Here is a 1,069,812-nt window from a genome sequence, read left to right as displayed (position 1 = left end):
TCAGAACTGGCTCGCTCACTGTACCTAATCATTGATCAGCCATAATGTTTGCATACTTGACACCAAGCTCCAGAACCACACTCTATTCTGAGCACTGTCATGAGAAGAGATTACCAGATGGACCAAGGAAAGGTTTCAAGCATGGGCTCAAAGCCTCCTTGAGGAAATACAATATCCCCACCAGGCAAAGGAACCTATACATATTTCAAACAAAAAAATGATGCATGCAGGATATCGCTTCTTTGTATCAAGGACTCCTGCGGCAGAAAGTTGTTGGGGAATGTTATGTTTGAATGGCGAAGCAGACTCATTGGCTGGTTTCCTAATTCTGCTTCTATCTCTTGTGGCCTGTAATGGTCTCTTCTGGGAGCCAGCATGGGCCTGATGGGAAGAGTAGTCTCTGTGTTGTAGTTACGAAGCAAGAAAGGAAAACCTTTGGGGAGACTTTCAAAAAAGCAGGGAGGAAATTTGAGCACAGGGGAACCTGACACAGGGAATTTCAGCCAGCACAATTATCAGGCAAAAGAACTTTGTCAGATGAATTGGTAGCAGGCATTGAGAGTGGGCGTGGTGAGGTCTTAGGAAGGAATAAGCGAGAAGAACATTTCTGAAACTAACTGAAGGCCTAGAGACCTACTGCAGCTTAGAAAAAAAATGAATACATTTCTGTGATTGCGATATAAACTGAAATATTTGAGTAATTTATTATTTGTGGAAGGTAGGTTAATGAAGGTTTCAGTAAGCAGGGTCCAAAGTTGTACAGAACCTGCGTACTGTCGAATTCACTTTGATTCCCGCTACTGTATGTAAGATTGTACCCCGTGATCCTCCAGGTGCTCCAGTTTCCTCCTACTGTCCAAAGGTGTACCGGTTGGTAGGTTAATCGGTCATTGTAAATTGTCCTGTGATTAGAGTAGGGTTAAATTGGGGGTTCCTGGGCAGTGCGCTCAAAGGGCCAGGAGGGCCTATTTCATGCTGTATCTCAATAAATAAATGAATAAATATGGGGCTCTGGAATCAGAATTGGGTTTGTTATCACCGACATAGGTCATGAAATTTGTTGTTTTGTGGCTGCAGTGCAGTCCACACATAAAAATTGCTGGAAATAACCAAAGGAATCTATAACAATATAAATAGATAGTGCAAAAAGAGAGCAACCTGGTGGGGTAGTGTTCATGGTCTGTTCAGAAATCTGACGGTAGAGAGGAAGAATCTGTTCCTAAGATGTTGAATGTGCATCTTTAGGCTCCTGTACCTCCTCCCTGTTGGTAGTAATGAGAAGAGGGCAAGAACTGGATGGTGAGGGTCCTTTATGATGGATGCCACCCTCTCGAGGAACTCGCTTTTAGATAGATAGACATACTTTATTGATCCCGAGGGAAATTGGGTTTCGTTACAGTTGCACCAACCAAGAACAGAGTACAAACATAGCAATACAAAACAACGAACAATCAAATAGTAATATGTAAACCATGCCAGACAGAAATAAGTCCAGGACCAGCTCATTGGCCCAGGGTGTCTGACCCCCCAAGGGAGGAGCTGCAAAGTTTGATGGCCACAGGCAGGAATGATTTCCCATGATGCTCAGTGCTGCATCTCGATGGAACGAGTCTCTGGCTGAATGTACTCCTGTGCCCAACGGTGTAAATGATGTTACACACCAACGTCGGGTTGGCAGAGGGAGGGATGTGCACAACAACCACGATGAAGATGTTCTCGATGGTGGGGAGCCTAGTGGCTGACTTTGCAGCCCTCTGCAGCTTTTTATAGTCCTGTGTACTGGGGCTTCTTTGCCAGACAGGGAACGCTTTGGTACCAGGCAGAGCTGAAGGTTTCAGTTCCGGAGCGATGAAGAGAAGCTGTAGAACTGTAGTCTCATTCCATTGCAATGTTCAGTAAGCTGTTGAAGGACGTAGGAAGAGCCTTGCAATTGATAGAACACGTCATCAGGACAAGGAAGCCGGCCAATTAAAAGCAAATAAAACAAAGCATTCAGTGCTGCTTTAAAATAGTTTCTTAAATTGGTTAGGCTGTAATTACATAGAGGCGCTGATCTGCAGTATGATTGTTTCTAAACTGAGGGCAGCTTCTTCACAGAAACTTCGACCTAATGATTACAGTGACTTAGTAAACATTGTGTTGTTATCTCCACAACTGCAAACAGTCATCTTCATGTCAGATAGTTCTTACCTCATTATGTATATTCCAATTGTGTTTTTATATGGATTATCAAGTGTCTGATTTTTTAACTTGGGTCTATGATTTTCTTACTGTAGTTCTTTGAAGTAAAATCAACAATCTGAGAATTCAAAGTAATTTCTGAATTTTAGCTAACAAAGATATTGTGTGGACACTATGAATACAGATATTCTTGATGCCATAGCAATAGAAAATCACCAGGTTTCAGTCAAAGTGAAATCAGCTCTTATCTAATCACCCTATAGAAATTAGATAGGTGGGAAGTTCAAAAAAATCCATAAACTGCCTCTACCAACAGGCTATGCTTTTAATTTGATTTCCTAAGCAAAACGGCATGTCATCTTCTGAAAATGGTGAGGCATTTGAAAATTGCAGCTCAAGTTCAGAATCGATTTCTACTTGAACCAAAGATTTGCCCAGTTGAGTGTCTTTCCTTGCAGGTGTGAAGCAATATTAGAGGCAGATGATGGTCAAAGGGGCAAGGCTTTTCCTATTTTGTACTTTTGCTAAAGAATTTTAATAAAAGGTTAGTATTAAGATTTAACTTGATTTGTCACATGTACAGTGAAATGCGCCATGTGCGTCACATCAAATCAGTGAAGAGTGTACCCGCAGGTGTCACCAAAACAGGATGCTGATAACTCACTAACCCCAGACCGTAAATCTTCGGAATGTGGAGGAAACCAGAGCACCCGAAAGAAGAAGCCGGAGCACCCGGAGGAAATCCACGTGGTCGCGTGAAGTACGTACCAACTCCTTCCAGGCAGCCGTGGGAGTTGAACCCCGATCTGTGATCACTGCACTCAAACAAGTAGGGGACCGTGCACAATTCTGATTTGATGGAGACAGACGTGAGAGTACGGAGGAACATCTGGAAAACTTCTGAAATGCCCGCTTGGCTGCCGCTGCTACTGTGTGGTAACTAGAATCTCCGGAGCAGAAGGCCCCGAAATCCTCGGCTTTGCGTGTTTCAGTGGCCGGGGAGAGGTCGATGGCGCTCAGGAGGCTGTATCGGAGAGGCTGGTCAGAGGCTCGAAGTTTTTGGACGGATGGACTCAGTGTCGGCTGTGGTCAGCTGCTTCCAAGGCATCAGCAAGTTCACTGTACCTGGAGGTTTATGACAGGGAGTTTCTCCCTTTTGCCGCCGCTATCGGGGACTCGGGAGTCGATCGACTCGGGGACTTTGAGACTTTTTACCATGCCCATAGTTTGATCTTCATCAAATTATGGTATTGCTTTGCACTGCTGTAACTATATGTTATAATTATGTGGTCCTGTCAGTGTTAGTCTTTGGTTTGTCCTGTTTTCTGTGATATCACTCCAGAGAAACATTGTATCATTTCTTAATGCATGCATGCATTTCTAAATGGCAATAAAAGAGGACTGGGTGTTCTCATAATCTAATCTAATCTAATCTAACAGAATGAGAGACGACCAGAACTCCTCCAGGCTGAGCAAGAGAAATCAACACAGCCTCGTCCCAGGCTTCCTCCCTACCCCATCTATAGGACACTCTCCAATCTATCTCAGTCTCAGGTCTGTCCACTACCATTCGCAGACTTCTTGTGCTCAACCAGACCTCTTACTATGACCAACTGGCAAGTTACAGCTGCCTAGTATTTAAGGTTGCGCAGTCGATGCCAAGCAGCTAAAAACCTTCTAAGCACTCACCCCCCCCCCCCAACTATTCCAATTACTTTTAAAATTATTCACTTGTACAGGATCTGGAAGCATCACTGGCAAGGCCAGAGTTTAGGTTCCCTTCTGGAAAGCGTTACTTTATGCTATCTTCGAAGTTTCTTCCCTCGCCCCCCCCTCCCACCGATTAATCTGATCAACCATTTTAGTTTCCCTTCACCACATCCCCCCACCCCCATCTATTACTGATGTCACTGCACTGTACTGTTAACACAGCATAGCAAGATCCTAATACATATAGATGGGAAATAAAGTTGATCCTTAATCCAACAGCTACACCCAAACTGCCTTTGTGAAGGTCCCGGCAGCTGTTCTTGTGGTGCGGGTACTCCCAGCAAAGCTAACAGACAGGCAGTTCCAGGAGCTAGCCCCTGTACTGGTGAAGGAAACACACATATTTCCATGTGAGGACGGAATGTGACATGAGAGAAACATATAGTTCCCATGCACCAGTTGCTCTTATCCATCTTGCGGGTAGAGTCACTGCTTTGGGATGTGCTGGTGGTGCCAGTCTGAATAAGTGCAGGGCATTTAATGATGATGTGCACTGTGGCTATCTCTATCTGTACTTCATACACCACTTTAAACATGCAATGGAGGCTGTGAGCATTTAGGATGGCAGATGGGGTCTCAACCCAATGAGACCTCTAGAAGTGGATGGAGTTTCAATTGGATAGAAACAGTTTAAAACCGGAATTGAACAGCAAAGGTAGAAACACTTACTGGTGGACTAAACTGGGTTCAACAGGATAATAAGATAATTAATTTCCCCTTCTCGTTTACAGTGGTCAATAAAACAGTAAGGCAGTGAGCAATAGAATCTAATTGCTGTTACAGGAGCAGAAGCCAGTTTCAAGTAATGATTTCCCAATTCAATGTCAGGAGAGACATTGAGTTCATATTCATAACCCAGAAAGGCAGTTCTACTATTGCAAAACTGTAGCTTGTGTAGGAGCCAATGAATCTATTTTCTGTCTGGCTGTATTTTGTGTTGCGCATTTATTACGGGTAATTTGTCATGTGGGTTTTTGGGCGCGGTAGAAGCAAATGGGTATGGTCAGATTTTCACCTTGACTATAGTGCCATTAGTTTTTACTTAGAGAGAGACTTAGTAGGGGACATGGATATCTTTGTATTGACCGCTATATCACTAATTTGGTTATATTAACTTTGCTTATTTCACTCGCTACGCTGATTTTGTTAGTTTTTTTGTCACTATATAAGATAGTTTGTCTTTGCTGGTTTCAAAATAAAGGAGCTAACATACTTTTTTGACTTGAAACTTAGTTATTTGGAAGTGTGTCATGCAGTGACGAATCGCTCACTCAGTCTCTCAGCAGATCTGGTTTGTTTCTTAAGTAACCTCTACAGCTTGTGATTCCTGAACATCAAATTGTGTGGTAAATTTTGCCACAGGGGAGTTATTCCTGCACACGTTAACCCCAAATCAATAGTTAAAGTAGATGATCTGGTCATTTGATGCCGAGGATTGAGGCCTGGGGTGGGGGGAGGGCCATTGGCCGGAGTCCCAAGTCTACAAATCTCTGCAAGTCTGCTGGGATAGTTGAAGGGCCGATGTAAAGTCTGAAGCCGAGGCTGGAGAACAAAGTAAATGGACTGTCTTGGGATTAGAGGACTATGTTAATGTGCATGGATGGGAGGAAGGAAAGGGGCTTACTTTGCAGATGTAGCTTTGTTACTTGTGTATTTAATACTTCAGTAAAATTTGAGTAACCTTGTGTGTGCGTGTACATGTATACATAGTTTGATTAAGCATTCTTGTTCATTTAAATAATTCATTACAGTTACATGTATAAATATGTGAATTACATACGTCGTCATGCTACCATGTGATACATGCACACTTCGCTTAAAGTAAAACACGAAATTAGACTCACATTTTGGACTCTCGTGTCTTCCTTTGAGTTAGTTTAATGTTTTGAAGTTTGTGTTGTTCTGCCGGGCACTGTAGGCCTGCTACGTTGCAGCCGGAGTGCGCAGCGACACTTGTGCGCTGCTCCCCAGCGCACACTCTGGTGGGTTGAGTTGTTAACACAAACGGCCCATTTCCATGCACACGTGACAACTAAACTTGAATCTTGCATTTTCCCAGAGTGTTTGTGGGAGCTTTCTCTGTACAGTCTAGGTGCTGCAATTCATACACTATAATAGTGATTGAAAGGATAATGTCTAGTGGCAGACCTTTCCCAGCACTCCAGTAGGAAGCGAGCTGTAGCTGCCTCGCGTTTGCACTCTGAGCAAGATCTGATTACTGTCCAATTGTTCAGCTGTACAAAAAGCAATAAAGGCAACAATGCTTACTACTTGGAAAAACTATTCAATGTTTGTACAACTTTGGACTATCCCAAAAGTGCCAATGAACAACACCATTCATTGTAAAGGAAGGTCGTCACTCACCCACGGACATCTTTTTTTGGCTCAGCATCCTCCATTTCCTTTGCAAATGTGAAAAGATTGACTTCTTTGTATGGTTTTTGTACAAAGTGTCGCTGTGGTTTGCCCGAGCAACCGAATTATAATTAACACTTCAGCCTCCAAGCCACATTAACAAATATTTCTTGCCGACTCTCTGCTCTCTTCATCTCAAGCGTCCGCACTTGCAGCAGTATGGTTCCGTGCATGGTGATTGTTTTACCATTCCCCACCCTAGTACCAGAGGGAGCAAGAAGTCCACAGTTTCTGACATTCCCTTTCTGTTCCTGACATTCCCTTTGTCTTTCTGGCTGGAAAGTATACACCCAAACATCGAATGGAGTCAACGATCAAGAACTGCAATATCAGCATGGTTTCCCATTCTGGACACTCTGGGCCCTGAGGTCAATTACACTCTAACCCTGGCTAATGCAGATGAAGGCAGAACCTGCAGTTATTCTGGATTAGCCATTCCAAAGGTATAATTCTTGCACTTTAACCCTGATCATCAGCTTCCCATGCATCGAAGTTTATTAACACTGCCCTGGATATGGAATTCCAGCAGTGAAGCAATGCTTGCTGCAGACTTCAAAGCAAAATGCTCTCAAAGATCTAGTGATCTGTGTGGTGAGAATTTCCCGCTGTCAGCCTCCAAACTTCAAAGTTCAAAGTAAATTTATCATCAAAGTACAAATATGTCACCATATACAACCCCGAGATTAATTTTCCTGCCGCCATTCACAGCAGAACAATTGTAAAACTTTGCACAAAGACTGACAAACAACCAATGTTCAAAAGAAGACAAATTGTGCAAATAAATAAATAATTAGACAGACAGATCAATAACTAGTTACATAATAAATAGACCGACGATTAGATAGATAAATAAATAAATCAGGCTGAGAACATGAGTTGTAGAGTCCTTGAAACTAAGTCTATTAGTTATGGATTCAGTTCAGTGTTGAGGAGAGTACAGTTGTCCACGGTGGTTCAGGAGTCTGATGGTTAAATGGTGCTTCTTTTAGAGTTAGAGGTTATTAAGTTATAATATCATCCTATAATCTCAATTATACCTCATGAAATGAAAGGTAACATTTTAAAGAATTTAAAAAATAAAGCATTGAGGGTATAATTTGTCAATACCTGAAATTTTTGTCAATTTTACAGATTTATATGGATAAAGGAGCTGAAGTCCCCTTCCTCCATTTCTCTTCATCCCATTTCCAAAATAGAACAACTGATAGCAATTACTGCATTTTCACATTCACCGTCACGTAAACATAATCCAGAAGGTGCAGTCAGTTTTTTTTTTCATTTTAACTATGAACACTGGTGCAACCAAAATTCTCCATCCAAAACTAGACCAATAAAAATCAACAATTACAGATCACTTGTACTGTACTGCCATTTGTAGTTAGACAAAGATATCCAGCTCCTTGAAATAATTTATGTTTAATGATCTAATTACAAATTATAATGATATGCATAAGGTATGTTTATCCCAGCTTATTGCAAAGAAGGTACAAGAATGGTATGTGTGGTGTGAGAGGGGAGGGGCGGAAGAGACAGAGAGACAGACATATATATGGGGAGAGGGTTCAGGTTCCGATCCCTTATCTTACATGACTTGTTCCATCTGACACTTTTCCACTAATGCAATATTTTGGCTGGGTATAGTAGATAAGATGGAATTGGTAAGCCTGTCAAAAGTTTTAGGATTTGGAAGTTGCTGCTCTCAAAAGCATTCCATAAAACAATAAGTGATTTGGTGATTTATGTACGTAACAGTTACTCACAATGCTACAGAGCCCAACAGTCACTATTTAAAATGCAACTTTTAAATGATTAGAAATACCATATCCACTCGGGTAATGATTTCAGCTGCAAGTATGTTCCAGGCTTGCCAGAATTAAGAGTTAACATTACATAAACTGAGGGTTGGGCATTTCATCTGTGATATGTTTCAGGAACCGGGTATTTTCTTTCAGCTTGGATGAGAATTTAAATTATTTATGGATATGATGTATTCAATTAGAATAAAATCAGAAAATGCTGGAAATGTTCAGCAAATCAGGGCACATCTGTGAGAGGAGAAAGAGGGTTAACATTTCAGGCTGAAATGTTAATTCTGATTCTCTTCCCATTGATGCAGTCTGATCTGTTGAGAATTTCCAACAGTTTCTGTTTTAATTTTAGATTTCCAGATTTGTTTACGATCAGTTAGAGGTTCAGTGATTTACTTACAAATATTTTTAATAACCACTTAATGTGAAGAAAATGCAGCTGACATTATTATTTTCACTTGCAATGGCTGTAAGATATCATTGCAAAATTACCAGGCCCTGCACAATGGAGAGGAAAAAAAACAATGCAAGTTCATTTTCTGATGTTCAGGATTTCTCAGCTATGTACAGATATTGCTCAGAATATCCTGCTCACTGTACAAGTGGTTGTCAGTCAAGTTGCTGACTCAGCTTTTTGCCAGAATACAGATCAATCAAATGATATATTCTAAAAACAAGTTATACTACTGGATGTTAGAAAGTTAATCCTAACTAGTTAAGGATATTCACCAACCCTGCCTTTCTGAAAACTCCTGATTAATATCTCAATGCTGGTGGGAAAACAAAATCAACAAAACACTTACTGAAAAGAAACTGGCTTTGTTAACCTGCTGACAAATTAATTATGTGTTGGAATAGAAAAATTAGTGGTTTTCTCTATTCCCATAAAAGTGTAGAGTGAGTTGATAAATAGCCACAATACAGCTGCCATGTCAAATATGATCTCCTTTTAAACAAGAGTATTAATTAAAGCTAGGTTACAAGGTTATCTTTTGGCTGATTAATACAAATTGAGCTGCTTAAAGGTTCGGCAGTCAGAAATGTAAATGGTATGAATATTTAAACAGGTGCTGGCTGATAGCAGAACATAAATGACGTTTCCAAGATAATTTAGAGAGGTCACAGGTCCTTTACCCTTCTGGCTGTTGTGATATGATTGCTGAGCCCATCAAAGTCAAAAAATATTTCACTTTCTAGCAGGTGATTCATATTGTACTGTTTTACCAAACTGCACCAGTTCGGCAGGCACAGACCACGTTGTTGCTGAGAGTCCATTTAAACCTCTATTGTCAAAATGGCTCTTCATCTGCTCTTTAATAATAATCTAAAAAGAATGACTCATACTTCCATTAAACCTTAGAGGAAAAAATAATTCAGAGATTACCCTTCCCCTTCTACTTTCATTGTGAAGCTGCAAATCAAGAAACAAATCAATTTGCGTGTTGTTGGTAGTTGTATTTACTATTTCATTTCACTTGTCTAAAATTGAATCTCTCACATGTAGTAGTAAACTGCTGCACTCTGGGCAGGAGATCACAAACAACTCTACTTTGCACTGATGTTCTTTATCTTGTTATTTCATGTTCTCATTATTTATTGCTGTTTATTTATATTTGCATTTGCACAGTTTGTTGTCTTCTGCACTCTGGTTGATCTTTTATTGATCCTGTTACAGTTACTATTCTATAGATTTGCTGAGTATGCCCAGAGGAAAATGAATCTCAGGGTTGTATGTGGTGACATGAACAGGTATGTACTCTGTTAATAAAATTCGCTTTGAACTTTCAAGCTCAACTCACGTCTTCTAGGCAAATTGAACAGTGCTACTTTCAAAATGGTTTTTATACTAAGTTTCTCAACATAATTAATATCCCCTTCAAAATGAAGCAAAATGGATTTCATTCTGTATATTTTACAAGTAGTAAAAGGCAGAAAGAATAAAATGCTTTGAATCCTTTGTTATAAGGATGAACAACCCAATGTGAAATCGAGCAATTCGTCAGGGAATAACCATCAGACAGGTACAGTATAAAGAAATGTTCACATGCACACAATATGCAAGTTCTAGAAGCACCAGGAGGGCAGCGGTGTTAGTTTTGGTGTCACAGCCTTCTGGAGGACCAGTGATTATCCTAACCTAATCTTCATTCCTCCAGTTCCATCCACTTATCTCAGAGGCCACCACCGATAAAGAAGACAGTCCAAAATTTGCTCCTTGATACAGACTGTTGGCCAAAATACCAGCAATGAAGCTCAAAGATCAAATCTGGTTAGCACTCCTTCTGGCCTCCGACACGAGCTGTCCAGTGCACTTTGTGACTTGAACACAAGCACAGCCAAGATATATCTGTGCCAGGTGCACCGAGTTGCAGCTCCTCAGAGACCGTGTTAGGGATCTGCAGCTGCAGCTTGATGACCTAGTGCTTATCAGGGAAAGTGAAGAGGTGATAGACAGGAGCTACAGGGAGGTAGTCATCCCTAGGCTACAGGAGTCAGAACACTGGGTCACTGTCAAGAGAGGGAAGGGAAATGCCCGGATAGTGGAGAGCACCCCTGTGGCTGTACCCCTCAGCAACAAATATCTTGTTCTGGATGCTGTTGAGGGGGATGACCTGAAGGGGGACGCCCACGGTGACCGGGTCTCTGGCACTGAGCCTGGCGCTGTTGTGCAGGAGAGAAGGAGGGTGAAGAGAAATGTGGTAGTCGTGGGGGATTCCATAGTCAAGGGAACAGACAGGAGATTCTGTGAGCCTGACAGAGATACCCGCATGGTGTGTTGCCTCCCAGGTGCCAGGGTACGGGATGTCTTGGATCGGGTCCTGAATATTCTAAAGGGGGAGGGTGAGCAGCCAGTTGTCTTGGTACATGTTGGTAGCAATGACATAGATAGGACAAAGGAGGCGGTCCTGAAGAGAGATTTCCAGGAGTTAGGAAGGAAGCTGACAAGCAGGACCTCCAGGGTAGTAATCTCGGGATTGCTACCTGTGCCACGTGCTAGCGAGGGCAAGAGTAGTCGGATCAGGCAGATGAATGCCTGGCTGAGAGACTGGTGTAGGGGGCAGGGCTTCAGATTCTTGGATAATTGGGATCTCTTCTGGGGGAAGTATGACCTGTTCAAAAAGGACAGGTTACACCTGAACCCGAAGGGGACCAATATCCTGGCGGAAAAGTTTAATAGAGCTGTTAGGGAAGGTTTAAACTAATTTGGCAGGGAGATGGGAACCGGAATGATAGAGCGGAGGAAGGGGAAAACAGAAATAAATCTAAGATAGTGAGCAGTAAAGATGTCAGGAAAGACAGGCAGGTGATGGGGCAAATGTGTAGCCATTGGGATGAGTTGCAGTGCAATAAAGTTGCAGTGAAATCAAAGCAAAAAGTATCAAATACTGGTCTTAAGGTGCCGTACTTAAATGCATGCAGCATAAGAAATAAGGTGGATGATTTTGTTGTACAGCTACAGATTGGCAGATATGATATTGTGGCCATCACTGAGACCTAGCTAAAGGACGCATGTCTCTGGGAGCTGAACGTCCAAGGATACACGGTGTATCGGAAGGATAGGAAGGTAGGCAGAGGGGGAGGCGTGGCTTTATTGGTAGGAAATGATATTAAATCATTAGAAAGAGGTGATATAGGATCGGAAGGTGCAGAATCTTTATGGGTTGAGCTAAGGAATAGCAGGGGTAAAAGGACACTGTTGGCAGTTATTTATAGGCCTCCAAACAGCTGCAGGGATGTGGACTACAAATTACAACTGGAAATAGAAAAGACTTGTCAGGAGGGCAGTGTTATGATAATTGTGGGGGATTTTAACATGCGAGTAGATTGGAAAAATCAGGTCGGCACTGGATCTCAAGAGAGAGAGTTTGTAGAATGTCTGCGAGATGGCTTTTTAGAACAGCTTGTTGTTGAGCCCACTAGGGGATCAGCTGTTCTGGATTGGGTATTGTGTAATGAACCTGAGGTGATTGGAGAGATTGAGGTGAAGGAACCCTTAGGAGGCAGTGATCATAACATGATTAAGTTCACTGTGAAATTAGAAAAAGAGAAGCCAAAATCTGATGTGTTGGTGTTTCAGTGGAGTAAAGGAAACTACAGTGGCATGAGAGAGGAACTGGCCAAAATTGACTGGAAAGAGACACTGGCGGGAAAGACGGCAGAGCAGCAGTGGCTGGAGTTTATGCGAGAAATGAGGAATGTGTAAGACAGGTATATTCCAAAAAAGAAGAAATTTTCGAGTGGAAAAAGGATGCAACCGTGGTTGACAAAAGAAGTCAAAGCCAAAGTTAAAGCTAAGGAGAGGGCATACAAGGAAGCAAAAATTAGTGGGAAGACAGAGGATTGGGAAGTCTTTAAAACCTTACAAAAGGAAACCAAGGAGGTCATTAAGAGAGAAAAGATTAACTATGAAAGGAAACTAGCGAATAATATCAAAGAGAATACTAAAAGCTTTTTCAAGTATATAAAGAGCAAAAGACAGGTGAGAGTAGATATAGGACCGATAGAAAATGATGCTGGAGAAATTGTAATGGGAGATGAGGAGATGGCAGAGGAACTGAACAAGTATTTTGCATCAGTCTTCACTGAGGAAGACAGCAGGATACTGGACACTCAAGGGTGGCAGGGAAGAGAAGTGTGTGCAGTCACAATTATGACAGAGAAAGTACTCAGGAAGCTGAATAGGCTAAAGGTCGATAAATCTCCTGGACCAGATGGAATGCACCCTCGTGTTCTGAAGGAAGTAGCTGTGGAGATTGTGGAGGCATTAGCGATGATCTTTCAAAAGTCGATAGATTCTGGCATGGTTCCGGAAGACTGGAAGATTGCAAATGTCACTCAGCTATTTAAGAAGGGGGCAAGGAAGCAAAAAGGAAATTATAGACCTGTTAGCTTGACGTCGGTGGTTGGGAAGTTGTTGGAGTCGATTGTCAAGGATGAGGTTACAGAGTACCTGGAGGCATATGACAAGATAGGCAGAACTCAGCATGGATTCCTCAAAGGAAAATCCTGCCTGACAAACCTATTACAATTTTTTGAGGAAATTACCAGTAGGCTAGACAAGGGAGATGCAGTGGATGTTGTATATTTGGATTTTCAGAAGGCCTTTGACAAGGTACCACACATGAGGCTGCTTAACAAGATAAGAGCCCATGGAATTACAGGAAAGTTACATACGTGGATAGAGCGTTGGCTGATTGGCAGGAAACAGAGAGTGGGAATAAAGGGATCCTATTCTGGTTGGCTGCCGGTTACCAGTGGTGTTCCACAGGGGTCCGTGTTGGGGCCGCTTCTTTTTACATTGTACATCAACGATTTGGATTATGGAATAGATGGCTTTGTGGCTAAGTTTGCTGACGATACGAAGATAGGTGGAGGGGCCGGTAGTGCTGAGGAAACGGAGAGTCTGCAGAGAGACTTGGATAGATTGGAAGAATGGGCAGAGAAGTGGCAAATGAAGTACAATGTTGGAAAGTGTATGGTTATGCACTTTGGCAGAAAAAATAAACGGGCAGACTATTATTTAAATGGGGAAAGAATTCAAAGTTCTGAGATGCAACAGGACTTGGGAGTCCTCGTACAGGATACCCTTAAAGTTAACCTCCAGGTTGAGTCGGTAGTGAAGAAGGCGAATGCAATGTTGGCATTCATTTCTAGAGGAATAGAGTATAGGAGCAGGGATGTGATGTTGAGGCTCTATAAGGCGCTGATGAGACCTCACTTGGAGTACTGTGGGCAGTTTTGGTCTCCTTATTTAAGAAAGGATGTGCTGACGTTGGCGAGGGTACAGAGAAAATTCACTAGAATGATTCCGGGAATGAGAGGGTTAACATATGAGGAACGTTTGTCCGCTCTTGGACTGTATTCCTTGGAGTTTAGAAGAATGAGGGGAGACCTCATAGAAACATTTCGAATGTTAAAAGGCATGGACAGAGTGGATGTGGCAAAGTTGTTTCCCATGATGGGGGAGTCTAGTACGAGAGGGCATGACTTCAGGATTGAAGGGCGCCCTTTCAGAACAGAAATGCGAACAAATTTTTTTAGTCAGAGGGTGGTGAATCTATGGAATTTGTTGCCACGGGCAGCAGTGCAGGCCAGGTGATTGGGTGTATTTAAGGCAGAGATTGATAGGTATCTGAGTAGCCAGGGCATCAAAGGTTATGGTGAGAAGGCGGGGCAGTGGGATTAAATAGGAGAAAATGGATCAGCTCATGATAAAATGGCGGAGCAGACTCGATGGGCCGAATGGCCTACTTCTGCTCCTTTGTCTTATGGTCTTATGGTCTTATACCCACAAGTTGGTTTTATAAAAATAAGACAAGCACACAGCTTAAAGTACAGTAGCTGTTTCTTATTACCTGAATTTGCCAAAACTTGTATTCTAGGGTTAGTGGGCAACAAAATTACACTATATGGACTCATTTTTCTCTAATGATACAAACCTACAGCTCATATTCATGTTTTAAGAATGAACCACTGAACTAATAACATAAATCTGAGCATTATAAGTCTCAGTTTAAAAAATGAAAAGCCATTTTAGTCATGGATTAGTTTGGCAATAGTCCTCTCCTTCCCTTTCATTATTTCCCATAAATCAGTACAAATGAAAACATTGCCCTCTATTTCCCAACAGGATATTTTCTTGTAGCAAATTAGAAAATTAAACAGACTTTTGATTAACAAGCATTAACTACATACTTAAGAACAGTTCTACAGCAATCAGAAACAGAAATTATATTCTTTTAAAATGTTGTGTTAAAAATGGCACAGCATGTTGTAAGTAGGCATGGGGATAGCAGCCCTATCCTGTAAAAACTCAGAGCTACAGAAATCCAACATAATTGCCAAAGACCCCATCCCTGGGTAAGGAAGGATCTATCAGCGGGCTATGCTCCACTAGGGGTGATTGGCTGAGGAACTTATGCAAGCAGGTAGACAATCTCTGAAGACTATTGATAATGGCTTGGGTCACGCGTCTTTGTAAGACACTGCCTAGAAGGCGGCAATGGCAAACCACTTCTGCAGGAAAAATTGCTGAGAACAATAATGTTCACCATGATCGTCTACATCATAAGACACTGCACATAATAATAATGGGCTTATGAAGATGATGTTGCAAATAAATCATGCTACACATCTGTACAGCTCTTCAAACCAGCTTTAAAAAAACCCTAGCAAATCTTTTAAAATGCCTTTGCCGTAACAGGACCAAATTGTAGGATGTGTCTTCTACAGTTAATGCTGGTGTTTTAATCACACCAGTTTCAAACAACTGATAGAAACAAAGAAACATAGAAAACCTACAGCATAAGCTCCATGTACTTATCCAGGAGTCTCTTAAAAGACCCTATCCTATCTGCCTCCACCACCTTCACCAGCAGCCCATTTCACGAGCTCACCACTCTCTGAGTAAAACATTTACCCCAGACATCTCCTCTGTGCCTACTTCCAAGCACCTTAAAACTGTGCCCTCTCCTGTTAGCCATTTCAGCCCTGGGAAAAAGCCTCTGACTATCCACATGATCAATGCCTCTCATCATTTTATATACCTGTATCAGGTCACCTCTCATCGTCCGTCGCTCCAAGGAGAAAAGGCCAAGTTCACTCAACCTGTTTTCATAAGGCATGCTCCCCAACCTAGACGACGTCCTTGTAAATCTCCTCTGCACCCTTTCTATACTTTCCATATCCTTCCTGCAGTGAGGTGACCAGAACTGAGCACAGTACTTCAAGTGGGGTCTGACCAGGGTCCTATACAGCTCTAACATTACCTCTTAGCTCTTGAACTCAATCCCACGGTTGATGAAGGCCAATGCACTGTATGCTTGCTTAACCACAGAGTCAATCTACGCAGCAGCTTTGAGTGTCCTATGGACTCGGACCCCAAGATCCCTCTGATTCTCCACACTGCCAAGAGTCTTGCCATTGTATTTGACCCACCAAACTGAACCACCTCACACTTATCTGGGTTGAACTCCATCTGCCACTTCTCAGTCCAGTTTTGCATCCTATCGATGTCCCACTGTAACCTCTGACAGCCCTCCACACTATCCACAACACCCCCAACCTTTGTGTCATCAGCAAATTTACTAACCCATCATTCCACTTCCTCATCCAGATCATTTATAAAAATCACTAAGAGAAGGGGTCCCAAAACAGATCCCTGAGGCATACCACTGGTCACCAACTTCCATGAAGAATATGACCTGTCTACAATCGCTCTTTGCCTTCTGTGGGCAAGCCATTTCTGGATCCACAAAGCAAGGTCTCCTTGGATCCCATGCTTTCTCAATAACCCTGGCATGGGTTACCTTATCAAATGCCTTTCTGAAATCTATATACACTACACCTACTGCTCTACCTTCATCAATGTGTTCAGTCACATCCTCAAAAAATTCAATCAAGCTCGTAAGGCACGACCTGCCTTTGGCAAGGCCATGCTGATTATTCCTAATCATATTATACCTCTCCAAATGTTCATAAATCCTGCCTCTCAGGATCTGCTCCATCAACTTACCAACCCCTGAAGTAAGACTCACTGGTCTATATTTCCTGGGCTATCTCTACTCCCTTTCTTGAATAAGGGAACAACATCTGCAATCCTCCAGTCCTTCGGAACCTCTCCCGTCCCCATTGATAATGCAAAGATCATCGCCAGAGGCTCAGCAATCTCCTTCCTCACCTCCCACAGTAGCCTGGGGTACATCTCATCTGGTCCTGGTGCCTTATCCAACTTGATGCTTTCCAAAAACTGCAGCACATCCTCTTTCTTAACATCTATATACTCAACCTTTTCAGTCTGCTGTAAGTCATCCCTACAATCGCCAAGGTCCTTTTCCGCAGTGAATACTGAAGCAAAGTATTCAATAAGTACCTCTGCTATCTCCTCCAGTTCCATACACACTTTTCCACTGTCACACTTGATTGGTCCTATTCTCTCACGTCTTATCCTCTTGTTCTTCACATACTTGTAGAACGCCTTGGTGTTTTCCTTAATCCTGCTCACCAAGGCCTTCCTCCTGGCCTCTTCTGGCCTTCCTAATTTCATTCTTAAACTCCTTCCTGTTAGCCTTACAATTTTCTGGATATCTATCATTACCTAGTTTTTCGAACCTTTTGTAAGCTTTTCTTTTCTTCTTTTATGTACCTCAAGGAGATCTGTGATTTTTTTTGTGAGAATGATGTAATGGTCTTTTGGAGGTCACCTGATGTAGTTTTCCCGCCGATGTGAGGTCACGTGGGGACATGTTCACCACGGGTATATAAGGGAAGACCTCAGATGACGCAGTTAGGTTTTTAGTTTTAGTTTTCCAGCTAGAACGTTAATGTATCTCCATTTCTGTTGCGTATTTGTTTTTATGACGCAGTTTCATTTTTAAAACGGAGTGTTACGTTCTGTTGCAAGGTATAATAGTGCTGGATTGGCAATTTTTGCTATATGTGTTGATGGACCTTTTTCCAGCAGTACTGGAGAGTGAAGACTTTATCGAAGTACAGGACCCGAAGCATTAAGAGAAGTTGGTATCGTTCGGCAGTTTTACAAAGGATCGACCTTATAGAGTCTTCGTTGAAGGAGTAGCGACCTGCATTAAAGATAACTCTTGCCAAAAGAGCAAGGTAGTTCATGCAAGGTGCTCTCTAGAATTTAAGGTCAGCTGTTTTAAACTGCTTATTTCCTGCATCATGAATCCTTTGGTCAGAACCAGCAGGAAAGTTGTGTCTATGAAGAAATCCTTCTCCAGAGAAGTCTCTCCCAATTGAATGTATAAATCTGTTGGACTTTCAAATTTACCATTTTAAGAACTGTACCTGACTTTACCGCTTTAAGAACTGTTTTCACATTTATCACTTTAAGAATCAGTACCGAGTGACGATTTGTTGAATGGCTGCATAGCGGTTAACTTCCGGTTAAGGTTTTTCGTTTGTGTTTTATTGTTTATCCGTGTTTAATAAATGTTTGGTTCTTTTTATGTAACCTGTCTCGATTGACAGTCATTGTTGTCGGTTACATAACACTTCTTGAGTACATTTTCAACAGCCTTTGTATACCATGGTTCCTGTACCCTACCATCTTTTCCCTGTCTCATTGTAACATAGCTATGCAGAACGCCACACAAATATCCCCTGAACATTTGCCACATTTCTGCCGTACACTTCCTTGAGTACATCTGTACCCAATTTATGCTTCCAGGTTCCTGCCTGATAGCTTCATATTTCCCCTTACTCCAATTAAATACTTTTCTAACTTGTCTGTTGCTATCCCTCTCCAATGCGATGGTAAAGGAGAAAGAATTGTGATCACCATCTCCAAAATGCTCTCCCACTGAGAGACCTGACACCTGACCAGGTTCATTTCCCAATACCAGATCAAACTTGATATTAATCTTGATTCTGATTCGGATAATGTGTGTGAATAGTTTCTTTTTGTTGATAACTTATCATTATTCCAGGAAAAGTCACAATGCAGTTAACAGCCAAAACATCACAGCAGTACTGAAAATTTTACATGTTATGAAATACTGATGATTTTGCAAAGAAGAGACCTTTGTACATTTCAAATGCCCATGACTTCAGCAATCTTAGAATCCAATTAAAATACTTCATTTTATTGGAACATTAATTGAATTGGCACTTCACCTTTCAATAACATACTGGTCCCTAACTGAAGTAACCTCTCTGTTCTGCACAATTTTTTACTTGGCCTTTGTTTGACTCTTACTGGGTGGAATTTCTGGGAAGTCAGCTGTTTTTTAATACCTGTCAGGTGACCACCTCTTATGCTCCAGCTTCAGCAATAACTGTTGATGGTTTGCTTGGTTTCGGAGCCCAGAGCCAAGTGACAAAGTCCCTGGTGTCCAACAACTTTATCAGTTACTTTGGAATTGCTTCATGGCATCACTATTGAAGAACTTAGTACAGCTACAACATGTGCATCTACTAACAGTGACCAAAATAGCTGATGTATTTCCAAGCCACAATAAAACAGCATAAGTTCAAGCTAGTAAGTAAGTGTCCCGTCATATCAGTCATTGAGGGAATGTATCATTAATGTGTTTTTGAGCCATCAGTCAGTCATCAGTCAGAGGGTGCCGTCCCGAATCCGGGGTTGGCAGCCATGCACCTCCATCTTCTTCCATCTTGCAACAGCACTGAGTACAGCCTCTCCTTCAGTTTGTTCTCGCCGTCCGCCTTGGCACCGCCTGTGGCCGCCCATGCCGAACTCGAGCCCGAGGCCGTGTCGGCCTCCAGCCGCGGCCGCTTCTTCGAGCTCAGCCCTTCCTTAGGAGGAGGCCTTGGGCAGGTCCAGGCACACGGTGCAGTGCCGAAGTTCATCATATCTCTTCTAACTAAGTGCATAGCATATGCGGTGAGGCTTTAATCTCTTCCACGGAAGACGGCCGTTGGCTCACAAGGAGCTCATCCGCCCTTTGTCAGGTCTTGTTTTTTCAGTCCTGCTGGGTGTCCTCACACCCTCCTCACCAGACTAAGTCCGGTGGGGGAGCCGGCCCAAGTCGCCGACCACTCGACCACGGCCCCCAGCAGAGCGCTGGGCGCCCGGCCCCTGCCGAATCTCTCCGAGCGTCCACCGCCCGACTGAAAACCATGGTCGAGCAGCCAGCGACCAAACTGGAATATATTGGTTTTGAGCTGTACTTACCCACAAATAACCAGTGTGGATCCTCCCAAATCCACCCTCCCTATATTTTGTTCTTTTCAGCCCAAGTCCAAACGGGGACAAGAACTGAATTCCAGAGAAGAAAATGGACATCTATGTCAATATCAAGGCATTATTTGACAGGATTAAAATTTAACCCACTGAGGCAATGGGTGAAAATTCTCCTGAGGTTGGTCATCCCCGGTACAAACAAACGGTTTTGCTTTGTGCTTAGACAAATCTGAGTCTCAGGAAATTGTTGTAAAAGTATTTCATTCAGGCCCCCTGCTTCAGCTTCCCCAGAAGCTTCAATATATAGATCTGCTTTAGTATAAGTTTAAAACTTGTCTCAACCATAACCAGTCCATAACAACTCCAACACAAACAGTTATACAGGTTGAGCACCCCTTAACCAAAATTCCAGAATCCGAAAACCACCAAAAACCAAACTTTTCTGAGCGCCACAAATGAAAAATTCCACCAGGTGGTGGGAAGGTACCCAGGCAATGTGGAGGTCCCTATTCACCTCAGACAATCCAAAGTCCAAAACACTTCTGGCCCAAGCATTTCAGATAAGGGATGCTCAAACTGTAACACTTTTTATAACCTATACAATTCAAACTCACTACAGTATCTCCAGTATGGGTGAGCTATGTTGAGGCAGATCGATAACACTGAAGAGTATCTTTATTGTGAAAGGACGATGGAGATATATTTCTGCTGCTGTGTTAATTAAAACAAATTCAGTTAGTATTCAGACTGTCTGAGTAACGTGTATGTCTCAGAATTAGATTTTGGTGAGACAGTAAGAGTTAACAATTTAAAACTAGTAGTACTTGAATAAAAAATTATGGTACCAGACAAATGTAAGGCAGCTAATGATACACATTGAAGGGTTAAATCAAAGTTGTCTCTCTGGCCATGGAAGCAGTGTGTCATTGTGGTGTCTGCCTGAAGACTTCAGGTGGCAGTCATTGGGTCACACTCCATTCTAAAGCCCCTGCAGTGTCCTTGATCTAATCAAACTGCTTTACGTGACAATACTATGGTGACACACTGTCCAATCCCCAGGGCATCTCTGTGGCTGCAAGAGAAGAAACTTTGGCCAGACTCAGCCAGCTGGAGCCTCACTCCGTCAGTTGGATATGAGACACAGTAACAGGAGTACAGACACAGGAGGCAGCACCTGCAACACTGCACAGGAGTGCATGCATCTTCTCACGGGGTCACTCGCACCATCTTAGAGGAAGGCTGGCAACATTACTTCCGCTTTTAATGGAGGTAAGTAAATATAATTATTATTGCAGGGAATGCAATTTTTGCACAGTTGTCTTTAGGTGCTACAATTGTTGAGAAAAGGTGCACATATTCATAAAGAGCTGGTGGATTCCAACGACTTAAAACGTCTTTCATACTCATATTGACCCAAACCCAACACATGTAGTCAGGTCTCATCAAGCTCAGTTTGGGGACTCTTGCGATGATCGGTGAAGTACTGTGATGATCTTCCCTTCATTAAGTAATAGGACAGGGGTATATTCATTGATGGCCATTCCTCTACCCATGGTGAAGGTCCTAATTTCCTCTCTAAACCTCCTGGATTTTCTCTAACTCTTTGCAAATTTCAAGTTTGTTTAAAGTTATTGATCATATTTCCAGGGACATTTTCAAAAAGGCAGCATCCTTCATTGAGGACCCCCATCACCTAGGGCATGCTTCTCATTGCTGCCATCAGGAAGGAGGTACAGAAGCCTGAAGAGACACACTCTATGATTCAGGAATAGCTTCTTCCCCTCAGTCAGCTGTTTACTGAATTATTGAACCCATGAACACCATCTCATTACTTTTTTCTTATTTTTATTTTTGTCCTACTTGTTTATATACAGTATATTTTGTAAAATTATATATATATAATTTTTTTAGAAGTCTGTCCCGAGCCTTGTGGCCTATCAGGCCGATGCTTATGCCAGTTTCTGTGGTGTGAAGCCACTGTAAGTACAAGACTCCCTCCCGGATAGGACGCCAGTCTATCACGAGGTTAACCCTCAGCTGGGTGGACTGGAGCAGTGTGTGGTTAACTGCCTTGCTCAAAAACACAACACGCTGCCTTGGCCGAGACTCGAACCCACGACCTTCAGATCATGAGCCCAACGCCCTAACCACTTGGCCACGCGCCACATATATTTTTTCATACATATACACACACGCAGACACATATATTCTTACTGTAATTCACACTTTTTTTTCTATTATTATGTATTGCATTGTACTTCCAATCTGCGCCTTGTAAGGCATGAAAATGCCCTACGCAGGCCTCTCATGGTCTGAGTCGACGTTCCCTCCCTCCCCTCCCGCTACGGCAAAGACAACAAATGCCAACGATGTTAAACCTGATTTATCATAGCCATACAAAGCAGGCCATTAGGCCCATCTTATTCCTGCTGACCATCCAAGCAACCATTTAGACTTATGCCACTTTACTCTCCCCACATTTCCATCACCTCTCCCCTAGATTTCACCACTCACCTACACACCAGCATAACTTTAATATTCAACTAGCCTACTAATCTACACCCCTTTTGGGTGTGAACATCGAGCATAGAACACTACAGCACAGTGCAGGCACTTCAATATTGTGAAGGCCTAATAATCTACTCTAAGATCAATCTAACCCTTCCCTCCTACACAGCCTTTTACTTTCCTATCTAAATGTTTCTTAAATGCCCCTAATGTTTCTGCCTCTACCACCCTGACAGGGCATTTCATAGAACATACAGCAGTACCGCACAGGACAGGCCCTCCAGCCCACAATGTTGTGCCGATCCAATTAAACTAGTAACCACATGGCCAACTAAATTAATCTCTTCTGCTTACACAATGTCCATATCTTTTCATTTTCCTCACATTCAAATGCCTACCTAAATGTTTCTTAAAAATCCTTAATGTATCTGTCTCTATTATCATCTGTCAAAGTATTCCAGGCACTCACCTCTATCTGTGTAAAAAAACTTGCCTCTCACACCTCCTTTGAAACTACCCCCCACTAAACTTAAATTCATGTCCTCCGCTATTACACATTTCAGCTCTGGGAAAAAGATACCGTCTGTCTACTCTATCTACGTCTCTCGTCATCTTATAAACCTCTATCAGATCTCCCATCAGCCTCTGCCACTCCAGACAGAGCAACCCAATTTTGTCTAAGCACCACCCGACGTGAGGATTGAACCTGGTTTTTTGGAGTTGTGAGGCAGAAGCTTTACCACCGCACCACTGCTACCTACGTGGTTCAGCGTCCAACTCCAACAAAACCATGGAACACCTTTCGATGTTTTACTGCACGGCAGACAATGCACACATACAACACATACATTTGACTTAACAGTTTCAGAATCAGATTCCTTATCACATTAAAAAAATTACTATAAGTTACAATAAGAAATACATAATCCTCATAGAGAGATCAGAAGTGGAGAGAGTGAGCAATTTTAAGGTCCAGGGTGACATGATCTCTGAGGGTCTAATTTGGTTCTGACATATCGATGCAGCTATAAAGAAGGCAAGACAGTGGCTATATTTCATTCAGAATTTGAGGAGATTTGGTTTGTCACCTAAAACATTCAAACTTCTGTAGATGTACCGTGGAGGGCATTCTGATCAGCTGCATCACTGCACAGGGTCGAAAGAAGCTACAGAAAATTAAAATTAGCTCCTTCTTGGGTACTAACCTCCGTAGTATCCAAGACATCTTCAAGGAAACAGAGCCTTAGGAAGGCAGCGTCCATCATTAAGGACCCTGATCACCTAGGACATGCCCCCTTCTCATTGTTACCGTCAGAATGGAAGTACAGAAGCCTGAAGGCACACACTCAGCGATTCAGGAACAGCTTCTTCCCCTCTGCTGTCAGATCCAAAATGAACATTGAACCCACGAACACCTCCTACTTTTTTTAATATATGTTTTTTTACAATATTTTTAATTTAACTATTTAATACACATATGTACTACTGTAATTGATTTATTTTTTAAAATTCTCTATATTATTATGTATTGCATTGTACTACTGCCACTAAGTTAACAAACTTCACAATATATGCCGGTGATAATCAACCTGATTCTGATGCTGAAATAAGTATTGCAAAAATAGAGCAAAACAGTGAGGTAATATTCATGGGCCATTCAGATGTCTATTGCTGGATAGGAAGAAGCAGTTCCTAATACCTTGAGTGTGCTGCTTCAAGATCCTTCATCTCCCCGCTGATTGCAGTGATGAAAGGAGGGCCTGCCCTAGATGGTGAGATTTCTCAGGGATGGACGCTGCCCTTCTGAGACATCACCTTATGAATCTATTTCCACAAACACAAGAGATTCTGCAGATGCTGGAAATTAAAGTAGCACACACAAAGTGCTGGAAGAACTCAGCATGTCAGGCAGGATCTATGAAAGGGGAGAAGAGTTGATGTTTTGGGCCAAGATTCTTTATCAGGACTCACAAACACAACCATCACTAAAACATGCATATTTCTATGAGTAATGGGAAAGTATAATGAAGCCACACAATTAGCAAGTAATGATTATCTCAAAGAGAAAGCTCAACCATCTCTCCATGGTGATCCATTATACTGGCAAATCCTATATTATCATTTAAGTTGGGGTCACCATTGATTAGAAATACACTGAACTAAACCAGCTACCTAAAATGCTAGGGTCATCAAGTGAAAAAAGGGCTCTGAAATTCTCTTTTATTTCTGCAGGACTACACAAGAAAATATTTAATATGAAACCATAAAGTGCTAGGAATTTGACATTTGACAAGGTACCCCATGCAAGGCTTATTGAGAAAGTAAAGAGGCATGGGATCCAAGGGGACATTGCTTTGTGGATCCAGAACTGGCTTGCCCACAGAAGGCAAAGAGTGGTTGTAGATGGGTCATATTCTGCATGGAGGTCGGTGACCAGTAGTGTGCCTCAGGGATCTGTTCTGGGATCCCTTCTCTTCGTGATTTTTATAAATGACTTGGATGAGGAAGTGGAGGGATGGGTTAGTAAATTTGCTGATGACACAAAGGTTGGGGGCGTTGTAGATACTGTGGAGGGCTGTCAGAGGTTACAGCGGGATATTGATAGGATGCAAAACTGGGCTGAGAAGTGGCAGATGGACTTCAACCCAGATTAAGTGTGAAATGGTTCATTTTGAATTGAATTTGAATTGAATGATCATTATTGTCATTTTACATAGGTACAATGAAACTCTGTTTGGCTTCCTCTCAGGCAATTAAATAAAGCGGTAGATAAAAACAAGACAGTAATAGAAAAACAGTATTAAATAGCTAAATTGCAGCAGCACCAGAATATCACAGTAATGCACGAAGTGCCATTAGTGCAAGTATTTGAGTCCTTGTGTGTGCATGTGTGTGCTCACAGTTTCAGTCATTGTTCTGTGGGAGTGGTGTGATGGAGGCCACAGCTCTGGGACAGAAGTTGTTCCTCAGTCTATTTGTTCTGGCTTTTAGTGTCCTGAACCTTTTGCTGGATGGCAGTGGGTCAAACAGGGAGTGACCGGGGGTGTGTGGTATCTCTGGTTATGCTGATTGCTTTCCTCCTGAGTCTTCTGGAATAGGTGGTGTCCAGTCCTGGGATCTCCATCCTGACAATTCGCTGGTAGGTCAAATATGATGGCAGAATATAGTATTAATGGTAAGACTCTTGGCAGTGTGGAGGATCAGAAGGATCTTGGGGTCTGAGTCCATAGGACACTCAAAAGCTGCTGCACAGGTTGACTCTGTGGTTAAGACAGCATACGATGCATTGACCTTCATCAACCGTGGGATTGAGTTTAAGAGCCGAGAGGTAATCTTGCAGCTATATAGGACCTTGGTCACACCCCACTTGGAGTACTGTGCTCAGTTCTGGTCACTTCACTACAGGAAGGATGTGGAGACCATAGAAAGGGTGCAGAGGAGATTTACAAGGATGTTGCCTGGATAGGGAAGCATGTCTTATGAGAATAGGTGGAGTGAACCTGGCCTTTTGTCCTTGGAGCAATGGAGGATGAGAGGTGACCTGATAGAGGTATATAAGATGATGAGAGGCATTAATCATGTGGATAGGCAGAGGCTGGAATGGCTGGCATGACAGGGCACAGTTTTAAGGTGCTTGGAAGTAGGTACAGAGGAGACGTCAGTGGTAAGTTTTTTTACGCAGAGAGTAGTGAGTGCGTGGAATGGGCTGCCGGCAACGGTGGTGGAGGTGGATACAACAGGGTCTTTTAAGAGACTCCTGGACAAGAACATGGAGCTCAGAAAAATAGAGGGTTATGGGTAATCCTGGGTAATTTCTAAGGTCAGGACATGTTTGGCACAGCTTTGTGGGCCAAAGGGCCTGTATCGTGCTGTAGGTTTTCTATGTTTTTATATTTCTAAATGCTCAGCAGGTCAGGCAGCATCTGTGGCCAAATGGATATTAAAGGAAAGTGTGCTCTAAGTTGCAGAGAAGGTGATGGAGTGGTGAGACCAGAGGCCATAATTGTGACAGGGTGGAAGCCAAGAGAGACTGAATGCCATCAATGGAGCTGCATGAGAGGGGGCAGAAGCTCATTAATTCAAAAGGCTCACCCAGAACAAAGGAATCCACCTCACAACCACCAGTTATCAGTATGCATTCAAGCATACAGAGTCCATTTTGTCCTTAATGCGGTGGCAGCAACTCATCATCATTAGGAAGCATTGTTAAATCACCTTAAGTGTTCAGAAGATCAATGACAACAGATGAGTGTGAATATTATCATTTTCAAGCTCTCCTTGAAGTCACAGCATCCCCTCACACTCAGTTCCCTGAGCTTCACAGTAACAAAATTATAGATCTTCCTAATGCACAGTCTTGTGCTTCCACCTTCACCAAGAGAACTGTAGTCCTTTAAGGTACTAAATCATCTCCAACTTCAAAGGCCGATTGCTAATGGGCACCCCACATTCCATGAATTAAAAATCATTCTCACTGCGGAGCTTTAACTACTAAAAGCAGCAATATACAAAATTAATATCTCAACTGTAGTTCGAGGGAAGTATGGAATAATTAACCAAATGTACTGAATTTTAATAAAGTTTTAAGAATTACTTTTTTAAAAATAGATTTTGGAATTAAGTTTTTGAAACACTAGCCTTAAAAACCTTGCAATCCTCAAACTTAGTTTGTGACTGATGTATGGATTTGGATGCAAAAGAGAAAATTGGCTAGAAGCATATCTATTTTTGCTATTTGCTATATGATAAAGTGTATCTGGCCTCCACCCCTCTCAAACAGAAAATCCATGGACCGGATTTATGAAAATTCATGGGATGTACAGGAACACTGGTTTCAATGGAATGTAAGGGAGGCGAAGGATTCAACTCAATTTCATCAATTTCTTAAGTAGGTTACAGTTAAATAATGACAAATGTTGCTTCATTTATCAATTACGTTCAGCTATTATTGTCAGTTAGAAGACTATGAACTTGGCCAAACAATTTCAGTGTGACTCCTGTACAAAGCCTCTGCGATCAGGGAACCCCCACTACCCAGGCCATGCTCTCTTCTTGCTGCTGCCATCAGGAAGAAGGTACACGGCCCTCAAGACTCACATCACCAACTTCAGGAACAGTTACTACTTGTTCAACCATCAGGCTCTGAACCAAAAGGGGTAACTTCAGTCAAATTCACTTGTCCTATCACTGAACTGTTCCCACAACCAATGGACTCACTGTCAAGGACTCTTCATCTCCTGTTCTCGATATTTATTGCTTATTATTATTCCTCTTTTCGTATTGGCACCATTTGTTGTCTTCTGCAATCTGGTTGAATGCCCTAGTTGGGACATCTTTCATTGTCTCAGTTATGGTTATTATTTTATAGATTTTTTGAGTATGCCCAGAAGAAAATGAATCTGAGGGTTGTAGATGGTGACACATATGTACTTTGAACTCTAGAAGCACTGGGTTCAATTCTCTATCATCACCTTGGCTGGATGTGGATGGCAGATCATGCCAACTATCAGTGGACTCAAGATGTCCTGTGAGGTGTAGCAATGAATGAACAATGATTAGACAGCAGACAGTACCATCCCAATGTTTGCCCTGGAACACTCTGAAAGACTTTGGCAGCCTCATCTCATGCCAAAGGATGTCAGTTTAACACCTGATTAAATTTCTGTATTTGTTAGAGATATTTAAAGCTTAAATTAACATCAATTAACACATATTCAAACATGAACAAATATTTTGCTATTTTAATGCTTCCTATTAAGGCAAGTTCAAATAACCTATTTCACTTCAGGATTCCTTGTTTTTTACATGGGATCTCAGTGGTGCATACTCTGAATGATGCAGTACTGTACCAAGTTCCACTCTTGGACTCTATGGGTATCAGAATCTGTCACTCAGGAAGCCTTGGACTCGCAGGTCTGCTTAAGTGCGGCACTTGCCAGCTTTGAAACAAGTTTCAGACCTATTTTTGTAGTTAACATGTCAAACTGGGATATTTTATTGAAACAAATAGCATTCTTTCCTGAGCAACACATACAAAGTGCTGGAGGAACTCAGCAGGCCAGGCAGCATGTATGGAATTGAATAAACAGTTAATCCTTCAGGTCGACACTCGTCATCAAGTTTACTCATTTCCATAGCTGCTGCCTGACCTGCTGAGTTCTTCCAGCATTTTGTGTGTGTGTTGTTCTGGATTTCCAGCATCTGCAGAATTTCTTGTGTTTCTCCTTTCCTGACATCTCCTCTTGAACAGATCAAGAGTCCCCCTGGTCTTCAACTGACAGAATCAGAATCAGGATCAGATTTAATATCACCGGCACGTGTTGTGAAATTTCTTAACTTTAGAGCAGCAGTACAATTAAAATACACGATAAATTAATAGAGAGAACAAAAACTGAGTTACATTTAAATATATATATGTCTGTTAGATAGTTGTAAAGTAAGTAGTGCTAATTAAGAGAAATAAAAAAAACTAGTGGGGTAGTGTTCATGGATTCAATGTCCATTTAGAAATCGAATGGCAGAGGGAAAGAAGCTCTTCGTCATTTGCTGAGTGTGTGCCTTCAGGCTTCTGATCCTCCTTCCTGACGGTAACAGTGTGACGAGGGCATGTCCTGGGTGGTGGGGATCCTTAACGACAGACGCCGCCTTCCGAAGGCACTGCTCCTTGAAGATGTCAACCTACATTCTCCACATTCAGTGTATTATCTTTCACTAATTACACCACCTTCTATGATATTCTATCCATCAGATATAGTGCCTATAAAAAGTATTCACCCCCCCGCCAGCTTGGAAGTTTTCACGTTTTATTGTTTTACAACATTGAATCACAGTGGATTTAATTTGGCTTTTTTGACACTGATCAACAGAAAAAGACTCATCCATGTCAAAGTGAAAACAGACCTCTACAAAGTGATCTAAACTAATTACAAATATAAAACACAAAATAATTAATTGCATAAGTATTCACCACCTTTAATATGATACACCAGACCATCATTGGTGCAGCCAATTGGTTTTAGAAGCCATATAAATAATTAAATGGAGATCTGTTTTTGGAGACCTGTGTGCAGTCAAGGTGTTTCAATTGAATACACCTGTATCTGGAAGGTCCAACTGCTGATGAGTCAGTATCCTGGGGGAAACTACACCATGAAGACAAAAGAACAGTCCAATCAACTCCACGTAAAGGTTATTGAAAAGTACAAGTCAGGAGATGGATACAAGAAAAACATAGAAACATAGAAAAGCTACAGCGCAATACAGGCCCTTCGGCCCACAATGCTGTGCCGGACATGTACTTACTTTAGAAATTGCCTAGGGTTACCCATAGCCCTCTATTTTTCTAAGCTCCACGTACCTATCCGGGAGTCTCTTAAAAGACCCTATTGTATCCAGCTCTACCACCATCACCATCAGCCCATTCCACGCACTTACCACTCTCTGCATAAAAACCCTACCCCTAACGTGTAGAAAAAAACTCACATGAAACCTCGACTAAAGCTTGCTAGGAGGTATGTGGGTGAGTCTGAAGTCAGCAGGAAGGAGGTTCTATGGTCTGACGAAACCAAAATTGAGGTTTTTGGCCATCCGACTAAATATTATATTTGGTGTAAGCCTCATGCTGCACATCACCAAAAACACCCCATTCCTACTGTGAAGCATGGTGGTGGCTCCATCGTGCTGTGGGATGCTTTGCTGCAGTCCTGGAAGGCTTGTGAAGATAGAAGGTAAAATGAATGCAGCAAAATACGGGAAATCCTGGAGGAAAACCCAACGCAGTCTGCAAGAGAACTGCAACTTGGGAGAAGATTTGTTTTCCAGCAAGACAATGACCCCAAGCATAAAGCCAAAGTTACACAGGAACGGCTTAAAATCAACAAAGTTAATGTCCTGGAGTGGACAAGTCAGGGCCCACACCTCAATCCAATTGAGAATTTGTGGTTGGACTTGAAAAGGGCTGTTAACTCAAGACCCCCATGCAATCTGACAGATCTTGAGCAGTTTTGTAAAGAAGAACGGGGAAAATATTGCAGTGCCAAATGTGCAAATCTGATAGAGACCTATCCATACAGACTCAAGGTTGTAATATCTATCAAAGGTGCATCCACTAAATACTGACGTGAAGGAGGTGAACTCTTATGCAATCATTTTAAGTTTTATATTTGTAATTAATTTAGATCACTTTGTAGAGATCTTTTTTCACCTTGACATGAAAGATCTTTTTCTGTTGATCAGTGTCAAAAAAGCCAAATTAAATTCAATGTTGTAAAACAATAAAACATGAAATCTTCTGGGGGGGAGTGGGGGTTGAACACTTTTAATGGGCACCGTACATCTTCCCTTCCCCTTTTAGAATTGCAAAGGGACTATTCCTGTCGTGTAAATTAATAACTTTCTATTATCTGACACTTTAATTCTCTACCCTACTCCATTGTCTTTTCTGCGATGTCCTGATCTGTTATAACAAGGCACACATAAGCTTAAAGAACAGTTCCTCATCTCTACTTGAGAACATTGAAATCTTATAGAACTGATGTCAATTTTACCACATTAGGTAACTCAGTTTTTCTTTTTTTAAAATCAGTATCAGATTTATTATCTCTGATATGCCATGAAATTTATTTTTTGCAGCAGCAGTACATTGTGATAAATTAAAAATTACTATAAGTTACAGTAAGAAACAGAAAAAAGTAAATAAGTACTGTGAAAACAGAGCAGATAGTGCAGTAGTGTTCATGGGTTCATTGGCTATTCAGAAACCTGATGGCGGAAGAGAAAAAAGCTGTTTCTAAAACATCACGTTTGTGTCTTCAGGCTCCTGTATCTTCTCCCTAATGAGAAGGAGTCATGGTATGGTCCTTAATGATTGATGCTGCCTTCTTGAGGCATTGCTAATTGAAGATTTCTCGATGGTGGAGAGGCAACTGCCCAGGATGGAGCCGGCAGAGTTTGCAACACTCTGCAACTCTTCAGATCCTGTGCAGTAGCCCCTCCATATCAGAGAGTGATGCAACCAGTTAGAATGCTCTTCATGACATCTGTGGAAATTTGCAAGAGTTATTGGTGTTGTTGTTGGCTCAGTTCTCCTTTCTCTATTAACACAACTTGATCTACTGGGCATTTCCTGCAGCTTTGCAGTGTTTATATTGCTTTGTCTATATTCTCTGTCTCTAACTATTAAATTGTCAACTGGGTGACTTCATCCACAGCTCAACTCCACAGCAAACCTGGTCTCACCATATCAAAGATGTTCCATTTCTCCTATCCCTCTCTTCTCTGCAACTTAAAATGATCTTGTTTTCTCTCGTTATCGTTCTGACAAAAAGCTGTTTGTTTTCCCTATATGCTGCCTAACCTGCAAATGTTTTCAGATTTTCCTGTTTTTTTTTAACTTCCTGGCAGCCCTATATCGTTATCAACAACAGACAAATATATAAATTGTTCGCGCAAATTGAATTAGAAGTAAACCTGAAACTTTAAAATATCTATAAACATCTTACTTTATGCATTGGACATTCAGCACCAGACCAAAGCTGGGAAATAGTGGGCAGTTTGTTTTTAACCATAAGTTAAAACCTTTGTGAGTTTTGTATTTATTCAGAAATCCTCAAAGTTATTGCACTTAATCTCAGGTTTAATATGAGATTATTGACAATTCCCAGGCCAACAGCACTTACATAATATATCATTGCATGAACAGGATTTGAAAAGTTCGTGCTACAGTGTGAGGTCGGTTTAATCGAACAATCACTTTTATGTGCATAGTAACTATACTGGTATGAGTGCATTTAGGATTAAATAGCTTTGGACTCCCGGTATTTGGATGTAGGAGATGGAGAGCATCAAGTGAACAAGAAAAACATTAACGTTTATATTATTCTGTTACTGACCGAACATTTACATGAAAGGTTCTTCTGTCTGCAGCCACAAGGATTTCAGTTAATGATTTCTGCCGAAGCACCACTCAGTTAAGGCCCTATGGTAATCCTTTGAACTCAGATTCAGCAGGTTATGAGTTTCAGTCCCAGAGATCCGAGTCTACAGACCACAACAATATAGTGTAGGAGCTGCAACAGCAGCATCTGTATGAGTTATTAACTCGAGACTCCACCGGTTTGCTCAGGTGAAAGGACCCACAGCACTATGCAGTTTAGAACTGAGGAGTTTAATTATCTCTCAACCAACAACCAATAAAAAATGATTATTTGATTTGCCATCATTTGAACCGTGCTGTGGAAATTCTTACTGTACTTCAGCAATACAATCATAACTCACTTCAGAAATATTTAATCGACTGCAAAACATTTTGGGATATCCCAAGGTGGTGAAACTCTTTCAATAAAAGCACGTATTTCTTTTGATTTCATCTGGGAGTGATTATCTCAAACATCAAATGGTATTTGAGCGAACAAGATCTCAAGGAGCTGGAATAAAACTGAAGTCAATGAGTACTGAATGGTTAACTCCCCGGGCAGGAATCAAATCTTGCACAAAAGGAAGATAACCGTGGTTACTGGAAGTCGATTCTGCCAGTCCATGACACATGTCAGTGAAATTAAACCTGACTTTGATTCCGATTCTGAAGAACATTGCTGTTGGAGCTCATCAGACCACTGATCAAGATCCAAGTGTGTTCAGCACCTTCCTTCAATTACAAGGTCAGAAGGAGGCATCTTCACTCCACAATATCCCTTTCCATTGACAGATCCTTTGAAAATAATCCATGCCTGCATGCAGTGAGACAAACACAATGTTTGGGGATCGATTGTCTGATTGCAATTGCAAAGGGCCTCAGTGATACATCATCTAGAGTATCTTGCATGGTTTTCAGCTCATTAGTTTAAAAAAAATGTGCTTGGTACAGAAGGAATGCAATAAAAACTGGTTCCAGGGATGGTGCAAGGACCCTGACGATGGGGCAATTTTATCTTCTGGATCAGGAGTTCACAACCTTGTTGATGCCGTGGACCCCTCCCATTAACCAAGGGGCCTGTGGCCCCCGGGTTAGGAGCCCCTGTTCTAGATAGTTAATAAGGGATACTTGTTCACCACACACTACAGAAACAGAACTAACGTGGTCTACCAAAAAGGAGAGACTGAGGACTGGGGCAGTATTCTATGGAGTTTCGAAGAATGAATGCAGTGGGCATGAGGAGGATTTGAGCATTTTAAGGAAGGGGCCACCAAAGGACTATTAGGAACGGGCAGTATAAGCTGTGAGCGGTGGGTTAGAGATACGTCTCTACCAAAGTAAGTCGCTCCTTCCCTCCGCTGGCCTTCAGGTCACCCTTGGGCTTAGCCCCTGATCAGGGTCACGTGAAGCCATGGGAGTAGATGGTGTGGGCACGTGGCCAAGTGGTTAAGGCATTCGACTAGCGATCTGAAGGTCGTGAGTTCGAGCCCCAGCCAAGGCAGCGTGTTGTGTCTTTGAGCAAGGCACTTAATCACACAGTGCTCTGCGACGACACTGGTGCCAAGCTGTATGGGTCCTAATGCCCTTCCCTTGGACAACATCGGTGGCATGGAGAGGGGAGACTTGCAGCATGGGCAACTGCTGGTCTTCCATACAACCTTGCCCAGGCCTGCGCCCTGGAGAGTGAAGACTTTCCAGGCGCAAATCCATGGTCTCACAAGATGGTGGATGGTTGCATGAGCAGCTGGTGCATCATACAAGTCCTGGTTATGCAACCACTGACAGCCGGCAGGCAATCTCTGAAGAGTATTGATAATGGCTGGGGTCACCCATTTTGTAAAGACACTGCCCAGAAGAAGGCAATAGCAAACCAGTTCAGTAGGAAAATTTGCCAAGAACAATCATGGTCATGAAACCATGATTGCCCACGTCATTCGGCACAGCACATAATGATGATGAGCAGATACTTGGGTTTGCTGGGGACTCACTCATCATGCAAGTTAATAAAAATAAACAAAATAAATCTCAAACAGTACTGTGGTAAAGGTACAAATTTATATTTAGAGAGTTTTGGATTGAATCAGAGGTGTTAAAGGTGTTCAGCACCACTACATCTAATCAGTATCCAACGGCAGCTGCTGAGAGACTACCCATATATCACTGGAAGAGAAAGAAATGTAGCTTGTCTAAAATTAGCTGAAATTTACTTGTGAAATAGCACATTAAATGAACAATCAGCTATTAGTGTGTGAGCAAACATCCAGTAACTTGTGATCTGGAAGACATATGCAATAGATTACGGACTGTCACCAAGCGCTGGAGGATGTCACTTCACGTTTGGAACTTATAGTCAATCACCCTAAATGCAGCAACAAACTGCTACATTTGTACTTTATTTATAAACTGAACTCTGCGCAGAAAGCAAGCACTTCTATTGCCTGGCACAAGGACCCTGACAATGGGGTGTACTTCATCTTCTAGATGGTTATCGAGGGATAAACCACAGAAAATCAAACTTGTTCGCCATGCACAGCAGAAAGAGAACAGCTTTGGTGTCTAAACACAGCAATAATCAGAACAATAAGCTGTAGGGTAACTTCCTCATGTTCATGTGTCATATTCCGCAAGCAGTAAACAATTCTTAGAGCTACTTAATTTTGAATGCTTAATGCTTTGAATATTCCAATACATCAGACAAAAAGCTCCTTCAGTGCTTTAACTGTTCAAACCGATGGTTAAGGAAGTTGATTGTTGGTCCCATCATTTATCTGTGGAATTTGGTAGCACAGGCGACTGTGGAGGCCAAGTCATTGGGTGTTTTTAGACCATAAGACCATGAGATGTAGGAGCAGAATTAGGCCATTTGGCCCATCGAGTCTGCTCCGTCATTTTATCATGCCTGATCCAATTTTCCTCTCAGACCCAATCTCCTGCCTTCTCCCCATATCCCCTCATGCCCTGACCAATCAAGAATCCATCAACCTCTGCCTTAAAAAACACATAAAGACTTGCTCTCCACAGCTGCCTCTGGCAAAGAATTCTACAGATTCACCACTCTCCAGTTAAAGAAATTCCTCCTCATTTCCATTCTAAAAGGATGCCTTTCTACTCTGAGAATGTATCATCTTGTCTTAGACTCTCCCATCATAGGAAACATCTTCTCCACATCCACTCTATCAAGGCCTATCACCTTTGACAAAATGCTGGTGGACCGCAGCAGGCCAGGCAGCATCTATAGGAAGAAGTACAGTCGACGTTTCGGTCCTGACAAAGGGTCTCGGCCCGAAACGTCGACCGTACTTCTTCCTATAGATGCTGCCTGGCCTGCTGCGTTCCACCAGCATTTTGTGTGTGTTGCTTGAATTTCCAGCATCTGCAGATTTTCTCGTGTTTGCACTATCACCTTTCAATGGGCTTTAATGAGATCACCCCTCATTCTTCTGAATGCTAGTGAATATAGGCCCAGAGCTAACAGACCCTTTTTATATAACAAGCCATTCGATCTTGGAATTATTTTCGTGAACCTCCTTTGAACCATCTCCAGTTTCAGTACATCCCTTCTAGGATAAGGGGCCCAAAACAACTCACAATATTCCAAGTGAGGTCTCACCAGGGCTTTATAAAGTCTCGACATTACATCCTTGCTTTTATGTTCTAGTTCTCTTGAAATGAATGCTAACATTGCATTTGTCTTCCTCATCACAGACTCAACCTGCAAATTAACCTTTAGGGAATCCTGCACAAAGACTTCCAAGTCCCTTTGGGCCTCAGTTTTTTTGCATTTTCTCTCCATTTAGAAAACAGTCAACCCTTTCATTTTTTCTACCAAAAAGTCTGACCAATATCAGGGTACTTGGAGGCACATGATAAAATAGGCTGTAGTCAGCATGGTTACCTCAAGGGAAATTCTTGCCTGACATAACTGTTGGCATTCTTTGAAGAAATAACAAGTAGGATAGACAAGGAAAATCAGTTGATGCTGGGCACTTGGATTTTCAGAAGGCCTTTGACAAGGTGTACTCCTGACGCTGTATTCCATCTGCCATTTCTTTGCCCGTTCTCCTAATCTGTCTAAGTCCTTCTGCAGCCTCTCTACTTTCTCGAAACTAACTTCCCATCCACCTATCTTCATATCATCTGTAAACTTTGCACGAAAGCTATCAATTCCATCATCCAAACAGACCCCTGTGGAACACCACTAGTCACCGCACCAACCGGAAAAGTCACCCTATATTCCCATTCTTTGCCTCCTGCCAATCAGCCACTGCATTATCCTTGCTAGAATCTTTCCTGTAATACTATGGGCTCATAGATTGTTAAGCAGTCTCTTTGTCTTTGTCTAAGGTCTCACCAACATCTTCCTCCACAACCTCTCCACTAACTGTTCTGTCACTCTGGTTCCCATCCCCTTGCAACTCCAGTTTAAACCCCACCGTGCAGCATTTACAAACCTTCTCGCTAGGATATTATTACCCCTCCAGTTCAGGTGCAAACTGTCCCTTCTGTACAGGTCCCACATTCCCTGGAAGGCAGCACAATGATCCAAAAATCTTATGCCCTCTCTCCTACACCAACTCCTTAGCCATGTATTAAGCTGTATAATCTTCCTAGCTCTGGTCTCACTAGCATGTGGCATGGATAACAATCCTGAGATCACAACCCGAGAGGTACTGCCCTTTAACTTAGCATCTAACTCCCTGAACACTCTGTGCCAGAACTTTGTCACTCGTCCTACTCATGTCATTGGTCCCTACATGGACCATGACTTCTGGCTGTTCACCCTCCCACTTAAGAATGCTGAGGACATGATTCGCGATATCCCAGACCCTGGCACCCAAGAGGCAACCGACTATTTGGGAATCTCGTTCTCACCCAAAAAACCTCCTGTCCGTTCCCCTGACTAATGAATCCTCTATCATCACAGTGTGCTTCTTCTCCCCCCTTCCCTTCTGAGTCACAGAGACAGACTCAATACCAGAGATGCAACCACTGTGACTTTTGTCTGTTAGGTCATTCCCCTGCAACCCCCCCCACCCCCCCCCGACAGTATCCAAAGTGGTATACCTGTTGTTGAGGGGGGAATGGCCACAGGGGTACTCTCCACTGCCTCCTTAACCCCGTTTCCTGTCTGACTGTCACCACATTTCCTGTGTCCTGCACCTTGGGTATAACTACCTCTCTATATGTCCGATCTATCATCCCTTCAGCCTCCTGAATGCTTAGTCCAGGATTCAAGGTCCTTGGCAAATTGGATCCATGAGTTCATCCAGTTCCAGCTCCAAATCTTAAATGTGGATTTTTGGAAGCTGCAGCTAGATGCACTTCTTGCAGTTGTAGTGGTCAGGGACACTGGAGATCTCCCTGCCTTCCCACGTCCCGCAAGAGGAGCATTCCACTGTCTTGCCTGGTACCTCTACTGTCTTAGCTGAGCAGAGATAAAGAAGGGAAGGAAAACAAACTAGAGCTTTGCTTTTGCTTTCCCTGACTGCAGCCTCTCCTTGCCTTGAAGAGCTAAAGTCTCAAGATCACCACTCTGAAAAGGTAGAGGTTGGTGAATTCTCGGTCAGTCAGGGCATGAAGGAATACGAGGAGAAGGCAGGAGATTGGGGCTGAGAGGGAGACGGGTCAGCCATGAAGAAATGTGCAGCAGACCCGATGGGATAAATCGTCTAATTCTGCTCCTATATTGTATAAACATAGACGTCTCATTATCAAGCTGCACCTACTAAAAAGGTCAGCACCAATCTGAAAATTGTGAACTAAATTGGGAAAAGTGTGAAGTGATTCACTTTGGATAGTCAAACTTGAAGGCAAAATTCAAAGTTAATCAAAAACTAAAAAAGGTGAAGGGTTGCAGATGGAAGAATTTGATTCGAGAGAACCGTGGACCAGGAGGTCCTCACCCTTCCTTCTTCTTCCATTCCACACTCTCCCTCTTTTCTCTTTTTTCTACCTGCCTGTCATCGCCACCTGATGCCCCTCCTCCTTCCCTTTCTCCCATGGTCCGCTCTGCTCTCCTATCAGATTCTTTCTTCTTCAACCCTTACCTTTTGCACCAATCACCTCCCAGCTTCTGACCTTATTCCCCCCTCTTCTCCACCCACTTGGCTTCACCTATCACCTACCAGCTTGTACTCCTTCCTCTCCCCCCACCTTCTTATTCTGGCTCCTTCCCCTTTCCTTTCCAGACCTGATTCAGGGTCTTGGCCCAAAACACCGACTGTTTATTCATTTCCGTAGATCAGAACCAGAATTAATATCATTGGCATATGTCGTGAAACTTGATAACTTTGCAGCAGCAGTACAATGAAATGCGTGATAAATATAGAAAAATCTGAGTTACAGTGTGTGTATATATATATATACTGTAATTCAGTTTTCTGTCCTGAGAGATATATATACCTTAAATAGTTAAATTAAAATAAATGGGACATAAATAGAAATAAAGAAATAGTGAGGTAGTGTTCATGGGTTCAATGTTCATTTAGAAATCGGATGGCAGAGGGAAGAAGCTGTTCTGAATCATTGAATGTGTACCTTCAGGCTTCTGTACCTCCTTCCCAACAGTAACAATGAGAATTGAATTAAATTGAATGATCTTTATTGTCATTATACATAGGTACAATGAAACTCTGTTTGGCTTCCTCTCAGGCAATTAAATAAAGCGGTAGATAAAAACAAGACAGTAATAGAAAAACAGTATTAAATAGATAAGTAGCAGAAAATAAGTAGCAGCAGCACCAGAATATCACAGTAATGCACAAAGTGCTGTTAGTGAAAGTATTTGAGTCTTTGTGTGTGCTCACAGTTTCAGCCATTGTTCTGTGGGAGTAGTGTGATGGAGGCCACAGCTCTGGGATAGAAGCTGTTCCTCAGTCTATTTGTTCTGGCTTTTAGTGTCCTGAACCTTTTGCTGGACGGCAGCGGGTCATAGAAACATAGAAAATAGGTGCAGGAGTAGGCCATTCGGCCCTTCGAGCCTGCACCGCCATTTATTATGATCATGGCTGATCATCCAACTCAGAACCCTGCACCAGCCTTCCCTCCATACCCCCTGATCCCCATAGCCACAAGGGCCATATCTAACTCCCTCTTAAGTATAGCCAATGAACTAGCCTCAACTGTTTCCTGTGGCAGAGAATTCCACAGATTCACCACTTTCTGTGTGAAGAAGTTTTTCCTAATCTCGGTCCTAAAAGGCTTCCCCTCTATCCTCAAACTGTGACCCCTCGTTCTGGACTTCCCCAACATCGGGAACAATCTTCCTGCATCTAGCCTGTCCAATCCCTTTAGGATTTTATACGTTTCAATCAGATCCCCCCTCAATCTTCTAAATTCCAACGAGTACAAGCCCAGTTCATCCAGTCTTTCTTCATATGAAAGTCCTGCCATCCCAGGAATCAATCTGGTGAACCTTCTTTGTACTCCCTCTATGGCAAGGATGTCTTTCCTCAGATTAGGGGACCAAAACTGCACACAATACTCCAGGTGCGGTCTCACCAAGGCCTTGTACAACTGCAGTAGTACCTCCCTGCTCCTGTACTCGAATCCTCTCGCTATAAATGCCAGCATACCATTCGCCTTTTTCACCGCCTGCTGTACCTGCATGCCCACTTTCAATGACTGGTGTATAATGACACCCAGGTCTCGTTGCACCTCCCCTTTTCCTATATCGGCCACCATTCAGATAATAATCTGTTTTCCTATTTTTGCCACCAAAGTGGATAACTTCACATTTATCCACATTAAATTGCATCTGCCATGGATTTGCCCACTCACCCAACCAATTCAAGTCACCCTGCATCCTCTTAGCATCCTCCTCACAGCTAGCACTGCCGCCCAGCTTCGTGTCATCCGCAAACTTGGAGATGCTGCATTTAATTCCCTCATCCAAGTCATTAATATATATTGTAAACAACTGGGGTCCCAGCACTGAGCCTTGCGGTACCCCACTAGTCACCGCCTGCCATTCTGAAAAGGTCCCGTTTATTCCCACTCTTTGCTTCCTGTCTGCTAACCAATTCTCCATGCACATCAATACCTTACCCCCAATACCGTGTGCTTTAAGTTTGCACACTAATCTCCTGCGTGGGACCTTGTCAAAAGCCTTTTGAAAATCCAAATATACCACATCCACTGGTTCTCCCTTATCCACTCTACTAGTTACATACTCAAAAAATTCTATGAGATTTGTCAGACATGATTTTCCTTTCACAAATCCATGCTGACTTTGTCCGATGATTTCACCGCTTTCCAAATGTGCTGTTATCACATCTTTGATAACTGACTCCAGCAGTTTCCCCACCACCGACGTTAGGCTAACCGGTCTATAATTCCCCGGTTTCTCTCTCCCTCCTTTTTTAAAAAGTGGGGTTACATTAGCCACCCTCCAATCCTCAGGAACTAGTCCAGAATCTAACGAGTTTTGAAAAATTATCACTAATGCATCCAGTATTTCTTGGGCTACTTCCTTAAGCACTCTGGGATGCAGACCATCTGGCCCTGGGGATTTATCTGCCTTTAATCCCTTCAATTTACCCAACACCACTTCCCTACTAACATGTATTTCGCTCAGTTCCTCCATCTCACTGGACCCTCTGTCCCCTACTATTTCTGGAAGATTATTTATGTCCTCCTTAGTGAAGACAGAACCAAAGTAGTTATTCAATTGGTCTGCCATGTCCTTGCTCCCCATAATCAATTCACACAGGGAGTGGCCAGGATATGTGGTGTCTCTGCTTATGCTGATTGTTTTCCTCCTGAGTCTGCTGGAATAGATGGTGTCCAGTCCTGGGAGCTCCATCCTGACAATTCGCTGGGCCGCCTTCACCATGCGATGCAAGTCTTGTTGCTCAGCGGCTGTGCAGCTGGCACACCGCACTGTGGCGCTGTTGGTCAGGATGGTTTCAATTGTGCTTCTGTAGAAGTTAAGCAACAGCTTCTGTGGGAGTTTGACCTGTTTCAGCTTTCTGAGGAAGAAGAGTCTTTCTTGTGCCTTTTTTACAAGCAGCGAGGTGTTGGTGGTCCAGGTCAGCTGTTTTGACAACATAACTCCAAGGAACTTTAGGTTTTCCACACTTTCCACTACCTCTCCATGTGTATGGAGGGGAGTGTGTACTCTGTCCTTTGACCTCCTGGAGTCAATGATCATCTCTTTTGTTTTAGAAGTGTTAAGGACCAGGTCGTTGTCCTTACACCACTCCGACAGATATCTACCTCAAGCCTGTCGGCTGTTTCATCCTCGTCCGAGATCAGGCCAACCACTGTGGTATCGTCCGCAAATTTAATTATGGAGTTAGAGGTGTAGATGGGGGTGCAGTCATGTGTAAAGAGTATGCAGAGCATAGCCCTGCGGGGTGCCTATTTTTAAGATGAGGGTGTTGGAGGTGTGCTTACCAATTCTGACTTGCTGCGGTCGGTCTGTGAGAAAGTCCATGACCATGAGCACAGGGAGGAACCAAGGCCAAGAGTGTTCAGTTTGCTGACCAGCAAGAAGTCAGCATGTCCTGGATGACAGGGGTCCTCAATCATTGACGCCACCTTTCTGAGGCACTGTTCACTGAGAAAGTCTTGGATACTACAAAGGCTAGTACCCATGATGGAGCTGACTAATTTTACAACTCTCTGAAGCTTCTTTCGATCCTGTGCAGTGGCCCCCCCCATACCAGAAGGGGATACAACCAGTCAGAATGCTCTTCATGGTACATCTGTAGAAGTTTGAGTGTTGTAGGTGACAAACCAAATCTCCTCAAAATCCGAATGAAACATAGCAACTGTCTTGCCTTCCTTATAGCTGCATCGATATGTTAGGACCAGGTTAGATCCTCAGAAGTATTGACACCCACGAACATGAAATTGTTCACTCTCTTCACTTCTGATCCCTCTATGAGGATTGGTTCCTGTTCCCTTGTCTTACCATTCCTGAAGTCCACAATCAGCTCTTTGGTCTTACCGACGTTGAGTCCAAGGTTAATGCTGTGACACCACTCAACTAGCTGGGTATATCTCACTTCTGTATTCCTTCTCATCGCCATCTGAGATTCTGCCAACAATGGTTGTATCATCAGCAAATTTATAGACAGCATTTGAGCTATGCCTAGCCACACAGTCATGGGTGTAGAGAGAGTAGAACAGTGGGCAAAGCACACACTCCTGATGTGCACCAGTGCTGATTGTCAACAAGCAGGAGATTACCAATCCACACAGATTATGGTCTTCTGGTTAGGGAGTCAAGGATCCAGTTGCACAGGGAGGTACTTAGGCCCAGGTACTGTAGCTTTCTGATTAGGTCTGTAGGAATGATGGTGTTAAATACTGAGTCAATGAAGAGCATCCTGACAGAGGCATTTGTATTGCCCAGGTGATCCACGGTCATGTGGAGAACCGTTGAGGATGAGTCTGCCACCGACTTACTGTGGCAATAGGTAATTAGCAGTGGGACCAGGTCCTTGCTGAGGCAAGAGTTGATAGCTGTTAAAGCAGTTCACACTGGACTTTTTGGGCACTTTTTGTTGCCCCTTTTGAAGCAAGTGGGAACTTCTGACCGTAACAGTGAGAGTTTGAAAACCTCTTTGGTGCTTCCTGACCTGCTGAGTTCCTCCAGCATTTTGTATGTGACACAAAGTTAACAGAAGGATTCTTATCAGTGTGGAAGTACAGAGTAATCTTGGGGGTTCATGTCCATAGATCCTTCAAAGTTGCAGTGCTAGCTGATAGGGTAGTGAAGAGGAATATGCTGTGTTGGTCTTCATTAGTCAGGGGATTAAGTTGAAGGTCCACAAGGTAATATTGCAGATCTACAAAACCCTAGTTAAACGACACTTGGAATATTGTGCTCAGTTCTGGTTGCCTTATTATAGGAAGAATGTGGAGGATTTAGAAAGGGTGCAGAAGAGATTTACCAGGATACTGCCTGGATTAGAGAGCATAGAACATAGAACATAGAATAGTACAGCACAGTACAGGCCCTTCGTCCCACATTGTTGTGCCAACCCTCAAACCCTGACTCCCATATAACCCCCCACCTTAAATTCCTCCATATACCTGTCTAGTAGTCTCTTAAACTTCACTAGTGTATCTGCCTCCACCACTGACTCAGGCAGTGCATTCCACGCACCAACCACTCTGAGTAAAAAACCTTCCTCTAATATCCCCCTTGAACTTCCCACCCCTTACCTAAAAGCCATGTCCCCTTGTATTGAGCAGTGGTGCCCTGGGGAGGAGGCACTAGCTATCCACTCCATTTATTCCTCTTAATATCTTGTATACCTCTATTATGTCCCCTCTCATCCTCCTTCTCTCCAAAGAGTAAAGCCCTAGCTCCCTTAATCTCTGATCATAATCCATACTCTCTAAACCAGGCAGCATCCTGGTAAATCTCTTCTGTACCCGTTCCAATGCTTCCACATCCTTCCTATAGTGAGGTGACCAGAACTGGACACAGTACTCCAAGTGTGGCCTAACCCAGAGTTTTATAGAGCTGCATCATTACCTCGCGACTCTTAAACTCTATCCCTCGAGTTATGAAAGTTAACACCCCATAAGCTTTCTTAACTACCCTATCTACCTGCGAGGCAACTTTCAGTAATCTGTGGACATGTACCCCCAGATCCCTCTGCTCCTCCACACTACCAAGTATCCTGCCATTTACTTTGTACTCTGCCTTGGAGTTTGGCCTTCCAAAGTGTACCACCTCACACTTCTCCGGTTTGAACTCCATCTGCCACCTCTCAACCCACTTCTGCATCCTATCAATATCTCTCTGCAATCTTCGACAATCCTCTACACTATCCACAACACCACCAACCTTTGTGTCGTCTGCAAACTTGCCAACCCACCCTTCTACCCCGACATCCAGGTCGTTAATAAAAATCATGAAAAGTAGAGGTTCCAGAACCGATCCTTGTGGGACATCACTAGTCACAACCCTCCAATCCGAATGTACTCCCTCCACCACGACCCTCTGCCTACTGCAGGCAAGCCAATTCTGAATCCACCTGGCCAAACTTCCCTGGATCCCCTGGATCCCATGCCTTCTGACGTTCTGAATAAGCCTACCGTGTGGAACCTTGTCAAATGGCTTACTAGAATCCATATAGATCACATCCACTGCACTACCCTCATCTATGTGCCTGGTCACGTCCTCAAAGAACTCTATCAGGCTTGTTAGACATGATCTGCCCTTCACAAAGCCATGCTGACTGTCGCTGATCAGACCATGATTCAGCATGTCTTATGAGGATAGGGTGAACAAGTTAGGGTTTTTCTCTATAGAATGGAGGAGAATGAGAGGAGACTTGATTGAAGTGTATAAGATGAAAAGAGGCATAGATCGAGTGGATAGCCAGAGACTTTCTCCCAGCCCAGAAATGGCTAATATAAGGGGGCATAATTTTAAGATGATTGTAGAAAGTTTTGGGGGAGATGTCAGAGGTTTTTTTTTTACATAGAGAGTGGTGGGTGCGTGGAATGCGCTGCCAGGAATGGTGGCGGAGGCAGATACAGTCGGGACATTTAAGAGAATGTTAGATAGGAATGGGTGATAGAAGTATGGAGGGATGTGTGTGTGAGGGAAGGGTTAAATTGATCTTGGAGTAGGTAAGGTGCTGGCTGAAGGGCCTGTACTGTGCTGCACAGTTCTCTGTTCTATGTTCTTAAAGGGTGAGAAAAAAATTAACTCATACTGTACTTGTCAGGATACTCTGTTCCAGGAAGTCTGGGCCAATCTCTCCCCATCTAAAATATTTACTGGCATTCACTGTGGATTATTCATGAAAAATTACAAAAACTTGGAAGATCACCAATGCACATCAGTAGTTTGCCTGCCTTCATTTGAGAACCAGCAAGAATAAATTGTCAGGTAGGCAAAAAGAGCAGCAGGACAACTTTGCTATTGTAGCATTTAATTGGGATAGTTTCAGCTCCATATACTTTGTTAGTAATTGAGTGGATGGTGGGAAAAAAAACAAGTTTAGGTTCTCAGGATGATTCAGAAAAGAGGAGTGGAAAAGGCTTCTAATATCATAACAATGGCAAAGTACCATACTTCCAACTTGGCAAAACCATTTATTTACTCAAATCAATAACAATACATGTATTACTGTAAAATATTAAAGCAGGGAGAAAGTTTAACAGCCGCAGAACTTGCTGCATAAATTATTTAGGAAGTGGTAAAAAAAAAATTGGTTATTAAAATTACTTGCAGGGTTCAAAGCTACTTCCTCTACTTTGGTTAGCTGCACTCAAGGGCCTGCAGGCTATGCGCTCAACAATGAACAAAGAGTTAGAAAAATGAGGAGTTAATAAACCCAACCACTTGCATTTTAATTCCCTCTGTTCCTTTCCTATTGGCCAAAGACCAGATATGACTGGTTGTTCGTTAACAGTTGTGGGCATGCTATGTTGGTGCCAGAAGCATGTTGACACTTGCAGGCTGCCCCTAGCACATCCTTAGATATGTTGGTCATTGTGGCATTTCACTGAATGCTTCAATGCACATGTTACAAAGAAAGCTAATCCTTAAATGTTAACCATTCTGTTACAAGGATTGCGGGAAGACTAGATGTAAGATGATTAACTTTTCCAGCTTTTATTGGCTTTAATGACAAGCATACGGTGGCCAAAAAACACAAGCAGTCAGAGGAGGCAAGTGACAGGCAACTAGAAGGTAAGGAGGTGTTCTGCAAAGCAATTATCCAATCTAAATTTACTTATTTATTTAGTTTAGAGATATAACGTGGAATAGGCCTTATCTGGCTCTCCAAGCCAAGCAGCACAGCAACCCCTGACAACCCCGATTTTACTCTAACCCAATCGGGGGACAACTTACGATGACTGATTAATCTACCCAGTACGTCTTTGGACTGTGGGAGGAAAGTGGAGCACCCAAGGAAAAACCAACGCACTCCACGGGGAGAACGTAAAAACTTGTTGTAGAGGAAGCTGGGAATGAAGTCTGAACTCCGATGCCCTGAGCTGTAATGAGCATCACGAGCACTGAACTGGAAGTAGTTCGAGCAATCTGGTCTTGGGCTGGAGGGTCTGCTTAGATTCCTGGCTGGTGGGAAGGGAAGAGCAGATTTTGCATCCCCTGTGACTGCATGAACAAGTGATATTGGGAAGGGAGGGGTTGGTGAGGACAGAAGAGAAAATCTATGTTTATTACACACAGTAGCAACTTTATTCAGTCCAGGAGGTACCTAATAAAGTAAACACTGAGTGTAGCGTGTTGGTAGTCTTCTGCCGCTGTAGCCCATCCATTTCAGGGTTCGATGTGGTGTGCATTCAGCAATGCGTTCCTGCTGGCCATTTTCCTCTGAGCTCTCTCATTAACAAGGCATTTTCGCCCACAGAACTGCCGCTCACTGGATGTTTTTTTTTATTGCTCCTTGCACCATTCTCTGTAAACTCCAAGGAATATTGTGCATGAAAATCCCAGGAGATTAGCAGTTTCTGAGGTACTCAAATCACCCTGTCTGGCACCAACAATCATTCCATGGTCAGAGTCACTTGGATCACATTTCTTTCCCATTCTGATGTTTGGTCTGAACAACAACTGAATCTCTTGACCAAGTCTGCATGCTGTTATTTGATTGGCTGATTAAATAAATGTACTAACGAGGTGTGCAGTTGTACATACTAATGTGGCCACTGAGTGTATACTGCAACTGGTTTCTCCTCTTCTCACAGAATTACTTTGCCCAACCAATTTCACCCTCTCCACCCTCTCTTTTCCCATTCCCTATTCTGCCTCTCCTTTTACCTGTACTCTTCACCTGCCTATTTACATTCCTCTTTTGCCCTCCTTCCCTTCCTCCCATAGTCCACACTACTCACCTATCAGATTCCTTTTTCTTCAGCCCTTTACCTTTTCCACCTATCGCTTCACAGCTTCTCACTTTGCTCCCCCTCCCCACCCACTTACCTTCCCCCTCACCTGGCTTCACCTATCATATTCTAGCTTTCAACCCCCATCTTCTCTTTCTGTCTTCTCCCCCCTTCCTTCCTAGTCCTGATGAAGGGTCTCTCCCCGAAATGTCAGTTTTTATTCCTCCCTGTGGAAGCTGCTTGACCTGCTGAGTCCCTGCAGCGTTTTGTGTGCGTTACTCAGTAAATGCAATACCTGCCCTTTTTACCACTTCCCTTCCCACGGTCCAGACAACCAAAATGGCCTCCCAGATGAAGCAGTGAGCGCACTTGCACTTCTTCCAGGTTAGTATATTTCACTCAGTGCTCACGGGGTTTCTACTCTACATTAAAGAAGATAAATGTACATTGTGTGAGCTCTCTGCAGAACACACCTGCCCACCCCACTCCCACTTTGACACCTCTTACTTTGGACTCCAACCCTTCACCAACAATGCCCAATGCTAGCTTAAGGAAGAACACCACACCATCCATGCTGAAATCCTCAGGGCAATATTGAACCCGACAATTTCAAATAATTTGTCGTTCCCATTTGCCTGAATTGAGAAGTAGAGACATTTACTCGCAACATAAACTTTGTTTCACTTTCTCCACAGATGCAACCTGACTTCCTGAATATTTACAGCAATTTCAAAATTTCCAGCAGCTACAGACAACCCTGGAGTTACAGAGGGATTGCCTTCCTAGAAAACTGATCCATTTGATGATTTTCTGCAATGTGAACCTCCCTTTTCCCATTGAATGCCATGTTATAAGCTGAGATGCATTTCTACAAAATGGTTTTCTCTCAGATTAAGCTATTTTAGCAGGTTTGACTAAGTGACAAACTATTCAACAGCTGAGGCTAATTCTGAGTTTGGGAAAGGACAAGGCTCACCACAAAGGAACAGCAATTTGTGTCAACTTTTTAATCTTTTATTTGCTCACTACCGTGAAGCAACAAGATTTGGAGATAACATCACCATACATTCTGGTTCAGCATTCACAATGAAATTCCTCCATTACTACATCCTCTCCAGTTCAAAGACGTGTGAACAGGTGTGTCAGAGTGCAGCGCTGTTGTGCTCTTCTAAACAAGAGGCATTTTTCTCTGACATAGAAGAAGCGTGGATAAAGAAATGTTTTTGGACGTAGGAATGTCAGGGAAAGGGAAGGGATTCAAGGGTTCATGGGATAAATGCAATAGAGGATGAGTTTGGGGGTAATATGTTAAAGTGCTAAGATGTTGAAAATGGAGTAAAGGTCAAGGGATCACTCTAAAGAGTTGGCCATGGCTGCTAGGTCTCCCCTAGAGCAAAACCTCAGACAAAGTATCTTGCAGATTAAGAGCAGAACAGGACTGCTCTGAGACACCTGTTCATTTATCTTCAAAATGCAGATGAGAGGGCTTCTCTCAATCAACAGCACATCCACATCTTATTGCCCCACGGTAATGAGTGACTAAAAATAAAATCAACAAAATCTGTGTTTTTTTTCTCCCCCACATTTTATTTGAAATGTTCGGATCGGCAAAAGCATCTCCTCCACAATCTCCATCAGCACAGGAGCACCGCAGGGATGAGTGCTTAGCCCCCTGCTCCACCTGCTTTACACCTGTGTCTGTGTGCCTCAGTACAGCTCCAAACCAATATATACAAGTTTGCTGACGACACCACTGTTGTGGGCTGAATCAAAGGGGGTGATGAATCAGTATACAGGAGGGAGATTGAAAACTTAGCTGAGTGGTGTAATAACAACAAACTCTCACCCAATGTCAACAAGACCAAGGAACTGATTGTAGACTTCAGGGGAGGGAAACCAAAGGTCCGTGAGCCAGTAATCATCAGAGGACCAGAGGTGGAGAGGGTCAGTAACTTTAAATTCCTGACTGTCACTATCTCAGAGGACTTGTCCTGGACCCATCATATAAATATTATTGCGAAGAAAGCACGACAGTGCCTCTGCTTCCTCAGGGGTCTGGGGAAGTTCAGCATGTCATTGAAAACCTTGTCTATAGATGTGTAGTGGAAAGGGTGCTGACTGGCTGCATTATGGCCTAGTACAGGAACACCAATGCCTTTGAGCAAAAACCCCTATGAAAGGTAATTGATTCAGCCCTGTACATCACGGGTAAAACCTTCCCTACCGTTGAGTACATCTAAGTTAAACATTGCCGTAGGAAAGCAGCATCCATCATCAAAGATCCTCACCACCCAGGCCATGCTCTTTTCTCGCTGCTGCCATCAGGTAGAAGGTACAGGAGCCTCAGGACTCGCACCACCAGGTGCAAGAACAGTTACTACCCCTCAACCATCAGGCCCTTGAAGAAAAGAGGGTGACTACACTCATTTAAGAACTTTGTTATATTGTTATTTCATGCTCATTATTTATTGCTATTTATTTATTTCCGTACTTGCATAGTCTGTTGTCCATTGATTCTGTTTGCAGTTACTGTTCTAGAGCTTTGCTAAGCATGCCTGCAGGAAAAAGAATCTCGGGGTTGTATGTGGTGGCATGTATGTACTCTGATAATAAATTTTTACACCACTACTATTTACTTTACCCCTTGTAAACTGACAGGGGCAAATTTTATTCTGCATCTCAAATTCTTTGTTGACCTGTAAGTTCTCTAAGAGCCAGTTTCCATTCCCTGAGTGGCAGTAATGTACGGACCTACATCTTTACATTTCAACATTTCTCTTCATCTCCCTCCGCTCCCACCTCCTCCAGACAGATTGGCCACATTAACATGCATTACCATTTGTATCACTTGCGTTCTCTTGGTTTCCAGTCTATGCAGGAAATATATCTTTTTCTGCCTTCAATGCTTCTTAGCTTTTCCAGTTTTGATGAAAGGTCACTGACTGAATACATTAACAATTATTCTACAAGATATGCCTGACCAGCTACTTCTCCAGTACCAGGGGTGATTGATAAGTTCGTGGGCCAAGGTAAAAGGAGATGAGTTATTAACTTCAAGCTGTCTGCATTTTCATTCAAAGAGTTAAACTGAACATGCATGTAACGAGAGCTAACCAATTTCCCTCGGGATCAATAAAGTATGACTATGACTATGACTGTATAACTCATCTCCTTCCACCTAAAGTCACAAACTTATCAATCACCCCTGCTGTGGACCACCTGGAGGTCCAAGACGCTCTCGTTACATGCACGTGCAGTTCAGCTCTTTGAGTGAAAATGCAGAAAGTTTAGGTTAATAGCTCATCTCCTTCTACCTTAGGCCACAAACTTATCAATCACCCTGCTGTGGACCACTTCTGGAGGTTCAAGACACCGACTTCTACAAAGAAGGGATCCGTATGCTCCAAGACCGCTGGACTAAGTGTGTAAATGTAGGAAAAATAAATGTGCTAGGTTTCCTAAAATTGACTCCTTGTACCTTAGGCCACAAACTTATCAATCACCCCACATATTTTCTTTATTTATTTCAGTTCCAGCATCTCTTTTTTTTGGCTTTTCATTCCCAATGCTGAACACTGATCAACACCTCTTACATAGAACACAGGACCTTATAGCACAGTACAGGCCTTTCAGCTCCCCATGTTTTCCTGAACTTTTAACCTACTGCAGAGGGAGGGAACGTCGACTCAGACCATGCGAGGACTGCGTTGGGCATTTTCATGCCTTACAAGCGCAGATTGGAAGTCTGTGTGGGGCGCCACTCCTCGCACAGACATTAGAGCAATGTGTGATTAAGTGCCTTGCTCAAGGACACAAACACGCTGCCACAGCTGAGGCTAGAACCAGCGACCTTGAAATCACTAGACGAACGCCTTAACCACTTGGTGTGCCAACACCTACTGCAAGATCAATCTAACCTTTCCCTCCTACATAGCCCTCCATTTTCCTATCGTCCACGTGCATTTTTAAGAGATTCCTAAATGTCCCTGATGTATTTGCTTCTACTACCACCCCTGGCAAGGCACTCCACACATTCACCACTCTCTGTGTAAAGAACAAACCTCTGACATCCTCCATATACTTTCCTCTGATCACATTCAAATTATGCTCCTTGGTATTAGCCATTTCAGCCCTAGGTAACAGTCTATGGCTATCCACTTGATCTATGCCTTCAAGGGATTCTAGCTAGGCAGTCTCAAATCTGGAACAGCAGATGTTCAACACATGTTTAATGACGAATTGTTCACCAAAATATCAAAATGCAATGTCAAAGATATCAAAAATTACATGTCTTTCCACTGATCAACAAGTCCCAAAACCTGGACGTCCCTCTGCAACTTGATCAACTTCCTCACCAGGAGATCATACTCAATGCGGATCAGAAATAACATCTCCTTCTCACTGACAATCAACACTGGTGGACCTTAAGGATGCGTACTTGCCCACTGTTCAACTCTCTCTACACCTATGGTTGTGTGGCTAGGCACAGCTCAAACGGCAACTAAAAACTTGCTGATGACACAACTATTGTGGGCAGAGCTTCAGGTGGTGACAAGGAGTGAGGTGGATCAGCTGGTTAAGTGGTGCTGCAACAACAACCTTGCACTCAACATCATGAAGACCAAGGAATTGAATGTGGACTTCAGGAGGTAGATGTTGACAGAACACCCACCAGTCTTTATCAACGGATCAGCAGTAGAAAGGGTGAGAAGTTTCAAGTTCCTGGGTGTCAACACCTCTGAAAATCTTTCCTGGGCCCAACATATTGATGTAATTACAAAATTCAAAGGAAATTTATCATCAAAGTACACGTATGTGACCATATACAATCCTGAGATTCATTTTCATGCAGGCATGCTCAATAAGTCGATAATGGAATCAATGAGAGAAGGCACAGCACTGGATATATTTCATTAGGAATTTGAGGAGATTCGGTATGTCACCAAAGACTCTCGCAAATTTCTACAGGTGCACTGTGGACAGCATTCTAACTGGTTTCACCACCGTCTGGTATGGAGGGACCACTGCACAGGATTGGAAAAAAAAACAGCCAGCCAGCTACATTATGAGCACCAGCCTCCCCAGCATCCAGGACACCTTCAAAATATGAGGCCTTAAAACGTGGCATCCGTCATTGAGGACCCCCATCACGCAGGACATGCCCTCTTCTCATTGCTACCATTAAGGAGGAGATACAGGACACACATTCAACACTTCAGGAACAGTCTCTTCCTCTCCGCCATCAGATATCCAACTGAACAATGAACCCATGTGCACAACCTCACTTTTTATTTATTTTTATTTTGCTCTGTATTTGCACTACTTAATTTAATTTTTATTTGTATTTCTTGTTGTAATTTACTTTTTAATGATTCTATATACCATTGTATTGCTCATGCAAAATAATAGATTTCATGACATATGCCACTGATATTAAACTCGATTCCGATACATGTCAACCTACGTAGTTACATTTCAAAACAATCCAATCAGTACATTTCACAGGATGGGTAAATACTTTCAGTGGCCATTTTATTAGGTACACCTATACACCTGGTAGTTAATGAAATTATCTAATCAGCCAATCATGTGGAGCAACTCAATGCAAAAAAAGAACATGTGGTCATAGGCAAGAGGTTCTGTTGTTATTCAGACCAAACATCAGAATGGAGAAGAAATGTGATCTAAGTGATTTTGACCGTGGAATGATTGTTGGTGCCAGACAGGGTGGTTTGAGTATCTCGGAAACTGCTGATTTCCTGGGATTTTCACACACAACAGTCTCTAGAGTTTACAGAGGATGGTGTGAGAAACAAAAAAACATCCAGTGGTGCCAATTCTGTGGGCAAAAACACTCTGTTGACGAGGGAGCTCAGAGCAGAATGGCCAGATTGGTTCAAACTGACAGGAAGGAGACAGTAACTCAAATAACCATATGTTACAGTAGTGATGTGCAGAAGAGCATCTCTGAATGCACAATACGTCGACCCTTGAAGTGGATGGGCCACAGCAGCGGAAGACCATGTACCTAATAAAGTAGAAACTGTGTGTACATTGTACAGTGCTTTGAAAAAGTATTCAGCCCCAACCTTTTGTTCACATAAATGAGCATTACAAATTAACTGAGAATTTTTATTCACAGTAGAGCCCTACCCCCCAAAAAAAACAGGGGAAACTGTAAAGCATGAAAAAATAGAAGTTCATACACTGAAATGAAAGCAGTTCAAAAGGATTCATCCCCCTTTGCTCAGTACTTGGTTGAACCAGCCAGTAGTGTTTTTGGATAAGTCTCTATCAGCTTTGCACAATGTGATGGAGTTAGACTTCCTCATTGCAAAATGGTTCAGGCTGTGCCAGGTTAGTTGGGGAGCAATGGTGGACAGCAACCTTGAGATTGTGACAGAGATGCTCGATTGGGTTAAGTTTAGGACTCTGTGTTATTCAAGGACATCAATTTTCTTCCTTAGAAGACACTTGAAGCAGTGTGCTTTGGGTCATTGTCCTGCTGAAAGACAAACTTGCTCATTTCTGTGGAGGCCAAGTCATTGAGGCAGAGGTTGGTAGGTTTATTATTAGTCAGTGCATGATGGGATACGGGGAGAAGGCAGGATAGTGGGGCTCAGAGGGAATTGGATCAGCCATGATGAAATAGCAGAGCAGACTCGATGGGCCCAATGGCCTACTTCTGCTCCTATATCTTATGGTGTTATTTCACTTCAGGTTTTGAAAATTTAGTTTTTCATGCTTTATAATTTTCCTTTTAAAAAAGGAACAAGTCATTCCCAATTAAAGTTCTCAGTTAAACTGATCAAAATCCCTGGTTGCAATACTCATTTATGTGAACAAAGGGTTGAGTGCTGAATATTTCTTCAGGGCACTGTATGTTATGATCTTGTGTCTTCTTTTCACAGAAAAAAGTATGTAAAAACTAGTTTATAAATAATCACTTATCATGAAGCGGGGGTTTGCATGTCAGTTCTCCTGAGTTGAATTGAATAGATTCTGTTTGTCCCAACTCCTGAATCAGCACTCTCCAATCAGTGGAAATGACAGTAATTACAAGGAGCAGTAATTACAAGACACTGATCAGACTGTCCAGAAAACTGAGCATGAACACAAAGGGGCAGTTCTTTTGCACTCAACAAGATCTTCAAACTCAAGGTTTGCACTTAGTGCATCAGCAAGCTTAGATCTTCTAATTAATTCCTGTTCACCAAGCTGATTTTAAAAACACTGGATCATTCTGAATTCAACTAAAGAGCTGCCCTCTTAAACATAAATAGATTTTATATCGTCATGACAGTAGAAACTAAATAATGGAATGAAAGAGGAATATTGCATTCAAATCTTTGTAATTCCTGTTATAACTATTTGGAATCCCTCCCCTTCTCCCAACCTTGTTTCACTGACTGATGATGCACAATGAGCTTCTGGAACTAAGACTACATCTCGTTCTTCTGGAAACACTGAGAAAACAATGAATAGTTCTGTTGTCAAAGAATACAGCAGAAAGGATGGGCACAGTTCTTTCAGAAGCAGGAGAAATTATCATACTCACAAACCCTACAACTCAGGCTGAAAACGCCCAGTTTATTGTAGGTCATAAAGCTACAAAGGAAGAATAATTCAAACGAGACTGTGGTTGCATTGCACAACTTTCAGCAGTAAATTAACCAAATTAGGTTTTGGCACAGCACATGATTTGTAACAATTTTAAGTTCTTTTCTGAGTGTCATAGAACACTACAACACAGAAACAGACCCTTCAGCCCATCAAGTTCATGCTGAATTATTATTCTGCCTTGGCCCATCAACTTGTACCCAGACCATAGTGCCCCATATCTCTCTCATCCATGTACCCATCCAAATTTCTCTAAAATGCTGAAATCAAACCCATATTCACCAATTCCACAGGCAGCTCATTCCACACTATCACCACCCTCTGAGTGAAGAAGTTCCCCGCTCATATTCCCTTTAGAAAACATAGAAAACAGGTGCAGGAGTAGGCCATTCGGCCCTTCGAGCCTGCACCGCCTTTCAGTATGATCATGGCTGATCATCCAACTCAGAACCCTGTACCTGCCTTCTCTCCAAACCCCCGATCCCTTTGTATGGCCACAAGAGCCATATCTAACTCCCTCTTAAATATAACAATGAACTAGCCTCAACTGTTTCCTGTGGCAGAGAATTCCACAGATTCACCACTCTCTGTGTGAAGAAGTTTTTCTTCATCTCGGTCATAAAAGTCTTCCCCTTTATCCTTAAACTGTGACCTCTCGTTCTGGACTTCCCCAACATCGGGAACAATCTTCCTGCATCTAGCCTGTCCAATCCCTTTAGAATTTTATATGCTTCAATAAGATCCCCCCTCAATCTTCTAAATTCCAGCGAGTATAAGCCTAATCGATCCAGTCTTTCATCATATTAAAGTCCTGCCATCCCAGAAGTCAATCTGGTGAACCTTCTTTATACTCCCTCTATGCCAAGAATGAAAACATTAAACATTTCACTTTTCACTCTTAACCCACGACCTCAACCTTTGTGGAAAAAGACTGCTTGCATTAACTATATATATATATATATATATATATAAACGGTTCGGAATAAAGTCAGAACCTTTTCATCCTTTCCCCATAACTCAGGTCTTTTGCCCCGAAATTCCTTAACACAACTCAGGAAGGCAAGGGTACTGTATGATTCAAAATTGTCTCGGTGAAAGAAATTATGTGCACATTTCTGGCCAGCTTGTTGCCCATTATATAATAAAACTAATTAATTTTTGGTAGGATCTTTATTTGTCCAGCAACTAATTTCTTGTATAAAACTCCCTCAGAAGATACCAACAATAATGCACCAGGCCTATAAGTTGGCTGTTTCTATTTACTCAAGTATCATTAGTAATTTTCCCCTTGAAATTGTAGTACTTATGGACAAACATTTTAGATTATCTGTCCTAATTGAGATGTGTGACAGCATTAAGGGGGCCTTCCCCTCAGGCAACGATCCCTCGTTTGGTAGACAGATGGAAGACCATGATTACCCGTGTCATATGACCCAGCACATACTGAAAATGATGAAGATGACTTCCTGGAATCTCTGGCATAGCCCCACGGTGTCTGGATTGCTTGACCCTAGAGATCAGTATCACACCCATTCTCAACATCCTAGCAACAAGGATCATTCCAGCCTGCTGTCACTTATCTCTGTCATATATTCCTGCTGCATTAGAGAACTTTTACCTCAGCTCCAAGCATATTTCAGGTTGATGACATTCCTTCAGGAAGGTCGTTAGTGAGAAATATTGATACCGCTTCTTTCTCCACGGATGCTGCTTGACCCAGCATTTTGTTTTCAGATTGAATTTCCAGCATCAGTGTTTACTTTTAACTGAGGAGTAAGAAAAGCTTTTTATATTTGCTTTTTTTTTGTAGGAAAAGATAGCCCTGATAAGAAGGGTCTCTTCTCCAGTTACCCCTTCCTTATCCAGGTTGCCCTACCTGGAGTAATAATCCACAGATGCACACCTCTGTCATTGGTTTAAGAGTCATTAAATCATAAAACACAGCACGGAGATATGTTCTTTGGCCCATCTAGTCCATGCAGCCCCTCTCGTCTTCTGCCTAGTTCTGTTCACCTTCACCTGGACCATAGCTCTTCACCCTGCTCTCACCCATGTACCTATCTAAACTTCTCTGAAATGTTACAATTGAACTTGCATCCACGTACCTTTGCACTGTACTGCTGCTGCACAACAACAAATTTCATTTCAGCTGTCGATCCCAGGGGATCATGGGTTTGCGCCTCTGGCGGACTGCATCCTCTCCAGGGCGCAAGCCTGGGCGGGAAGGTTTGAAGAACCGGGTGTTGCCTATGCACTGGGATCCCCCTCTCCATGTCACTGATGTAGTCCAAGGGAAGGGCAAGCATCGATACAGCTTGGCACCAGTGTCATTGCAGAGGTTGCCAGGGTGAAGCTGTAAACAACATCAAACTGCCTCAGGCTCCGGATTTCTTCCTCAGGGTTTACTCCTGAAGCCTTTCCCATGGTTGGGTATGGCTGCAAGGCAGCGGAGGTTTAAACTCAGAGTTTTCTTTCTCCTAGGCGGTCCAAGGCTGATGAGCCCCACTTGCCTGAACTCCACATTAAGACAGTGATAATAAACCTGCTTCTGATATTAATTAAATATGACTCAATCAGGGATGCTTCTATTCCTGAGAAGGTAGTACTTTCACTTTGGGTTCAGTTTCAACTATTGAGTCATACTGCATAGAATTTATACCCTTTCCTGATTAAATCACAATATCAAGCTTTCTACCCGTACTTATAGCATGACCTTGTTTTGAACTGATGAAAAGGACCCTTTTTGATAAGGTTTAATGATAACTAATGTGCTATTACTTGGTACCAGCAAGCATTTAAACAGTTATTTTAAATCTTCATTAAATGCTGTTACTTCAAGATGCTACAAATGTGAATAGCAATTAAATCCTATGCAAATATAATAATCTATGCAAGCTTACAAGTTGAGAAAGAGAATATATGTTACACTTTCAGAAATCTGTCACATTTATAACAGGCCAAAAATGGAGAAGGATGTTGAAAGATAGTATCGAAGCTCTTTCTTGTTGGTTTGTGCGATTTGTTTTTTTTGTGCACGTGTGGGGGAGGTTGTTGATGTTCTTGTTGCCAGTTATGTGATTAGTATTTTAGTGCAGGGGATTGATGTTTTTCTTTAAATTGGGTCCTTGTTTTTCTTTGTTTCGTGACTGCCCGTGGGGAAGATGAATCTCAGGGCTGTATACTGCACACATACTTTGATAACTAATAAATGTACTTTGAATCCTTTGAAAGAAGAACCTGGCTATGTAAAACTGCTTGCCATCATTCTTTATGATCTTGTAATACTTATTATAATGTTACACTATAAATTCAAAAGCATGCTGCATGCAATACCGAAATAAAGAGCTTTTTTTGTTCCTTATACAGTAACTATTTCCAGAATGTTCTTTGTAGTCAGCTTTGTAGATGCGTCAAGAAAGCAGCATCCATTATTAGGGGCCATCACTATCCAGGACATGCCCTCTTCTCATTGCTACCATCAGAGAAGGTACGTGAGGCTGAAGACAGACAGACAGACAGACACAGACACAGACACACACACACACTTTAGGAATAGCTTCTTCCTCTCTGCCATCTGAAGAATCCATGATCCATAAACACTACCTTACTTTTTGCTCTCATTTTTTACTACTTAATTTTAAAGTATTCTGATTACAACCAGAGTAATTTTTTTAATGCTACCACAAAACAACAAATTTCACAACCTACAGTACTGAGCAAAAGTCCTAAGCACATATATTATAGCTAAGGTACCTAAGACTTTTACACGGTATTGCAGAATTTTATGTATTGTGTTGTATTGCTGCAAAAAAAAACTTCACGACATATGTGAGTGACGATAAGCCTGATTTTGATACGGGTCTCTATTGTGGACTGAGAGTGGGAAGGGGGCAGGGAGAGGGGTATCATGGTTGGGAAAAGGGGAAGGAAGAGGGCAGAGAGAGGGGGGGGGGAGAATGGGAAGCACCAGAGAGACATTCTGTAATGACCAACAAACCAATTGTTTGGAATCAGATGCCCTTGCCTGGTGTCTCAGGGCTGGGTGTGTCTGTACCCATGCCACTCCCTCACCCCAGCACTCCTTCTCTGCCACATGTTCCACCCACCCCACACCCACGGTGCTCCACCCTCACCATTCCCAACATGTTCTGCTCCTGCCAGATTTACAAACTCGGTCTTCTTTCCATGTTGACAAATACAGTACCGTACAAACGTCTTAGGCACTCTAGTGTATACATGTGCCTAAGACTTTTGCAGAGTGCTGTATGCCTGTAATAATAAAACTGATTCTGAATTCCTTCACAGCTTCTTCCTTCATAAAGAAGTATGCTATGTTCTAGCAAATTGCAGTTTATAAAATGTGCCATAAGATACCAGACCAATTAAAATATTACTGGATTGTTGTCCTTATTTTAGATAATCTCATTATCAATTTCACTGTTTTTTTTAACAGTAACATGAACAATACAGATGAATTGGTAGAGGACAGGGAAGCCGCAAGTTCCTTTAAATTCAATTCAATTCAAAAAACTTTACTGTCATTCTAACCGCACATCAGCTCTGCAGGGCAGAATGAGACAGCGTTTCCCAGGAGCAGTGCAATCATAACATAACAAACGCAACACTAAATAATAAACATAACAATAAATAATAAAACACAACAGCCACATGTCAGTTAAAATCAAGTTATAAGTGTCCAAAGCAGAGTCAGGTAGAGCAGCTATTTAGCAGTCCGATTGCCTGTGGGAGGAATCTATTTAGTAGCCTTGTGGTTTTAGTTTTGATGCTCCTGTAACGTTTGCTTGATGGCAGAAGAACAAACAGTTCATGGAGAGGGTGTGAGGGGTCTTTAATGATGTACTGTGTCTTCTGGAGGCATCGACTCTGAAAGAGGTCTTGGACAGAAAGTAGGGAGACCCCAATAACCTTCTCTGCTCCCCTAACCACCCCCTGCAAGGCTTTTTTGTCGACAGCACTGCAGCTGGAGTACCAGGTTGTGATGCAAAAGGTCAGCACACTCTCAACCACGCCTAGGACTAAATACTGTGATGGGGCAGAAAATCATAAACACCAGATGCTCGAAATCCAAAGCAACTCACAGAGAATGCCGGAGGAACTCAGCAAATCAGGCAGCATTGATGGAAATGAATAAACAGTCGACGTTTCGGGCTGAGACCCTTCATTGGGACTGGGAAGGAAGGGGGAAGATGGCTAGCTGTAAGGTGATAGGCGAAGCCAAGTGGGTGGGAAAGGTCAAGGACCAGAGAAGAAGGAATCTAATTGGAAATGAGAGCGGACCAAAGGAGAAAGGGAAGGAGGTGGGGACCCAGGGGGAGGGGATAGGCAGGTGAGAAAAGGTAGGAGGCCTGAGCGGGGAATAGAGGGTGTAGGGGTGGGGGTGGGGTGGAATTTGGATTGTTTGCAGCCTACTGTGAAGCTATATGGGCGAATATCATCTGTGTTCTCAAGAACACAGACCATATAACTTCAAGGAAACTAAAGGAAAATAATGCAAATACTGGACATCTCAAGCATCTCGGAAGACTGATGGAGGTAGAAACAAAGCTAACATTTTAGGTCACTGACTTTTCATCTGAACTGGTGGAAGCAGATCAGAAGGAATGCATGCATTCTTAGAGCCAAGGGATGGAGGGACAAAAGGGAAGATCAGTGACACAGTAGAAAGTGGGAAACTAAAAATGAGTGCTTGCTCAGGGTAACTGTGGATGGCAACAGAACAAACAAAGAAACAAAAGAAGGATCAAGAGAATGTTAAATAGGACTACCATAGTTATTATCAAGAGCTATTGTCTCAAAGTAAATAGGATCTGTAATTCTCATCTGAAATTGTTGAACTCAAATGCCAGGGTGAAAAGGTTGTTATTGTTGATGTAAAGAAAAGCAGGCTTGTATGGAATTGATCTAACATTACATTTAAAAACTATTATTTTTACTGTAATGGTACAAGAAATTTTGGCTTTAGAAAGGAAGGTAATGAAAGAGGAGGAACATTTCTTTAAATCTTCCACTGAGCTTCAATAGGAGCGCAATGATAAATGGGGTGAATTTGAGGTGGGGACCGAAAGTGACATGTCCGTTATACTTGCAGAATAACAGAAATGATTCATACAATGGTCAACTAATGGGTGTGCTTCCCCTCCTGAAGAGGCCATCTTAATCTGAGCAGCCAATAAAAAGAGTAAGTTGCAAAAAACAAATTGCTTTTTCTCCTGGAAGGTAAGTCTGGGGCCTGGGAAAGTGAGACAATCAGAGGTAAAGGGCAGGTGTTACACCTCCAAAGTTTGAAAAGTTGGTGTGGAGTAAGAAGGATGGACAAGGACTTCAGCAGCTGAAATAATTCCTTTGGGAATGCCGAAGGGGGAGGCAGTGGGCAACACAGGTTCACTCTATGGACACTAAAAAATGTTGGAGGTCATGAAGTGGAAGGAGAGTTTAGTGATTTTGGGATGGAGGACAAAAGACAAGGCTGGAAGGCAGGAATAAAAATGAACACAGTGTAATTGTCACAACAAATGAGATGGAGAAGGTAGAACGGTGAAGCAGAGTGTGGTGGAAGGGGAGAGGAGAAATCAAAACAGCCATAGGCATTGTTGGAATTATAGAGCCATTCGAATCAAACAATTAATGAATCAGACAGCCTGGGAAAAAGGCCATTTTGCCCAACTCAACCACATTGACTGGAGGGCACCTTACTGCATTAATCTCATTTCCCATTGCCTTGTCTGCTAACCAATTCATGTGCTCATCCAGTTGCTTCTTAAATGCTGTCTGCAACCCAGCTTCAGCCTCTTGCTCAGAAAGTGCTTTCCCGATGCTCACCATTCTCTGGATGAATAAGGTCTCTCTCATATCTTCCTTTAATCAATCCCTACCTTATGCCAAACCTAAGTTCTCTAGTTTAATGTATCTCATATATAGGGAAATATTTCCTGCAGGGCATCGCATCTATACTCCTCATTAATTTCATCTCTCTCTCAATCATGTCACTTCATAACTTCCTTCACTTCAGGTTGAACAGACCTGGCTTTTCCATTCTCTCCTCATAACCGAACTGCCACATCCTCAGCAACATCCTGGTGAATCTTCACAACAACTTCTCCAGCACAACTATCACAACTTTCCTAGAGTGCCATCAACAGAATTGTGCAGTGAAGTCTGGCAAAGGCTTGCTGGAGTGGTGTCAGGAAAGCAAGGGAAGAACCGAAGATAGATCCTGTGAAGGTGTGCAGAGATGCAAAAGGTCTGAATCAGAATCAGGCAACACACATCAAAGTTGCTGGTGAACGCAGCAGGCCAGGCAGCATCTCTAGGAAGAGGTACAGTCGACGTTTCAGGCCGAGACCCTTCGTCAGGACTAACTGAAGGAAGAGTTAGTAAGAGATTTGAAAGTGGGAGGGGGAGGGGGAGATCCAAAATGATAGGAGAAGACAGGAGGGGGAGGGATGGAGCCAAGAGCTGGACAGGTGATTGGCAAATGGGATATGAGAGGATCATGGGACAGGAGGCCCAGGGAGAAGGAAAAGGGGGAGGGGGGGGAAAACCCAGAGGATGGGCAAGGTGTATAGTCAGAGGGACAGAGGGAGAAAAAGGAGAGAGAGAAAGAATGTGTGTATATAAATAAATGATGGGGTACGAGGGGGAGGTGGGGCATTAGCGGAAGTTAGAGAAGTCAATGTTCATGCCATCAGGTTGTGTGTTGCTTGAATTTCCAGCATCTGCAGAATTCCTCGTGTTTGCGTTTTAGAATCATAATCAGAATCAGGTTTATTATCACCGGTCTGTGTTGTGAAATTTGTTAACTTAGCAGCAGCAGTTCAATGCAATACATAATCTAGAAGAAAATAAATAAATGAATAACAGTAAGTATATACAGTATACCATATACAGTATGTATACTGAACAGATTGAAAAATCGTTCAGAAACAGAAATAATATATATTAAAAATAAGTGAGGTAGTGTTCACTGGTTCAATGGCCATTTAGGAATCGGATAGCAGAGGGGAAGAAGTTGTTCCTGAATCACTGACTGTGTGCCTTCAGGCTTCTGTATCTCCTTCCTGATGGTAACAGTGAGAAAAGGGCATGCCCTGGGTGATGGGGGTGGGGGGGTCCTTAATGATGGACATCACCTTAATGGTGAACAACAAAGAAGAAGACAACAGGAAAGATTAAACAAGTGATTAAAACAGAAAATATTTGAAATTCAGAAGGACAGAGAATATCTTGAGACAGGAAATTATTAATGTTATCTTTCAACAGAACGTGGCAAAACTAGGATGTCTTAAATTGTAGCAAAGGGGAAGAATTGAAAGTACAAAGAGAACATTTACTTGGGTTAGAAATCAAAGTGGCTGAGTGGAGCTCAGAGATTATTTATATGGAGTTAAGGACCATCTCTTGAAAGTTTCCCTCAAAATACTATACTGCCTTGTCCTTGAAGAAAGGCAGAATTCCCCAGTTACTGAAGGTCAAAATCCTGGAACTGAACAACTATGCATTAGCAAAAGAAGATCAATTTTGTTCAGTTCTTTCCACAAATTCTGTTTCCTTCCACCAACTCCATCCCTCTCACTGAATCTGATGCACAACCAGGTAGGATGTAAGTGTGCACTTATTTGACTTGGTTGCGTTCATGCCCAAGTTTACAACAATTAAGTGAGGCTATTTTCACCATCATGATACCAGCCCTGCGTCAGCTTAACTTCCATTGAACTTCTGAGCCAGAACTTAAATATTTCTAAAGATTACAATTTCAATAATATCATAATGAGTGTGCCACTTTCCTTTAACTTGAACTAAACATTTCTGTTTATAGAACAGTACAGGCCCTTCAGCCCATGATATTGAGCTGATTTTTTAAACCTACTCCATGATCAATCTAACCCTCCCTCCCAATGAATGATGGACTTGTATTCCTGAATCCCTCTGTTCTACAGCCCTCCTCAGTGCCCTTCCATTCGCTGTGTAAGACCTACCCTGGTTGGTCCTACTGAAGTGCAACACCTCACACTTGTCCTCAGCATTAATTTTTACTTCACAACACTCCTCTGTATCACCATGTGAATCTTACTGTATGAAGCACAGTGTGCAGGTATGCAGGAAATCTTTGTAAGTATCCATGCTACATATAAAGCGGACATTTTTAATGACGGGTTACCTACATGTAAAAAGAACAAATAAAGGCAAGTAATAAATGCTGGCTCTGACAGAAATTTACACAACTGTGTCAAATAGTCATAGTCATACTTTATTGATCCCAGGGGAAATTCATCTGATTATGCCAAAAATACTTTCTATACTTTCTATACTATCACAAACCCTCTGTTTCTCCTCTTCTTTCCTTCCTTACTCTCTGAATTTAAAAAAAGGCTTTCCCAAATGGGACAAAAAGTCAGTGATGTGAAACATCAGCCATTTCTCTTCCCACAATTGCTGCCTAATCAACCAATTATTTCCATTTTATTTCAGAATGTTCAGCATCTGGGGTAATTTTATTTCATGTCCATAAAAAAAGAACAAAGAACCTCCAATCTAGTGGCATTAAAGACTAGAATTAATGATACGGAAGTCTATTTCTAAATGTTAATGTATCACAGGAATTATTAGCTTCCCCCTCCTCTTCCATCTTGTCTGAATTGCTCAAGGTACCATATAAAGTCCTGCAAAATGGAAATCCCAGTTCTAATCTGAGATGATGACAAGTAATTTTGGATACCATGTGCTGTGCAGACTATCAGCAATAAATCAAATCAAGTCAAGTCAAGTCACTTTTTATTGTCATTTCAACCACAACTGCTGGTACAGTACACAGTAAAAACGAGACGACGTTTTTCAGCTCCAGCTCTCCTCAAAATCAGTGCAGTTCTTCACAGGCTACTAAAGAAATGCTCCTGGAATATTAACATTGTCCTTGTTCTTCTGACTCTAACATGATAAATGACAAAGAGACAGGTATGCAATTCACAAGTCTTTTTATATTGAAAGCCAGTAATAAAAAAAAAATCAGCATTAGGAGCCTAGTTCATTTTCTGCAGCATTAGTAGCCTGTCTCCCACTGGCTCCAGTTCAATCACTCTAAACTGGGCAGACAGACTTTCATGACACAATGACATAAAGCAGACTGAGAAAAAAACCCCGTGCTCCACAATTCCACTCCCTGACACACAGAGCACAATGTCCTTTTTAGATATTAGACGGTCAACCCTAATACGCAGAGAACGCAACAACAGTCAGACTCTAGCCATTAATACCGCAGTCTTTTTCTCAGAAGCGTTTGAGGAAGAGAATTTTAGTATACCACACAATCAATAGGAGTGACTCAGAAGGCTAAAACTGCAGCTATAAAGAGCTCAGCGCCATAGAATCTGTCACTGCAACACAGTTTGTCAAATTGACAGCAAGATCATTACAGAGAATTCTTGTTTCATCCTAAAATATTAAGGAGGAAAAATGATAATATTATATATTTATCCTGTCCATGAGCTAGGCCAGAAAAATCAGAACATCTGCAGAACCAATCAAATAGACAGCGCCTGATGCCTGGGAAATAAACATAATGGCAGCCCGTCATATTTTTTAAAAAGCAAATTAATTTTACACACAAAAAAATGAAAACCAATTTTATTAAAATGAATTATACAATCAGGGTATGTTCATTATATGAATGTCCTGAATGAATATTTTTTATTATGCATTGCACCGTAATGGTGCTGCAAAACACTGTATGTCAGGGATATTAAACCTGATTCACTTGGGCAACATTTAACATTGTTGAAACATTATTAAAAATATGAAGAAAACATTTACACAGAGCTGCCTCAGTGTTGATTTTCTCTTGACGTGCTTCAATCTCTTTTTTATTCTTTCTGAATCTTTTCATGTCTACCTTGAGAAAAACTAGAATATAAACCCAAGCTGCCATTTCATCAAGTCAGAAATCCTTGAGTTAAATGCAAGTTGTTCTTTTCCCTCTCCTAGAAGATAAAATGAGGGATTAAATCACCATTTCTGTCAAAACAACTCATGCTGTCAGCAGTGTTCAGTCATATGCATGAATATTACAAGCTACAGGTTTTTAAGAACCCAGAAGGGCCTAAAGTTGTCTAGAAATGCTCATTATTCAGCATGTAAAATTTAGCTGTCTTGTTTTATTTAAATGAAGCAAACTCTCCAGGGCATGCAAAATACCTATTATTTTGTCAGATTATATACTTTTTGTTTATGTTTAAGTAATGACTGTCTCATTGCATTGATTCAAACACAGGCTGGAAGCATTGTGCTGTGATTGCATACACAAGTAGACAACATGATTGAGTATTAGAATAATGATTTATAATGAAAATCAAGTTTCTTGGTGAAGTCTGGAAGTTCAGGTTAACAAAAGTAACGTGGTGGGGGTTGGGTGGTGTCAAAAACATTTGAGTTTTAGCTTGTTTAAATTAAAAGTTGCATGCCTTTGAGCAGAAATTCCTACGGAAGCTAGTGGATTCAGCCCAGCACGTCACGGGTAAAACCCCCACAACCATTGAGCACATCTACATGAAATGCTGCCAGAGAAAAGCAGCATCCATCATCAAAGATCCTCACCACTTAGGTCATTCTCTTTTCTCCCTACTGCCTTCAGGTGGAAGATACAGGAGCCTCAGGACTTGCAACATCAGGTTCAAGAACAGTTACTACTCCTCAACCATCAGGCTCTTGAACAAAAGGGGATAAGTATGCTCATTCTACTTCTGGTGTTCCTGCAACTGATTGTCTCATTTTCAGGATTCTTTATCATGTAATTTCATACTCGTTATTTAATGCTATTTATTTATATCTACATTTGCATAGTTTGCTGTCAATTGATTTTGTTTACAAGACCTGTTCTAGAGATTTGCTAAGTACGCCCACAGAAAAAGAATCTCAGGGTTGTATGTGGTGACACGTATGTACTCTGATAATAAATTTTACTTTGAACTTTGAACATTTCAGATATATATATATATATACACATACACACACACCTACAGCCTTTTGTGTGTGTTGCTTTACATTTCCAGAATCTGTAGACTTTCTCATGTTTGCAAATTTCATGATATATGTGAGTGATGATAAACCTGGTTCTGATATGGGTCTCCATTGTGGATTGAGAGTGGGAAGGGGCAGGGAGAGGGGAATTAAGGTTGGGAATAGGATGCTGGAGATCTATGGAAAAGAGTAAACAGTTGATGTTTTGGGCCGAGACCCTTCTTAAGTACTGGAAAAGGAAAGGGAAAAGTCAAAGTAAGATGGTGGGGAGAGGGGAGGAAGAATTACAAGGCAGTAGATGATAGGTGAAATTGGGAGGGGGTGAAGTAAAGAGCTGGGAAGTTGATTGGTGAAAGAGATAAAGGGTTGGAGAAGGAGAAATCTGATAGGAGAGGATAGAAGATCATAGAAGAAAGGGAATGAGGTGGTGAGAGAGAGGTGATAGGCAGGTAATGGGACAAGGTAAGAGGGGGAACAGGAATGGGGAATGGTGGGCAGTTACCCAAAGTTCAAGAAATCAATGTTCATGCCATCAGGTTGGAGGTTATCCAGATGGAGTATAGGGTGTTGCTCCTCCAACCTGAGTGTGGCCTCACCGTGGCAGTAGAGAAGGCTATGGACTGACTTGTTGGAATGGGAAGTAGAACTGAAATGGGTGGCCACCAGGAGATCTTGCTTTTTCTGGTGGGTGAAGAATAGGTGCTCAGCGATGCAGTCTTCCAGTCTATGTCAGGTCTCACTGGTATACAGGAGGCCACATGGGGAGCACCGGACACAGTAGGTGACCCCAACAGACTTCCAGGTGTTGCCTCACCTGGAAGGACTGTTTGGGGCCCTGAATGATAGTGAGGGAGGAGGTGTGGCACTTGTTCCATTCGCAAAAATGTGCCAGGAGGGAGATCAGTGGGGAGGGACAAATGGAAATGGGAGTCATGTAGGGAGCAAAAAGTGGGGGTGGGGGGGCGGGGGAGGAAAGGATGTGCTTGGTAGTGGGATCCCAGTAGAGGTGATGGAAGTTATGGAGAATTATGTCTGGACATGGAGGTTAGTTGGGTGGTAGGTGAAGACAAGAGGAACCCTATCCCTGGTGTGGTGGCAGGAGGATGGGGTGAGGGCAAATGTACACAAAATGGAAGAGATGCAGGTGAGGGCATCAGCTGTCTCCAGAGATAGAGACGGAGAGTTCTAGAAAGGAGAGAGAGGTGTTGGAAATGGAGCAAGTAAATTTGAGGTCAGGGTGGAAGTTGGCAGCAAAGATAATGAAGTTGACGAATTCAGCATGGATGCAGGAAGCAGCACCAATGCAGTTTGTCAATGCAGCGCAGGAAAAGTAGGGAAGCGATACCGGTATAGGCTTAGCTGGGACTTATGTGAGTGCCCATGGCTACACCTTTGGTTTGAGAGACATTCTGTATTGATCAATAAACCAATCGTTTGGAATCAAATGACCTTGCCTGGTGTCTCAGGTTTGGGTATGTCTGCACCCATACGGCCCCTTACCCCTGGCTCTCCCACTCTGCCACCTGTCCCACATCCCACCCACAGTGCTCCACCCTCACTATCCCAAACATTTTTTGCTCCCGTCAGATTTACAAACTCACACTCCACTCCACATTGACAAATACAATACTGTGTAAAAGTCATATTATACCTAAGACTTTTACACCAGTACTTTTCATAATATATTTTATGTATTGCACTGTACTGCTACCACAAAACAACAAATTTCATGACAAAAATCAGTGATAATAAATCTGATTCTGATTATACATTATTAAATCATCGGATATAAAGCTGTCTGTACAGCAATAAAATAAAAGAATTTCCAGCATCTGCAGATTTCCTCGTGTTTGCGAGCAAACATTGTAATCTCTTTTTGACTTTCAAAACCTGTTTGGAGCAGAATGAATTACATTAGTGAACGATTGTTTTAGAAGTAACAGAACAATTAGTTAATTCATTTAGATAGACAACACAAGCTATTGAGATTACTGGTCAGATAAATTCTGTGCAAAACCATCCAGCTCCATACAGAAATTATGAATGTGGCCATGTCTATACTAACCTAAAATTTGAGTGGAATTTAGCAGAAATATAATTATTTAACTCCTGCTCTCTTCCTAAGATTCAGTATGTTATACCCTGAGATAATTTCCACTTCTGCCCCTCTTCTAAATCCCCAGTAGTTATCAATTACTCTTTCACATCGTCTTGCTTCTAGTGGTCTCCAACATGAGTACATTTACATGGAGCGCTGCCACAAGAAAGCAGTATCCATCATCAGACATCCCCACTAGCCAGACCATGCCCTCTTCTCGCTACTACGCAGGAAGTACAGAAGCCGTAGGTCCCACACTATCAGGTTCAGGAACAGTTACTACCCTCCAATCATCAGGCAGGCACTTGAACCAGCGTTGATTCAGTGATGTCATTCACCACTACTCTGAACTGATTCCACGACCTACAACTCAATGGTCTCAATACAGGTTGACTACTCATCCGAAATCCGAATTTTTTTTTTTAGTGCTGACATGGCATCACAAATGGAAAATTCCATAAGGTGTTGGGAAAGGTCCTCAGGTGAAACACAGGTCTCTGCACACCACAGAGAGTTCTGAGAACTGACCTCACATATGAAATGAATTAAAGTTAATAAAAAATAGAAAAACACAGCATAAAGTGAAAAATGAAGATCTCAACCATGTATCATCAGCATTGGCGTGAACATATGCCGCTTAACGGTATGCTGATCATGAAACAAACTGAAAACTGAAGGTAATTGTGAATATTCAGCAGGCTGGTTGCAGAAATTTAAGAAATGGCGCAGCATTAAATTTTGAAAGCATCTGCTGATTAGGAAAATCTAGCACCAGAACAAGTCTATGATGCTGATGGTTTTTATACCTTATATAATGGTTGATACCTTATATAAGCGTTGCTGATAAAAATCTAACACCAGGATAAGTCTACAATGCTGATTGCTTGTATACTTTACATAAAGCCTAACAAAATACAAATAGAGTGTACTGTAAGCCTTTTAATCAACACGGCATCATAGGTGGAGACTGAAAGCCTGCTCTTGTTTGTTTTTGTTCAACAGCTAATTCAGGTATTCTCTCAATTCTGCCGTGACACTTTCGTAATGCTGCACACATTACATTTTCATTATACAGTATAATAATTTTTACTGTTAAGTGCATACGTGGGATGAATAAGTGTAAGCAAAGACTGCCTACTGGCACATAAGTACGGAGTCAGAAATGAAGGTGACCAAGCTATAGAATCATATATTCCAAGATCCCAAAAGATTCAAAATCCAAAATATTTCCAGGCCCCAATCATTTCGGATAAGGGGTACTCAACCTGTGTTACTTTTACCTGCACAGTTTGTCTTCTTTCATAAATGCAGAAGACATTTACGAAAGAAGTATCTTCAGTCAGCCTTTATGTTTAAGTTTTCTCATAAAATTATATTGTATTACTTTTTTGCTGCAAATGCCTGCAAGAAAATGAATCTCAGGTAATATAAGGTAACATATATACATAACTTAGTTAATAAATCTACTTTAAACTTTGCTCAGTAAGTGCCCTGCCTAATGAAAGCAGGGCTGCTCCTTAATGAGTTGTGCTGGAGACTGCTAATAGGTCCAACATGTTAAGTAGCTTTTAAATGTTTTTTTTATCATTAAAGTAGAACTTTTCACGACTGTCTGTAAGGAGTTTGTACATTTTCCCTCGTGCTGCACTGTCTTCCTATGGATGCTCCGCTTTCCTCTCACATTTCAATACGTATAAGTTAGTAAGTTGTGGACATGCTCTGTTAGCAACTCTTGCAGGACGTCCCCAGCACATCCTCGTACTCTGTTGGCCGTTGACGCAAACTACGCATTTCACTGTATGCTTTAATGTAAGGTGACATATGAAAGTAATCTTAATATTTATAAATCAAAGTTATTGAAGCTTCATGGACCTCCATGTGATATTGCCCCAGATGGGGTCACAGATTCCAAGTCGGGATCTTGGAACAATATGGCTGGGATTCATCCGCTGAGCCACAAGTCACCAGTCAAGACATGATACGCTTTGTTAAAGCTAACAGAACCGTGGTGGTGGATGTAACAATCCAATATGAAGGCAACGGCCAGTCGAAGCTGCTGGACTTGTATAGATACACAAGCAGACTCTTAAGAAGTACCTCTTCTGTTCAAGCCAACAGCTGGAACAACCCATACAAAAAAGGTAGACAGTGTACAATATCTGTCACCAATGGAGAAAAAAAATATAAAGGTATGGATCTGCTAGTTGGACGAAGATAATTTTAAAAAATCTACCCCACTCCCCTCCCCTGCAACTCCTGGCCCTCAAGAGTACAAACCAATAGCAGACAGCCAGAAAAGTGTGCAGCCCAGCACGAAACTATAATCTGGAATAGATCTGCTCTGTTTGAAGATGGTGATAGATTGGAGAGAATGACTTGACGAGCTTGAGGTTGTAATAATATAGGCCATTCCTGGTTTAAGAATATGCCCCCATGACATTATTACATTCTGAACTCTGACACACGCATTTGTTCCCATGAGCAGCAGAGTTTTCACTTTCCAATTTTAGTAATTGTTCTTTCTTAACAGTCCTATATGTTTTTGATGCCATTTATTACAATATTCAGACTTACAAATCATCTTATTTGTGAAAACAGAACCCACTTGTTGCCTGGGGTTAGCCTGCATGGCACAAATGAGGAAAATAGGGAACTATGTCGGGGTATAACTATATTTGCACAATGAGGACATGTCTTTCTTTAAGTGTACGGGGTCTTTCTTTTGTTACATTTAAAATGGCGATTTTTGTTATGTTAATCTGTGGAATGCGGCTTTGTTGTGTTTTAACGCTGCAGAGAGTTTGCGCTAGCAGTTTATTGTGGTTTAGAGGGTGATAAGAGGGTGCTATTAGCCAATGGGTGGTTATGTATCGTTTTGTTTTCGGATGCCATGCTGTATGATATGACTGTGGACTGAGTTTTGGCGGGGAGTCGGGAGGAGAGACGAGGAGGACGGCGGACGTGCGGAGAGGCTCCGGTCGATCACTTCGGGTGGTCCCGAGCCGTGGGTCGACGGAATTCGGGTGGTCGTCTGACGTCGAACTTGAGCTCCAACGGTAGCGCGCGAAGAACTTGGACTTTGAATAAGTGTTGGCGCCTTTTTTTTTCATTACTTTCCTCTCTGTATCACATGTATATTAATGCCCTAGAATTAGTAATATCTATAAAGTGTATGTGTTAAAATTTACTGGGTGTGCTGGCTGATGATTGATGTTTGTGATTGATTCGGGCGACGATTGACCCTGAGGGGACTGCTGAAGCAGGTGCTGGGCGGGATTTCCCCTAGACATACACGAGCCAAAATAACGGAACGTTACAAGTGGGGGCTCGTCCGGGATTTGGATTTTTTTTCGGGAAAGTTGTACTTGTGGTTGCGGTAAGTGGTGTGAAGATGGAGCGAGATAAGATTGTAAGTTGGTGTGAAATGGAGGAGGTACCGGTGAATCATGCGTGTGTGGTAAGCGGGGTCGATTATCGCATTCCGGCAGAGGTACTGGTGCGAGGGTTGAGTTTGATTAAAGGTATCGGGCAGGTAGAACTTGTAGCTAGAAGGGGTGGGAAAGAACTGGAGGCTTGCTGGATGTTGGTGCGGGCGAGTGCCGACGTCATGGCTTTAGAATTACCAGCGACAGTCCATGTCCAGGGGGAGGCGGGGCCGTGGGGTCTCCATACCCTCCCCGAGGACGCAAGTGAGGAGGTGCCGGAGGAGCTAGTTGAGGCCCCCGGCCGGGTGCCCGTAGCAAGAGGTAGAGGTGCGGAGTGGGAAGGTTTGGCCAGGCCTCGCCCCCATGGGCTTGAGGAGACTGCCGAGTTAACGGCTGCCATTATCTCCCTGGCGAGAAGGGTTGAGGTGCACCGCCCGAAGCTGAGAATTTTCTCGGGAGCCAAGCCCACCCCGGAAGGGGAGGATGACTATGAGACCTGGGTTGAAGATACATCCCAATTGTTAGAGGTGTGGCCAGTTTCGGATGAGGAAAAGAGACAGCGATTGGTGGAAAGCTTAAGGGGCGGGGCAGCCCGGGTGGTCCGCGATCTGAGAGCGGCACGCCCCTTGGCTTCCCTATCGGAGTGTTTAGACGCTTTGGAGGAAGTGTTTGGACTGTCAGGGGATCCCTGGCGGCATTTAGCAGAGTTTCAACGGATGGGGCAGAGAAGAGGGGAAAAGCTCTCCGACTATGCTTTCAGGCTGGAAGGAAAGCTTACGGGGTTGCTGCGACGAGGTATAGTGAGGGAGGACGATGTGGCGGAGTTAAGGATGAGCCAGATATGTAGCGGTTCCCGGGAGGATGACAGGGTGGCTTGGAGTGTACGGCAGTCATTTAAGCAGAGCTCCCCTCCATCATTCGGACGGCTGATCCGAGAGGTACGGGCCGAGGAGTGTGCTTTGGGCCGACCAGGGGGCTCGGACCCTCAGGGACGGTCTTCAGCGGTTCAGGAGGTGGTAGCCGGGATGAGACCAGAGAAATCCAAGGGGTCCTCGGGGGCCCGTATCGGGAGGAGAGAGGCGGCGAGTAGTGGGTGCTATAACTGTGGGAGAGAGGGGCATTTCCGCCGGGAATGTGAGTGGCCGGGGGCGTGCTACCACTGTGGGGAAGCTGGCCACTTACGGAAGGATTGTGAGAGACGAAATGCGCCGAGGGGGGAGGGCCCCCAGGCCACCAAGAAGGGAGAGGTGTCGGGAAACTTAAGAGAGGCTCAGTGAGGGAACGGACTGGAGTCTCGGGAGGAACACGTTCCCAGAAAACCCCTATGGAACCCCGGAACAAACAAGCCCAAATTCCTGATGGGCTGGTGGGACCCCGTTCCAGCGTGTCCCTACGGATAGAGGGGATCTTTGCGAAAGCCATCCTTGACACCGGGTCGCAGGTTACCTTACTGTACCGGTCGTTCTACAACCAATATCTGAAGCATTTGGCAGTAACTCCGTTTAACGCATTGGAGATTTGGGGCATAAGTGATGGTGATTACCCGTACGATGGATACTTGTCAGTGAGAGTGGAATTTTCAGAGGGAGATGTGGGAGTATCGGAAGCCTTTGAGACGCTGGTGTTGGTTTGTCCGGATCCGGTGGAGACCGGTGGTGCTGCCCTGTTGGTGGGGACTAACTCCCCTCTGGTGCGACGGCTCTTGGGAGCCTGTAAGAAGAAGGGGGGGGAGAACTTTTTGGAGACCCTCTCGGTACACCCCGTGTTCCGAGGAGTGTACGAAGGAGTGAGTGACCCCCAGGGGCTGGACCCGGAGTGCAAACGAGGGACGGTGTGGTGCACTCAGGCGAGGCCTAAGGTGATACAGCCAGGGGAGGCGGCATTAGTGATGGGAACCCCCAGATTCCCCGGATTGCCGCCGGGAGAGGCCCTGCTAGTAGACGCCCCCGACGACCTGGAAAGGGAGTTCTGGTTCCCGGCTGGGGCGCTGGTGAGACCTGAATTGCAGAGGCCCTCAGCTGTACAGGCACGGCGGATGGGGGTGATGATACGGAACATAACGGAGAGGGAGATCACCTTTAAGCGCGGGATGCCCCTCGCGCACTTGTTCCCGGTGACGGTGATGTCCAGCGCCCCTGTGAAGCCCACTGGAAGAGAACTATTGGGAGACGGGGGGCGGCTGACCGAGGAGGCCTTTAATTTTGAAAACTCCCCTGTACCGCCGGCGTATAAGAGCAGGCTGGTGGAGAAGATGCTGAAGTTAGGGGATGTCTTTTCTCAGGGCGAGTTTGATGTAGGGTTTTCCAAGAGCACTCGGCACACCATTCGGGTAACAAATGACACCCCGTTTAGGGAGAGGTCGCGGCGGTTGGCCCCAGCAGATGTGGAGGATGTGCGGCAGCACTTGCGGCAGTTGAAAGATGCCGGGATTATTGCGGAGGCCCGAAGCCCATATGCGTCCCCCATAGTGGTGGCAAGGAAGAAAAATGGGAAGGTACGCATGTGCGTGGACTATAGGACCCTGAACCGCCGCACTGTTCCCGACCAATATACGGTCCCGAGGGTGGAAGATGCATTGGCCTGTCTAAGTGGTGCACAGTGGTTCAGTGTATTGGATTTGCGGAGTGGGTATTACCAGATTCCGATGAGCGAGACTGATAAGGAGAAGACAGCCTTTATCTGTCCCCTGGGGTTTTTCCAGTTCGAACGAATGCCCCAAGGTATCTCGGGGGCCCCAGCCACCTTTCAGCGGCTCATGGAGCGGACAGTGGGGGACATGAACCTGCTGGAGGTATTGGTGTACCTGGACGACCTGATAGTGTTCGGATCTACGTTGGAGGAACATGAGGAGCGGCTGCTGAAGGTGCTGAGTCGGCTGAAAGAGGAAGGGTTAAAACTTTCCCTGGATAAATGCCAGTTCTGTAAGACGTCAGTCAGTTATGTTGGGCACATAATCTCGCGAAATGGAGTGGCCACCGATCCGGATAAGATAGCCGCAGTCACCACCTGGCCGAGACCTCAGAAGGTGAGCGCCTTACGCTCGTTTTTGGGGTTTTGCGGATATTACCGGCGATTCGTGAAAGGATATGCGAAAATGAGTCATCCATTGAACCAGCTGTTGTGTGGCTATCCACCTATGGGGGAGAGGAGGAGGAAGGGAGACCGAGGGTCGGAGGTAGGAGGATACTTGAACCCGGGGGAGCCTTTTGGAGTGAGGTGGGATGCTCAATGTGAGGAGGCGTTCCAATCTCTAAAAAGGGCGCTGACACAGGCCCCAGTGTTGGCTTTTGCTGATCCCCGGAAGCCGTATGTTCTACACACTGATGCCAGTCACGAGGGTCTTGGGGCTGTTCTGTACCAGGAACAGGGAAACGGATTGAGGCCAGTGGCGTTTGTCAGTCGGAGCTTGTCGCCATCTGAGAGAAACTATCCCACTCACAAGCTGGAGTTCTTGGCATTGAAATGGGCGGTGGTAGACAAGTTGAGTGACTACCTATACGGGGCCCAGTTTGAAGTGAGAACTGATAACAACCCCCTCACTTATATCCTGACTTCGGCGAAGCTGGACGCTACTGGGCACCGGTGGGTAGCAGCCTTGTCTGCCTATGAGTTCAGCCTGAAGTACCGCCCGGGGAGTCGGAACATCGATGCAGATGCCCTGTCTAGTCGGGCGCACGACGAGTCGGGCACGGCCGAGGAGTGGAAGAGTGTCCCTGCCCAGGGAGTAAAGGCCATGTGTCAAGTTGGGAGCGACGGGGAAGTAGGAGCACAGATGGGAACGGATCGGGCAGTAGATCAACTGGGGGCTGACGGTGATGCGCTGCCCACTGGTTACTGTAATGTGACTGCTCTGAGGAACCGGCAGCTGCCGGAGTTGAGTCACCAGGAAGTACAGGCGGCTCAGCGTGATGACCCAAGCCTTGGCACTATCTGGTACGCGGTTAGCCAGGGTGATATGGGGCAGGTGGAGAAGGCGAAACATGCCTCCGTTCCTCTACTACTGAAGGAGTGGCCCCGGTTGAAGCTGAAGAACCACGTCCTGTACCGAGTCACTTCGCCTCCGGACCACCCCCGGCGCTGGCAGCTGGTCATGCCCGAGAAGTATCGAAAGGCTGTGCTTCAGGCTCTACATGATGATTCCGGGCACTTAGGGGTAGAGAAGACCTATGGATTAGTCAAGGACCGGTTTTACTGGCCCCGGATGAGGGGGGAGGTGGAAGAATACTGTAAGACCTGTAGCCGTTGCGTCAGGAGGAAGACCTTGCCTGCGCAGGCGGCTCCGTTATCCCACTTGCAGAGTGCAGGACCCATGGACCTGGTGTGTATGGATTTCCTGTCTATTGAGCCGGACACCAGCAATACCGCGAATGTTTTGGTCCTCACGGATCACTACACTAGATATGCGCAGGCTTTTCCTACTAAGGATCAGAAAGCGACTACAGTGGCGAAGGTGTTATGGGAGAAGTACTTTGTTCATTATGGCCTTCCCCGGCGGATCCACAGTGATCAGGGACGGGACTTCGAGAGCAGGCTTATCCATGAATTGCTGGATATGCTTGGGGTTGAAAAGTCCAGAACCACCCCCTATCACCCTCAGGGTGATCCTCAGCCCGAGAGGTTTAACCGGACCCTGCTGGACATGCTCGGCACCTTGGAGATTGGACGGAAGAGTAAGTGGAGTCAGCACATCGCCCATTTGGTTCATTGTTACAATTGTACTCGCAATGATGCTACGGGGTACTCGCCCTACTATCTGATGTTCGGACGGGAAGCGAGGTTGCCCATTGATCTGTGTTTTGGGACTGAAGCGGGGGAAATACCTTCGAAGCCATGTCTGAAGTACGTGTCCGATATGAGGAGAGAGTTGAAAAGGGCGTACGAGTTGGCTGAGGCGGCAGCCACCAAGCAGAACCAGCGGAATAAAAGGAGGTATGATCAGAAGGTAAAGTTCGTCCAGCTATTGCCGGGAGACCGAGTCCTCATCCGGAATTTAGGACTACAGGGTAAGCACAAGTTGGCGGACCGTTGGGCAGCCACCCCATATGTGGTGGAGAGTCAGATGCCGAATCTCCCGGTTTACCGGGTGAGACCTGAGGGCGGGCAGGGGCCTGTCAAGGTACTCCATCGGAACCACCTGTTGCCTCTGGGTCGAGAGGTGAAGATGGACCTGGAGTCCGAATGGGAGTTTACTCCTAGTACGAGGACTCTGCGAGGGCGCGGGGCGCGGGAAGAGGCCGCTGCGAAGAAAACGGGGCCGGTCCCCACCTCGAGAAGGGATACGTCATCGGAAGATGATGATTCGGACGTGTGGTACCTGCTTCCGTTCGCTGATTCCCCGGTGCCAGGAGAAGAGACTCTTGGCCCTTCCATCACTGAGTCAGGGGGACCGAGGGAGGGTGTTGCAGAGCCGCCTGTATTACAGCCGGCATTGGGGGAGGAGAGGGTGGAGGCAGAACCCGAGCCAGAGGGCTCACCGGGGCAGAGGGATCCCGGTGAAGGGGAAGGTCCGACAGATCGGCTCGAGGGGTCACCTGGGGTGTCTGAACAGGGAGAGTCCACAGAGGAAGTCCTGAGGCCTCAGAGGAGTAGGCATCCCCCGGAAAGACTCACTTATATAGCGCCGGGAGAGCAGGGTGTAATCTCTACTGCCCTGCAAAGTTATGTCACTGCTTTATGCACCTGGGTTGGGTTTTGTGTTTTACAAGGAGTACTAGTGAATTCTGTTAACGTCATGAGGGCATGACTTTTTTTTAGGTGGGGGGAGAGTGTACGGGGTCTTTCTTTTGTTACATTTAAAATGGCGATTTTTGTTATGTTAATCTGTGGAATGCGGCTTTGTTGTGTTTTAACGCTGCAGAGAGTTTGCGCTAGCAGTTTATTGTGGTTTAGAGGGTGATAAGAGGGTGCTATTAGCCAATGGGTGGTTATGTATCGTTTTGTTTTCGGATGCCATGCCGTATGATATGACTGTGGACTGAGTTTTGGCGGGGAGTCGGGAGGAGAGACGAGGAGGACGGCGGACGTGCGGAGAGGCTCCGGTCGATCACTTCGGGTGGTCCCGAGCCGTGGGTCGACGGAATTCGGGTGGTCGTCTGACGTCGAACTTGAGCTCCAACGGTAGCGCGCGAAGAACTTGGACTTTGAATAAGTGTTGGCGCCTTTTTTTTTCATTACTTTCCTCTCTGTATCACATGTATATTAATGCCCTAGAATTAGTAATATCTATAAAGTGTATGTGTTAAAATTTACTGGGTGTGCTGGCTGATGATTGATGTTTGTGATTGATTCGGGCGACGATTGACCCTGAGGGGACTGCTGAAGCAGGTGCTGGGCGGGATTTCCCCTAGACATACACGAGCCAAAATAACGGAACGTTACATAAGGAAAGCTGCTTCAGCACTGCGATCTAACCTAAGTTATGACAGGCTCACTCTTAGTATATTTGTCCTTCCCTTCCCAACAACTTCTTTCCTCTTCAGCCTCAACAGAATGGTGCAGATATTGGCCCTTTCATCTTAAAGTGCCAGAATGCTCATATGTCAGATATTGTCAGGCACGTTAACAGTTGGTGGTCTACTATGCTTCTGTAAGACATGACCTTACAACTTCAGGACTTCAATGTGAAGTCTGTGTAATTGAATCTGCTTTTCTGAATCAGGTTTATTACCATTGACACATGTCATAAAATGTGTTATTTTGCGGCAACAGTACACAAGACACAAAAATTACAATAAGTTACACATGTAAATAAAGTATACAAAAGACATCACGAGTATCTTCATGATATTTAAAAAAAATCATTAGCAAATGCAATAGACAGAAAGATCACTTATTGATCATTTTGAACATAGCCTGTTGAATTGCACCAAATTATAGTGATTTATCACTAATTTTATCATACTCTATTCAAAATTCAACTTCTTAAAAAAGGATTCCCGATAAGGTGGAGAGGTGAAAAGGAGAGTAGCATTGGGAGCTCAGCTTTAAAATCTAAACATATTTTTCAATAAAATGCATTATGTTTTAATCCTCTCATGAGACAGATAATAGATATTAAAGCATTCATTGTTGTACAATTTAACATCACTGCATTCAAGGATAACCAGAAACTGAAAACCATTATGATAAAAATAATGAAACGTCTAGCAAGCTGCTCAATGAGGTAGTCTGCACTCTTGCTGAATCTCAAGAAAAATGACGGCACTTCACCAACTAACCAAGACGTTATTCTTTAGATTATTTCCAGCTTTGAAACAGTCTACTATGTTCTAAAGAAAAGAATTTAAGTGATTCAATAGTTAAGATCAAATCATAACAGCAGAAACAAAAGCTAAGCTGTGCTGCCCACTGATATAAAACAACCCCCATGCTACAATACCAGAAATGTCACTTTTCAGTAATATTTTCAGATGAGGGAGTGTCTCCTTTCCCAGGTAGATACAGAAGATTGAATAAGACTATTTGGGAGAACTCTGCTGATCTTCTGCAGTGACCTGGCTAAAATTTACTCCTCAACAAATGAGATGAAAGCCAATTTATCTGACCATTATCTCACTGCCAGGTGGAGTGGAGGTGACCATTATCTCATTGCTGGGTGGAGTGGAGGTGACCATCATCTCATTGCCGGGTGGAGTGGAGGTGACCATCATCTCCTTGCCGGGTGGAGTGGAGGTGTCCATTATCTGATTGCCAGGTGGAGTGGAGGTGACCATTATCTCATTGCTGGGTGGAGTAGAGGTGACCATTATCTCACTGCCGGGTGGAGTGGAGGTGACCATTATCTCACTGCCGGGTGGAGTGGAGGTGACCATCATCTCATTGCTGGGTGGAGTGGAGGTGACCATTATCTGATTGCTGGCTGGAGTGGAAGTGACCATTATCTGATTGCTGGCTGGAGTGGAGGTGACCATTATCTGATTGCTGGCTGGAGTGGAGGTGACCATTATCTCACTGCCGGGTGGAATGGAGTTGACCATTATCTCACTGCCGGGTGGAGTGGAGGTGACCATTATCTCACTGCCGGGTGGAATGGAGGTGACCATTATCTGATTGCTGGCTGGAGTGGAGGTGACCATTATCTCATTGCTGGCTGGAGTGGAGGTGACCATTATCTGATTGCTGGCTGGAGGGGAGGTGACCATTATCTCACTGCCGGGTGGAATGGAGGTGACCATTATCTCACTGCCGGGTGGAATGGAGTTGACCATTATCTCACTGCCGGGTGGAGTGGAGGTGACCATTATCTCACTGCCGGGTGGAATGGAGGTGACCATTATCTCACTGCCGGGTGGAGTGGAGGTGACCATTATCTCACTGCCGGGTGGAGTGGAGGTGACCATTATCTCACTGCCGGGTGGAGTGGAGGTGACCATTATCTCATTGCTGGCTGGAGTGGAGGTGACCATTATCTCACTGCTGGGTGGAGGGGAGATGACCATTATCTGATTGCTGGCTGGAGTGGAGGTGACCATTATCTGATTGCTGGCTGGAGTGGAGGTGACCATTATCTGATTGCTGGCTGGAGTGGAGGTGACCATTATCTCACTGCCGGCTGGAGTGGAGGTGACCATTATCTCACTGCCGGGTGGAATGGAGGTGACCATTATCTCACTGCTGGGTGGAGTGGAGGTGACCATTATCTCACTGCCGGGTGGAATGGAGGTGACCATTATCTGATTGCTGGCTGGAGTGGAGGTGACCATTATCTCACTGCCGGGTGTAGTGGAGGTGACCATTATCTCACTGCCGGGTGGAGTGGAGGTGACCATTATCTCACTGCCGGGTGGAATGGAGGTGACCATTATCTCACTGCCGGGTGGAGTGGAGGTGACCATTATCTCACTGCCGGGTGGAGTGGAGGTGACCATTATCTCACTGCCGGGTGGAGTGGAGGTGACCATTATCTCACTGCCGGGTGGAGTGGAGGTGACCATTATCTCATTGCTGGCTGGAGTGGAGGTGACCATTATCTCATTGCTGGCTGGAGTGGAGGTGACCATTATCTCACTGCTGGGTGGAGGGGAGATGACCATTATCTGATTGCTGGCTGGAGTGGAGGTGACCATTATCTGATTGCTGGCTGGAGTGGAGGTGACCATTATCTCACTGCCGGGTGGAATGGAGTTGACCATTATCTCACTGCCGGGTGGAATGGAGGTGACCATTATCTCACTGCTGGGTGGAGTGGAGGTGACCATTATCTCACTGCCGGGTGGAATGGAGGTGACCATTATCTCACTGCCGGGTGGAGTGGAGGTGACCATTATCTCACTGCCGGGTGGAGTGGAGGTGACCATTATCTCATTGCTGGGTGGAGTGGAGGTGACCATTATCTCACTGCCGGGTGGAGTGGAGGTGACCATTATCTCACTGCCGGGTGGAGTGGAGGTGACCATTATCTCACTGCCGGGTGGAGTGGAGGTGACCATTATCTCATTGCTGGCTGGAGTGGAGGTGACCATTATCTCACTGCCGGGTGGAGTGGAGGTGACCATTATCTCACTGCCGGGTGGAATGGAGGTGACCATTATCTCACTGCCGGGTGGAGTGGAGGTGACCATTATCTCACTGCCGGGTGGAGTGGAGGTGACCATTATCTCATTGCTGGCTGGAGTGGAGGTGACCATTATCTCACTGCTGGGTGGAGTGGAGGTGACCATTATCTCACTGCCGGGTGGAGTGGAGGTGACCATTATCTCACTGCCGGGTGGAGTGGAGGTGACCATTATCTCACTGCCGGGTTGAGTGGAGGTGACTATTATCTCACTGCCGGGTGGAGTGGAGGTGACCATTATCTCACTGCCGGGTGGAATGGAGGTGACCATTATCTGATTGCTGGCTGGAGTGGAGGTGACCATTATCTCACTGCCGGGTGGAGTGGAGGTGACCATTATCTCACTGCCGGGTGGAGTGGAGGTGACCATTATCTCACTGCCGGGTGGAGTGGAGGTGACCATTATCTGATTGCTGGCTGGAGTGGAGGTGACCATTATCTCACTGCCGGGTGGAATGGAGTTGACCATTATCTCACTGCCGGGTGGAGTGGAGGTGACCATTATCTCACTGCCGGGTGGAATGGAGGTGACCATTATCTGATTGCTGGCTGGAGTGGAGGTGACCATTATCTCATTGCTGGCTGGAGTGGAGGTGACCATTATCTGATTGCTGGCTGGAGGGGAGGTGACCATTATCTCACTGCCGGGTGGAATGGAGGTGACCATTATCTCACTGCCGGGTGGAATGGAGTTGACCATTATCTCACTGCCGGGTGGAGTGGAGGTGACCATTATCTCACTGCCGGGTGGAATGGAGGTGACCATTATCTCACTGCCGGGTGGAGTGGAGGTCACCATTATCTCACTGCCGGGTGGAGTGGAGGTGACCATTATCTCACTGCCGGGTGGAGTGGAGGTGACCATTATCTCATTGCTGGCTGGAGTGGAGGTGACCATTATCTCACTGCTGGGTGGAGGGGAGATGACCATTATCTGATTGCTGGCTGGAGTGGAGGTGACCATTATCTGATTGCTGGCTGGAGTGGAGGTGACCATTATCTGATTGCTGGCTGGAGTGGAGGTGACCATTATCTCACTGCCGGGTGGAGTGGAGGTGACCATTATCTCACTGCCGGGTGGAATGGAGGTGACCATTATCTCACTGCTGGGTGGAGTGGAGGTGACCATTATCTCACTGCCGGGTGGAATGGAGGTGACCATTATCTGATTGCTGGCTGGAGTGGAGGTGACCATTATCTCACTGCCGGGTGTAGTGGAGGTGACCATTATCTCACTGCCGGGTGGAGTGGAGGTGACCATTATCTCACTGCCGGGTGGAATGGAGGTGACCATTATCTCACTGCCGGGTGGAGTGGAGGTGACCATTATCTCACTGCCGGGTGGAGTGGAGGTGACCATTATCTCACTGCCGGGTGGAGTGGAGGTGACCATTATCTCACTGCCGGGTGGAGTGGAGGTGACCATTATCTCATTGCTGGCTGGAGTGGAGGTGACCATTATCTCATTGCTGGCTGGAGTGGAGGTGACCATTATCTCACTGCTGGGTGGAGGGGAGATGACCATTATCTGATTGCTGGCTGGAGTGGAGGTGACCATTATCTGATTGCTGGCTGGAGTGGAGGTGACCATTATCTCACTGCCGGGTGGAATGGAGTTGACCATTATCTCACTGCCGGGTGGAATGGAGGTGACCATTATCTCACTGCTGGGTGGAGTGGAGGTGACCATTATCTCACTGCCGGGTGGAATGGAGGTGACCATTATCTGATTGCCGGGTGGAGTGGAGGTGACCATTATCTCACTGCCGGGTGGAGTGGAGGTGACCATTATCTCACTGCCGGGTGGAGTGGAGGTGACCATTATCTCATTGCTGGCTGGAGTGGAGGTGACCATTATCTCACTGCCGGGTGGAGTGGAGGTGACCATTATCTCACTGCCGGGTGGAGTGGAGGTGACCATTATCTCACTGCCGGGTGGAGTGGAGGTGACCATTATCTCATTGCTGGCTGGAGTGGAGGTGACCATTATCTCACTGCCGGGTGGAGTGGAGGTGACCATTATCTCACTGCCGGGTGGAATGGAGGTGACCATTATCTCACTGCCGGGTGGAGTGGAGGTGACCATTATCTCACTGCCGGGTGGAGTGGAGGTGACCATTATCTCATTGCTGGCTGGAGTGGAGGTGACCATTATCTCACTGCTGGGTGGAGTGGAGGTGACCATTATCTCACTGCCGGGTGGAGTGGAGGTGACCATTATCTCACTGCCGGGTGGAGTGGAGGTGACCATTATCTCACTGCCGGGTGGAATGGAGGTGACCATTATCTCACTGCCGGGTGGAATGGAGGTGACCATTATCTCATTGCTGGCTGGAGTGGAGGTGACCATTATCTCACTGCCGGGTGGAGTGGAGGTGACCATTATCTCATTGCTGGCTGGAGTGGAGGTGACCATTATCTCACTGCCGGGTGGAGTGGAGGTGACCATTATCTCACTGCCGGGTGGAGTGGAGGTGACCATTATCTCATTGCTGGCTGGAGTGGAGGTGACCATTATCTCACTGCCGGGTGGAATGGAGGTGACCATTATCTCACTGCCGGGTGGAATGGAGTTGACCATTATCTCACTGCCGGGTGGAGTGGAGGTGACCATTATCTCACTGCCGGGTGGAGTGGAGGTGACCATTATCTCACTGCCGGGTGGAGTGGAGGTGACCATTATCTCACTGCCGGGTGGAGTGGAGGTGACCATTATCTCACTGCCGGGTGGAATGGAGGTGACCATTATCTCACTGCCGGGTGGAGTGGAGGTGACCATTATCTCACTGCCGGGTGGAATGGAGGTGACCATTATCTCACTGCCGGGTGGAGTGGAGGTGACCATTATCTCACTGCCGGGTGGAGTGGAGGTGACCATTATCTCACTGCCGGGTGGAGTGGAGGTGACCATTATCTCACTGCCGGGTGGAATGGAGGTGACCATTATCTCATTGCTGGCTGGAGTGGAGGTGACCATTATCTCACTGCCGGGTGGAGTGGAGGTGACCATTATCTCACTGCCGGGTGGAGTGGAGGTGACCATTATCTCACTGCCGGGTGGAGTGGAGGTGACCATTATCTCACTGCCGGCTGGAGTGGAGGTGACCATTATCTCACTGCCGGGTGGAGTGGAGGTGACCATTATCTCACTGCCGGGTGGAGTGGAGGTGACCATTATCTCACTGCCGGGTGGAGTGGAGGTGACCATTATCTCATTGCTGGCTGGAGTGGAGGTGACCATTATCTCATTGCTGGCTGGAGTGGAGGTGACCATTATCTCACTGCCGGGTGGAGTGGAGGTGACCATTATCTCACTGCCGGGTGGAATGGAGGTGGGCTTGATGAGCACAAAGCAGCTGCTGTAGAATTACAATGCTGGTTGAAAACACTTCACTGGCTGTAGATCACCATGATGGTTGTGAAAAGCATCACAGAAATGCATGCTAATGTTTCAACAGAAATCATGGGGAGCACAACACACTGAAGTCAGGACTGAAGCTCTAAGGTAAACAAGATCATTGAAGGTATTGAACCAAAATAGCAAGAGTATACCCTGCAAGAAATAAACTTAACAACAGAATTACGTCTACTTGAAGACAAGTTCCTGGAATTTCTCCAAAGCTTCTTTTTATTTTTACAAACACAACATGGTAACAGGAACTTCTAGCCCAATGAGTCCACACCACTCTATTACACCCATGTGACCAATTAAGCAACCAACATGCATGTCATTGTTATGTGGGAGGAAACTGATGCATATTCGGAAACTGAATGTACAAACTCCTTTTGGACAGCAGTAGAACAGAACCCGGGTCACTGTAATAGCGTTACACTAACTGTGATGTTACTGTTCTGTGCTTCTTCTGCCCTGCCATTCTAACTTCTAAAGGAGAGTGGCAGAAAATTTGTATCTTCCTACACCTTGATATATCTGCCCCTCCATCAACCTCCATGCACTCCCGAGTTTGCAAGCTGGACATAGGGCTAAAAAATAGCAAAAAACAATGCTCAAAGTGCTGAAAGTGTAATTTAGACCCATATACTGTACCTATCACCCACAGCACTTCCACCCAGAGTTAAAATTGAGGCTGAGGGCCGTCTAATGCAAAGCCATCCATTTATCAATAGGGGTTCAAGTGCAGGACTTGGGGCCCAGAAAGGTTCAGGTGTTTCAGTTAATCTGCTGGTGAAGGGAACAGATTTCACAATTTCCATTTTGCATCACCTCATCATTTTAATAGACTTAGTCGTCATTGTTGTAGTAAGGACCATCACCCCTACTGGGGCATAGGCTGCCAGCAGCAGCTTGCCAGAGTCCTCTGTCCTGGGCCATTCTTTCAAGTTGTCCCCAGGTGGAGCCCATCCTCAAAAATCCTTCCTTTCCCTGGGATAAGGTCTTTGGAGCTTCTGCAAGTGTTTCCATGAGCCCTGGGCTTTTACAGATTGGGGTTTACTAGCCCTTTGGCTAAGCTTCCTCCAGGCTTGGGACTGTCCATGGCGGAAATCTAACGGAGTTGGACTGAAGCCCAATCTTCTCAAGTCAGTCTGAAAGTGATTCACGCATTCTTGAAGCAAGGACACAATGTTTCAGAGTTTAGGTACCCTCCAGCCTCTGAGGAACAGGACAGTGCTTTTAATTAGATAGCCCCCCTCCCCCCCACCAACCAACCACTCCTCCCCCACCTCTACTTGATCTATTCCTTCTGCTCGACTTAGTTCTCTGTTTAGTGACCAGAGAAATCAAGTTTCCATCACATTTATATTAGGTTCAGCCAGTTACTCCATGCCTTGTTCTCACTGCAACCATCGGGAAGGAGGGACTTGGATTCCAATTTAGCATCCAAGTTGATTTCGAAAGCTTTCGATTGCCCTTGATATGATGACCATGAGCTACCAGCTTGGACCACTTGAATTTTAGAAGATATTCCCACGGGTGCTGTTGAGCCAACAGTTCTTGATTTAGAGCTAATGACAGTGAAGTCATTGTGAGTCAGAGTGGCAATGTAATTTACAGAGGGAACCCTTCAGTGTTGCTGGTGGTCTAGCTTCTCTTCTTGATAGCAGAGACTCTGAGATAGGGAGATATTGTCAACAGCCCAGGGGAATAAAAACATTTGTAAGCACTAGAGATTCTGCAGATGCTGGAGATCCAGAGTAACACACACAAAATGCTGGAGGAACTCTGGAAGAAATGCTGGAAGAAGTAAATATTTTAGGCTGGTGGATCAGGTGCCTGTCAAATGGCTTGACGGTATTGTGCATCTTGAGTCTGTAGAAGTTGCACTCACACAGGCAAGATTCAGATTTCGAGATTGTGAAAAGTATTCCACCACACACCTGAAATAGGCATTGCAGACAGTAAAAAGGATTTCAGGTATCGGGGGGCTAGTCACGCACCACAAGTAACCAGCCTCTGGCACCTTATTCATGTGGCTCGTCGGTCAACTTCTGGCCAATTCTGATCCCTGTGTTATTCTTGGCAATGGCATTGGGTGTCATGGCTAGGTGGTTAGACACTTATAGTGTGAATGCCACTTGTTACTTACTAGCCCTAACTGAATGTATCGATGCCTTACTGCGTTTAGGCTTCATACAGAGGTCCACTTCAACAGATGCCTATAAACAGTATTCACCCTCCTTGGAAGTTTTCATGTTTTATTGTTTTACAACATTAAATCACAGTGGATTTAATTTGGTTTTTTTGACACTGATCAACAGAAAGGTCTCTTTCGTGTCAAAGTGAAAACAAATTTCTACAAATTGGTCTAAGGTTATTACAATTATTAAGCACAAAATAATTGATTGTATAACTACTCACACTCTTCAAGTCAGTATTTAGTAGATGCACCTTTGGCAGCAATTACAGCCTTGAGCCTGTGAGGATAGGTCTCTATCAGCTTTGCACATCTGGACACTGCTATTTTTCCCTATGTTTTTTGTACAAAACTGCTCAAGCTCTGTCAGATTGCATGAGGATCATGAGTGACCAACTCTTTTCAAATCCAGCCACAAATTCTCAATTGGATTGAGGACTGGACTCTAACATAGCCACTCCAGGACATTAACTTTGTTGTTTTTAAACCATTCATGTGTAGCTTTGGCTTTATGCTTGAGGTCATTATCTTGCTGGAAAACAAACCTCCTCCCAAGTTGTAGTTCTCTTGCACACTGCATCAGGTTTTCCTCCAGCAGTTCCCGGAAATTTTGCTGCATTCATTTTATCCTCTACCTTCACAAGCTTTACAGGGAATGTTGCAGCGAAGCATCCCCAGAGCATGATGCAGTCACCACCCTGCTCCATGGTAGGGATGGTGTGTTTCTGATGATGTGCAGTATTTGGCTTATGCCAAACTGCCTTTAATTTAACTGTACTCCAAAGGATATTTGGTGACTTGGAAATTTTCTTGTATCCATCTCTCGACTTGTGCTTTTCAATAACCTTTTTGTGAAGTTGCTTGGAGTGTTCTTTTGTCTTCATGGTGTAGTTTTTGCTAGAATACTAACTCATCAACAGGTGGACCTTCCAGATACAGGTGTATTTTTACTACAATCAATTGAAGCACCATGACTCCAAAATCAGATCTCTATTTAACTAATTATGTGACTTCTAATACCAATTGGCTGCACCAGTGATGATTTGGTGTGTCATACTAAAGGGAGTGAATTCTTATGCAATCAATTATTTTGTGTTTTATATTTGTAATTAATTTAGATTACTTTGTAGAGGTCTGTTTTCACTTTGACACAAAAGAGACTTTTTCTGTTGATCAATGTCAAAGAAAAGGCCAAATTAAATCCATCGTGAGTCAATGTTGTAAAACAACAAAAGATGAGAACTTCTAAGGAGGAGGAATACTTTTTATAGGCACTGTAAGTTAGACAGCAATTATAAAGATTAGATTTATTTGTCACATGTACATCAAAACTTATAGTAAACATATGTCTAGGATGTGTCTTTACATCAACGACCAGCACAGTCCAAATATGTGCTTGGGGGCAGCCTGCAAGTACAACCGTGCTTATGGCAACAACATAGCAGCTCCATAACTTACTTACCCAAACTTGTACGTCTTTAGAATATGGGAGGAAACCAGAGCACCTGGAGGAAACCTATGCAGCTGCCAGAAGACTATACAAGCTCCTTACAGACAGCAGTGGGAACTGAACCCGATCTTGCAGCTGGTACTGTAAAGTGTTATGCTATCTGGGCTTAAAATTCATGGAAGAATTGTGAACGGTACTCAACGTCCCCACTTCTGACCTCATGGTCATTAGTGATGAGGATCTGGCTATTGCAGTGATACCAGGTATGTTCAATTCCATTTTGCAACACTGTAGAGTTGCAACATGAAGGGTCCCCACTGTTCATGGGACTTCATTTTCATAATGAGTGCAGCGATCACTCTTACCAATGCGTAGATTCATCGCTCATAGAAAGACTAGTGATGACAAGGTGAAGTTTGCAGATGATACGAAGACTGGTGGTATTGTGGATAATACAATACTGGCAAATAATACAAGTGGAATATACAGTAGATCAGCTGCAGATACGGGCAGATGGAATTTAACCCGGCCAACTATGAAGTGTTGCACTTTGGTAGGTCAAATGTAAAGAGACAATACATTGTTAAGGGCAAAACCCTTAACAGTGTTAAGGAGCAGAGGAATCTTGAAGTCCAAGTTCATAGCTCCCTAAAGATGGCAAACAGATTGGTAGAGTGGTTAAGAAGACATATGGCATGCTTGCCTTTAATATTCAAGAAATTGAGTTCAAAAGACAGGAAGTTATGTAGAACCTTTATAAAACTCTAGACTGGCTGCATCTGGAACATTACATACAGTGTTGGTCACCCCATTATAGGAAGGATGTGTCGAGGTTTTGGAGATGGTACAGAAGTTTACCAGGATGGTGTCTGGATTAGAGGGCATATGCTATGACGGTAGGATGGACAAACATGGGTTGTTTTCTCTGGAGCAGCAGAGGCTGGCAGGAGATCTGATAGAAGTGTGTATGATTATGAGAGGCATCAATAAAGTCAACAGACAGCATCTTTTTCCCCACAGTTGAAATGTCTTATACCAGATGGCATATCACTTAAGGTGAGAGGAATGACATTTAAAGCAGATGAGAGATGCAAGTTGTTTTTTATTATTTTTACACAGATAAAATTGGGTCCTTTTCAGAGATGTTTATATAGGTATATGAATGTGAGGGTAGTGGAAAGTTGCGGACATTGTGTAGGCAGATGAGATTGGTTTAGTTGGCCATTTGTTTACTAATTTTAATCAGTCAGCACAACTTTATAGTCCGAAGGACCTGTTCCTGTGCTGTACTGTTCTATGTTCTAAATCCTATCCCTGACATTAGTTTGCTCACGACCTGCCACAGAGCCATTCAGGCAGCTATATCCTCCAACCAAAAGGGAATCTACCAAGCCATTCTTCACCATGCACAACTTTTCCAACGATTCATAGGACAGCCAGGTTTGTGTGGAGGATTTAGGATTTGCAACTTTTGTTTTTGACTGGGTTACTTCAACAAGCAGCAATCTCTTGAGGTGGATCATTGTGAAAGATTACAATTCTAAGCTTCACATTCTATGCTTTAGGTAAAACATTATTGTAGACAGAAGGGACTGCAGATACGGTAATCCAGAGCAGATACCAGCAACATCAGTGGAGGCAATGGATTGGTTGATGATTGAATTGAGATCCTGCATTAGGACTACCAAAGATGATTGTATTTCCTCTAAATGGTTTTTATATAAAATGACTTGGTTTAAAATGAGTAGATTACTGTTATTACTAGAATGTTGAAAATGATTTTTTAAACTTAAAATAGATTTGTACTTTAGGTCACTTTAAAACATTATATCAACTCACTTTTCTGTTTTACCAATGCCCAGATGAGTGGTGTAATCCCATTTACATGATGGTAATGAGTATTTCTTGCACAGTATCAATTTCACCAAGCAGAAGGAATCATTCACAGGATGGTTTCCAGTTTAAACAGGCATTGTACAGAGGCCTCTTCAATTGATGTAACTTAAAGCTCAACAGCATTTTTTATCTGGGCTTAAAATTCATGATCTGTTTGAGAGACTAGCACTCTGCACTAGTAAATGAAAGGCAGACAGAGCCTCTGACAAGCACTTTAGTTTATATATGTTTACATTCAAAAATTAATTTATGCAAATATTTTATAGTGACAAATTAATCACATTAGGTAATGTCATCCAAAATACTAATTAGAAAAAGTCCAAATATTATACACAATATCAGCAAATGAAAACAGAAGTAGCAAAAAAAAGGTAAATGAGAACGGCAACCAGGTTTTTATATTCAATTTATATTAAGAATATGACATCTCCTGGTCAAAGAAGACATGGCATCTCTACCAATATTCATCTGTGTGAAATTCTGAAGAGCAACAATCTCCTTTTGAAAAATTTACATTTCTAAACACAATACATTAATGTCACAGGGCAGAGTTTGCTGTATGTTTATTTAAAAGGAATTGACAGCTCTTAATTAACACAAAGCCAAGTCAGATCATTTCAATTTCTACCATCTCATTAGAATTAGGTTGGTGCTGAACACGGATGGACAATGAGGGACCCTATTGTCCCAGTTTTCAATCAGTGTGACAGTTGTGAGAAGACAACTTGTAACGCAGTAGGGATACGCTGTGAAATTCACTAATGCACCGAGCTGTGAACCCTCAGCCTTTTCAGTTTCATTTGGGTGGGGTGGGGGCAGGGAGAACCGAGCCATTTGGCTCCAAGAAAATTAATGCATTTGGCAATAGGGCAGGAGAGTTCAAGATTCAAATTTACTTATTATGTGTACATCAAAACATACAGTGAAATGTGTCATTTGCATAAACAACCAACACACTGGGGGTGTGCAGGGGCAGCCCGCAAGTGTTACCACACATTCATTGTTACATTTTGTAACTCCAAAACATGAAACTAATTGGAAGAAAAACAAGAGAGTCCAGAATCAGAGCCTAACTTTGTCTTACTTTAAGTGAGGTGTGTGAGTAATGACATGATGCTGTGATGACATATGTCATTCACGTACTTTTACATACAACTGGCAATGCATTATGTAAACAAAGAAAGCTTTATCAAGCAATATATTTACAATATTACTCAAATATTAATGAAATATTAAATGCACCACACATTCAGTCACAGCCCGTGAAAAAAATTTACCCGTTTGCACTTTTCCCACCACCTTCTCGACTCTCAATAGCTTTATGATTTTCTGTGAGAGTGAAGGCTTTCTGAAGGTGCAAGGCATGGAGGTATGTCTGGGAATTCTGGCTTTAGGTAATGATGAAAAATAGGCAAAAGGAAACCAGCTGGGTCATGCCTTCTCCTCATTGCTATCATCGGGCAGGAGGTAGTGGTAATGGTGCATGCAATACTTAAATAGAGTTTTATCATTCCTTTTATAGTAGCTATTTCCAGAATGTTCTTTGCAGTTAGCTTTGTAGATGCCTCAAGAAGACAGCACCCATCATTAAGGACCCTCATCAACTAGGACATGCCCTCTTCTCATTGCTACCATCAAGGAAGAAGTACAGGAGCCTGAAGACACACATTCAGTAACAAGTTCTTCCTGTCTACCTTCTGAATAGTCCATGAGCCCATGAACACTACTTCAATATTTTGTTCTCTTTGGCACTATTGTTTCATATTTTTCACTGTAACTTATAGTACCTTTTTAATGATTGCAATGTACCACTGCTGCAAATCAACAAATTTCAGGACATTTGTCAGGGCTAATAAACCTGATTTGGAGTCTGAACTCCCTGGCCAAATCAAAAGGAAGTAAGCAAGTCATGAGACTGCTGAAAGGATTGTTGATGTGCAGACATCTAATGAGATGTAAGAGTGCCCGCGGGATTAGACATAAATATAAAATCTTTTAATCTCAAATTAATGTTACTCAGCTGTACCTGCAGCACAGTGGCTGGCTAAAATAAAATTTCGGGATCCACAGAGACACTCTGTGGCCAAAATCTACAGCTGCAGGCAGATTATACCAACTTTTCAATATCCCTATAAGCCAGTGGGAATCTGGTAATTTTCCTCAATTATCGTAATTGAAACAGTGGGAAGAGAAGTCAGCGAGGGGCTGCAGCAAATAGGGTTGGATTGATCATTTTACTGGGTTTGGATTGCATTCTCATACTCCTATTTATACAGCACTTCTCATACAAACAACGCAGTTCAAGTGCTTACTGTGGCATAACGTGCCAACATGAAAATAAAACACAAAGAAAAATTGTTAACAGCAAGGTTAAATAAACAGGTTTTGCGTTAGCATTTGAAAGTATCAACCGAGTCTGCATCTCTTATAGTTTTAGGTATAGAGCTTAGGAGTGTGGTTCAAAAAACCTGACCTTCCAATTACCTTTTGAGAGAGATTGTTTAAATTTAAGAGATGGACAGAATGAGGCCTGAGCAAAATTATAAAACAAAAGTGATTCTGAGCCAACTGGAGGGAGGCAGCTCCCACTGCATCTTCCCTCTTTCTAGTCATCTTGACACAGCTTCCTATGGCCACCACAAGGCAGGTGGTGTGAGCCGCAAGCTCAGTCCACTGCTGTTCACTCTGCTGACCCACGACTGTGCAGCAGTACACAGCTTGAATACACCATCAAGTTCGCTGATGACACCACCGTGGTGGGTCTCATCTGCAAGAACAATGAGTCAGCATAGAGAGAGAGGAGGTGCAGCGGCTTAATGGACTGGTGCAGAGCCAACAACCTATCTCTGAATGTGAACAAAACAAAAGAGATGGTTGTTGACTACAGGAGAGCATGAAGCGACCACTCTCTGCTGAACGTCGACGGCTCCTCTGTAGAGATCGTTAACAGCACCAAATTTCTTGGTGTTAATCTCACCTGGTCCCTCAACATGAGCTCCATAGCCAAGAAAGCCCAGCAGCGTCTCTACTTTCTGCAAAGGCTGAGAAAAGTCCATCTCCCAGCCCCCATCCTCACCACATTCTACAGAGGTTGTATTGAGAGCATCCTGAGCAGCTGCATCACTGCCTGGTTCGGGAATTGCACCATCTCGGATCGCAAGACCCTGCAGCAGATAGTGAAGTCAGCTGAGAAGATCATCGAGGTCTCTCTTCCCGCCGTTAGACATTTACACCACACGCTGCATCCGTAAAGCTAACAGCATTGTGAAGGACCCCACACGCCCCTCATACAAACTCTTCTCCCTCCTGTTATCTGGCAAAAGGTACCAAAGCATTCAGGCTCTCACGACCAGACTGTGCAACAGTTTCTTCCCCCAAGCCATCAGACTCCTCAATACTCAGAGTCTAGTCTGACACCAACCTACACACACACACACACACACACACTCACCTGAACACCACTCCACTCCCTTTGCAATCTTTGCTCATTTCTTTCTCAATTCCAGCTAAAACATTGTTTACATTGTTTACATTTACAGCATTTATTATTATATTGTAAAGTGTCCTTTACTGTGCCTATTGTCCTGTTTATTAATTATTGTACTGTCTTGCACTGTTTTGTGCATTTTACGTAGTCCCGTGTAGATCTGAAGTCTAATGTAGCCTTGTGTTGTTTCAGGTAGTCTAGTGTAGTTTTGTGTTGTTTCATGTAGCACCATGGTCCTGGAGGAATGTTGTTTCGTTTTTACTGTGTACTGTACCAGCAGTTATGGTTGAAATGACAATAAAAGCGACTTGACTTGTGTTGACTTCCTTCTCTTTTGTAAACCACACAAAACTCCAGCATCTACGGTGGGGGGAATGAATAGTCAACGTTTCAGGCCAAGACGCTTCCTCAGGACTGGTGTCGACTGAAGCACTGATTGTTCATTCTCCTCTGCAGATACTGCCTGACCTGGGGAGCACGCCAGCAATTTTTGTGCGTTACTCAAGATTTTGCAGCGTCTGCAGAATCTTGCGCCCTCATCTGTACACGGCTATTGCAGAGCCCAACAAGGCCTTAATTGTGCCTTTTCTTGTCATCTTCACTGATTACCTCAGTATTTTCTTTATTTATTGAGATACAGTGCAGAATAGGCCCTTCTGGATCTTCGACCCACACTGCCCAGCAATCCCCCGATTTAACCCTAGCCTAATCATGGGACAGTTTGCAATAACCAATTAACCAACCAGCCAGTACATCTTTGGACTGTGGAAGGAAACCGACAGGGTCAAGTGGAGGACGGACTAGCTCCTTACAGGCAGCAACAGGAATTGAACCTAGGTCACTGGTACTGTCAGCATTGTGCTAACCACTACGGTACCGTGCGGCCCCAACATGGCACCTTCGCACTGGAAGGCATGGAACTTCACAGTATAAGTGGCCAGCAGAATTTGAATTGGAGACATATTAGAAGAGGTGAATGAAAGTTAACAAATTAGCTTTATTTATCACATGTAACCAAAATATACAGTGATATGCAGCATTTGCTTCAAAAACCCTCGAGGGGAGGGGAAAGCCTGCAAGTGTTGCCATGCTTCCAGTGTCAACATAGTATACCCACAACTTACTAATCCTAACCCGTACAGCTTTGGAATGTGGGAGGAAACCCACACAGTCATGGGGAGAACGTACAAACTTTCTCACAGTGAGGGGAATTGAACCCTGGTCTTGCAGCTGGTAGCATAGAGCAAGGCGCTATCTGCTACACTCCCATGCTGTGCTTTGAATAAGCAAGGAACTCCTCAGAAAAAAGTGGCAAGCTGAATTTAAACCAGAGCTTCACTTGCGAGCATAGTAGCATAAGCCAACAAAAGCCTGCCTGAACCAGTAAGTTTTCAAGAGCTCAACAAAGTGATGAAGTTTTAAGGGAAAACATCCAGAGCTCAGAACTGTGATTGCTGAAGGGAAGATTACAAACGTTGGAACAAGGGCTTGAATTGGAGAGATGCAGACATGAGAACATAAGAAACAGGAGCAGGAGTAGGCCATCAACCCTGCTCCACCGTTCAATAAGAACATGGCTGATCTGGCCATGGACTCATCTCCACCTACCTGCCTTTTCCCCACAACCCTTAATTCCCCTACTATGCAAAAATCTATCCAACCCTGTCTTAAATATATTTACTGAGGTAGCCTCCATGAGGGTTGGAGGCCGTCAGTATTTACTGATCTTTAAGAATGGTTACTGTGGTAAACCATGTATATATGTTGTAACTCGGTTACCTGTCTGGACACACCCCTCTGCTGACTGCCCCTGTGGCTCCTCCCACAGAATCCTGTATAAAAGTGTTCGCCTTGCCCCTCCCCCTCAGTCCGGGGGCAGACACTCACTGTGGAGGTCGTATTGTACAGTGAATAAAAGCCTTTCAGTATTTTACCAAACCTCAGTCTTTTGGAGTAATTGAAGGTGCTTCAGTTACCAGATCCATAAAGTGCCAAAGCAGCTTCACAGTGTTGGTGCTCACTTCTACATAGATCATATTGGAGGCACACATTTAACACCATGCAATCACAGTAGACATAAATATTGAACTGCTATTGCTTAAACTTATGGGAGAATTCTACACGTTTAGCAACCACATCCCTCCCATATATCAGTTTCCCTTGTAGCAGCTGTCACTATGCAATATGAAAATAGCTATTATAGCACCTTGTATCACACAGCAAGCACTGTAGCTTAGTGCTGACATCAGGAAGTTCTTACCGAAGTCTTACAAAACACTTTTTAAATGGACTTTGAAACAATGTTGCAACCAACTCAGCAATTTGAATGTGAGCAGCAAGATGGCACGATTATCTGGGTAGAAGACTTGATGAAAAGCTGCAACCGATGTAATGATGACCGAAGCAAAACTTCCTTTACTCCCTTATAACCAGTATTTTTATTACTTCATTTAAGTTTAAGTTGAAAGTTCAAAGCACATAAATTATACAACCCTGAAATTTGTCTGCTTGCAGACAGCCACAAGACAAGAAACCTGAAAGAACCCATTAAAAAAAAGACCAACAAACATCCAATGTGCAGAGAGGGGGAAAAAAAAAGCACAAATCGCACAAACAACAAAAGCAAGCAACAGCATTCAGAACGCAAGTGAGTCCATAGACACAGAGCCTGGAGCAGTCAGAGCAGGCCCACAGCCTCAGCATCAGTTCATCACACAGCAGAGTAAAACATTGCAGAGCTCACAGACATGAAGCCCGGAGCATAAAAAAATTATTTATTTAATGTACTGTGGATTATGCAGCTTTGTCAACCTTGGCCAATAAACCATGGCTTCAGGTTTCACTTCAAGCCACGAGCATATCATCCAGACTGGTCCTGTAGTGAGGGATTGCTGCACTGTCACAGATGCCAGGTTTTGAATAAACATTAAACCCAAGTCCATACTGGGCACCTTGTAAGACGTGATCTTTTTTCCACAACACTCAAATGAGTAGAGAAGTACCCTCAGCGACTTGACTAATAATTTCCCCTCAATCAACATCACTTAAGTTCAAATTCAAGTTTAATGTCATTCAACTGTACACTTGTACAAAGTTAAATGAAAGAACATTCCCCTATGACCAAGGTGAAAAGCACAGATCATATATCACAAACAGCACATAAAATAGCATAACACAATCATATTAACAGATTTTAAAAAATTACGTTGATGTACAAGTTGACATAAAGTGCATACACAGCATCTGGTGTTAACTATACAGTGTCTATAAAGAGTATTAAACCCTCCCCCCCCCCCGGAAGTTTTCACGTTTTATTGTTTTACAACATTGAATCACAGCCGATTTAATTTGGCTTGTTTGACATGGATCAACAGAAAGAGACTCTTTTGCGTCAAAGTGAAAACAAATCTCTACAAACTGATCTAAATTAATTACAAATATAAAACACAAAATAATTAATTGCATAAATATTCACCCCCTTCAAATCAGAATTTAGTCATTGCACCTTTGGTAGCAATTATCCCCTTGAATCTGTGTGGATAGGCTTTGCACATCTGGACACTGCAATTTTCCCCCATTCTTCTTTACAAAACTGCTCAAGCTCTGTCAAATTGCATGGGGATCATAAGTGAACAACCCTTTTCAAGTCCAGCCACAAATTCTCAATTGGATTGAGGTCTGGACTCTGACATGGCTACTTCAGAACATTAACGTTGCTGTGTTTAAGCCATTCATGTATAGCTTTGGCTTTATGCTTGAGGTCATTGTCTTGCTGGAAAACCAACCTCCTCCCCTCTTGCAGACTGCATCAGGTTTTCTTCCAGGAGTTCCTGGAAATTTTGCTGCATTCATTTTACCCTCTATTTTCACATGCTCTCCAGGGCCTGCTGCAGTGGAGCATCCCCAGAGCATAAGAACATAAGAAATAAGAGCAGGAGTAGGCCATCTGGCCCATCGAGCGTGCCCCGCCATTCAATAAGATCATGGCTGATCTGTCCGTAAACTCAGCTCCATCTACCTGCCTCTTCTCCATAACCCTTAATTCCCTTACTATGTAAAAACCCATCTAACTGTTTCTTAAATATATTTAGTGAAGAAGCCTCAACTGCTTCTCTGGGCAGAGAATTCCACAGATTCACCACTCTCTGGGAAAAAACAGTTTCTCCTCATCTCCGTCCTAAATCTTCTCCCCTGAATCTTGAGGCAATGTCCCCTAGTTCTAGTCTCACCTACCAATAGAAACAACTTTCCTACTTCCATATTATCTATCCCCTTCAAAATTTTGTATGTTTCTATAAGATCCCCTCTCATTCTCCTGAACTCCAGAGAGCATAGTCCCAGACGACTCAATCTCGCCTCATAGTTTAACCCCTTCATTCCTGGAATCAACCTGGTGAACCTCCTCTGCACTGCCTCCAAAGCCAGTATATCCTCCCTCAAGCATGGAGACCAGAACTGCACACAGTACTCCAGGTGCGGTCTCACCAGTACCCTGTACAGTTGCAGCATGACCTCCCTGCTCTTGAATTCAATCCCTCTAGCAATGAAGGCCAACATTCCATTTGCCTTCTTAATAACCTGTTGTACCTGCAAGCCAACTTCACACCATGCTTTATAGCTGGGATGGTGTAATTTCGATGATTTGTGGAGTTCAGCTTACACCAAACATTGCTTTTAACCTGATGGCAAAAAGGCTCAATTTTGGTTTCATCAGACCATAGAAGCTTCATCCTGCTGACTTCAGAGTCTCCCACATGCCTTCTTGCAAACTTACCAAAGATACCATGTGACTTTTTTCCAACAGTGGTTTTCTCTTTGTCCCCCTCCCATAAAGCTGTGACTGGTGAAGCAACTGGGCAACAGTTGTTGTATGTGCAGTCTCTCCTGTCTCAGTCACTGAAGCTTGTAACTCCTCCAGCATTGTCATAGTTTTCTTGGTGGTCTCCCTCACTCGTCCCCTTCTTGCACAGTCACTTAGTTTTTGAGGATGTCCTGCTCTAGGCAGATTTACAGTTGTGCTATGTTCTTTCCACTTCTTGATGACTGACTTAACTGTACTCCAAGTGGATTAGGAAATTCTCTTGTACCCATCTCTTGACTTGTGCTTTTCAGTAACCTTTTGCAGAGTTGCTTGGTGTGTTCTTTTGTCTTCATAGTGTAGTTTTTGCCAGGATACTGACTCACCAGCAGTTGGACCTTCCAGAGACAGGAGCTATCAATAAAACAGCTTAATTGCACACAGGTCTCCAAAAACAGATCTCCATTTCACTAATTATGTGACTTCTAAAACCAATTGGCTGCACCAGTAATTATAAGGTCTGTCATATAAAAGGAGGGGGGAGGGAAATATTTATGCAATCATTTTTGTGTTTTGTATTTGTAATTAATTTAGATTATTTTGTAGAAATCTGTTTTCACTTTGGTACGAATGGCCTTTTTCTGTTGATCAGTGCCAAATTAAATCCACTGTGAACCAATGTTGTAAAACAATAAAACATGAAAACTTCTAAATGGGGTGAATACTTTTTATAGGCATTGTACAAAAGTATAATGCTATTGGCGCTGTAAGAAATAACATGTACTGGATGGTAGTGGGGTGTTCAATAACCTCACAGCCTTTAAAAATGATCTCATAGCCAACCAAGGAGCTTGTTATATGTGCTATTTGGCTGAAATTGGTAAAATGTAGACTATATTTTAAAACAATTTAAAGGGCGAGAAATGATCTTGACAATAAGATTTTGATGCGGATGCTATTTATTTGAGGGGCACAAGCAGCATAGCAATAAGCTTAACATGATTACAGAGCCAGTTGTAAGATCAGGGTTCAATCCCCATTGCTCCCTGAGAGGAGTTTGTACGTTCTCCCTGAGAGAGTGGGGATTTCCTCCGGGTACTCCGGTTTCCTCCCACAGTCCAAAGATGTACAGAGAGTGCTAATGAGTTGTGGGCCTACTATGTTGGCACCGGAAGTACATAACACTTGCAGGCTGCCCAGCACAATCATTGATGATTTGATCATTTCTAGAGGAAGGTGCAGGACATGTGTATTCCAAAAGTGAGGAAATACTCAAATAGCAAAATAGTACAACCATGGCTGGCAAAGAAAGTCAGAGCTAACGTAAAAGCAAAAGAAAGGGCATACAACAAAGCAAAAATTAGTGGGAAGATAGAGGATTGGGAAGATTTTAAAAACCTACGGAGACCAACAAAAAAAATCATTAGAAGGGAAGAGATGAAATATGAAAGCAAGCTAGCAAATAACATCAAAGTGGACAGAAAAAGTTTTTTCAAGTATATTAAAAATAAAAGAGAAATGAGAGTGGACTTAGGACCGCTAGAAAATGAGGCAGGAGAAATAATAACATGGGACAAGGAGATAGCTGATGAACTAAATGAGCATTTTGCATCAGTCTTCACTGTGAAAGACACTAGCAGTATGCCTGATGTTGTAGTGTGTGAAGGAAGAGAAGTGGGTGCAGTTACTATTACAAGAGAGAAGGTGCTCAAAAAGCTAAAAGATCTAAAGGTACATAAGTCACCTGGACCAGATGAACTTCACCCTAGGGTTCTGAAAGAGGTAACAATAGAGATTGTGGTGGCATTAGCAATGATCTTTCAAAAATCATTGGACTCTGGCACGGTGCCAGAGGACTGGAAAATTGCAAATGTTACTCCACTCTTCAAGAAAGGAGGAAGGCAACAGAAAGGAAATTATAGACCAGTTAACCTGACCTCAGTGGTTGGGAAGATGTTAGAGTCAATTGTTAAGGATGAGGTGATGGAATACTTGGTGACACAGGACAAGATAGGACAAAGTCAGCATGGTTTCCTTCAAGGAAAATCCCTGCCTGACGAACCTGTTGGAATTCTTTGAGGCGATTATAAGTAGGATAGATAAAGGGGATGCAGTGGATGTTGTATATTTGGACTTCCAGAAGGCTTTTGACAAGGTGCCATACATGAGGCTGCTTACCAAATTAAGAGCCCATGGTATTACAGGAAAGTTACTAACATGGTTAGAGCATTGGCTGTTTGGTAGGAGGTAGCAAGTGGGAATAAAAGGATCCTTTTCTGGTTGGTTAACAGTGACTAATGGTGCTCCGCAGGGGTTGGTGTTGGGACCACTTCTTATGCTGTCTATAAATGATTTAGATGATGGAATAGATGGCTTTGTTACCGAGTTTGCAGATGATATGAAGATTGGTGTAGGGGCAGGTAGTGTTGAGGAAACAACAAGGATGCAGAAGGACTTAAACAGATTAGGAGAATGGACAAGAAAGTGGCAAATGAAATACAATGTTGGAAAATGCATGGTCATGCACTTTGGTAGTAGGAATAAATGTGCAGACTATTTTCTAAACAGGGAGAAAATCCAAAAATCTGAGATGCAGAGGGACTTGGGAGTCCTTATGCAGATACCCTAAAGGTTAACTTGCAGGTTGAATCAGTCGTGAGAAGGACAAATGCCATGTTAGCATTCATTTCAGGAGGTCTAGAATACAAGAGCAAGGATGTGATGCTGAGGCTTTATAAGGTATTGGCGAGCCTTCACCTTGAGTATTGTGAACAGTTTTGGGCCCCTCATCTTAGAAAAGATGTGCTGGCATTGAAGAGGGTCCAGAGGAGGTTCACAAGGATGATTCCAGAAATGAAAGGGTTATCATATGAGGAACGTTTGATGGCTCTGGGTCTGTACTCGCTGGAATTGAGAAGGATGAGAGGGGAATCTCATTGAAAGTTTTGAATGTTGAAAGGCCTAGATAAAGTAGATGTGGAAAGGATGTTTTTCATGGTGGGAGAGTCTAGGACAAGAGGGCACAGCCTCAGGATAGAGGGGCACCCTTTCAAAACAAAGATGTGGAGAAATTTCTTACACCAAAGGGTGGTGAATTTGTGGAATTTGTTGCCACATGCAGCTGTGGAGGCCAGATCGTTGAGTGTATTTAAGGCAGAGATTGATACGTTCTTGATTGGAAATGGCATTGATGGTTATGGGAACAAGGCTGGGAACTGCAGTTGAGGAGGAGAAAAGGATCAACCATGATTGAATGTCAGAACAGACTCGATGGGCCAAATGGCCCAATTCTGCTCCTATGTCTTATGGTCTGACACAACTGACGCATGTAAATATGATAAATAATGCTAGTATTTATCTTTATTTAAATAAAAGTTCTTTCCATTTTGAGTATATTCACTCTGAGTTCCTGGTTTGAAATTTTATTTCGTAATTTGGTCAGTTCTATTCTTCCAGATGCATATTTTTAATAGGTTATGGTCTGATCCACTTTGTGACCCCCAGTTACAAATTCTGCCTTGCACATAGTTTGCATTTCATGCAATTGTTCTTCCTTGCTTAGCATGCAATATTGATTATCTATTCCCCAGAAGTTTTCTTTGCCTTAGCTGGAAATTAGAAAGAAGATCATGATGAATAAACAGACCAGGTTCTTCACCATAGGGAAGAAGATTATTTTCCATGAAACGTGAACTAAAAACCTAACATGGCAAAAAAAAAATCACCATCCTTCACCACTAACAGTATGCATCTCAAATTCCCTCTGCTGAACCCAAGCGACATGTTTAGCACGGGAACATCAAGTTGAGCACAGCTATATGAAATTATATGTGAAACATTTAATTTCACATTCCTGACAATCAACAAATCGGCAAAAAGAGAAATATATCCAAGTAATAAAACTAAGTATTTCACCACGATTCACTCATTGAAATTCACCATTCAGTGCATGGATCAATGTCTTTCCAGAGCAATGAAACTAAACATCCTACCCAGCATGCACTTTGAAGGTCATTTTCTATTTTAAAAGAAAATGGACTGCACAATGCTCTAAATTGCTTTTAATAAATAACTTACAAAAATATACAGAGCTCATTATTCTTTTTCCAAAGCAAATTGTATCAATGCTGCAAAAACTCATTTGAAAATGAACACTTGAGAAATCAGGCTTTTATCCTTCATAGCCACATAAAATACTGAACGTTAAATTGGTAAATTAAATCTCCCTTAAAATACCATTTATGTGCTAGATTCTTCAATTTAGCAATTAATCCACAAGCAGAGGCAGAGTTATGAAATCACTTACTGCAACTCAGTTCATTTAATAATCAGATTTTTTTCTCTTCAGTTCAAAGCAGTCTTTTTAAAACTATTGAGCGAAATTGTTTAACAATAATTATTGATGGAAGCATGGGACATTGTAACTCTAGAATTAGAATGTAACCTTCGAATATCCCAGCTTGGTCACAAGAAAATCTATATGAATCATTCCATTGCAATGGCAGGTGATGCAGTACGTGGACTTTTATCTATTCCCTTCCTGCCATCCAGACATCTAAACCAGTTCTTCCAACTGAAGCATCAATTCACCCACACTTGTTCCAATCTGGTGCACTCCAGCCAGTGCACACTATGTGGTCCCCCCTTAATATAGGAACGAAAATCACACTGGGTGGTTGCTTTGTCGAGCTCCTACATGCAGCCTACAGGATAACTCAGAGCTTCCTAATGCCTGTCCATTCAGTTCCACTGCAGTCCTGACCTAACTGTCGGTGGCCTCTTGTTTTGGTCCAATGAGCCCCTAGAAAAGCTTGGGGAACAACACCTCATCTTCCAACTGGGCCCAGCCCCCCAGGCTTCCAACTAGAAGCAGCCTTTCAGATTTCAAATTCTACAACTTCAGGCAACCTGCTTTCTGCTTGTTTCAGAATTGGTCAATTCTGCCGCAGGTCATCCTTCTAAAAACTGGCTCAGCCCTTCTTTCTCCATTGGCACAGCCTGACTTGCTGGACATTTCCTGGGGCTCAGCATTTTCTGTGTTTGCTTTCTAAATGCCTCATTTCATAGCTTTCATAGTCTTTCTTTCCCTCTGATTGCCTTCATCAAACTACCCCTTATCCCAGCCTCACCGTTTCAGAGCGATAAACACGAGAGATTCTTGAGCAACACACACAAAGTTCTGAAAAGGCTCAGCAGGTCAAGCAGCGCTGATGGAGAGGAATAAACAGTTGACAATTCGGGCTGAGACCCTTCATCAGACTGGAAAGAAGCCAGAATAAGAAGGTGTCTCGAAAGAAAGGAGTACAAGCTGGCAAGTGACAGTTGAGGGGGAAGGTTGTACTCATTTTTCCTTACCTTCTCTGTGTCTTACAACTAAATTTGCATTATCTTTTCCTCAGTTCTGACAAAGGGACTTCAGCCTGAAATGTTAACTCTACCTCTTTTTCCACAGATGCTGCCTTATCTACTGCGTGTTTCCAAAATTTTATATTCCCATTCTGCAGTAAAAATTAAAACCACAACACTCAGTTAACCACAGTGAAATTCAGCATTACACTGGCTTTGGGTAACATGCTGAGACTGAACATAACCAGCAAGCTATTTCCAATTCTGTTTAGTTCAATGAGAGCCTGAATGAGAATCAGATTTAATATAACCGGCATTGTCGTGAAATTTTTTTTAACCTGACAGCAGCAGTATGATGAAATACATGATAAATAAATATGGAGGAAAAAACTATTACATTAAGTATATACATGTCTAGTAAATAATTAGGTAAAAATAAGTAATGCAAAACAACAGAAATAAAAAAGAGCTGGAGTAGGTTGACAAATGTCAAGACTAAGGCATCTTCAGGCAACGTCTGTGTCAGGGACTGTCTCAAAGTGCGTTAGACACTAACTTGAAAGGAAGGTATGACGATGATCAGTCTAGTCAGGGGTTCCCAACCTGGCATCCAGGTTAATGGTATTGGCCCATGGCATAAAGAAGGTTGGGATAGAGCTTGAAAGATGGGTTGTAAATTCTGTAATTCTTCAATATGGACACAAATAGAAATCAGAAACAAAAACTTAAAATACTCAGCAGATCTGGCAGCAGATGACAGGAAGAGTTAATCTTTAAGGGCATCGATTATTCTATTGAAACATGAAACATTTATTCCCTCCTCTCAGATACCAACTGGCATTGACATAGTAACTGTCATAGTATTCACAGTATTTTCTGGTGTATGGGGTGTCAGGGAGGGGTAGCACCTCTGGTGGGGGAACATGTTGCGTCCTTTTCAGGGCGGTTAGTCCACCTTTGGTCCCCACCTGGCACTCAGCTCTCACCTGTGGCTCCCCGTAGCTGTTTGCATGCGACAGCGGCCACACCCCGGGCAACGGCTTCGACAAGCCGGCTAAACCAGGTGAGGGTAGCCGACGGGTCTCAAACCCTCGGTGAGATAGAGAGTTGTCTATCCCAGCATGTGAAGACAGACTCCGGCGGATTGAGTGGACGAGACCAATGGAAGGTCCAACGGTCAAGAAGGCGGTCTCTGCAAGCGTTGTGGAACATGTAGAGCAGGACAAGACACAGAAGACGTCCTGGTCATCCACTGCTCCTAGTCCCATCTCCAGCCATCTAGACTCTGTCTTGCCACTGGACCCAGATGGGAATTGGGAAGAGAGAGTGAGGCTGACGCTGCGCAACTCTCCCTCACTTAAATCCAAATCACGCGCTAGTCTCGACACCATCATTATGGTGTCGAGGTCCTCATCGACGTCAACGATGGACGAACAACAACAACTTTTTCTGTCCTTAATGTAAATTAGAGATCTACTTTGGCCATTACAGGATATTGACAGATGTGAAAAGGTATTCTGTTCAACATTTACAAAACCAATACTAGATTCACATGCCGCAACATTCATTTGGTTCTCAAAAGGATTCCCGAAAACTTGCTACCATTACTCTGGCCAAAATTCATGGCAGGTGTTGATTACTCTTAAAAATAATCATTGATGATATTCCAAACTTTAAAGAGAAAAATTAGCTTTATTTGTCGCATGTACATCGAAACATTGAAGCATACAGTGAAATGTGTTGTTTGCGGTGGTGATCACAGTCCGAGGATGTGCTGGGTAGCCTGCCCTTCTGGTCCCAATGTCACATGCTCCCAACTCACTAACCCTAAACGTATGTCTTTGAACTGTGGGAGAAAACCGCAGCACCCGGAGGTAACCCACACGGTCACAGGGAGTATGTGCAAACTCCTTACAGACAGGAGTGAGGATTGAATCCCAGTTGTTGTGAAGTGTTGCATGAACTGCTGCAGTGTCATACCACCTTTTGCTATTTTTATATTTGTCTTTCCTGCAATTTTAATTGAATATCTAAATGTATATACTCCTATTATCCTCCTTATCATCCTCCACCTTTCATTTCATTACTGCTTAGTAATGAAATGAATTTTGTACGTCCAAAATCGCTCATCTCTGCTCTCAGATGTTTAATATTACTGATCTCTTCCCTGGCTCTAATCTGCAAAGCCCTCCAGTACTTGAATGATTCCTCTAGCATTTCAACAAAATCATCAGGTCTGATACCTGACCATAACTAGATTGTTGTTGGTTTATCAGTTAAGTAAGTAAACTGCTGTTGGCTAATTTGGGCTAAACTCAGACAAACAAAACTATTTCAATGGGGAAGGAATGGGGGGGGGAGATTGTTCCCTTTGTGTGTTATCCAAAATATTACATCACATGCACAATTTGATATTTACTAGGCATGGTAAAAATTGTGACCTTTAAAGGAATGAACAAACTCAGATCAATACTGTGCAGCTCACAGATCTCATTAGAAAAGTAGCACTTAACCATGGAATAGTGGTGTGCTGCCAAGTTACAGATGGGGAGTCTGTTCTCTGAACCCAATTACAATATAAAAGTTGCTTGTCTCCTATGTGACTTATTAATGGAATGCACTTTCAAGGTACATTATGTCCATTATCTGGGGCAGATAAAATACAGAAAAAAGGCATTGATTTTCTGCAAACATAATAAAATCTAACAATTGAAGTCTTCCATTTAACAGGGCTCTGTGGTGATATGACGTGCCAGAACATGATTGGAGAGAGTCCTGAACACGCACAGAAATGTCAGAATAATCTGGAACATGGCTTGGTAAAAATATGGTTTGGTCTTGTTGCTATAAATAAAAACTCTAAGTCATCCAGAATATGATTCTTTATTGTTAACCCACGGTATGTATAAATATAAGAACACAACATGGTTCTGAAGTGGTTCTGGAAGACAACATGGTGTCAGAAGTCAGTCTGGAAGAATAATATGTTCGCTAACATGGGAGAAGCAAAGATAATCGAAGAAAAAAAAGAGTTCGAACTGTCTTGATGTTTGCTAACAGTTTTAAAAATGGAAGGTTTGCAACCTCCACCAACTCTTCAGCTGACTGGGAACATAGCTGAGAACTGAAGAAAATTCAAGAAGCGTTTTGAAATATATTTATTGGCGATCGGAGCTGATAGAAAACCGGAAAAAACGAAAACTGTGCTTCTATTCCACGGAATGGGTGATGACGCAATTGAGGTATATAATCATTTTATTTTTGAAAATGGAGATAATTTAAAATTGGAATCGATAATGGACAATTTTGAAGCATTTTGCATACCGAGGCATAATTTGAAGTATGAAAGGCACGGATTTTTTACATGTCTGCAGAAAGTTGATGAAACAATTGATCAATGTTATGAAGTTGAGTCACCGGAGTAAAACATGCGAGTTTGCAAAACTGACAGACTCTCATTAAAGAGAGAATTGTTTGTGGCATTCTGGATAATGGTCTGAGAGAAAAACTGTTAAGAGCAGGGGTCTCCAACTTTTTTTGCACCGCGGACCAGTTTAATATTGACAATATTCTTGCAGATCGGCCGACGCGGGGTGGGGGGGTGAAGGTCTTCAAGTAGGGTTGCCAACTTTCTCACTCCCAAATAAGGGACAAAAGTAGCAGTCAAATACGGGACACTTGTGTTTACCCCAAGAAAGACTACCATGACCATGAAGCCTTGCATGGGCACCTGTGTGTGCATACATGACGTACGCAAGTGTGTACATGCTGATTTTTTTTTTCTACAAATCGGTTTTGGCTTAATCTTCCCGATTCTGATACACTGTACATACATTATTACTACTTTATATAGGCTGTGTATTTATCATATAATTCCTGCTTTTACTATATATTAGTGTTATTTTAGGTTTTACGTGTTATTTGGTATAATTTGGTAGGTTTTTTTTGGGTCTGGGAACGCTCAAAAATTTTCCCCATATAAATTAATGGAAATTGTTTCTTCACTTTATGCTATTTCAGCATGAACGGTTTCATAGGAACGCTCTACCTTAGCAGGGGAAATATGGGACAGTTGGCAACCCCATGTTCAAGTTCAACAGTGCGTGACAGGGAATGAGGAAAGGTGCAACTGACTCATATCGTTTCATATCGCCAAATCATATCATTTCCTTGTGGCCTGGTGGTTGGGGACCGCTGGTTAAGAGAACAAGATTTAGACTAGGAAAAAGCTTTGATGCTTTGCAAAGTTTTGGAAACAGTGACGTCACAGGCTAAAGAACTTCTCACTGAGAGTTGCCGCATAGACACTGTGGAAAAGTACGAACATATTAGAAATAATAATAAAACAAAACCGACAGAGAGCAAGACATCATCTGAGAGATAAAAGCTATATGATCGCTGTGGGCGGCAGCACCAGCTTAAACATAGGGTCCAATGTACGGGAAAATGTGCAATGACTGCAGTAAGAGTAATCATTTTTCACGCTGTTGCAGAAGTAGAAAGAAAATAAAACAAGTAAATGCAGTGTTTGAAAATAAACTTGAGGAGTTTTATATAGATGTGCTTTGTGAAAACAAACAAAGTATGAATGACTGGACTATTCCATTGTAAGTGAATCAGAACAATATTCTGTTTAAACTTGATACTGGAGCAGAAGTAAATGTTCTTGCAGAATCTGAGTTTAATGCATTAAAGCCAAGACCAAAGTTACATAAGACAAAATACAAAAGTGACTGGGTATTCAGGTGCAGACTTTCCAGTTAAAGGAACATGTGTGGCTAAAGTATCACACAAAAATATTGTGCACACACTTTCATTAGTGGTGGTGCCAAAGAATGTACAGTCAATACTGGGTTTATCTGCCTGTGAGAAACTGAATTTGGTGAAACGAGTTTTAGTCCTGGACAGTGATACAGAGTCAGAATACAGTGACAGAATGGAATGAGTAGAAGCCAAAAAGAAAGCTCCCAGACCCATCCCTTTGTTTCCAGCATCTGACAAAGCATTGCCACCAAAACCAGGAGTTGCAATTTTGCCCTCTGGAAGTAATGCACATGCATCAATGGGCCATGCATTCCATCACAATCTCACCTCTGCAGGAGGACAAAGGCCAAACTTGCTGGTACAGTATAATACTGATTTGAAGCCAAAGAGTGACAAGAATCAGGATCCAATTGAGGAAGTGAAAGCACAAGTGAAGGAATTGAGAGCTTTTATTGAAATGATGAAGTCTCAGCATAAAAAAAGAGATTACACAGTTAATGAATGAATTAGATGAAGAAAAAGAAGGTTCCTATTTCATTACAAATGGAAGTGGAAGGAATTAAGAAAGCTACAGCACTTGAAGAAGTACAACCCAGATCATACATGGTCCAAACAGAAGAAGGAGCAGTGTTAAGAAGAAATCGCAAAGACCTCAAGAAAGAGCCAACTTCAGAGTTTCAGTTAACTGATGCAGACCAGATAAACATGGAAATAACAACGAAACGCAAGAACTGTATGAACCACTTAGAAGGTCTCCTCGTGTTCATAAACCCCCAGCGAGACTGATAGAGACATGTTAAATTATGCATTTGCTTTGGTCAATGTTGCTAATTGTTTTTCTTTTTAAGGAAGGGAAGATGCGGTGATATGATGTGTCAGAACGTGATTGGAGAGAGTTTTGAGCATGCACAGAAATGTTAGAATGATCTGGAACATGGCTTGGTAAAAATGTGGTTTGGTTTTGTTGCTGTAAATAAAAGTTCTAAGTCTTCCAGAACATGATTCTTTATTGCTAACCCACGGTACATATAAATATAAGAACACAACAGGCTTGAAAACTGTGTTGCTGTTTGGACATGTTTCCACCCAAGTACACCCTGAAAGAGAATGAGGTACAACAGGTCTGAGTTATAAATTTTGGGGGTAGATTCTCAAAGTTTGTATATGTTAGCATTTACTACCTTGAGGTTCATTTTCTTGCAGACATTTGCAGGGAAAGGAAAATACAAGAGAGAGAGGAAAGAGAGGATTTTACTGGGGCTTTGGAAAAATCTTTAGCCACAATGGAGATTCCAGAGGAATCAGAATAACCAATGTTGTTTCTCTATTTAAGAGACAAATGAGAAAATTATAGAGCAGTGAGCCTTATTTCAGTAGTAGGGAAGCTATTAGAAAAGATCTTTAGGGATAGGATCTTCTTCACTGGGAAAACAGGCCTATTAGAGATGGTCAGCATTGCTTACTGCAGTGGGTGGTCATGCCTTGTAAACTTAACTGAATTCTTTTTGTTTGAGAAAGTGACAAAGAGGATTGATGAGGGTAGGGCAGTGGATGGACTTGACTAAAGGTTTTTGACTGGGTTCCTCATCACATGCTAATCCAGAAGTATGAGACACATGGGATCCAGGGAGACATGCTAGTCTGGTTTCAAAATTTACTTGGAATGTGGAAGACAGAGGGTGGTGGCAGAGGGGTGTTATTCTAACTGGAGTTTGGCATTTCACAAAAATCAGTACTGGGACTTCTGTTTGTTGCAATATTTGTATGACAATGTAGGTGGGCTGATTTTTATGTTTACAGGGGGCACAAAAATGGTGGAGTTTTGGACAGTGAGGAAGGTTATCATTTGGAAACATGGATAGACAAATGGCAGAGAGAGTGTAGTCTGGAGAAATGAGGGGTGTTCCACTTTGGGACGTCAAATGTAAGAAGGATAGTAGTGCCCATAGGAGCATTGATGTACGGTGCGCTCTTGGGGTTGAAGCCCATAACTCCCCAAAAATGGCATTATTGGATGAGTATGGCTTATTGATCTTCATTGTCTAGATGTTGAGCAAAAGATTTGGGAATTCATATCGGACCTGCATGACAATATGTTTAGGTTACATTTGGAGAATTGTTTGCAGTTCTGGTCACTACATTACAGGAAGGGTGGGAAAGCTTTGGAGGGGATGCAGAAGATGTTGCCTGGATTAGGCATAAGGCGAGTTTGGACAAACTTTGATTGTTTTCTCTGGTCAGCACAGTCATTGTTGGCCAAACGGGTTGTTCCTGGGTCGTACTGTTCTATGCTCTGTGTTCTATACCACACTCTAAGGATATAAGCTGCAAAAAGCAGAACTTCCTGATGGCCAGCATTTTAATTCCTATCCCTATTCCAGTTCTGATGGTCCTGTCAATCCATGGCCTCCTCTTCTGCTACAGAGGCCACTCTCTGGGTGGAGGAGCAACCCCTCATATACCATCTAACATAATGGCATGAACATCAATATCCCCTTCTGGCAATTTCTTTTTCTTTTCTCCTCCCCCTTCTCTCTTCTTCTATTCCCTACTCTGGCCTCTTACCTCTTCTCCTCACCTGCCAATCACCTCCCCCTGGCGTCCCTCCTTCATCCCTTTCTCCCATAGTCCACTCTCCTCTCCTATCAGATTCCTTCTTCTCCAGCCTTTTACCATTTCAACCCACCTGTCTTCACCTATCACCTTCTAGCTTATCCTCCTTCCCCTCCCCCCCCACCTTCCCATTCCGGCACCTTCCCCCTTCCTTTCCAATCCTGATGAAGGATTCGGCCTGAAACATCAACTGTTAATTCATTTTCATGGATGATGCCTAACCTGTTGAGTTCCTCCAGCATTTTGTGCGTGTGTTGCAAGTGAGTACTCACTGTGTACATATCTGCATAGAAAATATAAAAGCCAGATTGAGACAATAATAAGCTGAGGAGTTTTTTTCCCTCCAGCCCTGCCGAAGGCTTTCAGCCTGAAATGTCGACTGTACTCTTTCTCTGGATGCTGCCTGGCCTGCTGAGTTCCTCCAGCATTTTGTGTGTGTTGCTCAGATTTCCAGCATCTGCAGATTTTCTTTTGTTTGTGAAGACAACAACATGCAGTAACCCAAGGTATTTTAATTGATTAATTAACACCGATACAATTTTTTCTTTGTAAATTAAACTAAAAATTGTGTAGCGTGGTGGTGCCCATGGTCGATTGGGGTCTGGTCTCTCCCCTCAGTGCTGCCCTCCAATGTTCGATCTGTGGAACAACAGGCTGATTTGCCGGGAATTGTACCACCAATTTGTGGGACATGTCACTCAGGGTCTTGGGCTATATATGTACGATCTTTTTTGTGTAGCTATGTTTTTTTTTGCTTGTTATTTTTGGAGGTGCTGTGTATATTTTGCATCTTGGCCTCAAAGGAATGCTGTTTCATTCGGCTGTTTCCATGTATGGTTGAATGATAATTAAACTTGATTTGTTTTGATTAAAGATACGCACTCACAAATGTTAAATATAATTGACAAAATTAGAAAGGCTGTTGACCTTTTGTCTTTCTATGTCATTGCACTTCAGTAAAAACAGATACTCAGAGAAAGATTAACACCTTTTCAAAGCTAAAAGCAGGAAAAAATGGAGAACGGATTGGTTTAGTTGGATTTATAAAAAGAGTGAACAGCCTGTCAAAGATGAACTTTAAAGGCAAGGTGGGAAATAAAAGATCTCAATGAAGACAGATATAGTAGCATCAATAAAATGATGAACTAATTTCCGACGACAAAAGAAAAAAGGACCAAATTTAAATCGAAGGAAAACTGTAATGGCCCAATTCAATCCATGTCAAGTGAATAATGGCATATAAGAGTCCACCATTTCAAATGGGCACACAGCAATTGATTTATTTGATAAATGTTCTGAGTAAGATTTATTTTCTATCGAAGACTGATATTCTTTAAAACTTTTGCCTTCAGATATGTCACAATTTCACATAGACATTTTTACAGCCAAATGAAAATTCCAGATTAAACCATGGTGAGGAAGATTGCAGGGTAATTCAATGAAACTGCATTAGAATCCACAGAATGGTTGCAATGGTAGAAAATTAACACATTTTAAAAATCTTTGAAGTACGCAAAATTATTTTTCAAGTGCAGGGAGGGAGTCAAGAATAATCAATAATCCTATCTTCTGGTGGGAAAAAATGAAATTCTCAAAAATGTGTTACATAGAAACATAGAAAATAGGTGCAGGAGTAGGCCATTCGGCCCTTCGAGCCTGCACCGCCATTTATTATGATCATGGCTGATCATCCAACTCAGAACCCCGCCCCAGCCTTCCCTCCATACCCCCTGACCCCCGTAGCCACAAGGGCCATATCTAACTCCCTCTTAAATATAGCCAATGAACTGGCCTCAACTGTTTCCTGTGGCAGAGAATTCCACAGATTCACCACTCTCTGTGTGAAGATGTTTTTCCTAATCTCGGTCCTAAAAGGCTTCCCCTCTATCCTCAAACTGTGGCCCCTCGTTCTGGACTTCCCCAACATCGGGAACAATCTTCCTGCATCTAGCCTGTCCAATCCCTTTAGGATCTTATACGTTTCAATCAGATCCCCCCTCAATCTTCTAAATTCCAATGAGTACAAGCCCAGTTCATCCAGTCTTTCTTCATATGAAAGTCCTGCCATCCCAGGAATCAATCTGGTGAACCTTCTTTGTACTCCCTCTATGGCAAGGATGTCTTTCCTCAGATTAGGGGACCAAAACTGCACACAATAATTGGCAAAACACATTTAAAGATCTGCCGTGGCATCCAGAACATAGATCATTCAGTGATATCTCTTAGCAACATTCAGAATAAATCTAAGTACAGTTATCAGTATCTGTACTGTTAGTTTAGGAATTGTTATCTCTGTAAAAAGGATACTTAAACCCAGTATTTTCTCATGACCCAGAAATTAACCTCCACCACTTATGGAAAGGGAACGTGATGAGGATGGGAGGAGGGGGTTGGAATTAGAGGCACTTGGCCTTGGTTAAGAGGCTTCTGCTGACAAATGCACTATTGCCTCAACAGTTAAATGAACAATAAAACTGCAGCAATAAAAAAGATTCTGCTGACATTCAACATGATATATTACTCTAACCCATGAACGGGTGGGGCTGTTGGGTTTAAATAGAACTTTTACCTCAAAACACTGGGTCCATTCAACATTCTGCCAATACAAAGTTACAGCACAGATCAAAAGTTCCAGCTGGCACATCGAATGCCACTGCAATTGGTTTATGTGTTTTTCCTATTTACTACACAGTGTTGGAATGCGTGGTGACAGGCTGCCCCCAGCACATCTTTGGGTTGTATTGGTTGTGAAGGCAAACGGTGCATTTCACTGTATGTTTTATGTACATAGATACTTCATTGATCACAAAGGAAATTACAGTCTCACAGTAGCATTACAAGTTCACAAACAAATATACAAATATTAGAAGAGAAGTAAGAAAGAAAAAAAATAAGTTACCTCAAACAGTCTACAGGAGGGGGTCATCACTTCCCCGAGTGTAGGTTGACTCATTATAGAGCCTAATGGCCGAGGGTAAGAATGACCTCATATAGCGCCCTTTGGAGCAGCGCAGTTGTCTTAGTCTATTACTGAAAGTGTCCCTTTGTTCAACCAAGGTGGCATGCAGAGGGTGAGAAACATTGCCCAGAATTGCCAGGAATTTCCACAGGGTCCTTTGTTCTGCTACAGCCTCCAGGGCGTTCGGTTTGACTCCTATAACAGAGCCAACCTTTCTAATCAGTTTACTGTTGGCATCATCCATGTTGATGCCATTGCCCTAGCACACCACCACATAGAAGATGGTACTGGTGACAACAGGCTGGTAGAACATGTGAAGGAGAGGCCTGCATACTCGAAAGGACCGCAGTCTCCTCAGGAAGTAGAGGTGTCTTTGGCCCTTCTTGTATATGGCCTCTGTGTTGGTGTTCAACTCAAGTCTGTCACTCAGGTGCACCCCTAGGTACGTGTAGGTCCTCACCACATCCATGTCCTCACCATTAATAACAACAGAGAGTTGTGCAGGCTTAGTCTTCCTGAAGTCCATCACCATCTCCTTTGTTTTACTGATGTTGAGCTGCAGATGATTCAGCTTGCACCATTTGACAAAGTCCTCCACCAGGGCCCTGTATTCATCCTCCCATCCTCTCCTTATAAACCCACCTATTGCTGAGTTTCAGAGAATTTCTGCAGATGGCATGATTCAGTGTTGTACCTAAAGTCCAAGGTATACAGGGTAAACAGGAAGGGAGCCAATACAGTCCCCTGTGGGGCCCCAATGCTGCTTTTAGCCATGTCTGACACACATCTCTGAAGCCACACAAACTGTGGTTTGCCAGTCAGGTAGTCCGTTATCCAGGATACAATGGAAGTGACAGCCTGCATTGAATGGAGCTTCTCCCCCAGCAATGAGGGCTGTATGGTATTGAAGGCACTGGAGAAATCAAAAAACAAGATCCTCACAGTGCTGCCTTGCTTATCCAAATGGGAGTTGGCTCTAATCAGCAAGTAGATGACAGCATCGTCGATTCCCACGTGCTCCTGGTAGGCAAACTACTAAGGGCTGATCTCACCAGGGGTCAGAGGTGAGCCAGGACCAGCCTCTCTAGGGTCTTCATGATGTGTAAGGTCAGGGCCTAAGTTAATGAATCTGAATCATAATCTGAAGCTATGTTACACAAAATACATGGAGGATCTCTTCTGTGTAACAGTACACTTGTCTATCAGCATTAAGATGACAAAGCTCTACATAGCTCAGATTTGTGACTTTCAATAGCAAGCTTCAAACAGTTGCAAAAACTAAGTGCAAGGAATAGTGTACAGCAAACATCAATTCCTCAATTACGCACTGCAAGCTAATCCCACTGTACATTCATAAAATAGCATTCTTCAGGAATTCATGGAGGTTTTTTTTAAAACAGCTGTGGTAATAGGCAATGGATGTGATGATGCTTTTTCACCTTAAGCTCCTGTGATGAGAACTGCATTGTTGAGGACACCTCCATTCCACTGGCTGCAATGATCCAAGATAATTCTGCAAGATTCTCACTAACCTCTAGGAGATCACACAAATTTGATGTGTTTTTTATTTGATGAGGCAACCAAGGAAATTGATGAAGGCGCGGCAGTAGAAATTGTCCTTGTGGATTTTAGTACGGCATTTGGCAGGGCCTCCCATCCCATAATCGGGTGGTGGAAAAGGGTAAGGGACATGAGGAGCAAGGCAGATTGGGTAATTGAATCCACAATTGGCTTGGTAGTAGGAGGCAGAAGACAGTAATTGAAAGACGTTGTTCTGACTGGAAGTCTGTGACTCGTGGTGCAGCACAAGGACCTTTGCAGTTCTGTGACAAGTATTATAGTTGGGATCTGAATATAACAGCTATGATGGGTGAATTTGTGAATGAAATGAAAATTCATGGTGTTGTGGACTGGGAGGAAGGTTGCCCACTGATACAGCAGGACAGAGAAACACGAAAGGCTGCAGGAGTAACTAACAATCTGCTGGAGGAACTCAGCAGGTTGAGCAGCATCTGTGGGGATGGGGGTGGCAATGGAAATGTTGACATTTTGAGTCAACGCCCTGCATCAGGACTGAGCGGAAAGAGGGAATGTAGCCAGTATTAAGAGGATAAGGCGGGGAATGACGCAGGGCAAACAAGTGATTGGTGGACTAAGGAGTGAGTATTCAAAGTTCAAAGTAAATTTATCATCAATGTATGCATATGTTACCATATACTACACTGAGATTTGTTTTCTTGCACACATTTACAGGACATTAAAGAAATACAATAGAAGTTATAGAAGTCTACAAATAACGACAACTGACAAACAACCAATACGCAAGAGAAGAGAATTTGTGCAAATAATAAATAAGTAAATAAGTAATACTGAGTTGTAGAGTCTATGAAAGGGAATCTACAGGTTGTATACGGAGTCAGTTCAACGTTGAGCTGAGTGAACTTATCCGCATCAGTTCAGCGTCCCGATGGTTGTAGGGTAATAAGTGTTCCTAAACCTTTCGTTGTGGGACCTAAGCTCTTGAACTCACTGCCCAGTGGTAGTAGTGAGCATGGCCGGGATGACAGAAGTCCTTGATGATGGAAGTTGCTTTCCTGTGGCAGTGCTCCTTGTAAATGAGCTCAACAGTGAAGAGGGCTTCGCTTGTGTTGGACCAGGCTATATCTATCACTCTTTGCAGACTTTTCCATTCTTGGGCATTGGTATTTGCATACCAGGTTGTGATGCAAATAGTCAGGATACTTTCCCCTGTGCACCTATAGAAGCATTCCAAAGTTTTAGATGACTGCTGAATCTAGGCAAGCTTCTAAGGAAGTAGAGGCACTGTTGTGCCTTCTTTGTGATAGCACGATGGTGGGCAGATGGGAGAGGGTTGATTAGGAGGCAGTGACAGGTGAGTGACAGGCAGAAGTGGACAAAAAAAAAAAGAAAAACAAAATGAAAGGTGAAGACTTTAGTTAGGGGGAGAGATTGGATAGTCTGCCCTTGGCTGGAGAGAAGGAAACTGAGAGATGACCTGATCAAAATATATAAAGACAATGAAAGTCGTAGATGAACAGATAATCAAAATCTTTTCCAGTAATAGGAACATCAAAAACAAAAGAGCCTCGTTGTAAGATGAGAGGCAAGACATTTAATAGGGGATATTTTTTTTAAATACGGGGAGTTGTTGTTATTGAGAACACACTGCCAGAAGTGGTGTGGAATCCCCTACAATGTTTACATTTATGAGTGATTTAGAATGACACTTAAACAAGGCAGTAAAGGTATAGAACTAATGCGAGCAAATGGAATTAATGTAAAGGGACAAAAAGGTCAGTATGGATGGGCTGAAAGGACTCTTTCTCTGCTTGACTTTATGGCTTAAGGACTCAAGCCATCTTGGACAAAGTAACCATATAACATATAACCATATAACAATTACAGCACGGAAACAGGCCATCTTGGCCCTTCTAGTCCGTGCCGAACTCTTACTCTCATCTAGTCCCACCAACCTACACTCAGCCCATAACCCTCCATTCCTTTCCTGTCCGTATATCTATCCAATATAACTTTAAACGACAACATCGAACCTGCCTCAACCACTTCAGCTGGAAGCTCATTCCACACAGCTACCACTCTCTGAGTAAAGAAGTTCCCCCTCATGTTACCCCTAAACTTTTGCTGTTTAACTCTCAACTCATGTCCTCTTGTTTGAATCTCCCCCACTCTCAATGGAAAAAGCCTATCCACGTCAACTCTATCTATCCCCCTCATAATTTTAAATACCTCTATCAAGTCCCCCCTCAACCTTCTACGCTCCAAAGAATAAAGATCCAACTTGTTCAACCTTTCTCTGTAACTTAGGAGATGAAACCCAGGCAACATTCTGGTAAATATCCTCTGTACTCTCTCAATTTTGTTGACATCTTTTCTATAATTCGGTGACCAGAACTGTACACAATACTCCAAATTTGGCCTTACAAATGCCTTGTACAATTTCAACATTACATCCCAACTCCTATACTCAATGCTCTGATTTATAAAGGCCAGCATACCAAAAGCTTTCTTCACCACCCTATCCACATGAGATTCCACCTTCAGGGAACTAAGCACCATTATTCCTAGATCCCCCTGTTCTACTGCATTCTGCAATGCCCTAATATTTACCGTGTATGTCCTATTTTGATTAGTCCTACCAAAATGTAGCACCTCACATTTTTCAGCATTAAACTCCATCTGCCATCTTTCAGCCCACTCTTCTAACTGGCCTAAATCTCTCTGCAAGCTTTGAAAACCTACTTCATTATCCACAACTCCATCTATCTTAGTATCGTCTGCATACTTACTAATCCAATTTACCACCCCATCATCCAGATCATTAATGTATATGACAAATAACATTGTTCCCAGTACAGATCCCTGAGGCACACCACTAGTCACCGGCCTCCAACCTGACAAACAGTTATCCACCACCATCTGGTGTCTCCCATCCAGCAACTGCTGAATCCATTTTACTACTTCAATATTAATACCTAACGATTGAACCTTCCTAACTAACCTTCCATGTGGAACCTTGTTAAAGGCCTTACTGAAGTCCATATAGACAACATCCACCACTTTACCCTCGTCAACTTTCCTAGTAACCTCATCAAAAAATTCAATAAGGTTTGTCAAACATGACCTTCCACACACAAATCCATGTTGACTGTTCCTAATCAGACCCTGTCTATCCAGATAATTATATATGCCTTCTCTAAGAATACTTTCCATCAATTTACCCACCACTGACGTCAAACTCACAGGCTGATAATTGCTAGGCTTACTCTTAGAACCCTTTTTAAACAATGGAACAACATGAGCAATACGCCAATCCTCTGGCACCATCCCTGTTTCTAATGACATTCGAAATATTTCTGTCAGAGCCCCTGCTATTTGCACACTAACTTCCCTCAAGGTCCTAGGGAATATCCTGTCCAGACTCGGAGACTTATCCACTTTTATATTCCTTAAAAGCACCAGTACTTCCTCTTCTTTAATCATACTTTCCATAACTGCCCTTCTTGTTTCCCTTACCTTACATCAATATCCTTCTCCTTTGTGAATATGGAAGAAAACAAATTGTTCAAAATCTCCCCCATCTCTTTTGGCTCCGCACATAGCTATCCACTTTGATTCTCTAAGGGACCAATTTTATCCCTCACTATCCTTTTGCTATTAATATAACTGTAGAAACCCTTGGGATTTATTTTCACCTTACTTGCCAAATCAGCCTCATATCTTCTTTTAGCTTTTCTAATTTCTTTCTTCAGATTAGTGTGCAAACTTAAAGCACACGGTATTGGGGGTAAGGTATTGATGTGGATAGAGAATTGGTTGGCAGACAGGAAGCAAAGAGTGGGAATAAACGGGACCTTTTCAGAATGGCAGGCAGTGACTAGTGGGGTACCGCAAGGCTCAGTGCTGGGACCCAGGTTGTTTACAATATATATTAATGACTTAGATGAGGGAATTAAATGCAGCATCTCCAAGTTTGCGGATGACACGAAGCTGGGTGGCAGTGTTAGCTGTGAGGAGGATGCTAAGAGGATGCAGGGTGACTTGAATAGGTTAGGTGAGCGGGCAAATTCATGGCTGATGCAGCTTAATGTGGATAAGTGTGAGGTTATCCACTTTGGTGGCAAAAACAGGAGAACAGATTATTATTTGAATGTTGGCCGATTAGGAAAAGGGAAGGTGTAACGAGACCTGGGTGTCATTATACACCAGTCATTGAAAGTGGGCATGCAGGTACAGCAGGCGGTGAAAAAGGCGAATGGTATGCTGGCATTTATAGCAAGAGAGATTTGAGTACAGGAGCAGGGAGGTACTACTGCAGTTGTACAAGGCCTTGGTGAGACCACACCTAGAGTATTGTGTGCAGTTTTGGTCCCCTAATCTGAGGAAAGACATCCTTGCCATAGAGGGAGTACAAAGAAGGTTCACCAGATTGATTCCTGGGATGGCAGGACTTTCATATGATGAAAGACTGGATCGAACTAGGCTTATATTCGTTGGAATTTAGAAGATTGAGGGGGGATCTTATTGAAATGTATAAAATCCTAAAGGGATTGGACAGGCTAGATGCAGGAAGATTGTTCCCGATGTTGGGGAAGTCCAGAACGAGGCGTCACAGTTTGAGGATAAAGGGGAAGCCTTTTAGGACTGAGATTAGGAAAAACTTCTTCACACAGAGAGTGGTGAATCTGTGGAATTCTCTGCCACAGGAAACAATTGAGGCCAGTTCATTGGCGATATTTAGCAGGGAGTTAGATATGGCCCTTGTGGCTAAAGGGATCAGGGGGTATGGAGGGAAGGCTGGTACAGGGTTCTGAGTTGGATGATCAGCCACGATCATACTGAATGGCGGTGCAGGCTCGAAGGGCTGAATGGCCTACTCCTGCACCTATTTTCTATGTTTCTATGTTTCTGAGATTCTTTTTACATTCTTTATATTCCTCGAGTACCTCATTTACTCCAAGCTGCCTGTATTTATTGTCGATCCCTCTCTTTTTCTGAACCAAGCTTCCAATATCCCTTGAAAACCATGACTCTCTCAAATTTTTAACCTTTCCTTTCAACCTAACAGGAACATAAAGATTCTGTACCCTCAAAATTCTACCTTTAAATGACCTCCATTTCTCTATTACATCCTTCCCATAAAACAAATTGTCCCAATCCACTCCTTCTAAATCCTTTCACATCTCCTCAAAGTTAGCCTTTCTCCAATCAAAAATCTCAACCCTGGGTCCAGTCCTATCCTTCTCCATAATTATATTGAAACTAATGGCATTGTGATCACTAGACCTGAAGTGCTCTCCAACACAAACCTCCGTCACCTGATCTATCTCATTCCCTAACAGGAGATCTAACACTGCCCCTTCCCTAGTTGGTACCTCTATGTATTGCTACAAAAAAACTATCTTGCACACATTTTACAAACTCCAAGGTACTGAAGGCTCCAAGACACAATAGAAAAACTGAGAAGTGGAATCTAGCCAGCAAATGCATTTGGAGAGAACACAAGAGCAGTCAGTGCAAGCAATTGATTTCACACTGGTGTAGCAGACATTAATTTGATATGTATGATGTACTTGGTAGGTGGAATTTTCATTTTGTGTTCAACCGTGATATCAGCTTCGTGGTCCAATGGAATGAATTCTGATGACCACGGATATAGAAGTGTTAAAAAAAACTACGTTTCTGAATGCTATTCCTGTGATCTAATGTACAACCAGTTATTTAATTGTAACACTTACTTGAAAATAAGAAAGCTTGTGATCACTGGAGATTGTGTAGTCTTTGATCTTTGGATAACGTACTGAGAAGTCATCTGCAATAGTGTCTTCAAGAAAAGATGCAAAATAGTAACAGGGCATTGAAACCAAGTAACACTAGAAGGAGGGAGGAGAAGATGGCGGTGCGACGCAGTGTGCGTGGCCGTTCCGAATGATATTGATTATGTGTTAACTAGGGGGCCATGCACAATCCTGATTTGATGGAGGCAGCCGTGAGAAGCATGGAGGAACACCTGGAGTAACTTCTGAAATGCCTGCTTCGCTGCCACTGCTACTGCGCGATCGAGAATCTCCGGAGACGAAGGCCCCAAATCCTCGGCTTTGCCTATTGCCTGTTGCTGGGGCCAGGGTCGAAGCGTTCGGCAGAGATGGTGCTCGGTGCTCAGTGTTGGAGAGCTGGTTGGAGGCTCGGAGTTTTCGGACGGACTCGGAATCTGACTGTGGTTGGATGCTTCCAGTATGTTGCATCGGCAAGTTGGCGGCATTGGAGGTTTACCGTCTCTGTGAGATGATAGGACTTTCGAGAGACTTTGAGATTTTTACCGTGCCATGGTCTGTTCTTATCAAATTACGGTATTGTTTTGCACTGTTGTAACTATATGTTATAATTATGTGGTTTTTGTTAGTTTTTAAGTCGGTTTGTCATGTGTTTCCGTGATATCATTCTGGAAAAACATTGTATCATTCCTTAATGCATGCATTATTAAATGACAATAAAAGGAGACTGTGCGTCCTCATAATCTAATCTAATCTAATAATCTAATCTAAACTATCATGGGAAAAGAATAATGAGAAGAACAGGGTGAGACAATGGATGTGCAGTTAGATTGAATTTGTAAACCAGAGGCTTGACTGAATTTTTTTTAAATGTACATACACTCAGTGGCCACTTTACTGCTTGTAAAAGCAAATACTCTTAACCAGTAGCAACTCAATGAATAAAAGTACTTTGATAATAAATGTACTTCGAATATCTGAAAAGCATGCAGACATGGTCAATTGATACAGTCCTGACGAAGGGTCTCAGCCTGAAACGTCGACTGTACCTCTTCCTAGAGATGCTGCCTGGCCTGCTGCGTTCACCAGCAACTTTGATGTGTGTTGCTTGAATTTCCAGCATCTGCAGAATTCCTGTTGTTTGAATTGATACAGTTGTTGTTCAGACCAATCATCAGAATGGGGAAGAAATGTGATCCAAGTGACTTGGACCATGGAATGATGCCAGACAGGGTGGTTTGAGTAGCTCACAAACTGCTGACCTCCTGGGAGTTTCATGCACAACAGTCTCTAGAGTTTACCATGGATAGTGTGAAAAGCAAAAAATAAATGCAGTGAGTGGCTGTTCTGTGGGCAAAAAAGCCTTGTTAATGAGAGAGGACAGAGGAGAATGACACAAAGACAACAGTAACTCAGATGACCACATGTTCTAACAGGGTGTGCAGAAAAGCATCTGAATGCACAACACATCGAACCCTGAAGTGGACGGGTTACAACACAGAAGACCACGCCATATTCCAAGGTGTACATAATAAAGTGGCCACTGACTACCCACAGAAGGTCTTTATTCTCGGTGAAAGACAGCAGATTAAACCAAAGCAGAAGGAACTCTAATCAAGATCAAACACACGTGCACTCCAGAAACACCTGAACAGTTGGACTGGCCATTCCATCTTCCGGTAAGATGGTCTCAGTGGCCTTTCCGGGTCCAAAACATGGTGCAAATGTGTGTCTTAAATGCTTTTCTTATCATTGCAAGACCTTGTTGGAAATTGGCAAGTCTTGTTCATTGGTGAGACCAACGGTGAGGAAGCTGCATGGCCTTTGTATTGAGCAGACCACACCAGTGACTGTAAATTTGCAGGCACTCCTCTGATTAAAAAGCTCCATACTATTGAGCAGTTAATATTAAGTTATAAAAAGCATACTATCTTTCCTGGTAAAATTGTTGCTGCAGAAATTGAAAGTCAGCATCATCGTAGAACAGCAGCGTATAGACTTTCTTTTGATTCCAGTTGTGTTTTCTTGTTTTAATAAAGTGTATGTGTTACAGTAACTATGTTTCTCTTGTGAATGGCGCTTATGTAATGCTATATGCCTGTGATGTTGCTACAATTACTTTTTTTCAAAAAACATACATGTCCTTGTGCATATGATAATAAACTTGATCTTGACTTTGTATATATTAGGATGGCATCACTGGAGTGTGCCAATCGACTTGAATTACAGTCCCAAATATAACCGCAGGAATTAGTAAATGTCAACTTAACGTCCTGAACACTAGGATTTCAAATTCATATTATTGCTTCAAGGTTATGTATGCATTATGATCAGAGATTGAGGGAGCTAGGGCTTTACTCTCTGGAGAGAAGGAGGATGAGAGGAGACATGATAGAGGTGTACAAGATAATAAGAGGAATAGATAGAGTGGATAGCCAGCGCCTCTTCCCCAGGGCACCACTGCTCAATACAAGAGGACACGGCTTTAAGGTAAGGGGTGGGAAGTTCAAGGGGGATATTAGAGGAAGGTTTTTTACTCAGAGAGCGGTTGGCGCGTGGAATGCACTGCCTGAGTCAGTGGTGGAGGCAGGTACACTAGTGAGATTTAAGAGACTACTAGACAGGTATATGGAGGAATTTAAGGTGGGGGTGGGGTTATATGGGAGGCAGGGTTTAAGGGTCAGCACAACATTGTGGGCTGAAGGGCCTGTACTGTGCTGTACTGTTCTACGTTCTATGTTAAGGAATCATGATGAATTTCCCATTGGTAAGCACAGTTTAAACTAGTTAGCATGTGGTTCATTTGCTAATCTCAGACTATTAATCATATTTAGCCATATATTAGCTAACATCAAGACTGGCTAGGTTCAAGACTTGATACAGTGGATATAAAATGGTGCAAATTTCGATAAGTAGCCCTACTCGAGAAATGTCCCAAAAGCCATGCTGTTGGTTAGAATTTTAGTGACCATATCCTACATTGTCATGGTATGAACAAATTTAAAAGTGCATTTTACCAAGATCGCACTTATTGTACTCAAATTCAAAAAATGACCTTTCAACATTTAGATTATAGCTGTAAAATAGCTTATAAACTGATAACATTGCTATGTACAAAAAGAACTCCAATATGCACGCTATAAATATGATTATCCTTCATTTACAATCCCACTTTCAGAATTACATCAGATTTGAAAAACAATGTTTCTGCAATGTTTCTCATTAATAAAACAAGTAAGCTATGAAATAATGAGTGAGTGAGATGCAGTGAAATGTCCCAATGAGTCTGGCACAACATGCTAGACTCAGATTAGTAACTCCTTCTTTCTCAGCTAATATTTAAATTCCAATTGAACTGGACAGATGAGGAGTTAGCAGAGATAAGATTAACTCATAAAAATGCTGGTGGAACTCAGAAGGTCAGGCAGCATCTATGGAAAGGAATGAAGAATTATACTATCACAGATGGTAAGAGTCCTTATACCTTCCGTGATAAAGTAGCCAGTGAGCTAAATCGCATGGAGCATGAAGGAATTCTTTCCAAGGTTGAGCGGAGCCCATGGGCAATGCCAGTAGTCCCAGTATCCTCAAAGGATAGGTCTGTCAGGATTGTGGTCATTTTAAGGTTACCATCAACATCCGCAGCGGTGTGAAGCAGGGCTGTGTGCTTGCCCCCACCCCTGTTCGGCATCTTCTTCGCAGCCATGCTGAAGCACGCCTTTGGAACTTCAACTGATGGCGTCTACCTCCACACCAGATCCGACGGGAGGCTGTTCAGTCTGTCCCGGCTGAGGGCAAAAACCAAGGTTCGTGAAGTACTCATCAGGGATATGTTGTTTGCAGACGATGCGGCACTGGCAACACACTCTGAAGAGCAACTGCAACGCCTCATGGACAGCTTCTCAAGAGCCTGCCAGGACTTCAGCTTGACCATCAGCCTGAAGAAGACCAACGTGTTGGGCCAAGGCATTGAGCACCCCCCTGCCATTACCATCAACAACTACGAGCTGGAGGTAGTTCACGAGTTTACATACCTGGTCTCCACCATCACGGACAGCCTCTCCCTAGACCCCGAGATCAACAGAAGGATCGGACGAGCAGCCTCAACATTCGCCAGGCTGACAAAGAGAGTCTGGGAGAACAGAAAGCTGACGACGCACACCAAAGTTGCAGTCTACAGGGCCTGCATCCTCAGCACACTGATTTACGGCAGTGAGACCTGGAGCCTCTACTCCAGACAAGAGTGGCGTCTCAACACCTTCCACATTCGCAGTCTGAGGCGCATCCTGGACATCAAGTGGGTTGACCGAGTCACTAACAATGAGGTCCTGGCCCACGCCCAGATACCCAGCCTCTTCACTCTGCTCCAACAACGCCGCCTCCGCTGGCTGGGCCACGTACACCGCATGTCAGATGGGAGGATCCTGAAAGACCTACTGTACAGGGAACGGGCCTCCGGCAAGAGAGCACAAGGGCGGCCCCATCTTTGTTTCAAAGTTGTCTGCAAGAGAGACATGAAGTCACTGAACATGAACATCGAGAGGTGGGAGGACGTTGCAAGAGATCGCTCTCGCTGGAGGCTGGAACTAAACAGAGGTCTAAAAAGAGGAGAAGAGAAGCTGAGGCTTGCTGCTGAAGAAAAGCGCACTTGTCGGAAAAACAGCACCAAGACAACACTGGAGGACAGCGCCTTCAAGTGCAGTCACTGCAGCCGAGACTGTCACTCCCGTGTGGGACTCTACAGCCACAACAGACGCTGCTTTACCAACACAGACTGAAGCAAGACTTTCCAGGCGCAGATCCATGGTCTCACGAGAGTAACGGATGCCACATAACCATCAACCCAGGACTGAAAGCAGATCAATACCCTCTGCCCAGAATAGAGGATACCTTTGCAAACCTTCCCAGAGGGAAACACTTCAGCAAAGTGAACTTAGCTGAGACCTATCCACAGATGGAGATGGAAGAAAAGTTCAAAGTGTTTTTCATCATAAAAATTCACTAAGGACTTTAACGCTATAATAGGCTTATTTTCAGAGTAGCATCAGCACCTGCACTCTGGCAGAAAGCTAGGACCAGGAGCTGAGAGGCTGTCAGGCACTCAACGTTACCTGGATAACATCATTTGTTACCGCAAGACCATACGACATAGGAACAGAATTAGGCCACTTGGCCCACCAAGTCTGCTCTGCCATTTCATCACGACTGATCTAATTTTCCACTCAGGCCCAATGTTTTGCCTTCCCCATGTATCCCTTCATGCCCTGGCCAATCAAGAAGCTATCAAACTCGTCCTTAAATATATATAAAGACTTGGCCTCCATAGCTGCCTGAGGCAAAGAATTCCACTGATTCACCACTCTCTGGCTAAAGAAATTCCTCTGCATCTCCATTCTAAAAGGACACCCCTGTATTTTAAGGCTATGTCCTCTTGTATTAGACTTTCCCACTACAGGAAACATCCTCTCCACATCCACTCTATCAAAGCCTTTCACCATTCGTTATTGACCTTTTCAATTCAGTCACCTCTCATTCTTCTGAATTCTAGTGAATACAGTCCCATAGCTATCAAATGCTCTTCGTATGAGAAGCCGTTCAATCGTGGACTCATTTTTGTGAACCTCCTTTGCACCTTCTCCAGATACAGCACATCCTTTCTAATATAAGGGGTTCAAACTGCTCACAATACTCACCAGTGCTTTATAAAGCCTCAACATTACATCCCAGCTCTTATATTCTCTCTGTCTTGAAATGAATCCTAACACACATTTGGCTTCTTCACCACAGACTCAACCTGCAAATTAAGCTTTGGGGAATCCTGCACAAGGACTCCCAAGTCCCTTTCACCTCAGTTTTTTGTATGTTCTCTCCATTTAGAAAGTAGTCATTTCTTCTACCACAGTACATGACTATACACTTCCCAACACTGTGTTACATACCTCAAGGCGATCTTGTGACCGTCTTGTGAGAATGATGTAATGGTCTTTTGGAGGTCACCTGATGTAATTTTCCTGCCGATGTGAGGTCACGTGATGACATGTTCACCACGGGTATAAAAGGGAAGACCTCTGGTGACACAGTTAGCTTTCCAGTTAGAATGTTCATCAGTGTCTCCGTTCCGTTGCGTATTTGTTTTATGACGTAGTTTCATTTTTAAAACGGAGTGTTACGTTCTATTGTAAGGTACAATAGTGCTGGACTGGCAATTTCTGCCAGATTTGTTGATGTACCTTTTCAGTAGTATTGGAGAGTGAAGACTTTATCGAAGTACGGGACCTGAAGGATTAAGAGAAGTTGGTATCGTTTGGCAGTTTAACAAAGGAGCGACCTTATTGAGTCTTCGTTGAAGAAGTAGCGACCTGCATCGATGATAACTCTTGCCAAAAGCGATGGTAGTTCATGCAGGATTTGCTCTCTAGAAATTAAGGTCAGTTGTTTTAAGCTGTTTATTTCCTTCCTCGTGAATCCTTTGGACAGAACCAGCAGGGAAGTTGCATCTATGAAGAAATCCTTCTGCATTTTAAGAACTGTATTTGACTTTACCACTTTAAGAACCGTTTTCAAATTTATCGCTTTAAGAACCAGTACTGAGTGATGATTTGTTGAACGGCCGCATAGCGGTTAACTTCCGGTTAAGGCTTTCGTTTGTTTTTATTGTTTATCCGTGTTTAATAAATGTTTTGTTGTTTTTATATAACCTGACTCGATTGATAGTCATTGTTGTCGGTTACGTAACAACTGTATTCCACCTGCCACTTCTTTGCCCATTATCCTGATCTGTATGTCCTTCCGTAGCCTCTCTACTTCCTCAAAACTATTTTCCCCTCCACCTATCTTCATATTGTTTGCAAACTTTGCAACAAAGCCATCAATTTCAACATCCAGATCACTGGCCATGTAGCGTAAAAAGAATCAGTCCCAACTTAGACCCCTGCTAGTCACTAGCAGCCAACCAGTAAAGGCTCCCTTTATTCCCATTTTTTTGCATCCTGCCAGTCAGTCATTGCCTTACCCATGCTAGAGTCTTTCCTGTAATACCATGGGCTTGTAGCACCTTGTCAAAGGCCTTCTGAAAATCCAACTACACAACATCAACAGATTCTCCTTTGTCTATCTTGCTTGTTATTTCTTCAAAGGATTTCAACAGATTTGTCAGACAAGATTTTCCCTTGAGGGAACCATGCTGACTACGGCTATTTTATCACGTGTCTCCAAGTACCTCGAAACCACACCCTTAACAATCGACTCCAACATCTTCCTAACCACTGAAGTCAGACTAAATGGTCTATAATTTCCTTTCTTCTGCCTCTCTCCCTTCTTGAAGAGTGGAGTGACATTTGCAATTTTCCAATCTCCCGGAACCATTCCAGAATCTAGTGATTCTTGAAAGATATTACTAATGTCTCCATGAGTTCTTCAGCCACCTCTTTCAGAACCCTGGGGGGTACACCATCTGGTCCAGGTGACTTATCTACCTTCAGATCTTTCAGTTTCCCAAGAACCTTCTCTGCAGTTATGGTAACTTCAACACTTCATGACCCCTGACACCTGGAATTTTCACCATGCTACTAGTGTCTTCCACAATGAAGTCTGATGCAAAATACTTATTCAGTTCATCCGCCATTTTGTTGTCCCCCATTGCTACCTCTCCAGCATCATTTTCCAGCAGTCTGATATCCATTTTTGCCTCTCTTTTACACTTTATGTGTCTGAAGAAACTTTTGGTATCCTCCTTAATATTATTGGCTGGCTTACTTTGATATTCTACCTTTATCTTCTTTTTAACTTTTTGTTGCCTTCTGTTGGTTTTTAAAAGCTTCCCAGTCCCCTACCTTCCCACTAATTTTTGTTCTATTATATGCCCTCTCTTAGCTTTTATGTTGGCTTTGACTTTTCTTAGCCATGGTTGTGTCATCTTCCCTTTAGAATACTTCTTCCTCTTTCGGATGCATGCATCCTGAACCTTCCAAATTGCTTCCAGAAATTTCAACCATTGCTGCTCTGCTGTCATCCCTGCCAGTGTTCTTTTCCAATCAATTCTGGCCAACTCCTCCCTCATGCCTCTGTAATTCCCTTTGATTCACTATAATACTGATACATCTGACTTTAGCTTCTCCTTCTCAAATTTCAGGGTGAATTTTACCATATTATGATCACTTCCCCTAATGGTTCTTTTACCTTAAGCTCTCTCATCAATTCCAGCTCCTTGCACAACACCCAGTCCTAAATAGCTAACCCTCTGGTGGGCTCAACCAAGAGCTGCTCTGAAAAGCCATCTCATAGGCATTCTAGAAATTCCCCCTCTTGGAATCTTGCACCAAAATGATTTTACCCTATCTACCTGTATCTACCTCCCACTGTAATTTGTTACCACAGCCTTACTACTGTTTGGAGGTCTGTATACAACTCCCCTCAGGATCTTTTTTACCATCGCAGTGTCTTAATAAGAATCTTCCAATCCTATGTCACCTCTTTCGAAGGACTTGATTTCAATTTTTACCAACAGAACCATTCCACCCCCTCTGCCTACGTGCCTGTTCTTTCAATACAATGTGCATCCTTGGACATTAAGTTCCCAGCTATAATATTCTTTCAGCCATGATTCAGTGATGCCAACAACATCATATATGCCAATCTGTAACTGTGCTCCAAGTTCATTTACCTTATGCTGTGCGCATTCAAATATAACACCTTCAACCCTGTATTCAGTCTTTTTGATCTTGTTCACTTTTTACATTGCAACTCATCCTGTTGACTGCAATTTTGTTCGATCAACACTCCCTCCTCACTACACATTGCCTCTGTTTGTAAACCGGCAACCAAATCTTCAGCACTATCACTATGGTTCCCTTCCCCATGTCAAAGTAGCTTAAATCCTCCCAAACAACTCTGGCCAACCTACTTGCAAGGATATTGGACCCCCTTGGGCTCAGTTGTAACCCATCCATTTTGTACAGGTGGTATCTTCCCCAGAAGAGATCCCAATGATCCATAAATCTGAACCCCTGCGCCCTGCACCAGTTCCTCAGCCACACATTCATCTGCCAAATCATCCTGCTCTCACCCTCACTGCCATGTGGTACAGGCAGCAATCCAATGATTACTTCCCCGGAGGTGTGTCTCTGTCACGCCCACAGAACCTGATCTCTGCTCCTCTGACTATGAATCTCCTAATAACACTGCAGTCCTCTTCACCTCTCTGTTCTTCTGAGCCACAACACAAGACTCATTGCCAAGGATGACAAGAAACATCTCCAGAATCTCAAGACAGTGTTAAAAGGATTAGAAGATTATGGGCTCAGAGCACAATGCAACAAGTGTGATTTCCTTAAACCAAGTATCACTTATGGTGGTCACATCATTGACACACAAGCTTTACACAAGTGTGCTGCGAAAATTCAAACAATGGTGGAAGCTCCAAAGCCAAAGGACGTGTCACAGTGGCGGTCCTTTGGATTTGTCAATTACTATAACAAGTTGCTGGCAAACCTGACTACAGCGCTCCACCACTCGAACTCATTACTACGAGGGGTGATTGATAAGTTCGTGGCCTAAGGTGGAAGGAGTCAATTTTAGAAAACCTAGCACATTTATTTTTCAACATAGTCCCCTCCTACATTTACACACTTAGTCCAGCGGTCGTGGAGCATACGGATCCCTTCTTTGTAGAAGTCGGCATCTTGGACCTCCAGAAAGTGGTCCATAGCACGGGTGATTGATAAGTTCGTGGCCTAAGGTAGAAGGAGATGAATTATACAGCTCTCGTTACGTGCAAATGCAGTTCAACTCTTTGAGTGATTATGCAGAAAGTTTGAAGTTAATAACCCATCTCCTTCTACCTTAGGCTATGAACTTATCAATCACCCCTGCTGTGGACCACTTCTGGAGGTCCAAGATGCCGACTTCTCAAAGAAGGGACCCGTATGCTCCACGACCACTGGACTAAGTGTGTAAATGTAGGAGGGGGCTGTGTTGAAAAATAAATGTGCTATGTGTTCAAAAACTGACTCCTTCTACCTTAGGCCACAAACTTATCAATCACCCTTCATATAGGTCAGGAAGAAATAGCAAAGGACAAAGCAGTATGAGTGGCTTTCATTATAATATTGTGAGAGCACAGTCACTGTATCAAGTGTTTTTTTGTGTATGGTCAAAAATGATTTATGAATACCTGTAAAAAAAAAGGAACTCATTTGTTACCTGAAGACAGTCAGTAAGTAAAACATCACCACAGCACAAGTAGTTAAGACAGCAACATTTAATCTCAAGAATCAAGCTCTCTGAACCTGAACTGGAACAATCCCAAAGCCTAATGAAGGACCAGCATTCCAAATTCCAGTCATAAAATGGACAAGTTGGTCAATCAGCAGCAATACCCTTAAGTAGCAGAAATTGGCTTCCAACAGCAATGAATTACATGACACTTCCTTAAGAAGTAAATTATGTTCCAAAGCTATAAATCAGATCATTTTTGAACCATGTTAATCTGAAAATATATTGCTTCAGCTCTTTTCCCAGTAGATCATTGGAGTACTTCAAATCACAGCTTTTAACTACCAACTGGTATACAGCAAGTAACAAGAGATATACTGTAGAGAACAGCATAATTCATTGTAACACGTGATTGCCGTCTCCCTAATTCCAACTGGAGTGTTTGCCAGATACCAAACTCAATGAAATAAGAGGTTGAAGGATGTCAGTGAAAGCAGCACTTAATTTCTCCCACAAACCCCCAAATGGCATGTGCCAAACTCTGTTACATTCATACCTGGTCAGTAAGTAACACTTTCCTGAAGCCGTTATCCTTGATTTCCACACCAACCCTGTTGAAGGACGTGCACCTGCAGTACACCTGAAAGAACTGGACAGGCCAGGCCTGATGCAACAGGCACCATCAGATGGATTATCGAACAAGGTACAGATCCGGACGACGAGTATATAATACGAATTACATACTCGCATCCACTTTATTACGTACCTCCTGTACCTAACAAAGTGACCACAGAGTGAGTGCTCATGTTTTCTGCTACTGTAGCCCATCCATTTCAAGATTTGATTGGTTGTGCATTCAGAGGTGCTGTTCTGCACACCGCCGTTGTAACGCTTGGTTATTTGAGTTACTGTAGCCTTGAACCAGTCTGGCCATTCCCCTCTGACCTCTCTCATTAACAAGGCATTCTTGCCTACATAATTGCCGCTCACTGCATTTTGTTTGTTTCACACACCATTCTCTGTAAAAGCTATTGTGCTTGAAAATCCCAGCAGTTCATTAGTTTATCAGGTCCTGTCTAGCACCAACAATCACCCCGCAGTCAAAGTCGCTTAGATCATACTTCTTCCCCATTCTGATGTTTGGTCTGAACAACAACTGAACCTCTTGACCATGTCCGCAAGCTCTTATGCAATGAGTTACTGCCACGTGATTGGCTGATTACATATTTGCATTAATGGGGTTCACCTAATAAAGTGGCCACCGAGTACATTTCCTTTTGACAGACAGATTCTCCATGGCAAAGAGATCTCTTGCAGATTAATATTTGCTCAGACAAAGGAGGTGAAACTGAGCTTTGGAGAGGCACAAATCTGTCAGCATTGTGTCAGCCATTCACTAGGCACTTGTCTAATCCTAACTCCATGTGAAGTCAGCCAAAGCAAATAAAAAATGCAATTTACCTTTTAGCTGATGTGGTTAGGTATTCAACAAAAATACAAATTTACTTCTAGTAGAAGGTTATAAATTTCTTAAAGAGCTTTGAGTGTTTGTTAACTGGGGGGTAGGAACCAAACTGAAGAGACGGAGGAAGGAGTGGCTGGCTCACAAATAGAGAAAGCTTGCAGGCAGTGTGAGAGGGAGGATAGGCAGGTGATAGAGAAGGGATGCGCTCAGACTGATGGCTTGAGATGTGTCTATTTTAATTCAAGGAGTATCATTAACAAAGCTGATGAGCTTACAGTGCGGATCAGTACTTGGAGCTATGATGTTACGGCCATTAGAGACTTGGATGGCTCAGGGGCAGAAATGGTTACTTTGAGTGTCAGGCTTTAGATGTTTCAGAAAGGACAGGGCAGGAGGGAAAAGAGGTGGGGGCGTGGCACTGCTGATCAGAGATAGTGTCACAGCTGCAGAAAAGGAGGAAGTCATGGAGGGGTTGTCTATGGAGTCTCTGTGGGTGGAAGTTAGAAACAGGAAGGGGTCAATAACTCTACTGGGTGTTTTTTATAGATCACCCAATAGTAACAGGGACATCGAGGAGCAGGTAGGGAGACAGATTCAGGAAAGGTGCAATAACAACAGGGTTGTCGTATTTGGAGAGATTTTAATTTCCCCAATATTGACTAGCATCTCCCTAGAGCAGGGGGTTTAGACAGGGTGGAGTTTGTTAGTTGCGTTCAGGAAGGTTTCCTGATACAATATATAGATAAGCTTATAAGAGGAGAGATTGAACTTGATCTGGTATTGGGAAATGAACCTGGTCAGGTGTCCCAGCGGGAGAGCATTTTGGAGATGGTGATCACGATTCTAATTCCTTTACCATAGCATTGGAGGGGAATAGGAACAGATAAGTTAGGAAAGCGTTTAATTGGAGTAAGGGGAAATATGAGGCTATCAGGCAGGAACTTGGAAGCATAAATTGGAAGCAGATGTTCTCAGGGAAATGTACGGAAGAAACATGGTAAATGTTCAGCAGATATTTGTGTGGCATTCTGCATAGGTACATTGCAATGAGACGGAAAGGATGGTAGGGTGCAGGAACCAGGATGTACAAAGGCTGTTGAAATTCTAGTCAAGAAGCTTACGAGAGGTTCAAAAAACTAAGTAATGATAGAGATCTAGAAAATTATAAAGCTAGCAGGAAGGAGCTTAGAATTAGGAGAGCCAGAAGGGACCATGAGAAGGCCTTGGTGAGCAAGATTAAGGAAAGCACCAAGGCATTCTACAAGTATGTGAAGAGCAAGAGGATCAGAGGTGGTAGAATAGGACCAATCAAGTGTGTCTGGAACCGGAGGAGGTAGCAGCGGTACTTAATGAATACTTTGCTTCAGTATTCACTATGGAAAAGGATCTTGGCGATTGTAGGGGTGACTTACAGCGGACTAAAAAGTTTAAGCATGTAGACATTAAGAAAGAGGATGTGCTGGAGCTTTTGGAAAGCATCAAGTTGGATAAGTCACCGGGACCAAACAAGATATACCCCAGGCTACTGTGGGAGGCCAGGGAGGAGATTGCTGAGTCCTTGGCAATGATCTTTGCATCTTCAATGAGGACGGGAGAGGTTCCGGAGGATTGGAGGGTTGCAGATGTTGTTCCCTTATTCGAGAAAGGGAGTAGAGATAGCCCATGAAATTATAGACCAGTAAGTCTTACTTGAGTGGTGGGTAAGTTGATGGAGAAGATCCTGAGAGGGAGGATTTATGAACATTTGGAGAGATATAATATGATTAGGAATAGTCAGCATGGCTCTGTCAAGGGCAGGGCCTTACGAGCCTGATTGAATTTTTTGAGGATGTCACTAAACACATTGATGAAGGTATAGCAGTAGATGTAGTGTATATGGATTTCAGTAAGGCATTTGATAAGGTACCCCATGCAAGGCTAATTGAGAAAGTAAGGAGGCATGGGATCCAAGGGGACATTGCTTTGTGGATCCAGAATTGGCTTGCCCACAGAAGGCCAAGAGTGGTTGTAGACGGGTCATTTTCTGTATGGAGGTCGATCACCAGTGGTGTGCCTCAGGGATCTGTTCTAGGACCTCTTCTCTTCATGATTTTTATAAATGACCTGAATGAGGAAGTGGAGGGATAGGTTAGTAAATTTGTTAATGACACAAAGGTTGGGGGTGTTGTGGATAGTGTGGAGGGCTGTTAGAGGTTACAGCGGCACATCGATAGGATGCAAAACTGGGCTGAGAAGTGGCAGATGGAGTTCAACCCACGTAAGTGTGATGTGGTTCATTTTGGTAGGTCAAATATGAAGGCAGAATATAGTATTAATGGTAAGACTCTTGGCAGTGTGGAAGATCAGAGGGATCTTGGGGTCCGAGTCCATAGGACACTCAAAGCTGCTATGCAGGTTGACTCTGTGGTTAAGAAGGCATATGGTGTATCAACCTTCATCAACCGTGGGATTGAGTTCAAGAGCTGAGAGGTAATGTTGCAGCTATATAGGACCCTGGTCATACCTCACTTGGAGTACTGTGTTCAATTATGGTCACCTCCCTACAGGAAGGATGTGGAAACTATAGAAAGGGTGCAGAGGAGATTTGCAAGGATGTTGCCTGGATTGGGGGGCATGCCTTATGAAAACAGGTTGAGTGAACTTGGCCTTTTCTCCTTGGATTGATGGAGAATGAGAAGTGACCTGATCGAGGAGAATAAGATGATGAGAGGCATTAATCATGTGGATAGTCAGAGGCTTTTCCCAGGGCTGAAATGGCTAACATGAGAGGACACAGTTTTAAAGTGCTTAGAAGTAGGTACAGAGGAGATCTCAGACAAGTTTTTTTTTTAAAACGCAGAGAGTGGTGAGTGCGTGGAACGGGCTAGCAACGATGGTGGTGGAGGCAGATATGATAGGGTCTTTCAAGAAACTCTTAGATAGGTACATAGAGGCCTATGGGTAACCCTAGATAATTTCTAAGGTAAATACATGTTCGGCACAGCATTGTGGGCCAAAGGGCCTGTATTGTGTTGCAGGTTTTCTATGTTTGTATGTTTCTAGTGGAATCTCTAGTGGAAAAGTATAGCTAAGCTTTAACTCGACGGATTAATGGGAGCTTCAACAGTTGCACATCACTTCTAATAGCAGTGCAATGTAAATGTGCTATATATAGTAACCCTGTAATCTACTGCTAATGATTCCTCATAATATTGCAGTAATTACATCATAAAAATGAGGTTAATACCTACTTGTGAATACCATAGTAGATGACACTGAGAGGTCTGAAGTCAAGAGAGAAAATGCTGGATATTTACTGCATCCCAGGGAGGACAGGATGATTTTTGGGTGTCTACCCTTCACCTGAATATCAGTACAAACCTTTTCTTACTTCTGATCTCATTTTAATTTTTTTTTAATTTCCCTGCATCAGCTTTATTAAAAAGTTTCAATTAAGCAGTTTTCTAGTCCTGAGCCTATGAACTCCCACCTGTAAATAATACCTGCACTAATTGTCTTCCCCCTTCTTTTGCACTCCATACTGTGCCCCCACACTCCCCTATCCCCCATCCCCACCAGCTTTGCTAAATTGTTTCCTTATCATCTAGATTACAGTTCTGAAGGACAATTGGCACCTAAAATAGCATTAGCTGTATTTTCTCCCTCCTCTTCATAGACATTAACTGGACTGTTCTTTATTTCTGGAGAGCACTGCTTATTTCTGGAGCGTGCGGAATTTTTTTCTGATAGCCCTCACTTGCAAGCAAGGGGGAGAAAAGTAAATTATTATCTTAATTCAGCCAATGCTTTGATTTGGACTATTAAAGGGATGATTGTTGATTGCTTTATTTTAACATTGGCCTGGAAATATGAATGACGAGGAGCACAAGGGACCCCTTTAAGTGAAAAGATAACACTGCAAGAGACAGCACTTTAATAACTTATGAGCTCATTAGCAGTCAGAGTTATTGGTATATAACTGGCTGGCAGATGTGGTGTTTCTAAATAGAACAGCTACATTTAGACCATTCCGGATGGTAGCAAATTGGGACATTCACACATCCCAAACTAACTGAATAACATATGTCAGTGCCCTTCTTTAGGAGTAGGGCAGATTCACCAACCTATAGATTTCAATTAGGATTGTAGAATAGATATATTAACTAAAGGAAGGCAAATTCTTTCAGTTTAGTTTAATATTGATTTGTAACTATTCTAGATGTCCTTAGGTACATTTTTAGAGTTATAAATAAGGTCATCTTTTTAAATAATTTACTTTCATTTGGAAAAGACAAATCACATTTGTCCCTATTAAAGTTGTAGGCATTGGACTGTTGTTGCTAAGGCAGACCTCAAATTTTGCATAAGTACTAAGAAAATTCAGCACCTTCCGAAAGAGTTGGAAGAACAATCTGTCAGTTTGACCCATTGATAAGGCCAATGAGAGAACCCAGTCTCACCGAGATTCTTTAGCAGTATTCTGCGAGATCAGTGCAGGATCTGAATTTTGGCATTTAAATCTTTGGCATATAAGAGAAGAAGTTCCTTTAAATCACTTTGTTTTAATTTAATGGTTTTATTGCTTGTGTGCTTTTACAATGAACATTTAAAATTTCTAAAACTTAAAAACATAAAACTTGCTAAAAACAAATGGCAAAGCTTCATCCCAAGATATGGTGCGGGGAAGGGTTGTGGGTGGAAAAGGGGAAAAAGAAAGAAAGGTCACCTTCTCTTTACCCCCAGAAACAAATAATTCTTTTGCGATTGTTTGATGTTTGATAGGATCTTGCATTAAAACAACAGGCCAAATCTTGCTGGGAGACGTTGGCAATTCTGTGGTAAACTACTGGTATCCACCCACATAACAGCAGGAAAATTTGGGATTTCAGCCCATGCCTCTCCATAGTCCTGAAATTGGTGGTGTATTCCAGATCCTCGTCTACCAAAGTGTTCCATTAGTGGTGTGATATCTGTGAGCCAAATCATTTTAATGGAGGCTTCATAGCTATATGAAAGAATGTCAAGAACATTATAAATTGACTTTTTTTCCTGTCCCAATCTGTTTAATTCAAGGAATAACTAATTTAAAAGTTGTTTTCTTTCCTATGTATAATTTAATAATTTAAGTAGTTTATTTCACTTCTTGAATACTTCTGAATTTCAGAGAATATTGGAAAATATAACAACTTTGACATGACAAGATATGGGTATGGCATTTGATTTTTTAAAAATACTTACTTTAAGTCTGCTTCCAGAAAGCATGGCCTAAATTTTTTCCTGGACTTCTCTCAGTTTCCTATCGAGTTATGAAAGGAGGTAAGAATTAGCACATGTATGAAACAGAAATGGAGGGCCACATGGGAAGGAAGGGTTGGATTGACCTTGGAATATGTTAAAGGGTCAGCACAACATTGTGGGCTGAAGGGCCTGTACTGTTCTGTATTCTATATCAGAACACCTATAGAAATTCTCAGTCCACCTTTGTGACATCAGGGCAAACCAATTACAAGGAAACAGCTAAGCCTGGAGGTGGGACTACAATTATTGGGATTCAGGACACTTTTCAGTTTCATTGTCTCCTACACCATCCAAATTCCTCGCTTAGACTTGATTTCAGCATCTGAATATCTATGACATAATGCTCATAATAAATTGTTCTTTGATGTCTCAATTATTGGACAAACTGAATTACGACATTTTACTGGAACACCAGTTTATGTAAATTTACCTCGTTAAATTATTAATGAATACATCTTCTTTAGAAGGCTGATGGCACTTGGAACTAAAAAAAATTAAATCCATTTTATTCCAATTTGATGCACGGTTTTCACATAACCTTAAGGTTAATGCAAGAATTGATTCATAGGAAATGAACATGATTCACTTAATTTTAGGGTTTTATTCATAAAGACATTTGAAGCCTGGAAAATATTGAGTGGCACAACAATATACTGGCAAAACAAGTTAAAATATTTCACATAATCACCTGTTTTAATAATGGATTTTTGGGTTAAGATGGTGCCTGCATACAACTGCGTATATTCAGTCGATATATTTCACTTCTTTTACGTCTTTTACATTTGTTTTTCATCTTGGATGTGGTTCTGGAACTGCTGGAGTCTGTGATTTGCCGTTTGGAGATTGTTTGGGTGCTTCAGCGCTCTGCAGTCTACAAGAGGATTCCAGGCGGAAGCCCCAGCATGTGTGAACCCCATGGCGGGCAGGTTGTGGGCCAGGGCGTGAGCCAATGTTTGACTCCATTTTGCCGATTAAAGATCCCGTTGTGTGCCAATTAAAGTGACAGGGGTGATTGAAGCAACAAGGCGAGTGTGGAGGGCAAGTGCTGGCTGCCTGGTTTTTGATCACTGAGGGTTGCTCTGCTATGCCATCGGAGATGGGAGAGCCTGCCGCTGCGCCCGGAGAATGTTGCTCAGGTTTTCTGCGTTTTAGATGTGGATTTGGACTGTAGACTTTATCGGTCTATATTTTTTTGATTCTCTGTTTTTCGCCCGATATATTTCATTTTTTTGTGTAGTGGGGAGGGAAGGTTTGGGTGTCAATGTGGTTCTGCTTTGTTTGTTTTTTAAATGTGGAGGGGGATTTGAGGGTTGACGTGCCTGTTCTGATTTTGCTTGCTTTTTTGTGCAGGGAGGGGAGATTTGGGGGGGGGGGGGGCGGGGATTGATAACTGTGTTGTCTTTCTTTTCTTTCTTGATTTCATGGCTACCCGGAGAGGAAGATTTTCAAAGCTGTATACTTTGATAATAAATGAACCTTTGAATTTAACTTCAGCGGAGGGATTAGCACCATTATCACACAACTTTCAAAAATGCCTAACGAGCTACACCTCCAACCACACTTCAGAAAATCAGACACATGACTACGGCTCCTTCTTCCCTGCTATAAACAGAGAAAATGTCGTCTAAAGATAGGCTTCTACAGTTTCTTTGAGCGGTAGACTGGTCCACACTCAAAGACTCAGCAGCCAACCTAGATGCGTATGTCATGGATATTATCAGCAAGAGGTCAATCCGGGTATTCCTAAACCCTTCCATGGATGAACCAGGAGATCCACTCCCTACTGAAGTCCAAGACTCTGGCATTCGAATTGGGTAACCCTGACCTATACAAGAAGGGCAGTGTGGTAGCATAGTGGTTAGCACAATGCTTTTCGGTACCAGGGATCCGTGTTCAATTCTCGCTGTTGTCTGGAAGGAGACTGCACGTTCTCCCTGTGACTGCGTGGATTTCCTCCAGATGCTCGGGTTCCCTCTATTACATGCCCACAGTTTGATCACGGGACAGTGGGATGATGAAATGGTCTTGTGAATGAGGTGATGTTATGTCACGTAATGGCATGGTATTTAAACAAAAACCGGCAGTGATTGGCGAAACTGTGACGCAGTTTTAATTTCTATTTTAAGGTGCAAACACGTTGTTGCCGGCAGTTTCGCCAATCGCTGCCAGTTTTTGTTTGTTGCACCTTTGTTTTAGCTTTATAGTCTAGTTTTGGAGAGTGAAGACCTTATCAATGTACGGGAACCCAAAGGATTGGGTAAAGTTAACGACGTTCGGTGTTTTGGAAGTGATCGACTGTTTGGAATCGGAACCGACCAGGAATTTGTGGCACACATGTTCTAGTTAAACCCCTGCAAGGTCAGGATGGTTTGTGTAGTGTCCACCCTCCAGCAAAAAGGTCAGTTACTTTATGACTTTATATTCGGCGTGACTCCTTCGGACAAGGCATTGCTCGACTGTGATCAGCAGATTGGTCATTTTCTTCGGAGGAATTGTTGCTGCAATAAAGTCTCTCCTTAAAGACTGTGAAAATCACTTGGACTTTTCAACTTACTACTTTAAGACTGTGGTTGAACAAGAACTCGTTAAGAACTATTTCTAAGTTCAACTGTTTGTTCGAGATAGCCGCATAATGGTTAATTTCCAGTTTATTAGTTAGTTAGTTAGCCATACTTTATTGATCCTGGGGGAAATTGGTTTTCGTTACAGTTGCACCATAAATAATAAATAGTAATAGAACCATAAATAGTTAAATAGTAATATGTAAATTATGCCAGTAAATTATGAAATAAGTCCAGGACCAGCCTATTGGCTCAGGGTGTCTGACCCTCCAAGGGAGGAGTTGTAAAGTTTGATGGCCACAGGCAGGAATGACTTCCTATGACGCTCAGTGCTGCATCTCGGTGGAATGAGTCTCTGGCTGAATGTACTCCTGTGCCCACCCAGTACATTATGTAGTGGATGGGAGGCATTGACCAAGATGGCATGCAACTTAGACAGCATCCTCTTTTCAGACACCACCGTGAGAGAGTCCAGTTCCATCCCCACAACATCACTGGCCTTACGGATGAGTTTGTTGATTCTGTTGGTGTCTGCTACCCTCAGCCTGCTGCCCCAGCACACAACAGCAAACATGGTAGCACTGGCCACCACAGACTCGTAGAACATCCTCAGCATCGTCCGGCAGATGTTAAAGGACCTCAGTCTCCTCAGGAAATAGAGACGGCTCTGACCCTTCTTGTAGACAGCCTCAGTGTTCTTTGACCAGTCTAGTTTATTGTCAATTCGTATCCCCAGGTATTTGTAATCCTCCACCATGTCCACACTGACCCCCTGGATGGAAACAGGGGTCACCGGTACCTCAGCTCTCCTCAGGTCTACCACCAGCTCCTTAGTCTTTTTCACATTAAGCTGCAGATAATTCTGCTCACACCATGTGACAAAGTAATTCCACTCACACCATTTGACAAAGTCTAGTTTGTTTACTTTTCTATATTTTTGAGTAGACGTTAATAAATATTGTTGTTTGTTTATAAAACCTGACTCAATTTTACATTTAAAAGTTGCTGGTGAACGCAGCAGGCCAGGCAGCGTCTCTAGGAAGAGGTACAGTTGACGTTTCGGGCCGAGACTCTTCGTCAAGACTAATTGAAAGAAGAGCTAGTAAGAGATTTGAAAGTGGGAGGGGGAGGGGGAGATCTGAAATGATAGGAGAAGACAGGAGGGGGAGGGATGGAGCCAAGAGCTGGATAGTTGATTGGCAAAAGGGATATGAGAGGGTCATGGAACAGGAGGCCAAGGGAGAAAGAAAAGGGGGAGGGGCAGAAAAACAAGAGAATGGGCAAGGGGTATAGTGAGGGGGACAGAGTGAGAAAAAGGAGAGAACGAAAAAGAATGTGTGTATACAAATAAATAACAGATGGGGTTTGAAGGGGAGGTGGGGCATTAGTGGAAGTTTGAGAAATCAATGTTCATGCCATCAGGTTGGAGGCTACCCAGACGGAATATAAGATGTTGTTCCTCTAACCTGAGTGTGGCTTCATCTTTACAGTAGAGGAGGCCGTGGATAGACATATCAGAATGGGAATGGGACATGGATCCCACCATTAAGCACATCTTTCCCTCCCCTCCCCCCGCTTTCCGAAGGGATCTCTCCCTACACGACTCCCTTGTCCATTTGTCTCCCCCATCCCTTCCCACTGATCTCCCTCCTGGCACTTATCCTTGTAAGCGGAACAAATGCTACATATGCCCTTACACTTCCTCCCTCACCATCAATCAGGGCCCCAGACAGTCCTTCCAGGATGAGACGACACTCCACCTGTGAGTCGGCTGGGATGATATACTGCGTCCAGTGCTCCTGATGTAGCCTTCTATATATTGGCGAGACCCGACGCAGACTGGGAGATCATTTCGCTGAACACCTATGCTCTGTCCGCCAGAGAAAGCTGGATCTCTCGGTGGCCACACATTTTAATTCCACGTCCCATTCCCATTCTGATATGTCTATCCAGGGCCTCCTCTACTGTAAAGATGAAGCCACACTCAGGTTGGAGGAACAACACCTTATATTCCGGCTGGGTGGCCTCCAACCTGATGGCATGAACATCGACTTCTCTAACTTCCGCTAAGGCCCCACCTCCCCCTCGTACCCCATCTGTTATTTATTTATGTACACACATTCTTTTTCTCTCTCTCCTTTTTCTCCCTGTGTCCCTCTCACTATACTCCTTGCCCATCCTCTGGGCTTCACCCCTCCCCCTTTTCTTTCTCCCTGGGCCTCCTGTCCCATGATCCTCTCATATCCTCTTTGCCAATCACCTGTCCAGTTCTTGGCTCCATCCCTCCCCCTCCTGTCTTCTCCTATCATTTCGGATCTCCCCCTCCCCCTCTCAAATCTCTTACTAGCTCTTCTTTCAGTTAGGCCTGACGAAGGGCCTCGGCCCGAAACGTCGACTGTACCTCTTCCTATAGATGCTGCCTGGCCTGCTGTGTTCACAAGCAACTTTTATGTGTGTTGCTTGAAATTCCAGCATCTGCAGATTTCCCCGTGTTTCAATTTTACATTCATTGCTGCTGATTCATAACACCTCCCACAGTCCCACGAAGTACTGGTTAGTAGATTAATTAGTCATTGTAAAGTGTCCTGTAATTTGGCTCAGGTTAAATCAGGGGTTGCTAGGTAGCACGGCTCGAAGAGCCGGAAGGGCCTATTCTGTACTGTATCTCAATAAATCAATTAATAAATAAATAAATTTGAGATATGACTTTCCTAAAGCTGTCAGGGAATCCAAGAGACAATACCAATGCAAACGTAAATCCCAGACCAGCTGTCATTTGTGGCAGGACTTACATGCTATAACGAGCTACAAAACAATGTTGTCAACCATGCAACCCTTCCTGATAAGCTTAACACATTCTACTTGCATTTTAAATAGAGGAACATCTGGAAAAATTTTTGAAACGCTCGTTTGCTGCTGTCATTACTGCGCGGTTGGGAATCTTTCGGAGGGAAGGCCTCAAAATCCCCAGCTTTGCCTGCTGTTGGTGACCGAGATGGAGGTCGAATCGTTCGGATAGAGATAGCGTTCAGTACTCGGTGTCGGAGAGCTGATCAGAGCTCGAAGTTTTCGGATGACTCAGAGTTGGACCGTGGTCGGGTACGGCAGGGAGAGTTTTTCTTCCTTCTCCCGTCTGCGTGAGATGTGGGACAATTGAGAGACCTTGAATTTTTACTGTGCTCATGGACTTCTTCATCAAGTTATAGTATTGTTGCACTGTTGTAACTATATGTTATAATTATGTGGTTTTGTTAGTTTTTTTTCCCAGTCTTGGTCTGTCCTGTGTTTTGTGATATCACACCGGAGGAAATATTGTATCATTTTTTAATGCATGCATTACTAAATGACAATAAAAGAGGACTGCGTGTCTTCATAATCTAATAAATAAGGCAAGGCACCCTAATGACGACCACCCAGTGATTCTGACATTCACCATCATAAAGTCCTTCGAAAGGCTAGTCATGGCACACGTCAACTCCAGCCTCCCAGACAACCTCGACCCAGTGCAGTTTGCCTACTGTCAAAACAAATCTATGGCAGACACCATTTCCCTGCCCTCACACTTACCCCTGGAGCATCTGGATGATAAAGACACCGAGGCAAGACTATCGTTTATTGCCTCCAGTCCCACCTTCAATCTACAATTCCAAACAAACTTATCTCCAAACTCGTAGATCTGGGACGCAACACCTCATTTTGCAACTGGATCCTTAACTTGATGACTAACAGACGGCAATCAGTAAGGATAGGCAGCAACGTGTCCACCAGGATTACCTTCAATAGGGCTGTCCTCAGCCCCTACTTTATTCCCTTCAAACTCACAGCTGTATGGGCCGATTCTGCCTCAAACTTCATTTACGCTGGGCCAAATAACGACGAGTCAGTGTACAGGAAGCAGACAGCGGGCCGAGTGATATGTTGTCATGACAACAACCTTTCCCTCTATGTCAGCAGCGCAATAGAGCTGGCCTTTGATGTAAACAGGAATGAATTCACCAACCCCCTTCAGAGAGGGGAAGAGGTGGTGCACATGCTTCTGTTTACATCAATGGTGCTGAGGTCAAGAGGCTTGAGATCTTCAGGTTCCTTGGAGTGAACATCAGCAATACCCTGTCCTGCTCCAACCACGTAAAAGCTGTGACCTTGAAAGTGCATCAGTGCATCTACATCCTCAGGAGGCAAGAGAAATGTAATATTTCTCCTTTAACCCTCACGATGGAGGAGGAGAAGATGGTGGCGCGACGGCATCGCGTGTGGCCATTTCGGTGGTGACGTCTGTTATCTATCAAGTAGGGGACCGTGCACAATCCTGATTTGATGGAGACAGACGTGAGAGTACGGAGGAATATCTGGAAAACTTCTGAAATGCCCACTTCGCTGCCGCTGCTACTGTATAGTAACCAGAATCTCCGGAGCAGAAGGCCCCAAAATCCTTGGCTTTGTGTGTTTAGGCGGCCGGGGCGAGGTCGAAGGCGCTCGGGAGACTGTATCGGAGAGGCTGGTCGGAAGCTCGAAGTTTTCGGACGGATGGACTCAGTGTCAGCTGTGGTTGGCTGCTTCCAAGGCATCAGCAAGTTGACAGTGCCTGGAGGTTTATGGCAGGGAGTTTCTCCCTTTTGCCGCCTGCTATCGGGGACTTGGGAGTCGATCAACACGGGGACTTTTGAGATTTTATTTACTGTGCCCATGGTTTGTTCTTCATCAAATTATGGTATTGCTTTGCACTGCTGTAACTATATGTTATAATTATGTGGTTCTGTTAGTGTTAGTCTTTGGTTTGTCCTGTTTTCTGTGATATCACTCCGGAGAAACATTGTATAATTTCTTAATGCATGTATGCATTTCTAAATGACAATAAAAGAGGACTGAGTATTCTCATAATCTAAAAAAAATTTATATTGATGAACAAGAGAAAGCCTCCTATCCAGATACAGTCCGGCTTGATATGGAAGTGCTCTGCCCGACACCCCAAGAAACTGCCCAGAGTCATAGACACAGTTCAGCACATCACAGAAACCAGCCCTCCCCTCCATGGTCTCTGCCTACACTCCTTGCTGGCTCAGTAAAGTAGGCAGCATAATCAAAGATCCCACACACTCCATATATTATTACTTTTGTCCTCTCCGATCCTGATGCTTTGCTGCTACTTGTGCGTGGGAGGTCTTTGGGGTTCTACGTTTTTCTGTCATTCATTCTTTGGGGTTTTTCTTCTGTTTTGTGAATGTCCGCGAAGGGTAAGAATTTCAGGTTGCTTACTGTATACATTTTCTGATATTGGATGAAATTACTGAACCATCGGGCAGAAAATAAAAGAGGCTGAAAGCATGTATCACCAGGATCAAGGACATTCTTTGATGCTGTTAAGACTATTGAACAGTCCCTCAGTGTAAAAAGATTCCCTCTTAACCTCATAATCTACCTCATTTGGCCTTGTAGCTTATTGTCTGTAACAGTAACACTGTGTATTCTGTTATTGTTTTTCCTTTGTACTTCCTCTAACAGTATGTGATGAAATGAGTTCCTCTCCGTGCTTTGTGTTGCATTGGGTGGCAACATTGCCGTCTCTTTAGCATTTTTGTCTTGTTTTTTTACGAGGCTGATTTGCTAGCTCAACCCAGCACGGATGGAAAGCATGCAAGGAGCTGGCCAAATCTGAACCTGGGACCACTTGCTTCGAAGTCTGGTGCGGATGCCACTACAACACCAGGTGGCTAAAGGTGAGAGTAAACTCAGAGAAATTTATTCAGTCATACAGTTCAATCCCTTCTCCATCTCTCTGACAAATCTCCATCTCGAATTGTGTAAAGGTAGGAATGAAAACAAAAACACAAAAATAAAACTCATGAGAATACTTCTAAAACCTTGGGAAATTTGTGTAGAGACATTAAAATTTTAGAATTGAATGCATCACCTCTTCTTAAAATAATTTATCTTTAATAAGAACACCCAATTTCATAATTTCAAGTGTTAACTCTGTTAATAATAAACTTGCAAGTGCAAAATGAACTCATGTATCCATAATCACTGACAAAAAGTACAAGACATTCTCTACAGTTCACATATAGTACTTACATAAACTTAAAAATTAACAAATTTAATCTTTATGGACAAAATATTGAACACTGCCGAAGACTTTATAATTAAGTCTATATTCAATTAGTTTTGTAATGCATTTATTCCTTGCAAAAGAATCTCAACTTGACAAGTTTTGAATATTGTTTACATCATTCTCGCAAGTTACAATAAAATTGTGAAAACACATAATTACTTTGTTTCAAATTTTAGAATTTTGCATATCTTTCTTCTGGCATTCATAAAATTAATGGATATTTTATCACAATTTCACAAAGCACTTTATTCTGTTGGATGATCGAGGAAAGCCAAAGACACTTCACACTCTTTATACGTTACCTTTGATGACCTCAGGACATCCCAAACTACCTTATAGACAATTTAATTGCTTTTTTAAAGAAAAAAATGTTGTAACCATTGTAACGGAGAAATAAAGCAGGTGATTATTACACAATAATGTGATAAAAATCAGATCTATTTGTACGATGTTGACATAAGTGAGAAATACTAAACGCATTAGCACACCCAAAAACATCTGAAGCACTTCCAGGGAATTTCTACGCCCATTATAGAGTGCGGACTGTGGGTGGGATGAGACCACCCAGTTGACAGCAACTCTGACAATATAGTAACATCCCAGTATTGCATTGGGATGAAAGCCAAGAATTTGTTCAGAATCAGAATTAGATTTATTATCACCGGCATATGACGTGAAATATGTTAACTTAGCAGCAACAGTTCAATGCAATACATAATATAGCAAAGTAATAATAATAAATGAAATAAGTAAATCAATTACAGTATATGTATACTGAATAGATTTTAAAAAGTGCCAAAAATAGAAATACTTTAAATATATTTTAAAAAAGTGAGGTAGTATCCAAGGGTTCAATGTCCATTTCGGAATCGGATGGCAGAAGGCAAGAAGCTGTTCCTGAATCGCTGAGTGTGTGCATCCTACCTGATGGTAACGGAAAGAAAAGGGCACGCCCTGGGTGCTGGAGGTCCTTAATAATGGAGGCTGCCTTTCTGAGACACCGCTCCCTAAAGTTGTCCTGGGTATTTTGTAGGCTAGTGCCCAAGATGGAGCTGACTAGATTTACAACCTTCTGTAGCTTCTTTCGGTCCTGTGCAGTAACCACCCCCCCACCCCCATACCAGACAGTGGCACAGCCTGTCAGTTTTGAACTCAGCATTCTACCCGAGTTGTGAGGGCCATCAACAAAGACACAACAAACTCTGACCTCAGCACTTCAAACCACTTCACTTTGCGTTGGAGAGTCCAGAATTAAAATCAGATTTATTATCACTGTCTTATATGGCACGACATTTTGTTGTTTGCAGCAGTACAAAGTTACTACAAATTACCAGATAAATAAATAGAGAAAATAAAGGAGTAATAAGTTGATGTTCATGGACTATTCAGAAATGAGTTGATGGAAAGAAAATAAGTTGTACCTGAATCACTGAGTATGGGTCTTCAGGATCTTGTACCTTCTTCCTGACAGAAGTATCAGAACAGAAAGCTAACACAACTGCATAATTCATTTCAAACCATTCCTTTAACTCTCTACCTCCTGTGCCTTCAGCTGTCTGGGAATCACCTCTGCAATTCCCATGCTGGTTCTCGACTATTTTTCTTCAAAACTCTTAAGTTTCTCTTGAAACCTACCACCAAATGTTGGGTGATTCCTCCTGATTTCTCCATATCTCAGCATCCATTTTTGAATTTTGAAGAGACTGAGAATAATGCTCTCATTAAAAGATACTTAACATATCAGTCAGTAGTTAGCAATGCACTTTAAGTACTGATTCAGAAATTTATAGAAGCTAATGCACAAACTTAATTTGTTTTATTTATATAATTTATTCCTGCATTACCAAGGTCATTGAATTCAGCCCGGTTAGAGTGTGGTGGTTATAAAATGCAAAAGAAGCCTAAATTTTGCATTCATGTTGTTCCTAGCACAATTCCTTTGATACTGGCTCAACTTGATCAAAGCATGGCGGACTTTCACAATGCAAATTGCAATCAACACCATTTTAGCTGCTGCTACTTTAAAAAATGCAGTGTCCCACCCACAAACCTTATCATGCCTACAGTAATTTAATCACTTAAGTCATTTATAAGTCTTCAAGGCAATTCCAAAAAAAAATCGAGACCTATCACCTGCTAGCTTGTCATTGAGTCGCAGAATCATCGAGAAGTACGGCACAGAAACAGACCCTTCAGCCTACCTAGTCCGTACCACCTGTCTACTCCCATCAACCTGCATCTGGACCATAGCCCTGCATTACTCAACTATCCATGTACCTTTCCAAACTTCTCTTAAATGTTGAAATTGAGCTTGCATGTACCACGTGTGCTGGCAGATCATTCCACACTCTCAAGACCCTCTGAGTGAAGAAGTTTCCCCTCATGTTCCTCTTAAACTTCACACCTTTCACCCTCAACCCATGACCTCTGGTTAAAGTCCTACCCAACCTCACTGGAAAAAGCTTGCTTGCATTTACCCTATCTGTGCCCCTCATAGTTTTGTATACGTCTATCAAATCTCCTCTCAATCTTCTATGCTCTAAGAAATGAAGTCCTAATCTATTCAATCTATCCGGACTACTCAGGTCATCCATACTTATCAACATCCTTGTAAATTTTCTCTATACTCCTTCAACTTTGTTTATATCTTCCTATAGGTACGGAACCAAAACTGCATACAATACTCCAAATTAGGCCTCACCAGCATCTTATACAACTTCAACATAACATCCCATCTCCTTTACTCAATACATTCATTAATGAAGGCCAATAGGGTTATTTATAACCCTATCTTTATGATACCACTTTCAATGAATTATTGACCTGTTGTCTGAGATCCCTTTGTTCTATCACACACCTCAGTGCCCTACTGTTCCCTGCGTAAGACCTACCCTGGTTGGTCCTACTGACGTACAAAATCTCACATTTGTCTGTATTAAATTCCATCTGCCATTTCTTGGCCCATTTTCTCAACTGATGCAGATCCTTCTGCAAGCCATGATAGCCTTCCTCACTGTCCCACTACTCCCCCAGTTTTGGTGTCATCCATAAATTTGCTGATCCAGTTAATCACATTATCATCTAGATCATTGATATAGATGACAAACAACAAAGGACCCAGCACTGATTCCTGCAACATACCACTTGTCACAGACCTCCAGACAGAGATGCAACCCTCTACTACCACTCTGTGGCTTCTCTTCTAAAGTCTAATCCAATTTACTACCTCATCCTGAATGCTGAGTGATTGAACCTTCTTGACCAGCCTCCCATGCGGGACCTTGTCAAATGCCTTATTAAAGCCCATATAGACAACATCCACTGCCTTGCCTTCATCGACTTTCCTGGTAACTTCCTCGAAAAACTCTATAAGAATGGTTGGACATGACCTACCACACACAAAGCCATGTATCCTTAATCAGTCCATGTCTATCCAAATACTTTTCTGTCCGATCCCTTTGAATACCTTTCAATAACTTTCCCACAATTGGTGTCAGAATCACTGGCCTATAATCACCTGGTTTCTGTTTAGGGCTTTCTTTTAAACAGCGGAACAACATTGGCTATCCTTCAATCCTCCGGTACCTCTCCTTTCACTAAGGATGATTTAAACATCTCTGCTAGAGCCCCGGGAATTTCTGCATGCCTCCCTTGTCCTCCTTCCCCTCCCCCCACCTTCTTGTTCTGGCATCTTCCCCGTAGTAAATCTAGTCAGCTCCATCTTGGGTACCAGCCTACAAAGTACCCAGGACATCTCCAGGGAGTGGTGACTCAGCAGATGTCCATTATTGAGGACCTCCAGCACGCAGGGCATGCCTTTTTCTCACTGTTACCATTAGGAAGGAGGTACAGAAGCCTGAAGGCACACACTCAGCAATTCAGAAACAGTTTCTTCCCCTCTGCCATCCGATTCCTAAATGGACATTGAACTCTTGGACACTACCTCACTTTTTTAATATACAGTATTTCTGCTTTTTTGCATGTTTTTAATCTATTCAACATAGGTATACAGTAATTGATTTATTTATTATTATTTCATTCTTTTTCTATATTATATATTGCATTGAATTGCTGTTGCTAAATTTACAAATTTCACGTCACATGCCGGTGATAATAAACCTGATTCTGATTCTTTTCAGTTCTGATGAAAAGTCTCGGCCCAAAATGTCAACTGTTGATGTGTTTCCACAGATGCTGCCTGACCTGTTAAGTTCCTCCAGCATCTTTTGTGGGTGTGTTGCTCTGGATTTCCCGAATTTGCAGATTCTCTTATGTTTTAAAAAAACTTCAGTTTCCTAGAAAAAAAATTCCTGCGTCCTAATTAGTAAGCAGACTTGTAATCCTTTGTAGTTATCTTAAACATACACAAAATGCTGAAGGAACTCAGCAGGCCAGGCAGCATCTATGGAAAAAAAGAACAGTCAACGTTTTGGGCACTGTACTCTTTCCATAGAAGCTGCCTGGCCTGTTGAGTTCTGCCAGCATTTTATGTGTGTTGCTCAGAGTTCCAGCATCTGCTGATTTGTTCTTGTTGGTTATTTTAAAATTGCGTTATGCATATCAAGTGAATTTGTTGTGACTTAAGATATCTGTTATTTTAAACAAAACATTCTTAATTACTCAAGAGGGATTTTGACAATGTGTAATTATGTCAAAGGAATACTTTTAAAAGGCACTAACTTTAGAGGAAAAAGAATTAATTATTTTGAAGTCACGGAATATCTTCTTACACAGAGGTTAAGTAAGGAGTAACACATATCTAAAGTAAAAGAGAAAAAAATGATAAAAGACAGATAAATTTTACAAGCTTAGTAACACTGATAAAATCTTACAAGGATTATTTTGTTGATAATAAAAGCTATTATTGACAGACATACTCAGGGAACTAACACTTCAACAGTGAGACAAGTTTAACCTATGACCTTGTAACTTGAGAAAGAGAAGAACAAAACTTCATACACCACAGTTACAAAGCTAAAGAAAGACCAACGGGATAACACTGCAGTAAGCACTTGAGCTGAGTTATCTCAACAAGTCAGATTGTAATTTCAGAACACTAGTGTTGAAAATGTCAACCAAAGCTATGAAGGAGAATTAACTTCACAAATATTGATTACTACAGCTGAAAATAAGTTTACTTTATGAAAATCTCATTTAAAGTAAGTGCACTGTACGTACACAACAGGAATTCTGCAGATGCTGGAAATTCAAGCAACACACATCAAAGTTGCTGGTGAACACAGCAGGCCAGGCAGCATCTCTAGGAAGAGGTACAGTCGACGTTTCAGGCCGAGACCCTTCGTCAGGACTAACTGAAGGAAGAGCTAGTAAGAGATTTGAAAGTGGGAGGGGGAGGGGGAGATACAAAATGATAGGAGAAGATAGGAGGGGGAGGGATGGAGCCAAGAGCTGGACAGGTAATTGGCAAAGGGGATATGAGAGGATCATGGGACAGGAGGCCCAGGGAGAAAGAAAAGAGGGGGGGGGACCCAGAGGATGGGCAAGGGGTATAGTCAGAGGGACAGAGGGAGAAAAAGGAGAGAGAGAGAAAGAATGTGTGTATATAAATAAATAACAGATGGGGTACGAGGGGGAGGTGGGGCATTAGCGGAAGTTAGAGAAGTCAATGTTCATGCCATCAGGTTGGAGGCTACCCAGACGGAATATAAGGTGTTGTTCCTCCAGCTTGAGTGTGGCGTCATCTTTACAGCAGAGGAGGCCATGGACAGACATGTCAGATTGGGAATGGGATGTGGAATTAAAATGTGTGGCCACTGGGAGATCTGCTTTCTCTGGCAGACAGAGCGTTCAGCAAAGCGGTCTCCCAGACTGCGTCGGGTCTCACCAATATATAGAAGGTCACATCGGGAGCACCGGATGCAGTATATCACCCCAGCTGACTCACAGGTGAAATGTCGCCTCACCTGGAAGGACTGTCTGGGGCCCTGAATGGTGGTAAGGGAGGGAGATGTCTTCCTTTTTTAAAGAAAGGGGCTTCCCTTCCTCCACTATCAACTCTGCTCTCAAACACATCTTCCCCATTTCACGCACATCTGCTCTCACTCCATCCTCCCGCCACCCCACTAGGAATAGGGTTCCCCTGGTCCTCACCTACCACCCCACCAGCCTCCGGGTCCAACATATTATTCTCCGTAACTTCTGCCACCTCCAACGGGATCCCACCACTAAGCACATCTTTTCCTCTCCCCCCCTCTGCTTTCTGCAGGGATCGCTCCCTATGCGACTCCCTTGTCCATTCGTCCCCCCCATCCCTCCCCACTGATCTCCCTCCTGGCACTTATCCTTGTAAGTGGAACAAGTGCTACACATGCCCTTACACTTCCTCCCTTACCACCATTCAGGGCCCCAGACAGTCCTTCCAGGTGAGGCGACACTTCACCTCTGAGTCGGCTGGGGTGATATACTGCGTCCGGTGCTCCCGATGTGGCCTTCTATATACTGGCGAGACCTGACGCAGACTGGGAGTCCACTTTGCTGAACACCTACGCTCTGTCCGCCAGAGAAAGCAGGATCTCCCAGTGGCCACACATTTTAATTCCACATCCCATTCCCATTCTGACATGTCTATCCACGGCCTCCTCTACTGTAAAGGTGAAGCCATACTCAGGTTGGAGGAACAACACCTTATATTCCGTCTGGGTAGCCTCCAACCTGATGGCATGAACACTGACTTCTCAAACTTCCGCTAATGCCCCGCCTCCCCCTCGTACCCCATCCATTATTTATTTATATACACACACACATTCGTTCTCTCTCTCTCCTTTTTCTCCCTCTGTCCCTCTGACTATACCCCTTGCCCATCCTCTGGGTTCCCCCCTCCCCCTTTTCCTTCTTCCTGGACCTCCTGTCCCATGATCCTCTCATATCCCTTTTGCCAATCACCTGTCCAGCTCTTGGCTCCATCCCTCCCCCTCCTGTCTTCTCCTATCATTTTGGATCTCCCCCTCCCCCTCCCACTTTCAAATCTCTTGCTAGCTCTTCTTTCAGTTAGTCCTGATGAAGGGTCTCGGCCCGAAACGTCGACTGCACCTCTTCCTAGAGATACTGCCTGGCCTGCTGTGTTCACCAGCAACTTTGATGTGTGTTGCACTGTACGTACAATTGTATGAGGCAACACAGATACCGTGATTATAATAAGTTTGAATAAGTATGTATTTCTGAATAATGGAACAATCACTGCACCTCATTAGCTGTTTCCACTTTTTCTGTTGTGGAGGAAAGGGACAAAAATTAAAACGTTCCCAACACTGAATTTGTCTGCTGTGTGAATCAATGGTAAATGAAAGGGAAATACTGAGAAATAGTTCTTGTGTTCATCTTAGCTGAGAGAGGTAAACTCTGTGGCAAGGATTGTCTGGGATGTCACTCCTGTATTTGTCAGCCCACTGCTAAACTGTATCAAAAACAGCTTATTTGTGAGAGTTTGTGCTTATGTTTTGTACATCCTTAATCTGCACCAGAACTCATGCATAATCAGTTCAACAATGTACATTAATCACTGAATATTATCTCATCACACCACATCTGCCTAGTCCCAACATAGGAGCACAGGGCATAGAAGCAGAATTAGGTCATTCGGCCCATTATCTCTGCTCCTCCATTCCGTCGGTGCTGATTTATTACCCCTCCAACCCCATTCTCCTGCCTTACCCTCCAAATATCTGGACCTGCCTCTTGGTTTTTTTTTGCACTACCTCACTTTCCATTTTTCTATTTTCTACTGGATTTACAGTATAATTTAAATTTTTCATATTTACTAATTTTTACTATTTTTAATATTTTTAATATTTAATATTTGTAATCCAGGGAGTGGGAAGCGCAGAATCAAATATCACTGTGATGATTGTACGTTCTAGTAACAATTGTTTGGTGACAATAAAGTATGAAGTATTCTTCCTGTATCCTTTGACATACCTATTAATCAATAATCTATCAATCTCCACTTTAAGTATACCCAATGATTTGGCCTTCACAGCTGCCTGTGACAATGAATTCCACAGATTCACCACCCTCTGGCTAAAGAAATTCCTCCTCATCTCTGTTCTAAGTGAATGACCTTCTATTCTGAGGTTGTGCTCTCCAATGCTAGACTCCCCCATTATAGGAAACATTCTCTGCACGTCCAAGTATGGATCTTTATTTATATTCTAGACTATGACAGAAAACCTCACATCCAGTTGAGAGGGTAAAGACAACTGGTTCTATGTAGAAAAAACTGTGCCATATAAACTGATTAAGATTACCCAAAAATATTATCATAAAAGAGATTTTTTTCCTCCACACTGCAGCAGTGAATGGTAATCCAATATGATAGTTTGTCCTTTCAGAAGAACCAAAAGAAAGCGTATGAAACATCAATTGTTCCTCTGTTCAACCATCCTCCCTAACTTGCTGAGTGTTTAAATTATTTCTCTCTTTCATTTCACAGAGCTGCTGGGCATGAGAGATTTCCGTGAATTGACACTTCAAATCAATCGATATCAGAAAAAGGAAAACCACAACAATGAACTCCTCACCACTCCACCATAACTGCCTGGGTTCAGTGATGAATACAGATGCCTCACCTCTGAATCCAATCTCCTGTTCACTCTTACTTGGCAAAGCAGTTGGGCATTCAGAGGCAATGAACCCATTAAGAAAGCCACACCTATCCATATTGCTATTGGCTAATGAAGAAAAGGAGTGGAGCATAATAATAACCTTTCTTTTGACAGATCAGCCTTCATAAACTAGAGAAGATAAAAAAACAGTACATGCACATAACAAAGTCCAATGTGTGCAACGAAAGATTAGTATTGCTCACAAACATATATTTGCAGTGTTCGCAAAACTTTAGAAAACAGTAATCATATTACTCATCAGTCCAGTCAGCTGGCATATCCTATATCTGAGTCAAAGCCGCAACTTACCGCTGACGCACATGCCTCTAGTGTCCTACCCAGATTTATACCAAGTCAGTGATTTTACTCAAAAACAAATGTGATTTGTTAATTTACTGCTGATTGAAGTCCTTGGTACAAGGTATGGAAGTGGACTTACTGGTGACTATTTGTAACAAGATCATTAGCATGTTATTTAGCATTTGGAATCATTACAGCCAAGTTCAATCCAGTCCAGGCCTAATATTTGCATGTTTAATATTATCACTGGTTAAATCATTCTCCTCCTTCCTCACCCCCATTCAGGACCCCACACAGCCCTTCTAGGTGAGGCAACACCACACCTGCAAATCTGTTGGGGTCATCTATTGTATCTCGTGCTCCCGATGCTCCCTTCCCTACGTTGGTGAGACCCCATGTAAATTGGGGACTGCTTTGTTCAGCCATCCACCTAAAGCAGAATTTTCCAATGGCCAGCCATTTAAATTCCTATCTCCATTCCCATTCCAAGATGTCGGTCTGTGGCCTCCTCTTCCACCGCAATGAGGTCATAGTCGTGGTGGAGGAGCAACACCTCATATTCCATCTAGGTAGCCTCCAAACTAACGACATGAACATCCATTTCTTCTTCTGGTTAATTTTTCCCCTCCCCTTCCATCTTTTTCTATTCACCACTCTGACCTCTTTCCTCTTCCCTTCACCCACCTAACATCTCTACCTGATGCCCTTCCTTCTTCCCTTTCTCCCATGGTCCACTCTCCTCTCCTCTATCAGATTCCTTCTCCAGCCCTTTACCTTTCCCACCCACCTGACTTCACTGAGCTACTTTCTAGCTAGTCCTCCTTCCCCTCCCCCCCCCCTTTTTTACTCTGGCGTCTTCCCCTTTCCTTTCCAGTCCTAAAGAAGGGTCTCGTCCTGAAATATTGACTGTTCATCCCTTCCCATAGATGCTGCCTGAGCTGCTGAGTTCCTCCAGCATTTCGTGTGTGTTGCTTTGGATTCCAGCATCTGCAGTATCTCCTGTGTTACTGGTTGAACCATGTGCTCTGATCCCTTCCAAGGTACAAGTAACAATCAACAATGAATTAAGGACAGATTAGAACTGGAACTTCCTTGATTTGCATGGTTTGTTACCACACCAACCAGTAAACTGAGTCAAAGAAACACAGAAAACTTTTTTTAAAAAATTCATATCAAGTAAAGCATTTCAAATTTATCCAATGCTCTACCAAACGTTGAATGGAACTCCCTAAAAGTTAATGGATACCTTAATTCATACCAATAATGTTGCCAAGCACACTACTGTAAACAAAATAGTGGAATTCTTTATAAACTAGTTACAGATTTGACCAAGCCCTCTTAAGATAAATATTCAAAATTAAAATCACCACCTACAGTTACAGCAAGCGGACTGGTTGTTAAGATCCGAGGGTCAAGCAAGGTCATTAGAAAATTATGATAAGAGACAAAGGAGCTTCTGCATTCTCTACCCATTGGATGAGTCTCCACTGTGGCACAAGTACAAGAACTTATGGAATCCACATATCCATTTTAAACATCGTATGCTTTCATCCCATCAATTATTTATTCCTCTAAATATATACATATGCTAAGTATGCAATGTTCCATTCCTTGATGTCATAGTATATATCAGATAGATATTAAAAGGAATATGAAATCCTGCAATTGACAACACTCTTGCAAAACAGAATTTGATAGGCTTTAAAGAGCAGGTTAGGTAAAGTGTAAAATTAAATGGAATACCTGCACGAATCTCCCTTCCTGTTGTTTATCCCTGTTTAGTGAATTGTTATTGTGCTACAGTTGTGCTGTCCTTACTGCAGGCCTAATACTCAAGTCCAATAAACATATTTTAATATAGATGTACAGACAATGTACAGTCACTTCTAGATGGCTTGTAAAACCATATTAATATTTGAACTTGAGTTGATGCAAAGACACACAGTAATCTGTGTAGTTTTCCTGTTCTTCTGTTGTAAGGCACTCTAAGCATGGTCAATGATAGCAAGCAAACAATAGGACAAAGTTATTGTTCAAACTCATTATATAAAGAATTAACACGTAAAATTTTAGGCCCACTGTGATCTTTCGATAGATAATAACTCATTTATTTTGTGGAATATATATTTTGAATGAACGCAATTTGTTTCAGTGAATGCCTTTGCCATCATTTTTCAAAACAGCAAGCAAAATGTTAAAAATATTTCAAACTAGTTGTGAAATGCAATAAGCTATACCTGTTAAAAGTGCATAACATCCAATAATACTTGTAAAATGAACCTCATCCTTGAAGTTTACAAATTCACAATACAGTTTTCTTATCTGTATAATGCAACTGACAATATCACAAATAACTAATTACTCACAGTGTCGAACCACGTTCCAGTCCAGAAAAGATGTTACATCACATTATGGACGGTCGCATGTCAGGATTGTTATATGCAAAACAAAACAGCAGTGAGAACAAAATAACAGCAGAGGCTAAGAAAATGTTTATCTTATCATATGTCTGGGATACTGTAGAGGTTAGTGCCATTAAAATGGGGATTTATGTTAAAATATATACACCTTTTGAGCTTATCTTAGAAAGGATGTGCTGACATTGGAGAGGGTTCAAAGGAGGTTCACGAAAATTATTCTGGGATTGAAAGGCTTATTGGAAGGAGCATTTGGGTCAGTACTCACTGGAAATCGATAGAATGAGGAGGGATTTCATTGAAACCTATCGAATGTTGAATGCCTCATTACAGTGGATGTGGAGAGGATCTTTCCTCTGGTAGGTAGGGGAGTCTGACCAGAGGACACAGCCTCAGAATAGAGAGATGTCCATTTAGATGGGAGATGAGGAGCAATTTCTTTAGCCAGAGGGTGGTGAATCTGTGGAATTTATTGCCACAAGCAACTGTGGAGGCCAAGTCATTGAGTAAGGCAGGGGTTGATAGATTCTTGATTATTCAGGGCACAAAGGGATACTGGGAAAGGCAGGTGACTGGGACTGAGAGGGAAATAGATTAGCCATGATGAAATGGCAGAGCAGACTCGATGGGCCAAATGGCCTATTTTTGTTCCTATATCATTGCCAATAATATAAATGTGCTTTCCTTGATAAAATTTAAGAAAAATAATGAGTTTATAACACTACAGCACAGAAAACAGGCCATTCGGCCCTTCTAGTCTGTGCCAAAACTTATGACTAAATGGCTCAAGAAATTATAAACTCTGTTCAATTTAAAATAATATTGCTACCTTTTGGTTAAGTAGATTGAAGGTTAGTTGAAGTTTTGCTGCAAGGCCAAATAACCAGTTTATTCTTAATATAGTTGCTAATCAATCAAACTGAATTGAAATAAATTGGTTTAACTTTATTTGCCATATTCAGCTTATACAAACTTAAGTACATGGCTTTCGAAATATTAATCAAAGCAGAGTTGATACCATAAACATACCTAAAGTCTTATCATTCAGTGATAGCCATGTTTATTTGAAACCGGTTATAAATTAATACAACTTAATCGGTAGTGTTCGATCACCAAACTAGAAGATAATCATATTAAAGTAGATCAGCTGATGACCGGCATTTTTTTCACCGCCTACTCTGTCAAATCAACGCAATGGCTTAGTTATAGAAAAGGATTCATATAGAGTAGTAATATATACTAACTGCATTTTTAAATTTCTCCTTATTACGGTGTAAAATCAGCATGTTCAATTAAATCTCATCTAACCTTACGTCAGGTTTAAAACTAAGCCGTTTAGAAAATCAATCACGTCTCCACCAACACATAAGCTTTTCGTACACGCACATAGTTAAGAGCGCATACACAACCGTGAAAATATGCAATCAGAGGCTAGAATATCGACACATTTAATTTAGCCATTATATATCTCTCTATTGGATTTGCTCAGATCATATATGCAATTGCAGCGTTTGGAATTATTTTACAAGTACTCGGAGACTTTTGCTGCTTGCATGATTTAAATACGTGACAATTTGTTTCTATTCTTTTGCCGGGATATCTGAGAGAGCAGAGACATTTATGAATCCCATGCCTTCAGCACTTAATATTCATTTGGCAAATTACCTTCAGTGATATTAAGCCTCGGGTTGGGTAATTTGTAATAAGTTCCATATCTGCAGTAATCTGATCACGCACACTGTACACGGTCAAAAAAAAAACATTCTGTCCCCGAACGGAATTTGAAAAGCGAAACAAAGCTCAATTTAACCTTCACAGATCAAAACTCCTTACCTTTCCCCCTTTAAGGAGCACTTTAGAAGTCCCCAAACAGTTAAAATAGAAAAAGACTCAAACGATGCATAACAAGCTTATCCGTGTTTTTTTAAACAACACTATTTTTGAAATACTGAATTAAACATTTAAATAGCATACATCCACTTGCAAAACATCGCAACTCCAAATCCACTTTCTATTTGCGCTGAACCCTAACTGCCCAAGAGGTTTCCAGTTCAACGAATCGGAAAAGCAGACGCATCCTGCACACCGCCCAGCAGGGCTGTATACACCAATCCCATTGGTCAATCACCTTCCCTAATCACCTGGTACATACAGCAAGCGGAATCCTGATCCCGATTCATGGACCCGGGATCTGTCAATAATAAACTGACAGGTACGTGTCAACCTCCTCCACCTGGAACTGTTGTCAAACGGGATAGGTTTTTATTAGTAAACTCTTTTTTTATCCGAAAGTGCCAGTTAAAAAGCATCAAAGTCCAAAATAATGACTGGTTAATTATGAGGGAAAAAGTTTCAATGGGATTCAAAGATGGTGAACCAAAAATACACTCAACAGAAGTCATTCTGAATATTGTTAAGCAACACACATCAAAGTTGCTGGTGAAGACTTAAGGATTGTTGCCGGTCCATGACTTAAGGATTGAAGGGCGCCCATTCAGAACAGAAATGCGAAGAAATTTTTTTAGTCAGAGGGTGGTGAATCTATGGAATTTGTTGCCATGGGCAGCAGTGGAGGCCAAGTCATTGGGTGTATTTAAGGCAGAGATTGATAGGTATCTGAGTAGCCAGGGCATCAAAGGTTATGGTGAGAAGGCAGGGCAGTGGGACTAAATGGGAGAATGGATCAGCTCATGATAAAATGGTGGAGCAGACTCGATGGGCCAAATGGCCGACTTCTGCTCCTTTGTCTTATGGTCTTATGGTGAATGCAGCAGGCCAGGCAGCATCTCTAGGAAGAGGTACAGTCGACGTTTCGGGCGGAGACCTTAAGTCAGGAGTAATGGTAGCTTAACGCCTTTTTCAGCTATGACAAAGCCACTTGCAAAGGTTGGGAAGACGAGGTTGGGAATAGAGAAGAAAATCCTCGATCTGAATCTGGAAATAACTGCAGCCCACAGCATTTTGCTACGCATTAACAAACTCAGATGGCCTTTCACACTGCTGAGAAATATTCTTCTCTTTTAGACCGTTTTTTTTTGAGTCCAGAGTAACAGCCATTCAGTGTAGATCGGGATGGTTATCAAGTGGCTCAGATACCTATCCACTGGCTGGGGCACTCGTGAGCTGATCGGACAGACTTCACACTAAAAAAACAAATGTAATCCATGATGAAGATGATGTATTCAGCAGTGACCGAGAAGTGCCAGGCCTCACTTCTTTCAAAGCTGTCCTCAACCCGCTGGACTGCCAGGCATCAGTATTTGCTGTTATGTGAGAACTGTACCAAATTGGGGATCTGGGACCTCTATTAAACTTGCAGTGTCTCCAACTAATCAGGCTGCAGGCTCATAAAGAGGCTAACATGAATGTATATTATATCTATTGCAAAATATTCAACAAGAGAGATGAAAATTGTTTCTTATCCCCTTTAATCCAATAAATTGAAAAATCATCAACAGCAACCTAATCTGAACCAATAAGATTTATATTAACAATTCGAATGTGGAAAGGCATGGACAAGGTTGATATGGCAAAATTGTTTCCCATGGTGGGGGAGTCTAGTACAAGAGGGCATGACTTAAGGATTGAAGGGCACCCATTTGGAACAGAGATGCAAAGAAATTTTTTTAGCCAGAGGGTGGTGAATCTATGGAATTTGTTGCCACAGGCGGCAGTGGAGGCCAAGTCATTGGGTGTATTTAAGGTGGAGATTGATAGGTATCTGAGTAGCCAGGGCATCAAAGGTTATGGTGAGAAGGCGGGGGAGCGGGACTAAATGGGAGAATGGATCAGCTCATGATAAAATGGCAGAGCAGACTCGATGGGCCGAATGGCCGACTTGCCCACTTCTGCTCCTTTGTCTTATGGTCTTACATTAGAATAGATGAACCCTCACGTTTCCTGATGTATTTTGCCTCCAACAACTGTAAACTCTCCCTCTTCATATATTTGAACACCAAGTCCTTTTGCAAATTGCACTTGAACAAAACTTTGGAGAAGCAGGCTGATCCAGAAAGCAATTTTCTGATGACCAAACTTAATGTGTGTGGATGGACGCTGAGATTTGCTGTTGGCTGAACTGTTGCTCCCACCAGAAAATCAGCGCCACATATTAACTCATCACAGAGATGTCTGAAGATTGGAAGATAGGAGTCGTTTCATTTGTAATATAAAGGCACTAAAGTAATTTTGAAGGGTAACCTCTGATGGAAGAAGTATATCACAGTTGTAAACTTGAATCTAACAAGGTCCCACAAATAGCAATGTGAAATGACTAAGAGATAATAGATGAAAATGTACGCAGGGAACCAGCAGGTAATTGTAAGGCATGAGTCAGCTTGTCCCAGCTTCGCTATGACAAAGCCGCGAATGAGCTGGAGGCCACCCTCCAGAATATCAGGTACCTGCTCCACGACTAGGCTGTGCATGCCTGAAGGACAAATGTCTTGAGCTAAAGATCCATATACACTGTACATTGGGCCTCTTAGTTTTATGCCGTGAATGGGGTCCAAATGAAAAAAAAGTATGCAAAGTTCAATGGCTTGGAATTTTACCCCATTACTTTATCCAAGAACCTAAAATTACATAGAAGTGCTGGAAATTAACTTTTCTGTGTTTTCAGAATCAGTTTTATATTATTTAAGTTTATGACTTTACGTGTCACAGACTTACACAAGGTGACATGGCAGTGTAGCCGTTAGTGTAGAGCTGTACAGTGCCAGAGCACCAGGCTCAATTCCTGCCACTGTCTGCGCGGAGTTTATATGTTCTCCGCGTGACCACGTGGGTTTGTCCCGACTGCTTCGGTTTCCTTCCACATTCCAAAGATCTACGGGCTAGGGTTAGTCAATTGTGGGGATGCCATGTGGGGTGCCAGCAGCATGGCCAGACTTGTGGGCTGCCCCCAGCAAATTCTTGGACTGTGTTGGTTGTTGACGCAAACACCACATTTCACTGTATGTTTCAATGTTTCAATATGCATGTGACAACTAATCTTTGATCATTAGCAGCGTGTAAAAACTGTTCAGATTTGATTGGGACACTCTGAGCTTGGAGCATCAGCACCTACCACCAAATGCCCACAGGTCCATGTTGCCCTACAGGGTGCCCTTAACAATCAGGCCACCAGGACAATTGGACCTATGGGGCTGCAAAAAGTGTGGAGGTGACAATGGGAGCATTAGGCTACACCAAACATCTTCCAGTCCATTGGGTGATAATCCACCTGAGAGAACAGACAAAACATACATTTAAGATTTGTTGCACTGCACAACTACCTACTTTTCTCAAGGCATCAATGGAGCAATGTGTTGGTAGCTGCTCTACTTTCTGTATACACATGACTGTGTGGATAGGCATAGCTTAAATACCATCTACAAATTTGCTGATGATACAACCATTGTTGGTAGAATCTCAGGTGGTGACGAGAGGGCATACAGGAGTGAGATATGCCAACTAGTGGAGTGGTGCCACAGCAACAACCTGGCACTCAACGTCAGTAAGATGAAAGAGCTGATTGTGGACTTCAGGAAGGGTAAGACGAAGGAGCACATACCAATCCTCATAGAGGGATCAGAACTGGAAAGAGTGAGCAGCTTCAAGTTCCTCAGTGTCAAGATCTTTGAGGATCTGACCCGGTCCCAGCATATTGATGTAGTTATAAAGAAAGCAAGACAGCGGCTGTACCTTATTCAGAGTTTGAAGAGATTTGGCATGTCAACAAATACACTCAAAAACTTCTATAGTTGTACCGTGGACAGCATTCTGACAGACTGCATCACTGTCTGGTATGGAGCGGCTACTGCACAGGACCAAAAGAAGCTGCAGAAGGTTGTAAATCTAGTCAGCTCCATCTTGGGTACTAGCCTACAAAGTACCCAGCACACCTTTAGGGAGCGGTGTCTCAGAAAGGCAGCGTCCATTACGATGTCCAGAACCCAGGGCATGCCCTTTTCTCACTGTTACCATCAGGTAGGAGATACAGAAGCCTGAAGGCACACACTCAGTGATTCAGGAACAGCTTCTTCCCCTTTGCCATCCAATTCCTAAATGGACATTGAACATTTTATAATATACAGTATTTCTGTTTTTGCATATTTTTAAAAATCTATTCAATATACATAATCGATTTACTTCTTTATTTATTGTTTTATTTTATTTATTATTATTGTTACTTTTTTTTCTCTCTCTCTCTCTGCTAGATTATTTATTGCATTGAACTGCTGCTGCTAAGTTAACAAATTTCTCGTCACATGCTGGTGATAATACACCTGATTCTGATTCTGATAATGCCATTTCTACTGAGTAGATGTTTGGGTAATTCTTGTGTCAGTCAAAATTCCAAAAACCCCACTGCTGTAAGAGACCAAGATTAATGTTATGTTCATATGTTGTATATTGATCATCCTCCATTCAATATAATTGTTTGGCAATATTACCTTGGTTTCATTGGGGAGAAGCCACCATAGAATCTATGGTCTTGGAAGACTTGACAATTTTCACTTCATTTTGTGTAAGGAAATGTTTCACATGAATTAAAATGTGAAAACTAATTAATGTTAGGAACAGGGCTTTTCAAAATGCAGACTCTGGCTTTATTAGATCAGAATTATTATTAGAACAGTGAAGAAATGATTTTTGCTTTCGATTTAACCATTCAAAATATCCATCTGTTTTCTAGTTCAGCCAGAATAGAAACTCAACTGTATTGGCTTATAGTTTTCAATAGTAAACATAACTACAATATTTATGAAAGCATATTAGTTTTTGATTTAGAATATGTATTTTGAGAAGTTCTAATATACAGTGTATGTATCTTGCATGAACAGCTGTAAAATCTCTAAGAAATGTTTAAACAATAACATTTGCCAAAAGACACATCTTGACACACCTCATCAGATGTGGTAACATGAAAAAGGCATCTCGTAGATGGTGAGAATCTTTAATAATGGAAGCTGTCTTTGTGAGATAAAGATGTCCTCAACGGCTAGGATGGTTGTGCCTGTGATGGAGCTGGTTGAGCCTTCAAGCTTCTGCAGTTAATGTTCCAGTTGAATTCTAAAACTTAACAGTTGGTCTTTAACACCTCCATGTTAGGTGCTATCACAAGTCTTCACTCAACTTGAAGTTTTCCTGTCTACCTTCTCTGGTGCTTGATGCAAGAATTTAGTGTAGGAAGCATAAAGAGCTCCATTGATAGAATACTATCTTAAATGGAGAAATGTCCCCCAAAATGTAATCCATCTCTTCATCTGCAGGAATATGTCTCAAAATTCTCTTTTTCCATTTCTTTTCCCTCTACCAAACTCTCGCAATTTAACCCATTCACCTCCTGTTACCCATTCTTTTAATGATGCTGTGTTTCTAACAGCAGTGATCAGAGTATAAGGTTATCAATTGGTGAAAAGTTATTGTTGAACCCAAAAATGGTCACCTATTTGATAGCCCCTTTATTGTGGATAGTGCCATCTAGATACTTGAAACAAGAACTGACTCAAAGCTTTTTTGACCTCTTCAGTAAAGGACTAAGTTGATAAGCCTTCCATCAGCAACAGATATATAGATATAGAGTACTACAGCACGGAAACAGGCCCTTTGGCCTATTTAGTCAATTCTGAGCTGTTATCCTGCCTAATGCTATTGATCCGAACTTGCACTATTTCCCTCCCAATCCCTCCCAACCATATCCTGATCTAGACTTGTCTTAAATGTTGCAGTTGGACCTGCATGCACCATGTCCCCAGGCAACTCATAATTTTATATACCTTTATTAAATCCTTCTCATTCTCCTATGCTCGAGGGAATAAGGTCATAACCTATTCAACCTTTCTCTGTAACCTAGGTCCTCAATTCCCAGTAACATCCCTGTAAATTTTCTCTTTCAATCTTATTGTCAACTTCTCTTTCGGCAGATGACACAGCAGCCCACAATACTCCGAAATTGACCTTACCAATGCCTTATACAACTCCTGTACTCAGTACTTTGATTTACGAAGGCCAATATGCCAAATGCTTTCTTTATGACTCTATCTACCTGTGATGTCATGTTCAAAGAATTATGGATCTGTATTCCTAGATCCAGATTTGTTCTACCACACTCTTCAGTGCCCTACTGATCACTGTGTAAGTTCTACTCCAGTTTGTCCTCCCAAAGTGCAACACTTCACACTTGTCTGCATTAAATTCCATCTGCCATTTTTCAGCTCAAGTATTTTCCATCTGAACCAGATCCTACTGTAAATTTTGCTAGCCTTCCTTTCTGTCCACTACACCTGCAATCTTGCTCAATTTGCACATTCAAAGCACAGGAAACAGCATATGAAACAGACACACTCTTGCATTTCACTGATATCAGAGATGGATGTGAAATGGATTAAATGGATGTGATACATTTTGCTGTTTACAAGCCAGTTTTTTTGTTGAAAAGTCCATGCCTCTAATACAGCTTTCTGCATCTAATAAATAATTTCACCAGGAATGGTTAACATCATGAAATAATAGAAAACCCTACCACTGTCAAGCAAGGAGAAAGACAATATGTTCACTGCTGCGAAGTTCAAAGGTGAAAGTAAATTTATTATCAAAGTACATATATGTCACCATACACAACCCTGAGATGCATTCTCTTATGGGCATACTCAATAAATACATAATATATATAAGGCATCCATTAGTCTTGTGAGACCATGGATCTGTGCCTGGAAAGTCTTCACTCTCCAAGGCGCAGGCCTGGGCAAGGTTGTATGGAAGACTGGCAATTGTACAAGGGAAGGGCAAGGGCCAATACAGCTTGGCACCAGTGTCGTTGCAGAGCAATGTGTGGTTACGTGCCTTTCAAAGACACAACACGCTGTCTTAGCTGGGGCTCGAACTCGTGACCTTCAGGTCGCTAGTCGAATGCCTTAACCACTTGGCCACGTGCCCACACTAATAGAATAATAGACAACATAGAATAATGAAGGACTGCAACAACTTGGGCGTTCATCCAGTGTGGGTAAGAAAACAAACTCTGCAAATACAAACAGAAAGAAATAATTATAATAAACAAATAAGCAATAAATATCTAGAACAAAAAAGTGAGTCGATAGGTTGTGAGAACATTTCAATGATGGGACAAGTGAAGTTGAATGAAGTTACCCCCATTGGTTCTAGAGCCTGGGAGTTGAGGGGTAATAACAGTTCCTGTGCCTTGTGGTATGAGTCCTGTACCTCCTTCCTGATGGCAGCAGTGAGAAGAGAGCATGACCAGGATGGTGGGGGTCCTGACAGTGGACACTGCTTTCCTGCAACAACGTTTCATGTAGATGTGTTCAATGGTGAAGAGGCTTTACCCATGATGGAATGGGCATGAAGATATGATTTCTGCAGCTGATTTCCTTCTAATGACTGTGGCATATTTACTTTATATCTTAATTTCAAAAGAAAGTTTAGAAAATTAGGCAAGATGTTAGTGGTGTTGGAAAGCTGAAATGTTCCCCAAAATCATCCTTCCAAGAAGACAAATTGAGACTGCTGTAATGAGAACAGAATCACCAGAGAGAGACTGAAGCTAGTGGATACAGAAGTGTTTTATTCAATAAAATGAGACACTGTTGGAGGAAGATGCCCAATATTACATGACATTTTATATGCTAAAGATCAGTGGCAACAGTAGGACGGTTCTATAGTTACAATGTATCTACAATGCTTCCTTTGAATTACATATAATTCTTACACATCCCCTTCTTCGCACTCACACTCCAGACAACTGAAATGAATGTTAATCAGCATTGTCTGGTTTTCAATCAACTGCTGTCCACAGGAAACTATTGTTCAGGACTGCATTTTAAATTTAATCTACAATCCATGTTCATATCTGAAGAATGGCTGCTGTTGAACAAAGTGTTTGTTATATACCCCAACTCCAGGATATGCATTAACAGAGACCATAACAGAGTCACCAAATTATAGCTTTGTTTACCTTGCATTTGGAATATGTTCTTTGTCAATAGGACCCTGCTGATACAACAAGATATTCTGTATGATTCTAATCATCTGTTGTCTCACTGCACAAAGATTTTTGAAGTAGGGTATATCTGCAAAGCCTCAAATCTGTAGGTAGGTAACAGGAAAGATGTAAACAAGGTTGAAAGAGTACAAAGGAAATTTACAAGGATGTTGTCAGGTCTGGAGGTCCTGAGTTATAAGGAAAGATTGAATAGGTTAGGACTGTATTAGTTAGAACGTAGAAAATTGAGAGGAGATTTGCTAGTGGTGTACAGAATTATGAGGGATATAGATAGAGTAAGTGCAAGCAGGCATTTTCCAGTGAGGTCGGGTGCAACCACAACCAGAGGTCATGGGTTAAGGGTGAAAGGCGATAAGTTTAAGTGGAACATGAGGGGAAACCTCTTTATTCAGAGGGTCATAAGAGTTGCCCACACAAGTGGTGCATGCAATCTTTATTTCAATGTTTAGGAGAAATTTGGATAGGTGCATGGATATGGAGGGCGATGGTCCCTGTGCAGGTCGATGGGGGTAGGCAGTTTAAATGCTTTTAGTATGGACTAGATGGGCTAAAGGGCCTGTTTCCATGCTGTACTTCTCTATGACTCTACAACTCTATCTGGTAAATTTAAGAAACATTCATAGCGAATGCATGCAAAACCAGTGGTACTCAGGAGTCTTTCACAAAATTGTTTAACTGCTGACTTTAGTTTGTGTAATCACTTTTAAGTACCATTTCATTTTCAGAACATTTTAGAGGTTACATTTCTGTTATTTTATGGGACATTATCCTCTGATACTCTAGAAATATTGGTTCTGGTGTAAAGGAGTATGAAAAATAATTGTAGAGTTAGAATGATAAGGGATTCCTCTGAAAGGAATCCCTTATCCCTAAAAGGATGTATACTCTGTGGCCACTTTATTAGACACTTCCTGTATCTAATAAAGTGGCCACTGAGTGTATTTTTAAGTGGATATCTGCTGCTGTGGCCCATCCACTTCAAGGTTCAACATGTGTGTTCAGAGATGCTGTTCTGCACACCACATTGTAATGGATGGTTATTTCAGTTACTGTCACATTCCTGCCAGCTTGAACCAGTCTGGCCATTCTCCTCTGACCTCTCTCATTAACAAGGCTTTTTTGCCCACAGAACTGCCACTCACTGGATTTTTTGTGGGTTTTTTTTTTGCACCATTCTTTGCAAACTTATGAGACTTCTATGCGTGAAAATCCCAGGAGATCAGCTGATTCTGAGCTTCTCATCCCACCCCATCTGGCACCAATAATCATTCTACAAAGTCATTTCAATCACGTTTCTTCCCCCTTCCGAATAACAACTGAACCTCTTGACCACAACTGCGTGCTTTTATACAGTTGCTGCCACGTGATTGGCTGATTAGGTATTTGCATTAATGAGCAAACATACAGTTGTGCCTAATAAAGTGGCCACTAGGTGTACATTGACTTCCTTTGTGCAAGGGTCTGGTACCAATGTCTAAATTGAGACGTTTTCTAAAGTGGCGAGATGCGTTTAGACAGAATGATAGAGGAACGGGAACCAGTGCAAGGTAACTACAGAGGGGAAAACAGGGACAGAAATGACAAAAAAAAACAACAGAATGCAAAAAGAGCAAGCAGAAAATAAAGTGTTAGAGGTAAACAGCATGTGAAATTAACTACATTTTTAAAAAGACAAACTTATTCCTCAGTGGCTACTTTAGTAGGTACACTAGTGCACCTGCTCATTTGAGCATCTCAGGAACTATTAATCTCCTGGGATTTTCATGTACACCAGTCTCTTGTACTCAAGTACCCTGAAATGTCATCTTTAATAATGGATTTCAACATCTTCCCAACCACTGAAGTCAGGCTAATTGTCCTGTAATTTCCTTTCTTTTGATTCCCTCCCTTCTTAAACAGTAGAGTGATATTTGCAATTTTCCAGTCCTCCAGAAGCATTCCAGAATCTGTGATTCCTGAAAGGTCACTACTAATGCCTCCACAATCTCTTCGGCTACCTATTTCCAAACCTTGGTGCGTAGTCCATCTGACCCAGGTGACTTATCTACCTCCAGACCTTTCAGCTTCCCTGGCACCTTCTCCTTGGTAATAGCAACTAAACTCACTTCTGTCCCATGACAGTCACAAATTTTTGGGATACTGCCAGTGGCTTCCACTGTGAAGACTGATGCAAAATACTTAATAAGTTCATCCGCCGTTTCCTTGTACTCTATTACTACCTCTCCAGTGTCATTTTCCAGTGAACCAACTTTTGGTATCCTCTTTTATATTATTGGCTAGCTTACCTTCATATTTACTTTTTCTCACCTTATGGCTTATTTAGTTCCTTTCTGATGGTTTTTAAAAGCTTCCCAATCTACTAACTTTCCACTATTTTTTGCTCTATTATACCCAGACCCCGCTTAACGCTCCCCTGCATAGCAATAATTTGTTACAACGTGGTTATTCAATTTGTTATTGAAAAATTTTTTAATGACAAAAATTCATTCGAAACAACATTTAAAACCTGTCAAGAGCGGCTGCCATTATAGTAAACATTCAATCAGCCAATGAGAGTGCTTTACACATGCTCTGAGCCTCTCACAAAGAAGCCGAAGCTTGAGGAGAACTCGTAGCCTGGCCCCTCCTTGAGGTGTAACCACCACCCGCTTCCCTCCGCTGCTGCTCCACTGATGTACAGGCTAGGCCTATTTGCATATTTGTTAGTCCACCAAAAGTCATCCAGGTGCAGCTGCACTTCCTTAATATGGTCTCTACGGAGCTGAAACTCAGTACACCTGGTGCAAATGTAGTTATCACGGTAGGAAGAGAAGATGGCGGTGCGCCGTGCGTGTGCAGCTCTCCGGTGAAAATGATATCGTATCCGTTAAATAGGGGCCATGGACAATTCTGATTTGATGGAGAATGGACGTGAAAGCACAGAGGAACACCTGGAGAAATTTCTGAAATGCCCGTCCGCTGCTGTCGTTACTGCACGGTCGGGAATCTTTCAGAGGGTAGGCCACAAAATCCCCGCCTTTGCCTGCTTTTGGTGACCAAGAAGGAGGTCGAATCCTTCGGACAGAGATGGCGCTCAGTACTCGGTGTCGGAGAGCTGATCAGAGCTCGAAGTTTTCAGATGACTCAGAGTTGGATTGTGGTCGGGCATGGCAGGGAGAGATTTTCTTCCTTCTCCCGTCTGCGTGAGATGCGGGACATTTGAGAGACTTTGAACTTTACTGTTCTCATGGATTTCTTCATCAAGTTATGGTATTGTTGTACTGTGGTAACTATATGTTATAATTATGTGGTTTTGTCAGCTTTTTCAGTCTTGGTCTGTCTTGTGTTTTGTGATATCACACCGGAGGAAATAATGTATCATTTCTTAATGCATGCATTACTAAATGACAATAAAAGAGGACTACGTGTCTTCATAATCATAATCATAATCATATCAGGGAGAATGGAGGTCTCCTAAAGTTCCCACATCTCACACAAAGAACATACCACTAACTCTGGACTCATTCTCACTGCACCAGTGATGTACTAATAGACAAAGAAAGAGAAAAAAAGATACTAGAAACTTATTAGAACCTCTACCTGTCCTTGCTGAAGCTATTGAGCCAAAGCCTGACCTCTCTAACACTGGCCCACTCCAACAATGGCTACTCCCACAGTGGGAACTCTGCCTTCACCTCGCTTCTTTATGAGCTCAAATAAAGCTCACTCCCACTGAGACTTGTCCTTTCCAAATGGTTCCTACCCTACAGCGATGCCAATCATTCAAGGAATGACTCACTCCAGTCTCTCACTTGTTATTTAAAGAAGGGCAGGAAAGTGGCTTTGGGGAATATTGGATGAACCATACTCCTACTGAATGGTGGAGCAGACAGAAGGGCTATTCTTTTTCCTGTTCCTCATGGTCTTTACACTCAGATATATTTCCATTCAACTATTTATTCATCTCATCCAAGTATTTTCTCTGTGGAACAATATATTTCTTTTTACTTTCAAATTATACATTAACATGTCCAAAATGTTTTCCCTAATTCTCTCATAAATCAGACAGATATTTTATAGAAACAAGTATGTTATCTTGGTATGGCAAATCGTATAACTTTGGCCCCCTATTAGAAACAGAACATTTTTAAAATTGATTTGGATTAGACCCAATCAAGATACAGCAATTATACATTTTGCGTAACTGTGTCAGCTAATGGCCACAACTTCTCTGACCATCTCTCCAAAGCAAAGTTGCCGGTGCCCCTTCTTTCCAAACGATTCACCCAAAACTATTATAGTATTTCACTGGCCTTAACTGTTGAGACAACCAGTATTGTTCTGCTCTAATTCTCCATCGCTGTCTGTGGATAACAGCTGGTAGCAACCAGCTGCCATGTTTCCATCATCATAACAACAACTGCACAGCTCAGAAAACACATTGATGGATCCTACAGTTGTAGGGTGCAAGTGCAAGCTTTATCTTTTTGCAGTAAGCAAGTACTGTATTTGCTATGTGCAATTTTAGTGTCTACATTTAATTATTTAAATCTCTTTTGTAGGGAGCAGATGGCTTATGGAATCTCAATGACTGATGCATTCAGTCTCATTACTTGAGGTCAGAGCTTCATGGCCTCCATAAGAGTGTCATCTCTCGAACATTACCAATTAGTGGTAGCCTTCTTCACAGTAAGAATTCCCTGGTTAGCAATGAACTTTCACTGGATTTGATGTTTTTGAAAGGGTCATTCAGCTTCCACAGATGTAGCAGGCTTTTCTAACTGAGTCCCATGGGCAAGGATATTACCAACCAGTGATTTAAATTGACATCGGGCAATGTATCACAGGCCTCTTGCATTACTAAAGCTGACGTCATCCTTTCAGAACTTGGTAGTTGTATAAATTGTGGTAGCACCTTTCCTGCTGGGAATACATGTTTCAGGAAATGGTAGAGGTCTGACTACTTCCATGATATTAAGTAGATCATTGATCTGAACAGAGGAAAGCCACTTTCATGATGGTTCAGTGGGGACTTGCTCTGCAGGTTCTCTTCACTGAATTGATAAGCCATATTCATCACTCTGTGCGTCAGTTTATTTTGACTCAATTACATCACTGCATATCCAAACATTGTTCAAAAAGACTCAGTACAAATGGAATTCAAATGGATGCTATCCAACACAATGGCTTGAACTTACACATAGGAAAGGTTCATTAGTGTATTAACAGGCTGGAATAAAATGTATTACATTTTGTTCTTGACAACTGTCACTCAATAAATTTGAAAAGATTGTCTTATGGTTAATGATCATTTTGAGAAGATGAGATCATCCCCAGGCTGCTTGAATTATTGACTGACAGTGAATTAACGCCAGCAATACTCACTCAGGGCCACTTTATTGGGTACACCTGTACGCCTGCTCGTTCATGCAGGTATCTAAACAGCCAATAATGCAGCAGCACCTCAATGCATAAAGAGCATGCAGATGTGGTCAAGAGGTTCAGTTGTTGTTCAGACCAAACATCAGAATGGGGAAGAAATTTGATCTAAGTGATTTTGACTGTGGAATGTTTGTTGGTGCCGGACAGGGTGGTTTGAATATCTCAGAAACTGATCTCCTGGGATTTTCATGCACAACCGTCTCTAGAGTTTACCGAGAATGGTGCAAAAACCAAAAGGCGTCCAGTGAGCAGAAGTTGTGTGGGTGAAAACACCTTGCTAATGAGAGAGGTCAAAGGAGAATAGCTGGACTGGTTCACAGGGAGGTGACGGTAACTCAAATAAACACACGTTACACCAGTGGTGTGCAGAAGAGTGTCTCAGAATGCACAACATGTGGAACCTTGAAGTGCACTAGATCACTCCAGATTCCGCTCTGTACCTGATAAAGTGGCCAATGTTAATGATAACATAAACTGAGACCAGCCAGTGCTCCCATATTTTTAAAATGTTTGAGCTTTATTGACATTTAGTGTCCATACCTAGCCGTCTTTGAGAGGGTGATAGCGAGTTGTCTCCTTGAACTGCTGCATTCTGGTCCCGCAGTGGTAGTAGGGACGGTGTTCTAGAATTTAGCTTCAGCGACAATGATGGGGCATAAGACCCTGAAGGTCATGGGAGTGTCTGAATTCACTGCCAGTGTCTGGTCAATTTAAGTCCTTTTCTGTTTAAGTGTAGCAATTTCGATATAACTGAAACAACAGGAATTCTGCAGATGCTGGAAATTCAAGCAACACGCATCAAAGTTGCTGGTGAACGCAGCAGGCCAGGCAGCGTCTTTAGGAAGAGGTACAGTTGACGTTTCAGGCCAAGACCCTTCGTCAGGACTAACTGAAGGAAGAGCTAGTAAGAGATTTGAAAGTGGGAGGGGGAGGGGGAGATCCAAAATGATAGGAGAAGACAGGAGGGGGAGGGATGGAGCCAAGAGCTGGACAGGTGATTGGCAAAAGGGATATGAGAGGATCATGGGACAGGAGGCCCAGGGAGAAGGAAAAGGGAGAGGGGAGGAAAACCCAGAGGATGGGCAAGGGGTATAGTCAGAGGGACAGAGGGAGAAAAAGGAGAGTGAGAGAAAGAATGTGTGTATATAAATAAATAACGGATGGGGTACGAGGGGGAGGTGGGACATTAGTGGAAGTTAGAGAAGTCGATGTTCATGCCATCAGGTTGGAGGCTACCACTTACCAACTCTTCCTTCAGTTAGTCCTGACGAAGGGTCTCGGCCTGAAACGTCGACTGTACCTCTTCCTAGAGATGCTGCCTGACCTGCTGCGTTTACCAGCATCTTTGATGTGTGTTGCTCGATATAACTGAATTGCTTTCTCGGCCATTACAGAAGGCACTTAAGAATCAAACACATGGTATGAGTCTGGAACCGCATGCAGGCCAGAATGGATAAAGATGGCACATTTCTTCCCAGAAAGATGGATTTTTACAACAATCTGCTGCTGTTGACGGTCATCCTTACCAATGACTATTCAATGGATTTGTTCCTCAATCTTCAATTCAAAATCCTCAGCTGCTATGGTGGGATTTTACCTCGGGTGTCTGGGTTACTAGTCTGATAATTTACTTGCTGTGTCACCAATGTACATTTAATGACTAGATAGCCTGAAAGGACTGATGTTGTTTCTGAATTATGAAGCAAGTTTACAACCAAATTGGAATCTTTCAGTGGGGCTGCTGCTATTTATTATCATTTAGAATTTATAACTCACTTTGTAAAATGAAGTTTGAGCTAAGTAAAAATAGATAATCCTAGAACATAACATGCTATGTAGCACCCATGGTGAGAGAAAATGTTTCCATTGAGTGTTTCCAGCATCTTTTGCTTTCATTCCAGGTTTCAAGCACCCCTGAGGATTTTGTTCTCATGTCAAGTGAAGAAAACTGACTTTGTGACTTATCATTGTAATGTAAATGGTCAAATTAATTGAGGAACTTACTGGAAAGAAAATTACAGCTGTATTAACGTTGAGATTGTCAACTCACAGTTTACTGTTTGATGTATCTTTGGACACCGGGAAACATATAACCAGACGCAGGATTCCAGAGGCGGCCCATCCGAGATATTCTGGGCCTTCACGTGCTGGGCTTGTGTGGTTTTCTATGAGACGGTCCACTGAAATCCGTAATTTGTCATGAACCTCAACAGTTAATACACGAACCTCACTATAAAAAAGGTGAATAAGGTTTACCCAAGTTTTTTAAATTACATCTTCATAGCTGGATACTAGTACCCTAACAGTAGATCATATCGAAAAAAAACAACCCATGCCACCCTGTTGAATTATAAACAAATTTCTCTGAGGTCAGCAATGAGTACACTTCAGGCTCTGTTAACAGAAAAAAAAGCTGAACCATGGTCTAATATTGTTTGTTTAGGCCTTGTGACGAGAATACACATAGATGTTAGCTGTCCTGTGAGATCAGCAGTTGGTCTGCCACCTGTCCTCAGGGGAAGGAGAGATAAGGAACAATGAAGCAGCATCTGGAGATGTGTAATGAAGGGACGGGAGAGAGAGCTGTCTGGAGCGGCTCCCCCTTTGAACCCTGAACTGTTTGAAGTGATGGACAGGCGATACCCCAGCAGGGGGATAAAAAGGGACAGGTTCGCTAAGACACACACACGACACTCAAGGTAACGAGACCCTGGAAGTGGTGCGCCTCTCACGAGTCGGTGGGAAGTACCGGATCTTAAACGCACAGAAAGGTACGATCAGCGGGAACCTGGTGTGTGTCCACCCTCGCTTGGGTGCCGGGTTCACTGCAGAGGATCGACCGCATCTGGAGGAGGGGTCACAGTCAGTGACCTCAGGTGACATCACAAAGGACTCGCCCGAAAGCTGCTTGTGAGCAATATCGCCGGTCTGTGAGTGGAAGCCGTTTCTGAATGATCAGTCGTTCTCGTTCTCTCTCTCTCCTTCCCCCACGTTGTCCATCGCCATGGCAACGATTACTGCGAACTGAACTAAATTGTACTAAACTTTGTGTCACTTTGAAATTGGTCATTTACCCCTAGACAACGATAGAGCTTGATTGATGCTGTTATCTTAATTCTGTGTACATGTGTGTTTATCATTGCTGAACTGTTGCATTTATTATCCTTTCGATTACTGTTTTGCTTGTTTCTTTAATAAAACTTTCTTAGTTCTAGTAATCCGGACTCCATTTCTGCTGGCTTGGCAACCCAGTTACGGGGTACGTAACAGCCTGCACAGGACAATAATTTTATGTCATGAAATAATATCTTCAAACTTCTTCAAAACTGGAAATTGGTGGCAAGCACATAAGTAATCTTGTAAGTAGTCTGTGGTGGCTAGTGCTATCATTTTTGCTGTTGTGTGCTGGGGCAGCAGGCTGAGGGTAGCAGACACAAACAGAATCAATAAACTCATCTGTAAGGCCGGTGACGTGGGGATGGAGCTGGACTCTCTGACGGTGGTGTCTGAAAAGAGGATGCTGTCTAAATTGCATACCATCTTGGACAATGTCTCCCATCCACTAATGTACTGACTGGGCACAGGAGTACATTCAACCAGAGACTCATTCCTCCGAGATGCAACACTGAGCGTCACAGGAAGTCATTCCTGCCTGTGGCCATCAAACTTCACAACTCCTCCCTTGGAGGGTCAGACACCCTGAGCCAATAGGCTGGTCCTGGACTTATTTCCTGGCGTAATTTACATATTACTATTTAACTATTTATGGTTTTATTACTATTTATTATTTATGGTGCAACTGTAATGAAAACCAATTTCCCCCAGGATTAATAAAGTATGACTATGACTATCTTGGATGAGTTGTTGGGATTGGTTTACAAGTATTTTTAACTGTTATGTATTGCGGAATATTCTCATTCTTTGCAATATATTGATATCTAAAATAAAGATGAATTGAAATTGATCTAATCAATGAATCCATTGCATCTTTCAGTTTTGCCTCCCACCATGCTGGTACATCAAATCCACTACCAAACAACTTAGGTAATTCTGCACACTTGGGACTTTGCTGGTGCTGGACTTCGGAGGTTGTTGGATATTATTCACCAATTCCCTAACACACTTTTAATCCTACTGAAATGATTTGGCTGTTTATTCCCTTCCTTAGGTACCTTCTGATCTGCCGAGTATTTCTAGCACCTGCAGAATCTCGTGTTTACAATTTTAATTAGTTTTTTTTGTGTTGTCATAAAGGATAATAGTAAATTTTCCACAGAACTCAGGGAAGCACAGGAACCCAGCGAGTCCTGAGGCATTGTGATATTCCAATAGAATCTTGGTGGAGAGATGGCAAATGGTGAAGCTTGGGTGGCAGAGAGGGGCATTGGTCTCGGGGTGAGTTGACCTAGTGAATGCTTCTGTGAGTGCAAGGACCTAGTCAATCTAAGGGAGCATGGGGACCTGGCAAATCTCAGGGGAGTACTGGGGCCCAATGGAGTCTAGCATAGTGCAGAAGCTCTTCGGTCTTGGGGGAGTGCGTGAAACACTAGCTGGTAATGTTAAACTATGGCAATTTCCAAATAGTTGAATAACTGATTTTTACATATTTCCACCCAGCCAACACACTTTTCGTCCTTCTTCTCTCCGGGAGAAGGCTCGGGAGCTTGAAGACTCATACAGCCAGATTTGGGAACAGCTTCTTTCCAACTGTGATAAGACTGCTGAACGGATCCTGACCTGGATCTGAGCCGTACCCTCCAAATATCCAGACCTGCTTATCGTTTTTTTTGCACTACCTTATTTTCCATTTTTCTATTTTCTATTTATGATTTATAATTTAAATTTTTAATATTTACTCATTTTTAATATTTTTAATATTTACTCATTTTTAATATTTAGTATTTGTACTCCAGGGAGCGGGAAGCGCAGAATCAAATATCGCTGTGATGTTTGTACATTCTAGTATCAATTGTTTGGCGACAATAAAGTATAAAGTATATTTGCGTGAAGCATAAGTTAAATGGCTCTTATTCAAGTAAGTTGAAATTGTCCTCAGATAAATTTTGTCCATGAAATATCAGCTTACTTGGTAGGCAGTGTAAAGGCATTGTCTGCAATCTCTCAAAACATGCAGTGTATTTGTAATTAAAAGTTTTTTTTGCAGAACTTTTATTTCTCAGTTGTTTTATATATTTCCGTATGGATATGGGTATCATTATCATCATTATGGCCCTGTCTGCCCTGTCAAAACACAGGCACTAAATTAAATTCATTACTTTTTCACAGCACAGAAAGTTAAAAAATTACCATTTTCTTGTCTCCGTGCGACTGGGTTTGTGATTTATGCTAGGAAGTCATGGATGCAACAGTGCAAGAAATAAGGTTCAGTGAAGGATCAAAGGTGTCTCCTCACCTTCAAGGTAGAAACTGGAAAAATATGGATTTGGGGGAATCCGGAAGAAATCAGTTTGAAAGAGTTAAGAATCAAAACTGTTTTTTTAAAAATACCTTCCGAGGATCAACTGTTTTTGTTCATTGAAATTAATTGGTGGCAAGGAGATGACGCCTGAGGTACACAAGTATATTACTGTTTATATTTAGTAAGAAGGTTAGGGCCAGTAGATGAGATGGAATTGCCTGTACTGTTAACTCATCACTCACCAATGTAATTAAACATACTAACGAGCATATAAATTCCCTTTCAGTTTCCCAGTAAATACTTGCTCAGAATTCAGCTATCTTTTTTAATTTAGTTAAGGATAATGCAAATTCCGGGTTTTATTTAGCTTCGTGTATTTTTAATGCCCAAAATTAACCCATTATATCATCCCTGAGCCTGTGTTCAGTCAAATTTCAGTTTCTTATATAAAGCATAATTCCTCCTCATCATCTGGTTTCTTTTGCTTTAATGAAAATAGTCCTGTTTTGCTTCTTCAAGCATGACAACAGGAGCCAGCAGTGGAGTTGAAATTCGGTCAATTGAGGAAACCACAATTATCAAAATAGGTTTATAAACCCTGTTATGTACACGCAACCCCAGGGAAAGTACCAGTTACATTCACGGAATACTGTAAAAGTATCAGCAGCAATAGAATACACCCGGAGTCTGTTTTTGATGTTAAATCCACTATCTTTATTAGTAACTACTAAATATAGTAACTTAACCAGGTAATCAAAAGTTAGCAGTGTTATACATATATAGGTGTATAGATAAAGTTCCCAAACTTATTCAAGCTCAGGTGGCAAGAGTTACAGTCTTACGATGGTATGTAAGAAAGTTCAGTTCAATCCTCAGGTTAATTAATGTGAGATATTTGCAATCCAAAGGCGAATGTTGTGAGAAGGCAATTACGTCGATATTCCATAGATTCCACGACAGCAATACAAAATAACAATAGCAGTAGGTTTTATCTCCGAAGTTGTTCCACTTCACACATTAAGTATCACTGACAGTGATCTTCAATGAGTATCCTTTCAACACAAGTGGTACCACACCCAAATTCAGCTACGGGACATCCCAAGGCGGTGGCCACACGATACCCAAACCGAATCCACCTATGGATTATCACCAGCACTAGTTTATCACAAAGGGGACCCTCTTCCAGGGAAAACTACCACCCAGGAAAGGGTAGACACACCGGTAGATTCCACATAGTTACCCCAACCACACGTGATAGCCACTTATCCTGTTCCATGATATACGAAATAACTCCAACAGTGATTTGCCACAGGGGTGCCTTCTTCAGTGAACTACCACACCCAGACAAAGGGTAAATAACACGTGGTATTCACAAAGGTACTCCCCTCATCAGAGAACCCACTCCTGTGGATTAACTATGTGACAATCACACTTCTGTATTTGAATAGAACCAAACTCACCCTTACGGGCTACTTGGAGGGAGTCCAAACAGTGATCTCTTTATCACTAGGTTTCTTCTGTTTCAGACCTTTATCTCCCCTCCTCTTTCTCTGCAAACTTCCTCTAGTTGCGGCCCTTGTGAGAGTCAATTATCAATACTCTGAATCAATCTCAACTCACCCCTTTTGGGCTACTGAAAGTTTAAACCAGCGACCCCACTCACTGGTGTCCTTCATTGATTGAAACCATCTTGACTCTGAGCACGTGTCTCTCTATGTGTGTCTGTGAGAGGATCATCTGACCTTGCTTATTCAAAACAAACTGCGAGAAACCATAAACATTCATTGTCCATCAAACAACTCCACCTCTCTCACCATAGTAACAAAGCAATTCTGTAGTCAGTAGAAATCCAACAGTGTCCAAAAGTTAGTCTCATTCTCTCAGCGTTTTAAAGTGACAGTCCACAGAAAAAGTGAACGCTAGGGGTATGTAACAGCCCAATAAACGCTAATTGGAAGAATGTGAAAGGAGCTATTGCAAGGAAATAATACATTTTAAGCAAAAAATAGGCCTATTGGAAAATTTGAAATGAATGGTCTTGTTTTCTGTGAAGTCATTAACTAGCTAATTGCATACTAGAAGAGGAATTCAGCTGTGAAAAGTTAGCAGAAGAGACACATTTTCACAGAGGGAAAAAGTGCTGGATGAACCTAAAACCAAGATTAATCTGGGAAAAATATCATGAATAAGACAGAGGACTGTAATGTCTTCTGAGGATTTGATGTTAAGAGATTTTCTATCTTATTATCTTCTTGGTACCAACTGATCAAAATAACTGGATTAAGTAGTCATGATATCAAAACTGCATTTCACAGACGCTTTGCCCATTATTGGAAAATTGGGTATGTCACCCAGTAATTTCAGCTACTAGAATCGTGTCACAAAAAACTGTGGGTCAATTGTTTAAGAAAAATAACCAGATGACTTGAGTCACAAAAATAGATTGAGGTGCTTTTATTTACCTCAAAACAAGACAAAAACTGGAAAAAAAAACTCTCTACCCACCTCATCATCATCACCACCACCACCATCACCATCACCATCACCACCACCACCACCACCACCATCATCATCATCATCATCATCATCATCATCATCATCATCATCATCACCCCCCCCCCCCCCCCCCCCCCCCCCCCCAAAGGCTTGGTAACCTGAGGTTTATAACTGCTAAGCCCCTCCCCCTAGACCAACCAAAAGCTAATTAACTCAATTTTCCAATTAAAGGTGGTATCCTCCACCATCAGCACACCTGTGCAGGTTGCTGCTGCCTCTCTATGAGACAGCTCCATGCAGCAGCTCTGGTTCAGACCCAGTCACTGTTACTGCTGGGGATGAGTGTTTTACCGAGTGTGCCATGTGCTGTCCGTAGTCAGTGATGGGCCTTCGTCACAAATAGTAAAATATAATTCCAAATCCAGAGCAAAGATATACTTAAGGATGTGATTTGTGTGTCTGATCTGTAATCCCAAAGCTTTTGAGTGTAGTAGAATGTTACTTATTTATTGAGATATATCATGGAATAGGCTTTTTGACCTGTGCTGCCCTGCAACCTCTGATTTAACGCTAGCCTAATAATGGGACAATTTTACACGACCAATTAACCAATTAACATCTTTGGGTTGTGGGAGGAAACCAGAGCACCTGAAGGAAACCCTCACATCCATGGGGAAGACATACACTCCTTTCAGATGATGTCTGAATTAAACTCCAAACTGTAATGCCCCGAGCTTTCACAGCATCACACTAACTGCTACACTACCATTGCCCTCATATTTTATATAAAACTTGCTGAATTAATGCTTGCAAGCCAAAAAACATCACTCAAAAATGTGACAATTAAGTGGAAGAAATCCAAAGGATTAAGTAAATTTCCTACATTCACCCGTTCTTGAAGTTTTTAAGTCCACTTTATGCAAGTCCTTTTTTTCATCTATATTGTTTTCAGCAAGCTCAACTCTTAAACTCAGAGAGTGGTATTTACTCAGAGAGTGGTAGCTGTGTGGAACGAGCTTCCAGCAGAAGTGGTTGAGGCGGGTTCGATGTTGTCATTTAAAGTTAAATTGGATAGGTATGTGGACAGGAAAGGAATGGAGGGTTATGGGCTGAGTGCAGGTCAGTGGGAGTAGGTGAGAGTAAGAGTTCGGCACGGACTAGAAGGGCCGAGATGGCCTGTTTCCGTGCTGTAATTGTTGAATGGTTATATGGTTAAACAACATATTTATGCCCTCAAAAGGGTGCACAGATTGCTAAAACGAAGTGCTGTGCAAATCCCCAGTCTACATCAGTTAAATAACTATTTCAAGTCAGCTTTTTAACAATGTAGTTTGGAGACCAAATTAATCACTAACCAGTCTACCGTTTAACTTGTGGATTGACTTTATTTGTGTCTGTATTTACAACCTACATGTTAAAATAAAGCTTTTGTTTACCTTTTTTTAACCCCAGAACTTTGGTAAATAAATTTTAATAAATTCTCGTGGAATTTTGAACACTAAACATCCTATGTATCTTTGCAAGTGATCAGGTGATTTATAACCTTCTTTCCTGATCTCGTTTTGATGTAGACATTGACAGCACTATAAGTTCACAGATGACACAGACTAATTTAAATTCTTTGGGGAAATAGACTCATTCGTATATGGCAGATGTCATGGAATCCGGATATGAAGTGTAGTGCTTCTGAGACAATGAAACCCTAGACATGTGTCTACAATGTTAAAAGCTACAGAGTAGTATTACAGCTTGGAAGTCATTACTGATGTGAATCAATATATATCTGCAGGTAGTGTTGTGTATTCAATATTTCAGTAATATTTGAATAATAATGTAATGTAAATATATTGTTTGATCAAGCATTCTTGTTCATTCAGATAATTCATTATGAGTTATATGTAAAAATACATGAATTGCTTACGTCATGACCCATCTTAGGTGCGTGCCTCACTTGAAGTAAAACTTAATGTGCACGAGTTATCTCCCAGCTCCTTTGTTTTTCTTTCAATTAGTTTTTATGCTTTGGAGTTATAAAACATAGCAGTAATGAAGAAGAGCCGAAATATATGCCATCAGGTTGGAGGCTACCCAGACGGAATATAAGGTGTTGTTCCTCCAACTTGAGTGTGGCTTCATCTTTACAGTAGAGGAGGCCGTGGAACATCGACTTCTCTAACTTCTGCTAATGCCCCACCTCCCCCCTCCTGTGTGTATAATTTATTTTTATACACACATTCTTTCGCTCACTCTCCTTTTTCTCTCTCTGGCCCTCTGAATATACCCCTTGCCCATCCTCTGAGTCCCCCCCCTTCTTTCTCCCCAGACCTCCTGTCCCATGATCCTCTCATATTCCTTTTGCCAATCACCTGTCCAGCTCTTGGCTCCATACCTCCCCCTCCTGTCTTCTCCTATCATTTTGGATCTCCCCCTCCCCCTCCCACTTTCAAATCTCTTACTAACTCTTCCTTCAGTTAGTCCTGACGAAGGGTTTCGGGCTGAAACGTTGACTGTACCTCTTCCTAGAGATGCTGCCTGGCCTGCTGCGTTCACCAGCAACTTTGATGTGTGTTGCAGTAATGAAGAGAAAGTTTAAAACAAACCTGAGATAACAACCTGCCTGCTGAAGTGCAGCGAGATGTTTGATTTAAAAAACAGTGCAGCATATGCTCTTTAGAAAAAGAGACAGACACAGTTGAGTTAAAAAAAGACAAGAAACGGAATAATTCACAGGTTTATAAACAGTGAGTACCCTTGGTGATAATCAGAAAAACAAAGAAATGGCTGGCTACATCAGAAAGATTGATGTGTTTGATTACACAAAGGGTAACTGGATATTGTTTATGGAGTGAACTGAGCAGTATCATAAAGCAAGTGAAAAGCTGATGAGAAGCGAGAATGAATCTAGCTGAGTGTATTGGATTTAAAGGAGAATAGTTTGCTTTGGAGTTTAATTGCTCCAATCAAACCTGCTGAAATGAGCTTTGCTGATATCATGAATGTAAGCAGGGACATTTAGAACTGAAACCATTGTTGACTCCAGAATGCTTTAGGTTTCACAAGCGGAAACAAAAAGAAAGGGAGTCCATTTCAGCATACGTGGCTGAATTGAAGAAGTTGTCTGAGTTTGTCAGTTCGGTAATGGGCTGAATGATGCACTGAGAGACAATTTAGTTTGTGGAATCTTACAAGAATTGACATTAGGAAGGAAACAGTGATGAGTAGACTGATGGGACTGAAGGCTAACAAATTCCCAGGTCCAGATGGTCTGCATCCTAGGGTACTAAAGGAGGTGGCTCTGGAAATTGCGGATGCATTGGTGATAGTATTCCAATGTTCCTTAAATCCACCTCCTTTAGTTCCTGAGGATTGGCGAATGGCTAATGTTATCCCACTTTTTAAGAAAGGAGGGAGGGAGAAAACAGAGAACTATCGCCCTGTTAGCCTAACATCAGTAGTGGGGAAGATGCTAGAGTCCATTACTAAAGATGAAATAGCGGCATATCTTGATAGCAGTGATAGGATTGGGCCGAGCCAGCATGGATTTACCAAGGGCAAATCATGCTTGACTAATCTATTGGAGTTTTTCGAGGATGTAATCAGGAAGATAGACGCGGGAGATCCAGTGGATGTGGTGTACCTTGACTTTCAGAAAGCATTCGATAAGGTACCACATAGGAGATTGGTGGGTAAAATCAGAGCTCATGGCTTTGGGGGGAGGATATTGACATGGATAGAAAACTGGTTGGCAGGTAGAAAGTAAAGGGTAGCAGTGAATGGGTGTTTCTCGAAATGGCAGGTGGTGACTAGTGGGGTGCCACAGGGCTCGGTATTGGGACCACAGCTGTTTACGATTTACGTCAATGATTTAGAGGAAGGCATTGTGAATAACATCAGCAAGTTTGCTGATGATACTAAGCTGGGTGGCAGTGTGACATGTGATGAGGATGTTAGGAGAATTCAAGGTGACTTGGATAGGCTGGGTGAGTGGGCAGAAACTTGGCAGATGGCGTTTAATGTGAATAAGTGTGAGGTTATTCACTTTGGGAGCAAGAACAGGAAGGCAGATTATTATCTGAATGGTGTGGAGTTAGGTAAGGGAGAAATACAAAGAGATCTAGGAGTACTTGTTCATCTGTCTCTGAAGGTGAATGAGCAAATGCAGCAGGCAGTGAAGAAGGCTAATAGAATGTTGGCCTTTATTACAAAGGGAATTGAGTACAAGAGCAAGGAAATCCTTTTGCATTTGTGCAGGGCCCTGGTGAGACCACACCTAGAGTATTGTGTGCAGTTTTAGTATCCAAGGTTAAGGAAGGACATCCTGGCTGTGGAGGAGGTGCAGCGTAGGTTCACTAGGTTAATTCCTGGGATGTCCGGACTGCCTTACGCAGAGAGGTTAGAGAGACTGGGCTTGTACATGCTAGAATTAAGGAGATTAAGGGGGGATCTGACTGAGACATATAAGATTATTAAGGGATTGGGGGATTGGACAAGATAGAGGCAGGAAGTATGTTTCAGATGCTGGGAGAGTCCAGTACTAGAGGGCATGGTTTAAGAATAAGGGGTAGGTCATTTATGACAGAGTTGAGGAGGAACTTCTTCTCCCAGAGAGTTGTGGAGGTGTGGAACGCGCTGCCTCAGAAGGCAGTGGAGGCCAATTCTCTGGATGCTTTCAAGAAGGAGCTAGATAGGTATGTTATGGATAGGGGAATCAAGGGTTGTGGGGACAAGGCAGCAACCGGGTATTGATAGTAGATGATCAGCCATGATCTCAGAATGGCAGTGCAGGCTCCAAGGGCCGAATGGTCTACTTCTGCACCTATTGTCTATTGTCTATTGTCTAAGAAAGGATTCAAAACTGGCTCCTAACTGAAGCATAACTTATATTTCAAAGAACAATTGAAATAACTATCAATGGAAACAGCAGACAGAAACGCAATTGAGTTGCAGTCAGGAATGAAAGTGAGCGTAAACAGAATTGCAACGTCTAAACGGAAAACTGCCTGACCAAACAAATTGTGTTATCATTGTGCCAGGAACTCACGTACACCAGACCAATGCAGATTTGAAGCTGAAACTTGCTCCCTTGTTTTCCTTTCAATTAGCTGTTTTCATGTTTTGGAGTTACAAGACATAACAGGTAGTGCAAAGACAAATGTGGTTTTAGGATGTACGAAAGCAGCATCAACTTTTTTACTCCCCCAAAATCAATATCACTGACTTTGCAGTGCCCTGATTTGTGTGACTATGTTATCTATTAATAGTTCTTGCCTGAATACACTAGTCCCCTAAATATTAAATTTGATCACCTTCTCAGGGGATAGCTTCAATGGTACATTTAATATCAGAGAAATGTACACATCCTGAAATTCGTTTTTTCACAAACATCCATGAAAACTGAGGAGTGCCCCAAAGAGTAAATGACAGTTAAATGTTAGAACCCCAAAGCCCTGCCCACGCACAAGCAGCAGCAAAGGCAATGATACCCCACTCCCCCACAAGCAAAAAAAGCATCAGCACCCTCCACCGAGCACTCAAGCATGCAGCAAAGCACCAATAAAGACACAGACTTGCAGTACCCCAAAGACTACTCGTTCACCCAGTATTCGACATACCACAGGCTCTCTCACTCCCTAATAAGGGAAAAAGAGGTGTCCCTGTTTCACAGTGAAAGGGGAAACATAACAAACAACTTGCTAATTTATGATGTTAAAGGTCTGCTGTGTCGCTTTTTCTGAGCTCTGCATCCAGTCAGTCGGCCCCAGGGCTCAGGTCTCTGGACACACAACCCACGGCAGCTAACCCGCTGCCCCCGATATACCGTGTTCTCCTACAACGCCTCAGTCAGGGGCACCAGCCTTGAATCAGCCCACCTCCAGAGCCACGAAAATCCGGCACCCTGAAGGCACACTGGTCTTCCAGGCTGCATCCTTGGGATATCAAAAAAGCAGCCAGTCATGAGGCCTTGACAGCAGGTCCTATTCCCACAAAGAACCGAAGTCAGTGTGTAACTCCAGGTCGGGGTCTTCAAAAGAACCTTGAAAAGGAAAAAAAAAGACATCAAAGATAGAAATAGAGGTGTTTCCAATGATGAAAGCAAAGGAGTCACCATTTAGCACCATCTTGACTTTGCTCTGCCCTTTGAGATATGCCTTATTTCTGTTATCTCCATTACACTAGAGAGCCTAGATGAGTCATTAGGTCAATGAGTCCTACAAAACTGAAGCAGGCCATTCTGCCCACCATCTCCATGCTGTCCATCAATACCCATTTTCAGCACTTGGATCACAGGCTCTATGCTCGGTGCTTCAATTGTTCTTCTAGATAATTCTTCAATGTTGTCAGAGTCTCCTTTCATCACTCCTCAGACAGTGTTTCAGATTCTAACTATTTTTAGGATAGGCAAAAAACTCTACCACAGATTCCCTGAAAAACCTTCATCCCTTGCCTTAAACCTGTGGCATCTAATTTCAGGTAACTCTGCCATGGGGAAAAGATTTCCTTATCTAAGCATCTCATAGGCTCATAGTCAGACTACCCCCTCAGCCTCCTCAACTCCAAGAAAAACAAACCTAGCTTATGCAATCTCTCCTCAGAACTGAAATGATCCATACCAGGCAACATCCTGGTGAAACTCTTCTGCATTCTCTCCATCACAACGCCATGCTTCCTTCAGTGTGCAACCAGAACTGCATACTGTCTCCAATTGTGGCCTAATTAAGCTGTACTCGCTTGCTAACTCCTGCTGTTCTATGCCAGCTATTGAAAGCAGGAATGCCTGTGCCACATTTAGGAATCCTTCACCACCTTATCTACCCATGCTGCAATTGACGGGGGTCCTCGCATTTGTACACCAAGGCCCCTCATTCTCTCCAGGGGCCTACCATTCATTGATTTCTCAGTCCTGCACAATGCATCACCTCATACCGCTCAGGATTAAATCCTGTGATTGCTGTTCTCGTCTACTTAACTGATCAATATCATTCTATAACCTGACACCACCGATTTTTATGTCATTGGAAAACATACTAAACATTCTGCGTAAAGTCACATTCAAATTGTTAAGCTATACAACACACTATAAAGGTCCCAGTACTGATTCCTGTGGTACACCATGAACTTCCAATCCTCTACTATCACTCTGCTTCCTGTAAGCTTGCCACTTTTGGAACAAGATAGTCAACTTGCCCTCGAATTCATAGCTTTATCCTTTGAATCAGTTTCCAATGTAGGGTTTTTGAAATGTTCATGTGTGCTATATTAACCGCATTGCCTTCATCAATAGACATTGTTACATCTTCAAAAACTTCCATCAAATTGCCCTTTTGGTCCTTTATAAATTGGCTCTGTTCTTTCCCTGGTTGCCCTTTTTCCCTTCTTTGGGATTTTCCTTCATTTTGTCCACCAGTAATACTTCACACACTTTCTATACTACTGTCAAGCCTCCTGTTTTCAGTTCTCCACACCTGCCTTCTGTTTCTCTTTTTTTGCTATCCAATTCTTGATATAAAACCATAAGACATTGGAACAGAATTAGGCTATTCAGCCCATCAAGTCTGCTCCGCCATTGCATCATGGCTGATTTATGATCAACCCCATTCTTCTGTTTTTTCCCTGTTAACTTTGACACATTTACCGAACAAGAACCTGTTAACCTCTTCTTTAAATATACCCAATAACGATTTCTACAGCCATCTGTGGCAATGAATTCCACAGATTCACCAAGTTCTGGCTAAAGAAATTCCTCTTCATCTAAAGGGTCATCTTTCTACTCTGAGACGGTGCCCTCTGGTCCTAGATTTCTCCACTTTAGGAGATACCCTCTCCTCATCCACTCTGTCTAGGCCTTTCAATATTTAATAGGTTTCAATGAGATCCCCTCTCACTCTCCCAAACTTCAGCGAGTACAGGCGAAGAGCCATCAAATGATCTTCACGTGTTAACCCCTTCATTCCCGGGAACATTCCAAAGGGCCTTCCCTGGACCCTCACCGATGCCAAAATCTTTTGGCGTCAAGGAGCCTTGGACCTTGCACCCTTGCAGTCAGAATTCTGGAAATCTTCGGCAAGCCAAGAAAACTGCAGAAGCTGGAGGCAGAAGCAAGAACAGAAATTCTGCAAGAATTCAGCCAGCCAAACAGCATCTGTGGAAATCTATGTTTTGGGGTAGCAACCCTTTCAGCATTTGGTTGATTTGAAATTTTGTTGCAATGTCGTCGATGAAATTCATCCAACATTTCTGTTTGCTGCTGGTAAGTTGTTCCTCTCTCCACCATGAAACTATGTCTTCCTCTCTCTTCTACGTTCCTTTCTTCTTCCTCTGTTGTTTTCCTGTCACTGATTCTCTCTCCTCATTCCAACTCTCCTCAAGTACTGAAGGAATATTTAAAGGTTCAAAGTTTCAAAAAACCTCATTGTCATTCTAACCGTACATCAGCTCTGCAGGGCAGAATGAGACAGCGTTTCCCAGGAGCAGTGCAATCATAACATAACAAACGCAACACTAAATAATAAACATAACAATAAATAGTAAAACACAACAGCCACATGTCAGTTAAAATCAAGTTATGAGTGTCCAGTGCAAGTTAAAAGTGTCGAAAGAAGAGTCAGGTAGAGCAGCTATTTAGCAGTCTGACTGCCTGTGGGAGGAAGCTGTTTAGTAGCCTTGTGGTTTTAGTTTTGATGCTCCTGTAACGTTTGCCTGATGGCAGAAGAACAAACAGTTCATGGAGAGCGTGTGAGGGGTCTTTAATGATGTACCGTGTCTTCTGGAGGCATCGGCTCTGAAAGAGGTCTTGGACAGAAGGTAGGGAGACCCCAATAACCTTCTCTGCTCCCCTAACCACCCTCTGCAGGGCTTTTTTGTCGACAGCACTGCAGCTGGAGTACCAGGTTGTGATGCAAAAGGTCAGCACACTCTCAACCACGCCTCTGTAGAATGTAGTTAAGATGTTAGTGGGGAGTGATGCTTGTTTAAGCTTCCTCAGAAAGTGCAATATCTTCAATGAGTGAAGGTTAGCAGTTCAGGATAGATCTTCACCACTATTTAAACTACTCTCCTTGTTTTCTTTTACATTTATTTCTAATAACACAGAAGTGCTATATACTTCTGTCTCCTTTTATCTTTCTCTTTTCCACTCTTTGGCTCTTTCATCGCATTGCTTCCCTGTTACCCAATCACCATTCATTTTTACAGTCTGGAGTACCTTATTCTTACCAACCAAAGCTTAATTCCAACCCTCCCTACTATCCTACTCCCATCCTGAGTTTGAATCCCTCTTGTTCAGCATACAACTTTCCTCCATGCTTTCTTTTGGCATTCTCTAGTAAATCTATTGAGGTACTTCACTATCTCCTTAATGTTGTCTGCCAGTGATATTTATTGTCGCTTTTTGCTCTGCTAATTGTATCAGATCAATCTATTCCATCCTATTCTCACTGACCTTCTTGTTGAGGACTAGCTTTGAGAATCTCTTCCCTGTCACATTTGTTTTTCTGCTAATGCTGATCAACTGGGTCAGGGATCAGTAATTTTTGCTTGTCCTTCTGACTGTTAATTCTGAAGAAACAATACTTCCTTTGATTTATTCTGGATGTGTACAACAGGAGTATGGTTTAATGGAACCTTTCCTCGTGAATGAGTCCCATCACTGCAGCTAATGAATCCGGTTACACCATTCATCATCAGCTCTCCCCATGCTTTGTGATGATGAAACAGTGCTTGAAAAGTTATAGGTGACTTTACTGAAAACAGAATGGACAGCTTAGTATATTGCAATTAACATAGCATGCCTTAGCGTGTTTTTATTATTCTTTAGATGCCATGTATAACAGGCATTTGTCATTTAATTTGATATTAGTTCCTTCTCTTATATCTCCAGCATTTCTCGTCCTTTTCAGGGTTTTGATTTTTCCATTCCATCTACTTCTTCTTCACTCCCCAGAAATCCCTCTTCTTCTTCTTTTTCCCATTACTTCAATAGAGTTTAGGGTGGCATTGAAGGTCCTCCATCTCTATCGGCACTCAAGGCTTCCTTCATCGTGTCAATAGCTTCCTCTCAGTTTACTGTCAGGTGGAGACTCAGGAATATTGTCGCTTTCAGATGCAGAAGGGTTCTTCATTGCTGTTTCCGTAACAGTTTTGCTTGACTAGCTAGGGATGTCGGACCTGAGCTGAACCCCCACCGAACCTGGAGGAATGGTGGACCACTCTTAGCCTGGCCTCTACCCTTTGATCCCTTTGGCATGGGTCTGACCCTATCAAGAGTCAAAGCATTAAGCCCTGACTCCAACCAGCATAGCTCTCTGGGTCATTGAGGCATGTAAGCCTCCAAACTATAACAGGATTGTGGTCCTTTTGGAGGTGCAAGTCCCTCTACTCCATCATTAAGTTTTCATTGGAAGAGCTTCCCTGCTCTCCTACAGAGTCATTCTTTTTGTGCTCACAATGTGGTCTTCCCTACAAGGCCTGAGATCATATCAAAGCGGCAGGAACTGGGTCCGAAAGCAACAAACGACCAACTGTTAGCCATTTAAGCTCCAAGCTAGAGTACGAAGGTCAGGGTGTTGGGGCCGGAGGCAAGGGAAGGGATGGTGCTCAGCTCACTGTTCACGAGGTTTACTCATCTCTGCGCTGAACTGACGCTGTGGCCTGCAAATAACGGGCTCCTGGATTGACTGTAACTGGCTTCGTGGCTGTGGAATCACTTTTGTGAAGTTCAGTTTTAACTTTTATTGTTTGCATGATTATTTTTTTTCTGCAAATTGGGTGTTTGCCAGTCTTTTTTTAATGGGTTTCTTAGCTTTGTGGCGGTCTATAAGGAGACAAATCTCAAGATTGTATATAGTATACATACTTCGATAATAAATCAGACATCCCACCTCTCCCGGAAGTTGCAGGAGTCTCCCGCATATTGATAGTGACTCCTTGATGCCCGCAAATTATATACAATTTTTTTGAGAGCAAGTGAGAGAGAGCGAGCGAGAGTGCGCGAGAGAGAGCGAGAGAGAGTGCGAGAGAGCGAGGGAGAAAGAGAGAGAGAGAGAGAGAGAGAGCGAGCGCGCGCCATGGCAGTGTTTCAAAAAAAGAATATATAAAATGTACGTCACCCCAGACTACACTAAAGTGTACCCCTGCCTAATAGGGGTCAAAATAATGACAGTGTTGCTCGCTGCACTGTTTGTAACAGTGATTTTTCTATTGCCCATGTTGGGTTAAGGCTGTAAAAGACATGTTGAGGTGAATTTAACAGGTGTCATTCGTTCATTAGCATAGCTAATGTTATTTAAACTAGCTGGTTAGCTGCTAAGGAGCTACTTTATTGCAAACATCCCACCTCTCCCGGAAGTCTCCCGCAAATTGTTGGTGCTACCTCCCTGAAATGAGTTTTTGCAGGATGGGATGTCTGATAAATGTACCTTGAACTTTGAAATGTCACTTTTAAAGTACTTGGTACATTGATAACTTTGGGCACCCCATTTTTATAAACTTCTCCTCTGTTCTCTCCACTTTACTTCCTATCTGTAACACACTTGGCTTCTCACCAGCCCAGTCCCTGACCCACTGTTGCTGTCTGCCCTGCTCAGCATTTCCAACATTATTTTTGTTTCGGACTGTCTTCCCGCAACTGCAGTTTCTTGCTCCTATTAAAGACCAAAGACCATAAAACTTAGGAACAAAATTAGGGTATTAGGCACACTGGGTCTGCTCTGCCATTCTATCATGGCTGATTTATTATCCCTTTCAACCCCATCCTTCCGCCATTTCCCCATAACCTTTGACATCCTGACAAATCAAGAACCTATCAGCTTCTGCTTTCTCCCTCAGTCCCTCTCATTATACCCCTTGCTCATCCTCTGGGTTTCCCCCCCTCCCCCTTTTCCTTCTCCCTGGGCCTCCTGTCCCATGATCCTCTCATATCCCTTTTGCCAATCACCTGTCCAGCTCTTGGCTCCAACTCCCCCCCTCCTGTCTTCTCCTATCATTTCGGATCTCCCCCTCCCCCTCGCACTTTCAAATCTCTTACTAACTCTTCTTTCAGTTAGTCCTGACGAAGGGTCTCGGCCTGAAACGTCGACTGTACCTCTTCCTAGAGATGCTGCCTAGCCTGCTGCGTTCACCAGCAACTTTAATGTGTGTAGCTTCTGCTTTAGTGACTTGGCCTCCATAGCCATCTGTGGCAATGAGTTCTACAGATTCACTACCCTCTGGCTGAAGAAATTCCTCTGTTCTAAGTGGATGTCCTTCTGTTCAGAGTCTCTGCACTCTGGACCTAGACATCCCAGCTATAGGAAACATCCTCACCAAATCCACTCTATCTAGGCTTTTCAATATTCAGTAGGTTTCAATGAGATCTCTCATTCTTCTAAACTCCATCAAGTACAGGGTCAGAGCCATAAAGGGAACTTGATGACGGCGAGGACAATATGAGTGAGGTTGATGCTCTGGAGCATGTTGATATTAAGGGAGAGGAGGTGTTGGAGTTATTAAAATACATTAGGACGGATAAGTCCCCGGAGCCTGACGGAATATTCCCCAGGCTGCTCCATGAGGCAAGGGAAGAGATTGCTGAGCCTCTGCCTAGGATCTTTATGTCCTCGTTGTCCACGGGAATGGTACCAGAGGATTGGAGGGAGGCGAATGTTGTCCCCTTGTTCAAAAAAGGTAGTAGGGATAGTCCGGGTAATTATAGACCAGTGAGCCTTATGTCTGTGGTGGGAAAGCTGTTGGAAAAAATTCTTACGAGATAGAATCTATGGGCATTTAGAGAATCATGGTCCGATCAGGAACAGTCAGCATGGCTTTGTGAAGGGCAGATCATGTCTAACAAGCCTGATAGAGTTCTTTGAAGAGGTGACCAGGCATATAGATGAAGGTAGTGCAGTGGATGTGATCTATATGGATTTTAGTAAGGCATTTGACAAGGTTCTACATGGTAGGATTATTCAGAAAGTCAGAAGGTATGGGAGCCAGGGAGGTTTGGCCAGGTGGATTCAGAATTGGCTTGCCTGCAGAAGGCAGAGGGTCTTGGTGGAGGGAATACATTCAGGTTGGAGGGTTGTGACGAGTGGTGTCCCACAAGGATCTGTTCTGGGACCTCTACTTTTTGTGATTTTTATTAACGACCTGGATGTGGGAGTAGAAGAGCGGGTTGGCAAGTTTGCAGATGACACAAAGGTTGGTGGTGTTGTAGATAGTGTAGAGGATAGTTGAAGATTGCAGAGAGACATTGATAGGATGCAGAAGTGGGCTGAGAAGTGGCAGATGGAGTTCAACCCGGAAAAGTGTGAGGTGGTACACTTTGGAAGGACAAACTCCAAGGCAGAGTACAAAGTAAATGGCAGGATACTTGGTAGTGTAGAGGAGCAGGGGGATCTGGGGGTACATGTCCACAGATCCTTGAAAGTTGTCTCACAGGTGGATAGGGTAGTTAAGAAGGCTTATGGGGTGTTAGCTTTCATAAGTTGAGGGATAGAGTTTAAGAATTGTGAGGTAATGATGCAGCCCTATAAAACTCTGGTTAGGCCACAATTGGAGTACTGTGTCCGGTTCTGGTCGCCTCACTATAGGAAGGATGTGGAAGCATTGGAAAGGGTACAGAGGAGATTTACCAGGATGCTGCCTGGTTTAGAGAGTATGCATTATGATCAGAAATTAAGGGAGCTAGGGCTTTACTCTTTGGAGAGAAGGAGGATGAGAGGAGTCATGATAGAGGTATACAAGATATTAAGAGGAATAGATAGAGTGGATAGCCAGTGCCTATTCCCCAGGGCACCACTGCTCAATACAAGAGGGCATGGCTTTAAAGTAAGGGGTGGGAAGTTCAAGGGGGATATTAGAAGAAGGTTTTTTACTCAGAGAGTGGTTGGGGTGTGGAATACATTGCCTGAGTCAGTGGTGGAGGCAGATACACTGGTGAAATTTAAGAGACTGCTAAACAGGTATCTGGAGAAATTTAAGGTGGGGGGGGGTTATATGGGAGGCAGGGTTTGAGGGTCGGCACAACATTGTGGGCCAAAGGGCCTGTACTGTGCTGTGCTATTCTATCAGATCATATGTTAACCCTTTCATTCCTGGCATTGTTCTCATGAACCTCCTCTGGACGCTCTCCAATGCCAGCACTCCCCTTCTGAGATAAGTGGCCAAAAACTGCTCATAATCCTCCAAGTGGGGTCTGACCAATGGCTTGTAAAAACTCGGCATTACATCCTTGCTTTTATAATTTAGCACTCTCGAAACGAATGCTAACATTGCATTTGCCTTCCTTGCCACTGACTCAACCTAAAGCGAGTAGTTCCGGAGGATTAAACAGAAGAGATTCTACAGAGACTAGAAATCCAGAGCAACAAGTATAGAATGCTAGAGGAACTCAGTAAGTTCGGCAGTATCTGTGGGGAGGGAATAAATAGTTGGTGTTTCAGTCCGAGATCCTGATGAAAGACTTTCCATAGATGCTGCTTGATTTGCTGGGTTCCTCCAGTATTTCGTGCATGTTGCTCTCAGTTCCTTAGGATTGGTACTCCAGGTGTGGTACTGTCACCTAGGGAATAAAACAGTAAACTCTAGGAGTGCAGAGAGGGAATAACGTTCCACGATACTAGCTTCTTCTCCAATGCATCGAAACTTCGTGGAAAAACTAGTACACGTGTCTCAAAAAATATGTCAAGACATTTCACATTACATGCAATAACACACACAAAATGCTGGAAGAACTCAGCAGGTCAGGCAGCATCTATGGAAATGGATAAACATTCGATGTTTCAGGCTGAGACCCTTCATCAGGACTCAAAAAGGAAGGGGGAAGAAGTTAGAATGAGAAGATGGGGGGAAAGGAAGAAGTACAAGCTAGAAGGTGAAAGGTGAAGCCAGGTGAATGGGGGGGGGGGCGAGAATGAAGTAAGAAGCTAGGAGGTGATAAGTGGAAAAGGTAAAGGGCTGGAGAAGCAGAAATCCGGAGAGGAGAGGAGAGTGGACCATGGGAGAAAGGGAAGGAGGAAACACACCAGAGGGAAATGATAGGCAGATGAGGAAAAGAGAAGAGTTAAGGGAGGCAAAGAGTGGGGAACTGAAGAGAAAGGAAGGAGGAGGGGTTGACATTACTGGAAGGTGGAGAAATTGATGTTCATGCCATCAGTTTAGAAACTACCCAAACAGAATATGAGGTGTTGCCCCTCCAATCTGAGAGTGACTTCCTCATTGCAGAAGAGAAGGCCATGGACTGACATGTCGGAATGGGAATGGGGATTGGAATTAAAATTTTTGGCTACTGGGAAATCCTGCTTGTTGCGGATGGAGTGAAAGTGCTCAAAGAAAGCTGTCCCTCAATCTACTTTGGGTCTCACCAATGTTAAGGAGGCCGCATCAGGAGCACTGGATACAGTAGACAACCCCACGTGAAGCATTGCTTCAGCTAGAAGGACTGCTTGGAGCCCTGAAAAGGAGGTGAAGGAGGAGATAAGTAGGCAGGATTCGCACTTCGTCTGCTTGCAGGGATGTGCCATGGGCGAGATTAGTGGGGAGGGATGAATCAACAAGGGAATCGTGGAGGAAGCAATCCCTGTGGAAAGTGGAGAGTGGGCAGGGAGGTAAAGATGTGATTGGTGGTAGGGTCTCATTGAAGATGGCAGAAGTTGCAGACAATGATAGGCTGGATGCAGAGGCTCATGGGGTGTCAGGAAAGGACAGGAGGAACTCTATCCCTGTTAAGGGAGCAGGAAGATGGGGTGAGCGTGGATATCCGGGAAATGGAGGAGATGCAGATGAGGACAGCATCAGTGGTGGAGGAAGGGAAACACCATTCTTTAAAGAAGGAGAAGATCTCTGATGTCCTGGAATGGAAAGCTATGTCCTGGGAACAGATGTGGCAGAGATGAAGGAAATGAGAAAAGGGAATAGTATTTTTACAGGAGACAGGGTGGAAAGAGGTATATTCAAGATTGCTGTGGGAGTGGGTAGGGTTATAAAAGATACTGGTTGACAGTTTGTCTCCTGAGATGGAGATGGAAAGATCTACAAGGTGAAGTGAGGTGTCAGAAATGGGCCAAGTGAACTTAAGAGCAGGGTGGAAGTTGGAGGAAAAGTTGATGAAATTGCTAAGGTCAGCATGGGTGTATGAAGCAGCTTGTGATGCAATGCAGTTGTCATTATACCACAGAAAGCGTTGGGAGCATTACCAGGGAAGGCCTGGAACATGGACTGCTTCACTTAGCCACTGAAGAGGCAGCCACAGTTGAGGCCCAAGCAGGCACCCAAGGCCGCACCTTGAGTTTGGAGAAAGTGGGAGCAGCTGAAAGAGAAATTGTTGAGCCACAGACCAGTTCCGTCAGACGGAGGAGGGTGGTGGTGAAGAGGAACTGGCCGGATTCCCGGTATTTGGATTTTTGAAGAAGCCCCACGAACCTCCACATTCAGCACATCATTCTCTGGAACTTCTGCCATCTTCAGTGGGACCTGATCACCCCATTCTCGGCTTTCCGCAGGGATAGGTTCCTCCCTGATTCCGTAGCAGTTAGCGCAACATTATTATATCAGATTCCGGAGTGGCAGAGACTGAAGAGAGATCTGATAGAAGTTTATTAGATTATGAAAGGCGTAGACAGAGTAGACAGACAGCGTCTTTTTCCCAGGGTTGAAATGTCTGATACCACAGGACTTGCATTTAAGGTGACTGGGGGTTAAGTTCAAAGGAAAAGTGTGGGACGCAGAGTGACGGGTACCTGGAATGCTCTGCCTGGGAAGGTGGTGGAAGCAGATGTGACAGGGGTGTTCAAGAGGCTCTTGGACAGGTACATGAATGTGCAGGGAAGGGAAGGATATGGATGTTATGAAGGCAGAAGAGTGATTTGATTGGGCATTGGGCATTTGAATTTAACTTGTTCAGCACAGTGGGCTGAAAGGCCGATCCCTACGTTGTACTGTTCTATGTTCTATTAGTTACAGTATGTTAAGTTCAATTCAGAATTTGTCTAGAATTTCCATCAGGTTCCATCATCTCTTAAAAACTATCCACCAATGCAGTTCACCTGGAATTGGACAAACCAGTGTGAAATCACAAATTCTGTTCTATTAATTGCTCAACATTCAAAGCGAATTTGTGTCAGAAACTGGCTGTGCTTATGAAACTGCGAAAGTCCTGATCAAATTACTCACCTTCGCAGGTTTTTGCTAACTGCAGCTCTTTGTGAACATCTGAGGAAGCTCTAAACGTTTTTTTAAAAAAGAGCTTCTGAATGCAACTCAAAAATAACTAGAAAACAGACTTGTACAGCAATAGAAATTGTTTATAGCTGATACAACTACCGGAAATAAATTTCAGTTGATCGAAACTGGGTAATTTAAAAGTCTGAGACACTAAGCAACAACATATTTTATAGCTGGACTACTTATTAATTGTCTTATTGCTGCATAGATTTGGCATATCAGCAAACATTTTGACAAATCTCTATAAGATGCACTGTTGAGAGTACCCTCACCGGTTATGTTGCGGGATGTTGTGGAAATACCAGTGCCCAGGAATGGAAAAGGCTACAAAATGTGGTGGGTACAGCCCAGTCCGTCACAGGCAAAGCCCTCCCCAACTTTGATTACATGTAGTGCTGCCACAAGAAAGCAGCATTCATCATCAAAGACCCCCACCTTCCACGCTATGCCTTCCTCTCACTACTACTATTGGGCAGGAGGTACAGGAGCCTTAGGTCCCACACCACCAGGTTCAGGAAAATTTATTACCCTACCAGCATCGGGCATGGATAACTTAACTCACCACTACTCTGAACTGATTCTACGACCTACGGATTGGCTTTCAATGACTTTGTTCTCATGTTCTCGGTATTGCTTTTATTTGCAGTTTGTCTTTTCTTGCACGTTGGTTATTTGCCAGTCTTTGTCTACTTATTTATAGTTTTCATAATGTTCTATTGTATTTCTCTCTTCCTGTAAATGCTCAGAAGAAAGTGAATCTTAAGGTTGCATATGGTAACATATATGGACTTTGATAAGAAATATACTTTGAATTTCAAACTTAAAATTGTATCAGGTGAAAATTTAAATAGGATTTTTAAAACTCAGTTTTTCAGAATTAAACTCTAACAAGATACCCATTGGTTTATGATAAAAAGTGCAAACCAAAAGTGTAGGTCTTTGGCTAAAAGAACTGAAAAGAGAGCAGTTTGGCCACAATTTACCTTGGATTGTTCAAAGTTCAAAAGTTCAAAGTAAATTTATTATCAAACTACGTATATATCACTGTATACAATCCTAAGATTCATTTTCTTGCAGGCATTCACAGTAGAATGAAGAAATACAGCAGAATAAGTATATCTAATAGTTTTGTGAGATGCCCATAGAACATTGCCATTTAATGTACCCAACTGTAGACATTCCACCACATTGCAATCTTGCATGTTTGGTAAGATGAATATGTCAAGCATTTTCTGTTTCTGCTACTGACATTAGAATATCCAGCAATGGGTATTGAACCCAGGTCGCCTGTACTGTAAAGCGTTGTGCTAACCACTACGCTACCGTGCTGCTCCAGCACAACCGAGAAAGACCGAGAAATTCTTAGAAGACAGCAGTGCCGGAAGCAGCTTTTGTTTGAGGACAGCTAAGCAAAGGTGTGTAAAATGACCTTGATTATCCATATTTAACACAAATAGATGAGCCTGCTGCCCTATCCACTGGTAACATTTTATATATTTTGCTCTTTCAGACCTTCCACTTCTGTTGTTCGTACTTCACTAATATGTACCATTTAATCTCGCATAACGGGAAAGTGAAAATTGCCAAATTGAAACTACAACAATCAAATGGTTAAAATAGGCTAAGTTAGATCCTTATAGCAGAATGACTTTATGTTTCACAAGGCTTTTGTAAACAAGGGTGAATCAAAATAATTTGAGACATATGCAGCCTTTTTTCCTTGAAAACGTGGAAACACCGGAAAACAATGAAGCTGCATCTTGAGTGATGATACACAAGTAACTGCTGAGAAGATAGAACTCCTTTGAAATCAATGGTCATGAATTTAAGTTGAGCATCTGAGGAAATAGGCTTTCAGTGCCACATCAAATTAGAGGTTGCCATGCTACATTAGGTTGGCCGGGGCAAAGTCTAATTAAATGCTCACTTAGCTATCGAGCTGTGCCATCGTAAAGGCATTTGCTGAGAAATTTAAAGAGATTTCATTCACTAAACCGCTGGCATCTACAAATGATCACAAGATTGTGAGTAAGATGAACAGACAGCTGTAGAAAAAACAGTTGGAGGAAAGCATGGAGCTGGTTTTGCACTCTAATTTAGGCGCTGTTGCTTTTAAAACTCTCACATCCCTAAAGGGCCTTTCTTCACATCATAAGATAATGTGAGCATCACTTCTGTTCTCCTGAACATTGTGTTTCAATCACTCTGCTTTTAATGGCTCCTCTTTTAGCAGTTGAAATTGCTAGTCCTCGAATACCCCTCCAGGCAATTCACAATTCCATCCTCTTAAAATAGGACACAACAGTACAAGTACAGATCCTTTGACCCACTATATCGGTAGAGATCAAAACCAAATTAATCTAAATTTCTTTTGATGCCTCTCCTTCCATTTCCTGTATAATCACGTGTCTATCTACAAATGTTTGCAGAAGGTTCTTAAACGTCATTATTGTATCTGCTTCCAGCACGATCCCTAGCAGTCCACTCCAACACCTAGCACTCTCCATGTAGAAATAAAACTTGCCCTGCATTCCTCCTTTGGATTTTCCTTCTCTCACTCTAAAAGCATGTTCTCTAGAAAGTGGCATTTCTTGCTTGGGTCAAAGATTCTGTCTAGCTTAACTATGTTTCTCATTATCTTATGAAGGTTTAAGGGCCTCAAGGCTCACACCACCAGTTTGAAGATCAGTTACTACCCCTCAACCATCAGATTCTTGAACAAGGGATTAACTCCACTCACCTATTGAGATGTTCCAACAACAATTATCTCACTTTAAGGACTCTTTATTCTGTTATTTCATGCTTTCGTTATTTATATTTGCATTTGCACAGTTTGTACCACCATAAGACCAAAAGATATAGGAGCAGAATTAGGCCATTTGGCCCATCGAGTCTGCTCCACCATCTCATCATGGCTGATCTAATTTTCCTTCAGCACCAGTCCCCTGCCTTCTCCCCATATCTCTTCATGCCTGACCAGTCAAGAATCTATCAACCTCACCCTTAAATAAAGCTCTACTTCCATCTTTAATATCTGTATTTTTCCCGTTCAGGGTTCTTTTGAAGACCCTGACCTGGAGTTACATGCTGACTTTGGTTCTTTGCGGGAATGAGACCTACCCTCGGGATTTTACGACTGGCTGTTATTTGACATGCCAAGGGCACAGCCTAAGAGCTCAGCTAGCCTTCGGAGGGCCGAATTCTCATAGCTCTGGAGATGGGCGGATTGAAGGTCAATGTCCCGTCAGGAGATTGGTATGTCATGGGAATCGGAAGATCTATTGCTGTGTGCCCAGAGACCTGAGATCTTTGGGCACACAGCTCAGAAAAAGCGAAGCAATGGACTTTTAACATCGTAAACCAGCAAGATATTTGTTATGTCTCCCTTCTCGCTGTGAAACAGAGACACTTCTTTCTCCATTATTAGGGAGACAGAGGGTGTCGAATACCGGGTGAACGAGTAGTCTTTGGGGTACTGCAAGTCTGTGTCTTTGCTGTTGCTTTGCTGCACGCCTGAGCGCTGATGCTTTTTTTTGCCGGTGGGGGGTGGGGGGATCATTGCTTGCTGCTGCTTACGTGCGGGAGGGAGGAGAGCTGGGGGGGACTTTGGGGTTCTAACATTTAACTGTCATTCATTCTTTGGGGGCACTCCTCTGTTTTCGTGGATGGTTGTGAAGGAAAAGCATTTCAGGATGTATATTGTATACATTTCTCTGACAGAGCCTCCAGATTCAGGGGAGTAGATTAAGAATGGAGAAGAGGAGGAACTGCTTTTCCCAGATGGTGGTGAATCTGTGGAATTCTCTACCCAATGAAGCAGTGGAGGCTACCTCAGTAACTATATTTAAGACAAGGTTGGATAGATTTTTGCATAGTTGGGGAATTAAGGTTTATGGGGAAAAGGAGCTTAGGAGGGATGATGCACCTAACGGCAACTCCTTTGTTTGCATCTTCGGAAACAGCTCTACTTCACCTTTAATATCTCTGTTTTTCCCTTTCAGGGTTCTTTTGAAGACCCTGACCTTAAGTTACACGCTGACTTCAATTCTTTGCGGGAATGGAATCCACTCTCGGGGTTTCACGACTGGCCGTTATTCGATATGCCAAAGATGCGGCTGAAAAGAATAGCTCATCTTTGGAGATCCAGGAGCTCGTGGCTCTGGAGGCAGGTGGACCGAGGGTCAGTGTCCCAACAGGAAATCAGTGTGTCGTGGGAGACGGAATATCTCTGGCTGTGTGCCCAGAGACCTGAGACCTTTGGGCACAGAGCTCAGAAAAAGCGACGCAATGGACTTTTAACATCATAAACCAGCGAGTTGATTGTTATGTCTCCCTTCTCGCTGTGAAAGGGAGACACCCCTTTCTCCCTTATTAGGGACAGAGAGAAAGAGAGCCTGTGGTATGTCGAATACAGGGTGAACGAGTAGTCTTTGGGGTACTGCAAGTCTGTGTCTTTGCTGTTGCTTTGCTGCACGCCTGAGTGCTCAGTGATGGGTGCCGATGCTTTTTTTTTGCTAGTGGGGGAGGGGGGAATCATTGCTTTGCCACTGTTCACGCGTGGGAGGGGGGAGCTGGAGGGGGCTGTGGGGTTCTAACATTTACCTGTCATTCATTCTTTGGGGGGACTCCTCTGTTTTCGTGGATGGTTGCTAAGAAAAAGCATTTCAGGATGTATATTGTATACATTACTCTGACATCAAATGTACCTTTGAAACCTTTGAAGGCAGGTAGGTGGAAAACAGTCCATGGCCAGATCAGCCGTGATCTTTTTGAAGGGCAGAGCACACTCGACGGGCCGGATGGCCTACTCCTGCTCCTATTTCTTATGTTTTCAGGTTCTTAAGGCTTGGCCTCCATAGCTGCCTGTGGCAAAGAATTCCACAGATTCACCACTCTCTGGCTAAAGAAATTCCTCCTCATCTCCGTTCTAAAAGGATACCTCTCTATTATGAGGCTGTGCTCTCTGGTCTTAGTCTCTCTCACTATAGGAAACATCTTCTCCACATCTATCAAAGCCTTTCACCATTTGATAGGTTTCAAAGAAATCACCCCTCATTCTTCTGAATTCCAGCAAATATAGTCCTAGAGCCACCAAACTCTCTTCATCCTGACAAGACACTCAATCCTGGAATCATTTTTGTGAACCTCCTTTGAGCCCTCTCCAATTTCAGCATATTCTTTCTAAGATAGGGGGCCCAAAACTGCTCACAATTTGTTGTTTTCTATGCTCTACTTGATCTTTCATTGATCCTGTTCATAGTTACTATTCTATGATTTGCTGAGTATGCCCACAGAAAAAGAATCTCAGGGCTGTATGTGGTGACATACATGTACTCTGATATAAAGTTTTCTTTGAATTTTTGAACTTTTGTCGGGATTCCTCTTAGCCCCCCCCCCCACTCCAGAAAAAAACAATTCAAATTTGTCCAACCTCTCCATATAGTTCATATTAAACCAGGGGATCCCAATTCGGGTCCATGGACCCCTCAGTTAATGGTCGGGGTCCATGGCATAAAGTAGGTTGGGAACTTCTGTATCAAACAGAAGATATGAAAGCACATACCACCAGGCTCAAGGACAGCTAACCCACTGCTTTTAGACAATCAAATAACATGGACTCTTCACATCACAATCTATCTCGTTATGCTTTTTCACACAGTTGGCTTATTCAGGAAGTCAGAAGGCATGGGATCCAGGAATGTTTGGTCAGGTGGATTCAGAATTGGCTTGCCTGCAGAAGGCAGAGGGTGGTGGCGGAGGGAGTACATTTGGATTGGAGGGTTGTGACTAGTGGTGTCCCACAAGGATCGGTTCTGGGACCTCTACTTTTCGTGATTTTTGTTAACAACCTGGATGTGGGGGTAGAAGGGTGGCAAGTTTGCAGACGGCACAAAGGTTGGTGGTGTTGTAGATAGTGTAGAGGATTGTCGAAGATTGCAGAGAGACATTGATAGGATGTAGAAGTGGGCTGAGAAGTGGCAGATGGAGTTCAACCCGGAGAATTGTGAGGTGGTACACTTTGGAAGGCCAAACTCCAAGGCAGAGTACAAAGTAAATGGCAGGATACTTGGTAGTGTGGAGGAGCAGAGGGATCTAGGGGTACATGTCCACAGATCCCTGAAAGTTGCCTCACAGGTGGATAGGGTAGTTAAGAAAGCTTATGGGGTGTTAGCTTTCATAAGTCGAGGGATAGAGTTTAAGAGTCGCGAGGTAATCTATAAAACTCTGGTTAGGCCACACTTGGAGTACTGTGTCCAGTTCTGGTCACCTCACTATAGGAAGGATGTGGAAGTATTGGAAAGGGTACAGAAGAGATTTACCAGGATGCTGCCTGGTTTAGAGAAGTATGCATTATGATCAGAGATTAAGGGAGCTAGGGCTTTACAATAGACAATAGGTGCAGGAGTAGACCATTCAGCCCTTTGAGCCAGCACCACTATTCACTGTGATCATGGCTGATCATCCCTAATCAGTACCCTTTTCCTGCCTTCTCCCCATATCCCTTCACTCTGCTATCTTTAAGAGCTCTATCTAACTCTTTCTTGAAAGAATCCAGAGAATTGGCCTCTACTGCCTTCTGAGGCAGAGCATTCCACAGAACCACAACCCTCTGTGTGAAAAAGAAAGTCAGAAAGCATTGGATCCAGGGATGTTTGGCCAGGTGGATTCAGAATTGGCTTGCCTGCAGAAGGCAGTGGGTCGTGGTGGAGGGAGTACATTTGGATTGGAGGGTTGTGACTAGTGGTGTCCCACAAGGATCGGTTCTGGGACCTCTACTTTTCGTGATTTTACTCCTTGGAGAGAAGGAGGATGAGAGGAGACATGACCGAGGTATACAAGATATTAAGAGGAATAGATAGAGTGGATAGCCAGCATCTCTTCCCCAGGGCACCACTAGTCAATACAAGAGGACATGGCTTTAAGGTAAGGGGTGGGAATTTCAAGGGGGATATTAGAGGAAGGTTTTTTACTCAGAGAGTGGTTGGTGCATGGAATGCACTGCCTGAGTCAGTGGTGAAGGCAGATACACTAGTGAAATTTAAGAAACAACTAGACAGGTATATGGAGGAATTTAAGGTGAGAGGGTTATATGGGAGGTAGGGTTTGAGGGTCGGCACAACATTGTGGGCCAAAGGGCCTGTACTGTGCTGTACTGTTCTATGTTCTATTTTATTGTTTACAAACATTACATTGATATTGTTTTACCTCAGTACACTGTGTAATGAATTGATCTGTACAAACAGCAAGTCTTTCACGATATCTGGGCCTAAGTGACAATGGTAAACGGATTCCAATTTTCTCCAATTCGGGCAGCATCTTGGTAAACCACCCCTGACACCCTTTCCAAACCCACCGCATCCTTCCTGTAATGGGGCGACCAGAAATGTAGAACGGAAGCCCAAACGGAGTTCCATACAGCTGCAAAGGTACGGCATTAAGATCCAGCTCTTTGACTGAGATTTGCTGATGCGTACTTAAATAACTGGGTCAAAGGTTTGTGTGAGACTGACTCTGTGAAATGCTTTTAAAACGCACAATAATAAACAATGCAGATTTTGTTTGCATACAATAACCGTATCTGCGCCTTCAAACACACAGCTCGTCTTCTTTGCTAATCAAACCTTCGCTATGGAAAATACGATTTCTGCATTTCAGCAAAATTGGGAAATCAGAGTATGCATTTTTCCCAGATGACGATAGTTAAAGAACTCTTAAAAAACATACTCGCGATAAAATAAACCAAAAAAGAAACGCTTAAACTCTCGAAGCATCAATATGCAAACAAGCAAGATTAGCCTAATTTTGAAGTGGTGTGCGGAATGTAGCTCGGTGGAAACTGCCTCTACCGGAGATAATTGCCAAGAGGACTCACTGCAGTTCGGATCCCATTCAAAAGCAGATGCCGTCTACGAGGAGGCGCGGTTTTGGATTGGTCACGAATGATACTCAGTGTGGAAGGCCCAGGGGATGGTTGTCCCACCTGCTCTGTGCTGATCGGTCACCGGGGAAGTGCGCTCTCTCGTGGGATTTATGTTATGAGTTTTGTTGACGAAGTCATTGTTTTACTATAAGAGTTGGGGGCTAATCATCTTAGCGACAGTGACTGTCATTTAGTTATTCTCTTTTTTACCTCCACCTTTTCTTCCTTCTGTCCATCCACTTGTTCTTTTTACTTTTCTCCTTCCTCTGACCCCCTTACCCCATCAATAATTCTTTTTCAGCGAGTTATTCCTTTTAAAAAAATGGACTCTGTGAACAGCAGTACCTCTGGTGAGACAGTCTTTTTTATACTTCAATAAAAAGTGTGCATTAACTTTTTTTTTCCCCTGAGAAATATCATCATGATATAGCTTCCTGATATTATCAGAATAAATAATATCTTTATTTATCAAGCAGTAAAACTTTTGTCTGTTTAATGAAAAGAGACTGGACTTTTGAAATCTTTCCAGAGTTTTGGCCTCTTGCCCTTTTTGTCAAATTAACTGCCCCTTTTACTTTCCAGAATCTGGATTTAGTTTCCAGACAGCACCAGTCCAATGCATTATTTATATATATTTCAGACAATGTTTCATTCAAATTTAACACTGGGTTCACTTCAGTGCCATATTAATCCTAAGTATTTTAAATAGGAACTTTGACCATGCATTTTACTTGTGTTTTATGTTGTAAAATATTCTAACACTAACCTGAATATGTAAACTGCACCTGATTTTAAAGTTGTTTGCAAAGGGAATTGTGATATTTGGATGTAGGAATTTATTTGGATGTTGCTAATGAATATATATAGATAATAGTAAATCAATATATAGAAAGAGATGTGCTTGTACAGTGTTTAGTATTAATATAGACTAACTCTTACTGGTGAGTTGGATGTTCCTTTAGATGAATTTTCGGTAGGATCAATGAAAAGAAATACTACTTGGAGAAACGTGATCTAGCCTTTCGTATGAGATAAAGAATAGTTTATTGTTAAAATATTTCAGGTGCTTAATACATGTAACTGAAGCAAATTGTGTAGTGAAGCAAAGGACATCAGGTCAATGCTCCCATTTGCAATCTTTCATGCATTTTGTGCAGTTTGGAAAAGAAGTATTTATCAGCTGTGTCAAAAATCATTTTTTGCTCTTTAAAAGTTGTTGCATTTGTAAACGGACATCCCAAAGAGAAAGAAGTATTCCAAAGGAAAGTTGGCACAATCATGGCTAATCAGGGAAGTCAAAGCCAACATAAAAGCTAAAGAAAGGACAACATTGAGTGGGAAGTTAGGGAACTGGGAAGCTTTTAAAAAGCAACAGGGCAATTGAAGAAGTCATTAAGAAGGTAAGGATGGAATACAAAAGTAAGCTAGCCAATAATATGAAAGAGGATACCAAAATTTTCCTTAGAAATGTTGTATCATTTCTGAATGCATGTATGCATTTCTAAATGACAATAAAAGAGGACTGAGTGTTCTCATAATCTTTTTATATAAAAAAAATGCCAAAGTGAGACAAGAGTGGATTTCAGACCACTGGAAAATGATGCTGAAGAGGCAGTAAAGGGAGGCAAGGAAATGGCACACAAATTGAATAGGTTCTTTGCTGTGGAAGATGTGGTGGAAGTTCCAGGTGTCAGGGGGCATAAAGTTGCCATTATTAGAGAGAAGGTTCTAGGGTAACTGAAGTCAGAAGATGGATAAGTCATCTGGACCTGATGATGTACACCCCAGGGTTTTGAAGGAGGTGGCTGAAGAGATTATGGAGGGGTTAGTAATGCCCCTTAAAGAATCACTAGATTTTGGAATGGTTCTGACAGACTGGAAAATTGCAAATGTTACACTATTCTTCAAGAAGGAAGACAGGCAGAAGAAAGAAAATTATAGACCAATTAGTCTGTCGTCAGTAGTTGGGAAGATGTTGGAGTTGATTATTAAGAATGTGGTTTTGGGGTACTTGGTGGCACATGATGAAATGGATTGTAGTCTGCATGGTTTCTTCAAGGGAAATTCTGTTGGAATTCTTTGAAGAAACAACAAGCAAGATAGAAAAAGGAGAATCTGTTAATGTTGTATACTTGGAATTTCAGAAGGCCTTTGACAAGGTGCTATTTGAGGCTACTTAACAAGCTATGAGCCCATGATATTATAGGAAAGAACTAGCATGGATAAGGCAGTAGTTGATTAGCTGGAGGCAAAAGGTGGGAATAAAGGGAACCTTTTCTGGTTGGCTGCTCGAGACTAGTGGTGTTCCACAGGGGGTCTGTGTTGAGACTAATTCTTTTTGCATTGTCTGTCAATGATTTGGATGATTGAATTAATGACTGTTGCAAAGTTAGCAGATGATATAAAGATTGGTGGAGGGACAGAGTTTTGAGGAAGAGAGGCTACAGAAGGACATAGATTAGGAGAATGGGCAAAGAAATGGCAAATGGAATACAGTGTTGGGAAGTGTGTAGTCATGCACCTCGGTAGAAGAAATGAACGGGTAGCCTATTTTCTAAATGGAGAGGAAAATAGAAAAAACTGAGCTGCAAAGGGAGTTGGGAATCCTTGTGCAGGATTCAGTAAATGTTAATTTGCATGTTGAGGAAAGCAAATGCAACGTTTCAAGAGGACTAGAATATACAAGGATGTAAGGTTGAGACTTTATCAAGCACTGTTGAGGCCTCGCTTGGAGTATTGTGATTAGATTTGGGTGCCTCATCTTAAAAGGGATGTGCTGAAACTGGAGAGGGTTGAAAGGAGGTTCATGAAAATGATTCCAGGATTAAATGGCTTGTCATATGAAGAGTGTTTAATGGCTCTGGGCCTATATTCATGACAATTCAGAAGAATAAGGCATTTGATAAGGTTCCCCATGCGAGGCTCATTCAGAAAGTAATGAGACATGGAAACCAAGAACTTGATTTGTGGTTCCAGAACTGCCTAGCTCACAGAAGGCAAAGGGTGGCTGTGGATGTTTCGTATTCTGCATGGAAGACAGTGACCAGTGGTGTTCAGCAGGCTTCTGTTCTGAGACCCCTCCTCTTTGTGATTTTTATAAATTACCTGAATGAGGAAGTAGAAGGGTGGGTTAGTAGGTTTGTTGGTGATACAAAAGTTGGAGGTGTTGTGGATAGTCTGGAGAGTTATCAGAGGTTACAGTGAGACATCGATAAGATGTAGAACTAGGCTGAAAAGTGGCGGATGGAGTTCAACCCAGGTGTGTGTGTGTGTGTGCGCCCCCCTCCCCCCCCCAAGCCTGGTGGGGGAGCTGGTTTAGTCGCCGACCACCCGACCATGCGACAGGTAGTACTGGGTTACATGGTACCAGTAGCACTCAGACGAGTGACCTGACAACCTAGTAAGTGTGAAGGTAGTTAATTTTGGTAGATCAAATTTGAAGACAGAATATAATATTAATGGTAAGACTCTTGGCAGTGTGGAGGATCAGCGAGATCATGGGGCCTATGTCTGTGGGACACTCAAAGCTGCTGTGCAGGTTGACAGTGTTGTTAAGAAGGTGTATAGTGTGTTGACCTTCATTAACTGTGGGTTTGAGTTCATGAGCCGTGAGGTAATGTTACGGCTATATAAGACCTTAGTTGGACCCTACTTGGAGTACTGTGTTCAGTTCTGGTTGCCTCATTACAGGAAGGATGTGGATGCTATAGAGAGAGTGCAGAGGAGATTTACGGGAATGTTGTCTGGATTGGAGGGCGTACCTTATGAGAATAGGTTGAGTGAACTTGGCCTTTTCTCCTTAGAGTGACAGAGGATCAGAGATGATTGATAAAGGTGTATAAGATGATGAGAGGCATCGATTGTGTGGATAGCCAAAGGCTTTTTTCCCAGAGCTGAAATGGCTAACATGAGAGGGCATAGTTTCAAGGCGCTTGGAAGTAGGTACAGGGGGGATGGCAGAGTTAAGTTTTTCATACAGAGAGTGGTGGGTGCATGGAATGCACTGCCAGCGAAGGTGGTGGAAGCAGATACAATAGGGTCTTTTAAAAGACTCTTAGATAGGTACATGGAGCTTAGAAAAATAGTGCTATGCGGTAGGGAAATTCTAGGCAGCTTCAAGAGTAGGTAACATGGTCAGCACAACATTGTGGGCCGAAGGGCCTGTAACGTGCTGTAGATTGTCTATGTTTCTAATGAGGGGCTGACCTCATTGAAACCTATCGAATGGCGAAAGGCCTTGATAGAGTGGATGTGTAAAGGATATTTCTTATGGTGGGAGTGTTTAAGACCAGCAGGCACAGCCTCAGAATAGAGGGGTATCCTTTTAAAATGGAGATGAGGGATTTCTTTAGCCAGAGAGTGGTGAATCTGTGGACGACTTATGTAGCTGTAGCGGCACAGGTTGATAGGTTTTTGATTGGTCGGGGCATAAAGGGATATGGGGAGAAGGCAAGAGATTGCGGCTGAGTGGAAAATTGGATCAGACATGTTAAAATGGCAGAGCTGACTCGATGGGTCAAACGGCCTAATTCTGCTCCTATATTTTATGGGCTTACCCTGCTGGGCATCTTTCAGTAGCCTGCTCTATGAGTGGGCTAATCTGCCAGTATTATTAAGCTGATTCTGCATTGAAAATGCCCAACATTTAGGACTTAGAATAGAGTTGTAGAACACTATAGTGGAGAAACAGGCCCTTTAGGCAATCTAGTCTATACTGAACTATCAATCTGCCTAGTCCCATTGACCTACAGCCAGACCATAGACCACCGTCCATGTACCTATTTAAATTTCTCTTCAATGTTGCAATCAAACTCGCATCCACTGCTTGCACGGGCAGCTCATTCCACGCTCTGTCCACCTTCTCAAGAAGTTTCCCTCTTGTTCCCCTTAAACATTTCGCCTTTTACCCTTAACCCATGACCTTTAGATTTAGTATCACGCAACATCAATTGCAAAAGCCAGCTTGCATTTACTCTGTCTATATACCTCATAATTTGTATACCTCTGTCGGATTTCCCCTCATTCTCCGATGCTGTATGGAATCAAGTCCTAACATGTTCATCCTTTCCCTATGTCCTGGCAAGATCCTTCCAAATTTTCCCTGCACTCTTTCAGATCTTATTAGACCATAAGACCGTAAGATATCTTTCCTGTAGGTAGGTGACCAAAACTGCACACAGTTCTTCAAATGAGGCCTCCCCAATGTCTTGTATAATTTCAAGATAACATCCCATCTCCTTTACTCAATACACTGATTTATGAAGGCTAAAGTGGCAAAAACTTTCTTTAACCCCTACCTGCCTGTGATTCCACTTTCAAGGAATGATGGATCTGTATTTGCAGATCCCTCTGTTCTACCACTCTCCTCAGTGCTCTGTTTCTCACCATGTAAGTTCTACCCTGGTTTGTCCTCCCAAAGTGTAACACTTCTGCATTTAATTTCATACATGGGTAAACACGATAATGCGCCATACGGTTTTGGAATCCTTTCCTTTGGTGCAGGGGCAGAAAGTATCCTCTGACAGAAAGGTACCAATTTATGCTACACAGTGTAAAGCATTGATTATTTAGTATTGTAGTGCTCTGTTCAATTTATGCAATTTATATTTTCACAGACCCCTATTTCTTGATGTTCATTATATCTATGTGGTTTATCTCTTAAAATGTTAAGTTTGGTTGACTCTTCAAAATGTCACTGCTAGTGTGAATATGGGGATTGAGCGTGGGCAATAGTGGTGAGGGAATAAAAGGCAAATTTAGATTTGAAAAGGACGACCTGTCTAAAATGCAACCTGCCATGGTTTCAGAAGCTCTAAATTGTGGTTTCAGAAGCTCTAAATTGTTTGTAAGGTATTCTATGTTGCAAGAGAATATAAATTTTGACAGGTTCAAGTGTTAAGCACATCAATTCAGAATCAGGTTTAATATCAGCGGCACATGTCGTAAATTTGTTTGCAGCAGCAGAACAATGCAATACATGATAAATACAGAAAAAACTGAATTACGGTAATTATATGTATATTAAATTGTTAAAATAGAAACTTAAAAAAAATAACGAGATAGTGTTCGTGGGTTCAATGTCCATTTGGAAATCATTCAGCAGAGAGAAGATGTTCCTGAATCGCTGAGTGTGTGCCTTCAGGCTTTTGTACCTCCTTCCTGACAGTAACAATGAGAAGAGGCTTTTCCTGCGTGATGGGCGTCCTTAATAAGGGGTGCTGTCTTTCTGAGTCACCACTCATGGATGATGTCTTGGATACCATGGAGGCTAGTATCCAAGATGGAGCTGACTAATTTTACAACTATCAGCAACTAAATTTGATCCTGTGTAGTAGCAGCCCCCTCCTCCCTCCCCACCCCCCCATACCAGACAGTGCTGTAGCCAGTCACAATGCTCTCCACAGTACTTCTCTTGAGTGTTTTAGGTGACAAACCAAATCTCCTGAAACTCTAAAGAAATATGGCTGCTGTCTTGCCTCCTTTATAGCTGCATCAAAATGCTGCGATCAGGTTAGGTCCTCAGATATATTGACAGCTAGGAACATGAAATTGCTCACTCTCTCCACTTCTGATCCCTCTGAGGATTATATTCTGAGAAGTTGTTACAGTTATATGAGAGAGAGTGCTGGGATGTGACAGGCTTTAGGGGAATGGAGATAGTAATGTTACAGCCTGGGAGGTGACTCACTGAAGATGCGCCATAATGTAAAGTTTAGGACCAAACAATGTTCCTCTTTAGAATTTGAAAGACATGCAAACTGACGAGCATGTTGTGTAAGGGATTGTAATTTAAAATATGGGCCAGTTTGAAAGTTATAGGTACTTGAAGTTGGGTGGTAAAAGTGAAAGGAACTAGCTGGGTAAGTACCGTACTTTCAGAATTGTGATACTTCTGAATGAAAGGTTTGGATTTAATGTTTTGTAGTTCGAATACACTTAGCTTCAGGAGGGAGATAGCGGGTGGAAGAATAATCATGGTTTTTTTTCCACATTCTGAGTCACCTTGCTCTGTTCTGTAATGTCTTCATCCATGGCTTCCTGAATATTACAAGTGCAACTAGGAGACTAGAAGTCTGCCGTGAAGTGGTGTAATCTGTGAAATATGATCTCCCTTTTGCCTGTCTAGTCAGGATGTAAATATTTAAATCTACATGTTCATAGCACTATGGGCATTTAATAATTCATTTTAGTTTCATTGTGTGAGTTTGCATTTGGTAATTTAACTGCTGACTGAAGATGGAGTTCAGTTGCTCACATTCTTATTCCATGTACAAGTAATTTAATTTCAAATTGAGACACTGTAACATACACCACAACTTTTGCATGAGGTTCTATATTAAAACAGTGAGATTAAATATTGTTATGATTTACTGTACGTCTGTCATATAAGTGGGGTGAAGCAAGAACCTAGGTTAGCAAAGTTCTCTCCAACCACAACAACATCAAATTGTAAACATGAGGAACTCTGCAGATGCTGGAAATTCAAGTAACACACATCAAAGTTGCTGGTGAACGCAGCAGGCCAGGCAGCATCTCTAGGAAGAGGTACAGTTGACGTATCGGGCACACTCAGGTTGGAGGAACAACACCTTATATTCCGTCTGGGTAGCCTCCAACCTGATGGCATGAACATTGACTTCTCTAACTTCCGCTAATGCCCCACCTCCCCCTCGTACCCCATCTGTTACTTATTTATATACACACATTCTTTCTCTCACTCTCCTTTTTCTCCCTTGGTCCCTCTGACTATACCCCTTGCCCATCCTCTGGGTTTTTTTTTCCCCCCCTCCCCCTTTTCCTTCTCCCTGGGCCTCCTGTCCCATGATCCTCTCATATCCCTTTTGCCAATCACCTGTCCAGCTCTTGGCTCCATCCCTCCCCCTCCTCCTATCATTGTGGATCTCCCCCTCCCCCTCCCACTTTCAAATCTCTTGCTAACTCTTTTTTCAGTTAGTCCTGATGAAGGGTCTCGGCCCGAAACATCGACTGTACCTCTTCCTAGAGATGCTGCCTGGCCTGCTGCGTTCACCAGCAACTTTGATGTGTGTAACATCAAATCATGATGTATTGGAATAAGTGTTCAATTTCTTCTTGGTGGAATGTCAGCAGCTTCAGATATTGCTCATTCCATTTGCAAGGATCTATTTGCAATTACTTGGACCATAAAATGTAGTAGTAGAATTAGGCCTTTCAACCCATAAGGTCTTTTCCATCATGGCTGATTTATTAAGCCCCTCAGCCCCATTCTCCTGCCTTCTCCCCAGAACCTTTAATGCCCTTATTAGTCAAGAACCTTTAAAACAGCCAAACACTTGGCCTCCACAGTTGTCTGTGGCAATGAATTTCACAGATTTACCACCCACTGGCTGCAGAAATTCTTCCTCATCTCTGTTCTAAAGGGATGTCCTTTGGTTCTGAGACTGTGCCTCTGGTCCTACACTCTGCCACTATAGGAAACATCTTCCCCCACATCCACTGTCTAGACCTATGAATGTTCAATAGGTTTCAATGAGATCCTCCCCCCTTCTAAATTCCAGCAAACACAGGACCAGAGCCATCAAAGGCTCCTCGTATTGTTAATTCTTTCATTCCTCGTTAACCTCATCTGGACCCTCTCCAATGCCAGCACATCCTTTTATAAGGGGCTGAAAGTGGCTCTCAGTATTTCAAGTGCTGTGTGACATGTGCCTTATTAAGCCATGCTTGAATAACTTCATGTTTGAATCCACTGAAATAGGAAGCTGCAGTTGGCAGCAACATTCTATGCGGATTTCTACTTAAACCTATTTTGTTTCCTGTTCCAGAGGAAGTTTGCCCTCAGACTTTGGAGGAGCTTGCAGAACTTCCATTTTTTGAGACTGATATTAAAGAACTGATTGCAGGTGAGATTTCGTACCTCCGTCGAAATGTCTGATTCAGCTTAAACAAAAATAGTATTTCTTTTCGAGTGGTAATGTTTAGGAATTTGTCATTTGTGATGTGAAGACTTTAATTATGGATGTTATTGCCCTTTTAGTTAATATTTTGTGTCATGAAGCAAAGAAAGAAATGGGCAGAAAGTTGAGGGTGAACTATAATGCTATACCCTTGTCACAGCGCCTTGATAAACCAGTGAGTTGTTTTACTTGTCTATTTGGAGAGTTAGTCAATCTACTGCTAAAATTCTGGCTTTTATTCAGTAGCCTACTGACAAATCTGAGAAAGGTAAATTGTGAAGAAGTATTTCATCCTAAGGGTATTTTTCATCATGTTGTGTGTCACTGTCAAAATGCAGTGTGGTAGGATGTGACAAAATGAAGTAATTCAGAGCTGGGTATTTGTGATGGCCAATAGAATAGGGTTTTGTGCTGCAAATGTCTATAATCCTGGCCCATCATTCTTCATTCCTCTCATTCCTCCATCACAGTCTAACTGTTCTGGCTCAACAAGGAATATAAAAGGTTGTCACATTAACCTTGCTGAAACAAAATAAAGGGGCAAAGCTATATTGTAGGGCTATGTGCATGCTCAAAGCAAAATGTATATAAGTTTGACAGTTCTAAGTGATCAGTATCAGATCAAATCCACACTCTGCAGTCTTCTTGTATCTATTGTTTAATCTGAGGAACTGAGCAACCAACAGATGGTGGGAACTTCATGGGCCTCTTTGTAGATTCGGAGTTCCATGCTTGACTTCAAAAGACCAGAGGCTTGAGTGTTTGATTTTGATCGCAGCGGCGTTGAGTGGATAAAGTTTCAGAGCCTCTTTCTGTACTCCCTGCTGTTTCTACCAAAGCCATTAATTCCACATGGCATCCAGAAACATGTGAAACAGGGTGAAGGCTATGGACACGGTTGACATCTCAACTTGTTGTATGCTGTAGAACAGCGGTTCCCTACCACCAGGCCACAAAGCATGTGCTACCAGGCAGCGAGGAAACGGTATGAGTCAGCTGCACCTTTCCTCATTCCCTGTCACGCACTGTTGAACTTGAACATAGGGTTGCCAACTGTCCCGTGTTTGCCGGGACATCCCGCATATTGGGCTAAATTGGTTTGTCCCATACCGGACTGCCCTTGCCCCGTATTTTCCCCGCTAAGGTAGAGCGTTGCCCCCGCTAAGGTAGAGCGTTTCTATGAAACCTTTCATGCCGAAATAGCGTAAAGTGAAGAAGCAATTACCATTAATTTACATGGGAAAAATTTTTGAGCGTTCCCAGACCCAAAAAAAACCTACCAAATCATACCAAATAACACATAAAACCGAAAAAAAAATAACACTAACATATGGTAAAAGCAGGAATGATATGATAAATACACAGCCTATATAAAGTAGAAATATTGCATGCACAGTATAGTCGGGAAGATGAAGGCAAAACCGATTTGTGGGGGGGAAAAATCGGCATGTACACGCATGCGCACGTCACACATGCGCACACAGGTGCCCGCGCAAGGCTTCATGGTCATGGTAGTCTTTCCTGGAGTAAGTGTCCTGGGATTTGACTGCTACTTTTGTCCCTTATTTGGGAGTGAGAAAGTTGGCAACCCTAACTGTAAAAGACATGTTGAGGTGAGTTTAACCCTACCTGAACTCTTTTTCTCCCCCCCCCCCCCCCCACACCCCACCGTCGGCCAGTCCGCAAGAATATTGTCAATATTAAACCGGTCCGTGGTGCAAAAAAGGTTGGGGACCCCTGCTGTAAAAGTTTCAATTCCAAGGAAGCAATAACACCTTAGTCTAATGACAGGACTGACCTAGGTGAATTCTGGCACTCGCTTCACACGGTAGATTAATCCACTCGGCCGATATACTATCCAGCATTTAGTAAAGTGGAATGTTCACCAGTGCTATCCAGCAAAGCACAGTTGGAAGGTTGCTTCTAAGCATAGTTAGATGATGAGGTCTATGGCTCATGACCTCATTGTAGCTTTAGGTATTAAAATAAAAATGAATGTGAATTCTATTGACCAGAAGAATCAGGGGCAGAATTGGGCCATTTGGTCCATTGAGTCTCCTCCGCCACTTCATAGCTGATCCGTTTCCCTCTAGTCCCAATCCCCTGCCTCCTCCCTTTAACCCGACATGCCCTGACTAATCAAGAACCCATCAGCATCTGCCTTAAATATATTGAACGACTTGGCTTCTACAGCCACCTGTGGCAATGAATTCCACAGATTCACCACCCTCTGGCTAAAGAAAGTCCCTCTTATTTCCGTTCAAAATAGATGACTCTATTTCAAGGCTGTGTCCTCTGGTCTTAGACTCCCCCATCATAGGATCCATCCTCTCCTCATCCTCGCTATCAAGGCCTTCCAACATTCAACAGGTTTTAATGAGATCCTCCCTCATTCTTCTGAATTCCAGTGAGTATAGGCCGAGAACCATTAAACATTTCTCATATGACAACCCTGGAATCATCTTCATGAATCCCTGAAACCTCTTCAACGTCAGCACATCCTTTTTCAGATAAGGAGCCCAAAACTACTCTAAGTACCCAGAGTGAGGCCTCACCAGTGCCTTATGAGCCTCAAAATTACATCCCTGCTTTTATATTGCTGAAGTTCATGTTACTGTTCTTATAAGGTAATGTGGCTTTTATAAAATTCAGGAGAAAAAAAAGTCTTTGGGAATGCAATAGTTCCAGAAGGCACCATCCCAAAACTGTTATCTTCAACTGCTTAATTAATCTTTCCTGCATTTGAAAGCCAGAAGAGATTCAACTGACATTTACAATGTTCATCCACTCATTTAGTAATTCCTCAGGTAGTGAAGCAGTGCTTGTGTGAAGCAAGATCCTGATTGTGTTCAGGCTTGACCGATAGTATCTTAAGTGCCTGTTAGTGGTTGTCCTTGAGTAGGATCGTAATTGCTTTCTAAATATTACTGTTTAATCTTGGATTGCACTATTGTCCAGAAACACAACTTCAATAGCCTGAAGTGCCATGGTTACTGTAGATGTTCACAGCCTGAGTTTGTGCTTTCAAGTGATTCAGCTTCTGCTTCCCAGAATCTCCATCAGAAGATGTATTTTAATTAATTACTCTCTAATTCACTTCGGAGGTATGTTTGATCATGAGGCCATGATTGATCTATATTGACCAAAATGCTACCCAGCTATGTAAGACCGTAGGAGTCTGTTAAAGCAACTTCCTGAAAATAAAAAAAAAGACAGTACATTAAATAAGATGCAGTTATTTTCTTTCACAAACAAGATTAACTCGAGGATGCAATTTATGTAATCTGTTTTCTTCAGTCTGATTGTGGAATTTGACTATTTCAAATTGCTGATAATCTTTCCATCAAAGCAACCATGTTATCCTTTTTCACAGAAGGGGTTTAGTTGGATTGGGATGCACGGCTATGAGGCAGAAACTGAACACAGACGGAACATAGAGTGGTTTGTGTTGATCAATTATCATGGACATAATTCCTTGGTTATCAAAGGAAGGGTTCAGAATAAATCTTGGAAACAGGCAACAGTAGAGGCAGGGCCTGATTAGCAAAGTGAGTTGTGTGCAGAATCAAAGTAGGAGCTATTGGTGTGGAAACTGAAGTTACAGAGTTTATAAACTAAGATTATTAGATAACAAAAGCTGCAGCAGTGCTTGGGTTGTTTAGTTTATTGTGGTGTGGTATTTACTGACTTCCTATAGTAAATTTGATAGTTTTTAATGTTATGTAAAAATGGTACAATTAATAGTGTTACTTGGTTTCAGTAAACTTACGAAGAGTTCTGAGTTGTGATGCTCAATCTCAATTGGTTACTCCATCCAGAAAGGTCCGGAGAAGAATACGGATAACAAGTCGTGGCTATCCCTCAAGGTCCAGGATGGTGGTCTTTGTTCTGTTGATCTACTTATGGGCTGTCAATTGGCTTATGAGTCCAATCTTGGCTTTGAAAGTTCTTCCGCATTCAGGACAGGTAGTTCCAGATGGCAGATCGGGCTTTGGTTGGTGCTGCCTCTCTTTCCATTTTTTTCTTTTTTTCCTACTAATTCTGCACATCTGTTAGCTTTGAAAGTTGCTGTTCCTTCTCGGATGATGGCTTGCCAGAGTTTCCTGTCCTTGGCATTTGGTTTCCCAATTGTTGATGTCGATGTTACATTTCTCCATGTTGGCTTTTAAGATGTCTTTGAATCTCTTCTGTTGTCCGCCTCTTTTACGTTTGCCTTCTTTAATCTGGGAGTAGAAGATTTGTTTCGGCAGACATTCGTCTTTCATCCGAACAGCATGACAACAAGTATCAGGCAGGACAACCCATGCAAACCAGTACAAAGGGGACAAGTTGCACTTGAATCTGAAGGGAGCCAATGTTCTTTCAGGCAGATTTACTAGAGTTGTTGGGAGTGATTTGAACTAATATGGCAGGGGGGATGGGAAACAATTTCCCCCGGGATCAATAAAGTATGACTATGACTATATCACTATGAAGGAGCTGAGGATGAGCTAGCAGATTCACAAGTAGATGATGAGTGTAACATAAATGTAAGGAAGAAAAAGCCAGTGATTGGGTACAAATGCAGACAGAGCAAAGAGTTAAATTGTAGCACAGGGGCAAAATTCAAAAGGGTGAAGAATGCGGGACTGTACTTAAATGCGCGTAGCATTCAGAATGATGCGGACGAACTCGTGGCGCAATTACAGGTTGGTTGGTATGACATTGTGGGCATCCTTGAGTCATGGTTGAAAGAAGGTTATAGTTGGGAGCTTAACATCAAAGGATATACCTTGTATCGAAAGAACAGCCAGGAAGGCATATGCAGTAGTATATCTCTGTTGGTGAGAGACTGAATTATCTTCAGAAAGAGGTGACATAGGGTCAGAGAATGTTGAATCTTTGTGGGCAGAGTTGAGAAATTGCAAGGGGAAGAAAATCATTATGGAAATCCAAGTAGTAGCCAAGATGTGACATTGAGATTGCAAAGGGAGCTGGAAAAGTCATGTAATACGGGTAATGTCACAATTGTAATGGAGGACTTCAATGTGCAAGAGGATTGGGAAAATCAGGCTGGTGTTGGATCACAGGAGAGGGAACTTGTTGAATGTCTTTAAGATGGCTTTTTAGAGCAGCTTGTGCTTGAACCTACTTGGGGAAAGGCTATCTTAGATTGGGTGTTATGTAATAACCCAGATTTTATTAGAGAGTTTAATGTAAAGGAACTCTCTGGAGGCAGTGATCTTAATCTAATCGAATTCCTACTGCAATTTGAGAGGGAGAAGTGTAAGTCACATGTATCAGTATTACAATGGAATAAAGGGAATTACAGGGGCATGAGAGAGGAGCTTTCCCAGATAGATTGGAGAAGGACACTGGTGGGGATGACAGCAGAGCAGAGATGGCTAAAGTTTCTGAGAATTGTTCACGCAGCATAGGATAGATATGTCCTTCAGAGGAAGAAGTTCTCAAAAGGCAGGGGTAGGCAACTTGCAAAGGAAGTTAAGGACGTATAAAAGCCAAGGAAAGGACATATGAAGTAGCAAAAGTGAGTGGGAAGTAGGATGATTGGGAAGCTTTTAAAACCCAACAAAAGGCAATTGAAAAAGCTATAAGAAGGAAGAAGATGAAATATGAAGGAAGACTAGCTAATATCTTGCAAACCCTTCAGTAGTTGCATAGACACCTGAAGAGCAGCCTATCTGTTGGATGGAAGTGACTGATAGAGGCAGATGCCAAGCTTTTAAGCTCACCAGTGGGAGGTGGTGCTTTAGCACTGCTGGCCCACCACCTCGAAGGAGTCTTGATCATAAGTGGGCCGAAACTCCTGAAGACGGGTGGCAGATCAACTGATGATCCCACTGGTGATAGCACAGGACAGTAAACATCTTAGTCCAAGTGTATTTTTAACTCCAAAGCAGGATACCAAAAGTTTTTTTTTCAGTTTATATAAAGAGTAAAAGGGGGGTGGGGGTGAGAGTTGATATGGTGCTGGTGAGGTGCGACAAAGAAATGGCAGGTGAACTTATTTTCTACTGTGCTCAGCTCTGGTCACCTCACTACAGGAAGGATGTGGAAACCACAGAAAGGGTGCAAGGGAGGTTTACAAGAATGTTTCCTGGATTGGGGAGCAGGCCTTATGAAAATAGATTGAGTGAACTCTGCCTTTTCTCCTTGGAGTGATGGAGGATGAGAGGTGACCTGATAGAGGTGTACAAGATAATGAGGCATTGATCGTGTGGATAGTCAGACGCTTTTTCCCAAGGCTGAAATGGCTAGCATGAGAGGGCTTGGAAGGTGCTTGGAAGTAGGTACAGAGGAGATGTGAGTGGTACATTTTTTTTTTTTTTAATACACAGAGTGGTGAGTGCGTGGAATGGGCTGCCGGCAACGGTGGGGAAGGCGGAAACGATAGGGTCTTTTAAGGGACTCCTGGATAGGTACATGGAGCTTAGAAAAATAGAGTGCTTTGGTTAACCCTAGGTAATTTCTAAAGTAAGGACATGTTTGGCACAGCTTTGTGGGCCGAAGGGCCTGTACTGTGCTGTCGGCTATGTTCCCCCAAGCTGTGTGTGTGCGTGCGCGCACACATTTTTCGACCAGCGCACAAAGGAAATTAATGTGTGCACAAAAGGTTAGTTACCTAAAATAATGTAGTAATTAATAATTATACTTATTGAAAATAATCTTTTAGCTAAATGTTTCTGTTAACTAGTTAGTCAGTATTTCAAATACCACAATGCATGTCACTAATTTACGTCACCTCACCTTTCCTGTTCCAGTTTGTACAGCTGCATCACGGTGGCAGCCATTTTTGGCGGACAGTGTTCATATTGTAAAGTTTACAAAGATCTGTTTCAAATCCTGTAGATAGCTTAGAATTAAATCCAAACTGATTTCAAACTTTGCTCAAATGGTGGCATTTGTACTTCAAAATGAACAGTTTTGTGACCTTGCACAGTTGATGGACATCGGGGGAACCTTTCTTGCATCTAGTGCGGACTGTGAGCGAGGTTTTAGCCTAATGAATCAACTCAAAAACAAGCTGAGAAACCGCTTAGGTGAATGTCGTTTGGATAAGTTAATGAGAATCAAAAGCTATCAATTGGATGGAAGTTCTATTAGTCTAGATAGAGTTCACAAAGAATGGGTAAATGCCAAAGACAGGAGAGAGAAAAAATAACTGAGTGACTTAAATATATAATTTTGTTGTTATTCCGTGCAGGTTTATGTCAAATATTTTGTAAACCTAGAAAAAATTCTGTGATGCTCCTCTTGCAGGATGTGGAAAGTCAGGGAGACCGCTGGTGTCCCTGACAACGACACCTGCAAGAGGTGCATCCAGCTGCAGCTCCTAACAAACCACGTTAGGGAACTGGAGCAGGAGCTGGATGACCTCCGGATCATTCGGGAGAATGAGGAACTTATAGATTGTAGCTTCAGGGAGGTAGTTACGCCAAAGGAGCGGCACACGGGTAATTGGGTTACGGTCAGGTGAGGGAAGGGGAAAGGGCAGGCAGAGCAGGGTTCCCCTGTGGCCATTCCCCTCAACAACAAGTATACCGATTTGGATACTGTTAGGGGGATGTCTTACCTGGGACAAGCTGTAGCAGCCAGATTCTGGTACTGAGTCTGGTTCTGCAGTGCAGAAGGGAGGGTGGAAGAAGAGGAGAGCGGTGGTGATAGGGGAATCGATAGTTAGAGTTACAGACAGGATGTTCTGTGGTCGTGACAGAGACTCCTGGATGGTTTGTTGCCTCCCGGGTGCCAGGGTCAGGGATGTCTCTGATCGTGTGCACAGCATTCTGAAATGGGAGGGTGATCAGCCAGGTGTCGTGGTACACGTCGGTACCAATGATGTAGGAAGAGAGTGAGTATAGAGAGCTTGGTAGGAAGTTAAAAAGCAGGACCTCGAGGGTGGTAATCTCAGGATTGCTACTTGTTGCACGTGCCAGTGAGGGTAAGAATAGGATGCTCTGGCAGATGAACACGTGGCTGAGGAACTGGTTTAGGGGGCAAGGTTTCAGATTTCAGGATCATTGGGACCTCTTCTGGGGCAGGTGGGACCTGTACAAGAGAAACAATAGGTGCAGGAGAAGGCCATTCGGCCCTTCGAGCCAGCACCGCCATTCACTCTGATCATGGCTGATCATCCACAATCAGTATCCAGTTCCTGCCCTATCCCCATTACCTTTGATTCCGCTATCTTTAAGAGCTCTATCCATCTCTTTCTTGAAAGCATCCAGAGACTTGGCCTCCACAGCCTTCTGGGGCAGAGCATTCCATATATCCACCACTCTCTGACTGAAAAAGTTTTTCCTCAACTCCGTTCTAAATGGCCTACCCCTTATTCTTAAACTGTGGCCTCTGGTTCTGGACTCGCCCATCAGCGGGAACATGCTTCCTGCCTCCAGCGTGTCCAATCCCTTAATAATCTTATATGTTTCAATAAGATCCCCTCTCAGCCTTCTAAACTCCAGAGTATACAAGCCCAGTTGCTCCAATCTTTCGACATATGACAGTCCCACCATCCTGGAAATTAACCTTGTGAATCTACGCTGCACTCCCTCAATAGCAAGAATGTCCTTCCTCAAATTTGGAGACCAAAACTGCACACAGTACTCCAGATGTGGTATCACCAGGGTCCTGTACAGCTGCAGAAGGAGCTCTTTGCTCTTGTACTCACTTCCCCTTGTTATGAAGGCCAGCATGCCATTAGCTTTCTCCACAGCCTGCTGTACTTGCATGCTTGCTTTCAGTGACTGATGTACAAGAACACCTAGATCTCGTTGTACTTCCCCTTTTCCTAACTTGACTCCATTTAGATAATAATCTGCCTTCCTTTTCTTACCACCAAAGTGGATAACCTCACATTTATCCACATTAAACTGCATCTGCCCACTCACCCAGCCTGTCCAAGTCACCCTGCATTCTCATAACATCCTCCTCTCATTTCACACTGCCACCCAGCTTTGTGTCATTGGCAAATTTGCTAATGTTACTTTTAATTCCCTCATCTAAATTATTAATATATATTGTAAACAGCTGCGGTCCCAGCACTGAACCCTGAGGTACCCCACTGGTCATCGCCTGCCATTCCGAAAGGGACCCATTAATCACAACTCTTTGTTTTCTGTTAGCCAGCCAATTTTCAATCCATGTCAGTACTCTGCCCCCAATACCATGTGCCCTAATTTTGCCCACTAATCTCCTATGTGGGACTTTATCAAAGGTTTTCTTAAAGTCCAGGTACACTGCATCCACTGGCTTTCCCTTGTCCATTTTCATAGTTACATCCTCAAAAAATTCCAGAAGATTAGTCAAGCACGATTTCCCCTTCGTAAATCCATGCTGGCTCGGACCGATCCTGTTACTGCTATCCAGATGTGTTGTAATTTCATCTTTTATAATTGACTCCAGCATCTTTCCCACCACTGACGTCAGGCTAACCGGTCTATAATTCCCTGTTTTCTCTCTTTCTCCCTTCTTGAAGAGAAGGACAACATTAGCCACCCTCCAATCCACAGGAACTGATCCTGAATCTATAGAACATTGGAAAATGATTACCAATGCGTCCACGATTTCTGAAGCCACCTCCTTAAGTACCCTGGGATGCAGACCATCAGGTCCCGGGGACTTATCAGCCTTCAGACCCATCAGTCTATCCAACACCATTTCCTGCCTAATATAAATTTCCTTCAGTTCATCCATTACCCTAGGTCCTTTGGCCACTATTATATCTGGGAGATTGTTTGTGTCTTCCCTAGTGAAGACAGATCCAAAGTACCTGTTCAACTCGTCTCCCATTTCCTTGTTCCCCATAATAAATTCACCCCCTTCTGTCTTCAAGGGCCCAATTTTGGTCTTAACTATTTTTTTCCTTTTCACATACCTAAAGAAGCTTTTACTATCCTCCTTTATATTCTTGGCTGGTTTACCTTCGTACGTCATTTTTTCCACCGCGTATTGCCTTTTTAGTTACCTTCAATTGCTCTTTAAAAGTTTCCCAGTCCTCTGGTTTCCCACTTGTCTTTGCTATGTTATACTTCTTCTCCTTTACTTTTATACTGTCCATTACTTTCCTTGTCAGCCACGGCCTCCCCTTACTCCCCTTAGGATCTTTCTTCCTCTTTGGAATGAACTGATCCTGCACCTTCCACATTATTCCCAGAAACACTTGCCATTGCTGTTCCACTGTCATCCCTGCTAGGGTATTGTTCCATTGAACTTTGGCCAGCTCCTCCCTCATAGCACCATAGTTCCCTTTGTTCAACTGTAATACCGACACTTCCGAGTTTCCCTTCTCCTTCTCAAATTGTAGATTAAAACTTATCATATTATGGTCACTACCTCCTAATGGCTCCTTTACCTCGAGGTCCCTGGTCAAGTCTGGTTCATTGTATAACACTAAATCTAGAATTGCGTTCTCTCTGGTAGGCTCCAGTACAAGCTGTTCTAAGAAACCATCTCGGAGGGACTCCACAAACTCCCTTTCTTGGAGTCCAGCACCAACCTGATTCCTCCAGTCTACCTGCATGTTGAAGTCCCCCATAACAACTGTAGCATTACCTTTGCGACATGCTAATTTTAACTCTCGATTCAACTTACACCCTACATCCAGACTACAGTTTGGGGGCCTGTAGATAACTCCCATTAGGGTCTTTCTACCCTTAGAATTTCTCAGTTCTATCCATACTGACTCTACGTCTCCTGATTCTATGTCCCCCCTCGCAAGGGACTGAATATCATTCCTCACCAACAGAACCACCCCACCCCCTCTGCCCATCAGTCTGTCCTTTCGATAGGACGTGTACCCTTGAATATTCATTTCCCAGGCCCTGTCCACTTGAAGCCATGTCTCTGTTATTCCCACAACATCATACTTACCAATTTCCAACTGTGCCTCAAGCCCATCCACTTTATTTCTTATACTCCGTGCATTCATATACAATACTTTTAATTCATTACTCCCCTCACCTCCCATATCAATTCCTATTTCACTTGGCCATACTGTACGATCCCTTCTTGAGCTTTCTGCTCTGTTGATTCTGCTGTCTTTCTTAACTTTTCTTATTCTCACTTTCCCTTTATATTTCCAGTTCGTCCCCTCCCCTCCCCCCTCCCACTACTTAGTTTAAACACACTCGTGTTGCAGAGACAAACCTGCCTGCCAGAATGCTGGTGCCCCGCTTTTGTACAATTCATCCTTACCCCGAAACATACCCCAGTGGTCCAAGAATGTAAATCCTTGCTTCCTGCACCAATTCCTCAGCCACACATTCAGATCCATTATCTCCCTGTTCTTGCCCACTCCAGCACAAGGAACTGGAAGCAAACCGGAGATAACCACCCTGGAAGTCCTGCTTTTCAGCCTTCTTCCGAGTTCTCTGAAGTCACGCTGTAGAATGTCTTTCCTCTTCTTCCCCACGTCATTTGTACCGACATGCACCACCACTTCCGGATGTTCACCTTCACTCTTTGAGGATTCTCTGCAATTGGTCCGTGACATCCTGGATCCCGGCACCAGGGAGGTAACACACCATCCTTAATGCTTGCCTGTTGCACCCGAACTACAAGGGGACCAATATCCTTGCAGGGAGGTTTGTTAGTGCTATTTGGGAGGGTTTAAACTGGATTTGCAGGGTGGTGGGAACCAGAGTGCCAGAGCAGATAGTGGAGCAGGGGTGAAAATACATGATGTTAAAAGTTCATGCAAAGTCACAAATAGAAGAATTGTGTGTGGTGATAATAATCTTCTGAGTTGTCTATTTCAATGCAAGGAGTATTGTGGGGAAGGCTGACAAGCTGAGGGCATGGATTGACATATGGAATTACGACAATATAGCCATTAGTGAAACCTGGCTGCAGGTGGGGCAGGACTGGCAGCTGAATGTTCCAGGGTTCCGATGTTTCAGATGTGATAGAGGCAGAGGAATGAAGGGTGGAGAGGTGGCATTGCTAGTCAGGGAAAATGTTACAGCAGTGCTCAGGCAGGACAGATTAGAGAGCTTGTCTACCAAGGCCATATAGGTGGAGCTGAGAAACAGGAAAGGTATAACCACATTAATGGGTTGTATTATAGACCACCCAGTAGTCAGCAAGAATTGGAGGAGCAAACCTGCAGAGAGATAGGAGACAACTACAGGAAACATAAAGTTGTGATAGTAGAGGATTTTAATTTTCCACATATTGATTTGGAATCCCATACTGTTAAAGGTCTAGATGGGTTAGAGTTTGCAACACACACACACACACACACACACACACACACACACACACACACACACACACACCTTTCGTCCTGAAGGGTCTCGGCCCAAAACGTCGACTGTACCTCTTCCTATAGATGCTGCCTGGCCTGCTGCGTTCACCAGCATTTTTTGTGTGTGTTGCTTGAATTTCCAGCATCTGCAGATTTCCTCGTGTTAGAGTTTGTAAAATGTGTTCAGGAAAGTTTTCTAAATCAATATATAGAGGTACCAACTAGAGAGGATGCAATATTAGATCTCCTATTAGGAAACGAGTTAGGACAGGTGACGGAAGTGTGTGTAGGGGAACACTTTGGTCCCAGTGATCATAACACCATTAGTTTCAACTTGATCATGGATAAAGATAGATCTGGTCCTCGGGTTGAGGTTCTAAACTGGAAAAAGGCCAAATTTGAAGAAATGAGAGAGGATCTAAAAAGCGTGGATTGGGACAGGTTGTTCTCTGGCAAGGATGTGATTGGTAAGTGGGAGGCCTTCAAAGGAGAAATTTTGAGAGTGCACAGCTTGTATGTTCCTGTCAGGATTAAAGGCAAAGTGAATAAGAATAAGGAACCTTGGTTCTCAAGGGATATTGCAACTCTGATAAAGAAGAGAGAGATGTATGACATGTATAGGAAACGGAGCAAATAAGGTGCTTGAGTATAAAAAGTGCAAAAAAAACTTAAGAAAGAAATCAGGAGGACTAAAAGAAGACATGAGGTTGCTTTGGCAGTCAAGGTGAGAGATAATCCAAAGAGCTTCCACAGATATATTAAGAGCAAAAGGATAGTGAGGGATAAAATTGGTCCCCTTGAAGATCAGAGTGGTCGGCTATGTATGGAACCAAAAGAAATGGGGGAGATCTTAAATGTTTTTTTTGCACCTGTATTTACTAAGTAAATTGGCATGGAGTCAATGGAAATAAAGCAAACAAGTAGTGAGGTCATGGAACCTATACAGATTGAGGAGGAGGAGGTGCTTGCTATCTTGAGGCAAATCAGAGTAAATAGATCCCCAGGACCTGACAGGGTATTCCCTTGGACCTTGAAGGAGACTAGTGTTGAAATTGCGGGGGCCCTGGCAGATATATTTAAAATGTCGGTATCTACGGGTGAGGTGCCGGAGGATTGGAGGCTAGCTCATGTTGTTCCGTTATTTTAAAAAAGGTTCTGAAAGTAATTCAGGAAATTATAGGCTGGTAGGTTTGACATCGGTAGTAGGTAAATTATTGGAAGGAGTACTAAGAGATAGTATCTACAAGTATTTGGATAGACAGAGACTTATTGTGGAGAGTCAACATGGCTTTGTGTGTGGTTGGTCATATTTAACAGATCTATTAGAGTTTTTTGAGGAGGTTACCAGGAAAGTGGATGAAGGGAAGGCGGTCAATGTTGTCTACATGGACTTCAGTAAGGCCTTTGACAAGATCCCGCATGGGAGGTTAGTTAGGAAGATTTAGTTGCTAGGTATACATGGAGAGGTAGTAAATTGGATTAGACATTGGCTCAATGGAAGAAGCCAGAGAGTGGTAGTAGAGAATTGCTTCTCAGAGTGGAGGCCTGTGACTAGTGGTGTGCCACAGGGATCAGTGCTGGGTCCAGTGTTATTTGTCATCTATATCAATGATCTGGATGATGATGTGGTAAATTGGATCAGCAAATTTGCTGATGATAAAAAGATTGGAGGTGTAGTGGACAGTGAGGAAGGTTTTCAAAGCTTGCAGAGGGATTTGGACCAGCTGGAAAAATGGGCTGAAAAATGGCAGATGGAGTTTAATACAGACAAGTGTGAGGTATTGCACTTTGGAAGGACAAACCAAGGTAGAACATGGTAGGTAAATGGTAGGGCACTGAGGAGTGCAGTAGAACAGAGGGATATGTGAATACAGATACAAAATTCCCTGAATGTGGCGTCACAGGTAGATAGGCTCGTAAAGAGAGCTTTTGGTACATTGGCCTTTTTAAATCAAAGTATTGAGTATAAGAGTTGGAATGTTATGGTGAGGTTGTATAAGGCATTGGTGAAGCCGAATCTGGAGTATTGTGTTCAGTTTTGGTCACCAAATTTCAGGAAGGATATTAATAAGGTTGAATGAGTGCAGAGAAGGTTTATGAGGATGTTGCTGGGACTTGAGAAACTGAGTTACAGAGAAAGGTTGAATAGGTTAGGACTTTATTCCCTGGAGTGTAGAAGAATGATGGGAGGTTTGATAGAGGTATATTAAATTATGATGGGTATAGATAGAGTGAATGCAAGCAGGCTTTTTCCACTGAGGCTAGGGGAGGGAAAAAAAACCAGAGGACATGGGTTAAGGGTGAAGGGGGAAAAGTTTAAAGGGAACATTAGGGAGGGCTTCTTCACACAGAGTGTGGTGGGAGTGTGGAATGAGCTGTCAGATGAAGTGGTAAATGTGGGCTCACTTTTAACATTTAAGTAAAAACTTGGACAGGTACATGGATGAGAGGTGTATGGAGGGATGTGGTCCAGGGGCGGGTCAGTGGGACTAGGCAGAAAAATGGTTCGGCACAGCCAAGAAGGGCCAAAAGGCCTGTTTCTGTGCTGTAATGCTCTATGGTTCTATAAACTGTGCCATGTGTGCATTCACTGCGCACATACTTTTGTCACAAGGAAAAAAATTTGCACAACCTAAGATGTTTGCGTGCACACTGTACTAAAAATTAAAGGGAACATTGGCTGTAGGGTTTCTATTTTTCTAGTTTTGGGCCCCATACCTCAATGGATGTGTTGTCATTGGAGAGAGTCCAGAGGAGGTTCATGGGGATGATTCTGGGAATGAAGTGGTTAACATATGAGGAGCGTTTGGCAGCTTTGGGCCTGTACTCACTGGAATTTAGAAGAATGCAGGAGCTCTGCCTCAGACTGCGGTGGAGGTCAAGTCTGTGCATATATTTAAGGCAGAAGTTGATTGTTTCCTGATCAGTCAGGGCATCAAAGGATATGGCGAGAAGGCAGGTGTATGGGGCTGAGTGGGTTTCAGGATAAGTCGTGATGGAATGGTGGAGCAGACTCAATGGGCTGAATGGCCTAATTCTGCTCCTCAGTCTTGTGATCTTGTGCTTTAGAAGGGTATAGATGCAGCAACTTGTAGAAAGTAGAATATTGCCCAAGGAAATGTATTATGTCTGATCAAAAGGGAAATAGTAAAATAAATGTTATTGGTAAGGCAGAGTTTGCAAAAATGTTAACTGACTCTTGGAAAACTTTTAATTTGGAAAGAAGAATAACATGATTTCAAATTTTAAAAAAAATACAATCATCCCAACTTGCGGCATCAGTTTGTTTTGATTATTGCTCTGACTTTTTGGTGCAATATTTTAAGCATGCTAAAATGACTGTTTTATGCTGTCATTGAGATTGCCTGCTTTTCTGAAATGTCCCTCATCTCGATACTGTCTCACCTCTGCTGAAATCCTCATCCTTTCCTGTACTTTTCCTAACCTCTTGTCTATTTTCTACCTTTTGTAAAATTGAGCACACTCACATCTGTATCATGTTTATTTGGACTGAATCCCATTCACTCATCCCTCCTGTGCTTGCTGGCATATCCAGACAAATTACTTGGCCATGCTAGTTTTAAAATTGTCATTCTTTTCCCTGAAACCTTAAATGGATTTGTTCTTCTGTCTCTGACATTTCCATCACTCCATTACTGTAACCTCTTGCACATTTTAATTACTTCAACTATAGGCTGTGCTCTTAGCTGCCTAGGGCTTAATGTCCAGAATTCCCTTTTTGATGCTCCTTTTAATAATCTTTGTTCCTCAGGACTGTCTACCAGGTTTTAAGGAAAATCTTTTCAGTTAGTTTAATATGTTTTGCTTTGTCATTTTTTTCTTATTTCTTTTAATGTAATTTGGGATTATTATTACTCGCTTAAGGCTATAAATATTAGTTGTTGTCAGTTCAGTGGAAATGCATTGTACCTAAATGGATTAATGAGATTTAATTTGTAATTGTTTGTGGAGCTTCACTGCTAGACAATGGTCATGTCTGTGTAGAGTCTGAGATCCTTCCGTATGATTAAGCAAAAACACGTGGAGTTTTGAAAGCCTTCCCAAAGTAGAAATCAAAACAAAATTTAAGATTGTTTTATGAATGTCAGCTGTTTTCTTTTTCTACTCTAATAAAATTTGAAGAAGAATGCCTTCAGGAAAAAGAATAAAGGGAAGTAGTATTGTGGTTCAGTGACATTGTTGAGATAATTTTGTTTCAAAGTATATTTATGATCTAAGTATGTATACAACCTTGAGATCCGTCTTCCTGCAGGCAGCCTCAAAACAAAGAAATGCCATTTTAAGAAATGAGATTTATAAGGATGTTGCCTGGATTGGAGAGCATACCTTATGAGAATAGGTTGAGTGAACTTGGCCTTTTCTCCTTGGAGCGACGGAGGATGAGCGGTGACCTGATAGAGGTGTATAAGATGATGAGAGGCATTGATCGTGTGGAGAGCCAGAAGCTTCTTCCCAGGGCTGAAATGGCTAACATGAGGGGGCATAGTTTTAAGGTGCTTGGAAACAGGTACAAGGGACAGATCAGAAACAAGTTTTTCTCACAGAGCGCTGGGCGCGTAGATTGCTCTGCCAGCGAAGCTGGTAAAGACAGATACAATAGGATCTTTTAAGAGTAGGTTGCATGGTTAGCATGGCATTGTGGACCGAAGGGCCTGTAATGTGCTGTAGATTTCTATGTTCTATGATTGCAATTTAAATAAAATCCCCATACAACAAGACCATCAAGTGCGTGGGGAAGAAAGGAACAAATCACACAAACAACGAGAAGGCGAACAAATAACACAAAACATCAAACAGCAGAATCCCCAAAAGTGAGTCCGTAGCCACGAGCTGCTGAGGCAAGTGGAGCCATTTCAGGAGATGGCCACAGCTATCGAGTCAGTCCGTTTGGTACTGTGTCAATGGCTGCAGGCCGTAGCTGTAGATCCAGTTCCATGGTGAAGCATAGCGAAGCGCGTTAGCACTGAGGATATTAAATATCAAACCGCAGCCAAATGAGAGTCCACATTCATGAGCTGCTGAGCTGAGTGAACCGTGCAGTGTGGGACCCGTGACTCCGGCACCTTCTGATGGTAGCAATGAGAGGAAGACTGGTCAAACACGGGCAGATGGCGCTAAGCAGCCATTCATTGTTTGCTCTCATCCTCGTCAATTTTAATCTTGCCGGACGCCTCATTCGGTGGGCAATAATAGAGCTGACCACAAGTTTGTGTTCCACTGTTTAGAATTGGCGCAATGCCCCTGGGGACATCCGTAGTTGAACTACACACCAAATCCCCCAGGAGGTCACAGAAGCGCAGATCATTCAGTGGGTTCAAAACTAAAGGGAAATTACAGATTTCAGTCAATCGCAGTTCAGAAGTATTTCTAGAAGAAGGAGAGTATCCAGTAGTTTTGTAAGCTGTCTGCAAGATGTCGCCAATGGTCACTGGTGCTGCCTTGCTGGAATTAAGTTACTGTTGCATTTTTGACATTGACAATTGGACAGTACTTTTATTTCCTTCTCGTTTAGTTGCCATGTTCGTCTTTTGGTAGTTGGTCATAATAAGCATCAGGCTGATGTTGGAAACTAGTCTTGCTGCTGATAATTCAAGGCCTGAAGTTGTGAGATATCAGTCATGATGGAATATTGAACACTACACCACAGTCCAGGTCTGTGACGTGCTAACCCTTGAACCTTACTCCAACATCAATCTAGCTCTTCCCCCTCATCTAGCACTCAATTTTCGTCCATGTGCCTAATCACGAGTCTCCTAAATGTCCCTGATGTATCTGCCTCTACCACTACCCTTGGCAGCATGTTCCACACAACTACCACTCTTCGTGTTTTTTTTAAAAAAAATAGAACAACATACTTCTGACATCCACCCTATATTTTCCTCCAATCAACTTAAGATTATACTCTCTTCATATCCTTGAATCTGGAGAGAATTTTTCTGGATTATTTTTCATGTAGATAATCCACTGGCTTTTGGTATTGCAGCATACTTTTGTTCCTTAAGTGGGATTAAATTGGAATAATTTGTTTGATTATTTTACTTTAACTCTTCAATTACAATCTAGAAATCTTGGAAATTTGATCTTTTCAGTGCAGAAAACTAAGCAAATAAAATTTTCAATGCCATTCTCTCTTTAGTTCACACCCAAGAGAACGAGCAGAGTAGTCACGAGACGCAGCATCCCGAGCGGAAAAGAAAGCGGACCCAGAAAATGGGAGGGAAAAGCCTTCCAGCGGGGGAAAGAAGAAAAAAGCCACCGAATTATTTTGTATCGATACCTGTGACAAATCCAAAGGTACAAGTATGTACTGGAAATTTGCAGGTGTGGCTAAACTGTGGAGTTTGGAATTTGCTCAGTTCAGTGCTTGTTGCTTAGATGACAGATTACTTTTGCAGCAATCAGCAGCAAATTTAGAACTGCTTTGCGGTTTTCTGAATGGCCTTGATTATCTTTTGGGTGGTACATTAAATTCGTTACTTTCTGTGGACGCTATCTTTTCAGGGTTGTTCATTAACTGGCTGTGCAAGTCTACTGGTGCGCTCGGCTGAATGCTCTGTCCCTCTGCTTCTCTTTATTATATGCAATATATTTGAGATGGGGGAACTCCACAGTAAGGGAATAATACTGCTATCATTAATATCCTACTGCACCTTCACTGCCACATGAACATGTTGGCAATTAATATCCAGAGGCCGTAGTTCTTATCAGGACAGGAGCACATCTCCTGTGCAATCACTAGCGTTCCCCCAAATATGATTGCTTCTCATGTAAAAGAAATGAGAAATGCTGCTCCCCTATGCTCAGTGGGCTATCCATCGAATGCAGAGTTGGGCAGGCAAAATTCTCTTGTGAAGGAAAATCAAAATCTGTTTTTAAATTGAGCTTTTTAGATATACATTTTTTTTTTTGAGAATAATAGTCATGGAGTTAGAGCATTAAAAACAAGCCCCACAGCCCATTCTGTCCATGATGACTTTCTGAGTTAGTCCAGTTTGCCTACCTTTGGTCCAGACATCTAAAGATCACAGACCCCTTACTTAATGGTATTAGTCTATGGCACAAAAAGGGTTGGGTGCCCCTTTACTAAACATTTCCTATCCTTGAACCATTCCAAATATCTTTTGAACAATCTAATCATAGCTCATTCCATACACCCACCACCATCTGTATGGAAAAACTTATCTCTTGAGTTCCCTTAGATCTTCTCCTCTCAGCTTAAACCTATGCCCTCTGCTTTTTAAACTCCTCTACTCCATGAAAAAGACTGGCCATCCATCTCACCTAGGCTCCTCATAAACTTCTATGAGGCCACTCCCCAGCCTCCTCTCCAGGGAAAAGTATTTTTCTTGTGACTCAAACCCTCTTGTTCCAGCCACGTTTTTGTGAATATTTCCTGCACACTCTCCAGCTTAATCATATCCTTTCTGTAACATGGCTTGCAGAACTATACACAATATTCTAGGTGTGATTTTGCCAGAGTCCCACACAACAACAATGTGCCTTCCAGATTCTTGTACTCTGTCCTAGCCAACGAAGTCAAGTACACCACCTGCTGCCTTCATTTTGTCTCCCCGTGTTTCCACTTTTGAGTAATTATGTACAAGGTCCTAAGGGCCTCTGTTCTATAATTCTTGCTAGATTTCTGCCCTTCACTCTGCAGGTCCTGCCATGGTTTAACTTTGCAAAGTGCATTACTTTGCACCAGCCTGAATTAAATTTCATCTACCATTCTTCTTCCGCTTTCCGAGGTGATCAAGGTCCTGTTGTAATGTTGATCACCCCTTCAGGCCTGCCTACCTTGGGGGACCTTGCTTATGCCTTCCTAAAGTTCAGGTAGACAATGTCTGCTGCTCTGCTTTTATCAATCAAAGCAACAAGGGAGGCATGTAGAGAGATTCAGAATGTAGTGTTGAAGGAGCATTAGCCCTTAAGTTTGTCTAACAGGTTTGAGACTCTTGTTCCCTGTGTGAATGAAAGTTGCAACAATAGCAAGGATGAGTAACCCAACCATAGCATCATGATTCAGGCTGAGGGATGAGAAGTGTAATTGGAGATGGCTCTCTGTTGAAAAGATCAAGAATCTAGATGTCTGTCCTGTCTGATTGGTGCTCAGATTTGGGACATCTCGTCTGACCTGCAGAGGAATTTGGGGCGGGAGGAGGAAACTTCAGTCGTCATGGTGCACATGGGTGTCAATGATACAGGTAGAACGAGAAAAATGGTTGTGCCAAGGGAATATGAGAATTGGGATGAAATTATAAAAAGTCAGAAGTGGGGATGGTGGTTAGAGCTGGGAGATGAATTTTCAATGATGTGTATCCTATTGAAAAGGCAGGCAAGTGGGCAGGGTGGCCTTTTTGGTAAAACATGTAATTAAATTTATAGCAAGAAATAATATAGGATTAGAAGATGAAGAATTTTTGTGGGTATAGCTGAGGAATGATAAAGTTTAAAAGACCCTGATGGGAGTTGTGTATAGGCCTCCAAATAGTGGTCAGGATTTGAGATACCAAATACTAAGAAATAGAAAAATAATGTTGGAAAAGTAATGTTACAGTGTTCATGAGGAACCTCTATATGCAGGTAGAATATGGGAAATCAGATTAATAGTGGACTTTAAAGGAGAGTAAAGTTGTGCAATGTCTACAAGGTGGCTTTTTACAGCAATTTGTGGGAGAGCCCTATTGGGAGCAGGTAATAAAGTAGATTTGATAAGGGAATGTAAGGAGGAAGTGACTGTAATGTGACAGAATTCATACCGCAGTTTGAGAGGGAGAAACTGAAATCAGATGTAATGTTATTACAATTGAAGAGAGGTAACTGCAGATTCATAAGGGAAGAACTGAAGAGTTGATTGGGTGGAGATCCCAGCAGAGAAGACAGTGGAACAGAAATGGCAGGAGTTACTGGGAGTAATTGGGAGTAATTTGGGGGATGCAGCAGAATTTCAACCTCTGGAAGAAAAAGTGTACTTGGAGGAGATTGAGGGAACAATGACTGACAAAAGGAGTCAGGGACAGCATAAAAGTAAAGAGGAAGGCAGGCATTATGGTATAGATTAGATTATGAGGGCACTCAGTCCTCATTTATTGTCATTTAGAAATGCATGCATTAAAAATGATACAATGTTCCTCCTGAAAGATATCACAGAAACACAGGACAAACTAAGAGGGTTAGTGGAAAACAAGAGGATTGTGAAACCTTTAAAAACTAACAGAGAACAACTAAAAAGGAATGGGGTGAAGTGGAGGAGAAGATGAAATGAGGGCCAATGAGCCAATAATGCAAAAGATTGTTCAAGTTCTTTTATCTCAGTAACAGTAAAAGAGGCAAGAGCAGACTTGGTGTTGCTGGAAATGAGGCTGGAGTAGTAGGGAAGGGGAACGAAATGGGCAGGGGAATTGGATAGGTACGTTATGTTTTCCGAGTGGAAAACATCAGTAACATGCCAGAAATTCTCAAAGATATTGGGGAAGGGCCAGAAGGACTACACCCCAGAGTCTGAAAGACGTAGCTGAAGAGATTGTATAGTAGTGATCCTTAAAGAATCACTGGAGCCAGGCAGGATCCCAGAGGATTCAAGTCACAAATGTAACACATTTTTTTAAGAGAAGTCGGCAAAAGGGGAAATAGTAGGCAAGTTAGCTTGACCTCTGGTTGACATGATTTTAGACTCCGTTCTTCAAAATGAAATTTGAGTACTTAAGAGCACTTGATAAAATAGGGCAAAGTTAGAACAGTTTCTATTAAGGGGAGATCTTTCTGACATATCTATTAGGATACTCTTGAGGCATCTGTTAGTCTTGCGAGACCATGGATCTGCACCTGGAAAGTCTTCACTCTCCAGGGTGCAGGCCTGGGCAAGGTTGTATGGAAGACCAGCAGTTGCCCATGCTGCAAGTCTCCCCTCTCCACGACACCAATGTTGTCCAAGGGAAGGGCATTAGGACCAGTGTCGTCGCAGAGCAATGTGTGATTAAGTGTCTTGCTCAAGGACACAACACGTTGCCTCGGCTGGGGCTCGAACTCATGACCTTCAGGTCGCTAGTCCAATGCCTTAGCCACTTGGCCATGTGCCCACATTTTTGAGGAGGAAACAAATAAAATACCAAGATGGGTGGCGGGACAGGTAGTTTTGTGGGCGTAGGAATTCTGCAGAAGGACTTGGACAGGTTTAGAGAGTGAGCAAAGAAGTGGCAGGTGAAATTCAGCACAGGCAAGTGTGAGGTTCGGAAGAATAAAGGTGAGGGCTGTTTTCTGAATGGGGAGAATTCAAAAATCAGAGCTGCAATGGCATTTGGGAGTCTACAGAATCCTACTTCAGAATTTTGTTCAGATTAGCTTACTGGTTAAGTAGGTAGAAGGAAGGTAAATGCAATGTTAGCATCAAGTTCAAGAAGACTAGAATATAAAAGAAGGATGTACCACTGAGGCTCTATAAAGGGCTGGTCAGACTGCGTTTGAAATATTGTCAGCAATTTTGGGCCCACCTCAGGAAAGAAGTGCTTGCTCTTAAGAGGGCAATGATTCTGGGAATGAAAGGTTCAACATAGGAGTCTTTGTCTCTGGCCCTGTACTGGATGGAGTTTTGATGAGGGGGTTATCTTATTGAAAGCTATGGATTCTGAAGGGCCTGGGTAAAGTGAGCATCGAGAGTATGTTTTCATTAGTAGGAAAACCGGGGAACTGGGAGCACAGCCTCAGGATAAAAGGATATCCCTTAAAAACTAAGATGAGGCATTCCTTTAGCCTGTGTGTGGAGACGAAGTCATTGGGTTTATTTAAGACAGAGATTAAAAGGTTATTGGTGGGAGGGGAGGTGTTAAGATTAATGGGAAGAAGGCAGGAGAATGGGGTTGAGAAAATGATCTAGCATGATTGCATGGTGGAGTAGACTTGATGGCCTAACCTATGACCCAATTCTTGCAGTCACCCATTCAAAAAAAAATCTTCAGTTCCTGAGGCATAATTTTCCAAGCTCAAAGCCAGGATGACTATCCATAATCAGTCCTTGATTTTCCAAATGCAGATAGATCCTGGCTCCAGTAACTTCTCCACCAGTCCGTAGTCTTTCCATCTTCCTTTCCAGTCCTGAAGAAGGGTCTTGACCCAAAATGTCGACTGTCTATTCATTTCCTTGGATGCGGCCTGACCTGCTGAGGTCCACCAGCATTTTGTGTATGTTTTAGTCCCCTAACGTCTCTTTGCACCACTTCTTACATAATGGCATGGCATTAGCCACCTTCCAGTTCCTCACGACTTTGTCCATGGCTAAACAGGATGTAAAAAAAGTCTTTGCCAGGGTCACACCAGTTTCTTCCACCGATTCCCATGATATCCTAGTTTAATTAATACTTGGCATGACTGCAATCTGCTTTTCATTGTTCCAAGAATACGTGTGGGGAGAATGGGGTGGAGCAACTCTTTCCCAGATATGCAAATATTTGACCAGGTTCTATCATGTCCCTGTTGAGGCAGTCAGCACAAAGCCTCAGACATGGGCTTGTAGCAAACAGGAATGTTACGGGGTGGTACTGAAGATTGGAAAGAAATGCTCAGCTTGTAAACAATAATGACTAATACTTTGGCAGAAAATGCAATTAACTGAGCAACCTGTAGTCTGATTGACTGAAGTGATACTGTTGTTACTCATTAAATATCCCCTGGCTTCCATGAAATGTGATTCATCTTAAACTTGTGCTCCTTCAATAAGATAAGGAGTAAAGATAATGTCATCAATTCACCTGTAATGTTTTAGATGCTAAAATCAAAATGCTTAAAAAGGTGTTTGCATCATGTGGGCAAAAGATAATGGCTTCATGCTATGATCTGTTGTTGCTTTGCGCTGCTGATACAACTTAATCACAGTTTTGATGCTTTATTAACAACCAAGTATATATTTGTAACTACTCTGTAATGATCAACTATTCCTACCGCAGATAGAGGAACATGATTGTGCTGAACAGTTAAACAATCATGGTGATTTTAAAGTAATTCTTTCTATGTGATTTGTTTATGTTTGTAGCATCCTTCCATCTACGGCATACCCCCATCATCTCAGCTGATGAATCCATTGCCATTCCATTCGGGTCATTGTGATCGTGGACTGGATTATAGCAATTAACATTAGTGCTTTTTGAAGTACAGTTAATATATGAAATGGAGGGTAATGTTGAAAAACTATTCTGCTTGAATTCAACCTCTGGTTTCTGCCTTCACCACAACATAGATATTTGTTGTGCATGGGTGATACCTTATGGAGCAGATGTATAATAATTGATAATCTTCATCCATTTTTAAAAAAGAGCAGAATTGGGCCTTTCACCACTATTTGATCGTGGCTATTTAATATCCCTCTCAACCCCATTCTTCTGACTTCTCCCCACAACCTTTGGTGCCCTACTCAGGCTCTAACAAGAGCCTATTAACCTCTGCTTTAAATATACTGAATGGCTTGGCCTCCACTGCCATCTGTGGCAATGAACTCCACAGATTTACCACCCACTGGCTAAAGAAATTCCTCTTCATCTCTGTTCTAAAGGGATATCCTTCTATTCTGAGGCTGTGCCCTCTGGTCCTAGACTTCCCCACTATAAGAAACATCCTCTCCATGTCCATGTTAACTAGGCCTTTCAATATTTGGTCTGTTTCAGTGAGATCCCCCCCATTCATTCTTTGAAACTCCAGTGAGTACAGGCCCAGAGGCATCAAATGCGTCTCATACATTAACCTTTTCATTCCCAGGATCATAATCATAAACCACCTCTGGATTCTTTCCAGTGCCAACATATTCTTTTTCTGTAGAATTTTTCTGTAGTCCTCCTTTGTCCCCTTCAAAACAAAAAACATTCTCCAGATCCTGACTCACTTCTCTCTGGCAAATGTCTGAAGCTGAGCTGACCTATTTGCATCTTGGCATTCTTCTGACCTCCACTTCATTAAAAGTACACAAGTTGCCTTGGGTATTTTAGCATCTCGCTCTCTTCAGCATGTTTGTATCGGCATTCAATTATTCTAATGTTGTTCTGGATGGCTTCCCACCCTAGAAAAACTTGAGCTCATTTTAAAACAAACTTGCCTTTAACAGATCTCACATTCTCCATTTGTTGACCTAAATTGGCTGTTTCTGGCAATTCCTTGATTTTTTTTCGTTCTCCATCCTTGGTTTCCCTTGTCTTTGTAGCCGCTTTCAGTTCTAGAACCCACCATTTCTGCCTCTGTTCATCCCTGACTTTAATTATCCTACCTTCTCTTGACTAGGCCCTAATCTTGAAGATTGCCTTCCTAATTTCTCCTATTCTTTGCCTCTCGTTAAACACGTTATATGTTCTTGAGTCAAGTTTATTTTCAAATGCTCAAGTGCAAGGAACAACTAACTTGCAGCAACATCGCAGGCATATTGCATCATACAAGTAGCATTTGCAAGGAAAATAAATTATACACTTTTTAAAAGAGAGTACAATATTTAAAAAGTGATACAAGAGGTCCTAGTGTTGCTAAACTGTTGTGATTAGGGCTGTGCCGGCTGGTTCAGGAACTGAGTGGTTGAAGGAAAGTAGCTATCCTTGAACCAGGTGGTATGGGATTGTTGGCCTCTGTATCTCTGACCGCTGGTACTTGCAAGAAGATGGCATTACCAGGATGGTGGGATCTTTGATAGATCTTGCTGCCTTGGGGCAGCACCTTCTGTAGATACTTACAGTTGTGAGGAGGGATGTGCCTATCATGTAGTGGGCAGAATTCAGCTGCGAAGAGTACCAACAGACTTCACTCCATCAAAAATGTAGCAGAGACTACAGCCAATGAACTTCTGTGAAAAGTTGGTTTGTGCAGAAAATGGTATATTTAAAGGGCAGAAGAAGCACGCTGAAGCAACATGCATAAAACGCTGGAGGAGCTCAGCAGGCCATGGAAATGGACGGTCAACGTTTCAGGCCGTTACCCTTCTTCGGGACTGGAAAGGAAGGGTGAAAGTGCCAGAATAAAAAAAGTGGGGGTAGGGGAAAAATGATAGCTCGAAGGTGAAGCCAGGCAGGAGGGAAAGTTGAAGGGCTGGAGAGGAAGGAATCTGATAGTAGACCATAGGAGAAGGGGAAGGAGGAGAGGAAACAGGGGGAGGTGAAAAGAGGCAAGAGCCCAGAATGGGGAACTGAAGGGGGGGGGGTATTTTTTTTTAACCAGTAGGAGAAATCAGGTTGGAGGGTACCCAGACAGACTATAAGATATTGCTCCTCTGCCTTGAGTGCAGCCTCATTGTGGCACAAGAGAAGGCCACGGGTTAACAAGTTGGAATGGGAATCGGAATTAAAATTTTTGGCCACTGGGAAGTTCAAATATTTTTTGGATGGAACGGAGATGCCCGACAAAGCAGTCCCCTGATCTACGATGTCCCCCCAACTGCGGGAGCACCGGCCGCAATAGGTGACCCCAACAGATTTGCAGGTAAAATGTTGCCTCGCCCGGAAGGACTGCTTGGGGCCCTGGATGGAAGTGGGGGAGGAGGTGAACGGGCAGGTGTAGAACTCTGCCTGCTTGCAGGGGTAAGTGTTGGGAGGGAGATTAGTGGGGAGGGATGAATGGACAAGCGAATCAGAGGGAAGCATCCCTGCAGAGAGTGGGTGAGGGGAGGAGGTGGTAGTGGGTGGAGGTAAAGATGTGTTTTGTGGTGGGATCCCTTTGGATCTAGTGAAGGTTGAGGGTTATAGGGTGACAGGTAAAGACAAGAGGAAGCTAAACAATTTCTCCAATAAAATTCAAACAGCAGAAGAAAGTTGAAGGTTAATTATGTCTCCATAATCTATCATGAGTACTTGAAGCTCATGCTCGAATGAGCTTCATGTCTGATTGTCAGAGTACCCAGTCATCTCCACCCTGGTTATGGTGTTGTTACCATATGCAGTCCTGTTGTTATGTTCCTTAAAATGTTTAAGTATGTTGGAGCTATTGTGGAAATGTGAGAGATTAAAACAATTCTTCCTAGCTGCTGCTTTGCATCCACTTAATATATTCAAATTGTATGTGTACTGAAAAGATTAAAATTTCTAACACTTGATATTTCTGCACCCACATGGAAATGCCATAATAATAAGTGGGGGGCGGAGGTGCTGGGGGTTGTTAGCTTGGCTTCCATCTAGTGTCGAAGTGACAGGAAAATAATCATCAGTTGAGTTTGTAAGTTGTTTTGTCAAGTTCTCTGAGGAAAAGATGATTTGGAACAAACTTTCTTTATCATCCCATGAGCTTAAAAGATATTGGACCACCCCTAGCCTATTTCTTGTGTTTTATTTAGCAAGTGCTTGGCCAGTATAGATAGAACCAAGGACACTCAAATCTTTGCGCAGGTTGACAGTGTTGTTAAGAAGGCGTATAGTGTGATGGCCTTCATCAACCGTGGGATTGAGTTCAAGAGCCGTGAGCTAATCTTACAGCTATATAAGACCTTCGTCAGGCCCCTCATGGACTACAGTGTTCAGTTCTGGTCACGTCATCACAGGAAGGATGTGGATACTATAAAGAGGGTGCAGAGGAGCTTTAAAAGGATGTTGCCTTGTGTGTATAGGTTGAGTGAACTTAGCCTTTTCTCCTTGGAGCGACGGAGGATAAGAGGTAACCTGATAGAGGTGTAAAAGATGATGAGAGGTATTGATCGTGTGGATAACCAGAGGGTTGAAATGGCTAACACGAGGGGGCATAGTTTTAAGGTGCTTGGATGTCAGGGTAAGTTTTTCTCACAGTGGTGGGTGCGTGGAATGCACTGCCTGTGACAGTGGTAGAGGTGGATACGATGGGGTCTTTTAAGAGACTATCAGATAGGTACACGGAGCTTAGAAAAGTAGAAGGCTATGTGGTAAGGTAATTCTAGGCAGCTTCTAGAGGAGATTACATGGTTGGCACACCAATGTGGGCCAAAGGGCCTATAATGTGCTGTAGATGTCTATGCTCTATTCAGAGGTATAGCACGGTAACAAGTCTGTTTGCTCCTGCACCCATGTGACCAATTACCTACCAATCCATATGCCTTTGGAAGGTGCGAGGAAACCCACACGGTTATGGGGAGAGTGCACAAACTCTTCATAGACAGCGATGGGAATTGAACCTAGGTCACTGTGCTGTAATAGCATTATGCTACAAATTTAGTTTGACGGAGTGGCCTGAAGTTTTACTCTAATGTTTGTGTGTGTATGTTGGTGAGAGATTTAAATTTTGAATTAAATATTTTAATTTTTTTCCCCTCTGCAGATTTTGGACAAAATTGAAGATGTTCAGCAGCTAGTGTTGACCAAGGAACCCAAGTTGCTTCCTGCTATGGTTCCTGTTGGACGGATGCACATGACTCTCATTGTGGCTCATTTACATACACCAGCTGAAGTCGAGAGGCAAGTGGAACGAATTGATTCCCTGGAGTTCCGGCTCACACATTATCTCCCTTCTGTTTTCTTTTGCTTTCCGTGCTCATCCTATTGCTAACTCGTGTCAGGAAATGTTTGGATATTTACAATCATTGTATTACGGTGGATTCTGGTTAATTGGGGCACTGGTTAATTGGGACAAATCTTTAAAGGACAAAGCTTGTGGGCAAAATGGCTGCAGTTCCCTTTGTTTGGGACACCGTGCTGCTTAATTGGGACGGGAGACTGTTGCCAGACTGCTTCTCGCTACAGCGTCGGTTTCCTGCACTTGTGTGGCCATTAGGCACAACATCGTGCTTCAAGTGAACAGTTTTAAGCAGCAACAGTTAAATATGTTTGTGTTTGAAAAGCAGCAATTTTTGTTTACGTCACTGATAGCTGGTGAGAAATGAGCAATAAGACTGTATTGCTCACTGCTGCAGTTTCAAGCATTCAGGTTCGGAGATGCTAGGAACAGCCAAGAGTGAAAATGAAACTCTTTCACTACAAGTTAGAAACCACAAAGAATTTGAAGGTATCGAAAATCATCTTTAATATTACAATGAATATTAAGTCTTGGAGGAAGCAATCATCGACAGCATTGTATGAAGGCAGTCCATTATCTGTCCTCGGTGTCTGCGCTAATTTTGTTCATTTACAGTCATTTATGTGCAAATGATATTGCATTGACTTTATTACTTGCATCCTTCAGATATGTGAGGAGTAAAAATCTTTGTGTCTCTGTCTGACTATGTGCAATGTATAATTTGTAGTGATTTGTAATAAATAGTATTTACAGTAAGATATAAAACAGAACAATATAGCTTAGAAATACAATTGTGTCAGCGTGTGTTCATCAGTCTGATGGCCTAGTGGAAGAAGCTGTCCCGGAGCCTGTTGGTCCTGGCTTAAATGCTGAGGTACTGTTTCCTGGATGGGAGCAGCTGGAACAGTTTGTGGTTGGGGTGACTCGGGTCCCCAGTGATCCTTCGGGCCCTATTTACACACCGGTCTTTGTAAATGTCCTGAATAGTGGGAAGTTCACATCTACAGATGCACTGGGCTGTCCGCACCACTCTCTGCATCACTCTCTGCAGAGTCCTGCAATTGAGGGAAGTACAGTTCCCATACCAGGCAGTGATGCAGCCAGTCAGGATGCTCTCAATTGTGCCCCTGTAGAAACTCCTTAGGATTTGGGGAATGCCAAACTTCTTCAACTATCTGAGGCGAAGAGGCACTTTTGTGTTTTTTTTCACCTCACATGTACAGACCATGTGAGATCCTTGGTGATGTCTATGCCAAGAAACTTAAAGCACTGTTCACCCTCTCAACCCCAGATCCATTGTTGTCAATAGGGGTTAGCCTGTCTCCGTCTCTCCTGTAGTCCACAACCAGCTCCTTTGTTTTTGAGACATTAAGGCAGAGGTTGTTTTCTTGACACCACTGTGTCAGAGTGATGACTTCTCTGTAGGCTGCCTCGTTATTATTTGAGATAAGGCCAATCAATGAGGTATCATCTGCAAATTTAATTAGCAGATTGGAGCTGCAGGTGGTGACACAGTCGTGAGTGTACAGAGAGTAAAGCCCTGGGGGCTGCAGTGTTGAGGGTCAGAGGTGAGGGAGCCCACTCATACCACTTGCTAGTGAATTGACAGGAAGTCCAGGATCCAGCTGCACAAGGCAGGGTGAAGGCCGAGGTCTCTGAGATTCTTGTCAAGCCTGGAAGGAATTATGGTGCTGAATGCTGAACTGTAGTTCAGGAACAGCATTATCACATTACCGTCCCTCCTCTCTAAGGTGTATAAGGACGGTGTGAAGAGCTGTGGCTATTGCATCATCTGTTGATCGGTTGTGTCGGTAGGTGAATTGTAGGGGTCCAGTGTGGGTGGTAGCAAGCTGCAGATGTAGTCCTTGACCAGCGTCTCAAAGCATTTACTTATTATTGAGGTGAGTGCAACAGGACGCCTGTCGTTCAGACAAGTTATGTTGGTCTTTTTATGTACAGGGACAATGATGGATGTTTTGAAGCAAGAGAGCAATCCGGTCCCGCAGCTTTGCAACTGTTCACTTGTTGGAAAGTGCGTACTTCACCCTCAGGGATGACCAAGGTGCTGGTCACATCGGTGGCTCTCCTCGGGCTCAGTGTTGGCGACATCAAACCAAGCATGTAAATAAAAAAAAAAACAAACAAACAAACAAACAAAAAAAGATTTAGTTCATCTGGGAGAGAGGCAGCGATGTTGGCAGCACTACTCAGTTTGTCTTTTTTTTTAATATCTTTTAACTATTTCCATGAAACTATTGCTAATTGGGAGGTTGTGGAAGATGTTGAAGATTTAGACCAAAGGCTCTACCCACCAGGGTGGAAAATGGCTAAAGGAGTGCAAGACATTCTTCTTGGTGCTTGTGAAAAGGTTGACCTCTTACTTAATGGAGAACCACTGTATCAACACATCCATCCAGAAAGGTGACATCCCGGGTTTTTCTGGATGCCTTGAACACACATCAATAATCAGCCAATTGATCCATGAGTCCAGGCAGAAGAAAGATGACCTAACAGTCATCTGGTTAGACCTAGCCAACTCCTACAGGTTAATTCCACACATCCTCATCCAGATTGACCTGGATCACTACCATATCCCGCCAGTAACGTGAGACGTGATGACCAGCTAACTAAGAGAATTCAAGCTACGCTTCACTTCAGCCCACTTTACAACCAGGTGCAAGACCTCCAAAAGGGATTCCAATCTGCTGTACCATGTTGCTTGTCATGGGTATGAACCTCCTCATATCAGACCCAGTGTTGGAGTCCGGCATTTGACAACCTACAATACGGGCTTCACAGATGACATCACAGTAACCACTGTAACCCATGCCCAAGTAAGATGGGTATTGGAAACCTTGGACGATGAAGATCCTCGCCCAGGTAGCATAAAGCCAGGAAATCCAGATGCATGGTGATCAAAAAGGGCATGGTTACTAGCAAGTTCAGTCTTGAAATACAGGGAGAAGTCATTCCATCTATAGAGGACAACCCAGTAAAGTGTCTTGGAAAGTGGTTTAATGCAGACATGATAGACAGCACCAGCATCGCTGACACTGTAAAGCAGACTGAAGATGATCGGCAAAATGGGACTTCCTGGTAAATTTAAGACATGGCTGTACCAGCTTGGTCATCTACCAAGGCTGCTCTGGCTTTTCAGGAAGGAAAAGGAACCGAGAGGAAAGTCAACAAGTACATGTGGAGATAGCTGGGGATCCCCACAAGTTTTTCTTCAGACGGGCTCTACGTAAGATCAGCCCAGCTACAGCTCCTGTTGTCATCAGTAATGGAGGAGTTCAAGATGGCAAAGTGTAGAGTTGTGCTAACACTGACTCCAAGCAGGAGTCACAAGATCAGGATGAAAGTGGGCCGCCAACTCCGCCATAGACCAAGCAGTGAGCCCCCTGTGATTGAGAGACATCATCGGCAACCCAGGCCAGGGACGGTTCTGCACACTCCCAGTGATTGGGGAGTGCAAGTGTAAGGGATGGGCATGACACGTCCAGGCAGAGGTATGGACCGCAAGGCTGAAAGGTGGGTATCGAAGGCAGTGGAGTTGGGGCTCACAGGGCACCTGGATGAAATAGATCTTCCCAAGCGCAAGATCACTTTGGAGACAAGATCCTGCTGTCCCTTGCTGATGCACAGGAGCGGGAGAGGTGTAAAGAGAGACCAGCTGGCAGAGAGGTAAACGGGGCAGTCATTTTCATCGATGAGAGGGCCACGCCAGTCATATCAAAGAGGCCTAAATCCAATCTGCTGCAAACTGCCAAGCCATGGGAGATGAGGGTCGATGTGGAGAGGAAGCTGCAGTTTCCGGAGGTGGTGTAAGCCACATTTCAATCAGATATCGTACTGTGATCCACCGAAGACAAGAAAATCATTCTGGTGGAGCTCATGGTACCACAGGAGGAAGGATGCGAGGAGGCCCTGAAGTACCGGTCCTTGATCCAGGAGCACAGGGAGAATAGATGACAGACGTGGCTATTCCCTCTGGAGATTGGCTGTACAGGGTTCCCGACAAGGTTGGCATGGAGGTTGCTGTCTGCGCCAGGACTTGATGAAAAGAGCAAGGACCAAGCAGCTCGCAGGAGGGGGGAGGAAGCAGGAAGAGCCTCTTGCTGGATATGGAGCAGGAGAGAGGAGTTGAACTGGCAGTCAGGAGCAGATGGAGAGTGACCTGGCCAGAACACACTCTGTCTCTGTGTGTCTCTCCCCACAATCCTCTTCTGTTAGTTCCTGATTTTTGAAGAGGTCTGCTTGTTGGGAAGGTTCATTATTTAACTGACAAATAATTACTCTGCTTTGTGACCGTGAAGATGCTCAATAAACCACTGCAATTCTCAGATGAATGTGGAGGAGGCTGATATCAAAGCAGGGTGCAGTGGATCAGGCAGCATCTGTGTAAAGTGAAACAGAGTTAACATTGAATTCCAAACTTTGGCCTGAGCTGTCACAGTCACTGCTGTGGTGCCCCATGGTATTTGTCTTACAGCTGCACAAGAAAGGAGTGAGATTCCATCATGGGGGAGTGTGAGGGTACAAAGGAGGACACACTTCTGGTGTGATGCTGGAAGAGAGCAGATGTGTTTTATGGTGGTGAAATTAAAAATGATCCATTAAATGTAATGCGGGGAAAATGATGGAGTGAGCACCAACTACAGGAATTGGAACAGATATGGCATAGGATCCTGTCAACTATGGAGATGTTTTGCTCATGTGAGGTAATATAGAGATTTTGTCCATCATCCTGGTGGTGGTGTACATTCTGAGGTGCTTGTTCTTAATAAAGACAAACTTGGCATGGGTTATGTGCAAACACTTTATTACCAAACAGCTGCTCAACCCTGTGCAGGCACAACCAGGTCACCATCGTAGCTTCCAGTTCCAGGTGAACCCCTCACATTGCCCACTTGGAAGTGAAGTTTTTTATTATGCCCACATAATAATACATCTACCGCGTTGAGAGAAAAACAAATACCATACTATGTCCTCATAAACCTGCAAGTAACAATCCTTTCCAAAGATATCTGCATTCCATAGCCAGCCTACCTTTTATTATTTTTCAGTTGTTCATTTCATCCTCAATTGTAATGAGTAACCACAGCCCCTTAAACACTCAGCAACTTTCAATCAGTCTCCAAAGTTGTTTAACAATCCTTCTTGGTCTATTTCCACAGGTATATTGCTTGCATTTGCTGTGTTAATATTTGTCTTTCTGAGAACTTCTATCAACATTTTTTTTATATTTGCTGGCACCTTTGGTGTACTGACAGTTGATGCGTTTAAAACTATGGGTTGGAGCTTGTGGTCATAGATTCACATGGCTGCTTGTTAGAGGTGTGTCTGTCTCTGTCTGGTTCTGGTTGGAATGTGGAGCTACTTCCTCTTGCACAAATCCTTGCACGGACCACGTGCCAGAATTGTGATCTCAGGTTTGCAATCATCCATGATGTGTCCTCTTCTCATTGTAACCATCAAGGAGGAGGTACAGAATCAAACGGTTCAGGAATAGCTTCCCACCCCCACTCCCCATCTCCACTGGATTTCTGAATGGTCAATGAACGCATGAACACTACCTCAGTATTTTATTTCCTCCACTTTTGCACTAATTGAATTGAATTTTCCTTTTTAATATATTATAATTTATAGTTTAATTATAATAGATTGCAGTGTACTGCTACCACAAAACAACAAACTTAATGACGTATGCCAGTGACATATGCTGAAATCAGTGCAAGAGGTTGCTTTGGTGACGTAATGTGAGGTTTACAGCAGGGTGAAGTTAGTACGTAATGTCATTCTTTGATGTAGTGTGTGAGGTTTAAGAAGAACAACAGTGTTTTCAGCTCTTTTTAGTGGGCTGCAGTCAGCACAGAGCCCATAAAAGGAAAGCTGTAAGTGGTCAGGCTTTGGCCAAGCACATGGAGGCTCGGTCAGTACATTAGGATTTTTGTTTTTGTTAGTATATAGTTAGTGTGCTGAGAATTGGTCTGGAGGTGATGGTATGTTCTTCATGTGAGATGTTGGAACTCTGTGAGACCTCCAGTCTCCCTGATAACTTCATCTGTATAGAGTGCATTGAGCTGCAGCTCCTTAGGGACTGTGTTGAGAATTGGGAGCTGCTCCTCAATGATTTTTGGATCATATGGGAGAATGAGGAGATGATTGATAGGAGCTACAGGAAGGTAGTCACCCTAAGTTGCAGGAGGTAGGTACCTGGGTGACTGTCAGGAAAGGGGATAAGGTAACCAGTACAGAGTTACCCCTATGCTCATTCTCCTCAATAAGTACACTGCTTTGGGACTGTTGGAGGGGACAACCGACCAGGGGAAGCTGGTGACCAGGTCTCTGGCACTGAGGCTGGCTCTGTGGCTGAGAAGTGAAGGAGGGAGACGAGGAGTACAGCAGTGATGGGGGTTCAGTAATTAGAGGAGCAGAAGACAGATTCTGTGGACGTGAAAGAGACACCAGAATGGTATGTTGCCTCCCAGCTGTCAGGGTCAGTGCTGTCTCAGATCAGGGCCATGGCATTCTAAAGTGGAGGTGTGAACAGCTGGAAGTCTTGGTGCATGTTGGTACAAATGACATGGGTAAGAAGAGGGAGGATATCCCAGAGAGAGAATATAGGGAGCTGGACAAAATTGAAAGGCAGAACTTCCAGGGTCATTATCTCTGGATTGCTGTCCGTGCCACAGGCCAGTGGGGGTAGGATGATCTGGCAGATAAATGTGTGGCTGCCGAATTGGAGCAGGTGGCAGTGACTCAGATTTCTAGAACATTAGGTTCTCTTCTGAGCAAGGTATGACTTGTACAAGAAGTTGCATCTGAGCGCAAGGGGGACCAATAACCTTGGCAGGTTTGCTGGAGCTGTTGGAGAGGGTTTAAGTTAACTTGGCAGGGAGATGGGAACTGGGGTGGTAGGGCTGTGGACGTGGCAGTTGCTATACAGCTAGATGCACTGTGCAGTGAGATTGTGAGGAAGGACGGGCAGATGATAGGGCAAAATTGCAGGCAGTGGGACAAGTTGCAGTGTAACAGTGGGGTAAAATTGAAAAGGGTGATGAATATAGGACTGGGATATTATATTTGAATGCAAGCAGTAAACGAAACAAGGTAGATTATCTTGTAGCACAGTAAGAGATTGGCAGGTATGGTATTGTGGGTGTTTGAGTTGTAGCTGAAAAAAAGATTGTAGTTGGGAGCTTAACATCCAAGGATGCACACTGTATTGAAAGAACAGGCAGTAGGCAGAGGGGTTGAGGTGGTTCTGTTGGTACAATTGAAATCAAACCCATAGAAAGAGGTGACATAGGATTGGAAGATGTAGAATCCCTGTGGGTTGAGTTAAGACACTGCGAGGGTAAAAACTCCCTGATGAGAGATGTATTCAGACCTCTAAACAGTAGCCAGGATATGGGTTACAAATTACAATGGGGGATAAAGGCATGTCAAAAGGGCAATATTACGATAGTCATAGGGGATTTCAAAATCCAGGTAGTTTGGGTTAATCGGGTTGGTGCTGAATCCCAAGAGAGAATTTGTAGAACGCCTCTGAGCTGGCTTTTTAGAGCAGGTTATGATTGAGTCCATTAGGGGGATGACAATTCTGGATTGGGTGTTCTGTAATGAACCAGATTTGATTAGGGAGCTTGGGGTAAAGGACCCTTGGAGGCAGTGATAATATGATAGAATTCACCCTGCAGTTTGAGAGGGGGGCAAATAAAGTCAGATGCATCGGTATTACAGTGGAGGAAAGAGGAACTACAGGGGCATGAGAAAGGGGCTGGCCAAAGGTAATTGGAAGGGGATGATGGCAGATCAGCAACGGCTGGTGTATCTGGGAGAAATTTGGAAGGCACAGGATTGATACATCCCAAAGATGAAGTATTCTAAAAGAATGATGAGGCAACATTGGCTGACCATGGAAGTCAAAGAGATGGCACATAATATAGCAAAAATTAGTGGGAAGTTAGCAGATTATGCAGCTTTTAAAAAGCACCAGAAGGCAACTAAAATACCATGGAGAGAAAAGATGAAATATGAAGGTAAGCTCACCAACAAAAGAGGATACAATTTTTTTTTAAAGATATATGAAGTGTAAAAGGCACATGAGAGCGGATATTGGACTGCTGAAAAATGACACTGGACTTCTTTCAGTTAGTTCTGATGAAGGGTCTCGGCTCAAAACGTCGACTGTACCTCTTCCTAAAGATGCTGCATGGCCTGCTGCGTTCACCAGCAACTTTGATGTGTGTTGCCAGAGATTTAGTAATGGGAGAGAAAGAAATAGTGGGCAAATTTACTAGGTATATTACATTGGTGTTCACTGTGGCAGATACCAGCAGTATGGTGGAAGTTCCAGAGTGTCAGAAGGCAGAAGTGAGTGAAGTTGCTATTACTAAGGAAAGGGTGCTTGAGAAGCTGAAAGGTCTGAAGGTGGGTAGGTCACTTGGGCCAGATGGACTACAACCCAGGGTTCTGAAAGATAGCTGAAGAGATTGTGGGGCCATTAGCAGTGATCTTTCGAGAATCACTAGATTATGGAATGGTTCTGGAGGTGTAGAAAATTGAAAATGTCACTCCACTCTTTAACAAGGGAAAATAAAGGAAACTATAGGCCAGTTAGCCTGACTTCAGTGGTTGAGAAGATATTGGAGTCCATTATTAAGAATGAGATTTCAGGGTATTTGGAGGCCCATGATAAACCAGGCCAAAGTCAGCATGGTTTCCCTGAGGGAAAATCTTGCCTGACAAATCTGTTGGAATTCTGTGAGGAATTAGCAGACAGGATAGACAAAGGAGAGTCAGTGGATTTTTTTTTTCATATTCAGGAAGTCTTTGACAAGGTGCTCAGGAGGCTGCTTAGCAAGATAAGAGCCCATGATATTACATGAAGCATACACATATGGGTAGAAGATTGGCTGACAGGCAGGAGGCAAGGAGTGGGAATAAAGGGGCCCCTTTTCTGATTGGCTACTGGTGAGTAGTAGAGTGTCACAAGGGTCACTGTTGACTTGTGTAATTTGTGTTACCATTCCTTTTCATGTTACATGTCAATGATTTGGATGAAGGAATTGTTGACTTTTTGCTTAAGCTTGCAGATGTTACAAAGATCAGTGGAGGGGCAGGTAGTGTTGAGGAAGCAGGTTGTTTGTAGGACTCAGACTGAGGGAATGTACAAAGTGCAGATGGAATATAATGCAGGGAAATGCATAGTCATGCACTTTGATAGAGGAAATAAAGATGTGGACTAATTTTTTTTTTAATGGGGAGAAAGTTCAAAAATCAGACCTGCAAAGGGACCTGGGAGTCCTGCTGGATTCCCTAAGTTAGCTTGTAGTTTGAGTTAGTGGTAAAGAAAGTAAATGTAATGTTAGCATTTATTTTGAGAGGACTAGAATATAAAAGCAAGGATGTGATGCTGAGGCTTTATAAGCCATTGGTTGGACTGCACTTGAGATATCGTGAGCAGTTTTGGACCGCTTATCTAAGAAAAGATGTTCTGGCATTGGAGACGGTCCAGAGGAGATTTGCATGAATAATAGCTGCAATGATTAACATAGGAGTATTTGGCTCTGGTCCTGTATTCACTGGAGTTTACAAGAAAGGGGTTTTAATGAGATCCCCCCCCCCTCCCCATTGAATATTGAAATGTTTAGATAGCAATAATGTGGGGAGGATATTGCCTCTTGAGGGAGAACCTAGAACCAGAGGGCTCAGCCTTAGAATTGTGGGCTATCCATTTAGAACAGAGATGAGGAAAAATTGCTTTAGCCAAAGGGTGGTGAATCTGTGGAATTTATTACCACAGTCAGCAGGGCATGGCAAATGACTGGGTATGTTGAAGGTGGTGGTTGATAGGGTCTTGATTCATCAGGGTATTCATGAGTAATTGGGGGAGTTTTAAAAAAAAAACTGCAGTTGCTGGATGTCTGGAAAGAAATTTTTTTTTCCAGGAAGTCTTTGGCTTATCAGGTACCTGTGGAAAGAAACGGCTATTATTCTGATTTCACCACCCTTGTCTGATATTGAGGGTTCAGTCTGAATGATAGCTGTTTCCCTATCCACAGATTCTGCTTGATATGTCAAGTTTCCTGCAATTTGATTTGTTTTAATCTCCAGGTAATGTTTGTAGAATGGGACGAGAGTGCGTTTTAATTAAAATTTTAAGATGTTATTTCATGTTCGGGTAGATCATTGAGAACAGTATTTTCTGTAAATAGTGGAAAGTGATTAGTTATATAGAACACATCAATGAGGAATACAATGTTTCTGCTTCATGAGTTGGCCATGCCAGAGCGTCCAAGGATCTGGTTTTAGTAGATCTGATCTCCTTTGATCAGACCTGATTTGACATTTCCAGGTCATCATCAATAGGCTGTTAAAACTTGCAGTTCCACTGGACAACCCAACAAAGATTTTGCTTCCTGAATACTTTTGGGTGTATCTTATGAACTTTAGGCTGCTGATTATGAAACTTCCCTATCACATGCCATTTAAAAAAAATGCCTATGTTCATTAGTTCAATTCATAATTCAAGTCAATGAAAGCGTTGCCAATTATGTCGGCTGAAAAGTTTTCTATCTTCTCCAGTCATCCTTGGGCAGGGCAGGTTTTAGAAAGGCCATAAATTTCTCTGAAGGATTTTGATATTTGAACAGATGTTTCCCCAGAATAATTGATGCCAAAATTAAGGAAGGCATTTTTGTTGGTCCACAAATCAAACAGGTCATCAATGACAGGCAATTCAAAGAACTTCTAATGGGACTGGAGAAAAATGCGTGGAAGGCATTCGAGGATGTTGTTGAAAATTTTCTTGGCACCTACAGAGCACCAAACTTCATGCAGCTGGTTTGACAACATGCTTCAAGCCTACAAAACCATAAAGTGCAACATGTCACTAAAGATTTATTTGCTGCATTCCCATTTAGACTACCTCCCTGCAAATTTTGGCACTGTCTGTGACGATAATGGTGAAAGGTTTCACCAGGACATTACAGACATGGAGAAATGGAATCAGGAAACTGCAATCCATCAGTGCTGGCTGATTATTGTTGGCACTTAAGCAAGAAGTCTCAGACATGGTACAAATGAAAATCATCAACAAAACACTTTTAGCTGAGTTGAACTATTGCAAAGTGTCAGCATCATTATGCAATTAAACACATATTCAATATAAGTTAATTTCTTGTTTCTACAAGTTCCTACATGATACAAACAGTCTGAAATTATATTTCTGTTCATCTTCAAGTGCTCTATCATAAACAAAAAAATTGAGGAAACAACACTTTCAAAAAAAAAATTGTCCAGTGTTATTAGTAAGTATGTTTGACAATAGCAAAGTACTATATTTGCAAATGAAACTAATTATTATTCTAATGTTTCTCAATTCCCAGAGCTGTGTCAGCATTACAGCAGTGCAAAAACAAAGTGGATGCCATTCTAAAAGGAAAACATCTATCTCTTCTATTCCAAGGAATAGGGCAATTCAACGATCAAATTCTGTTTGCAAAATTGTCAGACAAGATGAACAATGAGGTAGTATCTACATTAAGAGCCATAGCAGGTGAGAAAATTTACCGAGTAATCTAATTTATGATTTTAAAGATTGTTTAACTGCATTACCCGAAAAGATGAGTTTACAAACTTAAGTGCTGGGCATTTCTTTAACCATGTTAAAAATATGGATAAGCAACCTAATAGATGTTCAGCTTGTTCACCCAGAATTAGTTTTTGCAAATTACTGAAAAGGTTGCTTACATTCTGTCTCTTTGATTTTCATTAGAAAAATTAATTGGATAATACATCTTCTAATTACTTAGCTGTAATTGATTCAACAATAGCAAAGAACGATTTAGATTTTTACTGCTAGAAGCTGTAAACAGCTAATGCAATTTTAATTGTAGGAAAAGGTGCAGTGTGATCTAGATCAGAATACCAAATGGCCACTTAGTGGGAGTGCTTTCTCTCCAGGGCATTGGAGTGATCCTCACATAACCTTGGCTAATGCTGGCAACATCTGAAGGACTGCTTTACTGTCGCTTAGATAAGAAGATAAACGAGGTGTGGATTCAAAGTCTTAGGTAGTAACTGCTTTGCAGGCGTTCCAATCCAGAGTAAATCTCTTCCTCACAACTACTGCCCCTCTCCCCAACCCCCAAAGAAGCAATACAATATCAGATTATTTGGTCTAAATCATACCTGACTGTACGATCTTGTTAGAGGTGACAATAAGCTGGTAGGGTGAAGTGGTGTACCGGGAAGAAAATGGCTAAATACCATGCATTGTAGATCAGCAAAGTTATTACAGCTGTGCTGATAGAAATTTAAATCACTTTCTTGTATTGTGAATTACTGCTGCATTGCCTCCATTTTAACTATGCTTAACGGAGTGAATCACTTAATATCCTGTGATTAAGGGCCATCTTTATTTTCTCCCTCTTTCTTCATTTGTCATCGACTTGCACGTGTGGCCAGAACCAAAAGAATGCCTTTGCCTTTCCTCGGCCATTTCGTGTAGATTTTGAAATGCTTGCTAAAGTTTATCGAACATTCACGTTCCTTCTTCCCCGGTACCCACCCACCATCGTCAAATGGTGTGAGTTAATTGCTTGCTTCGCGAGAGAAGCTATGTAAACTCCAGTTTTACATTTGGTCAATTTCTTTTTTTCCCAATTGCCCCTTACTGGCTGATTCACAAGGATCACCTCCCTTCTGGTGGTTCCCTGTGAACTAAGAGGCGTGAGGAGTGGTAGACTTTGAGTCTAAGTATATTACAATATTGAATGTTCTCTGGGCATAGAGTACTTGTCTTTTCACATTACCCCATCTCTCTGGCTACTCTTCAGCCTTCGTCCCCCTACTATCCTGACGTTTGCATTTGGAGGCTGATTCTAACTTGTTTTTTGAACAGAGTACAGCCCAGGAACAAGCCTCTTGCTCTACAATGTTGTGCCAATCCAACTATAGAGCAAATTAAAAACACCCAAACACTATCCCCTCCGATCTATACCAGGTCTCTATCCCTTCGTCTTTGCATCCATGTGCCAATCCAAATGGCTATTAAATTCCTTTAATGTATGTGCATCTACCACCATACCAGGCGGTGCATTCCAGACATCTATACCGGGGGGGGGGGGGGGGAGAATTTCTCCTCACATCCCCCTTGAACTTACCCCCTCTCACCTTCAGTGCATGCCCTCTGGTATTAGACATTTCAACCCTGGGTGAGAGAGATGCTCCCTGACTACTCTGCCTTTCATAATCTTACAAACTTCTATCAGAACCTCCCTCAGCCTCTGCTGCTCCAGAGAAAGCAACCCACGTTTATCCAGCCTCTCCTGATAGCACATGCTCTCTAAACCAGGCAGCATCCTGGTGAACCTCTTCTGCACCCTCTTCAAAGCCTCAGCATCCTTCCTATATCAACAAGTTGTATAACAGATATCGAACTTGGCTCTTTTTTTGATCTGCAGTGTTCACTGAATTAGTTGGTAAGGTTACAAAAAATAGTGAAGAAAATGAATGACTTTGTATTGAATGCATATGGCATTCAAAACAACAGATAAACAGAGCGTAAACACAAAGGAATGTGATAATCGTTACTGAGACCGTGGTGCATGCTTTAGATTGGGTTCTGAATGAAGCAGATGTGATGTTTAGGAAGGGTAAAAATAAAGGAATAACTGGGTTAAATCATGATGGTATTTGCACAATAGGGCAGGATTACCTAAATTCAGGAAACAAAGATGTAGAAGTGATTTGTGTGAAGATGAGATGTAGTGAAGACAAGCTTGTGGGCATGGTGTCGAGGCACAAAAACCTAACCGCATGGAATGGCTATGTTTGAAGCAAGAAATAATGGATGTTCCTCAAAGGTAATATGATAATCATGCAGGATTTTAATACATAAATAAACTGAGCGGGAAAACAAATGTGTAAAGAAAGTCTAGATAAATCTGCTGTATTTTGGGTGTAATTCCAGCATATTCTGGAGCCAACCACAGTTTAGGTCCCATGCAATGAGATGGGATTAATTACTGACCTCATTAGGAAGGCTTCCTTAGACAGCAATGATCATTTCAATTCTATACTCAGTTTGAAGGAGAGAAGAATGGGTCAAAATCCAGTATTTTAAATTTAAATAAATGCAACTGTGATGGCCTTAAAATCAAATGTAGTGAAATAAATTGTCAAACTTATTACGGCACTCATCTGATAAAATGCATTGGAACTCATTTAAGGCTCTTTCTCCCCACCAACCAAGAAAACACAAAATAGGTGCATTCCAATTAGAAAAGAAAATTGCAAGGGGAGGATCTACCATCTGTGGTTGAATAATATACAGTATCAAACATAGTTTAGAGGATGAATGTACTATAGAACCAGCAATAAATGACTCAGATTAATAAGAAAAGAAAAAAATTGGGTTCGTGATAAACTCAGCAATGTGGAAATGGTACTGTTGAAGCTATTATAGCTTTAATAAAAACCTAACTTAAGAAAGTGAATCTTGGTGGAGTAAGGAAAATCAAGGAAAAGAAATGAAAATCTTCGCCACAGAAGATGTGAGTGATATCCCAGAAATAGCTGTAACTTGGAACTGGAGGAAGAGGGAGCAGAACCTGCTAAATTACAATTATTGGGGCTGTGGTACTGAGTAAACAAGAGGACATGAGTTGAGAGTTAAAGGGCAAAAGTTTAGGGGTAACATGAGGGGTAACTTCTTTACTCAGAGTAGTGGCTGTGTGGAACGAGCTTCCAGCAGAAGTGGTTGGGGCAGGTTCGATGTTGTCGTTTAAAGTTAAATTGGACAGATATATGGACAGGAAGGGAATGGAAGGTTATGGACCGAGTGCAGATCGGTGGGACTAGGTGAGAGTAGGAGTTGGGCACAGACTAGAAGGGCCTGTTTCTGTGCTGTAATTGTTACATGGTTATAAATTGATGGAACTGCGAACTGAATCTAAGTCCTGGGGTCTTCAAAGAGTTGCTAATGAGATTGTTGATACATGGGTTTCAATTTTCTGATATTTGCTAGATTCCCAGAAGACGCTGTACAAATAAACAAAAAAAAAAGTTCTTACTCTATATAAGACAAAACCTGAAACTACATGTCAGTTACCTGAACCTCTGTCATAGGAAAGCCATTTAGGGGCTATTCTCAAGTTGCCAAAGCAGGGCACTTGAAGAGCACGGAGCACTGGTTCCCGCTGCTGCCTGTAACGATTTTGTATGTTCTCCCAATGACACTGGGTTTCTTTCTGGTGCTCCGGTTTCTTCCCACAGTCTGAAGACGTACCGGTTGGTAAGCTAATTGCTCATTGTAAATTGTCCCATGATTAGGCTAGCATTAGATTGGGGCTTTTCTGGGTGGTGTGTCTCAAAGAGCTGGAAGAGCCTACTCCATACTTAATCTCAATAAATAGCTAGGGCAGTCATGCAAAGTTAAGATGGTTGTGTTTGATGCATTTGTTGGAGCTCATAATGAAGTAGATCGTGCTGTGGATACAGAGAAACCTGTGGGTGTACTATACTTTGATATGATGTCTTAAATGCCTTCAGTAAATCAAAGTTTATGGTGGAAAATCAAAGCTCTGGGTGTAGGAAGCGATGCATTAGTGTGGATTGGAGTTTGACTTGCTGACAGGAAGCAGACAAAGATAAATGACCTTTTTTCATCTTGGCAAGATGTACTGAGTGTTGTGCCAAAGGGATCAGTGCTGGGGCTGCAGTGGTATATAACTTATGTAAATGACTTGGCTAGAGGCACCAAAGATTTGGCTGATTAACTTTGACAACACAAACTAGGAAAGCTAGTACTCTAGAAGGTCAGTCACTCAGTATATTTAAGGTTGTGTTTTGGATATTCAGGAAATTGCGGGACATGGGGTTAGGGCAAAAGAAGTGGCCCTGAGGTAGAAGATCATCTACTATTGAGGTGGGATTAATGGAGAGCACGAAGTGAGAAGGTACTTGATCATGGATGTAGAGATGAGGTTTCTGGTTATAGGAGCATCTAGAACTGGTGGTGGTTGGGGGACAGTTGGGGTTAGGTGTCCCAGGGAGCAGGTCCTCTGTTCACAAGTAGGAGCCAATCTGAGTTGTGAATCTTCAAGCTTTCTTCCTCAAAGCACAGTGTAGGCATGATGGCTAGCAATCATTGTTATGTTATTACAGCACCAATAGCCCGGGTTCATTTCCAACACCGTCTAGGAGGAGCTTGTGTATTTCCTTTATGACTGTGTGTGTTTTTATTTCTCCAGATGCTCCAATTTCCTCCCACGTATGGGGTAGGGTTACTTGTGGGCATGTTGTTTTGGGTCTGAAGCATGGTGACACTTGCAGGCTGGCCCAGCACATGAGACTGTGTTGGTCATTGACGCAAACAATGTGTTTTGTTTGTGTTTCAATATACATGTGACAAATAAAGTTAATCTAATCTTTAAAGCAAATCTTGTCTTTGATCTTTGAATATCTTTAAAACAGAGATGGATGGATTCTTGTTAAGTCATGAGGTGAAAGGTTTCTGTGGGTACACAGGACAGCGGAATTAGAATTAAATTAAGGCGAGTCACAATCTTATTAAATAGTGAAACTGGTGTTGGTAGGTCATTTCCCCTAGTCCCAATTCAAGCATTTGTCACTAAATTTATTTTTTAATGTTGAAATTATAGAAGTAATTCTGAAGTGCTTTCCTCTTCACCATGAAATTCACATTTTTTAGAACTGTTCTTTTTTGTTTTTGTAGGACTCTACACGAGGATTAATACCACTAGATATAGGAGTAGGATTAGGCCATTTGGCCCATCAAGTCTGCTCCACCATTTCATCATGGATGATCCAATTTTCCTCACAGCCCCATTCTCCTGCCTTCTCCCTGTATACCTCCATGCCCTGACCAATCAAGAATCTATCAACCTTTACCTTAAATATACTTAAAGTTTTGGCTTCCACAGCTGCCTGTGGCAAAGAATTCCTTGGATTCACCACTCTCTGGCTAAAGAAATTCTTCCTCATCTCCATTCTAAAAGGATGTTCCCTTAATCTGAGGATGTGTCCTCTGGTCTTGGACTCTCCCACCATAGAAAACATACTCTCCACATCCACTCTAAAGGCTATTCACTGTTCAACACACAACATGCTGGAGGAACTCAGGAGGCCAGGCAGCATCTATGGAAAAGAGTAAACAGTTGACATTTCAGGCCAAGGTCCACCATCAGGACTGGAGAAAAAAAAGATGAGTAGTCAAAGTATGAAGGTGGGGGAGGGGAGAAAGAAATAGAAGGTGATAGGTGAAACTGGGAGGGGGGAGCAATGTAGTTAAGAGCTGGGAAATTGATTGGTAAAAAAGATAAAGGCCTGAAGAAGGGGAATCTGATAGTAGAGGACAGAAAGCCATGGAAGAAAGGGAAGGGGGAGGAGTACCAGAGGGAGGTGGTGGGCAGGTAAGGAGATAATGTGAGAAGGAGAACTGGGGAATGGATAAATGGATCTTTTTTCCATCTTGGCAAGGTGTATGGAGTGTTGTACCAAAGGAATCAGTGCCAGGACCACAGTGTTCTAGTCCTCTTGAAATGAATGCTAAAATTGCATTTGTCTTCCTCACTACAGACTCAACATGCAAATTAACCTTTCAGAAATCCTGCACAAGGATCACCCAAGTCCCTTTGCATCTTAGTTTGTTGTATTTTCTCTCCATTTAGAAAATAATCAACCCTCTCATTTCTTCTATCAAAGTGCATGAGCACACACTTCCCAACACTATATTCCATTTGTCATTTCGTTGCCCATTCTCCCAATCTGTCTATATCCTTCTGTAGCCTCTCTACTTCCTCAAAACTATCTGTTCCTCCACTAATTTTCATATCATCTGCAAACTTTGTGATAAAGTCATCAATTCCATCATTCAAATCATTGACATATAACATAAAAAGAATCTGTCTCAACACAGACCCTTGTGGAACACCTCTAGTCTCGAGCAGCCAACCAGAAAAGGCTCTCTTTATTCCCACTCTTCGCCTCCAGATAATCAGCTACTGCCTTATCCATGCTAGAATATTTCCTGTAATACCGTAGACTTGTAACTTGTCAAAGGCCTTCTGAAAATCCAAGTGCACAACATCAACTGATTTTTCCTTTGTCTATCCTGCTTATTGTTTCTTCAAAGAATTCCAACAGATTTTTCAGGCAAGATTTTCCCTTGAGGAAACCATGCTGACTATGACCTATTTTGTCATGTGCCTCCAAGTACCCTGAGACCTCATCCTTAATAATCGACTCCAACATCATCTGGTCCCCCATTGCTACCTCTCCAGCATCATTTTCCAGCAGTCTAATGTATACTCGCACCTCTATTTTACACTTTATGTATCTGAATAAACTTTTGGTTTCCTCTGTAATATTATTGGCTAGCTTACTTTTGTATTTCATTTTTACTTTAATGACTTTTAGTTGCCATCTGTATTTAAAAACTTCCCAATCCTTTAACTCCCCACTAATTGTTGCTCTATTATATGCCCTTTCTTTGGCTTTTATGTTGGCTTTGACTTGTTAGCCACGGCTGTGTCATCTTCCTTAAAAATACTACTTCCTCTTTTGGATGTATATATCTTGTACCTTCCGAATTGCTTCCGGAAATTCAACCCAATGCTGCTCTGCCATTACCCCTGCCGGTGTTTTTTTTTTTCCCCAGTCAATTCTGGCTAACTCCTCTCTCGTGCCTGTAATATGGACACATCTGACTTTACCTTCTACTTCTCAGATTTTCGGGTGAATTCTGTCATGTTATGCTCACTTATCCCAAGGGTTCTTTTACCTTAAGCTCTCTAATAAAATCTGGTCCATTGTACAACACCCAATCTACAATAGCTGATCCCCTGGTGGGCTCCTCCATGAGCCGCTCTAAAAAGCCATCTCATTGGCATTCTAGAAATTTTCCTTCCTGGAATCCAGCATAAACCTGGTTTATTTTTTTTTCCAATCTACCTGCATACTGAAGTCCCCCATGACTATTGTAACATTGCCCCTTTTGGCATGCCTTTTCTGTCTCCTGGTGTAATTTGCAGACCATTTCCTTGCCATTGTTTGGGAGTCCAAACTCCCACCAGATTCTTTTTACCCTTGCAGTTCCTTAGCCGAATCCACAATGATTAAACACCTTCCAACCCTATATTACCTCTTTCAAATGATTTGATTTCATTTTTTTTATCAAAAGAGCAATGCAGCCCTACTCCCTGTCTATCCTTTTGATACAATGCTTATGCTTGGACTTTAAGCTCCCAGCTATAATTCTCCTTCATCATTCAGTGATACCCACACATCATACCTGCCAATCTACAACCGTGCTGCAATTTCATCTACTTTATTCTGTATACAACACGACACCTTCAGTTCTGCATTTGCCCTTTTAGATTTTGTCCATCTGTTACTTCGCAACTCATCCTGTTTACAGCAATTTTGCCCTATCAACAGCCTCTCCTCACTATGCAGTGCCTCTGTTTGTAAACCAGCTGCCTCATCTTCAGCACTGTCATCCACTTGTCCTACGATACTTCTTGCGTTGAAATATATGCAGCTCAGGACACTTGTCGCATCATGCTCAACCTTTTGATTCCAAAGACCATATCTGCCTCCACAACCTCTCCACTGACTGTTCTGGCACTCTGGTTCCCATCCCCCTGCAACTCTAGTTTAAAATCCACCACAGAGCATTAACAAACCTTCCCACTAGGAAATTGGTTCTGTTCCAGTTCAGGTGCAAACCACTAACTGTACATGTACGTGTCCATGTTCCCATGTTACTACGCCTTCCCTCCTACACCAGCTCCTTAGCCACGTATTAAACTGTATACTCTTCCTAGTTCTGGCCTCACTAGCACATGGTACAGCTAGCAATCCTGAGATCACAACCCTGGAGGTCCTGCCCTTTAACTTAGCACCTAACTCACTGAGCTCACTATGCAGAACCTCGTCACTCATTCTAGCCATGTCATTGGTACCTACGTGGACCATGACTTCTGGTTGTTCACCCTCCCACTTAAGAACACAGAGGACTTGATTTGAGATATCCTGGTACCTGGGAGGCCATGCACTACGAGTCCTCTTGTTCATTTTTTTTATTTTACCAATGTCATTTATCCCTAATATTATCCAAATAAGTGTACCTTTTTATGCCTGGTAGATTCTTCAATTTGTAAAATTGTATGCATACTGATCCAGACGTGTATCATTTTTGCATAATTGATTACTTTTTAACCTTGATACCATACATTATATTTTTAATCATCTTTGTAACATTCTAGCAATTTATTCCTACTTCCTTTAGTGCCTTGGTAGACCACCTTTCCTGAATCCCATCACCAAAATCTTCCCTCCCCATGCTAGTTATAGTGTCAGTTGCATTTTGAAGGTCAGTTAGATGGACATCCTTGATCAGGAATAGGTCTGTAAATTGGATTTCTTGTACAATAAAAGCCAAGGGTGAATGTCATAGTAAGTTCCTCACGATCAAGAATAACCTCTTGGATGTTTGGTGAGTCTTTAGTGGGAACCATTAGCTACTGCACAAAGGGGCAAGAACTACTTAATGGGATGAGTGGGTGGTTGCCACGCTGTGTGCATTCAATACATGACCTCAAGGTTCTTGGTACCACCCTGAAATGCTTTTGGAGGAGATGTCTTTCTTTCCAGCACACCCACATCTTCTCTTTTGATAAAATGGTGAAAGAATAGACCGGCCTCTGCAATGGTCTGTAGTTGAACTTTATTCAGCATTAAACCTTCAGTTCAACGGGCGGCTCTAGCTGGGTGCAGCTGTCTCTAAACGGATTGCCCATCCAACTCTGCCAATCACCTTTCTGACAAGTAAAACACCATGCTCTCTCTGCTTGTTGACAGAATCAGTTGAAGAACTATTTCGAGAATTGGGTGTGAATATTGAAGACAGCAAAGCATTCAAGCCTCATGCAACTTTTCTGAAGCTCTCCAAAGCTCCTATCCTTCGTCGCAAGGTAATGGTTCTAAGTGTTAACTGCTGTGTAATTTTGTGGTGTAATAGACTGTTTCCTATATCACCTTCAATATGGTCATCTTTCTGTTGCAATTAAATACTATTGGCCACTGTGTGTGTATTGGCTGGTGTAAATAAACCAAATATTTAAAGGAAGGCTAAGATTCATGGCTTGGTCTGAATATGGAATCATTCGTTGCTTTGAGTTAATCTGCATTGTAGTAGTGTGATCACTCAAGTCAAGTAAGACGTTCTCCTAAATTGGTTGTCTATTGCTGGGTCCTCGGATGGCTGTACAGGCTGATCCGGGATCCACATGTTCTGGTGCCATGTGGGCATGGGTAAGTGGTGGTTGTGGTCAGTGTTTGGGACTTTTGCTTGTTCAATTTCAACTTTCACAGCTGTTGCTTGTTCTCTGCAGCACAGGGGAGGTCACTCTCGTGTAGTGCAGCTCCCTCTTGAAAAGATTGCCTCCAGGCGTATCAACTGAATGCTCCAAGAGGACCACAACTTTGTCTTAGGGTTTGGAGGCTTGCGTGCCTCTATGACCCAGAGAGCTATGTTGAGGAGAGTCAGGACCTTGTACCTTGGCTGTTGGTGGGGTCACCAATGCCAAACAGGTTAAAGGCTGGAGACCAGAATAAGAATGGCCCACTGGTTCTCCAAGTTCAGGGTTTCAGCTCAGGGCTAACAACCCTAACTAGTCAAAAAAAAAATGTTGTGGATGCAGCAATCAAAAATCTTTTATCTTCGTGTGATGGTATGGACAGACAGAGATGGAGGACCTTCATTGCTGTCTTAAACACCAGCTGCATAATGGGCAGTAAGTATCTATTGAGTGAAGTGTCTTCCTAGATCTTAAATGGAATATTGAATTTCTTCAGGTGATTTTGATATCTTTGAACTGTTTCCTTTGCCCACGAGGGGCTTGCTAACCTACCTTCAGCTGAGAGTAAAGATCTGTTTGAGGAGACGTGAGTTAGGCATCCGAATTACATGACCTATCCCTCAGAGTTGCTGTTGCTTTATCATGGTAGAAATGCTGTTCATGTTGGCATCCTCCAGTATGCTGGTGTTAGTATGTCCGTCCTTCAGTCAGTGGGTGCCGTCCCGAATTCGGGATTGGTGACTAAGCACCTCCATCTTGCATACAGCCTCTCCTCCAGTTTGTTCTTGCTGGCCACCTTGGCACCGCCTGCCACCGCCACCCGCCAAACACGAGCCCGAGGCCCTGTTGGCCTCCAGCCGCAGCCGCTTCTTCAAGCTTGGCCCTTCCTTAGGCGGAGGCCTTGGGCAGGTCCAGGCACACGGTTCAGCACCCAAGTTCATCATGTCTCCTCTAACTAGGTGCATAGCATACGATTCGTAGATACGTGGTGAGGCTGTAATCTCTTCCACAAAAGATGGCCATTGGCTCACAAAGAGCTCATCCGCCCTTTGTCAGGTCTTGTTTTTTTTTAGTCCTGCTGAGCGTCCTCCCACCCTCCTGACCAGACTAAGTCCGGTGGGGGAGCCGGCCCAAGTTGCCGACCATGGCCCCCTGCCGAGCGCCGGGCAGCTGCCCCCCGCCGAATCTCTCCGAGTGTCCGGCGCTGGACCGAAAACCATGGTTGAGCGGCCGGCGACCAAACTGGAAGTTTTCCTTCTGATCAATTCAGTTTTCTCTGCTTTGTGGTTGGAGCTTGCTTTCCATCTACCTCACTCACTCAATTTCATTATATGCAGTGTCTTCTCTGAAGATGGGCCAGGTCTGTTTCCCATGGGTGAGCTGCACTTCGAAAATTCAAACCTTGTTTCGAAAGCTGTTGTGAGTATAGATGGCTTGCTGTTAGCTACACGATCAGGGCCATTGTCCCGAGCTGTGCAATGTCTCCATATTAAACATTTAAACCGCAAGGAGGTACAAGCCTACATTTGAAACACTTCATGTGAAGTAGTTTTGAATGCTTTTGAAAAATGTGAAAAGTTTACAGCTCACTTCTTAATATTTTGCTGCCTTTTAAAGAGTTAAACTACCATTTTCTGGAAAATTTATAAATCACATTGTGGTTTCAGTATTGGCCTTTTCTAAATACACAGACCCACACATTTCTTTGTTATTTTGTGTTAGTAACTGGCAAGCTTAGCACAGAATACCTCTTTCTACAGCTGATGTAAAATCAATCGAGTTATCTGGAGTATTGGGTGAGATTCTCTAATTCATAATAACTTTATTTGAATGCCTCTGTAGGACTGTTGAGTTCCGAAGAATTTTTCTTTTCTTTTTCTCCTCCACACTCCTCCACCCTTTGTTTTCTAAATTCTTGCTTTTCCTTAGAGAATGTATGATCATTGCTGGATCAGTAGAGGAAGTTGCCTGATATTAGGGATTAGGATGCAGTACTTCACACTTTGTTGAGGAGACAAGATCGATGGATTGGATGGTCTTTGTCACTCTGACTCTTATGTTGGTATGTAACTAATTTATTCTCATCTGTTTGCAAGAGGAAAAATTTTGAAAACTCCTCTTGTTCTTCGTTCAATTTAAATTTGGTCAACATAGTCAGTAAAAGTGTGTGCCTTTTATTTTAGGTTATCATCATCATCATCATCATTATGTGCCATGTCTTATGATGGTGAAAGTGGTCTTTCCATTGCCATGATTGTTTTTGACACACCTCCTTCAGAACTGATTTGCCATTGCTGCCTTCTGGGCAGTGCCTTTACAAGACAGGTGACCCCAGCCATTATCAGTACTCTCCAAAGATTGTCTGCCCAGCGTCGGTGGTCGCATAACCAGCACTTATGATGTACACCAGCTGCTCAAACCATAGAACCATAGAAACTACAGCACAGAAACAGGCCCTTTGGCCCTTCTTGGCTGTGCTGAACCATTTTCTTCCTAGTCCCACTGACCTACACACGGACCATATCCCTCCATACACCTCCCATCCATGTATCTGTCCAATTTATTCTTAAATGTTAAAAAAGAACCGCATTTACCACCTCGTCTGGCGGCTCATTCCATACTCCCACCACTCTCTGTGTGAAGAAGCCCCCCCTAATGTTCCCTTTAAATTTTTCCCCCCTCACCCTTAACCCATGTCCTCTGGTTTTTTTTCTCCCCTTGCCTCAGTGGAAAAAGCCTGCTTGCATTCACTCTATGTATACCCATCATAATTTTATATACCTCTATCAAATCTCCCCTCATTCTTCTACGCTCCAGGGAATAAAGTCCTAACCTATTCAACCTTTCTCTGTAACTGAGTTTCTCAAGTCCCGGCAACATCCTTGTAAACCTTCTCTGCACTCTTTCAACCTTATTTATATCCTTCCTGTAATTTGGTGACCAAAACTGAACACAATACTCCAGATTCGGCCTCACCAATGCCTTATACAACCTCATCATAACATTCCAGCTCTTATACTCAATACTTTGATTAATAAAGGCCAATGTACCAAAAGCTCTCTTTACGACCCTATCTACCTGTGACGACGCTTTTAGGGAATTTTGTATCTGTATTCCCAGATCCCTCTGTTCCACTGCACTCCTCAGTGCCTTACCATTAACCCTGTATGTTCTACATTGGTTTGTCCTTCCAACGTGCAATACCTCACACTTGTCAGTATTAAACTCCATCTGCCATTTTTCAGCCCATTTTTCCAGCTGGTCCAAGTCCCTCTGCAGGCTCTGAAAACCTTCCTCACTGTCTACTACACCTCCAATCTTTGTATCATCAGCAAACTTGCTGATCCAATTTACCACATTATCATCCAGATCATTGATATAGATGACAAATAACAATGGACCCAGCACTGATCCCTGTGGCACACCACTAGTCACAGGCCTCCACTCAGAGAAGCAATTCGCTACCACCACTCTCTGGCTTCTTCAATCGAGCCAATGTCTAATCCAATTTACCACCTCTCCATGTATACCTAGCGACTGAATTTTCCTAACTAACCTCCCATGTGGGACCTTGTCAAAGGCCTTACTGAAGTCCATGTAGACAATATCCACTGCCTTCCCTTCATCCACTTTCCTGGTAACTTCCTCGAAAAACTCCAACAGATTGGTCAAACATGACCTACCACGCACAAAGCCATGTTGACTCTCCCTAATAAGCCCCTGTCTATCCAAATGCTTGTAGATTCTGTCTCTTAGTACTCCCTCCAATAACTTACCTACTACTGACGTTAAACTCACCGGCCTATAATTTCCCGGATTACTTTTCGATCCTTTTTTAAACAACGGAACAATATGAGCCACTCTCCAATCCTCTGGCACTTCACCTGTAGACAGCGACATTTTAAATATTTCTGCCAGGGCCCCCGCAATTTCAACACTAGTCTCCTTCAAGGTCCAAGGGAACACCCTGTCAGGTCCCGGGGATTTATCCACTTTAATTTTCCTCAAGACAGCAAGCACCTCCTCCTTTTCAATCTGTACAGTTGCCATGGTCTCACTACTTGATTCCCTCAATTCCATAGATTTCATGCCAGCTTCCTTAGTAAATACAGACGCAAAAAACCTATTTAAGATCTCCCCCATTTCCTTTGGTTCAGCACAAAGCCGACCACTCTGATCTTCAAGAGGACCAATTTGAACCATCTGCTCTCATGGCTTCAAGTGACCCTGATTTGGGGGAGGGGGGGTGGGAAGAGGCTAACCACATGCTACACCTTGCCCATTGGTGACCTGTCGGCTTGCAGAGAGAAAATACGCCTGGCACCTCCTTTGGTAGAAATGTACCTCCACCCTGCCATTCACTTAATTTGGGTACACAACCTTGTATCTTTACATTGGCATCATTTATTGTCTAGTGTGCTAAGCATTCAATATTGTGTTTTCCCTGAGGCACTCTTAGGTAGTACAACTTATTCCTGTATTGAGTATGTGGTTGAAGCTAATTTTCAAACTAAAGCATTGCACATCTTGCATTATAGATGAGAAATCTGGTTTGATAACAGAAATTTTCAAAATGAAGTGAAAATATATAGGTCTTGATGAAGGGTCTGGGCCCAAGACGTTGACTGTTAATTTACTTCCATGGATGCTGCCTGACCTGCTGAGTTCCTTCAGCATTTTGTGTGTGTTGCTCTGGTTTTCCAGTATCCGCAGAATCTCTTGTGTTCAGAACATATCCTGTTCTGATAAATGTTTCTCAGGCAAGGCATTTTATTGAAGAATAGCTATTCGCTGAGTGTTGCAGTAGTGTCAAGCTTGTGAGGCAACATCAAACATGAGAGTCCTGGAGAAGGGCCTCAGCTCAAAATGTTGACTGTTTACTCCTTTCTATGGATGCTGCCTGACCCGCTGAGTTCCTCCAGCCTTCTGTGTGTGTGTGTGTGTGTGTGTTGACAGATAACCTTGATATCAGGTTAACATAGGACCTTAACAAAGGAAACCTTAATAGCATGTTTCTGATTATAACATCTTTCACCTCAGCTCAGACTTCAGAGGAAAAACCTGTTAAATTTTCCAATTATTCTATACCATTAATTGTCTGTTTAAAGTCTGGAAGCTACCTGATTGGATTCCCTGCTTGCCTCAGTGAGTAATTCAGTTAAATTGTGTGCATCCAGCAAATCAGTCTTCACCATGAGAACATTATTCCGGACATTTTTTGTTAGAAAATTGCACAGCAATCTCGGAGTTGTGCAGCATGACAACAGATCCATTAGCTGACCGACTGTGCACCCATTTCAATTAGTCCAGAGTCTCTCACTTCCCATGAAATCCTCCAGGTTCCAGCACTCAACTACATGTTGGAGTCACATAGAGGTCAACTAACATTGATCTTTTTGCTGTTACTGAAACTAGCTCAGTTAGGATGGGCCATGAACGTACGATGGAAAAATCAAAAATGTTACCAAAGCCAACTTCTAGATTGGCGGAGTTGTTGTGCTTCGAAGGCTTCATAGCTAGCTTCGCTATTCAAAAGGTTCATGACTAATCTTTTGTGTTAGAGCCTTGTTCTACTTCAAATCCTTTGATTACCTTAAATCTGTTGATCACTGCCTTGTATGTACCCATGATGAGTTTTCACAACCTCTGGGGAAGTGTTCAAGCTACATAGACACCTCTGAAATGAAGTGTGGCTGTGGGATGTGTCTGGAACTCAACTGATGGACTGGATTATTGTTTTATGCAGTTTTTTTAACTTCTCCGGACTGATACTTTATTTATTTGGTAAGTGTTTTGCTGACAGGCAATGCAAAATCCTTTATTGTATTATGACAAATCTTGGAATCTTTCTCTGGAAAATATGAACTACATGCACAACATGAATTTTAAGACAGGGGATTCTGCAGATGCTGGAAATCCAGAGAAATGCTCACAGATTACTGGAGGAACTTGGGTAAGGCAGCATCTATGGAAATGAATACACAGTTGACATTTTGGGCCCAGATCCTTTGTCAGGACTGGGAAGGAAGGGGGGAAAATGCCAAAATAAGGAGGTAGGGGAGGGGAAGGAGGGGTGCTCAGTGTCTCAGAGAGCTATCAGCAGCGTTGTACAAAAATGCCACTTTGTACTGCATAAAAGTTCCACTTTTAACTATGGCCTTATGGTTCAGCTTTGAAGCTGCTTGTGAGTGCTCTTTCTCCTGGAATGAGTAGAATCTGAACTCCTTAACAGGATAGACATATGGGCAATGATTGCCAGCACACAGCTTTATCCAAAAGTGGTGCAAATCCACATGCTATTATTGTGTTTCTAGACCACAGCTTCAGGGTTTGCCTTTTGACTGCAGGGTGCCATCACCTTTAAGGCTGCGAAGAATGGAATTCCCCAGTATTCCTAGCAGCCACCTCCCAGGAAGTCTCAATCCTGAAAGTCTCAACGACCTACACTGGATCCTTTTGTTCCACAGTTCACTGCCTCCCAGTGCATAATGTAAAAATCTCAAGTAGTGGGTTGCTCATTATTTTCCTCATTATGCTGAATGTCATGGACTGAGTTTGTGGCTCATCCTATCTTAAACATCTGTGGGTTGAAGTATGTTTCTGGGCTTCCAAAGCCTGTCTGCACACCAGAGATTGCTAACTTTCTTTGGAGCTACAAAGTTAATAATTTGCTAAATGCGGTGGAGTGAGTAAGCATTAAGTCACTTTTCGCCTCCTCTCTGCAGAACTCAATGCCTGCTTGTTCTAACATCAGAAAAACATCTCTGCACCTTTTCCATGTGAAGTGAATGACTGTGACCATGAAACCAGTTGCTGTTTCCTTTCCTGTCAAAATGGTGCAACCGTACCCAAGTCCTTTCTGTATTTGCACTTCTCATTTCCATCTCTCATTATGTTATGGACTAATACCGCCTACCTTGCTTTAATTTCATGTATATCTGCACCATTTGATTTTAAAGGACAGCTGCCTTTGCTTTGATCTCTTCCCTGTCTCATTCCTTCACCACCTTCCCCCTCATAAGTACCCAACACAAGGACAGGTAATGATTATTAATTTGGTCAGTCACCGCAGAAAACGGTCACACTTTCATCCATTCTCCATGGTAACAATGTTGAATTGATTCTGAGTTTAGCATCCCTGTGCAGGGGAAGGGTAATCCGCAGCGTGGATTTGCTTAAACTATCTGAAATGTCTTTATTCTTGGTTATTAGCACATCAGAGAGCAGCTGGAGGCATGCAGTTCGTCACTTTTATAACCGAAGACCCAGGAAGTGGAGGAAATAAATATGTCAAGGAGAGAAATATACTGTAATATACTTGAATGGAGAATTATACACTGCCACATTGTGGTGGGGAGATAGGCATGCTGTCATGATTTTTCATACACTAAGATCTCTACAGAGTCAGATAATTCGCTGCTTCACAATATATCATGTTTGTGCTGCTGTTTGCTGACAGGACCTGGTGCTAGGTACCATGCATGGTGACACTTTGCAACATTGCAGACTAAATTATGTGAAGTATACCTACATATGTGGTATAATAATCTGATTTTTGATACAAATCTCATTCACTTCATGTTTGAAATTCTATGATTTGCAGCTGTGGTTTAGCAGGAAAATAGACGCAGGTAAAAATGCAAAGCTGGAGAAGGAACGATTAGCTGAAGTGGCCGTGCACTTGATCGACGATAAGGACCTGCAAGGGCATGAACAGCTGGAAAAATGGCTGCCAGAGTTGGCACAAATAAGAGAAACACTATAATTTTGGACTGGACTGAGAGAAGACTAGGTTTATGGGATAGCAGTAAAATAGAGGTGAATTCATGATTGATTTTAAAATTTTTGAGGTAGTGGTTAGTGTGATGCTATTGTAGCTCGGGGCATCCTAGGGTTCGGAGTTCAATTCCAGCACCATATGTCAGGAGTCTGTACGTCCTCCCTGTGGAATGCATGGGTTTTCCCAGGTGCTCCAGTTTCCCCCCACAGTCCAAAGATGTACTGGATAGGTTAACTGGTCATCGTAAGTTGTCCCATCATTATACTATACTTCATAAGGAGTTTGAAGAGATTTGGTATGTCAACAAATACACTCAAAATCTTCTATAGACCTACCGTGGAGAGCATTCTGACAGTCTGCATCACTGTTTGGTATGGAGGGGCCACTGCACAGGACTGAAACAAGCTGCACAGGGTTGTAAATTTAGTCAGCTGCATCTTGGGCACTAGCCTACTAAGTACCCAGGACATCTTCAAGGAGCAGTGTCTCAGAAAGGTAGTGTCTATTATTAAGGACCTCCAGCACCCAGGGCATGCCCTTTTCTCACTGTTACCATCAGATAGGAGGTACAGAAGCCTGAAGGTGCATACTCAATGATTCAGGAACAGCTTCTTCCCCTCTGCCATCTGATTCCTAAATGGACATTGAACCTGTGAACACTACCTCACTTTTTTAACATATATTTGTTTTAGCACTATTTTTAATCTATTCAATATATGCATACTGTAATTGATTTACCTTATTATTTTATTTTTATCTTCTTCCTCTAGATTGTGTATTGCATTGAACTGCTGCTGCTAAGTTAACAAATTTCATGACACATACCGGTGATAATAAATCTGATTCTGATTAGGTTGATCTCTTACTAGCTCTTCTTTCAGTTAGTCCTGACGAAGGGTCTCAGCACGAAACGTCGACTGTACCTCTTCCTATAGATGCTACCTGGCCTGCTGCGTTCACCAGCAACTTTTATGTGTGTTGCTTGAAATTCCAGCATCTGCAGATTTCCTTGTGGTTAGGTTGGGGGTAATCGGGTTTGTCGGGGTTTCTGGGGCATTGTGACGTGAAAGGCTGGGAGGGCCTACAATGCACTGTGTCGCCAAATAAATGAAGTATAACTTTAACTTTACAGCATTATTGGTACAAGGGTGTTCGAGAAAATGTAGGGATAATGGGTGAGCCAAGATGACATGGAATAGATGGGTGTTTTGCACAAGACAGAAGTAGTCTACCATAATATTAGAATGCTCAAATTTTCTTAGGTTACACTCAGAAAATTGAAGACTCAGAAAGCTCTTGATTCCTATTTGTACTTGCAACAGTTATTTATAAAAATTCATCTAATGACCTACAGTTTGTCTTTTTGCCCCTCCACGTATAAATTAGATTCCGAGGGAAATGCATCAGGATTTTTGGAGTAAATCGAGAGGGGTGAAAATCAACAGTCATTGTGATGGAGAGGGTGGTCTTATGGAATTGGTGTTCTTGTGGGTCAAATAAGACACCAAGACTGCAAAGCCTAAAACGGTGCCTAGGCACTAATTTGCAGAAGTAAGAAATCCCTGCAATTAGGAGGGGTGGAGAGAAAAGAAAAAACACTGGGTTTTGGTCTTTTGAGTGACGAATAAAATTGTAGGCACTCCAGAGCTTTTAAATCCTTGTAATTCAGCAACCAAAACTACATACAATACTCCAAATCTGGCATAACCAAAGATTTGTATAGCTGAAACATGACTTGCCAACTTTTATTCTTAATAAAGGTAAACATCCCATATGTAAACTCTAAAGTTACTTAAAATTGTCATAGATGTGTACATCTTGGAAACAGATCCTCCATCCTGTCTTGTTCATGCTGACTGATGCATATTTATATAATCCATTATCCTGTATTTGGCCCATATCTTTCTTTCTTTTCAATCCATGTACCTGTCCAAATGTTTTTTTTCAAAGCCGTGATTGTGCCTGTCACTACCACCATCTCTGGCAACTTATTTCATATACTTGCCATCTTCTGTGTGGGGCTGGGGGGAAGTGCTTGTGTTCGGATGTACTTTAAATATTTTCCCTCTCACTTTAAACTTACTGTAGATCTCTAGTTTTAGACAGCCTTACCCTTGGGGAAAAGATTAATCATCTCCCTTCACTGATCCCTGCAGTACATGACAGGGCGCAGGCTTCCAGTTGGTAAAACAACAACTACCACTACCCTCTGCCTTCTATCATCATCAAGGCAATTTTCAAAGTTCATGGTAAATTTATTATCAAAGTTATCGAAGTATTATACAGCTCAGAGATTAATTATCTTGAGGATACTCTATAAATCAACAATCAAGTCAAGTTACTTTTTATTGCCATTTTGACCATAACTGCTGGTACAGTACACAGTAAAACCAAGACAACATTTTTCAGGACCATGGTGCTACATGAAACAATACAAAAACTACACTGAACTATATAAAACAACACAAAAACTACACTAGACTACAGACCTACCCAGGCCTGCATAAAGTGCACAAAACAGTGCAGGCATTACAATGAATAATAAACAAGACAATAGGCACAGTAGAGGGCAGTAGGTTGGTGTCAGTCCAGGCTCTGGGTACTGGGGAGTCTGATGACTTGGGGGAAGAAACTGTTGCACAGTCTGGTCGTGAGAGCCAGAATACTTCAGTGCCTTTTACCAGATGGCAGGAGGGAGAAGAGTTTGTATGAGGGGTGTGTGGGGTCGTTCATAATGCTGTTTGCTTTACGGATGCAGCATGTGGTGTAATTGTCTGTAACGGCGGGAAGAGAGACCCTGATAATCTTCTCAGCTGACCTCACTATCTGCTGCAGGGTCTTGCGATCCAAGATGGTGCAATTTCCGTGTCCTCCTGAAGTCAACAACCATCTCTATTGTTTTGTTTACATTTAGAGACCGGTTGTTGGCTCTACACCAGTCTGTTAGCTGCTGCACCTCCTCTCTGTATGCTGACTCATCGTTCTTGCTGATGAGACCCACCACGGTCGAGTCATTGGCAAACTTGATGATGTGGTTCGAGCTGTGTGTTGCAGCACAGTTGTGGGTCAGCAGAGTGAACAGCAGTGGACTGAGCGCACAGCCCTGGGGGGCCCCCGTGCTCTGTGTGATGGTGTTGGAGATGCTGCTTCCAATCCGTGCTGACTGAGGTCTCCCAGTCAGGAAGTCTAGGATCCAGTTGCAGAGGGAGGTGTTCAGGCCCAGTAGGCTCAGCTTTCCAATCAGTTTCTGAGGAATGATTGTGTTGAATGCTGAACTGAAGTCTATGAACAGTCGAACGTACATGTCTTTTTTGTCCTGGTGGGTTGGGGCCAAAATAGTAACCGTAACAGAATCAGTTCAAGATTGCAGCAAGTTGGGCATTCAACTGTTGTGCAAAAGACAAACAATGCAAGTACAAAAATAAATAATAATAAAAATAAATAAGCCATATATAATCAGAACATGAGATGAACAGTCCTTGAAAGTGAGTCCAAAGGTTCTGGGAACATTTCAATGATGGGGCAAGTGAAAGTGAGTGAACTTATTCCTTTCCAAGAGCAAGATGGTTGAGGGGTAATAACTGTTCTTGAGTCTGGGTGGTGTGAGCCCTGAGGCTCCTGTACCACCTTAATGGCAGCAGCAAGAAGAAAGCATGTCTTGGCGGTGAGGGTCCTTGATGATGGATGCTGCTTTCCTGCAATATCGCTCTGTGTAGATGTGTTCAATGGTGGGGAGGGCTTCACCTGTGATGGAGTGGACCATATCCTCTGCTTTGGTCAAGGACATTGGTGTTTCCGTACCAGGCTATGAGGCAGCCAGTCAATATACTCTCCACACACATTATAGAAGTTTGCAAGGATTTGGCATGTCATCTAAAACCTTGACAGACCCTAAAGGAAGTAGGGGCATTGTTGTCCTTTCTTAATTATTGCACTTGTGGGCTGGGTCCAGGTCAGGTACTCTGGAAATAATAACACCGGGGAACTTAAAGATGCTGACTCTCTGTGCCTCAGATCCTCTGAGGAGGCCTGGTTCATGGACATCTGGTGTCCTTCTCCTGAAGTCAATAATCGATTCCTTGGTCTTGCTCACATTGAGTTTTTTTTTGTTATGAACTGCACAACCAGATTTTGAATCTCCCTCCTATATGCTGATTCATCACCACCTTTGATTCAGTCAATGATGGTGGCATTATCATCAAACTTAAATATGCCATTGGAGCTGTGCTTAGCTAGAGTCATAGTATAAAACAGCAGAGCAGGGGCTAAGCACACAGCCTTGTGGTGTACCTGTGCTGATGGAGATAGAGGAGGAGATGTTGCCAATACAAACTGGTTGGGGTCTGCAACTCAGGAAATTGAGGATCCAGTTGCACATAGAGGTACTGAGGCCAAGGTCTTGAAGCTTATTGATTTGTTTTAAGTGGATGATGGTATGAATGTCGAGCTGTAGTTGATGGTCAGTTTTGGATAGTTTACCAAAATATCTTGCATCAAGTAATAAAACAAAGTGAATGTTGCCTTATGATTACTTAAACAAATTACCTGTGAGAAAATTGAATGGAAGGCTTTTTGTCTGTAAGACAACATTTCCAGGTTCTATCAAAGGAAAGCATCCATTGTGTATGTTTTCCTAAACTCAGATTGTTGTTCAAAATGGGAGATACAGCATCTGATTGCTTAATTTTCAGATTAAGCTCTATACATTTTGAGCCTGGAATTGCCACTTGGGTGAGGTTTTTATCCAGCATTTAAAATAATACTTTGGAAAGTGTCCATGACTGAGTGCTGAAGGGAAAACTAAAAACTTAATGAGGTTAATGTTTGATAAATGCAGCAATGGTTGAGCAGAACTAAAGCTGATGAATTGATCAAAGGTCTAAAAATCAATGAGGGTTGACCGGTATTCAAGAAGTAATGTATTCTATCAATGTAATTAAATTTGTTTATCTAAAAAAAAATAATTTAATGCCTGATGTACTAAATTGCACTGATGGCTATAGTCCTGCTGGCTACTTGCAATGTGTGCTTCAACAAGCCTAGAATTCCATGCCTACTTACTGCAGTATTGGAATACAAATGTGCCAGGTCAGATGCAAGTATGTATGACCTCTCATTCTGTGCTGGAATTGCCAGAGAGTCCAGGATCCATCGGGTACGGAAACGAGGTGTTGGGTTCACTTCATATCTGGCATTTTGGCTTTCGCTGTAGCTGGTTCCACTCTTGCAGCCCTAGTCATTTGAAAGGGGCTGGTGACCTTCACTTAAAAAGATGAATTAAGGGAAGCGATGTTAATTTGTGTTATTTCATTACTTTGCATCAGTGAAAATTAAGTGAATTTAAATTTTGGTTATTAATTTTAATACCTTGGATTAGTCATTGGCATAAATATAGAAAGAAGCTCTTCCTTCCAGAGTCAACGCTGACCATAAATAATCCATGTTTATTCTCCTCAAGTTCCCATCAACTCTGTCCAAGCGGCACGATGGACAATTGACCTATGACCTGCTCATCTTTACGTGTGGGAGAAAGCCAGAGCAACTGGGGAAGCAAGTGATCTGTAAGAGAATGTGCAGACTCTGCAAAGGCAGTAGCAGAGGGTCAGGAGTGGACCTCAATCACTAGAGCTGTGATCTAGCAGCTCTGGTCTGCTGCTGAATGTGAATAGAAGCTCTCAGTGCCGAGATAAAGTGAAATTCTCCATCCACAGGGTGCTGAATCTTCAGATTTAGAGGGCTATAGCCCACTTGCTGGCACATCTAATTCATCTCCAAGATCAGTGAAAGATAATCGGCTTTTCTTTTTCTCTTTTAATTAAAAAAAAAAGCAGCTAAACTACAATTCTAATTGGTGTGCAGGGTGCACCCCAGCCCCTGCAGTGATCACTGCATTCCCCCTTTCCAGTATCACTGACTCCCTGACACATCCTCAGAAGGGCAGGCAGTCAGCTGAAGTGGAACACAATGTCCAACCACCTGGACGTGTGAATGCCTTGCCAGGACTAAAGACGGACAGATAAGGACCAACAAGCTTCTCCCATCCTTGTCCCTTATTACCTCTGTAGCAGGTGACAGTCGATCCAGAGTATGAGTCTGAAGATGGTCAAAAAAACACGTCAGGAAGCTAGTCATATCCCTGTTAACCTTCATTTTTTAAAAATTGATCAACCATAGAAAGCATCTTCTGCAGATGATTCATGGTTGGGTGTGGCATCTGCCCAATCAGAGAAAACAGGAAACCGCAGTGTGTTGTAGACATAGCTAAGCACATTACCAGCCTCCACTACATAGACTCTAACCTATACTTCTCATTGCATTGGTAAAGCGGCCAAGACACTAAGATTTTCAGTGTACCTTGATACCTCTGACAGTAATAATCCAATTTAATGTTAGCAGTTTCTTCAACTACTTGGGCTACAACCTGTCAAATTCTGACACATCCAGGTCACTCAACTGGCAGGAGGCCTGGGTGTCTGTGAACCAGGTTACAGAACCCACTGACTGAAACCTCTGTGTAACGCTCCTTCCTCCAAAATTCAACGCATGTTCAAAGTCTATTTATTATCAATGTACGTAGGCCGGCTGGTAGCGCAATGGACTCCGGAGCGAAGCCTGCCAAGTTCAAATCCAAGTCGGGTCACCCCACCCCTGAGCATGCTTTCCATCCGTGCTGGGTTGAACATCGAGCTAGCCACTCAGCCTCATTTTTAAAAAAAAAAAAAGGGGGTCGAGTCAGGAAGGTTCATATCATGACCCGGTTAATCCGAAAGGAGACCAATCCTGACACCATGTGTCAGACAAGAATGGATGACTGGTGCGATACGCAAAAAAAAAATCAATGTATGTATCTGTTACCCAGAGATTCATTTTCTGGCAGGGATTTTATATATTGGTGTGGATCTAGAACCACAACAGGATTCAGGAATGACTGCAGAACACAAGTAGAGTAGAGTGCAATCTGGCCCAATGTTGAATTATTGGCATTTCTGTCTTGATAAGAAACTGTACTAAAATGATGCAGTCAGGCTCAAACTTGTTGCATTGTTTTCTTTTGAAGGGTTTGCGAAAAATCTGCCCAGAGCTCTACAGGGAATATGAAAATACTGTCTTTGGCACAGAAGTGTTTACACGTATTGACCTCTGCTCAATGCACAAGAAAAATCAGCCGTCTGGTTATTATCACTGTGAGACCTCGATAAGAGTAGGTGGGTATAGTGATCATATATCATTGACCAAATGAAAGTTGCAAGCTTAAGTGTTCAAAAGAAAAATAGCACTTGTTTATAACACAATCCCCCCCCCCACCCACTCAGCCTCCTCCTCACTTGGTTTCACTTATCACTTGCCAGCTTGTACTTTCTTCCCCCCCCCCACCACCATCCCCAAATACCCCCACCTTCTTATTCTGGCTTCTTCCTTCCTTCCTATTCCCAATGAAGGGTCTGGCCTGAAGCATTTTTCTCCTCAATAGATGCTGCCTGACCTACTGGATTCCTCCAGCATTTTGTGTGTTGCTCTGTGGATTTCAGTGTTTATTAACAAGTGAATAAATTCATCAGTGACATTTAGAGGCATTAGTATCTGTTAAGCATTTGTGCATTTATCAGGAAGTTCCTTTTTACCCAGTTCAATACACTGGGTAACAACTGGTTTGTGTTAACTAGCTGTCTTAGAAATGACAGCATGTACGTGGAGGGTACTGTGCAAAGTTCTTGATAGCAGGACATCAATTAGAAAACAAGTGTACTGTATGAATAATACAGTAAAGTGCTACAGATGCTGAAAATCTGAAATCAAAATAAGCAATGCTGGAAATGCATAATGGCTGTAAGAAGAGAACATTGTTAATACTTTGGGTCGGTGGGCTTTCCTCAAAATGGGAAAATGGGAGAAAACTGATGTTACCAGGTTCAGAGAAAAGGGAGGGGTGGAGAGAATAAAGGGAATGATAAGGTGGAGACCCAAAGGATCTAGGGTGAAAGCTGTTGTTGTCTAATGGAGAAAGAAGTGAATGAAGGCAGAAATGAGGAAATGTTCAGTCAGTGTTGTAACAGTTATGTGGGATACAAATGTTGCTTGAAATGATGCAGAGATTTTTTTTAAAGATCAGTTTTATTTGTCATGTGAAATGTGTCGTTTACATCAAATCAAATCGGTGAGGATTCTGCTGGGGGCAGCCGCGCTTCTGGTGCTAACCTAGCCCACAACTTACTAATCCTAAGTGTACGTCTTTGGGGGGGATACTGGAGTACCCAGAGGAAACCCACCTGGTCACAGGAGAGCATTCAAATCCTTGTGGATAATGACAGGAATTAATCCTGATTGGTAATCGCTGGTATGTAATTTGATTGTGCAAACCACTGCCCTACCATACCATCCATGCCTGAAATATTCAGCAGGCCAGGCAGCTGCATCCATAGCTTGATAATGGATTGGGGTGGTAACTGACCTTACAATATCAAGCAAGAGAAAATCTGAAGACGCTGGAAATCGAAGTAAGACACACAAACTACTGGAGGAGCTCAGCAGGTCAGGCAGCATCTATGGAAAAGAGTAAACAGTCAACATTTCAGACTGAGACCCTTCATCAGTGCAAAACATCAACTGTTTACTCTCTTCCATAGATGCTGCCTGGCCTGCTGAGTTCCTCCCACAGTTTGTGTGTATTACTGAGCTTCCAATTGTAGTTAAATCCCTGAATTTTTTTTTAAATGACTGTACTGGGGCTGGTGTAGGCTAAGAAAAACCTTATAACCTATTGACTTGTAATTGGTAGAATTGACAGGTGGATTCAACATGGTGACTGATATGGGTTTGGTGTTCCTGCCCTGATAGTTGCCCATTAAAGCATGAAGAATCTAGAAAAAGAACCGAGGTTTAAGGTAAAGCAAGCCACGATCGCCATTTGGCTTAAGAAGTTGACAACCACAAATGCGAACCATCAAGACTAACATCACCTTGAACCATATGTTAGAGTTGCATATCTTGTTTAAATAACTGCATTTTGATACTTGCTATCATTGTCACCTCCCTCGAAGACAAATTATTCTGCTGCTCTCTCTGGGTGATATATCAGAAAGAAACAAAATCATATTCAGTATTGAACTGATAGAGTGAACAGCTAGGGTAAGGTTACTAATATTATAGTGTCATTATTATAGTGGCATAGGGAGTGATGAGAGTATGGAAAATATAAGTACAATGAGGGCAGGCAGATAAAATAATGGTACACCTTGATTTTTAAAATCTAGTGCAGCAATGATTACAAATGACCAAGAAGTTTTACCACTTGAGATTAAACTGAATAGTGGAACTCATCTAGCTCAAATCAATTAAACAACTGAATGTAGAAATGCAATGTGATAGTCTAACATATTAATTTTTAGACTATCAACTCTGAAAATTGACCTACAGCTGCAAAGCTGAATGTGGAAACTTTAGTGCTGGGGATGGAATAACTTAAATCTAACCAATACAAAGTAATGCCAGAAGTGCTATCAGACTTAAACGTTAAACTGTTTTGTAATTATGTCAATAATAGTTAACTGCTTGAAGGAGCAGAGAGATCTTGTAACATTTATGTGTGAATTTTCTGCTGTAAAGGCACAAGGTTTCATGGAGCCGCAACAACACAGTTAAATGATAATGTAAATTACACAGAACAGGGAATCTCCACTTTCTGCCTACAGATGGCAGAAAGAGAAAAGGATTTTGCTTGTAATAATTGAGCTGAATACTGTATGTTCAGACTATGGGCTACAGCTCCAAACTGCTGTGTGTAGGGATCTGCAGAGTGTTGTCCATGTGAAATGCTGAGTTAACTCATTACTCTGTGGAAGACATGGACTGCCATAATTCTGAGACAGAAAACCTAACGAAAGAAAATATTGTAAAACTTGAGTGATCCTTGCAAACGAGTGTTTTCATCCTTCAAATGCCTTTCATCAGCTCACCCTTCACACTCATAAATGTCTTGGAGAATAAAAATTTAGAGGCTTAATTTCAAACCTGTCCATTGCAGAGAACTCATTGTTTCTTTTTGGAGATTGAAATCAAATCATACAGGTTCCTCTGTTTCTATCTCTATCTGGTATCAAAAAGAAATGCTGCTGATTTCACATGTATTTTACATATTTAAGGCTTTCAAGTATACAGCTCCTGTGTCTTGAGGCTTGGCTCTGTTGCCTATATTTAGGGACAGCATGGCAATGTAGTCATTAGCATACTGTGACTGCAGCACCAGCAAACCAGATCCGTCTGTAAGAAGCCGGTATCTTCTCCCTGTCACCGCGTAGATTTCCTCAGGTTGCTGTGGTTTCCTTCCACATTCCAAAGATGTACTGTTTAGGATTAGTAAGTTTTGGGCATGCCATGTTGGCACCAGAAGCATGGCATTACTTGCTGGATGCCCCCAGCACATCCTGGCACTGTGGCCAATGACACAAATAACACATGTCACTATATGTTTCAATGCACGTGTGACAAATAAAACTAATCTACTATTTAAATGCGGTGTCACCTGAAGGTGAAACAAGAAGACTCATTATATTATGATTTTAAATTGACATGACATTTGTCGTCTTATTTGTTCTGCCCAATATTGTTCATATATTGGCTAAATATTTAACTATGATCAGTAAAAATACATAAGGTATAATCAGTGCTGTATGACAATAAACCATTGGGGATGGAGTAGGGGGTGATGGTGGTAAGATCATGCTGTAAACAGATTGGGAGCAAAATCGATAATGTGTATGTGATTCAGATACCTCGGGTAACATCAACAGTTTTATTTAAGTTAAGCAAACAATATGTAAGGTTGAAAGATTCTAATATGGCAAAAGGTAAAACAAAAATTGTACTTGAACTCCCAAGTTGCAGTCTGTTCATGGGCTTTTACTCTTTCTTCAACAGGACTGAATAGCACACCACATCCCTCCAACGTCCTTGTAGAGAGCTCTGATGTTGCTAATACACTTGAGCTTCCTCCAGAAAAGTTAGCAAAACAGGTGCAATTGGAAAAGCCCATTAAATCAGAAGACTTTAAGGGGGAAGACATGGTTTGTAGATTCCATCTAACTCAACTATCTGCTAGAGAGCCTCCAAATCAGGATGGAAGTACCCAAAGTCCTTTGAGAAGTTTATCCACTTGTGATGCCTTCACACAAGTGGATCACTCATTCAATGGGATTCCGCAAGTACAAAAAGAGGGATTTGACAAAATACATGATGATTTAGTGGATATAAGAACAACTATCCAGTCTAGTCTAGAATGTACTCAAGCTGGAATGCAAAATGGTCTGGATCGTCTGCAGTCTGCTGTTCAGAAAGAAGCTGGGAAAAGTTCTGCCTATTCTGGTTTGCCTGCAATAGAAACTGAAATGAGAGAGCTGAAATGCATTGTTCAGTCTGAGATAAAATGGTTTGGGAGGTCTATCAAGTCGAGCTTTGATATTCTGAATAGTAATATTGCTGCACTGAATCAGAATATTGTTGAACTGGGCAATGTGCTAACTCTGATTCATGCTTGTAACCCTTCTGGTGCAATGTCTCAAGATGTCTGAATATTGTACAGAACACAGGGTCTCTGTCATGTTAGCATAATTACTGTTATTGGGAATATCTCAAAGGCAGAGTCTCGGTACCATTCAGACAAATCGCTGATAAGAAATTGCGCACCCAAGATTCAACTTCATTGCCTGAAAATCTCCTACAGTGCCTAGAGAAAGAAGACGTGAGAAGTAATTATAGATAATATATTTTACAAATAGAATTGATTTTTCTCCTCAATAAATTGAAAATGGATTACTGTGATTTAGAGAAATCAATTCGTAGGAATAGAACTTTATCTAATTAGCATTGAAAAATCACTAGGACATTGTGCAGGAATCAACTTGCACACAGCGGATAATAGAAGCAAAAATGAAATGAATATTTGGTTGAGAACTAAGTAACAGTTGATTGGGACATGAGATGGAATTCCTAAGGGTCCCTTATTTCAAAGCTTCCAAGTACTTTTTTTTAAATCTACATGATGGGAGGGAGTGGGTCAATCATCTCAAAATAAAAGGGACCACTGTCTCTGCTGAACTACCTCCAGATGGTTCAGGCAAAAATAAAAAGGCTGATTTCATGCACTTAAGTTTCAGAAGGATGACTGGAATCTATAGTCGTATGACTCGGAGATTAAAGTGCTACCATCAGTTCAAACCAGATACACAATGTATGTCTTGCAATGATTACTATTTGATTACTATTTGATTAAACTTGGTTTAGAACATAGTGCACATTTGGAACGTGGGCAATACTAGAGGTACTCAACAGGTCTTTCAGCATTTGGAGAGAGAAAATATATTTCTGATCAATGAATATCAAAAGGTTTTTCTTCACTTGTTAATCATTTTTTTTTAAATGGACATTTGGATGATTTCTGTGCCAGATTGGGTATTGCACAAATTATTTTCTTTCTGAAACATATACAATATTGACTTAACTATGTTGAATGGAATCTATGATATTAAAGAGAATAAAGTTAATAGAAAATAACTGTTTTCCTTGTATCCTAAAACTTATTACATAAGTGGTGTAATGTAATGTAACACAGGTTTGGTAGTGCCAGACTGGACTTCAGCAACATATTCAATACTCTGAAACAAGATGTTATTAAACCCATAGTTTTCTGTGAACTTCAGATTAACATTTTGTATAGCTTCCCAGAAATAGATTACATGTGTATTGTGGCCTCTAGAATCAAGGGGAAAACATGATTTCTGGAACAGTAGAACCATGCATTAGGATTAATCAATTACATTTTCTTGGATTTCAAGCTTTCACAGCAGCTATCGGCATAATTAATTGAGTTCACGCAGGTACCAAATGGATAAAAACGCTGGTTGTATTACTACTAATCGGTTCTTAAAAGTATTGATTTAGTTGTTAAATTTTATTTGAGTGAAAATCAGGTAAAGGATCATATTGACATTAAAAAAAAAATAAGCTTGTAACCTTTGCAATAAAGTCCTTCCAAATCTGTTGTTTTGAAAAAGCAGTTAAGCAGAAAATCTTCTTTACTATACTTTATACTTCAGTGTTGCCAAACAATTGATACTAGAACATACAAACACCACAGCGATATTTGATTCTGTGCTTCCCGCTCCCTGGATTACAAATATTAAATATTAAAAATAGTAAAAATTAGTAAATATTAAAAATATAAATTATAAATCATAAATAGAAAATAGTAAAATGGGAAGTAAGGTAGTGCAAAAAAACAGAGAGGCAGGTCCGGATATTTGGGAGTATAGCCCAGATCCAGGTCAGGATCCGTTCAGCAGTCTTATCACAATTGGAAAGAAGCTGTTCCCAAATCTGGCCGTACGAGTCTTCAAGCTCCTGAGCCTTCTCCTGAGGGAAGAGGGATGAAAAGTGTGTTGGCTGGGTGGGTCGTGTCCTTGATTATCCTGGCAGCACTGCTCCGACAGCGTGCGGTGTAAAGTGAGTCCAAGGACGGAAGATTGGTTTGTGTGATGTGCTGCGCCGTGCTCACGATCTTATGCAGCTTCTTCCGGTCTTGAACAGGACAACTTCCATACCAGAAATCATTCTGAAAGCGTTGAAATATTTTTCTGCCAATGGATTGCAAATTGAAAATAGTATAATGAGCATTTAAATAGGTTCTTTCCACAATGAAGATTTACTTAACATAAACTAATCCGTAGGGCCACAAGTGTGCTTGTTTCAAAAAAACTGTCAAAGATGGCAAATATATAAACTCTATAGCTCAGTGCATCAATAATTTAGTTGAAGATTTTGCAGCAAAAGTACAAAATAATTCATAAGAGGAATAATTCATTCTACAATTTCATCTTTATCACTAATGCTTAATGTACATTTTAGCAGCTCATTGTTTCATCTGACACTATTATCTGGGGAGCAATTGATCAATCAAGGTGTTTCAGTAATTTTTAGCTCAACTGGGTGATACTATAGGAGGCAGATTTGTTATAGCGGAAGTGTGGCGGGCGAGCTGGGGTCAGGGCTGGCCCCTTGGTGCTGTTCTTCAGTGTTAGCTCATTGGCAGATTGCATGGCTACACTAGCATCTGATGGTCGGACTGCTGCAGACTTGTTCTTGCTGATAATATCTATGTACCATCAACCTACAGGACGTGACACTCAAGAACATAAGCTATGTTATTTTTTTGTGTGACTATCATTACTGCTGTCTTGTTCGCTATATGTGGCTTGTGCACTCCAGTGTACTGGAGGTACATGGTTTCATTTGGCTGTATTCATGGGTATTCATCTATGGTTGAATGATAATTAAACTGAAATAGTTAATAAAAAACTCTTTAACAAATTGAAGTTTAGTATTTGAAATTGATTTAATTCTAGTCTATCTGATATTTGTAACAAAACAATGCTGTAATCCAGATTTTCTTTAAAAATCCAACATGATGTGTGATGTAAGGAAGATTTTTGTCACTTGTTATTTGCAGAAATGGCATTCAATTGTTTATTTAGAGATACAGTGTGGAACAGGCCCTTCTGATTCAACAGGCCGCACCACCCAGCAACCCACCTATTTAATCCTAGCCTAATCACAGGACCATTTACAATGACCAATTAACCTACCAACCAGTACGTCTTTAGATTGTGGGAGGGAACCCACGTGTTCGTGGGGAGGATGGATAAACTCCTTACAGTATGGCACCGGCTTTGAACTCTAAACTCCGATCTCCGTCCTGAGCTGTAACAGCATGGCACTGACTGTCGGGCTACCGTGGCACCTCTGAAATTATTCTGTGGGAATGGTTGGGTGGGATATGTTGATTCTGTCCTTCAAGAGAGAAAAGGCTCTATTGTATAATTTTCTAGGTTACCTCAGTGTAAAGTGGAATAAGCATAGATTAGAGACATTACTAAAGCAACTCTGAGATAATGGAATTTTAAAAATTCTTAGGGATGGCTTGAAGGCTTGGGTAAATCCTGACAAGTGCACACACACAAGAAATAGAAGTGCAGATGCAATAGAATATCTGAGATGAATTGCTGCAGATCAAAAGTGCCTCCATGTAATGGAATATATTACCAAAGTTGTTGCTTATTTCATGGTTTCATAAAAATACAAGACCAATCTGATGATAGAGGTAATATGTTACTGTAAACTGCTTTGCAAAGTAGATTTGTTTCTGCACAACAGTGTATAATTTTGAATAATGGTGTTTTATTGTAGGCTAATATCAGCCAGGATCAAACCCATAAGTGAATGTAAATCAGAGGTCCCCAACTTTTTTTTCGGCCATGCATCAATATCATTAACGAAGGCATCTGTGAACCCCAGTTTGGGAACCCTGATGTAAGTAATCGGACAAATTTTTTCCAGAATTAATTGTTGGGCCAGTGATAGCTTTTTTTTCTTGAACAAATCAAAAACATTGAATGCTGGGAGCACTCAGTAGGCCAGGCAGCACCTATAGAAAGAGAAACAGACTGTCAGAAATCAATATAAAATGTAAATTGATGCAATCTGATCTGCTTAACATTTCCAGAAATTTCTACTTTAGCACGTGTAAAGCATAGATACAAGGCCTTCTGAAGAATTTGCCCATGTCAACCAAGGTGGCTTACTGAAATTCATCACATTTACCTGTATGTGGCCAATATCCTTCTGAACCTTTCCTATTGTTTAAACATTGTAATTATATCCACCTCTACTACTTCACCTAACAGACCCTCCTCCCTCTGTATGGAAAAATGTGTCCCTCAGGACCATTTCAAATCTTTCCATTTGAGTTTCATGTGCTTGTTTGATTTTACTGTCCACTGGAATGAACGTCAGAGTTAGTGAGAAACACTAAATATACATCCTCTGGTTTTAGTCTCCCATAACTCTGGGTGGTGGGAAGAGACTCTATGCATTCATCTTATCTATGACCTCCACGATTTTTATAAGGTCACACCACCAGCCTCATTTGCTTCAGTGAAAACTATCCCAGCCTATCCAACCTCACCTTGTAAATCAAGTTCTCCAGTCCCAGCGACATCCTTGCAAATCTTTACGGTGCCCCCTTTCACTTTTGGTAGTGAGACTGGATCCCAGAACTGGCTAATGTGGAAAGCAAAATCTCAAGTATCTTTGTTGGTTGAAATGTTTATAAATTTAGCTGGGGCATTTATTTGTTGTTTGGGATTATTTAAGAGTTGTGGATAGCAGGCACTAATACAACTAAAAACTAGTCTTCATTGTGTTTTTTTTTAAAAAATCTGTTTAAATGTGAATTACAAGCAGTTTTGAAATGAAATAACTTAGTAGTGACTGCTGTTTGTTCAGAGCACAGGCTACTGGCCCACATCAGGAGATCACTCAATGATATGGTTTTGCAAATGACGTGACCATGAGATGTTCCTGTATGCATTAGACAACTACGTCAATGAGGGAGTGTTAATTGGCCTGCTTCGGGTAGCTTCAGCTAGATTATTTTGCACCATTGCAACTGAAATCAAGGAAGCTTCCAGACCAGCTTTGTCATTTAGCACATCAAACACAATCATAAGCATATTTGTACACTATCAATAATTAGGATATTTATGTAACGTACCCATGGAGTTAGCCCTCACAACACTAATTTTGGGCACCTAGGTTCAGAAGCATTTAGGCCATTGTGTGTATTACTTTGTCACAGAAAAAGTGTCTTGTAAGTTACTGTATACTCACATGGTGAAAATATTATTCAATGGAGCCATTTATCACTCAAAACTATTTAAGTAAATAATGTCACTGAGGTTATTGAAAGCATATTGAATCACTTGCCATTATCTTTATTTTTAAGAGTATAAATAAGAACTTGACGTACTTTGAGTTCAGAGAGATTCTGCTAAATAGGTTCTTGAAGAGACTGCCTGCCAGATTACACTTTGTATTTATCATCTTCAGTTTCCAGCGACTTGGTCACAGTCACAACATTGATAATATGCTAACATCACTGAATTGTAAGAATTTCAAAATGTGCTAAATTTGACAGTAAACCCTACAATTTCTAAGGTGGGGGGAATTTTGTGATCATCTCTTTACCTTAATTTTTAGGTTCATTTCAATAATTGTTTTAAACATTTGTTTTCAGAGTTTTGATTAAAATAGGATGTCGGAATATGAAACGCATGTATATAATTTGTCCAGTCAGGGTCAGAGGTACGATTATAATAGACTATTCATTATCTTCTATATAGATAAAGGCTTCCATCTACTTTGAATATCTAACCTTTGATATTTACCTAATGGAATGAATTGGAGTATGCACAGGAATCTGAATCAGAATCAGGTTCATAATCACCAGCATGTGTCGTGAAATTTTGTTAACTTAGCAGCAGCAGTTCGATGCAATACATAATATAGAAAAAATAAATAAGTAAATCAATTACAGTGGGTGTGTGTATATGTATATATGTGTGTGTGTGTGTGTGTGTGTGTGTGTATATGTATATATATATATATATATATATATATATAATGTGTATGTATATTGACTATTAAAAATAGTGCAAAACTGTTTTTTATATGTTTTTTAAAAGTAAGGTAGTGTTCATGGATTCAATGTCCATTTAGGAACCATATGGCAGAGAGGGGAAGAAGCTGTTCCTGAGTTGCTGGGTGTGTGCCTTCAGGCTTCTGTACCTCCTTCCTGATGGTAACAATGAGAAGAGGGCATGCCCTGGCTGATGCGGGTCCTGAATAATGGACATAGCCTTTCTGAGGCACTGCTCCTGGAAGATATCTTGGGTACTATGGAGGCTAATACCCAAGATGGAATTGACTAATTTTATCACTTTCTATAGCTTCTTTCGGTCTTGTGCTGTAGCGCAGCCTGCCCCCCCCCCCCCCCCACACCAGACAGTGATGCAGCTTGACAGAATGCTCGCCACAGTTAATCTATAGAAGTTTGAGTGTTTTGGTGTTTTTCAAACTCCTAATGAAATATAGTCACTATCTTGCCTTCTTTATAGCTGCATCAATATGTTGGGATCAGATTGGATTCTCAGAGATCTTGACACCCAGGAACTTGAAATTGCTCACTCTCTCCACTTCTGATCCCTGTATGAAGATTGGTTCATGATCCCTCCTCTTACCCTTTCTGAAGTCCACAACCAGCTCTTTTGTCTTACTGACATTGAGTGCCAGGTTGTTGCTGTGACACCACTCAACTAGCTGGTATATCTCACTCCTGTATGCTTGCTCACTTCCATCTGAGATTCTATGAACAATGGTTGTATCATCAGCAAATTTATAAATGTATTTGAGCAATACCTAGCCACACTGTCATGGGTATATAGAGAGAGCAGAGCAGTGGGATAAGCACACACCCTGAGGTGTGACAGTGTTGATCATCAGTGAGGAGGAGATATCATCACCAATCCAGACACAGTGTAGTCTTCCGGTTAGGAAAGGATTCAATTGCAGAGAGAGGTACAGAGTCCCAGGTTCTATGACTTATTGATCAGGATCATTGGAATGATGGTATTAAGTGCTGAACTGTAGTCAATGAACAGCATCCTGACATAGGTGTTTGTGTTATCCAGGTGATTGAAGGCCATGTGAAGAGCAATTGAGATTACGTCTGTCGTTGACCTATTGCGGCAATAGGCAAATTGCAGTGGGTCCAGGTCCTTGCTGAGGCAAGAGTTCATTCTAGTCAAGACTAACCTCTCAAAGCATTTCATCACCATAGATGTGAGTGCTACTAAGCGATAGTCATTAAGGCAGATCACACTACTCTTAAGCACTGGTATAATTGTTGCCTTTTTGAAGCAGGTGGGAACTTCTGACCATAGCAGTAGGAAGTTGAAAATGTCCTTGAATACTCCCATCAATTGGTTGGCACAAGTTTTCAGAGCCTTACAATGTATTCCATCGAGGCCTGCTGCCTTCGAGGGTCCATCCTCCTTAGAGACAGCCTAACATCGGCCTCCAAGACAGAGATCACAGGGCTACTGGGTTTTGCAGGGATCGCCACAGCTGTGGTTATACTCTCTCTTTCAAAGTGGTCATAGAAGACATAGAGCTCATCTGGTAATGAAGCATTGCTGCCATTCATGCTGTTGGGTTTTACTCTGTAGGAAGTAATGTTTTGCAAACCCTGCCAGAATTGTTGTGCATCCGATGTCACCTCCAACCTCACTTGGAATTGTCTCTTTGCCCATGAAATAGCCTTCTACAAGTCGTACCTGTTTTTTCTGTGTGTACCTGGGCCTCCAGACAAATGCCACAGATTTAGCCATCACCAGACACCGTACCTCCAGTTCATCCGTGGCTTTTGGCTTGGTAAGTTGCTGTGGTGTGCACACTCGAGAGTTGCCCTTAAATACGAATAATATCTTACAGGATCAGAGCAAAAAGAGGCCATTTGGCTTGATGACTTTGTATTAGTTTTGTGTCAAAGCAGTCCAAGTCCCACTCTCCAGTTCATGATAAAATATTTATTTTTGTACTTTCTGAATGTTACTATTGATTATCTGATTATGCATCTCAGATCTTAAATATTTTCTGGTTATTTTAAAAATAACGTGACACTTTTCTTTGTGTCAATCATCCTCATTTTCTGTCCCCATTCTCTTTGCAATGTGAATTTATATTGGCTTAAATGCTGGTCCCATTGCAAGGCACTGAATTGAAAATATTGCAAAATCTCTTTAATGCCAATCATTGAGGCTACAGTTATAGTTTTTCCATGTTCATACTGGTTCCTGTTGCTGCCTTGAACAGGTTTTACAAAACAAGCTCTGAATTTCATTCCCAGTGCGCATGTGTTGGTGTAAGCAATGTTAATGTTCCGAATTACTTGGTCCAAAAAACATTTTAAAACAAAACTTGTATAATGATAAGGTTACAAATACTTGCCCATAGTTCACATTGCTGTGCTCGCGTTTAATAAGGATTCAGAAAAATTCAATAAACCCATGGCTTTGAATGCTAAAAAGTACCACGGTAGATTTTTCCCTGCTACCAGCAACCAGATTGAATTAAATTAATTACATTCTTTTGAACAACTGATTTATTGGTGTTAGAGATGCAGAGCATATGTAATAAAAACAATAACATGCATGAACATGTTATGGGGTTAAGACTATTAAACCTTACAAATTATGTGAGAAAATATTAAATTAGTATACACTGTTCTGAAGAGAAAGCAGAAGAAATCACTTGTAATGATGGCTGATTTTTTAAAATAGTCAGTAAGCTTTGAAATTGTTTTTGTATGTGAACTCTGAGTGATGCTCCAATAACACTGACCAAATAAACTGCGTGTACTGATTTGGTTGAGACCAAATAAGAATTTTACAGATGATATAGATATTTCATTGTTTTACTTTGCAAGAAAAGTGCACACATTTGGAGTTTTTGCTTCTTAGAGTGCCAGTGCTTGGCAGTTCTTCTCAGAGTTCTATTTCAGATCTGTTAATTATTATGTAATTATCTTATGAAAGGAAATGATGTAATATTGCTTTTATGTTTTATGCATTTGATCTTCAAGGAAACCAAAACTGAGCTGCATTATAACGTGTAAAGGAAATATGAACTGCTTTTCATTCTGGTTAACCCTGAATTGGCTGCTGGACATACTTCAGACCAGAATGGAGGAGGAAGATAGTTTAATTATCCCAAGAGAATACTCATTTTGGAGCAGACTATTGGATTAACGGAATCTATGTCATTCAAAATATTTGATGCTGCTTCAACCCTTACCCCTGGGCAGAGTTTTCCATGCACCTAACTTGGAAACTGGGTTGAAAATATGTTGGATGCATAATGAGTTATTTTCTATAATAGGCTTTCCCTGTGTCATTTGAAACCCACAGAGGTTTGTTTATGATAGCACTGCAAGTGGGTAGTGGAGAAACAAACAGATACAATCCACCTTCATCTTCTGTTTCGTCCATGGTCTATCCTCTCCTATTAGCTTCCTCCTTCTCTAGCCCTTTATCTCTTCCACCAATCAGTCTCTGAGCTCCTTACCTCACCCCACCCCTCCCCCTCTTCTAGCTGCATCTATACCCTGGTACTTCTTCCTCCCCTCCCCTCCCCCCTCCTCATCCTGACTTCTTCCCCCTTCCTTTCTGGTCCCGAAGAAGGGTCTCAGCCTGAAACGTCGACTGTTTATTCCCATCCACAGCTGCAGCCTAACCTGCTGAGCGAGCTCCTCCAGCCCAGTGTGTGTATTGCTCTAGATTTCCAGCGTCTGCAGCATCTCGTGTGTCTACAAACACTATATTCATCTAGTAACATTTTCTTCAATTACCTTGCTTACCTGATTTTGTTTATTTACTGTTTCAATGTTGCAGTATGATTTGATGACTTGATCACTTTTCGTGTTACCAGCAGAGCTGATGCCTCAAACTCCAGTTCTGATCAAAGGGTTTAATCGTGATCAAAGTTACGGTCTGGCAGCCTGTTTATATTCTTCCCATGGCCACAACTTGCAGTGCCTATAAAAAGCAATCACCCCGCCCCCCCCCCCCCGGAAGTTTTCATATTTTATTGTTTTACACCATTGAATCACAATGGATTTAATTTGGCTTTTTTGACACGGATCACCAGGGAAAGACTCCTTCATGTCAAAATGAAAACAGGTCTCTACAAAGTCATCTAGATTTACAAATATGAAACAAAATAATTGATTGAATAAGTGTTCACACCCCATTTAATATGACACACCAAATCATCACTGGTGCAGCGAACTGGTTTTAGAAGTCACATAATTAATTAAATGGAGATCTGTTTTTGGAGACCTCTGTGTAGTCAAGGTGTTTCAATTGATTGTAGTAACAAGACACCTGTACTGGAAGGTCCAACTGCTGGTGAGTCAGTATCCTGGCAAAAACTACAATACGAAGACAAAAGAACACACCAAGCTGCTCTGCAAAAAGGTTTGTGAAAAGCACAAGGCAGGAGATGGATACAAGAAAATTTCCAAGTCACTTACTATCCCTTGGACTACAGTTAAGTCAATCATCAAGATATGGAAAGAATATAGCACAACTGTAAGTCTGCCTAGAGCAGGCTATCCTCAAAAACTGAGTGACCATCTAAGAAGGGGATTAGTAAGGGAGGCCTTCAAGAGACCTATGACAATGCTGGAGGAGTTACAAGCTTCAGTGACTGAGACTGCGCATACAACAACTGTGCCTGGTGCTTCACAAGTTGCAGAGTGGGAGAGTGGCAAAGAGAAAGCCACTGTTGGAAGAAAAAAAACTCATGAAATCTTGGCTAGAGTTTGCCAGAAGGCATGTGGGAGACTCTGAAGTCAGTTGGAAGAAGAGTATATCGTCTGATGAAACCAAATTTGAGCTTTTTGGCCATCAGACTAAAAACTATGTTTTGCTTGAGCTATGTTTGGCACATCATCAAAAACACACTATCCCTCCTGTGAAGCATGTGGTGGCTGCATCATGCTGTGGGGATGCTTCGCTGCAGCAGGCCTTGGAAGGCTTGTGAAGGTAGGGGGTAAAATGAATGCAGCAAAATACGGGGAAATCCTGGAAGAAAACCAGCTGCAGTTTGCAAGAGAACTGCGACTTGGAAGAAGATTTGTTTTCCAGCAAGACCATGACCCCAAGCACAAAGCAAAACTACAGAAGAAAGGCTTGAAAACAACAAAGTTAATGGCCTGGAGTGGCCAAGTCGGAGTTCAGACCTCAATCCAACTGAGTATTTGTGGCTAGAGTTGAAAAGGACTGTTTACTCTTGATCCGCATACAATTTGATAGAGCTTGAGCAATTTTGTAAAGCAGAATGGGGAAAAATTGCAGTGTCCCAATGTGCAAAGCTGATAGAGACCTATCCACACAGACTCAAGCCTGTAATTGCTGCCAAAGATGCACCTACTAAATACTGATATGAAGGGGGTAAATACTTATGTAATCAATTATTTTGTTTTATATTTGTGATTAGCTGGCTGGTGGTGTGGCAGCAGTGCCGGACTTCGGAGCAAAGGCTCCCGAGTTTGGATCCATATAACCATATAACGATTACAGCACAGAAACAGGCCATCTCGGCCCTTCTAGTCCATGCCGAACTCTTACTCTCCCCTAGTCCCACCGACCTGCACTCAGCCCATAACCCTCCATTCCTTTCCTGTCCATATATCTATCCAATTTAACTTTAAACGGCAACATCGGACCTGCTTCAACCACTTCTGCTGGAAGCTCGTTCCACACAGCTACCACTCTCTGAGTAAAGAAGTTCCCCCTCATGTTACCCCTAAACTTTTGCCCTTTAACTCTCAACTCACGTCCTCTTGTTTGAATCTTCCCCACTCTCAATGGAAAAAGTCTAACCACGTCAACCCTATCAATCCCCCTCATAATTTTAAACACCTCTATCAAGTCCCCCCTCAACCTTCTACACTCCAAAGAATAAAGACCCAACTTGTTCAACCTTTCTCTGTAACTTAGGAGATGAAACCCAGGTAACATTCTAGTAAATCTTCTCTGTACTCTCTCTATTTTGTTGACATCTTTCCTATAATTTGGTGACCAGAACTGTACACAATACTCCAAATTTGGCCTTACCAATGCCTTATACAATTTCAACATTACATCCCAACTCCTATACTCAATGCTCTGATTAATAAAGGCCAGCACATCAAAAGCTTTCTTCACCACCCTATCCACATGAGATTCCACCTTCAGGGAACTATGCACCATTATTCCAAGATCCCCCTGTTCTACAGCATTCTGCAATGCCCTACCATTTACCAAGTATGTCCTATTTTGATTAGTCCTACCAAAATGTAGCACCTCACATTTTTCTGCATTAAACTCCATCTGCCATCTTTCAGCCCACTCTTCTAACTGGCCTAAATCTCTCTGCAAGCTTTGAAAACCTACTTCATTATCCACAACTCCATCTATCTTAGTATCGTCTGCATACTTACTAATCCAATTTACCACCCCATCATCCAGATCATTAATATATATGACAAACAACATTGGACCCAGTTCAGATCCCTGAGGCACACCACTACACACCGTCCTCCAATCTGACAACAGTTATCCACCACTACTCTCTGGCATCTCCTATCCAGCCACTGCTTAATCCATTTTAGTACTTCAATATTAAGACCTAACGATTGAACCTTCCTAACTAACCTTCCATGTGGAACCTTGTCAAAGGCCTTACTGAAGTCCATATAGACAACATCCACCGCTTTACCTTCGTCAACTTTCTTAGTAACCTCATCAAAAAATTCAATAAGGTTTGTCAAACATGACCTTCCACGCACAAATCCATGTTGACTGTTCCTAATCAGACCCTGTCTATCCAGATAATTATATATGCCATCTCTAAGAATACTTTCCATCAATTTACCCACCACTGACGTCAAACTTACAGGCTGATAATTGCTAGGTTTATTCTTAGAACCTTTTTTAAACAATGGAACAACATGAGCAATACACCAATCCTCCGGCACCATCTCCATTTCTAATGACATTTGAAATACTTCTGTCAGAGCCCCTGCTATTTCCACACTAACTTCCCTCAAGGTCCTAGAGAATATCTTGTCCGGACCCGGAGACTTATCCACTTTTATATTCCTTAAAAGCGCCAGTACTTCCTCGTCTTTAATCGTCATACTTTCCATAACAACCCTTCTTGTTTCCTTTACTTTACACAATTCAATATCCTTCTCCTTAGTGAATACCGAAGAAAAGAAATTGTTCAAAATCTCTCCCATCTCTTTTGGCTCCGCACATAGCCATCCACTCTGATGCTCTAAGGGACCAATTTTGTCCCTCACTATCCTTTTGCTATTAACATAACTGTAGAAACCCTTTGGATTTATTTTCACCTTAGTTGCCAAAGCAGCCTCGTATCTTCTTTTAGCTTTTCTAATTTCTTTCTTAAGATTCTTTTTACATTCTTTATATTCCTCGAGCACCTCATTAACTCCAAGCTGCCTATATTTATTGAAGATCCCTCTCTTTTTCCGAACCCTTGAAAACCATGGCTCTCTCAAACTTTTAACCTTCCCTTTCAACCTAACAGGAACATAAAGATCCTGTACCCTCAAAATTTCACCTTTAAATGACCTCCATTTCTCTATTACATCCTTCCCATAAAACAAATTGTCCCAATCCACTCCTTCTAAATCCTTTCGCATCTCCTCAAAGTTAGCCTTTCTCCCATAAAAAATCTCAACCCTAGGTCCAGTCCTATCCTTCTCCATAATTATATTGAAACTAATGGTATTGTGATCACTGGACCCGAAGTGCTCCCCAACACATACCTCCGTCACCTGCCCTATTTCATTCCCTAACAGGAGATCCAACACTGCCCCTTCTCTAGTTGGTACCTCTATGTATTGCTGCAAAGAACTATCTTGCACACATTTGACAAACTCCAAACCAACCAGCCATTTTACAGAATGGGCTTCCCAGTCTATGTGTGGAAAATTAAAATCTCCCACAATCACAACCTTGTGCTTACTACAAATATCTGCTATCTCCTTACAAATTTGCTCCTCCAGTTCTCAGTCCCCATTAGGTGGTCTATAATACACCCCTGTAAGCATCACAACACCTTTCCCATTCCTCAATTCCACCCAAATAGTTTCCCTAGACAAATTCACTAATCTATCCTGCCAGAGCACCGCCGTAATATTTTCTCTGACAAGCAATGCAACACCTCCCCCTCTTGCCCCTCCTATTCTATCACACCTGAAGCAATGAAATCCAGGAATATTTAGTTGCCAATCACACCCCTCCTGCAACCACATTTCACTAATAGCTACAACATCATATTTCCAGGTACCAATCCCTGCTCTAAGCTCATCCACCTTTCTTACAATGCTCCTAGCATTAAAATAGATGCATTTAAGAAACTCTCCACCTCCTACTCCCTGTTTATCCTTAATGGAGCAAACAACTTTGTTATCTTTTTCTTCCTTGTCCCCTACATCTTTGGTCTGAGTGCTCCTGATCTCAGTCCCCGCCTATCCTCCCTCACACACTGTCTACTAGCTTTCTCTATTTGTGAACTAACCTCCTCTCTCCTAGTCTCTTTAATTTGATTCCCACCCCTCAACCATTCTCGTTTAAAGTCACCTCAGTAGCCCTCGCAAATCTCCCTGCCAGGATATTGGTCCCCCTTGGATTCGAGTGTAACCCGTCCTTTTTGTACAGGTCACGCCTGTGCCAAAAGAGGTCCCAATGATCCAAAAACTTGAATCCCTGCCCCCTGCTCCAATCCCTCAGCCATGCATTTATCCTCCACCTCATTGCATTCCTACTCTCACTGTTGTGTGGCACAGGCAGTAATCCCGAGATTACTACTTTTGCGGTCCTTTTTCTCAACTCCCTTCCTAACTCCCTATATTCTTCTTTCAGGACCTCTCTCCTGTTCCTACCTATGTCATTGGTACCTATATGTACCACGACCTCTGGCTCCTCTCCCTCTCACTTCAGGATCTCTTGGACACGATCAGAAACATCCCGGACCCTGGCACCAGGGAGACAAACTACCATCCGGGTCTCCAGACTGCATCCACAGAATCGCCTGTCTGACCCCCTAACTATCGAGTCCCCTATTACTACTGCCCTCCTCTTCCTTTCCCTACCCTTCTGAGCTACAGGGCCGGACTCTGTGCTGGAGGCACGGCCACTGTTGCTTCCCCCAGGTAAGCTATCGCCCCCAACAGTACTCAAACAGGAGTACCTATTGTCAAGGGGTACAGCCACTGGGGTACTCTCTATTACCTGACTCTTCCAATTCCCCCTCCTAACCGTGACCCACTCGTCTGCCTCTCGTGGCCCCGGTGTGACCACCTGCCTGTAACTCCTCTCTATCAACTCCTCACTCTCCCTGACTAGACGAAGTCATCGAGCTGAAGCTCCAGTTCCCTAACGCCGTCTCTTAGGAGCTGCATCTCGGCGCACTTGGCGCAGATGTGGACGTCCAGGAGGCTTGGACACTCCAGGACCTCCCACATCCGGCACCGAGAACAACAAGCTGCCCTCACACTCATACTTCCCCTCTCCTCAAATAACAGGAAAAAATGAATACCAAACCTTCTTCGCCTCGCCCATTTCCGCCTAAGCCCGTTGAGCCAAAGCCCTTAAGCCTTCATTCTGCTCCCGGCTCACTCCGCAGACCGCAAATGACGCTGCCCGCTATATAAGGCTCTGTTCCGTTTAAATCTTCCGCGCTTCACTGCCTGACATCACACGCCTGCGCAGTCCTGCCTCTCTGAACGCCGATGGGGAAAAAAAATGAAAACTTCAAAATGGCTTCCTCCGCACTCCCGCTCCGATTCTTAGACTTCCTTCTCTGAATTAAACCCAAATCAAGATTTCTGTCCTTTTAAATCTTCTGTGCTTCACTCCTCGACGACACACGCCTGTGCAGTCCCGCCTCTCTGAACGCCGATGGAAAAAAAAACCCGAAAAATTCAAAATGGCTTCCTCCGCACTCCTGCTCCGATTCTCAGACTCCCTTCTCCGAATAGTCTTGCACCCTTGCACGCTTTCCATCTGTGCTGGGTTGAGTGTCAAGCTAGCAACTCGGCCTCGTAAAAATAAGAAAGCCTGCTAAAACAACGCCGTCACGACGGTGTCCCGATGACTCCACTCGGAGTTAAGGGCTTTCTTCTTCTCCTTCTTCTTCTACTATATTTGTAATTAAATTAGATCACTTTGTAGAGATCTGTTTTCTCTTTGACATGAAAAGGTGTTTTATTGTTTATCAGTGTCAAAAAAGCCAAATTAATTCCACTGTGATTAAATGCTGTAAAACAATAAAACATGAAAACTTCAATAGGGTGGGAGGTGAATACTTTATAAGAAAATTAGCACTGTACTCCAATTTCCTCCCACATCCCAAAAATGTACTATGATTAATTCACACAAAATGCTGGTGGAACGCAGCAGGCCAGGCAGCATCTATAGGAAGAGTTACAGTCGACGTTTTGGGCCAAGACCCTTCGTCAGGACAGACAAGGGTCTTGGCCCGTAATGTCAACTGTACCTCTTCCTATAGATGCTGCCTGGCCTGCTGCGTTCCACCAGCATTTCGTGTGTGTGTGTGTTGCTTGAATTTCCAGCATCTGCAGATTTCCTCGTGTGTGACGATGATTAATTGGTTACTTGGGCTCTTTAATTTGCTTGTAGTGCACCAATAAGTGGTAGAATCCCATTGGGATGGTGGTGAGGAGAAGAAAATTGATTGAAAACATACAATGCAGTACAGGCCCCTTCAGCCATGACACTGTAACAATTATTTAACCTACTCCAAGATCAATCTGATTGTTATGTCCCACATAGCCCTCCATTTATCTTCCATCCATGTGTCTATCTAAGAATTTATTAAATGTCCATGACTTATCTGCTTCTACCACGACACCTTGCAGTGTTTTCCATGCACCTAACATTCAGCGTGTAAAACTTCACTTCTGACATCCCTCCCATCCCGTACTTTCTTCCAAATGCCTTAAAAAAATTATACCCCATCATATCAGCCATTTATACCATAGGGAAAAGTCTCTGCCTGTCCCCCACTTGATCGATGTTCTAATCATCTTGTACATCTCTGTCAAATCACCTCGCATCCTTCTTTGCTCCAAAGAGAAAACTCTAGTTCACCCAAACTGTCCTCATTAGCCACGCTCTCCATTCCAAGCAGGATCTTGGTAAATCACCTCTGCACCCGCTCTGAGGCTTACACGTCCTTCTTATAATGAGAAAATAAATGAACATAATGCTCCAAATATTATCTAACCAGAGATTTATAAAACTCCAACATTTCCAGGGTAAGATTAGGGTAGGATTGGCATCACTAATTGTAAAGTTAAGGAAACTTGAATGTGCTTCAGTGTGTAACATTCCTGACTGTCACAATTGATAATCAAAGCATATTTGTACCTGGCTGGGATCTGGCATTTTGAAAAGTGGGATCTTACAAGAGTAGCAACATTAGATCATATTACATTAGAAATTTAAGCAAATTTGGTAGGGGAATGGGAAATGGAGTGATGGGGCTGAGAATGGGGCAGTTGGTATGTAAGTAAATGCAATGTGTAGTCAGAATATGAGGAAGGACAGGCAGATATGAGAGGACACAATTGCAGTTAGTGTGATGAGTTGCAGCATAACATGGCAAAATTGAAAAGGGTGGTGAATATAGGACTGAAGGTGTGTTATTTCAATGTATATAATATACAGAATTAGATGATCTTGTAGCACAGTTAGAGATTGGCAGGTATGACTTTGTGGGCATCACTGAGTCGCATCTGAAATAAAATTATAGTTGGGGACTCAACAATCAAGGATACACATTGTGTTAAAAAAGGACGGGCAGGCAGGCAAGCAAGTAGAGAGGGTGGTGTGGCTCTGTTGGTAAAAAAAAAATGAAATCAAATCCACAGAGGTGACAAAGGATTGGAAGATGTAGAATCATGGGTAGGGTTAAGGAACTGCAAGTGTGAAAAGACACTGATGAGTTATATATAGGCCTTTGAATAGTAATCAGGATGTGAGGTACAAATTACAATGGGAGATAGAAAAGGCATGTAAGGCATGTATGTATGATATTCACAGAGGATTTCATATGCAGGTAGATTAGGAAAATTAGGTTTTTGCTGGATGCCAAGAAAGGAATTTGCAGAATTCCTGTGAGATGGCTTTTTGGAGCAGCTTGTGGTTCAACCCACTAGGGGAAAGATAATTTTGGATTGGGTGTTGTGTAATGAACCAGATTTGATTGAGGAGCTTAAGATATAGGAACCCTTAGGAGAGAGTGATCGTAATATGACAGAATTTATCCTACAATTTGAAAGGGAGAAGTATTATCAGATGTATTAGTATTAGTGAAATATAGGAAGTTGGAAGCATGAGAGAGGATATGGCCAAAGTTGATTGGAAGGGGACGTTAGCGGGCATGACAACATGACAATATCTGGAGTTTCTGGGGGCAATTTGGGAGGCACAGGATAGCTACATCCCAAAGAAGTAGTAGGTTTCTAAAGAGTGGAGGAAGGAACTGTGACTAACAAAGGAAATCAAATATAGCATAAAATCAAAGGGGGCATATAAAGTAACAAAAAAAGTAGTGGGGAAGATAGAGGGTTAGGAAGCTTTTGAAAAACCAACAGAAGGCAACTAAAAAGCAATGAAAGAAAAGATGAAATATGAAGATAAGCTAGCCAATATGATAAGAGGATATGAAGTTTTTTGAGATATATAAAGTATAAAACGCAGACAAGAGTGGATATTGGACCACTGGAAAATGATGCCAGAGAGGTGGTAATAGAGGTCAAAGCAATGGCAGATGAACTTAGCAAGTATCTTGCATGTCTTCACCGTGGAAGACACCAACAGTATACCAGAAATTTGAATCTCAGGGGGTAGAAGTTTCAAATGACAAAAAAGGAAAAGGGCCCGAAGCAAAAGTTTGGGCACCCTGTATGGTCAGTACTTAGTAACACCCTTTTTGGCAAGTATCACAGCTTGTAAATGCTTTCTGTAGCCAGCTAAGAGTCTTTCAATTCTTGTTTGGGGGATTTTCACCCATTCTTCCTTGCAAAAGGCTTCTAGTTCTGTGAGATTCTTGGGCTGTCTTGGACGCACTGCTCTTTTGAGGTCTATCCAAAGATTTTCGATGATACTTAGGTCGGGGGACTGTGAGAGCCATGGCAAAACCTTCAGCCTGCGCCTCTTGAGGTAGTCCATTGTGGACCTTGAGTTGTGTTTAGGATTAATATCCTGTTGTAGAAGCCATCCTCTTCTCATCTTCAACTTTTTTACAGACGGTGGGATGTTTGCTTCCAGAATTTGCTGGTATTTAATTTAATTCATTCTTCCTTCTACCAGCGAAATGTTCCCCATTCCACTGTCTGCAACACAAGCCCAAAGCATGATTGATCCACCCCTGTGCTTAACAGTTGGAGAGGTGTTCTTTTCATGAAATTCGGCACCCTTTTTTCTCCAAACATACCTTTGCTCATTGCGGCCAAAATGTTCTATTTTAATTTCATCAGTCCACAGGACTTGTTTCCAAAATGCATCAGGCTTGTTTAGATGTTCCTTTGCACACTTCTGACGCTGAATTTTGTGGTGAGGTCGCAGGAAAGGTTTTCTTCTGATGACTCTTCCATGAAGGTCATATTTGTGCAGGTGTCACTGCACAGTAGAACAGTGCACCACCACTCCAGAGTCTGCTAAATCTTCCTGAAGGTCTTTTGCAGTCAAAAGGGGGTTTTGATTTGCCTTTCTAGCAATCCTATGAGCAGTTCTCTTGGAAAGTTTACTTGGTCTTCCAGACCTCAACTTGTCCTCCACTGTTCCTGTTAACTGTCATTTCTTAATTACATTATGAACTGAGGAAACAGCTACCTGAAAACACTTTGCTATCTTCTTATAGCCTTCTCCTGCTTTATTTTATTTATCATTTATCATTATCATTTATTTTAATTTTCAGAGTGCTAGGCAGCTGCTTAGAGGAACCCATGGCCACTGATTGTTGGAACAAGGTTTGAGGAGTCAGGGTATTTATAAAGCTTTGAAATTTGCATCACCTGGCCTTTCCTAACGATGATTGTGAACAAGCCATAGCCCTAACAAGCTATTGGTAAAAGTTATCTGAGTGCTCAAATCTCTTGGGGTGCCCAAACTTTTGCATGGTGCTCCTTTCTTTTTTTCCACTCTAAAATTGTACAAAACAAAAATAATACACTAATCTTGCTTAAAATGTTGAAAAGAATGTTTCATCTTTAACTTTATGACTTTTGGAGATCAGTTCATTTTCTACTCACTTAACTATTCACAGTAACAGAAATTTTGACCGGGGTGCCCAAAGTATTGCCTGCCACTGTATGTGGGAAAAAAAGTAAAGTTGAAGTTTTGGTTGAAACCCTTTGACAGGACTGGAGAAAAAAAGCTGAGGAGTAGATTTAAAAGGTGGGGGAAGGGGTGAGAGAAACACCAGGTAGGTGAAACTTGGGGGGGGGGGGAACTGAAGTAAAGAGCTGGGAAGTTAATTGGTAAAAGAGACAAAGGGGGGAAGAGCAGCAGAGGAAGGCAATGGGTGGGCAAGGAGATAAGTTGAGAGAGGGAAAAGGATATGGGGAATAGTGAAAGGGGGTGGAGGACATTAACAGAGGTTTGGGAATCAATGTTCATGCTATCAGGTTGGAGGCTACCCAAACAGAATAAAAGGTTTTGTTCCTCCAACCCAAGTGTGGCCTCATCACGACAGAGGAGCAGGCCATGGATGGACATATCGGAATGCGAGTGGTAAGTGGAATTAAATTAACTGACTGATCGGAGGCAAAGAGCGGGAATAAGGGGGGCCAATTCTAGTTGCTTCTGGTGACAAGTGCTGTTCTACAAGGGTTGGTGCTGGGACTGCTTCTTTTCACTTTATATGTTAATGATTTGGATGATGGAATTGATGACTTTGTGGCCAAGTTTGTGAATGATACAAAGACAGGTGGAGGACCAGGTAGTGTTGAGGAAACAGGTAGGTTACAGAAGGACCTAGCTGGATTAGGAGAATGGGCAAAGGGATGGCAGATGGAATATACTGCAGGAAAGCGTGTGGTAATGCACTTTGATAGAAGGAATAAGGGAGTAGACTATTTTTTTAAATGGGGAGAAAACTCAGAAATCAAAGGTGCCAGAGGACTTGGGAGCCATCGTGTAGGATTCCCTAAAGATTAACTTGCACTTTGAGTCGATAGTGAGGAAAGTAAATGTAATGTCAGCATTCATTTCAAGAGGACTAGAATATAAAATACCTAGACTAGAATATCAATTTTTCTGGCAGCCCAATCAATTCAGGAGTGAGAGATGAGGCAACTTACAGGTCTGGGAGTGAGATTTAAATAAGGAGTATTGACAGGCTTTTATGGTTTTTCAGTGGCCCAATGAAAGAGTGACTCATTAGTAAGGGCAAAATGAATTGAATTGACTTTATTTCTTATATCCTTCACATACGTGAGGAGTAAAAATCTTTATGTTACGTCTCCATCTAAATGTGCCATGTGCAATCATAGTAACTTATAATAAACAGAACAGTAAATGTAATATAGAGTACACTCAAATCAGCGTGAGTTCATCTGTCTGATGGCCTGGTGGAAGAAGCGTCCCGGAGCCTGTGGGTTCTGGCTTTTATGCTGCGGTAGCGCTTCGCGGATGGTAGCAGCTGAAGTAGATTGTGGTTGGGGTGACTTGGGTCCCCAATGATCCTACGGGCCCTTTTTACACACCTGTCCTTGTACACCCTATCCTCGTTATATGCGTCTTCAGAAAACAGGGATTCACAGTTATGCGAGGAACCTATCTCTACCAACTTCTCGTTATATGCGTCCAAAACTCACAGTTATGCGAGGAGCACTGTTTTCCCACCAATACAAGTCACGTGCGCACATCTCACAGTCTCACTCCCGCCAGTCTCGCATTGGTTTTGGCAACATATGGATGTGTGATCTTGCGCTCTTAAACTTTTGTGTTTTTACCTACGGTGCAGTGACTTTGTGCTTGAAATATTTAACTATGCCTCCTTAGCGTCCAATGTCAAGTCCTGGGCCATTAGCCAAGCGGCAGAGAACCGCTTTAACACTTGGAAAACAAGTTGGGAATTATAAACAGGGTGGCGTCAGGTGAAGGTAACACAGCTCTGGGCCACTACCTTGTGCAGTTGCGGGTTATGATAGCTGAGTTAGGCATCACACCAAAGCAGGTGCTTAATGCAGATGGGACCGGGCTTTTTTGGAAGCGTATGCCGAAACGCACTTACATAAGTAAGGATGAAAAAAACTGTATCAGGTTTCAAGGCAGCAAAGGATAGATGACTATTCAATAGATTACCATTCAATAAACCCCTGTGCTCTTAAGGGTTTGAGTAAGAATATGCTTCCTGTCCACTGGGCAGCTAACAAGAAAGCATGGGTCACAGGTCAAATCTTTGAAGATTGGTTTGCTAATCATTTTGCTGTTGAGGCTGAACACTACTGCGGGGAACAGAATCTTGCCTTTAAAGTTCTTTTGTTGCTTGACAATGCGCCAGCCCATCCTAAACATTTGGACAGCATTCATCCTGACATAACAGTGCGTTTCCTGCCGCCTAACACAACATCGCTGATTCAACCTCTCGACCAAGGTGTGATATCCACATTCAAGGCGTATTTTTTTATGGCGAACTGTCTCTCAGATGCCGCAAGCAACAGAGGATTCTGAAAATCCCGGGAGTTTACCAACGGAGAGGGAATGGAGGAAGTCCTTTAACGTCGGACATGCCATCAACAACATTGATGAATCCTGGAAAGAGGTCAGGTCTTCCACTCTGAAGCAACTGGCAGAATTTTTTAAGGCTGCGGAACACTTGGCACAAATGGCGATGGACATGGACCCAAGTTTAGAACGGAGTCAGCATTTCAGTCGTTCCCTGCAGTCAAGCCTTCTTCCCTACAAGCAAATTTATGCTGAAAAACAAAATGCTGCCAAGCAAACAACCCTCACCACTTTCTTCAAACCGGTGTAATCTCCTGCTGCTGGCCGTTCTGTGAGTCTTCCTTCACCCCTTGCTGTCCTTGATGATCCTGATGACACAGAACCATCCACCTCATCCATGTAAAGCTGCCCGACACCACAACAACCACTCATCTCCCGGAGCGAACACACCTGCCACTGTTGGTGAGTACTGTACACCCTAGGATGTTAACTTTCTGTGATTTATTACATTGAATATTACCTTAAATTGATGAAATATAATATGAATGTTGCCTTGTGGTACTGCTTTTGTGTTGTATTGGTATGAAAATGTGAATAAATTGCAGATAAAACATATTTAGGAAGCCCTCAAGAACGCATCCCTATTTTCTCTATTTGAATAATTATTCACATTATGCGTTTTCATATTATGTATCAACTTCGAGGAACGTATCCCTTGCATATAATGAGGATAGAGTGTAAATGTCCTGAAGCATGAGAAGTTCACAACTACAGATGCGCTGGGCTGCCTGCACCACTCTCTGTAGTGTCCTGTGGTTAAGGGAGGTACAGTTCTCATACCAGGCAGTGATGCAGCCAGTCAGGATGCTCTCAATTGTGCACCTGTAGAAAGTTCTTAGGATCTGAGGGCCCATACCAAACTTCCTCAACCGTCTGAGGTGAAAGAGGTGCTGTTGTGCCTTTTTCACCACACAGCTGGTGTGTACAAACCACGTGAGGACCTCTATGATGATGTGAATGCCGAGGAACTTGAAGCTGTTTACCCTCTCAACCCTGAGATCCATTGATGTCAATAGGGGTTAGCCTGTCTCCATTCCTCCTGTAATCCACAACCAGCTCCTTTGTTTCTGCGACATTGAGGGAGAGGTTGTTTTCTTGACACCACTATGTCAGAGAGATGACTTCTTCCCTGTAGGTCACCTCATTATTGTTTGCGATAAGGCCAATCAATGTAGTGTCATCGGGAAATTTAATTAGCAGATTGGAGCTGTGCATGGCAATACAGTCAGGAGTATACAGGGAGTAAAGGGGGGGACTCAGTACAACGGCCCTGTGGGGCTCCTGTATTGAGAGTCAGAGGGTCGGAGGTGAAAGAGCCCACTCTTACAACCTGCTGGCGATCTGACAGGAAATCCAGGATCCAGCTGCATAAGCCAGGGTCAAGGCCGAGTTCTCTGAGCTTCTTGCCGAGCCTGAACAGAACTGTGGTGTTGAATGCCGAACTGTAGTCCAAGAACAGCATTCTCACATAAACATCCTTCTTCTCCAGACGTGTAAGGACAGTATGTAGAGCAGTGGCTATTGCGTATCTGTTGATCGGTTGTGTCAGTAGGCGAATTGTAGGGTGTCCAGTTTGGGTGGTAGCAAACTGCAGATATAATCCTCGACCAGCCCTCAAAGCATTTGCTTATTATTGAGGTGAGTGTGACAGGATGCCAGTCGTTCAGGCATGTTACCTTGGTCTTTTTTGCTACAGGGACAATGGTGGATAATTTGAAGCAGGAGAGCACTCTATACTGGGAGAAGGAGAGATTAAAAATATCAGTAAACACAACTGCCAGTTGTGCTGTGCACATCCTGAGTACTCGCCCTGGGATGCCATACAGTCCTGCAGCCTTGTGACTGTCCACTTGTTAGAAACTCGTAGGGACCGGGTCAGGTGGGTGAGCATCTGTGGGACAGTGACCACCACTCCCTGGCCTTTAACATTATCATGGAAAAGGATAGAATCAGAGAGGACAGGAAAATTTTTAATTGGGAAGGGCAAATTATGAGGCTAAAAGTCTAGAACTTGCAGGTGTGAATTGGGATGATGTTTTTGCAGGGAAATGTACTATGGACATGTGGTCAATGTTTAGGGATCTCTTACAGGATGTTAGGGATAAATTTGTCCCGGTGAGGAAGATACAGAATGGTAGGGTGAAGGAACCATGGGTGACTAGTGAGGTGGAAAACCTGGTCCGGTGGAAGAATGCAGCATACATGAGGTTTAGGAAGCAAGGATCAGATGGGTCTATTGAGAAATATAGGGTAGCAAGAAAGGAGCTTAAGAAGGGGCTGAGGAGAGCAAGAAGGGGGCATGAGAAGGCCTTGGCGAGTAGGATAAAGGAAAACCCCAAGGCATTCTTCAATTATGTGAAGAACAAAATGATGACAGGAGTGAAAGAAGGACTAATTAGAGCAAAGGTGGGAAGATGTGCCTGGAGGCTGTGGAAGTGAGCGAGGTCCACAGTGAATACTTCTTTTCGGTATTCACCAATGAGAGAGAACTTGATGAAGGTGATGACAATATGAGAGAGGTTGATATTCTGGAGCATGTTGATATTAAGGGAGAGGAGGTGTTGGAGTTGTTAAAATACATTAGGATGGATAAGTCCCCGGGGCCTGACAGAATATTCCCCAGGCTGCTCCATGAGGCGAGGGAAGAGATTGCTGAGCTTCTGGCTAGGATCTTTATGTCCTCGTTGTCCACAGGAATGGTACCAGAGGATTGGAGGGAGGCGAATGTTGTTCCCTTGTTCAAAAAAGGTAGTAGGGATAGTCCAGGTAATTATAGACTAGTGTGCCTTATGTCTGTGGTGGGAAAGCTGTTGGAAAAGATTGTTAGAGATAGGATCTATGGGCATTTATAGAATCATGGTCTGATCAGGAACAGTCAGCATGGCTTTGTGAAGGGCAGATTGTGTCTAACAAGCCTGATAAAGTTTTTTGAGGAGATGACCAGGCATATAGATGAGGGTAGTGCAGTGGATGTGATCTACATGGATTTTAGTAAGGCATTTGACAAGATTCCACACAGCAGGCTTATCAAGTCAGAAGGCATGGGATCCAGGGAAGTTTGGCCAGGTGGATTCAGAATTGGCTCACCTGCAGAAGGCAGAGGGTCGTGGTGGAGGGAATACATTCGGATTGGAGGGTTGTGACTAGTGGTATCCCACAAGGATCGGTTCTGGGACCTCTGCGTTTCGTGATTTTTATTAACGACCTGGATGTGGGGGTAGAAGGGTGGGTTGGCAAATTTGCAGATGACACAAAGGTTGGTGGTGTTGTGGATAGTGTAGAGGATTGTCGAAGATTGCAGAGAGACATTGATAAGATGCAGAAGTGGGCTGAGAAGTGGCAGATGGAGTTCAACCCGGAGAAGTGTGAGGTGGTACACTTTGGAAGGGCAAACTCCAAGGCAGAGTACAAAGTAAATGGCAGGATACTTGGTAGTGTGGAGGAGCAGAGGGATCTGGGGGTACATGTCCACACACCCCTGAAAGTTGCCTCACAGGTAGATAGGGTAGTTAAGAAAGCTTATGGGGTGTTAACTTTCATAAGTCAAGGAATAGAGTTTGAGTCACGGGGTAATGATGCAGCTCTATAAAACTCTGGTTAGGCCACACTTGGAGTATTGTGTCCAGTTCCGGTCGCCTCACTATAGGAAGGATGTGGAAGCATTGGAAAGGGTACAGAGGAGATTTACTAGGATTCTGCCTGGTTTAGTGAGTATGCATTATGATCAGAGATTAAGGGAGCTAGGGCTTTACTCTTTGGAGAGAAGGAGGATGAGAGGAGACATGACAGAGGTGTACAGTACAAGATATTAAGAGGAATAGATAGAGTGGACAGCTGGCACCTCTTCCCCAGGGCACCACTGCTCAGTACAAGAGGACATGGCTTTAAGGTGAGGGGTGGGAAGTTCAAGGGGGATATTAGAGGAAAGTTTTTTTACTCAGAGAGTGGTTGGTGTGTGGAATGCACTGCCTGAGTCACTGGTGGAGGCAGATACACTAGTGAAGTTTAAGAGACTGCTAGACAGGTATATGGAGGAATTTAAGGTGGGGGGTTATATGGGAGGTAGGGTTTAAGGGTCGGCACAACATTGTGGGCCAAAGGGCCTGTACTGTGCTGTACTATTCTATGTTCTAAAAGCAGAGTGGCCACTGTGTGAGTGCACCAGACTTAGAGTGGGGAGGCTTTGGCTCTCAGACTTCGGCAAGAACAGGATTGGGTGAGGCAAGTATCTTCTTCATTCAACATCTATTAGTATATAGTTAGAGCAGTGAGAATGGCAGCAGGGGCTCTTTCATGTGGGAAACTGAGGAGGTGATAGAAGGAGGTACAAGGAGGTAGTCACCCATAAGTTGCGCGAGGCAGGAAACTGCACTGGCTGCCATTGCCTTTCTCTCTCAGCAGTCACAGGGAGTGCCCACGTGGCTGTTCCCTTCAATAATTGTACCACGTTGCATACTGTGGGGAGATGACCTACCAGAGGGAAGTCATAGTGATTGGGTTTCTGGCACTGAGTCTGAGGTTGTGACTGAGAATAGAAGGGGGAAGAAGAGTACAATAGTGACAAAGGGATTTCATTGTTAGAGGAATAGAGTCTGCTTAGCAGGTTAAGTGCCCGTAGTATTACGAGAAAGATACTAGCATGAATAAAGAATTCACTGATTGGCAGGAGGCAAAGAGTAGGAATAAAGTGATCCTTTTCTGATTGGCTGCCAGTGACTAGCAGTGTTCCACAGTGGTTGGTATTGAGACCACTTTTTTAAAAAACTTTCTATGTCAATGATTTAGATGACAGAATTGATGGCTTTATGGCCAAGTTTGTGGCTGAAATGAAGATGGGTGGAGGGGAAGGTAGGTTACAGAAGGAATAAGACAGATTAGTAGAATGGGCAAAGAAGTGGCAGATAAAATACATCAGAGTGGTAGAAGAAATATTAACAAAGTTTTCTAAATGGGGAGAAAATTCAAAAATCCGAGGTGCAAAGGAACTTAGGAGTCCTCATGCAGGTTAACTTGCAAATTGGATTGGTGGTGAGGAAGGCAAATACAATGTTAGCATTCATTTTGAGAGGACTAGAATATAAAAACAGGGATGTCATGCTGAGGCTTTATGAGGCATGGGTGAGGCCTCACTTGTAGTATTATGAGTAGCTTTGGTCCCCTCATCTAAGAAAGTATGTGCTGACATTGGAGAGGGTTTAAAAGGAGGTTCACGAAAATGATTCTAGGAATGAAATGCTTGTCGTATGAGGAATTTAGAAGAATGAGGGGGATCTCATTGAAACCTATCAAATATTGAAAGGCCTAGATAAAGTGATATGGGAGGGTGTTTCCCATAGTGGGTGAATCTAGGACCAGAGGGCAAAGCCTCAGAATAGAGGGATGTCCATTTAGAACAGAAAAGAGGAGTAATTTCTTTAGCCACAAGGTGATGAATCTGTGGAATTCATTGCCACAGGCAGCCGTGGAGGCCAAGGTGTATTTAAGGGGGAGGTTGATAGATTCTTGATTATTCAGAGCATGAAAGATTACCTGAAGGCAGGAGAATGGGTTTGAGCCCTGATCAAATAAGACCATAAGATACAGAGCAAAATTAGACCATTTGGCCCATCGAGTCTGCTCTACCATTTCATCATGGCTGATCCATTTTCCTCTCGGCCCCAGTCTCCAACATCTCCCCGTATCCCTTCACGTCCTGACTGATCAAGAGTCTATCAACCTCTACCTTAAATATAGAAACAAAGAAAACCTACAGCACAATACAGGCCCTTCAGACGACAAAGCTGTGCTGAACATGTACTTACTGTAGAAATTACCGAGGGTTACCCATAGCCCTCTATTTTTCTAAGCTTCATGTACCTATCCAGGAGTCCCTTAAAAGACCCTATTGTTTCTGCCTCCACCACTGCTGCCTGCAGCCCATCCCATGCACTCACTACTCTCTGCGTAAAAATAACTATACCCAGTAACTTGGTCTCCACAGCCCCCTGTGGCAACGAACTCCACAAGTTCTCCACTTTCTGGCTAAAAAAATTCCTTCTCATCTTCATTCTAAATAGATGTCCCTCTATTCTGAGACTGTGTCCTCTAGTCTTCGACTCCATCACCATAGGAAACATCCTCCCTAAATATACAGTTAAGGCCTTTCGACATTTGATAGATTTCAATGATATCCCCCCTCATTCTTCTGAATTCCAGTGAGTACAGGCCCAGGGCCATCAAACGCTGCTCATCTGACAAGCCTTTCAATCCCAGAATTTTTCTCGTGAACCTCCTTTGATCCCTCTTCAATGTAAGTACGCATTCAAATTTAACACGAGCGTTCATCACTCTTTTTGATTTTCTCCCTCTTTTACTTTTCAGGTCATCCCATTCACTGCAATTTTGCTCTATCATCAGCCCACTGCTTCTGTTTGTCAGCCAACTGGTTCCCATCATCTTGCCAAATTAGTTTAAACCCTCCCCCGGAATAATTACAATGATACAGAAATCTGAACCCCACACCAGTTCCTTAGCCACTTATTCACCTGCTAAATCATCCTATTCTTACTTTTACAGGCGCACGACACAGGCAGCAATCCAGAGATTACTACCCTGGAGATCCTGCTTTTCAGCTTTCCACCTAATTCCCTATATTCTCTCTTCAGGACCTCTTCACCTATATCATTCCTGCCAAGATGTAGCATTTATAGATCTGGGCCTGTATTCAAGGGAGTTTAGAAGAATGAGGGGTGATTTCATTGAAACCTATCAAATACTGAAAGGAGTAGATGGTGTATTTGGAGGGGATATTTCCTGTAGTGGGGGAATCTAGGACTAAGGGCAGACCCTCAGAGTAGAGGAACATCCCTTTAGAATAGTGATAATGAATTTCTTTAGCCAGGTAGTGCTGAATCTATGGAATTCATTATGACAGACAGCTTTGCAGGCCAAGTCATTGAGTATATTTAAAGCAAAGGGCATCAAATGTTAGGGGAGAAGGCAGGAGAATGAAGTTGAGAAGGATTATAAATCAGTCATTATGGAATGGCAGAGCAGATCTGATGGACCAAATTGCCTAATTCTATTCCTATGTCTTATGGTCTCCTTAGACGCAATGAAGATTACCTAGAAACACCAGTAAACATCAGTACAAACAGAAGAACACACACTGGAATGCAAGTGGTGGGGGAAGGTGAGAAATATATACTGGAGAGCAGATAAATGATGCTGGAATTAAGCAAGATGAGACGTTGCTGGAGGAACAGTGGGCTAGGCTTCTGTGGAGGGAAATAAGCAGTCAACAGTTCAGGTTGGTAACTTTCATCCGACTGAAAAATACAAGAGATGGGAGAGGGATGAGACATTAGCTGGCAAGCAATAAGTAGATCCACATGAGAAGAGGTGGATCCACATTGGCAGTAAAATTGAGGAGAAAAAGGCAGAGGTAGGGATGGAGGGTTGCAAATTGTGGAAGAAAGGGAAGTGATGAGAGGAACCAAAGGGAGAGATAGAGGGTAGATCTGATAGGAGGGGTAAAAAACAGATCACAGGGAGTTATGTGTGAAAAGATTTGGCTAGATTAGGACAAATACAATTGTTTGTATTTGACTTTAGTATTGGCAGTGGGGGAGGTAGAGGACAGACAGGATGTTGTGGGAATGTGATGGGGAATCAAGATGGCTAGCAACCAGAAGATCCAAATATCCACTGAACAGACTAAACTGTGCTTCTGTCTCATGGATGTAAAGGAGGCCACATCCGGAACACAGAAAGGCGAGCTGGGAGGATGTACACACAAATTTTTCTCCCTTCTGAAAGTGCTGCATCGGTCCCTGAGCAGACCTGGCAAAAGGAAATTTAGGAAAGTGCCCAAGGAAAGAAGGGATATGTGGTGACGGGTGAATGAGCTAGGATCCTTGTGGAAAGCAGAAAGGGTATGAAGGGGAAGATGTGACTGGTGGTGGGATAACACTGTAGCTGGCAGAAACATCAAAGAATAATGCACTGGATGCAGAGGATGGTGGGGTGAAAGTCAAGGACCAAGGAAACTTTATTCCTGTTCTGTCTGTGGGGAGGCAGGATGAGAACAGAAGTGTGGGAAACGAAGAGGATATGGGCGAGGGCTCCATCAATCACATTGAGGAGAGGAGGAAGCCTCGTTTCTTGAAACAATGAGGACACCTTTGATGTTCTTAATCCCAAGAACAGACATGGCATTAGCATAAACTGAGAGAAAGGGCTGTCATCTTTACAGTTGGGGAGGAAAAGGAAAAGACATAAGAGAAACTGGAACAGTTAAGAAAAAAGAAATGAATGTAAATTGTGACAATTATTTAAACATCTGATAGAAAAAAATCTGAAATATAGTTCCTTCAAATGGAAGTTTATAATCTACCTCTTTAAGAATTACATCGACAGTACATACATTCTGTTCAATTTGCTTTGATTATGCACAATGTGCCACATCGCAAGTAGTCTCCAAAAACAACTGCAGTGAGTAGAGATTAGGGTAATTGAAAGTGCTAATCTCTACTCACCATAATCTCTATCCTAGAGCAAGTTTTAAAAAAAACACATTATGGGAATCATATATAGGCCTCCAAGAAGTGGCGTTCAGATTGCAAAGGAAGCTGGGAAGGACATGCAGTAAGGGTAATGTTACAATTGTAATGGGGAAATTAAATATGCAAGGGGTTTGGCAAAATCAGGCAAGAGAGAATTTGTTGAATGCCTACGAGATGACTTTTTAGGGCAGTTTGTGCTTGTGCCTATTCAGGGAAAGGCTGTCTTAGTTTGGGCGTTGTGCAATAACCCAGAACTTATTAGGGAGCTTAACGTAAAGGAACCTTTAGGAGACCGTGAACATGATTGAATTCATACTGCAGTTTGAGAGGGAGAAGCACAAGTCACATATATCAGTATCACAATGGAATAAAGGGAATTACAGAGGTATGAGAGAGGAGCTTGCCAGGTGGATTGGAGGGGGATACTGGTTGGGAAGAACAGAAGTGGCTGAAGTTTCTAGGAATAGTTCACAATGTGCAGGATAGGTATGTCCCCCAGAAGAAGTTGTTCTCAAATGGCAGGGCTAGGCAACAGTGGCTGACAAAGGAAGTTAAAGACTGCATAAAAGCCAAGGAAAGGGCATATAATGTAGCAAAAGTGAGTGGGAGTTGGATGATTGGGAAGTTCTTAAAATCCAAGAAAAGTCAACTAAAAAACTGTAAGAAGGGAAAAGATGAAATACAAGGGCAAACAAGCCAATAATATAAAACAGGATGCTAAAAGTTTTTTTCAGTTATATAAAGAATAAAAGGGAGGTGAGAATTGATACTGGACCACTGGAAAATTATATTGGTGAGGTAGTAATGGGGGGGGGGAGGGGAGCAAATAAATGACAAATGAAAAGTACTTTGCTTTAGTCTTTACTATGGAAGACACTAGCAGTATGACAGAGGTCAGTGCGTGTCCAGGAGCAGGAGTGAGTGCCATTGCTATTACAAAGGAAAAAGTGCCTGGCAAACTGAAAAGTCTTACAGTGGATAAGTCATCTGGACCAGATGGACTACATCCCAGAAAACTGAAGAGATAACAGATGCATTAGTCATGAGCTTTCAAGAATCACTTGATTCTAGCATCGTCCTGGGGGGGGCTGGAAAATTGCAAATGTCACTCCACTCCTTAAGAAGGGAGAAGAGCAGAAGAAAGTAAATTATAGGACACTTAGCCTAACCTCAAATGGTTAGGAAAGTGTTGGAGTCCATTATCAAGGACTAGGTTTCAAGGTACTTGGAAACTAATGATAAAATAAGTCAAAGTCAGCATAATTTCTGTAAAGGGAAATCTTACATGACAAATATGTTGGGAATACTTTGAAGAAGTAGCAAACAAAATGGACAAAGGCTATGCAGTGGATGGCATTTAGATAGATTTTCAGACGGCATTTGATAAGATGCCTCGCACGAGGCTGCTTAACAAGCTAAAGTACTTTGGTGTTTGAGGAAAGACACTGGCATGGATAGAGGAATGGCTGACAGGCAGAAGGCAGCGAGTGGGAATAAAGGGGGCCTTTTCTGGTTGGCTGCCAGTGACTAGTGATGTTCCCCAGGGATCAGTATTAGGACCACTACTTTTCACATTGTCAATGATTTAGATAGTGTAATTGATGGCTTTGTGGCAAAGTTTGAAGATGATATGAAGACATATGGTGAGGTAGGTAGTGCTGAGAAAGCAATGCGATTGCAGCAGAACTTAGACAAATTGGAATACTGGGCAAAAGTACAGATAGAGTGTTGAGAAATGTATGATAATGCATTGTGGTAAAAGGAACAATTGTGCAGACTATTATCTAAATGGGGAGAAAATTCAAATATCAGAGGTGCAAAGGGACTTAGGAACCCTCATGCAAGACTCCCAGAAAGTTGAATCTGTGGTTAAGAAGGCAAATGCAATGTTGGCATTTATTTCAAGCGAAATAGAATATAAACACAAGGAGATAATGCTGAAGATTTACAAGACACTAGTCAAACTGCACTTGGAGTATTGTCCAGTTATCTCAGAAAGGATGTATTGTCATTGGAGAGAAGAGTCCAGAGGAGGTTCATGAGAATGATTGTGGGAATGAAGGAGCATCTGGCAGCTTTGGGCCTGTACACACTGGAATTTAGAAGAATGTGTGGGGATCTCATTGAAATGTACCAACTGTTGAAAGGGCTAGATAAGGTGATTGTGGAGAGGATGTTTCCTCTGGTAAGGGGTATCCAGAACTAGAGGGCAGTCTCAAAACTGAGGGGCAGCCTTTTAGAACAGAAAGTAGGAGGAACTTAGCCAAAGAATGGTGAATTTGTGGAATGCTCTGCCACAGACTGTGATGGAGGCCAAGTCTGTGGGTATACGTAAAATGGAAGTTGATAGATTCCTGATTGCTCAGGGCATCAAGGGATATGGCAAGAGAGCAGGTGTATAGGGTTGAATGGGATCTGGAATCTACCATTATGAAATGGCACAGTGGATTCAATGGGCTGAATGGCCTAATTCTGCTCCTATGTCCTATGGTTTAAAGATTTTTTTTCCAGAAGATAAATGAAGTGGAAACTTTGAAAATAAAAGTTTCATACAATTTCTCTTTCACAACATTCTCATATCTTGATGGTCTTCTATTCCGAACCAGGTTTAGCGTTTTGAGTATCGAAATAGTTGTTTTTATTCTCCTCTCCTGTGGCCTGGTACAAGACTTGCCAAATTTTGAACATGAAATTCTGCAAAGGTTGAAAATCAGAGCAATACACTCAAAATGCTGCAAGAACATTTTGGGCTGAGGTAGAACATAGAACATAGAAATCTACAGCACATTACAGGCCCTTCGGCCCACAATGTTGTGGCAATCATGTAACCTACTCTAGAAATTGCCTAGAATTTCCCTAGCGCATAGCCCTCTCTTTTTCTAAGTTCCATGTACCTATCTAAGAGGCTCTGAAAAGACCCTATTGTATCTGCTTCCGGCAGTGCATTCCACACCCCCACCACTCTGTGTGGAAAAACTTACCCCTGACATCCCCTTGGAACCTACTACCAAGCACCTTAAAATTATGCCCCCTTGTGGCAGCCATTTCAGCCCGGGGAAAAAGCCTCTGACTATCCACACGATCAATGCCTCTCATCATCTTATACACCTCTATTAGGTCACCTCTCATCCTCCGTCATTCCAAGGAGAAAAGACCAAGTTCACTCAACCTATTCTCACAATTTACGCTCTCCAATCCAGGCAACGTCCTTGTAAATATCCTCTGCATTCTCTCTATAGTATCCACATCCTTCCTTTAGTGAGGTGATCAAAACTGAACACAGTACTCCAAATAGAGTCTGACCAAGGTCTTGTATAGCTGTAACTTTACCTCATGGCTCTTGAACTCAATCCCACAGTTGATGAATGCCAAAACACCATATGCCGCCTTAATAACACTGTCAAAATAAAAAAAAATGAAGATGCCTTATCAAGATCTGATGAAGGGTCTCATCCCAAAACGTTGACTGTATAGATGCTGCTTGACCTGCTGAGTTCCTCCAGTACTTTGTCTGTTGCTCATAACATTAAATGTTAAGAATCCATCTGTAGTAGAATCTGATTCTTTGCAAGTCTTCTGGCTAATATTCTGTAAGGGTAGGGATTAATGTTGCTGAAAATGTTTAGTTTTACTTAACCAATTAATTGAAATGAAAATGGCTTTTTCATAGAAAACCTGAGCTAATAGTAGATAATGGCAGTGTGAACATCGAAAGAACTTAAACAGCTCTACAAACTGATCCCTGATATTTTTCTTTCAAAGGGTTACTTTTGTCTCCTGTTCTCTCTGTTGAGAAATTCTGATTGTGGCATAAATCATGGATGTATTGGAGCATAAAAAATGGAGAAGTTAAACTGCAGGTGCTGGAACATCAAAATGAAATGTTGGAACAACTCAGTCAGTCGAGTGGTATCTGTGGAAGCCAAAATAATTTCAGGATAAAGACACTCCATTATACATCAAAGCCTTTGAAATCTAGTTTAAAATAGCAATGGCACAAGTAAGGGCATCTTGTGTACTATCAAATACAAAAAAAAACTTAACCTTAGCTGCTCTTTAGATTTTGAGAAAAGATTCAGATAAGAAAGGTCTTAAACCTGTAGAAAATAGAAAAATAGTACGCTGTAAATTAGGTGTACACTAATCCAAAGCTAGATTTATCATTTTGCTTCCAGTGTTGATTCTTTCCATCCAATGAAATGGCCTTGTATGCCACTCTGGAGCCTTCTTGAGCTCTAGCCTTTGTACAAAATTTCAGCAAAAGTTATTGCAGATGAGTAAAAACAGATTCATAACAGACTTGCAGAGTACACCAAAGGATCCTTCAGTCTCCCACATCCACCTGACCTATTTTGTCCATCTACAGTAACTGTATTTTTCTGCATCTTTAATGCTTTGCCTATTTCAGGTTTTGTCCAAGTGTCTCTTAAATGTAGTGACTGGTATCTGATTCAATCATCTCCTCTGACTGCAAGCTCAAGATCTCAAAACAGCAAACCTTTCACCTTAGACTCCTTCCTCTCCCTTTAAACTTCTAGCCTCATTTTTTGATTCCCATTATCAAGAGGGTAAAAAAAAAAAGATTCTGATTATCTACTCTCTCTCTGCCTCACATTATATATCACTATCAGGCCACCCCTCAGTTTCCTTTGCTCCAGAGAAAACAAACCCAGCCTATGTAATTTCCCCTCTTAACTAAAGTTCTCCAGTCCTGGCATCATTGAGGTTTTATTTATTTAGTAGTACAGCACTGAGTGGGCCCTTTGAGGTGCACCACCCTAACAATCCCGACAACCCCAATTTAACTCTAGCCTGATCATGGGACCAATTAACCTACCTGAGTAAGTCTTTGGACTTTGGGGAGAAAACCTGAGCACCTGTGGAAAACCAGAGCACAGGCGACACTGGAAGTGAACTCTGAACTCTGATGCTCCAAGCTGTAATAGTGTCGTGCTACCCTGGCACCCTAATTCTCTGTCCCCAACCCAGTGCGATTATATCTTTCAGTATGCAGCCAGAACAGCACACTGTATTCCACTTGCAGCCAAACCAGTATTTCGAACTGCTATATTGTAACTTCCCTGCTCTCTTATATTCTATGCCAGCTAATTAACGGAGATGTGCCAATGCCAAGGTCTATCTTATCCAATCTCTCTAACTAAAAGTCTTCTAATCTCGGAAACATAAAAGGCAATCAGAAAAATTCTACTTGACCTTTCTTAAATATGATTTATCAATGAAGTTAAACGACAAACACAACCATGAGTAAATAACCACTTCATGCCATGTCTGAAAAAAAAAGTTACAGTGTGCCCAATTCACCATGAGCACTGGTGGTATATTCCAAGACAGTAACCTCTGGCAAAAATAGCTTTAGGCATCTAATGACTAATTCCTAGCAAATTTTGTATGCAAGTCTGCTTGCTATTTATATCAATAGCAAAGTTGATGTGAAATAGGTTGTCTGCTTAATGCTTACTGGAGACTTCAATTTCCCCAATTACATGTATGGATAATGACTGGCTTCTCAAGAACAAGTTTAATTTTGTGTTACATTTCCTAACAATAATTGCAAAATCCAATAATTATTTTACATCCATTTCACCAATTTTAATAACTAATCAGTGAAACACATAAAACCCAATTCCGCTAATGTAACGGATAAAATAGATCTGCCTTGGGTTACTGATTTCAATTGCATTACACAATCTCTCTCTACTGGGTAGCAATCTTAACTGTATAAATTGCAATTTATCAATGCTTATTGGCAAAAATTGCCTAATTAATTATATCCTCTAAATTACTGATAATAAAACATTCCAGAATAAAACCCAGAGGAATGAAAATTGTTACTCATCATTATTCAATTTGTACCAATGGCCAGCCCAATCAAGGATCACCAGTAACAATGGCAAGTTTAAACACACCTATAAAAACAATGGATGCCCTCGATTCTTTGGCAGATGCAGGGCAAGATAGAGCCTCTAGACTGATGTCTCCACCCTCAGAATATGACTTACTTCTATATTCTCATGAACTTTGACCATGTGGTAGAATTTTGCATGAGTGATAAATTATTTGCTTCAATATGCATGCACGACAAACTGCATACAAATGTATCATGTGCACGTAAGTATTGACAATTTAACTCTGCAGTCTTCCACTGACCTGAAGTAGTCCTCGAAGCCCAAATTTAAAAATTCAGACCAAATATATCTATTTTTTTGTCAGAAGTATTCAGCAATTTTTTTTAGAAACACTTTCTCTCAAGACATCTGTTATTTTTAAGTGACAATTACAGTATATTAAAGCATCATTCCTTTAAAAAGCTCTATATGGTTTCTCAATAAATGAGTTACCTTCCAAATTCTGTTTTGTATTTTTGTGTATAATATTTTATAATACTTTCCCTGCAGGCAAAGCTTACCTTACTTTTCTGTATCCTAAAGCTTGCTGTTTCGCTTTGTACTTTCAGGAGAGCATGTGCAATAATACAATATACAACAGACCAGCAACCCCATATTCAATTGAAAACAGATAATGCCTCTTGAAACAGCCAATGATTAATCTTCTGTATGGGAGGATGCAAATGATAAAAGATCATTCTAAGAACCAAATGACAGGTTATAGATTTAGGAAAGTTAGAACAAGGCCTTGTACAGATTTCAGGTTAACATAAATAATAACTATTTGATTAAACCTCTTAATTACTACAAAAGAAATTGGTTCTCAGATGCAACTTAAATGACACACTGAAGAATTTTCAATACAATATTTATGTAGTTTAGTGCATTATGTGCTTGTACAAGGAATCTTTGTATTTCCTTCAATTTATCAATGGATTCAGTACAAGTTAATCTGCTTATACTGATAGTTCAAAACTGTAAACACATAATCCTAGAATGACAACATTTTCAATGTTGATAAACTGTTTACAAATAACTAATTGTAGTAAAACCTCCTATGAAGCATTTAACTGAGATGAACAATTGTCAGCTAATGGCTGAAGTATTTACAATTGGAAGCAACTAAAGAAACTGGATGGGTTAGCTCCAGGACAAATAACTATGAGTCTTTGGAACGACTGACATTCAGTAATCAGTAACTATAGGTAAGTGATATTCTTTGCTACCAGTCTCATTGTATTTTCTATAGCTGATCCAACTATCTATTAATATGTTATTACTAAATATTATCAAATTCATCATTGTTTATTCTTAGGGTACAATGTGAACCAGAAATCATTAATAATTTTTCTTTCTTGGTGTACTGTCTTTCAACACATTGCTGAGGTTTGTCCGCACTTGGTTCATCACCTGCTTTTATGTTTTCTTCAGTGATGTCTTTATTAGAGTTCTCTGTACAGTCATTAGACTGGTTTATGGCTTCTGGTAGCAAGTGAGCGGACTCAAAGGAACCACTGTCACCCAAAATTGTGTATCCCTTATCATTGGCACAATCTGTATCTGAGCAGTTTGGATCTATTCCTTCACTCAGCGTTGTGGAAGTAGAAGGATGTTCATCAAGGTTCTGAAGTTTAGGGTGCGTTGGCAAACTATGGAGGGAAAGGTTGGATCCTGATTCTCCCTGGAAAGGAGCTGGAGAAACCTGGCTCACTTCAGAAGAGGAATTTGGAGAGCTTTTGTTGGATGTGAATTGGTTATGATTTAACCATGAGGTATTTGAAGTCTCTGTGTCCTGGGTATTATCTTCCACGTGATCACTGCTTGTGGTTACAGCTGCTGAAATGCATTTAGTAGTACCAATCTGATCAGAGGAAACATTCTCTAATTGTTGTTGAGTTTCATCACTTTTTGCTGAAGGTTGTGTTTTGTTCCCAACTTTTCCAAACCTTGTACTGCCCTCCTCTAGAACACAGTTATTGAGTTTGATGACAGGCAGAGTGAATGCATTTATAGAAGAAGGAACAATTGACCTAGTGCCACACATCTTGGGCATTTGTGTCTGATCATTCATCTTCATTCTGTCTCTGCAAATACTGTACACAGTATCTGATAATGTCTTTCTGTCTTTGGAAATTTGTTGCTGTAAATTTGTTCCAGAATCACAGAACTTTTTAACAGCACTTTCTTTTGGATCCAAAGGCTTTACAGTATTGCCAATGGGATTCTGCCAGCTACTTTTGGCTAACGTTGCTGCACAAAAAGAATCAGGAGATTTCAGATTATCCATGCTTTTGGACTGCACATAGTTGACAAAACCATTAAATGGTCCAGAATCCTTTGTTCTCAAATTGTGTGCATCTATTACTGTAGAATAGATGTCTCTTAAATTAATTACCTTAGTTTTCTTGTCTCTGTTTTCATGAAGAACTGCATTGGCACAGATAAATAAAAATATACCAATTCCCATGATGAGGGGTCCTAAAACCTTCAGCTTTTCAGAATGCAAGTAGCTTGCTAAAAATTTAGAGATAACCTCAATTGTTGTTGTCTCCAATGCTGTATTATTAGTGGTATTGTAAGACTGGACTGCAACAGTCTCAAAAATGTCATTGTCCTTAGGCCAATAGCCCATCATTGCCATTGCAATTCCTACCAACAGAACCAGGACTCCAAATGCAGCGATTAATCCCGAAATGGAAAACAGCTTTAATTTGCCTTTGACCACCACAACGTCATTTTTGCATTTCTTTTTCACCTTCTTTTTCCGTTTATTAATATGATTACGGGATCGAGAAGAATCTTGTCTCCTGGCTGAGATTCGAAGAAGCCCTCCTGTTGCTATCATGATAAATCCACTTAACAGCTATATCTGCAGTAAATAAACACAAAAAATACAATTTAAGGAAATAAGAACTGACATGTTTATTAAAAAAAAGAGATGAAACTTAACTCACAGTTGGTGATCTTCAACAATCTTGAGCAATAAAAACAAGTTTTAGGAACTGATAGTGACTGAAACACATTATTTGGTCAATCTATGCAATATCTTAGGGGTGTCTGAGCAGACCAGCAGACTTTGGAGAGGTTTCTAAAGGAATAGAAAAAAATCAATTTAATTTCCATTTGAAAAGCACTGATATCTTGCAATGATTTTTTTAAAAAAGGGACAAGAGCTCTTGATCACTAATCCAGCAGAATCATAGTGTGCCAGATTTTATTGTGCAAACCTACCAGCATCAAACATCCAGATGGCAGTAAGTCCTGGACTTGCATATGTGCTAGCCAACAATAAAGCCTAGGACTTACTGATATGTCAGCCCATGGCATTCACTGGACTCTCCCTGGGAAATTGCTCTTTGAAAGGTGTAGGATCTGATGCCACTGCTTTCAATGTGGATTTTAAGGCAAAAATATCAGGAGGCAATGGTAGAATTGAATTGAATTGATTTTATTTCTTGTACCTTTCACATACATGAGTAAAACTCTTTACGTTAGATCTCCATCTAAGTGTGCAATCATTGTAATTTATAATAAATAGAACATTCGGTGTAATATACAGTGCACTCAAATCAGTGTGAGTTCATCAGTCTGATGGCCTATTGGTCCTGGCTTTTATGCTGTGGTACCGCTTCCTGGATGGTAACAGCTGGAATAGATTGTGGTTGGGGTGTCGAGTCCCCAATGATCCTATGTGCCCTTTTTACACACCTGTCCTTGTAAATGTTCTGAATCATGGGAAGTTCACAACTACAGCTGGGCTGTCCACACCACTCTCTGCGGAGTCCTGCGGTTAAGGGAGGTACAGTTCCCATACCAGGCAGTGATGCAGCCAGTCAGGATACTCTCAATTGTGCCCCTGTAGAAAGTTCTTAGGATTCGGGGGCCCATACTAAACTTCCTCAACTGTCTGACGTGAAAGAGGTGCTGTTGTGCCTTTTTCACCACACAGCTGGTTTGTACAGGCCACGTGAGGTCCTTGGTGACGTGGATGCCGAGGAACTTGAAGCGTTTACCCTCTCAACCCCAGATCCATTGATATCAATAGGGGTTAGTCCATCTACATTCCTCCTGTAATCCACAACCAGCCCGTTTGTTTTTGCGACACTGAGGGAGTGGTTGTTTTCTTGACACCACTGTGTCAGAGAGATGACTTCTTCCCTGTAGGCCACCCTGTTATTGTTTCAGATAAGGCCAATCAATGTGGTATTGTCGGCAAATTTAATTCGCAGATTGGAGCTCCGGGTGGCAATACAGTCATGAGTATACAGGGAGTGAAGGAGGGGACTCAGTACACAGCCCTGAGGGGTTCCTGTATTGACAGCCAGAGGGGTGGAGGTGAGGGAGCCCACTCTTACAATCTGCTAGCGATCTGACAGGAAGTCCAGGATCCAGCTGCAAAGGGCAGGGTCAAGGCCGAGGTCTCTGAGCTTCTTGTCGAGCCTGGTTAGGTCTATTGAAATAAGTTATGGCAACGAAAGAGACATCTTAGTTATGTGCTTGGTGCTGTTTTAGTTATCCATTTCTACTTTTTCCAAAATAGAAAGTATAAATCAAAGGAACTTAAAAGTTGGTGGCAAGGACAATAATGAAATCCTTGTACCAAATGCGTAAGGGAACACATAGCAACTGACAGCATAATAAATAACTGCAACTGTTTCAAAAGCAAGTTTATTGTCCCAATGTCCCAGAAAGGACAGACTAGGATAATGCAACATAGGAAATAGTTAAACATATATATAAACTGTCTATCTAACTGTGATCACAATTCTATCTCCTTTACCATAGCATTGGAGAGAGATAGGAACAGACAAGTTAGGAGAGCGTTTAACTGGAGTAAAGGAAAATATGAGGCTATCAGACAAGAACTTGGAAGCATAAATTGGGAACATATGTTCTCAGGGAAATATATGGAAGAAATGTGGCAAATGTTCAGGGGATATTTGCATGGAGTTCTGCATAGGTACATTCCAATGAGACAAAGAAAGGATGCTAGGGTACAGGACCGTGGTGTACAAAGGCTGCTGTAAATCTAGTCAAGAAGAAAAGAAGAGCTTACAAAAGGTTCAAAAAACTAGGTAATGATAGATATCTAGAAGGTTATAAGGCTAACAGGAAGGAACTTAAGAAAGAAATTAGGAGAGCCAGAAGGGGCCATGAGAAGGCCTTGGTGAGCACGATTAAAGAAAATCCCAAGGCCTTCTACAAGTATGTGAAGAGCAAGAGGATAAGATGTGAGAGAATAGGACCAATCAGTGGAAAATCAGTGACAGTGGAACAGTGTGTATGGAACCGGAGGAGATAGTAGAGGTACTTAATGAGTATGTTGCTTCAGTATTCGCTACGGAAAAGGATCTTGACAATTGCAGGGATGACTGAAAAGCTTGAGCATGTAGATATTAAGAAAGAGGATGTGCTGGAGCTTTTTGAAAGCATCAAGTTGGATAAGTCACCGGGACTGGACGAGCTGTATCCCAGCCTACTGTGGGGGGCGACGGAGATTGCTGAGATTCTGGCAATGATCCTTGCATCATCAATCTGGATGGGAGAGGTTCTGGAGGATTGGAGGGTTGCGGATGTTGTTCCATTATTCAAGAAAGGGAGTAGAGATAACCCAGGAAATTATAGACCAGTGAGTCTTACCCCAGTGATTGGTAAGTTGATGGAGAAGATCCTGAGAGGCAGGATTTATGAACATTTGGAGAGGCATAATATGATTAGGAATAGTCAGCATGGCTTTGTCAAAGGCAGGTCGTGCCTACAAGCCTGATTGGGGATGTGACTAAACACATTGATGAAGGTAGAGCAGCAGATGTAGTGTATATGGGTTTCAGCAAGGCATTTGATAAGGTACCCCGTGCAAGGCTTATTGAGAAAGTAAGGAGGCATGGGATCCAAGGGGACATTGCTTTGTGGATCCAGAACAGGCTTGCCCACAGAAGGCAAAGAGTGGTTGTGGATGGGTCATATTCTGCATGGAGATTGGTCACCAGTGGCGTGCCTCAGGGATCTGTTCTGGGACCCCCACTCTTCATCATTTTTATAAATGACCTGGATGAGGAATTGGAGGGATGGGTTAGTAAATTTGCTGATGACACAAAGATTGGAGGTGTTTTGGATAGTGTGGAGGGCTGTCAGAGGTTACAACAGGACATTGATAGGATACAAAACTGGGCTGAGAAGTGGCAGATGGAGTTTAACCCAGATAAATGTAAAGTTGTTCATTTTGGTAGGTCAAATGTGATGACAGAATATAGTATTAATGGTAAGACTCTTGGCAGTGTGGAGGATCAGAGGGATCTTGGGGTCTGAATCTATAGGACACTCAAAGCTGCTGCACAGGTCAACTCTGTGGTTAAGAAAGCGTATGATGCATTGGCCTTCATCAATCGTGGGATTGAGTTTAGGAGCCGAGAGGTAATGTTGCAGCTATATAGGGCCATGGTCAGACCCCACCTGGAGTACTGTGCTCAGTTCTGGTTGCCTCACTACAGGAAGGATGTGGAAACCATAGAAAGAGTGCAAAGATTTACAAGGATGTTGTCTGGATTGGGGAACATGCCTTATCAGAATAGGTTGAGTGAACTCGGCCCTTTCTCCTTGGAGCAACGGCGGATGAGAGGTGACCTGATAGAGGTGTAGGATGATGAGAGTCATTGATCGTGTGGATAGTCAGAGGCTTTTTCCTAGGGCTGAAATGGCTAACATGAGAGGGCACAGTTTTAAGGTGCTTGGAAGTAGGTACAGAGGAGATGTCAGGGGTAAGTTTTTTTAAAAAAATGCAGAGTGTGGTGAGTGTGTGGAATGGGCTGCCAGCAAAGGTGGTGGAGGCGCATATGATAGGGCTTTTAAGAGACTCCTGGACAGGTACATGGAGCTCAGAAAAATAGAGAACTATTGGTAACCCTAAGTAATTTCTAAGGTAAGGACATGTTGGCACAGCTTTGTGGGCTGAAGGGCCTGTATCGTGCTGTTGGTGCAGAAAATAAAAACCACATCATGCCTAAAAAAAGAGTAAAAGAATAAAATAACCCATTAAAAAAAGTGTCGAACACTCAGTGTGCAATGAAAAAAAAATCCAAACAGTAACTGCAAGAAACAGCGTTTCTGAACTGAAGTCTGCAAGGAGAGTCCCATAGTTCAGTACGGAGCCGGGTAAATGTCATGGAGCAGTGATATGAACCAGCCTGTACCTTACCTCGGGTCCTGATACCTTGATGTTTACAATCTGGCCTAGCGCTTAAATCTCTGCCTGAACAACAAGTTCTGCTGCTTGGATATGCCGGACTTCACTGCCTTGATTTGGCGTGTAAATCTCCCATCTGAACACTATATTCAGTCGCGTCAATATGCTCTGGGGCCAGGCCCCGCGGCTTCAATTCAGCCCATACGCAACCTTCCATGCTCTTACACGCTCTCAGCAATGGGCCCACCGCCTTGCCTCAGTTCTGCCACATCCAACTGCCTCGAAGTCCAAAGGGAAATTACAGACTGTTACTTGCAATGATCCTTTGCCAGAAGTTGCTGAGGTTCACCAGTGCCATCTTAACTGAAACTTAGTGCTATTCCAAATTATTCATAATAAATAGTTAGTGAAATTCTGCTTACTATCTAGTGTATTAAATTACCGAACATATTAAAATACTTTTCACTCCAGTTGTGCAATAAAGATCTATTCCTTATTCCAAACATATACATTAAGTGCAATACAGATGTAATTAGTATCTATAAACTTTTAGAGTTAGACAAAAAGAAAATATTCAAACCTTTAAAACATATTCACATACAAAAAGGTACACCTTTTTGTTAGATTAGATTAGGAGGACACACAGTATTCTTTTATTGTCATTTAGTAATGCATGCATTAAGAAATGATACAATGTTCCTCCAGTGTGATATCACAGAAACACAAGCTAGACCAAGACTGAAAAACTGACAAAAACCACATAATCATAACATATAGTTACAACAGTGCAAGCAATACCGTAATTTGATAGAAGAACAGACCATGGGCACGGTAAAAAAAAGTCTCAAAGTCTCTCGAAAGTCCCAACAATTCACGCAGATGGTAGAAGGAAGAAAACTCTCCCTGCCATGAGCTTCCAGCGGTGCAAACTTGCCGATGCAGCATCTTGGAAGCACCCGACCACAGTCCAACTCTCAGTCTGTCTGAAAACTTCGAGCCTCCGACCAGCCCTCCGACACAGAGCACCATCTCTGCCGAGCACTTCGACCCCAGCCCCGGCTGCCAGCAACAGGCAAAACCGAGGATTTGGAGCCTTCCCTTCGGAGTTTCTTGATCGCACAGTAGCAGCGGCAGAGAACCAGGCATTTCAGAAGTTTCTCCAGATGTTCCTCCCTGCTTCTCACATCCGTCTCCATCAAATTAGGATTGTGCACGGCCCTTATCTAACAAATACGATATCATTTCACCGGAGAGGCCGTGCGCGCTGTGTCGCGCCACCATCTGTTCCATTTTATGTACCATCTTTTGCATTGTCGTCTATGTAGTATTTCTGAACATTGTCTAATCAAAAGTCAGTCTCTTTGATTTGTCTAACTTTTATTTTTATTGTTTTACTAACTTATCTCCAGGTAGTTGTGAAGCTACCTGGACTATACCTCTTCCCACCCTGTTACTTGTAAAAATGCCATTCCCTTCTCTCAGTTTCTTTGTCTCCACCATATCTTTTCAATCCAGAACAAGAGAGATGTCCTCCTCCTTCTTCAAAGAAAGGGGCTTCCTTTCCTCCACCATCAACGTTGCCCTCAACCACATCTCTTCCATTTTGTGCACGTTTGCCCTCACCCCATCCTCCCGCCACCCCACCAGAGATAGGGTTCCTCTTGTACTCACCTACCACCCTACCAGCTTCCATGTCCAGCACATAGTTCTCTGTAACTTCGCCATCTCCAATGGGATCCCACCATCAAACACATCTTTCTCTCCCCCACACTTTCTGCTTTCCACAGGGATCGGTCCCTACATGACTCCCTTGTCCATTCGCCCCTCCCCACTGATCTCCTTCCTGGCACTTATCGTTACAAACAGAACAAGTGCTACACCTGCCCCTACACCTCTTCCCTCACTCCCATTCAGGGCCAGAAACAGTCCTTCCAGGTGAGGCAACACTTCACCTGCAAGTCTGTTGGGATCATCCACTGCATCTGATGCTCCTGGTGTGGCCTCCTGTATATCAGTGAGACCTGCTGTAGATTGAGAGACTGCTTCACCAAGCACCTACGCTCTGACTGCCAGAAAAGACGGGATCTCCCAAAGGCCACCCATTTTAATAACACTTTCCATTCCAACATGTCAGTTCATGGCCTCCTCTACTGTTGCGATGGGGCCACACTCAGATTGGAGAAGCAACACCTTATATTCCATCTGGGTAGCCTCTAACCCGATGGCATGAACATTAAGTTTTTGAAATTCCGGTAATGCGCCCCCCGCCCCCACCAACTTCACCATCCTCCATTCCTTTTTCCCTCTCTCACCTTAGCTACTTAACCTGCCCATCACCTCCCTCTGGTGCTCCTCTCCCTTTACTTTCTTCCATGGCCTTCTGCCCTCTCCTATCAAACTCCCCCTTCTCCAGCCCTTTATCTCTTTCACCAACTGACTTCACAGCTCTTTACTTTGCCCTCCCCACTCCCCCTCCAGGTTTCACCTATCACCTTGTGTTTCTTTCTCTTCTCCCCCCCCCCACCTTCAAACTCTGACTCCTCATCTTTTTTCTCCAGTCCTGATGAAGGGTCTTGGCTCGAAACATCGACTACACTCTTTTCCAGTAGATGCTACCAGGCCTGCTGAATTCCTCCAGCATTCTGTGTGTGTTGTTGTGAACTATTTTGCATAATTAGCATCAGCTGAGGCACTAAAATCTAATATATTGATTGTTGGTGAAATAAATTGCTAATTTGCCTGATTGTTATGAAAATTGGTGTGAGGAAACTATGGATCTCTGTTGGAAGGACCTAGGTCAAATTTGACTGGCAGGGCCTGCCTATTGCAAAGTTGAATACATCTCTATACATCCCTCTCTGAGGTTCTCTCTTAAATTTGGTAGGTGAGCTGCAGGGTATCAAAGAAACTTTCCAGTGTAGTTTGTATAAATAAAATTTCAAGAACTGGAGTATTTACACACTCTTTCAAAATGAAACTTGGTACATTACCAGTATTAATGGGATACAGTAAGTCTACTCTTCTCATTTTGAGATACTAGTACTTCCTTAACATCAGAGATAGGATAACTTAAACTAATCAATCAGATTTCAATTGTATCTCGTCATGAGCTTTATTTGAAATGACAAACCAAATGATCTCCCTGAAAGTGACAATCCTAGCAGACAGGATGGTGAGGAAGGCATACACTGCTTGCCTTCATTGGTAAGGGCACTGCATATAAAATATTGGGAAGTCATGATGGAGCTGTAATAAATTTTGGCTAAGCCTTCAAGTTCTGGTTGCTGTATTACTAGAAGGACATGGCATCTTTGGAAAGAGTGAACAAGAGGTTCACCATCTTGCCTGGATTAGAGAATATGAGTTCTAAATCAAGAAGATTATCTTGGATTATTTTCTCTGCAGTGTTGGAGGCTGAGAGGGGACCTGATAAGATCAATAACTTTATTACAGGTATAGATAAGATAGAATTGTTAAATACTAGAAGTTTGGCTGACTAGCAGGAGGCAAAGAGTGGGAATAAAGGGGCCTTTTCTGGTTGGTCCCCAGTGACTAATGTTGTTCTGCAGAGGTCGGTATTGAGGCCACTTATTTTCATGTTCTTTGTATATCAATGATTTGGATGATGGAATTGAAGGACTTATGGCCAGGTTTGTGTACGATACAAAGATAGGTTGAGCGCCACTTGGTGTTGAGGAAGCAGGAAGTCTGCAGAAGGAATTAGACAAATTGGGAGAATGAGCAAATAAGTAGCAGATGGAATACAGTGGCAGGAAGTGTATGGTCATGCACTTTGGTAGAAGGAATAAAAGCACAGACTATTTTCTAAACGAGAGAAATCCAGAAATCGGAGGTGCAAAGAGACTTGAGAGTCCTTGTGCAGGATTCCCTAAAGGTTAAGGAAGGCAAATGTAATGTCAGCACTTATTTTGAGAGGACGAAAATATAAAAGCAATGATGTAATGTTGAGGCATTGGTCAGACTGCACTTGCAGCACTGTGAACAGTTTTCAAGCAAAATTCAAAGCACATTCATTCTCAGAGTATGTATACAGTACACAACCTTGAGATTCATTTCCAAACAAACAGCCATGAGACAAGGAAACCCAAAGGAACCCATTTAAAAAAAAGACCGTCAAACACTTAACGTGCAGAGAAAAGAGAGTCCATCCTCAGACCCTTAGTCCAGCGCAGAGCGTCGAGTTGAACCAGCCCGTCTCTCACCTCGGACCCCGGCACCCTGACCTTTTCACTCTGGCCCAGCGCCCAAGTCGTTTTCCAAGCATCATATTCAGTCACTTCTATACAATCTGGGGCCTGGACTGCACCACCTTGACTTCGCCTACACCTGATCTTTCCAATTTGGCCCAGTGCTTAAATTATTTGAAACTTGGGTCTTCCTTGCGCCTGGCAACGGGCATGCTGCCTTGCCTCAGTTCTGCCACATCGAATTGCCAAAGGAAAGTTACAGGCTATTGTTTGCAATGATCATTTCCCAGAGAAAGAATGATTAACAAAGTATTTAGTTGTTTTCCTTGTTTCATTGGCCACTAGCCAGAAGTTGCTGAGATTCACCAGCACCATCTTATACTGGATAAAACAGTTTTGAGTCCCTTATCTAAAAAAGGAGACACTGGCACTGGAGAGCGTCCAGGGGAGGCTCACAAGAATAATACCAGGAAAGAAAGGATTAACATATGCGGAGCCTTTAATGGCTCTGGGCCTGTACTCGCTGGAGTTTAGAAAATAAGCGAGGATCTCATTGAATCCTACTGAATACTGAAAAGCCTGTAGGATGTTTTCTATAATGGGGGAGTCTAGGAGCAGAGAGCACAGCCTCAGTCTAGAAGGACATCCCTTTAGCACAGAGATGAGGAGGAACTTCTTTAGCCAGAAGGTGGTGAGTCTGTGGAATTCATTGCCAGTAATGGCTGTGGAGGCCAGGTCATTAGGTATACTTACGAGGATGTGGAGAGGTTCTTGATTAGTAAACATGTCAAAGGTTTTAGGGGTGAGGGGAAGAATGGGTTTGGAGGAATGGTGGAGGAGACTTGATGGGCCAGATGACCGATTTCTGCTGCTGTCTTTTATAGCATAGATTTAAGGTGAGAGGGGGAAAAGTTTAAAGATTTGCAAGGCTTTTACATAGACAGTAATAGATTCTTGGAACGTATTGCCATAGCGGTTTGGAGGAGTGGGGTTGTGATGGTGGAAGTAATGTTTAAGAAGCAGTTAGATATGTACATATGCAGGAAAAGGAGGGATATATATCATGTGCAGGCAGATGGAATTAGTTTAATTTTACATCATGGTCAGCACAGACATTGTGGGCAGAAGGGCTTGTTCCTGTGCTGTTCTCCTTCCATTTAAAAAAAAACAAAGCACATACTGAAGACCATTAAATGGAAAATAATCTTATTTCATAAAGTACAATTAAAAAATGTGACAAGTGACAACTTAAATGAACATTCAGAAATATTACACGTTTCAGTTATATTTTGGATTTATTTAAAAAGCTTTGTTTAAATGTATTCCCTCGTTATTACAGAAATTTTAGAATTAAAAATTAATGACCAATAATTTAGTGTTTTTGGAGATGTAATTTGCATATTATATGACAAGTACAATTTCCCTCCTACCTTCTAATCCCAATCCCAGTCCAATTTAGGTTAACACTATCACTCCTCTTGGTCAACCTCTATAATGTTCATATGAGTCGTTCCCATGGAAACTCTTCATCTCATAAAAGCTATGCATTCTATTGGCTTTGTCCCGTAATCTCTCTGAGAGTATGAAACAAAAAAAAGTGTTGGGAAAAGTTTATCCAAATATTACCACAATATACCCATACCCAGTGTCAAATGTCTAGGCTAATGTTCAGCAGGGAAGGGGATCTGCCAGCCTCATCTTCTTCAAAGTCATGTGAATCAGTGATAACATCCTCAGAGGACCCAGGAACTGACAATATGCTTTGATGCCACATCCACTGTTAAATCAGAATTACTAATTCAGAGAGGAATTTAAATAAAATGATGTATGGGAGCTATCCTAGTCAGCATTACGATGTGCATATTGAGCTAAATGTGCACAAGACTGGATACTTAAGATTCAATAAAGATAAAATGTAACAATTAAAGGATGATCCAGTTTTTAAAAAGATAATTAAGAAAAAACTATGATACGTTAATTACTGTTTTAAAAAAACATAATTGAAATTTAAAGATTACAAAATGTGGTTCTCAAAGTAGCTACCTGAAATTCAAAACATCACCCTCCACTCAGACTTTTCTTCAATATATCTTAAGCACTGGCAGGCTTTGTGTTGAATTACTGAAATATTTCTGTAAATTAAAGAATGTGTACCCCAAGGCCTACAGAAACAATGCCTAGGTCCGCAGTCTTCTTCCAGCTTGTTTTTCTTAAACAGCTGTTTGGGTTCCTCTTACAGTCTCAAATTTATATTCCCACTTGCCTCAGTGAAATCTCTTGGAAATTTGCAGTTCATCTTTGTCGTCCTCCACTTGTTCTGACTCCTCCAGTCTGCTTGCTACTGCAGAGGTGTTACTTCCTCATTCAATTTTGTCCCCGAGGCCCTGGCTAACAGGGACAAACCACCTTCCTGTGTCCAAATTATTTTTGTCAAAAATAAGCTACTGGAGACTCAAATTATTAAAATCACAAATACAGCAACAGAAAAAAAAAATCATTACCTAGTTCACATGGATTCTTCCAGCTGTAATGCACTACAAAAATAATTAAGTTAGTGATTTGTCAAATATAACTATTCAATTTTTAAACCATCAACATATTTAATCTCTAGAATTGTTTCTTTTTTTTTACCCTTTTCTTTAGTTATTACTATTTCTGTGGCTATTCTGCTGGAGCTGTTATTGCTGTTATTCTGCATTTCCTCTCTCTAATCTCATTAACCCCTCTGATATATTTATGATAGCTATGGATATTTTGTTTTTCTCTAGCTTAATGATCCAAAATCTCTATAGGTTCCTTGTTCTTTACTTGACAAGATTAAAATTATTGATTTTACCAACAGTATTTCCACAGAAACGAGCTACTTTGTAGGGAACTGATTTCACTTAAAATTACATACAACTGATGACATACTGTACCACGTTATTAGATTTCATTTTCAAAGAACACTTACAGTGGAGTAGTCTCCACTGATTAATTTGGCACCACTAGATAACTGATAACTGCATTCTAAGTAAACCATCAATGCTAGGTGCATGACACAAGTTTACAATTAACAATTTACAATTCAGAATTCATTTTGGAAATCTCCTCAACAAGAATGAAAACCACAATTCATTACCAAAAGATTATTTTTTTTTGACTTGAGGCTTAAACATTCTGAAGTCAGTTTTATGTGACTGATGAGAAACACAGCATACATAAAGAAAGTTAAACAAGGCAAACAACTGCCCATTATAGGGTGGGCACCATGATTATTACAGCAAAATTTAATTTGAAAGATGAAGGTAGCAGGTTAAAGTGAGATTAGGAAAAGGGCAGAAAACTTATAAGAAGTTAGCCCTGCCAAAACAATGCTGGGAAAACTAGAGCATACAAAAGGTTGAAACTCAGAGATGGAAGTCAGCAATTTTTTATGATGCAGTAGTGCAAAATTTTCATGTGCCTTGGTATCTCACCACGAGGGAACACATTCTGCATAAAACAAATCTTAAATTAAAAGTTCATTTCATGGCTGCATTTATTTCTTTGCATCCCATGTGTAAATTTACTCCATAGATTATTGAATTCCTATTTTATGCCTACGATTTTACTAACTGATTCACTGCATCCAAGAAAATGTGCAACTTTTCCCCATTTGAACAGTCTTTCCAATATATACATCTTTAAATTAAAAGAATTATAGTAAGCATATTATGCTATATTTTTCCAGAAGAAAAAACTCTTGATCTTTTAAATCAGTATACAGTATAATTAAAAAATATACCTTCACTTAATAATTAACAATCAGAAGAAATGGTCAATACAATTAAAGCAATAAGCAGAAACAGTTTGAAAAACAATTTACTGAACAGCTTAAAATAAATGCAGTTATCTACACTAATGTATATTAAAAAGTGACCATATGCATTTTCCATCCAACACCAGGAAGTGTCAAAACAAACTGCACAATTCAAGTAACTATAGCATATTATATAGAACATAAACACTTACAACCAAAATGTGATATTCCATATATACCAAGTATCTACCATTCTCTAAAGACACAAAGCAATGCTGATGGAAACCAAGAGACATCAGTGCTAAAGTGTGGGTAACAAAGTGGGACATTGGAGGCAAGTTAGAGATTGTAGGCATAAACGTGGCCCTTGAGTATCAACCTGAAAGAGAAGATGAAGTAATATACAACCTGAAAGAGAAGATGAAGCTTAATGGTATATCGTACATATTTTCAAAGTTCAAAGTAAAGTTATCAAAGTACATATATGTCACAGTATACAACAATGAGGTTCTTTTTTGTGGTCATACTCAATAAAAGTAGAATAATAACCATCATAGGATCAATGAAAGACCGCACCAAACTAGGTGTTCAACTGTTGTGCAAATAGAAAAAGAAATAATAATAATAAATAAGTAATAAATAACATGAATGAAGAGTACTTGAAAGTGAGTCCATAGGTTGCGGGAACATTTCAGTGATGGGGAAAGTGAAGTTTGAGTGGTAGTAACTGTTCCTGAACCTGGTGGTGTGAGGCCTGTGGCTTCTGTACATTCTTCCTAATGGCAGCAGTGAGAAAATAGCATAACCTGGTTGGTGGGAGTCGCTGATGATGGATGCTGCTTTCCTGCAATAACACTCCGTGTAGGTGAGCTCAACGGTGGGGAGGCGGCAACATCCACTACCTTTTGTATGAATTTCCATTCAAGGGCAATGGGGTTTTCATACCACCAAGCTTTAATACAGCCAGTCAATATAGTTTCCACCACACATCTTCACAAGTTTGTTAAAGTATTAGATTCAGCATGATGTCTTCGCAAAGTCCTAAGGAAGTAGAGGTACTGCAGTGCTTTCTTTGTAATTGCACTTACACGCTGGGTCCAGGACAGATCCTCTGGAATGATAACACAGAGGAATTTACAATGCTGATCCTCATCACCTCTGATCCTCTGATGAGAACTGGTTCATGGGCCTCTGTTTTTCTCCTTCTGAAATTAATAACCAGCTCCCTGGTCTTGTTAACATTACTTGTTATTCTTGCGGCACCACTCAGCCAGTATTTTCAATTTCCCTCCTTTCTGCTGATTTGCCACCACCTTTGATTCAGCCAATGACAGTGATGTTACCAGCAAACTTGAAAATGGCGTTAGAGCTGTGCTAAGCTACACAGTCATAAGTATAAAGCGAGTAGAGCAGAGGGCTAAGCACACAGCCTTATGGTGCACCTGTGCTGATGGAGATTGTGGAGGAGATGTTGTTAATTAGAACTGACTGGGGTCTACCAGTGAGGAAATCGAGGATCCAATTGCACAAAGAGATATTGAGGCTAAGATCTTGAAGCTTATTGATTAGTCAAAAGCGTCTGACGGCATTGAATGCTAAGCTTTAGTTGATAGAGAGTGCCCTGTTGTATGCATCATTGCTGTCCAGATGTTCCAGAGTTGAGTGAAGAGCCATTGAGGTGGCATCTGCTGTGGACCTGTGGCATCCGTAGGCAAATTGGAGTGGATCCAAGTTGTTTCTCAGGCAGGAGTTGATACGTTTTATCACCAACCTCTCAAAAAACTTCATCACTGTGGATGTACTGTAAGTGCTACTTGAGGATAGCAAACTTTGAATAGCAATCGACAGAAACTGACTGTGTAAAGGCAGAGATACACATTGCTGGTGACTAGTCGGTGGTTATCAACTTCAAAGGTTCATTTTAATGTAGAAGTATTTATGTATAACACAACTTTGATACTAGTTTACTCCAGATAGCTATTAAATACAGAAAGACAATGGGTGTTGATGAAAGACATTAACTTCACTTCCCAACTCCCCCCAACATGAAAAAGAAACAAAACTCACAGACCCCAAAATACCCCCCACCTGCAGCAAAAAACAGCCACAAAATCAATAATCTTCTAGACATAACAATCCCTGACCCATGTCACTCACAGAAAAAAATGGCAACAGTAGGACCAAACCCCCAACACCCCCCACAAAAAATTAACAGATCACCCATGTGCCAATCAACCACGGGAAAGAAAACACCAAAAATCTTAAAGAAACCAATATAAAGTACAGTTCTATAATCATATACATCTCAAAATATGAGAATGTCTTTTCACCGTATATGAGGAAAGCAGCTGAATGAACTCAGTCCTTCTGTAAAGAGTGACCGCCTACTTGGGTCCTTACGCCGATCAGGGTCCACCCGGGGCCAAACGCACCAATCTAGCTGCTGACCATCTCGCACACAGCCATCGCTGACACCCTTCACATTCACCCTACTTGGGTCCTAACGCTGATCAGGGTCCACCCGGCACCAAACGCACCGATCCAGCTACTGACCATCTCGCACATAGCCATCACCGACACCCTTCGCATTCACTTGGGTCACTGACACCCTTCGCATTCACCCTATTTGGGTCCTAATGCTGATCAGAGCCGAGCGCTGCCCACCCAGGGCCAAACGCACTGATCCAGCTGCTGACCATCTCGCACATAGCCATCGCCGACACCCTTCGCATCCACCTCAATGCTTCAGCCTTCCTTGCCGCTTAAAGATTGAAGCTTAAACAACCCCGTGCCTTATTTCTGGTCTTTCCCAAAAGTCAACATGTGTTCCTGGACCTTTTCCTGCCCCATCTCTGATCTCCACAAGACAGCTCTCTGGACACAGCACAGCACTAGATTCTTCTATTGGTTCTTCAGGAGGACTCACACCACTTTCCCTCCCCCCCCACTTTACATCAACAGCACAGCAGTGGAAACTGCGAACAGTTTCAAAATCCTGGGAGTGCACATCACACACAACCTCTCATAGTCCCAGAACACATCCTACACAGTCAAGAAAGTTCACCAGTACCTCTACTATCTGAGGAGGCTGAAAAGAGATTGATTTTGCACATCCACACTCACGTCATTCTACAGATGCACCATCGAGAGCATCCTGATAAGCCGCATCATTGCTTTGTACAAAAACTACACTTCAGTGGACTTGAATGCTCTACAATGGGTAGTCAAAATTGCCCAGTGCATCACCAGCACCAGCCTTCCCACCATCAAGGGCATATATACAGAGAGGTGCCAGAAAAGGCCCAGTAACATCATAAAAGATCCCACCCATTCTGCTCATGGACTGTTTGTCCACTCCCATCAGGGATGAGCTACATAACATCCACAGCAGGACTATCAGACTCAAAAACAGTTACTTTCCCCAAGCAGCAAAGCTTATCAATACCTCAACCCACTAACACCACCACTACTTTACTATTTCTCGTCAGTAGGCTTCTGTACAAGCTAGTCTCACTTTATGGACACAATGCATATAAACTATCTTACGTATTTATATTTATTGTGTTTTTATTATTATTGTGTTCTTTATCTTGAGTTCAGATCCGGAATAACCATTATTTTGTTCTCCTTGTGTACTGGAAATTACATTAAACAACCTTGTATCTTGAAAGTGTGTAGAGATTGATGACAAAGCAATAGGGCACAACACTGACAGAGGCAACAAGCCTTCATAAGCACTAATCAACTGGTGAATGTGTTGAATTCCATTATCAATTTTTCTTAATCATATTCAAGATGCCTAGAAAAATAAAAAAAAATTATCCTTGTTTTGGACCAGAATTAAAGCTGCATGGGAACTGCTGAAATGCTGACAAAGCTGGGCCTTAAAAAGCAGCAAACTTGAATCATTATAAACAATGAAAGTTTGACAGATTCTCAGGATTGTATGTTTTTACCGGCAGCAGATAAACAGTGTTCAGCAGTTAGCCAGTGTTGAAGCTTAAATGATAGATGGCCTAATAATCCTCCTTCTCACATACAATCCCCATCCTATGGTCTGAAATGATTCATAACGTGTAAATATAGCTAGCAAGCATTTCTTATTTTTTCATTAGAACTGCAACTTATTAATTATGGTAGAAGAGTAAAATAATGAGGAGGAAGAAGATGCTTAAATTTTAAATCTATAACCATGCGAAATTTCTTTCTCTGCATGTAATTTTGTTATCCAGATGAGATCTACTTTGTGAAAACTGCAGCCTATCTTGTGGTGCAGGGGTCTACAATTGCATGCATAATTGCAAAGCTACATGCATCAACCTTTAATTGTCCAAAAGTTGTGTGCTCCTTCCATTCCTTACAAAACAGCTGCATTCGAAGAACAAAGTCATCTCTTTTTCCAACTGAGTATTGATTTATAAAACAGTGACCAGGAAACCACAAGTTGTTTTAAGTATCTCCAACTATAGGCTAGCCTAAAGTTAATGGCCATGGTCACCATAACAGCTATTGGCAATGCAATGCTCTTCCTTCTGTGATCTTACAGTTCTGGATGCAGGTGCCATAAGTGGACATTCTTTCTGAAGTTCAGCACTTTCCTGTGCCAGGGTTCAAGTAGGCAATTTCTCCCCGAACTCTCTGGAAGGCATGGTTTCCTCTTCCCACTGTTCTTGAAGCTTAGTTATCTTTGTAAAATTTTATCAAATTTGGAATAAATGGATTGAATTCATAACTCCAAAGCCAGCAGACTTTAGATGACTCCCCTAATGGTTTATAATGCTTTTCTCATCAACATAGTAATAGTGTTAACGTAAGCACCCTTGATTCCAATGTTTACTGTTCTTTTTTGGAAAACGGGGAATTAACACAAGTAAAGGAAAAGATTTTGTAAAGGAAAAAACAATGATAAAATGAAGTAAATAAGTACATAGGGATTGGAGAAGTATGTTGGTGGGTAGGAGCAAACATGAACGAGTTAAGATATAAGCATCTACGATGGAAGTTACATGGGGCTACATACAATATTTTGGGCCAGAAAGAAATGGACCAGAAGAGATACATGGAAATTATTATTCAACCACTGTTATTAGTATTTTTTTTAAACAACTATCATTTCTTAGTCTAATAGAATGGAAAAACAACTGTACATAATTATCTATTTAAGCCCCTAATTACTTTTTATATCACCTCAATGTGTACTTGCGAATGTATAAATAATTATAGATTTATACATATATAAAAAATGGAAAAGGTTATACATGTTAAAAGAAGTCTGTATAATACTTGCAAATATCTTATCCAAATAAAAATAAAATAAAAAAAAAGAAAATGGAAAAAAAGCTTCGTTATCTTTGCATGTCCTCTACTCATCTGCCTGGTTTGGCTGTATCCCTATTGCTACTATTGCTCCTATGTGGCAATATCTGGTATTCTGAAGCCTTCTAGCCAGAATCTTGTTTCTTAGGCCATGAAGCACCCTCAAGATCCAAGTCGATATTAAGAACTAGAAATCACCCAATCATCATACCATCAGCCAGTAGAAGTCAAGGGCAACTGCCGTGTAAGTGGCTGAGAATCAACTAATAACACAGGTGGAAGTATGGTGGGATGGTAGGGAGTAATGTGGAAACCAAACAATCCCAAACTCATATTAAGGGAAGGTGATAGTTGGAATGTTGCCTTCTAAATTGACTCTATTGGTGAAAGTTGCCATTGGATTGTCTCATGAAATGCATCTGGTAGGCAAAAGCAGTGCACATGCTAACATGTTTACCAAAACAACCTCCAGTAAGACTGAACTATAAACACGTGAATGTGCACATTGAATGAACGTCCACAACAAATTTGTCATCTACAATGCATAAAATACAAGGATCCAAGATTTTCAGTACCTATTGAAATATATAAAATTCACGACATAATGTCAAATGAACAGAAAAATTTTCTGAATTAATTATAGTTTCATGATGCAAGAATGAAAATTTCCTTGTATATTATGATTGTATAAGACATTTTTGTTTTCATTGTTCCTTTCAAACCACTGAGTTATATTGTAGCAAGTAGGTACAAGCATTTTAAAGCTTTAACAGTTTAAGAATAAGAGGTAGACAATTTAGAATGGAGTTGAGGAAAAACTTTTTCACACAGAGGGTTGTAGTTCTGTGGAATGCTCTGCCTCAGAAGGCAGTGGAGGCCAATTCTCTGGATTCTTTCAAAAAAGAGTTAGATAGAGCTCTTAAAGATAGCAGAGTGAAGGGATATGGGGAGAAGGCAGGAAAAGGGTACTGATTGTGGATGATCAGCCATGATCACAGTGAGTGGTGGTGCTGGCTCGAAGGACTGAATGGCCTACTCCTACACCTATTGTCTAACATCCTATGCCACTCAATGGTGGGATGTAGTCTTGTGTCCTTCATTACATATGTGCCTATAGAGGAAGAGGTTTTGGTTCCAAATCTTGCTGATTTTTTTTTGGTGTGCACACTAAAATTTATCATGATGGTGTACAATCTGGCACCTCCATTAAGCTTCAAACACCAAATATGGTCTTTTATTAGCTCTGTCATGACTATCTCTCATTAGGAGTTTTACAACTGGTATGTCACCCAAGACTAACAAATTTATGCAGATGTACCGTGGAGAGCCTTCTGACTAGCTGCATCACCGTCTGGTATGGAGGCAATAATGTATAAGATCAAGGCTTCTGAGGGTTGTAGACCCAGCCAATTCTATTATGAGCACAAGTCTCCCCACCATCAAGGTCATCTTCCAAAGGTGGCATTCATTATTAAGGACTTTCACCATCTGGGACATGCCCCCTTTTCATTATGATCATCAGCGAGATGGTAAGGAGCCTGAAGACCCATACTCAATGTTATAGGAACATCTTTCTCCCATGTGCCACTGATTTCTGAACACTACCTCGCGAGTCCTCTTTCTGAACTATTTATGTATGTTTATTGTAACTTATAGCAATTTGTTATGCCTGAAATGCACTGCACCCAAAAACAACAAATTTTACAACTTACGTCAATGACAATAAACCAGTTTCTGACTTTTAGGCAGTCCCTATGGGATTTAGTAAACCTCCATTCCTGGGAAGAGGGTGCTTGAGGAAGCAGACAGAGTTTTGTTATTTGGCAGGTAAATATGTTTTCCATCCTTTTGTTGCCTTGTGAATGAAATGAAATGGCATGCATCAAGGCCAAAGTTTCAGCTAAGTTCTTCAAAGTGCACCATTCAGTGGTCTCCCTCTCCCTCTCCCTCTCATCCATGGAGATTCCCATCCAAGGATGCCTTGGGTATGTGGTAAGAGAGAAGGAGAAACTAAAGGGAGGAGAGGCATAGAGATCAAAGGGGGCTGCACAGCAATCCTAAGAGTAGCTTCACTATATCTTATTATCTCCCTCCAAACAGGTTCTGTATCGTATTGGACTTCCTGAACTTAGAAGATCCATCTGTTGTGCTAGACCTATCATTTGTTAACAGAGCCGTTAAAATATTGCAGTTAAATATTTGCCATTTATTAAAGATTCTGCTTTATTACATTGAATAGTATGAACACAATTCATTAATGATTCAGTGGATCAATTCAGGACCTTACATATCATTCAGATTATGCCTGTTCTGTACAGTATGCTCTTTCAAAATTGATCTAGTTATAGATTTAAGAACAAACCTTCTTGTACAAGTAATATCAAAAAGATAGCATACAAAATAGCATGAAGTGTAACATTGTCAATGAGCACAAGAGCAAGAGCTACTAAGCAGAGAAATCAATAAAAGTGTATGTGCCACACATAAAGTACAAACCCCATTTCCAGAAAAGTTGGGATATTTTCCAAAATGCAATAAAAACAAAAATCTGTGATATGTTAATTCATGTGAACCTTTATTTAACTGACAAAAGTACAAAGAAAAGATTTTCAATAGTTTTACTGACCAACTTAATTGTATTTTGTAAACATACACAAATTTAGAATTTGATGGCTGCAACACACTCAACAAAAGTTGGGACAGAGGCATGTTTACCATTGTGTTACATCACCTTTCCTTTTAATAACACTTTTTAATTGTTTTTGAACTGAGGATACTAATTGTAGTAGATTTGCAATTGGAAATGTTGTCCATTCTTGCTTGATATAAGACTTCAGCTGATCAACAGTCCGTGGTCTCCATTGTCTGATCCTCCTCTTCATGATGCGCCATACATTTTCAATAGGAGATGGATCTGGACTGGCAGCAGGCCAGTCAAGCACACGTACTCTGTGTCTACAAAGCCACGCTGTCGTAGCCCGTGCAGAATGTGGTCTGGCATTGTCCTGCTGAAATAAGCATGGATGTCCCAGGAACAGATGTCGCCTTGATAGCAACATATGTCTCTCTAAAATCCTAATATACACCTCAGAGCCAATGGTACCTTCATATACATGCAACTCACCCATGCTGTGGGCACTGATGCACCCCCATACCATCACAGATGCTGGCTTTTGCACCTTTCGTTGATAACAATCTGGATGCGTTTTCATCTTTGGCACAGAGAACTCGACGCCAGTTTTTTTCCAAAAACTAGCTGAAATGTGGACTCATCTGACCACAGCACACGGTTCCACAGTCTTTCAGTCCACCTGAGATGAGCTCGGGCCCAGAGAACTCGCCGGTGTTTCTGCATAGATTTGATGTATGGCTTCCTCCTTGTGTAATACAGTTTCAAGTTGCATTTCTGGATGCAGCGACGGACTGTGTTGAGTGACAATGGTTTTCCGAAGTACTCCCAAGCCCAGGTGGCTATAATTGTCACAGTAGCATGACGGTTTCTTAGGCAGTGCCACCTGAGGGCTCGAAGATCACACGCATTCAACAGTGGTTTCCGACCTTGCCCTTTACGCACTGAGATGTCTCTGAATTCTCTGAATCTTTTCACAATATTATGTACTGTAGATGTTGAAAGACCTAAATTCTCTGCAATCTTGCGTTGAGAAATGTTCCTGTTGAACTGACTAACAATTCTCTCGCGAATTTTGGCACAAAGGGGTGAGCCACGACCCATCCTTGCTTGCAAAGACTGAGCCTTTGATGGACGCTACTTTTATACCCAGTCATGATACCTCACCTGCTACCAATTAGCCTGCTTAATGTGGAGTCTTCCAAACCGGTGGTACTTGAATATTCTGTGCACTTTTCAATCTTATTTTAACTCTGTCCCAACTATTGTTGAGTGTGTTGCAGCCATCAAATTCTAAATTTGTGTATATTTACAAAATACAATTAAGTTGGTCAGTAAAACTATTGAAAATCTTTTCTTTGTACTTTTGTCAGTTAAATAAAGGTTCACATGAATCAACATATCACAGATTTTTGTTTTTATTGCATTTTGGAAAATATCCCAACTTTTCTGGAAATGGGGTTTGTAGTTGTTACCTTAGTGTGATGTGAAGTCCTGATTTCAACAAAATTCTGTCCTTAGGATTGTCTTGTAGCATAGTTTTTGGAATTGTTAAGTTTCAATATTGATAAAAGTTAGAAACAAATTAACAAAGGAAAATTGAAACTTTTCAAACTAAGGTGCAAACTACATGAACTTGCTATTTAGGGAATCACTACAATCATGTTGTTTACAATATATATTAATGACTTACACGAGGGAATTAAATGCAGCATCTCCAAGTTTGCGGATGACACAAAGCTGGGCGGCAGTGTTAGCTGTGAGGAGGATGCTAAGAGGATGCAGGGTGACTTGGATAGGTTAGGTGAGTGGGCAAATTCATGTCAGATGCAATTTAATGTGGATAAATGTGAGGTTATCCACTTTGGCAGCAAGAACAGGAAAACAGATTATTATCTGAATGGTGGCCAATTAGGAAAAGGGGAGGTGCAACGAGACCTGGGTGTCATTGTACACCAGTCATTGAAAGTGGGCATGCAGGTACAGCAGGCGGTGAAAAAGGCGAATGGTATGCTAGCATTCATAGCAAGAGGATTCGAGTACAGGAGCAGGGAGGTTCTACTGCAGTCGTACAAGGCCTTGGTATGGCCACACCTGGAGTATCGTGTGCAGTTTTGGTCCCCTAATCTGAGGAAAGACATTCTTGCCATAGAGGGAGTACAAAGAAGGTTCACCAGATTGATTCCTGGGATGGCAGGACTTTCATATGATGCAAGACTGGATCGACTAGGCTTGTACTCTGGAATTTAGAAGATTGAGGGGGGATCTTATTGAAACGTATAAAATTCTAAAGGGATTGGACAAGCTAGATGCAGGAAGATTGTTCCCGATGTTGGGGAAGTCCAGAACGAGGGGTCACAGTTTAAGGATAAAGGGGAAGCCTTTTAGGACCAAGATGAGGAAAAACTTCTTCACACAGAGAGTGGTGAATCTGTGAAATTCTCTGCCACAGGAAACAGTTGAGGTCAGTTCATTGGCGATATTTAAGAGGGAGTTAGATATGGCCCTTGTGGCTAAAGGGATCGGGGGTATGGAGAGAAGGCAGGTACAGGGTTCTGAGTTGGATGATCAGCCATCATCATACTGAATGGCGGTGCAGGCTCGAAGGGCCAAATGGCCTACTCCTGCACCTGTTTTCTATGTTTCTATGCACTGACATCCATTACTTGATTTTGGAAAGTATATTTGTGGTCCACAGCAAAACAAACAGCATTTGTCTAGTGCTTTTAACCTACTAAATCATCACAAGAATGTTAGCAAACAGCATCTGACACCAAACTACATGAGATGAAATAGGAACTAGATTAGAGCACTTAATCCCATGAGCCATTACATGAGATCATGGGTTATGTATGATCCAATGCTAGATGGCTGCCTTAGCCTGAGTTAGCTAATGTGTCTCAACGTTTTAAATTAAAAGCTTATCTGGCATCAGTTGCCAAATGTAAAGAGAGTTCCAAACGTCTACCCCCTTGGCATTTTAAAATTTCTGCTAACTTCCCTCTTTTCGTGTCTAGATATAGTCTCCTCAATGGGCAAAAGCAGTTTCTTCATCTCTCTTTTTCAGGTTGCCAATCTCTCACAAGTTTTGATTAAATAATTCTCAGTCTTCTGAATTCAAAGGAGCACAACCCCAGTTAATGAAGCCCCTTCTTGAAATTTAAACTTTGGATTTGAGGCTTTAACATGAAAGGATTTGAGCAGATTTGTAGCTGCAGATTTATAATTAACATTTTGATATTTTTTTAAACAATTAAAGAGCAATTCCAAAAAATCCCATTGATAGCAAAATAATTTGTGTCTGCACTTTCAGATACCATTTACACATAATTCTGTTATTAGCATTGTTAATAATCTGCTATTGTTACAACAAAAATACAATACATTAGAGAACCAGAAATGATAGTGCATAGGAGAGATCAGGAATGGCACAGATACATTTTCCTATCTTCTCATTTGCGTTATTTTCTTTTTATAGATAGCTCTTGAACTGTTATATATGAGCCTGATTTTAATGTCAGAATTAAGAAAATCCACATGATGTGAATTGAGATTGTGAAATTATAAACAAAATGTCAAATATATGTAATTCATTTGAAAGCCACAAGTTTTATTTGAAATGCATTCTCACAAAATACAGTATCTTACAAACATCCTGAAATCTCCATTGTGTTTAAAAACACAAAAAAAAAATCAGTACAGTATCTCATTTTTGACTAATCAGAAGCATTTGACACTTAAAATTAGTGGAACAAATCTAATGATCTCCGTTCAATTCTCAACACAAAGGGGGCCGTATGTTTACATCCTTCGCAAAGTGATCTACAACATGACAATATGCCCTGGATAAAATAGCTGAGAACATCCTTTTTCAGAGAAAAAGAAGGCAATAACCAGTTTCTGCTCACATCCTGCAGCATTGGTTAAAACTCCACTGCAAAGTGACGTCTGTGTCTCTCAAGATTAAAATTGGAATCTAGGTGGACTCTTCTCTTTCTCCCAACATGGAATTCAAAAAAAAATTATCTAATGTTATCATTTCCTTAGAAGGAAAAAAAACTCTTAAAAATAAGTTTCATGGAAGAATAAAACATAAACTGCTTCTTTCTTCATAGATACTGCTTGACCTATAGAGTATTTCTAACATCAACTTTTAATTCACATATTCTACATTTAGATTACTTTTTCTTTGTCAAGAAAAATGTCTTCACTCTTCTTTTATGAAAACAACAAAAACTTTTAACTCTATCATAAATCATTGACTATACTACATTTTAATGCAAATTGTAGAATCTCCCAATGGGACTAGTCTACTGTGTTAATTACTACTCAATAAATTATAAAAAAATGTAAATTAGTACATTAGTATAAAAAAGACTGAAAAACAAAACTAAACAACTATGGATTCACCCTTCTCTAATTATTTTTAAATATATATGCAAACTATTTTGTTAGTGTTATTAGCAAAGTAAGATTTTAGTCATGAAAATGCCACATCTCACAGTATAACAGACTCAAAATAATAGTGCATATCTGACTTATGAAAATGTAGTTGACAGATATGCAAAATGCAACATACCTCATCTAAGTCATACAAATGTATTGTTGAAGTAATTATTAAAACTATATAAACAATTTTCTCCCTAAATTATTTGAAGATAATTTAAGTTACAAATTACCTATTCCAGAGATAATTTGAAATAATTACAAAAAATTGCAAAGTACTATTTGATTGCCTATGTATGTAGCTTAACACAATCTTAAAATAGATGTATACATTCACATTTTTAGAATGCTTTGTTAAAAGTTTGCTTTCATTGTTTATATAGTTTTAATTATTACATCAGTTAAAAATGTAAAGGCTTGCTCTCTGTAGACTGGAACCAGTGTTTGATTTATGACTGAAACAGAGCAGTTGAAAAAATCTTTTCAGATGGTATGAAAACAAGGCTTAAATACTTAACTTAGCATTTAAGGAAAATGGAAGTTTCATGTTTGCTTTTATCGTTATTTCTAAATTTGTTTTAATGAAGAGGATAATTAACATTTATGTAAACTATATTTAAAAGGAGAATTAGCTGTTATGTTAATATTTGCAAAAGATGATGGGAGCACAGATGTAATCAAAAATGGGTAAACAAAAGACACTTGCAAGAAATGCATTGATTTTTTTCTATTAAGTATTATAACTTTAAATGTTTCCCTTGTTTTTCATGCTCCCAAGCATCAGCAATTATATCAAATCAAAACGCTAGTTCAAAAGATATTTATTTTATTAAAAACTGAATTAGGTAACCAGATGTTCTCAATACGAGGGACAAGTAGTAATAGTTCTTCACCTACCTTTCTGTATATCTACCTTAGAAGCTGTCCATATGTACACAGCCAGCAAAATGGAAATTAGTTGAGGATTTTTTTTATCCCTTAAAGAAAGTTATGAAGTCAAGATGGATGGTGGAATTTGATAGTAATCACCATCATGATCTGTAAGGATCAATATTTGTTTCTAACTAAATTGAAGTGACATTTTCCCCCTCGTATTTGAATATCAATTTATGCATTTTTAGGTAGGGACAGCTACCAATTATAGTTAGATATGGTATACAATGCACAGTGTGGATAACTGTGAGAACAAGAACACTACAGATAGAAAAATAACGTTCTTTTATTAGCAATATTTGAACTGCATTGAGAATAATATTTTGTCATTAACGTTACAGCTTATGGTTTTGTTAATGAAATAATTTATTGGCCCAAGTTATTTGAATATAAAAATATACACCTTAAATTGAAATAATCCGTTTGTGTTTTAAACTTTCTTTTACACAATGCTGTGATGCTAGACGAATTGTTTTAGACCACTGATATAAAAATTGTTATGATACATGAACAATTTGTTTCTGATTAGTTTAATAGCAAGGAGCTGTCTTATTTACGCAAGGTCAACGCAACTTAGATGTTTTTCTATAACATTATCTAAGGGGCAATGATAACTTTTGGTATTTATTTTCTACAAATTACTTATCAGGGTTGTGGATGTAGATTTTATGCATGTTTATATCTTTTATATTTAAAGTCTTTTTATAGTTGAAAGGCATCACTGGAGACATCAGCCCTTAATGTGTTGTTTAACTTGTTTGTCTTTCATTTAAAAGCGCATGGACACAGAAACAACTTTAAAAGGGTGGATTTTTACAATCAAATTACTGCGTATTACTGCAGTAAGTAATTTCTGAAGATGAAAGACTTGAAGTTACTCACTTCATAGTGAAGTATTCCGGAGTGGCGATGAACACTAAGAAGCCCAATTTCAATTATCACTTTTAACGTCAAAGCGAATTGTCCACCGGTTGCCTCCCCAGTAACGATAATACTACATTAAGATCCAGAGAATAAATGATTTGAATAAGGGGAAATAAAGCATCATCATTACCCAAGGTTGCTGCCGACAAAGTGGCTCTTCAAAATGGAGGGCGCAGCAAGCTGGCCTTTGCTCGGGGGTCTCCGGGCTCCGGTTTCCGGGGAGCCCCGTTAGGGGAGCACGCTGCCGCATGCGCTCCCTCCGCCGGCTTTGGCCAAACCCAGCCACCCGCTACGACTCAGGCGAGGCTCGGACCAGACCAACCACCTCCACATCGTGCTGCGGTCGAAAGACGGGTCAATGATAGCATCCGAGCATGTTTTATGTAACTCGTTTGTTATCCCGACCGAAGCGCCGAATGAAGCCCGGTGTTTATCCTCGACAGGAGGGCCGCCCGGCAGCGACTGCCCAGACTCCGCCGTTGCTAGGAGACGGAGTAGGCTCCCTCCGAGCCGCTGCAGGATGGCAGCATTGCCTGAAACTCTCCCCTCCGACAGCGAGTTCCACCCGCCCCCCGACGTTCGGGTTTATCTGTCCCCACCGCCGGTCTCGTATTTTATCTTTTACAATGGGTGCATATGCTACACACCATATAAAAACGACGAGTTATAACAGTTGTAGGAAAAAGGTCCCATCGTTTTGCGGTAATTTTAAGAAGAAAACATAAACACCTGAGTTTGGTACATATCACCACGCTGTCACCCAGCGTTTTAAACTCTCAAATAACAAATTACTTTGGCGTAATTACATTTTTTTCTTGGTAAAAAGGGAGAAAACTTGTTAAGAATCTCCATGCCTACCTAATCCACTTTGTCATCAAAATATAACCACGTTTAGACTAATATCTATTTTTGTAATATGTCACATACTCACCCTTGGATTTTATGAAGACCAACTCCGTGGATAGCTGTTACCACGAGATTTGTATTTGATTCTTCGCCATGCTGGATACGGGAATGTGCTCAGCTCATAACCTTTTTACTGCGTTTAAAAAACACTCATTCAGAAAAGTATAAGACATCCGAATGCATTAAATTATTTTCCAATCTGTTTATTCCATTGATGACATCGGCAATTTTAAAACTTTTTTCTCTTTAACCATTATATAGGGTTCCCAGCGGAATCGTCTATTTATCCAAGTCGTGCTGTCAAATCATTGAGTCATCTTCATAATGTGTTCAAGTGTCTTTGTGTATATAAACTGAATAACAAGGTCATTTAGGAACTAAGCTTTGAAGCATCTTTTAATATATGAAAGAGTTTATTAGTGTTTTATTGTTTTGCTCTAATATTTGAAAAATACCAGTATTTATTTTGTTATTGCCAATCTATTTATTTGTTTATTTGTTTGTTGAGATACAGTATGGAATAAGCCCTTCAAGCCTCGCCGCGCAGCAACCCCCACCCCATTTAACCCTAACCTAATAACAAGACAATTTACAACGATTAATTAACCGACCAATTGTCATGTCTTTGGACTGTAGGAGGAAATCGGAGCATCAAGAGGGACCCCCAACCACAGGTAGTCATGGGGAGAACATACAAACTTATTGTTAGTGGCAAGAATTTTTGCATTTATTTTGTATACAAAACTTATTTCAGAATGTACTTCAAAAAGCTCGTCAATAACATGCAGTGGGGAGAAAATGTGGTTTTGGTTAGTCATCTTGATCACAACAACTGAAAGCACACTATTGAAGAAATGTGACACAGGTTTTTCAAGGAAAATATTGCAAGCTTTGTCATATCTGTATTTGAGTTGCAGCTGACATTGACAGAACCATATTTTGTACATCCTTTGTTGTCCTTACAAAGTAATGCTGGGATTTATTTTCTTTTGAATAGCTGACTTCAGTCGATGGTCTACAATGGTGAAATGTTGAAATTTCAGTATTGAGGTCAGAATAATTCATTACAACAGGCCATGAAAACGGAGCAGGTAATCCTTGTATGGTCTTTTATTAGAGATTGTGATTGATATCTCACCTGATAGTGTCAACTGTCTACAGTGTACATTCTGCATTGACAAACCTCTGAGCCAAGACTAATACATGGTTGTGAAGTTTAGTGAAAAAGAAGAAATCATCAGTAGATATGCTGTAAATTCATGACAGCAAACTTCTTGCCTTAATTTGTCTCTAATTCTTCAGAAATCCAGTTTTTTTGTTTATTCAGTTTTCAGATTATGGGCATCACTGACTGGCCAGCTTTGTTGTCTATTATCAATCCCCTGGAGAAGGTTTTGATGAACTACTTTCTTGAGTTCTTTAATCCTTTTGGAGTTCTTAAGTCCTATCTTGTAGGAGTTGCTAATCGGGGAATCTAGCATCTAGGCATGCTGCACACTACAGCAAACGATGTTGTTGGTCAAAAATAGAGCATACCGCTTTGTCCCGAATAGAGCTAAGCATCTTGGTGTCAGTACACTGTATTTCATCTGCCACTTCTTTGTCCATTCCCCCAATCTGTCTAAGTCCTTCTGTAGACACCCTGCTTTCTTAACACTACCTGCCCCTTCACCTATCTTTGTATTGGCTGCAAACTTGGTCACAAAACCATCAATTTCTTCATCAAGTTCATTGACATATAATATGCAAAGAAGCTGTACCAACACAGAGCCCTGTGGCACATCACTAGTCATTAGCAGCCAACCAGAAAAGGTCCCCCTTGTTTCCACTCTTTGCCTCTTGCTGGTCAGCCAGTCTTCTATCCATGCTCGTACCTTTGTTATATCATAGGCTCTTATTATCTTGTAAAGTAGCCTTATGTGCAGCACTTATCAAAGGCCTTCTGAAAATCCAAGTGCACAACATCAACTGATTCTCCTTTGTCTATCCTGCTTATTAGTTCCTCAAAGAATTCCAACAGATTTGTCAGGCAATATTTCCCATTTAGAAAACTATGCTGACCTCAGCCTATTTTATCATGTGCCTCCAAGTAATCCAAAACCTCATCCTTAATAATGGGCTGCAACATCTTTCCAACCATTGAAGTCAGGCTAATAGGTCCACAATTTCCTTTCTCCTTCCTCCCTCCCTTCTTAAAGAGTGGAATGCCATTTGTAATTTTCCAGTCCTCAGGAACTATTTCAGAATCAAGTGATTCTTCAAAGATCATTACTAACGCCTACACAATCGCTTCAGCTACTTCTTTCAGAAACCTGTAGTCCATCTGGTCCAGGTGATTTATCTACCTTCAGACCTTTCTGCATCTTTTCCTTAGTAATAGCAACGACATTCACTTCTGTGCCCTGCACTCTTGCATTTCTGGCATTCTGCTAACATCTTCCAAGGTGAAGACTGATGCAAAATACTTATTCAGTTTGTTCGCCATTTATTTGAACCTATTACTACCTGTCCAGTGCCATTTCCCAGCAGATCCACTCTCATCTCTTTTTTACTCTTTATTTATCTGAAAAAACTTTTTGTATCGTTTTTTATATTATTGGCTATCTTACCATCAGCCCTCCGATGAAAAATGATATCGTATCTGTTAAATAGGGACTGTGGACAATTCTGATTTGATGGAAAAGGGACGTGAAAGCACAGAGGAACATCTGGAAAAATTTCTGAAACACTCGTTCGCTGCTGTCATTACTGCGTGGTCGGGAATCTTTCGGAGGGAAGGCCTCAAAATCCCCGGCTTTGCCTGCTGTTGGCGACCGAGAAGGAGGTCGAATCGTTCAGATAGAGATGGCGCTCAGTACTCGGTGTCGGAGAGCTGATCAGAGCTCGAAGTTTTCAGATGACTCAGAGTCGGACCGTGGTCGGGTATGACAGGGAGAGTTTTTCTTCCTTCTCTCCGTTTGCGTGAGATGTGGGACATTTGAGAGACTTTGAACTTTTACTGTGCTCATGGACTTCTTCATCAAGTTATGGTATTGTCACACTGTTGCAACTATATGTTATAATTATGTGGTTTTATTAGTTTTTTTTCAGTCTTGGTCTGTCCTGTGTTTTGTGATATCACACCGGAGGAAATACTGTATCATTTCTTAATGCATGCATCACTAAATGACAATAAAAGAGGACTGCATGTCTTCATAATCTAATCTAATCTAATCTCTTCTCATTATGGCATTTTACGTTGCCTTCTGTTGGTTTTTAAAAGTTTCCCAATCCCCTACCTTCCCACTATTTTTTGCTATATTATATGCCCTCTCTTTAGCTTTTATGCTGCTTTAACTTCCCTTGTCAGCCACAGTTGCCTCATCCTCCCATTAGAATACTACTTCATCTTTGATATTTTTCTTTCCATTTGCCTTCCAAATATCCCCTTACCATTTGCTGACATCCCTGCTAGTGTCCCTTCTAGTCAACTTTGGCCAGCTCCTCTCTCAGGCCTCTGTAATTCCCTTTACTCCTTACACTTACTGTAATTCAGTTTTTTTCTCTATCACTATGTATTGCATTGTACTGCTGCCACAAAGACAACACATTTCATGAGGTATATCAATGATATTAAACCTGATTCTGGTTCTGATTCTGACATCCCTGATTCTGACATTCTGTACCTGTGAGTCAATGGACCATCTGGGTGTCTCTTTTACATCCACAGAATCTGTTTTCTACTCCTCAAGTTATGGAATTCCCTAGCACTACAGCACTGCTCTTCTCCCTCCTTCCCTTCTGAGCCACAGAGTCAAACTCGGTGCCAGAGACCCGGTCACTGCAGCTTCCCCCTGTAGGTTGTCCACCCCAGCCACAGCGGTATTCTGCATTGGCTGCCTTCCTTTTCCCTCTACTAACACTTACCCAGTTACCTGTCTTCTACAACTTAGGGGTGATTACCTCCCTGTATCGCCTATCTATCACCTCCTCATTTTCCCATTTGAACCAGAAATCATCGAGGTGCGTCTCCATTTCCTTAACATGGTCCCTCCGCAGCTTGATGCACTTCATGCAGATGTAGGTATCAGTGGTCTCCCAGAGTATCTGCATGTCACACAAAGAGCATACCACTACCTTCTGACCCATTCTCTGTGCACTGACTGTGTACTAACATTAGTTAGAATCTCCACCTGTGCTTGTCTGAGCCTTTTCAGCCTTGAGCCAAAGCCAGACAGCCAGGCCACTCTAGTGCTGCCCCACTCACACAGGGGCAACTCTGCTTACACTTCCTTTCCTCTTATGGCCCTGTGCTGGCAGCAGCCTGTGGAAAAAGAATCAAAAGCACTGGGAATTTTTTTTAAACCTTGCACTGCAACACCAACGAATGACCTTCTACATTGGTTGCAGCCTGCCAAAAAAGAGCTGAAAAGCACTGGATCTCATTCTAAACTTCGCACTGCATCACCAACAACTGACTTCTGGCGCTGAATGCAACCTGTCGATTCAACACATGTTGCAGTGAAGTATATATCTGCTGTTTCTAATGGTTCACATTACCTCTGAATGCTCCTTTAAGCCTACTAGATTTGTTTTCTTGGTCTGTGTTATATAACTTAAAGGTGTCCTCAATATGAAACAGCACAGCCTCCATAAGGACAGTGCAGTGGTCATTAATACTGTTGCTGTCACTGATAAATATTGTAGGTTTGCTCACTACATGTTACAGACCCAGTATGATAATTATGTCCCTCAGGTCTTGGCCAGCCTGGTCAGCAGCATTACTTCTAAGCTACCTTTGGTGTAACACATCAAAATCTTCAACCCAGAATCTATGCCCTTGCTCCTTTCAGACATTTTACTAGCTGAAGGAAGATAATAGGTGGTAATCAGGAGCTGGAACACTGGATCAAGTTGGTGCTGATGTCATGAGACATCTTGGGGCCTGGCACCAACGTGGTGAAGTCACTGCAGCCAATACTGTGAGTACGACAGGATTAGTAGTCTTTGAGATGGTCTCCCAATTAGATACCAATCCCAAATATTCATGAAGAGGACTGGGTGAGGTTAATTTTGCTGGCTGACTTTACGATTCTAATTCAGTGCCCAGGTTGATGTTGGCATAAAGGAGACTGCAGATGCTGGAACTCTCATGCAAAACACACAAAATGCTATAGAAAACCAATAGGTAGGCATAGTCCATGGAAGGAAATGAAAAGTTGGCATTTCAGGCTGAGACCTTTATTAGGACGGGAAAGAAAGAGGGTAGAAGCCAGAAGAAAAAAGTGGGGGGAGGGGTTGGATGATAGGTGAATCCAGGTTGGAGGGAGAAGGTAGATAGTTGGTGAGGGGTAGGGGAGATGGGAATGATGTGAGAAACTGGGAGGCGATAGGTGAAGGTAGAATCTGATCGGAGTGGACAGTAGACCATGGAAGAAAGGGGAGGAGTGGAGGGGAAGGTGTGGGTGATGAGCAGGTTAAGAGGAAGAGGAGAAGAAAGAGAAGGGATAAAGGGGCAAGATCAATATGGAAAACAAATTGGGAGGGAGTAACAGAGGGAAGTGTCATACCGGAAATTAAAGAAACTGAGAAATTAGTGAACCTGGAATGGTATTAGTGGATTGTGCTATTTTCTCTTTTAATGAAGTGATTTGGGCCATTTCAGAAGGCTGTAATTTATTTTGCTGGCCCCTTCAGCCACAAAAAGCAGCTTTCTTTCTCTGTGGAGAATCAATGAACCAGATGTTCATTATAAACAAATGTCAAGCAGTTTTGTAAACACCCAGACTAGTTTGTTTTAAATTCCAGATTATTGGCTGACTTAAAATTCCACAACTGCCATACTGGAAATTTTAGTTCAGATTTGTGATTATTTTCTACTAATTTACCCACATTGGATAGGATAGATGAGGAAAATGAACTAAAGAAATTTACCCTTGTCACAATTACATACACCGTGTGGCCCCTCAAGCTGCTGCAGTATTCAACAAGGTCATAGCTAATCCATTTGCCTGCCTTTCCCACCATTATCCTAATCCTTTGATTCATTTAATATCTAGAAGCCTATCAATCTCTGTTTTGAACAGAATCATTGATTGAGCCATCCTGAGAGGAAAATTCCATAGATTCACCACTCTTTGGGTGAAGAAAGGAATACTCAATTCAGCTTTAAATGGCTTATCCCTTTTTTTTTGAGACTATCAACCCCGTTTTTGACTCTTCAACCAGTCTATTTGTTTCAATCAGGTCAATTCTCATTCTAATTTCTAGAAACGAGGGCCCTTTCCTTCCCAAATGACATGCATGCCTTTGTAAAAGCAGTTTGGTGAATATTCACTCTACTCCCTTGATAGCAAGTTTATCCTTCTTTTAGGTAAGTTGATCAAAACTGTGTGCAATACTTAAGGTGTGCTCTAACCAAGACACAATGTAATTATGGTGAAAAATCTTTATTGCTGTACTCAAAAATCATAAGGCATTAAGTAATAATCATTGGTCTTCCAAACTGCCTGCTGTATCTGCATATTAGCTTTTAGTGGCTTTATACAATGACACTTGGATTCCTTTTAATGTGACCTCTCAGTATTTAAAAATGTTAATCATTTCTGATTCAATCTAAGTGGATAACTTAATGTTTTGAAACATTGTTGAGTTTGACTAGTTATTGTCCAGCTACTTAGCTAGTCTATATTACTATAGAAGCCTCTTTGCATCTCATTCTGTGTTTATATCGTCAAGGTAGGTCGGCTGAGTATCTCAAATGCAGAGGTGTATGCCTCATGATCAACTCCTTGTGGTGCACTAATATGTCGGCTGATACATTGCTCACCAGACTGGAATACCTTGCAATTAAATGCCAGCCTTTTTACCTGCCGCAGGAGATTTCAGCCATCATTTTGATAGTGGTGTACGTTCCACCTTAGGCTAATGTCAAACAAGCTCTAGGCTTAGCTGAGCAATGTAATCAACAGGCATGAAATAGCACATCCTGATATCGCCCATCATTTTGGAGGATTTTAACCAGGTCAGCTTGATTAAAATCTGTAAATAATTATTATCAACAAATCATCTGTAGTACCAGAGGAAGTAACACAGTGTTACACCAAGTTCAAGAGTGCTTACTGTGCTATCGCACACCCACACTTTAGTAATACTGATCACCTGGCTGTACTTCTACTCCCTCAGTATAGGCAGAGACTGAAGACTGCAGCACCAGTAGTTAGGACCAAGAAGGTATGGAACAGGGAGGCACAAGAGTGCTTACAGGACTGCTTTGAGTTGGTGCACTGTACTAGGTTCAGGGAGTCATCTTTGAAGCAGGATGAGTATGCCACAGCTGTCACCAACTTCATGAAAACCTGTGTGGACGAGCGTGTGCCTATGAAAACTTACTGTGCATTCCCAAACCAAAAGCTGTGGATGAAGCAGGAAGTTTGTAGTCTGCTAAGGGCTAGATCTATGGCATTTAAGCCTTCTGATCCAGATCTATGTAAGACAACCAGGTATGACTTGCGGAGTGCTATTTCAAGAGCCAAGGAACAATTCCAGGAGAGGTTGGAGGCAACATTGAATGTACGTCAACTCTGTCAGGGTTTGCAGGCCATTACTTCCTACAAAGCAAGACCCAACATCATGGATGGCAGTGAAGCTTCACTACCAGATAAACTCAATGCCTTTTATGCTCGCTGTGAAAGGAAGAATAAAACCACAGCTATGACGATCCATGCAGTATTTGATGACCCTGTGATCTCTGTCTTGGCAGCTGAAATCTATAAGACCATAAGACTTAGGAGCAAAATTAGGCCATTCATCCCATCAAGACTACTTCACCATTTCATCATGGCTGATCCTGGATCCTATTCAACCCCATACACTTGCCCTCTCAACATATCTCTTGATGCGTCGACCAATCAGGAATCTATCAACTTCCGCTTTAAATATACCCATGGACTTGGTCTCCACTGCAGTGTGTGACAGTGCATTCCACAGATTCACCCCTGGATCTGGGGTTGAGAGGGTAAACAGCTTCAAGTTCCTCGGCATCCACATCTCCAAGGACCTCATGTGGCCTGTACAGACCGGCTGTGTGGTGGAAAAAGGCACAACAGCGTCTCTTTCACCTCAGACTGTTGAGGAAATTTGGTATGGGCCCCCAGATCCTAAGAACTTTCTACAGGGGCACAATTGAGAGCACTGACTAGCTGCATCAATGTCTGGTATGTGAAGCACCTTCAATAACTCCAAAAGACTGAAATTGGGTAAAATACTGAAAGGCTTTTATTCACTGTACAATACGACGTCCATGCTGAATGTCTGCCCCCAGACTGAGGGGGAGGGGCAAGGCAGAATCACCTTTATTTGGGAATCTGTGGGAGGAGCCACAGGGGCAGTCAGCAGAGGGGCATGTCCAGACAGTTAACCCAGTTACAACATATATATGGTTTACCACAGTATGGGAACTGTACCTCCGTTAATCACAGGACTCTGCAGAGAGTGGTGCGGACAGCCCAGCGCATCTGTAGTTGTGAACTTCCCATGATTCAGGACATTTACAAGGACAGGGGTGTAAAAAGGGCCTGTAGGATCATTAGGGACCCAAGTCATCCCAACCACAATCTATTCCAGCTGCTACCATCCAGGAAGCAGTACCGCAGCAAAAAAGGCAGGACCAAAGGCTCTGGGACAGCTTCTTCCAGCAGGCCATCAGACTGATGAACTCACACTGACTTGAGTGTACTCTATATTACATTGACTGTTCTATTTATTATAAAGTATTATAAATTACTATGATTGCACATTGCACATTTAGATAGAGATGTAACATAAAGATTTTTACTCCTCGTGTGTGAAGAATGTAAGAAATAAAGTCAATTCAATTCAATTCTTTGGCTAAAAAAATTCCTCATCACTTCTGTTCTAAATAGTTTCCCCTCAATTTTGACGCTGTGCCCTCTAGTTCTGGATACCCCCACCAGAAGGAACATCCTCTTCACATCCAACTTATTTAATCCTTTCAACATTCGGTAGGTTTCAATGAGATTCCCACATATTCTTGGCAAAGCTGCCAAACGCTCCTCATATGTTAACCTCTTCATTCCTGGAATCATCCCGTGAACCTCCTCTGGACTCTCTCCAATGACAATACATTCTTTCTGAGATAAGGGACCCAAAACTGTGGCGAATACTCCAAGCATAACCTGACTAGTGGCTTATAAAGCTTCAGCACTATCTCCTTGTTTTTATATTCTATTCTCCTTGAAATAAATGGCAACATAGTATTTGCCTTCTTCACCTGTAAATTAACCTCGCAAACAGGAGGAAATCTGCAGATGCTGGAAATTCAAGCAACACACATCAAAGTTGCTGGTGAACGCAGCAGGCCAGGCGGCATCTCTAGGAAGAGGTACAGTTGACGTTTCGGGCCGAGACCCTGACGAATTACCTTTGCGTCTCTGATGTTTGAATTTTCTTCCCACTTAGATAATAGTCTGCACTATTGTTCCTTTTACCACAATGCATTATCATACATTTTCCAACACTGTATTCCATCTGCCACTTTTTTGCCCATTCTTCCAATTTGTCGAAGTCCTGCTGCAATTGCATTGCTTCCTCAGCACCACCTACCCCTCCACCTATCTTTGTATCATCCGCAAACTTCGCCACAAAGCCATCAGTTCCACTATCTAAATCATTGACAATGTGAAAAGCAGCGGTCCCTGTACTGACCCCCTGTGGAACACCACTGGCAACCAACCAGAAAAGGCCCCCTTTATTCCCACTCGCTGTCTCCTGCCTGTCAGCTATTCCTTTATCCATGCCAGTATATTTTCTGTAACACCAATGGATTTTATCTTGTTAAGCAGCCTCATGTGAGGCACTTTTGTTAAATGCCTTCAGAAAATCCAAGTATACGTCAGGCTGTCTTTTCAAGAGGGTGAATCCTTGCAAGGCGACAGAATCCAATGGAGTACCTGGTAATTCTCTGAAAACCTGTGCCAACCAACTGGCAGGGGTATTCAAATATATTTTCAATCTTTCACTGCTACAGTTAGAAATTCCTACCTGCTTCAAAAGTGCCCAAGAAGAGCAGTGTGACCTGCCTCCGTGAGTATAGTGCAGTAGCACTCACATCTATGGTGATGAAATGCTTTGAGAGGTTGGTCATGGCTAGAGTCAAGACCTGTCTCGGGAAGGATGTGGACCCACTGCAATTTGCCTATCCCCACAATAGGTCTACAGCAGATGCGACCGCAGAGGCTCACCAAGCAGCCTTGTTTCACCTGGACAATGCAAATACCTGTGTCAGGATGCTGTTTATTGACCATAGCTCAGCATTTAACACCATCATTCCTACAGTCCTAATTGAAAAGCTACAGAACCTAGGCCTCTGTACCTCCCTCTGCAACTGGATCCTCGACCTCCTAACCAGAAGACCACAACCTGTGCGGATTGGAAATGACATCTGCATCCTGCTGACAATCAGCACTGGCGCACCATGTGGATGTGTGCTTAGCCCACTGCTCTATTCTCTCTACACCCATGACTGTGTGACTAGTGTAACATACCCCATGACAGGAATAAAGAATCAGCAGAGATTTGGAGTCCAGTATTGCTATAAACTAATAATATTTATTAATAACTATGCAATACAGTAAACTAAGTGAAGATAAATCAAACAGGTTAGCAGGAATTACATATGTAAGTACCGTTTGTAAGTAAATCAGTAAGTGTGGAAAAATATGTATGAAAAACCAAGCTTCTTTAAGCCTAGGGGTAAAAAGATACAGTCTTAAGATGTTGAGTAAAGTTCAGTTCAGTTCGTGGAATTTAGTTGAATAGTGATGGAGAGAGAGAGAGAGAGAGAGAGAGAGAGTTGAGTCTTCAGGTGAGCTGTTGCCATCGATCTTCTCATCGTGTTCCGAAATCCTTCACAAGTCACCGACTGTGACTTTAACCAGGGGGACTGGTTTTCCTGTGGTGGAGCTATCACCCCGGCAAGGGTGGGCACGTAGACAACTCCCCACCAGTCAACCCCTTCTCCTTCACTGGTAGAGCAATTGGATCAATCCGCCTGATTGATCCTCCAAAACCCACTTTCTCTGCGGGCACAACGATGCTCATTCAGTGTCCCAATCATGTGTCTGAGGTCTGTATCATCTGACCTCCTATTTATCTCACCATGCTGAGCATCACCTGTCATTCAAAAAGTCCCTCCTTCCTTTGTCTGTAAAGAAATGCAAGCAGGCAACAAGTCCTTGAAAGTAACATCAATAATGTGCTGTCGGTCACCATAGCAACCTTCGAGCTGCTCAGTTTTATCTCCAAAGTAAAACTCCAAAGTTACTTCCCGTGACAGTCCAACCGTCAATCTTCGTCTCTCTCTCTTTTCAAAACAAACCATCGATGATAAATAGCTCTCTCTCTGTCTCTCTTCAAACAGTTAATAGGGGCACTCCTGGATCCCCTCACACCAGTCATAGCTCAAATGCCAATCTGTAAGTTTGCTGATGATACAATCAGAGTTTCAGATGGTGTCTAAAAGGGCATACAGGAGTGAGATACATCAGTTCCTTGAGTGCTGTCACAGCAACAACCTTGCACTCAGTGTCAGCAAGACCAAAGAGCTGATTGTGGACTTCAGGAAGGGTAAGGTGAGGAAACACAAACAAATCATCACAAAGGAATCAGAAGTGGAGAGAGTGAACAATTTTGAGACTAGAACTAGGGAACATTGCCTCAAGATTCAGGGGAGAAGATTTAGGATGGAGATGAGGAGAAACAGTTTTTCCCAGAGAGTGGTGAATCTGTGAAATTCTTTGCCCAGAGAAGCAGTTGAGGCTTCTTCATTAAATATATTTAAGATACAGTTAGATGGATTTTTACATAGTAAGGAAATTAAGGGTTATGAGGAAAAGGCAGGTAGATGGAGCTGAGTTTACGGACAGATCAGCCATGATCTTATTGAATGATGGGGCAGGTTCGATGGGCCGGATGGCCTACTCCTGCTCCTATTTCCTATGTTCTTATGCTCACATTCCTGGATGTCAATATCTCTGAGGACCTAACCTGGATGCAACATATTGTGCAGCTATGAAGAAGGCAAGAAGGTGGCTATATTTCAGTGGGACCTTGAGATTTGGTGTGTCAACTAAGACACTCAAAAATGTCTACAAATGTACCATGGAGAACTTTCTGACTGGCTGCATCACCGAATGGTATTGTGCCGGGGGGAGGGGAGCAATGCAGAAGGCTACTGCATAATATCAAAATAAGTTGCAGAAACTTGTAAAATTAGTCCGCTCCACCATGGGTACTAGCCTCCATAGTAATCAAAACATCTTCAAGGAGTGAAGACAGCATCCGTCTTTAGGGATCCCCACCATCAAGGACGTGTTCTCGTCATGTTGTTACCATCGGGGGGGAGATACAGAAGCCTGAAGTCACACACTCAGTGAATGAGGAACAGCTTCTTTCCCTCCGCCATCCAATTTCTAAATGGACATTGAACCCATGAACACTACCTCACCACTTATTTATTTCTGGTTTTTTGCACTATTTTTTAGCTTAACAATAGACATATATATACTTATTGTAATTCAGTTTTTATTCTCTGTATGTAGGGTTGGATTTTTTGTCATCAGTAAAGTTGGAAATATTACACTTGGTCCCTTCATTCAGACCAGCAGTAGGACATTTTAGGAATGTTCGATGAATGGCCATCCCTACAAATGAACAAGCTTCCATAACATTAAATTCAGAACTAGTTTCCTCTCCTTTTCAACCTTTAATGATTATTCCTTCTAAGACTCTGCCTTGCTTCTGTATCATCTATGTCCATCTCCTGAGTCAACACAGATGCACAAAAATCCATTTAAAATCTCCCCCATCTTTTTCAGCTCCACGCATAGATTACCACACTGTTCACCCAGGGGACCAATTTTGTCCCTTGCAATCCTTTAGCTCTTAATATATCTGTAGAAGCTCTTAGGATTCTCCTTACCTTGCCAGCTAGATTTCCTTCTTCAGTGTTCTCTTGCTTTTCTTATACTACTCAAGTACTTCATTTGTTCCTACCTGCTATGCACCTCTTTTTCTTAACCAGGGGTTCAATGTCACTTGAAGATCAAGGTTTTCTGAACCTGTTATCCATGCCTTTTATTTTGACAGGAACATCCAAACACTGTACTCTCAAAATTTCACTTTTGAAGGCCTCCTGCTTACCAGGTGCTCCTTTGCAGGAAGCAAACTATCCGAACCCACACTTGCCCAGAACCGTGGGCAGACATGTGGTAGCGCGTTTGGAACTACCTGCTTGGGGCGGACCTTTCGGGGACAGTCTGACGTCACGACGCCCTGCAGGTCGTAGGGGCCCACGGGAGAGGAGTTTTAAGCACACGATTTTGAATCAGTAAAGGCATTCTGAGTTCAGCTCTCTCTGCCTCCATGTGTTTTTTTGGTAGCATGTTTGCGCATGACTATATTGGTGACCCCAACGTTCCAGACGGCATCTGGAGCCGGAGACTCAGCGACCAGCCATGGGTTCGAGCAACTCGCACAGCGTGGTCTCTCTGAAGCTCCCGACTTTCTGGGCCACTCAGCCCCACATTTGGTTCGAGCAGGCTGAGGCCCAGTTCAATATCAGAGACATTACAGCCAACGCCATGCAGCACGCTCGACCAGGAGATGGCAGGCTGGATCATTGACTTCCTACGCCAGCCACCAACGGAGGACAGGTACACTAAGCTTAAGGTGCTCCTGATCCGTACCTTCGGACTCTCCCGCCGCGAACAGGCTGCGTGGTTCCTACACATGGACGGCTTGGGCGACCGCACGCCATCCAAGCTCATGAATGATATGCGGCGCTCATGGACGGCCATAAGCCGTGCCTTTTATTTGAACAGTTGTTCCTCGAGCAAATGCCAGAGGACATTCGCCTCCTCCTCGCAAGTGAGGATTTCAGTGACCCACACAGGATCGCAGCTAAAGCAGACGTCCTTTGGCAGAGCAAGCAACGTGGAGCAGCCTCCATTGGCCTAGCCACGATCATGCGCCCCAAAGCCCAGGCCCTACAACCAAAGCTGTCGAGACCCACGGGGGAAAAAGACGAAAGTTTGGAACAATGGTGTTTCTATCACCAAAGATGGGGTTCAGGCGCGCGCCGCTGCCGTCCACCATGTGCTTTTCCGGGAAATGCCGGGGCCAGCCGTCGCTAATGGCTACGACAGCTGACCACCGAGACAGCCTCCTGTAACTCTGGGACCGACACTCTGGGCGGTGCTTCCTGGTAGACACCGGGGCCGAAGTCAGCATACTCCCCCCCTTCGAACATGGACACTCGTAACACGGTCCCAGGCCCCAAACTCACCGCTGCAAATGGCACCAGTATTGAGGCATACGACCCGCGAACTATCTCACTGCATTTCGGGTCCAGCCGTTTCACTTGGACTTTCACGTTGGCAGTGGTGTCACAGCCACTACTAGGGGCAGAGTTCCTACGAGCCAACTGCCTCCTGGTCGACCTAAAAGGCCTGTGTTTGGTCCCTGCCGAGACATTCCAGACTTTCCAGCTCAGAGAAGCCAAGCTACACCACGGTATTATGTACGGGAAAGTTATCGGCATGGTTAGAACATTGGCTGATTGGTAGAAGGCAGTGAGTGTGATTTCTTGGCTGCCAGTGAACAGTGTTCTGCAGGAGTCGGTGTTGGGATCGCTTCTTTTTGTGTTGTATATCAATGATTTAGATGGAATAGAAGGCTTTGTAGCCAAGTTTGCAGATGATATGAAGATCAGTGGAGTGCCAGGTGGTGTTGAGGATACAAGAAGGCTGCAGAAGGACTTAGACAAATGAGGAAAATAGGCAAGAAAGTGGCAAATGAAATACAATGTTGGAAAATGCATGGTCATGCACTTTGGTAGTAGAATGCACTTTCTCTCGCTCGCACGCTCTCGCTTGCTTTCTCTCTCGCACTTTCTCTCGCTCACTTGCTCTCAAAAAATTGATTTCCGTGATATTGTATATAATTTGCGGGCATCAGGGAGCCACTATTCATATGCGGGAGACTCCCAGAACTTCCGGGAGAGGTAGGATGTCTGCCTTAAGTATTGTGAATAATTTTGGGGTCCTTGCTTAACAAAAGATTTGGTGGCATTGAAGAGGGTTCAGAGGAGGTTCACAAGGATGATTCTGGAAATGAGAGTGTTACCATATGAGGAACGTTTGATGGCTCTGGGCCTGTACTCATTGCGCTGGAATTTAGAAGGATGAAGGGGAACTCAGTGAAACCTTTTGAATATTGAAAGGTCTAGACAGAGTAAATGTGGAAAGGATGTTTCCCATGGTGGGGGAGTCTAGGACAAGAGGGCACAGCCTCAGGATAGAGGGGTGTCCATTTAATACATAGATTTGCAGGTATTTGTTTAGCCAGAGGGTGGTGAATTTGTGGAATTTGTTACCACAGGCAGCTGTGGAGGCCAGGTCATTGGGTGTATTTAAGGCAGAGCTCGATAGGTTCTTGATTGGACACGGCATCAAAGGCTATGGGGAGAAGACTGGGGAGTGGGGCTGAGAAGGGGAGAAAAGGATATGCCATGATTGAATGATGGAGCAGACTTGATGGGCCAAGTGGCCTAATTCTGCTCCTTTGTTTATGGTCTTATGGAAATGAGTATACAGTCAATGTTTTGAGCTGATACACTTCTTCAGGAATGGAAAGTAAGGGTGAAAATGCCAGAACAAAATAGTGGAAGGAGGGGAAGGGGGACTAGATGAAGGTTTTAAGTAGAGATTGGAGGGTGGGAAAGGTGGCTGGAGAAGAAGGAATCTAACAGGAAAAGAGAGTAGACCATGGGAGAAAGGGAAAGAGGAAGGGCAGTGGGGGAGGTGATAGGCAGGTGAGGAGAAGAGGTAAGAGGCCAGAGTGCTGAATGGAAGAAGAGGGGAGGGGGAGGGGAAAATTACCAGAAGGAGAAATCAGTGTTCATGCAATCAGGTTAGAGCAGAGGTCCCTAACAATTTTTATGCCATGGACCCTTACCATTTAGTGAGGGTCTGTGGACCCCAGGTTGGGAACCCCTGACTACCTAGGTTGAATACGAGGTCTCACCAATGTAGAGGATGTCACATCAGGAGCAATGGATACAATGGATGATCCAACAGATTTACGGGTGAAATATTGCCTCACCTGGAAGGACTGTTTTGGGCCTTGAACGGGGGCAAGAGAGGAGGTGAATAGGCAATTTTCTGTCGCTTGCAAGGATGTGTGCCAGGAGGGAGGTTAGTGGGGAGGAATGAATGGACAAAGGAAATGTGGAGGGAGCAATCTCAGCAGGAAGTGGAGAGTGTGTGTGTGGGGGGGGGAGGGGAAAATATGTTTGGTACAAGGAACCTGTTGAAGATGGCAGAAGTTGGATGTGAAACATCATAGACCATTGTATCTGCTGCTCCCGATGCTGTCTCCTCTACCTTGGTGAGACCTGACGTAATGTGGCGGAATGCTTTGTCGAGCACCTCCACTCCATCTGCCAAAAGCGGAATTTCCCGGAGGCCAACCATTATAATTCTCATCCCCATTCCTATTCCGACACATCAGTCCGTGGCATCCTGTTTTGCCACTCTCAGGGTGGAGCAGCAATACCTCATATTTTGTCTAGGTAGCCTCCAACCTGGTGGCATGAACATCAATTTCAACTTCAGGTGATCTTTTCCTCCTGCCCCTTCCCTCTTCTGGTCACCACTCTGGTCTCAGCTCTTCTCCTCACCTGCCTATTACCTTCCCCTGCTGTTCCTGCTTCTTCCCTTTCTCCTATGGTCCACTCTCCTCTCCTATCAAATTCCCTCTTCTCCAGCCTTTCCCACCCACCTGACTTCACTTATCACCTTCTAACTTTGCCTCCCTACTTTTTTCTTTATTCGGGCATCTTCCCCCTAACTTTCTAGTCCTGATGAAGGGTCTCAGCCCAAAACATCTACTATTTACTCACTTCCATGGATGCTGCCTGACCTTCTGAGTTCCTCCAGCATTTGCTCTGGATTTCCACAATCTGGAGAACCTCTTGTGTTTGCAAGACATTCTTAGATTGGACTTCCATCCTGCCTCAAGGGAAATAAACAATTCTTTAAGTACATGACATGAAGAACTTATGGTGGGTGGAAAGAGCACAAAGGGTCTGTCAAATAACTTATAACTACATTGTGTGGATTCTTCAGCGCTATCCAGCTCATTCATGCTTGCCTCTCAGGGGTATAACTTAGGGAGTTGTATTGATGACTGTGAGGCAATCAGTGGCTTCTGAAAGGTGCAAATTAAAAAAAGCTCCACTTCAGCTGAGTACTTGATGAATGATGGTAACCTATATATATATAGGTTATATAAAAATAAAAAGGCTACTCGAATAAACCAACACCGCTGTTAGAGATGAAGAACGGGGAGTTAATCCTGTAAGATGTGCCTTCTGTTCCAATTGAATAATAATGTTCAAAGCCGAAGAATATGTTTGATCCTTTATTAATCAGCTAGCAAAACAAACAATCTTGAAGCAATAAAACTAATGAAACTAAAACTAGCGATATAACAAAATAAACAGTCTTAATGTATTAAATGTACATAAGCTTTCAATGTAAGTAAAAACAATTAAATTATTTTTGGCAAAGTTAAGCATAATTAAGTGAAATTAAATGGTCAACCAAAATATATCATACCCAGCTGTTCCTACCTCTAACTAACTCTAACCAAACTAAAGGCAAAGTGTGAATACAAAACCCCTCCCTTAAAAATACCCAATGACTTGGCCTCCATACCACCTGTGGCAATGAATTCCACAGATTCACCACCTCCTGACTAAAGAAATTCCTCCTTATCCCATTCTAAAAGGACTCCCCTCTATTCTGAGGCTGTCCCCTCTGGTCTTAGACCTCCCCACCATAGGAAACATCCTCTCCACGTCCACTCTATCAAGGCCTTTCAGCATATGATAGGTTTCAGTGAGGTCACACCATCAGACAATAGGACCAGCATCCTGAGGTGTTGACTGCAGGCCATCTGAATATAATAAATGGGTTCTATTTTTGCAGATGTCATTAGGTCAATTTAATCCACATCAGAGAATATATAAAAAATAAGTCATTGTATGGTAACCAATACTCTATATTATTGTAATGAATGGCACCAAAGTGCTGAAGACTGTTAAGAAAGAACAATTATTAAAAGTTGAGTGAGAAGGGAGATTATTCTGTTGTTTGTAGAAACAAAAGTCTGTTTGACTTTGAATTTAATAATATTTTTGGAGCTTGTTCTTATGTGTCAGGTTGTACTCCAGGGGTAGCCAGTACTGATCCTAACAAAATTTGATCCCCCATCATGATGGTTGGAAAATTTAAACTGATGCAATTAGTTTGGAAAAATGTGTCAGTACCATGAATCATGAAACTTTAGAAAGAGCAAAAAAATACAACTGGCCTTGAATAAAAATAATTTGGCATCCTTGTTATCACCAATTTATTGACTCTTAACTGTCTTAATTCAAGATCAATTAGCCATTGTTAAGAATAGCCACGTCTCTTGCAGGAATAACTATACAAAGGATAGACATGAGATTGGGTACAAAAAGGTGACTTGAGCTTTAGTAATATTCATTGTTATCAGAGTGCCCGAACTGCATCCACTTTTTGTATGATTTTGTTTTGTCTCTGTAGAATCTCAGAAGCAACAGCATCTAATGGCATTTTCCACTGGTATCTCTTGAAATTGCTCTATCTGTGAAAATTCATGGCCAAGTTCTTAAAAAAAAGATTCAAAACTGTGAAGGTGGACACATCATGTATTGTTTCACCAAGATTACAGTGTGTATTAGATGACAGGTTAGAACTAATACATCATGAAATGGAGTCTATAGAATCCCAGTAAGTTTAATCTTAACAGTACTTTATTTTTTAATGCAAGCTTACTTTTGAATTATCACAGTTAAAAAATGCAATTGGAGGTAAAATACAGCATGCCAGAATAAAAGATTATTTTTAAACATTCCCTGCACAAGTTAGTTTTTTTTATAACCATTTTTAACATGTAAATAACAGACACTATCAAACAAATATAGCAAGCTTGATGAACTGAGGTGTTTTGGATTTAGTAAGAGAATGAATGAAATTTTATGGCTTTGTTCACTGAGAGGGAAATTCATTAATAATGACAATGTTACACAGTCACATATGGGGTATATGGGGTGTCAGGGAGGGGTAGCACCTCTGGTGGGGGAACATGTCGCGTCCTTTTCAGGGCGGTTAGTCCACCTTTGGTCCCCACCTGGCACTCAGCTCTCACCTGTGGCTCCCCGTAGCTGTTTGCAGCAACAGCGGCCACACCCCGGGCAACAGCTTCGACAAGCCAGCTAAACCAGGTGAGGGTAGCCGACGGGTCTCAAACCCTTGGTGAGATAGGGGGTTGTCTATCCCAGTATGTGAAGACAGACTCCGGCGGATTGAGCGGATGAGACCAATGGAAGGTCCAACGGTCAAGAAGGCGGTCTCTGCAAGTGTCGTGGAACGTGTAGAGCAGGACAAGACACAGAAGACGTCCTGGTCATCCATTGCGCCTAGTCCCATCTCCAGCCGTCTAGACTCTGTCTTGCCACTGGACCCAGATGGGAATTGGGAAGAGAGAGTGAGGCTGACGCTGCGCAATTCTCCCTCATTTAAATCCAAATGACGCGCTAGTCTCGACACCATCATTATGGTGTCGAGGTCCTCATCGACGTCAACGATGGACAAACAACAACACGGTCACAGTATAAAAAGCATTCGTGCTATTTTTCCACCTCCTTTGAACAGTTGAAGCCACCAAGGTTTTGTTCTATTGAAGCCTCCAATGTCAGGACCAATACAAAGGGCATTATATAGTCGCTGGTGATGTTGCCATATAAGAATTCTTAGGCTGTCACATCAGTGACCCTAAATCATATAAATATTATAAAAGGCGTGCTCTGTCACCGTAAAAAAAACTACGTACATGTAAATTTCAGAAATAACCAGAATTTTGTTAATTTATCTAATGTTTCAGCCAAATCTTTTTAAAATATATTTATACCCTTATTTCCTGATATTTCTAAAAGGTCAGAATTCTTTCAAATTGCCCTGATTTGTATAGATTGTTTCTTTAGTTACCAACTTGCACATGAAATGACAAGGCACAAATTGTCAGACAAATTTGAGATTTAGATAATGCCAAGACAGAGAAACTAACTTACAAAACTCTTTAACTCAAGAGTTACAAAACTCTTGCAGAACTACATCCATTTTAAATTTGGTTTTAAAAATAAACAGAAAAGTAGGTTTACCACAAAAATAGATGTAACTGTTAAAACTGGTCTATTTTTTAAATTCCATATGCTGTAGTTTGAAAAAGTATAAAATCAAATATAGCCATTAAGTTTATTCTTGTACACATTTGGATAATTTGAACAAACACAATAATCATGTGGAATGTGTTCTACATCATAAACTATACAGAAAAGAAAAATTGAGTCTGGTTAAAGGAAAAATAGTATAGCACTGCTTCTTGGTGTCGAACACATTCACCTCCCCATCCACTGTACCTCCCAAGTGACAAGAGACTTTAATATACATCATATTGTATTCTGACTCTGTAATTTCAAAAAAATTATTCCATCCTGACAAGATATTTTGTGGATTATAATCAACCATTTGATTTGAGAATGAACATGCCCTACCCATTATAGATATTGTATATATTACTTTTGAAAAAATATCTCAAAGATAAGGGATAGTATTTTGGAATGATTAAATGCTCTGGAAATATAAATAAGGAACACATCACTACATTAAAACATAATATACAAAACAGTACTGCTCCACAAATTGAGAATACAAATCATAATACAACCACAATGTAAAAGCAGGCAACACCTCAATGCAGTTGTATTTCATTACTTCAAAACACAAATATTCTTCTAAAGAAACACTAATTTATTACTGAGCTCAAGGCCTATTAAGAGCACATTACTGATAATAACAATGCACTTTGTCCCTTCAGGAGTACATTTTCAATACCATAGAAATGCCTCAAGAATATGTTCTGAAAATTGAAAACAAAAAGGATCTGCAATATACAGTATTAGAAAACAGGAAAGTTTCATAATTCATGTACTGTACTCAGTTGGAGTTTTGGCACTATTGGTTTCCCTATTGAATTGCAAGTAATGGGAAGATACAAACTATAACCTTTATTAATGATAATTATCAAACAAACAGCACAATACATGATTAAAGGAAACTAGTGCATGAATTATTCTGTCAGGCCAGGTGGACAAAATCGCATACTGATGTATTTTGGCTTATATTGTACCGTAATTCATTTGCATTCTTGATGTGCAAATTATGTATGTATGGTAGAGAGTGGCCTAGTTTGTTTTGCAGCAATAAATATGGAATGGATACAAGAACTTTGCTAGCATTACTGCCTCCAGTTCCTTTTGTTGGAGTATCAAGATTGGAGTGAATAGACAGGCTGGCATCACATGGGCTACCATCGGTAGGGAGGACCTTTTGCTATATTGTTGTTCAGTTGAAACAGTCAAATAAGTTAAAGGTTGGAGTAGTAAATGACTAGCTACATTTGCAAGATATTTCACTATCTACACGGCATAAGACAGTTAAAAGATATGTTTGCAAATATGACTGATGTGAAATTTTTGTTTATTTCAATGTGATTAATTGTGCTCTAGTTTGTAATCATCTCTTGCTGTACTCCAAGTCCAGGGTAACCCTGTTAAAGTGCATGTATCATGTTGTATTTAAAACATGTCATCTCACAGGCAGTAATATACTTTTGCTTTTTATGTTGTAAAATTATGATTTGCTCTCAAAAACATGGAAAATGTTTTACATGTCCACCATATACATACAACTTCCAATTGGATCATCTCCCATTAATGCACAATTTATTGACTTCATCTTAATTTCTGAACAAGTATTTATAAGTAACATTTCTTTAATTCAGCAATAACTCATAATATCTTTGTGTACCCTGTTACTCTTGCTGATAAAATGATCTACAGTTTTATGTGCCTTCATAACTAGAGATTAATTATCATAAAAGATACCATTATTCAGCAACTGTCCTTTGAAATCCTCAATATCTATTCCAAGTCATCTTCCGAATTCTTAAACATTAAAATGGAATTGTAAATCTTCAGGGCTGGGCCTAATTTGATGCTCATGATCTTAATTATATCCATCTGTGTCAGCAACAGGAATGCTTCTCCATCAATCTGCTGTAAAACAGAACAAAATTTGTTGGTAAAGCAACATTTAATTCACCAGCTCCAAATAGGTGGAACTTTATTATCAACTTTGATCATCTCATTGCCCCAATACATACACTGTGATCAAAGTTGAGGACTAGTATTCAAAAAGTTTGTTTTCTTTAGGTGGAAGTTACAATGGACAGTAGACTACAATGTGCTACTGAAGGTGGCAGAAAACTACTGCCCACTTCCAGAATTTTTGGGAACAAATCTGAATATGGTCATCAGCCTCAGGAATATTGACAAAGTCAGGGTACCAGTAAAAGCATCTAAGCCACAATCTTGAAACTTAATTGAGTTATGCCATTAGCATTACATGCAGCAACTTGTTGGTTCTAATAAGTAGGACAGATTTTGTAGATCGCAGTAATATATGTAACTTCTGTCTCAATGAAATATACAGCTGCAGTGCAAAACTTTTTCACTACTGTTTTTAAATATCCAAGATCTGGAAAGACAAGAAATCGTACAACTTCATCAGCAAGGGATGGTTTAAGGAGCGAATGTTGATTGAAAATTGAATGTGTAAAAGCCGAGACCACTGAGCAAATGTTACCTTGACTCCTTTCTTAGCTAACGAAGACAAAGAATGGATTGTGTGGAGTCGCACACCTAAGAGCAGGATTTAGCATTCTGTTGAATATACCACCTGAATAAGACCATAAGACACAGGAGCAGAATTAGGCCATTTGGCCCATTCAGTCTGCACCACCACTCAATCATGTCATATCCTTTTTTCTCCCCCTCCTTAGCCCCACTCCCCTGCCTTCTCTCCATAAGCTTTGATACCATGGCCAATCAAGATCCTATCAATCTCTGCATTAAATGCACCCAACTGTCTGGCCTCCATAGCTGTCTGTGGTAATAATTCCACAAATTCACCACCCTCTACCTAAAGAATTTTCTCCGCATCTCTGTTTTAAATGGACACTCGACACTCCTCTAACCTGAGGCTGTGCCCTCTTGTCCTAGACTCCCCCACAATGGGAAATATCCTTTCCACATCTACTCTGTCTAGACCTTTCAACATTCAAAAGGTTTCAATGAGTTCCCCTTCATCCTTCTAAATTCCAGCGCAACGAGTACTGGCCCAGAGCCATCAAAAATTCCTCATATGATAACCCTTTCACTCCCAGAATCATCCTGTGAACCTTCTCTGGACCCTTTCCAACGCCAGTACATCTGTTCTTAGATAAGGAGCTCAAAACTGTTCACAATACTCATGGTGGGGCCTCACTGGTGCCTTTTTAAGCCTCAGCATCACATCCCTGCTCTTATAATCTAGACCTCTTGAAATGAATGCCTTCATCACCGATTCAACCTGCGAGTTAACCTTTAGGATGTTCTGTATAAGGAATCCCAAGTCCCTTTGCATCTCAGATTTTTGGATTTTCTCCCTATTTATAAAATAGTCTGCACATTTATTTCTTCTACCAAAATGTATAACCATGCATTTTCCACTTCATTTGCCACTTTCTTGCCCATTCTCCTAATATGCATAAGTCCTTTTGCAGTCTTCTTGTATCCTCAACACGACTTGGCTCCACCACCAATCTTCGTATCATCTGCAAACTTGGCTACAAAGTCATCTATTCCATCATCTAAGTCATTGGTATACAGCATAAAAAGAAGTGGTCTCAACACCAACCCCTGCGGAATACCACTAGTCACTGGCAGCCAAGCAGAAAAGGATCCTTTTATTCCCACTTGTTGCTTCCTATCAATGAGTCAATGCTCTAAACATGCTAGTAACTTTCCTGTAATATCATGGGCTCTTAAATTCCTAAACAACAGAGACTACAATGGGATGAGGAGGATTCGGCGAATGTAGACTGGGAACAGGCTATATGGTGGGATGGTTGAGGAACAGTGGAAGACTTTCAAAGAGATTTTTCACAGTACTCAACAAATGTATATTCTAGTTAAAAGTAAGAATAGTAAGGGTGGGGATAGCCAGCCTTGGATAACTAAGGAAATAAAAGAAGTCAACAAACTAAAAATTGGTGCATACAAAGTCACCAAGAGTAGTGGGAAACTGGAAGATTGGGAAAACTTTAAAAATCAACAAAGATTCACTAAGCGAACAATAAAGAAAGGGAAGGTAGACTATGAAAATAAACTGGCACAAAATATAAAAATGGATAGAAAAAATTTTCATCATTATATAAAGCTGAAAAGGGCGGCTAAAGTGATCGTAGGTCCCTTGGAGGACGAGAAGGGGGAATTGATATAGGGTAATGAGGAAATGGTTCTGAAGGATTATTTTGTATTAGCCTTCATGGTGGAGGACATGTCTAACATGCCAACGAGAGATGTTATGGATGCAATGGGAGGTGATGACCTCAATACAATAGCTATCACTAAAGAGGTAGTGCTGAGAAAACTTGTGGGTCTGTAGATAGATAAGCCCCCTGGTCCTGATGGAATGCATCCCAGGGTACTGAAAGAAATGGCAGAAGTTATAGTAGAGGCTTTGGTGATAATTTACGAAAATTCTCTGGACTCTGGGCAGCTCCCAGTGGATTAGAAGACGGCAAATGCCACACCACTGTTCAAAAAAAAGATGTAGGCAGAAGGCAGGTAACTATAGGCCAATTAGTTTAACATCTGTATTTGGGAAAATGCTTGAAACCATCATTAAAGAAGAAATAGCGAGGCATCTGGAAAGAAATGGATGCATCAGGCAGATGCAGCATGGATTCAGCAAAGGTAGGTCCCGTTTGACAAACTTACTGGAATTCTTTGAGGATGTAATGAGTGCAGTGCATAGAGGGGAACAGATGGACATTATTTACTTGGATTTCCAGAAGGCGTTCGATAAGGTGCCACATAACCCTTATCCATAAGATAAGGATGCATAGAGTTGAGGGTGACATATGAGCATGGACAGAGGGTTGGTTAACTAATAGAAAGCAGTCAGCTGGGATACACGGATGTTACTCTGGTTGGCAACCAGTGGTGAGCGGTGTGCCGCAGGGGTCGGTGCTGGGCCTGCAACTGTTCACGATATACATTAACGATCTGGAAGAGGGGACCGAGTGTAATGTATCTAAGTTTGCTGATGATGCTAAATTAGGTGGAAAAACAAACTGTGCAGAAGATAGAGAGAATCTGCAGAGAGATATAGACAGTTAAGTAAGTGGGCAAGGGTCTGGCAGATGGAGTACAATGTTGGTAAATGCCAGGTCATCCACTTTGGAAGGAAAAATGAAGGAGCAGGTTATTACTTAAATGATAGAAAATTGCAGCATGCTGCTGTGCAGAGGGACTTAGGTGTGCTTGTACATAAATCACAGAAGGTTGGTTTGCATGTGCAGCAGGCTATCAAGAAGGCAAATGGAATGCTGGCCTTCATTGCTAGAGGGATTGAATTTAAGAGCAGGGAGGTTATGCTGCAACTATACAGGGTACAGGTGAGGCCGCACCTGGAGTACTGCATGCAGTTCTGGTCTCCTTACTTGAGGAAGGATATACTGGCTTTGGAGATGGTGCAGAGGAGGTTCACCAGGTTAAACCCAGATATGAGAGGGTTAGATTATGAGAACAGATTAAGACGCCTGGGACTGTACTCGCTGGAATTCAGAAGGATGAGAGGAGATCTTATAGAAACATATAAAATTATGAAAGGGATAGATAAGACAGAGGCAGGAAAGTTGTTTCCACTGGTAGGTGAGACTAGAACTAGTGGACATATTCTCACGACTTGGGGGAGTAGAATTTGGACAGAGATGAGGAACGGCTTTTCCCAGAGAGTGGTGAATCTGTGGAATTCTCTGCCCAATGAAGCAGTGGAGTCTACCTCAGTAAGTATACTTAAGACAATGTTGGATAGACTTTTGCACAGTAGGGGAATTAAGGGTTATGGGGAAAAGGCAGGCAGGTGGAGATGAGTCCATGGCCAGATCAGCCATGATGTTATTGAATGGCGGAGCAGGCTCAATGGGCCAGATGGCCGACTCCTGCTCCTATTTCTTATGTTCTATATTCTGAGCAGCTTGCCAAAGGCCTTCTGAAAATCCAAATATAAGACCATAAGATATAGGAGCAAAAGTAGACCATTCAGCCCATCAAGTTTGCTCTGCCATTCAATCATGGGCTGATCCAATTCTTCCAGTCATCCCCACTCCCCTGCCTTCTCACCATACCCTTTGATGCCCTGGCTAATCAAGAACCTATCCATCTCTGCCTTAAATACACCCAATAACTTGGCTTCCACAGCCGCTCGTGGCAGCAAATTCCACAGATTTACCATTCTCTGACTAAAGTAATTTCTCTGCATCTCAGTTCTAAATGGATGTCCTTCAATCCTGAAGTTGTGCCCTCTTGTCCTAGAATCTCCTACCTTGGGAAATAACTTTGCCATGTCTAATCTGTTGAGGCCTTTTAAAATTCAGAATGTTTCTTTTAGATCCCCCCTCATTCTCCTGAACTCCAGGGAATACAGTCCAAGAGCTGCCAGACATTCCTCATACAGAAACCCTTTCATTCCTGGAATCATTCTTGTGAATCTTCTCTGAACTCTCTCCAATGTCAGTATATTCTTTCTAAAATAAGGAGCCCAAAACTACACACAATTCACTGCAACATCCACTGCATTCCCTTTATCTATCCTACTTGTAACCTCCTCAAAGAATTCCAACAGGTTCGTCAGGCAAGATTTTTCCTTAAGGAAATCATGCTGACTTTGTCCTATCTTGTCCTGTGTCTCAAGTACTCCAGAACTTTATCCTTAACAATTGACTCCAGGGCTGGCTGGTGGCACGACATTGGCGCTGGACCCGGGAGCGGAGGTTCCCGGGTTTGAAACTAGTCTGGTCCGCTCCCCAGTACGCTTTCCATCCGTGCCGGGTTGAGTGTCGAGATTGCAACTCGACCTTGTAAAATAAAGGGAAAATACTGTGAAAATGTCTGTTTGAGGAGTTGCGCGCCACACAGTCACTCTCTCTCTCTCGCTCCGCGCCTTGTAAAAGCCATGAAAAAGACATCATCACGGATGCACGCACGGACACGCAGATGCACATGCACAGACAGGCACGCACACACGTGCAAAAAAAAAAATTGACTCCAACATCTTCCCACACACTGTCAGGCTAACTAGTCTATAATGTCCTTTCTGTTGCCTTCCTCCTTTCTTAAAGAGTGGAATTTTCCAATTTGTAATTTTCCAGTCCTCTGGAAACATGCCAGATTCCAATGATTCTTGAAAGATCATTACTAATGCCTCCACAATCTCTACCACTACCTCTTTCAGAACCTTAGGGTGCATTTCATCTGGTCTGGGTGAATTATGTACCTCTAGGTCTTTCACCTTTTTGAGCACCTCCTCCCTTGTAATAGTAATTGCACTCACTTCTCTTCCCTCACACCCTTCAACATCTGGCACACTGCTAGTGTCTTCCACAGTGAAGACTGATGCAATGTACTCATTTAGTTCCTCTGCCGTCTCCTTGTCCCCCATTATTATTTCTCAGGCCTTATTTTTCTACTGTTCCTATATCCACTCTCATCTCTCTTTTATTTTTTTATGTACTTGAGAAAGCTTTTCCTATCTGCCTTGACACTGTTTGCTAGCTTGATTTCATATTTCATCTTTTCCCTCCTAATGATTCTTTTAGTTGCTTTCTGTAGGTTTTTAAAAGCTTCCCAATCCTCTATCTTCCTGCGAATTTTTGCTTTGTTGTATGCCCTCTCTTTTGCTTTTACATTAGTTTTGGCTTCCCTTGTCAGCCACAGATGTACTATTTTGCCATATGAGGAATACATCTATTCTGCACCTTCTGTTTGGAGGCCTGTATATAACTGCCATCAGTGTCTTTTTACCCTTGCAGTTTCTAAACTCAACCCACAAGGATTCTTCTGATCTTATGCCACATCTTTTTAATGATCTGATGCCATTCTTTACCAGCAGAGCCATGCCACCTTCTCTGCCTATCTTCCTAACCCTCCAATACAATGTATAACCTTGGACATTCAGCTCCCAACTACAACCATCCTTCAGCCACAATTCAGAGATGGCCACAGCATCATACCCAGCAATTTGTAAAAGTGCAAAAAGATCATCCATCTTATTTCTTATACTCTGTGCACTGAGATATAACACTTTTGAGTCCTGAATTTGCTACCCTATCTGATTCTGCATCCCTAATGCACCGATACTCACCCTGCTGGCTGCAATTTTGTCCTATCATATAACCATATAAGCATGTAACAATTACAGCACGGAAACAGGCCATCTTGGCCCTTCTAGTCCGTGCCGAACTCTTACTCTCACCTAGTCCCACCGACCTGCACTCACCCCATAACCCTCCATTCCTTTCCAGTCCATGTAGCTGTCCAGTTTAACTTTAAATGACAACATCAAACCTGCCTCAACCAATTCTGCTGGAAGCTCGTTCCACACAGCTACCGCTCTCTGAGTAAAGAAGTTCCCCCTCATGTTACCCCTAAACTTTTGCCCTTTAACTCTCAACTCATGTCCTCTTGTTTGAATCTCTCCCACTCTCAATGGAAAAAGCCTATCCACGTTAACTCTATCTATCCCTCTCATAATCTTAAATACCTCTATCAAGTCCCCCCTCAACCTTCTACGTTCCAAAGAATAAAGACCCAACTTGTTCAACCTTTCTCTGTAACTTAGGTGATGAAACCCAGGTAACATTCTAGTAAACCTTCTCTGTACGCTCTCTATTTTGTTGACATCTTTCCTATAATTTGGTGACCAAAACTGTACACAATATTCCAAATTTGGCCTCACCAATGCCTTGTACAATTTCAACATTACATCCCAACTCCTATACTCAATGCTCTGATTTATAAAGGCCAGCATACCAAAAGCTTTCTTCACCACCCTATCCACATGAGATCCCACCTTCAGGGAACTATGCAGCATTATTCCTAGATCCCTCTGTTCTACTGCATTCTTCAATGCCCTAACATTTACCAAGTATGTCCTATTTTCATTAGTCCTACCAAAGTGTAGCACCTCACATTTATCAGCGTTAAACTGCAGCTGCCATCTTTCAGCCCACTCTTCTAACTGGCCTAAATCTCCCTGCAAGCTCTGAAAACCTACTTCATCATCCACAACTCCACCTCTCTTAGTATCATCTGCATACTTACTTATCCAATTTACCAGCCAATGATCCAGATCATTAATGTATATGACAAATAACATTGGACCCAGTACAGAGCCCTGAGGCACACCACTAGTCACTGGCCTCCAATCTGACAAACAGTTTTCTACCACCACTCTCTGGCGTCTCCCATCCAGCCACTGCTGAATCCATTTTACTACTTCAATATTAATACCTAACGATTGAACCTTCCTAACCAACCTTCCGTGTGGGACCTTGTCAAAGGCCTTACTAAAGTCCATATAGACAACATCCACCACTTTACCCTCGTCAACATTCCGAGAAACCTCTTCAAAAAATTTGATAAGATTTGTCAAACATGACCTTCCACGCACAAATCCATGTTGACTGTTCCTAATCAGACCCTGTCTATCCAGATAATTATATATACCATCTCTAAGAATACTTTCCATCAATTTACCCACCACTGACGTCAAACTCACAGGCCGATAATTGCTAGGTTTATTCTTAGAACCCTTTTTAAATAATGGAACAACATGAGCAATACGTCAATCCTCCGGCACCATCCCCGTTTCTAATGACATTTGAAATATTTCTGTCAGAGCCCCTGCTATTTCCACACTAACTTCCCTCAATGTCCTAGGGAATATCCTGTCAGGACCTGGAGACTTATCCACTTTTATATCCCTTAAAAGCTCCAGTACTACTACTTCTTTAATCATAATAGTTTCCATAACCTCCCTACCCGTTTCCCTTATCTTACACAGTTCAGTATCCTTCTCCTTAGTGAATACCGAAGAAAAGAAATTGTTAAGAATCTCCCCCATCTCTTTTGGCTCCACACATAGCTGTTCACTCTGATTCTCTAAGGGACCAATTTTATCCCTCACCATCCTTTTGCTATTTATATAATGGTAGAAACTCTTGGGATTTATTTTCACCTTACTTGCCAAAGCAACCTAATATCTTCTTTTAGCTTTTCTAATTTCTTTCTTAAGATTCTTTTTACGTTCTTTATATTCCTTGAGCACCTCATTTACTCCATGCTGTCTATATTTATTGTAGATCTCTCTTTTTTTTCGAACCAAGTTTCCAACATCCCTTGAAAACCATGGCTCTCTCAAAATTTAACCTTTCATCTGCCTGTCCTTCCTGACAGTCTGACTGCACACTATCTTTGCTTTTAACTTTTATCATCAAAGTACATATATGTCACCAAATACAACTAAATTAAAATTAGTCATGTGAGGCCACTAAGTGGAAACTCCAGAAAAGCCTCTACTGAATATCTTTGGTATTTCCTCAATAAATATATCACATCCAAAATTTTACTATTGACTGATTTAACTGCAGTATCAGCATTGACCCCTGCTCACTTTTTGAAGACAGTCAGAAGATATTCAATAAAAATCTTGCTCTTGTCCCCCACTTCCATAAACAACAACTTTTCGATCCCCAAAAGAGCCATATGAGCAGAAATAGGCCACTCAACCCATCGAGTCTGCTCTACCATGGTTGATTTACCATCACTCTCAACTCCATTCTCCTAACCTCTCCCTGTAACATTTGACGCCATTACTAATCAAGAACCTATTAACCTTTGCTTTAAATATACCCTCTCAAACTGCAGGGTGAATTCTATCATTCATTGCTTCCTAAGGGTTCCTTTACCTTAAGCTCACTTCTCAAATCTGGCTCACACAAAATCCAGCCCAGAATTGCCTTTTCCCTTATAAGCTGTTCTGAAAGGCCACCTCGTAGGCATTCTACAAATTCTGTCTGTTCGCATCCAATACAAACTGGATTTCTCTAATCTACTGCATATTGAAATTCCCCTGTGACTATCGCCCATTGTAATTTGTACCCCACATCCTGACTGCTGCTTGGAGCTCTGTATTTATACTCCCATCAGCATCTTTTGACCTTTGTAGTTTCTTAACTACCCACAAAGATCTTACGTCTCCGGATCCTATGTCACCTCATTCTAAGGATTTGATTTCATTACTGTATTTACCAACAGAGCCATCCCACCCCTCTGCCTATCTGCCTGTTCTTTCGATACAACGTGCATCCTTGGATACAGCCAACCCTTTCCATAATTATTCTGTCGTCCTCTTGCTCTTTATGGAATTATAAAACTTCCTTTGGCTTTCTCTGATTTTACATTACTCATAGCTTTGTCTTTTTTCATAACAATGCTAATTAAATTATAATCATAACTACAGAGCTTTGCTCTGATTTAGAACTTGAAGCTATATCCACATTTGTCAGGCTTGTTATGTACTGGTTAATAAAGTTCTCTTAAATTTTGTGCATTTCCACTTCTTACATTGATTAGACCCCAGCTAATATTAAGCAGCTACTTAACATATTCTTCTCCACCATTCATATTTTCTTGTCTATGTCACAGGCGGGAAAAATCAGTCATGTGTCAGACTTTTATTATAATTTTCCTGCCAGCCGTGGCATATTTTTCTGAGCGTATTCTAATGGGAACAAATTTCAGAAGTACTTGTAATTAAATCAATCATTTACACAGTACAAAAGGAATTTAATTATCTTTTTTATCCTTTAAGTTTATTGTTTGGTAATTAACCTGAACATTAAAATTATTCTTAATTGGGACTTCTGTTGACAGCAACGCAAATATTAATGAACAGACTCAATTGTTTGAACAGCATTAAAGTCAAATATATAATTCAGGAAAATATTAATTACACACAATGCATATTTTATATGTGCACAAGGAATAGAAAAACATACAAAAGTCATGAAAATGCATTGTTGCAATGTTTATATTAATGAATTTTAAATAGTAATTAAATAGGACATAATCTCCCCCTTCTATTGTTCATCAATCTTCCCTGTACATCTTATATATGCTTAAATTGCAATTATTTTTGTGTACAATTTTATGGTAATTAATGGGGGATAATTTGCCACTGAAGCTGTAATAAATGACAAATAATCACATATGTTCATTTCTAGCAGGACCGAACCAAGGAATAAGGATCTTTATTCAGCTTTATGCCACAGCTTGCTGACCTGAGGGCTTACTGCAATATCTTCATGAATGACACTGGTTGTCTCAGTAAAGGGACTGATCCTGGGACATTACAGCTCCGTTAATGGCTGCTTAACTTCCTGCAGTGATTTTTTAATGTCACCGTACCACATTGTGTAAAGTAGGTGCAGTGACACTCATTATGAATGGATTATAATCTGTTAACTGAAAAATGATTTTATATTCCCTGTCAGGGAAAACACCTTAAATGCTTCCCCAGTAACTACATGGAATAATGTTCCTCAACGTCCTTTAGCCAAGAGGTTCCCAACTTGGGCTCTGCAGACCCCTTGGTTAACGGTAGGAGTCCATGGCATAAAAAAAAAGTTGGGAATACTTGCTCACTAGCTATTTTGGCTGTCTGAACTAGTGTAAGGTTCAGAGAGAAAAAAAGCTCTAAATTGAGGATTTCTGGAAATACTATCTTTGGCATTTGGAAGAGATAATTCTGTCTGCCAAATGATCAATCTGTTGCCACATCTAAGCTCACAAAATAAATCTATCCTGCAGAAAATCTTTTACTGTCTACAAATTTGTATGAATAATGTGCTCATAAATAAATTAGGTTCTGTGATTCTGAATTGTACTCGGGATTCATACATTCTCATGTTACTTCCACACGTTCGTTTTACTTCTGCTGTCTCTGGTCTCACTGATTATAATTGTTGTATTTCCACAAATACTTACGTAAACTTAAAAAATGATGCACTGTGAATTATTCAAACATAATTACGACACTGAACATTGCCACTGCCTAAAAGATTTTGGATTCAGAAATTCCATCATGGAGATCCATGTCCCAGTCAAAAAAGGTAGGAGGTTTTCCTTTTCTTATTCAGTGAGATAAGTAACTGATAAGCAACTGGAATTCATTTTGCAGGTACCCTAGTTTCTGACAGAATTTTCTAATACAACGGATTCCAGTTAATCGGGCCATCGGTTAATTGGGGCAGCCACTTACTTGGGACAACTCTTAAAAGAACAAAAACTAATTGAGGAAATAGCAAGAACCCCTTCATTTATATGGGACACTGTGCTGCTTAATTGGGACAGGAACTGTTGCCGAACAGTTTCTAATTAGTATCAGTCTTGTGCACTAGTGTGGCCGTTAGACACTACACCGTGCTTAGAGCAGTTTTTAAATAGCTTCACACATCAAAGTTGCTGGTGAACGCAGCAGGCCAGGCAGCATCTGTAGGAAGAGGTGCAGTCGACGTTTCAGGCTGAGACCCTTCGTCAGGACTAACTGAAGGAAGAGTGAGTAAGGGATCCCTCACCCTTCCTTCAGTTAGTCCTGACGAAGGGTCTCGGCCTGAAACGTCGACTGCACCTCTTCCTACAGATGCTGCCTGGCCTGCTGCGTTCACCAGCAACTTTGATGTGTGTTGCTTGAATTTCCAGCATCTGCAGAATTCCTGTTGTTTGCGTTTAAATAGCTTCACTTGGTTGTGTTTGTGTTCAAAAAGTAGTGATCTTTGTTACTGATGGTTGGTGAGTTGCAAGCAGTAAGACAGTCGTGGTTTCAAACATTCAGGCTTCAAGATGCCAGAAATGGCTGGGAATGAAAATGAAACAATTTTGTTACTTCAACAAGTTAGGGACTATGAAGGATTTGAATGTACCGACAATCATCTTGAATGTTATAATGAAAAGGGAGATTTGGAGGATGCAATCTTCGAAAGCATGATATGAAGGCAGTCCATTATCTGCACCAGGTGTCTGCACTGATTTTGTTCATTTACAGTTGATCGAAAGAACATGGCAGCACAAACTGAGTGAATTTCTTTGTGGATAACTAGTGGGAATTAATACACAGTTTTATAATAATGTAGTAGTTTTGATAGTATTCTTAATTGTTCAGTATTTCAATTAAATACATAACTTGTTATTCAGTTTGTCGTTTATACAGTATACCTTTTTAACAATTTCCAAGAAACTTCAGCTAATTGGAGCAGCCGCTTAATTAGGCCAAAATGTACTGGTCCTAATGTATTCCAATCAACCAGAGTCTGCTGTATTCATTTGTAGTGATCAATGTATTTACCATATAGAAAGAGGTAGAAAGATTACCTTTACATGCATCAGGTAATATGTATCAGATAATAAAACAAAATAAATACATCAACTTAAGTTGATAATAAATTGCCAAGTTCCAGAAGTAGTTCCCAGGTTCTTAATATTAAAATAATTTGTTCAGAAATTAGAACGTATGCCTGAAATAAAGGTGCAAATTGAAAATTCCAGGTACATTTACAATTAAAATACACAGTCATTTGTGTCTCTGTTGAAAGTAATACATTTGAAATGAAAATCAAATTAGCAGGCAAAAGCCTGGCTTGTATCACAGTAGCCATGCCAGCTCAATACTATGACAGTCAGCCAATAAGGCGGCAGAAACTGGGGGTTTCATTTTTTTTTTTTACCTCTTCTTTAAAGATTTTTGCTTGTAGTTCACAACCAGGGAGAGTCTGCACAAAGTCTGCAACCTGAATATAAAACACAAAAGGAATATTTATTTCAAAATATGAAACAAGATTGGTTGTATTGTCTCTGGACATCTATGATTTCCACGATGTTTTGTTGTTGACGAAGTATTTCCGAAATGTTTGTCGGCTTTGAAGGATGTGTAGGAGTGGATATGTGTACAGCTCGGATCTACCAGAAGCAATGGATGGTAACCATCTCACTTGTTTACAGTTGCTGGTTGAGAAATGATCACTGAATAGAAATGGTGATTAAAGCATTCCTCTTCACTGTAATTAGCGGAGTTCCACAGGGATCTGTGCTGGAACTTCTGCTGTTTGTGATGTATAGATATATGACCTGGATGAAAATGTGGATGGGTGGTTAGTAAGTTTATGGATGATACCAAGACTGGTGGAGTTGTGAGTAGTGTAGAAAGACTGACAAAGAATACTGTGCAATATAGATCAGTTGCAGATATGGGCAGAGAAGTGGCAGATGGAGTTTATCCCAAATAAATGTGAGGTCTTGTAGGGCAAATGCAAAGAATAGTACAAGACCTTTTACAGTGTTGCTGAGTAGAGAGGTCTTGGGGTCCAAGTTCATAGCTCCATGAATGCGGCTACACAGGTCGAGAATATGGTTAAGAAGGCTTATGGAATGCTTGCTTGTACTAGTTAGGCATTGAGTTCAAAAGTCAAGAGGTTATGTTTCAATTTTATAAAACTCTAGTTAGGCTGCACCTGGAGTATTGCATACAGTTCTAGTCACCCCGCTATGGGAAGGACGTTGAGGCTTTGGAGAGGGTGCTGAAGGGGTTTACCAGGGTGCTGCCTGGTATTAAGGGCATGTAGTATCATGAGAGGCTGGACAAACTTTGGATGTTTTCCTTGGAACAGCGGAGGCTGAGGGGGAGATCTGATACAGGCGTATAAGATTTTATGAGAGGCATAGCTGGAGTAGACAGGTAGTATCTTTTTCCCAGGTTAGAAAGGTCTTCTGCTTCAGCAGGCATATTAATGATACTGATATATAATATTGAAAAAGTCAGACCCCTGAAATTTAGAGTTTAAAGGCCTCATGATAGTTGATTTTAGAGAATATGGAATCCTGCAGTTACCATCCCAGAAAAGCATCTTGCTCGCATTAGGCTCCACCTTTTCTGATAAGACAGAGCAGTGTGTTAGCAGTCATGCAAAATGTATTTCAGTGATGTGCATATCACGGATGGATCGCAAGTTATGGGGACCCAAGGCTAATAAAATATGCAGATGAGATAAACCTGCAATTATTACGCTGGGATTCTGATTGGTAGAGATCACAGGTGGTGGATGAAGGGAATTCGTTTAATTAAGAGCGAGACTAGAAATGGTTTGTGAAATAAGATGTTGTCTAATGCATTCGTTGCCATTGACCACTCAATGAACTCCTTCCTACAGGATAAAAATGATTAATGGAGAAATGATACTTCTGTTTCTGAGGGTTGATGTACATAACTGATGACAACGAATGGAAATGAATTGAAGATGACCTACTGTTGCAACGCAGGAAGCACAAACCACATGTTGCTCAGACTGAAATTAAATAGAAGGGCATCCCCTAGAGACTTTTGTATAATGATATTCTGACTTTTACTCAAGATATGTTGAGAGACAACACAGAATAAATTCATTTTAAAGACATCAGATTATTATTTTTTGCTGAGAATATAGATTTATTATGCTTTTTGTCTTTGTGGTGTGAGTACAAATTTACAATGTAAGCACAATATAGCGCAGGGGTTCCCTAACTTTTTTATGCCGTGGACCAATGCCATTAAGTGTGTCATCCATCGTCGACGTCGATGAGGACCTTGACACCATTATGATGGTGTCGAGACTAGCGCGTGATTTGGATTTAAGTGAGGGAGAGTTGCGTAGCGTCAGCCTCACACCCTCTTCCCAATTCCCATCTGGATCCAGTGGCAAGACAGAGTCGAGATGGCTGGAGATGGGACTAGGTGCAGTGGATGACCAGGATGTCTTCTGTGTCTTGTCCTGCTCCACACGTTCCACGACGCTTGCAGAGACCACCTTCTTGACCGTTGCCATTAAATAAGGGATCTGTGGACCCCAGGTTGGGAACCCCTGCTATAGTGAAATAAAACTGACTAGGAAGGCGTCAAAACTTAGTGGGATAGAAAACAGGCCCTTCCATCCAGCTCATCCAAGTTGCCGACCTGAGTTAGTCCCAGTTGTCTGCATTTGCCCCGTTGTCCCCGCTAACCTTTTCTGAGCAGCGTCTGGAAGTTAGCAGCCAAGAAACTTGTATAAATATTTTTCACTAGCTTGACTGACCAAACTGTCTGTCAAGTGGGCAAACTGTAGAAGTTGTTAGAGTTCAGGAACTGTTGTACTTAACAGTTGGACCAATGTGGATAGTTATAGTCATAGTCATACTTTATTGATCCCGAGGGAAACTGATTTTCATTACAGTTGCCCCAACCAAGAATAGAGTGTAAATATAGCAATATAAAACCATAAATAATTAAATAGTAATATGTAAATTATGCCAGGAAATAAGTCCAGGACCAGCCTATTGGCTCAGGGTGTCTGACCCTCCAAGGGAGGAGTTGTAAAGTTTGATGGCCATAGGCAGGAATGACTTCCTATGATGCTCTGTGCTGCATCTCGGTGGAATGAGTCTCTGGCTGAATGTACTCCTGTGCCCACCCAGTACATTACGTAGTGGATGGGAGACATTGTCCAAGATGGCATGCAACTTGGACAGCATCCTCTTTTCAGACACCACCGTGAGAGAGTCCAGTTCCATCCCCACAACATCACTGGCCTTAAGAATAAGTTTGTTGATTCTGCTGGTGTTTGCTACCCTCAGCCTGCTGCCCCAGCACACAACAGCAAACATGATAGCACTGGCCACCACAGACTCGTAGAACATCTTCAGTATCGTCCATACAGTATATATAGATTAGATTGATCATTTGTACTGGTGACTGGTGTGTGTGGGGGATGGTGAAAGAATGGGAGTATAGATGATCAGTCTTTTCTTAGGGAACGAGAATCTAAAATTAGAGGGCATAGATATAAGGTGAAAGTGGAAATATTTAAAGGTAATCTGAGGGGCAACTTTTTCCACGTAGGAGGGGATGAATATGTGAAATGAGCTGTTTACCGTGAGTACAATTACAAATTTAGAAGACATTTGGATAGATAGCTGGATAGGAAAGGGCTAGAGGGAATACAGGACCAAATGCAGGCAATTGGGACTAATTCAGATAGACAACTTGGATGAGTTGGGTTGAAGGGCCTATTTCTATTTAATTCTGTGCCACAATCAAGAGAAAGATGGAAGCACAGGGATGGTCCTCTACAGGTGGCACAGTTGCTTGGGATGATTTGCTGAAGGTCATTGATACACATGGCAATAATCAACCAATACTTCTCCCAGGTCATCCCCTCAGCCTCCAACATTCCAGAGGGGAAAATACAAGTCTTTCCAATTGCCCCTTGCTCCTACTCTCTAACCCAGACAATATCCTGGTGACTCTTTTGAACCCGCTCTAAAACCTTCATGTCTTTCCTGTAACGCAGTATCTGAACTCCACATGTACTCCAAAGATGAATTAACCAGAGCAACTTCCTGACCTTTTTATTCAATGCCCTGATCAAAAAGGTAAGTCATCTTCTTTACCACCCTGAGGCCAGTTGCACGGAACATCAAATTCTCCAATCACACAAGTCTAGTTAGATACCGCTCCTCAGTCTCTCCGATCACACAAGTCTAATTATATACCTCACCTCAGTCTCTCCCATGTGTCAAAGTATCATAGATGCATACAGCACGGACAAAGACCTTTCAGCCACCATCTGCACTGTCTTTAAGCATATAGTTACATTAATCCTATACTAATATTAGTTTATTCTTCCCACATTCCCATTTATAGCCACCAGATTCTACTCCTGGTCTACACACTAGGGACAATTTGCAGTGACCAATGAACCTTTCATTGAATCTTTGGCGTATAGGAGGAAACTGGAGAATTCAGAGACACACCACTTTAACATGTGGTCAGGCCATGAAATCTAGAAAGGGAAAAGAAGGGTCTCAGCCCAAATATCAACTGTTTATTCCCTCCATAGATACCGCCCGACTTGCTGAGTTCCCCTAGCATTTTCTGAATTGTGTGTTGCACGTGTAAGTTATAGTTCACTCAAAAGACATTCATTTCCTATCTGTCCTTACCCCTTCACCTCCTCAAGTATCCAATATGATGCCACCCAGTCTGATGGCAGAGTTGGACTGTCAAAGTTGCACTTGGACCAGTATCTGGCACTGCCCATTTGGACTTTAGTATGTTAAGATCATCACCCTTGAGTAAGTCAGGTTGTAGTGAGGATCTGAGCAGCCTGCTGCAAAGGACTGAGAGTGTATGGTAGAGTAAATCCCTGCAGCTTACATTGGGCACAGCAGAAACTGTTCACTTCCCTGGTCTTTCACTGGATTGCCTTAAACTTATTAGACTACACCATTTCCCTGCAAATATTGATCACCAGGAGGCAGCTCATCTTTTCAACTGTTTGTAGATAGATGGGAAGACATGAACTTGTGGGACCAGTAGGGAATTAATAATAGGTAGTTGACTGGTTTTGGTTCAATACTTTGTTTCAACTGCATTGGGAAGTGAAACGCTGTGATTAGTTTTGACGTCAGCCGAAGGCAGTAATTTGAAAGGCTGGCTCAACATCTTGACAAATGCAGGAGATGAGACAAAGTCGTCCTCCATGCTTGACAGTGGTTTGAAAGTAAGAGCAAATATGTGAGCCACAACCCTTCCCATGGTGGCTGAAGATCCTCCTGCCAGTTGGTGGATGGAACAGACTCCATTTCCTGACCTCTGGTGGGTCTCAGCCTGGGCTCATTGATACCTCAGCCAGAAGCTGGTTTTACCACTCAGAGAGCTTATGAGTTAAATTATTTTCTATTTGCTTACAGGGCAGGGGGCTTGGTGGTGGAGAGCTTCTTTTTTGAACCACTTTTAAGTATTTCTGATCAAAGTACAGTGCAATGGCCAGAAGGTAAGGAGTTCACCATGTAGTCATGATGAGAAAAACAATGGAGGAATTTTTTTTCTTATTCATTATAAGCCTGTTTAATATGAAGAAATTTAGTATGATGAAGTCGATGTCTATCAATCTAAACTCCAAACAGTGCCTACTTCTTAAGTGTTAATGGAGTTGTCTCCTCCCATCCCACCACACTCCTGACATGCCTGTAGAAGATGGAAAAGCTTTTCGGGAGTCTTCTGAAAAGTCTCTGGCTCCAAACATCCAGGATCTGGCCTGCTTTTTGAGCCACAGTGTGAGCAATTGTACAAGCAATGTCAACCATGCACAGTCCCTTGACATAATTGTCATTGCCAGTACTATAACTCAGATTATCAATATTATAGCTGCAATTTACGATACTAATGTGGTCTGACAATGTTTGTTGAAAAATTGTCAGCTTCACATTAATGAAATTGACATTCGCACCTTCAACTAAATTGCCATCAATCAATGATATCAACAAAGCAATTCTATCAATGTCAAAACGTCAACTCAGTGTCAGAATTCTGTTCACTTGCTAATGTGATATATTTCAGAAAACAAACATAATAACACCATCAATAAACAAGTCCACGTTTAACCCTTAATTCACGCATTTCACTCATCGTGTAACATGAAGTTATTTTGAATAATGAGGTTTCAAAGTGATGTTACTGATTACCGAATGGAGCTGTGTGGGAGATATAACCATTCACATTCCATGTCAGAGGTTCCCATCCTTTTTAATGCCATGGACCCCTACCATTAACCGAGGGGTCCATGGACTTCAGGTTGGAAACCCCTGTTCTATGTTGTACTGCCTCAGATTATCCTGTGAATAAATTCTGTTAATAAATGGTGTTTAGTTGAAAGGATTGCCACCTTCCTTGCATTATAACAAATAAACAGCATGTGGCTATAACTTGGAAACCAGCTGTGCTTTCAAGACTTACAGTATTTCTTTTGGATAATACTCCATGTTCTCATTACAATCTGTTTTAATTTCACCTTGCTATTCTCATTGAGTGGATGGAAGAATAAATTGCAGAATAATACTGAGTGTCTTGAAATTTACTGGACTTAACTGTCACCAGGTCATACATTCTTGGGCAAGGGTTCCCAACCTGGGGTTCAGGGACTCCTTGGTTAATGGTAGAGGTCTATGGCATATAAAAAGGGTTGGAACACCTGCTCTAGGGCAATAAATTATTTTAAAATGATTTTATGTAAGAGTAAGTTCAGCTTAGATCAAATGTTAACAAAGAGGAAAAAACAGTTGCTTACACTACTAGAGTCTTTTGAAATCTGCAGTAAAATTCCAAAAATCTGGTGTCACTGGATCTCTGGTGGCGGTGGCTGTACATTTTATGGACTAGTAGATTCTACTTCTGTTGATACCCCAAAAACAATTTTGAATTTGCTTTTTTTTATTGTGGGCCAAAGTGCCTACAATGTGCTATGTTCTATATGTTATAATTGACATTGTAGTATTTCTGGAGAATCAGTGAGTTTAGTATTGGTATTGGCTTATCATTGTTATCATGACACTGAGATACAGTGAAAAGCTTTTGTTTTGCATGTCATTCAAACAGCTCATGCCATACTCAATTACACCAAGGTAGGAAGGGAAAACGGAATGCAAGATATTTTGTTGCATTTACAGAGAGAAGTGCAGAGCAGGTAGACAAATACAGTGCAAGGGCCAGGAAGGGATAGATTGGGACATCAAGAGTCTGATAATGGATCGATAGAAGCTGTCCTTGAATTGGTGGTACAGGCTCTCAAGCTTCTGTCCCTTCTGCCCAACAGGAAAGGGGAGAAGTGGCAATGACCAGGATAGCAGAGAACCCGATAGCTAGAATATTGTCTAGACACACAATCTTTGTTTGTTCAGTGTTTTGGGTGTCTTCATACTATAGCAATGAGTCGCTTTGGCTGAATTCTGGTATTTATAATAGTGGGGACCTCAGGAAGATGCTGAGAACAACCAGCTACTAGGTTTATTCAGCTGAAGATGGTTTTGGGTACTTCAGCCTTTGTTTTGTGATTCGAATGCTGGGCTCCATTATCACTATAGATGAGATTGTTCTTCAAAGTTTCTTTGAGCTCTCCACACCCCTACTTCCTCCTGTCTACTGGTTATTTTTCAACCTCCACATACCATTGGAAGTAGTAGGACAAGACAGCTTCGAGGTTGTTAGCTTGTTGTAGGATTGCAGTGTTTCAGGTATATTTGGTTGGTTTCAGATACCGTACTGGACCTCCTCTTCCACATTTCTCATTGAACCAGAGCTGGCTCTCCAGCTCGATGGTAATGGCAGTGTGAGGGACTGTATAGATCAGGCCAAAAGATTACAAATTGGGGAAGTATGGTTCTGTGGATCATCTTTCCTCAAAATACCTAATTTTGAGCTGCTACGTTTGTTCTGTATCCATGTCGTTCAGCGATTCATCGCAAATATGCACTGGCCACTTTTCGCAGCACTGTTATAGAAAAATGCATCCACAACAGTTAAATTGGCAAGAAGGACACCAGTGGATATATGCCTCATGTTGTTCCATCTGCCACAGATCTCTGGCAACTCTTCTTCAGAACTCACAGTTTGCTGCCACTGAGTAATTTGCTGGGCCATTTCACAGGACAGTTAAAAGTCAATCACATTGCTGTTGTGCTGCTGTGACACCTACAGTGCTGTTGGGTCAGCAGTTCAAGCAATTAGATCCACTATGGAGCAATATTATACTTCAACATCCAAATGGCTAATTCCAGTGGATTGATTCCCTTCCTAAAGAACACTGGTGAATTAGACATTTTTCACAGCGGCCTGGTAATTTCATGACAACAATTATGGATACTCGCAGTTCTTTTAATTTGAATTTTAATTCTTTTGATAGCATGGTGGCTTCCAAACTCATATATCTACAACAATAGTCAAGGCCTCTGCTAATTAAATCAGCAATTTAATTGTAATGTTTCCATTCTGTCTTCATTTTCAAACGTTTTGAGCTGAGATATATTTCTAAAAGTTTCTGGAAGGATTTTTCACATTAAGGAGTTTGAAAGGTTTTGAGGCTCCTGCTGTGAATTCTGAGTTTCTTTTGTTTACTGCTCCATGCTGTCACTGTGTGCCAGACACAATATGTACCACCCCTGACATCAGACCCATAGCGATGATCCCCTGCACTTAATTGCATGTTAATGACAATGTACAGAGTTACATGCACAACTCTGAACTCCTTACTGTTGTCAATCACTCATTATATGTATATGTAAATTCAGCTAAGTGGGACAGTGGGTTTTTCAGTCAGAATCGGTTGTAAGTTGCACATTTGCTGCCCTTGTCCTCCAGGCAGAAAAAAAGAAGACATCTCTTTCTGAAGTATGGAAGTTTGGTCCAAAAGTGAACTTAATTCATGGAACACTTGTAAGGCTGCCTATAGAATCATACAGCCTAGATACAGGCCTATCAGCCAAAATCATCCATGCTACACAAGCCATCCCCATCGCCTGCATTTGGTCTGCATCTTTGGAATTCTCTTCTTCCAAGGGTGGGGGAATAAATTGGACATTCATTCAGTGATTCCTCTTGTTTCACGTGGATCTCAAGACACATATTTCCATATAAAAATGTTGGAAGACAACATACATAAGGTTTATTAAACGTTTCCAAGCCTCCCATTCATCTGTTTGTCCTATTATGTAAAGATGGATCAAAGCTTCATTTTTCCTTTGTTCAGTGCCTTCTACTTTTACCACCAAGAAAAATATCCAAGGATTCCTTTACTCTTCATCATCATCATCATCATTATGTGCTGTGAAATATGACATGGGCGATCATGGGTTTCCACCAGTCTTTAATCTGAGAAGTTCTAATAAGATCTTCAAAAACTTTTGCGTGACCATCCCTTGATGTAACGCATAAATGTCTTGCACTGTTGACCAAGACTTTTTCTTCCATCACTTTTTCCTGTCACTGCAAGATGTTCGGGCTTCTCTTTCCTCAGTACATGTCCCACAGATTCCAGCCGCTGTTTCCTGATCGATGGCGCAATTAGGAAAAGGTAAGCTGGAAGGCAGCTGAATAGAAGATATTTTAAAAATTATTTTTTTTAATATCATAATAGTAAAGGAATGATGCCTCTTATTTGTTCTTTACTAGTATGATAAGAAAAAAGGACTTCTATTCAACTGCCTTTCAGCCAGCTTTTTCTGAGTGAGTCATTTTTCTTCTATTTAGCCTCACATTGATCCTTTCCCCATACACTTTACCAAAACGGTTTCTGCAAATTCAGGCAATAGAAAACAAAAATATTTTTATCCTGAATATTTTCAATTCATCAAGACATGGAGAGAGCACTTCCCTGTCCTCTCCTTCACCTTTCCCCATCCCTTTACCCTCTCTCACCTTATCTCTTTACCTGCCCATTGTCTCCCTCTGCTGCTCCTCCCCCTTTTTCTTTCTTCCATGGCCTTCTGTTCTCTCCTGTTGGACTCCCCCTTCTACATCCCTGTATCTCTTTCGCCAATCAACTTCCCAACTCCTTACTTCACCTCTCCCCCTCCCGGTTTCACCTATCACCTTGTGTTTCTCTCTCCCCTCCCCCACATTTTAAATTTACTCATCGTTTTTTTTCTCCGGTCCTGCTGAAGGGTCTCAGCCCGAAACGTCAACTGTACTCTTTTCCATAGATGCTGCCTGGCCTGCTGAGTTCCTCCAGCATTTTGTGTGTGTTGCTTGGATTTCCAGAATCTGCAGATCTTCTCTTGTTTGCAAATTTTCTTATGCTTTCCACTCTGAGTATCACTGGCTTGTCATTCCATTCCTGTTGAACTAGGTAGATCTCTGGTTCTCAGGATTCAGGCTCTTAATGACGTGTTAAAATCCTTCCCAAATTTTCTTGTAATTATAGCAAAGACTAGATTCTGGAAATCCAATGCAAAAAAAGCAAATTTGGAGCTAACACACTAAGCCCTAGTGGAACTCAGTGGGTCAGGCAGCACCTAAGGAGGAGAGAGGACAAGACGGTGTTTTGTTGGCTGTCCATTTCCCCACTGTATGTGCTCTGACCCATTGTGTTCCACCAGCACTTTGTGTGCTGCTCTCCCTTCCAGTATCTGCAGTCTTTTTTGTCTCCAAATGCTGGAAATACTCAGCAGGTCAAGCAGCATCAGTGGGGAGAGAAACGGCTGATTCCAGCAAAATCTCACTTTTCCAGTGCCAACGAAGGATCTTGTTTTCTAGACTCTTGGGTATCCACTCATCTTCCCATCGTTTGCATAATATCTGGTGGCAGTGCCATAGCCTGCGTCTACGTCCCTGCAATTCTTTCCTTTTCATATTGTATCCTGAGAACTGATCTCTTTGGCCAATACTTTCCTAATCTCTCTCCATTGGCTTGGTTGTTGTAGTGAAGGGCTTGGCTTCATCATACTGTGTTGAAAGCATTGCACATATCACTTGGCTGAAGTACCCAGAAGGAGGAATATAGTGAATGTTGTTGAAGTTAGCTGTAAATTTGGGATGCCACTGTGGCGTAGTGGTTAGCACGACGGTATTTCAGCTCGGAGCCTCGGAGATCAGAGTTTAATCCTGCCGTCCTTTGTAAGGAGTTTCTACATCCTCACATGGAATGCGTGGGTTTCCTCCCACAGTCCAAAGATGTACCGGTTAGTCGGTTAATTGGTCATTATAAACTGTCCCACGATTAGGCTAGGGTTAAATGGGAATTGCTGGTGGCGAGGCTTGAAGGGACGATTTCTAAATGAATAACTGAATTTAAACAAGAGGCAGAGATATAAACACAATAGTGCCATTTCTCTGGATTGCACAGTCTCATGCATTGTGGTGCTACACTGGGAACACATGAAATTTCCTTCCTAAAATAGATCATTAGAAGATAGGGAAAAGTTAATAAGACTCATTTGCTTCCTTGAATGCACAACGTCTGACACAGAGTTACGAAGAAATTGAAATATGAAATCATAATATTCTGCACAGCCAGGATGTACTGTATTGGTTTTATTCTGTGTCACTGCCTCTTTCATCTAACATAGCACACATGAAACACTGCAGGAACTCAGCAAGTCAGGCTGCATCTATAGCGAGGAATAAAGAGCTGATGTTTCAGTCCAAGATCATTCACCCCTTTAGTCAATTCTATTTATACTGTATATGCCTTTGTTAGTCTTTTGTTTCAGAATCAGAATCTGGTTTAATATCACTGGCATATGTTGTAGAACTTGTTGTTTTGTGGCAGTGGTACATTGCAATACATAATAATAAAAATGATAAATGACAATAAATAAATAAACAAACAAACAAACAAATGAATTAAATTAAATAAGCAATGCAAAATGAGATGTCAAAAACACTAAGGTGATGTTCAAGTGTTCATGGGTTCATTGTCCATTCAGAAATCTGACTGTGGAGAGGAAAAGCTGTTCCTGAAATGTTGAGGGTGTGTGTCTTCAGGCTCCTGTACCTCCTCCTTGATGGCAGCAATGAGAAGAGGACACGTCCTGTATGATAGGGGTCCTCAGTGATGGATGCTGCCTTTTTGAGATATCACCTTTTGAAGGTGTCCTGGATGCAGGGGAGTCTAGTGCTCATGATGGAGCTGGCTGAGTTTACTGATCCCGTGCAGTGGCTATTCCATACTAGATAGTGATGCAATCAGTTAGAATGCTCTTTACGGTACACCTATAGAAATTAGTAAGAGTCTTTGCTGACAGACCAAGTCTCCTCAAACTCCTAATGGAATATAGCTGCTGCACTGCCTTTTGTGTTACGGCATTAATATGTTTGGCCTAGGAAAGATCTTCAGAGATGTTGACACCCAGAAACTTGAAACAGCTCACCCTTTCCACTTCTAATCCCCTGATAAAGACTGGTGTATGTTCCCTTGACTCCCCCTTCTTAAAGTCCACAATCAATTCCTTGATGCTGAGTGCGCGGTTGTTGCTGTGACGCAGCTCAATCAGCTGATCCTCCTCACTCCTGTACACCTCCTTGTCACCATCAGAAATTCGACCAACGATAGTTTTGTCATCGGCAAATTTATAGATGGTGTTTGAGCTGTGCCTTGCCACACAACTGTAGGTATAGAGAGTAGAGCAGTGGGTGAAGCATGCATCCTTGAGGTGCGTCAGTGTTGACTGTCAGCAAGGAGGAGATGTTACTTTCGATCTGCACTACTGTGGTCTCCTGGCGAGGAAGTCAAGGATCCAGTTGCAGAGGGAGGTACGGAGATCCAGGTTTTGGAACTTGTTCATTAGAACTGCGGGTATGATTGTCTTGGACGCTGCGTTGTAATCAATAAACAGCAGCTTGATGTAGATATTACTATTGTCCAGCTGATCCAGGGTCAAGTGGAGAGCCAGTGAGATTGAATCTGCTGTAGGCCTGTTGTGGTGATAGGCAAATTGCAGTGGGTCCGGATCCCTGATAAGGCAGATGCTGAGTTTATCCATGACCACCCTCTCAGAGCATTTCATTACAGTAGATGTGAGTGCCACTGTGTGCGATAGTTGTTGAAACTGCTCACCCTAATCCAATTTTAAAAGTTGACATAGCAGTGAAATCCCTCACATCTGATCCAATGAAATAGATATTTAATTGATATTGTTGGTCCAGAACATGAATGTGGAAGATACTGGGAGTTAACTGTCAGCACATTATTAAATGAGATTTACTTTCCCATTTATGTTCTTGTTTCTATTATGGCGAAGGTAGTCTATAATTGATGATCATGTAATTTTAGAATCTGGCATGGAGGATTATAATGTCATTATTATTTCAAAGTTCATTTATTATCAAAGTATGTATACTGTATATAACCTTAAGATGTGTCTCCTTACAGGCAGCCACAAAACTAAAGAAACACAATATTTTTCATGTAATTATTTATCAGTGGGCACGTGGCCAAGTGGTTAAGGCATTGGACTAGTGACCTGAAGGTCGTGAGTTCGAGCCCCAGCTGAGGGAACGTGTTGTGTCCTTGAGCAAGGCACTTAATCACACATTGCTCTGCGACGACACTGGTGCCAAGCTGTATGGGTCCTAATGCCCTTCCCTTGGACAACATTGGTGTCGTGGAGAGGGGAGACTTGCAGCATGGGCAACTGCTGGTCATCCATACAACCTTGCCCAGGCCTGCACCCTGGAGAGTGAAGACTTAGTCTCGCAAGACTAATCGATGCCTTTACTTTACTTTAGTTACTTATCAGTTAATCCTAGTATAACTCAGCATTCACTCATGGCCAATATTTCAAGTGTGAAATATGATTATCCATCCTAGTTTCTTGCCCCTCTATAATGATGTCAGTTCATTTGAATTTGTCCTTGGTCTGGATTAAAATATCTTAATGACAGATGCCTACTGAGTTTGAGGCCAGGATTAGCACCTGAATCCTAAGGATGATGTACTGAAAGCAGCAAAGGGTTTCACTTTTTTATTGGGATCAGGAGAAAATCTTTGATCAGTAGTGTTAAGTCAGAGAATACTTTGGCCAAGATATAACCTGCATCCTACATAAGATATCTGTAAATTTATGTACAGGTTACTGGCAACCAAAACCTGGTTTTAGTATAAGTTCTGATGAATGTTGCGGCCCAAAATTCCCCACCCTCTCATAGATGATGACTTGCTGATTTCCTCTAGCATCTTGTGTGTGTTATGCTCGATTTCTAACATCTGCAGTGCCTCTTGTGTTCTTCCTTCATATGACATCAGTCAATGAACAAAGTGCAGTATATTAGGATATGTCATGCACTATGGAATACTTTTGAGGCTCATAAAACTTTTTATGAAATGGCAGACAGGTGCATACAGGTCAGCAATTTTACTTGTTCCGAATGTGCATAATTTTATGTTATCGTCCTTTATAAGCCATATTTTTACCAGTGTTGTACCTCATCGATAGTCCACTTGGACACCTTGCTGGCTTGAAAGTTCAGCACGCTGGGCAGTAGTTTGCAGTGCTGCTCCCAGCAAAGGGGGAGATCACGAACAGGGTGAGCGGAAATGGTTGACATGAAAACAGACTGGTGGAGAGCTTGCTGCATAGTGTCAAAGGAAAGATCTGGAAAAGAAAGGGAAAAAGAAATTACTAATTTTAGAAGAAACATTTATTTTAAACTTTGACTTCTCTAACTTCTGTTAATTTCCAACCTCTCCTTTGTACCCCATCCGTTATTTATTATTATTATTATTTTTTTCTCTCTCTCCTTTTTCTTCCTCTGTCCCTCTCACTATACTCTTCGCCCATCCTCTGGGCTTCCCCTCTCCCCCTTTCTTTCTCCCTAGGCCTCCTGTCCCATGATCCTCTCGTATCCCTTTTGCCAATCACCTGTCCAGCTCTTGGCTCCATCCCTCCCCCTCCTGTCTTCTCCTATCATTTTGGATCTCCCCTCCCCCTCCCACCTTCAAATCTCTTACTCACTCTTCCTTCAGTGAGTCCTGATGAAGGGTCTCGGCCTGAAACGTCGACTGTACCTCTTCCTAGAGATGCTGCCTGGCCTGCTGCGTTAACCAGAAATTTTTATGTGTTTTGTTTGAAATTCTAGCATCTGCAGATTTCCTCGTGTTTGTGATTTTAAACTTTGATTCCCTATATATGAGGAGTGATTGATAAGTTTGTGGCCTAAGGTACAAGGAGTCAATTTTAGAAAACCTAGCACATTTATTTTTCCTACATTTACACACTTAGTCCAGCGGTCATGGAGCATACGGATCCCTTCTTTGTAGAAGTCAGTGTCTTGGACCTCCAGAAGTGGTTCACAGCAGGGGTGATTGATAAGTTTGTGGCTTGAAATAGATGAGGAGAAACATCAAACTTTCTGCATTTTCACTCAAAGAGTTGAACTGCACGTGCATGTAACGAGAGCTGTACAACTCATCTCCTTCTACCTTAGGCCACAAACTTATCAATCACCCCTGCTGTGGGCCACCTGGAGGTCCAAGACACACTCGTTACATGCACGTGCAGTTCAACTCTTTAAGTGATAATGCAGAAAGTTTGAAGTTAATAACTCATCTCCTGCTACCCGAGGCGACGAACTTATCAATCACCCCTGCCGTGGACCAGTTCTACAAAGAAAGGATCCGTATGCTCCACGACCGCTGGACTAAGTGTGTACATGTAGGAGGGGACTATGTTGAAAAATAAATGTGCCAGGTTTTCTAAAATTGACTCCTTCTACCTTAGGCCACAAACTTATCAATCACTCCTTGTGTAATTAAATAAGGAATAGGAGCAGGAATAGGTCATCTGGCCCGTCAGGCCTGCTCTGCCATTTATGTCAGAAGCATGGTGATATTTGCAGGCCATCAAACTCAATCCTCACTTATTTGATTTGAGGAAAACGATGCAATTCGCTGCATGTTTTGATGTGCATATGACAAATAAAGCTAATCTTGATCTTCTTTAATCACTAAGATTATGGTTGGACTCCCTGCCTTTACCCATAGCCCTTAATTCCCCTGCTATGTAAAAATCTATCTAACTGTGCCCTGAATACATTTAATGAGGTAGCCTCTCTACTGGTCCCCTGAGCAGAGAATTTCACAGATTCACCACTCACTATGCAATATTTATCATTTTAATGGCATTATCAAAAGGAAAAGTTTTGCACCAAACTCATTTATACTTTCAAGTCAGATGTCAGCTGCGTAATCATTAAAAATTTGTTGAGAATTATTATCAAAGATGTTTCCAATAATTATTTAAAATTAAAATAAATTGAGAATGGGTCATTTGATTAACTGCACCTTATTAACTGCTGTGCGGCTAACTGTGACAGGTAGATAGGTCTCTCTGTGTTCGTGAGGTGTCCCTCTCTTTCAATGTTGGAGGATGCTTTCGTGGTTCTGCATTTATGGATTGGACTATTGCGTTTATGAACTGTGGACTTGCTCATACTTATGGTTTTTATATTCTGTGTTCTTAGCCTGTTCCTTTTCCATTTTGTTGTGCAAGGGAAGGGGTTTTTGGGGTCGATGTTCTGGTTGCATTCTGTTATGTTTTTCTATGTGGGGGAGGGGTTGTTTGGGGGTCAATGTTCTTGTGTTTTGTGTGGGGGGAGGAGGATTTGGGGGTTGATGATCAGATTGCTGTTTTTTGTGTGGGGGTGGATTTGATTTTTCTCTCTGAACAACTTTCATGTTCTTTCTTTGTTTGGTGGCTATCTGGAGAAGATGAACCTCAGAGTTGTATATGGATATATACTTTGATAATCAATGAACCTTTGAAGTGCCTGATAGGAAAGAGAACATTGGTTTCTTAATTATTAGACAGAACTAGCAAGTCAAGCTGTTTGCAAGTTCTAACCTCTCCCATCTATGGCAAAGAATTATACTTATAAATCCATTGTTACTTAGGTAACTTGAATGTTCTATTTACTATTAACAGAATCAAAACAGAGCATGAACAATAATGTTTCACCAGCTAAGCGGAACAAGAACTTGATGTTACTAAATTCAAAACTGCTCATTTGTTTAGTAAAGCAGATTTTTTTGAAAATAATTAACCATGTTTCAGGGCAACACATACAAAATACAGGAGGAACTCAGTAGGTCAGGCAGCGTCTATGGAAAGGAATAAACAGCTGATGTTTCGGAATAAGAGCCTTCATCAGGACCATATTTCAGGTTTTCCTGGTTTATTCCAAGTCCAGAATTTAAACATAAATTCTTCAAACAAAGCCAGAAGAGACAGCAGATACCAGAATCTGGAAACAACCAATCTTCTGGAGGATGTATAATGTTGAAAGTCTATGATTTAATGAGATATTTGGACAGTGGGGACTGAAGGATATGGGAAGTGAGATGAAAGACCAGAAAGGTCCAAAGAATCTAATTATCTTTTTCTCATCCTAGTGGAAGAATAATGTATTTCAGGTTAACCCTGTTGCTGTTGTTCCTTTCTCTGCTTTGTGGTGCATCGGGCGGCAATCTTGCCGTTTTTTTTTAGCATTTGCCTGTTTTTTATGCAGCTGAGTTGCCAGCACAATGCTCTACCCAGCATGGAAGGAGCCTGCCGGATTCGAACCCGGGACCACTCGCCTCGAAGGCGGGTGCAGGTGCCACTACAACACCGGATGGTCTTCAGTTTAACCTTCCTCTCGTTTTATTCATTTCAGATTGACTGAATAGTTTGCATTTAGACGAAGAATTCTTTCCAAAGAGAATTAGTTTTTATTTAAAAATGGATTTGAAAATATAACACAGTGAAAAATGACTGTAAAGCAAATATTAATGTGCCAAGGTAAGCACAGCAAACAATTGACAAAAATATATTCTAGCCATATACTTTAAATTATGCAATTATTAAACCACCAATCTCAACACAAGGACAATTGACAACACCGCTGTTCTTGGTAAAATCTCAGATGATGAAGTGGAGGCATATGGTAGTGTGACAGGCTGGTTGAGTAATATTTCAACAACGTGCAACTCAATGTCAACAAGATCAAGAAACTGACTGTGTAATTTAGGAAACGGAAGTCAGGAGAAAACAACACCAGTCCTCATTGAGAGGTCAATGGTAGAAAGGATGAGTAACTTTAATGATCTGGGTATCAACACCCTAGATCTGTCCTGAGCAACGACAAAGAAGGAATGCCAGTGGCTCTACTTCACTCAGAATTTGAGGAGATTTGATGTGTCACCTGAAATCCTTGCAAATTTCTATAGGTGTGTGGCGGAGATCATTCTGACTGGTTGCATCACAGCCTGGCGCAGAGGCTCCACAGTACAAGATTGGAAAAAGCTGCAGAGGGTTCTAAACTCAGCCAGCTCCAACGTGAGAACCAGCCTCCCCACCATCGAAGACACTCTCAGGAGGAGGGGCCTCAAGAAGGTGGCATTCATCATTACGGATCTTCACCATCTGGGGTCATGCTCTGCTCTCGTTACTACCATTGAGGAGAAGGTAAAGGAGTCTGAAGACCTTTACCCAATGGTTCAGAAACAGCTTCTTCCCCTCCTTTATCAGGTTACTGAATGGTCCGTGAACCCAGGGATACTACCATTTAATTTGTTTTTACTTAATTTGTAATTTATAATAACTATATGTCTATGTACTACACTACCGTTGCACCATAACAATTTAACATCATATAAGATGGTGATAATAACCCTGATTCTGATTCTGGAATGTAGTTATCGTTTAATGTGTATGCCCAGTTGCCTTTGGAGAATAATCTCTGTCATATGTCTATAGAAAGTTGCCTTTGGAAAGATGACAATGCATCTTACATTCAATGAGGTCAGTATATACTGTCAATAAGTTGCTGATGGTTAATAGGGAGATGAAAGTAGCTCTATGCACCTTGTGCTCTTGTGTTCACAACTATAGATTTACATTTAATCTCTAATTTGAAAATGTTGTGGTGCTAGATGATTGATAGATAGCTACTGTAGAACTAATATACAAAGTTCACATAAATCATAATGTCCATAAAGAACTTAGATACTTAAAATCAATCAACTATTATTCTTATATCTTATAAATACATTTTATAGCCTAATTTTTTGATTTAGTCAGAGTTAAATATTTATTATATAATAGTTGTCACTGTGAAATTAAGCTTATATTAACAACCCAAAGGCAGATATTTGTGATTTTGTTAACATTGACATACTGAGAAACAATCTGCATTTGTTACATCCAGCACTCAAGGTAAACAAGAGACAATTTCCATTAATCATTATCCTTAATATTCTCAAGAGCCAATCACAATAAATAATAGGGATCATTACACCACTGATTCCAGGAAGCTGATTATGAACAAACTTGGTTCCAAATCATAATGCCTTGCTAAGAAACATATTTTTACAATTGACTGATTGCAATCTACACAGATTGTTTCCTGTGCCAAGTATTATGTAAAAAAATCATCACTAAAGTTGCAAATTATGTGGCCATGAAATATCAACACAACTGCTCATTTTCAAAGTTTTCTAAATCCTTATTAATTTTTGTAAACTCTGCACAGTTCCATTATAAGAGATCTTCAATTTTGCACGTAATCTGAACTGATCATTTGTTCCACACATAATATACAATATAGAGAAAGGAACCACAGAATATTAGACTGTAAATTGGAAGTAAAAGGTTCAAATTCTGATAAATTCATAAGGGCTTTATTTTGTTTCACAATAATCTGCCTTCATGGGATCATATATACAACAGTGCTAATTCTATTTTAATTGTACTAATTTCTGTCAGAAGGATTTTGTACATAGTTCCAGATGTGAATACATTATTGTTAATTGAAAACTACCTATTACAATTTTACAGAATTGACTTTAATCATTTATAAAGGGCCCTTGTTCAAAAAATATTTTTGTATCTTTGAATGGAACACATACTGTACTTGATAAATCAACCATGAGTCCATATACCTAATGTGCCTGCTGGGATTACATACTATAAAAAAATTGGAATACATACTGCTTATGATTTTCCAGTCATTAATTTTAATAAAATGACTCCCATCATGAAAATCCTACTGGATCAATGGTGCCTCTGGCTTGTTTCCAATCCAATCCAATGAACTCTGATCACAAGCCAGACTCAGCCGCAAGCCGGCAGCTGGTTCCCAGCAGTCTTTTTACTGCCACCTCTTCCATTTTACATGTGGTGGAAAGGGCAAGGCAGTTGGGACGTAATTTTGGCTATTCAACATCCACCCGCCCCAACCGCTGAATGCTCTCTCTCCAGAATGATGGCAGTTCTTGTGAACGCAAAAATCAATAATCACATAAAGTCTTAAGGGCTGAGTCTTGTCAGATACTATTACATTGTACGTTCTATTACTGGCAGAATCATTATCTTTAAACTTCACCGGTACTATAGTGATGAAACTAGCAAAATGTATGAGGATACAAATAGCTTAGAAATAGTAAGTGGTATAGCAGTTATTACTCAAACATACTTCAGCTTGTCTGCATGGACTAGCTATTTGCTGGCTGCAGTCATACATCATAGTTAATGGTTGTAATTACCCTCTGTACAATGCCACCTTGGTCTGAAATCCAGACATATAGTCAAGCTAATTATGAACTTTCTTTGACAATTTCACTTCCGTGTAAGAATCAGTCATTATTCTGTTATTCTTGATTCTAGATTTATGACAGTTCCAGGCTGCTCTGATCTTGTAGAGCCACCCATTAGGGATAACAGAGCTTGCAATAATAGTTCAGTAGTTGAACTTTGACCCATTCAAGAAGAGGATAAAAAGCAGAGGACAAGAGAACAAATGAGTGAGAAATCTCAGACGGTGAACCAGGAGAAGCAATTTGTACAATTATTGAATAAAATAGATTATATCATTGTAGTAGTAGAGTAAGAAGTGTGTGACTCGAGTCGAGTACGATGTTCTCCTTATGGGTTTTGTTTTGGTGGTTCCTCAGGTCACTGTAAAGGCTGATCTGGGATACACATATCCAGGATATTTGGGAGTATGGTTTGAATGACAATTCAACTTGATCTGATTTGATTTTCCTTAATGGAGAATGCCTGTGTGTGATTTTGTTTAACATGGAGCTGATAGCACCACAAGATGACTGGGGATCACAAGATCACTGTTGTAGCCTTGCTCTGCCTACCCTGCTGTTGTGTTTTCTGCCAGCTCCACTGTTGAGGTCTTGGTTGGATCGCTCTTTGTCTGGAAAACTTCCCCTTGACCTTTGACCTTACCACCATGCTCGATCCTACTGGGGGCTAACTGGCAGATGGCTAAAGTCCAGACTGCATCAATCTTGGGATCTCAGAAACTCATGAGCCTCTACACCATGACAGGGTGATGATCCCCGGAAAAGTAGAGCCAGTTAGAATCAGGTTTAAATCTTTGGCATATGTCATGAAATCTGTTGTTTTGTGGCAGCAGTACATTGCAATACATAATTTTAAAAAATATAAATTACAGTAAGAAATAATGCATATAAAATTAAATTGCATAAGTAGTGCAAAAAGAGAGCAAGAAATAGTGAGGTGGTGTTCATGGGCTCATTATCCATTCAGAAATCTGATGACAGAGGGGAAGAAGCTGTTCCTGAAATGCTGAGTGTGTGTCTTCAGGCTCCTGTACCTCCACCCTGATGCAACACACATCAAAGTTGCTGGTGAACGCAGCAGGCCAGGCAGCATCTCTAGGAAGAGGTGCAGTTGACGTCTCAGGCCGAGACCCTTCGTCAGGACTAACTGAAGGAAGAGTGAGTAAGGGGTATGAAAGTTGGAGGGGGAGGGGGAGATCCAAAATGATAGGAGAAGACAGGAGGGGGAGGGATGGAGCCAAGAGCTGGACAGGTGATAGGCAAAAGGGGATACGAGAGGATCATGGGACAGGAGGTCCGGGAAGAAAGACGGGGGGGGGGGGGGGGACCCAGAGGATGGGCAAGGGGTATATTCAGAGGGACAGAGGGAGAAAAAGGAGAGTGAGAGAAAGAATGTGTGCATAAAAATAAGTAACAGATGGGTACGAGGGGGAGGTGGGGCCTAGAGGAAGTTAGAGAAGTCGATGTTCATGCCATCAGGTTGGAGGCTACCCAGACGGAATATAAGGTGTTGTTCCTCCAACCTGAGTGTGGCTTCATCTTTACAGTAGAGGAGGCTGTGGATAGACATGTCAGAATGGGAATGGGATGTGGAATTAAAATGTGTGGCCACTGGGAGATCCTGCTTTCTCTGGCGGACAGAGCGTAGATGTTCAGCAAAGCGGTCTCCCAGTCTGCGTCGGGTCTCGCCAATATATAAAAGGCCACATCGGGAGCACCGGACGCAGTATATCACCCCAGTCGACTCACAGGTGAAGTGTTGCCTCACCTGGAAGGACTGTTTGGGGCCCTGAATGGTGGTAAGGGAGGAAGTGTAAGGGCATGTGTAGCACTTGTTCCGCTTACACGGATAAGTGCCAGGAGGGAGATCAGTGGGGAGGGATGGGGGGGACGAACGGACAAGGGAGTTGTGTAGGGAGCGATCCCTGCGGAATGCAGAGAGAGGGGAGGAGGGAAAGATGTGCTTAATGGTGGGATCCAATTGGAGGTGGCGGAAGTTACGGAGAATAATATGTTGGACCCGGAGGCTGGTGGGGTGGTAGGTGAGGACCAGGGCAAACCTATTCCTAGTGGGGTGGCGGGAGGATGGAGTGAGAGCAGATGTACGTGAAATGGGGGAGATGCGTTTAAGAGCAGAGTTGATAGTGGAGGAAGGGAAGCCCCTTTCTTTAAAAAAAGAAGACATCTCCCTCGTCCTAGAATGAAAAGCCTCATCCTGAGAGCAGATGCGGCGGAGACGGAGGAATTGCGAGAAGGGGATGGCGTTTTTGCAAGAGACAGGGTGAGAAGAGGAATAGTCCAGATAGCTGTGAGAGTCAGTAGGCTTATAGTAGACATCAGTGGATAAGCTGTCTCCAGAGACAGAGACAGAAAGATCTAGATCCTCCTTGATGGTAGCAATGAGAAGAGGACATGTCCTGGGTGGTGGGGGTCCTTAATAATCACCTTTTTTGAGATGTGGCTCTTTGAATGTACCCTGGATGCTGGGGAGGCCAGTCCCCATGATCAAGCTGGCTGAGGTTACAGCTTCCTGCAGCTTTTTCTGATCCTGAGCAGTCATCCTCCATACCAGATGGCGATGCGACCAGTTAGAATGCGGGTCTTTGGTGAGATACCAAGTCTCCTCAAACTCCTCATGAAACACAGCCACTGTCGTACTTTCTTTGTAACTGCATCAATATGTTGGACCCAGGATAAACTTTCAGAGGTGTTGACACCCAGGATGTTGAAGCTGCTCACCTTTTCCACTCCTGACCCCTCAATAAGGACTGGTGTGAGTTTTCTTGACTTTCTCTTTCTGAGGTCCACGATCAATTCTTTGGTCTTACTGACACTGAGTGCAAGGTTGTTGTTGTGACTCCACTCAACCAGCTGCTATATCTCACATTTATCACTCTCATTTCGGCTAGTGGTTTAATCTAAGGGATGATAGCCCCCGGCCCAGCTAAACTTAAGAAATCTCATTTGGGTCGACGCTGCGCGATGTGTCCCCTGTTACAAATCAGTACCACGAAATAACACACAGTACACAATATGCAATTAAACGATTGAGCTTTATGATTCTTATTGTGACTATCTGGTTAGTAAAGAAACAAAAAAAGGGCCCATTCTCATCAAACAGTCTAATGTGCAAACGTTGGAGCTCACTGATAAGGCCATTCGTCCACCACCGACCTCTTCCGATCGTCGCTGACCTTTGGACGCTTGCTCCAAGTCCACTCCATCTGGCAGTCTGCCAATTCTCTCCGTTCATGTCTTCTCTCATTTCTCCCCAGCAAAAGACCGCAAATTCCCTGCTCCCAGACACTCAAGAAAGAACAACATCTCGCTCATTGGCTAACATGTCCCGTTATCTCTAGTCATAACCCAAACATTGCTGCTACAGAGAAACCATTACCTTAGCAGAGAGGCCATTACATTAGCCTTAGCAGTGAAACATTTACAGAGAGGCCATTACATTAGCAGTGAAACCTTGTTCAGGCAGGAGTTGATTCTGGCCATTCATCACAGTAGATATGAATGCCTCTGGGTGATAGTCATTGAGCCAGCTCATCCTGCTCCTCTTGGGCATTGGTATGACTGTAAAGCAGCTGGGAACCTCCGACTGCAGCAGTAAAAGATTGAAGATGTCCTTGAACACTCCCGCCGGTTGCTTGACACTGGTTTTCTGTACCCTACTAGGTACACCGACAGGGCCTGATGCCTTGCAAGGGTTCACTCTCTTGAAAGATGTTCTGATGTTGGCCGCCAGGACAGAGATGACAGGGTCAGCAGATGCTGCAGGGATTTGCACTGGTGTAGTTTTATTCTCCCTTTCAAGGCATGCATAAAAGGCATTGAGCTCGTCAGGGAGTGAAGCCATTTATGATGTTGGGTTTTGTCTTATAGGAGATGGTAACATAGGAACATAGAAAACCTACAGCACAATACAGGCCCATCGGCCCACAATGCTGTGCTGAACATGTCCTTACCTTAGAAATTACCTAGGGTTACCAATAGCCCTCTATTTTTCTGAGCTCCAGCAGTCTCTTAAAAGCCCCTATCATATCAGCCTCCACCACTGTCGCCAGCAGCCCATTCCATGAACTCACCACTCTTTGCATAAAAACTTAACCCTGACATCTCCTCTGTATCTACTTCCAAGCATCTTAAACTGTGCCCTCTCATGCTAGCCATTTCAGACCTGGGAAAAGCCTCTGACTATCCATGCTTCTCATCATCTTATACACCTCTAACAGGTCACCTCCTATCATCCATCACTCCAAGGAGGAAAATAGTCCAAGTTTGCTCAACCTATTCTCATAACGCAGGCTCCCCAATCCAGGCAAAATCCTTGTAAATCTCCTCTGCACCCTCTACATGTGGATGGTTTCCACATCCTTCCTATAGTGAAGTGACCAGAACTGAGCACAGTGGGGTCTGACCAGGGTCCTATATAGCTGCAACATTACCTCTTGGCTCCTAAACTCAGTCCCACGATCGATGAAGGCCAATGCACCGTATGCTTTCTTAACCACGGAGTCAATTTGCGCAGCAGCTTTGAGTGTCCTATGGACTTGGACAACAGCTCACCCTGCCACAGTTCACATGCATCCAATTCTGTTTCTAATTTCAAATGCAATTGTCTTTTCGCTCTTAAGGTAGCTTTCCGTAGGTTGTACCTTGTCTTCTTGCATAGTTCTGGATCACCGGTTTTGAATGCCATAGATCTAGCCCTTAGAAGACTATGAATCTCCTGGTTCATCCATGGATTTTGGTTTGGGTAAGTCCATAGTGTTCTCGAAGGCACACACTCATCTGCATAGGTCTTGATAAAGTTGGTGACAACTGTAGCGTATTCATTATATAATTGTATGAGCTCTCCCATGCACATTCGTCAATCAGATATTCCATCTATGTATACTGGTCACTTGCTAACTATTGCCAATCAGTGAAATGTTGCCATCTAGAAAATCAGAAACCTCACAAAAACTGACAGATCCCAAAGAGGCTGAGAACTAAATAAAAGTTCCAATTGAGTGCCTAAAACTTGTGAAAACTACTCTGTAACTTAAATTATGCTCATTTGTAATGTTCCTTCACACAAACTGAATAAAGCATAACAACAGGAAACCTACAAAAATGGAAGATACATGAGGGTGCTGAATTTCTGGGAGTTCAAAAAACATATTCTTGAAATATTTGGAATATACTGTAAGCAATAAATTTGATGTAATGGCTCCTTTAAAATATTTTCTTTTTATATTTAGCAATTTTTTTGGCAAAAATAAACTTTAATCACAATAAAATTTATTGAGGCAGATTAGGGTGGATAAACCCCAGGGCCTGACAAGCTGTCCCCTTGTATCTTGTGGGAAGCTCACGCAGAAATTGCAGAAGCCCGAGCAAATGCATTTTAAACGCTCTTAGCTATGTGTAAGGTCCTGAGGGACTGGAGGATAGTTAATGTTGTCCTGTTGTTTGAGAAAAGATCTCTGAACAGGCTAGGAAGTTATAGGCTGGTGAACCCGACATCACTGGTGGATAAGTTATTGGAAAGTATTGTAAGGGACTGGATATATGAGTATTTGGATAGCCAGGGACCAATTATGGATAGTCACCAAGGCTTTGTGTGATGTCTAACCAAATTTATAGAGTATTTTGAGAAGGTTGGTTAGTCCTAATCTGGAGAATTGTATGCAGATCTGGTCACCTTAACACAAGAACGATGTCACCTAAGACTTAAAGAGAACAGGGAAAATTTACCAGGATGTTGCCAAGACTTGAGGACCTGAGTTATAGAGAAATACTAAATAGGTTAGGAGTTTATTCTCTGAAGCACAGGAGAATGAAGGGAGATTTGATAGACGTGAGGGTACAGATAGGGTAAATAGGGTAAAAGCAGGCTTTTTCCACTGAGGTTAGGTGATATGACGACTAGAGGTCATGTGCTCCAGTTTGCCTACCAGCCCCAACTAGGAGTTGAGGGTGCCAACGTCTACCTGCTGAACCGTGTCTATGCCCACCTGGACAAGCCAGCGAGCACTGTGAGGGTCATGTTTTTTGACTTCTCCAGTGCGTTCAACACCATCCGCCCTGCTCTGTTGGGGGAAAAGCTGACAGCGATGCAGGTGGATGCTTCCCTGGTATCATGGATTCTTGACTACCTGACTGACAGACCACAGTACGTGTGCTTGCAACACTGTGTGTCCGACAGAGTGATCAGCAGCACTGGGGCTCCACAGGGGACTGTCTTGTCTCCCTTTCTCTTCACCATTTACACCTCGGACTTCAACTACTGCACAGAGTCTTGACATCTTCAGAAGTTTTCGGATGACTCTGCCATAGTTGGATGCATCAGCAAGGGAGATGAGGCTGAGTACAGGGCTATGGTAGGAAACTTTGTCACATGGTGTGAGCAGAATTATCCGCAGCTTAATGTGAAAAAGACTAAGGAGCTGGTGGTAGACCTGAGGAGAGCTAAGGTACCGGTGACCCCTGTTTTCATCCAGAGGGTCAGTGTGGACATGGTGGAGGATTACAAATACCTGGGGATACAAATTGACAATAAACTGGACTGGTCTAAGAAGACTGAGGCTGTCTACAAGAAGGGTCAGAGCCATCTCTATTTCCTGAGGAGACTGAGGTCCTTTAACATCTGCCGGACGATGCTGATAATGTTCTACGAGTCTGTGGTGGCCAGTGCGATCATGTTTGCTGTTGTGTACTGGGGCAGCAGGCTGAGGGTAGCAGACACCAACAGAATCAACAAACTCATTCATAAGGCCAGTGATGTTGTGGGGATGGAACTGGACTCTCTGACGGTGGTGTCTGAAAAGAGGATGCTGTCCAAGTTGCATGCCATCTTGGACAATGTCTCCCATCCACTACATAATGTACTGGGTGGGCACAGGAGTACATTCAGCCAGAGACTCATTCCACCGAGATGTAGCACAGAGCGTCATAGGAAGTCATTCCTGCCTGTGGCCATCAAACTTTACAACTCCTCCCTTGGAGGGTCAGACACCCTGAGCCAATAGGGTGGTCCTGGTCTTATTTCCTGGCATAATTTACATATTACTATTTAACTATTTATGGTTTTATTACTATTTATTATTTATGGTGCAACTGTAATGAAAACCAATTTCCCCCGGGATCAATAAAGTATGACTATGACTATGACTATGTGTTAAGGGTGAAAGGGGAAGTGTTTAAGGTATGCATGAGGGGTAACTTTCACTCAGAGGACAGTGAGAGTGGTGGACATGGGTTTGATTTTGCCACAAGAGAAATTTGGATAAGGACATGGATGGGAGTGGTATGGTCCAGGTGCAAATTAATGAGGCCAGTCAGAAAAAATAGTTTGACAGAGATTAGACAGACTTAAGGGCCTGTTTCAGTGCTGTAGTTCTCTGTGACTATAAGAGAAACAGTGCAAAATCTTTTACATATTTACATTCAGCTTTATACTGATTGTACTGTTATTTGGTCAATTCAATCAGACATTTAAATTATAAAGCAAATTAAATGTCATTTTAATTAAAGACCTGCACTTGCTTTGAAGATACTTCAGAAACACACTTTTACTCTGCAGGCTGTCTGTACAGCTCCTGACTAGTGTTTCACAAAAAGGCTTGGCCAGGAAGTATGTGGAAGGATTGGTGGTTAAGACGTTCAACTGCACTGAATTCAGTGGCAGATGTCGGGGCAATTGTACGTTGCCTAATTTGCATGAGGATAATTAGTACTTGCAACTCGAGCAGCTGCTAGGTCTGCCCTGCTCAAAAGCTGAAGCTCTGGCAAACTGCTCAGGTGACTATCTGTAGGTTAGCTCTGCTAATTTCTGCTGCGGAATATTTTTAAAATGAAGCCACAAAAAAAAGGTAGATTTTTTTTCCCCTGGGCAGTAATCTAGCAAGGTTGACAATTAAAGAGTACATCTGATTTTAATTTTATTCATTTCTATTTAATGAAATCAGGTACATTCTATTCTGGATTGGTTGTGGCTTTATCAGAGTACTGTCATGGCTGTGAAACAAAACCTAGTCCGAGATTATTACAGGATGATTAAAAAAAAGAGAATTGTGTAAGATTAGATTGTCATAGAACAATACAGCATAGCTGCCAGCGCATTGGCCCAATGAACGCATGTCAATCACAGTGCCCATTCAGCTGATCCCAATTTCCTATGTTTGGCCCATATCTAAGTCCCACCCCTCCATATACCTATCCAAGAGCTTCTTAACTGAAACTATTATATCTGACTCAACTACTTTCCCTGGCAGTTCATTCCATATATTCACTACTCTGCCCCTCTGGTCCCTTCTAAATCTTTCCCCCCTTACCCCGTGGTTTTGGTTTCTCATCCAATTTATCAATTTATAACATTAAATATTTCTATAAGACTGCCCTTTCTTCTACATTCCGAGAAATAAATACCCGGCCTGGCCAACCTTTCCCTGTAACTCAGACCTCTAATCTGAGCAACATCCTCGTAAGTCTTTCCTGCACTCTTCCCAGTTTAACCTCATCCTTCCGGCAGCAGGGTAACCAGAACTGGACTCCAAGCACAGCCTCACCTGCGACTCCTACAACTGCAACATAATGTCCCAACTCCTACATGTCCTGACTGGTGAAGACCAGTGTGTTGAAAGTCTTTTTCACTACCCTGTCTACATGGAATGCCACTTTCAGCAAACTATCCACTTGAATTCTTACACTCTGTTCCATTACACCCCCTAGAGACCTATCATACCTACTGTAAGACCTACCCTGGTCAGATTTTCCAAAATGCATCACCTCACACTTATTTGTATTGAAGTTCATTTGTCATTCCTCTGCTCACTTCCCTAACTGATCAATAAACCTCTTGTAATCTACGAAAATCTTCTTCACAAACAACAGTTCCTCATTTTGTATCATCTGCAAACTTACTGATCAAGCCTTGTGCATTCAAATCCAAATTATTTATACAAATAACAAGGGTCCCAACACTAATCCTTGTGGCACACCATTTGTCACTGGCTTCCATTCCAAGAACAACCTTCAATCACCACCGTCTATTTCCTACCGCCAAGCCAATTATTTGGAACACTGTACAATCATAATATATCTATCAGTGCCATACATGAAATCCTGCCAAATATAAAGATTCAAAGTTCATTTTACTTTCAAAGTATTTATGTAGAATACAACTCTGATATTTGCCTTCTCCAGATAGCCATGAAATAGAGAAAAATCATGGAATTTGTTGAAAGAAATCAAATAACCCTCCTGCGCAAGAAAAGAAAAAAAGAAACTAAACTCGCAAACCCCAACCCCCCCCACCCCCTCTCTCACAACCAACAGATCACCCATATGGAAAATGGCAGTTGAAACATCAAAAACCCCAAAGGCCTAACCCTCTCCCTCACAAAAAACAGCAACAATAATAACAGAGAAAAATAATCACTTCAAATTCTATCTTTAATTTTATGTTCCCCCCCCCACCCACCAGGATTATTAAACAAAGGACTATGTTATTCAAATGTACAGAGATTTCCTCCTCCTGTATTGCAACACATTGGGATAGATTATTACTTTGTGTGATAGTAACGGGGCTGTGGCCTGGTGGCCTGTTTACATCACCCTTGATTTTTACTTCTCTGGAAGTCAATCAGCCATTCTACACAATTGTACAAGGTCATTGCAATGTGCCTTGCTTTCCAAATTGACGTGGGTTTGGGTAATGTGGGAAGTTAAATTGATAAAAAACACAAATGTAAACCTAATCAGTTAGAATCCATCTATTTATGGCTTTGATAGAGGCGTAATGACTATCTGCACAGGGATGATGGGTTAGTCATTACTTAACTATGCCTGCATTTTTACAAGAAAACCTACTACGAAATGAAGGCAAGCCCACTACTATTCGCATGTCTGTATGCCAGAGGTATTTCCTCTGCAGAATACATCTAAACCTCACATTCTTGCAACTCCAGAAGTTCTCTCTATCATCACAGACCTCCCTTGGAGATCACCAACAAACCTCTATAATCATCTCCTCCCATTGAAGCCTGGACTCACTTTCAATCTCCACTGTTTCCACTCCTCCTGCCCACAATCACCCAGCCCTTCCAACTACACTGCATCCACCACTTCCCCAATCTCTACCCCTTGTCAACAAGTTATTTTTCCTGCTTTTGAGTTTTCGTTTTGGTGAATTCCCTGTGTCTATTGATAAGGTTGACATCTCATGGGGAATTTGAATAGTAACCATAAATCTGAAATCTGTTCCAAAACATAAACCCAGTATGGATCCGGGCCAGCTGCTTCCTGGAAATCTGACAGTGTAGCTCCTGCTAATGGATTCCTAGGAATTCTATGTTGACTGCGAAACCAACCTAAATCCAACCCACCACACACAAATTGCTGGAGGAACTCATTACGTCAGGCAGCATCTACGGAAAGGAATGAAAAGTTGTTGTTTCAATCTGAGACTCTTCATCAGGACTGGAAAGGAAGGAGGAAGAATCGAGAATAGGATATAATCTGATAGGGGAGGAGAGTTGAAGGAGCAGGGGCACCACAGGGAGACGACAGGCAGGTGAGGAGAAGAGGTGAGGGGGGAACTAGAATAGGGAATGGAAGAAGAGAGGAGGAGGAGGGGTGTGTGTTATTTTGTGTGCATAATAAAGAACTTCAGTTCCCAGTGGGAAATGCGAGGAGTTCACCTGGAATTGGAAACTTTAATGGTGATCTGGCCTTGTGTGCCCGGTGCTAAGCAGCAGTTCAGTAATAACATGTTCTAACGTAAAGTCACGTCAAGTTTGTCTTTATTAAGGACAACCATAACATGGTGCCAGAAGTCAGTGTGAGTTCCAAACATGAAGAGTAAATGAATACCGTGCACCATTACAAAATGAGCACGAAAGGTGCTAGCACAAGTCATAATGGAGAGAAACTGGCCAACAAGGTCAGAGGGCACATTGTTCCTGAAGTTCAACAATCACAGGATTCACCAAGAGAAATTTGGGAGAAAGGCCGAGAGTTCCCGTCATGGATAAGCTAAGTCCTCCAGTACCCATGCAGCTTACCGACAATCTAACTGATAACTGGAAACGCTTCGAACAGTGATTCAATATATATTTAGCTGCTAGCAGAGAGGAAGGAACTGATGAAAAATTAAAAGCATCTATTTTTCTGTTATGCAATTGGCGAAGATGCTTGAGACATCTATACCAGTTTTCAAATTGATGAGACAGCTTTTACATTGGACACTGATGACAAAATTTGAGGAGTATTTTGTCTCAAGTAAAAACATCACATTTGAGAGATATAAGTCTTTTTCTTGTATCCAAAAACAAGGTATTAGCTTCGACCAATACTTATTTGAGCTGCACACACCGATTAAGTCCTGTGAATTTGGAGATTTGAGAAACTCACTAGCTAGAGACAGAATAGTTTGCAGAATTCCAGATAATGGACTGAGAGAAAGACTGCCATGTGAAAAAGATCTGACGCTGGAAAATGCTGTGAACATGTGCAGGGCAGCAGAGTCCACACGAACACAAACTAAGAAGGAGCTGCACAGGGCAGACACAACAGTGCACGCTGTGAAAACAAGAGTAGCAGTACACAAGGCATTTCCCAAAGTATCAACAAAGCAAAGAGGAAGGCTCAAACAGCAAATGTCAGGATCAGAATCAGGTTTATTATCACCAGCGTGCGTCATGAAATTTGTTAACGTACCAGTAGCACTAAAATGAAATACATAATATAGAGGAAGAAACAAATAAGTAAACCAATTACAGTATATGTATATTGGAGATTAAAAATCATACAAAAAACAGAAATAATATATATTTAAAAAGTGAGGTAGTGTTCACAGGTTCAATGTCCATTTAGGAATCGAAGGGCAGAGGGGAAGAAGCTGTTCCAGAATCGCTGAGTGTGTGCCTTCAGACTTCTGTACCTCCTACCTGATGGTAACAGTGAGAAAAGGACCTGCCCTGGGTGCTGGAGGTCCTTAATAATGGATGTTGCCTTTCTGAGATACCGCTCCCTGAAGGTGTCCTGGGTACTTTGTAGGCTATGACCCTCTGCAGCTTCTTTTGGTCCTTTAGTAGCCCCTCCTCCCATACCAGACCGTGATGTAGCCTGTCAGAATGCTCTCCACAGTACATCTGTAGAAGTTTTTGAGTGTTTTTATTGACATGCCAAATCTCTTCAAACTCCCAATGAAGCTGCCTGCTTTATAGCTGCATCGATAAATTGACACCCAGGAACTTGAAGCTGTTCACTCTCCCCATTTCTGATCCCTCTATGAGAATTGGTATGTGTTTCTTTGCCTTACCCTTCCTGAAGTCCACAATTATCTCTTTCATCTGACTGACGTTGAGTGAAAGGTTGTTGCTGCAACATCATTCCACTAGTTGGTATATCTCGCCCCAGTACGCCCTCTCGTCTCCATCTTAGATTCTATCAACAATGGTTGTACCATCAGCAAATTTATCGATGGTATTTGAGCTATGCCTAGCCACACAGTCATGGGTATATAGAGAGAGAGCAGTGGGCAAAGCACACACCCCTGATGTGCACCAGTGTTGATTGTCAGCGAGGAGGAGATGTTATCACCAATCCGCACAGACTGTGGTCTTTTGGTTAGGAAGCTGAGAATCCAATTGCAGAGGGAGATACAGAGGCCCAGGTTTTGTAACTTATCAATCAGGATTGTGGTAATGATGGTGTTAAATGCTGAACTATAGGCAATGAACAGCATCCTGACATAGGTGTTTGTATTGTCTAGGTGGTCTGAAGGCTGATTTATACTTCTAGTAGCCTACGCTGTTATGAGCATTTATACTTGTGCATTGGTGTATCTGCGTCGTTCTGCAATTCACTGCCAAAACGCCAGTTGGCGGTGGGGTTTCTATGCCACTGTGTTGAGTTTTTTTGTGTTGAAACTCAACACAAAGAAACTCAAACTTCAAACAATGGCGACCGAGACTGAAGGATGGTGAATTTTCTGTGCTTGTCCGGCCACTGAGAGACGTGGATGAGCAAATGCATTTCAAATATTTTCAGATGTCAGCAGGTAGATTTGACAATTTGGTTCATCGTCTCCAACCATTTATTTCGCATCGGTGTACGCAGAGTATACTCAAAGACTGGCAATCACCATTCGAGTTTTAGCTTCAGGTGGAAGTCAACAGGCTGTAGCAGCTAGCTACAAACTGGAGTCAAGCACAGGGTCTTCCATAATTTTGGAAGTCTGTAAGGCTTTATGGAAAGCATTGCAGCCAGAGTTCCTTCCCTGCCCTTCAGTCACCCAATGGGAAGCTATTGCAGCGTAGGAGGAGATGCGATGCTACCAAGCGGACCAATCACAGTTGTTGTGGTCTGCATCGCAGCGACGTGTAGTTACATTTTTGGGGAGGTGCGCATCAGGCTACGGTGGAGGGTACGTGGCTACGCCATACCTACAGCGTAGATTTGACGCAGAAGTATAAATTGGCCTTAAGGCTGTGTGAAGAGCCATTGAGATTGCGTCTGCCGTTGACCTATTGTGGTGATAGGCAAATTGCAGTGGGTCCAGGTCCTCGCTGAGACAAGAGTTCAGAATAGTCATGACCAACCACTCAAAACATTTCACCGCTGTAGATGTGAGTGCTACTGGGTGACAGTCATTAAGGCAGCTCACATTACACTGGTATAATTGGTGCCTTTTTGAAGCAATTGGGAACTTGCACCCGTAGCAGTGAGAGGTTGAAAATGTCCTTGAATACTCCCGCCAGTTCGTTGGCACAAGTTTTCTGCACCTTATCAGGTACTCCGTCAGTGCCTTCTGCCTTGTGAGGGTTCGTTCACTCTTTGGATGTGTCCTGTTTATGGAAATTCCTGCAATAATTGTGGGAAGAAGAATCATTTTGCCAAATGCTGCAAAGTTGGGCTACCAAGAGAATGCTGCACACGGAAATGGAGGAAGTTTTTGTGGATTCTCAACAGACTGCTGGTGCTGGTAAAACAGAATGGGCCATTTGAGTAATTGTGAATAAGACATTGACACTGGAGTCCAGGTGAATTTGTTATCCATGGATGATTACAAAATTCTCACAGTAAAGAGAAATATTTATCCAGTGAAATTAAAAGTGATAGGCTACACTGGAGAGAATATTCCCCAGTAAAAGGGGCAGCACTTAAAGTCACAGCTGCTGATTGCAAAAAAGAGTGTAGAGCCAATAAGTTTGTCATTGAGCCTACTAGGAGATCAACAATACTAGATTAGGTGTTATATAATGAACCAGAGGCGATTACAGAGCTTGGAGTAAAGGAACTCTTAGGAGAGTGATCACAATATGATTGGGTTCAACTTGAAATTTGGCTACCGTATGGAATTCTGTCCAAACTAGAAGTCTACCATAAAACCATCTATATTATCTTTGAGGGCACGCCTGGTGTTGAGACCATGATGGATGATATCATTGTCTGAAGTCCACCAAAGAGGAACATGATACACGACTGAGAAAAGTGCTTGATGTGACACAGAATGTCAATTTGAAATTAAATAAAGAGAAATGTGAGTTTGGTGTTAAGACACTTATCATCATAGACGATGACATATCTGAAGAGGGAGGGAAGCCTGACTCAAGAAAGACATCAGCCATTGAAAACATGGCGTACACAACTCCGAAATTCTTCTTCTCCAGAAAGTCACGAAACCAAGAAAGAAAAGAATGGCAGCACGAACACCAACCCCCAAAGCAGTAAAGAGAACTACTTACACCACACCCTAACCACACAGGTCGTATTTCAAAGTTGGAGTCGATTCATTTGATTGCAATGGGAAGAGTCGTATTGTTTTAACAGACTACTTTTCCAATTACCCACTGCCATCAACATCCACCAAAGCAGTCTTCACTTTCCTGAAAGCTATGGATTCCATGTGAAGTGGTATCAGACAATGGTCCACAATTTTTGAGCTGTGAATTTGAGTCAGTGGATGGAATAAGAATGGAAATGGGAAGTGGAATAGAAATGGGTGGCCACCAAGAGATCCTGCTTCTTCTGGTGGACGGAGCGTAGGCGCTCAGCGAAGCAGCCTCCCAATCTAAGTTCTCCATAACTTCCGCCTTCTCCAAAAGAATCCCACCACCAAGCACATATATCCCTTCCCCACACTTTCTACTTTCCGCAGGGATCATTCCCTACGTGACTCTCTTGTCCATTCATCCCTCCCCATTGATCTCCCTCCTGGTATATTCTTGCAAGCAGAATGAGTGTCCTGACGAAGGGTTCTGGCCCGAAACGGCGACTCATCGTTTCCACGGATGCTGCCTGACCTGCTGAGTTCCTCCAGCGTGTTGTGAGTGTTGAGAATGAGTGCCATACCTACGCCTACACCTCCTTCCTCACAACCATTCAGAACCCCAAACAGACCTTCCAAATGAGACGACACTTCACCTGTGAGTCTGCCGGGGTCATCGACTTTATCTGGTGCTTCTGGTGTGACCACCAATTTTAATTCCACTTCCCATTCCCATTCTGAATAGTGCCACGATGAGGCCACACTCACTTTGAGGAGCAACACTTTATATTCTGTCTGAGTAGCTTCCAACCTGATGGCATGAACATCGGTTTCTCAAACTTCTGGTAATTGACCCCTTCCTTTTACCATTTCCATTCCCGTTTCCCTCTCTCACCTTATCTCCTTACCTGCCCATCACCTCCCTCTGGTGCTCCTCCCCCTTCCCTTTCTTCCATGGTTTTCTACGGTCTCCTATCAGTTTCCTCTTTCTCCAGCCCTTTATTTCTTCCATGTATCAACTTCCCAGCTCTTTACTTCACTCCTCCCCCTCTCCTGGTTTCAGCTGTCATCTTCTACCTTATACTTCTTCCTCCTCCCACCCCCACCATCTTGCTCTAACTTCTCATCTTTTTTTTCCAAGTCCTGTTGAAGGGTCTTGGCCCGAAACATCAATTCTTTACACTTTTCCGTAGATACTGCCTGACCTACTGAGTTCCTCCAGCATTTTGTGTGTGTTACACTGGATTTCCAGCATCTGCAGAATCTCTGGTGTTCTAAATCCAATCTGCTTCTCTTAGTTTGGGGTTGGGGATGGGTAAGGCCAACGAGTTGAGGGGAGAGGAGATCATTCACTATTTAATACCAGGTATTAACACAGTTCTCATTACCAAATGAGAGCTATGGAGAGAGAAAATCTCAGCAATACACGTACTGTTGCATCAGGCGAACAGGGACAAAGACCCCATCAAAATTCTCATTGATGACATCCGCCATGTGCAAACCCTTCAGTTTACGATCTTTCATAAAGTGAATTTTGTGTCATTTACTTTACCCTGATGTCCTTGTCACTGTTTAGGCAAGGTAACACCTGTCCTGGTTCCTTAAGGTTGCTGAAGCCTAGGGTGGTAATGGGGATGAGCTCCCACTACCTACTAAATGCTCCTAGTGGCATGTGTCTCAAATTGCTTCTGACAACCAAGTCCAGCTCCTGGCCTTCACATGTGGCTTGGCTTCTAAGCCTGGTGAAAATGTTTCTACTGGCAGGTGAAAGGGCAAAGGCATGTTACCAATGCCTTAAGACCTGTCGCTTTGGGCAGATGGGGCTCATCTGCCATGGCTGGCAGCTCACCCAGAAGAAGGAAAACTCTAACCTCAAGCCTCCACTGCCTTCTGGCTATACCCACTCATGGGTCGGCTTCAGGAGTAAACCCTGAGTTGGACTCCCCGGGGCAGTCCTACATTAAGTTCAATGCTGACTTGCAATTTTGGTGATGCGGCTGCTGCCGAACTGTCTTCTACATGGACAAGAGCTTGCTTGGCATATCGTACTGCCCAGGCTTGCGTATCATATAGAGATCCGTGACGCGACATCCACGGTTGACACTGACCACTGGAGGGCCTCAAAAACACCTGTCACTGTGCCTCACGGCCTCTACGTAAGTTCCTCAATAAAGAATTGTAACCCATTTCAGATTTAGGTTCTATTCATCCTCCTTAGACACTAAAATGTTCACTTTGCTCCTCCTGCCAAAATACATTTATTACAATGGACTAGAGAACGTGAGCCTCTCAGCTTGTGGCATTAAAATGAATTGTTTGCGAAACCAGTTCATTAAGGGTGCACTTAATGTCCAAACTGCATTGTTAATGGTGCAATGTCAGAAAGATTCAAACAATACACCCCATGCTCTTTCCACCTGCATGATTGATTGCATTCAAGAATTTCAGGAACTTCTTTAAAGGTGTGAGGCAGAACTGCGGTCTGCACAGAAGGCACATCCAGTCATTCTCTGTTGACTTTGATCAGGTCACTGGATCATGTTCAAGGTTCCTGAGAACGTGCTGTTCTCATGTTGAAGACTCAATGCGGAGATAAAAGTACAGAAAGCTAATGGCTCATAAATTTTAACTAATGGAGTCCTATTGAACTGACACCCTAAAATAACAATAGCAAATTGTACAAAAATCTTCACTCAGCCACTATATTTCATGATGCAGATCAAAAACTCATTATTTTACATGTTTCTGGAACATTTTAATCATTTCACAGACAAAGAATGAATGAGACTATTGAGTCACACACTGTCAGTATCCCTGCTAAAAATACTTTTATCACTGCAAAGCTCTTAGAATCCTTAATCATCACTGAGGTTCCTTCCAAAGATCACAATTAAATTTTTCAAATGTCCTTTACTATCATTGTTATTAAAAATCATTTTAAATCATGCTTTACAAAAAAATCTCTGTTAAGTCAAGTGATGCACTGTTTTAATGTACATGTGATAAATATATCTGAATCTGATCCAAACAGATTTTTTAATGTGACAAAATCCTGATAAAAGGTTTCATTAAGACCACGCGCGAGCCCAGAGCACATTGGAAGTAGTCGCACAGATTGACAGGATGGTAAAGGAGATCATCAATTGTTCATTATTACTTTATACTTTATTGTTACCAAACAACTGGTACTAGAACGTACAATCATCACAACGATATTTGATTCTGCGCTTCACACTCCCTGGATTACAAATATTAAATACTAAAAATAGTTAAAATGAGTAAATATTAAAAATTTAAATTATAAATCAAAAATAGAAAACAGAAAAATGGGAAGTAAGGTAGTGCAAAAAAACTGAGAGGCAGGTCCAGATATTTGGAGGGTACGGTCCAGATCCAGGTCAGGATCGGTTCAGCAGTCTTATCACAGTTGGAAAGAAGCTGTTCTCGTATGAGTCTTCAAGCTCCTGAAGCTTCTCCCGAAGGGAAGAGTGACAAAAAGTCTGTTGGCTGGGTGGGTCGTGTCCTTGATTATCCTGGCAGCACTGCTCTGACAGTGTGCGGTGTAAAGTGAGGCCAAGGACGGAAGATTGGTTTGTGTGATGTGCTGCACTGTGTTCACGATCTTCTGCAGCTTCTTTCGGTCTTGGACAGGACAACTTCCAAACCAGGTTGTGATGCACCCTGGAAGAATGCTTTCTACGGTGCATCTATAAAAATTAGTGAGAGTTTTAGGGGACAGGCCAAATTTCTTTAGTTTTCTTAGGAAGTAAAGGTGCTGGTGGGCCTTCTTGGCAGTGAACTGTGCTTGGCTGGGTCAAGTCAGGCCATTTGTGATATTGACCCCGAGGCATTTAAAGCTTTTGACCTGTTCCACTTGCGCACCACCGATGTAAATTGGGTCGTGCGGTCCGCTAATCCTTCTGAAGTCAACAACCAATTCCTTCATCTTGCTGACATTGAGGGATAGGTTATTGTCTTCACACCATGGCACTAGGTTCTTAATTTCCTCTCTGTACTCAAACTCAACATTACCCGAGATACGGCCTACAATTGTTGTGGCATCAGCAAACTTATATATTGAGAACATATCGTCTGCCTCTCTCCATGATCAGTGTTCATGAAAGAGTAGCATCAAATACAATGACAATTCAGTGCTGTTTGGTGATACATACAGAATGCTGTTACATGGCTTAGGCACTTAAGGCAGTGAAAATTCAAATTCGGTGAAGAAATTGGATCGTGCACTGCTGAATTTAATTAGTACTTCACAATTCAAAACTAATTTCACCTGATGAAATGCAAAATCATATCTTGGGAAATATTTCTAATTGAAGCACAAATGGAGGTGGCATTACAGGTTGAGATTATAGAAATATAGAAATATAGAAAATAGGTGCAGGAGTAGGCTATTCGGCCCTTCAAGCCTGCACCGCCATTCAGTATGATCATGGCTGATCATCCAACAATTCAAAGTACATTTATTACCAAAGTATGCATTCAGTATACAACCCTGAGATTTTTCATCCCACAGACAGCTACGAAACCAAGGAGACAGCAAAAAATGAGTGAAAGACACAGAATACACCAAACCCTAAAGTCATTGAGAGAGCCCGGGGATATTCAGTTCAGTTCAATCATGTGCTGTGTTGTTCGTTATCTGCAGGCTGCCCTGATCAAAATCCCACAAAATAGCAACAAAATAGGAATGATCAGACCCCAAAACACATCATAACAATGAACTACAGAGTCCAAACTAGAAACCGCGTCGTTAAACCTTGCCCAAGACCCAGGATTCTGGCACCATCCTCTGACAGCATTGAGGGAGAGAGAGAGAGTGCATTTGATCACAGGGACCTTTCTCCGGGAACAGCAAATGAGAGACTGGTAAGTGGTGCTGAACACCCTCTTGCCTTCCGCTCTTGCCTTGATGATTTCAATCTTCCTTGATGCTTTAATTGGCAAGATCGGCAAGAAGTTGAGTCGATCATGAGCTGGTGCCACACCTCCAGGCTTCTTGACCTCAAGGCCGTATGCTTTGCTTGAAACCTCGCCAATCACTCTTGTAATCATCAAATCAGCACGAAAAGGGTGGTAGCATCCTTTAGTCTCTCAAGACCATGGATCTGGGCCTGGAAAGTCTTGCTTCAGTCTGTGTTGGTAGAGCAGCATATGTTGTGGCTGTAGAGTCCCACACGGGAGTGATAGTCTCAGCTGCAGTGACTGCACTTGAAGGCGCTGTCCTCCTGTGTTGTCTTGGTGCTGTTTTTTCGGTGAGTGTGCTTTTCTTTAGCAGCAAGCCTCAGCTTCTCTTCTCCTCTTTTTAGACCTCTGCGTAGTTCCAGCCTCCAGCAAGAGCGATCTCTTGCAACGTCCTCCCACCTCTCGACATTCATGTTCAGTGAGTTCATGTGTCTCGTGCAGACATCTTTGAAACAAAGATGGGGCCGCCCTTGTGCTCTCTTGCCGGAGGCCACTTCCCTGTACAGCAGGTCTTTCGGGATCCTCCCATCTGACATGCGGTGTACATGGCCCAGCCAGCGGAGACGGCGTTGTTGGAGCAGGGTGAAGAGGCTGGGTATCTGGGCGCGGGCCAGGACCTCATTGTTGGTGACTCGGTCAGTCCACGTGATGTCCAGGATGCGTCTCAGGCGGTGAAGTTGAGATGCCGCTCTTGTCTGGAGTAGAAGCTCCAGGTCTCGCTGCCGTAAATCAGTGTGCTGAGGACGCAGGCCCTGTAGACTGCAACTTTGGTGTGCATCGTCAGCTTTCTGTTCTCCCAGACTCTCTGTCAGCCTGGCGAATGTTGAGGCTGCTCGTCCGATCCGTCTGTTGATCTCGGAGTCTAGGGAGAGGCTGTCCGTGATGGTGGAGCAAAGGTATGTAAACTCGTGAACTACCTCCAGCTCGTAGTTGTTGATGGTAATGGCAGGGGGGTGCTCAACGCCTTGGCCCAACACGTTGATCTTCTTCAGGCTGATGGTCAAGCTGAGGTCCTGGCAGGCTCTTGAGAAGCTGTCCATGAGGTGTTGCAGTTGCTCTTCAGAGTGTGTTGCCAGTGCTGCGTCATCTGCAAACAACACGTCCCTGATGAGTACCTCACGAACCTTGGTTTTCGCCCTCAGCCGGGACAGACTGAACAGCCTCCCGTCGGATCTGGTGTGGAGGTAGACACCATCAGTTGATGTTCCAAAGGCGTGCTTCAGCATGACTGCGAAGAAGATGCCAAACGGGGTGGGGGCAAGCACACAGCCCTGCTTCACACCGCTGCGGATGTTGAAGGCCAAAACAGGAGTTGAATCACATTTACCATAGAACCATAGAAACTACAGCACAGAAACAGGCCTTTTGGCCCTTCTTGGCTGTGCCAAACCATTTTCTGCCTAGTCCCACTGACCTGCACACGGACCATATCCCTCCATACACCTCCCATCCATGTATCTGTCCAATTTATTCTTAAATGTTAAAAAAGAACCCGCATTTACCACCTCGTCTGGCAGCTCATTCCATACTCCCACCACTCTCTGTGTGAAGAAGCCCCCTCTAATGTTCCCTTTAAACTTTTCCCGCCTCACCCTTAACCCATGTCCTTTGGTTTTTTTCTCCCCTTGCTTCAGTGGAAAAAGCCTGCTTGCATTCACTCTATCTATACCCATCATAATTTTATATACCTCTATCAAATCTCCCCTCATTCTCCTATGCTCCAGGGAATAAAGTCCTAACCTATTCAACCTTTCTCTGTAACTGAGTTTCTCAAGTCCCGGCAACATCCTTGTAAACCTTCTCTGCACTCTTTCAACCTTATTTATATCCTTCCTGTAATTTGGTGACCAAAACTGAACACAATACTCCAGATTCGGCCTCACCAATGCCTTATACAACCTCATCTGTTCCACTGCACTCCTCAGTGCCTTACCATTAACCCTGTATGTTCTACCTTGGTTTGTCCTTCCAACGTGCAATACCTCATACTTGTCAGTATTAAACTCCATCTGCCATTTTTCAGCCCATTTTTCCAGCTGGTCCAAGTCCCTCTGCAGGCTCTGAAAACCTTCCTCACTGTCTACTACACCTCCAATCTTTGTATCATCAGCAAACTTGCTGATCCAATTTACCACATTATCATCCAGATCGTTGATATAGATGACAAATAACAATGGACCCAGCACTGATCCCTGTGGCACACCACTAGTCACAGGCCTCCACTCGGAGAAGCAATTCTCTACCACCACTCTCTAGCTTCCTCCATCGAGCCAATGTCTAATCCAATTTACCACCTCTCCATGTATACTTAGCGACTGAATTTTCCTAACTAACCTCCCATGCGGGACCTTGTCAAAGGCCTTACTGAAGTCCATGTAGACAATATCCACTGCCTTCCCTTCATCCACTTTCCTGGTAACCTCCTCGAAAAACTCCAACAGATTGGTCAAACATGACCTACCACACACAAAGCCATGTTGACTCTCCCTAATAAGCCCCTGTCTATCCAAATGCTTGTAGATTCTGTCTCTTAGTACTCCCTCCAATAACTTACCTACTACTGACGTTAAACTCACCGGCCTATAATTTCCTGGATTACTTTTCGATCCTTTTTTAAACAACGGAACAACATGAGCCACTCTCCAATCCTCCGGCACTTCACCCATAGACAGCGACATTTTAAATATTTCTGCCAGGGCCCCCGCAATTTCAACACTAGTCTCCTTCAAGGTCCGAGGGAACACTCTGTCAGGTCCCGGGGATTTATCCACTTTAATTTTCCTCAAGACAGCAAGCACCTCCTCCTTTTCAATCTGTACAGTTTCCATGGTCTCACTACTTGATTCCCTCAATTCCATAGATTTCATGCCAGCTTCCTTAGTAAATACAGACGCAAAAAACCTATTTAAGATCTCCCCCATTTCCTTTGGTTCTGCACAAAGCCGACCACTCTGATCTTCAAGAGGACCAATTTTATCCCTTACAATCCTTTTGCTCTTAATATACTTGTAAAAGCTCCTTGGATTATCCTTCACTTTGACTGCCAAGGCAACCTCATGTCTTCTTTTTGCCCTCCTGATTTCTTTCTTAAGTATTTCCTTGCACTTCTTATACTCCTCAAGCACCTGATTTTCCCCCTGTTTCATATACATTTCATACAACTCCCTCTTCTTCTTTATCAGAGTTGCAATATCCCTTGAGAACCAAGGTTCCTTATTCCTATTCAATTTGCCTTTAATCCTGACAGGAACATACAAACTCTGCACTCTCAAAATTTCCCCTTTGAAGGCTTCCCACCTACCGATCACATCTTTGCCAGAGAACAACCTGTCCCAATCCACGCTTTTTAGATCCTTTCTCATTTCTTCAAATTTGGCCTTCTTCCAGTTCAGAACCTCAACCCTAGGACCAGATCTATCCTTGTCCATGATCAAGTTGAAACTAATGGTGTTATGATCACTGGAACCAAAGTGCTCCCCTACACAGACTTCTGTCACTTGCCCTAATTCATTTCCTAACAGGAGATCCAAAATTGCATCCAATATTTGAAAGAGAAAGAAGATGCAAAAGAAGTGAAAGAAGATGTTTCGTGAACGGTTTGAAGGATGTCGCCCTTGATCGCGTTGTTCATCTGTGCCATCTTCTGATTCAATCCCATTTTCACATTTGTGTTGAGATTCTCCCAGCATTTGACGTGCAGCTAATGATGTCAAATATTTTGCAACATCAAACCCTCGTGATGCAAATCGTGGCCGACAGGTTCAGAAAACAAACGTCATTGAATAACCACATAAGTTAGGCAATGCCACATGCTAGCTTCTTCATTTTAACACCTCTGGAAGGTTCTCTACATATAACACAGAACTATATAACACAGGGCCATGCCCTTCAACCCATACTGGCTGACCATAACACGAATCTAGACTAATCCCATTTCTCTGCACAAGGTTTGTATCATTCTATTCCCTACAACACAAACTATTATTTACAAACTATTTCTCAGTATTGACTAAACAGGTAATAGCACAATAACAGTACTGGCAGCTTTTAATTATGAATCAGCGAGTGAAGTATATCAAACAGATTACAAATTATACATTTTACTGGTTGATTTACACCATTCAAACATCAGTTTACTGTAAAAAGGCATCATGGTTTATATTTTGATTCAGTCCTGATGAAGGATTTTGGCCCGAAATGTCAACTGTTTACTCTTTTCCACAGATGCTGCCTAGCCTGCCGAGTTCCTCCAGCATTTTGTGTGTGTTGCAACACATTGCACTGTATGTTTTGATGTACATGTGACAAATAAAGTTTACTTCTCTCTTTTTTTAATCTTTCTCCCCCAGATTTTCCTGAATTGTGGATTGTGTCTCACTACAGTGTAAAGAACAACACTGTGAGTCTCTCCATGTCAGGAAAGATGTAGGTGGTTGCAGATCCACCTACAGTCCCTCGCTCACTCCGTCTTGCCGTAACCTCACTCCTTGCATTCATCTAAGCTGATGCGTCATCAACATTTAATTTCTAAATATTTTCTCACTTCTTCATTCACCCACCTTTTATTTCCACTTGGTCTCAAACAATGAGGCATCAGCCTCACCAAATGTGTTGCATTCAAAAGTTGAACAGATCATCGAAAGACTGTCCAAGGTCTGTTCCATCCCTGCTGCAATAGAACACGAGGGGGAAAGGACCGGATATGCAGTTACTGCAGTTAAAACCATCAGAGTACGAGGCCACGGAGAAAAGCAGGGCTCGTGTGCATCAAAGGCCATGCAGACAAGTGGTATATCTGTGTCGAATGCTATTGGAGCAGGACAGGTCAGGGTTCTTCATCATACGCACAACAGGAATCCGAAGAGGTGACATGCTCTGTGGGTACATTATCACAAGAAGCACATCAAACATGCATGGGTGTACTTTAATAAACTATAATTTTGGTTATTGCCTAATCACATGGCTTGGGAAAAGTTCTGCTTTGATAATGTTGCTTTACTGAGGCTTTGGAGCATTCACTGTGGCTAATTTTGAGCTACAAATCAGTGAAGATTTCTTATTAAGAACTCCTACATTAAGGAATAGCAGAGCAGACTCGATGGGCCTATAGTCTTATATTTAAACTTCATCAGGATCAAAAAACTGATCGCCAATCTGCTTTCTAACCAACAGTATAGTTCAAATATATCTTCAGAATATTATTAGAAATATATGCCCTTGCCAGTTTCATTCAGTAAGTGAAAGTATCTTATTGGACTACAGCAAATATTTTAAATGAAGCAAGATATTAACATATGGAGTATAACTTCCCACCCCACCCCCAAATATTCTGTGAAACACTCAATTAGTGAATGCTTAGTGCTGTGTGAATGTGAAGTGAGAAAGACCTACCCGCACAACTGCTATAGGCCAATACAGCACACAAACAGGCCTGTTGGTCCAGAATGTTGTGCCGAACCAGATAAATTACAAATCAAATGGCCAACTAAACTGATTCACTTTGCCTACACAATGTCTATATCCTTCCATTTTCCTCACATTCATGCGTCTCTCCAAACATCTCTTAGGAGTCTAGTGTATCTGCCTCTACCACTAGGCCAGGCAGTGCATTCCAGTTACCGCCCCCCCCCCCCCCACTCTCTGTGTGAAGAACCTGCTTTTGACATCTCCTTTCACCATATGCACTTCGAATTGTTGTATTAACTTATTTATGGCAATATTTTGTTTTATATGCTGTGTGGGTGCACCGTGGACCGGAGGAACTTCGTTTCATTTGGCTGTATACATGTACAGACAGATGACAATAAACTTGAACTTGTTCCCAACAATGAGGGAAAAATAACTCTTTAAGTTGATTACATACCAAGATATTACAATGCCCCTACAATTAAACAAAAAACACTCTTAGCCTGGTGGATCATTCCAGGCAACATTCAAACTGTAGATGTTACATCCCTTTGCCAGATCTACTGGAGTTCCTCCTCTATGCATCATGAAAATTACCCCCACTTTTACTTAGAAACTAATTTCTTTGGTAAACCACAATTTGTTCAGCAGTCAGATTAAGATTTCTCATGGTTTCTTTTTATTATTTAGCAGCCTAAGCTGAAGATATGTTTTTTTCTGCTGGTACAATGAAAACCAAGAAGCCAGTTTTTAATCTTTTCCCCTGATTAATGTAACATGAGCACGCTCACATATAACCTCAAAACTCTAAGGACAGCAAGGTGTTCTCATTAGTTTTTTTTTACTTTAATTTTAATCTGCATTCTCTATCATAAAATCTGACCCTATAATCAGACGTACAGATAGAAAATTATGATCAAAAGGCACAGCAGTAAGATGAACCCAGTTTCTATTAACAGCTATATTCAAATTATGCGCATCAGAGGTGGCTGATCTGTAGATGAGGAAGGTGGTGTTGTAACAAGCAAAACTAAATTAATCAGAAAATATTTACAATCTGATCATTACATCAGTGCAACTGTAATATGGTGGCAACATGCTGGTTGGTGAAGTGAACAGGGCTTGACAATAGACCCCAGAGGGGAAGAATATGTCAGTACTAATATTGTACAGCTCTTAGGCACAACATTTGCTAAAAGATTTCTTATCTCTATGTAAGAGGCAGACTGATGCGAGGAGCTGTCAACATAGTATGTATCAACTAAAGCACTGCAATAACACCAAGACAATGTAATAACTACAGCAGTCAAATACTGGACCATGCAACCCCTTGAGAACAATATCAAATATTTTTCGCTTCTGAACTTATGATATTCCTCTTCAATTATGTGTGCAGCTTTGGAGGCAAGAATTTTTGTTTTTCGTTACTCCGAAAATCTAAGAGACTAATTTATGGTTTCATAAGATGTGAATTGATGGCATATGCAAGTTACCAACCAACTGCCGTGGGCGATTTTAATGTAACAAGAACAAGCAATCTTATAAGCACAAAAAACTGAGGTTTCCCAAAAAAATGAAAACTTTAAATCCTAGTGTGACTGAAATAGTATTAGATCATGGAGCTGTGAACCAGGAAAAGTAAATACATTTCAAATTAAATGGTCAGAGAGAATGATGGCTCACTTCAAGTTTTGAACGGATTTTTTTTTTACACAGCAATTGCAATGCTGGATTTTTAGCTATAATTAAGATAGCGACTACAATTTATAAAACCACCATTAATAAAAAAAAACGATGCTTGAAGGTGCTTCAGAGAAGAATAATCAGAAAGAAAAACAGATAGCAATTGAAGAAGGTAGTGATCCTAACCAAAACATTGTTATAAAGAAGAAGCCGGCTATTAAGGATTATCTTAAAGGAGGTGGAACCAGGTAGTTGGAGGGAATTGAGCAGTTAATTGCGAAACACAATAGGGTGAAGGGAACTCTTTAATATTCTGTATGTAAAGGAGCTCTGGGGAGTGTGTGTGGAAGAAACTTACCGATGGAGAGCAGTAAATCAAGTTACCCAAGTGGCACACCATGGTTGGCAGTAACTTTGGTATAGGCAGGGGTGAGGGGGTGTTGGTGACAGGAATATATGAGATGTGACAGAAATCAAATGAGGGGATAACATTCCATTTCCTCTACAAAAGCCCTATATGGAACCATAAATATTTCATCCACTGGGTCAGAGGTCTCCGAGAAGATGACATTTGTCCATATGCTGGTTGCTAAATTGTAAGGTTTCAGAATTACTTTTGATACAATTAATGACAAATTACAGAATATACTGCATACCAAGTGGAAGTATGCAAACTTAGATTTTTTCCCTTTAATAAAACAGTCTGAATATTTCTAATTTCATTAGTACGAGTTATAGTGACAAAATGGATTAGTCTCTTAAAATGGATGGACTGCACCTAACTATTTTCCAGTCAAGAATTTTGTTGTTTAGATCTATCATTAAATCTTTCACACTTAAGGTTGAGTGGGAGTGAAACATACATATGGAAATTGTGAACTGCTCTTCAAATGATCCCATGTAGAGAACAAAAAAGGGGGTGATCATTTTGTGAGGCGTGAAATGAAAGGCCTTCCAGCAGTCTGCAGGGTATAGCAGAGCAGATATGTTGTAGTCAAATCACAGAGCAATGTGAGTAGAAGGGGATTTAACTTCCCCAATTGTAACTGAGATTGTGGTAGCATGGAAGGCTATTGCAGAAAGGAATTTTCCAAGTGTGCGTAGCAGATATTTTTGAACCAGTACATAGATAATCTGGCAAGAGAAGTTCAAAGTGCAATGTAAATTTATTATCGAAGTACCTATATGTCACCAAATATTAATCTGAGATTCATTTTCATGCAGGCATTCAGAGTAGAACAAAGAGATACAATATAAATAATGAAAAACTGCACACAAAGACTGACAAACCACCAATATGCAAAAGACAAACTGTGCAAATACAAAATAATAATAATAATAATGATAATGACAATAATAAATAATACTGAGAACATGAGTTTAGAATCCTTGAAAGTAAGCCCATAGGTTGTTGAATCTGTTCAAAGTTGAGGTGAATGAAGTTATCAACGCTGGTTCTGGAGCCTGATGGTTGAAGGGTAATAACTTTGCCTGAACCTAGTGGTGTGGAACCTAAAGCTCCTGTACTTCCTTCCAGATGGCAGCAGCGAGAAGAGAGCATGACCTAGATGGTGGAGGTTCTTGAAGGACCAGTACTGGAAATATAGCCATGGTTGAAGGTAGTGACCATAACCCTGTAAATTTCAAGGTAGTTATAGAAAAGAGTAAGGGTAGTCTGGAAGTTAAATTTGGGAATCGGAAAAAGGCCCATTTCAATGCCATAAGGCAAAACATGGCATAAACTGACTGGGCACAGTTACCTGCAGCTAGATCTACATCACACAAGTGGGAGTCATTCATAAGTTCAATAACTTGCAAGTTCCTTTCAAAGCAAAAGGTAAGGATAACAATTCTGTGGAATCCATGTTATCAAGATATATTGAGGACTGGATAAAAAATGGAAGCACATCCCAGTTATGGAAAACCAGAAACACAGGAGGCCTTTATCTCCTGAAGAATATAAAGTGGAGGATGCATACTTGCAAAGGAAATTAGGAGAGCAAAGGTGAGGGGGGGGGGGGAAGAACTCAAAGTATCACTGGCAGACATGATCAAGGAAAATCCCAAAGCATTTTACAAGGATATTAAGGGAAAGAGCATAACCAGGGAAATCATAATGCCAGTGAGGAACCAAGTTAGGACAATGGGCTGAACATGTGTGACTTGTTGGCAAGGTTAGCATAGCTGCTGGTTAGTCAGCTGTAATTTCAACTGTGTTGCCTTTGAAAAGGCAGTCTCAATGCTGAAAAGTAAGCCGAATGAATCAGCATGCAACACAAAGAAGCATGGAAGAGTACAGCACTAATCTTTTATTGAACTTTCCACAAAGCTTTCATGTTCTTCAGCCTGGGATTGGTGAACAAAACTACTGACAATCCTGTGGAACTAAGTATAATGCTGAGCCTAATGTTTGATGTATCAGCTTCCTTGATGCACAAGCAGAAGTTGCACAATGCATGTATAAAACAGCTTCTAGAATATTATGGCAACTTAGTTATCTTCAACAGCATCACTGGTTTAACACAGGCACTTGGTGGAAACAACCATTTTTCTCCCTCCCTCTCCCTCTCCCTCTCTCAGGCTGATGTCAACTGTGATCTAACCAGTGCCACCATGCCAATGCATGTCCGACTGCTCACCCTGATTACTGCTGCCCATGTCAAAAGGTTCCGCCTGAAGCTGGGCTTCTTCTTGCAAGTTCAACGGTAATCTCCTCCAGTGAAAGCCAGCAGCCTTTCAGCAGACGTGCTGGAGCCATAAGAAAGTAATTCATAGAAACATGGAGACAGGCAAAGATGTCTTGTAGGCAGACACTAAAACAACACACAAGGATGATGAGGTTCATTTTGATTGACAAATATGTTCGAATATTTATAGTTTTGCTGATGTTGTGCCAACCTTTTTAACCCTACTCAGAGATTAATCGAGTGCTGTGGTTCTCAAACATTTTTTGGGTTAATGCTCTGTAGGCTCCTAGACCATATCCCCAGTGCCCCCAACTATAAAGAACTATGATTTATGCTCCACAGTAAAAGAGAATGTAGGCCTTCATTAGTCTCATGAGACCATGGATTTGCACCTTGGAAGGTTTCCAGGGCGCAGGCCTGTGCAAGGTTGTCTGGAAGACCGGCAGTTCCCCATGATGCAAGTCTCCCCTCTCCACACCACCAATGTTGTCCAAGGGAAGGGCATTAGGACCCATACAGCTTGGCACCGGTGTTGTCACAGAGCAATGTGTGGTTAAGTGCCTTGCTCAAAAGAGAATAGGAACTACAATTTCAAAGCAGTGACAAATAATTGCAAAAATTATTCAAATTTATTTAAGGCTACAAATAAAGTTACTTTGACATGAGGAAATCTGCAGATGCTGGAAATTCAAGCAACACATACAAAAAATGCTGGTGAATGCAGCAGGCCAGACAGTATCTACAGGAAAAGGTACAGTCGACGTTTCGGGCTGAGACCCTTCATCAGGACTAACTGAAAGAAGGGATAGTAAGAGATTTGAAAGTGGGAGGGGGAGGGGGAGATCCAAAATGATAGGAGAAGACAGGAGGGGAGTGGTGGATCTAAGAGCTGGAAAGTAGATTGGCAAAAGGGATACCAGACTGGAGAAGGGAGAGGATCATAGGACGGGAAGCCTGGGGCAAGAGAGAAGAGGGGAGGGGAGCCCGGAGGGTGGAGAGCAGGCAAGGAGTTATAGTGACAGGGGCAGAGGGAGAAAAAAGAGAGAGAGAGAAAAAAGGGGGGAAAAATAAAAAATATATTAAATAAATCAATAAGGGATGTGGTGTGAAGGGGAGGAGGGGCATTAATGGGAGTTAGAGAAGTCAATATTCATGCCATCAGGTTGGAGGCTACCCAAACGGAATATAAGGTGCTGTTCCTCCAACCTGAGTGTGGCTTCATCTTGACAGTAGAGGAGGCCGTGGATAGACATATCAGAATGGGAATGGGACATGGAATTAAAATGAGCGGCCACTGGGAGATCTTGCTTTCTCAGGTGGTCAGAGTGTAGGTGTTCAGCGAAATGGTCTCCCAGTCTGTGTCGGGTCTCGCCAATATATAGAAGGCCACATCGGGAGCACCGGACGCAGTATATCACCCCAGCCAACTCACAGGTGAAGTGTCACCTCACCAGGAAGGACTGTCTGGGGCCCTGAATGATGGTGAGGGAGGAAGTGTAAGGGCATGTGTAGCACTTCTTCTGCTTACAAGGATAAGTGCCGTAGGGAGAACGGTGGGAAGAGTTGGGGGGACAAATGGACAAGGGAGTCGTGTAGGGAGCGATCCCCATGGAAAGCAGTAAGGGGGGGGAGGGAAAGATGTGCTTGGTGGTGGGATCCTGTTGGAGGTGGAGGAATTTATGGAGAATTATATGCTGGACCCAGAGGCTGGTGGGGTGGTAGGTAAGGACAAGGGGAACCCTATTCCTAGTGGGGTTGCGGGAGGATGGGGTGAAAGCAGATGTGCATGAAATGGGAGAGATGCGTTTGAGAGCAGAGTTGATGGTGGAGGAAGGGAAGCCCCTTTCTTTAAAAAAGGAGGACATCTCCTTCGTCCTGGAATGAAAAGCCTCATCCTGAGAGCAGATGCGGCGGAGTCGGAGGAATTGCGAGAAGGGGAAGGCATTTTTGCAAGAGACAGAGTGGGAAGAGGAATAGTCCAGGTAGCTGTGAGAGTCCATAGGCTTATAGTAGACATCAGTAGATAAGCTGTCTCCAGAGACAGAGACAGAAAGATCAAGAAAGGGGAGGGAGGTGTCGGAAATGGACCAGGTAAACTTGAGGGCAGGGTGAAAGTTGGAGGCAAAGTTAATGAAGTCAACGAGCTCAGCATGCGTGCAGGAAGCAGTGCCAATGCAGTCGTCGATGTAGCGAAGGAAAAGAGGGGGACAGATACCAGTATAGGCTTGCAACATGGATTGTTCCACAAAGCCAATGAAAAGGCAGGCATAGCTGGGACCCATATGGGTGCCCATGGCTACACCTGTAGTTTGGAGGAAACGGAAGGAGCCAAAGGAGAAATTGTTAAGAGTAAGGACTAATTCTGCTAGACAGTGGTGGTAGAGGGGAACTGGTTAGGTCTGGAATCCAAAAAGAAGTGGAGAGCTTTGAGACCTTCCTGGTGGGGGATGGAGGTATATAGGGACTGAACATTCATGGTGAAAATAAAGCGCTGGGGGCCAGGGAACTTAAAATCATTGAAAAGATTCAGAGCGTGAGAAGTGTCACGAACATAGGTGGGAAGGGTTGAACAAAGGGGGATAAAACAGTGTCGAGGTATGCAGAAATGAGTTCAGTGGGGCAGGAGCAAGCTGAGACAATGGGTCTACCTGGGCAGGTAGGTTTGCGGATCTTGGGTAGGAAGCAGAAACGGGAAGTGCTTCTTTATTTACTTCTTTAAAATTTAAAATTATAAAATTATAAAATTACTTCTTTATTTGTTGTTGTTGTTCCTTTTTGTGCCTGGTGGTGCATTGGATGCCTTTTTTTCCCATTTCCTCAGCATTTGTCTGTTTTTTTTAATGAGCTGAGTTGCTAGCTTGACGCTCAACCCAGCACAGATGGAAAGTATGCAAGGGGCCAGCAGGATTTGAACCCAGGACCATTCACCTTGAAGTCTGTTGCTGACGGCATTACACCATGGGCGGGCTTATGCAACTGCACTGAAACCATGCTCCACTAAATATTATTTTGGAAAGGCAATAAAGAACATTTTGACATTTTTCCCCATAGTGCAGGATAATATTCTGAGATTTCTTTCTGCAACCAAAAGTCTTGATATGATTCCTTGAACTTCGGCTTCAACTCAGTCAGTTTGTAGTGACATCAGTTCTTCTGCCATCCTTCCTGCTAATTCTTCATTACAAGTGTTCAAGACTGTATTTATTACGCAATCTGGAATTCTGACTGAGAGAAGATCCTGAAATCTCTCTGACATGTCCTTATGCAGTTCACTCAGGAGACCATAGTATAATTGAAGATCATCAGGTTGATTATCTTTCTTCCTCTTCCAACTCAGAGAGGCTCAGTAATTGGAAAAGATCATAACAGACAGTGGTGCACTTCAATAGGATTAACTTGGACAGAATGTGGAGACAGCTGATTCGACTTTGATAAGATTCACACCATTTCCTTGGAATTGAAGACTGATTTCATTAAACTTTGTGAATATTTCTGACAAATAAGCAATGTCATGCCTAATATTCTTGAGTTGATTACTGAATTAGTCCTCAAAGAATTTTATCACAGTTTCAAAAAGCGCATAAAAGCTTCTCAGGCAGTTTCCTTTTCAGAGCCAACTGACCTCTGTGTGGAACAGCAAGCTTTCAAACTGTTCATCATTCTCAATACTAAGCTCTGGAAATAATTGATAATTGAGAGCCTGGGACTTGATTTTATTTACTGCTATGATAACAGTATTTAATGATTTGTACAGCTGATCACTTAGGCTCTTTGTGACAAGGTGCAGGCTGTGAATTAAATAGTCAACGGTACAGCTTTTATCAAGAAAGTAATAACCCCATTGTGACATCCTGCCACTAATGGTGCCCCCATATGTTGTACAAACAAGAATGTTGGTGAGCAGAATGTTCCTTCTCTGAAAAATTGCTCAACAACCGGAAATATTGACTCCCTCTTCGTATCTTTTTCTCGTCCCCTTGCAAATAACAACTCTTGAATCATGTTTTCAACTTTTATGAAGCAAACATAACCAAGAAGCAAAGATTCATTGGACTTTGAACCTTGTGAACTATTCTGCTAAATGCTGCAGGTCTTCTTTAGGAGGCATGACAATGTATCGTACAATAGCATTGCATTTCCTATTTGCATATATATAATAAGGCATCCGTTAATCTTGCGAGACCATGGATCTGTGCCTGGAAAGTCTTCACTCTCCAGGGCGCAGGCCTGGGCAAGGTTGTATGGAAGACCAGCAGTTGCCCATGCTGCAAGTCTCCCCTCTCCATGACACCAATGTTGTCCAAGGGAAGGGCATTAGGACCCATATAGCTTGGCACCAGTGTCGTCACAGAGCAATGTGTGATTAAGTGCCTTGCTCAAGGACACAACATGTTCCCTCGGCTGGGGCTTGAACTCACGACCTTCGGATCGCTAGTCCAAAACCTTAACACTTGGCCACATGCTCACACATACTGTCCACATATTCTGATTGTCTGGTGGAGTCAGGAGTGTAACAAGCTGATAGCCCTTGTCTGCTGGGGCTGGGTGCTTTGGGGTTCTTCCATTTAACTGTCATTTATTCTCTGGAGCACTCTTCCGTTTTTGTGGATGTTTGCGAAGAAAAAGATGTTCAGGATGTGTATTGTATACATTTCTCTGACATTAAATGTACCTATTGAACCTACCTATTGAAAATATGTTTCCAGATACAGGCAGAAACATTGCAACTACAATAATATCAAGACCAAATTGGATTATTCCATTGATGAAGAACATGGAATATTACAGCACAGTACAGGCCTTTTACCCCATGATGTTATGCTGACCTTTTAATCTACTCTAAAGATAAATCTAATCCTTCCCTCCTACATAACCCTCCATTTTTCTATCATCTATGTGCCAAGAAATCCAGTAGGAACATATCACCTAAACCTAGCAATATAAAATGCAAAGGATTCAAAGTACATTTATTATCAAAGGGTGTATAAATCATACAGCCCTGAGATTCATCTCCTTACAGGCAGCCACAAGGCAAGAAACTTAAAAACAGACTAACACCCAATGTGTAGAGAAAGAAGAAAAAAAAACGAATCACACAAACAATAAAAGCGAGCAACAGCATTCCAATCTCTGCTGCCTCAGAAGGCAGTGGAAGCCAATTCTCTGGATGCTTTCAAGGAGGAGCTAGATAGGTATCTTATGGATAGGGGACAAGGCAGGAACGGGGTATTGATAGTAGAAGATCAGCCATGATCTCAGGATGGCGGTGCAGGCTCGAAGGGCCGAATGGTCTACTTCTGCACCTATTGTCTATTGTCTATTGTCAAACTAAATTGAGCCTCTACTCCGGTGATGAATATCTGTTATCTGTCAAGTAGAGGATCGTGCACAATCCTGATTAGATGGAGACAGACGTGAGAGCACAGTGGAACATCTGGAAAACTTCTGAAATGACTGCTTTGCTACCACTGTTACTGTGTGGTAACCGGAATCTCTGGAGCTGAAGGCCTCGAAATCCTCGGCTTTGCATGTTTCAGCGGCCGGGGAGAGGTCGAAGGCGCTTGGCAGAGGATGGCGCTCGGGAGGCTGTATCGGAGAGGCTGCTTGGAAGCTCGGAGTCTTTGGATGGATGGACTCAGGGTCGGCTACTCCCAAGGTATCGGCAAGTTGACGGTGCCTGGAGGTTTATGGCAGGGAGTTTCTCCCTTTTGCCACCTGCTATCTGGAGTCGATCGACTCGGGACTTTGAGAACTTTTTTTTTACTGTGCCTATGGACTGTTCTTCATCAAATTATGGTATTGCTTTGCACTGCTGTAACTATATGGTATAATTATGTGGTTTTGTCAGTGTTAGTCTTTGGTCGGTCTTGTTTTCTGTGATATCACTCTGGACAAACATTGTATCATATCTTAATGCATGTATGCATTTCTAAATGACAATAAAAGAGGACTGAGTGTTCTCATAATCTAATCTAATCTAGTCCCAACTCCTGGAGTAGACAGAGCAGGCCCATAGCCTTGGTCTATATTGTGGGGCAAATCATCGTGAAGCTTGCAGAGGCAAACATGTGGCAGCTGGAGCAATCTCACAGCCTCAGAGCCGAGGAAAGCGAAGTAAAATGTTGTGGAGCAAAACTGGCTCGACCCTCGTCTCCTGTTGCCAAAACCCTGCCTTTTCAGTCCATCCTTGCAACCTATATTTGTTCATTAATCACAATACTGTAAGGTGATTTGAAATGCTTCAAAATAATTATTGTATTGGAAATATTAAAACCTTCCAAGTTGAGCAGATTTAATTAATCTAAGTAGTGGAATAGATCAAAGAATTCCAAATATATTATTTGACACTGATTTATACATTTAAAAAAAATCACACTTGCCACCACTGGGTTTCTGCCAATTATAAGTATTTCTGATTCTGCAGATTAAGCTTCTTTACCATTAAAAAATACTTACTAGGAAAATAATAAGAGTAAGGCAATGCTTAGTTTTGGTGATAAACTCAATTTCAGAAGTATTAGTAAAAGATTACCATTCTTAATTATGCTAATACAGAAACAATTGATTTATCATTTGAGAAACCAATCCAATTTTAAGAGCAATTTGTATTTGGTATAAAAATCATGCCTTAAGTAAATATTTTACACCCTGTCTGTGTTTGTAAGCTCTTCAGTGCCCGTGCTCCTTTTAAAGACGTGACGCAAGTGTTGGTAATTAACCTATGGGCAAAATTCTAGGTGCACTCTTTTCCCTGGTAGGAACTTCACACCACTGAATGCACATAAATAAGTCCATTTAACATCAAAGGGAACAACCATCCTCTCACAGGAAAATGTTACATAACAATACTTTTCATTATAACCCATCCGAATTATATGAAAGCAAAGCAGAGAAATGAATCCCACATTTTTACAGGAGAGTTTGAAGTGGCAGAGATAGCCTGTGGCAAGACACATTGAATGTTGTGCTTCTTCTGATTTCTGTAACGTCTATATCCACTCAATCAGCATACATCTGGTGAGGGCAAACTCATGAATTCCAAATATTCTGTGAAAATACTTGCCTGAAATGTGCAGGAGGCATCAATATTAGTTTCTGCTATTGAATCTACTCTGACCTTTTGGGGCAGAGGGGATGGCAATAATTAAATCAGGGCACAATATATGCTCACGCTGCACATGGTGTGATGCAATTCCACCTGGAGAATGGGAGTGCTGAATTGCTAGAAATCATAGAAACACAGAAATCTACAGCACAGTACAGGCCTTTTGGTCCACAATGTAAATGCTTAGAATTTCCTTACCACATTACCCCCTCTATTCTTCCAACCTCCATGTACCTATCTGAGAGTCCCTTAAAACACCCTGTTGTATCCACCTCTACCACCGCCTCTGGCAGTGCATTCCATGCACTCACCATTCCCCGTGTGAAAAACTTAGCTCTGACAACCCTTTGTACCTACGTCTAAGCACCCCCTCGTGCTAGTCATTTCAGCCCTGGGAAAAGGCCTCCGGCTATCCACACTATCAATGCCTCTCATCATCTTATATATCTCGATCACGTCATCTCTCATCCTCCGCCACTCCAAGGAGAAAAGGCCAAGTTCACTCAACCTATTCGCATAAGGCAGACTCTGCAATCCAAGCAACATCCTTGTAAACCTCCTCTGAACTCTCTCTATAGCACCCCCATCCTTCCTGTAGTGAGGTGACCAGAACTGAACACAGTACTCCAAGTGGGGTCTAACTAAGGTCTTATATAGCTAGGAACTTAACAGTTTTATTCCTGTACAGCTGCTATTTGCCTTTTTTAATTGGGTATTAACTTTGTATTTCATTCCCTTTCCAAGTATGAAAAGGTAGAGGCTTGTAGAGTGTTTTCACAGTTTTGGCACTTTAAATTAGTTCTCTGAAAGCAATTAAAATGATGAAGAGCCAATATAAAACTTCAAAAAAATAACATAAATACATTTAAACTTCAGCAACGATAAAAATGAAAACATTTAGTTAAATGAAACCTGAAAATAGTCATCAAACAAATGGATTTGAAGCATTCGCAAATCACTACATGGCCCAAATTATTGTTGGATGTGCCTTCCCATCATTAAATACTGCATGTTATGATAGAGAATAATGCAAGAGACTCCAGAGGGACTCTCCATCATGGGCGTTGTGTTTAGCAACTTTCCACAGCATCATGGCTACCTTCGAGAGATGGACTTTCAAGAAGGTAGTACCCATTGCTCAGGACCCTCACCATCTAGGACAAGCACTCTCCTCCTTACTAACAATGGGAAGGAGATACAAGAGCCTAAAGACCCTACTTTAGGGTTTAGGAACAACTTCTTCCCCTCTGCCATCAGATTTCCGAAAGGTCCACAAAACTAAGAACCCTATCTCATTATTCTAAACCCAATAATACCACTGCATTATTCTTTTTGCACCATTGCCATAATTGTCATGAACCATTCAGCTATTGGTGTTTTTAGTTTGCATGTGCACCACAGAGTCATACAGCAGGGAAACAGCCACTTTGGCCCAATGCACCTATACTAACTGTGCTGTCCAGCAAGTTAGTTCCATCTACCCATGCTTGACTCATAACTCTCTAAACTCTCCTATCCATGTACTGACCTAGATGGCTTTTAAAAGTTGCCAATATGCCTGCCTCAACCATTAATTCTAGCAGCTTATTTCAAATAAGCACCACCCTTTGTGTGAAGAAGATATCCCTGATGACTCTTTTAAATCACTCAGTTATCTTCTGCTTATGGTGTCTTGTTTTTAGCACTGCCTCCCTGACCAAAAAGACCACGTGCTTTCACCCTGTCTATGTCTCTCATTATCTTATATACATCTATCGGTCTCCTATATACATCTCGATCTCCTATGCTCCAGGGAATAAAGTTGTAGTTGATGCAACCTCTCCTTGTAACTTAGGCCCCCAAATCCAGACAGTGTCATGGTAAATCTTTTCTGCACCCCTTCTAGTTTAATAACATCTTTCCTGTAACAGGGCAACCAAAAGTGTACAAAATACACCAACTGTGGCCTCACCAGCCTCTTCAATAACTGCAACAAAACTTTCCAACTTCTGTACTCAGTACCATGAATTATGGAGACCAGCAATACCAGATGCCTTCTTCATCTCTCTATCTGTGGCCTGTTTTCAGTGAACTACAAACTTGTACTCCTCAGACCCTCTATTCCATAACATTTCCCATGTCCTACCCTATTTTGAGCTCCCAAATTACAATATCTCACATCTTCAATGTTGTATAAGTATCTTCCTCCATTAACCTTCAGGTAGTAAGTTCACGATTTCATCTTCAGGATGAAGAACTTCATCCTCAAACACCCTCTAAGTCTCCTTCCCTTAAACATGCTCCTGCCATCATTGTTTTGAACACCCATTCATGAGGAATACAAACCCAGTCGCATAACTGAAACATTCCATTCCAGGCAACATCCTGGTGAATCTCCTCCATAGCTTCCCAATCTCTCATGTTTTTCCCATAGTGTGGTGATCAGAATCCAAATGCAGTAGATCGATTCTTTGGATAAAGGGGTTGTCCTGTCATGAGAGATTAAGACTACTTGAATTTTACAAGCACTAGTGATCTCTAATCTTGTGAGTGTGCTTGAGAGGGAAAATTGCTGGAAGTTAATTCTAGCTATGGAAGTTGTCACCTCATGGGAGGATGAGGAAGCATCTTCATGTCCACATCACAAATTGCATTCCCATCATTTAACACCATATCTTTTGTACTTTCATTACCAAACATTTATACAAACTATAATAAACTGGACCACCACACTGATCCTCGCTGCAATTTGCCTATCACAATAGGTCCACAGTAGATGTGATCTCACCTGCCCTCCACTCAGCCTTGGACTGTTTGGACAACAGGAATACCTACATCAGGCTGCTGTTTATTGATTGCAGCTCAGTGTTCAACACCCTCAGTACGAATCAACAAGCTTCAGAACCTGGGCCTCTGTACCTCCGTCTGCAACTTGATCCTTGACTTCCTCATCTAGAGACCACAGTCATTATAGATTGGAAATAACATCTCCTCCTGCTGACAATCAACATCGGTGCACCTCGATGATGCATGCTTGACTCTCTCCACACCCTAGACTGAGTGGCTAGGTGTAACTCAAACTTCATCTATAAATCTGCCAAAGACACAATGATTCTTGGTAGAATTTCAGATGGTGACAAGGAGGCACGCAGGAGTGAGACAGATCAGCTGGTTGAGTGGTATCACAACAACCTTGTTCTCAGTGTCAATAAGACTAAGGAGTTGACTGTAGACCAGGAAGGCAAAGTCGAGGGATCAGAGGTAGAAAGCATGAGCAGTTTCAAGTTCCTGGCTGTCAACATCTCTGAAAATCTATCCTGGGCCCAACATATTGATACAATTACAAAGAAGGCACAACAGCCACTATATCTTATTAGGAGTTTGAGGTGATTTGCTGTATCACCAAAGGTTCTAGCAAATTTCTACAGGTGTACCATGGAGCGCTATTCTTTTTAATGGAATCTGCCTTTGGACCTTTAATGTGCAAATGACACCAGCATCAGTCTCATTGCACACACTGCCCTGCATCTGGAAAGCAAAAGGTAAAAATGCTCGTAAGTACGTAGTGGCTTCCAGTTTTCAAAACTATTCCTTATAAAGGTGAGAGCCAAAGTTTGGATTCACTGTTCAGCATAGCAGTGGCTTTGTGTCATAGTTTGCTTAGCTGATTTGCCAGGGTCTATGATGAAGGCTCATACATCTGGCTCTCACACTTCAGAGACTCTGGACTCTATGGTGATCACATAGTGTAGTGGCTATTCTAACAAACCAATGCTGCTAATGGTGACCACCACAGATTGTTATCCTTGGGCAATGTGCCCTTCAATTACTCCAGTAAAAATGTTCCAAAAGTCTAAGAACTATATTTGATCTTTAATTAGCAACTGTAAAACACACAATCTTGAAGCAACAGAACTTTAAGCATAATTAAGCAAAACTAAGTGATCAACAAAAGATATGATGTCCGTAGGTCTCCAGCTCCAAACTGCCCAGAACAAAGCATGAATACGTAACTTATTCCCTTCACTTTTACCACGCCCCCCACTCACATGACTAGTTACCATAATATACACAATAAATGTCCAAAACAGAATACAGTGCATATAGAAAACAGATGCCTGGCTCCTACACATTGCATGGAACCGCAGTGTAATGTAGCTGAGAGAGTTGCAGACTTAAAGCCTCAGCAATCAGTAGGGTAAAGAATTGTACCCCTGCTGGTCAGGAATCTGACCTGTGGACCATGCGCAACTGTGCTGGTCTAGTTTGTGTATGCCTGTTGTTGCTGTCACTGCCCTAAAGTAACTGAGGTGGACTGCGTTCCGAAAGCAGTGTACACACTGGACAGTTGAGAACAGCAATTCATTAGGTTACCGATTAGTAAGGATGTTCAAAGGTTATGGGGAGAAGCCAGAAGAATAGGATTGTGAGAGAATCAGCCATGATTGAATGATGATAGAGTAGACTTGATGGGCCAAATGGCCTAATTCTGCACTGTGTGTTGTGGTCTTATGTTCTACCAGGCAACTGGCAATGCCATGTTAGTTATCATACAAGGGCTCAGTGGGACTTACTAGCACATGGAACCATTGAACAACAAGTGATCTCTTATCTGGCTGTCTGTGTTATTTTGGGCCTGAGCTAATGGCAGACAACGTAGATTGTCTCGGGGGCCTCGGCCCCACTGTACACTATACCAAAAAAATTCTGTGTTGGTTGGACTGTAGGTGAGTAAAAATATCCATTTCCAGAATGTAAACTTTCTGTATTGTCTATTTTTCAGGAGCTAGCAGGTAAATGTTATTTAATTAGAGCAATATGAACACAGTAATTGGATTCATTCCAACACTACAATGCCTTTGTTGTCAAAAACTTTTGGCATCACACATTAGTCTAGTGAAAATCGGTTTATTCAATCCGTACCTATAAGTACAAAAAAAGAGAGTAAGAAATCATAACAAATGTATTTGGGCAAGTGATCAGATTTGGAGTCACTACAAATGTTTAGACTGCTGCCTTTGTACCAGATTCTGTAACTGCATTCGTATAATTTCTTTTAATAAGCTTTGACGATATTAATATAATTCTATTTGTGTTTAATGTCTTTCTTTTTGAACAAGGCAGTTTACACTTCTCAGAAGCACCAATATGCTAATATAATTTGTAACGTACTGCCAAAACTCTACCCAACATTTTATTTAACTCTGAGCAGAACTTGTTGACGATAGCAGCATGCTATCTGTGTTTGCTACAGACTTACAGGCAACTGGTTCTTAAGGTTGTCATAATGGGGGGGGGGGGCCGGGGGAGGGAAGTTGAGGAGTTAATGCAGGTAAACTCACCCTAAGTATTAAATTAATACCAATGACACTAGTCTCAAATACCCGTTGACAACCAGGTCCACTCCAAGCCTTTATATGTGGCTTAATTACTAAGCCTGGTGGAACAGTTTCTACTGACAGGAGAAGGGGCAAAGGGGGGAGGGGCTACTGGCGTATTAAAACCCAGTTGCTTTGGGCAGACGGGGCTCCTCCACCGTGGTTGGCAGCTCATGTAGAAGCAAAACTCTGATCTCAAACCTCCACTGCCTTGCAGCTATACCCATTCTTGGGGAAGACTGCGGAAGTATCCCTTGAGGGAAAATCCGGAGCTGGAGCTGGAGTCCCTAACGTAGTCCTGTGGTGAGTTAAATGCTGACTGGCAACTCCTGCAATACCACAGGTACCAACTGTATCAGTCTCCGCTGTTCCTAATGAATTCATAAGGTGCGTGGAGAGGGGGAACCCGCTGCATGAGCAACAGTTGGCTCTCCATATTGTGTGTACTGACTTGTGTATTGACTTCGACACAAACTGCTAGGACACAACATCCTGACCAATGGAGGGCTTTAAATAGCTCAACAATAAACTTGCAGACACCTATGAACTTGAAGTTTCTGGATCCACTGATGAGATTTGCAAAAGGAAACCATCTCTATTTTAAGCAGTGTCTCTCTCTATGAAGACAATATGATGCAATATCGTCTTGTTTATGGGCCAGAACAAGCTGCGTCATTGATACAGCTGAAAGAACCTTCAACATCCAACTAAGCCATGTTTGCAGGCTTTACCAACTATTAGGGGATTCTTGAAACATTCAGAAATGGTTAAAAATCAATGCATCAATTAAACATTAAAATAATTGAAGATTGGTAAAATTAAAACTATTAAAACTAATACTTAACTGAGCTCAACTGTTTGCAAAATCACAAATTAATCAAAATTTACCTATTTTCTCACAATGACTCCTTTCCATTGAATTCATCACTGCATAGGTCCTGCACATCTTTCAGAGAATCACAACATATTTATCTCCCTTTGCTTGACTCCAAGTAGAGTCCAGTACTAAAGTGAAGTCAGCAAGTTCAGGACTTGAACATTCATGCAGGAGTTCTGAACCTCCTGCCATTATGGAAGTATGCAGTGCAATGCAGGCAGTTCAGCAAGGACCGATCCCCATGTACTACTCAATTTTTTCTAAGGATTTCCACAAGGTGGGCAATAGTGTTTCTGCTGAAGCTGGTGTAAAGACATAAAAAGACTGAATCAGAACACAGTGCTACCAGCATGCCTTCTGCCACACTTTTTTCTGACTCCCAGAATAAGACCAGCACTGTTTTTATTCAAGGGTTGCATCACAAGAGTCCTGGATATTGAACCAGAATCAGACTTATTACCACTGACTTATATGATGTAGATTGCTTCCCTTAAACCTGACAGATTTGATTAAGAAGCCAAAGATCTGGAATAGTCATAGTCATAGTCATTGTCATAGTCATACTTTATTGATCCCGGGGGAAATTTGTTTTCATTACAGTTGCACCATAAATAATTAAATTGTTATAAAACCATAAATAATTAAATAGTAATATGTAAATTATGCCAGGAAATAAGTCCAGGACCAGCCTATTGGCTCAGGGTGCCTGATCCTCCAAGGGAGGAGTTGTAAAGTTTGATGGCCACAGGCAGGAATGACTTCCTATGATGCTCTGTGTTGCATCTCGGTGGAATGAGTCTCTCCTGTGCCCAACCAGTACATTATGTAGTGGATGGGAGACATTGTCCAAGATGGCATGCAACTTGGACAGCATCCTCCTTTCGGACACCACTGTCAGAGAGTCCAGTTCCATCCCCACAACATCACTGGCCTTACGAATGAGTTTGCTGATTCTGTTGGTGCCTGCTACCCTCAGCCTGCTGCCCCAGCACACAACAGCAAACACGATCACACTGGCCACCACAGACTTGTAGAACATCCTCAGCATCGTCCGACAGACGTTAAGGGACCTCAGTCTCCACAGGAAATAGAGATGGCTCTGACCCTTCTTGTAGACAGCCTCAGTGTTCTTTGACCAGTCCAGTTTATTGTCAATTCGTATCCCCAGGTACTTGTAATCCTCCACCATGTCCACACTGACCCCCTGGATGGAAACAGGGTCACTGGTACCTTAGCTCTCCTCAGGTCTACCACCAGCTCCTTAGTCTTTTTCACATTAAGCTGCAGATAATTCTGCTCACACCATGTGACAAAGTTTCCTACCATAGCCCTGTACTCAGCCTCATCTCCCTTGCTGATGCATCCAACTATGGCAGAGTCATCTGAAAACTTCTGAAGATGAGAAGACTCTGTGCAGTAGTTGAAGTCCGAGGTGTAAATGGTGAAGAGAAAGGGAGTCAAGACAGTGTATGAAATCAAATAGTTACAGATCGACTGAGAGAAAGGAAACAGGCTAAAGCAGGGCAGTGCATGGAAGGGCTGGTGAAGGAGAATTCCATCAGGAATTATAGTTTGGTAAAGCGCAAGATTGAAGAGATCGAAAAATACTTTGTGGGATCTGGAGCAGCCCTTAGGAGACTGCTTTTCTGGATATGTTCTCATGTAGTCTGCCAAAATTGGTGAGGGTCTCTTAGGATGACAAACACACTGCTTATATTTCAACTCAATTGAGGGCAACTAAAAGGGCTTTACATGTCTCTTGAAATCAAGGTTTTATAAATATCAAAGTACATCATCAAGTTGGAAGGCAGACACAGTCGTAATTTTATGTCTCCACGTGCCGCATTCTTGTTTGAATAAACATGGTTCCATGATATTTTTTCTTTAAATAAGGTTGGATCTCTTCAATTACTCCATTTGAATCCTAGACTACACCTAGACAGAAACAGTCCAAGCTGACCTGATCTTCTGGCTAATCCCATCCATCCGCAGCTGGACTACATCCCTCCATATTCTTCTCTTCCAAACTTCTCCTAAATGTTCCATTTGAAACCGCATCTACCACTTCCATTGGCAGCTCGGTCCACGCTTGTATCACCCTCCGAGTGAAGGTTCCTCTCAGACTAGACTGATCCTTTTGTGAAATGCTAATGTCAAGATATAGTATAAAGCTCAAGGTTACTGCAAATGAAAGTCACTTTGTGATACCATGCAGTGAGCAAGGTATTAGCTATGCATATGATACATTGGTTTCTTAAAAATATTTTCCGAAGTTTAAAGTTCAAAGTACATTTATTATCAAAGTGTGTATACAGAATACAACCCTGAGATTTGTCCTCCTGCAGGCAGCCACAAAACCAAAAAACACCATGGAACCTGATCCTGGAAAAAAATCATCAAACACCCACTGTACAAAAAGAAGGACAAATTCCACAAACAGTGAAAAGTGAGTGAACAATACATAGAATATTAAACATCAAACCAGAAGTCCAGGAGTATTTAGTTTAGTTCAGATCAGTTCAAATGTTTAGTAATGGTTAATAGCTCTGTTAATTACATTTGCAGTTGATCACTTCTAATATCAATGTACAATCATCTAAATTCTAAATCGTAAGGCATATATGCTAATTGATAAAGATGCATGCTTATTTTATTTTGACAGGTCTGTGTCCCACTTCTAGGAAGGTAAAACATAGTAATTATTAAATATGATTAAGAACCAAGCAAGTCAGGTACTTGAGGCAACATGGCGATTATTACCATAGCAACAGCAGTCCAAGCTGTAGGATCCATTCAGCATACTGAAGCTCTACGTGTGGTGGCAGAGATGTATGTATAATTACTTCTTTAATTTGAACTTTGTAATGAGAGATCATTATGTTGATATTATTAGATCATATCATGGAGAACTAATCAGCTCTCCTTTCTCCGTCTTTCAACAGAATCATTGAAACAAAAACAAATCTTTGCACGTACATGATGCCCCAGGCATCGATTTTTGAATGGTTAATTCTGTAACACATTTTATCTAAATATTCTGTGCTAATTTAAAGCTCTGTACAAAACTTCAACTAAATATTCCTTGCAAATTTTGCCACATCTGGTAATAGCTTTATATTTAAAATCTTGAGGGATTGCAAAAATCGCAAATAGTTGATTTGGTAAGTTATCACAGCAAAGAATTGGAATGTCATACACTTTAAACCAATGGTCCAAACTTTAGCCATCAAAAAGGCAGCTTAAAACCTGGGTATAAAACAGCTATAATTTGATGCAAATATCAAATCTGGAGCAGATATACTTTAATCGGATGTGAATGCTCACTGCTGAAGAGATTTGATAAATTATCAGTCACATGCCAGGTAATCCCACAAGAAGCAGTCCAGAATCCACAAGAACCACCGTGTTTCATCACAGCACTATACTGCACACTGTGAAAATGCATCTTCAAAGAGATTCATATCAACCAAATAATTTTAACCATTTTCATTAAAGCAAGAACAGGCCATATACTGTACGGTATATCTGTCGTAGTTTCTTCCAAATAACAGGCATGTGTGTACTTACAATTTCAGTTGAATAGAAACCATAATTAAGATAACTATTCAATCTGGAAATACTGCTCATCTTGCATCACTGAAATCTCAAAGAGTTGCTAGGTTATGTGAATTTTATTGAAAATAGGTGGCATCTACTGAGAAATTATCAGTGATATGCAGCAAATTTATATCCTTGCAACTACGCAACTATTTATACCATGAAATAACTATTTGTTATCAAAACAACCTGGGCTAGGAATTATCAAGTGCATATAGAGACACTTTAAAGACTGATGCTGTGCAAAGACCCCCAGCAGTGATATTGCATTGTACAAAGTACATCTCCCATGCATCCCTCCTGCAAACTTCCAAGATATAGATGTTGATCAAAATGGCCTTTCAAATGGAATCCCACACATAGACCTTTTGTCTAATATTGTCTATTAGATCTATATTCTTTGCAAATTTGAAGAATGAATATTGACCACATTGAAACATACGAGCTCCTAAGGGACATGTCAGTATAGATTTGAAGATGTTTCTACGAATGGGAAAAGCTCAAATCATTAAACTCAGTCTTCCTGTCTCCTTAACAGGGATGTGATTCTTCTTGTTCTCACCTACCACCCCATGAGCCTCTGCATACAACACATCATTCTCTGCAGCTTCCGCAATCTACCACCGAACACATCTTTACCCTCCCCGCCCACTCTCCACTTTCTGCAGGGATTGCTCACTCCGTGATTCCACTGTCCAGTCACCTCCCTAATCTCCCTCCTGGCACTTATCCCTGCAAGCAACAGAGATTTTACACCTGCTCATTCACCTCCTCCCTCACCTCCATTCAGGGCCCCAAACAGTCCTCCCAGGTGAGGGAACAGCATCTACGAATTTGTTTGGGCTGTCTATTGTATCCAGTGCAATCTCTACATTGGTGAGACCCAACATGAATCGGGGGACAACTTTGTCAAGCACTCCACTCCATCCACCAAAAACGGAATTTCCTGGTGGCCAACCTATTCCTATTAATTCCTTATTCCTGTTCTGTCATGTTAGTCCATGGCCTTCTCTTCTGCCATGATGAGGCCACTCTCAGAGTGGAGGAGTAACACTCCATATTCCATCTAGGAGCCTCCAAACTGATGGCTTGAACATCCACTTCTCCTTTTGCTAATCTTTTTTTCTTCTCTCCTCTCCCTTCCCTTTTTGGCCTCTTACCTCTTCTGCACATTCTTCCTATCACCTCCCCATGATGTCCCTCCTTTTTCCCTTTCGCCCATGGTCCACTCTCCCCTCCTATCAGATTCCTTCTTCTCCAGCCCTTTCCTACCCGGCTGGCTTCACCTAGCTTGTCCTCCTACCCTTCCCCCACATTTTTATTCTGCCACTTTCTCTCTTCCTTTCCAATCCTGACTGAAAGGTCTCAGCCAGAAAACGTCAACTGTTTATTTATTTTCATGGATGCTGCCTGAACTGTTGAGTTCCTCCAGAATTTTGTGTGTATTTTTAAAATGATTACGAGGTTTTCACTTAAAACTGAGGTCCTAAAATGACAGGATCTTCCTGTTGTAGAGGATGGAGAACCTCAGAAATTCTATACCAAATGGAGAGTTGTGGAGACAAGGTCATTGGGGTATTTAAAAAGGAAGTCAATATAATTTTCAGGGGATCAGGAAATCGGCACAGAAAGGGAGATGAAGGCTGGGCAGATCGGTGGTGATAATTCTGAATGACAGCATCGGCTTGTGGGGCAGAGTGGTTTACCCCTACTTCTTTCTTTTATTGTGTCCAACAACTTCTGCCGTCGTGCAACAGATGTGGGAAATGAATTGGAAGGTGGCCCGAGTAAAATCAGCATCTCAATAAATAATGTTAAAGTTGGTCTCAACCCCCTGTATCCTGTACCTAACTGATAAGCAACAGCTTCCATGTAAGTGGTCATTTGGTGCATGGGAGAAATGGAACAAAAATAGGAAGAACCCTATTACTTCACATAATTACTAATCACGACAAGCAATAGAAATTTACAGTGCTTTTAAAAAAATATTCAGCCCCCACAACTATCTTCACATTTTATTGTCTCTTGTCTGGAATGGAGGGTTATGGGCTGAGTGCAGGTCGGTGGGACTAGGTGAGAGTAAGAATTTGGCACGGACTAGAAGGGCCGAGATATCCTGTTTCCGTGCTGTGATTGTTATATGGTTATATGTTATATTATATTTTCTAAATTTAAAACACAGTATACTGAAGTAGGATTTTTTGAGTTAATCTACAAAGCACAGGGTATCATGTCAAATCAACAGAAAAATTCCAGACACTGTCAACAATTTACTAAAAATTAAACACCAAAATTGTGAAACTGCAGAAGTATTCATCTCCTTTGTCATTACTATGCTAATTTGCCTCAGGTGCAATACCATATGTTAGTTTACCAACTCACCCAATTTGATGATGGTCTTAGCGTCTGTTGATGTAGAAAATTAGAGGATCACCTTAATAAATCCCCTCTCTCTCCATAAAATCTGACAGTATTTAGATTTTCAACAGAGCAAACCAAAATGAAGACAAAAGAGCATTCAAGGCAAGTCAGGTAAATGATAATAGAGAAGCACAAATTTGGGGGAGGGTAGAAGACCATCTCAAGGCACTGAACATACTTTGGAGCTCAGTGCAGTCCATCGTGAAAAAGAGGAAAAAGTATGAAACTAAAGGCACACTGCCTGGGTCAGGCCGCCCCTCTAAGTTGAGTGCCAGAGAAGAATGGCACTTGTAAGAGAGGCTGCTGTGGTGCCCAAAAGTCACTCTGAGTGAGCTGCTGAAATCAGTGGCTGCAACTGGAGAAGAATTTTATGGCTTCACAAACTCTAAGGCCTTGCACAAAAAGGGTATGTAAGGAAGAGTGGCAAACAAGAAGCCCCTGGCTAAAAAACAACATATCCTTGCCTGTAAAAATTTTGCAAAATGTTACTTAGATGATCAGACATCCCACCCTGCAAAAACTCATTTCAGGGAGGTAGCACCATCAATTTGTGGGAGAGTCCTGGAACTTCCGGGAGAGGTGGGATGTCTGCAATAGAGTAGCTCCTTAGCAGCTAGCCAGCTAGTTTAAGTAATGTTAACTATGCTAATGAACGAATGACACCTGTTAAACTCACCTCAACGTGTCTTTTACAGTCTTAATCCACCATGGGCAACAGAAAAGTCACTGTTGCAAACAGTGCAGTGAGCAACACTGTCATTATTTTTGACCCATATTAGGCAGGGTACACTTTAGTGTAGTCTGGGGTGACGTACGTTTTATATTTTCTTTTTTTTGGAACACTCTACCATGGTGCGCGCTCACTCTCTCTCTCTCTCTCGTGGTCGCTCTCACACTCGCTCTCGCTCTCTCACGCGCTCTCTCGTGCTCGCTCTCTCTCTCTCACGCTTTCATGGTCTCTCTTGCGCTCGCTCTCTCTCTCTCGCTCTTGTGGTCTCTCTTGCGCTCGCTCGCTCGTTCGCAAAAAAATTGATTCCCGGGACATTGTATATAATTTGCGGGCATCAGGGAGCCACTATTAATATGCGGGAGACTCCCGGAACTTCCGGGAGAGGTGGGATGTCTGGATGATACCCTAAAGATATGGAAGAAGGTCTTGGGTCAGATGAGACTAAAGTGGATTTTTTTTGTGGTATGTGAAGCATAAATCTAAAACTGAGCATCAGCCAGGTAACACCATTCCTACTGTAAAGTATGGTGGAGGTAGCATCATGCTATGGGGATACTTTACAGTAGCAGTGACTGGAAATCTGGTCAGGATTGATGGGAAGATGAATGCTGTTAAATACAAAGGTCCTGGTCTCTGCCAGAAAGCTTAAACTGGGGAGGAAGTTTGTCTTTCAGCAGGACAATGACCAAAGCACACTGCCAGAGCAACCATAAAGTGGCTTCAAAGGAAGAAATCTGATGTCCTTTAGTGGTCCAGTCAGAGGTCTGACCTTATCCCAATCAAATATCTCTGGCAAGACCTCAAGATTGCTGTCCACCTCCACTCCTGAACTAACCTGGCACAGCTTGAACAATTTTGCAAGGAGAAAAGGGCAAACCTTGCTCCATCACATTGTGCAAAGCTAATAGACACTTATCCAAAAAGACTACTGGCTGTAATTGTTGCAAGAGGTTGTTCAACTAAGTACTGAGCGAAGGGGCATGAATACTTTTAAACTGCTGCTCTTTAGTTTTCGAATTTTTAGTTTTTCATGCTTTACAATTTCCACTGTGAAAAAAGGAGCATGTGATTCCCAAATTTAAAAATTCTGTTAAGTTGATCAAAATCTCTGGTTGTAATACTCATTTATGTGAAGAAAGGGTTGGGGGCTGAAAAGTTTTACAAGGCACTGTAGCTTAAATTCCTCCAAGAGGACCACAAGCTTGTCATGGTTTGGAGGCTTGTATGCCTCAATGACCTGGAGAGCTATGTTGGCTGGAGTAAGGGTTTTATGCTTTGGCTCCTGGTACAGTCACCCATGCCAAACAGGTCAAAGGGTAGAAGCCGGGCTAAGAATGGTCCAGGTTTGGGGTTTCAGCTCAGGATTAACAATGCTGACTGGTCAAACAAAGTTTTATGGAAACAGCAATGAAGAATCCTTCTACATCTGAGTGTAACGGTATGGACAGACGAAGATGAGGACCTTCATTGCTGCCCTAAACGCCAGTGGTGTAACAGGCAGTTAGTAAGCAAGTGGTTAAAATTATATCTTGAGGCACTTACAAAAGTTTGTTGTATGCGATTAGGTATATTGGCCTAACAGAATGTTACAATAACAATTGTTCAGCTAGAAATCTATACCACCCGAATACTTTATGCAGCACAATGGAGATAAATGCTGTGAAACAAATCAAAGTAACCTGATACAGGAATAAAATGGAAAGAGAAGCTCTCAAATCTGAGCTTTAGAAATTATCTATATTTAAATCAGGATGATATACAGAAAATTTTGCACGATAAATGTTGACAAAGTACGTGTCCAAATTGCTTTTCCATAATAGATTCAGCAGCTGCAGTGAGTTGAATCAAGTATTTGATCATGAGACAGAGGAATAGGAGCAGAATAATGCCACTTGGCCCATCGAGAATGTAAAATGATTGAAAGGGTGATGATGGAGTTTTATTTCAAAATTACTGCTCTGTCACCCAAATGTATAATTAAACGTGAAGAATGATTTATGGACCACAGTAACAAATGTTGCTGGAGGAATTCAGAGTTGAGAAGCATCTGTGTAGGACAGGGGTTCCCAACCTGGGATCCACGGACCCCTCAATTAATGGTAGGGGTCCATGGCATAAAAAAGGTTAGGAACCCCTGGTGGCGGGAAAGAGACTGTTGACATTTTGGGTTAAAATTCTGCTTCATAAGACACTGACAATTCCTTTCCCCACAGATACTGTTTGAGGCGGTGAATTCCTCCAGCAGATTGTTTGCTGCTCCTGACTCCAGCATCCGCAGTCCCTTGTGTCTCAACAAACAACTGCAATGACGTGATGCCTTTAGTGCAGCATAACATCCCAAGGCCTTTCACAGAGACATTATCGCACCAAAACAAAGTCACATAAGGAGCTATTAGGGCAGATTCCGGAGGTAATTCACAACTTTGGAATCAAAATCAAACATGCTCGCGAAGTCAGAAATGGAGGGAAAGAAAGGTCAGAGATATAAAAATGACTGTAAGACTGAAAAGGGGCTACAAAGACAGGCTAAGTGTAGGCAAACTAATTAGAGAGCTACTTAGGTAAAGGTCCCAATTATTATGCTTCACACTGACTTTTTCCAGTGGTTTATTCCTCCAGTGCTACTAAGATTTTCAATTCTAATTCTTTTCTTCACACACATCTTCATGGCTCATTAGGTTGATCGGATACCTGCTAGAAGTTTAATTTTAGTACCCCCCGACCAGTAACATTAAAGCAAAGAGTAATCAGTGTACTGTGAGGATTCTATGGGCACATGCAAATGCCTGAAAATAGTAGTTACTTAATATGCTTTAATGATATTGCTTTGGGCATGGATGTTAACCTGTTTAAGATAAACAAAAATGGCTCGGTGTTTATTGGTTAATAATTCCAAATTGGAAGTTTACATTGTTGTCTGTGATAAGCACTTCTCCCAGGGGTATGAAACACTTATATGGAATATTAGTCAACTAATTCCCTAGAGTATATGGAGGCAATTCAAAGGAGCTCCAATGTGCTCTTTAGATAAATGGTGGTAATTTACTGGCAATGCAATTATCAGTTTAATACAAACACATAAAATGTAATTAGAGTTTAAAAAGGACATGAGAGTGTACAAGCAGCTGCAGGTTTAATTTCACTGATAGCGAATGACATGCAACCTTTCTATTACAAAGGAACACTTTGTAGATTAACACACTCAAATAAAGTTGATTTTTTTTGTAACTGTCCAAAAGTGTCCATACTAACACAGGTATGGCATGGATACAGGAAAAATTATCCTGTTTAACCCACGCTGCATGCCGAATGCAGACTCAAAAAAACACCCCATGAATAATTATCAGATACACAAATGGCGAAAGTTTGAGCAATGATTTTTTGAAAAAGAAATTAATAGGTAGTAGTTCAAAGCTTAGATGGAACAAAATAATAAGCAAAATAGCATAGGCGTCAGTGCTGGGACTGCAAACATTCCCAATGGATTGGAAAGTTCAATGTAAGCTGAATAAATCTGTAGCTGAAATTTAATGACGTGATAGAACCGGACAAGAAATTTGAGGTGAGAGCAATAGATGATTAAGCTTAATAGAAACAATTGTTCCTTTAAGAAAACATAAGCAAAAAGCAAGCTCTATTTAAATATAGCAAAGAAGCTCAAAGTGAAACTGAAAGAGATCAAGACTAAGATGGCACTACCTTGCAATCAGCTATTTTTATACCCACAGATAAAGAAAATTTCATTCAACTTTGTAGACAAGAGTCAACCAATGAGATAGCTCCTATTCATATAATGCAGCATCAAGAGAAGCTTCCAGAACTTCCCAGAATTATACCAATAAGACAACTAGGGGATATACTGAAGAACTGCATATACATACTGTGACCACTAGGAAGCATACTATGTAGTTACTTGTATACAACTAATTATATAAAATACAAGAAACAATTCATTGTTAAGATGCAAAGAAAATAAAAATTAAACTGTTGGACCCAACATGGTAATCAATCAAGGAAATGACTTAGGGGTGGGGCAAAGAGAGAATTCATATGATGTCTAGAGAACGTATCTGCAAGAAGATAGACCCTTTAGATTCAATGACACCAATTCAATTCTCAACTCTCTGATGGTCCGGTTCAGTATGTAGGGTCCAACAGCATAGAACAATTTTATACAACTTCAACCTGTGTAGCATTGTGTTTGACCTCTCCACATGTGCCTTGAGAACTCTACATGCATTGGGCACAGATGCTTGAAATACTGGAACAAAAATTCAACATTAGGAAGACAAATTTTTGAATTAATTTTGTGGAACGTGACATCGTAATTTAAAGTTCAAAGTACATTCATTATCAAAGTGTGTATACATTATACAACCTTGAGATTCGTCACCTGTCAGACAGCCACGAAACAAAGAAACCCAAAAAGAACCCATATAAAAAAGGAACACTGTCATAAACACCCAATGTATAGAGAAGGAGAAAATAAAATCATGCATTTCTTGCCTTGGCCCCTGACAACCTGGCCTTTTCAAGCTGCCCTGGCACCTAAATTGACGTCCAAATATCAGGTTCAATTACCTTGATACACTTTGCGGCCTGGACCCCACTACCTCATTTTGGCTGTACCTGACCTCTCCAATTCGCACATGCTTAAATCGATCAAACCTTGGGTCTTCCTCGTTCTGGGTGATGGGCCTGCCGCCTGTCCTTGCCTCGGATCCACCACATAGAATCACCTCCGCGTCCAAAGGGAAGTTACAGACCGTTACTTGTCATGATTGTTTACCGTTAAAAGTGTGATTAACAAAGTTGCTTTCCTTGTTTCGTTAGTCACCAGCCAGAAGTTGCTGAGGTTCACCACTGCCGTCTTAAACTTTGTCCTTGACAAGGTGATGGTGAACTGCTGCAGGATATCCCAGGGTGCTATTAGGTAATGAGTTCCAAAACTCTGAGCCAGCAACAATGAAAGAATGGTGATATTTTTCCAAGCCAAAGCGGTGTGTAACCTGGTGGGAAACCCACACGTGATGAGGCACCCGGGTACTGGCTACCCTCATTTTTTTGGAATTGGGAGGTGATTTAAGTGAGTAACTGCAGGATGTTCTGTAGATTAATGTATCATTAATGCAGATGGTGTAACAGGGTTGGCAGGGAGGGGGTGTCAGTCAGTAGATGAGTTACATGCCACAGCATACCCAGCTTGGAACTTGTTCTTGTAGCCACATTATTTATGGCTGCTCCAGGCATGTTTCTGGGAGTGCCAAAGGTTATCAGGGAAAGGAGGCTACACTCTCCCTTGAGGACCACTGACCTCAGTTCTGGAATCTAACTCTTTGGCTGATGCTTCAGCCAAAGCTGTGATGAGGTCTGGAGCTCAGTGGCACTGAAGAAATCAAAATGAGACATCTATGAAGATGCTATTGGAGATTATGTGTTGCTCAGCAGAATGTTCTGCCACCTTGCTGATGATTGGCTGATTTGCAATAAGTATCTGGATGGGACTTTTCCTGCCTTTCACTGACAGGACATCTTTAAGAAAATTGCTGTGTAGCTGCTAATATTGGAAATGAACTGTAACAGTGTGGCTTGAGATGAAGATGGTTCGGGAGAACAAGTGATCAAAGTACTATGGTTGGAATGCTGTCTCGTCCCATAGTATTTGCTGTATCCAATGTTCACTATTTTTCAATATTTATGTGGAGTGAATTGAAATAGTCGAGAATTGTCTTTCATGATGGAGATTTCAACAGGAAGCCATGATGGAACAGACATTTGGAACTTCAATAATTGCAAACACTAACTTTCGCATGAAGGAGCTTGCTATTACTAGGGATTTCCTAAAGGAGAAGATACAGGGACTTGAATGTCCATACAACTGAACTCAAAAACACTTTCTTCCCCACTGCTTTCAGACTTCTGAACCAATCACCCACTTTCCATGGTGACGTCACATTCTCAAGCTCTTAACCCTTAATCCTACCTCTTCCACTGTTGGCTGTATAGCATTTCTTCGAGCACGCATGAGTTTGAATCATAAACACAAAATACTCTGCAGATGCTAGGGTCAAAGCAACACTCACAACGCGCTGGAGGAACGCAGCAGGTCGGGCAGCATCCGTGGAAACGATCAGTCAACGTTTCGGTCCTGATGAAGGGTTCCGGCCCGAAACGTTGACTGATTGTTTCCACGGATGCTGCCTGACCTGCTGAGGTCCTCCAGCGTGTTGTGAGTGTTGAGTTTGAATCATGATACCTTGCACCATTCTGTTGTTTTGTACTCATCAATGAGGCAAACAGAGATGAGGAGGAATTTCTCATTCTCATCCAGAGCATAATAAATCTGTGGAATTCATTGCCATGGATAGTTGTGGAGGCTAAGTCATTGGGTATATTTAATGCAGAGTCTGATAGGTTCTTGATTAGTAAGGGTGTCAAAACTTATGGGGAGAAGGTAGGAGAATGAGGTTGAGAGGAATAACAAATCAGCCATGATAAAACAACGGAGCAGAGTCAATGGGCCAAATGGCCTAATTCTGTCACTATGTCTTATGATCATTGCTATATTTATTATTGTCACAAATACTGTTTAGTCTATGAACTTCTGAACGTGGAAATTCATTGCAACCTGGCATATATGACGGTAAACTAATCTTCATCTGAATCTACTGGCAGTTTAAATGTCTGATTCAATTGGTGAGATGTGGCAGGGCTGCAGAGCTTTGGAATGATCTGCTGGCTTTGCAATTAAGAAGCTCTGTCTATTGCCTGCTGGTTTCCCTGATTAGCACACTTGTAGTTCTTTCTTGTAGCTTTACCAGCTTGGGATCTCGTTATTAGATACACCCGCTGCTGCTCATGGCATGCTCTTCCGCTCCGCTCACTGAAACAGTTTGATCCCCTGCCTTGATTTTAATGACCAGATATGGATGGCAGATTTTCTTTTGCCGGATATAGAAGAATCAGTGGGGATTTTGCAACAATCTGGTTTTGCTACAAACATTTTTATTCCCTATCATTAATCAAAATATACTCCAGGGCTTTTAAGGTGGAGTTTGATGTCATTTCACTGGATTGTTAGATCAGGATTAATGGTCTAACAAATGAAGGGTGCCATTTCCACATCTCCACCCAATGGAATTTCCAGCTCAACGTGATCAAACACTGCAGAGCAAGGCCGAATTCTTCACCTCCAATTGCATTTTATTAAATGCAATTCAGGGTTGTGATGGAGTTTTACAGTGCCCAAGTCAGGGTACACAATGCTTTTTCCAGACATTTCTGATCTGCAAGGAAGACTTCCAGTCATTGGAATGAGTGTGGACAAAAAAAACCCACAAAGCTAATTAAGAGTTTGAGGGGCTTTAAGCAGGAAAACTGAAGAAGTTGAAATATAGAGTAGACTGCAAAAGGATGGGAATATAAATTGTGATCAGCACATTTTTCCCATATATAAAACTAGTGTAAGATTTCCAAAATTCAGTGGTATGTTAAACACAAGAGACTCTGCAAATGCTGGAAATCCAGAGCAACACACACAAAAATGCTGGAGGACCCTTCTTCATTGGATCCAGCTTTATACATTGAGGCTGCGAAGCTAAGCGCAGCCCCAACGCCATACTTACGAGGGGTGATTGATAAGTTCGTGGCCTAAGGTAGAAGGAGTCAATTTTAGAAAACCTACCACATTATTTTTCAAAACGCAACATAGTCCCCTCCTACATTTACACACTTAGTCCAGCGGTTGTGGAGCATACGGATCCCTTCTTTGTAGAAGTCGGCGTCTTGGACCTCCAGAAAGTGGCCCACAGCAAGGGTGATTGATAAGTTTGTGGCCTGGGGTAGAAGGCGATAAACTATTAACTTCAAACTTTCTGCATAATCACTCAAAGAGTTGAACTGCACGTGCATGTAATGAGAGCTGTGTAACTCATCTCCTTCTACCGTGGGCCACAAATTTATCAATCACCCCTGCTGTGGACCACTTCCTGGAGGTCCAAGACGCCGACTTCTACAAAGAAGGGATCTGTATGCTCCACGATCGCTGGACTAAGTGTGTAAATGTAGGAGGGGACTATGTTGAAAAATAAATGTGCTAGGTTTTCTAAAATTGACTCCTTCTACCTTAGGCCACAAACTTACCAATCACCCCTCTTAAATTTGGTGATGACACCACTATTGTTGGCTGAATCGAAGGTCGTGCTGAATCAGCAGACAGAACGGAGAATTACAACCTGGTTGAGTGGTACCACAACAACAACCTCTCACTCAATGTCAGCAAGACCAAGGAGCTGAATATTGACTTCAGGAGGAGGAAACCAGGTGTCCATGAGCCAGTCCTCATTGGGGGATTTGTGGTGGAGAGGTTCAGCAACTTCAAATCGTGCCATAATGGTTAGCACAACGCTTTGCAGTACTAGCAAACCGGGTTCAATTCCCACCGCTGTCTGTAAGGAGTTTGTACGTTCTCCCCATGACTGCAGGGTTTCCTTTACCTGCTCAATTTCCTCCCACAGTCCAATGGCTACCGGCTGGGAGGTTAGCTGGTCACTGTAACTTGTCCTGTGGTTAGGCTAGGGTTATATGGGGGTTGTTGGGTGGTGTGGCTTAAAGAGCCAGCAAGGCCTAATCTGTGCCGTTATCTCAATAAATAAATAAAAAATCAAAAAATTCCTTGGGATTATAATTTCTGAGAATCTGTTCTGGGCCCAGCATTTAAGTGCAATTATGAAGAAAGCACAGCAGTGCCTCTACTTCCTTAAAAGTTTGCAAAGATTTGACATGGCATCTGAAACTTTGACATAGATGTGTGGTAGAGTGTGTACTGACTGGCTGCATCACGGTCTGGTATGGAAACACCAATGGCCTTAAACAGAAAATCCTACGAAAGTAATGGATACAGATCAGTCCATCACGGGCAAAGCCCCTCCCACCACTGAGCACATCCACATGGAGCACTGTTGCAGGAAAGCAGAATCCATCATCAAAAACCCCCATCACCCAGGCCATGCTCAGAAGGTACAGGGGCCTTGGGGCTCGCACCACCAGGTTCAGGAACAATTGTTACCCCTCAGCTATCAGGCTCTTGAACCAGAGAGGATAGTTTCACTCAACCTCACTTACCCCATCACTGAAGTTCCCACAACCTATGGACTCGATTTCAAGCACTCTTCATCTCATGCTCATGATATTTATTGTGTATTTATTATTACTATTATTTTCAGTTTTCAGTGGCGACGACACCGGTGCCAAGCTGTATGGGTCCTAATGCCCTTCCCTTCGACAACATTGGTGTCGTGGAGAGGGGAGACTTGCAGCATGGGCAACTGCCGGTCTTCCATACAACCTTGCCCAGGCCTGCGCCCTGGAGAGTGCAGACATTAGTGCAAGACTAATGGATGCCTTTTTTAGTTGTATTTGCAGTTTGTTTTTTTTTCCCCACGTTGGTTGTTTATCCACACCTATTGGGTGTGCTTTCATTTTATTTTATTATGCTTCTTGGATTTACTGAGTAAAGAACAAATCTCAGGGTTGTACATGGTGACACACATGTACTTTGATAATAAATTTTAACACCACGCAGCTTGCCAGTGGAAGAGGAGAAAGCCATTTCCTGTTCTGAACTTGTCAGGCATGTCTGTGCTGGAAACAGTGGGATATGCCTGTCCTGGGGCCTGGAATTTCATTTATTAATTCTTTTTTTGCATAATAATTGTTTATGAGGTATAAATAGCAACTTGTATATTCATATCAGCTCAAAGTAGCTTCAAGGTACAACATTAGATAGTTTAAAATCACCCAAACCAGTTTACAATCCAACACACAGTTCAATCACAAGAGGGTGCCACAGCAGCGGTTAGTGCAGTGCTATTACAGTTTGGAGCATCGGGGTTCAATTCCAGTGTCCTCTGTAAGGAGTTCGTGGAATGCATGCCCCATGATTAGACTAGGGTTATAAGACCATAAGACCACAAGACATAGGAGCAGAATTAGGCCATTCAGCCCATTGAGTCTGTTCAGCCATTCCATCATGGCTGATCCCGGACCACATTCAACCCCATACACCTGCCCTCTCCTTTAATGCCTTCACAATCAGGTGTTTAAGACGTTGGTGAGGCCTAATTTGGAGTGTTGTGTGCAGTTCTGATCACCTACCTACAGGAAAGATGTGAATAAGGTTGAACAAGTACAGAGAAAATTGACTAGGATGTTGCTGGGACTGGAGGACCTGAGTTATAAGGAAATATTGAGTAGATTAGGACTGTATTCCTTGGAACACAGAAGATTGAGGGGAGATTTGATAAAGGTATACAGAAATATGAGGGGTATAGATAGGTTAAATGCAAGCTTTTTCCAGAGGTTGGGTGAGACTGCAACCAGAGGTCATGGGTTAAGAGTGAAAGGTGAAAAGTTTGAGGGGAACATGAGGGGAAACTTCTTCACTCAGAGGGTCGTGAGAGTGTGGAACAAGTTGCCCGCGCAAGTGGTGCATGCAGGCTCCATTTCAAGGTTTAAAAGAAGTTTGGATAGGTACATGGATGGTAGGGGTATGGAGGGATATGTTCCTGGTCCAGGTGAATGGGAGTAGGCAGTTTAAATGGTTCAGCATGGATTAGATGGGCAAAGGGCCAATTTCTGTGCTGTACTTTTCTATGACTCTATAAATCTCATATGGATGTATGTATATGAAAGTAGGTACAGGACCAATAGAAAATGATGCTGGAGAAATTGTAATGGGAGATAAGGAGATGGCGGAGGAACTGAATGAGTATTTTGCATCAGTCTTCACTGAGGAAGACATCAGTAGTATACCGGACACTCAAGGGTGTCAGGGAAGAGAAGTGTGCGCAGTCACAATTACGACAGAGGAAGTACTCAGGAAGCTGAATAGTCTAAGGGTAGATAAATCTCCCAGACCAGATGGAATGCACCTTCGTGTTCTGAAGGAAGTAGCTGTGGAGATTGAGGAGGCATTAGCAATGATCTTTCAAAAGTCGATAGATTCTGGCATGGTTCCAGAGGACTGGAAGATTGCAAATGTCACTCAGCTATTTAAGAAGGGGGCAAGGAAGCAAAAGGAAATTATAGACCTGTTAGCTTGACGTCGGTGGTTGGGAAGCTGTTGGAGTCAATTGTCAAGGATGAGGTTACAGAGTACCTGGAGGCATATGACAAGATAGGCGGAACTTAGCATGGTTTGACCGCTCTTGGACTGTACTCTTTGGAGTTTCGAAATGTTTCTATGAGGTCCCCCCTCATTCTTCTAAACTCCAAGAGCAGTTAAACGTTCTTCAAATGTTAACCCTCTCATTCCCAGAATCATTCTAGTGAATCTTCTCTGAACCCTCTCCAACATCAGCACATCCTTTCTTAAATAAGGAGCCCAAAACTGCCCACAGTACTCCAAGTGAGGTCTTAGCATTTGAAATGTTTCTATGAGGTCCCCCCTCATTCTTCTAATGCTGAAAGGCATGGACAGAGTGAATGTGGCAAAGTTGTTTCCCATGATGGGGGAGTCTAGTACGAGACGGCATGACTTAAGGATTGAAGGGCGCCCATTCAGAACAGAGATGCAAAGAAATTTTTTTTAGCCATTGGGTGGTGAATCTATGGAATTTGTTGCCACGGGTGGCAGTGGAGGCCAAGTCATTGGGTGTATTTAAGGCAGAGATTGATGGGTATCTGAGTAGCCAGGGCATCAAAGGTTATGGAGAGAAGGCGGGGGAGTGGGACTAAATGGGAGAATGGCAGAGCAGACTCAATGGGCCGAATGGCCAACTTCTGCTCCTTTGTCATATGGTCTTAAAACTAAATTTTACCAATATTGCTTAAGAGGCTCCTCACCACAGGGAAGACAGTACTTTCATCTCCTCTATCTATCATGGATGTTTTCCCTTTCAGCGATTGATTCAGCTACGTTAGCCAGACACTTCAAAAATACTGACCTTGGAGTCAATTGCCTAACAGTCAGGGTAGATGGTCTGAAGGAGGAATAATATACAAAATGGGGGTGGACACACACAGATTAGCAACACAACCTAAAAGCACGATGTTTTGGATGAGTCTCGGGTATTGTCAGTTGGACTTTCAGAAAAAAAGGGCTACACAAATGTCTGATTAGGACAGTTATGGTTCTCATCATGGTGCAGGATTTTTTTTTTTACTTTTTAAATTTTCAACAATTCCTTTTCTGGTGAATTACAGCTTTAACCCCGCATCTAAGCAATGTAGATCCACAAGGTTTATTACCTTTGAGTAGACTGTGTAGGTCCATATCATCTGCATTCTCTTTGATTTTCAAATATTTTGCTGGTCGAGTTAGCCTATCAAACAAAAGAGAAAAACTCAGTCGTTTCTCCTTTGCAGTACTAACTGATTGCATTTGTGAGAGAGAAACAGCGGTTTAAAAAGGGTTTCAGGTTCCTCTGTAGTACTGAATAACTTAGTCTGTCATAAGAAAAACAGATTAACATTTCAGGTTTTGAAGCTTATCTAATTAAGGTTTTCTCTCCATATTTTAGATTTTTGATGTTACAAATAACATTTCATTAAATCCGAGAAGGTTAATGTAACTTGAAAACCAGAAAATGTCAGATGCTGTAAGTCGGCAGTAAAAACAGAAAACATGGCAAATATTCTGGTAGCGTCTATAGAGAGAGAATCACCATTTCAGTTTGAGTCAAATGAAAGCCTGTCTATCTGAAATCTTAATTTTATTTTTCTCGCTGAGCTACTGCAAGGTTACTAGAAGGCTTGAGTCAATTATTCACTGTCATAAAGGAATCTGATGAGTCATGTCCTCTGGACAGTATTTCCTGCATCAGAAAGGTAACAACAGGGCAATAATAATTAAAAAAAAGAACTTAAATGACTGGAAAAAAACAGAGCAGTGCTTCTAAAATGTCAGCCTTACTTTGTTCTTTGTTTTCCATGTTGTCTTGGACAGAAAAATGATGATCCAAAAGTTGAAAGTACTCTTATTATCGAAGTATGTATACATTATACAACCTTGAGATTTGTCTCCTTACAAGGCAGCCACAAAACAAAGAACCCATTTAAAAAACAGAAGACTGTCAAACACCCAATGTGCAGAGCGGAAAAAAAGCATCATGTCCATAAAAAAAACCCCATAAAAATAAAGAAGACAGTCGAACACCCAGTGTGCAGAGAAAAAGAACGCACCATGCAAACAATAACCGTAAGCGAATAGCGTTCTGAACTGAAGTCTGCAAAGAGAGTTCCATAGTTCAGCACACAGCTGAGTGGTGGGGCAGCAATCTGAACCAGCCCGTCCTTTGCCTCAGGTCCTGACACCCTGACCTTTTCAATCTGGCCCGGTGCCTAAAATGACATCCAAACATCAGCTTTCCTCGCGCCTTTACTCCTCCTTTATTAGAACTTTGAAGACCATGAGAGCTACGGGTCCAAACAAAACTTTTGGACTACAGAGCAGTTGTCCTTCCTACATTACCATATAGAGCTGAATCATGGGCACCTGACAGCTCTGGAACAGTAACAGCCTGTGAAAGATTGAGGATCAGCTGGAAGGCAGACATGTGAGCATCAGCATACTGGAGGAGGCCAACACATACAGTATCTCCACCATGATAAAGCAACACCAACTCCAATGGATAGGTCATACTAATTCAGATGCTTACATCAGAAAAGAAACAACAGGCAATAATAATTTTAAAAAAAGAACTTAAATGATTGGGAAACAGAGCAGTGCTTCTAAACTGTCAACATTACTTTGTTCAAGCAACACACATCAAAGTTGCTGGTGAACGCAGCAGGTCAGGCAGCATCTCCAGGAAGAAGCACAGTCGACGTTTCAGGCCGAGACCCTTCGTTTTCCAGCATCTGCAGAATTCCTCGTGTTAACATTACTTTGTTCTTTGTTTTCCACATTGTCTTGGATAGAAAAATGATGATCCTAAAGTTCCAAGTACATTTATTATTCAGATCCTTTACAGTTCAGCACTCAACAGCATAATTCCCTCCAGGCTTGACAAGAAGATCAGAGACCTCGGCCTTCACCCTAGACTTCCTGGCAGATTACCGGCAGGTGGTAAGAGTGGGCTCCCTCAACCATTTGCTCAATACATCAGACAAAATGAAGATATCAGGGGAATTACTATTAAAGGGACAGAACATAAATTGGCCTGTTATGCAGATGACATTTTGATCTACATAGGGCAACCAACGTACTCTTTACCTAAATTGATGCCACCTTTGAACAATATGGTCAATTATCAGGATACAGGATCAACATAGATAAAACCCAATTACTTTCATATAACTATAGCCCGCCAAGAGAAATTGAAAGTAGATATCCCTGGGCATGGCAAACAGAGTCTTTCAAATATTTGGGCGTTATTATGCCAAAAGATTTGGCAAAATTATCAGAATGCAATTATCTGCCTACATATGAAAAAATTAAGGAAGATATAACAAGATGGAACCTAATTCCTTTTTTTTCAGTCTCAGTTCAAGGATTAAATCTATTAAAATGAATATACTGCCCAGACTATTATATCTCTTTCAGACCCTACCAATAGAAATTAATCAAAATCAATTCAATGAATGGAACAAAATGTTATTAAGATATATATGGCAAGGTAAAAGGCCTAGAGTTCATCTCAAAACTTTGCAGTTAGCCAAGGAAAACAGGGGATGGGGCCTACCTTCTCTTAGAGATTATTATTTTGCAGCACAGTTGAGAGCTGTGATATGTTGGTGCAACTCATCATGTGACACTTAATGGAAAAACATTGAGGAGGGGATACTTCCCATTACCATACAAGCAATTTTGGCTGTTAACAACCTACATAGGTACATAAATACTATTGATAACCCATGGGTGAAATGGACTCTTAAAATATGGAAAGCTATTATAAAAGAATATAAACTTGAAGGAGATATTGCAATTCTTAAATGGTGTGCATATGACTCGGATTTTACGCCGAATAAACTGGATACTAGACTTAAGGCCTGGATAGCTGAAGGAATAACAGTTCTTTGCAATATAATGAAAGAAGGAACACTGTGCAGTTTTGAAATGCTTAAACAGAAACACTTATTAGAAAAACAAGACTTTTGTCGGTATTTACAGATGCGACAGTATGTTAATAGGATGGTTAAAAATGTAACCAAGGCAAGTACATGTTTAATAGAGCTATTTAGAAAAGCATATAATTCAGATAACGGTAGTAGAATTATTTCAAGTGTGTATAAGGGTTTGTCAAATCTTAAAACACATTTGACTTCATACATTTAAACAAAATGGGGGAAGGAAGGAGGGATAATTATATCTGAGGAAGAATAGACAATAATATGGAGGTATCATTGGAAGTGTACCAGTTCACAGAAATGCAGGGAGCTTGGGTAGAAAAACTTGATAAGACATTTTATTACACCCTCTCAGAAATCCCATTATGATAGTAACCTCCCTGTTTGCTGGAGAAATTGTGGAAATCAAAATGCAAACCATTATCATATTTTCTGGGAATGCCCTGTTATCAAAGACTATTGGAGTGGGATACACAATGCCCTACAAGACATCTTTAAATGTGAAATACCCTTAGAAAGACCATATATTTTGGGTATATACTGCTGGTGGCTGGTAAAAAGTCTCTTACCAGGAAATAGTTATCACAGGAGAGCACAACTTTAAATGCATGGATGGAAATTACAATGGACATTTACAAAATAGAGAAGATAACAGCATCTGTTAATCATAAGTTGGAACAATTTGATTCATACTGGGAAAATGGTTTAACTACATAACACCTCACAGGCCTGATTTTATTCTCACAAATCAATATGTCCCTACTTGTACATAGTTTTCTCCTTTTGCTTGTTCTTTCTTTCCTCTCATTTCTGTAAGTGTATACCTCAGATAAATATTATGTGGAGATTTGTGGCATATATGACTATATGATATATATGTACAATATCTGAACTGTATGATAGAAAAATGCGTGAGGTCAGCAGTCAAGCAAGACTTCCACATCAGCCACAGCAGACGACGAACCTCAACCTTCGACGTCGAGGCAGGCAGAGATAGAAGAAGATGACCTGCCTGCCCTAATGGAAACAGAAGATGATGAGATGACACCACAGTGTCCCACCACTCCAAACCCTGGGCCGTGGATACCAATTCTCAGAGAATGCAGCGGTAGCCGGGACGCACACAGCACATCTTTAAGAAAACAACCGAAATAACCAAGCTAATTAATTAGGTGCCGCCCGGCACGTAAATGTCGGCCCAGATCAGAGGTGATTGCTGATTACGTCGCCTCTGATCTGGGCCGACAACGACGTGCCGGGCAGCACCTAAATAATTAGCATGTTTATTTCGGCTTTTTTCTTAAAGATGTGCTGTGTGCTTCCTGGCTACCGCTGTACCCCTGCATGCTTCGCGGATTGGTATCGGTTTGCTGCCCGGAGGATGGGGGCCATTGCACCACCCAAAGTCCGACGACTCAGCCTAACACACCATCATCAGTGTGCTCGGCGCTGTCCCGATTCCTGTAAGTGATACTACACTCTACATACATTATTTCTACATAATACAGGCTGTGCAGTTTTATGTTATTTGGTATGATTTGGCAGCTTCATGGCTTAAAAGTTACTGAAAGAATGTTTTTGCCAACAGCGCGTGAGATTTTCGCTACGGAGAACAGCGCGACAATGATTGTAGAAAAGTATTTCTACTTTATATAGGCTGTGTATTTATCATATCATTTCTGCTTTTACTATATGTTACTGTTATTTTAGGTTTTATGTGTTATTTGGCATGATTTTGTAGGTTATTTTTGGGTCTGCGAACGCTCACAAAACTTTCCCATATAAATAAATGGTAATTGCTTCTTCGCTTTACGACATTTCGGCTTATGAACCGTTTCATAGGAACGCTCTACCTTTGGATGGTGGGGAAACCTGTATATGGACGAATAAAAAACCTCGAATAAATAAAGCTCACCTTCAAAAAACCAAACAGAATGGAGGCTTTGCCTTACCCAACTTTAGGTTATATTATTGGGCAGGTAATATATGAAATATTACATTTTGGATATATTACATTAACCATGAGAATTGCCCTATATGGGTTTCTTTGGAAGTCAACTCTGTTATGAAATTTTCCATTATTTCTTTACTTGGATCCTCGCTTCCTTTTTCTTTAAATAAACTAACTGATAATGTGGTGGTCAAACATACTTTGAGGATTTGGTTACAGTTTAGAAAACATTTTGGTTTATTGAGATTCTCCTTCCCGAATCCCATCTTTTCTAATTGTTTTTTCAAACCATCTTTAATTGACTTATCTTTTAAAGAATGGGATAGATTGAGTATTAAACGATTTCAGGATTTGTTTGATGGAGGAAATCTCTCTTCTTTTGTGCAACTTTCAACAAAATTTAACCTTTCCAATACCCACTTTTTTCGATACTTACAGATTAGAGACTTTTTAAGATCTCAATTACATACATTTCCTACAAGTCCAGATAAGAATATAATAGATACAATTTTTAATCTGAAACCCTTTGACAATGGTTCAATATCTTACATTTACGGTCTGCTGCTGGGACTGAAAAAGCCCTCTTTAGATAAAATTAAAGGAGACTGGGAAAAAGATTTACAGATTTTCATATCTGAAGAGAGCTGGAAGATTATTTTAAAATTGATGAATTCTTCATCATTATGTGCTCGTCATTTTTTATTACAATTCAAAGTGGTACATAGAGTTCATATGTCTAAAGACAAGCTCTCTCGTTTCTACGCAAATATTTCCCCTTACTGTGATAGAGGTACTAATGGAGTGGCCACGTTAATTCATATGTTTTGGACATGTCCGAGCCTTGAAAAATTTTGGAAAGATGTATTTCAAACTTTTTCTGTACTTTTCAATGTTAGCTTTAAGCCCAATCCCTTGACTGCCATGTTTGGTGTTGTTGAGGATAGTGCTCCAAAACTGATGCAGATGTCTATAAAGATCAAACTTGGGCAGGGGCCTAAGCCTTCCTTACCCACTTTTAGATACTTGCTGCACAAAGAAAGAATCCTAGTGATTTTCTAAACACTGCTTTCCCTTTCACATGCTCTATTTGGAATGCAAATTACTGTCAAGCATTCTGAGCCTGCACAGTAGAAGTGTGCTTATTCCAGAACTACAGCATTACCATACAGAAGAATGCCTCTTGGTTCCGAGGGAAGCAATTGCAATGATTTTGGTTAGTCACGTCTGCTGACATTTGTAGGGACAAAGGAAGGGACATGTTTTGGTCGCTGGGAGGGATACCCTCTCATTCCTAGATATCTTAGAGCTTGCATTGCTAGAACAGGGAAACGAGTACGGATTTACCTAAGGTCACCACCCGTAGTTTCAGAAAATGATATTTACCCCTTTTGAAATAGATAGTTGTTAACTATATTGGATAGACAGTACTGGAAGTTCACCCCCATTACATTGACACTGTTTATTTCTTTGTCTGTACCTACATTACTCTGTGGAATTGTGAGGTAAAACAGATTAATGAAGGGTAATCTTAGAAGTCGCAACATATCCTATCGTCAAATAAAAGGATTAGCAGTCCAGTTTTGCTTTAGAGCCACCCTTTCCCTTATACTCTGAACTTACTGCTTTCCTCCAGTAATCTTTCTAACCTCACCCATTGCTTGCTTTCAACTCAAATGCTAAGCACGGTACCAAGTTGGTCATTTTCTCACAAGAACTGCAATAGTTGATGGCTGTGACGGTAATGATAAAAAAGGGAAAAGAATCCTGAACAGAAGGAGAAGGTTCTGAGAGTGATAGAGAGAAACAAAAAAGGTGCAACATAAATAGGGATGTTTTGAAATTTGTCAGCAAGTCAAATAATTTGGAATTAGAATCTTGGTGGAATTTAACATTTAAATAACAAATTATTTTTGCAATTTATAATGGAAAGGAACTGAAAAAAAAGTAATGCAATAAATAAGCAAGTTTTAAAGAAAAATTTAGTTAATTTAATTCTGGTTACACTACAATAGCTTTGAAATTACTACCTGAATATGTTTTAGGGTATGCAAAGCAGTAAGATCTATTTGTACCTTTATGACTTTGGAGGCTTCCATCTTTGGACTAATTTGATGGCTGGATGACTAATTTCTCAATTTCACACACAGCCAATGACAAAAGAAAACATTAAGACAGCAAATATGATGCAAATTACAAGCAGAAGGTGATTCTGCACCTCAAATGCATTGACCAGGAACTTAACTGGACAAGCCTCATAAATACTACAGCAACAACAGCAGCTGAGAGGCTAAATATTCTACAGCGTGTGATTTGCCTCAGGATTCTCCAAGTCCTTCCCACTACCCACAAGGTACAAGTCAGTACTTTAATGGACAAACAAGAGAAAACCTGCAGATGCTGGAAACCTGAGCAATACACACAAAATGCTGGAGGAACTCGGCAGGCCAGGCAGCATCTATGGGAAAGAGTACATTTGACGTTTCAGGCCGAAGCCCTTCAGCAGGACTGGAGAAAAAAAGCTGAGGAGTAGATTTGAAAGGTGGTGGGGTGAGAGAAACACCAGGTGATAGGTGAAACCTGGAGGGGGAGGGATGAAATAAAGAGTTGGGAAGTGGATTGGTGAAAGGGACAGAAGACCATGGAAGAAAGAAAAAGGGGGGGGGGGGAAAGGAGCACCAGAGGGAGGCAATTGGCGAGGGCAAGGTGAGAGAGGGAAAAGGGGATGGGAAATGGTGAATGGGGGGTGGGGGTGGGAAGCATTACTGGAAGTTTGAGAAATCAATGTTCATACCAACAGATTGGAGGCTACCCAAACGGAATGTAAGGCGTTGTTCCTCCAACCTGAGTGTGGCCTCATCACGACAGTGGAGGAGGCCAGGATGGACTTATTGGAATGGGAATGGGAAGTGGAATCAAAATGGGTGGCCACTGGGAGATCCCGCTTGATCTGGCAGACAGAGCATAGATGCTTGGCAAAGTGGTCTCCCAACTTACATCAGGTTTCACCGATGCACAGGAGGCTACACCGGGAGCACCCAATCTGCAGTTTGTGATTTTGGGGTGAATGTGCAGCGGGGCTCAGCAGGGTGTGAGTGGTGATTTGTGCGTGGTCAAGCAGGAGCAGAGAAAATGGTTGACGTGTCACAACTGCCTCCCACCCCAGCAAACAGGCCAAGTTACTTTGCTGTCTGATTTGTATCATCCAGCATAGTTTCCCATCCATTTAATTCAAGGTTCCAATTAAATCGCATAGTTACTTGTGTTTTACTGTGTCCCCTATGAAATCTGGCATGGGCTCCTGGAGGGCCATACATCCCAAGTTGAGAACCACTGCTGTAGAGTCCGTCATTTGCAAGATGCTTTGCAGCAACTCTACAATACTTCCACACCTGTGATTTCTGGCAGTGATGCACTATTTTATCAAATTGAGGTTCTGTTGCCAAATTCAAATCAATTCTGGCTGACGCTCAGGGCCACTTGCATGAAAATGTAGCTTAATCAGATATTCATATTCTAGTCACTTTTTGAAGGCACTAATACCAGAACTTATTAACAATCTAGTTCTGCTAGATCGAAATAAGCCAACAAGATTCCTTTAATTAAAATACATGGAAATATAATTTGTGATTTTACACTTGCTTAAAGTAGCTTTTAGATTTCATTAGTGCAGGAGACATATCTATAACTGCTTGGATTTACATCAGAACAACGTCTCTTCATTGTGCTTAAACTTCTTACAAATGGAAGTAAACACATTTTCTTACAACAATATGCATTTCCCACCACTGCCACCACTACTTAGCCTTTACTCAGCTTTGATTTTTCATTGCTTGACCCTCTGTACATGGAAAGACACAAGTTTCCAAATGAAGTGAATGAAACTTAGAGAATGTGTGTTTGCTTGATATACACCCAGTAGCCACTTGGCCACTGAGTGTACGTTCATAGCCTGCTGCTGCTGTAGCCCATCCACTTCAAGGTTCGACACGTTGTATGTTCAGCAGTGCTGTAACACGTGGTTATTTGAGTTACTGTAGCCCTCCTATCTACTCTAACCAGTCTGGCCACTCTCCTCTGACCTTTCTCATTAACAGGCGATTTTGCACACACAGCTGCCACTCATTGGATGTTTTTTTAAATTTTTCGTCCATTCTCTGTAAACTCTGTAAACCATTGTATGTGACAATCCCAGGAGATCAGCAGTTTCTGAGATGTTCAAACCACCCTATATGGCATCAACAATCAGTCCATGTTCAAGGTCACTTAGATCACATTTCTTCCCCATTCTGAAGTCTGGTCTGAACAACAACTGAATCTCCGGACCATGTCTATATGTTTTTATGCGTTGAGTTGCTGCCACATAATTTTCTGATTAGAAATTTGCATTAATGAGCAGGTGTACCCAATAAAGTTGCCACTGTGTGTATAGAACATTACTCATCTCTTTCTCCTTGTCACCTACACTTGCCAAAGACGTGTTATTATCAATTACAGGTTAAATCTTGTGAATGCAGTTTAAAACCAGTTTGACAGGAGAAGTCAAGACAGGAATGCGCAGGGTTGCTATTGAAGTCAACAAACTATAAATCAAATGTTTGACCCCAGCAGGGCATGAGTAAACAGGGCACAGCAAAAGGAGAGGGTAGCACTATCATCCAAATGATCTATAAATTTGCTGACAATACAACTATTGTTGGTAGAATGTCAGGTGGTGACGAGTGGGTGTACAGGAGTGAGATATGCCAGCTTGTGGAGTGGTGCTGCAGCAACAACCTGGTATTCAACGTCAAGACGAAAGAGCTGATTGTGGACTTCCGGAAGTGTAAGATGAAGGAACACATACAAATCCTCATAGAGGGATCAGAAGTGGAGAGAGTGAGCAGTTTCAAGTTCCTGGGTGTCAAGATCTCTGAGGATCTAACCTGGTCCCAGCATTATCGATGCAGTTATAAAGAAGGCAAGACAGCGGCTATACTTCATTAGGAGTTTGAAGAGATTTGGTATGTCAACATATACACTCAAGAACTTCTATAGTTGTACCATGGAGAGCATTCTGACAGGCTGCATCACTGTCTGCTATGGAGGGGCCACTGCACAGGACCGAAAGAAGCTGCTGAGGTTTGTAAATTTAGTCAGCTCCATCTAAGGTACCAGCCTACAAATTACCCAGGACATCTTCAAGCAGCAGTATCTCAGAAAGGCAGCGTCCATTATTAAGGAACTCTAGCACCCGGGGCATGCCCTTTTCTCATTGTTACCATCAGGTAGGAGGTATAGAAGCCTGGAGGTACAGAAGACTGAAGGCACACACTCAGTGATTCAGGAACAGCTTCTCCTCTGTAATCCGATTCTTAAATGGCCATAGACCCCTTGGACACTACCTCTCTTTTTATCTTTATTTTTTTTATATAGTATTTCTGTTATTGCATGATTTGTAATCTATTCAATATATGTATACTGTATAAAGTATACTGAATAAAATTTATTTATTTATCATTATTATTATTTTATTTACAAGGGCTGATTGTGGATTACATGAGGAATGGAGACAGGCTCACCCCTATTGACATCAATGGATCTCAGGGTTGAGAGGGTAAACAGCTTCAAGTTCCTCGGCATCCACATCACCAAGTACCTCACATGGTCTGTACACATCAGCAGCGTGGTGAAAAAGGCACAATAGCACCTCTTTCACCTCAGACGGTTGAGGAAGTTTGATATGGTCCATCAAGTCCTAAGAACTTTCTACAGGGGCACAATTGAGAGTATCCTGACTGGCTGCATCACTGCCTGGTATGGGAACTGTACCTCCTTTATTCGCAGGACTCTGCAGAGAGTGGTGCGGACAGCCCAGCACATCTGTAGTTGTGAACTTCCCATGATTCAGGACATTTACAAGGACAGGTGTGTAAAAGGGCCTGAAGGATCATTGGGGACCCAAACCATCCCAACCACAATCTATTCCAGCTGCTACCATCCGGGAAGCAGTACTGCAGCATAAAAGCCAGGAGCAATAGGCTCCGGGACAGTTTTTTCCGCCAGGTCAACAGACTGATGAACTCACGCTGATTTGAGTGTACTCTGTATTAAACTGACCGTTCTACTTATTATAAATTACTATGATTGCACATTGCACATTTAGATGGAGATGTAACGTAAAGATTTTTATTCCTCATGTATGTGAAGGATGTACGAAATAAAGTCAATTCAATTCAATAATTATTGCTTTTTTTTTGTAGTTTCACAGTTTGTTGTCTTCCGCATTCTGGTTGAACGCCCAAGCTGGGCGGCTTTTCACTGATCCTGTTATGCTTATTATTCTATAGATTTGTTGAGTTTACCCACAAGAAAATGAATCTCAGTGTTTGTATATGGTGACATACATGTACTTTGATAATAAATTTACTTTGAACATTTTATCTTTGGATAAAGGTAGCTAACATACATTGAACTTTATTTTGAATAACATAGAATAATGACAGCCAGTTAATATCTGGCATATTAACAATGAGGTAACATCTTAACACGATGGGCTAAGAATCAATAGCAATTTTGTTTTAGAATTCATAAGAATAATGTTTTGCATGTTGGGTCAATTCTGTAGCAATGCGTCAGCAGCTTACTGTCAGGTTAAGACCTGCACGGCTTGCTAACTGCCAAAGGAGAGTGTAACCTTGTGTTCTGGTAATGATGCTTGCATTATCCGAACCTGCTTGTAGATTATATTTATTGCTCAACTGCATGCATACCAGAACGTGCTGGTCTTTTTCAGCAACTACAGCCTTATGTGCAGTCTTGGTACTTCACAAAGATATATATTAAATAAGGAATAAGAAATGAGGTTCCCATTTGAAAGCTAGTTTCAATGAAGAAATTACTCTGGTCAAAGAAGGTAAGACCTCGGAGCAGAATTGAGCCATTTAGCCCATCCAGTCTGCTCTGCCATTCTATCACAGCTTATTTATTACCTCTTTCAACCCCATTCTTGACTTCTCCCCATAACGTAATAAGTCCTGATTAGTCAAGAAACTATCAGCCTCCATCTTCAATATGCCCAATGGCTTGCCCTACACAGCTGCCTGTGGCATTGAATTCCACAGATTCACCACTGTCTAGCTAAAGAAATTCCTCCTCTTCTCTGTTTTAAATGGATGTTACTCCATTCCGAGGCTGTGCCCTCTGGCCCTAGACTCCCTCACTACAGCAAACATCTTTTCCACATCCACTCTATCATAAGACCATAAGATATAGGAGCAGAAGTAGGCCATTCGGTCCATCCAGTCCGCTCCGCCGTTCAATCATGGGCTGATCCAATTCCTCAAGTCATCCCCATTCCCCTGCTTTCACCCCATTCACTTTGATGCTCTGGCTAATCAAGAACCTATCTATTTCTGCATGAAATACGCCCAATGACTTGGCCTCCACAGCCGCCTGTTGCAACAAATTCCACAGATTTACCACCCTCTGACTAAAGTAATTTCTCTGCATCTCAGTTCTAAAAGGACGTCCTTCAATCCTGAAGTTGTGTCCTCTTATCCTAGAATCCCCTACCATGGGAAATAACTTTGCCATATCTAATCTGTTCAGGCCTTTTAACATTCGGAATGTTTCTATGAGATCCCCTCTCATTCTCCTGAACTCCAGGGAATACAGCCCAAGAGCTGCCAGACGTTCCTCATACGGTAACCCCCTCATTCCTGGAATAATTCTTGTGGTCTTCCCTGAACCCTCTCCAATGTCAGTATATCCTTTCTAAAATAAGCTCAAAACCGCAGACAATACTCCAAGTGTGGTCTCACTAGTGCCTTATAGAACCTCAACATAGGCCTTTCAATAATCAATAGATTTCGTTGAGATTCCCCCCTCATTCTTCTAAGCTCCAGTGAGTACTGGCCCAAACACTCAAACACTCCTATGTTAACCCTTTCATTCCTGGGATCATTCGTGAGAATTTCCTCTGGACCCTCTCCCATGCCAGCACATCTTTTCTAAGATAAGGGGCCCAAACTTGTTCATGTATTCTGTGGTCTGATCAACATCTTATAAAGCCTCAGCATGACATCTTTGCTAGTCCTCTCGAAATTAACGCTAACACTGCATTTGCCTTCGTTACCACCGACTCAACCTGCCAGTTAACCTTTAGGGAATCCTGCACAAGGACTCCCAAGTCTCTTTGCACCTCTGATTTTTGAATTTTCTCCCCATTTAGAAAGTAGTCCACATTTTTATTCCTTCTGTCAAAGTGTATGACCATGCACATCCCCACATTATATTCCATCTGCTACCTCTTTGCCCATCCTCCCAATCCATCTACGTTCTTCAGCAGACACATTGCTGCCTCAACGCTACCTGCCCTTCTACCTTTGTACCATCTGCTATCTTAGCCACAGGCGCAAAATAATTATTAAATCAATCTACCATTTCTTTGTTCTCCATTACTACCTCTCTAGTATCATTTTCCAGTGGTCTGATATCCACTCTTGCCTTTCTTTTACACTTTGTATACCTGAAAAACTTTTTGTATCCTCTTTTATATTACTGGCTAGCTTACCTTCATATTTCATCCTTTCTCTCTTTATGACTTTCCTCCTTCTCCTATCAGATTTATTCTTCTCCAGCTCTTCGTTCTTCCAACACACCTGAATTTACCTTCCAGCTACCCTCCTTCCCTTCGCTCTTTTTATTCTGTCCTGAAGAACGGTCTCAGCCAAAACATCAACTGTTTATTCACTTCTATAGATGCTGCCTGACCTGCTGAGTTCCTCCAGCATTTTGTGTGTGTTGTTCTGGTTTTTTAATTGTCTGCTGGTTTTTAAAAGCTTCCGAATCCTCTACTTTCTTACTAATTTTTGCACTATTATGGCTTTTACAGTTTGTAAAACCCTTTCTGTAAAACCCTTTGGCTTTTACAGAAGAATAAAGTCCAGTCAACTAAACTGATATCGTGAACATAAGAATTAGGAGCAGGAGTCGGCCATCTGGCCTGTCGAGCCTGCTCCGCCATTCAATAAGATCATGGCTGATCTGGCCAAGGACTCATCTTCACCTACCTGCCTTTTCCCCATAACCCTTAATTCCCCTACTGTGCAAAAATCTATCCAACCTTGTCTTAAATATATATACCAAGGTAGCCTCCACTGCTTCATTGGGCAGAGAATTGCACACTCACCACTCTTTGGGAAAAGCAGTTTCTTGTCACGTCCGTCCTAAATTTACTCCCCCAGGTCTAGAGGCTATGTTCCCTACTTCTAGTCTCACCTACCAGTGGAAACAACTTTCCTGCCTCTGTCTTATCTATCCCTTTCATAATTTTATATGTTTCTAAAAGATCTCCTCTCATCCTTCTGAATTCAAGTGAGTACAGTCCCAGAGGACTCAATTTCTCCTCATAGTCTAACCCCCTCATCTCTGGAATCAACCTGGTGACCTCCTCTGCACTGCCTCCAAAGCCAGTATGAACCACGACACTATTTAAAATAAATGATCTTGTCACATTAAATTATAAGACAAGACCATAAGACCATAAGACAAAGGAGCAGAAGTCCGCCATTCGGCCCATCGAGTCTGCTCCGCCATTTTATCATGAGTTGATCCATTCTCCCATTTATTCCCACTCCCCCGCCTTCTCACCATAACCTTTGATGCACTGGCTACTCAGATACCTATCAATCTCTGCCTTAAGTACACCCAATGACTTGGCCTCCACTGCTGCCCGTGGCAACAAATTCCATAGATTCACCACCCTCTGACTAAAAAAATTTCTTCGCATTTCTATTCTGAATGGGCGCCCTTCAATCCCTAAGTCATGCCCTCTTGTACTAGACTCCCCCATCATGGGAAACAACTTTGCCACATCCACTCTGTCCATGCCTTTCAATATTCGAAATGTTTCAATGAGGTCTCCCCTCATTCTTCTAAACTCCAAGGAATACAGTCCAAGAGCGGACAAACGTTCTTCATACGTTAACCCTCTCATTCCTGGAATCATTCTAGTGGATCTTCTCCATACCCTCTCCAACATCAGCACATCCTTTCTTAAATAAGGAGACCAAAACTGCACACAGTACTCCAAGTAAGGTCTCACCAGCGCCTTATAGAGCCTCAACATCACATCCCTGCTCCTATACTCTATTCCTCTAGGAATGAATGCCAACATTGCATTCGTCTTCTTCACCACTGACTCAACCTGGAGGTTAACCTTAAGGGTATCCTGTACGAGGACTCCCAAGTCCCGTTACATCTCAGAACTTTGAATTCTCTCCCCATTTGAATAATAGTCTGCCCGTTTATTTCTTCTGCCAAAGTGCATAACCATACACTTACCAACATTGTATTTCATTTGCCACTTCTTTGCCCATTCTTCCAATCTATCCAAGTCTCTCTGCAGACTCTCCGTTTCCTCAGCACTATCGGCCCCTCCACTGCTCTTCGTATCGTCAGCAAACTTAGCCACAAAGCCAGTAAGCCAAATTCCATAATCTAAATCGTTGATGTACAATGTAAAAAGAAGCGGCGCCAACACGGACCCCCGTGGAACACCGCTGGTAACCGGCAGCCAACCAGAATAGGATCCCTTTATTCCCACTCTCTGTTTCCTGCCAATCAGCCAACACCCTATCCACGTATGTAACTTTCTCGTAATTCCATGGGCTCTTACCTTGTTAAGTAGCCTCATGTGTGGCACCTTGTCAAAGGCCTTCTGAAACTCCAAATATACAACATCCACTGCATCTCCCTTGTCTAGCCTACTGGTAATTTCCTCAAAAAATTGTAATAGGTTTGTCAGGCAGGATTTTCCTTTAAGGAATCCATGCTGAGTTCTGCCTATCTTGTCATATGCCTCCAGGTACTCTGTAACCTCATCCTTGACAATCGACTCCAACAGCTTCCCAACCACCGACGTCAAGCTACAGGTCTATAATTTCCTTTTTGCTTCCTTGCCCCCTTCTTAAATAGCGGAGTGACATTTGCAATCTTCCAGTCCTTCGGAACCATGCCAGAATCTATCGACTTTTGAAAGATCGTCGCTAATGCCTCTGCAATCTCCACAGCTACTTCCTTCAGAACACAAGGGTGCATTCCATCTGGTCCGGGAGATTTATCTACCTTTAGACTATTCAGCTTCCTGAGTACTTTCTCTGTCGTAATTGTGACTGCGCACACTTCTCTTCCCTGCCACCCTTGAGTGTCCAGTATACTGCTGATGTTTTCCTCTGTGAAGACTGATGCAAAATACTCATTCAGTTCCTCCGCCATCTCCTTATCTCCCATTACAATTTCTCCAGCATCAGTTTCTATCGGTCCTACACCTACTCTCACCTGTCTTTTACTCTTTATATACTTGAAAAAGCTTTTAGTATCCTCTTTGATATTATTTGCTAGCTTCCTTTCATAGTTAATCTTTTCCCTCTTAATGACCTTCTTAGTTTCCTTTTAACACACATAAAAGTTGCTAGTCCTGACGAAGGGTCTCGGCCTGAGATGTCGACTGCACCTCTTCCTAGAGACGCTGCCTGGCCTGCTGCGTTCACCAGCAACTTTTATGTGTGTTGCTTGAATTTCCAGCATCTGCAGAATTCCTGTTGTTTTAGTTTCCTTTTGTAAGCTTTTAAAAACTTCCTAATCCTCTGTCTCCCCACTAATTTTTGCTTTCTTGTATGCCCTCTCCTTTGCTTTAACTTTGGCTTTGACTTCTCTTGTCAACCATGGTTGCATCCTTTTTCCATTCGAAAATGTCTTCTTTTTTGGAATATACCTGTCTTGCACCTTTCTCACTTCTCGCGTAAACTCCAGCCACTGCTGCTCTGCCGTCTTTCCCGCCAGTGTCCCTTTCCAGTCAACTTTGGCCAGTTTCTCCCTCATGCCACTGTAATTTCCTTTACTCCACTGAAATACCGACACATCAGATTTCGGCTTCTCTTTTTCAAATTTCACAGTGAACTCAATCATGTTATGATCACTGCCTCCTAAGGGTTCCTTCACCTCAATCTCTCTAATCACCTCCGGTTCATTACACAATACCCATTCCAGTACAGCTGATCCGCTAGTGGGCTCAACAACAAGCTATTCCAAAAAGCCATCTCGCAGACATTCTACAGATTTTCTCTCTTGAGATCCAGTGCCGACCTGCTTTTCCCAATCCACTCGCATGTTAAAATCCCCCACAATTATCATAACACTGCCCTTCCGACAAGCCTTTTCTATTTCCTGTTGTAATTTTTAATCCACATCACTGCAGCTGTTTGGAGGCCTGTATATAACTGCCAACAGGGTCCTTTTACCCCTGCGATTTCTTAGCTCAACCCATAAAGATTCTGCACCTTCCGATCCTATATCACCTCTTTCTAATGATTTAATATCATTTCTTACCAATAAAGCCACACCTCCCCCTCTGCCTACCTTCCTATCCTTCCGATACACCGTGTATCCTTGGACGTTCAGCTCCCAGAGGCATGCATCCTTTAGCCACATCTCATTATAATTCATTATAACTGAATTGAATTGAATTGACTTTATTTCTTACATCCTTCACATACATGAGGAGTAAAAATCTTTATGTTATGTCTCCATCTAAATGTGCAACATGCAATTATAGTAACTTATAATAAATAGACCAGTCAATGTAACATAGAATACGCTCAGATCAGTGTGAGTTAATCAGTCTGACGGCCGGTGGAACAAGCTGTCCTGGGGCCTGTTGGTCCTGGCTTTTATGCTGCAGTACTGTTCCCAGATGGTAGCAGCTGGAACAGTTTGTGGTTGGGCTGACTCAGGGCCCCAATGATTCTTCGGGCCCTTTTTACGCACCTGTCTTGGTAAATGTCCTGAATCATGGGAAGTTCACAACTACAGATGCGCTGGACTGTCCACACCACTCTCTGCAGAGTCCTGCGATGAAGGGAGGTACAGTTCCCATACCAGGCAGTGATGCAGCCAGTCAGGATGCTCTCAATTGTGCCCCTGCAGCAAGTCCTTACGATATGGGGACTCGTGCCGAACTTCTTCAACCACTGAAGGTGGAAGAGGCTCTGTTGTGCTTTTTCCCACCACACAGCCGGTACGCACAGACCACGGTGATGTGGATGCCGAGGAACTGAAAGCTGTTCACCCTCTCAACATCAGATCCATTGATGTCAATAGGGGTTAGCTTCTATCGGTTATTGATGTCAAAAGATGTGTAAAGATGGTGTGTAGAGCTGTGGCTACTGCGTTGTCTGTCGATCGGATGTGTCAGTAGGCAAATTGCAGGGGTCCAGTGTGGGTGGTAGCATGCTGCAGATGTAGTCCTTGGCCAACCTCTCAAAGCATTTGCTTATTATTGAGGTGAGTGCGACAGGATGCCAGTCATTTAGACATGTTACCTTGGTCTTTTTAGGTACATAAGAACATAAGAATAGAAGCAGGATAGGCATCCGCCCATCAAGCCTGCCCCGCCATTCAACAAGATCATGGCTGATCTGTCTGTAAACTCAGCTCCATTTACCTACCTTTTCCCCATAACCCCTAATTCCCTCACTATGTAAAAATCTATCTAACTGTATCTTAAATATATTTAGTGAAGAAGCCTCAACTGCTTCCCTGGGCAGAGAATTCCACAGAGTCACCACTCTCTGGGAAAAACAGTTTTTCCTCATCGCCATCCTAAATCTTCTCCCCTGAATCTTGAGGCAATGTCCCCTAGTTCTAGTCTCACCTACCAATGGAAACAACTTCCTTATTTCTACCTTATCTATCCCTTTCAAAATTTTGTATGTTTCTATAAGATCCCCTCTCATTCTTCTAAATTCCTGAGAGTATAGTCCCAGGCGTCTCAATCTTGTCTCATAAGTTAACCCCTTCATCCCTGGAATCAACTTGGTGAACCTCCTCTGCACTGCCTCCAAAGCCAGTATATCCTCCCTCACGCCTGGAGACCAGAACTGCACACAGTACTCCAGGTGCAGTCTCACCAGTACCCTGTATAGTTGCAGCAAGACCTCCCTGCTCTTGAATTCAATCCCTCTAGCAATGAAGGCCAACATTCCGTTTGCCTTCTTAATAACCTGTTGTACCTGCAAGCCAACTTTTTGCCATTCATGCACAAGCACTCCCAAGTCCCTCTGCACAACAGCATGCTGCAATCTTTCACCATTTAAATAATAATCTGCTCTTCTATTATTCCTTCCAACTCTCTGCCTTCTATTGGTTAACTAATTCACTGTCCATGCCAATACACTTCCTCTGACTCCATGCATCTGTATCTTATTTATAAGTCTCTTGTGCGGCACCTTATCGAACGCCTCCTGAAAATCCAAGTATACGACATCCACCTGTTCCCCTCTATCCACTGCACTCATTATGTCCTCAAAGAATTCCAGTAAGTTTGTCAAGCAGAACCTGTCCTTTCTGAATCCATTCTGCATCTGTCTAATGGAACCTCTCCTTTCTAAATGTTTCGCTATTTCTTCCTTAGTGACAGTTTCAAGCATTTTCCTGACTACAGATGTTAAGCTAACTGGCCTATAGTTGCCCATACTTTGCCTACATCCTTTTTTTGAAAAGTGACGTGACATTTGCTGTCTTCCAATCTGCCAGGACCTGCCCAGAGTCTAGAGAATTTTGGTAAATGATTACCAACGCCTCTAGTATAACACCTACCCATTCCCTCAGCACCCTGGGATGCATCCCATCAGGACCAGGGGACTTATTTACCTTCAGGCCCTCTAGTTTGCTCATCACTACCTCTTTAGTGACAGTGATTTTATCGAGGTCCTCACCTCCCATTTCGTCCATAACATCATTCCTTGGCGTATTAGACATGTCCTCCATTGTGAAGACCAACACAAAATAGTTGTTCAATGCCTCAGCCATTTCCTTATCACCCAATATCAATTTCTCCTTATCATCTTCCAAGGGACCTACACTGATTTTAGCCACCCTCTTCCGCTTTATACAGTGTATTTATAAAAACTTTTGCTGTTTTTATATTTTGTGCTAATTTACTTTCATACTCTATCTTCCCTTTCCTTATTTCTTGTTTAGTTGTTCTTTGTTGCTTTTTAAAGTTTTCCCAATCCTCCAGTCTCCCACTACTCTTTGCAACTTTGTACATGAGTTTTTAATTTGATACTATCTTTTACTTCCTTAGTTATCCAAGACTAAATAGGTAAGATGAATGCTGAAGGAAAATGATTTGGAATGAAAATAAATGCTGCAAAGACGAAGATGATGGTAGTATCACAGAAGAAAGAAGTCCCCAAAATCAGTATCAAAATCCATGGCGTAGGCATAGAGCATGTCAAGAAGTTTGTGTACTTGGGACAGAGGATGGGAAATGTGATACAGAAATTAGACGAAGAATTGAAATTGCAAGATCAACGTTCTGGAGCCTGAGTGACGTGCTGTGTGGCAAGAGGTTGGGTTTTGGGCTGCGTTGTAGAATTTGGAAATGCTACGTCTGGAGCAGTCTGCTGTATAGAGTCGAATCGTGGACCTTATGCAAGGAAGTGCAACGACGACTGGAGGCATTTGAGATGTGGTGTTTAAGGAGAATGCAGAAAATTAGATGGGTGATGAAGGTCAGTAATATGGAAGTGTTGAAGAGAGTGAGGAGAGAAAAGGAGTTGCTGAAGAATCTGCAGAAAAGGAAGCTGGAACATGCCGGACACTTGTTAAGAGGTGGTGGACTGCAGAAATAGTTATTGGAAGGGATGATAGAAGGAAAGAGGGAAAGAGGAAGGCAGCGAACCACTTGGTACGATAATGTGAGGCAATGGACCGGGTTGAGTTATACCGAGGCCAGAAAAAGAGCGCAAGATCGAAGAAGATGGAGGTGCATAGCCGCCAACCCTGGATTCGGGACGGCACCCACTGACTGACTGACTGACTATCCAAAGCTGGCTCTCCCCACACTTACTGTCCTTTCTTTTGACAGGAATATACTTTTGTTGAGCACTGTGAAAAATCTTTTTGAAAGCATTCCACTGTTCCTCAACTGTCCTACCAAATAGCCTGTGCTCCCAATCCACATTAGCCAACTCCTCCTTCATCCCGTTGTAGTCTCCCTTGCTCAAGCATAATACACTATTTTTAGATTTAACTATTTCATCCTCCATCTGTATGCGAAATTCAGTCACGCTATGATCACTCTTTCCAAGAGAATCCCTGACTACAAGATCGTTAATCTTACCTGTCTCATTGCACAGGACTAGATCTAAGATACTATTTTCCCTTGTAGGCTCACTAACATGCTGCACAAGAAAGCCATCATGGATGCATTCTATGAAGTTCTCCTCAAGACTTCCTTGACCAACCTGATTCACCCAATCTATGTGGAAGTTAAAATCCCCCATGACAACTGCCATTCCATTCTTACAAGCCTCAGTTATTTCTTGGTTAATCACCTCTGCCACTGCAATATTTTTATTAGGTGGCCTAGAGACAACTTCCACCAGTGATTTTTTTCCCTTTACTATTTTTAATCTCTACCCAGATGGACTCAACATTCTGCTCCGTAGATCTTATATCGTCTCTCACAGTCACCCTGATCTCATCCTTAATTAAGAGTGCCACCCCATCTCCTCTGCCTACCTTTCCGTATTACCTGATACCCCTGGATATTTAAGTCCCAGCCATCTCCACCTTGCAACCAGGTTTCTGTAATGGCCACTAAATAATATGTCTTGGTACTGATCTGTGTCACAAGTTCACTAACCTTGTTTCTAATACTATGGGCATTTAGATAAAGTGCCCTTACACTCATTGTCCTTTAGAATCTAGTGACCCATTGAGATTTTTGTTTTTTACTTTTATACACTCTACTCTTACTTTTTTCTTCACTAACTCTAGCTTTGGTCTCTGCATCATGTCCCTCTTCTTTTCTATGTGGGTTCCCATCCCCCTGCCATATTAGGCACAGGAACAATGGTGGATGTTTTGAAGCCGGAGGGCCCTCTGCACTGGGAGACGGAGAGATTAAATACGTCTGTAAACACAACTTCCAGTTGTGCCATGCACTCTCTGAGTACCCGCCCCGGGATGCCATCTGGCCCTGCAGCCTTGTGATCGTCCACTCGTTGGAGGCACCTGCGTACTTCAGACTCAAAGATGACCAAGGTGCAGGTTGCTTTGGCAGCCCTTCTCAGGGTCTCAGTGTTGGCGGCATTGAACCGAGCGTAAAAGAAGATTTAGCTCACCTGGAAGAGAGGCAGTGATGTTGGAAACTCCACTGCGTTTAGCTTTGAAGTCTGCGATGGTGTGCAGACCTTGCCATAAGCTGTGTGTGCTGTTGGTGGAGAGTTGTGTCTGGATCTTGTCCCTGTATTGTCGTTTCACAGCCTTGATGACTTTGCGTAGATCGTAGCTGCATTTCTTGAGCTCCTCTTGGTTACCAGCAGCAAAAGCTCAATCTCGCGCAGTAAATGCAGCACGCACAGAACTGTTCATTGAAGGTTTCTGGTTTGGATTGACCCTGACTGATTTTTGGGAGACAACGTTCTCAATGCACTTCCGGATGCAGCTCGTGACCCCTTCTGTGAACTCGGAAACATCCTCATCATGAAAGACATTCCAGCTGACGTCATCAAAGCAGTCCTGTAGAATGGAGACCGATTGGTTGGACCAACAGTGGACGGTTTTACTATTGCCACCTCTTGTTCTGCCTGTACACGGGCAGAAGAAAGATGGAGGAATGATCCGACATCCCAAATAGCCAACAGAGAAGCACTTTGTAGGCGTCGCAGAAGAGAGAGTAGCAGTGGTCGAGTATCCTATCTCCCCCTGTGCTCACCTGGATGTGTTGACAGAACTTTGGAGAGATTTTAGACAGCAATGCTCTTATTATAGTCTCCAGCAACGATGGACTGAAAACTGCTGATAATTTGACGGGAACATCTTTTAAGAGAACACTTAGACCAGTGAAAATAGGCCACAAACGTTCATGTGACTGATGCTAATTAGAAACTATTCGGGAACAGTCCCCTGTCCCAATTAAACAGCATAGTGTGTCAAATAAACATAGGGAATCCTGGCCATTTCCTCCATTAGTATTTTTATTCTTTAAGAGTTGACCCAAATAAGCAGCTGCTCCTATTAACCAATAGCCCAATTAACTGGAATCCACTGTATATAAAATAGAACTGGATAATGCAGCCATCAATGGAAGAGAAAAGCTAAAATGCATTTTTCAAAATAAACCTATAAAAGGTAAAGATTAGCTGCTCTAAATTTTTACAAAAGCGTATTTCTGTAGTAAGTGTGGAGTGATGAAGTGTATAGGATGGAAGCAGCTCCTATATTTTTGTGGAGATTAAACCAACAAGGAATTATCATTTCTACACAAATATGACATGCTCTCCTATATTAGAAACAGAAGTGACTTTGGTTTACAGAGATATTTCCTGAGATTCAATGTAAATTAATTCAGAAAGATATTTTATTTCCCATATGAGCTTGGGTCATTCATCAATATGTCTTCTTGACATTTATCAGGTAGTTCCACATGTTCTAAACACCCTTAATTATACAAACGTTTGTAAGTGGAATTAGACTGTATAACATTGTGATTTTCATTCTTTTAAACTTCTGATTATTTTAAAGTTGCTGGAAAAACAAGCTAATAAATATGCCAGAACACACACAAAATACTGGAGGAACTCAGCAGTACAGGCAGCACCTATGGAGAGAAATAAAGAGCTGACATTTTGGGATGAGACCCTTTGTCAGGAGAAAAATAAGAGTTGGGACACATTGGGACCAGTCCACTTTGGCCCACTTATGCGACTGCCCCAATTAGCTCTAGTCTCATGGAAGCAACTAAAATGGCAGAGAAAAGACAAACTACCATTTAACTGAGTAACAAATTTTACATTTAAATAAAATACAGAATGAATTAGAACACTATCAATACTACTACAGTATTATAAAACTGTGTATTAATTCAATGTACGCTGCCACGTTCTTTTGATTGAATGTAAGTTCAATTGACTTGATATACAGAAACATAGAAATCCACAGCACATTATAGGCCCTTTGGCCCACAATGTTGTGCTGACCATGTAGTCTACTCTAGAAGCTGCCAAGAATTTCCCTACCACATAACCCTCTATTTTTCTAAACCATGTACCGAAGAATCTCTTAAAAGACCCCATTGTATCCACCTCTACCACCCTCGCCAGCAGTGCATTCCATGCACCCACCAATCTCTGTGTGAAACACTCACTTCTGACATCCCCCCTGTACCTACCTCCAAGCACCTTAAAACCATGACCCTCATGTTAGCCATTTCAGCCCTGGGAAAAAGCCTCTGTCTATCTACATGATGAATGCCTCTCATTATCTTATGCACCTCTATCAGATCACCTCTCATCCTCTGTCACTCCAAGGAGGAGAGGCCGAGTTCACTCAACCTATTCTCATGAGGCATGCTCTCCAATCCACGTAACATTCTTTTAAATCTCCTCTGGGCTCTATAGTGTCCATATCCTTCCTGTAATTAGGCGACCAGAACTGAACGCAGTGCTCCAAGTGGGGTCTAACTAAGGTCTTATATAGCTGTAACATTACCTCACGGCTCTTGAACTCAGTCCCACGGTTGATGAAGGCCAGCACACCATATGCCTTCTTAACAACACCGTCAACCTGCGTAGCAGCTTTGAGTGTCCTATGGACATGGACCCCAAGATCTTGCTGATCCTCCACACTGCCAAGAGTCTTACCAGTAATATTATACTCTGTCTTCAAATTTGACCTACCAAAATGAACCACTTCACACTTATCTGGGTTGAACTCCATTTGCCACTTCTCAGCCCGTTCTGCATCCTATCATGTCCTGCTGTAACCTCTGACAACCCTACAGACTATCCGCAACATTCCCAACTTTTGTGTTATCAGCAAACTTACTAGCCCACTCTTCTACTTCCTCATCCAGGTCACAAAGAGGAGGGGTCGCAGAACAGATCCCTGTGGAAACACCACTGGTCACAATCCTCCATTCAGAATACGAACCATCTACAACCACCTGGTGATGGCCTGGTGGAAGAAGATATCCAGGAGCCTGTTGGTCCTGGCTTTAATGCGACGGTACCATTTCCCAGATGGTAGCAGCTGGAACAGTTTGTGGTTGGGGTGACTCAGGTCCCCAATGAAACTGTGAAAGTCTTGAAGAGTGGGAAGTTCACATCCACAGATGTGCTGGGCTGTCTGCACCACTCTCTGCAGAGTCCTGAGATTGAATACAGTTCCCATACCAGGCAGTGATACAGCCAGTCAGGATGCTCCCAATTGTGCCCCTGTGGAAAGTTCTTACGATTTGGGTTCTCATGCCAAACTTCTTCAACTGTCTGAGGTGAAAGAGGCGCTGTTGTGCTTTTTTCACCACACAGCTGGTATGTACAGACCAAGTGAAATCCTCGGTGATGTGTTTCCCGAGGAACTTAAAGCCTGTTCACCCTCTCAGCCTCAGATCCACTGATATCAATAGGGGTGAGCGTGTTTCCGTTTCTCCTGTAGTCCACAACCAGCTCCTTTGTTTTTGTGACATCGAGGAAGAGGTTGTTTTCTTGACACCACTGTCTCAGGGTGATGACTTCTCTGTAGGCTGCCTCATTATCATTTGAGAAAAGGCCAATCAATGTAGTATCATCAGCAAATTTAATTAGCAGATTGGAGCTGTGGGTGGTGACACAGTTGTGGGTATACAGAGAGTAAAGGAGGGGGCTTAGGACACAGCCCTGGGGGGCTCCTGTGTTGTAAATGAACAAAATCAGTGCAGATAGTGGACTGCCTTCATAAGACAGTGGACTGCCTTCATACAATGCTAACGATGATTGCATGCTCCAAATATTCATTTTATTCTAACATTCATCTGATTATTGATACCCTCAGATTCTTCATAGTTCCTAACTTGTGCGGCAGTGAAATAGTTTACTTTTCTCTCACAGCTGTTCTGGGCATCTCCAGACCGGAATGCTTGAAACCACAGTGAGCAAAATAGTTCTGAATTGTCTTAACGCTTAGTTCTCACCAACTATCAGTGACAAAAATCTCAGCTTTTTGAACACAGACACACGCAACTGACGCTATTTAAAAGCTGTTCACTCTCAGCATGGTGTGGTCTCTAATGGCCACAAAGGTGCATGCATCTGACACTAGTTCAAACCTGTTGGGCAACAATCTCCTGCCCCAATTAGGTGGTATAGTTTCCCAAGTAACCCAATGGAATCCCGGCTATTTTCTTAATTAGTTTTTGTTCTTTTAAGAGCTGTCTCAAATAAGCGGCAGTCCTGATTAACCGGTGGCCCAATTAACTGGAATTCACTGTATTCCAAATTGCAGCATGAGTCTTGCCTATGACCCCACATCCCATTAGCAAACTAAAAATATATTTCAGAAACCATGTATGGATGTCCTCATCCGTATCAAAGGTTAATCCATACAGGGATACAGTACTGTGAAGCCTAATTGTTCTCAATAATGCTCTTTGAAATATTCAGTAATATTTTCTTGAGTTTAACTTAGTTTGGAAAGACTGCTGGTTTCCAGATTAACTCGTCCATTACTAAATGACAATAAAAGAGGTCAAGCAACACACATCAAAGTTGCTGGTGAACGCAGCAGGCCAGGCAGCATCTCTCGGAAGAGGTGCAGTCGACGTTTCAGGCCGAGACCCTTCATCAGGACTAACTGAAAGAAGAGTGAGTAAGGGATTTGAAAGTGGGAGGGGGAGGGGGAGATCCAAAATGACAGGAGAAGACAGGAGGGGGAGGGATGGAGCCAAGAGCTGGACAGGTGATTGGCAAAAGGGATACGAGAGGATCATGGGACAGGAGGTCCGGGAAGAAAGACAAGGGCGGGGGGGGGGGCACCCAGAGGATGGGCAAGGGGTATATTCAGAGGGACAGAGGGAGAAAAAGGAGACTGAGAGAAAGAATGTGTGCATAAAAATAAATAACAGATGGGGTACGAGGGGGAGGTGGGGCATTAGCGGAAGTTAGAGAAGTCAATGTTCATGTCATCAAGTTGGAGGCTACCCAGACGGAATATGTGTTGTTCCTCCAACCTGAGTGTGGCTTCATCTCTACAGTAGAGGAGGCCGTGGATAGACATGTCAGAATGGGAATGGGACGTGGAATTAAAATGTGTGGCCACTGGGAGATCCTGCTTTCTCTGGCGGACAGAGCGTAGGTGTTCAGCAAAGCGGTCTCCCAGTCTGCGTCGGGTCTCACCAATATATAAAAGGCCACATCGGGAGCACCGGACACAGTATATCACCCCAGCCGACTCACAGGTGAAGTGTCGCCTCACCTGGAAGGACTGTTTGGGGCCCTGAATGGTGGTAAGGGAGGAAGTGTAAGGGCATGTGTAGCACTTGTTTCGCTTACACGGATAAGTGCCAGGAGGGAGATCAGTGGGGAGGGATGGGGGGGACGAATGGACAAGGGAGTCGCGTAGGGAGCGAAATCTGCGGAAAGCAGAGAGAGCGGGGAGGGAAAGATGTGCTTAGTGGAGGGATCCCATTGGAGGTGGCAGAAGTTACAGAGAATAATATGTTGGACCCGGAGGCTGGTGGGGTGGTAGGTGAGGACCAGGGGAACCCTATTCCTAGTGGGGTGGCGGGAGGATGGAGTGAGAGCAGATGTACGTGAAATGGGGGAGATGTGTTTAAGAGCAGAGTTGATAGTGGAGGAAGGGAAGCCCCCTTCTTTAAAAAAGGACATCTCCCTCGTCCTAGAATGAAAAGCCTCATCCTGAGAGCAGATGTGGAGGAGACGGAGGAATTGCAAGAAGGGGATGGCGTTTTTGCAAGAGACAGGGTGAGAAGAGGAATAGTCCAGATAGCTGTAAGAGTCAGTAGGCTTATAGTAGACATCAGTAGATAAGCTGTCTCCAGAGATAGAGACAGAAAGATCTAGAAAGGGGAGGGAGGTGTCGGAAATGGACCAGGTAAACTTGAGGGCAGGGTGAAAGTTGGAGGCAAAGTTAATAAAATCAACAAGCTCAGCATGCGTGCAGGAAGCAGCGCCAATGCGGTCGTCGATGTAGTGAAGGAAAAGTGGGGGACAGATACCAGAATAGGCACGGAGCATAGATTGTTCCACAAAGCCAACAAAAAGGCAGGCATAGCTAGGACCCATACGGGTGCCCATAGCTACACCTTTAGTTTGGAGGAAGTGGGAGGAGCCAAAGGAGAAATTATTAAGAGTAAGGACTAATTCCGCTAGACAGAGCAGAGTGGTGGTAGAGGGGAATTGATTAGGTCTGGAATCCAAAAAGAAGCGTAGAGCCTTGAGACCTTCCTGATGGGGGATGGAAGTATATAGGGACTGGACATCCATGGTGAAAATAAAGTGGTGGGGGCCAGGGAACTTAAAATCGAAAAGATTAAGAGCGTGAGAAGTGTCACGAACATAGGTAGGAAGGGATTGAACAAGGGGGGATAAAACCGTGTCGAGGTATGCAGAAACGAGTTCGGTGGGGCAGGAGCAAGCTGAGACAATGGGTCGGCCAGGACAGGCAGGTTTGTGGATCTTGGGTAGGAGGTAGAAACGGGAAGTGCGGGGTGTGGGAACTATAAGGTTGGTAGCAGTGGATGGGAGATCCCCTGAGCGGATAAAGTCGGTGATGGTGTGGGAGACAATGGCCTGGTGCTCCTTAGTGGGGTCACGATCGAGTGGTAAATAAGAGGAGGTATCCGCGAGTTGTCGCTGTGCCTCGGCAAGGTAGAGGTCAGTACGCCAGACTGCAACAGCATCCCCCTTATCGGCGCAGGGGACTGCGTGTCCTCATAATCTAATCTAAAATCCTCTCTCATTCACCAATACGTTTTCTTGTCATCAGGTCACACACCTTGAACTTTCTGTCAATAAAACCTTGTTTCTTATTAAACAGCTAGTATGCTTTATTACCTGTTTTGCTGTTTGGTCCTTTTGCGTTGAATGAATGATAATACTGATTTATTGTCAGCGGGCCCCTCATCATCCTGTGGCTCTATTTTGACCTTGAGCTGGTTTTGTTCAGCTAGAGGGCAACCTGAGAGTCGGTGGTGTGCCGTGTATTTTCCAGTTATGTGACCAGACCCATTACAACCGGGAGTAGGACATTTTCTGTAACATGAAACAAGAAAGATTCAACAAGCTTTTCAACAACATCTTTGTAATAACAAGCTCTTTATACACCGATTTCAACCATTTGACTGACTGCATCTGTAACAGGAAAGTGAGGATTTATTTCATTGGAGAATGGAAATCTTTGTATTTCAAGTCTGGTGCCAACATTGGACATTTATATAGGCTCCAAAGACATCCCCATTCTCAATGATGGTTCAAGCCTGCACAGAAGTGCTAAATGCAAGTTGTTTGAAAATCATCTTTAATTCTAAGGACCTTAGGCACATACGCAGTGCCTGTAAAAAGTACTCACCCCCCTAGGAAGTTTTTACATTTTATTGTTTTACAACATTGAAACACAGTGGATTTCATTTGAAACAAGAGAAAATCTGCAGATGCTGGAAATCCAAGCAACACACACAAAATGCTGGAGGAACTCAACAGACCAGGCAGCATCTATGGAAAACAGTACAGTTGGTAATTCAGGTCGAGACCCTTTGGCAGGACTGGAGGGAAGTGCTGAGGAGTAGATGTAAAAGGTGGGGGAGGGGAGAGAAAACACAAGGTGATAGGTGAAACCTGAAGGGGGAGGGATGAAGTAAAGTGCTGGGAAGTTGATTGGTGAAAGAGATACTGGGCTGGAGAAGGGGGAATCTGATAGGAGAGGACAGAAGGCCAAGGGAGAAAGGAAAGGCGGGGGGAGGAGCACCAGAGGGATGGGCAAGGGGATAAGGTGAGAGAGGGAAAATGGGATGGGGAATGGTGAAAGGGGGTGGGGGGTGCATTACCAGAAGTTTGAGAATCGATGTTAATGCCATCAGGTTGGAGGGTACCCAGATGGAATTCGAGGTGTCATTTATTAATTTGGATTTTTTGACACTGATCAACAGAAACGACTCTTTTGTGTCCAAATGAAAACAATTTTCTACAAATTGGTCTACATTTATTACAATTATTAAACACAAAATAACTGATTGCATAATTACTCACCCCCTTCAAGTCAGTATTTAGTAGATACACCTTTGGCAGCAATTACAGCATTGAGTCTGTGTGGATAGGTCTCTGTCAGCTTTGTACATCTGGACAGTGCAATTTTTTTCCACCCTTCTTTACAAAACTGCTCAAACTCTGTCAGATTGCATGAGGATTGTAGTGAACAACACGTTTCAAGTCCAGTCACAAATTTTCAATTGGATTCAGGTCTGGACTCTGACTTGGCCATTCCAGGACATTAGCTTTGTTGTTTTTAAGCCACTCCTGTGTAGCTTCAGCTTTATGCTTGGGATCACTGTCTTGCTGGAAGACAAATCTTCCAAGATGTAGTTCTCTTGCAGACTGCATCAGGCTTTCCTTCAGGATTTCCCTGCACTTTGCTGCATTCATTTTACCCTCTACCTTCACAAGCCTTCCAGAGCCTGCTGCAGTGCAGCATCCCCACAGCATGATGCAGACACCACCATGCTTCATGGTAGGGATGGTGTGTTTTTGATGACGTGAAGTGTTTGGCTTATATCAAACATAGCATTTGATCTGATGGCCAAAAAGCTCAATTTTGGTTTCATCAGACCCCAAGAACTTTCTTCCAGATTACTTCAGAGTCTCCCACGTCTTCTGGCAAATTCCAGTAGAGATTTCATGTGACTTTTTTTTCAACAGTGGCTTTCTCTTTGCCACTCTCCCATAAAGCTGCAACTGGTAAAGCACCGGGGCAACAGTTGTTGTATATGCAGTCACTCCCATCTCAGCCAGTGAAGCTTGTAACTCCTCCTGAGTTGTCATAGGTCTCTCGGTGGCCTCCCTCACTAGTCCCCTTCTTGCACAGTCACTCAGTTTTTGAGGACGGCCTGCTCTAGGCAGATTTAGAGCGCATTTCCATTTCTTGATGATTGACTTAACTGTACTCCAAGGGATATTCAGTTTCTTGGAAATTTTTTGTATCCATCTTCTGGCTTGTGCTTTACAATAACCTTTTTGCGGAGTTGCTTGGAGAGTTCTTTTGTCTCCATTGTGTAGTTTTTGCCAGGATACTGACTCACCAGCACTTTTAATGGCAGTTGGCAGTCCAACTTAAAGGTGCATTACTGCCACCAACTGAGAGTTGGAAAATAAAACCCCTACTAGTTCTTTATCAAATGAAAACTAAATTAGCCCAAAAAACCCTATAAATTGTAAAGAAAGGCAATATTGTGAAATAAATTAGTCACTTCCATAACTTAGTAAAGCTTTTAAAAGAAAACTACCCACCCCCAAAGATAGTAGTGCAGCCTATATTTGCTCTTTCAAACATATACTTCACATTGTAAAAGAGTGTGTTCAACTGTTTCACCTTGATGACAAAACCTAACACCCCAGAGTGACAGTTTCCGACAAGATATAAGGAATAATTAAGCATATGCCTAATTCTGAGTCGAGTCAATATAATTCCTTCCCCTCATTTTACCCCTTTCTCCCAAAAATCTAACAGTTTTATGTATTCTGTAAAGGTGTCACCTCTTATGCCAATTAACCCACAAGTCTTGCCATAATCCCTGAGTTCTTAGCCCCACCAACTGCTTAGCTTCTGATTTGCGAAGTGCAAGGTCTATGTCCACAGTTGAACTTTTAACAGCTAATATTGTCCAAACAATCAACACGCTCATTCCCTTCAACACCTTAATATGGAGGGACCCACAAGAAGCAGATGTGTAAACCAATAGTTTGAATATAAAGTTTGAAGAGTTTCTAGCAGTAAATCTGACCCAATCAGTTAGACCTTCCAGATACAGGTGTATTTTTACTACCATCAATTGAAACACCTTGACTGCCCGCCGGTGATCTCCATTCTAAAATCAATTGGCTGCACCAGTGATGATTTGGTGTGTTATATTAAAGGGGGTGAATTCTTATGCAATCAATTATTTTGTGTTTTATATTTGTAATTAATTAGATCATTTTGCCAAGATCTGTTTTCACTTTGACACGGAGGAGTATTTTTCTGTTGATCCGTGTCAAAAAGCCAAATTAAATCCACTGTGATTCAATGTTGTAAAACAATAAAACATAAAAACTTCCAAGGGGGTGTATACTTTTCATAAGCACTGTATATAGACGTCTGTAAAATTACAATGGTACTGTGCAAAAGTCTTCGGCACATATATATATATGTCTAGAAGGCCTAAGACTTTTGCACAGTGGCTCTAGTAATTTTATGTAGTGCACTGCACTACTGCCACACAAAAAAAAAATTCATGACATACGTGAGTGATGATAAACCTGATTCTGATATGGGTCTCTTTTGTGGACTGAGTATTGGAAGGGGGCAGGGAGAGGGGAATCATGGTTGGAAAAAAGGAGGAGGGGAAGGGAGGAGGGAGGCACCAGAGAGATATTCTCTAATGATCAATAAGCCAACTCTTTGGAATTAATGACCTTGCCTGGTATCTCAGGGCTGGGTGAGTCTGTACTCGTACCATCCCCACCCCAACACGCCTTCTCTGCCACCTGTCCCACACCCCCCTGCAGCAGTTCACCCTCCCCATTCCCAACATCCTTTGCTCCTGCCAGATTTACAAGCTCACTCTCCGCTCCACGTTGACAAAGTGATGAACTGTTCAGATATCTGATGGCTGAGGGGAAGAAACTCTTCCTAAGTTTGTTTGGAAACAGAGTAAAGGCTGTTTGAGGTCCCTGGCTGGTGGGAATCGAAGAGATGACAAAAAGAGTGCTATATCACCCACAGTTGCAATGGAAAGCACTTTAAGATGGTGGCTGATGGGAATGGAAGAGTGCACCAGGGAGTTGCAAAGGAAATAGTCCTTATGAAATGCTGAAAGGAGAGGAGAAAATGTCTGGTGTTTATTTTCACTCAGATGCTGTGGAAACACCCTGAGTGCTCAGCAGGAGAGTTACCAGCTGTAGATGACTTGGTCTTTGCTCTGTTTAGGTATCAATGGCTTGTGTTTAGATCTAAAAGTGTTTAGATCCGGTTCAAAGCAGACTGTGGTTCTTCAGACAATAACGCAATCCAAGCCCAAAAGCCACAACAACTGGATAACATTCTGCTTTGGCAGGCAAGTACCAAGAAACTTCCTACCACTGAAGATTCATACAATCTCCGACAAAACTACCTGTTCTTTACATGTGATGAATACAATGTAGCCAATGGAACGAGTCACAGAGCACAGAAAATTACATTAAAATATAATAACTGAAACAGTTTTACCTTGCGTCATTAACACTTCCCTCTGGCTTCCCACTTGAACCATTACTATCAAGACGTTTAGTTCTTGGAACAAAAGGAATGGGAACAAGAGTCATCTGTTTCTCTCCTCCTAATCTGTCGTGAATTATTGACTCCTTCTTCATGTTGAGCTCTGAATAGGGGCATCCAAAGGCACTAAATTCACAAAAGAATGGACAATACCGCGTTACGTATTATTTAACTTTCACAGGAGCGCAAATTATTCATCATCCGTTTCTCTGAAAAACTAAGTTCAATTCCCACATGAACAGATCAATTACAAAATCCAAGGTGTGAAAAATAACTTGCTATTTAAGAACAAAATCACCTGAAGGTGATCTGAAAAGAGATCAGTTGAAGGTAATTACGCTACGATGCTATGAATGCCAATTTAAAGAATGAGCAAATCTGGAGTCAGAAAGCTGGTCATAGGGACAAAAGAAGAAAGCTTCTTTTATTAAAAGGACATTAGGAAGGAAGATTTCTTTTTTGATATATTACCGATAAGAGCTTTTAGTTCCAGAATCTACATCTGTTGGTTGCAGCAGTGTGATGTGAGCTCATGCTTAAATCATTAATCCGAGTCCATGGAGTATTAGCCTCACCAATTAACAACCACGCGATGGTCCCCGAGGTCTTCCGAAGGTTGTTAATAAACTTGATCGCTTCACATGATACGGTCTTACAATATCTGTCTTTTTAAACACAGGCAACACTTTTTAACTTGTTTAACGCCTGGGGGCAGCACGGTACCGAAGCGGTTAGCACAACACTTTACCGTACCAGCGATCGGGGTTCAATTCCCGCTGCTGCCTGTAAGGAGTTTGTACGTTCTCCCCGTGATCCCGCGGGTTTCCTCCAGGTGCTCCGGTTTCCTGTCAGCTGGGCATTGTAAATTGTCCCTTGATTAAGCTAAGATTAAATTGGAGGATTGCTGGGCGGTGAGGCTCGAAGGACTGGAAGGGACTACTCTGCACTGTATGTTAATAAATAAATAGCAACATCATTTCTGATCAGTTCCTTGAATAAAGAAGACAGGTGAAAACTTTCCAAATGAATTTCAGAATATGGTGCCGTAACAGACACCTTTTGATGGTCGTGCAGTAATATTACCAAATTAGCAACCCAGAGGTGTGGATGAACAATACAGGGTGGACAGTTTAACTACAATTCCACCCACTTATAGTTAATAACCTTTTATTTTAGAAAGGAAAACGTCTTTGTAATGATGACCATGAACCTACTGGATGGTCATAAAATTTCATGAATTTCATTAATATCCTCTTGACTTTTTGAGGACGACCAGGTATAAGCATGGGACATTGACCTTGTCAATGCTGCTTGGATTCCAAAAAAAAAAGGTATGAAAAGAAGCATTGATGAATTGGTGGGAATTTTACAAGTGGCCAAAGTCAAAGGAACTAAATATTGAAATGTGGAGAAGTTGTGCAGCCGGGACAGAATACAAAGAGAGACAAATACACTTACAAACTATAGAAAGGAAATTAGACATGAGGATGATTCTATTTTAGATTCAAGCCTAAGAATGTAAAGGGTCTGAACACAGTAAAATATAAAACTAGGTACCCTATTCTGCATCAACATCAGCATCAGATTCCAGCACAACAAGGTCACTCCAGCTCCAGCCAGTCTCGCAAAGTCATCCATGCATACACTTGTGGACCGGTGGCGGATCTATTCCATAAACTATGCAAATCAGCAGCCAAGGTTTCAAACCCTCCACCCCCATATTCACCACTTGACCGAGCAGTCAGTTAGCTGGCTCTAATGCGATCCTGAAGGACTTGGCTATTAAAACTGGGTCTGCAGCAAGTAGAACTCCATCATGGATGTCCCAAGTCTGGCTGCCAAAGGAGGAGGGTTGGGCATGGGGTTAACGACCACATTGTGTAAAAACCCAGCACTACAGAAATGCTAACAGATGCTCCAAAGACCACATCCCTGGGAGAGGAAGGTTTTTCAACAGGCTACACCTTGAAACACTGAAAGACAGGCCCAGGACAAAGGAGTCTGGCAAGCTTCTTTCGGTGGGCGATGCCCCAGTAGGGGTGGTGGGCTTAAGAAGCAGCAGCAACAGGGAGTGAGTGAAGATTAAATCTACTTTCTCTCATCCTCATCAATCTGCCTGCTGCAGGTGCACATTCCCAAGACAGTGCAGCCAGCAGTAACCGTAACAAAATCCTTGAGAAAATCAATACCTGCCTTAAACTGAGGAAACTATCATAGCGTCTGTGGCACAACTATCTTGTGAACGGATTTTGGCAACTCAACACAGAATATTCAAGAGGCATTGTCGTCCATCATAATAAACAAACTGTATTCTACTATCATATGCAATCTCATGGACCAGAATATCTCAATTTGACCTTCACTGAGAGTCCTTGGTATAGAATGATTTTTTAAATTCCATGAGCAAGTTATTTTCATGGCCTATTGGATTCTGAAGGAAGGACCTGATAAAATCAGCTTAAGACTCATACTGTAACTCACCAAGAATAATTTTATTAATGACATACCATTGCCTTTATGGGTCTACACATATCTCAGTATTCCCTTGTTAGAAAGTATTTTTAGATCACATCATACATAAAACAGTTGCTATGCCTTTTGGACAGCTTTACATTTGATGAAGATGGTAAAAATGCAACAACCAAACAGAAAAATGAATATTTTTTGCAGGTCTCTAGCTGTGCTGGTGACCTTTCTATTGCAATAAATACGAGAGGTGTTGCAATTCCTGTTAAGCTGGCAGAACAAAAAAAAGCATAAGATAGTCCTAACTAGTTTTCCTATCGGCAGTATTACTTCTAATTTAAAACTCCAGATTTAACAACTTTACACATAACATAACAGTCAAGAACTTCTTTTTTACGAGAAACTTCACTTCAATGTTCAGCTGTGTATTTTTTCCCTACAAAGTAACATTTACTGCTTGCCAAGTAATAAATGATCTTGCACAGGTTACAGAAACAGGCTAAAAGATTATCTGAGATCCAAAGACAATCGAATTAATTTGAAATCTGTAAATTTAAGGGATAGCTGTCGAATTAACCCTGCTGTTCACCTGTGACCAACATGAATAAGATCAATGCCTTTCAGTTGCTTGTACTGAGGGATTATATTGTAGAGATAGGCTTTGAGGTTTACCCCAATGAATATCACCATGATGAAAACATGATTTGTCCTTCACTTTGTAATAAAGAATGAATGAATGGTATCATTCCAAGGAGATAATCGGCAACTAGCTGCAACAGCTCACTGCAGGCTGAAAGATGAACAAATGCCATGGACTGCTTTTTTTTTACTGAACAGAAACCATAGCAACAGTTGCACAGAAGTTGAAGCTTTTCACTTCAGAGATAAAATACCATCTGAAACGTGTTGCATTTAAACCTACTTTAGCTTGCAGAGTTAACAGCCTAGAATCATTCAAATCTTTTGGGATTTAATCCAATAACCATTACTAAATTTATACAGACCTATATAAATAAGATATCCAAAGGTATTTCATAAGAATAATAAGAACTCAATGTTAAGAATAAAATGCCAGGTGCAGGAGTAAGATGGTGACTTAAAAGTTGAATAGCTCAAATTGACGTGTGTTTCTGGGAAAACTTCAATTGCGGAAAATTCCATGTCACTTCATGGAGAAATGTGGCAAGTCATTGACATACTTTGTTTGTGCTCCTACAGTGCAAATAGAATCTGATTTTAAATGTTGTGGGTCGCTGTATTTCTCTCCCAGGTGTTAAGAAACTTGCCAAAGTTAGGGGCTGGGAGGTTGCTTGCTGGCTGTTCCATTGCTTCTCGCAAGTCAGGTAGGACAAGAAGCAGAAAGGAAGTTCTCCCAGGGAAGCTGAGATCTATCCTTCTTCAACTGCAAGTCTCTGACAGCCCAGTACCTGACTCTGCCTTCACCTATTTGCATTACTTGTGTTCAATTTGAATACAGTGGGAAAGTGTTTATTAAGACCATGGATTAGGATTTTCAGAAGTTTGATTTGCTTCATATTTCATGGTGTTATGTATTCTTAAACTGTGTTACCTTGTTTACCTGTTGCTGCCATACAATAAAGTCAAAGCAATACTTTAAAATTAAGACAATTAATCAATATTTTTAAACTGACAGTAGATCTGTATATGACTCAGATGGAAACATGTTGCATTAGTAATGACATGCTCTAAATTTCACAAAAAAACAGTATTAATGTGTTTGACACCAAATTGAACAAGAGTAATTTTAGATGTAATAATGGGACTAATGAAAACTGATAATTAGTGTCATAAAAAGATCACTCAGTTGTAGGATTATTACTCTGCTCTTCAACAACTGCCATTCACCAGAGAATTGTGAGCTGTTCTGCAACATTTGCATGGGCTACTCACCATTCTGCAACTCCATATAATTATCAATATTTAATTATGCTAACTATTAGGCAATTAAACTATCAACAGGGACCGAAATTATAACACTACACACTTGCTCTCATTCAACTAACATTACCAGGAAATCAAAGAACTAGAGGCCTTGCACTTTTGCTTTCGTGCAAGAGGAAAGTACAGGGAGAGAAATTTCAAATATTATCTCAAATATAGAAACATAGAAAACCTACAGTACAATACAGGCCCTTTGGCCCGCAATGCTGTGTGCAACATGTACTTTCTTTAGAAATTACTAGGGTTACTCATAGCCCTCTATTTTTCGAAGCTCCATGTACCTATCCAGGGGTCTCTTAAAAGATCCTGTTGTATCTGCCTCCACCACAGTCGTCGGCAGCCCATTCCACACACTCACCACTCTCTGCTTAAAAAAACTTACCCCTGACATCTCCTCTGTACCTACTTCCAAGCATCTTAAAACTGTGCCCTCTCGTGTTAGCAGTTTCAGGCCTGGGAAAAAGCCTCTGGCTATCCACATGATCAATGCCTCTCAACATCTTGTACACCTCTATCAGGTTACCTCTCAGCCTCTGTCGCTCCAAGGAGCAAAGTCCAAGTTTACTCAACCTATTCTCATAAGGCATGCTCCCCAATCCAGGCAGCAACCTTGTAAATCTCCTCTGCACCCTTTCTCTGGTTTCCACATCCTTCCTGTAGTGAGGTGACCAGAACTGAGCACAGTACTCCAAGTGGGGTCTGACCGGGGTCCTATATAGCTGTAACATTACCTCTCGCCTCTTAAACTCAATCCCACGATTGATGAAGGCCAATGCACCGTATGCCTTCTTAACTACAGAGTCAACCTGCGTAGCAGCTTTGAGTGTCCTATGGACTCGGACCCAAAGGTCCCACTGATCCTCCACACTGCCGAGAGTCTTACCATTAATACTATATTCTGCCATCATATTTGACCTACCAAAATGAACCACCTCACACTTATCTGGGTTGAACTCCATTTGCCACTCCTCAGCCGAGTTTTGCATCCTATCGATGTCCTGCTGTAACCTCTGGCAGCCCTCCACACTATCCACAACACCCCCAACCTTTGTGTCATCAGCAAACTTACTAACCCATCCCTCCACTTCCTCAAATACCACTCGAGTGTTGCTCAATGTTGATGGTGGAACATTAACATGCTGAAATAACTTTTAAAAATCCGATCTTTAACATCATTGTAAATATTCTACATCATTGAAAGTTGATTCCCTTTATCCCCAACTACCGGGCCGCGAGGAAACGATATGATTTGGCGATATGAGTGAGCTGCACCTTTCCTCATTCCCTGTCACGCCCACTGTTGAGCTTGAACGCACGCGAGGTCATTACGCACATGTCATCCATGTCAGCGCGGGAAGGAGATCAACACCTCGAGCTTGCAAATGACAGTGGGCTGAAAAGTATGTTTGACATAACATCTCTGCTGGCATTCTGGATCAAAGTCAAGGCTAAATATCCTGTGACAGCCACGAAAGCACTGAAAACGTTGCTTCCATTTCCAACATATCTCTGCAATGAATGCAACGAAAACTAAATTGCGGAATAGACTGGACATAAGGAACCCCCTTCGAGTATCGCTGTCTCCTATCACCCCTCGATGGGACCGTCTTGTTGCAGGGAAACATGCCCAGGGCTCCCACTGATTCAGCGATATTGGTGTGTTGCAATAATTTTATATGTTCATACGGGGGAAAATATGTGCTGTGTGTTTAATATCCAAATGTTACTTAAAATGTTGTGATGCTATTGACTTATATAACCATACAACAATTACAGCACGGAAACGGGCGATCTCTGCCCTTCTAGTCTGTGCCGAATGCTACTCTCACCTTGTCCCACCGACCTGCACTCAGCCCATAACCCTCCATTCCTTTCCTGTCCATATACCTATCCAATTTTTCTTTAAATGATAATACCGAACCTGCATCTACCACTTCTACTGGAAGTTCTTTCAACACTTCCTTCAAGCTCCCCTGTCCTCCCCTGATAATTGATTTATCACTATATTCATGCGAGGAAAATATGTGCTGTGTGTTTAATATTAAATTCGTCAGATAAACCCTTTTAGGAACGAAATTGAGTGTATTAGCCACTTACCACCTATATTCCGGTCGCGATTAACACCACTCCCCGCCGAACAGAATCGCCAAAAACGATTTCCAGAAAAAAAATCGGCAGGTACACGCATGCGCACTGGTGCCTGCGCAAGGCTTCACTGTCAGTATAGTCTTGGGGTAAACGTAACGGATTTGACTGCTACTTTTGTCCATTGGTAACTCTACCCGCGCCCCCCCCCCCACCGGGTCGGCCGGTCCTCAAGAATATTGTCAATATTAAACCGGTCCGCAATGCAAAAAAGGTTGGGGACCCCTGCTTTATCCTATCTGGGTCTGGATTAAAGAGCAGGTACTGGAGTTACTCTGGGTTTGACATCAGTTTCAGTCCTGTTGACTTTGGTCCCTGATGATTAAAAATTCAATGACAACAATTAGCAAAAAAGTAACATGGTTTAAAAAAGATAGAAGCCATTACTGGTATTAATAGACGTCAGCACAACAGAGATAAAATGCTGAAGGAACTCAGCAAGTCAGGCAGCATCTATGGAAATTAATGAACTGTCGGCTCTTCTGGCTGAGACCCTTCAGCAGGACTGGAAAGGAAGGAGGAAGATGGCAGAAGGAGGAGGTGGGAAGAGAGGAAGGAGGAACAGCTGGAAGTGATAGGTGAAGCCAGCTGGGTGGGGGAGGGGGGAATGAAATAAGAAGCTGGAAGGCATCAAGTGGAAAAGGTAAAGGGTTGGAGAAGAAGGAATCTGATCAGAGAGGAGAGTGGACCATGGGAGAAAGGTTACGGTGGGGGTGCTGGGTAGTTGAGGAGAAGATGTGACAGGTTAGAGTGGGGAATAGAAGATGAGGGAAGGGGGAGGGACAAATGATCAGAAGTTAGAGAAGTTGATGTTCATGCCATCTACCTACAGGAATATGAGTTGTTGCTCCCATTCACCTGTCACCTTCTAGTTTGTCCTCCTTCCCCTCTCCCCACCTTCTTTTTCTGGCATCTTCCCCTTCTACTCCAGTCCTGATGAAGGGTCTTGGATGAAAATGTTGACTGTTTACTCATCTCCATCGATGCTGCCTGACCTGCTGAGATCCTCCAGCATTTTGCGTCTGTTGCTCTGGATTTCCAGCATCTGTAGAAACTCTTGTGTTTTTGACACCGTCAGCACATTTGGTTGGGTTTTTTTTTTCTTTCACAACTTGAGCAGCTGAAGTTATCCCCTTCGGATGAGGCTCCTGAATCAAAGGGGACAACTTCCCTTGTCCCATCAGTGAAATGTTCCCATTTCTATGGACTCATTTTCAAGGACTTTGCATCCCATATTTATTGCTTGCTTGCTTGTTTGTTTGTTTGTTTGTTTATTTATTTATTTATTTATTCATTCATTCATTTATTTATTTATTATTTCCTCTTTCTTTTTGTATTTTCACAGCTGTCTTTTGCACACTGGTGGTCTGCTCAGTTGGTGTGGTCTTTCATTCATTCTATTAAGTTTATTAGATTTATTGAGTATACCTGCAAGAAAGTGAATCTCAGGGTTGTACATGGTACTTTCATAGTAAATTTACTTTGAACTTTGAACTGAAGTGCTGGCTTGTTGAAAACCAAATAGGCCTGTCTCAATTAAAATCAAATTCTCCCATTGAGTATAAATAGCAACAAAAAGAATATCAATCTCAGAACTGGAAATGCTAGTGTTCGATCAGTAAAGGTTCTCAGCAGTCAGGAGTCGAAAGGGAGAATGAAGAAGGGATCTGGAAAGGGAGGTTGCTGATTGAAAGAAATAGTTAATATAGAGAATAAAGGTGAGAGAGTAAGATCAGAAAAATGGGAATTAACAATCAGTCCATAAAGAGTAACATCTGAAAGATGGGTAATTAGAGAGCTCCGGGTGTGCTGCTGTGTATAACTGAGACAATCAAGGAACATATGAACTAGACTGGAAAACGGAATTGAAAATGTTTGCTCATTATTTTATTAGATGGCAGATGATCTGTGATGCTCATTGTGGGGCTTCTCATGTTCTTATATTAAACCTTTAAATGTTTACCCTCATTCTCAAATTCAGAGTCATGGAAGTAGGCCTTTGAGCCCACCACATCCATGCTAATCTTTTTTGACAATTCACATGAATCCTAACTCTGCCATGGACAGTCCCAAACCCGGCTGCGAGGAGGGTCAGGCATGGGGCTAGCAACCCCATTCCATACCAATGTGTTGCAAAAAATGTTAACAGAAGCTCCAAAGACCTCATTCCTGGGAGAGGAGGGATCTTTGAAGATGGGCTGCACCTGGGGACAATTTGAAAAACTAGCCCAGGATAGGAAGACTGAGCTGGAAGGATTGCTTGGGGCCCTGAATGGTAGTGAGGGACGAAGTGTTGGGGCAGGTATAACATTTGTTCTGCTTGCAAGGATAAGTGCCAGGAGGGAGATCAGTGGAGAGGGATGAATGGACAAGGAAGTTGCGTAGGGAGTGACCTCTGCAGAAAGCAGAAAGTGGTGGGGGGGGGAGGGATCCCTTTGGAGATGATGGAAGTTACGGAGAATTATGTGCTGGACATGGAGGCTGGTGGGGTGGTAGGTGAGGACAAGAGGAACCCTATCGCTGGTAGGGTGACGGGAGGATGTGGTTGAGGGCAGCATTGATGGTGGAGGAAGGGAAGCCCCTTTCTTTGAAAAAGGAGGACACCTCCTCGTTCTGGAATGAAAAGCCTCATCCTGAGAGCAGATGCAGCAGAGACTAAAGAATTGAGAGAAGGAGATGGCGTTTTCACAAGTAACAGGGTGGAACTTCGACGGGAGTTCAGAGGAACTCAGCAGGCCAGGCAACATCTATGAAAGTGACCATGTCCTGAAGAAGGGGTCTTGGCCCAAAACATCGACTGTTTATTCATTTCCATAGATGCTGAATTCCTCCAGCATTTTGTGTGTTCGTCCTTCTATGCTTGCTGGATTTACAAGTTTCTCCCTACCAGCTGCACTGCTACTAAGCTTTCCACCTCCCTATCAAATTAACTTCAGCCTTTCTGAATAGCGTGAGCAAAGCCATGTGAAAGGATATTGGTCCCTCACCAGTTTAGGTGTAATCTATCCTTTATACAGTTCCAGTTACTCCAGAAATGATCTCAATGACTCAACTCTTTTCCAGACTCTAAGTTCACAATAACAGTACTTATTTCCTTAAAATTTCTCTGCAATCATAAACTGAAGCGTGATAATAAAATAAAGCACATTGAGAGGCCATGACAAATCTGCTGAATTTAGTGGAAAAGTATCCCCAGCAAATAGGATTAAAGGAACATAAGAGCACTTGTTTATATCATAAAGAACATTAAACAGTGTAACAATAACCTGCTCTACATGATTGTTTTATAAATTGCCTTCAGCGTAAAGATATGGTTTGAAATATAAAAAATCACTAAGCAATTTCATAAGTAGTGATCAACTGCATGTCTGGTATCTGGTATCTGGTGAGGTAAAAGGACTACATAGATTAAACTTTAAACAGTGATCAATCGCCATGACATGTATCCATCTCACAATACTACTACAGTTTTCTTCTATCAGTAACACACAATCTGCTGGAAGAACTCAGCTGGTTGAGCAGCGTCAGAAGGAGGAGAGAAATCCTCACCATTTTGAGTCAAAACCCTGCATCAGGACTGAGAGTCGAGAGGGGAAGGGAATTGACAAGAAATGATACTGACCACCTCACCTCTGAACTCTCAGTCCCAATGCAGGATTTTGACTCGAAACGTCAATAATTTCTTTCCTCCCGCCAATGCTGCTTGTCCTGCTGAGTCCCTCCAGCAGACTGTGAGATGCTCCTGATTTCAGCACATACAGCCTCTTCTTCAATGAGCATAAGTGGGAAGTCTTGTAGGATATTCAAGCTACTTTCAATCAAAATATATATTCATAAAAATGACAAACTGATTATTTCAATATAACACTGAAACAATGAGATGTTTCTTCATCTTAATATCACTTCAGCGTGAACAAAGATGAAGTGTTTTCTATAAGTGATAGATAACACACACACTTCTATCAGTAACGCACAATATGCTGGAAGAACTCAGCAGGTCAGGGCGGGTCACTGGGAGGAGAAAAATCATCACCGTTTTGGGTCCAAGTCTTGCACCAGGACTGGAGGCAGAGGGGCAATTGAATAGTGTGTGTGGTGTACCGTATCTGTCAGCAGGTTACAATGATTAGATGTGCACTGGAACCAGTATGTTACATGAATATCAACCTTGCACCGATAAGAGGCCATCATTTCAAGGTCAGTACCGAAGAACTGACTACTTGTCTGTTTTATTGCTTTGAGGAACTTTCAGATCAGTCAGATGGAACTGGAGAAGAAAATATTGGAATGTTAATTCTTCTTCACTTTCTGCTCAATTTACTGTTGTTTCCACCATTTTATTATTATTGTGGATTTTTACCATCCTTGCTAAGAAACAGACAGGGAAAAAGGATTCTCCTTTCCATTGACTCAACATCCTTTGAGCAATCTCAAAGCTTCTCTTCTATTCAGTTTCCTTTAGATAGCATGACTTGTCAGCTCTCTTAAATAACCTATCACTGACACTTTATGGCTGCAACTTTGGAAACTGAGATGAGATTTCCCAAACTAATTTTACTTCCTACTGGCAGATGCTCTGAATTGATTGATCTGGATCACATTCAAACACAAGCCTTTACAATAAAACAGCAGTTTACATTTTCTTGCCAGAATTTTTTTTTAATCCCACAACCAAAATCACTGATTTCTTGCTGGGTTGTAATAGACCTGATCAAGGTTAATTTACGAGCAGGAGCTGCCTAAATCCATGCCAGGACAAGCGAGATCTCCAGCTGTTGTCTGGGATGCAAAGAGGCATATGGAATGCCAGATGACAAAAAGATCAACAACAAATTAAGTCACGGTTGTCCTTTCATAGATTTTAATGCATCTCACAGTATTTTTTATTAAATGTAACTGTGGTGGTGAAGAACACATAGAGTATACCTACTTTGATTAGCTGAGATATGGAGTACAAGATCAGGGAAGTTATGTTACAGCTTTGTAAAATACTGGTAAGATTACAATGGAGCACTGTCTGCAGCTATGGTCACCATTGTGTGCAGATGAGATACAGCAGTGTGTTGCCTAGAATACAACATTTCATTTATGAGGTTGGGTTTGGCTTCCTTGAAACGGCACAAGCTGAGGGCAGATCTGATTAAGGTGTGAGGGGCAGAGACTAGGTAGACAGCAGTAACCATTTCACAAAAAGAGAGATACCAAAAAGGGAAGAGGGTTAGAGAGTATCTGGGGAAGAACTATTTTACACCCAGAGTGTCTAGAATCAAGACCGCATTGCCTGAATGGGCAATGAAGGCAGCTACTCTGACAATACTTAAATAGCATCTTGATGAGCACTTGAACAAACAAGATTTAAAAAGCTATGGTTAAAGTGCTGAGAAATGGGATGGTTATAGACGGACAATTTTTGCTCAGCTCATCATTGATGTAGTGGGCCAAAAAGCCATAGTTTCTATGCAGGATGACTTAAATTATTGTTTCTACAGAGTTTCATTAAGAGTTCAAAATAATGCTGTTTTTGTAATGGACATCTCACTCCAAATATGAAGGCAGAAATTCAGAACTTCCATTTTAAGCTGATTTAAATATTTGGTTTTAAATGGTTGTAAGTGCTGGGTCGATTCGGAAAGATCAGGTATGGGCCCGCATCAAGGCAGCGGGGCCCAGACCCCAGAGCGTATTGAAGTGACTGAACCCGATGTTTGGACGATGAATTCGGTGCAGGGTCAGACTGAAAAGGTCAGGATGTCGGGGCCCGAGGTGAGGGATGGTCGGGTTCAGCTCGCTGCTCCACTCTGCACTGAACTAAGGGTTTGAGGGTGGACTCTCATTGTAGACTTCAGTTCAGAATGCCATTTGCTTGCATTTATTGTTTGCACGATTTATGTTCTTTGTCTCTCTGCACATTGGGTGTTTGACGGTCTTCTTTTTTTTATGGGTTCTTTTGGGTTTCTTTGTTTCATGGCTGCCCTATTAGAAGACAAGTCTCAAGGTTGTATAATCTACACACACTTTGATAATAAATGTACTTTGAACTTTGAGGTGCTTGGTCTCACAATCTCAGAACCTGAACAGATCAACTCACTTGATTCAATGAGAAGCAAAAAAACAGTGTTTGTTTGCCCCTTGTTCAGTGCGTGCAAAGAAGTTAAAAGTAATGGTCACAGATGCACATCAATGCAGGCATAGTGACCGACACGTGCCTAAGCAAGCACAGTAAGGATGAAACAATGCAAACTCCATTCATGCCTCTGTAACAAACAGAAAGTCAATGGAGAAATTCTGTAACATGTTTATTGACAAACAAATCAGACTAGGGACCACCAGTCGTTGTGCAAGGTGCTTCCGATATATCTCCCCAAATACCTGTTTTAATTACATAACTCATAAGATGATCAGTGTGGCTTTTCAAACATTGGAGGTAAACAGAGTGTTGAATTAAAGGAGATTTCAGCTAGGATTCTGGTAAATAAGGATTTGCAGTATTCACACCAAGACTAAATAACTAATGATTGAAGATCAAACGCACAAAGTGCCTTCTTTATGAAGCACAGCAGATACATAGACAAATTCACTCAGCTAAAGAGGGAGCCCCAAGAAAATGATTTAATCCCATCTGCCCCTGAGATCCAACAAACATTCTCAGTTCTTTCAGAGACTAAATCATCACCGAAGAAAATCTACCGGATCTAAAGAAAACTACTCTATGATTTATAGAGTCTGATATGCTGTTCAGGACAGAGCTTTTTATGATCATGAGATATTTTGTTACACTTGAAAATATAGCAGAGTTGCAGTAATTTGAATTAATTAGCTCTTCTATTACCACACTGGAAAATAATGAATGCTTTTAACAAGCCAGCTGTTCTTCTGGCCAAATTGAGCATTCCCTGAAGATACCACTAATGACTTTCTGTACCTCAACCACACAAAAAAAAGATGATCTAGTGGAATGCTTTACGCTGTCCTGCTTTCATAACTTATTTTTTTCAGAAGGATAATAAGGAACAATCAGGCTTCTGTCTATTAGCATTCATGACTTCAGAGTCAACCACAAAACTTTTTTTTCTCTGTATCACAAAGATAATTGCAGGTGCAGCAGGTCATTTAGCTGATCCAGCTCATTATCTTATCGAAAACTACAGTGCTAATATACCATCTAACCATTTATATCACAATTCAAAGATTTTGTTGACTGTGCCATCTTATATAGAAGGCTATTAAAAATACTAAGCATACTTTGGATAAAGAAATGCTTCCTGATATTTGTCTTTCATCTGCCCTTCAGCAATTTGTATCAAATTACTAAATTAAATACAAATATTGAGTATTCCTTTCTGCTATAATTCAAACTGAATTAAGACTCTGATTCACTCTTCCATCATTTACGGTGTTGGAGAAATTTGTACAATTCCCCTTCCCATTTAGCTCCTTGCAAAGTGAAATTGCTTTTGCATATAACACAGTCCTTTGACAGTGGAAATCAATCACACAGCTTTTGTTTGTAGGATTGGACTCCTTTTGTTTTGATGAAGAAAAACGAATAAAGGTCTCACCCAGAGCTCTGGGCGTCTTTTGGATGTTCAACGACATTGAAGCAGAAAGAAAATGTTATCAAGGGCTTCAGATTCAAGATCACCCAAAATCAATTTCACCTCTACATCCACAGAGGAAGAACTGCATAACGCAAGCATATGTAAAGCAGAAGTTGTATGAACGGGAGGTAAGAGAAAGCAGTAAAGGTTAGACAACGCTCATAACTGGATTAGTAGCTCGGCAATAAAATGAAGCAGCTGTCACCAAAGAGAAGGCTGAGTTTGTTCCAGAAAGTGAGCCCTGATGGTGTTCCGGGCCAAACTCACAGATCAGCTGGCGGGGATATTTGCAGACATTATTATCATCTTCCTGCTTGAATAAGAGCTTCCTATCTGCTTTAAGAAGACCACTATCACCCTTGTACCTTAGAAATAGAAGGTACCATGCTTTAGTGACTGAGACCTGGAGGATTTGATATCTACCATCAAGTGTTTTGAGTAACTGGTCATGGCACACACCAACTCCAGCCTCCCCTGACCAACTGCAGTTTATCTACCACTAAAACAGGTGAATGGCAGAATCCAACAACTCATTTCTCTCTACAAAGGTTCAAAGGTCCATATACAACTTGAGATTTGTATTCTCCAGATAGCCAGGAAAAAAGAAATAATATGAAAGTCATTCAGAGAGAAACATCAAACCCACCTACCCAACCCACCCCCCGTACAAAGACGAAAAGATGAACAGCATCCTGATCATTAACCCCCTTCTCCCCACACAAAACAGAACAGGAATACTGACCCCAAAAAACACCCCCTACCCCACACAAAAAACTAACAGAACATCAACCCCTCGCACAACAAAGCAGAATAGAAACTGCCAACAAAAACATAGAATATAAAGATTACAAAAAGTCCACAGTCCATAAACACAATAGTCCAATCCACAGCCGCAGAACCATGATACCATCCTACGATATCGCCGACATTCATCGGAAGAGAAGAGAGGGATAGCACTCGAAGCAGAGAGGCCTACCCACCTGCCAGAGTGAGACACATAGCAATAGGCCACTCATAGACTCCTTTTCCAGCAGCGATCAAATGCCCGGCAGTTGGCGCTAAAACTCTAGACTACTAGTTATTGGTGACAGCTTTACTTTCAAACCAACTCATCTCCAACCTCCTGGATCTGAAACCCAGTATCTCCCTTTGCAAATGGATCCTTGACTTTCTGACGATTGCTCTATTTCCAGTAAGGAAAGGCAGCAACACCCCCACCATATTCTGATGGCCCACAATGTTGTTTCCTCAGTCTCCTATTCTAGTCTCTGTACACTCCTGACTGTACGGCCAGATTCTTCTCTAATTCCATCTACAGTTTGACAGATGATTCCTCTGTCATGGGCCATGACTCAAACAATGATGAGTCACAGTGCAGGCAGGAGATAGGAAGCCCAATAACATGGTGTCATGATAATAGCCTTCCTTTTGATGCCAACAAAAGTTGGTCATTGACTTCATGAGAGGGTCATTACACATGCTCCTGTTTACATCAATGGTGCTGAGGTCGAGAAAGTTGAGGGTATCAAGTTCCTTAGAGTGAACATCACCATGACCTGCCCTGGTCAAAGAAAGCCTCCACTTCCTCAGGAGGCTAAAGAAATTTGCTACATCCTCTTGACTCACTAATTTTTATCAATGCACCATAGCAAGTGTCCAATCAAGATGCAGCATCGCTTGAGATTGCAACTGTTCTTCTCGTGACCGCAAGAAACTGCAGAGTCATGAACACAGCTCAACACATCACAGAAACCAGCCTCCTCTCCATACTTCTCGCTGCCTCAGTAATGCAACCAGCATAATCAAAGATCCTATCTCTGCACCCCCCCCACCCCAAAACGTACTCTAATGTTACCCCTCCCATCGGGCAGAAGATACAAAAGCCTGAAAGCATGTAGAATGAGGCTCAAGGACAGCTTCCATATCACAGCTGGAAGACTATTAATGCTTGCCTAGTATGATAACATAGAACATAGAATAGTACAGCACAGTACAGGCCCTTCGGCCCACATTGTTGTGTTGACCTTCAAACCCTGCCTCCCATATAACCCCCGACCTTAAGTCTCTTAAATTTCACTAGTGTATCTGCCTCCACCACTGACTCAGGCAGTGCATTCCACGCACCAACCACTCTCTGAGTAAAAAACCTTTCTCTAATATCCCCCTTGAACTTCCCACCCCTTACCTTAAAGCCATGTCCTCTTGTACTGAGCAGTGGTGCCCTGGGGAAGAGGCGCTGGCTATCCACTCTATCTATTCCTCTTAATATCTTGTATACCTCTATTATGTCTCTTCTCATCCTCCTTCTCTCTAAAGAGTAAAGTCCTAGCTCCCTTAATCTCTGATCATAATCCATACTCTCTAAACCAGGTAGCATCCTGGTAAATCTCCTCTGTACCCTTTCCAATGTTTCCACATCCTTCCTATAGTGAGGTGACCAGAAATGGACACAGTACTCCCAAGTGTAGCCTAACCAGAGTTTTATAGAGCTGCATCATTACATTGCGACTTCTAAACTCTATCCCTCGACTTATGAAAGCTAACACCCCATAAGGTTTCTTAACTATCCTATCCACCTGTGAGGCAACTTTCAGGGATCTGTGGACATGTACCCCCAGATCCCTCTGCTCCTCTACACTACGAATTATCCTGCCATTTACTTTGTACTCTGCCTTGGAGTTTGTCCTTCCAAAGTGTACCACCTCACACTTCTCTGGGCTGAACTCCTTCTGCCACTTCTCAGCCCACTTCTGCATCCTATCAATGTCTCTCTGCAATCTTTGACAATCCTCTACACTATCCACAACACCACCAACCTTTGTGTCATCTGCAAACTTGCCAACCCACCCTTCTACCCCCACATCCAGGTCGTTAATAAAAATCACGAAATGCAGAGGTCCCAGAACCAATCCTTGTGGGACACCACTAGTAACAATCCTCTAATCTGAATGTACTCCCTCCACCACAACCCTCTGCCTTCTGCAGGCAAGCCAATTCTGAATCCACCTGGCTAAACTTCCCTGGATCCCATGCCTTCTGATTTCCTGAATAAGCCTACCGTGTGGAACCTTGTCAAATGCCTTACTAAAATCCATATAAATCACATCCACTGCGCTACCCTCATCTATATGCCTGGTCGCCTCCTCAAAGAACTCTATCAGGCTTGTAAGATTGACCCTTGACCTCACAATCTACCTTGTTATGGCCTTATTGTCCGTCTACACTGGACTCCTCCTGTAACTGTAACACTTTACTCTGCAATCTGTTATTGCTTTCCCCCGTGCTACCTGAATAGACAACATGCAAAACAAGGTTTTCACTGTACCTCAGAACAAGGGACAATAAATCAATTCCTACTCAGCCAAGCATGTTCACCCTGACCAGTGGGCACCCATCTGCATCAATCCTATCTTCCAGCACTTGGGCCATAGGTGATTTACCTCGACACCTCTTACACGCTGTTAGTGACTTTGGTTCTATCACCCTCTCTGGCTGTGCCTTCCAGAGACTCACCATTCCCTGGGTGAAAATGTCCCCAGTCAAATCCCCTCTAAATTACTTACCTTTCATGCTAATCTTTGTTCTCTCATGTTATCTCTCAGAAGAAAAAAAATGTTTTTGCAGTCTATCCAATCTGTTTGCTTCATAATTTTATATGCCTCAATCATACCCCCTCTCAAACTTTTCATTCCAGTGTAAACCAACCTCTTTGACCTCTCTTCAGCACTGAAATTCTCTATCTCAGCCAGCGTCCTGGTGAATCTGCTCTGCACCCTCTCCACCTGGAGTTATCACATCTTTACTGCACGGTGATGACGAGAGCTGCACACAGTACTCCAGCTGAGCTCTGAGCAAAGTTTAATAAAGTAGGAACTGTTTTCATTCGCCTGACTAATGAAAGCCAGCACCCCATATGCCCTCCTCAGCACATTATCTACCTGCATTGCCAACTTGGACTTGCACGTCAAGGTTACCAATTCCTCAATGTGCCCAGGAACCTTACAATTCATGATACACATCCTGGCCTTATGAGAATGCACCACCACACATTTATCAGGATTAAATTTCATCTGCCATTTCTCAGCTGATTTCAACATCACATTAATATCAGCTCATAGCCCTAAGTGTACCTTTCATGATTCGGGACAAATTGCGAAGGTTGGGAACAGGTCAAATCGAGGCGATGGGGTCCACGCCCCAGAGCATAAAGAAGCAACTGAACCCATTATTTGGAAGATGATTTAGGTGCAAGGCCAGATTGAAAAGGTCAGGGTGTCGGGACCCGAGGTGAGAGGTAGGCTCGCTGCTCCACAACATTGGCTCGGCTCTGTGCCGATCTAAGGGCCTGGGGACAGACTCTGTGGACTTCAGTTCAGAATGTTCTTCGCTTGTGCTTATTGTTTGCATGATTTGTTTTTTTTTTCTGTGCATTGGGTGTCAACTGTCTTTTATGGGCTCTTTTGGGGTGTCTTTGTTTCGTGGCTCCCTGTTAGGAAACGAATCTCAATGTTATAAATGTACTTTGAACTTTTCCACCAATTTTAGTGTCATCTGTGAACTTACTGTTCACGCCTTCCGCATCCAAGTTATTCACATATAAAATGAACACCAAGGGCCCCAGCACCAAATCCTGTGGAACACCACTAGTCACAGGCAACCATCCCAAAAACAGTCTCTACCATCACCCTCTGCCTTGTATTGCCAAGCCAATGTGAAGAACAGCTTCAATTTGTTGAGTTACATCAGAGGTTCTCATTTTCCCGTTTATCTCAGTTCAATGAACCAACTTCAGAGAACCAACGAAAACAACTGAGTGTAACTTGGCAGCAAATAAGGGTTCCAGAGGAGTTGGGAAATGCCAATAAAATCCCAAGGAACAGAAGTCAAAATGATAAAAATGTGGCAAGTTCCAAAACAAATGGTCAATCATTCTGACAGTTTAGCACATATGTAGTAAAAAAAATTATTTTCCTGAATTATCAACTGTTTAAGTAACTGTAAAGCAAACAATATTTCACATATCAAACTGGAGTGTAAACTTGGAGTTGAGTCAAAAACATAGAACAGTACAGCACAGGAACAGGCTCTTTAACCCACAACGTTGTGCCAAATCGGTTAAATTAATCCATTCTCCCTACAGTGTCCATATCCTTCCATTGCCTGTCGAAAACTCTCTTAAAAGACCATAATGTATCCGCCTCTACCACCACCCCAGGCAGCACATTCCAGGCATCCTGCTTCTCTCTGTAACTTGCCCCTCACATTTCCTTTGAAGTTGCCCCATCTCACCTTCAATGTATGCCTTTTGTATTAGACATTTCAACCACAGGAAATAAATACTGGCCGTCTGCCTCTCATAATCTTTTAAACCTCTATCAGATCTCCCCTCAGCCTCTGCAGCTACAGAGAAAACAACCCAAGTTTGTCCAACCTCTTGTTATAAGCCCTCCAATCCAGGCAGCATCCTGGTAAACCTCTTCTGCACCCTTGACATCGTTTCTATGATGGGATGACCAGAACTGTATGCAATACTTCAGATGTGTCTTAACTACAGTTTTATAAAGCTGCAACATAACTTCCTGACTTTTGAACTCAATGCCTCAACTAATAAAGGCAAATATGCCCTATGCCTTTTTAACCACCCCATCAACCTTTGCAGCCACTTACAGGGAACTGTGAACTTGGACCACAAGATCCCTCTGCTCATCAATACTGCTAAGGGAGTTTCACTTTACATTGGACCTACCAAGGTGCAACACTTCACATTTGGCCGCGGTAAACTCCATTTGCCATTTCTCCGCCCCTATCTGCAACTAATTGTTGCATTCCAGTTTTCTACGCTATCCAGAACACCGTCAATGTTTGCAAACTTACTAAGCCACCCACCCTTTTACATTTTCCTCCAGGTTATTTATATATGTACATCACAAACAGCAGAGTACAGATCCATGAGATTTACTCATTGTTTAATTAACTTTTTATCCATTGTGTTCAGTCACTGGATGAAGTGGTGAGTTTATTTCTGAAACAGAGAGGGGAAGATTGCCAAAATTCTTTCAGCAATGATGCTTACGAGGGAGCACTGACTACAATTTGCTCCAATGAAAATTGCTGAGGTAAAAAATATTTCAGAGACTACCTGGGGTACAAATGACCTCACTGGAGTTTAGACGAATCAGGAAGGATCTCATTGAACCCCACTGAATATTGGAAGGCCTAGAAGGAGTAGACATAGAGAGGATGTTTTCTATAGTGGGGGAGTCTGGAATTAGAGGGCAAAGCCTCAGAATATAAGGATGTTGCCTTAGAGTAGAAATGAGGAGAAACTCCTTCAGCCAGAGAGTGGTGAGTCTGTGGAAGCCGTTGCCAGAGATAGCTGTGGAGGCTCAGTCATTGGGAGTGCTTAAAGCAAAGGTTGATAGGTTTTTGTTTAGTAAGGGTGTTAAAGGTTATGGGGAGAAAACAGGAGAATGGGGTTGAGAGGGACATTTTCAACCTCTCACTGCTATGAGCAGAAGTGCCTGCTTGCTTCAAAAAGGCAACAATTATACCAGTGCCTAAGAAGAATAACGTGGGCTGCCTTAATGACTATCGCCTGGTAGCACTCACATCGACAGTGATGAAATGCTTTGAGAGATTGGTCATGACTAGACTGAACTCCTGCCTCAGCAAGTACCTGGACCCATTGCAATTTGCCTATCAACACAATAGGTCAACGGCAGGCGCAATCTCCATGGCTCCTCACATGACTTGAGACCACCTAGACAACACAAAGACCTACATCAGGACGCTGCTCATCGACTATAGCTCAGCATTTAATACCATACTCCCCACAATTCTGATTGAGAAGTTGCAGAACCTGGGCCTCTGTACCTCCTTCTGTAATTGGATCCTCGACTTTCTAACCGGAAGACCACAGTCAATGCAGATTGGTGATAACATATCCTCTTCACTGACGCTCAACACTGGCATACCTCAGGGGTGTGTGCTTAGCCCACTGCTCTACTGTCTGTATACACATGACTGTGTGGCTAGGCATAGCTCAAATACCATCTACAAATTTGCTGATGATACAACCATTGTTGGTAGAATCTCAGGTTGTGAAGAGAGGGCATACAGGAGTGAGATATGCCAACTAGTGGAATGGTGCCGTAGCAACAATATGGCACTCAATGTCAGTAAGACGAAAGAGCTGATTGTGGACTTCAGGAAGGGTAAGACGAAGGAACACATACCAATCCTCACTGAGGGATCAGAAATGGAGACAGTGAGCAGCTTCAAGTTCCTGGGTGTCAAGATCTCTGAGGATCTAACCTGGTCCTAACACACTGATGTAGTCATAAAGAAGGCAAGACAGTGGCTATACTTTATTAGGAGTTTGAAGCGATTTGGCATGTCAACAAATACACTCAAAAGCTTCTATAGTTGTACCGTGGAGAGCATTCTGACAGGCTGCATCACTGTCTGGTATGGAGGGGCTACTGCACAGGACCGAAAGAAGCTGCAGGATGTTATAAATCTAATCAGCTCCATCTTGGGCACTAGCCTAGAAATTACCCAGGACATCTTTAAGGAGCGGATTCTCAGAAAGGCAGCGTCCATTATTAAGGACTTCCAATGCCCAGGACATGCCCTTTTCTCACTGTTACCATCAGGTAGGAGATACAGAAGCCTGAAGGCACACACTCAGAGATTCAGGAACAGCTTCTTCCCCTCTGCCATCCGATTCCTGAAGGGACTTTGAAGCTTTGGACACTACCTCACTTTTTTTTAGATATACAGTATTTCTGTTTTTTGCACATTTTTTAATAATCTCTTCAATATATGTAATTGATTTATTTGTTTATTTATTATTATGTTTTATTTTGTTATTTTTTTTCTCTCTCTGCTAGATTATGTATTGCATTGAAGTGCTGCTGCTAAGTTAACAAATTTCACGTTACATGCCAGTGGCGGGAGGAGGAGATAGCAGCGCGCCGCGCGTGCGCAGCCCTCCAGTGAAAAATGATGTCGTATCTGTTAAATAGGGGCCGTGGACAATTCTGATTTGATGGAGACAGACATGAAAGCACAGAGGAACATCTGGAGAAATTTCTGAAACGCCAGTTCGCTGCCGTTGTTACTGCGCAATCGAGAATCTTCCGAGGGAAGGCCCCAAAATCCCCGGCTTTGCCTGCTGCTGGAAACCAAGGCTCTTGTTCGGATAGAGATGGTGCTCAGTACTCGGTGCCGGAGGGCTGATCGGAGGCTCGAAGTTTTCGGATGACTCAGAGTCAGACTGTGGTCGGGCATGGCAGGGAGAGTTTTCTCCCTTCTCTTGTCTGCGTGAGATGTGGGACATTTGAGAGACTTTGAACTTTTTACTGTGCCATGGACTGTTCTTCATCAAGTTATGGTATTGTTGCACTGTTGTAACTATATGTTATAATTATGTGGTTTTGTTAGTTTTTTCAGTCTTGGTTTGTCCTGTGTTTTGTGATATCACACCGGAGGAAATATTGTTTCATTTCTTAATGCATGCATTACTAAATGATAATAAAAGAGGACTGCGTGTCTTCATACTCTAATAAACCTGATTCTGATAAATCAGCCATGATGGAATGGTTTTGCAGACTCGATGGGCCAAATGGCCTAATTCTACTCCTTTGCCTTCTGGTTTTATGGACTTGACATATTGCGTCAGTCGGATTGGCAAAAACATCTCCTCCACAATCTCCATCAGCATGGGTGCACAACAGGGCTCTATGCTTAGTCCCCTGCTCTACTCGCTTTAAACCCATGACTGTGTGGTTAAATACAGCTCAAACACCACATACAAGTTTGCTGATGACACCACTGCTGTGGACTGCATCAAAGGTGGAGATGAATCAGCATACAGGAGGGAGATTGAAAACTTGGCTGAGTGGTGCTAAAACAACAACCTCTCATTCAATGTCAGCAAGACCAAGGAACTGACTGTAGACTTCAGGGGAGGGAAACCAGAAGTTGCATGCCATCTTGGTCAATGTCTCCCATCCACTACATACTGTACTGGGTGGGCACAGGAGTACATTCAGCCAGTGACTCATTCCACCGAGATGCAACACAGAGTGTCATAGGAAGTCATTCCTGCCTGTGGACATCAAACTTTACAACTCCTCCCTTGGAGGGTCAGACACCCTGAGCCGATAGGCTGGTCCTGGACTTATTTCATAACCTACTGGCATAATTTACATATTACTATTTAACTATTTACTATTTTCTATTACTATTCTATTACTATTTATTATTTCTATGACTATTACTATTTACTATTTACTAATAGTAATATTACTATTACTGTTTCTATTACTATTTATTATCTATGGTGCAACTGTAACGAAAACCAATTTCCCCCGGGATCAATAAAGTATGACTATGACTATTGCCTGAATGAAGGCAACACACAGCAATTAAGCCACTCAATACCTTCCAGAACCAAGCCGAAACTCCGTCCATGACACTAAACATTCATTTCCCCTACCACCCTCACACTGCACACGTCAGAACACTGCGTCATGTGGGTTCCCCTCAAGGTCACACAACTTTCTAAAGGAACAATATCACTGATCATTCATGATTGCTGGGTCTCGATCCCAGCAACTCTTGTCCAATAACACTCAGCAGACAACTTCGCCAGAAGAACTGCAGCACTCTAAGGTGATGGCTCACCTTTGCAAGGCCAATGAGCGATGCTGACCTTACCATCCAAACCTGGATAAATACAAAAAGGAACAGAATCCAATAGGACCTTGATCTACTGGGCCAGTAAGGTGAGGAATGGCAAACAGAGTTTAATTCAAACATATGAAGGGCCAAAAGGCTTGTTTCTGTGCTGTAATGTTCTATGGTTCTATATATGAGGAGTTACATTTTGGTAAGACACGTCAGGGCAGCACTTACACAGTAAACAGTAAGGCACTGTGGAGTGCTGTAGAATACAGAGACATAGAACAGTGTAGGCACACAGTTCGCTCAAAGTGGCAACACAGGTAAATAGGATGATGAAGAAGGCATCTGGCATGCTTATGATCAGGATATTGTGTGTAGGAGTTGGAATGTACACAGCATGGCAAGGACACATTTGGAATACGGCATACAGTTCTGATTGCACTGCTCCAGGAAGGATGTCATTAAATAGATCTCTGAGGATGTTAGCCATGACTGAATGGTTTGGGTTTTAAGGAAAGGCATGGATAAGGTAGGAATGCAGTATAGAGGATTGAAGGCGATCTTATAGAAGTTTATCAAATCATGGAGGGCATAGAGAACAGCCAAAGGTTCCCCCCCCCCAAGGTATGGGAGTCCAAAACTAGAAGGTATAGATTTAAAGTGATGGGGTGGAGGGGGAGGTGGGAGTATTGAAAAGGGACCTCTGAAGGGGCAACTTTTTCACACAAGCGTGGTGAGCATACAGAATCAGCAGTCAGAGGAAGTTGTAGAGGCAGGAGGAATTACAACATTTAAAAGGCATTTAGAAAGTTACAGCGACTAAGAAAGAAGTTTAGAGCAGGGGATCCCAACCTGGGATCCACGGACCCCTTGCTTAATGGTTTTGGTCCAAGGCACAAAAAAGATTGGGAACCCCTGGTTTAGAGGGATATGGGCCAAACACGGGCAAATGGGACAAACTCAGTTAGGCTACTAGGTTGAGTGGGACCAAAGGACCTGCTTCCATGCTTTTTAGCTCTGCAAATCTATCCAGGGAATTCTTTGTGCCAGTTGTTTCTACTCACTCCTTTGAAGTCTTTTGGACAGTTACTGAGGTTATTCTGCCTACACCATTACTTTACGATGAAATCTGCCAAATAAAAGGTTGAGTGATTTCAGGACTTTAAACACTGGATTCCTAAATCTTTTTCATTTAAGTGTGTACCGTTGGACAGTACTGCGGTGCAGCTGTGGAGCAGGTTCAGCTCCAAGCTCCGATGCAGTCTGAGTGGGCTTGCACATCCTCACTGTGACTGCAGAGGTTCCTTCTGAGTGCTCCATTTCCCTCTCACATCCAAATGACATGTAGGTTATACTTTATACTTCATTGTCGCCAAACAATTGATACATCTATTCATCACAGCGATATTTGATTCTGCGCTTCGCGCTCCCTGGAGTACAAATCGATAGTAAATATTAAAAATTAAAATTATAAATCATAAATAGAAAATAGAAAAGGGAAAGTAAGGTAGTGCAAAAAAAAAGAGAGGCAGGTCCAGATATTTGGAGGGTACGGCCCAGATCCGGGTCAGGATCCATTCAGCAGTCTTATGACAGTTGGAAAGAAGCTGTTCCCAAATCTGGCCGTACGAGTCTTCAAGCTCCTGAGCCTTCTCCCGGAGGGAAGAGGGACGAAAAGTGTGTTGGCTGGGTGGGTCCTGTCCTTGATTATCCTGGGAGCACTGCTCTGACAGCGTGCGGTGTAAAGTGAGTCCAAGGACGGAAGATTGGTTTGTGTGATGTGCTGCGCCGTGTTCACGATCTTCTGCAGCTTCTTCTGGTCTTGGACAGGACAACATCCAGACCAGGTTGTGATGCACCCTAGAAGAATGCTTTCTACGGTGCATCTATAAAAAGTTAGTGAGGGTTTTAGGGGACAGGCCAAATTTCTTTAGTAAGTCAGGTCATTTGTGATATTGACCCTGAGGAACTTAAAGCTTTTGACCTGTTCCACTTGCGCACCACCGATGTAAATGGGGTTATGCAGTCCGCTACTCCTTCTGAAGTCAACAACCAATTCTTTTGTTAGTAGCTTAAATGAAGACAGTAAATTTTCTGTAACATGTAGGTGAGTGGTGGAACCTACAGAGAGTTGAGTGGGATATAGGGAGAAGACAGTGAGATTAGTATATCATCGGTGTGAATTGGTACTCAATGGTTGGACCAACAGTCTGTTTCCATACTGTGTGAGGCTATAACTAATGAGTTGTTAAGCTAGCAGTATAATTGCAAATCAGCTGTGTAAATATAAAACAAAAACAAGCAAAATCCACCATATTCCATGGGAAATTAATCAATTTAAAAGCTTTAGTATTCCTGTTTCTGAGATACTAAAATGAAATTAAGCTACTCTATAAAACAAATCCACATGGTAAGCCATATGATGCAGAATTCCTAATACTCTCCTTGTGGATTTTCTCTCCAAAGATTAAGGACATTAAAGGCAAGACTAGTGAGTTGTAGACTGATAGTAAATACATTTTCTGGGAGGCATAATTTGTTTCATAAGTGCTGCATGTCAAATTAAATTGCACAGAATTATCTGGACTCTTCATCAGACAAAACTCACCATGAATATTCAAAATGGAAGTTAATGAATGACCCAAAGCTATTTTTAATTCATTGACATCTAGATTCAATAAAAAAAACTGCGAGCCTCCACTAAAACTCATAATAAATCAGATTGATGCACAATAAAATACAATTAAATGACTATAAACTACTGATAAGGAACTAAGGATGCTTCAGTATTAACAGGGAGAGGCACTGGAAGCAGGGATATGATTCTGAAATTTTGCAGGAAAAGGGAGAATCTGTTCAGCATGTTGCCAATGCTCTTCTAAATCTGTCATCTCATTCTCATTTTATTTTCATGTACCGTTCAGGATCAGGAATCACATGACATAATCTCAATTTAGTATTTAAATAGCCAATCAAAAATTTCAATTGTATTGGAAATTATAAACAAAAGAAAAATGGTGCAGAATTGGGATGATTTACTGATTACTTGCCTGATGCATTGCTGAGATTCGTGAGAGTGGCAGATTCAGCCAGTTTTAGTGGTCTAATCCGATCAAGAGAAGCGAATGAAATTAAACATTCATCTAAATTCCCCTGTGCGCCTCAGTCCTGTCCCTTTCCCTTGGAAAATTTAGCTCATTGTGTCCTTGATGGTCAAGAAGGAGTAACCTGCTAAATTCCACTTTGCAATCTCTCGACTGCAGTTCACATCTTTTCAAGCACATATCCATTGAGGATTTTTGTCTTGGCAACTCTTTCAAGCAACAGATTCTGCACCTCTTTTGCACTGAGTCAGTAAGTTATGGTGAGTTCCAGAGTCACCATTTTGTGCAGGTGCAGAAACGAGTCCTTGTGACCCCCTGGTTTGTGAATTGGTGAGATCAGAATCAAGATCTAGTGTTCGGGATCTGTCATCGGTGAGTCTAGAGTTCAAGGCCTAGTGTTTGGTGATCGGCATGTCCTGGGATCAATGCCGAAGACTGAGGCCTGAGAGTCAAAGTGGAAGTCTGGAAGCTGGGGCCCACTGACTGCATCCGAGTCCATGCCAATTTCTGCACGTCTGCTGCGGAAACCGAAGCCCAAATTTGAACTCACGTGAGGCTGGAGCCTGAAGAAGGTGGCTAAAGGACTGTGTATGTGTGTGGGTGGGAGGGAGTGATGGGGCTTGTTTAGCTGGTGTTGTTTTGTTGCTTGTTGTGTTCTGTGTTGTTCTACTGAGCATTGTAAACACGTGAAGTTGGTGCTGGAATGTGTACCGACGCATGTGGACAGCCCCCAGCACAGCCTCACATTTCACTGTAAGTTTCAATGTACAGTACGTGTGATAAATAAACTTGACTCATGGACCTTTTGTTTGACTTTTCTGAAGCCTCGCTAAAATCCAAAAGCATTACCCTCATTAAAAAATTCCACTGTGGTCAGGCACTGACCGGGAATTAACAAAATCTGTGCGGATTGACTTTGAATAAATTACCTCAGTATTATTATGCTGCCCCTTAGATGTGATTCCAATCACTTGCCCACTACTAAAGCTCTGATTTCTTCCTTATTAAAAGAAAATGCAGATCCACCCACCCATCTTGCAACCTCCACTCTTCCTGTGCATCCACCATTGCCAATCTCCTTCATATCCAATTTAAAGCTTTACCTGGCAGTCACCCCACCAAATGCACAGCATCCATTGAGAAATATGTGCTATTATAATAAGTCTGTTCTTGTCTTATTGCAGGAGACTGTGCAAAGCAGGAAAACAAGAGCTAAACTCCAACACATCTCGTTGGCATTTGACATAAGTTTTTTTTCAGTTGATGAGTGCTAGTGCCCCTACAGCATATGGCCACATGTAAGATAATGGGAAACAGAAATGCAATGGGATTATTATTGTCACATGCACCGAGAAACAGTAGAAAGCTTGTCGTCTGGCACGCTGTCACACAGATTAGATCATTTCACAGTTTATTGAGCAAGAACGAGGAAAAACAATAACAATGCAGAATAAAGTGTAACAGCTACAGAGAAAGTGCAGAACAGGTAAACAATAAGCTGCAAGCTCATAACGAGGTAGATTATGAGGTCAAGAGTCCATTTTATCAGACTAGGGAACCATTTAATAGTCTTAGAACAGCAGTCCCTGACCCTGATGATATGTGATTTCAAGCTTTTTTATTTTTTGCCTGATGGAAGAGGGGAGAAAAGACAGATAATAACCAGGCTGTGCGGAGCCTTTGATTAAGCTGGCTGCTTCACTCAGGTAGTGGGAAGTATAGACAGAGTCCACAGAAGGGAGACTGGTTTCTGTGATGTGCTGAGCTGTGTCCACAACTCTCTGCATTTTCGTGCGTTCACATGAAGGGCAGTTGCCGTACCAATTGTGATGCATCTGGACAGGATGTTTCCTGCGGGGCATCAATAACAGCTGCTAAGGTTTGACGGGAACATGGTAAATTTCTTCAGCCTGAAGAGAAATAGATGCATTCGTGAACTTTCTTGGCCACGGTGTCTATGTGGGTGGACCATTTCAGTTTTTTGGCAACATTATTTTTTTTTGGATTTGTTTCCAGCTTGGCCACTTTTGACCGTAGCAGAAAATTGGCCTTGCACAGTCACTCACTGATTCATTTCCACTGTTGGGTTTCACTAACTCTGTCTTGTTTTCTGTGATATCATTCCAGAGAAACATTGTATCATTTCTTAATACATGTATGCATTTCTAAATGACAATAAGAGAGGACTAAGTATTCTCATAATCTTAAAAAAAAAGTCAAATTAACTCATAGCTGCACCACTAAATTTCAAAACCCATGAAAACAACAAATTTCGTGACATATGCCTGTGATATTATACCTGATCCTGATTCTGAAATATTGCACCTCTTGAGTGATTAACGTGAGATACAACTTGATTATCAGTGAGGTGGTAACAAGCAGTCAGAAACAGAATCAGATTTAATATCATTAGCATATGTTGTGAAATTTGTTGTTTTGCAGCAGCAGTATATTGCAATATAATAGGCATTCGTTAGTCTCGTGAGACTATGGATTTGCGCCTTGGAAGGTCTCCAGGGCGCAGGCCTGAGCAAGATTGTATGGAGGACCAGCAGTTGCCCATGCTGCAAGTCTGCCCTCTCCATGCCACCGATGTCCAAGGGAAGGGCACTAGGGCCAATACAGCTTGGCACCAGTGTCGTCACAGAGCAATGTGTGGTTAAGTGCCTTGCTCAAGGACACAACACGCTGCCTCAGCTGAGGCTCGAACTAGCGACCTTCAGATCGCTAGACCGACGCCTTAACCACTTGGCCACGCGCCAACACATATTGCACTATATAATAATAAAAACCATAAGTTACATTAAGAAGTATATATTAAAAATTTAAATTAAATAGGTAGTGCAAAAAGAGGGGGGAAAAGTGAGGTAGTGTTCATGGGTTCATCGTCAGAAATTTGGTGGCGGAGAGGAAGAAGCTGTTTCTGAAATATTGAGTATGTGTCTCCAGGCTTCTGTACTTCTTCCTTGATGGTAACAACAAGAAGAGGTGAGGTCTTCAAACAGCACGAGACCTCGTTCATTGGTGAAGTTTAAAAAGAGCTCTGGAACTTTCAGCTTTCTTTCGATGACACAAAGTATATTTTTAAGATGGAAGGAGGGGAAAGCGTACAAGCTGGCAGGTGATAAGTGTGAAGAGTCAGAGAGAAGAAGAGTTCACAGTGGTGGAGCAGCGAGAGAGAGCCTCATTGAACACAATTCCTTTCCACCCACAGATGCTGCTCAGTCCACTGAGTTCGAAGTTTAGCAACTTTCAGCTTTCTTTCGGTGGGCTGAAATCAGCGCAGGGACAATAAAGAGGAGGTGTAAGCAGAGCAGCTATTGTGTGAGTGGGCCAGTGTTAACGGTGGTCCAGCTTTAACTCAACAGGCTTGGGCAAGCAGAGGTGGAGGTTCTAAGTACGTTTCTGGTAGGTTGTTTTTCTTTGTTAGTACATAGCTAACGTGCTGAAAATGGATCCAGAGGTAGTAGTATGTTCCTTGTGTGAGATGTGGGAAATTTGGGAGACCTCTAATCTCCCTGACAACTACAGGAGAATGAAGAGGTGAGATAGGAACTACTGGGAGCAATTTGGAAGGCGCAGAAAAGATACATCCCAAAGATTAAGTTTTCTGAAGAGAGGATGACACCACAATGGCTGACAACGGTAGTCAAAGACAGCATAAATGCAAGAAGGTAGGGCATATAATATAGCAAAAATTTTTCTAAACCAACAACAGACAACTAAAAAGGTCATAATGAGAGAAAAGATGAAATATAAATAGATGTACAGGGATTAAAGACAGATGAGAGTGGATATCAGACCACTGGAAATGACGCTGGAGAGGTAGCAATGGGAGACAAAGAAATGGCAGAGGAACTTAAAAAGCACTTGGTATCAGTCTTCAGTGAGGAAGACATTAGCAGAATGTCAGAAATTCAAGCGGTCAGGGGGCAGAATTAAGGGCCTTTGTTCTTACTAAGGAGAGGGTGCTTAGAAAGCTGAAAAGGTTGAGGTAGCTAAGTCACCTGGACCAGGTGAACGACACCCTAGGATTCTGAAAGAGATAGCTGAAGAGCTTGTGGAGGCATTAGTAATGATCTTTCAAGAACCACCAGATTGGAATGGTTCCTGAGGATTGTAAAATTGCAAATATCACTCCACTCATAAGAAGGGAGGGAAGCAGAAGATATAACATTATAGGCCAGTTAGCCTGGCTTCAATGGTTGGAAAGATGTTGGATCTATTATTAAGGATGAGGTTTTGGAGTAATTGGAGGCACATGATAAAATAGGCCAAGATCAGCATGGTTTTCTAAAGAGGAAATCTTGCTGACAAATCTGTTCAAATTCTTTAAGAAAGTAACAGGCAGGATGGACAAAGGAGAGTCAATGGATGTTGTTTATTTGGATTTTCAGCAGATTTTGCCAAGGTGCTGCACAAGAGGCTGTGTAACAAAATAAGAGCCCATGGTATTCAGGAAAGGTACTAGCATGGACAGAAGATTGGCTGACTGTTAGGAGGCAAAGAATAGGAATAAAGGGAGTATAGTGGTGTGCTACACACAGCGCTAGAATAACCACACGGAGTCGGTGAGATAGAGTTGCGATAAAGAGATTTATTCAAACTTCGCGGCCTGCTTTAAAGCCTTCCTGTTCCCGCCCTCCCTGGGCGGGACTGCTGTGGGGAATGAATATTCCCAGACCCTTTCCGCGCGTGGGATTTTCCCCCTGCTGGTGAAGATGGCCTGGCGCCCTTTTTGGGGCCGGCTCTCTGCCTGCGCACGCTGTTGTGAGCCGGTTCGTGGGTGCCAGAAAGTGGGTCGCCACATAACCGCCCCCCAGAACCGGCGATACCTCCCCCAATGTCCACAGTCTGGATCGGCCTCTGTTTGGGAGGTCTGCCCCTGCGCCGCGGTGCCTGAGCCTGGACCGGCTGCGCCAAGTCCACATGGGCCAGTTTGAGTCGGTCCACCGTGAAAACCTCCTCTCTCCCCCCAATGTCCAGCACGAACGTGGACCTGTTGTTCCTAATCACCTTAAACGGCCCCTCGTAGGGCCGCTGTACTGGTGCCCGGTGTCTGCCCCGTCGTACAAAAAGAAACTTACAGTTCTGCAGGTCTTTGGGTACGCAGGTCGGGCTCTGTCCGTGCTGTGAAGTGGGTATAGGGGCCAGGTTACCGAGCCTCTCCCGTAGTCTGTCCAGGACTGCTGTGGGTTCTTCTTCTTGCCCCCTTGGGGCTGGTATGAACTCTCCTGGGACGACATAGGGGTGCGCTGTACACCAACTCGGCCGACGAGGTGTGCAGATCCTCTCCGGGCGCCGCGCGGATTCCGAGCAGGACCCAGGGAAGTTTGTCCACCCAGTTAGGCCCCTCCAGGCGGGCTATGAGAGCCGACTTCAGGTGATGGTGGAAACGCTCCACTAGCCCGTTCGACTGTGGGTGGTAGGCAGTTGTGTGGTGTAGCTGTGTTCCTTAAAGGTTGGCCATAGCCGACCACAGGCTGGAGGTGAACTGAGCGCCCCTGTCAGAGGTAATGTGAGTTGGTACCCCGAAGCGGGCTACCCAGGTTGCGATCAGTGCTCGGGCGCAGGAGTCGGAGGTGGTGTCGGTGAGCGGGACTGCCTCTGGCCATCTGGTGAACCGGTCTACGACAGTTAGGAGGTACTGTGCTCCTCGCGACACTGGCAGGGGCCCCACGATATCCACATGGATGTGGTCGAACCTCCGGCGGGTGGGTTCGAACCGCTGTGGCGGAGCGTTGGTGTGCCGCTGCACCTTGGCCGTTTGGCACTGCATGCACGTTTTGGCCCATTCACTGACCTGTTTACGCAGCCCATGCCACACGAATCTGTTGGAGACCAGCCGGACGGTTGTCCTGATGGAGGGGTGCACTAAGTTGTGAATGGATTCGAAAACCCGCCAGCGCCAGGCTGCTGGGACGACGGGGCGGGGTTGGCCGGTAGCTACGTCACATAGTATGGTCCTCTCGCCTGGGCCTACGGGGAGGTCTTGGAGCTGCAAACCGGAGACTGCAGTCCTGTAACTGGGGATCTCAGTGTCTGCCTGCTGTGCCTCTGCCAGCGCTGCATAGTCCACCCCCTGGGACAGGACCTGTATGGTCGGTCTGGAAAGTGCGTCTGCCATGACGTTGTCCTTTCCCGAGACGTGCCGGATGTCCATCGTGTACTCGGAGATGTAGGACAGATGTTGCTGCTGGCGGGACGACCAGGGGTCGGACACCTTCACGAACGCAAAACTAAGTGGTTTTTGGTCTGTGAACGCGGTGAAGGGCCTACCTTCTAAGAAGTACCTGAAATGCCAGATTGCCAGGTATAGTGCCAATAGCTCCCGGTCGAAAGCACTGTATTTGAGTTCAGGTGGTCGTAGGTGTTTGCTGAAGAACGCCAGGGGTTGCCAGCGACCCTCGATGAGTTGTTCCAGCACCCCACCGACTGCTGTGTTGGATGCGTCCACCGTGAGGGCAGTAGGAATGTCCGTTCTGGGGTGCACTAGCATCGCGGCGTTTGCTAAGGCTTCTTTGGTTTTAACGAAAGTGGTTGTGGCCTCTTCATCCCAGGTAATGTCCTTGCCCTTACCCGACATTGGAGTTAACAGGGGTCACATGGTTCTGGCTGCTGAGGGGAGGAAACGGTGGTAGAAATTCACCATACCCATGAATTCCTGCAGGCCTTTGATTGTGTTGGGTTGGGGGAAGTTGCGGACCGCGTCTACCTTGGCGGGCAGCAGGGTTGCCCTGTCTTTAGTAATCCTGTGGCCCAGGAAGTCGATGCTGTCGAGTCCGAACTGGCATTTGGCTGGGTTGATTGTAAGGCCGAATTCCCTCAGGCGGGAGTAGAGCTGGCGGAGGTGGGACAGATGCCCCTGCCGACTACTGCTGGCTATGAGGATGTCGTCCAAATAGATGAATGCAAAGTCCAGGTCGCGTCCCACCGCGTCCATTAGCCGCTGGAAAGTCTGTGCGGCATTCTTTAGACCAAACGGCATTCGGAGGAATTCAAAAAGTCGGAACGGGGTGATAAGTGCTGTTTTGGGGATGTCGTCTGGATGTACAGGGATTTGATGGTATCCCCGGACGAGGTCTACCTTGGAAAAGATCCTTGCGCCGTGTAGGTTTGCTGCGAAGTCTTGAATGTGCGGCACAGGGTAGCGGTCTGGAGTTGTAGCCTCGTTCAGCCTGCGGTAGTCACCGCATGGTCTCCAGCCCCCCGTTGCCTTGGGCACCATGTGCAGGGGGGAGGCCCATGGGCTGTCGGACTGTCGTATGATCCCCAATTCCTCCATCTTCTTGAACTCCTCCTTCGCCAGTCGGAGCTTGTCCGGGGGAAGCCTTCAAGCACGGGCATGGAGGAGTGGTCCCTGGGTCGGGATGTGGTGCTGTACTCTGTGTCTGGGCATGGCTGCCGTGAACTGCGGTGTCAGTACTGATGGGAAATCCGCCAGGACCCTGGTGAATTCATCGTTGGACAGCGTGATGGAGTCCAGGTGTGGGGCTGGCAACTTAGCTTCACCCAGGGAAAACGTTTGAAAAGTCTTGGCGTGGACTAGTCGTTTCCCTTGCAGGTCGACCAGCAGGTTGTGGGCTCACAGAAAATCCGCCCCCGGGAGTGGTTGGGCCACGGCGGCCAGTGTGAAGTCCCACATGAACCGGCTGGAGCTGAACTGTAGACACACCGTGCAGGTGCCGTAGGTTCGTATTGTGCTGCCATTTGCGGCCCTCAGGGTGGGTCCCGGTTCTCTGTTGCGGGTGTCGTAACTCGTTGGAGGTAAAACGCTGATCTCCGCTCCAGTGTCGACCAAAAATCGGCGTCCCCACTGCTTGTCCCAGACGTACAGGAGGCTGTCCTGATGGCCAGCCGCCGTAGCCATCAGCGGTGGCTGGCCCTGGCGTTTCCCGGGAATTTGCAGGGTGGTCTACAGCGGCGGGCTTTGTGCCCCACCGCTGGTGGTAGAAGCACCATTGTTCGTTGGGCTCCTCACTCCCCTCGCCGGGTTTTGTAGACTCTGCTGCCGGGCCTGGTCTGGTCTGTCGTTGGGTACGTGGCTTGGTGATCTGTGCGACGGATGCCCCTCTCTCTTTCCTGGCATTCCACAGCACATCTGCTCGGGCCGCCACCTCCCGGGGGTTGCTGAAATCTGCGTCGGACAGCAGCAGGCGTATGTCCTCGGGCAGTTGCTCTAGGAACGCCTGCTCAAACATGAGGCAGGGTTTGTGTCCTTCAGCCAGGGCCAGCATCTCGTTCATTAATGCTGACGGCGGCCTGTCTCCCAAACCATCCAGGTGCATTAAGCGGCGTGCTCGTTCGCGCCGTGAGAGTCCGAACGTCCTTATGAGCAGGGCTTTGAATGCTGTGTATTTGCCGTCCTCCGGGGGCGACGGTATAAACTCCTCAACTTATGCAGCAGTCTCCTGGTCGAGGGAGCTCAGCACGTAGTAGTAACGAGTGGACTCCGAGGTTATCTGCCGAATGCGGAATTGCGCTTCTGTCTGTTCCAACCACAGATGGGGTCTCAGCAGCCAAAAGCTTGGCAGTTGTAACGAAACTGCGTGAACAGGTGCAGCGTCGGGCATCTCTGGCCCAAATATCGTTTGGGCCATCGGGGTCACCAAATGTAGCGGTGTGCTACACACAGCGCTAGAATAACCACACGGAGTCGGTGAGTTAGAGTTGCGATAAAGAGATTTATTCAAACTTCACAGCCTGCTTTAAAGCCTTCCCGTTCCTGCCCTCCCTGGGTGGGACTGCTGTGGGGAATGCATATTCCCAGACCCTTTCCGCGAGCGGGATTTTCCCCCTGCTGGTGAAGATGGCCTGGCACCCTTTTTGGGGCCGGCCCTCTGCCTGTGCGCGCTGTTGTGAGCCGGTTCGTGGGTGCTAGAAAGTGGGTCACCACAGGAGGACATTTCTGGTTGGCTGCTGTTAAGACCACTTCTTTTCACATTTTATGTCAACATTTGGATGACTTTGTGGCCAATTTTGCAGATAACACAAAGACAGGTGGAGGGCAGGTACAGCTGAAGAAGCAGGGTGCCTGCAGGACTTAGAAAGACTGGGGGAATGGGCAAAGAAGCTGCAGATGAAATATAATGTAGGGAAATGCATAGTTATGCTCTTTAGCAAAAGGAACGAAGGCTCGGACTATTTTCTAAATGGGGAGAAAATTAAGAAATCAGAGATGCAGAGGGACTTGGGAGTCCTCGTGCAGGATTTCCCGAAGGTTAACTTGCAGGTTGAGTTGTTGGTAAGGAAGGCAAATGCAATGTTAACATTCATTACAACATATCGAACATTGAAAGGTCCGGATAGAGTGGATGTGAAATGGATATTTCCTATGGTGGGAAAGTCTAGGACCAGAATTGGGGGGCATTCATCTCGAACAGAGATGAGGAAAAATTTCTTTAGCCAGAGGATGATGAATCTGTGGAATTCATGGCCACAGAAGGCTGTGCAGGCCAAGTCATTGGGTATATTTAAGGTGGAGGTCGATAGGTTCTTGATTAATCAGGGTGTCAAAGGTTGCAGAAAAATGGTGAGAGATTGCAGTTGAGAGGGATAATAAATCAACCATGATGGAATGACGGAGCAGACTCAATGGGCTGAATAGCCTAAGTCTGCTCCTATGTCTTATAGTGATGGTGGTCCTTAATGATGGAGACCATTTTTGTGAGACATCGACTTTTAGAGGTGTCCTCGATGCTGGGGAGGCTAGTAGCAATGATGAAGCTGGCTGAGTGTACAACTTTCTGCAGCTTTTTCCAATCCTCCCCACCAGACGGTATTGCAACCAGTTAGTATGATCTCCACGTAGAAATGTGCTGATTTCTGTAGAAATTTGAGAGCATCTTCAAGTCAAGTCAAGTCACTTTTTATTGTCATTTCGACCATAACTGCTGGTACAGTACACAGTAAAAATGAGACAACATTTTTCAGGACCATGGTGCTACATGAAACAATACAAAAACTACACTGAACTACGTAAAATAACACAAAAACTACACTAGTCTACAGACCTACGCAGGACTGCATAAAGTGCACAAAACAGTGCAGGCATTACAATAAATAATAAACAAGACAATAGGCACAGTAGAGGGCAGTAGGTTGGTGTCAGTCCAGGCTCTGGGTATCGAGGAGTCTGATGACCTGGGGGAACTGTTATATAGTCTGGTCGTGAGAGCCTGAATGCTTCGGTGCCTTTTGCCAGATGGCAGGAGGGAGAAGAGTTTGTATGAGGGGTGCATGGAGTCCTTCACAGATGCAGCGTGTCTTGTAAATATCTCTAATGGCAGGAAGAGAGACCCCGATGATCTTCTCAGCTGACCTCACTATCCGCTGCAGGGTCTTGCGATCCAAGATGGTGCAATTTCCGAACCAGGCAGTAATGCAGCTGCTCAGGATGCTCTCAATAAAACCTCTGTAGAATGTGGTGAGGATGGGGGGCGGGGTGCGGTGGGAGATGGACTTTTCTCAGCCTTCGCAGAAAGTAAGACGCTGCTGGGCTATCTTTGCTATGGAGCTGGTGTTGACAGACCAGGTGAACACCAAGAGATTTGGTGCTCTTAACAATCTCTACGGAGGAGTCGCCAATGTTCAGTGGAGAGTGGTCACTCCGTGCTCTCCTGAAGTCAACAACCACCTCTTTTGTTTTTTTCACATTCAGAGACAGGTTGTTGGCTCTGAACCAGTCCGTTAGCTGCTGCACTTCCTCTCTGTATGCTGACTCGTCGTTCCTGCTGATGAGACCCACCACGATCGTGACATTGGCGAACTTGATGATGTGATTTGAGCTGTGTGTTGCAGCACAGTTGTGGGTCAGCAGAGTGAACAGCAGTGGACTGAGCACACAGCCCTGGGGGGGGCCCCCGTGCTTAGTGTGATGGTGTTGGAGATGCTGCTCCCGATCCGGACTGACTGAGGTCTCCCAGTCAGGAAGTCTAGGATCCATTTGCAGAGGGATGTGTTCAGGCCCAGTAGGCTCAGCTTTCCAATCAGTTTCTGAGGAATGATTGTGTTGAATGCTGAAGTCTATGAACAGCATTCCAACGTACGTCATCCTTGATGACATAGCAATTCTCCTCAAACTCCAAATGAAATATTGCCACTTTCATGTCTTCTTTGTAATTGCATTAACATGTTGAGTCCAGGATAGATTCTCAGAGATGCAGATACCCAAGAACTTGAAACTGCTTACGCTTTTCACTCAGATCCCTCGATGAGGACTGGTGTGTGTTCCCTCAGACTTCCCCTTCCTGAAGTCCACAACCAATTTCTCGTTCTTACTGATGTTGAGTGCAAGGTTGTGATACTCAAATATCCTGCCCTTGTCTTCTGACACCCCACCCCACCCCCCGTACAATACACAGATTCAAAGTCAATGGCCTGGGCAAGATGTGCAAACATAAGTTTAAACCAAACACCAGCATCACAGCAAATGCACTAATACTTGTCGCACCATGCACAGCAATAACTATGTTGGAATAGTAACAGGACCATTGCGATGAATGCTGCAATCCACTGAAGAACCAATATCAATCGTATTTTGAAATACAGGTAGGCTTCCTTTGATATGCATGCTTTTCTACTAATAGTTTGCGTCACACAGTCAAATATTGTTCGGTAAAATTAATATTTGGCCCCCATTGTTTAGTTGGCCTGAAAACAATCAATGTCCATCATGTGATAGGCACATCTTGGCATACTTGCTGTGAAATATTAAAATTGGATGCAAATCTACCACTTCCTTGCCAGTTTTACCTTCACATGCTTTTCACCCATCTCAGACTCGTCTAGATCCATCTAAGATTGCAGGTATTAGTCCATTGGCCTTATATGCACAATGATAGCTCTGACTCCGCAAAATTTGTTTTGCGCTACTAGGATACTGCCGGGACTAGAGAGGACGTCTTATGAAGATAGATTAATCGAGCTAGGGCCTTTCCCTTTGAAGCGAAGGAGGGTGAGAGGTGACTTGACAGAGGTGTACAAGGTGATAAGAGGCAAAGATAGTCTCACGCTATCCACTCTTTTTTCCAGGACAAAAATGGCTAATACAGAGGTTATAATTTTAAGGCGTTTGGAGGAAAGTATGAGGTCATGTCAGAGGGAAGTTCTTTACATAGAGAGTGGTGGGTGTGTGGAACACCCTGCGAGAGGTGATGGTAGAGTCAGATACATTTAAGAAACTCTTAGAGAGGCACGTGGATGAAAGAAAAATAGAGGGTTATAGAGGAGGGAAATGTTAAATTGTTTAAAAGGCTGGCTGAAGGGCATGCACTATGCTATAGTGTTCTACCTTCTTAAGACTGATTGCCATTTCCCCATTGCTAAGGGTTTGGCATCTGTTGCCCGTTATTACCGGTGGTTTACTTCCTGTGCCTGTCATCTCATTCTACATATTCCCAGAAACCAACCTCTGTCCCTTCCTCTGGCTTGGCTTGCCTCCCTCAGATATTATTTCCATTCTGTGGGGAGACTAATTCTGCAAGCAGAAAGAGAGAGAGAACTATCAGTAGCTTCTTTTCCAGCAGAACATCACTCCTAGTGGCTCCTGACAATCCCTTACCCGTCCACTAGTTCCATCCCAGTAGTACTGCCCTGCCACCTCCTGCTCTTGCTATCTCCCCAGCTACTGTTCCCAAGTACTTGAGATCCCAAGTGCCTGGCCCAAATCATCCCTGCTCCTTTCACACCTCATTATCTTAGCCCACAGCACCACTCCAATGGAGTTGCTCCCTGACACTGCTGGAACATTGTGTGTAGGCTTGTACGGGTCAGCAGCACATTGTGGATCAAAGAGCATGTGCTGTGATGTGCTGTTCTTCGTCTAGAATAAAGATTAGGAAAGATTTCAATTCTCGCAAAAGAAAATCAGCAATGGTTTGTTAAAGTTGGAAAAATGTGCAAGTTGGAGAGTAGTATCGCATTCCCACTGAGACAACTTGCAGCTGGGCCTGTACACAGCAGAACACACATGAATATGGAAACTGGAGGCTATTCCAGTTTGATTTATAAAGATTTAGAAATTGGGATTAGACACAGCAAATGGCTTTATGTAGTTTACAGCTATCACAATGGTGATCCTGACTACTGAAGGCACAATATCATGGTGTTAACATAATAGCCTTGTCCACTATTTTGTTAACACCAAGAAACATCCAAAATGCTCACTATGCCCGAAGCAACCTCATGAAGGATCCCACGCACCCTGCTTATGGACTGCTTGGCCCACCCCCATCAGGGAGAGGCTGCACAGCATCCACGCCAGGACCTCGATATTCAAAAACAATTACTTCTTCCAAGCCGCTAGGCTGAACAAAACCTCAGATTATTAACCCACCCACCACCACTAAATACACGTCACCTAGCATCACTTTCCCCCAAGAGGACTACAACCCTGTCGGAGGGTTTGGAGGCTCACGTGCCTCAATGGCCCGGGGAGTTATGTTGGCTGGGGCCAGGGCCTTGTGCTTTATTTCTTGGTAGGGTTATCCATGCCAAATATGTCAAAGGGTAGAGGCTAGACTAACAGTGGTCAACCAGTCCCCCTGATTCAGGGGTTTGGATCAGGGCTAAAAACCCTGACTAGTCAAAAAACAACGGTTATGGATCATCAATGAAGAATCTTTCTATACAGACAGAGATGAAGGACCTTCATTGCTGCCCTAAACACCAGCGGTGTAACAGGCAGTAAGTAAGCAAGCAGAATCATTTTATGTACGTATAATTAATCTATGTTACAGTACAAGTTACTTCTACATCGTGCTTTATAGGATTGCCTTCATACTTGTATTTTTGTGGTTTTTTTTGTTTATTGTATTCTTTATGCTGAGTGTGTTTTTATGCTGCATCTGATCTGCAGTAACAATCATTTTGTTCTTCTTTACACTAGTGCACCAAGAATGACAACAAACAATCTTGAATCTTCAAAAGATGCAGAAATTTATCACTCACCTGTGATGACCCGTGTATCGGGCACCTTTGATGTGCCCAACACCGATGCATCCAGGTGTCGGACATCCTCCTGGAGTTGGAGCTGCAACAAAGCCTTGTGAATCTGAAATTTTAAAAAAAGCCAAATTTGTAACGTTCAAAGAACATGGTAACCTGTCTCAATGACTATTGTCCAGTAATGTTTACATCCACTATGATAAAGTACTTTGAGAGACTGGGGATAGAACGTATCAGCTCCTGCTTGAGAAGCCACTTGGATTCATTTCAATTTGCCTACCATTACAACAGGTCAACAGCAGATACCATTTCATTGGTTCTTCATTCAATCCTGGAAAATCTGGACAGCAACGATGCATACATCAGGATGCTCTTTACTGATTACAGCTCAGTATTTAATACTATCATCCCCTCAAATTGAATTAATAAACTCAAAGTCCAAGCCCTCAATACCTCCTTGTGCAACTGGATCTATGACTTCCTCACCTGCAGACCCCAGTTAGTTCAAAACGGCAACAACACCTCCTTCACAGTCTCCTAAAGCACAGGTGCACCACAAGGCAGTGTGCTTAACACCCTGCTCATTTCACTTTACACTTATGACCGTGAGACTAAGCACAGCTCCAATGCCGCATTGAAGTTTGCCAATGACACTACTGTCAATGGCCGAATCAAAGGTGGTGATGAATAGGATGGGATTGAAAATCTGGCTGAGTGGTGCCACAACAACAATCTCTCAGTCAATGTCAGCAAATCAAGGAGCTGATTATTGACTTCAGGAGGAGGAAATGGGAGGTCCAACAGCCAGTTCTCATCAGGGGATCAGAGGTGGAGAGGGTCAGCAATTCGAAATTCCTCAGTGTTCTCATCTCACAGGATCTGTCCTGTGTCCAGCAAGTTAAGTGCCATTACAAAGAAAGCACGGCAGTGTGACAACTTTATTAGAAGTTTGTGAAAGTTCAGCATGTCGTCTAAAACTCTGATAAACTGCTATAGATGTGCAGTGGAGAGTATATTGACTGGTTGTATCGGGGCTTGGTACGGAAACACCGATGTCCTTGAATGGAAAAGCCTACAAAAAGTAGTGGATACAACCCAGTCCATCACAGGTAAAGCCCTACCCACCATTGAGCACATCTACATGGAGTGCTGTCACAGGAAAGCAGCATCCATCGTCAAGGACACCCGCCATTGAGTTCGTACCCCCTTTTCACTGCTGCTATCAGGAAGGTGATACAGAAGCCTCAAGACCCTCGCTTCCAGGTTCAGGTACCCCTCAACCATAGCCCCTTGAACCAGAGGGATATCTTCACTTGATTCATCACTGAACTGTTCCCACAAGCTATGGACTAATTTTCAAGAACTCTTTATCTCATGTTCTTGATATTTATTGCTTATTTATTTATTATTATTAAGTTTTCTCTTTCTTTTTGTATTTGCATGCCTGGCTTTTTTTTGGCACATTGGTTGTCTGTCTGTCCTGTTGGATGCAGTCTTTCATTGATTTGATTGTGTTCCTTGTACAGGAAGAAAGGAAAGTGAATCTCAGGGTTGTACATGGTGACATATATGTACTTTGATAATAAATTTACTTGAAACTTTGAAACTGTAAGCAGTTTAAGACTTTTAGATCACAAGCTCAATATTGTTGATTGATTTCAATTTTGTTAACATCAGACATTGCAATAGGAATCATAAAATGGAAGGAGCTGGCCAATGCAACATCAGAATTTCAAGCTTGCAAACTGAAATATACCTGAAGAAAAGGGTTCTAGACAGGTACAACTGCACAATCCCATTGACATGGGTTTGAGTATGCCTCTGGCACTCTGTGTGTGTGACACTCTGATTTTCCTCTGGGTGCTCCAGTTTCCTCCCACAATCAGAGACACGCTGATTAATTGGTTAGCTTGTGACCGTAAATTATCCCTCGTCAAGATGGCTGGTATTAAAATAAGGCAGGAATGGGCAAGGTCATGGGAGGGGGAGAGGGAGATAGAGATGGATAAAGACAGATAGGTGGGATAGAGGGCTTGAGAGGGATAGAGGGAGACAAGGGGGGAGGGAGAGATAGAGAGGGTGAGGAGGGTGAGGGAGGGATAGAGAGGGGGAGGGAGGTATTGGAAGGGGTTGGGAAAGGAGGGAGTGGGAGCGAGTTGGAGGAAGGGAGGGGTGGGAGGGAGTGGGAGGGAGAATGAAGAGAGGTGAGATAAAGGGAAAGATAGAGGAAGAGACGGAGGGAAATAGAACAAAGGAGATAAAGAGAGGGAAGATAAAGGGAGATAGAGGGAGAGATAGATGGGGAGGTAGCTGGGGAGATGGGAGTAGACGGGGGAGACAGGGTTGGGAGTCAGGAGGGAGGAGATGGGTGGGGGGAGATAGATAGTAAGAGAGAGATAGATAGCAGGAGGCAGGGAAGGGGATCAAAGGGAGTGAGGGAGACAGTGAGGGAGAGTCAGGGAGGGAGGGAGACAGTTGGGGGTGGGAGTTGGGTGGTGGGAGATAGAGGGTGGGAGATAGACAGAGGGGGATAGAGGGATGGGATGCGGGAGAGGGATAGATTGAGGGAGAGAGGGTGATAGATAGGAAAGGGAGATGGATTAAGGGAGATGGATAGAGGGAGGGAGGGAGGAAGGATTTGGCGGAAGGTGATGGCGAGAAGGAGATAGAGGGATAGAGAGGGAGAGAGTGAGATAGATAGGAGAGAGATATGGATAGAGGGAGGGAGGAGACAGAGGGAGAGGGATGGGAGGGTGGAGGCTTCACAAATAAATGGAATTATAGAATTACTCTGTGAACCAACATAGATTCAATGGAGCAAATGGAAACATGAAAAGGAAATATATATTTAAAAATGAATAGTTACTTCTGAAAGTGTCAGAACAAGTGTTGAATTTTGATTTCGTTTTCATAATTTATAAAAAAAAGTAGCAGATTAATAAAAGGAAACAAGGCAAACACTGGAAATCTGAAATAAAAGACAGAAATAGTCATAGTCATAGTCATACTTCATTGATCCCGGGGGAAATTGGTTTTTATTACAGGTGCACCATAAATAATAAATAGTAATAAAAACATAAATAGTTAAATAGTAATATGTAAATTATGCCAGTAAATTATGAAATAAGTCCAGGACCAGCCTATTGGCTCAGGGTGTCTGATCCTCCAAGGGAGGAGTTGTAAAGTTTGATGGCCACAGGCAGGAATGACTTCCTATGACGCTCCGTGTTGCATCTCGGAGGAATAAGTCTCTGGCTGAATGTACTCCTGTGCCTACCCAGTACAATATGTAGTGGATGGGACACATTGTCCAAGATGGCATGCAACTTAGACAGCATCCTCTTTTCAGACACCACCGTGAGAGAGTCCAGTTCCATCCCCACAACATCACTGGCCTTACGAATGTGTTTGTTGGTTCTGTTGGTGTCTGCTACCCTCAGCTTGCTGCCCCAGCACACAACAGCAAACACGATAGCACTGGCCACCACAGACTCGTAGAACATCCTCAGCATCGTCCGACAGATGTTAAAGGACCTCAGTCTCCTCAGGAAATAGAGACGGCTCTGACCCTTCTTGTAGACAGCCTCAGTGTTCTTTGACTAGTCCAGTTTATTATCAATTCGTATCCCCAGGTATTTGTAATCCTCCATGTCCACACTGACCCCCTGGATGGAAAAAGGGGTTACCGGTACCTTAGCTCTCCTCAGGTCTACCACCAGCTCCTTAGTCTTTTTCGCATTAAGCTGCAGATTAATTCTGCTCACATCATGTGACAAAGTTTCCTACCATAGCCCTGTACTCAGCCTCATCTCCCTTGCTGATGCATCCAACTATGGCAGAGTCATCTGAAAACTTCTGAAGATGACAACACTCTGTGCAGTAGCTGAAGTCCGAGGTGTAAATGGTGAAGAGAAAGGGAGACAAGACAGTCCCCTGTGGAGCCCCAGTGCTGCTGATCATTCTGTCAGACACACAGTGTTGTAAGCACACATACTGTGGTTTGCCAGTCAGGTAATCAAGAATCCATGACACCAGGGAAGCATCCACCTGCATCGCTGTCAGCTTCTCCCCCAGCAGAGCAGGGTGGATGGTATTGAACGCAATGGAGGAGTCAAAAAAACATGACCCTCACAGTGCTCGTTGGCTTGTCCAGTTGGGCGTAGATACGGTTCAGCAGGTAGACAATGGCATCCTCAACTCCTAGTCGGGGCTGGTAGGCGAACTGGAGGGGATCTAAGTGTGGTCTGACCATAGGCCAGAGCAGCTCCAGAACAAGTCTCTCCAGGGTCTTCATGATGTGAGAGGTCAATGCCACTGGTCTGTAGTCATTGAGGCCGCTGGGGCGCGGCGCCTTCAGTACAGGGACGAGGCAGGACGTCTTCCACAGTACAGGAACCCTCCGGAGCCTCAGGCTCATGTTGAATACACGGCGAAGTACTCCACACAGCTGAGGGGCCCAGACTTTGAGCACCCTGGTACTGACACCATCCGGTCCTGCAGCCTTGCTTGGGTTGAGACGTTTCAGCTGTCTTCTCACCTGTACAGCTGTGAAGCCCACTGTGGTGGTTTCGTGTGGGGAAGTGGTATAGTCATGAGAGCAGGGTGGGGGACTGTGAGGAGGGGTAGGAGGGGAGAGTGGAATATGTGTTGATTGGGGGCCGACAACAGATGGCTCATGTGGGGGATGGGCAGGGGCCACAATGTCAAATCTGTTAAAGAACAGGTTAAGTTCAATGGCCCTGTCCACACTGCCTTCATATATGAAATATGAAATAGATGAAAATCTCAGGCCAAAGAGAAATAGATTTTATATTTTATGTCAAGGATCTCTCATCAGAACAGGGAAAAGTTACACAAAATCTAAAGTGCAGATGACGGAGGAAGTACAGAGCAAAAATAAAGATTGACAGCAGGAAGACTGAAAAACAAAAGGATAATATATAACGTGAAGTAGAATGGTTATTGGATATGAAGACAAAATGTTTAGAGGAATAGTAGAATTATTACTTAAAACCAAAGAAAAATTACAAAAGCTTATGCAATTGAGCAGACTAATGCACCTTTGCTGAGATTTTAATGATAAAGTTGGAAGGTCCCAGGTCCTCAATCTAGCAGTTTATCTGTGATAGAGCAGCTAATGTTAAAAGAAATCTTTAAACCACATAGCCCCACTACTCTTGATGAGCAATGAATTCCTACCTGCAGGGGACCAGACGTAATCTATAAAACACCGGAAGAGTATAATGGAAGGTAAAAGCTTTCAGGCTGACAAAATTTGATCTTCCTATAATCATTGAAGCAAATGCCGCTGGAATAACATCAGACACTAATGTAAATTTTGGATGTCCCTCCCCAGAATATGTAGCAAATGGGTGGGATATTCCTGCATAAACATTTCAGAGGAATTCAACTCACTGCAGAGCAGTCAGGAGGAAGTGGAAGCTGCAGGATCATTTACAAACAACATGCTGCATGATGAAAGAATCACTCGTAACAGAGAAATCCACGTGAAGGCTGAGAACAGTACAATACAATTCTTAACCAGGTTGACATCAACAGATTTGCAATTCGTGCAGGCAGCGTCACCAAAGGACTAAAAGACACCCTGCAAGGATTTAATGATAGTCATGATCCTTTGGAGACTATTCTCATGCTGATTACTGACAGCTGAAAATCTATTTCTGGTCAATGCAGATACCCTGGTGTACTTCTGGCTTTTAACTCTGGTGCATGAAAGAAGAGAGGCACCTGTTCTGTTTAAATTCTCATTTCTGTAAAACCAAGATGTTAAATGACCAATTTCTATTAAAGGACTTGCGGGAAAATATTTTGCAGCAAGCCTCTACATTCTATATCCCAGGAGTCCAAGGAAGGTGACATGTAAACAAAGCACTAGAATAAGGTGTGATTGGCAGATGAGGTAACCTCACCATGCAAAATGGCATGATGATGTTATACCATTTGATCAGATATCAAACTAAATGTTAAGACTTATTTGACTAGACAGTAAAGAATGTATTATTTGCATAATGCAAAACAAAGGGTATTTTATATATGAAGGGAAATGTAATCCAAAGAGAGTTTTAAATTTCTCTTACTAAGTGGTGGTTGCAGCGGGTGGTTTGTTTTGGCACACCATCCAGCAGGGTGAAGATCAGGATGATCTGCATCAAGCCAGTAATCATAATGATGACTCCATCCATCAAAATGAATCTGAAACATAAATAGATGCAATATTTTATTTTATGGACAGCCCCAGTTCCATTGCTGAGAATTGTTTGGCATCCGATCTGGTTCAGTTACTACCCCTCAGCCATCAGGCTCTTGAACAAACTCACTAACCCCATCATTGAAAAGTCCCCACAAACAATGATCTCGCTTTTAAAGTCTCGTTATCTCATGTTCCCGTTAGTTATTGCTATCTATTTATAATTGCGTTTGCACAGTTTGTTGTCATCTGCATTCTGACTGCTCTTTCATTGATCCTGTTATAGTTACTATTCTATAAATTTGCTGAGTATGCCCTCAGGAAAATGAATCTCAGGGCTGTATATAGTGACACATATGTACTTTGATAATAAAATTTAGTTTGAGCTTTGCTCGTAAATCGGAATCATGTGGGAAGGTATGACAAAACTAGCTGAGTTGGTTGCACTATTAGGCTTGGTACAGCAGCCGCCGTCCAAACTCACTGACTCAGCGAGTGAGGGAAGAAGTGTACTCAGCTTGTCCCAGGTGTGGCTCGGCTGGGGTGGTGGGGGGGATGTAGGGGTCGGGGAGAGAAGGCATATAGAAATGCTTTGTTCCCACCCAGCCACCAGCAAACCCAATCCTATCCACCCTGCCCGTTCCCCAAATGTTTATTCATTGCTATGAAGTATCCTTAGGTTGGGTATTCATAACCTGGAGAAGACCAAACTATACTTTTCAAAAAACTTAATACTGTAATACTTTATACTTTATTGTTGCCAAACAATTGGCACTAGAACGTACAATCATCACAGTGATATTTGATTCTGCGCTTCCCACTCCCTGGATTATAAATATTAAATATTAAAAATACTAAAAATAGTAAAAATTAGTAAACATTAAAAATTTAAATTATAAATCATAAATAGAAAATAGAAAAATGGAAAGTAAGGTAGTGCAAAAAAACCAAGAGGCAGGTCCGGATATTTGGAGGGTACCACCCAGATCTGGGTCAGGATCCGTTCAGCAGTTATATCACAGTTGGAAAGATGCTGTTCCCAAATCTGGCCATACGAGTCTTCAAGCTCCTGAGCCTTCTCCCGGAGGGAAGAGGGACGAAAAGTGTGTTGGCTGGGTGGGTCGTGTCATTGATTATCCTGGCAGCACTGCTCCGACAGCGTGCGGTGTAAAGTGAGTCCACGAACGGAAGATTGGTTTGTGTGATGTGCTGTGCCGTGTTCACGATCTTCTGCAGCTTCTTCCGGTCTTGGACAGGACAACTTCCATACCAGATTGTGATGCACCCTAGAAGAATGCTTTCTACGCTGCATCTATAAAAATTAGTGAGGGTTTTAGGGAACAGGCCAAATTTCTTTAGTTTTCTCAGGAAGTAAAGGCGCTGGTAAACTTACAGTGGAAGCATAAAAGTTTTTAAGTTCGTTATAATTTAGTGAATAAATAGCTGTTGAAAATAATGACAATTTAATTTATTGCAGCTGAAACACATCATGGCATGATTTAGTGCAATGAATTGCAACACAAATATTTGCATCAACCTGATGGCATGAACATCAGAATCAGAATCAGGCTTAATACGTGAAATTTGTTAACTTAGTGGCAATACGTGATGTCAATTACGCTAAGTATATACATGTATATTAAATAGTTAAATTAAAAACAGTGCAAAAACTGAAATAATAGAAAAGTGCGGTAGTGTTCATGGGTTTAATGTCTGTTTAGGAATCAGATGGCAGAGGGAGAGAAGCTGCTCCTGAATTGCTGATTCTGCCTTCAGGCTTCTGTACTTCCTACCTGATGGTAACGATGAGAAGGAGGCATGTCCTAGGTGATTGGTGTCCTTAATAATGGAGTCGCTTTTCTGAGGCACTGCTCCTTGAAGATGTCTTGGATAATACGGAGGCTAGTACCCAAGATGGAGCTGACTAATTTTACAACTTTCTGTAGCTTCTTTTGATCCTGTGCAGTAGACCGCCCCCCCATACCAGTCAGTGATGCAGCCTGTCAGAATGCTCTCCAAGGGACATTTGTAGACGTTTTTGAGTGTTTCAGATGACAAACCAAATCTCTTCAAACTCCTAATGAAATATAGCCATTGTCTTGCCTTCTTTATAGCTGCATCAATATGTTGGGAGATCAGAGATCTCGACACCCAGGAACTTGAAAATGCTAACACTCTCCACTTCTGATCAATTTCTCTAACTTCTGGTAATTTTTCCCCCGTCTCTTCCCTCTTCTTCCGTTCTCCACTCTGGTTCCCCTCTTACCTCTTCTCCTCACCTGCCTATCGCCTCCCCTGGTGCCCCTCATTCTTCCCTTTAACCTGTGGTCCACTCTCTTCTCCTATCAGCTTCTTTCTTCTTCAGGTCTTTACCTTTCCCACCTACAACCTCCCAGCTTCTGAATTCATCCTTTCTCCCTCACCTGGCTTCACCTATCACCTTCCAGCTTGGACTCCTCATCTCCCACCCACATCCTTATTCTGTCTTCTTCTCCTTTCCTTTTCAGTCCTGATGAAGGGTCTCAGGCTGAAACATCGACTGTTTAATCCTGACCTGCTGAGTTCCCCCTGCATTTTGTGTGTGTTAGTAGTGATAGAAATTGGGAGGTGATAGGTGGATGAAGTGACAAGGTGGTGAAGATGATGGAATCTGACAGGAGAGGAAGGTGGAGCATGGAATAAAGGGAGGGGGAGGGGGAGAGCAGTGCGGGTGGGAGGAGTGGGGAGCAGGTGGGGGCTGTGGGGGAGGGAGAGCGGGTGGGAGGAGTGGGGAGCGGGTGGGGGCTGTGGGGGAGGGGGGAGCGGATGGGGGCTGTGGGGGAGGGAGAGCGGGTGGGGGCTGTAGGGGAGGGGGAGCGGGTGGGAGCTGTGGGGGAGGGGGGAGCGGGTGGGGGAGGGGAGAGTGGGTGGGAGGAGTGGGGAGCGGGTGGGAGCTGTGGGGGAGGGGAGAGCAGGTGGGAGGAATGGGGGAGGGGGGAGCGGATGGGGGCTGTGGGGGAGGGAGAGCGGGTGGGGGCTGTAGGGGAGGGGGAGCGGGTGGGAGCTGTGGGGGAGGGGGGAGCGGGTGGGGGAGGGGAGAGTGGGTGGGAGGAGTGGGGAGCGGGTGGGAGCTGTGGGGGAGGGGAGAGCAGGTGGGAGGAATGGGGGAGGGGGGAGCCGGTGGGGGACTGGGGGAGTGGGTGGGAGGAGTGGGGAGCGGGTGGGGGCTGTGGGGGAGGGGGGAGCGGGTGGGAGGAGTGGGGGAGGGGAGAGCGGGTGGGAGGAGTGGGGGAGAAGAACCAGTGGGAGGAGTGGATGGGCATTGTGCAGATGGATGGGATGTAAGAGCCGTAAGAGGCATGGTAATGGAGACCAGGTAGCTCAGAAGGAACGGAAATGAACAGAGAGGGAGCAGTCACCAGAAGTAGAACAATTCAATACTTAATTGAATGCTGCTGGGTTATAGACTATGCAGGCAGAGTATGAGGCATTGTCCCTTTAGTTTGCATTTCCCCTCACCCTGGCAGTGGAGGAGGCCAAGGCCAGACACGTCAGTGTGTGAATGGGGAAGAGAATTAAAATGGCTGGCAACCAGGAGATCAAAATGTCAGTGGCAGAGTGCAGGTGCTCAGTGACGTCTCACCAGTGTGGAGTAGGCCACAACGAGAGCACCTGGTGAGATAAATAATGCCGTGGGCTATGCATGTGTACGTCTGCCAGACATACGGACCTCACTTATGTGTACCTTACACCATCAATTCATCGATTCCTGCCTCAGGCAGCTGGGCAGCAACTTTTGTGTCCGCTGCCGTGCGCCGCTGACATATGGCTCGAGGGCAAGTAAGAAATACAAGGAAACTGTGATAATCCTATTCAACCACCATCTTGTAGGGGTTCTGCCAATTCCACCTAACTGTGAAACCATCAGAGCCTTTGAAAACCTTATGGCCCCAATTTTATTTTTCTCTGCTGATTGTTTTGGTTTGGCTTGCATTCTTTGAGAAAAATAGCAGGGAAGAAATTAATAGATTTATTAGAATCTAAATGAAATAGATTTATTAAGTGAGAAGACAGAATTGATGAACACAAACTACTGCATTACACTGGAAATCATCTATATAAAACAATTATATAACACACTTCAACTACAATCTGACTAGTCTGTTATGCTCAATGAGTCGTGGTTTGGGGTAGGAAGCATGCTTTGAAGCATCCAATTTATTCTGTTGCTTTAATCTTCCTCTCATCTATGAAACACAACACCTGGCTTCACTTTGTAATATTTGAATCAGTTTTGCCGTTACCTTACACAACATGCTGGGGTGGCGTGGTAGCGTAGTTGTTCTCACAAAGGTTTACAGTACAGGCAAGCTCGGTTCAATTTCCAATGCTGCCTGTAAGGAGTTTGTATGTTTTCCCTGTATTTTATCCACTTTCCTCCCACAAGCCAAGGGCCTATACCAGTTGGTAGGTTAAGTAATCATTGTGATGTATCCCGTGATTAGGCTAGGGTTAAATTGTTGGGTTGCTGTGTAGCCGGAAGGGCCTACTCTACACTGTATCTCAATCAATCTATCAAACTTACTCGTCTGTTGATAGATTTTATATATATACAAGGTCAGACTCCTGCATGCATCGGTAGTCTCCATCTTCCTGTATGCACATGAGACATGGACCCTCACAGCAGAGGTACAGATACAGGCATTGGAAATGAGATGCTATCGCAACATCTTGGCTATCTCATACTTGGCCCACGTTACAAATGAGCACGTCCGCAAGACCATCCAGCACCACATTGCCCCCATGAAGACCTTCTGACAATGGTGAAGAAAAGAAAGCTGAGATGGTACGGCCACGTAACGAGATCCAGTGTATGTATGTATATAGGTATATAGGTGTGTATATACATACACATACACACACACACACACACACATGCAATCTGAGGCAAAATAGTTTCAGGACAAATTATTGTAACCTTGCTATGTTAAATTTGGCAATTTAATTGACACATTTAATGAGAGATCATCATTAATAAAGAATTCCACAAATCAAAATCAGAATTAGGCTTAATATCAGCGGCATATGTTGTGAAATTTGTTAACTTTGTGGAAGCAGGACTTCCGGGGTCGAGTATGGAGTGAGTTGGTGCGTGTGAGTGTGGCTCTCGATTTTTATTGAAAATCTACCTGTTTATCTTTGCCGTATGCTCGAGATAACTGGATACTTACCATTGTGAACAACGCGGGACATAGCTGGACATTGAAATGGCAAGTAGAATGTACCTTCGAAGTAAAACTGGGGAAAAAGATAGTGAAGCCTCGAGCAAGAAGGCAGATGTTACAGTAATGGCGCCGTTGCACGCTGCTGGAGCTGGTCCCGGACCTGCCCTACCCGATGACTTGGAGAGGCTTCGTTTAGTACTTATTACTGACATGATGCAAGCGGTGCATTCTGCCCTAAAAAGAGAACTTGAAGATGCTTTATCACCAGTGACTGCTACCATGGAACAAATTATGTCTGCTTACGAGACACACGACGAACGGCATTCGTGGGGTTGAAGACGGCCTGAAGGATTACAGTGACTGACTGGTGAGTGCCGAACCCGCCATTGCAGTGTTGCAGAGCGAAAACGCAGTTTTGAAGGGAAAGCTAGATGACCTCGAAAATCGGTCGCGGAGATCCAATTTGAGAGTGGTTGGCATTCCTGAAAATTTGGAAGGTTCGGACCCTGTTAAATTTATGACCGAGTTTTTTGACGAAGTGCTGGGGGCAGATTTTTTCCCAAGTCCTCTCGTACTTTCGCGTGCTCACCGAGTCGGACGTAAACCATCCGGTGTCTCTGGAGCCAAGCAAACGAGACCAAGAACGCTCCTGGTTTGCTTTCACTCCTTTCAAGATAAGCAACGCATCATCAACAGACGGAAGCAGGAGCTGTATTTCCACGGACACCGCGTGTTTTTTTTATGAAGGTTTTAGTGCGGAGCTGGGTAAAAAACGAGCAGCTTTCAAGGAGGTGAAATCCCTGCTTTACGGGAGAGGGGTCAGGTTCGGCCTCTTGTATCCTGCCCAGCTCCGGGTCATACACGAAGGTAAAAAGCATTATTTCCATACACCAGAGGTGGCCAAAGAGTTTCACCAATCGTGCTGGGGAGAAGAAGAAGGAGAAGAGCAATGACTTTTTTTTTAGGTTATTCGTGCAGCATTGAAGGGGCCTCATGCCGAAGCAAACTGCTAATTTTCACAATCCACTTCTTTGTTCATTTTTTCCAGTTTAATTTGTGGAACGCGATCGGGTCGAACTGCCATGCTGCCAAAACTGATTAACAAAAACTTTCAACCAGCAAAATGTAAATATTTGGGATTTATATCTCGGGTGTTTAAGTTGCCCAGTGTGTGTTTTTTTTTGTTTTTAATGCTTAGCTTGACCTGTGTTATCTTTAGCCTATATGTTATATTAAAGGTAGCATAAGTGATAGGATAAATTTTAAGGAGGGGAGCCACCCTAGATTAGATTGAAAGTTGGGTTGTATGGGGAACACCTTGGAAGTTTTTTGTTGGGTACTGCCTGCGATCATCCTCAATTGGGGAGGTAGATCTAGGTTTCGGGGGTTAATTGGGTTTTTTTGTTTGTGTAAAGGGGTGGGGGGAGTGTTTTGGGGGATTACCATGGCAGTTTATTCTTTTGTGTGTTACGGATTGATCAGACTTTCTTTTCATTGTGCGTTATTGTGTGCAACTTATACCCTTGCACTGTTTTGGATTGTAGGCCCTGTGTGCCTTTTGATATGGTTAACGTGAGTGCTGCTGATGGAGGCCACCCTGTGAGGTTTATTTCTTGGAATGTAAAGGGGCTCAATGGTCCGGTTAAAAGAGCTAAAGTTTTCTCTCATCTGAAACAATTAAAAGCAGATATACTATTTCTACAAGAGACACATTTAAGAATGGAGGACCATAATAGACTTCGTAAAGCATGGATTAGTCAGGTCTTTCATTCCAGATTTAATAGTAGGTCCAGGGGGGTGGCAATATTAATCACCAAACTTTGTGGAAGCAGTACAATACATGATAGTATAGAGAAAAAAGAAAAAACTGAATTACAGTAAGTATGTGTATTATGACGGGGTCTTGAATTACCCCTATGAACTGTGCTTCTGAAAAGAGAGACAGAGAGCTATTTAACACCGACATGTTGTTTTGAAAAGAGAGAGAGAGATGAAGAATAACTTTTGGACTGTCACTTTAAGGCACTGGGAGTAACTTTTGGATTTCTGCTGAGTTGGAGAGAGACAGCACCGAGCAGCTCATAAGTTGCTATGGTGACCGAGGGTGGCGTTATTTGATGGACAATCGATGTTACGATTTTTCGGCAGCGTGTTTATACTTCCCAAGGACATTTGCCTGCTAGTGCATTTCTTACACAGACAAAGGAAGGAGGAGCTATTTGAGAGACAGTTGGTACTCAGAACGGTAAGATAAATAGGAGGTCAGATGATAGACCTCAGGCACATGTTATTGGACACTGAATGAGCTTTGTTGTGCCCGCAGGAAAAGTGGGTTTTTGGAGGATTGATCAGGCAGATCGATCAGTTGCTCTTGCAGTGAGAAAAGGGATTGACTGGTGGGGAGTTGTTCATGTGTCCACCCTTGCCTGGGTTGATAGCTCCACCACAGAAAACTGGTCCCCTTTGTTGTGGTCACAGTCGGTGACTTCCAAAGGATTTCGGAGGACAACGAGAAGATCGATGGGGTCAGCTCACCTGAAAACTCAAATCTCTCCCTCTCTCTCTCTCTCTCCATCACTACTCAACTCAGTACCACGAATTGAACTAAACTGAGCTTTACTCATCATTGTAAGACTATCTATTTACCACTAGACTTGAAGAAGCTTGATTTTCCACATATTTCCACACTTACTGATTTACTCATATATATAATCATTGCTAACCTGTTTGATTTATCTACATTGATATTACTGTATTGCATAGTTACTAATAAATATTATTAGTTAATAGTAATACTGGACTCCAAAGTGTTTTCCACCTCTGCTGGTTCTTTATTCCCGTCATGGGGTATGTGACAGTATATAGAGTGCAACAAAAAATAGAAGTTAAAAAAGTAGTGAGGTAGTGTTCATGGGTTCAATGTCCATTTAGCAACTGGATGCCAGAGGGGAAGAAGCTGTTCCTGAGTCGCTGACTGTGTGCCTTCAGGCTTCTGTACCTCCTTCCTGAATATAACAATGAAAAGAGGGCATGTCCTGGGTGGTGGGAAGGTGTGTCCTTAATGATGGACACCATCTTTTTGAGGCAAAAAAGCCTAAAATAATAAAGCTGTACCTCTTATTTAGTCTAAGTCTGGGAATACATTATGTTTTTGAAAATGTATATTAGCATGTGTCCAGTCAGATGTCATCATAGACATGTGATGTCCAATCAACTGATGAGTACATAAAATGAGTGCTGTCATTTCCTCAAACCTTTCACTTTAAATTACTCTGGGTTGTTTACCAACCTTTCTATTCATTCCATCACAACACTTCAACCTGCGTAACATAATGAAAAATAGAACGTTTATCACAGATGATGAAATGCAAGGAACTGGGGACATATTTTGATTTGCTCAGTCACAAACCTTGAAATTAATAAATAAGTAAAATTGAGAGCTCTTCCAAGAGGACCACAACCTTGTCATGGTTTGGAGGCTTGTGTGCCTCAATGACTCGCAGAGCGATGCTGGCTGGAGTCAGGGCTTTATGCTTTGGCTCTTGGTAGGGTCGCACATGCCAAACAGGTCAAAGGGTAGAGGCCAGACTAAGAGTGGTCCTCCAGTCATCCAGGTTCAGGGGTTCAACTCAGGGCTGACAACCCTGACTGGTAAAACACAATTGTTATGGAAAAAGCAATGAAGAATCATTCTACATCTGTGTGCAACAGATCCACCCAGGACTTGCATGACTGACAGTAGTGAAATCTGAAATGAAGCTCTGATGAAGGAAGCCCTGAACACCACCAGAGATAGAGGACCTTCATGCTGCCCTAAACGCTAGTGGCATAACGGGCAGTAAGGAGTTTGAGAGCTACAGTATCGTGCAAAAGTCTTATGCACCTTAGCTGTATATATACAGTACCTAAAACTTTTGCACAGTACTGTATCTGTATAATAAGTGACTAAACAGCTACTGACAATGGCAAGGACAATGGAAAATTCACTTTACCAATTTCCTTGACCTGGGTGAGAAGTTAGCCTCTGGGACGGTTGAAGTTGACAGTACAATGGTTGGAAGAGGAAGGGGAGTAAACGGCCTCATTGCTTTCGGAAATAACGAGCGCCCACTGGAGTTCCAAAATGGTGGAGTCAGCAGATCGGGAGAATGGGTAAAACATGTCAGATGCTAACTCGATACATGCATTGGTACAGGTATTATTTATTCTGCAAATATGCAAACCAGTGAGCAATGCTAATTTGATTCCAGAGCTGTCATTGTGGAGGGTGGGAGATATTGCAACAACCTCCGCACAAACACTTCCCTGCACCGTCAAGCCCCACCCAGAAAATGTGGGATCTCCTGGTGGCCACCACTTCAATTCTACTTCCCATTTCGATTCCAACATGTCAGTCCATGGCCTCCTCTACTGCCACGATGAGGCCACACTCAGGATGGAGGAGCAACACCCTATATTCACCTGGGTAGCCTCCAACCTGACGGCATGAACATCAATTTCTCAAACTTCCAGTAATTGCTCCCCCTTTCCTTCATCATTCTCCATTCCCGTTCCTCTCTCTCACCTTATCTCCTTACCTGCCCATCACCGCCCTCTGATGTTCCTCCCCCTTCCCTTTCTTCCACGGCCTTCTGTCCTCTCCTATCAGATTCCCCTTCTCCAGCCCTTTATCTCTTTCACCAATTGACTTCCCAGTTCTTTACTTCACCTCTCTCCCCCCATTCCTCCTATCACAGATTACCTTGTACTTCTTCCTCCCCTCCCCCCACTACGTTATTCTGACTTCACATCTCTTTTTTCCAGTCCTGATGAAGGGCCTCGGCCTGAAACGTCAACTGTTTACTCTTTTCCATTGGTGCTCCCAGGGATGTTTGTTCTGTTGTGGATTTCTCTTAGAATTGAGGACGAATTGGGGATTAAGCAGAGGATACGCAAAGCAGGGAAAAACCTTTGTAAGAAGAGAACGGAATGGCAAAAGAGCTGGAGAAGCCAGCTCTATCCCCACATTGTGCTTGATAGAAATTTACCTGACTGTGCACGTCCCTGCAGATGTACTGTCAGAGCTCTCTGCTGTTTGTTAATCATTAGATGTTTTGTTGATTAAGCCAGCCATATATCAAAATTATTATAACCATGTACAGACCTCCTCAAACTTCGTTTCGATGATTTAATCTTTAATGGGAGGAGAACTGATGAAATTGCTGTTTCACATTGACTAAATTCTACAGGAGCAGCAAAATAATATACTTGTTAAAACACTTAATGCTCAAACAGCCAGTTATTAAATGTCAGCAGATAGAATCACAGAGCAATTCCCAATTTTACACTCCAGCAAGGCAAAGCTTGGCAAATTTAATTAAGTGCAAAGAAGTTCATTTGCACTCCTTGATTTAGATTAAAGTAGTTTGCAGCAATTTTATCTGACTGTCCTAAAAATAAGCATTGGAACGTTATAGTTTTAACTGTATCACATAGTGCCAGCATCTTTTTAAATTTCCTCTCATTTATTTGCCTCTCATTTTCATTTACTGCCACTTGTGTTATTGCTTCTTTATCTCCAACTAATCACAGACATTTTCATAAGTTATCCTGCTCCATCTAATTCTCTGCCACTGAAAACATTTCACTTCTAAGTTTTCTCAGTTCTGATGGAAGGTCACTGAACTGAAACAATGACTTTGTATATCTCTCTCCCATCTTCTGCGCATTTGACGTTCACATAGTTCTCTATGGAAGATGAAGAAGAGTTGATTGCAAAATCAAGCACCTCTCACGGGCAAGTCTTCCCAGGAACGACACAGTTTTGATGAGATAACTGAAGAAGTGGGGAGGCTGCAATACAAGATGATAGATGAGTAATTGCCAGAGAGAGGTCTTCTAAAGTGAACAAAAGGAGGAAATACATTCTCAGAGAAGCCACAGTAAGTGTTTTATGGAATTCATCAAACTGAGTTTAACAGCAAACTCTGTAACATGGGAGGATTTTGTTCATGATCACAAACACAAGGGATTCTGCAGATGCTGGAAATCCAGTGTGCTGGAGGAACTCAGCTGGTCAGGAATACAGAGCTGACCCTCTGGGCTGAGACTCTTCATCAGGACTGGGAAGGAAGGGGGAAGAAGCCAGAATAAGAAGGTTGGGAAGGAGGGGAAGGAGGGGAAGGAGGACAAGCTGGAAGGTAATGGCCCACTCTCTTCTCCTATCAGATTCCTTCTTATTCAGTGCTTTACCTTTTCAACCTGTCACCTCCATGCTTCTCACTTCATTCCCCCTCCTCCACCCAGCTGGCTCCACCTATCATCTGTCAGTTATACACCTTCCCCTCCCCCACCTTCTTATTCTGGCCTCCTTTCCAGACTCTTTATTTCACTGCAGAGTTGCTTCCTGACCTGCTGAGTTCCTTCTGCATCTTGTGTGTGTTACTCTTGCTCGTGATAATGACTTTTGGCAAAGGTTCAGCCAAACAGGAGCTGCAATCAATGCTCGGAGGAAAGCCACTGAAGTATAAAGGAGCAAACAACAGGAATTCTGCAGATGCTGGAAATTCAACCAACACACATCAAAGTTGCTGGTGAACGCAACAGGCCAGGCAGCATCTCTAGGAAGAGGTACAGTCGACGTTTCAGGCCGAGACCCTTCGTCAGGACTAACTGAAGGAAGAGTTAGTAAGAGATTTGAAAGTTGGAGGGGGAGGGGGAGATAGACATGTCATAGAGATCCTGCTTTCTCTGGCGGACAGAGCGTAGGTGTTCAGAAAAGTGGTCTTTTATATATTGGCGAGACCCGACGCAGACTGAGAGACTGCTTTGCTGAACACCTACGCTCTGTCTGCCAGAGAAAGCAGGATCTCCCAGTGGCCACACATTTTAATTCCACATCCCAATCCCATTCTGACATGTCTATCCACGGCCTCCTCTACTGTAAAGATGAAGCCACACTCAGGTTGGAGGAACACCTCATATTCCGTCTGGGGAGCCTCCAACTTGATGGCATGAACATCGACTTCTCTAACTTCTGCTAATGCCCCACCTCCCCCTTGTACCCCATCTGTTTTTATACACACATTCTTTCTCTCACTCTCCTTTTTCTCCCTCTGTCCCTCTGAATATACCCCTTGCCCATCCTCTGGGTCCCCCCCCCCCCGTCTTTCTTCCCGGACCTCCTGCCCCATGATCCTCTCGTATCCCTTTTGCCAATCACCTGTCCAGCTCTTGGCTCCATCCCTCCCCCTCCTGTCTTCTCCTATCATTTTGGATCTCCCCCTCCCCCTCCCACTTTCAAATCTCTTACTCACTCTTCCTTCAGTTAGTCCTGACGAAGGGTCTCGGCCTGAAACATCGACTGTACCTCTTCCTAGAGATGCTGCCTGGCCTGCTGCGTTCACCAGCAACTTTGATGTGTGTTGCATGAAGTATAAAGGAGAATGATAAGTCTTACAAGAGCAGAACATCTGCTGCTAGTCATGCAATCCAAAGTGGTATCTCTTGTTCAGTTCACTTTACAAAGTGAACTTCCTCTCCATTTTATTATTTATTGGGGTACAGCTTGGAATAGGCCTTTCTGGCCCTCTGAGCCACGCCACCCAGCAATTCCCTGATTTAATCCTAGCCTAATCATGGGACAATTTACAATGGCCAATTAACCCTACCAGTTGGTATGTCTTTGGACTGTGGAAGGAAACCAGAGACCCCGGAGGAAACCTACATGGTCACGGAGAAAACATGCAAGCTCCTAACAGGCAGTGCTCACAGGCGTTAAACCAACACAAACAACAAACATAAGGCAAAATGAGTAACATGTATTAAGTAGCTTATAATATGCAATTTATTTAGTGCCTTCCATAATATCAGGACATCCAGAAGTATTTTATAGTAAAGCAACTGAAGGTATATTTTTTGAAGTGTGTTATGTATGCAAGAACTGCTTTTATTCTTAATAAGTCATAGAGAAGTACAGCACAGAAAAAGGCCCTTCAGCCCATCTAGTCCATGCTGAAACCATTTAGCTGCCTACTCTCATCAACCTGCACTGGGACCACAGCCCTACATACCCCTAATATCCATGTACCTATCCAAACTTCTCTTAAACATTTAAATCAAGCTTGCATGCACTACTTGTGCTGCCAGCTCGTTCCACACACTCGCGACCCTCTGAGTGCAGACATTTCCCCTCATGTTCCCCTTAAACCTCTCACCTTTCACCCTTAACCCATGACCTCTGGTTGCGGTCCAAAAAGCCTGTTTGCATTTACCCTATCAAGACCGCTGATAATTTTGTATACCTCTATCAAATCTCCTCTCAATCTTCTAAAGAATACAGTCCTAACCTATTAAATCTTTCCTTATAACTCAAGTCCTCCAGACCTGGCAACATCCTTGTAAGTTTTTTCTGTACTCTTTCAACCTTGTTTATACCCTTCCTGTAGGTAGGTGACCAATACTCCAAATTAGGCCTCACCAATCTCTTATAAACTTTAACATAACATCCCATCTCCTGTACTAAATACTTTGATTTAAGAAGGCCAATGTGTCAAAAGCTTTCTTTATGACCCTCTTTACCTGTGATGCCACTTTCAACTAATTCCCAGATCCCTTTGTCGTACTACACTCAGTTCATTGTGTAAGACCTACCCTAGTTGGTTCTACAAAAGTGCAAACCCTCACACTTGTCTGCATTAAATTCCATCTGCTATGTGTTACCTATATTTCATGGGTAAAGTGAGAATGGTACAAAGCACTTCATGTGAGACACATTTAACACCTCAGGGTCACGTGTTGCTCACTGACAATAATTTGCCTCCAAACTGGAGGTTCTGGTTTCAAGCGTCACTCCAGAGACTGAGAAACAGATCTAGGCAAGAGAGACTGCTGCACTGCTGGAGGGGCTGACATTTAGCTATTGAACTGAAGTTCTCTCTGCTTCTTAGATAAATACCACTGGTCCCATGGGCTTGTTTCATAGGAGATCAGAGCAATTTGCTCACATGCTGGGGCCAATATTTATCCCATAGTCAATCCAAGTGTTATGTTTAATTTTTGTTAAATTTTTAATTGGACATGTTAATTTGCCCTGAAGCTATTTGTCTCAGACTGAATGAGCATCATGTAAAATGTAGACTGCAAAGCCAAGTACTCAGAAACTGCATTTCCTATTCCATCTAATTAGATCCCCTGAATTGCTGACATTTACAACAACCTCTCCTTTTATGTCTAGCAATGGGCTTTCAGAGCTTCAGTCCTGCCCTTTGATCACTGATTTGTGATTTCATTTCTAAATTTGAGCTGTTAACAAAAGTCTTTATTAGGCTTACAACTGAACTGAGGGGAGATCATTTTGGCTGTGACCGTTTACTCAGGAACACAAAGCAGGAAATGCTGGAAATACTGTATAGGGCAAGTAGCAACTGCGGAGAAAAACTGACTTCAGGTTGTTGATACTTCATTACAAGTGCCACTTATTCTGTGATGTTTTTATAGTTCAGAGGAGAAGATAAACTGATGTCAGACAGCCAGTATTAAGCCACTGCAAGAAAGAGGTCAGTACACTGAACAAGAGATCCCCTCTTGTCAGAAAACAATGTTAGGGGCAACACTCACAAAATGCTGGAGGAACTCGGCATATCAGACAGCATCTATGGAGGGGAATAAACATTGGGCTGAGACCCTTTGTCAGGACTTTAAGGCCCAGTTCTGTTGAAGGGTCTTGGCACGAAACATCAACTGTTTATTCCTCTCCACTCATGCTGCCTGACTGGCTGAGTTCCTCCAGCATTTTGTAGGTGTTGCTCTGAGCAAGTGGAGAGAGAAAAATAAGGCTTTTTTCTACTGTTTACTTAATCATTAACACCAGTAGACATCACTTTCAGTTACTTCATAACATCTGTGAATCAGGATTCCTTGGCACGAGACACGCTTATATAAAAGCCAATAAAAGTCTTCACCCTGCTCACCCCCAAATCTTCCCAAACCAACTCCTACCTCAGGCACCAGCAGTCTTCTGTTCTGTATGTCACATGTTAGAAAGATATTAAGGTTGTCAGATTAAGACTAACAAGAATGGTACCAAATGTCAGAGTATTTCATCTCATGTTTTTTGAGGTGAGTAAGTTTGCCAAAAAACCAACCAAGGTGAGATACTAATAAAATGAAAACCATGAGGATATCAAAGAACACCATTACACTGAAATATGGAAAGATATACAGAAAGTGCAAGGAATACTCAGCTGGTCAAACAGCATCTGTGAGGGAGAAAAATAGAGTCAACATGTCAGGATAATGACCCTTCATCAGAACACAAGAATGGAAACTAAAACCCATTGAAAGTAGCAAGATAACAAAGAGATACACATATCCCTCAGGAATCAGGAGAGCTAAAAGAAAACACATGGCAAAACAGCAGTGAGGTCATGGCACATATCGAGATTACAGAGGACTTGCTGCCTTGCTGCCTTGAAGCAAATACCCAGGGCCTGAGCTTGTGGGGGGCTGGTGCAGAAATTGCAAGGGCCCTAGCAGAGATATTGAAAATGCCCTTAGCTACGGGTGAGGTGTTGGAGGATTGGATGATAGCAAATACTGTTTAAGAAAGGCTCTAAAAATAAGCCAGGAAATTATAGGCCAGAGAACCTGACACTTGCAGTGGACAAGTTACTGGAAGGTATTTTAAGGAACCAGATATATATGACTTTGGATGGGCAGAATGAAGGATAGTCAACATGGCTTTGCGCGTGGTAGGTCATGTCTCACTAATCTTAAAGAGTTTTTCATGGAATTTACCAGGAAAGTCGATAAAGGCAAGGCAGTTGACAAAGTCCCACATTGGAGGTTGGTCAAGAAGTTGATTTGCTTGGTATTCAGGACAAGGTATTAAATTGGATTAGACATTGGCTTCGTGGAAGAAGCAAGAGAGTGGTAATAGAGGTTGCCTCTCTGGCTGGAGACCTGTGACTAGTGGTGTGCTGCAGGGATCATTGCTGTGCCCATTGTTCTTTGTCACCTATACTAATGATCAGAATGATAATGCAGTGTATTGGATCAGTAAATGTGTGGATTGCACCACCATTGGGGACGTAGTGGACAGCAAGGAAGGCTCTCATAGCTAGCAGCAGGATCTGGACCAGTGCAAAAAATGGGCTGAAAAATGGCAGATGGAATTTAATGCAGATAAATGTGAGGTGTTGCACTTTGGGAAGATAAACAAGAGTAGGACTTATATGGTGAATAATGCAGAGTGTGGTAGAACAAGGGATCTGGGAATACAGATCCACAATTCATTGAAAGTGGTGTCACAGGTAGATAGGGCCATAAAGAGAGCTTTTGGCACATTGACCTTCATGAGTCAAAGTACTGAGTACTGAAGTTGGGATGTTGTGTTGAAGTTGTTTAAGATATTGGTAAGGCCTAATTTGAGGTAGTGTGAGCAGTTCGGGTCACCTACCTACAGTACAGGAAAAGTATCGATCAGATCGCAATGAAAATTTACAAGGATGTTGTCAGGCTTGAGGACCTGAATTATAGGGAAAGGTTGAATAGATTAGGACTTTATTCTCTAAGGTGTAAGAGAATGAGGGAAAGATTTGATAGAGGCATACAGAATTATGACGAGTATCGGTAGGGTAAATGCAAGCAGGCTTTTTCCACTGACACTGAGTGAGAGTAGAACTATAGGCCATGGGTTAAGGGTGTAACATGAAATGTTTAAGGGGAACATGAGCGGGGCCTTCTTCACTCAGAGGGTGGTGAGAGTGTGAAATGAGCTCCCAGTGAAGTGGATGCTGGCTCAATTTCAACATTTAAGATAAATTTGGATGGGTAAAATGGGATGGGGCAATGGAGGGCTATGGTCTAGGTGCAGGTCAAAGGGTTTAGGCAGATTAGTAGTATGGCATAGACTAGATGAGCCAAACGTCCTGTTTCTGTGTTGTAGTGTTTTATGATTCTAGGAATAAGAAACTGAAACTCTTCAAATGGGAACCCCAGGAAGAAGAGGGTTTTTCTTTGCTTGAATTACTATTCCATCCATGGCTACATCTCTTTCCTTGAAGTCTTTTCTCTCTCTCGAAGCTCTTCGCTTCAATGGGTTTTCATTCGGTTCCATTTGCCCGTTACCCTCAATGAAGGCTCTTTCTTTCCTTGTGTTTGATAAAGTATTTCTGCGGCCCCGTTCTGATGAACAGTCATTTCTGTGAAATATTGACTCTGCTTCTCTCTCTGTGGATGCTGCCTTTGAAGTATTCACAGCACTTTCTACCTTTGTTTCAGTTTTCCAGCATCTTCAGTTTTTTTTTCTGTTTCAAATACTGAAGCATTGAATCATGCTGCTGGAATTCCATCACTCATTATGCCTAGCTGATAATTTGTTTGCACCATTATGTGGGAGGAAAGTCAGCTGAAGGGCTGTCCCCATTCTACTCCTGCACAACATTTTTAAAAAGCTTTATGAGGTTTGGACATGAACCTGGCCTCCAGTTGACTTTTTGTGACCAAGGAGCTTGTGAAAAAGAATACTATTTATCCTGGTGATTAAGGAATGAAATTAGAGGGGCTAAATTGAGTGGAACAGATGTCTGGAGCACAAAAACTCTCCTCTATACGCATACTTAAAAATTCATTTTATCAATAGACAAAACATACTGTATACTAAGTTTCACTGTGGGTGGCATATGAGCTCTTTGGTAAATTTTGTCACTGCTCGGTGGCTTAGGGCTACTGTTTGGATGCTGGCTGTGTTGAGGTACTTTGTAAGTGAAGTTAGCTTTATATCACTTAAATTTAGGAGAGATAAGGAGACAAGGGAGAAAAAAAGAACCTACGAATTCAACAGTTTATCTGTCACTCACGTTACTTAGTTTCAGCAAAATTGAGCATAGCTAGCAAGTCAATGAAGCCAACAGTTAAGCTATATGTCATATCAGAACATAGAACAGTACAGCACCAGAACACGCCCTTTGGCCCTCAATGTTGTGCCAAACCAATTAAATTAGTTATCAAATGGCCAGCTGAACTAAACTCCTCTGCCATATCCTTCCATTTTGCATGATCCTCTTGCTCCTGGTGTGTGTATGGAATGCCCTGAGTCTCTCTTTAATCCTACTTGCCATGTCAAGAGTTATATTTCACATGGAATACTCTGCTGAGGGAACGAGACAATTTGGAAATCTTCTGCGACGGGTCTGTCTGGAAAATCTGAGAAATAATTACAAACCATTGGATATGTCTGTGGGAATTAGAGAGGAAAAAGCAGTACCTTGATCCTCTGATCATCTGTATCTGCGACTGTTGCAACGCGGATCAACATTGGGTTACGCTTGTCCACAGCTTCCAGTTTCATATTCACTTGGAAACCATGGGATGGCCTCTGGAAAAGTATTCAGCATGGTCACATTACATGTAGAAATTTAATTAAATTAAAACAATTAATCACCCATATTAACAATATGCCCAAGGAAAATTTAGCTCTTTTATGATTTTTGTAAGACTGTAAAATTATAAATAATGGGCTGTAAGTGGACCCATAGAAAACCACCAGCAGTATTCTCCCTACAGATTAGCTCTGCTCCAGCTTCCATACTTTTCTGTTAAAACACGGAGGGCATGCAAACTGAACCTACTCTGCCACAGGGCTCAGCACCACATCCATCACTGATGTTCTGAGATGAAGAGCCAAACATACTTTGCTTCTTAGCTTTCTGTCAGCCATGCTGGGCATAAACAGCACACTCTCATTTGTTTAAAGGTTAATAGCTTATTTATTTTCCTTCATTTACATGTTTTACTTAATTTGTTAGACATTTAATATGCTAATTAAATATATATTGCTTTAATTTTAAACCTATGTTAGTTATTACAAGGAATTCAAACCTTTTTGATGTTTCTAACCAATTTGAGAAATAACCAGAAACAATTAAAAGCCCTTTGAAAGAGGCAACTTACCAAAATGCTTCTGGGTTGCTCTGGGTCTAGGTGTTGGGGTCTGCAGCCTAAGGCCTAATATCCTGACCCACTTCCATCTCATTAAATGGAAGGAAACACTGGCACACAGCACATCAGTGGGATCCAGACCTTCAGGCTGATCAATCCCAGTATGTCATCAATGCTAAATATGACTGAGGAGGAACCTAGCAGGGCAGGTCTAGGATTGGGGATAGATCAAGCATGATCCAGTCTATTAAATGCAAATTATAAATAACTAAGGTGAATCAATTTTATCATGTAATCTTCTAATAATAAATTCCACTATTTGGTGTTTCTATAATGCAATGCACTCAGCTCTTTCTAATAATTGGGGCATTCTAAGGTGCCAAAAGACAAAGTATTACACACTTTGACACACATTATTATAATTTATCCACGACTACAACATGAAACCCTCCACTTTACCCAAATAACTTGGCCTCCACAACCTTCTGTGGCAGCGAATTCCACAGATTCACCATCCTCTAGCTATAGAAATTCACCCTCATCTCTGTTCTAAATGGATGTCCCTCTAATCTGAGATTGTGCCCTCTGGACCTAGACTCCCCCACTGCAGGAAACATTCTCTCCATGTCCACTCTACCTTTAGCACCGAAGGCTAACCTACATGTAAGTAAAGAAACAATAACAAAAAAAAAGACAGAGCAAGAATTAATTCCAATAAAAGTAGGACCTTATGAAATATTTAGCTCCTGCAGGGATTGTAAATGTTTGGTTTGGCACTAGTACACTCTGTAGTGAATTTTTAAATAATTCAGCAAAACGCTCCCATTAACTGCGGTTTTTTATGTTATGTTACATTATGAGGCTGTTTCATCGTTGTGGCTGATATCATTGCATTTTGGAATAATAGGTGACCTCATAAACCTTAAAAGGAAGAACAAGAATTAAATCTTGTTTTTTTAGTGAATACTGTTAACTAAAGTGGTTAATATGCAATTACAACATGCAATTATTTCTTTGTGTTTATTGTAACTGTACAACTACATTCAATATATTGCTTGATACTTATGGTTACTCTATAAAATTTAATTTGATCAGTTTGCTAAACAGTAACGTACTATTTTGAAAGCACGGGCTGGAGCTGATATAGCACCCAGATCTTCGAGGTATTTCCTCCACGAAAAATTTTCATGGTAGCCTGAAATATTAAAAGAAAGTTACAAATTGTACTGTGCAGGAGTACAATCCAAAACAGAATCAGGTTTAATATCACTGTGAAATTTGTTGTCTTTGCAGCAACTGTAGAATGCAATACATAACAATAGAAACAAAACTGAATTACTGTAAATATATATATAATAGTTAAATTAAATAAGTAGGGCAAAAATAGAAATAAAAATTAGTGAAATAACAAGTAATTCAAAACATGGAGAGTACAACTACCCACAGAACACAAAATCTTGAGGTCCACTTTTATGACACAACAAATTGATAAAGCCATTCATTTTCTATGTAAAAATGTTTAGAAAATAAGAACATATTACAAAAAAAGACTGATATTTCTGGGGTGAAATAACACCATATGCACGTAACATAGTGTTTTATTAGAAGCATATTGAATTTGTGATAAGGAGATGTACTAATCGTGCAAACAACCCTTTGATTTATCAGAGTGTGGGTGACAGCACCTGGTGGATGATCAGTAATATTTTTGAAAAAAAATCTTCTGAAGGTGAGGAAAGAATTAACAAAGTGGAAGACAGGGAGAGAAAATGTGCAATAACGTTAAGTTAGAAGAGGAGAAAGTGAGCGTTGGATACTGAGGAGCAACAGCAGCCAGCTGTGATGTTGAAGGATTGCTGTCAGCATGTGACTTATTGAGATGCTGTGATGTTGAAGGATTGCAAGTCAACATGTGACTTATTGAGATGCAGTGCGGAGTAGGGCCTTCGGGCCCTTCAAGCTGTGCCACCCAACACCCCCAATTTAACCCTAGCCTAATCACAGGGCAATTTACAATGATCAATTAACCTACCAATCAGTATGCATTTCGACGGTGGGAAGAAACCAGAGCACCCGGAGTAAACACACACAGTCACGGAAAGAATGTACAAACTCCTTACAGACAGTGGCGGGATCAATAATAGACAAGTTCTTTTTCTAGACCTCCAAAGAGATTTGAAAGTACCCTCAAAGAAGTGATGCAAATTGTGAGTTACAATAAGAAATCTGTATTGAATCGCTAGTGCTTTGGTCTTTATTTTGTGCAGCAGATCCCAGAGCAGAGTGCCCAACTTGCATTGAACTTGTCTTCATTGAAATAAATGTCACTATTAATTTTTTTATAGAGAAAAGACAAGTTTATTGCCTCAGTTTATGGAATTTAATAGCATAAAAATCATATGTAGTATTTAACATCTGTATGAACTTAAAATAGGTTGATAGGATTTCCTTCCAATCGCAGCTGCTAAAAATAAAAAGCAAGATATCTAACAGCTGTGCACAAGTATTGTTGCTGGGAAGAGAATACTGACTGATAATTTCCTCATAATCCTTGGTACGATGGAGAACACACACAGTCAGAATCATGTTTATTATCACTGTCTTAAATGATATGAAATGTGTTGTTTTGCTGCAGGAATACAGTGCAAAGTCATAAAATTACTATAAATTACAAAATAAATAGTGCAAAAAAAAACAAGACAGTATTCATAGGCTGATGGACCAATCAGTAATTTCACAACGGAACTGTACCTTCCCCCTGATGGTAGCAACGCGGGCATGTCCTGGATGGTGAGGGTTCTTAATGAAGGAAGCAGCCTTCGAGGCACTTCCTCCTGAAGAAGACCTTGATGGTGGGAAGGGTTGAGCCAGTGATGATACTGGTTAATTCTACAATGACCTGCAGCCTTTTATGATCACGTGTGTTGGAGGCTCCTGCCAAGCGAAGATGCAACCAGGCAGAAGGCAATCCACCGTGCAAGTCTTCAGTGACGTACCAAATCTCCTCAAGCTCTAATGCAGTTGAGTTACTGGCACACCTTCATCTTGACTGCATCAATGTGTTGGACCCAGGACAAATCCTCCAATATGTGGACGTCCAGGAACTTCCAGCTGATCACCTTTTCCACCATCGACCCCTCAATGAGGACTGGTGTGTGTTCTCCCAACTTCCCCTCCTGGAGTCCACAATCAATTTCCTGGTCCTGCTGACGTCGAGTGCAAGGCTATTGTTGCAACACCACTCAACCACTCAATCTATCCCACTCCTGTATCCCTCCTCATTGTCACCTGAGATTCTACCAACAACAATGGTGTCATCTACAAATTTATTGACGGGGTTTGAGTGCTTAGCCAAACAATTACTCGTGTAGAGAGAGCAGTGGGCTAAGCACACATCTTTGAGGTGAGGTTGTGTTGATAGTCAGCAAGGAGGAAATGTTATTATTGATCCACACTGACTGTGATCTCCTGATGAGGAAGTCTAGGATCCAGTTGTAGAAGAAAGTACAGAAACTCAGGTTTCAAAGCTCATTGTTGAGATGCTGGCATTGAATGCCAAGCTGTAATCAATAGACAGCAGCCTGACTTATGTTTTGCTGTTTTCTAGGTACTCTAGTGCAGAGTGGAAAACTGGTGAGACTGTGTCCGCCTGTTGTAGCAGTAGGCAAATTGCAGCAGTCCAGGCCCCTACTCAGGCAGGGGTTCATTCTGGCCATAACCAATCTCCCAAAGCACTTAATTACGATAGACATGAGTGCTACCAGTCAATTATCATTGAGATGGCTTGCCCTACGCTTCTTGGGAACTAATATGATTACTGCCCCTTTGAAGCAAGTGGGAACCTCAGACCCCAACAGTGAGAGGTTGAAGATATCTTTGAATTCTCCTGCCAGGTGGTTAGCATAAATTGTCAGTAGGCAGCCTGGTGCCGAATACCTTGCAAGGGTTCACCATTCTGAACCAGTTCAGACATCAGCTTCTGAGAAAGAGATCACAGGATCACCAGATACTGAATGAAGTTGTAGGAGTGTAGTTCCCAAGCTCATCATGGAGTGAAGCATCATCACCCTTTATGCTGTTCGGCTTCACCTTATAGGAAGAAATGGGATGCAAACCTTGCCACAGTTGTCGCACATCTGATTGTGTCTCTAATTTCACAGCGATTGCCTCTTTGCCTTATTATGACCTTCCACAAGTTGTACCTGGATTTATGGGACTCTGGATCTCCGGACTTGAACACCGCGAATCTCCTGGTTCGTCCAGAGTTTCTGGTTTTGAAAACTCAAGTATGTTCTTGAAGGCACACACTCATCCACAGGTCTTGATGAAGATGCTGATTTCATCCATTACCTGCACTGTCCTACATTATGTGGTTCCTTAAGGTTGTCATAGCCGGGGCAGTTGGTGGGGATAAGCTCCCAGTACCTATTAAATGCTCCTAATAGCGTGCACCTCAAGTAGCCTCTGACCACCGAGTCCAGCTCCTGGTATTCACATGCGGCTGAGCTACTAAGCCCAATGGAAACGTTTTTCCTGGCAGAGAAGAGGCAAAGGAGTGTTACTGGATGGCACCTTAAAACCAGGCACTTTGGGCAGATTAGCAGCTCATCCAGGAGAAAGAAAACTCTGATCTCAAACCTCCGCTGCTTTGCGGACGTACACACTCATGGGGAAGGCTTCAGGAGTAAACCCCGAGGGGAAAATATGGAGCTGGAGTTCCTACGGCAGTCCTACATTGAATTCAATGCCAATGGGCAAATCCTGTGACTCTGCTGGTGCCAATCTATATCAGTCTCTGCCATTCCTTTGGGTTCATCTGATACATGTAGAGGGGGAGCTTGTTTTATGGGCAACAGTTTGCTCTCTATATTTTACTGCTCAGGCTTGCTTACCTAGACAGCTGGGATGCAACATCTATGGTTGACCCTAACCAACGGAGGCCTCATACATCATGTCTCCTAAAATCCAACTCATCTCATTAAAATATCTCTGCCCATCTCTATTTCCTGTCCAAAGAAGGTAACAAGGAGCAGAAAGAATGAATTTCTTTAGGGTACATCATTACTGAATGCCACCACAGCCCCACAAACCCTAGCACAGAATTGGTCAATATTGATCCAGTGTACCACCAGGCTCAGTGCATTACTATACTCTCAGGTTGTCACACATGCTCTGGTTTACAGAATGGAAGAGAAGAAATGCAATGGCAAGAGGCTCCAGGTTTGAGATACCAGAGGGGAACAAGGCAAACCTCTTCACATTTATGCTTTTACTCTGATAAGTGGATTTGCACGTGTATTTGCATCACACACACAAACACACACAGCACTGCAGAAAATTTAAGTGTTAAGTTCCTGACAACAGGACTGGCAAAGAATCGAGAGAGAATATTTGGATAAAAAAAATATTTATGGGTCATTGTTATCCAAAATGAAATGTTCTTCTGCATATATATGGGGTGTCAGGGAAGGGTAGCACCTCTGGTGGGGGAACGTATCGCGTCCTTTTCAAGGTGGTTAGTCCACCTTTGGTCCCCACCTGGCACTCAGCTCTCACCTGTGGCTCCCTGTAGCTGTTTGCATGTGACAGCGGCCACACCCCGGGCAACAGCTTCGACAAGCCGGCTAAACCAGGTGAGGGTAGCCGACGGGTCTCAAGTCCTTGGTGGGATAGGGAGCTGTCTATCCCAGCATGTGAAGACAGACTCGGGCGGATTAAGTGGACGAGACCAATGGAAGGTCCAACGGTTAAGATGGCGGTCATTGCAAGCATTGTGGAACGTATAGAGCATGACAAGACACAGAAGACGTTCTGGTCATCCACTGCGCCTAGTCCCATCTCCAGCCGTCTCAACTCTGTCTTGTCACTGGATCCAGATGGGAATTGGGAAGAGAGAGTGAGGCTGACGCTGCGCAACTCTCCCTCACTTAAATCCAAATCACGCGCTAGTTTCGACACCATCATAATGGTGTCGAGGTCCTCATCGACATCGATGATGGACAAACACACACACACACACACACACACACACACATATACATATACATATATATATATATATATATATATATATCTTTTACATTTACCTTATTCCCTATCAAGCAAATATTAGATCCAACAAAGAAACATCAAATTGTTCAAAGAGTGTAACACTGAGATGCTGCTTGGTTAAATACCTTATCCAACATTCTAAACATTCGGGTTGCTAGAGTGCCGTTTGTACCTACAACCTTAGGATGTCATGACAAATGTATTACATTGCATTAAGACTAACTATGAAACTGATACAGAGGTCAATAACCCGACTATCTCAGTCAAATAGTTGTATTTTAATGGCTTTACAGGTTTGGGTCAGAGAGTCGCGTTTGGGGTCAGGTTGGGGTTTAGGGACACGGATGTGGGGGAATCAGAGGACAGGACAGAGTCCAGGTCTCTGCTTCATGTTCAAAACCTATTGACCTGGTTATGTGCTGTGAGAGCGGACGAGGGTCCCGCGAGGACAGCGAGCTGTTGGCAGGTTCTGGAATCGGAGTTCCACGTGGACAGGAGGAACAAATTCTGATGATCCCTGGATCCGTGAATTGATGAGACCGGATTTCAAAGTCTAGTATTCAGTGATCAACATGTCCTAGGATTAACGCCAAGGATCACGGCCCCAGGATTGAAGGGGATATCTGGAAGTTGAGACTCATTGGCCAGAGCAGAGTCTGAGAATTTCTATGGGTCCTCTGGGGAAGTCAAAGACTAATGTCTGCAGGCCCAAGTCTGAATCAGCTAGTCTGGAGGCCTGCCCTAGGGTTAAAGGACTGTGTTCAAAGACTCAGGATTCAAAGTACATTTATTATCAAAGTATTTATGCAGTATACAACCCTGAGATTTGTCTTCCCACAGACAGCCATGAAACAGCAAAGAAAACCATGGAATCCTGTTCAAAAAAGAACATCAAACCCTCAACGTGCATAGAACAAATCGTGGAAATGGCACCAAAAAATGAGTGAAAAATACCAAATATAAAACATCAAACCACAGGTCATTGAAACAGTCCAGGAATATTCAGTTCAGCTCAGTTCAATTCAATCCAACGCCACGTTGCTAGTTGACTGCAGGCTGCAGGGTCCAACCGTCCTGATCAAAAACCACACAAACTACCAAAAACAAAGGACCAGAATCACATCACAATGTGAACCTCAAAGTCCTATTGAAACACAAACAGTACAAGACTACAACTGGATCTGAACGTAGTAGCCCCCTGCTACTAGGAATGCAGCTGGGATACACCAAGTACTGTTGTTTCATTTGCAAATGGGAAAGCCATGCTAAAGAATCCCATTACATTAAAAAGGAATGGCCACTCCATAAGCAGTTGGTTTCAGGACAAAATGTGTGGCTCATAAGCCACTTGTTGACCCAATGATGATATTTTTGCCTCCTCTTCGTATAAAACTGGGCTTATGAAAAATTTTGTGAAAGCGATGAACAAGGAAGGTGAAGGATTTTGATATTTGAGACAGATGTTTCCCAGGGTAACTGATGCCAAGATTAACAAAGGCATTTTTGTTGGTCCACCAATCAAACAAGTCATCAATGACAAGAATTCAAAGAACCAGAAAAAATCACATATGAGGCATTCGAGGATGTTGTTGAAAATTCTCCTGACAACTACAGAGCACAAAGCTATGGGCAGCTGGTTGACAGCACGCTTCAAGCATACAAAATGATGAAGTGCAACATGTCACTAAAGATTCATTTTCTGCATTCCCATTTACACTTCTTCCCTGCAAATCATGCCACCGTCAGTGGTGAGCATAGTGAAAGGTGTCACCAGGATGTTGTGGCCATGGAGAAGTGGTATCAGGGCAACTGGAATCCATCAGTGCCGGCTGATTATTTTTGGCACTTAAGCGAGAAGCCTCAGACACTGAGTCCAAATGAAAATCATCAACAAATCATTTTAAGCATAGTTGAACTATTGGAAAGCATCAGAACTGTTATGCAGTTGAATGCATTACATTCAATAAACGTTAATTTGTTGTTTCTCCAAATACCTATGTGGTCCAAGTAGTCCGAAATTACATTTACATTCAGCATCGAGCGGTCTATCATAACCACAGAAGGTTTATGAGGAAGCAGCACCATCAGAAAAGTCCAGCCATTGCTGCTTGGCTATCATCCATGCCAGTGTTCTTTTCCAATTAATTTTGGCCAGCTCCTCTCTCATGCCTCTGTAATTCCCTTTACTCCACTTTAAACCGTTACATCTGACTTTAGCTTCTCCTTCTCACACTGTAGGATGAATTCTACCATATTGTAAGACCATAAGACAAAGGAGCAGAAGTCGGCCATTCGGCCCATCAAGTCTGCTCCGCCATTTTATCATGAGCTGATCCATTTAGTCCCACTCCCCCACCTTCTCACCATAACCTTTGATGCCCTGGCTACTCAGATACCTATCAATTTCTGCCTTAAATAATGATGCCTCCACTGCTGCCCGTGACAACAAATTATGATCACCATCTCCTAAGGGTTCCTTTACCTTAAGCTCTTTAATTATTTCTGGTTCATTGCATAACACCCAATCCAGAATAGCTGATCCCCTAGTGGGCTCACCCACAAGCTGTCTAAAAAGCTACCTTATAGGCATTCTAGAAAATCCCCCTTTTGGGATCCAGCACCAATGTGATTTTCCCTATCTACCTGCATATTGAAATCCCTCATGACTATCCCTTTAGGCACGCATTTTCTCTTTCCCGTTGTAACTTTTAGACCATATCTTTACTATTTAAAGGGAATGAGGGCTCTGGTGTGTTAAAGGGAGCATAGGAATCAGGACCTGGAGAGTTAAAGACACCTACATGTGTTTCAATGGAGCACAGAAAACAGGGCTGGGTGTGTTTCAAAGAGGCAAAGGAAATTGGTCTTTTATATCTAACAGGAGCACAGGAAAGAAAACTCAATGAATCAAAATACTGAATCATGTGGATTTCCAAACAATTAGTTACACACCGATAGATTTGCACAGTATTGCTGCTTTTTTGAAATCAATTATTCCACATTTTCTCAGTGAAATCTATCTACCACTCATCTGTTTACACTTAAAATAAGGCACTTATATCTTGTCCATGTCCTTCTACAGCCTCTTGATTTCTTCTTGGTAGTTTGGCATGCTCCTAATTCGACATATTCAGTGAACTTTTATGTCATTCCTGTTGTGGCCATAGCTGATATATACACAATTGAAAAACAAAGGTTTAAGCACAGACCCCTAGACATCAGTACTTGCATTCCATCAATCCTAGGGTTTTCATTTCAAGCATATTCTTTCTTCGTTAATGTACATCCCATTAAATCGAGGCGATGTGGACAACAATTTAGGCACTAGGTCAGATTGAAAAGGTCAGGGCGTCGGGGCCCAAGGCTAGGGACAGGCCGATTCAGCTCGCTGCTCCACTCTGCACTGAACTAAAGATCTGTGGTCAGACTCTCTTTGTGGACTTTTGCTATTTGTTTGTGTTTATTGTTTGCATGATTTCATTTTTTTTTCTCTGCACACTGTGTGTTGGATGGTCTTCTATTTTTTATGGGATCTTTTAGGTTTTTTTTTGCTTTGGCACTGTCTATGAGGAGATGAACCTCAAGGTTACATAATGTATACATTGTTGTTTGTCCATCGTCGACGTCGATGAAGACCTCGACACCATTAGTCACTTTGAGACTGGATGCGGTGTGTCCAAAGATGACTGGTCAGGCCAATGCGGGCACGAAATGTCCTGGTACATGTTGGGCAGACATGTGTAGGCACTGCAGTTGTTGCGCTGGTGGGTCTGAACTTGCGCAGCTCACGCTTACGTTGCGCTTCAGCAATGCGCCTTGCTTCGTAAGCTTGACAGCCCTTGAGGATGAGGCCGTGCCAGGTAGGGCGGTTTTGTGCCAGCGTTTCCCAGGTAGTCGTGTCTATGTCAAATGACTTCAGGGAGGCCTTTAGTGTGCCTTTGTAATGTTTCTTCCTCCCTCCATGCTAGTGTCTTCCAGCAGAGAGTTCCCCAAAAAGGAGCTGCTTGAGTATGCGCTCGTCCAGCATACGGATGACATGACCTGCCCACCGGGTCTGTGCTCTCATCAGCAGTGTGTGTGGACTGATGGCAGACTTGCTCTAGAGAGAACTTCAGTGTCTGGTACTTTATCTTGCCATCTGATGCCTAATATTCTGCGAAGGCAAGTCGTGTGGAAATGGTTGAGCTGTCTTGCATGCCTTCGATACACAGTCCACGTTTCACAGGCATACAGGAGGGTAGTGAGTACCACGGCTCTGTAGATCTTCAGTTTTGTTGCTGGGCTGATTCCTCGGCATTCCCATACAGTGGAGTGCAGTCTACCGAAGGCAGAACTTGCCTTTGCTATTCTACAGTTAACTTCTGTATCAATAGTCACTGCTCGGGAGAGGGTGCTGCCAAGGTCAGTAAACTGGTCCACTGCCTGTAGTTTCTGTCCTTTGACTGTGATTTTCGGTTCTGTGTACGGTGCGTGAGGGGCAGGCTGGTGCACGACTTCGGTCTTTTTGATGTTGATGGTAAGTCCAAATGTATACATACTTCGATAATAAATGCACTTTGAACTTCAAATAAAATGTGCATTAACTTTCATGACATTTTACCAAAAATCTTCTTAAAATTCAAACACATAAAGGGAATTGGGGAGCAACATATTCTATATTTCTGGTAATGATTACATTATTATGATTTTTCATAAACCATACCCATAGCTATTGAATTATTCAATTATCAGACAGATAATACATTGCATATTTACATAGAAAGATCAAAAACCAACATTACGAATCCCTAATTTTCTACAATTATTCTAAATCCACATGCAACTCTTTAGAATGAAGCAAAGGCTATTTGCATATAATTTTAAATATTTAGGGATCAAACGATCAGCAGGTTACTTGTTGCTCCAGATTCCAGCATCCGCAGTCTCTTGCGATCCACAGAATGACAGAAGACACAGGTTGGAGAGAAAACAAACTTACGAGGGAAGGTTGAGTGAGCTAAGGCTTTTCTCCTTGGAGCAGAGGAGGGTAAGAGGTGACTTGGTATACTAGGTGATCGAGTGGATAGCCAGACACTGTTTTTCCCAGGATGGAAACAACTAATACAAGGAGGTTAATTGTAGAAAAGAATATTGGGGGGGATGTCATTCTTTACACAGAGAGTGGTGGGTGCGTAGAATACCCCAGTAGGGGTGATGCTTCAAATTTTCTAATCCCCACCATAACATTTTGCATGTTACTTTTGTGGTGAAAAATACAAAACAGACACAGATTCAGTAAAATATTAGCACGTGGAATTTGTACATTACTGAGCTGATTCTAAATAGATTTAAAATAAAACTACATTGTACTACTGATAATACTAATCCTTCATCTACTGATAAATACATCAGCATACATCTAGAAATAATGATAAAGCGACTGTATATTATATACAAACATTATAATGCTATGATACACACATTCATGAGTCAGAAACAGCATTTTTTAGTAGTCAATCTTTGCTATGAAACCATTTCTACAAACAGCATAGGGCCTTCAATTCTTTTATTAACCAAGGAAACCTATGATGCAATAACTGCAATGTAAAATAAACATGAAGTGTTCTATATGTGAAATTAAGGGAAAATTATAAATTAAAAGGGTGTTCATTAAGTAATTGAAATTCAGCAATAAGCTGTTAAATTTAAATGCTGTATCTTTTCAATACAAGAAGAAAGCTGTGTAATAGTATTTTTGTTGATGAAGAAAAACCTGTTCACACATCATTTTGCAGCAGAGGAGTTTACGGTTACAGTGTTCAGTCTTGGGATAATAACTATGCTGCATTTTCACATTTTTTTTATGCAGCTCTTCTGTCAGCGTTACTTAATTCATTCTCAGCACCTGAGCCTCACTGGCAATTCCAGAATTCATTGCCCAACCTTAATTGCCAAGTTTAATGCATCTGAGTGGCTTGCTAAGTGAATTGTGGCTGGAGGCACACAGCCCCAAACCAGAAAGACACAGCAAGTTTCTTTTTATTTTAGAGGAAACAGTGCATCAGTTGGTATACTGTAATGGCATTTACCACTACATAGTTTTCTCTGGAGCAGGAGAGGCTGAGGGGAGATTTTAATAGAGGTTTATAAGATTATCAGAGGCATAGGTAGAGTAGGCAGACAGTATTTTTTTCCCCAGGGTTGAAATGTCTAATACCAGGGGGCATACATTTAAGGTGAGAGGGAGGCAATTTCATAGGAGATGTGAGGGACAAGTTTTTTTATACATAGAGAGTGGAGGGTGCCTGGAGTAGTGGTAGAGGCAGATACATTAGGCACTTTTAAGAAACGTTTAGATAAGCAGATGAACGAAGAAAATTGAAGGATATGGACTTGGTATAGCATAAGAGATTAGCTTAGTTAGCCATTTGATTACCAATTTAATTAGTTTGGCACAACACTGTGGGCCGAACGGCCTGTTGTTGAGCTGTTCTATAAACACTAAATAATCTGCAGATGTTGGGGTCAAAGCAACACTCACAACACGCTGGAGGAACTCAGCAGGTCGGGCAGCATCCGTGGAAACGATCAGTCAACGTTTCGGGCCGGAACCCTTCGTCAGGACTGAAGAGGGAAGGGGCAGAGGCCCTATAAAGAAGGTGGGGGGAGGGTGGGAAGGAGAAGACTGGTAGGTTCCAGGTGAAAAACCAGTAAGGGGAAAGTTAAAGGGGTGGGGGTGGGGATGGGGAAGCAGGAAAGGTGACGAAGGAATAGGGGAAAACACAATAGGTAGTAGAAGGAGGTGGAACCATGAGGGAGGTGATAGGCAGCTGGGGGAGGGGGCAGAGTGACATACGGATAGAGGAAGTGAGGGGGAGGGAATTACTGGAAGTTGGAGAATCCTATGTTCATACCAAGGGGCTGGAGACTACCTAGATGGTATATGAGGTATATGAGCTATTCTATAATTTATTAACAGCAGCTCTTTATTTCAATTTAAGAACAACACTGGCATTCATATAGATATGGTAGGATTTGAACTTTTATTTCCTGCCTAATGACTGGTCCAGTAATTTAATTGCAACAAAATATACTCTCAAATGGAGCATTGTCCTTTTTAACTTATAAATCATGCCTCTTGAAAACTATGCAGAAGTGTGCATACAAGGATTAACAAATATCCCACTGAACTATAACACCAAACTGTGTGACGTGTGAACATAACAGAGAGCTGCAGTTCCCAGTGAGGCAATGCGGACGATTCACAGAGAACCGGAAGTATTGGGGCGAATACGGAGCGTGCGCCAAAGTGCGGAGGTAGAAGCCATGATTTTTAATAAATGAGCTAGAGTTTGAAAACCCATGCAAAGTGTGTCTTTTATCAAGAACAAACATAACATGGTGCCTGAAGTCCAAATGAGGTCTGAATATGAAGCAAAACTGAATTCCGTGAGTGACTGAGAAAGAGTTGCTAGGTTCTGACGGAGAGAAACTGCTGGCAAAAGAGCACATTGTCTCGAAGTTCATGAAGAGATTCAGGAGAGAAAAGCCCAAAAAACTCCATTATGTCCTGCACCTATGCAGTTTACCAGCAACCTAACTGACACTGGAAACACTTCAAATGCTTCAATATATATTTAGCCAAGAGCAGACCAGAGACATGAATGAAAAACTGAAAGCATCTATCTTTCTATGCATAGTTGGCGAAGACGCTTTGGACATTTATAACAGCTTTCAAATTCGTTAGACAGCCTTGACATTAGACACTCTGATGACAAAATCTGAGGAGCATTTTGTCCCAAGTAAAAACATCATATTTGAAAGATAAATATTTTTTCCTGTGAATAGAGACAAGGTGTTACCTTTGTCTAATATTCAGCTGAGCTTAACACACTGAGTAAGTCCTGTGTGTTTAGAGACTTGAGGGACTCACAAGTCAGAGACAAAATAGTTTGTGGAATCCTAGATGATGGGCTCAGGGAAAGCTCGCTCCGTGAAAAAGATCTGACGCTAGAAAAGGCTGTGAATATGTGTAGGGCAGTGGAGACCACACGAGCACAAACTAAGGAGCTGTACAGAGCAGAAACAATAGTGTATGCTGTGAAAACAGAGGGGTAGAGCACAAGGCATTTCCCAATGCAACAGCATAGTAAAGAGGCAGGTCAAACAGTGAATGCAGCAAATGTGAAGGTAGTCACATTCCAAAGCTGGACATCGGAGCCCAAGTGAATTTGTCATCCATGGATGATTACAAGACTCTCAAAGTAAAGAGCAAGATGTACCCAGTGAAGTTAAAAGTGACAGGCTATATTGGAGCGAATGTTCCAGTAAAAGGGAGCTGTGCAGTGACTTTCAGGCACAAGGGACAGAACCTAAAGGCAGAGCTACTGATTGTTGAACAGAGAGTACAGCCAATATTAGGTCTGACTTAATGCAAAAGGCTCTACCTGGAGAAAGAGTTTTCATAGTGGCTTCACAGACCAAAAGTGACCACGCAACACTCAATAAAGAGTAGGCATATGTCTTTAACTAGAGAAACTCGTAACAGCATCCATGAGAGATCCAAAGATGCTTGACTAGGAAATTTTCTAAACTGATGGATAATATTCCTATTAATGTCCTGGAACTCTTTGATTTCACTATTTCTTAAGATGTTACACAGAAAACCAGTAAGTTTAAATGGCTTGCGGGAAGTGGGGCACAGTGATTTTAAAGGGATGTGAGGAATGAAAATCCAGTCACTTTTAAGACTGCAGTGCAACCAGCGACCTGGTGAGCTCAAAGGGAGCATAGGTTACTAGGCCCCAGTGAATTTTAAGGGAGAATGCAGGAAACATCAGTTGGCAGACCAGATGCTGAATTATAGTTATTTTTGAAGAAATGAAGTTTATTAGAACTTTCCCATGTTCAATATGGCAACATAAAATAAAATTATTTTTTAAACTATTTCATGAAACATTTTTAGTATATACTTTAAATCAATGCAATTGCTTTTGCTTGCCTCCTCTGTCCAGCTATTATTTGCTTAAAGTGATGAATGACCAAACGGAGATTGTTTGTAAAATGTCTCTGAAACCTGCACTCAATTTAATTTGCTGGGTACTGTGCTTCCCTAGCCAATGGGGATAACCTTGGCTTTGAGCAAAACAGTGAAACAGATGATAAGCATTAGGCATATATTACACAGATCTGATTTTCAGCTGCTGACACGGCAAACTGCATGCCACACAATGAAGACAGATGAATGGATCCATGAAATCCCAAAACCAATAGGTTGGGATCACAGCTCTGCAGCCCTACAAAGCAGGAAACAACCCCATCTGCAATGATGGTAGAACTCCAAGTGTGAAGCATTGGCAATGGTTCAAATAGAAGTATCAAGTGGATCGTTCATCTCAGCCCCCTTCAGAGGTCTTCACAACTGTAAAGATCAGTCTTCATCTAATCCAATTCACTCTGGATTGAAATCAGGAAATAGTGTAGCTTGGGCTGTGGTCCCAAACAAAACTCCAGGTGCAGTACTGAAGACTTGTATGTCAGATGCATCTTGCATTGGCATTTACCAAAAATTCAGAGTTTCTCCAACTACCATCCACCACACCATTGTCAATCATCAGCAAAGTGATGACAGTTGTCAGTAATGATATTGCATTCACCCAACAGCAAGTTGACACTGGATATCAATCCACAGGACCTTGGCTCCAGACCTCACTACAACATTAAATCTGCCACAGATGAAAAAAAGCTCAGTTCCTGGGTGACAGTAATAATGTTATCTCCCTAGTCGTGTCGATGTGAGGTTCTCTTGCGGGTCCTCAGATGGTTGTAAGGTTGGTCTGGGGTTCACATATTCTGCTGCACGGTGGACACGAATAAGTGGTGCCTGTTGTTGTGTATTTAATATTTCAATAATATTTGAGTAATCTTTTATATATGTTGGTTGATTAAACATTCTTGATTGTTTAAATAATTATGGGTTATATGTAAAAATACATTAATTGCATACGTTGTCACACTACCATGTGATAAGTGGACACCTCACTTAAAATAAAAGACTAAGTTACACTTGCATTTCAGATTCTGTACCTTCTTTTGAATGTTTTGAAGTTATGAAATGTAACAGCTGTGGTTAGTGGTTGGGTCTTTTGGTTGTTAATTCTCTGCTTTTGCAGCTGCCATTTGTTTTCTGTGGCACAGCAGAGTTTTCATGCAGTGCAACTCCCTCCAAGTCCATCTACTGAATGCAATGTCTTCCCAGTCTTTAAATGTAATGTTGAATTTCTTCAGGCTGATTTTAATGCTATCTTTGAAGCAATTCCTTTGCCCACCTGGGGCAGAGGTTACAAAGGTGGTAAACCCATGGCACACATGCCTAAGATGACACACACAAAAAATTCTGTTGGCATGAGGCATGCAGTGCTGCCCCATGATTCTTTAAGCCCCACCCATAATAAAAAGATACAGAATGATTATTTTCACTGACAAATGAAGCAGTAAATGACATTGTACAACTCAAGAGTAGTGAGGTGTTTTCACAAGAATTGTCATAAGACCGTAAGAATTAGGTCAATTGGCCTATGGTGTCTGCTCTGCCATTTCATCAAGGCTGATTCAATTTTCTTCTCAGCCCCAATCTTCTGCCTTCTCCCCTCATCTCTTCATGGCCTAACCAACCTAGAATCTAGCAACCTCTGCCTTAAATATACATAAAGACTTGGCCTCCACTTGGCAAATAATTCCACAGATTATTGATCCTCTGGCGAAAGAAATTCCTCCTCGCTCCATTCTAAAAGGACAGCCTTCCTTTGTGAGGGTGTGTCTTCTAGTCCTAGACTCTCCCGCCATAGAAGATATCCTCTCCACATCCACTCTATCAAGACTTTTCACCATTCAATACATTTCAATGAGGTCACCCCTCATTCTTCCAAATTCTAGTGCATACAAGCCCAGAGCCATCAAACGCTCTTCATATGACAAGCCGTTGAAACATAGAATCATTTTTGTGAACCTCCTTTGAACTCTCTCTAGCTTCAGCATCCTTTTTAAGGGGCTCAAAACTGCTCACAATACTTCAAGCCATGCCTCACCAGTGCTTTATTAAAGTCTCAACATTACATCCTTGCTTTTAGATTCTAGTCCTTTTGAAATGAATGCTAACATTGCATTTGTCTTCCTCAACACAGACTCGATCTGCAAATTAACCTTTAGGGAATCCTGCACAAGGACTCGTAAATCCCTTTGTGCCTCCGATTTTTGTATTTTCTCTTATTTAGAAAATAGTCAACCCTTTTATTTCTTGAACCAAAGAACATGACTATACACTTCTTAACACTGCTACTTCTTTGCCCATTTTCCTAATCTATCTAAGTCCTTCTGTAGCCTTTCTTCTTACTCAAAACTATCTGTGCCCCCCCAGCTATAGTCATATTGTCTGCAAACTTTGCAATAAAGCCATCGATTCCATCACCCAAATCATTCACATATAACGTCAAAAGAATCTGTCCCACACAGACCCCCGTACGACACCACCAGTCACTGGCAGCCAATCAGAAAAGGCTCCCTTCATTCCCACTCTTTGCCTCCTTCCAATCAACCACCGCGTAATCCATGCTATAATCTTTCTTATAATACCATGTTAAGCAGCCTCATGTGTGGCACCTTGTCAAAAGCCTTCTGAAAATCCAAGTACATACCATCAGGGTGTCTATAAGAAGGGTCAGAGCCGTCTCTATTTCCTGAGGAGACTGAGGTCCTTTAATATCTGCCGGACGATGCTGAGGATGTTCTACGGGTCTGTGGTGACCAGTGCTATCATGTTTGCTGTTGTGTGCTGGGGCAGCAGGCTGAGGGTAGCAGACACCAACAGAATCAACAAACTCATTCGTAAGGCCAGTGATGTGTGGGGATGGAACTGGACTCTCTCACGGGGTGTCTGAAAAGAGGATGCTGTCTAAATTGCATGCCATCTTGGTCAATGTCTCCCATCCACTACATACTGTACTGGGTGGGCACAGGAGTACATTCAGCCAGAGACTCATTCCTCTGAGATGCTGCCCAGAGCGTCATAGGAAGTCATTCCTGCCTGTGGCCATCAAACTTTACAACTCCTCCCTTGGAGGGTCAGACACCCTGAGCCAATAGGCTGGTCCTGGACTTATTTCATAATTTACTGGCATAATTTACGTATTACTATTTAACTATTTATGGTTCTATTACTATTTATTATTTATGGTGCAACTCTAATGAAAACCAATTTCCCCCGGGATCAATAAAGTATGACTATGACTATGACTATCAACTGATTCTCCTTTGTCTATCCTGCTTGTAATTTCTTTAAAGAATTCCAACAGATTTGTCAGGCATCATTTTCTCTTGAGGAAATCATGTTGACTATGACATCTTCCCAACCACTTGAGGTCAGCCTAACTGGACTATAGTTTCCTTTCTTCTGCGTCTCTCCCTTCTTGAAGAGTGGAGTGACATTTGCAATTTTCCAGTCTTCTGGAAGCACTCCAGAATCCAGTAATTCTTGAAAGATCATTACTAATAGCTCCACAACCTCTTCAGCCACCTCTTTCAAAGCTCTGGGGTGTACACCATCTGGTCCAGGTGACTTACCTACCTTCAGATCTTTCAGTTTCCCAAGTACCCTTTCTCCCATAATGGTAACTTCACACACTTCATGATCCTTGACACATGGAACTTCCACAATGAAGACTGATGCAAAATACTTATTTTATTTCCCCCTTTACTACTTCTCCAGCATCGTTTTCCAGTATTCCAACATCCACTCTTGCCTCTCTTTTACACTTGATGTGTTTGAAGAAAGTTTTGGAATCCTCTTTAATATTATTGGCTAGCTTACTTTAATATTCCACCTTTACCTTCTTTTTGACTTTTCTAGTTGCCTTCTGTTTGTTTTTAAAAGCTTCCCAATGCCCTAACTTCCCACTAATTTATGGTGGCTTTGATGTCCCTTGTTAGCCATGCTTGTGTCATCTTGCCTTTAGAATACCTCTTCCTCATTTGTATATATATATCCTATGCTTTCTGAATTGCTTCCAGAAATTACAGCCATTGCTGCATCTGTAATTCCCCTTACTCCCCTGAAATACTGATACATCTGACTTTAGCTTCTCCTTCACAGATTTTAGAGTGAATTCTATCATATTATGATCCTTTACCCCTAAGAGTTCTTTTACCTTAAGGTCTCTCATCAATTCTGGTTCATTGGACAACGATGAATAGCTAGGGATTCCCCTTCTTGGAATCCAGCACCATTTATGTTATACAGTATATAACAATACTATTTAGAAATTAGGTTATTTTTATTGCCTTTTTAAAATGACTCGTATTTATAATTTTTGAACAGATTTTGTAAAATGCTTCATTTATTTCAATCTGTTAACAGTAAAAGAATGAGCAAAGAGAATCATCCTTCTTTCATAAAAAGTCCCATAATTATTGGTACTACTTCATTAATCAATGATAATTTCTGCTCTAAATTACTGTGAGATATGAGAGATTTTTTAAAAAAATAATTGCCCATTTGGGCACACAATCTCCAAAAGGTTTGCCACTTTGCCCTACAACAGTCTTCAGCTTTGTCAGTCATAAACCATAAATTTCCTGGTAGCATTGTACTATTTCATTCACAGAGCTAAGATAATGAAGGAGACTGTATGTACATTGGGTAAAAACGAAAGAAAATCCAGGTTTTGACTGCTAATTTGCAAATATTGTCTAACTGTAACAATTGCCAACCAGAGAAAATTAGATTAGATTAGATTAGATTATGAGGACTCTTAGTCCTCGTTTATTGTCATTTAGAAATGCATGCATGCATTAAGAAATGATATCATGTTCCTCCAGAGTGATATCACAAAAAAAACAAGACAAACCAAAGACTAACACTGACAAGACCACATAATTATAACATATAGTTACAGCAGTGCAAAGCAATACCATAATTTGATAAAAAGCAGACCATGGGAACGGTAAAAAAAAAGTCTCAAAGTTCTGATCGGCTCCCGATAGTCCCCGATAGCAGGTGGCAGAAGGTAGAAGGTAGAAACTCTCTCTGTCATAAACCTCCAGGCACCGACAACTATCGATACATTGGAAGCACCCGACCACAGCCGACACTGAGTCCAGAAATTACAGCCATTGCTTTGCATCTGTAATTCCCCTTACTCTCCTGAAATACTGATACATCTGACTTTAGCTTCTCCTTCTCAGATTTTAGGGTGAATTCTATCATATTATGATCCTTAATTTAACCACCCTCCTGATTAATCATGGAATCCTCTTGACCAACAACTAATATCGGAGGAAGGCGAAAGGCTAGTTATTCTGCAGTGGGTGACTCACTTCCTGAATCCTTCAAAACCTTTCTGCTATCCATGGTGTGCACCAGACATAAAAATCAAATAAAGACCATTTTCACTGGATGAGTGCATTTTAAAATAAAGAAAAGAAGGCAGCTCACTTAATCATTTACCACCAACGTCTTGCCTATACAATGCATTTCATCAACTCCACACAGACAGTACACGAGGTCAGAACTGAACATAGATTGGTGCAGCAACAGCACCAACTACTGTACCATCTCTTTGTTATTTTTTTAATAATAAAATTTAGATTGGTAAAAAACGTTCCAAACTTTAGTAATCAATTAGTAGCATTATTAAATTCCAGACTATTTAATCATTTTAATTCCAGATTTATTTAAATGGTAAACTCCTCACCTATAATCGTGAATCCAAGTTCTTGGTCTAGATCTCTGGCCCAAAACTCTTCAGCCCAGAAACAAAATGCTACCCAACTAATTTCTGATTAAAAGATATGAGAGATGCAAAGAATCTCTCTTTACATAGAGGATAGCTTTGATCTCAAACTGCCTATTTAAATGATGTCAATAAGGATCTTTCAAAAACACACTGGAATTAAACGAGGGAGGAAACTACTTTCGAGGCTGCAATGAAGGAAAAGCAATTAAGATTGATGAGATTGCTCTTTTACAGGGCACAGCAAACTCAGAGTTTGAATGGTGGGCTTCTTCTGAAAGATGATTCCATGATTTATGGCTTTTCATAGATATAACCTGGCTTTTCCTCTGAGGAAAGTAAATACTGGAACACTACTGTAACCCTCAGGTTTGATCGGCATCGTTATCTCGGCGAAGACACTCTACAGCTCACCAAACTTGCGAAATCTCATTTGCGTGGATGCTGCATGATGTGTTCCCCTGTTACAACTCAGTACCACAAAATAACAAACCGTACACCATATGCAATTAAACAATTGAGCTTTATAATTCTTGATTTGACTAGAGGGTTAGTAAAGAAAACAAAAAGGAAAGAGCCCAATTTAATGAAACAGCCCAATGTGCATGTTGGAGCAATTTTCCCATCGGTTCGTTCTCCATCAATTTCCCCAGGGCATCGTTGACTCCCAACCCCATTCCACGTCCACTCAATCCTGCAGTCTACAACTTCTCCATTCTGGCATCTTCTCTCTCCATCTTCCGCGGAACAAAATCCCTTGCTCTTGAGCACACAAGAAAGAAAACACTCCCCGCATTGGACGTTGCACATTCCAGAGCCCCCATTATCTCTAGTCATAACCCAAACACATTGCTACTACAGAGAAACCATTACATTAGCAGTGAAACCTTTCCCAGGCCGTTACACTGCTAATTTCAGTATAAATAAAATACACTGAGGTGTGTCTCAGTACATATGCAATGTTTAAAAATCAATCATATGTGCACAAACATGTACTGCATGAGAATACCATTCCTGAAACATTTACTGTTTTACTTCAAAGACATTTCTTTAAAATAACTTTCTAAATACTATAGAATATATGTGGAAACTATAGAAAGAGTGCGGAGGAGATTTACAAGGATGTTGCCTGGAATGGAGAGTGTGCCTTATGAAAATAGGTTGAGTGAACTTGGCCTTTTCTCCTTGGAGTGACAGAGGATGAGAGGTGACTTGATAGGGGTGTATAAGATGATGAGAGGCATTGATGGTGTGGATAGCCAGAGCTTTTTTTCCCCAGGGCTGAAATGGCTAACACAAGGAAGCATAATTTTAAGGTGCTGGGAAGTAGGTACTGAGGGGATGTCAGGGGTAAGTTTTTCACACAGAGTGGTGGTGTGTGGAATGCACTGCCAGCGACGGTGGTGGAGGCGGATACAATAGGGTCTTTTAAGAGACTCAGTGATAGGTACATGGAGCTCAGAAAAATAGAAGGTTATGTGGTAGGAGAATTCTAGACAGTTTCTAGCGTAGGTTACATGGTCGGCACAACATTGTGGGCCAAAGGGACTGTAATGTGCTGTAGATTTCTCTGCTCTATCTTCTAAATTTTGCACAACATTGAAGAGCAAGATACCCTCATTTAACTGAATTACTGAAACCTCCTCTGAACGAGTAAAACACCAGCTGCAAAGTGAGTCTTTAGACAATAGCAGCTTCACGTAGAATTATGAATTCCAAGCACACAGTTTTAAGAGAGGCCGTCAAGTGACAGCTTTAATGAAGGTACTTCAAATGCACAAGGCAACCTTTTGTTACTGGAAAATGTATTCATTCCTGATAAATTACATCCAGAATTTCATTTTAACATTATAGCGTTTGTGAGCAAGAGGAATGATAATTCTTGTGTATTACTTTGCATTACGTTGTCTAGTGAAATACTAAACTTGAACTAGAATAGAGTTTGCATCATAGAAGTTACAGCCATACACAGGACTTCACATACGTTTTATTTAACTATTTTATTGGGATCCACTTGCATCATACCTGATTTACCAGAAATCTACTGAAACTTGCCTAAGTAATCTATTATAGCGCCATGTACTGGGGATAAGCAATTTTACTAAAAAAAATTAAGGAACAATAAATAAATAATTAAACACAGCCAGCTTTAACTGTTTATCAAATGCTTTCGACATGTTTGCCAGATATGTTCATGTTTGCATAGCCAAAGCTGGTAAGTACATTATAAGCTATTTTGGAGCCGATTCAAATAGCGTGCTTGTTCCTTAGAATGCATCCTGAATGTCAAGTGAGATACTGTTCTGGGAGAATTCTTTGGATTTAAAAAACATGAACTGACACAGAGTAACCTGTATGTATTTATTCAGAAGCCTATCAATTAAGTTTAGCCTGAGGCCTGTGAGTTAATCTACGCAGACAAATACTTTGCATTGATATATCTACGAGACTATTTTTATATTCTTTCTATTCATGACCTTTTATTAGAAATGAAAAATAATAGTTTAAATGCAAAACAAGTTATTTATTATTGGTGCAGCAGATCTGGCATCTGAACTTATTTTTCAATCTTCACAGTTATAACATAAATTAACTCCGATTACCCATAAGTCGAATCCATTTAATAACATAAAGAGCTATTACTTCAGCTCCTTAGATGAATGATAGATTCCAGGACAAAACAAACTCCAACTTACAATTATGGAGCACCTCACCAAGCAGGGAAATGAACTCGATCTGTAATCTATTGAAATTGATCTGTGATGCTTTTGAGTTCCATGCATGATGAAATATGAATTTAATAGATCATGTTTTTACGGAATATAACCATTAATTTAAGCCTCTGGGTCCAACATATAATCCTCCGTAACTTCCGCCACCTCCAATGGGATCCCACCACTAAGCACATCTTTCCCTCCCCGCGCCCCCCCCCCCGCTTTCCGCAGGGATCGCTCCCTACACGACTCCCTTGTCCATTCGTCCCCCCCATCCCTCCCCACCGATCTCACTCCTGGCACTTATCCTTGTAAGCGGAACAAGTGCTACACATGCCCTTACACTTCCTCCCTCACCACCATTCAGGGCCCCAGACAGTCCTTCCAGGTGAGGCAACACTTCACCTGTGAGTCAGCTGGGGTGATATACTGCGTCCGGTGCTGCTGATGTGGCCTTCTATATGTTGGCGGGACCCGATGCAGACTGGAAGACCATTTCACTGAACAGCTATGCCCAGTGGCCACACATTTTAATTCCACATCCCATTCTTATTCTGATATGTCTATCCACGGCCTCCTCTACTGTAAAGATGAAGCCACACTCAGGTTGGAGGAACAACACCTTACATTCCGTCTGGGTAGCCTCCAACCTGATTGCATGAACATTGACTTCTCTAACTTCCGTTAATTCCCCTCCTCCCCTTCGTACCCCATTCCTTATTTATGTATTTATTATTATTCTTTATTTTTTCCCCTATCTTTCTCTCTTTTTTCTCCCTCTGTCCCTCTCACTATATCTTCCTCTGGTGCTCCCCTCCACCTTTCTTTCTCCCTAGGCCTCCTGTCCCATGATCCTTTCCCTTCTCCAGCCTTGTATCCCTTTTGCAATCAACTTTCCAGCTCTTGGCTCCATCCCTCCCCCTCCTGTCTTCTCCTATCATTTTGGATCTCCCCTCCCCCACCCCCACTTTCAAATCTCTTACTATCTCTTCTTTCAGTTAGTCCTGACAAAGGGTCTTGGCACGAAACATCAACTGTACCTCTTCCTATAGATGCTGCCTGGCCTGCTGTGTTCCACTAGTATTTTGTGTGTTTTCCATTAATTTAAGCACATTTTATTGCATATTGGTACTTTAGCTTCTAAGTTTATTTTTAACAAATTCTTTATTCTTATAATTGTTGGATGTTGTTTTTTGTTGCATGCAAGTGTACTTGGCAAATGGAATTTGCTCTTGATCCTAATGTCAAGTGAGATAGTGGTGGCAGTGGCCGAATTCTTTTGCTGCCCAAAATTGTCAGTGTTTCAAGTTCAATAGGGAAGAGTACAAATGTAATCTGTGGTTCTGACTGGCATGTATGAAGCAAGCATGTTGTCTGAATGTGACAAACTCACTCAATGCATGGTTTCAATCATCCTGACAAGTGTAAGCTTTAGAAGTGCCTCAGGAACACACAATTACTCTACTGTGGTGATAAATAATGTTCAAAAACATACTGCCAGTAAGACTTAACATGACCATAATCTTTTTGATGCCTTTTTTCCCCCCAACAGTTTTTCTTTCATAATTCCACCTCATCTCCCACATCAAAAACATTTTCTACCTCAGCAGTTTGACTCTTCCATTCTTAACATTTATTTTTAAAGTTTGAATGATATGTAATAATTAGTGACAATTAGTGATAAATCACCAGCAGATTTAAGCACCAATCAATGTCTACCAGGATAAGATAACACTGTCCAGACTAATTACACTGAAACACACACCAGAAAGTATATTATCATTATGAAATATATTCAATCTTTGGATCATGCTATTTGAATAAAATGATAAATTCACTTATTTTACCGACATTTTAAATGCAGGCTTTGAAAATGATGACCACAAATTATTTCATATCTGATTTGGCAACAAAATAAAAAGAATATTTTCAAATGGGATTTAATTAAGTAATCTAGCATATAATGAAATCAAATGAATTAAATGTTGAAGCGATGATTATTTTTTTAAAACCCCCGATAAATATCTGATATGTTGCTTTCCGAAAGCAGCTCGTGTAACAAAACAGAGCGCTCACTGGTGTGCAAACAAAAATGCCGTTTTTAAACATCAACATATTTTTCTCGTGCCTTGATATTAGCATATTTTAAATGCGCATTTTGATGCATTTTCCGCATTGAGCACGAAATGTTGACAGCTCATCACATACATATAAATTCAGGAGATAAAGTGCATTAATTTCACTAAAGAGATTTAGTGTTCGGTTTAAAGAGCTTACTTCTAGATTGGGGTACATTTCATTAAATATAAGTTACACCAACTTGCAAAGTAATTATTTGTAAGTAATTAAAAATACACAAAGACAGTTTCTAGCATTCAGAAAGACCAAGGGTAAGATCGAGCCCTTGGCAATCCTAAACGAACAGTACTCATTTAAATTGTTTTATTTTCTAATTACTATTGACCTTGCAGGTAATCTCATGCCAAGTTTTAAACAAACATAATTTCTCAACTGAATAATGAACTCAGAGCTTTAATCATGCAGAATGATGTTTAACCTGCACTCTAGTGCCTGCAGTAGCTTTAACAGGTTACATTTTTCTTGGCCAATTGTTGACAAAGGTTGCACTAATCTCCACACCACAGCGGTAGCTACAATACAGAGCCATAGGGTTATACAGCATGGAACAGGCCTTTCAGCCCAAATCATCTTACCAACTGCGCTGCCCAGTAAGCTGCTCTTACCTGCCTGCATTTGGCTCAAAGCCCTCCAAACCCCTCCTATCTTATTTACATGTTTTTTTTAATGTGCTCTCCTCAACCACCATTTCTGCAGCTCATTCCAACTGCCCCAAAGTCCCTTTGAAATCTCTCCCTTATCTTCTTGAACCAGTGCAATCTTGCTTTTAGCACTACCTGCCTGCTTTCACTTACTCTCTGTCCTTCAGAGTCGTAGAACAATGCAGAAGGGATACAGGCCCTTCAGCCCAGTGGGTCTATGCTAACCCTGGTTCCCACCCAGCGTGACCCAATTTTCTGTGCTTGGCCTATATCCCTCTAAGCATCTAAGTGCTTCTTAAACAACACTATTAGTCATAGTCATACTTTATTGATCCCGAGGGAAATTGGTTTTCGTTACAGTTGCACCAACCAATAGAGTATAAATATAGCAATATAAAACCATAAATAATTAAATAGTAATATGTAAATTATGCCAGGAAATAAGTCCAGGACCAGCCTATTGGCTCAGGGTGTCTGACCCTCCAAGGGAGGAGTTGTAAAGTTTGGTGGCCACAGACGCTCTGTGTTGCATCTCGGTGGAATGAGTCTCTGGCTGAATGTGCTCCTGTGCCCAACCAGTACATTATGTAGTGGACGGGAGACATTGTCCAAGATGGCATGCAACTTGAACAGCATCCTCTTTTCAGACACCACCGTCAGAGAGTCCAGTTCCATCCCCACAACATCACTGGCCTTACGAATGAGTTTGTTGATTCTGTTGGTGTCTGCTATTGCACCTGCCTCAACCACTGCCTCTGGCAGGTCATCTTTGACCAATCTATTGGAGTTTTTCGAGGAGGTTACCAGGAAGGTGGATGAAGGGAAGGCAGTGGATATTGTCTACATGGACTTCAGTAAGGCCTTTGACAAGGTCCCGCATGGGAGGTTAGTTAGGAAAATTCAGTGGCTAGGTATACATGGAAAGGTGGTAAATTGGATTAGACATTGGCTCGATGGAAGAAGCCAGAGAGTGGTGGTAGAGAATTACTCCTCTGAGTGGAGGCCTGTGACTAGTGGTGTGCCACAGGGATCAGTGCTGGGTCCATTGTTATTTGTCATCTATATCAATGATCTGGATGATAATGTGGTAAATTGGATCAGCAAATTTGCTGATGATACAAAGATTGGAGGTGTAGTAGACAGTGAGGAAGGTTTTCAGAGCCTGCAGAGGGACTTGGACCAGCTGGAAAAATGGGCTGAAAAATGGCAGATGGAGTTTAATACAGACAAGTGTGAGGTATTGCACGTTGGAAGGACAAACCAAGGTAGAACATACAGGGTTAATGGTAAGGCACTGAGGAGTGCAGTGGAACAGAGGGATCTGGGAATACAGATACAAAATTCCCTAAAAGTGTCGTCACAGGTAGATAGGGTCGTAAAGAAAGCTTTTGGTACATTGGCCTTTATTAATCAAAGTATTGAGTATAAGAGCTGGAATGTTATGATGAGGTTGTATAAAGCATTGGTGAGGCCGAATCTGGAGTATTGTGTTCAGTTTTGGTCACCAAATTACAGGAAGGATATAAATAAGGTTGAAAGAGTGCAGAGAAGGTTTACAAGGATGTTGCCGGGACTTGAGAAACTCAGTTACAGAGAAAGGTTGAATAGGTTAGGACTTTATTCCCTGGAGCGTAGAAGAATGAGGGGAGATTTGATAGAGGTATATAAAATTATGTTGGGTATTGATAGAGTGAATGCAAGCAGGCTTTTTCCACTGAGGCAAGGGGAGAAAAAAACCAGAGGACATGGGTTAAGGGTGAGGGGGGAAAAGTTTAAAGGGAATATTAGCGGAGGCTTCTTCACACAGAGAGTGGTGGGAGTATGGAATGAGCTGCCAGATGAGGTGGTAAATGCGGGTTCTTTTTTAACATTTAAGAATAAATTGGACAGATACATGGATGGGAGGTGTATGGAGGGATATGGTCCGTGTGCAGGTCAGTGGGACTAGGCAGAAAATGGTTTGGCACAGCCAAAAAGGGCCAAAAGGCCAGTTTCTGTGCTGTAATTTCTATGGTTTATATTCCATTCAGTCACCAGTCTCTGTGTGATAAAGTTTGCCCTCAAGTCCCTTTCTCCTCTCACCTACATCGCAGTTTTGGTCTCCCATTCTCTGGAGAACAGACTGTTCGCATTCACCTCATTTATTACTTATTTACCATCCATTACACCACTGGCGTTGAGGGCAGCAACAAAGGTCCTCCATCTCTGGTGGTGTTCAAGGCTTCCTTCATCGTGTCAGTAGCCTCCTCTCAGTTTTCACTACTGCCAGTCATGCAAGTCTCATTTGGAGACTCAGCAACTCTGTCACATTCAGATATAGAGGATTCTTCATTGCTGTTTCCGTAACAGTTTTGTTTTGCCAGTCAGGGTTGTCAGCCCTCAGCTGAACCCCCGAACCTGGAGGACCGGTGGGCTACTCTTAGTCTGGCCTCTACCCTTTGACCTGTTTGGCATGGGTGACCCTACCACGAGCCCAAAGATTTGATTCCAGCTCACTCTTTGGGCCACTGAGGCACACAAACCTCCACCCCAAGACAAGGTTGTGGTCCTGCTGAAGGGTTTCCATAGATGCTGCCTGGCCTGCTGAATTCCTCCAACATTTTTTGTGCGTTGCTTGGATTTCCAGCATCTGCAGATTTTCTCTTGTCTGTGGTCCTCTTGGACTACCTTATCTATGCCTCTCATAATTTTTTAACATTTCTATAAGATTGCCCCTCATTCTCCTAAATTCCAAGGAACAAAGACTAAGCCTTGGCGACCTCTCCTAATATCTTTATCAGGCAAGCCCTTGAACTGCTATGTTCCAGGGGGGAAAAAGTGCTAATCTATACAACCCCTCCATGTAATTCAAGCCCTCAAGTCCAAGCAACATCCTGGTAAATCTTTTCTGTTCTCTTTCTAGTGGAGTAGCATCCTTCCTATGTTATTAATAGATGACCAAATCTGTACAGAATACTCCAAAGTGCAGATTCTCCAATGTCTTATATACATAAATGCATCAATACTTTCTAACTCGTATACTCAGTGCCCTGGCTGATGAAGGCCAGCATGCCAAATGTCTTCTTTACTACAATGTCTACTGTGATGCCACTTTCAACGCAAGTGTTGGGTGTTCCAATCCCTCAGAATCTCTTCCAGCAATTTATCTACTACTAACTTACTGGGCTGGTTTGTTTTTGCTACCCATTTCAAACCACATTAGCACACTCAAGTACTCTGGAACTCATCTGTGGCCAGAGAAGAAGCAAACAAGAAACTTTGCAAGGACTTCCACAAATTAGTTAAGTAGTTAAGTAGTTCCTTACTTAAGAAAAGCTCAAATCATTCAATTTGTCAGTAATCAGATCCGCAGCTTTGAGATGGACTATTAGAGTTTTGTATCACAGGAATTGTGTAAACACAATGGTAACGCAACATCAGAATCCGAATCAAAATACATAATAATGTCAACATTTGTTTTCAGTTAACATATTGAGCAATATTTGAAAAAGACATTTCAGAAAATAACTGTGGGTGTTCACAGTATGTCCAAATAATTGTGGGTGTTCACAGTATGTCCAAATAAATGATGTTTCAAATCATAGCATCTGAGAGGAAAGGGTAAAAAACTGAACAGCCAGAACACAGGAACGGGAATGCAGCAGAACAAATGAGGAAAGAAAATGTGATGAAAACATAAGTTTTGTATACTGAATATAGCAGGCAAGAGGGCAACTTTGAAAAAGGTACGTCTCTGAAATCTACATTTTGCCCGGAAGGCTTCTCCATAGATGGGGTCTCCAACATTGTATGTTTTTGTTTTGTACCACCTCATCATCAGAAATTTACATTTTGCTAGTAGCTGAAATTATGGATAGTCAAAAATACATGTCAAGAAACAATTTTCTGTGAATATTAGTTGGACTCCACATAAAACAACCAAAAAATTCCAAAAAGCTTACAATAAATGAATTATCACACATATGGCGTGACAAGCCTTACAACTTCAGTTTACAAAGAGATCTCTTGTGGTACTTGCATCGAAGACGTGCTCACGTTGAACTCCTCTGAACAACTAACTTCTTTGATTGGCGCATGTCCATTTACAAAGTTTAGCAAATTTCACCACAAACGATAGCTTGCAACTTCCCTTTGGACTCGGAGGCAGAACCGAGATGAGATGAGGCAGCTGACACGAGGCAACGGGCCTGTTGACCGGTGCGAGGAAAGACCTGAGGTTCGATCGATTTAGGCGCCTGGCTGAATTGGAAAGGTCAGGTACAGGCCGAATCAGGGCAGTGGGGTCGAGGCTCCAGAGTGTATCAAATTGACAGAATTCGATGTATGGATGACGATTTAAGCAGTGGGCCGAATGGAAAGGTTGGGAACAGTCAAATTGAGGTGATGGGATCCAGGCCCCAGAGCATATCGAAGCCACTGAACCCGATGTTTGCGCGATTGAAAAGGTCCGAGGCAAGGGACAGGCCAGTTCAGCTCGCTGGTCAGTGATGATTTCTTGGTCCTGTACTGAAATGAGGCTGTGGCTTCGTGTCTGTGGACAGACTCTCTTTCGTGGACTTCAGTGCTGAACGTCATTTCCTTGCTGTTATTATTCGCATGATTTGCTTTTTTTCTTCTCTGCACATTGGATGTTTGATGGACTTCTTTTTAAATAGGTTTCATTTTCTTGTGGGTGTTCACAGTATGTCCAAGAAACACAATAGAATCAATAAAAGACCACACCCAACAGGATGGATAAACAACCAATGAGCAGAACACAGCAAACTGTGTACAAAAGAGAAGTTTAAAAAACACTAAATAAATAAGCAATAAACACCAAGAACATGAGATGCAGAGTACTTGGATTGTGGAAATAGTTCAGCCATGGGGGCGTGAACTCTGGTTCAAGAGGCTGATTGTGGAGGGGTAATAACTGTTCTTGAACCTGGTGGTACAAGTCCTGAGGCTCCTGTACCTTCCTCCTCACCACAGAAGAAGAGAGCTTGGCCCCGGGTGGTGAGGGTCTTTGATGATGCATGCTGCTTTCCTGCAACAGCAGTCATGTAAATGCGTTCAGTGCTGAAGGAGGTTTTATCCGTGATGCACTGGACTGCATCCACTTTTTGTTTGATTATCCGTGCAAGAGCATGAGTGTTTACATGGCAGGCTGTAATGCAATCAGTCAATATATTCTCCTCCAAACATTTACAGAAGTCTGTCAAAGTTTTAGATGTCATGCCAAACCTTCACAGATCTGAGGAAGTACAGGCACTGCCCTGCCTTCTTTGTAACGGCAATTACAAGCTGGACCCAGGACAGATCCTCTGGAATGATAACATCGAGGAATTTAAAGCTGCTGACCATCTCCACTCCGGATCCCCTGCTGAGGACTGGCTCCCGGAACTCCAGTTTCCTCCCCCTGAAGTTAATAATTGGCTCCTTCGTCTTGCTGATATCGAGCGAAAGGTGGCTGTTGTGACACCACTCAGCCAGGTCTTCGTCTTCCCTCGTATATGCTGATTCATCACCAGCTTTGATTCGGCCAGTGACAGTGGTTTCGCCAGCAAACTTAAGTATGGCACTGGCACTCTGCTTAGCCACAGTCGTAGATGTAAAGTGAGTGAACGAGGGCCAAGCACACAGCCTTATGGTGCACCTGTGCTGACAGAGATCGCGGAGGAGATACTGTTGCCTATCTGAACTGACTGGGGTCTGCAAGTGATGAAATCGAGCATCCAATTGCACAAGAAGGTATTAAGGCCAAGACCTTGAAACTGATCGATTACTTTTGAGAGGAAAATAATCAATATTGAATGCCAAGTTGTAGCATCCTGATGTATGCATCATTGCTGTCCAGATGTTACAGGGATGAGTAAAGAGCCAATCAAATAGCATCTGCTGTGGACCTGCTGCGCCAGTAAACAAAATGGAGCAGATCTAAATTGCTTCTCAGGCAGGAGTTGATATGTTTCATCACCAGCCTTTCAAAGTACTTTATCACAGTGGATGCAAGTGCTACTGAACGATAGATAGATAGATCTCAGTGAACAGTCCAACTAGTTGCTCAGCCCAGGTCTTTAGTACTCGGTCAGGTACCCTATCTAGACCAGATGCTTTCCGTGTGTACCCTATCTAGACCAGATGCTTTCTGAGTGTACCCTATCTAGACTGGATGCTTTCCGTGTGTTCACCCGTCTGAAGTATGTACTCACATCTGCCCCAGAGACTGAAATCACAGAATCTTCGGGGCTGTAAGTTTGTGAAGGAACCTCCATGCCTTGACAGTCAAAGCAAGCACAGAAGGCATTGACCTCCTCTGGAAGCAAAGCCTTATTATCACTTCTGTCGATTGGTTTCATTCTGTAAGAGGTGATAGCATTCAAGCCTTGCCATAGCTGTCAAACATCCTTCAGTGATCCAAGTTTGATCCAGGATTGCCACTTTGCACACGAGATGGCTTTCTGGAGATCGAACCCAGATGTCTTGTATCTTACTTGGTCACCAGACCGAAATGCCACTAACCTGATCTACAATCTCATGGTTCATCCACGGCTTCTGGTTGAGGAAGACGCTGAATGATTTTGTGAGGACACACTCATCTACAACTGTTTTTATACACTGTGGTGTAATTCTACAACTGTTTTTATACACTGTGGTGTAATCATTCAGAACCCCTGATGAGTCCTTGAACAAGACTCACTCCACCAACCCAAAGCCATCCTGTAACCACTCCTCAGCCTCCCACCACCACCTCTTTGTTGTCCTAATCTCTGAAGAGATGCACTTTAGACTCTGCCTGTACGCAGGTTGGAGAAGGGCAGCCAAGTGATCAGATTTCTGAAAGTGTGTTCTAGGCATGGAAAGGTAGACATTCCTTATCGTAGTGTAGCAGTGGCTGGGACCCCCTGGTGCTGCAGGTTATATGCTGATGATAATTAGGCAGGGATTACTTCAAACAAGCCTGATTGAATCCCCGACTATGATTTGAAATACATTGGCGTGGGCTGTTTCTTTTTTAAAGATGGCAACATTCAATATCTCGAGTGCCTGATTAACATTGGTTTTTGGCAGAATATAAACCAAGGAGGATAGTCTCTTGGTAAGTAAGACAATTGGAACTTAATCGTTAAATGTCCCAGGTTGGGGAAACAAGAATACAACAAAACCACCACATCTGAGCACCACAAAGAGTTTATCATGAAACAAAGACCTCTTCCCCCCACTCACCCCCTGCCTTTTTGACTTTTCCAAATCAGCAATTTGATCTGTTCTGTGTATCAAGAAGCCGCTGGGCTTTACCGGTGGATGTGGAGCCTCCAGAGTGAGCCATGTCAACGTGAAACACAGAACACAGCAATTCCTCATTTCTCTACGATACAGCAATCTTGCCCTTCTGTCTTCAAACCTGTTCTCCAGCAACTGTACATTTCCAAACAAAATATTGGGTAGAGCAACTTTCATTGCTTGGTGTTTCAGCCAAACCTGGAGTCCTCCTCTCCTCCCTCTCTTCCAGCCATGGAGATGTACCTTTGCCTGCTTAAAGGTGGCTCTACCTGCATGATTGAGAGTTAAGTCTGTTGAGACTGTGAAATCGCTAGTTCATTACAATGGGTCAAAAGTATGTTACAGGCAGTGCTACAGAAAAGCCAGTTGTGGAACAAATGAAAGAAGAAAACTCGAGAAGCAAATAACTTCAAGCTTTTGAGTCGATTAGAAATTCAGATCTAATATAGATGCCTCCGCATGATCTCTAAGTGGCCTGTGGATCTTATTTTTATGAAAGTTCCACCAACACTACTAAACATGAAACAACGGCAAGCATATTGCCTTGTTTTAACAATGCAAAAACATGAGAAACAGGAGCAGGAGTAGACCATCTGGCCCGTCGAGCCTGCTCCGCCATTCAATATGATCATGGCTGATCTGGCCATGGACTCATCTCCACCTACCTGCCTTTTCCCCATAACCCTTAATAGATTACATCTTCTGAAAGATAGATGACATTTTCCTAAATATGTTTTTATCATTACAATAAATGAAAACACCAGCTCAAATGAAAGGGCAGAATGGTAGAGTAGTGGTTAGCATAATGTTTTACAGTGCAGCAATTGGAAAGTCAGGGTTCAATTTCCACCTCTGTATTTGAAGAGCTTGTAAATTCTCTCACCGACCACGTGGGCTTCCTCCAGGTGCTCCCGTTGCCTGCCACTTTCCGAGTCGGACTGGTTGGAGTCGGTAAGCTGGGAGCATGGTACGCTGGTGCCCGAAGCACGGCCACATTTGTCCCCAGCACCTCCTTGGATTGTGTTTGTTGCTGATGCAAACAATGCACTTCTCTGTATCTCTCTGATGTTTCGATGCACGTGACAAATAAAGCTGATCGTTACTCTTTATTCAAACAGATGTCATTACAGTGAGTGAACAGGCAGTAATCTCAACTAAATTCAATCAGCAAAGTCAAGCCCAGACAGTGTCATCAGTAGTGAGGACAACAGCTTTTTTATTGTCCTTACTCACCCATGTGCCATTTATGGATGTTTGTTACAGATAGTTAGTAGAAATCAAAAATAGCACAATGTCCTCTATAGGGGATCTGAAACTGATGTGCTTCCAAAAATAATCAGATTGACAATAGTCATTAAGAGATACGAAACTCGATTACTCAAAAAGCAGACACATGGATGTGTGGTGAGCCTAAATAGAGCAGCAGACAGGCAATATGCTAAGTTCAAACTTCCTATTAGGAACATAGAAAAGTACAGTACAGAAACAGGCCCTTCAGCCCACAATGTTGTGCCAAACCAGCTAAAAAACAAATCAAAAATACCCAAACACTAATCCCTCCTGCATACACCATGTCCACATCCCCCCATCTTTCTTATATCTATGTACCTATCCAAACATCACTTAAAAGCCTCTAACATATTTGCCTCTACCACCATACCAGGCATCCACCACTGAGTGGAAAACCTACCCCTCATATCCCTCTTGAACCTACTCTCTGATATTAGACATTTCAACCCTGAGAAATAGATACTCTCCGTCCACTCTATCTATGCCTCTCAAAATCTTGTAGATCTCTATCAGATCTTCCCTCAGTCTCCGATGCTCCAGAAAAAACAACCCAAGTTTATCCAGACTCTTGTGATAGCACCGGGCAGCATCCTGGTAAACCTCTTTTACACCCTTTCAAAGCCTCAACATCCTTACTATAGTGCAGCAATCAGAACTGTACACAATAGTCCAGATGTGGCCTAACCAGGGTTTTATAAGGTTGCAACAGAGTTTTATAACGTTTCTCAGCCCAGTCTGCAATTGGTCTATTTTGTACTGTATTCTTTGCCAGTCTTCTACACCATCCACAACCCTACTAAACAGCAGAGATTTCAGCACAGATTCCTGTGGAACTCCACTAATTGCAGACCTCCAGCTCAAATAAGTCCCTTCAAACACTACCCTTTGGCTTTTATAAGGAAGCCAGTTCTGAATCCAAACAATCAATTCACCATGGACTCCATGCACCTTAATCTTCTGGATTAGCCTGCTGTGAGGGACCTTCATGACTGCAAAATTCAGTATGCATTGGTTGTGCTGGTCGTTGGCTATACCTTGTGGTAGGCAGGCAATATGGTGAATAGTTTGCTCCAGTTTAAATTACTGAAAGATTGTCTGCATCTTTCAAATGCAGTTCTATTGTGGAGCAGGTTAAAGCAATTGGTCTACAATTAAATCTGATCTAGAAATAGTTTACGAATGCCACAACATGGAAGAAAATGTCTCCAAATTTTCTGCTATTACATTTGGCAGAGGATGTGCAAAGGAGGAGATGTGCCCTGTATCTACAGGGGCCAGATGCTGCTCCAGACAGGAAAATCTTAGAGGTTATTGTCAAGGGCTATTAGAATGGACAGTGGGGGTCAATCCCAACAGCTAATGACCTCATATGGTAATGTTAATGAATGGATGATCAATTGTAAGGTCATTCCAACTACACAATTAATCTCTGACATGGCTCAATTCATCATACCCTCATAACTCAGTTGTCAATAATTTCCTATGTGCTAGCATACCCACATACATTCACATTCAGTCATGACTCCCATGTCATTCTGACATTATTTGACAATCACTTACTCCTCTCCTGTATGACAATGCATGAACCAACCTGATGTCATAGGAGCTAACCACAAAGGGCAGACCCTGACCAACTAATATTGTGACCATAATAATTCTTTCCATAATTAAACAAATACAAAGCCAAAAATAACTTTAGGATACAGATAACTCCAAAAACAAAGGGTTTTATAATCTGAATGTTAGACCGCTAAGTCTCATCGTAGGAGTAAATGGCGAATAGATAACTGACATAATGAGAGAGGTGACCGATAAAAAGCTTAAAGAAAAAGAAAATTTTTGTTACATCTAAAAAGTGTATGGGGTCTTTCTTTTTGTTAAATTTAAAATGGCGTCTTTGTTATGTTAATCTGGGGAATGCGGCTTTGTTGTGTCTTAACGCTGAAGAGAGTTTGCGCTAGCAGTTTGTTTTACTTTTAAAGTAGATAACCACCTTCTATTAGCCAATGGGTGGTTATGTATCGTTTTGTTTTCGGATACCATGCAGTATGATATGACTGTGGACGGGGTTTTGGCAGGGAGTCGGAGGAGAGACGGGGAGGACGGTGGAGAGACGGGGAGTCGGAGGAGAGACGAGGAGCACGGTGGAGAGACGGGGAGTCGGAGGAGAGACGGGGAGTCGGGGGGAGAGACGGGGAGGACGGCGGACGTGCGGAGAGGCTCCGGTCGATCACTCCGGGTAGTCCCGAGCCGTGAGTCGACAGGATCCGGGTGGTTGTCCGGAATCGATTGAATTCCAACGGTAGCGTGCAAAGAACTTGGACTTTGATAAGTGTTGGCGCCTTTTTTTTCATTACTTTCCTCTCTGTATCAAATGTATATTAATGTCATAGAATTAGTAATATCTATAAAGTGTATTTGTTAAAATTTACTGGGTGTGCTGGCTGATGATTGATGTTGTGATTGATTCGTGCGGCGACCAACCTTGTGGGGAGTGTTGAGGCGGGGGCTGGGCGGGATTTCCCCTAGACATACACGAGCCAATATAACTGAACGTTACATAAGTGAAATCTGAAGGACTGGGAGTTACCATTTATTAGCTTCCAGCAGTGGAGATGCTGTTTAGCATAAATTAAAAATAACTACACTGCTAAAAGTTGATCTACATCTGAATGGAAAATGCTTAATATTTTTACATTTTTGGAGAACACATCAGCAATGTCAAACAGTAGCTTCTGATCAAATTAAGCATTAACCTCTTGCCATCCACATGCAATTGACAAACACTGTCCACCTTCCTCCTTAATAACACTGAGAACAATAACCTTGCTGCTATTTCTAACCACCAAGCCTGGTCCAAACTATTGAGCATGTTCCTGATATGCAATGAGTTAACTTCACTTAAAAAAAGCTATTGCAGATTCTTCTCTCTTCAACTTTCCTGCAGCCTACATAGCTTGGCTACCTTACAAAAACTTAATGTCTCTTGGCATCTAAAACTCTAATTTGCTTCTTGCTGTTTCTAGCTAAGAAGGGAAACGTGATAACTCTGGAATTATTCAAGTACTTTAATGAGGAAAAAATGCAAAATGTGTGATTTTATGTTTATAGTAAGATGCTGAGAAAAGGGTTAGTTGCACAAAACAAGAAAACAAAATTGGGTAACACAAAACTGGGTAGCCTCCAACCTGATGGCATGAATATCGATTTCTCCTTCTGGTAAACATCATCCCCTTCCTCTATTCTCCACTCTAACCTTTTACCTCTTCTCACCTATTACTTCTCCCTGGATCCCCTCCTACTTCCCTTGAGCCTGAGGTCCACTCTCTTCTCCCATCATATTCCTTCTTCTGCAGCCCTTGACCTTACCCACCCATCTGGCTTCACCTATCACCTTCCAGCTAGCCTCTTTCCCCTCCCCCACCTTTTTACTCTGGCATCTTCCCCTTTCCTTTTCAGTCCTGAAGGTGAGTTTTGGCCCGAAATATCGCCTGTCTAATCATTTCCATAGATGCTGCCTGACCTGCCTACTTCTTCCAGCATTTCCCTCCAGTTGCTTAGCACAAAACTGTTTTCTTTATTCATTCAACAAATTCCTGCTTGAGATTCTCAGCTACTTTGCAGAGATCTAACTATCCAGGACAAAATCTGGCAGCTTTTCATTAGCAACTATGTAAATCCTATGGATCACTGGAGGGAAGACATTTTGCGGAGGAAAAAAAGGTACAAGCAAAGTGTGTCTAGGCATCAGAAAACCAACCAAAAAAGAATGAGTACAATATTAGGAGGTCATAAAAGAGAATGAAAAATCTCTTTTGTGTTATGTCCCATTCCCGAGGAAGTTTACTGATTCCTCTACCATGCAAACTGAAATTGAATTGATCATATCATGGTTCATTTTGGTAGGTCAAATATGATGGCAGTATATAACATCAATGGTAAGTCTCTTGGCAGTGTGGAGGATCAGAGGGATCTTGGGGTCCAAGTCCATAGGACACTCAACGCTGCTACAAAGGTTGACTCTGTGTTTAAGAAGACATACGGTGCACTGGCCTTCATCAATTGTGGGATTGAGTTTAAGAGCCAAGAGGTAATGTAGCAGAGGAGAAGATGGCGGTACGACGCAGCTCGCAGCGGCCACTCCTGTGGTGATGTCTGTTATTTGTCAAGTAGTGTGCCGTGCACAATCCTGATTTGATGGAGACGGACGTGAGAGCACGGAGGAACATCTGGTGAAACTTCTGAAATGCCTGCTTCGCTGCTGCTGCTACTGTGTGGTCTGAAATCTCCAGAGGGGAAGGCCCCGAGTCCTCGGCTTTGCTTGTTGCTTGGCGGCCGGGGCGGGGTCGAAGCGCTCAGCAGAGGATGGTGCTCGGTGCTCAGTGTCGAAGGGCTGGTCGGAGGCTCGAAGTTTTCAGACGGACTCAGAGTCCACTGCGGTTGGGTGCTTCTAATGGTGCTGCATCGGCAAGTTTGTGGCGCTTGGAGGTTCATGGCAGGGAGAGTTTCTCCCTTCTACCGTTTGCGTGAGGTGATAAGGCTATTGGGACTTTGAGACTTTTTTTTACCGTGCCCACAGTCTGCTCTTTATCAAATTACAGCTTTGCTTTGCACTGTTGTAACTATATGTTATAATTATGTGGTTTTGTCAGTTTTAGTCTTGGCTTGTCCTGTGTTTCTTGTGATATCATTCTGGAGGAACATTGTATCATTTTTAATGCACACATTTCTAAATGACAATAAATGAGGACTGAGTGTCCTCATAATCTAATCTAATATAGGACCCTGGTCAGACCCCACTTGGAGTACTGTGCTCAATTCTAGTCACCTCACTACAGGAAGGACGTGGAAACCATAGAAAGGGTGCAGAAGAGATTTACAAGGATGTTGCCTGGATTGGGAAGCATGCCTGATCAGAATAGGTTGAGTGAACTTGGCCTTTTCTCATTGGAGCGATGGAGGATGAGAGGTGACCTGATAGAGGTGTACAAGATAATGAGAGGCATTGATTGTGTGGATAGTCAGAGGCTTTTCCCTAGGGCTGAAATGGCTAGCACGTGAGGGCATTGTTTTAAAGTGCTTGGAAGTAGGTACAGAGGAGACGTCAGGGGTAAGTTTTATTATGCAGAGAGTGGTGAGTGCGTGGAATGGGCTGCCGGCGGCGATGGTGGAGTCAGATATGATAGGGTCTTTTAAGAGACTCCTGGATGGGTACGTGGAGCTTAGAAAAATAGAGGGTTATGGGTAAGCCTAGGTAGTTCAAAGGTAAGGACATGTTTGGCACAGGTTTTCTATATTTCTATGACTTCCATCAAACTATAACATGTATATGATTTGCCAGAAATACTTACTGGCGTTTGGGGCAATGAAGGTCCTCCATCTCTGGCAGTGTTCAGGGCTTCCTTCATCATGTTGGTAGCTTCCTCTCGGTTTTCACTGCTGTTAAGTCAAGCAAGTCCCAGACGGAGGCTCAGGAATACTGTCGCACTCAGGTGTAGGATTCCTCATTGCTGTTTCCATAACAATTTTGTTTTGCCAGTCACAGTTGCTAATCCTGAGCCGAACCCCCAAAATTGGAGGACTGGTAGGGCACTCTTAGTCTGGCCTCTCCCCTTTGACCTGTTTGGCATGGTGAGCCTATCAAGAACCCCAATTCCAGCCAACATAGCTCTCCAGATCTTTGAGGCATGCAGGCCTCCAGACCCAATGGGAAGTTTGTGGTCCTCTTGGAGGAACCATGAAATAATGCACCCTAAAACTGAAACAACAAGACAACACCAAGATTTAACTTAGACTACTGCCTGGCAAACTAAAAGTATGGAGGATAATTTGGCCTGTGCCATTTTATTTTGTGTACAATCCTGCTGAGATCACCAGAGGCTGTGGATTAAAGTTGGAGTCCAGGCTGAAACGTAATAATCAGTCAAACTTCTGACACCTGTTCAATCTAAAAAAACAGATATCCAGTTTCTGTCAAAAAAAATTCCAGGCCACCACACAACAGACAGAGGGCACTGAAGGACAGTTTTTGTGGCTGCTGAAGTTATTGGTTCCAAGTAGACACCCACAAAAAGCCCAAAAAGCATTATAGAAAGATGGGCAAGATTCCTTCCAAGAGCTCCTCATCTCAGTCAATGCGTGGAAGATACTTACCAATTACTGAGACAAGCTAATAAATTGCTTATTATTTGCAGTCTAGGGTGAAGCTCAGGACGTGAGCTGCTGAAGCTTTAATGAAGGTCTGGGATACCTTGAGTTGGTTGTGTGAAGAAGGATAAGCAGCGGCTTTCTAGAGTATGTTTCAGCAATTAGAAAACAGATTGAAATGCAGAACTCTGATGGTGGATTATTCCCACTATCACATGCAAATAATTGAATTGAATTGAATTGACTTTATTACTTACATCCTTCATATAAATGAGGAGTAAAAACATCTTTGTTATGTTTCCATGTAAATGTGCAATGTGCAATTACAGTAATTTATACTAAATATAATGTATGACAGGATAGCCAATATAACATAGAAATACAGTTGTGTCAGCATGAATTAAGCAGTCTGATGGCCTGGTGGAAGAAGATGTCCTGGAGCCTGGCTTGAATGGAATTGAATTGAATTGAATTGACTTTATTTCTTACATCTTTCACATACACAAGGAGTAAAAACCTTTACATTACGTCTCCATCTAAATGTGCAATCATAGTAATTTATAATGTTATAATAAATAGAATAGTCAATGTAATATAGAGTACACTCAAATCAGTGAGAGTTCATCAGTCTGATGGTCTAGTGGAAGAAGCTGTCCCGGAGCCTATTGCTCCTGGCTTTTAGGCTGTGGTACCGCTTCCCGGATGGTATCAGCTGGAATAGATTGTGGTTGGGATGGTTTGGGTCCCCAATGATCCTCCAGGCCCTTTTTACATACCTGTCCTTGTAAGTGTCCTGAATCATGGGAAGTTCACATCTACAGATGTGCTAGGCTGTCCGCACCACTCTCTGCAGAGTCCTGTGATTGAGGGAAGTACAGTTCGCATACCAGGCAGTGATGCCGCCAGTCAGGATGCTCTCAATTGTGCCCCCGTAGAAAGTTCTTAGGATTTGGGGGCCCATACCAAACTTCCTCAACCATCTGACGTTGGTGAAGCTGGTGTGCACAGACCACGTGAGGTCTTCAGTGATGTGCATGCCGAGGATCCTGAAGCTGTTTACCCTCTCAACCCTAGATCCATTGGTGTCAATAGGGATTAGCCCATCTCCATTCTCCTGTAATCCACAACCAGCTCCTTTGTTTTTGCGACATTAAGGGAGAGGTTGTTTTCTTCTCACTGTGTCAGAAAGATAACTTCTTCTCTGTAGGTCACCTTGTTATTGTCTGAGATAAGGCCAATCAAAGTAGAGTCGTTGGCAAATTTAATTAGCAGATTGCTGCTGTGGGTGGCGATACAGTCATTGGTATACAAGGAGTAAAGGAGGGGACTCAGTATACAGCCCTGAGGGGTTCCTGTCTTGAGAGTCAGAGGGTCGGAGGTGAGGGAGCCCACTCTTACAACCTGCTGGCGATCTGCCAGGAAGTCCAGTATCCGGCTGCACAAGGCAGAGTCAAGGTCAAGGTCTCTGAGCTTCTTGTCGAGCCTGGATGGAACTATGGTGTTGAATGCTGAACTGTAGTCCAAGAACAGCATACTCACATAAGCATCCTTCTTCTCCAGATGTGTAAGGACGGTATGTACAGCAGTGGCTATTGCGTCATCTGTCGATCGGTTGTGTCAGTAGGCGAGTTGTAGGGGATCCAGTCTGGGTGGTAGTAAGCTGCAGATGCAATCCTTGACCAGCCTCTCAAAGCATTTGCTTATTATTGAGGTTGAGTGTGACAGGACGCCAGTCGTTCAGGCATGTTACTTTGGTCTTTTTTGGTACAGGGACAATGGTGGATAATTTGAAGCAGGAGGGCACTCTACACTGGGAGAGGGAGAAATTAAAAATGTAAACACAGCTATAAACACAATAAGCAGAAAGACACAAAAATAATGTAAGATAAGAGTTAAATATGTATGGCACATGGGAATGCAATTTATGTAGAGAGAGTTGAGCCAACCAAAGATTAACCAAAATTTCTATTCCAGCATGCCACTAAGCGCCTTTTTAAACAGACTATGTACTAAGGGAACTATTCATACAAGCACAACAGGAAGCAACTGGGATTGAACTATGTTGTTCTTCCCTGAACCCCTGTGGTGTGCCTGTCTAATTAGGTATTATTAGTCAATATGCAAAACAAGATGAAGCTGCCATGATTGCCTCTGCCCTCAGCAGCTTTAAGTAGTAACATCCACGTCATCACTGAAGTAAAACCCATTCACCCGGATTTCAAAATGCTGATAAGATCAGATTTTTCTCCATTAAAGTATCTCTGCTGTACTGATGGAGAAACATCAGGTATTTTGACATCAACCAGATCTTAGACTTGCAATTGGTAAATAAGACCATAAGACAAAGGAGCAGAAGTCGGCCATTCGGCCCATCGAGTCTGCTCCGCCATTTTATCATGAGCTGATCAATTCTCCCATTTAGTCCCACTCCCCCGTCTTCTCACCATAACCTTTGATGCCCTGGCTACTCAGATACCTATCAATCTCTGCCTTAAATACACCCAATGACTTGGCCTCCACTGCTGCCTGTGGCAACAAATTCCATAGATTCACCACCCTCTGGCTAAAAAAATTTCTTTGCACCTCTGTTCTGAATGGGCGTCCTTCAATCCTTAAGTCATGCCCTCTTGTAATAGACTCCCCCGCCATGGGAAACAACTTTGCCACATCCACTCTGTCCATGCCTTTCGACATTCAAAATGTTTCTATGAGGTCCCCCCTCATTCTTCTAAACTCCAAGGAATACAGTCCAAGAGCGGTCAAGCGTTCCTCATATGTTAACCCTCTCATTCCCAGAATCATTCTAGTGAATCTTCTCTAGAAGATGGAGAAAGTACAATCAAAATGTGGTTGCATCAATCAGTCTGTCTTGGGTGTAATTGTCACATTGTAAAGTTCAGGAGAAATTTTAGTCACTCGTTGGAAGCTGAAGGTTGGAGTGAACAACATGCACATGAAATATATTCATCTGAACGAATGCCAGTATAAATTATACTTAAAATTATACACAGTTGGAAAAACATAATACATAGAGGCTGAAGGACAGCTTGCAAGTGTACCATTGACATGGCAGGTCATCCTTACACTTAGACATTGACTCATTCAAGTGATTGTTAGAGTAAGTTGTGTTCAGAGCCTACGAGAAATCCATGCAAATATAAGCAACCATAGAAGGCAAATATCAAAGCTGTGTAAAGTACTGTAAATAGAGCCACTTGACATCATATATATTTAGAAGCTTCATTTAACTTATTTTCAATGTATCGATTTATATAGTTTTATATGAGGCAGTTGTAATGAATTTTTAAAGTAGTCCTGGGCCATGCTGTTCTGTGAGCCTTTGCTCATTTTACCCCACTCTGGCAGGCTCAGGTGGACCCCAGCCAGAGGATAATGGTAGGAGACAACCACCAACAAGATTACTCAGTGAGCACTTTACATTTACTTTCACAATTATCTTTGCTTTCCTAGTATCACCATAAAATGTCTTCATTAACTCATTTGACTTACACACCTAATTTTTGGATGCTTTCAGCATCCAGTGAAATTGATTCAAGAAGGTTCAAGCAGGTTACCCTGCCTTCTCCAAGAATTTGTAGTAGTGAATGGTACCACAAGAACTTGAATGGTTTCAAGTGCACAAGCCATTGGACAAGATCACTGGGCTTGTTCACCTACAAGTAGCTCACTTTTGGACCAGTATTTAAAGCATTTTAGTTATCTCACAGGGGTGGAAAGATTAAGCAAAACTCTTCTCTTACCAGCTCCCTCAACATAACAACGCTTCTTCCTCATCAAAACTTACAACAATTTCCTAAGAACATACTGTACATATCCAGAAACACAGAAAACGCTGTACAGGCCCTTTGGCCCTTGATGTTTTCTGACCTTTTAACCTACCGAAGATTAATCTATCCCTTCCTTTCTACATAGACCTCCATTTTTCTATCATCCATATGCCATTCTAAGAGTTTCTTTAATGTCCCTAATATATCTGCATCTATCACTATCGCTGGCAGGGTTTTCCATGCACCCAACACTCTCTGTGTAAAAAAACCCCCTCTGACATTTCCTCTCTACTTTCCTCCAATCACCTTAAAATTAAGTTTCAATAATAAGTTATTTTTGCCCTGGGAAAAAAGTCTGTGGTTATCCACTCAACCTCTGCCTCTTACCATCTCACTTCTATCAAGTAACCTCTCAGAGAAAAGCCTGAGCTTGCTCAACCTATCTTCATACTCTCTAATCCTGGCAACATCCTGGTAAGTCTCTCCTGCACCCTCTCTAAAGCCTCCACATCCTTCCTACAATGAGGTGACCAGAACCGAACAAGTGTGTGGTCTAACCAGGGTTTTATAGAGTTGAAACCTTACCTCACATTTATATCAACTTGCGCAACAATTTTGAGGGATCTGTGGACATGGACCTCAAGATCCTGCTGTTTCTCCATACTGTTAAGAATCCTGCCATTAATCTTGCATTCCGCTTTCAAATTCGATCTTCCAAAGTGAATCATTTTTCTGGTTTAACTCCTTCTCAGCCTAGCTCTATATCCTGTGAATGTCCTGCTGGAACCTCTGACAAATTACTACACTGTCCACAACACCACTGACCTTCATGTTATCTGTAATCCACCCTTCCTCTTCCTCATCCAAATCATTTATAAAAATCACAAACAGCAGGTGTCCCAGGCCAAATTACTGAGGAACACCACTGGTCACCAACCTCTGGATAGAAAATGCTTCTTCTCCAACCACCCTCTGCCTTCTATGGGCAAGCCAATTCCAAATTCACTCAGCACACGTTTCCTTCATCACATATTTCCCTGTCCACCACAAGTCTGTACCATATAGATATTGATGCACCTCTCAGGCACCCACTTCATTCTGGCTTATTCAATACAGCCACTCATGTCAAACCTTCAAGCCTGTTAAGAATTATCAGCATCGCTCTGGCTCCTTGCTAAATTCGCGCTCCAAGTGCCAGCTTTCAATTCAACATGATCATGACAATAGCTCGTTCTTCACTCGGTGTTCCACTGAAAGAACTAAAGATCCAGATCTGAAGTTTCAATAATAATAACAGTCACTAGCTCCATACACTGAAGTTAAAAGAATAGATACCTTGTGTCTTGCTCCACCATTCATTAAAGCCATAGCTGTCCTGACTCTACATTCCCATCTCTCTTGATAACCTTCAAACCTTATTTATCAACAATCTATCTTCAAAAGTTCTGCTTCTGCGCACATAAGCATATGAAATTCTGCAGATGCTGGAAATGCGGGAGGAACTCAGCAGGTCAGTCCACATCTATGAAAAGGAATAAAGAGTCAATATTTCAGGCCAAGGCTCTTCAATCAGGACTACTTCCATTTCTGTTGCCTTTTTAGGAAATAGTTTTGAAGACTCATACACCTCTGAGAAGAAAAAAAAGCATGCCTCAAATCTGTGTGTAATGGGCAACCTCTTGGTTTTCAACACCAATTCCAAATTCCTAATTCTCCCACAATATCAGCTTCAAGTCAATGTTGCTAAGATACCTGAAGATCTTATAAACAAGACCCTTACAACTTGCTTTGGAAACAATCCTGGCCTGTCTAATTTCTCCCCACAAGACAAAACAGTCCATTGCAGGTATTAGTCAACTGAACAGCTTCTGAACTGTTTCCTGCATAACATCCTTCTTTATATAAACAGACCAATATTGCACACATTAATTTAGATATCAGTATAACAGAAGCATAACATTCTTACTCATGTAGAAACAAAAAATGCTGAAAAGACTCAGCAAGTCAAATAGAATCTGTGTTAAGAGAAACCTTTGTCAGGACCAGGGAAGAGAGAAAATAATTTGGCTTTAAATTGCAGGGAGGGTGGGGGAACAATGAAGGCCAGCGATGCCATGGAGATAAGCTATAAACTAGGTCATCTGGATGATGGGGTAAAGGACACAGTTGGGAAGGGGGGAAGAGAGAATCTGAACAAAGGAGCATAAAAGCTATGAAATAGTGGCAATTAGCGTACTTGAAGTTGTAGAATTTGATATCAAGTCTGTACAGCAGCAATGTGGCCAAACAAAAGATTAAGTGTTGTTCCTTAAGCTTACAGTGGACTTATTACAGTGACTCATAGGTCAGTGTGCCAAGGCTCCTGAAGATCTTGTATGTTTTATTTCTTTATTTCTTATTTTAGTGACATAACCTGGAGTTGGCCCTTCCATGTCCTTCAAGCCACGCTGCTCCAGCAACTACACAATCCTAATCAACCCTAACCTAATCACGGGACAGTTTACAATGACCAATTCACCTAACTGCGACGTCTTTGGACTCTGGGAGGAAACCGAAGCAGCCGGGGAAAACCCACACGTTCCATGGGGAGGATGTACAGAGACGCCTTACAGAAAGGCAGTGAGGTTGAACTTCGAAATGGTCCGCACTCTAATAGCATTGCGTTAACCTCTATGCTGCTGTGGCGCCCAAGCAAGCAAGGCCTCTCCAACTTGCTTTGGAAACGATCCCAGCCTGTCCATCTTAACACGTCCAGCTCTTTATTCCCTTTGATAGATGCTGCCTGACCTGCTGGATCCCTCCAGTATTTTGTGGGTGTTACCTAGGTCAGTGTGGGACTGGGATGGAGAATTAAAGTGGCAGGGAGCCAAAAATCAGGCAACAAGTACTCTACAAGGTAATCACCCATTCTATGTTCTGCTTCTCCAGTGCAGAGTATTAGATATTGAATACTGAATGCAGTACACCAGAATGTAAGAAGTGCAAGTACTTCAACCAGAAAGATTGACTGTTCCTTTGGCCATTAGAAAGCCAAGAGGTATCAGGGCAGGTGCTGAATGCAGTTGCGTGGGAAGATGCCACAAAGACCGTGCTTGGTGGAGACCGTACAACAGACTCGGTAGTTGCAAAGGATCTCCATGCTTCTAGATTCAGACTCAGTCCCTCTGAAATGATCAGAGTGGAACTGACCAATCCAAATGTGATACAGGCTAAATTTTTCTCTCTCTATTACCATGGCCTGACCTGCCCAGAAGCTGCACAGCTCCACATTTGGCTTTTTTTGTAATTTTTTTTTTGCTCCACTCTGTCTTTATAGCATAGCTTTTGATTTCGCCTGTTCAGATTTTTTTTATTAACTAGCAACATTAACTCATCATGTGAGTGACCTTGTTTACTGCTAATTCCCATGGCAACCCTGACCTTAGCTGAGAGATACTCTATTCCCACCTCTCTCTCTCTTTGCACCATAAAACCAACTTGTTTCTGCTCCATCCAGTTCCAACAAAAAATATTCAATCTGAACCACGAGTCCTCTCCTTGCGCATGATCTGCTGAGTATTTTCAGCCTTTTCTAAAATTTATGTTAGTTTTACAGCATATGCAGTTCTTTTTATTCTCCTTTCTCTTTGAATTCATTTCCTCATGCCATAAACTATAACACTCCGTTAGTTTTCCAAATTACTTGCTGCACCTGTACACAAGCCTTCTGCAAATTTGCACTTCAGGGGTCTGTAACCTCACCACTTTGATGACATACATCTCTCTGTATTTTTTTCTGGCACAGTTTCCTATATATTCCACTTGTCAGATCCTTGGCCATCACTTACATATTCCAAAGCTGCTTCCTTACTGTCTCTTCATAATTTACTTTCCTGCCAGTTTTGTGCCATCAGCAAATATAGCAACCGTAACTTTGATGCCTTCAAATCATTTATACAAATTTCAAAAAGGCTAAAATCTCAAGACTAATCCTTTGGTACATCACTACTTACATCTTTCTAATCAGAATCAGAATGAGATTTAATATCACCAGCATATGTCGTGAACTTATGTCGCAGCAGTACAATGAAATACGTGATAGAGGGAAAAATGGAGTTATTTTAAGTATATAAATGTCTAAAATAAATAGTACAATACAACAGGAACTGAAAAGTAGTGAGGTTGTGTTCATGGGTTCAATATCCAGTTAGAAATCAGATGGCAGAGGGGAAGAAGCTGTTCCTGGATTGCTGAGTGAGTGCCTTCGGGCTTTTGTACAGTAACAGTGAGAAGAGGGCCTGTCCTGGGTGCTGGGGATCCTTAATAATGGACGCCGCCTTCCTAAAGTACCACTCCTTGGAGATGTCTTGGATACTCTGGAGCAGCGGTCCCCAACCACCAGGCCGCGGACCGGTACTGGGCCACAAGGAAATGATATGATTTAGCGATATGAGTCAGCTGCACCTTTCCTCATTCCCTGTCACGGGCGGTACCTTTCCCTGTCAGCGGCAACTTTCCTCATTCCCTGCCGGGCCGCGAGGAAACCTTCCCTCATTACTTGTGACGGCCACTGTTGAGCTATTACTCATGCGAGGTCATTACCCACACGTCATCCATGTCAGCGCGGGAAGGTGATCAACTCCTCGAGCTTGCAAATGATGGTGGGCTGAAAAGTCTGTTTGACATAACATCTCTGCCGGCATTCTGGATCGAAGTCAAGGCTAAATATCCTGAGATAGCCACGAAAGCACTGAAAACGTTGCTTCCATTTCCAACATTTTTCTGCGAAGCGGAGTTTTCTGCAATGAATGCAACGAAAACTAAACTGCGGAATAGACTGGACATAAGGAACCCCCTTCGAGTATCACTGTCTCCCATCACCCCTCGATTGGAGCGTCTTGTTGCAGGGAAACAAGCCCAGGGCTCCCACTGATTCAGCGATATTGGTGTGTGCAATGATGTTATATGTTCATACGGGGAAAATATGTGCTATGTGTTTAATGTCCAAACGTTACTTAAAATGTTATGATGCTATTGACTTACTTATATAACCATATAACAATTACAGCACGGAAACAGGCCATCTCTGCCCTTCTAGTCCGTGCCGAACGCTACTCTCACCTAGTCCCACCGACCTGCACTCAGCCCATAACCCTCCATCCCTTTCCCGTCCATATACCGATCCAATTTTTCTTTAATTGATAATACCGAAACTGCCTACCACTTCTACTGGAAGTTCGTTCAATATTTACTTCAAGCTCCACTGTCCTCCCCTGATAATTGACATCACTATATTCATGCAAGGAAAATATACGCTGTGTGTTTAATATTAAATTTGTTAGATGGACCCCTTTACAAACGAAATTGAGTGTATTAGCCACTTCTCACCTATATTCTGGTTGTGATTAACAACCCCCCCCCACCCCTCCACCCTGAGCAGAGTCGCCAAAAATGATTTGCAGGGGAAAAAATCGGCAGGTACAAGAGTGGGCAGGTCACGCATGAACACTGGTGCCTGCGCAAAGCTTCATGGTCATTGTAGTCTTTCTCTGGGTAAACGCAACGTATTTGACTGTTACTCTTGTCCATTGGCAACCTTACACCCACACCCCCCGGGGTCGGCAGGTCCGTAAGAATATTGCCAATATTAAACTGGTCCGCAGTGCAAAAAAGGTTGGGGACCCCTGCTCTGGAGGTTGGTACCCATGATGAAGCTGACTAATTTTACAAACTTCTTCAATTAGACCCCCCCCATACAAAATGGAGATGCAGCCAGTCAGAATGCTCTCTATGGTACATTTGTAGAAGTTTTCAAGTGTTTTAGTTGACACACCAAATCTTCTCAAACTCCTAATGAAATATAGCTGCTGTTTTGCCTTCTTTATAGCTGCATCAATATGTTGTGTCCAGGGTTAGGTCCTCAGAGATACTGACACCCAAGAACTTAAAATTGCTCACTCTCTCCAATTCTAATTCCCCAATGAGGATTGGTTTATGGTCACTCGTCTTACCCTTCTTGCAATTTTTAACTCGCATACTAAGTTTTGATTTAATACTTTATCAAAAGTCATCTGGAAATCTAAGGTGCATCCATGGTTTCCCCTTTCTCTTCATTATACGTTACCCCATTAAAGAACTCCAATATATCAGTCAAATTTCATTTCCTGTCAACAAAACCATATTGACTTGGCCTAATTCCCTTTAACTTTTCTAAGTGCCCTGTCATAACATATTTAATAACAATTTCTAACATTTCCTTAATGACAGATGTTATGCTAATGGATAGTAGTTTCCTGCGGTTTCCTTAACATTTTGAATATATACACTCAGTTGCCACTTTATTAGGTACACAGATCAATGCAAATATCTAATCAGCCAATTATGTGGCAGAAACTCAATACATAAAAGCACGCAGACAGAGTCGAGAAGTTCAGTTGTTGTTCAGACCAAACATCAGAATGGGAAGAAATGTGATCCAAGTGATTTTGAAAGTGGAATGACCCTTCATCTCATATTCTCAATATTTATTACTTATTTATTGTTGTTATTATTTCTTTTTTCCTTTTTTTTTGTATTTTCACAGTTTGGTGTCTTTTGCACACTGGTTGTCCGCCCTGTTGGTGTGGTCTATCATTGATTCTATTATTGTTATTAGATTTATTGAGTATGCCTGCAAAAAGGGTTGTATATATCCTGTGATAATAAATTTACTTTGAATTTCAGTGCCAGACGTGGTTTGAATAACCTTGTCGAATTAATGAAAGAATTATTTCTCATTTTGCCAGCAAAGGTAAATGACCATGCAATTCTTCCAGTCCAGAATTAACCCAACTCCACAGAACAGCTCTGAAGTACGAAGTATATATTGACTCACCAACCTTGAGGAGGAGTAAGTGGTTTGCCTTGTTCTTGACACCAGCCCACTGGGTGAATATATGGGCTACTAGCATCACACCTATCAAACAAGTAATTAATGCATTATTCAATAAAATTATTAACCAAATTGATCAATTACACCTTATAAAATGGAACCGTTGGAGTATGTATCAGATCTATTGGGATAATATTTGCCTGAATTACATTATACATTTTGATAGAAGTAAATGTTGTTACCAGTCTAACCAGTCACACTAGAAAATAATGAGACTAGTAATAATTACAAACCCCATTTCCAGAAAAGTTGGGATATTTTCCAAAATGCAATAAAAACAAAAATCTGTGATATGTTAATTCACGTGAACCTTTATTTAACTGACAAAAGTACAAACAAAAGATTTTCAATAGTTTTACTGACCAACTTAATTGTATTTTGTAAATATACACAAATTTAGAATTTGATGGCTGCAACGCACTCAAAAGTTGGACAGAGTTAAAATAAGATTGAAAAGTGCACAGAAAAGTCATGTTACTGTGAGAATTATAGCCACCTGGGCTCGGGAGTACTTGGGAAAACCATTGTCACTCAACACAGTCCATCGCTGCATCCAGAAATGCAACTTGAAACTGTATTACACAAGGAGGAAGCCATACATCAAATCTATGCAGAAACACCAGCGAGTTCTCTGGGCCCGAACTCATCTCAGATGGACCGAAAGACTGTGGAACCGTGTGCTGTGGTCAGATGAGTCCACATTTCAGCTAGTTTTCGGAAAAAACGGGCGTCGAGTTCTCCATGCCAAAGATGAAAACGACCATCCAGATTGTTACTAGCGAAAGGTGCAAAAGCCAGCATCTGTGATGGTATGGGGGTGCATCAGTGCCCACGGCATGGGTGAGTTGCATGTATGTGAAGGTACCATTGGCTCTGAGGCGTATATTAGGATTTTAGAGAGACATATGTTGCTATCAAGGCGACATCTCTTCCCGGGACATCCATGCTTATTTCAGCAGGACAATGCCAGTCCACATTCTGCACGGGCTACAGCAGCGTGGCTTTGTAGACACAGAGTACGTGTGCTTGACTGGCCTGCTGCCACTCCAGATCCATCTCCTATTGAAAATGTATGGCGCATCATGAAGAGGAGAATCAGACAACGGAGACCATGGACTGTTGAGCAGCTGAAGTCTTATATCAAGCAAGAATGGACAAAATTTCCAATTGCAAATCTACTACAATTAGTATCCTCAGTTCAAAAACGATTAAAAAGTGTTATTAAAAGGAAAGGTGATGTAACACAATGGTAAACATGCCTCTGTCCCAACTTCTGTTGAGTGTGTTGCAGCCATCAAATTCTAAATGGGGCTTGTATAATATTTAGCTGAAACATCAGTTCACCTTTATCATAAAGTATGCAACACTGAAGCAGGATATACGGCCCACTGTGCCTTTGGTGGCCATTGAATACCCATCTATACTAATTCCACTTACCTTGTCCTTAGCTCATTGCCTTCTATACCACATAATTTCTAGTGAAATGCTTCTTAAATGTTGCTTGAGTTACTGTCACCACCACTCCTCAGAAAGTGCATCCCAATATACTTTAAGTGAAAATATTCTTTTTATCTACGGACCTCAGCTTTCTCCACTCAGGGAAAATAAACCCAGCCAATCCAACTTCAACTCATAGCTGAAACACTCCCATCCTGGGCAATTTTCTGAAGAATTTCATCTGTATCTTCTCTGGTGCAATCACATTCTCAATGTATCTTAGGGCAAGTCCAGGGTGACCCACATAAGGGGTATATGCATGTCCCCATTTGATTCCTCAACTCAGAACCTGGGTCATTTCTGCCCCAAACCCCAGTTAATAATGCCTGCATTATCTTTCAACACAGGCTAGTAGGAACATCGTTGGAGCTAATAGATAAACAGTTGATATTGAGGCTGTGAAGGAATGCAATGTACAATAGGGAGCAGTGGAGGGAGGGTGGAGATTGCCGGCATGGGAGATGGTGCAATTTAACAAATTTCACAACACGTCGGTGATAATAAACCTGATTCTGATTCTGATGGCAGGAATATCCATGACTATGTACTCTGGAGCCTTTTGTTTCAAACTGTTTGCCATCTTGCCACCTAACCTCTGTCACGGTCTCTGCCTGCCACAAGGTGTTTTCCTACCCTTGCTGTATCATAGTTCTTCTTTTCCTCAATGCATTTTGTAACTAACACTATTCTTTGCATTTCTGATTAGATGCTAACTGCATTTCATTGGCTTTGTATCTGTACTCGGCACAATGACAATAAAGTTGAATCTATCTAATCCATCTATCTATTTCCCTACAGACCCACCTTGCAATGCCAATTTACCTCATGCTTTCTAATCTCACTTCCTCTTTCCCCTTTTCTCCATCAATGTAGATGTCCACACCCTTTTCAGAGCCCACTTTGCATGTTAACCACATAGCATATCAGTACTATTCAAGCATTATTTCAGTATTCCCTTCTTCCCTCTCTTTATTTCAACTGCCTGCTTTGCCATATGTCACATTGTCAGCTTTAACCAGGCAGAAGAAACACCTCACCAAAGTTCACACTATCGGACCTTCAGGACTTGGTGTATGTATCTAAATTCTATATGGGAATACAGTACCAAGAATTCTCACCAGTAGTCATACGTGTCATCCCAGTTATCAAAATGCACCAAAAAACGATGGTCAATTATATCTGTGACTGTTGCAACACATATCAGGGAGGGATTCTTTCTGTCAACCGCCTCCAGCTTCATTCCTATTCGAAATCCTGAAGGAGTGATTGTCTGTGAGAAATAGATAGAAACTATGTGTGAGAGGAAATGAAAATGGTAGTTTGAAGTTCTAAAGTAGTTACATAATGCGTCCTTGACAAAACATGCTGTTTGATATTTAGAAATAGATGTCAGTAGACCTGCATAGATAGGAAGCTCGACAGACCTGTCTCCCATGGAAATTTATTTCTATAGATCATATAATTCTCCATTTATAGTTCTGTTTCAATTACATGTAATAATCACAATTCTTTGCAGAAGAAATCATCAAATCAAGCATACATATGCTCTACATCACTTTTTGAAAGTTTTGACGATACCAGGAAGTGTTACTCCACTCCCATTGCTTGAGGGTATCTGATAGAAATTATTTTGCCACTTTATTGATATCCTCAAGAATGTATTCAACAAAATAACCACTTTGTCACAAAGTCAGTCAGTCATGGAGTCACACAGCACAGGCATGTTCATGTCACTCACTGTATTTATCTATGTTAGTCCCATTTATCTGCATTTGGCTTGCAGCCTTCTATGCCTCATCATTTCCCCAGATTTCTCTTAAACATTGTTAAGGTTACCAACTCCTCAGGTAGCATGCTCCATCTTCCAACCACTCCGCGTGGAAATAAAAACATGGTGACATAGCGATTAGCGCAACGCCTTACAACACAGACGACCAGGTTCAATTCCCACCACCGTCTGCAAAGAGTTTGTATGCACTTCCCAGTAACCACATGGGTTTCCTCCAGGTGCTCCAGTTTCCTCCCACAATCCAAAGACATACCGTTTGGTAAGTTACTTGGTGATAATAAACTGTCCGATGATTAGGCTAGGGTTATTTGGGGGGATTTCTGGGTGGGCCTATTCTGCACTGTATCTTCAAAAAATAAACATCATACCTCTCACATTAAATCTACAGAATACCCTCTTGTTTTATGCAGCACCAGCATGGGAACAAAGATTCTTATCACCTATCCTGTGTAACTACCACATTTGTTTTTAAATCTATCAAGTCACCTTCAGTCTCCTCTGTTTTAGGGAAATCAAGCCTGGCCTATCCAATCTCTTCCAACAACCAAAATGGTCCAGTCCAGGCAACACTCTGGTGAGTCTCTTTCGCAACTTCACCATCTCCAGTGTGATCACATCCTGCCAATAGTGAGGCCACTGGAGCTGTACACAGTACTCCAGTGGTGATCCAACCGATGTTTTATTAAGTTATAACATTAACCTACTCTATTCCACAGCTGATAAAGACAAGCATCCTATCCTAGCTACCTGTGCTGCCATTTTGAGGGACCTATTAACTTGGAACCCAAGGTCCCTCTGCTCAAACAATATATACTGTGTGTGTCCTACTCTCCTTTAACCTTCTAAAATGCATCACTTCCCACTTGTCAGGATTAACTTCCATCTCTCATTGCTCCAAACAGTTTCCAGCTGATCAATATCATCCTGCAGGTAATGGCAATGCTCCTTGCTATTTAGAACACATATTTTGTGTCATCTACAAAGGCAGTAATCATACATCTTACACTTTGACGAGGCCACACATTGGCGGCTGGTCAAGTAGGTTCAATTGCTTGGCATTCAGGATGAGGTGGTGAATTGGATTAGACATTGGTTTTTTGGGAGACACCAGTAAATGGTAGTTGAGGGTTGCCTCTCTGAAAGGAGGTCTGTGACTAGTGGTGTGCTGCAGGGATCAGTGCTGGATCCTCTATTCTTTGTCATCTATATCAATGACCTGGATGATAATGTGGTTAACTGGATCGGCAAATTTGCAGATGACACAAAGACTGGGGGTGTAGCGGACAACGAGGAAGGCTATCATGGCTTGCAGGGGGATCTGCATCAGCTGGAAAAATGTGCTAAAAAATGGCAAATGGAATTTAATGCAGACAAGTGCGAGGTTTTGCACTTTGGCAGGACCAACCAGAGTAGGTCCAGCGCAGTAAACAGTAGGGCACTGAAGAGTGTGGTAGAACAAAGGGATCTGGGATACAGGTCCATAATTCATTGAAAGTGGCGTCACATATAGATAGGGTCATAAAGAAAGCTTTTGGCACATTGGCATTCATAAATCAAAAGCATTGAGTACAGGAGTAGGGATGTTATATTGAAGTTGTATAAGGCGTTGGTGAGGCCTAATTTGGAATATGGTATGCAGTTTTGGTCACCCACCTTCAGGAAAGATGTAAACAAAGTTGAAAGGATGTTGCCAGGTCTGGAGGACCTGTGTTATAAGGAAAGATTAAATAGGTTAGGACTGTTTTCTTTAGAATGCAGCAGATTGAGAGGAGATTAGATAGAGGTATAGACAGGGTAAATGCAAGCAGGCATTTTCCACTGAGGTTGGATGGGATGACAACTAGAGGTCATGGGTTAAGGGTGAAAGGTGAGAGGTTTGAGGGGAAACTTCTTCACGCAGAGGGTCTTGAGATCGTGGAATGAGTTGCCAACACAAATGGTGCATGTGAGCTCGAGTTCAACGTTTAAGAGAAAATTGGATAGGTACATGGACAGTAGAGGTACGGAGGGCTATGGTCCTCGTGCAGGTTGATGGGAGTAGGCAGTTTAAATGGGTTTGGCAAGGACTAGATGGGCTGAAGGGCATGTTTCTGTGCTGTACTTCTCTGTAACTTATACAAATTGGTTAACATGTATTACAAATATCAAGGACCCCAGCTCTGAACGGTGTGAAACACTTTGGTCACAACTTTCAATCAGAAAAACAAACCTTCACCACCTTCCTATGCTTCCTATTACCAAGTCAATTTTGGATCTAATTTGCCATTTTGCCTTTTGGGTTTGCCTATGGGTTCTAACCTTCTGGTAGAACTACCATGCAAGACGTTAGAGATGACATCTAGTGCACTGGCCTCATCAATATGCTTGGATTAACTATATTAAAAAAAACTTCAATTAAATTACTGAGACAGGATTCCCCATGAACAAAACTCTAATCAATCCCTACCTTTACATGTGTAAATAAATCTTGTCCCTCAGAATTTGTTTCTGTTAATTTCCCTACCATTGAGGTCAACTCATTGACCTGACTTGTGCATATTTACCTTTTAGAATATCCTCCAGTCATCTGATACCTTACCTATGGTAAGCAAAGATGAAGAAAATCTCCATCAAATTTCAATCTCCTCCCTTACCCATAACAGCTTGAGATGCATCTTAACAGGTCTTGTGGATTTATCCACCTTAATTTGCTCCAAGATATATAACAACTCCTCCATCTTAATACTAATGTACTCGTGAATATAATTATATCTCCTAAATGCCCCCCAACTATCACTTTTGTCTTAGTGAGTACAAATGAGAAGAATTCATTTAAGACCTCACCTAAATTAGAAACCTAGAAACATAGAAAACCTACAGCACAATACAGGACCTTCGGCCCACAGAGTTGTGCCGAACATGTCCCTACCTTAGAAATTACTAGGCTTACCCACAGCCCTCTATTTTACTAAGCTACATGTACCTATCTAAAAGTCTCTTAAAAGACCCTAGCGTATCCGCCTCTACCACCATTGCCAGCAGCCCATTCTACGCAATCACCACTCTCTGATTGATGAAGGCCAATACCCTGTACTCCTTCTGAACCACAGAGTCAACCTGCTCAGCTGCTTTGAGCGTCCTATGGACTCGGACCCCAAGATCCCCCTGATCCTCCACGCTGCCAAAAGTCTTACCGTTAATATTAAATTCTGCCATCATATTTGACCGCCCAAAATGAAGCACTTCACACTTATCTGGGTTGAACTCCATCTGCCACTTCTCAGCCCAGTTTTGCATCCTACCAACGTACCTCTGACAGCCCTCCACACTATCCATAACACCTCCAACTTTTGTGTCATCAGCAAACTTACTAACCCATTCCTCCACTTCCTCATCCAGGTCATTTATTAAAATCACAAAGAGTAAGGGTCCCAGAACAGATCCCTGAGGCACACCACTGGTCACCGATCTCCATGCAGAATATGAGCCATATACAACCACTCTTTGCCTTCTGTGGCCAAGCTTGTTCTGGATCCACGAAGCAAGGTCCCCTTGGATCCCATGCCTCCTTACTTCCTCAATAAGCCTTGCATGGGGTACCTTATCAAATGCCTTGCTGAAATTCATATACACTACATCTACTGCTCTACCTTCATCAATGTGTTTAGTCACATCCTCAAAAAATTCAATCAGGCTCGTAAGGCATGAGCTGCCCTTAACAAAGCCATGCTGACTACTGCTAATCATATTATACCTCTCTAAAAGTTCATAAATCCTGCCTCTCAGGATCTTCTCCATCAACTTACCAACCACTGAGGTAAGACTCACTGGTCTATAATTTCCTGGGCTATCTCTACTCCCTTTCTTGAATAAGGGAACAACATCTGCAACCCTCCAATCCTCTGGAACCTCTCCCGTCCCCATTGATGATGCAAAGATCATCACCAGAGGCTCAGCAATCTCCTCCCTTGCCTCCCACAGTAGCCTGGGGTACATCCTGTCCGGCCCCGGTGACTTATCCAACTTGATGCTTTCCAAAAGCTCCAGCACATCGTCTTTCTTAATATCTACATGCTCAAGCTTTTCAGTCTGCTGCAAGTCATCACTACAGTCACCAAGATCCTTTTCCATAGTGAATACTGAAGTATTCATTAAGTTCCTCTGGTTCCATACACACTTTCCCACTGTCACACTTGATAGGTCCTATTCTTCCACGTCTTATCCTCTTGCTCTTCACATACTTGTAGAATGCCTTGGGGTTTTCCTTAATCCTGCCCGTCAAGGCCTTCTCATAGCCCCTTCTGGCACTCCTAATTTCATTCTTAAACTCCTTCCTATTAGCCTCATAATCTTCCAGATCTCTAACGTTACCTAGCTCTTTTGGATCTCCCCCTCCCCCTCCCACTTTCAAATCTCTTACTATCTTTTCTTTCAGTTGGTCCTGACGAAGGGTCCCGGCCCGAAATGTCGACTGTACCTCTTCCTGTAGATGCTGCCTGGCCTGCTGCGTTCACCAGCAATTTTTATATGTGTTGCTTGAAATTCCAGCATCTGCAGATTTCCTCGTGTTTGTGTCTCTGAACATTCTGTAAGTGTTTCTTTTCTTCTTAACTAGATTTATTGACCCTTGACCCTTCTTGACCCTTGGATCCTTACTCTTTACCTTTTTTCTCCTAATAGACTCATAGAAACATAGAAAACCTACAGCACAATACAGGCCCTTTGGCCCACAAAGCTGTGCCAAACATGTCCTTACCTGAGAAATTACCTAGGGTTACCCATAGCCCTCTGTTTTTCTGAGCCCTATATACCTGTCCAGGAGTCTCTTAAAAGACCCTATCATATCCGCCTCCACCACCGTTGCCGGCAGCCCGTTCCATGCACTCACCACTCTCTGCGTAAAGAACTTAGCCCTGACATCTCCTCTGTACCGACTTCCAAGCACCTTAAAACTGTGCCCTCTTGTGCTAACCATTTCAGCTCTTGGAAAAAGCCTCTAACTATCTACATGATCAATGCCTCTCCTCATCTTATACACCTCTAACAGGTCACCTCTCATCCTCCGTCGCTCCAAGGATAAAAGGCCCAGTTCACTCAACCTTAAAACGTCCTGGAATTCTACTTAATTTGGTCTGCAAGTGACATTTCAGTGCCACTTTTCATCCTCTAAATTTCACTTCTTAATGATTCTCCAACATTCTTGAAACTCCTCAAGGGCCCTTCACATCTAGTTACCTGCACCTGCCATATGTGTCCTTTATTCATTATCAAACCCTCAATATTCCTTATCAACTGTCTCTAATCTTGAAATATTTGCCGTCTAACTCTTGGGGAAACATGTTGGTCCTGAACTCTCACTGTTACACTTACAACAGACTCCCACATGTCCGATGTTGTGCCCCAAGAAGCTGTTGCCAGTCTATTTATGTCAGGCTCTGTCGATAATGATTTATTTATTCATTTTTATTCAGAGATACAGCCCGGTAACAGGCCTACCGGCTCAACAGACCCATGGCACCCAATTACACCCATGTGACCAATTAACCTGCTTCAGTGTTCACTACAGAAAAAGACCTTGGCGATTGTAGGGATGACTTACAGCAGACTGAAAAGCTTGAGCATATAGACATTAAGAAAGAGAACATGCGGGAGCTTTTGGAAAGCATCAAGTTGGATAAGTCACCAGCACTGGACGAGATATACACTAGGCTACTGTGGGTGGCAAGAGAGGAGATTGCTGAGCCTCTGGCAATGATCTTTGCATCATCAATGGGGATGGGAGAGGTTCTGGAGGATTGGCGGGTTGCAGATGTTGTTCCCTTATTCAAGAAAGGGAGTAGAGATAGCCCAGAAAATTACAGACCAGTGAGTCTTACTTCAGTGGTTGGTAAGTCGATGGAGAAGATTCTGAGAGGCGGGATTTATGAACATTAGGAGGGGCATATATGATTAAGAATACAGGTTTCCCCCGCCATCCGAAGGTACAGCGTTCCTATGAAACAGTTCATAAGCCGGAATGTCGTAAAGCGAAGAAACAATTACCATTTATTTATATGGGAAAATTTTGTGAGCGTTTGCAGACCCAAAAATAACCTACCAAATCATGCCAAATAACACATAAAAACCTAAAATAACAGTAACATATAGTAAAAGCAGGAATGATATGATAAATACACAGCCTATATAAAGTAGAAATACTTTTCTACAATCATTGCCGTCACTGTTCGCCATAGCGAAAATCTCACGCAAGCGCTCTCAGCAAAAACACGGGGCACGCGCTCTCCAGTAACCTTTAAGCTTTGGAGCTGCCAAATCATACCAAATAACACGTAAAAATACACGGCCGATATAAAGTAGAAATAATGTATGTACAGTGTAGTGTCACTCACAGGAATCGGGAAGACAGCGAGCACACTGACAATGGTGTGTTAGACTGAGTTGTCGGAGTTTGGGTGGTACAGTGGTCCCCACCCTCCGGGCAGCAACCAATACCGATCCGCGAAGAATGCAGTGGTAGAGTGGTGGAGGCATCCAGCACATCTTTAAGAAAAAAGCCGAGATAAACATACTAATTAATTAGGTGCCGCCTGGCACATAAATGTCGGCCCAGATCAGAGGCGACGCAATCGGCAATCGCCTCTGATCTGAGCTGACAATTACATGCCAGGTGGCACCTAATTAATTAGCATGTTTATTTCGGCTTTTTTCTTAAAGATGTGCTGTGTGCCTCCTGGCTACTGCTGCATTCTCTGCGAATCGGTATCTGTCCGGGGCCCGGGGGTTGGGGTGGTGAGACACTGAGGTGTTATCTGTTTCCATTAGGGCAGGCAGCTTATCTTCTTCTATCTCTGCCCGCCTCGATGTCGAAGGTCGAGGTTCGTCGTCTGCTGTGGCTGATGTGGAAGGCTTGCTTGACTGCTGAGCCTCGCGCATTTTTCTATCATACAGTTCTTTGTAAGCACTCAAAGCATCTTGCAAATACTGTATGTCCTAAACTGACATACCCTTTCAAAATTAAAGTCTTACTTTATTATTGCAGCAAAAGTCTCACGTAGTTGCTTCACATTCAGTTCCTGGACAACTTCACCTTCGGTCCGTTTGCTATTGTATTCGGTTTCGATTGTTATCCTTTCCTCTTCCAGTTGCATCAGCTCTTCATCTATCAGTTCTTGGTCATGGGGTGCCAAAACCTCTCCAACATCATCTTCGTCAACTTCCACAAGCCAGACTCACTTCGTCCTTACTTCGTTCACCACGATCAAAACGCTTAATTATGTCTAGTTTTACGCTAAGTGTAACACCCTTATGAGCTCTTTTAGGCTTTACCGATACTTTAGAACTCATCAGGCTAACGGCTGCTCACAGGCACGTGTTTAAGCAATGCCAGCTAGAATGGCGTTCCGAATCCGGGGGAGAGTGGCTGTTCGGGGCGCACGGCGCGCTGCCTTTCTTCGTAACAGTGAAAACACCTTCTGTTAGCGAAAACAGGGAACTAATGTAGGTCTTTCGTAACAGTGAGGTTTCGTAAAGCGAACGTTCGAAAAGCAGGGGACACCTGTAGTCAGCATGGCCTTGTCAAAGGCAGGTCATTCCTTACAAGCCTGATTGCATTTTTTGAGGATGTGACTAAGCACATTGATGAAGGTACAGCAGTAGATGTACTGTAAATGGATTTCACCAAGGCATTTGATAAGGTTCCCCATGCAAGGCTTATTGAGAAAGTAATTTCTACACCCATTTGCAAGTGTGACCTGTGGAGTTCACCAAAGATCTATTGTAGGTCTTCCAACAGTTTCTTATTTAAAGGTTGTCCCAGATCTATGTCATCTGAAAACGTGTGTAATGACATTGAGATAGCCCACAAATTTCCTCAATCTCTCCACTGTCTCAAAATGTCATTTGAGGCATTTGATAAGGTACCCCATGCAAGGCTTATTCAGAAAGTAAGGAGGCATGTGATCCAAGGGGATCTTGCTTTGTGGGTCCAGAACTGGCTTGCCCACAAAAGGCAAAGAGTGGTTGTAGATGGGTCATATTCTGCATGGAGGTTGGTAACCAGTGGTGTGCCTCAGGGATCTGTTCTGGAACCCCTTTTCTTTGTGATTTTTATAAATGACCTGGATGAGGAAGTGGAGGGATGGGTTAGTAAATTTGCTGATAACACAAAAGTTGAGAGTGTTGTGGATAGTGTGGAGGACTGTCAGGGGTTACAGCGGAACATCGATAGGATGCAAAACTGGGCTGAGGAGTGGCAGGTGGAGTTCAACCTAGATAAGTGTGAGGTGGTTCATTTTGGTAGCTCAAATATAATGGCAGAATATAGTATTAATGGCAAGACTCTTGGCAATGTGGAGAATCAGAGGGGCCTTGGGGTCCGAGTCCATAGGACACTCAAAGCTGCTGCGCAGGTTGACTGTGCGGTTAAGAAGGCGTATGGTGGGATTGAGTTCAAAAGCCAAGAGATAATGTTACAGCTATATAGGACCCTGGTCAGATCCCACTTGGAGTACTGTGCTCAATTCTGGTCGCCTCACTACAGGAAGGACATGGAAACTATGGGTGCAGAGGAGATTCACAAGGATATTGCCCGGATTGGGGAGCATGCCCTATGAGAATAGATTGAGTGAACTTGGCCTTTTCTCCATGGAGCGGCGGAGGATGAGACGTGACCTGATAGAGGTATATAAGATGATGAGAGGCATTGATCGTGTGTTTTTTTTCAGTCAGAGGTTTCTTCCCAGGGCTGAAATGGCTAACACGAGAAGACACAGTTTTAAGGTGCTTGGAAGTAGGTACAGAGGAGATGTTAGGGGTAAGTTGTTTTTTTAAAAAATGCAGCGAATGGTGAATGCGTGGAATGGGCTGCCGGCGACAGTGGTGGAGGCAGATACGAGAGGGTCTTTTAAGACACTCCTGGATAGGTGCATGGAACATAGAAAAATAGAGAGCTATAGGTAAGTATAGGTGATTACTAAAGTACGTACATCTTCGGTACAGCATTGTGGGCCAAAGGGCCTGTATTGTGCTGTAGGTTTTCTATGTTTCTATATAACCTACTTACCCAACATCTTTGGAATGAGGGAAGAAATCAGAGCACCTGGAGGAGACCCACATGGTCACAGGGAGGACATACAAACTCCTTACAAACAGTGGCAGGAAATAAACCCTGGTTGCTGGTCCTGTAATAGTGTAAGGCTAACAGCTGCACTAAGATCTCTTAGGTTATTGACAACAGCCTTCTCCCTGGAAATAACTCGGAAGATCTGTAGCTTGGGTGGTCGATGGTTGGGTTGAGATGTTTTTTGTTTTTGCAATTTATTTACAAACATTTCATCACCATGCGAGGAGACATTGTCAGTGTGCCATTGATAGTGGTGAGTCCTCTGAATGTTTAGCTTTTATATACTCCTCAATCAGCTGATTCAACATCATTTCGGAAACTCAGTTGTGATGTGGGGAGGAAACCTCATTGCTGATTGGCTGTGTGGCGAAATCCGCATCCTATTAACTTCCAGAACATCCTCACCCCTTTCTATAACCACCTTGAAATTTGCATAATTATGATCATCATCTCCAAAGTGCTCGGCCATTGACACTTCCAAGACTTGCTTATGTCCAAGATAGCCCCATTGTGTCTATGAATCTGCTAAGAGAACGTTTCCTGGGCACTTTACAAATTCCACTTATCTAGGTTATTCACATAAGACAATTATAATCATTCCTGGAGACCTTAAAATTGCACACAATGACAACTCTATCATGTTTTATTGTCCTGCTTTAATTTCCAAGCAGCATTACTACTGAACTGCTGGCTGGTGGCATAGTGGCATCAGCGCCGGACTTTGGAGTGAAGGTTCCCGAGTTCAAATCCAGCCGGCTCCCTTGCACGCTTTCCATCCGTGCTGGGTTGAGTGTCGAGCTAGTAACTCGGTCTCGAGAAAATAAGAAAGCCTGCTAAAAGAACGCCGTCATGACTGCATCCCGATGACTCCACTCGGAGTTAAGGGCATTCTTCTTCTTCTATTATTACTGAACAAGTACCAGGAAGTAACTGGAGAGGTTCCAGAATTCAGAGCATTCCTTCCCACTCATAAAGAGTTCATAACTCTATGGACAAAGGTGATGTTACTCCACAGTGACATCTTTATTCCAGATGCTAGCTGAAGCCATTATGACAAAGCAGTGCCACTCATCAAAATTTCAACTCATCCCTCCCTCAAGTGACACAAAACTACAATGCTTTTTAGAAATCCAATCCTCTAACTTGGCCTTAATGATTTCCAGGCAATAACAAAATTCTGTTTTCAAGGAATGAGATTCACAGATAAAGGGGCTGAATTATGATGCAAAATGTTATCTTCAACAAGGCCTGCTAGTACTCAGATCGCAGTTAGCCAGCCTGTCCATCAAAATCACTCAGCTCCAGGCTCCTATGTAGCAGGTATTCCATTTAAGTACATTAAATTGCATAATAGTAGGAATTCTGACAAGCACTTAACTCTATCCGCTAATGGCAAGGAAGTGGATTGGGATCACTAGATTTCAGGCCTCAGACCTGAGCTTCAAATGTTTTTTAAACTCTATTTTTAATGCATTCCTCTGTATGAAGTTATCCACGACTCTAATACAGCTTACATTTATATTTTAAAAATTGCATCTTTGAATTGCTTTTAGATTGTATTTTATGCACCTAAAATCTGCAAAATATTTTGTATTTCCTTAACAGGGAGACAGACCTATGGTAAAAGCAAACTATCGTAGCTGCTAGATTTAAAAATAAAAACATAGCCGCTGAATATTTTTAGAATTTTTTTTGATTCTGTGCTTTGAACCACCATTTATCAGAAATTGGATTGTTGATATTTGCTGTTGTATTACGCTCCATATTTGACTGTCAATTATGCATAAGTATTAGGAATTTATAATCACTTCTGTTACAATTTCTTTTTAAACTCAAGTGACAGATATTGAATTCTTGCATGCAACTAACTGTCTTGTAATTTGCTACAAAATTCAGCAAAGGTAAACCAAATCTTTGTCTGAACTGGGCAAGAGAAAACAAGTTAATTTTAAGCTGAAGAGCAAGTAGGGCAGGAAGCGATGGACTGGACAAAGGGAAGATCTCTAACAAGATTGAGGCCAGGGCTGATGTGGTTTAAAATGTAAACAAGGTCATCTAGTTGATGGGGACAGTCAGAAAGTGAGAACACAAAATAAAGTAACATCAGGCATGCCCAGCAGGTTAGACTGTGCTAATGGAGAGAGAGAAATAGCCTGTGTAACAAATGGTTTGACCATTTCTGAAACAGAGAAAGTGAAGTACCTGAAGTTGTAAAATCCATTTGGAATCCTGAAGGCTGCGTCTTGCCCTAATGGAAGATGGTGTGATACTCCCCAAGTTCACATCAGGCCCTGCTATAACAGCACAGGAGGTCACAGAAAGGTAGGTCAGGGTGAGAGTGGACAAAAGAACTGAAATTACAGATGGCACCAAGCTGGAAGCTCCCCTGCAGTCTGAACACAGATGTTCCACATGCAACCACTTCATTTGTGGTTGTGTTTCTTCATTGTGCATGAGACCATATGGGGAACAGTAAGTACTGTTACGTGTCCACAGTTTCGTTTTCCTGGGAGTCCGTAGTTTCGTTTACTGTGGGCGTCATGTGTCCCCAGTTTCGTTTTACTGGGGGTCCACAGTTTCGTTTCTGTGAGCATTACCTTATGATGTATGCTGACAGTATAAAAGAAGTGTGGGCATAGCGCTGAGGAGGAATCAAAGGGGAGAGAGAGAGAGAGAGAGTGAAGATTGCAGACTTCGAGCTATCTGGGAACAGCTCACGATCGGGAAGGGTAAAGTCTAGTGCTTACCCATACCCAAAGGATTGGGTTAATCAGCGGCACACTGTGCATTGTGGAGACATGTCTGTTCTTCGTATGATCCATGGGCGTGGATTTTGTGACAGTCATTTTCTGAAACTGCTCTTCGTGGATTACGGATCAGCATTCATCAGTTGGGATCTTCGGTAACCGTTTCTTCGTTCGCTAGCCATGGAATCTTTGGAATTCGTCGTGATCGCCTCGTCGCTGCATTGTGAATCCACAAGTCTCTCCTCTCACCTATTTCGTAAATTACTGGGACTCTCTGAACTACCACTTTAAGACTGTGCCTGAGTAAGATCTGTTAAGAACGAGTCCTAAGTTTGACTGTAAGGGGGCTATAGACGCATAACGCTGTTAACTTCTGTTTAAGGAAGTAGTTTATTTAATTTTCTATAGTTTTGAGTAGAATGTAAATAAATATAGTGGTTTTAATTTTAAAACCCGACTCAATTTGTCATCTTTTGCTGCTGGTACATTACGAAATCATAACAGCATAACAGGCAAGATTGGTAAAAGAAAAAAATAACCCTTTGCTTTACCTGGTATGGCTGTTTGGGCACTTGGATAGCTCAAACGGAAAAGGTGAAAGGAAAGGTGTGGCAACTGTATGAGAACGTGCTATAACAAGAGGAGTGGTTGTTGGAACTGTATTTGCTTTGAAGTGTTGAAGGATGACAGCAGGGAATTCGTTATCAAATTTTACAACTTCTCTTTGTACACTTCTTTTTCTCTGTTTCAAAAATGGGCAATTGATTTTTGATCCTGATTTGCTTAACTTTCTCCATTAGCAATATCGAATCTGCTAGATTTTCCTATGCCTCTGCATTTTCGTAAACTCAATCAAGTTCACGTTTATTGTCATCTGACTGGACATATATACAACCAAATGAGACAACAGCGCCCTCACGGTACATACACTATATCACACATACACAGAGCATATGAACAAAATATTACCCTAATAAAATGTAATTCAAAATGCACATGAAGTATGCATCACAGGTAAATAGTAAGGAGCTGACTGTCCTTTGTGTACCTTTGTGTGCTTGCTGTGATTTCATAGCTGCTTTATTCTTTTGATCAAACTCTAACTGACCCCATTAACGGAATGATCGGATTTACAGCTTCTCTCCAGTACAATCCCAGTCTCACCATAACAGAGATAATCCCTTTGTCCTATCCATCCACCCTATCTTAAGACTCCTTGTTTTCCTCTCTTTCCCAGTAATGAGAAAGGGTCCTCCGCCTGAAACATTAACTCCAGCTCTCTTTCCATGGATACAATTAATGACGATCTACCTATATTACAGAGCAAGATTTCAGACATAGATCACTACATCATAGAAACAGGGCTTTTGGCCCATCTATTGAAGGGATAAAAATCCCACCACTATTATCTACCCATCTGGTTTCTATACAACATCTGAATGACCAGCCTAGACTGCTCGGCTGGTACTGTACAAACCAGGTAACATGCACCTTAAAAGTGCTTGCTTCATACTGTATGTCTCCCTGGTCACATCGCCATCAATGTTACCTGAATATTAAATCGGAGATAATTACTTCTGCTGCATGCTATTTCCTGATGTTTTAATATGCAAAGCAGCTGGTGCAAAGATTACCTATTCAAAAATACAAGGAATTTTTAAACTACATAGTAATACACAAAAAACCCCAGCAGTCCAGGCAACATCTAAGGAGAAGAGTAAACAGACGATGTTTCAGGCTGAGACCCTTCATCGGGATTGTTGATGAATTACATAAAGCACATGATCAAGTATATAAATGCTTTTCTCTTATTTTGTATTTGTGTATTTTTATACTGCATTGTAGCATGGGATAATTATTGTCAGCAGTGTTCCTGTTGGTATGAAATGTGAATCCATGGTTAATTATAATATTTGCAGTTTCCTTCAATCCATCCAATCCATGTCTCAGTTTCAGAGATGGAATACCAGAGTGCTGATGAAGCGATTTTCCTGATTGATCATGGCTGCAAGTTAATACCAATCCCTTCAGTAGGACGTTGCATTCGCCCATTGAGAAGTGTCTTCACAGTCTTTAATCACAGAGACATGGCACAGAAACTGGCCATTTAGCCCAAATACCCCTGCTGACCACAGCATCCTCTCTACTAGTCCCAGTTGTCCACATTCGGCCATGGACATCTTAGCCAATTCCTTCCATGTATCTATCCAAATGCCTTTTAAATGTTGCAATTGTACTTGATCAACCCCTTCCTCTGGCAGGCTGCTCCTTCCAAGTACACACCACTTTCTGTGTAAAGAAGTCACCTCTCAGGCTTCTTTCAAATTTCTCCCCTCTTAACAATGAGATAATACTGAGGCTGTATAAGACACTAGTCAGGCCATGCAGAGTACTGTCAACAGTTTTCGGCTCCATATCTCAGAGAGGATGTGTTGTCATTGGAAAGAGTTCAGAAGAGGTTCACAAAAATGATTCTGAGAATGAGGGGTGAACATATGAGGAGTTTTTGGCAGCTTTCGGCCTGTACTCAATGGAATTTAGAAGAATGCAGGGGAATCTCAATGAAAGCTACCGAATGATGAAAGGACTAGAAAAGGTGGATGTGGAGAGGATGTTTCTTATGGTGGGGGTGTCCAGAACTAGAGGGCACAGCCTCAAAATTGAGAGACAGCCCTTTAGAACAGAGGTAAAGAAGAATTTCTTTTAGTCAGAGAGTAGTGAATCTGCAGAATGCTCTGCCACAGACAGCTGTGGAGGCCAAGACCGTGGGAATATTTAAAGTGAAAATTGATAGTTTCCTGATTGGTCGGGGCATCAAAGGTTATGGTGAGAAGGCAGATGTATGGGGTTGAGTGGGATCCAGAATCAGCCATGGTGGAATGGCAGAGCAGACTCGATGGGCTGAATGGCCAAATTCAGCTCCTATGTCTTATGGTCTTATCTGGTATTTGTGCCCTCTAGTTTTGGACTCCCAAACCCTGGGGAAAAGACTATCACCACCTACCTTATCCATACCCCTCAGGATTTTATAAACTACTGTGAAGTCACCCCTTAATCTCCTACTCTCCAAGGAATAAAGGTCCATTTGGCCAACCTCTGTCTATAAATCTAGCTCTTTAGTCTAGGCAGCATCCTTGTAAATCTCCTCTGCACACTCTCCAGTTTGACACTGTCTTTCCAGTCTTCTGTCATTTCCCACACAGCTGGGTTTAAACTAGATTGGCATGCATGTAGGATTCTGAGTAGGAGCAAGTCATTGGTTTAGGTTGGGATTGAGTGAATTCCTTAATGACTATAAAAAGATTAACAATACTCTGAAGAGGGAAAACCAGGAGGGCAAAGAGAGGATATGAGGTAAGGTTCAAGAGGTTCGCAAGAGGTTCTATAGCTATATTAAAATGGTGATTCAGGAGAGAGTAGGTCCCTCAGAGGTCAGCAAGGCTGCCTAAGTCTTGACCTGGAGGTGATGAGTGGGGTTCTTCACAAATATATCTCCTCGGTGGTTACTGCGGAGAAAATCATGGTTGCTCAATAGAAAAAGGAACCAAGAGGAGATGTTCTGATAGACATTTATATGGCCAGCGAGGGGGTATTTGCTGTTTTACAGAATGCATCCTCAGACTTTGTAGGAAGCTAGAGAGGGAAGTGCACAGGCCTGTCCAGGGACATTTGCTTCATCGTTAGCCACTGGTGAAGTTCCCGAAGGCTGGAAGGTGGCTATTGGTGTTCCCTTGTTTAAAAAGGATAGTAGGGACAAGCCAGGGAACTGGAGGCCGGTCAGCCTGACATCAGTAGTGGGAAAGTTACTGGAGGGATTCTGAGGGACAGGGTCTTCCAGCATTTGGACAGACAGGGTCTGATTATGAGTTAACATGACTTGTCCATCGGAGGTTACACTTGATGAGCCTTTTAGAAGTTTATTGAAGATGTAACCAAAAGAATAGATGAGGATAGGGAGGTAGATGTTGTCCATTTGTACTTTAGCAAGGTCTCCAACAAGTTTCCCTATGGTAGGCTGGTCTGGAAGGTGAGATCCTACCGTATCTATGGAGTGATAGGTGTGTTCAAAATTGGTTTGGAGGTAGGAAGAAGAGAGCGGTGGCTGAAGGTTATTTTTTGAAATAAAGGCCTGTTACAGGTGGTGTGCTGCAGTATGCTGGCACACCAACGATATGCTGGAGGAACTCAGCAAGCTACCTGGTCTGTTGAGTTCCTCCAATATTTTTTGTGTGTTACTGCAGATCCAGCATCTGCAGATTTTCTCTTGTTTGTGAGTATGTCGGGCTTCATCGGTCAAGGATTGAGCACGCGAGTCGGAACATTATGTTGCAACTGGTGAGGCTACATTTGGAATACTCTGTATAGTTTTAGTCACCCTGCTATAGAAAAACTGTGGCTAAATTGGAAACAGTGTAGAAAAGATTGATGACGATATTGCCAGGACTGGAGGGCCTGAGTTATTGGAAGAGGTTGGACAGGCCAGGTCTCTATTCCTTGGAACAAAGGAGAATCAGCAGCAACCTTATAGAAGAGTTTAATATTATGAGGGCAAGATAAGCTGGACAGTAACAGTCTTTTCTCCAGGCGGTGGAGGGGGTGAGGATAGGTTTAGGGTGGGAGGGAGAAGATTTAAAAGGAACCTGAGAGGCAACTTTTTTTTTATGCAGAGGGTTGTAAGTGTATGGAATGAGTTGCAGAGGAAATGGTTGAGGCAGGTACAATAGTATCACTTACGAGCACTTGGTTATCAACAGTACCTGGAAGCATAGGGGCCAAATTGGGACTAGCTGGGTGGACATCATGGTCAGCAAGGCCTGAAGGGCCTGTATCTGGGCCGCAGAGCCCGGTGGTTCCATGGTAACATTCTCAATGCACATGACTTCCATGTTATCTTTCCAAAACTATGGCTCTTCTGCAGCGCTGTGCATTGCATTACTTACCCTGGCATTCTTACTTGCCCACTGTCCCATTGAGAAATATTCTAAAAGATGCCACATACTGCAACTACAGTACACAGATATCAGAGGGAAAGGCAATTCTAACCAGTGGACCAGGGTGGGGGGGGGGGGGGCACTCAAACTGACTGCTTTGCCCTGGATTGTATCAAGCCTTTGAAAATATTGGCAACATACCAATTTGTTTTGTGAAACATTTAATTACCATCCTGTTCTTTTAATTTTCCTATTAATTAACCTTCTAATTTGTATGAAGCTGCTTTGAATTCAGAACGAGGATTTTTCTACTTGTTTCTAATATAACAAAGGAACACAGAATAAGTAAAGTATAAAATAGACAGGAATTTGTATCCAAGATCTTAGTCTGCATCATACCTTTATAAATACTTGACAAGGAAGCTCAGAGTGCCTCGTCTCATCTCTAACAATATTATCTGAATCTATAACTTCAAATAAAACTTTGCCAAAATCTCTCTTCAATAGTTAACTGAAACTGCAATCATGTTCTATGCAGACACAATGTTCAACAAAGGTAGTAAATTCCCACAGAGAAAAGTTACAAAGAAAGCTTGGAGTCAACAAACAAAAAGTCAAATCCCCTGCAGGGATTACTGATGATAATTAAAATCCTAGGGAAACACAACAGAATTACACAGGCTGGAATCCATCATTAGCACGGTCAGTTGTGTGGGCTCAACATTAATGCAACTCTTAGTTAAACCCCACTTAGAGTACTGTGTTCAGTTCTGGTCATCTCACTACATGGCCGGAACAACATTGTAGGCCCAAGTGCCTGAAATATGCTGTAGATTTCTATGTTCTATGTAACTCTGGTTACCTCTTAAGATAATATGACAAGCAACAATGGTTGCACAGCCTTATAAAATTAACCAAGTGATTTCAGAGAATAAGGATTACAAGTTAAGAGCCAAAACACTTCTCATCAGTTTTGTAATCTTTGTTGCAACGCCACCTTCATTAGCACTTTGCTAAATTCTAAATGTTCCTGGTCATTTCAATCCTGTGTCAGGGCATCACTCACCCATTCTAACAAACTCATTGTAGCATCATATGCATGTGGTCACAACTGCAAATGCCAATGACAATACTGAATTCCTGAGATCTCCCCAAGCAGAGAAATGACCCAAGCTGCCCACTAAGTTGACTCAAAGGTATTTTCAAGATCAGTGCTGGATCACTTGAAGCAGTGGCTGATAATGGGCTACTTTCAAGACATGAAAGGACTGCAAAATAAAATTCTGCTGGGGTATATTAGGAGTGGCATTCAATGAAAAGGCTCCAGGCTCAATTTATTTAAATAATTATCTGTAAAACCAATAGCATAGAGAGAACAAAATATCCTAGTTATTGGGTCACCAGGAATCTGTTATAAATTTTTTTTAAAACTTACTGTATTCTGAATTTTAAATAGATTCTTTGGTGCTGCTTGGGCTTTGCAGTTTTTCAAATAGCTTGCCCAGTTAAACTCCTCTTCCTTGTAGCCTGAAAGAGAAATCAAAATCATGTTAATAATGGAAAATGTTACATAGAACATAGAATAGTACAGCACAGTACAGCCCTTCGGCCCACAATGTTGTGCCGACCCTCAAACCCTGCCTCCCATATAAGCCCCCACCTTAGATTCCTCCATATACCTGTCTAGTAGTCTCTTAAACTTCACTAGTGTAACTGCCTCCACCACTGACTCAGGCAGTGTATTCCACGCACCAACCACTCTCTGAGTAAAAGACCTTCCTCTAATATCCCTCTTGAACTTCCCACCCCTTACCTTAAAGCCATGTCCTCTTGTATTGAGCAGTGGTGCCCTGGGAAAGAGGCGCTGGCTATCCACTCTATCTATTCCTCTTATTATCTTGTACACCTCTATCATGTCTGCTCTCATCCTCTTTCTCTCCAAAGAGTAAAGCCCTAGCTCCCTTAACCTCTGATCATAATGCATACTTTCTAAACCAGGCAGCATCCTGGTAAATCTCCTCTGTACCCTTTCCAATGCTTCCACATCCTTCCTATAGTGAGGTGACCAGAACTGGACACAATACTCCAAGTGTGGCCAAACCAGAGTTTTATAGAGCTGCATCATTACATCGCGACTCTTAAATTCTATCCCTTGACTTATGAAAGCTAACACCCCATAAACTTTCTTAACTACCCTATCCACCTGTGAGGCAACTTTCAGGGATCTGTGGACATGTACCCCGAGATCCCTCTGCTCCTCCACACTACCAAGTATCCTGCCATTTACTTTGTACTCTGCCTTGGAGTTTGTCCTTCCAAAGTGTACCACCTCACACTTCTCCGGGTTGAACTCCATCTGCCACTTCTCAGCCCACTGCTGCATCCTATCAATGTCTCTCTGCAATCTTTGACAATCCTTTACACTATCTACAACACCACCAACCTTTGTGTCATCTGCAAACTTGCCAACCCACTCTTCTACCCCCACATCCAGGTCGTTAATAAAAATCACGAAAAGTAGAGGTCCCAGAACAGATCCTTGTGGGACACCACTAGTCACAATCCTCCAATCTGAATGTACTCCCTCCACCACCACCCTCTGCCTTCTGCAGGCAAGCCAATTCTGAATCCACCTGGCCAAACTTCCCTGGATCCCATGCCTTCTAACTTTCTGAATAAGCCTACCGTGTGGAACCTTGTCAAATGCCTTACTAAAATCCATATAGATCACATCCACTGCACTACCCTCATCTATATGCCTGGTCACCTCCTCAAAGAACTCTATCAGGCTTGTTAGACACGATCTGCCCTTCACAAAGCCATGCTGACTGTCCCTGATCAGACCATGATTCTCTAAATGCCTATAGATCCCATCTCTAAGAATCTTTTCCAACAGCTTTCCCACCACAGACGTAAGGCTCACTGGTCTATAATTACCCGGACTATCCCTACTATCTTTTTTGAACAAGGGAAAACATTCGCCTCCCTCCAATCCTCCGGTACCATTCCCGTGGACAACGAGGACATAAAGATCCTAGCCAGAGGCTCAGCAATCTCTTCTGTTGCCTCGTGGAGCAGCCTGGGGAATATTCCGTCAGGCCCTGGGGATTTATCTGTCCTCATGTATTTTAACAACTCCAACACCTCCTCTCCCTTAATATCAGCATGCTCCAGAACATCAACCTCACTCATATTGTCCTCACCATCATCAAGTTCCCTCTCATTGGTGAATACCGAAAAGAAGGATTCATTGAGGACCTCGCTCACTTCCACAGCCTCCAGGCACATCTTCCCACCTTTATCTCTAATCAGTCTTACCTTCACTCCTGTCATCCTTTTTTTCTTCACATAATTGAAGAATGCCTTGGGGTTTTCCTTTACCCTACTCGTCAAGGCCTTCTCATGCCCCCTTCTTGCTCTTCTCAGCCCCTTCTTAAGCTCCTTTCTTGCTTCCCTATATTCCTCAATAGACCCATCTCATCCTTGCTTCCTAAACTTCATGTATGCTGCCTTCTTCCTCCTGACTAGATTTTCCACCTCACTTGTCACCCATTGTTCCTTCACCCTACCATTCTTTATCTTCCTCACCGGGACAAATTTATCCCTTACATCCCGCAAGAATCTCTAAACATCGACCACATGTCCATAGTACGTTTCCCTGCAAAAACATCATCCCAATTCACACCCGCAAGTTCTAGCCTTATAGCCTCATAATTTGCCTTTCCCCAATTAAAAATTTTCCTGTCCTCTTTGATTCTATCCTTTTCCATGATAATTATAAAGGCCAGGGAGCGGTGGTCACTGTCCCCCAGATGCTCACCCACTGAGAGATCTGTGACCTGACCCGGTTCATTACCTAGTACTAGATCTAGTATGGCATTCCCCCTGGTCGGTCTGTCCACATACTGTGACAGGAATCCATCCTGGACACACTTAACAAATTCTGCCCCATCTAAACCCTTGGAACTAATCAGGTGCCAATCAATATTATGTTCTTGAGCAATGTAATTACTGTCACCTTAGATCACACAAATTTCACAAATCAAAATAACGTTATAAATGCAAATCAGATGGATCATTGTTTTGACAGCAATCAGTTAACTGTCCATAATTGACTGACCAAACTAATCTTTTCCCTCTTGCATGACACAAGATTAATTTGACTTTCCAGATTAATTCAGAATGACACAAGTAATTCTCCAATTTCAGCACCTGCAAAGGCAGCTGTCACTAAGATCAATGCAGCATGCTTTTCAAGTGCGAGAAATTACACACTCCGCATTGCATTCTGGCTTACTCATTAAAAAACATGTATGTCACTCTCTCGTTGAGCTATCAGACCTTTAGGAGGATACAATTTGTGGCTGGTCTTCTCACACCATCCCACTGGATGGATATCAGGTGAGTCACTGTTAATCCAGAAATCAAAACATTCAGAATATCCGTCAAAGTGGAGCCTCAGGCGAACACCGCATACCTGATGGAAAGAAACAGTCAAGTTATGTACATAAATTTTTTTTTAAAAAAAAAATCACCAAGTGCTTGAAGGAACTATTTTAGTGGTCTATGAATTCGACCCTGTATTTTTAATATGATTTGTTGTAGTGTCATTTTAAGCATTATCTCTATTATCAATAATAACTGGGACTGATTTTCCACTTTTATCCCTTGGCGCTAAATAGCCTAACCAGAGAGAACACAGGATATCTAGATGTCAAGGATCTCCTATCAAAAATCTGGAGGGCTTTATTATTGATGAGCTTTCCTCCTTATTGGAGTATTGCATTCAGCATTAATAAGTATTTAAAATTTGGCATGAAATCATAACAAGGTTTTATTTTGAATAAGAGCAGATTAACATAGAACACATAAACTTTGCTCCACGTTGTCTGTGCCAACCATGATGCTAGTAATGCCATCTGCCTGGATATGCTTAATATCCATCCATCCTCTGCATATGCCTGTCCGAATGCCTCGTCAATGTAACCACTGTATTCGTTTTCACCACTTCCCGATAGTACGGTCCAGGACCAACTGCTCTCTGTGTAAAACAGACTTCTTTAAACATTCCCCCTCTCCCCTTCATAACTATACATGCTAGTATTCGACAGGTCTGTCCTGGGAAAATAGACTCTCATAATTACGCCTGCCTCTCGTAATTTACATACTTCAATCAGGTTGCCTCTCAGTCTCCAATACTCCTGAGAAGACAATCCAAGTTTGTTTAACCACTACTTATAACTAATATTTTGCAATCTGGTGAATATGCCAGTGAACTTCTCCTGCATTCTCTCCGAAGCTCCCACATCCTGTATTAACTAAGACTGCATATAAGACTCCAAATGTAGCCAAAACAAAGTTCAGCAGCATCTACAGCATGACTTGCCAACAATTATACTTAACACTACGATAAGGCAAATGTGTCTATCTTCCTTATGACCCTATCTACTTGTGTTGACACTTTCAGGGAGCTATGGACTTGCACCTCAAGATCCCTTTGCACATCAAAACTCCTGCCACCTTCTATATACTTTCCTCTTGCATTTGACCTCCGAACGTGCAACACCTCGCACGTGTCCAGATGAAACTGCAATTGCCATTTCTCCATTCATATTTTGAACTGATCTATATCCTACTGTATCCTTCGACAACCTTCCTCACTTTCCCATCTCTGCCAGTTTTCAAAGTCATCTGCAGACCTATTACATTTTTGTTCAAATCATATGTCCCAGCAATGATCCTTCTAAAGACTGCATTTCAAATATCTTATTAGGCCATCACTGCCACCTAGAAACCTAAGGCACTTTAATCCAAGTATATAAATATGAAGTGTTATGGATGACTGATCTTCACCACCTTCTCTTATAAAGCAAGCTGGGGCTACTTAAGGTCACAGAGGCTAGCTTGATCTCTGACAACCATGCAAACAACACACATTTAAAAATATTAAAACCAGAGAAAATCAGTACATAATTCTAACATTTATCCAGTAGATATTACATATATTTCTTAGTGTTGTGTATTTAATATTTCAATAATATTTGAATAATCTTGTATGTGTATGTGTAAATATATTTTTTTGAAAGAGCTTCTTGTTCATTTAAATAATTCATTACGTGTTATATGTATAAATACATGAATTGCATATGTCATCAGGCTACCATGTTTTAGGTGCAAGCCTCGTTTAAAGGTAAACTTGAAGTTAGACCCACATCCCCAGACTCCTGTGTCTTCCTTTGAATTAGTTTAATATTCTGGAGTTCGAAAACCTAACACTTACCTCTGCAACTGACAGCACACAGAACATGGAGGGATGTCGCGGGTCAATACCTTCCAGTTTCATGCCTACTTTAAATCCATTTTTATTCTGGGGAACTAATTGAAACTGTAAAGAAAAATATATTAGTCTTTATTCTCCATAATTGGCTCCAATCATTGACAATGATTCACTGATACTTCAAAATAACTATTCATCATCTACAACTCCATGCTAGAATTGTTTACATTGTTTAAAATGTCAATGCACATGACCTTGTACCTTACAATACAACATTTGGCCAAGCCTTTATCTATATTTAAGGCAGGGGTTGATAGGTTCTTGATTGCTCAGGGCATGGAGGGATAAGGGGAGAAGGCAGAAGATTGGGGCCGAGAGGAAAATTGAATCAGCCATGATGAAATGGTGGAGCAGACTCGATGGGCCAAATGGACTAATTCTGTTTCCACATTCTATGGTCTTGCGGTCTTATTAAGTTAGCATTCTAAGATACTTTGCATCAGGTCAGAGACAAACTATAATTTCTCTGCCTTCTGCGTAACACCAGACTAGAATTCCTAGGTGGAATAAAGCCCACAATTGCACTCAGCACCCATCTCAGCAGTCAATAAAGGAGATATCTATACTCAGCTACTCAAAGATCATCTTCCTGAGTAGTGTGTGAGAGGGAGTTAACCTTAACCTCCCCTCACCTCCGCAGTAGTTACTCCATTTCCTTCCTCAATGCCCATTCTTCTGTAATAATGGCACCTGAAAAATCAAGACCTCTCATGGCACGGAAGGTCATTCAGCCCATCAAGCCTGTGTTAGCTCAGTGCAATCCCATTAGCCCCATAACCCTATTTCCCACTCCATCAACTCCTGCCACCCATCTATACGGGGTGATTCACAGTGGCCAATGAACCTATGACATAGGAGATAAACCCAGAGCACTGGAGTTGGTCACAAGCAGAATGTGCAAACTCCGCACACTGAGATCAGATCTGCCTTTCAACGCACTCTGGCCTTACTGCCTGCTGTGCTATGATGCGTTGAAAGAACAGTTTTCAGAGAAACTGAGCTTATTGGTGATCACATCCTGGAGCTTACTATTCCCTTCTGTTTGGTTCATTTGCTCAGCCACAAAGGCACGGTCAGCATCACCAAACTGCTGCATATTTTACAGAATATTTCAAAAAGCTTTCATTTTTTACATAGTACTTTGCATTGTTAACACTTCCATCACAATTTTACTATCTATTTATTTATTGCAATATAACACAGAATAGGTCCTTCTGGCCCCTCGGCCACACCACCCAGCAACCCCCGGTTTAAACCTAGCCTAACCATTGGACAGTTTAAAATGACCAACTTAACCTTCCAACTGGTACGTCTCTGGACTGTGGGAGGAAGCTGGAGAAAATACCAGATGATTGACAGGACACATTTTAACAGAGGCGGATCCAATGGCCTGCAGCTAACATGACTTCACTGTGGAAGCAGTTTGATGAAGATGTCAACCAAATTCTGGAGGCGGCAGCGAAGGGAGGGATCGATAGGAAGCTGCAAGCCATGACAACAATCATTGTCAGCATCGCAGCTGAACGGTTTGGAGAAGAGGAGAAGGAAGGCTCCAAAACATCTTACTCGAAGAACCAAAGAGCATTGAGGATCCACAACATCAGGCAGGAGATGAAAGCGCTGAAGTCCCAACACAAGGAGGCAGGAGAAGAGGAGCGCATGGCTTGGCCCAACTGATGTGCATACTACGAAAGAAGATCACGGTCCTCCGCCGGGCAGATTGACGTCGGAGGTGGCATCATGAAAGGGCCCAAAAACATGCTGCCTTTGTCGCCAACCCCTTCAAGTTCACCAAGGAGTTGCTGGGGGAGAAGCGCAGAGGGAAACTGGCCTGTTCGCAGGAAGACATAGACCAACATCTGAAGAAGATATATAGTGATCCTGAAAGAGAGCAGGAGTTGGGAGAGTGCAACATCCTAATAGATCCACCTGAACCGGATGTGCAGTTCGATATGTCAGAGCTGCAGCTAAAGGAAGTCAGAGAGGTAGTCCGCAAAGCAAGGGCAAGCTCGGCTCCAGGACCAAGCAACACCTCGTACAAAGTGTACAAGAGCTGCCCCAAACTCCTGCTGTGTCTGTGGAAGATCCTGAGAATCTTCTGGAGAAGGGGGAAGATCCCAGAATGGTGGCAAATGGCTGAAGGGGTGTGGATCCAGAAGGAGGAAAATGCCACCCAGATAGACCAGTTTCGCATCATCTCCCTGCTGCGTGTCGAGGTGAAGATCTTCTTCAGTGCTGTTTCTAATCGGCTGTGCACCTACCTAGCAAAGAACACCTATATTGATACATCAGTCCAGAAGGGAGGCATTTCAGGGATGCCGGGCTGTCTGGAGCACATCGGTGTGGTGACACAGTTCATCAGGGAGGCCAGATAGAACAAGGGCAACCTGTCAGTATTGTGGCTCGACCTGGCAAATGCATATGGCTCCATTCTGCACTAGCTGGTGCAGCTCACACTGACCAAATATCATGTCCCCAGCAGAAATAGAGACCTTATTGTTGATTATTACAGCAACTTCAGGATGAGGGTCTCTTCAGGAGCAATTACATCAACCTGGCACAAGGTGGAGATCGGCATCATCACAGAGTGCACTATCTCAGTGACACTGTTCTCCCTAGCCATGAACATGCTCACTAAGTCTGCTGAACCAGAGTGCAGAGGGCCCAGAATGAATTCCGCTCAACGGCAACCACCTAGCAGTGTATTCATGGATGACCTCACAGTCACCACAGAATTAGTCCCAGGCTGCCGGTGGATTCTGCAGGGGCTCGAGAAGCTGGTGGAGTGGGCCCGGATACGTTTCCAACCTGCCAAATCAAGATCGATGGTGCTGAGGAAAGGGAAGGTGGAGAACAAGTTCCGGTTCAGCATCGCAGGCACAGCCATCCCAACCATCACAGAAAAGCCAGTCAAGAGCTTAGGCAAAGTTTTTGACAGCTCTTTAAGGGACACAACATCCATTCAGATGACCTGCACCGAGTTGGATGGCTGACTGAAATCTGTGGACAAGTCTGGCCTACCTGGGAAGTTTAAAGCCTGTGTGTATCAGCATGGCATTCTTCCCACAATCCTGTGGCCCCTCGTCGTCTACGCAGTTCCGATCTCCACAGTCGAAACCTTAGAGAGGAGGGTTAGCAACCACCTCGGGAGATGGCTGGGGCTGCCAAAGAGCCTGAGCAGCATCGCACTCTATGGACACCACAACAAACTGCAACTGCCCTTCAAATCCTTGGAGGAAGAATTCAAGGTAACAAGAGCCAGAGAAGTGTTACAGTATAGGGACTCAAGTGACCCAAAGGTAGCTAGAGCAGGGATCCAAGTGAGGACTGGCAGGAAGTGGAGGGCAGAGGAAGCTGTTCAGGAAGCAGAGGCAAGGCTGCATCACAGGAGGCTGGTTGGAGTGGTCACACGAGGCCGAGCTGGGCTGGGATCCTTTCCAACTCCCCAAATGGACACCAGAGGGAAGGAAAGGCATCCTCTAGTTCAGGAGGAGGTGAGAACAGTAGTGGAGGAGACAAGAACCTGCAAGGTGGTGAGAACGAAGCAACAGGGAGCTTGGACAAGATGGGAGAATGCGGTTGAGAGGAAAGTAACCTGGGCTGATCTTTGGAAAGCCGAACCACACCGCATCCAATTTCTCTTCCAGGCAGTGTACGATGTGCTTCCAAGCCCATCAAACCTGCACACATGGGGCAAGGCAAGACACACATCTGTGTGTCCACTGTGCTCCAAGCGAGGAACCCTGGAGCACATCCTCAGCGGCTGCGCAAGGGCACTTGGTGAGGGACAGTACCGATGGAGGCATGATCAGGTCCTGAAGACCATCGCTGAAGCCGTCAGCGCAGGAGTTGAGTGGGCGAAGCGGTCCCGACCCTCCAAGCAGACATTGCCTTCGTCAGAGCTGGGGAGCAGCCAATACCCGCCAAAAGAACATCTGCAGGCATCCTGACCTCTGCAAGGGACTGGCAGCTGTTGGTGGACCTCGAAGGGCAGCTGAAGTTCCCCAACCATATCGCAGCCACCACCCTGCGACCAGACATTGTCCTAGTGTCTGAGTCTACTAAGCAAGTGGTGCTGCTGGAGCTGACAGTCCCACGGGAAGACCGCTTGGAAGAGGCCTTTGAAAGGAAGCTCTCCAAGTACACAGGACTGGTCAGCAACTGTCAGCAGGCTGGATGGAGAGCGAGGTGTCTCCCAGTGGAGGGTGATTGTAGGGGATTCATAGCCCGTTCTTTATTTAGAGCCTTCAGCATTTTGGGTATGGAGGGAGAGAGGAAGAGGAGAGCCATCCGCAGTACCACCGATGCGGCAGAGAGGGCCTCAAGATGGCTGTGGCTAAAAAGAGGGGAGCCATGGAGTCATAAGTAGCTAGCCATCTGTACACAAGCTGGGGTCTGATCAGGCCCGGCTGGGTCACCTGGAGGAGGTTGTATGATGTTGAAAGACCTGAAACACCTGATGATTCCAGGAACATCACTGAAGATGTGTCCAGAGGCATCAGTAGATGTATGTACACAGCTAACTGAATACGAAGCGTTATATTACAGGCCATGTAGACTTAGAAGATCATTTTTTCCCCCACCTGGAGATTGTTAATCAAGTGATTTGAATTCTTTCATGTTATTCAAATTTGCGAGGCAGAAAGTAAACAAGGAATTCACAGTAGCCAATTACTTGAGAAGCACAATTGTTTAGCCTGTATTCAAGGAAATTAACCAGTAATATGCATCATATCCATAAACAAGAGATAGTCGAAGGACCTGATAATATTTCATGATTAGGCCTATCCAGTATGTGAACAAATTGTAATTGTTATCAGCTTAGAGGAAGCTATCCACACAGATTCAACTGGTTCAGAGCTTTAATTCCCCCTCTCCTGCCAATAAATGCAATCATTGCATTGAACAATAGTATAACCACAAATTCAAAGAATCTTAGACTACACAAACCAGGAAACAGGAAAGTACATCTGTTAGATTTTTTTTAATGGATATAACTAAATAAAATAGGACATCTAGGTGCATGGCAGTAAAAAAAAATCAGAAGCTAATTTCAAGATGTTATTTTAAAATCTATCAAGTTTAAAAGTAAATATTTTGAGTAAAATAGACTCACACACACAAAATTAATTTTCAGAGCCAGAGGGTTTACTCATTGGTGCCTCAGTGTGGCATTTAAAGATAATATTTATGTATCAAGCTCCAATTTTTCAGTTGTTGAAATGAGGACAGGATGTAAAAATTCCAGAATCATTCATAGTGAGTCAAAGCAAAGTGATTTTCTGATTTAATTGTTGACACCTCCGCTGTACAGAGACACAATCAAAAAAAATGAGTGGCGGAGGGTGGTGAGTCAGTGGATTCGTTGCCACAGGCAGCTGTCACTGGATCAGGTGACAAGGCTTATTTAAGGCGGAAGCTGATGGGTTTTTGATTAGTCTGGGCATGAAATGTTATGGGGAGAAGGCAGGAGAATGGGGTTGAGAAGGAAATGGATCTGCCATGACGGAATGGCAGAGCAGACTCAATGGGCCAGATGGTCTAATTTCTGCTGCAATGTCTTATGGCATGACTGAAAAAGTGACAGAGGGCTAAAGTGTAGATGTGAGCGGAGAATAAGATTAATACATTTAAAAGACAAGGGCAAGGTTCTGATAAATCATAAACAAATTTAATCAGAAGAGAAAGAGAAGGAATAAGCTGATGAATAGAGTAAAGTAGAAAGGGAAACATCACAAATGAATGCAAGAAGTGTTTTTAAACAGAGCATTTAGAAGCATAAATGAATGTTGAGTGACATAATATCTGAGCTACTTGGGAATATTATAGTCCAGGAGAAAAGAGAAGTAAAAAAGGGAAACTGTTAGGACGTGAGGATATTAAGGATGTTGAATTAGTACAAAATCCAATTTGAATGAGTTGAGAAAGAACAGGGTATGAATATTTGTGCATTACAAGTAAACTTTATCATTGACATCAATAAGCAAAAATAAAAATAACAAATGCTGAGTATGTTTTGCAAGGAAGATAGACGAAACAGGTTAACAATTTTAAATGCACTCAAGCTACTTACTATGCAGATTGAAGAGCAAAATTGCCAGGAAATTAAACTAAACAAACAATTGTTACAAAAATGGTCCTCTGGTACCTCACTCGTGGCTAGCAAAGACAGAAAAATATCTAACACAGTCCCAGAAATTTCATCTTTGCTTTCCCACGACATCCGAGGATTCACATGGGCTGGCCCCAGAGATTTTCCTGCCCTAAGACCGCCCCAACTCCTCTTTCATAATGGAACCATCATTCAGTACTCCTTCCTGAACACCAGTAACTTCTATGACCTTCTTTGTAGTAAATACAGATGAAATTTATTCATTTAAGACCTACTCATTCCCATGGCTCCACGCATAGCAACCATGCTGGGTCCTTAAGCAAACCTTTTCTCTCCCTATTTATACCACTGTAGGCGTAATATACGGAGTTTTCCAGAATTCTTTTTGAATTTTGCATTGGCTTGTGCTGAGCCTTGCAGGTGGTTGTCTTGGTAAAAGAGCAGCGTTGTGTGAAGCAGTTAGTGCCAGCAATTGGCTATCAGGGTTCAGTTCCCGCTGCTGTCTGTATGTGGGTTTCCTCTGGGTGCTCCAGATTCCTCCTGCATTCTTTCTTTTTAAATCTCTATATTAAATTTTCAAAATTATAAACACAGTAACAATGTTGATACAAAGAGATTGGAATAACCTTAATAAACATATACTAAAAAGATTTTAAGTAACAGGTATAATAGACTTCCAAACTCGTAATGAAATTAGTCATATAAAAAAAGAAATAAAAAGAAAAAAAAATATAGAATACTAAACCCAAAAAAAAAGAACAAAACAGGGCTAGACCAATATCTTGAATCAGACACGTTCAGTAATGTCGTCAACTCCGCTCCCCTATTCATATAATTTAAGTTAATAAAAAAGATTCGGAAAGGTCAAATTACATCATATGAAAATGTTGCATAAAAGGTTTCCAAGTTTCTTCAAATTTAACCGAAGGATCGAAAATATCACTTCTAATTTTTTCTAAATTTAAACTTAATATAGTTTGAGAAAACCATTGGAATGTAGCAGGAGGATTCAATAAAATGGGATAAAATTTTTCAATTAGTTATATGTGCTAAACATACATTAATACAATTTAAAGTGTGCATAGAGCCCATATGTACAAAGATAAATTAGCCCATTTTTATTCCCATATAAACCCTATTTGTGATAGATGTCACTCTGAGGTGTCTTCTTTAATTCACATGTTTTGGTCCTGTCCTCTTTTGGAAAAATATTGGAAAGATATTTTTGATATTATTTCAACAGTTCTATGTTTTGATTTACAACCCCATCCTATTACGGCAATTTTTGGATTGCCAATGGTAGAACATAGATCTTTGTCTTCTTCAGCCTGTCGGATAATAGCATTTGTCACTTTAATGGCCAGAAGATCTATTTTATTGAACTGGAAGGAAACCAATCCTCCTGCATTCTAAAGATGTACGGGTTGGGGTTCATAAGTTGTGGGCATGCTAGGTTGGTGCCAGAAGCATGGTGATACTTACAGGGTGCCCACACACTTCCTCAGACTGTGTTGGCCATTGACGCAAATGACACATTTCTCTGAAGCAAGAGATAAATCTGCAGATGCTGGAAATCAAAGTAATACACACAAAATGCTGGAGGGCCAGGCAGCATCTGTGGAAAAGAGTACCCAGTCAACATTTCAGGCCGGGACCCTTCATCAGGACTGGTAAAATGAGATTAGAAGTCAGAGTAAGAAGGAAGGGGGAAGGAGAGGAAGAAGCACCTCCTGGTGATAGGTGGAACTAGGAGAGGGGGAAGAGTGAAGTAAAGAGCTAGGAAGTCGATTGGTGAAAGAGATAAAGGGCTGGAGAAGGGGAAATCTGATAGGAGTGGATAGAAGGCCATGGAAGAAAGGGAAGAGGGAGGAGCACCAGAGAGAGGTGATGGGCAGGTAAGGAGATGAGAGGGAAAAGGGGATGGGAAATGGTGAAGGGGGGAGGGTGGCCATTACTGGAAGTTCAAGAAATCAATGTTCATGCCATCAGGTTGGAGGCTACCCAGATGCAATATAAGGTGTTGCTCCTCCAACCTCAGTGCGGTCTCATCGCAGCAGTAGAGAAGGCCATGGACCGACATGTTGGAATGGAAAGCAGAATTGAACTGGGTGATCCTGCGTTTTCTGGCAGACAGCACTGCGGAGGCTGATGTATTGGTAGGTGAGGACAAGAGGAACCCTATCCCTGGTGGGGTGGTGGGTGGATAGAATGAAATGGAAGAGATGCGGGTGAGGGCAGTGTTGATGGTGGAGGAAAGGAAGCCCATTTCTTTGAATAAGGAGGACATCTCATTAGCTTTGAAATGAAAAGCCTCATCCTGAGAACAGATGTGGTGAAGACGGAGGAATTGAGAGAAGGGGATGGGAAGAGGTATAGTCCAGGTAGCTGTGAGAATCGGTGGCTTTATAAAGGAATTCAGTGGATAAACTGTCTCCAGAGATAGAGGCAGAGAGATGGAGAAAGAGGAAATCGATCAGGTAAATTTGAAGGCAGGGTGGTATCAGTGGATAAGCTGCCTGCAGAGACAGACCGACATGCACATTTTTCTCTGTAGAGATATTCTTTGAATTTTCTTCCATTGTCTATGCTAGGTTGACAGGATCTGTGGTTCATGTTGATCTTACATTAGGGTTTGAGAAGCAATCGTGAAGTTATTGAGTTGAAATTATTTGGGTTCAATTTGTTGTGAAATATTTGTATTCTGTGTTCTTCCATCAACATATTTACTTTATATTTTGAAATATGGGCATCAGTTTTAGCAATCAAAAATGTCCATCCAGCTTTGCCAGATATCTGGGCGATCAGTAGGGACTCTGCTGGAGCTCACTCACTCACTAAATCTCGACTCCATGGTGTACACGGTCAGCAAAACAGGACCTCTGTCGCCCTAGATGCATGCATGGTTTGTTAATCCAGGAGATGAATCCCAACATGATTTCTTGTGGTTATATCTTAACAGTGCTGGAAGGGGCTTTACCTAAAATTGGGCAGTCTTTCATTTATTCTGTTATGGTTATTATTCTATAGGTTTATTGAGCATGGCAGCAAAATATGAATCTCAGGTTGTATATGGAGTATGTAGTTTGATAATAAATTTAGTTTGAATTTTGAAATAAAATCCCTGTAATGCAACCAAATTATGCTCAACTTAACGGAGAAATTTGATTACATCACAATAAATAAAGTGCAGATCTCCATATGGTTAAAAAAAAGACACATATGTTGTTACTTACAATATTGTAATTAGTGGAAGTATCACCGAGGTATTTTATAAATATTCATATTGACAAAACTAGGACAAAAGCAATGATTAGAATTATTTTCATCCCCATTGCTTTTATGGATCTACACCTTAATCCACAGCTGTTGCCGTTGTTCCTTGTCATGCCTTGTGGCGCATCAGGCGGCGTTTTTGCTGTTTCTGTAGCACTTGACTGTTTGTCTATGAGGCCGAGTTGCTAGCTCGATGCTCAGCCCAGCACAAAAGCGTGAAAGGAACCGACCGGATTTGAACTTGGGACCACTTGCCTTGAAGTCTGATGCTGATGCCACGATGCCACTACACCACCAGCCGGCTATTAATCCACAGTTAATTAACTAATTTTCAATCAAATCAGTAAAATGTTATATCAGTCTGTATTTGTGCTACTTTGAGCTGGTCACAAGATAGAAACAGGTTTTGACATGCCCATCCGTTTGCCTTTCTCATTGTCAGGAAATACTATGTTTTTGCAACCTGCTGCTTCCTGGGCTGTGATTCGTATTTTAGCATTTAGAGAAATCAAATGGAATCCTTAGCATTTATAGACTAGATAGCAACAAGTATAACAATTCCAAATACATCAAAATAAAATTCACTTGGAAACTTTCTATTAATTAAACTAGCTCTTCAGATTCAATTAAAAAAAATACTGAAAGGTTTCAATCTCTCTGTGGAATATTTCCATTTAAGTCTGATCCTAACACGTTGGAGTTTTCCACTCCTTAAAAAAAATGCATTAATATTAAATATCAATTTTGTGCACTCTTGTACAAGCGGAAAAATCATATTTATGTACGTGAAAGCTCAAAAGGCAAATATAGGGAACATTACCTTCACAGAAACAATTTGAGTTACCTTCCTGCACTTGAATTTCAATGAACGCAGCAATTGTCACCCAGACACTATTTGCTACATGGCTGCTGGTTGCTTTGGAAACTGCAAGAATGATTAACCGAAATTCATCGGGGAATACAAATCGGCAGAGAAGTTTTCAGCTGTGAGTTTTTAGGTCACAGTAATGTGAAATGACAAATGATGATCATCCTTTTTATGTTAAAATAAACAATGATTGCATTGCGTTGCTAAGGAACCATGCCCTGGACAGTCATCTGAATCAAAAAAAATTATTGAGCTGTAATCCAATTACACTCTTTTAAACAAAAAGCACTACTGTAATTATTTTTTGGTCACAATACGTTCGAGATATTGGATGTAATATTGATCCTATTGAGCAGTAGCATTAATAGGCATACATTGCCTACTCACCTGACCCTGCAATAAGTCTAAAAATATCAGCTTTCTCTTGTGTCTTCCACAGATCCCCTCTTCCCTTTCTCCTTTTCTACGAGAGAATTACCTTTCCTCCCTGGAGCTCATTTAGTGCCACATTCTGATGGTAAAAAAGTTTGAATGAAAATCTGGCTGAGCGGTGCCACAACAACCTCACACTCAATGCCAGCAAAACCAAGGAGCAGATTATTGACTACAGGAGGAGGAAACCAGAAGTCCCTGAGCCAGTCTTCATCAGGGAATCAGAGGCGGAGAGGCTCAGCAGTTTAAATTCCTCGACGTTATCATTTCAGAGGATCTGTTCTAGGTCCAGCACATAAGCGCCATTACAAAGAAAACATGGCAGTACCTCTACTTCCTTAGGAGCGTGCAGAGATTTGGCATGTCATCTAAAACTTTGACAAACTTCTATAGATGTGCAGTGGAGAGTGTACCGACCAGTTACATCATAGCCTGGTATGGAAACACCAATGCCCTTGAACAGAAAAGCCTACAAGTAGTGGACACAGCCCAGTCCATCATAGTTAAAGCCCTCCCCACCATTGAGTACAGCTACAAGGGGCACTATCGCAGGAAAGCAGCATCCATTATCAAGGACCCCCACCATCCAAGCCATGTTCTCTTCTTGCTGGAAGTTCAGGACCCACAGCATCAGGTTCAGGAACAGTTATTACCCCTCAAACATCAGGCTTTTGAACGAGAGGGGATAACTTCACTCAACTTCATTCACCCCAACACTGAACTGTTCCCACAACCTATGGACTCATTTTCAAGGACTCTTCATCTAATGTTCTCAATATTTATTCCTTATTATTATTAATTTTGTTTTCATTTTTGTATTTACGCTGTTTGTTGTCTTTTGCATATTGGTTGTTTATCCGTCATGCTATCTATGGTTTTTCATTGATTCTGTTTGTGTTTCTTTATATTTACTGCAAATACCCACAAGAAAATGATTGGGTTGTATATGGTAACATATATGTACTTTGATAATAAATTTACTTTGCACTTTAAAATTATACCATCCCTCTTTTACCCTAATGAAACTTCACTTTTAATTGACTATATCAACACCTCTCCACCACTGAACTACTGGACAAGACTGCATTCACCTGGTTTTAGGTAGTCAAAGTCAGAGTTTAATCTTCCAAGATCTCTACACCCATATGCAAGTTCACCAAAGATATATTGTAGATCTTCCATCAGTTTCTTATTTAACGGTCGTCCCAGCTCTACGTCATCCAAAAACATTGACAATGACATTGAGCTCCAACTCACCACTGATTTCCTCGATCTCTCCACTGTCTCAAAATGTCCTGTAAGCACACTGGATGAGCAGAAGTTCCCTTAGCTTGGGTCCTGACCACAAACTCCATTCCCTCACCACTTTCAGCAGACTCTCTCAATCATACTTTAATACTCTGAACTTAACAATTCCAACACAATTCAAAGTGGCTTCTGTTGTGTTTTTAATTCAGTAATATTTGAGTGATAGTACAATACATTGGTGATTAAACATTCTTTGTTTAAGTAATGCATTACAGGTTATATGTAAAAATATGCAAACTGCATATGTCATGACGCTATCACTGTACATATGCACATCTCGCTAAAAGTAAAAATGAAGCAAGACCCGTTCTCTTGGGCTCCTGTCTTTTTCTTGCAATTAGTTTAATGTTTTGGAGCTTACACAGCATAACAGTGGCAAGAAGTATTTTGAAAACGAACCCAAGATGACTACCCACATGTTGAAGTGCAGTGAGACAATCAAGTTTTTGAAGAAGCGCAGTGAAATGGTCAAGTAAAAAAAACAGTACAGCAAGTGTCTCTTCAGAAAAGGAGGCAGTAATGATTGAGTTATAAAGATAGATGTGTTCCATTGCACGGCAGATAACTAGCTCAAGTATACTGAGCTAACTGAGCAGTATTTTAAAGCAAGATGTAGCCAATGAGAATTAAGCCAGTTTTGCTGAGTGTATTGGGTTTAAAGGCATACAATTTGCTTAGAAGTTTGACTGCTCCAACCAAACCAGCAGAAATTAATATTGTGAAAGTAATGCAGGAATATTTAGAGCTGAATCCATTGTTGATTATAGTTATAATAGGTTTCATTAGCAGAATCAAAAGGAAGGTGAGTCAATTTCAGCATATGTGGCTGAATTGAAGAGGTTGTCTGAAAATTGTCAGTTCAATAATGGGCTTAATGATGCATTGCGAGATCACAAACACAACAAAATCTGCATATGTTGGAAATCCAAGGCAAAACACATAAAATGCTGGAGGAACTCAGCAGGTCAGGCAGTATCTATGGAAATGAATAAACAGTTTCTTTCCATAGATGCTGCCTGACCAGCTGAGTTCCTCCAGTACTTTTTGGTGTTTTACACTGAGAGAGTGTTCAGTTCATGGAATCTTAAAAGAACGCCTTCAAAAACGAATTGAAGGACGATTCACATTTAAAAGAACAATTGAAATAGCTGTATCAATGGAAACAGCAGAAGAGACACAATTAAGTTGTAGTCAGGACAATTGCAGAAAATGCAGAAGTTGGACATGCACAAAGAGCATGATGGGCAGGCAAAAATAAATAGACTGCACAGGAAAGTGAAAAAGCTAAAAAGTCAAGTTACAGTTTCAAATACAGCACTAATCTTCATTGTCATGATGAAATATCTGATAATGATGAGAGTGACAGAGGACTGTGTAGTCTTGTGAAAACTAACAATAGGCAAGCAATATGGGTTACACCAGAAGTGAACAGTAGATTAATTAAAATGGAATAGGACACTGGCTCGGCTGTTTCAGTCATTCCACAAATTGAGTTTGAATGGCATTTCAAAGATACTGGACTGAAGCTTGCAGATATCCAACGAAGAACTTGTACCAGAGAAAAGATAACTCCTGTGGGAATGACATTCTTAACAGTGAAACACAACAACCAACAAGCCACATGGAGCTTGTATGTGGTAAAAATACAAGAGGGCCAGCATTGTGGGGCTGCATGTGACTGAGACAAATACAACTCAATTGCAGATCCATTCTCTATGTGTATTCCACATCCCCTGTAATAAGAGTCCATAAGTCAACTGAATGCAAATTAAGAAAGGTACTGGATGATGTCACAACCATCTCCACGCTATATACCATGGACCATAGCCCAAAAGGGGAAATGGGTGCTAGTGCCTATCTCTGTGTCTCTGGTTGGAAAACGTATTGGACCAAGGAAGGACCGTGTTGTTCAAAGGAATCATGAAAGTGATGAAAGCAGTGGTCCGACTACAACAGTATTTGTAGAAAACATATTAGAGAAAGCTTCTGATGTATTTATCAAGCAATTGCTGGTGAAATGTTGCTTGGTTTCAAGCTGGAAGAGAGTTCCTGGAGTTTCTGGAAAGTTGCAAGCATTCGGCTTGGAGTACTGTCAACAGTTTTGGGCCCCACGTCTCAGAAAGGATGTGTTGTCATTGGAGAGAGTCCAGAGGAGGTTCATGAGAATGATTCCAGGAACAAAGAAGCGTTTAGCAGCTTTGGGCCTGTACTCACTGGAATTCAGAAGAATGCGTAGGAATCTCATTGAAACCTACCAAATGTTGAAAGGACTAGATAGGGTGGATATGGAGAGGATATTTCCTATGGTGGGAGTATCTAGAACTAGAGAGCACGGCCACAAAGTTGAGAGGCGACCCTTTAGAATGGAGGTAAGGAAGAGTATTTTTAGCCAGGGCGTACTGAATCTGTGGAATGCTCTGCCACAGACTGCGGTGGAGGCCAAGTCCGTGGGTATATTTAAGGCTGCAGTTGAACATTTCCTGATTGGTCAGGGCATCAAAGAATAAGGTGAGAAGGCAGGTGTATGGGGTTGAGTGGGATCTGGGATCAGCCATGATGGAGCAGACTCAGTGGGCTGATTGGCCTAATTCTTTTCCTATGTCTTATGGTCTTATAGCTTTTGTAAATGTAAAGAACCAGAATATTCTCTGCGTGTGTTAAGGCACGATCTTCAACTGAGAGACAAAATAACTGTGTGTAAAAGATGCAAAGACCAAAGCCCAGCTGGATGAATGGATGGCCAAAAAAGGAGTCAATGGATCTCTCCTTTTGGATTCCTAATCCACAACAACATTTGTCAGATGATGTTGTGGATTAGGAATTCAAAAGCAGAGATCAGGTCGTAAAGTAGAAGGGATATTGAGAACTAAATGCACCTTCCCAAGATAACGATGCGCATTCTGGAAAGAAGAAAAAGGAAAAGAAAGAGGAAGATGACACAAGTTCTATGGGAATAGAAGAGGATAAAGGAGACCAATAATAATTAGCAAATTCAGAGATGCTTACAAGATGCTAGAAGAAGAAAAAGGTAAGTTGTTGAAAGGAGAGAAAAGAAAGTGAGAAGGAACTTGAGAGAGAAGGAGAAAAGCATGAAAGAGAGAAGGAAGGTGAGGAAGAAAAAGAGCAGGAACAAGAGCGTGAACAGGATCAGGACTGTGAGCGAACCCGTGAGCGAGACCGTGACAGGGATCCTGAGAGAACCAAGTATACGGAAAGGCAGCATGACTGAAAAAGGGATCGAGAGTAGGATAAAGAGAGAAAGAGATGCTGGGATCAGGAGAGAAACAAGGATCGAACAGATCCAGATAGAAAAGGAGAGCTGTCAGAACCACTTCCTACAGTCTCATAATCAACTCCTACAACTACCAGCACCTGAGATTGTTTTGACAGCCACAAGGCTCACTTGCTAAGCAGAGTGACCTCCCTTGTCAGGAAAGAATAAGAAATCCTCCACAGCCAGTAAATCTTTAAGCCCTGAATGGGATATTTGAGTTGGAATTGATAGCTAAGCAGGGAGGAGTATTTTGTATTTAATAGTTCAGTAATATTTGAGTAATAGTGGAAATATAGTGGTGATTAAACTTTCCTTGTTTGTTTAAACAATGCATTGCAGGTTATATATAACACGTGAATGCATAGTCATGACTATCAAATTACACGTGCACATCTCACTAAAAGTAAAAACTAAACTAAGACACGTTATCTCCGAATAACTTCTGAAGTTATAACAGCTTCCTATCTGCCGTCCCTGTTTGTATTCGTCTAAATCACTGTTGTGGTTATCTTCATTTAAGATCATTCACCTGCTACATTAGCTCCCCTTCTCTCTTCACAGATGCCAGCTGACCAGTTGAGTATTTCTAGTATTTTCTGTTGTTGCTACAGATTGCCTTCATCAGTAATCTTTGGTTTTAATTTAACCCCAGTGATGGAAAAGTTCTTCTATGGAATATACTGACGAAAAGAAAATTAATTTAATAAATAGATTTAAGGACAACTTCATTGGATTTTGGTGAAATAAAAGAGAAGACCAATAAAGGGAACATCAGATGTAGATCAACACACACTGTGTATGAACATGCGAGTTTTTCAGCTGGGAAGGCCGCATCGACAGAAATGAATAGACATTTGATGTTTTGGGCCGAGATGCTTCTCCAGGACTGAAAAGGAAGGGGTAGGCACCAGAATAAAAAGGTGGGAATGGGGAAGGAGGCTAGCTAGGTGATAGTTGAAGCCAGGTGGGTGGAAAAGGGCTGGAGAAAAAGGAATCTGATAGGAAAGGAGAGTGGACCATAGGAGGAGGGGCACCAGGGGGAAGTGACAGGTAGGAGAGAAGAGATAAAAGGCCAGAATGGCGAATAGAAGAGGGGAGGAGAGTGAAAAAAATTTTTTTATCAGAAGGAGAAATCAATAGTCTTGCCATCAGGTTTGAGGCTACCCAGATAGAATAGAAGATGCTGCTCCTCCAACTTGAGTGTGGCCTCATCGCAACACAAGAGGAGGCCATGGACTGACATGTTGGAATGGGAGTAAGAATTAAAATGTTCGGCCACCAGGAAGTTCTGCTTTCGGTGGGTGGAGCGGAAGTGCTTGATGAAGCAGTCCCACAATTTACAACAGGTCTCACCAATGTAGATGAGGCCACTCTGGGAGCACCAGACACAATAGACAACCCCAGAAGATTTGCAAGTGAAGCGTTGCCTCAACTGGAAGGACTGTTTGGGGCCCTGAATGGAGGTGAGGGAAGGAGGTGAATGGGTATCGCATTTAGGCTGCTTGCAGGGATAAGTAGCGGGAGGGGCCAGACATAGATACTAATTTTCTCTAGTTTGTCCAAGTTCCATATCGTAGATTGCTAGCCAAGTAAAATTTCAGGCTCATCAAATTAAAAAAAGGTCAATAGCAACAAGAAGTTCAAAGTTCAAAGTAGATGTATTCTTAAAGTACATATATCACCATATCCAATCCTGGGATGTGTTTTTCTTGCAAGCTTACTCAGTAAGTTCAAGGAACATTGAAAGACTGTAACTAACAGAATGGATAAACAACAGAAGTGCAAAAGACAACAAACAGCAAATAAAAGATAGATAGATAGATAAATAAATAAGTACACAATAGATATTGAGAACATAAGAGGAAGAGTCCTTAAAAGTGAGCCCACAGGTTGTGGGAACAACAGCTCAGTGATAGAGTGAGTGACTGAATTTATCCTCTTTGGTACAAGACCCTGATGGTCGAGTTGATTTAGAATAAATAGAAAGTAAGTGTGAGTGCCAGTGTGTGTTTAGCAATACAGTGCGGAGTACGTCCTTCTGGCCCTTCGAGCCACACGTCGCCAGCAACTCCACAACCCCAATTAACCCTCACCTAATCACAGGAAAATTTACAATGAACAATTAACCTATCCAGCACGTCTTAGGACTGTGGGTGGAAACAGGAGCACCCAGGGGAAAGCTTATGCATTCCATGGGGAGAATGTACAGAGATTCCTTGCAGAACAGTGTCAGAATTAAACTCCAAACTGTAACAGCATCATGTTAACCGCTATGCTACTGTGGAGTTAAAGTTGTCGTAAACACTGGTTTCCAGATGGACAGACACTGGTGTACTCCAAAGATCTTAGGAGGGACAACACTTTTTATGATATATATTCATTCTCAGACACTAGAGAGCAGGATAAAATTTCAAAATTAGCATTTGACTGAAAGCTAAAAGTATGGTAACAGTGGGATAGATAGCAAAAGATCACAAATGAGATAGACTGATTGGCAGATTGTGTAGATGAAGCAGAGAATGTGAAGTGTTACATTTTGTCAGAAAAACCACAAGGTCTTAATGGTATAGTTCTGAAGGGTGTGCAGAAAGAGAAGTCCTGTGATTTTTTTTTGTGCATGAATGTGACAAAGCACACTGGGGAATCACGTGAGTTTCTGGGCTTTATATTTAAAGCAGGAAGACTACAATTAACTTTTATAAAACAACAGTAAGGTCACAAAGAAAGTGATATTTCCAAGTCTCGTCAGCCCACGTCTGGAAGAAGATATTGGTTCAAGGAAGGTTTTTCCGCCAGTCATTATGATTTGTAACTCGCAGCCTGTGGAGACAGAATTATTTGTGATTTCAGATACCAAACTCAACTGGCACCTTGAGGAAAATAACTTGTTGGGCTGGACAGGTGTGGAGAGAAGGAAAGAATAAAGTAGAGAAACATATAGTCAATTCATAACTGATGGGCTGAATGGCTTTAATAATTCAGCGATGTCTTTTAAGGGCATTAACAGTATTCGGCAAAAGTAATTGGTCCAAATACTTAATTTTCTTGTTGAAATAGTTACAATCCTAGTAATGCTAAACACCTTTTGTATAGGTGTGATTCATGAGATGACCACGGCTTTGTAGTAACACGTTCACATCTAATTCACAACAGACTGTCTTTAGGTCCCACACCAGAGATGGAAGCATTGAATATGGACTGATGCTTACAGGGAGTGATGCAGAGCCAGCCACAGTGTCTCTGGGACATGAAACGGCTTCTTGTATTACTACTTGAAATGGGAGGAGACACAGTGTCCAAAAGTCATCCTGACATCAGCGACTTATCACCAATTTGGAACCCGGTGTATGCAAACTTGATTTTCTGCATTCCCAGTGATCTGTCATCAGGTCACTCGTCTGAGGGCTACTGGTCCCATGTAACCCAGTACTACCTGTCGCATGGTCGGGTGGTCGGCCACTAAACCGGCTCCCCCACCAGACTTGCCTGGTGAGAAGGGTGGCTAGACACCCTGCAGGACGAAAAACAAGACCTGTCAAAGGGCAGATGAACCCTCTCGTAGGGTCAACGGCCATCTAGGAAACATGAGCCATGAAGCGCGGAAAGGGTATCCCTTGCATTGAAGCTTGGTCTGACCATTCACTGCCACAGAACTTCCCCCAGCCGTCTTGGACCCCACCATGCTGCTGGATCTGGGAGGGGATGTCGAGAGGGTGAGTCTGGACCTGTGCAATCCCCTACTCACCTAAAATCCACTCACACACACACTGTTCCTTTCTGAGGAGTGGGGTATCCTATCAAACCCCACTAACTGACTGAAAGGAACCATCATCATCCTATGGGATGGATAGCCAGAGAGACATACACCAATTTGGTGTATCCTGCTCAAGATTGCAAGAGGTCTCAAATTTAATTGCAAGAGCAACAATGGAGATGAATCCCAGAAAGGTTATAAAAATTGACACGATCACACAAAAAATACACAAAATCTGCTAACACATAGAGTAAATTGGAGCAGCATGTTCATGAAATTCTTTATAATCACGTCCTGTTACTTTCAATTATTTTCATGAATGGAATTTCTCCAATGTGAATAGCCTCACACAAAGAAACAAAACCTCCCATCCAAATGTTATCATTTCATTCAAATATTCAAATGAACTCTTATTATTTCATGTCCAAATTAATACAATGTTCTGAAGGATCTTCTGGTATGCGACGTTAGTATATTAGAAAGTTATTAAGTATTCTGAATCCAGACATCAGTACCTCATTAAACAGCTTTGGGGGTGCAGCTAATGCATTTTCTTCTCCCAGATACTTCACCCACGACCAGGATTTTTTCTTTCCAGAGAGTGGAACAGCTATGAGAAAAAGTAATAATATTTGTTACTGCAAACTGCAAACTCAAAGTTTAAGGATAAGGATATACAAGTTCATGTGATATCAGAGGAATTTGGTTTATCTCAAATGAACTACGTAACTGGGATAGAGGGAGAGGGTAAGAAAGAGGGCAGTGGGAAAGAGGTGGGAGGAGGGCGGTGGTGGGGGGGAAGAGGGAGCTTGTTGGGGGGAAGAGGGACCGTGGCAGGGGAAAGAGGGAGCATGGCGGGGGAAAGAGGGAGCATAGGGGGAAATGCCTCCATGACTTGAAGTGAAGTCACCAACATGTGGCATACAGATAAAAGATGAAAGGAAGCCAAAATATTCCTTGAGGAATACCAGGTGTGGATGAAAATCTATTACAAGTGATTCTCCGACTACAAGTTAATACCCAAGAATTAAACCAAGTGAACATTATTCCACCCAGTTGGACAATCCTAGAGAAGCTTTAGAGGATGTCCGGGTCAACCGTGCTCGAGGATGAAGACGTAATGAGAAGGACCAAGAACAATAGATAACAAATGTCATGGTCACACATAATTAGCAACGTTTTCCAGAGTCATTTCAATAAGTGGATAATTAATTGGAAAGAAAGGAACATACCACTTTGAGAGGTTCTGTAGCACATTCTGGGAGTTGGGAAGGGAAAAAAAGGTAGGTCGGAATTGTACCTGAAGCACCCAGCTACGCAATGATTATGGTTATGTTTTCTGAGCACAAACTATTTTTAAATTATAATGAACTCTCCATCAATATCCAACTTTTCTATCTTGATATTTCTTGCAGGTTAATACGTCGTTCATACTGTGGGTTCTTCAACCACTGCTGTGATTTTACTGGTGAATTTCATCTGCCTATTTCTAAACCTGCCTTGCACCCTTTAATCAAACTCTCAGAAATAACTACAGGACTTCAATTTAAGGTTTTATCCCTTGACTTACCTTTGAAGATTTGGGGAGGGGCTGGGTCAGATATAAAGCTTTTTAATTCATTGTACTGTCAACTGCCAATAAGAAAGCAGAATCCATCACCATCCCCAGGCAAAGCTTTCTTCTCACCTCTGCCATTGGGGAGGAGGTAAAAGAGCCTTAGGTCCCACACCACCAGGTTCAGGAGCAGTTATTACCCTCCAACCATCAGGCTCCTGGACCAGTGTGGATAACCTCACTCATGCCAATGCTAAACTGATCACTGAAAACAATCTACGTACTCACTTTCCAGGACTCTACAACTCTTGTTCACAGTATTAATTAATTACCTATCTTTTAACTGATTGTTATTTTTGTTTGTATTTGCAGTTTGTCTTCTTTTGCACATTGGTTGCTTGTCCATCTCCCAACACCCCGCCCCCCATCCTCACCACATTCTACAGAAGTTGTATTGAGAGCATCCTCAGCAGCTGCATCACTGCCTGGTTCAGAAATTGCACCATCTCGGATCGCAAGACCCTGCAGCGGATGATGAGGTCAGCTGAGATGATCATCAGGGTTTCTCTTCCCACCATTACAGACATTTACACCACACGCAGCATCCGTAAAGCAAACAGCGTTATGAAGGACCCCACACACCCCTCATACAAACTCTTCTCCCTCCTGCCATCTGGAAAAAGGCACTGAAGCATTCGGGCTCTCACGACCAGACTGTGCAACAGTTTCTTCCCCCAAGTCCTCAATACCCAGAGCCTGGACTGACACCAACCTACTGCCCTCTACTGTGCCTATTGTCTTGTTTATTATTTATTGTAATGCCTGCACTGTTTTGTGCACTTTATGCAGTCCTGGGTAGGTCTGTAGTCTACTGTAGTTTTGTGTTGTTTTACGTAGTTCAGTGTAGTTTTTGTATTGCTTCATGTAGCACAATGGTCCTGAAAAACATTGTCTCGTTTTTACTGTGTACTGTACCAGCAGTTATGGTCAAAATGACAATAAAAAGTGACTTGACTTGAATTGTCTTGTCAGTGTTTGTATGTAGTTTTTCATTGATTCTAATGCTTTTCTTTGTTCTGTGAATGCCTTCAAGAAAATGAATACATGGTGACATATTTAAACTTTCATAATAAACTTTGAACTATTCCACAGGAACAATTTAGGCCCCATGATTAAGTGCTAAGTTCACAGTGAAGAATGCGTGCCTTTTGAGTACTTGCTATATCCCAGTTATTCTAGGTATATTGTGTAAAGAAATGCTAATCGATATGGGTAAGAAGCAAACTGAATTGATCCTTTTCAAGTTAAACTGATTTACTGCTGATTGCATGGCCAAGCTGTTAATTGCTAGCAATGTAGAATGCCCTTTGAACCACGCACTAAAATCAAAACGAAACAGCAACTATAATCATCAGCAACAAAATATGAACAGCAATTTTGATATTTGTTTTGACATAAGACAGTCACAAATTAAAATACAATAAACTAATGTAACATGTGACAAGTAAGTATAATGCAATACGTTTCGAATAAAAAGTACTAAATACCCTGTTTAGAAAGCTTGGAATCTGGGTCAGATTGTCCACTGTTTTTGAAGCGACTGTGTTCTGTCAAGACTGAAGACACTTTTATCTTCATTTTCTCATCACTCTGTACTTCTTCCTGTAGCAAAATCAAATTCACAGTATTGTACTTGTGAAATGCAGCTCAAAGAAAAACATCAGAATCGGCCTTTTTTTTAAACTTGAAATTTGTACTTCATTCAATAACATCACAAGTGACACGTGTTCAGTTTCTGTAGCTGCATTGTTCATTCTACATTGGACTAAAAATTACTAACATCCCAGGTATGCCCGTTGATTTTTTTCAATTTGCAGAGAAATGTGTTTTTGTTACCACACAATACTTAGCTTCAAATTAAAATGACCCAGTAGGGCCTTTAAATTTTAATAATGTCGTTCTGCCAATCACTTTAATATAATATTACATTTTTCCCACTGAATGCTAATGTTGCATGAAATAAATTGATTATATGCAGGAATATTACATGCAACATTAAGCATGAAGGTCTTTAAGCAATATGGTTCAAGTTCATGAGGAAAAAAATGGTTTGTTTGAACCCTTTATTCTTTACCATCGCCCTCAGAAACTGTTCTAGAAACCTTGAATAATTGCAACTCACAGTAATCAATTCTTATCACTGGAGGTTAGGTTTACACCAAAGCTGATCATTTCGAGCATGTGAAATGTTCGCACTTTTAAAGGTTAGTTTTTATGTTGCATGATGTGGATTTGTTCCATTTGCCATGCTATTCCAACATTCTGGAGTCCTTATACTGCAAAAAACCTACAGCATATCAAGTTTGTATCACTGTAATTATTTCTGTTAACCATCACAAACATTTAATAAACAAACACAAGAGTTTCTGCAGATGCCGGAAGTCCAGAGCAATACAGGCAAAACTGCTGAAGGAATTCAGCAGGTGAGGTAGCATCATGGAAATGAATAAACAGCCATCATTTCGGGCCCACACCCTTCATCAGGTATTTAATTTGTACTCTACTGTAGCTCCCTTTCTTATTAGCTGCCCTGCGTGTGTAGGTAACAATGGTTTAGTAATACGGACCAGTGACCAGTCTGAGCTCCTTTATTCACTTCACCTTTGGTTATCTCTCACAATTTTGACAAAGCACACGAACCCAGGCTTTCTTGCTCTCCTTCTCCCATCCTCCCCAAATCCACCATCATTGCTCACTCTCTTTAACAAAATGCAATGCAAAACCATTTGCATTTACTTGGTACAGTGAGGGCAGGAGGTGAGCTGGAGAATGTTGTACAAATGGTAAGACCGTGCAGTGTAACTGCTTGGTGAGACAGAAACAGCTTTTGGTGAGGAGCCATACAAAATGAATCTCAAAAAATCAGTGCTCAAGAGAAAATGTTTAAAATACATCTAAATGACATGCATGCTTTCAACATGGAGTGCAGGTACGTATGACAGATAGCATCCATTAACTGCATCTCCAACACTGGCTTCTGTTGACAGTCCTTGATAGATGACATGGCAGCTTCAGTATGAACAGTATTAATAACCATCCTACTAGGAAATGTCAGGCTTGACCACTCTACCCATCCAAAAGAGAAGAAATCTTGATTGGACATGGCATCAAAGGTTATGGGGAGAAAGCCGGGAACTAGAGTTGAGGAGAAGATAAAAAAGGGCTCAGCCATGATTGAATGGTGGAGCAGACCCAATGGAACAGATGGCCTAATTTTGCTCCTATGTGTTATGGTCTTATGGTCAATCTGTCCATTGTCATAGCTACAAAATTGGGCACAATGGAACAAAAATGGAATTGTAAAAATATAACAATATCTTTACTTAGCAAGGAGAAGAAAACTTGAGCTCATAACTCTGGTAACTGGAAATGCCTTCTTCACAGCAAAGTCTTTTCAAGGGGAAAATGCTTTTCAAACCAGAGTATAGATCATTGTATTGTTCACTGCAATGCTGTAACTGAACGAAGAAAAGGCAATTACAAGACCACCGCTGGAATCAAAGCAATTTGGGCAAATATCGGATCTCCGCAATACAGTTATTCTGAATTATCTGCATTATTCTGCTTCCCACTTGACTCGTTATTTAAACTATCTTTAACAATCAGTTAACATACTGTGGAGCGTGTGCACATTGGGCTCACAAATTATATTTATACTGTGATTCCAAACAGAGATGGGAAATAAACTATCACTTCCAGTCAAGCATTATGCTCACAAGATCTGGGTAAATCAGGAGAATTTGTGCATCATTTCACCATGTTACTGGATTTACAGCTGCTCTGAAGGAGAAACAGGAATGATGGAAGAGAGACTACTGCTATCACATCCCTCTCCTACCTTTGCTGGCCTGGAATTAATCCAGCTCTAAAACTCTTGTGCTTGGTCTACCTCTGCTTTAAGGAGAGGACTGCTATTCCAAGTTATGTGACATGTGAAGGGGGCATTTTGGCTCTTCCTTCTCACTTCTGTCCTCATGGAGCCCTGAAGGGTTTGGAGATTACCCATGCATCATCAAGGCAAATGACCAGTTTTACATTAAAGGCTTAATGTTGGTGAAAAACAGTTTTTGCGATTGAAAAGAAAAAAAAAATCCTGAAAATCTGAAATAGAAGCAGAAACTGATGAAAAGACTCACCTGGTCAGGCAGCGTCTGCAGAGAGAAAGGCAGAGTCATGTTAATGATGTTTCACCATTAAGTTGAACAGTGTGATATTATTGTGCCAGTCTAGCTCTGATGAAAGACTAATGATCTGAGATGTATACTCTATCACACCTCACATTTACTGCCTTGCCTGCTGCACAGAATATCTCCAACATCTTCCATGTTCATAGTAGTTTCCGTCGCACCAAAATCAAAATCGCTAAGTAAACACAATATGGAAAGCAGACCACAGTAGAGTGAAAGCTTCAGAAATCTCACTGCCTAGCAATATGTCACTGTCACAGAAGTTAAATATTTATAAATATAACACACCATGTAGTCATCTTCAAAATCTTCATCAAATTCTTCTTTTGGGTTAACACTCACTTTCCTCTTTCGCTTTTTCGTCCGTTTCAATATTACACTGGCATTTTGCTTCACAAGTGCATGGTCCATAACAGATTGTCTGGAAAAGAATTTTGCATTGAAATATAACTTAGCTAGCCAAGCTCCAGAGCATCTAATAGAAGTTTCAAGTTTCAACATTACACTTTTGATGCATTAAATTAGTTTTGTATTCTAACTTAATAAATTTATAAAATATAAGAGCATAATGATTTTATTATTGGACTGGATCAACTAACCTAAAGGTCTAAAGTGGAGTCCTGACAAGAGTTCAAATCACAAAGTACACTGGAGAAATTTAAATACAATTCAAGAAATAAATCTGATATAGAACACTGTCATAGAGTCATAGAAAAGTACAGCACAGAAAAATGCCGCCCCTCTGCATTCCTGCCTGTCCTTTCAATACAATGTGTATCCTTGGACATTAAGCTCCCACTGTAACTCTCTTCAACCACCTCAATTCCCTCTGTGTGATACAAAGAAACTGTTGAATCCAAACCCTCATTTTACCTCATGATACCTCAAAAATACCCTCCACCAACATCCTAACTCTTGTACTGATGGTACGTATTTCAGTACTAAATGTACCTCCAGCCATGATTCTGCAGTGCAGCTACAACAATGGAATCTAACTAAAAAAAAAAGAGGAAAATTGGATGGATACAATTAACATCCAAATGACAGGATGAACTGTGAATCACACCTAACTCCAAAACTAAAAATGACTACAGTATATTTTAAAATATATTTTTGATTTCCTTGTGCCCTCACCCCTGCCTATTTCTATCATCACCTCAGCTTCAGGATTCATTTCTGCTGATCCAGTTTCAATCTTTTGCATCAGTCTACCATCAAAAGCAGTATTTTCAATTGCATTTGTAATTGCAATTTGTAATCTCCCCTTTTAAAGTCCTCCTTCAAAGCTACCTCCTAGAGTGGGACACACTCCTAGTCAGCTGTCCTAATATCACTGTAAAATGATATTATTATAAAATGTTTTTATTGGCAAGCACCTTGGAATATCCTGCTACAATAAATAGCCCAAGGTAAGTATGAATTGCTTCTGTTACAGCAGGACAAACCGCGCTTATCACGCTCTCCATTTGGAAATGTATTCAAAATGGATTGCCGTCTGCACTAAATTTTTGATGTATGCTCCAAGCTCCTTAGTGGTAAGAGTAAGTCACTGAATTTACTTTAAAATTCAAAATATGGTTACACCAATTATTCAGAATTTCCCAATTACTTCTTCATAGTTGTACTCTGTGGACCTAATTACATAGCTTTACATTTTATTTGGTTTGAGTTTTGTCTTATAACATCTGGAAACAATTATGTTGTTTACAATTCTGCATTCAAGTCTACAATAAAAACATCATCTTAGAATTCGATTTTGCAAAACTTTTCAAAACTGCTGTTCAATATACCTACTCATTTTCATACAGCTGCTTATAATTTGTCCCACAGAAATGGTCACATTTATTGAACTTGCCCATTGTCCCATATCCTCCACAGTTTTCACAGCAGCAGGTGCCTTGTGTGTTAGACAGATCATTAGTGCAAATATCTTCAGAAACAATTTCTGTTATGACACAAAAAACAATAAGTAAATCAGTATAACAAATGTGGAATAATTCTGCCTTGTTAGTACAATAATAGCTTTATGCCATTCCCAAATTTGAATGGTTTTAGCAAATTAACTTCAAGATCTCTGTCTTCATGTCTTTATCCTAATTTGCTTCCATGCTCATCACCAACCAGAATCCCACCGTGCACCAATTAAACCTAACGTGAAACAGCTTTATTTCTCAGTCCCTTGTACATGAATAGTATTGTCTTCACTTAGTGGAATGCACCTATCAGCATTGAAATCAGGTTTAATATCACCAGCATATATTGTAAAATTGTGTTGTTTTGCAGCAGCAGTACATATTAAAACATAATCATAAAAAATATAAATTACAATATATATAAAAAATAAGTAGTGCTAAGAGAGTGGGAAAAAGTGAGGTAGTGTTTATGGGTTCACTGCCAATGGCAGGGGGAAGAAACTGTTCCTGAAACGTTGAGTGTGTGTCTTCAGGCCTTATACCTCCTCCCCAGTGGCAGCAATGAGAAGAGGGCACGTCCTGAGTGATGGAGGTCCTTAAAGATGGATGCCTCCTTTTTTGAGGCATCATCTTTTGAAGATGTCCTGGATGCTGGGGAGGCTAGTGCCCATGGTGGACTGGCTGAGTTTACAACTTTCTGCAGCTTTTTCCAATCTTGTGCAGAGGCCCCTCCATAGTAAAAGAGTGACACAATCAGATAGAATGTGTACCACAGTACCTCTGTAGAAGGTGGTCCTAACAAAGTGCAACATTGCAGCATTTCCTCGCTGTCCAATACTCCCCCAGTCTTGGTGTCATCCACAAATTTACTGATCCAGTTAACCGCAGTATCATCTAGATCATTGATAAAGACGACATACAAAGGACCCGGCACCGAACTCTGTGGCACTCCACTACTCACAAGCCTCCAGTCAGAAAGGCAACCATCTCCTGCCGCTATCTGGCTTCTCCCACAAAGCCAAAGTTTTTTTTTATTATTAATTATTTACTGCAATACCAACAAATTACATTCAATACAACCAGTTGCCAATTACATTTTGACTGTTTAACCCAGCGACCCCCCCAACCTTCATCACCATCCCCCCTCCACCCCTCTCTCCCCCCATCCCTCTCCCCGCCACCAATCAACTGAATAGTAGTACATACACAGATAAAGCATTCCTATTTTAACAAAAGATCTTTTAAGTTAGATATCAAATTTGTCCGCATTATGATTGTGTTTGGTCGTGCATCATTTACTCTTGCTGATGAAAGTTCCAGGTAAGAAATGTCCAAAAAGTTCCGGAGCCAGTGAGTATTTGAAATATCATGGGGAGGTTTCCAATGCTGGACTACAATCTTCTTAGCTGCAGTCAGGCCTGCCAGCCAGATTTTGCGTGTTTTTTCCGTAAGGGAATGGTGGGAGTCATCATTTAGAAGATGTACAGCGGGGTCCATTGGTAATTGTACCCCTTTTAGTTCTGTAAGAGTGCTGATAACCTTCCCCCACAAATCAAAAACCCCTGGACATTCCCATACAACATGTATAAAAGAGCCAATGGCTCCATGGGGGCAAAATGAGCAATATGGGTCAGGAACCAGTCCCACTTGATGTCTAATTCTCGATGTTAAATATGCTCTACGACAAAATTTCAAGTGTATACACCGATGATTTGGGTTTTTCGAAGCACTGGCAGCATTATCCCAAATCGCATCCCAGTCTCAGTCTTGTCCCAATTCAGATATGTCCCTATCCCAAGCTTTTATTCCCGTTGTGGGCATATAATTCTGGGAATTTAATTTATCATAGATATATGACACTATCTGTCCTGGAGCACTCTGTATCCAACTTAAGATGGGATGGTCCTTTAAATCTGACCCCCAGGGAACACCGTAGGCTTTACAAGCTGATCTTACTTGAAAATAGAAGAAAAGAGAGTGTTTATCAATATTATATCGAGATATCAGTTCTTGAAAGCTAAGGATAGTACTTGCCCCATTAATACCTTGAAGAGCAGTAATACCTTTATCCTCCCAAGTTCTGTTAGTGAATGGTTTCCCTCCAGATAGAAAACAATTATTGTTCCATAATGGAGATGATCTACACCATACGCTTTTAAATTTTAGGAATTTTTCTGCTGCTCGAAACACTTGTGGTGTATGGGTTAAAATTGGACTGTAATACAAATCACATTTTTTGGTAGACATACCTATAAGAAGAAAGTCCTTCAACCTTATTGGTGCTATTAGCTCTTGTTCTATATTTTTCCAGGACGAAACTTTATCCTCTTCCATCCAATAGCTAAGACTTTTTAATACAAATGCCCAGTGATACAATTTAAAATTTGGACATGCCAATCCCCCATTCGACTTTTTGAATTGTAGAGCTGACCATTTTATATTGGGTCTTTTACCATTCCAAACATAGTACCGTAGTAAGGAGTCCAGTTTTTGCCAATATCCTGCTGGAGGTACAAATGGGATCATTGAACTGATAAAATTAATGCGGGGTAAGATGTTCATTTTAATGACCGATATACAGGCCTGGACTGATGCTGGCAGGTGTCTCCATCTATTAATATCTTCTTCTATTTTTTTCAGAATTAGAGAGTAATTTGTTTTAGCCACAGCTGATAGGGAAGTATTAACTTTAATACCCAAGTAGAGGACTTCATTTGTAACTTTAATCTGAGGAGGAAGAGACACCTTACTTTTATCCGTATTAATCAGCATCAGTGCTGATTTTAACAAAATAACTTTGTATCCTGAAAGAAATCCAAATTGCTCCGGTGTTTTTAAAACATACGGGAGAGTTTGTTGAACATTCGTCATATAAACTAGCGTGTCGTCCACGTAAAGTGATATTGAATGCCATGTTGTACCTATTGTAATAGGGGAGATCTGAGGTGCAAGCGGTTCAATAGATATATTGAAAATTAAAGGAGACAAAGGGTCCCCTTGTCGTGTGCCCCATCCTATGTCAAATAACTCTGAGAAACCTCTTCCTACACATACCCGGGCTGAAGGATTAGCATACAGTATTTGAATCATATTGATAAATTTATCACCGAACTTAAATTCTTTTAGAACTCTCCAAAGATATGGCCATTCAAGGTGATCGAACGCTTTTTCAGCATCTAGAAATAGCAGGCCACAGGCAGGTGGGATTTTATGTGTTGCACTCAGTACATGTAAGAGCCGGCGAATATTATCAGATGCGAGACGCCCCTTGATAAAGCCCGTTTGATCTCGGCTAATTATTTTCCCAACTACTGTTTCAAGTCTACTGGCTAAGACTTTGGAAAATATCTTGAGGTTGGCATTTATCCAGGAGATTGGACGGTAATTGGCACACTCCAAGGGGTCCTTATCGGGCTTAGGTATAACTGTGATCAGGGCTGTGTTTAAATCTCTATGGAAAGCGCCATTTCCAAAAGCATAATTTAATGTTTCTAACCATACTGGTCCAAGAATATCCCAAAGTACTAGGTAAAGTTCCACAGGTATGCCATCTATGCCTGGCGTACGGCCCTTATTTGTAGCTTTCACTGCTTTGAGTAGCTCATCCAGTGTAATAGGAGAGGCTAGAGTTTTGGTGTCCTCTAACGACAACGTAGGGTGGTCTAATCCACTAAAAAAAAATGTGAAGTCATTCTCAGAAGGAACTGAGCCACTTGTATACAGTTCTTTAAAGTAATGTTGAAGGTCTCGTTTATTTCCTCTGTTGAAGATACTATTCCACGTTTAGCACATCTAATCGCTGGTATAGACCTTTTAGTTTCCTGTTGTTTGAGCATTAGAGCTAAAAGATGGCTCGGTCTGCTGCCTTCTGCGTAATACTTATGTTTGGTTATATGGATCATATATTCTGCCCTGCTTCTTAATAAATCATTTAATTCTGCTTGTTTCATTTTGAGCTAGTTTTCTTTTGTTATGGTGTATATCCCTTTGAGATCATTTTCCAAAGCCTTACATTCGTCTTCTAAGGTGGAAATCTTTTGAAGCCGGCTTTTATGTAGGTGAGAACTGAACCATATGGTGTTATTTCATAAGAAACCCTTGATGGAGGCCCAAACCACTGTCACATCCGAGACACTATTTTTATTTAAATTTATAAATTCTGTCAGTTTTGTTCTCAGTTGTGATAGAAATTCGTCGTTTTTTAGAAGGATGGAGTTAAACTTCCACCTCGTAGCCTTATTTTTAATTTTGCCATAATTAAAAGTAGATATGACTGGGTTGTGATCAGATAGATGTCTGGGCAAAAATTTTATTGAGTGTACTAAAGGCAGCAGACCGGAGGATATAAGAATGTAATCTATCTGAGAGAAAGTTTTATGTCTTGTGGAGAAGAAGGTATAGTCTTTAGCAGATGGATTATGCACCCTCCACACATCCGTCAAGTTTAAATCCGTTAGAAAAAGGTTAAGTGCTTCGGAAGCAGATTCTTGAGAGCTTGATATAGTTGAGGAAGACTTATCGAGGTTAATATTTACCAAAGCATTCATGTCCGAACCAACATATGGTTGGTAGTCACTTAACTTCAGTAATTGTGAGGTAATTGAGGGAAAAACATTCAACCTCGAATATAGTTGGGGCATATAGGTTAATGAATGCAACTATTTTACCCTGAATGGATGTGCAGAAAAAAGCTAGACGTCCTTTATTATCAGCGCCCGTCCTTTCAATTGGTACATTAGTATTACGTCTTATTACTATCATAACTCCTTTTGTACGAGTATCATCAGCTGATGCCACAACGGGTTTATAAAAACGGTTTTGAACCCTGGGAATGTCATTAGGTTTAAGATGTGTGTCCTGTAACAGCGCAATATCTATTTTCTTTCTACGTAAGAAATCTAAGACCTTTGAACGCTTGTAGGGAGAGCTTAAATCTCTAACATTAAATGATACAATAGTAAGATTTTGTAATTTATCTGTGTTGCTCATCTTCCCCTGAATCTGTTGTTGTAAGTTGGTAGTGGAGCCCTGAGTTACCCCCTTCCCACTCCCCCTCCCATCCAACCCTTACTTTGTAACATCTGTGAGTGTCACTTAGCAATGTCAGACACTGAACACTGACATCAACTGCCCCCCTTCCAGCACCAACAAATTAGAAAGACAAAGCAGTTCTCATAGACAATCATATCAAAGAGACAAGAAAAAAGAAACCTGGGCAAACCTGTTAACCTATATAAGTAAAACCGTTTCCGTCTCACATATACCACATGATCAAGATCCAAACAGCTATCTTGCAAGTAACTGTCGGTTCAGTAGACCGTCGCTTCGCGGTGGCACTAATGACGTCTTATCTGGTGCCCAGAAATGTAAACAAATCTACTGGAGACATAACATTCTAAAGTTAGTCAGAACAAACTGCTGTTTCACAGTTTCATTCCTGATGAAGTATTACATTTGGATATATTGAATATTACCTTAAAACTCTGACCTGCAATACTCAGAAACAAATTGCCCCCTTAATTAATTAAATACAAAGGTGCGACGAATGACTTTCCGATAAAAGAATAACCAGAAAACTTCACACTTAGAATGTTAACTTGCCCGTGCCTGATAGATTGCACATACAGGCAAGTCCGAGCTCTTAATGCAGTTCCATCTCCTCCCGAGGGGCGTGTGGACTTTGCCCAGGGTCTTCTTCCATATCTCCCAGCGCCAATAATTTCAGAACTTCTCTCACTTCCTCTGCCGAGTTAAGTGACATCTTCATGCCCTTAATATTCACTTTCAAGATCGCTGGATATATGAGGAATGAGTCAATCCCCTTCTGTCGAAGTTTAGCACGGATCTCCTTGTACCTCTGCCATTCCTGCATCGTGCCAGGGCCGTAGTCAGCGAAGAACTGCAGCTGGGTGCCATCAGGGAGAGTAGGTTTGGCTTTCCTCGCACCCTCCAGGATAGCCTGCCGGTTGGAGTATCGTAGAAGCTTAAAAATCATGGTCCGTGGTCTTGAGGTGTTATTGGAAAAGATCCTATGTGCTCTATCTATCTCCAAAGGAGTGCTGTGGGAATTCTTGAGCGCTGGAATCCAATTAGGCAGCACCTCCTGGAGGTAACCCCTTGGATCGTCGGCCTCAGCGCCCCTCGGTAACTTGACCAGCCGCACGTTGTTTCTCCTGGATCTGTCCTCCAAGTCATTTAACTTCTTCCATATCTTAGTCACCTCCGCGAGACAGGAGTTAGTAACTTTCTCATTCTTGCGTAAGCAAACTTGAATGTTGTCTATTTTATTGAAAATCGTGCTAAATTTTTTAGCGTGAATGTCCGCCTGCTCCTTTAACGACCAGAGAATGTTGCCATTCTCTGCCATATGCTTCCGTATGGGGTCGAGAGCCTTTTCCAGCGACTCCTTTAGCATGTGTGCTACCATTTCTTGCAGCGATTCCATCTCCGTTGCCATTGTTTGTTTAATTAGCATAGCTATTTCTTCGGATGAATCGCTAGCTTGGTGCCGTCTGCCGGTATCTTGTTTCCTAGTTGAATTTGTATCTTTCTTTGAAGCCATGTCTTTAGTTAGATCTTTATCCAATTCAACCTTGTATTCAGACCGTCTATGAGCCCTGAAGAACTTGAAAAAGGAGGGTCGTATGTCAGCGCTCAGTGCCATGCTGCCATCTTGCCTTGTGCCTCACCGGAAGTCCCGCCAAAGTTTAATCCAATTTACTACCTCATCTTGAATGCCAAGTAGCTGAACCTTCTTGACCAACCTCCCATGTGGAACCTTGTCAAGATGCCTTGCTAAAGTCCATGTGGACAACATCCACTGCCATCAACTTTCCTGGTAACTTCCTCGAAAAACTCTTTAAGATTGGTTAGACACAACCTACCATGCACAAAGCCTTGCTAACTATCCAAATACTCATATATCCAGTCCCTTAGAATACCTTCCAATAACTTTCCCACCACTGACATCAGGCTCATTGGCCTATAATTTCCTGAATTATTTCTGAGAGCCTTTCTTAAACAGCGGAACAGCATTAACTATCCTCCAATTCTTTGGTACCTCACCTGTCAAGTCAAGTTTATTGTCATTTATCTATACACATGTATACCGTCAAGCAAGACTTTGTTTCTCCGAACCAGGGTGTAGAGTACTGTAGTTTATTTAAAACAGAAAACACATAATAACTTATGAAAGTAATGATAAAATCTACAGATGGATTACACATAGATTAACAAACTAAAGTACATAAGTTAAATACTGTAAAGTACAGAACAGATTAACCAGTGACACTTTGAATACGATGCAGCAGGGAGCTCAGAAGTCTAATGGCCTGGGGGATGAACTGTTTCTCATCCTGGCCATTCTTGTTTTTATGCATCGGAGTCTCCTGGCTGATAGTAGAAAATCAAAGAGTCTTTAAGAAACCAACCTGGTACATTATCTGGCCCTGCAGCTTTACCAGGGTCTTCCTCACCTCAGCTTCATCCAGACTGAATGTTTGCTCCCCTGGGGGGGATGGGTGCTTTCCTCGCCAGCACTTTGTTCTGCGCATCAAACCAGGAATAAAAGACATTCAGCCTGTCGGGGAGCGGGGCACCCTGGTCACTGTTGCTCAGGATAGAATTGCCTGCCACATGCACTTAGTTCCTTGGTATCACAGCAGCGACTGTATGTCACTAAGGATGATTTAAATATCTCCGCTAGGGCCCCTGTAGGTTTTGCATTTGCCTCCCGCAGGGTTCAAGGGATTTGGCCCTGTTAGGCCTTCGGATTTATAGACCCTAATTTGCCTCAAGATAGCAAACACCTCCTCCTCCTCTGTAATTTGTACAGGGTTCATGACGTCACTGCTGTTTTGCCTCACTTCTGTCGACTCTGTGTCTATCTCCCGAATAAAGGAGTAAAGACAGCTGAAAAAAAAATCTATTTAAGATCTCTTTGGCTTCAGCATAGATTACCATTCTGATCTTCCAGAGAACCAATTTTGTCCCTTGCTATCCTTTTCCTCTTAACATATATGGATCCCTTGTCTGCTAGGGCAATCTCATGCCTTCTTTTAGCTCTTCTGATTTCTTGCTTAAGTAGTCCCTTGCATTTCTTATACTCTGTAAGTACCTAGTTTGTTCCTACTTGCCTAAACCTACTACTTTTTCTTAATCAGGACTTCAATATCTCTTGAAAATCAGGTTCCCTACTCTTGGTATCTTTCAGTTTTATTCTGACAGGTACGTTCAAGGTTTGTACTCTCAAAATTTTGCTTCTGAGGGCCTCCCACTTACCAAGTACATATTTTCCATGAAGCAGCCTGTCCCAATCCACACCTTGCAGATGCTCTCTGATACCATCAAAATTGGCCTTTCTCCAATCTATAATCTCAGCCTGAAGGCCAGACATATCTTTTTTCCATATTTACTTTGAAACTAATAGCACCATAATCAAACTTCTGTCACCTGCCCTAATTTCCAAACAGCAGATCAAGTATCACACACTCTCTCGTTGGGACTTCCATGCATTGATTAAGGAAACTTTCCTGAACACATTTGACAAACTCTATCCCAAGTTGTCCTTTTACAGTATGGGAATCCCAGTTAACATGTGGAAAGTTACAATCAGCTACTATAACAACATTATGTTTCTTGCAACATTTTGTGATCTCTCTACAAATTTGTTCCTCTAAATCCCGTGGAATGTTGGGCGGTCTATAATATAATCCCATTAATATGGTCATACCTTTCTTATTCCTCAGTTCTATCCATTAATCCCCACTAGACGAGTTCTCCAGTCTGTCCTGACAGAGCAGTGCCGTGACATTTTCCCCGACCAGTAACACCACCCTTCCCCCTTCAATCCGTCCCTCGCTGCCTCATCTAAAACAGCGGAACCTCGGAATATTGACTGATTGCCAGTCCTGCTCCTCCTGCAAACAAGTCTCACTAATGGCTACATCATCATAATTCCAGGTGTTTATTTGCCTTTCATCTGAGCTCATCTGCCTTTCCTACAATGCTTCTTGCATTGAAATATGCGTAGCTCAGAACATTGGTCACACTGCTCAAACTTTTGATTCCTGACTTTGTCTGAGGGCTAAACATCTGCCTCCACAAACTCTCCACTAACTGTCCTGGCACTCTGGTTCCCGTCCTCCTGCAACTCTATTTTAAACCCCACCGTGCAGCATTTACAAACCTTCCCACTAGGATATTTGTCCCCTTGCAGTTCAGGTGCAAATTGTCCCTTCTGTACAGGTCCCACTTTCCCTGGAAGAGAGTCCAATGATCCAAAAATCTTACGTCCTCCCTCCTGCACCAACTCCTTAGCCATGTGTTAAGCTGTATAATCTTCCTAGTTCTGAAACTCACTAGCTTGTGGCATGGATAGCAAACCTGAGTTCACAACTTTGTAAGTCCTGCCCTTTAACTTAGCACTGAACTCCCAATGCAGAACCGCATCACTCTTTCTCCCTATGTCATTGGTACCTACTAGGTCCACGACCTCTGGCTGCTCGCCCCCTGATTTAAGAATGCTGAGAACTTAATCTGAGATGTCCTGGGCCATGGCACCCAAGAGGCAACATACCATCAGGGTATCTCTTTCTCATCCACAGAGCCTCCTTTCTGTTCCAATTGACAAATCCCCTTTCACCACAGCTCGCCTCTTCTTCCCCCTTCCCTTCTGAGTCATAGAACCAGACTCAGTGCAAAGACCTGACCGCTGTGACTTTCCAACACCAGGTACACAGCCCCAACGGTATCCAAAGTGGTATGCCCGTTGTTGAGAGGGATGGCCACAGGGATACTCTGCACTGGCTATTTGACCCTTTTCCCCTCTCCTGACTGTCACTCAGTTTCCTGTGTCCTGCACCTTGGGTGTAACTACCTCTCTATGTATCCTATCTATCACCCCCTCAGCCTCCTAAATGATCCAGAGTTCATCCAGTTCCGGCTCCAACTCCTTAACACGGATTGTTAGAAGCTGCAGGTGAAATCGTCAGGGACACTGGAGGTCTCCCTGCTTTCCCAAATCCTGCAAAAGGAGCATTCAACTATCTTGCCTGGCATTCTTGTTGTTCTAACTTTGCAAATATAAAGGAGGAAAACAATAAATAATCCAGGGGGTGGGGGAGAAAAAAACTACCCATAGCTTGTTCGCTTTCTCTCACTCAAGCCTCTCCTTGCTGAAGCCTCGAAGAACTAAAGCCTCAAAGTCCCCACTCTAACACTATCCACTCCAAAAAAGGCCACTCCACCTCCCCCCACCTTATTTTAATTTGTTCTTGACAGCCAATCTTGATCACTGATTGGCCACTTCTCAAAACACCAAACTGCTGCCAATCGATGCCTTATGTACTCAACTGGCAAACCTGAGTGAGATACACCTTCTCACATTTCAGATTGCTGATTGGCCACTGCTCAACTTAGTGCCAGAATAACTTGCAGAATGCAAAATCTTGATTGCTCTCATTAGACTTTTCAAGAGCCTCTTTCAAGGTAGAATGCTTCAAATATTTTCCTTTATAAAACATAGGGGACAGAAGAGCTTCATTTCCAGATGAGCTCAATGGCTTATCTTCTTGCTTTGATCACCAGAATAGGGAGGAACCATCACACTCCCCCACATCTCCTAATGACCCTTTGGTCTCAGTATCTGAAGCTGACGTGTGGGCTGCCTTCAAGAGTAAATCCAAGGAAAGCATTTGGTCCAGATGGAGTACCTGACCAAGTACTGAAGACCTGTGCCGACCAACTGGCTGGTGTGTTCACGGTTATCTTCAACCTCTCACTCCAGTGGTGTGTGGTACCCTCCTGCTTCAAGCAGACTTCAATCATACCAGTGTCCAAGAAGAGAGTGGTAACCTGCCCAAAAGGCTATCGCCCAGTGGCACTTGCATCCACAGTGATGAAGTGTTTTAAGAGGTTGGTTTGAAGCTCATCAGCTCCTGTTTGAGTGGTGACTTGGATCCACTCCAATTTGCCAACTGAAGCAGCAGGTCTACAGCAGATGCTATCTTGTTGGCTCTTCACACAACACTGGCACATCTGGACAGCAAGGATGCATCCATCAGAATGCTCTTTATTGATTCCAGCTTGGCATTTTACACCATCACCCCCTCTAAACTAATCAGTGAATCCCAAGACCTGGGCCTCAATAACCCCTTTGTGCAATTGGATCCTGGATTTCCTCACTTGTAGACCCCAGCCAGATCAGATTGGCAAAAACATCTCCTCCAAAATCTTCATCAGCAGAGGAGCACCGCAGGGATGCGTGCTTAGCCTCCTGCTCTACTGGCTTTACATCCACGACTGAGTGGCCAAGTTCAGCTCCAACGCCATATGCGTTTGCTGATGACATCACTTTTGCGGGCTGTGTCAAAAGTGATGATAAATCAGCATACAGGACAGAGAATGAAAATTTGTCAGAGTGGTGTAATAACAACAACCTCTCACTCAATGTTAGTAAGACCAAGGAATTGATAGTAGGCTTCAGGAGAGGGAAACCAGAGGTGCAGGAGCCAGTAATCATTGAAGGATCAGAGGTGCAGATGGTCAGTAACTTAAAATTCCTGGGTGTCACTGTCTCTGAGGACTTGTCCTGGACTCATCATACAAATATAATTGCAAAGAAAGTACAACAGCACCTCTACTTCCTCAGGAATCTGCGGAGATTCACCATGTGATCAAAAACCTTGGCAAACTTTGATAGTTGTGAGATGGAAAGTGTGCTGACTGGCTGCATCTTTGAACTTGGATTGTATTCTGTTTTAATCCAAGAATTCCTTTATACAACATACCTGAAAAATTATCTTTCTTTGTATACAATTGCTTTGATGGAATTTTCTACAGAACAGTAAACTGGGGCATGCAATTTTACTCTTTTTTTTCTCTATTTGGTTCAGCTGTGTTCTTTGTCAGCACTAGACATTAAGGAGCAGAAAAATATTTCCTTTACCAACCTGGAGAGAGAGCCTGCACACGAATTATGAGATCCAAGGAACTCCAGCTGGAAGGGCTTGGATAACAACGGGCACAAATGCACGAGCTGCCTGGCGGGGCTAAAACTGAGGACTCTTTCCGGGCTACTCCCAGAAAGCCTCAGAGGAAAAATTAAAACATTCATACACACATACTGAAGCTGAACACTTCCTTCGAAAGAAGGTGTTGCTCCAGGTACGAGCGTAGGCATAAACCACACCTGTTTTTGTAGAATATGTGGAACATGATTTGTTTCTGTCCCACTCAGACCAAGTCACTCTCTTTGAGTGGAACTGCGGTGTCAATACAAAAAGAAGTTCTTGACCATTTCTGTAATTTGTGGTTTATGACACACCTTTGAATAATAACATGCAATGTCTTTTCAGTATTGGGGGGGCATGGTAGCATAGTGGTTAGCATAATTCTAATGCAGTACCAGCAACCCGACTTCAGTTCCACCACTGTCTGGAGGAATTTGTACGTTCTCCCCATGATTAGATTATGAGGACACGCAGTCCTCTTTTATTGTCATTTAGTAATGCATGCATTAAGAAATGATACAATTTGTTCCTCCAGAATGATATCACAGAAACACAAGGCAAACCAAGACTAAAAAAACTGACAAAAAACACATAATTATAACATATAGTTACAACAGTGCAAAGCAATACGGTAATTTGATGAAGAACAGACCATGGGCACGGTAAAAAAAAGTTTCAAAGTCTCTCGAAGGTCCCATCATCTCACGCAGACGGTTGAAGGGAGAAACTCTCCTTGCCATGAGCTTCCAGCGCCGCAAACTTGCTGATGCAGCATCCTGGAAGCACCGACCACAGTCCGACTCTGAGTCCGTCCGAAAACTTTGAGCCTCCGGCCGGCCCTCCAACATCAAGCACTGGGCACCATCCTCTGCCAAGCGCTTCGACCCCGGCCTTGGCAACAGACAATAGGCAAAGCCGAGGATTTAAGGCCTTCCCCTCCGGAGAATCTCGATCGCACAGTAGCAGCAGCAGCGAAGCAGGCATTTCAGAAGTTTGTCCAGCTGTTCCTCCGTGCTTCTAACGTCCGTCTCCATCAGATCAGGATTGTGCACGACCCCTGTTTAACAAATACGATATCAATTCAGAGCGGCCGCATGCGCTGCATCGCACCGCCATCTTCTCCTCCCCTCAGAGTGGGTTTCCTCCAGGTGCTCCAGTTTCCTCTCACAGTTCAGAGGGGTACGGGCTAGCAGGTGAATTGGTCACATGGGTGTAACTGAGTGGTGCGGGCTCGCTGGGCCAGAGGGCCTGTTACCATGTTGCATCTCTAAATAACGTACGTAAATATGAATGCATGCACTACCGCTACACTCGACTAAAAACTGAATGCAGCAAGTATACCATACACGTTAAAAATGAGCCCAAAACACTAGCCTCAGGTTTCCTGGTTATGCATCAAAGTGAACTGGAGCCTCCATGCAATCTGTGGCCAGGGTCTGAGAGCAGCAGAGATATCATTGCTCTTCGCTCTCCTTCTGAGGGGATCACTGCAAGTCTCCTACCATCATCTCCTCTTCGTGGTGTTTCCCCAATGTTAGCAAGAACAACGAAGGAACTTGGCAGTTTCCCAGATACTGTCTCTTCACTGTCACCCACAGTGCAGACAAAAAGCATTCACCCCCTTTGGAAATTTTCATGTTTCATTGTTTTTACAACGTTGAATCACAGTGGATTTAAGTTGGTTTTTTGACACTGATCAACAGAAAAAGACTCTATAAAGTGATGTAAATTAATCACAAATTTAAAACACAGAATAATTGATTGCATAAGTATTCACCCTCTCCCCCTTTAATATGACACACCAAATCATCGCTGGTGGTTTTAGAAGTCACATAATTATATAAATGGAGATCACCATGTGCAGTCAAGGTATTTCAATAAATTGTAGTAAAAATACATTTGTATCTGGAAGGTCCAACTGCTGCTGAGTCAGTATCCTGGCAAAAACTACACCATGGAGACAAAAGAACACTCTAAGCAACTCTGCAAAAAGGTTATTGAAAAGCACAAGTCAGAAGATGGATACAAGAAAATTTCTAGTCACTGAATACAATTAAGTCAATCATCAAGAAATGGAAAAAACATGGCATAGTTGTAAATCTGTCTACAGCAGGCCATCCTCAAAAACTGATCATGCAAGAAGGGGACTAGTGAGGGAGTCCACCAAGAGACCTGTGACACCTCTGGAGGAGTTACAAGCTTTAGTGGCTGCGATGGGAGAGATTGCACATACCACAACTGTTGCCCGGGTGCTTCACCAGTCACAGCTTTGTGGGAGAGTGGCAAAGAGAAAGCCACTGTTGCTAGAGTTGGCCAGAAAGCATGTGGGAAACTCTGAAGTCAGCTGAAAGAAGGTTCTATGGTCTGACGAAATACAAAAAATAGAGCTTTTTGGCTAACAGACTAAATGTTATGTTTGGTGCAAGCCAAATACTGCAGTGGTGACTGCATCATGCTGTGGGGAAGCTTCATTGCAGCAGGCTCTGGAAGGCTTGTGAAGGTCGAGGGTAAAATGAATGCAGCAAAATACAGGGAAATCCTGGAAGAAAACCGATTGCAGTCTGCAAGAGAACTGCAATTTGGGAGAAGATTTGTTTTCTAGCAAGACAATGGCGCCAAGCATAAAGCTAAAGCTACATAGGAATGGCTTAAAAACAACAAAGTTAATGTCCTGGAGTGACCAAGTCAGAGTCCAGACCTCAATCCAATTGAGGATTTGTGGCTGGACTTGAAAAGGGTTGTTCACTCACAACTCCAATGCAATCTGACAGCTTGAGCAGTTTTGAAAAGAATAATGGGGAAAAAAATTACAGTGCCTAGATGTGCAAAGCTGATAGAGGGCCATTCACACAGACTTAAGGCTGTAATTGCTGCCAAAGGTGCATTTACTAAATACTGACTTGAAGGGGGTAAAAACTTAAGCAATCAATTATTTTGTGCTTTATGTTTGTAAATAATTTAGATCACTTTGTAGAGATCTGTTTTCATTTTGACACGGAAGTCTTTTTATTCTGTTGATCAGTTTCAAAATAAAAGTCAACTTAAATCTACTGTGATTCATTGTTGTAAAACAATAAAACATGAAGACTTTCAAGGGGGTGGGTAGTGAATACTTTTTATAGGCACTGTACAAGCAACAGTTGGGCCGGGGTGAACCAGCCAAATTCCCTGCAATAAGAGGGGATCAATAGATCTGAACTTGACTAGAAACAGCAACACTTGCTTGTCCAAGTGTCCCCACATTTTGCTTTTGTTAGCTACTCTTCACTTGGGGATTGGGGTGGTAATCTCAATTCATTCCTTGCTCTAGTTAGCACGAAACTGAGACAACTGCTATCATTTCTCCAGTTCAGAAAGACCACCACAGATTAATGTCTGAAATAGAAAAACAACTTAATGTAGTTGTACACTAAGTAGAGATGATGGCAGTGACTTCTTTGTCCACCACCATTATCCAACAGAGAGATCCATCCAGGAAACTGCAAGATGCCAGTCCTACAAATGTTTGACAAACAGAATCAGAAGTTACAAGCAGCTCTTCTTTCTCTCTGGAAAATGTCATGTCTCTCTCTTATGTATTTGATATTACAACCATACTCAAAATGGAAAATATGTTCTGATTAGCAAGTCATATGAGGAAATAAGTTGCAAACACAGCATGGCTTCATCGCAGAAAAATAATGGCTTTAATGATAATTATACAGAAGCACAAGTACAATCAGCAATATTAAATGATTTTGAAACTAAAGGTGAATTATTATTCATAGTTCAGGAACATAAAACTCCCTTAAACCTCTCAAATTAATTCCTTTAAAGGTTGCTCTATTATTAAGTGTTTCTCATTTCCTTATCTTCATCATGTTTCCTTTCGTGTGCATTATTATTGTTGTAGTTTTATTTTTTCTCAGCTCAAGCTGGCAAAATCTGAGCAGCATAGACAAGTACATTCCTCTCTCAGCTGCTTGGAACTGTCAAGCTATTCTGGTGGTGTTTAGTATTGTGTCTTTCTGGAGATTTACATAAATATTGTTGTGGGGGCCTAATCACTTAATGCTATTGTGTAGTGACTTTGGGATGATACCAGTTGTAGATATCACTATTGGGACAATGTATACCCTGTTCATGTTCCATAGTCTTTCAATTTCCTCTTTTAATTCAGCATATTTCTGATGTTTTTCACTTACTGATTTCTGTATGTTGTGTGTGTTTTTGAAATGTCTATATCTATTTAGTAAGTTGTTCTTGCTTGTTTATCCTGTAATATTATACCCGGACGGTTATTACAGATTGTCCTATCTGTAATAGTGTATCGGTCGTAATATAATTTGTAGAGCTCTGACTCAAAAACTGGATCAAGCTTGTATTTATCATTACATTACTATTATTATTATTTAATACCCATCAAAATCCTTTTAAAATTGATTCTCCCTATTTGCATTAGTAACTTTGGAAAAGAGCCAGAGAATCATTGGGACTCTAGTTACTCTCCACCATCCCATTGCTTTCCTGCTCTGTAATTAATTATGGCAAAAAATAAGGATCAACTCTTGCCTCACCACCACTTTTTCACTTGCCCACTAAAGAATATACCGTAGGATACTTTCTCCCCCTATAATTATGACAGCATTTCCACACTTTTCTCTTATTCACAAAGCTTTTGTTTGTTTTTTTTTGTTTTCTGTCCTACGTCATTAACCTTCTTTACCACTGATTTCTTTCCGAAGCTGCTCGGTACTGAGTTTCCCAAGAACACTTTTGTGTTTAACAACTGTGATAATTTCACAGAGGAATTTGGAATTTTTTCTACAAGTTAAATATATGAGACCATAAAACACAGGAACAGAATTAGGCCATTTGGCCCATATATAAGGCAGCTGCACGTGCTACTCTGGTCACCATTTGAGGTATCTCTCACTTCAGTAATCAAGCAGAACTGCACTGCACTTTTGCTTTGGCTTCTAGACTTACTGATCTGTTGGTTGATTATAATTATCTGCTCACGCACAGGCCTCTTCTGACTTTAAAAGCCACCATTTTCTTTCATTAAATTCCTAGTCTCTCTGATCCTCATATTTCTAATCACTTAGGGCATGTGAAAATGAGCAAAACTGCATGTATATTGCACTTCTCACAATTTCACAAAAAGGCTCTAGGAGATACAGGAACGTGGATTGAAAGAAATGTTGGAGCCAATAGAAATGGCAGTGCAGTCATTACAAGAGACAAGGAGGCTTGAGTAGTTGTGCTGCATGTGTCAATATACACTGGTGAAGTTGAAATTTGAAATTGAATGCTGTCCTATATTATTCCCTACTTAATGGTTCCCTACCTTGTGTATTAGAAGCAACACTGTATGCATTCCTCATTCCGACCATAGATTCAGCAGAACTCTGTTCACTGGGTTCAGCAGCCTGTTCTTCATTGGTGATAATCTCCAGGGTTCCAAATTCATTCATTTGAAACTAATAACAACATTAATGATTTATTATCACTCAATGTAAAAGGAAAAGATCAGATTGCAAGCAGAAAAAAACAAGTACAATTATTAAAGCAACACAGTTCTCTGTAAATAAGAAATATTGGCACTAGTAAATCTAAACCAATTTATTGCACAAGAAATAGTTAATGAAACAATACACGAGAACAGCAAACTTAACTCAAATGGAAATATATTCAATCAATTCTGCCTTTAGCAACTTCCAAGAAATGTTCCTTCTGACATGTATTTACATATTGAATGAAAATGAAACTTGCAATTGTGTTCTGATATTTTGATTTCCATCTAAGTAACTGAGGAAGTGATCATAATTGTGCTAGGTTTTAATACAGTTATGGAGAAGAACAAAAGTACTAGAGCAATAAAGGTTCTAAGTGGTGCTAAGACTAATATTACTGGACCATTAAGTGACCAAAAGGAAGCAGTTGCTTGAAGGTAAATAAATCCCAGAGCTCTAGGAGGCATTTAAGCAAAAAAAATCAAAGAGTTCAAGATAAACGTGCTTCCAAACAAGGAAGGGACTGCCAAATCTAGAGGCCTCTCATGGCAAGGTGCACAGAGGGGAGGGTAAGGTGTAAAGGAAGCCTATGCAAGACAAATATTTTAGGACTATAATAAAATAAGATGATATAAAGTGTAGGAGTGAAAATAAAAGAGAATTTAATGCAGGGGGTTTTGAAAAATGCCTGTGTCCACAATTACTTATAGTTGTAAAATCAAAAGGATAACTAAAAGCCTACTAGGGAGCACAAATTTTAACCTACTTGTGGAGGCAAAGGATGTAGGTGAGGTCCTTGATGAATACCTTGCGCCTGTCTTCATAAAAAGGGGGATGGTCTCAATGTTGTCGTTGAGGAAGGTGAATGTGAAATATTCTGTGGACTCAGCAAAATAACAGTCATAGTGTTAAGGTGCTTAGAATCTTTTCAAGTGGATAAATCGCCAAGCCCAGAAGAAATATACTCTAGTCTGTTAAAAAGAAGCAAGTGAGAGAACTGCAGAGGCTCTGACAGCAATTTATCCTTGGCTAAAGCAATAGCGCCAGGGGATAGAGGGCTGCTAATGCTCATTATTATTTCGAAAAGGACGAAAGGATAAATTCTGTACAAGTTAGTTCAACTTTGACTTTGAGCAGATCGTTGGAATCAATGTTGAGGGATTGTACAAACCTTTATGATAAAAGGCAGAGATTATTCCATATCAGTCAGAATGGATTTGGAGAATGCAGATTATGATGAAGCAATCTTTATGAGGTGGCAGGAAGCTGAGAGTAGTGCATTTGATTCATTCTGCAAGGATTTTTGTTATGCTCGTAAGAAGGTCGCACTTGGCAGTCTGCGGTAAAATGTCAAGGCACATTCGAAGGGAATATGAAAAATCAAATGTAAAAGAGGTGGCAATTATGGGAAGGAAAGGGGAACAGATGGCCATTCATTGAGTACTATGTATGCACATTTATGCTCTCCACAATATAGAAAAGATGAGCTTGCACAGGAGAGGCTCCAGGATGCAGGAGACTATTGAAAAGACTGGAAAGTTGTGGCTGAGGAGAGAATGGATAAGTGAGGAGGTTAAAGGGGGATTTAAATTGTGGTGTAGGAAATTAGAAGGTCAAAGAAAGAAGAGCTTCTTGAAAGGTTAGGAATGAAAAGCACAAGTAGGACATAGGTAGTGCTGGTAAGTCTAACAATTATTTTTATTGCCCTAATTTCCCTTGAATGGAATGGTTTGCTGGAGAACTTCACCGTCAGTCACTGAAGTCACAAATCAGCCAGACCGAATAGGAGCAGTGAATTTCCTCCCCGAAACACATCCATGGTGTGTGCAACAATCCAGTTATTTTATTAGATTAGATTTTGAGGACACTCAGTCCTCGTTTATTGTCATTTAGAAATGCATGCATTAAAAAATGATACAGTATTTTATTATAATCTAGTTCTGAGCTTCAGAATATTAACTGAAATTAAATTCCACAACTGGGACAGAGTGGTGGTCTCTGGCCTGTTTCAGTTTCTGGGTTACCAGACCAGTACCCTAACTGGTGTCAACAACAAACTCAAATAACATGGTGAGTTGGATTGTTTTATGAGGACTGGAGGAGATTACCGATTTAAGGAGCAGGAAAACTGGAGAAAATTAAAAAGTAGGTCAACAAGTACAGAAATGATGGTAGACAAGATTTTGTGCAAGTTGGACTGCAAAGTTTTGAGGAATTCCCAATTTTACAGAGAGTAGAAAAAGGGAGGCCTATGTGCACAGTGTGGAAGTTTCAAATCTAGGGATAAAACAGATTTCTGCAGCTGCATTAACAGAGCCAAGAATGGAATTAGACAATATTGTAGAGGTGAGAATAGGCAAACCTGAGCAGAAATATAATACGAAGTTTTAAATATTTATATACATATAATCCAAGGATACATATAATCCATGTCTGACGAATCTCATAGAATTTTTTGAGGATGTAACTAGTAGAGTGGATAGGGGAGAACCAGTGGATGTGGTATATTTGGATTTTCAGAAGGCTTTTGACAAGGTCCCACACAGGAGATTAGTGTGCAAACTTAAAGCACACGGTATTGGGGGTAAGGTATTGGTGTGGGTGGAGAGTTGGTTAGCAGACAGGAAGCAAAGAGTGGGAATAAACGGGACCTTTTCAGAATGGCAGGCGGTGACTAGTGGGGTACCGCAAGGCTCAGTGCTGGGACCCCAGTTGTTTACAATATATATTAATGACTTGGATGAGGGAATTAAATGCAGCATCTCCAAGTTTGCGGATGACACGAAGCTGGGTGGCAGTGTTAGCTGTGAGGAGGATGCTAAGAGGATGCAGGGTGACTTGGATAGGTTGGGTGAGTGGGCAAATTCATGGCAGATGCAATTTAATGTGGATAAATGTGAAGTTATCCACTTTGGTGGCAAAAATAGGAAAACAGATTATTATCTGAATGGTGGCTGATTAGGAAAAGGGGAGGTGCAACGAGACCTGGGTGTCATTATACACCAGTCATTGAAAGTGGGCATGCAGGTACAGCAGGCGGTGAAAAAGGCGAATGGTATGCTGGCATTTATAGCGAGAGGATTTGAGTACAGGAGCAGGGAGGTACTACTGCAGTTGTACAAGGCCTTGGTGAGACCACACCTGGAGTATTGTGTGCAGTTTTGGTCCCCTAATCTGAGGAAAGACATCCTTGCCATAGAGGGAGTACAAAGAAGGTTCACCAGATTGATTCCTGGGATGGCAGGACTTTCATATGAAGAAAGACTGGATGAACTGGGCTTGTACTCGTTGGAATTTAGAAGATTGAGGGGGGATCTGATTGAAACGTATAAGATCCTAAAGGGATTGGACAGGCTAGATGCAGGAAGATTGTTCTCGATGCTGGGGAAGTCCAGAACGAGGGGTCACAGTTTGAGGATAGAGGGGAAGCCTTTTAGGACCGAGATTAGGAAAAACTTCTTCACACAGAGAGTGGTGAATCTGTGGAATTCTCTGCCACAGGAAACAGTTGAGGCCAGTTCATTGGCTATATTTAAGAGGGAGTTAGATATGGCCCTTGTGGCTACAGGGGTCAGGGGGTATGGAGGGAAGGTTGGGGCGGTGTTCTGAGTTGGATGATCAGCCATGATCATAATAAATGGCGGTGCAGGCTCGAAGGGCCGAATGGCCTACTCCTGCACCTATTTTCTATGTTTCTATGTAAAATGTCAAGTTCCTTTCAATTGGGTACATCTCTTTTATATGCACAAATAAACTATTAACTGCTCCTTATGGATACTAATCTCTTTTTTTTCAGCTGCCAAATGCAGATCATGACATTTCCAATTAAGCTAAGAAAAGAAGGCTTGATCTACCTCTTAAAAATGCAGAGCAAAAGTTGTTTTCTCCCCCTCTAAATTTAAGCACTTTAGTTTTGTAGTTGTATGCAAATTGAATTTAAAAATCCGGAACCTGTATTTATATAGCACCTTTTGGAGGTTCAACGTGCCCAGTAATATCTTACAGCCTGAAGATGCACTTCCGCAGTGTATAATAAAAGAAATGTCCCTCCCCCTACCTTTTCATTCTGGCGTATCTCCCCTTCTTTTCAGTCTTGAATTTCAAAGTAAAATTTATTTGTGAATCTGTGGAATTCTCTGTGCAGCAGTGGAAGCTACCTCAGTAAATATAGTTAAGACAAGGTTGGATAGATTTTGGCATAGTAGGGGAATTAAGGGTTGTGGGGAAAAGGCAGGTAGGTGGAGATGAGTCCATGGCCAGATCAGCCATGATCTTATTGCAAGGTGGAGCAGGCTTGATGGACCGAATGGCCTACTCCTGCTCCCATTTCTTATGTTCTTGTGTTCTTATTATCAGAGTATATACATGTCACCACATACAACCCTGAGATTCTTTTTCTGTGGGCATACTTAGCAAATCTGTAAAACAGTAACTGTAAACAGGATCAGTAAACTGCAAACATCCAGAAATGTAAACTGTCACCAGACTGTGCAGATGCAAATAATAACTAAAATAATGAGCATGAGATAACAAAATAAGAGCCCTTAAATGAGTGTAGTTATCTCCTTTTGTTCAAAGCCTGATGGTTGAGGGGTAGCAACTGTTTTTGAATCTGGTGGTGTGAGTCCTCAGACACTGTTACCTTCTACCTGATGGCAGCAGCAAGAAACGAGCATGGCCTGGGTGGAGAAGATCTTTGATGATGGATGCTGCTTTACTACGACAATGTTTCATGTAGATCTGCTCAATGGTTGGGAGGGTTTTACCCATAATGTACTGAGCCAAATCCACTGCCTACTGTAGGATTTTCTGCTCAAAGGCATTGTTGTTCTCATACTAGGCCGTAATGCAGCCAGTCAGCACACTTTCCCCACACATCTACAGAAGTTTGCCAAGGCTTTTGATCACATGCTGAATCTCTGCAGCTTCCTGTGGAAACAGAGGAGCTGCTGTGCTTTCTTCACAATTATATTCATATGATGGGTCCTCTGAGATAGTGACACGCAGGAACTTAAAGTTACTGATCCTCCGATGATTACTGGCTCACAGACCTTTGGTTTCTCTCTCCTGAAGTCTACAATCAGTTCCTTGGTCTTGCTGACATTGAGTGAGAGGTTGTTGTTATGACACCATTCAGCCAATTTTCCAATCTCCCTCCTGTATGCTGATTCATCACATTACCCCCTTCGATACCGCCCACAACAGTGGTATCATCAGCAAACTTGTATCTGGTGTTGCAGCTGTCATAGGTGTAAAGCAAGTAAAGCAATGGACCTGTGCTGACAGAGATTGTGGAGGAAATGTTTTTTGCCAACCTAAACTGACGGGTCCATTTGTGAGGAAATCCACGATCCACTTGCACAATGGGGTATTGAGGCCCAAGTCTTGGAGTTTGCTGATTAGTTTAGAGGGGATGATGGTATTAAATGCTGAGCTGGAATCAATAAAGAGTATCCTGATGCATGCATCTTTGTTGTCCAGGTGTTGCAGGGTTGTGTGAAGAGCCAATGAGATGGTATCTGCTGTAGACCTGTTGCCTCAGTAGGTGAATTGGAGTGAATCCAAGTCATTCCTCAGACAGGAGCTGATGGGCCCCAACACCAGCCTCTCAAAATACTTCATCACTGTGGATGCAAGTGCCACTGGGCGATAGTCATTTAGACAAGTTACCACGCTCTTCTTTTGCGCTGGTATAGTTCAAGCCTGCCTGAGGCAGGTAGGTGTCATGTATTGAAGTGGTAAGGTCAGTTAATGTAGTTTGACACTTGACAAGTAAGGTGATGATGTCATCAGTCAGGGACAGAACAACATGTGATTTGAGGGAGCATGGAAGTGAGAATGAGAAGTGAAGACACCTTCAGAGCATGAAGCCTCGAGTCATGATGTGTGCTCTGTCTAATTAAGTACTAAGATAGGTTGCAAATACACAACAGTGGCGATGAGGATACAGACTTTGAAAGTAAACTTAACGTTAGTTGATGAGATTAGAGAAATCTGGGATCCAAAGCTTCCAATATTTGATGGAGCCGGCTATGCTAGGTCCGAGATGGACAAAGTAGCTCAACTCATTTGAAATTTATGCCAACGGTAAAGGACAGATAGTGGACGATAGCGCAACAGATAATACAAAACAAAGACGGAGAGCACTACTTTTGCACCCTGCAGTACCAGATGTACAGGGTATATTCTCAACACTGCCAAGCACGGGACAAGTGACAGACAGTGGAGGATGTGCTGAGTGCTTACTCCATTCCCCAGGTCAACACTATGTCTGCTGGCAGCATTTTCATCAACTTGTCCAAAAACAAGGTGGGACGGTCAGCAGTTCTCTACTTGCCTTCGGCAGGCAGCAAAGGACTATAGTTTTCGAATTGACACACCAAATCAGGCATGCCACAGTGGGAAAATGTAATTCAGTCTATATGTGGAGAAAACTACTGGAGAATATGCAAGGTCTAACACTTGCCTGCACACTGGAATAGTGGCACAATGTGAAGAAGTAGAGGAACAATTATCAGCCGTGTCACTCCAAGGGAGCCAGCCAGAGACCGTGCACCATGTTTCACACCGTGAGGACACAACACATGGCAAAAAGACGGGAAAAGAAAGTCTTCTAATACAAATGAAAGGAAATGCTACAGATGTGGAAACACAAATTACCCAGGTAGAGACCCAAAGTGCCCAGCTGGTGGACAGATGTGTAGAAAATGCACTGGAAAGGACCACTTTGCAAAATGTGCCAGACAAAAGGATTAGAGACACAAAAAGTGAACAACGTTGAGGATGAACAGAAGGAATTTGCATTTGTTGTTAATGAGACAGAGTCATCTGAAAAAGTACAAGTGTAATTTTTGTTTTGGGGTATAAACCTCTGCATGTCAGTAGATTCAGGAGCTAGAGGTAATATGCTGGGTGAAAATAAGTGGGAAAAACTTCAGTCAGAGAAGATGAAGTGCCATACATACATCCCTAAGCCAATTTTGACAAAGATGCACCAACTAAAGTAATAGCAGATGCCAGCCCAGACAAACAGGGGACAGTACTCATACAAAAACAAAATGAAGGAATGGTACCTGTCTGCCCTGTGAGCTGTGGTCTCACAGACTGTGAACGAAAATACTCCCGGAGTGAGAAGCATTAGCAGTAGTATGGGCCTGTGAAAGACTTCATCCTTATCTGTATGGGAGAAAATCTGACCTGATCACAGATCACAGAGATGACTTACAGCCCAAGATCTAAACCATACGCATGCACAGAGCGGGCAATCTTGAAATTGCAACCATATGACTACAGAGTCCTACACATGCCAGGAAAACAGAACACTGCAGACCCACTGTCGAAGCTACTGGGGGGGACTGCTCAAAAGGAGAGACACCAGCATGGTTCAGAAGGATATGTCGGGTTCATAGCTGTGAGCGCTACGCCTAAAACCCTGACAACACAAAAGATAGAGAGAGCCTCAGCCGCAGTTCCAGAGTTGCAGGAGGTGTGTAAAGCCATCATGAATAGACACTTTGAGAACTGTAACGCATGTACACCCATTGTAAATAGTCATAATCATAATTTATTGATCCCGGGGGAAATTGGTTTTCGTTACAGTTGCACCATAAATAATTAAATAGTAATAAAACCATAAATAATTAAATAGTAATATGTAAGTTATGCCAGGAAATAAGTCCAGGACCAGCCTATTGGCTCAGGATGTCTGACCCTCCAAGGGAGGAGTTGTAAAGTTTGATGGCCACAGGCAGGAATGACTTCCTATGACGCTCAGTGTTGCATCTCGGTGGAATGAGTCTCTGGCTGAATGTACTCCTGTGCCCAAACAGAACATTATGTAGTGGATGTGAGACATTGTGCAAGATGGCATGCAACTTGGACAGCATCCTCTTTTCAGACACCACCGTCAGAGAGTCCAGTTCCATCCCCACAACATCACTGGCCTTACGGATAAGTTTGTTGATTCTGTTGGTGTCTGTTACCCTCAGCCTGCTGCCCCAGCACACAACAGCAAACATGATCGCACTGGCCACCACAGACTCAAACACAATAAATGAGCTGTGTGTTGTGGGTCACCTTCTCCTCGAAGGGACACGGACTGTGTTACCTAAAGCCTTGCACACACGGGCACTCGCCCCAGCTCATGGAGGACACTTGGGAATAGTTGGTACAAAACAGCATCTCAGAACCAAGGTTTGGTGGCCAGTGTGGATAAAGCAGCTGAGAAATGCTGCATGACTTGTCACAGCTGTCAAACTCCATCTAAAACCGACCCCCCCAGAACCACTAAAACTGAATCCATTACCGGATGGCCCTTGGCAGGAGGTAACTGTTGATTTGCTTGGACTATTACCAACAAACCATCTCATTCCAGTAGTGATTGATTAGTACAGCCGATTTTATGAATATGACATTTTGACCTCTACCACTGCAGAGAGTTATTGACAGTCTGGAGAACATTTTCAGAAGACATGGTTGGCCCATAGCTCTCAAATCAGATAATGGACCTCAATTCGTGTTTGAGGAACGTGTTTACAGACTGGATATTGAACTTTTTACTGTTGGACTTCGGCCACATTCCACCGTGACACAACACTTGGCAGCATGGGAGGTTGTTCCTGCCTGTGGCCATCGAACGTGCAGCTCCTCCCGTGGAGGGTCAGACACCTTGAGCCAATAGACTGGTCCTGGACTTATTTTCCATCTGGCATAGTTTGTATTTTGGTGTTTGATTGTTGGGGTTTTTTGTATTGCTATATTTACGCTCTATTCTTGGTTGGTGCGGCTGTAACGAAACCAAATTTCCCTCTGGATTAATAAAGTATACCTATCTATCTAATTCAGATCGAACAGATCAAGTAACATTGTGGCAGTAATGGAATCAAACACCTTAAAACAATGGCTCAGGCAAATTGTGAAGTGAAGTGCCAAATGCCTCACTGATGAAAAGGATTAGGATTGCTGAAGCAGAAGGACTTGACTGGAAATGGGAACTGAGAAAGTATGTGACTGTGTACAGATGTGTGGAACTTGCCACTACAGGGAAAAGTCCTGCCGAACTTCTCTACAACTGCAAAATGAGGGGGAAGTTACCAGACATCAAGGAAGTACACAGAGCAGAACTCGGTAGTTCATGATCGGGACGCAGAACAAAAAGGAAAGTACAAGCTGTATGCAGACAATCACAGAGGAGCACAAGAGTCTACTGTAAAAGTTGGGGACATTGTGCTTACCGGGCCAGAAAAAGTGGACAAATTCACCCCACCTTTCAGAACAACACCACACAGGGTGGTGAGGAAAACTGGAAATCAAGTGATAGTTGAATCTCCAACTGGAGTGCAGTATGCAAGGAACACCACACGTTAAAAAAACGTTCAACACTAGAAACTTCTGACAAACAGGAGGAAATTCAAGGACTTGACATAAGGTACCGAGACAGCAGGACAATATGATGGATAGTTATGGACGAGCTCAGGTTCACAGTGAGCAAAAGCTATTACCAGACATTGAAAGCAAAGAGAAACTGGTAGAAAGACCTCAAAGGGTTAGAAGACAATCTCTGAGGTTTAATGATTTTGTATTGAAGTAGAGCTTTAAGTTGTGGGTTTTGAAACAATGAAAACTGTTGTACTGGAGTTTTCAGTTCTGGAGTTACCACTAAGTTGAAACAGAAAATGTGTTGGTGAAAGTCATGCGTATCAGAGAATATGTGTTGAATTGAAATGGTTAAATCTGTGAGTTGAATGTGTTCTACAACATTGAAGTTAATTTCACAGGAAAGGAGGGATGTCATGTATTGAAATGGTAAGGTCAGTTAATGTAGTTTGACACTTGCCAGCCCCGGTGATGATGTCATCAGTCTTGGTCAGAACAACACGTAATGAAAGGGAGGATGGAAGCGAGAATGAGAAATAAAGACACGTTCAGAGCATGAAGTGTCCAGTCATGATGCACGCACTATCTAGTTAAGTACCAATGTAGGTTGCAAATACACAACACTGCCAGAGTGAGAGATTGAAGGTATCTATGAATACACCAGCCAGTTGGTCAGCACAAGTCGTTCACTGTGTATTCATTTCCATAGATGCTGCCTGACCTGCTGAATTTCTGCAGCATTTTGTGTGCATTACTAAGGAAATGTTATAACCCATCTCCAAAATTGTAGCCTCAATTTAAGCCATTTCACTTTTATGGAATAAAAGACAATCTCAAAATTTAATCCATTTTATATTTGTACATATAGAAGCACAGTTTGAAACTACTCTTAAAATATGAAAGATGTATTCTAACTCTTTGCACGTTCCAAAAGAATTGCATGTACCAAATAAAATTTGTAAAACTTTCTTGGTCTTGTGTTACATCACTTGTTGTAAGAGTTTTAGATCCGTGATATAAAACAGTGAGGGAACATGAGTTGAATTTTGTTGGCAGTGGGTAACAGTTCCAATTGCATCTTCAAGAATTCAGCTGCTCCTCTTAAGTAAACTGTGGCTGGTGTGGCACTGCTACAAGGCTTAGATATTCTTAGTGACCAATTTTTTATATTTTGAGTATCAAGGAAATTTCTGGACACTGATGTGAATATTATGGGCCTAAGAAGAAAAGATCTTCAAATTTATAGCTGATTTCAATAAGAAAAAACAAACTCACCACATTTGAAAGGGTCTAAAATTTCAGATTTCAGGGCCAAAGATAATAGAATTAGAGGAGCATCAAACAAGAAAAGTGTGCTCGTCAATCAAGCCAAACTCAATGCTATTAATTTTGAGATGATAGATGTTGATAAAAATAAGCAAAATCACTTTAAAAAGATTATAGCGGAATGATCATAAAAGGAAGGTTGGTATATTTGGTTCATAAGACACCAAAAAGTGACACTTCTAAGTGGCAAAGACTGAAGAGACCACAAGTGTTGGAATCGAGAACACAAAAAGAACACAGGAAGAATTCAGCAGGTCAAGCAGCATCTGCAGAGGCAAATGTGCATGACATGATGCAGGGTATAGATCTGAAACTTCAACAAGCATCGTAGCTTCCGCAGATGCTGCTTAACCTACTGAGTTCTTCCAGTATTGTTCTTTTAAACTAATGCATGACAAAATTCAAACAAGATTAAAGAAATGGAGTTTTCTGACAAAATCCAACAGAAGCGCTAAGTCAAAGACCTAGAAAATAACAATGCTGCACTTCTTTCTGCTTCTAGTAAAACTTACCCATTCAAAGCTGCAGTTTTTACCATTTGTTCATGCCTGTGGCAGTCCACTCTTAACTGACCCTGATGGTAGTAAGCTGCCTTCCCAATCAATGCAGTCCTTGAGGCCCAGCTGCTAGTTCAAGAATTTTGTCCCCACCTTGATGGAGAAACAGCAATACATTTTCGGGTCCAAAGAGCAAGTTTTTAAGGGTATTGCAACTGGTGGCAGTCCATGCCCCAGTGCACTCATCCAGCAAGATCGCTGAGATCAGAAGTTTGGGATGCACTGATGATACCTGGGAAAGCTACACTGATAGAACACTGTTGCCGGGTGCAGCAATGTCAGTGGTGGAGTTGAGGATTGGGGATCGTGTTCCAACCCAGTCAGCTGCTTTGTGCTTAAGGGTATTTTTGCTTCTTTAAAACTGTGCATCACATTCCTGATGGCAAGGCCTTTAGGAAATAAAAAGAAACATATCACCTTTCTTCAAGTTAGGTATTTTGTGGACCAGTCCCCCTCTCGTTTCCTACTACATTTTAACCCAAACTCAGTAAGTACCACCTGATAGCAGAGAGAATGACCCAGTCCGTCATTTTGCTCAGGGATGGATTTAGACTGATGGGGTAGCATCGGTCCAGCCTGCATTTATTCCATTTTTTTGTGAGAAGGACACAACTCTTGGGTAGTTACTGGTATTGAAACATATGGGCAAAGGTAGAAGTAGTTTTTTTAAAGAGACACAGTATGGTAACAGGCGCTTACAGCCCACGAAGCATGTACTACCCAATTACACCCACGTGACCAATTAACCTATGGTGTCTTTTGATTGTGGGAGGAACCAAGAGCCCACATGAACACACAAACTCCTTGCAGACAGCAGCAGCAACTGAACCCGGGTCACTAGCGCTCTAGTAGCATTACACTAACCGCTATGTCTCCGCTCTGGGGACTAGATTTCGGTGCCACAATGTGAATGTTATCAGATTTATTCACTTTATCTGCATCTAGTATCTCAGCACTTAGTACCACTTAAATGGAAAGTGGGTTTTGTGATAAGCAGCAATCTCTGGGAGAGGACACAACCACTCATTCAGCATTTGTGGCTTGCCTGCAAGCAGCTTAAGCTGAAATTTTGTAATCACATGCTAGACACTGTCATGGTTGAAAATGCTTTATGTTTAAGGAGCATCCACTGCCTGTTGTTCAATTACCCACCACTATTCATGAATTAAATAGCAGGATTGTAGAGCTCTGATCTGATCCTTTCATTATAGGACTGCTCTGCGCACTCCACAGTCTAATATCCATATAGTCCTCTTTTGCAGCTCCATTTTACCACAACTTGCTGCTGTTCCTGACACCTGCTTCTACACTTCAAAATAAAATAAGTGAATCAGATTTGGACTCCTGGCTTCTTCTTAATGGTGGAGTAACAAAATTACAGAATGTGTGGCTATTATTACTTTTGGTCTACAATGCATTAAGGATCTTCAGATTAGAACTATCATATCAGAATTTATTTGTCATAATGGCACCACGACCCGGCTGGTGGCGTAGTGGCATCAGTGCCGGACTTCGGGACGAAAGGTCCCGAGTTCGAATCCAGCCGGCTCCCCTGCACGCTTTCCATCTGTGCTGGGTTATGAGCTGGTGATCTCTTTGGAAACTCACCCGGCAGAAGGCAATGGCAAACCACTGCTGTAACTTGCCTCGTACGCAGTTCCCCACTACGTCAGAGAGGCGCGGAGGGAAATTGTCCACTAAGCTCCGGATGCGACGTACCCTTCTTTTTTCTTTCCCCAATGGCACCACAAAACCCAACAGAAGGTGCTTCAGTGGAGATTTTCTTTCAACCAATGAGTTCCCCAACTAAGAGGTCTACGTCCTCTCTCAGCGCTCCCACAAACCAGTCCAGTCAAGTCAAGTCAAGTTTATTGTCATTTAACTACATGCATGTATACTGTCCAATGAAACAGCGTTTCTCCAGACCGGGATGTAAAGCACAGTAGTACATGTGACACACATATAATGCACAATAACTTAGGAAAGTAAGAGTTCAATCAACAATTGAATTACGCATGGATAAACAAAATGAAGTGCATAAATTAAATATTGATGGCTAAAGTACAAATTATCCAGTGACATTTTGAATGCGATTCGGCAGGGAGTTCAGAAGCCCAGTGGCCTGAGGAAGAAGCTGTTTCCCCATCCTGACTGTTCTTGTATTTATGCATCGGAGTCTCCTGCCTGATGGTAGAATGTCAGAGGATGCTGGATGGGTGGGTGGGATCTTTGATGATACTAAAGGCCCCGCGTATGCAGTGCTCCTGATAAGTGCCCCCCATGAATGGTAGGGAGACCCCAATGATCCTCTTGGCTGTTTAACTCTACGACTAGTATTCAACATGAAATAATACTTCATAGCCGAGGAGGAACAGGATAATGTCCAGGTAACCCTGCCTACATTTGACCTGACCGTATGAAATTTGGTGATGTCCAGGGTCAATGCTGAGGATTCCCAAGACCTTTCCCTCTGCAACAGGTATCATGGTAACACCGCCTTGTGTTGCTTTCTCTTGTTGGGATAGAACAAACCCAGGTATCATGATGGAGGTATTTGATAAGTTAGAAACATAGAAAATAGGTGCAGGAGTAGGCCATTCGGCCCTTCAAGCCTGCACCGCCATTCAGTATGATCATGGCTGATCATCCAACTCAGAACCCTGTACCTGCTTTTGCTCCATACCCCCTGATCCCTTTAGCCACAAGGGCCATATCTAACACCCTCTTAAATATAGCCAATGAACTAGCCTCAACTGTTTCCTGTGGCAGAGAATTCCACAATTCTCTGGCTAATAGTTACACACTGGTTGCAGAATCATTACCAGGTGCTTGCTTTACTTATCTAATAGGTACTGTTTTCATAATTTAGGTACATACTGAAAGGTTTGTTGAGCACTGCATAGAATTAACTGAACGGTATGTATATCTGTCATGTCAGATTCCAGTGGCTTGTTCAGTGCCCTGCAGTACATCCTTCTATGTTCGTGTTATATTCTGCTGCAGTAATTTGGTACAACTGAAATGATATAGCTAGCCAGAGTCAACCACCATGCTACAGGTGTGAGCTTAAATTAGGAGAAGAGCAGCTTAATGCTGTTAGTGGGCACGTAATTGACAAGCTGTGCCACATGATTCAGAGACACAAACTCAAAGCAAACCATTCACATACAAGAGAAAATCTGCAGATGCTGGAAATCCAAGCAACACACACACAAAATGCTGGAGGAACTCAGCAGGCCAGGCAGTGTCAAAGGAAAAGAGTCCAGTCCTGCCGAAGGGGCTTGGCCCGAAACATCAACAGTACCCTTTTCCATAGATGCTGCCTGGCCTGCTGAGTTCCTCCAGCATTTCGTGTGTGTTGCTCAAAATCAAACCATGACCACTGAGGAAGGTCAAAATATTTAAAAGTTGAAAAATAAAAAGTAGCCTTAATTGTTATATGTACATCTAAACATAGAGAAACATGGTGTTTACATTAACAACCCACAGTCTGAATACGTGCTGGGGACAGCCCACAAGTGCTGGCACGATTCCAGTGCCAACATCGCATACCCACAATCTGCTAACTCTAACAAGTGCAGTTTGTCTTCAGAAAGTGGGAAGAAACCAGAGAGCCCAGAGGAAACCCACATGGCCAGGGTGAGAACATACAAACTCCTTACAGAAAGCAGCAAGAATTAAGTATCGAGCATGATGAATAGAAAAGTGGAGCGCTCTAATAACAGTTGAAAATTTATATTAGGTAGAGAAATTTAAATTCAGTTAATTAAATCATCTGATGGATATGGGAAAAAAATCACATCAGTGGCTTTGATGGAATTAAAAATTCATTCAAATAACGTCTGAGGAAATCTGTCATCCTTGCCAATTCTGGCCTGTGCACAACATACATACATTTCTACGGCCATCAGTAGCAGTTTTCCAGACTGCCTCTGCATAGTGATTACATGCATTATATAAATGTAATAAAATTTAAGACATTATTTTCTCATTTCCTTAGAACACAGAGGCCATTGACACATCGACCCTATATGGTTCTTAGAGCAATGTCACAAATCCCGTTCCCCTATGTCTGCATTACTGCCTATACCTCAGGCTTGTCAACTCCATCCTGATTCACCAACCACCCAATGACACTCGGGATAATTTACAGAAGTCAATTAAACCTACAAACCACCAAGTCTCTGGGAGAAAGTCAAAGCCTGAGTGACACACAGCCATGCAAGAATGCCCTGACTGCACAGAGATTCCTGCATGCAGAAAACTAGCTTGCCCTCAAGCCAAGGTATTTAACTAGACTACAACGGAGACACGAGACTGCAGATGCTGGAAGCTGGAGCAAAAACTTCAGTTGGTGGATGATCCTCAGGCATCATCCTTAGAGGGAGGCGATCATAGGCTAGAAACCAGGATGGCACCAAGCTGTGATCTTTGTTGAGTCATGGTTTAGATTTATTTAATTTAAAAAATTTTTTTTTAGGTTTGTAAGGGTGGTTTTGGGGGCAGAGATGAGAGTTAGAAGTCAAGTTTAATGTTCAAAGTAAATTTATTGTGGAAGTGCATACATGCCACCATATAAAACCCTGAGATTCATTTTCTTGTGGACATACACAGTAAATCCAGGAAACACAACAGAACCAATGAAAGAGTCCACCCAACAGGATGGGCACCGATGTGCAAAAGACAACAAACTCTGCAATACAAAATAAATAAGCAATAAATATCGAGAACATGAGATGGAGAGCCTGATGGCTGGGGGTAATAACTGTTCCTGAACCTGGTTAGTTAGGGTTTAGGGACAGGAATGCATGGGAATTAGAGGTGATGCCTGAGTCCAAGTCTCTGCTCCGTGTCTGAAGCCGGCGAAGCAGGCGCAGGACATCTGTGGTTTGACGGCCATCTCGGTTCACTGAGTTGTCAATGGGTTCCACAGTCGGAGTCCCATGTGGGAAGGAGGAACAAGTTATAATGATTCCCACCACCCCCCCACACCCCAGATTCCCAAATCGGTGTATTCGCAATTCAAGGCTTAGTGTTTGGTGATCGGCATCTCCTGGGATCAATGCAAAGAAACAAGGCCCAAAGGCCGAATCTGAAGTTGAGACCTACTGGTCAGAGCCAAGTCTGCGAATTTCTGAGAGTCCATGGGGAAGTTGAAACCTGAGACCAAGTCCACTGGAGGCTGAAGGCTAGAAGCCTATCCTGGGGTTAATGGACTGTGTATATGTGTGGGAGGGATGGAGAACAGGGCATGTTTTGCTGTTGTTGTTTAGTTGCTTGGTGTGTTCTGTGTTATTCTGCTGAGCACTGTAGGCATGCTACACTCACACCAGAAAGTATGGCCACACTTACAGGCTGCATCCTTGGGTGTGCTGGCTCTTAACAAAATGAAACACATTTCAACATACATGTGATAAATAAACTTGAATCCTGGGGAACGGACAAACAACATTCTTCACCGGGACTAAAACAGAACAGATATAATCAACGTAAAGGAGATGAGTGAGAGGGGGAGATGCAAGCAAGCAGTAGGTGGATTCAGGTGAAGAGAAGTTCCAGCAAAATCGATCAACCCTTCCCCTTCCATCCCACTCTCATTTATCTCACACCTTCCATCTCCATCAAAATGCTACTCATGACCACCCAAGTCACGTTGCTGGTAGCAGCCTTTAGAACATAGGAGCAAGACCCAACAGATTGCCCGGGAACACTGTACAGCTATTTGCAGTCCACCAGTATAAAAATGATATTCCAATTTATGCCAACAGGATCACAGGAAACAATTTGTAGGTCAACATCTGACGAATTATAAATAAACCCTCATCAACACCACAGCTGAAGCTTAGAATATCTAGTTTTTAGCTCTTTGCATAGTGGGAAGTTTTATAGAACAAGATTCATTTAAATGCTGCTCGGTGTGAGGTAATAAAGTATTTTAATAAAGTCAGGAGCTTAAGGTGCTTTCATGTTTAATGTCGCAAACATGGCATGGACTAGACGGACCAAAGGGCCTGTTTCTGTGCAGTACTTTTCTGTGACTCTATGATGCTAAAGAAATGGGAAAGGATGAACAGAAGCAGATGCATTCCAACCGTGTAAGGTTGAAAGGGGTAAACAGAAGACTGAAAATAAGAGGTGGAGGCCAAAAGCAGAATGAGTCACATCACTCACTTCCAAGACATTAAAGTTCACTACCAGATTTGGAGTAGAGCACAGGAAAGTAGGTGAAGCAAAGATAAACAGAAGGATATTGAAAACAGGCCCCCGACAGGAGATTAGGGCTCCTGTTCATACAGGGCTGTGTTCTTCACTATAAGGCCTCATATGGCCCCATGGTGACTCCCTGTGACCCAGAGTAGAATTGGGGGACAGAAACACTGCAGGTCAACAGATCAGGCCATAACCCAGAGTGATGCCAGAGGCATGGGCAAAGTGGGGTAGGCAAAAGAGCCAGGTTTGAAGTTAGGAGCCAAAGGCTGGGACCTGGAACTAAAGACTATAACAGAGACAGCACTGTGGACAGGGTGCCCAAAGAGAGAGAGGGGGGCATCAAGACTGAAAGTAGTGGATCGATGGAAGGAAAGTAGGTGTCAGAGAATCCTAAGGTTTGGGGTCGGTAAAGAAACTTAAAGATCTATATCACATAACGGGGGAACCTCTAAGTATCTCAGACCAGACATTTGTATATCATCTCAAAATTAAGTTCAAGTTTAATTGTCATTCAACCATTTCTGAATATCCATGAATAATAATAATAATAGGCATCCATTAGTCTCGTGAGACCATAGATTTGCACCTTGGAGGGTTTCCAGGATGCAGGCCTGGACAAGATTGTATGGAGGACTGGCAGTTGCCCATGCTTGCAAGTCTCCCCTCTCCATGCCACCAATGTTGTCCAAGGGAAGGGCACTAGGGCCAATACAGCTTGGCACCGGTGTTTTCGCAGAGCAATGTGTGGTTAAGTGCCTTGCTCAAGGACACAACACGCTGCCTCAGCTGAGGCTCGGAGTAGCGACCTTCAGATCTCTAGACCAACGCCTTAACTATTTGGCCAAGCCCCACGAATACAGCCAAACAAAACGGCGTTACTGAAGCACCAAGGTGCAATACACAATACCTGCAGTCACATACAGCACACAACTCATACAGAACATATAAGACAACCATAAAATACTATCACACAAAAAAATATAGTCCAAGTCCTTGAGTCCATGAATGTTGCAGCAGTCTGCAATCAAACACAATACGTTGTCTTCTGCCAATTGAACACCGAAGGCAACACTGACTCCATAATGTACTCTGCACTGCACTGACTCCGATGCCTCCACTCTGGGCGGCAGCAACAGGCAGCACTGTGGCTTGAAGCTTAGTCCTCACCACCACCGAGACCACGCAGTTCCCCTGCCATCTGCCCCTATCATCTACCAAGAAATCAGTGAATTGGATTTGCAGCATACCACATTAATGTTCAGCAGGGTCTTGTGATCACAAGGAAAGCGAACAAGGTGATCAGTTGCTGTTAGACGCAACCCCAGTCACCAATGTAACATTCAGTTCTGGGAACATTGCACACTGGGAACTGAAGTCCTTTATTATATACTCAAATAACACATCTTCTCACTTTAAAGAAAAATACCTCATAAACTTGCAAGAAACATTAATGCTTTCCAACAAAGGTATTTACATTAACTTCAATTGTAATGAACAAATAAAGTCCTTAATACACTCAGCAACTCTCAATCAGTCTCTGGGGTGGTTTGGCAATCCTTTTTGGTCTGCTATTTCTATCCACAGATATACTGCTTTCACTTGCTATGTTAATATCAATGTTTTTCTGAGAACTCTGAACAACAAGTTTATTTTTCACATCTGCTGGCCCCTTTGGTGTACTGACAGATGACTTGTCACAGCCATGGGTTGGAGCTTGCGGTCGTAGATCTACATGGTTCCTTCTCAGAGGTGTTCCTCGCACCATCAGAATCTGGTAGGAACAGGTGCCAGAATCATAATCTCTGATTTGCACTTGATCTCCAGGCTTCAGGACTGTTAAGCATTTACAGTCTTGTCATGATGCTGTTTCTGTTTTTCTTTCCCTTTCTGCTTAACCAATTTGACCTGGTGTGCTCCTTTAGGTTTCAACAAACTTTCATAAACTGGGAGGTCAGTGCATCTGTGTCAACCCGTCAGCATTTGTCAAGACAAAAATATTTTATTGTCCTTTAACCCTATATAAGTAGATTACACCTATAATGTATATAGAAACAAGATAACGTTTCTCCAAAACTATGTGTAAAGCACAGTGGTACACATAACACACGATAACTTATGAAGGCAAGGAAAGATCTACAGATGAATCACATAAATAACAAACAATATTGTAAGGTATATAACAGATTAACCAGATAGGGCTGGTGAAAGACCATTCTGCAGTGGCACATTTCTGTAAATCATTAGACTTCTGTGGAAATCCTCTTGTCCATCTTCCACTTTCTTCATGAGGCTTTTCACTGCCTTGATCGAACTCTGCTAGGCCATTAGATTTTGGGGAATGTGGGCTTGAAGTTATATGTTGAAACCGCCCAAACATTGGCAAAGGACTTGAATTCACAGCTTAAAAACTGTGGACCATTGTCTGATACTACTTCACACTGAACTCCATGCCTCACAAACACAGTTTTTAGGAAGGTGATGGCCACTTTGCCGGATGCTAATTGGAGTGCTGTAGCCTCTGGGTAAATGGAAAAGTAGTCTGTTACAACAATGTAACTCCTCCCACTACATTCAAACAGATCCACTCCGACTTTGAAGTACGGCCTGTCTGATACATGGTGTGGTGTAAGTGGTTCTACTTGCTGCTTTGGTCTGTAGGTAAGACATATCTCACTTGAAGCAGTGGTCTGGTTGATGTTTTGGTTCATTCTTAGGCAGTACATTACTCCTTGAGCATTTTGTTTACAATTTTCCTCACCAAGATGCCCATCACATATCTTCTGGCGCATTTCCTTGCGTAGCAACACTGAAATCACAAACCTGTTCCCTTTGATGACTATATCTTCCACTACTGACAGTTCAGCTCTGCATGCCCAGTAATCCCGAATACACATTGGACAGTTGTCAGTGTCTTAACACCAAACCTTTCTCTTTATTTAATTTCAAATTGATATTCCATGTTACGTCTAGCACCTGTCTCAGTCGTGCATCATGTTCATCCTTGGTGGACTCCAAATGATGATGTCATCCATCATGGTCTCGACACCAGGTATGCCCTCAAAGATCGTGTGGATGGTTTTATGGTAGACGTTTGGTGCATACAGTAACCCAAGAAAGCAGTATCTTCTCTCTGGTGTGTTAAAAGTACAGTCTTCAATTTGCCTCATCAAGCTTCATCTGCCAAAACCCAGACAACACATGGAGTTTGCTAAACCACTTGGTACCAACAAACGGGGACATGATCTCATGCTGGAAATTTAAAATGCTCTGTATTGATGGCTTTATTGGGTCTAGACATTTTGGCAAATGCTCCTTTTGTCTTTTGCACATTGAACAGTGATCTCACCCAATTGGTTGGTTCTTCAGTTTTCTTAATGATATTCATCAATTCCATGTGTGCTAGGTCTTGTTTAAGTTTGTCTCGGAACTTTGCTGCATGCATGGACAACAGGAGTTACTGTCTCATCTAAATCAATTTTGTGTACACCAAATAAGCATCCAAGACATCTGTGTATTCTTCCATAAGCTAAGTGTGGTCATCTTTGGTCTGTGAAGCCAGTACAAAAACTCTTTTCACCAGGTTGAGCTTTTCTCATGCACTCAGACCTAATACAGGCTGTACTCACTGTTCAACAATCAGTAGCTGTGCTTTTAGGTACTTGAAGTTCATCATACAGCCTCCTTTCACTGGAATGTTCTCTCCAGTATAGCCTGTCACTTTTAACTAAACTGGGTAAATCTTACTCTTTACTTTGACAGCCTTGTAATCATCCTTAAATAACAGATTCACCAGGGCTTTGGTGGCCAACTTGAATGGAATTACTGTCTCATTCGCAGTCACTGGAACAGCCCATTCTGTTTTACCAGCACAAGCAGTCTGCAGAGAATTTACAAAAACTTCCTCCGTTTCCTCAGCAATCATGTGCACCTTTCTCTTGGTAGCCCCAGCTTTGCAGTACTTGGCAAAATGATGCTTCTCCCTACAATTATTGCAGGACTTTCCATAAGCAGGCCACCTCTTTGGAATGTGACTGCCTCCACATTTAAAAACGCAAACACGATGAAATCTGCAGATGCTGGAAATTCAAGTACACACACAAAATGCTGCCTGGCCTGCTGCGTTCCACCAGCATTTTGTGTGTGTACTTGCCTCCACATTTGCTGTATTTACTGTTTGACACTACCACTTTGCTATGCTGTTGCTTTGGGAAATGCCTTGTGCTCTTGCCCCTTTGTTTTCACAGCATACGCTATTGTTTCTGCTCTGTACAGCTCTCTAGATTGTGGTCATATGGTCTCCACTGCCCTACACATATTCGCAGCCCTTTTTTAGCAACAGATCTTTTCCATGGGGCAAGATTTCTCTGAACCCATTATCTGAAGTTCCATAAACTATTTTGTCTCTAACTGGTGATTCTCTCAAATCCCCAAACTCACAGGACTTACTCAGTGTGTGAAACTCAGCTAAGTATTAGTCAAAGCTAACAGCTTATTTCCAGTCACAAGAAAAGAACTTAGTATCTTTCAAACGTGATATTTATACTTGAGACAAAATACTCTTCAAATTTTGCCATTAGAGCATCCAATGGCAAGGTTATTTCATTATTTTGAAAGCTGTTATAGACGTCCAAAGCATCTTCGCCAATCGCACGTAGAAAGACAGGTGCTTTCAGTTTTTCCATCCACAGTTCTGCCTCTGCTCGTGGCTGTTAGAAGCATTGACTAAATTGCTGGTAAACTGTACAGGTGCAGGAGGACTTGGGTTATCCATAATAGAATTTTCGGGGTCCACCTGGTATTCTCTTGGTGAATCTGGTAAACTTCAGCAGCTTCAGGACACAACATGCTCTCTGGTTGGCAGCTTCTCTCCGTCGGAACCAGCATTTCTTTCCTATTCGCTCGCGGTATTCAGTTACACTCCATATTTAGGCCTCACGCTGACTTCCGACACCATGTTGCTTCTTCCTGACAAAAGACAAACTTAGTATGGGCAAAACTAAACACGTTTATTTACAGAACACTCCAGTTACGGCTCCTAGCTTGACACCCACGCGTGCAGTCCCAGTTACCAACATCACATCCAGTTCCAGTGAACCGCCCACACTGCACACTGGGAACTGAAGTTCTTTATTCTGTACACACATAATTATACAGGGTCTTGCAATCATATAAAACACATTTAAAAAAGACAAAAGCACCTTTGGTTAGCTCCATAGAAGCCACTGCATCTGAGCACACAGACATCTTACTGGAAGAACCGAAAGGTAAAAATTGTAAATTCTCAATACACTTAATATCCAACGCAAGGAGCCCAGATTTTCAAATTTAAAAAAATTTAGACTACAGCAGATCAAGTACACTATAAGTACTTAATGTTTAAATACTTCTGTAAGTACACAGGTACACTTTTATCCACTTTGTCAATCATACATTGTGTTGCTACTTTGTAATTTACTGCCTCAAAAATATTTCTCAGGAAATTGCATGAAATGCGATGTCTTGGAAATAAACTTACATATTTTTGTGTGTTTGACTTGGCCCATTAGAAGGCAATCTGCTCTCAGCCTGTGAGTCTCATCCATAGGCCATCACAGTCACATTACATTTACCAACCTAGGGTTACAACAGGAGAACCACAAACATGAGAGAATCTGCAGGAACTCAGCAGACCAGGCAGCATCTACAGAAAAGAGGAGTCGTTTCGGGCAGAGACCCTTCATCAGAACTCAAGATAAGGATTACAATGGGTAATTGATGCTGTGATGGACACAAGGTATTGCTCCGGCAACTTTTCATGACTAATAAAAGCACAAAAAGCTCTCCCACCACTGAATGGCAATTGCCAAGTTATTCAAACCGCAACACAAAAACTCCGATTTAGCTAAAAGCCAGTAGCACAGAGCCACAACATCCCTTCCCTCCAAGGAATGCCAGATTCCATGTTTAAGATCTGGGTTTTGGCATTACTACCTAGTTCTGATTTGCACTGTGGGGATTCATCAAATTCAGATTACTTATTATGATTCAAACAGAGCCCAAAGAAAACCCAAACATGAGGAATCCTGCAGATGCTGGAAATTCAAGCAACACACATCAAAATTGCTGGTGAACACAGCAGGCCAGGCAGCATCTCTAGGAAGAGGTACAGTCGACGTTTCAGGCCGAGACCCTTCGTCAGGACTAACTGAAGGAAGAGTTAGTAAGAGATTTGAAAGTGGGAGGGGGAGGGGGAGATCCAAAATGATAGGAGAAGACAGGAGGGGGAGGGATGGAGCCAAGAGCTGAACAGGTGATTGGCAAAAGGGATATGAGAGGATCATGGGACAGCAGGCCCAGGGAGAAAGAAAAGGGGGAGGGGGGAAAAACCCAGAGGATGGGCAAGGTGTATAGTCAGAGGAACAGAGGGAGAAAAAGGAGAGTGAGAGAAAGAATGTGTGTATATAAAAAACGGATGAGGTATGGGGGGGAGGTGGGGCATTAGCAGAAGTTAGAGAAGTCAATGTTCATGCCATCAGGTTGGAGGCTACCCAGACGGAATATAAGGTGTTGTTCCTCCAACTTGTGTGCGGCTTCATCAGTAGCTATGAGTAGCTATGGGCACCCGTATGGGTCCTAGCTATGCCTACCTTTTTGTTGGCTTTGTGGAACAATCTATGTTCCAAACCTATTCTGGTATCTGTCCCCCACTTTTCCTTCGCTACATCGACAACTGCATTGGCGCTGCTTCCTGCATGCATGCTGAGCTCGTTGACTTCATTAACTTTGCCTCCAACTTTCACCCTGCCCTCAAGTTTACCTGGTCCATTTCCGACACCTCCCTCCCATTTCTAGATCTTTCTGTCTCTACCTCTGGAGTCAGCTTATCCACTGATGTCTACTATAAGCCTACTGACTCTCACAGCTATCTGAACTATTCCTCTTCTCACCCTGTCTCTTGCAAAAATGCCATCCCCTTCTCACAATTCCTTCGTCTCTGCCGCATCTGCTCTCAGGATGAGGCTTTTCATTCCAGGACGAGGGAGATGTCCTCCTTTTTTAAAGGAAGGGGCTTCCCTTCCTCCACCATCAACTCTGCTCTCAAACGCATCTCCCCCATTTCATGCACATCTGCTCTCACTCCATCCTCCTGCCACCCCACTAGGAATAGGGTTCCCCTGGTCCTCACCTACCATCCCCCCAGCCTCCGGGTCCAACATATTATTCTCCGTAACTTCCACCACCTCCAACGGGATCCCACCAGTAAGCATATCTTTCCCTCAGCCCCCGTCTCTGCTTTCCGCAGGGATCGCTCCCTACGCGACTTTCTTGTCCATTAGCTCCCGCCCCCCCCCCCCCGCCATCCCTCCCTCCTGGCACTTATCCTTGTAAGCGGAAGAAGTACTACACATGCCCTTACACTTCCTCCCTCACTACCATTCAGGGCCCCAGACAGTCCTTCCAGGTGAGGCGACACTTCACCTGTGAGTCGGCTGGGGTGATATACTGTGTCCGGTGCTCCCGATGTGGCCTTCTATATATTGGTGAGACCCGACGCAGACTGGAAGATCGTTTTGCTGAACACCTACACTTCGTCCGCCAGAGAAAGCAGGATCTCCCAGTGGCCACACATTTTAATTCCACATCCCATTCCCATTCTGATATAAACAATAGGAATTCTGCAGATGCTGGGAATTCAAGCAACACACATCAAAGTTGCTGGTGAACGCAGCAGGCCAGGCAGCATCTGTAGGAAGAGGTGCAGTCGACGTTTCAGGCTGAGACCCTTCGTCAGGACAGCATCACTGGAAGAGGCTTCGCAGTAGTGAATTTAAACGTAAACAACAGGAGTCCTGACGAAGTGTCTCAGCCTGAAAGGTCGACTGCACCTCTTCCTACAGATGCTGCCTGGCCTGCTGCGTTCACCAGCAACTTTGATGTGTGTTGCCCATTCTGATATGTCTATCCACGGCCTCCTCTACTGTCAAGATGAAGCCACACTCAAGTTGGAGGAACAACACCTCATATTCCGTCTGGGTAGCCTCCAACCTGATGGCATGAACACTGACTTCTCTAACTTCCACTAATGCTCCACCTCCCCCTCATACCCCATCTGTTTTTTTATTTTTATACACACATTCTTTCTCTCACTCTCCTTTTTCTCCCTCTGCCCCTCTGACTATACCCCTTGCCCATCCTCTGGGTTCCCCCCCCCCCGGGTCTTTCTCCCTGGACCTCTTGTCCCATGATCCTCTCATATCCTCTTTGTCAATCACCTGTCCAGCTCTTGGTTCCATCCCTCCCCCCCCCGTCTTCTCCTATCATTTTGGATCTCCCCCTCGCCCTCCCACTTTCAAATATCTTACTAACTCTTCCTTCAGTTAGTCCTGATGAAGGGTCCCGGCCTGAAACGTCGACTGTACCTCTTCCTAGAGATGCTGCCTGGCCTGCTGCGTTCACCAGCAACTTTGATGTGTGTTGCTGAGTTCCTCTAGCATTTTGTCTGTGTTACTCTGGATTTCCAGCATCTGCAGAGCCTCTTGTGTTCTGGATATCTTTGAGTGATGATCTAACACTCATACACTCAATTGTTGTGCCATTGAACAAGCGCATGACCTGCGTTAAGTGTCATACAACATGGAAACCGAATCTTTGGATTACCGACTTGTTGCCAACTATTAACCAGCCATACTAACTCTACATTAATTCAATGTCTTTTTAATTTATAGTTTCATACTCCCCACATTTTCATCAACGACGCCCAGATTCCACCACTCAATCTGCACATAAGGGGCAATTTACAGCGACTACTAACCTCCCAACTCACATCTTTTGGTATGTCAGAGGAAGGCGGAGCAGCTGAGAAAAGCCACCATCACAAGGAGAATGCAAAGTTCAGACAGACAGCACCAAGAGTCAGGGTTAAATCCAGGTCATTGGTGCTAGGAGGTATTAGTTGCATCATTATGTTGGCCATTGCAATCTGAAGTCTGAGGTTCTCATTCCTGTCAAAACACAACTAGTTAAGTGAATGCAAGTTCCTTTCTGGAATATGCTCTTGAGCAGGAAACATAATCTCTGACTTTAATCAGCAAAGGAGGTACAGTTCACTGGAATTTAGAGCGCTTAAGAGAATCATGGTTACCAGTAGACTCCAGAAGCCTCTCCCTCTACTCCATCAAGCAAAAAAGAGCAGTCACCATGCTCTTGAGAACTATGATTGCTACATTCAGTAACTCTAGATAGTGAATAATGACAAGTTGCTTTAAACGTAATGGAGGAATGTAGAGTAAGTAGGTCAGGAAGAAGAGAACAGAGATTTGCTAAACATCCAAAATGAAGTACACTTTAATAGCAAGCAGCATTGCAATTTTTATTTCCTGCTCTTTAACCTGGTTACAAAAATAATGTTGCACTATTAAGATAAAGATTATCAGGAGCTGAACAAGTATAGGCTACAAAACACTGAAATTATCTAGCTGTATGTGCAGTGTTAGGGACAGAGAAAAAACGCTATTGTTTGACTTTGCCAACATAGCATCAGAACTTGTTGTACATGCCCAAAGATTACTGAAGGTATCAGGGCAGGTAGATAAGATGATTAGGACAACAAGATATAGTTAAGGCACAGAACTCAACAGCAAAAAGATCATGCGCTAGTGTATGAAACACAAATTCAACCTCAGTTATAGTACCGTGTACAAGTTTACTGTCCAAGTATACAACACTGACAATCATCCTGCCACAGGTAGCCACAACACAAGGAAACACCATGGAACCCATTTCAAAAAAGCATCAAACACGTGAAAAAAGAACAAATCGTGCAAACAGCCAAATGCGTGTAAAAAGTTTGATCGTTAATTTCCAGGAAGGATGTGAAAGCAGAGGAGACTAGACATTGTCAGAGGAAATTAATTTCTTCAGAACAAAGGAAATAAGATTAACCAAAGTGCATAAAATTATGATATCTAAAAAGAATAAACAAGAAAATCCTATTTACCTTCTTAGAGGTCAATAACTATGCAACACAGGTTTGAAGTATAAATATTAAAGGATATAATGAGGTAATGTTTTTCAGCAAGGAAGTGGGTTAATCTGCAACTTTTTGTTTGATGGTGAGGGAAACTTTTCTCACTTTGTAAACGTGCTTAACAAGCATTCAAAGGGCGACAACCTACAATGTTGGCTGAAGTGGATACAGAGGCTCAAATGCTGATCTCCCATGCAATAATATTCATGGTTATATGATTTATTATCAAGCCAAGCAATAGTTTTTGTTAATTACGTTTGGTTGCTGCTCTCTGGAAAGGAGCTAAGTTTATTGAATTCAAGTTGCCAACTTGCGATGATGGAATATGAACGACAACCTCAGGCGTAGTTGACTCACGCTGCACAGCAAAGCACAATCTCCAGAGCCACCAATGAAACCTTGCAGCTGTTTTCTATAATGAAACTGTTCAAGAATGAAGGGTTATATGTCACTCATATGAAGCACAGCTCAAAGCACCAAGAGGCAGAAAATAGAGTTGATGCATTTAATTTGAAGACAACAGAATGTTTATTTATCTTTGATTACAATGCAGTAGGAATTCAAAGTACAACAGAAATAAATTGTATTTGAAGTTCTAAGCCTGAATGACAAGGACAAAGTGGTTTGGGCACTATAATGTGAAGGCAGCCCTTGTTCATTATTAAAAAAAAAGACTTGTATTTATAGTGTCTTTTTATATGTAACAGACAATTCTCAAAGCAGTCCACGCAAATTACAGTTGTTGCAGTCAATCTCGATACAGGAAGATCTCTGAGAAGGCACAATGAAATTGGTTTTTCAAATAGCATTTATTCTGGAAAGAATAAATGACTATAATAATGAGATTACATTTTTAGACACAAAAATGTAATATTTTACGTCCACCTTAATAGAATACACCTAAGACAAAGTAGCAATTACTCAGCATGTCAAGATTTCAGCCAAACAGTGATTTGAAGCTTTATTAGGGATTAAAAAGCAGAATTTCTAAATTCAGCTTTCAAAGAACAGTTATTATGAAAAAGAAATCCCTGAAGAATTCTGGATAAATTCCATCCACAAACCCGTAAGGAAGCTCAAATCCTAGTTCATGCGGGTCAAAACTGAGCTGGGACTCAGGACGGCTGGCATTTACAGGATTCCTGTGGATGCAGAGCAGTGTATATTGGCCAGGCGGGGCGCACAATAGAAACCTGCATCAAAGAGCCTAGGAGGTGTAGGAGGAACTAGAACTAGGGGACATAGCCTCAAAATGGGGACAAGGCGGGTAGGTGGAGATGAGTCCATGGTCAGATCAGCCGTGATCTTATTGAATGGCGGAGCAGGCTCGATGGGCCAGCTGGCCTACTCCTGCTCCTGGTTCTTATATTCTTACGTTTCCGTTTGGGTTACCCAGAGAAATCAGCGGAAGCAATACATTTCATGTGCAATGACCACAGGATTGAGTTTGATGGCACAAAACTATTGTGCCACGCCAATGGTTTTTGGGACCGCCTGGTGAAGGAAGCCATTGATGTAAGATTAGAGAATAAGAACTTCAACAAAGTCAAAAGTCTCACTCTAAATAAGAACTGGAATACAATTTTAAATAAGGTGGGATAGCAGAAACCTTATTGGTTGGGGACTAACCAATCAGGAGGAATGGATGAGTCATGCCTAGGCATCATCCCTAATGAAAATGGCAGCGTTTGTCATCGAAACGTCAGCTAAAGTCAACACCTGGGCCCGGCTGGAAGCCTGCAAAGAGTTTATGCAAACATTTATCATCAAAATATGTATACAGGTTTCCCCCGCTATCCAAAGGTAGACTGTTCCTATGAAACGGTTCGTAAGCCGAAATGTCGTAAAGCGAAGAAGCAATTACCATCTATTTATATGGGAAAATTTTGTGTGCGTTCGCAGACCCAAAAATAACCTACCAAATCATGCCAAATAACACATAAAACCTAAAATAACAGTAACATATAGTAAAAGCAGGAATGATATGATAAATACACAGCCTATATAAAGTAGAAATACTTCTCTACAACGATTGCCTGCACAGATCTCCGTAGTGAAAGTCTCACGCAAGCGCTCTCGGCAGAAAATCTCACGCAAGCGCTGTTGGCATAAACACGCTCTCCAGTAACCTTTAAACTATGAAGCTGCCAAATCTACCAAATAACACGTAAAAATACACAGCCTATATAAAGTAGAAATAATGTATGTACAGTGTAGTATCACTTACGGGAATTGGGAAGACATCGAGCACACTGATGATGGTGTGTTAGACTGAGTCGTCGCAGTTGGGGGTGATGCAGTGGCCCCCATCCTCCAGGCCGCCAACTGATACATTGCCGCGAAGCGCCTAGGGGTAGCCGGGAGGCACACAGCACATCTTTAAGAAAAAAGCCAAAATAAACACTCTAATTAATTAGGTGCTGCCCGGTACATAAATGTCGGCGCAGATCAGAGGCGATTGCTGATTGCATCACCTCTGATCTGAGCCGACAATTAAGTGCTAGGCGGCACCTAATTAATTAGCATGTTCATTTTGGCTTTTTTCTTAAAGATGTGCTGTGTGCCTCCCAGCTACCGCTGCATTTTCCGCGAATCGGTACAGTATCTGTCCGGGGCCTGGGGGTTGGGGTGGTGGGACACGGGAGTGTCATCTCATCGTCAATTACGGAAGGCAGCTCTCCTTCTCCTATGACTGCCTGCCTCGAAGTCGGAGGTCGAGGTTCGTCGTCCGCTGTGGCTGATGTGGGAGGCTTGCTTGACTGCTGAGCCTCGAGCATTTTTCTATCACACAGTTCTTTATAAGGACTCAAAACATCCTGTAAATATCCCCCAAACCTACATACCCTTTCAAAATTAAAGTCGTACTTCATTATTGCAGTGAAAATCTCACGCAGTTGCTTCACGTTCAGTTCCTGGACGACTTCACTTTCGATACTGCATCTGGTTTCGATTATTATCCTTTCCTCTTCCAATTGCATCAGCTCTTCATCTATCAGTTCTTGGTCATGGGATGCCAAAACCTCTTCAACATCATCTTCGTCAGCTTCCACAAGCCAAACTAAGTTTGTCCTTGCTTCGTTCATTATGATCAAAACACATAATTATGTCTAGTTTTACGCTAAGTGTAACACCCTTACGAGCTCTTTCAGGCTTTTCTGACACCTTCGAACTCATCTTGCTAACAGCTGCTCAATGCAGCGTGTTTAAGCAATGCCGGCAAGAATGCAGGGGAGAGCAGCTGCTCGGGGTGCACGCTGCCTTTTAACACGCGTTGATTTTTTTATCGCGCGCTGCCTTTCTTCGTAACAGTGAAAACACCTTCTGAAAGTGAAAACAGGGTAATAATGTAGGTCTTTCGTAACAGTGAGGTTTCGTAAAGCGACTGTTCGAAAAGCGGGGGACACCTGTATATTATGCAACCTTGAGATTCATCTCCTTACAGGCAACCACAAAACAAAGAAACCCAAAAGAACCCATTTAAAAAAAACTGTCAAACATTCAATGTGCAAAGAGAAAAATAAATCATGCAAACAATAAAGTAAGCAAATAGTACTCAGAACAAAAGTGAGTCCATAGAGACTAAGCCCAGAGTAGCCAGAGCAGGCCACAGTCGCTGCTTCAGTTCAGCACAGAGCCAAGTAAAAATTCAAATTTATTTTCAAAGTATATACATGTCACCATATCCAATGTGAGATTAATTTTCTTGCCAGCCTACTCAATAAATCCAAAATCCATAACAGGATCAATGAAAGACCATACTAACAGGACAGACTACCAGTTTGTGCTAAAGACAAACTATCTACAGGGGAGGAGAAGATGGAGGTGCGACGCAGCGCATGCGGCCGCTCTGAAATGATATCGGTGTTTGTTAAGTAGGCGCCGTGCACAATCCTGATTTGATGGAGACAGACGTGAGAAGCACGGAGGAACATCTGAAGAAACTTCTGAAATGCCTGCTTCGCTGCTGCTGCTACTGTGCGATCGAGAATCTCCGGAGGGGAAGGCCCCAGATCCTCAGCTTTGCCTATAGCCTGTTGCCGGGGCCGGGGTCGAAGCGTTCGGCAGAGATGGTGCTCAGTGCTCAGTGCTCAGCGTCGGAGGGCTGGTCAGAGGTTTGAAGTTTTTGGACGGACTCAAGAGTTGGCTGTGGTCAGGTGCTTCCAGGGTGCTGCATCAGCAAGTTTGCAGCGCTGGAGGTTCATGGCAGGGAGAGTGTTTCTTGCTTCCTTCTACCGTCTGCGTGAGATGATGGGACTTTCAAGAGATTTTGAGACTTTTTGCCGTGCCCATGGTCTGTTCTTTATCAAATTACGGTATTGCTTTGCACTGTTGTAACTATATGTTATAGTTATGTGGTTTTTGTCAGTTTTTCAGTCTCGATTTGTCCTGTGTTTCTGTGATATCATTCTGGAGGAACATTGTATCATTTCTTAATGCATGCATTACTAAATGACAATAAAAGAGGACTGCGTGTCCTCATAATCTAAAATAAATCTAATCTAAAAATAGAAGAAGAAAGAAAATAATAGCAATAAATAAATAAGCAAGAAATATCAAGAGCATTAGGTGAAGAGTCCTCGAAAGTGAGTCCACAGGTTGTGGAAACAGTTCAATGATGGGGCAAGTGAAGCTGAGTGAAGTTACCCCCTCTGGTTCAAGAGCCTGATGGTTGAGGGGTAATAACTGTTTCCGAAACTGGTAGTGTGAGCCCTGAGGCTCCAGCACCTTCTTCCTGATAGCAGCAGCAAGAAGAGAGCATGACTTGGGTGGTGGAGGTCCTGCATGATGGATGCTGCTTTCCTGCAACAACTCTCCACATACATGGGCTCAGTGGTGGGGAAGGCTTTAACAGTGACAGACTGGGCCGTATCCACTATTTTCCATAGGATTTTCTATTCAAAGGCATGGCATTTCCATAGAAAGCCGTGATGCAGTCAGTCAATATACTCTCCATACACATCTATAGAGGTCTGTCAAAGCTTTCGATGTCATGCCGAGCTTCGCGAACCTCTAAGGAAGTAGGACTACTGCCATGCACGCACTTACGTGGGCCCAGGACAGGTCCTCTGAAATGATAACACTGAGGAATTCAATGTTGCTGACCCTCTCCACCACTGGTCCCTGATGAAGACTTGCTCATGGACCTCCAGTTTCCTTCCCCTGAAATCAATAATCGGCTCCCTGGTCTTGCCAGTGCTCAGTGAGAAACAGTTTGCTGTTGTGGCACCACTCAGTCAGATTTCCAATCTCTCTCCTAAGTGCTGATTCATCTAACAGTGATATTGATTTTGTAATAAACTAAGCTGAGTGAATGTCATACACAAACTACAGAACATTCAGTACCTACCTCCATCTCCCTGCCTGTCCTGTAACGTGTGGTACAGGAGTGTCAAGGCATTGCACTGCAAAAGCCAACAGACTCTGTAGTTCTCAGAGTAGGAGATATTGATCCTGCCCCCCCCCCCCCCGGGAGTGTTGCTAGTTTCTAAGGGTATGATAAATATAAAGGGGTTTGTAGGGGGTGCTCAGTAGCAAGGGGCAGCTAATGAATTACAGGCTAAAATTTGGAAATGAATTACTCATTATAAACATTTGGTCCTTAGTGCCTATGTGATTACAATGATCACATAAATCACCTCACATCTTGCTAACCCACATTCTTTTAGACTTTGCTCAAAGCATATTACAGTTGTTGAAAAGCAATATGACACTTCTGTATTTGGCATATCATGAGAACTCTGGACTGAAAGAATCATGTTATTCCCACGCTGGCCGGTGCATTACTGTTGTTCGGTACTGTAGTACAGTGCTAGCTAGTACAATTCCCATACTCTAATCACGCAGCGATGCAATTCCTGTGAATTAGGATATAGCATTCAATGGGGTAAAGTTCAGAATTTGCACCTTCAAATAGTCTTGAATGGCATTTAACTAGCTCATGGACCAAGCAAGATACCTGGGATCAATAAAGTATGACTATGACTAAGATATCGCTGCCCTACTTTATGTATCTTCAGGCAGAGAGTCAGGTTTTGCCTGAGCTATTATGATATCATAACAATCCCCTTTATTGATCGCAGTGCTTGAGGTTTGGACTCAGGCTACGTCCACACTACGCCGGATAATTTTGAAAACGAAGCTTTCTCTCTTCGTTTTGACCCTCCGTCCACACTAAAGCGGCGTTTTCATCCCCCGAAAACGGAGCTTTTCAGAAACGGTCTCCAGAGTGAATAAATCTGAAAATGGCTAATATCCGCTGTAGTGTGTACGGGATAAACGGAGAGATTTAAAAATGCTGTCATGACAACACCACAACAACAATGCTTTTTCTGCTTCTGCTTGGTACTGCGCAAGCACTGCCGTATGGCTGTTGTAACGCGCAGTCGGTGTGAACGGCGTGAGAGTTAAATTGTAAAGTGAGCATTTTTGACTATTTAAAAACGCTGTCATGACGTCCCGGAACAGACGGCCGCAGCGCGGCATTTCATTGTTTTCTTGAACGCAACCCCCCACATAACCTAACAATTTCAGAACAGACGGCAACAAGACTTAAGCCAGTAGAAATGTACTCACCAAATACTTTGACCCATAGCTTACTGAATAAATAAGTATTCTCACTTTGCCCTGTTTTCTGTCCTTGCTTGTATGAAGGTGGTTTACCCATTTATGCAAATACAGGTGTCCTCCGCTTTTCGAACGTTCGCTTTACAAAACCTCACTGTTACGAAAGACCTACATTAGTACCCTATTTTCGATAACAGAAGGTGTTTACAACACTGTTATGAAAAAAATCAGTGCGCGATAAAAGGCAGCGCACGCCCCGAGCAGCTGCTCTCCCCGGATTCGGAACGGCATCGCTTTAACACGTGCCTGTGAACAGCCGTTTGCAAGATGAATTTTGAGGTATTGGAAAAGCTTGAAAGAGCTCATAAGGGTGTTACACTTAGCGTAAAACTAGACATAATTAAGCGCTTTGATCATGGTGAACAAAGTAAAGACAACGCACATCAAAGTTGCTGGTGAACGCAGCAGGCCAGGCAGCATCTCTAGGAAGAGGTACAGTCGACGTTTCAGGCCAAGATCCTTCGTCTCGGCCTGAAACGTCGACTGCACCTCTTCCTAGAGATGCTGCCTGGCCTGCTGCATTCACCAGCAATTTTGAAGTGTGTTGCTTGAATTTCCAGCATCTGCAGAATTCCTGTTGTTTGAAGTAAAAACAACGTGAGTTTGGCTTGTGGAAGTTGATGAAGATGATGTTGAAGAGGTTTTGGCATCCCATGACCAAGAACTGACAGATGAAGAGCTGATGCAATTGGAAGAGGAAAGGATAACAATCGAAACCGAATGCAGTAGCGAAATGAACGTGAAGCAACTGTGTGAGGTTTTCGCTGCAATGATAAAGTATGACTTTAATTTTGAAAGGGTACGTAGGTTTAGGGGATATTTGCAAGGTGGTTTGAGTCCTTACAAAGGACTGTATGATCTAAAAATGCACGCGGCTCAGCAGTCAAGCAAGCCTTCCACATCAGCCACAGCAGACAACGAACCTCGACCTTCGACATCCAGGCGGGCAGTCATAGGAGAAGATGAGCCGCCTGCTCTAATGGAAACAGACGATGAGATGACACCCCATTGTCCCACCACCCCAAGCCCCAGGCCCAGGACAGATACCGATTCACGGAGAATGCAGCGGTAGCCGGGAGGCACACAGCACATCTTTAAGAAAAAAGCCAAAATAAACACGCTAATTAATTAGGTGCCGCCCGACACGTAATTGTCGGCCCAGATCAGAGGCAACGCAATCGGAAATCGGTACTGATCTGGGCCGACAATTACTTGTCGGGCGGCACCTAATTAATTAGCATGTTTATTTCGGCTTTTTTCTTAAAGGTGTGCTGTGTGCCTCTCGGCTACCGCTGCGTGCTTCGCAGCAATATATCGGTCGGCGGCCTGGAGGATGGGGGTCACTGCACCACCCCAACCTGCGACCACTCAGTCTAACACACATCATCAGTGTGCTCTGCGCTGTCTTCCCGATTCCCGTAAGTGATACTACACTGTACATATGTTATTTCTACTTTATATAGGCTGCGCATTTTTACGTGTTATTTGGTGTGATTTGGCAGCTTCATAGTTTAAGGGTTACTGGAGAGAGTGTTCTTGCCGAGAACACTTGTGTGAGATTTTCTGCTGAGAGCGCTTGCGTGAGATTTTCGCTTCGGAGAACAGTGCCAGCAATGATTGTGAAAAAGTATTTCTACTTTATATAGGCTGTGTATTTATCATATCATTCCTGCTTTTACTATATGTTACTGTTATTTTAGATTTTATGTGTTATTTGGCATGATTTGGTAGGTTATTTTTGGGTCTGTGAACGCTCACAAAATTTTCCCATATAAATAAATGTAATTGCTTCTTCGCTTTACGGCATTTCGGCTTACGAACCGTTTCATAGGAACGCTCTACCTTCGGATGGCGGGGGAAACCTGTACTTCTCTGACAATAGATGTGTAACAGCCTAATGTAACATTGTATGGAAATACAAGATAACACTGATGATACATTTAACAAGGTGCTTTATTAATGCAACAGAGTTAGTCAGTTTTTCAATGTTCGTCATCAGCCAGGTCATACTGTCCGTGAACTCCCTGTCGGTTGCCTCCATACGCTATAGTATGTGCTTTTTTTTTAGTTTTAAGTCCTCCCGCGCGAGAGCCAAGAGCAATTCCTTTTAAGTTTTTCTACTCTGTAACTGGACAAACGCGCACCAAGTATACCGTTTCCTCTTCGCTTGTTTTCTGTGTGTCCTGCGCATGCCCAGTAGGAGGAGATTCGCCCAAATATCCGTCTAATGTGGACAGAGATATTTGGAAAAACGCTTAGTGTGGACGTCTATCATTTTTACTCGAAACCGGCATTTTCAAAATTATCCGGCGTAGTGTGGACATAGCCTTAAACAGTAGGTGATGACTGTAGTCGTTAATCCACAACAAACATAAAGAAGTGTAGACAGTATAGTGTGGAGTAGTGTGAACTGATTCTCCCAGCAGTAAAGGAATTTCTGAGAACAGTTTTGCATAAATCACCAGACAAAATTATTAAAGCGATTCCACAGGGACAACTCTGTTCAAATGTAAATAGAAGAAATGTCTGAGAATTTGTATGACACATTGTGCAACATACTTAGGATGACAAAATTAGCCCTGAAGCTGGATGAGTCAACTTCCCCAGGCAACAACTCTTTGCTACACACATAGAAGTTGCTGGTGAACGCAGCAGGCCAGGCAGCATCTCTAGGAAGAGGTGCAGTCGACGTTTCAGGCCAAGACCCTTCGTCAGGACTAACTGAAGGAAGAGTGAGTAAGGGATTTGAAAGTTGGAGGGGGAGGGGGAGATCCAAAATGATAGGAGAAGACAGGACGGGGAGGGATGGAGCCAAGAGCTGGACAGGTGATAGGCAAAAGGGATACGAGAGGATCATGGGACAGGAGGTCCGGGAAGAAAGACGGGGGGGGGGGGACCCAGAGAATGGGCAAGGGGTATATTCAGAGGAACAGAGAGAGAAAAAGGAGAGTGAGAGAAAGAATGTGTGTATAAAAATAAGTAACAGATGGGGTACGAGGGGGAGGTGGGGCATTAGCGGAAGTTAGAGAAGTCGATGTTCATGCCATCAGGTTGGAGGCTACCCAGGCGGAATATAAGGTGTTGTTCCTCCAACCTGAGTGTGGCTTCATCTTTACAGTAGAGGAGGCTGTGGATAGACATGTCAGAATGGGAATGGGATGTGGAATTAAAATGTGTGGCCACTGGGAGATCCTGCTTTCTCTGGCGGACAGAGCGTAGGTGTTCAGCAAGGCGGTCTCCCAGTCTGCGTCGGGTCTCGCCAATATATAAAAGGCCACATCGGGAGCACCGGACGCAGTATATCACCCCAGCCGACTGGCCGTGTCCCACTCCGTGTAAGCGGAACAAGTGCTACACATGCCCTTACACTTCCTCCCTTACCACCATTCAGGGCCCCAAATAGTCCTTCCAGGTGAGGCAACACTTCACCTGTGAGTCGACTGGGGTGATATACTGCGTCCGGTGCTCCCGATGTGGCCTTTTATATATTGGCGAGACCCGACGCAGACTGGGAGACCGCCTTGCTGAACACCTACGCTCTGTCCGCCAGAGAAAGCAGGATCTCCTAGTGGCCACACATTTTAATTTCACATCCCATTCCCATTCTGACATGTCTATCCACAGCCTCCTCTACTGTAAAGATGAAGCCACACTCAGGTTGGAGGAACAACACCTTATATTCCGTCTGGGTAGCCTCCAACCTGATGGCATGAACATCGACTTCTCTAACTTCCTCTAGGCCCCACTTCCCCCTCGTACCCCATCTGTTACTTATTTTTATGCACACATTCTTTCTCTCACTCTCCTTTTTCTCCCTCTGTCCCTCTGAATATACCCCTTGCCCATCCTCTGGGTCCCCCCCCCCACCTTGTCTTTCTTCCCGGACCTCCTGTCCCATGATCCTCTCATATCCCCTTTTGCCAATCACCTGTCCAGCTCTTGGCTCCATCCCTCCCCCTCCTGTCTTCTCCTCTCATTTTGGATCTCCCCCTCCCCCTCCAACTTTCAAATCCCTTACTCACTCTTCCTTCAGTTAGTCCTGACGAAGGGTCTCGGCCTGAAACGTCGACTGCACCTCTTCCTACAGATGCTGCCTGGCCTGCTGCGTTCACCAGCAACTTTTATGTGTGTGTTGCTTGAATTTCCAGCATCTGCAGAATTCCTGTTGTTTGCGTTTTTAAAACAACTCTTTGCTACTTGTTTAGGTTTGCTTTATGAAAGATGAAAGCATGGTTCAACAGTCCTTATTGCAAAGGGACTAGGAAAAAAAATGCAAAGGGGGAGTCAATATTTCAGGTGGTTAAGTAATTTTTCCAAAGGACATTCTGCTCAACATTCTCGCTTGTACAACAGATGGGGCACCATCAATGACAGGACACCACTGTAGTTTTATTACTTTCTTGAAAAAAGCTGTACCTAACATATTTACCACTCACTATATAATTCACAGACATCTTGTCGCAAAAAAAAATCTAAGTGATCAGCTGCATAAATCACTAAATACTGTTATCACGGTGGTAAGTAAAATCAACTCCCATGCTCTCAATTCTCAACTATTTCAAGAGCTTTGTATTGAGAATGATGAAGTTTGAATGCTTGCTGTTGCACACTGAAGTCAGATGGCTCCCAAAATGAAACCGTTTGAGTGGCTTTTCTCCACCTTTTAAAACTGTGATAAAATTCTTTGCAGACTCAAATGCTTCATTCAGTAATAACTCAAGAATGTTAGGCATGACATTGCTTATTTGGCAGAATTTTCTGCAAAAGTTTAATGAAATCAGTCATCAATTACATGGAAATTATGTGAATCCTATCAAAGTCAAACCTGTTGTCACCACATTCTGTCCAAGTTAACTCTATTTATGATTATGATTATGAAGACACGTAGTCCTCTTTTACTGTCATTTAGTAATGCATGCATTAAGAAATGATACATTACTTCCTCCAGTGTGATATCACAAAACACAGGACAAACCAAGACAGAAAAAACTGACAAAACCACATAATTATAACATATAGTCACAAACAGTGCAACAATACCATAACTTGATGAAGAAGTCCATGAGCACAGTAAAGTTCGAAGTTTCTCAAACGTCCCACATTTGCAACATTGACCGTTGCAACTTTTTCCAATTTCCGAGCCTCTCCATGTTGGACGAGAAAGAAAGAAGATCTTCAAGTATACTATGCCCACCTGTGTGAGCTGCACAAGGACATGTCAGAGGGATTTCAGGATCTTCTCCCAATCTAAATTAAGTAATAACTCCATGCTTGAACATTTGTAATGAGGAATTAACAGCAAGGATGGAGAAAGAACTGATCTTGCTACAAAACTACTGAGCAGAGGCCAAGGTTCAAAAAAAAAAAAATCATATCGTGACTTTTGGTTGCAGAAAGAAATCTTTCAATGCTATCCTGCACACTGGAGAATGGTCAAAATGTTCTTTTTTGCCTTTCCAACATTATATTGAGTGGAGCACGGTTTCAGTGCAACTTCTTTACAAGCAATGAAAAAAATTTGGAAATACTGAATGTGAGGACCCAAGACTCCTTCTAAGAGACACTCAGCTTGATGCTGAGAAGCTGGTATCACTGCACCGAGCCCATCCGTCTCACTGAGAGGTGAAAAAGCAATGAAGCACTGAATAGTTGGACAACTACTGTATGCTCTAAAGTAGATTATGAAAAATGTTCTTACTGTAATTAAAAATAATTTTATCTGTAGCTTTAAACAGATTTGAATAACTTTCACAACTACTTGTCACTGCTTTGAATTTGCAGTTCCTATTTTCTTTCACTATGCATCGCAAATCAAAATTCTTTATAATTTTATGTAATGGCCAGAAAGGGAAAGGTAGGAATGTAGTCTGGGAGCCAAAGGAGGCAGTCACTCAAAAAAGTCTGGGAACCACTGCTAGTAAAAATTGCTGAGAGGGTCACCGGGGTCTGTCTCCCCCACTTTTTGGGACATTTACCGGAAAGTGTTGTACACAAAAGGCCCGAAGCATTGTTGAGGATGACTACCACCCATCCCACAATCCCTCTGACCAAATACTATCAGTAAGGAAGTCAGGAGCCACAGGACAGGGAACAGCTTCTTCCCTCAAGCTGTAAGACTAATGAATACCCTGTCACCACTGAGGTCTCATCTCTTGGGCAGCGAGCAGTTTACAAACAGTACACCTTACTGTACTGTTTACTTGTGCTGTGCATGCACATTGAATTACATTTTATTAACTTTTTTGTGGCAATATTGTGTTTTATGTGGTGTGTGAGATACATGTTTTGTTGGTGCACTATGGTCCAGAGGAACTTTTTTTTGGGGTTGGTTGTATACAAGTACAGTCAGGTGACATTAAACTTGAAAATACTCATTTCAGAACTGATTAGAGAGAGAGTAACTTAATGCAATAACCCAAGATCGAGGGAGAACTTGGTGGCAGGGTGGAGATACATCTCTACCAAAGGAGGTGTAAGGCGCTCCTTCCCTCTGCTAGTTTGCAGGTCATCCTTGGGCAAGGTGTAGCAACCACCTAGCTCCCCCGCCCCCCCACCAAGATCAGGGTCACATAAAGCCATGGAAGCAGCTGGTGCATACCACAAGACCTGTTTACACGACCACTGACGCCAGGCAGACCTCTGTAGAAAAATTTGCCAAGAACAATCATGGTTATGGAAAGACCATGATCGCCATGTTATACGACACGGTACGTAATGACGATGATGAGAGGGAGAGGACAAATTTGTAATGTGATTATGACATCTGAAATCAGCAGCTAGTATGCTAACCTTACACACCAAATGAATGGTGCCATTGCTAATTTCACATTGATCTGCTTATTCCAAACTTGCAATGGCTTTACTATCCTTATCAATGAGCAGTGTGCTGAGGTCCCTTTCCACAGCAAAGTTATAAAACACGAGGCAGACGTACTAGCTGGAATCTGTACACTCTTGATAACACATTCAGAAGTGTAAAACACAGCTTTAAGATACCAATGGGAGGGCTAACTAATACAGTTTTTTGGTGTGATTTAACACACAGTTGCTTTGCATTGGAGCACCACAATGACTAGTTACAGAGGTTAATCTAATTTTAAACACTTTGGACAGACTCCACACTAGTAGGTATTTTTCATAAAAGAGCCAATTACGTACAAATAAGTTTGGAATTGACTTGACAAACTCTGCCAGCACACCGCAAATAAAGTTCAATCACATGACAATACACTGTCTCCATTAAACAGCCATTCAAAGTCAAATGTATACGGTTTTGTGTTTGCAAGTGAGTAAACCATATTGATATCTTGTACCCATTAAGTTGTTTCATTTCTGGACAGGGATAAATTGCTACACACCATTTAAACAACGGAGTTCAATCTTAACAATAATTTTAATGCAACTTTATACCAGCAAGCCTATTTATCAGGAAATGAGTGTTCGTGAGCTGATTTAAATACAGATGACCACTTTCCTTCCTCAATATAGTAATGTTAACTGAATAACCGCCATCAAAAAGAAAAATGTGTTTTTTTGAATTGATTGCAAATTAAACTCTGAGAGTTCGAGTAACTAGTATCTAGTTTCAGTGAGAGGTTAAGGTTTGTTATCAATATACTTTTACAGAAGAGACAAGCAAAAATCTTCAACATTTTATGTTACTAACAATACATACCTTTAAGTCACTGCCAGGCAAGGACCCCACTCCATTCTTCCACTCCATGGCACTGTAAATATCAAAGTCTTGCACATCATTTACGGTGCTTGCTTCAGCTTCTTCCATTCTTTCCATTTTGATTGGTACAGACTGCCAGCTGCTTTCTTCCAAGACCTTCCTCCCTCCACCAGAATTGTTCACTTAAAGATCATGGAAAAATAAAAAAAAGAAGCCATTAGGAGCCATTCAAATCTATTTTCTTCATGGTCACTTCAAAAAATAAAAAAAAGCTCAATTTTTTCCTTCACATCTTGAGTAATTGTGTTGTGAGACCAAAAGTATTAGATTGAAAAACATACTGACCAAAATAGATATACTGCAGGAATGATTTTATGCTTTTTTCCCCAAAAACTCAAAAGTTAGTACAATACAGAAGGCTATTAGGAAAATTTGTAGAAGTTACTTGGTGGCTGAAATTAATATACAAATTCCTAGAGGAGATTTTGCAGATTTTCCTTAGATCATATAGTTACACACTTTTGGAAGAAATAATTTATAGCACATTATAAAATAATTGCAGAAAATTTAGCAAATGCCAGTTGGGTCAAACTATTGCCTTCTGCTATGCAAGTCATAACTGGTCACATACCAAAAATTTGATTGTGAAATATTACACATTGGTGAGGCATAACTTTCACAGTTAATGAAAATCCGAGAAAATGTCTAAGCTACATATTTTGGCCATATTAATGTTTCAACTTTAATTAAATGAAACTTAAATCAATAAAATCCAAAAAGGGTACTGCTGTTTTAAAAAGCATTGACAGATTTCAGGAAATTGAAAGGATTAAGGTATATAGGAATATCACAAACAAATGCTGCAAACACTAATCTATTACATTTATGGCCCCCGAGTATAAATGTGCAAAATTCTACTCTCAAACTATTCATATTGTAAAAAACGTTCCATGTAAAATATTACAGTGAGACTTTATTTAAAACTGGATCTCTTAGGCAGGTACACTTTGACACAAAAGGTTATATATGAAGGAAGTAACACCGATCATTAGTGGCAAATCTGCCACCTCAGCCTCACATGCACGACGGTTATTAACACAGCATAAAGAACAGGGATACTGTGCACTGATGGCATCATTCTTTCCCCCAATCCCAGCCAATGTGTTCATTTGCAGACCAATGTATTTCTTGCCCACTGTGATATTCTCCATTCACTGAGCAAGGTCAACTGACACAAAGAAATATTGATTTATCCCTTTGAAAAACAATTATAGAACAAAATGAACCATTTGATGCAACAGGTTTATGCGTCTCAAAACATAACCCCTAGTTGACCTCCTCTCACCCTATGACTATTCTTTTTAGCTTTCCTTATGCAACTCAAATACAGTTACCATGAGCACCTAACTTACACCTTTGTATTCTTTGGGATACAGTGTGGTAACAGGCCCTTCTGGTCCAACAAGCCCAACTGTTAAGTTTTGTAACTTCAAAACATTAAATTAACTCATAGAAACTTATGGGAGTCCAAAAATACAAGTATAACTTATTGTTTACTTTAAGTGAGATGCGCACATTTCAAGTGGTAGCATGATGACAAATGTAATTAATGTATTTTTACACACTTATTTATTCATTCATGGGACGTGGGTGTCACCAGCTAAGCCAGCATTTATTGCCCATCCCTAGTTGCCCTTGAGAAGGTGGTGATGAGTTGCCTTCTTGAACCCCTGCAGTCCCTGAGGTGTAGGTACACCCCCAGTGCTGTGACACCCGTAATGAAATAAACGAAAAAGAATGCTTAATCAAATATATACACAAAATTACTCAACTATTATTGAAAAATTAAATACACCACACTCTTCCCTGCTTAGCTATAAACTCCAACTCAATAGAGAATGCAGTATACTATATAATGTAACTACTATTTGCATACATCCACAGCATAGGAAATTTTAAATTGTACTGTTCAAGCTTAAACATTTCATCACTGTGGAGGATTTCTTACTCTTGTGGGATGAAGTCTTTCCTGGCAAGGAGGGATCACTCTGCTTGGCAAGCGAGACTTATGGCCGTGCATAAGTCTCAGGTTCCAGAACCTCCTCCATGGTGGTTGTAGGAGTTAACCATGAGACTACAGGAAGTGGTTCTTACAGCTCTGCACATCTTTTCTTCTTCTTTCCTCTCTCTGGATCTATTTCAATCTTTCTTTTTCATGTTCCTTCTCTCTATCACACCATTCCCTTTCCATTTCACGCTCTTTCTCTCCACCTCTTCACCCCCTTTTTCTTCTTCTAGTCTGTGCAACTTGATCTTGGGAAGGTCCATTTAGGTCACTGGAGTATTCTCTTATTAATCCTTCTGTTGCTCCCATTACGATCTGATCTCTCCTCTCAATTTCTGCATCCACAACATCACTTGAAAATCCCTGTTTTCTTATCTCCATTGACTCCTTTCTTTTTGGTCTTCCATTCATCCAGCTGGGCTTTGGTCTTTGCATCTACTTTTACAAGCAGCTTTTTGTCTCCCACTTAAAGCTCATGCAATAACCGTAATGCACACAGAGTAGATTCTGGTTCTTTATACTCACAAAAGCCGAATGCTTGCAACTTTCCTGAAGCTCCTTGAACTCTCTTCCAGCTTAAAACCAACCCACACTTTGCAAGTAACTGCCTGATTAAAATATCTGAACTGCTTTTGTCACTTTCACACTTCCTCTGAGCAATTATGGACCTTCCTTGGTCCAATATGCTTTCCAACCAGAGGCACAGAGAAGTTGGAACCAACACCTGTTTGTCCTCTGTTGGCAATGGCTCATGGTATACAGCATGGAGAAAGTTGTGGCATCATCCAGTACCTTTCTTTCAGTTGACTCTCTTGCAGGGGATGTGGCATGCAAATAGTGGATGGATCTCCAATCAAGTTGTAGCTGTGTCAGCCACTCATATCCCCACAATGCTGATCCTCCTGGGTTTACCATATACAAGCTCAATGTGGCTTGTTGATTATTGTATTTCGCAGTTACAGACTTCATTCCCACAGGAGTTGTCTTTTCTCCAGTACAAGTTCTTAGCTGGATATCTACAAGCTTCAGTTTGCAAACTTTAAAATGCCGTTCAAACTCATTTTGTGGAATGACTGAAACAGCTGAACCAGTGTCTAATTCCATTTTAATTAATTTGGTGTTCACTTCTGGCATAAACCATTATGCTAGTCTATTATTAATTTTCACAATGTAAATTTCAAGGCTAAACAATCCTGTGGCACTCTCATTATCAGAATTTTTAAATCAACAGCATACAGAGTCGTGCTCTTTTTGAAACTGCAACTTGACATTTTAGCTTTCTCTTCCCTGAGCAGTCCATTTATTCTCATCCACCCGACGTGCTCTTTGTATATGACCTACTTTATTTCATTTTCTGCAAGTTTCACCTTTAAACTTGCTTGGTTTGGTGTATGTGAGCCCCTGCGACAATGGTAACACAATTTATTTAGGCAGGCAGATTTCTGCTTAGATGCTGCAATACGGCTCACACTCACTCATTCCTGACTGCAACTCAAATGCGTCTCTGTCTGCTGTTTCCCTTGAAACAGCGATTTCCACTGCTCTTTGTAATGTTAGCTGTGCTTCAGTTAGGAGCCATGTTTGAATGCTTTCGTGTAAGATTCCATAAACTAAACAATCTCTCTGTGCATCATTAAACCCATTATTGAACTGACAATGCTCAGACAATCCCTTCAATTCAGCCATGCATTCTGAAATGGACTCTCCTTCTTAAATTCCACTTATGAAACCTAAAGCATTCTGTAATCAACAATGGCTTGGTTTTCAGTGTTCCTGCATCACTTTGACAATATCACCAAAGTTAATTTCTACAGTTTTGATTGGAGCAGTCAAACGTCAAAGCAAAGTATATGCTTTTAAACCTAATGAATTCAGCGAAATTGGTACTCGCTTTTCATTGGTCCTGATGAAGAGTCTCAGCCTGAAACATCAACTGTTTACTCTTTTGCACAGATGCTGCCTGGCCTGCTGAGTTCCTCCATCATTTCGTGTATGTTGCTTGGATTTCCAGGCATCTGCTGATTTTCTCGTTTGCGGTGGCCTCGAAATACTGTTCCAATAGCTCAGTATACATGAGCCAATTATCTGTTGTGTAATCAAACTCAATCTTTCCAATGTAACAGCCTTTTCTGATTTTTTTTAAAGATGATTAGTACCACCCAGTAATCACAGTTTATGAACCCTGAACTCCTCAATTTATTGCCTCTAAAAAAAACTCAATTGTGTCTTCCCTTCCAAAGAACGTGTGCCTTTGCTTTAAACTTGACCGTCCCTCCACATGCTGGGGTGCCTTTTTACTCGCTGATGCTCCTGCTACGTTTTACTTTATTTTGTATGTCTTCCTGTGTTTAACAGGTTGGTAGCTGTCTCGGGTTTGTTTTAAAATACCTCATTCCAATATTATGTTTTGTAACTTCAAAACATTGAACTAATTCAGAGAAACTCATGGCATTCTGAAAACACGGGTGTAACTTATAGTTTAAGCGAGGCACGCACGTATCATGTAGCAGCGCGATAATGTACGCAATTCACGTATTTCTACACAACGCCAATCACTATGGTACCATGCCGCCTGCCCCCATATTGTTGTAGAGTTCCATCTTCACTTGTATCAACATAGTAAACATATTGAGGGTCATCTGGAACAACATACTTCCTCACAACATACCTAATTTATAATATGAACGGGTTAACCAATTATTTAAGCATATTTCTATTGGAACTGGATGGTAGGTGTCTTATTCTTGCCAGGATTAGGCACCAATAGCAACAGTACTTATGTTAAAACAGATTGCTGTCAAAATAGCTACATTTCAGACAACTTGGAAACAGTTTGCAGAACCTTTACCAAATCGAGAGCCGTATTTTACAAAAAATAATCCCAGAGTCTTTAGGGAAGGACCCAGCCATAACTACTAGTTACAGCTTGTGACTTTGATGCAAGTACCTTAGAGAACACTATTGAATGCTTAGTGTGATATTAAGGAATAAGGTAGATCACTAGTTGAGAAAATGGTAGCCAGTGATTATTAAAAATTTTCTTCCTCACATATTCACTGCAAGATGCCAAATCAAACTAATATTAAATAAAAGTAATTATACTTCAAAGAACATGATTGGTTTATTATAATTTGGGGTGTCTAGAGTAAATATTATGCAGACTCTCTTTTAAAATAGGACAAAAAGATTTGAGTGCAAGCTTGGATAGGTCTGTGAGTCTCCTTGTAGTTACCATATAAATATATTCAATCTTCTTCAAAAGGCAATGATGCAGGGAAAACTGAAGAATTGAAATGAAAGAAAATGAAGCATCCAACAAACACAGGTCTACTTTTAACAGGTCCTCAGGGCTTATTTCCATTCCACAGTTTCAACAACCTGATTACAAAACCGAATATTATAGTGAAAAACATTTCTACCCCAATTTGACATAATTTATACCACTTCTTAGCTTCATATCAAGCTTAAGTCAACTCCAAAGAATAATAGTGTGCTACTGCAGGATAAAACCTAATCCACCAGTGATTTTTGTAAAAAGTGCTTTGTGATTCAGAGAAGAAAATTATTCATCATTTACCTGACTCAATACTACATAAACCAGCAAATGTGATGCTACTGGAATTCAATATTAGCAAAATTGCAACCAATATCATCTGAAATGCTTTCTTTTTTTTAATTACTTTATTTTCAAATTTTTCAGAAAAAAAAATCAGATCAACAACAACATACCAGCGCAGACATGTATAAAAAAACATAAGCAAAAAAAAGACATAACATTAGAGGGATGCCTATTGTACAAAGTGCCCAAAAATACTAAACATTAAATCTCAAATGAGGGCCGTGAGAAATCAGCTAGGGGGAAATTGCTCATCCACCCCCGGCCTCGTCCAGGTAGGCAAGAAATGGATCCCAGATAGCCAAAAATTCTTTAATTGAATTGGTTCTCAAGAACCTAAGTTTCTGCATCTGTATGACTGAGATCATATCAGCCATCCATCTCTGAAAGGAAGGGTGATTTCCATTCCCTCAAGTTAAGTCTTTTGGCAACAATCATCCCCAGCATCAGAGACTTGTTGTATGGCTGCAGGGAAACAAATAGTAGATTGCGAGCAGCCAAATATAGCGAGACCAGCTTCCAAGGGGAAGGATCTTTTATAGGCCTTTGAATAACAGCCAAATATTTTGAACCAAAATCCAGTCAGTAATGGGCAAAACCAAAAGGTGTGTGACAACGTAGCTTCCTTCCCTTGGGACCTATCACACATTGGCGAGACAGAAGGGTAAGTCCTGTGCAATCGAAGTTTAGAGTAATGGGGACGGTGGACAACTTTAAACTGGATCAGTTGGTACCTGCTGTTAACAGAGCAAGCCTGCATCATAGACAAACACTTACCCAGGCAGCTTCAGACAATTCAATGCCCAACTCCTCTCTCCAGGCATCTCTAATCTTCACAGTAGATGCTACAGTGCAATTATCAAACAAACGTACAAACTTAGAAATGAGGTACCTGGAGTCAGGAGGGTTCTTTAAAATATCAAAAAACATATGTTCCCCTGGAAGGATTTCAAAATTACAAATCTTAGATTGAATGTAGTGTCTAATTTGCAAATAACAAAAAAAGTAAGAATGAGGCAGCTCAAATTTCTCTTTCAGCAGACTAAATGTTGCAAACCATCCCTCTATGTACAGGTCTTCAGTAGAAACTAGGCCCTTCTCCCTCCAAGCATGGTAGGTTTTATCTGACCATGAAGGTAGAAAGGAGTGATTGAAACAGATTGGCATTTGTGCAGAGGATTCTGGTAAATTCAGAACGCTCCTAATCTGATTTAGAATTCTGACAGAATTTTTCAAAACAAAACTCAAACTTTTTGAAGTCCCAGGCTTCTCTAACTTGGAGAACATCATGGCTGGCAAGGAGGAATTAACAACAGAGTCGGACTCCATACATAGCCACAAGGGAGCCCCAGGAGCTAGGTTATCCGGAGCCCCCTGTTGCCAAAACATTAAAGCCCTAGCATTGACAGCCCAATAATAGTGCCTAAATACAGGTAATCCCAGCCCTCCTTCAGACTTGGGCTTTTGTAAATAAATTTTCGAAATCCTGTGATTCTTATAATTCCAGATATAAGACAATATTATGGAGTCCAACTCTTTAAGGAAAGCTGATGTAAGAAAAATGGGGGATTTTGACAAAGATAGAGAAACCTAGGAAGGAAAACCATTTTAATTGAATTTATATGACCAATCATGGACAGAGGTAGGGTTTTCCAACTTTCTATGTTCTGTTTAAGTTTTTAAATAACTCCCCGAAGTTTAATTTGAATATTAATTTAGGATCTTTGGGGATTGTTAAGCCGAGGTAAGTAAAGTGATCTTTAACTACTTTGAACGAGACACTTTCCAAAAAACCCCACGTGTAGTCGTTGGAGAGGGGCACAAAGTCACTTTTTGTCCAATTGATCGAGTATCCCGATAGTCCGCCAAAAGAGGTGATTAAATCTAGAAGAGGGACTGACTTTTGTGAGTTTTGTAAGTAGAGTATCACATTGTCAGCATATAAACTAATTAGTGTTTCAATACCTCCCACTTTCAAACCCAGAATATTTGGGTGACTTTGTGGCGACCCACTTTCTGGCACACACGAACCAGCTCACAACAGCACGCACAGGCAGAGGGCCGGCCCCCAAAAGGGCGCTAGGCCATCTTCACCAGCAGGGGGAAAATCCCGCGCGCAGAAAGGGTCTGGGAATCTGCATTCCCCACAGCAATCCCGCCCAGGGAGGGCGGGAACGGGAAGGCTTTAAAGCAGGCCGCGAAGTTTGAATAAATCTCTTTCATCGCAACTCTAACTCACCAACTCCGTGTGGTTATTCTAGCGCTGTGTGTAGCACACCGCTACAATTGGTGACCCCGATGGCCCAAACGATATTTGGACCAGAGATGACCGACGCTGCATCTGTTCACGCAGTTTCGTTAAAACTGCCAAACTTCTGGATGCTGCGACCCCAATTATGGTTCGAACAAGCAGAAGCACAATTCCACATTCTGCAGATAACCTCGGAGTCCACTCGTTACTACTACGTGCTGAGCTCTTTCGACCAAGAGACAGCTGCACAAGTTGAGGAGTTTATACAGTCGCCCCTGGAGAACAGCAAATACACAGCATTCAAAGCCCTGCTCATAAGGACTTTCGGACTCTCATGGCACGAACGAGCACGCCGCTTAATGCACCTGGATAGTTTGGGAGACAGGCCGCCGTCAGCATTAATGAACGAGATGCTGGCCCTGGCTGAAGGACACAAAACCTGCCTCATGTTTGAGCAGGCGTTCCTAGAGCAACTGCCCGAGGACATACGCCTGCTGCTGTCCGACGCAGATTTCAGCAACCCCCGGGAGGTGGCGGCCCGAGCAGATGTGCTGTGGAATGCCAGGAAAGAGAGAGGGGCATCCGTCGCACAGATCACCAAGCCGCGTGCCCAACGACAGACCAGACCAGGCCCGGCAGCAGAGCCTACAAAACCCGGCGACGGGAGTGAGGAGCCCAACGAACAATGGTGTTTCTACCACCAGCGGTGAGGCACAGAGGCCCGCCGCTGCAGACCACCCTGCAAATTCCCGGGAAACGCCAGGGCCAGCCGCCACTGATGGCTACGGCGGCTGGCCATCAGGACAGCCTCCTGTATGTCTGGGACAAGCAGTCGGGACGCCGGTTTTTGGTCGACACTGGAGCGGAGATCAGCATCTTACCTCCAACGAGTTACAACACCCGCACAGAGAACCGGGACCCACGCTGAGCGCCGCAAATGGCAGCACAATACGAACCTTACGGCACCCGCACGGTGCGGCTACAGTTCAGCTCCAGCCGGTTCACGTAGGACTTCACACTGGCCGCCGTGGCCCAACCACTCCTGGGGGCGGATTTTCTACGAGCCCACAGCCTGCTGGTCGACCTGCAAGGGAAGCGATTAGTCCATGCCAAGACTTTTCAAACGTTCTCCCTGGGTGAAGCACAGTTGCCAGCCCCACACCTGGACTCCATCACGATGTCCGACGACGAATTCACCAGGGTCCTGGCGGATTTCCCATCAGTACTGACACCGCAGTTCACGGCAGCCATGCCCAGACACGGAGTACAGCACCACATCCCGACCTAGGGACCACCCCTCCACGCCCGTGCTCGAAGGCTTCCCCGGGACAAGCTCCGACTGGCGAAGATGGAGGAATTAGGGATCATACGACGGTCCGACAGCCCACGGGCCTCCCCCCTTCACATGGTGCCCAAGGCAACAGGGGGGCTGGAGACCATGCGGTGACTACCGCAGACTGAACGAGGCTACAATGCCAGACCGCTACACTGTGCCGCACATTCAAGACTTCGCAGCAAACCTACACGGCGCAAGGATCTTTTCCAAGGTAGACCTCGTCCAGGGATACCATCAAATCCCTGTACATCCGGACGACATCCCCAAAACAGCACTTATCACCCCGTTCCGACTTTTCGAATTCCTCCGAATGCCGTTTGGTCTAAAGAATGCCGCACAGACTTTCCAGCGGCTAATGGACGCAGTGGGACGCGACCTGGACTTTGCACTCATCTATTTGGACGACATCCTCATAGCCAGCAGTAGTCGGCAGGAGCATCTGTCCCACCTCCGCCAGCTCTACTCCCGCCTGAGCGAATTCGGCCTTACAATCAATCCAACCAAATGCCAGTTCGGACTCGACACCATTGACTTCCTGGGCCACAGGATTACTAAAGACGGGGCAACCCCCCTGCCCGCCAAGGTAGACGCGGTCCGCCACTTCCCCCAACCCAACACAACACAGCCTGGGCATGAGAAGTAAATGGTGACTGGTAAACCTGTGATATCCAGCTAGACCTCAATCTGCGTTGCTCAGTTACTTTGATATGGGTTTCCTGTAGAAAAATCACATCTGCAGATAGAGATTTGAGATGTCTAAAAACTTTATCCCTCTTAACAACATGACCAAGGCCCTTAACATTCCATGAGACTATTATAATATCTTTACCCCCCAGCTGTGTTCTACCGCAAGGCCCCTGCATATGAGAATAAAAAAGAGATTAGAGTTGAGCACAAACATAGTAAACAATGCAAAATAACTGGCAGCCTCATAAGAACACAACATACACAAAAAAAAGCATGTCTGAGCTATAAACAAAAACAACACACACCCTAACCCATCCCCCTTTGTGTCTCCCTAAACCAGACACATAGTTCTCTATTTCCATCTCAAAAGGAGCTGCTGGGCAGGTCACTAACATTACACAATTATCACAAACCCCCTCTCCGAGAAAATAGATTGTGAAGTCATGCAGTCCTCTTTTATTGTCATTTAGTAATGCATGCATTAAGAAATGATACAATATTTCCTCCGGTGTGGTATCACAAAACACAGGACAGACCAAGACTTTAAAAAACTAACAAAACCACATAATTATAACATATAGTTACAACAGTGCAACAATACCATAACTTGATGAAGAAGTCCATGAGCACAGTAAAAGTTCAAAGTCTCTCAAATGTTCCACATCCCACGCAGACGGGAGAAGGAAGAAAAACTCTCCCTGCCATGTCCAACCACAGTCTGACTCATCCGAAAACTTCGAGCCTCCAATCAGCTCTCCGACACCGAGTACCGAGCACCATCTCTATTGAGCGATTCGACCTCAATCTCGGTCGCCAACAGCAGGCAAAGCCGGGGATTTTGAGGCCTTCCCTCCGGAAGATTCACAATCACGCAGTAACGACAGCAGCGAAAGGGCGTTTCAGAACTTTCTCCAGATGTTCCTCTGTGCTTTCACGTCTGTCTCCATCAAATCAGAATTGTCCATGGCCCCTATTTAACGGATACGATATCATTTTTCACCGGAGGGCTGCGCTCGCGTGGCACGCTGCACTCTCTCCTCCCGCCGTCTTTTTATAAATTTATAACACGAATTATATACCGTTAAACAAATGCTATTAGGGCTGGGGAGAGTTATCCAGTGTCCGCACCTGAAGCTGAACATTCATGACACCAACTCAAATTTAACCCTTATAATAACAAAAATATTTAGAACATTTTCTGCAATTAAATCCCAGTGCGGCATACAGCATTGCAAAACTACATATAACAAGCAAGTCCCTCCCCATATCCCAACATGGAAACCGGCACAAATATAGGCTGAATAAACAGTGTCAATATATATACTCCCTTTTTGGTGCATTATTCCTTTCCAAGAATTGTGCTGCTTCTATCGGGTCGTTGTATACTTTAGGCACTCTTCCATCTTGATGATAAATATAGAGCCTAGCCAGATACCGCAGGGCGTGCTTGATTCCTCCATCAAGCAGAGTTTGCAGTACATCACGAAAGGCACGACGTTGAGTCATCATCTCATTAGTATAGTCCGGGAAGGTCAAGACCTTGTTTCCTTGTACTCCATGGGTTGTAGTCTGCTGCGGCGCAGGATCAGTTCTTTCACTTGAAAGTGATGGATACGTGCCAAGATGGTGCGCGGTTTCTCGCTGGCAGCCGGCTTTGGCAGGAGAGAGCGATGTGCACGATCGACTTTAACTAGGTACGGGAAATGCTCTTCCCTGAGCAACTTGGGAATCGGTATGGAAACAAATTCAGTAGGTTTACCATCCTCCTCGCTCTCTTGTATCCCTACAATCTTAATATTATGTCTCCGGGAACAAGCCTCTAAGTCATGCACTTTAGCTTCAAGCTGGCTATTTTGCCTCATTAGCTCTGAATACTTCACTTCAAGCTCCTGCACGCGTGTTTCAAGGTCACTGGTAGTTAGTTCTTGATTAGCCACACGGGCTTGTAAGTCAGCCTGGGAGGCCACAAGCGCCTCAAACTTGGTCTCAAAAACATCAAGGCGGTCGTTAAGGCTGCGCAGAACTGACTCAGAAATCTCCTGACCTAATTCCTTGCACATGGCGTAAGTTTTATCCGGCAGTATCTCAGATGCGGAGAAGTGCTTTACCAACCTGTTGTTAGCACTAACTTTGGTAGTTTGGCAGTCGGCGGTCTTGGCTTTATTTGCCTTTGGCATTATCAAACTGTTCCAGACATTTGGTTTAGACATACACTGTTGGCCTATGAATGAATAAAACACGGTATAATAGTAATTTTATCGAGGCCTTGGAAAGGAGCACTGACCAAACACGTCTAATCTATGCGCACTAGCGCTCCCCCATCTGAAATGCTTTCTAAGAGAACAATAATATATATATTAAATCACTATCTTGAGTATTGCTCTATATGCTCAGAAACATAAATAGTGCACAGTCACACTATCCTTATTCCAAAACAGTGTTCATCAAATAGAACAGACAAATTACAAGAGATTTTTTTTTATTACAGTGAATGCATGTCAATTGGGACATATCAGGACCAGTAATATTTTGCCCCAGTTAGCCAAAGTTTCAGGGAAATTGTTAAAAAGCTATAAAAAAAAAGGCAAGTTACCATTTAACTTAAATTAAATGCAGAACAAATTAGAACACTGCCAATACTACTGGTGGTTGTCCACCATATCTAACGATGACAGAAAACCCACACAGGAGAGTTTTTAAAGTGGAAAAGCAGTTGCACTCTCTCGGCCATGGAAATAGCAGTCCAATGGGATGAGTAGACCTCTCAACTGGGGATTTCCCTGATCGCGGTGAATGACCATGACTTCTTCACTGCCTCATAATACCCTTTGGTCTTCATGTAGCATTGCAGAACTGCCTTCCTGGCTATTGGATCTCCCTGGAGATCTCATCCTCTTAGTCCACAAGAGCTGACTTTGCAGGCTAGGACAGGCATGTTCCTATCTCACTGTGATATGCACAGTGAACACTGATTGTCACAGATATTTAATTTTCCACTGAAAGATAAGAACCTAGAAATTCAAAACTCAGCTTTCAAGTTAAAGGTGAATAAAATCATAAGACCATAAGACATAGGAGCAGAATTAGGCCATTTGGTCCAAAAGCTCTGGTCCGCCATCCAATCATGGCACATACTTTTTTTTCCTCTCTTCAGCCCCACTCCCCTGCTTTCTCCCTGTAATCTTTGATGCCCCGCCCAATCAAGAACCTATCAATCTCCACATTAAATACATGCAACGGCCTGGCCTCCACAGCTGTCTGTGGCAACAAATTCCACAAGTTCACTGCCCTCTGGCTGAAGGAATTTCTCAGATTCCCTGTTTTACATGGACGCCCCTTTATCCTGAGGCTGTGCCCTCTTGTCCTAGATTCACCCAACATGTGAAACATCCTTTCCACATTGACTCTGTCTAAGCCTTTCAAAATTCAAATGGTTTCAATGAGATCCGACCTCATCCTTCTAAATCCTAGCAAGTACAGACCCAGAGCCATCAAATGTTCCTCATATGATAACCCTTTCATTCCCGGAATCATCCTTGTGAACCTCCTCTGAAACCTCCCCAATACCAGCACATCTTTTCTTCGATGAGAAGCCCAAAAATGTTCTCAATACACAAGGTGAAGCCTCACCAGTGTCAGCATTTCAACCCTGCTCTTGTATTCTAGACCTCTTGAAATGAATGCTAACTCTGCATCTGCCTTCCTCACCATCGACTCTATCTGCAAGTTAACCTTTAGGGTGTTCTGTACAAGGATTCCCAAGTCCCTTTGCATCTCAGATTTTTGGATTTTCTCCCCATTTAGAAAATAGTCTGCACATTTATTTCTTCAACCAATTTGCATGACCATGCATTTTCCAACACTGTATTTCATTTGCCACTTTCTTACCCATTCTCCTAATCTGTCTAAGTCCTCTGCATCCTACCCATTTCCTCAACACTACCTGCCCCTCCACCAATCTTTGTACAATCTGCAAACTTGACAACAAAGCCATCTATTCCATCATCTAAATCATTCATATACAGCATAAAAAGAAGTCCCAACACTGAATCCTGCGGAACACCACTAGTCACCATTTGTCAACCAGAAATGGCTCCCTTTATTCCCACTTGCTGCCTTCTTCCAATCGGCCAATCTTCTATCCATGCTGTATCTCTCCTGACATATCATGGCCTCTTAACTTGTGCAGCACCTTGTTAAAGGCCTTTTGAAAATCCAAGTAATCAACATCCACTAATTCTCCTTTGTCTATGCTGTCTGTTATTTCCTCAAAGAATTCCAACAGATTTGTCTGTCAAGATTTTCTGCTAAGGAATCCATGCTGACTTTGTCCTACCTTGTCCTGTGTCACCAGGTACTCCATCACTTCATCCCTAACAATTGACTCTAACATCTTCCCAACCACTGAGGTCAGGCTATAATTTCTTCTCTGCTGCCTTCCTCCTTTCTTAACCAGTGGAGTGGCGTTTGCAATTTTCCAGTCCTCTGGCACCATGCTGGAGTCCAACAATTTTTGAAATCATTGGTGTAGGTCATTTTGAACCAATCCTATTGCGTTTTTTCAAGAAAGTTACTAGCAAAGTGAATGAAGACCTTAGTAAGGGATTTGACAAGGTCCCACATGGGAGGTTGAACAAGAAGCTACAATTGCTTAGCAGTAAATTGGATTAGACATCGGCTTTGTAGGAGAGATAGAGAGTGGTAGAAGATGGTTGCCTCTGTGACTAGTGGAGTGCCATTGGGATTGGTGCTGGGTCCTTTGTTGTTTGTCATCTACATCAACGATCTGGATGGTAATGTGGTTAACTGGATCAGCAAATTTGCAGATGACACAAAGAATGGGAGTTTAGTGGACAGCGAGGAAGGCTATCAAGTCTTGCAGTAGGATCCAAACCAGCTGGAAAATGGCAAATGGAATGTAATGCGGACAGTGTGAGGGGTTGCACTTTGGTGGAACCAACCAGGTTAGGTCTTACACAGAGAATGGTAGGGTACTGAGGGTTGTGGTAAAACAAAGCGATTTGGGAATACAGGTCCATAATTTGTTGAAAGTGGCATCACAGATAGATAGGGTCGAAAAGAAAGCTTTTGGCACAATGTGTACAGTTTTGGTCACTTACCTACAGGAAGGATGTAAATAAGCTTGAATGAGTGCAGAGAAAATTTACAGTGATATTGCCGGGTCTGGAGGACCTGAATTACATGGAAACCTCGAATATGTTAGGTTAGGAATAGGCTGAGTCCTGCTGAAGGGTGCCGGCCTAAAACGCCGATTCTACTCTTTTCCATAGATGCTGCCTTGGTATTCTACAGGCCCTCTGGTAGCAGCAGAGATACAGAGGAGCAGATTGGGAGGCAGATTTTGGAAAGGTGCGAAAATAACAGGGTTGTTATCATGGGTGACTTTAACTTCCCTAATATTGATTGGCACCAAGGGTTTAGATGGGGCAGAATTTGTTAAGTGTGTCCAGGATGGATTCCTGTCACGGTATGTGGACAGGCCGACCAGGGGGAATGCCATACTAGATCTAGTACTAGGTAATGAACCGGGTCAGGTCACAGATCTCTCAGTGGGTGAGCATCTGGGAGACAGTGACCACCGCTCCCTGGCCTTTATAATTATCATGGAAAAGGATAGAATCAAAGAGGACAGGAAAATTTTTAATTGGGGAAAGGCAAATTATGAGGCTATAAGGCTAGAACTTGCGGGTGTAAATTGGGATGATGTTTTTGCAGGGAAATGTACTATGGACATGTGGTCGATGTTTAGAGATCTCTTGCGGGATGTAAGGGATAAATTTGTCCCGGTGAGGAAGATAAAAGAATGGTACGGTGAAGGAACCATGGGTGACAAGTGAGGTGGAAAATCTAGTCAGGAGGAAGAAGGCAGCATACATGAGGTTTAGGAAGCAAGGATCAGCTGGGTCTATTGACGAATATAGGGAAGCAAGAAAGGAGCTTATGAAGGGGCTGAGAAGAGCAAGAAGGGGGCATGAGAAGGCCTTGGCGAGTAGGGTAAAGGAAAACCCCAAGACATTCTTCAATTATGTGAAGAAAAAAAGGATGACAGGAGTGAAGGTAGGACCGATTAGAGATAAAGGTGGGAAGATGTGCCTGGAGGCTGTGGAAGTGAACGAGGTCCTCAATGAATACTTCTCTTCGGTATTCACCAATGAGAGGGAACTTGATGATGGTGAGGACAATATGAGTGAGGTTGATGTTCTGGAGCATGCTGATATTAAGGGAGAGGAGGTGTTGGAGTTGTTAAAATACATTAGGACAGATAAGTCCCCGGGGCCTGACGGAATATTCCCCAGGCTGCTCCACGAGGCGACAGAAGAGATTGCTGAGCCTCTGGCTAGGATCTTTATGTCCTCGTTATCCACGGGAATGGTACCGGAGGATTGGAGAGAGGCGAATGTTGTTCCCTTGTTCAAAAAAGGTAGTAGGGATAGTCCGGGTAATTATAGACCAGTGAGCCTTACGTCTGTGGTGGGAAAGCTGTTGGAAAAGATTCTTAGAGATAGGATCTATAAGCATTTAGAGAATCATGGTCTGATCAGGGACAGTCAGCATGGCTTTGTGAAGGGCAAATCGTGTCTAACAAGCCTGATAAGAGTTCTTTGAGGAGGTGACCAGGCATATAGATGAGGGTAGTGCAGTGGATGTGATCTATATGGATTTTAGTAAGGCATTTGACAAGGTTCCACACGGTAGGCTTATTCAGCAAGTTAGAAGGCATGGGATCCAGGGAAGTTTGGCCAGGTGGATTCAGAATTGGCTTGCCTGCAGAAGGCAGAGGGTGGTGGTGGAGGGAGTACATTCAGATTGGAGTATTGTGACTAGTGGCGTCCCACAAGGATCTGTTCTGGGACCTCTACTTTTTGTGAATTTTATTAACGACCTGGATGTGGGGGTAGAAAGGTGGGTTGGCAAGTTTGCAGATGACACAAAGGTTGGTGGTGTTGTAGATGGTGTAGAGGATTGTCATAGATTGCAGAGAGACATTGATAGGATGCAGAAGTGGGCTGAGAAGTGGCAGATGGAGTTCAACCCGGAGAAGTGTGAGGTGGTACACTTTGGAAGGACAAACTCCAAGGCAGAGTACAAAGTAAATGGCAGGATACTTGGTAGTGTGGAGGAGCAGGGGGATCTCGGGGTACATGTCCACAGATCCCTGAAAGTTGCCTCACAGGTGGATAGGGTAGTTAAGAAAGCTTATGGGGTGTTAGCTTTCATAAGTTGAGGGATAGAGTTTAAGAGTCGCGATGTAATGATGCAGCTCTATAAAACTCTGGTTAGGCCACACTTGGAGTACTGTGTCCAGTTTTGGTCACCTCACTATAGGAAGGATGTGGAAACATTGGAAAGGGTACACAGGAGATTTACCAGGATGCTGCCTGGTTTAGAAAGTATGCATTATGATCAGAGATTAAGGGAGCTAGGGCTTTACTCTTTGGAGAGAAGGAGGATGAGAGGAGACATGATAGAGGTGTACAAGATAATAAGAGGAATAGATAGAGTGGATAGCCAGCGCCTCTTCCCCAGGGCACCACTGCTCAATACAAGAGGACATGGCTTTAAGGTAAGGGGTGGGAAGTTCAAGGGGGATATTAGAGGAAGGTTTTTTAATTAAAGAGAGTGGTTGGTGCGTGGAATGCACTGCCTGAGTCAGTGGTGGAGGCAGATACACTAGTGAAGTTTAAGAGACTACTAGACAGGTATATGGAGGAATCTAAGGGTGGGGGCTTATATGGGAGGCAGGGTTTGAGGGTCAGCACAACATTGTGGGCCAAAGGGCCTGTACTGTGCTGTACTATTCTATGTTCTCCTGAGTTCCTCCAGCATTTTGTATGTGTTGCTTGGATTTCCGGCTTCTGCAGATTTTCTCTTGTTTGTGATTGGACTACTACACTGTGAAATCTCTTCCAGGGATGCCTACCCCGAAGAAGTCTAAATCTGCCCTTCGATGGAAGTTCAATGAAACCCTCTCTCACTGCTCCCCCTCTGTGATCTCTCCTGCCCTCCAGTCTTGCTGAAGGGTGTCGGCCTGAAACATCGACTGTACTCTTTTCCATAGATACTGCCTGGCCTGCTGAGTTCCCCCAGCTTTTGTGTGTGTTGCTTGGATTTCTAGCATCTGCAGATTTTCTCTTGTTTGTGATAGGTTAGAACTTTATTTCTTGAAACGTAGAAGATTAAGAGAAGATTTGATAGAGGTATACAAAATTATGAGGGGTATAGACAGGGTAAACACAAGCAGGCTTTTTCCACTGAGGTTGGGTGGGACTACAACCTGAAGCCATGGGTTGAGGGTGAAAGGTGAAAAGTACAAAGGGAACATGAGGGGAAACTTCTTCACTCAGAGGGTTGTGGCAGTGTGGAACAAGCTGCCCGCACAAATGGTGAATGCAAGCTCGATTTCAACATCTAAGAGAATTGGTATAAGTTCCAGGATAGTAGGGGTATGGAAGGCAATGGTCCCAGTGCACGTTCATGGGAGTAGGCAGTTTAAATGGTTCAGTATGGACTTGATGGGCTTAAGGGCCTGTATCTGTGCTGTACTTTTCTATGAGTCTATGGGAGTACGCTAGGTCCAAACATCATCAGGATCATCATCAGAGGCTGAGTATACTGGTGGGTTCATTGTTTCCGATTCCAAGACTTCTTGTATTATTTAAAAGGTGCACAAGGAGTGGGATGGAATACTTGCCTCGATGCCGCTCCAATATCATAAAATGTAACTCAACATGATCATGGACAATGTAACTGAACTGACTGCACCCAAACCACAACCAATGTTCATTTTGTCAAAATTTGCAATGCCCACTAAGTGTAATTTACAGATTACGGATTGTGGCAACCTTAGTGGCAAGTGTGCAATGGTGCTTATCTATGCAAAGCAACTAAATAATTCAAATAAGACTATCGTGGCAGGACAGGTGATGCTTGCAGTTACAGGATGAAGGAGCTGATGGCAACACTTATGACCAATTCTAGTATTAGTATCTGCAGCTCAGACAACTTCACAGTTGATGAACTGAAGTCTAAGATTTGGACAGTGCAATACATCAGGAAAGATGTGTGAGGTGACGTAGGGGCAGGGGTGGGGGTAGGTGGGTGCGGAAGTTACTTGGCCAGTGTTCCAAAAGGCATTTACAACCCTAAAGTGTTTGCAGAGTGGCAGTAGAAGCTGGGTGTCACCGTACACAAAATCACCAATATTATTCGTTTATTTACTGGCATACAGCATGGAATAGACCCTTCAAGCACACCGTCCAGCAAACCCCTGATTTAATCCTGGCCTCATTTTAAATGTGCTTGCTATATGTGCCTTGCACTGTGTATGACTGTTGATATTGTTTTGCACCACAGTAATGCTGTTTCATTTAGCTATATTCATGGGTATTCATGTATGGTTGAAAGTCAATTAAACTTGAACTTGGACGGATAAAAGTCACAGGTTTCAAAGGGAAGTACAGAAAAGCAGCACCAAGGGCAGTGATAATCTTATCAAATGTCAGAAAGCACCAAGGGCCAAAAGGCTCTTTTTCTTTCTCCTTGTGTTCATCAAATTCAGTCTCTGCAAAGGGATGAGATACAGTTCTTAAGGCTTAAGCAAGCAAAGCATTTGGGAAGATAGCAGGAACTCTAGTTGAATTGAATTGAGATTTTTACACTAAACAGCCAACCAGGCTCCAAGGGACAAATACTCTTGTCCTAATCTTAACTTCTGTATTTCCATAGAAACATACACAGCTCACTTCTACCTCTTGGCAACCAGCCACAAGCAGGACCATTTTGGAAGACCAATCATTTCAGCCTTCATTTCAAAATTGACCAAAAATGACCAATCATTTTTTTTCCCAACATAGCAAATATTTTGCACCTTGTTTCTGTTCTCACAACATTGACTCAATCGCCTCACATCACTACCGTCTCTTCCAGCACACACTGCCTCTTGAATAGTTTTCACTTTCTGGATCTCAGCCAGCTCATTTCACGACATTCAATCCCTTTACACTTCTATCCACGTCAGGATGGACAGAGTCCCAACCAGCTGCCCTCCAACAAGAGAATGTCCTCATCCTAAACAAGTTCGTTAACCCCATTAGACTATGCCAAATCCGATGTGGCTTTGTGAACCCAAGGATTCACGCTAAACCTTCCTTATTTTGCAATGCATGAAACAATACTTGCTTCAATCCAATTCAAGCCTCCTTCTTCACATCTTTCCCAATAATTAACTACTTGATTTTGAATGAAGAGCATACGAAGAGAATGCCTCTACTAGTGAGATATTAAACCAAGAATCACTGTGATAAAATTATAGCTCATCCATTTAAGCCAGAGATAAAATAAAATATCCTCTCTCAGGGAGGGTCACAAATCACTGGTACTATGAGGCTCTAAGGCTGGTAGATGCAAAAATCGTCAAAACAGATTTTCAAAGTTCAAAGTAAATTGATTATCAAATAATGTCGTCTTTGTTGTGGCTATCCCTTGAGGTCGAGGATGATGGTCTTCGTTCTGTTGATCTACTTATGGGCTCTCAAATGGCTTACGAGTCCAATCTTGGCTTTGGAAGTTCTTCCGCATTCAGGACAGGTAGTTCCAGATGGTAGATCGGGCTTTGGTTGTTACTGCCTCTCTTTCCATTTTCTTCTCTTTTCTTCTAATTCTGCACATCTGTTAGCTTCGAAAGTTGTTGTTCCTTCTCGGATTGTCCTTGGCATCGGTTTCCCAATTGTTGATGTCGATGTTACATTTCTTCATGTTGGCTTTCTTCATCTTTGAATCGCTTCTGTTGTTCGCCTCTTTTACGTTTGCCTTCTTTAAGCTGGGAGTAGAAGATTTGTTTTGGCAGATGTTTGTCTTTCATCCGAACAACATGACTGCTCCATCTTAGTTGGTTCTTGATGATGTAGGCTTCAATGCTTGTTGTTTTTGCTTCATTTAGCACACTGACATTGGTTCTTCTATCTTCCCAGCTGATATTTAAGATGTTTCGAAGACAGTGTTGATGGAACTTTTCAAATGCCTTCAGATGTCGTCGGTATGTTGTCCAGGTTTCTGATGCATACAGGAGCATTGGGATTACCACTGCTTTGTACACTAACATTTTGGTGTCTGTTCGGATGTCACGATCCTGAAAGACTCTTGTTCGGAGACGTTCAAAAGCTGTTCCAGCACATTTAAGACGATGTTGGATCTCGTCATTAAGGTTGACATTGGAGGAGAGGCGAATTCCAAGATACGGAAAGTGGTCCACGTTTGCCAGGGTTGTTTTGCCAAGTTGAATTGATGGTTCTATCTAAATTGATTATCGAATAATGTACATGTCACCATATATTACCCTGAGATTCATTTTCTTGTAGGCATTCACAATAGAAACAAGAAATAAAATGGAATCAATGAATAACTACACACAAAGACTACAAGATTAGGACCAGAATGAGGCCATTTCGAGCCTTGAATCTGCTCCATTATTCTATCATGGCTGATTTGTTATCCCTCTCAACCCCATTCTCCTGCATCTCCATGTAATCTTTGACGTCCTGACTAATCAAGAAACCATCAACCTCTGCTTTAAGTATACTGTATCTAATGAACTAGCCTCCACAGCCATCTGTGGCAATGAATTCCACAGATTCACCACCCTCTGGCTAAAGAAATTCCTCCTAATCTTTTCTAAATGGTGGCCCTTGTATTCTGACGCTGTGCCCTCTGGTCCTGATTCCCCAATTTTGGAAACATCATTTCTACATCCACTCTATGTGGGCCTTTCAACTTTCGATAGGTTTCAATGAGATCCTTTCTCATTCTTCTAAATTCCATTGAGTATGTGCCCAGAGCCCTCAAAGGCTCCTCATATATTAACCCTTCGTTCCCGGAATCATTCATATGAAACAATACAGGACAATGCCAGCACAACTTTTATTAAATAAGTAGCCCAAAACTGTTCACAATTCTCCAAGTGTGGTCTGACCAATACCTTATAAAGCCTCAGCATTATACCCTTCCATTTGCTTTCCTTAACACCGACTCAACCTACAAATGAACCTTCAGGGTATCCTGCACGAGGACTTCTAAGTCCCTTTGCACCTCCGATTTCAGAATTTTATCCACATTTAGAAAATTGCCTACACTTTCATTCCCTCTTGAAAATCATGACCATACATTTCCCTACATTGTATTCCATCTGCCACTTCCTTGCCCGTTCACAGAATCTGTCTAAATCCTTCAGCAGATTCTCTGCTTCCTCAACACTTCCTACTCCTCCACCCATTTTCGTATTGTCTGCAAACCTGGTCATAAATCCACCAATTCTGTCATCCAAAGTCATTGACATATGTGAAAAGAAGAAGTGTTAACCCAACACTGGCCTCTGCAGAACACCACTAGTCACCAGCAGTCAACCAGAAAAGGCTCCCTTTATTCCCACTCTTTGCCTCCTGCCAGTCAGCCAATCTTCTATTTATGCTCGTTTCTCTCCTGACATACCATGGTCTCTTAACTTGTTAAGTAGCTTTATGCGCAGCACCTTGTCAAAGGCCTTTTGAAAATCCAAGTAAACAATGTCCAATGATTCTCCTTTGTCTATCCTGCCTGTTATTTCCTCAAAAGAATTCCAATAGATTTGTCTGGCAAGATTTCTTGTTAAGAAAACCATGCTAACTTTGGCCTATTTTATCACGTGCCTCCAAGCACCCTGAAACCTTTCTTAGTAATAGACTCCATCATCTTTCCAACCACTGAAGTCAGCCTAATTGGCCTATAATTTCCTTTCTTGTCTCCCTCCCACCCCCACCTTTTCTTAAAGAGTGGGAGTGGAATGACATTTGCAATTTTCCAGTCCTCAGAAACCATTGCAGAATCAGTGATTCTTCAAAGATCATTATTAATGGCTCCACAATCTCCTCAGCTACCTCTTTCAAAACCCTGGGGTACAGTCCATCTGGGCCAGGCGAACCTCTGGATCTTTCAGAGCTTTCCAAGCAACTTCTTAGTAATAGCAACTACACTCACTTCTGCCCTCTGATACTCTAAAACTTCCCGCATACTGCTGGTGTCTTCCACAGTGAAGTATGGCACAAAATACTGATTAAGTTTGCATGCCATTTCTGACATCCATTACTCCTTCTCCAGCGTAATTCTCCAAGCAGTCCAATATCCACTCTTATCTCTCTTTCACTCTTTATACTTCTAAAAAAAAACTTTTTGTATCTACTTTTATACCATTAGCTAACTTACCTTCATATTTCATCTCTTCTCTGTTGGTTTTTAAATTGCCTTCTGTTGGTTTTTAAAAGCTACCCTGAACTTTAACTTTTCACGAATACTTGCTGCATTGCATGCCCTTTCTTTTGCTTTAATGGTGTCTTTGACTTCCCTTGTCAACCATAGTTGCTCATCCTCCCTTTAGAATACTACTACTACTTTGGGATGTACCTATCCTGCACCTTCTGAACCGCTCCCAGTAACTCCAGTCGTTGCTGTTCTGCCACCAGGAATCAACAGGCTCTGGGAGCTTCCACCAGGCCATCAAACTGCTTAACTCATGCTGACACAACTGTATTTCTAAGTTATATTGACTATCCTGTTGTACATAAATTACTATAAATTGCACATTTAGACGGAGACGTAAAGTAAAGATTTTTCCTTCTCGGGTACATGAAGGATGCAAGTAATAAAGTCAATTCAATCATCCCTGCTCGTGCCCCTTCCAATCAACGTTGGTCAGCTCCCCTGTAATGCATCTGTAATCCACTTTACTCGACGGTAATACGGAGACATCTGACTTTAGCTTCTCCCTCTCAAATTGCAGGGTGAATTCTATCATATTATGATCACTGCCTCCTAAGAATTCCTTTACCTTAAGCTCCCTAATCAAATTTGGTTGATTACACAACACACAATCCAGAATTGCTTTTTCTTTAGTGAGCTCAAACAAAAGCTGCTCTAAAAGCCATCTCATGCCACAGTATTTGCCAAACTATGCAAACCATTAAAAAAACCAATACTGAGAACATAAGTTGAAAATGAGTCCATAGATTCTGTTCAGTTCGGTGTTGAAGAGAGTGAAGTTATCCACACTGCTTCAGGAGACTGATGATTTTAGGGCAATAACTGTTCCTGAACCTGATCTTTAGGACCCAAAGGCCTCCTTCCAGATGGCAGCAGTGAGAAGAGAGTATGGCGGAAGTCTTTGATGATGGAATATGCCTTCGTGTGGTAGCGCTCCTTGTAGATGTGCTCAGCGCTGGGGAGGGCTCGTCTTGTAATGAACTGGGCTGCATCTACTACTTTCTGTTGGCATTTCCATTCTTGGGCATTGGTATTTTCATACCAGGCCGTGATGCAATCAGTCAGGATACTCTCTACTGTGCACCTACAGAAGTCCATTAAAGATTTAGATGACTTTAGGAGAGTAGAGTCACTGTCATGCTTTCTTTCTAATGGTATTTATGTGCAGGACCCAGGACAGATCCTCTGAAATCCTCAGTTCTTTTGTTTTGCTGATGTTGAGTGAGAAGTGGTGCTAGCAGCAAACTTAAATATGGCATTGGAGCTGTCCTTAGCCTCACAGTTATAAGTGTAAAGTCATTAAAACAGAGGACCAAGCACACAGCTTTGTGGTGCATCTGTGCTGATGGCAATTCTGGAGATGTTGTTGCTGATCCAAACTACTTGGGGCGAAGTATCATCAAGATGGTGCTGGTGATACATGACAGCATTTTCTGGGTAGAGTCATAGAAAAGTGCAGCATGAATGCTCTTCAGCCCATCTAGTCTATGCTGAAACCTTTTAAGCTGCCTACTCCCATAGACCTGCACCGGGACCATAGACCTCCATACCCCTACTATCAACGTACCTATCCATATTTCTCTTAAACATTGAAATCGAGCTCACGTGCACCACTTGTGCTGGCAGCTCATTCCACGCTCCCACGACTCTGAGTGAAGTTTCCCCTCATATTCCCCTGAAACTTTTCATCTTTCACCCTTAGCCCATGACCTCTGGTTGTAGTCCCACCCAAACTCAGAGGAAAAACCTGCTTGTATTTACTCTATCTATACCCCTCATAATTTTGTATACCTCTATCAAATCTCCTCTCAATCTTCTACATTCTAAGGAATACAGTCCTAACCTATTCAATCTTTCCTTATAACTCAAGTTCCCCAGACCTGGCAACAGCTTTCTAAATCTTCTCTGTACCCTTTCAATTTCATTTACATCTTTCCTGTAGGTAGGTAACCAAAATTGTACACAATACTCCAAATTAGGCCTCAACAACATCATTTACAACTCCAACATAACATCCCATCTCCTGTACTCAATACATTGATTTATGAAAGCCAATGTGCCAAGAGCTTTCTTTATGACCCTATCTACCATGACGCCACTTTCAATAAATGATGGACATGTATTCCCAGATTCCCATGAAACCACTAGATTTTTGATAGGCATGTTGAGGTTGTAGTCAGCCATTATGTTAAACAGTGGTTGAATAAGCTCAAGAGACCCAATGGTTGACTTTTGCCCCAAGTTCATATCTTGGTGCAGAACTGGTAGTGATGGATTTGAATGTCAAGATGGCAGCTGAGGAGAAGATTTTAAGTGTTCCCAAAAGATTGTTGCTTTTTCAACGATCATTATCAGGCTCCAGAACATATTCCGCTGATTCTGACCTTCTAATCACATAATTAAACATTTTTCTACTCTTTCCGTTATAACAATTTTGCCATTGTAAAGTGCAATGCACTTCCACGGCGATATTTGGCCACTAATTTTCATTTTGATCCTCTTCTTATGGACTGTTTGCACTACTGATGTGGCAAGATTTACCAAACTTTATGTCCACCTACTTTCTTCTTTTACAAACTTATAAGTTACATCTGGCGGGAGGAGGCGATAGCAGTGCACCGCGCGCGTGCAGCTCTCCGGTGAAAATGATATCGTATCTGTTAAATAGGGGCCGTGGACAATTCTGATTTGATGGAGACAGACGTGAAAGCACAGAGGAACATCTGGAGAAATTTCTGAAACGCTGGTTCGCTGTCGCTGTTACTGTGCGATCGAGAATCTTTCCGAGGGAAGGCCTCAAAATCCCCGACTTTGCCTGCTGCTGGCGACCGAGATTGAGGTCGAATCATTCAGATAGAGATGGTGCTCGGTACTCGGTGTCAGAGGACTGATCGGAGGCTCGAAGTTTTCGGATGACTCAGAGTGGGACTGTGGTCGGGCATGGCAGGGAGAGTTTTCTTCCTTCTCCTGTCTGTGTGAGATGTGGGACTTTCGAGAAACTTTGAACTCTTTTACTGTGCCATGGACTGTTCTTCATCAAGTTATGGTATTGTTGCACTGTTGTAACTATATGTTATAATTATGCGGTTTTATTAGTTTTTTCAGTCTTGGTCTGTCCTGTGCTTTGTGATATCACACCGGAGGAATATTGTATCATTTCTTAATGCATGCATTACTAAATGACAATAAAAGAGGACTGTGTGTCCTCATAATCTAATCTAATCTATCTAGTTTTGATGTTTATAGCTTGCTGAGACTCTAGCACAGCTCTGTCCCTTTGGCATTCAACATGATTATCCCATCAAAACTCATTGTCAAGCTTCAAGAGCTAGGTCTCTGTACTTCCCTGTGCAACTGGATATTAGGAAGGGGAGGGAAAAAGTTTACACAAGTCTACACTGGGGGTTTTGTGGTGGAGAGAGTTAACAGCTTTAAATTCCTTGGTGTTAACATATCAGGTACACGTCTTGGATCCAGCGCATAGATGAAGTGACAAGGAAGGTGCACGAGCGTCTTTACTTTCTTAGGTGGTTTAGCTTGTCACCGAATACTCTTAACAAACTTCTACGTGTGTAGAATTGAAAGCATCCTGATCTCGTACGACAATGCAAATGCATAGTAATGCAAGAAGCTGTAGAGTCATGGACTCAATCCTATACTTCAAGGGCACATTCCTCCCCACAATTGGGTAGTATCTACAACCTGTCTTAAGAAGGCATCACCAATCAAAGGCACGCACCATCTGCACCATGCCATCTTGCAGTTACCAATGGGCAGTTAAGTACAGAAGCCTGAAGCCCCACACCACGAGGTTCAAGAACCGCTTCTTCTCTTCAACCATTTGGTGCTTGAACCCATCAGCACAACACTCATCACTGCCTCAGTATAGCAACCCTATGATCACACTGCACTAAAATAGACTTTATTTGTTCAATTGCGATCCTTCTTGTAAAAATCGTGCATTCATTTTTCTTGTTAATGCTACCTATCTGATATGATGTGCCTTTGATTCAAGTTTTTCCATTGTACCTGTAAACATGTAGTTATGTAAACATGTAGGTCAGTAAAACTCAATTGGTTTCTTCGAATTAGAACAGGCAGAAATGCTGAGTGTTTTGCAGTCATCTTAAACAATGCACTGAATAAATTATAACGAACCCAGATAACAAGGTGACAACTGAAACCTTGACAAAGACAAAATAGAGTCAGGAAGTACAACATGCATTATGGATGAAAACTACTTTATAATAGAACATAGAACAGCACAGCACAGCACAGGAACACGCCGTTTGGCCCATAATGTTGTGCCGAACCAAAGGAATTAGTAATCAAATGGTCAACTAAACTAGTCCCTTCTGTCATATTTGTCATACAATGTCCATATCCATCCATTTTCATCACATTCATGTGCCTATCTAAACACCTCTTAAAAGACTCGCAATGTATCTGCCTCCACCACCTCAGGCAGAACATTCTGGCATCCACCACTCTGTATAAAAACTTGTCCCTCACATTTTCTTTGAAATGACCCCCCCCCCCACCTCAAAGGCCCACCCTCCAGTATTAGGCATTTCAACCCTTGGAAAAAGCTGCTGACTGTCTACTGTATTTATGCCTCTTATAATCTTAGAAATCTCTTATTGGATCCCCTCAGCCTGCACCGTTCCAGAGAAAACAACCAAATTCTGTCCAACCTCTTGTACATGCCCTCTAATCTAGGCAGCACCCTGGAAAACCTCTTCTGCACCCTCTCCAAAGCCAAATGTGTGAATGTAAAATTGAGGTTGTACACTTCAATATCCCCACACCCCATGGGTTAATTACAAAAGTTTGAAAACAAAAATCTAACATTTGTAGATCAAGGAATGGATGTCATCTTAAATACTGTATAAACAGAGTGGTGGGAATGGAACAGAATAGGCAGCTCATCAGGAGACTCAGAGCATCAGCTTTTTTTTATCACTAATGTACATCACGAAATTTGTTTTGCAGCAGCAGTACCGTGCAATATATAATATACTGCAAGTTAGAGGGACACGTACAAAATAAATGAGTACAAAAAGAGAGCAAAAATAGTGAGGTAGCGTTTATGGGCTTGGGGGTCATTCAGAAATCTGATGCCAGAGGGAAAGAAGCTGTTCCTAAAATGGTGTGTGTGTGTGTGTGTGTGTGTGTGTGTCTGTCTCTCTCTCTCTCTCCATCCTGATACTATTCAGAAGAGAGGATATCCTGGGTAGTGAGGGTCCTTAATGGTGGATGCCACCTTTAAGGCATCACCTTTTGAAGGTGTCCTTGTTGCTCGGAAGCCAGTGCAGGCTGAACTTACAGCTCTCCACAGCTTTTTCCGATTCCGTGCAGTGCTGATGCAGCCAGTTAGAATGCTCTCCACAGTACATCTGTAGAAATTTGTTACAGTATTTAGTGGCATTACAAATCTCCTCAACCTGCTAATGAAATACAGCCACTGGCATGCCTTCTCTATAACTGCATCATTATGTTGGCCCCAGGATCGACCTTCAGAGTTGTTGGCACCCAGGAACTTGAAACTGCTCCATCTTTCTGACCCCTCGATGAGGACTGGTGTGTTCCCTCCACTTCCGCTTCCTGAAGTCCACAATCAATTCCTTGGTCTTGCTGGCAGTGAGTGCAAGGCCATTGTTGTGCCACCACTCAACCAGCTGACCAACCTCACTCTTGTACACCTCCTCGGCACCATCTGAAATTCTGCCAAAAATAGTTGTGTCATCAGCAAATTTATACATGGTGTTTGAGCTGTCCCTAGCCACACGATCATGGATGTAGAGTAATGATCTAAGGGGCAAGTATGTTTGCCTTCATTGTCAGCTAGGAGATGTTATTTCTGATCCACACTGTGGTCACCGGATGAGAAAGTCAAGGATCTAGTTCCCAAAAGGGAGGTACAGGGGTTCGGGTTTAGAAGCTTATTGATTAGTATTGAGGAGGTGATGAGGTTGAATGCTGAACTGTAATTAATAAACAGCAGCCTGACTTGGGTATTGATGTTGTCCAGGTGTTCCACAGTCCAGTGGGGAGGCAGTGAGATTGAATCCATCAGGTGGCAGTGAGATTACTGCCACAAGCTGTAGCAGGTCCAGGACCTTTCTTAGGCAGGAGTTAATTCCAGCCAGGATCAACCTCTCAAAGCACTTCATTGTAGTAGATGTGAGTGCAACTGGGTGAGAGTTATTGAGGAATTTCACCCTGCTTTTCTTGATAGATGCCCTTTTGAAGTTGGTGGGAAGCTCTGACTGCAGCAGTGAGGGATTGCAGATATCCTTGAATATCTCCGCCTGTCGGTTGGCACAGGTTTTCACTGCCCTACAAGGATCACTACTGTCAGTTAGCACAGGTTTTCAGTGCCCTACAAGGAACACTACTGTGGCCTGAGACCTTACGAGAATTCACCCTCTTGAAAGATGTTCTGATGTCGGCCTCTGACGCAGGTAGCAAAGGGCCGGCAGGTGCTGCAGGATTTGACACAGGTATAGATTTACTCTCGCTTTCAAAGCATGCATAAAAAGCCATTCAGCCCATCAGAGAGTGAAGCGTCCTATGAGACAGGTTCTGCCTCATAGGATGTAATGACCTGCAAAACTTGCCATACCCAATGTGCATCCAATTTAGTCTCCACCTTCACTTTGAATTGCTTTCCCACTCTTAAGATAGCCTTTTGTAGGTCATACATGGATCTTTTGAGGAGTTCTGGATCACCAGTCTTAAACATGACAGATCTAGTCTCAGCCGTCTGCAAATCTCACAGTTCATCCACGGATTCTGGTTTGGGTGTGGCCAGTATGTTCTCAAAGGGACACACTCATCCACACAAGTCGTGATGAAATCAGCGACAACTGTGACATATTCATGCGAATACGAAGATAAGTCCCTGAACATGGTCCAGTCCACAAACTCCACGTGTCCTACAAGTGTTCCTCTGACCCCTGCGACCGCACCTTCACAGTCCTCCTCACCGGTGCTGTGGTCTTCAGTTTCTGCCCGTATACCAAGAGCAAAAGTTCTGCCAGATAATCGGTCTTGTAAGAGTGCAAGTGCAGGATGGCCTATTCAGCATTCTTGATAACAGTGATCAGGTGTGTTGGCTCTTCAGGTTCCACAGGTGATATATCGGTGGTAGTTGGTTAGAGCCGACTTCACATTGAAGGCCCTACTATGATCGGGACAACATCGGCACGTCCTGTCTCGACACGCCTGATCATAAGTGCTCAGTTCCTCCAGTGCCAGCCTGACGTTGGCCAAGGGTGGGATGTACACTGCCACCAGGATGGTGACTCCCCCGCTGACAGAACGGATGACACCTGACTGCCACGGGAGACAGAACCGTCACGTCTGCACACCACGCTGAGTTACTGCCGCCATCTCTGCCTTCACCTGCCACCATCGTCCAGTCTACATGGTTAGCGGTGAAGCCGTCGAGCTGCAGCGCTGAGTCCCAAATGTTAGGGACGACCCACATGTCTTGTAAAGCAAGGTAGACAACAGTCCCTGATGTGTCTCTGGAACTGCAATCTTCAGTTGTATTTTCCAGATTCCATACAGTAGCCAGGGAAACGATAGGGAGTGGGGCCTGCAGCCCAATATGTTGTCCATGTTTTTTTTAAAAAGCAGAGTCGTGGGTGCCTGGAATGCACAGACTGGGCAGTGATGATATCCGGTGTTCGAGAGGCTCTCTGATAGGCAAATGAATGCACAGGGAATGGAAAGACATGGACATTCCATAGGTAGAAGGGATTAGTTTACTTAAACATTGGATTACAAATCTAAGTTGTTTAGCACAACATAATGGGCTGAAGGGCTGTTCCTTTGTTGTACCATTCCACGATCTAGATTCCTGTAAAACTTTCCTTTCTCATAGCTGTGCCCATTAGTTATAGACTCCCTTACACTGGGGATCATGGCCTCTGTATACTCATCTGATTTTATAAACCTGTGCAAGGACATCCCATCCCCCAGCCGATCTATTTTCTCCTTATAGTTGAAGCTTTGCGGTCTAGGTAATATTCCTGTAAATCTTTCCCGTGCCGTTTCTCACTGAATGATACCTTTCCTACCTCCAGGTGAACAGAACTGCCACACCATTCCATAATTGTCTTCTCAATGTAGTGTGCCAACTATTTAATCAATGCCCTGACCAATTAAGGCTAACATGCCAAATGCCTTCTTCACCCCCATGTCTACCTGCGTCTCACTTTGAGGAAACTACGTCATTGTACCCCTTGCGCCACTGCTCTACAACACTCCAGGGCTCCATCGTTCACAATGCTAGGTTTAACTCGGCAACGTACAACACCTCGTACTTGTCTGAGTTGGTTCATTTGCCATTCTCTGGCTCATTTCCCAACCCCCTTGTAAACAGAGTAACACCGCTGTCCACTACACCACAAATCTGTGAATTTACAAACACGTTAACAACATTGATGTCAATGATTTGAATGACAATGACAAACAGAGGACTTAGTACCAATCCACTGGTCAAAGGCCTCCAAATCTATAAAACAAACTCTGCACAACCACTCTCAGTCTCCTTCTACTAAGCCAGTTTTGTATCTAGGAAGTTACGAAGTGGAAGAAAATGCGTTAACAGATGCTGTCCTACACCACCAGCTTGAGTACTTACTACCCCTCAACCATCAGGCTCTTGAACCAGATGGATAACTTCGCTCACCTCAACGCTGAACTGATTCCACAACCTATGGAATCACTTTTAACAACTCTACTACAACCGTCAACTCAATCATAAATAAGCAATAAATATAATTTGTTTTGTACTTGCACAGTTTATTGTCTTTTGTTTTAGTCCATCTCTAACGTGCGCAGTTTGTCATCTCTAACTTTGTTTGTCATTTGTTTGTCCATCTCTAACGTGTGCAGTTTTTCATTGATTCTGTTGGGTTTCTTTGTAGTTATTGTGAATACTCGCAAGAAAATGAATGTCACATTGTGACATATGCACTTTGATAATAAACTTACTTTGAGCTTTTGAACTTAATCGGTAGCAAATTTCAGGACCCCGGTGATGTGAGGGTATCTAAAATAGATGATGGATTGTTCATCTTCAACTAATGTACTTTAAAAATGTGCATTTAAAGTGCAGCAATTAATCATTTCAAAGTAAGCTGTGAGGCCTACTATGTTATACAAATTAGAAAAGAGGCCAGGAGTTATTTCCCAACCCGACGTAGATTGGGAGATTGCTTTGCCAAGCACCTATGCTCCATCCACCACAAAAAGCAGGATCTCCCAGTAGCCATCCATTTTAATTCCACTTCCCATTCCCATTCTGATATGTCAATCCATGGCCTCCTCTACTGTCACGATGAGGCCACACTCAGTTTGGAGGAGCAACACCTTATATTCCGTCTGTGTAGCCTCCAACCTGACGGCATGAACATCAATTTCGCAAACTTCCAGTGATAACCCCCCCCCCTCAACATTCCCAATCCCCTTTTCCCTCTCTCACCTTATCTCCTTGTCTGTCCATCACCTCTCGCTGGTGCTCCTCCTCCTTTTCTTTCCTCCATGGCCTTCTGTCCTCTCCTATTAGATTTCCCTTGTCTCTAGTCCTGTGTCTCTTTGACCAACCAACTTCCCAGCTCTTTACTTCACCCCTCCCTCTCTCCTCCGGGTTTCACCTACCACTTTATGTTTCTCAGTCCTCTCCCCCCTCACCTTCTAATTCTGACTCCTCATGTTTTTTTTCTCCAGTCCTGCTGAAGGGTCTTGGCCAGAAACATTGACTGTACTCTTTTTCATAGACAATACTTCATTAAGAGTTTGAAGAGATTTGGTATGGCAACAAATACGCTCAAAACCTTCTATAGATGTACTGTGGAGAGCATTCTGATAGGCTGCATCACTGTCTGGTATGGGAGGAGGTTGCTAATGTAGAGGGCTGAAAGAAGCTGCAGAGGGTTGTAAATTTAGTCGGATCCAGCTTGGGTACGAGCCTACAAAGTACACAGGACATCTTCAGGGAGCAGTGTCTCAGAAAGGTAGCGTCCATTATTAAGGACCTCCAGCACCCAGGGCATGCCCTTTTCTCACTGTTACCACCAGGTAGGAGGTACAGAAGCCTGAAGGCACACACTCAGCGATTCAGGAACAGCTTCTTCCCCTCTGCCATCCGATTCCTAAATGGACATTGAACCCTTGGACACTACCTCACTTTTTTTTAATATATATTATTTCTGTTTTTTGCACAATTTTTAATCTATTCAACATACGTATACTGCAATTTATTTATTATTTTTTTCTTCTATATCGTGTAATACATTGAACTGCTGCAGCTAAGTTAACAAATTTCATGACACTGCTGGTGATAATAAACCTGATTCTGATTCTGAGATGCTGCCTGGCTTGCTGAGTTGCTCCAGCATTTTGTGTGAGTTGCTTGGATCGCCAGCATCTACAGATCTTCTCGTGTTTCATGTCTTAATTTTAACAGCATCATCACATTCTTATTGTTCAAATGTGTACAATTAGAATGAGAACAGAACTAATTCTTTCAGAGAAATTTTCTGCTTGATTAGCAACCGAACTTTTTTATCCACAGAAACAAATTCATGAAAAGTATTATAAAATTTCATTTGATATGCAAGTGATTCATTTGGCACTTATCAAAATTGTCCATTTGATAACGAATGAGTTTTAAACTGAAATGCAAACACGAGGAAATCTGCAGATGCTGGAAATTCAAGCAACACACACAAAATGCTGGTGGAATGCAGCGGGCCAGGCAGCATCAATAGGAAGAAGCACAGTCGACACTTCAGGCCGAGACCCTTTGTCAGGAATAACTGAGATAGTAAGAGATTTGAAAGTGAGAGGGGGAGGGATAGAGCCAAGAGCTGGAAAGTTGATTGGCAAAAGGGATACAAGGCTGGAGAAGGGAGAGGATCATGGGAACGGGAGGCCTAGGGAGAAAGGAAGGGGAAGGGGAGCCCAGAGGAAGATGGAGAGCAAGGAGTTATTGTGAGAGGGACAGAGAGAGAAAAGAGAGAGAGAGAGGGGGGGAAAAAGAGGAAAAAGTAATAAATAAATAAGGGATGGGGTAAGAATGGGAGGAGGGACATTAGCGGAAGTTAGAGAAGCCAATGTTCATGCCATCAGGTTGGAGGCTACCCAGACGGAATATAAGGTGTTGTTCCTCCAACCAGAGTGTGGCTTCATCTTTACAGTAGAGGAGGCCGTGGATAGACACGTCAGAATGGGAATGGGACGTGGAATTAAAATGTGTGGCCACTGGGATATCCTGCTTTCTCTGGCGGACGGAGCGTAGGTGTTCAGCGAAACGATCTCCCAGTCTGTGTCGGGTCTCGCCAATATATAGGAGGCTGCACCAGGAGTACCGGACGCAGTATGTCATCCCAGCCGACTCACAGGTGAAGTGTCGCCTCACCTGGAAGGACTGTCTGGGGCCCTGAATGGTGGTGAGGGAGGAAGTGTAAGGGCATGTGTAGCACTTGTTCCGTTTACAAGGATAAGTGCCGGGAGGGAAATCGGTGGGAAGGGATGGGGGGGGAGGGGGAATCATTCCCTACGCAACTCCCTTGTCCATTCGTGCCATCTCCTCCCTCGCCTCCCACAGTAGCCTGTGGTACACCCCATCCGGTCCCGGTGACTTATCCAAAAGCTTTCCAAAAGCTCCAGCACATCCTCTTCCTTAATATCTACATGCTGAAGCTTTTCAGTCATTTATAAAACTCAATGGGGATCAGAGCAGAAGGTGAGCGAGTGTTCAGTGCAGCTTACTTGTGTGTGAGGGGTCTTACTCACTGCTCCCAGAGAAAGGTGCCTACACTACGAATAGTCTCTCTCTCTCTTCCTCCCCCCCCCCACCCCTCACTCGATACTACCAGAGGATGGTGCCAGAGTCCGTGGATCTCTGGCAAGGTTTAATCAACGCAGTTTGTGGATTGGTCGCTGTAGTTCATGTTATTTGTGTTTCTGGTCACTCCTTTCTTCGTTGCTGTTTTATACCATTTTGATCAAGGCAGACGAGTGCTGTGGCCTACAGATGGTGGGAAGTGCAGTGCTGGATTGAACTGAACTAAACATGCCCGGACTCCTTGAATGACTTTGTGATTTGGTCGGAGGGGTGGAGCTTAGGATGATGCACTTAACAGCGGCTCCTTCGCTTGCATCTTCAGAAACAGCTCTATTTCTATCTTTAATATCTCTTTTTCCCTTTCAGGGTTCTTTTGAAGACCGTGACCTGGAGTTACACGCTGACTTTGGTTCTTTGCGGAAATGGGACCCGCTCTCAGGGCCTTACGACCAGCCACTTTTCGATACGCCAAGGATGCCGCCTGGAAGACTAGTGCACCTTCAGGGTGTCGGATTTTTGTGGCTCTGGAGGCGGGCGGATTCGAGGCCAGTGCCACCATTTGATGTGTCGTGGGAGTACACGGAAGATCGGAAGCAGCGAGCCAGCTGCGTGCCAAGAGACCAGAGTTCTTTTGGCACAGAGCTCGGAAAAAGCAATGCAACAGGCTTTTAACACCATAAATTAGCAAGTTGTTTTGTTACGTCTCCCCTCTTATAGTGAAACGGGGACACCCCTTTTTCCATTATTAGGGACAGAGAGAGCCTGTGGTTTGTCGAATTACCAGGTGAACTGGGGTACTGCAACTCTGTGTCTTTGCTGTTGTCTTGCTGTTCGCATGAGTGCTCGGTGGAGGGTACAGATGCCTTTTTGCTGGTGGGGGGGTGGCTTTGCTGCTGCTTATGCATGGGACAGAGGAGCTGGGGGGGGCTTTGGGGTTCTAATATTTAATTGTCATTCATTCTTTGGGGTACTCTGTTTTCGTGGATGTTTGCGAAGAAAAAGAATTTCAGGATGTATATTGTATACGTTTCTCTGACATTAAATGTACCAGTTGAAACCTACTGTATTGTGTTTTTCACTTTTTTTTTCTAGCTGTTTGCATGATTTGTTCTTTTGCACATTGGGGATTTGATGTTTTTCTTTATACCGGTTTCATGGCTCTCCATGGGAAGACAAATCTCAGGGTTGTATGCTACATATATACTTTGATAATAAACGTTCTTTGAATAAAAAAATGTACTAATTGTAATGTCTAAAATGAAACTTGTGGGAAAAAAAACTGCTTCAGAGTCTTTCTCTAGAGATTTGATCTGAAAACAATTTTCACCACAATATTTAATTTGTTCATTAACCTGAACAAAGCATGCATTGGTGATAGACCTGTTTAGAAAAAACTTTAATGACAAAGCTAGATTCTGACAGCAATATCTGCTGGTGCTTACAGGGAAAAAAAAGCAAAGACCTACGATAGGAGGCAAGACTGAATTGCTTCTGCATTACATTTCTATACACTTGCAGCAGCCATCGCCTTTGGAATAACAAAATAGATACAAAAATAGCATTAAATATTTCAATGTTCTTCAGTGCTAGAAGATAAAAATCTATTTGCACTGTGACCAAGGGCAGCACGCAAGTAACAAAAATAGTGAACACTGTTTGTAATAATTCACAGACAACAGTTAACTGCTTCCCATAATACTACAATGTAGATTTTAAACACCACACTCTAAGAACATGTTGAATAGGGTATATAGTTTAATCAGTTTTCCATCTATATGACAAAGGCATTGAAATAAGAAGTAAAAGTACAGGCTACAGCAAAACATAACAGATTCTGCAAATGTTGGTAATCCAAAGTCACACGCCCAAAATGTTGGAGGAACTCAGCAGGCCAGGCAGCATTTATGGAAAAAAGTACAGTCGACGTTTCGGCCGAGACCCTTCGGCAGGACTGGAGGAAAAGAGCTGAGGAGTAGATTTGAAAGGTGGGGGGGGGGGGGGGGAGGAGAGAGAAAGACAAGGTGATAGGTGAAACTGGGAGGGGGAGGGTTGTAGTAACAAGCTGGGAAGTTAATTGGTGAAAGAGATACCAGGCTTGAGAAGGGGGAAGTCTGATAGGAGAGGACAGAAGGCCATGGAAGGAAGAAAAGTGGGGAGGAACACCAGAGGGAGGTGATGGGCAGGCAAGGAGATGAGGTGAGAGAGGGAAAAGGGGATGGGGAATGGCAAAAGAGGGGAGGGGGCATTACTGGAAGCTTGAGAAATCGATGTTCATGCCATCAGGTTGGAGGCTACCTAGACCTAATACAAGGTGTTGTTCCTTCAACCTGAGTGTGGCTTCACCACCACAGTGGAGGAGGCCGTGGATTGACATATCAGAATGGGAATGGGACGTGGAATTAAAATGGGTGACCACTGGGAGACCCTGATCTTCTGGTGGACGAAGTGGTCTCCCAATCTATGTCAAGTCTCACTGTTATACAGGAGACCACACTGGGAGCACCGGACACAGTATATGACCCCAACGGACTCACAGGTGAAGTGTCACCTCACCTGGAAGGACCGTTTGGGGCCCTGAATGGTAGTGAGGGAGGAGGTGTAGGGGCAGGTGGAGTACTTGTTCCGCCTGCAAGGATAAGTGCCAGGAGGGAGATCAGTGGGGAGTGATGAATGGTCAAGGGAGTCGCGTAGGGAGCAAACTCTGTGGAAAGCAGAAAGTGGGGGGGGGGGGGAATGATGTGCTTAGTGGTGGGATCCCGTTGGAGGTGGCAGAAGTTTCGAAGAACCAGAACTGGACCCAGAGCCTGGTGGGGTGGTAGGTGAGGTTAAGAGGAACCCTATCCCTGGTAGTGTGGCAAGAGGATGGGGTAAGAGCAGACATGCATGAAATGGAATGGAAGAGATGTGGTCGAAGGCAGCGTCGATGATGGAGGAAGGGAAGCCCCTTTCTTTGAAAAAGGAGGATAACCCCTTGGTTCTGAAACAAAAAGCTTCATCCTGAGAGCGGATGCAGAAGAGGCAGAGGAATTGAGAGAAGGGGATGGTGTTTTTACAAGTAACAAGGAGGGAAGGTCCAAGCAGCTGTGAGAGTCGGTAGGTTTATAATAGACATCAGTAGATAAGCTGTCTCCAGCGATAGAGACAGTGAGATCAAGAGAGGGAGGGAGGTGTTGGAAATGGACCAGGTAAATTTGACGGCAGGGTGGAAGTTGGAGATGAAGTTGATGAAGTCAACGAGCTCCATGTGGGTGCAGGAAGCAGCACCAATGCACTCGTTGTTGTAGCGTAGAAAAAGTGGGGACGGACACCAGTGCAGGCTTGGAACATAAACTGTTCCATGTAGCCAACAGAAAGGCAGGCATAGCTGGGCCCCATGCGGGTACCCATGCCGACACCTTTTGTTCGAAGGAAGTGGGAGGAGCAAAAGGAGAAATTGTTAAGAGTGAGGACAAGTTCTGGTAGACGGAGGAGAATGGTAGTGGAGAGGAACGGTTCGGGTTTGGTGTTGAGAAAGAAACAGAGAGCTTCGAGGTTTTCCTGGTGGGAGGATAGAGGTGTACAAGGACTGGACATCCATAGTGAAAGTAAGGTCAAGCAACATCTATGTAAAGGAATAAAGGGACAACATTTCAGGCTAAGACTATTCATCAGGACTGGAAAGGAAGGGGGATGGGGAAGAAGCCGGAATAAGATGGTGGGGGGAGGGGGAAGGTAGGTGAGTGGGAGAAGGGAGATGAATTGAGAAGCTGGGTGGTGATAAATGGAAAAGGATGAGTGGACCACGGGTGAAAGGGAAGGAAGAGGGGCACTGAAAAGAGCTGATAGGCAGGTGAGAAGAAAAGGGCAAGAGCAAAGTCGGAATGTGGAATAGGAAAGTAGAAACTGGGGAGAGGGAGATGGGAGAAATTACCAGCAGAAGGAGAATTCAATGTTCATGTACATATTTACTTAAAACAAAGGAGCAATTTGATTTCTCTCAAAGATCTTCCACAATTTTTATTTCAAATAAACAAATTTATCATGTTCAATCTGTTTTTTGTGAGATACTGTGTATTCAGAAAGATCTTTTTAGTTGGTCCCCACCTAAGCAACAAAATGCTCATTTCAAAGATAAAACAAATTTATAAAGGTAATTACTTCATTTAGCAGTCCTGACTTACGGACATCCATACGGACAAGAGAGCTTCCGTAATATTATTAAATTCAAAAGTCCAATGGAGAAGCAAACATTCAACTCTACAAATACAATTTTCTTTCTCTCTCTCTTTCCACATTCCCTAACACTTTAAGCAACTGTTCTTTCTTATTGGGAATGTGTGCTTTTGATGCCATTCAATACAAAGTGGGCAGGTTACAGATTACATATTTTACAACAGATTCATTTACATTAAATATTTTATCCTGTAAACACCTACATGAAGATAATTGTATTCAACTTATCATTAACTTTCAGTAAGTCATTGAAGGAAGGTTCTGCTGGTAAATGCATAACCTTTCAAAATCTATTGACCCATGGATTATGAATAAAAGGACGTGATTAACATTTACAACCTTTCTTTGCACTGAACAAAGATAAACTCTGCCCACCTGTCAGGTTGAGGGGTTGCTGACCAAGTTCTGTCATAATTTCTGAGGAAATCACACTCGATCCCATCTGCAGGCTTCCGTCTGCAGCTTTACTTTCCTCCAGCCTTTCCCCGGCATTCATTCTATTTCCCTTGAGGAATGATCCACTGTTTTAAAGAACCAAATCGCATAATTACTTTCAGATCAGCACACGACATAGTTAGATATGCTCTCAAGCCCTCAAAAAGTTTTTTCTTTTATTAGGAATACTCAATGTAATCCTTGATCAAAGTTCAAAGTAAACTTATTATCAAAGTAGACATAAATCATCATATACAACTCTGAGGTTCATTTTCTTACAAGCATACTCAGTAATTCTAAGAACCATAATAGAGCAAATGAAAGACCACACACAACAGGGTGAACAAACAACTAATATGTAAAAGACAACAAAATGTGCAAATAGAAGAGAGAAAATGATAATAACAATAAACAAGCAACAAATATTGAGAACATGAGACGAAGACTCTTTGAAAGTGAGTGTATAGGTTGTGGGAACAGTTCAGTGATAGGGCAAGTGAAGTAATCCCCAGTGGGTGAAGAGCAAGATGGTTGAGGGGTAACAACTGTTCCTGAACCTGGGGGTGTGAATCCTGAGAATCAGAAACGTATGTGGTGAAGGCTCCTGCACCTATGAAATATCCGAGTAGGAGTCATGTATCTGTTTTCTCTCTGCATTGAACGCTTTCTCTCTGCATTCAACTCAGTGTTGAACGTTTATTACGGTAGTCACGTGGGCTTCACAATATAAATAAATAAGACAGCTGCAATGTTTTAGAACTTATGGAAATGTGCAGTAACAGACATCTGAAGAAGAAAGCCCTTAACTCCAAGTGGAGTCATCCGGATGCCGTCATGACAGCGTTTTTTTAGCTGGCTTTCTTATTTTTACGAGGCCGAGTTGCTAGCTCGACGCCCAACCCAGCACGGATGGAAAGCGTGCAAGGGAGCCAGCTGGATTCGAACTCGGGAGCCTTCGCTAAACAGACATCGAGTGAATGGGTAATGATACAGCTCTAAACCAGAGTCCATTCTGTTAAAATGCCACTTCAGCCTCATGATTCTGAAAACCTCTGATAAAACTGACAAAGCATCATTCCTGGAAGGAAGGGCAAGCAATAATCATGTTTCATAAACTAATGTGCAGAAATTATAAAGTACTTCACTTCAACAAAAGTAACTTGTAGTATATGCACGTCACTGTTACCTTCTCAGATAGCTGTTTGGCAAAGTGTTCATTGACATTTCATAAATCTTTTATTACTAAATTTCAACAGATTATTTTCTTTTCCTAGAAACATCAATATCCCAATGATAGTTTTCACACACAATCAAGGTCAATATTCCTCATAATGTTGTGTTGTTTCATGTTATGTCAAGAATTTGTCCAATTAGCAGTGACTAACTTTGTCAGATGTCCAATAATCCAGTTGACCGGTTTAAAAACACTTAGGTGAGTTTAATAATTTCACAGTGCAGAGTAACTTCATACTAGGTTAGGTGAATGAAGCGTTCTAAGCGCAGCGCTGCATTTTAAAGGGTCCTTTTAGATCATCCCGCTTTATACACATTTATATATATTTTAAAAATCTGCCAAACACCGACTCAGATAATTGTTCTTTTCCTTTTTTTCAAAAGAGCCCCGATTTGCATTTCGCAATTCTGTTTCCTCCAGGCTTGTTGAAAATAATGGCATAACCATCAGATAGACGTCTCTTCAACGGAACCTTCTGATTTTTAAAACCCTCCCCTACATCGAGACAAAACTAAATAAATACAACTTTAATCTACAAATATAAAAGTGTTTCCGTTTGACTACAACATGTTACTTCCGTATTCAGTAAACTACGGGAAAAGAAAAGCGTAAATAAATATTTCCAATGAAGATCTCAATCCCGAGACTCGGTGTTCTTAAATTAGCAACATCTTTCATGGAAACGTATAAATTGGTTATTGAACGAGGCATCGTTTCAGATGCTTACATTCGCATCGTCTCGAAAGAAAAACTGCACCGGGTGGGGGGAAACCATCACCCATTTAAAGAAAAGAGAACGATCCGGTGTGTTTAATAAATTCGGCAGTAACTACCGAGAGGCACGTAATTAAATTAAATTAAATACCTCCAAACAAGTACAAGTCCAGTTACCGCGCGGCAGCAGAATTCCCTTGCATTGGCTCCCACAGCGCAACTAAACAGTTAGCAGTCACATTGTGTCCTTTCGCTCCCGACGGGGGGAGAATAAAACACTTTACAATCTGTCTTAATTGACTTTTTGTAATGACATGAATGCACTTAACAAGCAGTTAAAGATTTCAAAAGAAAACATTTGCAGAACAGGAATATTTATCAAAATGGCGGAGCGAAGAATATTTACAACACAACAATGTTCAGTGCACGATTCTATATTATTAAAAGCTGCATTGATTAAAATCTGCAGCAGGACACCAAAATATTGGAACTTTGACTGGTAAATGCTTGCAAAGTAACGTTTCCAAATATCTCTGGTTACAATTGCGCAATTATTCTGGAAAAACGTGCGACTTTTTCGTGTTTATATGGAAGTGCATTGAAAATGCAATGTGAAGTGTTATGGAGGAATGTTTGTTTTACAAAGAGCTTAAATATAAAAGATATGAACAATCAGATTAAAAACACTACTCGAGAGCAGCCTGTGAGCACCTTTCCCTCTGACGGGTTTTTATTTTCCACCCAAAATTCTGAAAAATTCCCCTTCTGTTCCTCCCCCTCCCTCCTCCAAGGATAAATTGTTTAAGTAGTTTCAATTGAAAACCAGTCGACAGTAATTCCGCATTGAACGTCATTAAAACTAAAGAATATCTGTCAGTCAGTGCATCTGGAAGAGGAAAACTGTCAAAAAAGTGTGAAACAAAGTCTGTTGCATTCTTTTAAGTTAAACGCCAGATCGCGCCGGAAGCATATTCCTGCTTTTTTTTCTCTTTCATTTCAAAAATGAGAGAAACAAATTTCACGCTGAATTTCCTTACCAGTGTAAGCTGTAACACTAGGCCCTTTTTTTTCAGCTGGGAGAGGGAGGCGGGCAAACTGAAGGCGCAGGCGCGGAGAGCATACATTACTCCAGCGAGCAAAGTAACAATTCCACCTGACTCTTGAGGAAGCGAGATCGGGAGAGGGTAGAGAGGCGAGCATTCACCTCAGCTTGACCCAGCAGGAATGAGACGAAGTGTGGGGATGTGGGGATTTACTTGGGGGCAGAAGGAAAGTAACTGGACTTGAACCCGACTCTGACCCTGGCGAAAGATGTGAAGATTCACCTGAGGCTGAAGGGTGAGAAAAGAGCAAAAATATGGGGATTCACCTCGGAGAGAAAAGGGCTAAAGAATCATCTGGTGCAGAAAGACAAATGGTGCTAGAAGTTATTTGAAACTTAAAAGGGGAGAAAAAATATTGAAGTCTGATAATAAGCAAAGGATCTGATTTTTTTTTAAAAATCGTAGAGCTTGGTATTCACATGTAACTAGAAAAAAGTGACAACTATATTACAGTTGTAATGAATTCATTGGTATTGAGGAAAAGGGTTGAACACAGTGTAGATAATGCTTTCTTCCCCTTTATTTAGCTCAGTGCCAGGTGAACATTCATGACTTTTGTCTCTTCTTTACTGTCCTCAGTTTCAGGTAAATTACCACATCTTTGAACAAAAGGAAAAGTTCTGGGGATTGTGTCTCTCCAGTCATAGACTGGAAGTAGATAAAGATGTGGAGTACAGGGCTGAAGGGTCAGCAAAGATCATAAAAAGTAATTGCCAACAGGAGAAAATCTGCAGATGCTGAAAATCCAGAGCAAAATGCCGGAGGAACTCAGGAGGCCAGGCAGCATCTATGGAAAAGAGTAAACAGTTTGTTTCATGTTGAGACCGTTCATGAAGACTGGAAAAAAGAGATTAGAAGTCAGAGTAAGAGGTACAAGGTGATAGGTGAAACCAGGAGAGGGGTGAAGTAAAGAGCTGGGAAGTCCATTGGTGAAAGAGATAAAGGGCTGCAGAAGAGGGAATATGATAGGAGAGGACAGAAGGCCATGGAAGAAAGGGAAGGGGGATAGTACCAGATGAAGGTGATGGGCAGGCAAGGAAGTGAGGTGAGAGGGGGAAAAGGGGATGCAGAATGGTGAAGGGGAGGGGAAAGCAATTACTGGAAGTTTGAAAAATCAGTGTTCATATCATCAGGTTGGAGGCTACCCAGATGGAATATAAGATGTTGCTCTCCCAAACTGAGTGTGGCCTCATCACCGCAGTAGAGGAGGTCATGGACTGACATGCCATAATGGGAATGGGAAGTTGAATTGAAATCAGTGGCCACCAGGAGATCCCGTTTTTTCTGGCGGACAGAATGCAGGTGCTCAGCGAAGCGGTCTCCCAATCTACATCGGGTCTCACCGATATACAGGAGGCCACACCAGGAGTATCGGATAGAGTAGGTGACCCCAACAGACTCACAGCTGAAGTGTCGCTTCACCTGGAAGGACTGTTTGAGGCTGTGAATGATAGTGAGGGAGGAGGTGTAGGGGCAGGTGTGGCATAAGATTAATTGGATCAACTGTTCTGTAGTATGTCACACCAAAACACCACAGCAAAGTGTGATTGCAAAGGTAAAGGGAAATCTGATCTTCTTCCATGAGACTTCTGAAAACTCAGCATCATGAACTATGAGAATGCAGAGTTGCTTTAGGGAGTTGCAGACAGGTTAAGTAAATGGTCATGGACATGGCCCTTGACATATAACGTGGATAAAATCTATTTTTAAATAGCAGCAGTATTTTTTTTAAATAATGAAAGTTTGAAAGATGTTAAAGTGGCTGAGTAGTTGTGATTTAAACACTGTTCAAGTGAAAGAAAGTATTTAGGAAGGCCAGCGTTACCTGCCTCTAACCACAAGAGAATTTGGCTACAAGAGGTGCCAAGATTCACCTATGAAGGGCTCTAGACAGACTACATCAGGAATATTGTGTACAAGTCTGTTCTTCCAACCTAAGGAAGAATTTTCTTATGATAGAAGGTGTGTAGCAAAGGTTTACCATATCACTTTTTGAATTAGCAGGATTAATGTACAAAGATAGGGGTCAACTTTACATATCATATACATTCACATGTATTAGGAATTTGCTGTGGTGTTTTGGTGTGACATACTACAAAAAAAAACAATATTTGACATTTATAAAGGTTAAAATTATCTATACTGGTCCTGTGCTCTCTAGACCTTTGAAGAATATGCCCAGCAGTTCTGCAGGTGCATAGTGGAAGGAGCAAAAAACATTAACTTGTATGGCACTTTCAACAGTTGGACAATGTCTGCAAAACCAATTAAATATTTCAGAAGGATACCCACTGTATTAACTTCTGAAACATGGCAAACAACTAATTCTCAGGAATACCGATGAAATGATGACTATCTGATTTGGAGTTTTGTTTTGAGTTAGTTTTACCATTTCATGTGTGAAGGATTATTTCTAACCTGATGGGTGGAGTCACAAGATTGCTGGTCCTAGAATTTGGAGCAATAAGTGAAGTGTTGGAAGAACTCCAACTTGATCAGTACATGTGAGGGGAAAGAAAATGTGATGTCTCAAGTTGAGATCCTACTTCGGTGCAGATAGTTTTTTTTTGGATTCTTTTAGTAATTGATTCATATTGGCAATTATGAAATTCATAAGATTAACATATCTTAACTCACTAATCAATCTATCCATTCATATGTCACCATGGTGAAACATATGATTTCCACTTTTCATTTTCTCAGATCAAGCAGTTTAGATTGGGAAATAAAAGGTGAAAATTATGTAGTAAAACACAAATCTATCAACTCAAGTGTATTGCTGCTGAACAGCCATTGTGGATACAATTACTTAGTGAACTTTAATTTTTTAAGTATTTTTTAAATTTAGAAACTGTTAATTAAGCAAAGCTAAAGCATAAATATAACTAGCAATTTACTTAAAATGTGAAAATAATTTTGTTTGATCTCTGGAATAAAGTGTACTACAAAACAGCCTCAATCATTAAAGTTGACATTAATAGGATTTTACAGTGAACAGGTTAATGAGGTGTGAATTAAGAAGCTAGAGTGGATTATGAAAATAATGTATTTTATGGCTTTTCTCAATCTTTGATACCTTAGCTGTCAAAAACTTTCAATGCCTAATTACCTAGAAAAGCATGCTAAAAAACCCAATGAAAAGATAACAGAAGAACTGCATGTGCCAAGACTTGGGTATTAATGAGCTCTTACTTACATGTAATAGGTAATTTCGCTGGGCTGTAACTAACCACAAAAATGTTTTCAAATTCATGGAACAAAGTTAAGTTTTCATCTAAATTAAGATTTTAAATACTAAAGTATGTAATTACTCAAAACAAAATGTAAAATTAAAACTGAAAATAGCTGTAAAAATTCAGGGAATGTTTTAGAAACTTTGCCAGTAATTTTGAAGCAATCATCTAACTTGCCAACTAATAAATAAGTTAGAGGAACTAATGCTCCCAACTTTATTCTTATAATGAAAGTGACTTGGGAAAGCTTTGTGGTTAACTGATAAATATCTTCGGTTTGTACATCATCAAATAAAAACGGATCTTTGGAACCTGAAATGATAGCATAAAATGCTGTGAAAACAGAGTACATCTGCCAATATTTTGAAACAGTGAACTAGGTCAATGGATAGACATCATCTGTACCACTTGTACAGCAATTTATAAATGGACTATTGGAAAGAGAACACAGGCAAATGTAATGAACTTCTGGATAACTATTAATTACAGAGCTTTATAAGTTGCCTCAAAATATCAACAAGCGCTCTTGTAAAAATATTGAAAGTGCTTTGTAAAATGCTGACTGAATCGACACCATCATGAAACGCTGCACAAAATACAAATAAATTGGGTCCATCATTAAGGTCCCCCCATCACCCAGCTCATGCCTTGCTCCCAATGCTGCCATCAGAGAGGAGGCATAAAAGCCTGAAGACACACACTTAATGATTCAGGAACAGCTTCTTCCCCTCTGCTATCCGATTTCTGAATGGACATGAACACAACCTCACTAGTTCATTATTTCTATTTTTGCGCTACTTATTTCATTCAACTACATATATACTTACTGTAATTCAGTTTTTTCTCTATTATTATTGCATTGTACCGCTGCTGCAAAGTCAACAAATCTCACGGCATATGCAAGTGATATTAAACCTGATTCTGATCTTTACAAAACACCAAGTACAGTTTTTAAAAAATAGTTTGCAGTAATCCTCTCAGAGCAGCTACTTGCTTGAATGCTTAGACCTGCTGTATTGATGATTACCACCAACTTTATCTCGGTAATCCAAAGAGCTGTCAGAAGTTAACAGTGAAGGGTAAAGGAAAATGTGGTTTAATATCCATACCCCTCACCAACATTCAAACAGGGTAGCTAATCGAAAATAATGGAATTTCAGTAGAAGCCCTAATTCTCCAACTTCACATTGGTTCGTTATCCTCCCAAAAGCTCCATTCATGGATGCTGCAAAATAAACGATGTCACACGTAGGCCAGGAAGTTTCTGAATTTGACCTCAGTCTGTGTTGCGATCGCAGAACCTCAGCCAGGCTTGCAGAAGGAAAGTTTATAGTTCTGTGGATGCCAAGTCACAGGGTATATTTAAAGTGGAGGTTGATAGGCTCCTGATTAGTAAGGATGTCAAAGGTTACAGGGAGAATGGGGTTCAGAGAGAGAATAAATCAGCCCTGGTGCAATGACAGAGCAGAGTTGAAGGGCTGAATGGCCTTATTCTGCTCCTATGTCTTACTGCCTTAAATTTATTATCAAAGTATGTGTACTTTATGTCACCATATATTACCCTGAGATTCATTTTCTTGTGGGCATTCACAGTAGAACAAAGAAATATAATAGAATCAATGAAAAACTACACACACAGACTGACAACCAATGTGCAAGAGAAAACAAGCTGTGCAAATAAAGTATAAATGATATAAATAAATAAACAAACAAACAGAATAGAGTCCTTGAAGTGAGTCCAAAGGTTGTAACATCAGTTCACTGTTGTGGTGATTGAAATTATCCACAGTGGTTCTGGAGTCAGATAGCTGAAATCCTCTTCAGCAACTTTAATAGATCTTTATTCAGGTGTATCGAACAAGGACAACATTGTGATCAAAGAGGATGCATCTCCATCATAGAGGAATGCACTGATCTGGATTCACTAAGCTCACAATATCAAGCCCATCCCCTTAGTAAGGTAGCAAGCAACAACCACATCTGTTAAACAATTATTCAGCAAAGAATAAATTTTAAAATTCATAAGAATTATAAATTTATCACTGCTACAGCTTCAAGGAAGTCATATATCAAGTTTCATGGCAAGTACATCTGACTCTAGGCAGGGTCAACCCATGGAAGGCTGCTGGACCAGACAATATTCCTGGCAGGGTGCTCAGAGGATGTGCAGATGTTCTCACTGACATCTTCAACATCTCCCTGAGCAGCGCCGTCATTCCAAAATGCTTCAAGGCTGCCACCATCATCCCCGTGCCGAAGAAGTGTCCTGCCTCAATGGCTACCGTCCCGTTGCACTCACATCCATCATCATGAAGTGTTTCGAGAGGCTCGTCGTGAGGCACATTAAGACCCTGCTGCCCCCCCCTCACTGGACCCCCTGCAGTTCGCGTACCATCCCAACTGTTCAACAGACGACGCCATCGCCAGCACCCTCCACCTGGACAAAAAAGACACTTACGTTCAAATGCTGTTTATAGACTTCAGTTCAGCATTCAACACGATCATTCCTCAGCACCTGACTGGAAAGCTGAAACTGCTGGGCCAGAACACCTCCTTCTGCAACTGGATCCTAGACTTCCTTACTGGGAGACCTCAGTCAGTCCGGATTGGGAGCAGCATCTCCAACACCATCACACTGAGCGCGGGGGCCCCCCAGGGCTGTGTGCTCAGTCCACTGCTGTTCACACTACTGACCCACGACTGTGCAGCAATAAAGCTCAAATCACATCATCAAGTTCGCCGATGACACGACCATGGTGGGTCTCATCAGCAAGAACGATGAGTCAGCATACAGAGAGGAGGTGCAGCAGCTAACGGACTGGTGCAGAGTCAACAACCTGTCTCTGAATGTGAACAAAACAAAAGAGATGGTTGTTGACTTCAGGAGAGCATGGAGTGACCACTCTCTGCTGAACATTGACGGCTCCTCCGTACAGATCGTTAAGAGCACCAAATTTCTTGGTGTTCACCTGGTGGAGAATCTCAACTGGTCCCTCAACACCAGCTCCATAGCCAAGAAAGCACAGCAGCGTCTCTACTTTCTGTGAAGGCTGAGAAATGTCCATCTCCCAGCCCCCAACCTCACCACATTCTACAGAGGATGTATCGAGAGCATCCTGAGCAGCTGCATCACTGCCTGGTTCAGGAATTGCACCATCTCGGATTGCAAGACCCTGCAGCGGATAGTGAGGTCAGCTGAGAAGATCATCAGGGTCTCTCTTCCCGCCATTACAGACATTTACACCACACGCTGCACCCATAAAGCCAACAGCGTTGTGAAGGACCCCACGCACCCCTCATACAAACTCTTCTCCCTCCTGCCATCTGGCAAAAGGTACCAAAGCATTTGGGCTCTCACGACCAGACTGTGCAACAGTTTCTTCCCCCAAGCCATCAGACTCCTCAATACCCAGAAATTAGACTAACATCCACATCATTTATTATTATATTGTAATTTGTCCTCTACTGTGCCTATTGTTTATTATTTATTGTACTGCCCTGCACTGTTTTGTGCACTTTATGCAGTCCGTTAGTCCTGTGTAGGTCTGCAGTCTTGTGTAGTTTTTGTGTTGTTTTACGTAGTCTAGTGTAGCCTTGTGTTGTCTCACTTAGTCTTGTGTAGTTTTGTGTTGTTTCATGTGGCACCATGGTCCTGGAGGAATGTTGTTTCGTTTTTACTGTGTACTGTACCAGCAGTTTATGGTCAAAATGACAATAAAAAGCAACTTGACTTGACTTGATAAAATATGCAGTTACAGAAAAAGCTGGAGGAACTAGAGGAAATTGACCTGAAACATAAACTGTCTATCTATCTCCATAGATGCTGCCTAATCCATTGAGTTCCTCCAACTTGTTTGTGTGTCGCTCCAGATTCCAGCACCTGCAATCTCCCCTGTGTCCAAAATATGCAATTAGATTGCAAGGTAAGATGATTTAAGATCTTTTCAATCATGTGGGCCACTAGTCTACATGACCAAGGACAGACTTCTTTTTCAGCTGGAATTATATTTGCTGTCTTTTCATCCTTGGAACAATTCTAGTTGACAGGAAGATCTGAAATAGATGTGAGAGTCTCCAAGAACAATCATTGAGAACCCATGTCCCTCCTAGACAGACAGACAGAGAGAGAGAGAGAGAGAGAGAGAGAGAGAGAGAGAGAAAGAAAGAAAGAAGATAACATCCAAAATGTGGATTATAGTCTACAATTGATCCACACAACACTTTAGCTTTCTGATGCTGGTTATTTTAAAATAATTGCTCAATGATTGTAGACGATATTAGTCGTGCAGTTTACTTAACTTAAATGGAATTATGTTGCATAGAAACAGGCCCTTCAGCCCAAATCATTCATGTCAACAAAGGTGTGTTCCTGAGTTAGTCCACTTGCCTGTATTTGCTGCATATCCCTCAAACCTTTTGCTATCTATGAAACTGTATAAATGTCTTTTAAAAAATTGTTCATGCCTTGACCACTTCCTCTGGCAGCTCAATCCATATAGCCATCACCCTCTTTGTGAAAAGCTGCCCCTCAGAACCCCTTTAAGTACTTTTTCTCTCATCTTAAAACTATGCCGTCTAGTTTTAGTCTTCCCTACCTTGAGAAGTAGACACAGATATTCCACCTTATTTCCACCTTCAGGAAAACAATCCCTCCCCATCCACTTTTTCCATATAAGTTAAATCCTTTAGTTATAGCAACATCAGTGGATCTGGGGTTGAGAGGGTAAACAGCTTTAAGTTCCTCGGCATCCACATCACATAGTCTATACACATCAGCTGTGGGGTGAAAAAGGCATACAGCGCCTCTTTCACCTCAGACAGTTGAGGAAGCTTGGTATGGGCCCCCAAATCATAAGAACTTTCCATAGGGGCGCAATTGGAAGCATCCTGACGGTGGTATTGGAACTGTACCTCCTTAGAACATAGAATAGTACAACACATTACAGACCCTTTGGCCCACAATGTTGTGCCGACCCTCAAACCCTGCCTCCCATATAACCTCCCACCTTAAATTCCTCCATATACCTGTCTAGTAGTCTCTTAAACTTCACTTGTGTATCTGCCTCCACCACTACACTCAGGCAGTGCATTCCACGCACCAACCACTCTCTGAGTAAAAACCCTTCCTTTAATATCCCCCTTGAACTTCCCACCCCTTACCTTAAAGCCATGTCCTCTTGTATTGAGCAGTGGTGCCCTGGGGAAGAGGCGCTGGCTATCCACTCTATCTATTCCTCTTATTATCTTGTACACCTCTATCATGTCTCCTCTCATCCTCCTTCTCTCCAAAGAGTAAAGCCCTAGCTCTCTTAATCTTTGATCATAATCCATACTCTCTAAACCAGGCAGCATCCTGGTAAATCTCCTCTGTACCCTTTCCAAAGCTTCCACGTCCTTCCTATAGTGAGATGACCAGAACTGGACACAGTACTCCAAGTGTGGCCTAACCAGAGTTTTATAGAGCTGCATCATTACATCGCAACTCTTAAACTCTGTCCCTCGACTTATGAAAGCTAACACCCCATAAGCTTTCTTAACTACCCTATCTACCTGTGAGGCAACTTTCAGGGATCTGTGGACATGTACCCCTAGATCCCTCTGCTCCTCCACACTACCAAGTATCCTGCCATTTACTTTGTACTCTGCCTTGGAGTTTGTCCTTCCAAAGTGTACCACCTCACACTTCTCCGGGTTGAACTCCATCTGCCACTTCTCAACCCACTTCTGCATCCTATTAATGTCTCACTGCAATCTTCGACAATCCTCTACACTATCTACAACACCACCAACCTTTGTGTCGTCTGCAAACTTGCCAACCCACCCTTCTACCCCGACATCCAGGTCGTTAATAAAAATCATGAAAAAGTAGAGGTCCCAGAACAGATCCTTGTAGTCACAATCCTCCAATCTGAATGTACTCCCTCCACCACAACCCTCTGCCTTCTGCAGGCAAGCCAATTCTGAATCCACCAGGCCAAACTTCCCAGGATTCCATGCCTTCTGACTTTCTGAATAAGCCTACCGTGTGGAACCTTGTCAAATGCCTTACTAAAATCCATGTAGATCACATCCACTGCACTACCCTCATCTATATGCCTGGTCACCTCCTCAAAGAACTCTATCAAGCTTGTTAGACACGATCTGCCCTTCACAAAGCCATGCTGACTGTCCCTGATCAGACCATGATTCTCTAAATGCCCATAGATCCTATCTCTAACAATCTTCTCCAACAGCTTTCCCACCACATATGTAAGGCTCAACAGTCTATAATTACCCGGACTATCCCTACTACCTTTTTTGAACAAGGGGACAACATTTGCCTCCCTCCAATCCTCTGGTACCATTCCCGTGGACAACGAGGACATAAAGATCCTAGCCAGAGGCTCAGCAATCTCTTCCCTCGCCTCGTGGAGCAGCCTGGGGAATATTCCGTCAGGCCCTGGGGACTTATCAGTCCTAATGTATTTTAACAACTCCAACACCTCCTCTCCCTTAATATCAACATACTCCAGAACATCAACCTCACTCATATTGTCCTCACCATCATCAAGTTCCCTCTCATTGGTGAATACCAAAGAGAAGTATTAATTGAGGACCTCGCTCACTTCCACAGCCTCCAGGCACATCTTCCCACCTTTATTTCTAATCAGTCCTGTCCTTCACTCCTGTCATCCTTTTGTTCTTCACATAATTGAAGAATGCCTTGGGGTTTTCCTTTACCCTATTGGCCAAGGCCTTCTCATGCCCCCTTCTTGCTCTTCTCAGCCCCTTCTTAAGCTCCTTTCTCGCTTCCCTATATTCCTCGATAAACCCATCTGATCCTTGCTTCCTAAACCTCATGTATGCTGCCTTCTTCCACCTGACTAGATTTTCCACCTCACTTGTCACCCATGGTTCCTTCACCGTACCATTCTTTATCTTCCTCACCGGGACAAATTTATCGTAGGATTCAACAGAGAGTGGTGCGGACATCTGTAGTTGTGAACTTCCCATGATTCAGGACATTTACAAAGATGGGTGTAAAAAAGGGCCCGGAGGATCATTGGGAACCCGAGTCACCCCAATTACAAACTATTCCAGCTGCTACCATCCAGGAAATAGTATCGCAGCATAAAAGCCAGGACCAACAAGCTCTGGCAACACACACAAAAAATGTTGGTGGAACACAGCAGGCCAGGCAGCATCTATAGGAAGATGTACAGTCGACGTTTCGGGCCGAGACCCTTTGTCAAGACTAACTGAAAGAAGAGCTAGTTAGATATTTGAAAGTAGGGTGGGGTGGGGAGATCCAAAATGATGGGAGAAAACAGGAGGGGGAGGGATGGAGCCAAGAGCTGGAAAGTTGATTGGCAAAAGGGATACAAGGCTGGAGAAGGGAGAGGATCATGGGATGGGAGGGCTAAGGAGAAAGAAATGGGGGGGGGAGCCCAGAGGATGGGCAAGGAGTTATAGTGAGAGGGACAGAGGGAGAAAGAAAAGGAAAAGAGAAAGAAAGAAAATAAATAAATAGATAGATAGATAAATAAATAAGGGATGGGGTACGAGGGGGCGGTGGGGCATTAACAGAAGTTAGAGAAGTCAACATTCATGCCATCAGGTTGGAGGCTACCCAGACGGAATATAAGGCGCTTATGAACTCTGACAGCTATCTGGACTATTCCTCTTCCCACCCTGTCTCTTGCAAAAATGCCATCCCCTTCTCACAGTTCCTCCATCTCCGCCACATCTGCTCTCAGGATGAGGCTTTTCATTCCAGGACGAAGGAGATATCCTCCTTTTTTAGAGAAAGGGGCTTCCCTTCCTCCACCATCAACTCTGCCCTCAAACGCATCTCTCCCATTTCACGTACATCTGTTCTCACTCCATCCTCCCGCCACCCCACTAGGAATAGGGTTCCCCTTGTCCTCACCTACCACCCCACCAGCCTCCGGGTCCAACATATAATTCTCCGTAACTTCCGCCACCTCCAGCGGGATCCCACCACTAAGCACATCTTTCCCTCCCTCCCACGTTCTCCCTACGTGACTCCCTTGTCCATTCGTCCCCCACCCCCCATCTCTCCCCACTGATCTCCCTCCGGGCACTTATCCTTGTAAGAGGAACAAGTGCTACACATGCCCTTACACTTCCTCCCTTACCACCATTCAGAGCCCCAGACAGTCCTTCTAGGTGAGGCGACACTTTGGCTGGGGTGATATACTGCGTCCGGTGCAGCTTTCTATGTATTGGTGAGGCCCGACACAGACTGGGAGACCGTTTTGCTGAACACCTACGCTCTGTCCGCCAGAGAAACCAGGATCTCCCAGTGGCCACACATTTTAATTCCATGTCCCATTCCCATTCTGATATGTCTATCCACAGATTCCTCTACTGTCAAGATGAAGCCACACTCAGGTTGGAGGAACAACATCTTATATTCCGTCTGGGTAACCTCCAACCTGATGGGATGAACATTGACTTAACTCTAACTTCCGTTAATGCCCCATCTCCCCTTTGTACACCATCCCTTATTTATTTACTTTTTCTCTTTTCTCTTTTTTCCTCTTTTCCCTTTTTTTCCTCTTTTTTCCTCCCTCTGTTCCTCTCACTATAACTCCTTGCCATCCTCTGAGCTCCCCTCCCCCTTTCTTTCTCCCTAAGCCTCCCGTTCCATGATCCTGTCTCTTCTCCAGCCTTGTATCCCTTTTGCCAATCAACTTTCCAGTTCTTAGCTCCATCCCTCCCCCTCCTGCCTTCTCCTATCATTTCAGATCTCCCCTACCCCTCCCACTTTCAAATCTCTTACTATCTCGTCTTTCATTTAGTCCTGACAAAGGGTCTCGGCCCGAAACGTCGACTGTACCTCTTCCTAGAGATGCTGCCTAGCCTGCTGCTTTCACCAACATTTTTTATGCGTGTGTTGTTTGAAATTCCAGCATCTGCAGATTTCCTCGTGTTTGCGCTAACAAGCTCTGAGACAGCTTCTTCCTCCAGGCCATCAGACTGATTAACTCACGCTGATTTGAGTGTATTTCTATGTAACATTGACTGTTCTATTTATTATAAATTACTATGATTGCACATTGCACATTTAGATGGAGACATAATGTAAAGATTTTTACTCATGTATGTGAAGGATGCTAGAACTAAAGTCAATTCAATTCCATTCAATCCTTGTGATTTCTTTTTGGCACCCTCTCCAGCTTACTCACATCTTTCCTCTAGTATGGTGACCAGAACTGCGCACAATAGTCTCACCAATGTATGATACCACTCTTCTCTGATATTCCAATTCTTGTGGTCAGTGCCATCTTTGATGAACTCAAACATGTCCTCTGCCTTGAGGAAAAGTCTGTCAAGGAAAATAATGGAAAAAATCCAATCTGGCCAATTATTATTTCATCAGTCCACCCATCGGCATCAAGAAATTCCTGGAAAGGTCTTCTCTTCTGCTTTGCACTTCGGTGGCACCAACCAAGGTAGGTCTCACACAGTGAATAGTAGGGCATAGAGGAGTGTGGTGGAACAAAGAGATCTGGGAATACAGGTACATAATTCCTTGAAAGTGGTGTCATCGGTAGATAGGGTTGTAAAGAGAGATTTTGGCACATTGGCCTTCATAAATCAAAGTATTGTGTACAGGAGATGGGATGCTATGTTGAAGTTGTATAAGTCTACAGTATTGTACCTAACTTGGAATATTGTGTGCAGTTTAAGTCACCTACCTACAGGAAAGATGTAAACAAGGTTGAAAGAGTGCAGAGAAAACTTACAAGGATGCTGCCGGGTCTGGAAGACCTGATTTATAAGGAAGGATTGAATAGGACTGTATTTTTTAGAACATAGAAGATTGAGGGGAGATTTGATAGAGGTATACAAAATTATGAGGGATGTAGATAGGGTAAATGCAAGCAGGCTTTTGGGTGGGACTACAACCAGAGGTCATGGGTTAGGGGTGAAAAGTAACAAGTTTAAAGAGAATATGAGGGGTAACTTCTTCACTCAGAGGGTGTAAGAGTGTGGAATGAACTGCCAGCACAAGTGGTGCATGTGGGCTCGATTTCAAAGTTTAAGAGAAATTTGAATAGGTACATGGATAGCAGAGATATGGGGGGGGTGGGGGCTATGATCCCTGTGCGGGTCAATGGGAGTAGGCAGTTTAAATGGTTTCAGCATGGACTAGATGGGCCAAAGGGCCTGTTTTTGTACTGTACTATGACTCCATGCTGTCCAGCTGGACTTACCAACAACTTACTTTTCACACTTCGGTGCAGGTTTCACCAGGACCACTAGGCTGCCAAGTAAGGAAAAGAGTTTACTTCCAGGAGTGAGCTCGGTCTTTCTGTCCTTAACATCAATAGACAATAGACAGTAGACAATAGATAATAGGTGCAGGAGTAGGCAATTTGGCCCTTCGAGCCAGCACTGCCATTCACTGTGATCATGGCTGATCATCCACAATCAGTATCCAGTTCCTGCCTTATCCCCATAACCTTTGATTCCGCTATCTTTCAGAGCTCTATCCATCTCTTTCTTGAAAGCGTCCAGAGACTTGGTCTCCACAGCCTTCTGGGGCAGAGCATTCCATATATCCACCACTCTCTGGGTGAAAAAGTTTTTCCTCAACTCCGTTCTAAATGGCCTACCCCTTATTCTTAAACTGTGGCCTCTGGTTCTGGACTCACCCATCAGCGGGAACATGCTTCCTGCCTCCAGCATGTCCAATCCCTTAGTAATCTTATATGTTTCAATAAGATCCCCTCTCAGCCTTCTAAATTCGAGTATACAAGCCCAGTCGCTCCAATCTTTTGACATATGACAGTCCCGCCATCCCGGGAATTAACCTTGTGAACCTACGCTGCACTCCCTCAATAGCAAGAATGTCCTTCCTCAAATTTGGAGACCAAAACTGCACACAGTACTCCAGGTGTGGTCTCACCAGGGCCCTGTACAGCTGCCGAAGGACCTCTTTGCTCTTATACTCAATTCCCCTTGTTATGAAGGCCAGCATGCCATTAGCTTTCTTCACAGCCTGCTGTACTTGCATGCTTTATTTCAGTGACTGATGTACAAGAACACCTACATCTCGTTGTACTTCCCCTTTTCCTAACTTGACTCCATTTAGATAATAATCTGCCTTCCTGTTCTTACCACCAAAGTAGATAACCTCACATTTATCCACATTAAACTGCATCTGCCCACTCACCCAGCCTGTCCAAGTCACCCTGCATTCTCATAACATCCTCCTCACATTTCACACTCCTCCCAGCTTTGTGTCATCGGCAAATTTGCTAATGTTACTTTTAATTCCCTCATCTAAATCATTAATATATATTGTAAACAGCTGCGGTCCCAGCACTGAACTTGCGGTACCCCACTGGTCACCACCTGCCATTCCGAAAGGGACCCGTTAATCGCTACTCTTTGTTTTCTGTCGGCCAGCCAATTTTCAATCCATGTCAGTACTCTGCCCCCAATACCACGTGCCCTAGTTTTGCCCACTAATCTCCTATGTGGGACTTTATCAAAGGCTTTCTGAAAGTCCAGGTACACTACATTCACTGGCTCTCCCTTGTCCATTTTCATAGTTACATCCTCAAAAAATTCCAGAAGATTAGTCAAGCACGATTTCACCCTCATAAATCCATGCTGACTCGGACCGATCCTGTTACTGCTATCCAGATGTGTCATAATTTCATCTTTTATAATTGACTCCAGCACCTTTCCCACCAGCGACGTCAGGCTAACCGGTCGATAATTCCCTGTTTTCTCTCTTCCTCCCTTCTTGAAGAGAGGGACAACATTAGCCACCCTCCAATCCACAGGAACTGATCCTGAATCTATAGAACATTGGAAAATGATTACCAATGTGTCCACGATTTCTAAAGCCACCTCCTTAAGTACCCTGGGATACAGACCATCAGGTCCCGGGGACTTATCAGCCTTAAGACCCAACAGTCTATCCAACACCATTTCCTGCCTAATATAAATTTCCTTCAGTTCATCCATTACTGTAGGTCCTTTGGCCACTATTATATCTGGGAGATTGTTTGTGTCTTCCCTAGTAAAGACAGATCCAAAGTACCTGTTCAACTCGTCGGCCATTTCCTTGTTCCCCATAATAAATTCACCCGTTTCTGTCTTCAAGGGCCCAGTTTTGGTCTTAACTATTTTTTTTCCTTTTCACATACCTAGAGAAGCTTTTACTATCCTCCTTTATATTCTTGGCTAGTTTACCTTCGTACCTCATTTTTTCCTCTGCGTATTGCCCTTTTAGTTACCTTCTGTTGCTCTTTAAAAGTTTCCCAATCCTCCGGCTTCCCACTCGTCTTTGCTATGTTATACTTCTCTTTTATTTTTATACTGTCCATTACTTTCCTTGTCAGCCACGACCTCCCCTTACTCCCCTTAGGATCTTTCTTCCTCTTTGGAGTGAACTGATCCTGCACCTTCCGCATTATTCCTAGAAACACTTGCCATTGCTGTTCCACTGTCATCCCTGCTAGGGTATTGTTCCATTGAACTTTGGCCAGCTCCTCCCTCATAGCACCATAGTTCCCTTTGTTCAACTGTAATACTGACACTTCCGAGTTTCCCTTCTCCCTCTCAAATTGTAGATTAAAATTTATCATATTATGGTCACTACCTCCTAATGGCTCCTTTACCTCAAGGTTCCTGATCAAATCTGGTTCATTGCACAACACTAAATCTAGAATGGCGTTCTCTCTGGTAGGCTCCAGTACAAGCTGTTCTAAGAATCCATCTCGGAGGGACTCCACAAACTCCCTTTCTTGGGGTCCAGTACCAAACTGATTCCTCCAGTCTACCTGCATGTTGAAATCCCCCATAACAACTGTAGCATTACCTTTGCGACATGCCAATTTTAACTCTTGATTCAACTTACACCCTACATCCAGACTACAGTTTGGGGGCCTGTAGATAACTCCCATTAGGGTCTTTCTACCCTTAGAATTTCTCAGTTCTATCTATACTGACTCTACGTCTCCTGATTCTATGTCCCCCCTCGCAAGGGACTGAATATCATTCCTCACCAACAGAGCCACCCCACCCCCTCTGCCCATCAGTCTGTCCTTTCGATAGGATGTATACTCTTGAATATTCATTTCCCAGGCCCTGTCCACTTGAAGCCATGTCTCTGTTATTCCCACAACATCATACTTACCAATTTCCAACTGTGCCTCAAGCCCATCCACTTTATTTCTTATACTCCGTGCATTCATATACAATACTTTTAATTCATTACTCCCCTCACCTCCCAAATCAATTCCTATTTCACTTGGCCATACTGTACAATCCCTTCTTGAGCTTTCTGCTCTGTTGATTCTGCTGTCTTTCTTAACTTTTCTTATTCTCACTTTCCCTTTAACTCCATCCTTATGTTTCCAGTTCGTCCCCTCCACCCCACAACTTAGTTTAAACATACCCGTGTTGCAGAGGCAAATCTGCCTGTCAGAATGCTGGTGCCCCGCTTATTAAGGTGCAACCCGTCCCTTTTGTACAATTCATCCTTACCCCGAAACATAACCCAGTGGTCCAAGAATGTAAATCCTTGCTTCCTGCACCAGTTCCTCAGGCACACATGCAGATCCATTATCTCCCTGTTCTTGCCCACTCCAGCACGAGGAACTGGAAGCAGACCAGAGATAACCACCCTGGAAGTGCTGCTTTTCAGCCTTCTTCCGAGTTCTCTGAAGTCACGCTGTAGAATGTCTTTCCTCTTCTTCCCCACGTCATTTTTGCCGACATGCACCAGCACTTCCGGATGCTCACCTTCACTCTTGAGGATTCCCTGCAATCAGTCCGTGACATCCTGGATCCCAGCACCAGGGAGGCAACACACCATCCTTAAATCTCGTCTGTTGCCACAGAAACCCCTTTCTGTACCTCTCACTATGGAGTCCCCTACTACCATGGCTCTGCCTGACGTCTGTCTCCTCGGCTTTGCTTCAGCGCCAATTGTTGACTCGCAGACCAGACTGCCTCTCAGGCTGGCATCATCTTCTGTCCCGACAGCTTCCAAGAGGGTGAACCTGTTTATGAGAGGCACATTCCCCGGGGTCTCCTGTACTTCAAGCATCCTTTCCTTGCTCATCGTCACCCCCTTCCCTCTTCTGGTTTCCTCGGTGTAACGACCTCACTGTAGGTCCTGTGCAGAAAACTCTCGTTTTCCCGGATGAACCTAATGTCTTCTAGTTGCCTCTCCAGTGCTGCAACATGGTCCTTCAGAAGCTGAAACTGGACACATTTTCCACAGGTGTAGGAGCCAGAGGCACTATCAGTGTCCCTGACCTCCCATATCAAGCACGCAGCACACTGAGTCAGCCTAGCAGTCATCTCTTCACCACTTCTCACCCTGTCCAACTGTGGCGTAGTTTCCTCTCTCAGCCTCCGCTCGCCGAAGCCTCTCGAGCCAAAGCCTCCCTCTACTTCGTCACCCGCTCCGTCAAACTGCTCTTTTTTAAATACTCCCGCTGACTCACGGACTGACTTGTACGCGCTTGCGCAGTCCTGTCCCGATCAACCGCCGAGAAAAATGCAGTATTTGGCTGAGGCTTTTGGAAAGAATGTTATTAGATAACTGGATTGATATCTAACACAAAAGAAATGGTTAAATCTGATAAAGCAGAACCCGATTTATCACCGTTATATGACATGAGATTTGTTATGTGGCAGCAGTGCAGTGCAAAGACAGAAAATTACTATCAATTACAAAATATAGAGAGAAGGAATTTATTTCTACCCTCTTTTGTTGAGCGTGGGTCTTCAGGCTCTTGTACCTCCTCCCTGATGATCGTAACAAGAAAAGGGCATGTCCCTGGACAGTGAGTGTCCTAGGTGATGATAGTGCTTCTTTAGGGCACAACTGCTTCCACGATGGCGGGGAGAGATGTACTCATGATGGAGTTGGCTGGTCTTATAGCCCTCTGAAGCTCTTGCAGTCATGTGCAGTGGAACCTCCTTACCAGACTGTGATGCAACTGGTCAGAATACTCTCCACAGTAGAAACCATAGAAAAACTACAGCACAGAAACAGGCCTTTTGGCCCTTTTTGGCTGTGCCGAACCATTTTCTGCCTAGTCCCACTGACCTGCACACGGACCATATCCCTCCATACACCTCCCATCCATGTATCTGTCCAATTTATTCTTAAATGTTAAAAAAGAACCCACATTTACCACCTCGTCTGGCAGCTCATTCCATACTCCCACCACTCTCTGTGTGAAGAAGCCCCCCCAATGTTCCCTTTAAACGTTTCCCCCCCCCACCCTTAACCCATGTCCTCTGGTTTTTTCCTCCCCTTGCCTCAGTGGAAAAAGCCTGCTTGCATTCACTCTATCTATACCCATCATAATTTTATATACCTCTATCAAATCTCCCCTCATTCTTCTACGCTCCAGGGAATAAAGTCCTAACCTATTCAACCTTTCTCTGTAACTGAGTTTCTGAAGTCCCGGCAACATCTTTGTAAACCTTCTCTGCACTCTTTCAACCTTATTTATATCCTTCCTGTAATTTGGTGACCAAAACTGAACACAATACTCCAGATTCGGCCTCACCAATGCCTTATACAACCTCATCATAACATTCCAGCTCTTATACTCAATACTTTGATAATTAAAGGCCAATGTACCAAAAGCTCTCTTTACGACCCTATCTACCTGTGACGCCACTTTTAGGGAATTTTGTATCTGTATTCCCAGATCCCTTTGTTCCACTGCACTCCTCAGTGCCTTACCATTAACCCTGTATGTTCTACCTTGGTTTGTCCTTCCAACGTGCAATACCTCACACTTGTCTGTATTAAACTTCATCTGCCATTTTTCAGCCCATTTTTCCAGCTGGTCCAAGTCCCTCTGCAGGCTCTGAAAACCTTCCTCACTGTCTACTACACCTCCAATCTTTGTATCATCAGCAAATTTGCTGATCCAATACAGAAGTCTTTGGTGATATACTAAATCTCCTCAAGCCCCTAACATCTGATCTCAGCCCAATGACCGAGTGCAGTATTCTTCAGAGAAGTTCCTTTTCCTCTCCATCTTCAGCCGGTTCATAATGAAGCCCTCACTCCATTGTTCATGCCATCATGATATTAGGGTGTGTTCTGGAGTTACAGTATATAGCAAATACTAATTTCCACCAGCAACCTGTCTTCAGATTTGAAAGTGGATTGTGGATTGAATTTAAAATGCAGCTTTAAACAATGGTCTTCCTGAAGCTGCAGACTGGGGTTGATTGCAAAACCAGGAAACGCCCATTCACCAGAGATGTCTGCATATGCATGAATGCAACTAGAGAGACAATGGTGATTAGCATTCAGTCTAGTGTGCCTGGAAGGTTGGTGTGAAGATTTAGAGATGTTTGTAAATTATGTGTAACCTAAATGAAGCAATGTCAACCCAAAGTATTGAAGTAAATGATTTCTTTGTAACCACTGAAACTGTATTGAGTTATCATTGATCTTATGGATATAAAAATGTGATGTACTTTCAGTTTAGGAGGCCTCTTCTTCCATTGGTGTCCTCAGTATGATGCCTGTTTATTTTGCTGAATAAAGACTTCTATATCCACCAGCCGCTGTGTCTCTCCGGTGACTTTGATCACAGTCATAACAATGAGATCAGAGGTGTGGATTTTGACTGATGATAGCACAGTGTTCAGGTCCATATTCAGCACCTTGGATAAGGGAACATACCGTGCCTGCACAAAGCAAAACCTACGTAATATTCAGGCTTGGGCAGCTAAGAGACAAGTAACATTTCTACTGAAGGTTCACAAAAGATGAAACAGGAAAGAATCTAATTACCTCCCCTTGATATCTAACTGCATTACAATTTGCAACTTTGGGGCTGGGTAAACCTAGAATCTGCCAATCCCTCACTGGTTCTGTGATTTTAGATTTAGATTTAGAGATACAGCAGGTCCAGTGAGCCTGTGCCACCCAATTACGCCCCTGTACCCAAAGCAACACACACAAAATACCGGAGGAACTCAGCAGGTCAGGCAGCATCTATGGAAAAGAGTACTGTTGACATTTCGGGCTGAGACCCTTCATCAGTACCCCTTCATCAATATCCGATGAAGGGTCTCAGCCTGAAATGTCGACTGCACTCTTTTCCAGCTGCCTGACCTGCTGAGTTCCTCCAGCATTTTGTGTGTGTTCCTCGGATTTCCAGCATCTGCAGATTTTCTCTTGTTTGTCATGTGACCAAAGAAGTAGGACGTGTGAATGATCAAACAGAAACCCGACAAGTATAAATTTCTCATCAGCAAGATTAGGAGGTTCTTAATGTGGTTAGGCACTTGCAACCTTTCTCTTAATTTTGCTGACCCAAAATGGAAATATTTTATAGCTGCTTTATTATATGTTATGTTGTCATCATATATAACTATCGGTTATTAAAAATAGAAACAGAAACTGCTGATTTGCCAGATTAGGCAGCATTTGTGAAGAGGGAAACAATTAATATTTCAGGTCAATAACCTTTCATCAAACAAAATGACCTGAGCTGCTAACTCCATTTGTCCCTCCGCATACGATCCCAGCTTTGTTGAGTATTTCCAGTATTTTCCATTCTGTATTTTAGGTTTCTAGTTTTTACTCCTTTGGGTTTTTGATATGATAGTTTAGCCTGTTGCAAAACATGTCTGTTGTAGCTGCTATTAACTACCTCCATTAATGACATTTACATATAGTTGAAAGTCAGTTTGTCAGTACAGAAATGCTGGCAGTTATAAATATTCAACAGTGCCTTTGTGATTTCAGAAGTGACAATATCCAGAACATTCTTAGATCTTTAACCTGTCAAAGGTTTGCCAGGAAGTTGTCAGGATAAGCCTCAGGGAGGTGGTGATTACCCCTTTATATTCTACAACTGCATTTATGAATTTCGACATCATCCCTGGGCATATACCCAGAGGCATATATAGACTAGCTACATTCACTCATGTAGGGCTCCACTACGGCACCAAACAAGCAGCCAATACCAATTGTGAGCTTGTAGAATTTCTACTGCGGATCATCTAGCTTGCTGTAATGTTGAAAGAGTTGTACTTTCATTGGTCATTTTGAGGACAACAGAGAACAAAATCTGTAGAATATATTCAAGTGATTATTGATTTGCAGTGAGAATGATGGTAGTGCAGGCTGGTCGAGGAAGCTTGTCTTGCAGATGCTGAGTGTAAGGCCACATTGCATCTTGCACACCCTGTTTAACAAGTTGACAATCTCTTGGAGCCTGACCTCAGAGGTGTGCGCAACACAAGCATCACCTGCATACTGCCATTACTGACCAAGGTTTGGGTAAATTTGGTTCTGGAGTGTTTCTGACCAGAGGTAGAACAGCATTCTGTAAGTGCTGAAAATTGCCTGTACTCCAGCCAGAGGTTTGTTGGGTTGGAGGTGAGATGTAATGTGGCAACACGACATTCTGAGCAATGTGTTGGGACAATGGCACTGCTTTGACATGGACTTCCCTGAATTTGGTTCTGTTGTAGGTAAGTTTGTTAACATCATAGCTTGCATACTGTTGTGGAGCAGAAAGGAAATGGAGTTGACACAGATGAGGGTATTCCACACTCTCTGCTGACTGATGAAATCAAATGATTTGGTGTGGTTGGTAAAGGCTGTACTTAAAGATCTGTGCTGCTTCCTGCATTTTCATTTGAAATACTGTCTGGGGACGTTCATGTGCATTGTGCCTTGGGTGGATGAAATCTGCACAGCAATTCTGGATTGCAGCACTTTTTCCTCTGTGAAGGCAACCTGGTACTTTTCGGAAATCTCAACACAGGGTCAGAAAACATACAACCATTTGACAAGGAGGCATTCATGAGATTTTACTTGTGACAAGATGCTTGGAGTCTGATTGTGTCTTAATAAAAACCTTGTTTCATCAGAGAGGTAAGCACAAGCGAGCACTTCCACTCCAAAGACCGTTATAACACTGAGGAAAAGAATTTTAACAAAGATGAAGGTCTCGCTCTAAGCAAGAACTGGAATTCGATTTTAAGAACGGTGGGACAGCAGAAATCTGTTTGGATGAGGACTAACCAATCAGGAGGGACAGACTACGGGGGTATAAATACCACTGGACTAGACATGCCCAGGCATCATCCCTGATGAAGATGGCAGAGTTTGTCATTGAACATTGGTTAAAATCAATACCTGTACCCGGCTGGATGCCCAAGAAGAGTTTATTCGCCATTATATTGTTTTCATCATCTATGTGAGAGTCTCCAAAAGCATCTGCATTGGCCACTCTTTGACAGTTGCTGGGCCCCTCACTATCTCCATGAACAAAGCCCAAAATATCAACAGTATTGATAGAAATATTGTCACAATGAGATGAATATTGAAGTTCAGAACGCAAATTTGGTTCTTCACAGGCAGTGTCTAACGATCAGTAAACTCTTAGTTTACCGCAGCAGAAAAATGTCTGTAGTTCATGGGTTGCACTGTTCCACCTTAATTGGCACTTGTAAAGAGTCTCTTGAATTCTGTAGCATGAAGCAGAGTTGTTTTGATGAGAATGACCATGATGTCAAGGAGCTAAATAACTGAAAACTTAAGTGTTTTCCTGGATTTGAAGTTTCATTCTCCCTAACTGAAAAGAAAATGCTCAATAGACACCTAAAGCCGGAGTCCGGCAGAAAGTTTCAAGATGGAGCCAAGCTGCAGTCGAGATTGTGGCTCAGACTTAGTTTTTTAAAGTCGTAGGGATGGTTTTGTGGACAGAGAGAGGAATTAGGGATCACATTGATCGTGTGGATAGTCAGAGGCTTTTCCCCAGGGATGAAATGGCTAGCACGTGAGGGCATAGTTTTAAGGTGCTTGGAAGTAGGTACAGAAGAGATGTCAGGGGTAAGTTTTTTACGCAGAGAGTGGTGAGTGCGTGGAATGGGCTGCCGGCGGCGGTGGTGGAGGCAGAAACAATAGGGTCTTTTAAGGAACTCCTGGATGGCTACATGGAGCTTAGAAAAATAGAGGGCTATGGGTAAAGCCTAGGTAGTTCTAAAGTAGGGACATGTTCGGCACAGCTTTGTGAGACAAAGGACCTGTATTGTGCTGAAGGTTTTCTATGTTCCTATGTTACATTGGGGTTTAGGAATGGTTATATGGGGAGTTAGAGGTCAGATTAGGATTTAGGAACGTGGATTTGGAGGAGTTAGAGATCAGGCCTACTCTCCACATTTGAAGACTGTGGACAAGTGACGAGGGACATGCGAAATCAAGGCCTCTGCTCCGCATTCGAAAGGCCAGCAGAATAGAAACGGGGACAAAGTACATCCGTAGTTGTTGGGCTGTCCCAGGTCAGTGCATGTGAGTAGGAATCACGAGGAGACATAAGGGCCAGACAGTCAGCGCGCTCGGAGATCAAGCCCCAGGATCCTATCATTGGCTAGTCTGGTGGTCGATACTGAAGACTGAAGCCTGAAGATTGATTGGAAGTCTGGAAATCATAGCCTGATGGCTGAATCCTGGTTTGACAGAGGGTTAACGAGCTTCCAGCAGAAGTGGTTGAGGCAGGTTCGATGTTGTTGTTTAAAGTTGAGTTGGATAGATATATGGACAGGAAAGGAATGGAGGGTTATTGGCCAAGTGCAGGTCAGTGGGACTAGGTGAGAGTAACAGTTTGGCACAGACTAGAAGGGCCGAGATGGCTTGTTTCCGTGCTGTAATTGTTATATGGTTATACGGTTATACATATGGTTAATCAAAACCTGATGGAAGGACCACTTTAAAAGCCACCTCAACGACGACCAAGAGTGCCCTGGACTCCATCCCAAAATAGCCTGTTAGGGCTGATGTTTTACCAAAGAGAAATTGAGAAGGCCATACCAGAGATTAGACGGTATCCATGAAATTCTAAAACCTGATTGTGAAGAGCTTCACTCACAAATTCACAATCTCATCATTTACATATCAGGAGAGGAGGATATTCTGGCAGCTTTATGTATACCATAGTAATACACACAAAATGCTGGAGGAACTCAGCAGGCCAGGCAGTATCTAAGGAAAAGAGTAAACAGTCGACATTTTGGGCCAAGACCCTTCATCAGGACTGGAAAAAAGAGATTAGAAGTCAGAGTTTGAAGGCAGGGGGAGGAGAGGAAGAAGTACTGATGAAGGGTTTCACCCTGAAACGTCAACTGTTTGCTCTTTTCCAAAGATGCTGCTTGACTTGATGAGATCCTCCAGCATTTTGTGGGCATTACTTTGATTTCCAGCATCTGCAGATTTTCTGTTGTTTGTTCTTCCATGTATATTATCCCCACCAACTCTACCTGTTAATTCATTAAAATGTTCTATTGATGATATGTAGTTTGCACTTAACAAACCCTTATCATTAATTAACCAGTTTTCCTTCAAGTATTAATTAGTCCTGTCCCAGATTAATAATTGCTGGGTTTATCCATACTCAGGTGAGTGTTATTTGCTCTTTTCCTTTGGCAGCAGCTCCTATATTGAAACAACATTGTGAAATTAAGGTCAGCCACCACCTCCCCACCTCTTTTCGCATCCAGCTATTTCCTCCTGTACTCCCCAAAGATTCCTGGTAACTTACCTAGTGTCTCTACTCCTTCAGTATTACTTTTCAGAGCACCTGCTTCCCCAGTGAAGGCAGATGCAAAGTACATGGTATTCATATACAAGTGCTGATTTGTGTCTTCAATGGGCTTCACCCCTTTTACTAGTGATATGCCTACATAACACTGTCAGCTTCCCAATTATGTTGGCAGCTAATTGTTGGAGCCATGTATCTATTCTCGATCTGCTTTGTACGAGGGGTGATAGATAAGTTCGTGGCCTAAGATGGAAGGGATCAGTTTTAGAAAACCTAGCGCATTTATTTTTCAACATAGTCCCCTCCTACATTTACACACTCAGTCCAGCGGTCATGGAGCATACGGATCTTGGACCTCCAGAAAGTGCCCACAACGTGGGTGATTGATAAGTTTGTGGCTTAAGGTAGAAGGAGATGAGTTATACAGCTGTCGTTACATGCACGTGCAGTTCAACTCTTTGAGTGATTATGCAGAAAGTTTGAAGTTGATAGCTCATCAAATATCGCTATGATGATTGTACGTTCTAGTATCAATTGTTTGGCGACAATAAAGTATGAAGTATAAAGTATCTCCTTCTACCCTAGGCCATGAACTTATCAATCACCCCTCGTATTCTGTGCTGCACGTTTATTATGGTAACTGGTCACATGAGTGGGGGCCTGGTAAAAGCGAAGGGAATAAATTACATATTCTTGCTTATTTCGTGGCAGTTTGTAGCTTGGGACCTGCGGAGGTCGTATCTTTTGCTGACTGTTGAGATAACACACAATAACACTTAATTGTATGTTTGCTAATTGTTAATAAGGGATCGAATATAGGGTTCGGCTTTTGGGGCAATCATTGGAGACGTGAGCATGCCACTCAAGTATAACAGTCTGTACAGTCGCAGGCAAGCAGTAATTGTTTTGTTTTGCTTTTGGATCAGTTTGGCTGCTACACTAACCTTTTCTCATGTGCTATCTTTTCCTTTCTTTTCAACTCTCCTCTGATTGTTTTCCACTCATCCTTACTCTGACTGGTACATAAAACACTCTGAGTGGTCGATCCATTAACTTAATAGATTGTTTATAAATAAGTCATGAATTGATCAGTTGGAGAATTTCAAAGCAAATATTTATTTTGTGAACTCTGGGGTGGAAAATTTATATAGCTAATGATGTGGTGGCTCATTAATAAGTCCTTTACAACTGTGACAGAAAACCTTATGTGAATAACTTTGGATGAAGATATTAGAATCGGAGTGTTTTGGCAGCTGAGAATCAGATGGAGAATGGGGTGGATAAGAAACACTTTGGTGTGTGAATATTTTTTAGAAGTTAAAAATGTTGAGGGATGTTGTTGTGTGGAAGCCATGAATGAGAAAGTATACTGGCATGTCATCTTTCTCTGCCCATTGCACGCTAATTGCATCATGATTTACTTGCTGTGCTTGTTTCCTTTGTTGCACATGGCCAAGCAATCTCAGAAATGTAGCATCCAATATGGTTTTTATCTGATTAATGTATTTCCTCATCTTCAAGCATCATTGATCAATGCCACCTCCATCTCCCAAAAGTAAATTAATTCCCTAAAATCAATCAGATCAAACTCATCGGATTGCAATGTGAATTTCTGGTAAGATGACAGTGCAATCGGTCACAGCGGCTCCTACAGGGTCAACAAAGGGTGCTACTGTCGTATTTAAATGTATTTTTAATTATCGCAGGAACTTAAAGTACTGCAGGTTTATTCCATCAGCGATTTGTTCACTGGCGAAGAAAGTGAAGAAGGTGCACAGTGTACTGCTGCCCACATTGTAGGAGGCATATAGTCTACTAGCGAGCAACCATCCTGGTCGTTTTTCTTGTGATCGCATTGGACATTGGTAATGTGGAATGCTGCAAATTCAACTCACTGATTTATTGATGGGGAGTGGGGCAGATGGTGAGGGAGCTGCATGGCCTTCCTCGTAGCAAGGACTTTGCTTTTTTTGTGTGGTTATATTTTACTGATATTCTGCATGTGCTTGCTATCTTGTATGTGCAAGGACTAGACCTCAGGCTGCGGTATCGCCCACTTAACAGCCACCAGGAGACAGGCGTCGGAGCTGGTGCACTCCACCAGGGGTTGTGTGGCTCACTGTGCAGGCTGTAGTTGGTGCTGCCCCCCAGTGTTCAGTCAGCAGAAGACAAGATCTGATGTGGTCACCTGCAGATTTTGGCAGTGTTGTGTGGCTTGAGTTTGGAGTCTTTTTATTGAGTGGCTGTATCTTTCTATCTTGTAAGTGCTAAGTGTGATGGTTGGTACTGTCTTTTACACCTTGGCCCTGGAGTAGCACTGTCTTATTTGGTGGATCCATGAGTATTCATCAATTGTTCAATTTACAATTAAACTTGAGTTGAATAGAACATGCTGCTATTTTGTATTTTAATAATGTAATTTTCTTTGAAAACTGATTTTGACTGTTGGCCAGAAAGAACTACAGTCTACAAATCAGTGAATTCAAATGAATCAAAGACAATGGAAGCAGACAGGCCAATTGTCTTTGTTCTTGCCACGAGGTCAAAGAAGATGGAGCATGTAGTGAAACCACTCTGTGTCCTCTATTTTGTGAACTAAAGTTGCCTGGCTTGATCAATGTTTCAAAGCAGACACAATAATGCTCCAGGTAATATGCTGGACTAGAGATAATTTCCAAATAAGAAGTTATTTGTGAGGTATTCTTTGATATAAATAATACAAGTTGCAGGTTTATGAATATTGAGGTCTGTGCCTGCCCTGGGTGATTTGAGGTGGTTACTGAAGATAACAAAGAGATATAAATTACCAGTTGTCACTTGCAGAAAGAAGGGCAATAAATGGATGCTGGCTTGGACCAGGGCCAATAAAGTGGTGTTAAAATTCAGTCAGGTGACCCGTAGCCAATAACGACGAAATGCAACATTTGAATTGTCAAGAAATGAATATAAAAGCCAACACTTTGGGTGTGCTGGCAGCTATGACTCTCCAGAGTCCCACCACCGTGGATGTGAAGTGCCCCACGGTCACACGTTATGTGGAGATTCGGAATGGGACTACAAGGAACCCATGGCTATTGTAGACTTCTTTTTACTGGTATTACCTTTTCTATTCTTTGACTGTCCAAGGAGAGTTTGGAAAACTTAGTAGGTGTGCACACAGGTACTTGGTTGTATAAATTCACATGTTCCTCTACTGGGACAATGAAGGTACTTGTTGGTAATTACAGATGCTCCCTGTGCCTCCCTGGTCATTATCACTAAAGGGTAGATCCTTGTAACATAGGCTATTATGGTTGGATTCGCCAGTGCAAAGTGAGTTGGCCTCCAATTCCACTTTAGAAAGAATGATTCCTTATTGTGCCCAAAGTTCTGTATCCTGGACTCCTTCATTGATGCATGTTTCAAGAAGCAGTCTCACACTTATGCTCCAATTTTAAAACTTAGAGCCTTTAATCCATTTACTTATATCAGCATACAGGAGGGAGACTCAAAATTTGGCTGAAGGGTGTCATAACAACAACCTCTCACTCAGTGTCAGCAAGATCTAGGAGCTAATTGTAGACTTCAGGAGAGGGAAACAAGAGGTCCATGAGCCAGTCTTCATTGGTGGATCAGAGGTGGAGAGGGTCAGCAACTTTAAATTCTTGGGTACCACTATCTCAGAGGATCTGTCCTGGACCCATCATATAAATGTAATTGCAAAGAAAGCACAACAGCACCTCCTCTTCCTTAAAAGGCATGACATCAAAGACTTTGACAAACTTCTATTGATGTGTAGTGGAAAGTGTATTATGGCCTGGTATGGGAACACCCAGTATATAATTCGGCCCAGTATGTAACGGGTAGAGCCCTCCCAACCATTAAGCACCTCTACATGAAACGTTGCTATAGAAGGGCAGCATCCATCATCAAAGATTCTCACCACCCAGGCCATACACTCATCTCACTGCTGCCATCAGGCAAAAGGTACAAGTGCCTCAGAACTTGTACCACCAGGTTCAAAAACAATTACAACCCCTCAACCATCCGGCTCTTGAACAATAAGGGATAATTAAACTCATCCACTGAGATGTTCCCACAACCAATGATCTCACTTTAATGGCTCATTAGTTCATGCTCTCGTTATTTATCACTTTTTTATAGTTGCATTTCAACCGTTTGTCATCTTCTAGGCTCTTGCTCTTTCATTGGTCCTGTTTGCAGTTACGATTCTATAGATTTGATGAGTTTGCCCTCATGAAAAGGAAATGCAGGGTTGTATGTGGTGACATGTATATACTCTGATAATAAATCTTACTGTAAACTTTGAACTATATTTTCAAAAAATGAAGAAATGCAGTGCCGAGAAAAAATATTCATCCCTCTTGGAAGTTTTCATGTTTTATTGTTTTATAACATTGAATCACAGTGGATTTAATTTGGCCTTTTTGACACTGATCAACAAAAGAAGACTTTTTTTTGTGTCAAAGTGAAAACTTTGACAAAGTGATCTAAATTAACTACAAATATAAAAAACAAGATAATTGATTGCATAAGTATTCAACCCCATCAGTATGACATACCAAGTCATCACTGGTTCAGCCAATTGGTTTTAGAAGTCCCATAATTAATTAAATGGAGATCTGTTTTTTGGAGACCTGTGTGCAGTCAAGGTGTTTCAATCGATTATAGTAAAGATACTCCTGGTTCTGGAATGGCCAGCTGCTGATGAGTCAGTAGCCTGACAAATAATACACTGTCAAGACAAAGAAACACTCCAAGCAACTCTGTGAAAAGTTTGTTGAAAAGCACAAGTCAGGAGATGGGTACAAGAAAGTTTCCAAGTTATTGAATATCCCTTGGAGTACAGTTAAGTCAATCATCAAGAAATGGAAATAACATGGCACAGCTGTAAGCCTGCCTAGAGCAGGCCATCCTCTAAAACTGAGTGAGCATGCAAGAAGGGGTCTAGTGAGGGCAGTCATCAAGAGACCTATGACAACTCTAGAGGAGTTACAAGCTTCAATGGCTGAGATGGGAGAGACTGTGTATACAACAACTGTTGCCTAGCTGCTTACGGGAGAGTAGCAAAGAGAAAGCCACTGTTGAAAAGAACTCAGATGAAATCTCAGTTATAGTTTGCCAAAAGGCATGTGGGAAACTCTAAAGTTAGCTGAAAGAAGGTTCTATGGCCTGATGAGACTAAAATTGAGCTTTTTGACCGTCAGACTGAACACTATGGTTGGCGTAAGCCAAACACCACACATCTTCAAAAACACACCATCCCTACCGTGAAGCATGGTGGTGGCTGCATCATGCTGTGGGGATGCTTCACTGCAGCAGGCCCTGGAAGGCTTGTGAAGGTAGAGGGTAAAATGAATGCAGCAAAATATGGGGAAATCCTGGAGGAAGAGAACTGCGACTTGGGAGATTTGTTTTCCAGCAGACAGTGACCCGAAGCATAAGGCCAAAGCTACACAGCAATGGCTTAAAAAAAACAAGGCCAATGTCCTGGAGTGGCCAAGTCAGAATCCAGACCTCAATCCAATTGAGAATTTGTGGCTGGACTTGAAGAGGGCTGTTCACTCATGATCCCCATGCAATCTCATAGAGCTTGAGCAGTTTTGTAAAGTAGAGTGGGGAAAAATTGCAGTGTCCAGATGTGCAAAGCTAATAGAGACCTATCCACACAGACTCAAGGCTGTAATTGCTGCCAAAGGAGTATTTACTAAATACTGACTTAGTGGATGTGAATACTTAATGTAATCAATTATTTTGTTTTTATCTTTGTAATTAATTTAGATCATTTTGTAGAGATCTGTGTTCACTTTGACACCAAAGAGTCTTTTTCAGTGTCAAAAAAGCCAAATTAAATCCATTGTGATTCAATTTTGTAAAACAATAAAACGTGAAAACTTTCGAGGGGGCGTGAATACTTTTTATAGGCACTGCATATAATGTGGGCAAAAATGGATTTTAGGTCTCCCTGTGCGAGTGAGTTACTCTGTTATGAAAAGAAACTAGTTGACTCATGTGGAGCTCACAACTGAACTAGAAGACTGTAATTCAAGCCTCTCTCAAGGGCATCAGCACAAAGTGTCTTGGGTCTGGGTGATGCAAAACATCCGACCTCTGTATCAGAAGGCAAAATTCTGCCAGGAACTTGAACAACATGAAAAATACTTTCCATTGCCTGATTCCCGTTTTTGCCAGCATTTCAGAACGTAATTAATTAGTAATTTCAATCATCAGCAGATCCTTTTAATTTCATTCAGTCTGTGAGGCTGATGTGAGAGCATCCTTCAAAAGGCTGAGCCCACAGAAAGCATCCGATCCAGGCAGGGTACCTGGCCAAGTGCTAAAGATAGGTACTGATCAACTGTCCACTAACATCATTAACCTCTTTCTTTGGCAGTCTGAGGTACCCACCTGCTTCAAGCAGGCTTCAATTATACTGGTGTACAGGAAGAATGTGGTAACCTGCCTCAATAACTATAGCCCAATTGCACTTACTGCACATCCTCAGCGATAAAGTGCTTTGATAGCTTGATGATGAAATATATCAACTCCTGCCTGAGCTGAGTTCCTCCAGCATTTTGTGTGCCCTGCCTGAAGAGTGACTTAATTCCACTCCCATTTGCCTGCCCTCACAAGTGGTCAACAGCAGATGTCATTTCATTGGCTGTTCACTCAACCCTGGAACATCTGGACAGTGAAGATGCATACAGCAGGGCGCCCTTCGTTGACTACAGCTCGGCATTCAATACTATCATTGCCTCAAAACTAATCACTAAGCTCCAAGGACTAAGCCTCAATACCTCTTTGTGCAACCGGCCATATTATTTGCCAAGGGAAATCTCACATGCAGTTGTGGTTGTTGTGTACATCCCTCCCTCTGCCACCCCGACGTCGGCGTGTAACACCATTTACACCGTCATAGCCAGATTACAAACCCAGCACCCGAGTGCCCTCATTACCATCTCGGGTGACTTCAACCATGTTACCATGGCTAGAACACTGCCCAACCTCACGCAGTATGTGAGCTGTACAACCAGAGCGGAGAGGACTCTGGATTTGATGTACGCTAACGTTAAGGATGCATACAGCTCCTCTCCCCTCCCCCCACTGGGAAGGTCAGATCACAACCTGGTGCATCTAAAACCCTGCTACGTGCCTCTGGTGAAGAGTAAACCTGCAACCTCGAGGACAGTGAAGAAATGGTCGGAGGAGGCTTATGAGGCGCTCCAGGGTTGTTTTGAGGTGACAGACTGGCAGGCACTCTATGAGCGAATGGAAAGTAAGGTAGTGCAAAAAAACCGAGAGGCCGGTCTGGATATTTGGAGTGTACGGCCCAGATCCGGGTCAGGATCCGTTCAGCAGTCTTATCACAGTTGGAAAGAAGCTGTTCCCAAAACTGGCCATACAAGTCTTCAAGCTCCTGAGCCTTCTCCTGGAGGGAAGAGGGACGAAAAGTGTGTTGGCTGGGTGCCATCTGAACATTGACTTCTCAAACTTCCGTTAATGCCCTACCTCCCCCTTGTACCTCATCCGTTATTTATTTATATACACACATTCTTTCTCTCACTCTCCTTTTTCTCCCTCTGTCCCTCTCACTATACCCCTTGCCCATCCTCTGGGTTTTTCCCCCCCCTCCCCCCTTGTCTTTCTTCCTGGACCTCCTGTCCCATGATCCTCTCATATCCCTTTTGCCAATCACCTGACCAGCTCTTGGCTCCATCCCTCCCCCTCCTGTCTTCTCCTATCATTTTGGATCTCCCCCTCCCCCTTTCAAATCTCTTACTAGCTCTTCTTTCAGTTAGTCCTGACGAAGGGTCTCGGCCTGAAACGTTGACTGTACCTCTTCCTAGAGATGCTACCTGGCCTGCTGCGTTCACCAGCAACTTTGATGTGTGTTGCTTGAACTTCCATACCAGGTTGTGATGCACCCTAGAAGAATGCTTTCTATGGTGCATCTATAAAAATTAGTGAGGGTTTAGGGGACAGGCCAAATTTCTTTAGTTTTCTCAGGAAGTAAAGACACTGGTGGGCCTTCTTGGCAGTGAACTCTGCTTGGTTGGACCAAGTCAGGTCATTTGTGATATTGACCCCAAGGAACTTAAAGCTTTTGACCTGTTGCACTTGCGCACCACCAATGTAAATTGGGCCGTGCGGTCCGCTACTCCTTCTGAAGTCCACAACCAATTCCTTTGTCTTGCTGACGTTGAGGGATAGGTTATTGTCTTCGCACCATCCCACCAGGTTCTTAATTTCCTCTCTGTACTCAAACTCATCATTACCCGAGATACAGCCTACAATTGTTGTGTCATCAGCAAACTTATATATTGAGTTCAATGGAAACTTGGCTACACAATCATGGGTGTACAGTGAGTACAGCAGGGGGCTGAGTACACAGCCTTGTGGGGCACCGGTGCTCAGAGTGATTGTAGAGGAGAGCTTGTCCCCTATTTTTACAGCCTGGATCCTGTCTGTGAGGAAGTTGAAGATCCAGCTGCAGATCTGAGTGCTAAGGCCCAGGTTCCGGAGCTTAGGAATCAGTTTATTTGGAATAATGGTATTAAAGGCAGAGAGTCAATGAAAAGGAGCCTTACGTATGCATCTTTATTCTCCAGGTGTTCTAAGGAGGAATGTAGGGCCAGAGGGATGGCATCTGCCATTAACCTGTTGCTCCGGTAGACGAATTGCAAAGTGTCGAGGTTGACCGGTAGGCTGTGGTTGATGTGTGCCATAACCAATCTCTCGAAGCACTTCATAGCAATTGGTGTCAGAGCCACAGGTCGATAGTCATTCAGGCATGCCACCTTGCTCTTCTTCGGCACTGTGATTATCGTTGCCTTCTTAAAACGCGAGAAGATCTTAGACTGAAGCAAGGAGCAGTTGAAGATGTCAGCAAACACTCCAGCTAGCTCGCTTGCACAGGCCCGGAGAACCCCTCCTGGGACGCCATCTGGGCCAGTTGCCTTCCTTGAATTTATCTTCAGGAAAGCCCTTCTAATGTCCTCGGTGACGATGAATCTCTGACTTACAGTGGATTGAAAAGTTTGGGCATACAGACATTAAGAAAGAGGATGTGCTGGAGATTTTGGAAAGCATCAAGTTGGATAAGTCACCAAGACTGGGCGAGATGTACCCCAGGCTACTGTGGGAGGCGAGGGAGGAGATTGCGGAGACTCTGGCAATGATCTTCCATCATCAATGGGGACGGGAGAGGTTCCGGAGGATTGGAGGGTTGCAGATATTGTTCCCTTTTTCAAGAAAGGAAGTAGAGATAGCCCAGGAAATTATAGACATAGAAACATAGAAAACCTACAACACAATACAGGCCCTTCGGCCCACAAAACTGTGCTGAACATGTCCCTACTTTAGAACTACCTAGGCTTACCCATAGCCCTCTATTTTTCTATGCTCCATGTACCCATCCAGAAGTCTCTTAAAAGACCCTATCATTTCCGCCTCCACCACTGCCACTGGCAGACCAGTGAGTCTTACCTCAATGGTTGGTAAGTTGCTGGAAAGATCCTGAGAGGTAGGATTTATGAACATTTGGAGAGGCATAATATGATTAGGAATAGTCAGCATGGCTTTGTCAAAGGCAGGTTGTGCCTTACAAGCCTGATAGAATGTTTTGAGGATATGACTAAACACATTGATTGATGTCGAACTGTAGCTGTAGTGTATATGGATTCCAGCAAGGCATTTGATAAGGTACCCCACGCAAGGATTATTGAGAAAGTAAAGAGGCATGGAGTACCTTATCAAATGCCTTGGGGACCTTGCTTTGTAGATCCAGAATTGGCTTACTCACAGAAGTGGTTGTAGACGGGTCATATTCTGCATGGAGGTCGGTGACCAGTGTTGTGCCTCAGGGATCTGTTCTGGGATCCCTTCTCTTTGTGATTTTTATAAATAACCTGGATGAGGAATTGGAGGGATGGGTTAGTAAATGTGCTGATGACACAAAGGTTGTGTATAGTGTGGAGGGCTGTCAGAGGTTACAACGGGACATGCATAGGATGCAAAACTGGGCTGAGAAGTGGCAAATGGAGTTCAACCCAGGTAAGTGTGAAGTGGTTAATTTTGCTAGGTCAAACATGATGGCAGAATTAGTATTAATGGTAAGACTCTTTGCAGTGTGGAGGATCAGAGGGATCTTGGGATCCGAGTCCATAGGACACTCAAAGCTGCTGCACATGTTGTCTCTGTAGTTAAGAAGGCATATGGAGCATTGGCCTTCATCAACCATGGGATTGAGTTCAAGAGCCGAAAGGTAATGTCACAGCTATTGGAGTACTGCACTCAGTTCTGGTCACCTCACTACAGGAAGGATGTGGAAACTAGAGAAAGGGTACAAAGGAGATTTACAAGGATGTTGCCTGGATTGGGGAGCATGTCTTATGAGAATAGGTTGAGTGAACTTGCCTTTCCTCCTTGGAGCATCGGAGGATGAGAGGTGACCTGATAGAGGTGTATAAGATGATGAGAGACATTGATCATGTGGATAGTCAGAGGCTTCTTCCCAGGGCTGAAATGGCTAACATGAGAGGGCACAGTTTTATGGTGCTTGGAAGTAGGTACAGAGGAGATGTCAGGGGTAAGTTTTTTTATGCAAAGAGTGGTGAGTGTGTGGAATGGGCTGCCGGCCACACTGGTGGAGGCAGATACAATAGGGTCTTTTAAGAGACTCCTGGACAGGTTCATGGAGCTTAGCAAAATAGATGGCTATGGGTAACCCCAGGTAATTTCTAAAGTAAGTACATGTTCAGCACAGCATTGTGGGCCAAAGGGCCTGTATTGTGCTGTAGGTTTCCTATGTTTCTGATGCACAGGTAGTCACTGCATGGTCTTCGGCAGATTGGTGACAGGGTCTAGTGGCATGGAATGAAAGATGACTGAGGATCCTTCACTGCTGTTGTCTTCCTCCACCTTCACTGCCTTTGTGATGTGTCATCTCCTGCTGCCAGCTCCACTGTGGAGGTCTTGGTTGGATAGTTCTTTGTCCTGGAACCTCCCACTTCGCCTTACTGCCATGGGTGACGCTGCTAGGAGCTAAGCTCCAGATGGCATTGCTCTTGGGATCTCAGGAACTAACAAACCTCTCCACCACGATAAAGTGATGATCCTGAATATACACTTGTTAATTACCATACTTAGCCGAACATTCAACCACTGATTAGAATAAATATTTGCAACTTGGGAGTTCATATTCTGGTTGATATAAGCAACATAATGAGTATCAAACCTTCAACAGTCTCTATTATTGGCCCACTTCAACTCAATGAGAAAATGCCAAGCTATTTCCTAATAAGCAATGACAGTTCTGAGAACGTTTTTATCACAATTGCATTTCTGTTTAGTTATTTCAAGTGGCTGTGATTTGACATGTTAAATATATATGCCGTGACTACTTTCAATGATAACCACATCACACTTGCAGATAATTTTGTTGGCAATGAAAAGCTGAGAAGTAACAATTGGAAGATGTATATTGACCTTAGTGCATAACCAATTCCAAATTCCACCCTGTAAAAAGAATATCAGAATGTAAATGAGCCAATTCTATGGGTTTACCCTGTACAAATTGTCAAGAAACTGAAAAATACAAAGTAAGATTTGCATCTACATAGATACACTTGTATATGCACTGGATCAGATGAGCAAACATGAGCATCATGTCACACCAACAAATGATGAAATTATCCCAAAAGTCAGTGGTTGCAAACATTTTGCAAAGGTAGATGTTAATACTGAAATCACCAGCTTGAACTTGCAAAGGAACCTTACTGCCCAGTTATTACCCCTGCATGTTGGAGTTTTTAAGAACAAGAGGCTCAACTTCAGTAGAGCTACTAGGACTTGATGTTTCAATCCCTATGGTAAGTCGGCACTCTCGATGTTGGCAGTGGGTTTGGAGTGGTGACAAGGAGGGAGGGTAGGTACGTCATCGGGCACCCTCCTTCTTTGACGTTTCATTGATAAGCCCACAGTGTCTCCAGAGGGCTCAACGGTGCTACCTGGTGTCCCAGATACACCCCCTTCAGTTCCATACCCTCCTGTCTTCATCTTGCAGCCCATAGGCTCAGTAGCTGATGTGTTGTCATACGATCTAGTGTCTCAGACTTAAAGACACACAGATAATCAGTGTTAATATACTACTTCATTGTCATAAAGAGAATGAGAACCAAATATGACTTGAAGCATGTTCAGAATCAGAATCAGGTTTAATATCATCCACATATGTTGTGAAATTTGTTAATTTAGTGGCTACAGTATAATAAAATGCATGATAAATAAAGAAAAAATAAAACAATTACAGTAAGTATACAAATGTATATTAAAAAGTTAAATTAAAATAGTGCAAAAGCAGAAATAATACAAAAAATTGAGGTGGTGTTCATTGGTTCGATGTCCATTTAGAAATCAGATGGCAGAGGGCAAGAAGTTGTTCCTGAGTCGCTGAGTGTGTACCTCCAGGCTTCTGTACCTCCTTCCTGATGGTGACAATGAGAAGAGGGCATGTTCTGGGTAATGGGGGTCCTTAATAATGGACTCTGCCTTCCTGAGGCTCCTTGAAGATGTCTTGGATGCTACGGAGTCCAGTACCAATGATGGAGCTAACTTATTTTACAACTTTCTGTAGCTTATTTCAATCCTGTGCAGTGGCATCCCCTCCCTCCATACCAGACAGTAATGCAGCCTGTCAGAATGTTCTCCTTGGTATATCTGTAGAAATTTTGAGTGTTTTAGGTGACAAACCAAATCTCCTCAAACTCCTACTGAAATATAGCCGCTGTCTTGCCTTCTTTATGGCTGCATATAAATTATGCCGGGACTGGGTTAGATCCTCAGAGATATTGACATGTAGGAACTTGAAGTTGCTCACATTGACTTTAAGATTGCAATTTCACAATGAATGGAGGTAGATGTTTATTCAAAGAGCAGAGGAATGAATTCTGTGATGTGCTGTCAGCAGTGATGGTATCTGGATAGGTACAGTGTGACAAGTCCTATCCATATGCATGAAGTTTGCAGTCTGCTTGATTTACTGCAGCTGAGTCATTCCTGGTTTAGCTTTTCTCGGCTTCACCGTGCCATCAAACGCATAAACAGAGCAGACGGAAATTCATATACTTCACAGTTTGCTTGGTCACATCTGCACATCTACTTATTATTATCCAGAGAAAGCTGTTCATCTGATTTCACATACAAGCCCAGTCAGTGGTATTCCTGCATGGAAATACAAAACCAATCAAACGTTGATTGTTAAGAAGGCAAGGACATCATTCAAGCTTGTGAAGCAACATTAGTGATGGGAACAATGTCTGTCACCTGAACCATTTTATATTTTCATAAGTAACTTTATGGTAATAAATTAGAAGTTGTGACAAATCATTAGCCAGTGATTAATGTGTTAAACAGTCCTAGCTGCAAGCACCCCACACATATCAAAAGCTGAATACTTAAGTTTTAAAACTATATTGATTGTGTTATTCATCAGGAGAAAGTCAAATTCTGTTGGTTGCCTTTTACATCAGGATATACTTACAACCAACTTTATTAGCTGTAAGGGACAAAATCCCAAACAGCACATTAGTTATATGAGTGAGAATGATGAGATGAGCAAATTCTAAGTATAATGATTCAAGCGGTTGTTTTATCATTGTGTATGACATGTGTATCACATTTCATGGAAACTTCACCCTCTCATGAAATCACACACACACACACACACCCCCACCCACCCACCCCAAGGCTGGCAGAAATTTGTGATGAACTCATAATTATCTCAGATCTTGATCTGCAAGGTGTTATCCTCCAATCATTAACTGAATGTTATTGACATTTCTCACAAAAGTGATTAAGAGCTCATGAAAATAGAACAGTAAGCACAATTCCCAGGAAAAGATGATCTTGCTGAACACAAATTAGGGATGTTGCCGGGTCTTGAAGTCCTGAGTTATAGGGAAAGGTTGAATAGGTTAGAACTTTATCCTCTGGAGTATAGGAGAATGAGGGGAGATTTGACTGAGGTATACAAAATTAAGAGGGGTATAGGTAGGGTAAATGAAAGCAGGTATTTTCCACTGAGGGTGGAATGAACTAGAACTAAAGGTCATGGGCTAAGGGTGAAAGGTAAAGTGTTTAAGGGAAACATGAGGGAGAACTCCTTTATGTTTGATTTTAATGTTTATGGGAAATTTGGATTGATACATGGATGAGAAGTGTACTGAGTGCTATGATCTGGGTGTAGGTCTGTTAAAGTCAAATCTGAATAAAACTTGGGAGACCAGCTTCTTATAGTTACAACAGTTTATTGCGCACCCTCCTGCTGGAGTTTGAGACCCAGTTGTCAGAGGGAAGGCACATAAGTACTGCCACCATCCGACAAGTGGGCCCACTCTCTCCGGTTACAGCCATATATTTATACATAGTAAGTCTCATACATTATTGTTGCAAGACATCATTTGAACTGGTATGGCCACTAAGTCTGTTGGTGCAAAACTTAGTTACAGATAAGAGAGTCTGCTAGATCAAGGCTTAATGACAGATGGATGTGCTGTCCCGTCCTTATCAGTTATTCCCTTTGCTAGGCCCTGACTTAATTATAGATGAATGTTTATTCCTGTCCTTATCAGTGAGTCCTCCTCCCCCACTCAAACAAGGATACAATATATAATGTTATCAAACTCTCAATGTCTCTCTGCAAACCAAGGAGAACTGGTAATGAGCCTGTCTTAGCTAACTGCTGAAGACAGAGTTTACTTCAGTTCAAAAACCGGTGTTCAGTCCCAATTACTGTACTCTTTTAGCCAGAGATTACATAGGTTCAAAATGATTGTTTTATATCCTCAATTCCTCAGGTCAATGGGACTGGGCATATTAATAGTTTGGCAGGGACTAGATGATGCAAAGGTCTGTTTCTGTGGTGTAGTGTTCTATGACTCATTTATAACTCTATGAGCTTCAGTCAGTGGGTTGTGAGGTGTGGAACGAGCTACCAGCAGAAAAGGTGAATGTGGATTTGATTTCAACATCTAAAGAGAAGTTTGGATAGGTGCATAGATGGGAGGCGTATTGATGGTTATGGACCAGGTGCAGGTCAATGCAACTAGGCAGCATAATAGTTTAGCACAGACTAGATGGGCCAAAGGTCCTGCATTGTGCTGTTGTTCTCTGTGACTCTAAATTATACAGATCACAAACCTGCAAGAACTGATATTCATGTTACTCAAAAAGCTATCGATTTACACTGTATTGATTTCAAAGAACAAAAGACTAGTGATGATATGACCATAAGACATAGGAACAGAACTGGGCCATTCAACCAATCGAATCTGCTCTGCCATTCCATCATGACTGATTTATTATCTCTCTCAATCCCATTCTTCTGCTTTCTCCCCATAACCTTAGAAACATTTACTAAGAATCAATCAATCTCCACTTTAAATATACCCAATGACTTGGCCTCCCCGGCCATCAATGACAATGAATTCCACAGATTCACCACCATTTGGCTGAAGAAATTCCTCCTCATCTATGTTTTAAAGGGACATCCCTCTATTCCGAGGCTATGCCCTCTGGTCCTTGAACCTCTGAACTATCCGAGCCTTAAAATATCCTCTCAATTTCTACTTTATCTAGGCCTTCCGATATTTGATAGGCTTCAATCACTTCTCCCTTCATTTTTCTAAACTCTAGCGAGTACAGGCCCAGAGCCATCAAACGGTCCTCATACATTAACCCTTTCATTCCCGGACTCATTCTTTTGAACCTCCCCTGGACCTTCTCCCAGGCCAGCACATCTTTTCTTAGATATGAGGCCCTAAACTGCTCATAATATTCTAAGTGCAGTCTGACCAATGCCTTATGAAGCCTTAGCAGGTTGTCCTGGCTTTTATATTCTAGTCCTCTCAAACTGAATGCATTTGCCTGCTTTACCACCAAATCAACCTGCAAGTTAACCTTTAAAGAATCCAGTACAAGTACTCCCAAACCCTTTGCAATTCTGATTCCTGAGTTTTCTCCCTGTTTAGAAAATACTCTAAATCTATATTGTTTCTAGCAAAATGCCTGACCACACACATCCCTACAATATGTTCCATCTGCCACTTCTTTGCCCAATCCTTCTGCAAACTTCGTGCATCCTCAGCAGTACCTCCCCCTCCGCCTATCTTCATATCGTCTGCAAACTTGGCCACAAAGCCATCATTTCTGTCATTGAAATCATTGACATATAATGTGAAAAGAAGCAACCCAACATCGACCGCTGAGGAACACCACTACTCACCGACAGCCAAGCAGAAACAGCCAACTTTATTCCCACTCTCTGCCTCCTGCCAGTCAGCTGATCTCCTGTCCATGCTAGTATCTTTCCTGTAAAGCCATGGGCTCTAATCTTGTTTGGCAGCCTCATGAGCGGCACCTTCTGAAAATCCAAGTAAACAACACTCATGGACCCCCTTTTATTTTTCCTGCCTGTTATTTCTTAAAAGAATTCCAAAAGATTTGATGGACAAGATTTCCCCTTAAGGAAACCACGCTGATTTTGGACTATTTTATCATGTGCCCCCATGTACTCCAAAACCTCATCCTTAAAAATGACTCCAACACCTTCCCAATCACTGAACTTAAGCTAACTGGCCTATCATTTCCTTTCTTTTGCCCCCCTCCCTTCTTAAAGAGCAGAGTGTCACTTGCTATTTTCCAGTCCTCTGCAGCCATTCCAGAATCTAGTGATTCTTGAAAGATCACTACTAATGTTTCCATAATCTCTTCACCTATCACTTTCAGAAGCCTGGGGTGTAGTCCATCTGATCTACGTGATTTATCTACCTTCAGTCCTTACAGCTTCCCAAGCATTTTCTCCTTAGTAATAGCAACAACACTCACTTCTGCCCCTGACACTTTCGAATTTCTGGCATACTACTAGTTCAAAGGGGAATTAATACTTATGTGAAGAGCATAGTATTTTATCACCAGAGGGTATCCTGCTGAGCATGAGATACAGGAGCATAATTGGGCCATTTGGCCCATCTAGTCTGTTCATCTTCTCAAGCACTTTCTTTTGAGTAATAGCATCTATACACACTTCTGCCCCTGTCACTCTCCAATTTCTGGTATACTGCTGGTGTCTTCCACAGTGAAGACTGACACAAAGTACTTATTAAGTTCATTCACCATTTCTTTGTTCCCCATTACTACATCTCCAGCGTCATTTTCCAGCAGTACGATATCCATTCTCACCTCTCTCTTACACTTCATACATTTGAAAAAGTGTTTGGTATCCTCTTTTATATTATTGACTAGCTTACCTTCATATTTCATCTTTTCTCTCCTTATTGCTTTTATAGTTGCCTCCTGATTTGATAACTCACTTGTTATTCTTGATACCTGTAATTAAAATTCTCAGTTCTAGATAAACAGTTACTAATTCAAAGCTTAATTACGTCCACAAACAGAGAAGGGATAGTGAACAACCAACGGAGATGACCTCAGGGGGATGTGTATCCAATTTAGTTTTCATTCTACACGAAATCTCATCCTACAGGTTATGACAGGTTCTGTTTTTACAGATGTCCTTAAGCCAGATTTGTCTGTAAATCAGAAAATACACAAAATCACTAGATATGGGAATTATACCTCTACAGTATTGTAATTGAAACACCCTGGTTTCCTTGGCTGCGTAAGTCTAGGGAAGACAACCCCAGCCCCGCCAAACTCGTGGGATTAAGGCACACCCGATCCCAGCCCAAACCCCGGTTTGTGTGGATGCTGTCATTTGCTACCCTGTTACAAATTAATGCCACGGAATAACAGACAGCACACTGTATACGATTAAAGGAATTATATTTATGAATCTTAACTGAAGGGTTAGTAAAGAATAACAAAAAGAAAAGGGCCCATTCTAATTAAACAGTCAAAAGTGGACAAGTTGGAGCTCATCTTGAACTTCCCTGTCACTCACGCGCTGGGTCCTCGGTCAACGTGAAAGCACACACTGCCTTCTGAACGTTGCTCGCAATCCATCTCAAACAAACGGGTCTCCCACTGGATCATATGCTACGACCGGTTCCCCCCAGCGTCTTCTCTCTTCATCTCCTCTTGTACAAAAGCCCCAAGCCCAATCTTAGTGTCCTTCACCGAGAAAACCTCCCCTTAATCAGACCATCCTAATTGGATGGCACACATTTCTCCTCATCTCTTATCATCAACGATAACTCAAACATAAGCTGAAAGCAAGCGGCTCTCACAGAACAGCAGAAAATGAAATACATAGAGCAAAACAGTGAAAAAATATGAACCAGGGCATTACATAATAAATGACGTTGATGAGAATTAGAATCAGGTTTATTATCACCAGCATGTGACGCGAAATTTGTTAACTTAGCAGCAGTAGTTCTAGCAGAGGAAAATAATAATAATAAATACAATTTTTTAAAAAAATAAATAAATAAACAAGTAAATCAATTACGTATATTGAATAGATTAAAAAATATGCAAAAACAGAAATACTGTATATTAAAAAAAAGTAAGGTAGTGTCCAAAGATTCAATGTCCATTTATGAATCGGACGGCAAAGGGGAAAAAGCTGTTTCTGAATCGCTGAGTGTGTGCCTTCAGGCTTCTGTACCTCCTGCCTGATGGTAACAGTGAGAAAAGGGCATGCCCTGGGTGCTGGAGGTCCTTAATAATGGATGCTGCCTTTCTGAAGACACCACTCCCTGAAGATGTCCTGGTACTTTGTAGGCTGGTACCCAAGATGGAGCTGACTAAATTTACAACCTTCTGCAGCTTCTTTTGGTCCTGTGCAGTAGCCCCTCCATGCCAGACAGTGATGCAGTCTGTCAGAATGCTCTGACAGGCTGCATCATTGATGAGCACCAATGATTATGAACATTTATTTATTGACTTCCCCAACCAGATACAGTGGTGCAGAATCAGTATGTCCCATGGGACATAGTTTAATCATTGCACACGTCTCATGTTACCTGCTTTAATCATTGCAACACCTGTCAATGGAAGCAATCATTTGACAATTTCCAAAGCTACTGTGTTGAAGGCCTCATGCGGTGAAACTGGCAGACTCTGATTCTGAAGGGACAATGGTGTCTGTTTACTATGGGGAGGTTACCAATAACTACATTTCTTTTCCAGATTGGTCCTCTTTAATGATATTAATGAGAGATCGTCTGTATGCATGCGTGTCCATAACTGGGCCAGTGGTGAAGTGGGGAGATTTTATGCAAACATTAAAGAATGTCTCGCGTACTCCTCATCCCAAAGGGAAATCATGAAAGCAAGAACCTTATCACTTCTCACAAACTTGCCGGCCAACAAAGCATTAAATGTCATGAATGCTGCTGCCTACAATTACTTTGCAAACATTTTTCGCCTGCTAGGCTCCGCAAGATGGATGATCAACATCTATATCAGCTTGAAAAAACCAAAGAAAACAGCATCTCGGAAACTTCAGAGGAACATATGAAATTAAGATTACACCAGGAAATATAGTTTCGGTGAAATGCATTTTGAAAAGCAAGCAACTCCACACGATGTGCCACCATTTGACTGACACAAAAAGATTATAACATAATTTTGATTTGCAAAACTTCACACCAATACATTACTTTTTAGAACACTCAAATACAATTCACGAATGGTAAGACACACAAAATGCTGTAGTAACTCAGCAGGCCAGGCAGCATCTATGGAACCAATTACAGTCGACATTTCGGGCCAGAACCCTTTGGCAGGACTGAAGTGTGTGTGTGTTGCTCAGATTTCCAGCATCTGCAGATTTTCTCTTGCCCATGAATGGGATAATCTTGAGATCATAGGAAAAACTGCATGGAACATTGTGAGTGTACTATGTTGGCAGCAGAAATGTGTAGCAACACTAGTGGGCTACCCCCTGCTCATCCATAGGTTGTGCTGGTTGGTAACATAAATGACACCTTTCACTGTATGTTTTGATGTAGATGTGACAAATAAATCTAACTCTGAGTTATTCCAGTTGATGCAATTTGTCTAAGAAAAGGTGTGCTGGCATTTGAGAGAGTCCAAAGGAGGTTCATGAGAATGACCCGGGTAATGAAGGTGTTAATGTACGTGGGGCATTTAATGGCTCTGCGCCTGTACTTGTGGGAGTTTAGAAAAATGAGGGTAATTTCATTGAAACCTGTGACGGAGAGTCCTTGGCAAGGATGAATTGGACCCACACTCACAACACGCTGGAGGAACTCAGCAGGTCGGGCAGCATCCGTGGAAAAGATCGGTCGACATTTCGGGCTGGAACCCTTCGTCAGGACTGTAGGGGGAAGGGGCAGAGGCCCTATAAAGAAGGTGGGGGGAGGGTGGGAAGGAGAAGGCCGGTAGGTTCCAGGTGAAAAACCAGTAAGGGGAAAGATAAAGTGGTGGGGGAGGGGAAGCAGGGAGGTGATAGGCAGGAAAGGTGAAGAAAGAATAGGGGAAAAACACAATGGGTTGTAGAAGGAGGCAAAACCATGAGGAAGGTGATAGGCAGCTGGGAGAGGGGGCAGAGTGACATAGGGATAGGGGAAGGGAGGGGGAGGGAATTACCAGAAGTTGGAGAATTCTATGTTCATACCAAGGGGCTGGAGACTACCTAGACGGTATATGAGGTGTTGCTCCTCCAACCTGAGTTTAGCCTCATCATGGCAGTAGAGGAGGCCATGTATGGACATATCTAAATGGGAGTGGGAAGCAGAGTTGAAGTGGGTGGCTACTGGGAGATCCTGTCTATTTTGGCGGACAGAGTGGAAGTGCTCGACGAAGCGGTCCCCCAATCTGCGTCGGGTTTCACCGATGTAGAGGAGGCCGCACCGGGAGCACCGGATGCAATAGATGACCCCAACAGACTCACAAGTGAAGTGTTGCCTCACTTGGAAGTACTGTTTGGAGCCCTGAATGCTGGCAAGAGAGGAGGTGTAGGAACAGGTGTAGCACTTGCGCTTACAGGGATAAGTGCCAGGTGGGAGATCCGTGGGGAGGGCCGTGTGGACCAGGGAGTCGTGGAGGGACTGATCTCTGCGGAAGGCGGAGAGGAGTGGAGAGGGAAAGATGTGCATAGTGGTGGGGTCCTGTTGAAGGTGGCGGAAGTTGCGGATGATAATGTGTTGAATCCGGAGGTTAGTGGGGTAGTAGGTGAGGACAAGGGGAACTCTGTCCCTGTTGTGGTGGTGGGAGGATGGGGTGAGAGCCGAAGTGCGGGAAATGGAGGAGATGCGGGTGAGGGCATCACTGATGACAGCAGAAGGGAAGCCATGATCCTTAAAGAAAGAGGACATTTGAGATGTCCTGGAACGGAAAACCTCATCCTCAGAGCAGATGCGGCAGAGTCGGAGGAACTGGGAATAGGGAATGGCATTTTTGCATGTGGCGGGGTGGGAAGAGGTATAGTTGAGGTAGTTATGAGAGTCAGTGGGCTTGTAGAAGATGTCAGTGGACAGTCTGTCTCCAGAGATGGAGACCAAGAGGTCAAGAAAGGGGAGAGAAGTGTCCGAGGTAGACCAAGTGAATTTGAGGGCTGGGTGGAAGTTAGGAGTAAAGTCGATGAAATTGACGACCTCAGCATGGGTGCAGGAAGCAGCACCAATGTAGTCGTCAATGTACCGAAGGAAAAGTTGGGGAGCAGTACCAGAATAGGTTTGGAGCACAGACTGTTCCACATAAACCAACGAAGAGGCAGGCACAGCTAGGGCCCATGTGAGTTCCCATAGCTACACCCTTGGTCTGAAGAAAGTGAGAAGAGCCAAAAGAGAAGTTATTGAGTGTGAGAACCAGTTCCGCCAGCCGGAGGAGGGTAGTAGTGGTGGGGAACTGGTGAGGTCTATTATCCAGAAAGTAGTGGAGGGCTTTGAGGCCTTCTTCATGGGGAATGGAGGTGTATAGGGATTGGACATCCATAGTGAAAATGAAGCAGTTGGGACCAGGGAATTGGAAGTTATTGAAGAGGTGGAGGGCATGGGATGTATCCCGGATGTAGGTGGGGAGAGACTGAACTATGGGTGACAAAATGGAGTCCAGGTAGGCAGATACAGGTTCGGTGGGACAGGAGCAGGCAGAAACTATGGGTCTGCCGGGACAGTCAGGCTTGTGGATCTTGGGGAGGGTTTACGAAGGGTTTCGGCCCGAAATGTCGACTGATCTTTTCCACGGATGCTGCCCGACCTGCTGAGTTCCTCCAGCATGTTGTGAGTGTTGCTTTGACCCCAGCATCTGCAGATTATTTTGTGTTTTGAGTTGGACCCAAATGCAGGGAAATTGGAGGCAAGGTTCAAGACATGGTTTTATCTTGGATCGGAGCTCAAAATAAACACTAGATAATATCATGAGTAGGCTTTCAATTGAGCACCAAACCACAGTTCAGATGTTCCTTAAATGCTCAATTCTTGGTGCTCGAAACGTGGTTACCAATTAGTGGGGCTGACCTGAACCCTTAAAGAGGCGGTGTTAGCTATCTGAACTCCGGGGAGTCTGAGTGTCTAAATCCCGGAAGCTGGCACAGTTGGGGCTGTCTTGTAGCAGAACTCCCTCCTTTATGGCTGACCCCTGATGGCCCTGGCTTCTGGGAGAGGCAGTGATGGTAATTGTAAATGGGAGCCAGATCCAAGCTGTCTCTTTCAGGCACCCAGCTCCTCTCCTTAGGTCTGAATCCTTCCCAGTCCACGAGGTATTGTTGAACCCCTCAAACAGAACGCAAGTCCAAAAGTCTTCTCACCGTGGAGACCTGTTCCCCCTTGATAAACCTGGGTGGCGGTGGGGCAAAGGAGCTGGTGCAGGGAGGTCTTAATCTAGAAATGTGCAAGGTGGGATTGATCTTTAGGGTTTTGGGGAGCTTCAAGATGTGAGCCACCAGGTTTACTTTCCTCGGGATTTCAAAGGATCCAATCAACTTGGACGCCAACTTTCTAGGTACCACTTGGATTGGCAAATCATGCCCAGGCTGTAAAGCAGGTCCCACCTTCTTTGGTTTTTGTTGGTCTCTGCTTTCCGAGTAGAATCCAGCAAAATCTCTCTTGTCCTAATCCATCTTTGCTTGCAGCGTTGGATGAGATCTTCGGCTGCAGGGACCTCAACCGTGGCCCCTTGTTCCAGAAGGAGAGGCAGAAGATAACCAAACTGGCAGTCAAATGGTGACACCCTGTGTGCCGAACTCCATAAGGTGTTGTGGGCGATCTCTGCCCACGTAAGATGGTCAGACCACTCGTCCAGTCTTTCTGAGGTCAGGCATCTGAGGATATGTTCTAATTACTGGTTGGTCCGCTCCATTTGGGCCGTCGGGTTGCGGGTGAAACCCAAAGGAAAAGCTTGCTGTTGCCCTCCAGAAATGTGATGTGAATTGTGGACCATGATCCTAGACCATGCCCACCGCAAATACGTAGATCCTGAAGACCTGATCCCGGACAATCTCAGCCGTCTCCACTGCAGGCGTAGCTTCCAAAGGCAATGAACTTGCAGGCTTTCAAAAGCTGATCACCAATTACCATTTACACAACATTCACTCAAATCGAGGTTCCTTTTATCAGAACGTCCCGGTGTTCCCGTTTGGTTGAGCCCCAAATCATACCAACCTTAGATGTGTATTGTTTATGAAAGGTGGCCTTCTCACCACTGAATCACGTGGCTGTTAGCAGAGTCAGCTAATGAGCCAGGTTGGTGTATGAGCCCCAGTGAGAGAGTCACACTATTTATTTTTATAGGGTATTTCATAATCATTGTTTTAAATTAGAATGGTAAGACTAAAACTTTGCTTTGTCAGTACCATCCTGTAGTCTTTCTGGTCTTCAATTATTAGTGTTCACTGACAAAATCGGATTCAGATTCATTTATTTATCACCTGCACATCGAAACCGACAGTGAAATGTGTCGTTTGCATTAACAAGGATGTGCTGGGGCAGCTTGCAGGTGTCACCACAGACCCGTGCATTCCAAGAAGCTTACTGCATTTGTCACTGTTCTTGCTAAGTTTTGTAACTTCAAAACACTGAGCTAATTCAAATGAAGACACAGGGAGTCTGGAATATGCGTGTAACTTCATCTCCAAGCGAGGTATGCTCATATCATGTGGTAGCGTGATGACGTATGCATTTAACATATTTTACATAATGATAATTAATTATTTAAATAAACAAGAATACTTAATCAACTAATATACAGAGCCTGGGCACCCCTGGTCATAATTTCTGTTACTGTGAATAGCTAAGTGAGTAAAAGATGAACTGATTTCCAAAAGGCATAAAGTTAAAGATGACACATTTCTTTAATATTTTAAGCAAGAAAACTTTTTCATTTTCATCTTTTACAGTTTCAAAATAACAAAAAAGGAAAAGGGCCCAAAGCAAAAGTTTGGGCACTCTGAATGGTCAGTACTTAGTAACACCCCCTTTGGCAAGTATCACAGCTTGTAAACGCTTTCTGTAGCCAGCTAAGAGTCTTTCAATTCTTGTTTGGGGGATTTTTACCCATTCTTCCTTGCAAAAGTCTTCTAGTTCTGTGAGATTCTTGGGCTGTCTTGCATGCACTGCTCTTCCGAGGTCTATCCACAGATTTTTGATGATGTTTAGGTCAGGGGACTGTGAGGGCCATGGCAAAAGCTTCAGCTTGCGCCTCTTCAGGTAGTCCATTGTGGATTTTGAGGTGTGTTTAGGATCATTATCCTGTTGTCAATTTGATTTCTCGTGTTATCACCTGGACTTTTCCAGGTCCCCAAGCGTCTTGGATGGTTTTTAAAGTAGGTATTCATAATGACCTGATTATTCATCTTGCACCAGTCTACCCATTTCTCACCTCTTTCATTTCTTTCCCCTAGTCCACATTTTCCTATGGTATTTCCATCAGCACCTTATAATAGTGACCATAACCTAGTAGTATGTCATGTAAAAGTAAAACTTAAAACACTAAAGAAGCAAAAACCTGAACAATCCCTTAACAACTTGCAATTAATTAAACAAGAAAACTTAAGACAAAATTTTACAATTGAAGTAAGGAATATACTTCAAAGTCTAGAAATAGAATCTGTTGAAGATGATAGCAATCATGTAGAAATGAAATTTAACTCTCTAAGGGATGCCTTGGTAGAATCAACAAAGTCAGTGATTCCTAAAAAAGAAAAAAGCACAAAGAATAAATGGATGACAGATGAAATCCAAAATCGAATGGGAGAAATGGGAGGTTAGTTAGGAAGATTCAGTCGCTAGGTATACATGGAGGGGTGGTAAATTGGATTAGACATTGGCTCAATGGAAGAAGCCAGAGAGTGGTGGTGGAGGATTGCTTCTCTGAGTGGAGGCCTGTGACTAATGGTGTGCCACAGGGATCAGTGTTATTTGTCATCTATATCCATTGTTATTTGTCATCTATATCAATGATCTGGATGATAATATGGTAAATGAGATCAGCAAATTTGCAGATGATACAAAGATTAGAGGTGTAGTGGACAGTGAGGAAGGTTTTCAAGGCTTGCAGAGGGATTTAGACCAGCTGGAAAAATGGGCTGAAAATGGCAGATGGAGTTTAATACAGACAAGTATGAGATATTGCACTTTGGAAGGACAAACCAAGGTAGGACATACAATGGTGAATGGTAGGACACTGAGTAGTGCGGTAGAACAGAGGGATCTGGGAATACAGATACAAAATTCCCTAAAAGTGGTGTCACAGGTAGGTAGGGTCGTAAAGAGAGCTAGCTGGAGTGTTTGCTGACATCTTCAACAGCTCCTTGCTTCAGTCTAAGATCCCCTCGTGTTTTAAGAAGGCAACGACAATCCCAGTGCCAGAGAAGAGCAAGGTGGCATGCCTGAATGACTATCGACCTGTGGCTCTGACATCAATTGCTATGAAGTGCTTCGAGAGATTGATTATGGCACACATCAACCACAGCCTACCGGTCAACCTCGACGCTTTGCAATTCGCCTACCAGAGCAACAGGTCAACGTCAGATGCCATCTCTCTGGCCCTACATTCCTCCTTAGAACACCTGGAGAATAAAGACGCATATGTAAGGCTCCTTTTCAATGACTACAGCTCTGCCTTTAATACCATCATTCCAAATAAACTGATTCCTAAGCTCTGGAATCTGGGCCTTAGCACTCAGATCTGCAGCTGGATCTTCAACTTCCTCACAGACAGGACCCAGGCTGTAAAAATAGGGGACAAGCTCTCCTCTACAATCACTCTGAGCACCGGTGCCCCACAAGGCTGTGTACTCAGCCCCGTGCTGTACTCACTGATTGTGTAGCCAAGTTTCCATCGAACTCAATATATAAGTTTGCTGGTGACACAACGATTGTAGGCCGTATCTCGGGTAATGATGAGTTTGAGTACAGAGAGGAAATTAAGAACCTGGTGGCATGGTGCAAAGACAATAACCTATCCCTCAACGTCAACAAGACAAAGGAATTGGTTTTTGACTTCAGAAGGAGTAGCGGACCGCATGACCCAATTTACATCGGTGGTGCGCAAGTGGAGCAGGTCAAAAGCTTTAATTTCCTCGGGGTCAATATCACAAATGACCTGACTTGGTCCAACCAAGCAGAGTTCACTGCCAAGAAGGCCCACCAGCTCCTTTACTTCCTGAGAAAACTAAAGAAATTTGGCCTGTCCCCTAAAACCCTCCTAATTTTTATAGATGCAGCGTAGAAAGCATTCTTCTGGGGTGCATCACAACCTGGTGTGGAAGTTGTCCTGTCCAAGACTGAAAGAACTGCAGAAGATCGTGAACATGGTGCAGCACATCACACAAACCAATCTTCCATCCATGGACTCACTTTACACTGCACGTTGTCGGAGCAGTGCTGCCAGGATAATCAACGACACGACCCACCCAGCCAACACACTTTTCGTTCCTCTTCCCTCGGGGAGAAGGCTCAGGAGCTTGAAGACTCATACGGCCAGATTTGGGAACAACTTCTTTCCAACTGTGATAAGACTGCTGAACGGATCCTGACCCAGATCTGGGCCGTACCCTCCTAATGTCTGGACCTGCCTCTCGGTTTTTTTGCACTACCTTACTTTCCATTTTTCTATTTTCTATTTATGATTTATAACTTAAATGTTTAATATTTACTAATTTTAACTATTTTTAATATTTTTAATATTTAATATTTGTAATCCAGGGAGTGGGAAGTGCAGAATCAAATATCGCTGTTATGATTGTACGTTCTAGTACCAATTGTTTGGCGACAATAAAGTATAAAGTATAAAGTAAAGAGAGCTTTTGGTACATTGGCCTTTATACATCAAAGTATTGAGTATAAGAGTTGGAATGTTATTGTGAGGTTGTATAAGGCATTAGTGAGGCCGAATTTGGAGTATCGTGTACAGTTTTAGTCACCAAATTACTGGAAGGATATTAATAAGGTTGAAAGAGTGCAGAGAAGGTTTACAAGGATGTTGCGGGGACTTGAGAAACTGAGTTACAGAGAAAGGTTGAATAGGTTAGAACTTTATTCCCTGGAGCGTAGAAGAATGAGGGGAGATTTGATAGAGGTATATAAAATTATGATGGGTTTATATAGAGTGAATGCAAGCAGGCTTTTTCCACTGAGGCTAGGGGAGAAAAAAACCAGAGGACATGGGTTAAGGGTGAAAGGGAAAAAGTTTAAAGGGAACATCAGGTTGGGGGGCTTCTTCACACAGAGAGTGGTGGGAGTGTGGAATGAGCTGCCAGATGAAGTGGTAAATGCAGGCTCACTTTTAACATTTAAGAAAAACTTGGACAGGTACATGGATGAGAGGTGTGTGGAGGGATATGGTCCAGGTGCAGGTCAGTGGGATTAGGCAGAAAAATGGTTCGGCACAGCAAAGAAGGGCCAAAAGGCCCGTTTCTGTGTTGTAATGTTCTATGGTTTAAAGGAGACAGAAGAAAGCAAATCCTATAGACTATAAGTCCTTAGATAAAAAAGTTAAAAGCTATGTCAAAAAGCCAAAGAAGAATGGTTAAATGAGGAATGTGAGCAAATAGAAAGAATCCCTATTACTGATCCAAAAAGGTTACATCAACAAATCAAGAATATCACTGGTAAAAAGCTCCTCTGTTCTTCAAGTGGATGTTTGAAAGCAAAGGACGGTACCATTATCATGGAAAAAGATGAGATTATGAACAGATGGACTGAGTATATTCAGGAATTGTTTGAAGACGATCGAAGCAAAAAAACAGAAATTAAGAAAAATGTTGAAGGTCCAAGTATTTTAAAATCTGAAGTTTGTAATGCAATAAATAAGATAAAGAAAGGAAAGGCAGCAGGTCTTGATGAATTAGTAATAGAACAAATTATCACCCTTGAAGATTATGGAATTGAAAAACTTACTGATTTAATCAATGACATTTATGAGACTGGAATAATACCAGAAGAGATGAAAAAAATCAGTATTTATCACTCTTCCTAAGAAACCTGGAGCAATAGAATGTGAATTACATAGGACCATAAGTTTAATGAGTCATATCACCTAGAGACTAATAAGAATTTTGATGACAAGAGCTAAAAGTAAGATACAAGCTGAAATAGGTAAAGAACAATGTGGTTTTGTGAAAGACAAAGGTACAAGAAACGCAATATTGATGTTAAGGATACTATTAGAATGAGCTATTCAAATGCAAAAAGATTTGTTTCTTTGTTTTATTGACTACACAAAAGCATTTGATAAAGTGAAGCACAATAAGTTATTTGAAATATTACAGAAAACTCTAGATCTAGATTCGAAAGACCTCCGCCTAATCAGAAATCTGTACTGGGAACAAACTGCCGCTGTAAGAATAGATGGAGAAGTGAGTCAGTTTATGAAAATCAAGAGAGGCATTAGACAAGGATATGTTTTCTCCCCTGATTTATTTAATGTGTACAGTGAAACAATATTATAAAAAATAAGAGACATCTTGGGAATCAAAGTTGGCGGTGAAAACATCAATAATTTCAGATATGCAGATGACACTGTTAATTGCAAGCACAGAGGAAGAACTACAAAACTTGATATAGTTGTTGAAGAAAGTGCAAAAATGGGTCTACCCGTCAATTGCAAACAGGCAGAATGTATGGTGATATCCAAAAAGAAGGAGAATCCTATCTGCAGGCTGAGAATAAATGGGGAAGACATAAAACAAGTACAGAATTTTTGCTACTTAGGAAGCAGTGTGACATCAAGTGGCATGGACATCAAAAGAAGAAAAAGACACCTTTACAAGAATGAAGAATATGCTGACCAATACTAAACTAGGCATGACAACCCGCCTCAGAGTACTGAAATGTTACATTTATCCAGTTATGTTATATGGCTCAGAATGTTGGACAATATCTAGTAACATGAGGAAATGAATTGAAGCAGCAGAGTTGTGGTTTTTGAGGAGGATGCAAAGAATATCATGGACGAAACAAATATCTAATGAGAATGTCATGAACAGAGCAAACACAAAAAGAGAAATAATGTATGAGATCATGAAAAGGCAATGTAACTTTATTAGACATGTGATTAGGAAAGAGGAGTTAGAATGCAGGGTAATTATGGGAGAGATTGAAGGGAAGAAAGCAAGAGGAAAACAAAGACAAATGATGATGGAGAAAGCAGCCAGAGAACTAGAAATAAATACCAATGAATTGATCCACTTGACCCGAAACAGGAGTGCGTGGGCCATGGTAGTCAAAGCTCAAACTGGTCATGGCACTTGATGATGATGATGATCCTGTTGTAGATGCTATCCTCTTTTCATCTTCAGCTTTTTTGCAGATGGTGTGATATTTGCTTCCAGAATTTGCTGGTATTTAATTGAATTCATTCTTCCCTCTACCAGTGAAATGTTCCCCGTGCCACTGGCTGCAATACCAGCCCGAAGCATGATCGATCCACCCCCATGCTTAACAGTTGGAGAGGTGTTCTTTTCATGAAATTCTGCACCCTTTTTTCTCCAAACATACCTTTGCTCATTGCAGCCAAAAAGTTCTATTTTAACTTCATCAGTCCATAGGACTTGCTTCCAAAATGCATCAGGCTTGTTTAGATGTTCCTTTGCAAACTTCTGACGCTGAATTTTGTAGTGAGGACGCAGGAAAGGTTTTCTTCTGATGACTCTTCCACGAAGGTCATATTTGTGCAGGTGTCGCTGCACAGTAGAACAGTGCACCACCACTCCAGAGTCTGCTAAATCTTCCTGAAGGTCTTTTGCAGTCAAACGGGAGCTTTGATTTGCCTTTCTAGCAATCCTACTAGCAGTTCTCTCGGAAAGTCTTCTTGGTCTTCCAGACCTCAACTTGACCTCCACCGTTCCTGTTAACTTCCATTTCTTAATTACATTATGAACTGAGGAAACTGCTACCTGAAAATGCTTTGCTATCTTCTTATAGCCTTCTCCTGCTTTGTGGGCATCATTTATTTTAATTTTCAGAGTGCTTGGCAGCTGTTTAGAGGAGCCCATGACTGCTGATTGTTGGGTTAAGGTTGAGGAGTCAGGATATTTATAAAGCTTTGAAATTTGCATCACCTAGCCTTTCCTAACGATAACTGTAAACAAGCCATAACCCTAACAAGCTAATTAAGGTCTGAGACCTTGGTAAAAGTTATCTGAGAGTTCAAATCTCTTGGGGTGCCCAAACTTTTGCATGGTACTCCGTTCCTTTTTTTCACTCTAAAATTGTACAAAACAAAAATAATACACTAATCTTGCTTAAAATGTTGAAAAGAATGTTTCATCTTTAACATTATGACTTTTGGAGATCAGTTCATCTTCTACTCACTTAACTATTCACAGTAACAGAAATTTTGACTAGGGTGCCCAAACATTTGCACACCACTGTATATATACACAAGATTACTCAAATATTACTTGAATATTAAATACACAACACTCCTCTCAGCTTGGCTATAAACTCCAACTCAATAAAGAATGCATCTCAATCATGTACACAGAATATTATATAATTATATTACTATATACTGACCTCCACAGCATAGTAAATTTTTTTAATTGTCCCATTCAAGACTAAAGGGTGAACTGCTGTGGAAGATTTTGTATTCTTGTGGGATAATGTCTTTTCTGTCAATGAAGGTCACCTTGCTTGGCAGGGGAGACTTCGGGCTGTGAACCAAACTCAGGTTCTGGGGCCTCCTCCGTGGTGGTTGCAGGAGTTGTCTCTGAGACTGCAGGAAGTGGTGCTGCCAGTGGTAGCTACTTTTCTTCTTCATCATTTTTCTTCTTCATCATTTTTCTTCTTCTAATTTGTGCATCTTGATCTTGTGAACGTGCACTTAGTTCATTGGCGTATTTTCTTGTTAATCCTTCTGTTGCTCCTTTTACGATCTGATCTCTCTAAGTTTCCTCATTCACAACATCAAGTGACAAATCCTCTGTTTTCGTATGTCCATTGCCTCCTTTCTTCCTGGCCTTTCATTCGCCCAGTTGGACTTTGATCTTTGGATCTATTTTCACAACAGCTTTTTGTCTCCCACTTGAAGTTCATGCAATAACCTTAATGCATACAGAGTAGATTCTGGTTCTTTATACTCACAAAAGCCAAATGCTTGCAACTTTCCTGAAGCTCCTTGAATTCTCTTCCAGCTTAAAACCAAGCCACATTTTGCAAGTAACTGCCTGATTAGCATATCAGAAACTTTCTCAGGTATGTTCCCTATGAAAACTCTTGTAGTTGGATCACTGCTTTCATCAATTTCACGCTTCCTCTGAGCAACATGGTTCTTCCAAGGTCCAGTAAGCTTTCCAACCAGAGGCACAGAGGTTGGCACCGACACCTGTTTGTCCTCTGTTGGGCAACGGTCTGTGATGTTTGGCATGGGGACAGTTGTGCCATCATCCAGTATCTTTCTGAATTCGCTTTTAGATAGCTCATTTCAGGGGATGCGGCATGCAAATTGTGGATGGATCTCCAATCAAATTGTAGTTGCCTCAGCCGATCACATCCCAACAATGCCAGCCCCTTTTTCTTAACCACATACAAGCTCACTGTGACTTGTTGGTTGTATTTCACTGTCACGAATGACATTGCAACAAGATTTATCTTTTCTCCAGTTAAAGTTCTTAGCGGGCTTCAGTTGAGTATTTTGGAGCTGCTTCTCAAACTAAATTTGTAGAATGACTGGAACAGCTGAACCAGTGTCCAATTCCATTTTAATTAATTTGCTGTTCACTTCTGGTATAAGCCATATTGTTTATTTATTGTTAATTTTCAGACTGTAAATTTTAAGGCTACACAGTCCTGTGTCAATTTCATTGTTATTAGATTTTTCATCAACAGTGTGCATATTCGTGCCCTTTTTGAATCTGCAACCTGACTTTTGTATCTTTTTTCTCTTCTCTGCACAGTGCATTTATTTTTGTTTACCCAACATTCTGTTTGTACCTTTGTTGCGTTTTCTGCAAGTTTCACCTTTAAATCTGCATTTGTTTGGTGTATGTGAGCCCCTGCCACAATGAATACACAATTTGTCTGGCCAGGCTGGTTTCTGTTTCGACAGTTCAATTTTATTCATGTTCACTTCCACTCCTGACTGCAACTCAATTGCGTCTCTGTCTGCAATTTCCTTTAAAAAAAGCTAATTCCACTGCTTGTTTGAATGTAAGCTGTGCTTCAGTTAGCCGTTTTTGAATGCTTTCCTTTTGACCATTAGGCGATATGTTGGAGGAGCAGAGTTAGGCCATTCAGCCCATTGAGCTCGCTCCGCCATTTCATCATGGCTGATCCCGGATCCCATTCAACTCCAGTCATCTGCCCTCTCTCCATATCCTTTGATGCGCCAACCAATCAGGAATCTATCAACTGCCACTTTGCATATACCCACGGACTTGGCTTCCGCCGCAGTCTGTGGTGGAGCATTCCACAGATTCACCACTCTCTGTCTAAAACAATTCCTCCTTACCTCTGTTCTAAAAGGTCGCCCTTCAATTTTGAGGCTGTGCCCTCTAGTTCTGGATACCCCCACCAGAAGGAACATCCTCTCTGCATTCACCCTATCTAGTCCTTTCAACATTCAGTTGTCTACAATTAGACTCCCACACATTCTTCTTCATTCCAGTGAGTATAGGCGCAAAGCTGCCAAACGCTCCTCATATGTTAACCTCTTCAATCCTGGAATCATCCTCGTGAATCTCCTCTGGACTCTCTCCAATGACAATACATCCTTTCTGAGATGAGGGGCCCAAAACTGTTGACAATACTCCATTCAGCCTGACTAGTGTCTTATAAAACTTCAGCATTATCCCCTTGTGTTTATATTCTATTCCCCTTGAAATAAATGCCAACATTGCATTTGTCTTTTTTACCACAGACTCAACCTGTAAATTAACTTTCTAGGAGTCTTGCACAAGTCCTTTTGCACCTCTGATGTTTGAATTTTCTCCCCATTTAGATAATAGTCTGCACTACTGTTCCTTTTACCAAAATGCATTATCATACATTTCTCAACACTGTATTCCACTTGACACTGTTTTGCTCATTTTCCTAATTTGTCCAAGTCCTGCTACAATCGCATTGTTTATTCAGCCCTACCAACCCCTCCACTTATCTTCATATCATCTGCAAACTTTGTCACAAAGCCACCAATTCCACTGTCTAAATCATTGACAAACACTGTGAAAAGTAGTGGTCCCAATACCTTAAAAAAAATTTTTTTAATTCAATTTTCAAATTTAATTACATAGAATAATATCTACCCTCCCCCTCCCCTTAACCCTTCCCCATAACATACCCCTACCTAAAAAAAGAAAAAAAACAGAAAAAAAGAAAGAAAGAAATAAAAGAAAGATAAATTATAAAAAAAAAGAATAACAAAATACCCCCCTACTAAAGTTGCGAGTAAAAAAACCCACAACATTACCCTCCTCCATTTTGCCGGCCATGGCTGCTGCCATGATTACACACATGAATCCCGTAGCAATCGATCAGTAGTTCTTCCAGCTCCCCCATAACAAAAAGAAAACATATATATAAAAAAACTTTAATATCACTACTCCAAACTAATATTCCTCAAACTTTTACATTTCTTCACCTCTATCATATAATTAAGAATATATTTGTATATTCTTCCACCCTTAAAGATCCACCAAGTCTATTCCCTATCCCAGTCTTCATCTTTAATCCATCTTGCTCCCCTAGGTTTCTTTCTGTGTCTAGCGAATATTCAAAGATTCTTGTACAAACTCCTCCGCCTTCCGATAATCAGTAAAAAAAAATTCTTTTTCCGTCAGCCAAAAAAATCTTCAACGTTGCAGGATGGCGCAATATAAATTTATAACCATTTTCCCATAGGACTTTTTTCACTGGATTGAATTCCTTCCTTCTCTTCAAAAGTTCATAACTTATGTCAGGGTAGAAAAGAACTCTGTTCCCTTCTATCATCAATGGCCCATTTCTTTTTTTTGGCACCTTGGGCAGCCGCCTGCAGGATCCTTTCTTTATCTTGATATCTTAAACATTTTATTAAAATTGATCGCGGATTTTGGTTATGTTGTGGTTTTGGTCTTAAAGCTCTATGTGCCCTTTCAATTTCAATTGACGGATTTCCCCCTTCCATTTGCAAAATTTCCTGGATCCATCTTTGAAAAAAATTAATTGGATCCTCCCCCTTCTATACCTTCTTGAACACCAACAATCTTAATATTATTTTGCCTACTAAAATTTTCCAGCACATCCACTTTTTCCAAGAGCCATTTTCTTTCTGTTGTCCAGGCAAGGGTATTATCTTCTATCTTGTCCACTCTATCTTTGGTGTCCTCTATTATTTCTTTCAACTTTTTAATTTTCTTATCCATTTTCTCCTTTTTTTTTCATAACATTATCAAACATAGTCTTCATGTTTTTAACATCTGTTTTTATTACTTTTAATTCAGCCATTATTTGCACTAAGGCCTCTCTTATGTCTCCACGATGTTTTTTACTTTTAATCTCTTCTTGTTCTTCTTCCTCCTTTTCTTCATCTGTATTCACCGGGGGATCTGATTCTAACTCCAAATCACTCTCACTTTCAGTGGCAATCGGATCTTGTAGTTCGGCTTGTACTGATTTGTGCATGCCCGCTTCTTTATGCATGTGCAATTCACACTTCTTCTTCCTAGAGACTGCTGCCATTGCCGCTCCCTCCTGTTCTTCAATGCCGGAGACAAAGTGTGTCTCCTCGAAAGGAGATCCAACCTGAGCACGAGGTTCCATTGTAGTAGTAGGCCCTTTTTTCTTCCCATCTCACGGTGTTGTCAAAATGGTAGTCTTCTTCTGTTTCTGTTTATAAGGCATATCTTAAAATAATCTTGAGTAGTTTATAAGTAGATTTCAAAAAATATTTATTAACTTTTCTTTATTTAAATGATACTTTACTGATTTTTTACGGGACAGCTGGATTTCCACATCTCGATCCTACGTCATCACGTGACGTTCCCCGTGGTCCCAATACTGACCCCTGAGGAACACCACTAGTCACTGGCAGCCAGCCAGAAAAGGCCCCTTTTATTCCCACTCACTGCCTCCTCTATCCATGCCAGTATCTTTCCTGTAACACCATAGGATTTTACTTGTTAAGCAGTCACATGTGAGGCACCTTATCAAACGCCTTCTGAAAATCCAAGTAAATGACACCCACTGCTTCTGCTTTGTCCACCTGCTTGTTACTTCCTCAAAGAACTCTAGCACATTTGTCAGGCAAGATTTCCCTTCACAGAAACCATGCTGACTTTGACTTATTTTATCATTAGTCTCCCAGCACCCTGAAACCTTGTCCCTAATAATGGAATCCAACACTTACCCAACCACTGAGGTTAGGCTAACTGGCCTATAATTTCCTTTCTTTTGCTTTCCCCCCCTTCTTAAAGAATGGAGTGACATTTGCAATTTTCCATTCCTCTGGATTCTTGAAAATCATGACTAATGCATCTGTTATCTCTTCAGTAACATCTCTCAGGACTCTGGGATGTAGTCCATCTGGTCATGGTGATTTATCCACCTTAAGAGCTTTGAACTTGCCGCACTTTTTCCTTTGTAATAGCAATGGCACTCACTCCTTGACACTCCCTGACACTCACGGACCTCTGGCACGCTGACTACTGTCTTCCATAGTAAAGAATGAAGCAAAGTACTCATTAAGTTCATCCACCATATCTTTGCCCCATATTACTACCTCACCAGCATCATTTTCCAGTGCTCCAATATTAACTCTCACCTCCCTTTTATTCTTTATATAACTGAAAAAACTTTTCAGTTCAAAGTCCACAAACTAAACAATCTCTTAGTGTATTTTTAAGACCATTACTGAACTGACAATGCTCAGACAATCTCTTCAATTCAGCCACATACGCTGAAATGGACTCTGCTTCTTTTTGATTCCACTTATGAAACCTAAATTGTTTAGCAATCAACAATGGCTTTGATTCTAAGTGTTTCTCTATTACTTTTACAATAGCAGCAAAAGGTAATTTCTGATGGTTTGGTTGGAACAGTCAAACTTCAAAGCAAACTATAAGCCTTTAAACCCAATTAACTCAGCAAAATTGCTACTCGTTTCTCATTGGCTATTTCATTTGCTTCAAAATACTGTTCCAATAGCTCAATATACATGAGCCAAATGCCTGTTGTGTAATCAAACTTGTGAAATTTTCTGATGTAGCCAGCCATTTCTGATTTTTAAAAAATGATTATTATCACCCAGTACTCAATCTTTATGAACCCTAATTCTTCCATTTTCAACTTAAAAAAAACTTGATCATGTCTTCCCTTCTGAAGACTGTCTCTATATGTGCTGGGCTGTGCTAAGCTGTTTTTTTACTTCAAACGTCTTGCTCCTTATCACATGGTAGCGTGATGACATATGCAATTAACGTAACTTTACACATAACCCATAATTAATTGTTCAAACAAATAAAAATGCTCAAACAACCTATATACAAAATTATTTAAATATTACTTGAATATTAAATTCACAACAGTTCTGAATGTTAGGCTGTTATTGTGACCAGTGGAACACTTGCACTGATCATTTGGTTGTTTGTGAACTGTGAAATGTGTTATCGATTCCGTGGGAATACCTATAAAATTACCAGGTAATGTATATAAGTGTTAACTTTGCTATGATGCCATGGCAAATAAACCACTTGAAAATAAAAGGATGATGGAACTTGCAAATGAGTAGAAAGAAGGATAACATTGAATAGTGCCTCTCTGGAGTTGGTGAAATTAACCTGCATTATTTAAACATTCTTTGAATATACACAAGGTTGATTCTTCTCTCAGTGACTCATCTTTAACTAGCAACCACATGAATATTGTGTCCACAAGAGTAGGTCATTGGCTGGTGATCTTGTGATAAGTGACTTATCATCTCCCTCTCCAAAATCTTTCAACCATCCATGCATAATGAGCCTAATAGGCTCTCAGCTTAACTAGATACACCATCCAACACATTTCTAGAAGCTCAAAATCACGCCAGACAAAGCAAGTCCCTTGACTGTCACACCATGCACCATACCAACTGACCATTCTTCCCACAACCACTCTGCAACGGCTGCACAATTTATTCTACTCTGAAGCCAATACCTCTCAAGATCTTTCCTGAGCCCAACATATTGACGGAACTACAAAGAAGTCACACCAGCAGCTATATTTCAGTAGGAGTTTGATGAGATTTGATATATTAATAAGCTCCACGTTGCCATTGCCATTGCTTCAATATCTCCTTGAGTAATTGAATCCTCGATTTCCTCACCAGTGGTCCATCAGCCAGTCCTCATCGGAGGCTCGGAGGTGGAGAGGGTCGGCAACTTTAAATTCCTTGGTGTTATCATTTCAGAGGACATGTCCTGGGCCCAATACAGAAGTGCGATTAAGATAAAAGTACGGCAGTGCCTCTACTTCCTTAGGACTTTGGTAGATTCGGTATGACATCTAAAACTTGGACAAACTTCGAAAGATGTGTAGTGGAGGGTATATTGACTGACTGCATCATAGCCTGGTATGGAAACACCAATGTCTTTGAATGTAAAATCCTACAAAAAGTAGAGAATATGGCCCAGCCCATCTCAGGTAAAGCACTCCAAACCATTGACCATATCTACATGAAACACTATTGCAGGAAGGCAGCATCCATCATCAGAGACCCCCACCACCAAGGTCATGCTCTCTTTTCTTGCTGCTACCATCAGGAAGAAGATACAAGAGCCTCTGGACTCGCACCACCAGGTTCAGGATCAGCTACTATCTGTCAACCATCAGGATCCTGAACCAAAGAGTATAACTGCACTCATCTTCATTTCCCCTATCGTTGAAATGTTCCCAAAATCAATGGACACACTTTCAAGGACTCTTCATCTCGCGTTCTCAATTTTTATTGTTTATTTATTTATTACTGTTGTTTCTTCTTTCTGCATTTGCACAGTTTGTTGCCTTCTGTTCTCTGGCTGAACACCCTAGTTGGTTGGTCTTTCATTGATTCTGTTATAGTCATTATTCTATAGATTTGTTGAGTCTGTCCACAAGAAACTGAATCTCAGGGTTGTATATGGTGACATATATGTACTTTGATAATAATACAATTTACTTTGAACTCTGACTCTTGCAAATTTCTTCTGATTGGTTGCATCACCATCTGGTGTGGAGACACCACTACGCAGGATTGGAAAAAGCAGCAGCGGGTTGCAGACTTAGCCAGTTCCATCATGGTCACTAGCCTCCCTCCCAATGAGGTGATATTCAAAAGGCGATGCCTTCCAATACCTCCTACCTCACCTTTTTCTCTCCTTTTATACTATATATTGTAATTAACTCTATATTCTAATTTGTAGTAATTGTACTGCTGCCACAGAACAACGGATTTCACAACACACGTCAGAGATAGTAAACCTGATTCTGATTCTGGAGCATCACCACATCAAAACTTCTCAACAGCATTTGCTAAACTGTAATCTCTGCCACATTGAAAGACAGGAGCAGCATTATGAGGTCCCGTTTAAGTTGCACTCCAAACTGACATGGAAACATTGCCATTGCTTCATCGCCACTGGGAATCAGAATGAGGTTTAATACCTGAGGCATATGTCGTGAAATTTGTTAACTTTGCAGCAGCAGTACAATACATGATAAAGAGAGAAAAAAGAAAATATGAATTACAGTAAGTATATATTAGATAGTTAAATTAAATAAGTAGTGCAAAAAAAGAAAATAAAAAGTAGGTAATGTTCATGGGTTCAATATCCACTCAAATCTGATGGCAAAGGGAGGAAGCTGTTCCAGAACTGTTGAGTGTGTGCTTTCAGTCTTCTGCATTTTCTTCCTGATGGGAGCAATGAGAAGGAGGGCCTTAATGATGGACTTCAGGAATTCCTCCAGTAAATGAACTGCTGGGGATCAACATCATGTTTTCAAGGACAATAAAGGCTAGCCGTGTCAGCATGACGGTCATCTCATGAAACCATCCCATCAGTTTACGCAGCTAACCACCTCACAAGCAGAATGAAATGCTGCTTTTTGAGAAGAGTGTTGCTCCATTCTAAAGAGAACAAGGTTTTTTTTATTATAACTATTTCAAAATAACCTGTGTAGCGAAGAGACATCTTCATTCTTGACCAGGCTTAATTCAGTCCGATCCTGCTCTGAACGAATTTCAATCAGCAAAATTGTATACTTTCAAAATGAAGATTTAACCACTTTAAACTGTGCTGCTAAATCACAGAAAAGTTATACAAGTTGAGATCTCACGCAAAACATGGGCACTAAAAGACATACAGGAGATCTGAAAAAAAAACACAATTAGACAATAGGCACTGATAACTTTTAGGAAAAGGAAATTTATTGCACCTTATTTTAGATTTATCAAGTTTATTATTCTGACAAGGAACAAAGTAGCAACATGTACAAGGATGAATCTCTCCAATGTTATGAGGATAATGGCTCAGAACTTGTGTCTAGCAGCAAAGCAACAACCCGAAGGACAAGTTCAAAGAACAATCAAGCCATCCCCATGATGGGCACTTCCTCTTTGGTGACACTTGCTTCTGGCGACTTTATTTCATTGAAGTTTCCAATGTCTAGCAGCTGTGCCATCAATGTCTGAGCTACCCAACCATATTAAAGAGTTCCAGTGGAGAGATTGACATATAACAGTGAATCCGATTTTTTGAACAATTACAGAAAATGCTAAATAAAAACTGGAACATGGATATGTATAGAACATGAACATAAACACTATATTCTGAAATATAATACAAACAGATTTGTTCAAAAAATTACATTTTGAAATATTTAAGTAAAGAAATTACAATGTGCACAATATTGGAGTGTGAGGAAGGAAATTTTCCAAGCAGGATTGATAAATTAGTTCCTTATTAACCCTAACCTTCTCTTGACTGAAAATTTGCTGAAAACATCTCACCACACTCACTTAATGGATTCACATTCCAAAGGCTAAACATGCTGAATAGAAGCCTTGAGAATCCATTTGACAAGATGCCGAATAGAGAGAAGGACCTTGTATGTGACAATCGGTGATAAACACAGTCTAGAATGAGCCCCAGCCTTAAAATATCTGAAAGTCTAACTGACAAGGCTACACCCTCTCCTTTGCTGCTTATGAAAACTACCATTTTTGAACATTTCTATGCCAGCATTTTTATCCCTATATTACATTATATTATATCCCTGACATTTATAAGCATTTAAAAACTGATCAATCTCAAATAAGTAATTAAATGTTCCAAAATATTACTTTAAATTTTTAGGTTAAAAATACGTGTAAGCAATTGGATTCATTTAACAAATGCAAATATTTCAAATAAAAAGGTAATCTACATGCTGTGCTTTTAGCAAGTGAATGGCCTCAACAATTACACGAGGAATTCTGCAGAAGCTGGAAATTCAAGCAACACACATCAAAGTTGCTGGTGAACGCAGCAGGCCAGGCAGTATCTCTAGGAAGAGGTACAGTCAACGTTTCGGGCCGAGACCCTTCGTCAGGACTAACTGAAGGAAGAGTTAGTAAGAGATTTGAAAGTGGGAGGGGGAGGGGGAGATCCAAAATGATAGGAGAAGACAGGAGGGGGAGGGATGGAGCCAAGAGCTGGACAGGTGATTGGCAAAGGGGATATGAGAGGATCATGGGACAGGAGGCCCAGGGAGAAGGAAAGTGGGGAGGGGGGGAAAAACCCAGAGGATGGGCAAGGGGTATAGTCAGAGGGACAGAGGGAGAAAAAGGAGAGAGAGAAAAAGGATGTGTGTATATAAATAAATAACGGATGGGGTTCGAGGGGGAGGTGGGGCGTTAGCGGAAGTTAGAGAAGTCAATGTTCATGCCATCAGGTTGGAGGCTACCCAGACGGAACATAAGGTGTTGTTCCTCCAACCTGAGTCTGGCTTCACCTCAACAATTCAATGCTCAGAATTCCTAGTACCTGATGGACAATGAAATAAGTTGTACCTAGACATTAAAGATTCCATATGGGAGTCCAGAAAGTTCAGTATTCCAGCAAATTCAAGAGAATATTCTCACACTCTTGTTGACACTTGCATGAGGCAAATGACAGCACTTCACAGAGTAATCCCTGGCATCTTCCAGCAGATTCAAGCTCCATGTGACTTGCCATTAAATTCATCTGTCCATAAGCAGCTTAAATCCATGTTAGTTCAAGGGATTTCAGGTTGATTTCAATGGAAACCTCACCCTGCTTGTGGATTGTTGGCCACTTTCCCATCAGGAAAGAGGCTACGCAGTATCCATGTGAGGACTACTAGACTTAAAAACAGTTAATTCCCTCAAGCCATCAGGCTGATGAACACCATTGCTCATAACCCATCCCACCATCCCTCACACAGCACCTATCATCACTTGATGAACATACAATCAGTCTATGTATAGAACACTTTGCTGTACATTGTGTTTAATAAGATTGATTTTATATTTATACTAATTGTGTGTTTTTATTTCTTAATTGTGTTTTTTATGTTTATTGTGTTTTTTTTATTTTGCTGCAACACATCCAGAGTGACAATCCTTTTGGTCTCCTTTACCCTCATGTACTGAAAAATGAACCATCTTGAGGAAGATCTGCTGGATCACGAACAACAAATTTGGGATTCCTGCAATGAATTGCTCAAAAATCCCAAAGGTAATTTCAGTTGCATAAAGTATGAACAGCAAATACCAATAGTTTCACCTCGCTTAAAACTGGAAAAACAAGGCTACTGTTTTAACACAGTGTCTAATGCAGATGTATGTCTATCATTATATGTCTTTGGACCCTAAAAATCTTCATGTTGCTTAACATAACTGATCATGAAAAATTCTACTGGCTGCATGAACATTGTTATGGGCTTCGGTGTATGGCTACACAAAATAAATAGTAGAATTCATTGACAAGTGCAGATAATTTGTGAAAATTGTGATTAATCACATTTATCATCATATTAGAAATGTATCCAAGCCAGTAAGTGCAAAACACTCAGGGATTCTTCAAACCAATCTATAAAGGACAAAATAACAAAGTGAGTCCAATCATGAAATGTGCTATTTTAAATAACTTATTTTCAGATGGGCCAACTACAAAACAATGGAACTGATCTCAAAGTGGCACCTAATTAACAGGATATTGTGCGAAGTGCTTCACAACAGTTTTAGCTCCGGTAGCATTGGGGTTAGTGTGGCCCTATTACAGCTTGAGGCGTTCTGGAGTTAGAGAGTTCAATTCCAGCACTGTCTGCAGGGAGTTCGGACGTTCTCCCTCCGGGTGCTCTGGTGTCCTCCCCCAGTCCAAAGATGTACCAGCGAGTAGGCGAATTGGTTATTGTAAATTGTCCTGTGATTGGGGCGAGTGGTTGGCTGCTGGGTGGAGTGGCTCGTTAGGCTGAAGGGGCTGTTCCGTGCTGTATCTCTAAATAAATAACATGAATGACATTTCAATAAACTTACAGAATAAAAGATGCAGAAAGCAATTAAAATCCCTTATCGACACCATTATGATCACTATTAGAAACTATAGATCACACAACTGATCTTCAACTTAATTACACTAATGAATTATGTAAAGATCTTGTTAGTCACTGACTTTCTTTAGTTTGAATGTTACTCAAGATAAGTAATCTTGTTAACAAATTCAAATGTGTTTGACTGACATTCCATCAGTTCTTGATGTTAGGTATGATCTAAGGAAAATGGTGTTCCAAGGGAGACAAATAAAAAGATCACATTAACTATTCTTGCCTGAATGTTTTATTTTTTTTAATTCTCGACATTTTGCAGACTTTGTTTTTTTATATATTTATTTCCAAAACTATAGATATGACTAACAAGACCAGCATGCATTGCCCACAAGAAATGTGGTTCTAGTTTAAAATGGCTCTGCTGAAGGTGGGCAACAACTTACTGGTGGTTCTGAAAGCAAGAATTACAACTAAATACTTTATTAATAACACTATTTCTGTAAAAATAAATTATGGTAAATAATTTTTATTATTTACAATGAACAATGTTTACTGTAAATATTTTATTACTTACTGCGAAAAATAAAGAGGTGAATGAAGGCGAGGCTGACTCGAGGGTTGAGGCATGTTCGAGGAGAAGTGGTCAGAGTTGGAGTGAGCAGAGTGGAGCAAAGTTGGGGCAGAGGAGAGGCAGATTCGGGGCCCATCCACCTAAATTGAGAGCGAGATTTGATTGATCTAAGCACTGGGCCGATTTGGAAAGGTCCTGTACGGGTACCAGTGTGACAGACCCCGGGTCTTTGAGTGAGGAATGACCTGATAGTTGGATGATTTAAACACTGGGCCAGATGGATTAAAAAGGTAGGGTGTCAGTACAGAAATAGGCTACAGATGCAACGAATTATGGAGTTCATGTTCAGTACCACTGCCAGAGTTTTTCTATTTCCCATAGCCTTTGCTGTATTCAGTGCTTCAGTTATGTTTCGATATCGTGTGGAATAAGCTGAATTAGGTGAAGACCAGCTTCCATAATTGCAGGAGCAGTGGATCTATTTTCTGTCTGTCTGTTTTGTATTTTGTGTTGCACGTTTGTTACGGGTGATCTGTCGTATGGGTTGGGGTGTAGTAGAAGCAAATGAGTATAGTCACATATTCTTGCTTTGTTCAGCTTTGCTGGTTTCATTATAAAGGTTCGAATGTACTTTTTTCCACTTGGAAAGTTAATTTGGAAGTGCGTCATACACAGTCAGCTCCCGGAGTCAGTCTGTTAGTGGTTTTGATTTGCTTTCAAATAACCGCTACAAATAATTTGTGGGGATCTCAGGAGGAAGCCAAGACTGATCATCCACTCAACACCATAAGACCTCAAGGCATATGAGCAAAATTAGGCCATCCAGTCCATCTAGCCTGCTCCACCAATTAATCATGGCTGATTTATTATCCCTCAACTCTATTCCCATATCTTCTTCCCGTAATGTCTGACACCCTTACAATCAAGAAACTATCAACCTCAGCTTTAAATATATCTAATGATTTGGCTTCCGCATCCATCTGAGGTATTGAATTACACAGATTCACCACCCTCTGGCTAAAGAAATACCTCCTCATCTCTATTCTAAAGGATCCTCCTTGTATTCTGAGGCTGTGCACTTTGGTCCTAGACTCCCCTACTATTTGGAAACATTCTCTCCATGTCCACTCTGTCTAGGCCTTTCAATATTCAAGAGGTTTCAATGAGATCACCTCTTCATTCCTGTAAACTTCAGCAAGCACAGGCCCAGAGACATGAAACACTCCTCATGGTATCCCTTTATTTCCTAGGATCATTCTCGTGGTAGAAATGTTTCAGTATTACCTTTGGTGCGCACACAGAAGGCCCTGCCACCACTGTGGATGGGGATGTTCCTAAAACTTACTACTCCCATTAATTATTTAACTTCTGATGCCTTGGCGAAATAAGAATGTATCAACCTCTGTTCATACTCAATGCCTTGCCTCCATGGCCATTCATGACAAGGAGTTCCACAAATTCACCACCCTCTGGTTAAATAAATTCTTTCTCATCTCTGTTTTAAATAGACGTCCCTCTATTCTAAGGTGGTGCCCACTGGCCCTAGACCCCTCCACTATAGGAAACATCCTCTCCATCTTGGCCTTTCAATATTCAATAGGTTTCAAAGAGATTCCCCACCTTATTCTTCTAAACAGCAGAACAAACACTATCAAATTCATTTTTACCTCTGATTTTTGAATTTTCACCCCATTTAAAGAATAATCTATGCCTTTATTTCTTCTACTAAAGTGCAAAACTATATATTTCCTGACACTATATTCCATCTGCCATTTCTTTGCCCATTCTCCCAACCTGTCTAAGTCTTTCTGCAGACTCTGTGCTTCTTCAATACAATCTGCCCCCCCACCTATCCTTATATTGTCCTTGTATTTTGAGGCTGTGCCCTCTGATCCCAGACTCACCCACTGTAGGAAACATCTTTTCCACATCCACTCCAGTCCTTTCAATATTCGAGAGGTTTCAATTAGATTCCCCCTCATTCTTCTAAACTCCAGCAAATACAGGCCTAGAGCCATTAAATGCTTTTCATACATTTATGCTTTTACTACTGGGATCACTCTTAGGAATCTCCACAAACTGTTCCAGTTGCTACCATCCGAGAAACGGTACTGCAGCATAAAAGCCAGGACCAACAAGCTCCGGGACAGCTTCCTCCACCAGGCTATCAGACTGATTAATTCAGATGCTGCTGTATTTCAATGTTATATTGACTATTCTGTTGTACATAACATTTATAATAAATGACTATAATTGCACATTACACATTTGAATGGAGACATAATGTAAAGATTTTTACTCCTTATGTATTTGAAGGATGTGAGAAATAAAGCCAATTCAATTCAACTTGAGATGAAAAGATCCAGTGTAGAAATCCAGATGGACAGTCTAGAGCGGGTAGAGATCCAGAGTGGAGTTCTAGGGTAGGTAGAAATCCAGGGTGGGGTGTCCAGAGCAGGTAGAGAACCAAAACAGGTTGAAGAATGGTGATGGAAGGCACCTGTTCAGCTCCTGTTAAAGCCCATAGTCCAAGTTTGTGAGAGATGATAGTGTAAAGACACAGTAAGTCCATATGCCTGCTTATTATAGATAGTGAAAGTGGCAGACAGCATCAAAAGAATGACTGCAAATGAGCCATGACAAAGGGGACGTAGAACTACGATGAAACATGCAGCTGCTGGCTTGTATTTCTTTACTTCTCGCCGAAGGCAAATTGTAAGCAGCTACTTCTGTCCAAACTGTGATCATCTAATTTTATATAAATGAGAGATCAGCTCTGAGAACTTTCTGATCTGAATAATGTAGCAGTATGCGAGTAATACATTTACTCAATATACGCTTTAGGGGGAAATCATTTATTTCCAAAAATCGTACATCCACAAAAATAATGGAAGTGCCTGTGCATGAACATGCAGTGACTTTAGGAACTGCAATAATAAGCCATATTGAATTAGAGCAGTGAAATTAAAAATGAGATTGAAGATAGGAAGATCATTTAGCCATCTTATTTCACTTGGCCAGAGGCTTCCCAACAGTCCACCAGTATAGCACCTCATTGATTTATGAATTTATCAGACCCTCTGTCTATTTTCTGTGAACTGGAAAGTTGTTCTACATTTTGTTAGTCTTTATGTTCTAAAGAATTTTCTGACAACCATCTCAGAGCATTCTTCACTAGTTTGATTTGAGACTGCAGTTTAATTTATTTAACCGTTAACATTTTAAAAAATTAACTTTAAATAAAAGCAAAAGTGGGGGCAGATAATAGAGCAAAAATTAGCAAAAAGTTAGAGGATATACAGTATGCCCTCTTTTTGATTTTTATGTTGGCTTTGACTTCTCTTGTTAGCCATTTTGTATCATCTTTCCTTTAGAATACTTCTTCCTCTTTGGGATGTATATATTCTGTGCCTTCTGAATTTCTTCCAGAAATTCCAGCCATTGCTGCTCTGCCATCATCCCTGTCAGTGTTCTTTTCCAATCAATTCTGGCTAACTCCTCTCTCATGCCTCTGTAATTCCCTTTACTCCACTGTAATACATTTGACTTTAGCTTCTCCTTCTTAAATTTCAGGGAGAATTCGATCATATTATGATCACTTTCTCCTTAGGTTTTTTTTGTACCCTAAGCTCTCTAATCAATTCTGGTTCATTGCATGACACCTAATCCAAATAGCTGATCCCTCAGTAGGCTCAACCACAAGCTGCTCTAAAAAGCCATCTCATAGGCACTCCAGAAATTCCCCTTCCTGGAATCCAGCACAAACCTGATTTTCGCAATCTACCTGCAAACTGAAGTCCCCCATGACTGTTGTAACATTGCCCTTTTGGCATGCATTTTCTATCTCCCATTGTAATTTGTAGGCCGCATCCTTACTACTGTTTGAATACAATTCCCATCAGGGTCTTTCTACCTTGCAGTTTCTTAACTCTATCCACAATGATTCAACACCTTCTGATCGTATGTCACCTTTTTCTAATGATTTGATTTCATTTTCTACCAACAGAGCAATGCCGCCCCCTCTGCCTTCCTTCCTGTCCTTTCAATGCAATGTGTATCCTTGGACATTTAGCTCCCAGCTATAATCTTCTTTCAGCCATGATTCAGTGATGCTTACAAATTCATACCTACCAGTCTGTAACTGTGCTGCAAGTTCATCTACCTTATTCTGTATACTGTGCACATTCAAATATAACATCTTCAGTCCTGTATTCACCCTTTTCAGTTTTGTCCGCCTTCTACATTGCAATTCACACTGTTGACTGCATTTTATCCCTATCAACAGCCTCTCCTCACTACACATGGCCTCTATTTGTAAACCAGCTACCTCACTTTCAGTACTATTATCTGCCTGTCCTGTGATACTTCTTGCAATGAAACAGGCAGCTCAGGACACTAGCTGTAGCATGCTTAACCTTTTCATTCCTTTTACATGGTCAAATTATTTCGTATTTAGCTAAGCTGAAGAAACAGACAAGAATGGAATTAGATAAAATTTCTAAACAAATTAAAGATTTAGATAACATTAACGCAACCTCTCCAAATGTTGATTTGTTTAAAAGAAGAGTGGAATTACAATCACAATATAAATTATTTTTAACTTATCCTATTGAAGGATATTTGCTTAAATTGAAAAGTCAGTTTTAAATTTTTGAGGATAAAAATAATAGGCTCTTAGCTTCCCAATTAAGGGCAGCTAGAGCTAAAAGACAAGTTTTAAAGATTCGTAAAGATAATGGAGATATAGTAAGTAATCATGAAGATATTAATAATATTTTTCAGGATTTTTATTCTGATCTTTATAAATCTCAATTTCCTACGGACTCTTCCAAAATGAGGGCATTTTCACATAAGATTACATTTCCTCAAATTACTGTTGAAGATCAACAGACCCTTGATGCTCCAATTACTGAGCATGAAATTTAGAAAGCTGTGTTGTCAATGCAATCAGGTAAAGCTCCTGGACTTGATGGTTATTCAGTAGGATTTTACAAAAACTTTGAAAAATTACTTTCTCCTTATCTTTTGGAAATATTTCATGAATCTTTTGAGAAGGGTAATTTACCTTCTTTTTATGAAGCTTCTGTTTCCTTAATCCTTAAGAAAGATAAAGATCCTACTGAATGTTCATCATATAGACCTATTTCGCTGTTAAATGTGGACGCAAAAATTCTTTCTAAGATACTGGCTAACCATTTGGAAAATATTTTAACTAAAATCATCTCTACGGATCAAGTAGGCTTGATTAAAGGCTGTTACTCTTTCTCCAATGTTCGGAGACCGATGAACATTATATACTCCTCACTATCCAAGCTACCCCAATGTGTTATTTCTCTTCACGCAGAAAAGGCATTTGATAGAGTTGAATGGATGTATCTGTTTAATGTATTAGAAAAATTTGGCTTTGGTAATAATTTTAATAAGTGGATTCAAATGATCTATAAGAATCCTATTGCTATTGTTATTACTAATAATTTCAGGTCTTTTGACAAGGTCCCCCACAGGAGATTAGTGTGCAATCTTAAAGCACATGGTATTGGGGGTAAGGTATTGGTGTGGGTGGAGAATTGGTTAGCAGACAGGAAGCAAAGAGTGGGAATAAACGGGACCTTTTCAGAATGGCAGGCGGTGACTAGTGGGGTACCGCAAGGCTCAGTGCTGGGACCCCAGTTGTTTACAATATATATTAATGACTTGGATGAGGGAATTAAATGCAGCATCTCCAAGTTTGCGGATGACACGAAGCTGGGCGGCAGTGTTAGCTGTGAGGAGGATGCTAAGAGGATGCAGGGTGACTTGGATAGGTTAGGTGAGTGGGCAAATTCATGGCAGATGCAATTTAATGTGGATAAATGTGAAGCTATCCACTTTGGTGGCAAAAACAGGAAAACAGATTATTATCTGAATGGTGGCCGATTAGGAAAAGGGGAGGTGCAACGAGACCTGGGTGTCATCATACACCAGTCATTGAAAGTGGGCATGCACGTACAGCAGGCGGTGAAAAAGGCGAATGGTATGCTGGCATTTATAGCAAGACGATTTGAGTACAGGAGCAGGGAGGTACTACTGCAAGGTACTGGAGGTACAAGGCCTTGGTGAGACCACACCTGGAGTATTGTGTGCAGTTTTGGTCCCCTAATCTGAGGAAAGACATCCTTGCCATAGAAGGAGTACAAAGAAGGTTCACCAGATTGATTCCTGGGATGGCAGGACTTTCATATGATGAAAGACTGGCTGAACTAGGCTTATACTCGTTGGAATTTAGAAGATTGATGGGGGATCTGATTGAAACGTATAAAATCCTAAAGGGATTGGACAGGCTAGATGCAGGAAGATTGTTCCCGATGTTGGGGAAGTCCAGAACGAGGGGTCACAGTTTGAGGATAAAGGGGAAGCCTTTTAGGACCGAGATTAGGAAAAACTTCTTCACACAGAGAGTGGTGAATCTGTGGAATTCTCTGCCACAGGAAACAGTTGAGGCCAGTTCATTGGCTATATTTAAGAGGGAGTTAGATATGGCCCTTGTGGCTAAAGGGATCAGCGGGTATGGAGGGAAGGCTGGTACAGGGTTCTGAGTTGGATGATCAGCCATGATCATACTGAATGGCGGTGCAGGCTCGAAGGGCCGAATGGCCTACTCCTGCACCTATTTTCTATGTTTCTATCTTTCTATGTCTCCTTTTTTTTCACTCTCGTGAGGTACTAGATAGGGATGTCCACTAAGTCCTTTATTATTTAATCTTGTACTGGAGCCTTTAGCTATAATACTCCGTGAAGCTAAAAATATTCATGGTATCTCCATAAATGGGACCACACATAAGATTTCTCTTTACGCAGATGATCTTTTGCTTTATATTTCGAACCCTGAAGAATCTATTCCTAATCTTTTGGAAAAATTAAATGATTTTGGAAAATTTTCAGGATATAAACTTAACTTAAATAAAAGTGAATTGCTTCCATTAAATGCTTCTGTTTTTATATATAACGATATTCCATTTAGAATTGTGAATTCTTTTAAATATTTAGGTATTATCATTACTAAAAAATATAAAGATCTTTATAAAGCTAATGTAGTTCCTTTAATGAACTATATGAAACAATTGTTTTCTAGATGGAACCCACTTACACTTCCTTTAATAGGTCATATTCATGCTGTGAAAATGATGATTTTACCTGGATTTTTATATGTTTTTCAAAATATACCTATCTTTTTAACTAAAACATTGATTCTATTATTTTGTCCTTTATTTGGAATAATAAAAAAAAACAAGAATTAATAACTATCATTTACAAATATCTCAAAAAGATGGTGGACTTGCACTACCTAATTTAAAATTGTATTATTGGGCTGTTAATATTCAACAATTATGTTTTTGGCTATATTGGCTTGATAAGAGCCAAAAACCAGCTTGGATTGATTTGGAATTAAAAGCTATCAAACAATTTCATTTAACCTCATTATTAGGAGCTCCATTACCTTTACAACTTGCTAAAATTCCAAATGTAAATCTCTACCCCGTTATTAAACAGTCCTTACGGATTTGGTTTCAGTTTCGCAACTCTTTTAATTTTAAACAATTTAAATTGTCTAGCTCTTTATATCGAAATTTTCTATTTAAACCATCAATAACCAATCCCATTCTTCTCTTATGGAGAAATAACGGGATCTGTTCTTTTGCAGATTTACCTTGTGGTGGTCGATTGATGACTTTTGAAGAGTTAATTAGCAAATGTTCCCTCTCTCAGACACACTTACTGCAATATTTTCAGGTTAGACATTTTTTACAAAAATACTTATCTAAGTTTCCATATATGCAAGAATCTGATTAGTTGGATACTACTTTAAATATGAATCCTTTAGTGAGAGGTTCCATTGGTAGAAATTATAATTCATTTTTACTACAGAAAGATAACCTGAGGAGAGCTAAGGTACTGGTGACCCCTGTTGCCATCCAGGAGGTCGGTGTGGACATGGTGGAGGATTACAAATACCTGTGGATACGTATTGACAATAAACTGGACTGGTCAAAGAACACTGAGGCTGTCTACAAGAATGGTCAGAGCCGTCTCTATTTCCTGAGGAGACTGAGGTCCTTTAACATCTGCCAGACGATGCTGAGGATATTCTACGAGTCTGTGGTGGCCAGTGCTATCATGTTTGCTGTTGTGTGCTGGGGAAGCAGGCTGAGGGTAGCAGACACCAACAGAATCAACAAACTCATCCGTAAGGCCAGTGATGTTGTGGGGATGGAACTGGACTCTCTCACGGTGGTGTCTGAAAAGGGGGATGCTGTTTAAGTTGCATGCCATCTTGGTCAATGTCTCCCATCCACTACATAATGTACTGGGTGGGCACAGGAGTACATTCAGCCAGAGACTCATTCCACCGAGATGCAACACAAAGCGTCATAGGAAGTCATTCCTGCCTGTGGCCATCAAAATTTACAACTCCTCCCTTGGAGGGTCAGACACCCTGAGCCAATAGGCTGGTCCTGGACTTATTTCATAATTTACTGGCATAATTTACATATTACTATTTATGGTTCTATTACTATTTATTATTTATGGTGCAACTATAACAAAAACCAATTTCCCCCGGAATCAATAAAGTATGACTATGACTATGAATATAAACTCTCACTAAAGATTAAACAAGATTGGGAGAGAGAACTTAGTATGACTTTTGTTAATGAAGATTGGTTGTGAGTTTTGAAAATGATCAATTCTTCTTCGATATTGCAACTCTGATAAAGAAGAAGAGGGAGTTGTATGACGTGTATAGGAAGCAGGGAGTAAATAAGGTGCTTGAGGAGTATAAGAAGTGCAAGAAAATACTTAAGAAAGAAATCAGAAGGGCTAAAAGAAGACATGAGGTTGCCTTGGCAGTCAAAGTGAAGGATAATCCAAAGAGCTTTTACAGGTATATTAAGAGCAAAGGGATTGTAAGGGATAAAATTCATCCTCTTGAAGATCAGAGTGGTTGGCTATGTGCGGAACCAAAGGAATTGGGGGAGATCTTAAATAGGTTTTTTGCGTCTGTGTTTACTAAGGAAACTGGCATGAAGTCTATGGAATTAAGGGAAACAAGTAGTGAGATCATGGAAACTGTACAGATCGAAAAGGAGGAGGTCCTTGCTGTCTTGAGGAAAATTAAAGTGGATAAATCCCCGGGACCTGACAGGGTGTTCCCTCGGACCTTGAAGGAGACTAGTGTTGAAATTGCAGGGGCCCTGGCTGAAATATTTAAAATGTCGCTGTCTACAGGTGAGGTGCCGGAGGATTGGAGAGTGGCTCATGTTGTTCCGTTGTTTAAAAAAGGATCGAAAAGTAATCCAGGAAATTATAGGCCGGTAAGTTCAACGTCGGTAGTAGGTAAGTTATTGGAGGGAGTACTAAGAGACAGAATTTACAAGCATTTGGATAGACTGGGACTTATTAGGGAGAGTCAACATGGCTTTGTGCGTGGTAGGTCATGTTTGACCAATCTATTGGAGTTTTTCGAGGAGGTTACCAGGAAAGTGGATGAAGGGAAGGCAGTGGATATTGTCTACATGGACTTCAGTCAGGCCTTTGACAAGGTCCCGCATGAGAGGTTAGTTAGGAAAATTCAGTCGCTAGGTATACATGGAGAGGTGGTAAATTGGATTAGACATTGGCTCGATGGAAGAAGCCAGAGAGTGGTGGTAGAGAATTGCTTCTCTGAGTGGAGGCCTGTGACTAGTGGTGTGCCACAGGGATCAGTGCTGGGTCCATTGTTATTTGTCATCTATATCAATGATCTGGATGATAATGTGGTAAATTGGATCAGCAAGTTTGCTGATGATACAAAGATTGGAGGTGTAGTAGACAGTGAGGAAGGTTTTCAGAGCCTGCAGAGGGACTTGGACCAGCTGGAAAAATGGGCTAAAAAATGGCAGATGGAGTTTAATACTGACAAGTGTGAGGTATTGCACGTTGGAAGGACAAACCAACGTAGAACATACAGGATTAATGGTAAGGCACTGAGGAGTGCAGTGGAACAGAGGGATCTGGGAATACAGATACAAAATTCCCTAAAAGTAGTGTCACAGGTAGATAGGGTCGTAAAGAGAGCTTTTGGTACATTGGCCTTTATGAATCGAAGTATTGAGTATAAGAGCTGGAATGTTATGATGAGGTTGTATAAGGCATTGGTGAGACCGAATCTGGATTATTGTGTTCAGTTTTGGTCACCAAATTACAGGAAGGATATAAATAAGTTTGAAAGAGTGCAGAGAAGGTTTACAAGGATGTTGCCGGGACTTGAGAAACTCAGTTACAGAGAAAGGTTGAATAGGTTAGGACTTTATTCCCTGGAGCGTAGAAGAATGAGGGGAGATTTGATAGAGGTATATAAAATTATGATGGGTATAGATAGAGTGAATGCAAGCAGGCTTTTTCCACTGAGGCAAGGGGAGAAAAATACCAGAGGACATGGGTTTAGGGTGAGGGGGGAAAAGTTTAAAGGGAACATTGGGGGGGCTCCTTCACACAGAGAGTGGTGGGAGTATGGAATGAGCTGCCAGACGAGGTGGTAAATGTGGGTTCTTTTTTAACATTTAAGAATAAATTGAACAGATACATGGATGGGAGGTGTATGGAGGGATATGGTCCGTGTGCAGGTCAGTGGGACTAGGCAGAAAATGGTTCGGCACAGCCAAGAAGGGCCAAAAGGCCTGTTTCTGTGCTGTAGTTTCTATGCCAATCACTGATTAATTCAATTTAAAATTGTTCACCGTTATTATTTAACAAAGTAGAGACTATCTAAAATATTTCCTAACATAGACAACTATTGTGATAGGTGTAAAACTGAAGTAGCCACTTTGTCACATATGTTCTGGTCACGTTCTTCATTAAAATCTTTTTGGAAATTTTTATTTTCTACAATTTCTAAAGCTTTGAAAATTAATTTACAACCTAATACATTGACTGTCTTATTTGGAATAGTTCCGCATCATATTCAGGGTATTTCATCTTCAGACCAACATTTGTCACATTGTTGGCAAGAAGGGCTATTTTATTGAAATGGAAAGTTACTTCTGTCCCTACATTAATTCAATGGTTTTCTCAAATAATGTTCTGTTATGTCTTAGCTTGGAAAAAATTAGAAGTAGAACTTTTGATTCTCGATTCAATTTTGAGAGAAGATGGGGCTCTTTTGCCAAATATTATCATTTAATTTGAATTAATTTATATGGTTTCCTTCCAATCTTATTTTATATAAATGTGAATTGGCGGTTGGTGATTTTTCTTCTTCATATATATAGATGATTGTAAGACGTATTGCCCTGGGAACTGGTTCCTAATGGGTTTTTTTTCTCTCTTTTTTCTTTTTCTTTCTCTTGTAGTTACTGGGGTTTTTTCCTATTAGTAATTGGGGTTCTCTTTTTCCTTCTTTTCTTTATAAAAAGTATTTTTTTTCATTACCATATATTCTTCTTTTTTGATATTTTTACTTCAGCTTTATTAACTGTATATATATATTAATTTGTTGAAATTTTGTACTATTTTAAAGCTGTAGAAGATTATGTATCAAACCTTTTGATTCCTGACTTTGTTTGAGGTTTTACCAACATCTGCCTCCACAAACTCTCCACTAACTGTTCTGGCACTCTGTTTCCCATCCTCCTGCAACTCTAGTTTAAACCCCACCGTGCAGCATTAACAAACCTTCCCACTAGGATATTAGTCCCTCTCCAGTTCAGGTGAAAACCGTCCCTTCTATCCAGGTCCCACCTTCCCTGGAAGAGAGCCCAATGATAAAAAAAATCTGACACCCTCCCTCCTTAGCCACTTATTAAACTGTATAATCATCCTAGTTCTAGCTCCTAACTCCCTGAACTCCCTCTGCAGAACCTTGTCACTCATCCTACCCATGTCATTAGTACCTACATGGGCCATGACTTCTGGCTGTTCACCCACTTCAGAATGCTGAGGACTCGATCCAAGATATCCTGGATCCGGCACCTCGGAGGCAACATTTGATCCGGGAATCTCATTCTCACCCACAGAACCGCTTGTCCGTTCCCCTAAGACTAACGAATCCTCTATCACCACAGCGTGCCTCTTCTCCCCACTTCTCTCCTGAGTCACAGAGATCCGACCACTGTGACTCTCCTCGGTTAGGTCATCCCCTGACAGTATCCAAAGTGATACACCAGTTGTGAGGGGGATGGCCACAGGGGTGCTCTGCACTGGCTCCTTAAACCCTTTCCCCTTCCTGGCTGTCACACAGTCTCCTGTGTCCTGCACCTTGGGTGTAACTTCCTCTCTATATATCCTATCTATCACCCCCTCACCCTCCCGAATGATCCGGAGTTCATCCAGTTCCAGCTCCTACTCCTTCATAGGGATTGTTAGAAGCTGCATCTGGATACACTTTTTGCAGTTGTGCAGTTGTCAGGGACACTGGAGGTCTCCCTGCCTTCACAAATCCCGCAAGAGGAGCATTCAACTATCCTGCCTGTCATCTCTACTGTCTCAGCTGAGCAAATATAAAGAAGGGAAGGGGAAAAAAAACTTAGCCTAGAGCTTTTCCTTTCTTTTGCTTTCTCTGACTGAAGCCCCACTTTGCAGATGCCTCTAAATATAAAAGAGGATACCAGTAGCATGAATGGCAGTGATGTTTCACTACCAGATGAACTCAACACCTTCTATGCCCGCTTTGAAAGGGAGAACACAACTACAGCTGTGAAGATCCCTGCTGTGACTGATGACCCTGTGATCTCTGTCTCAGAGGCCGATGTTAGGCTGTCTTTAAAGAGAATTAACCCTCACAAGGCAGAAGGTCCCAATGGAGTATCTGGTAAGGCTCTGAAAACCTGTGCCAACCAACTGGCGGGAGTATTCAAGGACATTTTCAACCTCTCACTGCTAAAGGCAGAAGTTCCCACTTGCTTCAAAAAGGCAACAATTATACCAGTGCCGAAGAAGAATAATGTGGGCTGCTTTAATGACTATTGCCCAGTAGCACTCATATCGACAGTGATGAAATGCTTTGAGAGGTTGGTTATGACTAGACTGAACTCCTGCCTCAGCAAGGACCTGGACCCATTGCAATTTGCCTGTCACCACAATAGGTCAACGGCAGGCGCAATCTCAATGGCTCTCCACATGGCCTTAGACCACCTGGATATCACGAACACCTATGTCAGGATGCTGTTCATTGACCATAACTCTGCATTTAATACCATCATTCCCACAACCCTGATTGAGAAGTTGCAGAACCTGGGCCTCTGTACCTCTCTCTGCAACTTCCTAACCAGAAGACCGCAATCTGTGTGGATTGCTGATAAAATTTCCTCCGCACTGACAATCAACACTGGTGCACTTCAGGGGTGTGTGCTTAGCCCCCTGCTGTACTCCCTATATACCCATGACTGTGTGGCTAGGCATAGCTCAAATACCATCTATAAATTTGCTGATGATACAACCATTGTTGGTAGAATCTCAGGTGGTGATGAGAGGGCGTAAAGGAGTGAGATATGCCAGCTAGTGGAGTGATGTCGCAGCAACAACCTGGCACTCAACGTCAGTAAGACGAAAGAGCTGATTATGGACTTCAGGAAGGGTAAGACGAAGGAACACATACCAATCCTCATAGAGGGATCAGAAATGGAGAGAGTGAGCAGTTTCAAGTTCCTGGGTGTCAAGATCTCTGAGGATCTAACCTGGTTCCTGTGGCAAACCATGTATATATGTTGTAACTGGGTTACCTGTCTGGACATGCCCCTCTGCTGACTGCTCCTGTGGCTCCTCCCACAGACCCCTGAATAAAGGCGATTGTACCATTGCTCCTCCTCTCAGTCCAGGGGCAGATACTCAGCATGGTGGAGATCACATTTTACTGCTAATAAAGCCTTTCAGTATTTACTCTACTTCCAGTCTTTTGGAGCTATTGATGGTGCATCAATTTTATTAGCAGTCATTTTAAAGCATGGAACACGTCCTGAGACCTGACAAGTTAGACCTCAACCCGCAAACACCTGAAGCTGGAAGCGCTTTCGAACTCTGGCTGGCCTGCTTCGAATCATACCCAGAGGAGATTGAAGTGACCGAGTCCGCTGCGAAGCACAGAGTTCTCCTTTCCAGGGTCAGTCCATGGATCTACTCGATGATCAGAGACCGACCGAGCTACGACGGCTCGATGAGTGCCCTCAAAAGACAATACCTGCAGCTGGTAAACACCGTCTACGTGCAGCATCGCTTAGCGACACCGCAGCAACAGCCCGGGGAATCAAGCGCTGAGTTTGTCCGGGCCCTACAGACACTCGTGTGGGCCTGCGATTGCCAGGGGCTGACGGCCGAAGAGCATGCGGAGCTCCTAGTAAGAGAAGCCTTCGTCACGGGGACCAGGTCAGTGTATGTGCGCCAGTGGCTGCTGGAACACGCCGGTCTTATGTTCGGTGATTGAGCTGGCCGAAATGCTGGAAGCTGCTCTGCACAACTCAGAGGCTCTCCAGGCACGCGATCTCCCGATGGCCTTGTGGGCGCCGCAGACCCTGCAACCTGCCAATGAATTGACCACAGCTGCTGCCAGTCGCAAGTCCGCAAAGTGCTACTTCTGCGGACTCGAGAAGCACCCCCGGAAACACTGCCTGGCCCAAGAAGCTACCTGCTCCAGCTGCGGAAAGAAGGGCCACTTCGCCAAGACCTGTAAGTCCAAACGGCGAGCGGGATCGAGCAGCGCCTCATGCGAGGCATGGGGGGTCGCCATCTTCCCTGCCGCCATCTTGCCTGCACGTCGCCACCACATGCGAGACATGGGGGCGGCCATCTTGGTCGGCGCCACCTCCCACCGCCTACGACCCACTAGTGCTCATGGGGCAGCCCACCACGGCGGACCAAGAGAGCGACTCAACTCTGGCCTCCATGATCCTCGACCAAAGTGCTCCCCACCAGCTCGCAAGGTCAATGATAGACATCCTGGTGGAGGGGTGCAGGACAAGCTGCCTGTTTGACACAGGTGGCACGGGGAGTTTTATCCACCCGGACACGGTGCAGCATTGTGGACTCATGATATGGCCGGTAAGTCGGAGGGTCACCATGGCTTCCCGGTTGCATACAACAGACATCCAGGGGGGTTGTGCAGCAACGCTAGTGGTGCAGGGCACAGAATATCGAGACTTTACGTTACTGGTCATGCCTCAACTGTGTGCCCCTGTGCTGTTGGGGTTGGACTTCCAGAGCCACCTGAAAAGCGTGACAATGGAGTATGACGGGCCCCCCCCACCAATTACTGTCGTAAATCCTCAGTTTTGTAGAGATATGTCACGTACCCCGCTACTGACCACGCACACACACCGACCCGCACATCCCACCCAACACCATGCCAACTGCCACACTACCGACACCACTTGCGGCCTCTCCACCCTCAAGATCCCTCCCCCACCGCTGTTCGCCAACCTGACCCCCGACTGTAAACCTGTGGCAACTAAAAGCAGGAGGTACAGCGCGCAGGACAGAGCTTTTATTAAGTCGGAGGTGCAGCGGCTGCTCAGGGAGGGGGTCATTGAGGCAAGCACAAGACCTTGGAGGGCGCAGGTGGTCATTGTTTGGAACGGGGAGAAGAATAGGATGGTCGTGGACTATAGCCAGACTATCGATAGGTCCACGCAGCTTGACGCATACCCCCTACCCCGCGTCGCGGACATGGTCAGTCAGATAGCACAGTACAAAGAGTACTCGACCATAGACCTAAAATCCGCTTACCATCAGCTCCCCATCCACCAGGAGGACCGCCCTTACACTGCCTTCGAGGCGGACAGCAGGCTTTATCAATTCCTGCACATCCCCTTCGGTGTCACGAATGGTGTATCTGTCTTCCAGAGGGCAATGGACCGGCTGGTGGACCAGTGCCAACTGAAGGCCACGTTCCTACATCTGGATAACATCACCACCTGCGGTCACGACCGGCAGGATCACAACAACAACATCCAAAAATTTTTCCAAGCGGCCAAAGCTTTCAATCTCACCTATAACAAGGACAAGTGTGTGTTCAGAACCACCCGTCTTGCTATCCTTGGGTGTGTCGTGGAGAATGGAGTCATTGGCCCTGACCCCAACCGTATGCGCCCCCTGTTGGAACTCCCTCTTCCCAATACCCTCAGAGCCCTCAAAAGGTGCCTGGGCTTCTTTTCATATTATGCCCAATGGGTCTCTAACTATGCAGACAAGGCCCGCCCCCTGGTCAAGTCCACCACATTCCCCCTCTCAGCCGAGGCTCGCACGACCTTCAGCTGCATAAAAGGGGACATTACCAAAGCAGCAATGCATGCGGTGGATGAGTCCATCCCCTTCCAAGTAGAGAGTGACGCCTCCGACTTTGCGCTGGCTGCTACCCTCTACCAGGCAGGAAGACCAGTGGCGTTCTTCTCCCGTACCCTTCAAGGCCCTGAAATTCGGCACTCTGCGGTAGAGAAAGAGGCCCAGGCCATTGTGGAAGATATTAGGCACTGGAGGCACTATCTCGCTGGCAAAAAGTTCACCCTGCTGACTGACCAATGCTCAGTCGCATTCATGTTTAGTAACCAACAGCGGGGCAAAATCAAAAATGATAAAATTCTGAGGTGGAGAATCGAACTCTCCACCTTCAACTATGACATCATGTACAGGCCTGGGAAGCTCAATGAACCCTCCGATGCCCTAGCCCGGGGAATGTGCACCAGCGCGCAGATCGACCGGCTGTACGCCCTACATGTAGATCTTTGCCACCCGGGGGTCACCCGGCTTTTCCACTTCGTGAAAGCCCAGAACCTGCTTTACTCCCTTGAAGAGATCAGGATGATGACCAGGGACTGCCAAGTCTGTGCAGGGTGCAAACCGCACTTCTACCAACCCAAAAAGGCACAACTTAATCAAGACCACCCGCCCCTTTGAGCGACTGAGTGTTGACTTTAAGGGCCCCCTTTCCTCCACCGACCACAATGTGTACTTTCTTAACGTTATCGACAAGTACTCGCAGTTCCCCTTCACCAGCCCCTGCCCCGACACCACTACCACGTCAGTTATAAAAGCCCTGCGCAAGCTCTTCACTCTGTTCGGATACCCATGCTATATCCACAGTGACACAGGGTCCTCGTTTATGAGTGATGAGCTGCGCCAATATCTACTGGCTATGGGAATTGCAACCAGTAGGACCATGAGCTATAATCCCCGGGAGAATGGACAGGTAGAGAAGGAGAATGGCACGGTGTGGAAAGCCACACTCTTAGACCTCAGGTCAAAGGGACTGCCGGTCTCCCGCTGGCAGAAGGTCCTTCCCGAGGCACTCCACTCCATCCGCTCCCTGTTATGCACGGCCACCAATGCCACCCCTCATGAGCGACTCTCTTCTTTTCCCAGAAAGTCGACCACCGGGACCACCCTACCAACTTGGCTGACGTCCCCGGGGCTAGTGCTGCTCCGGAAACATGCGAGGAGCAATAAATACTCCCCGATGGTCAAGAGGGTTCACTTACTTCATGCGAACCCCCAGTATGCCTATGTGGTTTTATCTGATGGGCAGGAGGACACAGTCTCCATCCGCAACCTGGCGCCTGCGGGGGCACCGGGCCCCTACCCTGAACACTCCATGGTGACTATTAACCCCGTATCCACCGATGTATGTACCCACGAGACACTGCGCACTCCAAGCCCTACACAGACACCACACGACACTCCCATACCGGGCGCAACACACACGCATGAGGGATTACTGACACCTAACGTGCTGACACCTCAAGTCAGGCCGGAGCCAGCACAACCGCCGTCACCGATGTAATCACCACCGGTGCTACGTAGATCACAGCGACGGACTCGACCGCCTGATAGACTTGACCTGTAAATATACTTGTTTTAAATATTGTCAGTCACTTCACCCCGCGGGACTCTTTTTAAAAAAAGGAGGGGTGAATGTGGTAAACCATGTATATATGTTGTAACTGGGTTAACTGTCTGGACACACACCTCTGCTGACTGCCCCTGTGGCTCCTCCCACAGATCTCTGAATAAAGGCGATTGTGCCATTGCTCCTCCTCTCAGTCCAGGGGCAGATACTCAGCATGGTCGAGGTCACATTTTAATGCTAATAAAAGCCTTTCAGTATTTACTCTACTTCCAGTCTTTTGGAGTTATTGATAGTGCATCAGTCCCAACATATCGATGCAGTTACCATAAGACCATAAGACAAAGGAGCAGAAGTAGGCCATTCGGCCCATCGAGTCTGCTCTGCCATTTTATCATGAGCTGATCCATTTTATCCTATTTAGTCCCACTGCCCCGCCTTCTCACCATAACCTTTGATGCCCTGGCTACTCAGATACCTATCAATCTCTGCCTTAAATATGCCCAATGACTTGGCCTCCACTGCTGCCCGTGGCAACAAATTCCATAGATTCACCACCCTCTGACTAAAAAAATTTCTTCGCATTTCTGTTCTGAAAGGGCGCCCTTCAATCCTGAAGTCATGCCCTCTCGTACTAGACTCCCTCATCATGGGAAACAACTTTGCCACATCCACTCTGTCCATGCCTTTTAACATTCGAAATGTTTCTATGAGGTCTCCCCTCATTCTTCTAAACTCCAAGGAATACAGTCCAATAGCGGACAAACGTTCCTCATATGTTAACCCTCTCATTCCCGAAATCATTCTCGTGAATCTTCTCTGGACCCTCTCCAACGTCAGCACATCCTTTCTTAAATAAGGAGACCAAAACTGCCCACAGTACTCCAAGTGAGGTCTCACCAGCGCCTTATAGAGCCTCAACATCACATCCCTGCTCCTATACTCTATTCCTGTAGAAATAAATGCCAACATTGCATTCGCCTTCTTCACCACCGACTCAACCTGGAGGTTAACCTTAAGGGAATCCTGTACGAGGACTCCCAAGTCCCGTTGCACCTCAGAACTTTGAATTCTTTCCCCATTTAAATAATAGTCTGCCCGTTTATTTTTTCTGCCAAAGTGCATAACCATACACTTTCCAACATTGTACTTCATTTGCCACTTCTCTGCCCATTCTTCCAATCTATCCAAGTCTCTCTGCAGACTCTCCGTTTCCTCAGCACTACCAGCCCCTCCACCTATCTTCGTATCGTCAGCAAACTTAGCCACAAAGCCAATAAGCCAAATTCCATAATCTAAATCGTTGATGTACAATGTAAAAAGAAGCGGCCCCAACACGGGCCCCTGTGGAACACCACTGGTAACCGGCAGCCAACCAGAATAGGATCCCTTTATTCCCACTCTCTGTTTCCTGCCAATCAGCCAACGCTCTATCCACGTATGTAACTTTCTCGTAATTCCATGGGCTCTTATCTTGTTAAGTAGCCTCATGTGTGGCACCTTGTCAAATGCCTTCTGAAAATCCAAATATACAACATCCACTGCATCTCCCTTGTCTAGCCTACTGGTAATTTCCTCAAAAAATTGTAATAGGTTTGTCAGGCAGGATTTTCCTTTAAGGAATCCATGCTGAGTTCTGCCTATCTTGTCATATGCCTCCAGGTACTCTGTAACCTCATCCTTGACAATCGACTCCAACAACTTCCCAACCACCGACGTCAAGCTAACAGGTCTATAATTTCCTTTTTGCTTCCTTGCCCCCTTCTTAAATAGCGGAGTGACATTTGCAATCTTCCGGTCTTCCGGAACCATGCCAGAATTTATCGACTTTTGAAAGATCATCGCTAATGCCTCCGCAATCTCTACAGCTACTTCCTTCAGAACACGAGGGTGCATTCCATCTGGTCCAGGAGATTTAGCGACCTTTAGCCTATTCAGCTTCCTGAGTACTTTCTCTGTCGTAATTGTGACTGCGCACACTTCTCTTCCCTGCCACCCTTGAGTGTCCGGTATCCTGCTGTCTTCCTCAGTGAAGACTGATGCAAAATACTTGTTCAGTTCCTCTGCCATCTCCTCATCTCCCATTACAATTTCTCCAGTATCATTTTCTATCGGTCCTATATCTACTCTCACCTGTCTTTTACTCTTTATATACTTGAAAAAGCTTTTAGTATCCTCTTTGATATTATTTGCTAGTTTCCTTTCATAGTTAATCTTTTCTCTCTTAATGACCTTCTTGGTTTCTTTTGTAAGGTTTTAAAAACTTCCCAATCCTCTGTCTTCCCACTAATTTTTGCTTCCTTGTATGCCCTCTCCTTTGCTTTAACTTTGGCTTTGACTACTCTTGTCAACCACAGTTGCATCCTTTTTCCACTCGAAAATTTCTTCTTTTTTGGAATATACCTGTCTTGCACATTCCTCATTTTTCGCATAAACTCCAGCCACTGCTGCTCTGCCGTCTTTCCCGCCAGTGTCTCTTTCCAGTCAACTTTGGCCAGTTCCTCTCTCATGCCACTGTAATTTCCTTTACTCCACTGAAACACCGACACATCAGATTTCGGCTTCTCTTTTTCTAATTTCACAGTGAACTCAATCATGTTATAATCACTGCCTCCTAAGGGTTCCTTCACCTCAATCTCTCCAATCACCTCCGGTTCATTACACAATACCCAATCCAATACAGCCGATCCCCTAGTGGGCTCAACAACAAGCTGTTCTAAAAAGCCATCTCGCAGACATTCTACAAATTCTCTCTCTTGAGATCCAGTGCCGACCTGATTTTTCCAATCTACTCGCATGTTAAAATCCCCCACAATTATCATAACACTGCCCTTCTGACAAGCCTTTTCTATTTCCAGTTGTAATTTGTAGTCCACATCCCTGCAGCTGTTTGAAGGCCTATAAATAACTGCCATCAGGGTCTTTTTACCCCTGCTATTCCTTAGCTCAACCCATAAAGATTCTGCACCTTCCGATCCTATATCACCTCTTTCTAATGATTTAATATCATTTCTTACCAATAAAGCCACGCCTCCCCCTCTGCCTACCTTCCTATCCTTCCGATACACCGTGTATCCTTGGACGTTCAGCTCCCAGAGACATGCATCCTTTAGCCAGGTCTCAGTGATGGCCACAATATCATACCTGCCAATCTGTAGCTGTACAACAAGATCATCCACCTTATTTCTTATGCTGCGTGCATTTAAGTCCAACACCTTAAGACCAGTATTTGATACTTTTTGCTTTGATTTCACTGCAACTTTATTGCACTTAAACTCATCCCAATGGCTACACATTTGCCCCATCACCTGCCTGTCTTTCCTGACATCTTTACTGCTCACTATCTTAGATTTATTTCTGTTATCCCCTTCCTCTGCTCTATCATTCTGGTTCCCATCCCCCTGCCAAATTAGTTTAAACCCTCCCTAACAGCTCTATTAAACTTTTCCGCCAGGATATTGGTCCCCTTCGGGTTCAGGTATAACCTGTCCTTTTTGAACAGGTCATACTTCCCCCAGAAGAGATCCCAATTATCCAAGAATCTGAAGCCCTGCCTCCTACACCAGTGTCTCAGCCAGGCATTCATCTGCCTGATCCGACTACTCTTGCCCTCGCTAGCACGTGGCACAGGTAGCAATCCCGAGATTACTACCCTGGAGGTCCTGCTTGTCAGCTTCCTTCCTAACTCCTGGAAATCTCTCTTCAGGACCGCCTCCTTTGTCCTATCTATGTCATTGGTACCAACATGTACCAAGACAACTGGCTGCTCACCCTCCCCCTTTAGAATATTCAGGACCCGATCCGAAACATCCCGTACCCTGGCACCTGGGAGGCAACACACCATGCGGGTATCTCTGTCAGGCTCACAGAATCTCCTGTCTGTTCCCCTGACTATGGAATCCCCCACGACTACTGCATTTCTCTTCTCCCTCCTTCTCTCCTGCACAACAGCGCCAGGCTCAGTGCCAGAGACCCGGTCACCGTGGGCGTCCCCCGTCAGGTCATCCCCCTCAACAGCATCCAGAACAAGAGATTTGTTGCTGAGGGGGACAGCCACAGGGGTGCTCTCCACTATCCGGGCATTTCCCTTCCCTCTCTTGACAGTGACCCAGTGTTCTGACTCCTGTAGCCTAGGGATGACTACCTCCCTGTAGCTCCTGTCTATCACCTCTTCACTTTCCCTGATAAGCAGTAGGTCATCAAGCTGCAGCTCCAGATCCCTAACACGGTCTCTGAGGAGCTACAACTCGGTGCACCTGGCACAGATGTGGCCATCAGGGAGGCTGGAAGTCTCCCAGGATTCTCACATCTGATACCCTGAACAAAGCACTAACCCTGCAGGCATGCTATCTAATTCTACAGTTACAAAGAATGCAAGGCAGCAGCTATACCTCATTAGGAGTTCGAAGAGATTTGACATGTCAACAACTTACACTCAAGATCTTCTATAGTTGTACTGTGGAGAGCATTCTGACAGGCTGCATCACTGTCTGATATGGAGCGGCTACTGCACAGGACCGAAAGAAGCTGCAGAATGTTGTAAATCTAGTCAGCTCCATCTTGGAAATAGCCTACAAAGTATCCAGGGTGTCTTTAGGAAGCAGTGTCCCAGAAAGGCAGCATCCATTATTAGAGACCTCCAGCACCCAGGGCATGCACTTTTCTCACTCTTACCATCAAGTAGGAGATACAGAAGCCTGAAGGCACACACTCAGCGATTCAGGAACAGCTTCTTCCACTCTGCCATCCGATTCTTAAACGGGCATTGGACACTACCTTACTTTTTAAAATGTACAGTATTTCTGTTTTTTGCACATTTTTAAAATCTATTCAATATACATATTGTGTAATTGATTTACTTACTTATTATTATTATTATTTTATTTTTTATTTTTTTTTTCTTCTATATTATGTATTGCTGCTAAGTTAACAAATTTCACATCACATGCAAGTGACAATAAACCTGATTCTAATTCCAAGGTTTTTCAGTCATACTGTATTAAGAGTAAAAGAGATGCAAGAGTGGAGATTGGTCTACAGCAAAATGACGCTGGAAGTAATAGTGGGGGACAAAGAAATGGAGGATTAATTTAATCAGCATTTTGCTTCAGTCATCACTGTGAAATATACCAGCAGTATAGTGTGGCACACTAGTGTAGTGGTTTACACGTTTACAGTAACAGTGACCTGGGTTCAATTCTTGCTGGTGCCTGTAAGGACTTTGTACATTCTCTCCGTGAACACGTGGGTTTCCTCCAGGTGCTCCGGTTTCCTCCCACAGTCCAAAGACATACCAGTTGGTAGGTTAATTGGTCATTGTAAATTTTTCCGTGATTGGATTAAATTGGAGTTGCTGGGTGGTGTGGCTCTAAGGGCCAGAAGGTTCTATTCTGTACTGTATCATAATAAATATATAAATAGAATTAGGGAGGGTCAGTGGTCAGAAGTAAGTGTAGTTGCTATGACTGAGGAGAAAGTGTTTGGGAAACTGAATGGTCTGCAGGTAGATAAGTCACGTGAAACAGATTGACTACACTCCCGGGGTTCTGAAAGATATTGTGGAGGCATTCATAGTAATCTTTCAAGAATCATTAGATTCTGGAATGGTTCTAGAGCACTGGAAAATTGCAAATGTCATTCCATTCTTTAAGCGGGGGGGGGTCAAAGGAAATTACAAGCTTCATCCTTAATAAAGCACTCCAACATCTTCCCAACCACTGAAGAAAGGCTAACTAGCACAAGAAAGGGCAGCTGCATTCCATGCTGAGAACAATAGGAATGAAATTGCAGAATCCCAGGAAATAATCTCCCAAACATCTTCAGTATGGAATCAGAGTTGGTGCCAGAGGACTGAAACATGCAAATGTTACATTCTCATTCAAAAACTGTGCAAAGCCAAGTGCAATAATTACAATCAATAATCAGGGACTATATTAGAAATCACCTGGACAAGTGTGCATTAATTATAGAAAGCCAACGTTGGCATGGCAATGCCAAAACTAGTCCAACTAACTAGGAAGCAATTTTTTGATAAAGTAGCAGAGAGCTGAAGAGGGAATTGCAATGGATGAGGCATATATGGATTACCATAGTGCAATTGATAATATGCAATCTGGATTTTTGCCCATGAAATAAAGGGCCCTCAGCAGAATGGATGAAGATTCTGGCTAAGTTTCAGGAAACAGAGTAGATCTTAAAGGTTTATTATTGGACAAGGTTTATTAGTACCTCTTACTGAATAGCTGCAAGACCAAGGAGCTGATTATTGACAAACAAGAGAAAATCTGTAGATGCTGGAAATCCAAGCAACACACACAAAATGCTGGAGGAACTGAGCAGGCCAGGCAGCATCTGTGGAAAAAAAATACAGTTGACATGTCAGGCCGAGACCCTTCGGCAGGACCGGAGAAAAAAGATGAGTAGATTTAAAAGGTGAGGGAGGGGAGGGAGAAACACAAGGTGATAAGTGAAACCAGAAGGGGAGGGATGATGTAAAGAGCTGGGAAGTTGATTGGTGAAAGAGATACAGGGCTGGAGAAGTGGGAGTCTGATAGGTGGGGATAGAAGGTCATGGAAGAAGGAAAAGGGTGAGGAGCACAGAGGAAGGTGATGGGAAGACAAGGAGATAAGGTGAGAAAGGGAAAAGGGGATGGGGAATGGTGAGGGAGGGGGTGAGGGGCATTACTAGAAGTTAGAGAAGTCAATGTTCATGCCATCAGGTTGGAGGCTGCCCAGAAGGAATATAAGGTGTTGTTCCTCCAACCTGAGTGCGGCCTCATCGTGACAGTAGAGGAGGCCATGGATTGACATATTGGAATGGGAATGGGAGGTGGAATTAAAATGGGTGGCCACTGGGAGATCCTGCTTCTTCTAGCGGATGGAGCATAGGTGCTCGGCAAAGCGGTCTCTCAATCTACATCGGGTCTCACAAATATACAGGAGGCCACACCAGAAGCACCGGACACAGTATATGACCCCAACAAACTCATGGGTGAAGTGTCACCTCACCTGGAAGGACTGTTTGGGGCCCTGAATGGTAGTGACTTCAGGAGAAGGAAACTAGAGGTCCATGAGCTGGTCATCGTTGGAGGATCAGAGGTGGAGATGGTCAGCAACTTTAAATTCCTCAGGGTTAATATTTCAGGGTGCCTGTCCTGGGCCCAGCACGTAAGTGCAATTACAAAGAAAGCATGGCAGTGCCTTTACTTCGTTAACAGTTTGTGAAGTGCTTGCATGACATCTAAAATTTTGACAATCTTCTGAAGATGTGTAGTGGAGAGTATCTTGACTGGCTGCGTCACAGCCTGGTATGGAAACAGCAATGCTCTTGAATGGAAAATCCTACAAAAAGTAGTGGATACGGCCCAATCCATCACGGGTAAAGCCCTCCCCACCATTGACAAACATTTACATGAAATGCTGTTGCAGGGAAAGCAGCATCCATGATCATGGAACCCCACCACCCAGGCTATGCTTTCTTCTCACTGCTGCCATCAGGAAGAAGTTACAGGAACCTTAGGATTCACACCACCAAGTTTAGGAACAGTTATTACCTCTCAACCATCGGGCTCTTGAACTAAAGGGGATAACTTCACTCAACCTCATTTTTCCCTTCGTTGAGATGTTTGCACAACCTATAGACTCATTTTCAAGGACCCTTCATCTCATGTTCTCATTATTTATTGCTTATTTATTATTATTACTTCTTTCTTCTTGTATTTGCAGAGTTTGTTGTCTTTTGCACACTGGTTGATCGCCCAAGTTGGTGCGGTCTATCATTGGTTCTATTATGGTTATTATTCTATAGATTTACTGTGTATACCCACAATATATAAATATCAGGGTAGTATATGGTGACATATATGTACTTTGATAATAAATTGTCTTTGCACTATGAAGAGATAATAAACCTTGTGCAATATGGTTTAATATTTTATATAAACATTATGTGCAGTGGTCCATATCAGGATGACACTTTTTTATAATTTGAAAATGAATGCTTGGTATTCATAACCAATAGCATCAAATTAAATTGGGGCAATTATAATTGCATGAATGTTGAGTTGTCCAGATCTCCTATAAGGTTAAGGAATATCCCAGTGGATGAATATGTGGCAGATCTTTTAAATATTACTACTACTACTACGTTGACTCAGGCCTTTTAAGTAGCTGGTTTATAATGCTCAGTGCATATTTAGCCTAGATAGGAAGAGAGATTCCAGAAAAAAAGTGAATCAATTTTGCTATCTGCTGAAATTTTGTGAAATAGATGAGATCCTACAGTAAGTGCACCTGACAATGCACCTGAAAACTCGAATGGGGGAACTTTACTATGAGGTAAGGAGGTGGTCATTTAAAATTGAAGTATGAAAAAACAACTCACAATGGTTGGTGAACCTGTGGAATTCTTTACCCAGAGGATAGCGGCTGGATCATAGGAAGTAATTAAAGGGGAGGAAAATAAAAGTTTAGATGTATCAGCAAATTGGGGCAATGGGGGCCTAGCATAGAAAAGGAGACAAGGCCAGAAACTTTGTAATCACAATCAAATTGAATAGTTGGGTAAGCTTGAAAGGCCAAATTTGGAGGTATGGTGATCTGCGAGGGGGAAAGTTATGGACTAGGAGGAACTGTAAACGGGCACCTTCCCTGCATTCTCCTTCATTCCAGCTGTGGTCTCCACTACATAACCCTCTCCCTACTTCTTTCTTAACCCACTCCATTACAAGTAGTCATTGCATTGTCAGCAGAGATTAATCAGTAGATTTAAAAAAAAATGTGAGAGTTAACGTATAAAAAGATTTTAAAATGGGATTTGGGGCCCTGTAGATAAAGTAAGCTAATGTAAAAGCATCGAAACAATTTCTGAATTTCTATGAGATTATTTTGGCTACAATTGAAGTTTTGTCTGTGGTTCTGGATATTCCATTTTGAGAAATGGAAGCTAAGACTAAACATACAATTGGGAATTATCATGAGCCACCATGCTGAGATTTTATCAGCATTCTCCTGATAAATTCTGAGAGTCAAGAAAAAAATTTCCGATGCTTGCTGGTATTTTATTCATAAATGTAATTAATTCCTAGATGGCTATTTTTAAGGAACACACATTAGAAACAGAATCAGGTTCATTATCACTGTCTTATGTTGTCTTCTGACATCAGTACAATGAAATGACATAAAATTACTATAAATTACAAAACAAATAGATGGTGCAAAGAAAAAGGAATGACGAAGTTGTGATCATGGACCATTCATAAATCTGAAGATGGAGAGGAAGAACCTGTTCCTGAATCATTGAGTGTGCCCAGCTGGGTCAGTATACATTCCCTTAAGATGCACTGAGCACTTGGAAATCTGGTAATACCTTAGCTAACATGCTAAAGGTCTGCAGGTCATATCTAATCAAAGCTCAGCTAAAGTTATTCCAGTGTGCCCCTGATGCTGACAGAGACCATACAATGAAAACCTATTCATCAAATCCACAAAGTGTAGGGAAGAAAAACTTACAATTGATGTACCCAAACCTCATCCCAATTATAGCAAAATTATGCACAAAATCAATATTGCCTTACTCACTCTTGTTCTGAAGTATTATTCACCTGAAATGTGAACTTTTATTTTTCTCTTCCACAGCTACTTCCTAATTTGCTGAGTGTCTCCAGTATTTTCCATTTTTATCACATTCTCAAAATTCTGCATTAGGATGCTATCAAGGAAAATGAACTGTTTGCTCTTGTCATCATGGCAACATATGAAAACGTTTACTGGTAAGCAGAGAGGCAAAAAGAAACGAGCTTCAATCAGCTTGCGTCATATCTAACACGGAGAAGGAATGTGATGGTGCTCAAGGTCCGGAAACTGCACCAACAGAACTTCACCAGACAAGGCTGTTGAGAAGTGACTTCAGCCCAACATTTGCGACTGCTTCATCAGTATTAAGAACTAGATGTCTTCAGTGGAGTTCAGTTTCATTTGCAACTCTTGGAAGTGCCCAATTCTGTCTTTAACAGGACAGGATAAAATTTGGTAGGCATGGATCAAGGCTTCTGAATATTACAAATTCAAGTTTAATTGTCATTCATATGTAGCCAAACGTAACAGTGTTCCTCTGGGGTCAAGGAGCACCAACAGTCACACACAGCACAAGGCACATGTAGCACATATAATTACGATAGCTGTAAAACATACAGTCACAAAAATATGGTAATATTATACTCAAGTCCCTGTAGACTGATGGTTCCTGGAGCCACATTATCCGCAAGAACAAGCAGCAGTTCCTCACCTCGCACTAGTGCAGCTGCAGCCGACTGCATTCCATCTTGTCTTCCACCGAGCAACCACTAGAGAGCAGCACTGATGGAGGGGTCCAGCCCCTAAACAAGCACGGATGCCCACCATGCCCCACCATCTCCTCCCCTGGGTGGCTGCAACAGGGCGCACAGCAGCTGAGCACACACAGCTCTCTTGCCAATGAACCAGTGAACTGGACTTTCGGTGTTCTACATTACCAACGTCCAACAGGGTCTTCCAAACACAAGAAAAAAGTCCAAAACAATCATTTTCACCTTTCTTGGGTCTGCACCTTGCCTCTGATGCCTTCCTGCTTGGATTGCTGCACAACAAATCCAGCTCCACTGCTTTCAAGCAACTCATTGATGAGGTAGACCCTACAGTGCCTGAATGGCGGTGCAGACTTGAAGGGCCAAATGGCCTACTCCTGCACCTATTTTCTATGTTTCTATGTTTCTATGTTAATATCCTGCGTGCCTTGCGATCATAAAAAAGATGTAGAGGACGAACAATTACACCTTTGAGAGGCAGCTGCGACTAAGCCCGCTGCCATCGTACCGGAACAATGATGAGGTTTAAAAGCAAGGAAGAGAAATGTGATGTTAACACCAGGTAGCATGGTAAGACAAAAGACCTTGGAAAAGACAGGAAGTGGTGGAAGACGGGTCATTTGTACTGTTAAGGAAGTATACTTTCGTATTGGATTAATTCAGTCTGGAAAATTGATGGCAAGGATACTGGATAATGATGAAGGCATGCTATTGCAGTCCAACAATGAAGGAAAAAGAATGTAAAAAGCGGATTATGCATTGTTGTAGAATGGAAGAAGGTCATTTTCATGGAGAAATTCCATAGGAAGTTCAAAGTTAATTGCTACACCACGGATTTGAATCTGTTCACTAAACTTGTAAAGTAACCAGGAGCTTTTAGAGCCAAGGTTAGATTCACATTAATGCTTCCAGGATAAAACAATTCAGAAGTATCTAGGTGAGTTAAATCTCTACTGATGTGAAACTTGGAGACACAAAGGCCGAAAAATAAACAGTTGGAGTGTGTCAGGCAGCATCTGCAATGGAATGAAATGGACAGTCAACGTTTCAGGTCAAGACTCTTCACGTGGACTAAAACGTAAGGGGAAGATAGCCAATAGAAAGACATTAGCGGAACAGGTAAAGCAAGAGATGGCAGGTGATGGCTAGATCCACATGACAAAGAACAACAGCTAGATGGAGGAGGGAAGAGCGAAAATAGTGGCAAACCTGCAGCCGTGTATAGTACTGGCAAAAAGTCGCCTCTGACTTCCACAGGTGATCAAAGTCTATCCAGTAAATCAATGAATCATAATTATTCTCAACAATTCATGATATATTTACTCAAATCAGACTGCCTTGTTCTGCTGATCTAATTCAGAGATTATCTAAGTTTTATTATGTGCTAAGAAACCAATTCAAAGTTTAAAGGTCAAAGTAAATTTTATTATCTAAGTACATACAGTATATGTCACCATATACAACCCTGAGATACATTTTCTTGAAGAAATCTATAGAATAGTAACTATAACAGGATCATTGAAAGTTCAACCAGAGTGCAGAAGACAACTACTTGTGTGAATACAAATATAAATAAATAACGAGAGCACTACAGAGAATGTGTTGCCCTTAAGGCATTTATTTGACTTTGTTGGGTCTACGTTTTAAATGGTTTGTTTGTAACTGTTTTCTAGTTAACGTTAAAGGTTGATAATTATGTTACAGTTTAACAAAGGTAAGTTCATTGCCTATGGTATATCGCGGCATGTGATGACGTCACCTCCGGTTTCGTCGCATCTTATGTGTAACCTCCAGTTCGGAGAAGGTGTGAAGGTGGGTGCCATGCGTGCAGCATGATCGTGAAGATTTCCGTTTCTACCCACAAAGAAACATTATAGAAGCAATGCCGCAAGTTCATAAGAATGTATTTGAAGTAAAAATATTAACGCGGTTTCTGTTAAGGAAGTGGCGGTTGGGGCAGCGCGCGTGCCGGCTTTTCAATTTCAAACGCGGGGTCAGCTCGAGCCCAATGGCTATTTGACGGGACCCTCCTCGCCCGCTACTCGGGGCGGCTGGAGACTCTCGCTAAAAGAAGAGAGCAGGCGTGGTCTCCAGAATGAAACAGACGCTGTATATGTTTGTATTTTTTTTATCAACAGTTTTCACCATACCATGTTAATGTGGAAGAGTGAACCATAAATGGTTAACCTTACTGCAACTCTGTCTTCATTGGCTCCGGTTTAACTTGGTGTTTAGTCAGAGTTTCAACACACTGCACAAGAACACTGCAGAGAGAATGATATAAAGAGTCCTTAAAGTGAGATCATTGGTTGTAAGAACATTTCAATGATGGGGCAAGTGAGTGTAGTTATCCCCTTCTAGTCAAGGGCCTGATGGTTGAGGGGTAGTATCTGTTCTTGAAACTGGTGGTGCGAGTCCTGAGGCTCAAGGTATCAACTATTGATCAAATATACAAAAATGTCCCTATAATTGTATGGAAAATGTAATTACTGATTAAAAATACAGAGAGTATTTCCGAAAATTAACTAAATGATAATGACCTAGGCACAAATTTAATACTTCTAAAGATGCAAGTAAACTACAGATATACATTGCCAAAGCTCGCACATGACTGGGGGTTCACAATTTATAGAACAAACCAATCTACCGTAAGTTAAATAAGAGTGTTACTTGACTGTCACCTTTTGCTTTGGCAGGCTAAGTATTTAGTCTGGCTAAATAAACTATCCGTGTGATTATGACATTAATGGAAAATAGACATCTTTCTTAACCTCTCTGAAAAGATTATTGGTCAAAAATTAAAATGAATATTGTGACTGCTGTTAACACAAAGGATTCTGCTCCAAGGTGTAGTAGAAACAAAAGCCAAGATAAATAAGATCACTCCAGTTTAAAATGATTATGCCAAAGGCTGGATTCAAATTACTTTAGTTGACATAACGAACTGGTTTAACTGTTTTTTTCAAAGTAAATACCCTTATGCTCACAATCAACTGTAGGATTGTGAACTTTATTGACATTCAAAAGAAGAAGGAATTGTGCCTTTGAATTGATTGTTTTTGTCAGTTCAATGCAGGGAATTAGTTACTTCAGAAGCACCTGAGAAACAAACACTTTGTGCCAAACTATGTACTGAATATGATATAAAATTCTATTTTTATTTGTGAATACTAAAATAAATAATTATAATTAGCTCTTTTGACCTATGATTAGGTTTGGAGTTAGTGAGTGTGAGGCATGCTATGTTGGCACTGGAAGCATAGCAGCACATGTGGACACAATCCTCACTGATTTGATTTGGCACAAACAACACATTTCACTGTATGTTTCCTTGTACGTGTAACAAATCTAGCTTGACAAAGGTTTTTATTTTATCCACAGAAATTTAAAATAATTGGATCAATAACTGTGACTAGCCACTTGTAGCTCTTTGAGCTTTGCAACTTGGAATGGTCATGCAAATTTACGTTTATTTGTAAAATGAATAATACGTGGTCCAGGTGCAATGCTCAGTTAAAAACAAATTCAAGAAAACCAAATTTGTACTTCAACAATTCTGAAATTTGTCTGCTCATTCTCCTTCATTAAATCACTGTGACGTCCTTTCTCTACTTTTTGCCACCTACAGGGAAAGAATATTGCTGGTTATAGTCAACTTGTGACTGGAGATTATATATATAAAGCTCTTGTTAAATGAGAATACTGTCATAAAATCAATCTCAGCATCAGCAAAGAGAATAACTAGGTTAATGGTTTCAGCATCAACAATGTCTTGTGATTCATTTTCTTACAAACTATCTTATCTTTCTATTTCGATTCCTAATTTCAAGTTTTGGAATCTTTTTTGATTCTTTATCAGTTTGTTTTAATTCACAGTGGAAATAAAGTTTGCTTGAGCTTTATTTTGTATGCAAGTATTATGCGGGCACAGGAGCCTTAGGTCTCACACCATCAAGTTCAGGAACAGTTATTATCCCTCAGCCATCAGGATCTTGAACCAGTGGGGAAACTTCACTCAACTTCATTTGCCCCATTACTGAAATGTTCCCAGAACCCACGGATTCACTTTCAAGGGCTCTTCAACTCATGTTCTCAATATTTATTGCTTATTTCATTTATTATTATTATTTTTCTCTTTTATCATCATCATCAGGTGCCATGCCCAGTTTGAGCTTTGACTGCCATGGCCCACACACTCCTGTTTCAGGTCAAGTGGATTAATTCATTGGTATTCATTTCCAGTTCTCTGGCTGCTGTCTCCACCATTACTTGTCTTTGTCTTCCTCTTGCTTTCTTCCCTTCAATCTTTCCCATAATTACCGTGCATTCTAACTTTCCTAATCACATGTCCAATGAAGTTACGTTGCCTTTTCATGATCTCATACATTATTTCCCTTTCTGTGTTTGCTCTGTTCATGACATTCTCATTAGATATTCATTTTGTCCATGTTATTCTTTGCATCCTCCCAAAAAACCACATCTCTGCTGCTTCAATTTGTTTCCTCATGTTACTAGGTATTGTCCAACATTCTGAGCCATATAACATAATAGGATAAACGTAACATTTCAGTACTCTGCGGCAGGTTGTCATGCCTAGTTTAGTATTGGTCAGTATACTCTTCATTCTCGTAACGGTGTCTTTTGCCATCCCTATTCTTCTTTTGATGTCCAAGTCGCACCTGCCATCCGATGTCACCCAGCTTCCTAAGTAGCAAAAGTTCTGTACTTGTTTTATGTCTTCCCCATTTATTCTCAGCCTGCAGATAGGATTCTCCTTCTTTTTGGATATCACCACACATTCTGTCTCTGTTATATTTGCACAGTTTGTTCTCTTTTGCACATTGCTTGTTCGTCCACCCTGTTGTGTGTGGTCTTCCACTGATTCTAATATGGTTCTTGGATTTACTGAGTATGCCCGCGAGAAAATGAATCTCAGGCTCATATATGGTGATGTATATGTACATTGACAATACGTTTACTTTGAAATCTTGGTGCCTGCCTGCCCTGCAAAGACAATTGATCCTTTTGATGCTTTCATAATGATGGTGGCAGAATGGGAATTGAATAATTTGCCAGACATGCTGGAGATGTTTCAATAGATGTGAATAGAACAATACAAGTCCATCTGTTGCTGTAAAGTTATTAATGGCTTTGACATTTCTAATCCATAAGTCTGAACTTAAGCCAAGAATTGAAATGAACATGTGCCAGACACAGATGGGAGTTATTTGTTGGTAAAAGCAGATTTTAGGAATAAGAAATTGGAACTAGGAAAATTAAATGAAAAGGTATACGCTGACTAATAAAGAAATGACAATTGCCTGAAAATGTTTCAGTGTTCATTAGAGTCCAGAAATACCTGACACTAATCATTAACTAGCCAGCAGTAATGCAACAAAGATGGATTTAAAACTAAGTGTAAGTAAAGTAACATACAAAAATTATATGAACAATAAAGGATAGGATAATAAAATAATGTATATTTTTAGAAACAAATGTAAAAAAAACCAAGAAATCAATAAAAAGTTACAAAGGTTAAATTATCAAGGAGCATAAGAAGATATAACAAAAATACTCCACAGTCAGAAATAAAATTAAAAATCAGAATAGGGAGAAAGGCACTGAGGGAAATTCGGATCCAACATTTTAATTTGTATTATATTCAACTTGTTCTCATTGCTGAAGTATGAAGGCACACACGCAACTATTCAGGAACAGCTTCTCCCCCACTGCCATCCATTTTCTGAATGGACATTGAACCTACGAGCACTACCTCACTAATTTTTTATTTCTATCTTTGCATTACTTATTTAAACTATTTTATATGTATTTACTGTAATTCATGTTTCCTATTATGTGTTGCATTCTACTGCTGCTGCAAAGACAACAAATTTCACGACATGTACCTGTAATATTAAACCTGATTCTGATTCTTTGGAACTCGTACATGTACTATTTCTGTGTACAAATCATGTCTGTAATTGGGACGCCACTTGTTCACTCTTTACAGAAATGATTTGTTTTGCAAAGTTAAATCTGTGGATGCTGAAAATATGAAATAAAATTGGCAATTACTGGAATACTCAATAAGTCAGGCAGCATTTATGGAGAGAGGAGAATGTTAACATTTCAGATTAATGTTTTTGGCTGTTAATACTCGGAAACACTCAGCAGATTCTGCAGATGTGATTACGGTGACCTTAAGTGTTAACTCCATTTTCTCTTTTCGTAGATGTCGTCTAGCCTTGTGTCCGTTCCAGCATTTTCTATCTTTATTTTCAAATTTCCAGTAACTGCAATTTCTGATTTTCAAAGCAGCCCACACTCGTCCTGGCATTCAGAGTGAAAGCATCCTAAGAAAACAAACAATCATGATATGATTGAATTTTTAATGGCTCTAAGAGGAGAATTTTAAACTTAAATTATGCAATTATGAAGATACGAAATTAGATGTATTTGAAGGGGATCTATTAGAATACTTAGAACTTCAACATGAAAGAAAAATTCCAAGGGGAAACACCATCACTCATGGCTAAACAAATGACTACCAGAAGGGAAAAAATCAGGAGGGAACTAACTATCTTATAGGGAAAGTTTTCATGGGCATGTAAAGAGGAAAAGCAATTGAGTCTGGAGAAGTGATCATGAGAAAAAAGAAAGCAAAGTCAAAGTAAATTTATTATTGAAGTACGTATATGCCACAATATACTACCTTGAGATTCATTTTCACATGGACACCTGCAGCAAAATAAAGAAACACAAAAGAATTAATGAAAAACTATACATAAACAAATACTGACAAGCAAAAATGTGCAAAAGATGATAAACTGTGCAAATAAAAAATAAATAATACGGAGAACATGAATCTTTGTAAGTGAATCTGTAGGTTGTGGAATCAGTTCAGAATCGTGATAAATGACATTATCCTCACTAGTTCAGGAGCCTGATGGTAGTAGCAGATGTACTAAGCAGGCGCTTCACATTAGGCGTCACTCGAAGTTACATGTAACATTGTACTTTAAATTCCTTGGCGTCCTCATTGCAGAGGATCTGTCCTGGGCCCAACACGTAGGTGCCATTACAAAGAAGATACAGCAGCACCTCAACTTCCTTAGAAGTTTGCAAAGATTCTGCATGTCATCTGAACCTTTGACAAACTTTTATAGATGTGCAGTGGAGAGTATACTGACCGGTTGCATCACGGGCTGGTATGGAAACACCAATGCCCTTGAACGGAAAAGCTTACAAATGTAGTGGATACAGCCCACTCCATCACGGGTAAAACCCTCCCCACCATTGAGCACGTCTGCAAGGAATGCTGTCCAGGAGAGCAGCATCCATCATCAACGACCCCCACCACCCGGGCCACGCTCTCTTCTTGCTGCTGCCATCATAAAGGAGGTATAGGAACCTCAGGTTCAGGAACGGTTATTACCCCTCAACCAGCAGGTTCCTGAACCAGAATCAGAATCAGGTTTATTATCATCGGCATGTGACGTGAAATTTGTTAACTTAGCAGCAGCAGTTCAATGCAATACATAATATAGAAGAGAAAAAAAAGATAAAAATAATAATAATCAAACAAGTAAATCAATTATAGTATACGTATATCGAAAAGATTTTTTAAAAACGTGCAAAAAACAGAAATACTGTATATTTTTTTAAAAGTGATGTAGTGTCCAAGGGTTCAATGTCCATTCAGGAATTGGATGGCAAAGGGGAAGAAGCTGTTCCTGAATCACTGAGTGTGTGCCTTCAGGCCTTTGTACCTTCTACCTGATGGTAACAGTGAGAAAAGGGCATGCCCTGGGTGCTGGAAGTCCGTAATAACGGACACTGCCTTTCTGAGACATCGCTCCCTGAAGATGCCCTGGGTACTTTGTAGGCTAGTGCCCAAGATGGAGCTGACTAGATTTACAACCTTCTGCAGCTTCTTTCGGGATAACTTCACTCACCCCAACACTAAAATGATTCCACAAAATATGGACTCACTTTCAAGGACTCTACCACTAGTTTTTTCAATATTAATTAAATAATTTATTATTATGTATTTTCATTTTATATTTGCACAATTTGTTGCTCATCCATTTTGCTGTGCGCAGTTGCAGTTTCTCATTGATTCCATTGTGTTTCTTTGTATTCACTGTGAATGCCTGCAAGAAAATGAATCTCAGGGTGACATGTCATTCTGAAGGCCCAATCAGTGGCAGGTGCAGCGCACGGCGAGGAGGTTACTCGCAGGTCAGCGGCGCTCATTTAAAAGGAGAGCTTCGTGGGCATTTGGTGTCATTCGGACGGCCCAATCAGTGGCAGGAGCAGTGCATAGAGGAGTAAATAAAAGTACAGAAGGAACAAGCAGAGCATTCATAGTTCGGAGTGGGCCAGTGGGAGAGTGGGAGAGTCAGGCTTTGGCTCAAAGGAGGCTACAGCTCGGAGGTATTGGCTCTAGGTAAGTCGTCCAGGTAAATTTCTGTTCAGTGTCCCTTTTTTCTTACTGTGTCAGGGGTACTGAGTGTAGTTTAAATGGCCATCGTGTGTTCTTCATGCCGGATGTTGGGGTCCTGCAGGATCTACACCTGCGTGAAGTGCATCCGGCTGCAGCTCCTTGTGGACCGTGTTAGGGATCTGGAGCAGCAGCTGGATGACCTTCGGCTTGTAATGGAGAGTGAGGAGATCATCGATTGGAGTTACAGGGAAGTAGGGTGTATGGGGTGTCAGGGAGGGGTAGCACCTCTGGTGGGTAACATGTCACGTCCTTTTCAGGGCGGTTAGTCCACCTTTGGTCCCCACCTGGCACTCAGCTCTCACCTGTGGCTCCCCGTAGCTGTTTGCATGCGACAGCGGCCACACCCCGGGCAACGGCTTCGACAAGCCGGCTAAACCAGGTGAGGGTAGCTGACGGGTCTCAAACCCTCGGTGAGATAGGGAGTTGTCTATCCCAGCATGTGAAGACAGACTCCGGCGGATTGAGCGGACGAGACCAATGGAAGGTCCAACGGTCAAGAAGGCGGTCTCTGCAAGCGTCGTGGAACGTGTAGAGCAGGACAAGACATAGAAGACGTCCTGGTCTTCCACTGCGCCTAGTCCCATCTCCAGCCGTCTAGACTCTGTCTTGCCACTGGACCCAGATGGGAATTGGGAAGAGAGAGTGAGGCTGACGCTGCGCAACTCTCCCTCACTTAAATCCAAATCACGCGTTAGTCTCGACACCATCATAATGGTGTCGAGGTCTTCATCGACGTCGACGATGGACGAACAACACAAACACACAGGGAAGTAGCCATCCCTAAGATGCAGGAGGCAAGTAGCTGGGTGACCGTTAAGAGAAATGGAAATGTGATGGGGCAGTTAGCATAGAGCACCCCTGTGGCCATTCCTTTCAATAACAATTATACCATTTTGGATATTCTGTTGTGGGGTTTGACCTCCCGGGGGAATGCCACAGAGACCAAGTTACTGGCACTGAGCATGGGTCTACGGTGCAGGAGGGAACGAAGGAGAAGAAGGGAGCAGTAGTGATAGGGTACCTAGTAGTCAGAGGAACAGACACAAGATTCTGTCGATGTGAACAGGACACCCAGATGGTATGTTGCCTCCCAGGTGCCAGGGTCAGGGACTCGGATTGCATCCACAGCATTTTGGAGAGGGGAGGGAGAGCAGCCAGATGTTTTGGTACATATTGGTACCAGTGATATAGCAAGGAAAAGCAAAGAGGTCCTGAAAAGAGAATTTAGAGAGCTAGGTAGAAAGCAGAGAAGCAGGACCTCCTGGGTAGTAATTTCTGGATTGCTACCTGTGACACTCACCAGAGAGGGTAGAAACAGGATGATTTGGAAGATTAATGTATGGCTGAGAAGCTGGTGCAGGGGCCAGGGCTTCAGGTTCTTGGATCATTGAGATCTCTTCTGGGGGAGGTATGACCTGTACAAAAGGGACAGGTTGCACCTGAACCCGAGGGGCACCAATATTCACACTGGCAGGTTTGTTAGTGCTGTTGGGGAGTGTTTAAACTTATTTGGTAAGGGGATGGGAACTGGAGTGATGGAACTCAGGATACCACAGATGGTAAAAGAAAAAAGCAAATATAGTGTGCAGTCAGACTGTCAGAAAGGGCAGGCAGATATTAGGACATAATTGCAGCCAGCGGAGAGAGGTGAGTATCGGTGCATTATGGATGCAGAACCAGAAAGGGTAGTGAATGTGGCAGTCAAAGTGTTATATCTTAATGCACAGAGTATAAGAAATAAGATGATCATGGCTGAAGGATGGTTGTAGTTGGGAGCTAAATGTCCAAGGTTACACATTGTATCGGGGGGTTAGGAAGGTAGGCAGAGGGGGTGTTGCGGCTCTGCTGGTAAAGAATGGCATCAAATCATTAGAAAGATGTGACATAGGATTGGAAGATGTTGAATCCTTGTGGGTTGAGTTAAGAAACTGCAAGGGCAAAAGTACCCTGATGGCAGTTATATACAGGCCTCCCAACAGTAGCTTGGATGTGGACTATGGACTACAACAGGAAATAGAAAAGGTGTGTCAAAAGGACAATCTTATGATCGTTATGAGATTTTAACATGCAGGTAGATTGGGAAAATCAGGTTGGTAATGGATCTCAAGAGAGTGAGTTTGTTGAAAGCCTACGAGATTGCTTTTTAGAATAGCTTGTTGTTGAGCCTAATAGGGGATCAGTTATATTGGATTGGGTGTTATGTAATGAACTGAAGGCGATTAGGAAGCTTTAGGCAAAGGACCCCTTAGGAGGTAGTGATCACAATATGATTGAGTTCAAATTGAAATTTGAAAGGAAGAAGGTGAAGTCTGACATAGCAGTATTTCAGTGGAGTGAAGGAAATTACAGTGGTATGAGAGAGGAGCCGGCCAAAGTAAATTGGAAGGCGATGCGGGCAGGGATGACAGTAGAGCAGCAATGGCTTGAGTTTCTTGGAAAAATGAGAAAGGTGCAGGATAGATGTGTTCCAAAAACAAAGAAATAATCAAATGGCAAAATAGTACAACTGTGGCTGACAGGGGAAGTCAACGCTAATGTAAAAGCAAAAGAGAGGGCATACAACAAAGCAAAAATTAGTGGGAAATTAGAGGATTGGGAAGCTTTTAAAACCCTCCAGAGAGCAACTAAAAGAATCATTCAGAGGGAAAAGGTGAAATATGAAAGCAAGCTAGCAAACAGTATCAAATTGGATAGTAAAAGCTTTTTCAAGTATTTAAAAAATGAAAGTGAGTGGATACAGGACTGCTAGAAAATTAGGCCAGAAAAGTAACAGTGGGGGACAGGGAGATGGCAGATGAAATAAATAAATATTTTGCATCAGTCGTCACTGTGGTAGACACTAGTAGTGTGCCAGGTGTAGAAGGGTGTGAGGGAAGAGAAGTGAGTGCAGTTACTATTACAAAGGAGAAGCCACTCAAAAGGTGAAAAGAATTAAAGATGCACAAGTCACCCAGTCCACTGCACTGTAGGGTTCTGAAAGAGGTAGCATAAAGACAATGTGGAGGCATTAGTAATGATCTTTCAAGAATCATTGGACTCTGGCGTGGTTCCGGAGGGATGGAAAATTGCAGATGTCACTCTGCTATTTAAGAAAGGAGGAAGGCACCAGAAAGAGAAATACAGAGCAGTTAGCCTGACCTCAATGGCTGGGAAGATGTTGGAGTCAATTGTTAAGGATGAGGTTATGGAGCACTTTGTGACACAGGACAAGATAGTCATAGTCATACTGCATTGATCCCGGGGAAAATTGGTTTTCGTTACAGTTGCACCATAAATAATTATAGTAATATGTAAATTATGCCAGTAAATTATGAAATAAGTCCAGGATCAGCCTATTGGCTCAGGGTGTCTGACCCTCCAAGGGAGGAGTTGTAAAGTTTGATGGCCACAGGCAGGAATGACTTCCTATGACGCTCTGTGTTGCATCTCGGTGGAATGAGTCTCTGGCTGAATGTACTCCTGTGTCCACCCAGTACATTATGTAGTGGATGGGAGACATTGTTCAAGATGACATGCAACTTGGACAGCATCCTCTTTTCAGACAACACCGTCAGAGAGTCCAGTTCCATCCCCACAACATCACTGGCCTTACGAATGAGTTTGTTGATTCTGTTGGTGTCTGCTACCCTCAGCCTGCTGCCCCAGCACGCAACAGCAAACATGATAGCACTGGCCACCACAAACTCGTAGAACATCCTCAGCATGGTCTGGCAGATGTTAAAGGACCTCAGTCTCCTCTGGAAATAGAGACGGCTCTGACCCTTCTTGTAGACGGCCTCAATGTTCTTAGACCAGTCCAGTTTATTGTCAATTCATATCCCCAGGTAGTTGTAATCCTCCACCATGTCCACACTGATCCCCTGGATGGAAACAGGGGTCACCGGTACCTTAGCTCTCCTCAGGTCTACCACCAGCTCCTTAATCTTTTTCACATTAAGCTGCAGATAATTCTGCTCACACCATGTGACAAAGTTTCCTACCGTAGCCCTGTACTCAGCCTCATCTCCCTTGCTGATGCATCCAACTATGGCAGAGTCATCCGAAAACTTCTGAAGGTGACAAGCCTCTGTGCAGTAGTTGAAGTCCGAGGTGTAAATGGTGAAGAGAAAGGGAGACAAGACAGTCCCTGTGGAGCCCCAGTGCTGCTGATCACTCTGTCGGACACACAGTGTTGCAAGCACATGTACTGTGGTCTGCCAGTCAGGTAATCAAGAATCCATGACACCAGGGAAGCATCCACCTGCATTGCTGTCAGCTTCTCCCCCAGCACAGCAGGGCAGATGGTGTTGAACGCACTGGAGAAGTCAAAAAACAGGACCCTCACAGTGCTCACTGGCTTGTCCAGGTGGATGTAGACACGGTTCAGCAGGTAGACGATGGCATCCTCAACTCCTAGTCGGGGCTGGTAGGTGAACTGGAGGGGATCTACGTGTGGCCTGACCATAGGCCGGAGCAGCTCCAGAGCAAGTCTGTCCAGGGTCTTCATGATGTGGGAGGATAGGACAAAGTCAGCATGGTTTCCTTAAGGGAAAATCTTGCCTGATGAACTTGTTGGAATTCTTTGAGGAAATTACAAGTAGGATCAATAGAGGGGATGTGGTGGATGTTGTATATCTGAATTTTGAGAAGGCTTGAAAAGAATCCACACATGAGGCTGCTTACCAAGTTAACAGCCCATGGTATTACAGGAACGTTAGTAGACTGGTTAAAGGCTGACTTATACCTGTGCGTCAACACGACGCCATAACCTACACAAGTGGCCTACGCGCGTTGTGAGCATTTATACTTGTGCATTGGTGTGTCTGTGTCACTCTGCAATTCAGGCATGTCGCGTATGTGCACACACCTGCCTTTGCAAGGCTTCATGGTCATGGTAGTCTTTCTCGGGGTAAACAAGTTTAAAGCGAGCGTCTTTTTTTGTAAAGGCGAAATGTATCCTCCATAATTTCAGAGGTCTGTAAAGTTTTATGGAAAGCATTGCAGCCAGGGTTCCTTCCCTGCCCTTCAGTCGCCCAATGGGAAGCTATTGCACCATAGAAGGAAATGCGATGCTACCAAGTGGACCAATCACAGTTGTTGCAGTCTGTGTTGCCGCGACGCGTAGTTACATTTTGGGAGAGATGCGCGTCAGGCTATGGCGTAGGGATCCGCGTAGGCTCTGCATAGGGTTCGCAGCTACGCCATTCCTATGGCGTTGATTTGACACACAAGTATAAATCAGCCTTAAGGCATTGGCTGATTGGTAAGAGGCAGTGAGTGGGAATAAAAGGATCCTTTTCTGGTTGGCTGCCAGTGACTAGTGGCAGGGGTCAGTGTTGGGACCACTTCTTTTTATGATTTAGAAGATGGAATAGATGGCTTTCTTGCCAAGTTCACAGATGATATGAAGACTGGTGGAGGGGCAGGTAGTGTTGAGAAAACAGGAAGGCTGCAGAAGGACTTCGACAGATTCGGAGAAAGGGCAGGAGAGTGGCAAATGAAATACAACGTTGAAAAATGCATGGTCATGCACTTTGGTGGTAGAAATAAATATGCAGACTATTTTCTAAGTAGGGAGAATACCCAAACTTCTGAGATGCAAAGGGACTTGGGAGTCCTTGTGCATAACGCCCTAAAGGTTAACTTGCAGGTTGAATCGGTGATGAGGAAGGCAAATGCAATGTTAGCATTCATTTCAAGAGGACTAGGATATAAGAGCAGGGATGCGGTGCTGAGGCTTTACAGTATAAGGTACTGGCGAGGCTTCACCTTGAGTATTCAAAGATTCAAGATTCAAAAAACTGTATTGTCATTCTAACCATACATCAGCTCTGCAGGGCAGAATGAGACAGCGTTTCCCAAGAGCAGTGCAATCATAACATAACAAACGCAACACTAAATAATAAACATAACAATAAATAGTAAAACACAACAGCCACATGTCAGTTAAAGTCAAGTTATAAGTGTCCAGTGCGAGTTAAAAGTGTCCAAAAGCAAAGTCAGGTAGAGCAGCTATTTAGCAGTCTGACTGCCTGTGGGAGGAAGCTGTTTAGTAGCCTTGTGGTTTTAGTTTTAATGCTCCTGTAACGTTTGCCTGATGGCAGAAGAACAAACAGTTCATGGAGAGGGTGTGAGGGGTCTTTAATGATGTACCGTGTCTTCTGGAGGCATCGACTCTGAAAGAGGTCTTGGACAGAAGGTAGGGAGACCCCAATAACCTTCTCTGTTCCCCTAACCACCCTCTGCAAGGTTTTTTTGTCAACAGCACTGCAGCTGGAGTACCAGGTTGTGATGCAAAAGGTCAGCACACTCTCAACCACGCCTCTGTAGAATGTAGTTAAGATGTTAGTGGGGAGTGATGCTTGTTTAAGCTTCCTCAGAAAGTGCAATCTCTGCTGGGCCTGTTTCACAATCCCAGTGGTGTTCCTGGACCAGGTGAGATTGTCCGAGATCTGCACCCCAAGGAACTTGATGTTTTCCACTCTCTCCACTGTGGAGCCGCTGATGCTGAGGGATGTGTGCTCAGGCTGAGACCGTCTGAAATCAACGATCACCTCCTTGGTTTTGGTGACATTAAGCATCAAGTTGTTATCACTGCACCAGCTCTCTAGGTGTTTGACCTTCTCCCTGTACATTGTGTCATCATTTTTGCTGATGAGCCCCACCACTGTGGCATCATCTGCAAATTGAGTGATCAGGTTCTCCTTGAATCTGGCTGCACAGTCATTGTGAACTGTTCTGGGCTCCTTATCTAAGAAAAGATTGCTTAAGGAAAGGGTTCTGAGGAGGTTCACAAGGATGTTTCAGGGAATGAAAGGGTTATCATATGAAGAACATACCTGCCCTTCTTCTCATCTCTTTGCTCTGGCTATCTTCCCTCAGAGTTCCCAACCTGGGGTCCGCAAACCCCTTGGTTAATGGCAGGTGTCCATGATATAACAAAGGTTAGGAACCCCTGATCAACTCTCTCAGAACTGATTCAGTTCATGACCTGAAACATTAACTATCCCTTTCCTTCCACAGACACTTCACCAACACTCCACTGTATGTCTTAATTTTCTTTTATTGTAGAATGTTCAAGTAAATCTGCTATCGAAGTACAAAAAGACCACAAGACATGGGCAAAATGGCCTAATTCTGCTCCTATTGAGTCTGCTCTGCCATTCAATTATGGCTGATTCTGCTCCCCCCCCCCCACCAGCCCCACTCCCCTGCCTTCTCCCTGTAACATTTGATGCCTTGGCCAATCAAGAACTTATAAATCTCTGCCTTAAGTACACCCAACAACCTGGCCTCCACAGCTGCCTGTGGTAAAAAAAAGTTCCACAAATTCACCACCCTCTGGCTGAAGAAATTTCTCTGCATCTCTGTTTTAAATGGACATTGCTATATCCTGAGGCTGTAACCTCTTGTCCTAGACTGCCCCACAATGGGAAACATCCTTTCCACATCTACTCTGTCTAGGCCTTTAACAGTTATTCTGGGAAGCATCGGTCTCAAATATTGAAATCCTTCATAGAAATATTTGTGCCTGGTGATAGCAAATTCCATCCTTACAGTCCTGAACCCAATGGTTATTACTAAAACCTGTTCTGCCATGCAGCAGCCATGCCACCCAAGCATGCCTGGACAAGATAGGAAACTTTCCAGCTTACATTGTAGGCAACATTTTCATTGACTTGAATTATGAATTGAAATAATGAACACGTTTATTAAAAAATGTTGCGTGATAGGGAAATTTCATGGTGATTTTCACGATCAGGAGCCCAAAATTCATAAGATACACCTAAAGGTATTCGGGAAGCAAAATCTTTGTTGTCCATTGGAATTAAAGGGATCCCGAGGCTCCTGCGCTGCCTGTGAGAAGTTTGTACTTTCTCCCCGTGACCACATGGGTTTTCTCTCACGGCACAAAGATGCACTGGTCGGTAGGTTAATTGGTTATTGTAAATTGTCCCATAATTAGGCTAGGGTTAAACTGGGGGATTGTGGGTGGTGCAACTCAGAGAGATTACTCTGTACTCTATCTCAATAAATAAATAATTACCTGAATTTTGAATTTTTTCAATGAAGGAAGGCTGCAGGCTCCAAATACACACATAGTTGTTATTAGGGACTGTGCATGCATCCAATAAATCCTGCAATTTTACTAAGGGAAGAAATAACCCCATTGACCAAATCATCCTGCACATAGAAACTTGTTGTACTTTTATTTGTTTTTAGAGGTATAGCAGAGATATAGCCCGCTCTGCCCAATTGATCAATTAACCTACAAACCATTGCGTCTTTGGAATGTGGGAGGAAACCAGAGCACCTGGAGGAAACCCACGCGGTTACAGGTGGAACCTACAAACGCCTTACGGACAGAGGCTGGAATTGAACCCAGGTCACTGGTGCTGTAATAGTGTGACTGCTCCACTGCTGTGCTCTTGTTACTTCGCTTCAGAGCATCACTACAGAAATTCCTAGGCCTAACCATCTTGAGCTGCTTCATTGATGATCTTCACTCATTAGATCAGGAAGTACTGATGGTTGTAAAATGTTGAAATTCCTTCATGGCTCCTCAGTAAACTAAACATTCCATGTCTGCATTAGGCTTCTTGGGCAACACGCTGATTGCAGACTAATTTCAAATTTAAGAGCCTGGTGGACTGGCAAAGCACTTAACTTTGACATTAACGGTTTTGTTATTTGTTAATTGCTGATTAGATATCTGATCAGTTGGGATCTCATAAGTATAATTTCTTAACTCACCTTCTGATACCCCGAAGTCATGTCACATTCTCCCACGCATCGATGAGAACAGTTCCATAAGCAATAAAGAACTCAATCCGCCACCCTAAACATTCATTCTCTACCATTTGCACATAGCGACCACAATGTGGATACGCTGCTGATACTGGTCTAACAGTAGCTACCAAATACACAATCTCAGCCACCAAGGATAAGGGTATTAAAAAAACTCAGGAACACCTTTTATTGCGGATTCCCCTTCCATGCCGCGTCATTCTAACCCCGAGATAGAAATACATCGTAGCTATTTTCGTAATACACAAAATGCCTGCAGGAACTCAGCAGGTCAGGCAGCATCTATCCTTTCATTGTATCTTGTTTTAAATTCTGGAACTGTGCGAGTACATGTCAAAGAAGAAGCACAGTAGTTCAAGAAAGTACTTCACCAACCCCTCGAGGGCAAATAGGGATGGTCAACATATGCGATGCCCACACCATCCCAAAAATATTAAAAAGTCCAAACAAAATCTGGGTCGGCTCCCGGAGAAAAATATCAACGTTAGTCAGAGCTAACTCTATTACTCTTCTCTGAAGTAGTATTATCGTGTCTTTTACGTCCACCTGGTGGGAAGTCCTGCAGAGAGTTGAACTTGGCAAAGACACCTGGCGACACCGCAGGGCTTCATCAGTCCGTCACTGGAGAACCAGCCCCGGTGATACTCACCATAAAAGTGCAAGCTTGACATTAATATCTCTGGTCCCCATTCTGCTTCACTACCTTTTAATTTATCGCACGTACCGGGCAAGAACTACCTCCTTACCCCCGGGGAACTCGATGCCCGTATTAAACATGGCGGCGGCCTACTGGCGAGCGGACGACGATCGCGCACGCGTGGCTTTGCCCAGCTCTCGCCTTTCCATCCTGTTGAGGTCCCGGATCTCCGGACAACAAAAAAAAACCGCTCGGTCGGGTGCCCGCGGAAGCGCGCGTGCCCGTGTTAGCCTCGCGCTCCGCTGCCGTCGCCGGCACCGAGCTAAATCCCCGGGCTCGGCAATGAGCGGCGCCAGGAACAATCGGGTGATGATGGAGGGAGTTGGGGCCCGAGTGGTGCGGGGGCCCGACTGGAAATGGGGCAAGCAGGACGGGGGAGAGGGGCATGTGGGTACCGTCAGGAGCTTCGAGAGTCCCGAGGAGGTGGTGGTGGTGTGGGATAACGGCACCGCCGCCAACTACCGCTGCTCCGGGGCCTACGACCTGCGCATTCTCGACAGCGCACCGACAGGTAAGGGAACGGAGGCCGGGCCAGGGGCTCATCATTGTTGCCTGTCCAAAGATCTGTACGGTGCAGGCCGCGCCGCGGCGAGGCCGAGAATCATCATTGGACACAAAACAATTTTAAGTACTCTTTAAACATGTCCTCGTTAACAATGGATATGAATTACAATTAACTCCGAAAAATAGCAATTGAAGCAGGAAAACAGTAATGTACTGCTGCAAATGAGGATCTGAGAGTAGTTACTGACGTTGAGTTGCCTATTGTCGCCCAAAAATAAACTTATGTAGAATTGGGCGATTTAAAAAAATATATAGCTTCTTTGCTGGAGTAGTGTAACTAAAGGTTACTCTTTCGGAATTTAATGCTTTCTTCCCTCTCAGCTTTACTTTTCACGAAATGTGTTTGTTTTGTGTTAGTTGAGAGCAATTCATTCGGTTGCTGTTAAAACAATCTGTGTTGTGATTAGAACTGACTACTTATTGAAAATAGCGTCAAAATTAACCACTACCTTTGAATGACCTTTTTTTTGAATGAAAATGGATTATGACTGTTCTCCCCCCCCCCCCCCACACTCTCCAGTTTTATTGTATAAAGAAAGCATAGATTACATCATGGAAAAGATTTGCAAACTGCCATAGAGTCATAGAAAAGTACAGCACAAAAGCAGGCCCTTCTGTCCATCTAGTTCATGATGAGCCATTTAAACGGCCTACTCCTGCACCAGGACCATAGCCCTCCATAACCCAACCATCCATGTACATATCCAAACTTCTCCAAGTTTAAAATCGTCCTCGCATGCATTACTCGTTCCACACTCTTGGGACCCTCTGTTTCAAGAAGTTTCCCCTCATGTTTCCTTAAATTTTTCACCTTTCACCTTTCACCCTTAACCCATGATATCTACTTGTAGTCCCACTCACCATCAGTCTCTCAAGTGTTTTGGTTGTTATTGTTGTACATCATATCACTGAGTCTGAAATATCTGCAAAGCTTTTTGTATGGATCCAGCTTTTATCTGAGGTGGTTGTCAGAAACAGTTATTGTTTTGAATCTGCACTTGTGGTCGGTTATTTAGAGCAGGTGTAATAACTTTTAGGGAAAGTACGTATTTTCAGAATCCAGTTGAGTCATCATGTAGGTTTCTATGTGCAATAAATCAATAGCTATTACTGGTAGAAATGTTAGTGTTATGAGCAAGAATATTGGTGTTATTTCATTTTGTTAGACTGTTACTATAATGGCACATTGGTGGTGATGATGAGCCTCCACTGGTCAGGATCGACCATGGATGTTGTGTCCTAGTAATCTAGATATGCAAGCGAGGGCAGTACAATATGGAGATCAAGCTGTTGCCCTCTTCACGCATCTGATGAACCCAAAGGAACAGCAGAGACCAATACTGCTGGTGCCAAGCTGTATCACAGGAGTTGCCAGTCAGCGTTAACTCCACGTAGGACTGCCTTAGACTCCAGCTCCGGATTTTTCCCTCTGGGTTTACCTCCGAAGCTCTCCCCATGAATGGGTACAGACGCAAGGCAGCAGAGGATTGAGATCAGAGACTTCATTCTCCCAGATGAGCTGCCAACTATGGCTAACGAGCCCCATCTGCTCAAAAAATGATACAGCTAGGACCAAGTACTGGGTCCATGGCTCTTTACAATCTTTAAGTTCATAGCCTTGGTGAGAGAGCAAGTAATTATATCAATACATGGTAAGATGAACTGATGAGGAAGATGTCAACAGTTTACATATGAAATATTTTAAGACCATGGCTCATGAATTGTAATTTTGGAAAATGTCATGTTATTTATTTTAGTAGAAAGAATAGAGTAATGAACAGTTGCTTGGTGGTCTTGATTGTGCTTTTACTTGGTACACAGGAATTAACTGCATTTTACAGGAGCACCATTGACAGCCTCCTGACAAGCTGCATCTCCATCTGGTCTGGGAGCAACCAAGCGGCAAAATGGAAGCCCTTACAAAAGACTGTGAGAACAGCTGAGAGGATCATAGGGGTCTCCCTACCATTTATCAGGAGTGCTGCATACGCAGGGCCCTTTGTATTATCAAGGATCCCACCCATCCATCCAGCATCCTCTTTGACTTTCTACCATCAGGCAGGAAACTCTGATGCTTTAAAAACAAGAATGGTCAGGATGAGAAACAGTTTCTTCCCTAAGGCCAGTAGGCTTCTGAATTCCTGCCGCATTGCCTTAGGAGTGTCACTGGTTTATCTGTCCTGTACCTTACAATATTTAGTTTATGCACTTTAGTTTGTTATTTATGTGTGATTCATCTGTAGATTTTATCCTTTACCTTCATGAGTTATTATGTGGACTACTGCGCTTTATACCCTGGTTCGGAGGAATGTCTCGTTTCTATATACATTGTATAGTTAATGACAATAAACTTGACTTGCTGTAGTTAACGATAAGCAACTGCTATCACAACACATGCTGGTGATAATAAACCTGATTCTGAACCTTTCATGACAAGGCTTTGGAATACAAGAATAAGAAAGGCCTGTAGTAATATTCTTTGGTGAGATTGTGTCTGCAGTACTGTGCATAGCTTTACACCAAAGGAATAATATACTTACCTTAAAAGCAGTATAAGGTGCTTGGTTTGTTTGATGAATCTCTTGAATGAGGGGATTATTCTTTAAGGAGAAATCATTCAAGAATGGGCTGTAATTACAGGGGTTTAAAAGAACAAGTGGCGATCCTATTAAGTCTTCAGAGATTTTGGGGGATTGATAAGGTCAATGCTGAGAGGCTCTTTCATCTATTGTAGAGTCCATTGGACAGAATCACTCATTGAAGGGTTGGCAATTCAGGTACAAGTTGATGAGAAATTTCTTTACTCAGAAAGTTTGAGTCTTTGAATTCTACCTTTTGAATATTGTGGATAGTTGGTAATTAAGATTGATTTTTTAAAACAGAAAAAGAATAAAGGAATCTTGGGAAATGGGCATTAAATCTGTCGTAATTGGGTGGGAAGCTGTCAATGTCATTGAAATATTTGAGATTGTTTAACTTGAAGCTGCTGCGTGAGCAATTCAGAGTTGCTTTTGATAACAATGGTAACATTTGCCACTTTATCTGACACTTGGCACCAGTTTCACACTTTCAACATTGTTGGTTTGAGTGGATTTTTTTGCTTAATTATAAAAATGGCAAAATTGGCATAAGATATTGCATATAGAAAATGTGTGCTTGCCTGTGTATTTAACTGCTTTGGTTTGTGTTGTGGAGACTGAACGTGAATTTTCTCTGAAGTCTTGTAGAAAAGGGAAGAATGAAGACATCATAAGCTTTCAACTGAGTGTATTGGAATATAGAGGAACGCCAGCTTCAGTAGCATTACCAATAATATTGTTTTCACAATTGCCACTTGATGGGTTACCAGTGAGCTGTTGCTTGAAATTATGGACCTTATCAACAGTGCAGTTGTAAAACAAGGGCCATGGCTCGCCTTTTGTTAGTTTTAGAAAATACAGCAAAGTAAAATGACCAAGGATATGGCAGAACAGGTGTAATGTAGAAAAGTTGTAAATGTCAAGTAGTTTTTAAATATTGAGGGACTGAAGAGTGTTACTGTTCAGGGGGATCTCGGTGTCCTTATACACAAATCACTGAGGAAGGCAAGTTGTATTTTAGCCTCTTTGGCAAAAGGCAGAAGAGTGGAGAGTTCTGCCCTGGTGACACTGCATTTTGGAATGTTAAATACATGTCTGGTCTACTGACAGAAGGATATATTTTTGAAGGTTCAGTAGATTAGTTTCTTGCATAATGCTTTATCATATAAGAGATTAAATGGACTGGATGTAATAAGATGATTTCACTGAAATGTACAAAATGGTTAAGAAGCTTGATGGGGTAGACAGAGTTGATGCTTCACAAATATTAGAAAATCTGCAGATACTGGAAATCCAAAGCAACACACACAAAATGCTGGAGGAACTTGGCAGGCTGGGCAGCATCTTTGGGGGGGGGGTGGGGAAGTAAACAATTGACATTTCAGGCCAAGATGCTTCCATCAGGTCTGTTGATGTTTCATCTAACTGGGCTGTTGAGAATCAGGGGTTTTAGATATTAAGGGTGCCAATATTTAGAACGGATGTGAGAGGCAATTTCTTCATGCAGAGGAAAGTAAATCTTTGGAATTCTCTAACCAATGGGTTGTGAAGACTTGGTTGTTGATAAAAATCAGTAGATTCTTTGATATTAGGTGAAGTTAGAGATATGAAGTCTGTGTGTGCATGAAAGTGATAATGAGAAGAGAAGATCACCATTATTGATTATCGGAGCAGATATGAGGGCATAAAGAGCCTATTCTCATTTGTGCTGCATTCATTCTACCCTATCAATGAAGATCCAGTCAGGAAGGTGATAAAATATTTGCTGATTGCCCAGATGAGTATATTTGCAAAATCTAATGAAGTTCATCTGCACCCGTAACAAAACAGATTTGATTGCCATCTCTGTCAATGTAGTCATTTTGGATGCAGTAGGTACAATTAACATTGCAGTTCCTCGACAAAGTTTCTGTAACAGCACTTTGCACTGTTTTATAATATCGTCCTGAATGGTGTTGTGGGAGCATCAGCTGCACATCTCATGTTGAAGGTTTGGTCTATTGTCACAATGTTAATATATTGGATATCTTTATATTTGTTAAGGGCAAGCAATATAACCATTGCTGTTTGATAAAGTCCACAACCAGAAAACTGAAGTGTCCGGTAAGTTACGTAACCAGCATCGTCTACGTACCAAGAAAAATTAGAGGAAGCAGCGAGGCTACAGAAGGACTTAGACCAGTGGTCCCCAACCACCAGGCCGCAAAGATGTGCTACCGGGCCACAAAGAAACAGTATGATTTGGCGATATGAAGCGATACGAGTCAGCTTTACTTTTCCTCATTCCCTGTCATGCACTGTTGAACTTGAACCCCGCCCCCCTCCCTCCCCATCAGCCGGTCCACAAGAATATCGTCAATATTAAACCGGTCCGCAGTGCACAAAAGATTGGGGACCCTTGACTTAGACAGGTTAGGAGAATGGGTAAAGAAGTGGCAGATAGGAGATACTGTTGGGAAGTGTATGGCAATGCACTTTGGTACAAGAGTTGACTATTTTCTAAATGGAGAGAAAATACAAAAAGCTGAGGCACAAAGGGACTTGAAAGTCCTTGTGCAGGATTCCCTAAAGATTAATTTACTGGTTGAGTATGTGGTGTGGAAGGCAAGTGCAATGTTAGCATTCATTTCAAGAGGACTAGAATATAAAAGCAAGGATATAATGTTGAGACTTTATAAAGTTCTGGTGAGGCCACAGTCAGAGTATTGTGAGCAGTGTTGGGCCCCTTATCTTAGAAAGGACATGCTGAAACTGTAGAGGGTTCACAAAAATGATTCCAGGATTGAACAGCTTGACTTGCGAAGAGTGTTTGATGGCTGTGGGCCTGTATTCACTAGAACTCAGAAGAATAAGGGGTGACTAATTGAAACTTAGCTAATGGTGAAAGGCCTTGATAGAGTGGAAGTTCAGAGGATGTTTCCTATGATGGGAGAGTCTAAGACCAGAGGGCACAACCTCAGAAAAAAGGGGCGTCCTTTTAGAATGCAAATGAGGAATTTCTTTGGCTACAGAGTAGTGAATCTGTGGAAAACTTTGCCACAGGCAGCAGTGGAGGTCAAATCTTTATGTACAGTTGCAAGAAAAGATTTGGGAACCCTTTGCAATTACCTGGTTTTCTGCATTAATTACTCATAAAATATAGGCTGATCTTCATCTAAGTCACAAAAATAGACAAACACAATCTCCCTAAACTAACTCATCAATACTGAATACACCATTTAAACAATCACAGCGTAGGTTTAAAAAAGTATGTGAACCTCTGGGGTAATGCCTTCTGCAAAAGCTATTTGGAGTCAGGTGTTCCAGTCAGTGAAATGAGATTTGAGGTGTGGGTTGTAGAGATGCCCTGTCCTGTATATTTTTTAAAAAAAAGACACACAAAGTCAGGTTACTGACAGAGTCTGCTCTTGTCAAGAAAGATCTGTTCATGTGCACCATACCTCAATCAAAACAACTTTCAAGAGGACCTGAGGAGAAGAATCGTAGAGGTGAATGTGGCTGGAAAAGGCTACAAAAGCATTTCTACACCCCTAAGTGTCCGTCAGTCCACAGTAAGAGAAATTGACGCAAATGTACTGTTGCTACTCTCCCTAGGATTGGACATCCTGCAAAGATCACAGCAACAGCACAATATGCAATGCTGAAGGAGATGAAAAAGAACCCAAGGGTAACAGCAAAAGACCTGCAGAAATTTCTAGAACTGCTAAAGTCTCTGTTCATCTGTCCATTGTAAGAAAAACATTGAATAAGAATGGTGTGCATGGATGGACACCACAGAGGAAACCACTGGTATCCAAAAAAATTGCTGCACGTTACAAGTTTGCAAAAGGCCATGTTCCACAGTGCTTCTGGGACAGTGCTCTATGGACAGATGAGATAGAAGTTTAAACTTTTGGCAGAAATGCACGCCACTATGTTTGGAGGTAAAAGGGCACTGCACACCAACACCAAAACCTCATCATAATTGTGAAGCATGGTAGGAGGAGCACCATGGTTTGGGGTTGCTTTGCTGCCTCAGGGCTCTTCAGTTTGCAATCATTGAGGGAATAAAGAATTCAAAATTGTATCAAGACATTTTACAGGAGAATGTCAGGGTAGCAGTCTGCCTACCGCTTAATAGAAGTTGGATAATGCAACAAGACAATGATCCGAAGCACGAGTAAATCAACAACAGAATGGTTCAAAAATTTTTAGGTAGCAGCTGAAGAAGTGGCTTACATACGGCAAGAAGTGTGAATGAGGTGTTGGGAAGTGGAATTAAGGAAAAGACCTGGATTGTTCTACATGTACATGAAGAACAGGAAGATGATGGTAGACTTCTCGGGGATAAAGGGGGACACATTTGCCTGAAGGCAGTGAGGGTCTTCAATGAATACTTTTCCTCTGTATTCACCAGGGCCAACATAGAACAGGCTAATCTGCTGGAGCATCTTGAGAATAAGAACCATATAACAATTACAGCAGGGAAACAGGCCATCTCGGCCCTTCTAGTCCGTGCCGAACTCTTACTCTCACCTACTCCCACCGACCTGCACTCAGCCCATAACCCTCCATTCCTTTCCTGTCCTTATAGCTGTCCAATTTAACTTTAAACGACAACATTGGACCTGCCTCAACCACTTCTGCTGGAAGCTCGTTCCACACAGCTACCACTCTCTGAGTAAAGAAGTTCCCCCTCATGTTACCCCTAAACTTTTGCCCTTTAACTCTCAACTCATGTCCTCTTGTTTGAATCTCCCCCACTCTCAATGGAAAAAGCCTATCCACATCAACTCTATCTATCCCCCTCATAATTTTAAATACCTCTATCAAGTCCCCCCTCAACCTTCTACGTTCCAAAGAATAAAGAACCAACTTGTTCAACCTTTCTCTGTAACTTAGGTGATGAAAGAGGTAGTTTTGGAGCTTCTGAAAAACATTCAGATAGATAAGTCCCCAGGTAGGACAGGATAATACCCCAGGTTACTTTGGGAAGTGATGGCTAAGTGTTGATATCCTCCTTGGTCACAGGAATGGTACCAGAGGATTGGAGGGTGGATATTGTTCCATTGTTCAAGAAAATTAATATAGATAATCTTTGAAAGATCGGTGAGTCTTAATATTAGTGGTGGACAAACTACTGCTGTAGAGGATTCTTAAGGTCAGAATTTATGAGCATTTGGAGAAGCAGTCCTGTTGGGGATAGTCAGCATGGCTTTATGAGGGGCAGATTGTCCCTCGTGAGCCTATTTGTGTTTTCCAAGGAAGTAGGATTTCTGTGGAATTGGCTTGCCCACAGAAGGCAGAAGGCGGTAGTAGGTGGAGTGTGTTCTGCCCAGAAGTGACCCCTACTCTTTGTGATTTTTATAAATGACTGAGTGAAGTGAATTGGTGGGTTAATAAGTTTGTAGATGACATGAAAGCTGGTGTTGTGGATATTGCCGAAGGTTGTCGTAGGATACAGCGGAACATTGATAGGACGCAGAGCTGGGCAGGGAGGTGGCAGATGGAGTTCAATCCTGAAAAGCGTGAGGTGATATACTTTGGAAAGTCAAACTTAAAAGGTAGAATAATGGCAGGATTCTTAGTTTGGAGGATCGTTGGGATTTTGAGGTCAAAGTGATAAATCAGTCGAAGTTGCTGTTCAAATTCAAAGGGTAGTTAAGAAGTTGTGTGGTGTGCTGGCCCTCATTAAAGAGGGATTGAATTCTAGAGCTGCGGGGTAATGTTGCAGCTCATGAAACTCAGATTCGACTACACTTGGAATATTGTGTTCGTTTCTGTTTGCCCCATTATAGGAAGGATGTGGAAGCATTCGAGAGGATGCAGAGATTTACCGGGATGCTGCCTGGACTAGAGAGCATGTTTATGAGGAAAGGTGAATGAGCTAGTGATTTTTTGTTTTGGAATGACAGAGGATGTGAGGCAAATTAATTGAGGTGTATATGAGAGGCAAAGATAGAGTGAACAGCCGGTACCTTTTTTTCCCCAGAGCAGCAATAGCTAATACCAGAGGACATCTGTTTTAAGGTGGGTGAAGGAAAGTTTAAGGCAATGTCAGGGGTAGAACTTTTACACGGAGTAGTGAGTGCCTAGATACATGTCTGGGTGTGGTGGTAGCGGCTGATACAATAGGTACATCTGAAAGACTTTTAGATTGGCAAATGGGTTCAGGACAATGAGGTCCTATGGGTTGTGTATGAGGGGAGGGTTTGATAGATTGTGGAGCACAACGTTGTGGGCTGAAGAGCCAGTACTCTGCTGTACTGTTATATGTTATGTTATACAGGGAAAGTGAAATACAGCTAACATCAAACAAAATGTTTGTGATCCGAAATGTTAACTTCATGACTCCTTCCTCAAGCATTGCGTAATCTGCGGTGGTTCTGCTCTTTTGCTTTTATTTCATCTTTTTGGCATGTGCTTGTTTTCTTTGATTGTTTGGCATATTAGCCTTGTGCCAATAAATGTATTTTTCAATTCAGGTCAACCTAGGACTTTAAGTTCCTATAACATTGTTATTGACAATATCAGTGTTAGAGTGCGAATCTATAGCTCCCTGAAAGTGACAGCACAAGTTGATACATGTTGCAGCTGTATAAAACTTTAGTTTGGCCTCCTCTGGAGTATAGTGTGCATTTCTGGTCGCCACAGTATGGGAAAGATATGGCGGTCTTGGAGAGGTTGCAGAAGAGATTTCGCCAGTTTATTTCCTGGGTCGGAGAATATTAACTAAGGGCGAGGTTAGACAAACCTGAAATGTCTTCTCTGGCGTGTTGATGGCTGAGGGACAACGTGATTAACTATATAAAATTATGAGAGATTTAGGTAGGGCATATAGTCAGGGGCTTATACTTGGAGTCAAATACTGTAGGGTTGGGCAGTTTTGAGTATTCGTAGAGACTTCTTATCCACTGCAGTGCAGAATCCGTACCAGATAATAATGCAGCATGTTAGGATGCTCCGACTGTGCACCTGTAGAAGGATATGACTAGTCCAGCTCTCTACAGTCTCCTCAGAAAGTAGAAGTGTTGGTGAGCTTTCCTAATTGTTAAGAATGTGTTCTGCGACCACGAGGGGTTGTGTGAGATGTGCACTCACAGGAGTTTGAAACTTGTCACAGTTTCCACTGCTGTGCTGCTGCTGTAAAGGGATGTGAGTAGGTCAAATTCTGAAGTCGTAGTCTTTGTTTTGTTGATGTTGAGGAAGAGATTATTTGCCTGACACCAGGTCTCTAGCTCTTCCACTTCCTCTGTGGTCCGTCTCATTGTTGTTGGTGACGAGCCATGATCACTGTTGTGTCATTGCTGAACTGGACAACGTGATTACTTGAGTGTTTGGCTGTGCAGTCGTGTGTGAGCAGAATGCACAGCAATGGGCTTAGCACACAGCCTTGGGGGGCACCTGTGTTGATGTTGATGGGGAGGCATGAGCGGTTGTGTTTCCTGACTGGGGCCTGTTGGTTAGGAAGTCCAACACCCAATTGCACAGAGATGTATTTAGACTGAGGAGTAAGAGTTTGTTCAGCAAGGTCTGTGGGAAAGTAATGTTGAATGCTGAACTGATATCCAGAAACAACATTCAGACATAATTGTCCTTGTTTTTTAGGTGTCCCAGCGCCAGGCACATGACAGATGCTGTGGCATCTGTTGTAGAACAGTTCTGATGATAAGCATATTTGTGATTGTCCAGTGTGGCAGGAATGGTGTTTGGTGTTTTTGAAATGTGCTATTACCTGTTCAAAGCACTTCATGTTGATTAGTATCAGTGGCACAGGGCATTTAGTTCCATAAGTACAGAATTCTTTGGTACAAAGATGATGGTGGCTGATTTGAAGCATGTGGGGACAGCAGGCCTGGATGAGTGAAGAGCTGTAGATGTCTGTGAAGACGTCAGTGAGCAGGTGTGCACACTCCCTGAGTGTTTGGCCTGGCTTCCTTATTGAGGTTGATTCTCTGCAGAGTCCTTCTCATGTCTGCTGCTATTACAGACAGTGGTTGCTCACCTGGGTAGTGGGGTAGGGTGACTTTCGTGGCCTGCATTGTGTTGCATGTCTCGAAGCGTGAATAAATGTTGTTTAGAGCATCATGGAGGGAGGCGTCATAGGTAGAGTTGAGGCTGTGTTTCCTTGTGTACTCAGTAATGCCCTTGATGCCACATACACCGGGGATCGCCAGTTGGACAGGTGTTCCTGAATTTTTTGTGTGTAGGTGGTCTTTGCCCTCTTGATGCCTAAGATGAGGTTATTCTTGGCTGCTCTGAGAGCTGTTCTGTCTCCAGATTTGAAGGCAGTGGTAAGGAAGATGTTGTGAAAGAAACCATAAGATATAGGAATAAAATTAGGCCATCTGGCCTATCAAGTCTGCTCCTCCATTCAATCATGGCTGATCCTTATTTTTCTCCTCTTCAACCCTAGTTCCAGGCCTTCTCCCCGTAAACTTTGATGCCAAGAACCTATCAATCTCTGCCTTAAATACACCCAACGACCTGGCCTCCACAGCTGCTTGTGGCAACAAATTCACCACCCTTTGGCTAAAGAAATTTCTCTGCATCTCTGTTTCGAAAGGGTACCCCTTTATCCTGTGGCAGTGCCCTCTTGTCCTAGACTCTTCCACCATGGGAAACATCCTTTCAACATCTGCTCTGTAGAGGCCTTTCAACATGCGAAAAGTTTCAATGAGATCTCTCCTCATCCTTCTGAATTCCAGCGAGTACAGGTCCAGAGCCATCAAATGTTCCTCATATGATAACCCTTTCATTCCTGGAATCTTCCTTGCAAACCTCCTTTGGACCCTCTCTGATGCCAGCACATCTTTTCTAAGATGAAGGGCCCAAAACTGTTCACAATACTCAAGGTGAAGCCTCACCAGTGCCTTATAAAGCCTCAGCGTCACATCCTTGTTCTTGTATTCTAGACCTCCTGAAATGAATGCTAACATGGCATTTGCCTTCCTCACCACCAACTCCATCTGCAAGTTAACCTTCAGGGTGTTCTGCACAAGGACTGCCAAGTCCCTCTGCATCTCAGATTTCTGGATTTTCTCCCCATTTAGAAAATAATCCGCACATTTATTTCAACTACCAAAGTGCATGACCATGCATTTTCCAACATTGTATTTCATTTGCCACTTTCTTGCCCATTCTCCTAATCTGTCTAAGTCCTTCTGCATCCTTGCTGTTTCCTCAACACTACCTGCCCCTACACAAATCTTCGTATCATCTGTAAACTTGGCAACAAAGCCATCTATTCCATCATCTAAATCATTGCTATACAACATAAAAAGAAGTGGTCCCGACACTGACCCCGGCGGAACACCACTAGTCACTGGTGGCCAACCAGAAAAGCATCCTTTTATTCCCACTCGCTGCCTCCTACCAATCAGCCGATGCCCTAACCATGTAAGTAAGTTTCCTGTAATAATACCATGGATTCTTAACTTGGTAAGCAGCCTCATGTGTGGCACCTCGTCAAAGGCCTTCTGAAAGTCCACATATACAACATCCAGTGCATCCCCTTTATCTATTCTACTTGTAATCTCCTCAAAGAATTCCAACAGGTTCATCAGGCAGAATTTTTCTTGAAGGAAAATACTTTGGCCAACTTCTCTCTCATACCACTGTAATTTTCCTTACTCCACTGAAATACTGCTACATCAGACTTTACTTTCTCCCTATCAAATTTCAAGTTGAACTCAATCATATTGTGATCACTGATTCCTAACGGTTCTTTTATCTTAAGCTCCCTAATCGCCTCTGATTCATTACAGAATGCCCAATCCAGTACAGCTGATCCCCTTGCAGGCTCAACGACAAACTGCTCTAAAAAGCTATCTCTTAGGCATTCAACAAACTCACTCTCTTAATCCATTACCAACCTGATTTTCCCAATCGACCTGCATGTTAAGATCTCCGATGACTACCATAACATTGTCCTTTTGACTCGCCTTTTCTAGTTCCTGTTGTAACCCGTGGTCCACCTTCCAGCCACTGTTGGGAGGCCTGTATATAACTGCCACAACGTCCTTTTACACTTGCAGCTTCTTAACTCAACCCACAAGGATTCAACATCTTCTGATCCTATGTCACATCTATAAGACCATAAGATATAGGAGCAGAAGTAGGTCATTCGGCCCATCAAGTCTGCTCCGCCATTCGGTCATGGGCTGATCCAATTCTTCCAATCATCCCCACTTCTCCCCATATCCTTTGATGCCCTGGTTAATCAAAAATCTATCTATCTCTACCTTAAATGCACCCAATGACTTAGCCTCCGCAGCCACTTGTGGCAACAAATTCCACGGATTTACCACCCTCTGACTAAAGTAATTTCTCCGCATCTCTGTTCTGAATGGATGTCCTTCAATCCTGAAGTCGTGTGTCCTGGACTCCCCTACCATGGGAAATAACTTTGCCATATCTAATCTGTTGAGGCCTTTCAACATTCGAGATGTTTCTATGAGATCCCCCCTCATTCTCCTGAACTCCAGGGAGTACAATCCAAGAGCTGCCGGCCGTTCCTCATATGGGAACCCTTTCAATCATGAAATCATTCTTGTGAATCTTCCCTGAACCCTCTCCAATGTCAGTATATCATTTCTAAAATAAGGAGCCCAAAACTGCACACAGTACTCCAAGTGTGGTTTCACGAGTGCCTTAGAGCCTCAATATCACATCCCTGCTCTTGTATTCTGTACCTCTAGAAATGAATGCCAACATTACATTTGCCTTATTCATCACTGACTCGACCTGGAGGTTAACCTTTAGGGTATCCTGCACAAGGACTCCCAAGTCCCTTTGCATCTCTGCATTTTGTTTTTGAGGAGAATGGCCACAGGGGTGACCTGGGGCTTGAACTGCCTATTTCCATTTCTCCTGACAGTCACCCAGCTACTCACCACCTGCAACTTCGGGGTCATACTTTCCTGTTACTTTGATCAATTATGTCCTCACTTTCCCACACACACCGAAGGTCATCCAGATCCCTAACACGGTCTTCAAGGAGTTGCAACCGGATGCACCATGCAGATGTAGTTCCCCAGGAGACTCTGGATCTCCTAGTTCTCCAACATCCGGCACGAAGAACACACCACAGTCATTAAAATGGTGCAATAAGAGAGGAAAAAAAGATAAAAAGGAAACCTTAACAGATGGTTTACGCAGAGCTGATGCCTCTTCCGAGCTGAAGCCTCTTTCGAGTCAAAGTCTGTCACTTCTACTCGCTTATTGGCCTACTCCCGCCAATAGCCACTCTGCTTATCCCCTCTGTACTTTTGTTTGTAGAGCTCTGTTGACGCTGCTAATAGGCCCCACACAATGGACAAACACCCGTGAAGCGCTCTTTTTAAATAACCGCTGCCGACCTGCGAGAAACACCTCTTCTTCGTAGAGCACTGTTGACACCGCTGATAGGCCCTGTACCTTGAGACACTGCTTTGCATCTTGCTGAATGTATGATCGCGCCCATAATCTAATACTGTGGGAGGTAGTGGATAGCATTCATTGATGGGAGATGCTATCTGTTTTGCTATGGATTCAGTTTGTGGATCCAACTTGGAGATAAGTATCCTAAAAATTCCTGCTTGGAGTTTCATGTATGGAATGGACACTTCCAAATCAACAAGTAGTCCACTAATGCTCGATTGAAGATGGGCTTTTTTCACGTTTTCAATTTCAGTTTTCTGAATGTTCTAATGTCTTTCTCTTTTCGCTGAGACTACAGTCAGTTTTGGACATAAGGTCCTAATCTGAGGCCTTAAATTACATATCAAGGCTACAGGTGACCTCTGTGTTGCAGCAGTTGGGTAATAGAAATTAGCCCTAATAAACTTCACAAATTGCGGAGAAGCAGGATAAATTTCACTCTCATGAAATTTATGTCAATTTTTATTTTCAGATCGCATTCATTTGTGCATATGCAAATTATGTGGCTTCACATCATCATGATGCAGATGGTTTTCTGGAATGCAGTCCCCATTTCCCCCCTGCCCCGATAACAGGAGTCATTGTTTTCCTGCTAACTGATGGCTTTGCTTGTTGCTCGGTGGCCAGGGTGGGGTCAAAGCGCTCGGCACAGATGGTGCTCGGTGCTCAGTGCCGGAAGGCTGGTCAGAGGCTCGAAGTTTTCGGACGGACTCAGAGTCGGCTGTGGTCGGGTGCTTCCAGGATGCTGCATCGGCAAGTTTACAGCACTGGAGGCTCATGGCAGGGAGAGTTTCTCCCTTCTACCGTCTGCGTGAGATGTTGGGGCTATCGGTACTTTGAGACTTTTTTTTTTACCGTGCCCATGGTCTGCTCTTATCAAATTACAGTATTACTTTGCACTGTTGTAACTATATGTTATAATTATGTGGTTTTTGTCAGTTTTAGTTTTGGTCTGTCCTGTGTTTCTGTGATATTATACTGGAGGAACATTGTATCATTTTTTAATGCATGTATTTCTAAATGACAATAAACGTGGACTGAGTGTCTCATAATCTAATCTAATCTAATTTGCATGGGATAGGAACAGACAAGTTAAGGAAATGTTCAATTGGAGTAAGGGGAAATTTGAGGCTATCAGGCAGGAACTTAGAAGCATAAATTGGAAACAGATGTTCTCAGGGAAACGTACAGAAGAAATGTGGCAAATGTTCGGGGGATATTTGCGTGGGTTTCTGTATAGGTATGTTCCAGTGAGACGGAAAGGATGGTAGGGTACAGGAACCATGGTGTACAAGGGCTGTTGTAAATCTAGTCAAGAAGAAAAGAAGAGCTTACAAAAGGTTCAAAAACTAGGTAATGATAGAGATCGAGAAGATTATAAGGCTGGCAGGAAGGAGTTTAAGAATGAAATTAGGAGAGCCAGAAGGGGCCATGAGAAGGCCTTGGTGGACAGTATTAAGGAAAACCCCAAGGTATTTTAGGAGTATGTGAAGAGCAAGAGGACAAGATGTGAGAGAATAGGACCAATCAAGTGTGACAGTGGAGAAGTGTGTATGGAACTGGAGGAAGATAGCAAAGGTACTTAATGAGTACTTTGCTTCAGTGTGCACTAAGGAAAAGGATCTTGGCAATTGTAGGGATGACTTACAGCTGACTGAAAAGCTTGAGCATGTAGCTATTAAGGAAGAGGATGTGTTGGAGCTTTTGGAAAGCATCAAGTTGGATAAGTCACCAGGGCCAGACGAGATGTACCCCAGGCTACTGTTGAAAGTGAAGGTGGAGACTGCTGAGCCTCTGGCGATGTCCTTTGCATCATCAATAGGGACGGGAGAGGTTCCAGAGGATTGGAGGGTTGCAGATGTTGTTTCCTTATTCAAGAAAGGGAGTAGAGCTAGCCCAGGAAATTATAGACTGGTGAGTCTTAGTTCAGTGGTTGGGAAGTTGATGGAGAAGATCCTGAGAGGCAGGACTTGTGAACATTTGGAGAGGAATAATATGATTAGGAATAGTCAGCCTGGCTTTGTCAAAGGCAGGTCATGCCTTACGAGCCTGATTGAATTTTTTGAGGATGTGACTAGACACATTGATGAAGTGTATATGGATTTCAGCAAGGCATTTGATAAGGTACCCCATGCAAGGCTTATTGAGAAAGTAAAGAGGCATGGGATCCAAGGGGACATTGCGTTGTGGATCCAGAACTGGCTTGGCGATAGAAGGCAAAGAGTGGTTGTATACGGGTCATATTCTGCATGGAGGTCAGTGACCGGTGTTGTGTCTCAGGGATCTGTTCTGGGACCCCTCCTCTTTGTGATTTTTATAAATGACTTGGATGAGGAAGTGGAGGGATGGGTTAGTAAATTTGTTGATGACACAAAGGTTGGGGGTATTGTGGATAGTGTGGGGGGCTGTGAGAGGTTACAATGGGACATTGATAGGATGCAAAACTGGGCTGAGAAGTGACAGATGGAGTTCAACCTAATTTACATCGGTGGTGCGCAAGTGGAACTGGTCAAAAGCTTTAAATTCCTCGGGGTCAATATCACAAATGATCTGACTTGGTCCAACCAAGCAGAGTCCACTGCCAAGAAGGCCCACCAGTGCCTTTACTTCCTGAGAAAACTAAAGAAATTTGGCCTGTCCCCTAAAACCCTCACTAATTTTTATAGATGCACCGTAGAAAGCATTCTTCTAGGGTGCATCACAACCTGGTATGGAAGTTGTCCTGTCCAAGGCCAGAACAAGCTGCAGAAGATCGTGAACACGGCACAGCACATTACACAAACCAATCTTCCGTCCGTGAACTCACTTTATACCGCACGCTGTCAGAGTAGTGCTGCCAGGATAATCAAGGACACGACCCACCCAGCCAACACACTTTTTGTCCCACTTCCCTCCGGGAGAAGACTCAGGAGCTTGAAGACTCGTATGGCCAGATTTGGGAATAGCTTCTTTCCATCTGTGATAAGACTGCTAAACTGATCCTGACCCGGATCTGGGCCGTACCCTCCAAATATCCAGACCTGCCTCTTGGTTTTTTTTGCACTACCTTACTTTCCTATTTTCTATTTTCTATTTATGATTTATAATTTAAACTTTTAATATTTACTGTCGATTTATAATCCAGGGAGCGGGAAGCACAGAATCAAATATCGCTGTGATGATTGTATGTTCTAGTATCAATTGTTTGGTGACAATAAAGTATAAAGTATGTGTATACTGTTATTGATTTACCTGTTTATTTATTATTATTTTTATTTTGTTTTCTGTCTGCTAGATTATGTATTGCTTTAAACTGCTGCTGCTAAGTTAACAAATTCCACGTCATATGCCAGTGATAATAAACCTGAGTTCTGATTTTGAAGCATGTAGAAATTTGAACACATTGCTATATGGTGATGGGCCCCTTGCCCCTTGCTTTGTATGATCCGAGAAAGCTGTCCATTGAGTTGGTCAGGCATTGGTGGCAAACCCTGCTAGGAAATATAGAATTTTATTTACTAATAATAAACAGTCTTAATGCATCCTGTATATACGTCACAGGATCTTAATGGATTTACTTGGAATGTAAGGCTGCAGTAGTCTGTTTGCGCAAGCCTTAACATGATTTCTGCATTATTTGACATAGTAGGATATAACTCAGTGAATGCCAATAGAACTTGATCCACCAAAAGCTCTTCAGTACAATTTTCTTTAGCATAATCAATTTGTAACATATTCTGAAATTAAATATTTTTTGTATGTTGCTACAAAATGCTGTGATCTTTACTGAGAATGTTTCTCTTGGCTAGCAGTTGTTTACTTAGACAGCTCATTTCATTGTATTAAGACAAATTAGGCAGCATGGCGGAAGCCTCATCCATGTAAATCAGAATCAGGTTTAATATGGGTTTATAAAATTTTTACGATGTATGTCAATGGTTTGGCCTATGAGATTGATGGATTTGTGGTAAATTTGCCGATGATAAAAAGATAGGTGGAGGAGCGGGTAGTGTTGAGGAAACAGAAAACCTGCTGAGAGACTTAGATAGCTTAGGGGAATGGGCAAAGAAGTGGCAAATGAAATATGTTGGAGGTGTATGGTCATGCACTTTGATGGAAGAAATAAACTGGCAGACTATTATTTAGATTGGGAGAGAATTCAAAATGCAGAGGTACAAAGGAACTTGGGAGTCCTTTGGCAGGATACCCTAAAGGTTAACCTCCAGATTGAGTCGGTGGTGAAGAAGGCAAATGCAATGTTGGCAATTATTTCTAGAGGTATAGAATATAAGAGCAGGGATGTGATATTGAGATATAAGGAACTCGTGAGACCACACTTGGAGTATTGTGTGCAGTTTTGGGCTCCTTATTTTAGAAATGATATACTGACCTTGGAGAGGGTTCAGAGAAGATCCACAAGAATGATTCCAGGAATGAAAGGGTTACCGTATGAGGAATGTATTCCCTAGAGTTTGGGAGAAAGAGGGGGGGATCTCATAGAAACATTCTGAATGGTAAAAGGCCTGAACAGATTGGCAATGTTATTTCCTATGGTACGGGATTCAAGGACAAGAGGGCATGACTTCAGGATTGAAGGATTTCCATTTAGAACTGAGATGCGGAGAAAGTACTTTAGTCAGAGGGTGGTAAATCTGTGGAACTTGTTGCCATGAATGGCTAAGTCATTCGATGTAATTAAGGCAGAGATAGATAGGTTTTTGATTAGCCAGGGCATCAAAGGTATGGGGTGAAGGGAGGGGAGTGGAGATGACTGGAAGAATTGGGTCAGCCCATGATTGGTGGAGCAGACTTGATGGGCTGAATGGCCTACTTCTGCTCATATATCTTATGGTCTTAATATCAGGCATTTGTCTCAAAGTTTGTGAACTTTGCAGCAGCAGGATAATGCAATACATGGTAATATAGGAAAAAATACTGAACTACAGGCAGTGTATGTACATCTAGTAGTTAAATAAGTAGTGTAAAAGCAGAAATAAAAAGAGTAGTGAGGTAGTGTTCATGGGTTCAATGTCTATTCAGAAATTGGATGGCAGAGGGGAAGAAGCTGTTCCTGAGTCACTGAGTGTGTGCCTTCAGGCTTCTGTACTTCCTTCCTGATGGTGACAGTGAGAAGAGGGCATTGATGGCTAATTTTGAGTAATGTAGTATTTTATGAAATAGTAAAACAGGAAATTACTGTAGTTTTTTAAACTTTGAATTAATAACTAAGAGTAAACAATATTGTACCATTATCAGAAAGCAGCTTAAGATATTGAGGGACAGCTTGCAATTGTAATTTTAAAAAATGATTCTAAATTGAGGACAATCATTGAATTTGTAAAACACTGATGCAGTCAAGAGTGACCATGAGAAAATTTTCACTGGGTATCTCTTTTTCAGCATTAAGTGGTGTAGTGTATTGGAAGAGTAGAATACAGGTGTCCCCTGCTTTTCGAACGTTCGCTTTACGACACCTCGCTGTTACGAAAGACCTATATTAGTTGCCTGTTTTCGCTAACAGCAGGTGTTTTTACTGTTATGATAAAAGGCAGCGTGTGGCCCAAGCAGCCACACTCCTATCCCGGAACTGCATTCTAGCCAGCATTGCTTAAACACGTACCTGTGAGCATCTGTGCTATATGTCGATTTATTTTGAGCATTGGTTAGCAAGATGAGTTCTAAGGTATCGGAAAAGCCTAAAAGAGCTCGTAAGGGTGTTATACTTAGCGTAAAACTAGACATAATTAAGCATTTCGATCGTGGTGAATGAAGTAAGGACAAAGTGAGTTTGGCTTGTGGAAGTTGACGAAGATGATGTTGAAGAGGTTTTGGCATTCCGCGACCAAGAGCTGATAGATGAAGAGCTGATGCAATTGGAAGAGGAAAGGATAACAATCGAAACCGAATGCAGTACCGAATGGACCGAAAGTGAAGTCGTCCAGGAACTGAACGTGAAGCAAGATTTTCGCTGCAATTGACAACACTTCAATGATTACAGAAAAGTACAACTTTAATTCTGAAAGGGTACGTAGGCTTAGGGCATATTTGCAGGATGGTTTGAGTGCTTACAAAAAACTGTATGAAAATGTGCGAGGCTAAGCAATCAAGCATAGTGTCGTTTTTCAAGTCTTCCACATCAACCACAGCAGACGACGAACCTCGACCTTCAACATCGAGGCAGGCAGACATAGAAGAAGATGACCTGCCTGCCCTGATGGAAACAGACGACAATGAGATGATAGTCCAGTTTCCCACCACACCAACCTCCGACTCAGCCTAATACACCATCATCAGTGTGCTCGGCGCTGTCTTCCCGATTCCGGTAAGTAATACTACACTGTACATACATTATTTCTACTTTATATAGGCTGTGTATTTTTATGTGTTATTTGGTATGATTTGGCAGCTTCATAGCTTAAAGGTTACTAGAGAGAATGTTCCTGCCGGGAGCGCTTGCGCTGTGTGTTTCTGCCGGGAGCGGTTGCGTGAGATTTTCGCTGCGCTAGACAGTGCTCCAATGATTGCAGAGAAGTATTTCTACTTTATATAGGCTGTGTATTTATCATATCTTTCCTGCTTTTACTATATGTTACTGTTATTTTAGGTTTTATGTGTTATTTGGCATGATTTTGTGTTATTTTTTGGGTTTGGGAACGTTCAAAAATTTTTCCCATATTAATAAATGGTAATTGCTTCTTCACTTTACGACATTCTGGCTTACAAACCGTTTCATAGGAACGCTCTACCTTCGGATGCTAGGGGAAACCTGTATCTGGTATATTGCAAAATGATGTAGAATATATGCCCTTCAGAGATCTATGTCTATGCAAACCATCAAGCACCCATTTATTCTAATGTTACAGTAATGACTTTTTATTCTCCTGCATTCCCATCCACTAGTCCAGGTTCTATTGGAACTAGAGCATGTAAGAGAATGTGCAAATTCCATATTGTCAGCACTGGAGATCAGGGTTAAGCTTGGGCTGCTGGAGCTGTAAGCCATCAGCTCTACTTGCTGTGTCATGGTACCACCCCTTTCCAATTCTGATTTCACTTGCATTTGTTTCCCCCCCCATCTCCCACTAACAATTAAAATATATGCTTAGATTTCCATTTACTTGGCTTGCTTTATTTGATGTCTACCTATTATAACTTCAATTTTATAGTTACATGATTTTCTAGAGGGCATCAAGGTGAAGTGCTCCTGTGAAACTTGTCTTTTGTGAACCATGCAGCACTCATTTATGGTGGTAGATTTTATTTATTTAGAGATACAGCATGATAACAGGCCCTTCCAGCCCAACAAGCCCACGCTTGCCCAATTGCTACCATATGAACAATTAACCTACTAACCCATGCATCTTTGGAAATGGGAGGAAACTGGAGCACCCCGAGGAAACCCACATGTTCACAGGGAGATCATACACTCTTCTTGCAGACTGCGGCAGGTTATGCACTAACCAATATGTTAGTGTGCCACCCTTTTTATGTTTGCAGGTGTTTATGATTCCTTGAAATTGTTATAGCCGGGGATGGTAATGGGGATAAGCTCCCACTACCTATTAAATACATCCAATGGATGTACATCTCAAATAGTCTCTGACAAACAAGTCCAGCTCCTAGCCACACATGTGGCTTAGTTACTAAGCCTGGTGGAACAGTTTGTGCTGACAGGAGATGGAGCAAAAGTGGGTCACTGGAACCTTAAAACCAGTTGCTTTGGGCAGATGGGGCTCATCAGCTGTGATTGGCAGCTTATCTAGAAGAGGAAAACTTTGATCTCAAACCTCTGCTGTCTTGCAGCTAACCCACTCATGGGGAAGGCTTCGGGAGTAAATCCTGAGGAAAACTCCAGAGTTGGAATCCCTAAGGCAGCCCTACGTTGAGTTCGATGCTGACTGGCACCTCCTGCAATGTCGGTGGTACCAAACTGTATCGGTCTCTGCCGTTCTTTTGAATTCATCAGCTGCTTGAAGAGGGGGAGCCTGGTACATGGGCAATAGCTTGTTCTCCAAATCATACTGACCTGGCTTGCATATCACGTAGGCAGCTGGGATGCTACATCTATGGTCAACACTGACCAACAGAGGGCCTCAAGATATTCATATGTAATAAATGTGGTTTAGCAGTTTTGAAATCTAAAACTGTTTGAAAATTTTGCTGTAACGATTAATTTCATCAGCTTCTGTTTGTAGTCCTCAAGTTTCTTCCACTCTCCTCTTGTAGCTAATAAAGTGGCCACTGAGTGTATGTTCGTGGCTTTCTGCTGACTATGCTTGAATACACTTCAAGGTTCAACATGTGTGTTCAGAGATGCTCCACTGCACAACATTGTAGTAATGCATGATTATTTGAGTTATATTGCCTTGTGTCAACTTGAACCAGTCTGGCATTCTCCTCTGATCTCTCTTGTAAAAAGGCATTTTCACCTACAGAACTGCTGCTCACTGGATTTTTTACCTTTTTCTCGCACCATTCTTTGTGAACTCGAGACTGTTGTGCGTGAAAATCCCAGGTGATCAGTAGTTTTTGAGGTACTCAGACCACCCAGTCTGGCACCAACAATTGTTCCATGGTCAAAGTTACTTGAATCACATTTCCTTCCCACTCCAATGTTTGGTCTGAACAACAACTGAACCTCTGCATGCTTTTTTTGCATTGAGTTGGTGTACCAAATAAAGTGGCCACTGAGAAAAACATCAAACAAATACTCCAATGAAGGACTTAATCATCAAAAGTGAGTGTCACATTGGGGAGCTGACAGGGTGAAGCTACAAAAATATAGAATAACATAATTTGTGGAATTAGTGTAATCAGATTACTGGGGTTAATATGATTTAGCAATTTGACCAAAAAAAATGATCAATGAGTGACCTGTGCATCTGTACAGGAAATCACCGTAGAAAATGAGTTTTACTCAATTGGTACACTAAAAATGTGTTATTCTACACTAATTCTGAGTCAGCTTCCTGCAAATTAAAAAAAACAGACAGAGTTGCATTAAGGCACGTACAGTAAATTGGTATGAATGAAGTTTGTCATGGTATTACACTCAATTCTGCGCATCTGGTGTATACCAGTGAAGGAAGAGTATTAACCCTAAGAAATGGTGCTCTTCATGGCAGCCAACTATACCCATGTTCATTGAAGACTATGGAGGGGACCAAGAGGGACATGGTGGCCTGGCACCATTGGACAGGCAGACAGCCTATTGTAATTATTTCAATTTTTTTGCATCGTTTTGTTTGTTAAACAGTTTTTAACAGAAGCTTCAGTAAGTTATACCTTCATTGAAACATAGAAACATAGAAAACATACAGCACAATACAGGCTCTTCGGCCCACAAAGCTGTGCTGAACATGTCTCTACCTAGGCTTTACCCATAGCCCTCTTTTTTTTAAACTCCATGTAGCTATCCAGGATTCTCTTAAAAGACCCTATCGTTTCCGCCTCCACCACTGCTGCCAGCAGCCCATTCCATGCACTCACCACTCTGAGTAAAAAAACTTACCCTTGACATCTCCTCTGTACCTACTTCCAAGCACCAAATCACACCATTTATCTGCATCCTTCATTTTGCATAGATGTGGTTACTGCTAGCATTGCTGTAAGCATCTTTGTACATCTGAATAAAAAGGTTAATAATGGAGAACTGCCAGTAATATCATCACTGAAGCATCCAATGCATGGAAATGTCAGCAGTTAGATGCAAGAGAAAACATGCCATTGGTTTTGGCACACCTTTCTAAGTTATGGCATGCTAGAGTGGCTTGCACTGAGTTGTGAAGCTGCCCAATCAGGTATCTGATTTCTGTAGAGTGCCCCTCTTAAATAGGCACAATGCTTCACTTCATGTAGAGGAAGGATGAACATGCATATTGTGGTGAATATTGATAGCTTTTTGCAGAGTGTCTGATTCCATTAAAATATTAAGTGCGCCAAGGTAAATACTGTACAAATGACTCTTGATGGTGTAATTTCACCAGAGAATGATCATTAACACAGTTTACAACATTAGTTAAATTACTTTCATCTGATTAGGACGCAGACAAAATGTCAAGACAGAAAAAGTTAATTTCTATGTTGCAGTGTCCACCAAACATAGTTTAATTTTTCTTTTGTTGGTGTAACTGAGTGGTTATTTTAGGACTAGCACAGGCCAGGCAACTGTGGTGCCATTATGTCTTCGCCCCCATCACCCAGGAGATGTCCTGTTTTCATTGCTACCATCCTTTAGGAGGTATGGGAGCCTGAAGATACACACTCAGCAATAAGACCGTAAGACAAACGAGCAGAAGTTGGCCATTTGGCCCATCGAGTCTGCTCTGCCATTTTATCATGAGCTGATCCATTCTCCCATTTAGTCCCACTCCCCTGCCTGCTCACCATAACCTTTGATGCTCTGGCTACTCAGATACCTATCAATCTCTGCCTTAAATACACCCAATGACTTGGCCTCCATTGCCGCCCGTGGCAACAAATTCCATAGATTCACCACCCTCTGGCTAAAAAAATTTTCTTCGCATTTCTGTTCTGAATGGGCGCCCTTCAATCCTTAAGTCATGCCCTCTCATACTAGACTCCCCCATCATGGGAAACAACTTTGCCACATTCACTCTGTCCATGCCTTTCAACATTCAAAATGTTTCTATGAGGTCTCCCCTCATTCTTCTAATCTCCAAGGAATAAAGTCCAAGAGCGGACACACGTTCCTCATATGTTAACCCTCTCATTCCTGGAATCATTCTAGTGAATCTTCTCTGTACCCTCTCCAACATCAGCACATCCTTTCTTAAATAAGGAGACCAAAACTGCCCACAGTACTCCAAGTGAGGTCTCACCAGTGCCTTATAGAGCCTCAACATCACATCCCTGCTCCTATACTCTATTCCTCTAGAAATGAATGCCAACATTGCATTCGCCTTCTTCACCACCCACTCAACCTGGAGGTTAACCTTAAGGGTGTCCTCTAGGAGGACTCCCAAGTCCTGTTGCATCTCAGAACTTTGAATTCTCTGTCCATTTAAGTAATAGTCTGTCCGTTTATTTCTTCTGCCAAAGTGCATAACCATACACTTTCCAACATTGTATTTCATTTGCCACTTCTTTGCCCATTCTTCCAATCTATCCAAGTCTCCCTGCAGACTCTCCGTTTCCTCAGCACTACCGGCCCCTCCACCTATCTTCGTATCGTCAGCAAACTTAGCCACAAAGCCATCTATTCCATAATCCAAATCGTTGATATACAATGTAAAAAGAAGCAGCCCCAACACTGATCCCTGTGGAACACCACTGGTAACCAGCAGCCAACCAGAATAGGATCCCTTTATTCCCACTCTCTGTTTCCTGCCAATCAGCCAACGCTCTATCCACGTATGTAACTTTCCCGTAATTCCATGGGCTCTTATCTTAAGTAGCCTCATGTGTGGCACCTTGTCAAAGGCCTTCTGAAAATCCAAATATACAACATCCACTGCATCTCCCTTGTCTAGCCTACTGGTAATTTCCTCAAAAAATTGTAATAGGTTTGTCAGGCAGGATTTTCCTTTAAGGAATCCATGCTGAGTTCTGTCTGTCTTGCCATATGCCTCCAGGTACGCTGTAACCTCATCCTTGACTATCGACTCCAACAACTTCCCAACCACCGATGTCAATACAGGAACAGCTTCTTTCCCTCTGCTATCGTATTTCTGAATGGGCAAAAAACCCATGTACAGAATGTCACTTTTTAATTTTTCTTGCTCTCTTTTTATATACATTTCATTTTTTAAAAAATATACTTATTGTAATTACAGATTTATTAGGATTGTTTTACAATGTACTGCTGCCACAGACAACAAATTTCTTGAAATAGGACAGTGATAGTAAACCTGATTCAGACTTTGAAGTGCTGCCAGTAATTAAAGATGCTGCAAAGCTGAAATAACATAAAATGCAAGTATTCGGCAAGATTGTGTGGGAGAGAGGGAACAGTTAACATTTTAAAGTCAGCTGGAAAAATAAGCATTAAAATATACTGAAGATAGATTTGTTAAGCCCCCGGCTACCCTCGGTTGGCACCATTCTCTTAGTCTATCGTGATCTCCAATCATAGATGTTATCTGTATTTTCTTCATCTTGCTTTTTGGCAACACTTGTAATTTATTCTTTGTTCTAAGGAAAGGATATCAACTTGTAATGATAAATGTTTCTTTCTGCACAGAACATTTGAGTTGTTGATTATTTTTAGCTTTATGTACTTTGGGCTCATATAGAGATAGGGTAACTAATGAGACAGTACTCCATTGTGTCCATACAAAAAGATCTTTAATGAGAACATTAAATGAGAGGAAACTTAAATTCCTGGGCCATGTCAACAGAAAGGGAGAAATAGAATGCCTTACATTACAAGGCCATATGCTTGGGAAATGCGGAAGAGGAAGGCAAAGAAGAAAATATACGGACACTGTGAAAGAACCAACAGATCTAAGTGTGCCAGATATCATTGACGCTGCGTGGGATCGTTCGATGTGGAAAGCCATGATTGCTCAAGCGTGTAACGCGCAAGGCACATGAAGAAGTAGTAGTACTTTGGGATTTCAACAATGTTTTATGTAAAAATATATTTTAAACAGATGATAGGGAATTCAAAGTTGTTTTGATGAGAATCTTGAGTGAATGAGTAAATTATGTCTTTGACTATATTAAATCAATTGGCACATAGCATGTAATGTGCAAAAAACAGAAGCATTGTTGCAAATATAAAACTGTGAATGTGCAAATTTGGAGCTGGACATCACTGTAGGGAAAATGCAGGGGGATGCATTTTAAAAGTAAAGAACAGATAAAGTCTTAGTTTTTGTTTAAAAATTCTTGAGGATGCCAGACTGTTCAGAGTACAAATATAGAAGTAACTAAAATTGTGAGTACAAAAATCAGTTAAAAATGCTAATAGAAAATGGCCAGAATACAATCTTGACTGTCCACAACTATCAGGGAGACTTCTTCACGTGTTGAGTAGCAATGTAGGAGTTTTCCACAAAAAAAAAACAAGCCCAAATTGATGGATCACCCATGACCTGTTCGAATGGCAGAAGTAATTTGATGAGCTAAAGAGTCAAATTTTGACTTTTGGGTAGTGAGTCATTGCGGCAAGTGAGTATATATTGTGAAAGCTGTCTGTACTTTCAATCCAAATGGAACGATGAGTTTTTTTTCTTTTGTTGAATTTTTTTAAAGGAATCAAGCACGATGGAACTATGTGTGATACGTGTCGTCAGCAGCCAATTATTGGCATTCGGTGGAAATGTGCAGAGTGTACCAATTATGACCTTTGCACTGTTTGTTACCATGGAGATAAGCACCATTTGAGGCATAGATTCTATAGAATCACTATTCCTGGAAGTGAAAGGTAAGAATATAGAAAATTTTACAATGCTTTTGATTTTCTTATTTTTGTTGACCTTTATCCTGCCATGTAATGTTGTAACATTCTAGAATAATTTTTCATTTAATGCTACTGGTTTTAATAGAAGCTTGTTGAACCTGTTCAGTAAGTGTCATAGTCATACTTTATTGATCCTGGGGGAAATTGGTTTTCGTTACAGTTGCACCATAAATAATAAATAGTAATAGAACCATAAATAGTAATATGTAAATTATGCCAGTAAATTATGAAATAAGCCCAGCACCAGCCTATCGGCTCAGGGTGTCTGACCCTCCAAGGGAGGAGTTGTAAAGTTTGATGGCCAAAGGCAGGAATGACTTCCTATGATGCTCTGTGCTGCATCTCGGAGGAATGAGTCTCTGGCTGGATATTTAGGCCTGGAAGGACCCAATTTCAATTTCTAATCTTGCAAAGTTAGCCAATTTAATTCAGGTTGATGAAAGGGTTACTGCTATCTGCTTTGGTTATCCTTTGTTGGTAAACGTTCCATTTACCTCTGTAATATCATAGAGTACCAGCTGATGATGTGGAATTCAAAGTTGTTCACGGGCAGAATTTCATTTTTCTTTTTTTCTCCAATTCAATTCCTATTTCCAGATTTCAGTGTCCAGCTGCTGTGTCACTGTTGAATTCATTCAAAATGCCTTTCTTTTTTTAAAGGATTAAATTTTCTTTATTATTATTTTCCAAAATCTTACCATCTCTACAGATTGCATTAATTGTACAGTAAAATTCTGATAACTTGGTTGTTTGGAAATACTGGTGGTCAGCATCTCACTGTGAAAGTAAGTTTGAGGTTTAGACAGTTCCTCTCTTACCTTCATTCAGGACTCCAAACAGTCCTTCCATGTGAGGCAATACTTAACCTGTGAATCTGTTGGGGGACCACTTTATCAAGCACCTTCGCATCATCTGCAAAAGGCGGAATTTCCTGGTGGCTAACCATTTTAATTCCTCACCCCGTTCCTGTTCTGACATGTTGGTCCATGGCCTCTTCTTTTACCACAATGAGGCCACTGTCAGGATGGAGAAGCGATACCTCATATTCTGTCTAGGTAGCCGCCACCATGATGGCCTGAACATTGATTTCTGCTTCTGGTTAACTTTTTTCTCCTCCATCTTCCTTCTTCCTCTATTCCTATTCTGGCCTCTTGCCTCTTCTCACCTCCCCCTGGTGTCTCTCTTTCCCTTTGTCTCATGGTCTACTCTACTCTCTTATTAGATTCCTTCTTCTCCAGCCCTTTACTTTTCCCAATCTCCTGGCATGGCCTATCACCTTCTAGCTAGTCCTCCTCCTCTCCCCCCATCTATTTATTCAGCTGTCTTCCCCTTTCTTTCCAATCCTGAAGAAGAGCCTCTGCCTGAAACGTCAACTGCATTTTCATTTCCATAGATGCTGCTTGACCTGTTGAGTTCCTCCAGCATTTTAAGTTTATTTCTGAGGATTTTGAAATATGGCCAGATTTCATACAGTAAATCAGATGTGTAGCTCAAGTAGGCCACACATTTTAATTCCACATCCCATTCCCATTCTGATATGTCTACCCACGGCCTCCTCACTGTCAAGATGAAGCCACGCTCAGGTTGGAGGAACAACACCTTATATTCCGTCTGGGTAGCCTCCAACCTGATGGCATGCACATTGACTTCTCTAACTTCCGCTAATACCCCACCTCCCCCTCGTACCCCATCCGTTATTTATTTATATACACACATTCTTTCTCTCTCTCTCCTTTTTCTCTCTCTGTCCCTCTGACTATACCCCTTGCCCATCCTCTGGGTTTTTCCCCCCTCCCCCTTTTCTTTCTCCCTGGGCCTGCTGTCCCATGATCCTCTCATATCCCTTTTGCCAATCATCAGTCCAGCTCTTGGCTCCATCCCTCCCCCTCCTGTCTTCTCCTATCATTTTGGATCTCCCCTCCCCCTCCCACTTTCAAATTTCTGCTAACTCTTCCTTCAGTTAGTCCTGACGAAGGGTCTCGGCCTGAAACATCGACTGTACCTCTTCCTAGAGATGCTGCCTGGCCTGCTGCGTTCACCAGCAACTTTGATGTGTGTTGCTTGAATTTCCAGCATCTGCAGAATTCCTCGTGTTCCAGAGTGCTTGTATGTTTAACCTTAATCTGATTTGTTGAAAATATTAACTGAAACTCTGAGTTCTGTTATCCACTCTTAAATTTACTAGGGCTCAGTTTCCCACTCCCATTATTCATCAGGTTAACTGAAAAAATTACTATACTATTATGCAGCATATTTTGTTTAGTACAATTTTGAAATGACATTGTTTTGCATATTAAATAAATTGACATCAAGTTCATTAAATCTGTGCATCGAGTGCCACCAAAATCCTGAGGCTGCCAGATTAGTTTTACTGTTATTCAATTCCGCTATTGCCCGATAGAAACTTCTGCTGAGTCAAGATGGAATTGAATACTTTGTTGGATCTTGGTTGATGCCAATTGAGGCTTGAAGTTAGCATGCTAAAACATGCTGGGTTAGAATTTGTCAGGTATAATATATTAAATTCAGATTACCTTGTAAATGAAGGTAATAGTGGTACCTGGCCTTCCTGCCATTGACTTAAGAATCACTTAGGGCAAGAGTAAATCAGACAGCACAGTCAATGGAGTTCAATTTTATAAATATCCAGAATATCCTATTGTTTTGATTTTTCAAGCCATGCCATTTTCACCAAAATGAATATTAAATTTTGATTTTGTGGAAAAGTGATATTATTTGTTTTTTTTTTTCGCCCACTGAATATCCATTTGGGTTACACAGCCCTATCATAACCTGATCAGATAGTGTATCAACTCCGTGATGAGATTGGGTTTGGTATCTAAATAACATGGGCTTGGATTAGAGTGGGACAGCTTTTTATAAATTAATATATTAATTGCCACCTTTTGACAATATTCTAAGAGATTTATCATTTGTTATATTAAAAAGCTGAATTAAAAACCTTTGTGAAATTAAATCAGATGTTTCATTTGACCTATCTGAAGTCCTTTGCAATTCAGCTTGGTATAGCAACAGGCCCCATCTTTAGGATGCCTCCTTCCAATCTGGTCCATTTGAGGAATGGCGTTGAGTGATGAACATGTATCTGGTTTTTCTAATAATGCTCCATTTTCATTTATTGTGGGGTTGGTCTGTGCAGGCCAGTGTTGGAAGCTCTGAAAATAAGTTCTAACAGATTAATAACATTGGACTAAACTAGTATTGTCTAAAGTTTGAGGCCCCCCTGCAAAATGTAGTCTGGTGGGCAATACAGGAGATATCCTACCTATGTAAGGTGGTGTTAGTAGGCATCCTGCAGAAAAGGACACACAACCTCTGGCTTCGATACACAACCTACTCTCTTGTAACCTACTCAGCTCTACTCTGGCCATCTCAGCTCTGCATTTGCTACTCCGGGCCTGACATCAGATTGTGCTTTCACAAGATGAGCAGGATGTGAAACCAAAACTGAGGCAAAGTCCCAATTACCAGATAGCACTAACTTATGGTAGATCCTAACAACTTCACAAGTGATATTTGAGGCAAAAGCCTGGCTCCCTGCTCTCTGATTTGAGCCTGGTGAACCATCTGCCTGTTTAGTTTGAGTTGTTTTATCAAAAAAATTGTTGTTCTTTGTCATGGATCATATTTGGATTGTCTGGTTGTGGTCATACTGGACTTTAATTTTACCTCAGCAGATCTCTGTTATCCCTAATCCAGGGATACCTGCAAAGAAGATGGTTTATTGATATTTGGGAGGATAAAGAAACAGTTATCTGACCACATTGAATGGAAATGTAAATTAAATCTGTAATAATCACACAATTTTTGTTTTCTTTCTATTAGAGTTTTGCTGGAGTCTAGACGCAAGTCAAAGAAGATAACAGCAAGAGGCATTTTTGCTGGTGCAAGGGTAGTACGTGGAGTGGATTGGCAGTGGGAGGACCAAGATGGGGGCAATGGACGTAGAGGAAAGGTGAGCAATTTATTGGATGTTTGGGTCTTGTTCAATATTTAAATTAGTTATTTGGCAGAGCTGATCTAAAGTGGATGAGAATTAACACCAAACTCCTTGTAATCCAGGGAGCGGGAAGCGCAGAATCAAATATCGCTATGATGCTTGTACGTTCTAGTATCAATTGTTTGGCGACAATAAAGTATGAAGTAAAATAAAGCAAACAAACTTACACTGGGTAAATCATATGCTTGCCTGTCCACATACCTCAACTCCATTTTATCCCCCTTTGTTCATTCCCTTCCCACCTACATCCACACCAGTTAACATGCTCTCAATCTCCTCAACAATTTTCGATTCTCTGGTTCTGATCACCCCATTTTCACTATGGATGTCCAATCCCTAGGCACGTCTATCCTCCATCAAGAAGGTCTTTAAGCTCTCTTATGGTAAATAAGACATAGGAACAGAATTAGACTATTTGGCCTGTCTAGTCTGCTCTGCTATTCAATCATGGCTGATACTTTTTTCCCTCCTCAGCCCCACTCCCCGGCCTTCTCCCTGTAACTTTTGACACCATTGCCAATCAAGAACCTATCAAGACCTGCCTTAAATACACCCAATAACCTGGCCTCCACAGCTGCCTGTGATAATAAATTCCACGAATTTGCTACCCTCTGGCTAAAGAAATTTCTCCACATCTGTTTTAAATGGACGCCCCTCTAATACCTCCACAGTCTTTACCACTACCCCTTTCAGAACCCTAGGGTGCACTTCATCTGGCTCGGGTGACTTATGTACCCTTCGATCTTTTAGCTTTTTTAAATGCTTTCTCCCTTGTACTGCACTCACTTTTCTTCCCTCACACCCTTCAACATCTGGCACACTGCTAGTGTCTTCCACAGTGAAGACTGATGCAAAATACTCATTTAATTCATCTGCCAACTCCTTGTCACCTGTTATTATTTGTCCGGCCTTATTATTTTTTAACAGTGCTATATCCACTCTTGTCTTTTATATACTTGAGAAAGCTTTTATGATCCACTTTGATATTGTCTGCTAGCTTGGTTTCATATTTCATCTTTTCCCTCCTTAGTTGCTCTCTGTGGGGTTTTGAAAGCTTCCCAATCCTCTAATTTCCTGCTAATTTCTGCTTTATTGTATGCCCTCTCTTTTGCTTTTACATTAGCTTTGACTTAGTCAGCCATGGTTGTACTATTTTGCCAATTGAGTATTTCTTTGGTTTTGGTACACATTCATCCTGCACCTTCCTCATTTTTCCCCAAAACTCAAGCCATTGCTGCTCTACTGTCATCCCTGCCAGCATCACCTTACAATTTACTTTGGTCTGCTTCTGTCTCATACCACTGTAATTTCCTTCACTCCACTGAAATACTGCTACATCAGACTTTATTTTCTCCCAATCAGCTTTCAATTTGATCTCAAACCATGTTGTGATTACTGTCTCCTAGGGTTTAGAACATAGAATAGTACAGCACAGTACAGGGCCTTCATCCCACAATGTTGTGCTGACCCTCGAACCCTGCCTCCCATATAACTCCCCACCTTAAATTCCTTCATATACCTGTCCAGTAGTCTCTTAAATTTCACTAGTGTATCTGCCTCCACCACTGACTCAGGCAGTGCATTCCACACACTCTCTGAGTAAAAAAAACCTTCCTCTAATATCCCCTCCGAACTTCCCACCCCTTACCTTAAAGCCATGTCCTCTTGTATTGAGCAGTGGTGCCCTGGGGAAGAGGCGCTGGCTATCCACTATATATTCTTAATATCTTGTATACCTCTATCATGTCTCCTCTCATCCTCCTCTCCAAAGAGTAAAACCCTAGCTCCCTTAATCTCTATTCATAATCCATACTCTCTAAACCAGGCAGCATCCTGGTAAATCTCCTCTGTACCCTTTCCAATGCTTCCACATCCTTCCTATAGTGAGGCGACCAGAACTGGGCACAGTACTCCAAGTGTGGCCTAACCAGAATTTTATAGAGCTGCATCATTACCTCACGACTCTTAAACTCTATCCCTCAACTTATGGAAGCTAACACCCCATAAGCTTTCTTAACTACTCTATCTACTTGTGAGGCAACTTTCAGGGATCTGTGGACATGTACCCCTGGATCCCTCTGCTCCTCCACACTACCAAGTATCCTGCCATTTACTTTGTACTCTACCTTGGAGTTTGTCCTTCCAAAGTGTACCACCTCACACTTCTCCGGGTTGAACTCCATCTGCCACTTCTCGGCCCACTTCTGCATCCTATCAATGTCTCTCTGCAATCTTTGACAATCCTCTGCACTATCTACAACACCACCAACCTTTGTGTCGTCAGCCAACTTGCCAACCCACCCTTCTACCCCCACATCCAGGTCGTTAATAAAAATCACAAAAAGTCGAGGTCCCAGAACCGATCCTTGTGGGACACTACTAGTCACAACCCTCCAATCCGAATGTACTCCCTCCACCACGACCCTCTGCCTTCTGCAGGCAAGCCAATTCTGAATTCACCTGGCCAAACTTCCCTGGATCCCATGCCTTCTGACTTCCTGAATAAGCCTACCTTGTGGAACCTTGTCAAATGCCTTACTAAAATCCATATAGATCATATAGCGTTCTTTTACCTTAAGATCCGTAATCACCTCCGGTTCATTACATTACACCCAGTCCAGTATAGCTGATCCCCTGGTAGGCTCAATGACAAACTACTCTAAAAAGCCATCTTGTAGGCATTCAACAAACTCATTCTCTTGAAATCCATTTCCAACTTTATTTTCCCAATCTATGTGCATGTTGACATCTCCCATGACTATCATAACATTGCCCTTTTGACATGCTTTTTCCATTTCCTGTTGTATTCTGTAGTCCACATCCCAGCTACTGTTTGGAGGCCTGTATATAACTGCCATCAGGGTCCTTTTACTCTTGCAGTTTCTTAACTCAACCCACAATGATTCAGCATCTTCCAATCTTATGTCACATTTTTCTACTGATTTGATGCCATTCTTTACCAACAGAGCCACGCCACCCCTTCTACTTAACCTCCTATCCCTCTGATACAACATGTAACGTTGGGCATTCAGCTTCCAGCTCCAATCATCCTTCAGCCATGATTCAGTGATGACCAGTACATCATACCTGACAATCTGTAATAGTGCAACAAGATCATCCACCTATTTCGTATACTTCGTGCATTGAGATATAACACATTGTCTACTGTGTTTGCTACCATTTTTGACTCTGCATCCCTAATGAACTGATATTCACCCTGCTGGCCGCAATTTTGTCATATCATTTGCCTGCCTATCTTGGCAGCCTGACTGCAAGCTATCTTTGCTTTTTTGCCATTCATTCTATCCTGTGTCCCTTCAATCCATTCCTACCCCCCCCCCCGCCAAATTAATTTGAAACCTCCTCACAGCTCTAACAAACCTGCCAGTGTGAATATTGGTCCTCCTTGGGTTCAGGTGCAACTTGTCCCTTTTGTATTAGGTCATACCTCCCCCAGAAGAGATCCCAATGATCCAAGAACTTGAAGCCCTGCCTTGCACCAGCTTCTCAGCCATACATTAATCTTCAAATCATCCTGTTTCTATCCTTACTGGAGTGTGGCACATGCAGCAATCCAGAAATTACTACCCTGGAGGTCCTGCTTCTCAGCCTTCTACCTAGCTCCCTAAATTTTCTTTTCAGGACCTCATTGCTTTTCCTTCCTATGTCATTGGTACCAATATGTACCAAGACATCTGGCTGCTCTCCCTCCCTCTCCAAAATGCTGTGGACACGGTGTGAGACATCCCTGACCCTGGCACCAGAGAGGCAACATACCATTCGGATGTCTCATTCACAGTGTCTGTTCCCCTGACTATTGAGTCCCCTATCACTATCGCTCCCCTCTTCTTCCCCTTTCCCTTCTGTACCATGGGCCTATGTTCAGTGCCAGTAACCTGGTCTCCGTGGCATTCTGCTGGGAGGTCTTCCCCCACAACAGTATCTAAAGTGATATACTTATTTTTGAGATAAATGGCCACAGGGGTGCTCTGCGCTAACTACCTATTCACATTTCCATTTCTCCTGACAGTTACCCAGCTACATGTGTCGTGCAATTTAGGGGTGGCTGCTTCCCTGTTACTCTGATTATCTCCTCACTCTCCTGTACAAGCTCAAGGTCATCCAGATGCTGCTGCAGATCCCTAACATGGTGTTCAAGGAGCTGCAGGTGGATGTACTTCATGCAGCTGTAGTTCCCTGAGAGACTCTGTGTCTCCCAGGTCTCTAACATCCGGCATGAAGAACACACAACAGCCATCACTACACTAGGTACAGTAAGAGAAAACAAAAATGAATCCGTAACAGAAGCTTACCCAGAGCCAATGCTTCTTTCAAGCCGAAGGCTCCTTTGAGCCAAAGCCTGACACTCCTACTCTCACCACTGACCTGCTCCCAACAATGGCCGCCCTTCTGTACTTTTAAACAAGTGTTGCCAACCTGCGAGAAAGCTCAACGCTGTGGCCTGCTGCTGCCACTGATTGGGCCCCCAGAATGAGCCTGAACGCCTGTGAAGCTCTCCTTTCAAACAAGCGTTGCTGACCTGCGAGAAACCAGGTCGTTTCTTTCTCGACAACAGACCCAACCAGTTCCCTTCCACCACCACCCTCCTCCATCTGGTGGAACTGACCCTCACTCTCAACAATTACCCTTTCGGTTCTTCCCACTTTATCGGGGTGTAGCCATGGGCATCCATGTGGGCCCCAGCTCTGATCAATGTATAGTTGATCAGAAGTGGTCAATTCTTACAAACTGTTGTATTCACCAAGTCCTGAGAGTTGTATTACGCCTCATTACAAATTTTGATGCTATTGCTTAGATTAGGTTCACCTTTTTTGGAAAGGTGTGAAATATCAAAGTCAGACAGTTGAAGTGAAGCGTATGTGAGGATTCTGAAGATCAGTGTCCTTTTAGTGGACAAAATGGAGGTTTTCTGCGACATCTACATTTGGTTTATCCATTGGAAATGACCCCCTCCCCCAAAACATCCCCTAGATTCTGAGATATAACACATTGTCTACTGTATTTGCTACCATTTTTGATACTGCATCCCTAATGAACTGATATTCACCCTGCTGGCCTCAATTTTGTCATATCATTTGACTGCCTATCTTGGCAGCCTGACTGCAAGCTATCTTTGCTTTTTTGCCATTTGTTCTATCCTGTGTCCCTTCAATCCATTCCTACCCCCCCCCCCCCCCAATTTGTGATTAGAAAATCACAAATTCAATGTCACTGTTCAAGAAAGTAGTGCGTCAGAAATTGTTAAAGTGGACCAGGTAGCCTATCATCAGTCAATAGGAAATATTGGTAGCATTATTGAGGAAGAATAACAACCAATGTAGAAAGTTGCAAAACAATCAGGGTAATCATGGTTTTATGAAAGGGAAGTTGTGTTTGGCACATTTATGAGAGTTCTTTGAAGATATAATAAACAGGTAGATGAAGAGGAACCACCGTTGGGTATCCATATGGCATTTGATAAGATGCCACATAAAAGATTATCACTCAGGATAAGGGTCATGGGCTGGCAGTAATAAACAAGCACAGATTGAGTTTCAGTTCACAAACAGAAAAAGTCAGGATTGGGAAAAAAACGTAGTTCAGAGCAGGTGGAGGCCATCTGGCCTTTTGAACTGCTGTCTTTGAGATCATAGCTGATCAGTATTTTAATGTTATTTTTCTACATTGTCCTCAAAACCTTTGATTTGCTTGATAAGGAGAACTCTATTGAGCTGAGTTCTGGGTGAGCACATATAAGTTAGACAGAAAGATATGGGCTCCAATTAATAATGGATGCATATCCACAAACAATATAAAGTTGTTAATATAATTGAATGAATACAGCACAACATGCAATCTGTTGGAGGAACTCAACAGATTGAGCAACATTGGTGAGAGGAAAGAAAGTGTTAGTGCTTGGAGCTGAAGCCCTGCATCAGGACTGAGTTCCTCCAGCAGATGGCCGTGTTGCTCCAGATTCTAACAACTACAGTATCTGAATGGGTATATAGTTGAATTTCAATATTTTTGGCCTTGGCATTGTATAACAATTAACTTGATTCTGCAGTGGAGGGAATTTCAGGCTTTTTTGAGATGTACAGTAAATTGCAGTGGGTTGAATAGATATTCGTACTTAAAATAATCATGAACTGAACTTCATTGCTCCTTTATACATAACTGATCAGGTATTTTAATTGTGTGGTAAGGTATGATTTCTAATGCTAATATTTCTAACCAAAAAATAGTTAGTGGAATATCTTTTTTCAATTGTCTGCGCTGTTGAAATTTAAATGCTGCTTGTTCTTTAAAATTGGAAATCTGGTAAAGCTGATAGGTTTACTGAAAATTACTTAACTATCTGCTGGAATGTTTCTTGCGTTTTCCCTTCGCATGAAAGATTTTACTGTACCTCAAGCACAACAGAAAGAAATAAAAGAAATTTATTTGTTTTTAAAAAGGATAAATAAAATGTAATATCATATAAAAATAATTCTCAAAAAGTCAGGATGCCTTTTTTGTTGCTCCTATATTTCTTACTGGTCTCTGCATTTACTTCTTGGTGCTGTTTCATGACACTCAACCAAAAATACAAGATTGAGGGGAGAATTTTTCAATCAATGGCTACATTACATTTTGTGTAGTTGTGGACTTCCTTGTTAATGTGCATACATTGGAGAGGACAAACAATACTAAACATTATTATATCAGACAAACTTATTTTGAGAAACAATTTCGTGCAATGCAGTTTCTTCAGTCATTGGATTGTAGTGTATTATGGTAGAGAAATGCAAAGCAAACTGGTCAAGACATTTAAATTATAGATTTTTTTAAACATAGTAAGACTTTTGAACTATTACATATATGAAGAATAAACAAATTTAATTGGAAATATTTTGAATTCTTGCAGAGGATGCTGTTACAAAAAACTATAATTTATCTAAGATGTAAGCAGGCATCTTCAATATTTTTGACTTCCATTTTCAATTTGATATGATAATGCAATGGACTGCTATGAAAGGAGCAACATTTCTGATAAATGGAAAGTGAGATGATATTTATTGAGTCATGGGAACATGAAATTACATGGGAACATGATATTAAATGATGTCATCAATTGAGGGGAAAAGCTGCTGGACAAAGCATTGGTTTAAAACTGAAGGATGCATGCTTGGTGAAAATAAGTACTAAATTTGGACATTTTCCTCTAAGATTAGAATCCATCAATGCCAAGCTATTGAAATTTAGTGTTCTTGATAAAGAAAATGCTCAGTGTATAATAAGTGATGGCTGTGATAAACTACTTAAATTATTTAGCAACCTGTAAAAGTAGCAAAAGAGGTATTTGTGTCATGGATACATGGCCTCCATCGTGTATGAATGGCTAAATTAAAATCATAGTGGAAAGGGAATTCAAGTAAATTATAAGGAGATTGAAAAAATCATCTAGTACAGAGCCTCTAGGATATTGCCTTGTATTTGCAGGTATTTTATTTTATAAATAAAGGTAGTATAGTAGACTGATTCATTGAGATAATTATTGCTCTTAGTTTTGACATTTTTATGTATGTGTTTTATTGCATACTTTGCTAGGCTGGAGTTGATAGCTGTTTCCTCCTCGATCAATCTCTAAACAGTTTCTTCTGGAAGAGGGTTTGTGAGTATTTGTGAATATCATGGAAGGTGTTGGCTAAGGTGTAGTTAAATTGTTTAATTTCTATCTTGGCTCACCTTTCATTTGAGGGAATCTAGGAGGGAGGAGTTTTAAGACACAATTTTTAGGGAAACTTAAAATTTCAAGCAGATTCCAATAAATTTGGAGACAAATTTGTCCCCAGTTCTTTATTGTGTTGCTAAACTGTGCCATGGAATATTGCTGAGGACACTTATTTCTAATTATTAGTATATAGATTATGAACACGAGGAAATCTGCAGATGCTGGAATTTCAAGCAGCACACATAAAAAATGCTGGTGAACGCAGCAGGCCGAGCAGCATCTATAGGAAGAGGTACAGTCGATGTTTCGGGCCGAGACCCTTCGTCAGGACTACCCGAAAGAAGAGATAGTAAGAGATTTGAGAGGGGGATCCAAAATGATAGGAGAAGACAGGAGGGGGAGGGATGGAGCTAAGAGCTGGAGAGTTGATTGGCAAAAGGGATATGAGAGTATCATGGGATAGGAGACCTAGGGAGAAAGAAAGGGGGAGGGGGGAAGCCCAGAGGATGGGCAAGGAGTATAGTGAGAGGGACAGAGGGAGAAAAGAGAGAGAGAAAAAATTAATAATAAATAAATATGGGATGGGGTATGAAGGGGAGGTGGGGCATGAACGGAAGTTGGAGAAGTCAGTGTTCATGCCATCAGTTTGGAGGCTACCCAGATGGAATATAAGGTGTTGTTCCTCCAATCTGAGTATGGCTTCATCTTGGCAGTAGAGGAGGCCGTGGATAGACATATCAGAATGGGAATGGGATGTGGAATTAAAATGTGTGGTCACTGGGAGATCCCACTTTCAAATCTCTTACTATCTCTTCTTTCAGTGAGTCCTGGCGAAGGGTCTCGGCCCGAAACGTCGACTGTACCTCTTCCTATAGATGCTGCCTGGCCTGCTGTGTTCACCAGCATTTTTTATGTGTGTTGCTATATAGAATGTGAGTTTAGATTAAAAGAAAAAATATATTCAGAAAATTAGGCTGCTGTTTGTTAAACCTGTTTATAGTTTTATTAGAATATGGAGAAAAGTAACGTGAATAGATAGAGAAGGAAGTGGGATAGTCAATACTTGTGGGCATTGGAAGATAAGATGGATTGAGTAGTACTTGCGCTGTAAAATGTTTGTTTATTGGTGGGAGCAGAATGCACTCTGTTACTCTTGCTGTCTTGAATCATCATCACTGAAACAGGTTATCTTGTCACCATCATATTATGTTCGTGGTTCCTTGTTTTGTTGAGATAAGCCCCAAGTATTTCCAACGCTATTGCAATAAATACTCTCAATAATCTGCATGTCCTGAAAGGGATGTGAAAGTTGTTGTATAAATGCAGACCTTTGTTTTTTTTTCCCCACAATGATTAGAATTTTGTAATTTGAGATGCTATTCATACTTGTCGAATATGTAAATCTAATCATTGGAACCAAGGTTTTTGTTATAATTTTGATTATAGGTTATTGAATAAAGCTACTGTAGTTTCTTAGTCTGATATTACTAGGGGAAGATGGTTTCTCAATCTGTTTCGGTGGAATTCCAAAAGATGGAGCATTTTAGGCAAATGTAGGGAAAGTCAGCCTGAGGATCAGATGGGATTAGATGGGATTTTGTTAGCTCTGAAATATTTTCTTCAATCCCTTTACAAACCTGCCTCGTGAGAAACTTAAGGAATTGGTGGACAACTTTGCTAATGAGGTCCTCCATCCAACTGCTTTAGTTCTCACCCGACAACTTGCTTTAGTTTTTGTCTCATCTCTACTCATCATTTCATTTTGTCGGAAGTTATTGATCTCCCTATTTCGTCTTGGCTATTGACCACCTAGCTTTCAGCTTTTTACCTTCATGTTTGCTGATGTTATAAATTCAGAAACAGTTAATACTCTCCAAATGTCAACAAAATACCAATCTTTGGAGAATGCGTAAACTTTCTGCAATGTCCTTTAACTTCTGAAAGGTGTTGTCATTTATTTCAAAGAGCTCTATGTGTGATACTCTCCAATATGGTTCATTTATAATAGTGCAGAAATGGTTATGCTCTGTTTCTGTTTTGATGGTAGTCTATACCTTTTGTTTTACTGCAGAATTTCTCATCTCAACTGAAATATCTGCTGCTGTTCATTTGAGAGATCTATCTTCATTTATTTTTTTTCTTGCCAAATCCAATGTGACCTGTGAATTTTATCAAAGAGCTTCTAATCCCGTTGATGTGTAGTAGCTTTTTGAGTCTCCCACAATACTTGCTTTTCAATATAAAGTTCTACAAGAAGTCAGTGCTACAAGGAGTCAGGACCCCACATCTAAATGTTGACCATCCCTTTGCCTCCACGTTGCTTAAGTCACTGAGTTCTTCCAGCAGATAATTCTTGAGTCCACATTTAAATCTCTTAGATCGCTACTAATTTTAAATTGTAACTCCCATTGCTCTGCTTTACGCTCATTTCTTTTTGTTTTAAACTAGTTTCTCATTATTGTTGCTGGATCCTATCAGCCATCGTTCCTCCAAGAGGAGTTTAAAACCAAAACTTATGAAATATTATCTGTGCAAACAAGATCAATCCTTCCACTGTCAAGGAAGTGAGGAATTGATTGCTGCACACAGAATGTTGAAGCATATCCTTCTACTGAAATTGCTTTATCTTCTGCGGCCTCTGCTGACGTATGTTATCACACCTGCCAGGTTTTGATGCTTTGCCATTCTTATTCACTGCTGTTCTTTTGGTGCTTTCCATAGACCTTATGGTGGTTTTCCTTTCTTTTACAACTATTTGCTACCTCCAACTTGTACCTAGATTTTCGGACATTGCTATAATGATTTGAATGTCTTTTTTCTAGGTGACTGAAATTCAAGATTGGAGTGCTTCTAGTCCTCACAGTGCAGCTTATGTTTTGTGGGACAATGGAGCCAAGAATTTGTACAGAGTGGGGTTTGAAGGCATGGTAAGTGATGTAACATTTTACTTTCAAGGTAAAGAGATTAGGTATTGTAAGTCGAGCTTATAATTTTTTGGTGGCAATATGACGTGTGCAGTATTTATGCTGTACATGAATAATAAGTTTATAGATGGGAAAAGATTGTGTGTACACCAAGGCAAAGATTGTTCTTCATGAAGATCACTGAAGTATAACTTGCATTATTTTCTATGCAAGTAAAATTTGGATCACCAGTTCTCATACTTTGTTTATGTTTTAAAGTTACTTTGCAAACCAAGCAAACAGGCCTTTTGACCTTGACTTTGAAATTGTTTGTTTCTCTCACCTTTGAGTGACCAGAATTTCTGATTCCCATTGATTTCAGCTTGAAATTCCAGTCTGGCACACCACTATTATATCCTTAAAGTAGTTCTTTTATGTCATAATTGGATAATTAAACACAGAAATAACACAGGCTGATTTGTATCTTCTAGTCAATAGCAAAAGATCTGCCGTGTTGCTGTAATCCAGCATCTTTTCCAGTGCAGTGCTCTCAAAAGAGGTCTAAGATGAAATTGAAACTTATAGCTGAAAAAAAGAAAATATAAATTAGAAAAAATACTTCAGGTTAAAATCATATATGGAAAACACAATATTGGCAAAAAACATTGGATTAAGGGAGAATCCTACCTCCTTTGTCTGTGCCAATGGTATAGTGGTATCCACACTCGGACTTCAGAACAAGAGGTCCAGGGTTTGGATCCGGCTGGCTCCTTGCACACTTTTGATCATTCTGGGTTGAGTGTCGAACTAGCAACTTATAATTACAAATATAAAACACAAAATAATTGATTGCATAAGTATTCACCCCCTTTAATATAACACACCAAATCATCACTGATGCAGCCAATTGATTAGATTAGATTAGATTCAACTTTATTGTCATTGTGCCGAGTACAGATACAAAGCCAATGAAATGCAGTTAGCATCTAACCAGAAATGCAAAGAATAGTGTTATTTACAAAATAACTGCGAATAAAAAGTGCTACAGCACACAAATATAAAAGTACTGAGACAGTACAATATGGGTGCAATACTGCTTAGTGCTCTGATGTGAGGTTCAGCAGGGTCACAGCCTCAGGGAAGAAGCTTTTCCTGTGCCTGCCGGTGCGGGAGCAGAGGCTCCTGTAGCGCCTACCAGATGGGAGGAGAGTAAAAAAAGCCCATGGTTAGGGTGAGATGCATCCTTGATAATGTTTTTCGCCCTGCCCAGGAAGCGTTTATGGTAGATGTTCTCAATGGTGGGCAATTGGGTGCCGATAATCCGCTGGGCAGTTTTCACCACATGCTGGAGTGCTTTGCGGTCCAATATGAGACAATTGCCATACCACACTGAGATGCTGTTGGTGAGTATGCTCTCAATGGCACAGCGGTAAAAGTCTGTCAGTATCCTGGGACAGAGGTGAGTTTTCTTGATGCTCTGCAGGAAATAAAGGCGCTGTTGTGCCTTTTTGATCAGGATGGAGGATTGCAGGGACCAGGTGAGATCCTCGGAAATGTGGACACAAAGGAATTTGAAACTTGATACACGTCCCACTACAGTTCCGTGAATGTAGATGGGGACGTGAGTGTGGCTCCTAGCATGCCTGAAGTTCACAATGATCTCCTTGGTCTTCTGGGTGTTAAGGGCTAGGTTGTTGTCGGCACACCACGTGTCCAGGTGCTGGACCTCATCCCTGTAGGCCGTCTCGTCATCCCCTCTGCTCAGGCCAACCACCGTGGTGTCATCTGCGAACTTGATTATAGAGTTAGAACCATGTACAGGAACGCAGTCATAGGTGAAAAGGGAGTACAGAAGAGGGCTCAGCACACAGCCTTGAGGCACGCCGGTGTTCAGGGTGAGAGTGGAGGAGGAGAGGTTGTCTAACTTAACAAATTGGTTTTAGATGTCACATAATTATTTAAATGGAGGTCACTGTGTGCAGTCAAAATGTTTCAATTGATTATAGTAAAAATACATCTGCATCTGGAAGGTCCAACTGCTGGTGACATGGCAAAAACTACACTATGAGGACAAAAGAACACTCCTTGCAACTACGCAAAAAGGTGAAAAGCACAAGTCAGGAGATGGATACAAGAAAATTTCTAAGACACTAGATATCCCTTGGCGTACAGTCAATTCAGTTATTAAGAAATAGAAAGAATATGGCACAGCTGTAAATCTGCCTAGAGCAGGCCTTCCTCAAAAACTGAGTGACCTTGCAAGAAGGGGACTAGTGAGGGAGACCACCAAGAGACCTGTGACAACTCTGGAGGAGTACAACAACTGTTGCCTGGGTGCTTCACAAGTTGCAGCTTTATGGGAGAATGGCAAAGAAAAAGCTACTGTTTTTTTAAAAAAACTCACATGAAATCTCGACCAGAGCTTGCCAGAAGGATGTGGGAGGCTCTGAAGTCAGCTGGAAGAAAGTTCTATTGTCTGATGAAGCCAAAATTGAGCTTTTTGGCCTTCAGACTAAACGCTATGTTTGGTATAAGCCAAACATTCCACATCATCAAAAACACACCATCCCTACCATGAAGCATGGTGGTGGCTGCATCATACTGTGGGATGTTTACTGTAGTAGGCCCTGGATGGGCTTGTGAAGGTAGAGGGTAAAATGTTTGCAAAATACAGGGAAATCCTGGAGGAAAACCTGATGCAGTCTGCAAGAGAATTGTGATTTGGGAGATGATTTGTTTTCCAGCAAGAGTCTGCCAACTGGAAAGCTTCTATTCAAATAATGCAATCCAAAGAGAAGCTTCCAACGCTATCCAAAATTATTCAAATGTAACCACCAGGGGACACACTGAACAATTGAATATGCATACTGTGGCCACCTGGAAGCACAGTAAGCAGCAAGTAGTTATATGAAATACAAGCAATTAATTGTTAAACTGCAAAGAAAATAACAACAGTCAGATCCAATCTATAATCTGTTTTGATTAATTCTATAGAAACAAAAGTCGTGGAACCATTTGTAAAGTTATAATTTATTTTTTGGTTTACTTGGTACTTGAGTGAAATCGTTATTAAGTGAATTGTTTGTTCCTTGTGCTTTCTTTTACAAAAGTATGTTGTGTAACAGCAGTAATATTCTTTCTTTTTCCCTATTTTTTTTAACCAGTCTGACCTGAAATGTGTGCAAGATGCAAAAGGCGGTTCCTTTTACAGAGATCATTGTCCTGTTCTTGGTATGTAACTGCAGCCGTTTTTTATGAAGGCCCACAGAAGCTAACTGACTAGATGGATGAAAATAGGGATTTTAGCATGTAATGTATTCAAGATTCTGGGTTTATTTCTGTCATTGTTTTCTATCAATAATCATTTGAGCTTAAAAGGCTGCTGCATTTTGATCATAATAGCATGATGATGACTTTGCAAATCTTTTTCTTTTGCCTTTTTGTTGAATTTGTATTGCAGCTGTATCATAGTTTGTGATCAATCCAAGGATTAATCCATTGCCTTTTGATAATGGTTCGTCAAGGGATGCACTACCCTCTTCCAGTCACACATTGGCATTTCCATATCACCTTGGACTAGATAATGACAAATATTAGGTGATAACTTCTCTGCCGAAAATCTTGGGGGAAAAAACCTGAAGGCAGCTTTTGGTCAAATATGGTACCACAGAACTAATTCATCGACATTGATTGCAAAGAAAATTCCTCAAATAATTATTCAATTATTATGTAGTTGTTGGAGGCCAGTTATTTCTTTCCAGGATTAAGCAGCAGAATTTTACTGAGGCTTGATTACATTCAAATGCACATTCCTGTAGATGCTGGAAGTAAGAAAGAAAAATTGAAAATGCTTAAACACCCAATAATTTTGGTGGTGTCTGTGGAGAGAGGAACAGGGGTAAAGTTTCAGGTTGATGATTTTTCATTAAAACTTAGAATACTTGAAAAGTTTTAGGATGTGGTTTGGATTGTATGGCTAAAGGTGTAGAGAACAAAAATAAATGTTTATGATTGGTGGAAAAGAAGAGAAATGACAATAGAACTGATTATGTTGGTAATAGCCTTTGGAGAGTTGAAAATGCAGAACATTTATCTGAAAATACGAAAGGACATGGGATGGTAAAAAGCTGGAATAAAAGTGGTTCAATTACTCTCTCTGAAATTGTCGTATCTGGAAAGCCAAACAAGATGTTATTACACAAGCTCATTTTGTACATTATTGGATCTTAATGGAGGCAGAGGCGGAGAACCAGGAAAAATAGAGATTAAAGTGGCTATCTCATGATTTGAGTGTTACAATTCAGCTGTGTCTAGTTGTATTATTGGCCGCCTTCCATGAAGGAAGCTTCACTGATGATTGAACTAAATTCAGGACTGGTGGTAAAGCAATACATGGCTATGTTCAGCAGGATTCAGGATGCTTGACCTGATGAGTGTTAACATGAGAGAGAGACAAGTTGGAAAGAGGCTAATCTCTGGCTGAATTGCTATCTTTCCTTGAAATTACAAAATGGCCTGCAGTTGACTTTCTGACAACCAGAAGTTGAATTTAACTAGTCATGCAAGGGTTCATTATCAGTATGAATGAGAATTTCGTTATTCTTTGGCCATAACCAGTTATTCTGCAATTTTCCTGAAGCAAGTAGCTTTTCTCTTAAATGTAGGTTTTAGGATTTTGGCTTCGCTGGCAAGCCATTTATTACACATCCCTAATTCTTCTGTGTGGCTTGCAAGGCCATATAAGAGGGCATTGAAGAGGCAACTGCATGTAAACTCGTGTGGGTAAGGATGCCATTTGTAAAATAGAGTATTTTAATGACAATCCAGAGAATTTATAGTCAGGCCTGCTAGTTCTCTTTTTAATTTAAAATTAACAGAATTTATTTTTAGCTGCCTTGGTGGTGTTTGAACTCTGGATCACTGAATGGTGGTTACTGGGTCGTTAACCTAAGCTTCTGCTAATTGGTAACAACCATTGAGCCACATTGTCATTTGCACCTACAGTAAGAATGCATTGAAATATCCTCTTTTTCCTTAATAATTTTACTGCTATAGTCCCGCCTGTTGTGTACATACATCTACTGATGCCTCTGGACACATGTTCCTGGAATCATTGGGTGTTTTGGGTCTTTCAACATCATACACCCTCCTCCAGGTGACCCAGCTGGAGCTGATCAGACCTCAGCTTGTGTCCAGGTATCTAGCTACTTATAACTCCATGGCTCCCCTCTTTTGAGCCACAGCCATCTTGAGGCCCTCTCTGCCGCATCGGTGGTACTGCGGATGGCTTTCCTCTTCCTCTCTCCCTCGATGCCTAAATGTACAGAATATTGATAGCTATTAATTGCACAATAGTTTGTAAGTATTATAAGTATTTGCTTGTGGTAGAAGCTGCTTTGTTTAATCATTATTTACAGCTTACTGAGCTGCACTAAATACAAGGATAAATGTCATTGCACCTTGTTAAGGTTGGCTGAATGTAACAGTTGTTTTAATAACTTCAGCTTCCTTTTCCACTGCAGTTTGAAATGCAGATTTACTATAAAGCATTTTTTCATATTTCTTACAAACTTTTGAATAATTTACAAATAGAAAAAGCAAAACTTTGTAGTATATGTGATAATAGATGAGTAATGGAATGATAGTAATAAATCTTATTTATATTAGGGCCTAAATGCATTCATATTGTTACTTTTCAGACAATTCAGTAAGCAGATTTTAATGAGAGGAGTGGAAGTACATAGAAAACTTATAAAATTGGGCAGAGAAATAAAGCATATTGCAAACATTCAGTTTATTAAGATGATAGAACCAAAACCACAGAAAACTCATTTTTAAGGCACTTTATATACAGTTTTAAAAAACGCGAACAACAGGAATTCTGCAGATGCTGGAAATTCAAGCAACACACATCAAAGTTGCTGGTGAACGCAGCAGGCCAGGCAGCATCTGTAGGAAGAGGTACAGTCGACGTTTCAGGCCGAGACCCTTCGTCAGGACTAACTGAAGGAAGAGTTAGTAAGAGAGCTGAAAGGGGGAGGGGGAGATGCAAAATGATAGGAGAAGACAGGAGGGGAAGGGATGGAGCCAAGAGCTGGGCAGGTGATTGGCAAAAGGGATACAAGAGGATCATGGGATAGGAGGTCTGGGGAGAAAGACAGGTGGGGGGGGGACCCAGAGGATGGGCAAGGGGTATAGTCAGAGGGCCAGAGGGAGAAAGTATGTGTGTATAAAAATAAATAACGGGTGGGGCATTAGTGGAAGTTAGAGAAGTCGATGTTCATGCATCAGTGTAAAGATTATCTAAGCCTCAGTGATGTGTTGGTGTTCAAGGGATATGGGAATTCTGTGTTGAAGATAGTTTGAGGTTGGTTAATAAACCAAATGACAATCTGCACTATAATTTGATGAGGTGGTTGTTTGGTTTGTTGGGTCGTGTTTGCCTTGTATTATGTTTCTGAAGGCTGCTTTGATACAACTGAAATATCACTTCCTAGTTGGAATTCCAATGCTTTTAGTGATGTGTTTATCTGATGTGTATGTGCTTGTCCTTTTCTCTTAACTCCTGTCACCCTTAACAGATATTTTAGTTTGCCTTTGTTAGGTTGAAAGTCGATGATCTGATATCTGCTCTGTCTTTGTCCTCTGCATGTTCCTGCTTTTATTCTCTTAATTTAAGATTCTTCCGAGCAATGTGATTTTAAAACTAAATGTACTTTGTTCCTTCGCAATAGTCTCTCATCATTAAATTTCTTCTGGAAATCTATATAGAAATTCTATATAGTCAAGATTCAAAGGTTTATCTGTTTTTAAATGCTGCGTGAGATAAGTTGTATTTGAAAGTTGGACAGTAATAGTGTTAAGTTGGTATATTCTAAGAAAAGAAGCACAGATGATGTGAATGGTTCATCATAGCATTGATTGTTGTTTCTGATAGATAGATAGATATACTTTATTGATCCCGGGGGAAATTGGGTTTTGTTACAGTCGCACCAACCAAGAATAGAGCGTAAATATAGCAATACAAAAACCACAAACAATCAAACAACAAGATGCAAGCTATGCCAGATGGAAATAAGTCCAGGACCAGCCTGTTGGCTCAGGGTGTCTGACCCTCCACGGGAGGAGCTGCAAGTTCGATGGCCACAGGCAGGGATGACCTCCTGTGCCGCCCAGTGTTGTATCTCGGTGGAATATGGCTGAAGTCCAACAGCAAAAAGTTCAATATCTGGTCTACAAACACGTTCCTCGATCGTAATATGACCCGGATTGCACCATCTGTTGTTAACCAGAACGATAAGCCCCCAACTCCTTTACGCTTACCGCTCTCAGTGCACTTCCGGTCAGCTGGAACGGTCTGGAAGCCGTCCATGGAGAAGTTTTGATCGGGTATGTCCTCGTGCAGCCCTGTTCCAGTGAAACACATAACACTACACTCCCGAAATGTTCTCTGACGCCTGGCTAGCGCTGTGAACTCGTCCATTTTATTGCCCACCGAACTCCTCTTCTCCATAAGTCTCTGTTGTCTCGACCTGGTCCTCTTTCCTCAACTTTGTGATCCTCATCTGCATCCTCTGTGTGTTTTCCTCCAGATTTCAGCAGGGGTGTCTGCCACTCTGCTCGCTAAACCGGCTGGCATAAGCTCAATCAGCTGGTCCCTGGAATACACAATGCTACCATGCTTCTGTCCCGCTGATAAGACGTGTCTGAATGTAACTATTTCCAGTGCTAAAAACCCAAATAAAACTCCTCCTACCAGCATGTTAGTAAGGGTGTAACTTCGACGTGTTACCATGCAAAAAAAAAATACAGAACATAACGTAAGTTTAAAAAGTAAGAATATGGTCTGGAACGGCTGTAACAGGCTGCATGCACGACCGGCGCATGCGCACTCATGGTTCACTATGAAGAGTGATTGAAGAGACTGGTGGGTTCATAATGACAAAATCAATGATGGTCAAAACCTGAATTTGCTAAAATAAGTGCATCTTCAAGAGTAGTTTACTCTGAAGTGATTTTGTTGTCTATGCAAACTCATTAGATCTTTACCATATTAATCTTGACCTCATTAATGTGTAGCTAGAGGTAAATAAGGAAAAGTTTGGAGGGATATGGATAAACACAGGCAAATGAAATTTTCTGAAGAGTCATTAAAAAGTACAGCACGGAAACAGGCTCCTTGGCTCAGCTAGTCCATGTCAAACTCTTTTAAGCTGCCTACTCCCATCCACCTGCACTGGGACCGTAGCGCTCCATAACCCTAAAATCCATATACCTATCCAAACTTAGCTGAAATGTTGAAATCAAGCTCGCATGAACTACTCGTGATGGCAGCTCAGTCCTCACTCCCAGGACTCTCTGAGTGAAGAAGTTTTCCTTTAAACTTTTCACCTTTCACCCTTAACCCATAACCTCTAGTTGTAGTCCCACCCAACTTCAGTGGAGAAAGCCTGCTTACATTTACCCTATCTATACTGCTCATAATTTTGAATACCTCTATCAAATCACCTCTCAATCTTCTACATTCCAAGGAATAAAATCCGAACCTTTGAATGTAGGTTCTAAGACCTTCAGACCTGGCAACATCCTTGCAAATTTTCTCTATACTCTTTCAAACTTACTTACATCTTTCCTGTAAATAGGTGACCAAAACTGCACACAGTACTCCAAATTAGGCCTCGCTAATGTCTTATACAACTTCAGCGTAACATCCCATCTCCTGTACTCAATGCATTGATGTATGAAGACCAATGTGACAACACTTTGAATTATGGACCTATATTCCCAGATTCTCAGCTCCCTACTGTTCACTGTCTAGCCTGGTTAGTCCTACTGAATCCACCTTGTACTTATTTGCATTATATTCTATCTGCCTTTTGTTAGCCTATTTTTCCAGCTGATCCAGATCTCCCTGCAAGCCATGATGCCCGTCTTTGCTGTCCACTACACCCCCAATCTTGGTGTCATCCTTAAATTTACTGATCCATATTATCATTGCGTTGTTGATTCAGATGACAAACAATAATGGACCCAGCACCGATCGCTGCAGCACTCTACTAGTCACGGGCCTCCAGCCAGAGAGGCAACCCTCTACTACCACTCTTGGCTTCTTTCACAAAGCCAATGTCTAATCCAATTTACTACTTCATCTTGAATGCCGAGAAACTGAACTACCTTGACCAGCCTCCTATGCGGGGCCTTGTCAAATGCCTTACTAAAGTCCATGTAGCCTGGCTTCATCCACTTTCATGGTAACCCTCGAAAAACTCTGTAAGATTCATTAGATATGACCTACAATGCACAAAGCCACGCAGTCTATCCCTAATTAGTCCATATCTATCCAAGTACTCATTTACCTGGTCCCTTAGAATACCTTCCAATAACTTTCCCGCAACTGATCTCAGACTCACTGGTCTGTAATTTCCTGGTACGTGTTCAGAGCCTTTCTTAAAAGGCGGAACAACATTGCCTGTCCTCCATTTCTCTGGTGCCTCTCCTGTTGCTCAGGGTGATTTAAATATATAGGCAACCGTTTGTTATGGGCAAATTGGGCTGAAGGGCTGGTTTCTATACTGTAAGTATCTATACTCTGACTAAGTTAATAGCTTTAAAAGAAATTTGTAGTAACTGGGTGGTGTGGTAGTTAAGTTTCTATGCTATATAAATAGAAGAAAAACTGAGCAAGGAGGAATATCAGTGTTTCTGTTTAAGAAAGTTGTACATCTGATTCTTTAAAGTCTTTAACTGAAGCTGTAGGTTTAGGGTAATCATCTGAAAAGGCGAACAAATCATTTGTATATTTAATGAATGAATCTTTATAGGTTTGGATTGATAATTTTGTCCACCAGGTGTCATCTTAATGTACACTTGTTAAGACAATTTTCTATCTTGTATGATAAAATTAATTTTATTGTACTCTGAAGGCGATTGTTTAATTTGCTGTGGGTACGTGGTAAAGCTATCACCACTTAATGTAACAGTGGAGTAACTCGAAGAACTTTCCAAGTGTCAATGTGCAATTAATCAGAGAGATCCAGGGTTTATGTCAGTGGTTTGCTACTCTGTAGCTTATGGATTTGGAAATGAATTAAGTATCAAGATCTTTTAACTACTTAAACTCTCCTGTTTAATTAAAAATAACTTTAGTAAATATTCCTTTATAAGTGAGATATACACTTTTTAAGATAAACTGAATTGTAACTACAGTGAATCAAATTTTTTAGCTTCAAAATCCTTTTGTACAAATATTCACATTTCAGCTTGTGCATATCCCAGTCTTTATTTAACGTACAAAATATTTGAAAAGTTAATGAAACTTGTTATATTTTTTGATTTCTAGTTTGCTAGATGAGAATTTTTTTTAGAGTAATTGGCTGCTCTGCCTATTTGGTGATATTAGAAGTTGCTGTATACCAGAGATTTCTAGAACTGAAGATAATACCATGGGGCATTGGTTATGAGATTGATAAATTTCAAAGATTGAGAGTTCTAATTATTTCATTGCTGGCTGCCAAATCCAGCATATTGTTTTATTATTTCCCCCGGGATTAATAAAGTATGACTGACTGACTAACTATTAATGTATTCTTTTCAAGATAATGAAATGATCATTCATATTTTACTTTTTCCATTTTTGGTAATAAATGTAACTAGGTGAACAAAATGGGAGTCGGAACCCTGGTGGCCTACAGATTGGTGATCTTGTAAATATAGATCTGGATCTAGAAATTGTTCAGTCATTACAACATGGGCATGGTGGTTGGACAGATGGCATGTTTGAGACATTAACTACCACCGGCACAGTCTGTGGCATTGATGAAGATCATGACATTGTTGTACAGTATCCAAGTGGGAACAGGTATGTGGGCAAAAGCTCTGAAGGGAAATGCAAAAATTATATGTTAGAAATAAGACAAGTTCATGCCTCTTTGGTTCTTAAAGTTCTTTGCAATTCTTCTTCTGTAGGTGGACGTTCAATCCTGCAGTTCTGACCAAAGCTAATGTGGTTAGAAGTGGAGATGTAGTACAGGGAGCAGAAGGTGGGTCGTCACCATTTAATGTTGGTGACCTGGTTCAGATTTGTTATGACCTGGAGCGAATCAAACTTCTTCAGCGTGGTCATGGAGAATGGGCTGAAGCTATGCTTCCTGTAAGTGAAAGTTCTTGTCCTTTAAGCTACGTTTTGAAGTGTTCTTGTGCTATGACTTTTGGTGTAGTTTCCCATATTTTGGCTGCTAACTTTGGTGTCTTCAACCTGATCTAAATTGAGTGATTCCTTAAAAATAAGACTTTTGCAAATGCAAAAATGAATATTTGTGTATGTGAGAAATGTGAAATTAAAACAACAAAAGGCAGCAAATAGGTAGTATATATATCTAATGTTCAGGATAATAACCATTTATGTAATCTTGCAGAGCACTAGGTCTGTTGAAAGGCAGTTGATCTGAAATGTTAGCAAAAAGAAAAAGATATCAGCAGGTCAAGCAGCATCTGTAGATGGAAAAGAGAAGTATTGCCATTTTGAGTCAAGACCCTGTATCAGGACTGAGGTTGGTGGGTAGTAGAATAAAGATGGCTCAAGTATTCAAGGGAGGAGTGGGACATGAATGGAACCAAATGTTGGGAGGCGGGGAAGAGAAATGATGATCAGATGGAGCCAAGTGTGGGAGAGGGGGTAGGTAGGTAGAAGTTGAACAAAGGGAGGGAGAACCAGGGTGGACTGGTGGATGTGAGAAAAGGATGTAGAGATATCATAGAATGTAGAGATACTAGCATGGATAGAACATTGGCTGACTGGCAGAAGACAAAGTGTGGGAATAAAAGAGTACTTGTTGGCTGTCAGTGACTAGTGATGTCTGCAAAGGTCAGTGTTGGGTCCTCTGCTTTTCATCTTGTATGTTAATGATCTGGATGATGGAATTGATGGCTTTGTGACCAAGTTTGCAGACGGTGCAAAGGTAGGTGGAGGGGCATGTACTGTTAAGGAAGGACTTGGGACAGATTAGGAGAATGGTCAAAGAAGTGGCAAATGGGATATAGTGTAGGGAAGTGTATAGTCATACATCTTGGTAGAAGAAATAAAAACGTAGGCTATTTGCAGTCCCAGCAAAATGCATATGCATTTTTCTTTTGTTTTAATTTAGACATTGGGGAAAGTTGGGCGTGTGCAGCAGATTTACTCTGATAGTGATCTGAAAGTAGAAGTGTGTGGGACATCCTGGACTTACAACCCTGCAGCTGTTACTAAAGTGGCATCAGCTGGATCTGCTGTGAGCAATGCTTCAGGTGGTGCGTATAAACCTCTAAACAAATGTTATTCTTTTGACCTCTGTTACAAAACTTTGTCTTTTTACATTGAATGAGACATTTTAAAAAAGATTTCTTTTGTATTCAATTTGTTGCCTTCACTGAAAGCAAGAAGGAAGCTTAAGTGAAACTTAAGCTTGCTTTTGTCAACATTGATGCTTCACTTAGCACATCACAAATAAGCTGAAAGTCAAATGTGGGCATAGAAGGAAGAGCTTGATACAACTTGACAAAACATGGATGAGGACGTAGCTTGAATATTGTATGTAGTTTTTGTTGCCTCATGATAGGAAGGATGGAGTTGCACTTGAGAGACTGCGGGGGATGTTGTCTGAAAAGGAATGGTTGTGTTCTGAGAAGAGACTGGATAAGCTGGATTTGTTCTCCTTGGAGCAGATGAGGTTGAGTGGAGACCATATTTAAAATTGAGAGGTTTGGATAATGAGAAACTTCCCAGTGACAGAAGTGTCCCTGATCAGAGGATTTGGATTTAAGATGAGGTTTAGGAGCTTTGGAGTAGTGCTTGAAGTTTGCAGGACTGGCAGCATCTGTGGAAAAAGAAATGGAGTTGCAGTTTCATGACATAGACTCCCAATTTTGATGATGGCTCAGAATAGAGGGGCGTCCTTTAAGAACGGAGGTGAGGAGGAATTTCTTTAACTAGAGAGTGTTGAATCTGTTTAATTCTTTGCCACAGGCAGCTCTGGAAGCTAAGTCTTTATGTATATTTAAGAGAGAGGTTGATGGATTCTTGATTGGTCCAGGCATGAAGGAAAATGGGGAGAAGACAGGAGATTGGGGCTGAGAAGAAAATTGGATTGGCCATGGTGAAATGGCGGAGCAAACTCGATGGGTCAAATGGCCTAAATCTGCTCCTGTGTCTTATGGTCTTAATTAAAGGCAGTCAAATTGATGTGTTAGGGAAGAGAATGAGCTGTCTGGATTTTTTTTGAGGAGCTGATGAGGAGGGTCCAAAGATGCAGCTGGTATATCTTGCATATCATCTACGTTTATTAAAATTGAGTAAATCTTTCATATCAGTGAATTTTTGGACAGATGGAGTATTGCTTTTTGGCTGAGACGAGACGCAATCTAAAACTCATCTAATTACATTAGATACTGTTTTAAACATGATAGTGGGAGGGAATAAAGAGCAAGGGGTGGCATTACTAGTCAGGAAAAATGTCATGGTAGTGCTGAGACAGGACAGAATGGAGAGCTTGTCCACTGAGGCTGTATGAGTGGAACTGAGGAATAAGAAAGAGTAGAAATGTAGAGCTACTAGGACTTGATGTTTCAATCCCTATGGTAAGCTGGCACTCTCGATGTTGGCAGTGTGTTTGGAGTGGTGACAAGGAGGGAGGGTAGGTACGTCATCGGTGGGCACCCTCCTTCTTTGACGTTTCGTTGATAAGCCCACGATGTCTCCAGAGGGCTCAATGGTGCTACCTGGCGTCCCAGATACACCCCCCTCAGTTCCATACCCTCCTGTCTTCATCTTGCAGCCCAGTTGTTGTCTTTCCTTTTAATCTAAATCCAATTGCTGCTTTCTTCTGCTGCATTTGACAAGGACTTGATTGCTTGCTGGAGGAAGTGACCCCTCACCCCCATTTTCTTCAGTAGACTGGTCGTAGATGTAGCAAGGAATCCCCTGCATCCGACTTCTACAGGGAAAATCTTGGTCTTCCAGCCATTCTGGGCAGCTTCAGTTGCCAGTTCAGAGTACTTGGTCTTTTTCCTCTCATAAGCTTCTTGGACACCATCTTCCCATGGTACTGTCAATTCCACAACATATGTCAGCTTGGCTGTTGTGGACCACAGGACCATGTCTGGCTGGAGTGTTGTAGCTGCAATGTCTAGGGGAAACACAAGCTTTTTTCCAAGTCCACGTCCATTTTCCAATCCCGAGCAACCTGCAGAATGCTTACATCTTTTGATGTTATGTGGTGCTCTGAAGGTGGCCTGCTGGTACAAATCGTGTAATGTGGACGTTTCCTGCCGATGTTTATGGGAGAACATTTGTGATGATGAGCATGTAATGGGATTATATTATAGGTCACCCAATAGTCAGTGGGATTTAGAAGATCAAATTTGTAGAGAGATCACAGACTGTTGCAATAAACACAAGGTTGAGATCGAAAGTGATTTTAACTTTACACATATTGACTGGGACTCCTATACTGTGAAAGGACCAGATGGGATAGTTGTCAATTGTGTTCAGGAAAGTTTCCTTAATCAATGTACAGAAGTCCCAATTGGAAAGAATGTGTGATACTGGATTCCCTGTTAGGGAATGAGTCAGGGCAGGTGACAGAAGTGTGTGTAGGGGATCACTTTGGATCTAGTGATCCTAATTCAGTTTGTTGCAAGATGATTATGGGGAAGGATAGGATCTGGCATGTGTAGATTGGGACAAGTTGTTTCCTCGCAAAGGCAGGCTTGGAAAGTGGAAGGCTTTCAAAAGTGAAATTTTGAGAGTAAAGAGAGTTTTGTATGTCCTTGTCAACAAAAAGCAAGGCTAACAGATTTGGGGAACCTTGGTTTTTGAGAGATATTGTGGCCTTGGTTTAGAAGGAGGAGATGTATAGCAGGAATAGGCAGAAAGGAACAAATGATGTACTTGAGTATATGAAATGCAAGAAAACACCTTCAAAGGTAATCAGGATGGCAGGTTTTGTTGTTGGTGTGCAATGTGCATTTCTGCCAAGGAGTTCAATTCTCCTCTCATCTGTCCCCAGAACATTGTCCCAGAAGTGTTGTAGAACATCCAGGTGCTCTTTTGCAAGCTTGACATTTGCAGCAATGTTTTTTGCAGAGCAGTTGCTCCCTCCGTGGTGTCCTTCCATGAACACCATTCTTGTTCAGTGTTGTTCTTATAGTGGACACATGAACAGAGATTTTAGCAAGTTCTAGAGGTTTCTGCAGGTCTTTTGCTGTTACCCTTGGATTCTTTTCCACCTCTTTCAGCATTGCATGTTATGCTTAGTGTGATCTTTACAGGATGCCCACTGATAGAGAGAGTAGCTACAGTACTGAGTTTCCTCCATTTGTAGACAATTTCACTTACTGATGAAATGCTTTTGTATCCTTTTCTAGATTCATGCATTTCTACAATACTTCTTGTAAGGTCTTCTAAAAGTTGTTTTGATCCTGGGTGGTACTCTGTCAGTAACCTGACTTTGTGTGACTTTTTATAGGGTAGGACACCCCTACAACCCACACCTCCAATCTCATCTCATTGATTGGAACACCTGACTCCAAATAACTTTTATAGAAGGAATTATCCCAGAGGTTCACATACTTTTTCTAATGTGTAACACCCTGGGAAATGTTCCACTGCTAGTGTAATGGTTTCTCTATAGCAGCAGTGTTTGGGTTATGACTAGAGGTAACGGGGGCTTTGAAATGTGCGCTGTCCAAAGAGGGGAGTGTTTTCTTTCTTGTGTGGTTGAGAGCGAGGGATTTGTGGTCTTTTGTTCAGCAGAAGGTGGAGAGAGAAGATGCCAGAACATAGAGGTCCAGGACTGTAGGATGTATTGGACTTGGAATGGGGCCTGGAGTCAATGACGCTTGGGGGAAAGTGATGTAGAACTAACAGATGGGAAACTGTGAGCTCCAACGAGCACATTAGATGGATTCATTAAAATGGGCCCTTTTTGTTTACTTTACTAACCTAGTCAAATTAAGAATTATAAAACTCAATCGTTTAATTGCATATCGTGTACTGTTTGTTATTTTGTGGTACTGATTTGTAACAGGGGAACACTTCACAAACAAGAGGTTTTGCACCTCAGATTTGGCGAGGCCAGAGACTGTCTTCCAACACGGCTGGCCGAACCTGAGGGTTACACATGTAATATTGGATCATTTTTTTCAATAAATAAAAAGACAAGTATAATTTTTTTGTGTTATTTAATTGGACTCTCTCTAGCTAGTTAAAACTTGACTTGCATGAAGATCTGATCACATTTTTGGTCATACTTATGCAGAAATAGAGAAAATTCTACAGGGTTCATAAATTTTCTAGCACCACTGTTCACTGTGATTTTAGCATTTAATTTCCAAGCTTCAGTGAGATGACTGTACTCATTTGTTCTTTCCTCCATTTGACTCTGATAACATCACAACTGCTTTTATCAGTTTTGGTCTTTCAGTTGCAAACAATTATTTATTTTGTCATAGCTTGCCCTCACCTGAGCTGCTGCTTTTAACTCTTGAGCTACATCAAGAGGAAGTCAATGAGTTAAGTTGAGTGTTTATTTTTATTAGGTTGAAGGCTGAATGCTGCTACTAAGTTTTTTTTAAATTCCTGAATTTTTGTTTCTTCAGAGCGTTTATCCCAATTATTAAAAAAACTATTTGAAACACAAGAATCTGGGGACATCAATGAAGAACTTGTTAAAGCTGCAGCCAATGGTGATGTTGCAAAAGTGGAAGAAATAATGGCAAGGCCAGATGTTGATGTGAGTGTTTTCAATACTTCTGCCAGCATACTCATGTATTTTTGTGGAAATTGAGAAAAAGTGTCAAAGCCACATCTAAGATAAATCATTTCTCTAACACAAGTCAAGAAGTCCGATGGATTTCTGTTGGGGTTTAAAACTGATATCTGTTAGTTTTTGCTTTCAAGTTTCTATGGAAAAGATGTTCCAGTATACAGGACCGCAGTGTGGTGGTACTCAGAGGATATTCTATTGCTTCTGATACTTTAGTAATTTTTCTAAAAAGAGCAGTGTTTCACAGATTGACTTTATTTAGGAGAGTGATATAATGTATTGTTTCTTTTTTCCAAAGTAATTTACTCCTTGTGAAACCAAATATATGGCTTGAGGTCCTTTTACTCAAGCATCATCACCTATCTGTGTTTTGAGTGATTTTTCTTAGAACGTTCAGCAGTCCATTTTTTTGTACATGTACAAATCAAATGTATTATTGCATATAAACCAATTTTTAATTATTCACTTCAACAAAATAAACTTGTGAGATTTAAATTGTTGAATTGAAGCTAGCTAAAAATTTGTAATGAATCAAAGTCATTACAGCCCAGTTATGTTTCCTACATCTTTGACAGATGTGACAGTAGATCCTGAGCCCCTGCTCTGGAATTCCTTTTAGCTTTGACAGGTCACCATCATCCTGCGTCTTAATTGTTTTGTAATGTATGATAATCAGAGGCACTTAAACCGTTCATGTAGATTTTAATAGAAGAATTGTTTTAAATGGAAGGATTAAGTGAAATGCCTTGACCTGATAGAAATGAATTTAAAGCATAAAGGTAAGTAAAATGAAGGAATGTGACTTGCCTTTTTAATCAAGATGCTCACCTCATATTCATGTGAATAGAAAGCCAACCGACTTCTGTTTCATTGCTGGATCAAGTGCTTCATTGAGTAATGTAGCAGAAGATTGGTTACCTTAAGACATTGGAACAGAATTAGATTATTTGCCCCATTGTGTCTGCTCTGCCATTTCATCATGGCTGATCCATTTTTCCTCTTAACCTCGTTCTCTTGCTTTGTCCCTGTAACCTTTCACACCCTGACTAATTAAGAACTTTTCAACCTTTACCTTATATACACCCAATGACCTGCCCTCCACAGCCACCTATGGCAACAAATTCTGCAGATTCACCACCTTCTAACAAAAACAATTCCTCCTCATCACCATCGTAAATGGTTGTCCCTTTATTCTGAGGCTGTGCCCTCTGGTCCTAGACTCCCCCACTATAGGAAGCATCCTCTCCACCAAGCCTTTCAGTATTCAACAGGTTTCAATGAGATTCTTCACCCCCCCCCCACCCCCATTCTTCTAAATTTCAGCGGGTATAGGCCTTGAGCCAGTAACCCTTTCATTTCTGAAATTATTCTCATGAACCTCCTCTGAACCCTCTCCAGTGTTGACATATCCTTCCTTAGATAAGGTGCTCAAAGCTGCTCTCAATACTCCATGAGGTCTCATCAATACCTTATAAAGCTTCAGCATTGATGCTTGCTTTTATATTCTGGTCCTCTTGAAATGAATACTAACATTGCATTTGCCTTCCTCACCACTAACCCAATCTTCAAGTTAACCTTTTGGGAATCCTGTATGACGACTCCCAAATCCATTTGCACCTTGGATTTTTGAATTTTCTCCGTGTTTATAAAATAGACTATGCTTTTATTCCTTCTACCAAAGTGCATGACCATACACTTCCCTACACTACTTCATCTGCCACTTCTTGCCCATTCTCCAAATCTGTCCAAATCTGCAAACTCTCTGCTTCCTCAAAACACCTGCCCCTTCACCTGTTTTTATATCATCTGCAAACTTGGCCACAAAGCCATCAATTCTCTTATCCAAATCATTGATGTACAACTTAAAAAGAAGCAGCCCTAACACCGAACCACGTGGAACACCACTAGTCACTGGCAGCCAACCAGAAAAGGCTCTCATTATTCCTACACTTTACCTCCTGCCGATCAGTCAATCTTTCATCCATGCTAGTATCTTTCCTGTATTACCATGGGGTCTTATCTTGCTAAGCAGCCTCCTGTATGGTATCTTGTCAAAGGCGTTCTGAAAATTCAATTACACAACATTCAGTGACTGTACTTTGTTTAACCTGCCTGTTATTTCCTCAAAGAATTCCAACAGATTTGTCAAGCAAAATTTTGCCTTCAGGGAACAATGCTGACTTTGGTATATTTTACACCAGTACTTGACCTCCAGTTTGAACAAACAGATGTGGAAGATGACCTGCAAGAGAAACATCACTGGCAGTACAACTGTCAGATCGCAAAAATCTCAGAATTCTTTGAAATCAATTTCATTTTCTACTTTTCCACTGATCTGATTAGTCAGCTATCTTTCAATAGGTTACAGCTTCTGTACGACATGTCCAATTTTGTGTTCTCTACTAACTTTGTAATGTTCCCTGTATTTTTATTTAAATCATTTATTTGCATCCACAGAAAAGCAAGGTACTTAACAGTGTAGAGTATCTTTTGAAAGCAGCTTTTAGATCACTAAATTTGATGTTGTATATTAGCCACTGAGTCAGGTTTGGTGCAACTTGACGCTTTCACTTGTATTCCAGATCTGTTTGCCATCTTGAAAAGTGCTTTTATCCCCGTGGATTATATAAATACATCATCTTCATTGAAACTCTTGGTTCTTCTGCAGGAAGTTTACACATTAATTAGAATGAGAATTAGAATTTTATTTTTTACATTCATTTCACAACATGAGGGAGGAAAAATCTTTGTTGTGTCTCCATCACTATGTACAAGCAATAAGGAAAGGAAATATGGGAGGATATTGCCCAAGCATGCAATACATAATACATTTGGTACATAATTGTTTTATATACATGTATGTACAGTCAGAGATGCAATCAGATTAATGTGTTTTAATAAATCTGATGGCCTGGTGAAAGAAGCTGTCCCTTAGCCTGTCGGTTCTGGCCTTTATACTGCGGTACTGTTTGCCAGGCGGAAGCAGTTGAAACAATTTGTGGTTGGGGTGGCTGGAGCCCCCACTGATCCTCCAGTCCTTTTTATGCACCTGCTGCTGAAACTGTCCTGAATAGAGGAAAGTTCATGTCCACAGATATGTTGGGCTGTCCGCACCAGTTTCTGCAGTGCCCTGCAATTGAAGGTAGTACAATTCCTGTACCAGGTGCTAACAGCCAGTCAGGATGCTCTCTATGGTAGCCCTGTAGAAAGTCCTGAGTATTTGAAAGTCCGGAGTATTTTGGAGATTCATGCCAAACTAATCAGTTCTCTGAGATGAAAGAGGCAATGTTGTGCTTTTTTCACCACACAGCCAGTATGTACAGTCCAGGTGAGATGCTTGGTGATGTGTATACCAAGGAACTTGAAATTACTCACCCTCTTCACTATAGTCCCATCTTCACTACAGCCTGTCTCCGTTCCTCCAGTAATCCACGATCAACTCCTTTTTTTTGACATTGAGGGAGAGGTTGTTTTTTTGGCACCTCTGTATCAGGCGTTGACTTCTTTGTAGGTTGTCTCGTTGTTGGAAATAAGGCCTACCAATGTCATGTCATATGCAAATTTGATCAGCAGGTTGGGGCTGTGTGTGGCAATGCAGCTGTGGGTGTATAGAGAGTAGAGGCAGGGGTTCCTTTGTTGAGGGGCAGAGGTGAGGGTGCCCATCCTTGCCACCTGCCAGCGATCCAACGGGAAGTCCAGGATCCAGCTGCACAAGTTGGGATGCAGGCCAAGGTCTCTGAGTTTCTTGTCAAGCCTCGGGGAATTCTGGTGTTGAATGAGGAAAGTCCAAGAACAGCATTCTAACATAAGCATCCCTCTTCTCCAGGTGAGTGAGGACAGTGTGTAGTGTTGTGGCTATTGTTGGGACTCCATTGTGGGTGGTAGCAATATTGCAGATGTAGTCCTTGACCAGCTTCCCAAAGCATTTGCTTATGATTGAAGTGAGTACGACAGGACACCAATCATACAGGCATGTTATCTTGAATTTCTTTGGTACAGGGACAATGGTGGATGTTTTGAAGCAAGAGGGAAAGAATAGAAATGTCTGGACGCTCCAGCCAGTTGTGCCACACACAATTTGAGTACTTGCCCCGGGATGCTGTCCAGCCCTGCTGCCTTGTGGCTGTTGGTTTCTTGATGTTTCCTTAATTAATCTAGACTAACAATCTGTACTTGAGTATGATTCTTGTACTGAATCTAACTACGTATTGTTTGAATACATAATTATCAAAAAATGAATTTTCAAAAAGATTTCTCAATTCTACTTTCTCAATGGTTAATTCAAATGTCAGTTCTAGAACTTCATATTTTTTAATGAAATATATGTTTGAATTTTTTTGCAACTTAGAAGCGTTAATTTAGAATTTGGACTGCACAGTGTTTATGGACTTAAATTATTGATTCTGTTTCAATCTTGCAGGTGAATGGTCAGTGTGCAGGACACACTGCAATGCAGGCGGCAAGCCAGAATGGACATGTGGATGTCCTGAAGCTGCTTCTCAAACACAGTGTTGATTTAGAAGTTGAGGTAAGTTTATTTTTTGTGGATTATAGAAATTGTTCTCAAATGTAACATTGTTAATATTCTAGCATGTACCGTGAAGTTAGTTCCCAAACTTAACTGCTGTGCAACACATGGGCACTGGTGCTGAAGGAGAAATTATCGCCTCCTTGGTACAAAAATTAGGCACAAGTGCAAAAGAGCAGTAAATGTGGGTATAATTGTCAGAGATTTACAGATCTATGAAAATGTTTCTATTGGTTTTTAGAGCATAGCAAAAAGTGGTAATGTGTTTAGAGGTGTACGCTAATCCATTTGTTCTGCTTTGAACAACTAGGAAACTATTGTCCCAATTTTTGTCTTTTATTTGTACTTTAAGATTAAATTTGTCTTGTTTATTAGATCATTATCATTTACAAAGTTAAAGGGTCAATTTTTTGGTGTGAAAATTACAGTGGTAGAATTTATTATTCAAGTGATATATTGGGCCAGATTTGCTGGAATTGTTTTGTTGACCACACTTGCTGTCCACTTGCTTGGATGTAGCTCTTCCAGATATGGAGAACCAATTTTGCTGACCTCTTCACCAAAGAAGTGAGTGCTCCTTAAAATAGAGCTGGTAGCACAGTAAAACAGCTGGTAAACCTGTCATCTGACACCTCCAGGTTCAATTTGTTTCCAGCTTCATGTGACAGCCTCTAGATCCCAAAGATGTGTGGGTCAGTAGGCTATTACTGCTCATGTGTAGGTGAGTTGGAGACGTTGGGTACATTGATAGCAATATGGGGATACTTCAAAAAAAAAGTTTGTGATCAAGTTGTTGTAAATCAGTACATTATGATCATTATTGACTTAGTGATAGTTTTTTCTGTGCTTTATCACTAGACGACAAGGACTTAAGGCCGATTTATACTTGTGCGTCAAATGTACGCCATAAGTACGGCGTAGCCGCGTACCCTGCGCTGTACTCTACGCCGAACCCTATGCTGTAGCGGAACGCGCAACTCTCCCAAAATGTAACTACACATCGCGGCGACGCAGACAGTGACAACTGTGATTGGTCTGCTTGGTAGCATCGCGTTTCCTCCTACGCTGCAATAGCTTCCCATTGGGCGACTGAAGGGCAGGGAAGGAACTCTTGCTGCAATGCTTTCCATAAAGCTTTATAGATCTCCGAAATTATGGAGGACCCTGTGCTTGACGCCAGTTTGTAGCTAGCTGCTACAGCCTGTTGACTTCCATCTGAAGCTAAAACTCGAATGGTTATTGCCAGTCTCTGAGTATACTGTGCGTACATTGATGCAAGATAAGTGGCTGGAGACGATGAACCAAATTGTCAAATCTACCTGCCGACATCCGAAAATATTTGAAATGCATTTGCTTGTCCATGTCTCTCAGTGGCTGGACAAGCACAGAAAATTCACCCTCCTTCAGTTTCAGTCGCCATTGTTTGAAGTTTGAGTTTCTTCGTGTTGAGTTTCAACACGAAGAAACTCAACGCAGTGGCATAGAAACCTCACCGCCAACTAGCGTTTTGTCGGTGAATTGCAGAGCGACGGAGACACACCAACGCACAAGTATAAATGCTCACAACGGCGTAGCCCACTAGCGTAGGCTACGGCGTAAGCTAGTACGCACAAGTATAAATCAGCCTTTAAGAGGTGAGTAAAGTATAATAGGCATATCACCAACCCTGTCTCCCAAATGCACAATGGCCTTTAACAGCTCGTTGAAGGATGCTGCGTGTCTCAGAGATGATTAAACACTGGTCAAATGACTCTGTGATTAAGAAGGCATATGATGCATTGGCCTTCATCAACTGTGGGATTAAGTTCAAGAACTGAGAGGTAATGTTACAGCTATATAGGACCCTGGTCAGACCCCACTTGGAGTACCGTGCTCAGTTCTAGTCACCTCACTACAGGAAGGATGTGGAAACTATAGAAAGGGCGCAGAGGAGATTTACAAGGATGTTGCCTGGATTGGGGAGCATGCCTTAAGAGAATAGGTTGAGTGAACTCTGCCTTTTCTATTTGGAGCGACATAAGATGAGAGGTGACCTGATAGAGGTGTGTAAGATGATAAGAGGCATTGATCTTGTGGATAGTCAGAGGCTTTTTCTTAGGGCTGAAATGCTAACACGAGAGGGCACAGTTTTAAGGTGCTTGGAAGTAAGTACAGAGCAGATATGTCAGGGTAAGTGTTTTTCGCAGAGAGTGGTGAGTTCGTGGAATGGGCTGCTGGCAACGATGGTGGAGGCGGATGCAATAGGGTCTTTTAAGGGACTCCTGGATAGATACATGGAGCTTAGAAATATAGAGGGTATACCCTAGGTAACCCTAGGTAACCCTCTATAGAGGTAACCCTAGGTAATTTCTAAGTAAGTACATGCTCGGCCCAGCATTGTGGCCTGAGGGGCCTGTATTGTGCTGTAGGTTTTCTATGTCTCTATGTTAATATTTTAATTATTAAGTAAATTGCTCAAATTATAAATAATTTTTCTATAAGATTAAAATCAGTAAAGATATAGTCAAGTAAAACAACTTGCATTACTGGCACTTTTCTGTAAGATGCAGCCCTGTTCAAATGAATGACTGGTTGTCCCTGCATAAAAGTAACACTAGCCCTCCCCCTTTCTAACAAACAGTGTTCCATTGCTAAACTTCGGTGCAGAGCAGACTTCGATCTGTTGGAGAGTTTTAAAGTAGAAAAGCACTAGGGCAGTTCCACTCTTTTGACCTTGGGTCCAAGTCCAGTGGTACAAGTAGACGACATGTCTGGGGTCTTACTTGGTTGCAGTGGACATCCATGACTACTTCTGTGTCTCATTATGCCCTTCAGTCTCCTTAAAGCATTGCAGAATTACCTTCCTGGCTGTTGGATCTCACTGTTGATCTCATCCTCCCAGTCTCCCAGAGCTGACTTAGCACGCTAGGACAGGCCTGTTCTTATCTCACTGGGGTATGGGGCCCTCTGGCTATCTTCACGTGGTTTAGCCCCCTGTTGAAGCAGTTTATCAGGGTGTACCACTATCACATGCAAACAGCTACTTGAAGGCACAGATTGAGAGATGAGTGTCCAGTGGGGACCAAAGGTGATGAGCTTCCCCCAGAATGGACACGACGAGCCCTTAAGCAGAGGTGCTACCCCTTCCTGGCCAGCTCATGAGCAAATTATAGCTTCAATATAACTAATATGGTGGTAGACTGCCAGTTGCTTGTGTGTAGGAGATAAAAAAATTACAGAGTATGTCTTTCCTGTCACTGTCACCGTCTGAAGCATGCCACTGTATGATACGGTTGTTGGTAGATTTTTGACTCCAGAAGAACAGTTGATGATCGTTGGGAATTGTGTTCTTTATGCTTATCGTGTATTTTTTTTTATGCTGCATCAGATCTGGAGTAACAATTGTTTGGTTCTCCTTTACATTTATGTCCTGATGAATGACAGTAGAATCTGCAGAGATCTATGTGAATCAGGCAAATGGTAAAATGTCTCCTCAGCCAAAGAAAAGAAGCTCTTACTGAGGAAACAAATCCTAAACCAGAAAATGTAATTTAAATTTAACATTAAATCGTACTATGAAAATAAAGTTGTGACATTTATGGTGGTGCTGGACCAGCTGGAATTATATGGGAGAAATAAAATGTTAAAATAAAAAAGACATTTTAATTTTTATTTAAAATCTGAGGAAGGGGATTCCATGTTAATAGATGTTTATTACCAGTAGTAACTAAAGAAACACTTATGGACCCTAACCTTTCTTGAAATGTTTCACAGGTATCTAGATGGTAAATACAGCACTGTCATATATTGCAGTCCCAAGCCTTCCAGTGCTGAGTCTGTCATCAAAGTATCAGTGTAGCGAAGTTTTGTGAAGAAGGAAGGTAAACCAGACAACAAATAACTGCACATTGAAAAATAGCAGAAAATAATGCTCCAGTGCACTTCATAATATTGTTGAACACTGGTAGCCTCACATTTATTCTTAATGTAAACTCCAGACCAATGTCTTTTGGAAAACAAAAGTTTGCAAGATTGAAGACTAAGCCCAAGGATCCAATAATTGACATCTCAGAGTTTCTAAGGAGGTTAATAGATATTGTGAAAGCTCTGGATATCATCTAACAAAATTCAATAGGTTCCAGAATTATTCCTCTGAATTAGGAGATGGTTAATGTGATCCCACTAATAAAAAAGGGAGAGGAAGAAAATCTTACCTGTTAGCTTAACATCACTAGGAGGGGAAAATAGATGAGGGGCACCTATTTTGCAGTTTATTTCTTATTTATTCATTCATTGAAAGTTAGTCATGGAATCATTAGCAAAGAGTAGAAGAAAAAACTGTTCTCTGATTAGCGAGTAGTGACTAGTGGGCACGTACTTGGGGCCTCAGCTATTAATAAGAAATCTCAACGATTTGGCTAAGATGGACTAAACAGCAACCTAGATTGTTTGTTGTTAGAAAGTGTAGAAGGTTGCAGGTTACAACAGGACGTTGATAGGATGTGGATCTGGGTGGAGAAGTGGCAGATGGCGTTCAGTCTGGAGAAGTGTGAAGTGGTACTCTTTGGAAGGTAAAGGCAGGATTCTTAGTAGCGTGATGGAACAGAGAGATCTTGGGGTTCTTATCCATAGATCCCTCAAGGTTACAGCACAAGTTGATAGAGTGCTTAAGAAGGCTTGTACTGAGTTGGGGGTTGATTTCATGAGTGATGAGGTAACGTTGCAGCTCTAAAACTCTGGTTAGACTTGGAGTGTTGTGCTCAGTTTTGATTGCCTCATTACAGGAAGGATGTGAAAGTTTTTGAGAGGTTGCAGAGATTTACCAGAATGTTACATGGATTAGAGAGCACGTCTTGTGAGTTAAGTTGGTGTGATCTAGGGCTTTTCTCTGTGGAACAAAAGAGTATGTGAGGTGACTTATTATTTAGGATGATGTTTTGGGGCATTTGGAGGCAAGTGATAAAATAGTCCAAAGTCAGTATGGTTTCATTTAGGGGAAATCTTGTCTGACAAATCTGTTGCAAGTCATTGAGGAAATAACAGGCAGGATAGACAAAGGAGAGTCATTGGATGTTGTTTACTTAGATTTTTCAGAAGACCTTTCACAAGGTGCTGTGTATGAGGCTGCTATACAAGAGCCCATGATATTTCAGGTGCCAGCATGATAGTGTCGCTTTACAGCGCCAGTGACCCGGATTGATTTCCCACTACTGTCTCCACAGAGTTTGTATGTTCTCCCTGTGACCATGCAGCTCTCCTCCAGGTGCTCTGATTTCCTCCCACGGTCCAAAAATGTACTAGTTAGTGGATTAATTGGTGATTGTAAATTGTCCTGATGTTAAATAGGTGGGTTGTTGGGCAGTGCGGCTTGTTGGGCCGGAGGGCCTGTTCTGCACTTGTATCTCCAAATAAAGATTGGCTGACTGGCAGGAGGCAAAGAGTGAGAATAAAGGGGGCCTCTTCTGGTTGACTGCCAGTGACTAGTGGTGTTCTGCAGGGATCTGTGTTGGGACCGCTTCTTTTTATGTTATATGTCAATGATGTGGGTGACAGAATTGATGGCTTTATGGTTAGGTTTGGAGACGATACAAAAATAGGTGAGGGGGCAGGTAGTGGTGAGGAAGTAGGGAGTCTGCAGGAGGACTTAGACAGATTGGGAGAATGAGCAAAGTAGTGGCAGATGGAATAGTGAATGGAACAGTGCAGGGAAGTGCCTGGTCATACACTTTGGTGGAAGAAATAAAAGTGTAGATTATTTTCTAAATGGGAAGGAAATTAAAAATTCAGAGGTGCAAAAGCACTTGGAAAGTTCCTTAAAGGTTAACATGCAGGTTGAGTTGGTGGTAAGGAAGGCAAATGCAATGTTTTCATGCATTTCAAGAAGACTGAAATATAAAAGTGAGGGTGTAATGCTGATGCTTTATGAGGCATTAGTTAGATTGCACTTGGAATATTGTGAAGAGTTTTGGGCTCCTTATCTAAGAAAGGATGTGCTGGCATTGGAGAGGGTCCAGAGGAGATTCATGAGAATGATTCCAGGGATGAAAGAGTTAACAATGAGGAGTGTTTGATGGCTCAGGTCCTGTACTTGTTGGAGTTGAGAATAATGAGGTGAGATTTAATTGAAACCGATCAAATATTGAAAGGCTGAGATAGAGTGGATGTGGAGAGGATGTTTTCTTTAGTGGGGGAGTCTATTTGCCAAGTCATTGTGTGTATTTAAAGTAAGGTTGATAGGTTCTGGGTTAGTCAAGGTGTCAAAAGATATGGGGACAAGGCAGGCGAATGAGATTGAGAGGGAAAATAAATCAGCCATGTTGGAGTGATGGTACAGACCTGATGAGCCAAATGGCCTAATTCTGCTCCTATGTCTTACGGTTTTGTGATGTTAAGATGATAAGAAGAATAGATTGAATGGTTAGCTAGTGCCTTTCTCCCAGGGTGGCAATGCCTAATATGAGGGGGCTTAATTTTAAGGTGATTGGAGGAAAGTATAGGGTGGATGTCAGAAGTAAAGTGGTAACTTTTACACAGAGTGGTAACTTCATGGACCATACTGCCTGGTTTGGTGGTAGAACCATATACATTAGGGTCATTTAAGAGACCCTTAGATTGGCACATGGATGAAAGAAAAATGGAGGGCTATGTGGAAGAGTTAGATTCTTCTCTTAGGTTAAATGGATAGTACTGTGCTGTAATGTCATATATCCTATAGATTTCTGTATATTGAGAACTGAGTAACAATGCAGAAAATAGGCATGAAGTTTGAAGAACCCAGGTATGGGGTGAAAGGGCCAGATAGTTCCTTTCTGCTCCCATTTCTCAGAAAAAATTGATGAGTATCAATAAGTTAGGAAACAGTGCAGGTCTGTAACTCCAATCTTGTAATTGTGCCAAGGTTTGTGGCAACCTGTGAATAAATGTATATAATTTTTAAGAATCATGAGTTTTTTGACAGATCATTGATGTACTTAAATGCAAATAAGTCTGGATCAGTTTGGACTGCCAAAATGTCGATGAATTTTTAAATGGTGAACTGAGAGAAAGTGTGATTGGGTGAAGTTACTATTATGTGATGGTTAATTACTAAAAAAAAAAAGGCGATTGGGTATTAGCCTTTTTATCTGGAGACTTGAAAGATTAACAGGAGCTTTTCCAATAAAGTGATAATTGGATCACAGCAAGAATTGTTCACCATTCTGGCACCTCAGCCGGAAGAAATCCATCTGAGATTTACCAGAATTTTGCCAGCTTCAGTTAGGATGAGAGAAGACATAAATTAGGTTTGTGTTCCTTTGAATCTGAAGTGATGGTATACACTTTTGGAAAAAATTAATTATGGTTTGGATAAAAGCTTTCTTGTGTTCCTGAGGCTGTACAGAACAAGGGCATAGAAGCTTAAAAACAATGTTTGGAGAGAAGTTAAGACAATTTTTTATGCAAAGAATATTTACAAAGCATTTGTTTTAAATGCTACATCAGTGTATTGCAAATTTCAAATTGATTTCATTTGATTGCTAATGCAGCATCAAGAAAATATGTGAAATCTCAAAAAGATCCTTCAGTGAGAGCGATATGTGTGGTACCCCACCAGTGGCAAGAGATACTGCTGAAATACACCAAAGATGAAGTTTGTGCATGAAATGCACTGACCTTGGATAGTGCTACTTGACCAAAGATGATAGTTATTGAACCCAAACAAGAGATAATCTGCAGATGCCGGAAATCCAAACAACACACATAAAATGCTGGCGGATCTCAGCAGGCCAGGCAGCGTCTATGGGGGAAAGATGTATAATTGACATTTTGGGCCAAGACCCTTTGGCAGGAGTCAGATGGCTAGAGCCCAGTGGACAAGTGGCTTTCTTGGGGAAGCCATATATGACATTCCTATTGGTCTGAATGCTAGAGGCAGAGACAATGGTGAACAGGCATTAAGGACACAGATGTTTGGGAGAGCAGTAATGGAGATTGTAGTTTTAACATATCCAGTGTACATGACCACACGGTACAGTGATGTTTCTGATTAGTCAAAAGTACAATAACTATTGTATACAGTCAGTAAGCATTTTAATTGGCAATTTTGAAGTAATTATGCAGAAATCCAATAGACATTTTATCCTCATGAAAAACACACGATAGGAAGCCATTTGGCCCATTGAGTGTGTACTTCATACAATACTTATAAAAAGTATTCACAGCCCCTTGGAAGTTTCAATATTTTATTGTTTTACAACATTGAATCACAGTGGATTTAATTCAGCTTTTTTGACACTGATCAACAGAAAAAGACTTTGCTGTCAATGTGAAAACATATCTCTACAAATATGAAACATAAAATAATTAACTGCTTAAGTATTCACTCCCTTTGATATGACATACCAGATCATCAGTGGTGTAGCCAATTGGTTTTAGAAGCCACATAATTAATTAAATGGAGATCGGTGTGCGTTTCAATTGAATGTGGTAGAAATACACCCGTCTCTGGGAGGTCCAGTTGCTGGTGAGTCAGTATCCTGGCAAAAACTAGACCTTGAAGACAAAAGAACATCCAGGCAACTTCACGAAAAGGTTGTTGAAAAAACACAAGTCAGGAGATGAGTACAAGAAAATTTCCAAGTCACTGTATATCACTTGGAGTACAGATAAGTCAATTATCAAGCAATGGAAATAATATGGTACAGCTTTAAATTTGCTTAGAGGAGGCCGTCCTCAAAAACGGAGTGACCATGCAAGAAGGGCACTAGTGAGGGAGGCCACCAAGAGACCTATGACAACTCTGGAGGAGTGGCTGAGATAGGCATAGAACAACTGTTGCCCAGATGCTTCACCATTTCCAGCTTTATGGGAGAGTGGCAAAGTGAAAGCTACTATTGGGGGAAAAAATACTCACATGGAATCTTGGCTAGAGTTTGCCAGAAGGCCTTTGAATTCAGCTGGAAGAAGTTTCTTATGGTCTGATGAAACCAAAATTGAGCTTTTTGGTCATCAGACTAAATGATCATCAAAAACCCACCATACCTACCACGAAGCATGGTGGTAGCTGCATCATGCTGTGGGGATACTTCACTGCAGCAGGCCCTGGAAAGCTTGTGAAGGAGAAGGGTAAAATGAATACTGCAAAATATGGGGAAATCCTGAAGGAAAACCTAATGCTGTCTGCAAGAGAACTGTGACTTGGAAGGAGATTTATTTTCCAGCAAGACAATGACCTCAAGCATAAAGCTAAAGGTACACAGGAGTGGCTTAAAAACAACAAAGTTAATGTCTTGGAGTGGCCAAGTCAGAGTCCAGACCTCAATCCAATTGACAATTTGTGGCTGGACTTGAAAAGGGCTGTTCACTCACTTTCCCCATGCAATCTGACAGAGATTGAGCAGTTTTGTAAAGAAAAATGGGGGGGAAATTGCAGTGTCCAGATGTGCAATGCTGATAGAGACCTATCTACACAGACTCAAGGCTGTAATTGCTGCCAAAGGTGCATCTACTAAATACTGACTTGAAGGGGGTGAGTAATTATGCAATCAATTATTTTGTGTTTAAAAGTTGTAATAAATTTCTACCAATTTGTAGAAATTTGTTTTCACTTTGACACGAGTCTTTCCCTGTTCATCAATGTCAAAAAAGCCAAATTAAATGCACTGTGATTCAATTTTGTAAAACAATAATATGTGAAAACTTCCAAATGGAATGAACGCTTTTTATAGGCACTGATTTTGAATCTGAACCCCAAAGCTTTGTATTTTAACCTATCTGCTCATGAAGACAATGACATGTCTTTATGCCTTGTATTCAGTGGTATGTATCTATTCTTACCAGATTTAATCCCTAATGGTATAATTTATGAAGCAAAATTTTTTTTCATTTTATTGGTCCAAACTGGTCAGTATATTTCTTGCCATCAATGTTCCACTTAATATTATTCTCTAAATTATTCTGTGTAAGCCATGTTTCTTCCGTAGTTAGCTAAATTTAATCAATATTTTTTCCCTTTGTATCATTTGTTTTTTTTTTCCCTTTCCAATCAATAAAGCTAACAAGAAAATTGGTCCTTTTTTCGGTGTTTCTACTAACACACAGAGAAACGAGAACACCTGAGAGAAATGCGTGCAGTTGCAGGGATTGCTGCATTATAGTGATTCAGAAGTTTCTTGAAGGTATCACACAAACTTCTCCTTTTACTGCTGGCCAAATTTTATCAACATTCTGCCTCATGGAAATGGTAATGTGCGTCACTAATTACCCAATTATTTCCATATACATTTGAGCTTGCATATTTTCTTCTTTTAATTTAAGTTATTAGTTAATCTTTAAAAGGATTCACTATACTCCCGTATGCTTATCTCATTGGCTCAATCCATAAGTAGGTCAAATAAAAAATATATACAGGGTAATAAACTTGTAGTTTAATTAATTTTCCTTTCTTTGAAAGAAGGCATTGATAGAATAAACTAAGTAGGGTGTATTGCAGAGATCCAGATCTATTTTAGTTTGACCTTTAAACTCCATTGAGAGCATCTATTCAGAACAGTCATGAATTTTTAATTTTGCTTTAGTCGCAAATGACTAAGTGTCACCTGTTGGAAATGTTGGAGGAATACTCAACAAATGGACAGAATGTACAGCAATTGAAGAAGTATTAATTGCAGTGTTTTAAAGGGCCTTTTGGCAGTACAGTAAAGAGTTTCTTTGCATGGTTTATTGTGTTTTTTTAATTAAAGGATAAAGATGGAGACAGAGCCGTTCACCATGCATCATTTGGTGATGAAGGAGCAGTTATTGATGTTTTACATAGAGGAGGAGCAGATCTCAATGCTCGGAATAAGCGGAGACAGACTCCGTTGCACATTGCTGTAAATAAAGGTCATTTGCAAGTTGTTAAAACTTTGCTGGATCTTGGATGTCACCCAAGCCTTCAGGTAAGAAATTCACTCCTAAGTGTTCAAATAGAAGTTTAAAAATTTATGATGTACCATTTCATTTCACCTCTTGGTATTTATGGTGGAGCTGTTACAATTAGTCAATAATACTAAAACTAATATTGATTTTAAAAAAATATATAAAAGTTTAAGTAGATTTAAAAACATTCATTATCATTATTTATAACTGCTGATCAAAAATAGTATTGATTGACTATGGCCAGAAATGTTATCCACAGAGAAATTAAAAATGAAGTTCTTTATAAACATTTGTTTAATCCTTATATGGGACTTCAATTTATTCCATCATTTTATATAGAAGCAAATTGTAGGTATATTAAGTTCGATTTTACACATTGTCTACACTTGCATTAGTTTTAACTTCATTTTACACTTAAGCAGTCTCTGAATATAAATGAAAATTGCATGGCTGCATTGGAAGTTTATTTTACATTTTTAAATTGTAGTAAATGCTTTCATGATACCTCTGGAAAAGATTCTATAATTCTCTAATTTGACAATTTATTGAGAATTAGGTGATCGTAAAAAACTTAGTTTATATTTGGGGAATTTTGTGAACAAATTGCTTTTGAATATATTAACTTCTGAGACATTATTCAGCAAAATGCCGTTAAAAGTAAAGAGATGTCACTTAATAAATTTTCGATAGTTCTATGTTCTTGGACATTATAAACTACATTGAAAAGCATATATTTTTGTTATTTGTTTTTATGAGGGAAAAACGGTCTATATTTTTAGCACTTAAGTATTCTTTGAAGATAATATCTTTACAGAGATGTACTTGTACTGTTTCTATGACCTTGTTTCTGCTTTGCCTCCAAAGCACCTGTAAATACTGAATACAAAACTCTCTTAATATTTCTACAGGACTCTGAAGGTGACACACCTCTTCATGATGCAATAAGCAAAAAAAGGGACGATATGCTCTCGGTGTTGCTTGAATCAGGAGCAGATGTAACGATCACTAACAACAATGGTTTCAATGCTCTTCATCATGCTGCTCTGCGAGGAAATCCTAGGTATGGTTCAAATATTATTTAAATTCCTGGAAAAATGCTATATAATTTGCTTGATATAATTTTCCAATGTTCTTTGTTACTTACTATGTTGGGAGTGTGCTTTACTGGAATACTTTGAAGTCACTCCCATGTTATGAAAAGCTTTTATAAAACAGCCATATTTATCTGCTCTGCTTGTAAATTTTTTTAAGCAAATGATGTACCATGATTTATTTGTCACATAGTTTTATGCGTGGTATCACCCAGTTCAGTGGTCCCCAACCACCAGGCCGCGGACCGGTACCGGGCCGCAAGGAAACGGTATGATTTGGCGATATGAGTCAGCTGCACCTTTCCTCATTCCCTGTCATGCCCACTGTTGAACTTGAACGCGCGCGAGGTCATCAATGACCCAAGACGCAAATGACCTAAGACATGCAAAGGAATGGGTCCGTGACCCATCTGTGAATGTCCCCGGTGAATCATCCACATCAGCGCGGGAAGAAGATCAACTCCTCGAGCTTGCAAATGATGGTGGGCTGAAAAGTATGTTTGACATAACATCTCTGCCGGTATTCTGGATCAAACTCAAGGCTGAATATCCTGAGATAGCCACGAAAGCACTGAAAACGTTGCTTCCATTTCCAACATATCGCTGCGAAGCGGAGTTTTCTGCAATGAACGCAACGAAAACTAAATTGCGGAATAGACTGGACATAGGAACCCCCTTTGAGTACACTGTCTCCCATCACCCCTCGATGGGACCGTCTTGTTGCAGGAAGACAAGCCCAGGGCTCCCACTGATTCAGTGATATTGGTGTGTTGTAATGATTTTATATGTTCATACGAGGAAAATATGCGCTGTGTGTTTAACATCCAAACGTTACTTAAAATGTTATGATGCTATTGACTTATAAGTGACTTATAATTCAGTGGTCCCCAGCCTCTGGGCCGCGAAGAATGCAGCAGTAGCCAGAATGCACCCAACACACCTTTAAGAAGAAAGCTGAAATAAACAAGCTAATTAATTAGGTGCCGCCGACATTTACGTGCTGGGCAGCACCTAAGCAATTAGCTTGTTTATTTCGGCTTTTTTCTGAAAGATGTGCTGGGTTTGTTCCGGCCACCACTGTACCGCTGCATTCTTTGCGGCAATGTATCGGTCCGCAGCCCGGAGGTTTGGGACCACTGTTATAATTGACTTATCACTATATTCATGCGAGGAAAATATGTGCTGTGTGTTTAATATTAAATTCATTAGATAAACCCCTTTAGAAACGAAATTGAGTGATTAGGCACTTATAAGTGACTTATCACCTATATTCCGGTCATGATTAACACCCCCCCCCCCCATGGTCGGCCGGTCCGCAAGAATATTTTCAATATTAAACCGGTCCGCAGTGCATAAAAGGTTGGGGACCTCTGACCCAGTTTGTTAATGATGACAAAATCTGGTGGGAATTAGAATGTGCATGTACTGAATTTACAGTATCTGTAGAACTTGTTTCTGAAGCTCCACCTCAGCTAAAAAAGTTGGTGGATTGTGACTACAACTTTTAATTAATTAAATTTGTAATGCCCATACTTTTTTTTAATCTCTTATAATCTGCTCTTTTCTCGTAGTTGGGCAGCTCATTGCCTATTTTAAATGACTTCGTAAATTCTTCAAATTCTTGCCACCATTACTGATTCATGATTGTATTAGAAGCAAATGTTAAATGATGTGCCTTAATTTTTTTCTCCACCTACTTTTGTAGGTGGATAAGATCATTTGAGACATTAACGTATCTTGCACTTGTGAATGAGAGAACAATAGAATTATTCTGTATTAATTTTTGTTGCGCTATTTAGAACTAGTAGGATATGGGAAGAAATAGCTGTGGCAAAACAAAACCTGAAGTTTGTGAACAATAATATAGGCAGAAACGAGAAACAAAACTCGTGTATCAACTCTATGTATTGTCATTGAGTTACACTAGTTGTAAATTGTGGATTGTAAACCATTGGTAAAAGATGGCTCTATATCTCCTTTCTGTCAAAGTGGAATCCATTGGATGAATATAGAAGGTCAATCTGAAAGCTTTCAACCATTTTCAACCGGAATTGCAAAATGGATTCTAATTCATTTGTATCATCTCTGAAACCACTGTTCAAACAATTTGTTTTTGGCCTACACAGTATAAGAAAATTGGCTGGATGTGCAGGATTTTAAAAAGTTTATTTAGAGATGCTGTGCAGAATAGGCCCTAACGGCCTTTTGAGCCGCACTGCCCAGCAACCCCCGACAACTGTGATTTAACCCTAACCTAATCACGGGACAATTTACAATAACTATTTAGCCTGGTACGTCTTTGGAATGTGAGAGAAAACCGGAGGACCTGCAGAAAACCCACGCATTCTACGTGGAGGATATACAGAGACTCCTTACAGAGGATGCCTGGATTGAACTCTGAACTCCACCCCGAGCTATAATAGCGTCACGCTAACTGCTACGCTACCGTGGCACCTGCTGCCTGTCTACCCTGGGATGCCATCCAGGTGTCCTGAAGTACTAAAGACTTGCACTCCAGAATCTAGCTAGAAACTGTTACAGTACACTACAGTACTGGTATTTAACAGACAATGTGGAAAATTGCCTAGGCAAGTTCTGTTCAGAAATAAGAGGACAAATCCAATTTGTCCAATTAGTACTCTTCTCATTCTCATCTTAGACAGTGATTTTTGGATTAGGTTTGCTGACTTCCACTGTAGGTCTATTGGTTTTGAGGGGACAATAGATAGTGTTGACTTGTAGATTTTGCTACAGAAAATGCTTTGTAGGTCAAGTGGGTGGATGATTAGGGAGGTGGTATATTACTTTTGCCTTCTATGCTGATCTTCTGTATGGTCTTTATGCATGGAACTTAGAAACATAGAAAACCTACAGCACAATACAGGCCCTTCAGCCCACAAAGCTGTGCCAAACATGTCCTTACCTTAGAAATTATGATGATTGTGAAGACACGTAGTCCTCTTTTATTGTCATTTAGTAATGCATGCATTAAGAAATGATACATTATTTCCTCTGGTGTGATATCACAAAACACAGGACAAACCAAGACTGAAAAAACTGACAAAACCACATAATTATAACATATAGTTACAAAACAGTGCAACAATATCATAACTTGATGAAGAAGTCCGTGAGCACAGTAAAGTTCAAAGTTTCTCAAATGTCCCACATCTCACGCAGGCGGGAGAAGGAAGAAAAACTCTCCCTGCCATGCCGACCACAATCCGACTCTGAGTCATCCGAAAACTTCGAGCTCTGATCAGCTGTCCGACACAGAGTACTGAGCGCCATCCCCGTCCGAACGATTCAACCTTCTTCTCGGTCACCAAAAGCAGGCAAGGCCGGGGATTTTGAGGCTTACCCTCTGAAAGATTCACGAGCACACAGTTACGACAGCAGCGAACGGGCGTTTCAGAAATTTCTCCAGATGTTCCTCTGTGCTTTCACGGCCATTCTCCATCAAATCAGAATGGTCCACGGCCCCTATTTAACAAATACGATATTATTTTCACTGGAGAGCTGCGCACGTGTGGCGCGCTGCCATCTTCTCCTCCCGCCGATAGGGAGACTGAATTACCTAGAATTACCCATGGCCCTCTATTTTTCTAAGCTCTATGTACCTATCCAGGAGTCTCTTAAAAGACCCTGTTGTATCCACCTCCACCACTGTCGTCGGTAGCCCATTCCATGCACTCACCACGCTCTGGATTTAAAAAAAAACTTGCCCCTGACATCTCCTCTGTACCTACTTCCAAGGACCTTAAAACTGTGCCCTCTCATGCTAGCCCTGGGAAAAAGCCTCTGACTATCCACATGATCAGTGCCTCTTATCATCTTATACACCTCTATCAGGTCACCTCTCATCCTCCATTGCTCCAAGGAGAAAAGGCTGAGTTCACACAACCAATTATCATCAGGCATGCTCCCCAACCCAGGCAACATCCTTGTAAATCTCCTGTGCACCCTTTCTATGGTTTCTACATCCTTCCTGTAGTGAGGAAGGATGAACTTGGTTCATGATATCACTTTAAATGTTCCTTCTCTTTGTTTAGTCACGACCTGGGTGTTTCCAGGGGTTGTAGCAATTCTTTCATGGATGTTTTTAAAGGATTTTTAATTCTTTTACTCTCCCCATCTAGTAATCTCTTGTCAAAGGCTGCAAATGACTTGAGAGCTCAGTGCTGGGAACTTGGCCTGGCATAGGATATTGACACTGGTTTGCGTATTTGCAAACGGATTTGAAGTATCTTGTCATGTGGTGTTACCTCTGCAGTTGCTTCAAGTGCCTGATACAGGTAGTTCGTATCTTGAGGAAAATAGGAAGGCAGGGATCACTGCTGCCCAGAGTTATGTGCTGGGTTAAGGTATTAATTTTCAAAGAACTTTTTCCTGAGACAGAATATTGCTATGAAGTTGATGGTATCATTCACAATGCTATCAATTAACCAATAACTTGTTCACTGATGTTGCTTGAATTTTGCGCAAGTACACTGCTCCAGACCTCGTTTCAGTCTTAGTCAATGCATGAACAGAAGTGCTAAATTCCAAAGGTTAAGGTTACTGCCTGTGACATTAGTGAAGTGTTTGACTGATTGTCACATCAATGGGGCTGATCTAAAGTAAAAGGAAATTTGGAAAAAAGCAGTTATTTTTAGTGAGAAATCAGTAAGAATTCAGAGCTGTTTTGCTCACTACTGTTTCAAGTATTCAGACATAGAAATGCCAGAAATGGGCAGAGGTGAAAATGAAATGATTTCGCTACTCTAAGTTAGGACCTACGAAGAAGTTATCATCAACCATATTGAATGTTACCTTTGGACTCCACTGTACACAGCTCTCATCTTTGTCTCCAAGTAGCTATTTGCATGCGATAGCGGCCACAGCCCAGTATAGTGTTTTGACAAGCGGGCCAAACCGGGTGAGATTAGCTGCTGGGTTTCATACCCTGGTGAGATAGGGACGTGCATGTCCTAACGTGCAAAGTCATCTCCGCTGGTCTGGGCGGATGAGATGTATAGTGAGATCCAATGGCCAGGAAAACAGTTCTGCAATGCTCCGTGGAGAGCAAAGGGCAAGACTAGGCTCAGAAGAATTAGTCATCCACTGCAGCCAGGGAAGACCCCAGTTGTGATGTCTAATCATACCACACATTCCAAGGTCGGGAGAGTGGACTGCGCCAATGTAAAGGATTTTCCACTTTAAATATACTCCCATGCAGGGTTCCTGTCACTGTCGAATATAGCAGATACACACCAGTACTTTTGATAGTATTCTAATTTGTTCTGTATTTCATTTAAATAAATAATTTGTTACTCAGTTAAACAGCAGTTTGTCTTTTTTTTAATACTTTTTTTAACTATTTCCATGAAACTTTGGCTAATTGGGGCAGCCGCTTAGTTGAGCCAAAATGTACTTGTCCTAATGTGTTGCAATTAACTGGAATCCATTGTAATTTTAAAATTGGTTTGTAACAAAGAGGATCACTGACTGAAATAACAAAGTATCATGAAGAAGTGACTAAACTGAGAATATATATTTTGGGTAATGTAGGGATGGAAAGTATTGTAAAGAAGGAATATTCAAGATATTCCTGGTAAGGTGCACTGACTGGAATCTTAAAGTCTATAATAATTGTCTTGTGTACTAAACAATACTGTACAGATGAGGAAATTAACTGGACTTTGAACCTGAAAGAAAATTTTAACAATTTGAATGCCACTTGCATACTGTAAATCAGTTGGGGCAAAAATGAAACATGCTGACGATCTTGCACAACAACCTCTCATTTCTCTCAGCTTATGTCAGAATAGCATTACATTTGTATCATTGTATATGCTTCAAGAATAAGTCAAAAAGAAACGGAGTATAAGTTTGGAGGAAATATAATACTGTGAGCAATGGGTAATTCAGGTGGCCCAGACAAGGATGGGGGCAGGCAAGGGAGAAAATGTTACCTCTCGCATGGCGCAAGTCACAATTAATTTTGAGTCTTTCATCCAAAACACATTTAAATAATGTGAACTGTGCTTTTATGTACAAAAAGCTTTATCTTTAGAAATTTTGTGGCTATTTAAAACTGCAATAAAATTTCAAATTGTAACATTTAAAGTAGGGAACAGTTTATATTTAACAATATAGCTAGTCAGTTAATTCTGTAATTTTAAACATAATAAATTATGGAAAACCCATGTAAACAAAAATTAGTTATAGTGGCTGAAAACCAATTGTACTGCAAGAAACATAACTGGTACAGATGAATTAGAAACAGCAATTGCTTTAAAATGTTATGTTTATTGATATGAACAGTATGGAAAGAGCAACACAATAAACAATAGCTCATGTGAAACAAACGGTAAATATGAATTTAAGTCAGCTTGTGGTGTAGTGGCATCAGCACTAGACTTTGAGGTGAATGGTCCTGGGTTCAAATCTGGGCAACTCCTTGCAGTGTTGAGTTAGCAACTCAACCTTGTAAACAATGTTTCCTCTGATTTGTAATGAGCAGTGTGCGCTAAAATCTTTGCTGTGCAATTTTTTGCCTAGTGACAACATTATTTGTGTACTGAATAAGTTCTTCAATTAAAAATAGTATAAGTAAGCTACTTCTAAAATCTGCAGACAAATCATCGCAAATTCCACTTTGTCAACACAGTCCGCGTCAGAAACCAGAAAAGAAAATGTGATGTTCATGATTGTGAAATATACTTAACATGCCATCGAGGTAGAGGGAGACAACCTGTTGTGTACGTTTTAAATTCCATTGTGCACTAGTAGCAGAAGGTGTGTGCGTGCGCACAAATGCACACCTTAAAAGGGAACATTGCTCAGAAAAAAACACAAAATGCTAAAGAAATGGCATGTTTGCCGCCCGATGCGCCGCAAGGTGCAGAGAGGAATAACTGTGAACTTGGAGTGGATTAGGGATCATAGAAAACAGGTGCAGGAGTAGGCCATTTGGCCCTTCGAGTCTGCACCGCCATTCAGTTTGATCATGGCTGATCATCCAACTCAGAACCCTGTACCAGCCTTCCCTCCATACCCCCGATCCCATTGATTTCTCTTCGCTGATACCAGAGTCAATAATTATAGATTATTTAGTTACTCAACTTTTATGCCATTTCATACCTATCTAAAGCAAATTTTAACTTGAGTAACTTTCTATTTTAAGATAACTTGAATAAAACTATATTATTAAATAGGTAATTAATATGTCCTGCAAGAACAAAACATGGGATTAGAGGCTTTTCCATTAAGCAGCTGAGCAGTTATGTTATGGTGCAGTACAGTTGCAGTATCATCTTTCTGTTGGCAATAATTCATACATACAAAAGCACCCACCTGTCAAAGCCCTCTCAAACCTTGTGTTTTGAGAAGATCTCTCATTCTTCCATACTTCATTGAATACAGATCCAACTTATTAGACCATTTTTCAAGTGTAAACTCCTTCATCCAGGGAATCAACCTGGTGAACCTTCCCTGCACTGTTTCCTATGCAAGTTTATACTTAAGTATGACCAAAGACTGTTTCCTCAGCGCCTCCAGCTGCTATATTCCATTCCCTAATGGGCAATGTTCCATTAAGGCCCTAGTTGTTAGCATGTAGATACATGAAATAATGTTTCATGCTCCAGCATCCCCACTTTACTGCAAGATTTTGCAGTCTTACTCCATTTAACCATTCAATATATTGTGACCAACCCAATGTGCTTTTATCTTGTACCATAGACTTTTATGTCAAAGGCCTCTGGAACTGTAAATGTCATGCTCTACATAGCATTTGAAAAGTAAATGATTTAATTGTAACCCTCAGGTTCTGTCGGCTGAGTAAGTCTAAGGAAGACAATCTCTAGCCCTGCCAAACGTGTGAAATTGAGGTCCAAAACCTTCTGTTTGTGTGGATGCTGCGTGATGTGTCACCCTGTTACAAATCAGTACCACGAAATAACTGACAGTACACCATATGCAATTAAGCGATTTAGCTTTATAATTCTTAATTTGACTAATGGATTAGTCAAGAAAGACAAAAAGAAAAGGGCTCATTTTAATGAAACAGTCTAATGTGCACAAGTTGGAGCTCATGGTTTTCCTTTCGCTGGTCCTCCATCAATTTCCCCGGGCTTTGTCCACTCCCGGTCCCACTCCACATCTACGATCTCTCCTTTCTGGCGTCTTCTCTCTCTGTCTCCCGCCAAACAGGACCCAGATCACCTTGGTGTCAGGCACACAGCACGAAAACACACTCCCCTCATTGGATGGCTTGCATTCCAAAGCACCCGTTATCTCTAACCATAACCCAAACACGGCTTCTACAGAAAGACCATTATGTTAGCAATTGAACCTTTCCCAGGGTGTTACGTAATAAAAAGAAAATACCAGCCAAGAATGTGAAAACTATTTGGAGGAATTATTAGAAAATTGCAGCACAAAAGGAATTCATTGTTGTAATGCCAACTGGATATGAAGCATTTAGCTCATTCCCATTTCTTTGTTTGCAGTGCATTGCCTTGTAGATTATGGTTATTCAAGCACCATCCAGATATTTTTTTTAAACCTGTAATGGGTTCTGCCTCCACCATCATTTCAGATGCACTCAGTGAGTGTGGGGGAAGAAAAATCTTAATCTAACTAGGATCATTAGCTTCACAGCTAAAAATGATTTCATTATTTTCATTAGTTATTCTTTGAATAATATTGAGGCTTTATGCTAACACTGGTAATTTTCTCTTTTGTACACTCCAGCCTTGATGTAGTCAGAAGGATGGTACTCAACCAACATCTCGGTAAATAAAAGCTATGGAAAATTCAGTCAGTTATGTTTGGCAGTGCCGTGTGAGTTTGATGTGTGAGTGACAGAACTTTCTACGGTGGCTACAGTTTTCTTGCCAAATGGAAAGTGAAGCATGTCCTGTTTGCCTTTGAACCTCAACCCAGTTCTTTGGCTCTTCATGGTGACTGCACCAACTTGATATTGCTAGACTAAGGATTTGCTGTCAAGGTTCTTCTAGTTATTAGGAATATTGAATTTTTTCAGACCTTGCTAAATCCTGTTGGTGTGTCAAATCTCATTTATTTTCTGTGTTCTGATGCTGAGATACATCCTAGGATGCACTGGGTCACATCATGAGTAACGTAATCTGAGGTCATCGGGTGTTTCGGGTCTTTCAACAACACTTGCCCAGGCGACCTAGCCAGGGTTGATCAGGCTCCAGCTTGTGTCCCAGCAACATTGGTCCACGGTTACACTTCTTGATCCACAGCCGTCTGGAGGCTCATTCAGCAGCCTCTAAGACAATTCTGATGGCTTTTTTCTTTGCAGCCCTCATATAGCCATGGGAAGAGTAGGTTCTGCAGAGCAAGCTGCCAGTAAAACTTTACACCCCACCTCTATAGGCTCGTATTGTGCCATCTACTGTTGTCTTTGTTTTCTTGTTAATAATAAAATGCCATAGTCAAATTTAAGCACAATTTTATAGCTACAATCTTACTGAGTTAAAGGCTTTCTGTAAATTCATGATTATTGTGTAGACTTGATTCCTGTTCTCAGCTTTCTCTTGTATAAGTTCCAGTTATGAAGAACATGGCTGATGTGGAGCCAAAGGGTCAAGGGTTTAAGGTAATGAATCAAGGCTGGCATTTCCTTGCACACTTTCAGGTTGCTTGTTAAATAGAGGTCCCAACTCTTAGTTGATAGGAAATCAAGGAGTTTGATCAACACTTGTCTCTCACTGAGCTTGAATAAAATTTAATATTTGGTCTAAATTCTGTATACAAATTGTTTGCTATGTTTGAGTCTAATGGAATAGACACTAGATTTAAAAATATGTAATTGTTAAGTGAAGAAGGAGGACACTACCGTGGCTGACAAGTGAGGTCCAAGCCATAGTAAAAGCAAAAGAGAGGGCATACAAGGAAGCCAAAACTATTGGGAAGCTTTTAAAAACTTAGAAACAGAAAACCTACAGCAAAATACAGGCCCTTCAGCCCACAATGCTGTGCCAAACATGTACATACTATAGAAATTGCCCAGGGTTACCCTTAGCCCTCTATTTTTCTAAGCTCCATGTACCTATCCAGGAGTCTCTGTGTGGGGGGGGAGTCACGGAATCTTACCCCCTGAAGGAACTTGCAGAAGGAAACTAAGAAAGTCATTAGGAAGGAAAAGATGAATTACGAAAGGAAGCTGGTGACTAATATCAAAGATGATACCAAAAGCTTTAAATATTACCCTCACTAATTTTTATAGATGCACCGTAGAAAGCATTCTTCTAGGGTGCATCACAACCTGGTATGGAAGTTGTCCTGTCCAAGACCGGAAGAAGCTGCAGAAGATTGTGAACACGGCGCAGCACATCACACAAACCAATCTTCCGTCCTTGGACTCCCTTTGCACTGCATGCTGTCGGAACAGTGCTGCCAGGATAATCAAGGACATGACCCACCCAGCCAACATACTTTTCGTCCCCCTTCCCTCAGGGAGAAGGCTCAGGAGCTTGAAGACTCGTATGGTCAGATTTGGGAACAGCTTCTTTCCAACTGTGATAAGACTGCTGAACGGATCTTGACCCAGATCTGGGCCGTACCCTCGAAATATCCGGACCTGCCTCTTAGTTTTTTTTTGCACTACCTTACTTTCCCTTTTCTATTTTCTATTTATGATTTATAATTTAAATTATTAATATTTACTATCGATTTGTAATCCAGGGAGCAGGAAGCGCAGAATCAAATATCACTGTGATGATTGTATGCTCTAGTATCAATTGTTTGACGACAATAAAGTAAAGTCAATATATAAAGGGTAAAAGAGAGTCAAGGGTAGATATAGGACCAATAGAAAATAATGCTGGAGATATTGTAATGAGAGGTGCAGAGATGGCAAAGGAACTGAATGCGTATTTTGCATCAGTCTTCACAGTGGAAAACATCTGCAGTATACCAGACATTCAAGAGTGTCAGAGAAGTGAAGTATGTTCAGTGAAAATTACGACAGAGAAGGTGCTCAGGAAGCTTAATGGTCTGAGGGTGGATAAGCCTCCTGGACCTGATGGAATGCCCCCTCGGGTTCTGAAGGAAGTAGCTGGAGAGATTGCGGAGGCATTAACAATGATCTTTCAAGAATCAATAGATTCTGGGATTGTACCGGATGACTGGAAAATTGCAAATGTTACTCCACTATTTAAGAAGGGTGGGAGGCAGCAGAAAAGAAACTATAGACCTGTTAGCCTGCCATCAGTGGTTGGGAAGATGTTGGAATCGATTGTTAGGGATGAGATTACGGAGTACCTGGAGGCACATGACAAGACAGGCCAAAACCAGCATGGTTTCCTGAAAGGAAAATCCTGCCTGACCAACCTGCTGCAATTTATTGAGGAAATTACAACCACGGTAGACCAAGGAGCTGCAGTAGATGTGGTGTACTTGGATTTTCAGAGCGTCTTTGACAAGGTGCTGCAGATGAGGCTGCTTAGCAAGATAAGAGCCCATGGAATTGCAGGAAGTTACTAGCATGGGGTTACAAAGATAGGTGGAGGGGTGGGTAGTGTTGAGGAAACAGAGAGCCTGCAGAGAGTCTTAGATAGTTTTGGGGAATGGTCAAAGAAGTGGCAAATGAAATATAGTGATGGAAAGTGTATGGTCATGCACTTTGGTGGAAGAAATAAATCTATTATTTAGATGGGGCGAGAATTCAAAATGCAGAGATGTGCAGGATGCCCTAAAGGTTAACCTCCAGGTTGAGTCGGTGGTGAAGAAGGTGAATGCAATGTTGGCATTCATTTCTGGAGGTGTAGAATATAAGAGCAAGGATGTGATGTTGAGGCTCTATAAGGCACTCATGAGACCACACTTGGAGTATTGTGTGCAGTTTTGGGCTTCTTATTTTAGAAAGGATATATTGACATTGGAGAGGGTTCAGAGAAGATTCACAAGAGTGATTCCAGGAATTAAAGGTTTACCATATGAGGAACGTCTGGGTGCTCTTGTGCTGTGTTCCCTGGAGTTCAATGAGAGGAGATCTCATAGAAACATTCCGAATGTTAAAAGACCTGAACAGGCTAGATATGGCAAAGTTATTTCCTCATGGTAGGGGAGTCTAGGAGAAGAGGGCACGACTTCAGGATTGAAGGACATCCATTTAGAACAGAGATGTGGAGAAATTACTTTAGTCGGGGGTGCTAAGTCTGTGGAATTTATTGCCACAAGTGGCTGTGGAGGCCAAGTCATTGGGTGTATTTAAGGCAGAGATGGATAGGTTCTTGATTAGCCAGTGCATCAGAGGGTATGGGAAGAAGGCAGGGGAGTGGGGATGACTGGAAGAATTGGATCAGCCCATGATGAATGGTGGGACAGACTCGATGGGCAGAATGGCCTACCTCTGCTCCTATATCCTATGGTCTTCTGGTCTTAAGACAGGAAATAAAAGCAGGAAATAAAAGTGTGGTAGCATTCATGGGTCAATGTCTCTTCAGAAATTGGATGGCAGAGGAGAAAAAGCCGTTCCTGTGCCTTAGTTGAGTGTGTTAAGTGTGTGCCTTCGGGTTCCTGTACCTCCTTCCTCAAGGTAGCAATGAGAAGGCGGCATGTCCTGATTGATGGGGTCCTTAATAATGGACGCCACTTTTTTGAGTCATCACTCCTTGAAGATGACCTGGATACTATGTAAGCTAGTGCTCATGATGGAGCTGACGAAGTTTACAACTCTCTGGAGCTTACTTGGATCTTGTACAAGTAGCCCCCTACCCCCATACCATACAGTGATGCAGCCAGTTAGAATGCTGTCCACCTTACCTTTGTAGAAAGTTGCATTCAAGACAAGTCAGGGAAATTATAATAGAGAAACATAAAACCGTGGAAGGGTACAAGACAAAGGCACTGAACCTGTTTCTGGAGTTCAGTGTAGTCCATCATGAAGAGGTGAAAAAAATGCGACAGCACAGCCACACTGCCTAGGTCAGGCTGCCCCTCCAAACTTGTCAGAGAAAAATGGCACTTGTAAGAGAGGTTTCTGTGAAGCCAACAGTCACCTGAATGAGCTTCAGAAGTCAATGGCTGCAACTGGAGATGAAATTCATGGCTCTGCAGTCTTTCTTTCTTTCTTTTTAAATCTTTTTATTGAATAAGTATACAAAAATGTAAGCCATATAGGCACTAATACACTGTTAGAATATAATACAATTACAGGAGATATTAATACAAAAAAATGATACAAACAATGTAATTTAAACATAACGTACCAAGGTAACATAATAGTATACTGATTTTAATATATATATCAATAGAGAAAAGGAAAAAAAAAACCCAAAAAAAACCCACCGTGCAACTAACTAAAAGCAAAGCAAAGCAATGGGCTAACTTGAAACCAAACAGAGTTAAAAAAAAACTTAAAATCACGTCCTCAATCCCGACCTCCATTAAAAACAGTAAAAAAAAAACAAGGAGGGTATATATTACATTAATTTTCTCCAAATTCAAGCATAATATCATCTGAGAAAACCAAAAAAAGGTAGTTGGAGCATTAAGCTCTTTCCAATGTTGTAAAATACATCTTTTCGCCATTAAAGTAAGAAATGCAATCATTCTACGGGCTGAAGGAGAAAGATTACTGGAAATTTTAGGTAGTCCAAGGATAGCAGTAATAGGGTGAGGAGAGATATCTATATTCAATACCTTGGAGATAATATTAAAAATGTCTCTCCAAAAAGTTTCCAGAGTAGGACAGGACCAAAACATATGAGTTAAAGAGGCTATCTGCCCCGGACATCTATCACAAAAAGGATTAATATGAGAATAAAAGCGAGCTAATTTATCTTTGGACATATGTGCTCTATGAACAACTTTAAATTGAATTAGGGAATGTTTAGCACAGATAGAGGAAGTATTGACTAATTGTAAAATCTGCCCCCAGTCATCTACGGAAATGGTAAACCCCAATTCCTGTTCCCAATCTACCCTAATCTTATCAAATGGAGCTTTCCTAAGTTTCATGATAATATTATAAATCATAGCCGATGCACCTTTCTGACATGGATTAAGGTTAATTATAGTATCTAAAATGTATGTAGGAGGAAGCATTGGAAAGGAAGAAAGTATAGTACTTAGGAAATTTCTAACTTGTAGATATCTAAAAAAATGTATTCTTGATAAATTATATTTATTAGATAATTGTTCAAAAGACATAAGGGAACCATCTAAAAATAAATCCAAAAACCGTGAAATACCCTTAGTCTTCCAAATTTAAAAAGCACGATCCGTAAAAGAGGGAGGAAAAAATATGTTGCCTAAAATAGGAATCGCTAGCCCAAATTGATTAAGATCAAAAAATTTTCTGAATTGAAACCAAATACTTAAGGTATATTTAACTATCGGGTTAGATACCTGTTTAAGGCGTTTCAAATCAAAAGGAAGAGAGGAACCTAAAATAGAGCCAAGTGTATAACCCTGAACAGATTGTAATTCCAATGCTACCCATTTAGGAATGGGTAGTATATCCTGGTCAAGTAACCAAAATTTCATTTGTCGAGTATTAATTGCCCAATAATAAAATCTAAAGTTAGGTAATGCTAAACCTCCATCTCTCTTAGCTTTCTGCAAATATATTTTACCCAGTCTCGGGTTTTTATTTTGCCAAATAAATGAAGAAATTTTGGAGTCAACTTTATCAAAAAAAGATTTTGGAACGAAAATTGGTAATGCCTGAAATATATATAAAAATTTTGGCAAAAAAAACATCTTAACTGCATTAATACAACCAATCAAAGTTAAATATAAAGGAAACCATTTAGATGAAAGTTGAATAATATGGTCAATTAAGGGTAAAAAGTTAATCTTAAATAAATCTTTGTATTTACAAGAAATTTTAATCCCAAGGTATGAAAAATAATTATTAATCAATTTAAATGGAAAGTTATGATATAAGGGAAGTTGTTTATTAATCGGGAAAAGTTCACCCTTACTAAGATTTAATTTATAACCTGAAAAAAGACCAAATTGTGCTAATAGCTCTAAAACAGCAGGGATAGATTTTTGGGGATTAGAAATATATAAAAGTAAGTCATCAGCATAGAGTGATATTTTATGGGATTTTAAGCCCCGAGTTATCCCAGTAATATTTGGAGATTCTCGAATGGCAATTGCAAGAGGTTCTAATGCAATATCAAATAATAAAGGACTAAGAGGACAACCTTGTCGAGTACCTCGAAAAAGAGGGAAAAGTGAACTTAAAGAGTTAGTACGGACCGAGGCCACAGGAGAATGATATAACAGTTTAATCCAGGATATAAATTTCGAGCTAAAATTAAACATTTCAAGCACCTTAAATAAGTAAGGCCATTCTACTCTATCAAAAGCTTTCTCAGCATCTAAAGAGATAACACACTCAGGAACATTTTGTGAGGGAGTATAAACAATATTTAACAGTGTACGAATATTATAAAAAGAGTAACGACCTTTAATAAAACCTGTTTGGTCTTCCGAAATAATAAAAGGAAGTACTTTTTCTAATCTATTTGCTAATAACTTAGAAAAAACTTTAGAATCAACATTTAATAAAGATATTGGTCTATAAGATGCACATTGAGCAGGATCTTTATCCTTCTTTAATATTAGAGAGATTGACGCTCTATTGAAAGATTCGGGAAGTTTACCAAGTTTTAATGAAGCCTCAAAAACCCTACAGAACCAAGGGATTAATGAAGGTGCGAAACATTTATAAAATTCTACGGTAAACCCATCAGGGCCAGGAGCTTTCCCCAAATTCATAGAGAAAATAACATTCTTAATCTCATTCGTGGTAATGGGAGTATCTAACATAGAAGACATATCCTGTGAAATCTCAGGGAAGTCTAGGTTATCTAAAAAAACCATTCATATATTTAGAATCTCGAGGAGACTCTGATTGATATAAGGAAGAATAAAAATCACAGAAGGTTTGATTAATCCCCGCATGATCAAGTATCAGTCGGTCATTTTGGTTATAAATCTGATTAATTTGAGATTTAGCATAATTAGACTTCAGTTGATTAGCCAACAATTTTGTCACTGTGTACATAAAATTCACTTCTTGTTTTCTTTAATTGGTTTACAATCAAGGACGAAAGTAATAAACTGTGTTCCATTTGAAGTTCAGTTCTTTGTTTATATAACTCCTCAGAAGGAGCTATAACATATTTCTTATCAATTTCCTTTATCTTGTCCACAATTACCAACTCCTCCTGCTTCAGCTTCTTCCTCAAAGCAGCAGAATACGAGATAATCTGACCACGAATATAAGCTTTAAAAGTATCCCAAAGAATGTTCACAGAAATATCCTCTGTATAGTTGATTGTAAAAAAAAGATCAATCTGTTCATTCATAAAGTTAACAAAGTCCGAGTCCTGAAGCAACAGCGAATTAAAACGCCATTGTCTATTATTTTGTGTATTGGCCTGAATTTTAATAGAAAGCTTAAGTGGAGCATGATCCGAAATGGTTATAGAGTCATAATCACATTTAATCACTGAAGAAATAAGACGAGAGTCAATAAAGAAATAATCAATTCTTGAATAGGAATGGTGAACATGTGAAAAAAAAGAAAAATCTTTTTCCTGAGGATGCAAAAAACGCCAAATGTCTGTCGACCCAGAATCAGAGAGGAATGAATTAATCAAAGTTGCAGATTTATTAGGTCCGTAGAGGAGCCGAACGGTTCAAAGCTGGAGATAAACAGGTATTAAGATCTCCGCCCCAGATCAATGAAAACTCATTCAAATTCGGGAACTGATTGAATAATGATTTATAAAATTCCGGACAATCCATATTAGGAGCATAAACATTAACCAAAACTACCTTTTTATTAAATAGTAGACCACTAACCAATAGAAATCTACCATTCGGATCAGAAATAGTATCATGTTGTATAAAAGTAACTGAGGAGTCTATAAAAATAGAGACACCTCGAATCTTAGCATTGGAGTTCGAATGAAACTGTTGTTCCTTCCAGAATTTAAAAAAACGTAGTCTGTCCCCCCTCCGCACATGGGTCTCTTGTAAAAATAAAATTTGTGCTTTAAGTCTCCAGAACACTATAAAAACTTTTTTCCTTTTAATAGGATGATTAAGACCATTAGTATTCCAGGAGACAAAATTAATAATAGACTCCATAAACCCTAAAGTCAACCCGCAACAAGGAGGATTGACGATAGGCTCGACCCACGAACCTGGAAAGGGAACAGAACAAATAAGAGATACCGGGAAGAAGAACGTAACCAATACTTCAATAGTGTACATAGCCCAAGAAGAAAGAAACTAAAATGTGAAGCCCCTCCCACCACCCCCCACCCCATGACCCAAGGCTAAATCTAACGCAGACCAGCCCGGAAGAAGCAAGCACTAAAACTACCCCCATGACTTCTGGTATACGCTCCCTAAAAAAAGTGTAAATATAAAAAAGATCAGCTAATTATAAAACAGTAAAAGAATAAAAAAAAAGGTAACTCAATTAAAACAAACACTTAATATAACAGAGTAAAAGCCAGAAAATAGAAAAAAAACGCAACAAACTCCAAACCCTATGAGTAAGCAAAACAAAAAAAAAATGAGATTATTAACATAAACTAGTTATAAAAACCTACAAAAAAAAGTAGATTTAAAAACTACAAAATTTAAGGCCACAAAGGAAATACATAAAATGACGGTGAGGAAATAACCACCCCTGGGAAAAAAAAAGGAATGACGCAGTTAAAAAGAAAGTTTAGCAACCATATTAAATAATCAAAAATAAACTTTTCTGCCCATATAAGGCAAAAAAAAATTATAACTGACAAATTCACAACCTCCGATCAACGGAGATAGTTAAAAATTACGATTAAGATGTTGAAGGTGAAAATTGATCCAGATAACTCTGGGCATCCGATGGAGATTCAAAAAAACGGAGGGCTCCATCCGACGTATGAATCCTTAGACGTGCAGGGTAAAGCAGCGCTGGTTTTAAATCCATCTTGTAGAGTTCCGACATCACAGATCTGTAACGAACCCGTTGATCCCGAATTGGTTTACTGAAATCCTCCACGAATCGGAACTTAAGATCCAGAAAATCAATGTAACCTTTAGATCGAACGAAACGAAACAGTTTCTCATTGTCTTGAAAGTAATGAAAACGTAAAATGACATGTCGAGGTTTATCTGACCTAAGCGAGTATGATGGAACTCTGTGAACACGATCCAATAACGGTGGTTGGTCAGGAAATACAGTAGGAAATGCATCTTTTAAAAGTTGAGAAAAATACTTCATAGGGTTATCAGATTCAACAGCTTCACGCACCCCAATCATTCGAAGATTCTGCAGTCGCATTCTGGATTCTAAGTCAGAGTTTTTAAAGGTCAGAAAGTCGAGTTTCTTCTTCATGACATTAATTGTTTCTTCTATTTTCTCCATCTTGAGCTCACTTTGTTGCGTGGATTTTTGAAGATCAGATATAGCCGACTGATGTTCCGTAATAGATATTTGTATCTTCTCGATTGAATCGGCAATTTTCTGGAAATTAATTGAAGTTTCCTCACGGATCAGCTCCGTAATAGAGGTTGAAATTTCCCTTTGAATTAGCTCCGATATAGCTTTCAAAGTCACCGGTGGTTCAGTCGGAGGGAAATTGGTACCTTTCGGTCTACCTGGAGGTTTGCCGTCCTTCCCGTTTTTTCCATTCTTAGACATAGCAGACCTTAAAAACATCCGATTATCGAAGAGCCCAATTTGTTTCAAAGTATTGTAAAAGTCGATGCCTTAATGGTTAATTAAAGTATAGCTGATCATAAGAAGAAAAACTCAGAGGTAATGGAGCGAGTCAAGAACGCGACTTCACTCCATGAGCGCTACCGGGAGTCCTTGCTCTGCAGTCTTTAAGGCTTTGCACAAAAATGTTATTTATGGAAGAGTGGCAAGGAAGAAGCCCTGGATTTTAAAAAGAAAAAACATATCCTTGCCCATAAAGGCTTTGCAATGTGCCACTTAGAATATACTGTAACAATATGGAAGAAGGTCTTATAGTCAGATGAGACAAAAGTGGAACTTCTTGGTCTCAGTACTAAGGTGTAAATCTAGTACTGTTCATCAGCCAGGTAACACTATTCCTGCTGTAAAGTATAGTGAAGGTAGCATCATGCTATGGGGATGCTTTTCAGCAGCAGGGACTGGAAATCTGCTCAGGATTGATGGGAAGACGAATGCTGCTAAATCCTGGATAAAAACCTGCTACCCTCTGCTCGAAAGCTTAAACTGGGGAGGAGATTCGCCTTTCAATTTAGCCACTAGCCAGTAGTCTGTCAGAGTCTTAACAGTTAACCTGGGATATTTATGAAGGAGATTGATTTAAGCAGGATTTTCTCCTCCTAAACATATTATGGATGTTACTGATAAGCAGGTAAAATAAAATTATTTTGAGTCTGTTTGATACTCCTTTGTTCAACACTTCCCTCCCTCCACCCACACTTTTAAGATAAATGTCAGTGATATTGTCATCATGCATATGTTTTAACTTGATTTTGCATAAGTTTATATATAATCTTCATGCTGCCTACTTATTATCAGTGCACATCTGATTTCTTAATGTGTTTTGTTTAGTCCTTAGCCCAAGTACTGGATGTGCCTTTCAACTTGTGTCAGTCAGTATCTGTAACTGCATTGCAGATGTCTGAAACTACCTCTGTGAAGGTGACAAAAGGATGTTCAAGGATACTGCTGTAAAACCATGAACAAATTAGCAAAAAACATTTTAGTTATCTCTGATTTCCAGATACCTTGGCTGTGCATCTTGTCTTTCTGCAGTCTTATAAAAGACTTAAAACTGTTGAAATGAGTATTTTAAATCTAAACGTGTTTATTTGCTAGGAAAGCTTATAAGATACAGCAATGAGACAGTTTTATGTATTAGATGTTTGGTGTGTCATATAATATAGCTGATAATACAGCAAAATCATAGGTACATATTTTAACTGAAATAGGTAATGAATATGTTAAATTCACAGATATCTCAGTACATAGGAACATGTATATGTGAATCCAAATGAGTGTCTTGCGACCTTTGTGTGATTTTTCACAATCAATCAAACAATTGTAATGCCATGACATTGTTTCAAAGTTGACCACTTTAAAGAATATCTTCTACCAATAATTTGCTCTGAATCCAACAATTTGGGTACCTCATTAATGTTTTTGCTTTCTCAGTGGTATCGTACTTCCTGGCAATAGTAAATATTCTAATACCACCATTAACCTCACATTTTAACTTGTAGGGATTTTAGTTTGTTCATCTTTACTGATGCAACAAAAATGAACTGTCTGCCAAATACCATCTTATAACCGTAGCTCAGATAAGTTTTAAGTTTGTTGTTTTTTTTAAGAATACTCCATTGTTTCAATGTAAATATACAAATAGCTTCAAATTGCATTTAGAGAATAGCAACATACAAAAAGTGCTGGTGAAATCAGCAGACCAGGCAGCGTCTATGAAAATGAGTAAGTAAACGGTAACATTTCGGACCAAGATTCTTCATCAGGACTCTAGCATTTTGTGTGTGTTGCTTTGGATTTCCAGCATCTGCAGATTTTCACCATCTTTAGAGAATATCATTTAGTTTTTCCTTTGTCTAAAAAGTAAACCTGAATTAGAATATTTGAAAACCAGTTATTAAATTAATCAATTAGGCTCCCAAGTTCATAGAATGACATTGTCAAATGTATGGATGGAAAGTGAGTACTGTTTTCAGTCTTGCTCCTATTGTGATTAATGCATAGCTGTAGCTGGCTGAAGGGGACCAAATCCGTTGAAAAGTTCACTTGGTTCCATTTTCAGTCTGCAGATGCTGGAAATGCAAGCAACACACTCAAAATGCTGGAGGAGCTGAGCAGTACTGGAGAAAAAAAGATGAGGGTTCATTTTACCAGCTTTAGGAAAGCATTGGCTATTGAGAAATTTATTTCTTTATGTTCTCAGTTTGCCAGCTTCCCCTTCCTCAGTAAAACTGTTGATATTATTTGTTTCTACATCTTTTGGTTTAAACATTCGCAGTTTTGTCCTTGAACACCTGTTTGAACAGGGTTGATTTGTTCAGAATGTTCCACTAGATGAATTATTATGACTAATGTTACATTGTGTTTAGTAATTGGGTGTTCTGCTTAATGCCGCTTCTAGCACCATGTCACTGTCATTTTATTCAAGTGTCATGTGGTGGAACTGTAGTGACAAAGTCAGCTGTAAATTGAGTTCACAATAAAGCAATAAAATGCGTTTGGATGGCTGGTTGAAGAGCAATGTGCTTTCGAGCAGTGACTATATCCAGAGACCACTGGCAACTTGCTAGTACGTGTCAGTTGCTGGTCCTGGGACCATATTGTTCCTTTCAGGATGCATTTGGTTTCTGGAAGGGTGTCTCATAGGCCCAACACAGCATACCACAGTACAGGATCCCTTCCATGTGGTCAGCTGTACTTCCTAAAGTGCCTTGATAGTTATTGAGGCCCAAGCGCAGTGCCTGTCAGATGTGTTTTCACAAGCATTCAAAAATATCCAGGAAGTACTGAAGAAATGCAAGCTTAAAAAATACAGACTAAAATTAACAAGCAATACTTAACTGGAGGAACTCAGTGGGTTGAGTAGCATCTGTAAGGTGAGAGGTGGTGGAGGAACTGTTGACATTTTGAGTTAAATCCCTGCATCAGATCTCATAAGGTCCTGATGCGGCGTTTCAGCCTGCAATATCCTCAATTCTTTTCCCTCACCCCTCACAGATGTGACTCAACCCACTGAGTTCCTCCAGCAAGTGCTTGTCATCCACGTCCCAGCATCTGCAGTTTCTTGTGACTGCAAAGATCCTTGTACAGATAAAAGTAAATGCATTTGAACTAAAGTTGTCAATGTCTACGTATGGTGCTGCAGGCAGATATTTGTCCTCTTTCACTTCATTGGACTGTTGTACAACAATAACTTGAAGACCGAGAGAGAAAATTGAACACCTCTGTGCAGAGCCATTGGTCAAGACACATCCACTGGCACAGTTCAGATCTGGTTGACACTTACCTGGACCAGAGACTGCAGTTCCTCCAGTAGATCTGTGATTTTGATGCTTTAATGCTAAATAATATCAACATCTGTGTACTGTGTGTAAGGCAGATGCTTGGAAAGTTTAATGTACAATCAGCAAATGCTCAAGTTTCTGTATGATCTGAGGTAGTCTGTTTGAAGGGTGTGACTTTAGTGATTGGAAAAGATGTATAGTACTGTTTTAAAAAGGAAGTGTTCTACTGTTATTGTATTAACAGTGACCTGCCTTCTGTTCTTGAAACGTATCTGATTCGAAAGGTAAATGAAAATTCTCAAAGCAATGTGTATTTTTGATTTGTATTTTGCCAGTATTTGTTACTTTGGGTACTGGAAGGTCCGACATAGATTTGGTTAAAGTAATGCAAAACAAAGCTCCTTGAATATGAACTAAGTACGATATTTTGACTTCTGGTGTAGTAGTGAGAAAAGAAAATTGCATTTTGTTTTTCTGTGATCGTTCATTGTATTAAGAATAGGAGTACAGTGGATTTTGGTTAATTTGAACATATCGGGACCAATTCATTTTGGCCCAGTTAAGTGGCTGCCCTGATTAGCCAAAGTTTTACAAACAGTTAAAAAGATATAAAGAAAGACTAATCACTTTTTAATGGAGTAACAACTGATGTATTTAAATGAAATACAGAACAAATTAGAACACTACAAATACTATTACAGTACTATAAAACTGTTAGCTCATAATAGTTATCGACAAATCCCGTGTATATTGCTGTGTTCTGTTGATTAGCTGTAAAGAAACAAAATTAGTGTAGACACCTTGTGCAGATAATGGACTACCTCTTCCCACCTCCCCACCTCCGTCCCCCCCGCAGCCTTTCCTCCCCACCTCCCTCCCCCCCCGCAGCCTTTCCTCCCCACCTACTCCCCACACACAGCCTGTCCTCTCTCACCCCTCCCCCCCGTGGCTCTCTTCCCCGTCTCCCCCCCCCCCCACAGCTCTCTTCCCCGTCTCATGACATCAGGCTGGAGGCCTGATCTGAGAGTGGTTTTATCATGGCAGAAGAGGAGGCCATGGGATGACATGTCAGAATGGGAATGATGATTGAAATTAAAATGGTTGGCTAGTGGAAATTCTGCTTTTTTGCTGATGGAGCGAGGAAGCTCAACAAAGTGGTCCCCCCGCAATCTTCATCAGGTCTCTCAAATGTAGAGAAGGCCACATTGGGAGCACTGGATACAGTAGATAGTTTCACAGTGAATTGTTATCTCACCTGAAAGGACTGTTTGGGGCCCTGAATGGAGGTGAGGCAGGAGGTGAATGGGCTTGGAGGACAAATGCCAGGAAGGATATTAGTGGGACAAGGGAATCATGTTGGGTTGTGGGAGGTAAAAATGTGTTTAGTGGTGTGGTCCCATTGAAGATGGCAGAAATTGTGGAGAATAATGTGTTGGATGTGGAAGCTCATTGGGTGCTGTGAGGACAAGAGGAATTCTATCCCCGTAAAGGCAATGGGAAGATGGGATGAGCACGGATGTCCACAAGAAATGGAGGAGATGTGGGTAAGGGCAATATCAGTGGTGGAATCTTTAGTGGAATCTGATCTTTGAAGAAGAAAGACATCTTCGATGTCCTGGCAAGGAAAGCCTCATCCTGGGAACAGATGCAGCAGAGATGAAAGAATGAAGAAAAAGGAATGGCATTTTTACGAGAAACAGTGAGAAATAGTCAAGATAGCCATGTGAATCAGTAGGTTTATAAAAGATACTGGCAGACAGTTTGTCACCAGAGATGGACACAGATGGAGAAAGGGGAGAAGGGTGTCAGAAATGGGCCTGGCGAATTTAAGGGCTAGGTGGTAGTTTGAGGCAAAGTTGATGAAATTGACAAGCTCAGCATGGGTGTATGAAGCAACGCCAATGCGGTTGTCAATGTAGCACAGAAAGAGTTGGAGAGTAGTAGCAGGGAAGGCTTGGAACATGGATTCTTCCATGTAGCCAGTGCAAAGGGAGGCATAGCTGGGGTTCTTGCAGGTACTCATGGCTACATCTTGCATTTGGAGAAAAGTGGGAAGAGCTGAAAGAGAAATTGTTGAGGGTGAAGACCAGTTCTGCCAGACTGAGGGTGGTGTTGGAGGGACTGGGTCTGTTGTTGAGAAAGAAGTGGAGAACTTCAGGACTGCCTTGATGGGGGATAGAAGTGTATAAGGACTGGGCATCCAAGGTGAAAATGAGGTGATCAGGGCAGGGAATTGGAAGTTGCTGAAGAGATTGGGAGTGTGTGAAGTGTTGTGGATATAGGTGACAAGGGACTGAAGCAAGGGGGATAACATGAAGTCGAGATATGTGGACACGAGTTTAATGGGGCAGGAGCAGGCAGAAACACTGAGTCTACCCAGACAGTCAGATTTGTGCAGTGTAGGGTAAATAAATTATGAAATTGGTGATGGTGAATGGGAGGTCTCCAAAATTGATGAGGTTTGTGATGGTGCTGGAAACAATATCCCGATGGTTTTAAATGGGGTTATTTTTAAGAACTAAGTAAGAGGAGGTGTCTGAGAATAAATTGTGACATAGGGTGTGTAGGAAAGACGATGTACTTTCTGCATGTAGCTAGGACCTTTGTAGAAGGTGGGTAGGACCATTTTAGAATGTACCAGAACACTTCAGAGCCAATTAAGTGCTTAAATTGTAGTTGCAGTAGCATAATGAAAAATGTAACAGAAGGGAAGAGTGGAATTATGAATCTCTCCAAATAGTTGCCAATATTTTGATTGAATTAATTAGTTATCAACTTCTATTTAAATTTTCAGAATCTAAAATTAATTTCCATCAGAAGGCTGTAAAGGGACTTTGTTTATGTAAATTTGATTGAACACACTCACTGGAACATGCACATTATTAGCTCAGCCTTCAGGAATTGCATGTTCCTAATCAAAAGATATACTAAGGTATTAAAATGTTGTGCTTTACGGCTGTTTTACCAGTGCTTTCTTCAAGATTCAACTATTGGTGCATTTTGAAGGTTTTTGTTATTTTTTATGAACAGAATTCAGAGACTGAAATGTTAATATTTAATATTGTTATTTTCTAGCTGTGCTGCACCTTATTGAAAATGCTCTGTCTCACATTTAATAAGCTTAACTTTACATTTGTAATGCTTTTTAAAAAAAAATCACAGAAGAATCAACCTAAAGGGTGTTCTGTTTCGTTATTCCAAATTAGTCAAATCAGTGAACTTGTGTGTGCCAATGAACCCTTGTCAGACAATGGTATATTAAAAGTAACTTAAGCTGCCAATATTATTGTAGCTCTAATATTAATTTAAACCAGAAGTGATTTATTGTTCACTAAGAATGCTACTGACATTAGTAACAGGTAAGTTATTGGAAGTATTTTTTAAATGGGACTGGATATTTGGTTAGACAGGGACTGATTAGGAATAGTCAACATGACTTTGTGTATGCTAAGTCATGTCTAAGCAACCTTTTCAAGTTTTAGCAAAAGCTTTGACAAGGTCCCACATGGGAGGTTGGTCAAGGAGGTTCATTCATTTGGCATTCAGGATGAAATAGTAAATTGGATTAGACATTAGCTTTGCGCTAGAAGCCAGAGAGTGGTAGTAGATGGTTGCCTCTCTGACCTGGAGGCCTGTGACTAGTGGTATGCCTCCGGGATCGTTGCAAGGTCTGTTACCATTTTGTTATCTGCCATGATGTGGATGATAATTGTAGTAAACTGGATTAGCAAATTTATGGATAATACCAAGATTGGGGGGGGTGTAGACAGCAAGGAAGGCTATCAGAACTTTTAGTGGAATTTGGACCAGCTGAAAAAATGGCAGATGGAATTTAATGCAGACAAGTATGAGGTGTTACAGTTTGGGAGGATATACCAGAGTAGGCCTTGCACAGTGACCTGTAGGGCACGGAGGAATGTGGTAGAACTTGGATCTGGGAATACAGATCCACAATTCTTTGACAGTGGTGTCACAAGTAGATAGGGTTGTAAAGAGAGCTTTTGGCATATTGGCCTTCATAGATTAAAGTACTGAGTACAGAAGTTTGACTGTTGCATTGAAGTTGTGTAAGACATTGATGAGGTCTGATTTTGGAGTATTTTGAGCACTGGTCACCTGCCTTACAAGATAGATAACAATAAGATTGAAAGAGTCCAGTGAAAATTTACAAGAATGTTGCCAGGACTCGAGGGGCTGAGTTACAGGAAAAGGTTGAATAGGTTAGGATTTTATTCTCTAGAGCGTAGGAGAATGAGAGGAAATTTAAAAGCGGTGTACACAATTATGAGGGGTATACAGGTAAATAGGGTAATATAGGATAAATACAAGCAGGCTTTTTTTGCTGAGGTTGTGTGAGATTAGAATTAGAGATCCTGAGTTAAGGGTTAGAAGTGAACTGCTTAAGGGGAACGTGAGGGGGAACAACTTGATTCAGAGGGTGATGAGTGTGGAACAAGCTACCAGTGGAAGTGGTGGATTCTGGTTTGATTTCAACATTTAAGAGAAATTTGGATAGGTACTTGGATGGGAGGGCCAATGGTCTGGATGCAGGTAATAGAATTAGGCAGGTTAATAGTTAGGCACAGACTAGAAGGGCCAAAGAGTCTGCTTCTGTGCTGTAGTGCTCAGTGATTCTTGTAAATTACTTGCTTTGGTTTCTCATTTTGTGTAGCATTGCCTCAAGATTTTGTCTTTTGTAGTAGGCGTGTTAAAAGCAGAATCCTCAATTTATTGGACAAACAATAAAATTTAATTAGCTCAGAAGACCAGGAATACTGTCTTTATGTTTTATCAAAACCTTTTCTATGAATCACCAGTACTGTATTTTACTTTTCCAAAAGCTTTATTGGTAAGAGTTCTGTTTTGCAGTATTTCACATTTGTATTGAATGTTCTGTGAATTCTACAAAGAAAACCGAATGTCTACTTCGGCTGGTAGTGTAATGCTTGCTGCTTTATTCAGGAGGAGTTGAATTTATTGCACTTAGATACTTCATGTTGTTTGACATGTTTTAATGAAAATTATTTCAATTTTGTTCTTTCTACATCTTCAGTTATATTGGATGACTTCTACAAATTAAACTTCAGTTTGATAACTCGTCATTTAAGCTGGTCTTTAAGTTGCGCTGTTCGAATATTTAAAAATAAATGCAGGATGCATATTTAACAAACAGCTGTATTAAGCAAAATACTCATGTGCATTTTCCTTTAAGCTTTATATAAATGTGTAAAGTCAGGCAACACATATTGCTCAGTGGCTTTTATTACTTTCCAACCAAATTTGTTACCTGTATATGTGTTCAACAATGAAAGAGAAATCACTGGCATCTCTAGGCAATATGTATCTAACGGTTTTATTTGTTTTCTATTGTATGTTTTTTCCCACATTTTGGGTGCTTTGTGTTCTTCTTAGTTGCTGATTGCCTACCAGAAATACATACTTCTTTACATTCCATAGTTGTTTAAGTTCATATGGGCATATAAAGAAGTATGTGTTCCAGGCAGGGAAAACATTTGCAGATCATTTCTCTTGAATATAACTGCTCTAAAATGAGGTATTTTGCTATAAGATTCATCTGTGGTTGAAACGTTCTTCCCGCAGTATTAGCAGTATTGCAAGGTTGAACTTGCATATTAGAAATATTGCAGAAAATGCCGTCTTAAATCAGTTTTGTCAGCTGGAGGTTAATCTTTCACCAAATCTTTCATCAAATACCAGCAGTTGCACTTCATTTTCTGTTCTCTATCCACTTTTCCTTTACCTGCAGAAATTACACGGATGCTTCTCAGCACATTTCAAATTTTTTGTGATCTGTTTTTTGTGTGCACAAAGATTTCTTGATCATTATTTGAAATTATTATTTTTGAGAACCGAAGTTTGTTGCAGTATTTTTGTTTGCATGCAGAACATTAAGGGCATCAGTCATTTTAGTTTTGGAGCCCAGTACACTAAGGTTTGTCTTTACTCATTTGACACTCTTAACTAGTATCCTTGATGCTCTGCTACCTAATTAAAGTTCTGATGAACTTGAAAATTATTTGTGTGTTGTATAAAGTACAAGCAAATTATATTTTGCAAGGAAACATTATGATCATAAAGCATTTCTTTAATATAGCATTTTCTTTGTGCACTTGATTCTTCCAGAACAGGGAAGAACGACAAATCTGTTCAAGCTTTCTCGTCAGTATAGACAGTACATATGTGAAATATAACTGTTTGCAGTTAATGACTCTGTTTCCTCCCACCCCTCTTTCCTAGATTCCACAAGTAATTACTGCCTTAGAAGGAAAATTGCTTGTTTCCAATTGATTATGCAAAGAAAATAGTGCAGTTAAAAAAAAATACACAGTTGAAGTTGCTGTTTGGATAGGTTGATTAAGGATTCTTGAGATTTATGAACAATTTAACTGTGAAAGTGCTTTGAGTATGGCGCGGTATTTTTCGCTGTAATATTTCCATGAGCGTGTTCTCTGCACATCTGTATTCAGGAATTTCAGTGTTAAACAACAGGATAAGCATTGTAAATTCTTGAAGCACAATATTTTAAAAAATATTGGGAGGTTGAAAACATTTAGAGTTGCAGTTAGAGCAGAAGCAGGGCAAACAGAAGCACTGCAGCATTTAAAAAATCAAGCAGGCAAGCTGCATATTTAAAATAGGTTATTGTCGCAACAATTTCTACTAGTTTCATGCAGGCAAACCGGTAGTTTTTAAAACTAGCTATATTGAAAACTAGTTAGAAGACAAGCAGGAATCCATGTGTTTTGCTCAATTTTTGTTAAGACAGTTGCTACTGTTGTCTTTTGTCATTGGGATTCTATTGAGCAATGGTTTAAGGTCAATCCAAATCTCATACAATTGAAATTACAGCTTTAATTTTTTTTACTTGGATTTTGTGGGACGCATGCATATAGCTAACAGCTGGCATTGACAGCAGCACATTAACCATCCTCCTCATAAGCAATATAAGTTTGTTAAAAACATGCAGTAAATTTTTAATTAAATTAACAACCTTGAGACTGCAGTCATTCAGGCAAAACTATTTGTTGCAGTAGCTAAATCATCCCACTTTTTCTTGGGAAGGCTACACAGATAGCTGAAACAGACACCGCACTGAAAAAAAAATATTTTTTTAAATGACAGCATGATTCTATTGTTAAGGTTTATGGGGAAATTTAAAGAAGTCTTAAATGGGCAGCTTATACAAACCTTAGCAGCTTTCCTTTCTCAAAGAAATGAAAGAAACAAACAAGATTGGCCTACATTAGTGGGAAACAAATACCTTATGCTTGCCCTGCCAGAAGTTGAACACAGCAGGGTTGTTGCTCAGGTGATAAGCAGAAGCTGAGAAGCAGAAAGATAAAGAGGGAGAGAGAAGGATGCTGAGAAATGTTCGGCACTTTAGGTGGAAAGATGGATCTTCTGCCTGCTTCGACGCTGCACTGCGTCACTTCTCACTTCTGGCTTTACGTATAGATTGAACATCTGTTGGAGAGTACTATGCTTCTTCAAAGGTCAGGTCTGCTGCCGAGGTCAGGGTTTCCGCACTCGAAAAGCTGCTGGATACATTTTACACTCGGAAGGAAAAACTAAACTGTGCTAGCTTTATAGTCAGCTAAGCATTTGAAACATGCATTACCAGGCAACCAAGCTCTTCAGTATCGCTCCCTCCCTGACCATATTTAGTCAACCATAGCAAAAAATAGCCTTTCAGCTGTCGATCCAAGAGCTGGGGAGTTCTATCGTGCGATCAGCCTATTGATTGCTTCTCCTGCAGATCCCTGACAAGGCTGTGCCATTTGGCTTCTATTTTTAGTTGAACCAAATAAAGCAGTCTCTCATGTTTCTACTAATATTTCGTAGCTTTTTGGTGTTCCTATACTGCACATGGTAGAGTCTGATGCAATCTGCACTATACTTAGAAGCACTGCAGAGAACCAAGGGAAAGAAGGAAGGAAAATAGATTGTGTAACTTGATCTCATTTGTAATATAAATTACTGAGAAAAATGTGGCTAGTGTAGAGGTAGTATTGTAGCAAACATACCAAGTCTTGCATCACAAGTTTCTCAACTAATTTATTTTGTAGAAAATTTCACCTTTTGGCTATTAAGAGCAAAACATTTCATAACTGTTAAATATTATATTTTTGAATTTATAAAATAATCTGCTGAATGACAATGCATCAGATATTTTATCATTAACTTTTTATTGCCAGTGCATTTGTACCAAAGATGTACACAATAGTTCACTGTGGGGGTTAAACTAATCTGTGCTGAAGATCATTCTTACATCCTAAAGGCTTATTCATCTGCTCCTGCCTCATTGTGTCTTTTGAATGAAACCAAATCTAATATCTTATGGATATTTAAGACCCTATTTAAACACCGGGATTACAATTGGGCAAATCCTTTGCTGTCTTGAGCAGTTGAAAATATACTTTCCCTTAGCAAATCAGAATTAAGAAATTGGTGGTGGATGGATAACAATCAATATGTTTACTCTGAAAGAACTGGGAGATTTCTCTGGACTTGCATACAGGCCATATATGTCTGGTAGATGAGGAATGGAAAAATAGAGAATATCCTCTTAATCCTTCACCAAATAAGTTTTTTAGTGCATATTTTACCCAGCATTTTGTAAGTAACTAATTCCTACTTTTCCTTTAAATTAAACACTAACAATGTGTCATAAGTAATCCCAAGAGATTTGAAGTGTTGAGGTTTACTTTAGCAAATCTGCTCAATAAATTCAAGTAAATCAGTACAAGTAATATAAAGAATGCTGCAGTTGTTCATTCTTGTTAAAGTGCACTCCAGCAGAGATATAGACCCTTTGTCCCATCCAGTTTGTGCAAAACTGTACCCTGCTTAGTCACATCAAGCAGCACCTGGAACATAGCCCTGCATACCCCTCCCGTCCATGTGCTTATCCAAACTTCTGTTAAATATTACATTTGAATTCGCATTGGCCATTTCTGCTGACAAGCTGTTTCTGCACTTGCACCACCCTCTGAGTGAAGAAGTTCCCTCCTCAGGTTCTCCATAAATATTTTACTTTTCACCCTTAACCTATGATCTCAACCTTAACCCAGGTCCTCAAATCCTGGCAACATCCTGGTAAGTTTTGTCTGTATTTATTTTTCTTGTTCTTACTTGAAAGATCAGACCATTTTAGAAGGTGTTAGAGGCCTGGGAGAGCAGTGATTTGCTATGCATGCTTCAGTTCCTCAGTCATCCTTTTCCGTTTCTGTACTTTATCCTACCAGTGATGGTGGGCCATTGAATTATCTCTGGTGTTTGATTCCCAACTCTCACTTGCTCTCTAATTTTATACCTTTCATTTCAACTTATTAAAGTAATTCTCAAAACTTTTTGTAGACAAACCATCAGAGCCTCTGAATTAAATTCTAGTTCTGGTGCACGAATCCTTGATCTTTTCTCCAAATGAAATAGCAACCTCCATTTATCTAGGTTCTTTTATGATCTCAAGACATCACCAGACCCCTGTTTTTAAAATGTACTTCTGAAGTACAGTGACTGTTATAACATGGAAAACATGCTAATTTGTGCACTTTAAATTCCTCCAAATAGTTCAGCCTCCCTTGGGATCATGAATAACTTCCTTCTACCTCATTTTCACGCAAGATTGGGAACTTGGGAACATGCCATCTGTGGTGGAAGGCACTGACATGTGAATAAATTAAGAAATGATGTGCACTACTTCCATTTATCAATTTATCCTAGCATTCTATAGCCTTATCCATTTTAACCAGTCAAGCCCAGGGATTCCCAAGAGATAGTAAAGGGTGTGTGTGTTTTGCAGATGTCTGTTAATTCCATAGTTTGCTTTGGTGAACTAATTGATCATGACACAAAGGTTGGGGGTGTTGTGGATAGTGTGGAGGGCTGTCAGAGGTTACAGCGGGACATTAATAGGATGCAAAACTGAGCTGAGAAGTGGCAGATGGAGTTCAGCCCAGGTAAGTATGAGGTGGTTCATTTTGGTAGGTCAAATATGATGGCAGAATACAGCATTAATGGCAAGACTCTTGGCGGTGTAGAGGATCAGAGGGATCTTGGGGTCCAAGTCCATAGGACACTCAAAGCTGCTTCGCAGGTTGACTGTGTGATTAAGAAGGCATACGGTACATTGGCCTTCATCTATCGTGGGATTGAGTTTAAAAGCCGAGAGGTAATGTTGTAGCTATATAGGACTCCTGGTCGGACCCCACTTACAGTACTGTGCTCGGTTCTGGTTGCCTCACTACAGGAAGGATGTGGAAACCATAGAAAGGGTTCAGAGGAGATTTGCAAGGATGTTGCCTGGATTGGGGAGCATGCCTTATGAGAATAGGTTGAGTAAACTTGGCCTTTCCTCCTTGGAGCGATGGAGGATGAGAGGTGACCTGATAGAGGTGTACAAGATGATAGAAACATAGAAAATAGGTGCAGGAGTAGGCCATTCGGCCCTTCGAGCCTGCACTGCCATTCAGTATGATCATGGCTGATCATCCAACTCAGAACCCTGTACCTGCCTTCTCTCCATACCCCCGATCCCTTTAGCCACAAGGGCCATATCTAACTCCCTCTTAAATATAGCCAATGAACTGGCCTCAACTGTTTCCTGTGGCAGAGAATTCCACAGATTCACCACTCTCTGTGTGAAGAAGTTTTTCCTCATCTCGGTCCTAAAAGGCTTCCCTTTTATCCTCAAACTGTGACCCCTCGTTCTGGACTTCCCCAACATCGGGAACAATCTTCCTACATCTAGCCTGTCTAATCCCTTTAGAATTTTATACATTTCAATAAGATCCCCCCTCAATCTTCTAAATTCCAGAGAGTATAAGCCTAGTCGATCCAGGCTTTCATCATATGAAAGTCCTGCCATCCCAGGAATCAACCTGGTGAACCTTCTTTGTACTCCCTCTATGGCAAGAATGTCTTTCCTCAGATTAGGGACCAAAACTGCAGACAGTACTCCAGGTGTGGTCTCACCAATGCCTTGTACAACTGCAGTAGAACCTCCCTGCTCCTGTACTCGAATCTTCTTGCTATGAATGTCAGCATACCATTTGCCTTTTTCTCTGCCTGCTGTACCTGCATGCCCACTTTCAATGACTGGTGTACAATGACACCCAGGTCTCGTTGCACCTCCCCTTTTCCTAATCGGCCACCATTCAGATAATAATCTGTTTTCCTGTTCTTGCCACCAAAATGGATAACCTCACATTTATCTACATTAAATTGCATGAATTTGCCCACTCACCTAACCTATCCAAGTCACCCTGCATCCTCTTAGCATCCTCTTAGCATCCTCCTCACAGCTAACACTGCCGCCCAGCTTCGTGTCATCCGCAAACTTGGAGATGCTGCATTTAATTCCCTCGTCTAAGTCATTAATATATATTGTAAACAACTGGGGTCCTAGCACTGAGCCTTTTGGTACCCCACTAGTCACTGCCTGCCATTCTGAAAAGGTCCCATTTATTCCCACTCTTTGCTTCCTGTCTGCCAACAAATTCTCTATCCACATCAATACCATACCCCCAATACCGTGTGCTTTAAGTTTGCACAGTAATCTCCCGTGTGGGACCTTGTCAAAAGCTTTCTGAAAATCCAAATATACCACATCCATGATGAGAGGCATTGATCGTGTGGATAGTCAGAGGCTTTTTCCCAGGCTGAAATGGCTAGCACGAGAGGGCATAGTTTTAAGGTGCTTGGAAGTAGGTACAGAGGAGATGTCAGGGGTAAGTTTTTCACGCAGAGAGTGGTGAGTGTGTGGAATGGGCTGCGGCGGCGGTGGTGGAGTTGGAAATGATAGGGTCTTTTCAGAGACTCCTGGATGGATACATGGAGCATAGAACACAGCACAGCTTTGTGGGCCAAAGGGCCTGTATTGTGCTGTAGATCTTCTATGTTTCTATCATGACTTGGAGCTTACCTTTCGAATGTGCTCAAATGCAATTGTTGCCTAATTTCGAAGGCTGTGGTTCTGGAGTAAAGGGATAAGCAGAGCATTTTCCCACTAAAGACTAGTGTCACCCCGGTAGAAAGCTCTCGATCAGTGGTTCCCAACCTGGGGTCCTTGGACCCTTTGGTTAATAGTAGGGGTCCATGGTATAAAAAAAGGTTGGGAACACATGCTGAATATGGACTAATATTCGAGCAACGATTCAAGAAGCAGCTTTTTCGCCTTTTGTTAATTAACTCTTTCATCTCATTCGCATTAAACTAATCTGTGGTAGATGAAGCAGGAGCCTTTTCACTGTAGTTAATTATCGTGTGGCTCCAGGGCATTCTAGATGCTGAAAGTGCTCTGCTGCTCTTGCTAGTAAGGAGCTGTTTGTGAGTTACTGCCTGAGGCTACGTCCACACTACGCCGGATAATTTTGAAAACGCCGGTTTCGAATAAAAATGACAGGCGTCCACACTAAGCATTTTTCAAAATACCTCTGTCCACATTAGACGGATATTTGGGCGAGTCTCCTCCTACTGGGCACGTGCAGGACACACAGAAAACAAGCGAAGAGGAAACAGTATACTTGGTGTGTGTTTGTCCAGTTACAGAGTAGAAAAACTTAAAAGGAATTGCTCTTGGCTCTCACGCAGGAGGACTTAAAACTAAAAAAAGCAAATACTGGAGCGTATGGAGGCAACCGACAGGGAGTTCACGGACAGTATGGCCCAGCTGACAACGAACATTGAAAAACTGACAAACTCTGTTGCATTAATAAAGCACCTTGTTAAATGTATAAAACATGTCTGCGTCAGTGTTATCTTGTATTTCCATACAATGTTACATTAGGCTGTTACACATCTATTGTCAGAGAAGTACTTGCATAAATAGGTAAACCACCTTCATACAAGCAAGGATAGAACACAGGGCAGAGTGAGTATACTTATTTATTCAGTAAGCTATGGGTCAACGTATTTGGTGAGTACATTTCTAACTCTTCTGGCTTCAGTCTCGTTGCCGTCTGTTCTGAATTTGTTAGGTTCTGCAAAGCGCAGAATCAAATATTGCTGTGATGATTGTACGCTCTAATATCAATTGTTTGGCGACAATAAAGTAGTAATAATGATAACAATAAGAAGAAAACAATGAAATGCCGGGCTGCCGCCATCTGTTCCAGCATGTCATGACAGCAGTTTTAAAAAGCTCCGGTTACCCCGTACACAGTGCAACGGATATTAGGTGTTTTCAGATTTATTCACTCTGGAGACTGTTTCTGAAAATCTCCTTTATCGGGGGATGAAAACGCCGTTTTAGTGTGGACAGAGAATCAAAACGAAGAGAAAAAGCTTCGTTTTCAAAATTACCGAGCGTGGTGTGGACGTAGTCTGAGTAGAGCTGTATTACCAGGCTCCTTCAGATACTCTTTCTTTTTCAATCTTTTTATTAATTTCAAAATATAGAAACAAAACATAGCAATAATACGGATAATATGAGATGTATTGTTACATTTAAAAAAAGAGTAATTGCAAAACCAAATAGTGGAAATTACCAAAACTCCCATACATGTAGATCTGATCACGGATAATATAAAGCAAAAAAAAGAAAAAAGAAAGAAAAAGAGAAAAAAAAAACCATCCCAAAAGAAAAAAAACTAAACTAAACTAAAAGACTTGGGCAAAACTAACAACTTAAAAATGGAAAAGAAGAAAACCTCAGCGTCGACGCCTCCACTCCCCTCCAACAACAGTACAGAGAAATAAAACAAGTTTGGAAATGATCAAATTACATCAAATGAAAATGCTGAATAAATGGCCTCCAAATTTTTTCAAACTTAATAGAAGGGTCATAAACTGCACTTCTAATTTTCTCCAGATTCAGACACACCATAGTTTGTGAAAACCAATGAAATACTGTAGGAGGGTTGATCTCTTTCCAATTCAACAAAATGGACCTTCTAGCTATTAAAGTAAGAAATGCAATCATCCTTCGTGATGAAGAGGTTAAGTTATTTAAGTCTATCATTGGTAGTCCAAAGATAGCAGTAATTGGATGAGGTTGTAAGTCTATATTTAGGGCCGTTGAAATAATATCAAAAATATCTTTCCAATATTTCTCCAACAAGGGACATGACCAAAACATGTGAGTTAGAGAGGCAATCTCAGACTGGCATCTGTCACATATTGGATTAATATAAGAGTAATAACGAGATAGTTTATCTTTGGACATATGAGCCCTGTGAACTACTTTAAACTGTATCAACCTATGCTTAGCACTTACAGAGGATGAATTCACCAACTGAAGAATTTTTTCCCATTTTTCAGTCGGTATATTAATCTCAAGTTCTCTTTCCCAGTCAGCTTTAATTTTATTAGAGGCATCAGGACATAAATTCATAATTATATTATATACAATTGCTATTACACCTTTCTGAGAAAGATTTAAGTCTAAGATTTTTTCCAAAGTGTCCATTGGATATGGGTGTGGAAAATTAGGAGAGACAGTAATTAAAAAGTTTCTAATCTGTAAATATCTAAAAAAGTGAGATCTGGGTAAGTTATATTTCTTAGAGAGTTGATCAAAAGACATAAAACAGTTATCCAAAAATAAATCGCGAAAAGATATTATACCTTTGGTTTTCCAATCAAAGTAAGCTTGATCCATCATGGAAGGTTGAAAAAGAAAATTTGATATAATGGGACTTGCTAGAATGAATTGATTAAACCCAAAAAATCTTCGGAATTGAAACCAAATACGTAAAGTATGTTTAACTATTGGGTTATTCATTTGTTTATATGATTTAAAAGAAGTAAAAGGAAGTAAAGTTCCTAAAACCGAACCCAAGGAGAACCCTTGTAGTGAATTAGATTCAAGATTTACCCAATGAGGGTTTAAAGATGCGTCCAAATCTTGTAGCCAAAATTTTAAATATCAAATATTAATTGCCCAATAATAGAATCTAAAATTTGGGAGGGCAAGTCCCCCCTCCTTCTTGGATTTTTGTAAATATCTCTTACCTAACCTAGGATTTTTATTCTGCCAAATATATGAGGAAATTTTTGAATCTACGTTATCAAAAAAAGATTTTGGGATAAAAATTGGAACCAATTGAAATATATACAAAAATTTAGGCAAAATGATCATCTTAATAGCATTAATCTGACCAATCAAAGACAAAGAGGTTGGGGACCATTTGGTAAATAAAAGTTTAATCTGATCAATTAAAGGTAAAAAATTAGCTTTAAATAAATCTTTATATTTTTTGGTAATTGTTATCCCTAAGTATATAAATGAATCAGTAACCAATTTAAATGGTAAACGTCCATAAATAGGTACATGCTTATTTAAAGGGAATAATTCACTCTTACTAAGATTCAATTTGTAACCAGAAAAGTTACTAAATTGAGCTAACAGATCTAAGATAGCAGGAATTGACTTCTCCGGGTTAGAGATATATAACAACAAATCATCTGCATATAATGATAGTTTATGTATTTCATTTCCACGGGTAATACCAACAATATTTGGCGAGTCACGGATAGCAATTGCTAAAGGTTCAAGAGCAATATTAAATAGTAAAGGACTAAGAGGGCAACCTTGCCTAGTACCGCGAAAAAGACGAAAAAAAGGAGATCTATAATTATTTGTACAGACCGAGGCTACCGGGGAGTAATATAACAATTTAATCCAAGATATAAATGTCAAATTAAAATTAAATTTCTCAAGAACATTAAATAAATAAGGCCATTCAACTCTGTCAAAGGCTTTTTCAGCATCTAGTGAGATAATATATTCCGGGGTAGTAAGTGAGGGGGTATAAACAATATTCATTAACCTCCTAATATTAAAAGATGAATAGCGATTTTTAATAAATCCGGTTTGATCCATGGAAATAATTTGAGGTAACACCTTCTCCAGTCTAGTAGCTAGAATTTTTGAAAAAATTTTTGAATCTACATTCAGAAGAGATATTGGTCTGTAGGATGCACAATCCGTAGGATCTTTATTCTTTTTAAGAATTAAGGAAATAGAGGCTTCATAAAACGATTGTGGTAATTTACCTAAACTAATTGCTTCCTTAAATATTCTAGACAACTTAGAAGAAAGAATGGAGGAAAAAAATTTTAAAAATTCCACTGTAAACCCATTGGGACCGGGTGCTTTACCGGAATTTAATGATGAGATTGCAGTTATTATTTCTTCCTCTGAAATGGAAGTTTCTAATGATAGGCAATCTTTGGGAGATAGTTTCGGAAAGCTCAATTTACTTAAAAAATCATGCATGAAATTAGAATCATGAGGAAAATCAGAATGATATAAAGAGGTATAAAATTCTTGAAAGGCTTGGTTTATCCCAACATGATCAACTGTAAAAGTATCATCCTGTTTGCGGATCTTAGTAATTTGACGTTTAACTGAATCAAATTTCAATTGGTTAGCCAGTAATTTACCCGATTTATCACTATGAATATAAAAATCACTTCTAGTTCTCATTAATTGATTTTCGATCAAGGATGTTAATAATAAGCTATGTTCCAATTGGAGTTCAACTCTGTGTTTGTACAGCTTCTTGCTAGGAGAAATAGCATATTTTTTATCAACTTCTTTAATTTTATCAACCAGTAGAAGTATTTCATTGTTAATACGTCTTTTCAAACCGGCCGAATAGGAAATAATCTGACCACGGATATAAGCTTTAAAGGCGTCCCAAACAGTTCCGTTGGAAACTTCATCCATAGTATTAGTTGAAAAGAAGAAATCAATCTGCTCCTTTATAAATTTGACAAAGTCCTGATCTTGAAGCAAAATAGGGTTAAATCGCCATTGTCTGGTAGTACAAAAGGTATCCATTAACTTGATGGAAAGTTTCAATGGAGCATGATCTGAAATAGCAATAATGTCATAATTACAATCAACTACATATGGAATCAAACGAGAGTCAATCAGGAAATAATCAATTCGGGAAAAAGAGTTCAGATACTCATTATTAATTTTATTGTTACTTTTGTATTGCCACCTTGTTTTGGAAAGATGTTTGTTTAGATAGAAACATAGGAAACCTACAGCACAATACAGGCCCTTCGGCCCACATTGCTGTGCTGAACATGTACTTACTTTAGAAATTACCTAGGGTTACCCATAGCCCTCTATTTTTCTAAGCTTCATGTACCTATCCAGGAGTCTCTTAAAAGACCCTATTGTATCCACCTTCATCACTGTCGCCGGCAGCCTATTCCACGCACTCAGCACTCTGCGTGTGGAAAAAAAAAACAACTTACCCTTGACATCTCCTCTGTACCTACTTCCAAGCACCTTAAAACTGTGCTCTCTTGTGTTAGCCATTTCAGCCCTGGGAAAAACCCTCTGACTAGCCACACGATCAATGCCTCACATCATCTTCTACACCTCTATCAGGTCACCTCTCATCCTCCACCACTCCAAGGAGAAAAGGCCAAGTTCACTCAACCTGTTCTCATAAGGTATGCTCCCCAGTCCAGGCAACTTCCTTGTAAATCTCCTCTGCATCCTTTCTATGGTTTCCACATCCATCCTGTAGTGAGGTGACCAGAATTGAACACAGTACTCCAGGTAGCATCTGACCAGTGTCCTATATAGCTGCAACATTACCTCTCGGCTCTTAAACTCAATTCCACAGTTGATGAAGGCCAGTGCACCGTATGCCGCCTTAACCACAGAATCAACCTGCACAGCACCTTTGAGTGTCCTGTGGACTTGGACCCCAAGATCCCCCTGATCCTCCACACTGCTATCATATTTGACCTACCAAAATGAACTACTTCACACTTATCTGGGTTGAACTCCATCTGCCACTTCTCGGCCCAGTTTTGCATCCTATCGATATCCTGGTGTAACCTCTGACAGCACTCCACACCTATCCACAACACTCCCAACCTTTGTGTCATCAGCAAATTTACTATCCCATCCCTCCACTTCCTTGTCCAGGTCATTTATAACAATCACGAAGAGTAGGGGTCCATGAACAGATCCCTGAGGCACACACTGGTCACTGACCTCCATGCAGAATATGACCCATCTACAACTATTCTTTGCCTTCTGTGGGCAAGTCAGTTCTGGATCCACAAAGCAAGGTCCCTTTGGATCCCATGCCTTCCTACTTTCTCAATAAGCCTTGCATGGGGTACCTTATCAAATGCCTTGCTGAAATCCATATTCACTACGTCCAATGCTGAACCTTCATCAATGTATTTAGTCACATCCTCAAGAAATTCAATCAGGCTCGTAAGGCACGACCTGCTTTTTGACAAAGCCATGCTGATTATTCTTAAATCATATTATGCCTCTCCAAATGTTCATAAATCCTGCCTCCCAGGATCTTTTCCATCAACTTACCAACCACTGAAGTAAGACTCACTGGTCTATAATTTCCTGGGCTATCCTTACTCCCTTTCTTGAATAAGAGAACAACATCCGCAACCCTCCAATCCTCTGGAACCTCTCTTGTCCCCTTTGATTTTGCAAAGATCATTGCCAGAGGCTCAGCAATGTCCCTCCCTCGCCTCCCACAGTAGCCTGGGGTACATCTCGTCCAGTCCCAGAGAGACTTATCCAGCTTGATGCTTTCCAAAAGATCCAGCATGTCCTCTTTCTTAATGTCTATATGCTCAAGCTTTTCAGTCCGCTGTAAGTCATCCCTAAGTCGCCAAGATCCTTTTCCATAGTGAATACTGAAGCAAAGTATTCATTAAGTATGTCTGCTATCTCCTCTGGTTCCATACACACTTTCCTACTGTCACAGTTGATTGGTCCTATTCTTTCACATCTTATCCACTTGCTCTTCACATACTTGTAGGATGCCTTAGGGTTTTCTTTAATCCTGCTCGCCAAGGCCTTCTCATGGCCCCTTCTGGCTTTCCAAATTTAATTCTTAAGCTCCTTCCTGCTAGCCTTATAATCTTCTAGATCTCTATCATTACCTGATTTTTTGAACCTTTCGTAAACTTCTTGACAAGATTTTCAACAGCCTTTGAACACCACGGTTCCTGTACCCTACCATCCTTTCCTTGTCTCTTTGGAACATACCTATGCAGAATACCACGCAAATATCCCCTGAACATTTGCCACATTACTGACGTAATGAGAACATTTATTTCCAACTTATGCTTCCAAGTTCCTGCCTGATAGCTTCATATTTCCCCTTACTCCAATTAAACGCTTTCCTAACGTGCCTGTTCCTATCCCCCTCCATTGCTGTCATAAACAAGATAAAATTATGATCACTGTCTCCAAAATGCTCTCCCACTGAGAGACCTGACACCTGACCAGGTTAATTTCTCAATACCAGATCAAGTACAGCCTCTCCTCTTGTAGGCTTATCTACATATTGTGTCAGGGAATCTTCCTGAACACACCTAACAAACTCCACCCCATCTAAACCCCTTGCTCTAGGGAGATGCCAATCGATATTTGGGAAATTAAAATCTCCCACCATGACAACCCTGCTGTTAATACACTTTTCCAGAATCTGTCTCCCTATCTGCTCCTTGATGTCCCCGTTACTATTGGGTGATCTATAAAAAACACCCAATAGAGTTATTTGCCCCTTCCTGTTCCTAACTTCCACCCACAGAGACTCAGTAGTCAATCCCTCCATGACTTCCTCCTTTTCTGCAACCGTGACACTATCTCTGATCAGCAGTGCCACGCCCCCACCTCTTTTGCCTCCCTCCCTGTCCTTTCTGAAACATCTAAACCCTGGCACTCGCAGTAACCATTCCTGCCCCTGAGCCACCCAAGTCTCTGTAGTGGCCACAACATCATAGCTCCAAGTACTGATCCATGCTCTAAGCTCATCCGCTTTGTTCATGATGCTTCTTGCATTAAAATAAGTCACATCTCAAACCATCGTTCTGAGCGCATCCCTTCTCTTTCACCTGCCTATCCTCCCTCTCGCACTGTCTCCAAGCTCTCTCTATTTGTGAGCCAACAGCCCCTCCCTCCGTCTCTTCGGTTTGCTTACCACCCCCCAGCAATTCTAGTTTAAAACCTCCCCAATAGCCTTAGCAAACCATCCTGCCAGGATATTGGTCCCCCTCGGATCCAAATGCAAACCTGCCCTTTTTGTACAGGTCTCGCTTGTCCAGGAAGAGGTCCCAATGATCCAGAAAAATGAATCCCTGACCCCTGCTCCAATCCCTGAGCCACACATTTATCTTCCGCCTCACTTTATTCCTATACTCACTGTCGCGTGGCACAGGCCGTAATCCTGAAATTACTATCTTTGAGGTCCTGCTTCTCAACTTCCTTACTAACTCCCTGTAGTCTGTTTTCAGGACCTCCTCCCTTTTCCTACCTACGTCGTTGGTACCAATGTGTACCACGACCTCTGGCTGTTTATCATCCCACTTCAAGATATTGTGGACGCGATCAGAAGCATCCCAGACCCTGGCACCTGGGAGGCAAACTACCATCCGTGTTTCTTTCCTGTGTCCACAGAATCGTCTTTTTTTTAGTGATACAGCGCGGTGTGGGCCCTTCTTGCCCTTCGAGCCCTGCTGCCCCAGCAACTCCAGAACCTTGATTACCCTGACCAATTAACCTACCTGGTATGACTTTGGACTGTGGAAGGAGAGTAGAGGACTCAGAGAAAACCCACAGTTTTCTTATTTCAGACCCTTCCCACCAACATCCACTACACTTCATGTGCTCACAATCTCCTCAACAACTTTCAATTCCCTGGCTCCGATTGCTTCATTTTCACCATGGATGTCCAGTCTCTGTACACTTCTATGCCCCATCAAGAAGGCCTTAAAGCACTCCATTTCTGTCTTGTCAACAGACTGGACCAGTTCCACTCCACTACCACCTCCTGGCAGAACTGGTCCTCATCTTTAACAATTTTTCTTTCAGCTCTTCCCACTTTGTCCAAACTCAAAGTGTAGCCATGACCACCCACATGGGTTCCAGCTATGGCTGCCTTTTTTCTGGCTGTGTGAAACAGTCCCTGTTCCTTGGAAATTCTTTCTAACTCTTTGTGCACTGCATTGGTGCTGCTTCATGCACCCATGCTAAGCTTGTCAACTCCATCAACTTTGCCTTCAACTTCCGCCCAGCCCAGCCCTTAAATACACATGGTCCATTTCTGACAGCTCTCTCCTCTTTCTTGATATCTCTATCTCCATCTCTGGAGACAAGCGATCTACTGATATCTTTTATAAACCTACCAATTGCCGTGGCTATATCTCTTCCAGTCTTGTCTCTTGTTAAAAAGCCATTCCCTTTTCTCTGTTGCTACATGGCTTCACCTACCACCTTCCAGCTTGTACTACTTTCCCTTCCCCCCAGCTCATTATTCAAACATCTTCCCCCCTTCCTTTCCAGTTTGGTTGAAGGCACTTGGCCCGAAATATAGACTGTTTGTTCCTTTCCATAGATGCTGCCTGACCTGTTGTATTCCTCGCTGATAATGCCTCCTCCTTGCTAATCATCAACACTGGTGTACCTCAAGTGTGTGTTTAGCCCACTACTCTACTCCCTCTATACCCATGACTGTGTGGCCAGGTATAGCTCAAATGCCATCTATAAATTTGCTGATGATACAACCATTGTTGGTAGAATCTCAGATGGAGATGAGAGGGCCTACAGGAGCAAGATATACCAGCTTGTTGAGTGGTGTCTCAGAAACAACCTTGCACTCAGTGTCAGTAAGACGAAAGACCTGATTGTGAACTTCAGGAAGCGTAAGACGAGGGAACACAAACCAATCCTCATAGAGGGATCAGAGGTGTAGAGAGTGAGCAATTTCAAGTTCCTGGGTGTCAGGATTGCTGAGGATCTAACCTGGTCCCAACATATCAATGCAGCTATAAAGAAGGCAAGACAGCAGTTATATTTCATTTAGAATTTGCAGGAATTTGGTTTGTCACCTAAAACACTCAAACACCTATAGATGTACCCTGGAGAGCATTCTGACAGGCTGCATCACTGCCTGGTGGAGGGCAGGGGCTACTGCACAGGACTGAGAGGCTACAGAAAGTTGTAAAATTAGTCAGCTCCATCTTGACCTCCATCGTGCCCAAGATATCTTCAAGCATTAGTGCCTCAGAAAGGCAGCGTCCATTATTAAGGACCCCTATTACCCAGGATATGTGTGTCTGTATATATATATATATATATATGTGTGTGTGTATTTTTCTTTTTTGTACTATTTTTAATCTAATATGCATATATTTACTGTAATCGGTTTACTTATTTTTTCTTTCTATATTATCATGTATTGTTTTGTACTGCTGCTGCTGAGTTAATAAATTTCACGACACATGCAGGTGATGATAAATATGCTTCTGTGTGGAAAAATACCCTCCTTATATTCAGGATTCAAGATCTTTTAATGTAGTTTCCAGTACACAAGTATAAAGGAGAACGAAATAATTGTTACTTTGGATAGGATGTAGCACAAAAAAGCAATAAGATTCTGAACACAATAATAATGAACACAAATATAAACATGAGAGATAACTTTTAAGCATAGGTTTCCATAGGCAGCCATCGATCCCAGTGGATCATGGGTTTGCACCTCCGGTGGACTGTGTCCTCTCCAGGGTGCAAGCCTGGGCGGGAAGATTTGAAGAACTGGCTGTCGCCCATGCATCAGGTTCCTCCTCTCCACATCACTGATGTAGTCTTAGGGAAGGACAAGCACCTATACAGCTTGGCACCAGTGTTGTTGCAGAGGTTGCCAGAGTGAAGTTGTAAACAACATCAAACTGCCTGAAGGACCCCGGCTCCGGATTTCTTCCTCGCGGTTTATTCCTGAAGCTTTTCCCATGGGTGGGTATGGCCGCAAGGCTGATGAGCCCCACTTGCATAGGTTACGTGTCCGTAAAGTGACGCTAGGCACAAGAGTGTCTGTACATAATGTGACTAACAGGAAATAATAAAATTGTGGTGGTTGGTGGCGTGAAAGGGTGTGTTAGTGGGAGGGGGCCTTACTGGTTGGGGAAAGAAACTGTGGTCCTCGTATGGATGCTCTATAGCCTCTTCCCTGATGGGAGTGGCACAAACAGTCTATGAGCAGGGTGGCTGGGATCCTTCATGATGTTATTTGTACTTTTCCTGCACCTTTCTGTATATACTTCCTTGATGGCAGATAATCTGGTACCAGTAATGAATTGGGCAGCTTGACCAGCGGTTGTAGATGCAGCATGTTAGCGTGCTGTCTATTGTACATGTGTAGAACAGCGTGTATAGATGTGCATTGCCCCACTCTCTTCAGCCTCCTCAGAAATTAGGGGCATTGGTGATCTGATTGAGGACTGAGAAGTTGTGTGAGATGTGCACTCCCAGGAGTTTGAAATTGCTCGCAGTTTCCACTGCTGTGCCGCCAAAGAAGTGTGTGAGTGGTATGAGTTATCCTGAAGTCGATAGGCATGTCCTTTGTTTTGTTGACATTGAGGAAGAGGTTATTTGCCTGACGCCAGGCCTCAAACTCTTCCAGCACACCTCCGTAGGCCGTCGCATTGTTGTTGGTGATGAGCCCCACCTCTGTCACTGGCAAATGATTACTCGGGTGTTTGGCCGTGCAGTCATGTGTGAGCGGTATGCACAGTGGTGGGCTCAGCACATTGCCCTGGAGGCACACATGTTGAGGACGATGGGGGGAGGGGAGAGGGGATTGGTTGTACATCCTGACTATCTGAGGTCCGATAGTAACGTTAAACCTTCCTATCACCTCAATTCTTTGTCCTCAAATTTTATACATTTCTACCATCGGAAACAAACACTCGCTTTCAGCTTATAACAATTAGCTTTATTTGTCACATCTCCATCAAAACATACAGTGAATTGTATCATTTTGTGTCAGCCACCAACACAGACTGAGGATTTTGCAAGTGGTAGCCCGTAAATGTCGCCATGCTTCCAGTGCCAACTCACTAAACCTAACCATACACCTTTGGAATGTGAGAGGAAACTCACACGGTCACAGGGAGAACGTACAAACTCCCCACAGACAACAGCAGGTATCAAAACTCAATCAGCTATCTGGTACTATAAAGCAATTGTGCTAGCTAGTACACTACTGTGCTGCCCTTTATCTCATATAATTTTCTGTGCCTCCGTCGTGTCACCTTACGACCTTTGTAGCTCCAGGGAAATCCTTAAGTATCCAGTCGCTCCAAGTAATTGAAGCCATCCAATCCAGGCAACATGCTTATGAATCTTAGATAAACAAAGGCTCCAATTAATGCAAAAGCAAATTATTTTACTTGTTATGATTCCCAATGGCAAAACAAAGCACAATTTTAAAAAGCACTCTAGGCTCTATATTGGCTTTTGACCAGGCAGTTCCAAACAGATGGTGATCGTGACCACCTGCAGCTGTGGGTTGGATGGTGTGAATGTATGTGGTGAAATTGGTCTCCTGCAGGGTTCCTGCAAGGTTCTTGAAAGACCCATGGTTGTGACAGCCCTACCGACCAGGCCCCCATAGTTTGTACCAAGTGGGAGCTGCAATTCATTATGGCCAGCGGAAAGACCCTTTAAAGAAAAAAAGAAAGATTAGTTTTGTTTGTCATATGTGCATTGAAATTTTGAAACAAACAGTGAAATGTGTCACTTGCATCAATGACCATCACAATCTGAATATGTTCTCGGAGCAGCCCGCTAGTGCAGTCACACCCATGTCTTACTTAATCCTAACCTGTATGTCTTTGGGATGTGGGAGGAAACCAGAGCACCTAGAGGAAGCCCATGTGGTCACAGGGAAGATGTACAAACTCCTTACAGACGCGGTGGGAATTGAATCCTGGTTGCTTATTGTTAGAGCAACACTCACAACACGCTGGAGGAACTCAGCAGGTTGGGCAGCATCCGTGGAAAAGATCGGTCGACGTTTTGGGCCAGAACCCTTCGTCAGGACCCTTCGTTGGTCCTGATGAAGGGTTCCGGCCGGAAACGTCGACCGATCTTTTCCACGGATGCTGCCCGACCTGCTGAGTTCCTCCAGCGTGTTATGAGTGTTGCTTTGACCCCAGCATCTGCAGATTATTTTGTGCTTATTGTTAGAGCTGTGAAGAATTGTGCTATACTACCATGCCCTCACCCTAACAACAGCCTGCTAACATGGCTCTGTTGCATTATTTCCTTGTAACTTCCATTACTTCCAAGGATGCCGGCTTAGCACACATTCTTGAGGTGCAGCTGTGTTGTTTCTCAGCATGGAGGTGATATTGTTGCCAATCTGTACTGATTGTGGTCTCCTGATGTGAAGTTGAGTAGTCAGTTGCTGAGAGAGGTACAGAGGCCCAGGTATAGAAGTTTGGTGATTAATACTGAGGGGTTGATGGTATTGATCATGGAGCTGTAATCAATAAACAGAGGTCTGATGCATGTTTTGGTGTTGTCTAGGTACTCCAAAGCAGAGGACTGTGCCAGTGAGACTGTGTGTGCTACAGTTGTAGGCCAATTTCAGCAGTTCCATGTCCTTGCTCAGGAACTAATTCTAGCTATAACTAACCTCTGAATGACTACCAGGTGATAGTCATTGTGGCAGCTTTTCTTGGGCATCAGTATGATTGCCATTTTGAAGCAATCAAAAACTTGGGTTTTCTCTTGATTCCCATTGACTCCATTTTACCCAGGGCTCCTTGATCCCATACTAAATCAAATAATACCTTGATGTCATGTGCAGTTGCTCTCACTTCACCTCTGAATTCCTTTTAATGTTTGGAGAAGTCTGTAACAGGCCAAAAGCTGAGTGAGTTTGGCAGGTTCTACACTTTTGGGAACAGGTTCTTATTATGCAAGTGCTGCTTGGTAGTACTATTGCTTATTGCTCCTATCTCTTTGTGGCAGTAGAGGAATGGGGTGGTAATTGGCATTGTTGTATCTGTCCTGCTTCTTGTGGACGGAACGTTCCTGGGCAATTTTCCACGTTGTTGGGTGGATACCTGTTTTGTAGCTTTACTGGAATAGCTTGACCGCGGGTGAGGCAAGTCTGAAGCACGAGTCTTCAGTACTATTGCTGGAATGTTGTCAGGGTCAATTGCCTTTGCTGTATCCAATATCTTTAGCAGTTCTGTAATATTCACATTGAATGACAACTGCCATCTGTCATGTAAGAAATCACATGAGGAAGATTGGGTGGATCAACCACTTGGCACGCCTAGCTGAAGATCTTGCAAGTGTTCCGTCTTTCTCTTTTGGACAGATGTGCTGGGTTTCCCCATGAAAATGGGATGTTTCTGGAGCCTTGTCAGTGAGTGTTTAATTTTCAAATAAAAATCCTGTGTGTAAACAAGTGGTGATGACCAGTGTTGGAACAAAGGAAACTAGTTTGTGTGAGAAGTGGGACACAGATTGTGGAGATGATTACAAAAATATGGAAAGGCAAGCTCATGGAACAACTTGAACACATGAAAGTGAATTTTAGAATTTCACCGTTACAAGCTATGAAGGCAAACGTATAGATTATAAATGGGAGTAGACCACTCAGATCCATTAGCCTGCTCAGCTATTTGGTAAGCTTATGGGTAATACAAAGATAATTGGTAGTTGTCTTTTTATGAGTTCAATCCTCTCTATCAGGATATGAATACAAGTACACTGATGTATCTTTATACAATTGGCAGACCAATTGAATAACTACTTTGGTTCTGTCTTCACTAAGGAGGACATAAATAATCTTCTGGAAATAGTAGGGGACCGAGGGTCCAGTAAGATGGAGGAACTGAGGGAAATACATGTTAGTAGGGAAGTGGTGTTAAGTAAATTGAAGGGATAAAAGGCAGATAAATCCCCAGGGCCAGATCGTCTGCATTCCAGAGTGCTTAAGGAAGTAGCCCAAGAAATAGTGGATGCATTAGTGATAATTTTTCAAAACTCTTTAGATTCTGGACTAGTTCCTGAGGATTGGAGGGTGGCTAATGTAACCCCACTTTTTAAAAAAGGAGGGAGAGAGAAACCGGGGGATTATGGACCGGTTAGCCTAACATCGGTGGTGGGGAAAATGCTGGAGTCAGTTATCAAAGATGTGATAACAGCACATTTGGAAAGCGGTGAAATCATCGGGCAAAGTCAGCATGGATTTGTGAAAGGAAAATCATGTCTGACGAATCTCATAGAATTTTTTGAGGATGTAACTGGTAGAGTGGATGGGGAGAACCAGTGGATGTGGTATATTTGAATTTTCAAAAGGCTTTTGACAAGGTCTCACACAGGAGATTAGTGTGCAAACTTAAAGCACACGGTATTGGGGGTAAGGTATTGATGTGGATAGAGAATTGATTGGACGACAGGAAGCAAGGAGTGGGAATAAATGGGACCTTTTCAGAATGGCAGGCAGTGACTAGTGGGGTACCGCAAGGCTCAGTGCTGGGACCCCAGTTGCTTACAATATATATTAATGACTTAGACGAGGGAATTAAATACAGCATCTCCAAGTTTGTGGATGACACGAAGCTGGGCGGCAGTGTTAGCTGTGAGGAGGATGCTAAGATTCACACAGGAAACAGTTGAGGCCAGTTCATTGGCGATATTTAAGAGGGAGTTAGATATGGCCCTTGTGGCTAAAGGGATCAGGGGGTATGGAGAGAAGGCAGCTACAGGGTTCTGAGTTGGATGATCAGCCATGATCATACTGAATGGTGGTGCAGGCTCAAAGGGCCGAATGGCCTACTCCTGCACCTATTTTCTATGTTTCTATACTATTGACAGAGTTCCAAAGGATTGAGAATTAATTTGAAGCCTATTAAATATTGAAAGGCTGAGATAGAGTGGACGTGGAGAGGATGTTCCTGTAGTGTGGTTGTCTAGAACCAGAGGGCACAGCCTCTGAGTAGAAGGATGTCCCTGAAAGAACAGAGATGAGGAGAAGTTCCTTTAGCCAGAGGGTGACAAAATCTGTCGAGTCCTTCTGTGGAAGGCAAGTCATTGGGTATATTTAAAGTGGAGGTTGGTAGGTTCTTGATTAGTAAGGGTGTCAAAGGTTATGGGTAGAAGTCAGGAGAATAGGGTTGAGAGGGATAATAAATTAGCTGTGATGGAAAGGTGGAACAGACTCAATAAGCTGAATGACCTAATTCTGCTCCAATGTCTTATGGTCTAAATTTGAAACTGTATTTTAGGAGATGGAGAATGATCATTAATGACCCCCTTGTGTTCTGAGGACATTCTGAGGTGCTTTATACTCAGTTACTCAAAATTTAGACACTAACTTAAAGGAAATTCCAATAACCAATTTACCCATAAGAATCAGTGAGAGAAGGTATTAATTACTCTGTGTGATTATATTTTCATAAGAGCTTTGGAAGAAATTGTTTTGTTTTCACCTGAGTGGGTAGATGGAACTTTGGCTTAAAGTCTCATAGAGTCACAATATGGAAACGGCCCTTTTGCCCACCAGATCTGTTACTGAATTGTCATGCTAGACTACATGCTTGTACTGGAAAAGAACTTGAATGCAAACTTCTGAATTTGTAAAAGAATAATAATTTTAAAAATTGTCTTTGTCACATTTCTGATCTGTTCAAAAATGTTCCAAGGGTGTTATCAACTGAAATAGGTATACTTATAAGGAACATTCATCCATTTTATAATCAAACATTTATTAAATGGTAAAAGCCAGTGGGATGCACAAGATTTGATAGTGATATCAGTACATCTGAATTTCAGCTTCAGATTTTCACTATATATTGATAAATATGGAAACAGTAAATTCTGGAAGTTTTTGATTGAAGTTAAGATAGGACTTCCAATATATTGTGCATATGAGAGATTACAAAGGAGTGGGGAAAGCGGTGGTAAATGGAGTTAGTTGTGGGTTAGCATGAAATCGTCTACTCTGGTTCTGAGTAAAAGAACTTAGAATGTTTTCTGTGTGGTAAGAGATTAAATGTGACCATGAAAAAAGATTTAGGATACTTGTATTTAAATCTCTGATGGTTTAATTGTGGGTATATAAAAAATTGTGTAAGCTACACAGCATGAAATACTGCAGGAAGTTTTGCCCTGCATTTTGTTGTTTTCCAGTGTTCACTGAGATAGCCAATCATGTTATATACAACTCTGTTGGTATCTTGGTGTCTTTGAATCACAGTAGCTGGAGCTGCTTTGCTTAGTTTCAAAATTGCCCTTCATCCCTACACACAGTACCTTCTGTAAGACTGGCTATTTAATATAAATATGTTCAACTCCCTTTGTTTGTTATAATGTTCTTTGAAGTGTAGAGTTTTTTTTGATAATTATGTTGGTGATTCTGTTCCTGGATATGTTTAAGGTATCTTTTTTTAAAAAAAATTCTGTGACATTGAAATAACCTCCACTTGCATGAATTGGGCTCTGGTTATTGTACCCAGATCCCCAGCTGACTTGGTAGACAGCTGATTCCTATTTTAATGTGTGACAATGACTCTTGCACTTGTCTGTGACACTTGTGTGGCTCACATGGGATGTGTTATATCTTCATGGTCTTTTCAGTATCAAATTATTTCCACCTGTTTTGAAATTTTTAATAACTAATGTTAGATTTTTGTATTAGTGCTGGATTTAAGTTCTCACCTACTTAAATAAGGGAGAAAGCATGTGATTGTTACAATGTTTAAAATAATTTTTATTGAACCTATTAACCGTACTTCTTGAGGAAGTTTTGAGTACGCTCATTTTCTCAGAAATGTGCTGCAGTCGTGCTTAAGATTTCTATAAAAATATAATAAAATTTGCTCAAGAATCATCATTCTGTTTGCACTCAATCTGTCTACTTAAGTGAATTTCAATGAACTGGGAATTATTTTTACATGTTTTCTGTTTCTGGTGATTTTTAGAGTTTAGAGAAACCAGGTCAATGCAAGCTTAATGTAACCAACGTGCGATAGAGCATAAGTGCCAAACCACTTGTAATTTAGTAAAATTTGCTAATTGAAGGACTTCAACTTTTAAGAACTTGTGGTGATGAAGAATGGAAATGGTACATGGATTGATTACTGCTTATGTAGCAAGCCAACGTGGACTTATTAGACTGAGCAGCTCACTTTGATATTAAGTAAATTCCTATGTTTGCAAAAATCTGAAGGCATATATTTAGCTCTGCATTTGCTTCATAATTTGAACATTTATCTGATTCATGGCTTATTCATTGCCTCTACAAAGAGTATTCCTGACTCTGTTTGATAGAGTTGAGACTCCTCTTAGTTTATTTTTAATTGGTTAACTTTGTGTGAAAAGAGTAAGAGAGATTTCTAGCACATTTATAATTTTTAAAGATTAGCTTTATTTGTCATATGTACAGTGAAATGCATCTTTTTCATCAAAGCAAATCAATGAGGATTGTGCTGGCGACAGCCCACAAGTGTCGCATTGGTTCCAGCACCAACACTGCATGCCCACACCGTAATATCAATCAGTTTGATATTTTTAGTAAATTAATCAACTTATGATTCCTTTAATATAAGATCTTAGTGCTAAACTACATTTAAAATTATACAAGAAATGGAAACCCAAGAGCAATAAAGTCTGTAACTGAGACTTTTTTGCATTTACTACAGATTAATTAAGTGAAATTAACTTGTACCTGTTCTTATATTCATTGAACCTTATTAAGATGCTATTTAATGAATATACCTGTGTTTACGCTTGTCTCTGGCAGGAATAAACACTGTGGCCCAGAGTTTACACTAACTGTAGAACTGTCCAAAGTCACAGCTTACTTCCCCATGAAGCACATTTTGACTTGGTCTTCTGCCCGGAAGCTAGGTCCCAGCTGATCTGCAAGGCCCTGCACAAATCAGTGCAATACCTCCAACTGACATCCCATGCAATCACCACCCCCATGCTCTCAAAATACTTGACAGACGCCAAGACTTACTAGTTGGCAAAGCTGTTAATAATTGTCTATAAATCAAAACTTCAGATGCAGGAAATCTGAAATAAAACAGAAATTGTTGTGGGTAGTCAGCAGATCAACCTGCTATCAAAAACATTCTTTTAATGTGGACATTTTAACGTTTGATTGTTCCCGGTGTTCAAAAATGTTCCAAAGTGCTCATGCTTTTTTAAAATAATAAGAATAATACAAATGTTATACTGTATAGAAAACATTAAAAACATGAGAGTAATGCAAAACAATTAACATTTAAATCAACTGAATTAATTATGTAAAATAAAATGCCTTGTACCTATTCTCTCTGTTCACAGCTTTTTACTATTGAAATCAGTGGGCGTGCTGGATTTGTGCCAGGTTAATCTGCTCAAGGGCAGGAAAATGTGCTGAAATTTATGCCGAGCAACTGGGCTTCAGGGGGAGTTGCCTGGGATTACAGTCATTTGAGTTGAAGTTCAAGTTTTGCTTGTGTTCAGGAGTCCTGAACTTCTGCCAAGTAGGTTAAAACAAGCTTCGATAAAGGCAATTGCCTGTTTCTAATCAGAATATCTGGGCCAAGCATAGATGATGAACTTAGAGTAGATAGAAATGGTTAATAGATACAACATTTTATACCAAGCTAACCAATTAAATGTAGATTGATTTTAAGATTAAGAAAACATCTAGTCAATGGAATATATTCTATTACAGCTCATAATGAGATATAAATATTTTAGTCAGGAAGTGTATAATTCACACCGGTGAAGAAACCTGTGATACAGTTTAGTACTGTGGGATGTATGTGGCTGTCTGTGTTTACATGTTGAACATGGTCATCATGAAAGTGAATATGGCAGATCTTGAAGAGTTGGTTTGACAGTTCTGCAAGTAACCGTTACATGGCACTTGCTTGTCAAAGTTTCAATGTTTTCTAGGTTTTAATCCATTTGGGGATGGAATGGATGGTACATTATTTGATGTATTATTGGGCACAAGCACGTGCACTCACTCATTGTTATACAGAATCACAAATAAGTTTAATATCACCAGCGTATGTCACGAAATTTGTTGTCTTTGTGGCAGCAGCACAATGCAATATATAATAATACAATAAAACAGTGATGCAGCCGGTTAGAATGCTCTCCACGGTACGTCAGTAGAAATTAGCAAATGCCTTTGGTGACATACTGTATCACCTCAAGGCGGCAACCTTGCTGTTTCTTTAGCATTTTGCCTGTTTTTTATGAGGCCGAGTTGCTAGCTCGACGCTCAACCCAGCATGGATGGAAATCGTACAAGGATCTGGCTGGATTCGAACCCAGGACCACTCTCCTCAAGTCTGGTGTGGATACTGCTACACCACCGGCCAGCTGTGTGGGCTGTGGTTAAGGTTAACTAAACAAGGAATGCTTGGAGAAAATTTATTTTGAATTTTCACTTTTACATTTTTTTCTGTCAGTTTTTTACATACATATCCTGATCTTGGTAGGAGGTAGCATTTATTGGCGGTATTGGCCAAGTAACAATTCCACATGTATTGGCAGTGAGTGGCAATGGACCTGTTCCTGGTGGAGAGTTTTACAGTCAAGCTTTATGCCGTTGTCAAGCAACCAAATTTCTTGTAAGTTATATTGATAGGAGTGAGCAGCACAGGTACATTGGTAATCATGTCTACATAGAAGTTTTGCATTGGCTATCTAAATCCTAAACCATACTCTGTTTTCATAAGTTTAATATTTTCTGTCGTTCTTGATATTCCCAGCTTCACAGAAAACTGTTTTGCTATTCTCTCCTTGGAATGATATCTTCTCATCCCAGCCATCTTTTTGGTGAATACGTGCTGTTAATGTCTATTTTATAATGTAATGCTTAAATTTCACACAGTCCTCTGGTGCCTTAATCAAACCTCTAGCTCTTCATGCTTGCATAATTCCCTCAAGCAATTGTAAGAGCCTGTTGAAGCAAACTGAAAGATCGCACGGTGTTTGTATTTGAATAACACGTAATTTATTAAAAACTGGTGTACACCTGAAGATGAGCCAAAGCTGAACTACCTGAGTATGGAATGGTACAGCTTTTACACTCAGTTGATGAGATTAGCAGTAAAACTACATTTTGATAACAGAATAATGGCTACAGGAAGACATAATTAAGTAACAGACTAGGTCTTGATTAGAGAATAAAATGATTATCCACAGGCTTCGCAGTAAATCCAATTTTCTATTACAATGGGTGTATGCTAGAAAAGAATTAGTGAAATTTCTGATACTTGGGTGTCGTCACTGCTGCGTTCCATGTCTCTACTTTTGTCTGTGGTTCCCTATTAACATATTAGCACAATCCATATCTCTATATACTAATTATTATCCCTCACAATCCTTTCCCCTACAATAGTCTTAATGATTTCTGTTTTTATTCCCTTTAACAGTGGTATTTGTCAATGCTAATTATAGATCCCCCTGCAGTTTACTTGGCTCATATCAACTAATTTACTGTGTATTAGAAACTATAACTTAGAAACTTCATGTTCCATGCACTGCTTAGTAGATATACTCACTGAAATATTAAGTGAACTTAAACCAAAAATGAACAGAATTCTTTTGTATTTTTATGTGGGCTTTGTGTATCACTATTCCTTTAATGAGTTGAAAAACACTGGGTGCTGTATTTGAATTTTGACTTGGATGGAGTATTTGAGAAAAAGATCCGATGAAATTAACATCTGACATCTTTTGTTACCACAGTGCCATGCGTGTATTACTTTCCAAACTTCCAAGGCCATGGATCGTGGATGAGAAAAAGGACGATGGATATACTGCTTTACATTTAGCAGCATTGAACAATCATGTTGAAGTGGCAGAATTATTGGTTCATCAGGTATGACTTTGTGCTCAAAAGGTTTACATTATGGAAATTGAAACATTTCATGGCAAGATCTGTTAACTATAATTTCACCAGTGAAGTAATTTGCAAAAATTAGCTTCATTTTTTGAAATCATGGAATCAGATTAGGTGCGGGTACATACAGGAGTAGTGCACATTGCACAAAGAATGATCAACGGGGTCAGGAGGAGAGAGGTATTTAGAAGTATAGTATCCAGAGAGTTCAGTAGAAAAGATAATTTTTCACCTGAGTTAGAATCTGGAAAATTGGATCGTGGGTGCTCTTCTGATGTACACAATGGTGAATTAATTTAGAACTGCTACAGCAAAGACTAAAACATTTGCTTAGATTGTTTTCTGGAAATGCTGTTGACTTTCAGAGCTGCTTGCTGTACTGATTTCTTTCATCCACAAGTTCCTGAAGTTCTCCCTTTAACAGTGTTTAATTCAGTTGGTGCAGATTTTGTGCATTTTTTTCTCAATTTGCAGATAAGTTACTCAAGGTGTGTGTAGCAGCTGAAGATCTAATTGCTATTGAAGAAGTCTCTCATAATTTTTCAGCCTTCACTTACCAGGAGGCTGTGTCATTGGGGAGTTGGAGATGGTTTGATCGAGATGTTGCACAAGTGGTATTTGGTTGGTAGACAGAAAATCTGTAAATACATATTTACATGCCTTATTAATATAATTTAGGTGTGAACATAGAATAGTACAGCACAGTACAGGCCCTTCGGCCCACAATGTTGTGCCGACCCTCAAACCCTGCCTCCCATATAAGCCCCCACCTTAGATTCCTCCATATACCTGTCTAGTAGTCTCTTAATCTTCACTAGTGTACCTGCCCCCACCACTGACTCAGGCAGTGCATTCCACGCACCAACCACTCTCTGAGTAAAAAACCTTCCTCTAATATCCCCCTTGAACTTCCCACCCCTTACCTTAAAGCCATGTCCTCTTGTATTGAGCAGTGGTGCCCTGGGGAAGAGGTGCTGGCTATCCACTCTATCTATTCCTCTTATTATCTTGTACACCTCTATCATGTCTCCTCTCATCCTCCTTCTCTCCAAAGAGTAAAGCCCTAGCTCCCTTAATCTCTGAGTACAGCATTTACATATTTTCTGTCGACCAACCAACTGCTATATTTTGTCGCACTCCTATATATCCAACAGGTAAGCTCTCAATCTTCAGCCGGGATATATATTACAAAATGTATATCTGATTCTGCCATCAAGTCTGGCAGAACCAAATTGCAGTGATGCCGGTCAGGCGGTAAGATCAGGATGAAATTGGAGGAGAAGGAGAGAAGATCTCATTTCGCTGTTGAGAAGAATGCAAGTTGAGTAGGGTGTTAGGTCTTAGGATCATGGGATGCATGGATGATTTCTGAATAACTTGTAGATCTACGATCCAAGAAGAACATCTGCATTCTATCAGCCCACAAGAATTACTGGAAAGGTACTTGCCTGTTTCATCTAGCAATTTGAACCTCTCTTCATTTAATATTGAAGAGGGGACAAGTGGGGGAAATGATCTTGGACATTAATAAGGTGTCAACAGACATGCAACAACAGGGTGGCACTGACACTTAATTGCTATTACTGAAGGTCTAGCTCCCAGTTAAAACATCGGTAGGATATTGGAGTGATTCCTGATGAATGTACCAGGATACAGTGTAGAATCTGCATAATTCCTGAAGAATGGTGCCATGTGAATCATACATTGAAAGCTTAATTCCTTTCCTCCTCATGCTATTGGTAAGTAGTGTAAGAATAGTGAATACCAAGGTGAACCTGTTGGAATCCGGCAGTCCCTGAAAATAGGCATGTTTTCTTGATAAAGGGTAACTTGTAAAAATACCTTGATCTGTTAATCATGGGTATAGGGTTTTTGATATGTTAATGAAGTAGGCCACCACTTAAGATGTACTGACTAATAAATTGTTTGACTGAAGACCCAATTATCTCATAATGTGTACCTTTTTCTAATTGAGCCTGAATTATTTGAATCTTTGGTTGCTCACAGTGTATTTGAAGCGTATGTTATTCCATAATTCATAAAATGGTAAGGAGAGAGGCATAAATAGGGTAGATAATAAAGATTATAAGGCTAACAGGAAGAAGTTTAAGAAGAAAATTAGGAGAGCCAGAAGGGGCCATGAGCAGGCCTTGGCGGGCAGGATTAAGGAAAACCCCAAGGCATTCTACAAGTATGTGAAGAGCAAGAGGATAAGATGTGAAAGAATAGGACCTATCAAGTGTGACAGTGGGAAAGTGTGTATGGAACCAGAGGAAATGGCAGAGGTACTTAATGAATACTTTACTTCAGTATTCACCATGGAAAAGGATCTTGGTGATTGCAGTGATGACTTGCAGTGGACTGAAATGCTTGAGCATGTAGATATTAAGAAAGAGAATGTGCTGGAACTTTTGGAAAGCATCAAGTTGGATAAGTCGCTGGGACTGGATGAGATGTACCCGAGGCTACTGTGGGAGGCAAGGGAGGAGATCGCTGAGCCTCTGGCGATGATCTTTGTTTCATCGATGGGGACGGGAGAGGTTCCGGAGGATTGGAGGGTTGCGGATGTTGTTCCCTTATTCGAGAAAGGGAGTAGAGATGGCCCAGGAAATTATAGACCAGTGAGTCTTACTTCAGTGGTTGGTAAGTTGATGGAGAAGATCCTGAAAGGCAGGATTTATGAACATTTGGAGAGGTATATTATGATTAGGAATAGTCAGCATGGCTCTGTCAAGGGCAGGTCGTGCCTTACAAGCCTGATTGAATATTTTAAGGCTGTGACTAAACACATTGATGAAGGAAGAGCAGTAGATGTAGTGTATATGGATTTCAGCAAGGCATTTGATAAGGTACCCCATGCAAGGCTTGTTGAGAAAGTAAAGAGGCATGGAATCCAAGGGGACATTGCTTTGTGGATCCAGAACTGGCTTGCCCACAGAAGGCAAAGAGTGGTCGTAGACAGGTCATATTCTGCTTGGAGGTCGGTCACCAGTGGTGTGCCTCAGGGATCTGTTCTGGGACCCTTACTCCTGGAGATTTTTATAAATGACCTGGATGAGGAAGTGGAGGGATGGGTTAGTGAGTTTGCTGATGACACAAAGGGTGGAAGTGTTGTGGATAGTGTGGAGGGCTGTCAGAGATTATAGCGAGACATTGATAGGATGCAAACCTGGGCTGAGAAGTGGCAGATGGAGTTCAACCCAGATTAAGTGTGAAGTGGTTCATTTTGGTAGGTCAAATATGATGGCAGAATATAGTATTAATGGTAAGACTCTTGGCAGTGTGGAGGGTCAGAGGGATCTTGGGGATGCTCAAAGCAGCTGCGCAGGTTGACTCTGTGGTTAAGAAGGCATACGGTGTATTGGCCTTCATCAGTCGTGGAGTTGAGTTTAAGAGCCGAGAGGTAATGTTGCAACTATAGGACCCTGGTCACACCCCACTTGGAGTACTGTGCTCAGTTCTGGTCGCCTCACTACAGGAAGGATGTGGAAACCATAGAAAGGGTGCAGAAGAGATTTACAAAGATGTTGCCTGGATTGGGGAGCATGAGTGAACTCTGCCTTTTCTCCTTGGAGTGACAGAGGATGAGAGGTGACCTGATAGAGGGGTATAAGATGATGAGAGGCATTGATCTTGTGGATAGTCAGAGACTGTTTTCCCATGGCTGAAATGGTTGCTACAAGAGGACACAGTTTAAGGTGCTGGGGAGTAGGTACAGAGGAGATGTCAGGGGTAAGTTTTTATAACAGAGAGTGGTGCATGCATAGAATGGGCTGCCGGCAATGGTGGTGGAGGCGGATATGATAGGTCTTTTAAGAGACTTTTGGATAGGTACATGGAGCTTAGAAAAATAGAGGGCTATGTGTAAGCTTAGTAATTTCTAAGGTAGGGACATGTTCAGTGCAACTCTGTGGGCCGAAGGGCCTGTATAGTGCTGTAGGGTTTCTATGTTTCTATAATTGGAATCTTATGCCATATCCATAGTTGCTGCTTTTAAAAGTCATTTAGGCACTTTAAATAGATATTACATTTATGGTCCTAAAACAGGCTAATTTAGTGTAAATGTGTATAAATGCCAGCCGGATATAAATGTAGTGGCATCAGCACTGGACTTCGAAGCGAGTGATCCTGGGTTTGAATGTAGACAGCTCCTTGAATGCTTTCAATCTGTGCTGGGTTGAGCATCGAGCTAACAACTTGGCCTCATATATATTTAAAAAAATCAGACAAAGTGCTAAAGAAATGAGAAGGTTGCTACCCAATCTCAAACAGGGCGCGGAGAGGAATAACAACAAATGTCCACGTTGAACAGAGTGAGCTCATTGCCCGTTTGTGTACTATATAGTTCTGACTGATTAATTCAGGAATTAAAGTAATTTTTTTAAAAATTACAACTAAGTATTGCTAATTAGTGGGGTGCCACGGTAGTGTAGAGGTTAGTGCAACACTATTACGGCTCGTGGCGTCAGAGTTCCATTCCAGCGCCCTCTGTATGTTTCTTCCCGTGTGCTTCCACCGGGTGCTCCAGTTTCTTCCCACGTCCAAACGTGTACTGTTTAGTAAGTTAATTGGTCATTGTAAATTGTCCTGTGGTTAGGCTAGGGTTAAATTGGCGGGCACGGCTTGAAGGCCTGGAAAGGCCTCTTCCATTCTGTATCCCTAAATAAACTACATGAGAAAACTAGAATGATCACAATAATAAATTTCTAATACTTAAATATAGCTTGATTTTTATGAGACTTGGGAGTATGGGCCATTCCAGGATTAAGAGCACCAACTTGCACTCAGGAACAGCTTCTTCCCCTCTGCCATCTGATTCCTTAGTGGACATTGAACCCTTGGACACTACCTCACTTTTTTAATATATATTATTTCTGTTTTTTGCACAATTATTAATCTATTCAATATACATATACTGTAATTCATTTACTTATTATTATTTTATTTTGTATTTTTCTTCAATATTATGTATTGCATTGAACTGCTGCTGCTGAGTTAACAAATTTCATGATACATGCTAGTGATGATAAACCTGATTCTGACAATCCTACATATCAGCGAGTTGACTTGAGTACAATCATTCATTCCTACAAAGGGCAGAACTAGTTTATTTTAGTAAATGTTCTATTTATCAATTTTGTGTGCTTGTGATGTCATCTATTACAATACTAGAAATATGGATACTATATCAAGTGACTTTTGTGTTTTTTCTGATTTGTGACCAAAATCAACACGGCCATCTGTAAAAATAAAACTTACTTGTTATGTGGGGCTGGCCTGCATTATGTAGTTGGAAAAATTGCTGTATCACTTAAATCACAAAGTCCATTGGTTCTTTTTTTCAGGGCAGCGCTAACCTGGATATCCAGAATGTGAACCAGCAAACTGCATTACATTTAGCCGTTGAACGCCAGCATACTCAAATTGTTCGGGTAAGGTAGAATCCGAAAACTAAATAGCAATTTGTGGAAATTGATTATTGAAAAAATGGACTCTCAAATACTGTACTTGTGTAAGTTTGCATCAAAATGCTTGTATGGCATTGCTACTTGGTATTCCTGTACTCAGCAATTACTGTGATACGGAATTGACCTCAAATATCTTGTAGGACTATTATTATTATTTATATAACTGCTTAGATTTTATTTTGAGAAGCAGAATTGGCATCGACGTACACTTACAGTTTTGTGTTGTACTAATTCTTGTTTTGTATAAAGTAATAAGTCTTTCAACTCATGCTGTATTCTGTGTCAAGATTAAACAGTTCATTGATATCTGTTTAATGCTTGGGGCATTCCAGAAACGAGAGCACTAACGCAGCCGCTACCTCGTGGCATTCCTGTAATAATAAATAAGCCCATGAAATGGTGTGGAGAAGACTGCATTTGAGCCTACGTGTTGGTGCAGTCACGTGGCATTGAGATGTGAGACCTCGGGTTGCTTCCTGGCTAGGACAATGAATAATGGCGTTGCTGGAAACTGGCAGCCTCTGTTTCTTATATGAATTTAGAATTTATTTAAATCTTACATCCATCCCACAATGTGAATGAGTAACACACATCAAAGTTGCTGGTGAACGCAGCAGGCCAGGCAGCATCTGTAGGAAGAGGTGCAGTCGACGTTTCAGGCCGAGACCCTTCGTCAGGACTAACTGAAGGAAGAGTGAGTAAGGGATTTGAAAGTTGGAGGGGGAGGGGGAGATCCAAAATGATAGGAGAAGACAGGAGGGGGAGGGATAGAGCCAAGAGCTGGACAGGTGATAGGCAAAAGGGGATACGAGAGGATCATGGGACAGGAGGTCCGGGAAGAAAGACAAGGGGGGGGGGACCCAGAGGATGGGCAAGAGGTATATTCAGAGGGACAGAGGGAGAAAAAGGAGAGTGAGAGGAAGAATGTGTGCATAAAAATAAGTAACAGATGGGGTACGAGGGGGAGGTGGGGCCTTAGCGGAAGTTAGAGAAGTCGATGTTCATTCCATCAGGTTGGAGGCTACCCAGACGGAATATAAGGTGTTGTTCCTCCAACCTGAGTGTGGCTTCATCTTTACAGTAGAGGAGGCCGTGGATAGACATGTCAGAATGGGAATGGGATGTGGAATTAAAATGTGTGGCCACTGGGAGATCCTGCTTTCTCTGGCGGACAGAGCGTAGGTGTTCAGCAAAGCGGTCTCCTAGTCTGTGTCAGGTCTCGCCAATATATAAAAGGCCACATCGGGAGCACCGGACGCAGTATATCACCCCAGTCGACTCACAGGTGAAGTGTTGCCTCACCTGGAAGGACTCACAGGTGAAGTGTTGCCTCACCTGGAAGACCTTGATCCTCTCGTATCCCCTTTTGCCTATCACCTGTCCAGCTCTTGGCTCTATCCCTCTCCCTCCTGTCTTCTCCTATCATTTTGGATCTCCCCCTCCCCCTCCAACTTTCAAATCCCTTACTCACTCTTCCTTCAGTTAGTCCTGACGAAGGGTCTCAGACTGAAACGTCGACTGCACCTCTTCCTACAGATGCTGCCTGGCCTGCTGCGTTCACCAGCAACTTTGATGTGTGTTGCTTGAATTTCCAGCATCTGCAGAATTCCTGTTGTTTATGTGAATGATTAAAAACCTTTGTGTTATGACTCCATTGCAGTGTACAGACATGGGAATTTAAAAGTCGAATGGCCTGTAGAAAGAAGCTGTTCTGTAGCCTGTTGGTCCTGGCTTTAATGCTGCAGTAGCGTTTGCCAGATGGAAGCAGCTGAAATGGTTTATGTTTGGGGTGACTAGTGACCCCGATGATCTTCCAGGCCTTCTTTCTGCATCTACTCCTGCAAATGTCGTCATTGGAGGGAAGTTCACATTCACAGATACACTGGGCTGTCCGTCCCACTCTGTGCAGTTCCCGTACCAGATGGTGATACAGCCAGTCACTGTGCCGTCAATGGTATCCCCGTAGAAGGTCTTAAGGATTTGGGGGCCCATGCCAAACTTCAGTCACCTGAAGTAGAAGAGATGCTGTTGTGCTTTTTTTTTTGCCTCAAAGCCCGTGTGTACATTCTAGGTGAGATCATTGGTGATGTATATACCAAGGAACTTGAAGCTACTTGGCTTCTCAACTGCAGACCCATTGATGTTGATCGGGCCGAGCCTGTCTCCATTCCTCCTGTAATCCACAATCAGTTCTTCTGTTTTTTGGACATTGAGGGAGAGGTTGTGATCTTGGCATCACTGTGTCAGGGCGTTAACCTCTTCTCTGTAGGTTGTCTCATCACCACTAGAAACATGGCCAATCAAAGTCGAGTCATCTCCGAAGTTGATCAGATTGGAGCTGTGTGTGGCGGTACAGTTGTGGGTGTAAAGGGAGTAGAGAAAGGGACTCAGAACACAACCTTGGGGTCCCCTGTGTTGAGGGTCAGAGGGGCAGAGGTGAGGGAGCCCATCCTTACCACCTGTCAGCAATCCGATAGGAAGTCCAGGATCCAGCTGCACAAGGTGGGGTACAGGCTGAGGTCTCTGAGCTTCCTGTCGAGTCTGGAGGAAATTATGGTGTTAAGTGCTGAACTGTATGTAGTCCAGGAACAGCATTCTAATGTATGCATCCCTCTTCTCCAGGTGAATGAGGATGGTGTGTAGTGCTGTGGCTATGGCATCATTGGTAGACCAGTTCTATCTGTAGGCGAATTATAGGGGTCCAGTGTAGGTGGTAGCATGCTCCAGATGTAGTCCTTAACCAGCCTCTCAAAGCATTTGCTTATAACCAGGGTCAGTACGGCAGGGCACCAATCGTTCAGGCATGCTACCTTGGTTTTGTTAGGTCCAATGACAATGATGGACGATTTTAAACGAGGGCACTACACACTGGTAGAGGGAGAGATTTAAAATGTCCATAAACACACCAGCCAGCTGTTCAGCACACACTTTGAGGATGTGCCCTGGGATGCCGTCCACTCCCGCTGCCTTGCGGCTGTTGACATGTTGGAATGTTCTACGTACATCAGCCTCGGAGATGACCAAGGTGCAGGTCTCGTCGGCAGCTCTCCTTGAGGGTTCAGTCCTATCAACCTTAGATCGAGCATAAAAAACATTTAGTTAAAAAAACAAACAACCTAGATTCTATGATCTTTCTGGGACCATCGTTGGAGGTGATGTCTCTCTTTCTGTCCCTCTTCATTGTTCTCCCCAGTCAGGAGATTTCTTTATAATAACCTCAAAAGCACCAACCACCATTTTGAATAAAAATTTTTAATAAAACTATTAATTCCATTATTTTGAGTATAATTAACATTTTCTGCTGAAATAAGGTTATTGAATCTTTAAACCATGTCCCTTGTTCCATGGACTAAATGCCAAAAGGTATTTCAACTTGAACAGCATTTTTTTTTTAAGTATTTTGCTCTTGTCTTGGGATTCCATTGTTTATGTATTTATGGGAAATGTTCACTCTTTTTGTGTCATACAATTTGTAACAATTTTCTAATTCAATAATAGTTTGACTAAAATCTAGAATTAAAATTACCAGCCTCGTTTTTATTATTATTAAGATATATAGTCATCCAATTTAGAGTTCAGTAAATATATGGTTGAAACAAATGTGCCTTTAAGAGAACATTATAACTGTGAATTCTAATTAATTATTAAGCTCTTGGTTCGTGCTGGTGCAAAGTTGGACATCCAGGATAAGGATGGTGATACGCCGCTTCATGAAGCCCTGCGCCATCATACTTTGTGTCAACTTCGTCAACTACAGGATATGCAGGATGTGGGGAAAGTAGACAGTGGCTGGGAACCCTCCAAAAACACGGTAACTATAATTTATTGGTGTTAAAGTTCCATGCTAAATATGTATTTTATGTATTAATTAAGGAGGATAATGCGTGAGAAGTAGGTTATATGCAGTATAGAGTTAATAGAACAACACTATTAAGGCAACTTGCATGGAGTTTAGAAAGTTGAGTCATAATCTTATTGAGATCGTCTAATTTATTTAATGGATTAAAATAGGTAGATATAGAGAAGTGATTCATGTGTAGAATCCAGAAGAACAGAGCATCAAGTTCAAGTTTATTGTCAACTGACTGTAAATATGCAAAACCAAATGAAACAAATTCCCTCTGGATCATTGTGCACCCACAATACATATATCACACACAGAACTTAAAGCAAAATATTACCACAAGTAAGTTAATAAAATATGATTCAAAATGCTTGTAGTGTGCAGCACAGATAAACAGTACAGTATATGTATACAGCTCGCTGTCATTGTGACAAGACCTCAGTGGTGGCAGGGTTTTCGTTAGTCCCACAGACTGGTGTAAGAAGCTGTTACCCAGTCTGGCAGTCCTCCTTCCTGATGGTAATGGATCAAAGATATTGTGGGATGGGCCATAAGGATCCTCAACAATGCTTTGGGTCCTTTGTCTCCCGGTAAATGTCACAAATCGGGGAAGCGGGGGAGACTCCATTGATCCTCTCGGTGGTTCTAACTATCCTTTGTTGGATCTTGAGGTACGATGCTTTGCAGCTTCTGTACCACACGATGATGCAGCCAAACAGGACACTGTTGATGGAATGGGGCAGGAGACCTTGCATCCTTGCATACATCAATCTCTGAAAGTTTAGATGCTGCTGTGCCTTCTTGACTAATGAGGTATTGTGGGTCCAAATTAAATTTTTCTGTGCACACCAAGGACCTTTGTGCTCTTCACTCTCACCATGGCAGAGCCAAAAATGTGCAATGAAGAATGGTCAAATCTGTGCCTTCCTAAAGTCTGCAATCATCTCTTGTCTTGTTAACGTTGAGACTTGGATTGTTGTTCTCGCACCATTTGGCAAGCGTCCCTACCTCCTCTCTGTATGCCAACTTAACATGTTGCTGATGAGGCCAACCAAAGTTCAAAGTAAATTTATTATCAAAGTACCGATTTGTCACCGTATACAACCCTGACATTCATTTTCTTGTGGGCATACTCAGTAAACCCAATAACCATAATAGAATCAATGAAAAACTGTACCAACAGGTCTACCAGTGTGCAAAAGATGACAAACTGGGCAAATCCAAAAAGAAAGAAAGGAAATAATAATAAATAAATAAGACCGTGAGACATTGGAGCAGACTTAGGCCATTTGGCCCATTGTCTGCTCCACGGTTTTATCATGGCTGATTCATTTCCCTCTCAACCCCATTGTCCTGCCTTCTCTCCATAACCTTTCATGCCCTGACTAATCAAGAACCTATCAACCTCTACCCTAAGTACACCCTATAAACCTGCCCGCCACAGCCTCCTGTGGCAACGAATTCTACAGACTCGCCACTCTCTGGCTAAAGAAATTCCTCTTCATCTCCATTTGTAAATTAACATCCCTTTATTCTGAGGCTGTGCCTTCGGGACCTAGGAGAAACTTCCTGTCCACATCCACTATGTCTAGGCTTTTCAATATTTGATAGGTTTCAATGAGATAAGACCATACATATAGGAGCAGAATTGAGTCATTTGGCCCTTCAAGTCTGCTCCAGCATTTCATCATGGCTGATCCAATTTTCCTCTCAGCCCCAGTCTCCTGCCTTCCCTCCATATGTCTTCATGCCCTGATCATCAACCTTTGCCTTAAACATACATAAAGACCTGGCCTCCTTAGCTGCCTGCGGCAAAGAATTCCACAGATTTACCACTCTCTGGCTAAAGAGAATCCTCCTCATCTCCATTCTAAAAGGATGCCCCTCTATTCTGAGGCTGTGTCCTCTTGTTTTAGTCTGTCCCGCCACAGGAAACTTCATCTCCACATCCAATCTGTCAAGGCCTTTCTATAGATTTCAATGAAGTCACCCCTCATTCTTCTAAATATTAGCAAGTAAAGGCCCAGAGCCATCAATTGCTCCTCATACAATAAACTTTTCATTCCCAGAATCACTCTCATGAACCTCCTCTGAACCTTCTCCAATGTCAGCACATTCTTTCTTAAATAAGGGGCCCAAAACTGCTCACAACAGTCCAAGTGAGGACTTACCAGTACCTTTATAAGGACTCAGAATTACATCTTTGCGTTTATATTCTCATTCCACAAAATGAACACATTTGCCTTCCTCACCACCAACTCACCTTGCAAATTAACCTGCAGGGAATTCTACACAAGGATTCCCAAGACCCTTTGTACCTTGAATTTTTGACTTTTCTTTCCATTTAGAAATAGTCGGTGCTTTTATTCCTTCTACCAAAGTGCATCACTATACATTTCCTGATACTGAATTCCAATTGCCACTTAATTTGCCCATTCTCCTAATCTGTCCAAGTCCTTCTGCAGCCTCCCTGCTTCTTCAACATTTCCTGCCCCTCTTCGTATTGTCCACATACCTGGCCACAAGTCATCGATCCTGTCATCCAAATTATTGACACACACCTATCATCTGCCACCTTGTGCTACTTCCTTCCCTCCCCCACCTTCTCCGACTCAGACTTCTCCCCTTCCTTTGCAGTCCTGTTGAAGGATCTAGGCCCGAAACATCAACTGTTTACTCTTTTCCATAGATGCTGCCTGGCCTGCTGAGTTCCTCCAGCATTTGTGTGTGGTAGCACTAGTGTGTGTTATCAAATCCTTTTGGTAAAAAGTAGAATATGGAATCAGATTCAATATCGCTGGCATATGTCATGCAATATGTGCTGCAGTTCATTGCAATGCATAACCAAAAGTATGAATTACAATAAGAATTGTATAGTCTACATAGTTTCATTGTCCATTCAGAAATCTGATGACGAGGAGGAAGAAGCTGTTCCTGAAACTTTGAGTTGTATGTCTCTAGACTCCTATACCTCCTTCTAGATGGTAGCAATGAGAAGAGGGCATGTCCTGGGTGGTGGGGGTCCTTAAAGACGGGTGCTGTTTTTTTGAGGCATCACCTTCTGAAAATGTCCTCAATGCTAGGGAAGCTGGTGCCCATGATGGAGCTGGCTGAGTTTTCAACTTTCTGCAGCTTTTTCAGATCTTGTGCAGTGTCCCCTTCATACCAGACGGTGAGGCAACCAATTAGAATGCTCTCTACAGTACATCTATAGAAATTTGCAAGATTCTTTAGTGACAGGCCAAGTTTCCTCAAACTCCTCATGAAATATAGCTGCTGCTGTGCCTTCTTTGAAGATCTATCCAAAGCCCAGCAGCTGCAAAAATGTTAACACCCAAGAACTTAAAACTCTTCATCTTTTCCACAGCTGATCCCTCGATGAGGACTGGTGTGTATTCCTTTGACATCTGCTTCCTCAATTTCTTGATCTTACTGATGTTGAGTGCAAGGTTGTTGTTTCAACACCACTCAGCCAGGTGATATATCTCACTACTGTATGCCTCCTCGTCACCATCTGAAATTCAGCCAACAATAGCTGTGTCACAGGCAAATTTATATATGGTGTTTGAGCTGTGTCCAGCCACACAGTTCAGGGTGTAGAGAGAGTAGAGCAGTGGGCTAAGCACACATCCTTGATGTGTGCCAGTGTTAATTGGCAGCGAGGAGGAAGTGTTACTTTCAATTTACACTGACTAGATTCTTCCAATGAAGAAGCAAAGAATCCAGTTGCAGAGTTAGGTACAGAGGCCCAGGTTTTGGAGCTTGTGGATTAGTTCTGAGGACATGATGGTGTTGAACTCTGAGCTGTAATCAATAAACAACAGCCTGAGACAGTGAGATTGCCTCCGCTGTTGACCGACTGTGGTGATAGGCAAATTGCAGCAGGTCCTAGTCCTTGCTTAGTTAGAAGTTGTTTCTGGCCAGGACCAACCTCTCAAACTACTTCGCCACAATAAATGCGAGTACAACTGAGCGATGGTTATTGAGGCAGCTCACCCTGCTCTTGGGCACTGCTATGATTGTTGCCCTTTTTTTTTGTAATATAATTTTTATTGAATTTTCAAAAGGAGTACATGAAAAAATAGAATCTACCCTCCCCCCTCCCCTTAACCCTCCCCCCCCCATATAAAGTCCTACCTAAAAAGAAAGAAAGAAAAAAGAAAGAAAGGAAGAAAAGAGCCGCCTGGGTATTGGAAGGTTTCCACATGCTCCATGGGATTCAAAATAAATTTGGTATAATTATTCGTTACTTTCCCCAAGTGACCAAAGTCTTTATCGGAGCACTTAAATATGCCATCCTATCTTTTGTAAATAAGGGCGCCAAATATTCAAACGTGTTACATATTTGTCTCTTAAATTATAAGTAATTTTTTCGAGTGGAATAGAACTAGCCATTTCATTATTCCAACGATCCCTACTTAAATACGAATCAGATTTCCAAGTAACTGCTATAGTCTTCTTAGCTACTGCCAATGCAATTGTTATAAATTCTTTCTGATATTTATTCAATTTAAGTTTCGGTTTTATCCCTTCAATATCACCTAATAGAAATAATACAGGGTTATGTGGAAATTGAATTCCAGTAATTTGTTCCAATAAGATTCTTAAATTTATCCAAAAGGGTTGAATTTTAAAACAGGTCCAAGTAGAATGTAAAAAAGTACCAATTTCTTGATTACACCAAAAACATTTATCAGATAGATTTGAATTTAATCTATTTATTTTTTGCGGTGTAATATATAATTGGTGTAAAAAATTATATTGTACTAATCTAAGTCGAACATTTATTGTATTTGTCATACTGTCAAGACAAAGTCTTGACCAATTTGTTTCATCAATATTAATATTCAGATCTGTTTCCCATTTTTGCTTTGACTTATGAGTTCCTTGTTTAATTGTCTGTTCTTGAATCAAATTATACATACAAGAAATAAATTTTTTAATTTTCCCTTTTAGTATTAAAATTTCAATTTCATTAGGTTTTGGCGAAAACATTGTTTGACCCAGCTTACCTTTTTAGTAAGCCCTTAATTGAAAGTAACAAAAGAAAGTATTATTAGATATTTTATATTTATCCTTTAATTGTTCAAATGACATAAATATACCTTGTTCAAAACAGTCTCCTATAAATTTAATCCCTTTTTGGTACCAATTGTATAAAAGTTGATTGTCCATTGTAAAAGGAATAAGTCTGTTTTGGAACAAAGGCCTTCTTGCTAATAGAGATTTCTGTGTTTCATTATCAACATTTATCTTATTCCATAGATCAATCAAATGTATTAATATAGGAGATTCTTTCTTTTCCCGTATCAATTTAGATTCCCATTTATATATAAAATCTTCAGATCTATTTTCTCCTATCTTGTCTAGTTCTATTTTAATCCATGCTGGTTTTCGATCATCGAAGAAAGATGCAATAAATCTAAGTTGATTTGCTTTATAACAGTTTTTAAAATTTGGAAGTTGTAACCCTCCTAACCCAAATTTACATGTCAATTTTTCCAATGATATTCTTGACATTTTACCTTTCCAAAGAAATTTTCTCACACATTTATTTAACTCTTGAAAAAATTTCTGTGGCAATTGTATTGGTAATGTTTGAAACAAATACTGTAATCTAGGAAATATATTCATTTTTACAACATTGACTCTACCTACTAATGTTATTGGTAATATCATCCATTTGTCAAGATCTTCTTGAATTTTTTTCAATAGTGGTAAATAATTAAATTTATATAAATTCTTTACATCATTATCAAGTCTTATACCTAAATACTTTATACCATTTACTGGCCATCTAAATTGGGTTACTAATCGACATTGACTATAGTCTCCTTTAGTAAGAGGTAAAATTTCACTTTTATCCCAATTTATTTTATAACCTGATACCTTCCCATATTCATCCAATCTAGAAGATAATTTATGTAACGAATGTTGTGGGTTTGTTAAATAGATCAAAACATCATCAGCAAAAAGATTAATTTTATATTCCTCCTGATTAACTCTAAAACCCATAATATCTGGATCAATTCTAATTAGTTCTGCTAATGGCTCTATCGCTAATACAAATAAAGCAGGTGATAGTGGACAACCTTGTCTAGTTGACCTTTTTAACTGGAATGGTGTTGAAATTTGAGAGTTTGTCACTACTTTAGCTTTAGGGTTAGAATTTAAAGTTTTAATCCAATTTATAAAAGATGTTCCTAACTCATATTTTTCTAGTACTTTAAATAAAAAATCCCATTCTAATCTATCAAATGCTTTTTCTGCATCCAAAGCGACTACTATACGCTTCTCATCCCTTTTTTGTGCCAAATGAATTATACTGAGTAGCCGGGTTACATTATCTGCCAATTGTCTATTTTTAATAAATCCTGTTTGATCCATATGTATTAATTTTGGTAAATATTTAGATAATCTATTCGATAAAATTTTTGTTATTATTTTATAATCCGTATTCAATAAAGAAATAGGCCTGTATGATGTTGGTTTCATAGGATCTCTGTCTTTTTTTGGCAATACTATTACAATTGCTGTTGAAAAAGATTCTGGAAGTTTATGTATTTTTTCTGCTTGACGTATTAGTTCCATAAAAAAAGGAAATAATAAATCTTTAAATTTTTTATAAAATTCAGGTGGAAAACCATCTTCTCCTGGAGATTTAATACTTTGGAGTGATCCTAAAGCTTCTTCAACTTCTTTTAATGTAAAAGGCATATCTAATCCCTTCTGTTCTTCCAAATTCAATTTTGGAAGAGAAACTTGTGATAAAAACCTTTCTATCTCGTTAACATCATTTTGGGATTCAGATTGATATAATTCAGAATAGAAATTTTTAAAGATTTCATTTATTTCAAGAGGTTTATAAGATCTTTTGTTTGCCCTTGTTCTAATTGCATTTATTGTTTTGGAAGCTTGTTCTGTTTTCAACTGCCAGGCAAGAATTTTATGTGCTCTCTCACCTATCTCATAATACCTTTGTTTAGTTCTTATAATTGCTTTTTCCGTTCTATATGTCTGAAGCGTATTATATTGTAACTTCTTATTGACAAGTTGTTTTCGTTTTTCTTCTGACATATATCTTTGAGATTCTTTTTCTAATTTTGTAATCTCTTTTTCCAATTGATCTAGTTCTGCCATACATTCTTTCTTAATTTTAGACGTATAACTTATTATCTGGCCCCTAAGATATGCTTTCATCGCATCCCATAATATAACTTTATCATCCACTGAATGAAAATTTGTATCCAAAAATAATTGAATCTGCTTTTTCATAAAATCACAAAAATCTTGACGTTTTAATAATGTTGAATTAAATCTCCATCTATAAGCCACTTCTTCCTTATCAGCCATTATTATTGTCATTAATAAAGGGGAATGATCTGATAATATTCTTGCTCTATATTCCATATTTTTCACTCTGTGTTGAATATGCATTGATAATAGAAACAAATCTATCCTTGAAAAAGTTTTATGTCTATGGGAGTAGAACGAATAGTCTCTTTCTTTAGGATTGATTCTTCTCCATATATCAATCAGATTTAAATCCTTCATCAATGATAAAGTTAAATTTACTACCTTCGATTTTATAACAGCCTTGGTTGATCTATCTAAGACTGGGTCTAAGCAAATATTAAAATCTCCTCCAATTAATATTTTTTCATGCACATCCGCCAAATTCAGAAAAGCTTCTTGTATGAATTTTGCATCATTTTCGTTTGGTGCATAAATATTCATAAAAGTCCATAGTTCAGAAAAAAGTTAACAATGTATAATCACATATCTCCCCGCAGAATCAGTTATTACATTTTGTATTCTAATTGGTAATGTTTTATTGATCAAAATTGCTACTTCCCTCGCTTTTGAATTAAATGAAGCCGCAACAACACTACCCACCCAATCTCTCTTTAGTTTCTGATGTTCTGTTTCCGTTAGGTGCGTTTCCTGTAAAAAAGCTAAATCTATCTTCATTTTTTTAATATGTGTTAAGATTCTTTTTCTTTTCACTGGTCCATTAAGCCCGTTAACATTAAAACTCAAAAAATTCAATAAATTAGTCATTATTCTTAACAAAGTTACTCCAATCTAAAACATTATTTATCTTCTCAACTCTCATAGTTCCTTGGGGAATCTCTTTAAACTTCACCATGTTGCTGTGTCTCTCCCTCCCAACCCTGATTGTTGCCCTTTTGAAGCAGGTGGGAACTTCTGACTGCAGCAATGAGAGATTGAAGATGTCCTTGAACACTCCTACCAGTTGTTTGGCACAGGTTTTCAGTGCCCTACCAGGGCCTGACACCATGGAAGGGTTCACCTTTATGAAAAATGTTCTGACGTGAAATATATTGGGTCAATTGGAGTACTTTTGATACCAGTCGAATTTTTTCAAAATTTAATTTACCTTTTTAAAATTCAGTCTATAAATGCCTGGGAAGAATGTTACACCTTGTTTTCTCATTTCATTTCAAAATATGAATTCTTGGATTTGATCTACATAGGAGCAAAAATAAAGTAGCATAAAAGTTTTGGATTTATTTTTTTGTGAGAAGTAATGCACAATTAAGCATGCAAGTACTGGGAAAGCAATATTTTTTGTGAATTATCAAAGGCTTTAAACTTGAGTGCTTTAAAATCCTGTGCAGATAACACAAAAGGGAAGCATCCACATAATTACCTATTCTTTATTTTCCTTGAATCATTACTCCTGTCATTTTTTTTGTGAAATCAATTTGATAAAATAAGGGTTTTGTAGTCAAAAATGGGGAGACATGACTTTTCCTTGCATCTATGATTAAAGGTTAGAGTATTTTAATTCAAGTTGTTCTAGTTATAAAATTATTTTTTCTGTCTAGAAAACATCAAGGTGTCCTTATTGCATGCTCCTTTGGAGGGCATCTTTCAGAACAGTATGCCAAAAGAACATTTAAAGATATTACCGTTGATTTAAATGTACCAAATTCTGAGACGTTGTTTGCATGGATAATTTGATTCCAAATCTAGTTCTTTTAAATGAAACAGCAAATTATTGTTCAGAGTTTGAACAAGTTTAGCAGCTGCAGTCAATCAGTACTCAAATCAAAGGTACAATGCAAACATTTTTAAAAATCTGTTTTTAACATTGTTAATTATTATGTGCATTGTTATTATAAATTTGGAGCAAATTAATGTTATGTAAGTGCATAGGCTTCCTACAGGGACTCCAGTATCCTGCCATGTCCCAAAAATATGCAAGTTGGTAGCTGGTCACTCTAATTTGTCCTTAGTTTTCTAAGTGAATAATAGAGCTTTAGGGGTTCTGATGGGAGTATAGATGAACATAATGGGCTAGGAGAGTCTTAGTATGAAAACCATGCCTGAGTTTTTTTTTAATGGAAAGTCTGTGAGCTAATGGACTTGTTTCCATCCTCTGTACCTTTTGTGTGAAACCTCAGTTTGTGTTGGTGATTGCATATTGATTGATCTAGTCAGTCTGACTAGGGAAGAGGGGTCAGGTCAGTTTCTGAGAAAAGACAGCTAATGCATCTTTAAGCTGGCATGAGTCCAAAAGAAAGATTTGTAGTCTCTTGAGTTAAAACTTAAATTGTAAAAAAAAATTACGAGTTTCAATATGCTTGTTGTTTTAGAGGCTACATCACAAGCAGAATCATTCTTTAAATTCAGTTGCCAAAGAAAAGCATGGAATATTGACTGAACTGAAGGCTGATGATACTCCTGAAAAGCTTTTTTCATTTAGTTGCTTTTGATTGCTTACATTAAAGCCCTTATTTAATGTCACTTTCAGAGAAACAATATCTCAGTATTTTATTTTGCACATACAGCAATTGAAAATGAGATAGCTGCAAAACATGAAAATTGTAGTTACTTCATCTAGATAAACTAGATCTGCAGTTATCTTGATAATAGGTTTACATAATCGTTCAACAACAACTTTTTAGTTTACAGATTGACAAATATGTTTTAAGGCATTTCACAAAAATGTAATCAAACAAGAATTAATAACATGTTTATAAAACGAGATAACTGATGCGAGGAAGTTAGTGAATTAGAAAGTTTTATGGAGTTACTGGGACTATACAAATGACAAAGCCTGGAATAATTTTGTTGTGGATTACTGTGAGGGGGACAGGCGAGGCCATGAATAGATATAAAATTATTTTAAATTTGAAAATGATGTAGGTAAGTAGCTACAAGGATGATATATTAGTGGAATATAGTGCAGATAGATATAATGATGGCTGAGACTGCATATATTTTAAATTGCCCAATTATTGAACAAAGAACTTCTATTTTCAATAACTAATCTTTCTCCATCTCTGGAGACAAACTGGCTACAGACATTTTTTTATTTTATAAACCTAATGATTCCCACGGCTATCTTGACTATACTTCTTACCGCCCTGTCTCCTTTAAAAATGCTATTTCCTTTTCTCCGTTCCTTTTGTCTCCACTGCATCTGTTCCCAGGATGAGGCTTTTCTCACCAACAACCCCATGAGCCTCCACATCCAACATATTCTCCACGACTTCTGCCACCTTCAGCGGGATCCTACTAAACACATTTTTACTACTGCCTACCCACCCACCCACTCTGTTTTCCACAGGGATTGCTCCCTCCGTAGTTCCTTTGTCTACTTGCCTTTCCCCACTAATCTCACTCCTGGCACATATCCCCGCAAGTGACAGAAATGCTCCATCTGTTCATTCACCTTCCCCATCACCTCCATTCAGGGCCCAAAACAGTCCTCCTCTGTGAATCTTCACCTGTGAATCTGTTGGAGTTGTCTATTGTATCTGATGCTCCTGATGTAGCCTCCTACATGGTGAAACCTGTGCAAATTGGGGGACTGCTTTATCGAGCACCTTCGCTCCATCTACCAAAATGGGAATTTCTCAGTGGCTAACCATTTTAATTCCTATCCTCATTCCCGTTCCAACATGTTGGCACATGGCCTCCTCTTCTGCCATAAGGCCACTCTCATATTGGAGGATCAACATCTCGTATTCCATCTAGGAAGCCTCCAACTTGATGGCATGAACATTAATTTCTCCTTCTGTTTTTTCTCTTCAGTTTTCTTTTCCCTTCCCCTTCCCCTTCCCTCTTCTATATTCCTCACTCTGACCTCTTACTTCTTCTCCTCACCTGCCTATCACCTCTTTCTTCCCGTCTTCCCATGGTCCACTCTCCTCTCCTATTCTTCTTCAGCCCTTTACCTTTCTCACCCACCTGGCTTCACATATCACCTTCTAGCTTGCCTCCTTCCCCTTCGCCCACTTTTTATTTTGGTGTCATACCCCTTACTTTCCAGTCCTGATGAAGAGTCTCGGCCTGAAATGTCAACAGTTTAATCATTTTCATAGATGCTGCCTGACCTGTTGAGTTCTGCCAGCATTTTTGCATGTTGCTCTGTTTTCGATAATTAGCTTTTTTTGACATTAGACATCGCAAGCTGCCAAACTTCATAAATTTTTCTTTAAATCAATTTTCCTGCATACCATTGTCTCTGGTGTTGATGCCATAAGCAGTCTCAACCAAATGATTGATCAGTGTGAGAGAACCAAGCTTCTGACTGAACTAAAAGAAGGGATTAAAAAGGGGAGTTTCAGAGAAAAGGAAATTGGCAAAAATATGTATGTGGTGAAGTTATCTCCATTTTGGAGATGAAAAATTGAAAACTTGTTGGAAAGCCATTAGTGGGTGCTGTAGATTTCCTAATAGTTTTTATTAAAACTGAGTAAAGAGACTCCTCTTTTGAAATTGTGCCAATGAAATGAAATTAGTCTGAGAACACTCTATATAACTCTAAAACATAAAACCTGTGCTGACACAATTTCTGAAAATAGTTCAGCAAGTTATACTTTTGTTCTTCAGTGCTTTTTACAAATCTCAATGGTCCTCAGGATATTTAATCATGGAGACATGTTATGTTAAAATTGATAATTCTTCCTTTCAGTTGCTTATGGGCCTTGGGACACAAGGAGCAGATAAAAAGAGTGCTGCCTCTATTGCTTGCTTTCTAGCTGCAAATGGAGCCGATCTTGCTATTCGGAATAAAAAAGGACAGTCACCACTTGATCTATGCCCAGATCCAAACCTCTGTAAGGTCCTGGCCAAGTGTCACAAGGAGAAAGTCAGGTTTGTCTGCCTGTATTTATTTATCATTGTTGTAATTGTAGATGATATGTGTCAGTGGTGTGTGCTGATTTCAAATATCTTCAAAAGTTTAAACTCTTAATTGTTTAGCATTGTCTTTCTTGTAAGCTTATAACTTGTTCAGACGCACAGCAAATCTTCGAAAATAACTGAAGGAGATTTAATAATAAAGATCAATAAATATTACAAATTGGTATCCGTCTACAGTAATAACATTTTACACAAATGATTTTTTTGTAGAAGTTTCCAAATATCGTATGTAAAGCATTGAAAGGCATCTCCACAGAGCAAAAATATATGTTATATTTGACTACAGAAATTCAGATTACTGCAGAAAAATTGTTGTAAATCACAGCTTTGTCCCAATGTTGCTCTGGCCTTGAGGGGGTGGGGACGAGTGAAGAATACTCCTTTTTACAAATTGCTGTGTTTTTCTTGGAAATATTTGAAGTAATGTAAGGGTGGCAAATTGGACCAGGTCTCTCCCTCCTGTTCCTTAAACCCTGAAACATCTCACAACCTTCAGCCTGGTATCAATGCCCGTTGGGATACTAACCTTGGCCGGATGTGGAAGACTCCTCTTCTACGTTCTGGAGTCTAGCAGCGAATAGCTGTGTGTCCCTGAGTGTCAGAAGGCACAGTGCAGAGACCCTGTTCTGACAATGCTGAGAAGGCAAAGCTGGTAACAGACCTCTTTGCCTTTTGTCAAAACCAAGTGATTTTAATAGTCATAGGGCATGGGGGCAAAGAACCAGGCCCGTTGGCCCATCTAGTCCACGCCAAATTATTGTTCTGCCTAGTCCTATTGACATTCCCTCCCCCCCCCCACCACCCCCATTCATATACTTAACTGAACTTCTCTTGACTGTTGAAATTGAACCTGCATTCCACTTATGCTGGCAGCTCACCACCCTCTGAGTGAAGAAGTTCCCCCCATGTTTCCCTTAAATACTTCACCTTTCACCCTTAACTTATAACCTCTAGTTCTAGTCTCACGTGACCTTAGTGGAAAATGTCTGTTTGCCTCATTTTCCTACGCTTCAGGGAATAAAGTCCTAACCTGTTGAACCTTTCCCTATTATCAGGTTCTCGTTTCCTGGCAACATCCTTGTAAATTTTCTGATCAACAGAAAAAGATTTTCACGTCAAAATGAAAACAGATCTCTACAAAGTGATCTAAATTAGTTACAGATATAAAACAGAATCAATTGTGGGATTGAGTTTAAGAGCCAAGAGATAATGTTGCAGCTATATAGGACCCTGGCCAGACCCCACTTGGAGTACTGTGCTCAGTTCTGGTCGCATCACTATGGGAAATATTTGGAAACCATAGTAAGGGTGCAGAGGAGATTTACAAGGATGTTGGCTGGATTGGAGAACATGCCTTATGAGAGTAGGTTAAGTGAACTCGGCCTATTTTCCTTGGAGTGACCTAGGATGAGAGGTGACCTGATAGAGATGTATAAGATAATGAGAGGCATTAATCGTGTGGATAGTCAGAGGCTTTTTCCCAGGGCTGAAATGGCTAGCATGAGAGGGCACAGTTTTAAAGTGCTTTGAAGTAGATACAGAGGAGATGTCAGCGGTAAGTTCTTTACGCAGAGAGTGGTGAGTGCGTGGAATGGGCTGCCGATAACGGTGGTGGAGGCAGATACGATAGGGTCTTTTAAGAGACTCCTGGACAGGTATATGGAGCTCAGAAAAATAGAGGACTGTGGGTAACCCTAGGTAATTTCTCATGTAACGACATGTTCGGCACAGCTTTGTGGGCTGAAGCGCCTGTATTGTGCTGTAGGTTTTCTATGTTTCTGTGTTAGAAAATAATTGATTACGTAAGTATCCGCCCCCTTTAATATTGCACACCAAGTCATTACTGGTGCAGTCAATTGGTTTTAGAAGTCACATAATTAATTCAGTGGTGATCATCTGTGTGCAGTCAAGGTGTTTCAATAGCTTGAAGAAAAAATATCTGTATCTGGAAGGTCCAACTGCTGATGAGTCAATATCCTGGTTAAAAACTACACCATGAAGACAAAAGAACACTCCAAGCAACTCCGCGAAAAGTTTATTAGAAAGCACAAGTTTGGAGATAGATAAGAGAACATTTTCAAGTCACGGAATATCCTTTGGAGTACAGTTAAGTTAATCATCAAGAAATGGAAAGAATATGGCACTGCTGTAAATCTGCCGAGAGCAGGCAGTCCTCAAAAAGTGAATGACCATACAAGAAGGGGAATAGTGAGGAAACCCACCAAGAGATCTATGACAACTCTGAAAGAGTTATGTTTGGCATAAGCCAAACTCTGCACATCATCAAAAATGCACCATTCCTATCATGAAGCATGGTGGTAGCTGCATCATACTTTTGGGATGCTTCACTGCAGTACCCCTGGAAGGCTTGCGATGGTAGAGGGTAAAGTACAGGGAAATCCTGGATGAAAACCTGATGCAGTCTGCAAGGGAACTGTGACCTGCGACAAGATTTGTTTTCACCCTGAACCGATCCCTGCAACACAACAGCAGTCACAGGTCTCCAATGTGAGAGGTGACTATCACTACCACTCTCGGTTCTCCCATGAAGCCAATGTTGAATCTAATTTACCACCTCATCCTGAGTGCAAAGCAACTGAACTTTTTTGACTAGCCTCCCACATGGGACCTTGTTGAAGTGCATGTAGACACACACCCTGCCTTTTGTTCACTGCTTGGTAACCTCCTTGGAAAAACTCTGCCACACACAAAGCCAATAATTTGCAAGTATCTCTTAACGTTAAGAGATATTTAACTATTAAAATGTAAGGAAATTTAATTAACTTGGATTTTTAATAACAATATTTTGAGATGATTATATTGCTTTATTTGTTTTATTTGACTCTCTGATGCATAAATCTGTGACCACTAAACTCCAAGGAGATTTTGGATCCTACGTCTTGTCTGGTCTGGTGGAGAGTTCAGGTCAACACAATCTGACCCAATATGGAAATGTGCTTCCCCTGCTTCACAAGTAACTGAGAGAACAAAATTGCATTTCCAAACCAATGTAGTTTTAACCTATTTCACCAAGAATTGTTGAGACATTGCAAATAATCTCAGGAATAACCTTTAATCCACCAGTCCACTGTAGCAGAGTCCATAGTAGCTTTGACAAGGCTTTGTATTGGGGATTTCTGTCAAGATTGAGCTCTTCTGTCATAGGATCCAGCAACAGCTGACCTGGTGGATTTGGCTTCCTGAATTGGTCGAGGCTTCTAAATTTCACATGAGATATACAAAACCCTTCTGGCCACACTAAGCATGGTTTCAGCCAAACAGAACAGGGTGCAGATAATATTTCGAATACTTGAAATTACTGGTGTCGGTAACAATTTTGAATGACTAAACCACAATGGAAGTACAGCTGTAGAGAACAAGGAATGGAAACACTGATTTTTTTAAAAATTAAGTACGTACCTGATACTTCCTAGAGGTCTCTTAATTTTAAGCTGAGCTGTCTCGTTGCCACATGTCCCAGATCTGTGCAGATGCAGTTAATCTTGGCGGATACCAGAAGTGCTACTTTTAATTAGTAGCCAGAATTTGCACTGTGCAGTTCTATCTTATTTAGAAAAGTATCTGAGAGTAAATGTAACCTTAGAATCCTACCTCCCGAGAGGCAACTACCTTGTTTGTGGTATTGGAAGAAAGTTTTACAGCTTGTTTAAACACACCCATCCTTTAATTTTGTATTTGATTTGACTTAAATTGTAGTTGATACAATTATAAGAAAATTAATAATTTTCTTCCTTATTTCAGTGGACAAGTGGGATCACGTAGTCCTTCTATGATTAACAATGATACAGAAACGTTGGAAGAGTGCATGGTTTGTTCGGATATGAAACGTGACACCTTGTTTGGACCTTGTGGACACATTGCTACTTGTTCCCTTTGCTCACCACGTGTTAAAAAATGCCTTATTTGTAAAGACCAAGTTCAGTCTCGAACAAAGGTAAGAGAGCTTCTTTATGAATATGCATGTTCCTGTGCAATTCAGTTAATTTGAATCTTGGGTAGAGTGTACTTTCTTTCTCCCTCTGTTTCCTCTCTAAATTGCCTACTTTCACGTGTCCAAAATCTAAAAAGTTCTGGCAGACCTCTTCTGATTTTGGGCTCATTCACAGAAAAGGTCAGGTTGTGAATAGTTATTGTATGGGTTCAGATTTAAGTTTATTGCCTTAAGTACCTGAGTTAGATATATCATGAAATTTAGCTGTTTGCAGCAGCAACACAATATACTACAAATAGAAAGTTCCATAAATTTAAATTAACACCTAAGTGAATAGATTGATACTTCTCGATTCTTTCATGAAATTTTTCATTTTAGTATTTTCCTTCCCTTCCTTTTGCTCAGTTTAGTGTACAGATGATTTTTGTGATTGAAGTGAAACATGGAAATTTGGTCACATTGAGAATGCTAGATCAGGCTTTGACTTGCTGTAATTTTATATGGCCTAATTGCAATTTTTGTTTTTCTTTTATTTAAATACTTGATGAAATTATTACATATTGATAAAGAATTACTATATTAGACCTTTTTCTTAATATTCTTGATGCAAACATTGAAATAGCAGGGAAAAAAAAACATTGTATAATGCAAAGGTGTGATAATTTAGCTTGATTTAGATATTGGTCGGCAGGTGGTGCAATGGCATCAGTGCCGGTTTCCAGAGTGAAGGCTCCAGAGTTCAAATCCAAGTCCGGACCCCCCCCGGAGCACGCTTTCCATCCATGCCGGGTTGAGCTTCGAGCTAGCCGCTCGGCCTTTTTATTTATAAAAACAAGGGTCGAGTCAGGAAGGTTCATATCGTGACCTGGTTAGTCCGAAAGGAGACCAATCCTGACACTACACGCCAGACCAGAATGGCTGACCGTCAGGTGCGACACGCTAAAAAAAAAAATTTAGATATTAATTTGCAGACTGACATGAAGCTAATCCATTTACCCACAGATTGAGGAATGCGTGGTATGTTCTGATAAGAAGGCAGCAGTGCTATTCCAACCTTGTGGTCACATGTGCGCCTGTGAAAGTGAGTATGATTACTCTAATTGGCATTTCTGTAAATTTATTTTTTTCTCCATTTACATATTTTTAGATGTGGAAACCAGTTTTTTTCATCTGTCTTTTCTGTCTTTGATTTTTCTAATACCTATTTCTGATTTGATGAGTACTCTGTATGCCTGACTGTATGTAAATGTTAATACGGTTAATTCAATGGAAATGACAGAACATAATGGTAACAAGTATTCCATGTGCCCATTAGGAATTGTTCCCCATGTGGAATCTCAAAGAAAATGTCGTCTTGTAGATAATTTAAAAATAAGTTTATAAAAGAGAAATTAGTTTTTATCGCAATACATTTAATAAATAATCGCCATTGCATGTAAAGTAAAAAAAAATATTATTTTGACATGCTGCTTTTAGAGTCAGTAATAGAAAACTTCAGCACAATAACAGTCTCTTCAGCCCATGTAGTCCATGCCAAGCCTTTTTAGCTGCCTTGTCCCATTGAACTACATCTGGGCCATAGCCCTCCATACTCCTTTCAACCATGTATCTACCCAAACTTCTCTTAAACATTGAAATCAAAATCGCATCCGCCACTTGCACTGTCAGATTGTTCCACACTCATCACCCTCTGAGTGAAGATGTTTCCCCTCATGTTCCCCTTAAACATTTTGCCTTTTACTCTTAACTAATAACCTCTTTTTGTAGGCGCAACCCGACCTTAGTGGAAAAATGCCTGCTGGCATCTACCCTATTTATAACCGTCCAAGTAACCGTTTGCGTGCAACAGTGGCCACACCCCGGTACACCGCTTCAACAGGCAGGGTAAACCAGGTGAGGTTAACCAGGTACCTCCAATAGGGATATGCCTACCCCAGCATGTGAAGCCAGTTCCAGCAGACTGGGCGGATGAGATCAACTGCAAGATACAACGGACGGCCAAGAAGCTGGTACTGCAATGCTTTGTGGAGAGTGAAGGGCATGATAAGACACAGAAGGTGTCATGGCCATCCACTGCAGCCGAGGAAATCTTCAGTCGTGACAATTTTTCGTACTATTGGACCAAGAGTTTTGAGGCCGAGAGAGTGGAACTTTTTCACTATAAAACTCCTTTTGCACAGGTTTCAACGTCACTGTTGGAAACAACGAACAACCAGCACATACCCTTCATAATTTTGTATACCTCTATCAAATCACCCCTCAATCTTCTATGTCCTAGGCAATAATGTTCCAACCTATTCATCGTTTCCCTATAACTAAGGTCTTCCAGACCTAGCAACATCCTTGTAAATTTTCTCTGTACTCTTTCAACTTTTGTTTACATCTTTTCTGTAGGTAGGTGACCAAAGCTGCCCACAATACTTTGAAATAGACCTCACCAACATCTTGTACAACGTCAACATAACGTGCCAACTCCTGTACTGAATACTTTGATCTTTGAAGGCTAATGCTTCTTTACGACCCTGTCTACCCACGATGCTACTTTGTGGATTACGGACATGTATTTTCAGATCCCTTTGTTCTACCACACTCCTCAGCGCCCTACCACTCACTGTGTAAGATCTAGCCTGGCTGGTCCTCCCAAAGTGCTACACCTCACACTTGTCTACATTAATTATATCTGCCATTTTTCATCCAATTTTTCCAGTTAGTCCAGATCCTCGCTGTCCACTACACCCCCAGTCTTGGTGTCATCTGCAAATTTGCTGATCCAGTTTTCCACATTGTCAAAAATAGAGGGATATGGCTAACCCTAGGTAATTTCTAAAGTAAGTACATGCTCAGCACAGCATTGTAGGCCGAAGGGCTTGTATTGTGCTGTAGGTTTTCTATGTTTCTATGTTTCTATCATCCAGATCATTGATCTATATGACAAACAACAGTAGACCTAACATTGATCCCTGCAGTACTCCACTAGTCACAAGCCTCCAGTCAGAAAGGTAACCATCTACTACCACTCCTGGCTTCTTCCATGAACCCAATGTCTAATGCTGTTTACTACCTCATCCTGAATGCCAAGTGGCTGAACCTTCTTGACCAATCTCCCATGCGGGACCTTGTCAGATGCCTTGCTGAAGTTCACGTAGACAACATCCACTGCCTTGCTTTCATCAACTTCGGACCCTTGCTCCCAGTCCACTCTGTCCGGTGGTCTACCAGCTTTTTCCACACGCGTCTTCCTCCTTCTTCTCTCACCTACAAAAGACCGCGAAAATCTCTTCCAGACTCACAAGAAAGAACAGCATTTCTCCCAAACAACAGGAATTCTGCAGATGCCGGAAATTCAAGCAACACACATCAAAGTTGCTGGTGAACGCAGCAGGCCAGGCAGCATCTGTAGGAAGAGGTGCAGTCGACGTTTCAGGCCGAGACCCTTCGTCAGGACTAGAGAGGATCTAAACTTCTTCGGTGTAGGCATCACCGGAAGAGGCTTCGCAGTAGTGAATTTAAACGCAAACAACAGGAATTCTGCAGATGCTGGAAATTCAAGCAACACACATCAAGGTTGCTGGTGAACGCAGCAGGCCAGGCAGCATCTGTAGGAAGAGGTGCAGTCGACGTTTCAGGCCGAGACCCTTCGTCAGGACTATGACGAAGGGTCTCGGCCTGAAACGTTGACTGCATCTCTTCCTACAGATGCTGCCTGGCCTGCTGCGTTCACCAGCAACTTTGATGTGTGTTGCTAGCATTTCTCCCATTGGATAACATACGTTCCAAAGCCCTGTTGTCTCTAGTCATAACCCAAACATTGCTGCTACAGAGAATCCATTACATATTCAGTGGAACATTGCAGAGGGACCGTTACATTAGCAGTGAAACCTTACAGCATGTTACACTGGTAACTTCCTTTAAAAAAAATTCCATAAGATATGGTTAGATACAGCTATCCCTAATCAGGCCCTGTCTATCTAAATACTCGTATATCCAGTCCCTTAGAATACCTTCCAGTAACTTTCTCACTACTGATGTCAGGCTCACTGGCCTATAATTTCCTGGTTTATTCCTAGAGCCTTTCTTAAACAGTGGAACAACACTAGCCTCCTCCAATCCTCTGGTACCTCACCTGTCGCTAAGGATGATTTAAATATCTCTGCTAGGGGCTCTTGCAATTTTTGCACTTTTCTCCCACAGCATCCAACAGAACACCTTGTCAGGCCCTGGGGATTTATCCACCCTGATTTTCCTCAAGACAGCAAACATCTCCTCCTCTGTTATCTAAATAGCATCTACAACCTCACTGCTGCTTACCTCACTTCTGTAGGCTCTGTCAATCTCTCGAGTAAATACAGATGCAAAAAAAGCCACTTAAGATCTCCCCCATTTCTTTTGGCTCCATGTACAGAATACCATTCTAATCTTCCAGATGACTAATTTTGTCCCTTGCAATCCTTTTGCTGTTAACATATCTGTAGAATCCCTTAGAATTTTCCTTCAGCTTGTCTGCCAGTTAAAGCTGATGCCTTCTTTCAGCTCTTCTAATTTCTTACTTAAATGGTCTAATTCTGACTCTACCACCTGGAATTTGCCTTGATATCTAATTTGCAAGCTCTAGTTCTATGGTTCCTCCAGTCCTGCATCTGACCTTGAACTTTCGTCAATACCAACAACCAAGCCCTCTGTCCACTCGAGACCGCCTGTGGTTTGGAATTCATTGTGCACAGTTGCATTAGATTAAATGTTCTATATCACAACTTTGTTCACACTTTGGATTATCCAAAGTGTGAACAAAGTAAAAACTGCAAGGACCAGTGCTGTAAAGGAAGTTGCATTCCTCCCAAAATGTGACTCAATTTTTTTTTTACACTTGTGTCTTTTTGGAGTTGTGATATAGAGCATTTAATCTAATGTAACTGTGCACAATGAATTCCAAACCACAGGTGGTCTGGAGTGAAGCAATGAAAATATGTTTATTTTTTCAATGCATGTGTTTTTATTGTAAGTTCCTGTTTCCCCAAGCTCTGATGAAAATTGTCTGTTTGTTCTTGTGTCACTTGATCAAACCTGAATAATGTTTGAAGTATCAGTCTGAAAGATTCTCGGTGCAGCTGCTTGAACACTCCTGCTGCGGCCATTTGGGAATTGATTACATGTGCATGACTATTTAATTTGTTTATTTAGAGATAGTGTGCAGTCTTGGCCTTTCTGGCTCTTTGAGCCCCACTGCCCAGCACCCCCTAATTTAACCCTAAACTTACTCATGGGACAATTTGCTGTGATCATTAACCTACTGACTGGTACATCTTTGGATTATGGGAGGAAACCAGAGAAAATCCACACATTGCCCACGGAGAACGTACAAATGCCTTACAAATGATGTCTGAATTGAACTCCAACACCCTAACCGGTGATAACGTTGAGCTAGCCACTACCTACTGTGGTGCTTAGTTTTACTTTCCTCCCGTTGAACTTGGACTTTATGAAGGTCAGCAATAAGATGGGGTTTTACACATGGTGAAAGGCATATCCAAATATGGTCCACACATGAAATTGCTGAAAAACTTTAACTAGCTAGCACCTCTGCTTTAGGCAGCTTTGACTGTTTTAAGTTTCATTATCTATCATTTACAAGAGCACAATCATTGCTTTCTGTGGCAGCAGGAGGAAAAGGGAGGCAGTAAATAATGTCACCCTTCATTCATACTATTTCATTGTGTTCCTTGGAATGCACGTGAAGACCCCACTTCAACTGAAGATATAGAGACAATCTATGCAAATTCACTAAGACCTTTTACCTATGTCCTTAGGGTGATGTAGTTATAATGTTGCCATCTCTCAATTACTCATCATTGTGGTCTCCTTTTGTGTAAGTTATGAATCCTATTTCTGCATCACAGGATTGCTTCCAGTTATATTCAGAAGTTAGATTTCAATTGAGCCAAAGTTTTTAAATTGCTGGTAAGGCCTATGTGTGCTCAAACTGAAACAGTTGCTTTACAATAAAGATTCTGAACTTGAAAGGTCATGTCAATATCATTAATATTACTAATATAGTTTAGACTACTCACCCTCTGTCAGTAGAAATTAGTAAGTTTACTCCATTTAGACGTATAAAATCTAGGACAGTGTGATCCACCCTTCAAACACCACTGAAGCTGATCTAACCTTGAGCTCATCTTTTAAGTAGCTTAGTTATATATTGAAACCTGATTGGTGGTGGGATTTGGGACAATAAATTTGACACCAACTAAGTCTCCAATAACTCTGTAGAATGAATAATGGGCTGATAAGTACATTGGTAAGGGTCTAGTATCTACTTACGAGCCATTTTTAAAATGATCACATGCTGGTGTTGTCTTGTTCACCTGCTGTTAACACATGCATTTTCAAACTAATTGCAATTTTGTAAGTATTTGTAAATGGTAATATATATACAAATTGTTAACTGGATCATTTTTTAAAAACTTTCTCAGATTGTGCAAGCCTGATGAAAAAATGTGTGCAATGCAGAGCAGTTGTGGAACGAAGAGTGCCTTTTATCATGTGTTGTGGTGGGAAAGGTACGGAAGATTCCAATGATGATCTTAGTGAGTCAATTCTTAACACAATCCATTTTTTATTTTCTTTGGATCTCCTTTGCATTTAAATCTTGATATTTGTATGGTATATAAATGAGGCTGAATCTGAAAGAGTCTCAGCCAAGACATCGACTTTCTCTTTCTTTCCGTAGATGCTGCCTGACCTCCTGAGTTCTTCCAGCATCTTGTTTGTGTTACTCTGGATTTCCAGCATCTGCAGAATCTGTTGTATTTAAACTTTATTCTATTTTCACCGGTGTGACATCATCTACACTAGTGGACTGTAATTTTAACTGTGTAAATGAAATCAATTGGGCCTCATGTTTGTCCCCCTTCGCCCACACCTCAGCGAGTTCCGTGTTCGCCATGATGCGGAACTTTTCTTCCGCCGTCTCCGTCTCCGAGCCTACTTCTTCGGCAAGGACTCTTCCACCCCCACCGATGACCCTTTCTCCCGTCTTCAACCCTCCTCTTCTTCATGGACACCCCGCTCTGGTCTTCTGCCTGTTCTGGATCTCTTTATCGCTAATTGCCGACGGGACATCAACCGTCTCGACTTCACCGCACCTTGTCCCCATTCCAACCTCACTCCTTTGGAACGCTCTGCTCTCCACTCTCTCCGCACTAATCCTAACCTTATTATTAAACCTGCCGATAAGGGGGGTGCAGTTGTAGTCTGGCGTACTGACCTCTACCTTGCCGAGGCACAGCGACAACTCGCGGATACCTCTTCTTATTTACCCCTCGATCGTGACCCCACTAAGGAGCACCAGGCCATTGTCTCCCACACCATCACCGACTTTATCCGCTCAGGGGATCTCCCATCCACTGCTACCAACCTTATAGTTCCCACATCCTGCACTTCCCGTTTCTACCTCCTACCCAAGATCCACAAACCTGCCTGTCCTGGCCGACCTATTGTCTCAGCTTGCTCCTGCCCCACCGAACTCATTTCTGTATACCTCGACACTGTTTTATCACCCCTTGGTCAATCCCTTCCAACCTATGTTCGTGACACTTCTCACGCTCTTAAACTTTTCGATGATTTTAAGTTCCCTGGCCCCCACCGCTTTATTTTCACCATGGATGGACATTATATACTTCCATCCCCCATCAGGATGGTCTCAAAGCTCTACGCTTTTTGGATTCCAGACCTAATCAGTTCCCCTCTACCACCACTCTGCTCCGTCTAGCGGAATTAGTCCTTACTCTTAATAATTTCTCCTTTGGCTCCTCCCACTTCCTCCAAACTAAAGGTGTAGCTATGGGCACCTGTATGGGTTCTAGCTATGCCTGCCTTTTTGTTGGCTTTGTGGAACAATCTATGTTCCGTGCCTATTCTGGTATCTGTCCCCCACTTTTCCTTCGCTACATCGACGACTGCATTGGCGCTGCTTCCTGCACGCATGCAGAACTCGTTGACTTAATTAACTTTGCCTCCAACTTTCACCCTGCCCTCAAGTTTACCTGGTCCATTTCCGACACCTCCCTCCCCTTTCTAGATCTTTCTGTCTCTGTCTCTGGAGACAGCTTATCCACTGATGTCTACTATAAGCCTACTGACTCTCACGGCTATCTGGACTATTCCTCTTCTCACCCTGTCTCTTGCAAAAACACCATCCCCTTCTCGCAATTCCTCCGTCTCCACCGCATCTGCTCTCAGGATGAGGCTTTTCATTCTAGGACGAGGGAGATGTCTTGCTTTTTTAAAGAAAGGGGCTTCCCTTCCTCCACTATCAACTCTGCTCTTAAACGCATCTCCCCCATTTCACGTACATCTGCTCTCACTCCATCCTCCCGCCACCCCACTAGGAATAGGGTTCCCCTGGTCCTCACCTACCACCCCACCAGCCTCCGGGTCCAACATATTATTCTCCGTAACTTCCGCCACCTCCAACGGGATCCCACCACTAAGTACATCTTTCTCTCCCCCCTTCTCTCTGCATTCCGCAGGGATCGCTCCCTACGCAACTCCCTTGTCCATTCGTCCCCCCCATCCCTCCCCACTGATCTCCCTCCTGGCACTTATCCATGTAAGTGCAACAAGTGCTACACATGCCCTTACACTTCCTCCCTTACCACCATTCAGGGCCCCAAACAGTCCTTCCAGGTGAGGCAACACTTCACCTGTGAGTTGGCTGGGGTGATATACTGCGTCCGGTGCTCCCGATGTGGCCTTTTATATATTGGCGAGACCCGACGCAGACTGGGAGACCGCTTTGCTGAACATCTACGCTCTGTCCGCCAGAGAAAGCAGGATCTCCCAGTGGCCACACATTTTAATTCCACATCCCATTCCCATTCTGACATGTCTATCCACGGCCTCCTCTACTGTAAAGATGAAGCCACACTCAGGTTGGAGGAACAACACCTTATATTCCGTCTGGGTAGCCTCCAACCTGATGGCATGAACATCGACTTCTCTAACTTCCACTGATGCCCCACCTCCCCCTCGTACCCCATCTGTTACTTATTTTTATGCACACATTCTTCCTCTCACTCTTCTTTTTCTCCCTCTGAATATACCTCTTGCCCATCCTCTGGGTCCCCCCCCCCCCCGTCTTTCTTCCCAGACCTCCTGTCCCATGGTCCTCTGGTATCCCCTTTTGCCTATCACCCGTCCAGCTCTTGGCTCTATCCCTCCCCCTCCTGTCTTCTCCTATCATTTTGGATCTCCCCCTCCCCCATCAACTTTCAAATCCCTTACTCACTCTTCCTTCAGTTAGTCCTGACGAAGGGTCTCGGCCTGAAACGTCGACTGCACCTCTTCCTACAGATGCTGCCTGGCCTGCTGCGTTCACCAGCAACTTTGATGTGTGTTGCTTCAATTGCAATTTAGATGAGCAAAATGAGGGATTTGGTATTGACAATAAGCTTGTTTGTGCTTACAACTTAGTTAAATTGTTTCTTTCTTAAACCTTGGGTGACTGTCAGGAGAGGGAAAGGGAACAGGTAGCCAGTGCACTCCTTTGGCCATTCCCTTCAATATTAAGTATACTACTCAGGATACTGTTGAGGGGAGATGACCTGCCAGGTCTCTGGCACCGAGTCAGGTTCTGTGATTCAGAAAGGAAGTGGGAAGAAGTGGAGAGTGCAGTGGTGATTAAGGGTATATTAAATAGGGCAACAGGAATCAGTTTCTGTTGACGTGAAGGAGTCACCCAGATGGTACGTTGCCTCCCAGGTGCCAGGGCCGGGAATGTCTCAAATCAAGTGCACAACATTCTGCCTACTCCCATCAACTTGCACCAGGACCATAGCCCTCCATACCCCTACCATCCATGTACCTATCCAAACTTGTCTTAAACGTTGAAATCGAGCTTGCATGCTCCACTTGTTCCACCCTCTCATGACTCTCTGAGAGAAGAAGTTTCCCCTCTAGTTCCCCTTAAACTTTTCACCTGTCATCCTTAACCCATGACGTCTGGTTGTAGTCCCATCCAAACTCGGTGGGAAAAGCCTGTTTGCATTTATCCTATCTATACCCCTCATAATTTTGCATACCTCTATCAAGTCTGCTCTCGACACTCGATGTTGCAAAGAATAAAGCTCTAACCTATTCAGTCTTTCCCTAATGGCTCAGGTCTTCCAAACCCAGCAACACCCTTGAAAATTTTCTCTGTACTCTTTCAATCTTATTGACATCTTTCCTGTAGGTGGTGACCAAAAATGCACACAATACTCCAAATTAGACCTCATCAATGTCTTGTACGACTTCGTTATAACATCCCATCTCCTATACTTAATACTTTGATTTACAAAGGCCAATGTGCCAAAAGCTTTCTTTACGACCCTACCTACCTGTGAAGCTACTTATAATAAATTATGGGCCTGTATTTCCAGATTCCTTTGTTCTACCATACTCCTCAGTGCACCACCGTTCACTGTGTAAGACCTACCCTTGTTGACCCTACCAAAGTGCAACATCTCAAACTTGTCTGCATTAAGTTCCATCTGCCATATTTCAGCCCATTTTTCCAGCTGGTCCAGATCCCACTGCAACCCATGATAATCTTGGTAATGCTGTCCATTACATCCCCATTCATGGTGTTATCCACAAATTTGCTGATCTGAGGTGCAGAGGGACTTGAGAGTCCTCATGCAGGATTGCCTAAAGTTCACTTGCAGGTTGAGTTGGTGGTATGCAATGTTAGTAGTCATTTCGAGAGCACTAACATATAAAAGTAAGAATGTAATACTGAAGCTTTATATGGCACGGGTGAGGCCTCACTTGGAGTATTGTGAGTAGTTTTGGGCCCCACAACTTAAGAAAGAGTGTGCTGGCATTGGAGAGAGTCCAGAGGAGATTCAGGAGAATGATCCCAGGAATGAAAAGGTAAACATATGAGGGCCGTTTGACTGCTTTGGGCCTGTATTTGCTGGAGTTTAGGAGAATAAGGGGTGATCTCATTGAAACCTATCGAATATTGAAAGTCTAGATAGAGTGGATGTGGAGAGAATGTTTCCGATAGTGGGGGAGCCTAGGGCCAGAGGACACAGCCTTAGAACTGAGGGATGTCCATTTAGAACAAAGATGAGAAAAAAATTTCTTTAGGCAGTGGGTGGTGAATTTGTGGAATTCTTTGCCTCAGATAGCGGTGGAGGCCAGGTCATTTGGTATATTTAAGGTAGAGGTTTATAGGTTCTTGATTATCAAGGACATCAAAGATGCCTGAAGGCAGAAGAATGGGGTTGAGAAGGATAATAAATCAGTGGAGCAGACTCAAAGGGCCAAATGACTTAAATCTGCCCCTATGTCTTACGGTCTTATTATCCCTTTATACTTAATGAAATTGACACACTGTTCTTGAGAATGCATCCTGAAATTTCAGAGAAGGATTACTATGCAACTTGCACTTGTGGCGAAGAGTAGTCTGCTATTGGAATAATTGACTAATAACTTGTGAGAAACGTTGACGTAGCACCCTATTGCAACAGCCAGGTATTAGTAATAATTCAGAAATATATTGAGGTACAATATCTTAAAATGTCTCTGTAATGCTTGTAAAATAGCATTATAATGGTTATTTTGATAAGTACATGATGGAAGGGTCATGGTGGTCTATCAAGCCGCTGGGGGTTGATGAGTCTAGGCAAAATTGGGCACAAACTAGATGCATCGAAGGACCTGTAGCTATGTGCTTAGTGCTCTATGGCTATAATGGTGAGTTGAAACAGCAGGAAGCTTTCATTAGGCTATATTTTGTTTAATGTGGCATGATAGCTGGTGAGTTTAAAGGATTTTGAGCATGTGACAGAGACTCTTTATCACCACAAAGATTGAACTGCATAGCATAACAACTTGAAAGTGAGTGAGACCATAAATGCAGTTGACCTAACTCCTTTACAATAATGTCAAATATGATATAATTCAGTAAAATGCTCACTTCTATGTTTTTATCAGTAAAAATGGACTCTTGTATTGCAGGCAGTGGAAATATTACTCCCCTTCAACGAGACAAGGACAATACCAATGTCAATGCTGATGTACAGAAACTCCAGCAACAGTTGCAGGATATCAAGGAGCAGGTAAAATGCTACTGTGAATGAGATTGGATCTCATTGTAATTTCTAGTTTCAAAAACCAGAATCCAAACATCTAATGCTCCATTTTTAAATGCAGTGCAGATTACATTAATAAGATCTGCTTTCAGAAATGATTAATACAAACAACTAGTGTCCACTCCAAGTTCATCTTAGATCTTTTTCTTTTTTAAGAATAATAGTTCTTAAAGATTTCTCCAGATTACTGTTCTAATTTGGTAACTATTGGGAGTTTGGCGGGTGGGGGAAACACTTAATTTATTACACTGAATTTGTGGCATGGATTTATAGAAAAAAATAAATCTGGCCCTGATTATGAGACATAGATTACCTCATAAATGCAATCCTCTTTGCAAATTTTGGAATCAGAGTTATTTCATTCAGATTTGATATTTTAAAAAAAGCACAGGAATACAGCTAGAGGCATTATTTAAACACAAGGATGTATTTGCTAGTCATTCATTAATAATTTGAGTGCAAGTGCTCCAGTTTTAAAATTCTGTAACTCATTTTTTCTATTTCTGTATTCTATTTCTTGGTCAACTCGTTTAACCCAGTGGAATCAAATGTTTTTTTCGGCAATTGCCTCTGACCTGGGCCGACATTTACGTGCTAGGCGGCAGCTAATTAATTAGCTTGTTTATTTCAGCTTTTTTCTTAAGGGTGTGCTGGGTGCGTTCTGGCTACCGCTGTACTGCTGCATTCTTCGCAGCCCAGAGGTTGGGGACCACTGAATTATAAGTCACTTATAAGGCAATAGCATCATAACATTTTAAGTAACGTTTGGATATTAAACACGCAGCGCATATTTTCCTCATGTGAACATATAAAATCATTGCAGCACACCAGTACCGCTGAATCAGTGGGAGCCCTAGGCTTGTTTTCCTGCAACAATATAGTCCCATCGAGGGGTGATGGGAGACAGCGATACTCAAAGGGGGTTCCTTATGTCCGGTCTATTCTGCAATTCAGTTTTCCTTGCATTCATTGCAAAAAACTCCACTTTGCAGCGATATGATGTTGGAAATGGAAGCAACGTTTTCAGTGCTTTCGTGGCTATCTCAGGATATTCAGCCTTGACCTTGATCTAGAATGCCGGCAGAGATGTTATGTCAAACATACTTTTCAGCCCACCATCATTTGCAAGCTCGAGGAGTTGATCTTCTTCCCGCGCTGACATGGATGATTCACCGGGGACATTCACAAATGGGTCACGGACCCATTCCTTTGCATGTCTTGGGTCATTTGCGTCTTGGGTCACTGATGACTTCGCGTGCGTAATAACCTCGTGTGCATTCAAGTTCAACAGTGGACATGACAGGGAATGAGGAAAGGTGCAGCTGACTCATATCGCCAAATCATATCGTTTCCTTGCGGTCCGGTAGCACATGCTTTGCAGCCTGGTGGTTGGGGACCACTGCCATAGGCCTTATTTCTCAAACAACACCAAAGCATTTTTCTCTAGGTATTTTTCTCAACCGTGTGTTCTGAGAAAGTAAAATGGAAATGAGAGACAAAAAGGCCAAGAGATATGGCACTGTGGCAAACTAGGAAACTTGACAATACTCCAATAATCTGTTTGAAAAATGAGATCTAGCACATACTAACCTATTGCTGTACTGTGTGGCTTGCAGAGTAAGGACCACTTATTACTTACTAAGTTTGTAAACAGTCAACTATTAGCCTATTGCCACAAAAACAGGAACAGCATTGACATTACAAAGTCAGATGCTTGTTTTTCAAAATTAATGCCTAGTTCTTCTGGATTTCTTTGCAGCAAAATCCTTGATCAGATCACTAAAGTCCAGTTTCCGAACAAGATCACTTTCAAGTGACATTAGAGTAAGATGACTCAGCCTGTCCTGTCCCATTGTGGATCTGAGCCTATGTAGTTGCCATTATCAGGCCTGCCAAATATGTCACTGGAGCCTCGTATAGCCAGTCCCCTCTCGACCTAAAACTTCACAACCACCAACACTCTTCTCAATACGTGGGTCCATTAGACAAACGCTGACTCGAACTGTTTTTGCAGTTCTGTATCTATTCTTCCGCTGTCAGACACTAGTGTAACGTAGGTCAGTATCGTTTTCCTGTGGTGTTCGCTATTTTCATGCTCCCCTATGCGCTCAGCGGCATGTTTCCAGTCGCTAAAGCCAGTTTCGAGGATGGACTGACAGTTACCATCACTGAAGATGCGGCATGCAAAACAAAACACACAGCTGGTGGAAGGGGAATATAAGAGTCATTGCCTTGATATGTACTCACCATTTACCAGCTTGCGTTTGAAGTGAAATTTGGAGAAAAAACGTCTCTGCTGTTTGTATACTCATTCCGAAGCTTTGATATCCACATCCTTATTCTGGCAGGACACTGGGACTTTCATAGCCCAGTACGCTCGGACTGAATCATCCAACGTTTCCTTTCCCCAGCAAGCAGGATCAGTGCTGTAAGGATCCTCAGTAGTGTTAACGTTAATGGTGGCCCAATTTGGTTGTTCGGAGGCCTCTGTGGTCGGGAATCCCAAAATCATACTGTCTGCCTCTTCAACGTCAGCTGCTGACTGTGGCAAGGACGGTGGACCTCTGCTAACGCTGGTGCTGGTGCTAGCACAAGCTGTTGAACAAGTTTGTCCACCGGTCTCAGACTGTGACAAGAGTGATGGTACTGCTGCATCATCGAGAACAGGTTTAAAAAATTCTGTCAATTTCAGTGTCTTTTTTAATGCTTCTTTCTCATGGTCCTCTTTTTCTTGTTTCTTTTTTTCTTTTCTGTGCTCCACTCTTGTATTTTTTTTTTGTCCGCCATGATGATGGCTACCTATTTTGGGCCCCTCTGCTGCTCAGGCCCCTGGGCTGCAGCCCAGCCTAGCCCTGCCTAAAGTCCAGCCCTGCTCATAATGTGTGTCTTTTTCAGTATCTTTCACTGACCCTTGTATATTATTAAGGGTTTTAAGATGCTGTGATATAAAGTAAGAATAAGATTTTGTTGGTAAAAGCCATGAAATTCATAGCATCTGTGCATACATAATCAGATTTGGAGGTCTGGAATTTAACTCACTGAGTCTTTCTGGTCTTTGTCTTTAATAATGTATTATTTTTAAATATTTCTAGTTGTTCTTAAAAGCATTAATCTTGAAATACATAATTGGTTCTACTTCTTAATTTCTAAATATTTTATAATGTTGGAAGCATTCCAAACTGTTTTAAAGGAAAGCCCCAATAGCTTTTACAGCTGACTGGTATTAAAGCTGACAGCAGGGTTTCAGGTAGGGTTTCTCCATTGTGTCATAGAGAAGGCCCTCCCACGGCTCAGGGCTTTATTGGTGCACTTAAGGGCCTTTCATACCAGCAAAAATAGTCATTTGTATTCAGATTAAGTAAGATTGGATTTGGAGTGATTGCAGCAAAATCCTACCTATTGTTCCCCTTAAATCCTGATACAAGGTAAATCCAGCTATGTATGGGGAAGTGGGTTCTTCTAGCTTGTTGAAAATATTTTGACTGTTTATGTGTTTACCTCTTTGTTTCTTCCTGTACATTGCATTTAAACTGCATATAAAATGAAAATTTATTTAGTTCTGTGAAAATAGGAAATTGAGGAAGGTACTAAGTTCAAACCTTGAATGATTACCTAATACAGCCTTCATGATTGGTATTTGCATGTGACAAAATTCCTGTTAGGCACATTCATTTTAGTGGAATGCCAGTACATGTCAATAAAATCATCTGTGTGAAAATAAGACATTACCGTGCTTTCCTGCTAAAATGAATTGTATTTGATGTTCAGCAGAACATGTAGTTAACAGTGTTTGATTTGTAATTTGTTTCAGACTATGTGCCCTGTTTGCCTAGATCGTTTGAAGAACATGATTTTCCTCTGTGGACATGGGACATGTCAGCTTTGTGGTGATCGAATGAGTGAATGTCCTATCTGCCGCAAAGCCATAGAACGCAGGATTTTACTGTATTAAACTGAGAAAGTATTGTCTGAGTACAAAACACAGAGCACTACACCTGTATCATAGTCCAGAGTAAATTATTTTTGGTAGCCCTTTTGTTTGTAGTATCATGGATGGATCATAAAGTCTGTAGCCTTTTCTATGTTATAATGTTACACTATGGGAACTTGACAATTTATATGCAGTTCTTTATAAGCAATCATCAAGGTGACATGTTGAGTTGGTTTGTATGGTTGGTATCAGCTCTCAACCTAGCTCCAATTGCATTCCTGCAGTTGATTTTTTTTAAATGCTCTCGGCTACAGTAGGAAAATAACAATTTTTTTGTCTGATCAAGAACAAGATATAACTTCTGAGTTAAAGATTTTCTTGATAGTTTTTAAAATTTGTTTTAACAAATTCAAGGTATATGCATAAATTCTTATAAATGTGTTTAGGTTTGCAAACATATTTCTGTTACAGATGTGCTTAATTCAGCAGAGGCTAAGTTTCTGGAAATTTATCATCTGCAACTCAGTAATCCATTTTAAAAAAGACATGAAATTAAATTGTAAATCTGTTTAAAATTTGCAATCCAGTTATTCTATTTTATCTGGAATACAGGTGTTTAAAATGTGCTGTTTTAAGGAGAATAATACCTCAGCAATTAATAGGGTGCTATCCTGGGTAGGATTGGGAATTTTAAGTTGTTAAAATGTACCTTGTTATGCTGTCTAATTTTAATACTGCAGAATTCTCACCTTCTTTCTCCATAAAGCTGGCATCCATTATAAAAATCCCCTTTAATTTGCAGGGTCTATCAACTAGAAGAGCATGATTAGGATGTCTTATTTTAGTAGCACCTTTGGTAAATTATCATTTACCAAATTTTGTGGAAATATTAAAATAGTAGTGTTTTAAATAAAGACCAAAACCAATTATGTTTGGTTTGTGCTGCAAAAGGTGACTTTGGGGGTGGGAGGGAATGAGATGTTTCTAGTAATTGATAGGTAAAAGGCAGCTGAAAACTTGCCATTCAGTGATAAGTTTTAAATGGTTTGGGCCTTGTACTGACAGAAATTAATGTTACATTTATAAACTAGTTGAAATTGTTAATTGTGAATATATTGTTAATTTGGGAAGCAAGTGATTCTATATTTTTGCATGTTTGGACATATTGGTATACACTAGTTCAAATTGTAATCATGGTCTTCATTCTTACAGGGTTCAGGCACATAAAGATATATAAAAAACATATTTTCTTTGAGCAATGGCCTCTGTGCTTGGTAACAGTTCACATCCAAAAAAAGTTTGAAGTGTGCTCTAATGCATACACCGATCATATTTGCATTGCTGGATTGCTGAAATATAGATTAACTTTAATTACAAACCATCTTGTATGTTAGTTATGTTATGGGTCTGATGCTTTTAAAGAAAGGGAATTTTTGAAGGAACGTATTATGCAAAATTAGGTTTAAGGTGGTTTATTGATGCCCACAAACTTGTTTTCTTGAATTTTGTATGTTGATGCCATTTAAACATTTTAGCTCCAAATCAACTGAATATGCTGTCTGTCCCATCCGTTGTCTTAAATGCAGTTATAATTTGCAAAGAAAAGCTGCTATAATACTGTTGGCACCATCTTTCTGTAGAAATGAATATTGCATCTTGGAGATTCAATACAATGAGCTTCTAAATTTTATTATATGGAACAAAGTAATTCTGAAGTTCCAATTCCAGGTTAAATTTGGATTAAAATAGCTTCGATGAAGGAAAGGTGAGGGATCTGGATCAGTAACAGCGTTTGAAACAGTATTGAAATTATTTACAATTACATTATAGATAAATTAAATACACAATTGCTAAATAATTTCTATTTTGAAATCTCTGGAATATGCACGTCTCTATCATGTTTTTCTAGTAAATCATGGCACTGGTACATTGATAAAATAAATCCAGCAAGGTTTATGGCTTCCTTCATCCACAATAGCAATTCTGAATGCCAGTTGAATACCTATCATCAGATTGAATAGTTTCAGTGTTCCTATTTTGAAAATGTACAGGGAAGCCTCTTTCACTATTTGGTTATTTGGGCCTCCTGTGTCTTGGTAAAACTATTTTCATTGCTCTGTCATTTCTGAGAAATTTGTAGCCTGCATGATGATTAAGTTTTTTTTTAAAAGTTTTTAAGATTATACTACAATACAACTCATAATTGTTTTTCAGAATGGTTGAATGATTTAACTATTTCACTTCATTAAATTGTACAAATATATTGAACTTAAAATGTTGAAAAAATTGAAATAAGGTTTGCACAAGAACTTTTTTTCTCTAACTGCAATTCATAATTGAAATGAATAATTCCAAATTTCAGTTCTTGACTCCTAGCTTGTTAGCTTAAAGATCAGAAAACCACTGTATTTAATCTGTAAATATCTCTTGATTACAGTTCTGCTTTTATTGTCATTGAAAGTTATCAATAATAATATAGCATTTCAACAATTATTCACACTACCTGAATACGTTTTTGATTGATTAAAATCAGTGTTCCTAGTACGCCCAAGTGGAACTGGAGTGATGGAAGTCAAAGGGTTAGTTGGGTGGCGAAGGGGAAAGATTGTGATGATGAGTTGTAACCAAGTAGATTTGAGGGAAATCATAATTCACAAACTTGGCTCTGTTTCTTACAAAAAGATTGTCAAATAACTTCACATTTAGGTGAAACGTACTTCACAACTGTAAATTTTTGTTCATTTTCTACTCTGCAACTTATGCTGTACTGATTGCAATTGCAGGTTTGTTTTGCCTCATAAGCTATTTACTAGCAGTGAAATACACCAAGAACTAAGGATAACTGCTTCGTGATCATTTAGAATTTTGCCTAAGGATTTGATGCTGTAGTTTTTTTGTGTTAGTTGCTTATACTTTGGAATTTCATACATGATTAGCACTAATTTTGTGACAGAATGAACTTGCGTGTAAAGTTGTTAAGTCGTTAACTTACTGCCTATTGATTATGTTATGTATAGTAATAATGTTGTTTTTGTAGCATTCATGCAAATTGCCTGAAAATACTTGTTTTTGCCAAATATTTAAACATTCAAAAGCTAATTACTAGTGGATAAGTTGACATTTTGAATTTATTTCTACCCTTTTGTTAACTGCCTTGTTTGTCTCTGTTTTGAAAAGAAATTTGTCTGCTTTTAAAGCAGTGTTTCCTTCATGAATTAAATTTCCTCTGTCTTATTCCTTGCAACATTAATGTAGTGGGTTAGGACTGGGAATTAAAGAACTTCGCCTTCTATGAGGTAAATTCTGACCAAACTGTCTCACTGCTCATTGTTTTTGTTATGTTGTTTAGTGTCTGAACTGTGCTTCTTAATGAAAATTGCACAACCAGGTCAAAGCTTTAGAAATAAAATGTCATTTATATCTTTTGGTTAACCTGCCTGATTTTTAAAATCCAAGGAGGAAGAACATTTGAATCATAACTTGGGCACAACACTTATCCATCATTCGCAGTAGTAGTGAGGTTGGGGATGGCATTAAACAAGAAATTGGAAATGCGTGCAATAAAGGAACAGCAGTTATAATGGGTGACTTCAATCTACATATAGATTGGGTAAACCAAATTGGTAAGGGTGCTGAAGAAGAGGATTTCTTGGAATGTATGTGGGATGGTTTTCTGAACCAACATGTGGAGGCCATTCTAGACAGGGTATTGAGCAATGAGGAAGGGTTAGTTAGCAATCATGTCGTGAGAGGCCCCTAGGGTAAGAGTGACCATAATATGGTGGAATTCTTCATTAAAATGGAGAGTGACATAGTTAATTCAGAAACAAAGGTTCTGAACTTAAAAAAGGGTAACTTTGAAGGTATGAGGCGTGAATTAGCTAAGATAGACTGGCAAATGATACTTAAAGGGTTGACGGTGGATATGCAATGGCAAGCATTTAAAGATCGCATGGATGAACTACAACAATTGTTCATCCCAGTTTGGCAAAAGAATAAACCAGGGAAGGTGGTGCACCCGTGGCTGACAAGGGAAATTAAGGATAGTATCAATTCCAAAGAAGAAACATACAAATTAGCCAGTAAAAGCAGCTCACCTGAGGACTGGGAGAAATTCAGAGTCCAGCAGAGGAGGACAAAGGGCTTAATTAGGAAGGGGAAAAAAGATTATGAGAGAAAGCTGGCAGGAAACATATAAACTGACTGTAAAAGGTTTTGTAGATATGTGAAAAGAAAAAGATTGGTTAAGACAAATGTAAGTCCCTTACAGTCAGAAACAGGTGAATTGATCATGGGAAACAAGGACGTGGCAGACCAATTGAATAACTAAACAACAGGTATTCTGCAGATGCTGGAAATTCAAGCAATGCTGCCTGGCCTGCTGCGTTCACCAGCAACTTTGATGTGTGTCAATTGAATAACTACTTTGGTTCTGTCTTCACTAAGGAGGACATAAATAATCTTCCGGAAATAGGGGACCGAGGGTCTATTGAGATGGAGGAACTGAGGGAAAAACATGTTAGTAGGGAAGTGGTGTTAGGTAAATTGAAGGGATTAAAGGCAGATAAATCCCCAGGGCCAGATGTTCTGCATCCCAGAGTGCTTAAGGAAGTAGCCCAAGAAATAGTGGAGGCATTAGTGATAATTTTTCAAAACTCTTTAGATTCTGGATTAGTTCCTGAGGATTGGAGGGTGGCTAATGTAACCCCCCTTTTTAAAAAAGGAGGGAGAGAGAAACCGGGGGATTATGGACCGGTTAGCCTAACATCGGTGGTGGGGAAAATGCTAGAGTCAGTTATCAAAGATGTGATAACTGCACATTTGGAAAGCGGTGAAATCATCGGACAAAGTCAGCATGGATTTGTGAAAGGAAAATCATGTCTGACAAATCTTAGAATTTTTTGAGGATGTAACTAGTAGAGTGGATAGGGGAGGACCAGTGGATGTGGTATATTTGGATTTTCAAAAGGCTTTTGACAAGGTCCCACACAGGAGATTAGTGTGCAAGCTTAAAGCACACAGTATTGGGGGTATGGTATTGATGTGGATAGAGAATTGGTTGGCAGATAAGAAGCAAAGAGTGGGAATAAATGGGACCTTTTCAGAATGGCGGGCAGTGACTAATGGGGTACCGCAAGGCCCAGTGCTGGGACCCCAGTTGTTTACAATATATATTAATGACTTAGACGAGGGAATTAAATGCAGTATCTCCAAGTTTGCGGATGACACGAAGCTGGGTGGCAGTGTTAGCTGTGAGGAAGATGCTAAGAGAATGCAGGGTGACTTGGATAGGTTAGGTGAGTGGGCAAATTCATGGCAGATGCAATTTAATGTGGATAAATGTGAGGTTATCCACTTTGGTGGCAAAAACAGGAAAACAGATTATTACCTGAACGGTGGCCGATTAGGAAAAGGGGAGGTGCAACGAGACCTGGGTGTCATTGTACACCAGTCATTGAAAGTGGGCATGCAGGTACAGCAGGCGGTGAAAAAGGCGAATGGTATGCTGGTATTCATAGCAAGAGGATCCGAGTACAGGAGCAGGGAGGTACTACTGTAGTTGTACAAGGCCTTGGTGGGACCACACCTGGAGTATTGTGTGCAGTTTTGGTCCCCTAATCTGAGGAAAGACATCCTTGCCATAGAGGGAGTACAAAGAAGGTTCACCAGATTGATTCCTGGGATGGCAGAACTTTCATATGATGAAAGA

The 1,069,812-nt window shown here is 42.0% G+C and overlaps 3 protein-coding genes across 8 annotated transcripts; 1 reads left to right on the top strand and 2 right to left on the bottom strand.

Annotated features, from left to right (window-relative positions):
* Positions 1-323,887: 323,887 nt before the first annotated feature.
* On the bottom strand, positions 323,888-352,606 carry LOC140194215 (transmembrane protein 200A-like). Of its 2 annotated transcripts, none has more exons than XM_072251706.1 (2): positions 352,540-352,606; positions 323,888-325,858 (listed from the first exon to the last, which is right to left on the bottom strand). In XM_072251706.1, exon 2 carries the CDS (start codon positions 325,832-325,834, stop codon positions 324,269-324,271), a length of 1,566 nt encoding a protein of 521 aa, XP_072107807.1. In that variant the 5' UTR covers positions 325,835-325,858; positions 352,540-352,606; the 3' UTR covers positions 323,888-324,268. The 2 variants fall into 2 exon arrangements, with proteins under 2 accessions (XP_072107807.1, XP_072107816.1); XM_072251715.1 differs by lacking the exon at positions 352,540-352,606 and adding an exon at positions 325,944-326,024.
* Positions 352,607-373,659: 21,053 nt separating this feature from the next.
* On the bottom strand, positions 373,660-776,509 carry LOC140195107 (lethal(3)malignant brain tumor-like protein 4). Of its 4 annotated transcripts, none has more exons than XM_072252853.1 (23): positions 776,463-776,509; positions 773,418-773,563; positions 733,705-733,886; positions 691,766-691,898; positions 674,307-674,457; positions 672,801-672,933; positions 669,813-669,927; positions 667,226-667,320; positions 647,633-647,737; positions 645,694-645,829; positions 642,788-642,879; positions 623,904-624,055; positions 621,236-621,312; positions 570,696-570,775; positions 568,907-569,017; positions 550,347-550,461; positions 544,252-544,354; positions 503,289-503,462; positions 498,887-499,084; positions 470,234-470,307; positions 402,230-402,399; positions 388,194-388,256; positions 373,660-375,579 (listed from the first exon to the last, which is right to left on the bottom strand). In XM_072252853.1, exons 2-23 carry the CDS (start codon positions 773,536-773,538, stop codon positions 375,445-375,447), a joined length of 2,715 nt encoding a protein of 904 aa, XP_072108954.1. In that variant the 5' UTR covers positions 773,539-773,563; positions 776,463-776,509; the 3' UTR covers positions 373,660-375,444. The 4 variants fall into 4 exon arrangements, with proteins under 4 accessions (XP_072108954.1, XP_072108974.1, XP_072108963.1 ...); XM_072252873.1 differs by having other exon boundaries at positions 672,855-672,933; XM_072252862.1 differs by lacking the exon at positions 776,463-776,509 and adding an exon at positions 775,577-775,624.
* Positions 776,510-891,135: 114,626 nt separating this feature from the next.
* mib1 (MIB E3 ubiquitin protein ligase 1) lies at positions 891,136-1,067,522 on the top strand. Of its 2 annotated transcripts, none has more exons than XM_072252839.1 (21): positions 891,136-891,489; positions 918,719-918,890; positions 922,773-922,902; positions 933,484-933,588; positions 936,729-936,795; positions 944,218-944,422; positions 944,530-944,713; positions 945,708-945,852; positions 950,200-950,333; positions 954,787-954,894; positions 965,595-965,792; positions 966,681-966,832; positions 1,022,437-1,022,569; positions 1,027,936-1,028,022; positions 1,031,708-1,031,869; positions 1,043,853-1,044,034; positions 1,047,845-1,048,037; positions 1,049,037-1,049,115; positions 1,054,505-1,054,591; positions 1,060,038-1,060,138; positions 1,063,983-1,067,522. In XM_072252839.1, the coding sequence occupies exons 1-21, from the start codon at positions 891,261-891,263 to the stop codon at positions 1,064,121-1,064,123; spliced, it is 2,994 nt and encodes a 997-aa protein (XP_072108940.1). In that variant the 5' UTR covers positions 891,136-891,260; the 3' UTR covers positions 1,064,124-1,067,522. The 2 variants fall into 2 exon arrangements, with proteins under 2 accessions (XP_072108940.1, XP_072108930.1); XM_072252829.1 differs by having other exon boundaries at positions 1,054,505-1,054,618.
* The last annotated feature ends 2,290 nt before the right edge of the window (positions 1,067,523-1,069,812 follow it).

This window comes from Mobula birostris, chromosome 1, assembly GCF_030028105.1.
Source record: "Mobula birostris isolate sMobBir1 chromosome 1, sMobBir1.hap1, whole genome shotgun sequence".
Classification (NCBI taxonomy): Eukaryota; Metazoa; Chordata; class Chondrichthyes; order Myliobatiformes; family Myliobatidae; genus Mobula; species Mobula birostris.
This window is presented reverse-complemented; position numbering and strand designations above follow the sequence as displayed.

What these genes read in the sequence shown, in the direction of transcription:
- LOC140194215 (XM_072251706.1), bottom strand. Translation starts at nt 325,834, where the DNA reads ATGATAGCAACAGGAGGGCTTCTTCGAATCTCAGCCAGGAGACAAGAT.
- mib1 (XM_072252829.1), top strand. Translation starts at nt 891,261, where the DNA reads ATGAGCGGCGCCAGGAACAATCGGGTGATGATGGAGGGAGTTGGGGCC. An exon ending in TCTCGACAGCGCACCGACAG is followed by an intron (nt 891,490 to 918,718) that starts GTAAGGGAACGG and finishes ATTTTTTTAAAG; the next exon opens with GAATCAAGCACGATGGAACT. An exon ending in GTGTTGATTTAGAAGTTGAG is followed by an intron (nt 954,895 to 965,594) that starts GTAAGTTTATTT and finishes TTTTAATTAAAG; the next exon opens with GATAAAGATGGAGACAGAGC.
- LOC140195107 (XM_072252853.1), bottom strand. Translation starts at nt 773,538, where the DNA reads ATGAATGCCGGGGAAAGGCTGGAGGAAAGTAAAGCTGCAGACGGAAGC. An exon ending in AAGCAGCTGTATGAAAATGA is followed by an intron (nt 672,934 to 674,306) that starts GTAGGTATATTG and finishes ATTCTTTTCCAG; the next exon opens with ACAATCTGTTATGGACCATG. An exon ending in CAGATGATCAGAGGATCAAG is followed by an intron (nt 550,462 to 568,906) that starts GTACTGCTTTTT and finishes TTTATGTTTCAG; the next exon opens with ATTCATTTTGATGGATGGAG.